Source organism: Pelophylax lessonae (genome assembly GCF_965119305.1).
Source record: "Pelophylax lessonae genome assembly, chromosome: 3".
In the NCBI taxonomy this organism is placed as follows: Eukaryota; Metazoa; Chordata; class Amphibia; order Anura; family Ranidae; genus Pelophylax; species Pelophylax lessonae.
The window spans coordinates 413,683,842-414,753,104 of NC_138770.1; the positions used below are offsets into that span (position 1 = coordinate 413,683,842).

The 1,069,263-nt window shown below is 42.1% G+C and overlaps 1 protein-coding gene across 2 annotated transcripts; it reads right to left on the bottom strand.

Annotated features, from left to right (window-relative positions):
- Positions 1-441,934: 441,934 nt before the first annotated feature.
- Positions 441,935-974,341, bottom strand: TBC1D32 (TBC1 domain family member 32). 2 transcript variants are annotated; one of them, XM_082249090.1, is made up of 34 exons: positions 974,281-974,341; positions 945,911-946,095; positions 940,567-940,728; positions 908,732-908,909; positions 904,034-904,105; positions 899,222-899,347; positions 876,466-876,544; positions 864,612-864,715; positions 864,447-864,508; positions 862,472-862,607; positions 858,645-858,704; positions 853,248-853,347; positions 838,550-838,687; positions 836,466-836,555; positions 826,481-826,623; positions 820,301-820,422; positions 813,921-814,122; positions 753,702-753,784; positions 722,363-722,501; positions 711,249-711,336; positions 702,060-702,178; positions 699,206-699,322; positions 684,476-684,564; positions 642,014-642,136; positions 633,355-633,463; positions 593,221-593,314; positions 567,472-567,594; positions 547,058-547,141; positions 527,331-527,394; positions 523,922-524,037; positions 519,425-519,579; positions 516,404-516,544; positions 490,510-490,698; positions 441,935-442,179 (listed from the first exon to the last, which is right to left on the bottom strand). In XM_082249090.1, exons 2-34 carry the CDS (start codon positions 946,063-946,065, stop codon positions 442,066-442,068), a joined length of 3,876 nt encoding a protein of 1,291 aa, XP_082105216.1. In that variant the 5' UTR covers positions 946,066-946,095; positions 974,281-974,341; the 3' UTR covers positions 441,935-442,065. The 2 variants fall into 2 exon arrangements, with proteins under 2 accessions (XP_082105216.1, XP_082105215.1); XM_082249089.1 differs by having other exon boundaries at positions 836,466-836,558.
- Between the last annotated feature and the right edge of the window lie 94,922 nt (positions 974,342-1,069,263).

Sequence of the window (1,069,263 nt, forward strand, 5' to 3'; positions counted from 1 at the left end):
TGACTGACATTTTTGACACTTTTGGGGTTACCAGTGACATTTCTACAGTAATCAGTGCTATACATATGCACTGTTACTGTAAAATTACACTGGCAGTGAAGGGGTTAACTTTATTTGAGAGGGAGGGGCTGTGTGTGTCCCTAGGGGCGTGATTCTAACTGTGATTGGCTGTGGCTTGAGGTGTAGGAACAATGATCAACGGTCCTACATAGTAGAACCGTATGATCATTGTTTCTACACAGGGGAGAATGACAGGCAGCTTATTTATAGTAGCCGCCTGCCTTTCTCCCTCTCTCCCGACGATCGCCGAGTGACTGGCGGACATCGGGTCCACTGGTCACACGCGCGGGGGGGGGTCCGTGACTGTGCGAGAGTGGGAGTGCGCCTCCGGCGGCGCGCGCTCGCTCCCCAGAGACCTACGTCGCTCTGCCTGTGAGGGGCTGACTGCCGCAGTAAATATACTGTGCGCAGTTGGCAAGTGGTTAAAGACTATATGTCAGACATACATTGCTTTTCTAACCTGCTCTTCAAAAAGCACCAATGTGAGGGGAAAATAATTATTTTACAGTATTTAGGGTAAAAAAATATTTTTCAGTTTTTAATTCATACATTACAGTGAGATACACCCATTGCATACTGTTGTATTGTGCCATGCAATAAAAAAACTAGGGGACAAAAAAATTTGATTGCGGCCCTGTCTGCATATGTTACAGTGAGATACACCCATTGCGTACTATTGAATTGCGCCTTGCAATAAAAAAAACTATTTAGGGGACAAAAAAAGTTAATTGCGGCCCTGTCTGCATATGTTACAGTGAGATACACCCATTGCATACTGTTGTATTGCGCCGTGCAATAAAAAACATTTAGGGCAAAAAAAGTTGATTGCGGCCCTGTCCGCGTATGTTACAGTGAGATACACCCATTGCATACTGTTGAATTGCGCCTTGCAATAAAAAAACTATTTAGGGGACAAAAGAGTTTATTGCTGCCCTGTCCGCGTATGTTACAGTGAGATACCCCCATCGCGTACTGTTGAATTGCGCCTTGCAATAAAAAAACTATTTAGGGGACAAAAAAAGTTGATTGCGGCCCTGTCTGCATATGTAACAGTGAGATACACCCATTGCATACTGTCGAATTGCGTCTTGCAATAAAAAAACTATTTAGGGGACAAAAAAAGTTAATTGCGGCCCTGTCTGCATATGTTACAGTGAGATACACCCATTGCATACTGTTGTATTGCGCCGTGCAATAAAAAACATTTAGGGCAAAAAAAGTTGATTGCGGCCCTGTCCGCGTATGTTACAGTGAGATACACCCATTGCATACTGTTGAATTGCGCCTTGCAATAAAAAAAACTATTTAGGGGACAAAAGAGTTTATTGCTGCCCTGTCCGCGTATGTTACAGTGAGATACCCCCATCGCGTACTGTTGAATTGCGCCTTGCAATAAAAAAACTATTTAGGGGACAAAAAAGTTGATTGCGGCCCTGTCTGCATATGTAACAGTGAGATACACCCATTGCGTACTGTTGTATTGCGCCTTGCAATAAAAAAACTATTTAGGGGACAAAAAAAGTTGATTGCGGCCCTGTCTGCATATGTAACAGTGAGATACACCCATTGCGTACTGTTGTATTGCGCCTTGCAATAAAAAAAAACTATTTAGGGGACAAAAAAATGTGATTGCGGCCCTGTCCACATATGTTACAGTGAGATACACCCATTGCGTACTGTCGAATTGCACCTTGCAATAGAAAAACTATTTAGGGGACAAAAAAAGTTGATTGTGGCCCTGTCTGTATATGTTACAGTGAGATACACCCATTGCATACTGTCGAATTGCGCCTTGCAATAAAAAAACTATTTAGGGGACAAAAAAAGTTGATTGCAGCCCTGTCCGCGTATGTTACAGTGAGATACACCCATTGCATACTGTTGAATTGCGCCTTGCAATAAAAAAACTATTTAGGGGACAAAAGAGTTTATTGCTGCCCTGTCCGCGTATGTTACAGTGAGATACCCCCGTCGCGTACTGTTGAATTGCGCCTTGCAATAAAAAAACTATTTAGGGGACAAAAAAGTTGATTGCGGCCCTGTCTGCATATGTTACAGTGAGATACACCCATTGCGTACTGTTGTATTGCGCCTTGCAATAAAAAAAACTATTTAGGGGACAAAAAAATGTGATTGCGGCCCTGTCCGCATATGTTACAGTGAGATACACCCATTGCGTACTGTCGAATTGCACCTTGCAATAGAAAAACTATTTAGGGGACAAAAAAAGTTGATTGCGGCCCTGTCCGCGTATGTTACAGTGAGATACACCCATTGCATACTGTTGAATTGCGCCTTGCACTAAAAAAAAAACATTTAGGGGACAAAAAAAAGTTGATTGCGGCCCTGTCTGCATATGTTACAGTGAGATACACCCATTGCGTACTGTTGAATTGCGCTTTGCAATAAAAAAAACTATTTAGGGGACAAAAGAGTTTATTGCTGCCCTGTCCGCGTATGTTACAGTGAGATACACCCATTGCATACTGTTGTATTGTGCCTTGCAATAAAAAAAAGATTTAGGGGACAGAAAGATATTAAATTGCAGCTTAGTCTGTATCTGTATGTGTGAGATACACTCGTTGGATACTGTTGTTCTAGTCCGCTATTCAATAAACACCCATTTAGGGAAAAAATATTACATTGTGGCCTAGTCTGTATCTGTACGTGTGAGATACACCCGTTGTATACTGTTGTATTGCACCTTGCAATAAAAACCCATTTCGGGGAAGATCCAAAATTCAATAAATATGAGGAGGAGGTCAAATAAGGGACGTAGCCTGGGTCATGGTGTTGCTGGTGGAGCTCCTGTTGCAAGGAGAGGACGTGGTCGATCTGTGCCAGCTACACGCACAGGTGAAACACCTTCCTCAGCTGCGAGTAGGCGACAGAACCTGCAGCAATATTTGGCAGGGCCTAATGTGCCTCTGCAAATGTTGAGGTCAGAACAAGTACAGGCTATAGTAGATTGGGTTGCTGATGGTGCCTCCAGTTCCTTTACATTGTCTCCCACCCAGTCTTCTGCTGAAAGGTCAGAGTTGGCACCTGCAGCCAATGTCCATCAATCTGTCACTGCACCCCCTTGCAAATCAGCCAAGCAGTCTGAGACCCAATTCATGTATCAATCTCTTCTTCTTTTTGATGACTCTGTTAGCATGGTTTCCCAGGGCCATCCACCTAGCCCTGCCCCAGAAGTGGAAGAGATTGAGTGCACCGATGCCCAACCACTTATGTTTCCAGATGAGTACATGGGAGGACCATCGCAGCATGTCTCGGATGATGACGAAACACAGGTGCCAACTGCTGCGGAATTCCGAATTGTGAAGACCGACAAGGAGGGCAGGGGTGAAGACTGGGTGGAAGATGATGTGGAGGACCATGAGGTCCTCGACCCCATATGGAATGAATGTCATGCAGGTGACCTGAGTAGTTTGGAGGAAGAGACGGTGGTCGCACAGAGCCACCAGCACAGCAGAAGAGGGGGCAGGGTGCAAAAGCGGAGCGGCCGTGCCCTAGACACTACGCCTGCTACTGCCCAACGCAGCAAAGGACCGAGCACACCAAAGCCAGCTCACAGGAGTTCCCTAGCGTGGCAGTTCTTCAGACAATGTGATGATGACAGGACACGAGTGGTTTGCACCCTGTGCAATCAGAGCCTGAAGCGAGGCATAAACCTTCTCAACCTGAGCACAACCTGCATGACCAGGCATCTAAGTGCAAAGCACGAGCTGCAGTGGAGTGCACACCTCAAAAACCAAGAAAGGTCTCTGGCTCCTCCTGCTTCCTCTTCTGCTGCAGTCTCAGCCTCTTCATCCACCTCTTTAGTGACAGTGGCACCTGCCACCCCGCAAACATAGGATCCACCAGCAACACCACCATCTGGGTCACCACCAACAACCATCTCCACAATGTCCCGTGGCAGCGTTCAGCTTTCTATCTCCCAAACACTAAAGCGGAAGAGAAAGTACCCCCCTACCCACCCTGTATGCCAGCATTTCAAAATTCCTGGCCTTTGAAATGCTGTCATTCCAGCTGGTGGAGATGCAGAGTTTTAAGAGCCTTGTGGCGGTGGCTGTCCCACAGTAAGTCGTGCCCAGCCGCCACTACTTTTCCAGGCAAGCCATCCCTTCCCTGCACAACCAAGTGGGTGACAAAATCAGGTGTGCACTGCGCAACACCATCTGTGGCAAGGTCCACCTAACTACAGATATGTGGACCAGTAAGCACACATCCCTTGCTTGGCGCATGTGCTGAATTTGGTGGTGCAGAGGTTCCTTAGAAATTACCCCGATATGTCAGAGCTGCTGCACAAAGTGCGGGCCATCTGTGTGCACTTTCGGTGTTCTCACCCTGCTGCTGCTCGCCTGTCAGCCCTGCAGCGTAACTTCGGCCTTCCCGCTCACCGCCTCATATGTGACATGCCCACAAGGTGGAACTCAACCTTGCACATGCTGGCCAGACTGTGCGAGCAGCAGCAGGCCATAGGGGAGTTTCAGCTCCAGCACGCATGCGTGAGTCGCTCTGCGGAACAGCACCACTAATAACTGCGCCACCATGCGAGACCTGTGCGCCTTGTTGCGCTGTTTCGAGTACTCCACCAACATGGCCAGTGCCGATGATGCTGTTCTCAGCTTAACTATCCCACTTCTACGCCTTCTTGAAAAAACACTTCAGGCGACGATGGAAGAGGATGTGGCACAGGATGAGGAGGAGGAGGATGAAGAGGTAACATTTCCAAGGCTTTCAGGGCAGTCATTCGCAAGTGGCTCCGAGGGTGGGTTCCTGCACACACAAACGCCAGGGACACAATTGTCCAGCAGGGGCACAATTCTGGAGGACGACGAGGATGAGGAGATGGAGGAGGAGATGGAACCATGTTCACAGCAGGGTGGCAACCAGGCCAGCTCATGGCCATCACTGATGCGTGGCTGGGGGGATACTGAGGACACAGAGGATACACCTCCCACAGAGGACAGCTTTTCGTTGCCTCTGGGCAGCCTGGCACACATGAGCGATTACATGCTGCAGTGTCTCCGCAACGACTGCCGAGTTTCCCACATAGTAACTTGTGCTGATTACTGGGTGGCCACGCTGCTGGATCCCTGTTACAAGGACAACGTACCGTCCTTAATTCCCTCACTGGAGCATAATCGCAAGATGCACGAGTACAAGCGAACGCTGGTAGATGTGCTGCTGGTGGCATTCCCACCTGACAGTGGATGCACAAGGCCAAGGTAGGGGAGGAGGAGGAGGAAGAGGTCGTCAACACTGCCAGGGCACCGCCAGCACCTCAGAAGGCAAGGTTAGCATGGCTGAAATGTGGAAAAGCTTTGTCAGCACGCCACAACAAGCAGCTTTAACAGCAGCTGATATGGAACGTCTTAGCAGGAGGCAGCATTTCACTAACATGGTGGAACAGTATGCGTGCACACGCCTAGACGTACTGAATGACGGGTCTCCTGCCTTCAACTTCTGGGTCTCCAAGTTGGGCACATGGCCTGAGCTTTCCCTTTTTACGCCTTGAAGGTGCTGGTCTGCCCTGCAGCCAGTGTATTATCTGAACAGGTATTTAGCACGGCTGGGGGTGTTATCACAGACAAGCGCAGCCGCCTGTCCAGAGCCAATGTGGACAAGCTCACATTCATTAAAATGAACCAGGCATGGATCCCACAGGACTTGTCCGTACCTTGTGCAGAATAGTCATGTATACCGGCCTTACCCAGCCATTGCTTGATTTGATCTTTCTTACTCTTTTGGGGTGTACCCGAATTTAATTTTTTTTTTATTAAAAACCAAAACAAGCTTTGGCTACCTTGTCCTCCTCCTCCTCCTCCACTGCCGCCGCCGCTTCCACCTACACTGCCATATCCACCGCCATATCCTCCGCCACCTCATCTTCCTAATCCATATGGGCTTCGTCCTCCTCCTACATCATTCAAGATGATTATTTTTTATTTTTCTGTTTTTTATGTTCTTTTTTCCCTATCCACATTTGTTTTCAGAGCACTTGCCATGCTCTTAAGATGATTTTGCTGCCATTTGCAACCCTCTTGCCCTTTCCATGTTTGTTTTAGAGGCATTTTCCTGCTCAAAAGTTCAGGTCTCCATTGACTTCAATGGGGTTCGGGATCAGGACAAAGTTCGGGTTAAGTCCGGGTCACGAGCCCTGACTTTTTTTCAAGTTCAGTAGAACCCGCAGAACCCTAACATCCAGGTGTTCACTCAACTCTAAATGTGAACCAAGTTTAAATCTTGCTTCATCTGCTTCAATTTACAAATTAGTGATAACCACCACCTTTGTGTTCACTAAACACTCACTCTTTAGTGCTGCATTCACAAATACATAATTTATTGTTTAGTGTACAGTAGCTAGCTCTTTTTTATTTCAATATTTTCATTGGAGATTTCCAAAAAAAAAAGGCACAGACCATACCAGGCACAATGGCATTGGTCAAATATGGAAACAGGTTATAGTCTTCAATGCAGGCGGAGTGTTCTACTGGTAAACAAATAAGAACAATAAAGATGATATGTCATTACAATTTTGCAAGAACAATAATGATGATATGTCATTACAATTTTGCATAAACCAACACATGGATGCAGAATAGTGTCTGTGTAATATGAAGAAAAGTGAAACATAAAGTATGCAAGCTCTTCAGTTAAGGGGAACAAGTCCCAAGCAGAAAAAAAAACAAGTGCCCAATAAGGTTCAGAAAGCATGAATAATCTTAACTAGGGTTGAGTGAACCCGGACTGTATTGTTCGGATTCGTACCGGACCTTTGGGTATTCGGTACCCGGACACGGACCCGAACATTTCACTGTATGTACGTTGTTCGGTAATGTTATTTGATGTTTTGGCGCGGTTTTAATGGTGCGGTTTCAACAGGTACAAGGCAGCCAATCAGCAAGCGTTTAACTAGTGTTCCCTAGAAGCCATGCCTACTAATGGCATGGCTGTGATTGGCCAGTGCAGCATGCGACCCAGAGTCTATATAAGCTGGAGTCACATAGCGCCGCGCGTCACTCTGCTTAAACTATACTAGGGAGAGGTTCCTGATACTTTTGCTGAGGGAGAGATAGGAGATTACTGTAGGGTCAGGCTGGAGATTGCTTTGAGGGAAAGCATAGGAAGAATCTTCTTTAATCAGACAGCGATCTACATTGATTTGATTGTGTGGGGGTGCAGTGCACAATCTTTTTGCCTGGAAGGAGAGATAGGAGATTATTGTAGGGTCAGGCTGGAGATTGCTTTTTAGGGAAATAATAGGAAGAATCTTCTTTAATTAGACAGCGATCTACATTGATTGTATTGTGTGGGGGTGCAGTGCACAATCTTTATCCCCTAACCTGAGCCCAGTGAGGAGGAGAAAAGAGAAAAAAAAACTTTTATCAGTCTGTTAGGTGTGCGGCGTGCGGTGCTGCACATTTAATGCAAGCTCAGTGCATATGTAGATCATATTTTACTTTGACATACAGCGTTTAGACAGACGCTGCTTTTCTAACCTGCTCTTCAAAAAGCATCAATGTAAGAGGAAAATAATTATTTTTCAGTATTTAGGGGAAAAAAATATTTTTCAGTTTTTCATTCAAATGGGTTTTTTTTTTATTCAATAGCGGAATAGAACAACTACAGTATCCAACCTGTTAGGCGTGCATTTAAAAAAGAAAAAAACTATTTTGCTTCATATTTCACTTGAACATACATTGTTTAGACAGACACTGCTTTTCTAACCTGCTCTTCAAAAAGCACCAATGTAAGGGGAAAATAATTATTTTTCAGTATTTAGGGAAAAAAATATATTTTTCAGTTTTTCATTCAAATGGGTTTTTTTTTTATTCAATAGCGGAATAGAACAACAACAGTATCCAACCTGTTAGGCGCGCAGTGTGTAGGGGCCATTTTATGAAAGCTCATTGCATATGTGTCTGCTTAATCTGCATTTAAAAAAGAAAAAAACTTTTTTCCTTCATATTTTACTGTGACTTACAGCGTTTAGACACTGCATTTCAAATCTGTTATTCAACAAGCAACAATTAAGGGGACAATTATTTTTCAGATTTCCATTCATACGTTACAGTGCGATACACACATTGCATGCTGTTGTATTTCGCTTTGCAATAAAAACCCATTTAGGGGATAGAAAGCTAATTGTGGCCCTGTCTGCATGTGATACAGTGGGATACACCCATTGCATACTGTTGTATTCCGCCTTGCAATAAATACCCATTTAGGGGATAAAAAGTTAATTGCTGCCCTGTCTGCATATGTTACAGTGAGATACACCCATTGCATACTGTTGTATTCCGCTTTGCAATAAAAACCCATTTAGGGGATAAAAAGTAAATTGCGACCCTGTCTGCATATGGTACAGTGAGATACAGGCAAATGGGGAAAGGGAAATGGGAGACACCGCTCCAAAGCTTGCTGCAGGCTAAAAATCCAGGGAGGCTGTGATAGTCCTAGAGCACTGGGTGCTCGCAAAGGTCCGCAGGCTGAAGATCCATGTAGTAGAAGCAAAGAAGCGGCACTTCCAGCATTCAAAGGAACGAAAGTTTATTGTAGATACACAAATCCAACACCCAACATACAGGACAATACTCGGTCAGCAGACGCGTTTCACACCATGTGCTTATTCATTGGTGATTGTGGTTCACTTGTGGGGGCTCTTTTATATGGACCAGGATGGATAATCAATACCGTAATGAGCCAATAGGTGAAAAAGAAAGAAAAACCTTTTTTCTCTGTCACACCCAGATCCATTCAAAAAGAAACACCCATACCTGATCTTTGCAACCAGAAATATACATGCTTAAAAAGATCGCAGTTACTTGTATAAAAACAAATAAATACATATATTAAATGTGGTCTACATTGACAACATATAACATATCCGTATAAAAAGCCACATATGTTGTTTTTTCTTTGCACTTGAATTTATATTGCAATTATATGTGGTCTATACAACATTAAAACCATATCTCATCAAGACAGAAACCACATAGAAGAAAAATGCACAGAAAAAACACACAGTATATATACACCAAATAGTATGAGACCCATAAATATGGAGGAGGAGTCCAGAGAAAGTAAAAGTAATGAGGGGATGATGTGTAAATATATAAACATCAATGGGAAACCCATACCTATGTCGATGGGTAGTCTATTGGATATTACTCAAAATAGTGTGAGACATCCCATTCGTAATTCATCCCTTGCGGGATGCGAGTATCCAAATGGAATATCCAATACGCTTCTCTTTTGCACAATCCTTTAAATAGATCACCTCCTCTAAATGGAAGTTTAACTCTTTCCACTACTTTACCTGTAATAGACTAGTATCACCGCTGTGCAAACTATTGAAATGTCTAGCTATGTTAGTGGATTTTTTAGTCCTAATCGCACTCAAATGCTCTCGGAATCTTTCTCGTAACTTACGGGTTGTGCGTCCCACATATTGCATACCACACATTCTGCAAGTAATGACATATATTACATTGCTAGTATTGCAATTAAAAAATTGCTTCAAATGTATAACCTTGTTGTTGGAAAAGAAGGTCACCATTTGACCCCCAAAAATGTGTGGGCAGCTGGAGCAATCCCTGGAACCGCATTTATAATTGCCCTTACAATGCAACCACGTGGTTTGAGGTTTTATAGTTGGATGAAACAAACTAGGTGAAAGAATGGCACCTAAAGAGCGAGCCCACTTGGGAATGAAATTGATGCCATTCTCTAAAATTTTCATTTGTGTTTCATCTTCAAATAAAACAGGCAAATATTTGTTAATCACATCCCTTATTTTATAAAAATCTTGACTGAAGGTGGTTACTAATGTGGGTTTGTCAATACGTTTATCCTGTTGTTTATGTTTTATTGAAAGGAGCTCTTTCCTGTCTTTATTTTTAGCAATATTTAAAGCATGCGTAAGCATCTAAACAGGATAGCCCCTTTCTCTGAACCTCAAAAATAGGGCTTCCGACTCTCTCTGGAAATCAACCTCCTCACTACATATACGGCGTAATCGAATAAACTGGCCGACCGGTATACCCTTGATGGTGTGTGTTGGATGATTTGATTGGGCCATGAGGAGGGTGTTACCAGCTAGGGGCTTTCTGTAGAGACAGTAGAGGCAGTAAGCAGCACATCCAAAAAACAGACCTGATGATCACTCATGACTCCCGTAAAAGATAAATTCTTTTCATTTGAATTCAGGTAGGCCATAAATGATTCAAGGCTGCCCACATCACGATCACAAATAAACAGCAGATCGTCAATATAATGAAAAAATAAATGTATATGCTGTCTGAATGGATTTCTATCTCCAAAGATGTGGGACCACTCCCACCAACCCATGAAAAGGTTGGCGAGTGAGGGCGAAAATTTAGCCCCCATCGCAGCCCAACATCTCTGGAGATAGAAAGAGCCATTAAAAGAAAAATAATTATGTGACAGAAGGTAGCCTAATACATCTAAAATGTAGCCAATTTTGATGGTGGATAGAGCAGAAAAATGTTCCAAATAAAAGGAGACAGAAGAAATAGCAAGATGATGTGGGATACTTGAATATAGGCTGGCCACATCGCAGGTTATCCACGTGTACTCCTCTTTCCACGTGAGTTCCTGCATGATGGTTAAAAGATGTTTTGGGTCTTTCAAAAAACTCGGTAAAGACATAACTAATGGTTGCAGTTAGCCATCTAGCCATTGTCCCAATTTTTCGTTCAAGGACCCTATGCCTGCCACAATGGGTCTGCCCATCAATAGGTCAAGACCCTTGTGTGTCTTCGGAAGGTGGTGAAAGATTGGTACAATAGGATGCATAGGTATAAGTCCCTCTGCCTCACCAATGCTAAAAATGCCCAAGTATACCCCTCTCTGAATCAACTCATACAGGATACCTCTAAAAGAAATAGTTGGATCCCCACCAAGTACAGTATAGGTGTTAACATCAGAGAGCTGTCTTAGGGCCTCATTCCAGTATTTGTCGGCGTCCATAACGAAAACCGCTTCACCTTTGTCAGAATTTTTTATAATTATGGAATCATCATCCTGTAGATCCAGAAGGGCAGACCTTTCTTCCTGTGTGAAATTGTCACCATGGTGTAACGCTCCGGCGTTTTATGTATAATGTGGATTTACAGCTGCAGAAATATTCCACTTCAGTAGTCATGTAGAGAAACGCTGAGACACAAGTAGATACACACACTCAATAAGATGTTCCTAGAGTGACTTATATGTATAGTAATATAGTGATGATAGGCTGAAGAGACAGGTTCGGTAGAGATGGTAGATGACAGACACTTGAAAGGAATGTTCTTGAAAGTAAGATAGTAGCAGATGGGATGCAGATAGGTTAAGCAATCATGTATGGTAGCAGATGATAGAGTAGCAGGTGAACATACAGGATAGACCAACCCAGTGCAAGAGCAGATGGTATTAGGCTCAAGAGCTAGCAATCTTAGTTAATGCAGATGTAGTAATAGTCCTTAGTATGCAGAGCTAGATAGTGTAAGCTTTAGTATGAAGGTTATAGAGGTTTCCCCTGTGGGGTACTTATCACTAGTAGCAATGTAGTAGAGGAGAGGTTCGGCAAGAGCGGATGATCCGGTAGCGGGATACAGGGATCAGCAGCGTGGTTCCGATAGCGAGGTATGCTTGCAAGCATGAGAGCTTCAAGGCAGATTATGCGGCGTTGAACGAACATGTGAGTGAGACCGCCGGAGGTTGAAATAGCTGCTCCAGCGGCGCTCAGTGATGACAGCATCGGTCTTAAAGGTGTATGCGCACCTTACCAAAAGAGAATGGTGGGGCGCATACACTTAGGAAAAGTGGAATTAGGGTACCAAAGGTACCAGAACATTACAGTACCCCCCCCCCTTAAGGCCGGCTCCTGAAGGCCTCTGGAGCTGGTTTGTCTGGGTACTTCGCATGACAGTTGGGGATTAATCTAGGGGCATGTATGTCAGAGGTGTTTAGCCAGGTGTCGTCTTGGGGCCCATAGTTCTTCCATCGAACTAAGTATTGAAGTTTTCTTCTGTGGATACGAGAATCCAGAATCTCTTTTATCTCATATTCTTCTCCACCTTCAACTTGTACAGGAGGAGGAAGTGGGATAGTAGGCCTTATTCCTTGGTCAGGAACATGGGGCTTCAGTAGCGACACATGGAAAATGGGATGTATTTTGAGGTCTATTGGCAATGTAAGCTGTACTGCAGCTTTTCCAATAAGTTTCTTGATTGGGAAAGGTCCCAAGAAGAGAGGTCCAAGCTTTTTGCTAGGGATTTTCAGTCTTAAATTTTTTGTTGAGAGCCAAACGAGGTCCCCAATAGCATACTGAGGAGAAGGTCTTCTGCGAAGATCATAGTACTTCTTTTGTTGACTATGAGCGTGTGCAATGGTAGTATTAAGCAAACCCAGAGAGTCCTTTATTTGGGTAAGATAGTCTGAGGCTACTGGGTTATTTGAAGGAAGGATGCGTGGTGGAAGAATAGAGGGATGAAACCCATAGTTCAAGTAGAACGGACTCTGCTTGGTCGTACTGTGGGTTGCGTTGTTGTAGGCAAATTCTGCCAGAGGGAGAAGATCCACCCAATCATCCTGTTGGTAAGAAGTGTAACAACGTAAATATTGCTCGATGCATTGGTTGACTCTTTCAGTCTGTCCGTTGGTCTGCGGATGGTAAGGAGAAGTGAGCTTCCGCTCAATTTGTAGTATGTGACATAGTTCTTGCCAGAACTTGGAAAAAAATTGTGATCCACGGTCAGACAGAAGAGTTTTTGGGATACCATGTAACTTAAAGACATGTTTCATCAGGAGTTCTGCCGTTTGTTTGGACGAAGGTAGTCTGCGAATAGCAATGAAATGTGCCATCTTTGTCAGATGGTCCACTGACACCAAGATGGTATTAAATCCTTTGGAAGGAGGTAGTTCTACTATAAAGTCCAAGGACACAACTTCCCATGGAGTTTGGGGTATTGGTAGACTGCATAGTAGACCGGATGGTCTCGTAGTGTCAATTTTGGACCTGGCACAGACATTGCATGAAGAGACTAATTTTTGTATAGATGTTTTCATGTCAGGCCACCAGAATTGTCTGGTAATCAGATTAAGAGTCTTTGTCATACCCATATGTCCTGCCATAGGCACATCATGCGATAATTCCAAGATCTTGGTGCGCATGGTAGGTGGTATGTAAAGTTTGTCGTTGTAGTAGAGGAAGCCTTCTGCATCGGTATTTAGTTGTGGTGGGGGTGAATCCAAACTTATACCATGCAAAACCTCTTCCTTCAAAGAACGGACAACTCCAATAATACGCTTGTGAGGTATTATAGGAACGGAAGGGATTTCGAAGTAGTTTTCTTCAGTTAGTCGTGATAGTGCAAAAAAAACGCAAGGAATTTGTATCCACGGTCACACAAAAAAGCTATTTGATAAAAAATTTAATAACATGTGCCACACAAGGTGTGGTTTACATGTTAGAGTGTGACTGTGGGTTACAATACATTGGACGCACCTCGCGGGCTCTACACGTACGTGTTGGGGAACATGTCAACAACATACGGAAGGGGCTTATTACCCACAGTGTATCTAGGCACTTTAAAAATTATCATCATAAAAATCCAAGCACCTTAAAATTCTGGGGGATTGAAAAAGTAAGCTACCATTGGAGGGGTGGTAATTTCATCAGACAATTAAGTCGTCGCGAATCCTTTTGGATTTATGAGGCTAAAGTCTTAACGCCACTAGGATTGAATGTCGACTTTGATCTGAATTGTTTTATTTCAGACAGATAATTTTTTATGGTCATTGTTTTTTCTTTTTATGATATTTAAATTTTAAATACTTATTTAGTAAATTTTATACTATTTTATTGGGGTTTATGTACGATTTTATATGTTTTTATGTGGTTATAATGTGTTTTATGTATATTATTGTATTTAACACTGTTCCCTATGTAAGTGAGCAAAAGTGCTGCCATCTGGTGTCTGGTTGCTAATATAGCTGTACGACCTATAAGATCAACACAGTACAAATCAATGATTGAGTATAAGTTCGTTTTTTAATAATATTAAAAAACTTTGAGCAGTTTCTAAATGGTTCTTCCTGTAAAGAAAGACATACAATATTAGTCTGCTGTTATAAGTGATCCTTCGGCCGATCTCCGAGATATATGTATGTCTCCTTAGTGACAAATGTAATTGTAAACACGGCCGAATGAATATCATTACTTTTAGCCCGCCCCTCTATCTCTCTGTCTCAGGAGACACTCTGTCTCCATGGCGATGGTGAAACGCCGGAAGTGACATAGTGGGCGGAGCTTAGGGATAATATAAAAAGCCGGACCTTCGACCTATCACCATCCCCGCTGAAGAAGTCTACGCCCACCTGACGTAACGCGTACGGGGGATTGGTCAATCGGTCCTACGGCTGTTAACCAGGAAGTAACCAGGCACCATCCAGCACGCTGCACACTCTGCAACTACTATGCCTATTATGGTCGGATACAATGTAAATGCAATATGTTTTGAGTGAATTAAAGCTTTCAGTATTACAACAGAGAGCACTAGATCTCCCCCTCTTTTATTTATATATCTTGGGAAACTTGGAATCGAGTGTGAGTTGTACCTGCTGCAGCGATATCCTTATTTGTGCTGACAAGTGCTGGAGTCTTGGTCTTGCCTGTATCGGAGCAACACGAGTTGGTTACCTGTGGAGATTGTTTATGCTTTCTGGCCCTGCAGGGTCATGGTTTGGAGGTGAGAGGCAGATATTGCTTGGTGGAGGGATTTGAGCACCAGAGTCACACCTGTTATTATTTCACCATATCACAAGTGGACTTTTTACCTCTACCGACTGTTATCGCCTCTTATATGGACTATCTCCTTTTTAGACATGTTTTAATATATTTAATATATTTATTATTGGTTTAAAGTGTTTTATCCAATGATTGAATCCCAAAAATCTATCATAGACTGCGCTACACTATTTATTATTTATTTCATTGAAGGAGTTGGATTGCCCTTGAGTGTTAGCTGCTGGTCTCATTGCAAGTTAATTTATTTAGCGCTGAATCTTCCACACACATATTATTGTGATAGTGCATCCGCCTTTTTGTTCTTATCTGCAGGTGTGTAGGTCACTAGGAAGTTAAACCTTAGAAAGAATAGTGACCATCGTACCTGTCGGTGAGAGAGAGTTTTGTTAGTCTGAAGATATTGAAGATTTTTATGGTCCGTGTATATAAGTATTGGTAATCGGGTGCCTTCGAGTAGATGTCGCCAATTCTCCAGAGCCAATTTTATAGCAAGCAGTTCCATTTCACCCACGGGGTAATTTACCTCTGGACTGCTTAAGGATTTAGAAAAGAAGGCGACTGGATGGAGTGGTGAAGTGTTAGTTGGTCGTTGGGAGAGTATTGCTCCTACTGCCATGTTTGACGCATCTACTTCCAGAATGTATTGGAGGGATGGGTCTGGATGGCGTAGTATGGGAGCAGAAGTAAACCTTGTCTTTAACAGGTGAAAAGCTTTATTTGCTTCATCTGACCATTTGAATGGTCTGTTAATGCTAGTGACCTGTGTGAGGGGTCTCACAATGGCAGAGAAGTTCCTGATGAATTTCCTGTAGAAATTAGAAAATCCAAGGAATCGCTGTAGCGCCTTGCGGGTGGTTGGTGTAGGCCAATCCTGAATGCAGGATATCTTACTCATGTCCATCTTGATTCCTGTTTTGGATATGATGTAGCCTAGAAACAGTACCTCTTCTTTATGAAACAAGCATTTTTTCAGTTTCACGTATAGGTTGTGTGCAAGCAATCTCGATAATACTAGTCTTACATGTCTTATGTGTTCAGACAAGGATCGTGAATATATAAGTATATCGTCCAGATATACCACAACACAGACATCTAGTAAGTCTCTGAAAATATCGTTTATAAATCGTTGAAAGGCTGCAGGGGAGTTGCATAGCCCGAATGGCATTACAAGATATTCGAACAATCCGTATCTGGTTCTGAATGCAGTCTTCCACTCGTGTCCATCACGGATTCGAATGAGATTGTATGCCCCTTTCAGTTCCAATTTTGAAAAATAGGTAGCTCCACGCACCTGCTCAATGAGTTCAGGGATAAGCGGTAGAGGATAGCGATCTTTTATTGTAATAGCATTCAATTGCCTATAGTCGATGATAGGCCTGAGACTTGAGTCCTTATTGCGGACAAAAAAGAGTGCTGCTGCTGTGGAAGAAGTGGAAGGTCTAATAAAACCTTTTTTCAAATTCTCATCCAAATATTCTTTGAGATGGGAAAGTTCATCCTGTGAAAGAGGATAAACATGACCGAACGGCAATTTCCTATTTGGGAGTAGATCAATACTACAATCATAGTCTCGATGGGGAGGTAGTGCTTGAGCATTTTTCTCAAGAAAAACCGCAGAGAGATCCTGATAACATAGTGGTGCAATCTCATCTGTCACCACAGACAGGATCTTCCCGGAAGACGGGAGGTTACACGTACCCTCGCAATAGCAAGAGAGGAAGGCCAGGGTCATCGGCCGAAATCCGAGAAGAACTGGATAATGGCATTCCCATTTTTTCAGCCTTTCTTTCTCGTAGTCTTCTATCTATGGTGATACTGAGTTGTATCAATGCATCCAGGGTTTTTGGCAGATCCGCTCGGGCGAGCTCATCTTTAACGGCCTCTGATAGGCCAAGCCTAAATTGAGTTTTCAGAGATGCATCATTCCATTCTGAATCAAGGGTCCATCTCTTGAATTCTGCGACAAAGTCTTCCTTAGGTCTCCTACCTTGTTTCAAGGACCTTAATTGAAGATCGGCAGTACTCTGCCTATTGGGATCATCATATAGGCTAGTAAGTTCTGCTAGAAATAAGGTATAGGATTTGAGAAGCTGATCGTTTTTCTCAAAAAGAGAGTCTGCCCAGGCCCGAGGATCGCCTGTTAGGTAAGAAATAATAGTACAAACCTTAATGTGATCAGTAAGGTAGGTACGGGGTTTTAGCAAGAAAAGTAACTCACGTGCGTTTTTAAATTCGCGAAATTTTTTGCGATCGCCTGTAAATACCAAAGGAGGATTTATTTTGGGTTCAGGGGACTGAGCAGTGGTAAGTTGTGTCAGTCTGGTTACCTGCTGCGTCAGAGCCTGATTTTCTTCTCTTAATTCAGCAAGTGCGTGTATTAACGCAGTTACTTGCTGTTTTAATTGTGTCACCTGAGTGGTTATTTCTGCTGAATCCATTTGAGGTTCGTTCAATCTGTAACGCTCCTGCGTTTTATGTATAATGTGGATTTACAGCTGCAGAAATATTCCACTTCAGTAGTCATGTAGAGAAACGCTGAGACACCAATCCCAACTCCCAAGACTCATCATGTGTGGATAGTCTCAATTCAGCAAGTAGATACACACACTCAATAAGATGTTCCTAGAGTGACTTATATGTATAGTAATATAGTGATGATAGGCTGAAGAGACAGGTTGGGTAGAGATGGTAGATGACAGACACTTGAAAGGAATGTTCTTGAAAGTAAGATAGTAGCAGATGGGATGCAGATAGGTTAAGCAATCATGTATGGTAGCAGATGATAGAGTAGCAGGTGAACATACAGGATAGACCAACCCAGTGCAAGAGCAGATGGTATTAGGCTCAAGAGCTAGCAATCTTAGTTAATGCAGATGTAGTAATAGTCCTTAGTATGCAGAGCTAGATAGTGTAAGCTTTAGTATGAAGGTTATAGAGGTTTCCCCTGTGGGGTACTTATCACTAGTAGCAATGTAGTAGAGGAGAGGTTCGGCAAGAGCGGATGATCCGGTAGCGGGATACAGGGATCAGCAGCGTGGTTCCGATAGCGAGGTATGCTTGCAAGCATGAGAGCTTCAAGGCAGATTATGCGGCGTTGAATGAACATGTGAGTGAGACCGCCGGAGGTTGAAATAGCCGCTCCAGCGGCGCTCAGTGATGACAGCATCGGTCTTAAAGGTGTATGCGCACCTTACCAAAAGAGAATGGTGGGGCGCATACACTTAGGAAAAGTGGAATTAGGGTACCAAAGGTACCAGAACATTACACATTGACACCATCAGCACCGGGACAAGTGCCCTTTTTCAGCTGTAATAAATCTCTCTCCACACATTTCTGGAACCTGTCCATACTAGGTGTACGTGCATGAACTGGATAAAAATCCGATTTATTTCTAATATCAACTTTAATTATATCTTCATTAATCACTTCACCGATGGAACTTGTGCTGTTATTCTCCATTCTCCATTCTCATGTCAGATCTGTTAAGTCCCTAAGGGAACATAATTCACGAAATGAAAAATGATCCAAAGACTCCTCCTGTGTAAACTCAATCATAGTGTCATCCCTGATTATCTCATCCTCCGTGGAAAAATGTCTTTTAATTGTGATGTTTCTAATAAACCGGTTGACATCCAGAAGTGTCCCAAACAGATCAAAACCCTGGGATGGGCAAAAACCCAAACCCCTAGATAAAAGAGACTTTTCCCCCGGAGTTAAAGTGCGTTGTGACACATTTATAACATTAATTAATTCCTGCGTGCCTGGGGTCTGAGAGAGTATGCTCCTCCTCCCCCCCTTCTTTTCTGGCCTCCTCTCCTTGTTTTTTTCCTCCATTCCTTTTGTTGTGTGCCCACTTGGTCTTTTGTTTCCCGTTTTGGAATCGCTGGCGTGCTTGTAGCAGAACCAGCCTGCCGATCCGATTGATCTATTGAGTTATCAGACATTGTAACCGCCATGGCATCATCAAAATATTTGTTATCGGTGTCTGAAAAACTCACTCTTTTTTTGGTGTTATTGTAATTATTTGTGCGTTGATGTCTACCTCAAGTTTTATAATTTTTCCAGGTGTAGACATTATCGGTATCGTAGTCGAATTTGTCACGCAGCATTTTTTCTTTCTTACCGGACACTATATTCCTTTCTAGACTAGTCATCTTATCATCCAATTTTTTATCCATATCTGTAAACTGTGTTAATGTTTTCAATGGTAACAAATCCTGTTGGAGGTCTTGTATTTCCTTTTGTAGTTTATCTATTTATTTTGTCTTAGACTCGATAATCAAATCCATCAATGTACGTGAGCATAAGGACAAAGCATCTGTCCATCTGGTCTTTAAGTCCTCATTAAAGAGATCAAAGGTGGGAAATTTTTTTAAGCGTAGTCCTCGCGGAATCCGCCCCAGATTCAAATACTCTGATAATGTCGTCTTGTCCCAATATGCTCTCATTTCCTTGTCCAGGTTACGCTCGAGTTTATGGAAAAGTGTCCTCAAAATGCCTATGTCATCTTCGTTGTTAGTGTGTAAAGTGTCCTATATGTTGGCTCTTAATGGGCTGTCGGAAGCCCTATTTTTGAGGTTCAGAGAAAGGGGCTATCCTGTTTGGATGCTTACGCATGCTTTAAATATTGCTAAAAATAAAGACACGAAAGAGCTCCTTTCAATAAAACATAAACAACAGGATAAACATATTGACAAACCCACATTAGTAACCACCTTCAGTCAAGATTTTTATAAAATAAGGGATGTGATTTACAAATATTTGCCTGTTTTATTTGAAGATGAAACACAAATGAACATTCTAGAGAATGGCATCAATTTCATTCCCAAGCGGGCTCGCTCTTTAGGTGCCATTCTTTCACCTAGTTTGTTTCATCCAACTATAAAACCTCAAACCACGTGGTTGCATTGTAAGGGCAATTATAAATGCGGTTCCATGGATTGCTCCAGCTGCCCACACATAGGGGGTCATGGTGACCTTCTTTTCCAACAACAAGGTTATACATTTGAAGCAATTTTTTAATTGCAATACTAGCAATGTAATATACAGTATGTCATCACTTGCAGAATGTGTGGTATGCAATATGTGGGACGCACAACCCGTAAGTTACGAGAAAAATTCCCGAGAGCATTTGAGTGCTATTAGGACTAAAAAATCCACTAACATAGCTAGACATTTCAATAGTTTGCACAGCGGTGATACTAGTCTATTACAGGTTCAAGTGGTGGAAAGAGTTAAACTTCCATTTTGAGGAGGTGATCTCTTTAAAGGATTGTGCAAAAGAGAAGTGTATTGGATATTCCATTTGGATACTCGCATCCCGCAAGGGATGAATTACGAATGGGATGTCTCACACTATTTTGAGTAATATCCAATAGACTACCCATCGACATAGGTATGGGTTTCCTATTGATGTTTATTTATTTACACATCATCCCCTCATTACTTTTACTTTCTCTGGACTCCTCCTCCATATTTATGGGTCTCATACTATTTGGGCTATATCTTGGATTTTTTCTTGTTTCCCCCCACCTTTTCTCCCCCTTTTCCCCCTTTCCCCCCCTTTTCCCCCCTTTTTCCTTTTATCCCCCTTTTCCCTGTCTTTTCTTCTTTTTATGTACATGTTCATGCTCATGCCATATAATACAACCTTGTCGTCCTTTTAAAGTTTACTTGTTTTGGCAAGGAAAAATACCCACTATTTTGAGGTTATCAAGAAAACGATTGTTATATATCTAGGATGGGTTGTCTTCTTTAGGTAGTATATTATGTCCATCATCAAAAGTTTTGGGGATGTCTTTTTTATTATACACCTACGCTCATGGGAACAATCAGCAACTGACTTCATTTTTTTCTTTATTTACATATATATGTTTTTGTTATTTCAAGCTTTATATGGTTGTTACATAGTATACTTTTTCAGCCATGAATGTTTATAGATCTCCTTTTTGAACAAAAAGTTTCTTACTTTCCTTTCTAGAAGTTTGGATTCTTTCTATTGAGATCCATATATATATATATATATATATATACGGTCGGTTGGTTCTAATCCTATGGGTGTATGGCTGGACTCCAATATGCACGATTGCTAACAATTTAATTTATTATTGCATCTTGCACTTTACATTGTTTATATTGTTGGCATTATGCACACATTTTCTGTGTGTTTTTTCTGTGCATTTTTCTTCTATGTGGTTTCTGTCTTGATGAGATATGGTTTTAATGTTGTTTTTTCTTTGCACTTGAATTTATATTGCAATTATATGTGGTCTATTCAACATGTGGCTTTTTATACGGATATTTTATATGCTGTCAATGTAGACCACATTTAATACATTTATTTATTTGTTTTTATACAAGTAACTGCAATCTTTTTAAGCATGTGGTGTGAAATTGCGGCCCTGTCTGCATATGTTACAGTGAGATACACCCATTGCATACTGTTGTATTCCGCTTTGCAATACAAACCCATTTAGGGGAAAAAAAATAAATTGTGGCCTAGTCTGCATATTTTACTGTGAGATACGCCCTTTCTATACTGTTGTTCTATTCCGCTATTCAATAAACACCCATTTAGGGAAAAAATATTAAATTGCGGCCTAGTCTGTATCTGTACGTGTGAGATACACCTGTTGTATAATGTTGTTCTATTCCGCTATTCAATAAACACCCATTTAGGGAAAAAATATTAAATTGCGCTCTAGTCTGCATATGTTACAGCGTAACAAGGCACACAGGTCTCGCATGGAGGCCCAGTTACTGGTGGTGAAGTGGTGCTGTTCCGCAGAGCGACTCATGCGTGTGAGCTGCAGCTGAAACTCCACTATGGCCTGCTGCTGCTCGCACAGTCTGGCCAGCATGTGCAAGGTGGAGTTCCACTGTGTGGGCACGTCCCATATGAGGCGGTGAGCGGGAAGGCCGAAGTTACGCTGCAGCGCGGACAGGCGAGCAGCAGCAGGGTGAGAATGCCAAAAGTGCGCACAGATGGCCCGCACTTTCTGCAGCAGCTCTGACATATTGGGGTAATTTCTAAGGAACCTCTGCACCACCAAATTCAGCACATGCTCCAGGCAAGGGATGTGTGTCAAACCGGCTAGGCCCAGAGCTGCTACGAGATTTCGCCCATTATCGCACACCACCAGGCCGGGCTTGAGGCTCACTGGCACCAACCACTCATCGGTCTGCTGTTGAATGCCCCTCCACAATTCCTGCGCGGTGTGTGTTTTTTTCCCCCAAACAGGCAAGTTTTAAAACTGCCTGCTGTCGTTGGCCATGCTTATTGGTCCACGCATCCGTAGTTAGATAGACCTTGCCACAGATGGCGTTGCGCAGTGCACACCTGATTTTGTCACCCACTTGGTTGTGCAGGGAAGGGATTGCTTGCCTGGAAAAGTAGTGGTGGCTGGGCATGATGTACTGTGGGACAGCCACCGTCATAAGGCTTTTAAAACTCTGCGTCTCCACCAGACGGAATGACAGCATTTCAAAGGCCAGGAATTTTGAAATGCTGGCATTCAGGGTGGGTAGGAGGGGTACTTCCTCTTCCGCTCCAGTGTTTGAGAGATAGAAAGCTGAAAGCTTCCATGGGACATTGTGGAGATGGTTGTTGGTGACCCAGGTGGTGGTGTTGCTGGCAGATCCTCTGTTTACAGGGTGGCAGGTGCCGGTCTCACTACAGAAATGGATGAAGAGGCCGAGACTGCAGCAGAAGAGGAAGCAGGAGGAGCCAGAGACCTTTCTTGGTTTTTGAGGTGTCTACTCCACTGCAGCTCATGCTTTGCACTTAGATGCCTGGTAATACAGGTTGTGCTCAGGTTGAGAAGGTATATGCATCGCTTCAGGCCCTGATTGCACAGCGTGCAGCCACTCGTGTCCTGTCATCATCACATTGTCTGAAGAACTGCCACGCTAGGGAACTCCTTTGAGCTGGCTTTGGTGTGCTCAGTCCCTTGCTGCATTGGGCAGTAGCAGGCGTAGTGTCTAGGGCAGGGCTGCTCCACTTTTGCACCCTGCTCCCTCTTCTGCTGTGCTGGTGGCTCTGTGTGACCACCGCCTCTTCCTACAAACTACGCAGGTCAACTGCATGACGTTCATTCCATGTGGGGTCGAGGACCTCATCGTCCTTCACATCCTCTTCCACCCAGTCTTCACCCCTGCCCTCCTTGTCGGAATTCGGAATTCCGCAGCAGTTGGCACCTGTGTTTCTTCATCATCCAAGACGTGCTGCGATGGTCCTCCCATGTACTCATCTTGAGACATAAGTGGTTGGGCATCGGTGCACTCAATCTCTTCCACTTCTGGGGCAGGGCTAGGTGGATGGCCCTGGGAAACCATGCTAACAGAGTCATCAAAAAGAAGAAGAGACTGCTGCATGATTTGGGGCTCAGACTGCTTGGCTGATTTGCAAGGGGGTGAGGTGAAAGATTGATGGACATCGGCTGCAGGTGCCAACTCTGACCTTTCAGCAGAAGACTGGGTGGGAGACAATGTGAAGGAACTGGAGGCACTGTCAGCAACCCAATCTACTATTGCCTGTACTTGTTCTGACCTCAACATTTGTTGAGGCGCATTAGGCCCTGCCAAATACTGCTGTAAGGTTCTGTCGCCTACTCGCAGCTGAGAAAGGTGTTTCACTTGTGCGTGTAGCTGGCACAGATTGACCATGTCCTCTCCTTGCAACAGGAGCTCCACCAGCAGCACCACGACCCAGCACTAACATGGTGGAGCAGTATGTGTGCACACGCCTAGACATACTGAATGACGGGTCTACCCCCTTCAACTTCTGGGTCTCCAAGTTGGGCACATGGCCTAAGCTTGCCCTTTACGCCTTGGAGGTGCTGGCCTGCCCTGCAGCCAGTGTATTATCTGAACGTGTATTTAGCATGGCTGAGGGCATTATCACAGACAAGCGTAGCCGCCTGGACAAGCTCACATTCATTAAAATTAACCAGCCATGTATCCCACAGGACTTGTCCGTACCTTGTGCAGAATAGACATGTATACCGGCCTTACCCAGCCATTGTTGTATTTGATCTTTCTAACTCTTTTGGGGTGTACCCTAATTTAAAAAGAAATAAAATTAAAAACAAAAAAGCAGTGTTGGCTACCTCGTCCTCCTCCACCGCTGCTTCCAACTACACCGCCACATCCACCGCCACCTCAACCTCCTCCTCCATATGGGCCTCATCCTCCTCCTCCACCGCCGCTGCAGCTTCCACCTACACCGCCATATCCTCCGCCACCTCAACCTCCTACTCCATATGGGCCTCGTCCTCCTCTTACATCATTCAAGATTATTATTTTTTATTTTTCTGTTTTTTATGTTATTTTAGGTTATTTCCCTATCCACATTTGTTTGCAGAGCACTTTCCATGCTCTTAAGATGATTTTTCTGCCATTTGCAGCCCTCTAGCCCTTTCCATGTTTGTTTTAGAGCCATTTTAGTGCTCAAAAGTTCGGGTCTCCATTGACTTCAATGGGGTTCGGGATCGGGGTAAAGTTCGGGTTAAGTCCGGTTCACGAACCAGGACTTTTTTTCAAGTTTGGCCGGATCCGCCAAACCCGGACATCCAGGTATTCGCTCAACTCTACTGATAACCACCAACTTAATGGATGGTTAACATCTTGTAGAAAGTTAAAAGAAACAGCAACAGAAAGAAAAGGAAAGAGAAAAAAGGAGAGTGAAGAATAAAGGGGGTAAGGGGGGAGGAAAGAGAGCATGAGAGCTATAGCCTGCCTGGCCATTCCTTCTCAGTCGTCACCACAGCAATCATCATGAAGGAGATTGAAGGTATTGTATCCATGGATTTCAAACTACTTTAAATTGTGGACATCTCATAGGATGCTAACCAACTTTTCATTAGTCATGATGCAGATAAGCTTACTCCTCCTCACCACTAAAGTCAACTGTGGGTTTTTTCCAAGTGGTTGCAATGGCTATCTTGGCCGCAAGGAACATAAAGTAAATCAATGTTTGGGTGTGTCTGGGCACCTCTGCCACAGGTTCATTGAGCAAGGCTACTTTTGGGATCTTTTAAAACATTTACCATGGTAACCGAGAACTAGCTCTTTTTTGGACATTGGAGGGTTAACAGTCAAGCACAGTAGTGTTTTATGTATTAACAGACCTTTTATTGACTACAACTCATTTTTTCTTATGAATAAAAACACCATGGTGAGCAATTATCCAGCTTTTATATGTTACAGTTTCAAAACCACTAGCATGAGATAAACCCTCAAAAGGGACACTGGGGTTGATTTACTAAAACTGGAGAGTGTAAAATCTGGTGCAGCTCTGCAAGGAAACCAATCGGCTTCCAGTTTTTTGGTCAAAGCTTAATTGAACAAGCTGAAGTTAGAAGATGATCGGCTTCCATGCACAGCTGCACCAGAATTTGCATTCTCTAGCTTTTGTAAATGAACCTCACTTGCCAAACAGGGTAAAGTGACGGCTTCTATGCAAAGGGCTCCCCTAACCACCTTCTACTCACCTTACCAGCAATCCCTCACTTCTCCTTATCCCATCTCAGCCAGCACTGAAATCTGCAGTGTCAATGACCAGGGGTTGTTAGCCCTAGTGATTGGCAGAGGAGCTTTGATCCTCTGAAATATAAACAGGATAAAAAAGGTAAAAACTGATTTATGTTTATATACAGTGCTTTAGCAAGCTAAATGTCATCCAGTGTTAATTCGTTTTGTATTTTATTTCCAGACATTATACACAGCTACCAAAACAGAAAAAAAATTAAGCACAAACTGATGTATCTTTTTAACACTTCATTGGAGGGATAAATACTACTGTATACGTGAGAACAATCAGCATGCAGGTCAAAGAAATTCCGAACCTGAACATCTGGGTTTCTTATGACTCTAACTATATTCATAGCTTTCAAATGTCATTTTCTGAGCCTTACTTAGAAAAATATGATCAGTGACAGCTTTAATACAAAGGAAAAAATTATTGATTGATGATCTCGTAACTCAAAATTGCTGACAGCTATTAGAACAAGACCGAGAAAAGTTCACAGCATGGGTCACTTTTCTTAATTCCAAATGAGTGATTCAGAGAGATTACAATAGAAATGAAGATTCAGCAGTAATACAATTTTAGAAATATGGAAATATGGTGCGTACAATGATTTTATTTTCTTTTAGGATTTTATCTTCTACTTTTACTGCCACCAATAATCCCATAAAGAAAGAAAGAGTACTCGATGTTATAAAAAATAGAACATTTATTATGACAACATGATAAAAAATGTTAAAACCATATCATAGGAAATAGTGTAATGAAAAATGCGCAGCATCTCCCCATAAAGGGGTAAGTATGGTTATGCAAAAGAACCTTTTACATGCCCATTATATGCAGAGAACTAGTTCATGGAAACACAGAATCTGCGATGATCTCAGATATCCAGGGCCAAACAGGAATCTTATGTGCCATGTGCCAATGGATCACTAAGCGTTTCACTTAATGCTTATGCAGGGGTTCTTATTGGTACTGGGAGATACAGCATAATTACTAAATGGTTCAAAATACATAAATCATATCCACATCATTGGTACATCATATTACATTTCTCAATACAGGTATCATGAATTCCAGAGCAAAAAACATAATATACAAGCATAAATATTCAAGTCCTCATAGGTACCTACCCAAACTCAGAGGGGGAGATCATGTGCAAAGCAGCTCTGAGAAGAGCGTACACCAGGCACAATACAGCCAGAACAGAGAAGTAAAAAATATCTGAATAAAAGTCCTCAAAGGTGCAAGGACTTCCCCCTTTAGGGGAAGTCAAGGAGCAGGGCAATTTGGAAGCATTTGCAACAAAAATAAACTAGGAACGGATGAAATGCAAATCATCAATCTTTCCTCATATTCGCTTTCCGCCGATGAAACCAGGGTGCTGCAATTAGGTCTAAGCTTCTGTCCTTATCAAAACATCAATAAGTTTGAAGCTATTAAAGATGGTAATCTCTTTGCAAGAAATCTTTTGTTACATGTAATGCATGATAAGAACTATGGTGCACCTTTGGCCACAAAGGTAGACAGCGAACTTTGGAAGGATTTCACTATAAAAGACTATCGAGCTTTGAGAGATCTCATGTCGCTTTACCGGGAGGGACAGGTAGATGATCAATCAGAAACTGACGATGACTCCGCAGAAGAGGAAGATACTCCCATTACTTAAAAAAACAGATCACAATTTTTTCCTTCATCACAGTCAAATACCAACATTTGGGCATTCCTACAAAATGTTAGTCATGACATTAATCACATCACTGCATCCCAATTCGGACCATAAAATTTACAACCACAGTTACAAATTTCTCTTAAGAAATTAGAAAGTAACCCTGAGTTAATTATCAAACCCTCGGATAAGGGGGGCAACGTGGTGTCAGTTGTGTACAAAATTATTCAACCCCCGCTGAAATTGATTGTTTTGGCCAGTTTGACATTGATTTTGATCATTCAGTCATCCTGCTTACAATTAAATCAAAGAGGCACGTGTAGGTCAGACAAATATAACATAACATTTATAATGAAATAACCACAAATGTCTTTTCTGTGCTCACATCATTATCAGTTTTATTCAACCCCCAAGTGACATTCAATCTTAGTACTTAGTACAACATCCTTTTACAGTTATAACAGCTTTTAAACGTGAAGCATAGCTTGACACAAGTGTCTTGCAGCGATCTACGGGTATCTTCGTCCATTCGTCATGGGCAAAAACCTCCAGTTCAGTCACATTCTTAGGCTTGTGCACTGCAACTGCTTTCTTTAAGTCCCACCAGAGGTTCTCAATCGGATTTAAGTCTGGTGACTGTGATGGCCACTCCAAAATGTTCCAGCCTTTAATCTGCAACCATGCTCTAGTGGACTTGGAGGTATGCTTGGGATCATTGTCCTGTTGAAAGGTCCAACGTCTCCCAAGCCTCAGGTTTGTGACGGACTGCATCACATTGTCATCCAATATCTCCTGGTACTGAAGAGAATTCATGGTACCTTGCACACGCTAAAGCTTCCCTGTACCTGCAGAAGCAAAACAGCCCCAAAGCATGATTGACCCCCCCCCATGCTTCACAGTAGGCAAGGTGTTCTTTTCTTCATAGGCCTTGTTCTTCCTCCTCCAAACATAGCGTTGATCCATGGGCCCAAACAGTTCTAATTTTGTTTCATCAGTCCACAGAACACTATCCCAAAACTTCTGTGGTTTGTCCACATGACTTTTGGCATACTGCAGTCGACTCTTCTTATTCTTTGGAGACAGCAAGGGGGTGCTCCTGGGAGTTCTGGCATGGAGGCCTTCATTAAGCAGTGTGCGCCGTATTGTCTGAGCAGAAACTTCAGTACCCATATCTGACAAATCTTTTCTCAGTTCCTCAGCAGTCACACGGGGACTTTTCTCCACTCTACGCTTCAGGTAGCGCACAGCAGTCGAAGTCAGCATCTTCTTTCTGCCACGACCAGGTAGCGTTTCAACAGTGCCCTTTGCCTTGAATTTGCGAATTATGCTTCCTATGGTGTCTCTTGGTATGTTTAACATCTTTGCAATCTTCTTATAGCCATTGCCCTTCCTGTTAAGAGTAATCACCTCTTCTCTTGTCTTCCTGGACCATTCTCTTGACTTCACCATGTTTGTAACCACACCAATAAATGTCTAGAAGGAGCTGAGTATTACAGTCATTTTAAAGCTGCCTAATTGGTGCTTATTAGGCTTTATTGCTGCTCCCTGACATCCACAGGTGTTTTCAATACCTGACTGAAAACACTTCAATGAACCTCTGTTCTTCAGAGTGGTAGTCTTTAAGGGGTTGAATAATTGTGTCAATGAAGAATTCACAAAAGAAACATTTACTACTGTATTACAAAACCAATGATGTCATTTTAGTTGCATATGGTTCTTTAAGAAGTCCTTGTAGGATTTCTTTCTGAATACAATTACAAATGTACACTAAATTCCCTAAAACCCTTTACAGCATTGGGGGTTTAATAATTTTGAACACAACTGTACATCACTATGTGCCAAAGAATATTAGCTAATCAAGAATAGCACAAATAAATCTCTGAAATCATTCTTCCTAAATATTATGAGAAGTACAGGATCATTATTGGTGAGGTCTATTCTTCAGCCCTCACGATAAGGATACCTGGAATTTCTTAAATGTTAAACACCCTGTCACTTCCACTTTCTATCCCCTACCCAAGGTCCATAAAAGCCTTGTGGATCTCCCAGGCAGACCAATAGTGTCTGGTCTGGGCTAACTGACCGAACATCTAAGCAAATTTATAGACGATTACCTGAGACCATTTGTTGCCTCACTTTTTTATCTTATATAGAGGATACTAGGGACCTGCTGTGCACCTTGGAGGACCTTGCTGTCCCCCGGGGTGCGTGGCTGATCATTATTGACATTGAAGGTCTATACAGCTCCATACCACACAGAAAGGGTCATTGGTGATTTCTTGAGGGGAAAAACAAAGATCACTATGGCCCTATAATTAATTTTGTCCTAAACTGTTTGTAATATATCCTCTTCCACAACGTTTTTCGGGGTTCCCACTTCCTCCAGGTGCAGGTGGTGGCGATGGGGACACAATGTGCTCCATCGTATGCCAACCTGTACCTGGGGGGGTGGGAACACGACTTGTTCTTTAATGAAGACGTGTCAATGGATCTGTGCCACGTTGTCTCGTGTCACAGGTACATTGACGATGTCTTCATGATTTGGGATGGCACAACATCAGAACTGAAAACCTTTATGAACTATATTGGCTGCAATGGCTTTAATTATAAATTTACCATGGAATGCAGCCAAGATAGGGTCATGTTCCTGGATGTGCAGATCGGGGTGGATGAATATGGCAACCTCTTCTGCGATCTTTACAGGAAACCATCATCGGCTAATACATTTTTACATGCCACAAGTGCCCATCCCAAGTCCTTGGTGCAAAGTATCCCATATAGAGAGTACCTTAGACTAAAGAGAAACTGCACCAGAGAAGATAATTTTTGAACACAGCTAAGGAATTACAGATGAGGCTTCTTAACTGGGGCTATATGAAGACCTGCCTCAAAAAGGCCTTTAATAGAGCCAGACAAAAAGCAGAAAGTTTCTGATACACTTTAAAAAACAGGACACTCAATCTCAACATACGAGATTGATTACAAAGTTTTCTAAACAACACTCACAGATCCATACTATATTGACACAACATTGGCATCTCCTCACCGAAGATGCCATTGTGGCCAAATATGTGGGTAAAAAACCAACAGTCACTTATAAAAAGGCAAAATCCTTTAGAGATCATCTTACAAGAAGGAGACATTTTCCAAAAAGCTCCACTTTGTCAAACAATAGGCCAAAAAGAAGGTGCACTATCCCGTGTGGAAAATGCGAGTTCTGTAAATGGGTGAAATCAGATAGATACATAACTTTACCTAGTAGCTCAACATGGACCCCCCAATACTGTATAGACTATCAGACAACAGGGGTGGTATACATCATAACATGTAAATGTAATGCATTCTATGTCGGACAAACCCAGAGACCTTTTTTGGAATTGAATATGGGATCATGTGTATCTGATCAGAAATGGGAAACTGGAGTCAGCCATTAGCAGACATGTGGGACTATATCCTAATTTTGATTTATCGGTAATGGAATTTTTTCCACTCGAACATGTCCCTGCATCTGATAGAGGGGGGAATATTGACCCCCAATTCCTTAGATTAGAAACTAAATAGATAGTCACCTTACAAGCCATGAGATCCCCGAGTTTGATTGAATGCATTAGCTATAAACCCTTCCTACAATAACTCTGCCTACATTAAAATGAGAGGACCTGTATCTGTAATCACTTTTATGGAATCCACTCATGCCAGGATCTGATGTCCTGACATCCTTGGATTCAGAAAGAGGAACAAGATATAGAAAAATAGCCACTGTCTTGCTGTATCTGTTTTTTTGTTTTCTATTTGATGCATGTAATTATTTGTGCAAGATATTTTGCAAATAAATGCAGGGTTAAAACCCTGTACAGGTTATATTATGGTTATTTGGTATGACCCTCTCGTTGGGGATGTGGGGTACCCAAGGATCCAGCAGGGGGTATTGGGATGAGGATTTCCGTGCAGCAGTCTACTGATGGAGATGACACTGGCATATTTTTTTTTTCAGCCAGAGGGAATGAGGATTGCATCCTCTTCCCATGTGTAGTTTGGCTGCAGGGTAGATCTTTGCTGCCCGAGCATATGTGGGGTTTTTGTTTTTGGTTTTTGTTCTTGTTTTTTTTTGTTTTGTTTCTGTATTTGTTATTGTTTTGTTTTTGTTTTTGTCTTTGGTTTTGTTTTGTGCTTGTTATTGTTTTTGTCTTAGTTTTTGTGTTTGAATTTATGTTTTAGCTTGTGATCCGTTCTTTGATGCTTGTTTTCTGTTTGTCTGGGAGGGGCCGCTGTGTGATGTGTGTTAGTGTGGATGGGAGTCGGTTTTCTCCTTGGCGGGACGGGACTGTTGTGCTCCAGGTCCCACTTCTGTGGCAGTCAGGGGGGAGCTTTGCATGATATGGTGCATGCCACTTCTGGAAGTGAAACAGGGAGAGAATTCATGTCCTGCCCCGCCTCTTCCGGTCATGCGTGGCATTTGCAGCGCATGCCAAGAGACATACCCGTCCACGATCATGCCACTAGTTACGTAGTGTGGCGGGTGTGGGGGAGGAGTATCACCCTTGGCATCCATCTTCTCCTCCCATATATATATGGGGGAGGCATGGAGACGATCCGAGTGGACATCTCACCAGCTTCCCACTTGGAGGGGCCCCTCACGGTCAGGATCGGCAAAGATATGAGCGGTGGCTCTTCCTATGAAAGGTCAATCTCTGCACCACATTTTGGACTATATTTACATTTGTTATGGCTATTTTATCTTTTAGTGACATACATTCTATATATGATTTGTTATGGCGAGAGGAAAATTGGCACACAAGGAACTTTCAGGAATGAAGGGACGGTCCTGATGACACTTTGGCTGTGAAATTTGGAGTATATGCACTTGCGGCTATTTTTTTCCAAGTGAGTCTTGAATTAACATATATTCATATGATCCATAGAGACTGACCTTTTATCACATGGTCATCATTTTGTGCAGAGTGAGTGGCTGTATTTCCCTGTGATTTATGGGAAAATGCCTCCATTTGGATTAATTTATCAATACACACTAACCCATACCTACATTATATTTTATTTGTCAATTTTTTGTGGCTTCAGGACAGGACTTCTCTGTTCTGGCTGTATGGTGTCTGGTGTACGCTCTTCTCAGAGCTGCTTTGCACGTGATCTCCCCCTGTGCTACGCTGCTTGCTTAGGGTTCTTCATATTTCTCCTCTGGGTTTGGGTAGGTACCTATGAGTACCTCGAATATTTATGCTCGTATATTATGGTTTTTGCTCTGGAATTCATAATATGTTTATTTAAAAATTGAATATGGTGTACCAATGATGTGGAAATTAATTTATGTATTTTGAACTATATAGTATTTATGCTTAATCTCCCAGCACCAAAAGGATTCCCTGAAGAAGCTTTAAGCGAAACCCATAATGATCCATTGGCACATGGCACATAAGATTCCAGTTTGGCCCAGATATCTGAGATCATCGCAGATTATGTGTTTTTATGAACTAGTTCTCTGCATATAATGGGCATGTAACAGGCTCAACCATAGTTACCCCTTTATGGAGAGATGCCGCACATTTTTCACTACACTATTTCCTATGATATGGTTTTAACATTTTTTATCATGTTGTCATAATACATTTTCTATTTTTTTAATACATTGAGTACTCTTTTCTCCTTTATGGGATAATTGGTGGCAACCTTTAAAGTCCTATATATTTTCTTTCCTTTTTTTTTTTTTTTTTTGTGTGAATAATTTTTTGGATGTGGTGACACATTGAGTCACATCTTTATATCCACTATGTATCTTCTAATTTTACTGATAACTAGAATATATATATATATATATATATATATATATATATATATATATATATATATATATATATTTCCTTTTTAAATTCATGTCAGTAGCTTTTTTCATTTTTCTCCATTGTTTTGGATTGTGTAGTACCAGGTGATCCCTTTAATAGCAAACATTTTTCTTAAACTGTTACAATTGTAACAACCTGCAGTCTACACCTGTGTCGCTATTGTTTGATTGAACATAAAGAGGACTCTTGCACTTAACCAGTCACTGCCACATTTGTAATTTTACTGTGTGTTAAGCAGCAAAGACAATTACTCACACACACTACCACATTGTCTGTGCTGATTTTGAAGTATTTAGAGCTGTTATCGTACAAAAGCTGCATCCCTGATTACTATCAGCTTGCATTCTTTTTAGTTGTAACTAAGGTGTATTTATAGTTACAAATGGCATGAGATGAGACAGCATGGCTCTTGCCACATGGTGCATAAGGCTGGATTATAATTATGTTTCCTTTAAAGCATAACTCCAATTTCCCTCTGGGTGATCTATGTACATTACAAGGATTTTAACAAACATTGTTGCAGATTCCTGCCTTTTGTTATTCTGAATAAATATCTGTGTGTTTGTCTGTGTCCATGTTGAAAGTGAATCTAATGGGAGTGGTTTCCTAATTATCAATCAGCTGCTGCACCTGCAGAGCTCTTATGAGGTAAATTGCAAGTTCTGCATTACTTTAGACATGATTTAATATTGTAAGTATCCCACTAAAAAAACTATTTTTTTGTTGCAGGGAATGCCTGATATCTGACTGGTATCTTAGTGTAAACTTCTGGGAAAGTCAGTGAGCCAGTCACACAGGCATGAAATTTTGTTTCTTGGGGAGGGGGGGGGGGGCGTCTGTACAGAACATCTCAGGTAGCCATATTGCATTGCATTTTACAGAAAATTACAGAGCTGCAGATTGAAAAGGAAAGGTAACTTTTTTATAACATTCAATTACAATTTGACTTGAGTTGCAATTGTATATGCTAAATTATTTATTTATTGCTATTTCTTCCCGACTAAAGTGGAGTTACCCATTAAATTATCTTATTCTTATCAGACTATATGACCACAGTCCGAGAAAAGAGTATATGAGACAGGACTCAATCAGTTGTGGCTCCACACCCCAAGTATGAGAGGAAAAAACAAGGAAAGACATATGGGACTTTAAAGGCAGCCATTCATAACCCCGTGGAGAAAAATAACTCAAATGTTAAGATAAAAAATATATTTTATTCAAACATCATTAAAAGCTACATAAACTCCATACATAAAGCTTGTATATCTCCCTATTGTAAGGCAGGCTCTCTCTTACATACAAGGAGAGGCCTGTAGAGACACCCTAATATAAACATATGGCATATATTGATTAGTAGAAATATCTAAATTTCCCGGGTATCTCGGTATATTGCTTGTAGCTTCTTCAGGGGATCCTGTCAATACTAGGGGATATAGTTAAACAGTACATTAGAATCACATCAGCATACTGCATATTTAAAATCAATTCAAGGAAATTTTTCCAAAAAAAACTTGAGTTCGAAGAAAAATCCTAATTTCAAAGTAAATACTCTTAGGGTATCTAACCTACTTCCGAAGGTAAGAGAATAAATACGGAGCACCTGGAGCCATAAGATGGAACAAAAAGGGGGGGGGGGACCTGGGCACACCCATCCCCGAAACCCCCTCCCAAAACCTTATATACCCAAAAACGTATTGGATATGGGAGACATATATGAAAATATTTTGGTGAGACCCAGGGCTTTCACCACCAAAGTGATTCTCCTAGAGATGAATACTCCCATTCCTGAAGCTGGGTCTAAACCAATATTGGCTTCTTAGCACTATAGAATTCCAGTTATCTGCTCTTTCTATAATGTTTTTTTTTTTGCTTCATAAACTGCTTTTGAGACATTCCTCTCTTTAACCTCACCTATAAGGTGGTATTATAAATACATAATTAAATTAAAAAAATGTCTGCTGAGTATCTGGCAGAAGAAAGATTAGCCTACTGACAAAGCAGAGGAATTGCAAATGTGCCTGCCCTCTGTGGTGTACATCCCAACCACATTATTAATACCAAAAAAAACACTGATTTTTTTTATTACATATGAAAATAACAATTAAAGAAAAAATAAACTAATTAAGTTATATAAAACAAAAAAATTGGATGTCCACAAGGGGAGGGGTTGCAGTGAAAAAGCTTAGACAAAGTAGGGATCAAGTTGCCAGATTTGGGATTGGTTAGGTTTTAGCTTTTTTTGACAGAAGCTAAAACCTAACCAAGCTAAACAGCTGACAGAAGCTAAAACCTAGCTCCAGGTGACAGAGGATTCCCTATGCTATCTGGAGCTGCATGGTCCAGCCTCTGTGCTTTTGCTACAGTCTCTTAAATAATACCTTAATTTCTGTTTCAAAATAAAACCAGACTCCTCTCTCCCTCTTATATTGCGGCTTAACCAAACTGCTAACATATTGTTCAGCCACTGAACAATATTTGTGGCTTTTGTTTCCTATACTCTAATGTGTAATGTCTAATTGTATTGCAAAATATAATCTGCCTTGTCTCTCTCTCTTAAAATGATGATTATTCAAGTGCTTGCTTACTGTCCTGATGCTAGCCAGTTTGCCATTTTGTACCAAACACACATACTTGAAGTCTATATTTGAAATATTTTAGTAATAATTGTACATAAAGGATGTGAGTGGGTTTAGAGAATGGAGGTTGTGGTTTTAAAGTGTTTTTGTAAACCTTTTTTTTTTTTTTTTTACATTGCATTAGACTTTTAAGACAAAATGTGTGGTACTGTGAAAAAAAGTAGCCCACAAGACATAATATTAAACTGTTTCAGCACTGTCCAATTTGTACATTGTTGAGGACTTTAGATTATTTTTTAAGAGTAAACTTTCCTAAAGCTTTTAGATCTATTGTGCCTGCTACTTCCACTGGTCAACTCCGCCAAAACTTCCTAAAAAAGCCTGAATGATTAAGTTCCCGTTCACACTTCAGCAATGTCAGACATTGCATGTGATTCGCAGCGCACTGCTCTGCAAATCACATGCGATGTCTGTGCGTTGCAAATTCAGCCATACAGATTGTATGGCTAAATTTGCATTACATTTGGACCAAAGTCACACAGTACCCTTTTTTTGGTCCGCACCGGAATAGGATCACATGGGTTTTCACACCTATGTGATCCGATTCATGTCTGAAAAGACAGTTAGCAATGCGATATGCAGACTGATCTGGGGGTGTCGTTAACTTTGTATTGACACCCCCAGCAGTTCACTTATGGCAGTGTGAACTGCCTGTGAGTCAATTGCGATGCGGGAACACGCAGTGGATTCGCAAGGTTCCCGCATCGCATATGTGTGAACCGGCAATTAGACTGGGGTGTCTATTTTGTATATAAACCAAGCTAAATGAAAACATAAAAAAATCAATAATTCATCCAAATTGTGTGAAACCTGAAAATGGTGTGACTGACATTGTTCATGAAAATCATACTATTCCATAACACTACAAACTACTTTCAGGCATCCCCCAAAATGTATTTTAAATGACTGATATTTTTCAGATGATTTTTTAAATGTCCAGCATTGCAGTACCCAACACCCCATGCCTTTTTTTTTTTTTTACAATAGCTTGCTCATTAGTATTGAAAATTTCTAGAATTTAGTATCAATATCCCCCCATTCTTTCTCTTTGGGGTTCAGTAATAAGTTCACATTCATAGATTTTAATTTAATGTTTCTTACTCTAGGGTGCTATTTGCAACAAATATTTCATATAAATATGTAACCTTGCAGCCGTATTTATGCTATGTTGTCCTTATTGAAGGTAACGTTATACTTCTTTTTTATGTATATATAAATATATATATATATATATAAGCATGAATAAAAAAATTAATATTTTAATAGAATATATTCACACTAACGTCATGTGTAGAAGTGTGTTAATAAATCAGCATATCCCACCTACTTAGTACTTCAGTCTTTCACACCAGTAAGGTACCAGTTTACCTTTTTCTCTATAGTGAGTAAACTGGTGATGCAGAAGAGTTACTTCAAAACAGGCGCTCTTTCTGCTATTTCTCCCACATGGAAAGCTTGGAGTAAAAATACCATTGGTAAGAAGTTTCCCACAAAATTATACGTCTAATCACTTGTGTAAAATAGACTGAGGAAATTCTTCCTCCTGTCTGCAGAAGATAGTTATGACATCATCCCAGCCTAAGCCAAATCACTTGAGTGGAGCTCCACTGCTATTTTTTTACGATAAAGGCACAATTAAAATAAATAATTAGTTGCTTTATATTTTCATGTGTCAAAAAGTGTATTCATTCACATTTCTAAGGCTACTGAAAATTCCACTATAAGCACAGCTTCATGACTGTCTAGATACTGTTAGCAGCTCCCTAATTGGTTTAACGTGTTTCCTTGTTATTGTTGTAAAGCCATTTAGATTTCAAACATTTGTGAAGTGGCAGAGTAAATATTGCAAGACAAATATTATTAGATTTATTGGATACGAATAAGACATCCCCCAAACATTTAAAGTTGTAAAGATTAAGCAAGGATTTCACAGGCCCTCAATATCTATACCTACATAAACCACATTATTTTCTTTTTGTAGTTTAAAAAATCTGATTATTAGCAGAAAAATAACAAGGTATATTTGTATTTTTAGTAACTAAACAATCAAAAGCATATGGCATGGCAGTAACAGAAGTACAATACATTTTAAAATATATAAATATTACAATAAGCTAAAGTCAGTTAGAAAGTTGATGTAGCTGCACATAGTATGCCCAGAATACCCAAAACCCTAATGTAATGAGCATTTCCTAATGAGCTGGGAGATATGATTTAATATCTATCATCCAGCTAGGATATACTTTATCTCATACCAAGATTTAATTGGATGTTTTGTAATTACAAGACATGATATTAATACATTAGCAAAATTTAATTTGGATTCACCACAATAAAATATGTAATTTATATAATTAAATCTCTCTATTATGTATATCTTTTATCTTTGTTCACTTGTTACAAAGAAAAGTGTGTATGTTTAAAATTGTCTTTGATAAGCTTAAAGTCACTTTGTGACTCAACATGTTGTTTTTTTTAGGATATTATTTTAGTTAGAATAAAAATGGTAAAAAGGCACTGGTGACCCTGGATGTTATTAGTATTGATAAAGTGCAATTCTGTTTCAACAATTTATAATAAATATATTAAATGTCTAAAACCTAGCTCTTTTATCTGGTGTGATAAATGTTGTAAAAAATAGGTAAAACAGAAGCCAATTTACATATACAAAATCACATAAAATAGTGAAGTGCTAGTGGCCTGATGACGCTAGCATAAGCGAAATGCATTGTGGTCTCTGCTAAACCTGGAAGTTGAAGGAAAGAGGAACCTCTGATCACATTGCAACGCATGCTGGGACGCACGCCGGACTGCTGCACGCTACAGGGGTAAACCAGCAAGGAGAGTATCAGGAAACTGCAGATCCTGTCCCCCGATCCTGCTACCCACAGCAGCCAATGCTGATTGCCCTGTGCCAGGTGGGCAGGACAAATAGTAAGCAGCCACTTTTTATGGTTGATACAATTACAAATAAAGTTACAGTATCACATTATGTTGGCTTCTTATCTGTCTTCCTGCATATGGGCTTAATACACACCTATGTGAGGTAAATTAAAGGAGGAGTGAGGAGAAGGAGCATAATATTTTGTAGAAAACCATACTAATATCCAAGGGAAAAGGAGGTGCGTTTATGGTCTGATCCACCTAGGAAAAGGGATCGCAGGATTTTGGGGTCTTTGCGACCTACCTGTATCTGGTAAGAAGTAACGATTGCCATCCTTTTTCCCTGGAGCACCTGATATCCAAGCAATATTATTATCCTGCATGAACTTTTTGGATCACAGCCCACAATTGGAGTACCTTTAAGCACTTATTTAAAGAAAAATATAATAGAAATTTTTTGTTAAAAAATATAAATTCATTATTTTGTGTTATAAACCTTGTTTTTAATAAGGCATTACTAAGCACTTTAGTGGCAATAATTGCACTTTCCAGCACCTTATTCTGTTTTGCACAGCACATGTGTGTCACTAGCACTTTATACATTTTAAGTGATTTTATATATAATTTATTGGGCATTCAAGTTGCCCCCATATCATTTTATCACATTATATATATATATATATATATATTTTTTGTACCACACAGCACATTTATGTGCCACTAGCACTTCACTCTTTTATGTGATTTTGTATATGTAAATTGGCTTCTGTTTTACCTATTTTATACAAAATTTATCACACCAGATAAAAGAGCTAGCTAGGTTTTATACATTTAATATATTTATTAAAAATTGTTGAAACAGAATTGCACTTTATCAATACTAATAACATCCAGGATCACCAGCGCCTTTTTACCATTTTTATTCTATCTAGTTATTGTACGTATTTTACAATTAAAGGGCAGCAGGTTTTAGCAATTTTTAAACCTATAAGAACCAGGCGCCTTCACATTACATTTACTGATTTTAAGGATATTATTTTAGTGTTTGAAGAAATTGTATTATCTTTAATGTTTTGTTTTTGTAAGTTTAAACTTTATTTTATTTTACCTTGTCTTGCTGCAGTGGTTGTAAGGGTAAGGACAATAATAAAGGTAAGAAATGAAATGTTAAATAGAAAATTATCCTGAAAATACTTGTGTTTGGGCAACAGTTGTATTGGCAAAAGAGTAGAATGACTTGATATCAAATGGTAGTGGTATAGTGTTGTTTAAATGTTTCATATTCCTTTTTTTCATAAAGGGTTGGACCCCGATGTTTGAGAACCACCCATTCCATATCTCTACTGTGAAGCTTTCAGCTTCTTGATTACTGATTCTAACAGAGAATCATCATATTAAGAACTACTGAGGAAAGCATAGCAATTCTCTAATGAAGTCAGTCCACTTTTCCTGAAAAACTGGTTGGGGTGAAGGTGGTGTGGATGTTTACCACTCAGAGTTATTTGCACTGCTATTCTCAAATTGAATTTTGAAGCTCAATAAGTATACCTTACAAACTTTAAAACAAACATAGACTTGACAGTGGATTGTGCTAATACACTACGTACACACATTTATTGTTTTCCAAATAGAACATTAATATGAGATAAAAAAAGAGAGGCATTAAACTCATTTATTTGAAATACAGCCATCATAATGAATCAAGCCTATATTCTGGGATACTTACAATTTTCTTTAATTAGTTCTTTGAATGCAGTAAAAGAGGCCAGAACAAAACATATCTGCATATTTTACACAGAAAACCAGTGTGCTAAATGTAATATTTTGGGGAAACGCAGACCCTTTTTTATCACGGTAACAACATACACATAACCTGTGTAACCCTTCGTCACCTTTTCATAACTTAGTAAAACACATAGAAATCCAGTGCAAAAAAATTATATAATCATAGTGCAGTAAGTATATATAACTATTTATTAATTTTAAAAAAATGTATAAATGCACTCATGATGAATGATAGAGCATATAGTACGATACACTGGCAGATGACGTGACCACAGGTCCGCTCCAAGGCTCAAAAGTGCTAGTGGAAGCCAAGCTGGGCTGAATGGAACACATGCTGCAGCTATGGGATAGCTCAGATGACTCAGCACTCAAGCCGCCGCTTTCATTGCCTACACATCTCCTGGATAAAGTCCTGGAAAATTGGATGTCTTGTAAATGCAAGACATAGATATATTAGCAAAATTTAATTTGGATTCAATCACCACAATAAAATATGTAATTTATATATATATATATATTTGGCAGGAATAAATGACAAGATGCAGTTCATTACAAACACGAAGATTGAAGTCTGTGTCTGCTCACAATAGTAAGAAGAGAAGCTATACTATGCTTACCATTCCCAAAATGAGGGGAGCCACTGTAACCTGAGTTAATTCTGCTGCTGGAGAATTTTTTTTTTATCTTGTAACTGATGGATCTCTGGGCAATATTCAAAGTGTTTAGTGAAAAGATACACAGCGCATAAATGGGTGTGACTGAAAAAGGTGCAAAAAATGGGCAGATTATGCAAAAATGTGTGTAAATAATACTGTGTGATGTAATATTGCACCATCAACCTCAGATAAATAAAACTCACTAAAGTGCATAACAGTGCTGATTCTACAAAATTCAATACCTTAGTGTAAAAATAAAGTGCAAAACATTGCTAATTATTCATACTCCGTAAATATATATACATATAAATCAATAAAAAAATAGATAAATAAATAGAAAGTCTTTTTCTTTAACCACTTTACCACTAGAGCATTTTGCTGTCTTACGTCTGGGCCACTTTTGCGATTCGGCGCTGTGCGACTTTAACTGACAATTGCGAGGCCATGCGACGCCGTACCCAAACAAAATTTATGTCCTTTTTTTCCTACAAACAGAGCTTTCTTTTGGTGGTATTTGATCACCTGTGCGATTTTTACTTTTTGCGCTATAAACAAAAAAAGAGCGTTTATTTTGAAAAAATAACAATATTTTTAACATTTTTTTATATGAAATTCCCCCCAAAAAAGATGTAAAAAACAATTTTTTTTAAATTTTTGGCCAATTTGTTTTCTGCTACCCATGTTTGGTAAAAAAAATCGCAACAAGCGTATTTTGATTGGTTTGAGCAAAAGTTATTGCGTTTACTAACAAAGGGAAAGATTTATGTCATTTTTGGTGTTTTTTTTTTAACGAGTAATGGCGGCGATCTGCGATTTTTTTTTGCGGGACTGCGACATTGCGGCGGACAGATCGGACCCTTGACTGACATTTTTGACACTTTTGGGGGTACCAGTGACTGCAGTAATCAGTGCTATAAATATGCACTGTTACTGTAAAAATGACACTGGCAGGGAGGGGGTTCATTTTATTGGAGAGGAAGGTGTTAATGTATGCCTGGTGCTTACTGACGTGTGGGGGGGGAGGTGACTGTGTGAGACAGGGACAGATCGGATGTCCAGCTATGCGGAACACTCCGATCTGTCACTCCCTGTCACTGAGGAGATCCGCCCGCTCTGTTTACACAGGCGGGCGGATCTCCAAACTGGATTCCCCGACGATCAGGGCAGAGCAGCGCCGCTCCTCCCCTGGCCCGACTCCCGCTGTGAATGAAAACAGCGGGAGCGCGCCTCCGGCGGTAGTACTGCGGTACTCAGCGGTAAAGTGGTTAAAGTCCCAAAATTCCAATATTAAGCAAGCACATTGCCAGTGAAAGTGCAATGTGCTTTGTGCTCCTTATTAAGCAAATTGGGGCCAATCCGTGCAAAAATAAAGTGCAATCTTGTGCAGTTCCACTCCCTTTGGATGCTTCCACTTACCAGACTGCCAGGACGCCGTAGGAATACTGCATGTGGATCAAAAAACACTCTAGTCCAGTGTGGAGTAGGATGCCTCTTTAATTCACATGTAGGGTGAACTCTTCCCCTGGGCCAAGCATGCTCTTAGTACTCGATCTCCCCCAGATGGACCGGTGGTTTAGTGGCCATGTGGAAGAAAGACTCCCGTAGTGTAATCTCATTTAAATAAGCCGTTTATTAACAAAGCAAAAATTGCACGCACATTAATCCAAAATGTGTAAAGCAGCAGAAATAGGGAACTTCCTGTTTGCAGGTGACTGCTCGGGCAGCGCTGGTCCCGGCTTGCATCCCACCGTGACCAGAAGTGACGTAATTGCAGCCGTAAACTGGAAATTGCGTTGACGCGGTTCACCCGCCTATTGGGCGTTATCACAGACGTCAACTTTTCACTGAATATTTTAAGGCATTTCAGCACAAGAAAACATAATATACTGGTCAAAATTATCAGGTCTGCAAGAGTCAAGTTTTTGGGTAGTTTGAGGTAAAGGTTATTTTTGGAGTTAAGCTGAAGAGCAGCTGAGACTTGCCATACAATGTATATTTTTGTGTGTGTGTATATACAGTATACTATGTATGTATATATATATATATATATATATATATATATATACTGTAAATATATATATATATATATATATATATATATACTGTAAATATATATATATATATATATATATATATATATATATATACTGCTCAAAAAAAAATAAAGGAACACTTTGAAAACACATTAGATCTCAATGGGGAAAAATCTCATGCTGGATATCTATACTGATATGGAATGGGTAATGTGTTAGGAATGAAAAGATGCCACATAATTTAATGGAAATTAAAATTATCAACCTACACCTTTGAGAGGGCTGAACTCAAAGACACACTAAAAATCAAAATGAAAAAATGAGGCAGCAGGCTAGTCCATTTTGTTGAAATTTTATTGCAGCAACTCAAAATGGTAGTTTTTATGGCCCCCACGTGCTTGTATGCAAGCCTGATAATGTTGGGGCATGCTCCTAATGAGACCATGGATGGTGTCCTGAGGTATTTCCTCCCAGATCTGGACCAGGGCATCACTGAGCTCCCGAACGGACTGAGGTGCAACCTGGTGGTGTCGGATGGACCGAAACATAATGTTTCAGAGGTGTTCTATTGGATTTAGGTCAAGTGAGTGTGGGGGGCCATTCAATTGTATTAATTCCTTTATCCTCCAGGAACTGGCTGCATATACTTGCCCCATGAGGCCTTGCATTATCGTGCACTAGGAGGAACTTAGGACCAACTGCATCAGCGAAGGGTCTGCCAATAGGTCCAAGGATTTCATCCAGATACCTAAAGGCAGTCAGGGTGCCATTGTCTAGCCTGTGCATCCCTCCATGGATATGCCTCCCCAGACCATCACTGACCCACCACCAAACTGATCATGCTGAATGATGTTACAGGCAGCATAACATTCTTCATGGCTTCTCCAGCCCCTTTTATGTCTATCACATGTGCTCAGGGTAACCCTGCTCCCATCTGTGTAAAGCAGAGGGCGCCAGTGGCAGACCTACCAATTCTGGTGTTCAATGGCAAATGTCAATCGAGCTCCACAGTGCCAGGTAGTGGGCAGAGCGCATACTTGAGGATGTTGGGCCCTGAGGCCACCCTCAAGAAGTCTGTTTCTGATTGTTTGGTCAGTGACATTTACACCAGTGGAGGTCATTTTGTAGGGCTTTGTCAGCGCTCATCCTGTTCCTCCTTGCACAAAGAAGCAGATACCGGTCCTGCTGATGGGTTAAGGACCTTCTACGGCCCTGTCCTGCTCTGCTAAAGTAACTTCTTGTCTCCTGGAATCTCATCCATGCTCTTGAGACTGTCCTGGGAGACACAACAAACCTCGGTCAGAAGCAGCGCATGCGGAGGCGGCAGAGCACGGGAGGTGCAGATTTCCCGGGATACATAATACTGCTGCACCGGGCGGCCAGGGCGGCTCCCGCACACAACTGACATCCGGCTCCGCCCTCCTCTGCACAGTGACGCAGCACTGATCAACTGGCAGATGCGGCTCTGTGCCCGGAGACGGAAATTCAGTGTCTGCCTTTGGTCTTTGTCCTCATATATTACCTCGGGGAGCATCAAACCAGCAGGACATGCGTAGTTTGCGGAGGGGACCACGGATAACCGACCCAGGAGAGGGGACATTCATTCAGGAGCATTTTCTCTGCGCTATGATACATACCATCTGGTAAAAGGGAAAATTTGTGTCATCACACAGAGTGGCATTGCAGTGGAAGTTTTCCTCCTCCCCATTGGGCTATTCAATCTGATTCTGCACCCACTTAATTTATTTTTGGTAAGGAGGAAATCCTGTCGGTGGTGGGAATCACTATTTATATCACTGATACATCACTGGAAGTTGATTTTTCAATATTTATTCCACACAATATGGTGAAGACTATATAATTTCGACTTTGTGGACTATCATTGGTTTTGGCACTTGTTTGATTTTACTCAATTTTTGCACTGGACCACGTTTACTTTTGGTTCACTGAATATATGCACCTTGATGTGATTGCACGATTATTCTATTGTGATTTTTATGTGTTATTTTGGTCATTCATTTTAACACCTTGTTTAGCGCACCTATATTTTTCAACATTCATTTCACTTGGTTTAAGTTCAGGTAGCAGCTTTACCCCTATCAGCGCACCCAAATTTTTTAATAAGTAAACCCATATGGGCTAATTTTTGGGGCCTATACTGGCCGACTCTTACTTCTTTATCCTGTGAATGCCTAATGTACCTCCATCCACCAAATACTACGTTCTTAGCTGTCAGGTAAACCCATGTGGGCTAATGTTTGGGGCCAATGGTGGCCGACACTTACTTCTGTATCCTGTGAATGCCTAATGTACCTTCAGCCACAGAATACAACATTCTTAGCTGTCAGGTAAACGCATGTGGGCTAATGTTTGGGGCCTGGAATGGCCGACACTTACTTCTTTATCCTGTGAATGCCTAATTTTTCAGACTGGAATTGAAAATCAATGGGTTTGTAAACATTCCGCCAAATTTTGGAATGGATGCGGACCCATTTTACAGATGTGTGAATGGACCCTATATGCACTTGACATGTATTTACCGGCTGCTGTCAGTTCTTGCTGATTTATGAAAAAAAAAACATTTTGCTCTAAAAAGAAAAATTTTTTTAGGGCAACTTTTCCAATTGCAATACTTCTGTTATGACATTGTCCATGTGCTGGGACTATTTGTGCATAGCTAGTAATTCTTTTGTGGCTGCAAATATGACCTAAAGGTTTTTTAAGTTTGCCTCCTATTAAAGTCAATGGGTGCCTGCCGCGAACTCGCGGTTCGCAGACTTTTGAGAAAATTTGCGGCTGACGTTCGCGGCCCGCCCCGGCCGATGTTCGTCCATCACTATTGTCCAATTTTGGTGAGCCTGTTCAAATTGTAGCCTCTGTTTCCTGTTCTTAGCTGACAGGAGGGGCACCTGGTGTGGTCTTCTGCTGCTGCAGGCTATCTACATCAAGGTTTGATGTGTTCTGCTTTCAGAGATGATATTCTGCATACCTTGGTTGTAACAAGTGGTTATTTGAGTTACTGTTGTCTTTCTATTATCAACCAGTCTGCCCATTCTCATCTGACCTCTGACATCCACAAGACATTTTTGTCCACACAACTACCACTCACTGGATATTTTCTCTTTTTCTGACCATGCTCTGTAAACGTAGAGATTGTTGTGCGTGAAAATCCCAGGAGATCAGCAGTTTTGGAAATACTCAGACCAGCCTGTCTGGCACCAACAACCATGGCACATTCATAGTTACTAAAATCCCCTTTCTTCCCCATTCTGATGCTAGGTTTGAACTGCAGCAAGTCATATTCACCATGTCTAAATGCCTAAATGCATTGAGTTACTGCCGTGTAATTGGCAGATTAGCAATTTGTGGAACCAAGCAATTAAACACATTTACATAATAAAGTGACAGGTGAGTGTGTATATATATATATATATATATATATATATATATACAGTGGGGATCGAAAATTTGGGCACCCCAGGTAAAAATTTGTATTAATGTGCATAAAGAAGCCAAGGAAAGATGGAAAAATCTCCAAAAGGCATCAAATTACAGGTTAGACATTCTTATAATATGTCAACAAAAGTTAGATCTTATTTCCATCATTTACACTTTCAAAATTACAGAAAACAAAAAAATGGCGTCTGCAAAAGTTTGGGTACCCTGCAGAATTGATAGCATGCGCTGCCCCCTTTGCAAGGCTGAGACCTGCCAGTGTCATAGATTGTTCTCAATTATCATCTGGGAAGACCAGGTGATGTCAATCTCAAAGGTTTTAAATGCCCAGACTCATCTGACCTTCCCCCAACAATCAGCACCATGGGATCTTCTAAGCAGTTGTCTAGAAAACGGAAACTGAAAATAGTTGACCCTCACAAAGCTGGAGAAGGCTATAAGAAGATAGCATTTTCAGATGTCAATATCCTCTGTTCGGAATGTAATTAAGAAATGGCAGTCACCAGGAACAGTGGAAGTTAAAGCAAGATCTGGAAGACCAAGAAAAATATCAGACAGAACAGCTCGCAGGATTGTGAGAAAAAAAATTCAAAACCCACGTTTGACTGCCCGATCCCTCCAGAAAGATTTGGCAGACACTGGAGTTGTGGTACACTATTCCACTATAAAGAGATACTTGTACAAATATGGTCTTCATGGAAGAGTCATCAGAAGAAAACCTCTTCTACGTCCTCACCACAAAAATCAGCGTTTGAACTTTGTAAATGAACATATAGACAAGCCTGATGCATTTTGGAAACATGTTCTGTGGACCGATGAGGTTAAAATGTAACTTTTTGGCCGGAATGCGCAAAGGTACATTTGGAGAAGAAGGAGCACAGAATTTAATGAAAAGAACCTCTGTCCAACTGTTAAGCATGGGGGTGGATCAATCATGCTTTGGGGTTGTATTGCAGCCAGTGGCACAGGGAACATCTCACGAGTAGAAGGAAAATGGATTCAATAAAATTTCAGCAAATTTTGGATGGTAACTTGATGCCATCTGTGAAAAAGCTGAAGTTAAAGAGAGGATGGCTTCTACAAATGGATAATGATCCTAAACACACCTCAAAATCCACGGGGGATTACATCAAGAGGCGTAAACTGAAGGTTTTGACATGGCCTTCCCAATCTCCTGACCTCAACATAATTGAAAATCTATGGATAGACCTTAAAAGAGCAGTGCGTGACACACAGTCCAGAAATCTCAAAGAACTGGCAGACTTTTGTAAGGAAAAATGGGCAAAGATACCTCAAACAAAAATTGAAAGACTCTTGGCTGGCTACAAAAAGCGTTTACAAGCCGTGATACTTGCCAAAGGGAGCAGTACAAGATATTAACTCTGCAGGGTGCCCAAACATTTGCAGAAGCCATTTTTTGTTTTCTGTTTTTTTTTTTGCAAGTGTAAATGATGGAAATAAAATCTAACTTTTGTTGACATATTATAAGAATGTCTAATCTGTAATGTGATGCCTTTTGAAGATTTTTCCATCTTTCCTTGGCTTCTTTATGCACAGTAATACAAATTTTTACCTGACCTGGGGTGCCCAAACTTTCGATCCCCACTGTATATATATATATATACAGTGTATATATATATATATATATATATAAAATTGTCATTTTTTCCTATATTATTGTACAAGTGTTGTTGCAATTCAGCATTACATGTATTATCACAAGTTTTTGGCTCTACATTTAGCATTAGATGCATTATGACAAGTTTATGTTTCTCTACACTACACTTTTTTTTCTCTGATTTATATTTGATTTTAAACATAATTGAAAAAATGTGATTTTAAGTGACCATAACTATCTTTTCTAATATATAAGTGATAATAACAGTGCTTGCCCTCACAATCTTATAAAAAATACAACAATAACAATTATATAAAAATTATAAAAAAATTATTCAATAAAGTGTTCATATGCAAAAAAATTCATTAACATCAAAAAAGTGCTTAAGTGTTCCAAAATGTCTCATAAAATTGTTGATCAAAGTACTAAAAGTGTTCAGAAGAATCCACAAAATGGGCTAAAGTGCTTAAAAAAAAAAGGTGCTGAGGTGCTTCAAGACAAATTATGCGGGGCAGGGTGCTTCACTCCCCTCCTGTATCCCCACTCACCAGAAATAATGGACCCTCAGCTATTTCAGTCTGGGGGTCAGTCAGGGGCGGATCCAGGGGGGGGCTATGGGTCAATTGCCTCCCCCCCCCGACATCCACAGGAGCTTCCCTGTTTGCCCTGATAGTGGCCCTGATAATAGCACCGCAGAGCTCACTGGGGACAGAGACACCGGAAGCAGCGCTGTATTACAGAGAGAGGGTGGGGCCGGGAGCTCCACTGATGCTCTGACTCTACCCCCTTTCAGCCTGTGCACTTGTTAATGAGATAGATGGAGTAAAAGGAGAGAAGATTTGAGTGGATGCCCCGCCCCTGGACCTCTAAAAGTGCATGATGGCCAGGTATTTCTTTCCCTCCATAGACAGCATGACCGCTATCCTGAAACCCTGAGCTGTTCAAGTGCAAATCTGTGCATTTCTGAAAGGTCTCTGACCATCTCCTGTACTGTGTCCCCCATCTCTGACCATCTCCTGTACTGTGTTCCCCATCTCTGACTGTCTCCTGTACTCTATGTCCCCCATCTCTGGCCGTCTCCTGAACTGTGTCCCCCATCTCTGACTGTCTCCTGTACTCTGTGTCCCCCATCTCTGACCGTCTCCTGTACTGTGTCCCCCATCTCTGACTGTCTCCTGTACAGTGTGTCCCCCACCTCTGACCATATCCTGTACTGTGTCCCCCATCTCTGACTGTCTCCTAAACTCTGTGTCCCCCATCTCTGACTGTCTCCTGTACTCTGTGTGCCCATCTCTGACTGTCTCCTGTACTCTGTGTCCCCCATCTCTGACTGTCTCCTGTACTCTGTGTCCCCATCTCTGACTGTCTCCTGTACTCTGTGTCCCCCATCTCTGACTGTCTTCAGTACTGCATCCCCCATCTCTGACTGTCTCCAGTACTGCGTCCCCCATCTATGACTGTCTCCAGTACTGCGTTCCCCATCTATGACTGTCTCCAGTACTGCGTCCCCCATCTCTGACCGTCTCCTGTACTGAGTCTGCAGTCTCTGACCAGCTCCTGTACTGTGTCTGCAGCCTCTGACCGCCTCCTGTAGTATGTCCGCTGCCTCTGACCATCTCCTGGAGTGTGTCCACAGCCTCTGACCGTCTTCTCTACTGTGTCTGCCATCTCTGACAGTCTCCTGTAGGGTGTCTGCAGCCTCTGACCATCTCCTGTACTATGTCTACAGTCTCTGACAGTCTCCTGTAGTATGTATATTAATGTGTCGCTTTACTTGCTCAATTATTTGGGATTGCTCCATTGCTCAGTGAGCAGTAATGATGTGCTGTAACCTCTAGCAACCAATCAGTGAGCAGTAATGATGTGCTGTAACAGCACTAATGATGTGCTGTAACCTCTAACAACCAATCAGCAAGCAGATATTATGTGTTGTAACCTCTAGCAACCAGTGAGTGAGCAGTAAAGGCAGACTGTGACCTTTGACAACCAATTGCAATCGCTGTGTGATCTGCTGCAGTGAACTGATTTTAAATCTACCTGATATTTATTTTGTATGCCTCAAAATAGGGGGGGCCTAAAAAATGTTTACCCAGGGTCCAATCACTATTAAGGATGGCCCTGCCTCTGCCACCTCACCACGGCAAAACCAATGAAGGAAGGCTGTAGAGGCATGAGTCCCGGATGGAGAGGTGTGCTGCAGCCGTTCTATAGCAACACAGTTCTACATTCAGTTCTGTAAGCAACACTTTATTTTCTAGCAGTGCCCCTCCCAAGACTAGACTCTGGATCCGCCCCTGGGGTCAGTAAGGCTTGTAGCTGGTGAGATGGAAGCCAATTCCCTTGCTGGATACAGCCACACCACCGCTGTACACTGGCTTGTTATAGGATTTTTGGGGGCTCAAATGAAACAAACAGGTACCATAGTGAAGCCTGTTTTTTAAAAGTTTATTATGCAAATAAAATTTTACTTACAAGAAGTAAATGTGATTACAGCTTGTAGCAGAACATTGAGGCTCTTCCAGGAACGCTGTCTGGCATTCCATGGAGGACAGGAAGGGACGTCAATTGTTCAGCGTAACCGGACAAACGTCAACGCGTTTCGCCCTACCCTCCAGGGCGTCATCAAAGGACATCTTTTCTAATAGTTTCCTGAGGCAGTTTTAGAAAAAAATATATTTTTAATATAATTGTTAAACTATCTGAAAGGTTCATGAGTAGGGTTGAGCGAACACGGACTGTATTATTTGTGTTCGTACCGATTAATTGGATTTTTGTTACCCGAACACGGACCCGAAAACTTTACTGTATGTTCGGGTATAAAAAACCGTGATCGGTCATTTTATTTCCGGGTTTTGTATGCATTGGCGCGCTTTTCATGGCGGGCTTTCAACAGCCAATCAACAAGCGTTTAACTGGTGTGCCTTAAGCCATCCCAGCCATGCCTACAAATGTATTAGTAGCTGTGATTGGCCATCTGAAGCATGTGACCAAGTCTTTATAAGTCCGAGACGGAGCGCCGCTGCGTCATTCTGCTGTGTTAGTTCAGGGACAGAGCACACATCATACGTGCTGGCTGCTGATTAGGGACAGACAGGCAAAAACCATTTGTGTCCGGATAGAATTGAGGGACAGGTCGGAGTGTGTTAGGCAGGGTGAGTTGTTGGGCATTTTAGGGAGAGGCTGCTGATTTTTAGGGTCAGTTTTCTACAATCGATTTTGCATTGACCAATCTTAACAATCCTTTTAGGGAGAGGCTGCTGATTTTTAGGGTCAGACAGTGTGTTCTACAATCGATATTGCTGGGTGGGGTTTGCAGTGACCGATCTTATCAATCCTTTTAGGGAGAGGCTGCTGATTTTTAGGGTCAGACAGTGTGTTCTACAATCGATATTGCTGTGTGGGGGGGGGGTTTGCAGTGACCGATCTTATCAATCCTTTTAGGGAGAGGCTGGAGATAGGCAGGTGTCAGTGGTCCACATCGATTTTGCTGTGTGTGGGGTGCAGTGAACACAATCTTTTTTGCCCACTGAGGAGGAGGGAGAAAAGTATTTTTCTATCAGTCACTGTGTGCAGCGTTTTTCCTTCAGCTGTGCTGTGCTGACTCTGATCATACACTGCTGTGTTGAGTGTTCACATGTGCTATTATTGAGTGGTTTCAAAAATCATACACTTTTTTCTATTCCACTATTCAATATACAGCCTTGGGTTAAAAAAATTAAATTGTGGCCTGCAGCAGAGCTGAATGATATTTGGGGTTTTTGGGGTTCATCTCATACTTCTGAAGATTTGAGGGTGCTGCCTGTTCCGTACTCCTCCTACTCCTCATCCTGCCTTTAGGGGTACAAAAACTAGTAATTGGGGCCTAGTCTGGTTGTGTACGTGTGAGATACATGCACTTTTTTGATCATATTTTCTATTCCGCTATTCAATAAAAACCTTTGGGTATAAACAATTAAATTGTGGGATAGTCTGTGTTGGAACGTGTGAGATACACCTTTCCAATTTTTGGGGTTCATCTCATACTTCTGAAGATTTGAGGGTGCTGCCTGTTCCAAACTCCTCCTACTCCTCATCCTGCCTTTTAGGGGTACAAAAAATAGTAATTGGGGCCTAGTCTGGTTGTGTACGTGTGAGATACATACACTTTTTTTGATCGTATTTTCTATTCCGCTATTCAATAAAAACCTTTGGGTATAAACAATTAAATTGCGGGATAGTCTGTGTTGGTACGTGTGAGATCCACCTTTCCAATTTTTGGGGTTCATCTCATACTTCTGAAGATTTGAGGGTGCTGCCTGTTCCGTACTCCTCCTACTCCTCATCCTGCCTTTAGGGGTACAAAAAATAGTAATTGGGGCCTAGTCTGGTTGTGTACGTGTGAGATACATACACCTTTTGATATCATATTTTCTATTCTGCTATTTAATCAAAGCCTTTGGGTATAAACAATTAAATTGCGGGATAGTCTGTGTCGGTACGTGTGAGATACACCTTTCCAATTTTTGGGGCGCATCTCATACTGCCGAGGATTTGAGGGTGCTTCAGTCTGCCTCCTGCCTGTTCCGAACTCCTCCTACTCCTCATCCTGCCTTTAGGGTACAAAAAATTGTAATCGGGGCCTAGATCGCGTTTGTACGTGTGAAATACACCGTTTTGTAGAATTTGTTCTATTCCGCTTTTCAATATACACCCTGTTTGAGTGTAAAAAATTAAATTGCGGGATAGTCTGTATCGGTACATGTGAGATACACCTTTTTAAATTAGTTTGGCGCATCTCCTTCTACCGCCGAGGATTGCAGGGCGCTTCAGTTTGCCTCCTGTTCCCAACTCCTCCTACTCCTCTTCCTCATCCTGCCTTTAGGGTACAAAAAATTGTAATCGGGGCCTAGTTTGTGTTTGTACGTGTGAGATACACCGTTTTGTAAAATTTGTCCTATTCCGCTATTCAATATACACCCTGTTTGAGTGTAAAAAATTAAATTGCGGGATAGTCTGTATCGGTACATGTGAGATACACCTTTTTAAATTTGTTTGGCGCATCTCCTTCTACCGCCGAGGATTGCAGGGCGCTTCAGTTTGCCTCCTGTTCCCAACTCCTCCTACTCCTCTTCCTCATCCTCCCTTTAGGGTACAAAAAATTTTAATCGGGCCTAGTCTGTGTTTGTACGTGTGAGCTACACCGTTTTTTATCCTTTTTCCTATTCCGCTACCCTTTTGGGGTAAAAAACATTAAATTGCGGCATAGTTTGCATATTTGACTGTGAGATACACCCGTGCGATACTGTTGTTGTTTTGTTCCGCTATTCAATAAACACCTTTCTAGGGCAAGATCATAAATTACAGAAATATGAGGAGACCGTCAAATAGGGGCCGTGGCCTGGGTCGTGGTGCTGCTGGTAGAGCTCCTGTTGCAAGGAGAGGATGTGGTTGATCTGTGCCAGCTACACGCACAAGTGAAACACCTTCCTCAAGTGTTAGTAGGCGACAGAACCTGCAGCAGTATTTAGTAGGGCATCATAGGCCTCTAGAAGTGATGATGCCAGAACACGTAGAGGCGATAGTAGATTGGTTTGCTGCTGACAGTGCCTCCAGTTCCTTCACATTGTCTCCCACCCAGTCTACTGCAGAAAGGTCAGAGTTGGCACCTGCAGCCGATGTCCAACCGTCTTTCACCTCACCCCCTTGCAAATCAGGCAAGCAGTCTGAGCCCCAAGCCATACAGCAGTCTCTTCTTCTTTTTGAGGACTCTGTCAGCAGGGTTTCCCAGGGCTATCCACCTAGCCCTGCTCCAGAAGTGGAAGAGATTGAGTGCAGCGATGCCCAACCACTTATTTCTCAAGATGAGTACATGCAAGGACCATCACAGCACGTCTCCGATGATGACGAAATGCAGGTGCCAACTGCTGCGGCGTTCAGAATTGTGGAGACCGACAAGGAGGGCAGGGGTGAAGACTGGGTGGAAGATGATGTGGAGGACGATGAGGTCCTCGACCCCACATGAAGGTCATGCAGGTGACCTGAGTAGTTTGGAGGAAGAGGCGGTGGTCGCACAGAGCAACCAGCACAGCAGAAGAGGGAGCAGGGTGCAGAAGCGGAGCGGCCGTGCCCTAGGCACTACGCCTGCTACTGCCCAACGCAGCAAGGGAACGAGCACACCAAAGCCAGCTCAAAGGAGTTCTCTAGCGTGGAAGTTCTTTAGAAAATGTGCTGATGACAGGACACAAGTGGTTTGCACCCTGTGCAATCAGAGCCTGAAGCGAGGCATAAACCTTCTCAACCTGAGCACAACCTGCATGATCAGGCATCTAAGTGCAAAGCACGAGCTGCAGTGGAGTAGACACCTTCAAAACCAAGAAACGTCTCAGTGATACCGGGACCTGCCACCCCGCAAACAGACGATCTGTCAGCACCACCACCAATGTCCCGTGGAAGCGATTAGCTTTCCATCTCCCAAACACTTGAGAGGAAGAGGAAGTACCCCCCTACCCACCCGTGATCCCTGGCCCTGAATGCCAGCATTTCAAAATTCTTGGCCTTTTAAATGCTGTCATTCCGTCTGGTGGAGACGCACAGTTTTAAAAACCTTATGTCGGTGGCTGTCCCACAGTACGTTGTGCCCAGCCGCCACTACTTTTCCAGGCAAGCCATCCCTTCCCTGCACAACCAAGTGGGGGAAAAAATCAGGTGTGCACTGCGCAACGCCATCTGTGGCAAGGTCCACCTAACTACCGATACGTGGACCAGTAAGCACGGTCAGGGGCGTTATATCTCCCTAACGGCACACTGGGTAAATGCAGTGGCGGATGGGCCTGAGGCGGATAGCAATTTGGCGCATGTCCTTCCACCACTGAGGATTGCAGGGCGCTTCAGTTTGCCTCCTGTTCCTAACTCCTCCTACTCCGCTTCCTCATCCTCTACCGCCTCCTCATCCGGACAGCGTAACACCTTCACCACCAACTTCAGCACGGCCAGGGGTAAACGACAGCAGGCAGTTTTAAAACTTGCCTGTTTGGGGGAAAAACCACACACCGCACAGGAGTTGTGGAGGAGCATGGAACAGCAGACAAATGAGTGGTTGCTGCCAGCGAGCCTCAAGCCCAGCCTGGTGGTGTGCGATAACGGGCGAAATCTCATAGCAGCTCTGGGCCTAGCCGGTTTGACGCACATCCCTTGCCTGGCGCATGTGCTGAATTTGGTGGTGCAGAGGTTCCTTAAAAACTACCCCGATATGTCAGAGCTGCTGCATAAAGTGCGGGCCGTCTGTGCGCACTTTTGGCGTTCTCACCCTGCTGCTGCTCGCCTGTCAGCGCTGCAGCGTAACTTCGGCCTTCCCGCTCACCGCCTCATATGTGACGTGCCCACAAGGTGGAACTCCACCTTGCACATGCTGGAAAGACTGTGCAAGCAGCAGCAGGCCATAGTGGAGTTTCAGCAGCAGCACGCACGCGTGAGTCGCTCTGCGGAACAGCACCACTTCACCACCAATAACTGGGCCTCCATGCGAGACCTGTGTGCCTTGTTGCGCTGTTTTGAGTACTCCACCAACATGGCCAGTGCCGATGACGCCGTTGTCAGCTTAACTATCCCACTTCTATGCCTCCTTGAAAAAACAATTCGGGCGATGATGGAAGAGGATGTGGCACAGGATGAGGAGGATGATGAAGAGGTAACATTTCCAAGGCTTTCAGGGCAGTCATTCGCAAGGGGCTCCGAGGGTGGGTTCCTGCACACACAAACGCCAGGGACACAATTGTCCAGCATGGGCACAGTTCTGGAGGATGAGGAGGAGGAGCTGGAGGAGGAGATGGAACCATGTTCACAGCAGGGTGGCACCCAGGCCAGCTCATGGCCATCACTGGTGCGTGGCTGGGGGGATACAGAGGACACAGACGATACACCTCCCACAGAGGACAGCCTTTCGTTGCCTCTGGGCAGCCTGGCACACATGAGCGATTACATGCTGCAGTGTCTCCACAACGACCGCCGAGTTGCCCACATTCTAACTTGTGCTGATTACTGGGTGGCCACGCTGCTGGATCCCTGTTACAAGGACAACGTACCGTCCTTAATTCACTCACTGGAGCACGATCGAAAGATGCGCGAGTACAAGCGCATGCTGGTAGACGCAATGCTGCTGGCATTCCCACCTGACAGCGGGGCCACAGTGGAAGCACAAGGCAGAGGAGGAGGAGGAAGAGGTCGCCAACGCAACCAGGGCACCACCAGCACCTCAGAAGGCATGGTTAGCATGGCCGAAATGTGGAAAAGCTTTGTCAGCACACCACAACAAACAGCAGCACCAGCAGCTCATATGGAACGTATTAGCAGGAGGCAGCATTTCACCAACATGGTGGAGCAGTATGTGTGCACACGCCTAGACGTACAGAATGACGGGTCTGCTCCCTTCAACTTCTGGGTCTCCAAGTTGGGCACATGGCCTGAGCTTGCCCTTTACGCCTTGGAGGTGCTGGCGTGCCCTGCAGCCAGTGTATTATCTGAATGGGTATTTAGCACGGCTGGGGGCATTATCACAGACAAGCGTAGCCGCCTGTCCAGAGACAATGTGGACAAGCTCACGTTCATTAAAATGAACCAGGCATGGATCCCACGGGACTTTTCCCTACCTTGTGCAGAATAGCAATGGATACCGACCTTACCCAGCCATTGTTCTATTTTTGCTCTTTCTCACTCTTTTGGGGTGTACCCTCATTTAAAATTTCTGAAAAGAAGCAGTGTTGGCTACCTCGTCCTCCTCAGGGCCAGATTAACGTAGGGGCTATTGGAGCTGCAGCTCCAGGCCCCTATCTTTATATAGGCCCCGGGTTGGCCATATTCACTATTACCGCTCTTCTGTCACTTGTAAACACAGAAGTCTGGCTTCTATGCTCGCTTCCCCAGGCAGCTCCCTCAGAACCTCCCCACACAGCACGAAGGCCGGACAAGGAGGGACAGTTGCCAATGCATGGATGTGTTTATGGGCTTCAGAGACAGCATCCCATGTGGAATTAGGCATGCATGGCTGCACCCTTCCTCCTCTGGGTGCATGCCAAGGCACGGCCCTTAGGGCCCTTCAAAATCCTCAGCACCAAGCCCATGATGCTCTTAATCCGGCCCTGGTCCTCCTCCACCGCCGTTTCCACCTACACCGCCCATAGGTGTGCGCAGCCTATTGCATTAGGGTGTGCACCCCAAAGTTTAAATACACATGCATGTGTTTGCCTACATGTACATGGCCCGATACATTACTCTCCCTGCTGGCAAAGAGAAATAGAGCAGAGCAGGTCCGAGGGAGATCTTTCCCATCTCCTCACTGGCAAACAGAGCGATAATGCTATGTGCCCTAGGTGATTAGGGTGTGCCCAGGTACACCCGGCACACCCTGTGCGCACGCCTATGACACCACCACATCCACCACCACCTCAACCTCCCTCCTACTCCATATGGGCCTCGTCCTTCAAAGATGAAGAACATTGTTTTATTTTTCTGTTTTTTTTGTTGTTTTAAGTTATTTCCCTATCCACATTTGTTTGCAGAGCACTCGCCATGCTCTTAACTACGTTTTGCTGCCATTTGCAGCACTCTAGCCCTTTCCATTGGTGTTTTAGAGCCATTTTAGTGCCTGAAAGTTTGGGTCCCCATTGACTTCAATGGGATTCGGTGTCCGGGAAAAGTTCGGCAAAAGTCCGGGACACGGACCCGGACTTTTTTTTTAAAGTTCGTCCGAACCCGCCGAACACGGACATCCAGGTGTCCGCTCAACTCTATTCATGAGCGCTAACTAAAATAGGCATTTTTTTTTTACATAGCGTAATTCTCCTGGCCCTTTCTAGAGCCAAGCTGATGCTTCTTTACATCATTATTTGCCCATATATGTTTGTCAAAAAGTTTTTAAAAACACAGAAGCTTCAGGATTAGGAAATACAATGGACATATGTACAGGTAATCACTAATGCAAAGAAGCATCAGACTGTCAAAATATTTATACTGCTCTGAATATAACAGTGTCTATTTATGTAAATAAGCAAAGATCTGTAAGGTAGGAGAATCTCAACTTATTTCCACAAATCAATATGTAACAAGTTCTTTTTAATTGATTAATTTCTTTTTAACAGCATATACCAATCTTAGTGAAAACAGTCTACAGTAGGGAATATATAAGAATATTTATTCACAAGACATATATTCACAATAAATGATTAGACTTGAGATGACGCAAAGAGATAACTTTACATAAAATACAAACTTAAAACGATAAATGCAATGTGATATTTAGCTTAATAATGAAATTAAAATGAAAGCAAGATTACCTTTTTCCCAGGTATAGTAGAAACCATATATACAGTAAGTGTTCTATATAATCAGACCACAATTGTCTGCGAATTGCGCAGCCAACAGTCACTCCACTGCAGATGGAGTGAGAATAGGCTATGCAAAACGGAAGACTAAATTGCAAATAATGCACTAAATCTGATATTAATAAAAATGTATAAAAACAAAAATCAGTTTCTAGAGAAAAATCTACTATGGTTCATAACGCTGGGATTGTAATCTTATTACCCTTAAATATGAAATTTAAAACATATAAGGAAGGAAATAAACTATTGTAAATAATAATCAAATAAACAGCAAGGTATATTTTCCACACTTAAGATGGCTGCTAACTTAAAATGTTCGTTACCAGAGTCCTTAAGATGGCTGCCTTCCCAAAATGGTGGCCAGTTAGGGATGAGTTTCGTTTGGCGTTCTTCAAAGTTTCAGATAAATGATGGAGCAAGATGGAGTATGTATAGATGAGTATATGTATGGATGTGAGTAGCGTGTTTGTTGTAAGTGTAATGAGTGTTGTCGTAATGTGTGTGTCCTGTTACATCTGGGGTTCCCTTTTTATATTGTATTGAACAAAAGGACAGTAAAATTACCATAAGTCAAACCCAGAAGGAGGAACTTTATCCCCATTGGTTGGGATTACTTATCCATTAACTGGTGAGGTCATTGGCAACGCCTCTACTAATCACCCAGTATTTTGGATATTAAAATTAGATGATAATTTCTCCAATTAAGAATAATCATAAAAACAACATAAAAACCTGTCCATACTCTCATAATATATACATGTTCATCTAATATCTCCATCATGTATCTTGGCAGGAATTGAATCTGGTAACACCATTTCATAAAAATATATTATTAATACAATACATATATTTATTGGAAATAACTGATGTACCCATGGACTACATTTAGTAGTAGTCTCCAAAGGGGGCAGTATTGTATTACTCTTAGATTCAGTATATAGTACACAATTGTATATAATAGCAGTATTATTATACTGATAAGCTTACGATCTGGCTGGGCAAAAATAATTAAATCATTTGAATTCTGTCAAAACCCTTAAGACTCTTTGGCTAGGATATAGTATTTATGGTGGCCATAAAAACTTAAGGAACCTTGAAATGTTTCTAAAAAGAAGTAATTAGCTTCAAGACACATAAGTCCTTACACATAATAGAAAAGTATTCTAGTATGTATATACATATATATATATATATATATATATATATATGTATATATATATATATATATATATATATATATATATATATATATATGTATCGAAAGTTGAGGGAAAGGGAGATGGGGCTACCATATGTTCACCGGGTATGTGGGAACAAAAACCCGTGTGATACTCCCAAAAGACAAGGGGGGGAAAATTATGGACTTTATAGGGCTAGTATATAAGTGGTAAGCAACAACGAGATATAAAATCTATATTATTTTATTGAAATAGAAAAGGTGCATATTTAAAAAAAAGAAAACATGTACAAAAATACAAAGACACATTGTATAGACATATCAAAATTGGACAAAAACTCATCCATGTAGCAACATGTAAGGATGTAGAATTTATTGGTTTGACGCGTTTCGCCTGATTGATACAGTCAGCTTCATCAGGAACCAATGGATACTAGGCAACAGAGGCCTCTAATGTGAGCATTGCCAAAAAGAAAGAGAACAACAATTATAAGCAAATATATCATAGATGGTACATTCTGTTAAAAACAAGGCTATGCCTTTGAAGTTATTATCAAGGCAAGTAGCAGGGGATTTATCACTATAGTAACTTGCTTACCTAGATCATATTGTGAATAAATTTAAAAAGGGTTCAGGATGCCAGAGTCGCCCATTGCGAGCCAGAGCAGATCGAGCTCCCCTCCAAAACATCCTACAAGAGGATCACAGAATCTCCAGCGAGATAGGGTGGACCGGACCTTCTCCAGATTATACCCCAATGACTGGTTATGTCATTCAATCCGTGCAGATAAATGTCCCCCATATGCTAGTATAGGGGTACTAACAAAAATGGCACGAAGGTGGATGATAGGGTCAAGATATATCAGCCCAGATGACTCTACAATATTAGCATGGAAACAGAGAAATGAAGGGGAAACAAGAAAAATATGTTTTAGCTTGATGGCCAGCAAATACAATGCAGATCAGGTTCATGAAGAAGACTATTTTCCTCTGTTTATATTGCTTACCTATATTGGGGATGTCTGGTATAGAGGTCCGAACGCCGATGCTTGAAATCTGGTGCCATCCTGGCTAGGCTTTTATCAGGTGAAATGTCAGAAAGTCCCATATTTACGATTTTAAGAAATAAAAAGAAAATCTTCAGTAGAACTTAAGACTCTATAAAGGCATGTTGCAAAAGAACATGAACTGTCAGTGACCTCATGCAAGATGGACGCTGTACTGTTCAAAATTACTATATAGAACTGAATATACATGGCTTTTAAATATAATTCCATTTTTCTTTTATTTAATCTCCCCAATAATCCTGACAAGACGTACAGCCATTCACTTGAATGGCAAAGCTGTGGAACATGCAGCTCCTCATGGTTGGGAGACCACCATGAGATTTACAAAAGACATAAAATATTTTAGTTCACGTTCATGAATCCTAAGCAAATATATTTAGGGTACAGACTTTGCAGCTTTCACCCTGTGAGCTATTGTACTTCCACAAACATGCAAAATGGGAGTTAAAACTTTTCATGCTTGTTCCATATGAGTGACTCCCTAGGTTTTGGAGCCAGGATCTGAAGTTCAGAGCCCACACATTTAAGAACAATTTAGCAATGGTGGTTTCCATATTTCTGTCCTTCCAGGGTTAATTTGTATCCTCTGCAAGTATTTTCCTACCCGATAGGGAGCAGTCCTGTTTTCATTTTCAAGTATTGATTTCTTCTTATAAATATATTATAAGTAAATCAGTTACTTGTGGCTTAACTAGAAATACCCCGTATAGAATTTACAAATTGTCTTTGAAGGAACTGTATGCAAGTGGTATAGTGCCAATAATTTCTAATGCCAGTACCTTTTAAATTTTAAATCAAAAGCAAGCAAGTAAAGACATGTTTCTACTCTACAAACCTGTCATCTGTGAGAGTGTTTGTGTTTTTTTATTTTCTGGAAATCTTTTCAGTCTGATATCTCACCCTCATTATCACCAACAATGCTCAAAAGCTACTGAACATTGTTGAAAAATATTTTTCCTTTCTTTTTTTTTTTTTTTTGTTATTTAAAAACTTCCATTGAAATTGAAAATGTTGACAAGATACATCATAAGTGGTAATTAGCAATAATAAACACAGTCGAAGTTGACCATAGTTTGAAGACCCTTTCTGACAGCCTTGGGACAAACTTTAAAGGGAATCCTGCAAGGGAAGAGGGTGTGGATTCTACCCGTAATTTCTGAGACACATGTCTGCATACACTACTCTCATTATATTCACTGTAGTATAGTACATGGCACAATCTGGGAATCCCATCCACCCCTTGGTTTTGGATCTTAGTAAGATAGCTCTGTTATTATGGGATGCTTTACTTTGCCATAAAAAATTCACAAATGCCACCCGTACAGGTCTGAAGAAGGCTTGAGGCATTCTGATAAGTAATGTTTGCAAGAGGTATATGAAGCAAAGCATTATGCTTATTTTGAGAACATTAAACTTGCCAAACCATGAGAGGGCCAGTGTAATCCATTTCTCCAGGTCAGCATTCAGAGAGGTTAGTATTGGCATAAAGTTCACTTAAAGGAGAAGTTTGAGATTTGAAGAAATTTTGGTTCCTAGATACTTAATGGACTGTCTGACCCAATAAAATGGGAAATGGGGATGTAGAAAAGCAAGGAAAGAATCAGAGAGGGAGACATTGAGGGCTTCTGACTCACGTAAGATCATTTTAAAATTGGACAGGGATCCACATCAATGAAGCTCTTTCAAAAGAGTCAGCAGGTAAGTGAGTGGGTCAGTGATGTAAAAAATAAGGTTTTCATGGTAAGCAGTAAACTTTTGATGGTAGCCACTAGTTTGTAAACCCAGAATGCTTTTATTGTGCTTTATGTGTTGCGGAAATGGCTCTAGGTTAAGCACAAAAATCAGTGAATGCCTAGTGGGTTGGAGTCAAAACCATTGATTCTAACAGTGACTGAAGGAGTATAATAAAGGGGACCTATCAAAGATCAAATAGGTGTGGGCATCCCTACACACTTGAGAGTTTCACTAAGAAGGTTCCAGTCCCCCCTGTCAAAGGTCTTTTCAGCATCAGTAGAAAGGATTAACATAGGACGTGTTGGATTCCTTCACCTTTGCAATAACATTTCAAGTTCTTGTAGTATTACCTCTTGTTTCTCTGGATTAGATAAATACTACTTCATCTGGAGAGAAGTACCAAACTTATTCTTTTCACAAGAATTTTAGCAAGCAGCTTGATGTCACAATTTAGCTGGTTTGTAGCTGCCACAAAGGAGAGGATCCTTTCCTGGTTTGGGAATAACTGAAATACTGGCTGTAAAAGATGTGGTGGGAGAGCATGACCTTCTGTAATGGTGCTAAAGGCTTCCATGAAAAAAGAAGAGAGTTGGGACTGGTAAGTCTTATAGTAGGCAATTATGAGCCCATCTGGACAGGGAGCTTTGCCTTTTGGGGATTCAGCTAGGGCTCTAGCTAGTTCTTCTGTTGTGTAGTGAAGAATGTACCGCAGCCTGTAAATAATCTGAAATAGCCAACAATTTGAGAATGTGAAGCAGGTGCTTGTAAGTTATATAAGTTAGCATACGAAGTACGAAAGGTGTCTACGGTATCACAAGAAGAATGAAGCTTTGTGCCCAACAGTGGAGACACCACAGGATTATATGATTGGTTAATTTTGGATAGCAGGGAATTCCCTAATGAGTGACCACACTTGTCCCTGTACTCATAAAATGAGCTTCAAGCTTTCATTATTATGTGCTTAGCTTTGTAAAGGGAATGGCCCCTAAACTGTTCTAGTAGCCGTGTGAGTTCCACTTTAAGCTATTTATCTGGAGTTTTTTTATGTCTCAGTTCAAATTTTTGTAATTTACTAAATACTGTAAGTCCACCAGCTGTTTTCTCATTTAGTTTTTTAGCACTGTGACCGTGCTAAATGAATACACCCATTATATAGCATTTGTAAACAGCCCAGAGGGAGAGAGGTCTTATAATGGAGTTCTTAATGGTTTTAAAGTAAGTGTTCAATTCATTGAAAACATTTGCTTTGACCTCGGCTCTTGTAATTTATATAAGTTATAACAATTGAGATGCCAAGTAGGTGATCTAGATGGCTTCTGAGTAGGCATGGTCTGACATTTGACCTATACCTGTCTTAGATGTGAAGAAATTGATTCTAGAATATGAACCAAGCGCTAGCGAGTAGAAGAGATATGTTCTCTCAAAGAAGTAGAATCCTCTAAATGTCTATCTGTTGGTGTGAATGTAGCAGCTTTTTAGCCATGATCAGGCGTAACAGCAAGGGGAAGATGATCCAGTGATTGTGTCTTTGTGGGGATCTATGGTCAAATTAAAGTCAACTCCAAGTATGAGGGTCCCTTCAACAAAGGTCTCAAGGAAAGATAAGGAAGATTTGAGAAAAGAAAGCTGGTTAGAGTTAGGCAAACAAACATTTGCCAGAGTGAAGATATGTGACTGTAGTCTCCCCTTGATCTAGAGGAATCTGCCCTCATGATCTGTTTTCAAATTAAGAATTGCCAAGGGTATATGCCTGTTCCATTGAGAAAGGGACACTAACAGCACAGTCAGCATCCTTGCTAAATGATCAGTGAAAAAAAAAAAAAAACACAATAGTTCACTAGAATGCATATAGTCAGATCTTTAAAGAAAGATTTCCATCCATAGAATTTTAAATACCTAATAAGACTTGTAGAGAGATAAAGTGAGCAAGAAAGAACAATCGCCGTCCTGTACTAAAGCATAAACTGAAGCAGTATTAGTACAGGCTGAAAAAAATATGATTATTAACTATAAGAAAATCTGTAACAGTATAAGCTACTATTTTTATTGTTTGTTTTATGAACAATAAAGAGTTGACAAAGGTTCTAACCCCAGTCTCTCCAAAAAAAAAAAAAGTTTTGACTAGACATAAAATTTGTGCACAGGCAGGAATAACACAATCATTCTAACTTTGTTTATAACATTCCCTTTTTCATCAATTTATCACGTTGCTTTTGATTCTCAAATGAGATCCTTTCTTAAACCCAATCATGTCATGCTCACGTATTGTAATGGCAATTGAGAAAGTACATTGGAATGTTTTTCTCAATCGTCCTACGCTGTCACAATTTGCAAAGAAATACATCAAAGGTGATGTGATCACATAGTCATAGAATAACCAATTGTTCCAACTAGATCAATCAAATTGCCATGCTTTTGAATCTCAAGTGCAATGTTCATGTGGGTAAATGTCTGCCCCTCACATTTTAGTTCTGTCTTCGTTCATTGACAAAAATGGGAATTGATTTTCTTCATAGTTTTCATCAATTGACGAAAATGTGTAGTCATTTTTGTTTAGTCTCTGTCACTGGAAACATGCTGCTGACGAAAATGATGATGAAAAAGTTTTCATTGACAAAATTAACACTGCTCAAGTGAAGCCATTTTTAAAATTAAAGGATGTCAAACTCAATGATTTTAATGGGCTTTGATGAAGTACACATTGATTGTTTAGTATGATCCTACACATATGTAAATCAATGGTGATAGAATATTTAACCATTACAGAATCATTTCAGCAACAGAGAGATAATCTTCAAAATCGCACATTATTAATTTGCTTAAATATGTGCATGCATAAACTGTATGTCTAATCTACTGGGAGTCCAGGCAGTCAATATTTGAGAATGGTATATTTCTCAATAGCTTGGCCAAATGTTCCTACACACTGAAAATTAGGGTTTTAACTAGATGAGTTTGGCGAACATATGCTAAATATTTCCTATATACCCATCTGTATTAGTCACCTAGCTCAGTTTTATTTTGGTAAATGCTACATTTATGTTCAGTGGAGACTTACACAAAGAGTAATATAATGCATTGTTGATTCCTAATTTCCCAAGTTGTTTGTCAGCAATAAGCAATGTTCATCAAATTTTAAAGCCTGGTTCTTCAGTACAATATAACAGCCTTCATTGGGTATAGGATTTATATGCCTTGTGTGTGCAATAATTTATGACTCCTAAATTGGTTCACAGCCCAAGTGGCAATGTACAGTATGTGTGTACTGTAGAAAGCTAATGCAATATTTTATTGTTGCCATCAATTCTCCTTTGGGCCCAATGGAAAATATAGGATTTGTCTTAATTATTATAACTAGGGACTCATCAACAAAAATTTTGGAGCAGCCTGCAAAACAACTGCCAACTACCTAAAAGTATGTGCAACAGGTTGCATTTTACTAAGTTATTATTTAAACATATGTATTGGTTAAAGCAGACCAATAATGTAAGGTAAAGCATTTCTAATTTGTATGGACCTCAGTAAAGCTCCTTTAGACAGTATTAAAACTAGAAAAAAAAAAACACATGAGCTTTTAAGAATACACAGGAATATTGGAGGCTCTGTGTTGCAATTCAGCCATAATGAAGCAGCATGGAAACATTCCTAACATATAGCCCCTGCACATATCAAACCAGGTATACTGAAAATAAAGTAGTATTTTTCCTTCATCTTTCCTAACATGCATTGATGCTAGTTACCTGTAAAAAAACTTTTAATGCACCTTTAAACCATCCCACGTACTTCAGTATGACAAAACTGCACTTACCAAACTGGAAGATTTTACCCATAGTTTGTTGTTTTTAATGTCCCTAGAAATCCAATCTAAAATTGGATGGCTTTAGGGTTGTACTTCCTTGTAGTGATTTTATACATGAAACTTTTTATAGGTATAAGCAGAATTTAATTAAGGCATCAAAAAAAGCAGAACACTAATTCAAGCAATATCATTAATGTATTTCCTCAATTACTGCTGTATTGAAAGTTGCAATTCTCTGTAGCATAATAAGAAAAACTATATACATAAATATATATATATATATATATATATATATATATATCTACAGTGTGAATATATATATATATATACAGCATATATATATATATATATATATATATATATATATATATATATATATATATATATATATATATATATATATATTATAATCTTGTGAGTTTTCAGAAGTTTTTAAGCTTCATTTTAGAATCACACTGATTCAGAGAAGGACAAAGAATTCTGTAGCCAAGAAAATGTCAAGTACATGACGCACAGAAACAAAAATATCTTTACCCTGTAAAAACAATCAAATTAATTTCTTACTCAGTCACTGCAGTAAACATATTAAATGTATTCATTTGAACAAAAATCAATAGATTTCATTCTATAGTGATGCTGTAGTTATAAAGCTCCTTACAGACTCTAAGTCTACTGATCTTCATCAGATTTGTAAACTAGGGTAAAATATTGTACCTTGTCAAATGTGTATTACCATAAGTAATCTCTGTGGTAAGCTACCACTCCATGGCAAGGATGGCAGTCCTAATTTTTTTTGGCAGGGAACATATTCAAAAATAAAAAATTAATAGGAGATTCAATTGTTTACAGATAGATCATCATACCAACTCGAAATGTCGCACAAGCATAATATGAATGACACATTTCTTAAGCGGTGCTCCACCCAAAAGGGGAAGTTCTGCTTTAAGGACTTGTTCCCCACTCTTCTTAAACAGGGAGGGTAGAGGGTACCTGACTTGGACAGGTACCCACTTCCCACTTCCGTTCTGAGCGCTGCAGCTCTCAGCAACTGAACATCCCCCCCCCCCCCCTGCAGTCTTTTGGGACACTGACAGGTCCCAGAAGACTGCATCCACCACTCACAATGCGCAGAGTGACTCGTGCATGCGCAGTGGGCACCTGGTTGTGAAACTGCAAGCTATCAAATCCAGGTGCTAATAGTGAAGATGCCGGAGTCGGGGACTGAAGACCGGAGGTGAGACCAACCGCTGGATCCTGGAACAGGTGAGTGGCTGTTCTTTAAAAGTCAGCAGCTACACTTTTTGTTTTTACCAATGGTGACTGGAACTCCTCTTTAACAATAAAATGAAACTGTCATGTGTGACAGTTCCTAGGTAGAGTGGTATCATACTGTTTTGTGTTACAGTTCCTAGGTATGGCAGTACCATATTGCTGTATGTTACAGTTCCTAGGTGGGGAAGTACCATACTGTTGTGTGTTACAGTTCCTAGGTGGGGCAGTACCATACTGTTCTGTGTTACAGTTCCTAGGTGGGGCTGTACCATACTGTTGTGTGTTCCAGTTCCTAGGTGGGGCAGTACCATACTGTTGTGTGTTACAGTTCCTAGGTGGGGCAGTACCATACTGTTGTGTGGTACAGTTCATAGGTGGGGCAGTACCATACTGTTGTGTGGTAAAGTTCCTAGGTTGGGCAGTACCATATTGCTGTGTTACAGTTCCTAGGTGGGGCAGTACCATGCTGTTATGTGTTACATTTCCTAGGTGGGGCAGTACCATACTGTTGTGTGTTACAGTTCCTAGGTGGGGCAGTACCATACTGTTGAGTTTGACAGATCCTAGGTAGGCGAATCTGCCTAGGTTCGATTCATAGCCAGTTTCGTTAAATGTCCCCAAAATTCAGAAAATGTAAACCTATTCCAGAAAAATTGATATTCAATTCATCCTCTTGTGGAGCTAATAAACAAATTGTTACAAAAAAGAGGGGGTAGACCTGCAAAGGGGGACATGTACCATATGCAAAATTTGGAAAATACATTGAAGATGCACAAATCTTTTAAACTACAGGTTTAAAGGGGATGTGTTAAAGCTGTACATAGTTTTAGAAAACAGCATGTTCACAGACAGCCTCAGACAGCCTCAGCCACAGACATCAGAGAGGATGAGAGGGAAGGGGATGCATTAGTAATGCTGGCATATAATTGGCAGTTCTGTGTTAGGGATGTAGGTGTAGAAGGTTTTCTTAGCCGGTCAACTACTGGGCATGCTTTAATTGCATTGGTCATTCACTTTGTGGAAAAAAAGGCACACGTGCCATACCTCCAGTTCGTGCGGCCCTTCCATTCCCTTTTATCACCATAAAATTATATTAACACAGGGTGTAACTAGAGTTGAGCGGACACCTGGATGTCCGTGTTCGGCGGGTTCGGCCGAACTTTAAAAAAAAGTCCAGGTCCGTGTCCCGGACTTTTGCCGAACTTTTCCCGGACACCGAACCCCATTGAAGTCAATGGGGACCCGAACTTTCAGGCACTAAAATGGCTGTAAAACACCAAAGGAAAGGGCTAGAGTGCTGCAAATGGCAGCAAAACGTATTTAAGAGCATGGCAAGTGCTCTGCAAACAAATGTGGATAGGGAAATAACTTAAAACAACAAAAAAAAAAACAGAAAAATAAAACAATGTTCTTCATCTCTGAAGGACGAGGCCCATATGGAGTAGGAGGGAGGTTGAGGTGGTGGTGGATGTGGCGGTGTCATAGGTGTGCGCACAGGGTGTGCCGGGTGTACCTGGGCACACCCTAATCACCTAGGGCACATTAGCATTATCGCTCTGTTTGCCAGTGAGGAGATGGGAAAGATCTCCCTCGGACCTGCTCTGCTCTATTTCACTTTGCCAGCAGGGAGAGTAATGTATCGGGGCTATGTACATGTAGGCAAACACATGCATGTGTATTTAAACTTTGGGGTGCACACCCTAATGCAATAGGCTGCGTACACCTATGGGCGGTGTAGGTGGAAGCGGCGGTGGAGGAGGACCAGGGCCGGATTAAGAGCATCATGGGCTTGGTGCTGAGGATTTTGAAGGGCCTTAAGGTCCGTGCCTTGGCATGCACCCAGAGGAGGAAGGGTGCAGCCATGCATGCCTAATTCAACATGGGATGCTGTCTCTGAAGCCCATAAACACATCCATGCATCGGCAACTGTCCCTCCTTGTCCGGCCTTTGAGCTGTGTGGGGAGGTTCAGAGGGAGCTGTCTGGGGAAGCGAGCATAGAAGCCAGACTTCTGTGTTTACAAGTGACAGAAGAGCGGTAACAGTGAATATGGCCAACCCGGGGCCTATATAAAAGGTAGGGGCCTGGAGCTGCAGCTCCAATAGCCCCTACGTTAATCTGGCCCTGAGGAGGACGAGGTAGCCAACACTGCTTCTTTTCACAAATTTTAAATGAGGGTACACCCCAAAAGAGTGAGAAAGAGTAAAAATGGAACAATGGGTGGGTAAGGTCGGTATCCATCGCTATTCTGCACAAGGTACAGAAAAGTCCCGTGGGATCCATGCCTGGTTCATTTTAATGAACGTGAGCTTGTCCACATTGTCTCTGGACAGGCGGCTGCGCTTGTCTGTTATAACGCCCCCAGCCGTGCTAAATACCCGTTCAGATAATACATTGGCTGCAGGGCACGCCAGCACCTCCAAGGCGTAAAGGGCAAGCTCAGGCCATGTGCCCAATTTGGAGACCCAGAAGTTGAAGGGGCAGACCCGTCATTCACTACATGTAGGCGTGTGCACACATACTGCTCCGCCATGTTGGTAAAATGCTGCCTCCTGCTAAGACGTTCCATCTGAGCTGCTGGTGCTGCTGTTTGTTGTGGCGTGCTGACAAAGCTTTTCCACATTTCGGCCATGCTAACCCTGCCTTCTGAGGTGCTGGCGGTGCCCTGGTTGCGTTGGCGACCTCTTCCTCCTCCTCCTCCTCCTCCTCCTCTGCCTTGTGCTTCCACTGTGGCCCCGCTGTCAGGTGGGAATGCCAACAGCATCGCGTCTACCAGCGTGCGCTTGTACTCGCGCATCTTGCGATCGCGCTCCAGTGAGTGAATTAAGGACGGTACGTTGTCCTTGTAATGGGGATCCAGCAGCGTGGCCACCCAGTAATCAGCACAAGTTAGAATGTGGGCAACTCGGCGGTCGTTGTGGAGACACTGCAGCATGTAATCGCTCATGTGTGCCAGGCTGCCCAGAGGCAATGAAAGGCTGTCCTCTGTGGGAGGTGTATCGTCCGTGTCCTCTGTATCCCCCCAGCCACGCACCAGTGATGGCCATGAGCTGGCCTGGGTGCCACCCTGCTGTGAACATGGTTCCATCTCCTCCTCCAGCTCCTCCTCCTCATCCTCCTCATCCTCCAGAACTGTGCCCCTGCTGGACAATTGTGTCCCTGGCGTTTGTGTGTGCAGGAACCCACCCTCAGAGCCCCTTGTGAATGACTGCCCTGAAAGCCTTGGAAATGTTACCTCTTCATCCTCCTCCTCCTCCTCATCCTGTGCCACATCCTCTTCCATCATCGCCCGAATTGGCATAGAAGTGGGATAGTTAAGCTGAGAACGGCGTCATCGCCACTGGCCATGTTGGTGGAGTACTCAAAACAGCACAACAAGGCACACAGGTCTCGCATGGAGGCCCAGTTATTGGTGGTGAAGTGGTGCTGTTCCGCAGAGCGACTCACGCGTGCGTGCTGCAGCTGAAACTCCACTATGGCCTGCTGCTGCTCGCACAGTCTTTGCAGCATGTGCAAGGTGGAGTTCCACCTTGTGGGCACGTCACATATGAGGCGGTGAGCGGGAAGGCCGAAGTTACGCTGCAGCGCTGACAGGCGAGCAGCAGCAGGGTGAGAATGCCGAAAGTGCGCACAGACGGCCCGCACTTTCTGCAGCAGCTCTGACATATCGGGGTAGTTTTTAAGGAACCTCTGCACCACCAAATTCAGCACATGTGCCAGGCAAGGGATGTGCGTCAAACCGGCTAGGCCCAGAGCTGCTATGAGATTTCGCCCGTTATCGCACACCACCAGGCCGGGCTTGAGGCTCGCTGGCAGCAATCACTCATTTGTCTGCTGTTCCATGCTCCTCCACAACTCCTGCGCGGTGTGTGGTTTGTCCCCCAAACAGGCAAGTTGTAAAACTGCCTGCTGTCGTTTACCCCTGGCCATGCTGAAGTTGGTGGTGAAGGTGTTACGCTGTCTGGATGAGGAGGCGGTAGAGGATGAGGAAGCGGAGTAGGAGGAGTTAGGAACAGGAGGCAAACTGAAGCGCCCTGCAATCCTCGGTGGTGGAAGGACATGCGCCAAATTGCTATCCGCCTCAGGCCCATCCGCCACTGCATTTACCCAGTGTGCCGTTAGGGAGATATAACGCCCCTGACCCTGCTTACTGGTCCACGTATCGGTAGTTAGGTGGACCTTGGCACAGATGGCGTTGCGCAGTGCACACCTGATTTTTTCCCCCGCTTGGTTTTGCAGGGAAGGGATGGCTTGCCTGGAAAAGTAGTGGCGGCTGGGCACGACGTACTATTGGACAGCCACCGACATAAGGTTTTTAAAACTGTGCGTCTCCACCAGACGGAATGACAGCATTTCAAAGGCCAAGAATTTTGAAATGCTGGCATTCAGGGCCAGGGATCGCGGGTGGGTAGGGGGGTACTTCCTCTTCCTCTCAAGTGTTTGGGAGATGGAAAGCTGCACGCTTCCACGGGACATTGTGGAGATGGCTGGTGACCCAGGTGGTGGTGTTGCTGACAGATCCTCTGTTTGCAGGGTGGCAGGTGCCGGTATCACTGCAGATGTGGCTGGAGCGGCCGAGACTGCAGCAGAAGAGGAAGCAGGATGAGACAGAGACGTTTCTTGGTTTTGAAGGTGTCTACTCCACTGCAGCTCGTGCTTTGCACTTAGATGCCTGATCATGCAGGTTGTGCTCAGGTTGAGAAGGTTTATGCCTCGCTTCAGGCTCTGATTGCACAGGGTGCAAACCACTCGTGTCCTGTCATCAGCACATTTTCTAAAGAACTTCCACGCTAGAGAACTCCTTTGAGCTGACTTTGGTGCGCTTGTTCCCTTGCTGCGTTGGGCAGTAGCAGGCGTAGTGTCTAGGGCACGGCCGCTCCGCTTCTGCACCCTGCTCCCTCTTCTGCTGTGCTGGTGGCTCTGTGCGACCACCGCCTCTTCCTCCAAACTACTCAGGTCACCTGCATGACATTCATTCCATGTGGGGTCGAGGACCTCATCGTCCTCCACATCATCTTCCACCCAGTCTTCACATCTGCCTTCCTTGTCGGTCTCCACAATGCTGAACGCCGCAGCAGGTGGCACCTGCGTTTCGTCATCATCGGAGATGTGCTGCGATGGTCCTTGCATGTACTCATCTTGAGAAATAAGTGGTTGGGCATCGCTGCACTCAATCTCTTCCACTTCTGGGGCAGGGCTAGGTGGATGGCCCTGGGAAACCCTGCTGACAGAGTCATCAAAAAGAAGAAGAGACTGCTGTATGGCTTGGGGCTCAGACTGCTTGCCTGATTTGCAAGGGGGTGAGGTGAAAGACGGTTGGACATCGGCTGCAGGTGCCAACTCTGACCTTTCTGCAGTAGACTGGGTGGGAGACAATGTGAAGGAACTGGAGGCACTGTCAGCAGCAAACCAATCTACTATCGCCTCTTTGTGTTCTGGCCTCATCACTTCTAGAGGCGTATGATGCCCTACCAAATACTGATGCAGGTTCTGTCGCCTACTCACACTTGAGGAAGGTGTTTCACTTGTGCGTGTAGCTGGCACATATCGACCACGTCCTCTCCTTGCAACAGGAGCTCTACCAGCAGCACCACGACCCAGGCCACGGCCCCTATTTGACGGTCTCCTCATATTTCTGTAATTTAAGATCTTGCCCTAGAAAGGTGTTTATTGAATAGCGGAACAAAACAACAACAGTATCGCACGGGTGTATCTCACAGTCAAATATGCAAACTATGCCACAATTTAATGTTTTTTACCCCAAAAGGGTGTATATTGAATAGCGGAATAGGATAAAAAACGGTGTATCTCACACGTACAAACACAGACTAGGCCCGATTAAATTTTTTTGTACCCTAAAGGGAGGATGAGGAAGAGGAGTAGGAGGAGTTGGGAACAGGATGCAAACTGAAGCGCCCTGCAATCCTTGGCGGGGGAAGGAGATGCGCCAAACTAATTTAAAAGGTGTATCTCACACGTACCGATACAGACTATGCCGTAATTTAATTTTTTACACTCCAAAAGGGTGTATATTGAATAGCGGAATAGGAAAACTTTTATAATACGGTGTATCTCACACGTACAAACACAGACTAGGCCCCGATTACAATTTTTTGTACCCTAAAGGCAGGATGAGGAAGAGGAGTAGGAGGAGTTGGGAACAGGAGGCAAACTGAAGCGCCCTGCAATCCTTGGCGGGGGAAGGAGATGCGCCAAACCAATTTAAAAGGTGTATCTCACACGTACCGATACAGACTATGCCGTAATTTAATTTTTTACACTCCAAAAGGGTGTATATTGAATAGCGGAATAGGAAAAATTTTATAATACGGTGTATCTCACACGTACAAACACAGACTAGGCCCCGCCGATTACAATTTTTTGTACCCTAAAGGCAGGATGAGGAAGAGGAGTAGGAGGAGTTGGGAACAGGAGGCAAACTGAAGCGCCCTGCAATCCTTGGCGGGGGAAGGAGATGCGCCAAACCAATTTAAAAGGTGTATCTCACACGTACCGATACAGACTATGCCGTAATTTAATTTTTTACACTCCAAAAGGGTGTATATTGAATAGCGGAATAGGAAAAATTTTATAATACGGTGTATCTCACACGTACAAACACAGACTAGGCCCCGCCGATTACAATTTTTTGTACCCTAAAGGCAGGATGAGGAAGAGGAGTAGGAGGAGTTGGGAACAGGAGGCAAACTGAAGCGCCCTGCAATCCTCGGCGGTAGAAGGAGATGCGCCAAACAAATTTAAAAAGGTGTATCTCACATGTACCGATACAGACTATCCCGCAATTTAATTTTTTACACTCAAAGAGGGTGTATATTGAATAGCGGAATAGGACAAATTTTACACAAACACAAACTAGGCCCCGATTACAATTTTTTCTACCCTAAAGGCAGGATGAGGAGTAGGAGGAGTTCGGAACAGGCAGGAGGCAGACTGAAGCACCCTCAAATCCTCGGCAGTATGAGATGCGCCCCAAAAATTGGAAAGGTGTATCTCACACGTACCACACAGACTATCACGCAATTTAATTGTTTATACCCAAAGGTTTTGATTAAATAGCGGAATAGAAAATATGATAAAAAAAAAAGTGTATGTATATCACACGTACACAACCACACTAGGCCCCAATTACTATTGTTTGTACCCCTAAAGGCAGGATGAGGAGTAGGAGGAGTTTGGAACAGGCAGCACCCTCAAATCTTAAGAAGTATGAGATGAACCCCAAAAACTTGCAAAGGTGGATCTCACACGTACCAACACAGACTATCCCGCAATTTAATTGATCCCCAAAGGTTTTTATTGAATAGCGGAATAGGAAATATGATCAAAAAAAGTGTATGTATCTCACACGTACAGAAGCACACTAGGCCCCAATTACTATTGTTTGTACCCCTAAAGGCAGGATGAGGAGTAGGAGGAGTATGGAACAGGCAGCACCCTCAAATCTTCAGAAGTATGAGATGAACCCCAAAAACTTGCAAAGGTGGATCTCACACGTACCAACACAGACTATCCCGCAATTTAATTGATCCCCAAAGGTTTTTATTGAATAGCGGAATAGGAAATATGATCAAAAAAAGTGTATGTATCTCACACGTACAGAAGCACACTAGGCCCCAATTACTATTGTTTGTACCCCTAAAGGCAGGATGAGGAGTAGGAGGAGTATGGAACAGGCAGCACCCTCAAATCTTCAGAAGTATGAGATGAACCCCAAAAACTTGCAAAGGTGGATCTCACACGTACCAACACAGACTATCCCGCAATTTAACTGATCCCCAAAGGTTTTGATTAAATAGCGGAATAGAAAATATGATCAAAAAAAGTGTATGTATATCACACGTACACAACCACACTAGGCCCCAATTACTATTGCTTGTACCCCTAAAAGGCTGGACGAGGAGTAGGGGGAGTATGGAACAGGCAGCACCCTCAAATCTTCAGAAGTATGAGATGAACCCCAAAAACTTGGAAAGGTGGATCTCACACGTACCAACACAGACTATCCCCCAATTTAACTGATCCCCAAAGGTTTTTGATTAAATAGCGGAATAGAAAATATGATCAAAAAAAAGTGTATGTATATCACACGTACACAACCACACTAGGCCCCAATTACTATTGTTTGTACCCCTAAAAGGCTGGATGAGGAGTAGGGGGAGTATGGAACAGGCAGCACCCTCAAATCTTCAGAAGTATGAGATGAACCCCAAAAACTTGGAAAGGTGGATCTCACACGTACCAACACAGACTATCCCCCAATTTAACTGATCCCCAAAGGTTTTTGATTAAATAGCGGAATAGAAAATATGATCAAAAAAAGTGTATCTATATCACACGTACACAACCACACTAGGCCCCAATTACTATTGTTTGTACCCCTAAAAGGCTGGATGAGGAGTAGGGGGAGTATGGAACAGGCAGCACCCTCAAATCTTCAGAAGTATGAGATGAACCCCAAAAACTTGGAAAGGTGGATCTCACATGTACCAACACAGACTATCCCCCAATTTAACTGATCCCCAAAGGTTTTTGATTAAATAGCGGAATAGAAAATATGATCAAAAAAAGTGTATGTATATAACACGTACACAACCACACTAGGCCCCAATTACTATTGTTTGTACCCCTAAAAGGCTGGATGAGGAGTGAGGAGTATGGAACAGGCAGCACCCTCAAATCTTCAGAAGTATGAGATGAACCCCAAAAACTTGGAAAGTGGATCTCACATGTACCAACACAGACTATCCCCCAATTTAACTGATCCCCAAAGGTTGTTGATTAAATAGCGGAATAGAAAATATGATCAAAAAAAGTTTATGTATATCATACGTACACAACCACACTAGGCCCCAATTACTATTGTTTGTACCCATAAAAGGCTGGATGAGGAGTAGGGGGAGTATGGAACAGGCAGCACCCGCAAATCTTCAGAAGTATGAGATGAACCCCAAAAACCCCAAATATCATTCAGCTCTGCTGCAGGCCACAACTTAATTTTTTTTAACCCAAGGCTGTATATTGAATAGTGGAATAGAAAAAAAGTGTATGATTTTTGAAACCACTCAATATTAGCACATGTGAACTGAACACAGCAGTGTATGATCAGTCACTCAGCACAGCACAGCTGAAGGAAAAAGGCTGCACACAGTGCCTGATAGAAAAATACTTTTCTCCCTCCTCCTCAGTGGGCAAAAAAGATTGTGTTCACTGCACCCCAAAAAGATTGTGTTCACTGTACCCCAAAAAGATTGTGTTCACTGCACCCCAAAAAGATTGTGTTCACTGCACCCCAAAAAGATTGTGTTCACTGTACCCCAAAAAGATTGCGTTCACTGCACCCCAAAAAGATTGTGTTCACTGCAGCCCACACACAGCAAAATGGATGTGGACCACTGACACCTGCCTATCTCCTATCCCACACCACACAGCAATATCGATTGTAGTTTGTAGAACACACTTTCCCTAAAAATCCGCAGACTCTATCCCTAACAGGATTGATAAGATCGTAGATCGGGTGACTGCAAACCCCACCGCACGCAGCAATATCGATTGTAGTTTGTAAAACACACTTTCCCTAAAAATCAGCAGACTCTCTCCCTAACAGGATTGATAAGATCGTAGATCGGGTGACTGCAAACCCCACCCCACACAGCAATATCGATTGTAGTTTGTAGAACACACTTTCCCTAAAAATCAGCAGACTCTCTCCCTAACAGGATTTATAAGATCGTAGATCGGGTGACTGCAAACCCCACCCCACACAGCAATGTCGATTGTAGTTTGCAGAACGCACTGTCCCTAAAATCAGCAGACTCTCTCCCTAAAATGCCTACAACTCGCCCTGCCTAACACACTCCGACCTGTCCCTCAATTCTATCCGGACACAAATGTTTTTTTTTTTCCTGTCTGTCCCTAATCAGCAGCCAGCATGTTGATGTGTGCTCTCTCCCTGATCTAAACAGCAGAATGACGCCGCAGCGGCGCTGCCTCGAACTTATAAAGACTTGGTCACATGCTTCAGACGGCCAATCACAGCTACTGATACATTTGCAGGCATGGCTGGGATGGCTTAGGCACACCAGTTAAACGCTTGTTGATTGGCTGTTGAAAGCCCGCAATGAAAAGCGCGCCAAAGCATGCAAAACCCGGAAATAAAACGACCGAACACGGATTTTTACCCGAATATACAGTAAAGTGTTCGTGTCCGTGTTCGGGTAAAAAAAAATCCAATTATTCGGTACGAACACGAATAATACAGTCCGTGTTCGCTCAACCCTAGGTGTAACCTCTAACATACTGTACAGCTTGCTGGAATGTTTTGAACAGCACCAGACAGAAAAAAATACAATTTATGTTTAAGTAACACTCCTAAAGAGATGCAGATAGGCTGACTGCAGTCTGCTACACCCAAAAATGCAAAAAGGGAATTTGGAAAAATACTACATCACTACATTCCCCTACATACCTTGTATTTACCAACTAGTATGCTGATTTCACACAGGCATAGAAATGCAGCAATGCCATTGGTCATGTTGTGAATAAGGAAGTAGCATGCTTCCATATAAAGGGGGTTATCCTAATATGGTGGCATAATATTTCCTAACCAGAATGTTGATTTATGCAGGCATGATAATGCAGAAATGCCATTGTCCAATAGGAAAGAAGTATATTTTCTCAAACGGTGTTATCCTACTATTGAAATATAGTCTAAGGTGTTTATTTTGCACAAGAGTAGCAATCTTAGCAAGGAAGTTTATGGGATGACAGTTTTACTGAATTATTTTTAGTTGTAAAACTTTTGATATATAACAGAGTACTGGACTTCTTTATGTTTATTTTTGGAGATACCCAGAGTCCATCTTTAAACAAAATGTTGTACAGCAACATCTGTAAGTATATAAATGTACAGTACTGTACATGGTAATTTGGGGAGATTGATTAAGATTGGAAAAAAAACAGAGGAGTTTATAAAGATGTTGGGTATGTGAGAAGGTTGGGGATATACCCTAACAGCAAAACCACCTGGACCTTATGGGTCCGGGATAGGGGAAAGCAAAGTAAAATACAAGAGAGAGAGATGCTGAGAAGTAAAGAATATAAAAGAAAATAGAGAGGAGGAGAATTGGTTTTAGAGGTGTGTTTTTTTTTTTTTTTGGGGGGGGTAGGGGCGGAAGAAGAGGAGGGGGGGGGTGTTTACTGGGATGTAAAGTTTTTAAGCACTGATTAAATATAATTGATGAATTTTTGCAAGCCCATTCTCAAAGTCAGCCAAGCTAGTATTGTCTTGACCTACAGGTCAAAGTAATGGAAGATAACAAGTGTGTTGACACCACGGAACAGCAGAAGATGTCTAACAGTTATTGTTGCTTCATCCAATTGTATTTGTCTGTGAAGCTTTGGCTTCTAAGAGCGTTCAGAGCTGGCTGCTACCTCAGACTTAAAAAAACATCTTGTAGTCTGCCAGCTTTGTTATAGCTAATTTATTATTAAGAGTGTTGTCTCTTACTGGCCGCATAACTCATTACTCAACTTTGATGTGCGGTTGCCAGCAGTTCTCCGCTCTCTACCATCACCAGTTCTGTAATATGAAATGGCTGCATGATAGGTATGCTATAAAAGATACTCTAAATTAAATATGCAGGAACAAAGCTGCTTGTCTGTCCTAAGAACCCTGCTAAATAATTGATAGGGACAAAGGCACCTAATGTTTTAAATGAGCTACATTATACCATAACTCCTGAGTTGTAATCTTTTGATGACACTAAGCTCTGCTTGTTGAAAGACCATATAAAGTATTTAAAAGACAGAAAAGTTTTGGTTCTCTGTATATTTGATTACTGAATTACTGTATGAACATAGAGTTCTCTTCTGTAGTTATTAAGGATTTAATTTGAATGCTATCGCAACATGATCTTAATGTTAATGCACTTTCATATTTAGTTTATTGTTCTCAAATGTGATTTCCACAGTCATTACAATGCCCTAGACTCTCTCACACACTTACCAGATAGTGGCTTTTCTGATGAATTGGTGGCTTTGTCATTTTTGGAAAAAAAAAATAATTAGGTTTATTAATATCATTGACTCATACCAACTGAAGTTATCATAAAGTTAACATTATACTATAGTTTTAGACATGCATACAAATAGCTTTTTACTTTGTCCCTTAGCTCCAGACATATATTGCTTTCTTAGGTTCTTTTATCTAAAGAGCTAAATTTGTAAATGTCTCCACAATATATGCTAATCACAAAGTAATGCATTTGTTTTCATCACCAAACATTACCAGTGAAGGCCTTCTACTAGTACAGACTAATTATGTCAGAACTAGTGTTTTTGAGAAAAATGGGCTGTTGTCAATGACTTTTGACTTGGCAGATACTTGGATCACATACAGTATTTACAAAGTAAGGGACAGAAATAGTTTATTTTTAACATGAAAGTTGATAATATTAAAAAAAACAAAAAAAAAAAACACATTTTACTCAGATACAGTATTCATTTAAAACAATATGGCTCCAGGAAAGTCACTGTTTTTAAACTCTGTGTCTTTCTGCCTATTAGAATTTGAGTTTAGGACTGTTTTACCGACTGAGTCTGTAAACATCATTTAGATATATGTCACTGGAAAGTCACTGTTTTTAAACTCTGTGTCTTTCTGCCTATTAGAATTTGAGTTTAGGACTGCTTTACCGACTGAGTCTGTAAACATCATTTAGATATATGTACAAACAAAAAAGGGATGCTCACTGCCTTTAAAGCCTTCTCACGTGTACGCTCATGCATGTTTATCCCAATTTCACCACAAGTTAAAAAAGCTGCAACATCGTATCAGAGAATACAAACTTTCATTAGTGTTCTCTGCCTATGTCACCTGTAACAACACAAATGTCATAATTATATTTACTTCTGGCTTTGTCGACTGTGGAATTCTTTAACTATCTAGCTTGGTCCATTCTTTAAAGTGATTGTAAAGTGTTGTTTTTTTTTTTTTTCAATAAAAATAACAAACATGTTATACTTAGCTAGTGGTTTTTCACAGAGCAGGCTGGATCTTCCTCTTCTTGGGTCCCTCATCTGCTCTCCTGGCTCCTCCCACCTGTTGAGTGCCCCCACAGCAAGTAGATTTCTATGGGGTCACCCGAGCCGAGTCACAGCTCCCTGTGTCTATTCAGACATGAAGCTGTGGCCTGGCACAGCCCCCTTTTTCTCCTGATTGGCTGACTGACTTTGATTGACAGCAGCTAGAGCCAATGGTGCCGCTGCTGTGTCTCAGCCAATCAGGAGGGAGAATCTCAGACGGCCGAGACACTCATGGACATTGCTGGAGAGAGATGGGGCTCAGGTAAGTATTAGGGGGGCTGAGGAGGCTGCTACACAAAGAAGTTTTTTTTTTATCTTATTGCATAGAATGTATTAAGATAAAAAATCTTCTGACTTTACAACTCCTTTAATTTCTTTGGTCCCCATGCCTTTTACTCACTAAATCGCCTTAAGTTCAGGAGCACTTTTTTCTTTTCGGCAATGTCTCAGTTCTGCACATTATCACTTTTAGGTCTTGTAGTCTGCGTTAAAGTATTATACATCTTTTTCAGGAACAGGTAGACCTTTAATTTGGTTGCAATTTTAGATAAATGTATTTTTATTTTTGGTGTTTATTAGAAATAAATAGTAAAACATTAGAACAAAATGTTTTTTTCTGTAACTTTTCCCAGTGCTCCATATACATAATTTGTAGCTTACCTTTTTGTGTAACAAAGAAGAATGGTAAAGCTCAAAGTGAACATATGCATTTAAGGGCTTTGATAAATAGCACTCAAGTGGTTAAAGGAGTTGTCCATTTTTTAGTCAAATAAATGCAAAATATTTCATTTTGTATAATAATTTCCAGGAAACAGTGGATCTGTCAGAACCTGGGTTTGAACCTGGGACCTCTTCTGTGTCAGGCATTGATTCTTCTCGCTGAGCTATCTCGGATGATTCAGCAATTCTGCCTGATCTATTGGACAACCCAGCCTTGTGTCTTGATTGCTATTGAACTTTGAACTCCTTGCTCCTCCCATGAACTTCCTATATAAGCCTTGCCTCTGCACTTCCTGTCGCCAGATTATTGTGGTCTGATCCCGCATACTACTTGAGCTACTTCTTTTGCTGTTTGGAAAACGACTTTGGCTTGTGACCCCGACTACAAAACTCTCTTCTTGCATCGACCTTGGCTTGTGTGCCCCAACTACAAAACTCTTTCCTGCACCGAACTTGGCTTGTGACCCCAACACAGATTATTGGTCTAGCAATTCAGACTTTCCTATCTCTCCCAGACCTGAGAACTGAGCTTGCCTGACATTGTCGGCCATTGGTCTCCACTAATTACAGGTATTCTCCTAACAAGATCCATCTAAGCAATATTTATTGCACTTTACTGAAGCTAAATTAACTTTTAGTATCATTGCATCTCTGTTTTTATATTTTCACAGGCCAAATATGCATGCAAAATCAATCAGAAACAAAAACAGAGCACACTGATAGCACAGGTGAAAATGTCCTTTATTAATAAAAATAAATAACAATTCTTGTTCTTTCCCTTTATTCGTTTGTAGGGATGGGCTCAGGCATGTTTGGGTCGTACTCACCAGGAAGCCATCACTCCACACCACCAATCATAGGCAAAGAGGCATTTCTTGTCCCGCAGCTGCACATACACTCGCTGCCTATGATTGATGATGTGCAGTGACGGCTTCCTGGCGGGTATGGTCCAAACACACCGGAATCCATCATTATTCGTTTGTGTGCAAGTTTTCTACCATTGGCCCCATTCTTATTTTTATTTTATAGCAAGTAGCATTTAAAGATAACCTCTTCATTGTAGGAGGTATGTAACAAGCAGCCTCATTTTGTGACAGTTTTGAAAGCTTTACATCAACTCTTGCCTAAAAAAGGATTGCATTGAACTATAGCATCAATTTTCTAGCTGCAGTTTTGATTTTTCCCATTTTTGAGTGACCGGATAATAGAAATTGGGCGTGTACAATGTTAAATTGGCATAGGTGTTCATTTTCAATTGCAATCGTTTAGTCATTAGAAAATGAAAAATTATTTGAAACAATAGGTGGCAGGTTGCTGTGAACCAAGTGTGGAGCCATCCTAAGACTAGTCTCTTTGCAAGACATTTGCAGAGCATTCAGGTGATTTGGAATTTTAAAAAACTTAAGAAACTTACTATAGAACTTTGGATCAATCTTCTCTATCTCTCTCTGTATTTCAAACTAATTGAGCTTTGCTTTAAATCCTACTGAACACTGTTCATATTTTAGCATTCAGAAATTAGGGTAAAGTAAATTTTCTATTTTCATTTATATTTTTTTATATTCTTTGTTTTCATTGTTTATTGGATATTTTAATACCTAGAGAAAACATGGGCTGTATTGGTCATACCGAAGTTTAAATTTCACAGTCTCTAATTATGATTTAAAATGATTTTACATTTAATTACCCTGAAATACATCTGCTATTTTAGTAAGCCACAAGCCAAATACACAACCATATTAAACTATTTTCTCTGTAAGATGGCTTTTAAAACCATCAAACAGGGCAGTGTTTATTTTAAAATGACATTTATCTCCAAACCGTCTTAAAAGCTTTTTCAGTTCATTGATTCCCCTTTCACAGATGGCTGGCTTGCTTACCAACTGTTTCTTGATATTTATTACATTTAATTTACTTATGAAACGAAGGTTTCACTCTAGAGCGCAGAGGTATTTTACACCTAGCTGACAAATCTGATGCTATTCTAATTGGACTGCCATAGTTGGACTGCCATGCCTGACCTTGGTCATAAATCAGGGTGGCCATGTTTCACACACTCTCCTCAGGACATGATGAATACTTGAATACCTGGACTTAGCATAGCAGAAATATTGATCAAAATGCAGGAATACTGTGTGACAGCTGAATCTTTAAGGAATTGAACAGGGCACAGCAATATGTTTTATTCATTGTGCAGGAGAAGCTATAAAGAACCATGCTGTGGCAAACAATTGTTTTTGTTACTCTAAATATTCAAAATATATAAGCTTGATGGTTTATCTCTGTGATTATAAGCACATTAAATATCATATTCATCAAGCTTAGGTTATTAGCATGGCAGTTATTAGTATAATCTATATTTATCATGTGTTGTCAAAGCTATAATGGTCATAAACAGAGTACTATATCTTTATAGGAATAAGCAAATATTATGGACAAAATTCAGTGCAATGCTCTGTACATTTATGTAATAAGCTATTTTAAGAGAAAACATACTTTTGCTAAAATTAATATTATATAATTCTATTTTTTTTATTCAAAGCTCAACTTCTGCCTTCCCTAAACCACTGACCCCCATTACCCCCCCCCCCCCTTTCCCGCAAACAAATTGCTGACAGTGCAGTGCAACAAATTTAAATGCCCCTTTCACTTACCAAAATCCTCAACCATGTAATGGCATGGACCCTGTAATGGCATGGACCCTTCTTTTTAGGTTTCCAGTGCCAGTTACATTGTAGGGCAGGGCACTTCATTAATATCTCCCACATTTGGAAATGGGGCTGCCAAGGGACATGGACAGGAGATTTATGTGACTATAAAATGCTCCACAAAAAAAGTGGAAATTGGTTATAGGTAGTGTTGAGCGAACACGGACTGTATTATTCGTGTTCGTACCGAATAATTGGATTTTTTGTACCCGAACACGGACACGGACACTTTACTGTATGTTCGGGTAAAAATCCGTGTTCGGTCGTTTTATTTCCGGGTTTTGCATGCTTTGGCGCTCTTTTCATGGCGGGCTTTCAACAGCCAATCAACAATCGTTTAACTGGTGTGCCTTAAGCCATCCCAGCCATGCCTGCAAATGTCTCAGTAGCTGTGATTGGCCGTCTGAAGCATGTGACCAAGTCTTTATAAGTTCGAGGCAGCCGCAGCGGCGTCATTATGCTGCTTAGATTCAGGGACAGAGCACACATCAACGTGCTGGCTGCTGATTAGGGAAAGATAGGCAGGAAAAAACCATTTGTGTCCGGATAGAATTGAGGGACAGGTCGGAGTGTTTAGGCAGGGCGAGTTGTAGGCATTTTAGGGATAGAGTCTGCTGAATTATATAGGGTCAGTGTCTTCTACAAACTACAATCGATATTGCTGTGTGGGGGGTGGGGTCTGCACTCAATCCTGATCTACGATCTCTTCTCAATCCTGTTAGGGACAGAGTCTGCTGAATTTTAGGGAAACTGTGTTCTACAAACTACAATCGATATTGCTGTGTGGTGTGGGATTGGAGATAGGCAGGTGTCAGTGATCCACATCCATTTTTCTGTGTGTGAGCTGCAGTGAACACAATCTTTTTGGGCTGCAGTGAACACAATCTTTTTGGGCTGCAGTGAACACAATCTTTTTGGGCTGCAGTGAACACAATCTTTTTGGGCTGCAGTGAACACAATCTTTTTGGGCTGCAGTGAACACAATCTTTTTGGGCTGCAGTGAACACAATCTTTTTGGGGTGCAGTGAACAAAATCTTTTTGGGGTGCAGTGAACACAATCCTTTTTGGTGTGCAGTGAACACAATCTTTGTGGGGTGCAGTGAACAAAATCCTTTGTGGGGTGCAGTGAACACAATCTTTTTGGGGTGCAGTGAACAACATCCTTTTTGGGGTGCAGTGAACAAAATCCTTTGTGGGGTGCAGTGAACAAAATCCTTTGTGGGGTGCAGTGAACACAATCTTTTTGGGGTGCAGTGAACACAATCTTTTTGGGGTGGAGTGAACAACATCCTTTTTGGGGTGCAGTGAACAAAATCCTTTTTGGGGTGCAGTGAACAAAATCATTTTTGGGGTGCAGTGAACACAATCTTTTTGGGGTGCAGTGAACACAATCTTTGTGGGGTGCAGTGAACACAATCTTTTTGGGGTGGAGTGAACAACATCCTTTTTGGGGTGCAGTGAACAACATCCTTTTTGGGGTGCAGTGAACACAATCTTTTTGGGGTGCAGTGAACACAATCTTTGTGGGGTACAGTGAACAGAATCTTTGTGGGGTGCAGTGAACACAATCTTTGGGGGGTACAGTGAACACAATCTTTGTGAGGTGCAGTGAACACAATCTTTGTGGGGTGCAGTGAACACAATCATTGTGGGGTGCAGTGAACTCAATCTTTGTGGGGTACAGTGAACACAATCTCATACTGAAGGTTTGAGGGTGTTGCCTGTTCCATACTCCCCCTACTCCTCATCTAGCCTTTTAGGGGTACAAACAATAGTAATTGGGGCCTAGTGTGGTTGTGTACGTGTGATATACATACACTTTTTTGGGATCATATTTTCTATTCCGCTATTTAATCAAAAACCTTTGGGGATCAGTTAAATTGGGGGATAGTCTGTGTTGGTACGTGTGAGAGAGATCCACCTTTCCAAGTTGTTGGGGTTCATCTCATACTTCTGAAGGTTTGAGGGTGCTGCCTGTTCCATACTCCCCCTACTCCTAGCCTTTTAGGGGTACAAACAATAGTAATTGGGGCCTAGTGTGGTTGTGTACGTGTGATATACATACACTTTTTTGGGATCATATTTTCTATTCCGCTATTTAATCAAAAACCTCTGGGGATCAGTTAAATTGGGGGATAGTCTGTGTTGGTACGTGTGAGAGAGATCCACCTTTCCAAGTTGTTGGGGTTCATCTCATACTTCTGAAGGTTTGAGGGTGCTGCCTGTTCCATACCCCCCCTACTCCTCATCTAGCCTTTTAGGGGTACAAACAATAGTAATTGGGGCCTAGTGTGGTTGTGTACGTGCGAGATACATACACTTTTTTTGATCATATTTCCTATTCCGCTATTCAATAAAAACCTTTGAGGATCAATTGAATTGCGGGATAGTCTGTGTCGGTACGTGTGAGAGAGATCCACCTTTCCAAGTTGTTGGGGTTCATCTCATACTTCTGAAGGTTTGAGGGTGCTGCCTGTTCCATACCCCCCCTACTCCTCATCTAGCCTTTTAGGGGTACAAACAATAGTAATTGGGGCCTAGTGTGGTTGTGTACGTGCGAGATACATACACTTTTTTTGATCATATTTCCTATTCCGCTATTCAATAAAAACCTTTGAGGATCAATTGAATTGCGGGATAGTCTGTGTCGGTACGTGTGAGAGAGATCCACCTTTCCAAGTTGTTGGGGTTCATCTCATACTTCTGAAGGTTTGAGGGTGCTGCCTGTTCCATACCCCCCCTACTCCTCATCTAGCCTTTTAGGGGTACAAACAATAGTAATTGGGGCCTAGTGTGGTTGTGTACGTGCGAGATACATACACTTTTTTTGATCATATTTCCTATTCCGCTATTCAATAAAAACCTTTGAGGATCAATTGAATTGCGGGATAGTCTGTGTCGGTACGTGTGAGAGAGATCCACCTTTCCAAGTTGTTGGGGTTCATCTCATACTTCTGAAGGTTTGAGGGTGCTGCCTGTTCCATACTCCCCCTACTCCTCATCTAGCCTTTTAGGGGTACAAACAATAGTAATTGGGGCCTAGTGTGGTTGTGTACGTGTGATATACATACACTTTTTTTGGATCATATTTTCTATTCCGCTATTTAATTTAACTGGGCCTCCATGCGAGACCTGTGTGCCTTGTTGCGCTGTTTTGAGTACTCCACCAACATGGCCAGTGGCAATGACGCCGTTCTCAGCTTAACTATCCCACTTCTATGCCTCCTTGAAAAAACAATTCGGGCGATGATGGAAGAGGATGTGGCACAGGATGAGGAGGAGGAGGAGGATGAAGAGGTAACATTTCCAAGGCTTTCAGGGCAGTCATTCGCAAGGGGCTCCGAGGGTGGGTTCCTGCACACGCAAACGCCAGGGACGCAATTGTCCAGCAGGGGCACAGTTCTGGAGGATGAGGAGAATGAGGAGGAGGAGGAGCTGGAGGAGGAGATGGAACCATGTTCACAGCAGGGTGGCACCCAGGCCAGCTCATGGCCATCACTGGTGCGTGGCTGGGGGGATACAGAGGACACGGACCATACACCTCCCACAGAGGACAGCCTTTCGTTGCCTCTGGGCAGCCTGGCACACATGAGCGATTACATGCTGCAGTGTCTCCACAACGACCGCCGAGTTGCCCACATTCTAACTTGTGCTGATTACTGGGTGGCCACGCTGCTGGATCCCCGTTACAAGGACAACGTACCGTCCTTAATTCACTCACTGGAGCGCGATCGCAAGATGCGCGAGTACAAGCGCACGCTGGTAGACGCCATGCTGCTGGCATTCCCATCTGACAGCGGGGCCACAGTGGAAGCACAAGGCAGAGGAGGAGGAGGAGGAGGTCGCCAACGCAACCAGGGCACCGCCAGCACCTCAGAAGGCAGGGTTAGCATGGCCGAAATGTGGAAAAGCTTTGTCAGCACGCCACAACAAACAGCAGCACCAGCAGCTCAGATGGAACGTCTTAGCAGGAGGCAGCATTTTACCAACATGGTGGAGCAGTATGTGTGCACACGCCTACATGTAGTGAATGACGGGTCTGCCCCCTTCAACTTCTGGGTCTCCAAATTGGGCACATGGCCTGAGCTTGCCCTTTACGCCTTGGAGGTGCTGGCGTGCCCTGCAGCCAGTGTATTATCTGAACGGGTATTTAGCACGGCTGGGGGCGTTATAACAGACAAGCGCAGCCGCCTGTCCAGAGACAATGTGGACAAGCTCACGTTCATTAAAATGAACCAGGCATGGATCCCACGGGACTTTTCCGTACCTTATGCAGAATAGCAATGGATACCGACCTTACCCACCCATTGTTCCATTTTTGCTCTTTCTCACTCTTTTGGGGTGTACCCTCATTTAAAATTTGTGAAAAGAAGCAGTGTTGGCTACCTCGTCCTCCTCCTCAGGGCCAGATTAATGTAGGGGCTATTGGAGCTGCAGCTCCAGGCCCCTACCTTTTATATAGGCCCCGGGTTGGCCATATTCACTGTTACCGCTCTTCTGTCACTTGTAAACACAGAAGTCTGGCTTCTATGCTCGCTTCCCCAGGCAGCACCCTCAGAACCTCCCCACACAGCGTGAAGGCCGGACAAGGAGGGACAGTTGGCGATGCATGGATGTGTTTATGGGCTTCAGAGACAGCATCCCATGTTGAATTAGGCATGCATGGCTGCACCCTTCCTCCTCTGGGTGCATGGCAAGGCACGGCCCTAAGGCCCTTCAAAATCCTCAGCACCAAGCCCATGATGCTGTTAATCCGGCCCTGGTCCTCCTCCACCGCCGCTTCCACCTACACCGCCCATAGGTGTGCGCAGCCTATTGCATTAAGGTGTGCACCCCAAAGTTGAAATACACATGCATGTGTTTGCCAGCAGGGAGAGTAATGTATCGGGGCCATGTACCTGTAGGCAAGGAGAAATAGAGCAGAGCAGGTCCCAGGGAGATCTTTCCCATCTCCTCACTGGCAATGCTATGTGCCCTAGGTGATTAGGGTGTGCCCAGGCACACCCAGCACACCCTGTGCGCACGCCTATGTCACCGCCACATCCACCACCACCTTAACCTCCCTCCTACTCCATATGGGCCTCGTCCTTCAGAGATGAAGAAGAACATTGTTTTATTTTTCTGTTTTTTTTTGTTGTTTTAAGTTATTTCCCTATCCACATTTGTTTGCAGAGCACTTGCCATGCTCTTAATTACGTTTTGCTGCCATTTGCAGCACTCTAGCCCTTTCCTTTGGTGTTTTAGAGCCATTTTAGTGCCTTAAAGTTCGGGTCCCCATTGACTTCAATGGGGTTCGGTGTCCGGGAAAAGTTCGGTAAAAGTCCGGGACACGGACCCGGACTTTTTTTTAAAGTTCGGCCGAACCCGTCGAACACGGACATCTAGGTGTCCGCTCAACCCTAGTTATAGGGGGTGGGAGGGAGAATTAAATTTTGCCTCAAGAAAGACTTTAATAATAATAAAAATTGCCTTCCTATTTTAATCCCCAGTTGCTTTGATTTTACAACTATGACTTGCTAGGGGAATTCTATATAGTGTTTGTGCTTAGAATGTCCCATTTGATTTCTGTTTTTGCTATTCCCTCTCTGGCACAGAGAGATTCAAGTAAAATAGGAGAGCAACAAGTGGTTAAAAAGATCTGTGGGGAGCCAGCCCAGATCCTCCAAAAGCAGCACAAATCAAACACTATAAACAATTCATGCAGCACTTACAGACAAATCCTGATCAAGAATGAACATAAAGGAAATAAATGACATATATAAAACAAGAAACTCACTCTATATTGCCAGCTGTGTTGCTTCAATGTTGCTAATGCAGTGCAAGCACGTGTCTGCCTAATGACAGGTACAATAACAAGGAAGAGCACTAATCAACTTAACAAAAACAGGCTGGACCCTGGCCACTGGCAACCAGCCTGTACATAATAATAAATAAATAAATGAAAAAAAAAAACCTCTGATGACAGTGCACACTCAATGCTCCTGTACTAATGATGTCACTTCCTGCCTATACCGACAAGTTTCAAATGGATACCACAAAGCTTTCTCAAGTTTCCTTAAGAAACATTGGTGGTATCCAATTAAAACTTGTCTGTTGCAGGAATTGTTCATAGTATTCATTGCAATAGGATTTTCATTTTTGGGGAGATACTTTAAAAAGTCTGAATATTAAATGTATGCAAAGCTACACTTTTTGCATTGTTATTGATGAATTAGGGAAAGGTTAGAGCCCCTGTCAGGTTTTTTGTTTTGCTATCTGTGTCCCCACTGGGGAGATTCAACCTCACTAGTGGTCCTGGGGACCCTTGTCTCTGGTACAAAAAGTAATGGGAATTACAAAATGTTGATATTTCATAGGAATAGAAAAAAAGGGTACATTTTCAAATTAATAATCCTGTTGTGATGACAACTGACAAAGTTACGATATACTTTCACTTTGAATTGGGCTTCTCGTACTTCCTGCTGTGTAAAAGGGAAATCTGACCGATGGAACGCAAAAAAAAAAAAAAACTTCTTAGGTGGTGATAATGAAAGCAGATTCTTCCACTAAGTATTTAATATACATAGTATTAAAAAAAAAAAAATGATAGTGCTAATCCAATAGAAATACGTGTAACGTGCATCTGGGAAAATAATGCAAAAAGGCTTACCTTTTTGATGTAGCACGGCAGTGAAGATCCTTTGGGAGTGGAATGCACATGGGGATTACTCTTTGGGACTATATTATATTCAATCTATGTAATTTTGCACTTAGAATTTTTAAAAGTCCTCATTTTTTGTTTTTTTATACACTATATTATGGTGACCTGTTTCTGTTCCTTTTTTGTTGGATTATTTGATTATTATTAATACTGTGTACAGATATATTGGAATATTGTGTTTGGTGCATGTTTTTTTTTTTTTTTTAAACAAACTTTATTTGAGTTTTGCACAGAAAACAACAGACATGCATTGCATGTGAAACGAAAATCCACTATACAAGAAGAAATAAACATGAACTCTCAATTAGGGGATCCGCCTCTAGATCACCGTAACAAGAAACAAAGTCCAATAATGTTAATGAGGTGGGGGTGTAAGGGTTGGGAAGGGAGAAGGGGGAGCTGGGGGGGGGAGGGGGGAATACCTTGGCGATGTAGAGTAAAAGGCAAAACCTGAAAGTCGGATACATGCAATTATTAACACAGGTGACGGGAAAATACATATCATATCAGGTAGGGCTGGGAATGGCCTGGGGGAGTGCTTTCAAGAATGAGTTCCATTTATCCAGGAAACATTGGGAGGGACTGGAGCAGAGGTTGGAATCCAGGAATTCTTTAGCATATACAGTAGCTTGGCAAGTTCTTCCACAACGTCTTGCAAGTGTGGGGGGAGAGGGACTGTCCACTTTCTGAGTATTGCCCGCCTGGCTATCATAAGGCATGTTGCAATCCAGGCCCTATGGCGGTGCAGAGATGACGCTTGGTGGTGGTACAAGCCTAAGGAGGGGCTATGTAGGTTGCCAAAGAGCAAAAGAAGCGGGTCATTTGTTGGGGGCATGCCCGTAGTATCAAGGATTAAAGATTGAACCTCGGCCCAAAACTGTGTGATAGCAGGGCATGACCAAAGTCTGTGGGCTAATGAAGGTCTAGGAGTGCGGCACCAAGAACAAGAGTGCGCATTGGGCACAGCAGCGGAGAAGGAGAATGGAGAGTAGGCCCTGTGCATGATCTTCAGCTGCTGCTCTCTCCAAAATTCATTCACAATGTATTTGCAAGTCGTGTTGTATCCTTGTAAGAAATGAACCACGAGATTCGGATGATTGAAGTCCTTGATCCAGGGAGATGAAGGGGTGACCAAGTGCCGAGGGCTGCGGAGATCCAGGAGAGGTTTGTAGATATCCGAGAGCTTAAGTTTCAGTTTAGACATGAGAGTGTCCAGCAAGGTGTCCTGGTTGTGTTTGAGTAGATTTGAGCAAAGAGCTGTAGCAAAAGAGACTGCCTGGTGTAGGTAGATAAAGTGATGTCCAGGTATATCATAGGTGATACATAGTTCCGAGTGGGGGCGAGAACGACCTGAGGCGGGGTCAAAGAGCTGGGTAAAGTGCGTGAGACCGTTTGGAAGCCATTGAGAGAAGGCTGGATATTGCCTGGGTTGAGGAAATAGAGGGTGGTGCAGAATGGGCAGGTATTTAGAGTAGTAAGGCGATAGTTTCAATTTCTTGCAGATTTCTCTCCAGGATATAATAGTGTCTCTCAAAAGGATATTATTCTTAATAGTGGCTGGCAAGGCATATAGATGGCAATGAAGTAAGGCACCCAGGTGAAAAGGCGCGACCATTTGAGACTCTAAAGAAAAGTTAGAAAATCTAGAAACCCCTGTTATCCAATCAATGCCCACCCTAAGGAGACAAGACAGGTTATACAACCTAATATCTGGGATGTTGGCCCCTCCCTCCCATCTGGGCATCTGGAGTTTTTTAAGCGACAAGCTCGGGCGCTTTTTATGCCAAAGAAAGGCCGTAAGAGCTCTATAGATAATCTCAATATCTTTATGCTTCAGGAGTAGAGGAATGGTCTGCATAGGATAGAGCAGTTTCGGATAGCTAACCATTTTGAAGAGATGGCATCTGCCCAGGAGGGAAAGAGGTAATTCTGACCAAGATTCCAGCTGCTTCTTAATTGCATCAACCACAGGAGGGAAGTTAAGTGTGTAAATAGATGAGGGAAGTCTACCTATTTTTATTCCCAAATATTTGATATGAGATTTTGCAATAGAGAAGATGGAGCGTACCGACCACGGGGGTGATTTGGAGTGGGAAAGGGGGAGGATCTCGCTTTTAGTGAAGTTTATTCTGAGACCTGATCAGTCTCTAAAATTGTTGAAAATGTCGTGTATGAGGGGGATATCTGAGCAGGGGTCTGAAGTGAAGAATAGAATGTCGTCAGCGAAGAGGGCTGTGCGAATTTCCTGGTCACCGACGGGTACCCCATGCAACCGAGGGTGAGCAGAGCGATATCGGGATAGGGGTTCGATTGCCAGATTGAACAGTAATGGGGAGAGCGGACATCCCTGCCTGGTACCCTTATAGAGGGGGAAGGACTCAGAGATCTGTCCACACGCGACAATGTTGGCACGAGGTGATGCGTACATTGCAGAAATTAAATGCAGAAAAGGGCCACAAAAACCAAATCTCTCAAGGACCAGACGGAGCCAAGAGAAGTCCACATTGTCAAAGGCCTTCTCTGCATCCAATGTGATGATAGCCTTGTCATTTTGAGGGTCGAGGTGGGCCGTGTTTAGAACTCTCAATACTTTGCGGATGTTGGAAGTGGCTGACCGTCCCTTGGTAAAACCTGATTGAGTGGGTAAGATAAGCGAGGGCATAATGTCTGCTAGTCTGTTAGCGATTAGTTTGGAAAGGATTTTGGTGTCAACGTTTAGGAGTGAAATTGGGCGATAGGAACTGGGTTCCGAAGGGTCTTTCCCGGGTTTCGGAATGAGTTTAATATGGGCCTGGAATCCTGTTGGTAGATAGGGGCCTCCGTTCATAATATGGGAGAATACAGTGGTCAGAGTGGGGGATATAGAGTCCATTGCCAATTTATAAAAGTCGGAGGTAAATCCGTCCGGACCCGGGGCTTTCCCGGCATTAAAGAGGCAATAGTTCTAAGAACTTCATCCGAGGTAATGGGGGCATTGAGCTTTGAAAGGGCAGAGGGGTCTAATGTGGGGATATGTACTTTATCTAGGAAGGCTTTGGCAGCGTCAGGTTTGATAGGGTCAGGACCATAGAGGGATGCAAAGAAGTCTTTAATCACAGAGGTAATTTCTTTGGGGGTCGCTGTAAATTCCCCGGTGGGTTTTTTTATAGAAGCGATTTGCGTTGCAGAGCGAGGTCCCCTGCATAGATGGGCTAAGAGTTTCCCAGATTTATTTCCAAACTTGTGGAGGCGAAGGTCCAATAATGAACGGTGGAAGCGTTCAGTGGCCTCCGCCCAGAGGTCAAACTTGGACTTTGCCTCCTTCCAAGCCTGGCGGTTAGGGGGTGAGTTGTCATGGGTTAAACGGGTTTGGGCTTCACGCAAAGTTTTAATAGCCTCCTGGTATTTAGCAGTGGCTGCTTTCTTGTGGGCTGAGGCAAAGGCGATGATCCGACTTCGGATGACCGCCTTTCCCGTCTCCCAGAGAAGGAGGGGGTTGTCCGTGTGGCTTGCATTGTCTTCTAGAAAGGAGGACCAAGTGGAGGCTAGGAGTGTTTTTAAATCCTCATTGTCCGCTAAGTAGGAAGGGAAGCGCCAAATGGGGGTAGAAGGGGTCATCGCGGGGTCCTGAAAGGAGATAGAAATAGGGGCATGGTCAGAAATCGCTATTTGGTCAATAGAGGTGTCAGAGATGGATTTAAAGAGCTGTTCAGTGCAGAAAAAGTTGTCTATGCGAGATAGACTGCCATGGGGTGGGGAGAAAAAGGTGTATTCCCTGCCCAGGGGGTGGGATAGCCTCCAAACATCCGTGAGATGTAGGGAGGATGCAAATTCCGAATGGGGTGTGGAGGCAGGGTGTGTTCGGGGTTCAGATTGAGTTGCTCTGGCTCTATCTTCCAAGGGGTGCATTATAGTGTTGAAATCTCCACTGAGCAAAAGCGGGAGATGGACATATGGGGCCAATTTGGAGGATAGGTCTGTGAAATACGTTTTGGGGGGCGAATTAGGGGCGTACACGTTTGCAATTACTAAGGTAGAGGAGTGGATTTTAAGTTTGAGAATGGACAGGCGACCCTGAGCGTCAGATTCCTCTGCAAGAACCTCTCAGAGCAGATTTTTGTTGATGAGGATAAGTACCCCTGCCTTGTGTTTGACCGAGGCCGAGCCAAAGATCTGGCCCACCCACATTTTGCGCATACGGGGGAAATCTGCTACCGCCAGGTGCGACTCCTGGAGTAGCGCAATGTCCGTTTTTAGCCATTTTAGATGTCTAAGGACGGCCATCCGTTTGTGTGGGGAAAGCAGCCCTTTCACGTTCCAGGAAATTAATTTCATATTACGGGGGGGCTGGAGGGTTGGAATAAGTGGGATGGGCATTACATGTGTTGGGAAGAATTACGCTAAGGATCAACCTGTGAGGCAGGTTAAGTAACGTCAGTAGTAAGAAGGGACCTACTGCAAAAGATAGATAGAGTGAGGGGGTATTTCCAGAAGGGGAGGACGGGGTAACAACATCCATAATAACATAGGTAATAAAAATTAAAAAAATATCACAAATAACACATACCATTGTAGGTAAGCACTTCACTTTTTCCCCGATGAGGGTCATCTCCTCCCAACGGCGTTACCGGAGCAGCAAGGGGTGCCATCCCCAAGACGGTATGGGTGGTGAGACGAAAAAAAAAAAAGAGGCCTTCCCTTACCCTTCCATGAAAGAGGCCACAGCAGAAAAGCGAGCGCAATGCCGACAGAAGCTGAGACAGGGTGTGGCTCGCGGTGCAACTCCGGTAAGGCTGTAAAGGTATGCAGACAAGAAATAACATAAACATTAGCATGGGAACAAACCAATTATGAAAGAGGGCACAGAGAGGAGGAATGCTTATATAACAAAGGTTAATAAAGGAACAGTAAACTTAGAAAGAGGCTGCCACACATGGCTTACAGTATAGAGCCCCACTAAAGGGGCAAGTATTGATGCCCTCCCACCGGAGAGCATTTTCCTTCAAGGGAACACGGGCCCACTACGAAGACCTAAATGGTCACTTGAAGGATCTATTGGCGTAGCGGGGACTCTTGGGAGAGTCTTTCCTGGGGCTACGAAGGTCTCTACCTCCCGGGGAGCGGGAGGAAGAAGGAGAGGCCTGGGTCTCCATTGGGATTTGCATAGAAGCCTGAAGGTAGGTAGCCGCATCATCCGGGTGTGAGAAAGGTTTAGCTTCGCCTGTAGGTGTTGTAAAACGAAGAATGGCTGGATAGGCCAGCGTGAACTTAATCCCTTTTTGAAAAAGTGCGGTACAAATCTGTTGGAACGCTTTCCATCGTCTTGCGACTTCCTGGGAATAGTCCGCAAATAGCAAGATCTTGTGACCATCATAATTCAGGAATCTGGCGATCACCGGGCGCGGGGAGCGCCTATCATTTGAGGGGGGACCCAGGCGGTGCGCCCTTTCAACTATGCACAGAGCGGGAAGCCCCAGGGCCTGAGGAATTTTGGAGGCGCAATAATCATCCAGGGCAGCATTGGTAACAGATTCTGGGACTCCAATGAAACGGAGATTGTTCTGGCGGTAACGATTTTCCAAGTCCTCAAGTTTTTCCATAATATGGTGCTGGGCTTGGGAGCAGTGCTGGTCATTGACTAGATTAGCCTGAATTTCTTCCTCCACATCCGAGATACGTGATTCAATGTCAGTGAGCCGCTTGGAGTGCTCACCCATCTCCTTGCGGAGCTTCTGTATGCCGGCCGTGACTGCCCGATCCACCGCAGATGTGATGGTGGGGGAGAGCAGGGCCGCCACTGCCTGGGCTATGCGGGAGTACTGATCGTCCTCCGGGGACATGCCTGAGGGAGGGAGAGGCATCATTCCTGTCTCCACTGGACCTACTGCAGTGGGAGGGACCGTGCCGGCCATGATAGCAGCCTGGGATGCCGGAGTGTGAGAGGCTGGGCTGGGATCTCCGGGCGGCGGAGCGCCGTGTGTGACATACCAGTCCATGGCGGGACGTTGCCGGAGTGTGCGAGGAGCACAGGGGAGGTGAGTAGCCGTCTGTAGGGACGTGCAGCACGGGTTTTGTAGGCCGATGAGTCCGGAGCCGCCGTACACACTACTGCCTCATCAGGCGCTGGGACCGGAAGTCTTGTTTGGTGCATGTTACACATATTTCTTTTGGATTTGGGCAGCAGTTTTTTTTTTTGGCAGAGCTATGGTTGTTGTCTCATAGTGTACAAACAGCTTTTTCTTTTAGATTTGGAGATCTTCTAGCATGGTTGCATTTATCATTGTTCTATTACTTGTATACAGTTGTTGTGTGTTTAAAATGTTGTAAGACCTACATCAGTATCTCCAGAAGAGAGAAAGATAAAAATCTGCAGTTAAAGGATAGGTCAACCTTTGGGAACATGTTACGTGTTCCACCTGTGTTCCCAATGCTGCTGGCACTTCAGATGCTCCTCATGAGGGAGAGAGTGATCCTGCCTGGCCCAGAGGACCCTGCAGAGTCATTCCTATAGGACACAGTGAATACCCCTGCCCTCCTTACTTGTATACAGTTGTAGTGTGTTTAAAATTTTGTAAGACCTACATAATCGTCTCCAGAAGAGAGAAGGATAAAAACTGGCAGCTAAAGGACAAGTTCACCTTTTTTAGGGTGGAACATGTAACATGTTCCCAATGCTGCTGTCGCTTCAGATCCTCCTCATGAGAAAGAGAGTGATCCTGCCTATCCTACAGGACACTGGAGAGCATTTCTATGAGACACAGTGAATACCTGTGCCCTCCTTACTTGTATACAGTTGTAGTGTGTTTATAATGTTCTAAGGATAAGTTCACCTTTAGGAACATGTTACATGTTCCACCTGTTTTTGGGTGGAACATTTAACATGTTCCCAACGCTGCAGCCACTGCCAGATCCCCATACTCCCTGTGACAGCTGTACAGGGAGAAGTTCCCCGTACTAACTGTTACTTTTTGAAAACAGCATGGCCATGCTGGGCTCTGCCCACATGGCTGCATCATTCATTCACACAGCTCTGTGTGCGAATGAACTACAAGCCTTGACATCCTTTGCGGCTGTTGGCTTGTAGTTCCCAATGAATCATTTATTATTTCTGTCAGATTGTATCTGTTTGCCTGTACATGATGTAAGGACACACAGATTCACTGGCAGATCATCTGGAAACCTGCATGGCACCAGCAATCTGCTGATACAGGCTTCAGAAAAAAAAAATAAAAAAAATAAATGCACATTGTATTTGCCTGCAAAAAAATGTGCATTTATTATTTTTTTTTCTAAAAAGTTAATTTATCCTTTAATTTTGTTTTTTCCCTAAAAAAAATGGAATTTTATTTAATATATACTGTATAGAGTTCTTATATCTACTTTTATATTGCAGAACATCTGAAGAAGAAACTTTCTTCAGAAGAAAAATGTTCTTCATATATTAAACTAAACTTTAATAGTAGATCAACATTTTGGTGAAACCAGCTCAACTTTGCCAAGTTGCAGAACTGGAAGAATATTGTTGTTTAATTAAACAATAAAAGCTATAATCAGAAAAACATTTTTTTTCTTGCATAAAGGCAGAGTTGATTCTAAAGTACCAGATATGTAGCTTCATTACGGCTAATTCTGTAATGTGATAACACTAGTTTTGCTGAAAAAGTGGCATTAAGCCACTTGACTTTCCAAGAAGCACTCTCATTTGAACTGTAAACATGCCCAAGGACAGTAGATGGCTTTTAACATCAAAGACAATATTTTTGTCTTTGTTCTATGGAGGATATTAGAAAAGAGCTTTGGGGAACATCAAACAGATTAAAGTACGATTGGCCGGAACTTATATATTTAGATGGTTCCCCAATATGTTTCACTGCAATAAGGCAGTAAGCACCTCATTAACATTCAAGGTGCATATATATACATAATAGTAAAATATTATGTTTTAATTGCTGAAGAAATTATTGTTTAGCAGTTAAATCATTGATGAACATATGGCCTGTTGGAGGAATAGTTGTATTTTTTTTGTACTTACCTGTAAAATTCCTTTTTTGGAGTACATTACAGGATGACACAGAATGGGTTATAAATCATAACTACCTGGGTTATGCACCACCTAGAAGTGAATGGACAATGACAAAAAAAAACAGGCAGGAAGACCTTCCATAAATAATCCCTCCCACACAGGAAGTACTTTTTGTAGCAAGCAATAAACCCCCAAAAAGAGGGGAGGGACCCCAGTGTCCTGTGATGTACTCCAAGAAATAGATTTTACAGGTAAGTACAAAAATCCAATTTTTGCTTTTTTTCGCGTCCAACGCTCCTGATGAAGCGTTGGACGCAAAACGGCCGTAGAGCTTTTATCTCAAAACCTTAAGTCCAGCCATCACTCTGGTTTGCAGTGATGGCTATTTATGTCCTTTTTATTGTTTGATTTTATGGTATATTTTTAATATATGTACACTGTATTGGTTGTCAGTGTTACATTATATAATTTTTAATAAATTCATATCACATCATACTACACCATGAGCCTCTTCCTTTTGCATTTTTAAACTCTCATATGATGTGCCGAGTGGATGAATAGATTGGAGGTTGTTCCCAGGACTGGAGGTCGCTGATTGTCCAGATGTCCTAAGATCATGAAGCCTGTTGCATAATACCCTATTGCTGTCCTATAATATAGACAGCATCTGGCTCTGGTGAGTTTGAACTTCACTCATATGGTGGTGGACACAGCATCTTTTTTTTCATCATTTGCACCAGGATGTATTCATGAACTTTGTTACATCTTTTGAATGAACATTTATTATAAGATACGTTTTATTCGCTCACTGGAATAATGTATACATTTGTTGCACTTTAATTGGTGTATTATTTATTCATTTTCAGCACTGCAATTTCCTTTTTTACTCAGGCTATAAATCATGGCTACCTAAGATGTCCCAAAGCAATGCACATTGGCGAGGGGGACACAGTCCCCACCATCAGGTCCAAAGAAACAACTCCATAGTCCTGCAAAACACAGGAGCTCTTCTGTCCACATGGTAAAAACCTCATAAAAGTGTGTACTGAAGTCCAGGTTGCAGCCTTGCAAACCTAAGTCACTGATGCCTAATGACAGATAGCCCCAGAGCTTCCAACACCTCTGTTAGAGGGAACCTTCACTTCAAAAGGTGAAACCTTCTCTTTGAAGCCATAGGCTTGGGTTGATAAATCTGCTGGGAAAAATCAACTTAGTAACTGCCTGGCCCTTCCTAGGATACTCAGGAAAGATGAAAAATAAATCCACCTGCCTGACAGCCTGAACTCCATTTAATGTGAGAAAGACTTTGTCTTCTGACAACTGAAACCTGGAAAAAAAGAAGGCAAACAATTCCCTGATTAAGATGAAACAAAAACATTTTTTTGCAAGAAAAAAAAAATGCCCATCCTGGCACTCCAAGAACACAGCCTTCCAAAAAAAAAGAGAACTTATGGAAGGTTCTGAATCAGGTCAAGTGGGGGCAAAAGGTGACCAGATTGGAGGCAGGTTACAAGCGAGAGAAGCTTTTTTTTATGGATTCACCAAAGACAGAGAAGGTAATCGACTTTGAAAATAACCAAGGTTGAAAACTGACATATCTAGTCCAGATTGAAGGAAGTCAAAATCCAGGCCCACAAATGTACTTGCAAGGGTTAGCTTCCTAGCTTCACATGATGCTGTATAAGATTTCCAGGTCCCATGCTAAATTTGCCTAGCCTTCCTGTACCTCAAGAGTGTGGGAATGACTGCCTCTGACACTCCCCTATCCTTCAGGAGAGCATATTTGCTCTCACCCTCTGATTTCCAGCATTACAGTAGGATTAACCCAATATAAAATAGGCCTCTATGCTGATGATGTCCTCTTATCACTAACCAACACACCCAGTCCGATCTCTTCCTCATTTATGTAACCTATTAGAACATTTCAGCACAATCTCTTTATACAAACGAAATCATTCTAAATCCCAAATGCTCCCCATCAGCTTAAATGAATCCCTTAAAAAAACAAGTCTCACACTTTGCTCCTTTCTCATGGGCTCCCTTTGAATCTATTCAATATCTAGGTGTACAGTTAACCTCTCCTAGCTCTAGGATCCTATTTCTCAACCACTCAACACCTATTACGAAGCCCACCCAAACCTGTACAAAACTTTGCCCCATTACTACTTCCTGGGCAGGAAGAATCTCCCTATCCAAAATGTTCCTACTTCGACATATCCTCTATATTTTTCAAATGTTACCTCTTCCATTTCTCCCTGCACAACTAAGGAAATTCAATCCATTCTACAAGCCTTTATATGACAAGCTAAGAAATCACACATCAAAACGTCTATACTCCATTGACCTTCAGCATTCCCAACATCACACAGTACTACAAATCTACTATCCTGGCACAACTCAGAACCTGGTAGAATCCAACTTAACATTGGCCCTGGCTACAAATTGAAAGCACCGCTTCCATGGTAGACCTAAAGCTCAGCCTCGGAGCAACCTGGCTTCAAAGACCAATACTGAGTCATTATCTAGACACTATAACTGCTGCGCACAAAGTCTGGCATTCCCTTTTTGCCACATCCAAGGGTCTCCCTCTGGGGGCATTACAATGCATACCCCTCCACTCTCTGGAACTTATAATCACAGGCATCTCACTGCATACCTGTGAATGTGCGGGTATACAAACCATTGCACATCTATACTCTCACTCCACCTTACACTCTTTCCAAGAGTTGTGTGCCTCCTACTCAATACCTTCATCTTCGTTTTACAAATACCTTCAAATAAGGCATGTCTTAGAACATTTTGCCTTCCAAGAGCCTACCCTTCTAGCAGACCTTTTGAAACTACTAGATTCTCCTCCCTCCCACCATATAGGAGTCTCACATCTCTACCATCTCCTCACTGTGCCACCCTCCAACTGCAAAACAGATTAAATAATCTCATGGGAATCCATCCTTCAATTTACATCTACATCACAACAACGGTTCTCTGCTACAAGATTGACACGCAAACACTCCCATTGTGTTTCCCAATGGGAATCTTCACAAAAAATCCTCCATAAATGGTACTCTCTATAATAATACATACTTTAAATTAACACACCACATATGAGTACATGCTTTCAAAAGCTCACCTTTTAGTAGATAAATTCATTCATAACTGGGACCCTTGAAAACGTTCTCCCTGGTGTTCTCTACCGCAATAATCTCTTATTGCATAACAATTTGCTCACTGTAGCTTGTTATGCCTGGGAAACCTCGTCTTACCCATCTTATTACCTTAATATTTTATTATCTAACATAGGCTAATCTCATCACTGCTAAAGCTCTACTATATGCTGACTGTAGGGATGAGCTTTGAGTCGAATGTAAGTCCGACTTGAACATTGGCTGTTCGCTCATTCGTCGAATGACAAACAAATGGGCTTCTTTTCAGGAACTTCAAGTTCCCGCATTATCATGGACTCTGATTCCAATAAATCACCTGCTGACCAGGGGATTCAAACTCAAATCCTTTATTAAAAAATTTAAAAAAAAGTGTCCCATGATGATCAGTCGCCCACTAGTGATGTCGCAAACCTAAAATTTGCCGTTCGCGAACGGCGAACGCGAACATCAGCGAATGTTCGCGAACCGGTGAACCGGGCGAACTGCCATAGAGTTCAATAGGCAGGCGAATTTTAAAACCCACAGGGACTCTTTCTGGCCACAATAGTGATGGAAAAGTTGTTTCAAGGGGTCTAACACCTGGACTGTGGCATGCCGGAGGGGGATCCATGGCAAAACTCCCATGGAAAATTACGTAGTTGACGCAGAGTCTGGTTTTAATCCATAAAGGGCATAAATCACCTAACATTCCTAAATTGTTTGGAATAACGTGCTTTAAAACATCCAGTGTGTGAATACGATCAGGTATGATGTTGTATCGATCAAGTAGTGTAAGGGTTACGCCCGCTTCAGTGACAGACCAAACTCTGACAGACCAAACTCCCCGTTTAACAGTCAGTCAGTCAGTCTGTCCATTTGCACAACCGCAAACTCCCCATTTGCACAAGGTTGGATACCAAGCTAGCCATGTCCCGTTCCTTGTCCTCACTGACATCATTGAAGGTCTCTTCCTCCACCCAGCCAGCCACGTACAACACCAAGGGTCCCCGAAAGGTGACAACAAGCCCTCTGGGACGCCTGCTGTGGTTGGTCTTCCACCTCCTCAAAGCCACCTTCCTCCTCTGACTTCTCTTCTTCAGACTCCTCTCTCTGCGTTGCCACAGGTCCAGCAATCGACAACGACAAGGCTGCTTCTGGTGGTGATGGGTACCACAACTCTTCCTCTTAATGCTCATCTACGGCCTGATCCAATACTTTTCGCAGGGCACACTCCAGAAAAAATGCATATGGGATGAGGTCGATGATGTTGCCTTGGGTTTGACTGACAAGGTTTGTCACCTCCGCAAAAGGACACATGAGCCTACAGCCATTGTGCATGACCATTCAGTAACGCGGCCAAAAAATACCCAGCTCCGCAGAGGCTGTCCTCTTTTTTTAAATTAAAGAAAACTAATGTTTTTTCTATGAAAAATTATCCCGCGGATCGCTTTTGGTCTGTTCACAATGAAGCAAAGACCTTATCATCTGGGGTGTGCCAACACACTCCTAGAGGTGATCACTTCATTGTGATACGCAAGCCCCTTCACCACAACAAGGTAACGATCACGAAGGGGAATTGACACATGTATGTGCCTTTTTTTTTGTTTTTTTTGCAGCCACAGTGTAGCACCAGAAGCCAGAATAATTAGGCATGTACACATGCATGAAAAAGCAGGCATTGTTGCAGCCGCTGTAGCAGCGGCCGGAAAAATTGAGGTTTTCAAGGCAGAAAGTGCACTAAAACATTGCGGCTTGAACCGTAGTTGGTGGTGGAGATGTCACGTAAGTCATCCGGCATGCAGAGATTAAATACAGCAGCGTGTGGACCATTTTTAGCCCAAGGCATCTCATCAGGGCTTTTTTAGTCAAATGCATCCCCCACTGTCAGTTCCTTCGGGATCCATGCCTCATTCATCTTAATAAAGGTGAGGTAATCGAGACTTTTTTGACCTAGGCGACTTCTCTTCTCAGTGACAATACCTCCTGCTGCGCTGAAGGTCCTTTCTGACAGGACACTTGAAGCGGGGCAGGCCAGAAGTTCAATGGCAAATTGGGATAGCTCAGGCCACAGGTCAAGCCTGCACACCCAGTAATCAAGGGGTTCATCGCTCCTCAGAGTGTCGATATCTGCAGTTAAGGCAAGGTAGTCTGCTACCTGTCGGTCGAGTCGTTCTCTGAGGGTGGACCCGAAGGGCTGTGGCGATGCGTAGGACTAAAAAAGCTCTGCATGTCCTCCATCAACAAGACGTCTGTAAAGCGTCCTGTCCTTGCCGGTGTGGTTGTGGTAGGAGGAGGATTACTTTCACCTCTTCCCCTGTTGGATTCCCGTTGTGCTGTGACATCACCCTTATATGCTGTGTAAAGCATATTTTTCAACTTATTTTGTAGCTGCTGCATCCTTTGCGACTGCCGGTAATTCGGTAACATATCAGAGACTTTCTGCTTATACCGGGGGTCTAGTAGCGTGGCCACCCAGTACAGGTCGTTCTCCTTCAGCCTTTTTATACGAGGGTCCCTCAACAGGCATGACAGCATGAAAGACCCCATTTGCACAAGGTTGGATGCCAAGCTACTCATGTCCAATTCCTCATCCTCACTGATGTCATTGAAGGTGTGTACTTCCCCCCAGCCACGTACAACACCACGGGTACCAGATAGGTGACAACGAGCACCCTGGGATGCCTGCTGTGGTTGGTGTTCCTCCTCCTCAAAGCCACATTCCTCCTCTGACTCCTCTTCCTCAGACTCCTCTTACAGTGTTGCCGCAGGTCCAGCAAGCGATGGTAAGGCTCTTTCTGGTGGTGGTGACGGTGACCACAACTCTTCCTCTTCCTCTTCACGCTCATCTACGGCCTGATCTAGCACTCTTCGCAGGGCACGCTCCAGGAAGAAAACATATGGGATGATGTCGCTGATGGTGCCTTCGGTGCGACTGACTAGGTTTGTCACCTCCTCAAAAGGACGCATGAGCCTACAGGCATTGCGCATGAGCATCCAGTAACGTGGTAAAAAAATACCCAGCTCCGCAGAGGCTGTCCTAGCAGCCCGGTCATACAAATACTCGTTGACCGCTTTTTCTTGTCGGAGTCGGCGGTCGAACATTAGCAGTGTTGAATTCCAACGTGTCGGGCTGTCGCAAATCAAGCGCCTCACTGGCATGTTGTTTCGCTGCTGAATATCTGAAAAGTGCGCCATGGCCGTGTAGAAACGCCTGAAATGTCCACACACCTTCCTGGCCTGCTTGAGGACGTCCTGTAAGCCTAGGTACTTCTGCACAAAGCGTTGTACAATCAGATTCAACACATGTGCCATGCACAGGACATGTGTCAACTTGCCCAAATTCAATACCGCCAACAAATTGCTTCCGTTGTCACACACCACTTTGCCGATCTCCAGTTGGTGCGGGGTCAGCCACTGATCCACCTGTGCGTTCAGGGCGGACAGTAGTGCTGGTCCGGTGTGACTCTCTGCTTTCAGGCAAGTCAACCCCAGGACAGCGTGACACTGTCATATCCTCCATGTGGAATAGCCCCTGGGGAGCTGGGGGGGTGCAGTTGGTGTGGAGCAAGACGCAACAGCAGAAGAGGACTCAGCCGAGGAGGTTAGCAAAGAGGATGGAGTAGGAGGAGTAGAGGAGGTGGCAGCAGGCCTGCCTGCAAGTCGTGGCGGTGTCACCAACTCCTCTGCAGCAGAGCCACGCATTCCATGCTTGGCAGCCACCAGCAGGTTTACCCAATGAGCAGTGTAAGTGATATACCTGCCCTGACCGTGCTTTGCAGACCAGCTATCAGTGGTCAGATGGACCCTTGCCCCAACACTGTGTGCCAGACATGACATGACTTCCTTTTCCACAATTGAGTACAGGTTGGGGATTGCCTTTTGTGAAAAATAATTTCGGCCGGGTACCTTCCACTGCGGTGTCCCAATAGCCACAAATTTTTTGAAGGCCTCAGACTCCACCAGCTTGTATGGTAAAAGCTGGCGGGCTAAGAGTTCCGAAAAGCCAGCTGTCAGACGCCGGGCAAGGGGGTGACTCTGTGAGATTGGCTTCTTACGCTCAAACATTTCCTTGACAGACACCTGACTGTGGGCAGGTGAGCAGGAACTGCTGAAGGTGAGAGGCGGAGGGGCGGGTTGTTGATAGGGGGCAAGGAGGACAGCAGTGGTTGACATGGCTGAAGATGCTGGACCAGGAGGAGGATGGTGGCTTTCAGTTTGTGTGCTGCTTTTACTCATGTGTTGATCCCATAGGCGTTTGTGATGTGAGATCATGTGCCTTTGCAAAGCAGTTGTACCTAGGTGGGTGTTGGACTTCCCACGACTCAGTTTCTGTTGGCACAGGTTACAAATGGCATCGCTGATATCAGAGGCAGACACACAAAAAAAAATGCCACACTGCTGAGCTTTGCAATGACGGCATTCTGGTGGTGGCAACAGCTTGTGTTGATTGGCGTGCTGTCTGGCAGACCCCGGGTGCCAAATCTACATGCTGTCTGACTGTGCCACTAGCTCCTTGTGATGACCTCCCCCTGCTTCCAACTCCAACTCCCCTCCTCATCTCTGTCTCCCCATCTGAGCTTTCCCCCTCTTCTTCTGCTCTTCGAGCAGGCACCCAGGTGACATCCACGGACACATCGTCATCATCAGCCGCTTCACTTGACAATCCAGCAAAGGCAGCAGCAGCAGGTACAACATCATCATCATCATCATCACAATGTATGTCCATGTGTATAATGCTGCCTGACTGACACATACCCCCGTTATCTACATCCTCTGGCACTAATGGTTGCACATCACCTATTTCTTCCAACTGATGTGTAAATAACTCCTCTGACAGATCAAGTGAAGCAGCTGTGGTGCTAGTGTTGGTGGTGGTACCGGCGGGCGGGTGAGTGGTAAATTGAGAGGTGCCCGAAGCTGAGCTGGAGGAGGATGGTGCATTAAGGTTCCGAACGGAAGCTGTAGATGATTGGGTGTCCTGTGTAAGCCAGTCAACTATGTCCTCAGAATTTTTTGAGTTTAGGGTCTGTGGCTTCTGAACACTGGGCATTATTCTAGGGCCAAAGGAAATCACAGCACCACGACCACAACGGCCCTTGCAGGGTGGCCTGCCTCTGCCTGTCATTTTTTTTAGATTTGTGGTACTTTGAGTGCAAGGTGCTGTGCCACCCTATAGGAGTGTTGGGCAGTGGGTACAGTACACTCTGTGGACCTGACAGTGACTGGCAGCCCAGGCAAGTCTGCAATTATAAAAAAATATACATATTTAATTTGCAAGCTGCTGTGCCACCGTATATATCAGTGGTGGGTGGGCAGTGGCACTGCAGTGCAGTGGGCACTGTACACTCTGTGGACCTGACAGTCACTGGCAGCCCAGGCAAGTCTGCAATTATAAAAAAAAATATATATATTTAATTTGCAAGCTGCTGTGCCACCGTATATATCAGTGGTGGGTGGGCAGTGGCACTGCAGTGGGCACAGTACACTCTGTGGACCTGACAGTCACTGGCAGCCCAGGCAAGTCTGCAATTATAAAAAAATATATATATATTTAATTTGCAAGCTGCTGTGCCACCGTATATATCAGTGGTGGGTGGGCAGTGGCACTGCAGTGGGCACAGTACACTCTGTGGACCTGACAGTCACTGGCACCCAGGCAACTGCAATTAAAAAAAATATACATATATTTTTAATTTGCAAGCTGCTGTGCCACCGTATATATCAGTGGTGGGTGGGCAGTGGCACTGCAATGGGCACAGTACACTCTGTGGTCCTGACAGTCACTGGCAGCCCAGGCAACTGCAATAATAAAAAATTTGCAACAAGATGCTGTGCCACCGTATATATATCAGTGGTTGGCACTGCAGTGGGTACAGTACAGTCTGTGGACCTGACACAGCACTCACTGCAATTATGACAGAGTACAGTCTGTGGTGGGTCTGTGCCTCTCACACACAGCGGGCAGGCAACTGCAGTGCACAATATATATATATATATATATATATATAATACTCAAATACCAGCCCTAAAAAGGGCTTTGGGGACAATAGATATAGATATATATATATATATATATATATATCCAAAAAAAAAACCTCAAATACCAGCCCTAAGAAGGGCTTTTTGGGGTGCTGTCCTTACAGCAGGAGTGTACCAAGAACACTGACTAACAAGACCGGGAACACTGACTAACAACTGTCCCTAGCTATTAACAGCAGCAGCACTTTCCCTGCTCTCACTAACACACTGCTTCAGAAATGATCTAAGATGGAGGCTGCCCTTGCTTATTTATAGGAGGTGGGAGGGTGTGGGAGGGAGGTATGCTGATTGGCCTGGAATGTGTCTGCTGACTGTGAGGTTCAGGGTCAAAGTTTGCCTCAATGATGATGTATAGGAGGCGGACCAAACATCACATATGTTCGCCCGCAGCGGCGGACGCGAACAAGCGATGTTCGCCGGGAACTGTCCACCGGCGAACAGTTCGGAACATCTCTATTGCCCACCCGAAAAATAGAAAAAAAAGAAGCTCCTGCTTCTATGGATGCTTCCCCCGCTCTGAGCTGTTTTGATTTTGACATCTCTTTTATAGGGACCTCAGTAATTTATTCACTGCATCTGAGCAGTGCATTGTGGGGCGGCTTGTGACATCAGATCCTTATAAAAGAGCTGTCAAAATCAAAACAGCTCAGAGCGCGGGAAGATTCCATAGAAGCAGGAGCTTCTTTTTTTCTTTTTCTATTTTTCGGGTGACTGATCATCGGGGGAAAACTTTTTTTAATAAAGGACTTGTCCAAAACTGGCTTTTGTCTTTATTTTTTTTTTTTGTACACTTTTTTGGTGAATGGGTAGGTGTACGATGTACCCAATATCCATTCACATGGGGGGGGGCGGGATACCGAGGGGTCTGGTATTGATTTTGAGGGGGGCCCACATCGTTTTTTTTTCTTTTTAATTTTTTTATCTGCATTGCCGGGAGCCGACAATGCATTACAACCACGAGCAAGTTTAAATTACATTTCTTCCTTTAGAAATGTCAGTATTGCTGCAGCAGGCTACAAACATTGCACAAACGTGCCACTTTACATGCACATTAAGGGGCCCCCCAGGCACGATATTTAAAGGAATGTTTCATTATTTTGTTTCACTTTAAGCATTATTAAAATCACTGCTCCTGTAAAAATGATCGTTTAAAAAAATTTTTTGCATTGATTCATGCCCCCCCAGGGCAGTTCCCAGGTCCCCATACACTTTTTTGGGCCAATAACTTGCATTTAAGCCATTAAAATGAGGACTTTTGATTTTTTCATGTTCACGTCCCGTAGACTTTAATACAGTTTGCATGTTCGCTAGAACATTTCCCCTGTTCGAGATGTTCTGGTGCGAACCGAACAGGGGGGTGTTTGGCTCATCACTAGCTGACTGATGCCTCTGTTCAAATATCCATGTAGACACCCCCTGTATTTACGGTATCACACTGGCCCCTTACCCAATTCCTTACTACCTTCTTTCACCCCTCCTTCCATCTCCCTCTCCTTCTTCTTTTACCACTTTAGGAAAAATTTGTAATAAGTTGTTAGAGTTGTTTTTTCTTTCTTACCATTACCCAATCAACTCGCTTGTACTGTTCCCTTTTTATCTCAATAAAAAACCTATTGAAACTAAAAGGCTTAAAACCTATAAAGAGAAGGGAGGCCGGAACATGTAGGTAGGTATCCTTAATGTCCACTGATGTCAGGAAAAATATCCTAGCTGGAGCAAAGCCACTCGACATTTCCCTATTTTGAGAAATTTGTTGAGACTCTTCAAATCTAAATCGGATGACACATAATTCGACACAGCTGGTCACATGGTAAGGAGCCGCTATGATTAGCTCTTTATCCTGATCTTTGATCAGCTGCATCCCAAGGACACTGCAATCACAGATCCATGCCCATGCTTATCGCAGGGGGCGTGCAGGAAGCACGACCACAGGAGGATGTCCATGGATGCACTCCAGGCAATGTAAGCCCATGCTGTAGCTGTCTTTTGGCTATAGCACAGGCGGGATGTGGTTAAGCACTCTTGAACCAAAGCAGATCAACATTCCTAGCATTCTTGGAAATTTCACTTTTCCAGGGGTTTTCTTTTTTTGGGGGGGTTTTCCATTGAAACCGAGTTGTCATGGTCTGGGGTCAGGCTCGGAGACCAGTGGCTGTAGCAGTACAAGTATATCCCCCTAGTGCATGATGCTGGCTGGCCTGAGACACAGGGTCTAAGTACTAACCAGTATTCACCAGAGCTCCTGATGGTGGAGATGGGTTTGCTGAGTGTTAGTACCAGATCACGGTCCTCAGGATTACCCTACCAGAACGTGAGCAAGCTAGTGACTATTAGCCAATATGGCAGGTAGAGATCATGCAAAAGTGTAGTCTGTAAATAAGCCAAAGGTCGGTAGAAAGTAGTAGCTGGATGGGATTAGATGAAAGTGTAGTTGATGAAAAAACCAAGGGTCGATAACGTGTAGTATCTGGATGAGATCAGATAAAAGAATAGTCAATGAACAAGCCAAGCATAGGTAATGAGTGGTAGCAAAGATAAGCAGCAGGTATGCAATGGAGCAAGACATTGGCTGGAGAGAGGACAATATTTTGGCAAAGAGGAAGTGCAGAGACATGGCTTAAATTAGAAAGTTCATGGCAGGAGCAAAGGGTTCAAGGTTCAAGAAAAACAAGACACAAGGCAAGGTGGTATACAGAATCAGACAAGTAACTGTCCAGCAAACCTGGCATGCACAGCGATAGGGGCCACAGCCAGACATCACAGAGGCTACAAGTTCATACCCAGGTCCTAACACTAATGGTGTTCTGGTCATGCAAGCAGGTGAAAAGGTAAATGTTTACGCCCTTCTTTTTCTGGTAAACCTGTTTATTTTTAATGACAGGGTTGCTTTAAAGCCAACAGGCACAATAGAGATAAAGCAGTTATACTTTCCTTTTCCTCAAAAAGTAAACAAGAAAATATGCCTAGTGTAGAAGAAATCTAGCATAAAGGGTTGATACGTTTGAGGGAAAGGGAGTATTATTGCTTGAACCATGGTAAGTTTATCTTGCCCAGAGTTGAGCATTAACATTCAACCCCTTCATAATATCTATAAGGCCATTTTAATGAATGCATTTTTCTTGGTCCTATCATACAGTTTTAATGCAAGTGATATCTGGTCACCTGAACATTAGCGTGTCTGTTAAACTATTGCTGCACTACACAGGAAAACCTATAACAAGAGGGGAGGAGGAAATTGTATATGTGTCACTGTTGTATCACGACCATGTGCATGCATGGTTAAGATACATTGTTTATGTATTGGTAATTTGGAAAGGTGACATTAATTCCCTCCATGCATTCATAGATTTATTGAATCTAAATGATCGGAACATCCGTCTCACATATATTTTTGACCAAACCAAGATCTCCTTTTTGGATTTCTGGATTAAAATGGAAAAAGATCACCTAACTACTTGCACTTTTCGAAAGGACACAGCGGCTAATACCCTTTTAAGAGAAGATAGCCATCATCCAAAATGGTTAAAGGACAGTATCCCAATAGGGCAATTTCTTTGCATCACGCAGAACTGCACAAACTCGGTTGATTACGTGCAGGAAAGTAACGACCTTTATAAACGCTTCCGTGAAAGAAGATATTCGCACTAACAGCTTAGACACGCCAAAAAAAAAATTGGAAAACGAGAAAGGCATGACCCTATTAAAAAGAAAACAAATTACCCTAAATGTATTGACTTTAATTTGATATGCATAATTACACAATTTAGTGCACAATGGGACACGGTTCTAAAAATTCTAAACAGACATTGGGGGATACGTACCAACACTTTCAGCTGTGCCAAAAATCTAGGGGATATTTTAGTCAAATCCAAATTCACAAAAGAAATAGAAGGATCTTGGTTAACACAATTCCCTAGAAGTAAAAGCATGTTCCGGTGTGTGAAATGCCAAGTCTGCCCCTATGTAGATAGAACTGATACCTTTCGAGATTCACAAAGTGAAAAAGAATACCAAATACATGACCTCATAAATTGTTTCACCACGAATGTTATTTACGTACATGTTGACATGTCCATGTAAAAAATTTTATGTTGGTAAAACAACTCAAAATCAGAATAAAATCCAGACAAACCCTTAAGCATTTCGCTCAATTTCATAAAGGCAACTTGGAAGGGATGCAAGTAAATCTACATCTACATGTTGAAACTGCCCTCCAGGATAGGGGACCTCAACCTGATATTATTACAAAAAGAGAAATGGTGGATCTATAGGTTGAAGTCCCTCCTACCCCTTGGTTTAAATACAGAAGTGAATCTCCAGGTTTACATTGAGCCATAATTAGATTCAATTTCTCTTTGAAGCTAATAAACAAAGTCTAAATTGCTCAGGTAGAAGTGGGCCTAAGATGAGTAAATTATTATTTTTATCCCTATCTTTATAACATGGTTAGTCCTCTCTCTTTGGCGTCCTCTTTCTTCTCTCTTCTCTCTCCTTATCTCTTTTCCATAAAATATAGTCCTTAACTAATAATTCAAGACAAGTAACGTACCATATGTCCAGTATGGACTAGTTCCATCTATAATCATTACCCTTCACCCCACTGCACTGGTCATACAGAATATTGTTCCACAAATCGACACATGAGCGTCCCAACTCCCTCTCCTTCTCCCCCTCTGTTCTTCCCTCACAGCTAGACAGGTCATGTGTATGTCCCTACCAGGACTTGGCTTAGTACAGAAGATATTATTTAATCTATCAACCCCTTAGATGGAGTATTCCTTTTCTTGTTGATCAGCCAAACCATCCTCCAATTGGAGTATAATCAGATGGATTTCCAGCTTCAACAATTTTGATCATTAGACTGCAATACTCTCCTGGACACAGACTTTGCCCCTATTGAACTACACTGCTTAGTGGCCCTCTAGAGCTAGATACATTATCATTTTCTCTTTCCTTTCCTTGAGCTCGAGCTCCCAGGGGCTTGCACAGAGAGGGACCCCTAGCATTGCCCATTGGTATACACGTAAGTCATGGGTATCCATCCCTGTGCAAGTGGCACCTGACACCGGCCGCTTTTTTTAGGTTTCTTTTTGTATGTGTACATGTTTTGTCCTCCGTTTGTGCACTGAATATCCATACCATACAGGTGCTGCCTTGAGCACTTTCTACTGGTTATTATATCTGTCATCCATCAATAAAGTATACATTCCTTAAGATACATCCCTTTGCTTTACAATTATTGCCAACTTTATAGCTTCTTTTACCCGTGTCTATGCGGGGTACTTTTTGTAGGATTCATATAACAAGCCTACTTCTTTCATTGATCATTTTCTCTGATATTGATTTCATACAGGATTTTAGAGTATCTTAGATACCAAAGGTCTGGACAAAGGACTGAAAGCTTGCATGCATACAGCAGTAAGGGGAGTTCTTTTGTTTGTGTGTCAGAAAATATTGCTCAAAAGTCCCCACTATACACAATCAAACCAATAAACATTCATTCAAAATTGACAAATAACATTAGCAAAACCACATGAAAGGATTGATTCTAATCTATAATATCAATGAGCTTTCTAAATGCATGAACCAAGTCATACCTCAGCAAATAATTACTTGTTGCTGCCTTTATCTTGCACAATGTAATATCTTCCTGAGTGAATGGTTTAATAAAAGTGTTGAATGTGTTGCAACAGAATGCTAAGAGAAATCATGAGCTTAGTGGTGTATTTCTCACTGCCTTTCCTAAATCTGAACAGCTGGAGCTGATAAAAGTCCCCCTATAAAACCCAGTTGCCTCATAAAAACCCTCCTTTTATAATAATGTAATGTAACAAAAGTAGAGTGCTTTGTTTTATACACTTCATTGCAGAGTCCAGCTTTTTCTCGATTATGGTGCAGTACACCAGCTCTTTTGGGTTTTATTGTAGCTCATTATTGCAATCAATTAAAATTCCTCCTTCTGTTTCAATTCATAGAAACATGTTTTCTTCTCATCAGTAGCTCTTTATTCCTCATTATCCGAAAATATCCTTCGCTGTGTGTTTTTGTTTCCAGATCATAATATGTTTTTATTCTAGTAAAGCCAAATTACACCCTTGGTCATTGATCTTTTGGCACAAACAATGAGGCAAAAGAAAAAAAGTAATCTCCATCAATGTAGAGTAAATTGACAAACTTGTCAAAAGCTGGAACCGTCCTGTTTGTTCTGTTATTCTAAAAGCTGTGTTTGACTGTGGGTGTGAAACAAGAGCATTTATAATCACTCTTCATTAAAATTAATAACAAAATAAAATTAAAAGTGTAACCTCACCTATGCAAACTTTCCTGGGTAAATTTACTGTATATGCCAATGCAGCAAAATAATCAACTGCTGTAAGTATTGTAATAAAGAAGTTAAAACTGGATTACGTTAAAACTTGTATGCAATCGTGCACATTCAGTTTAACCCTTGTGTTTAACTAAAATAACGGTTTACTTAAATTAGACTGTGGTTATAGCACAGTTGGTGTTGGTTTCAGGAGTTGATTTAACATCAGGTAACTTCACTAAGACAGCTCTACAGCTGCAGGAATGTCATGCACTGTTAGTCTCTAAATTGATATTAACTTACAGAAAAGTTCTAGCAATTTTTAGGAATTAAAGGGTCTGCCCCCCCCCCCCCCGATGCTAAAAGCTTTTGGCAGCTGCTGGTTACTGAAGCCCCATTCACACTTTAAAGATTCCTTGTGGCTCGTTAATGAATGTTACATTGCATATTAACATGCAATGCATTAGGGCAGCATATTTTGTCAATGGGCTTTTAACAGACTACAATGTATCTAAAAACAAACTTGACTTTTTACTAACAAAGCAGGTCATGGCAACATGTGATAAACCATATTGTGATCTTAGATTAGCATTTCCAAGCAAAGGTAACAAACATTTGTAACAGTAATGGAAATACAGCAGCAGGTGTGCAAAAGTACAGCCTAACTTTCAAACATTATGCAATAGCTCAATTCCCACTCTGTCAATGTATGATCAAATCTGTGTGATGTAGGAGCGCTGAACCTCATGCAGATGCATTTTTTTTTATAAACTCTTTATTTATTGAAGAAAGGCACACATTACAGTCAGGGAAATCCGCAATTAACAGAACAACATCACAAATCAACCTCAACAACCTACAACTACCCAACAACAGAACAACATCACATACCAACCTCAACAACCTACAACTACCCAACACATAACAACCTCCTAATAGACGTTGGACATGTAACAGCTTATAATAGCATAGCTGCTCGGTAAAACAGGTAGTGTATAAGGAAAGAAAACAGCTAAAATATATGTAGGTCATATAAGAACTGACGCTGGAACAGACGTTGCAATAAGAGCATAAAGATCTGAAGCATAGTGGCGGGCCCCATGGGCGATCTCCATCTCCACCGGCATCTGTCTCCTGGCTGGACGACCGGCCACAGCTTCCCTGTGTTGTCTTCTCGACTGCAAGCATGCCCAGGGGCAAAGGGGAGGGGGGATTTTTCTCACGATTCCAGGAGAATCTGGTATGAAGTAAAGCAGCAGCAGAATGGGACAAACCGGAGTGGGAGGGAGGCGATAGAGGGGGGCAGAGATGGCCTACCGTAAAGTCCAAATGAGGTTAGGCAATGAGATCTCTGTATTCCGCAGAGAACGTGAACTCATGCTAGTAGAACCAACGCTCAAGGAACTTATCTCTCGTACCTCGTTCTGCAGCTACAAGGTCCTCCATGTCATTGATATATGCATCTTTACGCAGCCACGTAGCCACTATAGGGGCTGGGTCTGTTTTCAGAGCAGGGGGATGCAGCTCCTGGCCGTCGTAAGCAAGAGCGGTAAGATTGATTTCTTGTAGGATGCTCTCGGTACTGGTGGTGGTGTAGAAGGAAAAGAGCCGGGTCCAGAGTAAGCTTATGATCAGTAAATTATTGGGTGATGTTCAGCACCGCCGACCAATATGTTTGTAGGTGGCGGCACGACCAGAAGATGTGGATGAGGGAATCGATCTCCTCCCCACACCTCCAACACAAGTCAGAGCAGGAAGGGAACATTTTGTGGAGCCTGGCAGGAGTATAGTACCACCTAGTCAGGAATTTATAGCCCGCCTCTTGGTATTTGTAGCAGAATGAAGTCTTATATGCAAAAAACAAGAGTCTTTCTACTTGACGGTCCATAAAGGTCAGACCTAAGTCACATTCCCAGTGTGCAATGTATGGGGGTTGGAATGGGGGCTCGGGCTCATCAGCAGGCGATAAAGTAGCGAGATTGTGTGACGCAGCGGGGATCTCTCCGCACAGAGGTCCTCCAAGAGCGCGAAGCGCCTGGTCAAGGAGGCTGCCGGCAGCAGAGAGCCCAAGAAGTGAGCGAGCTGTACCTTTTGCCAGAAAGACAAGGAATCGAAAGTGTGGTCAGAACAAAGCTGTTGTCTAGAGATCCAATGATCTTGGTGAATTAAATGTCTAACCTGGTAGAGCCCCCTGGTCCTCATGCGGATGCATGTTAATGGTATAGAGAGCGAGCCGCCATTACACACCCCCACACCGTGTATTCAGGAACTCTTCCACTACAACACTCCTGTATAATCTATATCCATTTGGATGTCCACTAATTGAGACATACAACTCAACACCTGCTATTGGACTGATCTTTGGGATCCTTGTGGGGGCCTTTTGGCTGGGCTCGGCCATCTCTGCTGTGTAATCTTTTTACACCAACTAGCAGCCTCCTCTGACCAATTTTGTCTTTCTGTTTCTCTGCCTGCTTCCCCATTGTGGAAAGAGCTATTTAGCCACCTATATACTCCCTATTCAGGCAGAGTTTTTGTGATTTTGTCAAGAACACAGCAGTTCTTTAGAATGCAGGTGTCTCCTGCTTGTTTTTAATACCTGTGGCCTTATTCGTCCTGGACTACTTTATGGGTCTGAGATCTGTTCCATTCTGACCGTTGATAAAGGCGATTGACCGAAACGCGTCTGGTCACCTGTGGAAATCTCAGCTACCTCCAGTCCCATAGATGAAACATATGGCCACTTGTGTTGTTTTTAAAGTGTTGTCTATTTATGTTTGCTTCTTTTGGAAAATATATTTTGTTTGTCTAACAATAAATTTATTGAAACTACTCACTACTCAAGGTCTGGTTATTGCCACTAAAGTCCCATGCCCTAGGGGAAATTTTCTTTCTTGTTCCAATATCAGGGATGTTGGCAATACCCAGTCTAATCACTGGTTCCGAACCCACTTTTTCCTAACGATATAGGTGGTTTGTGGTCCTAGAGGCTGCTCGCCAGCAGGTCTGCACTTTTATTTTGTTTTCACAATAGTTGGTCTCACTTGGTTGATTTCTTCGCTAGTAATTCATTTAGGCAATATGGAATACTGATTTAAAGGGTACATCGCAACACTTTATAATCTGGAGCTTGGCCACATTCTTGTTTTCGAACATTGGTGAGTGTGGTTGCCCTAACATGTATTTAATATTTTCACTATTTTATTTCATTAATTTTTTCTTCCTTGGATTCACTTGTTGGCACTAAGTGCAGTTTGTTTCATATGTATGGGTCAGAAAATACTTGTTGAATTTCCAGAAATTCAGTGTGTTTCTAACTTCCTGTTTGTGCTGACAACACTGTCTCAGCTGGATTGAAATACTAAGAAGGATTGTCAGCCCTGCCAGTTGAACAACAAAACTTCACCTTGCTCCCTCCCCCTTTCTGTCCCACCCCACCTTCATACATTGATTTCTTTCCCAGAAAATAAATACTGATGCCTTGACCCCCAAGAGCCTGCCAACACAGTGTGTGCAGGGAAGATGCATTTTTTTGGAGATGTGTCTATGTCAGTAAGAACTGAGCTCTCTATAGCTGCCCTTCCAAGATTTTTACAAGCCTAGTGATAATGTCACAGAGATTAACAAAAGCTATTTATCATTATAGGAGCAATGTAGAAGAAAAATATTTCTGTGATATGAGGGGCAGTAAATGTAGGTAATGCCTGGGCATACCTTTTTAATGTGGAAAGCTGTTACCAATTTCATGGATCTCCATTTGAAATGTATTCTTCCAGATGTTTACAATACGTTTATTTTTCCAGGCTGATGATTTAACTTCTCAAGCCTCCCTTTTTATAAGCTCTCTTCTCACAATGTGCAATGCTCTGCAGGTATTGCCTATATTTGCAAAGTGGCTGCGTGGGATACGTTTAATGGAGAGCGGCTCATGTGACCTTCTACATGCAGAAACTGAAACCTGGCAACAAGTTTTTAAAGAGAGATGAACATATGTTGGTGCAAACTCACAACATTTTGAAAATGAAATTAAAAAGGTCCTTGGGCTGCTCATCTTGGCACAACAGCAGCAAAGGTTCTTATGGAAAATTGTATTGTGTGCTTAATTCCTTTTTTTTTCAATCAATACATTTTTATTTGCATTTTAAAAAAAGTGAAAACATACATGAGAACAAGAAAACATTAAACATTAACAGGTAGGTAACATAAGAAACAACAGGGTAGCGGAGCATTTATGGTGAGCTTGTAGAGTGCATATGAAAATTAGCAAGTACGGTACAAGAATTGTATACATGTATCATAGTAATGTCTAAGCAATATATCACACAGGTACATTTCTGACTGGAAGAGGAGAGGGGTAGCAACCACTGCCTCCAGGCTGGAACCCCGAAGGGGGTAATGACACCAGATCAGAGGCAGCGGGTGCCTCCCTCCCCTCTTTGAGGAACGATTTGAAGCCTCAGCTGTTAACACTTTGTTAATTCTTAATTACAAGTGGTAAGTAGGGCCTTGCCAACCAAGCTTTTTGGAATTTTTGGTAGGATAGATTTTTGAAGGAGAGGGCTTTTTCCTGGTTATAGTTGTCATGTGTGCTTAATTCCTTATGGTAAAAGGAACAAAGTAGATAAGCCTACCCATATGCCAGCCCCATGACTTCTATAGTTGTTTGAAATTTTGAAGTAGGCATGGCCAACTTAAGAAGAATGAGTAATGACAACCTCAGAAAAAAACTGTTTCCACTCATAAAATTCCTGTGGGATTTATACACAATCCGCACATCCAAGCAGTATATGTTTTTTTTTTTTTTTTTAATAAATTTTGTTATTGCAGTGATATGATGCCAGTGATATGATGCCAGTGCAACGTAAGCACATTATATAGCACCAATCTAATTGGGTAACCCCCCTCCCCCAGTTTAGCTTTAATGTTGGCCACTCTGTTGTGAAAGTGTATGAGGTAAAGGTTATGTTGGGGAATTACCTCCAGCACTTGCTTCAAAATCCTGAAAATGTTTGTCTTTGCAGGGATACAAGAAGGGAGCTTCTGCCTCATCATTTATATGGCATATGCACACCAGACCTCAAAAAAGATATATTAGGGAAGTTACCCCTTTGAAGTACTCTGTCTGTATGTGTTTCTGATGTGGAGCCTTGCTGCCTCCACAAGGTGGAGGCTATCTATCTGTAATTACCCTTATAGTCTTAAAGAAGCAGAAAAGTCTTCCAAGAAATGTGTGTGGTATAACCACTAGAGTTGAGCGAACACCTGGATGTCCGGGTCTGGCCGAACTTGAAAAAAAAGTCCGGGTTCGTGACCCAGACTTAAGCCGAACTTGGCCCCCGAACCCGAACCCCATTGAAGTCAATGGTGACTCAAACTTTGAGCACTAAAATGGCTCTAAAAAAACATGGAAAGGGCTAGAGTGCTGAAAATGGCAGCAAAAGCTTGTTAAGAGCATGGCAAGTGCTCTGCAAACAAATGTTGATAGGGAAAAAAAAATTAAAACAACATAAAAAACATAAAAATAAAAAAGAATCATCTTGATCTAGGTGGACGAGGCCCATATGGAGTAGGAGGTTGAGGTGGCGGTGGATGTGGCGGTGTAGGTGGAAGCGGCGGTGGAGGAGGACGAGGTAGCCAACACTGGTTTTTGTTTTTAATTGTATTTCTTTTTAAATTAGGGTACACCCCAAAAGAGTGAGAAAGAGCAAAAATAGAACAATGGCTGGGTAAGGCCAGTATACATGTCTATTCTGGACAAGTCCTGTGGGATCCATGCCTGGTTAATTTTAATGAATGTGAGCTTGTCCACATTGGCTCTGGATATGCGGCTGCACTTGTCTGTGATAACGCCCCCAGCCATGCTAAATACACGTTCAGGTAATACACTGGCTGCAGGGCAGGCCAGCACCTCCAAGGCGTAAAGGGCAAGCTCAGGCCATGTGCCCAATTTGGAGACCCAGAAGTTGAAGGGGGCAGACGTGTCATTCTGTACGTGTATAGTACGTAAGGAACTGTATATGATATATGGTAAGGAACGGTGATGCCAGAGGGGGGCTTTTTTCCCCCTTCTGGGTTGAGTCTGGCCTTGGAAAAGGTATGTGTCCCTGGTTGTGGGCTTGGTTCGCCCTCTCTCATGGGGTCTCTCTTCGGGAGAGCCCCACCTAGTACTTGGGGTAGTCTGTTTCAGCAGACCTCCTAAAGAACAGGGCTGCCTGGTTTCGGCCAGGTTAGCCAGTGTAAGTACCCCGGTCCCTGTCAGGAGCCTTGCGCCCTGGGGGATCAGGGTCAGGGACCATGTGTACACCCTGTGCACTTTTTGTGTTTCACTTTTTTGGTGTGCACTTTTTTATGCACCCACCGGGTGATAGTCTGAGTGTGTTCACACAACACGGGCTTAAAAAAAAAAACAAAAAAACAGCTGGTGGTCCTGGTTTTTGTGGCGTGCCAAAAAAGCTTTTCCACATTTCATACATGCCTTCTGAGGTGCTGGCGGTGCCCTGGCTGCGTTGTCGACCTTCTCCTCCTCTGCCTTCACCTTGTGCTTCCACTGTATCCCCGCTGTCAGGTGGGAATGCCACCAGCATCGCTTCTCGACCTTTTGGCTAAGATCAAGTGTAGTATTTGTTGTTATCAGTTAAATCAGTAAAACTGCCTGCTGTCGTTTACCCCTGGCTGTAGAGGATGAGGATGAGGAAGGGGAGTAGGAGGAGTTAGCAACAGGAGGCAAACTGAAGCGCCCCCCTGCAATCCTCAGTGGTGTAAGGAGATGCGCCAAACAAATTTAATGGGTGTATCTCACAGTAACATAATCAGCGAATGCTGCAAAATTATTAATTTTCCCCTAAATGGGTGTTTAAAGAATAGCAGAATAGAACAACAGTATGTAAAGGGTGTATCTCACACGTACACATACAGACTAGGCCACAATTTTATATTTTTCCCTAAATGGGTGTTTATTGAATAGCAGAATAGAACAACAGTATCCAAAGGGTGTATCTCACACGTACAAATACAGACTAAGCCGCAATTTAATATTTTTTCCCTTAATGGGTGTTTATTGAATAGCAGAATAGAACAACAGTATCCAAAGGGTGTATCTCAAACGTACAGATACAGACTAAGCCGCAATTTCATATCCTTCTTTCCCCTAAATGGGTGTTTATTGAATAGCAGAATAGAACAACAGTATCCAAAGGGTGTATTTCACACGTACAGCTACAGACTAGGCCGCAATTTTTTTTTTTCCCTAAATGGGTCTTTATTGAATAGCGGAATAGAACAACAGTATCCAAAGGGTGTATCTCACACGTACAGCTACAGACTAGGCCACAATTTCATATTCTTTCCCTAAATGGGCGTTTATTGAATAGCTGCATAGAAAAACAGTACACAAAGGGTGTATCTCACAGTAACATATGCAGACTAGGCCGCAATTAAATTTTTTTTCCCTAAATGGGTGTTTATTGAATAGCGGAATAGAACAACAGTATCTAAAGGGTGTATCTCACACGTACAGCTACAGACTGGGCCGCAATTTAATATTTTTTCCCTAAATGGGTGTTTATTGAATAGCGGTATAGAACAACAGTATATAAAGGGTGTATCTCACAGTACCATATGCAGACTAGGCCGCAATTTAATTTTTTCCCCCTAAATGGGTGTTTATTGAATAGCGGAATAGAACAACAGTATCCAAAGGGTGTATCTCACACGTACAGCTACAGACTAGGCCGCAATTTAATATTTTTTCCCTAAATGGGTGTTTATTAAATAGCGGCATAGAACAACAGAATACAAAGGGTGTATCTCACAGTAAGATAGGCAGACTAGGCCGCAATTTAATTTTTTTAAATGGGTGTTTATTGAATAGCGGAATAGAACAACAGTATCCAAAGGGTGTATCTCACAGTAACATATGAATGAAAAATTTTTATTTTTCCCTTTAATTGGTGATTTTTGAATAGCAGATTAGAACACAGCAGTGTCTAATTGCTGTATGTCACAGTAACATATGAATGAAAAACTGAAAAATAACGATTTTTCCTTTACATTGGGGATTTTTGAATAGCAGATTAGAACACAGCAGTGTCTAAACACTGTATGTCACAGTAAAGTATGAATAAAAACTGAAAAATAATTATTTTTCCCTTAAATTGGTGATTTTTGGAAGGGAAAAAAATACCAAATTTTGATAGTCACTAGAACCCAAATCAGTGGGAAACTTTCAAAAAGGGATACCAGTTCTAGTGACAATCAGAGATTCCCTCACTTTGAGTTATTTCGTCTCACTTCCAGTTTTGGCCATGGGACAGGAAGCAAAGGGAATATCTTCAGTAGGATTAAGAAGGCTAAAAAAACGAACAGAGGTTATAACCTCATTTACTCTATGCAAAGGGAAAACATGCTTCACATTTAGTTCTCTATGTAGTGGTTTGCAACAGTATGATTTTCAAGGACAATGTCAGCCACACTGTATTCTGGACTCACAGATTTTGGATGTGTAACTTACTTTTTTTGTAGTTATGGTGGCAGCACCTTATTTTTAAAAGGGTATTCTGCCTCGGTTGACCAGTGGAAGTCGCAGCCATAACAGATCTAAAGGCTATTACAAAGTCTTTTTTCACACTACCACACATTGAGGTTGATTTACTAAAAGTGCAAAATCTGATGCAGCTGTGCATGTTAGCCAATCAGTTTCTAACTTCAGCTTGTTCAATTAAGCTTTGACAAAAAAAAACTTGAAGCTGATCTATGTAGAGCTGCACCAGATTTTGTACTCTCTAGTTTTAGTAAATCAGCCCCATTGGCTTGAAAGTTTACTAAAATGTCAAACTAGGGTCCTTCAGACTTCATAACACAACATCACATTCAAAGTGTCTCCTCCTGTTCCTGTATCCTAAATATTCCCAACATTTTCAAAACATGGACTTCAGATATGTGATTTGTAGAAATTGGTTAGTATCTTGACAGTGCTTGAGCACTTGAATAGGCAGCAATGTTGTTTCTAGAAATAAAAAATTGAGTGTATTATTGGAGAGACAATAGCCTCAACATGGTTAGGCTGCAATGTGAGAGGGAGACATGAGGCAGATTTTATCTTGAAACAGGAAATTGAGTGTATTCTATCAGAGACAATAGCCACAAACATGTTATTGTGGCATGATTGTGCAACTTCTTATGGCAGTGGGCATCAGCTGCCTTCTGAAGCTACTCTGTAACCACCCTTAAGTCTGGATGTCTCAGCTCCACTTTGTCCAAGCTCTTTTTACTGCTACCTCTCCCAATTAATCTAGTGGAGATTCCCTTACCTAGTTTGCCCCACAGTGGCAGGCCCCCTACTATAATTTTAATGTTGTGTCTACTATGTTACTTTTTTGTTTTTATTTTCATATGTAGTTATGTTTTATTTATATTTTTTCTGCTTTTTTGTGGTGGCCGGGCTGCACACAGAAGAGGCACATCTGATTTCCTCTGCTTTCTCTGCACAATCTATTTCCTCCCAGGCACTCAGCAACCAGTTGTGTGTGTGTGTGTTTGTGTGTATGTGTGTATGTGTGTATATATACTGTATATATGTGTTTATCTCTGGTCAGGGCACTGATGAAAATTCAGGGTGAAAATATATAGGCTGCCCCCCACCGCAAAAATGGAGGAATTACAGGCAGCAGCAAATAGGGGGAGGGGTGCAAATCCTATAGCAGTAGCAAAAGTTAAGGTTAAAGGTTATAGCCAGCCCACCTTTCCCCAAATCAGGACCATCCAAACAGAAAATGACAGGCAAGTCTAAAGACTTCAAATCAGTGTCTAAAAAATAATAATAATAAAAAAACAGGCATTATTTGGCACTGCAAACCCTCATACCACCAAAATGATTTTGAAAAGCCTAAAGACTTCTTCTTGAATTTCCTCCTCTAACTCCTCCTCCCCTTCCTCCATCACCTCCTCCTTCCTTCTTCTTCTACAGGACCATTGAAAGAATAGTGTGCTGAATAATACACTATGAAGAACTATTGAAAACAACCCCCTTTTTCCAGTTCCAGGCCTGGGCAGTCCCACGGTAATATATTTATAGACACACTTTTTTTGGCTCTTTTTTCCACAGTGACCTTTTACTTCAAATCTGTGTCCAGAGAAAAGGCAAGCAGCAACAAACATTTACTGCTAAAGGCTGGCCGCGCTGTGCAGGATCATGTATATATACCTGATTCTGCACTTCCAGGTTTTGGGTCTGAGTGCGCCGGGAACTGCCCATTGTTCAGTGCAGTGACAGAATGCCAGTCTGCTTGTGTAAACAAGGCAGATTGTCATTTTGTCAGTACAGAAGGCATGGATCATGTGTTTCTGTAAAGCAGAAACACAGGTCCATGTCTTCCATTAGGAAAAAGCACCTCCCCCCACACTAGTAAAGCACTGGTCAGGCACACATTTAACCCTTTGATCGACCCTGATGTTAACCCCTTCCCTGCCAGTCTCATTAGTACAGTGATAAGGCATATTGTTAGCACTGATCACTCTAATAATGTCACTGGTCCCCAAAAAAGTGTCAAAAGTATCAGGTGTTCGATTTGTCCACCACAATATCACAGTCCAGCTATAGGTCACTGATCACTCCCATTACTAGAAAAAAAAAAAAAAAAAATATCCCATAGTTTGTAGACATTATAACTTTTTTGCTCAAACCAATCCATATAGGCTTATTGGGATTTTTTTTTTTTTTACCAAAAATATGTATTGGTCTAAGATTATGAAGAAATTCGATTTTTTTATTTTTATTTTTTTACTGGATGTGTTTTAGAGGAGAAAGAAACAACATTTTTTTTTTTTTTAATTGTCAGTCGCTCTTGTTTTTAACGGGAAAAAAATGCAGGGGTGATAAAATGCCACAAAAAGAAAGCTCTATGTGTGAGAAAAAAGGACATACATTTAATTTAGGTAAAGTGTTGCATAATCACGCATATGTCAGTTAAAGGAATGCAGCACCATATTGCAAAAAATGGTCTGGTCAGAAAGGGGGGTAAATCTTCTGGAGATCAAGTGGTTAAACATACAATCCTATGGTCAGAGATGGCCCACCCTTAAACTCAAAGCAGTGATCATTAACACCCACCCCACTATCTCCAGTACCAATTTTCCCATGTCAGGTTTTTGCTGGAGCAGAAGAAAATGCCCCCAAACATTACACATGCCAAGTGCCTGTATGCCAGCTTGACACTTCAACTGCATACAAACCAGCTAATGAAAACAGCCCTCCTTTATTAAACATTATAATTAGATGTACTTTGTTAGACTTTTCATTTTATATTTCATTGTTTTTTTTTTTTTTTCACCTAGAAAAATCATCCCTGTCCTGGTCAAGTGAACAGACGTAGGGATGGCAAGGCTCTGATTTAAACTCTAATGCCCCATACACACGTGCAGATTATCTGCAGACTTTTGTCTTCAGACTTACCAAAACCATATAATATGAGGTCAAACCTAAACACTTTCAATTTGTATGCAATCCGGCAGGCCCTTGCACTACATAGAAAAGGTAAGTCTGCAGACAAAAGTCTTCAGATAATCTGCACGTGTGTATGGGGCATTACAAGCAATCATACCATGAAATACTGAGTATCAATGTTGTTCCACTTTCTGGAGGAGGCCCAAAATAAGCTTGAGGTGCTGGCCTGCCCTGTTGCAAATGTCATGTCAGAGAAGTTCTTCAGCTCAGCAAGAGGAATTTATGACTGAGAAGCTGAATCATAAAAAACCTGAATCAGACCTGGATCACAGAGGATTACTAAACATCTGCTGCAGATTTTACTAATAAAGTCAAAACATTGATCTTATATACATCTAAGAAAATAGGATACAATCACGTCTCTGTATTTATCATGCTCTCAAAATATCCTTTCAACCACCTGAGAAATGTTCAGATCTTATAGACTATGTGTGGAACAAACATTCTGGAACTGAAAATACCCTCTTAATGCCAGGTGGTCTCTATGGAAATGACTGTGCTGCTAGGGCTCTCCTTTGTACAGATTTCAGCTCTTTGACTTTCACTATCGAGGTTTATTCGCATAGGCACATAAGGCACAGTGTGCATGTTATTTCTACACTCTACCAACACAACATAACTTAATTTCCCAAGTAAGTAAGTAAGTAAGTAAGTAAGTAATAATAATTATAATAATATCTTCTTGCAATTATGGCCCGAGACATATAAAACAATTTGATTTGATTTTAAATGCATTAAAAAGCAATTGGAATCAGTACAGCATCATGACCAGTAGTGTATTTGGGCCAATGAGTTTCTTTGTATTGACATTTGTGAATATTGACTTGTCAGAAATGCAAGCTTGATCTTTACCTTTGTTTACAAAAGATTTTATTAGAAAGTCAGTACAAAAAAACAATAACGCTTACACAGGTCAACAATGTAACATCACATATAAAAAAAATTATCTATATATTGCATAGAAAAATACTCTGAAAACATAGCAAGTATACACCGAGCATTGGTCATAGTATAGCAGAATATCAAATAGTCAAATACACATGAGGGGTCAGAACTGTCAAGTTAGACATATCATATAAATCAAGAGGTACCAACAGGCCCAACACAAGTGTCCCAAGTGTCCCATTTAGCATGGAATGTCATCATGGAGCCATGAAGGGAGTGAAAGATCTTTTCTGTTAGTTTAATGCATTCCATCCTGGAGAGTACCTGAGGCCATAATAGAGTATCTGATTTCCAATTACATGCGATCATCCATTGAATGGAACACATCAAAGTATGAATCAGATTGGATGTAGACTTCGGGACACCAGGGACTTTTACAAAAAGCAAGCATATCTTAGGAGAGAGAGAAACCGATGTCCCTGCCAATCTAGTCACCAGTCTTTGTGCATGATCCCATATGGGTCGCAAAAGGTTGCAGCTCCAAAAAATATGGAGTAAATTACCCTCCTTTGAACAGCCCCTGAAACAGAGGGGAGAGACTGAACCGTAGAAGGAGTGGACCAAGGAGGGAGTCAAATACCATCTTGTAACTACTTTAAGGGGTGTCTCCCTGCATGCACTAGAATGTGAACATTTACGCATGTTTGATATCATGTGGTGCCATTCTGGGATGGAGAAACTACAGTCAAGGTCTTGTTCCCATCTAGTCATATACTTATGTTTATCTGGGAGGGTACTAGTAACAATATGTGAGTATAGGTTAGATATAAGCCCTCGATCTCTAGATGAGGAGGAGCAAATGTTTTCAAAAATAGTAAATGGAGGGTTTAGTGTAAGGAGGTCCTGTGATTGAAAAAATGCCCTCACAATGGTATAGTGGTCCCTTTCAGAACTGGGGAGACCATGTATATCTACCAGTTGTTCAAATGTACAGAAGATATTGCTTATTGAGAGCTTTTTAAGGTTCACCAGGCCTCTGGCTATCCATGGGGATAAGTCCTCTCTGCTCAGAGGGAGCAAACAGGAGTCAATGTGTCCCAAAAAGGATGTTAACGGAGAGACTCGAGACAACAGACCCAGGGGGGTTTTCAGTTTTAGCCACAGCCGGTATAAATGAACAACTACTTTGTTCGCAATTGAGTTATAATTAATCGGCTGTGCACCACTCCAGAGAGCCGCCGAGAGATAACTCGGGGAAACTGTGGCCTGTTCAAACGAAAGCCAGGGAATACTCTCGGGGTCTGCATTCCATTGAGCCATTTGAATGAGTTTGGCTGAGAGATAATAGGACCATAAATCTGGGATGCCCAGGCCACCCTGGGATTGGGGGGCATAAAGTATATGACTGTTATATCTGGATCTCTTACCGTTCCTCTGGTCATGCTAGTAAAACAATCTGCAGATGCAATTCAACATTTGTTTTATGTGTACATAGCTACAGATGACAGTAACAATTCTGGTTTATTCATTTGCTTATTTAAAGGAAATACTACCTTTTCAATACAACATTTAAAATAACAAAAAAATGAACAAAAAATGAACAAAAAAAACAAAAAAACATTGCACTGATTCAATATCTTGAACGTGCTTCAGTGACAACTTACTTCAGCAGACATTTTACTTTTCCATTTCCTAATGGCTTTACTACTAGTGAATAGTACTATCCTTAAAGGAAAATGTTATTTTATAATGTAATATTACATTCAAACCATGTAGAGCCCAACGTTTACTGTTCTTTATGATAATGGTTCAAGTTCATTATTTTATTCCTATGTATAAAGAAGTTCAATAATAAAAAATATTAAATGATACATTTTTACAGTATACAAATTAGGATTTCTTGTCTCTATTACTTGACAACCACCAACAGTGAATGTTTCCTAAGACTTACAGATGGAAAAGCAAAGTGCTATTAATGAGTTACAGCTTAAAGTGAATCCAAGCCTAAAATGTAAAAGAAAAAAAGATGCTGATCCTGCCAGTATAAGCTCACTTTAAAACTTTGAGCCCTATGTGAGCCCTAAAAATGTAAATTTTGGTCTATCCACTCCTTTTTTCTGTGCCTTCAATTCCTGATAGGGAAAAACTAGACCACAATGCAGTGCAGTGCAGGGTGCCTGATGGTTCCACTAGAAGGTCTGGCCATTTTATGTGAGGGCTAGGGGTGCCTATTCCTCAACTATTTGAAGATACTCCCTGTGTACATAATATATTTGTAGAATTTTTTTTTTATTATTATTGTTATTATTTTTATTTCTTTTTTTTTTTTTTTTGCTTTAAAGAAGCGAGAGCTTTGAAAACCCAAAATATGATCACTGATTTTCTGTATTTTCTGAATAAAATGTATTCTAGGCTTCACATATCTTGCTTTTGTTACTTTTCTCCATAAACTTTTATACTTACAACTGTGATAGTAGGAAAATAGTAACTTATATTATTATTATTATTCAGGATTTACATAGCGCCAACAGTTTGCACAGCACTTTACAGAATGAAGGCAGACTTTACACTACCATACAATTCAATACAATTCAATACAAGCAGATTCAGAGGGCCCTATCTCTATATTATTATTATTATATTTATTATTAATCAGGATTTCCATACAGTAGCATCAAAGGTTTGCACATCGCTTTAGATCGTGAGGGCAGGCAGCACAGGTAAAATAGTTCAATACAATAGAAATCAGAGTGCCTGCTTGTTAGAGCTTACAATATATAAGGAAGGGTCAATTGGTACAAAGGGTATTGACTGTGAAAGATGAGCTGATGGGTAAAATACATGTTCGGTAGAGGCAGTGTCAGCTACTCTAAAGAGATGGGCTTTCAGGGATTGCTTAAAAGTGGACAGAGTTGGAGAAAGCCAGGCAGATTGGGTAGGGAGTTACAGAGGATGGAAGAGACTCTGGAGAAGTCCTGGAGGCAGGCATTGGAGGGTGTGACAAGGGAGGTAGGGAGCAGAAGGTCTTGGGAGGAATGAAGAGAATAATTTAATTAATATTTTGAGACGCCGTTAATGATGTAACACGGGGAAGTGTTGTGGATGGCTTTGTAAGTTATTGTTAGTATTTTGAATTTTTATCATTGGGTGAGCGGAAGCCAATGGAAGGTCCAGCAAAGAGGGTTGACATTGGACTACAATACAAGAAAATACTTTGCCTTAAAAGAAAAATTGTCTGTGCTATCCCAGCCAGTGCTTGCCCATAAAGGTGGTCTAGATTTACACTAAGATGTGTTGGGGGGGGGGGGTAGTACTTGTCAATCTAAGTGATTGTAAATTCTTGTGTTTTTTTTTTTTAAATAACAAACATGTTACACTTACCTCCTCTGTGCAGTTGATTTTGCACAGGGCGACCTGAAACCTCCTCTTCTTGGGTCCCTCTTTGCTGCTCCTGGCCCCTTCCTCCTGTTGAGTGCCCCCTCAGCAAGCAGCTTGCTATAGGGGCACCCGAGCCGAGCTGCAGCTCTGTGTGTCCATTCAGACATGGAGCTGCCGTTCGGCCCTGCCCCCTCTCTCTGCTGATTGGTCAACTGACTATTATTGACAGCAGCAGTAGGCAATGACTCGGATGGCCGAGGGACTCATGGACATCGCTGGATAGAGATGGGGCTCAGGTAAGTATTAGGGGGTGCTGAGGCAGCTGCTACACACAGAAGGCTTTTTTTAGAATGCATTTAAAATAAAAACCCTCTGACTTTACAACTCTTTTAATGAATCAAGAGTTCATAAAAACACATTGACTTTGGTGTGAGAAGTTTGCTCCACTAGCAGTCTACAAGAGGAGCAGGAGGGCAGAGTTGTAAAGATGTAAGAATATGTTATCCCAACCTTTCATATTCCTGATATGTGTACCAGGTATCATGTTCTCTTTGATACCTGGTGTTCCTGCCATTCTCCTGCTTCCTTATTTCACAAACTGACCATGCTAGGCATGAAAGCACATTGTGTGTAATCAGTGTGGTCAGTTTTCTGGCTGTGTTGGGAGCACAGTCTGCCTGTCCTCCAGTGATCAGACTGGTGCTGACACCCCAAAAGACAATAAGGTGTGACCACCTTTCTCCTGCGCTTGGTATCCCAGCCCCTCTACCACACTCCTCACGGGACTCACACCTGGCTTCTCAGATGGCTACGGTCTTGCTGCCCATAACGGACTGGGGTAGTCCACCGATACTAAAATCAAAGAAAACAAAGAAATGGCGCACCGACCTAGTGCATTATCCTCAATAACAGGCTTTATTTGTGTAACATTAAAAATGGCTACTCACAGACATAGATGAAAGTAAAACATATCGAGCTAAATTACTCAAATGTCCGAGTCAGTCCATATAATCGTCCATGACCGATGAGATGACGGCTGACGCGTTTCGAGGCCCAGCCTCTTCCTCAGAGCCAAGAGCTGGGCCTCGAAACGCGTCAGCCGTCATCTCATCGGTCATGGACGATTATATGGACTGACTCGGACATTTGAGCAATTTAGCTCGATATGTTTTACTTTCATCTATGTCTGTGAGTAGCCATTTTTAATGTTACACAAATAAAGCCTGTTATTGAGGATAATGCGCTAGGTCGGTGCGCCCTTTCTTTGTTTTCTTTGCTTTTGGTGCTGACACCCCCCAACCCTCCCTCCCCCCCTGCACAGCTATTCACATGGAAGATCCGTGTACTTCTCTTTCTCCACCTCCACCTCTCCAGGCCCTATATATATATATGTACATACACAAACATTTTGACATTGTATTTCTTTTTTAAACTGCATAGGCTGTTTTACAAGGTAAGGGTTCACATATACTTTAATGTGGTTGTACACCCTTACAAACCCTCCTATATAAGTTGTACTGGCTTATCTGCAGCCTCTCTTCTCCACAGCCATTCAAAGTCAAGAATGTATACAGCTTGTCTGAGCTTTCAGAAAGCAGGGGTCGGGAGTTACAGTCTGCAGAGCTTAGTGAGAGTTGATTGGAGGGAAGGAACCCACCCTCCACACAGCACACAGGAACAGATCTCAGGCTATCAATCACAGGCTGTGTGCTGGAGCCCCCCCCCTTCCCATCACGTTTTTTTTTTTTTCTCTTGGTGTCAGGAAAACATGTCATAAGTGATTTATGCTAAAGACAGAATAACGAGGCAGCAGACAAAAATAACATTTACTGTTCTTAACCACTTCCCGACCACCCACCGCCTTTTTACCGTGGCAGGGTGGCTCTCCTGCGCAAACTGACATAGACCTACATCGGTCGCGCGGGAAGCTAGGGGGTGAGCGCTTCCGCCGGCAGCGAGCTTCCGCCCCCACTCGGCAGCGGGGTAGCCGACGCAAGGGTCAGGCAGCTCTGATTGCCATCTGACACCCGTGATCGCTCCCCTGGAGTGATCATAGAGCCCATGTGATCCTTCTATATAGGATCAAATGTCTCTATGATCATTTCAGAAGCCACACCCCCCACAGTTAGAATCACTCCCCTAGGCTCACATTTAACCCCTTAATCACCCACAGGGTTAACCCCTTCCCTGCCAATGGCATTATTACAGTAGCAGTGCATATTTTTAGCACTGATTACTGTAGTAATGTCACTGGTACCCCCAAAAGTGTCAAAAATGTCAGTTAGAGGTTCGATCTGTCAGCTGTAATGTCGCAGTCCCACAGAAAATCGCAGATCGGCGCCATTTCTAGTAATAAAAAATAAAATAAATAATAAAAATGACATAAATCTTTCCCATAGTTAGTAGTTGCAATAACTTTTGTGCAAACCAATCAAAATATGCTTATTGTGATTCTTTTTACCAAAAATATATAGCAGAAAACAAATTGGCCTAAAATGTTAAAAAAAATGTAGATTTTTACATTTTTTTTGAGAATGTCATATAGCAGAATGTGAAAAATATTGTTTTTTTTTTGTTTTTTTTTCAAAATTGTCGCTTTTTTTTTTGTTTATAGGGCAAAAGATAAAAATTGCTCATGTGATCAAATACCACCAAAAGAAAGCTCTATTTGTGGGAAAAAAAGGACATCAATTTTATTTGGGTACAGTGTCATACGACTGCGCAATTGTCCGTTAAAGTAACACAGTGCCGAATGGCAAAATAGGGCCTGGTCAGGAAGGGGGCAAATCCTTCCGGTCTTAAAGTGGTTAATTGAAACAAGAACATACTATATGCTTTGTTTATATTTTATGTCTGAGGTTTACAACCACAATCAGCTCATAAATTTAGGTGAGACAAGGACAGAACAAAAACAGAAATCACAATAATATGAACAGGGAATAATATTACCTGAAATGAGAGGGAAATCTATCAAAAGGGATGATCTCACAGGCAAAGGCTACTTTAGGGAAGTTTTAGAACATCTTTAAGGTTTTTATGACTATCTGCTCCCCTTTTTTATAGATATCACTGCCGCTGTACAGTCAGTTGGACAGCAATAAAAATCTGAGGTACTAACCCAACCAACTTCTATACAAAACTAAACTAACAGAAATACAGTATTTACAGAGTTTAACTTTATTAAGGTCACTCCACACAAATTTTCAGTGTAAAAATTAATTAGTAAACTACGTGTGAGGCTGCAAATTCTCTGTATGCTAACAACGCCTAATATGACTGTACTCATTAAATGTGTTCAGAAAAATTGCAAATTTACAATGAATAAAGATTGACATGTCGTTTTTAAAAACAGGTTAATTGGTTAGTGTCTAATGAGGGAGCTCTTGTAAAAACTCATATGAAATTATTTGGTGGCATTTTTTCTAAAACAACTTGAAAAGAAGGAGAAAGAATATTTGTCAGGAATGCCAAAAAATGTTGCGCAGTGTTGAGTCCCAATTCCTTTTGTTCCTGGATACAGTGTTGCCAACCGTGCACACATTTATGAACAGGAACTTTTCCTGTCCATAGACCGAAAAAAAAAAAAATAGATTTTTTAGGTCTATTCTTTCCAGCCACCTGCAATGGCTGAGCCAAAGTGAAGGACTGAAGGTGTGTAAGGGTGCACTCTGACTAATAAAAGGGGGGAACCAGGCTGATGTAAGAGGGAACATTGGCTGATGTAAGGGGGAACTCTGGCTGATGTAAGGGGGAACTCTGGCTGATGTACGGGGGCTCTCTGGCTGATGAAAGGGAGAACTCTGGCTGATGTAAGGGGGGCACTCTTGGGGCACTGACTGATGAAAAAGGGCACTCTGGTTGATAAAAGGGGTCACTATGGGGGGCGCTAACTCTGGGGCTCCAATGTAAGGAAGCACTCTAGGGGCACACTGACTAATCTAAGGGGGCACTGACTGATGTATGAGAGCACTGTGGGGGCACTGACTGGTGTAAGGGGGCACTCTGGGGACTTTTATGTAAGGGAGAACTCTAATCTGAATGTGGTGCTCATCCTGACTGTAGCATTCCATATGTTGTTTTGTTTTTTACCTACTCCTGACCCCTACATTCTTTACAGTATACAAAAAAAAAAAAAAAGCCAGCGCTATAAATACTTTAAAAAACAAGAAACAAGCTGCTTGCAAATAAAAGGCTATATACCACAACTTTAATAGAAACCAGTGAAAATTAAATAAAATGCAGCACTCTGAAAAAGTCCAAATATATCAAAGGAATATAATTGTTCAGAAAGAGGCCAAAGTGATGCAAATTTCATAGTGCATAAATTAGGATAATGATGTTAATGCGTTCTAATCAGAAGAAGACACACTAACGCTTGAAGCGCATTGGTCAGAGCTTAGAGCATGATGTCACATTGCCACATTGGGGATCCAAGTGGCGGAGATCGATGTAAGTGCCAGTGGCTTTTTACTGGTTTTTACCTGTTTTTTATGCATATGTGTGATTGCTTCTTCTGCTTGTCTTAATTTTAGTTTTTATTATACCACACTATATGGTTTTCTTTGGATGTTCTAGGAGTTCCAGCCACTTAACGTGACGTTTGGAGCATGCAACCTACTGGAGGAATTGAAAGTGGTCCCAGTGACTGTTATTGTATACAAACAGTTTTGCTGCACTTTTAGGGCAGCCTGGAATTCCGGCGAGTGGCTAATTCATCTGATTAGAACACATGAAGATCATTATCCTTATTTATGCACTTTGGATTTTGCATCACTATTGACTCTTTCTGAATAATTTATTCAGATATATTTGTACTCTTTCAGAGCACTGCATTTTATTTATTTTGTACTCTTTACATTATGTTGTACAGAGACCTGACCAATGTGTTCATTGTCTCAACAGTTGCTGGTTTTAATTAAGTTTTTCTTAGGGAAGGTTTATTTGTGACTGTCAGTTTTGATGCAGTAATTAGTATTTTGTGGGTATAAGGACCAGGACCACCAATAAGGGGATACCACCTGTCCCCCTGTACAGGGCCCGGGCCACAGTTGGGCCCAGGCAGCAGGGGGAATCCAATGTGGGCAGGACAGGGAGGATTATCGGTACTGTGGCAATTACAGAAATGATGCCTTTGTGGCTCTCTGCCGCGGCTGAAAGCCAGGTTCTCCCCCTCTCCCTCCCCCCAGCTTTTAACTGCTGGAGAAAGAGACACACAAGGCATCTTTTCTGTATTTGCCCCCCCCACCCACATAGTATTGACCCCCCTCCCCGTCATGCCCACATTTGATTCCATCTGCAGGCTACTGTGTGCCCCCCACAGCGCTGCCAGCTTAACTTTCCTGTCGTCTGCTGCAGGCATACAGGGGAATGTTAAGGCTGGAGAGTCGGGGAAGGGGCCGGTAAGTGTAAAAATAATTTTAAATCATGTAAAAAAATTATTTAAAAAACTGTAAAAAAAAAGAATTTTAAAGCATTGTAGAAATTAATTTAAAAAGAATTGAAAAAAATAATGTAAAAAAACTAAGATCTCATTCACACAGGTTCTCTAGCCCATACATTGTAAGTAAGCAATTTGTGCAGCTGGTGCCACCTGTCACTATGACAATGCAGCGGCTGTATGAACACAGCTGCAGGTCCCAACTTTGATAAGTGTGCAGGTGTGGGTGACTGGTCTGTGTTTGGGGCTGTATACCTGTACCCACATGCCCGTCAAATTAGGACCTGCAGCTGCATCCCCATAGTGTAAGATAGGTTGCCTGCACACAGCAATAGCTGCATTAAAAATAAAAACACTAATTCACACTGTACAGGCCAGTGCACCAATGTAAATGAGCCCCAAACCTCATTGGCATACAGTACATTATTAATTAACTCAATACAGATTTACCTTTTACCTTTAGCAAGACTTTTTGTAAGTTATGTTATGTATGTGCCCACTAATAATGATTTTTAATGTATTTTTAGTGACAATATTGTTTTGATATTATTTTGTTGGAGGGGTCGGTCTTTCAGGCAGGCTGTATGGGGCTCCATGATTTCTAACAGCAGCCCTGACAAGGACTGTGGTATCTGTGTGTAGTGTATACAGAAAGCACAAATTCTATTAAGTCCTCCTTTTAGAGCCTCCTACTGGCCATGCCCATTGTTTGCTGTAGGCTGCAGTACTTCTTTCTCTGTTTTTTCCCAGTGTGCCCCATGTCATAATCTCTAGTCTTTTGTCGTGCTATTTTAACTTTTTATTGCAAAACCAGACCTGTGTAAAAATGACCTGTTATGATTATTGTTAATATAGTTAATGTTTACAGATTGTTTGTTCTGTTTAAAGACTAAGTTTGTCTTTAGGAACATCTGCATTTAGGGTTCTCTCCCCCACAGCTGCTGTTACATTAAAAATTGGTGTGGCTGTGCGGGGTTTAGCCTGCATAGCCAAGTCATTAATTCACAGAGATCTGTGAATGAAAAAAATACAAGTCCTGTTTGCTACCTTTGCAGATAGCTTGTAATTCTTATTGGACTACGAATGTGCTCATCAGCTCATTGACATTTCCTCCAACTTTCTACCTAAAAGCCAAACAGAGGTATGGGTAGAAATCTGGAGGAAGTGTCTGCAGGTCAGAGCCTGACATTGCACCTGCGATCCAATGATCTAATGATTGCAGGTGCCATGCTTTACAGTCTCCTTTGGGGAAAAAATAATAAACGCACATTGTTTTCCTGCAAAAATATGTGCATTTATTGTTTTTTACTAAAGGTGAATTTAGCCCTTAAATATTGATTTTCTTAGCCTATAATAAAAGTTTATTTTACGTTTCAGGTTGCTAGTAAAAATGCGCTCAGTCAGTAAATTTTCCATGTTTTTGTCAGTAAGATTTGGAAACACTTCCTAGATAGTGCCTGAAATTTGACATGGGGTTTGATTTACTAAAGGCAAATAGACTGTTCCCTTTGCAAGAGTATTTGCACCAGAGCTTAGTGAATGAGTTGAAACTCTCCTGACTTTCATCATCCAATTATGTGCTAGAAAAAATGCTTTTGTTTCATTGTCTTTGTATGCGATTGAGTATTTGTGGCAAAGTGAAACTTGACTGCATTCAGTAAGCTCTGGGGCAAACTTCCTTTGCAAAGTGAACAACCTTTTTGCCTATGCCCCATAGTCTTGAAGAAGAATAAATCTTTAGTGTACAATAGAGGTTTCAGTGTCTTTCACCACAGCTGAATTCCTAGGAGAGGGATTAGGGTTAACAGTTGACCAGTCCACAATAAAACAGCATCATGTATTGGCTAGTCTGTTATATCAAAAATATAAAAAAAGAAACCCCTTTGGGAATTTAGAGGCAAAACCACACATAAAATTTTTCTAAAAGGCCAATGCAAATTTTGTAAAAAGAATGTAAACCCGAGGTCCTTATAAAATAGCATCACTTTTTTTTCAGACAAAATAGCATATATAGAAAACAATCTCATACAGTATTATGAATACCCTATTACATCAAGGTGCACCCAAGAAAGTGCCAACAATGTTATAGCTTGGTTAGCTTCTGAAGCTAATTGCTTCTGTTCATTCATGCTACAGGAAGCACTGAAAAACCCAAGGCTGCCAAAGCAGAAGGCCATGGTGATGCAGTCTTCTGACAGAAATTGCCTGCATATCTTCTTACTTCCAATGCAATAATATGAGACGAGGTATTGAATACAGAATGGAAAGAGAATTATTTAATACAACTACTGTGCCTACTCCCCCTTCAAAATTTTACCAAGCCGCTTTTTAAAAAAAAAAAATATACTGCTTTTAAACACAGCAAGCCAGCAATGAAGACATTTACACAATTCCATATGAATCAAGCATTATCATGCTCCTTTTTACATGGGGTAAATCATTTCCTACTGCTTAGCTTTTGATTTATTGATGTAATAATAACACCTGGTATTCCAGTAAGTTATTATTATGTTTGATTGCCTGTGCGGTTTAAGATCCATAAAAACATTCTTATTGCTCAGCACCTGGTGAGTCTTTAAACTGAGAATAAAACATTCTCGTTATTGCGCTCTGTCGATATGATGGTTTACAGAATAATCATCTCTGCATTGTTTTTGAAAAGCGTTTTAGACCGGATTCATTTATCATTTGATGGTGTTTTTTTTACTGAATATTCATCATTTTCATAAGAAACCCATTTAAAAATCTCTGATTGGCAATATATATGCAAAGTTTAAGTCAGTGTCAAATTAGATGTAAAGCATGTATTTGTATAGGCAATGGAGATGTGTTCTGCTGGAGCAGTAAGATCTATTTTTGCTGTTAGATCTGAGCAGAATTATGCAATTCTTGTGGGTTTTTATTAATACAAACAGCATTTTATGTAAGTAACGGATGGATAACTTTTCTTGTTTTCCAGCGTGATTGGAGCTTTGTGTCTACGCTTTGAGTTCTAGTTGATGGAGCAAGTCACCCAATTATACTCAAAGATTTTTGTTGAAAAAAATAACTGGATAATGGTATCCATGTATATCATGTTTAAACATGCAACTTAGTTCTCTGAATTAATAAAAAGACAGGCGGATTTGAATATTACATTTTTATGAAAGCAATAGAAACAATTAAAATAGCAATCATAAACATTAAAAGAGAAGTATGGGAATGTTTTATTTTTTCTAGAATTATACTTACCTAGGTGAATGCAGCATAGGTCCAATGCTGCATCTGTCCACCACTGGTTCTAAGGCTGAGAACTGAGCGATCAAACAGTGCTGATCACTCGGTTCACAGAGCTACCTAAGCAGAGAGCTGCTGTATGTCAGTCATTGCTGTCTCCTTTGCCTGGAGCTCTCACTAGAGCTCTGGGCTGTGGAGGGGGCAGGAGCGGCCGGCTCGGACTCTCAGTGGCTTGCTGAGAGGCTGAGCCGGTTGCTGGTCCAGGCATGTGTGCATCCTGACCATATGGTTGCAATCTTTACCAAGCCTGGACCAGTTCTATGACATCAGCCAATAGTGGGCTTAAGCCCGTTGTCTGCTGAAAACAGGTCACCGGAACAAACTGAACTCCTGTGATCCACTGGAGAAGTACAGAAAAACAAGCTTTGGCTGTACTTCTCCAATAAAACAAGTTGTGCAGTAAGATGCTTCCTGTTGTATGCTTTTTTTTCATATACAGTAAAACCTTGGATTGCGAGCATAATTAGTTCTGGAAACATGCTTGTAATCCAAAGCACTCTTATATCAAAGCAAATTTCCCCATAAGAAATAATGGAAACTCAGATGATTCGTTCCACAAGTCCTTCAGTGTATAATCTATATACAAAGATTATAGCAATGTGATAGGTTGTGTAACCATATATGTATATATATATATATATATATTGTCCCCAAAAGCCCCTTTGAGGGCTGGTATTTGAGTATTTTTTTAATATATATATATATATATATATATATATATATATATATATATATATATATATATATATATATATATGTAGCATGTCCAGAACCAGAAAAAAAAGATCATATAGGTGTAAAAGGGGTTCCCACCATCCCTGCTCTACTGAAAAATTATCTTTTTTTTCTGGTTCTGGACATGCTACAGAGTTGAAACATCACAGGTACACTTTTTAGACCCCCTAGACACTAAATCACACAAAATAAGTTCTTAAAAATTGTCATTTTTGATAGAGAGCCAATTATTGGAAAAAAAAAAAAACTTAACAAAAAAAAAATTTCTTTGGATTTATTGTTTGGGGGGTCTAAAAAGTGTACCTGTGAAGTTTCAGCTCTGCAGCATGTCCAGAACCAGGAAAAAAAGATCATATAGGTGTAAAAGGGGTTCCCACCATCCCTGCTCTACTGAAAAATTTTATTTTTTTTTCTGGTTCTGGACATGCTACAGAGCTGAAACTTCACAAGTACACTTTTTAGACCCCCTAGACACTAAATCACACATAAAAAGTTCTTAAAAATTGTCATTTTTGATAGAGAGCCAATTATTGGAAAACTTAAAAAAAAAAAAAATTAAAAAAAAAAAAAAAATTCTTTGGATTTATTGTCTGGTGGGTCTAAAAAGTGTACCTGTGAAGTTTCAGCTCTGTAGCATGTCCAGAACCAGAAAAAAAATAGAATCAGGGTTAGGGCTAGGGTTAGGGTTAGGGTTAGGGCTAGGGTTAGGGTCAGGGCTAAGGTTAGGGTTATTTTTAGTGCTTAGGGTTAGAGTTAGAGGGGTAGGGCTACTAACTCTAACCCTAAGTATCTCACCGTAACCCTAACCCTAGCCCCTAACACTAAACCTAACCCTAACCCTCTAACCATAACCCTAACCCTCTAACCTTAACCCTAACCCTCTAAGCCTAGCCATAAAAATAACCCTAACCCTAACCCTAACCCTAGCCCTAACCCTAACCCTAGCCCTAACCCTAACCCTAGCCCTAACCCTAATTCGTAATTTTTTCTGGTTCCGGACATGCTACAGAGCTGAAACTTCACAGGTACACTTTTTAGACCCCCAGATGCTAAATCCAAAGAAATTTTTTATTTTTATTTTTTTTTAATTTTTCCAATAATTGGCTCTCTATCAAAAAATTACAATTTTTAAGAACTTTTTTTTGTGTGATCCCTCTCCGGCATGCCACAGTCCAGGTGTTTGTCCCCTTGAAACAACTTTTCCATTACTATTGTGGCCATAAAGAGTCCCTGTGGGTTTTAAAATTCGCCTGCCTATTAAAGTCTATGGCGGTTCGCAATGTTCGCCGGTTCGCGAACATTCGCCGATGTTCGCGTTCGCCGTTCGCGAACAGCGAATTTTATGTTCGCGACATCACTACCCCAGATGCCGACATACTTAGATGTGGCTCTTTTAATCATCAACCACGTGAGTTGCTAAATATTGAACCTTCATTAAATGTAACCATATTGCTACACTTTAGAGGCTCCTCTCTTCTTTTTTATACATGACGCTACTTGTATATCAAGACATCTCTTGTGTGTCAAGTAAAAATTTATTTAAAAAATGTGCTTGTCTTGCAAAGCGCTCTCAAACCAAGTTACTCTCAAACCAAGGTTTTACTGTATAGCACTCCCTGTATGTATTTCTATGTATTACTAGCAGTAAAGTGTATATCTTCTCTAAACCATGATGTTGCTACTGAAGCATGTTAAAGGCATTTTATGTTTTTCAGCTGAATAGGACGTGTATTTATCCTGTAGTCCCATGGTGTACTTTGTTGCCCTGCACACAAAGCCTATAGTAGAGTAAATATTCATAATTTTGTGTGAGCAGTTTCTGTTTGTGTTCAAATATCAGGCATGTAGCATAGCACTGCATGGGTTAATGCATGACCACTGTCTGTAGTCTGAGAGCTGACACTTGCAGTGAAGAACCTACATATCCCACAATCCCTGGATTTCCCCGCTAGTGCTCTGCAGGTGAAAGCTAAATAGTAATCTCTACTTTATCTGTCCTTTCTACCTGTTAATCCTGTTTGCAAGGCACACATACTGTTTACTCACCTCCATTTCTCTGGTAGTTCTTGGCTCATCAAACTATTTTTCCATGTTTTGACACGGATGGTTTATCTTCTCTGCCTTTCAAGGATCTACAGAGGCTGGCTTCCTTTCTGTTTATTTTGCACCTCATTTAGCCACGTTTCTCTGGGGTACAGCATGATCCCTGTTGTGGTGCCCTAGAGAAACCGGCTCCTGATTTCACTTGGACCTCAGCCTTAATTGGTTTCTTCTATCTTTGTTGAAAGTCTACCAACCATCTATTGTGTCCTTTATACATCTTACAATTTTTGTTTTTGTTCATCAATATGTCAAGACTATACTTGCTACACTATGCTGAGTATTTACTCATGTATACTCCTGCTGTTTGGGTGCCTTTGTTCCTAATGTTCTTGTGTTATCATTGTATCGTTTTGTCAATTTCAATAAATTAAAAGTAAAAAAAAATGTCAGTTAGGGGTCCGATCTGTCTGCCGCAATGTCGCAGTCCCACTAAAAATTGCAGGTTGTCGCCATTATTAGTAAAAGAAAATAAATAAATAAAAGGGACAAAAATCTTTCCCCTAGTTTGTAGATGCAATAACTTTTGCGCAAACCAATCAAAGTACAGTTATTGCAATTTTTTTTTTTTACCACAAATACGTAGCAGAATTCAAATTGACCTAGAAGGGAGAAAAATTTAGATTTTTAATGTGTTTTTTTTTTTTTTTGTGAATGTTATATAGCAGAATGTGAAAAATATATATATTTTTTTTTCCCCCAGAAATGTTGCCCTTTTTTATTTATAGCGCAAAAAATAAAAATCGCATAGGTGATCAAATACCACCAAAAGAAAGCTCTATTTGTGGGGAAAAAATACATACATTTTATTTTAGTACAGCGTTGTATGACTGTGCAATTTTCCATTAAATTAACGCAGTGCTGAATTGTAAAAAATGGCCTGGTCATTAAAGGGGCAAATCCTTCCGGTCCAGAAGTGGTTAATATACATTTCGTGGTACTGTTTTTAAATGTTTTAATAGATTCCCTTGTTTGTCCTTTTCAGTAAATTTTCTGGAAGCAGTAGCACATCTACTGGCCAGATCTGTAGTTTCTGTGTTCCTGAGTTGCTAAAATCTTGTATTAGGACTGAACAGTTTTATGTACGGCTTCTCTGGGACACATGGAGGAGTTTAATGTTCCAGGTCATCATCAAGGGACTCATATGCTGAAAGGTTAATTTTCTTCTTAGAAGCTAACAAGGTGACTGAAGCTGTTGAGAAGTACGCTGTGTTGCTGAGTGTCATAAAACCTAGGACTATTGAAATTTTTCACTCCCCTGCGTCCCTTGCCAAGCCAAATGACTGGTCATTTGAGGAAATAATTGCAATATTGAAAAATCGCTTTGCAACTACCCTTCCTAAAACTGTAAGGTATTTCCATTTTAACAGAAGGAATAAATCAGAATATAATGCTAAAACGAGCACACTGTCAGTGGATTGTAGTCTTGCCAGAAGTTTGGAATTTTTTCCAAAAGCGCTGGCTTGTATGGGAGTGAAAGAAGAAATTCTGCAAATAATTCTATTAGCAAAACAGAATTTAACTTTTGCTATAGCTCAGGACCTGCATTTGATGCTGTATCTGTGCATTCAAATAAAATATATCAATCTGTAACCAAAACACACTGTTAGGATGATTTAATAAAGGGTTTAAGAATCTTCGCTCAGCAAATTGAATGAATATTCACTTCAGTTATTCAATCTTGTGAAAAGAAAACTCTGGTCACGGGCAGATTAAATAAATAAGCATGAATTGTCTTATCAAGTGAATGGAAAAATATTTACAAAATTCATTGAAAGAAAATTCTCAACTCTTTCAGTAGACCGACCTCCAAATGTTCATCAAAGTAAAAAGAATGAAAAGGTAATACATTCATGTAAAGATGTAGGCTATTTGTTTTGAAAGTGTTAATGTTCTGTATATCTATAGAATAACACACTTTTACTCACCAATGTAGAGTAAGTGAGTGACAAGATTGAAGTCAGAAGCTGCTCTCTGACTTAACTTGAATACCAACCCTTCATTACTTTACTATTTTTCAGTTTTCACTGTTATGATACCCTGATTGACAATTACTTAGTCATGCAACACTGTACTCAAATGGGTTTTACATAATTGCTTTGAGACAGAAAGAGATCTTTCTTGGTGGTATTTAAAGTGTTACTAAACCCACAACAGTTAAATCAGTCTCTATATGCAGTAAAGCATGCTTGTTATACTCACTGTGGAACCTAAGGGGTTAATCTAAATGGGTAACTGGGTGAGATTCAAACCTTATTGTGTACAATATGCTAAGACACTATCCCTCATTTGTGACAAAAAAGTGGGGAACATTCACCCTCTTACTCCATATGAGATAAGGGATGAGTGAGGAGGGATTTAAATAGTGTCCGGCATAGAAAGACATTACAACTCACATACAAATTAGTATTTATTAGTATCAAAAGAATATGTAAAAAGTACAACAAATAACTATAATATGGAGTACATCATATCATATAGTGTATCTCACAGAAACAGTTAAACATCAGATGTGGGTCAATCTGAGGCTGGATCTACGTGTTTCGCCCAGGGAGGAGGACTTCTTCAGGATCCAATAACAGATATAATAGACACCACTAGGAGCATAAAATACAATCAAATTAATTTCAATATTCATTGGTAAAAATATATTTAAGTAACATCATATAAATAGGATAATAGCATATACATCTCCATCAAAAACACATAGTAATGTATAAAAGAAATCAAGGATCAAGATTCAGGAAGATCAACATATATGAAAAAAGAAAAAAAAAGGGGGGGGAGGAAAGCATTAGAGGAGCGATAATCAAAAACCCAAAAGAGATAAGAAAGACTGGGGGAGCGAGATGGATAACCAAACAAAAAATCACCTGTATAAGAAATCCCTAGATATATATACCAATATGTATAAAAGAAAACACCCTACCTTCAGTGAGAGATAAGGAGAGTAAATTATTGCCCCGGTCAGCAATATTATCGTAAAGTGACCAGAACTAGTATATACTCCAAAAGGAACATAAATATGTATAAAAACAGTATAAAGCACAATCCGCTAACATAGACAGAACACACTTAAATCTAGAAAGAAAGACATATATGCCCGTGAAAAATAACCAAAGCAGCAGCATAAGAATATAGTGAATAGTGAAAAGTTACAACTAGTGACAAGAGACATATATGTACTTACTGATCAGAGATGAAAAGTGTGCTAGCTAGCATTCACTATGTCTATGCAGGCACTGTGAAGGTGTGCAACTGAATGAATAAGCCAATTCCTCAGGGGGTCACAGATAAAGCCACCTCTGCTTATTATATAGGACAGTGAGGAGAAATGATCCTAAAATGAATAAAGATATGTGTCTACTCAGCCAGACATATAGAGAAGCATATAAATGTTAGTGTTAAGAGTATCATAGCCAAAGAGTGATTACCTCTGATAAAAAAACAGCCATATATACATGGGAGCAGGACTGCTACAAGCCTCCCTCCTCGCCGAACACTGTCAGCAGACTGGGATCAGCTGAGAGTGTCCCCGGCATTTTTATGCTAGTCAGACTACTGATTACATCAGGTGATGGTGTTGGTCCGAGCCTCCCACTCCCCACGTCACGCCCAGATTAGCCAATAGGTGGCCAGAGGGCGTGACATTCCTCCCGGAATAGTAATGGACATAGTAAACAGGAAATAATCTCTGTAGTGTCCCCACACAGGAGAGACACACAACATCTGCCCTTTATCAAAAATGGGGAAGGATCTAACACAATAGCCATAAATAAATAAATAAATTAAAAAAGATAGAGAATATAAAATAAAAAAATAAATAAAAAGAATAAACAAAATTGATAAATAAATAAAAAAGAGAGAATATAAAATAAATTACATAAAAAAATTAAAATAAAAAGAATAGAAAATAAATAAACAAAAAATAAAATAGGTATAAGTTGAGGGTCCTTAACCTGACCAGGGGCCTAAAGAACATTGAGATAAGGAGAGCAAAATCTCCTACAATATTAAACAGAACAGAATATATATCTTGCCATATAAATATGATATAAAAAGAAAATGGGGAGGGACGGGGAGGGGAAGAAAAAAAGGGGGCAGGAAAGGGAAGGGGAAAGAGGAGAGGAATAGAAGGGTAGAGAGGGGAAGAGGGACAGAACATCAGGAAATTCACTGTTGGAATAGGTGTAACAAAATGTTACATAAGGGAATGAGGGGTCATTATACACATTACATGGCCACTCATATAGGGTCAGTCACCCAGAAATGGCCCCGCACAAAACTCACAAAAATCTGTCTCATAAGGACCAGGCAGCACTACTGTGTCTGTCCCAACGGAAAGACATAGTAGTGAAGCCGGCTGACAAAGGCGGTAACATTACCTTCATGAATAATCAATACATTGAGATGTGTAAAAAAATCTTGAGGAATGAAACTTTTTATTGAAAGGTTGACTGTTGCTATTTAGAGAAATACAAAAAGGAATTTTCTCATTTGATTAATCGACACCTTTATGAAGGAGACGATTGCTAAGGACATGCGAGACTTCATCTGGATTGATGAACCTACACCCACCTTCTACGCACTGCCTAAGGTGCATAAAAGCACAGTCAATCCACCTGTTCGACCCATTGTGTCAGGAATTAATAGTTACACTTCCAATGTGAGTGCAGTCATTAACTCACATCTCAGACCACATGTCAAATCCTTACCCTCTTACTTGAAAGACACGATGCATATCCTAACCACACTTGATGGTACTCAAACCTCTCCAGATTCAATTTTGATCTCTATAGATGTGGAATCCCTATATTCTAATATTACTCACGCCTCTGGCATAGAAATAGTTAGAACTTTTGATGAAAGAGGAATTAAGGAAAGAGCATATAATGATTTCATTTTGGAATCTCTTTTGTTTTTGTTAACACACAATATTTTTGTTTTTCATGGCTCCCACTACCTCCAGGTACAGGGTGTGGCGATGGGGACTACTTGTGCCCCATCGTACGCTAACCTGTACCTGGGGGGGTGGGAGCGTTGGCTCTTTTCTTGCGATTCTTTCAGCCAGTATCTTCGACATGTGGAGATTTAGCAAAGATACATTGACGACATCTTTGTCTTATGGTCCGGCCCCCTTGCAACTTTACAAGAATTCTTACTAAAATTGAATGAAAACATGTTTAACTTACATTTTACGGCTACCTTTGAAATGTGTCAGATTTCCTTTCTAGATTTATTTATCATTAAGGACAGTAGCTATTGTCTAGCTACTACACTCTTTCGTAAACTGACAACCACAAGCGCTCTGCTACATGCAGCAAGTGGACACCCAAGGCATGTTATTGAGGATATACCCTTGGGTCAATATTGTAGAATTTGACATAACTGCACAGATTTTCATGACTTTAAGCAGGAAGCGAACAAACTCAGGAAGAGGTTTGAGGAAAGAGGTTATTGCCAAAGAGTTGTCAAACGAGCATATAAAAAAGCCAAGGATAGCCCACGTGACCTTTTGTTATTTCAAGGGGAGGATGAGACAATTAATCATAAAACCAGATTAATAACTAAATGTAATGCCCAAGAAAAACAGATTAGAGGTATCCTTAATAAACACTGGCATATCCTAATGGAGGATGACATTCTGAAGGAATTTGTAGATCCCCCAACCTACTATTACATTCAAAAGGAATAAATCTATAAAAGATTAAAATATCTGGTCACCTCTAGCCACTATTTTAGGGATGGTAAAGAAGATATTTGTAAAAATCTCCCCCTAGGAACCTTTCCCTGTGGGGACTGCAATTACTGCCCATTTATCGCTCAAAAGTCACTTCAAACATTGTCCAGAAATCAAGTATTCAGCCCACAACATCATGTTTCTTGTCAGACCATTGGTGTCGTTTACATAATAAAATGTTCATGCAAAGTCTTTTATGTGGGCAAAACAAAGCGCCACTTTTGGGAACGCATACAAGATCATGTTAAAAGTGCAAAAGGGGTGATCTGGAAAACCCGGTAGTTCGACATCTAGCCCAAGCACATAACTATAGACTAGACAATCTTAAATTTTTTGCGTTAGGGCGCATTCACCCACATCCTAGGGGGGGGGGCAGTTTGATTGTGCAATCCTACAAAAAGAATGCAGGTGGATTTATAATTTGGATGCTTGTTCAAAACCTGGACTTAATGATAAAATGAGTTTTGCACTATTTCTGGGTGACTGACCCTGTATGAGTGGCCATGTAATGTGTATAACCGCCCCTCATTCCCTTATGTAACATTTTGTTACACGTATTCCAACAGTGAATTTCCTGATGTTCTGTCCCTCTTCACCTCTTCTACCCTTCTATTCCTCTCCTCTTTCCCCTTCCCTTTCCTGCCCCCTTTGTTTCCCCCCCCCTATTTCTTTTTATATCATATTTATATGGCAAGATATATATTCTGTTCTGTTTAATATTGTAGGAGATTTTGCTCTCCTTATCTCAATGTTCTTTAGGCCCCTGGTCAGGTTAAGGACCCTCAACATATACCTATTTTTTTTATTATTATTTTTATTTTAATTTTTTTATTTAATTTATTTTATATTCTCTCTTTTTTATTTTATTTATCTATTTTTTTATTCTTTTTATTTTATTTTTTTATTTTATATTCTCTCTTTTTTTATTTATTCTTATTTTTATTTTTTTATTTTATATTATTTTTTTTCCAATTCTCTTTTTTTTATTTTTTATTTATTTTTTATTTTTTCCCAATTCTATTTTTATTTCTTTTTCTTTTTCAGGGGGTGATATGATGAATCAACCAGAGATGCCTCTGACTGTCCTCCCGGCATTATATTAAATTGATACAGAACATTTTAGATTCGGTTGCTGCATGCTGCAGCAATTGCGGATATATTGTGTTTGTTTGATATATATGCGGCATGCTGCTTTTGTACATGCGCACATTATCATCTCTATGTTTAATCCAATGATAATTTTGTGTGTGGCTATTGTGTTAGATTTTTGATAAGGGGCGGATGTTGTGTCTCTCTCCTGTGTGGGGACACTGCAGAGATTATTTCCTGTTTACTAGGTCCATTACTATTCCGGGAGGAACGTCACGCCCTCTGGCCGCCTATTGGCTAATCTGGGCGTGACATGGGGAGTGGGAGGCTCGGACCAACACCAACATCTGATGTAATCAGTAGTCTGACTTGCATAAAAATGCCGACACACTCTCAGCTGATCCCATTCTGCTGACGGTGTGCAGCGAGAAGGGAGGCTTGTGAGCGGTCCTGCTAGCTAACACACTTTTCATTTCTGATCAGTAAGTACATATATATCTGTTGTCACTAGTTGTAACTTTTCACTATTCCCTGTATTCTTATGCTCCTGCTTTGGTTATTTTTTCACGGGCATATATGTCTTTCTTTCTAGATTTAAGTGCATTCTGTCTATGTTAGCGGATTGCGCTTTATACTGTTTCTATACATATTTATGTTCCTTTTGGAGTATATCCTAGTTCTGGTCACTTCACGATAATATTGCTGACTGGGGCAATAATTTACTCTCCTCATCTCTCACTAAAGGTAGGGTGTTTTCTTTTATACATATTGGTATATATCTAGGGATTTCTTATACAGGTGATTTTTTGTTTGGTTATCCATCTCGCTCCCCCAGTCTTTGTTATCTCCTTTGGGTTTTTGATTATTGCTCCTCTGATGCTTTTCTCCCCCCTCCCCCCCCCTTTTTTTTCATATATGTTGATCTTCCTGAATCTTGATCTTTTATTTCTTTTATACGTTACTATGTGTTTTTGATGGAGATGTATTTGCTATTATCCTGTTATTTATATGATGTTACTTAAATATATTTTTATCAATGAATATTGAAATTCATTTGATTGTATTTTATGCTCCTAGTGGTGTCTATTATATCTGTTATGGGATCCTGAAGAAGCCCTCCTCCCTGGGCAAAACGCGTAGATCCAGCCTCAGATTGACCCACATCTGATCTATATGATATGATGTACTCCATATTATAGTTATTTGTTGTACTTTTTACATATTTTTTTGATACTAATAAATACTAAATTTTATGTGAGTTGTAATGTCTTTCTATACCGGACACTATTAAAATCCCTCCTCCCTCATCCCTTATCTCCTATGGAGTAAGAGGGTGAATGTTCCCTGTAATGATATCCTGCACTGGATATCCTCAAGCTGACGCAAGCAATCATTTTGTTTAAAGCAGCCATGACAGGTAGACCAGAGACCACTCACTCACACAGTTTCCTCCCCCCCCTCAATTAACTTAGGAATTCCTGAAGTTTGGGCTTCAAACAAGCCGACTTCAAACAAGCCGTTATCGGAACAGATGTCTGGACGGATATCTGTTCTGATACTCAGGCCAGGTCGTAAAGCCATAACCAAGCAACACAGTTACACACAAATTCATAACTTTAAACACAAACAAGATATGTCTCTAGAAAGTATATATTTGGATGAGAAATAAAATACTGAACGGAACGTACATACATGACCATGTTAGCTCCTATGTAAGACAAGCGAGCTGTCAGATGCTTTACGGGTCAGAGGTTATTATGAGATAACCTGTGTTTGGTGTCTATGAATATAAAATTCAATACTGCACAATAATATATCAGTTTCAAGAAGGCAACTGGTAGATATTGGAAGATATGAATGATGTTATAAATCTGTCTATACGGGAGGTTCCTTGGTATTGTCTAAACCTTAGGGCCGCCCATGGACACTGTGTTTATTGGTCAGGGACCTCTGGTAACACCCCCTGCGGTCTCAGAGAAAAGGAGAGAGGCAGAGAGGAGTGACAGTTCTCATGTACCATCAAGAAGGAAACATCTATCAAGTTTGAGAGAACCGATCACACTGGCTTTGCTTCTGAAACTCTGATACTACTCAGGACATTGAATGCAAGTATTCTTATTTCCCAATCCTATCTTATTGCTCTAAATTGCTGAATTATGTCGCTATTTCTTTGAAACACCTTTTTTCTGTAAATATTTTATCTGCACCAATTTTAACCTTTTTATTATTAAACCTTATTTTGAAAAGTGTTAATCTTGTCCCTAAGCTCTTAATGCAAACTAACAACGAACCTGTCTCTTGAAGAGTGCTACTGTATAGAATAAATCCTCGGAACATCCCTGTCTGCGGTGACAGTGCATGTTACAGATGATTATTCTAAAATCATATTTGGTATTTTTAAAATTACGAGCATCCGCTGGGCTCCCAACGTAGCGGTGGTGGCAGTGAAAGGGTTAATTGCTTTAATTAGCCCGGGGACAATCGCTCTCAGCCTGCTGGCATCTAGATTGTAGTCCTGCAAGCTGGAAAATCTATGTGCCGGGTGCAGCTGAGAGTGGCATTGTTACGCAAGTGAGGGCAGGATGTGAGATTGGCTGGTCCTTGGTCATGAGTTAGTGAGAAGGGCAGGGATCTGATACCCGCCACCATCACATTCCCCACTTCTAAGGGGTTAATCCTCCACATTGTTTAAAAAGACTGTTTGATCCTGTCTTCTCTGATCCTCCCCTTCTTCCACTTTCCCCAATCCAACTCCTGATAAGACAGAACCTTTGGAGTCACTCTGCACATGCTCAGTTTGGTGTGTATTGCTAGAGAGTTTTTTTTTGGAAGAGTGAATGTAATCCGAACTGGGGCAAATCAGCACTGTCCAGACAGAGGGTCAGAGGTCCTGCAGCCTCATAGCACAATCAGAGGAGAATTAAAACTCCTACAAGTTTTAACCAGAAATTGATATAAGTCACAAGACCGCTATATACTGCTGATGAGAAAAGGTATTTAGCAGTTTATATTTACTAAATAATTGCATTTCCATGTTCTGTGTACTGTGGGAGACCAGATATAGTGAATGCAGGATCCTGGGTTTAGTAACACGTTAAAGTGATTGTAATGTCTCACTTTTTTGAAAAAAAACAAAAAAAAAAAAACAAACATGCTATACTTACCTGCCCTGTGTAGTAGATTTGCACAGGGTAGCCCAGATTCTCCTCTTCTCGGGTCCCTCTTCACTGCTTCTAGCCCACCCCACCTGATGAGTGCCCCCACAGCAAGCAGCTTGCTATTGGGGCACCTGAGCCAAGCTGCAGCTCTGTGTGTCCATTCATAAATGGCGCTGCCATTCAGCCCCACTCCCTCTCCTGATTGGATAACTGACTTTGATTGACAGCTGTAGGAGCCAATGGCACTGCTGCTGTATCTCAGCCAATCAGGAGGGAGAGTCCCAGATGGCCAAGGGGCTTGTGGACATCACTGGACAGAGATGGGGCTCAGGTAAGTAATAGGGGGTGCTGGGGAGGCTGATGCACACAGAAGTCTTTTTATCTTAGTGCATAGATAAGAGATAAGTTATAGAATTAAATGCCAAATTTGAGGTGGAGCCTTACTGTGAGTACCCATTCATTTTCAAACAGACTTTCAATATTATATGGCTTTTAAAGCATATATCAGTTTCCTCTTACAGCTAGGCAATGCTGAACTTAAGCAGTGAGGCAAATTTGTGGCAATTGTGGCAAAATTGTGGCAGATTTACTAAATTGAAGCAGCTTTATCTATACCTCCTTCAACTACTCTAAAATGCAGTATAGCACTGGAACAGAAAAAACCTGGCCTAAATGCTTCCTAACCACTTGAGTACCAACCAGGAATAACCCTTCAGGCCATTTTTAGTTTCCTTTGCTGTGATAGTTTGACTGATAATTACTCAGTCAGGAAATACTGTACCCAAATGAAATGTATGTTATTTTAAGACAAATAGAGCTTTGTTTTGCTACCACTGTTTTTTTTTTTTTTTTTTTAAAGCCAACAATATTGTCTTACTTTTTGCAAAAAATGTGCCAGGATAGTATGAAAACCCCAAATTACCCCTTTTTTGTAAGGTAGACACTGCAGGGTGATCCAGATTGTTAAAACAGTTTTTAGGAAATGAAGAAACATGTTGGTATTAAGCAGGATATATCATAGGACTTAGTAATGGTGCACTAGAAACATTATTGTACAGCTCATACCCAGAAGGACAAGGAGATGAAAGGTTTAATATACAGATCATATACATTAGAAGAATGGAGAGAAAGGGGTTAATTTGCAGATGTCCAGGATAAGGGAGGGGGGGTTAATAGACAGGTTACATAGAAAGGGCTCAGCATTGTGAAAGGGGTTAAAAATGATAACAACGAGTGAAAATGAATGCTGTTGCAGATTCATTAATTATTTTCCGATTTATTACTGAATATTTTCCTTCCTCTGTTGTAGGAGGAAGGGACATTGTCACCAAAGTAAACAGTAGCATCTGATTGTTGTGATCACCTATCACAGCAATCATAAGGTACTGAGCCTCTCAGATCAGCTTTGTACACTCTGTCTGTGTCCCAAACCTTCTAATGATGGCTAAGCACAAAATGATTACCAGGAACAAAGCCGCCCAAGGGTGTTTTCTTCGCCCGTGCTTATATCTGGTGCTAGGAAAATAACAAATCATCAATCTACTATTTGTAAGAATAATTTGGTAGAATACAGGTTAATTGTGCTTCGGTTTTGAGTGAAAATCTGCCCTATCTTGATGAAAATCTGTCTTATCTTTTAGTGAAAAACCTCAGACCTGTGCAAGTCTGTCAAAGTTTTCCAGGATTACAGGCTCAGGGGTCACTAATACACTGTCACATAGAATTTATTACCAGACAAGTGGCCTGATTTGCATTTGATGTTGTCACTTATCTGCTTGATAAATGTTCCTTAGATTTTCTTGATATGGATTAATTCTGCAAACTGTTGGAAGTAGCCCCTGTGAACTCAACCATAGTCATTCAAGCTACGGTTTGCCAATGACTAAATACAATTGTTTTTGATAACGATACAAGATGCTAGTGCTTACTTTAAAAGATGCATTAATAAGTAATAATGAAAAAACATGTTTCTTTTGCAATAGCATGCACATAGCATGCTCCAGTCTCATAGAATAACCCAAAGTAACCTGTTTGAATAAACCTTATTTTCTATCATTTAAACTCTCACAAGGAGATAATGATCTCAGTTTTATGAATTTCTGACTTCTTCAAAACTGAACCAGGATCCAATTGGTTTGCCAAACACAATGGTGCTGGACAAAGATGACAAAGGACAAAGATAGTAATTGTTGTTTAGGTCACTAGGACAGTTACATGGAAAATAAACACTGTAACACACCAGCTGTTGACCAGCTAAAATGTTAAACCAAAGATCATTCAAACTATGAAAATTAGCCTGCTAATAGCAAAAAAAAAAACCCACCACTGTAATACCTATATTATCTAGGGGAAGAGGGCAATTTGTAATGTCTACAAGTCCTGCTCAGTATGGAACATTTATGGAATTGAAGGTCTTCTGCATACACTTTGGTGTATTCAGCAACAATCTTGCTTTGTGATTACTTGTTTGTTTCTTGTTGATCATTATTGTTCATTAAAGTGTATATAAAGAACCAAAATGTAATATATTGCAACTTACCAGCTTGTGGTGGTTGCATTTGTTTTATTTTTTTAGGCTCATTTCCATTTTCTGCAAGTACAGAAAAATACATGTTGCTACTGCTTGAAATCCAGTGTCCCTGTAACTTCCTGTGTAATGAACTGATATTTAATTTTCAATATATATATATATATATATATATATATATATTCAATATAAATGTTCTTGGCTTTCCTGTAACTTCCTGTGTAATGAACTGATATTTAATATTGAATATATATATATATATATATATTCAATATAAATGTTCTTGCCTTTCCTAAGTATGGGACAGCAGGCCGCAACCCACCATGCCCATAACATACATATAAATTAAATAAAAACGAGAAAAGACCCAAAAGGTCCACCCTGCGCATATGTGAATATTAAATTATAAATTCTCTAACTACTGAAGCTGCTGCTCATCACCAGGTGAAAAATAATGAATACATAAATAAACACAGCACTGAATACAGTGTGCATCTCTAGTGATATAAACAAATTATGTAATCAACCCGTGATTAATAAGTGATTTGAATACAATTAATGAATAAAGTGTCCAAAAATGGAAATATACAGTGCCTTGCAAAAGTATTCGGCCCCCTTGAACTTTGCGACCTTTTGCCACATTTCAGGCTTCAAACATAAAGATATAAAACTGTAATTTTTTGTGAAGAATCAACAACAAGTGGGACACAATCATGAAGTGGAAAAAAATTTATTGGATATTTCAAACTTTGTTAACAAATAAAAAACGGAAAAATTGGGCGTGCAAAATTATTCAGCCCCCTTAAGTTAATACTTTGTAGCTCCACCTTTTGCTGCAATTACAGCTGTAAGTCACTTGGGGTATGTCTCTATCAGTTTTGCACATCGAGAGACTGAAATTTTTGCCCATTCCTTCTTGCAAAACAGCTCGAGCTCAGTGAGGTTGGATGGAGAGCATTTGTGAACAGCAGTTTTCAGTTCTTTCCACATATTCTCGAGTGGATTCAGGTCTGGACTTTGACTTGGCCATTCTAACACCTGGATATGTTTATTTGTGAACCATTCCATTGTAGATTTTGCTTTAGATTTTGGATCATTGTCTTGTTGGAAGACAAATCTCCGTCCCAGTCTCAGGTCTTTTGCAGACTCCATCTCCATCAGGTTTTCTTCAAGAATGGTCCTGTATTTGGCTCCATCCATCTTCCCATCAATTTTAACCATCTTCCCTGTCCCTGCTGAAGAAAAGCAGGCCCAAACCATGATGTTGCAACCACCATGTTTGACAGTGGGGATGGTGTGTTCAGGGTGATGAGCTGTGTTGCTTTTACGCCAGTGTTAATTTTGGCAGCAAATTTCAAGTTTAGTTTTAGTCTTAGTCTTAGGACTAAAATGGCATTTTAGTTTTAGTCCCATTTTAGTCTTCTGCAAGTGTTTTAGTTTTAGTCGTATTTAGTCGACTAAAACTCCAGTATATTTTAGTCGACTAAAACGCCCTACATTTTAGTCGACTAAAACTCATTTTAGTCATCTATAATCAAATGGGTGTAGTTCAATTGTAATTTGTAATGCATTATTTAAGCATTTCTCTACAATTTCCAAACTCATAATATACTACTGCTGGTCCTGGAGTGAAAAATCTAATATGTTATTATTTATGCTTTGAGCATGCACCAGTGTTAATTTTAGGCAGCAAATTTCGATTTAGTTTTAGTTATAGTCTTTTGACTAAAATGCCATTTTAGTTTTAGTCGTATTTTAGTCTTAAGACTAAAATGCCATTTTAGTTTTAGTCGTATTTTAGTCACCTGAATTGTGTTAGTCGACGAAAACGTTTTAGTCGGTTTTAGTCGACGAAATTAACACTGTTTTACGCCAAACATAAAATTTTGCATTTTTGCCAAAAAGTTCGATTTTGGTTTCATCTGACCAGAGCACCTTCTTCCACATGTTTGGTGTGTCTTCCAGGTGGCTTGTGGCAAACTTTAAACGACACTTTTTATAGATATCTTTAAGAAATGGCTTTCTTCTTGCCACTCTTCCATAAAGGCCAGATTTGTGCAGTATATGACTGATTGTTGTCCTATGGACAGAGTCTCCAACCTCAGCTGTAGATCTTTGCAGTTCATCCAGAGTGATCATGGGCCTCTTGGCTGCATCTCTGATCAGTCTTCTCCTTGTATGAGCTTAAAGTTTAGAGGGATGGCCAGGTCTTCGTAGATTTGCAGTGGTCTAATACTCCTTCCATTTCAATATTATCGCTTGCACAGTGCTCCTTGGGATGTATAAAGCTTGGGAAATCTTTTTGTATCCAAATCCGGCTTTAAACTTATCCACAACAGTATCTCGGACCTGCCTGGTGTGTTCCTTGTTCTTCATGATGCTCTCTGCACTTTAAACTGACCTCTGAGACTATCGCAGTGCAGGTGCATTTATACAGAGACTTGATTACACACAGGTGGATTCTATTTATCATCATTAGTCATTTACGTCAACATTGGATCATTCAGAGATCCTCACTGAACTTCTGGAGAGAGTTTGCTGCACTGAAAGTAAAGGGGCTGAATAATTTTGCACGCCCAATTTTTCAGTTTTTTATTTGTTAACAAAGTTCGAAATATCCAATAAATTTCGTTCCACTTCATAAATGTCAGCCACTTGTTGATTCTTCACAAAAAATTACAGTTTTATATCTTTATGTTTGAAGCCTGAAATGTGGCAAAAGGTCGCAAAGTTCAAGGGGGCCGAATACTTTCGCAAGGCACTGTATAAATATCAATGTCCAAATAAAATTCCCAAAAATTCCAACAAAAAGGGTCCACTGTGAAATTTCTTGTGTAAATGCTGAATAAGACAAAGGTGCTCCCAAGTGAACTTTAACGGATGAGTGAAATCCACACGTGCCCTCTTCCCCCACGTGAGTCCACTTACCAGATTATGTGGACCCCTTTAGACCTTATAGCCCTGGGGTCTGAAAAGCTTTAGGCAAGTGGATGAACTTGGGTGCCTTCAAGATGTCCTTCCCATGTGGATATGTAAACAAGCATAAAAGACCAATGGTGCAGCACGTTCCAATTAAAATAACTTTAATAAAAAACAGAGTATCTACAATAATTTGTTCAGGTCTGCTTGTAAGGTTACTACGTCCCGCATAGAAGATATCATCCAAAAATACCGAGCTTGTGCTGGATATCCCATCCTCTAGGTCATTTATGAATAAATTAAACAGGATTGGTCCAAGGGCAGATCCTTGGTGGGACCCCACTTTTCACACCTGACCAATCCGAGTACTCCCCATTTATTACCACCCTCTGGACCCGCCCCTGGAGCCAGTTTTCAATCCAGGTACTCACCCTATGGTCCATACCTATGTACCTTAGTTTGTACACAAAGCGTTTGTGGGGAACTGTGGCAAATGCCTTTGCAAAGTCCAGATACACCACACCCACAGGCCTTCCTTTATCTAGATGGCAACTCACATCTTCATAGAAGGTTAATAGATTGGTCTGGAAATAATAGTTTTTCATGAATCCATGCTGATTACTACTAATAGTACTGTTTTCATTACTAAAGTCTTGTATATAGTATCTTAACATCCCCTCCAAAATCTTGCAGACTACTGATGTTAGGCTAACCGGCCTATAGTTCCCCGGGATATTTCTCTGCCCTTTTTTAAATATCGTTACCACGTTAGCTTTTTTACAATCAGCTGGCACCATACCCATCAGTAAACTATCCATAATATATATATATATATATACAGTGCTTTGTGAAAGTATTCGCCCCCCTTGAACTTTTCAACCTTTTGCCACATTTCAGGCTTCAAACATAAAGATATAAAACTGTAATTTTTTGTGAAGAATCAACAACAAGTGGGACACAATCATGAAGTGGAACGAAATTTATTGGATATTTCAAACTTTTTTAACAAATAAAAAACTGAAAAATTGGGCGTGCAAAATTATTCAGCCCCCTTAAGTTAATACTTTATAGCGCCACCTTTTGCTGCGATTACAGCTGTAAGTCGCTTGGGGTATGTCTCTATCAGTTTTGCACATCGAGAGACTGAAATTTTTGCCCATTCCTCCTTGCAAAACAGCTCGAGCTCAGTGAGGTTGGATGGAGAGCGTTTGTGAACAGCAGTTTTCAGTTCTTTCCACAGATTCTCGATTGGATTCAGGTCTGGACTCTTTGACTTGGTCATTCTAACACCTGGATATGTTTATTTGTGAACCATTCCATTGTAGATGTTGCTTTATGCTTTGGATCGTTGTCTTGTTGGAAGACAAATCTCCATCCCAGTCTCAGGTCTTTTGCAGACTCCATCGGGTTTTCTTCCAGAATGGTCCTGTATTTGGCTCCATCCATCTTCCCATCAATTTTAACCATCTTCCCTGTCCCTGCTGAAGAAAAGCAGGCCCAAACCATGATGCTGCCACCACCATGTTTGACAGTGGGGATGGTGTGTTCAGGGTGATGAGCTGTGTTGCTTTTACGCCAAACATAACGTTTTGCATTGTTGCCAAAAAGTTAGATTTTGGTTTCATCTGACCAGAGCACCTTCTTCCACATGTTTGGTGTGTCTCTCAGGTGGCTTGTGGCAAACTTTAAACGACACTTTTTATGGATATCTTTAAGAAATGGCTTTCTTCTTGCCACTCTTCCATAAAGGCCAGATTTGTGGAGTATACGACTGATTGTTGTCCTATGGACAGAGTCTCCCACCTCAGCTGTAGATCTTTGCAGTTCTTCCAGAGTGATCATGGGCCTCTTGGCTGCATCTCTGATCAGTCTTCTCCTTGTATGAGCTGAAAGTTTAGAGGGACGGCCAGGTCTTCGTAGATTTGCAGTGGTCTGATACTCCTTCCATTTCAATATTATCGCTTGCACAGTGCTCCTTGGGAGGTTTAAAGCTTGGGAAATCTTTTTGTATCCAAATCCGGCTTTAAACTACTCCAAAACAGTATCTCGGACCTGCCTGATGTGTTCCTTGTTCTTCATGATGCTCTCTGCACTTTTACTGCTTGCCGACCGCCGCACGACTATTTACTGCGGCGGTCAGCCCCGTACAGGTAAAGCGATGTAGGACTACGTCGCTAGCCTGTGAGCCTCTAGGGGGCAAGCGGGCATCACCGGAGGTGCGCTCCCACCCCCGCTCGTTCCCTAACAAGTCCGCGCGTGTGACCGGCGGACCCGATGTCCGCCGTTCACTCGCAATCTCCCCGTGGAGAGGGAGAAAGGCAGGCGCCTAATGTTAGCAAAGCCGCCTGTCATTCTCCCTGATCTAACTGCAGAGATCATACGATCCTGCTATGTAGGATCATATGTCTCTGTGGTTACATCACTAGCCACACCCCTTTACAGTTAGAAGCACGCCCCTAGGGACACACTTAACCCCTGCATCACCAATAAAGTTAACCCCTTCCCTGCCAGTGTCATTTTTACAGTAACAGTGCATATGTATAGCACTAATTACAGAAGTAATGTTACTGGTACCCCCAAAAGTGTCAAAAATGTCAGTCAAGGGCCCGATCTGTCCGCCACCATGTCGCAGTCCCAGAAAAAAATCGCAGATCGCCGCCATTACTCGTTAAATATAAAAACACCAAAAATGACAGAAATCTTTCCCTTAGTTAGTAAACGCAATAACTTTTGCGCAAACTAATCAAAATACGCCTATTGCGATTTTTTTTTACCAAACATATGTAGCAGAAAACAAATTGGCCAAAAATGTTAAAAAATTTTGATTTTTACATTTTTTTTGGGGGGGGGGCGGGATTTCATTTTAAAAAATGTGAAAAATATTGTTATTTTTTCAAAATGTACGCTCTTTGTGCGATTCTTCACAAAAAATTACAGTTTTATATCTTTATGTTTGAAGCCTGAAATGTGGCAAAAGGTCACAAAGTTCAAGGGGGCTGAATACTTTTGCAAGGAGATAGATAGATAGATAGATAGATAGATAGATAGATAGATAGATAGATAGATAGATAGATAGATAGATAGATAGATAGATAGATAGATAGATAGATAGATAGATAGATAGATAGATAGATAGATAGATAGATAGATAGATAGAGTGGGAATCAAACGTTTGGGCACCCCAGGTAATAATTTGTATTAATGTGCATAAAGAAGCCAAGGAAAGATGGAAAAATCTCCAAAAGGCATCAAATTACAGATTTGACATTCTTATAATATGTCAACAAAAGTTAGATTTTATTTCCATCATTTACACTTTCAAAATAACAGAATACAAAAAATGGCGTCTGCAGAGTTAATATCTTGTACTGCCCCCTTTGGCAAGTATCACAGCTTCAAAACGCTTTTTGTAGCCAGCCAAGAGTCTTTCAATTCTTGTTTGGGGTATCTTTGCCCATTCTTCCTTACAAAAGTCTTCCAGTTCTTTGAGATTTCTGGGCTGTCTGTCACGCACTGCTCTTTTAAGGTCTATCCATAGATTTTCAATTATGTTGAGGTCAGGAGATTGTGAAAGCCATGGCAAAACCTTCAGTTTACGCCTCTTGATGTAATCCCCTGTGGATTTTGAGGTGTGTTTAGGATCATTATCCATTTGTAGAAGCCATCCTCTCTTAAACTTCATCTTTTTCAAAGATGGCATCAATTTACCATCCAAAATTTGCTGAAATTTTATTGAATCCATTTTTCCTTCTACTTGTGAGATGTTCCCTGTGCCACTGGCTGCAATACAACCCCAAAGCATGATTGATCCACCCCCATGCTGAACAGTTGGACAGAGGTTCTTTTAATTAAATTCTGGGCCCCTTCTTCTTCAAACGTACCTTTGCTCATTCCTGCCACAAAGTTCAATTTTAACCTCATCAGTCCACAGAACTTGTTTCCAAAATGCATTGTCTATATGTTGATTTGCAAAGTTAAAACGCTGATTTTTGTGGTGAGGACGTAGAAGAGGTTTTCTTCTGCTGACTCTTCCATGAAGACCATATTTGTACAAGTATCTCTTTATAGTGGAATAGTGTACCACAACTCCAGTGTCTGCCAGATCTTTCTGGAGGGATCGTGCAGTCAAACGTGGGTTTTGAATTGTTTTTCTCACAATCCTGCGAGCTGTTCTGTCTGATATTTTTCTTGGTCTTCCAGATCTTGCTTTAAAGCGGAGTTCTGACCTCGGGGGTCAATTTTAGCTAAAAATACCCCCCCGGACAGTCAGGGCTAGTACATTCCATAATTGGATAGTCTTTGAACTGTCCCGGGTCGCACTTACCTGTAAGAAGAAATACTTACCTTGAAAAGTTCTTCTCCAGCGCTGCCATCTCGGGTGTGGGCAGCTGAAGCCGCAGTGTCCCTCTTCATGTCCTCTTTCGTGACGTCGGAGTCCCACAATGCACTGAACCGGCCCCGCTCGTCACTTCCGGGCAGACGGGGCATCCCTGCACAGCTTCTGGGCATGCCCAGAAGCTGTTTAGCAGGGAATGCCGCGCTTGCACCAGAGGTGACGAGCGGGGCCGGTGCAGGCGCATTGATTGCTGGGAGTGATGACGTTCAGCTCCCAGGAGTCATTGCAAACAGGAAGTAACGGCACGGGCCGCGGCCAGAGAGGGAAGAAGTGGATTGAAGGTGAGTATATTTTCTTCTATAATAAGGTAAGTAAACAGAAAAAAAAAATCGGCAGTATCCATTTCTTTTCTGGTTGTAATCAGCAAGCGGATGGCTCAAAATCGAGTTTTTCGATTTTGAGGCCGGAACTCCGCTTTAACTTTCACTGTTCCTGATGACTGCCATTTCTTAATTACATTCCGAACACAGGATATTGACATGTGAAAATGCTTTGCTATCTTCTTATAGCCATGGTGCTATCTTCTTATAGATCCCATGGTGCTGATTGTTGGGGCAAGGTCAGATGAGTCTGGGCATTTAAAAACTTTGAGATTGACATCACCTGGTCTTCCCAGACGATGATTGAGAACAATCCATGACACTGGCAGGTCTCAGCCTTGCAAAGGGGGCAGTGCATGTTATAAATTCTGCAGGGTGCCCAAACTTTTGCAGATGCCATTTTTTTGTTTTCTGTAATTTTGAAAGTGTCAATGATGGAAATAAATTCTAACTTATGTTGACATATTATAAGAATGTCTAATCTGTAATCTGATGCCTTTTGGAGATTTTTCCATCTTTCTTTGGCTTCTTTATACACATTAATACAAATGTTTACCTGGGGTGCCCAAACTTTCGATTCCCCACTGTATGTAGTACCCTCCTAGGTAGGTGCTAGGCAAAGCATATATGTGGCTCTTGCTGCTTACCAGAAGAGTCTGATCTATTAGTTTAGCCTGTCACATGTTTCCAAGTGTGATTCACTGGTTCTAAGTGATTGTCTCCACTGCAGCCAATGAGAGAGCTCATTGGACAGTGGAGGAAACCTAGCACACTCTGTTTTATGTCAGTTCCAGTGGGAGGGCATTCCTGCAATACATCCTTGGATTGCACATAAATAGGAAGGGAGCATGTGACAGGGTGTCTTTTGGCAGGAGCATCAGTTCCAGGAGGAGGTGACGGCTGTCTCTCCTTCTGTAAAGCGTGAAGGTGGTCCGGGAAGTCAGCCTAGGGACCGGAGGTTGAGCTGAGCCAGAAGGGATCCAAAGTTGCTGACCAAGTGGCCAGGGGTCTGCCTAAGAGAGGGGACTACTCCAGAGGGGTCAAAGGAGATCCAGGAGCCAGCTAACCAGGAGTACACAGTTAAAGCAGGTGCCAAGTAGTTAAACCCTGAAGTTGGGAAGTAAAAGGGGGCACCAGGAAGGGCCCTGAAGTGTTCGGGAATACAGTTTACTCTAATGTCAGCTACCTCAGGAAGGAGTGTCTTGGGGAGCTTAAAGGGACTTTTCCTACAGTCAGAGGTGAAGTTCCAGTATCTGGCCTTGCAGAGGCCAGCGTCAGTCAGCATTAAGCAGCATCAGTTAGCATTAACCAGCATCAGTCAGTGTTAGTCAGCGTTAGAGGAGCGCTAACAAAACACCAAGTAGCATTTCTCTGTGTCCCTGCCTAATTTTGCATAGTTCAGTTGTTGGAGTATCCCACTTCTCCCTTCTCCCTTCTCCCATCCAAGTTATCAAATAAACCAAAAAAATTAAGAAACTGGACTGGTTCTTGTCTAAGGTGCTCACAAGTATATATATATATATATATATATATATATATATATATATATATATATACAGTGTATATATATATATATACAGTGTATATATATATATATATATATATATATATATATATATATATATATCAGAATACTGTATTGGGTGCGGGTGCAAGGTGTACATTGTTTTGGCTATATAAGATACAGTATAGTCGATACACGTTTTGCTCTACTTTCATTTTTGCTTGAGACCAACCCATAAAAAAACTTTTCTTACCACAATTGTTCACAAGATTGAACATTATATTTAACAATCTGCAAAACCCAGAGTCATAGCGGTTTGTTAATAAAGTGTATAAAATTATTAGTCAATCAGATTTCATTTTCTATTCAATAAATAAAATTGTTCAATATGAATTACAGCTCCACTTTTGTTCTCATTTTCAGGTTTTAGCTTTAATATATCTCATTTTTTATTGTTTCTGCAAAAAGTAATACAAATTCTATAGACAAGGTGCTATCAATGGAATAAATCTCAGTATTACACTGTAGTCCTGTAAGACTGCAATGCTAATGAAGTGTCTTTTACAGCACATTGGAGCTGCTTGGAAATATAAAAAATATAACACAATTTAAAATATGCATTGTACATATTATAGGTACATAAATTTCACTAAAAAACAGCACAACATTTTTTTTCGGACTACCTTTATTCATATACATAGTACCCTCAAAGCATATTTTTTTTACAGGTTTACAGTTCTTGACATTTGCCAGTGCTCCCAAAAGTTTAATGCGCAAAACCTGTTTTGAGTGTTAAAGTTTATCTACAGTACAAAAAAAAAATAAAACATTTTCCTACACACTCCAACCATCCATAGTTACACTATAACTTTTATTTTATTTTTTAAATATAGGTAAAATCCCTCCCTCATTACTTATATAAAGTTGAGAGCCCGGGTCCTAGTTTTTTTTCTTCTGGTCTGTAGTAGAGTCCTTCCTTCAGAGCTCCCGTTGTCTCATGTTGATATCAAAAATCACTGGCTTAGGTATTGTCAAACACAGGACCCTCAAGGTTCTGAAGTCTTCCAGTGGCACCTTCATAAAATCCCATTATAAAGGGTGACAACAAGACCGGTTGGCTGGCCTGCAGTGTGGCTTCTGATCACCCCTTAATTATTGTGGATCAGACTTTGATAAATAAGTATTAAGAGCCTGGGGGGTAGAAGGCTTTTCCTCCTCTGGAATTGGCCTTTAGCTTTGCTTTACATTGTGTTAAATTGAACATAGACAACAGTATTGGTCAGAAATGACACTGCAATCTTTGATCGCAAAAAAAGATTTTTATATCAACATGGATATGTCTAGCATTTGCAAGCTACAGCTTTAGTATGCAAATACAGCTCAGCCTTTTTCATACAACAAAAATCTTCATGTGCGCAGGTAAGAAAGGTATTTGCTTAAGCTATTATCACATTCTAATCAGGAAACTAATATATTCAAATACTAGATGAAATCGGACACTATTTCACAATGATAACAGTTTTATATTGAGTTGCTGAAATTACTGAGGTGCTAAAGATGAAGAGGAAAACCACTTAAGAGTAAGAACTGTTTATAACAAGCATTATCCTTATCTCAACACTGTTCTCGGCAGGATGGTTAATAAATCTGTCATTTAATACATCAGTGCTGTGAAAAATAGTTGTTAGACTTTCTATTTGGCAGTGTGTACCATAGCTGTGAAAATACAAAGATACTAAAAGGAAACCAATTCCTAGCCATTAAATACTGACTAGAAGCAACCCAAGTCCTTTGCATGACCTCTCTGGACTTGACACTGCATCAATCCTTAGAATAACAGACATTTTATAGGCTGCATAATGTTTTTCCTATAGGAAAAACTGGTACTACTCATGCTCATAAACTGTGGACAAGTCATTAAAGGAAGCTTCACATTTCAGAGTTGCTGACAAAACCGATGAGCATAACCATGACCTAGGAGACTTTTCATCTCTTATAAAGGCCGAAACCTAAGTGAAAAAATGTGAGCGAAAGCATTCATTCAGTGTTAACTGGTAGCCATGGGAAAAAAGTCTAGAATGAAAGGGTAAAGTCTACAACTTTCTGTTATTTATTGTGACTTCCTACTTTGAAAAGAAGTGGTTCAAAAATAGGATTTTTAACAGAGAAACCTTTTAAAATAAGAAAAAGCATTTTTATGGTCCTAAAGTTTAAGAAATATAAAGCTATAAAAAAATGTAAGAAAAAGATTAGCTTTGATTAGATACAGACAATAAAATTTGTAATGCAATATTAATCACTTTCTTAAGCAACTTCTTTTAGGTTTACTATTACATTAAATATATTTGCAATTAGACTCTTGTCAAATTAGGAGATACCAAAACCACTGCAAAGAAATTATATATATATATATATATATATATATATATATATATATATATATATATATAGTGTATATATATACATATATATATATATATATACACACACACACACTATATTATCAAAAGCATTGGGATGCCTGATTTTACATGCACATGAACTTTAATGGCATCCAAGTCGTAGTCCTTCAGGTTCAATATTGAGTTGGCCCACCCTTTACAGCTATAACAGCTTCAACTTTTCTGGGAAGGCTGTCCACAAGGTTTAGGAGTGTGTCTATGGGAATGCTTGACCATTCTTCCAGAAGCACATTTGTTAGGTCAGGCACTTATGTTGGAGAGAAGGCCTGGCTTGCAGTCTGCACTCTATACACTAATTCATCCCAGAGGTGTTCTGTCGGGTTGAGGTCAGGACTCTGTGCAGGCCAGTCAAGTTCCTCCACCCCAAACTTGCTCATCTATGTCTTTATAGACCTTGCTTTATTCACCATTTCAAATGATTTGGTGGAGGGGGGATTATGGTGTGTAAGAATATTTAATAATAAATATCTTGCGCTCGTACTTATGTCAGAATATTTATACTGCTCTGAATATAGCAGTGTATTTATGGTTAATAAGCAAAGATCTATGAAAAAGGAGAGTCTTCACCTATTGCCATAAATCAATGTCGAGAATTCTTTTTAATTGATTAATTTCTTTTTAAAAGCATATACCAATCTTAGTGAGTACAGTCTACAGTGTGGAATATATATAAAATATTTATTCGCCAGACATGTAAACACAATATATGATCAAACAAGAAATGACACAAAAAGATAACTTCTACATAAAAATACTAACTTCAAATAATCAATGCAATGTGATGTTTAACTCAATAATGAAAGTGAAACTGAAACAAAGTGAACAAAACAAAGTGAAAGTGAAACCAAAGTAAAAGCAGGATTACCATTTCTTCCCAGGTATAGTATAAGCCATAAATTAATGTTCTATATAAACAGACTACAATGGTCTGCGAATCACACGGCCCAAAGTCATTCCACTGCAGAAGGAATGAGAATAAGCCATGCAAAACGGAAGACTTAAAATTGCAAATAATGCACTTAATCTGATATTAATAATAATGTATAAAAACAAAAATCAGCTTTTTAGAGAAAAATCTACCATGGCTTATACGGCTGGGATTGTAATCTCATTACCCTTTAAATATGCAATATAAAACATATAAGGAAGGAATAAACAATTGTTGAATAAAATCAAATAACATAGCAAGGCATAATTACCACACTTAAGATAGCCGCTAGCTTCAAATCGTTACCAGAGTCCTAAGATGGATGCCTTTCTTAAGATGGTGGCTTCCCTTCAAGTTTCAGATGAATGATGGACCAGGGAGTATGTCTGGATGAGTCTATTGAAAAATGTAATAGCGTGTGTGGTGTAAGTGTGAGGTGTGTTGTCAGTAGTGTAATGTGTGTCTATCTCATATCTGGGTTGGTCTTTTATATGGTAAGAACAAAGAGCTATAAAAATTACCATAAGTAAAACCCAGAGGGATGAAACATTATCCCTATTGGATGGGATATTCTATACCTAAACTAGTGAGGTCATAGACACACCTCTTTTGATAATTAACCCCATACTTGGATAATAAAGTTAAATGATTTCTCTATATGTGAGATTAATCATATAACACAACATAAAACTTTGTCTAGACTCCCAGTACATACATAAATGTCCACCTGTATCTCCATAATTCACCTGGGCAAGTAATGCCATTCCAATAATTATATTATTTAACACAATATCATATTTTTATATGGAAATCTGAAATTATCTCAAGACTGCACCTGGTATTTTGTCTCCAGAGGGCAGTATCGTACCGTTCATTAGATTTTGTATTTAACATAATTTGAAACAATTACCCATCCTTCTTATCTCATGACCTCTTGACCTCTAGCTAGTGAATAGCCATTACTTATTTGGATTGTGACATAGGGCTGTCAGACATAGTCTAGGTTTGGGAATATTTACGACACCTTGAGCACTAAACTAGCCAAAAGCAATTCTTATATAAACACTCCTACCACATGCCTTAACATGAAGTAATTCATTTCACTTTAGTTTTAAGTCTAAGTAAGATGCTACTATGAGAATATAAACCTAAAACGTGATACAATGTTCCTAAATATATATGTATATGCCTTACATAATATAATGATATAATTATAGCTAATATCTTCTCACATATAATAATGTATCTATGAAAACTTATATGGTTCATCTTTAAATGTATGCTGAAAAACACTGAGCCATTGTCTATTGTTAAATACTTATAGACAGACTGACACTACCATCCCCTTAACATCTGTTATCTGATAGAGATGTCAATGTATAAGCTTATTTATGACAAAAGAAAATATAAATGTCTGCTGAAAGTATAGGACCCTATTGTAAGCCTGTAAGAGACATTTTGTTTAACAAGTACATAATGAACTCTATTTCACCTTAAAAACAAGATGGACGCCATGCAGCACCATTCAGAATCTCTTATGCATAATATGAATACATGGCTTTTAAAATCACTTTTCTTTTTACCTATTATTATTTTAATCAACCCCCAATAACCCCGACAGGTGTGGGGTTGTTTTTCAGGGGTTGGGCTTGGCCCCTTAGTTCCAGTGAAGGGAACTCTTGAGGCTTCAGCATGCCAAGACATTTTGGACAATTTCATGCTCCCAACTTTGTGGGAACAGTTTGGGGGTGGCCGCCTTCTGTTCTAACACAACTGCGCACCAGTGCACAAACAAGGTCCATAAAGACATGGATGAGTGAGTTCGGGTGGAGGCAGGCTCGCTGAGCACTGATTGGCATCCCTGGTGGCATGGGTGGGCATCCCTGGTGGAGTGATCCCCCAAGAGTCTGCACTGGTAATAAATGCTCTGATTACCAGCACAACCCCCCCCCCCCCTGTCAGGAGAGCTGCCTGTCAGCCACGAACTGAGGAAAGCCAATCAACAGCACTTCCTATTTACTATGTGACAGCTGGTCACATGGTAAAGAGCCTACGTCATTAGGCTCTTTACCGGGATCGGCAATGCGGTGTGTCAGAGTGAAACACTGCACCACCGATCACCGCTCTGCGTGCTCTGCGTGCCCCCCCGGGGTCATATGACGCTCAGCCAAAATAGAGCAACCACTTTGCGGCCGTCATTTTGCTATATGGCGGACGGGAAGTGGTTAAAGGAAAACTCCACTTTCCTGGGGAAAAAAAAAAAGCAAAAAGGAAAAAAACAATATAGCGTATAAAATTGCGACACAAATCATATTGTTAATTGAATGTTATTAAAAATGACCTTTCCTTTTCAATCACCAGTTGTTGTATTTTCTTAAATTGCAATGCAATATGGCTACCTGGAGATGTTCTGAACACAGAATGTGTACTGACCACACCCCTGAAACATAATTTCCTGCTTCTGTGATTGGCTCACCAATTTTCCCAGAAGTCTGCTTAACCTCCCTGGCGGTATGATTCTTTTGGATTTTAGGTGCTGAAAGCGGTACCATTATTTTGCATGTAATTCTTGTGAATGAGCAGCCCAAACCAACTGTATACATTATATATATATATATATATATATATATATATATATATATATATATGTATATATATATATATATATATATATATGTATATATATATATATATATATATATGTGTATACAGTTGGTTTGGGCTGCTCATTCACAAGAATTATATATATACGTGTGTATATATATATACTGTATATATATATATATATATATATATATATGTATATATATATATATACATATATTTACATAAAAAGTACAGTAAAACTGCAGGAAAGGGCACTGGGGGGCAATGTAATGTGATTTTTTTTTTATTTTGAACGGTATCAGTGTGTTTGGTGTGTTTTACATTCGAATTTGCCACCGGTTCCACCCCCCGGCGGACGTCACGTCGCCGGAGACGGAAGCCGGGGCTCGCAGACTATCGGGAGGAAGCTCCGCCGCCGCATACCGCTCGCAGTCTTCGCTGGATCCCGGAGAAAAGGTAAGTAAAACCTCTTCCAGCATCCAGCGAACTTCCTTACCGCTTTTTGCTCTAAAATCTTACCCCGAGTCACACTCGGGAATACCGCTAGGAAGGTTAAGATACAAGTCACGTTTCTGGCATCACCTGCAATAAAAATGTCATTTTTGGTGAGATACTCCCAATTGGAACACGTCTAAAGGGATGCGGGCCCAGCAGCTTTCCCCATCAGAGCTTTGCAGCTGCCACAGCTGATAGATAATTATGAAACCACTCCCATTTGACCCACTCAGCACAGAGGCACAGAGGAACAAACAATGATTTCTTCGGAATAACAAAAGGTAGGAATCTGCAACAAACTTTGTTAAAATCCCTGCAATGTACAGAGATCACCCAGAGGGGAATGTTTTCTTTTCTCAACAAAAGTGGAGTTACGCTTTAAATACAATAACAAAGAAGAGCTATATAGAGTCATATACAAAAAAAGGAAGACATTAAAAGAAAAACTAAGATGGAGACATGACAACTTGTAAGTAGTGCACTGTAATATCCAGTTACTTGAAATGGGTTTAATAACAGTTTAAATGGTAGCGAGGACAGCTGATGCTTTATCTCAATTTCATAATAAGTAACTTAAAGCGGAGTTCCGGGCACAGAGGTCATTTTTTACTAAACATACCCCCGGGACAGTCAGGGCTAGCACATTCCACAATGGCTAGCCTCTGATCTGTCCCGGTTCGCACTTACCTTTTAGAAGAAATACTTACTTATAAAATTTCTTCCACAGCGTTTCCATCTCTCTTGTGGGCAGCTGAAGACGGCGCGGTCCTCTTCTGTGTCTTCTTCCGCGTCTTCTTGTCCCAGAATGCGCCTGCACCGGCCCCTCTTGTCACTTCCGGTGCGGCGCTGCATTCCTCCACAGCTTCTGGGCATGCCCAGAAGCTGTTTAGCAGGGGAATGCGGCGTCGCCCGGAAATGACGAGCGGGGCCGGTGCCGTCGCATTGATTCCTGGGAGCTATGACGTTCAGCTCCCAGGAATCATAGCGAGACAGGAAGTGACGGGGTGAGCCGCGGCTCCGAGGGAGAAAGTACTCTGAGGTGAGTATCTTCGATCTTCATTTACCAGGTAAGTAAACAAAAAAAAAAAAAAACTATCCAATTCCTTTACAGGTGAGGTCTACCTAGTGGAGGGGCACAAAAAAAAATATCGTTTTTGTTCCCGGAACTCCGCTTTAAATGCAGCTTTTCAATTTTACTTGAATTCATATAATTTATTCCACTATAAATATCCTAATGTCAGTAAAGGAAACAAAAATCCATATGAATGCTTTAACAAATTGGTGCACCAGCATTTAAAATATATAAAAAAATATAATATATTCACCAACATCGTACATATTTCTTTAGATGTTGAGCATCAACTGGCCATATCAACAAGCCTTCACCATACCTCCATCCAGTATTACATCCCAATCTTTATACTTGCCCCCCATTGGAGAAGAGAGCATTCATTAGCCAAACAAGTTTTGCACATGATGAATGTCTAAGCCAGTTAAGCCGGATTTTATCATGCGATCACAAGCACAGAGCTATAATCCAGTTAGATATAATAGATGCAGCTAAAGGCAATTAGCATGAAAGTCTTATATCCATTTGAGGCTACTCAGGCCTAGGTAATAAATGTTCTTCCAGAAGCTGGTGTGATCATTAAAAATATTTTACCTCACTGAATGTACCAACAACAGATGAGTCCAATAAAATATTTGAAAGGGCAATATGAACAAGGAACTTAAATAGTCCTATAGAAATATATATATATATATATATATATATATATATATATATATATATATATATATATACATCTATATCTATATCTATATATATATATCTAGATCAGTATCTGCTGAGTAAATAATCGGGGTCAATTCAAAATTGTTATCTACATACCATGTTAAGTGGGGTACACACTAGTAGAAAATCTGCCGAAAATTCCTAACCGAATGTAAAATCGTATGATTTTCGGCTAGTGTGTACACAACTTTCAGCAGCCGATGCCGACATTTTCAACGAAAAAAAACAGAGGGACAAACCAAAATTTTTATCGTCCGTCCCCAGCACAACCAATTTTCATTTAATGTGTATGCAGTACGTCCGCAAAAAATCGGATATGAAAGACCACGCATGATCTGAAGTTGCTGACGACTCGGAAGTCTAGGAACAAATGTCCCAAAAAAAATTAAAAAATCGGACGAGAAATGTTGTGAACATTATGCACTGTCAACTAAAAACGGTTATGACCACTAAGCATGAGAGAGAAAAATCAGAGGATATTTTGTTTGATTTTCGTCAAGTGTGTACAAACCTTTAGCTGCATTTCTGTGTCTATGATCTCCAGCTGTACTGTCTATGCTTAAAACTACTGCCACGTGTGCTGCTCTTTCCACCTATCAAACATTTTATTGCCATGATGGCTTGTGAATATACTGTATTAATTCAACTGTTAATTTGACTTCCACAGTCATCACTATGTACATGGAGTCATGATTTTATGGGACTGCCCTGGTGTTGGTACATACAGTGAGGTTAAAAAAAAACAGTTAATGAACAGACCAGAATTTTGGAAGCACGTTAATTACCTAGGCAAGAATTGTCTCAAAAGGCTATATGTTTCATGCTAATTGCTTTTAGCTGCATCTATTATATCTAACTGGTCTCCATCTCTGTGCTTGTGGCTGCAAGATAAAACCCTGCTTACAGCTCTGTGCTTGCGCCTGCAAGAAAAAATCCTGCTTGATTAACTTATGCTATTATAAATTCATCATGTGCAGAACTTTGCCTAACTAATGAATGCTTTCTTCTATGATGGGAGAAAGTATAAAGTTTGTGCTGTAATACTGGATGGAAGTATAACGAAGGCTTGTTGCTATAATCAGCACAACATCTAAAGATTAGGGTTGAGCGAACACCTAGATGTCCGTGTTCGACGGGTTCGGCCGAACTTTAAAAAAAAGTCCGGGTCCGTGTCCCGGACTTTTACCGAACTTTTCCCGGACACCGAACCCCATTGAAGTCAATGGGGACCCGAACTTTAAGGCACTAAAATGGCTCTAAAACACCAAAGGAAAGGGCTAGAGTGCTGCAAATGGCAGCAAAACGTAATTAAGAGCATGGCAAGTGCTCTGCAAACAAATGTGGATAGGGAAATAACTTAAAACAACAAAAAAAAAACAGAAAAATAAAACAATGTTCTTCTTCATCTCTGAAGGACGAGGCCCATATGGAGTAGGAGGGAGGTTGAGGTGGTGGTGGATGTGGCGGTGACATAGGCGTGCGCACAGGGTGTGCTGGGTGTGCCTGGGCACACCCTAATCACCTAGGGCACATAGCATTGCCAGTGAGGAGATGGGAAAGATCTCCCTGGGACCTGCTCTGCTCTATTTCTCCTTGCCTACAGGTACATGGCCCCGATACATTACTCTCCCTGCTGGCAAACACATGCATGTGTATTTCAACTTTGGGGTGCACACCTTAATGCAATAGGCTGCGCACACCTATGGGCGGTGTAGGTGGAAGCGGCGGTGGAGGAGGGAGGAGGACGAGGTAGCCAACACTGCTTCTTTTCAAAAATTTTAAATGAGGGTACACCCCAAAAGAGTGAGAAAGAGCAAAAATGGAACAATGGGTGGGTAAGGTCGGTATCCATTGCTATTCTGCATAAGGTACGGAAAAGTCCCGTGGGATCCATGCCTGGTTCATTTTAATGAACGTGAGCTTGTCCACATTGTCTCTGGACAGGCGGCTGCGCTTGTCTGTTATAACGCCCCCAGCCGTGCTAAATACCCGTTCAGATAATACACTGGCTGCAGGGCACGCCAGCACCTCCAAGGCGTAAAGGGCAAGCTCAAGCCATGTGCCCAATTTGGAGACCCAGAAGTTGAAGGGGGCAGACCCGTCATTCACTACATGTAGGCGTGTGCACACATACTGCTCCACCATGTTGGTAAAATGCTGCCTCCTGCTAAGACGTTCCATCTGAGCTGCTGGTGCTGCTGTTTGTTGTGGCGTGCTGACAAAGCTTTTCCACATTTCGGCCATGCTAACCCTGCCTTCTGAGGTGCTGGCGGTGCCCTGGTTGCGTTGGCGACCTCCTCCTCCTCTGCCTTGTGCTTCCACTGTGGCCCCGCTGTCAGATGGGAATGCCAGCAGCATGGCGTCTACCAGCGTGCGCTTGTACTCGCGCATCTTGCGATCGCGCTCCAGTGAGTGAATTAAGGACGGTACGTTGTCCTTGTAACGGGGATCCAGCAGCGTGGCCACCCAGTAATCAGCACAAGTTAGAATGTGGGCAACTCGGCGGTCGTTGTGGAGACACTGCAGCATGTAATCGCTCATGTGTGCCAGGCTGCCCAGAGGCAACGAAAGGCTGTCCTCTGTGGGAGGTGTATCGTCCGTGTCCTCTGTATCCCCCCAGCCACGCACCAGTGATGGCCATGAGCTGGCCTGGGTGCCACCCTGCTGTGAACATGGTTCCATCTCCTCCTCCAGCTCCTCCTCCTCCTCATCCTCCTCATCCTCCAGAACTGTGCCCCTGCTGGACAATTGCGTCCCTGGCGTTTGCGTGTGCAGGAACCCACCCTCGGAGCCCCTTGCGAATGACTGCCCTGAAAGCCTTGGAAATGTTACCTCTTCATCCTCCTCCTCCTCCTCATCCTGTGCCACATCCTCTTCCATCATCGCCCGAATTGTTTTTTCAAGGAGGCATAGAAGTGGGATAGTTAAGCTGAGAACGGCGTCATTGCCACTGGCCATGTTGGTGGAGTACTCAAAACAGCGCAACAAGGCACACAGGTCTCGCATGGAGGCCCAGTTAAATTAAATAGCGGAATAGAAAATATGATCCAAAAAAAGTGTATGTATATCACACGTACACAACCACACTGGGCCCCAATTACTATTGTTTGTACCCCTAAAAGGCTAGATGAGGAGTAGGGGGAGTATGGAACAGGCAGCACCCTCAAACCTTCAGAAGTATGAGATGAACCCCAACAACTTGGAAAGGTGGATCTCTCTCACACGTACCGACACAGACTATCCCGCAATTCAATTGATCCTCAAAGGTTTTTATTGAATAGCGGAATAGGAAATATGATCAAAAAAAGTGTATGTATCTCGCACGTACACAACCACACTAGGCCCCAATTACTATTGTTTGTACCCCTAAAAGGCTAGATGAGGAGTAGGGGGGGTATGGAACAGGCAGCACCCTCAAACCTTCAGAAGTATGAGATGAACCCCAACAACTTGGAAAGGTGGATCTCTCTCACACGTACCGACACAGACTATCCCCCAATTTAACTGATCCCCAAAGGTTTTTGATTAAATAGCGGAATAGAAAATATGATCCCAAAAAAGTGTATGTATATCACACGTACACAACCACACTGGGCCCCAATTACTATTGTTTGTACCCCTAAAAGGCTAGATGAGGAGTAGGGGGAGTATGGAACAGGCAGCACCCTCAAACCTTCAGAAGTATGAGATGAACCCCAACAACTTGGAAAGGTGGATCTCTCTCACACGTACCGACACAGACTATCCCGCAATTCAATTGATCCTCAAAGGTTTTTATTGAATAGCGGAATAGGAAATATGATCAAAAAAAAGTGTATGTATATCACACGTACACAACCACACTAGGCCCCAATTACTATTGTTTGTACCCCTAAAAGGCTAGATGAGGAGTAGGGGGGGTATGGAACAGGCAGCACCCTCAAACCTTCAGAAGTATGAGATGAACCCCAACAACTTGGAAAGGTGGATCTCTCTCACACGTACCAACACAGACTATCCCCCAATTTAACTGATCCCCAAAGGTTTTTGATTAAATAGCGGAATAGAAAATATGATCCAAAAAAAGTGTATGTATATCACACGTACACAACCACACTAGGCCCCAATTACTATTGTTTGTACCCCTAAAAGGCTAGATGAGGAGTAGGGGGGGTATGGAACAGGCAGCACCCTCAAACCTTCAGAAGTATGAGATGAACCCCAACAACTTGGAAAGGTGGATCTCTCTCACACGTACCAACACAGACTATCCCCCAATTTAACTGATCCCCAAAGGTTTTTGATTAAATAGCGGAATAGAAAATATGATCCCAAAAAAGTGTATGTATATCACACGTACACAACCACACTAGGCCCCAATTACTATTGTTTGTACCCCTAAAAGGCTAGGAGTAGGGGGAGTATGGAACAGGCAGCACCCTCAAACCTTCAGAAGTATGAGATGAACCCCAACAACTTGGAAAGGTGGATCTCTCTCACACGTACCAACACAGACTATCCCCCAATTTAACTGATCCCCAAAGGTTTTTGATTAAATAGCGGAATAGAAAATATGATCCAAAAAAAGTGTATGTATATCACACGTACACAACCACACTAGGCCCCAATTACTATTGTTTGTACCCCTAAAAGGCTAGGAGTAGGGGGAGTATGGAACAGGCAGCACCCTCAAACCTTCAGAAGTATGAGATGAACCCCAACAACTTGGAAAGGTGGATCTCTCTCACACGTACCAACACAGACTATCCCCCAATTTAACTGATCCCCAAAGGTTTTTGATTAAATAGCGGAATAGAAAATATGATCCCAAAAAAGTGTATGTATATCACACGTACACAACCACACTAGGCCCCAATTACTATTGTTTGTACCCCTAAAAGGCTAGGAGTAGGGGGAGTATGGAACAGGCAGCACCCTCAAACCTTCAGAAGTATGAGATGAACCCCAACAACTTGGAAAGGTGGATCTCTCTCACACGTACCAACACAGACTATCCCCCAATTTAACTGATCCCCAAAGGTTTTTGATTAAATAGCGGAATAGAAAATATGATCCCAAAAAAGTGTATGTATATCACACGTACACAACCACACTAGGCCCCAATTACTATTGTTTGTACCCCTAAAAGGCTAGGAGTAGGGGGAATATGGAACAGGCAGCACCCTCAAACCTTCAGAAGTATGAGATGAACCCCAACAACTTGGAAAGGTGGATCTCTCTCACACGTACCAACACAGACTATCCCCCAATTTAACTGATCCCCAAAGGTTTTTGATTAAATAGCGGAATAGAAAATATGATCCCAAAAAAGTGTATGTATATCACACGTACACAACCACACTAGGCCCCAATTACTATTGTTTGTACCCCTAAAAGGCTAGGAGTAGGGGGAGTATGGAACAGGCAGCACCCTCAAACCTTCAGAAGTATGAGATGAACCCCAACAACTTGGAAAGGTGGATCTCTCTCACACGTACCAACACAGACTATCCCCCAATTTAACTGATCCCCAAAGGTTTTTGATTAAATAGCGGAATAGAAAATATGATCCCAAAAAAGTGTATGTATATCACACGTACACAACCACACTAGGCCCCAATTACTATTGTTTGTACCCCTAAAAGGCTAGGAGTAGGGGGAGTATGGAACAGGCAGCACCCTCAAACCTTCAGAAGTATGAGATGAACCCCAACAACTTGGAAAGGTGGATCTCTCTCACACGTACCAACACAGACTATCCCCCAATTTAACTGATCCCCAAAGGTTTTTGATTAAATAGCGGAATAGAAAATATGATCCCAAAAAAGTGTATGTATATCACACGTACACAACCACACTAGGCCCCAATTACTATTGTTTGTACCCCTAAAAGGCTAGGAGTAGGGGGAGTATGGAACAGGCAGCACCCTCAAACCTTCAGAAGTATGAGATGAACCCCAACAACTTGGAAAGGTGGATCTCTCTCACACGTACCAACACAGACTATCCCCCAATTTAACTGATCCCCAAAGGTTTTTGATTAAATAGCGGAATAGAAAATATGATCCCAAAAAAGTGTATGTATATCACACGTACACAACCACACTAGGCCCCAATTACTATTGTTTGTACCCCTAAAAGGCTAGGAGTAGGGGGGAGTATGGAACAGGCAGCACCCTCAAACCTTCAGAAGTATGAGATGAACCCCAACAACTTGGAAAGGTGGATCTCTCTCACACGTACCAACACAGACTATCCCCCAATTTAACTGATCCCCAAAGGTTTTTGATTAAATAGCGGAATAGAAAATATGATCCCAAAAAAGTGTATGTATATCACACGTACACAACCACACTAGGCCCCAATTACTATTGTTTGTACCCCTAAAAGGCTAGGAGTAGGGGGAGTATGGAACAGGCAGCACCCTCAAACCTTCAGAAGTATGAGATGAACCCCAACAACTTGGAAAGGTGGATCTCTCTCACACGTACCAACACAGACTATCCCCCAATTTAACTGATCCCCAAAGGTTTTTGATTAAATAGCGGAATAGAAAATATGATCCCAAAAAAGTGTATGTATATCACACGTACACAACCACACTAGGCCCCAATTACTATTGTTTGTACCCCTAAAAGGCTAGGAGTAGGGGGAGTATGGAACAGGCAGCACCCTCAAACCTTCAGAAGTATGAGATGAACCCCAACAACTTGGAAAGGTGGATCTCTCTCACACGTACCAACACAGACTATCCCCCAATTTAACTGATCCCCAAAGGTTTTTGATTAAATAGCGGAATAGAAAATATGATCCCAAAAAAGTGTATGTATATCACACGTACACAACCACACTAGGCCCCAATTACTATTGTTTGTACCCCTAAAAGGCTAGATGAGGAGTAGGGGGAGTATGGAACAGGCAGCACCCTCAAACCTTCAGAAGTATGAGATTGTGTTCACTGTACCCCACAAAGATTGAGTTCACTGCACCCCACAATGATTGTGTTCACTGCACCCCACAAAGATTGTGTTCACTGCACCTCACAAAGATTGTGTTCACTGTACCCCCCAAAGATTGTGTTCACTGCACCCACAAAGATTCTGTTCACTGTACCCCACAAAGATTGTGTTCACTGCACCCCAAAAAGATTGTGTTCACTGCACCCCAAAAAGGATGTTGTTCACTGCACCCCAAAAAGGATGTTGTTCACTCCACCCCAAAAAGATTGTGTTCACTGCACCCCACAAAGATTGTGTTCACTGCACCCCAAAAAGATTGTGTTCACTGCACCCCAAAAATGATTTTGTTCACTGCACCCCAAAAAGGATTTTGTTCACTGCACCCCAAAAAGGATGTTGTTCACTCCACCCCAAAAAGATTGTGTTCACTGCACCCCAAAAAGATTGTGTTCACTGCACCCCACAAAGGATTTTGTTCACTGCACCCCAAAAAGATTGTGTTCACTGCACCCCAAAAAGGATGTTGTTCACTGCACCCCAAAAAGGATTTTGTTCACTGCACCCCAAAAAGATTGTGTTCACTGCACCCCACAAAGGATTTTGTTCACTGCACCCCACAAAGATTGTGTTCACTGCACACCAAAAAGGATTGTGTTCACTGCACCCCAAAAAGATTTTGTTCACTGCACCCCAAAAAGATTGTGTTCACTGCAGCCCAAAAAGATTGTGTTCACTGCAGCCCAAAAAGATTGTGTTCACTGCACCCCAAAAAGGATGTTGTTCACTGCACCCCAAAAAGGATTTTGTTCACTGCACCCCAAAAAGATTGTGTTCACTGCACCCCACAAAGGATTTTGTTCACTGCACCCCACAAAGATTGTGTTCACTGCACACCAAAAAGGATTGTGTTCACTGCACCCCAAAAAGATTTTGTTCACTGCACCCCAAAAAGATTGTGTTCACTGCAGCCCAAAAAGATTGTGTTCACTGCAGCCCAAAAAGATTGTGTTCACTGCAGCCCAAAAAGATTGTGTTCACTGCAGCCCAAAAAGATTGTGTTCACTGCAGCTCACACACAGAAAAATGGATGTGGATCACTGACACCTGCCTATCTCCAATCCCACACCACACAGCAATATCGATTGTAGTTTGTAGAACACAGTTTCCCTAAAATTCAGCAGACTCTGTCCCTAACAGGATTGAGAAGAGATCGTAGATCAGGATTGAGTGCAGATTCACCCCACCCCCCACACAGCAATATCGATTGTAGTTTGTAGAAGACACTGACCCTATAATTCAGCAGACTCTATCCCTAAAATGCCTACAACTCGCCCTGCCTAAACACTCCGACCTGTCCCTCAATTCTATCCGGACACAAATGTTTTTTTCCTGCCTATCTTTCCCTAATCAGCAGCCAGCACGTTGATGTGTGCTCTGTCCCTGAATCTAAGCAGCATAATGACGCCGCTGCGGCTGCCTCGAACTTATAAAGACTTGGTCACATGCTTCAGACGGCCAATCACAGCTACTGAGACATTTGCAGGCATGGCTGGGATGGCTTAAGGCACACCAGTTAAACGATTGTTGATTGGCTGTTGAAAGCCCGCCATGAAAAGAGCGCCAAAGCATGCAAAACCCGGAAATAAAACGACCGAACACGGATTTTTACCCGAACATACAGTAAAGTGTCCGTGTCCGTGTTCGGGTACAAAAAATCCAATTATTCGGTACGAACACGAATAATACAGTCCGTGTTCGCTCAACACTACTAAAGATTTAATCCATATGGTGGAGATTACAAACACTGGTGCAATGTTTTTTTTCTTTCTTTTTTTTAAAGCATGTTTGTGGATTGTTGTCTCATTCACAGAAAGAAGGATATTTACAATGGTCTAATTATTCAAATTCAAGTAATATTGAAAAGTTATAATGGAATAATCTACAATGAGACTGAGACATAAAAACATTAGCAGTGCTGATTATTGGTCACTACTTTAAAAAAAATAGAAAGAAGAATGAAAAAATGAAGATGGGAACAATAGTGTAGTGTTAAGTGCACAATAAGGAAATCTGCATTTTCAGGGCTGCTTTTAATATTGATTTCACCCTGGGAAAAAATTTTCTTTGGCCCTCCCAAATACACTTATCAACTATTCGCAGGCAGTGTGGGCTCAAGGGATAGCTGCTTTGGGCCCCACAAAAATTACTGGGCCCAGGGCAGCTGCCCCTTTTGCCTTGTGTTAAAGGAGGCCCTATGTAATTTTCTATAACAAATTAAATTGCTAACACCTGCCTAGTCACAATAATGTTGTTTTCTTTAACACCAAATGCTTTGCTCAATGTTTTCTAATGCAGATTTTCAACTACTGCTGCTCTTCATTCTAACATCCAAACCCATCCCACCTCTAGCTTCTTCTAGCAGTATGTTTTATCGCTTATGTCCTGCATTGTTATACCCAGCATATCTGGCACTGGAGTAAATCATTATTTTAACATCCATCCACATACATCAAAATTATTTTCAGTAAAAAAAAAAAAAATAAGTATACTGTCTTACGTCTTCACAGGTCTCCATACAAATACACTGCAGCTTATCTCCTCACAACCCAGAACAATAGTTTCTCGTCCTAAAGGGTATACGGGCTCACGTCCTCACAGGTCTCTCCAGAAAGTATGTATTAAGGCAAAAGGACAAACATAGTGTACTACCGCAAAATCAATTTATTAGACACCACTTTAAAATTGCACTTACAAGAAGGCATATTAAAACATGCGTTGTAAATAACATACAGCCTACCCCCACACGGCACAATTCCGGTAAACATCACAAGCTCCACTACTCCCCTAGATGTGTTTCACTACATGACTGGGCTTCCTCGGTAGGTGGAGCATCGAGCTACTCATGACGTTATATATCCTCAGACCAATCTCTATAGTAACCAATAAACAATCTCACGGGGACTGGAAGTGAGATGCCGTTCTCTTACCATTAGTCTGCTGGAACTTAACAGCTGGGGATACGTCACTCCAACAAACAAAATAGGAAAGGACTATAAAGGTCCTTATTGCAGAGACTAATATAAAAGCGTATCATAACCAAGAACTAGATCATTTGTTGCTTATAAAACTATTAATCACTTGCCTTCTGTGCACTTAAACCCCCTTCCCATCCAGACCAATTTTTAGCTTTCAGCGCTCTCACACTTTGAATGACAATTGCGCGGTCATGCAACACTGAACCCATATGAATTTTTCGTCCTTTTTTTCACACAAATAGAGCTTTCTTTTGGTGGTATTTAATCATCTCTGGGTTTTTTATTTTTTACAAAAAAAAAAGAAAAAAGACAGAAAATTTTGAAAAAAAAAAGTTTTTCTTATTTTCTGCGAGTAAATTTTGAAAATAAATACATTTTTCTGCTTCACTGATGTGCGCTGATGAGGCGGCACTGATGGGCACTGATAGGCTGCACTGATGGGCACTGATGAGGTGACACTTATGGGCACTGATAAGGTGGCACTTATGGGCACTGATGAGGTGGCACTTATGGGCACTGATGAGGAGGTACTAATATGCCGCACTGATGAGCACTGATAGGCGGCACTGATAGGCGGCACTGATGAGCACTTATAGGCGGCACTGCTGGGCACTGAGAGGTGGCACTGCTGGGCACTGAGAGGGGGAACTGACGGACGGCACTGATGGGCACTGACGGGCGGCACTGATGGGCACTGGCGGCTGGCACTGATGGACACTGACGGGTGGCGCTAATGAGCACTGATGGGCGGCACTGATGAGCACTGATGGGTAGCACCATCAGTGCCCACACTCAGTGCCCATAGTGCTGCCAGTCAGTGCTCATCAGTGCCTAGATGAGCAGGCACTGATGGGCACTGACTGGCAGCACTATGGGCACTGATTGTGGGCACTGATGGGGGGCACTGATGGGGGGCACTGTGGGCACTGATGGTGGGCAGTTAGTGTGTTTAATGTACCTTGTGTAATCAGGGCACTGGTGATCAGTGCCCTGATTACATTCTTCTGTGTCCCCGACGGCTGATCGGCTCTCCTCCTTCCTCACACTGCAGTCTCTGTGTGAGGAAGGAGCGCTGGCGATGAGAGATGTTCTTATATGTTTACATATGAGATCATCTCTCATTGCACGGTCCGATCACGTGGTGAATGGCCGCTGTGATTGGCCATTCACCATGATCTGTGATTGGCTGTGTCCAAGGGACAAGGCCGACACAGATTTTCCCCCATGCGCGCTCGCGGGAGCGCGCGGGGAGCCTGTCTCTGGGAGGCCGTTTAAAGACGGCCTCCCAGAAATTCGAGTCCGCGCTTTAGCCGTACTTCGGCTATAGCGCGGATGGGAGAAAGTTGAGGTCAAAATCAGGTAAAAGGTAGTTCTCAGAACATCATTAAAAGGTATTGGAACATCTTGTTAAAGGATAAAGTTTTGAATACAGTATTACCATATGCACCTAGGTTTTTACATAGGAAAGCTCCCACTCTGAGAGATAGATTAGCCCCTGAGATCCCAGACCCACCCCAATAACAAAAAGGGGGGGTTCTTCCCTTCCTGACTGGTTTCTTCTTTCATACATTGTTTGTTGGAGTGAGTAGTCCCCAGCTCTTAAGTTCCGGCAGACTAATGATATGAGAACGGCATCTCACTTCCGGTCCCAGTGAGATCGTTTATTGGTTATTATAGAGATTGGTCTGAGGCTATATAATGTCATAGTTATATAGCTCAAGTAGCTCAAGTAGCTCAATGCTCCACCTACTGAGGAAGCCCAGTCACGTGCCGATAGGCAACTAGAGGAATAGTGGAGCTCGTGACTAGGGATGATCAAACTTTTCAAAAGTTTGATTCGGCCAGAACATCCGAACTTCCCGAAAGTTCGGCCCGGATTTCAGAACCCCATTGAAATCAATGGGACCTGAACTTTGGTAATAAAAAAACACAATTTTGAAGCCCTAAAACCCAATAAATGCCCCCAAAAAGTGCCTAGGGTTCTGGGTCATGCCCCAGGGACTATTAATCACACAAAAAAGTTCTTAAAAATTGTCATTTTTGATAGAGAGACAATTATTGAAAAAAAAAAAAGAGATTTTTGGATTTTGACTTTGGATTTAGTGTCTGGGGGGTCTAAAAAGTGTACCTGTGAAGTTTCGGCTCTGTAGCATGTCCAGGACCATAAAAAAAGATTGTTTGTATTATGTCACTTATAGAACAGGGATATGGCTCCGCTATTTTCAAACCTTGCCGGTTTAGTATCAAGCGTTTTTTTGGACATTTTTTGGGGGTTATTGGAGGCAGGCATAACATCAGAACTTCTGTGTAGGGGTATATATATACACACATACTTATATGTATATATACCCATACACATATATAGGTGTGAAAGTAGCAGAACACTATACTTGTGCTGATGAAATAATTAACACCAATATGGCTCCGCTCCTATCACACCTATATATGTGTAATTGTAAAATACATATAAGTGTGTGTGTATATATATACCCCTATACAGAAGTTCAGATGTTTTGCCTGCCTCCAAAGAACCCAAAAAAATGCCCAAAAAAATGCCTGCACCAAAAAAAACGCCCAGGTGTGTTGCAGCAGGCGTTTTTTTGGGCATTTTTTTGGGGTCTTTGAGGCAGGCATGACATCTGAACTTGTGTATAGGGGTATATATATATACACACACAGTTATATGTATTTTACACTTACACATATATAGGTGTGATAGGAGCGGAGACCTATTGCTGTTAATTATTTCATTAGCGCAAGTATAGTGTTCTGCTACTTTCACACCTATATATGTGTATGGGTATATATACATATAAGTGTGTGTGTGTATATATACCCCTATACAGAAGTTCAGATGTTTTGCCTGCCTCCAAATAAATGCACAAAAAAACGCCTGCGCCAAAAAAAAACGCCCAGGTGTGTTATTGCAGGGGGTTTTTTTGGGCATTTTTTTGGGTTCTTTGGAGGCAGGCATGACATCTGAACTTCTGTGTAGGGGTATATATACACACCTACACATATATAGGTGTGAAAGTAGCAGAACACTATACTTGCGCTAATGAAATGATTAACACCAATAAATAATATATGTGTAAGTGTAGAATACATATAAGTGTGTGTGTATATATACCCCTATACAGAAGTTCAGATGTTTTGCCTGCCTCCAAAGACCCCAAAAAAATGCCCAAAAAAACGCCTTCTGCAACACACCTGGGCGTTTTTTTTGGCGCAGGCATTTTTTTGGGTTCTTTGGAGGCAGGCAAAACATCTGAACTTCTGTATAGGGGTATATATATATATACACACACACTTATATGTATTTTACACTTACACACATATAGGTGTGATAGGAGCTGAGCCATATTGGTGTTAATTATTTAATTAGCGCAAGTATAGTGTTCTGTTACTTTCACACCTATATAAGTGTATGGGTATATATACATATAAGTGTGTGTGTATATATACCCCTATACAGAAGTTCAGATGTCATGCCTGCCTCCAAAGAACTCAAAAAAATGCCCAAAAAAACCCTGCAATAACACACCTGGGCGTTTTTTTTTGGCGCAGGCGTTTTTTGGGCATTTTTTTGGAGGCAGGCAAAACATCTGAACTTCTGTATAGGGGTATATATACACACACACACTTATATGTATATATACCCATACACATATATAGGTGTGAAAGTAGCAGAACACTATACTTACGCTAATGAAATAATTAACACCAATATGGCTCCGCTCCTATCACACCTATATGTGTGTAAGTGTAAAATACATATAAGTGTGTGTGTATGTATATACCCCTATTCAGAAGTTCAGATGTTTTGCCTGCCTCCAAAGACCCCCAAAAAATGCCCAAAAAAACGCCTGCTGCAAAAACACACCTGGGCGTTTTTTTTTGGCGCAGGCATTTTTTTGGCCATTTTTTGGGTTCTTTGGAGGCAGGCAAAACATCTGAACTTCTGTATAGGGGTATATATATATACACACACACTTATATGTATTTTACACTTACACACATATAGGTGTGATAGGAGCAGAGCCATATTGGTGTTAATTATTTAATTAGTGCAAGTATAGTGTTCTGCTCCTTTCACACCTATATATGTGCACGTGTATATATACAGACATGTGTGTGAATATATACCCCTATACACATGTTCAGATGTCATGCCTGACTCCAAACATGTCCTCAAAAAATCCCTATAAACGCCTGCAGCCAAAAAGCAGGCTGACCGGTGAGAAGCCATATTAGTGCTCTGAAAGTGACCTAAGAGAAATTATCTTTTCTCTATAGCGGTCACCCTGATATGGAAGGGTTTTGTCACCCTGCCATAGCAGTCAGAGTCAGTTAACCCTACACTACACTACGGTCCCCTTACATTTAACACTTTCCCTACTGAAACTGAATAATTAAAGTTAACTATAGTGGAAAATAGCACCCTAACTACACTAGATATCCCTTTCCTCACACTAATAATTGCTAAATGACACTTTGTAGCAGAAGTAATAGAACTGCTTCCACTCTCTTCCATGTCCCTGTATAACAATGCTAGGAATTTGGCGGGGGCTATCTTATATACTGGGGGGCGTATTCACTAATTATTGGACTATGGACCCCCTAGTCACTCCAATCACATTCCCAGCATTCTCCTGCCCCCTCAATTGGCTTTTACTGATGGTTCTGGTCCAATCACGGGCTTTTAAAGCCCATTTGCTGAACCATTGCATTTTGGTCGGTTCTGGTTGCCGAATTCCGAACTTTTTCAGCAAAAAGTTCCAAATTCGGCCGAACCTCGAACAGCCAATGTTCGGGTCGAACCGATGGTCGACCCGAACTGTTCGATCATCCCTACTCGTGACGTTTACTGAAATCGCACCGTGTGGGGGTCTAATTAATTGATTTTGCAGTAGTACACTATGTTTGTCCTTTTGCCTTAATACATACTTTCTGGGGAGACCTGTGAGGACATGAGCCTGTATACCCTTTAGGAAGAGAAGCTATTGATCTGGGTTGTGAGGAGATAAATTGCGGAGTATCTGTATGGAGACGTGTAAGGACATAAGACAATATACCCTTTAGGAGGAGAAAGGAGCCATTGATCCGGGTTGTGAGGAGATAAGCTGTGGTTTATCTGTATGGAGGTGAGCAGGCACTTTGCTTGGTGACGGATATATCACTGTGTGTGAAGATAAAGCATGGGGTGTTTGATAACATTTAACCATGTATTCACAAAGGCGTTATCAAGCTGTAGATGTGTATGTGATTACATCCTTATTGTACTTTATGAACTGTCCTTTTATATAGCTGCGCTACACTGTATTTATTTATATATTTGTATCAAAGGGTGTTGTGGAATCACTTGCACAGTGTTTGGCTGGTCGGCTATTTTGTATATTGTTTCATTGTATTTATTTATTTTATTTTATTTAATTTAGTTTATTTCACAGATTTTGTGTTTGCGCTGTTTGATATAATTTATTTTGTTACATACTTAATCTTTAATAATAATCCCCCCAGACTGGGTGTTCAGTGCATTTAGTACATATTCCCATGCTGCTGCATCTCATCCAGTTGGCCCAGACTATTTACTCATCCAGTCGGCCCAGACTATTTATCTACTGTCAGACAGAGATCACTCCACATGACTGTTCCAGCTTCTTTCCGTGCACTTGCTAGCACTTTTTTCTACACGTTCTAGCACTTTATAAATCAATGATGACTGCAGCAGGGCAGCTGGTAAGTGGTAGTACCAGGTGCAGGGAATCAACCCCCCCCAAGGTGTGCCACTGCAGTCCTGCATATTCCAGTGCAATGAACAAAAGGAGAAAATGTTGCATGTTTTCTATAAAGAATGCATCTGTAACATGGCAAAATTTATTTAAAAAATGCACAGGAATGCACATGTCCTAAACTGAGATGAAGGAAGAAAAATGAGAAAAACACACCGAAACACGTCAAAACCTCATACAAATGCTCCTACAGAAATGTATCTGAAATGCAGAAATTGTGTTGTGAACCATCCCTTAAAGGGTAAGTCCAAAAAATAGCAGATAAAGAAAAAAATAATATAATAATATTGCGTATACAATTGCAACATAAGTCATATTGTATTTGAATGTTATTAAAAATTACCTTTCCTTTTCAATCTGCAGTTCTGTAATTTTATGAAAATGCAATGCTTGTGTAATTGGCTTACCAATTTTCCCAGAAGTCTGCCCTAAAATACAAATCAGATTTATGGCATCCCCTGCAACAAAAATGTAATTTTGGTGAGATACTCCCAATAGGAACACGTCTAAAGGGATGCAGGCCCAGCAGCTTTTCTCATTAGAGCCCTGCAGGTGCACAGCTGATTGATACTTATTAAACCACCCCCATTAGATTCACTCTCCCACATAGATACAGACAAACACACAGGGAGTTCTTCAGAATAACAACAGGTAGGAATCTGCAACACAGTTTGTTAAAATCCCTGTAATGTACATAGATCACCCAACAAAAGTTGAGTTAAGCCCCATACACACGTCTGATCGACCGATTGTCGGCTTGTTAGTATGATGCTTCCGACAACCGACTGCGACTTTTCGGCCGAACAAAATCTGGTGTGCATGCTATAAAATTTTTGCTGGCCGTCACCAGAACGGCCGATTGTTCTTCAGTCAGTACAGATTTCGGCAGACAAAAATGTGATGAGCAAGACTGGGCATGCTCAGAGAAGAAAAAACACACGAAAAGTTAACCAGCACATGACATCACTTCTGCAGTTGGTTGTTGTTGGCCGACAAAATTCGTGTGCAGTCTAGAGCACATTTCAACCAACACAACAACACTGGACAAAATACGGCCGATCGGTCGGCCAACAATCGGTGCGTGTGTACGAGGCTTTAAACTTTAAGCTTGAGACACAAGTATTTTTAAATTGTTACTACTGTAAATGAAACAGATTTAATAAATCCAGGCAAATGTATTTGCAGTTTTAACAAATAATAGAAACTGGTCCCCAAATGATTTTTAAAGAAAATATTGTTTTTTTTTTTCTTTTTCTTACATTGATCATGGAGTTCATCTTTATTTTGAAAACAAGTAGAAGAGCTAATAAACTGGAGCAAAAGTAGAAAGTTAGCCTAAAAAATCTAATCAGGCTTCCACTTTAAATGAAACAGTGAAATTGATTTGAAGAAAAAACATTCAAATCGTATTTATTTTTTCTGCTAAAGTTTTCAAAGGAAGAACAGTAATTAATAATTTGACTTCTGGAAGGTTTTACTCCCTTCATGATCAGGGCAATTTTTGCTATTTAGCACTGTGCTACTTTAACTGGCTATTGCTGAGTCATGCAACACTGTTTTAAAATGATATTTATATAATTTTTTCACACAAAAAAACATTTTAAATACCACCCAAATAAAGTTCTATTTTTTATTTTTTGCTATATAAATGGAAAAAAAAAATATTTTCTTTGATTCTGTTATGACATTTTGCAAACAAATAATCTTTCTTCATAAATTTAGGCCAAAATGTATTCTGCTGTTAAAAATAACACAAAACAACGTGTATTATTCCGTCTGTGTGAAAGTTATAGAGGCTACAAATTATAGTATATAGTATATAACTATATATAGTTCTATACGATAGTATAGTATAGTATATATACAGTATTTGAAAGTGGATTAATCCTGATATTCTGACTACCTACCTCATTTCTTAAGGCCCTAAAATGCCAGGACAGTTTAAATGCCCTCCAAATTACCCCTTTTTGGTATTTAGTAAGAGACATGGCAAGCTGTAATTTTTTGTAAAATAAAGAAATTAAACATAAACATTAAATTAAACATTTTTTTACATACTGTCACTAGCTCAGTTCAGTGTCATTAAATGACTGGCATGGCAGTGATCAGGCATATTGACTGGTCACAGTATGTAAAAAAAAAAAAAAAAAAAATGAAACAAATTATTTATTACATTTCTTCCTTTTTTAAAGCACACAATTTATGACTATTGTTTACTAGGTGACATGTGATCGTACAGTAATCACATGAAATCTGGGTCGCCCACAGCCCCAGGGACACAGCGTTAGCAGATTGCATTGTTGTACACCCCAGGGAGTACACGCAGTGCGCATGTGCACTGTGATATATGGGTAGCCACCCACCAGCAGTAAATGTACAGTTGGAGGCTGGCAAGTGGTTAAACCTTATACCTTAACCTTGGCCTAACTGGATTCATTCTCAACTGCCTGCATGAAGTTTGCATATTTTCCAGAATTTTCATGGTATTTCCCCACAACTCTATATCATACTGGTAAGTTATTTATACTTAGTTACTTAGACTGGGCATGCATGATTTTTCATTAAACCAGCAGGTTGAATGAAAAAAAAATAACCGATTCCCCATCCACACATTCAATGTGGATGGGTTTATCACTCCAGCTGAGCTATTATATTCTGTCAGCAGGGATCCCTCTCTGCCGGCAGATTACATTGATCAGTGTTGCTGGCTCTACCCGATAGCATTGATCATTCAGGGAAAGACTGATAGGTTGGTTGTACACAAGTTGATCGATAGATAGACTTGTATGCAACCAGCTAGCCCATACATGAATCGAAATTTGACCTGCTAAAACAACTGGATTGCAGTCAATATATGACCAGCTTTACACCCAGAATGACCCTATTAGATACGATTTGTGGTAGGCTCCTTAGATTCTTTACTCTTCAGGATAGGGTATGGTGTAAGTGGTATCTGTACTACTGAGCTTCATTATTTATTTATTTATTTTTTAAAACAAATCAGTATAACTATCTTTCCTTTTGAACTCCCATAAGCCCCCTTGTCTGTTCTGTTTTGCCATAATGAACAGATCAGTTATGTTATACAATGCTTTTTTTTCCCAGTTCTCTGACATAACCAGCTTCTATAAGAGAGCAACTACTCTGTTGTCAAACCTTTTGTACCTTCTCTTCTGTCAACTTAGCCTTTGATATTTGCATAATGCAAAGTATGAAGTATGTGAAGACCAGGCAAAGTCCTAGGAAGTGAATAATAAAAGTGATACAGATGCAGCAGCTGGCAATTGCAAGTGCTACCATTAGAGGTTCAGAATACTCAGTGAACCTTTTAGGTAATGACCCTATATACCTTGCACACTGTGCCAAGAATTAGACCAGTGTTTCTCAACTCCGGTCCTCAGGGCACACTAACAGGCCAGGTTTGCAAGAAAACTGAAATACATCACAGGTGATATCATTTGCTGCTCAGTGATTGCAGTATTCTAGTCTGCATCTCCCCAAGGTAATACCTAAAATCTGGCCTGTTAGTGTGCCCTGAGGACCAGAGTTGAGAAACACTGAATTAGACATCTGCCAGGAAATCAGCACTAACTGCTAGGCACTTCTCATAGCTAAGAAGGAATGTGCTATATAAAACACTATGTACCTGGATAGGTTATAAACACTTACCTGCCATGGAATCTGCATTAAATACAAATGACTAACCTGGCACCGGGTCTATATATGTAGCACTAGAAACATTAATATGCACTATATAAATCTTCCACCAGGGGCAGCATGTGCTACTATTGTGGAATGTGTACTCTTTATTACAATCATTTTTTGTTTTATATTTAATGGTCATACTTAGTATCATTAGTTCAGATAGATCATACTATCATATATACTGTAATTAGGGACCATTTTAAATATGGTTTTACATTACATTTACATTTATGTTTTACCCTCGGGTTAAAATATTAGCCCTAATTAGGTGGATGTATCTAAACAATGCACCTAGAAAACAGACAAAAACAGAGTAAGAATAGGTTAAGTAAAGGAAAAAAAAAATGATGGCAGATGAAGATCAAAACCATTTTAAAATGCCATATGTAAAAACGGAGGCATGCCTGTATGGAAAGAGTTACATTTATTAACCAATGTTACCAAACAGATTATTACAATTATAAGCAAGCAAAATACATTTTCTGATGAGTCTGAAAGCAATTGTAGAGCAAAATTTTATTAGGCTTTAATGGTTGGTATTTTTTGAACTCACCGTTTCTCACATTTGTCTGTCCTTCATGATTATAAAGCAGCTAGTGAATTACTTTATTGATGTTCAATGCCATATTTCACTAGCCCCATTTAACTGCTAAAGTGATAGGCTTTACTGTACTCAAGTGCTCTGCAGATTTGACCATAATAAATGCATCTCTCTTACAGCCAATGCTGCGGTAATTATAGTCTCAAGCTGTATTCAATAAATCAGTGACTATTTCTGTGTTCTTTAATTGGTTAGGAAATATGGTGGAGTAAATAATACAATCTCACAGGCAACTAGTCATGATTATTTAGACAAGAAATTGTGGGTAGGGCTAATCATTTTGTTTTATTTGTATGTAATTTATGTGTCCAATGTTAAATTTCTTTATTGCAAAAATATATCACTTGGCATTTCCTCCTTGACTGGCATTTACAGATCAATGTACAATGGCTGTGAATGTCCAGCAAATAAGATGTGTTTTCTCAGTCGGATGGAGAGAGAACAAAGAGACAAACCAAATAAAACTGATATTTACCCCAGCAAGTATAGTCTTTTTACAAATGTTTTATTAATATTTGACCATGATAATGTAATATTTGACATAACACTACATTTTTAACATTTTTATTAGTGGTTGAATCATCTCCATGTATAAAATGCAGCTGGTTAATGTTTAATTTAAAATTTAATTCAGTATTCATTACCTAATCCAGCCTAAAGTTTAAATCATAGCACATCAACTGCAATGTTCTAATTGTAAAACTATTATAAGCTAAAAAGTGCATTTTTATTAATTCATGAATTAATCAGTTTGACCAAAATCATTCTAGTAATTCAAATCAAATGGTAATTTGTAAAAAACTGTTATTTACTTCAGCTTAACTGAAAATGTTCAAATTGCATAAAATAATTTAGAGCTGAATTTTTTGAGAAGAAACATATAATAAATATTTGTTTTGCTTCTAAAATTGGTTAAAAAAACTGCCCTGGCTTGACCTTGCCAAAATTGAAAACATGGTAAAAAGTACAGTATATTACCAATTTCCTCTCCTAGTTGGCTGTCACCATCCCCGTAGCTGTACAAAGAAACACTTTTGCTGGCAATTGTCTACATTCCCTGTAGTAGTTGTGCTGCCAAAAACCATAGCCTTAAAGTAGCCTATTCTTCACGTGATCAGAGCAAAATGTTCACTTCTCTGCTTCCTTCCTATTAGAATATATATTCCCTTTGCATTTTTGCTGTTATAGCCACAAAGAGGGAAAAAAATACAGATATAGGTAGCATATGTTTTATATCCCTTTCTTCCAGGTGACAGTACTGGGGCATGGTGATTAGCCCAGGGCTGTCACATTGGAGAGAAAAGAAAAAAACCCAATCCTAAACAGGCTCCAACTCGCAACTTGGTGTTTTCTGCAGGGATTTCCCTTTTCATTCATATTCTCCAACACTCTATTTAGCCCCTGGGAGTGAAATGAGTTAAAGTATAACTAAATGCAAAAGTTTTTTTTTTTTTTGTTTTGTTTTGGAAAGAGTGGCAAGGGATTAGAGCCCCTGTTAGTTTTTATTGCTGTTTGTTTCCTTCGTTAATGAGAGTCCCCCCTCTCTATTTGTCCTGTTTACCAATATCGTTGAAAGTGAAAGTAAAAGAAAATCCTAAATTTTGGGTTGTCCCCAAAAAATTATTAGGTGGGAAATTTTCCAATGGTGACACTAGTATTAGTGACCTGGGGGTCCCCAAGGAACTCCCCTACTTTGCAGAGATTTCCCTTCACTTCCTGTTTGGCTATGTCAGCAAAGCTTCACCTCATTAACTAAGCTCTGGTGCAAATTCTCCTGCAAGATGAACAGCCTACTTGCCTTTAGTAGATCAACCTCATGATGTCATGTTCTCAGTTAATTTAGGGAATGTTTGAGGATACAAGAACAGGTCAAGGTTAGTTGAAAGAAACTTCTACCATGCTCATTTGCCATTTAAAGGACATTGCACTAAATAAATAAAAAAAAAAAAAAAAACACATTAATGCCATATTCCCTAATCATTTCAAAGAATGCCAAATTTTCACTGAAATGTTCTAATTTTTGCTTACATTTTGGTATGGTGAAAATTCACAATTTCTTTAATTTATAGTGGGGGACAGAGGGAGGGTAGGTATGTGCCATTGGGGATGGGGCAACTTAATCAGAAATAGAGATTCAAATCTAAACTGAAGTAAAAATGTTCATATTTTCACAATTCAAACTCATTAATACCATTAGCGCCCTAATAGAACATTGCTACAATTTACATTCTAGCATGGCTATTCATGCTTTCCCAGTCTTCTGTAAAGGAGACCACTGATTTATGCAGACTTAATTTTTCTCGTTTGTAGACCTCACATTAGACTGGACAGTTTTCCAACCACAAGTTTGTGATCTTTCTTTACAACCCCCTTAATTCAGTTATTCCCATAGTTGGGCATATGCTCTTAATATTAAGGGGGAATACTGTACAGACACCAGACAAAAATCCAAATTCTCAACTGCTTAGAACAATTAGTTACATAACACTGGTGAAATGATTGGAAGATAAATCACTGTAGATCATCACTTAGTGCATTTTGCCAAGACTGCCTGTACACTGAACTCAGGAAATGGACAGTGTAACGAACATGGATATCCAACCCCTGCCCTTCTCACCAACTCTTGACAAAGGACTGGCTAATCTCACATCATGCAGTCACTTACGTACCAATGACACTCTCAGCTGGCCCCTCAGCTTGTGGGACCAAGATCTAGGTGCCAGAAGCCTGGCTGAGAGCAAATGTCACTGGGTTTAGTTATTTAGGCAATTAAACCTTTAACTGCCACCACCGACTTATACACAAGAGTCCAAACGTTCACAAGATTAGCAATACCAATTATGAACAATAAACGTCTGCACACACTGTCAGACAGGTGTGTCCAGTGGTTTATTATATACAGTAGTGCCCTTTAAGAGACAGGGATTCTTTTAGTTTGCATTAAAAGCTGTAGAGACAATTCCAACACTTTTCAAACTAGGGTTTCATAATGAAAAGGTCAAAATGGTGTAAATAAAATATATACAGAAAAAATGTGTTACAAAGAAATGGAGACAATAAAACAACAGAGAAAAAAAGAAAAAAAAAGTTGAAAAGGAAGAATATCTTCAAAACCCAGTTTCAGCAGGGTCCAGCGAATTAGAAAAAATAGTGCAGTGGCTCTCACAAGTCCTGTTAGGTTTTCCTTTGTTTGTTGTTAATGAGAGCTGTCATACTGTCCTGGCATTCCCTTTTTCTCTGGTATCAAAGGGGTGTTGACAGAAGCCATCTGACCAATTAAGTGCCTGGGGAGAGCCTGCTAACATGCACATTTTTGTCCAGCCTAAATTTAGCTTCAAAATAATACAAACATAACAGGGTTAAGATGCCCAGTTCACCTAGGAGATGAATTGGGTTGGTTCTGCTCCCAGTACTCCTAGGTTTAACGATGAGGGAGGTAAATAGGTCTATATTTTGACGATGCTATTATTATTTTAGAAGTTAAGAAATATACTGGGAAGATGGATTCTACCAAGACAGAGATGTGTGTATTGTATGGACCCAATCTCTGTTAACTCATTTGTCACTCAAGCAGGCAAGCTTGACAGTTTTTGGCACCTAAGATGTGTATTAACAGATCGATATAAGATGTCTGCCACGCTGCTAAGGGTTTTGGATTGTATGAACTGAAAGGAGGGGGAGAGAGGAAAAGGTCACTGTGGTTATGCCCTTCACATGACAACATGGCTGAGATGAGCTGAGACATGAACAAAATGGATGGCGTATACAGCTTTTCATGGGCTCAATGTGCACAACCATTAGAAGCAGAACATTTGTTTTCTAAAAATAGGTCTTGTGCAGCTTATGTCCACTCATCGTTCCCATAATGGCCAGTCTAGGAATTCCCTACTCTCCCTTTATCATACCTTGCTGAACTACAACCCTACAGGCTAGCAATATTGCCAACACCATTGACAAAGTCCACGCGACTTGGATAATAAATACATATTAGCAATGCTATTTTTTTTGTAACTATGGTAAAACATGATAATGCTTTTTCTGTTTTTGTATTTGACTCAATAAATACCTTCAGGAAGCATTTGTACAATATTATCTTTCCTGCATTTACCAATTACAGTGTTTGCATTTTGAGCCTAGTGACATAGTAAAGATTTTTCATGAGTGACTAAATGAACTCATTAAGAGACACAAAAGTTTCTTTGTGAAATTCATATCTCTTCTTGTGTACTGTAGCTGCTGACCAGCAGAGAGTGGAGCTTTACTAAAAGATAATTAAATATGCATACTCCTCCAGGGAACAGCGTTTAACATTGTTCAAAAATCAATTTCTGGATTACAAAAGCTGTTATGAATATTTAGTCACTTGATAATATCCAAGAACAATACATGATTTCACAGTCCTTTCCTATCAGAGAACATTTCTTTAGCATGAAAATTGAAAGATATAAGGAGTGACACATAACAGGCTCTCGCATAATGGTTTGTTACCTGCAAACCAAAAGCAATTTGGGTTAATTAAGTCTTGTGAAGATGTATGAAAGTATCAGGCCTTAGGGCCTGCACAGCAGTGAGTCCAATACAATGTACAGCCATGCTGTGCATTTTTTTTATATATGTCAGTGTTCTTGCAATGACAGTAAAAGTGAAGCTGCTCTTATCAGCAAACATGAAATGCTGACCACATAAATATGCCAATATTGTGGTCCCTGAAGCCTCACCCCTTTGACTAGGTTCCCTGCACCCTAAAGAGATCTCCGCGTTTCTGACCATGTTTTATATAGTATATCACAAATCCAAGGAAACCTGGGGGAGATTTTACCCGGCGGCCCCTGTCTTTATTTAAATAAAGTGCAGCGGGTACATGGCTTTACCCACACTGTTGCATTATCCATTTATAGAGCTCTGTGAATGAAAAAACTTCAAGTCATGCCTGGTAGCATGGCAGAGGAACTTGTCCTTTACAATGGAGCATGTGTGCATTGACATCATTGCATTTGTAGTCCTATGATGCTTTCTCCAGCTCCCATAACTGAAGGTACATACCTGAGGCTTGAGGTATAGTTGGCAAGAATCTGTGCACTGCACCCATAATACACTGAACGCAGTTTCATCTTTTTATTAACCAGAATGGGAGCATTATTATTTTTTTGCAAAAGGTGGACTATGCACAGCATTCCAGCATTCCAAAAGGACCAGATAATGCCCCAGAATAAAATACGTATTCTGCAAAAGTGAGGGCTAGTTTTGCCATTATGAGCCCTATTTCATATACACTCACCGGCCACTTTATTAGATACACCTGGCTAGTACCGGGTTGAAACCACTTTTGCCTTCAGAACTGTGTTAATTCTTCACAGTTCCAACAAGGTGTTGGAAACATTCCTCAAAGATTTTGGTCTATATTGACATGATAGCATCACGCAGTTGCTGAATATTTGTTGGCTGCACATCCATGATGCAAATCTCTCATTCCACCACATCGCATAGGTGCTGTATTTGATGGAAATCTGGTGACTGTGAAGGCCATTGGAGTACAGTGAACTAATTGTCATGTTCAAGAAACCAGTTACAGATAATTTGAGGTTTGTGACATGGTGAATTATCCTGCTGAAGCAGCCATCAGAAGATGGGTACACTGTAGTCATAAAGGGATGGACATGGTCAGCAACAATATTCAGGTAGGCCATGGCATTTAAATGATGCTCAGTTTGTACTAAGGGGCCCAAAGTGTGCCAAGAAAAGAACCCCCACACCATTAAACCCCCAGCCTGAACTGTTGATACAAGGCAGAATGGATCCATGCTTTCATGTTGTTTATGGCAAATTCTGACCCTACCATCTAAATGTCGCAGCTGAAATTGAGACGAATCAGACCAGGCAACATTTTTCCAATCTTCTATAGTCCAATTTGGTGAGCCTGTGCAAATTAAAGCCTCATTTTTCTGTACTTAGCTGACAGGAGTGGAACCTGGTGTGGTCCTCTGCTGCTGTAGCCCATCTTCTTCAAGGTTCGATGTGTTGTGTGTTCAGAGGTGGTATTCTGCATACTTTGGTTGTAACGAGTGGTTATTTGAGTTACTGTTGCCTTTCTATCATCTCAAATCAGTCTGCCCATTCTGCTCTCACTTCATACATCAACATTTTCATCCATACAACTGCTGCAGACTGGATATTTTCTCATTTTTCGACCATTCTCTGTAAACTCTAAAGATGTTTGTGCTTGAAAATCCCAGTAGATCAGCAGTTTTTGAAATACTCAGACCAGCCCATCTGGCACCAACAACCATGCAGCCTTTAAAGTCATTTAAATTCAGTTTCTTCCCCATTCTGATGCTCATTGTGAACTTCAGCAAGTCGTCTTCACCACATGTAGATGCTTAAATGCACTGAGTTGCTGCCATGCGGTTGGCTGATTAGCAATTTGTGTTACCAAGCAATTGAACACATGTACCCAATAAAGTGGCCGGTGAGTGTATCTCTCCATTAGAGATGTGCTCCTAGAGTAGAACCAGATCTAAATCCTTCCCAACAAAAAACAAACTTAGCTGCTGTACTGTCTTTAGTAACGTTTTGTAAAAAAGTATTAAAAAGCTGCTTGAAGCTGGTCACTAAACTATAACTAAAGTCAACATTTTTTTTAAAAACTCGAAATAGAATGGCAAGGACTTTGAATGCTTTGATCAAATTTAAACCTCTCTATATGTGCTGTTTACTGTTATCACCAAAGGTGATAGAAAATTTCAAATATTGGGTTGTCACCAGAGCAGGAATACAGGGGATTTTTTTCCAATGAAGACACTAGTTCTCTTGGCAGCCAGAAATTCCCAATTTTTAAGGGATTTCTCTTCACTTCCCATCGTGGCTATATAATTGGAAATGCAGGGACATCTCCCTTATGAGAGGCAGATGACAGGTCTTCAGGCCCAGATGTATCCTGGATGTCTTGGTACTGTAAAGGACATTTATGAGGTTAATATGCTGGTACAAACTTTTAAATGATAGGTTAATAGGTATGACGTGCTAAATGACAAGTAGCATGCTCTGATTTTTAGCACATTCTACATACTTTTTTATCTATTTCATACATTTTATAAACATTTTCCTATGTTGTTATCTTAATAGGTACAGAGAACATGAAACATATCACAATTGTATTTTTTTTTTTACTATGTCAGTGTACTTAGTCTTGTATATTCCATAAACTAAATCCGTGTCAATAAAGTAATTGGGCAGCATAGAACTCAGTCATTCAGCCCTAGCTGTTTGCACAGTATAACATGCCTGAGGAAACTTCAGGAACTGTATAATTTACAATGGCAATGTCTTGGAATAATAAATAATTTGCCAGTTCTCACATATCTCACCTATTTATCATAAAGCAGTACCTTGCAGTCTTTTATTCTCCACAGTGCATACCATATGAGCAATGTGCATTACATGTGCTATGCTCTTGGGTTTGAGCCATGCTTTCAGATATTAATATTAACAGACAATAAGTTCCATGAATTATAGAAGGCATTAAATATGGAAGAATACTAGCTGTATGGGGGTAGTTCCTGCATTATTACAACTCGCCAGCATCACTCACATTATACAATTTATTACAAAATATTGCTTGCATTTGTTTTTCAATCTTGTCCAGATTTAATTCTAAGGTCTACAGTTCAGTAACATATAAATTTGATTAGCTGTTCAGGAATTCCTATGGTATACTTGCTATTTGCACAGGCTAATCATTCCTGTGACCCGGATTAATTTAGAACTGCTACCACTCTACACTCAGGAGTTCAGCTCTAAGAAAAGTAAGTCCCAGTGGCCTCACATAGCATTCTCACTCAAGAAGAACTAATGGTAATTCAAGGACTGTATATGATATTGGAGAACAGGCAATTTATTCTTGAATTAAAATTCAAAGTAGTAATAGAGCAGGTGAGCCTCATGCAGATAGATGAAATGTATTAAAAAGTAATTATGTAGGAACCAGGCTGTACATGCTTCTACCGGATTATAGTCCTTACATTTTTCTTTATATCATTCTATATCGGTAAAAAAAAAAAGTGTATAATGCAACAGTTTATACAGTATCATTGTGCAAACATTGCTTGGCAACAGTTCAAATTATTAAACCTTTGACTGACCATCATGCAATACCACCATAATCTTTGCCCTTGTAGAGTTGCTTGGAATCCCGTTCTTCAGGATATATAAAGTAGCCTTTGAAGTCTAAATGTACCACCTAATTACTCTGTGACAGCTATTATTATTATTATTATTATTATACAGGATTTATATAGCGCCAACAGTTTGTGCAGCGCTTTACAATGTGAGGGAAGACAATACAGTTACAGTACAATTCAATACAGGAGGAATCAGATGGCCCTGCTCATTAAAGCTTACAATCTAGAAGGGAGGGTCAAGTGAAACAAAAGGCAATAACCATGGGCGATGGGCTGATGGAGAAAATGGAGGTAGAGTTGTTAGGTGTGGGTAGGATAGGTTTCTCTGAAGAGGAGGGTTTTCAGAGATCGCCTAAAAGCTAATAGAGTAGGAGATAATCGGACAGATAAGGGTAAGGATTTCCATAGGATTGGAGAGGCTCTGGTAAAGTCCTGGAGGCGAGCATGGGAGGAGGTGACGAGGGAGCTAGAGAGCAGGAGGTTTTGAGAGTAATGAAGAGAGCGCTTAGGTTGGTATTTTGAGACTAGGCTAGTGATGTAGCTGGGGGCTAAGCTGTGGATGGCTTTGTAAGATGTTGTTAGTATTTTGAATTTAATTCATTGGGTGAGCGGAAGCCAGTGGAGGGCTTGACAGAGATGGTAAGGTGGATGAGTCTGGCGGCAGCATTCATGATGGATTGTAGAGGGGATAGCCTGTGTAGAGGTAAGCCAATGAGAAGGGAATTGCAGTAGTGAAGGCGCAAGATGACCAGGGAGTGAACTAGGAGCTTTGTTGTGTCTTTGGTTAGAAAGGGACATATTTTGGAGATGTTGTGAAGGTTTAGGCGACAAGATTTGGACAGCGATTGGATGTGGGGCTTGAAGGAGAGTTCAGAGTCCAGGACAACACCTAGGACCTTGTCATGCAGGGATGGGCTGATAGTAATGCCATCAATATTAACAGAGAGCTTTATTTTGAGATGTATTTTCAAATGTCACTAAGTGAATCAATGTAAAATCTTTTCTGTCTCTGGGACTCTCGTGCAATTCCACATGCCATAATTCCCATCTTTAGAAAGAGGTCTAACTGACTTACGACACTTCTGTGTTCAGAACGTACACTGAACATGGCCATAGCTCAGCCTTTTTGAACCAGGGTGCCCTGAGGTTTCTTCAGGGGTGCCTTGGCAAAATGCCGAAAAATTGCTCAAAAATGTATACAAGTCAGCGAGTATATCAAGCCTGTCTTTTAGTTACACAAAGGCAACTGTTTTTTATATACACTGTTTCAACCTTTCAGCCACCAGTGTCCTAACAACCAGCGATGTCATCAGTGTTGATAAGGAAGGTATTGATCGCCTGCACATCATCCTTGTTTGACCCTGCCCTGTCCCTCTCCATCAACTCTTGGGTCACATTAGCTAAATGATGGAGAGAAACAGAGAGAGAAGAAACATTGGAATACTAGTCGATAATAGAGTGGAAACGTGTATTTGCTTTGTAAGAATAATTCACCTCTAATGTTGGGTGTCCTATCTGTTTCGATGCTGCTCCATTATGTAAAACTATTAGAATAGCTTTTTACATTTTAGAATGGGGTGCCTGGAGTCCATCATTTTAAAGGGTGCCTTGAATGAAAAAAGGTTCAGAAACACTGCCATAGCTGAAAGGTTCTTTGTAATATTCTCCCTATAGCATTCACAGCTTTAATAACAGGGCACATATTCTTACAGAGAATATATGCTCATTATAGTATCAGCTGCCAGGCAAAAGGGAAATGTCAAGTATTAAACCCAAATTATAATATTGATTGACCTATAAAAAAAAAATAGACACTCTATAAACCATTCAAGCTGAGAATCCCCAGTTGTGAATGATTCCTCACTGCATTCTCTAAATATAATTTAAAAAATATTTTTAAAATACCAAAATAATGTCTCGGCCAGTGTAACTTGCATGCTGGAGAATGCCTTGTATTGTAGCACCTATTTTGCCAGCAGATGGCAACTGTGCTAGACCTAATGCAGAAGGCACCAGAAAGATGATGACAGGAGCAGGAAGACACCAAATTGAAAACTAGTGGCTCTCTGTACTGCTGATGTGTCAATATAAGTTATTGTAAAATGGACCTGAACTCAAAAAGTGACTATCTACCTTGTTATAGAAAACATTCAGAAATACTTGTGTCTATGCAGTACCCTAAAAAAATGACCTTGTGTTTTGAATTTTTCCTGAAAAATGGCAGTGCACTTTTGGGTATATGAGGGTGCCTTGACACCCATGTGCCTACAGCCTCATAGCTTCATATCTGCAATATGATAACTAAGACAATACAGTCTTTGACTGCTAGTCTCATGATATTTGGAGTGAGATTTGGCAATGTCACAGCTGTGCTGCTCACTCCTTTCTGAAGACTCTGACATAAGTAAGAAAAACCCTGCTTCTACCAAAATGGCTGCCTCCACATAGAGATACAGTATGGAACGAAGCATGGTATGTCAAAAATTGTGGGGAAGATTAGCTACAGGGATAGCACAGGCAATACTGGTGACAAATCTTTTACCCTCTCCCTGCTTTTTTTGGGGTGCAGTTCAGTTTCTTTTTAGCTTTTAACTGCTAAAGTATATGCATTATGTATCCGCCTTCATGTGTCAGGAACAAAACATTTGTAATTCTTTATAGTTTTGTTTTCAAGTATGTGATTTTCAGATTCATAATTGTATCATGCCTGACAAATAAATCTAATGTTTCAAAGCCTGTGTTCTCGGTCAATTAGGAACCACATTTTTGGTCTACAGTGTTCTCTAAATCTTTTCGGTAGCAATAATGTTTCTTTGTTTGTTTGCTTGTTTGTGGGCAAAGCTAGCCCAGAGTCAGGCTCCATTCACACCTGAGCATATGGTTTTCAGGCATTTTTTCAGGCAGTGTTTCAGGCTTTTTGTCTGGCTTTTTTCAGGCGGTTTTTCAGGTGGTTTTTTACAGGTGTTTGGAGGCAGGCATTGACATTTAACAACGCTTGTAATCTGCCAAAAAAAGAAGCTCATGTCCTTTTTTGAGCTTCAGGCGTTTTGCTTCAGGCGACAAATCGCTCATATTTGAAAATGAATGGGATTGTTGGACGTTTTGAGACTTCAGAGATGAGCATTTTACAAGGTGAAATACGCTCAGGAGTGAACAGGGCCTCATGGTTCTGAGAAGACTGACTGATCACATTACAAATCAGTGGATCAATTACAGATTTCACAGAAAGGAATATTAGGATGGAATTAGGAAACATTAGTACATTTTATTTAAAGTGGTATTAAAGTGTAATTAAACCCACAACAGTAAAATCAGTCTGTATATGCAGCAAAGCATGCATGTTATACTTACTGTGGAACCTAGGGGGTTAATCCACTGCATTGTGTATAAAGGGTGCTTGATCATGTCTCTCTTAACCTCCTCTTCCACTGTCTCCAAAAAAAACCCCTGATATTTACAGAGCCAGGGGATGAGCTGCACATGCTCAGTTTGGTGTGTATTGCTAGAGGTTTTTTTTTTTTCTTTTGAGAGTGCATGTAAGCAGCACAGGACCAATCAGTACTGTCCAGACATGTCCAGAGAGAGGATCAGGGGAGAATGTAAACTCCTCCTACAAGCTTTACCAGGAACTGATACAAGTCACACAGCTGCTATATTCTACTGATGAGAGAAGGTATTTATCAGTTTATATTTACTAAAATAATTGCATTTCCATGTTCTGTTTACTGTAGGAGACCAGATATAGTGAATGCAGGGTCTGGGTTTAGTAACACTTCAAACCCAAAACCAAAAATGTAATATATTGTGGCTTACCAATTCTTAGATGTAGTGTCTGCAATAATCTTTTATAAGGCTTTTTTTTTCTTTCATATTCACCTGGTAATCCAGCTAGTAAGTCTGTTATTTTTTAATAGTATAGAGAAACAATGCACTACCACAATCTAAATAGAAAAGGAAAATCCCAAATGATAACAAGGTAGACCCAGCAAACAGCAACTAATCCCTGTAGTGTCACCACATACAATATCAGTAAAAAGAAAAATAATAGATCAGCGCTATCGCATAAAGATCTAAACCCATATAAGATACACTGATAATATGACAATCAAGTCTGCATCTCAAAAATCCACAAGATTCGGCCTGGCTAAGAGCTATGATCTTATTACTCCCTCTCCAATGGGGCTTATATTTCTCAATGCCCCTGTTCACTATTTTGATGCTTTTAAATCAAGAACTATTTTTTTGCACAAAGTTTGATTTACACCTATGGAATTTTGAATTGTATTTATTGGTTTAATTATTTTTATGCCTGCTTATCACAGATGTGTTTTTATTATTGCGATTTTTAGTATACACTGTGATTTTGCATATGATTTGCACTCTTTTTATACATTATTATATTTGTATTCAATTGACTGTTATTTTTTAGTAGAACTAAACCCGTCAAAACAGTAACTTTCAGTGCATGCCATGAATGATAACTGTCACAGGTGCTTTTGCTCTCAACCGAACTGTCAAGCCGCCAAATGGCTGGGGTGATAACTGATCACATGTGCAGCACTATGGCAACTGTAGACCAAGCAGAGGCAAAGATGGTAGTTTCCTTGGCATTAAAGAAAAAGAGGAATTAGTTCTGCTTTACCAACCAAGCTGTCACATAAAAGTGTCAGTGTTTTGTGACAAATCATTTAACACGAATAGGGGTGCTTACAATGATCAGCTTTTATTCCATTTATGTACATAAAACAATTATCCCAAAAGAAAACAAAAATGTTGCTTTTACTCAAGGATGGGCAATTGCGGCCCTCCGATTGTTGTGGAACTTACTGTCCCTCCCTTTGGGAGTCATGCTTGTTTCTGTCAGTCTTGCATTGCCTCATGGGACATGTAGTTCTACAAAAGCTGAAGGGCCGCACTTACCCACCCCTGCTCATACTGCTTAAGAAGTGTTAACTGGAGTTCAGATTTAAGTTGTTGGCCAAGTCCAGCTAAATGCAGCCACCGCTTTCAGAATTGGTAAATTGCAATAAATAATTTTTTGATTTTGGGTTTATTACACCTTTAGGCAAAAATATGCAAAGGGAGGTTCCTATGCTCACCAAAGTGAATGGCAAAAATGTAAATAAATAGTAGCAGAGGTTCATGCACAGTAAAAAAAAAAAAAAAACACTTCCACATGAGTGAATAAGAATGTAAACACTTGTAGAATGAAAAGAACACAGGGATGACTGCCTGCTGGTATAGTCTATGAAGACAAGTGCTCTAAGGATCTTCTATTGATAGAATCCTCTAGTGTAGCTGCAGGGATGTAGTTAAAAGCTGTCAGTACATTGTAATTAACATCATCCTATATTTTTGGCACTAGGAAGCAAAAAAAAGAAAAATATGGATAATTTCCATTTCATCAAGTAATACGTCTGCTACAATAGAAAGTACTATTATTATTATACAGAATTTAAATAGGGCAAATATTTTGCACAGCAACTTACAATATAAAGAGAGACAGTACAATGGCAATCTAAAGGGAGGGGTAGGTTGTACAAAAGGTAATAGCTGCAGAGAATGATATGATGGAGGTAACTCAAGTATATTTTTTAGGTGGAGGTGAGGTAGACTTCCCTGAATAAATGAGATTTCAAGGATCCCCTAAAGGTGGACAGGGAAGGAGCTGACTGGACAAACTAAGGTAGAGAATTCCAGAGGATGGGAGAGGTTCTGAATAGTCCTAGAGGCGAGCGTGGGGGGAGGTAACAAGAGACCTAGAAAGCAGGATATCTTGGAAGGAGCAGAGAAGATGAACTGGGCAAAATCTGCAGATGAGGTTAGCAATGTAGCTTGGGGCAATGTTGTAGATGGCTTTGTATGTTGTGGTTAGTATTTTGAATTTCACACATGTGTGAGGTATCGCCACGAACGCTAGAGCAAGAGCAATAATGCTAGCACAAGACCTTCTCTGTAACTCTAAACTGGTAATCTGTAAAAAATCTTAAAGTGTCGCCTATGGAGATTTTTAAGTACCGAAGTTTGGCACCGTTCCACGAATGTGCGCAATTTTAAAGTGCGACATATTAGGTATCTATTCACTCAGCATAACATAGTCTTTTAAACAATAAAAAAGGGGCTAACTTTAGTGGTTTAATTTTTTTTTTAATTCATTAAAACAGGTTTTTTTTTGTTTTTTGTTTTTTAATCGTGTTTGAAAAATTGCTGCGCAAATACCATGTGACAGAAAAAATTGCAACGACAGCCATTTTATTCCCTAGGGTCTTCGATTAAAAAAAAAAAAATATATATATATATGTATATATATATATACATATATGTATATATATATATATATATATATATATATATATATATATATATATATATATATATATATATATATATATATATATATATATATATAATATGTTTGGGGGTTCTACGTCATTTTCTGGCAAAAAATTAGGATTTTTACATGTAGGAGAGGAGTGCCAGAATAGGCCTGGGCTGGAAGTGGCTAATAATAATCGGTGCTTCCATATAAAAACATTGGCAATACTATCAAGATATTGTCCCTGAGGAATAAGGCTTGTGTGTGTCTGTTTGATGCCTGACTTAGATTAAGATATTAGGATGTAAGCTGCAATGGGGCAGAGACTAATGCTATTGTAAAATATATTATAATTACAAAAGGAAGTGAAAGAAAGATACATGCAAATCATCTATAAAAGCACCCTTTCTTTGTCCATTGTTTACAAAAACTGAATGTTTACAAAAACTACGCGCCACTTTGTCCCCATTTGCTCCTATATGGACACCACCATTTTGCACAGCATAAAGCAGAAGTCATGTTGCCAGTCAAAGACAACACAACTCCCTCTGGCCTTCCTGTTGCAGTCATGCATCACTGCTCTCTGCGTGTCAGCATCCAGGAATGGTGGTTGACAAGGGCTTAACTGTTGGCTTACTGTATAATAACAGTTGAAGTTTGCATTCACAGCGCTTCACTTTTTCCACATTTTGTTATGTTACAGCCTTATTCCAAAATGGATTAAATTCATTATTTTCCTCAAAATTCTGCAAGCAATACCATGGGCTGTGGTTGTCAGAGTCTGCGGGTGGGGGGCTTATCAGAATCTGGAAACCCCCTTTAAGAAGGGGTCCCCAGATCCCGTCCCTTCCCCCCATGTGAATGGGTATAGGGTACATCGTACCCCACCCATTCACCAAAAAAGTGTATTAAAAAAATAAACACATGCACAGTTTTTGACAAGTCCTTTATTAAAAAAAAAAAAATGTCCCCTGATGTAAATCCATCATCAATCACACCACCAGCCGCACCCACTGACCTGAAAAAACGAAAAGCTCTGTTCTCGGTGAACGCTCTCTGCGGACTGCCTATTTGTGGCTTGACAGTTCCTTTATAGAGAATAGGCAGGGCCATACCGGTGACATAATCGAGTGGCCCCGCCCCCGAGACATTACGGACCGCTGCATGCTGGGTCAGTGATGTCACGAGGGGCGGGGCTTCCGGGTGATATCACTGGTGTGGCCCCTCCCATTCCCTATATAAGAGCTGGGAAATCGTGAATAGGCAGTCCGGGGGGGAAGTGTCCATCGAGAGCAGAGCTTTTTTTTTTTTTCGTGTCGGCAAGTGCGGTGGGCAGCGATAGATTTACATCGGTAGACACTATTTTTTTATTTTTAAATAAAGGACTTGTCAAAAACTGTCTTGTGTATTTTTTTGCACACTTTTTTGATGATACCCAGTCACATAGGGGGTGCCAGGATCTGGGGGCCCTCTTTGGTAAGGGGGGCTTCCAGATTCTGATAAGCCCCCCACCCCAAAGCACCCTCCCCATGTTGAGGGCAAGCAGCCTGGTATAGTTCAGGAGGGAGGAGAACTCGCTGCAAGCTCAGATAAGGGTCTAGTATGGATTTTGGGGTGGACCCCATGCCGTGTTTTATTTATTTTGGTGTGGAGTTCCCCTTAAAATCTATACCAGACCCAAAGGGCCTGGTATAGATTTGGGGGGGGGGGCCCACGCTGTTTTTTTATTAATTCTGTCATGGGGTTCCCCTTAAAAGCCATACAAGACCACAAGCTGTTTTTATACTAATTGTTTTTTAATTTACATTTTCTTTTTACAACTCTTTTTTTTTTAAATTCAACTCTCAGCAGGGAAGCCTTAGCAACCTATTGACTGTGCACTCGGCAGGTGAACATCCCTAAGTGCCAAGAAATTTCAGGTGGTAGGCGAGTACCTGAATGGGTGATGTTTAGGCCAAATTTATGCTGAGCCCAAATCGTTCCACCATCCCTAGCGGTGCCTGAACACTGTAACCCCTCACAGTTACTCTTGCAGTGTGCAGGAACAGGCCCTGCTGTTAAAAAAAAAATGAAATTACATGCACCTGTCATACAAGTGCAGAAAAATCGGGCGGTGTCTGAACACTGCAACCCTTCACAGTTACTCTTGCTGGGTGCAGGAACAGGCCCTGCTGTTAAAAATTAGAAAAAAAAAATATTAAATGGACCTGTCAAACAAGTGCAGAAAAATTGGGCCTTGGGTGTTGGTGGTGCCCTAAATCAAAAACATTGTTAGAAGCTAGTATAATCAAGATTCAGGAATAGGATACGCAGCATAGGCAGTCTACAATCCCAGATCCTTAGCAAATTCAATCAGTTACATCAACATCAGTGGCTTGATAGCTGCTGTTGATCCAGGACTATTTCATTTTATAAATGTCAGCCGGTCAACGGAGTATGTGGACAGATGCACTCTTATCGGTCACAAAACCTCCAGCAGCACTGAATGTCCATTCGGAAAAGCAGGACGGGCCTGTAGCTAGATTGCATATTGAGCAAGTTCTGGCCAGTGGTTCATCCTCAAGACCCAGTAACCCAGAGTCTGCTCTTGATAGATAATCCTGCACCATATGATGCAGGGGCTGCCGATGGTTGCCTAAACCTAACAGCCTTGGGCGCTGAGGACTAAAGAATTGTTTAAAGGCATTGGTCAGCCGGCCGCCTTCACCACTACTCCTCCTACTACTACTCCTACACACTACTCCTGACCGAACTAAGCCTCAGAAACACATTCTCCAGGAAATTGTATCTTCTCAGTTTCTGGAAAGGTGTTACACAAATTTTTCTTCAAGGCGTCCTCAAGATGTTTTATCCTCTGCTCCCACTGCGAAGGCAGGATGAGCTCTGCACCCAGAAGGGTTGCCAACCAGTAATAATCCCTCTTGCAGAATCAGAGAGCCCATGCAGTGGAAGTTTGAGGAGGCATGAGATTCTGAGTCCTTTGGGTCACTAAGAAAGACATTGTAAGGAGCAACCTCTCCCCAGCCACGTACAACTTCTGGGGTTTCTGGGGAAAGAAAATCATCCCTTGAAGACTACTGTATGTTTTCCTTTACATCCATGCTGCCACAATCTTCCTCTTTCTCCTGTGTTTTTTCCAGCCCTGCAGGAATGATATCTCCATGAAGGTGGCCTTGTGAAGAGAGGAAGGCCTCCTTTTCCTCTCGCTGTTCTGCCTCAAGTGCCCTGTCCATGATTCCACAAAGCGTGTGCTCCAGCAGGAAGACTAGAGGGATAGTGTCACTAATGAATGCATCGTTGCAGCTCACCCTCCTTGTGGTCTCTTCAAATAGTGACAGGACAGTGCATACATTCTTTGATTGCAGCCACTGGTGTGGCAAAAAGAAACCAAGCTCCCCTGAGCCTGTCCTTGTGCTAAACTCACAAGGGTACTCATTGATGGCCCTCTGCTGCACATGCAGCCACTGCAGCACTGCCAATGTCGAGTTCCACCTGGTGTGCATGTCATAAATGAGGCAGTTGGTGGGCAGTTTGAACTCCTGTTAAATGTCAGCCAGCCGAGCACTGGCATTGTATGAACGGTAGAAATGGCCACAGACTTTTATGGCCTGCCTCAGAAGATCTTGTAAGCACAGGTACCTGTTCAAGAAATGCTGCACCACCAAATTCAGCACATGTGCCAAGCATGGAACATGTGTCAAGTGTCCCTGTCCGACAGGGACACTTGACACGAGGAGGGTGGAGAGAAGGTTGGTGCCATTGTCAGTAACAACCATTCCTGGCTCAAGCTGCCGTGGTGTCAACCATCTCTGAGCCTGCCCCTGCAGAGCTGACAGAATCTCTGTCCCGGTGTGGCTCCTGTCCCCTAGACAGTTCAACTGAAGCACTGCATGGCACCTTTTAGCCTGACTGATTGAGTAGACCCTTGAAAATTTAAGGAGCACTGCTGTTTGAAAGGACAATTCAGCAGAAGAGGCCTTAGAGGAAGAAGAAGAGGAGGGGATGGAGCAGACAGATTTGGCAGATCCAGCTTTTTGGAGGAGTGGTGGTGGAACAAGCTCCAGCACTAAACAGTAGAGTTACCCAATGCGCAGTGAAGGAAATGTAACGTCCCTGACCATGCCTGCTGGACCAAGATTCAGCAGTAATGTGAACCTGCTGACCCTTCTGTCCAATGAGGCCAAAACATTGCCTTCCACATGATGGTACAGAGCTGGAATGGCCTTACGTGAAAATAAATTTATTTTTGGAACCTGCCACTGTGGTACAGCACATTCTGCAAATTCACGAAACGGGGCAGAGTGTACCAGATGAAAAGGCAGCAGTTGTAGTGCTAGCAATTTGGCCAAGCTAGCATTTAGACGCTGAGCATGTGGATAGCTGTGGTAGTAAAATTTGCCTTGTGTTGAAATCAACAGGTGGTGTACTGCTGGCAGAATGGGCACAAGTACCTGTGGCACCCATTGCTATACCATCTCAGTGCAGGTTTTTGAGAAAACTTGAGGTATAGTAGGGGTAGAGATCCAAGATGAGGAGCAAGGAGAAGCTTCAGACAGAGATTGCAAACAGCAATGCTGCGGTCTGCTGCACATGTGTTGAAAAAAGCCCACACCAATGAACTTTTGCAAGTCAGCGGGGAGTTAGCAACGCCCTGCACCTGTGGAGCTCTGTAGTGTGATGCAAAGGGTGGCTGCCCTTAAGCCAGCCCCCGGAGGACATCTTACCTCGTTGGAGTTGTGCCTCCTACTCACTTTCCTGCTCTGTTCTCTCAAGCTTCCAAGTACAGTCAGTGACCTTATCATCCCCTCCCTCCTTGTCACTGGAGTAAACTTAGCAGTAGGCTGCAGCTGGGGGTACATGACTGCTAGTTTCTTGTCTGTGATTGGCACCCCATCTCTCTTGGCTCATATTACTCCCTTCCTCAACCTGGGAACCAACATTGGAGCATTCAAATATTTGTGCATCCTCCAGCAGCATGTAACTGACACTATGATCAAATAATTCAGGTGACTCCTCTGTGCATGATGGTGGAGCTATTGAATGTGTAGCTGTGGAATAAGCTGCTTTGGCAGCTGCAGTGGAAGGCAAACTAGTATGAGCCTGGGTGACAGAGAATGAGAAGGATGATTGAGGACGGCCTAGTTATCCACTACACCAACTCCTCTGCATGTTGTGGCTCAATAACCAGGCCAGCACTGGAAAAAAGGAGACCTGGGGCACTCAGAAAATGACCAGAAGAAGGTGCCCTGGTTAATAGGGTCTAACTTAAAGCGGTATTAAACCTAAGTAAACAAAAATTTATTAAACTACAGCTTACCAATTCTTAGATGTGGTGGCTGCATTTGTTTTCTTTTTTAAAGCTTTTTTCTATTATTTTTATCGGATGATCCAGACAGTAAGTCTGTTATTGTTCAACTTCCTTTAGAGCAGAACTAAACCTGTCAAAACAGTTACTTTTAAGGCATGCCATGAATAATAACTGTCACAGGTGCTTTTGCTCCTGTTAGAGGCTTGAGACAAACCATTTAACACTGAATGGGGTGGTTGCAATGGTCAGCATTTATTAAATGTATGTAAAACGTTTATCCTAAAAGGGAAAAAAAATGTTTGCTGTAACTGCTTAAAAAGTGTTAAGAAAAAAAAATATACATAAAAAAAAAAAAAAGAAAGTGAATGCGGCCACCACATCCAAGGATTGGCAAGCCACAATATAAAGCCACAATATATTTATGTTGGGCTTTGTTTTTGGGTTTTATACTGCTTTAAGCAAGACAGGCAGTCAGTCAATAGAGTAATAAAAAGATGTTTGGAGAAAGTGCAGCAGATGAGACAGCTCAGACTGTAAGCTAAGAGCAGTTGATATAATGCAGTAAGTAAGCTAGACTTGTTACATGTTAACAAGCATTTAAAGCTGAATTGCTATGATTGCAACTTTCTGAACCTTCCTCCATATGAGATTGATGGCCACAATGAAGGTTGCATTTTTATTTATACACCATTTTGAAAGAAAAATGCAGGCGGCAGCTTGTTTGCCCCATTCTTGGACTTTTAGGACTCCATGTCATTCATGGCAAATATAAAGATAATAATTTATATTTTGTAAAAAATTAACAGCATGAATATAAGTATGGTATATGAACAAGCCAAATATATTAAGCTGGAATCAAAATTAAAATACTACTATACTATAATTAAAAATGAAAATCCATTTTTTTTTTAAATCCCTACCTTAGTCAGAAAATGGAAAATAATTATTTTTCTTTTTCAAATAAAAAAAAAATATATAAAATTGGGAAAAAAAAAGGAAAGAAAATGGAAAGTAAGTTAAAAAAACAACATCTTGTAATTGAAGGGGTTTTCTTCCCTCACTCCCCCCTTAGCAGCACATGGAGTGTATTGAATTTTAAAGAACAGGTCTACTTTAATTCAAAAGACAGTTCAGTGACCTCTCTAAACATTATCCTCTAACTAACCTTTTTCTATAGCTGCATGATTTCAAGCATTGCCTTTGATTATCAGGCCAAATTTCATTTGCTGAAGGGTTGTGAGCACTGCAGGGGTTAGAGGCACTCATTATTGAACAGGGAAATTTTACAACCTAAAGGTCAGCCTTACTAAATAACACCATACAACTGGTTTTGCCATGTAAAAAGTGTTCATTCGTATGTAAATACACCAACATATATTACAAAAAAAATTAAATAAATCAGACATTTAGACTTTCACACAATGAATTTAACATAGTAATTATCCCGTACCTGTTTGACTGAAGGCTCACATCATTATTCTCTGCTCATGTTAACATTTATCTATTATGCTCCATTGTTAACACTTTGACCTAGTTAAACTTAAATGTGGTGATATGGGGATTGCTAGCTCTCGTGATAGATGCATTCGTACAGTGAGTCCATAGCAGACAGGAACTATAAATAAAGGCCTGGAAGCCCACTTTTAATAAAAGGAAACAGAAAAGAAAGTCTTTACAACATCAGGTTGCTCACACAGGCTGCAAGAGTCAAGCAAAGCCTGGACACTGGATTTAAGGTTCTGTCCAGCCCAACAATTTTCACGACCTTCAAGCTACTGGTACGATTCAGAACTACCAAATCTGGAGAAAGCATAGAACACCGCTTTCTCCTTTCACAATCAACCTGCCAAAGCTTCTCAAACTGCAGCTTTGAGAACCCGGAGTCACTTTTATGCCCCTTTACTGTACATAGTGGCAGGGTCTCCCACTGTCACAATATATTAAAGTTACATGCACATGTCAGGTAAAATGAAAATATCATATGACCAGAACTTTATTATGATGAAGATGACGATTAATATTACTACTACTACTACTACTACAAATAATAATAACAATAACATCTACATCACTTCTGTTACAAGCCTTTTACATTTTTGGAAGGACAGTTGCACTTTGCAAAAGGAATTCGCCCAAGAGCTTAGTGAATACGGTGAAGTTGCAAATAATACCCAATCATGTGCAAGAAAAAAAAAGTGCTTGTTCATGATTGGCTGATGGACATCAGAGGAGCTTTAACTCATTCGGTAAACCCTGGGGGCCAATTCTCTTGCAAATTGCAACTTCCTTTACAGTCTATTTGCCTTAGGTAAATCAACCCCATTTATGTTGTTTATATTACTGTATATGTGCAAAAATAATCTAGCTGAACACAGCAACTCATGAACAGTTGTTATATATCATAGGCCATTCTCACAGACAATGCATGTCTAGATATGATGCCCTGTACACACATGCAGATTATCTGAAGACTTTTGTCTGCAGACTTACCAAAACCATATAATATGAGGTCAAACCTAAACAGTTTCAATTTGTATGCAATCCGGCAGGTCCTTGCACTACATAGAAAAGGTAAATTTGAAGACAAAAGTCTTCAGATAATCTGCACGTGTGTACGGGGCATAACTGTCACTTGAATATGTGTAGGGCTACTATAGAATTGTTTTACTCATGATTAACTGTAGGATCACTTTACCCCATACATTTTTATGATATTGATAATGGTGATAATTAATATTATTATTGTTATTATTCTTTTACTTAATGAGTAAGGCTGACATTTTCCAATGCAGCAGCACTCCTTGTCTTTGCCTAGTGATGTCAGGTAATTTAAGTCACTGGAGGCAGCGACTGCTAACAGAGACATAGTTGCTCAGTGGGCAAAACTCAACAAAAACTGGGTAGTACAGAGCCGTAACTAGAACCTTCAGGGCCCCGGTGCAAGAAACCATGAAGGGCCCCCCTGACCCCTGGCCGGGGGTCTTCCCTTCAAGCTTGGGGCTCTTCCCACTGATCCTGGGGCCCTTTACTCTCATCACGGGGCCCTTTATTACAGTCCAGCAGCGGGACCCATTCACAAGTTCTGCAGTGGGCCCCCTTCCTGCCATCTTGGGGCCTCCCCATGGTGGTGGAATGCAAGGGCCCGGTTGCAAGTGTGACCTTTTTTGCGATACTGGAAGTTCACCCACTGGTGTCAGTAGATTTTATGTTTTGGTATTTTAATTGTATTATTTTTTATCATTTTATTTTATTTTTTTTACAGTGTCACTGACTATGACTCTGTCCATTCAGAAAAGGAAGGAACTGGTAAATTACATATTTACCGACCCCCTTCCTGGTTCTCTATTGTGATACATTCCCTGCAGCAGCTGGCAGGAGAGGGGAGGGAGCACAGTTGGGGGGGCAGCACAGTGGAGGGGGGGGGGGCAGGGGAGCACACAGGGGCCCAGAGACAGCAGAACACAAGTGAACTGGATAGGAGGAGCTACAGGAGGAAAAAGGAGGACAGTGATTTCTCTACATACTGCCCTGCCGCCCCTCCTATCCAGGTGTACAGGGGAGCCGCACAGGCCCCCTGGAGCATGGGGCCCGGTTGCAATTGCAACCTCTACAACCCCTGTAGTTACGCCCCTGGGGTAGTAGATGCTACTGGACTACAGAACATCTCACCCTCTTCTCATCCTGATAAGGGCTCATTCACATGAGTGTTGAGAGTATTATAAAGGGTGATCATGGATTAAAGTGACTATAGCATTAACCTTTATTTTAGATGCACTTTTTGAGCATTAAACACTTAACGCAAACCGTCGTAACTGTACGTCACCTGAATTTAAGTGGTTGTACTGGGGTGATGCCTGCAGCTAGAGGCATCACCCCAGTACCATTTTTTAAGGCTGGTGGTCGGCTTTCCGGTGGTAATGACCGAAGTGGCTTGGGGCCTGATCGGCCATTACCCCAGCGAGCGGGAGGGGGTGACCCCCCTCCCACCGCCCGGGTCTCCCGTCCCACCGGGAGACCCGAGCAACCAGCCGGCACATCCCCCGGCTGGATGGAGTCCCGATCAAAGTTGGATGAGGCTTCCATCAGGTCTCTGATGACGTAACCTGGAGGTGGCATCCATGACGTCACATCCGGGTTACTTGGCTGCTAAAGTCACCAAATTTAAAAAGTGAGTGTATTTAAAAATGCTGTTTTGAATACATGGAAGTGTAATGGAGGGGTCTAGGGTAGTCTCTAATCACAGACCACACAAGGCTCAGTTTCCACCCCCAAATGTAAAAAAATGTGGTGCATGGTCACAGTCACAGAAAACCAAAGGGGTTAATCTGGATTCTTAGCACATGGCCAGGATGGCCATAAAGAAAGGTCACTACACATTTGTTTAATTTGGGGGGTGGACACTGGGTCTTCCCTTAAACTCCTTTCTGTGTGGCCTCCTGTGAGGGTGTCTTCATCCTGGCCATGTGCTCAGGATCCAGATTAACCCCTTTGGTTTTCTGTGACCATGCACTACATTTTTTTTACATTTGGGGATGTACACTGAGCCTTCTGTGGTATGTGATTACTTGGTCAAAAAGCTGTGGCTTTAGTTTATAAAAAAATAAATAAAATGAGATTGCTCTTGCACGTTATGATAGAATTAATGTACACTTCCATTTTTACATTGCAGAATGTCAGGAACCTTGAGATTTTTTATGTTGATACTTCTGGTACCAATATGCAAATGCCATCATCTCCACCTCTAACCCCTCCTAATGTCTGTTGATGTATGCAGAGAGCAAAGGTGTCTGTCACATGCATACTAGCATTACCAAACAAAAAATGTACATTTTAAACAGCAGTACTGGGGAAAAAAATGAATTCATTGTCACTAGGCAAAAACTGAAGCTGCAGTGGCTGGCATACAATTTGGTTTGCCTCAAGTCCAATTTACCTGAAGGTGGCGCTATATAACATATGGTAGTTTTTGGAACCTGTGTCCCTATGGGCAACAATGACAACAAAAAAAGTTTTTTTTATTACATCCCTGTCTCTTGGATTCTTCTCTACAGTGGATACATCCGGTTTCCAGACCCAGCAGAGCGGAGTCAGCAGCAGCACAGCGCTCCTTGTTTCACAGGACGTTGGACTATTTGTGCCTATATTTGTCTACAAAAATGTGAGTTGCTCTTCTACAATTATGTGTTTAATAAATACTTATTTGTAAAATGTGACAATAATATAGTATTGTTTTTTTTTTTTTTTGTGTGTGTGTTTTTGTAGACACCCAAAAATGAGTACAGCAAAAAAGCAAAACTGAAAACAGATAGTGGAAGATCATTCCAAGAGGCCTGGACACAGTAATTTGGAGTGATTGAACGCAATGGTAAAGCATTATGTGTTTTGTGTAGTGAAAGTGTTGTGTCTCGCACATCAAGTGTCAGACGTCACTTTGACACCAACCACAAAAGTGTTGCCGAACTTGGTCAAGCTGAAAGGAAAGAATTTCTTAAAGGGAAATTGAGGAAATATCACTCCCAGTATCATAGTTTTTTCAACTACCTTTCTAAAACAAATCATCTGACAGCTGCTAGCTTTCAAATTTCACTGTGCATAGCAAAACATGGTTAGCCCCTCTCTGATGGGGATTTTATCAAAACAGCCATGTTGGCTGTGAGTAATTCCCTTTTTCATGATTTCCCTAACAAGGATAAAATTATGCAATGCATTTCTGAGATGCCAATTAGCAGAAATACTGTTAAAAATCGAGTCCTGCGTATGGCAAGTGATGTCAGTGAGCAGCTCACCACTGACATACAAAAGGCAGCCTGTTACTCCATGTGCTTGGATGAGAGCACAGATATAACTAATCATGCAAGGCTAGCAGTAATTTTGCATTATGCTTTTGGTGACATCATGAGAGAAGAGCTCCTGAAACTGGTGTCTTTGCCTGGAAGAACACAAGGTGTAGATATCTACAATGCTGTGATGGAGGCTTTTTTGTCACAAGACATAAGACCAGAAAAAGTGGTTTCAGTTACTAGTTATGGGGCACCTAGCATGGTGGGGTAACATCTGGTTTCATACAGTTCTTTGTTAAAGAAGCAAAACATCCGTCATTCAGTTTCATTGAATTATACATCAAGAAGCTCTTTGTGCCAGGGAAAGCAGCCAAAAATTAGACGATATCCTCAAAGATGTCACAAAAATGGTGAATTACATCATGGCTCGTGCTCTTAATTTTCAACAGTTTCAACCACTTCTTGAAGAGGTTCAGGCACAGTATAATACTTTACTTATGTACAATAATGTCCGGTGGCTGAGCAGAGGACGAGTCCTGGAGAGATTTGTAGCATGCTTGGATGAAATTAGGCTATTTATGAATGAAAAGGGACAGGAATATCCACAACTCACTAATATGACCTGGCTTACCAACCTCATGTTTTTTACAAATTTTACAGTACACTTCAATGTACTGAACAAAAAACTGCAAGGTTTAGGTAAAACAGCAGAAAGGATGCTTTGTGATATCAGAACATTTGAGAGAAAACTGAAGGTTTTTGAGAGAGACCTTGAAAGTGGGCAACTAAAATATTTTCCAAATCTAAAAATGCATTTGGAAAATGCTACAACATTTACGGACAATCCTACAAACCATCAGGAAATCTACAAGGAATTTTCTAGCATTGTAGCAGTTGCAAAGGAGAATTTTAGTGACAGTTCTGTAAGATGGAGGCAACCCTGTGTTTTCTTATTCCTCCAGATAAAGCCAAATTTGAAGAACTTGATCTTTCCTGCTTACACTGGTTAGATCTGGAAATGAAGCTATTGGAGTTTCAAGAAAGCTCTATCTGGAAAAATTAATTTTATGACCTGTGTGCAACACTAGAGAAGATGGAGTGTGAATAGCTTACAAAGGACAGTACGGTTGGTAGTTCAGAAAATGAAATCCTTAAAGTGTGGGATTCTCTGCCAAATAATTTTAGGTCAATGAGAGGACTTGGGATTGCTTTTCTTACTTTGTTTGGGTCATCCTATGCCTGTGAGCAGCTGTTTTCAGCTTTGAATTCTATCAAATCTGATGCCAGAAACAGACTTACAGATGACCTGAGTGCTGTATGTGTTGCTCTCAAACTAACAGAGTATGAGCCAAGGTTTGACAAATTATTATTATGCATACAACAGCAAAAATCACATTAATTGTGCAAAAATATGCCAGATGCAAACTTTTACGTAATGCAGTGTTTGCAGTCCAAGACACTAGTTTAGGTGTTGTTTCTGTGTTAAGCAAATTTAGTTCTACACCTGTGCATGCAGGGAAAGTATCCAGAGTAAGGCCCCTTTCACACAGGCGAACCATTCAGATCCGCCTGTCAGTTTTTCAAGTGGATCTGAACAGATGCCCCATGCATCTCTATGGGGCATCGGATGTCAGCAGAGACATGTCTGCTGACATCTGATGCAATCTGGTCCGTCAAATATGGATGGATGGAAACCCTATTTTCCACCCGTCCAGTGGATTAGATGGGATGGGATCGGATGAGAATGGACAGGCAGTCTGTTCCCATCGGATTCCCCCATAGAGAACAGAGGGGACTTAACAGCTCTCTCTCCGCACACAGCACGGAGACAGTGCAGCCATCCGCCTGCTCAGTGGGGGATCGGCGGATCGATCCCCCACTGAGAAAGACGGAGTGCGCCGATGGACTCCCCTGTGTGAAAGGGGCCTAAGGCTTGCTCCATACAATTTCAGTCTGGCATATAATCATTATTACAAGTTGAGTATCCCTTTGTTTAAAAAAACATGCACATGTAGAGTTGATGTTTTTCTTTCCAGTAAAAAACTGTAACATTAAAAACTCTGTTATTGTGTTTTACTTGTACTTTTAGGACCGCAGATGTTTGGACAACTGTAGGAGTTGTTTTTTTCTAACTAAAACCTCAATATTCAGGTTTAATTGTAGTGTTGGCACTTTGAAATAAAAAAGTTGGTTTTCCATTGCAGTTTGGGCACTCGGGCTCAAAAAGGTTTGCCATCACTGCCCTAGAAGTTCTTTGATTATGTCTGTGTGGGAGTGTCAATGTTTGATACCTTACTGGAGATTCTTAGACTGCCATTCATGAAACTAGAACTGTCAGGAGGGGTCCAGTGTTTCCTGGAAACTCTGTAGTAAGTCATATGAAAGTTTTTGCTAACGTTTTTTGTCGTTAGCGAAAAGACACATTTAACATTTTAGAGAGAAGCAGATGCTAGGTTTTATTTCAGTCTGTACTGTCTATTTCACTGTATGGGCAACATGGACGATGACACTAAAATTGCTTTGGCATATACAAGCTTACATATGTGCAAATAAAATAGTTCTGCCAATATCAGCAACCTGCAAACCTGTGAGAGAGTTGATAGAAGAAGAATTTAATTGATAAATGTCCCATTTGTTTTTCATTTTTTGACAATATTTGAATCATTCCCCTCCCTGCACTTATTGGGTAAAGCCAAGATTCGCTGCATCCTTTACAATACATGTAATGCTATGTGGAGCCATTTTAAAGATAGTCTGATACTGCTGCGGCCAACAGAGGAACACTGGCTGGAATCAGTAAAGAATTTGAAAAGAACAGTAACTTTTTTCACTGCATCAGAGCTCTAGAAAGCAAACACATTTGCATTTAAATGCCCCCATACAGTGGCTCAAAGTTCTATCATTACAGGAAATAGTTTCCATAGTACTGGCTGCTATTGCAGATATCATTTATAATTTTATTGCTGTAAATGTTGGTGCCTATTGAATCTCCCCTGATTTGCGTATTCTAAAGTTCTGCAATGGGAAAGAGAAGAATGGATAGAAAATGTACCATTCCAAGTACTAGGAATATAAATAAAAATGATGACTCTTGTCCTTATATGTTAGCGCCCAATGAGGCATTTGCTCTGCACACATCCCTTATGAAGCTGTTACAGTATAACCAAGGTTGGCATGAAGAAATTAAATTTATTTCAGGAATATGCAAAATTGTTACATTTATTTCCGCTCCCATTTGGCATTGTGCTGTAAGCACATACAAATGTAGCAATACAATCAGAACAAATATAAAATCAACTTATGGTTCACTCCTATCAATGTTTTCCACTTAACAGAAGGTTTGCCCCAATGTTTTACCCTAAATTAATTAGGTTGTCGATATCTAATTATCTAGATCTAAAAGGTGTAGTTAGGTATGACTTGCACCACATTCCCAAATTTAGCCAAAGTAAAGAAAAAGGAAAAGACAGCAGGACTTTATAGGTGCTGGTTTCTCGGGAATATAACTACAACCACAATATGCTCAATAAAAGGTCCATATTTTATTATACAAATAATGCTAAAAACATCCTTATCAAAATCCACCAATAACATGTTTTATAACACCCTGAATGAGAAATAGAAGCCACCCTGTATAGCAGACGAGAGCCCTAAATATCACAGTTTTTCAGCTTGAAGAGGACTTAAAAATGTGAAAATCTTCAATAATTTATAGTTCTGCGTCTGTAATATGTAAAGAGAGTCGCAACACATTTTGCAACAAATCACTTCCTCGGAAGATATCAGGGTGAAATCTTGAAAACCAGGGGTCTTAGTATGTTTTTCTGCCTCCTTGTAATGTTCTTCAGGAGCTGCCAAAACTCTTTTTTCTCCCTCTCATTTATGTATATTTGAAACATAGCCACCCTCTAACAGAAATTTGGATCACAGCAGCAAAAAAAAAAAAAAAAAAAGGGGGGAATTTGGACATTTAGAGGAGTCTGGGAAAAATAGAAAGTACTTTTTAAAATTAAGAATACGTATCTAAATAGATTTTTCTCTATTCTTAGAGAATCTATAGTAGTTCGAAAAGTTTGCAATCAAGCATTCCAATGCACGTACAATAGTGGCATTGTCTAGGTCTTATCAAGGTAGCTGATCCAGGCAAGGAGCTGGCCATTTGAGAGTACTTCGGGAATATGCAGGAAAACATTTGGGCAAGGATGGGACTGGCCAAAAATAGAAGGAGAGGTATGCCATTGAATTAATTTAAGTGCTGATAGTAGGTGGCGGCTTTTGAGAAAGGCACATTTAGTTGCAGAAACATAGAAACATGCAGACCTACATATGAGTTGTGACAAGAAAAAGCATTTTTTATGGCAAAATAAGCAAGTATATAGTAGCATTCAAACCGTCAAATGATCTTCAGCACTAAAATGATTTGAGCAATACTGATTCGAAATATGACATGCAATGGCAAAACAGAAATCAAAGGTTTTGGTCTGGCCTTGCATTGCCAAAGCTGAGATTTACAGTGTTAATAATGTGCAATTCATGCAGGGAAGCCCATAAATATCTTACAAGTACCAGAATTTGGTATGTAGCAGGAGCGTATCAAATGTTTGACATTTTTCAAAGGTGTCAATATAAAATATAATAAATGTACAATGCATAAAAGGCCTATACATAAGTCCACTACAAGTCCAAAAAATTCCTTAGGTGTTGTGCATGGATGTGCAGTTGGAACTATTGGCATGGCATCATTAGTAATGGACTCAGAGGCTGTAGGTATGTTGGGACCATACTGAAAATTTGAGAGTTTTATTTGTGGCCATGTTGAGTGCGTCTGTATGATGGATGCTGTTGGTATGTACGCATTGGGTATTCTGTAGTGTTGCAGTAGTATGTGGTGTGGGTTGTGCTAGCGTCGTATGCATGTACTTCTGCGCTAGCTGCATTTTGTTTGAATTTCAGGGCTGACGTTTTATGCTGCACAATCTGGCTCATATAGAACGCTAGGGACCTGGGATTCGACCTATGCTGTCATATCTTTCTGCATGCCAGCTGTGAGAGTCCGACAGCTGCTCCCTCAACTCATCCAGTTCACTGATTCTGTATTTCTTCTCTTTTTGGCATGCTTGGATGCTGGGACATGCTGTTTCTGTTCTTCTGCTGGTTGCTTTATCACTGCAAGTTGTGACAAATGTAGGTCAGACCACTACCCTTTTCACTGACCTCTTATGACTTCAACGGCTGCATAAAAAATGCTTACCACATGGAGCCCAGAAAGTACTATAGCGTGTAGTATTTTTTAAATCAATTTTTAAAGTTTTAAAAGTGGTAATAAAACCCTGCTGTATACACATGTACACATGTAAAAACAAACATTCAGTTGGCCAGACTTACAAAGATGGCCATCGTTCTAAAAACCAGAAGTGGTGGCATGACATCATGTCACCATTTCTGCACGTAGTGGACATTTTCCAACTACAATTGTTTCTAATACTGCATCAATATTTGGAATTTTTTTCTTTTTTGTTCACTCATGTTTATATGTTTTATTGTAAGTGCTGCACTTGTGTTTAATAAATTCATGTACAAGGCTCTGTATGGTCACCTTGTGTGCTAACAGCTGTATGGTCTCAGGCGCTTACTATTTATTTGTGTGTTTTTCTATATTATTTGCCTGCTGCAGAGCTTGCCAACTGATGTCTGTCCTACTATAACAGTATAGACAGCAGAGACAAAGATACATCCTCTCCTTGTGTAATTATCCGCCAAATAAATGTTACCGTAATTATAACTTCTGAAATCTCCTGTAAGATTATTTATGCATTGTGCTATCTTAGGATGAGGAAACAAGAAAATGTTCTTGATGCTAACATGGTGGGTTGGTTTGTACGCCAAAGGATGTGTGTCTACAGGCTTCAGTGCATCACAATACTTACTGAGTCTTTACATTTCTATGGAGATACTCTACGTGTCTGCTTTAACCACTGCATGTTCTGGTTCTGTTTTGTGATGTCCCTGATGCAAACCTAGAGTTGTGGTCAGAGTCTCTTGTTGGAGCTTGTTTCATTTTATGTATCTAAGCCCAATACCCAACTGAGTTTGTGAGTACATTGCTTTGCTTTTATATATTCAAATAAATGGTACCTTAGGTAATGCACAAAGCTGGTGTGCCCTTATTGTGTTCTTTTTTTTACTGCATTGTTACTAGAGCCTAGAAGAAATTATGTCTATCTAGCCTTTCAGACTGCACTGTTTCTAAGGTTCATTTAGTGACATGCTACTACAGCAGTAAGTTTGCTGTGGGATATGAATGCCAATATATAAAAAAAAATAGTAAGTACTATTTACATAGGTAGGCACTATATAGTATTTAAAATGTATAGATTATTATTAATCAAGAGGAGACGGCCCGCTTTACAAGCCTAATAGATTCCATGTTTTAGATATATATATGAAAAAGTGCAGGATTGCTGCGCACTATATTTATATTTTAATATATTAAGTATACAAATATAGACATTTGAAAGTCCCAAATACTTGTATCAATGAATCCTGGGTGAGAAAATCTCTCGATCCCACTGTCCCCGTATATATTCAGGAGGTATCCTTATCCGTGAAGGAAAAAGAGTCACTGGCAGCCATTGTTCTGAGAATCTCCCAGTATTAGTGGTGCACATTTGCAAGGGAATAAAATAGTTCACAGGTAAGGCAAACAGCACTCAGCTGTGCATATATATATATATATATATATATATATATATATATATATATATATATATATACTATACTATACTATACAGTCAGGTCCATAAATATTGGGACATTGACACAATTCTAATCTTTTTGGCTCTATACACCACCACAATGGATTTGAAATGAAACAAACAAGATGTGCTTTAACTCCAGACTTTCAGCTTTAATTTGGGGGTATTTATATCTAAATCAGGTGAATGGTGTAGGAATTACAACAGTTTGTATATGTGCCTCCCACTTTTTAAGGGACCAAAGGTAATGGACAGATTAACAATCATAAATCAAACTTTCACTTTTTAATACTTGGTTGCAAATCCTTTTCAGTCAATTACAGCCTGAAGTCCAGATGCTGGGTTTCATCTCCCTTCATTTCCCTTCAGTTTTGTCTTCAGCAAGTGAAATGCATGCTCAATTGAATTCAGGTCAGGTGATTGACTTGGCCATTGCATAACATTCCACTTCTTTCCCTTAAAAAACTCTTTGGTTGCTTTTGCAGTATGCTTCGGGTCATTGTCCATCTGCACTGTGAAGCGCCGTCCTATGAGTTCTGAAGCATTTGGCTGAATATGAGCAGATAATATTGTCCGAAACACTTCAGAATTCATCCTGCTGATTTTGTCAGCAGTCACATCAATAAATACAAGAGAACCAGTTCCAATGGCAGCCATACATGCCCACGCCATGACACTACCACCACCATGCTTCACTGATGAGGTGGTATGCTTTGGATCATGAGCATCACTCTGGTACAAGTTGATCATGGTCTCATCTGTCCATAGGATGTTGTTCCAGAACTGTGAAGGCTTTTTTAGATGTTGTTTGGCTAACTCTAATCTGGCCTTCCTGTTTTTGAGGCTCACAAATGGTTTACATCTTGTGGTGAACCCTCTTTTTTCACTCTGGTGAAGTCTTCTCTTGACTGTTGACTTTGGCACACATACACCTACCTCCTGGAGAGTGTTCTTGATCTGGCCAACTATTGTGAAGTGTGTTTTCTTCACCAGGGAAATAATTCTTCGGTCATCCACCACAGTTGTTTTCCGTGGTCTTCCGGGTCTTTTAATGTTGCTGAGCTCACCTGTGTGTTCTTTCTTTTAAGGGATGTTCCAAACTGTTGATTTGGCCACACCTAATGTTTTTGCTATCTCTCTGATGGGTTTGTTTTGTTTTTTCAGCTTAATGGTGGTTTACTTCACTGATAGTGACAGCTCTTTGGATCTCATATTGAGAGTTGACAGCAACAGATTCCAAATGCAAATAGCACACTTGAAATTAACTCGGGACCTTTTATCTGCTCCTTGTAAATGGGATAATGAGGGAATAACACACACCTGGCCATGGAACAACTGAGCAGCCAATTGTCCCATTGCTTTTGGTCCCTTAAAAAGTGGGAGGCACATACACAAACTGTTGTAATTCCTACACCTTTCAACTGATTTGGATGTAAATACCCTCAAATTAAAGCTGAAAGTCTGCCTTTAAAGCACATCTTGTTTGTTTCAAATCCATTGTGGTGTTATATAGAGCCAAAAAGATTAGAATTGTGTCAGTGTCCCAATTTATGGACCTGACTGTATACTGTATAACAGTGAGAGAATGATGAACAAGAGATATATGATCAATACTTACATTTCTTCTCACGCTCCCTGGCAAACAGATTTTCCCAATCTAATGACATAATACATTAGGTATAATCCTTTCTTTTTCCCAAATGCATTGCATTAGTTTGGAACGCTGGGATTGCACAATTTTGGGTGTTGTTCCACCAATTAAATTAGTGTAGCACTACTCCCATGGGAGCTGCTGTGTGTGGGTTCCCCTGGGTTACCATTAGCAACAGTAGAACATTCTGACATGTTTCAAAGTGTTTTTACCTCAGACAAGGACCAGTCCAGTTTCTTTAGTTTTTAGTTTTAATTAGGAACTTGGATAAGAGAAGGGATAAGATACTCCAACGGAAATAAACTATGCACAATAAGCAGGGACGATCTGATAAATGCTGATTAACGCTGGTTAAGTGCTGATTAACGCTGGTTAAATGCTGAGTAACACTGAGTTGAGATAGTCATGGCTAGGCCACTTAATTTACTTTGCCTTTTACTGTGAAAGAGTCTTTTAGCTTCCTAAGGCACTCCTTTCCTGAGGTAACTGTCATTAAAAATAGACTGCACTGCTGAGCAACTTCAGGGCCCTTCCTGGCGCCCCCTTTACCCCCTAATCTTCAGGGCTTTACAACTTGGCACCCCCTTTTACAGTTACACTTTGGGTTAGTTGGCTCTTAGATCCCCTTGACCTTTCTGGAGTGCTCCCCTCTCTTAGGCAGACCCCTGGGCAGATGCTTAAGTACTCACGATACTGTTTTCCAGAAGAATCTTGCCCCACAGATCCACTTGGACAGCACACACTGGATCATCTACAGCACAGCTCATCCCCTGGTCCCAAGGCAAACTGCATGGACCACCTTCCTCAGCAACAGGAGGAGAGACAGCCATTATCCTCCTCCTGGGACCTGGTTTCCCACCCAAAGACACCCTGTCACATGCTCCCTCTGGATTTATTCACAACCCCAGGGTGCATTGCAGCAATGCCCACCCACTGGGACAGTCATAAACCCTGGTGTGCTATTGGTTAGGTTTCCTCCACTGTCCAACAAGGTCCCTCTTTGGATACAGTGGGGAGACTCCCCAGACTCAACAGAACACACCTGGAAACATGTGACAGGCTAACTGAAAGATCAGACCCTTCTGATAAGCAGAACAAGGTCACCTATATGTTTTACCTAGCACCTACCTAGGAGGGTGCTACATCAGCAATGCCATATTTATACCAGACATGACTAATTTGTTTGGCACTGGTTCAGGCTGGCATTGGTAGTGCCTGGTACTGCTAATGGATGGTACTGGATCAGGCTGACACTGGCACAGACTGACACTTGTTGAGGATGGTAATAGTACAGGCAGGCATTAGTTAAGTTTGGCAATGGTACAGGTTGGACATGATTTAGGCTGGCACTGGTACAGGTTGGCACTGGTTCAGGCTGCCATTGATTTCAGGCTGGCAGTGGATCAAGCTGACAATGGAAATTTGGACAAATGGACAATGGAAATTTCCATAAATTAGCTCCCTTGCAGCCTAACAACTAGCCCCCTTGCTCCGCTTTCAAATTTACAAGGTAGACATTGATTAGAATTTGTTTAGCACTGACCTTTTAACCACTTGCCGACCGGTCACATTGACCGTACTGCGGTAAAGTGGCTCGATTCCGTCCAGCGACGTAGACCTACATCGCTGGACTCCTCCCCCCAGTAGGCGGCGCTCGCGTGCCACCGGAGGCAACCTCCCGCTGTTTTCAGTCACAGCGGGAGTCGGACCAGGGGAGGAGTGGCGGCGATCGCCGCTGCTCTTCCCCAATTGTCGGGGAATCCAGTTTGGAGATCCGCCCGCTCTGTTTACGCATCTCCTAAGTGACAAGGAGTGACAGATTGCAGTGTTCAGCATAGCTGAACATGCGATCTGTCCTTGTGTCACTCAGTCACCTCCCCCCACACACGTTAGTAAGCACCAGGCATACATTAACCCCTCCCTCTCCAATAAAATTAACCCCTTCCCTGCCAGTGTCATTTTTACAGTAACAGTGCATATTTATAGCACTGATTACTATAGAAATGTCACTGGTACCCCCAAAAGTGTCAAAAATGTCAGTCAAGGGTCTGATCTGTCCGCCGCAATGTCGCAGTCCCGCAAAAAAAGACGCAGATCGCCGCCATTACGCGTTACAAAAAAACCACCAAAAATGACAGAAATCTTTCCCTTAGTTAGTAAACGCAATAACTTTTGCGCAAACCAATCAAAATACGCCTTTTTGTGATTTTTTTTACCAAACATAGGTAGCAGAAAACAAATTGGCCAAAAATTTTAAAAAAATTTGATTTTTACATTTTTATTGGGGGGGGGGGGGGGATTTCATATAAAAAAATTTTAAAAATATTGTTATTTTTTCAAAATAAACGCTTTTTTTTGTTTATAGCGCAAAAAGTAAAAATCGTACAGGTGATCAAATACCACCAAAAGAAAGCTCTGTTTGTGGGAAAAAAAAGGATGTAAATTTCGATTGGGTACAGGGTCGCACGACCGCGCAATTGTCAGTTAAGGTCACACAGCGCCGAATCGCAAAAAGTGGCCCAGACGTAAGACAGCAAAATCCTCCGGTGGTAAAGTGGTTAAAGTGAGACTTTCTGAAAGGAATAAACTGTAGGGACCCCACAATGAGTATGCTTAGCAATAGTTCTTCTGCATCACAAGCTGGGCAGTGACAGAGACAAATGTTCTACAGCAATATCTGGATGAAAACCGAAGACCAATTGCACATAGCCTTTGTTACCTGTATACATCAGGTATCTTTCATAATGCACGCCTTTAATTTTTCATATTTCTCTTTTTTAAGAATCAGTTCCAGAAAATACTAAGATTATACAATATAAAGAAAAGAAAAACAGTTAGTTGTCAATATATAATATTACGTTAAAAAAATCAATTGGTCCCATTTTGATTTGTATTTTATATTTCACACTTTTTTAAAATAGTGAAACAAGTTATGCAGCAATGTGAAATTGCTTAGATTGAGAGCAAAGTGTGAACATGCACTGAATGTCTTCTATTGATTACTTGTTAGAAAAGATCAATGATATGTGGAGCCAGGGACAGAGAACCCTCAGGCTTTATTAATTTCATGACACACAGCTAGATTATAAAACATATTTATAGGACACAAGAGATTATGAAAATTCTTTCGGACATATATTCTCTATCTTCTAACAAAACCTTTATTACATGTAATATGGAATTAATGTTCAGCATGTGTAGGAATTTAATTTAAACTTCTACCATCGCTACCATATGTTGTTTATATTATGTTTAACAAATTAAGCTCCAGAGCTATTTTCCTACTTTAGAAATGGCTTTATTAATTCAGCAATACCTTTGTTCTTACTTGGTGAACGTATATAGTTTTTTTTTTTGCTTTCTTAGAAAAAAATTAAAAACAGAAACAGAAATAATATGTTTTGTTTCCAGTTAGGCCAGTGATAACTTTAACATTATTACTGTTACTACAGTAATATGGTCAATTTTTCCCCTTTATCTTTTGCATATATTCCCGCTTATACAAACAATTAAAGAAAATGAATAAAAACACAAAAAATTATTTTGCATGAATAGTATACTTTTTTTTTAAAAGATTTGTCCAAAAATCTAACAGATGCTTTCTAATGTATTGTTTAGAGAGCAGCAATTAGCTACATTATAACAGTTTTTTTTACACTTTAGAATTCATACAGGTTGCTGCTGAGCCCTGAAATAGCTATCAACAGAAAATTGACAGCTGTCCCCAAATTCATCACTGGGGAAGGAGGAAAGGACTTCAGAAAATATGGCAACCTTAAATGGTTAAAATGTACATCACACATGAGTGTGCAAACTTATATACGCCATACCACACTGCATTGTCTTAAACGTTTAACAAAATGTCAGAACAGAATGCACAAAAACATTTAAAAAACCCAACCCCACATTTGCTAGAACCCCCTCCCATCCCCTGACCCCAAAATTGCGAAATATTCAAAATCTAGATTTTTAGACAAGTCCAAAGTCAGTGCAAACCTCTACCAGGAAATTTTAGAGCACTTCCTGCTTTCCCCTGCTGACCATCTTTATGGAGATGCTGATTTCATTTTCCAGCAGGACTTGCTATCTGCCCACACTGCCAAAAGTACCAATAACTGGTTTAATGATCATGGTATCACTCTGCTTGATTGGCCAGCAAACTTGTCTGACCTAAACCTGATAGAGGATCTATGGGGTACTGTCAAGAGGAAGATGAAAGACGCCAGACCCAACAGTGCAGATGAGTTGAAGGCTGCCATCAAAGCAACCTGGGCTTCCATAAAACCTCAGCAGTGCCACAAGCTGATCACCTTAATGCCACGCCGCATTGGTGCAGTAATTCATGCAAAAGGAGCCCCGACCATGTATTGGTATAGTGCATTCTATACCATACATAGACTTAATTCAGTAAGTCAACATTTTTGTATTAAAAATCCTTTATTGGTCTTATGTAATATTTTAATTTTCTGGGTTACTGAATTTTGGGTTTTAACTAGCTGTAAGTAGAGATGGCCTTGCGGTTCGCTCGGCGATCGGTTCGCGGCAAATTTTGCTTGGTCACCATATATTGAAGTGGGTGTTATCTGAGTATACTTTTACAAGTGTATTTGTGTCCTGCAACAATATTGCCTCTTTAGCTGTGTTAACTCTGCTACACACAGTGCTAAACTCACTGGCCAGTTTTTTGAACAACTGGTGTGATTGACCAGTGGCCCCCCAATACCACATATTGAAGTGGGGTGTTATTTAACAGTATACTTTTCTAAGAGTGTATTTTAGTCCTGCAAAAATGTTGTCTTTTTTGCTGTGTTAACTTTGCTACACACAGTGACAACAGTTACTGGCCAATTATTTGTAGAACTGGAGTAATAAACATGTGCCCCCCTCCAATACCACATATTGAAGTGGGGTGTTATCTGAGTATACTTTCCTAAGTGTATTTGTGTCCTGCAACAATATTGCCTCTTTTGCTGCGTTAAGTCTGATACACACAGTGCCAAACTCCCTGGCCAATGTTTTGAATAACTGGTATGATAATCCAGTGGCCCCCCCAATATCACATATTGAAGTGGGGTGTTATCTGAGTATACTTTTACAAGTGTATTTGTGTCCTGCAACAATATTGCCTCTTTGGCTGCGTTAACTCTGATATACACAGTGCCAAACTCCCTGGCCAATTTTTGAACAACTGGTGTGATAAACCAGTGGCCCCCCAATACCTCATATTGAAGTGGGGTGTTATCTGAGTATACTTTTACAAGTGTATTTGTGTGCTGCAACAATATTGCCTCTTTTGCTGTGTTAACTCTGATACACACAGTGCCAAACTCCCTGGCCAATTTTTTGAACAACTGGTGTGATAAACCAGTGGCCCCCCAATACCACATATTGAAGTGGGGTGCTATATACCTTTTTCCAGATATACTGCGATTCTCTAGAGACTTTTGTCACAGGGTAATTTAAAAACATGACAGGCAGAGGAAGAGGCAGACACTTACGCAGGGGTGGTAGGGGTAGGGCAGGAGCAGTAGGCCGGAGCCAAAGTGTGAAGTTTCAGAAGGCGCGTTTGATTACGTCAAAGGACACACCAGACTTGGTTGAGTGGCTCACTCAGCCTTCCTCTTCTGCACCCTCCTCTCCATCTGCACCCTCTTCACTCTCTGCTGTGTGCACCCCCAAAGACACCACCACAAACACCACCACCACATACCCTCCGCTTGAGTCACTGGAATTATTTTCTGATCCATCACAAGACATTTGCGATACACAGCCATTGTTGGCATTGGATCAGGAAGAGGAGGTAGCAACAGCCGCCACTCAGCAGTCTGACGACAGTACCCAGATCAGCCCAAGGAGGTTGGTCCCCGCTGTTGCTGCCTACTCCGAGATCTCAATTGTTAGTGGTGGGGAAGGTGACGTGGATGATGACATGTCTATGGATGTCATGTGGGTGCCCACAAGAGAGGAAGAGGAGGGGAGTTCAGAGGGACAGACGGACCGGCAGATAGGGAGGAGAAGCAGGCAGAACTTGCATTGCACAAGAGTTACAAAGTAGACTGCAAATGTATCAGGAGCGAGCCATCAACCATGCACAGTCACATCTTGCTCTCCCAGGATGCCGTCACATGGCTCTGCAGTGTGGGCTTTTTTTAATGTGTCCGTTGCTGACAACAGTGTTGCCATCTGCAGCCTTTGCAGTCAACGTATAAGTCGCGGTAAGCCCAACGCTCACCTAGGGACAACCGCCTTAAGAAGGCACCTGAACTCCCATCACTGAGCCCAGTGGGAGCAACACCGTCAGAACCCACAAAGCCACACTCCAGGCTCTCACCGTCCAGCCTCTTCTCCTTCTCCTCTCTCCTCATATTTGTCCTCCACTCCACCTTCCATCATGCCGCCCTCGTGTTGTTCTGGAAAAAGGCAGGCTTCTGTGGCCCAAATGTTGGAGCGGAAAAAAATGATGACGCCGGATAACACTCTTGCCCAACGTTTGACTGCTTGCTTGTTGGAACTGATAGCCCGCCAACTACTGCCATATTAACTGGTGGACACAGAGGCCTTTCATAAATTTGTGGCCATCGGAACACCACAATGGAAGATCCCAGGCAGGAAATATTTCTCGCAGAAGGGCATTCCAGAGCTGTATGGCCATGTTCAGTGGCAAGTGAATATATCTCTGGCAAACAGTGTTGGTGCCAAGATACATCTGACCACAGACACATGGTCTAGCAAACACGGGCAGGGAAGGTATATCACTTTTACTGCCAACTGGGTGAACCTTCTGACGGCCGTCAAGCATGTAACCGGTGGCACCTATGTAGATTTGGTTGTGCCGCCACGGATTGCATGCAGGCCTGCCTCTTCTTCTCCTCCTCCTCCTCCACCTCCTCCATCCTCCCTCTCCTCCTCAGCTGACTCTTCCTTTTCCGCTGCTACCGTCTCTTCTGCTGTGCCGCCCAAGATCCCCAGAACCTATTCCACATGCCAGGTGAGACGTTGCCATGCTGTGCTGTGTCTGTTGTGCCTGTAAGCCAAGAGACACACTGGTCCTGCACTCCTTTCAGCTTTGCGTTGACAGGCAGATCAGTGGCTGACACCACTCAATTTGACAGTTGGTAAAGTGGTGTGCGACAATGGTGCTAATCTGCTGAGCGCGCCGAAACAGGGCAAAATAACACACGTGCCATGCATGTCACACATCCTGAACTTGGTGGTGCAACGATTCGTTGCCAAATACCCTGGGGTCCAGGACGTCTTGCGGCAGGCCAGGAAAATCTCGGGCCATTTCAGAAGATCTTACACAGCCATGGCTCGCCTTGCTGACATTCAGCGGCGACACAACCTGCCCGTCAGGCGTCTTATTTGTGACTGCCCGACGCGATTTAACTCAACGTTGCATATGCTTGATAGGCTGCTCCAGCAGAAACGTGCAGTTAATGACTACCTGCATGAACTCTGCAGCAGGACAGGTTTTGGGGAGCTTGGGTTTTTTCACCTCGCCAGTGGCTGCTCATGCGGGACGCATGTAGACTTCTGCGCCCATTCGATGAGATCACCAAACTGGTAAGTCACGCCAGGGTGCCATCAGTGACATCGTACCTTATGCCTTCTTTCTGGAGTGCACATTGCGTTGTGTCATTGATCAAGCCGTCGAGGAGCAGGAAGATGAGGAAGTCGCAATGTTGGATGAATTCCCAGTGGGTGCTACTCCATCTGAGACAAGTCAACAACAGGAGTCTGAAGAGGAGTAGGAAGAGGATGGTGCTGGGGGCGATGAGGAGGAGCAAGAAGAGCATGCTTTAAACCTTTCTGGGATCCCTGGTGTTATCCGTGGATGGGGGGAGGAGAATGAGGATGACATTATCCTGGATGATGAGCTGGAAGCAGGCCACTACACCGCTTCCAGTTTAGTGCAAATGGGGGCCTTCATGCTCCAGTGTTTTAAGGGGGACCCCCCATATAAAAAGCATAAAGGCCAAGGACCAGTACTGGGTGGCAACGTACTTAGACCCCCGTACAAACAAAAAATGGCGGAAATGTTGCCACAATCACAGAGGGTGGTCAAAATGCAGCACTTCCAGGCCTTGCTGCGGGAAATGCTGCATTCTGCTTTTGCGTGCGCTGGCAGAGGAATTTCCAGTCACAGAGAGACAGTTGCGGGTAGCAATCCAACAGTGCCTGCAAGAAGAGGGTGGTTTGAAGATGTCTTGGTCACTTCAGATATGAGCTCCTTCTTTCAGCCGAACCATCGACAGCTGTACTCCGGATCCAGCATCAGGGAACGCCTAAACCGACAGGTGTCCGAATACATTGGGTTAACAGCCGATGTGGACGCTCTGAGGAGTGATGAACCCCTGGACTACTGGGTGGGCAGGCTTAACCTATGGCCAGAGCTTGCACAATTTGCAATGGAAATGTTGGCTTGCCCCCCCGTCCAGTGTTCTGTCCGAAAGTACGTTCAGCGCAGTAGGGGGGATCGTGACCGATAAGCGCACTCGCCTAGCTCAGGACAGAGTAGACTACCTCACATTTATAAATGAATGAGGCATGGATCTCTGAGGAATTCAACACATGTGACCAGTTGACCATGTTTCATTGAAATTCCTCATGCCAGGCCACAAATATCCACCAGACCGCCATCCACCCACAACAATTCCTGGTCCTTGTCTTCGCTAAATACAGCAGCATAAAGGACATTTTATGTCCATTGAGTGGCAAATTTTTGGGGCCTTTCAGGGCCGACAATTATTTTTTCTGTGAATGCCTAATGTACCTCCAGCCACAGAATACAACTTTCTTTGCTGTCAGGTAAACCCATGTGGGCTAATTTTTGGGGCCTATACTGGCCGACACTTACTTCTGTATCCTGTGAATGCCTAATGAACCTTCAGCCACAGAATACTACGTTCTTAGCTGTCAGGTAAACCCATGTGGGCTAATTTTTGGGACCTATACTGGCCGACACTTACTTCTGTATCCTGTGAATATCTAATGTACCTTCAGCCACAGAATACTACGTTCTTAGCTGTCAGGTAAACCCATGTCGGCTAATTTTTGGGGCCTTTCATGGCCGACACTTACTTCTGTATCCTGTGAATGCCAAATGTACCTTCAGCCACAGAATACAACGTTCTTAGCTGTCAGGTAAACCCATGTGGGCTAATTTTTGGGGCCAATATTGGCCGACACTTACTTCTCTATCATGTGAATGCCTAATGTACCTCCAGCCACCCAATACTACATTCTTAGCTGTTAGGTAAACCCATGTGGGCTTATTTTTTGGGGCCTATACAGGCCGACACTTACTTCTGTATCCTGTGAATGCCTAATGTACCTTCAGCCACAGAATACTACGTTCTTAGCTGTCAGGTAAACCCATGTGGGCTAATTTTTGGGGCCTATACTGGCCGACACTTACTTCTGTATCCTGTGAATATCTAATGTACCTTCAGCCACAGAATACTACGTTCTTAGCTGTCAGGTAAACCCATGTTGGCTAATTTTTGGGGCCTTTCATGGCCGACACTTACTTCTGTATCCTGTGAATGCCAAATGTACCTTCAGCCACAGAATACAACGTTCTTAGCTGTCAGGTAAACCCATGTGGGCTAATTTTTGGGGCCAATATTGGCCGACACTTACTTCTCTATCATGTGAATGCCTAATGTACCTCCAGCCACCCAATACTACGTTCTTAGCTGTTAGGTAAACCCATGTGGGCTTATTTTTTGGGGCCTATACAGGCCGACACTTACTTCTGTATCCTGTGAATGCCTAATGTACCTTCAGCCACAGAATACAACATTCTTAGCTGTCAGGTAAACCCATGTGGGCTAATTTTTGGGGCCAGTACTGGCCGACAGTTACTTTTGTATCCTATGAATGCCTAATGTACCTTAAGCCACAGAATACAACGTTCTTAGCTGTCAGGTAAAGGCATGTGGGCTAATTTTTGGGGCCTGGAATGGCAGACACTTACTTATTTATCCGGTGAATGCCTAATGTACCTTCAGCCACAGAATACAACGTTCTTCGCTGTCAGGTAAACCCATGTGGGCAAATTTTTGGGGCCTATACTGGCCGACACTTACTTCTGTATCCTGTGAATGCCTAATGTACCTTCAGCCACAGAATACAACATTCTTAGCTGTCAGGTAAACCCATGTGGGCTAATTTTTGGGGCCAGTACTGGCCGACAGTTACTTTTGTATCCTGTGAATGCCTAATGTACCTTAAGCCACAGAATACAACGTTCTTAGCTGTCAGGTAAAGGCATGTGGGCTAATTTTTGGGGCCTGGAATGGCAGACACTTACTTATTTATCCGGTGAATGCCTAATGTACCTTCAGCCACAGAATACAACGTTCTTCGCTGTCAGGTAAACCCATGTGGGCAAATTTTTGGGGCCTATACTGGCCGACACTTACTTCTGTATCCTATGAATGCCTAATGTACCTTCAGTCACAGAATACAGCATTCTTAGCTGTCAGGTAAACCCATGTGGGCTTTATCCTGTGAATGCCTAATTTTTCAGACTGGAATTGAAAATCAATGGGTCTGTAAAGGTTCCGCCAAATTGTGGAATGGATGCGGACCCATTTTACAGATATGTGAATGGACCCTATATGTATTTGACATGTATTTACCGGCTGCTGTCAGTTATGGCTGATTTATGAAAAAAAATAATAATTTTTTGCTGTAAAAAAAAAATTTTAGGGCAACTTTTCCAATTGCAATACTTCTGTTATGACATTGTCCATGTGCTGGGACTATTTGTGCACCGCTAGTACGTCTTTTGTGGCTGCAAATATGACCTAAAGGTTTTTAAAGTTCGCCTCCCATTAAAGTCAATGGGGCCTGCCGCAAACTTGTGGTTCGCTGACTTTTGAGAAAAGTCCCCCGCATATTTAGTAATAATATTTAACCCTTTGATTGACAGTAACACACACACATTAAACACCTCCATTAGTAGTATAGTGTCTGAACGGGTCATTATCTTTGATCAGATCAGAACTATACTAGTGTCCCCAATAGTTTAGTGTAGTGTTCCCAAAATACAGCGTTAGTAGGATCAGCCCCGACACCTGCCAGCACCTGCGTTTAGCCCCTCCACCCAGCCCCCAAGAAGTGCAGTATCAGCAGATTACTGTCACTTCCAAAACATAGCACACTAAACCACAGCGCAGAGTCAGGCCTGATCTCTGCTAGCACTAGCAGTTAGATTCTTTGGTAGCGATTCAAACAGTCCTTGACAACCAGGTGCTTTTTTTACCTGTGAGTCACACTAGGTACCTATAAATTTGTTGGCAAAAATGTCCAAACAGAGGTACACTAGTGTCAGAATTAGGCTCAGTATTCAGACCTGTAGAGAGCAGTGGCACCCTGACAGATAGCTCTGACAATGGAGTAGTAGTCCCTGCTAAGGTCAGGTGTACCTGACCCCGTTCTTCTGTTGCTGAGGTGCAACAATCGCAGGGTTCTCGTATGCAGCAGAATGTTGGTACCAGTACCTTGCAACCTTCTGTTGAACTGGCACCAGTGGCCTAATACATCCTGGTCGTAATCAAACCAGCACTGCAGTAACATTTGGTGACATGGCGAGTCCCATAAGTGCAGTTCAAGCTGGTGCGGTGGCTAGCACAAGTAGTGTCCTGCAGCCACCAAGAATTAGAAGACAGGCCCATAGAGCCCATAGCTTCCTTCCTGATGGGCTTGTGAATCCTGATTGGGAGCCCACCACTTCTGCAGCATCTGTACTTCCCCCATTCACTGGCCAACCTGGAATTCAGGTGGAAACAGTCGATTTTACTACCCTTGATTTTGATGAGCTGTTTTTCACAGAAGATCTGTACAAATCTATTGTGGACCAATTTATATGCCGATCAATTTATCGCCGAAAATCAAAATTTGACACTTGCCAGAGAATTTGCATGGAAACGTATCATTGTTTCCAAATTTAAAACCTTTCTGGGCCTATCCCTCATCATGGGCATTGCTAAAAAGAGTGTGTTGCAGTCATATTGGTCCACTGACCCAATTCATCATATGCCTGTGTTCTCTGATACAAGCAAATCTTGCAGTTTATGCATTTCAATGACATTGAACTCTGTTGTCCTCGGAGTGACCCTGGATATGACAGGCTCAAAAAATTGGCCCCTCACAAATGACTTCAACCAAAAGTTTGCAGCCTTGTATACGCCCCAACAAGCTGTCTGCATTGATGAGTCCCTGATTGCATTTTCTGCCCACCTTTTTTTCAAACAGTTTCTCCCCAGCAAGCGTGCCAGATATAGAGTCAAGATGTATAAGCTCTGTGACAGGGCAACAGGCTATACATGTAGTTTCCAGATTTACAAGGGAAAAGATAGCAATGTGGAGCCCCCTAACTGCACAGACTACATAGGGAGCAGCGGCAAGATTATTTGGGACTTGGTGCCACCCTTATTTGGAAAGGGGTACCATTTATATGTGGACAATTATTACACAAGCGACCACTTTTTAGTCACCTTTTTAATTCTAGCATTGGCGCATGTGGCATTGTGCGACCTAATCGCCGGGGCTTCCTCGAATGGCTTGTAGATTCCTGAATTAGACAGGTGGAGAGAGCCTGCTTGAAGCGTAATAAATTGCTTGCAATGAAGTGGAGGGACACACGGAATGTTTTTATTCTGTCCTCTATTCACTCAGATATGACAGTCCAGATTGCAACGGCGACTGGTGTTGTTGGGAAGCCCTCCACGAATACAACCTTAACATGGGAGGGGTGGACTTCAACGACCAGATGATGGCGCTGTTCTTTATTGCCTATAAGACCAGAAGCTGGTACAAGAAAGTGTCTGTATACTTATTTCAATTGGCTCTGCTGAAAGCTTATGTGCTACAGTATACAAAGCGTCAGGAAGAAGTGGATCTTTCCTAAAATTTCAGAAAGAAATCATCACAGCCCTTCTGTATCCAGAAGGTGCTGTTGCCCAAATGTGGCCCAGGTAGACTGCCAAAAAGTTTCACACATGTGGTATCTCCGTACTCAGGAGAAGCAGCAGAATGTATTTTGGGGTGTCATTTCACATACACCCATGGCATGTTTGTGCAATATATCATTTAGGTGACAGCTTTGTGTAAAAACCTTGTGTGGCAAAAAAATAAAAATTTCCCATGGACTCAACATGCCTCTCAGCAAATAGCTTAGGGTGTCTAATTTCTGAAAAGGGGTCATTTGGGGAGGGTTTTGTGCTGTCTTGGCATTTCATGGCCTCCAAAACTGTGATTGGTAGTAAGGAGTGAAATCCACAATTTACGCCCTTAGAAAGCCTGAAGGCGGTGATTGGTTGTCGGGTTCCTGTACACGGCTAGACTAACAAAAAGTCTCACACATGTGGTATCTCTGTTCTCAGGAGAAGCAGCAGAATGTATTCACATATATCCATGGAATGTTTGAGTAATATGTTATTAAGGTGACAACTTTGTAATAAAAAAAAATTGTCATTTTCCCAAAACTTTTTGCAAAATGTAAAATATTCCGTGGACTCAACATGCCTCTCAGCAAATAGCTTAGGGGGGGGGGGGTCTACTTTCTGAAAAGGGATTGTTTGAGTGGGGGGGGGGTGTTGTGCTATCTTGGCATTTCTTGGCCTCCGAAACTGTGATACGTAGTGAGGAGTGAAATCAACAATTTATGCCCTTAAAAAGCCTCAAGGCAGTGATTGGCGTTCGAGGCCCTGTACGCGGCTAGACTGCCAAGAAGTCTCACACATGGGGTATCCCCATACTAAGGAGAAGCAGCAGAATGTATTTTGGGGTGTAATTCCATATATACCCATGGCATGCATGAGCAATATATTATTTCAATGACAACTTTGTTTAAAAAAAAAATATATATATATATATATATTGTACAGGACACCGGGAATGTGTCCTGGATGGCAGGTACATTTCCCCGATATTTGAGTTGTTGTCCCTTTATTGGGGTCAGCTGCAGAGCTTTTTTGGTACTCAGGGGTTAAGTCCCAGGTGAGGGAGGCTTGAAAGGCAGCAGAGGGAAATCAGCACCTGTGTCAAGGAAGTGAGTGGGAGAGAGACAGAGATTCACAAGCTGTGTAGTGAGTGGAACCTCTCAGACAAACTAAGACAAGGGCTGCTAACTTTCCCCCTGTGTGGCCTGCCTGGCACCCTGACTTTGGAGGAACCTGAACCCTGTATGGGACCAAAGACTAGTGGTGAGTCTGCTACTTTATTATCAATACCAGAATTTGGACTGTTTATTTACTTGGGCTGAAGTAAGCTGCCTTTTGTTTTGCTGCAATTCAAATAAATGAACTGTTTTGCTTTTTACCAAACTGGCTGGCGGTAATTCCAGAGCTATCCCAGGTTACAAAATATATATAATTATTTCGTCATTTTTCAAACACCTGTGACAGAAAAAATTAAATATTCAATGGGCTCTCAGGAAATTCCTTTGGGTGTCTACTTTCAAAAAGGGGGTAATTTGGGGGGGGGGGGGGGGTTTGTACTGCCCTGACTTTTTAGCACTTCACAAAATGAGATAGGCAATCAGAAAGTAAAAGCTGCGTAAATTCTAGTATATACATCATAGTTTGTAGACACTATAACTTTTTACGCAAACCAATAAATATACGCTTATTGAGATTTTGTTTATCAAAGACATGTAGCTAAATACACTTTGGCCTAAATGTATTAAGTGGTTAATGTCCTGACCCTCCCCCTATATTACAGTCCTCAGTCCCCTACTTTAATGTCATAGCCCCCCCAAATCACAGTCCTTAGCCCCCCACTTTAATGTCCTCAGCCCCCCACTTTAATGTCCTCAGCCCACCACATCACAGTCCTCAGGCTCCTCCAACTTAAATGTCATCAGCCCCCCAATATCACTGTCCTCAGCACACACATTATTCCTTTTCAGCCTCTCTCATTAGTGTGCTCATCCCCTGTAGCTTCGCCCCCTCCCTCACTTACACAGACCAAAGATCGGAGGGAGGCACAGCATGTCTGGATTGAGGGTGGGTGTGGAAAGATATTGATTGGTTTAGGACCGCCCTTCATCCTATCAGCCAATCACATGCTTCCTAACTTCATCCAGAACTGTTCTGCCTCCCACTGTTGGCTCTGTGAAGATTACAGAGCAATAACAGGGGGAAGAAAAGGCTATGAAATAGCAGTATCACAGTGGTCCAAATGGGAATGTGACGTAGTCCGCATTTGGCCTGTGGTCTGCCATTTAGTGATGCCCAGCTTAGGGGATAGGAGCCACATTCGGTCAGAGCTGCCTTCAACATTCCACTTCTAGGCCGAGAGGTGGTTGACTGCACACCAATTATTGGTCAAACAAACACTGGAAGGAACAGCAATGCAAACTGAGTAAAATTATTGACAGGTGGAAAAGGGGACCCAAATAGATTCTGTGAGGTCACCACATTTTGAGAAAAACTGGCAACAGAAAAAATTAGGCATGTAATCCTGCAATCCTAGGCTGTTATCCCTTTCCCAAAGAAAATCTTTGAAACACTTGCAAGCAGTACTTGCTAACACATTGTCTCTGAGAACAACCTTCCCATGGTAGGTTTTTACTGGAGTAGAAAAAGCCCCCAAACCCCCCATGCATCCAGCACCTGTATGCCAGTTTGGCACTTCAATGGTTTCCATACCAGCTATTGTAAAGATTTTTTGCTGATGCCTAGGCATATTCCCATGAAAATAGAAGGTTTGCTCTACTGGAAGTCAAAACGACTGCCAAGTCCGTTTAATTAAAAAAAAAAAAAAAAGACTATTAAAAAAAAAAAAGAAAATGACTTACCTCATACCCAGCTTTCAATGCTTTGGGGAGGCCCAGGTGACATTACTTTTCCTCACAACTGTCTCCTTGAAAATCCTGTAATAATATTCCCCTATATTGGACTGGAGCGCATTTTCATTGGATGTTAATCACCCAGCTATCCCATAGTTGCCAACATTTAAAAAAAATTTCCAGGGACACTTTGCAGCACAGCTATCAACTACCACACCCACTTCCCTGAAGCTCCGCCCACTCTGCATAATGAATCTCGCCTACTTATCAGGGAATTTCAAACTTAAGGCCACAGTAGCAGAGTTGGAATAAGTCTCCCATTCAGCTGCACTACTTCTGCCTAACATTTACGGGCAGCCCGATTAACAGGCGCTTCCAGGGTCAATATACATTACCTGGGACAGGCTCCTATTTGCAGGGACAGTTGGCAAGTATGAGCTATCCCAGTCCCAGGAAGCAGCATTTTGGTGAGGTGGTGTCACCTGCACATTCCAGAGCAGCCCCTGACACTGATTACGGGGACAGTGGTCCTAAAGGGTTAATGTGCAGGAGAGGCCTGAAAGGGAGCAGGAAACAGTTAGTAGGTGTCTCTGAAGTGTAGTATTGAACAGCAACAGTTGTAAAAGGACTGAAGGCTGTTGATCAGGTGGGACCCTGCTAGGCTCTTGCGATCTTTTCAGATCTCTGAAACAGGTGGGCACTTCAAACCCCTGTGTAAGGGATGAGTGCTACAGGTGGAAGCTGTAGTTTTGTTTATATACCAGAAGCTATGGACTGTTTATGTTGCTTATGCTGATGGAAACTGGTTTTGTCTTGCCTGTTGTTCAAACTAAAGACAGTTTTGTTTTACGTCAGCTGGCATATAAATATACATACACTGCTCAAAACAATTAAAGGAACACTTAATAATCAGAGTATAGCATCGTGCCAATTAAACTCCTGGGATATTAATATGATCAGTTAAGTAGCAGAGGGGGTTGTTAATCACCTGCAGCTCCTTTAGTGTTAATGAAATTAACAACAGGTGCACTAGATGGGCAACAATGAGACAACCTCAAAAAAACAGGAATGGTTTTACGGGTGTAGGCCACTGGCATTTGTTTTTTTTACTCATCTTTTATGACTGTTTTTCACTAGTTTTGCATTTGGCTAGGGTCTGTGTCACTACTGGTAGCATGAGGCGATATCTGGACCCTATAGAGGTTGCACAGGCAGTCCAACTCCTCCAGGATGGCAAATCAATATGTGCCATTGCCAGAAGGTTTGCTGTGTCTCCCAGCACAGTCTGAAGAGCATGGAAGAGATTCTAGGAGATAGGTGATTACTCCAGGAGAGCTGGACAGGGCCGAAGAAGATCCTAAACCCATTATCAGGGCTGGTATCTACTCCTTTGTGCACGGAGGAACAGGATGAGCACTGCTGGAGCCCAACAAAATGACCTCCAGCAAGCCACTGGTGTAAATGTCTTTGACCAAACATTCAGAATCAGACGTCATGAGGGTGGCCCGAGGGCCCTGTGCTCACTGCCCAGCACCGTGGAGCTTGATTGGCATTTTCCATTGAACACCAGAGCTGGCAGATCCACCACTGGCACCCTGTGCTTTTCACAGATGTGAGCAGGTTTACCCTGAGCACATGTGACAGACGTGAAGGGGGCTGGAGAAGTTGTGGAGAATGTTATGCTGCCTGTAACATCATTCAGCATGACCGCTTTGATGTTGGGTCACTCAGTTATAGTCTGGGGAGGCTTTTCCATGGAGGGACGCACAGACCTCTTTAGGCTAGACAATGGCACCCTGACTGCCATTAGGTATTGGGATGAAATCCTTGGACGCATTGTCAGACCCTATGCTAGTGCAGTGGGTCCTTGGCTCCTCCTGGTAAACGACAATGCCCGTCCTCATGAGGTTGTGGGTATGCAGCCAGTTCCTGAAGGATGAAAGAATTGATACCATTGAATGGCCCCCATGTTAATTTGACCTAAATCCAATAGAACACATATGGAACATTTAGGTCAATCTGACGCCACCAGGTTGCACCTCAGTCTTTTCGGGAGCTCAGTGATGCCCTGGTCCAGAACTGGGAGGAAATACCCCAGGACACTATCCGTTGTCTCATTGGGAGAATGCCCTGATGTTTTCAGGCATGCATACAAGCACATGGGGACCATACAAACTACTGAGTACCATTTTGAGTTGCTGTAATAAAATTTCAGCAAAATAGACTAGCCTGCTGCATCATTTTTTCACTTTGATTTTCAGGGTGTCTTTGAATTCAGCCCTCTGTAGGTTGATATTTTTAATTTCCATCAAACAATGTGGCATCCTTATGTTCCTAAAGCCCCGTAAACACGTACCGAATGTCGGCCGAACGATCGGCCGTCTTTTGTCCGGTGTTGTCCTGTCAGTTGAAACGACTGCACACTAATTTTGTCGGCCAACAACAGCCGACTGCAGAAGTGATATCATGTGATGGTTAACTTTCCGTGTGTTTTTTCTTCTCTGAGCATGCCCAGTCTTGCTCATCTGCTGTTTGTCGGCCGAATTCTGTACTGACTGAGGAACAATCGGCCGTTCTGGTGTTGGCCAACAAACATTTTAAAGCCTGCACACCAGATTCTGTTCGGCCGAAATGTCGCAGTCGGTTGTCGGAAGCATCATACTAACAAGCCGACAATCGGCCAATCGGTCAGTGGCCGAATATTTACGGCTGACAATCGCTACGTGTGTACGGGCCTTTGCACATTACCCAGTCCATATCAGTATAGGTATCCAGCATTATATTTTTCCCCATTGAGATCTGATGTGTTTTCAAAGTGTTCCTTTAATTTTTTTGAGCAGTGTATACAGTATAAGACACATGCATACATTTTACATCAGGTTCTAGTATGAATGCCATCCTGTTTTGGTATGCCAGGTAAACAGTTAAAGTTAATTTAAAAGTTGAAAATAAACAAGGACAGCTACTTTGAATAATGTCTCTTTAATTTTATAGATAAATTGCATGTACCAAACTTTGTTTTTTTGAGGTCAATGAACAAAACTATTTGAAGTTGCCAGTTAGAAAAGTCAGACCTAATTAAGTAGATTAAGATGAGCAGTGACATTTCCCTAATCCCACATGGCAAGGAAATATTCATGAAACATTTTATGTACAAGTAAATCCTAGTACATAAAATACAAGATGGTTAAAAGATAAATATTGTCCAGAAATTATGATACCATCCAACTTTCAAATAATGTAAAAGTCACTATGAATGTTTGAACTCTTCACTATGTGCCCAATTATGGAAATGGATAACGTACTTTACAATTCCATAATTGCAAATAATAAATAAGTAATTAAGGTTCAATATCTCATTCATATTAAGTAAGACATTAAATAAACTATTGATCAGTGATTCATAAAATTGTCCTCAAGTACCCTTTAACCACTTTCCCACCGGAGGATTTTGCAGCTTAAAGACCAGACCCCTTTTTTCAACTTGGCACTTCGTGACTTTAACTGATAATTGCTCGGTCATGCAATGCTGTACCTAAACGAAATTTACGTCCTTTTTTTCTCACAAACAGAGCTTTCTTTTGGTGGTATTTGATCGCCTCTGCGCTTTTTATTTTTTGCGATATTAATAAAAAAAGAGCGAAAATTTTGCAAAAAAATGACATTTTCAACTTTGTCTTTTAAAAAATATCCAATATACTCAATTTATGTCATTTTTTTTTGCCAAAATATATTTAGCTACATGTCTTTGACAAAAAAAAAATCAATGAGCGTATTTTTATTGGTTTGCGCAAAAGTTATAGCGTCTACAAACTATGGTGTAAATAGTGAAATTTACGCAGCTTTAATTTCTGACTGCCAATCTCATTTCATGAAGTGCTAAAATGGCGGGGCAGTACAAAACCCCCCCAAACTACCACTTTTTGGAAAGTAGACATCCTAAGGAATGTCCTGACAGGCATGTTGAGCTCATTGAATATTTCATTTTTTTGTCACAGGTGTTTGAAAAATGACTAAAAAAAATTTTTTTTTTTTTTTTACACAAAGTTGTCATTGAAATGATATATTGCTCACACATGCCATGGGTATATGTGTAATTACACCCCAAAATATATTCTGCTGCTTCTCCTGAGTACAGGGATACCACATATGTGGGACTTTTTGGGAGCCTAGCTGTGTAGGGGTCCCCAAAAACAAATCACCACCATCAGAATTTCAAAGGGCGTACATTTTTCATTGCATTTTCTCACTACCTCTAACGGTTTAGGAGGCCCTGAAATGTCAAGATACCACAAAACCCCCCCAAATGACCCCATTTTGGAAAGTAGACACCCCAAGCTGTTTGCTGAGAGGCATGGTGAGTCCATGGAATATTTTATATTTTGCCACAAGTTTTGTGAAAATTACAATTTTTTTTTTTAATTTTTTTTTTTTACACAACGTTGTCACTAAAAGATAAATTTCTCACACATGACATGTGTATATGTGGAATGACACCCCAAAATACATTCTGCTGCTTCTCCTGAGTATGAGGATACCCCATGTGTGAGACTTTTTGGGAGCCTAGCTGTGTACAGGACCGCAAAAGCCAATCAACACTCTCAGGTTTTCTAATGGCGTAAATTGTTCATGTCATCTCTGCACTACCTGTCACAGTTTCGCAGGCCCTAAAATTCCAAGATAGCACAAAACCCCCCCAAATGACCCCATTTTGGAAAGTAGACACCCCAAGCTATTTGCTGAGAGGCATGGTGAGTCCATGGAATATTTTATATTTTGCCACAAGTTCCGGGAAATATATATATATATATATATTTTTTTTTTTTTTTTACACAAAGTTGTCAGTAAATGATATATTGCTCACACATGCCATGGGTATATGTGAACTGACACCCCAAAATACATTCTGCTGCTTCTCCTGAGTACAGGGATACCCCATGTGTGAGACTTTTTTGCAGTCTAGCCGAGTACAGGACCCCGAAAACCAACCTCCACTTTCAGGCTTTCCAAGGGCGTAAATTGTTGATTTCACTCCTGACTACCTATCACAGTTTCGGAGGCCCTAAAATTCCAAGATAGCACAAAACCCCCCCAAATGACCCCATTTTGGAAAGTAGACACCCCAAGCTATTTGCTGAGAGGCATGGTGAGTCCATGGAATATTTTATATTTTGCCACAAGTTCCGGGAAATATATATATATATATATTTTTTTTTTTTTTTTACACAAAGTTGTCAGTAAATGATATATTGCTCACACATGCCATGGGTATATGTGAACTGACACCCCAAAATACATTCTGCTGCTTCTCCTGAGTACAGGGATACCCCATGTGTGAGACTTTTTTGCAGTCTAGCCGAGTACAGGACCCCGAAAACCAACCTCCACTTTCAGGCTTTCCAAGGGCGTAAATTGTTGATTTCACTCCTGACTACCTATCACAGTTTCGGAGGCCCTAAAATTCCAAGATAGCACAAAACCCCCCCAAATGACCCCATTTTGGAAAGTAGACACCCCAAGCTATTTGCTGAGAGGCATGGTGAGTCCATGGAATATTTTATATTTTGCAACAAGTTCCGGGAAATATATTATTATTATTTTTTTTTTGTTTTTTTTACACAAAGTTGTCAGTAAATGATATATTGCTCACACATGCCATGGGTATATGTGAAATGACACCCCAAAATACATTCTGCTGCTTCTCCTGAGTACAGGGATACCCCATGTGTGAGACTTTTTTGCCGTCTAGCCGAGTACAGGACCCCGAAAACCAACCTCCACTTTCAGGCTTTCCAAGGGCGTAAATTGTTGATTTCACTCCTGACTACCTATCACAGTTTCGGAGGCCCTAAAATTCCAAGATAGCACAAAACCCCCCCAAATGACCCCATTTTGGAAAGTAGACACCCCAAGCTATTTGCTGAGAGGCATGGTGAGTCCATGGAATATTTTATATTTTGCCACAAGTTCCGGGAAATATATTATTATTATTTTTTTTTTGTTTTTTTTACACAAAGTTGTCAGTAAATGATATATTGCTCACACATGCCATGGGTATATGTGAAATGACACCCCAAAATACATTCTGCTGCTTCTCCTGAGTACAGGGATACCCCATGTGTGAGACTTTTTTGCCGTCTAGCCGAGTACAGGACCCCGAAAACCAACCTCCACTTTCAGGCTTTCCAAGGGCGTAAATTGTTGATTTCACTCCTGACTACCTATCACAGTTTTGGAGGCCATGAAATGCCAAGACAGCACAACCCCCCCCCCAAATGACCCCTTTTCGGAAAGTAGACAACCTGAGCTATTTGCAGAGAGGCATGTTGAGTATTTTGCAGATCTCACTTTTTGTCACAAAGCTTTGGAAATTGAAAAAAGAGGAAAAAAAATGCATTTTTCTGTTTTTTCTTCATTTTCCAAAAAAAATTAGAGCTGCAAAATACTCACCATGCCTCTCAGCAAATAGATTGGAGTGTCTACTTTGCAAAATGGGGTAATTTGGGGGGGTTTTGTGCCATCTTGGCTTTTTATGGACTTCAAAAGTGTGATAGGTAGTAAGGAGTGAGATCAACAATTTACGCCCTTGGAAAGCCAAAAGGTGCGCATTGGTTTTCCGGGTCCTGTACGCGGCTAGACTGGCAAAAAGTCTCACACATGGGGTATCATTGTACTCAGGAGAAGCAGCAGAATGTATTTTGGGGTGTCATTTCACATAAACCCATGGCATGTGTGAGCAATATATCATTTACTGACAACTTTGTGTAAAAAAAAATAAAAAAATAAAAAAAAATTTTTTTCCCGAAACTTGTGGCAAAATATAAACTATTCCATGGACTCACCATGCTTCTCAGCCAGTAGCTTGGAGTGTCTACTTTGCAAAATGGGGTCATTTGGGGGGGTTTTGTGCTATCTTGAAATTTCAGGGCCTCTGAAACTCTGACAGGTAGTCAGGGGTAAAATCAGCAATTTACGCCATTAGAAAACCTGAAGATGTGGACTGGTTGACGGGGTCGCGTACACAGCTAGGCTCCCAAAAAGTCTCACACATGGGGTATCCCTGTACTCAGGAGAAGCAAAAGAATGTATTTTGGGGTGTCATTTCACATATTCCCATGGCATGCATGAGCAATATATCATTTAGTGACAACTTTCTGTAAAAAAACAACAACAAAAAAAATAATAATAATTTTCCCGAAACTTGTGGCAAAATATAAAATACTCCATGGACTCACCATGCCTCTCAGAAAAAAGCTTTGGGTGTCTACTTTTCAAAAAGGGGTCATTTGGGGGGTGTTTGAACTGTCCCGGCATTTTATGCTCAATCTTAGCCACACATCACCCACTCTTCTAACCACTTGAAAATCAAGCCTTTTCTGTGCCTTTTTGTTTACATGAAAAAATATTTTTTTTTTACTAGAAAATTACTTTGAACCCCCAAACATTATATATTTTTTTAAAGCAGAGGCCCTATAGAATAAAATGGTGGATGTTGCAAATTTTTTTGTCACACGGTATTTGCGCACAGATTTTCCAAACGCAATTTTTGTGAAAAAAATACATTTTTTTTTAATTTATTGCACAAATACACTATATAATTCCAATTTTTTTGGTAAAATTTAAAAGATGATCTTATGCCGAGTTCATAGACACCTAACATGACATGCTTTAAAAATTGCGCATGCCTGCGCAGCGGCAAAAACATACGTACATTTTTAAAAACCTTTAAAAGTCTCTACAGGTTACCACGTTAGACTTACAGAGGAGGTCTACTGCAAGAATTACTGCACTCGATCTGGCGATCGCGGCGATACCTCACATGCATGCTGCAATTGCGGTTTACATATGACACTAGACCACCGCTTGCGTGCGCCATTGCGCGCAAGCACCGGGGGAAAGGGGGGGGGCTCAATTTTTTTTTTTTTTTTTTCTTTTTTCTTTTGCTTTTTTATGTTATTTTGACACCTTTCCTTTCATTTTTTTTTTTTTTAAATCATTTTTATTGTTATCACAGTGAATTTAAATATCCCCCATGATAGCAATCTGTGGTGACAGGTACTCTTTTTTAAAAAAATTGGGGTCTTTTAGACTCTAGATCTCTCCTCTGACCTTAACGCATCTGACCACACCAAAATTGGTGTGATAAAATACTTTCCCAATTTCCCAATGGCCCTGCTTATTTCTGGCGAAACAGAAGTCATGAAATGCTCGTAGCCTCCGGCATCTTAGGCCATAGAGATGATTGGAGCCATTCTCATCTCCAATTAGCTCTATGGTTAGACAATTGAACCACCGGCTGCACTCTCGGGTTAACCGGTGGGACAGGAGAGCCCGAGAAAAACCACGGAAGGCTGCGGAAGGCGGCGGTGGGGGGGGGGGGAGGCCCCTCCCACTGCATGTAAAAGCAGTCTAGCGGCCAATTACCTGCTAGGATTGCTTTTACATGTAAGCCGACCGCTGGCTGTAAAAAACGATACCAAGATGATGCCTAAATCTGCAGGCATCATCCTGGTATAACCACTCAAAGTCCAGCAACGTACCAGTACATTGCTGGTCCTTGTTTGGCATATAGGTTTTTTTTTTTTCATGCAGCCTGTGGGCTGAACGGAAAAAAAGAGAACCTATCAGAAATCAGCACAGGAATAATGCGTAGTATTACTCATCATTAACCGCCCAAACAACCACCCACTGAATTTAATGATGGGTATACACGACACTATCCACGTATACCAAAATAGGATTTTAACTGCAGTGCTGAAATCAGAAAATCACCACAGCTGCTATCAGCAAAGGTATCCATATATGCTGAGCGCAAACACTGTTTGTGTCAGAATATATAAAATCAATGCGTGGTAGCCGACGAGTACCTGCTAGAGAAACAGGTCACAAAAGAATGAAAAAACAAAGGACATTAAAAAAAAGTACAGTAGGAAGAGTAGGACATATAAAATGACTGACACAACAAAAGTTTTTGGATTCTCATCATTAACCGCCCAAACAACCACCCACTGAATTTAATGATGGGTATACACGGCGCTATCCACGTATACCAAAATAGGATTTTAACTGCAGTGCTGAAATCAGAAAATCACCACAGCTGCTATCAGCAAAGGTATCCATATATGCTGAGCGCAAACACTGTTTGTGTCAGAATATATAAAATCAATGCGTGGTAGCCGACGAGTACCTGCTAGAGAAACAGGTCACAAAAGAATGAAAAAACAAAGGACATTAAAAAAAAGTACAGTAGGAAGAGTAGGACATATAAAATGACTGACACAACAAAAGTTTTTGGATTCTCATCATTAACCGCCCAAACAACCACCCACTGAATTTAATGATGGGTATACACGGCGCTATCCACGTATACCAAAATAGGATTTTAACTGCAGTGCTGAAATCAGAAAATCACCACAGCTGCTATCAGCAAAGGTATCCATATATGCTGAGCGCAAACGCTGTTTGTGTCAGAATATATAAAATCAATGCGTGGTAGCCGACGAGGGACCTGCAAGAGAAACAGGTCACAAAAGAATGAAAAAACAAACTAAGGACATTGAAAAAAGTACAGTAGGAAGGAGAAGGACATATAAAATTACTGACACAACAGTTTTTGGATCCTTTTATTTTTCTAACTGTTTCTTGATTTGGGACTGCGATCTTCTGCGATCTTCTCTTCCAGCTTGGGTCTCTCAAAATGTCGATGGACATCCAACATCTTTCGAGACCCTGTGTTTATGTGCCCTACACTGTGTCGTGCTGTACCCTACGCTAATACTCCACTAGTGTATGGTAGCGCTCGAAACATTCCCCGATGCAGAGACCAGGTTGGTCAGGACATTTGGGACAATAATAACGGGTGTCACGCCTAAATCCGCGCCTGCTACAGACACGACATCTTTTTTGGGGGTATCTTTGGGTAGGGGTACTCGGGAGGACATAAGGAAAATGCCTCTCATGCAGCCGGCTCACTGCATCTGGAAGGGGAAGTTGGGCAGGCATGCCTCCTGGGTACAGGTAGGCAAGGATGATCTCTTCCTGGAATTCCCGGAAAGATCCAGTTCGTCCTGACGCCCTGTATAGGACAAAGGCGTTCAGCATAGCCAATTGGTAAAGGTAAACAGACACTTTTTTGTACCAGCGTCTGGCTTTACGGGCAACTAAATACGGCGCCAAAAGCTGGTCGTTAAGGTCCACCCCTCCCATGTTAAGGTTATATTCGTGGACACAGAGGGGTTTCTCCACAACGCCAGTTGCCGTAGTGATTTGGATCGTCGTGTCTGCGTGAAGGGAGGACAGAACATAAACATCCCGTGTATCCTTCCACTTCACCGCAAGCAATTTGTCCGTTTTCAAGCAGGCTCTCGCCCCCCGACTAAGACGGGAATTTACAAGCCGTTGGGGGAAGCCCCGGCGATTAGGTCGCACGGTGCCACATGCGCCAATTTGTAAATCGAGAAGGTGACTAAATAGTGGCACGCTTGTATAAAAGTTGTCCACGTACAAATGGTACCCCTTTCCGGATAAGGGTGACACCAAGTCCCAAACGATCTTACCGCTGCTCCCTATGTAGTCTGGGCAGTTGGGGGGCTCCACACAGCTATCTTTTCCCTCATAGACCCGGAAACTAACTGTATAGCCTGTGGCCCTGTCACACAATTTATACAGTTTGACCCCGTACTTGGCACGCTTGCTGGGGAGGTACTGTTTCATAGCAAGGCGGCCAGTAAATTTAATCAGGGACTCGTCAACGCAGACAACTTGTTCGGGGGTAAACAAGGCTGCAAACCGCTGATTGAAGTGGTCTATGAGGGGCCGAATTTTGTGGAGCCGATCGTATTCAGGGTCTCCCCGAGGACGACAGATTTCATTGTCGCTGAAATGCATGAATCGCAGAATTTGCTCGTATCTCCCCCTGGACATGGAGGCAGAGTACATGCGCATATGGTGAACTGGGCTAGTGGACCAATATAGCCGCAATTCACTCTGTTTAGTTATGCCCATGTGGAGGGAAAGGCCCAGAAAGATCTTAAATTCGGAAACCGTTATAGGTTTCCAGCCGAATTGTCTGGCAAGGTGTGAATTTGGGTTGGCGGCGATGAACTGTTGTGCATACAAATTTGATTGATCCACAATCGATCTGTAAAGATCTTCCGTGAAGAACAGCTCATAAAAGTTTAGGGGCGTAAAACCAGCTGTCTCCACGTGGATTCCAGGTTGGGCGGTGAATGGGGGAAGTACTGGCGCTGTAGTATCGGTGGGTTGCCAATTAGGATATGCCAGCGCATCATGGAGGGCACTATGGGCTCTACGGGCCTGTCTACGAATACGCGGTGGCTGCGGGCCACTACTTGTGCTAGCCACCGCACCAGCTTCAACTGCACTTAGGGGACTCGCCACGTCACCAGGTCTTACTGCAGTGCTGGTTGTACTAGGTCCAGGTTGTACTAGGCCGCTGGCGCTTGCCAGGTCGCCAGAAAAATGAGCAGCACTAGTACCCACACTCTGCTCCATACGAGCACCCTGCGATTCCTGCATCTCAACAACTTCAGAATGGGGTCGGGTACGCCTGGGTCTAACAGGGACCCATCTGTCGTCGGAGCTATCTGTCAGGGAGCCGCTGCCGTCATCAGGTTCATATACTGACACTAATTCGGTCATTGTAGCTTCCCCTTCGCTATCAGATGACTCGGTCAGCATATAACTGAGAAGCTCTTCATCCCTGTACGAACGTTTGGTCATTTTGGTAACTAAATTTACTCGTACAGTGATGCGACTCACAGGTAATAAAAGCACCTGGTTGTCGAAGATTATTTCAAGCGCTACAAAAAAAAACTGCTAATGCTAGCAGGGATCAGGCCTGACTCTGCTAACACAGCGGTTTTGTGTCTTGTGTTTTTTTGCAAGTGACAGTAATCTATTGATTACTACACTTGCCTGGGTGAAAGGGTTAAACGCAGGTGCTGGCCGGAATCAGTACTGATCGTGCAAACACCGCGTTTTGGGAACCCTAAACTATGGGGGCGCTAGTATAGTTTTGATCAGATCAGATATTGATCTGTTCAAACACTATACTAGAAAGGGAAGTGTAGGTGCGTGCGTGCGTGCGTGTGTGGCAATCAAGGGGTTACTTCTAAACTATGCGCTGGGGATCTGGGGGGGGTGGCGGGGACCCTAAACCTCCTTTGGGAAAGAAACTAGCTAGCTAGCGCAACCTCAAGTCACAATGACACCAATACAAAATACAGTAAAAACAGTATATTATGTGTGTATTAGTGCTAATGTGACAGAGGGTGTAGGGGTTAACGGGATGTGATCAGGGGGGGATCAGGGGTTTAAATCTTTATTGGAAGGGGCTGGCGGGTATCCTAAGGATAAAAGGAACGGTGGCAAGCGCTAAACCTGGTCACAAGTCACACTTATACAGGTATATAGAAAATGCTATATACTGTATACAGTGTGTGTTATGGCAGGGGGTGTAGGGGTGATCAGGGGGGGATCAGGGGATTAAATCTTTATTGGGCGGGTGGCGGGGACCCTAAACCTCCTTGGGACACAAACTTAGTCGCCTGCGCTAATTCTGATCACAATCACACTAATACAAAAATACAAAAACACTGTATATTACGTTTGTATTAGTGCTGATGTGACAGAGGGTGTAGGGGTTAACTAGCGGTGATCAGGAGGGGATCAGGGGGGATAAGGGGCTTAAATCTTTATTAGGGGGGGGTGGTGGGTAATTCAAGTGGAAAAAGGGGGGTCGCAAGCGCTAGACCTGACCACAAATCACACTTATACGGGTATATAGCAAAATGCTATATACTGTATACGGTGTGTGTTATGGCAGGGGGTGTAGGGGTGATCAGGGGGGGTCAGGGGCTTAAATCTTTATTGGGCGGGTGGCGGGGACCCTAAACCTTCTTGGGACAGAAACTTAGTCGCCTGCGCTAATTCTGATCACAATCACACTAATACAAAAATACAATAACACCGTATATTGCGTTTGTATTAGTGCTGATGTGACAGAGGGTGTAGGGGTTAACTAGCGGTGATCAGGGGGGGGTCAGGGGAGATCAGGGGCTCAAATCTTTATTAGGGGGGGGTGGGGGGTAATTCAAGTGGAAAAGGGGGGGTCGCAAGTGTTACACCTGTTCACAAATCACACTTATACAGGTATATAGGTATATGCTATATGCTGTATATAGTGTGTGTTGTGTCAGGTGCTGTAGGGGTTAATCGGGGGGGGCGATCGGGGGTGAAATGTGCCTATCTAACTGTGTGTGGGTGTGCTTGGTGCAGTACACAGTAAGATGTGCTCTCCTCTCACGCTGGATCCAAAAAGACCGTTGTGGGGGGAGGGCACATCTCCTCTAAGCCTGTGTTTACATTTCACAGGCTTAGAGGGAGATCTGATTGGGCAGGACCGATCAACAGGTCCAGACCAAAAATGATTGGCCTGGACCTGATGACTGATCGGTTCTGAACCCAATCGAGCCATCGGTGTCGGCGGGCACGCGCGGGAGCGCGCACAGGACCGGCAGGAAGTAGCGACGTAGACCTACGTCACTCTGCTTGGCCGGGGCCGACTGCCGCAGTAAATATACTGTGCGCAGTCGGCAAGTGGTTAAAAGTTTGGCTTGTTTGAGGGATACTCATTGGGCAAACTAGGAAGCTTTATTCTATAAACATATGTGTACTGTATATATACACTGCTCAAAACATTAAAGGAACACATTTTAATTGGAGTATAGCATTAAGTCAATAAACTTCTGGGATATTGATCTGGTCAGTTTCAGCTGCTTTGGTGTTAATGAGATTAACAACAGGAACACTAGATGGGCAACAATGAGACGGCCTCCAAAACAGAATGTACAGATGGAGGCAACTGACATTTTTTTTCTCTACTCATCTTTTCTGACTGTTTTTCACGAGTTTTGCATTTGGCTAGGGTCAGTGTCACTACTGGTAGCAAAAGGCGATAACTGGACCCTATAGAGGTTGCACAGGCAATCTAACTCCTGCAAGATGGCACATCAATACGTGCCATTGCCAGAAGGTTTTCTGTGTCCCACAGTCTCAAGAACATGGAGGAGATTCCAAGAAACAAACAGTTACTCTAGGAAAGCTGGGCAAAGCCGTAGAAGGCCCTTAACCCATCAGCAGGACGGGTGTAAGGAGGAACACTGAGCACTGCCAGAACCCTACAAAAGGACCTCCAGCAGGCCACAGGTGTGAATGTCTTTGACAAAAACAGACTTCAGACTTCATGAGGGTGGCCTGAGGGCCTAACATCCTCTAGTGGACCCTTTGCTCACTGCCCGGCACTGTGGAGCGCAATTGGCATTTGCCATTGACCACCAGAATTTGCAGGTCTACCACTGGCACCCTGTGCTTTTCACAGATGAGAGCAGGTTCACCCTGAGCACATGTGACAGATGTGAAAGGGTCTGGAGAAGCCGTGGAGATTGTTATGCTGCCTGTAACATTGTTCAGCATGACCAGTTTGATGGTGGGTCAGTGATGGTCTGGGGAGGATATCCATGGAGGGATGCACAGACCTCTACAGGCTAGACAATGGTACCCTAAATAGTTATAGGGATGAAATCCTTGGACCTATTGTCAGACCCTACGCTGGTGCAGTGGGTCCTGGGTTCCTCCTGGTGCATGGGTGCACGACAATGCCGGCCTCATGTGGCGAGAGTATGCAGCCAGTTATTGGAGGATGAGGAATTGATACAATCAGATATCGTGATGAAATCCTTGGACGCGTTGTCAGACCCTATGCTATGCATTGTCAGACCCAATGCTAGTGCAGTGGGTCCTGCATTCTTCCTGGTGCAAGACAATGCCCTTCCTCATGAGGTTGAGGGTATGCAGCCAGTTCCTGGAGGATGAAGGAATTTATACCATTTAATGGCCCCACGCTCATCTGACCTAAATCTAATAGAACACCTATGGAACATTATGTTTCGGTCCATCCAATGCCACCAGGTTGCACCTCAATCTGTTCAGGAGCTCAGTGATGCCCTGGTCCAGATCTGGGAGGAAATACCCCAGGACACCATCCCTCGTCTTATTAGGAGCATGCACCGACATTGTCAGGCATGCATACAAGCATGTGGGGGGCATACAAAATACATAGTACCATTTTGAGTTGCTGCAATGAAATTTCAGCAAAATGGACTAGCCTGCTGCATCATTTTTTCACTTTGATTTTTGGGGAGTCTTTGAATTCAGCCCTCTGTAGGTTGATAATTGTCATTGTCATCCAACAATGTGGCATCCTTTCATTCCTAACACATTACCCAGTCCCTATCAGTATAGATATCCAGCATGATATTTTTCCCCATTGATATCTGATGTGTTTTTAAAGTGTTCCTTTAATTTTTTGAGCAGTATATATATATATATATATATACAGTGGGTACGGAAAGTATTCAGACCCCCTTAAATTTTTCACTCTTTGTTATATTGCAGCCATTTGCCAAAATCTTTTAAGTTCATTCTTCTTCCTCATAAATGTACACATAGCACCCCATACTGACAGAAAAACACAGAATTGTTGACATTGTTGCAGATTTATTAAAAAAGAAAAACTGAAATATCACATGGTCCTAAGTATTCAGACCCTTTGCTCAGTATTTAGTAGAAGCCCCCTTTTGATCTAATACAGCCAGGAGTCTTTTAGGGAAAGATGCAACAAGTCTTTCACACCTGGATTTGGGGATCCTCTGCCATTCCTCCTTGCAGATCCTCTCCAGTTCTGTCAGGTTGGATGGTAAACGTTGGTGGACAGCCATTTTTAGGTCTCTCCAGAGATGCTCAATTGGGTTTAAGTCAGGGCTCTGGCTGGGCCATTCAAGAACAGTCACGGAGTTGTTGTGAAGCCACTCCTTCGTTATTTTAGCTGTGTGCTTAGGGTCATTGTCTTGTTGGAAGGTAAACTTTCGGCCCAGTCTGAGGTCCAGAGCACTCTGGAGAAGGTTTTTGTCCAGGATATCCCTGTACTTGGCCGCATTCATCTTTCCCTCAATTGCAACCAGTTGTCCTGTCCCTGCAGCTGAAAAACACCCCCACAGCATGATGCTGCCACCACCATGCTTCACTGTTGGGACTGTATTGGACAGGTTATGAGCAGTGCCTGGTTTTCTCCACACATACCGCTTAGAATTAAGGCCAAAAAGTTCTATTTTGGTCTCATCAGACCAGAGAATCTTATTTCTCACCATCTTGGAGTCCTTCAGGTCTTTTTTAGCAAACTCCATGCGGGCTTTCATGTGTCTTACACTGAGGAGAGGCTTCCGTTGGGCCACTCTGCCATAAAGCCCCGACTGGTGGAGGGCTGCAGTGATGGTTGACTTTCTACAACTTTCTCCCATCTCCTTACTGCATCTCTGGAGCTCAGCTACAGTGATATTTGGGTTCTTCTTTACCTCTCTCACCAAGGCTCTTCTCCCCCGATAGCTCAGTTTGGCCGGACGGCCAGCTCTAGGAAGGGTTCTGGTCGCCCCAAACGTCTTCCATTTGAGGATTATGGAGGCCACTGTCCTCTTAGGAACCTTAAGTGCAGCAGAAATCTTTTTGTAACCTTGGCCAGATCTGTGCCTTGCCACAATTCTGTCTCTGAGCTCTTCAGGCAGTTCATTTGACCTCATGATTCTCATTTGCTCTGACATGCATTGTGATCTGGAAGGTCTTATATAGACAGGTGTGTGGCTTTCCTAATCAAGTCCAATCAGTATAATCAAACACAGCTGGACTCAAATGAAGGTGTAGAACCATCTCAAGGATGATCAGAAGAAATGGAAAGCACCTGAGTTAAATATATGAGTGTCACAGCAAAGGGTCTGAATACTTAGGACCATGTGATATTTCAGTTTTTCTTTTTTAATAAATCTGCAACAATGTCAACAATTCTGTGTTTTTCTGTCAGTATGGGGTGCTATGTGTACATTCATGAGGAAGAAGAATGAACTTAAATGATTTTAGCAAATGGCTGCAATATAACAAAGAGTGAAAAATTTAAGGGGGTCTGAATACTTTCCGTACCCACTGTATACACAATCATTATTGCAGCTATAACAGTTTCAACTCTTCTGGGAAGGCTGTCCACAAGGTTTAGGAGTGTGTCTATGGGAATGTTTGACCATTCTTCCAGAAGCGCATTTGTGAGGTCAGGCACTAATGTTGGATGAATAGACTGTCAAACCTCAGCGGGGAAACTCAAAAAGCACTAAAAACAGAAAGACAGAAGGGCGCAAACGTCTAGCACATTACCTAAGACACCTTGGAAATGTATTAAAATACATTTTAATGTATTCAAGAGCATGGAGGTGATTTCAGGGGACAAGCGGTTACTCTAGGAGAGCTGGAAATAGCTGTAGAATGTCCCTAACCTATCAGCAGGACCAGTATCTGCTCTTTTTTGCAAGGAGGAACAGGATGAGCAATACCAGAGCCCTACAAAGTGACCTCCAGCAGGCCACTGGTGTAAATGTCTCTGACCAAACATTTAGAAACAGACTTCATGAGGGTGGCCTGAGGGCCCGACGTCCTTTGGTGTTCACTGCCCGCCACTGTGGAGCTCATTTGGCATTTGCCATTGAACACCAGAATTGGCAGGTCTGCCACTGGTGCCCTGTGCTCTTCACAGATGAGAGCAGGTTCACCCAGAGCCCATGTGACAGACGTGAAAGGGTCTGGAAAAGCCATTGAGAACATTATGCTGCCTGTAACATCATTCAGCATGACCGGTTTGATGGAGGGTCAGTGAAGGTCTGGGGAGGCATATCCATGTTGGGACGCACAGACCTCTACAGGCTAAACAATGGCACCCTGACTGCTATTAGGTATTGAGATGTACTCCATAGACCCATTGTCCGATCCTACGCTGGTGCAGTGGGTCCTGGGTTCCTCTTGGTGTATGACAATGGCCGGTCTCATGTGGTGAGAGTAGGCAGCCAGTTCCTGGAGGATGAAGGAACTGATACCGTTGAATGGCCCCCATCCTCGCCTGACCTAAATCCAATAGAACACCTCTGGGACATTATGTTTAGGTCCATCCAACGCTGCCAGGTTGCACCTCAGTCTGTTCAGAAGCGCAGCGAGGCCCTGATCCAGAGACGGGAGAAAATACCCTAGGACACCATCCATTGTCTCATTAGGAGCATGCCACTGCATTGTCAGGCATGCATACAAGCACGTGGGGGCCAAACAAACTACTGAGTACCATTTTGAGTTGCTGCAATGAAATTTAAGCAAGATGGAATAGCCTGCTGCATTATTTTTTACTTTGATTTTCGAGGTGCCATTGAATTCAGCCCTATGTAGATTGATCATTTTCATTTCCATCAAGTGATGTGGCATCCTTTCATTCCTAACACATTACCCAGTCCATATCCAGCATGATATATTTCCCCATTGAGATTTGATGTGTTTTCAAAGTGTTCCTTTAATTTTTTTTTTTGAGCAGTGGGTATAGAAAATAACCACTCCTTTAAACTAATCACATTTTGTTGCTTTACATCCTGAAATAAAGACAGACACAGTTGTTGTTTTATACAGCTTTATTTATTAGTGCAACTTATAACATCTAAGTGAAAGAAATAACCCCAACATGTCAGAAAAAAAAATCAAAACAGAATCACTGAGTTGGATAAGGATCACCTCCTTATGCCAGTATTTTGTTGGACCACATTTTGCTTTAGTTACAGCCTTTAGTCTGTTGGGATATGTCTCTACTAGCTTTGCACTTCTGGACTCTGCAATATTTGTCCATTCTTCTTTGCAAAACTGCTCAAGTTCTGTACTGTTTGTCAACTGCAATCTTCAAGTCATTCCACAGATTTTCAATGAATTCTGGGCTCTTTGCAAGGACATTCACATTTTTTTTTTTCAACCACTGTGTGATGTCAGTGTCATGTTGAAAGGTAAACCTTCTTCTCATTGACAACTTTGTGGCAGAGGGCAGCAGATTTTCCTCAAGAATTTGATGGTATTTTGCCCCATTTATTTTTTTTCTATCCTGACAAGTGCTCCAGTCCCTGCTGCAGAGAAACACCCCCATAACAGGAAATTACCACCTCCATGCTTTACTGTAGGTGTTATTTGAATGGTAAGCTGTATTGGATTTCACCAAAATTGGTGTTCAGGTCGAATAATTCAGTTTTAGTCTCATCTAACCCCCATAAAACACGCCTTGATGATTCTGAGGGCACAAGGAATAAAGTATTATGATCAGATGAGACTAAAATGTTATTATTTGACCTCAAAATGGATCACAGAAGTGCAGAACAAACTGCACTCCTGTAATCCATAAGAGAAGTAAGGCCAAAAAAAACTTTGATCATACTTCCTATTTAGCAAGCATTTAAAGGGGAAAAAAAACTGTCATTTATAGTAGCAGTAGAAAAAAAACGGTACAGTATATGATGTACAGCTCCCACCGAACAGGCTAAAAGCCCAAAGTTTGGATGACACAACCTGTGTTCGAACTGAACCTTTAGCATGAACATGCTGGGAGGAGGAGAATGCAGAGTGATGGCAAGTTAAGTATGCTGCTTTTCCTTCATCGTCCACTCAGCAAATAAGAGGTGTGTCTGGGCCTTTTGGCCAATGTATGTATTTGAATTATTTAGCAATTTGCCTAGGGTTCTGCTTTAGTTTACTTTGCCATATAATAGTTGATGTAACTAGCTGGACTTAGAAATGCTACAGGAAAAATTGTCAGACAATAAAAATGATATAAAATGCAAAATACTTTATGTAAGGCAGCAGAGTAGAAGTTTGACTTTGAGTTGTAGATATAACTTTATAATAAGGTTAGCTAAATAATGGTGCTCATAAAGTGAATAAAGAAAAAAAAAATCTTGAAAAGGTGTTTGCTGTCAGATGTAATGATTTCTCATATACAGTCATTAAAATATTTACTGGGAAGATAATTTATAATTTAGTTAAAGGGCAACTTTCTATAGTTATTTCCTAATTGGCTGAAATCAAACAAGGCACATCTGACAAGAGACTGCCATTAAACAGGACTATTCTCATCTATGTTTCTATTTGATGCTCCAAAAAATATTTTCAGCAATTTCTAGTGTGTCTGTTACAAGGCACAATCTTACAGCATACTCAATAAGGCTATTGATAACACTGACATCAGACAGTACTGAAAGTATCTCCAAGGCTGCTTGCTGCAAGTCCTAATGAGGATGTGATGGTATATGTGTGTGATGAATACAGGTCAGATAGTGTTCCTGGAAAAAAATGGAAGCAGAAAATGTAGTAATTAGGTGAAGTACCACTATGGACAGCATTGCTTATTATTTAAAAACTTCAAGTTCAGTTAACATCTGTCTCTTTCTTAGGTTAAAGAGCCCATGCACAAAAAGGTGATTTTTTATTTTTTGGTAGATGCTCAAGAATTTTACAACCAGGTGGCTTCCAATATCTCCTTGGGACTCTGTTAGTGAGATCTCTGGATGCTAGTTCCTGGGTCTGCCACTTGCCGTGGCAACAATGAAGGGAAAGTCAATCTCTCCTCCCCAATGACTCATGACAACTCACTGCCTCTTGGAATGTTAACAGATTGAAACTCCACAGAAACATTCCCAAATTCTTCTGAACTTGAACAGACAGTTCAACCATTATTCCCACTCTCATAGAGTGATGTCAAAAATTGATATTGAAGCCCTAGCCGATGGCCCTTTATCAGACAGAAGCTGCAAAGCCTGAGCATTTTTGGCCACACCACATCACTGTCTCTATGCTGCTGGGTTGGACAGTGTGGCTTTAGAACAAGCAGGAATGAAGGAAACACCTGACTGGCTACCTCAGCAGCCTTAGACATTAGCCCTGCCCACTGGTACCAGGAGGAAGTGTCCTCAGTGACAGAGGAGTGGTGCCCATTTTGCTGGAGACCAGAAGAGAGTACGACAGGGATTGGCTGCCTTTCTAAAGTTGGGAAGAGACAGCCTACGCTGCAGGACAGAGAGAACAGGGATGCTCTGTGGTGCTGAGAAGTAGGGAGATAAAGTGAAGAGAGCCTGTAAAAAGCTGAAGAGTGACACAGGTGGCAGGGAGCAGAGATGAGGGAGGCTCTGGAGAGACTGTACTGAGTTCTGCAAGCAGGGGAGAGAGCCAGGGATGGCCTTGCGGTTCGCCCGGTGGTCGGTTCATGGCGAAATTTGCTTGTTCGCAGTCCGCCGATTTTGTGAACATATGGCGTTGTTCACGGCGGCCATATTAGTTTACATTGGGGAGAACTTTGACCCATGACACAGCCATCAGGTGGAACGGGACAGCCAATTGAAACATTTCAGCACATGGACATACCCCCTATCTTATAAATAGACCTGACCTGGTGGCCATTTCACATTCTGCTTTTTGTCAGTGTAGAGAGAGAGGTTGGTTGTGTGCACCACGGACAGATTGTCAGTGACACAAATCGCTCTGTTAAGGTCCACAAAGGTCCTTTTAAGGACTGGTATTTGGTAAAGGTGTACGATTCTTTGGTGTGCAGTGCACTATATAGGAGTGTAATACACTTATAATATACTTTCTAATATAGAAAGCATATTATAGTGGATTTGTATTGTGCACTGTGCAGCATTGTGACTGGTGTGTTGAGCATTTCTGCAGCAATACTACAAACATTGACAAAAGCACTTTTAAGAAAGTATTATAACTGGTGTGATAGACCAGTGGCCCCCCAATACCACATATTGAAGTGGGGTGTTATCTGAGTATACTTTATAAGTGCATTTGTGTCCTTCAACAATATTGCCTCTTTTGCTGCGTTAACTCTGCTACACACAGTGCCAAACTTACTGGCAAATTTTTTGTACAACTGGTGTGATAGACCAGTGGCCCCCCAATACCACATATTGAAGTGGGTGTTATTTAACAGTATACTTTTATAACAGTGTATTTTAGTCCTGTAAAAATGTGGCCTCTTTTGCTGCGTTAACTCTGCTACACACAGTGACAACAGTTACTGTCCATTTTTTTGTAAAACTGGTGTGATAGACCAGTGGCCCCAAAATACCACATATTGAAGTTGGGTGTTATCTGACTATACTTTTATAAGTGTATTTGTGTCCTGCAACAATATTGCCTCTTTTGCTGCGTTAACTCTGCTACACACAGTGCCAAACTTACTGGCCAATTTTTTGTACAACTGGTGTGATAGACCAGTGGCCCCCCAATATCACATATTGAAGCGGGGTGTTATATACCTTGTTCCACATATACTGCGCTTCTCTAGAGACTTCTCTAGCAACAGCCACCACTCGTCAGTCTGACAACAGTACCCAGATCAGCCTAAGGAGGTTGGTCCCCGCTGTTGCTGCCTACTCTGAGATCTTGATTGTTAGTGGTGGGGAAGGTGACATGGATGATGACGTGTCTATGGACGTCACATGGGTGGCCACAAGAGAGGAAGAGGAGGGGAGTTCAGAGGGAGAGACAGACCAGCAGATAGGGAGGAGAAGCAGGTGGAAGGTGGAACTTGCATTGTACAGGAGGGACAAAGCAGACTGCAAATGTATCAGGAGCGAGCCATCAACCATGTACAGTCACGTCTGGCACTCCCAGGACGCCTGCACATGGCTCCGGAGTGTGGGCTTTTTTTAATGTGTCCACTGCTGACAACAGTGTTGCCATCTGCAGCCTTTGCAGTCAACGCATAAGTCGCGGTAAGCCCAACACTCACCTAGGGACGACCGCCTTAAGAAGGCACCTGAACTCCCATCACCGAGCCCAGTGGGAGCAAAGCCGTCAGAACCCACAAAGCCACACTCCAGGCTCTCACCATCCAGCCTCTTCTCCTCACAATTGTCCTCCACTCCACCTTCCATCATGCCGTCCTGACGTTGTTCTGGAAAAAGGCAGGCTTCCATGGTCCAAATGTTGGAGCGTAAAAAAGTGATGACGCCGGATAACAATGTTGCCCAACGTTTGACTGCTGGCTTGTCGGAACTGATAGCCCACCAACTACTGCCACATCAACTGGTGGACTCGGAGGCCTTTCGGAAATTTGTGGCCATTGGAACACCACAATGGAAGGTCCCAGGCAGGAAATATTTCTCGAAGAAGGGCATTCCAGAGCTGTATGGCCATGTTCAGCGGCAAGTGAATGTATCTCTGGAACACAGTGTCGGTGCCAAGATGCATCTCATCACAGACACATGGTCTAGCAAACACGGGCAGGGAAGGTATATAACTTTTACTGCCCACTGGGTGAACCTTCTGACGGCCGTCAAGCATGTAACCGGTGGCACCTGTGTAGATTTGGTTTTACCACCATGGATTGCATGCAGGCCTGCCTCTTATTCTCCTCCTCCTACTCCATCCTCCCTCTCCTCCTCGGCTGACTCATCCTTGGATGGAGGGAGGAGAATGAGGACGACATTATCCTGGATGATGAGCTGGAGCCAGGCAACTACACCGCATCCAGTTTAGTGCGAATAGGGGCCTTCATGCTCCAGTGTTTTAAGGGGGACCCACGTATAAAAAGCATAAAGGGCTAGGACCAGTACTGGTTGGCAACGTACTTAGACCCCTGGTACAAACAAAAAATGGCTGAAATGTTACCATCATCACAGAGGGCAGTCAGAATGCAGCACTTCCAGGCCTTGCTGCGATAAATGCTGCATTCTGCTTTTGCGTGCGCTGGCAGAGGAATTTCCACCAACAGAGAAACAGTTGCGGGTAGCAATCCAACAGCGCCTGCAAGAAGAGGGCGGTTTGAAGATGTGTTGGTCACTTCAGATATGAGATCCTTCCTTCAGCCGACCCATCGACAGCTGTACTCCGGATCCAGCATCAGGGAATGCCTAGACCGACAGGTGTCCAACTACATTGGGTTAACGGCCGATGTGGACGCTCTGAGGAGTGATGAACCCCTGGACTACTGGGTGGGCAGGCTTGACCTCTGGCCAGAGCTTGCACAATTTGCAATGGAACTGTTGGCTTGCCCCCAGTCCTGTCCGAAAGGACGTACAGCGCAGCAGGGGGGTTCGTGACCGATAAGCGCACTCGCCTAGCTCATGACAGTGTTGACTACCTCACATTTATAAAAATGGATCTCTGAGGAATTCAACACATATGACCAGTAGACCATGTTTGATTATAATTCCTCATGACAGGCCACAAATATCCGCCAGACCGCCATCCACCCACAACAATTCATGGTCCTTGTCTTTGATAAATACAGCGGCATAAAAGGCATTTCATGTCCATCGAATGCCTAATTTTTGGGGCCTTCCATTGCTGACAATTATTGTTCCTGTCAATGCCTAATGTACCTCCAGCCACAGAATACAAGGTTCTTAGCTGTCAGGTAAACCCATGTGGTCTAATTTTTGGGGCCTGGAATGGCCAGGTGACACTTACTTCTGTATCCTGTGAATGCCTAATGTACCTTCAGCCACAGAATACAACGTTCTTAGCTGTCAGGAAAACCCATGTGGGCTAATTTTTGGGGTCTATACTGGCCGACACTTACTTCTGTATCCTGTGAATGCCATAATGTACCTTCAGCCACAGAATACAACGTTCTTAGCTGTCAGGTAAACGCATGTGGGCTAATTTTTGGGGCCTGTACTGGCCAACACTTGCTTCTTTATCCTGTGAATGCCTAATTTTTCAGACTGGAATTGAAAATTAATGGGTCTGTAAACGTTCCGCCAAATTGTACAGATGTGTGAATGGACCCTATATGTAATTGACATGTATTTACCGGCTGCTGTCAGGTCTGGCTGATTTAGAAAAAAAAAAAAAATTTTTTGCTGTAAAAAAAAAATAGGGCAACTTTTCCAATTGCAATACATCTGTTATGACATTGTCCATGTGGCGGGACTATTTTTGCACAGCTATTAAGTCTTTTGTGGCTGCAAATATGACCGAAATGTTTTTAAAGTTCGCCTCCCATTAAAGTCAATGGGGCCTGCGAAAATTTGCGGCTGACGTTCGCAAACCGCCCCGGCCGATGTTCGTCCATCACTAGAGAGAACCTCCATTAATCTTTCCTGGGACTTGTTCTGGGGGTTCCAGAAAGGGAGAAAGCATAGGTTTGAGAGAGTGAGAGACCTCTGGCCACTATTATACAGTTCTATCCTTGTTACCTTTGTGGGGATTTGGCCATCAGGGTTAATTTAGGAATCCTACTCTATTACTGTGAATTACAAATGCTGAAAGTGAGCGCTCCTGAAAGAGTTCTCCATGTTCCAGTGACACCATCTAAGACTAATACACTAGGTGTTATTGCAACATCAAGTGAGTGCATATAACAGTAAAAACCTGACAGAGATTCTAACACCTCCTCATCAGTTTGACAGGAAGGAGAGAAATCCTCTCACATGTTGAAACAAAAATTGTCAGAGGTTCTAATATTTCCCCATTCTATTCACAACCAAATCAAACTTTTTTAAGTTGTGTGATATGCAGGTGATTATGTTCATGTGGTAAATGTGTAAGTAAAGTTCATGCAATGCTAGACTTTGGTTTAAAGGCTTTCTGTGAAACTAAAAGAAAGTTTGCATAAAGAAACACATGCAACGATTTTCTCACAATTAACAAAAAAACAGAAATAACTTACAGTCAAGAGAAAAACAGCCAACTGAAAAATAGAGTCCAAGCTCCCTGGCTCTCTTGGCTCACTCAGCCGTATGGTACAGCACCTCGCTGCACAGGCCCACTGCTGGCATTTCAATAGGGGTTCTCACTCACTCTCTGGAGACTTGTGGACTTCTTACAGCCACCTGCACTCTCTAATCACCTCAGTTTTCTCAACAGACTCGCACAGCTGTCCCAACTTTCCCAGTCCAAGTAGTCCCCCCAAAATGCAGTCTATGGCAGGAACACACATCCCTCCTGGGTGGGCTTTGTCTCCAAAACTGGAGCCCCAAGCTATCCTCAGGTTTGGCTTATAATGACCCTGCACATCTGTGTACTCACACAGGCTGCAGGTCTCCAGCAAAACCTGGGCACAAGATTGAAAGTTCCATCCCACCCAAGACACTTTAGAACCTTCAAACTCCAGGCTCCAATCCAGGATAACAAAACCCAAAGAACACTGACTAGCTAGTATCTAGTCTTTTCCACTCATAAAGCATCCTCTGGAGCTTCGCACTATGCCCTAAGGTGAATCCTGTGTGTGGTTTTCCTATAATCCCACCATGGCAGGGCCTAGCACTGTCAAAGTAGAGCTTTATTATATATTCCCAAGGAAAATAGTTCCGTGAAAGTGTTTCAACTCTGCATTCATCAATTTGGCTACAAATTCCACAACATATTCATTACACAGTATAATGTCTCAAACACACAGAAATTATTTAGTCTTAGTTTGTAAATGTTAGTCTAAAGACTATTAGCTTCAGTGGGCATTTGCAAAGTAGCTATCTACTTTTCTTGAAACCTTCTATAACACCCCTGAAACCAGTGTAGCACTGCCCCCCTAAGGACTGCTTGATATTCACTCTGTGGCTTCACACGGCTATAAGCAAAGACAATTCCTTAATCCTCCTTGGCTCACACTCCAATAATCAGTCCAGAGGTATTTGGTTATTTTTGTTGTTTATTGTAGAATGGGAATAGGAGAAGGAAATAGTGGGATACTCCAACTTTAACTATTCACAGTGGTTGAGGACTCCTATCTTCTCTGCTTTACAATAGGTATGGAACAGCCAGGGTGTTGATTCCTCCTGCCACTCCGATGAATAGGAATTAAGTCTTATATCTTTAAGACGACTTGATGAGCAATTAGATATCTTCAAGACACTCTCCCTAGTATCCTCTTTCTTCCTCTGCTGACACCCGTCCACTGACTATCATTCGAGCAGGGGTGGCCCCCCTCAGGTCAGGCCTCTTGTCATGAGTCCCCATACTCACAATACTGCAGTCCCAGTGTCTCCAGTGTCTCTCCTCTCAGTCAGTTTCCCTGGAACTCTGGGTTCAGCTCCTCTCCATCGCTCCTCTGGCCCTCAGGACGACCTCCTGCGACTGCATGGCACCTTTAAAGAGGAGAAGGCAGCCGCCCCCTCTCTCCAGGACTCCGCTCTCCAGCCAAAGACCCCACAACACATGGGCTCCTGGCTTTTATACAGTATCCCAGAATGCACCGAGGTGACCTGCTCTCTGTCAATCATCAGGACCTTAACAAAAGCCTATGCACCCATTTGTCAGGTTTCCTCCCACTGTCTAACATGCCTCCCTATTGGGCCAGCATAAAAAACAATCTAAAGACTGAATGAATCACATACTGAGCACAATGAGCAGACCTCACTAACCGATCCTGCTCCCTGGTAGGCAGAGAGGAATAAAGATTTACCTGAAGCCCCTCTGGTAAGCAGACAGATCCCGAAACTATACTCTCACACTAGCACCTACCTAGGAGGGTGCTACACCAGCATGGGGGTGCTGGTTGTAACGTTTACCCCAATCTGTGTTAAAGTAAGATAATCTCTGCTAAAAATGTGATTAAAGCTCCAACCAGCACTCCCATTATAATCTTTACTCTGCACACCAATACTGAAGCTAGAGAGGGCCTTTAGGGCTTCTAGCAATCTAAAATGATATTCTTTACACTAGCATTTCCAACATAAGATTAACAAGTACCCATGGGTTTAGAGCCTTAGACTAGATTCATACTTTTGTGGTGCTTTGCCGCAGGCACATTAATATGTATTGAGGTGAGTTGGAATGCACAAGGGTCAGTAACAGGGTTGCTCAAAAGGCTTAGACAGATACTGGAAACACATGGGCTTGGCTACTAGCATCATGGTGACACATAGCTGTTTAAAAAGGCACCTGGGATTCGATTGGCTGTGGCACCAGTGGAACCTAGAAGCTGGCAGCCACACAATGAAGATAAGACCCAGCACTGGAGCAGAGATCAGGTGACTGTTACATATAGTTCTACGTTAATGTTCATATATTTTGCTTTACTGTAAAATGTTGGGTAGCTTGGTAAAACTGTATATTTATTATTTTAATTAGAAGACTTGAATGAAACATTGAGGGAAGGAAACAACTGAAAGAGGAACTTCAGTCCTGCTTTAAAAAATTTAGGATAGTCATACATTATTCATTTTTTTTATACAACCAGCAGGTTGAATGAAAAAAACAGACTCCCTCTTAGTTATTGTAGTCTGACAACAAAGGAGCCTTCCCCACCATCACAATCCACTGATCGATGCTGCCGGCATTGGCCAGCAGCACTGAACATTCAGGAAAAAACCTGGCAGGCTGGTTGTACAGAAGTCATTTGGCAGATCAACTACTGTACAACTAGCCTTCTCATACATGGATCAAAATGTGGCTTGACAAATTAAATTTAATGTATGTAATTTAATGTAATGTAATGTATTTAATGTATGGCTGCCCTAAAACATCTAACAAACAGGTAATTACCTGCCCAGGAGTCCAGCACTGTCTTCACTAAAGCCAATTTTTTGCCAGGCTTTGGACTCCCAATGCCAACATTGAATATGGGAGCCAGCTATGACTTCCTCATGTCTCACAGTGGAATCCACACAAATTTTGTTACAGCAGAGGGTAGGAGAAGGAAGAGCGTAATTTTCACTTTTAAAAGAAGGTCAACTTTAACAAGCACAGATGAAAGTACAAATTAAAATCAATAAATTATATACCCTTTTATAATACTCGTAGGAATTGAAAACAGGCATTTTTTTTAAAGTCCTTCCCAAGAATGAAACATATTTAAGTGTTGAATGATGCTGGCAGAGGTGCTGTCAATATATTAGTAATAACAGCCCCTAAATGTTTAATGCAGATGTATTGCTAAAACAGCCCTTGGGCTCCAGGAGAAGTGTGCTGGGCAAGAAACGACAAGAATAAATGTCCTTTATACATGGCACCAGGGATACCATGTTATACACTTTATCAGGTAAGGTTATACTTCTTTTCATTGCTTTATTTTTTACAGCACCTTCAAAATGTAGCAAGCTTCCTATCATCATACTTGTTTTCCCTTCTCAGTTTATGGCAGTGCAATTAATAGGTGTATGGAAGGAAAAGTCAAAAGCAGTCCATAGAGACCAGTGCAGGCTTGTATGTGCTTTTAAGATGTGCGGCTAGCAGATCTCCAGACAGCATGACTAGCAAGTAGGTGTTCAGGCTGACCTGCTGTTGATAACACATTCAAGATGAAATGTCGGTCAGCATCTATTACCCTTGTGTTAAACTGACAAACAAAAACTTCTCAAAAGGCTTGTCTGTATTGCATACCTGTTTGTTTTCTGACTCAGGAAAAGTAACTATAATCTGTGACTATAAATGGTTGTATCTTTATATTGCCTGTCAGGATGTTTAAATCATTAATTGGGTCAGCGATATTGATCGCTTAATTAAACACTGTATAGCCGTGCCTCCAATAAAAAAAATAAATCATTAAAAATAATTAAGCTGACCAATTAATATTTCCTGAGATTCGCTGCTCAATGCAGATATTCTTTTAAGCACAATAAAATGATGTAAAAGTATGGACTATGAAACTAGAAAAATAAATAAAGATTTATTTTACAAAAGGTCACTTAAACACCATTAACAGTCATATCGATAGGCTGTCACAGACACCTAAATTACATTAACAATGAATTACCTAAATGTACTCTGATAAAACATATGTATATACCAAATTAAATCAAATAACTATTTTCCTCTCATAGATACTAACTAATTATAAATAAACTTGGAAGATAGTAATCTGCATTTGAAGACTATATATGTTAAATAGATACTAAACATACACTGTTTAATTTACAGTACCCCTTCTCTTCTCTGTATGATGGCACTGTAACTATTTTAATAAAACAAAAAATCAAAATACCTTTTTTCCTAATTGATATACAGCTGTCACATGACCCAGTTCTTTCCCAGCCTGTCTGTAGGACAACAACAACAGCTTCTAGCCCTCTGCTACTGGTCACATGTTCAAAATAAAAATAAAACCAGCCTTTGGGATAAAAAGTAAAAATAAATAATATAAATACATTGATTTAAATTTTCATACAAATATCTAGCTATCTTTAAATTAAATCTTTAATATTTTTCTGCAATAACATAGTGTGGACGGATTTCAGCAAATCACAAGCTTTGCCCCGCTCCTCCAGCCTGTGTCCTAGAAAAAGAGGGAGGTGAAGTCTCCATCAATCAAGATGCAATATCCCATCCCTATTGTGTTTAGCTGTTTAGTGGGCATAGAGGAGGAGGGGGTAGTAGGCTGTAATTTACTAAAAACCCACAAAAACAGAGATCCTGAAAGCAGTCAATTATAGCGCCTGAACCCATAAATCAGGGGAGGTGCATTCAACAACCGTATGAAAAAAAACTACACAGGATGTAGCCCCTAATGTAGGCTACCAAAAATATTTATTTATTATTATGGACTTAAAAAACCATCAGTAAACAAGCCATAACCCCCCTTCCCAGGGGAATATATCCTCCCTCCCCCAAACAAACCCTACCACCCACTCCCCCACCCCAGGACCCACCCAAACCTAAACCAACCCACCAAGACCCCTGCTTCCCCTTCTCTCTCTCTGTCTAGATGGAAGAAAGAGTCCTCAGTCCACCACCACTTTAATCCTGAAATAAGGAGGTAAACACTGTATGCATCCAATTACAAAGTAATGATGTAAAATATAGCAATTCCCCTGTGCAATGGCTGTACTTCATGGCAAGGCTCTCCTTTATATGCCTTACATCTAAGCTAGGTCCAATGTACAAAAAGTAAATATTTATAGCCAGCCTAGTGTTGATGTGGTTGCTATTGGAAGAAATGGAGCAGGGCTCTCTGATTCCTCCTGTATTGAATTGTATTGTAACTGTACTGTTTGCCCTCATGTTGTAATGCACTGTGCAAACTGTTGGTGCTATATAAATCCTGTATTATAGAAATAATAATATTGGCTATTAGGTGGAGTGTGGGGCCCGATACTGGATGACAGTTACCATAACTCAGGTGGCTCTTCTTACATAGTTACATAGTTACATAGTTAGTCAGGTTGAAAAAAGTCCATCTGGCTCAACCAATAAAAAAAAAAAAAAAAAAAAAAAAAAACAGTATCGAAAACTCAACCATACAGTCCCATATACACAATCATATACCCATAGTTGATCCAGAGGAAGACGAAAAAACTCCAGCAAAGCCTGATCCAATTTGTTACAGCAGAGGAAAAAAATTCCTTCCTGATCCTGATCAGAGGCAATTGGATATTCCCTGGATCAACTTTACCTGTGACTATTAGTACCCACTTATATTAAGTACACCCAGGAACCACCTCTGGAGGGAGTCTATTCCACATTTTCACAGCTCTTACGTTGAAGAAACCGTTCCGTATTTGGAGGTGAAATCTGTTTTCCTCTAGACGTAAAGAGTGCCCCCTTGTCCTCTGTGTTGACCTTAAAGTGAACAACTCAACACCAAGTTCACTATATGGACCCCTTATGTATTTATACATGTTGACCATATCCCCCCTTAATCTCCTCTTCTCAAGAGAGAATAAATTCAGTTCCTCTAATCTTTTCTCATAGCTGAGCTCCTCCCTGCCTTTTATCAGTTTGGTTGCTCTTCTCTGCACTTTATCCAGTTCCCCGATATCCTTTTTAAGAACTGGTACCCAAAACTGAACTGCATATTTCAGATGAGGTCTTACTAATGATTTGTACAGGGGCAAACTGATATCTCTCTCTCTGGAGTCCATGCCTCTGTTAATACAAGAAAGGACTTTGCTTGCTTTGGAAACCGCAGCTTGGCATTGCATGCTATTATTAAGCTTATGATCTACCAGAACACCCAGATCATTCTCCGCTATGGATTCCCCCAGTTCTACTCCACCTAGTATGTATGATGCATGCATATTCTTAGCCCCCAAGTGCATAACTTTACATTTATCAACATTAAACCTCATTTGCCACATAGTTGCCCAATGAAACAGTGCATTGAGGTCAGCTTGTAAGCTGAAGACATCCTCTTCTGAGCAATTACTTTTCACAAGAGTCTCTCTTTACTCAATGCCTCTGAACCAAGCCATGTATGACCTGTAGATAGTTTTGCTAAAGCAGCCATGTGTGACTGACTGACCCTAGCTAGTGGAGTATCCTAGAAAAGCTGATCTGTGGCAGGTAGTCTGCACTGAATATACATGTGATACTTGTCTCAACACATCTACCAGTAGGTAAAGTCCTCTGTTCTTGTTGAAACCAGGCAATTGGTGTCGGAAGCAACTCAGCTGTATCCCTTAGCATGTCCAGCTGCAGCATGTACATTATATCATTGCGGGCCAGTCATACCAATGTACACACCAGCATGGATTTGAGGTTGCCTGAGGACTGTGTACTGGCGGGGATGGACGTGAAATCTTTATACATTTAAAGTTACAGTAAGTTTCTACAGAGCAGAAAGAACTGTTCAAATATCGCAGATTACCTCATAGAAAGACTGGGACTGAAAAAAAAAAAAATGTAGGGCAAGGGGATACCCTAGGTTGGTTCTAGATAAAGATAGAATCTAGGCTTTACAACGGAATAGGACACAAATATTGGTAAAAAAGAGAGAGGAAAAATGTGTAAAAAGAGATAGACAGAATCAGGTTGATTTCCAGGTATTGAACACACTGGCACCAATTGAAATCACTGTTGAATAAAGAAGAGTGTATGTATTAATGCTGGATAAAAGATTGGAAAACATTTTGGGGGAAAGACCCTGGATGATAGCATGAAAGGCACCTACGATAGGTAGTTAAAGAAAGTTTACAAGGATCAGTTTGTATCCAACCTCTTCTAAAAAGGATGTTTTCATGTGGACATTGTTCTGTATGCAAATACTGTATGTGGAGAAAATGTATGAATTCTAAGACTCAGATGGTAGGTGTATCAAATTAATTATTTTTGTTTTTGCTCATCATCATGGGTGGTACAGTACCGTGTTTCCCCGAAAGTAAGATCTACCCTGAAAGTAAAACCTAGTGTTATTTTCAGGGAGGGCTGCAATATAAGTCCTTCCCCAAAAATAAGCCCTAGTTTAGTGTATGTAAAATCTTAGCATCCACTTTATTAGTGTTTAATATAATGTCCAGTGTGTGTCCAGTGTGTGTTTTTGTAATTTAATAGTGGGAAATACCTTTGTTATATCGGCGCTCAGCTGATTCCCTGCTCTGCTGTCATTCTCCTCTCATAGCTGTCAGAGGGGAATCTCAGCCCCTCCCCTCTGCAGTGTACACAGAAGTGCCGGGTATTAGATTAGAATTGTGTGAAATACCTTCATTACATCTCTGCCCGGTTCTTACGTGACCCCTAACTGTCAGCGAGGGAGAAGGACAGCAGAGAGGGAGATTAGCTGAGCCCGGAGCAGCGATGTAACAAAGGTATTTCACACTATTTTAATCTAATATCCGGCGCTTCTGTGTAAACTGCAGAGGGGAGGGGCTGAGATCCCCCTCTGACAGCTATGAGAGGAGAAAACAGCAGAGTAGGAGATTAGCTGAGCCCGGAGAAGTGATGTAATGAAGGTATTTCCCACTATTCTATTACAAAAACACAGATTGGACAGTATATAAAACACGAATAAAGTGGATTCTAGGATTTTAATAACACTAAACTAGGTTAACATGGGATTCCTGACAGGCAGGGAGGGAAGAGAAGACAGCACATTACAGCTAAGACATACCCCGAAAAGAAGCCCTACTGTGTCTTTTGGTGCCAAAATTAATATAAGACCCGGGCTTATTTTTGGGGAAACACTGTATATAGGATTTTATGTCCCTGTCCAAAAGCCTGTATTGGCAAGACACGCAGGGAGTTTAGGAAAGAAATAGAAAGGGGAGACAAGGATAAAGTCATCTTGCAAAAAGATTGGAATTTTTGGCTGAATACCATGTTCCCTTCAGGATTAAACAATGAAATATCACTGCAACCGTTCCTATAAGTGGCGTGAGGAGGGTGATTAACAAGCAGAGTGTTTGGCTTCATTATCAGGAGGTAAATGTAGCTATATTGGAGAGGCATGTTCAGTGAACAGATATGCATTAGCATACATTAAATTGGGTACAAATACATTATACTCCCCCCCCCCGTGTTGCCAGTCAAACAACTTTGCTTGGAGATAGCACCTGCACTGTGCCCTAATGGAAACTACCCAGTAGGGGTGGCTTTAAGCAGTGGAGTATTAGTTTTGACATTTAGGTATATAGTTAGGAGCCACTAACCAATCCTCAGCTATGCTCTGAGGAAGCCCCGTTTAGTGGAAGGGTAAAAATGTGTCAGCAGGTGGGGGCACGCCCCCATCATAGCGTGTGGTCTTGGAGACCCTCTGTCACTCTGGAGTGCACGCCCAGTATGACCGACACACGGTGAGAGGGCTTAATACACAAGCTGCATGGAATTTATACCCATGTGTGTGTGTGTGGGGGGGGGGGGGGGTCATGGCTTGTTCACTGGTGTTTTATTTTATATTTGTATGTTCTTCATAGCAAATAAATATTTTTTGGTAGCCTACAGTAAGTGCTATATCCTGTGTGTTTTTTTTTTGTATAGTAGGCTGTCATTTACCACTGTGTATACGCCCACATATGTGAATCTGTAGTCATATGGGATGCTCAGATGTTGTGGGGGAGGAAATGCTGTGCATAAAAACACTGAAATCTGAGCATGAGCACTAGCTGCCATCACTGCTCTTCAAAATCTCTAGCTGCAGTGGGGACCTGCACAGGAAGGGGAGACAGAGAACAGTGGGATCAACCAGGTCTTTTGCAAAATACAGAAAACAAATCCCATAGTGACTGAGTGAGAATGAACTGCCTATAATACAGCATTTATTGATAGTTTTTAATAATGTGCGTTTATTGACACTTTAATACCTGCAATTGGATTAAGAGGCAGAGTCTGTTTATGTGTTTTGCCAATAGGGTTTAATATATTTAATCTATTCCCTAGGTGTCAGTGTATCATGAGCGGAATCTCAAATTAACCAGCAAAAACTATTGCAATTGGACTATTAATTAAATAGAAAATAATCAACAAACTATGCCACACTGTTAGTTACCCTCCTAGTAGATAAAATGGATCACTTGGGATGAAAGAATAGGGCCTTAAGATGGCTGCCAATCAAACCCTCAAAATGGCTACTGATGGGTGGAGCTTGATCAAGCAAGATGGAGTCTGTCTTTCCAGATGAAGCTGAGCTTAAATATATGGAGATCCTCAATGGTGATGAATAGTAGTGAATGGTCCTGATGAATGGTGAATATACTGTATCTATTCAAGATGGATCCTCTCTCCCCCCTTTGAGCTTGCTTATTTATCTACCAGAAAAAAAAATCTAACCTAGGATCCTCCCAGAGGGTGTAGTTATTATTTACTCCCTCCTAATTGGAGGGCCAAATTAACAATTAACTATTTGTTTGTATAAACAATAACTTACTTGATCACTAGATGGCATTCAGAGAATAGAAATTCCTATATTAGGTTTTTGGTAATAAAATGGATTCATTGGATTCAATATTTATAGGATAAACAAACATTAAACTATGTTATTTTGTTTAGACCAAGGGTAGGCAACCGTAAGAGAAGAATGGCTTTTAATGTCTTCCCCCGTTTATACTTACGTAGGTGGATGCAGCATCAGTCCTCCGGCGCCTTTGCACTGAGAACCGAGCGATCAAACACTGCCAATTGCTTGGTTCTGACAGCTTCCCAAGCAGAGCGCTGCTGACTGTCATTCGGCAGCTCCCTGCTCTGCCCCCTCCTTGCTCACTGGAGAGCTGGGCTGTGGGGGAGCAAGGAGCAGCCGATTCAGCCTTTTAGCGGCTCACTGAGAGGCTGAGCTGGGTGTCTGTCCAGGCACCTGCCGGATCCCGACTCTATTGTCATAAAGACGCGATGCCTGGACTGACATCTGTGACGTCAGCAGAGAGCAGACTTCAGACTGCTCGCTGCTGAAAATGGATCACAGGAGTGCAGAATGAACTGCACTCCTGTGAGCCATAGGAGATGTACAGCCAAACGAGCTTTGGCTGTACATCTCCTTTAAAGCGGAGTTCCAGCCACAAAAAAAAAATGAACATACCCCTGGGACAGTCAGGGCTAGTACATTCCACAATGGCTAGCCTCTGATCTGTCCGGGTTCGCACTTACCTGCAAGAAGAAATACTCACTTTTAAAATTTCTTCTCCAGCGTTGCCATCTCTGTTGTGGGCAGCTGAAGCCAGCGCGATCCTCTTCTGCGTCCTCTTCCGTGTCTTCTTCTCCCAGAATGCGCCTGCACCGGCCCCTCTCGTCACTTCCGGTGCGGCGCCGCATTCCTCCACAGCTTCTGGGCATGCCCAGAAGCTGTTTAGCAGGGAATGCGGCGTTGCACCGGAAGTGACGAGTGGGGCCGATGCCGTCGCATTGATTCCTGGGAGCGATGATGTTGAGGACCACTGCTCTATTTGATGCTCTGGGATGGCGGGTCAGCAAGCCCAGACCACAATCTACCAATCACCTGGCCACGATCTATTGGTAGATCAGAATCTACAGATTGCTGACCCCTGACCTACATGAATATTCACATGTAACAGTAGAGTTGCTACCTCATCCCTTTAAAACCGAACACATCCTAATTACACAGGTTTTTGGGCTAATTTTAATGCAGTTAAGGCACAATGCGAATTTATTTACCATATTAATCAGCCACAAAACCAGTGTAATTAATATGTGTTCGGTTTTAAACGGATGAGGTTGCAACCCTATGTACCAGGATGCAGCCATACATCTGATTAAGAAATCAGTGTCCACTCATGTTAAGTTGTCAAGATTTGGCTACATAACTTCACTGTGACATAACGAAATATTAGAGAATTTGGTCATACATTTGAAAATCTTGGCATGCAGCTACTAAACGAAAGCTTCTGTATTACACAATGGCCCAAAGAAGTGGTCGTATATGGCCTGCACAGTATATGTAGTCATCTTACCTACCATTCTAAAATTGAAATCACAAATCACTCCTAAGTTTTCTTTTTCCAAATCAGTTGACCTTTATAACCTACCCATATATTGACAACTGTACTTTGAATACTTAATGCGATTCCAAGTGTCAAGGCAGGTGACACCATGGAATCTATTATATGAAGTTCAATCACTTGCCTACATATAAGATTGAAGTTATTATTCTGTGAAGCACCCTACTTCTCTTTTCCTGAAAGCAGTATGTTTCCTGAACCATATCTATGCAAGGAAATTGCATTTAAACAAGTATCTAGCAGCCACTAGCCAGGTGGGAAACCATCTGTCTTTGGAGGTCAGGTGTAAATATTCATCATCTCCCTGTGTATTGTGCAAGGCATAGACATTATTAATGAGATTCATTATCATCCACTTACAGCTCACCTGTGTAACTGAGACAATGATCAACATGACATAATGTATTTTCATGCAGAGATGTTTTAACCCCCTGCAGAAAATGTATTCACAGGCATTCACGCAGTCTTTCAAAGGCAAAAGTTGTTTAGCAAATGGTATTGTGTTAAAGCGTTTCAGTACCATGTCAAACCTGAATAGCACCACCATAATATTTGAGATAAACAAAGAAACATGAATTTGCATTTTCGTTTGCCATTACTGTGATAAAAGGCAGATCTGTTGCAGCTGTAGCTCATTCTCATTTATATTGCTTGATTTTTCCATTCGAAGTAATCAGGAATAGAGCTTGTAACTGCTGTGTTTGCTTACATATTTAATCCTTATTTTCACATTATGCCACACTATAATAACACTTTTTTTTTTTTTGTTTAAATGCATCTGTGTTAAATAATACAGATCTTGAAATGATCTGAATAAATGGAAACTAAGCTTTAAAAGAAACCTGCACTGTGGAAATATTTAGTTTGTGATCTGTGGGGGGGGACAAGGTCATCCACTATCCAGGGGAAAGACATAAAACTGCACCCATCCTAGATGTATGCCGAATCATCGTCTTCCACTCCCAGCTGCTACCATGCTTGTCTAAGGCTGGCTATACATTATACAATTTTCTTGTACCACTTTCCTTTAGATTCACCAAAACCCTATAATATGAGGTCTGTTGACGGATGAAAAACGGACATCAATGTATCTCTATGTAAAAACGTATGATCATCCGTTAACATCTGTTTCCATCCGCTTCCGTCAATGTCCGTTTTTTTGAACGGATAAATGCCCTATTTTTCATCCGTCAAAAAAACAGATCGGACGAAAAACGGATGACAACGGATGAAAAACGGATGATAACGGATGACAATGGATGAAGAACGGATGACAACAGATGAAAAACGGATAACAACTGACGAAAAATGGATGAAAAACGGATAACAACTGACGAAAAACGGATGAAAACTGACGAAAAACGGATGAAAAACAGATGAAAAACGGATGAAAAATGGATGAAAAAAGGATGGAAAACTGATACATTTGACGTGACTGAACTGATGAACTGAACGGACCGTATGTGTGAAAGGGGCCTTAACGCGTTCAATTTGTATGTAATCTGCAAGGCCCTTGCACTACATAGTTCAAGGTAAATCTAAAGGAAATTGAATAAGACAATTGTATAATGTATGGCCAGCTGAACTATCAAGCTCTGTCGGCCCCAGGAGTGTGCAGTGACCTCATGGGACCTTCCTGCTGTGTTTTCTACCTGTGCCAGTCTCCTTGCATTTATTGTGAAAAAAGCACTGGACCAACAAAAGGCAAAAATAAAGGACAAGGCATGCATATGATGGGCATACCTGGAAAATCTTGGAAGTTGTTAGGCACAAGATTGGGAGGGGCTAATAGCAGTACACACAGCATGCTGTACAGGAATGGATGGTAGAAATTCTGTGTGCGCTGTGCTTCGCAGCAAATTGTAGGGTTCAATAATGGTGAACAAAGTGTATTGTTACAAAATATATGGCTAAAGGTGCTGTGGTATGATAGTAAGAGGCCTATCGAGAATTTCAATTTTAGTACTATTGTCTTCTATAGAAGCAGTGGTGAACTGACAATATGCAGAAATAAAAAAATGTCAAACTGAGTTGGGCAACAAACTGGCAATCCTTACAATACAAGAACAACAAATGGGCAGTCATGATAATATGAGAGCAACAAATGGGTAATCTTTACAATACAAGAGCAACAAATGAGCAGTCAAGATAATATAGGAGCAACAAATGCATAATCTTTACAATACAAGAACAACAAATGGGCAGACATGATAATATAAGGGCAACAATAGGGTAATTGCAACTCCCATGACTATGGTGAGCAAATTGCAACTACCATGACTATTGAAAAATGCGGGCATGGCAACAACCAACTGGACTTGGTTCAATGGTAAATATTATTCTTATCTGCAACTCCCCTGTAAGCTTTAAAAAAAGTAACTGTGTCATTTTGAAGAACTACATGTTCCAACAATGCATATCTTGTCTGTAGCATCTAAGGCTCCTTTCACACTTGTAGTGGTGACCAACACCCCCCCCCCCCCAAAAAAAAAAAGCAATTGACTGATGATTGCTTTTCAGAGGACAGTGAACAGAGGTTTGCAGGCTTTCAGGAGATGATTCTGCTTCCCCCTAATACCTATTTGTTTTCTTTAATAATCCTTTTTTTTTACATTTTTTAATTACCGAAGGGCAGGTTTGCTATGCGTGACAGTGCCGCCACTGTGAGCCAAGCATTTAGTTTGTGGTTACGGCACAGCCGTATCCACTTCATGGGACATGGGATGGTTTGACAGGTTGTGCCACCTACTTAACTCAGAACATAGCATTAAAGGGTAACTCCACTTTCGTGGGGAAAACAATAGCAAATAAAGAAAAAATAATATAGTGTATAGAATTGTGACTCAAGTGATATGACTTGTGTCACAATTCTATACACTGTTATTTTTAATATGCAGCCACTGTAATGTTCTGAAAATGCAATGCACAATGGCTACCTGGAGTTGTTCTGTACACAGAATGTGAACAGAACGCCCCCCCCCCCCCCCACAGAAAAATAATTTCCTGCTGGTGTGATTGGCTCACTGATTTTCCCAGAAGTCTGCCTAAGGCCCCTTTCACACTGGCGATCAATCCGTCAGTTTTTTTCTGGCGGACCTGATCAGATGCTCCATGCATCCCTATGGGGCAGCAGATGTCAGCGGACACATCCCTGCTGACACCCGCTGCTATCCGATTCCTATCCTGTCCGTGAAATCTGGACGGATGGAAACCCTATTTAACATCTGTCTGGACGATCAAATTGGATGGGATCAGATGAGAACGGACAGGCGGTCTGTTCTCATCCGATCTCCCTATAGAGGAGAGCGGGGATCTGACAGCTCTGTCTCTGCACACAGAGTGGAGACGGAGCTGACGTCCGCCGATCCCCGCTGAGCAGAACAGACTCCGTTGCCATGTGAAAGGGGCCTAAGATACAAGTCAGATTTCCGGTATGACCCAGGAACAAAATTTTTATTTTTGGTGAGATACTCCTAATAGGAACGCGTCTAAAGGTATACAGACCCTGCAAATTTCCTCATTAGTGCGATGCAGCTGCAGTAGCTGGTTGATAAATATAAAACCACTCCCATTAGACTCATTCACGACAGAGGCACAAAGGAACAAATAGTGCTTTCTTCAGAATAACAAAAGGTAGGAATCTGCAAAAAAAGTTTGTTAAAATCCTTGTAATGTACAGAGATCACCCAGAGGGGAATGTTTTTTTCTCAACAAAATTGGGATATGCTGTAAAATTGCCACACCCTAATTTGTACCCATCTGGGCGGCACCATGTCCGCTTATAAGTGGGTGGTTTGGGGATGGCAAAAATGCTAATCAACCACCTTTTTTTTTTAAGCTACCCTGGCAACCCATGTGAAAGGAGCTTAAAAATGCTGGGGCACAGCCAAGATTGCAGTGTGGGACATAAGGACTCAAATGAAACAGTGCTGCCCGGATTGCAGAAAATGAAGTTATAAACCCACATAGCGTTGGGGGAGGGCTGGCCTGGACATTGCACATCTTTCACAAGCAGCTTACTGTAGGAATATATGAAGAACTGTCATGTGCCTTCATTCATTCAGATTTCTTGCTTTCCCTGCTACCTTCACATTGTAGCCAGAGAGAGAGGGAGGTAGTATAACTGGCCCACTGTCCCTCACTGATTACTGTTTCCCCTAGACGTCTCAGCTGCCACTGATGTTGGCATTGCTGTGCCGACTGAGAGCAGTTACAGTATTGTCTGTGCTCCCAGTCAGCTTACAGAAAGCCAGTGACTCCAGTCACCCCCCCCCCTCCCCCACACCGAAAACTCTGCACCTATGGCAGCTGCCCCTCTGTTGTCCCCTACCCCCATGTCCTGGCTAAATTACTCACTTTAATTAAAAATGTATCCACTTGGCTGCCTTACTGATTCACTAGCTACACAATTTTGAGCTTTTGACCCACAATAGGCATGCATCAAATTTAAAAGGAGTCAGACTTTTTTGTTCACATACTTATTCTAGGTCAGTGACTCAAAAAAATCAATTGGATCACAATAAAAAACAGGCAACTTGTATTGCAAGTAAACCCCAAAAGAAAAAAAAAATCTCTGTGCTCAGTGTGTTAACATAAAAAGTAACAGCAGCACACAAAATATCCAAATACCAGATATAAAAATGTGTTTCCCAAAAATTGGTGCAACATCTCTTTAAAAAATCACCATTAACAGTATAAAGTCCACCATGAATTCGTAAATACAACAAAATCAGTGCATTGGTATACTGTGTATAGTAAAAATACACACAGCAATGGTATCAGAGCTGACACTTAATTTATAGTGCACAAGTAAAAAAAAAAATTTAAAGGGCTTCTATGCAAAATAGTCCCAGTGTTGACAGCCACACACTGAAGACAATCCAGAGAAAATAAATACGGTAGGTGCTTTTGGTTTTTAATTCCACCAGTGCTCACACATTCCTTACTGGATAGTTTGATCTCAATGATACAAAATCAACTCCGTTTAGCTGTAATACAGCCCTAAACCGCCAATGGTAACTATGGCTCTACAAAGATGTCACATAAGGCATGTAAAAAGAAGATGCTTGGTAAAAACTCATGGTGCAGTATGTTAAAAATATGTAAAATATATTTTGCTATTACACTCACATGAGATACAATTAAGCTTGCAATTTACAGGAACAAAGATGGTGCCGCCACAACTTCCGCCAGCGTGCCCAATGATGTCACAGGCCTAGACTACACCACTTGGCTCAGAAATTAGTATGTAATCCAGGAGTATCCCAGGGAAAAAAAACAGTGTCTGTGAGTACCGGGAAGCTTGCCAGGGGTCTGCCCATGAAGGGGACCACTCCAGTGGAGAATCAGTGGACAGGGGCTAGCAAGCATGGGAAGTGAGAAAGGGGGTGCCAATTTAGGACCCTGAAGAGAAATCCAGTCAGGAACCTATTTTCCACTTCACTTCATGTGGCAAGGTGAAGCAGCCACTCATTACAGTGTCCTCAGAATTTGTACAAAGTTCAAGTTGGAGTATCCCACTCATCTCTTCTCCCATCCAAGTTCCAAAATAAAACACAAAAACCAAATCCTCCGGACTGTTCCTTGTCTGAGCCAAGTCTTAAAGTGATACATTTTACGGACTGTTGCTATGGGTAACCCAGGGGAACCCACACTCAGCAGCTCCCTAGGGGGCAGTGCTACATATATATTTATATATATACATATATATATATATATATATATATATATATATATATATATATACTAGTGATCAACCAATATAGTTTTTTCGTTGCCGATACCGATACAGATATTTTGGCGATCACGGTATCGGCACATGTAAAAATTACCCAAAAAAACACAAAATACGAGAGAAATCTCTTAACAAACATGTTAATCTTTATTTATAAACATTTGTAACATTAAATGCTCGTTCTTCACACCTTAACTGCATAAAAACTGATAGGAAAACTTCAATTGCAAGGAGTTGGACATTAGCATTTCACATCATCTGATTGTGCATTAATGTTTAATAAAGTGCTGCAGTAGTGCAGTCAGTACAAAACTGCTAGGAAAAAACTAGGCAACAACAATAGCTACACAATAAAATACACATACACACTGCACAACTGCTATAAAAAGAGCAAGGCAACAGATACACATGTCACAGTGGATTGCACTGGACTGGACTCAGAGTCAGTGGAGGACTACCTCTGTATGCAGTATGGCACTCACTGCAACTACTGCAGTGCAGTCAGTGCAAATAGAAGAAAAGCAAGGCGACAGCTACACATGTCACAGTGGATTGGCCTGGAGTCAGTGGAGGACTATCTGCACTGCAGCATGGCACTCACTGCAACTACTGCAGTCAGTGCAATACTGCTAAAAGAAAAGCAAGGCAACAGCTACAGCTACAGTGGACTGGACTGGAGTCAGTGGAGGACTATCTGCACTGCAGTATGGCACTCACTGCAACTACTCCAGTGCAGTCAGTGCAATACTGCTAGAAGAAAAGTAAGGCAACAGCTACACATGTCACAGGGGATTGGACTGGAGTCAGTGGAGGACTATCTGCACTGCAGTATGGCACTCACTGCAACTACTCCAGTCAGTGCAATACTGCTAGAAGAAGAGCAAGGCAACAGCTACACCGTGAATTGGACTGTGTGTACTACCACTGCAGTAGGGCACTCACTCACTGGAATAATTTTAAATCACTACTGCAGTAGTGATTTAAAATTATTGCAGCAGTGAGTGGCGTTCTACTGCAGCAGTAGTCCACTGGCACTGACTCCAATCCACTGTCTATGTCTATTTTTTTTTCTATCACTTTTGCACTGACTGCAGCGCAGTCAGTGCAAAACTGTTAGAAACAAATAGATAGACACAAGCTAGGCAGTGGATTGGACAGACTCAGTGGACTGGTGGACAGACACTACTATAGACTAGCTACACTTTCAAATCAATACTCCCAGTTAAGTAGAACAATATTATAGTGCAGAAGGCATAACATTTCAGCATGTTCTCCAGTTTAACAGCTTATTTTCTTTTCATAAATTGCTGCAACTTCACTAAAAACACGCTCACTTGGTACTGAGGAAGGAGGAGCAGAAAGGTATCTTCTAGCATGAGAAGCAAGTCTTTTGTAGCGTGACTTATTTTCTTTCCACCACTGAAGAGGATCACTTCTTCTGTCAACTACTGGTTCCTTCAAATAGAGATGAAGTTCATCATCCAGGCTCATTATTGCCGATTCTGATGAATCCTCTGCATGAGGCCCCAATAAAACGCTGAACATTGCATCTTTTTGACCACAATTAATTTTCTCTTCTGTCCGTTGTCTTTTGGGACATTTTTCTCCTGCATCCTGCTCTTCCACATCAGAAACCTTCTCTTCTTGTCCTTGACTTTTCTTTTCGTCAGGAGGAACCTCTTTCACCTTCTGTTGAATATCTTCTGTCAGCCATTGCTTTGCCTTGGCCAATACATCATCAGAAGAGAAAGGATGGTTCTTGTATCGAGAATTCAAAAGACATGCAAGCACAACAGTTTTATTCTCCTCGTGCTTCTCAAACCTTTTGAGGAGGCTGTCCCTCATGGCCTGCCTACATGCTTTGATCCCACATGTGTTGGGTCCTTCATTCTGTTGAAGAAGCATCTTCATGACTCTCACACATGGGATCACAAAGGAAACAGATGAGTTGTAATGACTCACATCCAGTGTCACTTCCTCAATGGGTACGAACGTCTCTATAATGTTGCCTACTATGTCCCACTGATCTGCAGTAGGGCAAGAATTTCCTCCAAGTCCATATTCACCAGAATATATAGTGAGAGCTCGCTTCTGCTCCAGCATCCTCTGTAACATGTGTAGCGTTGAGTTCCATCGTTTTGGAACCGCCTGTATCAGGTTGTTTTTGGGTAGGCCAAGGTCTTCCTGAATGCACCCCAGTCGCTGCTTGGCAAGAACAGAATGGTGGAAATGGCCTGCGCACTTCTTCAGCATGGTAATAATGTCCAGCAAAGCTTTCTGGTGTGACAGACCATCATTTACCACCAGTTGTAGGGTGTGTGCCATGCAACTGAGGTCTGACACTTCAGCAAGTCTCATACCTTTACCATGTTCGCTCCACTGTCTCAAAGCACAAGCATCACTCGGTCTTTGCTGATTTCCCATTCTTCTAGCATGCCTAGAAACATTTCTTTAATGTACTCCCCAGTGTGGCATCCTTCCATCACTTTTGTATTCAACACTAAATGCCTTCTTGTCCATCCGCTGTCAATGTAGTGGGATGTAAGACTCATTAATGATTCTGTTTGTCCTGACCAGCAGTCCATCGTGAATGAGAGTGAGTTGTCAGCATTCCCTGGTTGCAGCATAGTCTTAACTTTATCAACAACCTTTTGGTGAATATTTTGCAGCATTTCAGTCCGATAAAACTTGTCACTCTTCAGTGTCAACCTTGGCTCAACTATGGACATCAACCGCTTAAATCCAGAGTCAAACACTATTGTAAATGGCTGGTTATCAGTGACCATCATCTCAGTGATTACTCTGTCCAGGAGTTGTGATCTTCCATCAGATTTTAGCCACCTGTTTTTTTTTCTGAAACATATCTGTTATTGTTGCCTGGGATAGGGATAATTTGCCTTGCAATTCATTTTGTTTTTTCTGTCCTGCATGATACAATTCAAGAAGATGAACTCTTAGATGGGCCCAAAGATTAGACGTATTTTTGTTTTTTGCAGTTATTGATCCCATGCTCACATTGTTTTTGCATGTGTTGCACAGTGCTACTGATTTTCCTGGCGATGGAGAAGAGAAATACTCACTTTTAATTTTTCTATCTCCATCCATCTCCATTGAAACAAGAAAGAGTCATTTAGGCTTACACAAAATGGCTGGCTGGCACCCTGTGGTGGCTGGCTGGCATCCTGTTGTGGGTGGCTGTCTGGCTGGCAGGCCCCATGTGGTGGGTGGCTGGCTGGCACCCTGTGGTGGCTGGCTGCCTGGCACCCTGTTGTGGGTGGCTGTCTGGCTGGCAGGCACTGTGTGGTGGGTGGGTGGCTGGCTGGCACCCTGTGGTGGGTGGCTGTCTGGCTGGCACCATGTGGTGGCTGGAACCCTGTTGTGGGTGGCTGTCTAGCTGGCTGGCACCCTGTGGTGGGTGGCTGTCTGGCTGGCACCCTGTGGTGGGTGGCTGTCTGGCTGGCACCCTGTAGTGGCTGTCTGGCTGGCACCCCATGGTGGGTGGCTGGCTAACACCCAGTGTGGTGGGTGGGAGGCTGGCTTGCATTCTGTGGTGGGTGGGTGGGTGGCTGTCTGGCTGGAACCCTGTAGTGGCTGTCTTGCTGGCACCCCATGTGGTGGCTGGCCTGGCACATACAGGCCCAGGGCCTGTGGCTGGAGAGCTGGTACAGTCAGGAGGAGGACTCAGGCAGTGCCTGTGGCTGGCTAGCTGGTTGGACTGTGTGGGACTGGGTTGCTGACTGGCACTGGGCAGCTGTGGGTGTTGGGTGGGCACGGCGGCTGTCTTACAAAACAGAACAGAAAGATACAGAACATGTGTCAGAGTGTTTTTTGGTCACTGTTATCATTTATCACAGAACAGATAGAATACAGAACGTGTGTCAGACTGTTGGTCACTGCACTCACTAGATGTAGCAGAATTCTTCTTGTCCCGACTCTCCCGACCGACCGTCTGTGCCGCATGCAGACTCCAGTGTGGCTGTGGCGGGTAAGACACTGTAAGGAGGAAGAGGGAGGCGGCCTAAGAGCTGTCCAGTGTGTGGAGGCGCGTGGCGTAGCATACGCGATGACATCACGAAAATATCGGCAATATCGATAAATCAAAAGGCCAATTCCAATATATCGGGGAAAGTGAATATTGGCCCCCGATATATCGGTGTTGCTGATAATCGGTCGATCTCTAATATATACAGTATCTCCACCACCATGCTTGACTAGAGCAACAATTCTTTTTTTCAGATCCTCAGAGAGTTCTTTGCCATGAGGTGTGATGTTGAACTTCCAGTGACCAGTAAGAGAAAATGACAAATTTACCACACCTGATCCCCATTCACACCTGAAACCATATAACATTAATGAGTCACATGACAGCGGGGAGGGGAAATGACTAATTGCACCCAATTTGGACATTGTCACTTAGGGGTGTACTCACTGTTGTTGCCAGCAGTTTAGACAGTAATGGCTGTGTGTTGAGTTATTTTGAGGGGACAGCAAATTTACACTGTTATACAAGCTGTGAACTCACTACTTTATATTGTAGCAAAGTGTCATTTCTTCAGTGTTGTCACATAAGAAGATGCAATAAAATATTTACAAAAATGTGAGGGGTGTACTCACTTTTGTGAGATACTGTGTGTGTGTATATATATATATATATATATATATATATATATATATATATATATATATATATATATATATTGCATTCTGTCCGAGCTTAAAAAACAAAATACAACAGGATCTTCATTATGTGTAATGGTGAACACATTTAGGATTATTCTTTACAAATCAAAGTTGCTCTTATATGACCTGATTTTTATATTTTATATGATTATGTTCTTTTACGTTATATCTTTCTTAAGTTTGTAGAAACAATTGGGTCAGATGATAGTCCCTGATGAAGCAACTGATCAATAGTATATTCTACTAACTGCATAGGACCGCCTAAATATGTTTCTCAACATATTCAGCAATTACGTTTGTATTGATGCTGATGAAACCTCTGTCTTTATATGTATATTCTCCCTATGAGGAAAAAATCTTTTTAATGTTGTATTATGAAAAAATGTGATTTTTTTTATCAAACTAAGTTATGGTGTTCACCATTTTGTTACAATTCCACATCCTTTAAAGTCCTATTGCTTGAAGTGAGTTACCGGAGGGTCAAATTTGGACTTTCCTTGTTCTCTCTCTGTTTTTATGGTTTTATGGTACAATTATGGACGTGGATGTGGTTAGTTGTCTCTAGAATTGATATATACCATTTTATGCATATATGTATATATATATATATATATATATATATATATATATATATATATATATATACACACACAGTATCTCACAAAAGTTAGTACACCCCTCACATTTTTTATTTTTTTATTTTCATGTGACAACACTGAAGAAATGACACTTTGCTACACTGTAAAGTAGTAAGTGTACAGCTTGTATAACAGTGTAAATTTGCTGTCCCCTCAAAATAACTCAACACACAGCCATTAATGTCTAAACCGCTGGCAACAAAAGTGAGTACACCCCTAATTGACAATGTCCAGTTGGGGCCCAATTAGCCATTTTTCCTCCCTGGTGTCATGTGACTCGTTACTCATGTTACAAGGTCTCAGGTGTGAACAGGGAACAGGTGTGTTAAATTTGATGTTATCGCTCTCACTCTCCCATACTGGTCACTGGAAGTTCAACATGGCACCTCATGGCAAAGAACTCTCTGAGGATCTGAAAAAAGAATTGATGCTCTACACAAAGATGTCCTAGGCTATAAGAAGATTGAGTCACCAATAGATAGAGAAAAGGGAGAACCGCTCAGGTGAGAAAACAGTCCCAACGATCGAAGAAGATTGACAAGACCCTGAACCTGAGCTGCAGCATGGTGGCCAAGACCATACGGCTGTTTAACAGGACAGGTTCCACTCAGAACAGACCTCACCATGCATCATATCCAGGGGTTGTCTTTGGGAAATAGATATACGAGTGCTGCCAGCATTGTTGCAGAGGTTGAAGGGTGGGGGGTCAGCCTGTCAGTGCTTAGACCATACGCCACACACTGCATCAAATTGATCTACACGGCTGTCACCCCAGAAGGCATCCTCTTCAAAAGATGATGCACAAGAAAGCCTACAAAGACAAGTGTTTCTTGCCTACTACAGTAAAGCATGGTGCTGGAAGTGTCATGGACTGGGGCTGCATGAGTGCTGCTGATACTGGGGAGCTACTGTTCATATATATATATATATATATATATATATATATATATACATATATATATATATATATATATATATAATTTTTTTTGCGAAAAGCACATAATTTAGATATTCTGTGCTTAAAAGAACATACAGTGGGTACGGAAAGTATTCAGACCCCCTTAAATTTTTCACTCTTTGTTATATTGCAGCCATTTGCTAAAATCATTTAAGTTCATTTTTCTTCCTCATGAATGTACACATAGCACCCCATACTGACAGAAAAACACAGAATTGTTGACATTGTTGCAGATTTACTAAAAAAGAAAAACTGAAATATCACATGGTCCTAAGTATTCAGACCCTTTGCTGTGACACTCATATATTTAACTCAGGTGCTTTCCATTTCTTCTGATCATCCTTGAGATGGTTCTACACCTTCATTTGAGTCCAGCTGTGTTTGATTATACTGATTGGACTTGATTAGGAAAGCCACACACCTGTCTATATAAGACCTTCCAGATCACAATGCATGTCAGAGCAAATGAGAATCATGAGGTCAAAGGAACTGCCTGAAGAGCTCAGAGACAGAATTGTGGCAAGGCACAGATCTGGCCAAGGTTACAAAAAGATTTCTGCTGCACTTAAGGTTCCTAAGAGCACAGTGGCCTCCATAATCCTCAAATGGAAGACGTTTGGGACGACCAGAACCCTTCCTAGAGCTGGCTGTCTGGCCAAACTGAGCTATCAGGGGGAGAAGAGCCTTGGTGAGAGAGGTAAAGAAGAACCCAAAGATCACTGTGGCTGAGCTCTAGAGATGCAGTCAGGAGATGGGAGAAAGTTGTAGAAAGTCAACCATCACTGCAGCCCTCCACCAGTCGGGGCTTTATGGCAGAGTGGCCCGACGGAAGCCTCTCTTCAGTGTAAGACACATGAAAGCCCGCATGGAGTACTCCAAGATGGTGAGAAATAAGATTCTCTGGTCTGATGAGACCAAAATAGAACTTTTTGGCCTTAATTCTAAGCGGTATGTGTGGAGAAAACCAGGCACTGCTCATCACCTGTCCAATACAGTCCCAACAGTGAAGCATGGTGGTGGCAGCATCATGCTGTGGGGGTGTTTTTCAGCTGCAGGGACAGGACGACTGGTTGCAATCGAGGGAAAGATGAATGTGGCCAAGTACAGGGATATCCTGGACAAAAACCTTCTCCAGAGTGCTCTGGACCTCAGACTGGGCCGAAGGTTTACCTTCCAACAAGACAATGACCCTAAGCACACAGCTAAAATAACGAAGGAGTGGCTTCACAACAACTCCGTGACTGTTCTTGAATGGCCCAGCCAGAGCCTGACTTAAACCCAATTGAGCATCTCTGGAGAGACCTAAAAATGGCTGTCCACCAATGTTTACCATCCAACCTGACAGAACTGGAGAGGATCTGCAAGGAGGAATGGCAGAGGATCCCCAAATCCAGGTGTGAAAGACTTGTTGCATCTTTCCCAAAAAGACTCCTGGCTGTATTAGATCAAAAGGGGGCTTCTACTAAATACTGAGCAAAGGGTCTGAATACTTAGGACCATGTGATATTTCAGTTTTTCTTTTTTAATAAATCTGCAACAATGTCAACAATTCTGTGTTTTTCTGTCAGTATGGGGTGCTATGTGTACATTCATGAGGAAGAAGAATGAACTTAAATGATTTTAGCAAATGGCTGCAATATAACAAAGAGTGAAAAATTTAAGGGGGTCTGAACACTTTCCGTACCCACTGTATAAGCCACTAATATACTCATTAGATTTATTTTCACTATGCCCTTATCTGTAGTATTATAAATAATACTATTGCAAAAAAAGCATTCCAAAAAAGTAATGAGACTTTAACTTCTTATAAGAGTCTCTAAAACATTTATAATGAAGTAGTACAGCCTGCCATTAAAGAGTCAGATGAGCAGATGATTGTGTGCCTATTCTACTTATCTTCTTAAATGAGAAAAATGAATTTGATTACAGTGGAAACAACTGATATAATCATAGTACACTGTATATTTATTAAATCCCAGAGTTAATTATCTTAGCTGAGCACCATCGGAGAAGGTTCATTCTTGCTTCACACCCCACATTCATAATTGTTTGGAAGAAAAAAATATTTTTTTTTAGTAGCCAAGTAAGTTAATAACTCAACTAAATGAACCACTACAATCATAATTTAATTTCAGTATTCCATAATATTTCATACAGGTATGCCTTTCATTAAGCATGAAACTTCAAAGGGAGGTCAGGCCAAAAATAACAAAACAGGAATTAATAAAATGAATAGCCCATTAAAAGGTTAACAAAAGCACAACTGAAAAATTGGGTTTGGATCTACTTTGGAGGTTAAATAGTCGTGTCTGCCACCATCCCAAAAATTATTTGTGGTATTTGTGGTGCCTCAAGTCAAAGTGGGATTTTAAGGGCAGGAGTAAAGGGGATAATCGGTAGTAGTGTAGTAGGTAAAATTTATTTACAAGGTATAAATGATATAAATTGTGTACAAACATTCAGGGTGAAAAAATGGGTAAAGACCCATTGTGCCAGTGAGAGAGGAAAGGTTCAGGTGTGATAACAAGTGACAATAAAGTGACTTGAATTGATTTAGGTGATCCTGCTCTGCTGATTCTCATGTCAAACGACCGGAATAGACGCAGAGGAGGTAACCAATCGGTTAATCCGACATGTTTCGGCCAACTGCGGCCTTTATCATGGTTAACTAACTCTGAGCCTGCCAGTCTCTCTCTGACCGAGGGAGAAGGCGGACCCGGAGCCGTCACGCTGTGACCCTGCTATTTTTCACATCAAAATGTAAGTTAGACTTGGAGGAGAGCTTTCTTAGATCTCTCCTACCAAGTCCCCTAGGACCACTCTGGAAACTTCTCTGGAAATGAGTCCAAATTATTATTATGGTTAAATGCACCCATACTCTAATAAATTTACATACCCTTGGCTACTTTATTATATTTTCACTAGATCTCAGAACCAATCATGTGGAAGTTTTTGACATATATCTAATCCTACTTTGGATCCCTGGATCAGAATTTTCTGCCCAGCAAGTAATCATTATTACTTTATTCATTAGTTAACCATTGGTTCCCCTTGCTTGTATACTCAGCCAACTACTTATCTCACCCTCACAGCATATTGTTCCCGTAGCTCCTGGAGAAATTCCGGGAAGGCTCAATCCTAGGAAGTGGACATATATCAAAAATGTATGTACTCACATATTGTGCGCTTTTGCTTTACAATTATGGTTCTCTTTAATTGCCATTACTTGATACCATATATCTCCTTGATTACTTTAGAATCGTTGACAGATCCTTGATAAAGGCCGCAGTTGGCCGAAACATGTCGGATTAACCGATTGGTTACCTCCTCTGCGTCTATTCCGGTCGTTTGACATGAGAATCAGCAGAGCAGGATCACCTAAATCAATTCAAGTCACTTTATTGTCACTTGTTATCACACCTGAACCTTTCCTCTCTCACTGGCACAATGGGCCTTTACCCATTTTTTCACCCTGAATGTTTGTACACAATTTATATCATTTATACCTTGTAAATAAATTTTACCTACTACACTACTACCGATTATCCCCTTTACTCCTGCCCTTAAAATCCCACTTTGACTTGAGGCACCACAAATACCACAAACAAAAGCACAACTAACTTTTGCTGCAATGTTGACTTTTTATCCAGAAATGTCTAGAAATGTCCTTGCTTCATTCCTCCCCAGCCAGAGAATGGGCAGTGAAAGGAAAAGCAGTCCAGTAATAAAATTATCTCTCTGTTGTTCTGTTTTCTCTTCCTAACAACATGCATCTATTCAGCAAATAATCTAGGGCTAAGATATAAAACTGGGAACTCTAGACCAGTAAGCCTAACATCAATAGAATGTAATTTCTTGGAGAGGATAAGGGACCACACCCAAAAATTTGCTAATGAAAATGGTATAAATAGTAGTAACCAGCATGGATTTATAAAAGATTATTCTTGCCAGACCAACCTGTTAACATTCTATGAGGAAGTAAGCTGTAATTTGGAAATAGGAAGGCCTGTGGACATGGTGTATCTGGATTTAGCCAAAGCATTTGATACAGTGCCCCATAAATGCTTAATTTACAAATTGAGATCTATTGGCATTGACAGTAGAGTAAGTACCTGGCTATAAAACTGATTACACACTTGGGATTTATGTCTGACACCTGCTCCACTGGTGTTGGATTTAGCCTCACAAAAACTCCCCCACCTTTACCTATTTCTCAGGGCATATTGGACACTTATACAATTATATAAATGGGGTATCAGAAGTTCACAAATATGTCTGAAATGTGAAAGAGATAATGGAGACCTGATACACATGATTTGGAGGTGCCCCAAGGTATTCCGCTATTGGTCAGAGGTTATTTCTACGATTTCACTAGCCTTTCAATTCTATCTTTCAAGTGATCCCATTGTCTGTTTTCTGGGTGCTCTAGAGGAGGAAACACTTACACCACAAGGCCATACGGCAGTATTGAGATTACTGTATGTAGCTCGTAAGCTGATAGCCTGATACTGGATGACATCTCAAGTCCCCACCAAAGAACAATGGATAGAATAAGTTAATAATATACTTGTGATGGTGGCGAGTATCAGACCCCTGGCCTTCTCATCCAACTCGTGACCAAAGACCAGGCAATCTCACACCCTGCCGTCACTTGCGTAACAATGCCACTCTCAGCTGCACCCGGCACACAGATTGTCCAGCTTGCGGGACCACAATCTAGATGCCAGCAGACTGAGAGCGATTGTCGCCGGGCTAATTAAACAATTAACCCTTTCTCTGCCACCACCTCTACATTATAATGAGCCCAGAGGACGCTTGTAATTTTAGAAATACCAATTATGACTTTAGAATAATCATCTGTAACACGCGCTGTCACCGCAGACAGGAGTGCCCAGAAGATTTATCCTATACAGTAGCGCTCTTCAGGAGGCAGATTCTTTGGGGTCAGTTTGCGTTTAAGAGCTTAGAGACAAAAGTAACACTTTTCAAAATAAGGTTTAATTATAAGAAAGGTTAAAATTGGTGCAAATAAAAATATCTACAGAAAAATGGGTTACAAAGAAATAGAGACACAATACAGCAATTTAGGAGAATAGATAAAGGATTAGAAATGAAATACTTGCATTCAAAAGTCCCAAGTGTATCTTAGTTTCAGAAGCTGAACAGGGGTGATCGGTTCGTTCCTTAAGCGATGTTACTGCTTGGATGGAAGAATGAGGACTGAGAGCTCCCTCAGCGTCTCTCTTTTTCTCTGACCCCCAGGGGGGTGTTACCAGAAGTACTTGACCAATAGACACTGGGGCCATGGGCGGCCCCGGAAGCTTAGCAAAATGCCAAGACACCTCCCACTTAGACAGATTACTAACCAAACTCATATCTCAAAATATTTAATGGTTACAATCTTGAAACTGATATTTTTTGGTACGGCATTAAATTTGTTATCCACAGACACCAAACACGGGTTATCTCGGAATAACCTCTGACCCGTAAGGCATCTGATCGCTAGCTTGTCTTCCCTAGGATCAAATGTGATCATGTATGATATTAATTCGATCTGTATTTTATTTGCCATTCAAATATATACTTTTTGTCAAGGTGTCGTGTTCGGGTAAAAAGTTATGGATTTGAGAGGTGTAGGTGTTACATTTTAATTAACAACTGGGCTTGTGGAATTTACAAGGCAGCCTCCCTGGCCATCTGCTCAGATTACGACATAGCATCTGGCCAGGAAGAGACATATCGGCTAGGAGGTCTGTCTGCTGTTAAGATAAGGGTGTTTGAAGCCTTGCATACTAATGCAAAAGGGACCCAGGGGGTAATTAACACTGCAAAAAGGAGCTGGGGTGAGGGGCTGGTATAGGAATGACCTTTTTGGTTTTGAAAACTGTCAGCTGAGCTCTGAAACACAAAATGGTTGCTTTCGTATCCCAGTGGAGGATATTCAGGGTACGATCCCATTACACCTCCCTCTGTTGTGGGTGCATAGGAGGGGATTGCAATTTCCCTCCTGACGCAACCGTCTACTGCGGCTCGGCTTGTCGTGACAAATCATCAGCGTTGCCATGAGTGCTGCCTTTCTAATGCTGGATGGTGAAATCGTATTGCTGGAGACTTAAGCTCCACCGTAGAAGTTTGCCATTCTCCCCAGCAACACGATTTAGCCAGCTTAGGGGATTGTGATCGGTGATCACAGTGAAGTGCCATCCATACAGGTACATCTGCAACTTCTGAAGGGCCCACACAATCGCAAGACACTCCTTTTCGATTGTGGCATATGCTACTTCCCTGGGGAGCAGCTTCCTGCTCAGATAGAGGATGGGATGTTCCTCTCCAGCATCATCCACCTGGCTCAGGACTGCACCCAATCCATATGTAGAGGCATCAGTCTGCACTAGGAAATGGCGGGTGAAGTCTGGAGCCTGTAGCACAGGAGCGCTAGCCAGTGCCTCTTTCAAGGCCTGAAATGCCCTCTCACACTCTGGTGTCCATGACACCACCTTGGGCAGTTTCTTTTTGGTTAGGTCAGTCAGGGGCTTTGCCAGGCTAATGTAGTTACAGACAAACTTCCTATAGTAGCCAGCAGCTCCCAGGAATGACATAACCTGCTTTTTGGTTTGAGGGGTAGGCCAGGCCAGGATGGCCTCAACCTTCCCAGTCTCGGGTCTCAAGGTTTTCCTACCTGGTGTCCCAAGTACTGGACATCAGTCATGCCTATGTGACACTTGCTGGGTTTGACAGTCAGATTGGCAGCTGTCAGTCGGTCCAGGACTTGTGACAAGTGCCCCAGGTGGTCTTCCCAGGTAGGGCTGAACACGGCGATGTCATCCAGGTAGGCAACGGCAAAGGTTTCCATCCCCCCCAGTAAGTCATTCATGACCCTTTGGAAGGTGGCTGGGGCATTCTTCATCCCAAACAGCATGACCGTAAATTCGAACAAGGCGAATGGGGTGATGAAGGCCGACTTTTCCCGTGCCTCAGGGGCTAGAGGAATTTGCCAATACCCTCTGCTCAGATCCATGATTGTGATATAGCGGGCAGCCGCCAGCCTATCCAACAACTCATCAATCCGTGGCATGGGGTAGGCGTCTGCAGTGGTGATAGCATTCAGCTTCCGGTAGTCCACACAGAACCTGGTCGTCTGATCCTTTTTGGGGACCAGGACTACTGGGGACGCCCAGGCACTGTGGGACTTCTGAATCACCCCCAGCTGCAGCATTTCCTCCACCTCCCTTTTCATGTCGGCCAGCACCTCTAGAGAGACACGATAGGCCGACTGTTTAATGGGAGGATGTGTCCCTGTATCCACCTGGTGGAAAGCAAGGGGTGTCCTCCCAGGTTTTCCTGTGAACCTGCTAGTATATACTGCCAGTACGCGCTGCAGTCCAGGTACCTGTGAGGGGGTAAGATTGGAGTTTATCGGGAGGGCCGAGTCCACCTCCTTGGTGTCAGCTAGCAGGTCTAAAAGTGGATCAGCCTCCTCAGGCTCTGGCCTGCTGCAGACCGGCAGGGCATAGGCCGTGCGCTCATGATGGGCTTTAATCATGTTCACATGGAAGGCCTTCTGCCGTCTACTCTCCTCTCCCAACCTGACTAAGTAAGTGACATTATTCAGATGCTGGGTGATGGTGTACGGGCCTTCCCAGGCTGCTTGGAGTTTGTTCTGCCGCAGGGGGAGCAGAACATACGCCTGCTGACCAACGTTAAATGTCCGCTCCCTAGCCTTACGGTCATACCAACATTTCTGCTTGGTCTGGGCCTGGGTCATGTTTTCCCGTACAATTCCCACTAGTGTCTCCATTTTGTCTCGGAATTTTAGGACGTAATCCACAACAGAGACTTCTGGGTCAGCAATTTTGCCCTCCCAGGTCTCACGGATTAGGTCCAGGGGCCCTCTTACTCTCCGTCCGTACAGAAGTTCAAACGGCAAAAAGCTGGTGGACTCCTGGGGCACCTCTCTGTAAGCAAACAGCAGATGAGGCAGATATCGTTCCCAGTCCTTTCCTTGCGACTCCACAAAGGTGCGCAACATTTGTTTTAGGGTCCCATTGAAACGCTCACACAAGCCGTTGGTTTGGGGATGATAAGGACTGGCCATGATATGCGTCATCTGTATTTTCTGACAGAGAGCTTGCATCAAGTCAGACACAAACTGGGGGCCTTAAATGCTAATGAGCTCGGCCAGAAATCCCACTCTTGTGAAGATCCCCAGCAGAGCATCAGTGACCTTATCTTCTCGGAGGGAGGAGAGAGCCACAACTCCTCAAAAAATAGATTTCTCTCCATCCCTCCAGGACGGCCAACATGTGAGAGATGGTAGCTCCTCCCCAACAGGAAACACACTCCCATTGCACTTCTGTTAAAAGGCCCCACCCTTCCCTTGGTTGTCAGTTTAGTGTGTGTCTCTCCCAAAGCAAAACTTTTTTTATTTTCTCTGACCCGAAACAATGCTGGTTTGGATGGGTCCCCCTGTAAGCCAGGTTTGGTCGGGCCGAGGTTAGGCAGCGGCTTGAGGAAATTTTAAAAAGCCTGCCGCAAGTGTGCTCCAAGCCTCGCTTAAGGACCGGAACTTCCGCCGGAAATGGATATGCGTAGTACAGCATGGAAGGAAGGGAGACATCTGGAGGAGACGCTCAAACCGCTTGGCGGTAACATGGCAGAGCCTTCAGCCCCTCAGAACGGCAAGGCTGCTAAAGAAAAGACCGGTGCTTCTCGCCTTATAGAGGAAGGAAAATCGCTCCGGGTGGCTACCTTGAAAAGCAGAACGGATACCGGTAAGAGCGTGGGTTTCCTTTTTCTGCAGGGGGAAGTTGTGTACCAGTGTGTGCAGCCCTGGTGAATCCCGCTTTCCCCAAAAGATTTCATGTAGCCTAAAGACTGTATAAACAGGCAAGAAGAGTGATCTTAGTAATCTTCTCTTCTCTTGCAGAAGTCCCAGCAGGGACACAGGAGGCCTCTATCCTATCTCCCCATGTTACATCTAACACTTGCTCCTCAAAGAGATGTGGTAATTTGCGGGGAAAAACTGCATAGAACATACACAAAGCCGTTTTGCTATACCTGCATCAATAAATTGGCAGGTGAAGAGGCCTCAGTCCTAATGAAGGATTTCCTCAAATCTATGCAGGAGGAAATGTTGGCTACCATCCAGAGTTTGCGTACCTCTGGACCTACCCAGCAGACAACAGTGGCAACCCCCTCTCATGAGAGTATCTTGTCTAGGGCTGGGCCTTCAATCTTTTTGCCTGCATCACAGGGTCCACCACCTGCCCAAGTGAGGGAGGAGGAGGAGGAAGACCCAGGGGAGATAGGGAGCCAGACTAGGTTCCAACCTAGCTCAGGGGAGGATTCGGATCCGGGTAGTGAGGAGGAGGATTCCAAAAGGAACAGAAGTCTGTTTCCCATAGAGGACTTAGAAGGACTCCTTCAAGTGGTTTATAGTACCGAAGGAATCCCAGACCCTCCAAAAGGAACTTCAGTACAAGACAAAATATAAAAAGGTTCAGGCAAAGATGCCTTAAAAACCTTTCCTATTCACAAATCCCTAAAGGATCTAATCCTCCAAGAATGGCAATTTCCGGAGAAAAGCCTCCTTAAGCCAAAATGTTGGAAAAGGAAATTTCCCTTCAAAGAAGAAATTAAAAAATTCCTAAAAATTCCTAAACTAGACGGATAACCCCAGAATTTTTTTTAGGGGTCTAGCCTCGAAGAGTACTAGGAGAGAACACTCCAAAAAGGAGAGTGCCCCTAAAACATGGAAACAAGATAATTTAGCTCTTTTTAGCCATAGGACTAAGTCCAGGGAGTGACATAAAAAGGCCTGCATACCAGGGTGGTTAACCCTCAGTGCCGCTGAGAGCCCCGGATCTCAGGAATACCTATCTTATCGCCCCAATAGGGGAATAGCAGGTGTTCCTGGAATTTGCAGTCATCACCAGACAAAAGAGAGACAAAATATCCCTCTCAAAAGCAGAATAGACTCCCAGAGTCCTGCATCAACAGAAGCTGGACAACCCCCAGTCCCCAGCTGGTATTATCCCAGAGGAGGTATTACTTGAGGAGCGTCACATCCTAAAAAGGAAAGGCTGCTCGGATAGTTATAGATACTCTCCTTATGAGCAGGAAGCCAGTGACGCAGACAATTTATTTAAAGGTCTGGAAAATGTTTTGTACCTGGCAGAAACAGAAAAATCTACTATCTGTCTCTATCCCCATAGTCCTGGAGTTTCTCCAAGATGGGGTAGATGAGGGTGTGGCGGTGAACACCCTTAGGGTACAGATTTCGGCTCTTTCCATTTTTCTAGACTCAAGTCTAGCAAAAGAGCCTTTGATAAAGAGATTTTTGTTAGCCAGGGATAGAGTCACCCCGGTCATTAAGAATAGGTTTCCACCATGAGACCTAACCAGGGTTCTAGAAGGGTTATCTAGGAGCCCTTTTGAACCATTAGAGGAGGTCCCTCTTAAGGTATTGACTCTAAAACTAGCCTTTCTCCTGGCTATCACTACAGCCAGGAGGGTAGGGGACTTATAAATCTTATCGATAAAGGAACCCTTTATGTTAATTTTTTTCAGATAGGATTATTTTGAAACCAGATCCCTTATATCTACCCAAGGTAGCGTCTTATTTCCATAGGAAGCAGGAGATTGTCCTACCATCCTTCTGTGACAATCCTAGGAATGAAAAAGAAATGGAGTTTCTTTATTTAGATGTGAGGAGGTGTCTCCTCAATTATTTAGAGAGGACCAAGGAGTTTAGAAAATCTAATAACCTCCTGGTCCTTTACTCTGGACCAAGAAAGGGTACGCAGGCTGCAAAACCCTCAATTTCTAGATGGATAAGACAAGCCATTACCATGTCTTATGAGGTTGCAGGTGTTCCAGTCCCAACAAAGCTGAAAGCTCACTCTACGAGGGCTCTGGCTACATCCTGGGCCAAAAAGGCAAGCGCCTCTTGGGAACAAATCCATGGTGCAGCCACCTGGTCCAGCCGTGATTCATTCGTGAAGCATTATCGTGTGGAAATACTGTCAGAGCAAGACCTGGCCTTTGACAGGAAAGTACTGCAGGCAGTGGTCCCGCCCTAAGGTAGGCCAGTTATATTACTTTATTATCCTCTCACATGTTGGTCGTCCTGGAGGGATGGAGAGAATACATACCGTTAGTTTACCGGTAACAGTGTTTCTTCCAGTTCCCTCCAGGACAGCCGGCCTACTTCCCGCCCTGTGGAAAGGGCGAGGACAACTGGTAAGTGCCTAAGGGCTTGTCAATCCCTGGTGAACTGGTTGTGGATTCTACTTTACTACAACTGACGACCAAGGGAAGGGTGGGCCTTTTAACAGAAGAGCAATGGGAGTGTGTTTCCTGTTGGGGAGGAGCTACCATCTCTCACATGTTGGCCGTCCTGGAGGGAACTAGAAGAAACACCGTTACCGGTAAACTAACGGTAGGTATTCTACAACAGAAACAGCTTGTCCTAAATAAATGTAGAACACTTTTAACACAATTTTGAAAAGCAAGATGTACAAATGCTAAGCTATTGTATGGACCTCTAGACATTTGAATATATGCTTATCTTTATCTAAAGACTGTTCATACCTGACCAGCCCAATGTTCAAAGTAAATCGAACATGAGAGTGATTTTTGGAGCTGCCAATGTTACCTTCTTGCCTGTATATAGTGCCGACCCATTGGCTTTAACCCCATGTGAGTCAATGACTCGAGAGAAGTATGCATAGACAGAGAAAAGTTGAAAGCCTTATCTGCATACTTGTTTTGGGTTGGTAATTTAAAGTAGACCTTGCACTTGTAGTCTTAGTTCTGCTGTTAAACTTTATAAAGAGAAAGAAGAACATAAGATGTCTATTTCAGATATTCTACCTTTTAATAAAGCCTTGGACAGAACAGAAATGATAAAGATGAGTTACTGCTCTGCCTCAGTCACTTCAGTTTTAACCACTTGCCGACCGCCGCAAGTACATATACTGCGGCGGTCAGCCCCGGCCAGGCAAAGTGATGTATGGGTAGCGAGCGCGCGCCGCCGGAGGCACGCGCACGCTCCCGCTCCTGCTCGGTCACGGACCCCCCCCCTGCGCGTGTGCCCGGCGGACCCGATGTCCGCCGGGCACTCGCGATCGTCCGTTAGAGCGGGAGAAAGGCAGGCGGCTGATGTAAACAAGCCGCCTGTCATTCTCCCCTGTGTAAGAACAGTGATGACACAGCCAATCACAGTTACAATCATGCCCCTAGGGACACACACAACCCCTCCCTCTCAAAAAAGTTAACCTCTTCACTGCCAGTGTCATTTTACATTAACAGTGCATATGTATAGCACTGATTACTGTAGTAATGTCACTGGTAACCCCAAAAGTGTCAAAAATGTCAGTTAAGGGTCCGATCTGGCTGCCGCAATGTCGCAGTCCCGCAAAAAAAATCGCAGATCGCCGCCATTACGCGTTAAAAAAAAAACCAACAAAAATGACAAAAATCTTTCCCTTAGTTAGTAAACGCAATAACTTTTGTGCAAACCAATCAAAATACGCTTTTTGTGATTTTTTTTACTAAAAATATGTAGCATAAAACAAATTGGCCTAAAATGTTAAAAAATTTTGATTTTTACATTTTTTTTTGGGGGGGGGGAATTTCATATAAAAAAATGTGAAAAATATTATTTTTGCAAAATTGATGCAATTTTTTTGTTTATAGCGCATGATCAAAAAATCGCACAGGTAATAAAATACCACCAAAAGAAAGCTCTGTTTGTGGGAAAAAAAGGACGTCAAATTCGTTTAGGTACAGAGTTGCACGACCGCGCAATTGTCCGTTAAAGTCACGCAGTGCCGAATCGCAAAATAGGCCCTGGTCAGGAAGGGGGTAAAATCTTCCTGGGCTTAAGTGGATAAAAAGGCTTTTTACAACAGAAAGTAGGGTAAAAAGCGAAGGTGGCTTGGCGCTGATCGGGTATGGCTGCTTAGACTCTCTGCTCCCGGCCAGATACAGAGGAAAACGGCTATAATCAGCTCAATCTTCCCTCCAAAGCACCCCAAGGAGGATGGGGAAGTCCAGCGCCCACTCTTCTCCCTCTAGATCCCGCTCTCCGCGGGATTCGCCGACCGGTGGCGTTTGCAGCATACCGGAGCTCTTCCGGCAGCCGCAACAAGTGCGCAAGGCCCTGGCTTCATCTAAGGCCTACGCGGAGGTAGCCCGGGGGGCCGCCGCTCCGCACTCTACAGGAGAACACCACCCTTTAGTGGACCAAGGAGACTCAATGCACAGCTATGGACACACTGGTACCCCCACCAGGAACCCCTCAACCGATTCCTGTGACCCTTCCAGACCTGAGGTCCATCGCTGACGAGCTGAAGGCCTCACTGGCTATGGCAGTGACTGAACTGAAAAGGGACTTTAATTCTATCAACCTGAGGGTAAGTGAAATAGAAGAAAAAGCCATTTCACACGACGAATCCATCCAATCTCTGACAAACACCGTGCAGTCTCGCGATGCTCAATTTAGAGATATACAGAGACACCTCGAAGACCCAAAGCGAGAGACACAGACCCTCCCAGGGACATTGTCTGCTGCGTAGTTAACTTTAGACTAAAGGAAGACATCTTGAGGAGGACAAGAGACCGCCGCACACTGCTCTACCAGGGCTCAGAAATAAAAATCTTCCAGGATCTATCCCCGATAACTCTCCAGCGAAGACACGACCTGCGGCCATTATTGGAATCCCTGAGATCCAGAAATATCCAATACCGCTGGAAATTTCCGTTTTGTCTTTCTGCATCAGCAAATGGACGCACCGCCAACCTGCGGGTCCCGGAAGATCTGACTACCTTCTGTAACACTCTTAACATCCCATATATAAAGTTTACCAGATTGGTATAGACCTCTCAACACCCAAAGCCTAAGGAGAGCGACGTCGATGGATGCAATCCCAGAGAGAGAGACGACTTCCACATCAGGCGACGCAGGTCAACATCACCTGGAACCGACTCCACCAACTGTCACAGGATGCAAAGCATTCCAAGTCCCACTGCTTCCCCTGTTCACCGACGTCCGAGACAGGACTGAATCATCTAGAGCCCAGCACTCAAATTCTCCAGTACCTACCTACATTCCCTCCCGCCTTTCTTTTACTTTTTCACTTTCTCACCCTATCTCCCCATTCTTCCATGTCTGTTTTGTTCTCATCTGCTGTGTCCTATAGACTTAAGACTCCAATGAACTATAGATCCAGATCTGCATTTGTCGATACTCCCCGCAGAATGAGTTCCAAGACACCTGCAACACGACGGCTAGACCTCCTACAATGCAAGCAATACATCAGCTGAAGAAGAGGCCGACAGAGCCTACTAGAACTTTTCTGCCTTAAAATCACACTTCACTGAACTCTTAACTCACAGGACTGGTAAAGTACGATGCACCACACAAACCCTCTCCTAGTCCTGCATTGTTATACCCCTCACACTCTTAGACTATCCCTCGGAGACTCCCTTATTGTCGATTAGGCTATTTGTGCTTTGTCTTCTCCTCCCTCTACCCCCTCAGGGAGACGGAGGAAAAGCAGTTTGGCAACACCACTGCCTTTTGTCTCTTTTTTTTTTTTTTTATTCCTTACACCTCTGTATGGATAATAGGACCATATATCTTTTATGTGATTCCTTTTTTTTTTAACAACGTATATATTGGTCCCCTCCCTTTGTCTATTATCTCGTTAGAGAAGGCACTCGTTCGTGTTGATGGATTACCCGAGACCCCCTTTAATACCACTTTAACCCAACCTAGTGAGTAGTCCCGCAATGATACTCTTGATCTGAATATCCCAAATTTCTAGCTTCTTCTCAGTCAAGGAAGTGAATCCTTTTTATTCCCAAATTTAGCCATCCAAGTATCCAAAACAGCCCCAATGCATAATAGATTGATTTAAGCAGGGGGGCCCGGGCTCTTAATCAGCACATTCGGTGTTATAAGTATGTTCATTACAGGAATCCCATCAACCCCCAGAGGTGTTCCCCCTTTAATAGCCTAAAGAATTTTCTATCGACATACCCCAATCATCAACATATTGTTTGAAACCAGCGAGGTATCTCCGCCCCTCTGACCTCACAAGGCACTGAGAACCTCATTTTATTACCTTAGCATCATTTAAGGGACACACTATTCTTTTCCATGTACGTGATCCTTGCTGAATCCTTTTTCTATGTCTCCTACTAAAATGTATAAACTATGTACTTCACCACTCTTCCTATCCCATCCTCTATACCTCTATGTTACACATATTGGAAGCTTTCTGCTCCCCATATCCCACTCCACCTACGCTGGCCGGTAACATTCCTCTTTACTTCACATCTCGATCAAGTTTCCACCATCTACCCCACAAGACAGGTTGAGATTTTGTATATATTTCTCCTCTCAACACTACCGATAATTGTGTATTCAGTTAGGGTGTGACTTCTGCTCCCACCCTATTTTTCGGATTCCCCTTTTCTTCTCCTCTTCCCCCTTCCCCACTCCTTCCTCCTCTCCCCAACTCTACCCCACCCACATACCCCCAGGCCCTCCCCTTGCCTCACCCCTCGGTCTCTGCCTCTCGAACCTATTCTAATCGATCTTAACGTCCGCTCTCTTAGCGTACCTCACCTTGAGAAACCTTCATCACGCACACAATTTCCCCTCCATCACCCCCCACGATACTTCCTTACTTAAAATTGTGTCGCTAAATGTCAAGGGTTGAAAACGTAGTCAAGTTCTCGAAATTATGCATAAACTGAAGGCTGATATCATCTACCTCCAAGAAACGCACTTTCACTCCCAAAATACTCCAAAACGTAAAAATTTTCACTATCCTACAACTTATCTAGCTACCAACCCATTAGGGAAAACTAAAGGCGTAGCAATCCTTATTTACAAAAATCTTGATTGGAAATGTACTGACTCCATTATTGACCCAGACGGAAGGTTTATTTTCCTGAAGGGCTCTCTGGCACAAAAAACAGTTACTCTGGCCAACATCTATAGTCCCAATTGCGCACAAGTTCCGTTTTCAGGAAAATATCAGCCACACTAGCCGAATTTCAACAAGGCATCACTGTCTTAGGGGGCAATTTCAATGTGGCATTATATCCAATTCTTGACTCCTCCTCAGGCACCTCATCCCTCCCCTACAGAGCCCTCAAACAAATTTGAAAATCCCTCCAAGATTTACTCGATACGACACATGGAGGACCATATATCCCTCATCCAAAGACTTCACCTTTTTCTCCCCTCCCCACCAAAGATATTCAAGGTTAGACTACCTTTTTATTTCTCAAAAGGATCTGCCTCTAATTAAGAAAGCGACAATCGAAACAATGCTGATCTCAGACCACCACCCTGTATCACTAACAATCGCAATTCCCAAAGACTCCCCACATAACAAATTCTGGAGGCTGGATGCATCCCTCTTAACTCGAGGGTCTGATATTCAATACCTAAGTAATACAATTTCTGAATACTTTTCTGATAATAATTCTTGCAACATCTCGCCTATTACGGTTTAGGAGGCGCACAAATGTGCAATGAGAGGTATACTTATCTCTCTTAAGTCCTCCAAAAAGAAAACCCATCAAGCACACACTCAAGCAATCATCCTCAAAATCCAGGAACTCGAAAAAACGCACAAAAGCACCAGAGCACACCACACATATCAAGAACTCGTACATAATAGACAACTCTTACTAGAGGAACTACATATCAAAGTCAAGCGCAAATTCATTCTCCAGCAGAAATTATTTTACGAGTTCGGGAATAAAAGTAGTAAATTACTGGCCAAAGCCCTCCAAGAAAAAAGAGCTAAAACGTCTATCCATTCAATTAAAGATGATCAGGGAAACACTTTTGTCAAAACACCCAATATTGCAGCCCAGTTCGAGAAATACTACTCCAAACTATATAATTTAGACCCCATGGTGTCAGAACAGACCCAGGATTTTCTCCAGAAATCTTGCCCCAAAATTCTCACCCATTCACAAATACGAAACCTAGACAACCCTCTTTCGGAAGACGAACTCAAATTGGCAATTTCTCAACTCAAAGCAGGTAAAAGCCCAGGTCTGGACGGATTCACAGCCCCCTACTACAAGACCTTTACAGACCTTATCTCCACTAGGGATGATCGAACTTTTGAAAAGTTCGGTTCGGCCAGAACATCCGAACTTCCCGAAAGTTCGGCCCGGATTTTAGAACCCCATTGAAATCAATGGGACCCGAACTTCGGCAATTTTTAAGCCCTAAAACCCAATAAATGCCCCTAAAAAGTCCCTAGGGTTCTGGGTCATGCCCCATTAACTATTAATCACAAAAAAAAAAAAGTTCTTAAAAATTGTCATTTTTGATAAAAAAGCCAATTATTGAAAAAAAAAGAGAGATTTTTTTATTTTGACTTTGGATTTAGTATCTGGGGGGTCTAAAAAGTGTACATGTGAAGTTTCAGCTCTGTAGCATGTCCAGAACCATGAAAAAAAAAAGATAATTTTTCAGTAGAACAGGGATGTGGGACCCTCTTTTTACACCTATATGATCTTTTTTTCTGGTTCTGGACATGCTACAGAGCTGAAACTTCACAGGTACACCTTTTTGACCCCCCATACACAAAATCACACAAAAAAAGTTCTTAAAAATTGTCATTTTTGATAAAAAAAAGCCAATTATTGAAAAATTAAAAAAAAAAAGAGATTTTTTGATTTTTACTTCGGATTTCGTATCTGGGGGGTCTAAAAGGTGTACCCGTGAAGTTTTAGCTCTGTAGCATGTCCAGAACCATTAAAAAAAAGGATTGTTTGTATTAGAACACTTTCAGCTTAGGGGGGTTAGCTTCTCTTCTCGGTTTTCACACCTTGCCGGTTTCAAAGCAGGCATTTTTTTGGGTTCTTTGCAGTCAGGAAAAACATCTGAACTTGTGTATAGTGGTACTGTGCACAAGTTCTGATGTTTTGCCTGCCTCCAAAAACTCCCAAAAAATGCCAGCAAAAACACACCTGGGCATTTTTTTTTTGACGCTAGCGTTTTTTTGGCATTTTTTGGGGTTCTTTTGAGGCAGGCAAAACATCTGAACTTGTGTATAGTGGTATATATACACACATAATTATGTTTCAATCTTGATTTTATTAGCATTCAAAAAAAAATTAAAGATTACAAACATACGAGTACAGTACTTGTGAAAGACACAATTATCTAAAACATTTAATCTCGAAACAGTCAACATATAATTCTTAACAATATATATTCATTTTTGTAAGAGTATTTTATATTTTGTCTGGTGCCTCTATTTCAAAGTGGACACAAAGCACAGTCAAACACCATGTCAAAAATCCCTTATATAAAAAAAAGAAGGGGAGAGGAAAGGGGGAGGGGGGGAGTGTGTAGAGAATCAAATCCCCCCCCTTGTCCCTCCCCTATCACCTTATACTCTTAGTGTCTAAGTGTAATATTAAATGTGACTCACATTCTACCATCTATGTCAGAGGATTAAAAATCCATATTTTACATTTCTCATGTATTCTCATATCTCGTGAGGGGAAAAGAAGGGAAGAAAAAAAAAAAAAGGGGGAAGAGGGGGAAAAAGAAGGGGGGGGAGAATCCCCCCCCCCTCCACACCTCTCTCCCTTTATTATTATGTTTCTCAAATTCTCTTTGTGCTCATATACCACACCTCTGCAATAATACAAATTGTGCATACCAATAACAACACACCATTGCAACCATCACACCCGAAAGAGGAAAAAGAAAAAAAAAAAAAACCCCACCCCCTCCCCCTCTCCCGAACCACTAATGTTGTTACTACTCAACCATTAATATCCTGTATCCCATTGAGTACTTTTTTCCCAGTATTTCTATACTATTCAAGAGGCACCGACAAGCACTTCTACGTTTGTGATGTTGACCAAATTTCAATATTCCATTGTGTCACATATTTACAGTTTTAAATCTTCACAGTCTTAATTTTCTTATAATGATTAAAAATAAAAATAAAGAGAAAAAAAAAAGGGGGAAAAAAAAAAGGGAAAAAAAGGGAGGAGGCAGAGATTTCGATGTTTATGTATCTTATCATACGTGAGGCACCGAGTCGGCTCCTGCGCCTATAAGTTGGAGAAACCCCTCTGAGCATTGGAAGACATACCATGGCCTCCATCTTACTTGAAATTTGTTTATTTTGTCTGAAGCAATGGCTATGGTCTCCATGTTTCCATACATGGTTTCCATGTTGTAAATATCTCTCACTGTAAACGCCCATTCTCTGATTGATGGGGCTAAGGTAGATTTCCAATATCTCGGTATCATTAATTTTGCCGCATTCAAAAGGTAGCAGACTACTGAGTTTTTATACCTTTGTTCTGCGGCCTCTGTAATATGTAACAGGCAACATTCAGGAGTTAAATAAAGAATAATAGTAGCGCTTGAAACAGTGTTAAAAAGACTCTAAAATAAGACTCTAAAATAAACCATAAAGAGTCCCCCAAGATGTCACTCTGGTAAGTGTTGAACTCCTCCCAGCATATGGAGAATAGTCCTATAAAGTCATTCACTGTTGGTGTATCAAAACATCCATCCCCTGAGAATCCGAAACTCCAACAATTCACAAGCCGCAAATCATTCGTGTAGTTCAACAGGGTCACCAGTATTCCACCACCAAGTGCAGGGGGGCAATAAGAAATGGCCACTCACCAGATCACGTTGCTCACTTACTCTCATAAGTGAGCACACCTCGCATATAATCAATGCCCACGAGTAGAGATCAGCAAGGGTTAAATCCAAGATTGGTTCAGTGGTTCTCTTCCTCTCATGCAAAGTATGTTAGCCACCATGCTTGGAAATTGCACAAAGCACCATCGGGTTAAACCTCACCCATTGCATATGCAATGCTGTCGAAGAAAGCGGCAACAGCCAGACTGAGTATCATTCACAGCCCGATGAGGCGCCTCCCACCATGCCATCTAGAGCACATCGGGCTGTGTGACAATTAACACAGTGAAGAGGATAACCGCAGCATTCTCACTAATTGGATGTATCTGTATGCTTGTACTGATCTGGCTGTTTAGAAAATACAACTCCCTGGCGCAGAAAATGATACTCAGTCTGGCTGTTGCCGCTTTCTTCGACAGCATTGCATATGCAATGGGTGAGGTTTTACCCGATGGTGCTTTGTGCAATTTCCAAGCATGGTGGCTAACATACTTTGCATGAGAGGAAGAGAACCACTGAACCAATCTTGGATTTAACCCTTGCTGATCTCTACTCGTGGGCATTGATTATATGCGAGGTGTGCTCACTTATGAGAGTAAGTGAGCAACGTGATCTGGTGAGTGGCCATTTCTTATTGCCCCCCTGCACTTGGTGGTGGAATACTGGTGACCCTGTTGAACTACACGAATGATTTGCGGCTTGTGAATTGTTGGAGTTTCGGATTCTCAGGGGATGGATGTTTTGATACACCAACAGTGAATGACTTTATAGGACTATTCTCCATATGCTGGGAGGAGTTCAACACTTACCAGAGTGACATCTTGGGGGACTCTTTATGGTTTATTTTAGAGTCTTATTTTAGAGTCTTTTTAACACTGTTTCAAGCGCTACTATTATTCTTTATTTATTTATCACCAAATATACTGCTTATTTGTTTAAGTAGCTGCTACATTGGTTTTAACTTTTACCAGTCGGTGTGCTGGTGCTTCCTCGAGCGCGGAGACTAATTCACAGTATAGGCGTAAGACTGAGGAATTTGTTTACATATTTGAACATTCAGGAGTTAATGGAATTGCTGTGCCCACTATTTTCTCAATCAGCTCCCTGATCTGAGTCCAATATTCAACTATTTTTGTACACTGCCACCAGATGTGATATAATGTTCCTACTGATTGGCCACATCTCCAGCACATTTCAGATGTATTTGGGAAGCATTTGTTAATTTTCTCCGGTGTCATATACCATTGGGTAAGAAGCTTATATGCATTTTCTTGAGATCTAGTGTTCCTTGAACATTTGTGCGTCATAGAGCACGCTGACGCCCATTTTTTATCTGAGATTGATACTTGTAACGCACTCTCCCAGTTTTCCTTAAATTTATCTGGTTTGATTTTTGCACTGGAGAGTAACAGCGTGTAGGTATATGACGTCGCTTTTTTAAAGGGCTTTTGATCCAGACATATCTGCTCAAATGCTGAAATCTGTCCCCCACAGGCCTTCTTCCTTGTAGGTTCAATTAGGAAATGGTGTAACTGTAGATATGACCAAAAAGGTATAGTCAAAGCATTTAATGTGTGTTTAAGTTGGTCTCTTCCCACAAGAACACCATTCCTAAAGAAGTGCGCTGCAATTTTAAATTCACTATTTTCTGATGCATTGAGCCAGACATCTGAGTGACCTGGTATAAACTCTGGATTGTTTGTAGTGGTGTAAGGGGCCCTGGTACACTTGAGATATCATGAAGTTTAATCACTCCATGAAACGTCGCTATTGTTTGTCCTATTAACGGATGGGCCTTCACTCTGGCCGGACATTTTTGCCAAGGTATCCAAGGTAAATATCGTAGCGGGCATCCTATAATGTCCGCTTCCAACTTTACCCACGCCTTCTTTGATTCATGACAATGCCAATCGATAATTCGTGTAAGATGAGTGGCCTTATAATATAATCGGAAATCCGGTACTCCCATTCCTCCCCTTTCTTTCCTTCTCGCAATCAAATTGTGCCGTATTCGAGGCTGTCTATGTGACCAAATGAATTGGGTTTGGATCCTTCCGAGTTTCGTAAAATAACTATTAGGAATCTTAATTGGCAAGGTATAGAACAGATAAAGCAGTTTTGGAAGAGTTACCATTTTAATAATGGCTGCTCTCCCAAACCATGAAAAAAACCTAGTATGCCACTGCTTCAAATCTGACTCAATCTGTTTAAGTAATGGTAGGAAATTTTTAGAATACAAAGTTTCCAAACTCGGAGTTATCCAGACGCCCAAATATTTTAAGGCTCCCGTGACCCATCTGAGGGGGCTTTTTTGTCTTATTTGTAACAATTTGTTCTCTGGTACGTTTAAATTGAGTACTTCGGATTTCGAATAATTTATACGGAAATTTGATATATAGCTATATTTTTCAAAAGCTTTCATCAGATTTGGCATTGTAATCAATGGCTGTGTTACATAAAATAACAGATCGTCTGCGTATGGCGCTACTTTATACGTATTCTCCTTAACTTTCATCCCTTGTATTGATTCATCTGCCCTTATATGTCTCAAAAAAGGTTCTATCGTCAAAATAAATAATAATGGTGACAACGGGCATAATTATATGTATATAGACACCTAGCCATATATAGGTGTGATAGTAGCAGAAATATATTACTGTAAATGATTTCATTAGCGCAATCATATATTTCTGCTACTATCACACCTATATATGTCTAGGGGTATATATACAGACATATATGTGTATATATACCCCCTATACACATGTTCAGATGTCATGTCTGACATCAAACATGTCCTCAAAAAAGCACTGGCAGTGGCAGCCCCTGCAGCATGAAAAATGCTTGGCTGGTGAGAAGCCATATGCCTGTCCCGAAGCAACACAGAGAAATGATCATTTCTCTATAGCGGTCACCCTGCTATGGAAGGGTTTTGTCACCCTTCCATAGCAGTCACTGTCAGTTAACCTTACACTACACTACGGTCCCTTTACACTTAACACTTTCCCTACAGAAACTAAATTTTTGAAGCTAACTTAAGTGTAAAGGAGCACTCTAACTACACTAGATATCCCTTTCCTCACACTAAAAATAGCTAAATGACACTTTGTAACACATTACAACAGAACAGCATTCCACTCTCTTCCATGTCCCGTACAAGAATGCTAGGAATTTGGCGGGGGCGATCTTAATACTGGGGGGCGTATTCACTAATGATTGGTCTAGGGACCCCCTAGTCACTCCAATCACATTCCTAGCATTCTCCTGCCCCCTCAATTGGCTTTTGCTAATGGTTCTGGTCCAATCATGGGCTTTTAAAGCCCATTTCCTGAAGCATTGCATTTTGGTCGGTTCTGGTTGCCGAATTCCGAACTTTTTGGGCAAAAAGTTCTAAATTCGGCCGAACCTCGAACACCCAATGTTCGGGCCGAACCGATGGTGGACCCGAACCGTTCGATCATCCCTAATCTCCACCCCACTACTCAAAGCCTTCAACTCTTTAGCATCTCCCCACTACCCCCACCACAGACTTCTAAACGCCCATATCTCAGTGATACCAAAGGAAAGTAAAGACCCAACTTCTGTAACAAATTATAGGCCCATTTCACTACTTAAAGTGGAGTTCCACCCTATTTTTATACTTACCTCCATCTTCTCGCTCCGGGTCACCTGAAAAAGAAATGGATAATCGCATATTTTTTTTTTTTTTACTTACCTCGTAGCGAAGAAAAAATACTTACCTTACTTCCTTCTTCCTCCTTCCTCGGCCGCGGCCCGTCGTCACTTCCTGGCTCTGCAATGATTCCTGGGAGCTGGACGTCATAGCTCCCAGGAATCATTGCGCCTGCACCGGCCCCGACGTCAGTTCCGGGTCGCGCGCGTCATCCCCTTCTAAACAGCTTCTGGGCATGCCCAGAAGCTGTGGAGGGGTGACGCGCGCGACCCGGAAGTGACGTCGGGGCCGGCGCAGAGCATCGTGGGACCAAAGAAGGCGGAAGAAGACGCCGAAGAGGATCTCGCTGGCTTCAAGCTGCCCACATCTGAGATGGCAGCGCTGGACAAGACGTTTGCAAGGTAAGTATTTCGTCTTGCAGGTAAGTGCAACCCGGGACAGATCAGAGGCTAGCCATTGTGGAATGCACTAGCCCTGACTGTCCCGGGGGTATTAAAAAAAAAAAAAAAATCCAGGGTGGAACTCCGCTTTAACGTAGACATTAAACTCTTTGCCAAAATCATTGCAAACATACTCCTCCCCCTTATTCCGCAACTGATCGATAACGATCAAGTTGGCTTTATGCCTGGCCGTGAAGCTTGTGATAAACACGATTAAGGCCATCAATATCCATCACTGGATGACTTCCAACAAACAGAAGGGATTCATGCTCTCCCTTGACGCTGAGAAGGCTTTCGACAGGCTCGACTGGACGTATATGGAGAGTGTCTTGCGACGTATTGGCATCCCTGATCGTTTGCTCACTCTCATCCGATCTCTGTACTCTACACCATCAGCGTGTGTAAGAGTCAACGGGAGCCTGTCAGGCGCCTTCTCTATCGGAAACGGGACGAGACAGGGATGCCCCCTGTCCTCCATCCTATTTGTCCTGGCCCTGGAACCATTCTTGCGTTCATTAACACAGAACTAGAACATTTCAGGGATAACCATATCTCATCATTCCTACAAAATAGCGGCATTTGCCGACGACATCCTGTTGTTCCTCAGTGATCCCCTACTATCTATTCCATCCTTCCTACAAGAATTTCAACTTTTCCAGAAAATCTCCAATTTCAAAATAAATTTCTCGAAATCTAATGCCCTTAATATCTCCCTCCCTTAAAAATTAGTAGACCAATGTAAAACCAATTTCCCGTTCCAATGGGCGCACACTTCCATAAAATATTTGGGTATACACCTTACGAACAACCTAGCTGACCTCTTCACCACCAACTTTCTCCCGGTGTTGCAAGCAATTAAAGACGACATAAAGAAATGGACCAAACCACATTTCTCATGGTTCGGACGAGCAGCTATCATTAAAATGAACATCCTTACTCCTACAAGCAATCCCCATCAAAATCCCAAACTCCTTCTTTAACTCCTTTAAAACCCTATGCAACAAATTTCTTTGGTTTCAGAAAAAACCCAGGCTCTCATTTGCTTTACTATCAAAATCTAAATTGAAAGGAGGCATCGGGCTCCCGGACCTCAAAAAATATTATTGGGCCTGCCACTTAACGAGAATCCTTGACTGGTTCCTACATGAACCAAGCAAGGATTGGATCCCTCTTGAAAAAACCTTTAGCACCCTTCCACTCAAAACAATACTCTGGTCATCCAACGAACATACCCCTCTATCTCTTAAAAAACACCCCCTCATAAGCGTACTTTATCCTCCTTTAGAGACACTTGCAAACAAGTTGCTATTTCCTCTACACCAGGCCCATTGACCCCAATTAAACTCAACCCAGACTTCCCTCCTGGGATGTCCCCCTCCTTCCTGCGTGAAATCTGAAGCCTACCGATTCTATGACAAAATTTCCCTCCTAGACCGCCTTCAACTTACACCATCCACCTCTCCCACCCTAATCCCCAACTGGACCTACTTTCAGATTAGACACTTCCTTAATTCTCTAAATCACAATGACAACCTCTCCAGACATCTTACTCCTTTTGAGAAATTATGTACGAGTACTTTACCCAAACGTCACCTTATCTCGATAACATACAATCTCTTAATAATAAACGCACAAGGGACTACCAATAAAGCAAAACCCATGTGGGAATCGGAGTTGGATATTTCCATTTCTGACAAAGATTGGGAAAATATGTGCCATATAGCACACAAAAGTTCACTCAATGTGTCCACACAAGAAAGTTGTTACAAATTACTGACCAGATGGTATAGGGCCCCATCACTTTTACACAAATACAATCCAGACATCCCCGACACCTGTTGGAGATGCCTTTCTGATACGGGAACGCTCCTCCACGTCTACTGGACCTGCCCAAGATTACAACCGTTCTGGCAATCAATACATGATACCATCACGAAAGATCTTCGTATTAATATTGACTTTTCTCATGCCCAATACCTACTGCATTACACTACCACCCCCCCCCCCCCTCCCCGCACAGATATTGTAAATCGCTTACCCCCCATCTACTCAAAGCAGCTAAAGCATGCATCCCAATTCACTGGAAATCTGACAAAATACCCTCAAAACAGGAATGGCTTAATAAAATGGATAAAATCGCCAAGCTGGAAGAATTGGTAGCTATTGCCCGCGACAGAACGAATATCCTTGTACGCATCTGGGCTCCCTGGAGATCCTTTGTAGAATCTCGACAACACACACCACCGACCACTGCATCTCCCCCTGAAAACAAATCTTCCTTGAATGCCCTTAATCCTCTCATTTACACCATGCTCCTCTACTCACTTACCACTTACCCCATTTTAGCAAACCCTGGACCTCCTCCCCTTTATCTAACCCCAGAGTCTAGTTACAGGCCCCTCCCACCCCTAAACAAGGGCTGTTAGTGGGAGTCGGCCTCAGAGCATCATCCCCCCAACTTATATACCAATTTCCCCAATAATGCACCCTCCTACTGGACGAAACCATATTTCTCAAGATAAACAGCCGAGAGGCAGAGACCGTCGGAACTCTTCCCCCACCCACCTCTCCCCCTTACCCTCCCACCTCTCCCCCTTACCCTCCCCTCCTCTATTCCCCAATACCCCCCACTAAAACATGTCAGAGGAGTGATCACTCCCCCCTGGGGATGATCTCCCCCCCCCCCCCCCCTCTGAATCATTATCTCTATATACAGTCTTAGTAATGTGCACGGTTTTCTAGCTTTTTACGGTGTGGCCCTTTTTTTTTTTCTCGTTTTCCCAAATTAAAGTCTGTAACACACCCCGCTCTAGCTAACTTAAAACCACATACCGCATGCCGTTCTGACTATTTTTTAGGAGAAATACATAGTGGCAAGAAGGTCGTAAAGAACCCTAGATGCTTATGATTCAATGGTTCATATCACCTATCGCACGTCCCTCTATACGTTTCATAAGTATGTAAGGATCATTTTGATATAACTATCTAAGCTGTAGTTATACAGGAAGCAGTTTTCAGTTACTTCTCTTCTCTTCATTGTATTACCACTTTCAACTTTGTTCTATTGCTCACTAAGCACTCCGATACATTTGTTGGCACGTGATATGTTATGCCTTTTATATAAGCTGTGTTGTTCAACTTTGGTTATATTGTAAAAACCTTCAAGAGATTGTATGTCTTTTATACACTTTTGCATTTATTCAATAAAAGTTTTTTGGGGGAAAAAAAAAAGCGAAAAGGAGCAAAAGAAAACAAAAAAAAAAAAAAAGAAAACTGCTGACTACATACATAATCAAAAATGCATTTGCAATATTTCTTACCTACTTGGCTAAAGAGAAAAAAGGATCATAATGTCCCAAATATAGTAAATAAAGAAAACTTTTACAAATCCCCAAGTGGATTGTAAATGATCTTAGTACTCGATCATTGGAATGAGGGGGCTTTAAAGATAAATTAAATTTATACTAAAACCCATGCAACTCACCCCCTAAAAGTGACTCCCTCTGCCTAGGACCAATTTCTATGTTAAAGCATACCATTAATAGAAGATGCACTATACTCATCTATGTTTTATTTGACTGGTTGGATGGGTCAAATAACTGTCTTCCCAGGCACATGCAGTGGTTCCTGTGGTGACATACAAGCTGGCAGGAGAAATCACAGCATGCGGTTAGAAAGCAGGTATTCCACAAAAAGTGTGAAATACTCCCAGAATCCTTATTAATAAACAGGTTACTGGAAAGGTAAATATATGACCTTTACTATGACAGGTATGCTTTAACAAACAGTCTCCTTGTGCAAACAGGATCACTTTGAATAGGTTTCCCTTAATGTCCCCTCAACTTTCAATGCAAGAACCAATAGATCAATTCAGTCCCTTTTTTAAAATGGATTTGAAGTCTACACTGTGTGCTATTTGCATGCAAATAGATACCATAATCCCAGCAGCTCTGGACTTTACAGCAGTGCATGTGGGTACTCCCGAGGCCTATGTGCAATCAACTGGAATCAATGTACTTAATTCTAAATCTTGAAGTAAATTTCATTAAGTAAGTTGCCTGTTAAAACTGATTTTTATTACAGCAATAATAACTTCACAAAACTTCCAACATTGCTTACAATATCAATAGATGTACTAAATAAGGTGCAAAAAATGTGCAATGTTGCAAAATTTGTATCAACTTAACTGTTGCATCTCCACCCTAGAGTAAAATCTCTCTTAAGTGCCACAATAGTGCAACTCAAAAACAGATTATAGTGCAAATTAGATGCAAAAATACATAATTATATGTGCATAAATCAATCAATATAAAAATATATATAAATATGCAAATATATAAAGAAGTCCCAGAAAAGTTCAATTCTCTAAGCAAGTAGCCAGTGAAAGTGCAATGTGCTTAGGTGCTCCTTATTATGCAGATCAGTGCCAAGCCGTGCCAAAATAAAGTGCGATATTGTGAGGATTCACTCTCTATGGATACTTCCACTTACCAGACTGCCAGGACCCCCTAGCAATACTGCATGTGAGTCAAACACGCTTAGTCCGTTGTGGAATGGGATCTTTTTCTTTTTCCTTGGGACTGGTTAGCTTCCAATATTCGATCTCCCCCAGAAGGACCAATATTATATGGTTTGGTGGTGAATTGGCGCAAGAGGAGGTCTCAAAAAAAAAAAAAGTCTGGTCCTGGGGACCCGGGGGAGGGGGAGAAGGGAAACACCAGGGGTGGGGGGACCCCCAAACAGTTCAGGGGGTAGCTGTCCACTGTAGCGGCTGCCGGCGGAAGAGACAGAAGAGATCTCTGGGGGGAGACAAGAGGGAAGACAGCGCAGCGCCTTCTAAGTGCAGCAAGACATTTATTGAAGTATGTGCAGCAGTATTACACTCACATTTAGTCGGTGAATAAGATGCAGTTTGTCAAGTAATGTTGATCATCAGGAGCATCACTGGAGCAGGTCCTGGTGGTGGAGGCAGTGGATCCCGGTGAGAGCGGCAGGGGGTTCCTCCGTGTGTACAGGGATGGCCTCGGTGGTGTCCGTGGGCTCCTCGTCAACTGGTGGAACGCTGGCACTCGTGGGTCCTGGGATCCTGGAGTCACTCCTGGCGGTGATGCGGGATGCTACGGCGACGCGTTATCGGAGCATGCGCTCCTTCCTCAGGCCGTGGATGCACCATGTTTGGACAGGGCATTTATATGAGACCATAGAGAAGGAAGACTCATATAGTGTAATCCCGTTTGAATAATTTATTTAATAAAACAAGAATAACACTCAAATGTTTTCATAGTAAAAAAAAGCCTTGCAGTGGACACAATCTCATGCGGCTGGAAAGACTTCCTGGTTGTCGGTGCTCGCTCGGGCTGCGCTGGTCCCGGCTTGCGTTCCACCGCGACCAGAAGTGACGTATACTCTAGCATAAACCGGACATTGCGTCGACGCGTTTCGCCCTCCTCCAGGGCGTTCTCACAGACGTATTTAGTACATCTATTTTGCTCTGTGTACCACTGCTTTTTTTCACTTTAAAATTACCAGAATTTTTGAACAGTGGCATTTTAGGTTTAGGTTTATGTATCCATAGCGCAGAGATATTATTTGGTTTTATTGCTTACAATATACCTGCTTAAAATAATTAAATAGTATTTTTTACATGCATTAAAGGAAGTAGTGTTTGCCTGGAATCCTTGGCTAAACTACACTGTGTTACAGTTACACAATAAATATGCATTGATTTGATGAAGCCATAGTCTGACCATGTATTGTATATTTGGGGCATTATTTTATTAGCACAGCAGGAAGCTATTTTCTTTATTTAATATACATACAAATCTTAAATGGGTTCAAATGGTTTATCCATTATAATTACCTGAAACAATGTTAATATTGATGTTGCAATTTAACACTTTGGATCGTCAGTGGTAACAGCTTTCTGGTAAATGAAATATCCTGCTATCCCTATCTCTTTCTAGCTAGCAGTGCTTAGCACACATTTATCTACCTGCACTGCAAGATGAATGTGTTTCATAATTGCTGCAGTTACAATGAGTTAATCTGAGTGTTTTCTTTTTGAACAAACCAAGTACATAAAACAGTAAGTTACTGAAAGTCATTACCTTAAATAGAATCTGAAATTGCATTATTGATTTGTCATGTTATCACTGTATTACTGCATTCGGGAAGCTAACAACAAGACAAGAGGAGAACAAATTCAGCCCTGCTGAGTACAGTAAGTTCTTCTCATGACAAGAACAGCATTAGGAGAGATCTGAGACACTCACTGAATGCAAATATTGTGCTTTCCATCTGAAAATTCTTGAATTTAGAATACTGAACACAGCAATATATCTTGTCTTAATTTCCTGTTACCATCAGGCCCATTTTGGCCCTGAAGCTAGACTACCAAGGTGTTTGCAGAACAGTACGCATTGGGAAAACTTTTTTGCCTTGTCTAGCCTTATCTGATCACTTATGGTAAGGGATGGCAAATTGCTGGGATTTAAACTGGCCTTGAATTGGTGGTTTTGGGACAAATTTGCAGTGGGTGAATTTTGGCATCCACCCTCAAGGCCTAGTGAGCATCCTTTAACCACTGCACCTAATGATGGAGGAAGTTAATAAACCAGCCACTCACTATAAAATGGTGGGTTGAATACAGTCATAGTGTCAGTGTGTGTCAACTGCTGTAGGGCGAGGATAGGGAGAGATTAGTGATGACATAAGGAGAAATAAGGAAGGATTTGATAGCTAACTGTGTGAGAATGGAGGTGATGGCGCTGCTTATATTATAAAGTATAATTAGGTAGATATACTTATGTAAACATATATCATCGGATGAATTGTATATAGAAAAGACTATAGAAAATGGCCACAAGGTGGCGAAGTGCAATGTGCAAAAATGTGCTGAGATAAATAAATGTGTGTATATATACAATATGCAATAGTGATGATAATAAATAATCAGCAAAATGAATATATAAACAGCAATAAATAGATCAATCAATGAATAATATAAAATGACTTAAAAATCGCGATGATAAAAATTATTAAAATAGTGCGGGAAAACATTGACCAAAACGGATAAATGTGCAAATATACAGGGGAGTATTATACAAAGTGCACCAAAAAGTGATAGTACTAATTAATATATAAAATAAGTTCGTGGACAGAAAATTGTGCAAAAGCAATGAATGTGCGGGAAATTTCTTTCCAAAGTGTGACAAATAGGTGATGATCAGTCAATTCATATACTAGAATAAATCCATAATAATAATAAACCTCCATTCTCATCTATTTATATAGTCTTTTGGCTATAGTTTAAGTGAGGCTGCAGCTTATTAGTACACATCTATATCCTTTGATTCCTTAGCGCGGATTCTATTATCTTTTTGATAGCTAACTGTGTCTCACTTCTGTGAATTGTAATGTGAGGGTATATCATTGTGTGATACAAAGGCAAGGCAGTCACATTTTCTTCAGCAGGGAAGCCAACAAATATCAGCTACAGTAGGCAGAGGAGATAACTAAATAGCAAACAAGGCCTGTATACTTTTTCTCTTCCTTGACACAGAGCAGCCAGTATTCAGCCAGCACAGCTGATTTTCCCTTGTCCTCTACCTCTGCTGATCCTACCATATCTACAAACTTATAGAAAGAGAAGCTCTAATTTCTATGGAAAAAGTGCATGTGCTTTCACCTCTGGGTAAGTTCTCACTGTTGCCACCACGCAATTTTTACACACCTGCATTTGAGGACTGAAGTTAAAAAATGTGATCACAAAACAATGCCTATTGCCTTATGTCTCCCAATTTAGACCTGTACTCACTGCTGAGAAGTAGCCTACCACTGGCTTATTTCTACCAAATGATACTTGACTGTAGCTCTAATATAATTTAAAAAAGTAGGAATATAAGCATGGAGGATCAGAAACTGGAAATGTCAGGTGGTGGTGTGAAGTGTTTTTGTGCACTCTTTGTGAACTTACCAGTGCAATGTTGTGAAAAAAAAAAAGGCTACAAACTGGCTATTTTTTACCCACCTGTCCCTAAGGTCTTTAGCTCTTAATTCTTTGTTTTTAGAAAGACACCTTCTTGTGGCTTCCCATTCTGCATTAAGGTTTGTTGCAGCTATTACTTCCAGTGATCAAAACAGGCCAAGGTTGCTTAGCTGAAAACATATGTCCATGCTAAAAATACCAGAAATACCGATGTAAAAAAAGACTGATGTTACTCCAAAAAAAAGTATATTGGTATGCTGCTGATCATTGTAACCAAAACCAAACGGAAAATTGTAATTTTATAGTCAAAAATATGATATCAATGTAAGATGTCACTGAGAACTGTGTTGGTTCCATAACAAGTCCCCTACCCTTTAATTTGTATTTGTGTATTTTCCACATCCACTGTAGGACACATATTGTGTACACCCTACAAGGCCAGACTCACAGTAGGGTTTCTATTCCTCACATCCACCATCCAGGCTCCTCCCCAACTGTACTTTTTTCTGCATTGGAACAGGTCTCTCATAGCAGTGCCTGGATTACCTGTTAGCATGTACTGTAGCATGTCCAGTGCTATGGCAGCTCTGTGTTTAAGCAGACAGCATGTTTACTGCAGTGGCACATTCTGGTTTGCTTTTCCGAACAATGATAATGGGAATTAGAAGATTGGAGTTTTATTTAACTAAAATACAAAAAAAAAAAAAAATATTGATATCCAGTGATCAAATACAGAACTGGACAATAGCTAGTCGCTACAGTTGTAAATACATAGTAAAAAAGGACCACATGATTTTGCTTAACAAAAGTGGCAGATATTTCTTCTATATTAGCACACATAGCATAAAAAATAATTACGTTATGGTACATATGGATTAATTATTTTAATTTAGATATGTTTCATAGGCGCTTTATGACCTGATCAAATCTGTTCTTCATGTAAATCCTTTTTGCTCCCCATCATGATTCCTTTCTGACCTTTTTACCTAGACTGACAATCTAGATATATATATTACCCAAGATTTACATCAAATCTTAACTCAACTTCAAATCTATATATACAAGGTTACACCATCATGCATTTTCTTTCTTTCTTTCTTTCTTTCTTTCTTTCTTTCTTTCTTTCTTTCTTTCTTTCTTTCTTTCTTTCTTTCTTTCTTTCTTTCTTTCTTTCTTTCTTTCTTTCTTTCTTTCTTTCTTTCTTTCTTTCTTTCTTTCTTTCTTTCCTCTTTATCTTTTCTGTATCCCAATTTAGTTTGATTTATTATTTTTGCGTTATCATTTTATGATAAAAAACTTCATAAAAATACATTCAACCTAAAAAATAATGCAATCTTTTAATATAATAATAACCAAAAAGGTATTGACTATCTCAAAACTAATTTTCAATATTTTTCAATTTGCAGATTTTGTAAAAATATTCCTGTTGATCCTGCTTTGAAGGTCCTTGTTCAGGCTCTCTCTATAGTGGGTGACAATATTTTGTCCTTTCTCACATTTGTGTTTCCTGCGTGTAACCCTGTCACAAAGGCTTCCAATATACTGTAGATTAATCATTATGCAAGTGTGGTTCACCATTGTCATCTTCAGGAAAAACAATGGGAGAAATGCCATGCAGCTATCCCTTCAGAGCATATGCATGTGTACAGGAACTGGTAGCAGGAGATCAGGAGCAACAATAGATGAATAGATAAAGACATTATTTTATTTTTAAAAGGGGCTTGTAATTTATTTAGGATTTAGAAGTAGGTATTTTAACCACTACTGGGCACTTTTACCCCTTCCTGCCCAGGACAATTTTCAGCCTTGAGGGCTGTCACACTTTGAATGACAATTGCATGCAACACTGTACCCATATGACAATTTTATCATTTTTTTCACACAAATAGAGCTTTCTTTTGGTGATTTTTATTCACCACTGGGTTTTTATTTTTTTTTGCTAAACAAACAAAAAAAGACCAATTATTTTGGGGAAAAAAAAACATGTTTCATAGTTTGTTATTAAATTTTGCAAACAGGTAATTTTTCTCCTTCACTGATGTGTGCTGATGAGGCTGCACTGATGGGCACTGGTAGGTGGCTCTGATGAGGCGGCACTGGTGGTCTATGATGAGGCTGCACTGATAGGCAGCACTGATGGGGGCACTGAAGGGCACCGAGAGGTGGCACTGATGGGAACTGATAGGTGGCACTGATAGGCACTGGTAGGCAGCACTGATGGGCACTAATAGGCAGCACTGATAGGTGACACTGATGAGGAAGCATTGATGGGCACTAATTGGAAGCACTGATGGGCTGTTAGAATGAGGAAATAAAAGTCGATAACCAGCTTGTGTTTACATCCTGTGATCAGCTGTCATTGGACACAGCTGATCATGTGGTAAAGGGCTGCTGTTATTGGCCCTTTACCCTCATCTGTGATCAGCTGAGTCCATTGGACTTGTCAATCACAGAGCGCGCTGCATGAACACTACAGGGGGTGCACGGGCAGAAAGTCCATAGAAAATAGTACAAAAAAATAGTACAGAAAAAGCACAAATAGAATATAAATGCTACAGAAGCCATCTTGCAATTCAGAATAGAACTATAGGCATTTTTTTCCATTTTGGATAGAGCAAAGTTAGGGTATAACCCCTCAGATTTTTTTCACCATCTGTGTGTCATTGCGGAGATTCTTCTTGTGCCATAGCTTAACAGGAAGTGAGAGGAAATCCCTGCAAATTAGGGGAATTTGTTTGGGTTCCCCAGGTTACCAGAACTAGTTTGCTCATTGGAAGATTTCCCCTTCTAGGGAAACACCCAAAATGTTGGATTTTCATTTAGTTTTACTAACAATGATAATTGTAAACAAGACAAATTGAGAGGGTGAATCCCCTTAACCGGGGCACAGACAGCAATAACAACTGACAGGTGTTGTAATTATTTTGCACTCTACCCAAAACTAAAAAAAAAAAAAAAATGTTTTGCATTTAGTTATACTTTAATATTACTAAAAATTACCTTTCCTTTTTATTCAGCAACCACTGCCATTTTCTGTATCTCAGGGAATGCCTGAACGATTCATTTAGTATGCTATGATGATCGGTTAATTGATCGATGAACAACAGTGCCTCCAATACAAAAATAATTTATAAAAATGAATTAGGCTGACTCAATTAATTATTCCCAAGTGTATTTTGCCCATGCAGAAAACCTTTGAATAACACGATAAGATCGGAGTATAGACTGAGACTATAGAAAATAAATTAATATTTTCTTACATTAAGTCACTTTACAAACACCATAAATAATAGACAAATTGGGATATGCATAGACACTAATATATTTGCATTGAAGTTACAAAGTTGTCTGTTACTGTAGAGTATATATATATATATATATATATATATATATATATATATATATATACTGTGTGTGTATATATATATATATATATATATATATATATATATATATATATATATATATATATATATTAGATTGAATTTAATAACAAATTTCCCCTCTTGTAGATAACCTAACTTGTTTTTTTAATATTTGGAGAATAATATTCTGCGTTTGACTAACTTGACCTGTTTACCCGCTACATTCAAATTCCCAGGAGAAGTCTGTCTAAAGTTATGTCAATAGGGCAAATCAAATGATCAAATTTTGGGGTGTTAGGATATCCAATGGGGTAGCAAATCAGCTAGCATAAAATAATTGCAAACAGAAATATCAATAAGAAAAATATAAACTATAATTACCCTTCTAAAAGTAGATGTAGGCTTTAAAATGGTCGTTGGCCAGACCGCCAATCAATGGGTGGATTTGTCTCTTAATGACGAAATATCCTGATGTATGTCTATATAGATGATGGATGGGCGTGTGTCCTATCTTACCAGACTTGTGATAATCATAAGCACAATCAGTGCTCAAAACTACAGTAAGAAATGGAAGTCCATAAAGTCATAAAGTTCACAGCAGCAGATGGAGAAGCAGTTGGAATAGATAAAAGAAGCACATATGAGCTCCTGACCAATGGATCTGGGGTATCCTTCATAGACATACAAAAGGAACAAAGCAGGGTGCCAGATTAGTGTGAAGCAAATTAACTGCCAGCTGATCGTATAACTTACATATACGACAGCAAGGTGGTTCTGCTGCACAGGATCACTTACCTAGTATGTGATCCTGCACTTCTGGATCTGGTGTGTGGACGTGCACCGCCGGTAACCCGCTCTCGCAGTGATTATGCATAGTGGGAGCTGATCTGTGGGTAACGAAGGCTCAACGTCTGCCGGCACCTGCCAATCATTAGGCAGAGAAACACAAAAGTGTCAGTTAAGCCCCGTACACACGTACCAATTGTCGGCCGTAAATATTCGGCCGACGACCGATCGGCCGATTGTAGGCTTGTTAGTATGATGCTTCCGACAGCCGACAGCGCACTTTCGGCCGAAAAGAATCTGTCGTGCAAGCATTAAAATTTTTGTTGGCCAACACCAGAACGGCCGATTGTTCGCCAGTCAGTATAGAATTCGGCCGACTATCAGCAGATTTGCAAGACTGGGCATGCTCAGAGAAGAAAAAACACAGGGAAAGTTAACCATCACATGACATCACTTCTGCAGTCGGCGGACAAAATTCATGTGCAGTCTTTTGCACTTTTCAGCGGACAGGACATCCCTGGACAAAAGACGGCCGATCGGTCGGTCGACGATCGGTACGTGTGTACGAGGCATTAGTGTCCGATTTGTCCTCCACAATATCCCAGTCCCGCTATAAGTCACTAATTGCCACCATTACTAAAAAAAGTTTTTTAAAAATCTCATATTTTTTTGTAAATGCTATAACTTTTGCACAAACCAATTAACCACTTTACAACCGGAGGATTTTGCTGTCTTCCGTCCAGACCACTTTTTGTGCTTCGGCACTGTGCGACTTTAACTGACAATTGTGCGGTCATGCAATGTGGTACCCAAACGAAATTTACGTCCTTTTTTTCCCACAAACAGAGCTTTCTTTTGGTGGTATTTGATCACCTCTGCGCTTTTTATTTTTTGCGATATTAATAAAAAAAGAGCGAAAATTTTGCAAAAAAATGAAATTTTCAACTTTGTCTTTTAAAAAATATCCAATATACTCAATTTATGTCATTTTTTTTGGCCAAAATATATTTAGCTACATGTCTTTGACAAAAAAAAATTCAATGAGCGTATTTTTATTGGTTTGCGCAAAAGTTATAGCGTCTACAAACTATGGTGTAAATACTGAAATTTTACGCAGCTTTAATTTCTGACTGCCTATCTCAATTCATGAAGTGCTAAAATGGCAGGGCAGTACAAGACCCCCCCAAATTACCACTTTTTGGAAAGTAGACATCCTAAGGAATGTTCTGAGATGCATGTTGAGCTCATTGAATATTTAATTTTTTTGTCACAGGTGTTTGAAAAATGAATAAAAAAAAAAAATTTTTTTTTTTTAACACAAAGTTGTCACTAAAAGATAAATTTCTCACACATGCCATGGGTATATGTGTAATTACACCCCAAAATATATTCTGCTGCTTCTCCTGAGTACAGGGATACCACATATGTGAGACTTTTTGGGAGCCTAGCTGTGTACGGGACCCCGAAAATCAATCTCCATCTTTAGGTTTTCTAATGGCGTAAATTGCTGATTTTACTCCTCACTACCCATCACAGTTTCGGAGGCCCTGAAATTTCAAGATAGCACAAAACCCCCCAAATGACCCCATTTTGCAAAGTAGACACCCCAAGCTATTTGCTGAGAGGCATGGTGAGTCCATGGAATATTTTATATTTTGCCACAAGCTTTGGGAAAATTACAATTTATTTATTTTTTTTTTTTTTAACACAAAGTTGTCACTAAAAGATAAATTTCTCACACATGACATGGGTATATGTGGAATGACACCCCAAAATACATTCTGCCGCTTCTCCTCAGTATGGGGATACCCCATGTGTGAGACTTTTTGGGAGCCTAGCTGTGTACGGGACCCCGAAAATGAATCTCCATCTTTAGGTTTTCTAATGGCGTAAATTGTTGATTTCACTCCTGACTACCCATCACAGTTTCGGAGGCCCTGAAATTTCAACATAGCACAAAACCCCCCCAAATGACCCCATTTTGCAAAGTAGACACCCCAAGCTATTTGCTGAGAGGCATGGTGAGTCCATGGAATATTTTATATTTTGCCACAAGTTCCGGGAAATATATTATTATTATTTTTTTTTTTGTTTTTTTACACAAAGTTGTCACTAAATGATATATTGCTCACACATGCCATGGGTATATGTGAAATGACACCCCAAAATACATTCTGCTGCTTCTCCTGAGTACAGGGATACCACATGTGTGAGACTTTTTTGCAGTCTAGCCGAGTACAGGTCCTCGAAAGCCAACCCCCACTTTCAGGCTTTCCAAGGGCGTAAATTGTTGATTTCACTCCTGACTACCTATCACAGTTTCGGAGGCCATGAAATGCCAAGACAGCACAACCCCCCCTCCAAATGACCCCTTTTCGGAAAGTAGACACCCTAAGCTATTTGCAGAGAGGCATGTTGGGTGTTTTGCAGATCTCACTTTTTGTCACAAAGTTTTGGAAATTGAAAAAAGAGGAAAAAAAATGCATTTTCCTGTTTTTTCTTCATTTTCCAAAAAAAATGAGAGATGCAAAATACTCACCATGCCTCTCAGCAAATAGATTAGAGTGTCTACTTTGCAAAATGGGGTCATTTTGGGGGGTTTTGTGCCATCTTGGCGATTCATGGCCTTCAAAAGTGTGATAGGTAGTAAGGAGTGAGATCAACAATTTACGCCCTTAGAAAGCCTGAAGGTGGGGAGTGGTTTTCCGGGTCCTGTACGCGGCTAGACTGCAAAAAAGTCTCACACATGGGGTATCCTTGTACTCATAAGAAGCAGCAGAATGTATTTTGGGGTGTCATTTCACATATACCCATGGCATGTGTGAGCATTATATCATTTACTGACAACTTTGTGTAAAAAAAAAAAAAAAAAATAATAATTTTCCTGAAACTTGTGGCAAAATATAAAATATTCCATGGACTCATCATGCCTCTCATCTAATAGCTTGGAGTGTCTACTTTGCAAAATGGGGTCATTTGGGGGGGTTTTGTGCCATTTTGGCATTTCATGGCCTTCAAAAGTGTGATAGGTAGTAAGGAGTGAGATCAACAATTTACGCCCTTAGAAAGCCTGAAGGTGGGGAGTGGTTTTCCGGGTCCTGTACGCGGCTAGACTGCAAAAAAGTCTCACACATGGGGTATCCTTGTACTCAGGAGAAGCAGCAGAATGTATTTTGGGGTGTCATTTCACATATACCCATGGCTTGTGTGAGCATTATATCATTTACTGACAACTTTGTGTAAAAAAAAAAAAAAAAAATAATAATTTTCCTGAAACTTGTGGCAAAATATAACATATTCCATGGACTCATCATGCCTCTCATCTAATAGCTTGGAGTGTCTACTTTGCAAAATGGGGTCATTTGGGGGGGTTTTGTGCCATTTTGGCATTTCATGGCCTTCAAAAGTGTGATAGGTAGTAAGGAGTGAGATCAACAATTTACGCCCTTAGAAAGCCAGAAGGTGCGGATTGGTTTTCCGGGTCCTGTATGCGGCTAGACTGACAAAAAGTCTCACACATGGGGTATCCCTGTACTCCGGAGAAGCAGCAGAATGTATTTTGGGGTGTCATTTCACATATACCCATGGCATGCGTGAGCAATATATTATTTAGTGACAACTTTGTGTAAAAAAAAAAAAAAAAAAAAAAAAATTGTCATTTTCCTGAAACTTAGGGCAAAATATAAAATACTCCATGGACTCAATATGCCTCTCAGCAAATAGCTTTGGGTGTCTACTTTCCAAAAAGGGGTAATTTGGGGGGTGTTTGAACAGTCCTGGCATTTTATGCTCAATTTTAGCAACACATCACCCACTCTTCTAACCACTTGAAAACCAAGCCTTTTCTGTGAGTTTTTGTTTACATGAAAAAATATTTTTTTTTCACAAGAAAATTACTTTGAACCCCCAAACATTATATATTTTTTTAAAGCAGAGGCCCTACAGAACAAAATGGTGGATGTTGCAATTTTTTTTGTTACACGGTATTTGCGCACACATTTTCCAAACGCAATTTTTGCGTAAAAAAAACACTTTTTTTATTTTTAATGCAGAAATACACTATATAATTCCAAATTGTTTGGTAAAATTTAAAAGATGATCTTATGCCGAGTTCATAGACACCTAACATGACATGCTTTAAAAATTGCGCACGCCCGTGCCGCGGCAACAAACTACGTAAGGTTTTAAAAGCCTTTAAAAGTCTTTACAGGTTACCACTTTGGACTTACAGAGGAGGTCTACCACAACAATTACTGCCCTCGACCTGGCATTCACGGCGATACCTCACATGCATGCTGAAATTGCGGTTTACATATGACACTAGACCAACGCTTGTGCGCGCATTTGCGCGCAAGCACGGGGGGACAGGGGGGCTTGATTTTTTTTTGTTTTTTTGTTTTTTTTAATTTGCTTTCTTATGTTATTTTGACACCTTTTCTTTCATTTTTTTTTCTTTAATCATTTTTATTGTTATCACGGTGAATTTAAATTTCCTCTATGATAGCAATCTGTAGTGACAGGTACTCTTTTTAAAAAAAATTGGGGTCTTTTATACTCTAGATCTTTCCTCTGACCTTAACGCATCTGACCATACCAAAATTGGTGTGATAAAATACTTTCCCAATTTCCCAATGGCGCTGTTTATTTCTGGCGAAACAGAAGTCATGAAATGCTCGTAGCCTCCGGCATCTTAGGCCATAGAGATGATTGGAGCCATTCTCATCTCCAATCAGCTCTATGGTTAGATAATTGAACCACCGGCTGCACTCTCGGGTTAACCGGTGGGACAGGAGAGCCCGAGAAAAACCGTGGAAGGCAGCGGAAGGCGGCAGGAGGGGGGGGAGTCCCCTCCCACTGCATGTAAAAGCAGTCTAGCGGCCAATTATCCGCTAGGATTGCTTTTACATGTAAGCCGACCGCTTGCTGTAAAAAACGATACCAAGATGATGCCTAAATCTGCAGGCATCATCCTGGTATAACCACTAAAAGTCCAGCAACGTACCAGTACATTGCTGGTCTTTGTTTGGCATATAGGTTTTTTTTTTTTCATGCAGCCTGTGGGCTGAACGAAAAAAAAGAGAACCTATCAGAAATCAGCACAGGAATAATGCGTAGTATTACTCATCATTAACCGCCCAAACAACCACCCACTGAATTTAATGATGGGTATACACGGCACTATCCACGTATACCAAAAATAGGATTTTAACTGCAGTGCTGAAATCAGAAAATCACCACAGCTGCTATCAGCAAAGGTATCCATGTATGCTGAGCGCAAACACTGTTTGTGTCAGAATATATGAAATCAATGCGTGGTAGCCGACGAGTACCTGCAAGAGAAACAGGTCACAAAAGAATGAAAAACAAACAAAGTACATTAAAAGTACATAGGAAGTGTAGAAGAACATAAAAAATGACTGAGACGACAACTATTTTTGGCTTTTATGTATTTTTTTTTTTTTCTTCAAACGTCGAGTTCCAGGTTCCAGGTTCGGGTCTCTCAAAATGACGATAGCCATCGAACATCTTTTGAGACCCTGTGTAAATGTGCCCTAAACTGTGCCGTGCTGTACCCTATGCTAATAATCCACTAGTGTGTGGTAGCGACGGAAACAGTCACCGTGGCAAAGACCAGGTCGGTCAGGACAGTCGGGACAATAATTCCGGGTGTCACGCCTAAATCCGCGCTTGCTGCAGACACGGCATCTTTTTTGGGGGTATCGTTTGGTATCGGTACTCGGGAGGTATTGCGGAAAATGCCTCTCATGCAGCCGCCTCACTGCATCTGGTTGGGGAAGTTGGGCAGGAGCACCAGCTGAATACAGAAGGGCTCTGATTATCTCTTCTTGGAATTGAAAGAAGGATAATGTTCCAGCAGACGCTTTGTATAAGACAAAAGCGTTGTAAACAGCCAATTGAAATAGGTATACAGACACTTTTTTGTACCAGCGTCTGGCCTTACGGGCAATTAAGTACGGTCCCATCATCTGGTCGTTGAAGTCCACCCCTCCCATTTTACGGTTATAGTCGTGGACACAGAGGGGTTTCTCAACAACAACACCGGTGACCGTAGTAATTTGGACTGCCGTGTCTGGGTGAATGGAGGACAGCACGTAAACGTTTCGTTTGTCCCTCCACTTCACTGCAAGCAATTCCTCGCACCTCAAGCAGGCTCTCTCCCCCGAGCTCAGTGGGGCATTCACTAGCCGTTGGGGGAAGCCCCGGCGATTAGATCGCACGGTGCCACAAGCGCCAATTTGCAATTGATAGAGGTGTCTAAAAAGTGGCACGCTTGAATAGAAATTGTCCACGTACAAGTGGTACCCCTTTCCGAATAAGGGTGACACCAAGTCCCAAACTATCTTGCCGCTGCTCCCTATGTAGCCTGGGCAGTCGGGGGGCTCCACAGTGCTATCTTTTCCCTCATAGACACGGAAATTAACTGTATAGCCTGTGGCCCTGTCACAAAGCTTATACAACTTGACCCCGTATCTGGCACGCTTGCTGGGGAGGTACTGTTTGATAGCAAGGCGACCAGTAAACTTAATCAGGGACTCGTCAACGCAGACATCTTGTTGGGGGGTAAACAAGGCTGCGAACCGCTGATTGAAGTGGTCTATGAGGGGACGAATTTTGTGGAGCCGATCATATTCAGGGTCTCCCCGAGGACGACAGAGTTCATTGTCGTTGAAATGCATGAACCGAAATATTTGTTGGTATCGAGCCCTGGACATAACAGCAGAGAACACGTACATTTGATGAATTGGGTCAGTGGACCAATATAACCGCAATTCATTCTTTCTTGTAATGCCCGTGTTGAAGGAAAGGCCCAGATAGGTTTTAAACTCCTGAATCGTAATAGGATTCCAGGCGAATGGTCTGGCAAGGGGTGAATTTGGGTTGGCGGCGATGAATTGTTGAGCGTACAAATTTGATTGGTCCACAATAGATCTGAAAAGATCTTCAGTGAAAAACAGCTCAAAAAAGTTTATGGGATTAAAACCAGCTGTTTCCACTTGGATTCCGGGTTGGGCGGTGAATGGGGGAAGTACTGGCGCTGTGGAATCTGTGGGCTGCCAATTAGGATATGCCAGCGCTTCAGGGAGGACACTATGGGCTCTACGGGCCTGTCTTCGGATACGCGGTGGCTGCGGGCCACTACTCGTGCTAGCCACCGCACCAGCTTCAACTGCACTCAGGTGACTCGCCACGTCACCAGGTGATACTGCAGTGCTGGTTGAAGGTCCAGGGTGTACTAGGCCGCTCGTGCTTGCCAGTTCACGAGAAGTGTGAGCGGCACTAGTACTGGCACTCTGCTGCATACCAGAAACCTCCAGTTCTTGCAAGTCAACAACTCCAGAATGGGGTCGGGTACGCCTGACCCTAGCAGGGACCCCTCTGTCGGAAGCTATCTGTCAGGGAGCCGCTGCCGTCATCTGGTTCGTATATTGACCCTGATTCTGCCGGTGAGGCTTCCCCATCGCTCTCACTTGACATGGTCATTATACTGTATATAGCATCATCACTGAACGAACGTTTTGTCATTTTGGTAGCTAAATTTACTCGTACAGTGATGCGACTACTAGGTAATAAAAGCACCTGGTTGTCGAGGACTATTTGGTCGCTACAAAGAAAAACTGCTAGTGCTAACAGAGATCAGGCCTGACTCTGCTAACGCAGCGGTTTTGTGTGATGTGTTTTTTGGAAGTGTCAGTAATCTATTGATTACTACACTTGCCTGGGTAAGGTGGGCTGGGCAGGGGGGCTAAACGCAGGTGCTAGCAGGAATCAGTGCTGATTGTGCAAACACTGCGTTTGGGGAACACTAAATTATGAGGACGCTAGTATAGTTCTGATCAGATCAGATATTGATCTGTTCAAACACTATACTAGTAACGGTGGTGTGTGTGTGTTAGTGTACTTGACTCTAACTGACGCTAAGTAACGGTGGTGTAGTGGGACCCTGACGCTAACTAGTTAGCCTAAGTTGTGTCACCCGTGACGCTAATACAGTGATCGGTAATCACTGTATATAGTGAACACTGTGACAGGGAAGTGAAGGGGTTAAACTGGGGGAGATCAAGGGGTTAAACCTTTATAGAGGATAGATGGCGGGTGGCCTAAACCTATTCGGGCCTAGCGCAAGCGCAAATTAGGGTCACCAGTGACACTAAATACAGTGATCAGTAGTTATCTGATATACTGTATATATTAGTGCACTGTTTTATATGGAGTGAAGGGGTTAACTGGGGAAGATCAAGCGGTTAAAAGTTTATTAGGGAATAGGTGGCGGGTGCCCTAACCCTATATGGGCTTAGCGCAAGCGCAAATTAGGGTCACTAGTGACACTAAATACAGTGATCAGTATTTACCTATATACTGTATTTAGTGCACAGAGTAATAGGTAGTGAAGGGGTTAACTGGGGCTGATCAAGGGGTAAAAACTTTATTAGGGGATAGGTGGCGGGTACCCTAACCCTATTTGGGCCTAACGCAGGCGCAAACTACGCTCACAAGTGACACTTATACAGTGATCAGTAAAATATCTGTATACCACTGTATATAGTGTTCACTGTGAGGGGTTTTGGGGGTGATCAGGGGGTGATCAGAGGTGATGAAGGGGTTAAATGTACCTATGTGAGGTGTGTCAGTGTAGTGTTGGTGGAACTCACGTTTTTACTGTGTCTCTGTCTCTCTCCTGGAACCGAAAGGACTCCAGGAAGGACAGTGACATCACTTCCCCTGTCTGTGTTTACATTACACAGACAGGGGACAGATTGCCATTGGTGGGGACCGATCTACAGACACTGACCAAAAATCATTGGTCAGTATCTGATGATTGATCGGTTCCCTACCGAATGACATCGGGATCGGGACCCGCGGCGCGCGGGAGCGCGCTCTGGAGCCGTGATCGCGCATCACGTTAATACTACGTGGCTGAGCGGTATCGTGCCGCTCTGCCGCAGTAGTATTACCGCGCGCGGTATTAAAGTGGTTAATATACGCTTATTGGATTTTTTTTTTTTTACTAAAAATATGTAGCAGAATACATATTGGTCTAAACTGATGAGGAAATTTGATTTTTTTACCTTTTTATATTGGATATGTAATTTAGCAAAAAGTAACAAATATGTTTTTTTTTTTTGTCAGTTTTCTTTACTTGGCGCAAACAACAAAAAAACACAGAGGTGATCAAGTACCACCAAAAGAAAGCTCTATTTGTGACAAAAGAAGGACATATGTTTTATTTGAGTACAGAGCCACACAACCACGCAATTGTCAGTTAATATAACACAGTGAGGTATTGCACAAATTGGCCTGGTCATAAAGGGGGGTAAATCATCCAGGGGTCAAGTGGTTACCAAAACTTTTTTTGTGGGTTGACAGATTGGCAGTGTCTCTCCCCTCGCTCATGTCACTGATAGGAAATGCTCAGGAAGACGTGATAGGTAGAGGGGGCAAGCCACAATGTGTTTCTGAGGCCCCGCCTCCTTTTTAAAGCTGGCCTACCTAGTGAAAGGATGAAATAAATAGGCTGTCAGATCGGCTGGCTTAAGCCAATCAGATAAGGGGGAAGGGGTGGAGCATGCTGCAGGGACCACTGCCGACAGCTAAGTATGAGAGGAAAGAGCCGGATGCAAGATTATCGAGGGAGTAGATAGCCATGCAGCTGAAAAATAAAGGTTAACCCTTACAAATAGGCATATATATGATCAGAGAAATTAATAAAAAAACAAACAAACACAGCTGCAAATTATTAAAAAAGGGGACTGGTTGGATGTAATATGGATAAATATCAATGTGGTGAATTAAAAAAAATAGTATATCGCATAAGTAAGATGATTTTTATGTTGTGAATGAATAAATAATTATTACATCCTACAATATAATGTAAACCAAGAACATTTAAGTGAAATTATAATAATTGTTGTTAGTTTGCTTCACACTAATCTGGCGCACTGTATGTTCTACTATTTTTTGTTTTGTGTTTGCTTACACATTAGCTCACTTGGCCACCGGTTGTTACTCTGAGACTAAAAATGTCTATTTTAGTTTTCAGGGATGGATTTTCTATAACACCTCATCCTATACTAACTACTACTAATTTTTTATATGATAAATTACTATTTTTTTTTTATAAAGGATTCAACTATGTTAGTTGACCTGAAAACATAAAAGTCTGGCAGCTTTAACTCTTTGTGTGTAGCTGCATTGAATGGGAAACTTTTTCTACACAGAGGTGTAATTTCATACATAATGATTAAAATATTAGAAATACACCTAGAGAAAAGAAAAAAATAATTTGCACACCTAAACTACTTAATTAGGTATTGCTTCATTATAACATACACATATCATTTTAACAATGCTGATCACTAATAAACAAACTGTATTATTATTAAGAACCCCTTTTTTCCAGTAATGGGATATTTTGTCAGGATTAGGTATTTTTGTATCTGCTCTACATATATACATTGCAACATTGTGTTACCATTTAAAGTCATATACTTATTAAAATGTCCACGATAAACACAGGTTACTTTGTCAGGTAAAAGAGTTAATCATATGTACATTAGTTTGTAAACAGTATTTTGTAGGGAATATAACCTCTTGCATAAATATAGAGTTCATGAAACTGACTATGGCTCACACTAGCTGCGGCACTTTTTTTTCTTTAAGGCCCCTTTCACATACGGAGTCCATTTAGATCCGCCAAAAAAACTGACAGGCCCATGCATCTCTATGAGGCATCGGATGTTAGCGGAGACATGTCCGCTGACATCCGATCCGTCAAATCTGGATGGATGGAAACCCTATTTTCCATCCGTCTGGCATATCGGATCAAATGAGAACGGACAGACGGTCCGTTCCCATCCGATTCCCCCATACAGAAGAATGGGGACCTGACAGCTGTGTCTCCGCACAGCTGTCATCCGCCTGCTCAGCGGGGGATCAGCGGATTGATCCCCCGCTGAGAAAAACGGAGTCCGCCTGGCGTACTTCGTGTGTGAAAGGGGCCTAAGGCACAATGCACTTTTTTTTTGCAGGACTGGGACACTTCTCAGCAGCCAGAGAAAGAGTTCATATACAACATAATATGGATACAAAAACTGGTTTGTTTCATGGCAGGTACTGTATGCTGGAATAATCTTAGTCTTTGACTGGCTGGGAGCACAGTCTTTGGGGTAGTGAGGGCAGGTGGCAATCAGTAGTATAATTCAAAGTCCAGGCCAGGGCAAGGAGTGCAGCAATTAGTAAGATACAGTAATTTGAAATCCAGGCTGCAGTCAAAGTGGAAATTTGTCACCAGGCAAGTAGGCTGAAACAGTCAAGAGACAAGACACTAGGTACAGGAGCCAGGAAGGTCAATGCTATCAAAGGCCCAGAGTCCTAGGCTTATGATGTGCAACTAGGTTATAGAACCATATTTATAGTAGAATTATTTTATCAAATGCTTTTGCTTCCTGAATAAGCCTTAGGCCCCACATGCAATGTAGCAATCAAATATTCTGTTGGCCTAGTCCACACTCTGAGCACTCTTATGTCAATGGTTCTTCTCTCCTTGTAATAATTCACATACTAGACAAAACTGTATTTATTTAACTGTTGTGATAATCAAACCCCTTCTCGCAACAATCTAGTTATCAACATTCGCTAGCATGACACTATGTGCAGCCCGGGTCCCAACTGGTTTCTGATCACGTTAAGACTATTTTTGCTTGAACACAGTGATTACATGTAGGCTGGAAGCTTCACTGCTAAAAATAAAAGCCTTCAGCATACAGATAAATATTTGTGTGTGCACTGCTATCTATTTAATAGTGTAATTGAGAAACAGTTGCATTATATAAAATGATAACATATATATTTAAAAAATAGGCAAATATACATGTTTACAGATTTGTCAACCTATACAATACAAAAAGAGTAAGGCATTTTTCTTTAAATAGTGCACCAAATAAAACCCTTATATGCGCTTACTCTGAGCAAGCTCAGAGTTGTTACCAAAATTACACTCTGTTGTATTCCCCTTGATTCCTCTACTAGCAACCTCATTAAAATTTTACTTGGGAGGGCAAGGGGTGGGGTAGCATAGGTAGACACTTGCAGAAGAGGAGAAAGCTATGATTTAAAAGGAGGGAAGGGCAGTGATTTGGGAATAGACTCTTCAGATAAGCTCAAATTTGCTAGCAAGTTCAGAAGCTCATTGCAAGTAAAGAAAAAAAAAATCATCTATGGAATGGAAGATAACTGCAAGTAGGCATTTAAAATCTATTTATATGTGCTTTTGTTGATGACAGGGTGTCAGAAACATGGTGACAGCTTTCAATATAAAACTTGTTGTCTAGCTAATGTACATGTGCATAGGCATAGGTGTTCACAGTTCTATAAGCATAGAAAGAGGGACTGCATGTATATCATTACCCACGCACATATGAGCACACGCATACCCCAACGTGCGTGCCTGCAGGCTATTTAAGCCTGAATTCTGCATTGGTTCCTTGCTGTATGGTCTTCATCCTTGCCCTTGTGATCCTGGTCCGGATATGCATCCTTGATTCTATTACTGACCTGGCTTCTTCTCCAAGCATGGACTATAGTATAGTGGACTATAGTATAGACACCATTAGTCTTATATTTAATGTTATTACATACAGTGCCTTTGCGAAAGTATTTGGCCCCCTTGAACTTTGCGACCCTTTGCGACTGTAATTTTTTGTGAAGAATCAACAAGTGGGACACAGTCATAAAGTGGAACGAAATTTATTGGATATTTCCAATTTTGTTAACAAATAAAAAACTGAAAAATTGGGCGTGCAAAATTATTCAGCCCCTTTACTTTCAGTGCAGCAAACTGTTTCCAGAAGTTCAGTGAGGATCTCTGAATGATCCAATGTTGACCTAAATGACTAATGATGATGAATAGAATCCACCTGTGTGTAATCAAGTCTCCGTATAAATGCACCTGCCCTGTGATAGTCTCAGAGGTCCGTTTAAAGCGCAGAGAGCATCATGAAGAACAAGGAACACACCAGGCAGGTCCGAGATACTGTTGTAGAGAAGTTTAAAGCTGGATTTGGATACAAAAAGATTTCCCAAGTTTTAAACATCCCAAGGAGCACTGTGCAAGCGATAATATTGAAATGGAAGGAGTATCAGACCACTGCAAATCTACGAAGACCTGGCCGTCCCTCTAACTTTCAGCTCATACAAGGAGAAGACTGATCAGAGATGCAGCCAAGAGGCCCATGATCACTCTGGATGAACTGCAGAGATCTACAGCTGAGGTGGGAGACTCTGTCCATAGGACAACAATCAGTCGTATACTGCACAAATCTGGCCTTTATGGAAGAGTGGCAAGAAGAAAGCCATTTCTTAAAGATATCCATAAAGAGTGTCATTTAAAGTTTGCCACAAGCCACCTGGGAGACACACCAAACATGTGGAAGAAGGTGCTCTGGTCAGATTTAACCAAAATCGAACTTTTTGGCAACAATGCAAAACTTTATGTTTGGCATAAAAGCAACACAGCTCATCACCCTGAACACACCCTCCCCACTATCAAACATGATGGGGGCAGCATCATGGTTTGGGCCTGCTTTTCTTCAGCAGGGACAGGGAAGATGGTTAAAATTGATGGGAAGATGGATGGAGCCAAATAGAGGACCATTCTGGAAGAAAACCTGATGGAGTCTGCAAAAGACCTGAGACTGGGACGGAGATTTGTCTTCCAACAAGACAATGATCCAAAACATAAAGCAAAATCTACAATGGAATGGCTCACAAATAAACATATCCAGGTGTTAGAATGGCCAAGTCAAAGTCCAGACCTGAATCCAATCGAGAATCTGTGGAAAGAACTGAAAACTGCTGTTCACAAACGCTCTCCATCCAACCTCACTGAGCTCGAGCTGTTTTGCAAGGAGGAATGGGATAAAATTTCAGTCTCTCAATGTGCAAAACTGATAGAGACATACCCCAAGCGACTTACAGCTGTAATCGCAGCAAAAGGTGGCGCTACAAAGTATTAACTTAAGGGGGCTGAATAATTTTGCACGCCAAAATTTTCAGTTTTTTATTTGTTAAAAAAGTTTGAAATATCCAATAAATTTTGTTCCACTTCATAAATGTGTCCCACTTGTTGTTGATTCTTCACAAAAAATTACAATTTTATATCTTTATGTTTGAAGCCTGAAATGTGGCAAAAGGTCGAAAAGTTCAAGGGGCTAAATACTTTCGCAAGGCACTGTATATCAGCTCAGGATATTTCAAAGAAATAATATATTATTCAGGAAAATTAAGCAAGTTTTTAAAACTACAAATTCTGCAGAAACTATTTCACTGTGCATTGTTAAGATTACCACTACACTAGAGGTTTGTGACATTTTCTAATATTGTAATGATCAGAATATTTGTTTAATGTAGAGACAACTAAAATAATGTGTATTGTGTTCATGGAAAAATCTCTAAAGCATCTCAGTAGTTAGGCCAAAAGCAGTGATGTGTCAGGAATGTGTAAATGCTCCTGTTCTTTGACTGCTGCTGATCTCATTCCAGCATCCTGGTTTTGGCTATGATGCATCCATGTCTGTCTGTCCACCTGCGAGGTGAAAAATGTGGCCAGTCTCTGGGTGGAGACCAAACCTGATTTAGGCCAGCCAAGCCTGCAGTCTCATGCTTGCGATATTGCGTTTGTTACAAGTGTTACAAGCTCCCTGTTTGTCTGCCCTGCTCTGCTAGATTGTATTCCCTTGTTGACAACCTTGGATTGGATATTGGACTATTCTCTCTATTTATTTATTGAAGCACTTGTGCACTTTTTCTTATATTCTAGGCAAGCACTGTTAATTTATATATTTACATTTGTGTCTGAGTCTTCTTGGTCAGCAGCAGCTGCCGATGAGCATTTTATTCATTAGCACTTGTTTGTTAGCTGCACACAAAAATATATATAATTTTTTGGGTTATATATATATATATATATGTGAGCGCTGTGTTCCACCAACATTTATTTCCTATTATGTGCCTTTTTAACCACTTTAAAACAGGAAGGACTTGCCCCCTTAATGACCAGGCCCTATTTTGCGATTTGGTACTGCGTTATTTTAACGGAAAATTGCGCAGTCGTGCTATGTTGTACCCAAATGAAATTTATGTATTTTTTTCCCCACAAATAGAGCTTTCTTTTGGTGGTATTTGAACACTTGTGCGATTTTTTATTTTTTGCGCTATAAACAAAAAAAGAGTGACAATTTTTAAAAAAAATATATTTATTTTTTACATTCTGCTATATGACATTCTCAAAAAAAATTAAAAATCAACATTTTTTAACATTTTAGGCCAATTTGTTTTCTGCTACATATTTTTTGGAACAAGTAATTGCAATAAGCATATTTTGATTGGTTTGCGCAAAATTTATCGCGTTTACTAACTACAGGAAAGATTTATGTCATTTTTTTTTTTTTTTTTTACTAGTAATGGCGGTGATCTGCGATTTTTTTTTGTGGGACTGCAACATTGCGGAGGACAGATCAGACCCCTAACTGACATTTATGACACTTTTGGGGGTACCAGTGATGTTACTACAGTAATCAGTGCTAAAAATATGCACTGTTACTGTAATAATGACACTGGCAGGGAGGGGGTTAACCCTATGGGTGATCAATGGCATAAATGTGAGCCTAGGGGAGTGATTTTAACTGTGGGGGGGAGTGGCTTGTGAAATGACCATAGAGACATGTGATCCTATATAGAAGGATCACATGAGCTCTATGATCATTTCAGGGACAAGAGCGGTCGGCTGTGTTTACAACAGCCAACCGCCCTTCTCTCTCAGCGGGGAGCGATCGCAGGTGCCAGGCAGCAATCTGAGCCACCTGACCCATGCCTCGGCTTCCCCGCTGCCAAATTGGGGGTGGGAGCGCGCCGCCGACGGCGCACGCTCGCCCCCTAGCTTCCCGCGTGCAACCGACGTAGACCTACGTCGGTTTGCGCAGGAGAGCTACCCTGCCGCAGTAAATAGGCGGCGGGTGGTCGGGAAGTGGTTAAAAGAAAAAATTGGCATAGTTGGGTGTATAGTTTCTATTCAGTGAGAGATGACTGGTAAACTGGTACAGAGAAAAAAAAAAAAGGTAAAGACAGGGTTGCCAACTGTCAGCAAATTCACAGACAGGTTAAAAAAAATCCATGATTTTTACATCTGTTGGTGAACGGCCATTATGAACATGCAGTCTGCCCGTCTGTAACAGACATTAATGGACAGATGTAAAAATCACAGAGTTTTACAAACTGTCTGTGAATTTACTGACAGTTGGCAACCCTGGTACAATATAACCAAAAGGCAAAACTAAAAGGCAGGAACAATGGTAAGCGTATATGATATGAGCAAATATGGCTTTACCTACAGGCATGCGTTATTATAAAGCATAGATAAAAACAATGCTTTTCATAAAATGAATGAAAATCCAATCGAATCACTTTTCCATGAATATCTTGTTTAACAAGACAGTAAAAAAAAAAAAACAAATGGCATAGTTAAGTACGGATGTTCACGGGATGTTCTTCAATGTTACCGTAAAGAACTCAAAATATGTACTAGTATTTTAGGGTGCATGCAGTTTCTTTGAAACATTATGTTCACATTTTTTCCTTAGCAAATCTATTGTAAATGTGTTTTCCTGTCGCATCATGGCAGCACACACTGGGTTGTGACTCCGCCCCCTCACAACTGATAGGACTGGATAGCTATAAAATCTAAAGAGGGACACCTCCCAGCATTCTCCTTTTTTTCCTCATTAACGAAGGACTGGACCGGTCCCCCTACCGCCCTTCACCCCAGCCAGGTTGGCCTCTCCTGGGTGGAAGTCCCTGCCTGTACAGTCTCTAACAAGAGCTTCATGGAGGGAGTCCCACTCTGATGGTCTCAGGGGCCTTTGATGCTTGGTGCCATTCAAGCCTTAAATAGGCTTAGAGATAGTGCAGCAACCTCCATTCATTCTCTTATTTCCTCACTCACTCTTATTTTCTTCCTATGTATTTATTCACTTGGTCTCCTTTACCTTTTTTTCCCCAGCAGTCTGGCTGGGCTTAATAGTTCCATGGCCCGGGTATCCAAAATGGCCACCGCTTCCATACTGAGCATGTGCAACCGGAAGTGATGAGGCAAACATCCTCGTTTTGCCAGTACCCAAGATGGCGCCGGCTGCTTCATCTCGCTTCTGGGCATGTGTGGAAGTGATGTCACTTCCTCCGTGGGCAGCTCTTTATTTAAACCAGGAAACAAGCTGCAAAAAAATGACAGGACTCCCCTGGACAGCATTACAACTACTCTGTACCCTGCAAGCCTGCCTATCTCCTCCAACCACACCATCCCACTGGTAGGAACCTCTTATCCTTATACTTGCCTTTCCTTGGTGTACTCTGCTGTATTTCTATTATGCTCTGCTATTACATGCTACAAGGGTTACTATTGTTTCAACCTTCCCAGGTATTACTTTATCTCCCTCATGGAGGCCGCTGCCCTAGCAGACCATCCTCAGTCTGAAAGGTAAGGTGCGCTATGTTAGGTAAGTAGTGAAGAAAATTAAAAGAGAGCTATGCCACTAAGATACCATATCATTCTATGCAGCCCCGTCAGATCTGTTAGATCGTCTAACTCCAGAAGGAGGGAACGCTCATCTTCAGGACACAGACGCTCCAGGAGAAGTCCGTCAAGATCTTCCTCCCATCATCACTCACATAGGAAGACATCTTCAGCCCACGGATCACATGCCTCTAGCCGCCATCCACCAGCCAATGCTTGCTGGGTGTGTGCAGCCACAGCACTTCCAGACAAACTAGTGTGTCGCACGTGCTTTGAGGAAGCGACCAGGGAGAAAAAAGCAGATGCTAGAGAAGTATCTAATATGATCAAGGAGTCCGTGAAAGAATCCATCTTGCAGGTATCAGCCACTGAAATGGATAGACCAATCCAGGGCACCTCAGCAATGGAATCACTAAACCCCCAGAACTCCGAAGAGTCTTCCGACGAGGGAGAATTTCAGACAGCCTCCGAGTTTGATTTTGCCTTGGTAGATCTATTTGCTAAATCAGTAAAGGAGGCGATCAGTTGGGAAGAGTCAAAGGAGACCCCCCACAAACTGTGCAAGTACTTCCCGCATTTAAGGAAAGAGCCAGAGACCTTTCCGTTCATCGATGAACTCGAGGAATTAATAAAAGACGAGTGGCAGAAAACAGAGAAAAAATCTAGCCTTAACAATAGACTAACGAAACTATATCCACTAAGAGAGCCCGATGTGAATCCTCTAATCTCGGCACCCGTAGTAGACGCATCCTTAATGCGTCTAGCTAGGCACGTGACTTTGCCAATTGAGGACGCAGTAGTCTTCAGAGATATGCTCGATCGTAAAATCAACGTGGAATTCAAAAAAGCCTACTCCTCGGCAGGTGGCTCCTGCAGACTAGCGATTGTTCTGGCAGCAGTAGGGAAAGCAATACCCATTTGGACAGCCAACGTTGAGAAACTACTTTCAGCAGGGACAGAGCAAGGAAAAATTGTTAGCGTTCTTCAGGAACTCACCCTAGCGGGTGAATTCGTAGCGGAAGCATCGGTGGACATGAAAAGATCTTTATCAAAAACCATGCTAGCCTCGGTCATAGCAAGAAGAGCCTTATGGCTGAAACCGTGGGTTGCAGATGCTGCCTCAAAAACAAATTGGTGCAAAATACCTTATGATGGCACAAATCTATTCGGAACAAAACTTTGTTTCAGCCATCTCAAAGGTTACAGGGGGCAAGTCGGGCCTCATTCCCTCCAACAGAAGACCAAAACAGCAAAGGTCACAACCCTTTAGACGTAATCTCCCAGAAAAATATAGGGAGGTGAGATCGTACAGACCGGGGAAAGGAGTTCAAGCGTAACTGGAGGAACCCTCAAACTTTCTTTTTAAGGTTACAAAAGCCAAGACCTTCCATTGCAGAGGATCAACAGAAGTCCTTTTGAAGGTGCGCCCGCCCCGCCTTAGATAGTTGGTGCCAGACTGAGGTTATTCATGTAGATTTGGGCGGATCACATAAAAGACCAGTGGACGTTATGCACGATCCAGATGGGTCACAGATGGACGTTCAAATATCAGACACCCAGAGATCACTTCCAAACCACCAGACCCCGGACCTCTCTGTCAAAAAGACACTCAATAATCAAGTACAACCAGGAAATTAGTTACTACAAGCAATAGTAGAAGTCCCTCACGACCAAAGAGGGAAAGGGTTTTATTCTCCACTCTTTTTAGTAAAAAAGAAGACGGGAGATTTAAGACCTGTTCTAGACCTAAAAAAAACTCAACCACAAGATAATTGTGGAATCCTTCAAGATGAAAAGTCTGCGGTCGATCTTGCTGATGATAAGCATTGGAGATTGGACGCTGTCAGTCGATTTACTCGACGCCTATTTGAACAGCCCCATCCACCCTGCATTTCAAAGATATCTTCGCTTCGCGATAAATCAACATAATTTCCTGAGGATACATGATTATCTGGATGACCTTCTGCTCCTCGCCCACAACTGCCAGACAGCGCTCCTCTTACATCGAGAGATTCTAATTCACATGCTCCTACAATTCGGTTGGTTGATAAATTGGGAAAAGAGCAACCTCGAACCAACTCAGAAAATGGTTTTCCTAGGATCAGAGTTGTATACTGTTTCCAACAGTGTGGAATTCCCTCGAGAACAAATAGCTCTCCTAACACGCAAGATGAAAAAGTTGTTAGCAACCACTTATCTACCAACGAGGGCGTGTCTCAGCCTGTTGGGTTCCATGTCAGCCACCTTCCCCATGGTCCAATGGGCTCAATGGCACACAAGAACATTTCAAAACTCTTTTTTGGCACAATGGAATGGCACAGAAATGCTACAATCAATTATTATCAACAAGGCGGCAAAACGATCAATTTGGTGGTGGACCCGGATTTGCAACCTCAAACATCATCAGCACATAGTTCCTCTCCCTCCAGAAATAGTTATGTCAGATGCCAGTTCGCTTGGATGGGGAGCCCATTACCAAGACCAGGCTGTCCAGGGCCGATGGCATTTCTGCCCAAAGGGTATAGTCTCCAATGTGTTGGAGCTCAGGGCGGCCTTTCAAGCCCTTTTAGTTTCAATAAATTTTTATTAGAAATTTTCAAAATATACAGTGTAGAAACAAAACATATTGGAAATGTGCATAACGAAAATGTAATGAACAAGGCACAAATAATAATAGAGATAGTAAACTCAACAATATAAGACATTGCACTAAAATGCACAACATCATACTTTACCAGACCAATGCCTGGTACACAAGACCCCTCCGATCTCTCACAAATGATACATAATGTGCCTATTGATTCATATAGTCGTCCAATTGGACGAAACAGTCCTTGAGGGGAGTACCGATTTGAAACTGTCGGGTTCCAACTTAGGGGTAGGGAGGAGGGGAAAGGGGAGGGTAATTTTGTCACAGTCTCGAAGTCACATATATAGGAGCTTACTAGGAGGATGCAGTATTAGGATACTTGGATGTCCTAGGTTCCCAGGCTGAACAATCAGCTTGGTAGGTGTGGGTAGATGAGGCAAACATATTCGTACATAGCATGGGTGTGAATAGCTTGAACAGTCTCACTGATATTAGGAACAGTGGGTTGTTTCCAATGCCTAAGGAGAATTAAATGTTCTGCTAGCAGTATGTGTACTAACATCGTCTGCAGGTGTCTGGGCAATTGGTCTATACCCAGGGAGCAAAGCGCCATAGGAGGTGTAAGGAAGAAGGGGGAACCTACTATGTTGGCAAATATGTCCGATAGGGTAGTCCAGTAACCCAACAGTTTGGGGCATGCCCATAGCATGTGGAAGAGAGTGCCAATCTCCCCACAGCCCCTCCAGCACTTAGGAGAGGAGCCCAGGGAGAACTTGGCGATGCGCTGGGGAGTGAGGTTCCACCTTAAATTCAATTTGTGGGTCAATTCCCAAAAACCTACAGATTTAGTGGCCGCATATGTAGTTGTCAGAGCCCTTTGCCACTCCGAAGCCCGGAATTGCTGATTTAAATCTTTTTCCCAAAAGACATAAGGGGAGGTCTTAACAAAGGTGAGTTTATCTTGCAGTAAGTTATAAAGTAACGAAATACCCTTAATGTTGGAAACAGGAGCCGTATGGAACCTCGCTACATGCCAAGGGAGGATTAGGGTAGTAGTGGGCGCACTCTGAAGGAAATGGCGAATCCTTAGATAGGTATATTGGTCCTGAGGGGGAATACCAACTTCTATCTGTAAGGAGCAAAATGTCTTGACTGCAGGACCAATCAGAAGATCCTCCACAGTAGACACTCCTCGAGACGTCCAAGCCGTCACACTAAGATCTGGAATGACTAGGGATAAGCTTCGGATGGGCAAAGGGACAGACGTGGTAGGGCCTGTAGTGTGAAGACATTGGGTAAATTTATGCCATGTGGCATTCGTGGCTACCGTCGTTGGAGAGAGTGATTGGGGTGGCCGAGAAAGATATCTACTCGCCAAGAGGTAATTGAGTAGGTCATGCCCGGGTATCTGAGAGGATTTGAGGCGAACCCACAGGTGTAGAGAGGCAGGTTGGAACCACGCTCTTGCTTGTGCTAGAATCACGGCAGAGTAATAATCCTGAATGGATACATGCCCAACCCCACCCGCTTTCCTATTGGGTAGCAATTTGCTGAAGGCGCAGCGTGCTCTTTTACCCTGCCATAGATATCTATTTAATAGGGATTGAGCCTTCCTAAAAAAAACAGTGGGGACTGGAATTGGCAACGAATGGAAAAGATAGAGCAGCTGGGGGAGCAGCAGCATTTTAAACTAGGCCAGTCTACCGGACCACGTCAACTCCACTGCTGCCATATTTTGCAGTTTCGTTTGGAGGGAGTCTAGAAATGGAGTATAATTGGCCTGTGCCAAAGTTCGCGAGCTTGAATAAGTTCGTGAGCGAAATACCCAGGTATTGGATCCCCTCAGGTGACCATTTGTAGGAAAAGGAGTTCCCCATTCTGCTTCTAACTGACGGAGAGATCCCCAGAGGCAATATATTAGATTTAGAATTGTTTACCTTATAGTAAGATATCTTATTGAATAATTGCAAAGCTTCATGAACATGGGCCAGAGATTTTTCTACATTTGTCAGAATCAAAATTATGTCGTCAGCAAATAGGCTAATGGTATGGGGCGTGTCTTGGATGGTCAGACCGTGTATATCGGGGTGAGAGTGTATATAAATTGCCAAAGGTTCCATGAGGAAATCAAAGATGAGTGGCGAGAGAGGGCACCCCTGCCTCGTCCCATTTGTTATAGGAAAGGGGTCAGACAACGTCCCTGCCATCAACACCTGCGTACAGGGCGTTGTATACAATGCCATAATAGCCGAATAAATGCTCCCCTGGAAGCCAAAGGCCGAAAGGGTATGCGATAGGTAGGACCAGTGGATGCGATCAAACGCCTTCTCTGCATCCAGCATAAGGAGAAGAGAAGGCGTTTGTGTGGATTCCGCTGAATGAATTATATTGATCATTCTGCGAGTTGTGTCAGATGTTTGGCGATATTTAACAAAACCGTATTGATCCGGGTGGATAAGGAGGGGTGCAATCTCTGCCAACCTCAACGCTATAAGCTTAGCATAGATTTTTAAATCGCAATTTTAAAGAGAAATAGGAGGAAAATTCTGTGGCACAGCAGGTTCTTTTCCTGGTTTAGGCAGGGTCACAACAGTCGCTTTATTTCAAGCCCTTTTAGCATTCAGCCCAGCACTACATGGGAAGAATGTTCTGTTGCGCTTGGACAACCAAGTGGCGGTAACCTACATACAAAGGTAGGGTGGCACCAAGAGTCGCACACTGATGGAGGAAGTACATCCCATCCTGGATTGGGCACAGGTATATCTAGCAGATCTGAGGGCAGTATATATTCCAGCGGCTCAGAACCTGCTAGCGGACAACCACAGCTGAAAATTTCTCAACAAACAACGAATGGTCATTGAGCAGTCAAGCCTTTACTCATCTGACACAGAAGTGGGGTACGCCCGATATCGACCCATCTGCGACTCCAATGAATACCAAATGTGCAAAGTTCCTCTCGAGGGCTGCATACCCAACGGCAGCAGGGATAGACTGTCTGCACGCACACTGGAGCTTCCGTCTAGGGTATATTTTCCCACCAATCCCACTAGTAGCCAGATTCCTAGCCAGACTCAAGAGATCAATGTCAACGGTAATAGCGGTAATACCTTATTGGCCTCGAAGACCATGGTTCACAACCATCCTTCAGCTGAGTATAGAAGAACCTCTCCCGACAGCGCCGGATCTGCTCTCGCAAGGACAATTTCTACACCCAGCACCGGAAAAGCTACACCTGAGTTGAAAGGGAAAGGTTCCTAAACCAAGGTTGTTCCCTTAAGGTAGTAACAACATTGCAGCAAGCAAGGAAGAGATTAACTAATAGCATCTACAATAGAGTTTGGGACAAATTTGTCAGATTCACACAGCAGCAGTCATGGGATGCGGCGACACCTACAGTGTCACAAATCCTGGAGTTTCTTCAGACAGGCCTAGACAAAGGCCTAGCATCTAGCACTATCAAGATCCAAGTTTCATCATTATCCGCTATGACGGGAACCAACTGGGCCTTGGACCCTTTAGTCATCTAGTTTTTTAAAAGCATGCCTAAAAATTAAACCACCAAGGAAGCCAACTTTTCCATTGGACCTCTCGATAGTTCTAGAGGCTCTGTCAAAATCTCCTTTTTTCCCTACAGAGTCAATTTCCTTGTGGGACTTAGCGTTAAAAGTAAAATTCCTAGTTGCCATAACTTCGGCAAAGAGAGTGTCCGAATTACAAGCGCTCATGGCAAAAAAAACGCATCTGATCATATATCCAGACAGAGTGGTACTAAGACCTTCGGAAAAAATGATTCCCAAAGTAGCATCTACATTCCATCTCAACTCTGAAATAATTCTACCTGAGCTCCTTACTAGCCAAGGGGAACCACACACTCTGGACATTAAAACAACCATCTCTTCGTACGTAGCAGCTACTGATCAGTTCCGAAAGACAGAAAGCCTATTTATTATCCCTCGTGGCATTAAGAAAGGCCAGGCGGCATTGTCACGCATGATAGCATCATGGATAATTAAGGCTATCAAGAAAGCGTACCTAACCCAACACCTGCCAATACCAGAAGGGCTGAAGGCTCACTCTACCAGGGCAATCTCTACCTCATGGGCAGCGTACTGTAGAGTATCTCCAGAGACCGTATGCAAGGCAGCAACCTGGTAATCCCGATCCACATTCATGACACATTACAGAGTAGACCCGGCACAATTAACTACGGCCGAGTTTGGAAAAGCTGTTATTCAAGCTAACTCAACCATTTCTTGTGAATAAAATAAATATATTGCAAGCACCCACCTGTAAGCGAGTTATTTCCCAGTGTGTGCTGCCATGATGTGGCAGGAAAACGGAAAATTGTATACTCACCTTTCCGTAATTTTCCTTTCCTGGCGCATCTTCATGGCAGCACAAAATAACCCTCCCTTTTTCTTCTTTGTAGAGGATAGTTACGGAGGATGCTGGGAGGTGTCCCTCTTTAGATTTTATAGCTATCCAGTCCTATCAGTTGTGAGGGGGCGGAGTCACAACCCAGTGTCTGCTGCCATTAAAGATGCGCCAGGAAAGGAAAATTACGGAAAGTTGAGTATACAATTTTCCGTTTTCTATTTCATCCGGAGCAAACCCCTTTAATTTGGAGAATTCTCAGTGTCAATTAATGTTTTCATTGAAGTTCCATGGTAGACAGAGGACAGAGGACCTGTTTGCATCTTTTTTTTTTTTTAATAATTCAGAAACAACTTCTGCTTTAAAAATGTATTTAAAAATTATACTACATAAAAGCTAAAGACAATTCAAACATCCATTTGAATTATTGTTTGCAATCACCACAGATTTTACTGCCTGCTTTGTCAATATTGTCAGACAGGTTATTGAAACATCATATTTCTCCAAGGTAATAGAAAGATAGATGGCACGAGATTCGTAAACATTTTACTAATTATTCTGCCTGTTCACTAAAACAGCCATTATTGGTAATCATACATAATTTGAACCTAGCTACTGAACATTTGAAATGTGCTTTTATGTTCTATTAAAATGAGCACAATATTTTAAATCATATCTAACCAATACAGTATAAACATTCTGAGGTAGAGAAATGACACAATTAATTTTAAGACATGAATGATTATCATTAATTCAAGAAACATATGAAACATGTTATAAACTAATTATTTTTCTGGCCCTGATCTGATTTCCCATTTGACAATAACAACCTTGCTTGGCATTAAGCAAACTATTAGTTGCCAAAACAATGACAAGAATATTTAAATACTGTTACAATTATTCAATGGTTAATTAAAAATAAACGCAGTTGTCAAAAAGCAACTACTGTATAATGGTTTAGGTGAATTTTGTATGAGTTGTTTTATCTTAAGTTTATAAGTCTTTACATAGTTACATAGTAGGTAAGGTTGCATAAAGACAACAGCCCATCCAGTTCAACCTGTGTAGGTGTAAGTGTTCTTTAAGATGCACATCCAAGAGTCTTTAAAAAAAATATATCAATACTCCCCGCTGACACCGCCACTTGTGGAAGAGAATTCCACACTTTTATCGCTCTGACACCGAAAAACCCTCTGCACAGCTCAAGGTTAAACTGCGTCTCCTCCAATCTCATAGTGTGGCCTGTGTCCTTTTACACCCCCTGAGAGTGAATATTTTTTTTTAATTTTTTCTATGCTGGGATCACCATTGAGGTGATCCCCTCTCCTCCCCATGTCCCCTCTCAAGCATATGTCCCCTCTCAAGCATATTTTCTTCAGCGAGAATAAAATTAAGTGCTTGTAGTCGCTCCTCGTATTTGAGATCCTCCAGTCCCCTTCATTATTTAGTTGACCTTCTTTGGACTCTCTCCAGCTCCAGCACATCCCTTCGGAGGACTGGTGACCAGAACTCGACTGAATACTCCATATGGCAGGCAACGGAGTACTACAACTATAAGGAATAGCAGTGGTGTACCACACTAATCCTAAGCTGTTTTGACCTCAGACTGAAACAGCCGTGGAGTCCAATATTTTTGGTCAGTGGGGACACAGGAGGGGAGTGAAGCATCCCGCACCAGTTGGTGATTGATCAAGCACTTTGCACTTTGCACATATTTAAAAGCACAGTTATGCACCTTATTGACTTTTTTTGAAGCACTAAGACCAGTTACACTTGTTAGCTTCCATTGGGCTTTAATATGTTCACAGTGACCTTCTAGATTGCCTTAGATGCTCTGCTTATCATTAGGCACACTTTCAATTAGAATCAGAGGCACATTCCTACTTCACACACCACAGTGTAAGCCATCAATGTCTGCAGAATATATTGAGAGGCCTAAAACTGCCAATTTAGAGGTATGGCAATGTCTATTATGCAAATATATAAATTAACGGCCTAGAATATAAGAAAAAGTGCACAAGTGCTTCCTTCAGTCCATTCATCTGCCACAAGTCACAAGAGCCTGCCCTTTAGAACAGATAGAACGCTATGGACTATATAAGGAGTCTTCTTCCTAATAATGTAAGGAGCCATTTTTTAAAGTTGCGTATTTTTTATACTGACTTGGAATAAGTTGCTTCTCTTAAACCATGCCTAATAAATTATGCCCTCTCATAACAAGCCAAATACAGAGACGGAGCTCCAGCTTGAAGTTGGGCCCTTAATTGGGGATAATTAGCCATTTTCCCACCCAGGTGTCATGTGACTCATTAGTGTTACAGGGTCTCAGGTGTGAATGGGGAGCAGGTGTGTTAAATTTGGTGTTATCGCTCTCACTTTATCATACTGGTCACGGGAAGTTCAACAAGACACCTCATGGCAAAGAACTCTCTAAAGATCTGAAAAAAAGAATTGTTGCTCTACATAAAGATGGCCTAGGCTATAAGAAGATTGCCAAGACCCTGAAAATGAGCTGCAGCATGCAGCAAGACCATACAGCAGTCTTTGGGAAATAGACATATAAGTGCTGCCAGCATTGCTGCAGAGGTTGGAGGGTTGGGGGGGGGGGGGTCAGCCTGTCAGTGCTCAGACCATACGCCGCACACTGCATCAAATTGGTCTGCATGGCTGTCATCCCAGAAGGAAGCCTCTTCTAAATATGATGCACAAGAAAGCCCGCAAACAGTTTGCTGAGGACAAGCAGACTAAGGACATGGATTACTGGAACCATGTCCTGTGGTCTGATGAGACCAAGATTAGCTTATTTGGTTGAGATGGTGTCAAGCGTGTGTGGTGGCAACCAGGTGAGGAGTACAAAGACAAGTGTGTCTTGCCTACAGTCGAGCATGGTGGTGGGAGTGTCATGGTATGGGGCTGCATGAGTACTGCCAGCACTGGGAGCTACAGTTTATTGAGGGAACCTTGAATGCCAACATGTACTGTGACATACTGAAGCAGAGCATGATCCCCTTGTTTCAGAGACTGGGCTGCAGGGCAGTATTCCAACATGATAATGACCCCAAACACACTTCCAAGGTGACCACTGCCCTGCTAAATAAGCTGAGGGTAAAGGTGATGGACTAGCCAAGCATGTCTCCAGGTCTAAACCATATTGAGCATCCGTGGGGCATCCTCAACCAGAAGGTGGATTTGAGCAAGGCCTATAACATCCACCAGCTCCATGATGTCGTCATGGAGGAGTAGAAGAGTGGCAACCTGTGAAGCTCTGGTAAACGCCATGCCCAAGAGGGTTAAGGCAGTGCTTGAAAATAATGGTGGCCAAACAAAATATTGACACTTTGGGCCCAATTTGGACATTTCCGCTTAGGGATGTACTCACTTTTGTTGCCAGCGGTTTAGACATTAATGGCTGTGTTGAGTTATTTTGAGGGGACAGCAAATTTACACTGTTATACAAGCTGTACATTCACTACTTTACAGTGTAGCAAAGTGTCATTTCTTCAGTGTTGCCAAATGAAAAGATATAATAAAATATTTCCAAAAATGTGAGGGGTGTACTCACTTTTGTGAGATACTGTAAGATCTAGTATTAGTTACCAATGGAGTCAGACATTTATCAAGGTATTTAGCCAATGGTGTTGTAACCGATTCCATACCTGACACTATCGGTCGCCCAGGTAGATTATGAAAATATTTGTGTATTTGTATTTTAGGTAACATACAGTATATAAAACTGGAGTAACTGGATATTCAGAGGTTAAAAATGTCTGCGTCTCATTATCAATTAAATCTTCCCGCACAGCAATTGTAACTTTTTTATTCTCAAATGTACACGAAATATAGGGCTAGTATCTAATAGTTTATATGTATTTTTATCTGCTAGTTGTCTCCATACCCCAGCTTCATATTTGTTTGTATCCATTACTATGATTTCTTGACCCTTGTCGGCCGGTCTGATGACAATATCGCGCCGACTCGACAAGGAGGACAATGCATCAAACTCCATTTTAAACAGATTTTTGGGAATATAATCTCTTTTAGTGTTGTCCCCTAGGAAGGAACCAATGTCTTGATAATGATGAACACCGCCACTACTGAGCATGATGTTGGAGGTGTCATTTTACTTTTAACATCAAGTGTTGTCACATGGAAAAATATAATAAAATATCTACAAAAATGTGAGAGGCGTACTCACTTTTGTGAGTTACTGTATATATATATTTATTATTTATATGTTTTTATGTTTATTTATATATATATAAACTTTTTTTTTTTTTTTTTTTAATAATGTGTTTGTCTTATTTTTTGTGTATTTTTGTGTATTTTGCATGATGAACAATAATTCAGCACTTATTGTTTTGCATACTGTCATGAAAATGGACACAGCTTAATAACATATGAATTTTTTTTATTTAGGCCTTACTATATCAAATACAAAAACATATACAAAACCCCTATACGCACTCTTTAAATAGGCATCAATCATCTTAGCACACATGAGAAAATACATAAATGTATAAAATGACAAAAGTATAGCTCAGAAAGCATTGGCTTTGAATCTCTGTTCAAGCTGTGCAGACATTTTGCTACCTTTCTGCATTTTTCATGTTGCACTCCATGTAACTGGCTCTTCTGTCAGTTTACTTTACTTGTGTTTTTGTCCTGGGAATGCTAGATCTATGTGGGATTGTTTCAGCTGCAGAGAACAAAAGGAAAAGGTTATGGAGAGCCATCTCTGGCTGTTCTGACACAATTTTTTTTTTTAGCTTTTGATTTATACATGTTCTTGTAGAAATTGAACTTGGTTTTAGGGAATGTGTCAGGTTAGATATATGATGAGCTGAAATTAGTTAACTTACTTGAGAAACTTTATGCTCCAGGGCCACCATTCTTATCATTGCCTCCTTTTCTTCAGTCTGGTTGGCTTGGTCTTGGACTTGGTTTGGGACTTGTTACCTTGTTTGAGACATACTTCTGAAACCTAATCAGATGTTCTTGTAGTTTAATGAGCAATGATGAGTAAATCTTTTTTGGATTCTAAAGCAGGTTGGACAAACATGTCGAAAGATCTGTAAACTGCAAACTTTAATGTAGACCGTATTGAAGTGAAAGGGAGTTAAAATCTGAAAATCAATGGGAATGGCAGGCAGGATGTTTTTCTTTTATTAATTCAAGTAACTATAAAATTATATTAACCATACTTAACCATAAATAAATAAATAGACCACACAATATTGGCTTGGACATAAAAGGCCGCGGCTGTTTTATTATTGGCTTTAAACACATACATAAATAAAAATACTTCAAAATGTATTTACACTTACAGATTAAACTCACATCAACAACCTAGCCACTACGGCTCAGGTTGACAAATATAACGTTAACTTTCACCATCATTATCCAACATATCATAAACATCACAACTGAAAAAATTGCGTCCACCAAAGCACCAATGCTAAGGCAACAGTATGAGCCAATAAATAATAACTGGCCGCGACGACCCAAAAGGAAAGGGGGGTGGGAGGGAGGGAGGGGAACGCAGCAGTTGAATTCCTGACGAGGTGAAGTGACCCGGAGCCCCGCGGTTGCTTCTTAAATAGCCCCTTGGGAACCAGTTGAGGCTGGAATAACTGTAAAAGAGCGGGACATTTGAGCGGGAGCGGAGCTCCACGCGCAAATCTGCCCAGAGATAGCTGCTAATCAGGCGGGAAAACAGCAGTTTCTTACAGAAACTGCCTTGATACCCACCGATTAGAGCGGGAAACTTGAACAGGAGTGACCTGGGTCAAAAGTTCAATAGGCAGAATGCCTGTGGAAATCCCTCATAGACTAACTAAAGTTTTTAAGCCCCTGCATATCAGCACCCCTTTCTTTTCATGGGAATGGCAGGCAGTATGTTTTTCTTTTATTAACTCAAGTAACTATAAAATTATATTAACCATACTTAACCATAAATAAAAAAATAGACCACACAATATTGGCTTGGACATAAAAGGCCGCGGCTCTTTTATTATTTGCTTTAAACACATACATAAATAAAAATACTTCAAAATGTATTTACACTTACAGATTAAACTCACATCAACAACCTAGCCACTACGGCTCAGGTTGACAAATATAACGTTAACTTTCACTACCATTATCCACCAGACAGGCGGAAACTTTTCGCCTGTCCCCACCAACCCAACACGCGGCCTGCTCTATGCAAGAGCCCAGATTGGTATTAAGAATGTCCAAGCCAATATCGGAAAGATGGATTCCATCTTTCCAGTAGAGACCTACCAGGCCTCCTTCCAACTCGACATGCCTAAAGGGAAGTATTCCTAACCCCAACAACAATTTGGAACGCCCCCTGTTTAAGCGTTTTCTCATTTTCTCGATAGGCTTCAAACCGTGGTATCTAAAAGATACCAAACGTGGCACGATTTCAGAAAAAAACTAAGCGCAAATTCGGAAATTGAGATTGAAGAAAAACCAGGTCGTCTCGCATTGTGAACATAAGATCTAAGGTTTTAACCCGACCGATATCATTACCGCCGAGGTGGATAACTAATATGTTGGGGGGGGGGGGGTGAATGATCTAGTGAGCCTTTATACTTCTGAAGTAAGTTTGGCCCAAACCATACCACATTTGCTAAACCAAAAAACCTTGAATTTGTTACTGTCCAATCCCAGATTCTCGGAGTAGACCCTCTTCTTTGCCCCCTGATGAGCCCAATGAATGTATGAATGGCCCAGGATCCACACTGTGAACTTGGTCCCTGTAATTAAATAAAAGTATTAGGGCGAATGTAGGACTTATAGCAATCAGATGCCCACCTGCCAATCTGCTTCACCGATTCAACCCCTAGGCCTAACCTGACTGCTTCTGTTGCTGCCCCAATGCGAAATGAATGGGAGGTCACTTTAACATCACTTAAATTTAAAAATTTCAAACACATTTGTAAGACAGCTGAGAACTGATATCGAGAAAGAGGTTTACCTGAAGCATGAATAAATAAAACATTGTTTGAACAAGGTCTCAAGGAAATAAACTAATTTAATAGAAAAACAGGGCAAATTGAAGAATTTCTAAATTCGTGTAGAATAATTTGTTTGCCGACACCCATTTGATCGGTTTTAGAATGTGACAAAAAAATGCTGACACTAGCAAAATAAAACTTAAAGTCCTGAATCTTTAAACCAAGAAAACCCAACTTCCTATCAGGAATTAATTCTGAGATTCTGAGGGCTGCAAAAAACATTACCGAGAAAGCAGCTCTAAACATCCTTATTTCATATTTGGAAAAACATACCTTATTTAAAGCTAGGCATAGATCGCCCAGCAATTCTATTGAAATTGGTTTTCTATCATCAACCTTAAAATGTTACTTCCTGTAACCTTTCATAGCCTGCCTTACCGAAAAATATGAAAAACAAGCAGGCCGGTTTTGTAATTTATTAAAAAAGAATATTCCAGCGAGAGTTTTGTTTATGTGTGACCAAGAAAATTGTTTTTTAAACAGTGAGTTCAAAAAGGATAATAGCAAAACCTCAGAAAAGGAATCAGATGGTAAATTAAAAAAACTGTAGATGCTGTAGCCATAGTTTCTCGATTTTGTCCTGCGGTAATCTAAATTCCATCCGATCAGCATCGATTGTAATACCTAAGAAAACTAGGCAAGTGGAGGGAAGAACAGTTTTTTCAAGGGCCAGAGGGACCCCAAAATGCTCGCATATTTGGACAAAAACGTCCAATAAAAATTTACAAATGTTAGAGGAAGGAGGACCTATGAAAAGGAAATCATCTAGGTAATGTACTAAAAGATGCGACCCAGTGACCTGTGTCACAACCCACTCCAAAAAAGTAGAAAAACTTTTGAAATAAAAACAAGATAAGGAACAGCCCATTGGGAGGCATTTATCAAAATAAAATTGGTCTTTAAAATGAAAACCCAATGAGTTGAAACAACTAGGATTAATGGGTAACAGGCAAAAGGCAGATTTGATATCTGCCTTAGCCAGAAGAGCCCCCCTTCCTGCAAACCTGAGTTTCTCCAAAGCATACTCCAAAGTGGCGTACTGTACCGAAGCCAAACTATCACTGGTGTCATCATTAAGCGAATCGTCTTTCGGGTAAGATAAATGGTGTATTAATCTGTATGAGTTTGGCTCTTTCTTTTGAACAATGCCCAATGGGGAGATCCTGAAATCCAAAAATGGGGGCTCAGAGAAAGGACCAGCAAATCTACCTTCTTGCAGTTCAATGGCAATCTTATCGGCCACAATGTCTTGCAGGCCGTCTACAGATTTTAAATTGTTATAGATGACACAACCCTTACCTTTAAAAGAAGGCAAAAGGAAACCAAATGCAAATCCATCAATTAGGAGCTGCACTTTCTCCTTGTCTGGTTATCTGAGGAGCCAAGGCAACATTTCTGGTAGCTTCACCGGGATGGTAGCTTTTCTGAATGCCCCCCGGTTGTTGTGCGTTTGCCATTTTCTTGAAACATTTAAATATGGGGTGTGACCGGGCACAGAACGCACATTCATGTTTAAATTTACATGTACCGGGCCATTTGCACTGCGATTCGTTGTAATTAAAGCAGACACATTTTCTAAAGGACTGCAAACCGGTTTGCTTGGGGTTGGCTGTCTGCTTGGGGAGAAAGGACCGCTGAGGTAGAAACAGGTCTAACCAAAATCCCACATCCTTAACCCCCCATTTTAGAGATGGCTGGACAGATAATTTTTGTCTAAAAGCCACATCGTAACTAAACCAGGCAGAACCGCCAAAATTTTTGTATGCCTCTAATACTATGTCCATGTGTTGGAACAAACCAACGCTTTTATTAGGGGACCTTTCACAAAGGACACTGGAGAAAATCAAAAATGCTTGTAACCAATTATTAAATGATTTTGTTATTGGCCTCCTTCTCTCTTCCTCATCTTTTTTGTCCGATTTAGAAACAAATTCCTTAGAAGAAGGTAACAAAGATAAGATATCTATAAAGGCACCTTGCCAAATTTTTTCTTTGATAGATTCAGAGAGATGGAAGCCAAGTGGTGAAATTTCACAAGTCAGAGGTTCCCTTAAGCATGTTTCAGGCAAGTTCTGACTCTGGGCAAGGTCAAAGGAGGTAGTAACATGGCTAATTGGAATCTCACCACTAGGTGGCGCCATCCATACATTGCTAGCATTAGAGGGAGCCTCTTGATTGTTTTTTAAATTGATCAGCAAAAGTTTTAAATTCGTCCAGCATTCTAGACATCAATAAAATCATTGACTCAGGGGCAGATGACTCACCCATGACAGGCAGAGCAGACGCTCCGGCCTGTGGTGATGCTGAGACTTCCCTGGCGGCTGTAGTGGGGACCCCCGTCGGTGCAGCGGGCTCCGTTCTGTCTTCAGACACCCTGCGCCCAGGGGATTGCTCCCTCCGCGCTGACTCTTCAATAGGGATGCGGTCCGGACGCTGTCCTCCTCTTCTGTGTGGAGATCTTTGTTGCGAAGATCCTGCATCTGTCCTTCCGGGCGACGGGGATAAACGCTTCCGGGGCATCCTCCGCCTTTTTGCCGGTCCCGCCTCTGTACCGGATGTGACCGAAGAGATGACACTGCGCATGCGCGAGGAACTGGTCGTTTCTCTCGTGACCTCCGCCGGATGTGATGTCTCTTCGCTGGCGCTCTCGTCTTCCAGGACTCCGCTCCCACCAGCAGTGGAATCTTGACCGGCGGCCGCTACAGACGTAGCCGAGACTGCTTGATCCAGTGACACAGGTAACTCTAAGCATCGGCAAACCCAATCTTCTCCGCCCTCCTCACCAGCCTTCTCGATTTCTTAGTAGACTCATGACCGCAGAACGCAGCAGTTGAATTCCTGACGAGGTGAAGTGACCCGGAGCCCCCGGTCGCTTCTTAAATAGCCCCTTGGGAACCAGTTGAGGCTGGAATAACTGTAAAAGAGCGGGACATTTGAGCGGGAGCGGAGCTCCACGCGCAAATCTGCCCAGAGATAGCTGCTAATCGGGTGGGAAAGCCGCAGTTTCTTACAGAAACTGCCTGGATACCCACCGATTAGAGCGGGAAACTTGAACAGGAGTGACCTGGGTCAAAAGTTCAACAGGCAGAATGCCTGTGGAAATCCCTAATAGACTAACTAAAGTTTCTAAGCCCCTGCCGCCATCCCATAAAGAAAGGGGGGGCTATATCAGCACCCCTTTCTTTTAATTCTCCCCATTTTCTAAGCTAATACTTAAGGAATTGTCAAACTACAGACATGGGGGGACTGGGTACTGCCAAGGGAAGGTCATGTATCAATGAAAAAAACAAAGTTTTTTATATAGTATAACAAGGAGCAGCTTATTTAATAATACTTAGAGGACATCATTAAAAATGCACAATTCCTTTCCATAACATTCTTGGGGGATGCCTTAAACCTACCTGTGAAGTGGTGCATCTATAGGATGTACAAAGGCAAAAGTGACATTTACAAAGAAAAAAAAGAAAAAAAACACCATTTAAATTGTCAGTTACTAAAAATGAAACCTCCCAGCCTCTTTTATCTGACAATTTGGATTCTTTTCCACAATCATACCAGACCTATATCCTAGATAAGGGTCTGTTATATAGGGAGGACCCCGAGAAAAACAAACAGCCCGGAGTTCCCTCTAAAAATCCACAGCAGGCCTGTATCCTCAATTGGGGACTGGTATGGATTTTAAGGGGGGCTGTGTGCAGAAAAAAACAGCATTGGGGGACCTCAAATTCAATACCAAAATCTCCTAGTTTGATATGGATATTAAGGGAGAACCCCACAAAAAAATTAAAAAAAATCACAGGGTACCCCCAAAGTCTATACTAGTTCTTTATCCAAGGATGAAGCCTGGTTAGCCGGGATAGGAGGAAAGCAAGCATGCACCCCCTGTGGGGATATTGTGGGGATACTAAGAGGCTCTAGAAGCCAGTAACAAGGGATGCACGTAGGGTGGGGGCTAAGTGGTTAGAAATTCTGCCTAGAAGCACTAGGGTCACTGGTTTGAATCCCAAGCATAACACTACCTGCCTAGTGTTTGCATGTTCTCCCTGTGCCTGCGTGAGTTTCCCCCGGGTACTTCCTCCTACACCCCAAAGACATGCTGGTAGGTAATGAAGGTCCCTAACAGACATTCATACATACACATGCTAGGTCCAATTTAGGCAGGAACCAGATTGCAGGCTCCTTGAAGGAAGTGACTGATAGATGTGAGTGTACTATGTACATATATATATATATATATATATATATATATATATATATATATATATATATATATACATACACACACTGGTCAAAAAAATGAAAGGAACACTTCTTAATCAGAGTATATTATCAACTCAATTAAACTCCTGGGATATTGATCTGGTCAGTTAAGTAGCAGAGGGAGTTGTTAATCAGTTTCAGCTGCTTTGGTGTTAATAAAATTAACAACGGTGCACTAGATGGGCAACAATAAGACAACCTCTAAAACAGGAATGGTTTTAAAGGTGGAGGCCATTGACCTTTTTTTCCCTACTCATCTTTTCTGATGAGTTTTGCATTTGGCTAGGGTCAGTGTCACTACTGGTAGCATAAGGCAATACCTGAACCCTATAGAGGTTGCACAGGCAGTCCAACTCCTCCAGGATGGCACATCAATACGTGCCATTGCCAGAAGGTTTGCTGTGTCTCTCAGCACAGTCTCAAGAGCATGGAGGAGATTCCAGGAGACAGGCAGTTAGTCTAGGAGAACTGGTCAGGGCCATAGAAGGTTCTTAACCAATCAGCAGGACCAGTATCTGCTCTTTTGTGCAAGAAGGAACAGGATGAGCACTGCCAGAGCCCTACAAAATGACCTCCAGCAGGCCACTGATGCAAATGTCTCTGGCCAAAAATTCAGAAACAGACTTCATGAGGGTGGCCTGAGGGCCCGACATCCTCTACTGGGCCCTGTGCTCACTGCCTGGTACAGTGGAGCTCAATTAGCATTTGCCAGAACACCAGAAATGGCAGGCCTGCCATTGGCACCCTGTGCTTTTCACAGATGAGAGAAGGTTCACCATGAGCACATGTGACAGACCTAAAAGGGTCTGGAGAGGCCGTGGAGAGTGTTATGCTGCCTGTAACATCGTTCAGCATGACAGGTTTGGTGGTGGGTCAGTGATGGTCTGGGGAGGCATATCCATGGAGGGTCACACAGACCTCTACAGGCTAGACAACGGCACCCTGACTGACATTAGGTATTGGGGTGAAATTCTTGGACCCATTGTCAGACCCTCCGCTGGTGCATTGGGTCCTAGGTTCCTCCTGGTGCACGACAATGCCCGGCTTAATGTGGCAAAAGTATTCATCCAGTTCCTGGAGGATGAAGAAATTGATACCATTGAATGGCCCCCACACTAGCCTGATCTAAATACAATAGAACACCTCTGTAACAGTATGTGTTGGTCCATACTATGCTGCCAGGTTGCACCTTAGTCTGCTCAGGAGCTCAGTGATGTCCTGGTCCAGATCTGGGAGGAAATAACTCAGGGCACCATCCCTCGTCTCATTAGGAGCATGTCCCAACGTTGTCCGGCATGCATACAAGCATGTGGGGGCCATACAAACTACTGAGCACTATTTTAAGTTACTGCAATGAAATTTCAGCAAAATGGGCCAGCCTGCTGCATCATTTTTTACACTTAGATTTTCAGGGTATCTTTGAATTCAGCCCTCTGTAGGTTGATAATTTTTATTTTCATCAAACGATGTGGCATCCTTTCATTACTAATACATTACCCAGTCCATCTCAGTATAAATATCCAGCGTGATATTTTTCCCCACTGAGATCTAATGTGTTTTCAAAGTGTTCCTTTCATTTTTTTGAGCAATGTGCATATATATATATATATATATATAAAGCTCTGCATAAATTCACAGTGCTATATAAGTACCTATAACAAATAAATAATACAAAATTTATATTATTCATTCAATTGGGGGATGTTAGCTATAGCCCCTTTATTTAAAAAAAAAAAAAAGGTTGACAGGTTCTGTTAAGGCTGTGAATAAAAGGAACCCTTGTCATCATCGTATGACTTGCAAGGTTACCTCCTCATGTCGAGGTCATGTATTACAACTATTATGTATTTCTGGGGGACCCCATGCCTTCTTTTGCATGGGGTCCCCCCTTAAAATTCATACCAGGCTTTTTTCTAGGATAAGGGTTGGTAGAATTTTTTGAAGGAACCCATTCCTTTTTTTTTTTTTTTCTTTTAAATCACCATTGATGGTTATGGTGAGCTAAATCATACAAAGATCATGTGGCTACTGGCGTCCCAGCCACTGATGATATAATTGGTTTTGGGCACACCTGCACAGCATTCTCGATTGCTAGGAGGCATCGCCCAGAACACACCATCCCCACTGTGAGCTGGTCAGAGTTGATAGGAAGATGGATGGAGTCCAAATATAGGGCAATCTTAGATGAAAACCTGTTAAAGTCTGCAAAAGGCTTGATACTTGGGCGGAGGTTCACATTCCAGCAGGACAACGACCCTAAACATACAGCCAGAGCTAAAATAGAATAGCTTAGGTGAAACCATAATTATGTGTTAAAATGGCTTATTCAAAGTCTAAATGCAATTGAGAATTTGTGGCAAGTCTTAAAAATTGCTGTTCACAGACGCTCTTCATCCAATCTGACAAAGTTTGAGCTATTTTGCAAGGAAGAATGGGAAAAAATGTCACTCTCTAGATGTGTAGAGACATACCCGAAAAGACTTGCAGCTGTAATTGCAGCGAAAGGTGGCTCTACAAAGTATTGACTCAGGGGGGGCTGAATACAAATGCATGCCACACTTCTCATATATTTATTAGTAAAAAAATGTTGAAAACCATTTATCATTTTCCTTCCACTTCACAATTATGTGCCACTTTGTGTTGGTCTATCACATAAAATCCCAGTAAAATACATTTACGTTTTTTGGTTGTAACATGACAAAATGTGGAAAATTTCAAGGAGTGTGAATACTTTTTTAAGGCACTGTAGTAGTGTGTCATATGTGATGTACTGCACAGTTTACAGTATGGAGAAGTTTAGCATTTGTCATGTACAGAAAGGACACACCAATATACTCAGCACACCCCACCATATATGTACCATGACACATATACAGTATGTGTTGCAGCAACACGGGTGATGATGTATCACCTCCTGCTCTCAAGTTCACAATCACAGATAATTTTAATTTCTTATATTAGGATTAATGCACAGGAAAAGTCCAGCAAACATTTTTGTAATCGGTATACTAAATGATCATACTTCTTGTAAAAAAAAAATAAAAATCTTGGCATATAGAAATATGTGCACCATTTAAAGGAGTTAGTAACATCACCACATTGCCCTCTTAAAATGAAATTAAAGACGGATGCATAAATAATTAACAAAATAGTTCAATAAAAATAGCACTGGAGTCAGATTAATAACACTTCCATGGCATAAACACTTAATTTTAAAGGCTCTTTATGTGTAGCAAAAATGTTCCCACCCTAAAATGAAGATATAAAAAGTAAAAATAAGAATGATTTCTTCACTGTATTGTAAAATACATGAGGCCACAAAACCATTTGTTTCACACATAGCTAAGTACTTGCTATTCTTTGCTGGTTTTCTGTTTAACATTTTGACATTGTTCTGTTTTTTTTATTTATAATGTATGAAGCTACGTATCACAAACCTTTGATGTTTCATTGTGGTGTGCTATGACTTGAAAAGGTTGGGAACCACTGATACAGAGGAAGAAACTTGGTTAAAATTTCATGCAAAGTACTGATTTACAACAACAAGGAGTGGAGACCTGCTTACTTTGCAATTTCTTGCAAAAATGTTATCATTTTGCATGCTCTAAACTAATTTGAAGTTTCATTCGGTTGAATAGACCAGAAATCCTTGCAAAATTTGCAGACCATTTTTATAATGTTTGGTCATAAACGATAAAGAAATGATAAAGAGAAGCTTATGTATTCAGCAAGAATCAGCATAAATTGTAGAGAGTTGGTCTATAGCTTGTATCAATGCAAAATACACATTTTACTATCTTTAGACTTCTTTATTGTACATTTCCTGCAAAAAGGCTAATTATTTAATCTGTTTTCAATCATTGGCTGCCTTCTGTATTTACTACTGAAGAGTGACTTTAAATACCTATATGAAAAATCTTTTGTTTTCTATGTCACTGCAGAAGTCATTTAAGTGTAAAAAAAATCAGTACCTCTATTGAATATGTAGCACCCTCCTAGGTAGGTGCTAGTGAGAAAGTATAGTTTAAGCTCTGTGGGCTTACCAGAAGAGCTGCAGGTAAATCTATATTGTTCTCTGCCTACCAGAGAACAGGATCTGTTAGTGAGGTCTGCTCATTGTGCTCAGAGTGCAACTCATTCTGTCTAGAGAGGGTTTTACACTGGTCCAACAGGGAGGCATGTCGGACAGTCGGAGGAAATCTGACGAATGGGTGCATGGGCTTTTGATACAGTCCTGACGATTGGCAGAGGGAAAGTCACCTCGGGGCATGTTGGGATACTGTATAAAAGCCAGGGGCACATGTGCTCGAGGTCTTTCGTTGGGGAGCGGAGTCCCAGAGGGAGGGGGCAACTGCCTGCTCCTCTGTAGAGGTGCCATGTGGCCTTAGGGGGTCATCCTGAGGGCCGGAAGAGTAGCAGTGAGGTGCTGAACCCAGAGGTCCAGGGAAGCTGACTAAGAAGGGAGACATGGAAGGATCTATCTCTACAGTACAGAAACTTGTGTCAAGGGGCTTGACCTGAGGGGGGCCACCCCTGCTCTTAGGATAGTTAGTGGACAGGTGTCAGCGGGAAGTGGATGCTAGTGATAGTGTCCTGAAGATAGATTATCGCCCATCAAGTTGTCTTGTTAGAGATCAAAGAGAACAAGAGACTTAACCCCATCCACCCCAGTGGCAGTGGGGATTAACAGCCTGGCTGTTCCATATTTTTTCAAGTGGAGTTTTGAAAATAGAAGTCCTCAAACAATAGGAATAGTTCAATTGGAGTATCCCCCTATTTCCTTCCCCTATCCCAAATCACTAATAAACAACAAAAGCAAACAACACCCCTAGACTGTTCATTTATGTGACAAGCCATTGGGAATAAGGAGAGATTCAGAGACTTGTTCAAGTAAAGATGTGTTGGTAACCAGGGGAGCCCACAAAGTCAATATCCAGCAGTCCCTGCGGGGCAGTGCTACAAATACCTGCACATGTTTTTATCTTTTATCCCGATGAAAACAATGCAAGTACAAAGAAATACCTGAAATCCAATGGGGTTGATTTACTAAAACTGGAGAGTGCAAAACCTGGTCCAGTTCTGCATGGTAACCAATCAGCTTCTAACTTCAGCTTTTTCAGTTAAGCTTTGGCAAAAAACAAAAACAAATGGAAGCTGAGGTTTCTATGCAGAACTGCACCAAATGTTGTACTCTTCAGTTTTAGTAAATCAATCCCAGTGTGTTCTTAATGTCATATTCAGTCTGATAACTTAGTGCCTTTGTTTCAATTAAATCCAACCAGCATTGTCAGCCTTGCCTGCTGGACTACAGAACTCCACCTTCATAGATTCATTTATTTTCCCTCAAAGCATTATGCTGTCTTGACTTCTAAGACCCTACCCACACTTTATAGAGGGAAAACACTTTTGAGATATTTAGTTATATGGGTGTGACTATATCATCAGGAACTGAACGCCCTGCACCTGCCCCTGCAGGACTTTTACAATCCTGGTGGAAATATAAGAGAGAAAAAAAGCTGTTAACCAATTAAGCCCCGGAAAATTTTACCCCCTTCCTGACCAGGGCCTATTTTGCGATTCGGCACTGCGTGAATTTAACGGACAATTGTGCGGTCGTGTGACGCTGTACCTAAACTAATTTGACGTCCTTTTTTTCCCACAAACAGAGCTTTCTTTTGGTGGTATTTGATCACCTGTACGATTTTTGGATCATGCGCTATAAACAAAAGAGCGTCAATTTTGCAAAAATAACAATATTTTTCACATTTTTTTATATGAAATTCCCCCCCCCCCCCCCACAAAAAAAAATGTAAAAATCAAAATTTTTTAACATTTTCGGCCAATTTGTTTTATGCTACATATGTTTGGTAAAAAAAAATCGCAAAAAGCGTATTTTGATTGGTTTGCGCAAAAGTTATCGCGTTTACTAACAAAGGGAAAGATTTTTGTCATTTTTGTTGTTTTTTTTTTTTTAACGCGTAATGGTGGCGATCTGCGATTTTTTTTTTTGCGGTACTGCGACATTGCGGCGGACAGATCGGACCCTTGACTGACATTTTTGACACTTTTGGGGTTACCAGTGACATTTCTACAGTAATCAGTGCTATACATATGCACTGTTACTGTAAAATTACACTGGCAGTGAAGGGGTTAACTTTTTTTTGAGAGGGAGGGGTTATGTGTGTCCCTAGGGGCATGATTCTAACTGTGATTGGCTGTGGCTTGAGGTGTAGGAACAGTGATCAACGGTCCTACATAGTAGAACCGTATGATCACTATTCCTACACAGGGGAGAATGACAGGCGGCTTGTTTACATCAGCCGCCTGCCTTTCTCCCTCTGCACCGACGATCGCTGAGTGACCGGCAGACATCGGGTCCGCCGGTCACGCGCGCGGGGGGGTTCGTGACCGCGTAGGAGCGGGAGCGCGCCTCCGGCGGCGCGCGCTCGCTCCCCAGAGCCTCACAGCCTAGTGACGTATATATACGTCACTTTGCCTGTGAGGGCCTGACCGCCGCAGTATATGAACTTGCAGCGGTCGGCAAGTGGTTAATTCCTACAGGAACAAAGTAAAAGGAAAAAAAATAATGACCACTGCTCTACTGACACCATCCACTGCCCTACTGCCACTGTCCACACACCATCCCCTGCCCTACTGACACTATCCAAGAAGCGTTCACTACACTACTGACACTGTCCATGCACCGTTCACTGCCCTACTGACACTATCCACATGCCATCCACTGCCTTACTGACACTGTTCATGCACAATTCACGGACCTACTGACACTGTCCACACACCATCCACTGCCCTACTGACACTATCCCCATACCATCCACTGCCCTACTGACACTATCCACATACCATTCACTGGCCTACTGACACTATCCACATACCATCCACGACCTACTGACACTATCCACATACCATCCACTGCCCTACTGACACCATCCACATACCATCCACTGCCCTACTGACACTATCTACATACCATCCACTGACCTACTGACACCATCCACATACCATCCACTGCCCTACTGACACTATCTACATACCATCCACTGACCTACTGACACTATCCACATACCATTCACTGGCCTACTGACACTATCCACATACCATCCACCGACCTACTGACACTATCCACATACCATCCACTGCCCTACTGACACCATCCACATACCATCCACTGCCCTACTGACACTATCTACATACCATCCACTGCCCTACTGACACCATCCACATACCATCCACTGCCCTACTGACACTATCTACATACCATCCACTGACCTACTGACACTATCCACATACCATTCACTGGCCTACTGACACTATCCACATACCATCCACCGACCTACTGACACTATCCACATACCATCCACTGACCTACTGACACTATCCACATACCATCCACTGTCCTACTGACACTATCCACATACCATCCACTGTCCTACTGACACTATCCACATACCATCCACTGCCCTACTGACACTATCAACATACCATCCACTGCCCTACTGACACTATCTACATACCATCCACTGCCCTACTGACACTCCCCATATACCATCCACTGACCTACTGACACTATCCACATACCATCCACTGACCTACTGACACTATCTACATACCATCCACTGCCCTACTGACACTATCTACATACCATCCACTGCCCTACTGACACTATCCACATACCATCCACTGCCCTACTGACACTATCTACATACCATCCACTGCCCTACTGACACTATCAACATACCATCCACTGCCCTACTGACACTATCCACATACCATCCACTGCCCTACTGACACTATCCACATACCATCCACTGCCCTACTGACATTATCTACATACCATCCACTGACCTACTGACACTATCCACATACCATCCACTGTCCTACTGACACTATCCACATACCATCCACTGCCCTACTGACACTATCAACATACCATCCACTGCCCTACTAACACTATCTACATACCATCCACTGCCCTACTGACACTACCCACATACCATCCACTGCCCTACTGACACTACCCACATACCATCCACTGACCTACTGACACTATCCACATACCATCCACTGACCTACTGACACTATCTACATACCATCCACTGCCCTACTGACACTATCTACATACCATCCACTGCCCTACTAACACTATCCACATACCATCCACTGCCCTACTGACACTATCTACATACCATCCACTGCCCTACTGACACTATCAACATACCATCCACTGCCCTACTGACACTATCAACATACCATCCACTGCCCTACTGACACTATCCACATACCATCCACTGCCCTACTGACATTATCCACATACCATCCACTGACCAACTGACACTATCCACATACCATCCACTGACGTACTGACACTATCCACATACCATCCACTGCCCTACTGACACTATCTACATACCATCAACTGACCTACTGACACTATCCACATACCATCCACTGTCCTACTGACACTATCCCCATACCATCCACTGCCCTACTGACACTATCAACATACCATCCACTGCCCTACTGACACTATCTGCATACAATCCACTGCCCTACTGACACTAGCCACATACCACCCACTGACCTACTGGCACTATCCACATACCACCCACTGCCCTACTGACACTATCAACATACAATCCACTGCCCTACCGACACTATCCACATACCATCCACTGCCCTACTGACACTATCCACATACCATCCACTGCCCTAATGACACTATCTACATACCATCCACTGACCTACTGACACTATCCACATACCATCCACTGCCCTACTGACACTATCTACATACCATCCACTGACCTACTGACACTATCCACATACCATACACTGACCTACTGACACTATCTACATACCATCCACTGCCCTACTGACACTATCAACATACTATCCACTGACCTACTGACACTCTCCACATACCATCCACTGACCTACTGACGCTATCTACATACCATCCACTGACCTACTGACACTATCCACATACCATCCACTGTCCTACTGACACTATCAACATTCCATCCACTGACCTACTGACGCTATCAACATACCATCCACTGCCCTACTGACACTATCAACATTCCATCCACTGACCTACTGACACTATCAACATACCATCCACTGACCTACTGACACTATCAACATACCATCCACTGCCCTACTGACACAATCAACATACCATCCACCGCCCTACTGACATTATCCACATACCATTCACTGACCTACTGACACTATCCACATACCATCCACTGCCCTACTGACACAATCAACATACCATCCACCGCCCTACTGACATTATCCACATACCATTCACTGACCTACTGACACTATCCACATACCATCCACTGACCTACTGATACTATCTACTTACCATCCACTGACCTACTGACGCTATCTACATACCATCCACTGCCCTACTGTCATTATCCACATACCATCCACTGCCCTACTGACACAATCCACATACCATCCACTGACCTACTGACACTATTCACATACCATCCACTGCCCTACTGACACTATCTACATACCATCCACTGACCTACTGACACTATCAACATACCATCCACTGCCCTACTGACACTATCTACATACCACCCACTGCCCTACTGACACTATCTACATACCATCCACTGCCCTACTGACACTATCAACATACCATCCACTGTCCTACTGACACTATCCACATACCATCCACTGCCCTACTGACACTATCTACATACCATCCACTGACCTACTGACGCTATCAACATACCATCCACTGCCCTACTGACACTATCTACATACCATCCACTGCCCTACTGACACTATCAACATACCATCCACTGCCCTACTGACACTATCAACATACCATCCACTGCCCTACTGACACTATCAACATACCATCCACCGCCCTACTGACATTATCCACATACCATCCACTGTCCTACTGACACTATCCACATACCATCCACTGTCCTACTGACACTATCCACATACCATCCACTGCCCTACTGTCATTATCCACATACCATCCACTGCCCTACTGACACTGTCCACATACCATCCACTGACCTACTGACACTATTCACATACCATCCACTGCCCTACTGACACTATCTACATACCATCCACTGACCTACTGACACTATCTACATACCATCCACTGCCCTACTGACACTATCCACATACCATCCACTGCCCTACTGACACTATTCACATACCATCCACTGCCCTACTGACACTATCTACATACCATCCACTGACCTACTGACACTATCAACATACCATCCACTGCCCTACTGACACTATCTACATACCATCCACTGACCTACTGACACTATCCACATACCATCCACTGACCTACTGACACTATCTACATACCATCCACTGACCTACTGACACTATCTACATACCATCCACTGCCCTACTGACACTATCTACATACCATCCACTGACCTACTGACGCTATCCACATACCATCCACTGTCCTACTGACGCTATCTACATACCATCCACTGCCCTACTGACACTATCAACATACCATCCACTGTCCTACTGACACTATCCACATGCCATCCACTGCAGAACCTGGCAGGCTCAGCCAGGTTTATTAGGTGATACAGGGGGCCAAATTACACAGCACAAGCACTGTGCTGTGTAACATGCTTTATGGGAACAGGATCAATTTTTTTTTAAGGGTATGTACAGGACACCAAGGTTGGGTCCTGGACAGTCGCTATATACCTCCTGTATTTGGGTTATTGTCCCTTTAAGGGAAGTTTGTAAATGTTTAGGGGGTCACCCAGGATGGGTGAGAAATTCCTGGGAATAGTAAAAAATCAGGAGGACTGACTCGCAGATCTCTCTGTATTGTAAAGAGAGATATTTGGGACCTGGAATTTGGGGGGCTCTGTAGTGATATTCGGGTGGGAAAGAGCCCCCACCCCTGACCAAAAGGGATTCCAGCGCACACAGGGTTAAGACCCAGAAGAAGCAGACCTTAAGAGACAGCAAGTAGCTGGAGAGCAGTAGTTGGTGGTTGCACCACCAACTAGGTGGAGAGCAGTAGTTGGTGGTTGCACCTGTCTGAAGGAGCTGCAAGTTTGCTGGAGGCTGCTGAGAGGTCTATTAACCACTTAAGCCCTGGAAGATTTTACCCCCTTCCTGACCAGGGCCTATTTTGCGATTCGAGTGATTTAACGGACAATTGCGTGGTCGTGCGACGCTGTACCTAAACAAATTTGACGTCCTTTTTTTCCCACAAACAGAGCTTTCTTTTGGTTGTATTTGATCACCTGTGCGATTTTTTGATCATGCGCTATAAACAAAAAAAGAGCATCAATTTTGCAAAAATAACAATATTTTTCACATTTTTTTATATGAAATTCCCCAAAAAAATGTAAAAATCAAAATTTTTTAACATTTTCAGCCAATTTGTTTTATGCTACATATGTTTGGTAAAAAAAATCGCAAAAAGCGTATTTTGATTGGTTTGCGCAAAAGTTATCTCGTTTACTAACAAAGGGAAAATTTTTTGTCATTTTTGTTGTTTTTTTTTTTAACGAGTAATGGCAGCGATCTGCGATTTTTTTGCGGGACTGCGACATTGCGGCAGACAGATCGGACCCTTGACTGACATTTTTGACACTTTTGGGGTTACCAGTGACATTACTGCAGTAATAAGTGCTATACATATGCACTGTTTCTGTACAAATGACACTGGCAGTGAAGGAGTTAACTGTATTGGAGAGGGAGGGGTTAAGTGTGTCCTAGGGGCGTGTTTCTAACTGTGATTGGCTGTGGCTACTAGTGTAAGAACAGATTACAAAGCTGGTATATTTCACATCTATAACTAAAAATCTTTTTAAAAGACTCATTCTCCTTTACCAAACATGATCCTTTTTGCTACAGAATACCTCCTATGCTTCTTTGAATGGTCTCTAATCTAAAATACTGTATATTGTGTGTATGTTCAAGCTTTAACCACTTTACCACCGGAGGATTTTGCTGTCTTCCGTCCAGGCCACTTTTTGCGATTCGGCGCTGTGCGACTTCAACTGACAATTGCGCAGTCGTGCGACGCCGTACCCAAACGAAATTTACGTCCTTTTTTTCCCACAAACAGAGCTTTCTTTTGGTGGTATTTGATCACCTGTGCGATTTTTACTTTTTGCGCTATAAACAAAAAAAGAGCGTTTATTTTGAAAAAATAACAATATTTTTAACATTTTTTTATATGAAATTCCCCCCAAAAAAGATGTAAAAACCAATTTTTTTAAAAATTTTTGGCCAATTTGTTTTATGCTACATATGTTTGGTAAAAAAAATCGCAATAAGCGTATTTTGATTGGTTTGCGCAAAAGTTATTGCGTTTACTAACAAAGGGAAAGATTTCTGTCATTTTTGGTGTTTTTTTTTTAACGCGTAATGGCGGCGATCTGCGATTTTTTTTGCGGGACTGCGACATTGCGGCGGACAGACCGGACCCCTGACTGACATTTTTGACACTTTTGGGGGTACCAGTGACATTACTGCAGTAATCAGTGCTATAAATATGCACTGTTACTGTAAAAATGACACTGGCAGGGAAGGGGTTAATTTTATTGGAGAGGGAGGGGTTAATGTATGCCTGGTGCTTACTGACGTGTAGGGGGGGAGGTGACTGTGTGAGTCATGGACAGATCGGATGTCCAGCTATGCTGAACAGTCTGATCTGTCACTCCCTGTCACTATGGAGATCCGCCCGCTGTGTTTACACACAGCGGGCGGATCTCCAGACTCGATCCCCGACGATCGGGTAAGAGCAGCGGCGATCGCCGCTGCTCCTCCCCTGGCCCGACTCCCGCTGTGAATGAAAACAGCGGGAGCGAGCCTCCGGCGGCGCGCAAGCGCCGCCCAGAAGGGGGAGTGTCCAATCACGTTAATACTACGTGGCTGGACGATAACGAACCACTCTGCCGCAGTAGTATTACTGTGAGCGGTTGTAGAGTGGTTAAATGTAGCTATTCACAAGTTTGTGTGGATGGCATTTTATACATAAGTCACTGTCTCAATATTGGCATATATATTTATAAACTACTAAATAACAAAAAAAAGAAAAAAAGAACAGAGATCAACGGTCCTACATAGTAGAACCGTCTGACCTCCATTCTTACACAGGGAAGAATGACAGGCGGCTTTGTTTACATGTGCCTTTTTCCTTACTTTGTTACATTGTGCTGAAGAAAAGCAGACTTTATTTTGTGTTTGATTTGTGCGCTGCTGGAAGCCTGTTTAAGTTTTGCTGAAATAAAGCCTTTTTTTTATGTTTTAAACGGTTGTGCACTCAATCCGGTGGAGCTAGAACCCCCAAACTTTACAGGTAACAAACGCTTTAAAAACATTTGTTTCTACATTACTCACCCATAATGAAGTGTTTTCCATGATGTGCAGCCTGCTGGATTATGTAGAAATCTTCACTGCGGGGCTGCCCTGTCCTCTTCCTGCTGCTGAACTTCCACCATTGTGGGGGTTAACAGCTTCGGGTCTCAGGGGTCAGCTGCACTAAAGATGATCAGATGGGAGCACAACCCCTCCTGCCATCTCCTTTATGGAGAAAAGTTCTTTCACTGATTACACTAAAAGTATCATGATCTGTGAATGGGGGAGTCTGATCAGTCACAGGATTCTCACCCCATTCACAGATCCTATTACAGACAGTGTAACATGGCTGGATCTAGGGGGGTGTGGAGGTGGGCTGCAACCCCCAGATTTAAATTGGTCCCCCCACACACACACACACAAGTGTGTGTACACTGTGTGCACGTGAATTTCATAAAAGTATATAGGATGTACACAGTGCAGGGAGAGAAAACATGAACAAAATAATACGGAAAATTGTATTTGTTTTTAACAAAAAAAAATGTGATCTTCATTTATTTACAGTGAGCTACAAAATCAGGTATTCAAAGAGTTCAGTTTTTCTGGAACTGGATGGTATCATACATAAATACAGTACTTACAAGAAAATAGCCTGGTGACCTTTATTAATGTATGTGGCTAGAACAGCAGCATGTACAGCTACAAAACTAAACATTCTAAGAGTTTAGTTCTACTCAAACTAGACTTCATCATAAATCAATACCTACAAGAAGATGGTCTGGTGTCCCATATTAATGTATGTAGACCGCACAAAAACATGTACTCACTGCCCCCAGGTTACATGGTATATAATTTGAAGGATAGTGCATCTTGGCTGTCAACTTGATGAACAGTATATGATAAGATGACAACAGTTTGTGCAGCGCTTTCCAAAATGAAGGCAGACATTGCAGTTACAATACAATTCATTAGAAGAGGAATCAGGGGGCCCTGCTCCTTAGAGCTTACACTCTAAAAGGGAGGGTAAAGTGATACAAAAGGTAATAACTGTTCATATGTTTCTTTAACCACTTTCCGCCCGCCCTAAAGGCAAATGAGAGCGGGAAGGTGGTTACATTAATCTGACCAGACGTCATATGAAGGCGGCAGGATAATGCGCGCAGAGCGGCGATTGGTGACAATTTGACTCACCGCATCTCCGATCTTGGTAAAGACCCTAGGGTCTTTAACATGTGACCAGCTGTGTCCAATCACAGCTGGTCACATAGTACACAGGAAGAGCCATTGATCATCTTTCCTTAGTTCGTGCCTGACAGTCACGAGTAGAGGAGAGCCGATCTGCGGCTCTCCTGACGGGGGGGGTCTGCACTGGTAATCAGAGCATTGATTACCAGTGCAGATCCTTGGGGGGGTGCCACCAGAACCCCCAGGGATGCCCACCCATGACCCCAGGGGTGCCCACCCATGACCCCAGGGATGCCCACCATGGCCACCAGGGATGGCAATCAGGGCTCAGGGAGCCCGTCAGTGCCCTCCCCATCAGAGCTGCCCACCAGTGCCCTCCCTATCAGTGCTGCCCACCAGTGCCCATCATTGCCATCAATCAGTGCTGCCCACCAGTGCCCATTATTGCCCATCAGTGCCACCTATCAGTGCCCATCAGTGCCGCCTATCAGTGCCCATCAGTGCCACCTGTTAGTGCCGCCTATCAGTGCCCATCAGTGTCGCCTATCAGTTCCCAGTAGTGCCACCTATCAGTGCCCATCAATGCTGCATATCATTGCTTCCTATCAGTGCCCATCAGTGCTGCATATCATTGCTGCCTATCAGTGCCGCATATTAGTGCCACCCCATCAGGGCCTGTCAGTGCGGCCTCATCAGTGCTCATCAGTGCAGGAATAAATGTATCTATTTACAAAATTTTATAACCTAAACAAAAAAACTTTTTTTTTTTCAAACTTTTCGGTCTTTTTATTTGTTTAGCAAACAAGAGAAAACATTGCGGTGATTAAATACCACCAAAAGAAAGCTCTATTTGTGGGAAAAAATTGACATAAATTTGGTTTAGGTACAGTGGCGCATGACTGTGCAATTGTCATTCAAAATGCAACAGCGCTAAAAGCTATAAATTGGCCTGGGCGGGAAGGGGGAAAAGTGCCCGGTATTGAAGTGGTTAAAGAGATGGGTTTTCAGGAATTGCCTGAAGATGGATAGATTAGGAGATAGTTGGACATATTGAGGTAAGGAGTTCCAGAGGAGGGGAGAGGCCCTGGAGAAGTGCTTGGAGTGAGCATGGGAGGAAGCTACGAGGGAGCTAGAGAGCAGGAGATTTTGAGAGGACAGAAGAGAGTGGTTTGGTTGATATTTTGAGACCAGGTTAGTGATGTAGCTGGGGGCTTTATAAGTTGTTAGAGTTTTGAATTTTATTTATTGGGCGAGCAGAAGCCAATGGAGAGACTTGCAGGGAGGGGTAGCAGACACTGCACATTTGGTAAGGAGAATGAGTCTGGCAGCACCATTCATGATAGACTGAAGGGGGGATAGTCTATGTAAAGGTAAGCCAATGAGAAGGGTGTAAAGCCTCATACACACGATCAGAATATCGAATGATCTGTTGTACGTTTTTTTTGCATGCTAGTCTCATGTCGAAAGTAAAGAGGTTACTTTCATATGAACTAATTAAAAGAAAACCGGACGTTGTGTTGACGTACTATAAAAATTTTATAGCCTGCACATCCAGTTTTTGTCATCCGAAAATTCGTCATCTGCTGTCGAAAGCACTATACTAACAATCCGAAAATCGGCAGATCATTAGTCGGATGAATTTTTCCTTCAGATTTTCGTATCGTGTGTATGGGCCTTTACAGTAGTCAAGGCAAAAGATAACCAGGGAGTGAATTAGAAGCTTTGTGGTGTCGTTGGTTAAAAAGTGGCATATTTTGGAGATGTTGTTGAGGCTGAGCCAGCATGATTTTTAACAGCAATTGGATGTGGGGCCAAAAGGAGAGTTCAGAGTCCAGGATTAACCCTTACCAGACTAATAGTTGTGCCATCAGTCTTGACAGAAAAGTCAGCGAAAGGGGAATGTGGGGGAGGAAATATTATGAGCTCGGTTTTGGATAGATTAAGTTTGAGGAAGTGGTGTGACATTCATATTGATATGTCTGTTAGTAAATCAGTGATATGTGAGGAAACTGATGGGGTGAGCAGAGGGGTTGAAAGATAGATTTGAATGTTATAAGCATAGAAATGGTGTTGAAAGCCATGAAAGCTAGCAGCGGACCCAGGGAGAAAGTGTAGATTGAGAATAAGAGAGGTCCAAGGACTGAACCTTGGGGGACACTGACTGTAGCGGCCCCTTTGGCATCGAGTAAATAATGAGAGGAGAGCTTCTGACGGGTACAGTACTTTTATTCTTTTGCATCAAAGGTGTGCAGGAGGGTTGAACACCACCAACATTAATCTCATTAACACCTTGAGCACCGTAAACCATGAGCACCGTGAAAACTGTAAAAATGACATACAATACATTTGTTTACAGTGAGCACCAAAAAGGGGGTTACAAGGTTAATTACAAATGTGAAGTTACAAGGTGAATTTCAGTTGTCTGCACACATATCTAAATTACATTAAACATCTAAGGAAACATGACTACATGTAAAATTATTTGGATTATCTATAGCATATTTTTAACTAACAGCATGGACACAATTTATGTCTAAGAACATATACACTTTTATATATAATGCACTTTTACTGCGTACCTCGCTCTGCTTGCCAAGGGGTGCAACTTTAAGCCTTATAAATCCTCTCTAGCATTTGCCTTTCCATGAGGTGCTGCTGACATGCTCTGAATGTGAAATCTGAGGCCTTCCCTAAGGAGTGGTCTAGTGATTCTGCTGATTAAACATTCCCCAGGGAAACAAGAGGAAGGCAGAAAGGTTCCACCTGGCAGTAAGTGCTGAACAAAGATTTAAAGTGATAAGCGGACAGTTACACTCCCACCAAATTATGTTATGATGAATATACCTTAAAGAGTGATACATAATTTACAGAACATAACCATGGCCACTATAAAACATGGTATATCGTACACAATTTAGCTTATAGGTACCTCTGTAACTGGCTACTGTCTTGTGTGGTGGTATGCTAGTGTATCACTAAACTGAACTTATTTGCTTTCTATGAGGACTACTAGCTTTTGAATAGGACGTTCAATAATTGAAGGTTTTGATACATAGTCCTTCTTATCTTGCAATCTTCTGTCACCTACTAACACCTTGACTCGACGAACTAGACCATCCTTTTCTATTGTAGTTTCAATTACACGTCCTAGTTGCCACTGGCATCTGGGAGACATATCTTCTTTGATTATGACAATGTCATTTACTTTGAGGTTACGGCGAGGTGTGTGCCATTTCTGTTTTGTGGAAACACTCATGAGGTATTCCCTTTTCCACCGACTCCAGAACTGTTCTGCTAAATACTGTACTCTACGCCACCGTTTAGCTGCATATACATCTTCCTTTACGAATTTCCCAGGTGGAGGTAATGCAACCTTGGATTTCATCAGGATGAGGTGGTTTGGAGTTAGAGGTTCTGGTGCCTTGGCGTCGTTGATTCCATTGACAGTTAAAGGAAGGCTGTTAACAATGGCCATGGCTTCATAAAATAGTGTTCTATAAGAAGCATCGTCTAGTCTACTTGAACATTGGACCGTTGTAGCATTTACCACATCACAAATGGTTCTAATTTGACGTTCCCAGACTCCACCTCCATGACTTGCGGAAGGAGCATTGAGGATAAACTCACACTGTTTATCAGCTAGGACAGTTTCTAGTGCCTTCAACATGACACTCAACCTTGCTTCAGTGACTGCAGAGAGAGTTCAAGCCTTGGGATGCTCACAATCTTCGTTGGCGCGACTCTTGCTTTAGCCATTACGAAGCTGCAATGGACTTGATCTCTGTCATTCTTGTACCTAAGGTACGAACAGGCACCATATCCTACGTGGCTGGCATCGGAAAAGTAGTGTAGTTCCACTTTCACTCTGTTACCGAAGTCTGGGGGATGATAACATCTGGGTATCTTGATTTCCCTTAAAGCTTGCAGACTACTCTTCCAGGCCTCCCACCGTGGACATAAGCTCTGAGGAAGTGCTTCATCCCAACTGATGCCCCTGCGGCAAAGCTCTTGGAGAATGCACTTGCCATTCAGTATGAAGGGGGCTATGAAGCCTAGAGGATCATAAAGAGAGGCTACGACTGACAGGATACCACGACGAGTTGAGGGTTGATCCTTTATGTCAACACTGAAACTGAAGGTGTCGTTTTCAATTGACCACTGAATGCCAAGTACTTGTCCTTCTGATTTTGAGTCTGGGTTAAGTTTGACAGGTACACTAGTTGTTGCTCTTTCTGATGGAGCTATACAGGACAGGACATCCTTTTTATTAGAGTTGAACTTATGCAGTTGTAGGCCAGCATTTTACATAATTCTTCTTCGAGGATTAGATTCAAAGCTTCACTGACTGTTGGAACGCTGGTTAGGCCGTCGTTGACATAAAAGTTCTTCTCGATGAAGGCTGATGCTGAGGGATATTCTGACTTGTATTGTCGTGCAAGATACTTAAGGCCAAAGTTGGCACATCCTGGAGAGGAACTGGCACCGAAAAGGTGAACTGCCATTCTGTATTCTTTCGGTTCTGTTTCCAACTGACCATTCTCCCACCAAAGGAATCTTAAGTAATTGCGCATTTCTGGGGGGATGTAGAACTGATGGAACATCTTTTCAATGTCACATATCACAGCAACTGCTTCCTTCCTGAAGCGACCGAGGACTCCCACTAGAGAATTTATCAGGTCGGCACCTGTCAGTAAGGTATCATTTAGGGAGATGACTTTGAACTTTTCTGAACAATCAAAGACAACTCCTAACTTGTCTGGCTTCTTGGGGTGATAAACCCCGTGATGTGGGATGTACCACACTGTCTCTTCCTCTGATAATAAAGGGGCTGGTTCTGCATCACCTTTTCTGATTGTTTCTTCCATGAATGCAGTGTAGTGTACATGGTACTGTTTATTTGCCTTTAATCTTTTCTTTAGATGATGAAGTCGAATAATGTTGTCTTTGAAGGGTAACGGCATCTCATAGTGTCCATCTTTCCTTTTTATTGTGGTTTCAGAGAGAAACTGCACAAAACGAACGTCATCTTGAGACATGTACTTATCTTCATGATTTCTTTCAATGAAGTCCATTTCTAAAGCCTTTAACACATCAGTGACAGGTGGCATTGGCATTTCTTTTACTGCGACTGTGTACAAAGCTCTGGCTACCCTGTCTATCAAGATGTGGATTTGCTGATCCTATAATGCTCCAGCCAAGCATAGTTTTTTGAGCGAAGGGTTCATTTTCGGAGCCGATAACAACCTCCAAGGGAGCCAGTGCTGATGGGCAGTCATAACCGATCAGCAGTCCTACTTCGCAGTCTTGAAGTTGCTGTAACTTGTTTGCCAAGTGTTTGAGGTGTGACCACTGGAGTGCAGTCTCCTTAGTGGGGATGTGAGACTTATCTACTGGAATGAAATCTCTTGTATAGGCTTGACAGAGTTGGACTTGAGCTTTAGAGTTGAAGCCACGCATTCGCAGACCATGAGCAATTTGGCTTGATATAACTGTGTCAACAGCTGTCATTGTGCTGAACTTTAGCTGTAACGGCTTGGTGCTCACACTTAGCTTCGATACCAGGTCTGCCAGAATAAAGGTTAAATCACTATGTGTGTCAGTAAGGCATAAGTGAGGATTTCCCTCTGAGGCTCCGCCGCAGCTGACAACAGAACTGGAACAATGCAGGGTGTGGCAGAAGTATGTCTTGTCAATGTATGGGACATAACTTTGGGAACGTTGTTGTTTACCTTATTTCCCATGGCTACTGGATCATCGTTTGATGTTTTGACAGGCTCAGTGTTTCTCTGTATATGCAAACAGGTTGGATGACGTTGACTGCATATGCTACACATGTGTCTTCCTTTGCAGTTCTTTGTAGTGTGGCCCTTTCTTAAGCAACCAAAGCAGAGGTGGTTTTCATGAATGAAGGCCTTCTTTTCATCAATGGTCTTTGCTGCAAAAGTCGGACATTTAGTGACACCATGTGTTTCGTTCTTGCAGACTAGGCAAGGTGGTTTTGGTCTTGACGCTGAGATCTCTGGAACGTTGAAGGTGGAGGGCTTCATTTGAGTGCTTGTGTTGAGTGCCTTGGCTCTCTTAGGAACTCTCTCATCTGTAGTCTTGGTACTGAGGAGGAAGGGGGAGGCAATGGGGTTGCATGCAATCTTGGCTTCCCTTTGCAGGAGCTCTGTGAAACGAGCAAAGGTTGGGTATTCTTGAGACTTGTCAAGCTCGTCCACAACGATGCAACTCCATCTGCGCATGATCCATTCAGGCAGTTTCTTGAGAAGCTTGTGGTTTTCTTCACAAACATTTAGAATAGATAGGCCTTTAACATGGGGAATGGCCTCCACACAACCTTGAAGGAAGTTCGCAAACTCTCTTAATGCTACAGGGTCTTTTGCTGATATCTTTGGCCATTTAGCCAACCTTTCTCTGAAAGCTCTTTGCACTATGAATGGACCTCCATACCTGTCCTGTAGGATTCCCCAAGCGCCTAGATAAGCGTCTTCTGAATTCTGATACAAGAAACCTTCCACTGCCTTATGAGCTTCACCACCGAGATACCTCTTCAACTACAGCATTTTGTCGCACACAGGGAGTGGTTTCTGATCAATCAGATAAAGGATATCTTCCAATCTATGAACTTCAAAGGATCACCTGTAAATACAGTTGGTTCAGGTAAAGGGAGGCGGTTGGAGATAGGCAGACTTGCATGTCCTGGGGTTAGACTAACTTCTTCTTTTGGTCTTGACACCCCAAGTGGTGTATTTAGAGGTTGAAATGGCACAGCTTTTGGATTCAATGAGGTTTGAGGTTCATTATTTTGGCAGAGGTATTGCACCTTGTGGTCTGTCTCCTGTTCATAAATGTCAAGACTATCATAGGCGTTGTATGCTTTCACTCTTGCTGCTGCTACCTTGACTTCATTTTCTGCTTGTAGCTGTTGTAGCCTTGTCTTTTCCTCATCCAACTTCAGTTTAATTTCTGCCTTTTCTGCCTCCAGTTTGTTCAGCTTAGCTTGCTCCTCGCGCTTCTGTTGCATCGCCTTTGCCTGTTCTATCTTGGCTGCAAGATCTGCTTCTGCGTCTGTGCGTTTGCTAGATCTGGAAGTGGCTCTCGAGCTTGAGTTGGAGTCTGGTAATGACTCTGAGAGGACAGTTTGTTTCTGTGTTTCCAAAGACTGATTTATGCTCTTCTTTATTAAGCACATCCTCACTCTTTCCTTCTCAAGTTGATCATTAAAGATTTAATCTACATTCTCTAGCCGCTTACTGGTGAAGTTGCAGATTTCAGCCATTAACGCGGTGCATGCATCCATTCTCTTAACAACAAATGGGGTAGTGGAATTATTGCGGCAAATGGACTCATACTGTTGGTGTACTAACGCTTCTTTGGCTTTAATCTCTTTCAATCTTGTATTAAGGTCTTTAGTTGAGCAGCAATTCTTTAGCTTCGCCCTAAATTCTTTTGCTAGCTCCTTCCAAGAGTTGTACACCTTGTTGAATGCCTTTTCATTTTTCTTAACTGTTTCTTCGTGCATTTCTTGGCTTTTTTCTGTTAGGCTTCGCTCTCTGGAGCTGGATCACACCTGTTGTGAGTTTGTCTGTTTCTTCAGCAGGTGACAACATTTTGTTCTAGTGTGCCTTGCCTTTCAAGTGTGTGTGCATGAAACCTAACTTGAATGAGTGTTGGCTCAAAATTGCTACTAAGGGCTACGACAGAAAACAGGCATTTACACTTGTAACTTATAAAGATTAGCAAACAATGCATACAATACGACAAAATGTTTTAAACGAATATACTGCTGATACTTTCTAACCAGACAATTCACCCTTTACGTAAACTAACTGCAGTTTAGTGGATTAGGAACTTGGAAGATAGCATTGCTTTAAATCTGACACTGGGCCTCTAAACACAAATATAATAACTTAATCACTGCTTTAGCAAAATATTAATTATTTGTCTCGCATACTATTTAAGGGCGGCTTCCGGACCACATATAAAGAGCCCGCTATATTTAAAAGTCCACGTGACACGTTTACTTTTTCAGCCTAGTCTCTGTTGCCAAGATGGCATCTGTACGTTTCCTGCGAGGCGTTGGGAAGCCTTTACTCACAGTTTGATGAAGACAGCGACGCAGCTGGTGATGTCGAGTCTCCACCGCAGCGACGAGTGTTTTCACTGCAGCGATGAGTTTTCACTGTAGCGGCCCCTAGAGTAAATAACGAGAGGAGAGCTTCTGACGGGTGCAGTACTTTTATTCTTTTGCATCAAAGGTGTGCAGGAGGGTTGAACACCACCAACGTTAATCTCATTAACACCTTGAGCACCGTAAACCATGAGCACCGTGAAAACTGTAAAACGACATACAATACATTTGTCAGGGTTAAGAAAGGTTCCACCTGGCAGTAAGTGCTGAACAAAGATTTAAAGTGATAAGCGGACAGTTACACTGACGGAAAAAGGAAATGGAGAAAAGGAAGAGTTGTGACTTTGAAGGTGCGGTGAGATAGGTACGATGAGAACCAAAGAAGAGTACACTCACGGAGACCAAGGGAATAGAGTTTTTTGAGGAGGAGGGGGTGGTCAACTGTTTTAAAGGAGGCAAAGAGGTTCAAGAATAACAGTACAGAATAGTGACCATTGGTTTTAGCTGTTACTAAGTCATTAGTGGGTTTTAGGAGGGCAGTTTCTGTGGAGTGTTGTGGGAGCGAAATCCAGACTGAAGGGGATCAAGAAGGTTATTCTCAATGAGGTGGCAACTCAGGCAGTTGTAGAGTCTATGTATAAGATTTTCAGCATGTGATATACTGTACATCAAGTTGAAAGCCAAGATGCACTATCCTCAGAAATAATGTATATACCATGTAACCTGGGGGCAGTGAGCACATGCATATGGGACACTAGACTATCTTCTGTAGGTAGGTAGGTAGGTATTTATCTATGATAGAGTATAATTCAAGCAGAACCTAATCCTTAGAATGCTTTGTTCATATTATATAATACAAGAGAGTGGACTACAAGCATTAAAAAGTATGATTTGCAGAACTAAGACATCACTGAGAAAATGTCCTTGGTCCTAAGGGGATTAAGGGAGAAAAAAAAAACCCTGGGACTCAAGTGGTTAAGAACCGCTATATATATATATATATATATATATATATATATATATATATATATATACACACACAGTATCTCACAAAAGTGAGTACACCCCTCACACTTTTGTAAATATTTTATTATATCTTTTCATGTGACAACACTGAAGAAATGACACTTTGCTACAATGTAAAGTAGTGGTGTACAGATTGTATAACAGTGTAAATTTGCTGTCCCCTCAAAATAACTCAACACACAGCCATTAATGTCTAAACCGCTGGCAACAAAAGTGAGTACACCCCTAAATAAAAATGTCCAAATTGGGCCAAATTAGTAATTTTCCCTCCCCAGTGTCATGTGACTCGTTAGTGTTACAAGGTCTCAGGTGTGAATGGGCAGGTGTGTTAAATCTGGTGTTATCGCTCTCAATCTCTCATACTGGTAACTGGAAGTTCAGCATGGCACCTCATGGCAAATAACTCTCTAAAGATCTGAAAAAAAGAATTGTTGTTCTTCATAAAGATTGCCTAGGCTATAGGATCATTGCTAAGACCCTGAAACTAAGCAGCAGATTGCGGTGGCCAAGACCATACAGCGGTTTAACAGGACAGGTTCGACTCAGAACAGGCCTCGCCCTGTTCGAACAAAGAAGTTGTGTGCACGTGCTCAGCGTCATATCCAGAGGTTGTCTTTGGAAAATAGATGTATGAGTGCTGCCAGCATTGCTACACGGGTTGAAGGGGTTGGGGGGTCAGCCTTTCAGCACTCAGACCACAAGCCGCACACTGCATAAAATTGGTCTGCATGGCTGTCGTTCCAGAAGGAAGCCTCTTCTAAAGATGATGCACAAGAAAGCCCAAAACCGTTTGCTGAAGACAAGCATTCTAAGGACATGGATTACTGGAATCATGTCCTGTGGTCTCATGAGAGGTTCCCAGGTTAAGAACCTCTGCTTTTAGAGGACATAACCATTCCTAACAAATCACAGGTGAAAAAATGATGTTCTTAACCACTTGAATCTCAGGATTTTTCCTCCCTTAATCCTCTTAGGACCAAGACATTTTTTTCTCAGAGATGTCTCAATTCTGCACATATACCTTTTAATGTTTGAAGTCTATTGTCTTGTGTTCTATTTTTGGGGGTGGACAGTTAGGGTTTTCATTTTGTTTTATTATTAATATACAGTATTTATATAGTGCCAACAGTTTACTCATGAGAGCTTACAATCTAAATGGTATCACATTTTTATACATACACATTTACAGTTTGTTTGTTTTTTGGAGAAATAGTGAACAATTAAAAAAAATGATATTTATCTCAAATTATAATTCTTAAAGCCTGGTGAATAAAACTTTTTCACCAGTGATCTTATGTAATATCATGAAATTGTAAAGCTTAACCACATATTTGCATACCAATTAGCTGACACAGGTGCCCTGCACGCTCCCGACACAGTTACTGTATAGCATAGTTTTTTGGCAGTGCCATATGTCCTTTCTATGTTCCATGTAATTTGACCACGCTTATCATGGCTTCTGATCCAAGACCGCGTGAATAGTTTACGTCCCCCCATCAACCTGCTCTCTCCTCACTGGCTCTGGGTCTCCCTCTCTCCCTGTCATTTCTGTAGTCTGTGTAAGAACCCAATCTCCTCCCAGCACCTCCTGCCTTGACTGTGTAATACAATTCAATTCAATTCAATACTATTACCTTGCAGCTGCTCCTCCCCTCCTCTTTAGTAAAGTGGTTGTAAAGTCAAATCTATTAACCACTTTACCACCAGAGGATTTTCCTGCTTTATGTCCAGGCCACTTTTTGCAACTTGGCACTGCGCAACTTTAACTGACAATTGCACTGTCATGCAACCCTGTACCCAACGAAATTTATGTCCTTTTTTTCCCACAAACAGAGCTTCCTTTTGGTGGTATTTGATCACCTATGCACTTTTCATTTTTTGTGATATTAATAAAAAAAGAGAGAACATTTTGCAAAAAAATTGACATTTTCTACTTTGACAGTTAAAAAATATCCAATATATTCAATTTTTGTCATATATTTAGGCCAAAATGTATTTAGCTACATGTCTTTGACAAAAAATCCTCAATGAGCCTATTTTTAACCGCTTTAAGACCGGAAGATTTTACCCCATTCCTGACCAGGCTATATTTTGCAATTCAGCACTGCGTTACTTTAACGGACAATTGTGCGGTAATGCGACGCTGTACCCAAATTAAATTTATGTCCTTTTTTCCCACACAAATAGAGCTTTCTTTTGGTGGTATTTGATCACCTGTGCGATTTTTAATTTTTGAAAAAAAGAGCAACAATTTTGAAAAAAAAAACAATATTTTTTACATTCTGATATATAACATTCCCCTCAAAAAACGTAAAAATCAAAATTTTTTTAACATTTTAGGCCAATTTGTTTTCTGCTACATATTTTTGGTAAAAAAAATCATAATAAGCGTATTTTGATTGGTTTGCGCAAAGGTTATCGCGTTTACTAACTACAGGAAATATTTGTAATTTTTATTGTTTATCTTTTTTTACTAGTAATGGTGGCGATCTGCGATTTTTTTTGCGGGACTGCGACATTGCGGCGGACAGATCGGACCCCTAACTGACATTTTTGACACTTTTGGGGGTACCAATGACATTACTACAGTAATCAGTGCTATACATATGCACTGTTACTGTAATAATGACACTGGCAGGGAAGGAGTTAACTTTATTGGTGATCAAGGGGTTAAATGTATGCCTCATGCTTACTGACGTGTGTGGGGGGAGGGGATTGTGTGACACAGACACAGATCGCAGGTTCAGCTATGCTAAATCCTGTAATCTGTGACTGTTGCACGACTGCGCACGGCTGCGCAATTTTCAGTTAAAGCAACGCAGTGCAGTATCGCAAAAAAAAAATGGCCTGGTCATTAAGGGGGTAAAACCTTCCGAAGCTGAAGTGGTTAAATGCAGTTTTATCAGGCTTGATTGAATTACCTATAATGCATTGTTCCATGCAGTAGCAAGGGGTGACATTTTGCAAACACTGCAAAGATTAAGAAAAGCTGACCATTTACAGTACATTTATGTTTTGTTAAACTGTGGTCTAGCTTAAAACTATCTATGATTTCAACTTGACATGCCACAGTGAATTGTGGTGTGAGCAGAAATATTTTTACAAGATCAGTTATATAAAAGGTTATGAAGCCTATAACTGGCTATTAATCCCGTATAATGTATGAAACAGCAGTCACTGAACTGTGCCTGAACTTCCAATGCTGTCACTATTGGGACCAGCACTAGAACCTTAAGACATGATGAGATACAGGTAGATGTAGGAAACTACTGCATAACGAAAAGAAAAAAGAAAAGTAACGTTTTTTTTTTCTACTTTTTCTTAAAATGTATTCGAAAGATGAAGAGGCAAATTATTTCTAGTCGTAGTGTGGCTCTTGAGTTGATGGAGTATCGTGTGATGTATGCAATGCAGCATGTCATAGTATAATGTGACCTAACATTATATATTGTTGGCCCACAGTGGGGGTAAAAACACATCTTTCACAGCGCAGGAGCACATATTTGGGATCTTCCTCATTTTCATTCGATTTTGGTTTTTCGCTATTCCCTGGATGCAGCGGTGAGGCACAGGGATGTTTTCAGGGCCTTTGGGAAGTGGCTGGCAGCCAGAATCTGAAATAAGTATTGTTTTCTTTGAATAGTTTATGGGATTTGGTTTGGCTTTTCATGACTGTTTTAATTACTTTAAAACTGTTATTTATTTATATATATTATTTCTTTTTCCCACTTTATATTTTCTTATTAAAGTATCAAAAGTATAACAAATTATTCATTGAATTCCCAATGGCTTCAAGAATGTTAAACATACATAGATCGCATATGGAAGCATAGGCTTTATATATTATTTTATATTTTCATGCTGAACTTATGCTGTTTAAATTCGATATTAACCACTTCAGCGTCGAAAGGTTTACCCCCCTTCATGACCAGCCCATTTTTTTGCGACGTGGCACTGTGTTACTTTAACTGACAATTGCGCAGTCGTGTGACAATGTACCCAAATAAAATCGATGTCCTTTTTTTCCCTTCAAATAGAGCCTTATCTTGGTGGTATTTGATCTCCTCTGTGGTTTTTTTTTTTTGCGCTATAAACAAAAAAATGAGCAACAATTTTGAAAAAAAATAATATATATATATATATATATATATATATATATATATTTTTTTTTTTTTTTTTACTTTCTGCTATAAAACTCATCCCATAAAATAAAAATAAAAAATCTAATTTCTTCATCAATTTATGCCAATATGTATTCTGCTACATGTTTTTGGTAAACAAAAAAAAAAAACCCCAATAAGCGTATATTGATTGGTTTGCGCAAAAGTTATAACGTCTACAAACTAGGGAAAAGATTTATGGAGTTTTTATTTTTAAATTTTTTTTTTTTACTAGTAATGGCGGCAATCAGCGATTTTTAGTGGGACTGCGACATTGTGGTGGACAAATCTGACACTTATGCCCCATACACACGTGCAGATTATCTGCAGACTTTTGTCTGCAGACTTACCAAAACCATATAATATGAGGTCAAACCTAAACACTTTCATTTGTATGCAATCCGGCAGGCCCTTGCACTACATAGAAAAGGTAAGTCTGCAGACAAAAGTCTGCAGATAATCTGCACGTGTGTATGGGGCATAAGAGGTTTATTTACTGGAGCTAGAGAGGGCAAAATCAGTCACACTTCTGCAGAGAAACCAATCAGCTTCCAGGTTTTATTGCCAAAGCCTAATTAAACAAGGTGAGGTTAGAAGCTGATTGGTTTCTCTTCAAAAGTGTGACTGATTTTGCCCTCCCTAGCTTTAGTAAATAAACCCCTGAGTGAAACTTTTTGAGGTCCAGTGACACCAATACAGTGATCAGTGCTAAAAAAAATGCACTGTCACTGTACTAATGGCAATGGCAGGGAAGGCGGTTAACATCAGTGGCGATCAAAGGGTAAAATGTGCTCCTAGGGAGTGCTTTCTAAATGTGGGGGGAGGTGTTTTGGCCGTGAGGATACAGAGATCCGTGTTCCTGCTTAGAAGAAACACAGGATCTCTCTCTCCCCTACTAGCAGAACAGCGATCTGCCTTGTTTACATAGGTAGACCGCCATTCTGCCTCTCTCATGAACGATCGGTGGGTCCTGGTGGACATCGGGTCCCCCAGAACCACTGATTGGCTCCCGCTGTGTCCAATCGCAGTGGGAGCTGGTCACTAGGGATGATCGAATGGTTCGGGTCGACCATTGGTTCGGCCCGAACATTGGGTGTTCGAAATTCGGCCGAATTCCGATCTTTTTGTGGTAAAAGTTTGGAATTCGGTAACCTGAAACGCCCAAAATGCAATGGGACAGAAAGTGGGCTTTAAAAGCCCGTGATTGGCCCAGAAACGTCAGTAAAAGCCAATGAGGGGGCAGGAGTCTGCTAGGAACGTGATTGGAGTGACTACGGCGACCAGAGGCCAATCAGGAGTGAATACGTCCCCCAGTATATAACATAGCCCCGCCTAGCCTCTAGCACTGTAATACAGAGGCTTTGGAAGAGACTGGAAGCATTTGTGTTTCTCCTGCTGTGTTAAACAACGTTGCTGCCTAGCCAATTGCTTGTAAAGCTCCAGATCAGCAGAAGAGCAGTCAGCTTACAGAAAGATTGTCAGTGTAGTTAGAAATACAGCGATTGTGCTGTTTGAGTTAGAAAAAAAAATAAAAAATTTAAAGGGACAGTGTCAGTTAGAAATGATCTTCTGCTGTATGGAGCTGTTCTTTTAGTGTGAGGAAAGGGATATGCAGTGTAGTTAGGGTACTATATACCACTATGGTTAGATTCAATAATCTAGTTTTTGTAGGGATACTTTTAAGTGTCAGGGTTCCGTAGAGTGAGCACGTTGCACTGCTGATATATCTACAGCAGGTATACGTGCTTGCTAGTCAGCTATTGTGCAAAATACATTGCAGCGATACACACATCTGCTGTATTTAGCGAAAACTTTAGGTCGCATAGTAGTGTGCGTTTTGCAGGTGAATTTCACCGCGCAGAGTTGCCAAAGCCTCAGTCACAACTTAACGGCTGTTCTTGTTGTAAGCGTTAAGTCCACTGCAAAAGGCTTTGTTACTCTGCGTTACACACATCTGCTTTATTTAGCGACAACTTTGGGTCGCATAGCAGTGAGCGTCTTGCAGGTGATTTTCACATTGCACAGTTGATAAAGCCTCAGTGACAACTATACATAAATTAAAATTCATCACAAAAAAACAGATTGTTTTTCTTAGAATTTCAGTAGCACAGGGATGGTGTTACCCTCCTTTCATAAAGTACAAATAAATAAAGTGCATAAATTGCATAAATAATCCAAAACATCCAACTAAGCAAGAACAGAGTCCTTCAAAAGTCTTTGTTTATGTAGTGCCAGAGCTGGTGGTGGTGACATTGTACGGTGGTCCCTATAACTGACACCAATGACCCTGCATTAAAGGCACTGTGTATTGCTCTGGCACTACATAAACAAAGACTTTTGAAGGACTCTGTTCTTGCTTAGTTGGATGTTTTGGATTATTTATGCACTTTATTTATTTGTACTTTATGAAAGGAGGGTAACACCATCCCTGCGCTACTGAAATTCTAAGAAAAATAATCTGTTTTTTTGTGATGAATTTTAATTTATGTATAGTTGTCACTGAGGCTTTATCAACTGTGCAATGTGAAAATCACCTGCAAGACGCACACTGCTATGCGACCCAAAGTTGTCGCTAAATAAAGCAGATGTGTGTGACGCAGAGAAGCAAAGTCTTTTGCAGCGGACTTAAAGCCTCAGTGACAAGTTAATGCCTGTTCTTGTTGTAAGCGTTAAGTCCACTGCAAAAGGCGTCACACACATCTGCTTTATTAGGAGCAAAAGAAAGGCGCGGTTAAGCAAAAAAGTAATTTTTGAAGTTTTGGCATGCTACAATTCTGCTTCTGGACATGCTAAAGAGCTGAAACTTCACAGGTACACTTTTTAGACCCCCCCAGACACTAAATCCAAAGAAATTCCTTTTTTTTTTTTTTCAATAATATTTTCAATAATTGGCTCTCGATCAAAAACGACAATTTTTAAGAACTTTTTTTTGCCTGATTTATAGTCCCTGTGGCATGACCTAGAACCCTAGGCACTTTTTAGGGGCATGTATTAGGTTTTAGGGCTTCAAAATGGTGTTTTTTGATTCCCGAAGTTCGGGTCCCATTGATTTCAATGGGGTTCGGGAATCCGAACCAAACTTTCGGGAAATTTGGGTGTTCTGGTCGAACTGAACTTTTCAAAAGTTCGATCATCCCTACTGGTCACCAGGGTAGTGTGTGCGCACAGACCCAGAAGAGTGAAATCATGTATCTGTACGTAGAAGAGCCACCGCCCCACAGTAATTATAGGTGGGGTGGTCAGCAAGTGTTTAAATACAGAGTTTGATGCAGTAGCATGTCTCTTGTGACTAAAAGCCAAGCACAGACACATTTCAACAGAATATTGCAAGGTGTCAAAGGCCTGTGAGCATAAGAAACTGCAAACATGAAGTAAAGCACACTGGTAAGAAAATTGAGTTTAATGGTACACAAATATCCCAGAATAAATGAATTTGGATAATGTAAACCTTTCAGAAGAATAGACAAAATGTAGGCCCCTTCCATACAGGGTGGGCTCCGTTAAAGTCCGCCTGCTCACCTAGGATTCTGTCCACGGATCCCCGCTGTGCAGGCAGATGGCCTGCTCTCCTCTATGGATGTTTACATCTGACTGCCATCCGATCTGCCAGATGGATGGGGAACGGATCTCCATCTGTCTGTTTTTAGCAGATAGAATTGTTTCGGATGTCGACGGATGTAAACGGACACATGTCTGTTTACACCCACCACTTCATAAAAGAGAGTGTTATCGGGCCTGCTTGAAAAACTGTTAGGTAGGCCTAATCGGTTTGCTAGTGTGAAAGGGGCCTTAAACAAATGTTTTGCTTAAAGAGGACCTTTTAATATGAGACCAAGAGGAGGGAAAGTGTTACTTGTGGGTACAATTTGGATAGGAAAGCAGGGATATTTGTATTTAGTGATCGACCGATATCGTTTTTTTATTTCCGATACCGATATTTTTGTCATCGGATATCAGTATCGGCCGATATCTGCCGATATTTTCGGACATTTAAAAAAAATGTATTTTATTATTATTATTTTTTTTTACAGGTACTGTTGTGGAGCGATCTGGTGGTCTAAAAGACCCCTAAACCCCTTCTCTGTACTTAAAAGCATTCAAAACGCCAAGTTTGGCTGTTTTGAATTCTGTCATTTTTTTTAATTTTGCGCCGAGTACTCGGAACTGATGTCATGACATCACTTCCAGGTTTTTACATGGAGACCCGATCAGAGCCAAATGCGGCTTTGATGGGGTCTTCGGTGGCCATGCAGGCTGGTTGTCTGTGTCTCCCGGTGGGACGGGAGACCAGGGCGAGCCGCAGAAGGCAACAGGAGGGGGGGAGAGGTCTGTTGTTTTTCAAAAGCCCCTGCTCTCCAACAGAATGCATCAGGCTACATGGATGAGACAAACCATTTAACACTGGGAGGTGTGCCTAAAATACATTTTAAACTAGCCCCCCACCCCCAGGAACTGACAATGCTGCTGCCTGCTGTGCATCCTGTGATAATGTATCCAGAGTGGTGTCTCACTAATACAGGATTATTACTATTACTGGCCAGAATTTTGTTAGATAAAAAATTCTGTGAAATGGTGTAAAAATGTAAGGCAAAGTTGGCGTCGCACCGATTGGGACTCTTCCATTGCCAGCAATAGGCTGCGATTTAACATGTGATTTGACCTTTCAAACCGCATGTCAAATCACACAGATGTGAACGAGGGCTAAATGTTCGTAAGGTCGAGGGGGAGAGAGAAACAGGTTTTTTTTTTTTTGTACTGCCTATGCCTTGGATCATACAACACTAGCTGATCTTGCACTAGTGTTTTTGGTTTATCTGTACCCAGCCATTCTTCGTTGCTCATTTTTTATTTACAAAGCCCTGCACTTTTTTTTGTAAAGACCTTCCTCTAACCCCAGGAAATTGTATACAACGTACAGCCCATCAGAGAAGCCCATCAGAGAAGCCAAACGTAGGCAAGCTATATGTTTTGCCTTGCAACACAGTGCTTTGACACATTTCTCTTGCTGGCATGCTGTAGTGTAGGGATCGACCGATATCAGTTTTTCGTTACCGATATTTTAGCCATCGCATATCGACAATGGCCGATATGGGCCGATAATTTGTACATCCTATGTCAGGGTCCGAGACTAGTCTTCTCCTCCTCCAACCATTAGGTGGTGATGCTCATGTAAGGGTAAAATTATGTCACATAGCATAATTCCGTTTACAAATGTTATATGAATATGCAACTCACATATGTACATCATCCGGGTGTCACTTACGGCAAGTGGGTGGGAGACGGATTGGGTGGGTGAGAGATGGAGCGGGTAAGAGAGACAGAGCAGTATTGAGTGGATGCCGAACGGAGCAGTATCACCCGGGTATAACTTACGTCAAGTGGGCGAGAGATACTGATCTTCCAGCAGATCTGCTAATGTGGAATTGCTTATATCTTTAATTTGTACATATGTGAGTGGCATATTCAATAGCATTTGTAAACGGAATTATGCTATGTGACATCATTGTACCCTTACATAAGCAATACTTGGAATATCTGCAATATCGGCCATTTCCGGGGCCGATACAGATATATCGGCAAAAGTCAATATTGGCTCTCGATATATCGGCCTTGCCGAAAATTGGTCGATCCCTACTGTAGTGTTTCAGTGCAAAGAAAAGCTTTGCACTACAATGATCTGCTGGTGTGAACTGCATTTATTAGAAATCATTGATTTCTGATATCTAGGAATTGAGAATGCACTGGCAGACTCATCCTTGCTCACACAGTATGTTGAGGTCCCTAAGAGGTATTTGATAAATGTGGTGACTTGCAAACAGTGCAAAACTGCCCTGCACAGACATATTAATCACGTAAGAGCAATCACTATGCTAAAATGTGTCACTAAGGGCTATTTTAAACAGGCGTTGAAAATAGGCGGTTAGGTCGCGTTTTTAACATTTTCTGAACGCCTATCAATGTCGTTCACATATTCACTATATTGTAATAGAGAGCAGCTGGAGGTGTTCCCGCTGCAATGCAAAAATACTCTTTATAGGCACCTGGTGACTTCTATGTCCTATACAGCTAATGGGACAGAGAAGCCATCAGGTGCCTATGATGAGTGCAAGACCTTCCCATTTAGAAATCGGAGTGAGAAGAAAAGTGAAACAAACCATAACTTCTTCATGGAGAAAGCTCTCCATGTGGAGAAGAACTTGTTGCCCTAATTTTAACTGGATGGTCCATTATTGGAAAACTGTATCAAAGTTGAATAATCCATTGATGCTTTTGGAGTGGCAGAAGTTTATCGAGCTGTCCTTTGACTTAACATCCATCTTAATATGCTGTTTTTGACTCACTAGGCGTGAGCTTAATTGAGTCCATTCTATCTGGTAAGCCCCCCTCTGACATTGGTGATGGTTCCGGTGCACAAGTTTTAAAATTCACATGAAATAATGATTGAAGATTTTGCTTTTCACATCACACTTTGGACTTTCTTTGATCAATTTTCAGTGACCAGTAATTATTATTAGGGATGATCGAACGGTTTGGGTCGACCATCGGTTCGACCCGAACATTGGCTGTTTGAGGTTCGGCCGAATTTCGAACATTTTGCTGAAAAAGTTCGTAATTCGGCAACCAGAACCGACCAAAATGCAATGGGACAGGAAATGGGCTTTAAAAGCCCCTGATTGGACCAGAACCATCAGTAAAAGCCAATTGAGGGGGCAGGAGAATGCTAGAAATGTGATTGGAGTGACTAGGGGGTCCAGAGGCCAATCATTAGTGAATACGCCCCCCAGTATATAAGATAGCCCCCGCCAAATTCATAGCATTGTAATACAGGGACGTGGAAGAGAGTGGAAGCAGTTCTGTTACTTCTGCTACAAAGTGTCATTTAGCAATTATTAGTGTGAGGAAAGGGATATCTAGTGTAGTTAGGGTTCTATTTTCCACTATAGTTAGATTTAATAAACTAGTTTCTGTAGGGAAAGTGTTAAGTGTAAGGGGACCGTAGTGTAGTGTAGGGTTAACTGACTCTGACTGCTATGGCAGGATGACAAAACCCTTCCATGTCAGGGTGACCGCTATAGAGAAAAGATTGTTTCTCTTAGGGCACTTATAGAACAGCGATATGGCTTCTCGCCTGTCACCCTGTTTTTTGCTGCAGGTGTTTATAGGGCTTTTTTGAGGACATGTTTGGAGTCAGGCATGACATCTAAACTTCTGTGTAGGGGTATATATACACATACACATATATAGGTGTGAAAGTAGCAGAAACCTATGCTTGCACTAATGAAATAATCAACACCCATATGGCTTCTCTGCTATCAAACCTATATGTGTGTATGTGTATAAATACATATAAGTGTGTGTGTATATATACCCCTATACAGAAGTTCAGATGTTTTGCCTGCCTCCAAAGACCCCAAAAAAATGCCCCAAAAAAATGCCTGCTGCAAAAACACACCTGGGCGTTTTTGTAGCTGGCGTTTTTTTGGGCATTTTTTGGGCATCTTTGGAGGCAGGCATAACATCTGTACTTCTGTGTAGGGGTATATATACACACACACATGTATGTATATATACACATACACATATATAGGTGTGAAAGTAGCAGAAACCTATGCTTGCGCTAATTAAATAATTAACACCCATATGGCTTCTCTGCTATAACACCTATATATGTGTATGTGTATAAATACATATAAGTGTGTGTGTGTGTATATATACCCCTATACAGAAGTTCAGATGTTTTGCCTGCCTCCAAAGACCCACAAAAAATGCCAAAAAAAAACGCCTGCAACAACACACCTGGGCATTTTTTTTTTTTTTGGCGCAGGCATTTTTTTGGTCATTTTTGTGGGTCTTTGGAGGCAGGCAAAACATCTGAAAATCTGTATAGGGGTATATATACACACACACTTATATGTATTTATACAGCACCTTTATCACCTGTTTTCTAATTCATCTAATCAAAATATGTAAGAATTAGCACATTCAGAAGTCGATTATCTCCCAAAATTTGTAGACTTCAGCTTTGATCTCGTCAGAATGTGCAAATTAGGTGTGATTTCCAAAGCTAATAAATTTACAAAAATACTAGAAAATGTAACATTAAGGCCCCTTTCACACTTGTGTAACTTGTCCTGCGATTTGGGACTGCAAGGTTGCATGACAAGTCATACTCCACAATTTCCAATGAGTACCAATCATATCTGTGCAACTTCAAGTTGCAATGATTTCAAAGTAGTCCCTGCACTACTTTGGTCCAACTTTAATGCATTTTGAGGTCCATAGACATAGGCATTGCTTCAAGTCCAGTCAATATTGCGGTAAAAACAATTGCGGTAAAATTACTTGACTTTTAGGTGTCACAAGTGTAAAAGGGGCCTAATATTTCCTTACAATACAAACAGTATAACCATCTAGTGGCCTAATATGGTATTTTTAATTTAAATCAATGAAAAGCATTTGATCAACAAAGAAAATAGTCTAATAACATTTTTTTTTGTTCTGCCATATTCACAATGAACGAAAGTACATGCACTTTCAATGGGCAAATTGCTATGCAATTTTTTGTAAATACACAACTGTTTGGCATATTCATGAATGCATGCACCCTGTGCTAAATTTCACAAACTGCCCTGCTGATACTGTCCTTATCTTGTTTTCTCTCACACCTCCTGCCTGCTGAAATCCATCATTTTCATTGTTAATGAGAATATGATTATTTTTTCAACAAAGTGAACAGGACATGTATGTGTTTATTGTGCAAGACTCCAATTGCTTTTCCCAAGAAAGAAAATGTTGAGAAACACTTCAAAGCACTTTATTCTAAAAGGAATACCAACTTTCCACTTAAGTCTGACTTAAGAAAACTGAATATACAGCAATTAAAACCCCAACTATCTGTGTGCAGCATGAAATGTTTACTAAGCCTGCTGAGAAAAGCACAGCCACAGTTTTTTTTTGCTTTTTATCACTGTGCTTCTCTGTTAATACGAAAAAAAAAAAAAAAAAAAAGCCATTTGAAGGTGAGATGATTAATGAAGACTCTCTAAAAGCTGGAGACTGACTTGTTAATACTTTCAAAAATAAGTATGAAAAATTCCTTCAACTTTCTGTGAGAAAAAAGTTACAAGAACAGCTGAAATCACGTTAGAGGACATAATTTCACAGAAAAAAAAAAAGACTTCCTTGCCCGCTGATATATTCCCCTTCAACTTGATGAGCTTGTTGATGTGGCAAACACTTCATAGCAAGTTTTTTTTTGTTAGAACTGTTTTCAGCAACTTTGGGAAAAAATAAAATAAAAAAAACAGTAAATATATTGCAAAACCATTTTTTTTTTAGAAGTGGATAGAGTTGAAAAGGAATAGAATCCCTCTAAAGGTTTTTTTATTGCTGACCATGTCCCCGCTAGGTAGATTCACCCTCTGTATTTTTCCTGGTTACACTGTGACAGAAAGTGATGAAAAATCCAAAATGTTACAGTTGTCACCAGAACAAGAGATGAAGGGAAACATTCCAACAGAAGAATCAGTTTCGGTGACAATAGTCTAAAAGGAAATACTGTAGGGTCTCTTCACTTTGTAGAGATTTTTTTCACTTTTTGACTTGTCTCCCTAACAGGAAGTGAAAAGATATTATCCTAGCTGGACACAGACAGAAAAAAACATTAAAAAATTGGTGCAAAGCACCTATCTCCACCTATCTACTCCTATCTCTAACCACATCCAGCCACACTCATGCGGCTACCAAAGACCTTCTGCTTGGCTTCTCTTGGATGCTTCGGCCTTGCAGCCCCTTTTTTAAGACCAGGGTAATCTGAGATCACTAAAATCGAAAAAAAAACCACAAGGGCAGTGGGCACACCGGCCTAGTGCATTATCTTTCACAAATATTTTTATACCTTTTATCTAATAAAACCTTTTTGGAGGATAATGCGCTAGGCCGGTGCGCCCTTGTGTTTGTTTTTTGATTTTAGAAAAAAAAATTTCCACCCATTCCTACTCTCTACTTAACCACTTCTGGACCGGAGGTTTTACCCCGTTAATGACCAGGCCATTTTTTGCAACACACTACTGCTTGACTTTAACTGACAATTGCTTGGTCGTGCAACACTGTACCCAAATAAAATGTATGTACTTTTTTTTTGGAGGAAAAATTTAACATCTACTGACATCTAACTGACACTTTGACACTTTTTGGGACCAGTAACACTAATACAGTGATCAGTGCTAAAAAATGCACTGTCACTGGAAGGGAAGGGGTTAACATCAGAGGTGATCAAAGGGTTAAATGTGTGCCTAAGGGGTGCTTACTAACTGGGGGGGGTGCACTGATTGCTTAGCAGGAACACAAGATCTCCATCTTGTCCCCTTAAAGAACGGTGATCTGCCTTGTTTACATAGGCAGATCACCGTTCTGCCTCTCCTGGGAGTGATCGCAGGTGACCCACTGATTGACATCCCTTCTAGCCAATCACAACACAATCACGATGCAACCTCGCCTCCAGTGGCACAATTGCCCCATCTAGTGGCTATTGAACGAAACAACGTACAGGTACCTTGTCTCACGCAATAGAGCCACACTGCCGCAGTAAATACACAGCGGCTGGTCGGCAAATGGTTAATGGAAGTTTTTTGTTAACATTTGTTGAGGATTGCATGCTGTCATTTAAGTCTACCAGGATACACTGATCCTTTTCCATTATTGACTTGCCCAGTTTTCCTTCCCGTATAATGTATAATGCATGTAAGTTGTTTTTTTTGCCCATTTATGTAACTTTACAGTTATCAATATTTATATTAATGTAATTTGCTGTGCAATAGCCATACCAACAAAAGACAATAGCAGATTTTAAATTAGATACATTTTGTAAGGTTGGTATTCCATTACATATCGTGGTGTCAATCTGAAAATGTAGAGGCAGTTTAAAGAGGTTGTAAACCGAGAAAAAAAAAAATTCTCTTCTTTACATCCTGAAAGAGAAACACATAATGAGCTAGTATGCATCGCATAGTAGCTCATTATGAAATACTTACCTTAGAACGAGCCCCCGCCGTGCCGTCCGCTTACCTGTATGACGGGCGACATGTATAGTCGCCCGTCTTCCGGGATCGCGGCATCCGGCCATCTGATTGGCCGGAGCCGCGGTGACGTCACTCCCGCGCACGCGCGCGGGAGCCGACGGTCACGGCACGGGGCTCTGAAGGAACGGCACGATCTGCCGTTCCTTCAGAGCGCATGCGCCAGTGACGTCACTGGCTGCATTAAAGGTAAATATCTCCTAAACGGTGCATGTTTAGGAGATATTTACAGTACCTATAGGTAAGCCTTAATATAGGCTTACCTATAGGTACAACTTCCTGAGGAGGGTTTACTTCCTCTTTAAGTTTACTATAAACTGTACATTATGATTAGCTGTATCTTATGGCCCTATAAGTGCGCTAGGTGCAATCAGATGATAGTCAGGCCATCTTTTATCTTACAAAATTTTCCCTACTGCTACAAGTGCAACAGGGACCTTCCTCTCCTTGCACCATGATCTCTTCCTCACCAACTCTAAGACAATTAAATGTATGCAGCACCCTTTGGTGTGTTAGGCGTTAAATAGTTGTTACAGTAAGTAAATTGTTTGGCTTGGCTGGCAGCCGAGCCTGTGTTAAAGCCTGTGTTGAAGGGTAAGTGACTCAGGGAGGCTGGGTGACTCATTATGCAGCACCCCTACTTGCTGTAACATTGGAGAAGTTTCTAGAAGAATGGGAGGGAGGTTAGGAGGAGCTGCCTTGATTATTGAGGAGGGCCCCAGCCAATCCCAAGCAAGTGGGTTGGCAGGGGGTAGGCCCTTTTATACTCAGTCACCCCAGCAGGGGCAGTGGTGTCGGGTGGAAGATTGGAGATGGAGTGCTGAAAAGGCTGTCAGAGGCCCTTGAGGGTGCCCCCTAGTCTGGGGGTGGGGGCCCGGGCCTGGGGCTCAGGTGCTGGAGGGATCCTCTACAACATACAGAGGAGTCCTGTCCTGGATGCACAAGAGAGTCAACACACATGGGAGATCTGCAGATGAAGTCAGCCAAGAGGGCTGGTGAGTGTGCAGTCTGGCAGGACTGTGGGAAGTAGCCAGGAGGGATAGTAAGAGAGGCAGCTGCAGCCAGACAGGCTGGCAGTGCCTAAAGAGGTGGTGCTGTGATCAGTAGCCACCGGGATGCAAGCTGGAAACTGATTTTTGCTACACAACCTAAGGGGCCCACGGTCCCTGCCTGTAAGGGCCTTTGCTTCATCTGACTGTTGCTTTTGTGTTAGATCAACTATCAGTGTGTATCGGCGGGAACTATGTTTTTGTGCTGCAAGCAAGTGATGTACTGGAGGGAGCTGAGGAATATGTAAATAGACTGTACATAGAAGAGTGTCCCTAAAGAGTTATTAGCAGTTAAGTGGGCATTCTATAATAATCCCATCCCTGTCCAAGTTCAATACCTCTAATAAACCGAAAAAAAAAAATCAAAGCTGCTGGACTGTTTCTTGACTCAAATGTGCCTGTGAAATTTGGTGTGCCTGGCTGTGCAGTATGGGGGATCCTATTTATTAGTGTCTCTTATGGGGCATGCACTACATTTAATTATCAAGCACCTATCTGAGATCTTCTAAAGTCAGTTTTGCAGGATCTGAGTAATAAATGCCCAGCCACTGGAGCTTCAGCTCTTTCCAGAAAGCCTATGATCTGTGTGCTTTGGTGGGTTCTAAAACATCCTTGCTCAGAAATTACATGATAGGAGAAGGACAGTTGTCCTGTTGTGTATTTTCTTACATTCAAGGAGAAGCTTGAATACAGTAAACAGAATGAATCTAATTAATTAATTAAAAGTAAAGAAAAGTAGCAACAATGGTTTCACAGTTTGATTTTGCTTTTAGTTATTTAGAGAGAGTAAGTCATGGCTTACAGTCTTATCTATGAAAAATAACATGTATCCGTTCAAAATTCTACATTTTACTGAGAAAACGTTTTCAATTTCTTTTGGCAGTAGGCAGAATTCATATGGCACAAATTATTTTCTTACTGTAACAGTTTGGGGACTTAAAAATTCCCTCTATCCAAAACTAAAAAAAAACAAACTTCACACTTTAAATACGTATATATACATTACCTTATTTTGTCTGAGCACATTAAATATACAGTATCTCACAATGTAAAGTAGTGAGTGTACAGCTTGTATAACAGTGTAAATTTGCTGTCCCCTCAAAATAACTCAACGCACAGCCATTAATGTCTAAACCACTGGCAACAAAAGTGAGTAAACCCCTAAATGAAAATGTCCAAATTGGGCCCAATTAGCCATTTTCCCTTCCCGGTGTCATGTGACTCATTAGTGTTACAAGGTCTCAGGTGTGAATGGGGAGCAGGTGTGTTAAATTTGGTGGTAGCACTCTCACTCTCTCATACTGGTCAATGAAAGTTCAACATGGCACCTCATGGTAAAGAACTCTCTGAGGATCTGATAAAAAGTATTGTTGCTCTACATTAAGATGACCTAGGCCAGTGGCTCTCAACTCCAGTCCTGGGGACCCACCAACAGGCAAGGTTTGCAAGATAACTAAATTACATCACTGGTGATCTTATTTGCTGCTCAGTGATTGCAGTATTCTAGTCTGCATCTCCCCAAAGTAATACTTTAAATCTGGCCTGTTAGTGGGTCCCGAGGACCGGAGTTGAGAACCACTGACCTAGGCTATAAGAAGATTGCCAAGACCCTGAAACTGAGCTGCAGCACGGTGGCCAAGACCATACAAAGGTTTAACAGGACAAGTTCCACTCAGAACAGGCATCACCATGGTCGACCAAAGAAGTTGAGTGCACGTGCTCAGCATCATATCCAGAGGTAGTCTTTAGGAAACAGACATATAAGTGCTGCCAGCATTGCTACAGAGGTTGAAGGGGTGGTGGGTCAGCCTGTCAGTGCTCAGACAATAAGCCACACACTGCACCAAATCGGTCTGCATGGCTGTCCTAACAGAAGGAAGCCTCTTCTAAAGATGATGCACAAGAAAGCCCGCAAACAGTTTGCTGAAGACAAGCAGACTAAGGACATGGATTACTGGAGCCATGTCCTGTGGTTTGATGAGACCAAGATAAACGTATTTTGTTCAGATGGTGGCAAGCGTTTGTGGCGGCAACCAGGTGAGGAGTACAAAGAAGTACAAGTGTGTCTTGCCTACAGTCAAGTATGGTGATGAGAGTGTCATGGTCTGGGGCTGCATGAGTGCTGCTGGCACTGGGGAGCTACAGTTCATTGAGGGAACCATGAATGCCAACATGTACTGTGACATACTAAAGCAGAGCATAATCTCCTCCTTTTGGAGACTGGGCCGAAGGGCAGTATTCCAACATGATAACGACCCCCAAAAAATTGAGAAAGCACTACCTAAAAATTGAGAAGCTTTATATTCACCTGTCCCAGGACCTACTCTTCAGATATTTTCAAGAGCTATGGCTCTGCTGCACACTGGGGTCCCATTCTCTGAGCCCTACATCACTGCTGTTGTGGGAGGAACCACAGCATGCAGCATTTAACACATGCAAATGTGTTGAATGTGAAGAGGTAATTGCTGTGCAAAAGAATAAGGACTGGTGAAATAGGAAGAGAGACAACAAGTGTGAAGCCATGTCTTTTCCAAGTGACATTTTGCTACAAATTTTTACCTCTGCAGCAGTCACTTAAATACTACTTATATGCATATTAAAGCCACAAAACAGCCCTAGTATTCATATAATGATACATATACAAATTCTATTCTTCCAAGTTTTTCACAATACATGATGGGTATATCCTTTAGCTCAACATGTTTTGTGACAATAATTAAATTTTCTCATGAGCAGATGCCCGTTGTAAAATAAATCAGCTATATGGTAACGTAAGACAAATCCTCCAAATGGAAACCACTGCCAGGTGTCTGGCTTTGGAGTTGTGTGGGGGAAAACATGGCACCCCAATGAGAAAATCAAGAAACAGTACCTGTGTGAGTGAGCAATCATCCCAGACATGACTCCAGGTCCCACAGGAAAAGGAAGAAAGATAAGAAAAGTATAAAAATGATAATATTTATCAGGGGGATAACATTTTCCAGTTTACACCAAAATATGTAAAATTATTTCCAGTAAATAAAAAATCTTAATGGTAAAGTGAAAAGTGCTGCAAGTAAGAATGTAAATAAATGGATTTTGCTGTGCTTTTATTTGCATTTTTTTTTTAAGTTGGTGACAGGGTCTATCTATTTAATCATAATACTCGCTATCATCTGAACTATCTTACACTACACTGTCATCCTCCTGGCAGTGCTTCGATCACATGGCTACCAATACATAGATAATACATATTCCTTTAGGGAGCTGGGATATATTGTAATATTATTGCAAAGATGATGAGTTTGAGTTATACTCTTGGTTTTATTGCTGTGTAAAAATAAGAGGCTAGTTAATGCGTGCTAAGATTTGTCTAAAAAGTCTACCTTTTGTTTTAGATTTAAAATAATAGGCATTTACATTTTACTAATAGTTTAACACGTCACAGTGAAAAATGTTTTTAGCAGGAATTTTCTTCTCTTTTCTCTTCTTCTGAACATTTGATATCCTAGTGATTCTAGAAAAGTTATTCCTCTCTATTTTTCAGATTTATTTCAGTTTCCTTTGCTTTTATTACCTTCACTATTCTCTGAGAAATTAATATTCACAACCTTATTTATTCAGCACCAACAATGGCATTTCTTGACAGCAGGGAAATGAAAAGGCAAGTAAGGCAAAATGACAAGATAATCTATTCTTTAACAAGTGTTTTATAAAACTGTCTATTTGAGTATATTATTCAATCCATTACAAATAATATCATGTATTATGATGATGAGGGAAGGAATGGCTTGCCTGAAAAACATTCTTAGATGTGAAAAACAGCAAAAGGTTCATTCATCCATATCACACGGCATGTACCATTTTAAAAATTCATGACTCATTACAACAGTTACCATTTAGTGATGTCTGAGTTATGCATATCACTTTCAAAGTGACCTACTTGGTGGCTTTGTCTGTTGTATTAAAATAGGGTTGCTAGACCTAATTACTCAAAGATTAAAACAGGTAAAATTTTGAAAGCATATCTGAACCCTTACAATAAACTTCTCTTATTTGGACCTCTTTGTTCTGTTTAATTATACTATTGAAAGCATTTTGTTATACTGTATATGTTTGATAAGTTAAAAAATTTGCTATTGATCCTGCCAGAAATTCTGTTAGCTGATAACTTCCTGAGCTGACTCTTATTAGCTAAAGCTTAGGGTAAGTCAAACACTAACTAAGCCGGGGGGGCTTGGAACGGTGACTATGCACCTAAATGGCCGCAACAGCCTTAAACTTCGCTCGGCCGCCCGGGTAATCCATCAACATCGGAGTTGCCACTGACCCCAGCAAACCTTGACAAGCATCCTCTGCCAGCAGGCACCTAGCAGCATGCCACGCTACCGAAAGGAACCACCGCAACCCCGCAAGCTGGCTGGATTTTTCCAGCATGTAGACCGCTTACCAGGGGCACAATAATGACCTGAATGGACCCCAGGGAAGTGGAGGGTCATCAGGGGCATCTACACCCACCATCTGAAGCCCAGTAAAATCCAAACAGCGCATGGATTCACCCCCTAGGATCCTACAGGACCCAAACATGGAGGTGAGTGCAGCACAGATCCAGAAAGCAGGGGCACCACAGACCTGTCCTGATCCCATATCTGCCATTCCAACCATGGGGCAGCCTGTAACAGACACTGCACCATCATCACACTCTGATATGATAGCATGTGTACAACAGTTTAAAGGGGTATTACAAGACCTAGGGGACAGGTTGAACCAGCTGGAGTCCTCACTGGGTGATTTTACCTCCTCATACAATACCATACCTGACACCTATAGCGCACACTCAGAGGAAATATCATGGTTGACGGACAAATTAGCCGAAATAGAAGATAGGGATCCCCCTAAGTTTGATGTTGTTCCTCCTAGACCTGAGTCTGTGTCCAACTCCCAGTTGCAGAAATTTTCCAAAGACCTCTTCCCCTTCTTAGTGCCATTCCTGACAGGCCCAGATCTTGCCATCGACAGAATACAAAGACTGTCTTATCCTTTCTTCCTATCTGAGGATGTGCCACGAGATGTCTTGCAGAGAGTGCATTTTTTCCAAGCAAAGGAAAAAATCCTGTCGGCATTCTGACAAATAACCTCCCGGAACACTTTTACTCGATCCATCTACTACCTAACCTCTTGCAGCACACTCTCCAATGTCACAGGAATCTCATGACAATAACAAAGGCACTGTGCCACCATAAAATGCTCCACAAATGAAAATATCCACCAACACCTTCCTTTACCCATAATCAAGTGACAGTGAAGGTAACAACCCTGGACAAAGGTCTCCAAGCTCTGCAGCAGTGGGGTATTCTTTCTGACCCCCCCACCCCACTCCGGGAAACCCCGTCACCACAACGCGCAGCTTTAACCTCTGACTGGCAAGTGGTCTCCTACAAGCGATCACCCAAGAAGAAGTCATCTGGAGGCCTCCCTCCCTCCCTCCCGTTTTGGCTTAAACAGGCTTGGTGGCGTAGGTGGTAGAATACCAGGCTAAGAGCTGTGAGTTCAAATCCCCCTGCCAGTCAGTGATTTATTTATTGGAATGCAGAAGTCAGAGAGTCCATGATAATGCAGGAACTCGAAGTTCCTGCGAAGAAGCCCATTTGTTCTTTATTCGACGAACAAACGAACAGCCAATGTTCGAGTCAAACTCGTAGCTCATCCCTATTCCTAACACATTACGCAGTCCATATCAGTACAGATATCCAGCATGATATTTTTCCCCATTGACATCTGATGTGTTTTCAAAGTGTTCATTTAATTGTTTTGAGCAGTGTACTTCAGTAAACCATAGTAACATCTGACAAAAAGATCTAAAAACACTGAAGCAGCAGACTTTGTGAAAATTAATATTTGTTTCATTCTCAAAACTTTTGGTCACAGCTGTATTCAACAAAGCTCCATTGCCAATAAACAATACAATCTTGCCCTCACTAAACTTCTCTCAGAAATACATAAATTGGAAGTTAGTAACAAATCAACACCCTCCCATTCTATCTCTGCTTCCCTTACTAAGCTACAAGGGGCGTTACGGTCCCATCTCACTGAACTGTATAATAGACATCTCAGGCACTGTAAACGTAATTCTTATGTTGGTTAAAATAGAGCAGGGAAATATCTAGGTAACAGGTTTAATGCTACTCAAGCTAGATCTGGCATCTCCCATCTCATCAATTCCACTCTCAAGCACAAGATAACAAACCCTCAGGAGATAGCAGATGAAATCGCTAATTATTATAGCGCCCTATACAACCTCTGTAAAGACCCTAAATCCCCCCAGCCTTCTTCATTTGACATACAGCACTTCTTATCCAACTTAAATCTTCCTATCCTGTCAGATGAGCAACTTCAGGTGTTTAAAGCCCTGATTTCCAATTCAGAGATTGTAAACACCATCTCCTCTCTACCTAATGGGAAATCCCCAGGACCTGATGGTCTGCCAAATGAGTACTGCAACATTTTTGGCTCTGTTTTTTCCCCACATTTAAATGCAGTATTCTCTAAAGTGGTTCAAACCTCTTATTTCTTCCAGAGATGCTGAAGGCACAAGTGGTAACTTTGCCCAAACCTGGGAAAGAACCCACCACTCCTGCTAACTTTCACCCAATATCCTTATTGAACAAGAATGTAAAGGTTTATGCAAAGCTTTTGGCTAAGCACCCGATGCTTGTTCTGCCTTCCTTGATCATGAAGGACCAAATGGGCATTGTCTCAGGTAGACAGACATCAGACGCAACCAGGAGACTCCTAAATATTATGCATCATGCTGAAAAAATATGAGCGCCTTCTCTGCTTCTATTGATTGATGCAGAGAAGGTGTTCGATAAGGTGCACTGGCTGTGCATGTCTATAGTTCTGCGTAAGTTTGGTTTCACAGGATTGTTACTGTCTGCAAGGTTAGCATTGTGTTTTAATCCTTCCACACAAGTTAACGCCTCTAGTTTATTGTCCAAACTCTTGGTTTATACCAAGAATATTACTGGACAGTTATATTGGATCAGCTTAAATACTGGTTCTTGTCAAAAGAGCACCTGCTTTGGGCAAAAATGGAAAGGGAATAATGTGGTGACTTCACATCTGGTTACCTAATGAACACGGTTTTATTTGTACTTTGAAACATAATGTATGCGATGCACAGTTCTGTTTCTGCGCTGTACTGGAATTCTTGTATCATCTGCTTGTTTTTTCTCTTTACTCATTGTTAAACCAATAAAGACTTATTGAAACAAAAAAATTTAGCTAAGCTTAAATTAACTACCACTCTTATTCTGAGTCTATTCGATCTACCCTGTAAAAAGAAGTCTACACGTATCTATTTTGAAGTCGTTATGGTCTGATCACATGATTGGGTCCCTACACCAGTGTCAGGGCCAAGGAGGGACAGCTGACAACAGATGCCCCACAGTAAGCCTATGGGTGATGTCATTACACAGGCTCTGCAGTCTTTGTCGGTGATCTCTTCTCTCCCCTTAAGCTGGTATTTTAGAATAGGTAAGTATTACAGATATATTTATTTTTCCAGATTTGATAGAATAGGCTTAGAATGGGGGTGGGAGTAGATTTACTGTAAGCTTAGGTTTTGACCCTCAACTTTAAGCTGGCCAAACATGGATCGAAATTCATCCAGGTCAGCAGGGACCGACTGGATTTTGAACATTGTATGGGCTAGCTGGTTGTAAATATAGTATTTATTGGCGTATAACACGCACCAGCGTATAACATGCATCAATTTTAGAGGGAAGTTTCACAAAAAATCTTAAATTTGAAATAAATAACTTTTAACTCAGAACTTCTTTTTAAATCAAATGCAGCCTAATTACCAGTGCCCATGAATGCAGCCTCAAACATGCCCATAAATGCAGCCTTACCAGTGCAGTGTCCATCAATGCAGCCTCGCCAGTGCAGTGTCCATCAATACAGCCTCACCAGTGCAGTGTCTATCAATGCAGCCTTGCCAGTGCCCTGTTCACCAATGCAGCCTTGCCACGTCCCGGCATTGGGCCAGTGTGCCGTCTATCATAGGAGGCGGGACTTCGTATGACAGAGACCGCTGCATAAGAGGGAGTTATCTGGCATCGCTCACCCTTCCTTCTTCTCAGTCCGGCCCCCTCTGCCTCTGGGTGTGGGGCACTCTGAGCACCTGCCCAGGATCGGCCCTGCCTGGTGCCCTCCCCAATTGGCTTTTTTTAATATCGGCGTATAACACTCCGATAAATATGGTAAGTTGATCTATTGATCGACTTGTATACAACCAGCCTGTTTCTTTCCCAAAAGATCAGTGCACTGGCTATAGCTGGCAACACTGATCATTGTATTCTACTGGCAGAATAAAACGGCACAGTGGGAGGACTCTCCCCTTCCACTCTGCCTTATTTTTTTTTTGGGGGATTTTTTTGCTCAACTCGCTGGTTGAATGAAAAAAAAATGAGTCATGTATGATCTGCCTTACATCTTTCTTTGTTAGCTCTACAGAACCATGTCCCTCTATGTTATGGACAAATACAAAGTAGAAGAAAGGTTGTGTTCTGCAGTTGTATCTTGTTTCGGTTGTTCTGATGTTGTTCTCACAGTGGAGATTTACTAAAACTGGAACACTCAGAATCTAGCAAAGCTGTGCATGGTAGCCAATCAGTTTCTAACTTCATTTTTTTCAATTAACCACTTGCCGACTGCGCACAGTATATTTACTGCGGCAGTCGGCCCCGGCCAGGCAGAGTGACGTAGGTCTACGTCGCTACTTCCTGCCGGTCCTGTGCGCGCTCCCGCGCGTGCCCGCCGACACCGATGGCTCGATTGGGTTCAGAACCGATCAGTCATCAGGTCCAGGCCAATCATTTTTGGTCTGGACCTGTTGATCGGTCCTGCCCAATCAGATCTCCCTCTAAGCCTGTGAAATGTAAACACAGGCTTAGAGGAGATGTGCCCTCCCCCCACAACGGTCTTTTTGGATCCAGCGTGAGAGGAGAGCACATCTTACTGTGAGTACTGCACCAAGCACACCCACACACAGTTAGATAGGCACATTTCACCCCCGATCGCCCCCCCAATTAACCCCTACAGCACCTGACACAACACACACTATATACAGCATATAGCATATACCTATATACCTGTATAAGTGTGATTTGTGAACAGGTGTAGCCCTTGCGACCCCCCCTTTTCCACTCAAATTTCCCCCCACCCCCCCCTAATAAAGATTTAACCCACTGATCCCCCCTGAACCCCCCCTGATCACCGCCGTTAACCCCTACACCCTCTGTCACATCAGCACTAATACAAACGCAATATACGGTGTTATTGTATTTTTGTATTAGTGTCATTGTGATCAGAATTAGCACAGGCGACTAAGTTTCTGTCCCAAGAAGGTTTAGGGTCCCCGCCACCCGCCCAATAAAGATTTAAGCCCCTGACCCCCCCCTGATCACCCCTACACCCCCTGCCATAACACACACCGTATACAGTATATAGCATTTTGCTATATACCCGTATAAGTGTGATTTGTGGTCAGGTCTAGCGCTTGCGACCCCCCTTTTTCCACTTGAATTACCCACCACCCCCCCCTAATAAAGATTTAAGCCCCTGATCCCCCCTGATCCCCTCCTGATCACCGCTAGTTAACCCCTACACCCTCTGTCACATCAGCACTAATACAAACGTAATATACTGTGTTTTTGTATTTTTGTATTAGTGTGATTGTGATCAGAATTAGCGCAGGCGACTAAGTTTGTGTCCCAAGGAGGTTTAGGGTCCCCGCCACCCGCCCAATAAAGATTTAATCCCCTGATCCCCCCCTGATCACCCCTACACCCCCTGCCATAACACACACTGTATACAGTATATAGCATTTTCTATATACCCGTATAAGTGTGACTTGTGACCAGGTTTAGCGCTTGCCACCGTTCCTTTTATCCTTAGGATACCCGCCAGCCCCTTCCAATAAAGATTTAAACCCCTGATCCCCCCCTGATCACATCCCGTTAACCCCTACACCCTCTGTCACATTAGCACTAATACACACATAATATACTGTTTTTACTGTATTTTGTATTGGTGTCATTGTGACTTGAGGTTGCGCTAGCTAGCTAGTTTCTTTCCCAAAGGAGGTTTAGGGTCCCCGCCACCCCCCCAGATCCCCAGCGCATAGTTTAGAAGTAACCCCTTGATTGCCACACACGCACGCACGCACGCACCTACACTTCCATTTCTAGTATAGTGTTTGAACAGATCAATATCTGATCTGATCAGAACTATACTAGCGCCCCCATAGTTTAGGGTTCCCAAAACGCGGTGTTTGCACGATCAGTACTGATTCCGGCCAGCACCTGCGTTTAACCCTTTCACCCAGGCAAGTGTAGTAATCAATAGATTACTGTCACTTGCAAAAAAACACAAGACACAAAACCGCTGTGTTAGCAGAGTCAGGCCTGATCCCTGCTAGCATTAGCAGTTTTTTTTTGTAGCGCTTGAAATAATCTTCGACAACCAGGTGCTTTTATTACCTGTGAGTCGCATCACTGTACGAGTAAATTTAGTTACCAAAATGACCAAACGTTCGTACAGGGATGAAGAGCTTCTCAGTTATATGCTGACCGAGTCATCTGATAGCGAAGGGGAAGCTACAATGACCGAATTAGTGTCAGTATATGAACCTGATGACAGCAGCGGCTCCCTGACAGATAGCTCCGACGACAGATGGGTCCCTGTTAGACCCAGGCGTACCCGACCCCATTCTGAAGTTGTTGAGATGCAGGAATCGCAGGGTGCTCGTATGGAGCAGAGTGTGGGTACTAGTGCCGCTCATTTTTCTGGCGACCTGGCAAGCGCCAGCGGCCTAGTACAACCTGGACCTAGTACAACCAGCACTGCAGTAAGACCTGGTGACGTGGCGAGTCCCCTAAGTGCAGTTGAAGCTGGTGCGGTGGCTAGCACAAGTAGTGGCCCGCAGCCACCGCGTATTCGTAGACAGGCCCGTAGAGCCCATAGTGCCCTCCCTGATGCGCTGGCATATCCTAATTGGCAACCCACCGATACTACAGCGCCAGTACTTCCCCCATTCACCGCCCAACCTGGAATCCACGTGGAGACAGCTGGTTTTACGCCCCTAAACTTTTATGAGCTGTTCTTCACGGAAGATCTTTACAGATCGATTGTGGATCAATCAAATTTATATGCACAACAGTTCATCGCCGCCAACCCAAATTCACACCTTGCCAGACAATTCGGCTGGAAACCTATAACGGTTTCCGAATTTAAGATCTTTCTGGGCCTTTCCCTCCACATGGGCATAACTAAACAGAGTGAATTGCGGCTATATTGGTCCACTAGCCCAGTTCACCATATGCGCATGTACTCTGCCTCCATGTCCAGGGGGAGATACGAGCAAATTCTGCGATTCATGCATTTCAGCGACAATGAAATCTGTCGTCCTCGGGGAGACCCTGAATACGATCGGCTCCACAAAATTCGGCCCCTCATAGACCACTTCAATCAGCGGTTTGCAGCCTTGTTTACCCCCGAACAAGTTGTCTGCGTTGACGAGTCCCTGATTAAATTTACTGGCCGCCTTGCTATGAAACAGTACCTCCCCAGCAAGCGTGCCAAGTACGGGGTCAAACTGTATAAATTGTGTGACAGGGCCACAGGCTATACAGTTAGTTTCCGGGTCTATGAGGGAAAAGATAGCTGTGTGGAGCCCCCCAACTGCCCAGACTACATAGGGAGCAGCGGTAAGATCGTTTGGGACTTGGTGTCACCCTTATCCGGAAAGGGGTACCATTTGTACGTGGACAACTTTTATACAAGCGTGCCACTATTTAGTCACCTTCTCGATTTACAAATTGGCGCATGTGGCACCGTGCGACCTAATCGCCGGGGCTTCCCCCAACGGCTTGTAAATTCCCGTCTTAGTCGGGGGGCGAGAGCCTGCTTGAAAACGGACAAATTGCTTGCGGTGAAGTGGAAGGATACACGGGATGTTTATGTTCTGTCCTCCCTTCACGCAGACACGACGATCCAAATCACTACGGCAACTGGCGTTGTGGAGAAACCCCTCTGTGTCCACGAATATAACCTTAACATGGGAGGGGTGGACCTTAACGACCAGCTTTTGGCGCCGTATTTAGTTGCCCGTAAAGCCAGACGCTGGTACAAAAAAGTGTCTGTTTACCTTTACCAATTGGCTATGCTGAACGCCTTTGTCCTATACAGGGCGTCAGGATGAACTGGATCTTTCCGGGAATTCCAGGAAGAGATCATCCTTGCCTACCTGTACCCAGGAGGCATGCCTGCCCAACTTCCCCTTCCAGATGCAGTGAGCCGGCTGCATGAGAGGCATTTTCCTTATGTCCTCCCGAGTACCCCTACCCAAAGATACCCCCAAAAAAGATGTCGTGTCTGTAGCAGGCGCGGATTTAGGCGTGACACCCGTTATTATTGTCCCAAATGTCCTGACCAACCTGGTCTCTGCATCGGGGAATGTTTCGAGCGCTACCATACACTAGTGGAGTATTAGTGTAGGGTACAGCACGACACAGTGTAGGGCACACAAACTCAGGGTCTCGAAAGATGTTGGATGTCCATCGACATTTTGAGAGACCCAAGCTGGAAGAGAAGATCGCAGAAGATCGCAGTCCCAAATCAAGAAACAGTTAGAAAAATAAAAGGATCCAAAAACTGTTGTTGTGTCAGTAATTTTATATGTCCTTCTACTCCTTCCTACTATACTTTTTTTCAATGTCCTTTGTTTGTTTTTTCATTCTTTTGTGACCTGTTTCTCTTGCAGGTCCCTCGTCGGCTACCACGCATTGATTTTATATATTCTGACACAAACAGCGTTTGCGCTCAGCATATATGGATACCTTTGCTGATAGCAGCTGTGGTGATTTTCTGATTTCAGCACTGCAGTTAAAATCCTATTTTGGTATACGTGGATAGCGCCGTGTATACCCATCATTAAATTCAGTGGGTGGTTGTTTGGGCGGTTAATGATGAGAATCCAAAAACTTTTGTTGTGTCAGTCATTTTATATGTCCTACTCTTCCTACTGTACTTTTTTTTAATGTCCTTTGTTTTTTCATTCTTTTGTGACCTGTTTCTCTAGCAGGTACTCGTCGGCTACCACGCATTGATTTTATATATTCTGACACAAACAGTGTTTGCGCTCAGCATATATGGATACCTTTGCTGATAGCAGCTGTGGTGATTTTCTGATTTCAGCACTGCAGTTAAAATCCTATTTTGGTATACGTGGATAGTGCCGTGTATACCCATCATTAAATTCAGTGGGTGGTTGTTTGGGCGGTTAATGATGAGAATCCAAAAACTTTTGTTGTGTCAGTCATTTTATATGTCCTACTCTTCCTACTGTACTTTTTTTTAATGTCCTTTGTTTTTTCATTCTTTTGTGACCTGTTTCTCTAGCAGGTACTCGTCGGCTACCACGCATTGATTTTATATATTCTGACACAAACAGTGTTTGCGCTCAGCATATATGGATACCTTTGCTGATAGCAGCTGTGGTGATTTTCTGATTTCAGCACTGCAGTTAAAATCTTATTTTGGTATACGTGGATAGTGCCGTGTATACCCATCATTAAATTCAGTGGGTGGTTGTTTGGGCGGTTAATGATGAGTAATACTACGCATTATTCCTGTGCTGATTTCTGATAGGTTCTCTTTTTTTCCGTTCAGCCCACAGGCTGCATGAAAAAAAAAAAAACCTATATGCCAAACAAGGACCAGCAATGTACTGGTACGTTGCTGGACTTTGAGTGGTTATACCAGGATGATGCCTGCAGATTTAGGCATCATCTTGGTATCGTTTTTTACAGCCAGCGGTCGGCTTACATGTAAAAGCAATCCTAGCAGGTAATTGGCCGCTAGACTGCTTTTACATGCAGTGGGAGGGGCCTCCCCCCCCCCCCACCGCCGCCTTCCGCAGCCTTCCGTGGTTTTTCTCGGGCTCTCCTGTCCCACCGGTTAACCCGAGAGTGCAGCCGGTGGTTCAATTGTCTAACCATAGAGCTAATTGGAGATGAGAATGGCTCCAATCATCTCTATGGCCTAAGATGCCGGAGGCTACGAGCATTTCATGACTTCTGTTTCGCCAGAAATAAGCAGGGCCATTGGGAAATTGGGAAAGTATTTTATCACACCAATTTTGGTGTGGTCAGATGCGTTAAGGTCAGAGGAGAGATCTAGAGTCTAAAAGACCCCAATTTTTTTAAAAAAGAGTACCTGTCACCACAGATTGCTATCATGGGGGATATTTAAATTCACTGTGATAACAATAAAAATGATTTAAAAAAAAAAAAAATGAAAGGAAAGGTGTCAAAATAACATAAAAAAGCAAAAGAAAAAAGAAAAAAAAAAAAAAATTGAGCCCCCCCCCCTTTCCTCCGGTGCTTGCGCGCAATGGCGCACGCAAGCGGTGGTCTAGTGTCATATGTAAACCGCAATTGCAGCATGCATGTGAGGTATCACCGCGATCGCCAGATCGAGTGCAGTAATTCTTGCAGTAGACCTCCTCTGTAAGTCTAACGTGGTAACCTGTAGAGACTTTTAAAGGTTTTTAAAAATGTACGTATGTTTTTGCCGCTGCGCAGGCATGCGCAATTTTTAAAGCATGTCATGTTAGGTGTCTATGAACTCGGCATAAGATCATCTTTTAAATTTTACCAAAAAAATTGGAATTATATAGTGTATTTGTGCAATAAATTAAAAAAAAATGTATTTTTTTCGCAAAAATTGCGTTTGGAAAATCTGTGCGCAAATACCGTGTGACAAAAAAATTTGCAACATCCACCATTTTATTCTATAGGGCCTCTGCTTTAAAAAAATATATAATGTTTGGGGGTTCAAAGTAATTTTCTAGTAAAAAAAAAATATTTTTTCATGTAAACAAAAAGGCACAGAAAAGGCTTGATTTTCAAGTGGTTAGAAGAGTGGGTGATGTGTGGCTAAGATTGAGCATAAAATGCCGGGACAGTTCAAACACCCCCCAAATGACCCCTTTTTGAAAAGTAGACACCCAAAGCTTTTTTCTGAGAGGCATGGTGAGTCCATGGAGTATTTTATATTTTGCCACAAGTTTCGGGAAAATTATTATTATTTTTTTTGTTGTTGTTTTTTTACAGAAAGTTGTCACTAAATGATATATTGCTCATGCATGCCATGGGAATATGTGAAATGACACCCCAAAATACATTCTTTTGCTTCTCCTGAGTACAGGGATACCCCATGTGTGAGACTTTTTGGGAGCCTAGCTGTGTACGCGACCCCGACAACCAGTCCACATCTTCAGGTTCTCTAATGGCGTAAATTGCTGATTTTACCCCTGACTACCTGTCAGAGTTTCAGAGGCCCTGAAATTTCAAGATAGCACAAAACCCCCCCAAATGACCCCATTTTGCAAAGTAGACACTCCAAGCTACTGGCTGAGAAGCATGGTGAGTCCATGGAATAGTTTATATTTTGCCACAAGTTTCGGGAAAAAAATTTTTTTTTATTTTTTTATTTTTTTTTACACAAAGTTGTCAGTAAATGATATATTGCTCACACATGCCATGGGTTTATGTGAAATGACACCCCAAAATACATTCTGCTGCTTCTCCTGAGTACAATGATACCCCATGTGTGAGACTTTTTGCCAGTCTAGCCGCGTACAGGACCCGGAAAACCAATGCGCACCTTTTGGCTTTCCAAGGGCGTAAATTGTTGATCTCACTCCTTACTACCTATCACACTTTTGAAGTCCATAAAAAGCCAAGATGGCACAAAACCCCCCCAAATTACCCCATTTTGCAAAGTAGACACTCCAATCTATTTGCTGAGAGGCATGGTGAGTATTTTGCAGCTCTAATTTTTTTTGGAAAATGAAGAAAAAACAGGAAAATGCATTTTTTTTCCTCTTTTTTCAATTTCCAAAGCTTTGTGACAAAAAGTGAGATCTGCAAAATACTCAACATGCCTCTCTGCAAATAGCTCAGGTTGTCTACTTTCCGAAAAGGGGTCATTTGGGGGGGGGGGTTGTGCTGTCTTGGCATTTCATGGCCTCCAAAACTGTGATAGGTAGTCAGGAGTGAAATCAACAATTTACGCCCTTGGAAAGCCTGAAAGTGGAGGTTGGTTTTCGGGGTCCTGTACTCGGCTAGACGGCAAAAAAGTCTCACACATGGGGTATCCCTGTACTCAGGAGAAGCAGCAGAATGTATTTTGGGGTGTCATTTCACATATACCCATGGCATGTGTGAGCAATATATCATTTACTGACAACTTTGTGTAAAAAAAACAAAAAAAAAATAATAATAATATATTTCCCGGAACTTGTGGCAAAATATAAAATATTCCATGGACTCACCATGCCTCTCAGCAAATAGCTTGGGGTGTCTACTTTCCAAAATGGGGTCATTTGGGGGGGTTTTGTGCTATCTTGGAATTTTAGGGCCTCCGAAACTGTGATAGGTAGTCAGGAGTGAAATCAACAATTTACGCCCTTGGAAAGCCTGAAAGTGGAGGTTGGTTTTCGGGGTCCTGTACTCGGCTAGACGGCAAAAAAGTCTCACACATGGGGTATCCCTGTACTCAGGAGAAGCAGCAGAATGTATTTTGGGGTGTCATTTCACATATACCCATGGCATGTGTGAGCAATATATCATTTACTGACAACTTTGTGTAAAAAAAACAAAAAAAAAATAATAATAATATATTTCCCGGAACTTGTTGCAAAATATAAAATATTCCATGGACTCACCATGCCTCTCAGCAAATAGCTTGGGGTGTCTACTTTCCAAAATGGGGTCATTTGGGGGGGTTTTGTGCTATCTTGGAATTTTAGGGCCTCCGAAACTGTGATAGGTAGTCAGGAGTGAAATCAACAATTTACGCCCTTGGAAAGCCTGAAAGTGGAGGTTGGTTTTCGGGGTCCTGTACTCGGCTAGACTGCAAAAAAGTCTCACACATGGGGTATCCCTGTACTCAGGAGAAGCAGAAGAATGTATTTTGGGGTGTCAGTTCACATATACCCATGGCATGTGTGAGCAATATATCATTTACTGACAACTTTGTGTAAAAAAAAAAAAAAAAATATATATATATATATATTTCCCGGAACTTGTGGCAAAATATAAAATATTCCATGGACTCACCATGCCTCTCAGCAAATAGCTTGGGGTGTCTACTTTCCAAAATGGGGTCATTTGGGGGGGTTTTGTGCTATCTTGGAATTTTAGGGCCTGCGAAACTGTGACAGGTAGTGCAGAGATGACATGAACAATTTACGCCATTAGAAAACCTGAGAGTGTTGATTGGCTTTTGCGGTCCTGTACACAGCTAGTCTCCCAAAAAGTCTCACACATGGGGTATCCCCATACTCAGGAGAAGCAGCAGAATGTATTTTGGGGTGTCATTCCACATATACCCATGTCATGTGTGAGAAATTTATCTTTTAGTGACAACGTTGTGTAAAAAAAAAAAATTTAAAAAAAAAATTGTAATTTTCACAAAACTTGTGGCAAAATATAAAATATTCCATGGACTCACCATGCCTCTCAGCAAACAGCTTGGGGTGTCTACTTTCCAAAATGGGGTCATTTGGGGGGGTTTTGTGGTATCTTGACATTTCAGGGCCTCCTAAACCGTTAGAGGTAGTGAGAAAATGCAATGAAAAATGTACGCCCTTTGAAATTCTGATGGTGGTGATTTGTTTTTGGGGACCCCTACACAGCTAGGCTCCCAAAAAGTCCCACATATGTGGTATCCCTGTACTCAGGAGAAGCAGCAGAATATATTTTGGGGTGTAATTACACATATACCCATGGCATGTGTGAGCAATATATCATTTCAATGACAACTTTGTGTAAAAAAAAAAAAAAAAAAATTTTTTAGTCATTTTTCAAACACCTGTGACAAAAAAATGAAATATTCAATGAGCTCAACATGCCTGTCAGGACATTCCTTAGGATGTCTACTTTCCAAAAAGTGGTAGTTTGGGGGGGTTTTGTACTGCCCCGCCATTTTAGCACTTCATGAAATGAGATTGGCAGTCAGAAATTAAAGCTGCGTAAATTTCACTATTTACACCATAGTTTGTAGACGCTATAACTTTTGCGCAAACCAATAAAAATACGCTCATTGATTTTTTTTTTGTCAAAGACATGTAGCTAAATATATTTTGGCAAAAAAAAATGACATAAATTGAGTATATTGGATATTTTTTAAAAGACAAAGTTGAAAATGTCATTTTTTTGCAAAATTTTCGCTGTTTTTTATTAATATCGCAAAAAATAAAAAGCGCAGAGGCGATCAAATACCACCAAAAGAAAGCTCTGTTTGTGAGAAAAAAAGGACGTAAATTTCGTTTAGGTACAGCATTGCATGACCGAGCAATTATCAGTTAAAGTCACGAAGTGCCAAGTTGAAAAAAGGGGTCTGGTCTTTAAGCTGCAAAATCCTCCGGTGGGAAAGTGGTTAAGCTTTGGCAATAAAACCTGGAGGCTGATTGGTTTCTATGCTGAACTGCACCAGATGCTGAACTGCACCAGATTTTGCAATATATTGACTGAGTGTAGTGATCCTAAGACTGGAAGTGTGTTTCTGGCAGAATCACTAACCTGAAATTAAATTAAGAAAAGTAAAATAATGCAGCAACCCCATCCTAGTCCTGGTAAGCTGCAATATATTTCATTTTTGTTTTGCGGAAGCACAGTACTCATTCTCAACTAAATCTAATATTTCATTTTAACAAATTAGCTAAACAAAATATAGGTAGTAGGTATATACTGATAGTACAAGTAAAAAAAAATGAAAAAAAAAAAATAAATAAATAACAGAGTAGACCAAGACTGAAAGACTGTTTATGGGATTTCTTCACTTCATCATATGCCACCACTGTCTTCAGGGCTCTAATGGCTCAAAGCTTTAAATAGAACTGTGAGCAAAACACATATCTGTGATTAATAAAGTTGTAGAGGGTTTGTCTGAATCTGTGCATTTCCTTTGCATCTGTGCTGTCCTGTCTGCATCTCCTATCAGCTATTCATATGTACTTAGCTGTTGTCTATGTTTATGTACACCTTTTTCATCTTCATCTCAGTGATCTGTAAGATTGAGAAATCTACCCCCTCAAATGTCTGTTGGTGCATTTTTGTGATTATACCATGCACTATCCAGCTCATTATGTGTTCCTGTTATTAAATGTACCACTTCAGATCTAGTTCACTCTCCAGTGTATTTATACCTGCTATCCATACTTGCAGGAGGAGTCTTCAAAAGTCACCCAAGCTGGACTCTGTTTTTTCTATGCATGTGCAGAAGAATACCCATTAATTGACATTCACATATGGGGCAAACATACTGTATAAATGAATGGATGCATGGAAAAACGAGGGACAGTTGGGAGGCTGTATGGCTTTCAGCAGGCTGCCCAGAGTAAAATTTTGTTGGACAGGTAAGTATAAGACTTACTAAACACAGTTATTCTTTAATCTTTACAGTATGTTCAGTAACGTACAACAGACAATCAGAATACATCCTATAGTGTTTAGACTTTAATAAAATGAATTTGGATACAGTGGGGAAAATAATTATATGATTCCCTGCAGATTTTGTAAGTTTGCCCACTAACAAGGAAATAAAGGGTCTATCATTTTTATTGTAGTATTTTAAATGATAGAGACAGAATATCAACCAAAAATCCAAAAAAAACTCATAATACAAATGTTATAAATTCAGTTGCAGTTCAGTGAGTAAAATAAGTATTTGATTCCCAAGTAAAACATGACTTAGTACTTGGTGGAGAAACTCTTGTTGGCAAGCACAGAGGTAAGACGAATCTTGTACATGATTACCAGGTTTGCACACATCTCAGGAGGGCTTTTGGTCCACTCTTTTTTACACATCTTCTCCAAATCCTTAAGGTTTCTTGGCTGTCGCTTGGCAGCTCAAAGTAAATTTTCTATAGGATTAAGGTCTGGAGACTGGCCACTCCTTGACCTTAATGTGTTTCTTCTTGAGCCACTCCTTTGTTGCCTTGGTGGTATGTTTTGGGTCATTGTCATGCTGGAAGACCCATCCACGACCCATCTTCAGTGTTTGGCTGAGGGAAGAAGGCTCTCATACAAGATTTTACAATACATGGCCCCGTCCATTGGCCCATCAATGCGGCAAAGTCCACCTTTAGCAGAGAAACAGCCCCAAAGAATAATGTTTCCACCTCTGTGCTTGACTGTAGGAATGCTGATCTTAGGGTAGTAGTCAAATTTTTCTTCCTCCATACACGGTGAGTCGAGGTAATGCCAAAGATCTCACTTTTGGTCTCACCTCACGCCAGCACTTTCTTCCAATCCTTCTCTGAATCATTTAGATGTTCATTGGCAATCTTCAAATGGGCCTGTACATGTGCCTTTTTGAGGAGAGGGACCTTGCGGAAGCTGCAGGATTCCAATCCATGGTGGCTTATTGTGTTACCTGACTGTAGTCCTAACTGCCTTGAGATCATTCACAAATTCCTCCCATGTAGTTCTGGGCTGATCTCTCACTTTTCTCATGATCATCCTTACCCCATGAGGCAAAATCTTGCATGGAGCTCCAGACCAAAGGCGAACGGTGGTTATTTTGTATTTCTTCTATTTGCGAATAATCACTCCAACAGTTGTCTTCTTCTCACCAAGCTTCTTGCTTATGGTTGTGTAGCCTGTTCCAGCCTTGTGCAGGTCTACAATCTTGTGTGTGACGTTATTTGACCGCTCATTGTTGTTTCCCATGATGGTGAGGTTTGAATGGAAGAAAGAGATTCTGTAGACAGGTGTCTTTTATACACAAACGAGTTGTTGTAAGGAGCACCTTCTTAAATTGACAGAACTAATCTATATACCGCATAAGCACATAGTGTAACCAGTCCGTGGGAGCCAAAATTAGTGTTGGTTGTTTTTTCTAGATTTTTGGTTGCTATTCTGTCTCTATCATTTAAAATACACCTATGATAACAATTATAGACCCTTCATTTCTTTGTAAGTGGGCAAACCTACAAAATCTGCAAGTGATCAAATAATTATTTTTGCCAATTTATGGGTTATTTCAGGGCTTGACAAAATTGCTTTGAATCCAGGAGCCAGCTAAAAAAGTTAGGAACCTGTTTTTTAAGTCAGCTGCCCAGCATCTGGAACTGCCCAGCATCTGGAACTGGCATCAGGTGTGAGCAATTGGAATTGCTCACACCTGGTGCCAAGCGAAAACATACTGCAAATTAAAAAAAGAGGATTTTTTTTTGTTATAAAATTTAGCAAATAAGTATTTTTTTGTTCTTCACTGATGTGCACTGATGAGGCTACACTGATGGGCTGCACTGATAGGCATTGATGAGGTGGTACTGATGGGCTGGACTAATGTGCACTGATAAGGCTGCACTGATGTGCACCACTAATGAGGTGGTGCTGATAGGTGGCACTGATGAGCACTGATGGGGTGGCACTCAGCGGGGGTATGAAAAGGTCAACAGATGAAGCCCACAACCACAACCCCAGCTGTCAAACTTGGAAAGAGATGTCCGAGGTGGACGGACAGTGAAAGCAAGCAAGGGAAGCCCTCAGCCGTGCTCATCACAGCCCCTGCCCACCAGAGGAGGATGTGGGTTTGCACTCCACTCCACTTGTGGAGTGGGATACACAGGGGGGGGTTCCACTCCCACTCCAGAAGGCTGCAAAGCCGCAGCCTCAATTTCCAGCCAGCATGACCTTAGTCTGTAAACCCACACGGGGGCGGGGGGGTTGCACATGCGGGAATCCAGGCGCCAGGGCACAATTTTCAGTTGCACCTGGCGCCTGGGTTTGTTGAGCCCTAGGTTATTCCATATAACAAACATGTTCTCTTTATTAAACAAGGCCACTAATCTTTTACTATTGATTAAGGCACTTAAGAAATGTGCACTGTTTACAGAATAGGGCCAATTATCTCTTACCAACTCTCATCAACTAGGACCTAGAAATAAAACATGATTGCATGACTTGACCCTTGGAAGGAATTACAGCTAGGAACAAATCAAGCAATTTCTGAAGTGGCAATAAAAAATGCGAATCACACCCAAAAAATTCAAGTAAATTCCTTGTAAAAATATGAAAAGTTGTATATTGAATTATAATCAGATTCAGCAATGACTGATTTAGACATGGTAAAATTAATGAGCTAGTTAGCATAAGAAAGGGGATATTTTTTATACTGTCATTCATTTGATGTTTTTAATTTATTCTTACATTGTTTTGTTTGGTTGCTGACAATAATCCTGTCACACTAATGCATTCAGACATTCTTGACATAATAAATGTACTAACAATACAGACTATAACTCTCTCTTATTAAAAATTCCATTGCTTCCTTCCCCGACTTTACTGTGCTACTGTACAGCAGACAGCTCCAGAGGTTTATGTGTTTATGTGCAGAGATACAAAATGTTTCCAGCCTGAGCACTTGCAAGCAATTATCACAAGGTTTTGCCTTTTGTGAGAAATAAAAGCTTAGTTAATGAAACACCATTATCAAATCTCAGAAAAAATAGATTTTACAAAATATTTTTGGCATTGATAGGATAATACTAGCAAACATAAGGATTTTTTGTTTTTAATGAACAGAAAGTACTCTTAAATAGTAGGTGGTGTTTACAACAATAGGTTTATGGTAATGGTTAAATTATTGTTGGCGACGTTCAGTAGAACGAAACGTACATCGGGTTAGTGGTAGCGCTGATGCCTTATCGTCTGTAAGGACGCCAGACGTTGTGTGTAGCTGATTTGCCAATATTATCCTTCTTTCCTGTAAGAAAATGTCTCTCCCAATAAATATTTTTTTTATGGATGTCAGTGCAATGAGTTGTTTCCTCCTTTTTCATGTGTGAAACAACGAGCTGGAGTGTGGATTACTAGCACAGCTTGATGTTAATGAGATGTGGTTTATCTATCTATACCAAGAGCCTGGATTTGCTAAGAAAGTGTCATCTCATTGATGAGGTGCTCTTTGCTTGCATTGAAAAAGCTAAAAAAAAGGTTGTGTTAGACCAGTAAAGGTCGATCCATCTGGTAAGAGGCAAATCCTCTTGTGTGAAGTGGAGCACGGTGTATTTAAATAGGTTCAAAATTGTATACAGGAAGAATCTCCTCTGAATGGTTGTTGGGAATCTACACCTGATCACACTATCTTGTGCATGGGACTTTTTTTTCCATCTACTGTATTTATTTAACCATGGACTCACTTTTGGTTTAATTATTTCACTTTGTTTGTGAAATAACACCCTTTTTTAATTGATGCTTATAATGATTTTTTTTTAGCACTGTTGTTTTGAATAAGCACATTTATTTTCTATACAGTGGTTTAATGCAAATAAACATGATTTAAGCATTTTATGCAATAACTAGTATACTACTTACATTATATAGCCTTTTTTGTACTACCTATACTATTGTTAGTAACACACTTAATATATACCATACATCCACATGCGCACACATTTTATTACTACTTAATCTACAACGTATTATCAATAATACACAAATATATATATATATATATATATATATATATATATATATATATATACACCCATATGCAAACATATTTATTAATAATACACAAAAATATATATACACCCATGAATATTTTATTACTACCTATACTATAATTAATAAAATGCATAACATTATAAACACTCACATGTACAGGTATTTTATTACTACTTACACTATTATCAATAAGAAAAACAAGCACACGCAGGTTAAACGCATATACCTTTTTGATTGATTTACATTTCAATTAAAGATGTATTAATCTGTCCACTGTAGTGTTCACTTATTACCCTATTCCAATGAATCAATTAAACTCACACACAGACCAGCAAAATGAAAGCAATGTAGGCCATTGTAAAGCTAGTTAATGGTTCTTCCTGTATCCTCATATCTCATGCCATATCAAGCCCCGCTTGCCAATTTTTCATACTCAGTTCTTCATTATGTACATCTTTTTTTTTTTTTATTACTTTATTTATTTATTATTATTTTTACATTTTTATTATTTTATTATTATTTTTTTTTATTTTGTAGGTTGTACATATAACCAGTGTCTTATTTTTTTTTTAACTAAAATTGTAAAGGCTCAATAGCCACTAAAAGTATAATACAAATCCAGCTCAAAAACAGAAAGATGGGTAGGTACACACTGTAGCAAGAAAACTCCAATTTAGTAAAACCTTGAATTGAGAGTAACTTGGTTTGACAGTGTTTTGCAAGACGAACAACATTTGTTTATAAATTTTGACTTGATAAACAAGAGATGTCTTGATATACAAGTAGCGTCATGTCACAACGGAGTAATAAAGAGAAGAGAGGCGCCTATAAGTGTAGCAATATGGTTACGTTTAATGAAGGTATACCATTTAGCAACTCACATGGTTGCTGATTACAACAGGCACATTTAAGTATGCAGGCATCTGGAATAAAGCTGTCCATATAGACCATCCTCCGCACCGCCATCAACATCATCCCTTCCACACTGCGCTCCACGAGCACTTCAAGCCTCGCTTTCAGATCGCTCTACTGCAGGGTAGTCTTTCTGGTCACGATTGCAGACTGACAGCGGTGAGAGCCGGTGGTGAGGAGGACAGTCTATGTGGACAGCCTTACCCCGGATGCCTGCATTCTTTGATGTGCCTCTTTTATTCATCAACCATGTGAGTTGCTAAATGTTGAACCTTCATTGAATATAACCATACTGCTACACTTAGAGGCATCTCTCTTCTTTTTTATACTCAGTTGTGACATGATGCTACTCTAGCTCCTGCTGGATTTTGCTTCTAATCCCCTTGTAGAGGCTGCCATGTGTGGATGGATATTTTATGGTTACACAACCTATCACATTGCTATAATCTTTTTTACAAACCCAATTCCAAAAAAGTTGGGACACTGTACAAATTGTGAGTAAAAAAGGAATGGACTAATTTACAAATCTCATAAACTTATATTTTATTCACAACATAATATAGATAACATATCAAAAGTTAAGAAGTGAGACATTTTGAAGTGTCATGCCAAATATTAACTCACTTTGGATTTCATGAGAGCTACACATTCCAAAAAAAGTTGGGACAGTTAGCAATAAGAGACCGGAAAAGTTAAATGTACATATAAGAAAGAGAACCAATTTGCAACTTATTAGGTCAATTGGCAACATGATTGGGTATAAAAAGAGCCTCTCAGAGTGGCAGTGTCTCTCAGAAGTCAAGATAGACAGAGGATCACCAATTCCCTTAATGCTGCGGCAAAAAATAGTGGAGCAATATCAGAAAGGAGTTTCTCACAGAAAAATGGCAGAGTTTGAAGTTATCATTATCTACAGGCCCTTAGACAGCACTGCATCACATACAGAAATGCTGCTGTAATGGAAATCACAACATGGGCTCAGGAATACTTCCAGAAAACATTGTCGGTGAACACAATCCTCCGTGCTTTTCGCCATTGCCGGCTAAAACTCTATAGGCCAAAAAAGAAACCATATCTAAACATGATCCAGAAGCGCAGGCGTTTTCTCTGGGCCAAGGCTTATTTAAAATGGACTGTGGCAAAGTGGAAAACTGTTCTGTGTTCAGACGAATCTTCTGAGTTCTTTTTGGAAAACTGGGACGCCATGTCATCTGTACTAAAGAGTACAAGGACAACCCAAATTGTTATCAGCGCTCAGTGCAGAAGCCTGCATCTCTGATGGTATGGGGTTGCATGAGTGCGTGTGGCATGGGCAACTTACACATCTAGAAAGGCACCATCAATGCTGAAAGGTATATTCAAGTTCTAGAACAACATATGCTCCCATCCAGACGTCGTCTCTTTCAGGGAAGACCTTGCATTTTCCATCATGACAATGCCAGACCACATAATGCATCAATTACAACATCATGGCTGCGTAGAAGAAGCATCCGGTTACTGAAATGGCCAGCCTGCAGTCAAGCGTGCCCCCAATCAATGCAGAGTGCCACAGCATGCCCCCAATCAATGCAGAGTGCCACAGCCTGCCCCCATCAATGCAGAGTGCCACAGCATGCCCCCATCAATGCAGAATGCCACAGCGTGCCCCCAATCAATGCAGAGTGCCACAGCATGCCCCCCAATCATTGCAGAGTGCCACAGCATGCCCCCAATCAATGCAGTGCACCACAGCGTGCCCTAATCATTGCAGAGTGCCACAGCATTGCCCCCAATCAATGCAGAGTGCCACAGTATGCCCCCCCAATCAATGCAGAGTGCCACAGCATGCCCCCAATCAATGCAGAGCGCCACAGCATTGCCCCCAATCATTGCAGAGTGCCAAAGCATTGCCCCCAATTAATGCAGAGCGCCACAGCATTGCCCCCAATCATTGCAGAGTGCCACAGCATTGCCCCCAATCAATGCAGAGCACCACAGCATTGCCCTCAATCATTGCAGAGTACCACAGCATTGTCCCCAATCATTGCAGAGTGCCACAGCATTGCCCCCAATCATTGCAGAGTGCCACAGCATTGCCCCCAATCAATGCAGAGTGCCACAGCATGCCCCCCCAATCAATGCAGAGCACCACAGCATGCCCCCAATCAATGCAGAGCGCCACAGCATTGCCCCCAATCATTGCAGAGTGCCACAGCATTGCCCCCAATCATTGCAGAGTGCCACAGCATGCCCCCAATCAATGCAGAGCACCACAGCATTGCCCCCAATAATTGCAGAGTGCCACAGCATTGCCCCCAATCTTTGCAGAGCGCCACAGCATTGTCCTTAATCATTGCAGAGCGCCACAGCATTGCCCCCAATCGTTGCAGAGTGCCACAGCATTGCCCCCAATCAATGCAGTGTGCCACAGCATGCCCCCAATCAATGCAGAGCGCCACAGCAATCCCCCCAATCATTGCAGAGTGCCACAGCATTGCCCCCAATCAATGCAGTGTGCCACAGCATGCCCCCAATCAATGCAGAGCGCCACAGCAATCCCCCCAATCATTGCAGAGTGCCACAGCATTGCCCCCAATCATTGCAGAGCGCCACAGCATTGTCCTTAATCATTGCAGAGCGCCACAGCGTGCCCCCATCAATGCAGAGACCAGCGTGCCCCCTTCAATGCAGTGTGGGCTTCCCCCCCCCCAGACCAATGCACTTACCTGGTGGCGGCTTCTCTTCAGTCCCGGCGGCGGTGGCGGCGGCTACTACTCACTCTGTCCCCCGGCGCGTCTCCTGAAGTCCTCCCGCCTCCTCCTCGGCCAATGGCATGAGGTTTGCCTTGCAGCCAATCAGGAAGCGCGTATCAGACGCGCTTCCTGATTGGCCAGGAGGAGGATCGGTGTGGCAATAGCAAATTTTCTTTCGCTATTGTCACACAATGGGTGGGCTCGGGACGCACTGCTCTGCTCCCCGAGCCCACCCTTTGCATCGCCCTATTAGAGCCTCTGGCTCTAATCAGGTGATGTAAAAAAAAAAATCCCCATTAAGCTCCATGCCCCGGCGCCCCTGCATGCAGATTAGGGGGCCGGACACGTGGATGGGGGGCGGCGCCCCTGCGCCCCCAACACACCGGCCGCCACTGCCACTGAGAGAGAAGAACAGTCAGCTGTTATAAACACAGCTGACCATTCTTCTCCCTGGAATGATCATAGAGCCCCTGTGATCCTTCTATATAGGATCACAGGTCTCTATGATCATTTTACAAGCCACGCCCGCCACAATTAGAAACACGCCCCTAGGTACACATTTAACCCCTTGATCACCCACACTGTTAACCCCTTCCCTGCCAGTGTCATTAGTACAGTAACAGTGCATATTTTAGCACTGATTACTGTAGTAATGTCACTGGTCCCCCCAAAAGTGTAAAAAATGTCAGTCAGGGGTCCGATTTGCCTGCCGCAATGTCGCAGTCCCGCAAAAAATCGCAGATCGCCGCCATTACTAGAAAATTTTAAAAAAATTACAGAAGTCTTTTCCGTAGTTAGTAGACACAATAACTTTTGCGCAAACCAATCAAAGTACGCTTATTGCAATTTTTTTTAACAAAAATATGTAGCAGAAAAAAAAATGGCCTAAAATGTTAAAAAATTTTGCTTTTTACATTTTATTTTTTTGGGGGAATGTTATATAGCAGAATGTGAATATTGTTTTTTTTTTTTTTTTTTTCAGAATTGTCGCTCTTTTTTTGTTTATAGTGCAAAAAATAAAAATTGCACAGGTGATCAAATACCACCAAAAGAAAGCTCTATTCTCTATTTGTGGGGAAAAAAAACCCATCAATTTTATTTAGGTATAGCATTGCACGACCACGCAATTGTCCGTCAAAGTAACGCAGTGCCGAATCGCAAAATATGGCCTGGTCATTAAGGGGGCAAATCCTTTTGATCCAGAAGTGGTTAAACTGCTGGTGAATCACTTTAAAAACATGCACCCTAAAGAGACACCCGCAGTGAATATCACATTCACTACTTTGTAAACCCCAGAGATTTACAGTTCATATTAGATAAACAACGTGACAGATTAAAAAAAAATGTCAGAACAATTTGTCAGAGGATATGGCCAGGGAACCTATGTACCATTGTTTAATTAACTAAATATAATGTATTGTTTTTATAGTAGCATATTTTATTCAGTAAAAATCCACTAAATCAGCTGTGAATTTTTCTTCCTACAGAAGACAGGAAAGACAGAAATCGCAGTTTTACTGACCATTTTACCCTTTTTCCAAAGTCTGACAAAAAAAATTGGCATGGAATAGCAAAAAAAAAAAACACACACACTCAATTTAGGTTTCAATGGTCAATAAAAATAACAAATACTAGACATAGCCTTACAGGTATATAAACTACTGAATCAGCAACCTCAGAAAATACAGTCACAATGTCCATCAGGATTAGACTGGATGACTAAACCCACCAAGTAAACACCATGACCTAATCTGTATAAAAAGACAGGGTGGGTTGTAGCCACGGTCTGCAGAAAGTGGGGATTTTTTTTTAGAGAAGCAGCACATGGTGTCTTGCAGCCTGCCAAAATGCACCAATCATTAGTCTGTTGCGGGGGGCAGCTTTCCTTGCAGAGACCACTAGCAGTCTGCAAAATAAAAAGTGGAAAGGAAAAGAGAACAATAGCACACTTTGCACTATCCCTTGAGGGTTCCCGCCAAGCGCTGGGGACCCAATTATTAAGACATATTTATCACAATGTCTTAGCTAGTGGCTTTGTACCTCCATCCCAACTAGGTAGCCAGAATGCCGATCCATGGGACCGACGGCCGCGTTTGCCGCCGGGCACCCGTGATTGATCCCTGCTGAGAGAGAAGGACAGTCAGCTGTTGTAAAGACAGCTGACTGTTCTCTCTGAAATAATCACAAAGCGCCTGTAATCCTTCTATATAGGATCACATGTCTCTATAATCATTTTACAAGCCCATCCCCCATACAGTTAGAAAACACTCCCCTAGGCTCACACTTAACCCTTTGATCACCACTGTGTTAACCCCTTCCCTGCCAATGCCAGTATAACAGTAACAGTGCATATTTTTAGCACTGACTACTGTAGTAATGTCACTGGTCCCCCCAAAAGTGTCAAAAATGTCAGTTAAATTCTTATCATAATAATGCAAAAAGCTATATATAAAGGCACCATAGGCGTGCGCACAGGGTGTGCCGGGAGTGCCTGGGCACTCCCTAATCACCTAGTGCACATTAGCATTATCGCTCTGTGTGCAGGTGGGGAGATGAGAAATATCTCACTCATACCAGCTCAGCCATAAGAGAAGTGCTTAAGCACTTCTCTTTCATTGTGCCAGCAGGGAGATAAATGCATCAGGCCATGTACATTTAGACACACACTTCCATGTGTGTTTGAGATTTGGGGTGCACACCCTAATGTAATAGGCTGCGCACACCGATGAAAGGCACTATGCATCCCCAATAAGAGAAGACATTGTGACAGACAAAAAAGAGCTTTGCTTTATGTCAACAAATAATGCATCACAGTTTTACTCTTCAAACTATAAACTATAGTATAAAACAAACTATAAAACAATTCTTCCCAAAACTACAAATAAAAAAATAAATAAAAAAAAGTTAAAGGTGTAAACTGTGCTGACTTATGCAACATTATTTATTCCTCAAGAAGTTCTAATATTTCCATGATCCAGTGCTTTTCCAATATTACATTAAAAAGACCTCCTTAGTTTAATACAGTTTTAGTTGAATACAACCCCTTAGTCAACGACAACAGCAAAAACAGCCCAGTCTGCATTTTGTGCATACTTGGCCACTGCAAGATTAGCAAGTAATAGCTAAAGCTGAAAAAAAAAAAAAAAAAAAACGGATTACTTCATGTATTGTATTCTTATCGTTAAGCTTCAGAACTGAAATATTAGTTATCATGTACAATGTGCAGTCCAGCACAAAAAGGCTGGAAGCAGGTGAAATAATCAGAGATGTTGATAGCCACTGGTTTGTAAGTGACAATTTAATTAAACCGAGTATGCTGTGCTGCCATACCAGAAAGTTATGCTCAAGTAAAGCTACTTAATCACAAGGAAAATTTTAATTACTGCTGGTTTCTAATATGCAAGAACAAAAGTTTTAATTTAGCTTTAGTAATGAGACCTTTAATCACTTTCAGGGCGGATTACATATTCTGTGCATGTTAAACAATGGTAGAGAATACTTTACTGCAAGGCTAGTCTAAAGTTCAGTTTCACCTCAATGAGAATTCCTTTTTCCTAAACATACCAGAGAGTGTTGCAATTACCCAACAATCAGCCTCATGTAAGAAAGCAATTTGTTTTTGGTCCAGAAAAAAAAAAACAATCTCAACCTCTAACATTTTTCCTCCTGCTATTAGGCTGGCCATACATGGGTTGAATTTCAAAAGAATTTTCTTTCGAAAATCTTATCTAAGAATTTTTGTTCGAATTTTGCACCATTAGTGGGCCGCAGCAATGGCCAATTTTCGTGCGGTCATCGTATTTGAGTGATTGGGCATGTTGGAAATTTTTTGAAAAACTAACAATTTTCTAATCAATGATGGGAGAATCGTGTGAGAAATACAATTAAAAAAAATGTGCATAATTGCAAGAAAAGAAAATTCCCGGAGAGAAATGAAGATTCCCAGGCCCAAAAAAATTATTTTCTGTAGCAATATAAGGTGAAATTGAAGGCTTGGTCGTTCAAATTTCATAATCAATGGTGGCACCATCGAATCACAAAACGCACAAAATTTCTGATGTTCGAAAGAATGTTCTTTCAAAATTCGACACATGTATGGCCTGCCTAACCCTCACCCTAACCACACTTCAAGACTTTTTGTAAAAATAATTAAGCATTTAGCCTGCTCTAGAGCCTACTGATTTGTGCCGGGCTGCTACAGAAACAAGAATATGAATGAAGTGCTGACTTTGTGCTAATCTGATTCCCCACTCACTCACAGTAATCTCTAACCTATTTTCAGCTTTCTATACATATGAATTTTCATCTTCTTAAGAGAAGTTGGGAAAAAATTAAAGAGGCATATCATTTAACTGCAAATAAAAAATAGAGAGAACAGAGAAGCGCCACCTGAGTGTAGTATTAAAACAATCCTTAACTGGCATAAAAGGTAATGTACTCACATGAGAGATAGGAAAGCAGGCTTTACAGCAAGTCATCCAATCCGCTGCAGGGGAGGCAGGAGAGGTGTAGACAGCCCTGGGTCCTGGCTGTGTCAGTGGCTTCTGGCACTTCCTGGTGTCCTGTCGGCGTCACAGCTTCTCCTTCATCACATCCAGCGGAAGTGGGGCAGTGCTAGCGTTCGGGGCATGCGTGCCCCTTCATCAGGCAAGCCTTTTTTATTTGTCTACCATGCACAGAGTCCCCTCCTAACTCTGATAGAGCTGGTGGCCACCCAGCCATCCATCTCTACATAGACTCTACTCCATGGACTTTGTATCTATATACACCTAAAACATTTATCATTATTGTGTTTTTTATCAATATTTTTTGATTCTCTATATCTGCTTTTACAGTGCTTTGCGAAAGTATTCGGCCCCCTTGAACTTTGCGAGCTTTTGCCACATTTCAGGCTTTAAACATAAAGATATAAAACTGTAATTTTTTGTGAAGAATCAACAAGTGGGACACAATCATGAAGTGGAACGAAATTTATTGGATATTTCAAATTTTTTTAACAAATAAAAAACTGAAAAATTGGGCGTGCAAAATTATTCAGCCCCCTTAAGTTAATACTTTGTAGCGCCACCTTTTGCTGCGATTACAGCTGTAAGTCGCTTGGGGTATGTTTCTCAGTTTTGCACATGGAGAGACTGAAATTTTTGCCCATTACTCCTTACAAAACAGCTCGAGCTCAGTGAGGTTGGATGGAGAGCGTTTGTGAACAGCAGTTTTCAGTTCTTTCCACAGATTCTCGATTGGATTCAGGTCTGGACTTTGACTTGGCCATTCTAACACCTGGATATGTTTATTTGTGAACCATTCCATTGTAGATTTTGCTTTATGTTTTGGATCATTGTCTTGTTGGAAGACAAATCTCCGTCCCAGTCTCAGGTTTTTTGCAGACTCCTTTAGGTTTTCTTCCAGAATGGTCCTGTATTTGGCTCCATCCATCTTCCCATCAATTTTAACCATCTTCCCTGTCCCTGCTGAAGAAAAGCAGGCCCAAACCATGATGCTGCCACCACCATGTTTGACAGTGGGGATGGTGTGTTCAGGGTGATGAGCTGTGTTGCTTTTACGCCAAACATAACGTTTTGCATTGTTGCCAAAAAGTTCGATTTTGGTTTCATCTGACCATAGCACCTTCTTCCACATGTTTGGTGTGTCTCCCAGGTGGCTTGTGGCAAACTTTAAACAACACTTTTTATGGATATATTTAAGAAATGGCTTTCTTCTTGCCACTCTTACATAAAGGCCAGATTTGTGCAGTATATGACTGATTGTTGTCCTATGGACAGAGTCTCCCACCTCAGCTGTAGATCTCTGCAGTTCATCCAGAGTGATCATGAACCTCTTGGCTGCATCTCTGATCAGTCTTCTCCTTGTATGAGCTGAAAGTTTAGAGGGACGGCCAGGTCTTCATAGATTTGCAGTGGTCTGATTCTCCTTCCATTTCAATATTATCGCTTGCACGGTGCTCCTTTGGATGTTTAAAGCATGGGAAATCTTTTTGTATCCAAATCCGGCTTTAAACTTCTCCACAACAGTATCTCGGACCTGCCTGGCGTGTTCCTTGTTCTTCATGATGCTCTCTGCGCTTTAAATGGACCTCTGAGACTATCACAGTGCAGGTGCATTTATATGGAGACTTGATTACACACAGGTGGATTCTATTTATCATCATTGTATGTCGGTATAACCTCGCGCTTATGGTATTGTGCAAAATAAATAAATAAATAATTGGATAAATATCTGTGCAATCACAAGCTGCTTGCTGCAAATTAAAGTGCTAGTGCTCTTTAAAATAATGTGAACCCAATGTTGCAGCGCTGCTTAAAATAAGTAAAAATAGTGAAATAAATATGTAAACTTGTGCAAATGTGCAAACATGTGCAAAGTATACCGTGCAAATCTCGCAAGATCATATAATAAATACTTCAAATTCATGCAAAAAATATGAATCTCATATTAAATCATATAGTCCATATAAAGTCCATCAAAGTGCAGACAAAGTGCTCCTGTGCTTCCTATGTGCATGGATGGGGATGATCCCCCTGTGGTTTTCTACTTACCACAATACGCTCGGTTTAGAGCATGTAATGATGTCTTGCAGTATAATCACAGTACTCTCTAACACCTTGGAATCCATAATCAAGTTGGTGAGATCCTTAATGGTGGTCCTTGAAGCTTCCCCGAGTTCCCTCATGGAAAAGAAAAGCCATCCATAGTGAAGAACTATGAATAACTTTGCACGCCCAATTTTTCAGTTTTTTATTTGTTAACAAAGTTTGAAATATCCAATAAATTTCGTTCCACTTCATGACTGTGTCCCACTTGTTGTCGATTCTTCACAAAAAATTACAGTTTTATAACTGAAGCCTGTAATGTGGCAAATTCAAGGGGGGTGTATACTTTCGCAAGGCACTGTATATCTATTGTTTACATTCGTTTTTATAATTCTCCCCTCACACTGTGGGTTAAATAGCGCTGGTCCAGCATATGTTTTATATACATATATATATATATATATATATATATATATATATATATATATATATATATATATATATATATATATATAATTTAACTGCCTCCAACATCTCAGATGCGACCTACAAAGATAAAGCATATTTCATTTTTATTAATTTAAACTAGAAAAGCGTATGCACAATTCCATAAACACATGATCAAAAATTCCTACTGTTCCTGCCTGCAGGGCCCTGTGGCATGGAAATATTTCATAAGTCTGCTACAATGATATTTCTAAACCATAACTAATTACTAATATATATAGGTATACCATACCGTCTGCATGTCTTTAAAGTGTTACTAAACCCACAACAGTAAAATCAGTCTGTATATGCAGTAAAGCATGCTTGTTCTACTTACGGTGGAACCTAAAGCCTCATACACACGCATCGAAATTCGGCCGGGAATTTTCGTCCGACGACCGATCCGCCGATTTTCGGCTTGTTAGTATGATGCTTCCAACAACCAACAGGCTATAAAATTTTTGTCGACCGTCAAAACACGTCCGATTTTCGTGCAGTCAGTACAGATTTCGACAGGGAAAAATCTTATGACCAAGACTGGGCATGCTCAGAGAAGAAAGAACACAAAGAAAGCAAACCAACACATGACATCACTTCTGAAGTAGAATTTTGTCGTGCGGGAAAATTCGTGAGCACTAGAGGCACATTCCAACCAACAAAACACAACTCTGGACAAAAGACGGACGACCGGTCGGCGGAAATTCCTTGCGTGTGTACTAGGCTTAAGGCTCCATTCCCACCTGAGGGTATCCTTTTCAGGCGTTTTTTTTTTTTGGCTAATTTCAGGAGGCTTTTCTGGCTTTTTTCAGGCATTGTTCAGGCATTTTTTGCAGGTGTTTGGAGGCAGGCATTGACATCTAACAAAAACGCTTGTAATCTGCCAAAAAAGAATGATCCCCTGATGACGTCAGCACGCCTGACGAAACGTGCGTCGGGATCGTGAGACCGTAGCGTTCCGGTGGGGTGGAGCGCAGATGCATAAGCGGCGTCCCATCCACCAGAAGTAGCCGAACGATCTGTATTTATTGTGGCATTCTACTTACCGCTATGTAGTAAGTGCATTACCTTTTAATTAAATTTGTATACCTGGCAATATTACACTATTGGAGTCTTCTTATTTCCTACAACATGTTGTCCGGAGTCCCGGAGCTACCTTTATACTACTGGCCTATTACACACTAGATGTGAAGACAGTATCAGGATAACCTGGAGCTCGTGTGGAGACACATGCTGGTCATGACCCCCTATAATTAAGGGGTCAACTTCTTCTGGTAAGAAGTATTTTATCCGAGCACTGGGTGCATGGTGATTGGTGAAGACACTTTATATCAAGTCCAATTTGCTGCTGAGACAAGTAGTTTGCACCGAGCACTTTAAGGACTTTATTTATTTATATATTTTGATATATTTATTCACCCATGAATTCACATCGGTTTATTTATTATTGTGATTTATGTAAGACATAACATTGTTTATGCATTAGCACTTTATTGTGATTTTACTGCTGAGCGCAATAATCCTTTTCTTTATCACATATTGCGTTTTCACGTTTTTATTGCCGCTCGCTAGAGGAAGAAATTCCCTATTTTCACATTTATTTATTTATTTATTGTCAAATATCACTCTGTTTGCGCGGTTCTTTTTTGGTTTATACCGAATTTTGTTTTTCAAAAAAGAAGCTTGTGTACTTTTTTGAGTGTCGGGCTTTTGCTTCAGGTGATAAAACGCTAAGATATGAACAGGGGCCATTGAAATGAATGGGATTTTGCTTGTTGGGCATTTTGAGATTTCTGAGATGAGTGTTTTATGAGCTAAAATAAGCGCAGGTGTGAACAGGGCCTTAGGGGTTAAAGGAGTTGTAAAGGCAGAAGGTTTTATTGTATTTTAATGCATTCTATGCATTAAGATAAAAAGCCTTATGTGTGTAGAAGCCTAGCCAGCACCCCCTAATACTTACCTGAGCCCATCTCTACCCAGCAATATCCACGAGTCCCTCGGCCATCCGGGACTCTCCCTCCTGATTGGCTGAGATACAGCAGTGGTGCCATTGGCTCCTGCTGCTGTCAATCAAAGTCATTTAGCCAATCAGGAGAGAGAGGGGATGGGGCCGAATGGCAGCTCCATGTCTGAATGGACATACACAGCTGCAGCTCGGCTCGGGTGCCCCCATAGCAAGCTGCTTGCTGTGGGGGCACTTGACAGGAGGGAGGAGCCAGGAGAAGCAAAGAGAGACCAAAGAAAAATAGGATCCGGGCCACTCTGTGCAAAACCAACTGCACAGTGGAGGGAAGTACAGTGGGGATCGAAAATTTGGGCACCCCAGGTAAAAATTTGTATTAATGTGCATAAAGAAGCCAAGGAAAGATGGAAAAATCTCCAAAAGGCATCAAATTACAGATTAGACATTCTTATAATATGTCAACAAAAGTTCGATTTTATTTCCATAATTTACACTTTCAAAATAACAGAAAACAAAACATGACGTAAACTCTATTTGTAGCCAGCCAAGAGTCTTTCAATTCTTGTTTGAGGTATCTTTGCCCATTCTTCCTTACAAAAGTCTTCCAGTTCTTTGAGATTTCTGGGCTGTCTGTCAAGCACTGCTCTTTTAAGGTCTATCCATAGATTTTCAATTATGTTGAGGTCATTAGATTGTGAAAGCAATGGCAAAACCTTCAGTTTACGCCTCTTGATGTAATCCCCTGTGGATTTTGAGGTGTGTTTAGGATCATTATCCATTTGTAGAAGCCACCCTCTCTTTAACTTCAGATTTTTGACAGATGGCATCAAGTTACCATCCAAAATTTGCTGAAATTTTATTGAATCCATTTTTCCTTCTACTCGTGAGATGTTCCCTGTGCCACTGGCTGCAATACAACCCCAAAGCATGATTGATCCACCCCCATGCTTAACAGTTGGACAGAGGTTCTTTTTTTATTAAATTCTGTGCCCCTTCTTCTCCAAACGTACCTTTGCTCATTCTGGACAAAAAAGTTAAATTTTAACCTCATCGGTCCACAGAACTTGTTTCCAAAATGCATCAGGCTTGTCTATATGTTCATTTGCAAAGGTCAAACGCTGATTTTTGTGGTGAGGACGTAGAAGAGGTTTTCTTCTGATGACTCTTCCATGAAGACCATATTTGTACAAGTATCTCTTTATAGTGGAATAGTGTACCACAACTCCAGTGTCTGCCAGATCTTTCTGGAGGGATTGTGCAGTCAAACGTGGGTTTTGAATTGTTTTTCTCACAATCCTGCGAGCTGTTCTGTCTGATATTTTTCTTGGTCTTCCAGATCTTGCTTTAACTTCCACTGTTCCTGATGACTGCCATTTCTTAATTATATTCCAAACAAAATATTGACATCTGAAAACGCTTTGCTATCTTCTTATAGCCTTCTCCAGCTTTGTGAGTGTCAACTATTTTCAGTTTCAGTTTTCTAGACAACTGCTTAGAAGATCTCATGGTGCTGATTTTTGGGGCAAGGTCAGATGAGTCTGGGCATTTAAAACCTTTGAGATTGACATCACCTGGTCTTCCCAGATGATGATTGAGAACAATCCATGACACTGGCAGGTCTCAGCCTTGCAAAGGGGGCAGTGCATGCTATAAATTCTGCAGGGTGCCCAAACTTTTGCAGACGCCATTTTTTTGGTTTTCTGTAATTTTGAAAGTGTCAATGATGGAAATAAAATCAAAGTTTTGTTGACATATTATAAGAATGTCTAATCTGTAATTTGATGCCTTTTGGAGATTTTTCCATCTTTCCTTGGCTTCTTTATGCACATTAATACAAATTTTTACCTGGGGTGCCCAAACTTTCGATCCCCACTGTATAACATGTTTGTTATTAAAAGAAATAAAAACAGGAGACTTTACAATCACTTTAATCCTCTTCATTGTGTAAAAAGGGTGTTTGATCCTTTCTTCTCCGATCCTCACTTTCTTTTACTGTCCCCAATCCATCTGCCATAGGACAAAACCTTGGAGGCACTCTGAACATGGAACAGTTTAGTGTGTTTTGCTAGAGAGTTTTTTTTTGGTGGGTGCATGTGATCAGCACAGGTCCAATCATCACTGTCCAGACAGAGGGCAGGGGTCATGCAGCCTCATAGGATAGTCAGAGGAGAATGAAAGCTCCTCCTACAAGCTTTAACCAGTGCTCAGCCAGACACTGATAGAAGTCATATGACCAGACAGAGGGGCAGGGGTTAATGCAGCCTCATAGGACAGTCAGAGGAGAATGAAAGCTCCTCCTACAAGCTTTAACCGGTGCTCAGCCAGACACTGATAGAAGCCATATGACTGCTATATACTGCTAAAGAGAAAATGTATTTATCAGTTTATATTTACTATAATAATTGCATTTTCATGTTCTGTGCACTCTGGGAGACCAGATATAGTGAATGCAGGGTCCTGGGTTTAGTAATACTTCAAATATAAATCATTGATGCCTGCAAAGACTGACTCAACCACACAAGGTTGCACACACCAAGAGGCCATGTTTTCGGTCACATGTGTAACAAGTGAGTTATATAACTTAGGTATCATTTAGTACTCACGGGGGTGCATATCAATTACACTATCTTTGACTTATGCATAAAAGCACAAAGAGAGCTCTTTGAACCTTTATTTGTCAAATCGGTGCAAGGCTTCTGTTTGTAGGTGGTTTCGGCATTAACAAATGACTGAAGAGATATCAAACATCATATAGAAGGGCACCAGTTATAGAGATTCCATATTTCACTTAGAGATAGAAACAGCATAGGATTGGATCACGTAATAACATGGAACTGCTCTTGAGTATGAAGGCTACATAGATGCATAATCATCCATAAGGATAAGCATACTGTTTAAGCTCAAAGTAGCACTTGTAATCTGAATATATATATATATATATATATATATATATATATATATATATATATATAATATATTTACTGTACCAAACCAATGGATGACTAGTAACTATACCTTTATGGGGATTAAGGTTACTTTATCCAATGCCAGTGAGCCCAACTTGCTATCAAACTATTCAAATCAAAGCAAGCTTTTAAAATATGCCCATGATCAGGCCATGCCATTATTAGGAGGCAAATGTTGGCTACTATCGTGATATGGTGTGGAGAGAAAAGCAGCCTCATATATGCAATCAACACACCAACATAGATACATAAATAATGTGTCATCAGAGCTGACATGCTTTTTTAATGCGATAACTTTCACATTATGTAGAAATAAGAAATACAATTGTATTCATTTATTTTTATTAAGTATTTATTAAACTATGATTAAATCAACACTGTACAAAAATACTTTCTAACATTCCTGCTGACAACATGAGAGCGGATTACTCAATTGATCACCTATGTGCCATTTAGGCTTAATGTGTTTGTTTTAGAAGTTGTTTTTGCAGATTTGAAGAACTTGTTTTTTTTCCTTCTAGATATTATTAATAAACATATCACATACTTAGCTTCAAACATCGGTTCTTTCCTGTGCATCAGAACCTGATGTTGGCTGCCATTATCCTGATCATTAGAAATTAAAGAACACAATCCCCCCCCCCCCCCCCGGTCCCATATCCAGGGGGAATTTTGTTCTTTACTTTCTCATACTTAGCTTCATTGCTTTTAACATAAATGTAAATATATGCAAGTTTTCGTTTTTTATTTTGAAAGAAGCTTCACACAATCACTGTCTTCCATACATGGTCTTCTTAGTCTTCATTTTAGTCTTAGTCTTCTTCTTAGTCTTTGTTTTAATCAAGTGCAAAGTTTCTCATTTCTTTAAGGACCACAGATCTGTACTTCTGTTCCAAGCTTTCCATATATTCCAAATAATCCCCAACTTGAAATCCATGAATGGCTTCTTCCTATTAAGAAAATATAATAATAATAATTCACCACTGAAACGATGTATCATAATAAATAGAAGTATATAATAAGGCACAGTAGCAGATAAGTGTTCATCTACACCTGTACTGAGAGATATGTGATTGATTGATGTGGTTACCATATATTAATCTTTATATTATTAAAAAAGGTTACAATACTAAATGTATATGCACATTAATTCAAGCAATATCCACACAAGGATACATACATTCAGCAATACTTGTCTTGTGTAATAAAGTGCGCAAAATTGGAGCTGCTGATAATTTTAACATTGTATAGTTGCTTTTGCCAGATATAATACAAGAATGCTGCTGTGAAACATTATATGTAAAACATTATAACACAACTCCCGGCACACAACTGCGCACAGCTTCTTCGAATGCATCCCAATGCATCTCGACTGTCTGCGGTAGCAGCGGGTCCCAGGAACGTTCTCAGGCAGGATCTGCACGCTGTACGGTCGTATGCATGAAGCCTTATGATGGTGTTCCTGGACATGGCTTAAAAATTGCGCTGCTAACACAGGTAATATTATAAAAATGCTACAGCTGGATGTAATATTATAACAATTAATGAGAAATGTAGTATTATAATAACTTTGCTGATGGATGTAGTATTATAATAATTCTGCTGAGGGATATATTATAGAGGGATGTAGTATTATAATAATTCTGCTGAGGGATATATTATAGAGGGATGCAGTAATACAATGGTGCAGTTGAGCGATGCAATATGTTATTTCTGCTAAGGGATGTAGTATTATAATAATTGTGTTGAAGTATAAATTATTATGGTTCTGCTGAGGAAAGTAATAATATAATGGTGTGGCAGCAGCACTGTTTATAATATTATCAATATTATTCTTGCAGTATTTAATATTATGTTTCTGCTGCATCATATATTATGTTTTTTCTAATGAAAGTAAAATTCTAAAGTTTCTACTGCAGTACTCCTGCATTATATATAATATTATAAAAAAAAAAAAAATATTATAATGGTTCTGCTGAGGGAACTAATATTATAATGTTTATGCTGCGGTATAAAAAATTATGATTGGTACTGATAGGGAAAGGAATACCATAATGATACAGCTGCAGTATGTAAAATATTGGTACTGAGTTTTCCGCAAAGTAGTTTAGAATCTAATATACCAACCACAGTCATAAAACCACTTACACTATAGCTAGTTTGGTTAAACACCTATTATGTTATCAGTATGTTATTGTAACCTTTTGGGACAGTTTTTTTAAAGATGTGTATTAGACCACCTGCTTAATAAATAACACAGGGGGCACTAAGGCTGCACTCACACCTGAGTGTAGCATCTTTAAGCGTTTTTTTTTTTTCTGCATTTTTCTGCACGGTTTTGGCACTTTTTTATGTGCTTTTTTGCACGTTTTATACAGCTTTTCTGAGCTTTTGCATTTTTTTATTAGCCAAGAGAGAAAAGCTATCATCTGCTGCATCATTCGTTGCTAGGTTTGTCAGCTTTTTTTAGCTTTTCTATCAGCTTTTATTTATTTTTTTAATATTATTCACTTATTTTTTTTTATTTTTTTTTTTGTTAGGGTAAGGGGTCAGAGTTAAGGTTAGGTTAGGGTTAGGATTGGGGTTTGGGTTAGGATTAGGGGTTAATATTGTATTTATTGTCTTAATATTATTTATTTTTGTTAGGGTTAGGTAGGAAATACTACTAAAACTACTACTACTACTGCTACTACTACTAATAATAATAATAATAATATTAATAACACATTAATAAATTAATGTAAAATAAATACACAATAAATACAAATAATCATAAATAAATAAATACAATACATGAATACTTTGTAATAATAAATAAATAAATAAATAAATAACCTCTAACCCTTAAAAAAGAAATAAATAATAATAAACACTCTAACACAAAATAATTTAACTAATTTTATTATTATTAATAATAACAAAAATAATCTAATAATCATTTTTTATTATTATTTTTTTCAGATGTGGGTGTTTATTATTATTATTATTATTATTATTACATTTTAAATTATTTATTTAATCATTTTTTTAAGGTTAGAGGTTAACTGTTATTTATTTATTATTACATATTATTTATTTTATTTATTTATGATGATTTTTAGTTGTGTATTTATCTTACTTTTATTTATTCATATATTATTACTATTTGTTTCATTTTTACATTTTTGCATTTGAGCAGAAAATCGCGCATACATGCGTGACAAAACGTGTGAAAGCACACAACCTTTAATTTCTATGGAAATAACAACGTGCCAAAACGTGCCAAAAACGTGCAAATCTGCCCAATTCGAGCTACCAAAATAGCGCCACAAATGTTTTGAGCTTCAGGCGTTTGGTATCAGGCAACTTGGAGTGGAGATATGAACCAACTCCTTAGAGAATTTTTTTCTCCTCCAGCGTTTTGGAGCTTCGAGCTTCAACCTAGGTGTGAATGGGGCTTAAAAGGTTGTATTTAAATGACCTGCAATTTATAATTAACTACTCCTTATTGTATTTAGTATTTTTTCTGAAAGTAAGGGGTACCTGGGTATTGTATGTGACAGAGTTTAGGTAACCTATAAAAAGCAAAATTTTTTTTGTACTGCGTTCTTTCCTCTCTGTGCCAGGAATCTAGAGCACTTAGGAAAACCATGCAAACTTGTCAAATACAAACTCTATGCAGATGGCATCTCCCATAAGATTTAAGTTTTCTTTCTCTGTTCTTTGAAAACATCTCTAACTGCCAGATCTGCATTCCCAAATTGAAATGCTAGCTCCTCTGTTTGACAACTGCTACTTTGCAGTTCAGAACTAAGGCAGAATAACTGAGAAAAAAAGAACAGCTCCAATGCCATAATTGGAGCTTTCTTGGCTTGGGTCCTGCATAAGCTCAACATGTAGTGCAAAGGTGAGCACGGTTTCTACTAGGACATTTATTTTTGATATTTTGCACATGTTAAAACTGTATTTTTTGCTAGAAAATATCTTTAACCGCTTCCCTACTGGCCACAATATATATACGTCACAAATGCGATCCATTTGCTGGGAGAAGGCTAGTCCAGGCAGCTCTCTGTTCCCTGAGGAATTTAAAGCTTGAAAAGGCTTATGCCAGTCCCATCCCGCTAAGCAACAATTGGACTCCAGCTGCCCTGAATTAGGAGGCACTGTGGCCACTAGTCTTCTTTTCCCACCTCCTGTATGATATACATAATAAGGAGAAAAAACTCTCATCACTGAACACACGGCATTGTCTGGGTCGTAGCTCCTCTATTCCCTGTTTTTAAACCTGTAAGCTCCCTTGTATTTGTGAAAACCAACCATATAGGATGCCAGTATTATCCTTGACGAAGGGGTCATAAAAACCTCGAAATGCGTCGGATATCTGGTCCTGTTTTCATCATACACACAGTGTGCTTGCATTGCTTGTTTTTAATGCATATACCAACTATTGTTGTATTGTTTTCTATGTGTACTCAATAAATATAAATCTTTTTATACATATTCTATTTTTTACTATTGTGCCTATAAAGTCCCACCCCTAGGGGAATTTTTTGTCAATATATGATATTAGGGATGTGGCACACCTTATAGAGACTCATAGCAGGAACACACCCAATACGTCACAGTAGGGAAGTGGTTGTACCGGGATCATGGTTGAGGCTACAACCATGATCCCGGTATCAAGCTGTTCTTCCCACTGAGTGATGTCAGAACCTGGAAGCGAAGACTATTTTGGCACTTCTGGTTCCAGCTATTTGTTACTGGCCGCATAGTGGCCAGTGACGCAGCCGATCAGACCAATCTGTATCTAATCAGCTGCATTGGAGCCCAAAGGAGAGATAGGGGGTCTAATAGACCCCCCATCTCTCCATAAAGAGTACTTGTCATTGCTAGTGCTGTCAAAAGTGATTTTTACATTACTTTTGACAGCAATAAAAGTGATTTAAAGAGTTAAAGAAATTGTAAAAATAATAAAAAAAAAATAAACTAATAAAACAAAAAAGTGTTTAAAGCGCCCCTGTCACCCCGTGCTTACATACAGTGGCGAACGCACACACCAGTTCCGCACGCATATGTAAACAGTGATCACATATGTGAGATATCACCGTGAACATCAGAGGGAAAGCAATAAAGAGAAAGCAATAATTCTAGCACCAGACCTCCTGTGTATATTCAAACTGGTAAGGCCTTTAAAGCATCACCTATGAATAATTTAAAGTGCTGTAGTTTGCCGCCATTCCATGAGCGTGCACAACTTTAAAGCGTGACATCTTTGGTATCTATTTACTTGGTGTAACATTATTTTTTAGATTTGACCAAGAAAGGGGTAATATATTGTGTTTGGGTTCGCTAAAATGTATTAATGTGCATTTTTTCCAAAAAACTGCGTTTGAAAAACTGCTGCCCAAATACCGTGTGACATAGGAAATTGCAACACCCTCCATTTTATTCTCTAGGGCCTTTGATTTAAAAATGTTTATAATGTTTGGTGGTTCTAAGTAATCTTCTAGTAAAAAAAAGTAGATTTATATATATATATATATATATATATATATACACACTGAAAAGAGAGGCCTTCTTCTTTGGCAGTTGCAAGTGGTGCAGTTTCAAATTTTTAGGTTGTACAACATTTGCACAACTGTTTATCAAACACATATCTTCAGAAAATAACTTCAGCGTAAACAAACACAATATGATACCAGATTAATAATACAATGTAACAATTAAAATATAGGGTAGCCTTGAGTAAATAGATACCAAACATGGCAAATCTTAAACTTGAGTGAGCCTGTGAGGTCATAAAAAACTATGGTACTCAAAATTGTCCATAGGTGAGCTGTTTCAGGTTATTTGTTTGGAATTATCCTTGAATTGTGGCCCCAGAATTACTGCTCTCACTCCGAACGTTCACAGTGATACCCTACTTGGGTCGCACAGTTTAGGTTTACATACCAGTGTGCCCTGTGGGCAAATTTGCATTAGGGTGTGTATGGGGGTGATACTTTTAATTTTTGTAATACTTTTATTTATGTTAGTAGCCAGGAATTGATAGCCCTGAACCCAGGAGTATCATCATCCTTATCAGTTCTGGGTTCTTTAGTTACAGAGGAGATCAACCAATGCATGTACCAAAAGCTACTTTACTGTTGGCATTGCCTGGAAAAGAGGGGGGGGGGGCGTAACATTCACAAACATTCATGTAACATTGAACAGGGGGCTTTAGAACTGCCAGGACAACTTTACTTGGAAGCAGATCACTGCCGAAAAAAAAAATCAACCAGGATGTTTATAAACGTACCTTGATAGACAAAGAGTTTCTGCACTACAAGTACAGAAAAATACTTTTTGAATTGCCAAAAATGTGCTCCTAACTTCATGTTTGGGCTAACACTACAATGACTTTGCTGGACTTGAATCCTGAGCAATGCTGTCAGCCCTACTACACCCTCTCGCTTTAACTCACAAAAGGAAAATATACTGTGCACTGCGAGTGCACTTGCTCCAGAGCTTGGTAAATTAAGTAAAGCTTCACTTTGTAAAGAATACTCAATTACATGCAAGAAAAAAAAATAAAAAACACGATTGGATGATAGAAATCAGCAGAGCTTTCCCTCATTTCAGAGCTTCCCCTCAGATCAAGAGCAACTGCATTTGCAGTGTGCAGTATATTTGCCTTTAGTAAATCAAACTCTTTGTGTAAGAGAAAGGGCTGCAGAGAAAAGTAGTTCTGGGGTGGAACTAAACTCACAGTAGCTGCCACACAAGAATTTTACAAGCCTGGTAAAGATGTTGCGGGAGTAAACAAAGTGGCTTCTTACTACAGAAACTAGGTAAAAGGAAAATGAAATTCTGGAACATGCACTGGAGAGGAAGGGGGAGGTTTGAGGTTAAATTTGAGAAATTACTGGATATACCCTTCAACAATTCTGAAATCTCAGCCCTACAGGAGGTGCATTGTTTTAGTGGATCGGCAGACAGATACACTTGCATTCTGAGAAGGAGGCCAGTAGAGGGAGTGTTGAGTTCCGAGCGCATAGCCTCTATGACTGTCAGCCCTGGTCCTGACTTCTGCCTAGTTCTGGTGACGTCACATCCGCAACTGCATTCCACCCTGGTTAGCGTGGAGTCCTCTGCCATCCCTGGACGGAGAAGTACCCCATCCGGCTCACATCTTTCCCAGCCTCTTAGACCGTGTGTGGAACCTGCAGGACTGACCAGTATAATGATGGGCATGAACTTCCCTTCTTCATGCTTCTTGTAAGTTTTCTTAACCTTCCTCTTATGTTAGCTTTCTGTTAATATCCATGATGTTAACGGGTCGGTTTTGACCCGTGTCTTAAATCAGCCATAAAATACCCTCTGAACAATTATTTATCATCCAATTTGTTTCTTACCTCTTGGTTACCTTGTTAGGCTTCTTTATCCTTGAAAAGATTGGTTTTAATATTTTTGGTGTGACCCCTTAGACCTTTATTTTGATAGCATACCTCTCATTTTCAAATTTAAAAAATGGTAAAATAAACCAGCAACTCTGAAATGTATTGGTCCTATGTTTCTTTATTTTTTTAAGAGAAGCAGACAAGCAGGCAAAGAGATAGGCCCCTCCCTAACTACAGTTCACAGGGTTGAGAGGTGATTGGCTGTCAGTGTTACTAAGCAGAGAGAGTGTTTATGATTTCAGTTTTGGCACTTATTAGTGTCCTAAAATCCTATATAATAACTGGGTCAGAATTGACCCTAACATCATAAACGTCTTAATTTTAACCACAGTATTTTATAATTTAGTGAAAAGGGTTCTTTTTCTATTACATTGTTTAAATAGAGGTTCCTGACAAAGTAAAAAATCTTGATGCAATAAACAAAAATTTATGTGATACTTATAGACATTCAAAACCTAAAAAAAAAAGGGTCGGTTCTGACCCTAACACAAGAGGAGGGTTAACCTTGTGCAATAAATGATGATTCAATTATACTACACTTAGTTGGCGTCTCCCCCTCTCTGCTTTCTAAGCACAAACACTGCATAGCAATGCAAAACAAGAGACAAGCCTACATATGTAATAAGCAAATTTTGCTTTCACCATATATACAAGAATCTATACATAGAAACATGGTTTTCACAACATTGGCAGACATTGATGAGATTTTTTACATACAGCCCATCCATTTTACATACTGTATATAAACACACTGAAAAATTGTACATTTCCTTTAAAGTATGTTCAGTCAACGTCATATTTTTATAATTGATAGTTCTGTGATTGAATAATCACCAGTATGTAAAGAAGAACTAGAAAATCTAGTTTGAAGGTGTAAAAAAGTATTAAAATGAGAGTATTAGGGAAGAAAAAGTTCATAGTAGTTGTGTTCTTTTTATGCCTCTAGAAAGAGATGTAAGAAGGTATTTGCCTGAAAACATCTCATGGATTGAAAAAGGATTGATTTTGCACAGAACACACAGCTTTTGGCTTTACATCAAAGACTTCTACCTCCCTACCTCGGAATCCATGGATTGGCTGTAAGTACAAGTTCAAAATCCAGCTTTAACAGATATTCAGGCAAATCTATGAAATTATGTATCTTAAACTGATGTCTCAAAAATAACAAGTTCAACTTTTCAGAAAAGAATGAACATAATCACCTTCACAGGGTTTACTGAGTTATAAAAATGTTTAGTTTTTTTTTGTTTTTACATAAAACTTTACTAAACTCCTCGCTAAATATATATGCAGAATTATATATTAAATGAATATAATACCTAAACTATTTTTCATGAAATGTAAACACTGAATATGATTTAAAGTGTTTCTAAACTAAAGCATTCAAAATGTATGAATTGCAAAAACCTTTTTTTGGATAGAGTAGGGAAGGGTGAAAAATCAGTTTTTCTGTCTGAGTCACCAACAGGATATTTCCTTTCACTTCCTGGTCTGGAAACTCATCAGAAAGTGAGAAGAAACCTCTACAAAATAATGCTAGCCATAAATGCAAAGATTTCACTTGTTCAGCTAAAGGAAAATTCCTGTCTTTGGCAGTTGTCGCAGGAACAGTTAATCCCAGTGGAAGATGTACCCCCAACATCAGTTATGTCAGCTTTTATAGATGAGACAGGCATTACAGATGCATGGAGTGTTCAATTAAAATCAAAAGAAGCATATGCATGTATGTGTATATATGCATGTGTCAGCTTTTAGAATCATGTGACCTAAACACAAGGTAGGGCACATGACGTTAACCACTTCAATACAGGGCACTTTCACCCCCTTCCTGCCCAGGCCAATTTTCAGCTTTTAGCACTGTTGCATTTTGAATGACAATTGCGCGGTCATGCAACACTGTACCTAAACCAAATTTATGTAATTTTTTCCCCACAAATAGAGCTTTCTTTTGGTGGTATTTGATCATCGCAAGGTTTTTTCTTTTTTGCTAAACAAATAAAAAAAAGACCGAAAAGTTTGAAAAAAAAAGTTTTCTTTGTTTATGTTATACAATTTTGTAAATAGATAAGTTTTTTCCTGCACTTATGAGGCTGCACTGATGAGCACTGATGAGGCTGCACTGATGGGGTGGTACTAATATGCGGCACTGATAGGCAGCACTGATGGGCACTGATATGCGGCACTGATAGGTAGCACTGATATGCAGCATTGGTGGGCACTGATAGGCGGCACTGCTTGGCACTGATAGGCGGCATTGATGGGCACTGATAGGTGGCACTGATAGGCGCCACTGATGGGCACTAAAAAGCGGCACTGATCGGCACTGACAAGGGGCACTGGTGGGCAATAATGGGCACTAGTGGGCAGCACTGATATATGGCAATGTTGGGCACTGGTGGGCAGCACTGATGGGGAGGGCACTGGCGGGCAGCACTGATGGGGAGGGCACTGGCGCGCTCCCTGAGCCCTAATTGCCATCCCTGGTGGTTCTAGTGGCACCCCCCAAGGGTCTGCACTGTTAATCAATGATCTGATTACCAGTGCAGACCCCCCCTGTCAGGAGAGCCGCAGATCGGCTCTCCTCTACTCGTGCCTGTCAGGCACGAAATAAGGAAAGCCGATCAACGGCTTTTCCTGTGTACTATGTGACCATAAGGGGGGGTTGTATGTCTGGGATATTATAAAATAAAAGACAATTGAGAAGTGAGAGTGTAATGTCTTTAGCAGCTAATTTATTAATCAGAGTGAATACCTCTTTCCATGTATGAGAAAGCTTGTCGCAGCTCCAGAATATATGTGAGAGAGTACCTGGGGATGCACAACCTCTAAAGCAGTCCGGAGAAGCATCAGGATAGAATGTATTTAGCCACTTAAGCCCCGGAAGATTTTACCCCCTTCCTGACCAGGGCCTATTTTGCAATTCGGCACTGCATGACTTTAACGGACAATTGCGCGGTCGTGCAACGCTGTACCCAAATTAATTCAATGTCCTTTTTTTCCCCACAAACAGAGCTTTCTTTTGGTGCTATTTGATCACCTGTGCGATTTTTTGATCATGCGCTATAAACAAAAAAACAGCAAAAATTTTGCAAAAATAACAATATTTTTCACATTGTTTTATATGAAATTCCCCCCCAAAAAAAGGTAGAAAATCAAAAATTTTTAACATTTTAGGCCAATTTGTTTTCTGTTACATATGTTTGGTAAAAAAAAAAATGGAAAAAGCGTATTTTGATTGGTTTGCGCAAAAGTTATTGCGTTTACTAACTAAGGGAAAGATTTTTGTCATTTTTATTGTTTTTTTTTAACGAGTAATGGCGGCGATCTGCGATTTTTTTTGCGGGACTGCGACATTGCGGCGGACAGATCAGACCCTTGACTGACATTTATGACACTTTTGGGGGTACCAGTGACATTACTACAGTAATCAGTGCTATACATATGCACTGTTACTGTAAAAATGACACTGGGAGGGAAGGGGTTAACTTTATTGGAGAGGGAGGGGTTAAGTGTGTCCCTAGGGGCGTGCTTCTAACTGTGATTGGATGTGGCTGTGTGTGTAACAGCAGAGATCAACAGTCCTACATAGCAGGACCGTATGATTTGTGCTTTTACACAGGGAAGAATGACAAGCGGCTGTGTTTACATTAGCTGCCTGCCTTTCTCCCTCTCCACCTGACGATCACGAGTGACCGGCGGACATCGGGTCCGCCGGTCACATGCGCGGGCTGCTTAGGGAATGAGCGGGGGCGGAAGAGCGCCTCCGGCGGTGCGCGCTTGCCCCCTATTGGCTCACAGGCTAGTGACGTACTGGTACTTCACTTTGCCTGTGAGGGGCTGACCGCCGTATATAGTCGGACCGCGGTCAGCAAGTGGTTAATTGAGCCGGTGAATTCACACCATATGTGTTGCCACACATTGGACTATAGCTTTCCATTGGAAGAAAAATTCTGTACCATTCTCACAGATCTTATCAACTACCTTAGTATTATTCTTTTTTTCTAACAAAATACTTTACATTATACAACTATGACACATATATAAAACAACTTGATATGTTTGCCATAATCCAAGGATATAAAAAGTATGACCGTACGAAAGACGGTACAAATAATATTTTGTTTACTATCTGCAATGTTTTGCTTATATTTGAAAACCGTATCAGTTTTCGTCATATAATACGATCTTTGTAATGCAGATTATTTTTTCAATAAAAGTTTGTAATAATTGTACTATGTGACCAGCTGTGATTGGACACAGCTGGTCACATGGTAAAATGCCTACGTCAGTAGGCTCTTTACTGAGATTGGAGATGCGGTGTGTCAGAGTTACACCAAAGCAGCAACTTCAAGTGCGACCAACACCCCTAGAATAGATATATATATAACAAGTTGCGCTATAGATTGAAAAAGTCCATGTGAATGTCCATAAATATGAAATGAAGATACTTGTGCAGGTACCGCTTACCAGAATCCAAACAATAAAAGGCCAAATGATAAGGTGACAGCGAATATCTTCAAATGTGAGACACGGTGAACCTCAAAAGACTCCGATGTGGATCTCCTCAGTGGGACATTAATAAAAAGGAGAAACAAACACCATAGTGTAAACCAGTAATGACATGAGGAATAGATCCACCAAATGATGTGTGACCTGTGCAGGTACCGCTTACCAGAAGTATCAGATTATATAGCCAAATACTGAAAGATGACTCCACCGGGCCTCAACGGTTATAAATAGTAGACCTTCGCAGATTGCGATGTAGATCTCCAGAAATGGGTGTTATATAAAAAAGAAGAAAAGGGCAAACGCCATAGCGTAAAACCAAAAAAACAGGATAATGACACCCAAAGTGTGTGAAACTTGGAGTTCAAGTGCTGAAAAATGTGGTAATTAAATGGTAGACAAAGTGACGACCACCACCAAACTAAGTAGGTACCCCTTACCAAAGGTAGCAAGAGGATGAATCAGATAGCCTCCCCAGTGTGATTGACCGCTTACCAGATGGACTTGTGGAAAAGCATAGAGAGACAGGGGGTCCCGATCATGCAACCAAAAGGGCGACAGTAAGGATGGGTACTCTTACCAACTCCAGATGATATATGAGCGGGGGTTCAAGTGGCGTTGAACTAAAAACTCCAAAATGGACTCCACCAAACGAGCTCAAGAAATGTTGCAGGTTACCCAAGGAATGAGGAGGAGAGAGCCATAGCATAAAACCCAACAATGATTTATTCAATACATAGAAAAACACATTCACAAACATCAGATGACAGGTGCGTGGATTGGAGAGAGGTAACAGCCGCCGGCCGGACGGCTGCGCTCGCCCGTCCTTCGTAGACAGATATGTAGGGGTGGCGTCAGCACACCGTGACCTGACTAGTTTCATCAAAAATGATATTCTCAAAGGTGCGGGCGGCGTGCTGACGCCACCTATAAATAGCCAAAAAATCAATTGAACCGATGACCGGAAGTTCCCTTTCCGCCATCTTGGTTGAGGTATCCCGGAACCGGAAGTATAGCTCCTAGTCCGGAACAGGATATGAAGTGTGATATGACAAATATAAACAAATCATTCTCAGTGGTACAGTCCCATAATTTAGGGGGCCGAGTTTTACACCAACCGGAACCGGAAATCCGGTGCGGGATCCGGAACAGGATGTGAAATGCACTGTAGCAACCATAAACAATAATATTGCCAATGGTACTAGCCCATAGGTTCAAGGGACCAAATAAATGTATCCATCAACTAGCGAGATGTAGAAACACCTCGATATAACAGAGGAATTGAATATTATAACAGAAATAAGTTGCAGAATGAAAACTAATTTAATAAAGAATTCATTCCTTGGGTAACCTGCAACATTTCTTGAGCTCGTTTGGTGGAGTCCATTTTGGAGTTTTTAGTTCAACGCCACTTGAACCCCAGCTCATATATCATCTGGAGTTGGTAAGAGTACCCATCCTTACTGTCGCCCTTTTGGTTGCATGATCGGGACCCCCTGTCTCTCTATGCTTTTCCACAAGTCTATCTGGTAAGCGGTCAATCACACTGGGGAGGCTATCTGATTCATCCTCTTGCTACCTTTGGTAAGGGGTACCTACTTAGTTTGGTGGTGGTCGTCACTTTGTCTACCATTTAATTACCACATGTTTCAGCACTTGAACTCCAAGTTTCACACACTTTGGGTGTCATTATCCTGTTTTTTTGGTTTTACGCTATGGCGTTTGCCCTTTTCTTCTTTTTTATATAACACCCATTTCTGGAGATCTACATCGCAATCTGCGAAGGTCTACTATTTATAACCGTTGAGGCCCGGTGGAGTCATCTTTCAGTATTTGGCTATATAATCTGCTACTTCTGGTAAGCGGTACCTGCACAGGTCACACATCATTTGGTGGATCTATTCTTCATGTCATTACTGGTTTACACTATGGTGTTTGTTTCTCCTTTTTATTAATGTCCCACTGAGGAGATCCACATCGGAGTCTTTTGAGGTTCACCGTGTCTCACATTTGAAGATATTCGCTGTCACCTTATCATTTGGCCTTTTATTGTTTGGATTCTGGTAAGCGGTACCTGCACAAGTATCTTCATTTCATATTTATGGACATTCACATGGACTTTTTCAATCTATGTTGCCCAATGGTGCCTGCCTCGGTTCAGCACCCATAAAAAATATAGGAGAGGAATACATTGAACATCAATGTTAAAAGGAAACTTTTTTACTAACTACGAATAAAAAGGGGTACTATACTTTCCGCAAAATATACAGGAGACCACCAATGAACATTTTCACTGGCCATCAATGTAACAGAAAATTACACCAATCATCAATGTATTAAGGGCATTTACACTGACCAATAATGTAATAGGGGTATTTTGTGTGGGGGTGCAAAGACTGGATAATCTCCTCAATCATATTGGTACTTTAAAAATTATCTATGGTGATATATATATATATATATATATATATATATATATATATATATATATTTTAAAGATTCTTGATTTTTAGGTTATGGGAGTACATATGAAAATACATATCCTGTAACAGGCATATAAAAAAAAGATACAAGTATATATAGTCTAGTCGTTGTAACAACCCAGGAGACCAGCATATGTATAATTCAAACATACATAAGCCGATAGAACACCTTTGGGATGAATTAGTCCTCACATATGCACTCCTGGAAGAATGGTCACACATTCCCATAGACACACTCCTAAACCTTGTGGACAGCCTTCCCAGAAGAGTTGAAGCGGTTATATCTGTAAAGAGTGGGCCAACTCAATACTGAACACTAAGATTGGGATGCCATTAACGTTCATGTGTTCACGTGTAAGGGCAGGTGTCCCACTACTTTATATATATATATATATATATATATATATATATATATAGTGTATATTGTAATGTCTGTACATACATGTAGAAGTAACCAGTGGGTATGTCTCAGTAAGGGTGTAAACCCATGAAAGACAGCATGTACTGCACCCAAAACCTTTTTCCTTATTTTCATTACATATTCAAAAAACTGTTGAAAAATATCATCTCCTTTGCAAAATAGCTAGAAAGGGAAAAAAATGAAAAAGAAAAAAAAAAGTGTGTGGGGGGGGGGGGGGGAGGCAGATAAATATGACAGAGGATCAAGGAGGGGCTGGGGAAGGGGTATACCCATGTATGTTCCATCCCCTTCTCTGAGAGGGACCTAATCAGGGAATTCTGATTTATACTTATGAGCAGTGATGGAAGTAACTGATTACTCGTCCCCTCATGGTAATGCCGTTGAAATTACTTTGGCCGCGTTATCGCAATTACATCTACAGCCACTAGATGGCAGTAGTGTAATTCCTCCTCTCCTCTATGACCGAGGCCGGCGCTGTCCGCAGCACTGGCCTCAGTCGATGAGAAAGAGAGGCAGCAGCACAGGCCTGGAGGAGGAGGACGGAGCCAGATGGACCCCAGTGTGCCTGGGCAGGCCACCACCACCACCACCACCAGCTGCAGCCAGCCACCAGCAGCCAGCCAGGCAGCAATGCAGCACAACAGGTACCAAAAAAAAAAACTCAGTCACAGACAGTCAAGACAGGAGGACTCAGGACTCAGACCCCCACACCACCACCAGCCACCACATACCCACCCTATACACCCACTGACCCCCAAATACACCTACCCACACACCCTATACACCGACAGTGTACCACGCAGGTACCACAGTGCCACTCTGAGCAAATACCACTCAGGTACCACTAAGCAAATACCATGCATACAAGGGACATATAAGTTATTTGACATATTTGATTATTTTTTTTCAGTAACGCAATAGTTACTTTCCCTGGTAATTAGTTACTTTTCTACTGATGTACAGTAATCCCCCGCTCCATCGCGGTTCAGTTTTTGCGGTCCCGGTAATTTGCGTTTTTTTTTTGTAATGTTATTTTACTATATAAATCATTAAAAATAAATATTTTTGTGTTTTCCATAGCTCTTGCTATGTCTCTTAGTATCTTTTATGTGTTTAAACGAGTTTCTATTGTTTTAAAAGTGTGTTTAAAGACCTTAAAATGCTTCTACACGTACAGTGACAGTAAAATAAACATGCCTACAATGCATTTTAATAGGGTTTTTCTATTTCGCGGAATTTCACTTTTCACGGCTGGGTCCGGAACGTAACCCCCGCAATGGAGGGGGGTTTACTGTAACTTACTAGTTACTTTTTGGGAGAAGTAACTAGTAACTATAACTAATTACTTTTTTTAGGTTAAAAAAATTAGGTCCTTCATTCTGTTTACTTCCTCGACCTTGGCCAGCCACATGGCTATAGTGGGGGTTGGGTCTGGTGTTAAACAGGTGAGGCAAGACCAAGTGTTTGCAAACCTTTGGCGGTATAGTATGATAGTGAAGAAGGAACCAGGCCAAGTACGGAAACTTTACGAGAGAATAATTGGATTCTGTCAAGCTGGTCCTGAGTAAAAGTTAGCTGCAGGTAACGAAGGATAGTTTAAAGTCCCTAAAAGGGGCAGTGACCAGATTATACATAAGAGAGACAGAGTGTCTTAGTGGGGTAGTGGCTACGCATTCCCTTTTAACAAGGGTAAGGTCTTGCGTGAACGCCAGTGCGGGGGGAGAGTGGTGAGAAAGTGAGAAAGTTGGGCCTTACACTGGAAGTCTAAGGATTGAAGCTGTGGGTGAGTATCCATCATATGGGCCATGGGCCAAAAGTTTCCCAGCGCAATCTTTTGGGCTTGGAATATGCTGGCTTTAATTCCCTGTCTGAAAGGATTTTAAAAAAATGGAAAAAGGGGGATATTTCCACTGTAGGATGAGCTTTAAGTGCCTTAAGCGGGATCTCAGATGCTGCCTAATCTATCGAAACCCACTGCTTGAGCTGTCCGTGTCGACACCAGTATAGACCTATGGTGGTATTTTACTGAACTCAGTTCTGGTAAGGTTCACATTCATAAGTGAGCTCAAAAGTTCAGTCATTTATGAGAAATATATGAGATACAGATATCTGACATCAAAACCTGTAACCCTATAGAAGAATGTAACCAAGATGTGCTTGCAAATCTTAACTAGCATAAAAACAGCCAATAATATAGAACAGCTGGGCATTAAATGCCTCTACAAAAACTGTTATGTTTTCATAGCTATTTGTGAATGATATAAGAGACAGGCCTGAACAAGCAGGTCAACTCTCAGGATATAATGCAGTTATTCAGTGCTGTGACCAATATGGGCAGAAACATGATTTAGCATAAAGTAAAAGTGAATGTATCCAGAGACACAAATAGACACAATAAAGGATGTCTAGAGATCAAATTAATCAATCTCCTATTGCATGCAAAAAAAGTATAAACACATATACACACACACATATATATATATATATATATATATATATATATATATATATATATAAACATACACAGTATCTCACAAAAGTGAGTACACCCCTCACATTTTTGTATATATTTTATTATATCTTTTCCTGTGACAACACTGAAGAAATGACACTTTGCTACAAGCTTGAATAACAGAGTAAATTTGCTGTCCCCTCAAAATAACTCAACACACAGCCGTTAGCGTCTAAACCTCTGGCAACGAAAGTGAGTACACCCCTAAGTTAAAAAGTCAAAATTGGGCCCAAAGTGACAAAATTCTGTGCCACCATTATTTTCAAGCACTGTCTTAACCCTCTTGGGCATAGAGTTCACCGGAACTTCACAGGTTGCCACTGGAGTCCTCTTCCACTCCTCCATGGTGACATCACGGAGTTGGTGGATGTTAGAGGCCTTGCGCTCCTCTGCCTTCTGTTTGAGGATGCCCCACAGATGCTCAATAGGGTTTAGGTCTAAAGACATGCTTGGCCAGTCCATCATCTTTACCCTCAGCTTCTTTAGCAAGGCAGTGGCAATCTTGGAGGTGTGTTTGGAGTCGTTATGTTGGAATATTGCCCTGCAGCCCAGTCTCCAAAGGGAGGGGATCATGCTCTGCTTCAGTATGTCACAGTTCATGTTGCCATTCATGGTTCCCTCAATAAACTGTAGCTCCCCAGTGCCGGCAGCACTCATGCAGCCCCATACCATGACACTCCCACCACCATGCTTGACTGTAGGCAAGACACACTTGTCTTTGTACTCCTCACCTGGTTGCCGCCACACAAGCTTGACACCATCTGAACCAAATAAGTTTATCTTGGTCTCATCAGACTACAAGACACGGTTCCTTCCAGTGATTTATGTCCTTAGTCTGCTTGTCTTCAGCAAACTGTTTGCAGGCTTTCTTGTGCATCATCTTCCTTCTGGGACGACAGCCATGCAGACCAATTTGATGGAGTGTGCAGCGTATGGTCTGAGCACTGATAGGCTGGCCCCCCCACCCCTTTAACCTCTACAGCAATGCTGGCAGCACTCATACGTCTATTTCCCAAAGACAATCTCTGGATTTGATACTGAGCATGTGCACTCAACTTCTTTGGTCGACCATGGTGAGGCCTGTTCTGAGTGGAACCTGTATGTATGGTGTAACCGCTGTATGGTCTTGGCCACTGTGCTGCAGCTCAGTTTCGGGGTCTTGGCAAACTTCTTATAGCCTAGGCCATCTTTTTATAGAATAACAATTCTTTTTTTTAGATCTTCAGACAACACCAAATTTAACACACCTGCTCCCTATTCACACCTGAGACCTTGTAACACTAATGAGTCACATGACATCGGGGAAGGAAAATGGCAAATTGGGCCCAATTTGGACATTTTTACTTAGGGGTGCACTCACTTTTGTTGCCAGTGGTTTAGATATTAATGGCTGCGTGTTGAGTTATTTTGAGGGGAAAGCAAATTTACACTGTTATACAAGCTGTACACTTACTACTTTACATTGTAGCAAAGTGTAATTTCTTCAGTGTTGTCACATGATAAGATATAATAAAATATTTACAAAAATGTGAGGGGTGTACTCATTTTTGATAGATAGATAGATAGATAGATAGATAGATAGATAGATAGATAGATAGATAGATAGATAGATAGATAGATAGATAGATAGATTCAGCAGCCTAAATAACATACTGCTTTTTAGAAAGGGTGTTTCAGCTTTCTCACATGCTTTCAAGCAAAATAAATGTGCTAAAACGAAACTGCTGGTAATCAAACTAAGGCATAAAGACATGCAAGGCAAATACACACCAATGACCCATCGCCTACAGTGGAAGGCTGTGAATCTTATTTTCTTTGAGTAGAATAAAATATTGTAAATAGAATAAAATATTGTAAAATGTATTGTATCGCTGAAGTGCAAGAGCTCCTCATGTATCATGAACGGTTAAATATTTCTAGTGCTAATTGATCCAGAATGAACATAAACAAGATGCTGTGTTGCTCAAAGTGTCACATATCATAAAAAACTATCAATCAATGTTATATGCTATTCATATAAACACAATATATAATTAGCGCAATATTAATTAAACCTAGTGTGGGAAATCTATGTACAAACTAGTACTTATTATATCAAAATCAGTATATGGTCAATACAATAAAAAAAAAAAAATGATGCACAAACAATATAAACATTTAACATATATTAGTTAACCAAATTGCAAAATGTGATTGCTGCCAACACTTATCAAAGTGTGTCCACCTGTGACTTTAAATCAACATTATAACAAATCCAGTGTAGCTTAACCAATATTATAAGTCCCAATTTGTATATAAAAAAATTCCACCGTCGTACAATTCTAAAAAATCAAATAATCCAGTGACTTCAGTGACCACCACCTCTAGCTGGCATGTCTGCTCACCTCCAAGCAATGACAATAGAGTCACAATGACTTGTTAATATGTCTCTCTGGGTACCATTGGGATGCTCCTGCACAAGATGTTCCTGGACCAGACTGGACTCTTCTAGGAATCTCAATCATTCATATATGACCAAAAAATAATGAGAAACCATAGTCCTCTCTGCTTAGAATGATTTAATAAAACTTTACACAGGGATAAAAATACTCACATAATAATGTGATATACAAGCATATGATCAGCTCTCCCAGCTGATACATACACAAAAAAACATCCTGAATGGCTCCTTACACCTGTACGCGTTATGCTCCTTAGTGAGCTTCTTCAGCAAGTGGGGAGCCGTCCATTTTTGAAGGATTATATAGCATTACTCATTAACAATTATCCCCAGAGAGTTCTAAGCAAAGAGCACTATAATTTCTCCTTATTATTTATTACAATCTAATGACAGCCTAGTACACAATCACTGTGTACTAGGCTGTCATTAGATCCAAGGGGCTTAGTACCATGTGATCGCTGCAATTGGTCACCAAAGCTGATCAAAGCAAAGGTGATCACATGGGTACTGTTTACAGTGCTGATTCCTCCCCTTTCCCTTACAAAGGGGGAAGGAGAGAGATTAAGTAGTTGCCAATAGGAACAGAATGAATGGATCAGCAGCTGCAGATTCATTCATTCTGTTTCAGTGACACAGGAATCTTTTTTATTATTCCTTTCATAGCCCTCTGCTTTCCTATTCATACAGTAATATCACCATCCTGTCTCCATGTGACCATTATATTAGCCTTTTTACCATCCTCCATCCTGCCATTGCATGTGACCAGTACAATAACCCCTTTACTTCTTCCTTGTGCTGTATGACCTGTACAATAATACATCTAGTGCACCATCCTCAAGTTCCATGTTTAACCCCCTCAATATCAGCATGTTTTCAAAAAATTGTGGTAAAAAAATGAGATCATGAGACCTTGGGGTGTCTACTTTCCAAAAAAAAAAACTGTCTTTATCGGGGTTTAGTACTATTCTGGCATTTTTAGTACAAAAGAAATTAAGGGGAACTTTTTTTTTTCAAAATTGTTGGTCTTTTTTTCCTTTTTATAGTAAAAAAAAAAAAAAAAAAAAAAAAACCTCAGTGGTTATTAGGTATCACCAAAAGACAGTTCCGTTTTTCTCAAAAAAAAATGCTATAAAACTAATTTTTATAATGGAGTTACTGTCAGACTATCACAACACTGAAAAATGGCTTGGTAATAAAGGGGTATTGCAAGCTGGTACTCAAGTGGTTAAATTATCTGAAAGTATATGCAAAGCTATAGAATGGTATACACAGATATCTCTAGCTTCTTGCTTTGTACTCTTACTGCTACTGAAGCTCAAAAAAATATCTCAACACAAAGACTGCAAAAGTCAGTGTTACTTCTGACTCTTTAAGTGTCAAATAAAAATGTACAGCAATTTCCTACAGCAGATACTTGGCTTCATTTGAAAGATAAAACCTGATTGGCTGCTGTAGGGAAGTAAATGTGGTTGTGTAACAGTATCTAATGAAAAAAAATATGACAACAACATACAGCCAGAAAACACATTAAAATGAGATATTCAGGAAGACATAGGCGGTAGATAAATTAAAGCCTTAAAGGCTTAGTGTTATCAGGCTAAATAAAAACAATAATCCATCATATTCCCTAGAGGTTGAAACCTAAATCTCGCTTTGCATTTTGCATTTACTGTACATTTGTTTTCAGGAGTGGTTGTATAAAAAAAAAGTTTTGGATTTTTCTAAAGACAACTTTGACCACTTGCGGCCATAATTATTTATGTAAAACATACAGACAGGCAGTGCAGTTGAAGAAAAGGCTGCAGTAATTTTGAAAACATCACCCAATTATAATAAGCCTTTATGGCTAATGTAACTGGCAAAGAATTCCCTAGATTAAAGCGGAGTAATTAAACAGAGATTATTATGCCACACATGAGAGCACACTGGTTGGGGAAAATGATAGAGCTGGTTAGGAAGGATTCTATGATCTTATTATATTATAGTCCAGATTTCAATTATATTTCTTAGTACGGTGGAGCTAAGTGTTGTTTAATTAAATTAGAGAGGAAAAAAATAATCTATAAATGTGATTTGTCGCATTACAAATTACAGTTAAGTAGTTTCATTAATCTACTAATATTCAATATACTTGGATATAACCTTGGTAACAAATAATATATACAATGTGTAAAATAAGTATTGAACACATCACCATTTTTCTAGGTAAATATATTACTAAAGGTGTTATTGACATGAAATTTTCACCACATCGGTAACAGTCCTTACAATCCATACATACAAAGAATCCAAAACAAAGAAGTTCAGAAATTAAGTTATGTGTAATAAAATGGAATGACACAGGGAAAACGTATTGAACACATGAAGAAAGGGAGGTGCAAACTGGCCACGAACGTGCTCCCGTCAAGATTTCTGACAAAGGAGTGAATAGAATTATCAGAAGAGTTGTCCAAGAGCCAAGGACTACTTGTGGAGAGCTTCAGAAAGACCTGAAATTAGTGGGTACAATTGTTTCAAGGAAAACAATAGGTAATGCACTCAACTGACGTAGTCTGTATTCACGCTCACCTTGCAAGACTCCATTGGTGCACAACATTTAGGCAAGTCTGTGAAATACTGGGAGAATATACTCTGGTCAGATAAGACCAAAATTGAACTCTGTGGATGCCATAATACATACGTTTGGAGGTCAAATGGCAATGCACATCACTCCAAAAACACCATACCAACAGTGAAGTTTGAAGATGGGAACATCATGGGGTGGGGCTGTTTTTCAGCATACAGTACTGGCAAACATCATGTCATTGAAGGAAAAATGCATGGAAAAATAATCTGCTGCCATCTACCAGGATGATGAAACCAGTGTGCACATTTCAGCAAGACAATGATCCAAAACACAAAGCCAAGGAAACTCTCGGTTTCAAAGAAAGAAAATAAACCTGCTAGAATGGCCCAGCCAATCAAGTGACTTGAATCCAATAGAAAATCTATGGAAAGAACAAAAGATCAGAGATCAAAGAAGAGGCCCATGGAACCTTCAAGATTTGAGGCTGGGTTTCCCCGCATCCGATTCGCAAAACAGGAGACTGTGACTGGCTCACAACGGAGCCAGTTCACACATCTCCGGGCTGGCCGCGGAGCGCATTGCACAAGGGGCCTGTGCATCTTTGGCTCCATTTCAGTTTCAAATTCAGGCAAAAATGAAAAGGAGAACAGGGACGCACCGGACCCCTGCTGTGAGTCGCGTCCGCACACAGTGTAAACCCAGCCTGAAGACTGTTTGTGTGGAAGAATGGGTCTAAATCACACCTGAGCAATGCATGCGACTAGTTTTTCCATATAAGAGGCGTCTTGAAGCTGTCATTATCAACAAAGGATTTTGTACGAAGTATCAAATAAATTTCACCATCAAGTTCAGATGGAATAAAGTTCGGTGGAGATTAAAGGGTAAATACTAGATCACCCCAAAGGTAACATCAATCTAGAAAGGGAACAGAAACTGCAAAATAATTTATTAAATGTATATGTGTAACTCATAGCATTGGAAATGTAAAGGGTTATTTAGGCAACAAAGAGTCTACTGTATACTCAGCCGCGTGATGTATTCCAAAGATCAAGCTCCTCCCTGCAGAAATCTCTAGCAGTTTATGCCGGTCAGTGTAATGACATCATTGAGCTCCACATTTACACGTTATGTCCCCATTGCAATCTTAGCTGACACAGGCAACAATATCCTTTCTGGACACAGGGAAAGGATGCAGCCTTTTTCCTCTCTAAGATCGTTTTTTTTTTCCCAAAAAAAAGGTGTTTATTGAGATGTCATTCAAAACAAACATAGTAAACAGTGCACAGACAGTTGTAAGTAATAATGTAATTACAACAGGAAGTTTCTAACAATTCGCCTAAAATTATTTCCAGATAAATGTACTGTATAATTGAAGGCAAGAAAAGGGGAGAAGGAGGGTAAAGGATATAGGGAGCAGGGTGGGAGAGGAGATACATGTTTTATGGAAAGGAAACCAGGAAAAGAGAAGCGTCAAGTACAAGCTAAAAAATACCTGGGAGGAAAACAAGAAAGCACCATACAATTAATAATATGGATATCACATGAGCGAGGATAGTAGGAAAGGACAAGGGCCGAACTCCCCACACCTCCGGTTTAGAAGGGGAGTCCGGTCTCCGTCCGAAATATCACTCGGGAGTAGGGTACCTCATGGGGTGTAATCAAACATAAGGAATCATTAGCATGATAAACATTATAGTTCGTGGGAGGTAACAAAGTGTTTAAGAACAGGGCAATATGTATAGGGCATTTAGGACGCTAAGGTTGTATATTCGGAGGATGATCGGAAGTGTAACCAGCAAGCCCAGGTTTTGTAAAAATTAGTGGGGTTGTCACTTGCACAGGATATAAGTTCTTCCATATCCGCAATATAGTTAATTTATCTCCTTCTGTATACAAGATTACCCAGTATAATACGAGAAGGTAAGTAAAACCTTGGACAGAGGGGTAGCTGAAGATCTTTTTTCAACCTGATTAACTAGGGAATATTTCTCTGATGTTATCCACACAAGCCCCCTCCTCTGTATCTACCTCATATAAGTAAACTGCGGTGGCCATTTTGGGGTGGTGAGAAGTCCTATGAGCTACAAGCTGTCACGAAGAGTGAGTTCAAGGGCAGAAACAGTTTGTGTGAAATAGTAAACAATTACTGGCACAAAGCTAGTGAAAACGGCCATTTTAGTGAAAAAGTTCTGGAATACAAGTACAACATAGGCAGCAATGACTATGAAGTGGCTACATGTTGGGCAAAGCAATAGGTTCATTTGTTGCCTGGGTCTCTCACTGTTTATACTCAACTTTCCTTCTCTCCTCTGCTGTCCTGCTCACCTACAGAACCAGATTGATTTGAAGCTAAGGATTCTGCCCCCAGGTGACATCACTCTGCACTCTAGCCAGGCAAAATAGTGCCTTGCTCACCTAGCACTGCAAAAGGAGGTAATGTGTCTCATGCTCCCTCATATTTGGAGGTACTAAGTACTTACCTTCAATCTGCAAGGCAAACATAGCAGAGGGAGATTAAATAGGGGATAAGCAGATGGAGGCAGGAAATAAAAATTAAGAGATCATTTGTTGCTCTGTCCTGCATTGGCAAAACACACGTTAACTTTAACCCTTAAATTAATAAAAAACATAAAACATGAATGTAAATGATTCAATATGTATTTAATTAACTTTTTACCTCTCCAAATGCCAGTATGAAACTGAATGTACACATTCCTTCACTGGACAGATTTATATAAAAGCACTTTGAAAAAATGTACAATTTCAAGCCAAATGTTGGTTCATATAAATGTCAGATCTGTCATAGACAACATCTCCAGAAAAATGTATCTGCACAGCTGATTTATTTTACCTTTTATTTATCTGATGAGCAACCTAATCTGTCCACTGATCTGTCTTAATATATAACAAGCTATGTATTACACGTATCCATGTCCTTTACCAGGATGCATGAAATCAATGATATCTGACACCGTCATGTGAATATTTTTTAAATGTACAACTTTTTTTGACAGAGGAAATCATTACTGACTATGGATTAATATTTCACCTGATAGATTACTCAGGTGTCTGGTGAACACCATCTTATATCTAAGATTAGCCTTACTTTAGAGCTTACCTAGGCTCATATATTGTATTATATTTATTACATATGTGCTAAATAATGTATAAGTGTAGCACAAACAAGTGTTTTTTTTTATAGTTTGCTCTAATAGGTTTGAGCTTGAACAGTAGTATTTCTTTTCTTGGCAGGATGTACACATGCTGCTCCCCTATGGCCTCATCTTGTGATATAACAAAAGGATGCAACTATACAAAAATCCCATTTAATGATCATCTAAAGTTTAATTCCACCTTAACTTTTTTATTATAAAGGTAGATTTTTTATTTGGTTGCTGTATATTTTGAAATATCAGAAAAACATATTTAAGTAGACTTGCAAAGTGTACATAGCAGGTATAATGTGAAAAGTACAGAGGGGAAAATTCATTATTTGATCCCCTGCAGATTTTGTAAGTTTGCCCACTTACCAAGAAATTAAGGGTCTATATTTTTTTTCATAGGTTTATTTTAAATGATGGAGACAGAATATCAAACAACAATCCAGAAAAAACACATAATACAAATGTTATAAATTGAGTTGCAGTTTAGTGAGTAAAATAAGTATTTGATCCCGAAGCCAAACATGACTTAGTACTTGGTGGAGAAAACCCTGTTGGCAAGAACAGAGGTAAGATGTTTCTTGTAGCTAGTGACCAAGTTTGCACACCTCTCAGAAGGGATTTTGGTCCACTCTTTTACATAGCCCCATCCATTGGCCCCTCAATGCTGCAAAGTCTGTCTGTACCTTTAGCAGAGAAATAGCTCCAAAGCATAATGTTTTCACCTCCATGCTTGACTGTAGGGATGATGTTCTTAGGGTCATAGTCCGCATTTTTCTTCCTCCTCCAAACATGATGAGTCTCCCTCCATAAGAACGCACACATACAGTCATGCCAATGAACATGTAAGGCTGGGTTTACAATGATGCTAATTGGATTTGGGTTTCCCCAAATCTAATGCGCATGACAGAAGAGTGTGACTGGCTCACGCAGCTCCGGGGCAGCTACGGTCCGAATTGCAGAAGGGTCCTGTGGGTCTGTTTCAGGTGGGAATTTAGGCAAAAATTTGGACCTGATTTGCACCTGAAACAGTGAACAGACACGCACTAGACTCCCCTGCTGTGATCCAGGGGCAGCCACGGTCCGAATTGCAGAAGGGTCCTGTGGGTCCGTTTCAGGTGGGAATTTAGGCAAAAATGTGGACCTGATTTGCACTTGAAACAGTGAACAGACATGCACTAGACTCCCCTGCTGTGATCCAGGGTTGCATCAAGTGTGAACACAGCCTCAATGATTTAGAGAAGAATTGGGAGAAAGTGCTGTAGTCAGATGAGACCAAAATTAAGCTCTTTGGCATTAACTCGACTCGCGATGTTTGCAGGAAGTAAAATGCTGACTATGACCCTAAGAACGCCATCCCTACAGTCAAGCACGGAGGTGAAAACTTGATGCTTTGGGCTGTTTCTCTGCTAAAGGTACAGGCTGACTTTGCTGCATTGAGGGGCGACTGGACAGGGCCATGTATTGTAAAATCTTGGATGAGAACTTTCTTCCCTCAGCGAGAACACTGAAGATGGGTCGTGGATGGGTTCTTCAGCATGAAAATGACCCAAAACATACCACTAAGGCAACAAAGGAGTGGCTCAAGAAGAAGCACATTAAGGTCATGGGGTGGCCTAGTCACTCTCCAGACCTTAATCCTATTAAAAATTCTGGAGGACCTAAAACTTCGAGTTGCCAAGAGACAGCCAAGAAACCTTTAGGATTTAGAGAAGATCTGTAAAGAAGAGTGGACCAAAATCCCTCCTGAGATGTGTGCAAACCTGGTATCCAAATAAAAGAAACATCTTACCCCTATACTTGCAAACAAGGGTTTCTCTACCAAGTACTAAGTCATGTTTTGCTTGGGGATCATACACTTATTTTACTCACTGAACTGCAACTTAGAATTTCAACATCCAGAAAAAAAAAACACATAAAACAAATGCTATAAATTGTCTTTATCATTTAAAATACACCTATGATAAAAAAATTATAGATTCTTTATTTCTTTGTTAGTGGGCAAACTTACAAAATCTGCAGGGGATCAATTAAGTATTTTTCTCACTGTAATCTATGACATTTGTCGGCCAAATAAAAACTGTTCAGCTCATGGATGTTAAAACTTTACCAGAGGATCTTCGAAAAATATTCTCCCATTTGGCACTACCATCATCCCTCTTACACAGCATCGAGGAGTTGAAAGCAAGGTGTCACCCTTAGCCTGCCCCAAAAACACAGCTGCCCTGTGATGTTCATTTGTTAGCACTCTCAGCATATGTAGGTCAGGGGAGTAAATAGAGATGGGTAAGTGCTTACAGAGAGGGAAAAAGTATTTGGTCACCTGCTGATTTTTGTACGTTTACCCACTCACAAAGAAATTATTAGTCTATCATTTTAATAGTAGGTTTATTTTAACAATGAGATAACAGGTAACAAGCGGAGATTAGGCGCACTCTCTTAAAGGGAGTGCTCCTAATCTCAGCTTGTTACCTGTATAAAGACACCTGTCCACAGAAGCAATCAATCAGATTCTAATCTCTCCACCATGACCAAGACCAAAGAGTTGTCCAAGGATGTCAGGGACAAGATTGTAGACCTACACAAGGCTGGAAAGAGCTACAAGACCATCGCCAAGTATCTTGGTGAGAGGGTGACAACAGCTAATGTGATTATTCACAAATGGAAGAAGCACAAAATAACTGTCAATCTCCCTCGGTCTGGGGCTCCATGCAATATCTCACCGAGTTTCAATGATCATGAGAACAGTGAGGAATCAGCCCAGAACTACACTGGAGAATCTTGTCAATAATCTCAAGACAGCTGGGATCATAGTCACCAAAAATACAATTGGTAACACACTACGCTGTCAAGGACTGAAATCTTGCAGCACCCACAAGGTCCCCCTGCTCAAGTAAGCACATGTACAGGCCTGTTTGAAATTTACTCTTGGGTGTAAACCTCCTTCCCTCTGCCAGGGCATTAAAAATTGGTTGTGGATGGGTATTCCAGCATGACAATAACCCAAAACACACAGCCAAGGCAAGAAAGGAGTGGCTAAAGAAGAAGCACATTATAGTCCTGAAGTGGCCTATCCAGTCTCCAGACCTTAATCCTATAGAAAATATGTGGAGGGAGCTGAAGGTTTGAGTTACCAAACGTCAGCTTCGAAACCTTAAATTGATTGTAAAGTCACACTTTTTTTTTTATACCAAACATGTTATACTTACCTCCTCTGTGCAGTTGGTTTTGCAGAGAGCAGCCCGGATCCTCCTCTTCTCAGGTCAGTCTTTGCTGCTCCTAGCCCCACCCTCCTATCGAGTGCTCCCACAGCAAGCAGCTTGCTATGGGGGCACCCAAGCCAAGCTGCAGCTCCGTGTGTCCATTCAAACACAGAGCTGTTGTTCGGCACCACGTCCCTCTCCTGATAGGCTCACTGACTTTGATTGATTATATCTCAGCCAGTCTGGAGGGAGAGTCTCAAGATGGCCGAGGGACTCGTGGACATCGCTGGACAGAGAGGGGGCTCAGGTAAATATTAGGGGGGGCTAGGAAGGCTGCTACACACAGAAGGCTTTTTATCTTAATGCATAGAATGCATTAAAATATAAAACCTTTCTGACTTTACAACTCCTTTAATGACTTGGAGAGGATCTGCAAAGAGGAGTGGGAAGAAATCTCTCCTGAGATGTGTGCAAACCTGGTGGCAAACTACAAGAAACCTCTGACCCCTGTGATTGCCAACAAGGGTTTTGCCATGAAGTACTAAATCATGTTTTGCGGAGGGGTCCAATACTTATTTCACTCAATAAAATGCAAATCAATGTATAACTTTTTTAAAATGCGTTTTTTTTTTGGTGTTATTCTGCCTCTCACTGTTAACCACTTGCCGACCGCCCCACGCAGATTTACTGCAGCAGGGCAGCTCGGCTGCGCATAATCACGTACTGTAAATCCATGTTTATTATGTGCATGCAGGTTCGGAGGCATGCGCGTGCCGCCGGATCTGTGCTCCAGCTGTAATTAGACACAGCGGGAGCCCAGACCATGGTAGGAGTGGGCTTGATCGCCACCAGCATCCCGCAATCTTCATGGAAACTGCCAAGAAAGCCGCCTGCCTATGTAAACAAAGCAGGCGGCTCTCCTGTCACACAGGCACAATGAGATTGTGTGTTTCAGCTAAGCTGAAACACCGATCTCTGTGTGCCTGTCACAAAGCCCTCCCCCCACATTTAGCAAGCACATTTAGGCTTACATTTAACCCCTTGATCACCCCCAGTATTAACTCCCTGCCAATGTCATTTATAGAGTAACAGTGCATATTATTTAGCACTGATTACTGTATTAATGCCACTGGTCCCCAAAAAGTGTCACTTTGTGTCAGATTTGTCCGCCACAAAATCGCTAATAGCCGCCATTACTAATAAAAACAAAAAAAAACCCCTAAAAAGTCCAAAAATCTATTTCATAGTTTGTAAACGCTATAACTTTTGCGCAAACCAATTAAAATACGCTTTTTGGGATTTTTTTTAACAAAAATATGTAGCAGAATACAAATTGGCCTAAACTGATAAAAAAAAATAGGTTTTTTAAAAAATGTTTATTGGGAATGTTTTATAGCAGAAAGTAAAAAATATTGTGTTTTTGTTTTTAAATTTGTTTTTAAATTGTCGCTCTTTTGTTTACAGTGCAAAATCTAAAAACCAATTGTATTTGGGTACAGCGTTGCACGACCACACAATTGTTAGTTAACCACTTGACGACCAACCACCGCAGATTTACTGCGGCAGGCAGCCGCTCCTGGGCAAACCGACGTAGTACTACGTCGCTTGCTCAGGAGACTCATGGTCGCAGCAGAAACAGGCAGCCCCTTTCTAGGGTCATCCGTGATCACGAAAAGTGAATCCGTTTTACGAAACGAGTTCGTAGTAGTCAAGTGTACCCTGATTGTCCGAACCACATCCAAGGAGTGTAATGCAAACTCCCAAGGATGGCTAGGCTTAGGACACAGGGAAGGTAACACAATATTCTCATTCAGATGAAACTCTGAAACCACTTTAGGAAGGAAGGATGGATTCGGACGAAGAACCACCTTATCCCTATGAACCACCAGATATGGGGAACAACAAGATAATGCGGCCAGTTCTGACACCCTGCGTGCAGAAGTAATGGCCACCAAGAAGGCCACCTTCTGGGATAATGTAAGCAAGAGAATCTCCCTGATATTTTCAAAGGGAGGTTTCTGAAAAACCGACAACACCAAATTAAGATCCCAGGGTGGTAAGGGCGCGCGCACTGGCAGAGCCAAGTGCCGCACCCCCTGGATGAAATTCCGCACCAAGGAATGAGTAGCCAGAGGCTTCTGGAAGAAGATTGCTAACGCTGAAACCTGTCCCTTGAAAGTGCTCAACCCCCCTTTGCAGAAAAGCCAAGATTCGGGTCACCGAATAGGTACGTGGGGGAAAACCCAACGATTCACACCACGCAATATAAGCCTTCCATGTGCGATAATAGACTTTGCTGGAAGTCGCTTTCCTTGCTTTAATTAGAGTAGGAATAAATGAAGCTGACAATCCTCTGTCCTTCAGTACCTGGGTCTCAATGGCCAGGCCATTAAAGCCAGCGACTGTAAAGCACGATGGAAGATCGGTCCTTGAGACCGCAGATCCTCCCTGAGAAGAAGTCTCCAAGGAGCGTCCGCGACTAGTCTGCCCAAGTCGGCGTACCCGGCTTGACAAGGCCAGCCCGGAATTACCAGGATAACTGGAGTTCCCTCCACCTCTATCCTGCGGAGAAATCTCAGCAGTAACTTGAGAGGGGGGAAGACATACAGTAGCTGATACTGCCCCTACGGGGCGCTCAGCGCATCTGCTGCATCCGCTAGAGGATCGCCGGCGCGAGCCCTGTTGAGCCGACATGCCAACAGATCCATATCCGGGGTGCCCCAATGAAGGGACAGCTGGTGAAATACCTCTGGATGAAGAGACTATTCCTCTTGATCCAGAATCTGACAGCTGAGATAATCTGCCTGTCCACCCCCGGGATGAATATCGCGGAGAGAGCTGGAACAACTGTTCCGCCCAATAAAGAATGTTGGCCACTTCTATGGTGCCCCTTGGTGATTGACATAAGTCATGACCGTGGCATAGTCCGATTGGATCTGAACCGGGCTGCCCTGGAGCTGCTCGGTCCAGTAAATCGGACAAAGTCTGATCGCTCTCAGTTCCAACACATTTATCGGTAACCTGGAATTTATCAGAAGAAATGACTTCCCCTGGCTGAGCATCGGAGACCGAAGCCACCAGACCAGAGCCTCCCTGGTCCGCTCGCTCAATCGGATCCGATTGTCCAGGGAATCGGGATTCCGATTCCATTTGAGAAGAATCTCCTCTTGGAGAATTTGGGTGTGAGACTGGGCAAACGGTACTGCCTCTAAGGAGGCGACCATCAGTCCCAGCCAGTTGACGGACAGCAACATCCAAATCATTGACTGAATCTTCTGGAGTTTCTCCGCATGGAGAAACACTCTTGCCAAGGATGTATCCAAAATTAGGCCCAGATAGTTCAGTGTCCTGGTGGGAACCAGCCTGTGAAGATGGGGATATGAAGATAGGCACCCTAAATGTCTATGGATGCCAGGAGATCCCCCTGATGCAGGGAGGCCACCACTGTTCGGATGGACTCCATCTCTCCCAAGACCAGAATTGGACGCACCTAGCCCTTTTTCCTGGGCATTGTGAACAGGTTCGACTAGAACCCCTGAAACTGTCCAAGGAATGGGAACTACCACTCCCTGTTGCATCAAGCTGTCCCCCGCAAAGCTTTTTAAGTGACCCGGGGATGTTGAATATTGGAAGGGAAGAATCGCACCGGTGGAAGTGATCGAAACTCGATCTTGTATCCTGACCGTATGACCTCGCGAACCCCTTTATCCGGGATTCTGGAAAGCTATGGATCCGGAAACCGGTGAAGACGTCCCCCCACCCTAGAGATGGGTGGGGGCCCATTCTGTCAATCCAACGGGATAACAGTGGCTTTATTTAGTCTGGAAATCGGTGAGTCCACTATTGGTGGTACCGACCATCTTATAATGAGGGATACCTCAAACTGATAGCGCCTAGCAATGCGTTTGGAAATAGCAGGGGTTCATTTTCGGACGACCCCATTTGGGCAAGGGAAACCCTTCGCCATTTTGGTAGGCTTGCTAGTACCAAAAAAGGAATATCAGTCTCAGCTACCTCTGCCGGTGTAATCTCAAGATTTAAGGTTTCCCAGACAGACACAACTAGTGCCTCCACCAACGCTTCTTGTGCTATGGCGGAGGCAGAAGCGTCCTCCTCACTGTCTGTGGAGACCGTACCTGAGACAACAACCCCAGAAAAGGGGCTGCAATGACCAGCTCAGAATTCGTATCTGAAGTATCAGATGAAATAGGGGTAGGCGGGGGTCGCTTTTCTTGACCCCCGTCCCTGACAGGCTACCTCCACCCCGGGATACCAAAGACTCCAAAACTGCTGATAATGCATCATCACAAGTGGGGTACTGGAGGGTCCTGCGGCCACCTCGAGGGGATCAGGTGGGGATACATGTGTGGCAGGGTTCATGATTAACAAGACACTTGCCAGCAAACACAAAAAATTAATTGCAAGAAAAAACATTTTTTTTTTTTTTTTTTACTTAGTCCCCCAGCGCAATAGTGCCCCTCAGTGTACCTGCTTGGACCCCTCAGAGAGAGAGAGAGAGAGAGAGAGACCCCAAGGCTCACCTGATGCACAGAAGTTTCTTATCAACCTGCTTCCAGCACTGTCTGTTACAGACAGGAAGTCTTTGGCTTGCTTTTCCGGGCCAAGGAGGCGGCTCCGCCCCTTTACACGCCTTCCGGCGCCTCCCAATTACTCCTTGAGGTGTTTGGTCACCTCAAACATGGCCGCCCCCATGCTGGAGACACGAGGCTACGCCAATATGGCGGCCTCGTGCGATCTGCAGGAAAATGGCGGCGGCCTGTGGAGGATAGCGGCGGCTTGAGCAAAGTAGCAGCGGCCTGCGGGAGTGTGCGCTCGGCCTGTGCGGCCTGCGGGAGTGTGCGCTCGGCCTGTGCGGCCTGCGGGAGTGTGCACTCGGCCTGTGCAGCCTGCGGGAGTGTGCGCTCGGCCTGTGCGGCCTGCGGGAGTGTGCGCTCGGCCTGTGCGGCCTGCGGGAGGTAGTCCTCGGCTTGTGCGGCCTGCGGGAGTGTGCGCTCGGCCTGTGCGGCCTGCGGGAGGTAGTCCTCGGCCTGTGCGGCCTGCGGGAGGCTGTGCGGCCTGCGGAGGTGACCGGCTTTATGGAAGGATGGCGACCTGCGGATGCGGTAATCCAGGCATAGGCATCGGCCTGTATACACATTATGTCAGGTAGGATACCTCTATACCTTAATAGTAATGCCTTTTAGCAGTCTGCCACTGACTTCAGTCATCTCCCTTATAGTGTCATATAGTGACTATAGATAGTCAGCTCCCAAACCAAGCTCTTAAGAGGGGGATCAATGACACCTGCTAGGATCACGTCCATCCATCCCAGAGAGGGGTCCGCGTCCACCAACAAACCCGACAGGGGGAGAGGGGGAACATTTTACTTACCATACCGGAACCAGGCGGGCGCCAACTCCTGACAGAACCCCTCTCCACCGGGGTGGGGGGGCTGTCGACCAATACGGACGCCGTGACTCAGTTTGCAACTGGTCATTGGCGTCCAGGCGAGATGTTTAACTCGCAGGGTCAGTCCCCGTCCAGTGGGACTATGTCGCGGCCGATCCAGCGCGGAGCTATGGCCTGCACGCGCTCATAGGCTGAACTGGGGTGACCACTGGATCTCAACATCCAGCCCGTCACCCAGTTTCAGCGTACTTGCTTAAAGATCTCACAGGAACACTGGAGAAGAAAAGCTGCCTAAAAAAGTATTTCTAAAAAATCTTGCCAAGACCAAAGATCCCAGCAAGGAACTTAGGTCCTTACTCCTAACTAGACAGAAAAAAACTGATATCCTGTAGCAGGAAGTGAGAGGATATACCCTCTGGGACTGCCCCTAAGGTGTGGCCAGAACGTTTTCTTTCCTGTCTAGTCCTACTCCTGTAGAGGGCAGTATAACCCGAGTTGATATTAATCAAGGAGGACTGCGTCTGTCAATGAGCGACAGAGAAAAAAAACTTACTATAAAAATTATAGACTGATCATTTCTTTGTCGGTGGGCAAACTTACAAAATCAGCAGAGGATCAAATACTTCCCCCTGACTGTATCTGTTGTCTTTTGACTAAAAGGCAACATTTGCATTTCAGTAACAAAGCTGTTTAGTCTAGTTAAGTTGCATGTTTGGGGGCATGCGTTTGAAGCCTCTAATGCAAAGGATTACAAAAATATCACTATGTTCTCATGCTTGGGAATGGAAAGGTTCTATTTAGCGATATAATAAGATGGACATACAGGAGTCTGACTTTAAAAAATAATTCTACTTCCGGTTCCGGCACCACATGAGGAAGGAGTGAAGGGCAGCGGCTCCGGCATAATCGGCATATAAAAACGTAACTATACCGCTCAAATCGCCTCGGCGACCGGCCCCAACCACCCCTAGAGGATCCGCTATCACTGCCCGTACGAATGGACCGCTTTGTGGTCCACACCGGGACCGGAGCCGCCACTCAGCCGCGCCAGGACATCTCACAGCAGAGAGCGCCCTCCTCCCCAGGCATCATGACCGCTGCTGAGCCCATGGATGGCGCGGTCTCCCCCTCCTTGCCGACTCCTCTTCCTGACACTCCGGAGGATGCACAATGCCACAAGATGGCTCAGGCGGTAGCAGCACTCCTGTCTCCCACTATAGCGGAGGCTGTGGAGAAGGCGGTGGCAGCGGGCATTACACAGCTCCGCATGGACATTGCTGATCAGGCCAAACGCCTCACAGAGGTGGAGCACAGGGTCTCTGACATTGAGGATGAGCTCCAATCGTCCTTCACCAAGGAACCCAAACTTGCTCAAACTCAACATTATATCCTTGACAAGCTGGATGACCTTGAGAACAGGTCAAGAAGGAATAACCTTAGAATAATCGGGCTGCCAGAATCCGTTAACACCGGCATGCTTATAGAGGTATGTGCCACTCAGATCCCGCGCGCTCTGGGCATTACCGCCAACTGCACGATAGAACGGGCACACCGTTTGGGTGCCCCCTCTAATGACCGTAAGACCCCCCGCCCAGTTATCGTAAGATACCTCAACTACTCGGACAGACTGGCTATCCTTAAATCTTTCAAGAATGCAAAGTCACTTATTCTGGATGGTCATAAACTACTGTTATTTGCCAAATACTCCCAAGAAGTCGCCCGTCGGCGCAAAACTTTCCAGCCTTCCTGCAACGCATTGTTTCACAAAGGCATAAAATTCACGCTGGCTTACCCGCAATTCTGCGGTTCACTGACCCGCATGGAGAAGCGTTATCGTTCTCCCATCCCGATGAGGCGGCTGATTACATCAAATCTCACCTGCATCTCAACTTGGACACCCCTGCTGCTCCCTCCCTATCCCCCTCCGCGAGAGACCTCCTGGGCCCCGGCAGAAACTCGCCTAAAAGACCCCGTGTGTCATACAATTCCCGCCAGGGCAGACCGCGCTGAAATGCGCCTACGGTTTGTATCACGTTCTAACTTACCAATTGGGTTTGCTATCAGGGGCCCTGCTCAGTTCTAACAGGTCTGGTATTTTTTTTTTTTATATTGTACTGTTTGTTCCTGCTTTTGATCTCAGTGATCGTTAGCAAGCCGCTGATGCCTGACATGTTCCTGTCACTTTGCTCACTGGTTTGCTCTCGACTTGTCGTGATGCTTTAATCTATGTTTTTTCTCTGTTTCCCCAGCCTTATCGGAGCACTGGTCCTCTCGCTATGGGTGAAGGGTTTCCGTTTATTAGTGTCCTCCAAGTGTGTTTTTTTTTTCTTTTTCCTGGGAGCGACTATACCATTTCTCCGATGGCGAGTGGAACCAGCCTCAACGCCGTTAACGCTGCGGGCTATGTGAGTCTCATGTGGAAAAAAGAGAAGTTAATGCTTATACTCTTGTGTGTTATGATGTATTACTATTCACTATGTTATTGCTGGTTTACCCCTGTTTCAGCTTCTTTAGGCCAGGTTAGGGCCGTATCCATACTCACCTCACCAGGGACCTGGTATGTCACCCTTAAGTGCTTTTGTACTGCCACATACAGCCAGTGGCTTACCCTCTCCCCTCCCCTCACCTTATCAATCCATATTGTAAGGCCTCTTCCTTATGATCCCCCTTAATCTCCGGATAGTCTCCTGGAATGTCAAGGGCCTTCGATCGCCTATTAAACGCATGGCTATCCTTAGGCAGTTAAAACGTCTCAAAGCCGACATCGCCATGTTGCAGGAAACCCACCTTTCCTCAGCCGATATTGAACGTATGCGCAAGCTTTGGGTGGGCCGAGTCTATGGCTCGGCTGCGCCCAAGGCAAAGCTGGTGTTCTCATACTGATACATAAGCGCCTTACACATGATTGCACCCCCCTATACACCGATGACCAGGGCAGGATACAGGTCCTTAAATTATCCCATGGCCCTAAGGACATCATCCTGTCCAACGTGTATGCCCCCACACCTCCGACGCACGCCTTCTTCCATGCCCTCACGGGCGTACTGGCCCCATACGCCCACCTCCCCCTGCTGGTTGGTGGCGACTTTAACGTGGTCATGAACCCTACAGAAGACAGGTCACTGAAGTCACCTGCAGGTGTCCCCCATGCCCATTCCACAGGCATTACGCTGTCGGCGTTTGCTGACAGTCTTCACTTGACTGATGTGTGGCACCTAGCGCACCCCACAGACAGAGAATATACCTTCTATTCCTCCCCCCATGGCACGTTCTCACGCATAGATTATTTCCTTTGCACCGCACCCCTCCTTCCTACGCTACACGACCCTTCAATCTCCGACCTGGTAATCTCTGACCACTCCCCCCTTTTGGTCGACCTGTCCTTGTCAGAATCGCCCTCTGCCCGTACAACCTGGAGATTTCCGTCTTACCTTGCTAATAACGCTGACCTCTTATCGATCCTGACCCGCACCTGGGAAGAATTCCTGCGTGATAATGAATCTCACTCATCTGACCCTATCTTGCTGTGAGAGACCGGAAAAGCTGTCCTTAGGGGCAGAATCATCGCTTTTGCATCGGCTTACAAGCGGAATTCGGAGACTAAATATCAGACCGCTAGCGCCAACTTGCGCTTTGCCCATTCCGAGCTCCTGCAGCAAAATACTCCTGCCCGCAGAGCCCACTGGAAGGAAGCTAAGCGATGCTTTGATGAGTGGGCAATGGCACACGAACAATTCCATCGCTCTGTCCAAGATCTTCAGTACCATAAGTACGGCAATAAGTCTGGCAAACTTCTGGCCCGTTTGTGCAGGGGCCCCTTCACTCCAACCCATATCACCTCCCTCAAAGACCAGTCGGGGGCATTAACTGACACCCCGAAAGGGATTAACTCTGTCATGCAGCAATTTTATGCTAAACTGTATGGCCCTGATCCGATAAATGTCGAGGAAGCCAATAAATTTCTGGAGGAGGTCCATCTTCCACGGGGAACGACAGATCAATTATCTGCCCTGAATGCGCCTCTCACCACTGAGGAGGTAATGTCTTCCATTACATCCCTATCCCCTGGCAAGGCCCCCGGACCGGATGGGTACACGTCCGAGTATTACAAGCTGACCAAATCCTTGCTTACCCCCACGCTGACTAACGTCTTTCAACATATCATGGATGGAGGGAGGTACATGCCCACGGGCTCACAGGCCTTCATAAAGCTCATCCCGAAACCTGGAAAGGATGCTACGGAGCCGGGCTCCTATCGTCCGATTTCACTCATCAACCTAGATGCTAAACTTTTATCGAAAATTATAGCCTCCAGATTGGCCGTGATCATGCCATCTCTCCTCCATCCATCGCAGGCGGGTTTTACCAAGGGGCGCTCCGCGACGTCTAACATTCGCAAGGTCCTGGCATTATTGGCGCAAGCACGAGCCGACCCTTCTAACAACTATGCCATTATTACGTTGGATGCCGAAAAGGCATTCGACAATGTTAGTTTTCAGTGGCTACGCCTGGCCCTCCAAAAATTCGGCTTCTCAGGCCCCTTCCTCCACCTCATATCGGCGATGTATGCATCCCCTACGGCTAATGTTGTAACTTCTAATGTTATATCAGAACCCATCCCCCTGCACAAGGGGACCAGGTAGGGCTGCCCCCTCTCCCCACTATTATTCAATTTAGCTTTAGAACCCCTCTCCAGACACTTATCCTTCACTTCCCCCCTGAAGGGCATTCGGATTGGTCGAGAGGAAATTAAGTCTACCCTATTCGCAGATGATATTCTATTGTTCACCTCCGACCCGGAACGAGACATGCACCATGTCAAGGATGTATTCGACAGATTTAAATTGTGCTCAGGTCTGCGCATCAACTATACGAAGAGTGAAATACTTCCTCTCGGCCAACCGCGCTCTCTAGAGTGGACCTCGCAATCCCCCTTTGCCATTGCCAAAACCAGTATTAATTACTTGGGTATTCATATAGGTAAATCTCCCGACTCCCTGTACCAATTAAACTATACCCCATTGATAGCAAAACTGGCTGTAGAACTGGACAATTGGGTCTCCCTTCCGCTGTCTCTCCTAGGCAGGTGTCACCTCTATAAAATGGTCATGTTCCCTAAATTGTTATACCTTATGCAGACACTTCCCCTGCTTATTAAACACACTGACATTAACACCTTAAACAAATCCCTTTCCAGGTTCTTGTGGAAAACCAAAAAGTCAAGGATCTCTCTCCCCAAACTATACCCCCCCAAGTCACTTGGGGGCGCAAACCTACCCGATATTAGACTGTACAATTTATCTTGCCTGTTGAGAGTGGGTATGGATTGGCTAAAGGGGTCTTCTAGGTTCTCAAATTTTTCTTTGGAATCACAAATCCCGGTCCCTTTTTCCCTAGCAGGGCTCCTGCATAGCAAACTAAAGGATCTCCCCCCAAATCTCAGGTCGAATATCTTGTTCCGAGATACTCTTGTGGCTTGGAGGGAGATTAGGAAAAAATTGGGTCTACCGCAGTACATATCCCAACATCTCCCTATAGCGGGAAACCCGTCCCTGTGTTCTATGGTACTGGAAAGCATCTACTCAACCTGGGCCCAGGAAGGACTAAGGACTTTTGCTCAATTATTTGACTCGACAACGGGTGCACCTCTCCCCTTCGAAGACCTGCAACACCTTTATAAACTCCCTGTTCACCATTTCCTGCATATACATCAGGTCACCTCCCATGCCATGGCTTTGTGCAGAGACAGATCAAAGCGATTCCTGCCTTCCATCTTGGATACCATCCTATCTGTGGAACATCCTAAACTCGCCCACGTCTACCGTCCTCTACAGGCCACAATACTGGACACACGACTGGACTTCACCAAATCTTCATGGGACAAGGCCCTGAATATTACTGGCTCCAAGCGGCTCCTGATATCGGGGTATATCACCACATGTGCCTTCAACACTAACGAATTTTGGAGGGAGCAGCAATTGAAAATACTCCACCATGCCTACTCTCCTTTTTCATCCTCTCCCCTGCATGTTCCATTCCAAGGATGTTCCTGGTGCTCAGCGCACCGCCCTACGTTACACCACCGGCTGTGGAGTTGCCCGATTGTGTCATCCTTCTGGAACAGCGTGGAACTTCTGATACATAGGGTCACTGGCCTTCAACCCACGAAAAATCCCCTTCCACTGTTGTTTGGACTTTTGGACAATAAACCTCCGCTTGCTTATGTCACACATGACAAAACCCAGGCGTCTATACTGCTTGCTCATAAAGCATGGATCTCTACGTGCCTAATGCTTGCCCGTAGGACCATTCTCAGACACTGGATATCCCCCTCCCCACCCACTGAGAAAGAGCTACAATCGGACTTGGATAGCCTGCTTACCAAGGATCGTCTGGACCTGTCTGTCTTCAAGTCCAACCCAATTAAGTTCTAGAGGAAATGGCAGGCGTATCTGGTGCTTTTCCACCCGAACTCTTCTCCACCCCCATTTACCACAGAGGCTGATACAGCTCACTAGAGTACTCCCTTGACTCCCACTTCTCTTCCCCCCTCTCCTCCTGGATTATGTAGATGGTTTGAATTGCCCTATACTATTACTACCTGCTGAAAGATCATCAGGCCTTGTCCTTGTTCCCCCCCCTTCTTTCCACCCCTTTGGCTGTAGTTGGTCATCAAACATATGTGATATACCTAGATAGTTCTTCGATACTGATATGTCTGCTAACCTGGTCACCCCTCCCTCCCTTCCTTACCCCCCATGTTCCTCCTCCTTCCTTTCCCCCCTCTTCCAGTTCTACTGCTCTACCCCGCTTGTTCCCTCTCCCCACAGGGCATTCACTCTGCTCTCACCTTTTCCCCCTCCCCCTCCTTCCCCCCTCCCTCCCTTCTCTCTTGGCTGACATTAGTTTTGGTCTCTTGCCACCTTGGTTCATTTGCTTTGATTTCAGTTGTATGGGCCCACTGTATACCAAACATGTTCTACTGTTGAACTTTTACACTCGTGTTTTGAGTGGACTGTTGTATAATTTGTAAATTGCTGAAAAATCAATAAAAATTTCTTTAAAAAAAAAAAAATAATAATTCTAACCAGATTTATATTTTTTAATTTTCAGTTCTAGCTAGAGTGCAGAAGGATTAGTGCATTTGTCAGCGTTTTCTGTATACTCATTGTGGAAATAACTCACTTCTTATGAGGTGAAGGATTTAAAAAGGAAAGGAATCTCCCCAACAGGAAAACAAACAGCAATATAGACAGTCCCCGAGTTACAAACATCTGACTTACAAATGACTCCTACTTACAAACGGAGGGAGATAACAGGAAGTGAGGAGAAATCTGTTGGAGATGCAACAACTTTAAGCTTAGCCTATAAACTGTAGTTCACAAATAGGACACTAGCTGTCACTAATGCTCAGTGATATGCTATGCATTTTCTATGATGTGTTGTAATTTCCTGTACACTGTACTTGCTGGTTACCTCTTCCGGTCTGTGTTTTACCTTACAATGAGAAGGTGACATCTTTGCTATCTGTGGCTATGTTCCAATAAAGAAGCCAATTCCTGTTACTCCACAATGTCTGATCTGAATAGACTCCGCTGCACCCAGTGATCACACTCTGCAACAGTTATGGGCCCAGGATCCGGATAAAAGTCTTATGACCAGATGCGGCCCAGGCAGAACAAAGCTTTGAATGGGAGACAGTGTGACTGATGCGGAGATCGACAAAAGGAAGGTTTCCAGTGACATCTCCTATAGACAAGTAAGACTGTTCATATATAAAGGAGGGAAAAATGGCCGGAAACTCAGAACTTAAACTCTCAGTGGCCAAGCTGAACAATGACAATTATCAGCTATGGAAGTTTAAAGTGGAAATGCTATTATCTAGAGACGACTTGTGGAAGGTTACCATCACAGAGAGGCCACAGGACAATAATTAGGACTGGGACAAGAAAAACAGACAGGCACGGGCCACCATAAGCTTACTAGTGGAGGATGATCAGCTCATACATATATGCCATGAGGACACAGCAAAAGGCATGTGGGACATACTGAAAAGACTGCATGAAAGATCCAGTTTAAACAGCAAGCTGTTTCTACTGCGGAAACTTTACAGAATGAGACTTAGCAGAGAACAGAACATGCAGGAGCATACAAACGCAATGCTGGAAGTGATTGCACAACTCAGATCAATCGGGGAGAATATAACAGACAGCCACGCTGCAGCAATGTTGTAATGCAGTTTGCCCGATACATATATTGCACCGATCAATGCACTGGAGACACGGCCTGAGACAGATCTAACGCTATCATTTGTAAAAACCAGGCTCATAGATGAGTATCAGAGAAGAAAGGAATTAGAGCATGACTCCACAGAAACGGACACCAGAACCGCTCTTAAAGCTACAGACGCAAGGTTACACAGGAAAGAGACCAGAGTGTGTTTCAGATGTCACAAACAGGGACACATAAAGAAAGACTGTACTATATGGAAAGCAGAGCAAATAAGACAGCGTCCCTCTTATGCTAAACAAAAGGTCAAAGCCACAATCAATGATCCATGGGAAGGAAACTGGAATGCCACATTTAAAGTGACAGGCAACAATAAATGTCAAGGCTGGTGCATCGATTCGGGGGCAACCAGTCACATGACAAGTGATAGAAGTTTTTTCACAGAACTTGATCTGAACAACAAAGAAAATATTTATCTTGCAGATGGAAGCAAAATACATGCAGAAGGATATGGGAATGGAACCCTTGTATGCCCTGATGATGCGGGACATAATCTAGTCATTCCAGTGAAAGATGTGCTTTATGGTCCTAATCTAGAAGGAGGACTCTATCTGTGAAGCGTCTAACAGCCAGAGGACTCACTGTAAAATTCCAAGGTGACAAGTGTTCAATCCTAAATGGCAACCAGACAGTAGCAAGTGCCAAGCTGGATGATCATCTATATCACCTCGACACAGTGAAGGAAAAGGTGAGACTATGTACACACAAGCACAATGACTGTATACATATATGGCACAGACATCTAGGTCACAGACACCCATAATGCATACAGGAACTACAGAGGAGGAATCTGACAAGGGATCTAACAATATCCCCTTGTCCAGTTACTGTTAAGTGTGAATGTTGCATTAAATCCAAAGCTACAAGAGCAACACTTCCCAAAGTCAGTCAGAAGAGAGCTTCAAGAACACTTGACTTAGTTTACAGTGACGTGTGGTCCCCTAAACCCACCTACACCTGGAGGCAAAAGGTACATAGTGACTTTCATAGACGACTATTCAAGATACACAGTCACTTACCTAATGCAACACAAGAGTGAAGTTTTTGACAAATTACAAGATTATATAATAAAGACCAGTAACAAGTTTCAGAGGAAGCCTCTCATACTTCGGAGTGACAATGGAGGTGAATTCACAGGATATAAGATACAAGAGTACTTAAAACAGAATGGAATAGAACATCAAAAGACAGTCCCATATACACCAGAACAAAATGGAGTAGCCGAAAGAAAGAACAGAACTCAGACTGAAATGATGAGATGTATGCTGACAGACTCTGGACTACCACAAAAATACTGGGGTGAATATTTGCAGAACAGACTTCTTTCCAGAACAATAGAGAAAACTCCATATGAACTATGGCACAATGAGAAGCCAAATGTAAAACACCTAAGAGTTTTTGGATGCAAAGCATTCATCTACATACCTGAAGAAAAACGCACCAAACTTCAAAACAGAGCATTTGAAGGTATCTTTGTTGGATACAGGGACAATGTCAAAGGTTACAGAATCCTAAATCCCAAAACAGACAAGGTTACCATTAGCAACAGCATAACTTTTGTTAAAGATTTAAGAGACAATGTATTGACAACAGTAGAAGCAAAAATAGAAGGGAAAACTGACATTTACCAGCCCATCTCTGTAACTTCTGAACAAACAGTTGAAGTGAGTGCAGACTCTACCAGTACTGAAGAGCAGACACAAGAAGGCTCAGACACAAAAACAAGATGTTCAACAAAAGAAAACAAAGGTAAACCACCTGTACGTCTCTCATACAAAGCAAGTACTGTCAGTATCAACAAACCTGCAACCTGGGAAGACATATCTCAGCTTTCAGAACAAGAAGCAAGTAAATGGATAAAGGCAGCTGATGAAGAGATAAAATCCATGCATGACACTAAAACATGGACACTTACAAAGCTATCACCCGGAAGGAAAGCCATAGGCTGCAAATGGACTTTTAAAGTGAAATACAATGCAGATGGCACAATTGAAAGATACAAAGCAAGGCTAGTAGCCAAGGGCTATTCTCAAAAATATGGAGAGGACTATGAAGAGACATCTGCACCAGTAGTCAAGCACACTACAATACGGACTTTACTGACAGTAGACGTCACAAGGAAAATGCAAGTGAAACATTTTGATGTGAAAACCGCATTTCTACATGGCGAGCTAACAGAAGAAATTTACATGGAACAGCCGCCAGGGTTCAAAGATGAACAAAGGCCAGACCTAGTGTGCAAACTTCGTAGGAGTATATATAGTCTAAAGCAAGCAGCCAGAGCGTGGAATATAAAAATAAATTAAGTGCTTACACATCAAAACTTTCTGAGGAGTAAAGCAGACCCCTGCTTATACACAAAGAAATTGGCAGACAGATGGGTCTATATGCTTATTTATTTGGATGATATCCTGATTTGAGCAAGAAGGGGATGAAGCAGAAATACTAGAAAAACTAAATCAGAACTTCGACACCAAAGATCTTGGCAACATAAAGAATTACCTCGGCATCCAGATCGAGAGAGAGGAAGATGGCAGCTTTCTTCTGAACCAAAGACACAAAATACAAGAAATAATTGAAACATTTGGAATGGAAGACGCCAAACCAGTAAAGTCTCCTATGGAAACCAACTACCTAAAGGAGATGAATTGCCAAGATAAAACATTACCTACTAATACTCAATACAGGAAAGCAATAGGGAAATCGCTGTATCTTATCACTGCTACAAGGCCGGACATTGCAGCAACTGTTGGAATCCTATGCAGAAATGTTTCGATGCCAAGTCAAAAGGACTGGAATGCTGTAAAGCGAATCATTCGCTATCTTAAAGGGACGTCGCACTACAAGTTAAAGTTACCAGCAAGTGATGAAAGAAACTTAACAGGATATGTGGATGCTGACTGGGCAGGAGACACCAGCGACAGGAAATCTACCAGTGGCTACTTATTTTTTCTGTCAGGAGGTGCCATCAGTTGGACTAGTAAAAAGCAACTCTCTGTTTCACTGTCATCTACTGAAGCAGAATACGTTGCTGCAGCGCAGGCAAGCCAAGAAGTTATATGGCTGAGACAGCTATTAACAGATTTGGGTCTACCACAGTTGAGACCAACAGAAATCTATGAGGACAATCAATGATACCTTGCACTTGTGCACATGGAAGGAGTTAATTCAAGAACCAAGCACATTGATGTGAAGTTCCACTTTCTTAGGGATCTTCAAGAGAAAGGTCTTCTTGAGTTACTTTATTTCCCAACCAAGGATATGACAGCAGATATCCTTACAAAGCCTCTGACCGCTGAAAGACACTCAAGGCTTACAAAGAAGATGGCTTTAATAGACTAAGCCTCAGCTGTTGAGAAGGGGTGTTGGAGATGCAACAACTTTAAGCTTAGCCTATAAACTGCAGTTCAAAAATAGGACACTAGATGTCGCTAATGCTCAGTGATATGCTATGCATTTTCTATGATGTGTTGTAATTTCCTGTTCACTGTACTTGCTGGTTACCTCTTCCTGTCTGTGTTTTTCCTTACAATAAGAAGGTGATATCTTTGCTATCTGTGGTTATGTTCCAATAAAGAAGCCAATTCCTGTTACTCCACAATGTCTGATCTGAATAGACTCTGCTGCACCCAGTGATCGCACTCTGCAAAAAAAATCTACCGTAGGAAGGGAAATTCACTCCTGTAAGAGTTCTCAGGGAAAAGGGTGTCTCTGCTGAAGCTTTATTACTAATCCTTGTTTCCACAATAACCCAAATTTTCAAAATCCAATTGTCATAGGGACAGAATGTGAGGGGAAATCTTCTGAACTGGGGCACAGACAGCAAAACAAATGGTACAGGGGTGCCAACGCTTCCTTATGCTATCCAAAAAGCTTAAAAAAATGTTTTGGCTGGAGTTGCATCTAAAAAATGTACCTGTTGCAACTTACATACAGATTCAACTTATGAACAAACCAACAGACCCTATCTTGTTTGTTACCAGGGTACTGACTGTATAGACCTGACACAAGTTTTTACCCTTTTTCACTGTGTTTAAAGGTGAAAAAAGACAATCAAAGAGGTCAACATAAATAAGATGTAATCCAATTATAAAACCAATATATATATATATATATATATATATATATATATATATATATATATATATATATACACACATATTTGCACACTGCTCAAAAAGTTAAAGGAACATTTTTTTTGTCAGAGTATAGCATCAAGTCAATTTAAACTCCTGGGATATTGGTTTGATTAGTTACATAGCGGAGGGGGTTGTTAATCAGTTTCAGCTGCTTTGGTATTAATGAAATAAACAACAGGTGCACTAGATGGGCAACAATGAAACAACCCCCAAAACAGGAATGGTTTTACTGGTGGTGGCCACTAAAATAGTTTTTCCCTACTCGTTTTTTCTGACTGTTTTTCACTAGTTTTGCATTTGGCTAGGGTCAGTGTCACTACTGATAGCATGAGGTGATACCTGGACCCTATAGAGGTTGCACAGGCAGTCTTCCAGGATGGCACATCAATACATGCCATTGCCAGAAGGTTTGCTGTGTCTCCCATCACAGTCGCAAGAGCATGGATGAGATTCCAGGAGACAGACAGTTACTCTACCCATCAGCAGGACTGGTATTTTTTTCTTTGTGCCGGAGGAACAGGATGAGCACTGCCAGAGCCCTACAAAATGACCCCAAGCAGGCTACTGGTGTGAATGTCTCTGACGAAACAATCTGAAATAGACTTCATGAGGGTAGCCTGAGGGCCCAATGTCCTCTAGTGGGCCCTGTGCTCACTGCTCGGCACCATGGAGCTCGATTGGCATTTGCCATTGAACACCAGAATTGGTAGGTCTACCACTGGTGCCCTGTGCTTTTCACAGATGAGAGCAGGTTCACCCTGAGCACATATGCCAGGTGTGAAAGGGTCTGGAGAAGCCATGAAGAACATTATGCTGCCTGTAACATCATTCAGCATGACTGGTTTGGAGGTGGGTCAGTGATGGTTTAGGGATGCACAGACCTCTACAAGCTAGACAATGGAATCCTGACTGCCATTAGGAATCAGGATGCAATCCTTGGACCCATTGTCAGACCCTACACTGGTGCAGTGGGTCCTGGGTTGCTCCTGGTGTACAACAATGCCTGACCTTAAATGGCGAGAGTATGCAGCCAGCTCCTGAAGAATGTAGGAATTTATACCACTGAATGGCTCCCACGCTCGTCTGACCTAATTTCAATAGAACACCTCTGGGACATTATGTTTCGGTCCATCTGACACCGCTAGGTTTCACCTCAGTCTGTTTAGGAGCTCAGTGATGCCCTGGTCCAGATCTGGGATCAAATACCCCAGGACACCATCCATCATCTCATTAGACATTGTCAGGCATGCATACAAGCACATGGGGGCGATACAAACTACTGAGTGCCATTTTGAATTGCTGCAATGAAATTTCAGCAAAATGGACTAGTCTGCTGCATAATTTTTTCACTTTGATTTTTAGGGGTGGTTTTGAGTTCAGCCTTCTGTAGGTTGATAATTTTCATTTCCATCAAATTATGTGGCATCCTTTCGTTCCTAACACATTACCCAGTCCATTTCAGTATAAATATCCAGTCTGATATTTTTTCCCCATTGAGATCTTATGTGTTTTCAAAGTGTTTCTTTAATATTTTTTGAGCAGTTTATATACTATATTTCACCACTATTTTCAAATAAATATATACAGTATATATTTGACATTCTGTGGACAAAAAAGGCAAAATAAAAAAAAAAGACTAGAACATCCTACACACAGTGGGGCTGATTTGTAAAAATCTACAGAAAGAATAAACAAGGTTGTTGTGCCACAAAGTAAGTAATCTGGTGTCAGCTTTTATTTCTGGCCCACCCTGGATAAGTGACAGTTGGAATCTGATTGGTTCCCAAGAGCATAAGCACCATTGTCCTTGCTTTATTGTTTTTATAAATGAGGCTAAGCAAGGAAGGCATATAAACTCTTCACAACAGCCTATAAGACATGGCTTTAACCTTCACAATGCTTTTACATGTTCTTAGGTATACATAGTTGCACATAATTTATTTATTTAGTAGTTTGCGGTAGTTTTAGCAAATTGGTTCTGCAATATTTACAGTACACATTGCAAAACTAATTTGGTAATACACAGAATGTGCAAATTCTTGGTTTGTTACCTCTAAGAACGGCAGTTTTGGTTAAAAAAGGGAGCAGTTATTTTAGGAAATATATGATTGGTTTCACATTTATGGTCAGCTATCACCAAGTTTATTATATAGAGAAAAGTCTAGTAAAGTCTGCTGGTTCCCCATATTTTTGTAGCCAAAAGGAACCATCTATTAATATTTATAAAATTATATCTCATTTGGGAAGTAGTAGGAGTGTTTTGGCAACCCTCATTAACTTTCTCAGATTTCAGCAGATCAAATCAAGAGGTTTCCTGAGTAAATCATATGAGTATATGAGCCCCTCAGGTGGGGCAGAGTCTAATCTAAAAAATTACATTTTTTAATATAAAACCAAAATCAATACGCCCCTGTGTTCTACCCCTTAAAGGTAAAAGATTGCATAGAAAAACAATCTCTCTATTTAAAAAAAAACATAAAATCTGCTACAAAAAAAATAGGCACAGTCTATAAAAATAGTTAAAGTGCAACTTGTAGCCAGAATTAAAGATGGGCGAACAGGCAAAAATTTTAATTCAGAAGAGGCATGCTTTGGCAATGCCAAATCTGACGGAACTCCCGTGCATGCGTGATATAACCCAGTAGTTATGATTTATGGAGCGCTGTGTCCCTCAATGTACAAAAGAGAAACATAGTTTTTATTTTATTTTTTTTATTGTTTTAGATTACTTACTTTAAGGAAGACCTGCAGGTCCTGGGTTTGTGTATGTTGTAGAATTTCTTGCTGTAGGTGCCTGAATATTGCTATGCACAGGTATACCTGATAATCCACCCCAAGAAGGATACACACAGCAAAGTAGTGGCATATCTCACTCCAGTCCAGGTAATTCCAGAAACATTGGCTTAGCCAGTGCTGACAGATCTGAAAATAAAACATAAGAAAACACATTTTTTTTTTAAATTCTAAACTGCTTTTTTTTAAGTCTAATACATGCCAAAGCCACCTTTTATAGACTGGAGTAGGGTCGTTATACATGCCAGTGTTCCTGTTTTGGGTCCACACAAGATGTGAGTTTAAAACAAGCCACAAAAAATAGAAAGTCTTGTTATTAGGAGAGATTTCTTCTAACTTTTTTTTTTTTTTCGAACAATACATTTTTATTGAGTTAAATGAAAACAAAAGAAACAAGGTCAGTACAAACTTGTGCAGTGCATTAGCCATTGGAAAAAAAGGGTGTAAGGCACTTTAACACATACTTTACATACAGAGGTAGTAACATTATCGCATGCTTCCATCAATGAAGACTTGAATCAATAGTACTATCAACACGTCAAAGCTCCTGAGTTCCCTCAACACCCCATTGGGATCATTAGTGTTGGGGAGGAAGAACCCTGACCATGGTCCAAGACGGGTCGGAAGTCTAGACCCCAGTACTGTGTGAAAATGCCAGTGGAAGTGCCTACTGCTATGAAGGGGGAGGAATAGTAACCAGGAACTAAAGGGAGATATACAAGAAAGGAGAGGGTAGAGGGGAGTACAGGAGACTTGGTTATAAGACGTAGGGCCACATTTCTCAAGATTTTTGGAAACGATTATAGGTCAGTGCGTTAATAGCCAAGGATTTTTCGTATTGGTAATTAGTGTTAACAATTTCATCTTCTCACTTTTTGTCCCAAAGATGAAACAGAAAGTGATGAGAGATTCCCACAATGGGGATAAAGACAACTTTAATAATCAAACATTTTCCAAGCCTTCTCCACTTTAATACCTAAATGTTTTTTACTGCTGTCTGTGTTCCTACAGGGAAACTCCCCCACTCTATTTGTTTGAATAACTATTGTCATCAGAATTTAAAGTGAAGGAAAATCACCAATTTTGAGGTGACACTGGAACAGGAACAGAAGGGAAACCTTCCAATGGGCCTTACCGTTCCAGTAAAAATTAAGAAACAAATTTGTAAAGATTTCTTCTCACCTTCTCTTGCATCTCCAAGACAGGAAGTGAATGGGAAACCTCCCCAATGGGACACACACAGCAAAAAATAAATTGAAAGGAATTTTAATCCTCCTTTTCTCTATATTTCGTTATAATTAAACCTTAAAGCCAAATTCTGGTCTACACCCTCACTTCAAGGTTTAGTTCCTTGTATAGGTCTATAATTAAACCTTAAAGCCAAATTCTGGTCTATTGGGGGTCGGTATGTGTTGGTTTGGGGCGCTACCACCTTGCACTACCCAGTGTGCAAAATAAATAGTGTATGCGGTCCCATAAAGTGCACTGTGCTCACTTAAATTAGCGAAAAAGTGCAAGAAATATATTACAAAGTATAAGGTGCTGCGTGCTGTATATACTTTGTAATATATTTCTTGTACTTTTTCGCTAATTTAAGTGAACACAGTGCACTTTATGGGACCGCATACATTATTTATTTTGCACACTGGGTAGTGCAAGGTGGTAGCGCCCCAAACCAACACATCCCGACCCCTAATATATCTTTACCCTAGTGGTAAGTTGGAGGCAGCATAACCATCTGGTCCCCCTTTCAATAAGTTCAGTATTTGTGTTTAAACACACAATCCGTAGCGCAGGTGCACCCCAACCCCCCTTTTTTACAAATTCTGGTCTACACCCTCACTTCAAGGTTTAGTTCCTTGTATAGGTCTACAGGACATAGGCAAGAAGATCTACTTACCCAATCCTTTACTTTTCAGTGCTGCTAGACCAGTCCCTGCAGCATCTTCTCCCCTATGCTCCACTGGTCTTAGGTCTTGATGTCATCAAGACCAAGGCAGGGTCCATAGCCTTGCATTGGATGTGATAACACCAAGGGACATTCCACTGCAGAAGCATGGATGAGCACCAGCTGCCAGGGGAGGGGAGAATCGGGTAAAACACGGTTTTGCTCTCCCCCAGACTAAACGTGCAATTTACTCGGGTGTAGCCCAGCTGCAAGAAAGTATTTTCAGATTTTACAGAGTTCGGCTTTAATTACATGACAGCATATGAAGGAATAGTGAAATATGAGCATGAAGACAACTTTGAAGATATAGATAAAGTTGATGTAAATGAATAATGACAAAAATTTAATTGGCTACTGACATTATTTCTAATTGTGACGTTTTTTTTTTTTTTTCCCCACAATAAAACGCATGTAAACCTCCCATGAGTAAGTATACAAGCGAGCAGGTGATAAAGTACAGATATACAGTTATTCATGTCCACGATGATCTAGTCAAAGTATCAGCCACGCTTTTAAGCAACTAATTGTAAACTTCAGATTCTAATTAAAAACAACAGCACCTGCATCAGATATCGTATTGTAAACTGAATACAAATCCTCTGTACGATGAAAAGATTTTTTTGTGTTTGATATTGTATATTAAAAAGCAACATTTCCACTAATCCCAACTCATCACATCTTGTTCCATCACTCCCAGAGGGGGGTTGCAGGGGCATCACAGACTGCTCCTGCCTGACTGCGGATTTTACAATCTCACTGACAGCCATAAAGAACGCTTTGTAGAACTTGATAACCACATCACAATCTGCTTAAATCTTAAAAAGGCCAACGCACAACACGATATGATGTTTTGTTTGATGTAGTAATCTGATTGTTCAAAGATTACAACATGTGTTGTGCTTTTAAATCAGATGCGTTTGGGATTTCTGATGAGAGCAAACGGAATATTATTAGTTGGATAGGATGGAAATTGGTCTTATATCACCTTATCGAACTAGATATGTATGGTGTGCAACACACTTGTTTTAAATGTGTGATCATATGTACACTATATTGCCGAAATTATTGGAACGCCTGGCTTTACACACACATGATCTTTAATGGCATCTCAGTCTTAGTTTGTGGGGTCCAATATTGAGTTGGCCCACCCTTTGTAGCTATAACAGCTTCAGCTCTCCTGGGAAGACTGTCACTAAGGTTTAAGAGTGTGTCTATGGGAATGTTTGACCATTCTTCCAGAAGTGCATTTGTGAGGTCAGGCACTGATGTTGGATAAGAAGGCCTGACTTGCAGTCTCCGCTCAAATTCATCCCAAAGGTGTTTTATTAGGTTGTGCAGGCCATTCGAATCCCTCCATCCCAAACTCGCTCATTCATGTCATGGACCTTGCTTTGTGCACTGGTCCAAATCATTTGGTGAGGAGGGGATTATGGTGTGGGATTGTTTTTCAGGGGTTGGGCTTGGCCCTTAGTTCCAGCGAAGGGAACTCTTAAGGTGTCAACATACCAAGACATTTTGGACAATTTCGGGGATGGCCCCGTTCTGTTCCAACATGACTGCGCACCAGTGCACAAACAAGGTCCATAAAGACATGGATGTACGAGTTTGGGGTAGAGGAATTTGACTTAACTGCACAGAGTCCTGACCTCAACCTGATAGAACACCTTTGGGATGAATTTGAGCGCAGACTGCGAGCCAGGCCCTCTTCTCCACATCAGTCCCTGACCTCACAAATGCGCTTCTGGAAGAATGGTCAAACATTCCCATAGACACACTCCTAAACACTGTAGACAGCCTTCCCAGAAAAGTTGAAGCTTTTTTAGCTGCAAAGGGTGGGCCAACTCAATATTGAACCCTATGGACTAAGACTGGGATGCCATTAAAGTTCATGAGCATGTAAAGGCAGGCATCCCTATACTTTTGGTAATATAGTGTAAATGCCTCAATTTCTTAATTTTTTATTTATTTTTTTTACTTTTATTTAAAAAGTATGTGGTTTATGAGATCAGTTACTTACCCGATCATTTTTTCTTCCACAAAGCAATCAAATTCAACTATACTAGTGACTGAGAATTATGTCTAAAGCCTTTCAAGGGACAGATACAGTATACGGACAGTGTCACAGTCGTTTTGTTTGTCCTTGCTTCAGTACTACATTTATTTAACTTTAGTAAAGTTCTCCACTTTATCCAAAACTAAAACTTGTGGAGGCCAAAGAAACAGGTTCACTTAAAATAGCTCTTGCCCAGCAGCACATAACATTTTATTTACAGAATCAAAGCATGCCTTGCCAATTTCAAAAATTATATTGCGGTTTATGTTAGGTATCCAATATAGATACAAATATTATTTAGAAGAAATCTTTAAACCATGTTTGATTCTTGTTTAAGCTCTGTTCCTATCCTGTCTGAAAGCTGTCATGGCAACACTAGGAGCTTAGGCACAATCCCAAAATATATTAAATCTATCCTAATTAAAGTAGCATCTTGTCTCCAAAAAAATAACAAGAACATTTGATATGGTGTATTGTTTTAGACTTAATAGCTTTGTTGGTCCTGAAGTTTTCATATTTCTGCATTAATAATATTATTCTTAGTCTAGCATTGAGAAACTGAAGTTAGGACAAGCATAAAAAAAAAATGCTTTTCTAAAGTGACATAATATGATAATAGATACGTGATCATGTAATGCAACTACAATTGTTATTTACTGTGTTCCTATAACAGCAAGCACTTGCAGTGAGACATTAAAACATGCTTTTAAAACATTTTCATTTATTACTCTGTAAATAAGTGGCTTTATACACTTGGATAAACTCCAACAGGGTAGTAGTAGCTGTAGTAAAAGTACAACTTAGTTAGACAATAAACTATACTGTAACAAAGAAAAAACATGCCATATGTGGTGGCACACAGGGTGGTTGGTTTTCCAAAGGAGTAAAGGCTATTGACTTTGCAAAGTGAACGTTAGTAAATAAGGTTAAAGCTAAACTCCACCCTTATCTTTAATCTTACATGAGTCTATAGGCCAGTGATGGTAAACCTTGGCACCCCAGATGTTTTGGAACTACATTTCCCATGATGCACAACTATATTGCAGAGTGCTTGAGCTTCATGGGAGATGTAGTCCCAAAACATCTGGGGTGCCAAGGTTCGCCATCACTGGTGTAAGCTTTTCCCCTGTACTGAAATTACTTACTTTGGCTCACTGCACACTGTGATCTTCTGTGTGCATTAGAAGCTGCAGCAAGTCAGCACCAATCTACTTTCTTGGCTGGAGGAAATCCAGCATTGTCTAGCCTGTTCCTCCCCACCCTAATGTCCCTGGACTGATAAGCTGCATAACATTACATTTTTGGTCTAGAAAAAAATACGTTTTTGTAAAATTTTTCTTGCATGTGTTTGGCTATTTAACCACTTGATGACCGCCGCCCGACTATATACGGCGGCGGTCAGCCCCTCCCAGGCAAAGTGACGTACCGGTACGTCACTAGTCTGGGAGCCGATAGGGGGCGAGCGCGCGCCACCGGAGGCGCGCTCCCGCCCCCGCTCGTTTCCTAGGAAGCCTGCGCGTGTGACCGGCGGACCCGATGTCCGCCGGTCACTCGCGATCGTCGGGTGGAGAGGGAGAAAAGCAGGCGGCTAATGTAAACAAAGCCGCCTGTCATTCTCCCCTGTGTAAAAGCACAGATCATACGGTCCTGCTATGTAGGACCGTTGATCTCTGCTGTTACACACACAGCCACATCCAATCACAGTTAGAAGCATGCCCCTAGGGACACACTTAACTCCTCCCTCTCCAATAAAGTTAACCCCTTCCCTCCCAGTGTCATTTTTACAGCAACAGTGCATATGTATAGCACTGCTTACTGTAGTAATGTCACTGGCACCCCCAAAAGTGTAAAAATTGTCAGTCAAGGGTCCGATCTGTCCACCGCAATGTCGCAGTCCTGCAAAAAAAATCGCAGATCGCCGCCATTACTCGTTAAAAAAAAAAACAATAAAAGTTACAGAAATCTTTCCCTTAGTTAGTAAACACAATAACTTTTGCGCAAACCAATCAAAATACACTTTTTGTGATTTTTTTTTACCAAACATATGTAGCAGAAAACAAATTAGCCTAAAATGTTAAAAAAATTAGATTTTTACATTTTTTTGGGGGGAATTTCATATAAGGAATGTGAAAAATATTGTTATTTTTGCAAAATTGACGCTTTTTTTGTTTATAGCGCATGATCAAAAAATCGCACAGGTGATCAAATACCACCAAAAGTAAGTTCTGTTTGTGGGAAAAAAAGGACGTCAATTTCATTTGGGTACAGCGTCGCACGACCGCGCAATTGTCCGTTAAATTCACGCAGTGCCGAATCGCAAAATAGGCCCTGGTCAGGAAGGGGGTAAAATCTTCCGGGGCTTAAGTGGTTAAAGTGAACAAACCGGGTTTGATTTACTAAAATGGAGAGTGCAAAACCCGGTGAAGCTCTGCCAAGAAACCAATCAGTTTCCAGGTTTTTTTTTTTGTCAAAGCTTATTTGCAAAAGTTGAAGTTAGAAACTGATTGGCTACCACACACAGCTGTACCAGATTTTGCACTCTCCAGTTTTAGTAAATCAATTCCACCTTTCCCTATTATTCCCTATATATTTTGCAAAGTGATCTTCACCTTAGGGGAACAGCCTCTACTCCTTTAGTAAATCAATCTAATGGTTTCACTGGGATGGGGGGTCAGGGAAAATCTCACAAACAAGAATAAAACATGGCATGTCCTTTCTTCACCCTATCCAAATAAAAAAAGTTTTTTTTTGCACAAGTTGGGTTTTTATATGTGGTCAAAATATTCCAGGATTAAGTGCAAGTAAAGCTAGGTTAAAGAGACCTGTCTCTTTTTATAATATAAATGATAAATTGGTTTGATAATCTAATACACAGTGTTCCTTTTCCAACCCCTATTTGCATACATTGGTTGTACATCAGTCTTTCTAGACAGATGTCCAACAGTGATCAGCAGGAGGTATTCCTAAAGTGGGCATCATACTGTAATCAAGATTATTAAGTGGGATTTAGGCTGTTTTCATGAAAATGTAATCATTAAAGAATAAATAAAACATTCAAGAGATGTTTCATGTATACACTTATTAACAAATAATAGATTTGTTAATAAATAATAGAGTAATTACTCCTCTGTAACATAATTACCGTGATTTGGACAAAATACATATTTACCAGGCAGGAAGCACCTACAGAAATGTAGTCTACCATTCCCTAATACTAAGGACCTGACCAAATGTTTGTGATGCTATGTGGAAGGCAAGGTAAGGCGCTAGAGGATAAATTATTCCTGGTAAAAATGTCAGAAACTAAACTGATAGTGTGCTCCTGTCTATTTAAAAGATTGTATGCATGATCATCGTCCAGGGGACTAACATGCCTTCCAGCATCCGATACCTGAACAAATTGAGTGTCCATGTGCACCCACACCAATACATCCTATTTACTTTCAGCACACTTTCCAGACAACAGCTTGTATTGGGTAATACTAAGACAGAACCCAAGCTCTATCCTAGGTAATAATACTAAGACAGAGTATCATAAAAAGAAAATCTATACACATTTATTTGCCCAGCTTGACACTGTAGCCCTAGACATGTATATAAATACTAACAGAGTACCTTGAAGCTCTGCCAATAAAGGCTCAATACTTTCCAGGTTCCATAAAAGAAGACTGATCTATAATGCTTATGTATTAATGGAGCCTAGCTGTATTGGTGGGAGTGGACTGGATATATTGGTGGGGGTGGACATGAACAACAATGGAACTGGTCCCTACACAAGCCGATGGCTAGCGATAGTAATGTCTTGATGTGGAGGTAGCAATTGTCGTAGAGGAGCAAGGCTTTGCTTCTTCGTGTCAAACCCAACCCCTCAAACTGATGACGGATGGAGAGAATGACCAAGAAGCACAAAAGCGGGTGGAAAAAGCACATATCCACAGACAAAATGAAGTAGGAGCAGGGAGACACAGACCACAAAACAAATAATAGGATTTTTGTACTTACCGTAAAGTCCATTTCTCTGAGTTCATCGACGGACAATTCGCTCCATAAATCCAAACTACTGGGTTAGGCAGAACAAAAAACACCTGGCTATGCCCATGGGCCATCCTCAGCTGGTACATAACCCCCCCTCTCTGCTCTAGGTAATCAGTTTTAGTAGCAAGCAGTATTAGAAGTATCAGAACTCCATAGAGAGGTGGGTGCTGTGTCCGTCGATGAACTCAGGAAAATTGATTTTACAGAAAATACAAAAATCCCATTTTCTCTTTCGTTCATCGACGGACACAGCGCTCCATAAATTATAACTACTGGGATGTCCAAAAGCAGTGCCAAAAGAAAAATGAGGGGTGGGGAAAAAAAAAAAACCCAAGACTAAACATAAGAGACCTTAACCAGCACACAGGAGCCTTAACCAGGTCACAGGAGGCCTCGTCTGAGAAATAATAGTTTAAAGAAAAACACCCCTCAAGAGGGAACAGAACAAAAGAAGCATACGCGTCTGCCAGAGGAACCTGTGATCTCGTCACGAACCTCGGGATCCTCCTGTGGAGCCAAACCTGCTAAAGGACCTGCAAACAGAATTGTCTTGAAGGTGGATACCACCAGACTCAGAACATGTATGCAAAATGGGAGAGAGAATTATCTGTGTGAATCACGGCCTGTGGTTCCTGAAGTCTGTCCAGAGGAAGAACCACTCTGGTCAGAATTAGAATCAGACCTAGATAAATCAATTCCCTGGACAGGGATAGGGGGGACCTTAGGTGGTTCAGACATCACCTGAACCTTTGCAGTAATTAAGTACGCACAAGGAGACTCAGGACCTAGAAAACCTGAAAAGGAGAAGCTTTGTCCCCCTTTCTGGGTAGCCCAAAAGAATAATTTTGTGGATCCCCTTGACGCTCATGAAGGAGGTCCAGGAGGCCAGAAACCAGTGAAGATGCCTCCCCACCCCAATAATGGGTGAGGGCAGACCTTCATGCTGAAGAAATCTTGTGGGTACGGAGAAGCTAGCTCCAGGCTTACCAGACTAAGGATGCTTGGAACCTCCTAGGGAAGATTTGAAAGATTTCCTATATTCTCCATCCAAGAAAGTGCAAAATAATTTTATATGTGAGAGAAGGGCCCCTGTCTGCGATGAGGCTCCTTCCCTTTCCTAGACTATGGCTGGAAGGTACTCTCCTCCCCCCCCATGATACCCTTAATGATGTCATCCAGTGTAGCCCCAAACAGGCGATCGCCTTGAAAGGGCAGATCAATAAGAGCTTTCTTAGAGGCTAGGTCTGTGGACAAATTCTTAAGCCACAGCACGTGCCTAATCACCACCGCTGAAACAGAAAGTGTGGACAGCACAGGAGCTGTATCCAAAGCTGCGTCACAAATAAACTGCAGCTCATGGACCAACTAGTCCGCTAAATCAACTTAAGCAGTGGGGACCTGCTTACCCCCCAGGCCCTGGCACAAAAGCTTGGCCAAATCAGTTAGGGTCTGAGACACCAGGACTGAGGCAAAGACTGTCTGCAATGTCGAATCCAGCCATACTAAACATTCTGCGTGCCTCAGCCTCCACTTTCCTGTCAGCCGGGTCCTTAAAGCGGTTGTATCCCGCTTTTTGACACTTTTACCTACAGGTAAGCCTATAATAAGGCTTACCTGTAGGTACAAATAATATCTCCTAAACCGGCACGGTTTAGGAGATATTTACAGTGCATGCAGCCGCTAGCATGCGCTCTGAAGGTCCGGGGGGACCTTCAATTAACTTGCCGGGAGCTTGCCGGAAAAATCACTCCCGCGCGCATGCGCGGGAGTGACGTCATCGCGGCTCCGGCCAGTCGGTGCGCTGGAGCCGTCTCTTTCGGCCAATCAGCGCGCCGGAGCCGCCGAACCCGGAAGAGACGACGAGGGATCATGGCAGCGCCCGCATCGATGTCCGGGGGTCCGTGTCGGGGCTTCGTTTTAAGGTAAGTTAAACATAATGGGCTAGTATGCGATGCATACTAGCTCATTATGCCTTTGTCTTGCAGGTTTTTTTTTTTTTTTTTTAATAGGGTTTACAACCGCTTTAATGGATGGGAATTCCTATACTGGGATCATGGCAGCTTTGTTTAACCTGGAAACAGGAGGGCCCACCACTGGTGGACTAGTCCACTTTTTTAAAAGTGACTCCTCAAAAGGGTAACATACAGCAAAATTTTTGGGGAACATAAAGGGTAATTTTGGTTACCCTGAGGCTCCAGGCTGCCAGCTGGAGACCAGGCAGTCTAAGGAAAAATGACCACCATCAGCTACAGATGCTAAAGCATGCATCCAGGATATTTCCTGCACCCTCTGCAATGCTGCACCCTCTGCAAGGGGACCCCCCCGAAGGTAGGACACACATTAGGGGAGGTGCTGCTGCGCACTCTGCATCAGTCTTTTTGCACTGAGACCCCCCTGCACTATACCCACACTGCAAACAGTAGGACATGCACCTAGGGGTCTCCTACACTGGGACCCCTCCAGACCACCAGGGCAGGACGTACACTATGCCAGGACCCTTACAGAGTGGAGATAGTGGGAGTGACCCCAGGGATCTCCGCTGTATCCTCTCCCCTGGGACCCCCACCAGACTCCAGGTCCAGACAGGGGGAAGGGGGTTTGGGGAAGCCCAGCTCACTGAGGGATTTAAGGATGGGAGGAGGGAACCTGCAGGCAGCTCTGACTGTCCCTTGAGGTTACCCGCATCCAACCCAAAAAAACGCCAAAAAGGGAGAGGGGGGACCGTACTTACCCTTCCATGGTGCGGGTAGTGCTCCAGACAGAATCCTCACCACCGAAGTAGGGGAGCTGCCGGCCAAGGGACCGCTGCGACTCAGACCCACGCCCAGTCGTATTCAACCCTGTGAGATGTTTAACTTGATGGCCAGCCTCTTTCTGTGAGGCTATGTCGCAGGCTGACCTAGCGCATAGCTGCGGTCTGCACGCACTCACTGGCTTGGCTGGGGGGAACACTGGATCTAGATTATCCAGCCTGTTGCCCAGCCTGGCAGTTGATTGCAGATCTCCCAAAAGAAAAAAACAAAAAAGATGTAAGGAAGGAGAAAAAATTGCTAGGGCCAGAGATCCCAGCCGGGAGCCTAGGTCCTTACTCCTGACTAGACAGAATAAAACTGATTGCCTAGAGCAGAGAGGGGGGTTATATACCAGCAGAGGATGGCCCATGGGAGTAGCCAGGTGTTTTTGTTCTGCCTAGTCCTACTCCTGGAGGAAGCAATATAACCCAGTAGTTATGATTTAGGGAGCCCTGTGTCCGTCGATGAATGAAACAGAAATGTAAATTTTCTTAAAGTGAACATTGCAAGAAATTGGAAAGTCCCCTTTACTGAGACCTTCCAATTTCAAACATGAAATTTATGCAAAAAAAAATGCACTGCAGCCCACTGCAGGACCACATTCATGCAGGATTTTGAATGGCCAGCTCTCTTTGGAGGTACAATCACTTCACTCTTGTCTCTGATATCTATCCTAAAGCAACTCTGTTCCTCTTATATTAAAACAAACAAAAAAAAACACTACAAAATAAGGCTGTTTTTTTATTTTATTCCTGCTACCTTTTCCTGATCTGCAACACAAAGCTGCCAGCAGAACTTTTGCATTAAGCAGGGTGTGTCAAAACGTGTGGTCCTCACCAAACCATGTAGTTCCACTCATCAGCCCCTGTGTCACTACAGGACTAAAACACAATCGATGTGAATGGGGAAATCCTCCCCACTGGGCTATTGTACTCTGACAGTGAGGAGTCTTTCCTGCCATCAGAATACACTGATTATCATTGCAAGCTATAACCTGCAATGCTGATTGAGCAGGGAAAATCTGATATGGCGGTTGTACAGAAGTCAATTAGAACATTGACTTCTGTACAACCATATGGATCACAATTTGGCTACTGAACCAACCACATTTTTTACATTTTGATGTATGGCTTGATTAGGTAGAGACCTAGGGACTGATGGCGCCACAGTGTGGTGGGGAAATTAAGTAACTGACACACACAAAAGGTGCAAAATCATTTGAAGAAAAATCATCTGAATGGTTTTACCTAAAACAGAGTTGCAATTACAGGCAACACTGTTCTAAGCAATGTTCGTAAAAATATATATAATTTGCATTACACATCCACATGTAAAATAAGTATTAGGTAATACTAAGACTAAGTATCATAAAAAGAAAATATACACATTTATATGCCCAGCTTGACACTGTAGCCCTAGGCATGTGTATAATTACTAACAGAGTGCCTTGAAGCTCTGCCAATAAAGGCTTGATCCTTTCCAGGTTCCATAAAAGAAGACTGCCTGTTTTTTAAAGCACTGATCTATAATGCTTATGTATTAATGGAACCTGCCATTAAAAAAAGCCTCAACCTATAATACACACCAGAAAATATCATTTGTAAATGGACATATATTCAGTCTGAAGATATTTAAGGTAGAATTTCAGAATTTCTCTATTGGATAGAGTAGAGAAAGTGTGTTTTTTTCCCCCAGGTTTTTATTGTTGTGTCTGCCCTCGTTAAGGAGAATTGTTCTTAATTTCTGCACTAGTTATGACTTATATGGTGGTAAAAGTCTGGCATAAATTTCTAATTTTGTATGCATGCAGCTCCTATACTATACTAAACCACAGCAACACCAAAACTGATGTAAAAATCTGCAACATTCTCACTTAAATCTCTAGCAACAGAAATGTTTCTTCTCTATTATGCAAGTCTTTGGTATTATGTGCCCCTCAATGCTTGCTGTTGTTACTAAATTAGCACCAGCAGGGATGGATTGAACCCACGCACCAAACTCCCCTGTAACCGAAAACTTGGCTTTTATTTAACAACTATGTAAAACACGTAACATGGGGAGTATAAGGGAGTCTCAGATACAGAGGCATTAAATAGCATAGCTCCTAACTGCCCCTGATTTCAAGGGAGTGTGCCTCATTCGGATCAATGTCCCTCTTTCCTCCTCATTTGCCCCTCATTTTTTTTTTTTTTTTTCACAAAAAAGTGCTTTATTGAATAAAAAGTAATTTTAACACACGTTACAGTCAACTGTACATTAGTACAATAATAGAATTAGCATATGTAACTGCTTATAAACAAACCAAATGGCTTTGAAAACAAGTAATACAATGTTTAGTCATGGTCAAACAGTGAAATCCTATGAAGTTTGTATCACAGTAAAAGGCTTTTAAACTGAAGGAAGTCTTGCATAATGAAAAAAGAGTTGTGAACAAGTCAAGTGATTTAGGAAATCCAGGTTTCGTTCACTATATTGGTTCGGGGAGTAACCATGTATTAAGAAAATATATGTGCAAATGATCAGGTATATCATATTGAGATGTCTCCAGTCCGGCCGAAGCAAGAAGAACGATTCGGACGGAGGCTGGAGAGAAGAAGAAGAAGAAAGGAGAAAGGTAAGAAAGAAGGTAACATACACATGGAAAGAAAAAAAAAAAGAAAAAAAAAAAAAAGGGGGGGGGGGTGGGGGGAGGGAGTGGAGAGGGAGAGGGCGTGAGGTAAAGGAGTAGCAGCATTCCAAAGAGACCCGCTCCCAAGGATGTTAGACTGGCATAACTCAAGATCAGTGATCTAGAAAAGTAAGTTTAGGATAACAACGTAGTGTACTCTGGGGAGACAGTAAATATTGTCCATGGTGACCACATTTTTCGGAATTTTTCAATTCTGTCAGATTTCATTGCTAGTGTCCTTTCCATGTCATATATTAGATTTATTTTAGATAACCAGTCACGGATTCGAGGTGTATTGGCTGAGTTCCAATTTAGTGGGATAAGACTTTTTGCCGCGTTCAGCATGTGTCTAACTATTGATCGCTTGTATGAGGAGTAGGGCAGAGGGTTAATGTGCAGAAGATAGGTTGGGATGTCAAAATCAAGATCCCGTCCGCAGATGTGCCTCACCAGGGAGGCGACCTCTCTCCAGAAACTCTCTATCTTGGGACATGTCCACCAAACATGAGTGAAAGTACCCTGAGAGGCCCCACATCTCCAACACTTATCGGAGTTATTGGGGAACCACTTTTTCAGTTTATCTGGGGTGTTGTACCATTGTGTCCTGACTTTAAAGGCATTTTCCTGTAATTTAGTACTCAGAGAACATTTATGCGTAAAGACACATGATTTCTTCCATTGAGCATCTGAGATTGATATGCCCAGACTGTCCTCCCACCTCTTTTTGAAAGGGTCTGACGAGTCTATTGGGGCATCATTGATCCATTTGTACGCTAAAGAGGTTACTTTCCTCATAGGGGTGCGGCGCGAACAGCAATTTTCAAATTCTGTCGGTGCTCTAAGAAACATTTTTTTAAGCTTATTATTTTGTAAGAAACCATGTATCTGAACGTAGTTCCAGAACGATAGGCGATGTTCCGGAGAGCATATTGTTTGCAAATTTTGAAAATCAAGGATTTTGCCTTTCGAAAAGCAGTGAGCTGCAGTCAAGGGTACCATTTTGTTTCCCTGTTTAATTAGCAAGGATTTGTTCTGAATACCTGGTGGAAAGTCAGGATTATTGTATAAGGGAACAATTGGGCTCGGAGAGGAAGAGAGTCTACATTTGGTCATTGATTTTTGGAAAATATGAAGTGTAGTGTGTATAAGGGGATGTTGCTTGATCTCATACGGAAGAGTACGAGTGTCCGACCATAGTAAGTGCTCTGTGTCACACAGGGACCAATGTTTCTCAATGTTGACCCATTCTTTGGAGTCCGCATGGCAAAACCAGTCCACGATTCTCGTCAAGTGTGTCGCCACGTAATAGTTATAAAAGTTTGGGATCCCCATTCCTCCACTTTCCCTGTTTCTTTGAAGATATGAGAATTTTATCCTTGGGTGTTTCCCAGCCCAAATGAAGTCCCTCATTTTGATCTGATCTATATAGTTGTATGTAAAATGCCTTTTTTTATATCTTTCAAAAAGTGTTTTCCAGTGGTAAACCCTTTCTAAATTGTTGCATTTGTAAATTAAAAAAGACAGTATAAAGGAATAGTAGTGGTAAAAAAGCATGTGTAGGTTTAACCAATCATTTTTATTTGTCAAAATTCTCCTTTAAGGGGGGCTTGGCAGGGTGTGTGTCCTATCCCTACATACTTCTGCTCATAGGTGTCCCTCGTTCCCATCTCAAAAAGTTGGGAGGTATGATATAGTAATCATACAGGAAACATGCCCATTTGCCATGTAGTTTCTTTAACACAACTACACATTGTTGAGGTGAAAACATGTTGGGTTAAGGGATTTTTTTGCTTTTTAACTTTTTATTAGATTTTTTACATTATTGAGCACATTTTCTACTGGGTCAATGTGGACTATGGGCCAAGAGGATTAAGGGAGATTTTTATGTACTTGATGTTACTAAATTAGCATCAGCGGGGAAGAAAGTAATTCATTAGGAGAGTAATTTATCTAGGCTGGAACAGGCACTCTGGCGTGTTTGGCTTTGGGAAGGCAGTCAAGCTTCTCTGTAGCCATTATGACCCTTAGCAGTAGTCCATGCCTCCATCCAGATAGTAAGAATTCTAAACAATGGCAAAAAACATGTCTGCTGTTTGTTATGTTTTATTTAGCTCCCTTAAGCCCTGGTTCACACCAGTGGGGCTTTGAAATCACATTACTTCAGTGCAATTTCAAAGCCACAGATCAGTGCAATTTGGACCTTAAAATTCACTGCGGCTTGCAACTTAAACAGAAGTCAATGCAAGTTGCAATGAAATTGCAAAAAAGTAGTGCAGGAACCTTTTGCAAAGTCGTGGCCACTTGAGTCGCAACGATTCGAACAGATCAATTGTCGGCAATGGGGTGCGACATGTCATGTAATTTTGAACTGTCTAATCACATGACAAATTGCACTGATGTGAACCAGGGATAATTCCCTATCTCTTTACCTATGTGTGTAATTGTACATAACCTCTATGATTACCATATCACACCTCTATACTTGTCCTACATTGCCATATACGTAGGTCACACACCTAGCAGTGACTTCCTTATACCCTCCATATTATTTGTTTTACATACTTGTCTAATAAAAGCCATGTTTTAGGCCATGGCGGGTTTGGTGTTTATTTATGAGTGTTTTCCACGTAAGGCCAATGATATGGTATAAGTATACATCAAGCTACCTTCCATTTGTTAATGTTGCTAAAGAAAAATTCCAGGTATGGAAGCTGAAATTCACTGTAGTAGACACCACTACCACAGTGATCTCCATTCGTTATTGGATCCCGTGTCCAGTGGCTGCCCTGCTGTATTGTAAACACAGGAGGTTGGCCTCTGGGCACAGACGCCATTCATAAAATGCTTTGTATTTATTCTCTGATTGGACAAGGTGGAGAACATGACATCACTGCCCTGCCTCTTTCACCTTGTCCAATCAGAGAACACTTTGCATTAATTGAGAAAATGCTAAGCAATCTGGCACCTGGGCCAATCGGCTGACCTCCTGTGTTCAGAATGCAGCAGGGCAGTTGCTCAGCACAGGACCCGGAAGCTAGTGGTGATCACTGTTGTAGTGGTACCTATTACAGTAATTTCCAGCTTCTAGAATGTTCCCATGGGTATGGTGTACAGCAGTGATCCCCAACCCCCGGGCCGCGGACCGGTACCGGTCCGTGGATCAAATGGTACCGGTCCGCCCAAAGAACATTACATTATTTCCATTTTAGAAAAAAAAAATTTTCAGAAAAGGGTGGACCCGGGGCGCAGAGCAGTGCGCCCTGATCCCACCCATTTGTGTGACAATAGCGAATGAATATTCGCTATTGTCACACGGATCCTCCTCCTGGCCAATCAGGAAGCGGGTCCGAGACCCGTTTCCTGATTGGCCGAAAGGCGAACCCATGCCATTGGCCGAGGAGGAGGAGGAGGGAGGAGGAGGGGAGACGCGAGGGAGACTGAGGAGAAGCCGCTGCTGCAAATCAGGTAAGTGCACTGGTCACTGTGCATTGATTGGGGGCACACTGGTCACTGTGCATTGATTGGGGGCACGCTGGTCACTGTGCATTGATTGGGGGCACTCTGTGGCACTCTACATTGATTGGGGGCACTCTGTGGCACTCTGCATTGACGCCCCCCTCAGCGGGCCACGAAAAAATTATCAAACGTTGACCGGTCCACGGCGAAGAAAAGGTTGGGGAGCACTGGTGTACAGTATGCATTGTTACATTGGTCCAAGCTGGATTAGCAGCAGCATTTTCAGCTCATCTAAGCCTGCCCTGTGCACTTTTTCATTTGGCCATTAGGCTACCTATCAAGTCTATCAAATAGACAGCACTACACCCACAGAAGAAGTGCGCAAGGCAGGCTGCAACCCTGCTGCTAATTGTAAGGCAGCAGGTTAGCTTTGTTGACCTGAAACAGGAAATGCTGTTACTAGTAGGATCTTCAGGTAGAAAATTGAGACAGGTTCACAAAAAACTGTACACAGTGATGCAAGATGCCAGACATATCACGATAGATTTAGGGTTTACATGCACATTAATCAAAAGTGGTGTCCAGAGCCAGACTGGAAAAAAGCATCAGAAGCAGCACCACACTGGGAGTTGCAGCATGTAATGAAATACTCCAGTATGCTAGCTTTTTATGGTATTGCTAAGGCTCTTTGGGCACCAGAGGCTGGGTTGGGCATAGTGCACTCACAAAACTCTGATGTCAGGGGAAACTGATATGCCAAGAATTATCAATTAGATTCTGCTGCAGTTTTCTGTATCTTGAGTTCATAAAAAAACGCCAATATTTTAGACCACAATATATATTTTTACATATGGCATCTACTATTGCATGCTTTATTTTCCAGTTCAGTAACATGTCTGTCCACCACTTGATATAGACACCAGGATCACCTCCAAGAACTTGGAATACCATAGTCAAGATTATTTCAGGGGCTCTCTCTATTTTCACTGTATTCACAATTCATTCACTCCTGAGTATTTGTATTTTAATCAATTCAGCACATGACTATGGATTGTTTCTTTCCATCCTCCTCTGTTCAATCTATTCACAAGTTTCCATTCCTTAACTTCTCCTGGTCACATTGGGGAATGGTGCTTTTTCCACAATTATACTCTGGAGTCTTTCCTTGTGGATTTACTAGACACACTACTTTAACACTATTATTATTTACATTGAATAAACGCCATACTCTGATATACACTATATATCATTTATTTTAGATCAGCGTGGTCTATTGTGTCTTTATCACCCCATACACTCCATGGAATTGCAGCTTGATGTCCTGGTCTACCCCTTGGCTGCTCCCCTTGGCCTGGGTGGCTCTTCCTGCCACAGCCCCAGGATAGACGCTTGGCCTGGCACCCTATTCCCCTCCCAGATACTGGGTCACTCCTTTTGAGCTGCTATTTAAGTAATTAGGGCATTTGAATTACTTAATCCCCTTCTTGCTGTGGGGAGTAATATAACATACCCCCTTACATATGGGATTGTCTTTTTCTAACACATACCTACATTTATAAATATCCTTCTGCATCAAACTTCTGATGAGTGGACATATTTGGATCCACAAAACACGTAGATTCCCAAACATGCATATATTTTTTATTTGATATATTATAGGTCAATCGTATACATTTATATGCCTTAATATCATTATAATATGAATTTGGTTTTATACCTATTGAATTTTTTCATATGTCAGCTCTTTTTTAACATATGTCTATATTATATTTGGAAATTGATTGAATATACCCATCTAAATCATGGAATGTGTATTTATTACTACTTTTAATAAATGTTTGCTTTATTACATGACCTGCCTCATTTAAAGTCCCATTAGACCCATAGTTGTAATGTGTTCGCAGTTCAGTAACATGGTTTTCTGTAAAGTATAGCATATTTAAAATAGTGCAGTCATAAAAAAATAAGAAAAAAAGAAAAAAGAAAAAATAAGAATACCTTGAGAAAAAAAATATACTGTATATATTATAAATGTTTAAAAATCAAGTCCATGATATAAGTCAGGGGTCTCCAAACTTTCTAAACAAAGGACCAGTTTACTGTCCTTCAGATTGTAAGGGACTGGACTGTGGCCAATGTGAGTACAAAAAGCCCCAGGGCCAGTGGAAGTAAACAATGTTCCAGGCTTGATTATCAGTGGGAGTAGAAAATTACACAGCACCTCTGTGGTCAGGAGGAGGAGAAATAGTGCCACATCATTGGTGTCAATAATAGTAACAGTACCCCATCCTGGGGTACAGTTGTCCACAGGGGATGGCTGGGATGTCTCACTGGAACATAGTCAATCAGACGTGCAGATGGGTCACTTCAGGCAGTAGTCAGAAATATGGTCAGCAAACAAGCAAAGGACTGGTACAGGCAGCAGGCAGAAATAGGTTTAATAAATAGGCCAGGGTTAGTACAGGCAACAGACAGGGCAAAACTGCACCGCGTGGCAGCGATGATGAATACAGTTGCTGGCTGCACTTGTCTGGTGATAGTGGGACTTGTTTAGCAGGGATCAGGAACAATGATGCTGGCTTACACTGGTCTTTGACACAGGGGACTAGTGTGGAAGCAGTGAGGAACACTGCTGCTGACTTACATTGGTCTGGTGACACTAGAACTGGTGTGACCCAAATTGGGGATGCCGTTGCTGGCCTACACTGGTGTGGAGACAATGAAGAACACTGTTGCTTGCAGACAGACTGTTCTGGTGACATTGGGTCTGGTGTGGCGATTATCAGGAAAACCATTGCTTGTTGCACTGGTCTGGTGCGGTGGCAATCAGAAACACTTATTCTAGCTACACTGGTCTAAGGACACTAATGCTAGTGAGAAGACAATTGCTGATTGTCATGCAAACCCAAGGTTGCAGGAAAGAAATTTACACCATATATGGCCGGCTTTAGCTAACAAATCTTTCAGGAAAAGACTGATAAGACAGATGAGAAACCCCTATCTAATCACAATGTCTGTCTCAAGGTAAGATGATGCCTGTGTCTGGCACAAACATGTATATATGACATCAGAATTAAAAAAACAATGTTTAGGGCCCTAAGATCCTCTACGAAAACATTCAAACACACATAAACCTATGACTAGCTGAATTAAGTTAGTAAAGATATAACATAAGAAAACCTAAAACTGTAACAATACAATTACCACAACAGATTGCTGAAAAGATAACTTGCAGTTGCTGTGATCCCTGAAATGACCCTGAACAAATTGACTTCTTCCTTATAACTAAAGTCAATCACAAAATTCTAAAAGCATGTGCTGGCAGGAGAGTCAGTACAATATATTAGAAACCCCTACTTCCTGCTATGCGTATATACCTCCCTCTGTCAGCTGCGTGGAAAATACAGCATGAACATTTCTTATTTATATATTTGATTATCCGAAAACGAGGGCTACTGTTATTTTCGAAGACTAGAGCTGCTGTTTGAATATATTTAGTTCACATTAAAGAAGGCTGGAATTGAAATGCAACTGAAATGGCTCTTTTAATTTCCTCAGCATGTATTTCACATATTTCAACTACATTCAAAGTTAATTGAAGTTGTATATTAATACATTTTCAATAGCGGTTCTCAGCACGTCCAAGATGGTGACAAATTTAGCAGTGGGAGATCACTGCTGAAAATGCCAGCTACCTACACAAGTGTATTTACTTACAAAAGAAATCAGAAAAAGGTCTAGATTAATCCAGGTTTTGTGAAGATTAGGAAAATATTAGTTAGGAATTGTACAGCCTCATACTGGTAGCATGACAAAGTCTGTTCTGAGTATTTTATTCTCTGGAGATTGCTAGAAACAAAAGGAATGGTGGGAACCAGTTTAATTATTTCTCCATTGTCAATAATTTTATTTTTGGCTGTTTTGCTTATTTTTTGTTGTTTCTGAAGTGCCATGATCCCTACATACTGTATTTAGATTTTTATATTTTCACTGAGAAGGAAACAGTAATTTTTTTGCACAAAGCAGCCTAGCGATAATTAATAATGTGTATTTGAGCTTGTCCTACAAAGGGAGAACCCCATTAATTCATTTAGACAGCAGGTATCCAAAAACACATTGGCACCTAGCGTACCTGTATATGGTGAGTAAGCTATCTTTGTACTACTACAATAATTTGTGCACCATTTACATAAAGAATATTTTAAAAAGCAGCAATTGCAGCCCAAATAATTGCACTGTGACATGTTTTATTTAAACTGGAACTTTAGTTAGAAAATGAAGTCCTGCTAGGTCACTTCAGGTTGGTCCCTTTTTTAGGTATAGCTATGTAAAACATTAAAAATAAGTCCCCAATACAGTCTAAAATCCAATAATACACTGTCTCACCCTGCTCTCCATAGGCTCAGTTGGTCTCCATTTTTAGGCACTGCTGAATTTTAAGAGGCTGATCTGCTGACAGATATGAGGGGGATACTGCGCTTCAAGGGTGTTTCTTACAATTCTATATACAGTAAACCCCCCTCCATTGCGGGGGTTACGTTCCGGACCCAGCCGCGAAAAGTGAAATTCCGCGAAATAAAAAAACCCTATTAAAATGCATTGTAGGCATGTTTATTTTACTGTCACTGTACGTGTAGAAGCATTTTAAGGTCTTTAAACACACTTTTAAAACAATAGAAACTCATTTAAACACATAAAAGATACTGAGAGACATAGCAAGAGCTATGGAAAACACAAAAATATTTCATTTTAATGATTTATATAGTAAAATAACATTACAAAAAAAAACGCGAATTACCGGGACCGCAAAAACTGAACCGCGATGGAGCGGGGGATTACTGAAGTTAGTTCATATATCTATTCTTATATATATTTCAATCACCTTTTATCAATTACAGAATTTGTGTTAATTATAAGTTTAGGATAACTCTTGTGCAAATAAATATCTCTATGTCAAATTTTCTTAATAAATAAATAAAGTGCTTATGTGTGTATAATGTGACTTATTTCTTCATGTGATAGATTTCCATCAATCTTCCAATAAATAAAGATATCAAATAAATATTACAAAACTATACAAAATTAATGTAAACTGTAAAGTGCTTAAATATCAAATAAATATTGCAGGGTTAGTAGATATAAACCATAAAAAGCTTGAATAGTCTATTAAAAGTGAATACGTGCACAACTTATCATTTAAAGTGCCAGTGCCTATATCCTGAAAAAATCTATAAACACATGTGTTCCAGTGCTGTTATTTAAACTTGATTGTGAAAATAGAAAAAAAAAAAAAACAATGAAAAATTATGTTGAAGTGTCCAATTTGGTAAATAATAAATCCCAGTGTCATATATATTCGTAATCTTCCTCCACCTTTGGTTTCCGTGACTAGGAGGTTTTCCAGTGATATCACATCTAGGTGTACTAAATGCTCACCTCTATGAGGTCAATAACACGCCTGTATTATTAGACCCGCAATCGATGTGGTTCCTTTTGTTTCTCTGCCAACGCAGTCCAACTCTCTCTGGGGGGGTCTACGTCTGTCTTAGCATGGGGAGCTTCTTTAGAGGGGCTGTGGGTCCTTCTGGGGTTATTCTGATATTTTATAGCTCATCAAAACAATGGGGCCATCATGGTGTAGTACGTTAAAAATATTTATTTGCAACAAATATAGCAGACTTACATTTAAAATGGTTTCAAACTGTATGCAGTAAAGCGCTGTGGGACCTTTGTCACGTCCGTCCCGTCACTTTCGGGTTTCCTACGCGTTGTATCACCATACCACGTGTCTTCCTCAGGGAATACCCAATAGAGGAGGTGACGTGCTATATATGCTAATGGAGCTGGAAATGCTTTAGACACCATCTTGAAAGTTCCTATTGGAAGTTCCTAATGGATGTATGCCAGCGGAAGTAATCTTATCACCATTTTGGAAAATATGTCTATTGCCTGTTTATTTCCAAATCTTATTACTTGTGCAAGTGAGAGGTTCAGGATCTGTAGGAGGAGTTCTGTCCTCCTCTCTGCTGTTGACTGCTGAGGTGGAGGGGGTTAAGAGATGAGCCTCTCCACAGCTGCACAGAGAAGCGCAGGATCTGGTTGGAGGAGTTGTGTCATCCTCTCTGCTGCTGCACCAGTAGAAAAGGTGCAAGGGCCACATGAAATGGACTGGCGGGCCAGATTCAGCGCATAGGCCTTGTGTTTCACACATATGATATAGATGGACAGTGTTAAAATAAAAGCCGAACTCCAGTTACATCAATTCCTAAATTGTTAGACTATCTTCTTTACTACTGATAGAACAGTCAGCCTTTTTTACCTACAATAATGGTATTCTAATAGCTCAAATGAGCGCTACCAAAATGTACAACAGGAGCAACACTTTTGACTCTCAACCACATAAGAACTGGATCTATTTCCAACCAACACCAATTTCAGAGTTATGTCTCTATCCCCTCGCTCTGCTTAGCTATTCAAAAAGAACAACCACAGTGTCATGAATGATAGTACTGTGTTTTAACCACTTGCCGACCGCGCTATAGCCGAAGACGGCTACAGCACGGCAGGCTAGTTCTGAGAGGCTGTTATGCAACGGCCTCCCATGCTCGCGCTTCTCGTGGGGGATCCAGCGCATCACTGATTGGGGTAAAGGGCCAATCACAGCAGCCCTTTACCACGTGAATGCTCCCTCCAATGATGAAGCGATCACTTTGTCAACAAACCGGGATCATGCCCAGTTCAACTCACGCTGCTGCGGCGTTTCTCTCTCCTGTCCTCTAATGCTGTATCGGTGTAAGGCGAGGAGAGAAAAACACAGTAGCAGCGTGAGTTGGCTTGATCCTGTGTGCCCTACAGTGCCGCTACAGTTTTTATCAGTACCACTACAGTGCCCATCAGTGTCCCTACAGAGCCCATCAGTGCCACTATTGTGCTCATTAGTGTTCTATAGTGCCACTACAGTGCTCACCTGTGCCACTACAGTGCCCATCAGTGCCCTATGGTGTCACTACAATGCTCATCAGTGCCCTACAGGGCCACTGCAGTGTTCATTAGTGCAACTACACTGCTTATCAGTGCCACTACACTGCTCATTAGTGCCACTACACTGCTCACTACAGTGCTCAACAGTGCCCTACGGTGCCACTACAGTGCACATCAGTGAGTGCATATCAGTGTTCATCAGTGACCTACAGTGCCATCAGTGCCCTACAAAACTATCAGTGAGTGCTCATCAGTGCCACTACAGTGCTCATCAGTGTCACTACAGTGGCCCTATTAGTGCCATCAGTGCCGTTAAAGTGTCCATCAGTGCCACTAAAGTGTCCATCAGTACCATGACAGTGCCACTAAAGTGCCCATCAGTGTCACTATAGTGCCATATGTGTCACTACAGTGATCATCAGTGCCACTATAAAAAAAAGTCTGAGGTAGTGCTACCTTTAGGGTCCAAGGGCCCTAGCTACTTACTCACCACTGATGTACTCAGTCACCAATTGAATACGATAAAAGTCAGTGTACAACATGTGTAACAGCTAGAAATTTAACAGCTTTCAATATCTGATTACTTTGAGGTGATTTAAAAGTGAAAAGAACAACATCTGACACAATGCTAAATTACAAAACTTTGCTCTTTATACAATGTTCATGCATGAGCCATTTTTTTTTTTTAACTAGGAAAGAGACATTACATTGTCCCACATGTCATGCGTTCATAAATATTCCCCCCCCCCCCACACACACACACACGCACTCTCTCCAAGTTCTTCCTCAGCTTGTGTCCCTAGTATATCCTTCTCAAGATTAAACCCAATTATATTCATATTTCCCCCACAACTGTATTTATAGCCCATATGATTGTATTCACCATCCTTGCAAATTACCAGTATCTTGCACTTATTCTTAAAACTAGACTTCAGGCAAATGACTAAATACACAGGAAAATATTTTTAGCCACCAAAGGATTTTAATCTCTTTTTATCCAATACTGAGATTTACACAGCACAGCTCTGTGTGGCAGGCCAAGAGCCCTGATTTTTCTCTGCTGTATTTTAAGTACAGGTCTTCTTCCTTCCCTACATTGAAAAGAAAGTGAGAGAAAGGCATCAAAATGATGAGCTCATTTCTCAGTCAATCTGCTCTCTCCTCCTATCAGCATGTTCCCTAATTGCTCATGAGCACTGAAGCCATAACTGATTGGTTCCTTGTGCTGCTTCTCCCTGTCCCATCCTGAGCTATACATGAAGCTTTGCCAGGTCAAAATAGGATACTTACACTAATTACATAGAATAAAGATACTATTACTGACTAAAGAGCTGCATTTATTTGTGTCTTTTATATCTGCCTGACATTCAACTTTATACGTACTTCTGCAGCATAATGTGGATAAATGAAAATAATCCAATGCACTAAGCAGCTTTGGAATGTCCTTGTCACTTTTCTGTATCTTTTTATTAAACAGGTTACAAATATATAAAAAGTGTGTTTAGTATTACATACTGGCACATTTTAAACTGTCTGTATTAAAGCAATAAACTTTACTGATCACTGTCTCTCTCCAAGGACATTATCATGCTATGGATATTCAACAATGCAAATAAGAATTGTACTGTGGAATACTAATTGAAATCATTACGGAGTGTATCACTGGTTTTAAGAGGGGAGAAATAGTGAGATACTTTTAATTAATATGTATGCAGTCAAAAGTCAGAAAGTAATTATTCAGAGCAATGACTTTAGCATTTTTGGATATTACTTAATGTAGTATCATCCAAATACTGTGCCAGTAGTTTTGTATTCACTGGCAGCCCTAATCAAGGCATTACAAGCCATGTTTAACACAATACAATAATAATCAGAAAGAAGTTGAACATGTTTAATATTACCTGGGAGGGAGTAAAACCAGACATGCGGAACGCTGAAAAGACAAGTGGCATTTCTGCCTTCATCAACATCTCAATGTAATAAGCAGTGCAAAAATATATCGGATGGATTCCAGCTTGCGCTATTTCAGCTGGCAGGTGTTTCTGAAACAAATACATGGATACATGATTAGAATGCTTGATTAAAAGTGAGACGTGTAGAATCAATATTTGCCTTAGTTAGAATTTTTTTTCTGAATGTGTTTGCATTTGTATGATTCGTTTAAAGTGAACCTGTCACTTTGCCCATGCAGAGTAAACTAAGAGGTTCTCTTTGTAGGCCACCTTCTCTGCCACTAACACATTTCCGGCACTTCTGCCACTCCATTTGCCTGCTGCAGACTTAATGAGAAAGTCCTTTGTGATGGTTGTGCCAGAGCTTGCACAAGGCTAAATACCTTCCATCTGCCCCAGAAGGCAGTTCTCTGGTCTGTTGAGGAGAGCTTGGAACTCCCTTCCACATTTAGTAGTATCAGTAAAGAATGTAGATAACTTAAAAAAACCTGCTAGATGTGCTTTTCTATGAATGCATTACATAAGGATATAAGGATTCGGAGGACATGCTCATAGGTTGAACTGGATGTATTTCTGGTCTGTTGAGAGCTTGGAAAATCCTTACACAGTTAGTAGTATCAGTAAAGAGTGTAGATCAGGGGTCTTCAAACTATGGCCCTCGAGTTGTTCAGGGACTACAATTTCCATCATGCCTAGTCTTGTCTGTGAATGTCAGAGTTTTCCAATGCCTCATGGGATATGTAGTTCAGCAACAGCTGGAGGGATGTCGTTTGAGGATCCCTGGTGTAGATAACTTAAAAAAAAAAAAAACTGCTAGATGTGCTTTTCTATGAATGCATTACACAAGGATATAGGGATTCGTAGGACATGCTCATAGGTTGAACTGGATGTACTTCTGGTCTGTTGAGAGCTTGGAAAATCCGTACACAGTTAGTAGTATAAGTAAAGAGTGTAGATAACTTAAAAAACCTGCTAGATGTGTTTTTCTATGAATGCATTACACAAGGATATAGGGATTTGTAGGACATGCTCATAGGTTGAACCGGATGTACTTCTGGTCTGATGAGAGCTTGGAACTCCCTTAGTTATGCCTCGTACACACAATCAAATAATCGGACAACTTAATATTCGCATTTTGTTGCATGATACTAATACCGAATTCAACAAAGCGTACCAAAAGGTATGATTTTTTTTGTATGATTCTTGAAAAGCTTCCTGGTTGTGTAGCTACATATTGGATGGTGAAAAACAAAAACAATGGCAGCCAGACTTTTTCTGGGGTTTTTTTGTGTTTCTGATTATGCGTTGCCTTTGTCTATCGCTTTTTAGCAGACGCATACTGTAATGATTAAACGATTGCCGCTCGCTAGGCTATCGTATGACACAAGTTTTCATGTTTGTCCCTTCGGATTTTGTTGGACGAAATGTTGTGATCAGCTTTTCGAAAGCTGTGTACTAACGATCAGATTATCGTGCGATCAATTCAAAAGCGTTTTTTTTTCCGTACGATTATCTGATCGCGTGTACAAGGCATTGGTAGTATCAGTAAAGAGTGTAGATAATTTAAAAAAACTTCTAGATGAGCTTTTCTATGAATGCAATACACACGGATATAGGAATTCATAGAACATGCGCAAAGCAATGCTCATACAGTAGGTTGAACTGGATGTACCTGTGCAGCCTAACTATTTAAATGTATGTGACTATATATATGTATAGACTCATTCTGGACCTTTTTTTGAATTTTTGAAAGAATAAGAGAAGATTATAACTCCTGTAATTTTTTCCCATTTTTTTCCCATCCGTGTTCCATTGGGGAGATTTCCCTGATTTTCTTTCACTTTCACTCTTGGGGATACTCTCGGTGATAATAGTAAACAGGAAAAATAGAGAGGGTGAATCTGCCTAATGGTGACAAAGACAGAAATAAAAATCTAAAAGATGTTATACCCTCTCCTCACTCTAACCTAAAACATTGCCTTTAGTTATACTTTAAGTGAAACAAGCTAAGTTCTCTTTGCCCACCCCTTTTGTCTTACTTTTCCTCCCCTTCCCCCTTCCAATTCTTCTCTCTCTCCCTCCCTCCCTCTTTAATTTCTCCCTATACACCCCCTCTCCATTGTTTCCTCCCTCCCCTTTTTTATTCACTGCTCCTTCTCCCCTTTCCTCTTTTCCCTTTTTATCCCTGAGCGGAAGTTCTCCTCCCCCCCTCCCTCCTTGCAATCTTCTGGGACATGTCAGAGGTCCCAGAAGATTGCCAGCCAATCAAGACGCGCAGCGCAACTCGCGCATGCGCAGTGCATACCTGGCTGTGAAGCCCCAAACTGTCACAGCCGGGTGTCCACACCAGTGATGCTAGCGCCGCAGAGACCAGAGGGAGAGGATCGAGGCTTCGGGCGGCCGCATCGCTGGACCGTGGGATAGGCGAGTGTGTGTTTATTAAAACTTTTTGTAGCTGCTGACTTTTAATAAACACAGAAAAGGCTGGAACTTCGCTTTAATGGTTTGACAGTTTGGTTGAGAGCACAAACACGTGACAGCTTGCATTGTCGCCATGTTGGGGATGTAACTGTTTTTTGCAACTGTTAAATCAATGGGTTTAGCTTCATTTTAAATAAGAATTATATACAAGTAGTGAAAAACATACAAAAAATATTTTTATATAAACATACAAAAATATATTTATAAACTTGTATACATTCAAAATACATTGCACGTTAATTAAAAAAAAAAAAAAGAAACTGTTTCCCTTTAAAGTTCTGACGCAGAGAGATTATTTCGAAATCACCCACAGCACACCTTTTTTTCACTTTTAGTTTTTTTCTCCTTTGCATATATAAATACAATAGCTATCACAATAAATATAGTCAAAGCAGTCAAGCAGAAGTGCTTTTATAAAACTGTATTTTCCTATAGAACGAGCACAATGAATTTTAGATTTTTCTTGCTAGTGTTTACAAGATTACTTACAGAAATGTGAAGCCGTGGCAGCCAGAGATATGCTGAGACTAGGAGACTGGAAAATTTCTGCAGAAATGTTAATGTTTTTTCACCGTCTCCTGACATTATCAGAAACATAGAAGATGCAAACCAGTCATGACCAGAATAGCCTCCTTGCAAACACCCTGGGCACAAGAGCAGTCAAGGAAGTTTTAAACAGAATTTGGACTTTAGCTCATAGCAAATATTTAGCATTTGTGTTTTTACAAACTGAGGCCACAGTAGGCTTGTTGAATTTGAAAGTGAAAATACTGCTATAAAAATATCAAAGTTTGCTATAAATTTTAAATTGATTGCATTACTTTTTATTTGTCTTACTTTTCCACATCGAGTATACTCTTTATTTTGGTGCTTCCCTTTCTCCAGTTTCTTTACAGCTGAAGCTTATCTAAAAAGAAATAAAAAAATCCCTACAGCTTTACTCACATCACTTACCTGTAATGAAAGATGTCCAAGGTTGCAGCTGAATTCAGGAGAAATCTTCACTGTAGGAATGCCTGTTTTCTTCTTGCCTTTTAGCACTGCAGTTTGTTCTGCACTCCTGTAACCTGTTTTCAGTAGACAGCGGGCTGAAGCCCACTGTTGGCTGATATCACTGAGCCAGTCCAGGCTTGGGAAGGATTGTGACCATGAGGTCAGGATCTGCCCGCGTGCCTGGACTGGCACACAGTTCAGATTGTCAGCGAGCCTGAGCCGGCCGCTCCAACCCCCTCCACAGGGGGCAGAGCATAGAGCTGGTGACTGTCAGTCAGGGAGCTGTGAGAACCAAGCGATCAGCAGGGTTCGATTGCTCAGTTCTTAGTGTTAGAGCCGGGGGAGGACCGATGCTGCATCCAGCTAGCTAAGTATGAATCTGAAAAAAACAAAAACAAACCCCATACTTCTTTTTTAACCACTTGCCGACTGCCGCACGACTATTTACGACGGCAGTCAGCCCCTCACAGGCAGAGTGACGTAGATCTACGTCGCTAGCCTGTGAGGGTCTAGGGAGCGAGCAAACGCCCCCGGAGGCACGCTCCCGCGTGGTCACGGACCCCCCCGGCGCGTGTGACCGGCGGACCCGATGTCCGCCGGTCACTCGGCGATCGTCGCTGCAGAGGGAGAAAGGCAGCCGGCTGATGTAAACAAGCCGCCTGTCATTCTCCCCTGTGTAGAAACAGTCATCATACAGTTCTACTATGTAGGACCGTTGATCACTGTTCCTACAGCTCAAGCCACAGCCAATCACAGTTAGAATCACGCCCCTAGGGACACACACCACGCCTCCCTCTCAAAAAAAGTTAACCCCTTCACTGCCAGTATAATTTTACAGTAACAGTGCATATGTATAGCACTGATTACTGTAGAAATGTCACTGGTAACCCCAAAAGTGTCAAAAATGTCAGTCAAGGGTCCAATCTGTCCGCCGCAATGTCGCAGTACCACAAAAAAAAAATCGCAGATCGCCGCCATTACGCGTTAAAAAAAAAACAACAAAAATGATAAAAATCTTTCCCTTTGTTAGTAAACGCGATAAATTTTGCGCAAACCAATCAAAATACGCTTTTTGCGATTTTTTTACCAAACATATGTAGCATTAAACAAATTGGCCGAAAATGTTACATTTTTTTTTGGGGAATTTCATATAAAAAAATTTGAAAAATATTGCTATTTTTGCAAAATTGACGCTCTTTTTTTGTTTATAGCGCATAATCAAAAAATCGCACAGGTGATCAAATACCACCAAAAGAAAGCTCTGTTTGTGGGAAAAAAAGGACGTCAAATTCGTTTAGGTACAGCGTCGCACGACCGCGCAATTGTCCGTTAAAGTCACGCAGTGCCGAATCGCAAAATAGACCCTGGTCAGGAAGGGGGTAAAATCTTCTGGGGCTTAAGTGGTTAACAGCTTCAGGTCTTAAGGCAGAATAGAAATACAGATGGTGCATCAGGAACATGCCTCTCATTTCTCTTCCTTCACTGAGAAAAAATGTTTTCATTGATTACATTGACTGTAGCATAATCTGCGAATGTCAAAAATTCTCCCCTCCATTCACATATTGTGCTAAAACAGTGTAATCAATGAAAGAACTTTTGAAGGAGAGGGAAGGAAGGGGCCCATTGAACCATCTGTACTGCTGTTCTGCCTAAAGACCCAAAGCCCTTTTTTTTTTTTTTTAAATTCATATTTTATTCATGAATAAAGATTTTCTTGCAAAAAAAAAAAAATTGCCTCCCAGGGCAACACAGCACCTAAAAAAAGAAAAATCTGTATATACAAGTCAGCACCAACAAATATCAAAATACTTTAAAATAGCATTTATTTCTAGCACATCAGTATGTTGCATCAATAGGGAACTAGAAGTTTATCGTGGAACATTTCAGTGAGAACTCTTTATACCCAACTTCAGTGATAAAACGTGGATTGCGAGGATAGTGACCCTTCATTTTTTCCAGATTTTTTTAAAAAATTTGAGAGGCATTACATTGGGCGTATGTATGCTTCTGAAACATAATGTATCTATTTATTCCCAATATCCATTCTTTAAAGGTAAGAGTATTAGGCGAAACCCAATGAGAAGCCACCAACTTACATGCCACAAAAAGTGGTCTCGCAATAGTCACTTCATGGTCATGATTCCTCCCATTGAAGTTCACATCTCCCACAAAACATAAAACAGGATCTGGTGTCCACGCTGGACCATATACAGAGTTCAAAGTATCTATCACCTGCCAATAACGAAGATGTTTCAGACATCTCCAGAACAAATACATAAAAGAGCTGGAAGCACATCTTGCACACTGAGAACTGTCCCTGCTGTCTACTCTATGTAAAAATTCCGGGGTATAGTAAACCTTGTATAGAATGAAAAGGTGAGTCACCCTATGCGTTGAAGATAGTGAAACTGTACACTCTGCAGTATTTGTTCCCATATATCTCCCATGGTTACATCCATATCCATTTCCCATCAACGCCTACAGGGAGTAGGAAATTTAGAGAGGAATTTAGTTAGCAGTTGAATATATACCTTCGAAATAAGGCCTTTGGTAATATCTGCTTGAACTTTAAAATCTAGAATAGGAGTAGAGAAGAAAGAAACAGTTGGAATCAGATCCTGGGTCTTTAACCACTTAAGCCCCGGAAGATTTTACCCCCTTCCTGACTAGGGGGTATTTTGTGATTCGGCACTGCGTGACTTTAATGGACAATTGCGCGGTCGTGCAACGCTGTACCTAAAAACGAATTTGACGTCCTTTTTTTTCCCACAAACAGAGCTTTCTTTTGGTGGTATTTGATCACCTGTGCGATTTTTTGATCATGCGCTATAAACAAAATAAGAGTGTCAATTTTGCAAAAATAGCAATATTTTTCACATTTTTTTTATATGAAATTCCCCAAAAAAAAAATGTAAAATTTTTTAACATTTTCAGCCAATTTGTTTTATGCTACATATGTTTGGTAAAAAAAAAAATCGCAAAAGCGTATTTTGATTGGTTTGCGCAAAAGTTATCGCGTTTAATAACAAAGGGAAAGATTTTTGTCATTTTTGTTGTTTTTTTTTAACGCGTAATGGCGGCGATCTGCGATTTTTTTTGTGGTACTGCGACATTGCGGCGGACAGATCGGACCCTTGACTGACATTTTTGACACTTTTGGGGTTACCAGTGACATTACTGCAGTAATCAGTGCTATACATATGCACTGTTACTGCAAAATGACACTGGTAGTGAAGGGGTTAACTTTATTTGAGAGGGAGGGGCTGTGTGTGTCCCTAGGGGCGGGATTCTTACTGTGCTTGGCTGTGGCTTGAGCTGTAGAAACAGTGATCAACGGTCCTACATAGTAGAACCGTGTGATCACTGTTTCTACACAGGGGAGAATGACAGGTGGCTTGTTTACACTAGCCGCCTGACTTTCTCCCTCTGCATCGACGATCGCAGAGTGACCGGCGGACATTGGGTCCACCGGTCACACGCGCGGGGGGGACCGTGACCATGCAGGAGCGGGAGTGCGCCTCCGGGGGCACGCGCTCGCTCCCTAGACCCTCACAGGCTAGCGACGTAGATCTACGTCACTTTGCCTGTGAGGGGCTGACTGCCGTCGTAAATAGTCGTGCGGCAGTCGGGAAGTGGTTAAGACATTCCTTAATTTCAAAGGTTGATAGTACGACCTCTGATCCAAGCCATAATCTGAGCAAAGTTGTTGATATGTTTTCAAAACCCCTCTAGAATACAGTAATGCTTTTCCACACCAGGCCCCCATTTGGGATTTCCCAGCTTTCATCACTAGGCTAAGTTAAAAAAAAGTGGCAATACACTTCAGTCATGCCTAGAGACACTAGGAAAATCATGCTCAATTGGACTGTTAGGGATCATGCACAATTTATATAGACCCATGTTAGCATAACCTAAGCAAAGTGATATATCCTGGATAGCATTAGAGGTTCACTAAATGGTGGTACTTGTCCAGTCATTTCTATAAAAGGATACTTAGAGGAGAGGTAACAACTACTTGCTGTTGTTGAAGGAAATTTTCACACTGCAGCAGTAGATGTGTAAGATCTTCTTCACTCCTGCTGCCCAAGAGATTTAAATGGCTACCGTACCTAGAAAAAAAAACAGAAATAGTCACTAGATTAGGGACAGTAGTATCAACAAATTGCAAAACCATTCGAACAACTGTTTAAAATGGATTTCAGGATGTCAAGAAACATGTAAGCAAAAATGTAATCAGTAACAGAGTAGCAGAAGTACCAACTTAGCAGGTCAGGGGATACTTTGAAGTACAGAAGCAAGAAGGACCTTGGGCAGGGGACCCTAGATCAGAAAGAATCACATGTGACATAGGGGAGGATTTACTAAATACTAATAGGCTATTCACTTTGGGAGGGATTTTTCACTTTGCAAGGCATTTTTTCTCTTGGCATGGCGAAGGAGGTTACTTAGTCTGGTTGAAAAAAAGACACAAGTCCATCTAGTTCAACCAATAAAAAGGGGAAAAAAATCTCTATTGACTTCCATCATCCAATCATGTGCAAGCAAGAATATTTATCCTTCTTTGTACAGGATTAGATATTATTTGAACACTGAATTTACAACCTATTTGCCTTTAGTTAATAAATCCAGAATGTAGACCTGTATAAGGGGCTGCAGTAGTTCAAACTAAAAAAAAAAAAAGAAAATCCCATTATCTTGCGCATGGATGTGCATTGCAGCACAACATGCAGCAACACAATAACTTGTGTTGTGGTGCACTGCCAGAAAAGGTCAGTTTGGCAGGAGCCAGCCACCTTTCGGCCCATGTGTACAGCTCCATGACAGAAGCCAGTCTCACGGCCGTCTTCTGTCGAATGGGCATGCTGAAAAACAAGTATCCAATCAGCTTTGTGAGCGCTGATTAGTGTGTCAGGGGGTGACGTCAGAAGAGGTGGTGCCACCGTGAGACGTAGCCGGGTGGCCCCGCCCCTTGCCTATAAAAGAGCTGTCAAGGCCAAAGAGCCACCATACGATGGGTAACCTCTTAGGAGGCGAATCGTTACATTTTTTCTATTTTTCTGGTCAACAGTTGTTGTGATTGATGATGGATTTACATCAAGGGACACTATTTTTTTTTCTTTTTAATAAAGGACTTGTTAAAAACGGTTACCTGTGGTTTTTACTTTTTTACACTTTTTTGGTGAATGGGTAGGTGTACAATGTATCCACCCGCAGACCCCCACAACCACAGCCCAGGGTTGTTGGGAAGAGGCCCTTGTCCCCATCAACATGGGGGCAAGGTGCTTTGGGGGTACCCCCAAAGCACCCTCCCCATGTTAAGGGAAGCGGCCTGGTTTGGTTCAGGAGGGGGGGGGCGCTCACTCATCCCTTCCCCTTTCCTGCATGCTCGGATAAGGGTCTGGCATGGATTTTGGGGGAGGGACCCAGTGCCATTTTTTTTTTTAAATGTTGGCATGGTGTTCCCCTTAAAATCTTTACCAGACCCAAAGGGCCTCAAATAGATTTTGGGGGGGGGACCCCACACCATTTTTTTGTCATAGGGTTCCCCTTAACAACTTAAATGCAGGGCACTTTCAGCCCCTTCATGCCCAGACCAATTTTCAGATTTCAGTGCTCATTGGCGTCTATAGGAAATCTTGGTCAGCTTGATATGACACTGCTCTCTGTCTTTAACATTGGTTTCTATGGGAAATATTGGTCAGCTTTGCATGGCACTGCTCCCGAACCATAAGTGACAGGGACACCTAACTTGGGGAGCACCGAGAGGGCACCCAGGACTACAACATATCCATACATTTTAAAAGTGAGGTATGCCTGTTCACTACACTGACTGCACTAAACTGACTGAACACACTATCCACTAACTACCTGCCTATTCTCCTATTCTCCATTGTGACACACTCTACACGGCTACAAAGTAGGCAGCCTTATATTGTGTGGGGTGTGGACTTAGCCCTTGAGCCATGATTGGCCAAAGGCACTCTGCCCTTGGCCAATCATGGCTCTGACAGTACATTGTGCTATGATTGGCCAAAGCATACAGGTCAGGTGCATGCTTTGGCCAATCACAAGCAATCAATGCACTGCAAGAGCGCAGTGCATTATGGGGTGCTCATCGGTGGGCAAACTTCTTTAACCAGATGCCGACTGCGCACAGTATATTTACTGCGGCAGTCAGCCCCGGCCAGGCAGAGTGACGTAGGTCTACGTCGCTAGCCTGTCACCGGGTTTTGAGCCAATAGCGGGCGAGCGCACGGCCGCTGAGGTGCGCGCCCGCCTCGGCTTGTTCACAGAGGAGTCCGGGCGCGTGACCGGCTGACCCGATGTCCGCCGGTCACACTGCGATCGTCGGTAGAGCGGGAGAAAGGCGGACGGCTTATGTAAACAAGCCGCCTGTCATTCTCCCCTGTGTAAAAATGGAGATCAGACGGTTCTACTATGTAGAACCGCTGATCTTTGTTTTTACAATAGGAGACCTGTCCCACTACAGTTAGAATCACGCCCCTAGGACACACTTAACCCCTCCCTCTCCAATACAGTTAACCCCTTCCCTGCCAGTGTCATTTTTACAGTAACAGTGCATATTTATAGCACTGATTACTGCAGTAATGTCACTGGTACCCCCAAAAGTGTAAAAAATGTCAGTCAAGGGTCCGATCTGTCCGCCGCAATGTCGCAGTACCGCAAAAAAATCGCAGATCGCCGCCATTACTCATTAAAAAAAAAAAACACCAAAAATGACAAAAATCTTTCCCTTTGTTAGTAAACGCAATAACTTTTGCGCAAACCAATCAAAATACGCTTTTTGCGATTTTTTTTACCAAACATATGTAGCATAAATCAAATTGGCCGAAAATGTTAAAAAATTTTGATTTTTACATTTTTTGGGGGGGGGGGAATTTCATATAAAAAAAAGTGAAAAATATTGTTACTTTTGCAAAATTTACGCTCTTTTTTTGTTTATAGCGCATGATCAAAAAATCGCACAGGTGATCAAATACCACCAAAAGAAAGCTCTGTTTGTGGGAAAAAAAGGACGTGAAATTCGTTTAGGTACAGCGTCGCACGACCGTGCAATTGTCCGTTAAAGTCACGCAGTAAAAAATCGCAAAAAAAACCCTCTTCAGGAAGGGGGTAAAATCTTCCGGGGCTTAAGTGGTTAACTAAAACACACAGCCCAACCCTATAATGAACATGCCTTTCCTGCACCACATTCTAGTGTGAACCCCCCCTTATGCTTCGAAGCTGAATTCCTCCTGTTTACGTTTAAGTTGTTAAATTTAGATGTTATTTTACCAACTGTGACTTCCGCAGCATTAAACTGTTGTATTTTTCTAGTGTTGTCTGGAATATAATGGGAAACCAGGAGTACATATAGAATTATCTGATAAAAAAAAATTACCTGATAACCAACTTTACACCAAGCTGCTGAGATGAAGAGAGACTTCCACTCTTGATGTTCGTATCTAAGCAAAATTAAAAATGGTTTAAATGTTTTAAATGTCATCACATAGAAGACAATGTGCTGATCTTGAAAAGTTATTTACTCACAAATACTGTGCACCTTCCTGCATATAAAAATGAAATTTAAATGAAATATTTTATGATGGTAATTAAAATGTAATTCCAGCCAAAACCTTTCTAGTTATGGATAGAATGGGGAAAGGTTAGAGCTTCTGTTTTGTTTTTGCTGCAATATTCTGCTATATTCCCCCCAATTTTCTGGGCTGTCATAAAAGATATCTTTAAAAGTGTCAGCAGACACAAACCGCAATAAAAACACTATTTTACTAGTGTGAGGAAAGGTTACAACCTTTATCAGGTTTATATTGTTGTCTGATTCCCTAAGGAAGTGACAGGACCTTTACTTAGCGGGGGTGCAGGCATCACAAAAGTTCCAATCTTTCAACATGCTATCTGAAATGTAATGGGGAAACAAGCTGTTGTACTGCTTTGATACTAATAAAGAGATAAAGGTAATCAAAGGGTTTTCAAAGATGCTCACTAACATTTTGTACTGGTTAGCATTAAATTTCTAATAGCAAAAATATTTTTATATTTCTACAATTAACCACTTCAGCTGTGGAAGCTTTTCCCCCCTTAATGAACAGGCCATTTTTTGCGATACGACACTACGTTGCTTTAATCGATAATTGCATGGTAGAGCGATGCTGTACCGAAATAAAATTGATGACTTTTTCCCACAAATAGAGCTTTCTTTTGGTAGTATTTGGTCACCTCTGCGATTTTTATTTTATGCGCTATAAACAAGAAAAGACAATAAAAGTCTCCCTAAGGAAGACACGTGACCCTGTGTCGATATGCGTAGGGGAGGGGCCAGGGCGGTGACCACACCTAGGAACCAACGTGGAGATAGGGCCTAGGTCTGTTTGTGAGGCTGCTGTTTACACTGGATTGTCCCAAAAACGATGTATCTTTGGATTGTGAATGCTTGTGTTGGTTTGGTGTGCTGCAAGCACCTGTAAAGAGTGATAACCGTGTGAAGGGGTACAGTATACGTACTATTGGCTTTTCTTATCTTTTAATCAACATATCGGGATACTATAATCCGTAATGAGAGGAGCCTAGAAGGAGGTTGGAGAAGTTGTATATAGCCAACAGTGGGCTAAAAAGCTGGTTTGGATCACGCTTAATCGCGGTGATCACATTACCGCAGGTGAGAATACTCCTGGTGGGGGAGGGGCACATTGAGGTGACACACTATTGGTTTATTGCACTGAGAAGGAATTGCACGGCGGATCAAGCACTGTGTGTTTTTCTTGATTTTTTTCTTTATATTTTCATTGCAAGTAATCATTTGCATGGACTCTTTCGTTGTTATATAGTGATTGCACATTTATGTTGGACAATATTTCACTATATTTATGCACTTTTTAATGATATTATATTCTGATCGTATAGTCATTTAGCATTCACATAGCGCAGAATTTATTGTGTAATGATTTAGTTAGCATATGAGTGGGATTGTTAACAATGCTAGCAGCTTAAATTCACTTAATTTCATACTGTAGATAGAAGCTCGGAGGATCAATATATTTAGCAAAAAAAAAGCCTTTGTCATATGAGAATTTTCGTACATTATTTGTATCCTCGGTTCTGACTTGCCGTGAAACATCGAGGAATACTGGCCAATCGTTCACCCAACTTTCTCATAGTGTGTATGGGTCACACCCAAGTGTTTTTAATGCCTTTTGCAGTTTCCTTTGGGACACGTTCACATCTGTGCTTTTTTTTCAGCTGCTGCATTTTTGGACAGGGTCAGGGACTTTTTTTAAAAGCAAAACGGTGCACTTTTGGTTCAATAGACTTAAGTGAAGAAGCTGCAGAAAAGTATGTAGTGCGTTTTTGGCATGATTTTGCCAGGATTTGTGTTTTTTTTTTAATCCACCCAACAACAAATTGGGGGAAAAAAAAGTCCTATTAGTATTCTATAAACATAATGAAAATATACATGTTTATTTCTTAATAAGTGGATACGTTATTTTGAACCACTTATTGATGTGTTATATGACTTTTGAAAATGTTGTATGCAGTGTACCTTGTATAAGGTAATAAAAATTGTGCCAAATATTGTATATCTATGTTTAAATCTTGGCATTGTTTTAAGTCTTATCATTTTGTTGCATTTGATCTTTGCCAATAAAAAAAACTTGGAAAAAATAAAATGCAGAATACATAAAAAAGCAAACGAAAAAGGAGTCAAAAAGGCGTATACAAAAATGCAAAATGCACCATAGAAAGCACTGAAAAAATAGATCAAAAGCAGACTGCATAGTTGTGAACCAATACTCAGACAGTTGTCATGAGAACAAGTATCTACATTGGAAGAATTCCCTTCTATTCCTATTCAGGTGGCAACTCAAAATTTTGATTTACCCTTACATTCTCACTGACTTTATTGATCAGGACAATTAAAAAGAATAAATCTCTCTACTGGGGAAAAATACAGCAATAAAATTCTGACAGCCGTTCTATCCAAATATAAAATAAGTTTTGTCTTGAGGTATACTTTAAAATTGCCTTTTTGTCCTGGCCTCTGTAGCAGGAAAGTTGGTAGCCTACTGTACCTTTAATATTTTGTTTCTTTCATTCGCTAGCTGTCCTGCCTGAAACCAGCGTACTGTTTTCCAGGTCATGTGCTGTGCAGCTCCATTAGAAAAATAAATTGTATGTTCTAGACTGGAGATGGGGTATGACCAAGGAGGATAATAGCTAGTCAGTATAGCCTGAAGCAAAGAAAAATAAATAAATAAATAAAGTAAAAAAGGGTAGGGCTAGCATGACTGGGTAGACAGGGTAATCAGGGAGAGATAGGATTAATTAATTTGTTTTTGTCTCTCATCCAATTGGTGGTTTTAGTAGGGAGGAGGGGCTGCAAGGGGGGTCAAGTTTTTAACATCTTCCTAGCATCTGGTAGAACACGTGGAGGATGATCGTTCCCATCTGCCCGCCCCTACATTGGATTTGTTCATCTGTAAGTGGTCTTCACTTTGACGGTTGGGGTCTTTGGAGGCGTTTATTAAAAAAAACCTGCTGTGCTTATCAGTTTAGGGACCCATCTAAGGTATGGAGTCACATGTGGAATGCCAGTTAATGGTGGGTTAACTGGTAGGTTAAAAATTGTGAGGTATCTGCAGAATGTTGAGGCCGTACACGAGCCGGTGTGGTGCGGCTGGGGACCTTGTAAGCAGTTACGTAGATACAAAGTGAATAATTGATACTTGAAGCCTCCAAAGCTTGGCAACCTTAGGTTTCTTGTTATTGCATTATTATTTTGGTTCCTGTTTTAAGGAATGTTGTTATATTTTGCAAATGGTTCAATAAATGGCCGTTTTATTTATTTTTTTTTAGCGGCCAATTCAACTCCAACAATTGTGTTTTTGTATTTTTTTTGCAGGTAGTTGGGGTAAAAGGGGGGGGTGGTTAGAGGTTATAGGAGGTTGAGGATTACATATGGGGTGCCTTAGTCATGGCCAGATCTGATCTGCAGCTTGGCACATGAATACACTGGAAGTCGACAACCCTGGAGCTAGAATACTTTGCACTCACCGCAGGCAAGCTAGGCAGTAAATAGGTGATTTCTGTAGATCTAAAGCTCAACTTGCTACCGTACTAACTTATTTTGCTCGAGAGGTCATTCAATAATGAATTTTCAAACAAAAATGCAATTACCATTTAAGTGAATTCATTTTATTACTCAGAGTAATGTGATATGTAAAGATTTTATCTCTGTTAAATAATTGTTTATTGCCAACACCACCTCTTTTACTCTTCATTCTAGATTGCTGACATTTCCTCAATGTTTCCTTAAATGTTTGCACAGAAATAATTTATTCTCTGTCCCTGCAAATTTCTGTCAAAAGCAAGACATTACTTTATGTGTCAGAAACAATTTTAGATATTCTATAAATAACAGACTCGTTAAAGAAAGGGTCAGTTGTGGTAAGGGTTCTTTATAGCTTTCAGTAAAGAGAAAAGAGTAAAACGAATTAGGAAACGGAGAACTGATGTTACAATAACATTAACAACCAAGTTTACAAAGTAATTTTAAAAAAATTAAAGAATCAGATGCATTATAATTTATTGACTTTACTTTACATACAAGTTTTTTTGAGGAGCATAAGAGTAATAGTAGCACTATAAAGGGATAGATTGTTTATTCCACCACTACGATGAAACCTGGAAGATGCACCATTCGTGGACACTGTGCATAGCTAGATATTAAATAGGAACTGTTCAATTATTTGCTTTATTTATTTAACAATTTTCTGAATACTTTTCCTTTTTGCATTATTTGCCTTTTCACAGCTTTATAAAAAGTTAAAGCGGTGTTAAATCCAAAACATTAATTTTATTACAGTTTACCAATTCTTTGATGTGATGGCTGAATTTGTTTTCTTTTTTTAGGCATTCTTTCCTTTATTTTCACCTGGTGATCCTGCCAGTGAGTCTGTTGTTTTTCAACAGAACAAGCTGTCCCGCAGATGGAGACAATCCATTTACCACTGACAGGGGTGCTTACAATTGTCAGCTTTTATCTATTTATGTAAAACCTTATCTTAAAATAACTGTTGTTGTAACCACTTAAGAAGTTAGAGCTGAGTTTGGCTTCAGGTTGTTAGTGCATGTAAATCTACTAGTATATCTAACACTCCCCTCCCGATTTATGTGATAGACCAACACAAAGTGGAATATAATTGTGAAGTGGAAGGAAAATGATAAATGGTTTTAATTTTTTTTACAAATAAATATCTGAAAAGTTTGGCATGCATTTGTATTCGGCCCCCTTTATTCTGATACCACTAACTAAAGCCTAGTACACACGCAACGATTATCGGCTGACCGATCGTCCGTCTTTTGTCCAGAGTGGTGTTTTGTTGGTTGGAATGTGCCTAGACTGCACACGAATTTTCTCGCCCGACTTCAGAAGTGATGTCATGTGTTGATTTGCTTTCTTTGTGTTCTTTCTTCTCTGAGCATGCCCAGTCTTGCTCATTAGATTTTTCCCTGTCTAAATCTGTACTGACTGCACGAAAATCGGCCGTGTTTTGACGGCAGACAAAAATTTTATAGCCTACACACCAGATTTTTTTCGGCCGAAAAGTCGGAGTCGGTTGTCGGAAGCATCATACTAACAAGCCGAAAATCGGCAGATCGGTCGTCGGACGAAAATTCCCTGCTGATTTTTGATGCGTGTGTACCAGGCTTAAACTCTAGTGGAACCAATTGCCTTCAGAAGTCACCTAATTAGTAAATAGAGTCCACCTGTGTGTAATTTAATCTCAGTATAAATACAGCTGTCCGTGGAGCCCTCAGAGATTTGTTAGAGAACCTTAGAGAACAAACAGCATCATGAAGGCACAAGGAACACACCAGACAGGTCAGGGATAAAGCTGTGGAGAAGTTTAAAGCAGGATTAGAATATAAAAAATATTCCAAGCTTTGAACATCTCACAGAGCACTGTTCAATCCATCATCCGAAAATGGAAAGAGTATGGCACAACTGAAAACCTACCAAGATATGGCCTTCCACCTAAACTGACAGGATGGGCAAAGAAAGCATTAAAGTATAACTAAAGGCAAAACCTTTTGTTTTAGTTTTGAATAGGGTGGAGAGGTTTTAGAACACCTGACAATTTTTATTGCTGTCTGTACTCCTGTTAAGGAGATTTGCCCTCTCTATGTGTCTTGTTTACTATTATCATTGACAGTGAATGTAAAAGAAAATCCCAAATTTTGGGTTGTCCCCAGAAAAGTAATAGAGGGAAAATCTTCCAATGGGGATATTAGCTCCAGTGACATGGGGGTCCCCTAGGAATTCACTTTATTTGCAGGGGTTTCCTCTCACTTGCCCTTCTGGCAAGAAGAAAGCCATTGTTGAAAGAAAACCTTATGGCTTTCTATAATAAACAATTTTATTTTTAGATTTAATAATAGTTGAAATTTTGAATTAAAATATGCTGTAAAAGTCCACCATAGGCCTGGCCATAGTTAATCCAAAGTTGCAGACCGAGCTGAAGTCCTGTTTGCAGTTTGTGAGAAGCCATGTGGGGAACACAGCAAACGTGTGGAAGACGGTGCTCTGGTCAGATGAGACCAAAATTTACCTTTTTGGCCTAAAAGCAAAAGCTATGTATGGCGGAAAACTAACACTGCACATTACCCTGAACACATCATTCCCACCATGAAACATGGAGGTGGCAGCATCATGTTGGGGGGATGATTTCCTTCAGCAGGGACAGGGGAAGCTGGTCAGAGTCGATGGGAAGAGGGATGGAACAAAATAAAGGGCAATCTTAAAAGAAAACCTGCAAAGTCTGCAAAAGCCTTGAGACTGGGGTGGAGGCTTAAACATACAGCCAGAGCTACAATGGAATGGTTTAGATCAAAGCATATTCATGTGTTAGAAAGGCCCAAAGTCCAGACCTAAATCCAATTAAGAATTTTTGGTAAGACTTGAAAATTGCTATTCACAGACGCTCTCCATCCAATCTGACAGGGCTTGAGCTATTTTGCAAACAAGAATAGGCAAACTTTTTACTCTCTAGATGTGCAGAGCTGGTAGAGACATACCCAAAAAGACTTGCAGCTGTAATTGTGGGGAAAGGTGGTTCTACAAAGTATTGACTCAGGGGGGCTGAATACAAATACATGCCACACTTTTCATATATTTTATGTGTAAAACATTTTGAAAACCATTTATCATTTTTCTTCAACTTCACAAGTATGTGCCACTTTCTGTTGGTCCATTACATAAAATCCCAATAAAATACATTTACGTTTTTGGTTATAACATGACAAAATGTGGAAAATTTCAAGGGGTATGAATAGTTTTTCAAGGCACTGTATTTGGTATGTACAATGGGCCTTTGAATGTTGGTCTGCCAGGCCTACGGTAGACTTTTACAGCATATTTTACTTCGAAATTCCAACTACTATATCTAAATAAAAATGTTCATTATAGAAATATATTGGCAGTGCTAATATGTACTGACATACATGTAGTGTGCATACCCTCAGAGGCTACATGTGATACTACTAAAACAGTACTGCAATTGATGGGAATATCAACTATAGAAATATGCAGTAGATTGCACTGTGCTAAGCAGTAATAAAAGTGGTTAAACTATATGCAGTCTTATTAGGTATGTACCTTTTATTTGTTGTGCCCTAAATTTTCTCAGAGTAGGAGCATGCCAACTAAATTTTCAATCTGAACTCCCAGCGTATAATACAAAAAAAAAGAGATTGGAAACACATTCTAGGGACTCGAAGGAACAAATAAGTCATTAAATAAGAAAAAAAAAAATTGTAAGGTCTTATATATCTTCACTTTTGTGCTCATGATGAGAGCAAAATAATATTTTATGGGCCATACATGGACAGCTACATTAGTGTAGCTACATGGAGAAAAAAGATTTGATTTATTTAATCAAACTAGTGGTCTTCAGGCACCAGCATTCAATTTAATGCTATTTTGTTTTTTGCACAAAACTTTCGAAATATATTGATAGCCTATGACATAGTTTGAAGCTTTGATATACAATGGTATTCAAGACAAAAGCTCTGACATATCAATCTCCTAAACAACCAAGTGCGTACTTTTCCTGGCAGGCAGGAGGAAGCCATTTCCAAGCTGTCATTTACCGGCAATGTGCTATACATAGAGTAGAAAAAAAAAAAACAGAAATAATATCAAAGCCAAACCGCATAGAGGCTAATAGGAAATATGACACAAATTAAATAATACCTTTGCTAATGCATGCCATTCTAGTGAATCTACTTCGTACAGCAAGACTGGAATATTTGGAACCGTATAACAGCATATAGCTTTCATAGCAATATGTAGAAATACAGCAAAGGTACTCTTGTCCAGCTGTCATACATTGGAATTAAGCTATGCCCTTTTATCTTCTTTCAATATGCCAACAAAATTGAATCAGAGATGGATTTCAATTATCTAACTTATCTCTCTCCCATAACCTTTACATGGGCTTTCTTGGAATGTATTTTTGAAATGAGATATGAAAATGAAAACTTTTTATTTTTGTTCACATTTGTATTCCTATGTAAGCATAAATTACTTAGACAGTACGGTAAAAAATAGATACCCAACCACACAGACATTGTGCTAACAACCTCCTCTCTAATACTCTTACCTTTACTTTCCTATGACAACAGTTGTGCAGTGTTTCTATATATAACTATACAATTCAATAATTGAAATTTGGCCGGTTCAGCACAGACTGGGTGAATTTTTGATCAGTGTGTGGCCGCCCCTTCTCCACAGTCGATCGTTTCATTGGCTTCTGATGAAGGGAACATTGGACATTTTTTCTCAATCAGCAGTTGCAGTCAGCCAGCTGCAGCTGCTCATCAGCATATTCTGACAGCGATGTCCCTGTGAGGAGGATTCCTCAATCCACACTGTTTGTGTGGATGGAGGAGTCTTTAAGCTGATTGAAAAAAATGAACCATGTATGGCTAGCTAGACCTACTGCACCCACTAACCATTACACAATAACAGAGCTAGCCTGGCGCCCCCCCTCTTCCTCTGAAATACAATTATGTGGAAAAGCACTTGTTCTGAGAGGTGTGGCTGTTACTCCACTATGCCAGCCTAGAGCAATGCAATTTAAAATAGCCCTAAACGCTGAAGGTTTTTTACCTTATTGCATTCTCTGCATTAAAGTGGTTCTAAAGGCTCAAGGCTTTTTAACTTAATGCATTCTATGCATGAAGGTAAAAAAATTTTGTGTGCAGCAGCCTCCCCTAATACTTACCTGAGCACCATCTCAATCCAGCGATGTGCACGAGATCCTCGGCACTTTGGGGACCCTCCCTCCTCATTGGCTGAGACAACAGCAGGAGCCACTGGCTCCCACGGCTGTCAATCAAAGCCAATGAGCCAATAAGGAAAGAGAGGGGGTGACGCCAAGCCGCGGCTCTGTGTGTGAATGTAAACGCAGGGCAGCGGCTTGGGAGCTCACCTGCTTTAGTGACCCTATAGCAAGCTGCTTGTTCTGCGGGCACTCGGCAGGAGGGAGGGGTCAGGAATGCCCGCAGGGACACGAGATGAGGAGAGTCGGGGCTGCTCTGTGCAAAGCCATAACACAGAGCAGGTAAGTATGACATGTTTGTTATTATTATTATTTTTTTTAATTATTGCCTTTTTATATCACTTAAATCACTTCTGGACTGGAAGATTTCCCCCTTAATGACCAGGCCATTTTTTGCGATATGGTACTGCGTTATTTTAACTGACAATTGCGTGGTTGTGCAACACTGTACCCAAATAAAATTTATGTTCTTTTTTTCCCACAAATAGAGCTTTCTTTTGATGGTATTTGATAAGGCCTATGACTTCCCTTTGAAAAAAAGAGTGAGGGCTCTTTCACACGGGCGGTCCGATCAGATCCACCTGTCAGTTTTTTAGGCGGATCTGATCGGATCCTCCATGCAGCTCTATGGGGCAGCGGGTGTCAGCGGAGGTCACCTCCGCTGACACCCGCTGCCATCCGCATCCGATCCTGTGCTGAAATCTGGACGGATGGAAACCCTATTTTTCCATCCGTTCAGTAATCGGAGCGGAGCGGATCTGATGAGAGCGGACAGGCGGTCCGCTCTCCTCCGATCCCCCATAGAGGGCAGCGGGTGCTGAGACACCTCCCTCTCCGCTCTGCAAGCGGAGACGGAGCTGTCATCCGCCCGGCTCAGCGGGGATCGCGGATCGATCCCCGCTGAGCAACACGGATCCGCCTGCGGAGGCGGACCGTGTGAAAGAAGCCTGACAATTCTGAAAAAAAATAATATTTTTTTACTTTCTGCTATAAAACTTTACCAATAAAAAAAAATTAAAAATGTAATTTTTTTTATCATTTTAGGCCAATATGCATTCTGCTACATATTTTTGGTAAAAAAAAATCCCAATAAGTGTATATTGATTGGTTTGCGCAAGGTTATCGCGTCTACAATTTTTGCTAAAGAAGGAGCAAAGAATGCTCTGAACCCGCGCTCCTCCTGCCTTCTCCATTGTTGGATGTAACTTTATCTGCGCCTCTACACAGACCCGGGCGCCGTGGAAACACCAAGGCTTGCTTGAAAACGCTGACAGCCATCAGAACATCGTTACAGTGGCTTCCATCAGCCGTCACCAGTCCAGAGAGATACAGCAGATAACCTGTTTATACTTACTATGGTGGCTTATCTTTTATCCTTGTGAGTGAATTACTTATTTAAACCCTCATTAAACTGTACATGCTACACTTAGTAGGTGCTGCTTTCTGTTTTCTCTTTTCTTATAGAGCCTCTCCTCGCTCCTGCTGGCAGCCACTAAGTACTGCCTTGCACATTTGGACCATTATTATTGTTTTTTGATAACTATTCTGAACTTCTCTATAATCAGTCTCACCCCTAACAGCTGTCTTTTTATAATACACTAGCAGTCCTACCTACACCAGTAGAGTGCCATAATATATTGTTTTTTTTTTTGAGCTAGGAAAGTCTTAGCAGGATTGGTCATGGTTAACCACTTGCCGACTGCTCACAGTATATTTACTGCGGCAGTCAGCCCCTCACAGGCAAAGCGACGTAGGTCTACGTCGCTAGCCTGTGAGGCTCTGGGGAGCGCGCGCGCGCCGCCGAATGCGCGCTCCTGCTCGGTCAAGGACCCTCCCCCGCGCGTGTGCCCAGCGGACCCGATGTCCGCTGGGCACTCACGATCGTCCGTGACAGCGGGAGAAAGGCAGGCGGCTGATGTAAACAAGCCGCCTGTCATTCTCCCCTGTGTAAGAATAGTGATCATACGGTTCTACTATGTAGGACCATTGATCACTGTCCCTACACCTCAAGCCACAGCCAATCACAGTTAGAAACACGTCCCTAGGACACACACAACCCCTCCCTCTCAAAAAAAGTTAACCCCTTCACTGCCAGTGTCATTTTACAGTAACAGTGCATATGTATAGCACTGATTACTGTAGTAATGTCACTGGTAACCCCAAAAGTGTCAAAAATGTCAGTCAAGGGTCCGATATGTCCGCCCCAATGTCGCAGACCCGCAAAAAAAATCGCAGATCACCGCCATTACGCGTTAAAAAAAACCCCAACAAAAATGACAAAAATCTTTCCCTTAGTTAGTAAACGCAATAACTTTTGCGCAAACCAATCAAAATACGTTTTTTGCGATTTTTTTTTACCAAAAATATGTAGCAGAAAACAAATTGGCCTAAAATGTTAAAAAAATAGATTTTTACATTTTTTGGGGGGGAATTTCATATAAAAAAATGTGAACATTTTTGTTACTTTTGCAAAATTTACGCTCTTTTTTTGTTTATAGCGCATGATCAAAAAATCGCACATGTGGTCAAATACCACCAAAAGAAAGCTCTGTTTGTGGGAAAAAAAGGACGTCAGATTCGTTTAGGTACAGCATCACACGACCGTGCAATTGTCCGTTAAAGTCACGCAGTGCCGAATAGCAAAAAAGCCCCTGGTCAGGAAGGGGGTAAAATCTTCCGGGGCTTAAGTGGTTAAAATAACTCATGCTGCTCTAAGGCCAGGCATTAGTGCACTGCCTCAATAAGGGTAGCAATGATACTCTTACATTTTGGTGAGATCTCAGAAGAAGGCATCTCATCCTGATTAAATTCCTTCAAATCAGGGGTGGTGTCTTCCTTGTTTACCTTCTCCTCAGACAATGCAGCAGTCTCAAGAGCAAATTCAGAGACCAACCCAGGAGGAGAGACTAAAGGGGCTTGCTTATAACCCCTGTGATCTACAGCCTCCAATAGGACCAAGATTCTGTCCATAAAATCAGATAAGGAGGCTGAAAACACCTCTCTAGAAGGAAAGTGCACCCAAAAGAGTAGTGGAGTTTCTGGAGGATAACAGAGAATCAGACTAGGGGCAGTGATCAGAACAGAGAGGACTGGGGCCCTTTAGACTGAGATGGTAAACCCCAGGTTTCTAATGAAAGTAATCTGGTAGCTGTAGAGATGATTATTTTATGAATATGGTTTCAGAAAATATATAATGTTCAGAGGTTTTACTATGCTCCAGATCTAAAATTATTATCTTTTAATGTGTGCAAAAAATGCAAAATGGATCATCAGAAAAAGGTTTATTAATGTTCTGTGGAACACAAGAGAAATATTTATAGTACTGTAGGCAAGGGGCTACCGATTGCCATGTTATATTTTAGGTTCTCAAGGTTACACCATCAGGTAGCAGCAGTATAGGGACCAATATAAGCCTGAAGCTGTGAACTTTCTCAGCAACAAACCTACAGTTCCAGTCCGGCTGCAATGCCATTGTTCTTCTCCTCCCTTCTGGCTGTTGCTCCCAAGATGCCTGCATCTTCTGCTTACCCATTAGCCCAGCCCTGGTGTCTAGTATTCTGGAAAGATTTAACATTAGGACAACTGTTTTATATCTGCTAATATCTTGGAACTAGAAAAGTGAAGATTTTCATACATATTTGTTTTAGAAAACCTTTTATTATGAAAATATTTGTGTGCATAAATAGGGTTTTTATGCATAAACATGTTCTCTTGAAAGTGGTCCATTAAATTATGCCAGGAATTTGGCAAACTATCAAACTGAGCAGCAGCTTTTCTATGAAAAAAAATCATAACCATTTTTCTTTCACTGAAAACATACGTTACCGCTGATTTAAACGTACACATACAATGCCTTGAAACAATATTCATACTCCTTGGAAATTTCCCACATTTTGCCATGTTACAACCAAAAACGTAAATTTATTTTATTGGGATTTTACGTGATAGACCAACACAAAATTGCACATGATTGTGAAGTGAAAGGAAAATTATACATTTTTTTTTTACAAATAAATATCTGAAAAGTGTGGCGTGCATTTGTATTCAGCCCCCTTTACTCTGATGCCCCTAACTATAATCTCGTGGAACCAATTGCCTTTAGAAGTCACCTAATTAGTAAGTAGAGTCCACCTGCCTGTAATTTAATCTCAGTATAATTCAAGCTGTCCTGCGAAGCCCTCAGATGTTTGTTAGAGAACCTTAGTGAACAAACAGCATCATGAAGGCCAAGGAACACACCAGATAGGTCAGGGATAAAGTTGTGAAGAAGTTTAAAGCAGGGTTAGGTTATAAAAAAAAATATCCCAAGCTTTGAACATCTCATGGAGCACTGTTCAATCCATCATCGGAAAATGGATAGAGTGTGGTCCAATTGTAAACCTACCAAGACATGGCGGTCCACCTAAACTGACAGGCCGGGTAAGGAGAGTATTAATCAGAAAAGCAGCCAAAAGGCCCATGGTAACTCTGGAGGAGCTGCAGAGATCCACAGCTCAAATGTCTTGACTCTGGGGACCTAAATACAAATGCACATCACACTTTTCAGATTTGTATTTGTAAAAAATGTTGAACACTATTCATCATTTTCCTTCCACTTCACAATTATGTGCCACTGTGTGTTGGTCGATCACATAAAAATCCCAATAAAATACATTTACGTTTTTGGTTGTAACATGACAAAATATGGAACACTTTAAGGGGTATGAATAATTTTTTAAGGTACTGTATAGTCTAGTTTTGCTTTAAAATTTTTCCAGTCTCCCGCATACTCAGTAACTGCCAATGATTCAATGAAATTGCGATTGGAGATTGCATTTTTTTTTTAAATGCACTGCTGGAGTTTTAGCTGATATATACCTGTGATCTTGATGTGCCAATCCCTACTTTTTTCCTTAATTCAAAATAAAAAAACATGTCATGGAGATGTGACATCACTACGCCTTGACCTGCTGGTGTGTCTCGCGGCCAGATTATCTTTCACCACTATACATGATCGTTTAACTGGAAAATGCAATAATCTTTTGATTTTTAAATAAATAGTCTAAACATATACCGCCACCTTCTTTTTTGTGCTTAAATCATATGCCAATGCCCGAGAGAAAGAGAGGGCCAATCTGTGGTTTTCAGTGAGTCCAGGTATGAATGTTTAAAGATTGAGACGTTGACCATCATGCAAGGATATGTTAAAACCAGCGTTTGTTGTGAGAATGAGATTGGCTACTTTAGGTAACATCTTAACCCTATTACTATTGTGATCTCTTATAATCTGGAGATAATAATTGTATGGTAAGAGGCTAATACTTCTTCCAGCCCTGGTGGAGCACCGGAGCACTTTATGGAATGTGATCACTCAGCACTGGGAGCAGTGCACTTTAAACCATTTTTCTGAATTTAATAAATACTGACTTTTTTTTTGTATTTAATTACTTGATATATATTTACACATATTTAGTTGCATCATTTGCATGATTAATTATTGTGTTTGCACATATTAATTTGATTGACATAATTAAAGTGGGAGTAAACTCCCATACATGAATTTTACTTATAGGTACTGTAAATATCTCCTAAACGATCACCATTTAGGGGATATTTACTGTTCATGCAGCCAGGAACATTACCGGCGCATGCGCTCTGGAGGAATGGCCACCCTGGCCATTTCTTCGGAGTCTGTGCTGTAAGAGGCGGCTCCCACACACATGCACGGAAGTGACGTAATCGCGGCTCCGGCAACTCAAACAGCCGGAGCCTGCGAACTCAGAAGGAAGAAGGGTGAAGATGGAAGCCATGTCAGGAGTGACAGCTCGCCGCTAGAAGGGCCTCATTCTAAGGTAAATTTCATATAATGTGCTAGTTTACTACCGCTTTAATAAAACACTTGTTTCATTGAAACAAAAAATGTCAAAATGTCCTGCCAAGTGCCCATGCCACTCAGCAACACTGCAGCAGTCAGTGCAATAAAACTGCCCACCGGATGACAAGCCAAAATATGCAGCTGAGCAGTAAATGCTATGTCATATGACCCGGCGCCTGTGGTTCTTCTTAAGTCCTGCCCATCACTCTATGTATTCCTTTGAATAGCTGTAGCTGGAAACCTAGATATTCCAATAATCTGCAGCCACTCAGAGTGGTCTGCTGCAAGGTATTCTCATCTGCACATCCAGTGGTCACCTGGGGATAGGGATTAATGTTTGTCCTTCGACACAATTTATCTGTATCCAGGGTCAGGCATTTGTCCCTAACAGTAAAATATTTGCAGTATACTTGCCGCACCATAGGCATTTTGGACATATGAATGCAACCCGTGACTAGATTATAACCAACTTTACTGAACAGGTGTAAAGGGCTCCATCTTATGAAAGGGAGTGTGTGTTCAAGGACACGTACCTGCACTCACATGGAAAAAAAAAATCTGTGGCCCTGTTGTAGAGCAATGGCTTCTTTATATCTTTGGAAAGAATGCCTTCACCTCAGTGTTTTCAGTGTTGAAGGCTCATAAAACAACTATGCGTCTGCTGACTCATGTATCCCAGATCAATTCTGGCCAAACTCTTGAACTATAAAGATAAGGAGCTTACTCTAAAATATACAAGAGGATATAAAGAGGCACTGCATAATGGTGCTAAAGAATCTTTCTTCCCTGATTTTCTCTGCAGAGGTGCAGAACAACAGAGCCCATTTCCCAAAAGTCAAGAGACGTCACCAATACCTTCAGGTGATGGGAACATTCTCATGGGTAGTTCATTTTCATGCTATTGTACACACTAAGCAGTGGTTCTGACTACCCAACTCCTACTTATCTATGAGCTTGGGGCTAGCCAAGGCAAAGTAGGAGCAAGAACCATATGCAGAGGAAAGGAGAAGAAAGCCAAGACATTTAAACATAACATTTTTCTCTCTTGTCTGGCCACTCTATGCTTGTGGGTAAATTCAATAGGAAAACTCAGAAAAAGCAATTTACTGGCATATGGAACAGTTTAGGGGAACTTTGAATGCAGAGCATGCAGTATGTTTCATCTATTAAATTTGTATAAAAAACTTTAATTATCAGGAATTAAAGAGGACTTCAAAATGAATTGAGGGAAAGTCTTTTTTTGTATGTGCCTAGTGTACCATAATCTCAAATCTGTCTCTTAAAATACTCTCAATCGATGATAAGGTATGGATTGAACAGCCAGACAGGAAAACCCCATTACTGACTTCATTTCTCAACATCCCTGAAGGTACATTCTAATTTATCATATTTGGCAAGGATGGACAAATAAAATAGAAAAAGTTTCACAAAAAAGAATTGTACTGCAGTGGAGAAAAACAAAACAGCACACTAATTAATGAAAAATATAGCGTTTCATATTTGTGGCATGTTTCATGCTTAAGGGGGAGAGAACACTACAGTAATCTAATTTTTCTCAAATTTGCAAGTGTTATGATGTATTCCCATTAGAGTAGGCAGCAGATGGATTACTTTGTTATTGTAATTCAAGATACCTAAGGGTTTGAAAATCTGCCACATTAACATAATCAATTGCTGTAAAGAATAGACAAAGGCTTTCTTTTTTAACATGTAAGAACTATTATCAAAGTTACAAAATACACTAATCAAATGTATTTAAAAATACAATTAGTCTCCACAGATAGCATCAGTGAAACACATAATTTCAGTGGACAACGAATTGATTGACTGTGACAGCCTTGAGAGTTTATGTAAGCATTAATTTGTGGTGAACAACAGACTTGGACCCTATTATCCCGTAAGCATGCAATCAGTAAAAAGTTCAGTGTCATTTACACAATCGTTTGGCAGAGTATTCAATATTTTCCAAGCCTTCTTTGCTCAGGGAAGCTATTTATAAATGTGTGTTCTCTGTGCAAATCGCTAACTGAACTCTCGATGTTGACATTCACACCGGAACATGGTAAAGATATGTGTTCATTGCAAGTAGTGCCATACGGTGCACTTAATCCTATACACTATATATAATGATTTGCATACAGTATACACATTTTTCTAATAATAACCTTTGTGTCCTGTTGTACTGCACATTGCAGTAGGCAGCATGAAATTAGCATTTAAAGTATTCCTAAACCCACAACAGTAATATCAGTCTGTATTTGCAGTAAAGCATGCTCGTTATACTCACTTTGAAACCTAAAGGGTTAATCATCTGCATTGTGTAAAAAGGCAGTTTAATCCTTTCTACTCTGTACCTCCTCTTCTTCTACTGTCCCCAAACCATTTCATGATAGAACAGAGGCTAGGAGACAAGCTGCACATGCTTAGTTTGGTGCTTATTGCTAGACTAGTTTTTTTTCTTCTTAGGAGGGTGCATGTGATCAGCACAAGGCCAATCAGCACTGTCCAGAAAGAGGGTCAGGGGTCCTGCTCATAGGACAGTCAGAGCAGAATGAAAACTCCTCCTACAAGCTTTAACCAGACACTGATAGAAGTCACAAGACTGCTATATACAGTTGTGATCATAAGTTTACATACTCTGGCAGAATTTATGATTTCTTGGCCATTTTTCAGAAAATATGAATGATAACACAAAAACGTTTCTTTCACTCATGGTTAGTGTTTGGCTGAAGCCATTTATTATCAGTCAACTGTGTTTACTCTTTTCAAATCATAATGACAACAGAATAACCCTGATCAAAAGTTTACATACCCTGGTGATTTTGGCCTGATAACATGCATACAAGTTTACACAAAGGGGTTTGAATGACTATTAAAGGTAAACATCCTCACCTGTGTTCTGTTTGCTTGTAATTAATGTGTTTGTTTAAAAGGTCAATGAGTTTCTGGACTCCTGACAGACCCTTGCATTTTTCATCCAGTCCTGTACTGATGTTTCTGGATTCTGAGTCATGGGGAAAGCAAAAGAATTGTCAAGGGATCTGCGAGAAAAGGTAGTTGAACTGTATAACACAGGAAAGGGATATCAAAAGATATCCAAGGAATTGAGAATGCCAATCAGCAGTGTTCAAACTCTAATCAAGAAGTGGACAATAAGGGGTTCTGTTGAAACCAAACCATGGCCAGGTAGACCAACTAAAATTTCAGCCACAACTACCAGGAAAATTGTTTGGGATGCAAATAAAACTTGAAAATAACGTCAGGTGAAATACAGGACTCTCTGAAAACATGTGGTGTGTCTGTTTCAAGATGGAACTTAAGGAGCCACTTGAAGAAAGATGGGCTGCATGGTTGAGTCGCCAGAAGAAAGCCAATATTACGCAAATGCCACAAAGTATGCCGCTTACAATATGCCAAACAGCACAGAGACAAGCCTCAAACCTTCTGGCACAAAGTCATTTGGAGTGATGAGACCAAAATTGAGTTTTTTGGCCACAACCATAAACACTACATTTGGAGAGTCAACAAGGCCTATGATGAAAGGTACACCATTCCTACTATGAAACACAGAGGTGGATTGCTGATGTTTTGGGGATGTGTGAGCTACAAAGGCACAGGAAAGTTGGTCAGAATTGATGGCAAGATGAATGCAGTATGTTATCAAAAAATACTGGAGGAAAATTTGCATTCATCAGCCCGGAAGCTGCGCATGGGACGCACTTGGACATTCCAACATGAAAATGATCCAAAACACAGGGCCAAGTCGACCTGTCATTGGCTACAGCAGAATAAAGTGAAGGTTCTGGAGTGGCCATCACATTCTCCTGACCTCAGGATCATTGAGCCACTCTGGGGGGGATCTCAAACGTGCAGTTCATGCAAGACAGCACAAGAATTTACAGGAACTGGAGGCTTTTTGCCAGAAAGAATGGGCAGCTTTACCATCTGAGAAGATAAAGAGCCTCATTCACAAATACCACAAAAGACTTCAAGCTGTCATTGATGTTAAAGAGGGAAATACACGGTATTAAAAACTGGGGTATGTAAACTGTTGATCAGGGTAATTTGGGTAGTTTCTGTTGTCATGATTTAAAAATAGTAAACACAGTTGATTGATAATAATTGGCTTCAGTCAAACACAAACTATAAGTAAAAGAAAAGTTTTTGTGTTATCATTCATATTCTCTAAAAAATGGCCAAGAAATCATAAATTCTGCCATTTATGTAAACTTATGAGCGCAACTGTACTGCCGATGAGAAAAGGTATTTAGCAGTTAATATGTACTAAAATAATTATATTTTCATGGTCTGTGTACTGTAGGAGACCAGATATAGTGAACGCAGGGTCCTTGGTTTGGTAACACCTTAATTTTGTTCAAAAAGATGCCTTTAAAAATCAAGTACAAGACTGAAGGTTTCTTCACACTGCCTGCATGATACATGTTCCAGCAGTCTGTTTTTCCCATCAATGAGCTGTGGTAAGGCTGTGGTGTGATGCACGTTTCAGCGCATCACACCGTTTACTTTATTTAAATTGCACAAGGTGACGCTTCATTTATATCTGTGCACAGCTGTGTGGTGCCTAGTGCTGCATTGCGTTCTGATGCTGCATTTTTTCACACTGCACCACACATCACATCAATATTGTGGTATGAGTGAGGCACATAGAAAACCATGTACCATTGCAATGATTGACATCTATCTAGTGCAAAAAGATGATAGTCTCCACATAAAGTGAAGGAACCCTAAAGGCTAAATTTGTATTTTTCTGGAAAATACTTTGGCTGTAGGTCTGTCCAAAGATTCTAGAGTTTAAAAATGTTTAGAAGATCTATACAGTATGTCACAATGCTGACATAGTCAAACTCATTATTTATTGGTTTATGCTATAATAAGAGACAAGCAATACAATACCTTTATGTTCAGAGCAATCAAAAATACAGCTGGCAGGTATTCTACATTGATGGGACACACATTTTTCCAACAGCTCACCATACACTGCAAGAAAGAAAGAAAGAAAAACAAATGAAGTATAACCTTCAAACAACAATAGGGTGTTCAACAAGAGGCTGCAATACAATTGAATATATATATTTATTTTCATTATCGTATTCAATGGTGTAGGCAGAATTTCATCTGGGATTAAAACTGTTGTAATGTGTTTTCTTTTTTTTTTTGTCTGATCACCTTTAGAACACTGGATGAAAATACTATTACTTGGTGCCTCCAGAGGCAGTAAAAGTGCCTTTTTTTCATTGATCATGGGAAAACCACTGATAAAACTGCTTATTATTTTAACCAATTCATCTGATATAGATATACGCACAGTATCTCACAAAGATGAGTACATCCCTCTTATTTTAAATATTTTATTATATCTTTTCATGTGACAACACTGAAGAAATGACACTTTGCTACAATGTAAAGTAGTGAGTGTACAGCTTGTATAACAGTGTAAATTTGCTGTCCCCTCAAAATAACTCAACACACAACGATTAATGTCTAAACCGCTGGCAACAAAAATGAGTACACCCCTAAGAGGAAATGCCCAAATTGGGCCCGATTAGCCATTTTCCGTCCCCAGTGACTTGTTAGTTTTACAAGGTCTCAGGTGTGAATGGGGAGCAGGTGTGTTAAATTTGGTTTTATCACTCTCACTCTCCCATACTGGTCACTGGAAGTTCAACGTGGCACCTCATGGCAAAGAACTCTCTGAGGATCTGAAAAAAATAATTGTTGCTCTACATAAAGATGGCCTAGGCTATAAGAAGATTGCCAAGACCCTGAAACTGAGCTGCAGCATGGTGGCCAAGACCATACAGTGGTTTTCCAGGACAGGTTTCACTCAGAACAGGGTTTGCTATGGTCGACCAAAGAAGTTGAGTGCACATGCTCAGTGTCATATCCAGAGGTTGACTTTGGGAAATAGATGTAGGAGTGCTGCCAGCATTACTGCAGAGGTTGAAGGGTGGGGGGTCAGCCTGTAAGTGCACATACCATACGCCGCACACCACATCAAATTGGTCTGCATGGCTGTCGTCCCAGAAGGAAGCCTCTTCTAAAGATATTGCAAAAGAAATCCCGTAAACAATTTGCTGAAGACAAGCAGACTAAGGACATGGATTACTGAAACCATGTCCTGTGGTCTGATGAGACCAAGATAAACGTATTTGGTTCAGATGGTGTCAGTCGTGTGCGGCGGCAACCAGGTGAGGAGTACAAAGACAAGTGTGTCTTGCCTACAGTCAAGCATGGTGGTGGAAGAGTCATGGTCTAGGGCTGCATGTGTGCTGCCAGCACTGGAGAGCTACAGTTCATTGAGGGAACCATGAATGACAACATGTACTGTGACATACTGAAGCAGAGCATGCTCCCCTCTCTTTGGAGACTGGGCCAGAGGGCAGTATTCTAACATGATAACGATCCCAAACACATCTCCAAGATGAACAATGCCTTGCTAAAGAAGGTCAGAGTAAAGGTGATGGACTGGACAAGCATGTCTCCAGACCTAAACCCTATTGAGCATCTGTGGGGCATCCTCAAACGGAAGGTGGAAGAGTGCAAGGTTTCTAACATCCCCCAGCTCCGTGATGTCATCATGGAGTAGTGTAAGAGGACTCCAGCGGCAACCTGTGAATCTCTGGTAAACTCCATGCCCAAGAGGGTTAGGGCAGTGCTGAAAAATATTGGTGGCCACACAAAATATTGACACTTTGGGCCCAATTTGGACATTTCCAATTAGGGGTGTACTCACTTTTGTTGCCAGAGGTTTAGACATTAATGGCTTTGTGTTTAGTTAATATGAGGGGACAGCAAATTGACACTGTTATCCAATCTGTACACTCACTACTTTACATTGTAGCAAAGTGTCATTTCTTCAGTGTTATCACATGAAAAGATATAATAACATATTTACAAATATGTGAGGGGTGTACTCACTTTTGTGAGATACTGTATATATACTGTATATATTTATTTTCATTATCTTGTTCAATGGTGTAGGCAGAATTTCATATGGGATTAAAACTGTTGTAATCTGCTTTTGTTGTCTGATCACCTTTTGAACACTGGATGACATTACTATCACTTGGTGTCTCAAGAGGCAGCAAAAGTGTCTTCTTTTCATTGATTATGGGAAAACCACTGATAAAACTGCTTATTTACCTGCTTTATTTTATAGAGTGAATGTGAAGGCAACATTCTAAAAAAGCATATTCAGCACAGCTCTCATATATTCATTTTAATTTTCCCATGTTATATCTCTTAAAAACACAGCAAGTCGTGAAAAATACCTGGTGGTTCCACCAGAAATTCAGGTAGCTCCTAACTTCCTTTAGTGGTTCTGACAACATTGCCACTGCAGCACTGCAATAAGCCTTGCCAGCCCAACTTGAATTTACTCCTGATGGACTACATTACTTCATGCTTCACTCCTCATCTCCATAACTCCTTGTTAAGATTCTTCTAATTCGTCTCTCCAGGCACTCGTTCCTCTCTTTTAGCAGCTGCCTGCTGTTTCTCTCCTGTTATTTCAGTTCACTGGTCACAGTGCTGTCATAATGCTACAGGAAGTCAGGCGTCAACTGCCTTTATGGCAGGATCGTTGGATATTTTTCAGAATTTACAGCATTTTAAAGTGACAGAACATGGTGAAATATAAATGTACTAGAAAATTGAGCTTACTATTTATTTTAACATGTTGCCAATGCATACATTTTAAAGTGTGCAAGTGCTGCATTTATGATGGACACAGGGATGTACATAGTGAGTATGAAATTGCACCTACTATAATCTATATTGACAACGTTTATAATAGGTATACCAAGGTCTACACCATATGTTATTCTAAGTAGGTATACCCATTTAGCTAAAAAAAAATAAAAAAATAAATAAAAATTATCCGTCAATAATTTCAGCAAGCAAATGCTAAACAGAATGCATTCATGCAAACTGTTCATGCTTATACCAGACCTAATGAACTGAATGCACAGTTAAACCATTTGACTATAACATTAACCATTCCAATTGGAAAAATGGAGTATTCAATGTGTTTTCAGTAGCACCGATAAAACAATAGCAGCTCAGAGCACAATGCAGATTTCAGAAGACATCTTGAGTAAATGACTTTTTGCAGTGTTCCTACTTTTTTATTCTTATGTTATGCTTTTTTGCATCTAAAAAAACGGATTCACTTTTTTTGATACACTTTCTATTATTTTAGAAAAATATGATTTAACCGGTATATACTGCGGAAGGCTGGCCCTCCTGCGCGAACCGACGTAGGGCTATGTCGGTCGTGCGCCGGCAGCTAGGGGGCGAGCGCGCGCCGGCAGCGGGGACTCCGTTGCATGGGGCAGGCGGCTCTGATTGCCGCCTGACACCCGCGATCGCTCTCCGCTGAGAGAGAAGAACGGTCAGCTGTTGTAAACAGCTGATTGTTCTTCTCTCTGGAATGATCACAGAGCTCCTGTGATCCTTCTATATAGGATCACAGGTCTCTATAGTCATTCCATAAGCCCTGCCCCCATACAGTTAGAATCACTCCTCTAGACTCCCATTTAACCCATTGATCACCCACAGCGTTAACCCCTTCCCTGCCAGTGTCATTATTACAGTAACAGTGCATATTTTTAGCACTGATTACTGTAGTAATGTCACTGGTCCCCCCAAAAGTGTCAAAAATGACAGTTAGGGGTCCAATCTGTCCACCACAATGTTGCAGCCCCGCAAAAAATTGCAAATCGCCGCCATTACTCATTAAAAAAAAAAAACAATAAAAAGGACATAAATCTTTCCCATAGTTAGTAGACGCGATAACTTTTGCGCAAACCAATCAATATCCGCTTATTGTGATTTTTTTTACCAAAAATATGTATCAGAAAACAATTTGGCCTAAAATGTTAAAAAATTTTGGTTTTTACATTTTTTTGGGAATGTTATATAGCAGAATGTGAAAAATTTTGTTTTTTTTTTTCAGAATTGTCACTCTTTTTGTGTTTATAGCAAAAACTAAAAATCACAGAGGTGATCAAATACCACCAAAAGAAAGCTCTAAGGACAATTTTATTTGGGCACAGTGTCACAAGACTGCGCAATTGTCCGTTAAAGTAACGCAGTGTCGAATCGCAAAATGTGGCTTGGTCATTAAGGGGGGAAATCTTCCGGTCCTAAAGTGGTTAGCATTAAAATGGTTGTAAAGACTTCTCTAAGTAGCAGCCCCCCCACAAATACTTACCTGAGCTGGATCTTCCTCTATCAATGTGCATGAGAGCCTGGTGATTTTCCCTCGTTATTGGCTAAAATAATCAAATCCAGTGAGCCAATGAGGAGAGAGAGGGGGCAGGGATGCAGATTCTGCCCCTCTGGTATTGGCCTTTAGTACTGCACAGGGGCATGATGGTTTAAAGGGGGAATATACAAGGGGCTGGCTTAATGTCTTTTGTTTGCCTGTGTCTCAACCCCCAAAAGACAGTACCTACACGTCTAACATATATCATATTTTACAGTAAATATAAAAATTATAATTTTCTGCATCATCTGCTGAGTAACATAGGAATTGTAGATAATCCTAGACAACTGGGACATCCAAAAAGCAGTCCAACTGAGGAATGAACAATAACTGCGAAAAGATCCAAAACAATGTGGATATCATTCTACACTGAGTATCAAGGAATCAAAGCCTGAAGGGAAAGCTATATCAAAAAAGGCCATTCAAAATGGCGAAGCCACAACTAAGTTGGTGGCACTGTGGTAGAATTTGGCACTAAAGATCAGAACAGAAGACAACTAAAAGGAGAAAACTTTACCTAAAAACTATAGCTATGGGCTTCAGTTAACAAATGAAGGAGCAGTGAGTGAAAAATCTACCAAAGTTTAGGGGAAACCAGTACAACACTTAAAAAGGAGAAACTAGATCAAGTAGAAAAATTTAATCAACAGGAGCAAAAGGAAAAAAAAAGGAAAACATGGAAGTATCCAATGTCCTGTAGCAAAACGCATTTGGACAACTGCAGGAATGGCTTAAGTCTAACATGTCTGATTCTTGAATTCAGGGAAGAAGCATAGATAAAACAAGATATGTCCAAATAAAGACCCATTTGGATGCTGCTAGAAGCTCAATAGGCTGTCCCTAATCCTTAACTTCTTAGAAAGGATGAACCACAACCAGATAATTACTTCTTTTAAAAGACGAAAACACGTTAATGGAACTATCTCTGAGCCCTTCATAGGAGGAGGGCAGGGTGATCATCAAGCTCTGGATAAAAGAGGGGTTTGAGCAGGAATTAAAAAGAACAGTGTGTGTCCAAACAACACTCCAAAGAGTTTTAGGGATGTGATGGATACACATTAAATCTGCCCTAGAGATAAAAAAATATGATTATAGAAATCCTTCAGACTGTAAATAAAAGGTCCTGCATGGGAATCCTAGTTAGCACTAGAAAATGTTATCACAAAGGAAAAAAATGAAAACAGGAAAGTATATTTTCTTTGGAACAATCTGTAGTAGGTTTACCTGGTTTAGGTATAACAGTAATATGAGCCTGTAAGAAAGTCTGGGATGAGTTAGTCGGGTCAGTCAGAGAGTTGAATGACTTAGTTAAAGAGGTCAAAAGCAGGTCTTGGTATATTTTATAGTAATGTGAGGTATAACCGTCTGGGTCCGAACTTTTGTTGGGTTTAAGGTCTTTAATGGCCAAGGCGACCTCAGATTCAGAAATGGGTTGGTCCAATTGCTGAACATCCGAAACAGGGAGTTCAGGTAGTTGGCTCTGGGTAAGGTTTGATGTAATGATGGAAGCTCGGTCATCTTGTGAGCCCGGAGGCCGATGTTGCGGGGGAATGTTGTATAAAGCTGAGTAATAGCTATGAAATTGCTTCGCGATTTTGTCTGCCGAGGCCTATAATTTACCCGATTTGGAAAATGCCTACAATATGGGAGGAGGATTGGAGGGATCTTAGTGCCCTGGCCAAGACCTACCGCTATTGTCCCCATGTTCATAATACACCCCTCTATGGAGGAACAAGACGTCTTTGGCCTTGGCCTCCAGGAGTTGTTGCAATTCCTTACATTTGTCTAGGAGTAAAGCAGCAGAATGTCAGGAGAAGGATTCTTTATGTGAATTTTCCAAATCAGCAATGGCTGACATAAGGTTTCGAATAACCAACTCCCTCTCTTTCTTACGTTGGGTCCCCATTTTTATAAATTTGCCACGAATTACACTTTTTTGGGCTTCCCACAATGTCAATGGTGTCATGTCAGGGGTGTTGTTGCGGAGAAAGTAAGCCTGTATGTGTGTCGCAATGTTCGCGCAAGACGTGGGATCAGCAAGTAAAGTGGCGTTCAGTCTCCAGTTGAAGGCTGACGCTGGGTGGCGGGCCTGTAGAGTAAGACATACTGGGGCATGGTCAGACAGCACTTGTGTTCCTATGGATGCAGAGGCAACATTGGTCAGGTCCCTTTGGGTAACAAATAAATAATCTATACGGGCATAGCTGTTATGGAGCACCGAGAGGTTGTATGCCTGTTAAGGTGGATGAATAAAGGTCCACAGTAGACAGGGAGAAATTATTAGTAAATTTCCGAATGGAAAAAGTTGCCTCTCATTGTTAGGAAAAGGCAATGTCTGTCTTGGCCAATCCCAGTCCTTGTAGGTAATGTTTAAAATAAAAGATCTTATAACTGGTAAAGCAGATTCATCCCCTAGATGCATAGTAAAGCACCTTGCATCAAACAGCCTGGAAACATGCAACTTCAAGTCTGAGTCATATGGAACCTGTTCAAATACAGGCAATACAGAAGTTGGCTGTAAAGGCTTTGACTCTGACTCTCAGGTATGGAAATAGGGGCCTTAGACACACTGATAGTGTAACCCAGTAAGGCCAGAATTGGATTTTGCAATGAATGACAGCCAAGCACATTTAGAGCGTCTACAGTATGAGAATTATTCTCCATTAAAAGTTTAAAATGGACACAAAATCCAAAGTAGACATAAGAGACCTAGAACCTGCGAAAGACGTAGCTACAGAAACTGGGGCCCCCGCATCTAGGTTATCGGTATCGACTCCTTCTAGGATACAAGAAAATCACCTCCAGAAACAGTAAAAAAATAAGGGAAAACTGTGGGTTTTTACAGGATGGTCAGATTGCTGCTCTGTCCTTTAAAATCTATACTTTTCTTTACACCAGATAGTACAGCTTCCAGGGTACTTCCTGCCCACTACAAATATGAGAGCTGCAAGTCTCGTAGACAGAAGCACTGGTATCAGTTATCTGCCCCCTCTCTTCTTGGCCATTTACAGAGAGCCATTTAGTCTATGAATAGTTTATACCGCTGGGGTGTCCAACCTTTTGATCTTCCTAGACCACACTGGAAGAAGTGGTATTGTCTTGGGCCCCACATTATATACACTAATATTAAGGATAGCTAATGAGCAGAAAAAGTCAGGCAGATCACAAGTTACCAATCACAGATTATAGATAATGTACCTATGTGAATAAAATATATATTTTTTGTAATAATTTTTATTATAAAAGTAAAAGAGGTCAACATAAAACTAGAGCAATATTTGAAACTGTTTTTGATAAACTAATGCATCAAGTTCTGGTTGGATGGATGTTGTAGCAATTCTCAATTAATTCTCAAGGTGCTCATCAGATATTTTGGTTGTAATTTTGCCCTTCATGTGCTTCATTTTCGAAGCACACAAATATACAGTAGGTGCTGCTGGAAACTGATGACATGAATAAGGCATGATTGTGACGATTGGGATATTTTTAAGATATAACTTCTAAAATAAAGAGACACTGTCAAATTTTTCGACGAACAAGTAAACGCATTAAAACAAAACATAAAAAAAAACATTTTTAGTTAAGTTTACGATTTTGTGTTGGGCCATATTCACAGCTGTCATAAATCATAGATCAGACATCCCTGGTTTACAGAATACACAGGGTTCTGAGAATGGGTTGATTAATCACACTAGTGCTTCCATCAAGGAGACCTGCAGCTCTCATATCTGGAGCAGGCATGAAGTACAGCGGGAGCTGTATTATTAGGGATACAAAATGTATGTTTTTTTTTTTAAATTTTGTCATATAACATATGAAAGTCAACAACATGAACAATACGAGTATACATATACTTTATGCAAAAGGGGTCCCTCAGCAAATGGGGGCTGTGGGCTGGGAAGGGGGAGGGCGGGATGAGGGGAATGGGGAGGACTTGTATCAGTGGCACGGGGGGCTGGATAAAGTACGTGACAGTAGGGAAGAGGTCTTGGGCGAGTCCTGAAAATTAAACCTGTAATGAGCCATGGTGGGGTCAGTCCGGGGAAAGGTATAGTTGATGTAGCTGTCCCATTTCTGGAAGAAAGAGTGCCGTGAAGAAGGGGCTGAAAAATCCGTATTGGTGCAGTCTATGCAGAAAAGCGTGGGGAGCTCTGATCTAACCCGGGTAAGTGATGGAGGAGATGAGGAAATCCAATTGGTCAGGATAGTTCTTCTGGCGACCAATAAACAGGACAGGATCCACATGCGATGCATCGGTGCAGGTGGGCTAGACCACTTTTGGAGGCGTTTATCCCAATAGCCGAACAAGAGCAAAAGAGGGTCCTTAGGTAGACTGATCTTGGTCACTTCCCTGACGAATGACAGGACCTGGTCCCAGAATGTGGAGATATAGGGACAGGACCAGAAATTGTGGCATAGAGAGGGCCTTTCCTCGGCACATAAGGGGCATTTGTGAGCATCCGGAATAGTTTTATCCGAAAGAAAAGGGACATGGGCGCGGTGGAAAATCTTTAGCTGGGTCTCTTTCCATATTGAGTTAGGTGTGAGACCAAGGGTGGTGTTGAGACCTTTAATCATGTTGGGCAGTGTGTCCTCGCCTGGGAAGTCCTTGAGCCAGTTTGAAGCAGTTGAGGTGGACAGTGCTGGCGGGCATTGCTTCAAGAGAGGTTTGTATATCGCTGAAATTGTAAAAGTGTTAGAGTCCAGTAGGGAATCAATGAGGAACGTCTTGAAACGGGCCTCTGGCTTCCCAGCTACTGCAGAAAGGTAATGTAGGTAGTGTGCCCAGCAGAAGGTATCCTTGTCCTGCAAAGCAAATTTATCCTTGATGGTTTGGAAGGGATAGGGGGTGCCAGAGCCCAAATCGCAAAGTTGTCCAAAGTTCGACAAACCCTTCCTTTCCCATTGATGATACACGGAATGGGCTAAGCCCGGAGTAAAGTTAGGATTGCCCCGGATCGGGAGGAACTTGGAGAAATGCAGAGGTAACTTCAGGAGTTTGCGTATCTCCCTCCATGCAATAGCAGTGTCTCTCAGAAGCAGATTATGACGGAGTTTAGGGCACAGTTGCGCCCACTTAGTATGTAAGAGAGCAGTTAGAGAGATTGGACTGGCCATCTGAGACTCCAGCTCGTAATTGGAATATTGCGAAGTCTGGGATATCCAGTCCAAAGCCACCCTAAGCAAACAAGATTGTACATTCTCAGATTGGGAAGATTAATACCCAGACTTGTATAAAGTACTCGAAATTTCTACTTGAGTAAAAGTACAAGTGCTCGATCAAAAAGTGACTTGAGTAGAAGTGGAAGTGCTCGCAGAAAAAGTTACTTAAGTAGAAGTACTAAAGTATTCAACATTTTTTTACTTAAGTATTGCAAGTAGTTTTTTCAAAAAATTTGCTACTTAAGTACTAAAAGTAAAAAGTACCAGTAGTTTTGAAAAAAAAAATCTACTCAAGTACTGAAAGTAAAAGTACAAGTACTGTGTTATGTAGTTATTAAAGAAAGAAGTCAAAAGTTTGAACATCATATTGGTTTTTATTATTTCAAATGATTTATTCAAATGATTAACCTGTGTTTGTTAGTATTTTCTTGATGCACTTTAAGCGCTGTAGCACCATTTATTTGTTTGTTTCATATTTTCTTTTTATTGGAAAGATTTGGTATAGCAGCTTTTATTATACACAGCCTTTATTTTCGTATGCGCTGATTTACAAATGACATTATACACATTTTTTTGAGCTTTATGCAACCTGCCATCTACTGTTCTGGCAGTGGTAATTTTTTTAAAAATAACGAGTAACTATGCAGCACAAAAAAAAAAATACTTGAGTAGAAGTATCGAAATCATCGAAAAAATGTAGTGAAGTAAAAGTAGAAGTAGGAAAAAAAAATTCTACTCTAGGAAAGTACAGATACCGCATTTCGGTACTTAAGTACAGTACTTAAGTAGTTCTACTTCGTTACTATACATCTCTGTTAATACCTGCGTCGCTCCTGGGGAGATGGAGTTTTTTATATGAAATTCGTGGCCTCTTTCCCCGCCATAGGTAACGAGAGAACGTCCTCTGTAGGACTTGTGCATCTTTATGTCTAATCAGCAGGGGAAGAGTCTGTAGGAGATAAAGGAGGCGGGCAAAGCTAACCATCTTAATGAGGTGACATCTCCCCAAAAGCGACAGCGGCAGTTCCATCCAATTGTCCAGTTCCCTCGTTATTTTGGAGAATAAGGGGGAGTAGTTCAGTGTATAAATGGAGGCCGGAGTGCGCCCTATTTTAATACCCAGATAAGTAATATGTTTAGATGCTATCATGAACGGGGAGTCCCCCTCCCATGGGCGGGTGAGACCTACCCCTAATGGGAGTATTTCGCTTTTGGAGTAGTTTATCTTGAGACCCGAGCATCGGTTGAAACTGTCAAATGTGGAAACTATCACTGGGATATCAGCCGGGGGGTCTGAGGTAAATAAAAGTACATCGTCCGCAAAGAGGGATAAGCGGAGCTCCTGAGAGCCCACACGGATCCCGTGAAGGGGGGCTTTAGTCAACAGGTAGCGGGAGAGGGGTTCGAGTGCGAGATTGAACAAAAGCGGCGAGAGGGGGCAGCCTTGCCTGGTGCCCTTGTACAGTCTGAAGTCGTCCGTGAGGGCACCCCCTAGACACAGTCTGGCCGAAGGTTCAAGATACATCGAGGTAATGAGGTTGACAAAGGGTCCACAGAAGCCCATGGTCGGCATCTAGAGTTACTATGGCCAAGTCTTGTTCCGGATGTAACCGGGCCTGGTCCAGTGCTACCAGCACTTTCCTGATATTTGCAGTAGCCGAGCGACCCTTGGTGAACCCCGATTGCGCTGGATGTATAAGATAGGGCATAATATTGGCTAGGTGAGAGGCTGTGATTTTCAAGAGGATTTTGACGTCGAGGTTCAACAAGGATATAGGGCGATACGAGCCTGGCTCCAAGGGGTCATTCCCTTTTTTCACCAGTAGCTTGATGATGGCTTGGTTACCCGTCGAAAGATAGTGACCGTCGTTCCAGATAGAGGAGTATACTTCGACAAGTGCTGGGATTATACTGGGGGCAGTGGCTTTGTAAAACTCCCCGGAGAGACCATCGGGACCCGGCGCCTTATTAGCCGCAAGTTGCTTGATCGTCGACGCAATCTCATCAGCCGTGATCGGGGCATTAAGCATGTCTAGGTGTTCTCTGGTAATTTTGGGAAGCTCAGTACCAAACAAAAAGAGATCAGCCACAGAGCCGTCCACTTCCTCGGGGGCATACAGCGAGGCGTAAAAGTCCCTCATAATCCCTTGTACCCCTTGCAGGGTAGAATCAATCACTCCCGATTTGTTTCGTAGTGAGCCAATATGGGTGGTGGACATCGGACCCTTGCACAACCTAGCCAACAATTTTCCGGCCTTGTTGCCGAAGCGGTGCAAGGTCGCCGAGAGGTGTGCCTTATGAATGAGTTCTACCCTGTCAGCCCATGTGTCGAATTCCTGCTTGGCCGCCAGCCATGTCGCGCGAGCTGTGGGGGTGTCCGCCTGTACAAATGCTCGCTGGGCATTCGTCAACCGTTCGCTGGCCATTTTGTACCCGCTGTTCGTGTGACGTTTAAAAGCCGTCGCGTAAGAAATAATACGGCCTCTCAAAAAGGCTTTCCCCGCCTCCCAGAAGAGGAGAGGGGAACCGCAATGCTGCAAATTAGCCGCTGAGTACTCCTCCCACGCACGTTGCAAGTATGAGGTGAAGTCAGAATTATTTTTAAGATAGGAGGGAAATCTCCAAATAAGAGGGGTTGGAGGGGATTCCGAGAGCGTTAGGGACACAGAAACTGGGGAATGATCTGAGATTGCTATGTCATGTATGGTGGCTAGGGATGATCGAACGGTTCGGGTCCACCATCGGTTCGGCCCGAACATTGGTTGTTTGAGGTTCGGCCGAATTTAGAACTTTTTGCCCAAAAAGTTCGGAATTCGGCAACCAGAACCGACCAAAATGCAATGCTTCAGGAAATGGGCTTTAAAAGCCCGTGATTGGACCAGAACCATTAGCAAAAGCCAATTGAGGGGGCAGGAGAATGCTAGGAATGTGATTGGAGTGACTAGGGGGTCCCTAGACCAATCATTAATGAATACGCCCCCCAGTATATAAGATAGCCCCCGCCATATTCCTAGCATTGTTATACTGGACATGGAAGAGAGTGGAAGCAGTTCTGTTAATTTTACTTTAAAAGTGTCATTTAGCATTTATTAGTGTGAGGAAAGGGATATCTTAGTGTAGTTAGAGTGCTCCTTTACACTTAAGTTAGCTTCAAAAATTTAGTTTCTGTAGGGAAAGTGTTAAGTGTAAGGGGACCGTAGTGTAGTGTAGGGTTAACTGACAGTGACTGCTATAAAAGGGTGACAAAACCCTTCCATAGCAGGGTGACCGCTATAGAGAAATGATCATTTCTCTGAGTTGCTTCGGGACAGGAATATGGCTTCTCACCAGCAAGCATTTTTCATGCTGCAGGGGTTGCCACTGCCAGTGCTTTTTTGAGGACATGTTTGATGTCAGACATGACATCTGAACATGTGTATAGGGGGTATATATACACATATATGTCTGTATATATACCCCTAGACATATATAGGTGTGATAGTAGCAGAAATATATGCTTGCGCTAATGAAATCATTTACAGTAATATATTTCTGCTACTATCACACCTATATATGTCTAGGTGTCTATATACATATAATTATGTGTGTATATATACCACTATACACAAGTTCTGATGTTTTGCCTGCCTCAAAAGAACCCAAAAAAATGCCAAAAAAACGCTAGCGTCAAAAAAAAAATGCCCAGGTGTGTTTTTGCTGGCATTTTTTGGGGGGTTTTGGAGGCAGGCAAAACATCTGAACTTGTGTATAGTGGTGTATATACACACATACATATATTTATATACACACCTAGACATATATAGGTGTGATAGTAGCAGAAATATATGCTTGCGCTAATGAAATCATTTACAGTAATATATTTCTGCTACTATCACACCTATATATGTCTAGGTGTCTATATAAATATAATTATGTGTGTATATATACCACTATACACAAGTTCAGATGTTTTGCCTGCCTCAAAAGAACCCCAAAAAATGCAAAAAAAAACGCTAGCGTCAAAAAAAAAATGCCCAGGTGTGTTTTTTGGGGGTTTTTGGAGGCAGGCAAAACATCTGAACTTGTGCACAGTACCACTATACACAAGTTCAGATGTTTTTCCTGACTGCAAAGAACCCAAAAAAATGCCTGCTATTAAACCGGCAAGGTGTGAAAACCGAGAAGAGAAGCCAACCCCCTGTGCTGAAAGTGTTCTAATACAAACAATCCTTTTTTTTATGGTTCTGGACATGCTACAGAGCTGAAACTTCACAGGTACACCTTTTAGACCCCCAGATACGAAATCACACAAAAAAAGTTCTTAAAAATTGTCATTTTTGATAAAAAAAGCCAATTATTGAAAAAAAAAAAAGAGATTTTTTGATTTTTACTTTGGATTTCAGATCTGGGGAGTCTAAAAGGTGTACATGTGAAGTTTCAGCTCTGTAGCATGTCCAGAACCATAAAAAAAAAGATTGTTTGTATTAGAACACTTTCAGCACAGGGGGTTGGCTTCTCGGTTTTCACACCTTGCCGGTTTAATAGCAGGCATTTTTTTGGGTTCTTTGCAATCAGGAAAAACATCTGAACTTGTGTATAGTGGTACTGTGCACAAGTTCTGATGTTTTGCCTGCCTCCAAAAACTCCCAAAAAATGCCAGCAAAAACACACCTGGGCATTTTTTTTTTGACGCTAGCGTTTTTTTGGCATTTTTTGGGGTTCTTTTGAGGCAGGCAAAACATCTGAACTTGTGTATAGTGGTATATATACACACATAATTATATGTATATAGACACCTAGCCATATATAGGTGTGATAGTAGCAGAAATATATTACTGTAAATGATTTCATTAGCGCAAGCATATATTTCTGCTACTATCACACCTATATATGTCTAGGTGTGTATATAAATATATGTATGTGTGTATATACACCACTATACACAAGTTCAGATGTTTTGCCTGCCTCAAAAGAATCAAAAAAAATGCCAAAAAAAACGCTAGCGTCAAAAAAAAAAAAATGCCCATGTGTGTTTTTGCTGGCATTTTTTGGGGGTTTTTGGAGGCAGGCAAAACATCAGAACTTGTGCACAGTACCACTATACACAAGTTCAGATGTTTTTCCTGACTGCAAAGAACCCAAAAAAATGCCTGCTATTAAACCGGCAAGGTGTGAAAACTCCTGTGCTGAAAGTGTTCTAATACAAACAATCTTTTTTTTTATGGTTCTGGACATGCTACAGAGCTGAAACTTCACATTTACACTTTTTAGACCCCCCAGATACGAAATCCAAAGTAAAAATCAAAAAATCTCTTTTTTTTTTAATTTTTCAATAATTGGCTTTTTTTTTTATCAAAAATGACAATTTTTAAGAACTTTCTTTTGTGTGATTTTGTGTCTGGGGGGTCTAAAAGGTGTACCTGTGAAGTTTCAGCTCTGTAGCATGCCCAGAACCAGAAAAAAAAGATTATATAGGTGTAAAAGGAGGGTCCCACATCCCTGTTCTACTGAAAAAGTATCTTTTTTTTTTTCATGGTTCTGGACATGCTACAGAGCTGAAACTTCACATGTACACTTTTTAGACCCCCCAGATACTAAATCCAAAGTCAAAATCAAAAAATCTCTCTCTTTTTTTCAATAATTGGCTTTTTTATCAAAAATGACAATTTTTAAGAACTTTTTTTTGTGTGATTAATAGTTAATGGGGCATGACCCAGAACCCTAGGGACTTTTTAGGGTCATTTATTGGGTTTTAGGGCTTAAAAATTGTGTTTTTTGATTACCGAAGTTCGGGTCCCATTGATTTCAATGGGGTTCTGAAATCCGGGCCGAACTTTCGGGAAGTTCGGATGTTCTGGCCGAACCGAACTTTTCAAAAGTTCGATCATCCCTAATGGTGGCATCACGCAGGAGGGGAAGGAGGGAGTCCGTGCAAAATAAGTAATCAATTCTCGTAAATAGTTTATGGGGATGGGAGTAAAAGGAATATTTCCGATCCATGGGGTGTGAGTATCGCCAGACATCCATCATAGAGAGCGATTCAATTACCGACGCCAGCGGAGTAGTGCAGTCTTGGGGGTGGGACGCGATAAATGGCGAGGTGATGACTTGTCCAGGACAGGGTCCATTACCGCATTGAAGTTACCGCCAACAAGGCGGGGAACATTCGGAAGGGTGAGAAGTCGGGCCGCGATCGCGGCGTGGAAGGAATGGTCAAAGACGTTAGGGGCATATATATTGGAAATAACTAGTTCAGTATTATAAAGACGTATATGAACTGAGACATACCGCCCTTCAGAATCTGCGCCCGTGGAAAGGATTTCCACCGGGAGGCGTTTGTGGAATAGAATCAGTACTCCAGCTTTGCGGCCAGAGGAGGCTGATCCTATGACCTTGCCTACCCAAAGTTTCTCCATGCGTTTCATATCCTCTGCGGGTAGATGCGATTCCTGGATGACAGCAATGTCCGTCTTAAGCTGTTTGAGATGACGTAAGACTTTCATCCTCTTAGCTGGGGATCGAAGACCCTTAACGTTCCATGTTACTATAGGCATGGGAGGGGAGCGAAGGATCTAGAACCAAAAGCTATCACAGATGGCCCAGGCATACCCGGGGGTAGCGAGAAGGGGTGATCTAGACTGCATGTGCTGACCCGCAGGAAATCCCGTACCCATGAGCTCACAGACTGGAGGGAGCAATTTACCATCAACAGGGGCTGGGGTGGGGATGGGAAAGATAGGAGAATAGGACGGAACCGTGAAGGAATGTAACATGTAACCTCTCTTTTTTCCGCATGTGTACAACACGGAGCGCAGCCCACCAAGCGTGCCCCCCTGGGTTAGGCAAGGATGTCTAGACCCACGGGACGGCCCTAGCGGTCAAAATAGCACGGGTCTCGGACTAAAACCTGGGATATTGGGCAGCTGAGGTGTACACAGCGGGAGTAGAGAAGGAGCACATAACAGTAAGACGTCTTAAAGAACAATAAACCAAGGCAGTATCGTAAACAATACTAACATTTCAAAAACAGCATATAAGGCAAACCTGTGAGGATGGCGGGGGAACGCCATGAGTCCTCTAGGCACACGGCCTAGTGGGAACAGTTCCAGGAAGAATCCTATAAAAGGGCATAGAAAACCGTGAGGAGGTCCATTCAGCGCGGAGCGCCCGGGCGACCAGAGCTGACCACGTCGGAATATCTTTGGCGTTTGGGGGATTCCTTCCTGGGGCTCCGTTGATCCAGTGGTCTGGAGAAGGGAAGGGCTTTGGCAGATGAAGGGGGGCCCTGGTCCCCGAGATGGAGTGTGCGGACAAAGGCCTCTGCTTCCTCTGGATCCTGAAAGGAAAGTTGGTTGCCGTTGGGTGCACAAAGGCGCAAAGTCGCCGGATAGGCCAAGATGAATTTCAGGTGTTCCTGATGCAGTTTGGAGCATACGGTCTGGAAGGCTTTACGTCTTTTTGCGACATCAACAGAGTAGTCCGCAAATATCAGAATTTTCATGCCTTCAATTTGGAAATTGGATGTTTGCCGAAACTTTTGTAAGATAGCAGACTTGTCCGCATAGTTCAGATATTTCGCAATGATAGGGCGCGGAGTCTTACGTTCTTCGGAGTACAACCCCATCCTGTGAGCCCGTTCTACCACACACGTGCCATGTAGCCCCAGAGCTTCGGGGATTTTTTTCGCACAGAGTTCAGGGATGGCAGAGGGGGCAACGTTTTCCGGGACCCCAATAAATCGCAGGTTGCTCCGACACAATCTATTTTCCAGATCCTCCAGTTTATCCATGATGATGCGATTAATTTTATCCTGCGACTGTTCAGATCCCTGAACTTGGTATAGCTCATCCTCAACATTGGAGAGGCGAGATTCCACCTCATTAAGCCTCTTTGAATGTGCTTCCAACTCCTTTTTTATGCTGGCCATGCCAGCAGCCACGGCCTTCTCCACAGAGGCCGAAATGGTGGGGGTTAATAAAGCCACCACTGCCTGGGCAATCTGGTCTGTGGATGTGCCTGGTATTGAGGGGATAGGAGCTGATGCAGAGGACTGCTGGAGGGTGGCTGACTGCGGCTGTGTGATGTCCATTTCTGCCGACTCCGCAGCCGCGCCGGAGCAGGCCGAGACCGGGGCCTCGATTTGAGGTGGGGCCGGCGGAGGTCGCGGGGCGGCTTTCTCCAGAAACTGCTCCATCTGGTGGGATATAAGTGGTAGCCGCCGGGTCCCTGAGTCTCGATGGGCCACAGGAGAGGAGTGGAGGCCGGTGAGGTGCGCTGGGCAGGAGTTTTTATGCCGGTTTTAGGGGACTAGCCGCGGGAGCTACAAGGCGCTCACCTACTCCATGCGGTGCCGGAACCGGAAGTCATGTATGGATTTTTAAGGACAAAGCAGCGGTCTAGCCAAGGCATACACCATGTGCCTGCAGTTCTACTTTAAGTGCATTATCCTTTATGAGATACTGTAAATAAACTAGAAAGGGACAGTGACCTAAATGAAGATATGGATGGACTGACAATCTAAAAGACTATGCTTTTCTATAAATCATTCACATATAACCTTTCAAGTTTTCTTCGGAATTATGTCAACTTGAGACCATTTAAAAGGCTGTAATTACAGTATTTTTACAAATGTATTCTTTTGTATGTTCACATTTATTAGTATCAATGACTGCTAAAATACAAAGAGGTTACCAAACTTGGCAGATAGATTAAAGGGTCAAGAAAAAGAAGAAAATCCAAAGTGGATATAAGGGACCTAGAAGCTGCCAAGGATGAACCTATAGAAACTGGGGTGTTGGATTCTTCCAGAATACCAGAAAATCCTCTCCAGAAATAGTAGAAAAAAAGGGACAATGTCACCCATTATAGCAGGACTGTCCACTAGGCATTGTAAGGTAATAACAACTAGGCCCAAAGTGAGGCTCGGCCTAATGCATTCACAAACCCAGCGGTACTGATGAGGGTCATAGGCAACGGGAGGTGACTGAGTCACTGTAGGCAGGCAGTGTAATGAAACTGAAGAACGTATAACTCATAATTCACAGCAATCAGGGGCAGCATTGGGATGGTGCTTCCTCTAAGCCACATGGTTGGAAAAGAGCATACAGAACGTGCGTGCAACATTCTCCCTAGCAGATGACATCAACATTCAGTTCCTTCAGTTTAAACATTTAAACTAAAATTAAGTTGCCAGGAAAGTTAAAAAATGGCACCCAACATTCCAAATTATGAGGTAGCTCGCACTGCTTTAACCTGATCGGTATTGTTTACTAAGTGAGTCATGAGAAACTGGGTCACATCAAAAATGCTGTGCCTGGATAGGACTTTGAAGCTAGCTAACATAGTACACAAGTTATGAGAAGCACCACAATGCAGAGCTTAGTGCCCAAAGGTCGCCACTTCCAGAGGCTAACTTACAGAGTGAATGTTCAGTGTCACATCAGAGGCTGTAACATGGCTCTTGAATGAGGAGAACCCAGTGACTAACCAACACAGTACACTGAGGTTTGGAAAGTGCCTGGAGGTCACATTGCAAGTTGTTAGTGTCAAAATCAATCCATCACCTGCCACTTTTTTTTCCAGTGTATATACAAAATTAATAAATACGTTTGATTACTTTACCACAAACTAAAAAAGTGCATATTAGAACCCACATATTATAGCACTAATTATAATTAAAATGTCTTCCACAAACATAAACAAGTAAGAGCTCATGCCTAATGATAATTTAAAAATAATTTGGTGCCAAACTATTAAAGAAAAGTCATTTAGCAACAGCATTCCTGCCAACGGACAAACACTTCTGTTAATTCCAAAAGCAAAAAAATATCTATCTGGCTATAAACTGGTAGAACACTGGGAATTATGGGTTCCAGAAATTATCTGTTAAATTAAGCATTTTAATTAAATAAGGTGAAAAGTAGTATACCGTGATTGCTAGTATAGGCCAATAATATTGAACAATTTAATTCTGTTGGAAAGAGTGATTTATAGCCATAGTGTTTTTATGATGCCCAAATAATATTAATAAAGTAGATTTGGTATTACCATATAACTTATCACAAGTATAAGTAGTTTGGTAAAGACAGTAATAAAAATCACTCAACTATAATCCCATAAAATGTGTTTTCGAGTCACATTTTTTATTCTGAAAGGTGTTTATTTTCAATTTGCGGTTTTGAGCACTTTCTATTCACATATTTAGTAAGTGAACTGATGAATTATTGAAACAACATTGCCAAGTATATTAAAATAGTGCAAAAAACACTTAGGCTTCTTACAGCAGCCTATCAGATACAGTTTCATAGTTACTGCACCACATTACTGCTTCCAAATATTATACAACAATAAAGAATACCTGTTGATCCTTGTGAAGAGATAACTTCCTGTGCTCTATGCTTCTGCTGTTTCCAGCTAACATTATTGGCATCCCTCTCTCTGTGGGCTACAGTATACAACTCTCTCTGATAATATGGAGAGGAGAACTGTTCTGTAGTATTGAAACATTTTCCTCTCCTAGGGCAATAACACTGCTTCCTCATAAATACAAACCAGGTAGGGAGTGTTGTCACTCTACGACAAGAAGCAGCCACCACTAATTTAGCCACAACATCAAAGGACTGGTAAGCTACAATATATTATACGTTTATTCTTGAGATTAGACTCTACTTACAAAGTTTTACATGAGCATAAGGATAAGCATATTTTCAGGCACTGAAGTTTTTATAAAATATCATTGGACTTTGGTGAAAATATCTGTTCCTTTTTTTGAAAATAAGGATCCCTATTTTGATGTTTTAGCTTTATAAATTGAGCCTTTGGTTTGCACCCTTCTCAGCTGTAATGTGTATTTGACGGCAAGTAATTTTAACATACTTGGTGCTTAACATGCACTTACCAGATCCCCACAAAACTCCTGGTTTAGTTTTGATAGTCTTGCAGAACAATCTCTTACAAGTGTCTAGCCAACTTGTTTTTGTTTCTGTGCCTTCAGAAGAGAGGAATTTAACCAGCTCGTATTCTGAAAAAATAAAATTTAAGCATTTGTACAAATACATCATAGCATATTTTAAGACTATTTTGTATAAGCAACAGTAAAATCTAAAGTACTTAAAGCTAAACTCCCAAACATAAAAAAAAGTTATGAAGCTGTATACTGTTTTATAGGGATTAAACACATCTAGAATATTTACCCAAATCTGTCTAGATATTAGTCTCTGCAGCAAAGGAGGCAAAGGCAGCATTGGGAGCTAAACCAACTTTGCCTCATATGCAAGCAGATGGGAAAATGATGATAAATTGAGCCTTTGGTGTGCATCCTTCTCAGCTGTAATGTGTAATTGATGGTAAGTAATTTTAAACAGAGTGAGAAGAGATGTTGATGCCCTTATTGGTGATTTGGATAGTGACACCACTGTATTCCTTTACTTCAGGAGTATGTGGTGCCAACCTCCTGATTGTTCTCTCTGGCAGTGAGGTGTGATTTACAAAAGTGGCTGGACAGAATTCTAAATCCTTAAGCAGACAGTCACGTATGTGCATTTTAAGGAAGGCCCGGAGCTAGGAGGAATGAATGAAGCATAGGGCTGGCATGACAGGGTGGAAGGGGAACCAGACAGCATAGAGTTAACAAACAGAAGAGAGAGGGGGGATTCTTACTTACGTGATTGGTTGAGTAGACGGGGATGGGGAGGAGCATAGAAGAAAAGACTGTAGGAAGGATTGGTACAGTAACAGTCGCAGTTGGGAGCCATTGGATGAACATCCGCCTGCACAACTCCTGCGTTTTTGTTTGTGGGTGAAAAATTGGAAATTTGGAGCAGCTTTTAAACCAGCTGAGGGATGCAGGTGCATGGCCCAAAATTTGTGCAGAACAGGATATAAGACATGCTACACGGGGAAAGGCAGATACAGTCACGGACAGAACCTGCCCCACGGGCACATGCTGCGAGGTCACGTCCTCCGGTGCGCTTAAGCCCAAAGACTACCCCTCGGGCTCAGTGTTGCCATGAGAGCCCCACTAGGGACCCCCCTCTAAGCAAGAACCTACTAAGAGGAGTGATCCTGGGAGGAATTTCTGTCATCGGCTGGGCCCACAGGGGAGAGACACTCACCAGCCACCTGCACATCTCTCTTCCATCATCGAGGGAACACAGAAGCAGTCAGCTGGCCCATGTGGAGAGGTTCCTGCCAGGTGGTCAGCTCAGCGTGGGAGAGGAGCAGCTTCAGGTGCCGGCCTGTCCCCAGGCATCAGGAGCAGGTGAGAGAGGGAGACAAGGAGGCACATCTACCCAGAGGAAGAGGCTGTTGGGTGCAGAACGGTCTGGCTTGCAGACAGTGCATGCTGCCAGTGGAAGAAGCAGCTTCTGTACTGCTCTGCCTGGACCTTCAGGACCTGTGGATGACATCACGAGGGGGCGAGGCGGAGGGGCGGCAACTGTTCACAGTGCCAGGGCTGTGACAGGTCGGCCTGTGAGAGCTACACAGCGTCCTGTGCAGGGAAGAGATGACAGAGGGACAGCACCAGAGGTGACACAGCATGGGGAAGAGGATGAAGACAGCTGGCATAATGACTCTGTTCTATGTTCTTCTGTCTCTGCCTCTGTGGGGTCTATTGTTGTAGGTCAGGGGGGTGGGGGGTAGTGGTGAGTTGGGGGGAAGAAGTTAGTGTCAGGGAGGTTTTATCTGGCCTGAGGGATCTGCTTCAATGATTGGATGCCGGGATGGCGCCAGACCCTCAGCCTGTGGCGGCATGGGATTCGCACCGCAGGGAGCCAGAGGAGGCCCGTGAGACTTCCGCCACCTCCAGAGGAGGCTCATGAAATTTCCGCCACCTGGGTGGGACAGACATTGGCAGCTGCAGGTACGCAGACTGAGGGTGGGGACACGCTTTGCGGGAATGGCTCAGCCAGCAGCACTCCGGCAGGGGACAAGGAGACAAAAAAGTGCGTCTGTGTAACGCTCTGGTTATATATTTTGAGTGATTGGATCTACAGCTGCAGAATTCCACTCAGTAGTATTGCAGAGATATGTTAAATCACTCGACTTAACTCTCTTAACTCATCATAGTGGGTGAAACTGTCCCTGGACATGTAAGACACACATGCAAGCAAAAGAACAGCAGACTGTAGCACTACGGTTAGTATATGAGTAGTGTATAAGTTGCCTAGTATTAACAAGTAGCAGGAATGCAGCGTAAGCAAAAGCAACGGACAGTAGATATTGTATTCCTTACAGTGAGAGACAGAGCATACATGTAACTGATACCAGGTCAGAATTCTTAGTAGGGAGTAACTCAGGAATGGTGGGATCCCCTATGGGGTACTTATCCATATAGCAGGAGGTGCAGAGTTAGAGGGGTGTCCTGGCGAGGCTCCAGAGGAATACTACTAGGGTTGTTGGGATCCGGTCAGTAAGTAGGCAAGCAGGCAGGCAGGCAGACAGGTGGATGGGTAGGTAGTAGGCAGGTAGGTAGCAGCGTTCAGCAGGCGTTTGTGGAGTATCAGGTAATATTACACTGGTAGCGAGCGGTTGCACGAACAGTTTGTTCTGTGCACACCGCTCTTCTAAATAGGTGCCTCGAGCGGCGCTTGAGAATGATGCTCCACGTCGCACGACGTGTGACGTCATCACGGCCCATATGCGTTCCTAGCTCAGCGGTGGAATGCAAACAGGAAGTAAGGACCAGAAGGAGATGGATGGGGATGGATTCTTACAGTCTGGTGGATTTTGTCAGAGGGGAGGTAAACATTTTCTTTGAGGGGCCTCTGGACGCTCACCTAAAGTCGGAGGTGCATGAGAAAATATTGAAAGAGGAGTATGTGGAAATCTTTTCCTTTCTCCCCTTAGAAAGTTTAATTTAGACAGGGCTAAGGCAGGAGAAAGTTTAATTTAGACAGGGCTAAGGCAGATGACAGGATGAGGAAAAACGCCGCTACTGATTAATACTTCGTACTTTCTCCAATTGGTTACAGGCATTCGCGATTTTAGCAAGCGTTATTGGTGAAAAGGAGCCGGAAAATAGTTTGGCCCTTTTCTGTTATTTAGACCCTATTGGAGGAGCACATAGGGTTTATGGTGGCATGGCCTGGTTACGCTATGATGAACAATTTAGTCAGCGTTAAGCGATCCGGCCATGGGATCATATGGACATTAGCCTCCGGATGCAGTTGATGACTTTGGTGAGGGCAGGCTTCCAGTTTTTTCGAGGGGGGGCGTTGATTCTTTAACATTATTGTTGGCAGTTCAATGAGGGATCCTGCAGATTCAGACCTTCCTGTACATTCAAGCATGAGTGTTCCAGATGTGGGGGTAGTCACTCCCTTTCGCGTTGCATCAGGATGGGTAAAGGACAAGTCTGTGACGCCGCTGCAAAAAGGGAGGATGCCCATGATGGTATGAAGGATGCTGCCATTCTTAAATAGATAGCCAGATTGGGCGACTGCTCGGATCCTAGAACTAGGTTTTTGTGAGGGTTTTCGTATACCATGCACACTGGAGGATGTCCTGTTTGTTCCCAATAACTTGAGCAGTGTTCTCTGGGCTTTAGGCCTGGAAGATGACATGCAGCATGCGGTTAGGGTCTGGAAGGGTGCACAAGGGTAAGGCTTTACACTTTTGGCGCAGTGGCTGTTGGGACCCCTTGGATGGGGTTAAAAACCTGTTGGTGGGATACAAGTGGGGAACCATCGTTAGTATGGTGTCCTCTGGTTGAGTGTGGTCCAATGAGAGGGACCAGGTAGTGTTAGATGTATGTAAGATCTGTGGGACAAGTGTTAATGTCCCCGAGTAGGTGTTCTGCGGCTGGGGACATCTAGTTTTGGTTTATGTTACTGTTATTTTATTATTTATGTTGTTTAATAAAAGGCCGGAAGGCCTTTTAACTCTCACCCTAAATAAGTTTTACTTGTATATATGCTGTTTTCAGCTTTCTAGATTGTTTAGAAATTGCACATCCTGTTAGAGTTTTCTCTTTCTGATTCACCCGTGGGTGTGGACTCTTACTATACACTGTGAGACAGCTGATTGGAGAAAAGGCACACACCCCCTCTCCACATAGGCAAAAAAAGGAAGAAACATGAAGAGCTGTGCTGTGAATAGACCCGCTGTCTGCTAATCTATTTCTATGCATCCACCCTGACACAAAATTATATCTCAGTTGAAGGATAACTTATCATGCTGATAACAGAATAATGGAGCAGGAGAAAGCCACCAGACTTTGAAGAGAGATAGGTAAACACTACAGATGGATATACGCAGGTCAAATTTCATAAATGGGGTTTACATCCACTTTAACTAAGAATTCTAGGCACTTTTTTGTTATTCCCATTTCAAGGGTGTAAACAAATGTTACCTCTGCTTAGGTATATGCAACGGTCAGATTGCTGCTCTGTCCTTTAAAATCTATACTTTATGCCAAACAGTACAGTTTCCAGTGAAATAGGAGAATACAAATATGAGAGTTGAAAGTCTTACAGACAGAAGAGCTGAAGACACTTATCTGCCCCCCTCTCTTCTTGGTTATTTATAGAGAACCATTTAGTCTATGAATTGTTTACAGCAGGAGTGCCCAACCTTTTTACCTTCCTGGGCCCCTTTGGAAGAAGAGGAACTGTCTTGGGCCACATTGGAAGAAGAGGAACTGTCTTGGGCCGCACATAAAATACACTAACAGGATAGCTGATAAGCAGAAAAAGTCGGGAAGATCACATGTTAACGATCACTGATAAAAATAATGTACCTATCTGAGTAAAAAAAATATATATATATATTTTGTACTATTATTTATTATAAAGTAAAAGAGGTCGACATAAAACTAGAGCAATATTTGACACTGTTTTTGATAAACTAACACAGCAATATCTGGCTGGATGGATGTAGTAGTAATTCTCAGTGAATTCTCAAGGTGCTCATCAGATACTTTGGGGGAGATTTACTAAAACTGGAGAGTGAGGAATCTGGTGCAGCTCTGCATAGAAACCAATCAGCTTCCAGCTTTTATTGTCAAAGCTTTATTGAACAATCTGAAGTTAGAAGCTGATTGGCTGCCATGCACATCTGTAGCAGATTCTGCATGCTCCAGTTTTAGTAAATCTTCCCCTTTGGTTCTAATTTTGCCCTTCGTGTGCTTCATCCTTTAAAATAGTTGCTCACAAATAAAGGTGCTGCTGAAAGCTGATGACACAAACAAGGCATGATTGTAAGAAGAGTGCGATATTTTTCTTTGGGAAGATAAAAACTTATAAAAGTTCAGTAAAGAGACACTGTCAACTATTTCAGACGCACGTGTTTGCTAAATGTAAATGCATTTTTACGATAAATAAAAAATAAAAAAATCAACATTTTTAAGTAAGTTAAGGATTTTGTGTTGGGTTGCATGTGTCTGTATGTGTGTGTGTGCATGTGTCTGTATGGGTGTGTGTACATGTGTCTGTATGTGAGTGTACATGTGTCTGTGTGTGTATACATGTGTCTGTATGTGTGTGCATGTGTCTGTGTTTATGTACGTCTATGTGTCTGTATGTGTGTTCATGTACATGTGTGTGTACGTGTGTCTGTAGGTGTGTGTACAGGTGTCTCCATGTGTGTACGTGTGTGTGTCTGTATTTGTTTGTATATGTGTATATATAAAATGCAGCGCTATAAAAGTTATATGTTAAATAAAGTCCATGAACGATGAAGCATCCTGTAATCACAGTTGGTCACTTTCTTGACACGTAAGTGTCAAGAGTAAAATGTCTTGAAGACGTAGGCTACTACGAAACATGTAGGAGGAGTCCGCCCACATTTGATGTCACAGGCCGGAAGAATGTTCGCTGCTGCTGCTGCATCTTATACACAGATGAAACGTTTTATCAGAGCTGTCCTTTTATCTGTTTGTGGTGAGTGCAATATATATTTTAATAAATTGATTGCTTGGAACGTACTGCACCATCTAGCCCTTTTTATTCACATGGTCCCATATACATCACCCAATGCAAGAACACAATACACCTTATAATTACTGCCCTTGATGTGGATTTAAAGCCTGGCGTTTTTTCTGTGAGGAAGACACTTGCTGCAACTAAGACTATTTGATCACTGTGAGAGCTCTGATCATTTTTCTCTGGTAAGAGGCTCATTAATCAATGTGGTGGAGGTGCATGTTCTATCTACTCACCAAGTGCTGTCTTACTACTACACACAAGGTGTCAAGAAAGTGACCAACTGTGATCACAGGATGTTTCATCGATCATGGACTTTATTTAACATATCAATTTTATAGCGCTGCATTTTATATATATTTTCTGTTGATCATGTGGTGATTATTTCTTGCTGTTTCTATTTTTGAATGCGCGTTTTTTCTCTATTTCATTTGTATGTGTGTGTTTATATGTATGTGTGTATGTATGTTACTTTTAATCCTGACCCCTATTCCTGTACAGGGGTGCCTCAAGACTAAAAATACCTCAAGGGCGCGCCGACTGGAAAAAGGTTGAGAAACACTGATCTAGCCAAGGCATACACCTCACAGCCAAACAAACATTGCAAAAACCCTGCACCTGGAGTTCAGCTTTAAGTATAATATCCTTTATGAAATACTCTAAACAAACTAGAAAGGGGCAGCGACCTAAATGGAGATATTGATGGACTGACAATCTAAAAGACTATGCTTTTCATTGGATGATTCACATATAACCTTTGAAGTTCACTTCAGGATTATGTCAACTTGAGACCATTTAAAAGGCTGTAATTACACTATTTTTACAAATGTATTCTTTGGTATGTTCACATTTATTAGTATGACTGACTGCTAAAATACAAAAAGATTACCAAACGTGGCAGACAGATTAAAGGATCAAGAAAAAGAAGAAAAAAAAATGATGTTCAGAAAAAAGTAAGATGTAGGTATTAGACAGAATAAAATTATAAATGAAAAGGGAAATGTCACCCTGGAAAGAATAATTTATTAATATAAACATGAGTAAAATCCTGTTAAATTCAAGTATTAACTAGTTTGGTAGAATTTTATAAAAAGCAGTAACTGAGTATAAGCACCAACCACAAAAGAGAAAAGCAGCTAGATTTTCAGGGCCAATAAAGGAGGGATGGTCACAAATGTATGTAAAAACTTTTTATTTAATCAAAGATAAAAAAAGGAAATACGTATGCATACATATGTTACGTATAAAAAACGTGTTCCCTAAGGAATCATTAATATAAAATACCAGGTTGGCAACAATAATGTCTCTATTGGGTATAGTCTGTAGGTCCTTAAAGAGCCGACGCGTTTCACCAAAGACCTCTTCAGGGCCAGAGAGACCTTCAAGACAATTGCTCCCATAAAATCATAAACAGGGCATAACATCTCCCGGGGCAGGCTTCGGGACCATCTAAAGCGGGATCGACCTCACACATATATTGCAGACCATATATAGATCAATATAGATCATTAACCTTATGTAACAGCCCGGATGGAGTAAAAGTATCCAGATATTAAAACAGGTCTCACAGTGAAATTACCAGGACCACTTATCCAACCAGTAGATCCGGCATCTACAGGGGGAGACTCCCTCCACACAGATACTGGGCATATGAAGATGACCTAGTAATTATATTGTAATGGGTCAGGCCCTAAGAAAGGACCTCATGAGCCTCACAACGTGAACGAGCGGTACCAGAGCACCTTAGCTCAATATGTACCCTTCATACTCCATGCCTCCATGAGTGGCCGCTCCTAGAGTATAAGCATATTGCATATGCTTTTTTTTAATCATGTAACAATTTTAAAGAGTAACTCCACTTTTGTTGGGGAAAAAAATATTCCCCTCTGGGTTATCTGTGTACATTGCAAGGATTTTAACAATTTTGTTGTTTAACTTTGTTGCAGATTCCTACCTTTTGTTATTCTGAAGGAATAACTGTTGTCTATCTGTGCCCATTTCCCAATCTGCATGGGAGTGATTGTATAATTATTTAGCAGCTGCTGCACCGGCAGGGCTCTATGAAAATCGATGCAGGGTCTGCATCCCTTTAGAAGTTTTTTTGCCTTTGGTCTCTCACCAAAAATGAAAATAAAAAAAAAAGTTGCAGGAGATGCTCAAAATCTGACTTGTATCTCAATGCAGACTTCTGGGAAATGCAGTAAGCCAATCACACAATCAAGAAATTACATATTTGAGGGGAGGGGGACAATCTGAAAACCATCTGTGTGCCTCTAGGTAGACATATTGCATTGCATTTTATAGAAAATTACAGAGCTGCAGGATGAAAAGGAAAGGCTATTTTTAATAACAGTCACTGACAATATGGCTTGTGTTGCAATTGTATATGCAAAACATTTTTTTGGTTACTTTTTGGTAAGCCAACATTTCTGTATTAAAAATCCTTTTTTTTATGGGTCTTATGTAATATTTCTGAGATACTGAATTTGGGGTTTTCACAAGCTGTAAGCCATAGTCATCCAAATTAACCACTTCTGGACCAGAAGGATTTGCCCCCTTAATGACGAGGCCATTTTTTGCAAATCGGCACTGCGTTACTTTAACGGACAATTGCGCGGTTGTGCAGGGCTGTACTCAAATAAAATTGTCCTTTTTTTTTTCCATAAAAAGAGCTTTCTTTTGGTGGTATTTGATCACCTGTGCAATTTTTATTTTTTGTGCTATAAACAAAAAAAGAGGGACAATAAAAAAAAAAAAAACAATATTTTTCACATTCTGCTGTATAAAACCCCCCCCCCCCCCAAAAAAATGAAAAATAAAATGTTTTCATTCTTTTAGGCCAATTTGTATTCTGCTATATAGTTTTGGTAAAATCACAATAAGAATATTTTGATTGGTTTGAGCAAAAGTTATATTGTCTACAAACTAGGGGGAAGATTTATGTAATTTTTATTTATTTATTTTTTACTAATAATGGTGGCAATCTGCAATTTTTAGCGTGACTGCGACATTGCGTTGGTCAAATCGGACCCCTAACTGATATTTTTGATCCTTTTGGTGGGACTAGTGACATTACTACAGTAATCAGTGCTAAAAATATGCACTGTTACTGTAATAAAGACACCGGCAGGTAAGGGGTTAACCTAGGGGTGATCAAAGAGTTAAGTGTGAGCCTAGGGGAGTGTTTTCTAACTGTATGGGGGAGGGACTTGTGAAATGACCACAGAGACCTGTGATCCTATATAGAAGGATCACAGGCGCTCTGTAATCATTTCAGAGAGAACAACGGTCAGCTGTGTTTACAAGAGCTGACCCTCCTTCTCTCTCAGCGGGGAGTGATCGTGGGTGCCCGACAGCAATCGGTGCCACCAGTCCCATGCATCGGCATCCCTGCTGCCTAGTGGGGGCAGGCGCATGTCGTTGGCGGCACACACTCGCCCCCAGAACCGCTCCCGCGAGCCGACGTCGGTTCATGCAGCCGAGCCAGCCTGCCGCAGTAAATCTGTGGCAGGCGGTTGGCAAGCGGTTAAAAGAAAAAAATGCTTGAAATATATCACTCTGTGTGTAACACATTTATATAAAATATAAGAGGTTCATTGAATTACTGAAATAAATTAACTTTTTGATCATATTCACATTTTATGAGATGCACCTGTATATATCCATACACAGTATATATATATATATATATATATATATACTATGTATATATATATATATATATATATATATATATATATATACACATACACACATATATATTATATATATATATATATTTACTGTGTATATATATATATATATATATATATATATATATATATATATATATATATATATAGATAGATAGATAGATAGATTTACTGTATAAATACACATTTTCACACTTCTAATGTTCATTCACACTAATTACCCAAAGAAAGGAGACAAAAAATCTGTAATGCACAGACATTTATAGGTTTCTCCCAGTACAGCAGCCACTTTCACTATTTAATGTATGTCAGGAACAATACTAATAAAGGAAAGATATGAAAAATGCATACAAAAAAGTAAACTAATAAATGTATACATTTGGGCCTTGTCAGGACAACCAAATGGTTTATTTGATGGTATTTTTTTCTGTTAGTACCAATTCATCAGCCTCTACACTTGTACTTTTTGCAAAATACATAATATAAATGGATACCTTGTTGGTATTAAAGCTACTGATGGTTTGCCAAATCATTAAAGTGCTTAAGAAAGAGATGTAGACTTTGACTGCTGCAAAAGATATGCTCCATAGCATTATGCCTCTGGCAAAATTGTGATTGAGTAGGGAATAATAGACAGAAATCACCTTTTAATTTAATAAAAAGGCAGATTGTGCAGTGTTACTTTCTAACTGCTCTAGTTGTTTTAGACTTAGCAATTAAGATGAATTCTGATGAAGCTGAAAATATGGCCTTGGGGCCTTGGGCATACCGGCACATAACCTTCCATTTCTGATATATTCAAGAGAAAAAAATGTAGCGTTGGAGAATACAAACTGATTTAGTGGGACAATTGAAGAAGAATAAATGAGTGATATTTCTATCCTTTTAGCGAGACACCCACATTGTAGAGTGCTCACCATATACAACTTATACAGTATATATATCAGTAAAAGCCATGAAATGCAGTATGTGTTTGTCTTAAGCATGTTTAATAAAAGGACATTCTTCATGGCTTATGTTGTCTTCTCAAACCATTCAACACCAAACCATTAATCCTAGCTGCACAAGACTAGAGGCAACAGAAAGCTCAGTTAAGGGATTACCTTACATTTAACTAGTAGATTGCCAATTATAATACTGAAAATAGCAAGTATGCCTGGTAAGTACTATCAGATATTGTTTTACAAAGCCAACAGCAGTTATTGTCTATTGAGTGACACCACACTGACTGTATTATTGAAAAATATTTTATTCCACAAAATATATGAAATGCACATTGCCAGAAGAGTTAAAAGACTTGTGGACTGCTCCATGGGGCAGAGGATGATGAAGATGCTGGTGATGTGTGCTAAAGATGCATGAGCTTCCTATGGTCTGAATAGGTAGAGAAGGAGGACAAGAAAATTCTCTCAAACTCAGTAAGTTGGAAGAATTTTACCATGAAATTGCACTAAACTCTGCCAGTATAGAGCACTGGAGAAAAGATCTAGAAGCAGCAATTTCACTGGCCACAAAAATATATTTTAAAGCATTATTTTAAGGCATTTCCAATTAAAAAAAAAAAAAACAAAAAAAAAACAGAAATCATAACATGCAGGAGTACAGCAATATAAAGGGATAAAAAGTGGGAGATTTTAACTGGGCTTTAAAGCTTTTTTGGCATATTAGGCTTTGTATATTTCCTAATATAATAATGGGACCACAACATTGCTAGACCATATCTTTAATATAATTTAGAAAGACTTTAAGCTAATCACAAATGCATCAATACAGTATGATTGCATGAAGTACTATACTACTATCAACTTAGATTAAACAGTACAAAAAGCTAAATGCATGTGGGTTCACATAAGATCAAATGGGGTTGATTTACTAAAGGAGTGGAGACTGTTCACTTAGCAAAGTGAATGATAGCAAATAAGGTGAGCCTACATTCAGTTTGAATACCCAATCACAGATAGAGGAAATTAAAAATAAAGAAAACAAGATAATGTTTTAACATGCTGAAAAATCTTTTTCTTGGAGTATATTAAAAGACACAGGGTGTTTCCAGGTGCATAGGATTGTGCAGCTGATAGGACAGCCTAGCATGACCCCTCCCACTCCCACCATGCCTGATATTTGTAGCAAGCAATAGTAGTAACGGGTCATAAGGATTGAGGGGAGGGATCGGTGTTCCTTAATGTACTCTAAGAAAAGATTTTACACTATGTAAAAAATCCTCTTTTTTAACCACTTCAGCTCCGGAAGGTTTTACCCCCTTCCTAAACAGGCCATTTTTTGCAATATGGCATTGCGTTGCTTTAACTGGCAATTGCACGGTCGTGTGACACTGTACCCAAATAAAAATTATGTTCCCCCCCCACCCCCATAAATAGAGCTTTTTTTGTGGTATTTAATCACCTCTGTGGTTTTTATTTTTTGCGCTATAAACAAAAAAGAATCACCATTTTGAAAAAAAAAAAAAAACAATATTTTTTACTTTCTGCTATAAAACATTCCCTATAAAAAATTTTTTAAATATCAAATTTTTTCATAAATTTAGGCCAATATGTATCCTGCATTCTTCTACAAATTTTTGGTAAAATAAAAAATCATAATAGGTGTATATTGGTTGGTTTGTCCAGCAGTTATAGTGTCTACAAACTATGTGATAGATTTATGGACTTTTATCATGGAGATTTCTGACACTTTTTGGGACCGGTGACACCAATACAGTGATCAGTGCACTGTCTATATTAATAAAAGACAAGTGTCTCTGCGTCCATTCCACAGCCTCCCTGTGTCCGTGGAAATGCGCTACTGCGTATGTGCCGCACGGACAGCCAATGGGACGCAGAGCCTGGCGCTGGGTGGGCGTGTATATGAGCGGATCCCCGCCCACCTTTTAACATTCCCTTCAGATGTGGAAAGAAATGTACCTGTGGTGGAGAAGACCGCGGCTCCGGTATGGAGAACACCGCGGCTTCTTTCTGATAATGCCCTTCTGAATTAGTAAGTGCTGGGTGGCGGGAGCGGAGTTCCGATCAGTTGCATTAGATTTAAAAATGGCGCCACCCGGCGCCAACATGTCACTGCGCATGCGCCGCTGCTTGGTAAAAGCCGTACACGTACGGCTATTCCAGGGAATAGCCGAACGTATTCGAGCTTTCCCGAGCGGCGCAATGACGTGTTGGCGCTGGGTGGTGCCATTTTAAAATCTAAGGCAACTGATTGGAACTCCGCCTCCCGCCTCCCCAGCACTTACGAATTCAGAACGGTCCTCACACCGCACCATTATCGGGGGTGACCCCCAACACCCGGGACCCAGCCTCCGACACAGTGGAGCTCCCCCATCCTACACAGGTCAGACTTACTCCCCAGCACATATCAGGAACAGGTAAGTGAGACTCCTCCACTGCCGCACTGCCTGCCATTATGCGGGGCTGCAGGCATACTACAAGAGATGCAGTGCTGCAGGCATGGTACTCCTGTACCATGCCCGCAGCACTGCATCTCCTGTAGTATTCCCGCAGCCCCGCATTCCCCTGTACCATGTCCGCAGCCCCGCATTCCCCTGTACCATGTCCGCAGCCCCGCATTCCCCTTTACCATGTCCGCAGCCCCGCATTCCCCTGTACCATGTCCGCAGACCCGCATTCCCCTGTACCATGTCCGCAGCCCCGCATTCCCCTGTACCATGTCCGCAGCCCCGCATTCCCCTGTACCATGTCCGCAGCCCCGCATTCCCCTGTACCATGTCCGCAGCCCCGCATTCCCCTGTACCATGTCTGCAGCCCCGCATTCCCCTGTACCATGTCCGCAGCCCCGCATTCCCCTGTACCATGTCAGCAGCCCCACATTCCCCTGTAACATGTCCGCAGCCCCGCATTCCCCTGTACCATGTCTGCAGCCCCGCATTCTCCTGTACCATGTCCGCAGCCCCGCATTCTCCTGTACCCTCCTACACAGGTCAGTGTGACTTACTTCTGGGGCCCCTGACATGGTGCCCGCCCCCAGTCCCAACGGCTGTCTGTGGGGCACATTCGCAGTAGCGCAATCCCACAGACACAGGGACGGACGCAGAGACACTTGCATATTATTAATATAAAATAGATATCCTACATACACCCCAGTCGAGCGGCCGGCCAAAACTTTTGAAGCGGCGGGTGTGCGCGGGCACGCGGCGGGTACGCGTTGAACGCAAGAGCCGCTCGGTCAGCTCTGTGCGTGTCTCTGTTGCTAGGGCAACAGGGACACTATGTGCAGAGCTGGCTATGTCATGCGGCTCTCGTGTTGTTAGAAAAAAAAAGAGATAAGCGAGAGCCGCTCAGTCAGCCATATGTTCTAGCGCCCGTTAATTTAACGGGCTTAATGTCTAGTTACTGCATAAATGACACTGGCAAGGAAGGGGTTTACACCAAGGGTGATCAAGGGGTTAAGTGTTCTCCTAGGGGGTGCTTTCTAACTGTAGGGGGAGTGGATGCACTAGAAATTATCATTGGATGTTTCAGAGCAGGAAATAAGGAAGTAAGGACAAAGTCCTGTTTAAGGTAGAAAAAAGACCGCCTTCAGAAGAAGGACTCTTCATGCCCCAAGACAACTTTCGTGCAGAAGTGATAGCAATGGAGACCAGATATAGTGAATGCAGGGTGCTGGGTTTAGTAACACTTTAGGCTTGGATGAAATCTCCACTTCAGGAGTTTAAAGGCCAAGTTCACTTTTTCAGGTAGAATTTCACTTTTCACAATAAAAAAAAGCATTTTCCCGTTTTTTCTTTTTCTGCCCTCGCCATTCCAATGTGCTTGTCTCTTACTTACCACATCCACAGTAGCTTTGAATGGGAACTCACATTCCCGCACACATTTTTTTTGGGGGGGGGGGGGGGCATTCACTTGAATGGACTGCCCTACATGCGATAAATGCCTTAAAGAGGCTCCGGAACGCTTTTTAGAGTGGAGCATGGCAGGTTTTTTACTGCACTTTTTGGTGTGCTTGCAGTGCGTTTGTCACATGACAGATGCACGCCTTTTACTGTCAGTGTACAGTATTATAACTAAACCAAAAAACCCACGCTAGCTGAACAAAACCTAAAACAATGTCACCATTGCTGCTGTTCATAAATAAAAACTAGTATATCATAAGTCACAGCGCAAAACAGTGCAAATGAACTACAATAACATATAGAATCTTCCATTGTGGAAAACTGGGGACTCTCTTAGGTTTGGGGTTTATTTTGGGAGATGCGATATTATCTTTATATGAGATAGTTTTAAGTCAATAAGCAACTACTATTGTTTGAATGTACATGGTATTATTGTGTTTTTGTTGTTTGTATTTTTTCATAGATCTATTCCTCCTGAGCTATACTCCTGACGAAGCGGATTACCATGAAACATGTAGAGTGAATTGGAGTTGGAACAGTGGTCTCTTGATTTAGGAAAGCACACTATCATTATACATATCTTATGCCAATTACTGTTTGTTCTTCATGTATTGGCTGAGTTGTTAGGTGTAGGTTATCCTACTCACGTTCAACTAGTATGTCCCCCCCCCCCCCCCAATGTTGGGTGGGTGGGTGTATGTATGTGCTTTTTAATCATTGTCTTAATATATTTTAATATATATATAATATTGATGTATGTAAGTCTATTACTGTACCATGAAAGTCCGTTATTTTGCCTCAATCGATTTCTATATCTATACAATAACATATAGGTCAAATTATGTGAAAAGTGAAACTTCATACAAATTGTTATTAAAAGCAAGTGTCGAGGGTGAGGTAAGAGGATGACGCCGTGAGGAGGCTCACAGCAGAGGTCCGACACCCGTAGGCAGGCATCCTCCCATAGCAGCGGCATCCTCCCCCTTCAGACGCCGGAAGAGAGCACACGAGGCTGAAACAGATCCCTCCGAGTGTGGTAGCACGGGAGACCGGCGCGGACTCCAGAGAGGGAGAAACAGGGTAACGCCGAGACTCCCCCATACAGGGACCCGGACCCGGGGAGGACAGAGTAACGCTGAGACTCCCGCATACTAGGACACGGATCCGGGGAGGACAGAGTGACGCCGAGACTCCCGAACATAGGGACCCGGTCCCCAGGGAGGACAGAGCCACGCCGAGACTCCCGAACATAGGGGCTTGGCCCGGTCCCAAGAAGTATATCCACCAAACAGGACGGAACTTCCTGCACCCATATCAGCGTGGAGACAACGGAAACAGCCAGCTGACACTGCGGGAATACAGGGATCGCATCTGAGCGTACAGCAACGGCCCTGGTGAGTGAAGAGACTGTCTGACCTGCTGTTACACTCGGGGGGGCTGAGTACTACGTTACCCAGGGGGGATAGAGAGTGCGGGACAGAAGTATGGACACACCTAACTAGATGCTGGTGGGCTAGAGGTGAAGAAATTACAACATCAATAAACTGCTAAGTCCCCATCCCTCCTACCCCCCATGCAGAAAAATTAACCCCAGAACATAAGGAGGGCGGACATCTCCGCGTATTTTCTTAGGGGTGCACAAAGTGGGAGAGTGGAGGAACAGTCTAGAATGGCACCAATAAGGCCAGGAGCATCTGGAAACACAGGAGTAAAAAAGGACAGTAAAAGTAGTAACAATAGCAAAGAGACACAAGTCCAGCAAATGGAGGATATACCGGAGCAGACTGTTACTCCAAGTGATGAGCAGTTAACCCCACAAGACTCCCCCCAGCAAAGTATGCTTGCACAGACTCTGGAATGGAAGGAGCTACTAGCCATTATGCCCACAAAACAAGATTTGACAGCTATTGCAGCCTCCATAGTAAGCTCACTTACTAATGAAATTAACTCCTTGAAGGGCCAAATGCAGAAAATGGACAGTAGAATAGAGGGGGTGGAAAAAGAGCAGACCCAGATCGCAGAGAAAGTTGAAAGTATAGGGGCGCACCAGAAATTACTATCCAAACAGTTAATCATGATCCAGCTGCAGCAAGATGACGGAGAGAATAGGAATCGGCGCAACAATATACGTCTTAGGGGGCTGCCTGAGATAATAAAAGGGCCGGAATTGTCAGTCAAGATAACTGGTATTTTCAATGGAATTCTGGATAGACCTCAATTGGAGCCAATTGAGATTGACAGGGTCCATAGAGTAAGGGCCCCGCGGAGTATGGGGGTAGGCTATCCAGGAGACGTCCTAGCTAGGATTCATTTCTTCGCACTCAAAGAAAAAATAATGAGGAAGGCATGGGATAAGGGCCCCTTTGAATACGAAGGTTCGATGATTCGTCTCTGACCAGATTTATCAAGGAATACTCTTAGAATGCGTGCAGCAGTTAAACCTTTACTGGAAGAAATTCAGAAAGCAGGAGCTACCTATCACTGGGGCCACCCTTTCCATCTTAAGGTCAGGAAAGGGGAACTGTTCTTTACGCTACGGTGGCCTGATCAACTGCCGGGACTGTTTTCCTTTTTGGGGACACAGCCAGTGCAAGTTCCTGACTGGCTGGACCCCCAAGTGTTTAAGAGAGGCCCAGGAATCATTTTACAGGAACACTGACTTGATTGCAGTTTGATGATGTCATGCAATTCCGTTTTTGTCTCCTGCGATTTTCCCTCTGCCTAGCTTTTTGGCTTTTTCTCTTAGGGGGCTGTTATCAGAATAGGGTGGGGGACGGCTCTGAACTCAGGAGTAAAGGAGGAATCCTTTTTTTTTTCCCTTTTTTTTTTCTCTGTTTCTCTGTTGTTTTTTTGCATTTTTTTGCATAAAGAAGCATAAGGGTCTCTAACGGAGGAGTTTATATTATTTCCTTTTGTTATCTGTATGGAGTGAGCTTTGCCCCGTTTGAGAGAGAAAAAGCTCAGAGAGTAATGAATTAACAGGAGAGTGATTAGACAGTCTTAGTAAGTCAAGCAGGGGGTTTAGAGTAGGAGGCGAGGGGAATATGTGTGGCAGTAAGCAAGAGGAGGGAGGTATAATGGTAGGAGGATGGCTAGATACTAAGTACCGGGAGGGCTTTGGGGGGCAAGACAAGGACAGCCTCTTAAATATGAGTAGTTTTAGGGACACTGATAGACGGAAACAGGTATGGAGGCAGATCGGCAGGGAATAATATATGGGGTCCCCCAAGGCCTCTCTGGGGAGAATAGAATAGGGGTGGATGCCCGGGGTGCACGGACCTGTTGAGATTGATGTGTTTACCTTTTTGTGTTTTCATTTTCTTTTATTTTTTCATTGTCAAATAGGAGCAAAGGGTGAGAGCTTTTAGCTCCTGGGTGTATTGTGTTGTTCTTTTTTCTTTTTTCTCATTGTTTGCTTTTTTTGCTTGTTTTTTGTTAACACATAAGGAGAAACAGCTACCTCTGTTATTTGATTTGTTCTTCCTCACGGTGCGAATCCTTGGATCGCACACCCAATTAGGTTGCGTCTTGCTACGCACGGTCAAAAGTTGACCACATAGGATCCCGACTTGCTGGCATACCCGCGGGGAGGGGGGGAAGGGAGGGTAAATTGGTGCTCGAAGGGGGGGGGGGGGTTTGGAGCGTGGAGTGTTTGCGGACTCACGGCACCTCTCCTATTGCGGGGGGGCGGTAGTACGTATAACCAAGGGAATAAAATTTGGGGGCAATATCTTGGGACAGACATGCAGGAAATCAAAATTACTTCGCTCAATGTTAGGGGATTGTCTACACCTGAAAAACGAGTACGTCTGCTGGCGGACATGAGACGAAATCGGACACAAATACTTTTCTGCCAGGAAACGTACTTTAAAAAGGAAGCAACCCCAAAATTACAGAATAAAGATTTCCCTTGGTCGTATCACGCCCCCACCCCCATCCCTAAGTCGAAGGGGGTAAGCATTATTGTAGCTAAAGCGATACCATGGACATTTTTGGAAACACGTATTGACCCACAGGGAAGATATTTGATGGTTAAGGGCAAGATTGGGGAAAAAATGATTACCTTGATAAATGTGTATTTCCCTAACCATAATCAAATCTCATTCCTAATGCTTATTGCATCAATTTTGTTAGACTTCCAAGAAGGGCTGGTAATCATGGGGGGGATTTTAATTACGCCCCAGAGCCATTACTAGAGACCTCCCTAGGAACATCACATCTCTCATATGCTAGATTAAAAAAGCTTAGCAGGGAAACCACACTTCTTAATCTAGTCGACCCATGGCGAATCATGCACCCTAGTGAAAAGAACTATACGTATTTCTCTATGGTGCATAATAGATATTCTAGAATAGACCGTATTCTAATATCTAGGGGAGACTTACATAAAGTGGTATCAACACAGATTGGATCTTTCTCCATGTCGGATCACTCTCCAATTCATATCACAATTGACTTTGACGTAGGTCCTGTAAAATTACGGTCATGGAGATTGAACGAATCGTTATTACAAGGATTAGAAACAAAAACAGAGATAGAGGCAGAACTGATGAGATATTTCCAGGAAAATCAAACACCACAAGTGACACCATCTAGCATATGGGAGGCACATAAATGTGTTATCAGGGGAGTGCTGATCAAAATGGGAGCGAAACGGAAACGAGAATAGGAAGAGAAGATCTCTGAGCTGTTAACACAGATAGAAGTTCTGAGTGCCAGCCATAAAAAATCTGTGGCGATGGAACACCTGATGCCTCTCACCGCGGCCAGGGGAAAACTGAATGAGTTACTCTTTGAGAAGGCTATCCGAACTATAGTGTCACAAAAAAGACATTATTACGAATACTCTGACAAACCAGGCACTATGTTGGCTAGAGCATTAAGGGGACCCCAGAAAAGGACGGTAATAGCACAAATACAAACAAGAGGGGGACAGATGAAACACGGATCACCAGAAATAGCGGAAGAATTTAGCAGATTTTACCAAGAGTTATATGACATCGCCTCATCGGAATCAGCTGGTGGGGGGGAGGCTGGCTTTGAGGAGGCGATTAAATATATCAGAACTACAGATATGCCCACACTGAAGGAAGATCAAATCTTAGCATTAGAGGGGAAAATAACAGAGGAAGAGCTAAAAACAGCAATGTCGCAAGCAAAACCACACAAAGCACCAGGCCCGGACGGTTTGACACTGATATATTATCAGAAGTTCTATGCAAGACTAAAGACCCCTTTATTAGAACATTTGAATCATATTGGGGAGGGAGGGAAAGTACCATTGGATTCCTTGTGAGCTTATATTACATTGATTCATAAAGAGGGGAAGGACCCAGCGGCGTGCGGAGTTACCGCTCAATATCTTTATTGAACTTAGACACGAAACTGTTTTCCAAAATACAGGCCAATCGAATTCTACCTTACATACCTCAATTAATTCATTACGACCAGGTAGGCTTTGTCCCCACAAGAGAAGCAAGAGATAACTCCACTCGAACAATCGATGTGATAGATGGTATGCGATCGCGGAGAATTCCGACGATGCTCCTTTCAGTAGATGCTGAGAAAGCGTTTGAGAGGGTGGCTTGGAATTTCATCCGAGCCACCCTGTCACACCTTGGCCTGGGAACATGGATGACGACATCTATTTTAGCATTGTATTCTAATCCCACGGCGGCAGTGAGAGTGAATGGCTGGTGCTCAAATTTTTTTCAAATAAAAAACGGCACTAGACAAGGTTGTCCGCTATCGCCACTGATTTTTATATTAGCTCTAGAACCCTTTTTATGTAAGATCCGCCAAAAGGCTGAAATAGAAGGAGCACAAATGGGTAGGGAACAGCATAAAGTGGCAGCTTATGCAGATGATCTTCTGTTCTACGTAACAAATCCTGACAGAACACTCCCACTGATACTAGAAGCGATTCGAGAGTATGGAGAGGTCTCGTATTTTAAAATGAATATGTCTAAGTCGGAGGCACTGAACGTGTCAATACCAGGGAACAAGTGGAATCAAATGAGAGCCTCTTTTCCATTCCAGTGGAAGAACAAATCAATAGTATACTTAGGGATTCATATCACAGCAGATCCTAGCGATCTATTTGAGACAAATTTTACTCCATTGATAAAATCCATTAAAGCAGATTTACAAAAATGGCAGACACTAGTTTTGTCTTGGTTTGGGAGGTGTAGCGTAGTAAAAATGAACGTATTACCAAGACTATTGTATATGATACAGGCCATTCCGATAGCAATCCCAATGACATTTTTTACACAGACTAGGGCAGTATTAAGGTCATTTGTATGGGCCAGGAAATCCCTGCGAATTGGCATGCAGACCTTAACCCTACCGAAGGTGAGAGGAGGTGTGGGTTTACCAGATCTAATGTGCTACTATAGGGCTGCACATTTAATGCGAGTGTTAGACTGGCACTGCAATGGGGAACATAAGCAGTGGGTGCAAGTAGAAAAGGATATCATGAACTCTGCAATTATCTTAGCTACATGGACTCCTATATCGAAAGATGATAAGATATATCTACATCCGACGATCGGGGCGACATTAAGCGAAATGACTAAAGTACAGAAGCATAGCTTAGTGGCACCAGCAATATCACCGATGACATCCCTGGCAGGTAATGACAACTTTCCCCCAGGGAGCTCTAACGCTAAAATTATAGGATTAATCAAGGGGGGCAGGGTCAGATTATGTGATATGTGGACCCAGAGGGAACCTCCGACAACGACAGAAATGTTATCTTGGCCAGAAGGAAACTTAGACATGTTCAGTGCTTACCAGATTAGACACTATTTAAAACAAATACAGAGGAAGGGATATACTCCACGACCCCTAACTCCATTTGAGACCCTATGCAGAGAAGGGGCTAGAATACCACATGCCTTATCCTATTTGTACGCACTCTTGGGGACATCGCAGGATGGGAGACCACCTAAATTTATACAAAATTGGGAAAGAGAGTTGGAGATACCCCTAAATCAGCAACAGGTAAATAAAATTCTAAGATTGACACATAAGGCATCGATATCAAGTAGATACCAAGAGATTAATTATAAAATTCTAGCAAGATGGTATCGTGTACCAGCAAAACTACATAGAATTGATAGAAAACACCAGGATAGATGCTGGAGATGTGGAGAGGAGGGCGGAACGATGCTACACATTGTTTGGACGTGTCCATCGATAAGGGGTTTCTGGGACGAGGTAGCTCGTTTTACCGAGAATTTAACGTTGACTAAGATACGGGAGGATCCCGTGCTATGTTTACTACACGGCACGAGGAGCTCGGTCAAGAAATACAGGAACTCCTTATTGATACACCTCCTGAATGCAGCAAAAGCCTGCGTACCGGCTTTATGGAGGCAAACACACCCACCTACAGTGCAATTATGGTTTGCCAAAATCAGGGAAATATACAGGATGGAAAAGTTAACAGCAGCTCGTCTATGCATGGAAGAGCGATTCAGGTTAAGATGGCAGGCATGGTCTCAATTCACGTGTTCGGAGGATTACTTAAGATTGATAAGTTAGAGGGGGTGCCGTGGGGACGGGACGCTCGAGGAGGTCGGATAGGAGAAAAAAATAAGGAGGGAGGATGGAGAGTAGGGGGGTGGGAGGGGGGGGGGTGGGTTCTCCTTGGGAGGGGGGGGTTTCCTTTTTTTTTTTTTATTACGTTCATCGGTGTCCTTCCCAGACACCCCTCTTTGCGGTGTGCCAGTGGAGGGATCTTTAGGAGGCCTGACGAGTAACGTCAGGAGGGATAGTATGTAATGTATATAAGATGTATATAATGTAAATAATGTGTTGGAATGTTTAGGAGGAAGTTAAGTATTGGTGCTGTGAAATGGAGTACGGTTCCTCTCCCCACTGTAAAAGGTAATAGGTTAAGGGGGGATGGGAGGGGGGTTTCACAGGATATTTTTTTTTTTTTCTTTCTTTCTATATTTCACTTTCCCCTCCCTGGAGAGGAGAGGGGTCATATATTATTCACTTATACTTCCTTAGGAGGAAGTCTCACAGGATGGAACACGATATGAGTGGAACCCCCCCCCCTTGTGCTTGGGGAGCTTAGGGGGGGAAGAGCACGAATATACTGATATCCTTCCCATATTTTTTTTTTTTTTGCACCTAGAGTGCGATCACGATGGTAGACAAGTTTGTTACGGCTTGGGGTGTGGATAATATATATACAATTTTTTCGTTTTTTTTTTCCTCTGTGTTTTGTTTGGAGGAATTCTTACACTGAGGTGGGGCGTGGTTTTGGGGAAGGATATGTGTGTGCAATTATATATTTTTTTTTTTCTCTTTTTCTTTCTGGACACAATAGGTGGGACAACGGGGGGGGGGGAGGGGCCGGGAGTGTGTTTTGGATCATGAATGTATGTATGTAATAATATGTAATGTATTGAAAATAATAAAATCTTGAATTAAAAAAAAAAAAAAGCAAGTGCCAAGTGAAAGTCCATAAAAAATCCAATATCGATCCAAGAAAGTGCTGAAGTGCCTCAAAAACGTCTAAGTACTCATGCAGTGAACTATGCTCTTTACCCTTTTGTGCTAACACTTACCAGATGATGTGGACACCATAGCAGTATTGCATGTGGGTCTATCAGGCTGTGTATGGTAAGTGGGAAGATGTCATGTGTCCTGTGATGGTTTAGCACTCATGAATGGAGAGAATCCCAATAGTGTAATATGTTTTTGTTTATTCTTAAAAATCATTAAAATCACACTTACAGTGTTCCAGAGTAAAAATCGCATTGCTTAAAACAACAATACAGGGCAGTTATGCCATCAGTCCAAGTCTGTACAGCGAGGTAGATGTGGATCACAAACCTCCGCGTGCGTTCCACAGTTTTGCGCTGTGGTTTGTGATGTACTATTATACAGTATTATTGCATATCACTGTTTTAGTGTCACTAGCGTTGTCAACGTCATTTAGTGACCCACCTAGATAGAGTCTGTTTGCACCAGATTGCTCACCACCCTATCACAGTCCCAATAGAAGTTTCTGCTTGCAGCCATTACCAGTATAGCATCATAGCTGCATAAATTCTTGTATATATACCATAGTTTGTAGAGCCTATAACTTTCGCACAAACCAATTAATATACACTTATTGGCATTTTTTTTTTACCAAAGACATGTAGCAAAATTCATTTTGGCCTAAATTTATGAAGACATTTGATTTTTTTTTTTGTTATTGGATATGTTTTATAAGAGAAAGTAGAAAATATTTTTTTTCTCTCCAAAGGTTTGGGCTTTTTTTTACGTTTATATAATAAAAAAAATAAAAAAAAACAGTGGTGATGAAATACCACCAAAGCTCTACTTGGTTAAAAACAATTATATAAATTGAATTTGCATACAGTATGGCATGACCACGCAATTGCCAGTTAAAGTAGTGCAGTGCTGAATAGCAAAAAAAATGCCCTGGTCATGAAGGGGGTAAAATCTTTTGGAGGTCAAAAGGTTAAAACCCATGTTCCCATAAAAATAATAATATTATACAAACTCTTCCTTATGTTTATTTGATTATATTTTATGGCTTCATGTGCAAAAAGACCATTTTTCCTGGGTCTCCGGGCCACTCATCAATCATTGAAAGATCTCCCCCAACATTTGCACATATGACATATCCAAATGTCCTGTACACAAGGCCAAACAGATTTATGGCTGAATTACAGAGATCATTTAGAATTTTGTTAAATCATTTATAGCTATGTATTTGCCTCCTGCAAGCGTAACAGACTATTTCATATCTACAGAAAATCCACTAAGGAGAAGTTACTGAGATCTCACAATTTTAGTCTAAGAGCTGCATTGAATGTACTGGTGACAAACCCTTCTTAGTAGGCAGCTGGAAGGCACTCTGTTACCAATGCCTATAGAGAGGTAGAAGTTTGGACACAGTAAGGGGTCTACTTATGTTTTCACGTGATATTTACACAGGTTTCACCTAGAATTCACACATTTTCCAACTTAATCAAATTAGGAAAAAAATTAAATCTTGGGTGAAAGTTTTGTGAGAACATTTATAATTTGTAATTGCACCATTTTATACTAACTTTGTGTAGCATTTATGATGAATAGCTCTGCGGAGCTAGGGTAAAAGGTCTGTTTTAATGTTTTAAAAGCAAACCACCATAAAGGCAGGGCAGAGAAAGGGTTGTTGCAAGTGAAGACCTAATTACTTATAATAACAGTGTTTAGGTTCAAAAGAAGGCATTGAGTAAATAGTGTTTTAAAAGAGAAGTGTGGGTTACAAAAAAAAAAAAAAGGACAATGCTTACCTAGATGGCTGCCACAGTGATCCGATGCTGCAGTGTCCCTCATGAGCTCAAAACCAAAAATGGAGCGATCTAAGACCACTGATTGCTCACTTCTTGGGTCCGCTCTGGGCAGAGAATGGTGACGGTCAGTCACCGCACTGTGCTCTGCCCCTCGAGTGCTCACTGAAGCGCCATGCTATAGAGGGGGCAGGAGAGGCTGCCTTAGGATCTCAGCAGCACGCTGATGGTCAGGCATCTGGGTAAATCCAGACATTTTTGTCAGGATCCCTGCAGAGCTTGAATCGCCTCTCTAAAGTCAGCCGACAAGCAGGGTTTAGCTTGCTGATGGCTGAATCTGGTTCTTAAGTAGTGCACTTAGTTCTGCACTCCTGTGACCCATAAAAGACGTATGGCCAAAAGAGCTTTGGCCATACTTCTCTTTTATGATGCAGTTTTAGGATTATGATACAAGAATCTGATTTCTGTATGAATGAGATCCCCCTTACCATGCAAATGTGCTGATAGAATTATTAAAATATGTTATGCCTTTGAAGGATTTTTTTGCAAGGTCAAAACGTATTGGTTAGAGAATTTTCAGCTACATCTACCCTAGATATGTAGACTTTGATACAATGCACCCACACATTTTAATTAAATTCTGACCAGAACAAGGACGCTTATTTTTACATCTTAAAGCTAATTATATCTTAAAGACAAACTAAATCTGAATAAATACATTTTAATCACCCACAGTGTCTAATATGCACATATTTTTGAATTTTGGTGGGCTATTGATTTTAAATGAAAGGCGTGTGAACTCATTATTGTGCAAGCCAGATAACATCAAATTGAGACCTATATGGACTTATTGATTCTCACCTTGTTTAGGGTCATCAGGCACAGAAACCTCTGGTATGTAGAAGTTTGGCACGGGATAAGATGAAAACATTGGCCAAGGATACGGATCATTTCCCTAGAAGAAAAAAAAAATCACATGCATGAAACATATTCAGCAGATTAATAGCTTTTCCACACTTCTACTGTACAAACCGAATATATTAATTCAAGCAGTATGTGTCTCCAGTAACTGTCAAAATGACTGCTATCAAATTAAAAATACATTAAGTTACAAAGTTAAATGCTGTACTTTGCCATGATTAAAAAAAACAATAAAGGCATTAAATTCTATGGGTGTGACAGATTTATCACTTATAACAAGTATCTTCTGAAAGTGGTGTTTATCAATGTCTTCCCCCCTCCTTCTTTTTTCCATTAAAATGAAGGTAACAGCTTTCTAAAGACACTATGGGCCTGATTCATAGTACGGCGAATTGGCGTTTCGGCGTGATTTTGCGAAGCGGCGATTATTTAAGTCTGAAATTGGCATTCAAAGAACGGCGGGCGGAAAATAGCGCCTAGTGTGAGATTCATTAAGATGCAATATGGTCAGAGCGCGACTTAAAACCACGCCAGCTAAAAGCTCGACTAAAGTTTAGCCAAATTTTCCCCTGTACCCCCAAAAATCCCAAATCACTGTGGAAGGTGTGGAAGTCAATTTGGAGATGACTTGCGTTTAAAAAATCTCAAAAACTGACTTAGAAAGAGAGATATCTGCGAAAGTGTGGAAAGGTTAAACAGCTCCTCCAGCCGCGAGCTGCGAACTCGCGAATGTGCGCATGCGCAACGTCAAATTGGCTCAAAAAATTTCGCCAGCGCGATTTTGGGTCAATTTTTTTTTGAATACCGCTTGCAAATCCGCTGTCTCGCCCATAGAAAATGGCAAAAACCGGCGGAATTGGAAAAACATGCACACTTCCAACAAGGGATCCTTTAGTAAACACCATCACATTCCATACACCTTTCCTGCTAACTCCGAAATCATAGCAGTCAAATCTACAGTGTTTATATAGAACCTCCACATTCTCTGAAAAAACCCACAAAATATTACATTGGGGAATTGGTCGTCAGATAGAAAAAAAATAGATGTAAAACATATTTCAAAGAAAGATTATTAGCATTTCACACATATCAAGGAAATGTCACAATTTTGACAATATTTTATGTGTTTCCAAAGAATGTTTTTAGAAATATATTGCAAATACTACCTTTTCTTCCATATGGGTATGGCCAAGTGTTACCATTTTACTACACATTTAACTGAAGGTATATATATATATATCCCTTATACTTGGCTAATTAGCAAAGTATGCCCAACAAACAAATAGAGCTTTAGCTCACAATATTGCTACATATTGACTTTATGGGGCATCTTTTGTATTTTGTTCATGTCTTTGGATTAAAAGTTTGCTGATACACATGCCTTTTTCAAACATGAACAAAATTAATGATGTCAACATTTGGAGGATTGGAGATATCCAAGTGTTGCCCATACAGAGGGCACCTTCCGGATTCGAACTTACAAACCTACAGCAGGAAGGCAGACTCCCTAATCATTGTGCTATTTCTCAGTGAGCGTTGGGTGTTTTCCTCATGCCGTCAAAATGCTCACATGGGAACAGGGGCCATTGAACTGAATAGGATTGGATTTTTTGCCTGTTTTGGGAGCTGATCCTTGAGCTGGACAAATCCCCCTCAAACGCCCCCAAACGGGCTACGTTCACATGTACGTGTTTGTGGTCTGTTTTTGGGGCTTTTGTAGGTGATTTCATATAACAATGCCTGCCCAAAAAATGCATGTCAAAACGCCTGGGAAAACGCCAGCCAAAATGCACATAAGAACGCCTGATATAATTGCCACGCCAAATTTAGGGATGTTCATGAGTGATGAGTCAGATTGTTGGCTTACATATCTGGTCAATCGTCACAATCTCACTTCTCAAATCCCAAAAGGTGTGTTTCAATTGTTTCCCTAAATATATATTTCTCTCTCTCTCACGTAATTGTATATATATGTATGTATTCCTGTATCTAAACATTCTAAATAATGACTAGCAAACTTCAAGAGAGAATTTTTTCAATTCACATATACTATACACACCTACATACATTTCTATTCCTCATTTCTATTTCCCTTGTTTTGGCAACTGAGCATGCTCCAAAACACACAGGATACACACAGTTAATTTTTGGACTGGGCGTTACCATTCTGGGTGTGTTTGCTTGGATTATATATAGCTCACTCAGACATCAGGAAAGATTTGACCTACGAAGAGGTCCAATATATTTGTGTGTCACATGTTTTATGGGTAACATTTTTGGCCCTTTGTTATTTATGGAGGTGAGATTTGGCTGTGTTGTGTGTTGACTCTCTGTAAGTATTTATTGCTGTTAACATAATTCTGTCAATCTGCACATGCATCTGTTGATTATGGGCTCTTTGTCGATGTATATGGTCTAAATGTTGTACAAAGGTTGTTTTGGTTTGAAAAATACAAATGTAATAAACAGCATGTTTCCAATTTTTTTTTGAAAATGTCTTCATGTGTCTAAATAAAGTTTTCTGGTGTCCACAAATGTATGTATTTGTATTTCTTTTTCTAAGTTAAATCTGCTTAATGGTTGTGTATGTTCACTATTCGCGAATTCGCGAATATACAAAACCGCGTTCTCACATTTATACATGAAACCGGAAACGAAACTTTTGCTGCGTGCACACGTTTCCGGAAATTGTCCAGGCCCTGTCGTAAGTGTGCATCATGGCTCCTGCACTGTTTACAGACGAAATCGTGGCATTTGTGTGTAAGGTAAGGAGGGGGTGTGAGTGTGCAGGGTGCGGGATGGGGGATGGTGGCAGGGTGGGTCGCTTATCTAGCGGGTGTGCAAGAAACTTTTGGTCTGCTGATCTGCGCATGCACTTTCTGCCTATTAGACGTGATCTAGAAGCTTCCTGTTATAGAAACTTCCTAGATGTGAACCTGTTCCCTATATATATATATATATATATATATGTATGTGTGTATATATATATATGTGTATATATATATATATATATATATATATTATATGTATATATATATATATATATATTATATGTATATATATATATATATATATTATATGTGTATATATATATATATATATATTATATGTGTATATATATATATATATATTATATGTGTATATATATATATATTATATGTGTATATATATATATATATATATATTATATGTATATATATATATATATTATATGTATATATATATATATATTATATGTATATATATATATATATATATATTATATGTGTATATATATATATATATATATATGTGTATATATATATATATATATATATTATGTGTATATATATATATATATATTATGTGTATATATATATATATATATATATTATATGTATATATATATATATATATATTATATGTATATATATGTATATATATTATATGTATATATATATATATATATTATATGTATATATATATATATATATATTATATGTATATATATGTATATATATTATATGTATATATATGTATATATATTATATGTATATATATGTATATATATTATATGTATATATATATATATGTATATATATTATATGTATATATATATATTATGTGTATATATATAGATGTATGTATGTGTATCTAAAAAATATATATATTAGACAATATATATACTATGTATATATTATATACAATATATATACATTAGATACATTATAGAATGTTATATACCATATATTAGTGTATATAATAGGGAACAGGTTCACATCTCTGAACTTTCTATATAGATATAGATAGGCATACCCTGCTTTAAGTACACTCACTTTATATACAATCGTGAGTAAGGACACAGCTTGTTCAGCTTGCCATGACACTGCTCACAAACCATAAGTGACAGGGATAACAAACTTAGGGAGCAACGACAGGGTACCCAGGTACCCAGGACTACACCATATCCATTTTGTGGCTGGCCAGCTTGCCTAGGTAATCTATCATGTCATAGTCCTGGATCCCCTTAACATGCTCCCACATGGTTTGGGAGTAAGGCTATGTCAATGTTGCCAAAATTTACAATGGAGCTGGTGTATTTTCATGCATCGAGAAAAGAAAAAAGGTATTGCTTCACTTTAAGTACATTTTCAGTTTCCATACATGCCCTGGTCCCATTGTGTACTTAAAGTGGGCTATGCCTGTATATAGATAGATTTGATTCGTTTCAACTTTTACACAAAATGAAACCCAATTATCTGTGACAGATTGCTCTGACGCTTTGGAATCTATCTAGATAAAGACAAATGTATTGACCCTTTTCATATATGCAAGATTAGAAACATTATATTCCCTAAATGCATAATGCAAAAAATTATTGCCTTACATACATCCATACACACTGCAAGCTCGGCCCCGTTTGTCTTGTCTGACACTCTTACCATCATAAGCTGGATCTGCACACAGCAGCTAATTGGTTCACCTGAGATGGAATCAGTGATCACAAAAATCTGGAATGGTCATGTCTTCAAAGGATTGCCTTGAACAAATCACCTCTAAAAGAAACACATGAGTGTATAATCACTTGTCTCAATGGATCACATTCCCAACAGACCCATCTCACACTGCCATATGATAATGAATGGGGGTGTCCATTGCAAGTTAAATACACCCCCAGATCCCATTGCTTTGTTAATTGACAGATCTAACTGGAATATGATGGCACTGCTGTGAACCACTATGCCATCAAATTCTGCTGGTGACCTTTAAAAAGGATTATGTGTGATTGTGTGGATAATTATGCCACCTTAAATTTGCATCTCCCACATACCATGTGCAACTCTTGCAGGAATTGTGAATCAAGGATAATTCAGCACAGCTTAATGAACAGACACATTGAGGAGTGTAGGAACACACCGTCAGATTACCCGATCACACTATGGGGTTTTAACTCCTCCATAATTTTGCCACTTTGGAAACCAAGTGCTTACTTTATGTATACTTTTTAGACGGAACTACAATTTCTAGTAGGGTGATATCATTGCATGAGATTTTCCCTCACTTCCTGTCTTAGTGTCACCAAGACAGGAAGTGAGGGGAATATCACTGTGGGGAAATAGCTTGCAATTGTTGCCTTATAATGTCCATAGTATATATAAAAGGAAAGAATTGCTGGCTGTATCCCCACGGGAGATTCCCTCACTTCCTGTCCTGGTGACACCAAGACAGGAAGTGAGGGGAATATCACTGTGGGGAAATAGCTTGCAATTGTTGCCTTATAATGTCCATAGTATATATAAAAGGAAAGAATTGCTGGCTGTATCCCCACGGGAGATTCCCTCACTTCCTGTCCTGGTGACACCAAGACAGGAAGTGAAGGGAAATCTCCTGCAATGATATAACACTGTTACATGTTCTAGTTATGTAGCAAACTTAAGAATATACAAAGCAAACATCTTTTTTTTTCCATTTTGGCAAAATCATGGATTCATTAAAAAAATATCTTTGTTTGTCCCGTGGCTTGCAGGAAAAACATTTTGCCTTGATTCCACCATCAACACAGACAGGGGAAACCCTCCTGCGGAGCCATTGTGTTCTCCTGGTGCTGCCCCTGCCAGGAAAACACAGTGATTATTGCTAGTGGCTACAAGAGATGCTAGCGATAAGTGTGTGTAAAATCTGACAGACTGGTTGTACGTTGTCCTCCAGGTGATCGACCAATCAACTTGGGTACCTTCAGCCTGGCCATACACAGTTTAAATCTGCATCTCAAATGAAGCAATCCCATTTACATATAACACTCCATAAAGGAGAATTGAGGGGCTTATCAGGTCTGCGTCAAAAATTAACAGCCACACCCAATCAGACAGCTCGTGTTAAAAGGGACCTGAAAAGCAATCTGCATGGCTTGCTTTTCCAAGCATTGGCTAGTTTAGTGAGCCTGGACTAATAACAGTCACTGTAATGCTACCCATACTGCTGTCCTTTTAACATGGTGACAAAAGTTGATACCTATGCTACATGTGTGTAAAGTTACTTGCACCCTGCTAAATGGACAGCAATAAGGTTGTAAATACAGTGACTGCCTGTCCCCCCTGATGGCGGCCCTGGGTGTGTCATGAAAGGCCAATTGAGAAAATGGCTATATCATGTAGAGGAAATCACCAGTGTGGGGCAACCTATGTCATGGAGGTAGATTTGGACATCGATGTATATGTATCACCAGAAATGGAATTCTTTGTTCTACAATATCTCAAAGACGACCTAGCATGTTATTTGAAGACTGTACTATTTTGGACATACTTGGACTCAAACATACACTGCTCTTTCCACAGCTCCTCCTCCTCTGGGGGTATGATAAAGTTTATACGCATCTTCACCAAAAGCACAAGATGATGTGTCGTCTCCGGATGAGGCTGCAGCGGAGATTTCAGTTCCAGGCTGATATAGTGGATCTGCAGCGGGCCTGGAGTGATGCCAAAAGGCGCTCACCCAGGCTCCTGCTAAAGGCTGTGGAGCAAATCTCCGGTAAGTAAAAATATACATTACATGTGACCAGATAGGTTACAATTTTTTGGGTAGGTGGACATGTGTTTAGCTATGCAACAACACTAATACCAACACCCCCCCCCCCCCCTCCCTCTCGCTCCTACCTTTCCTACCTCCATCAAGTGTCTCTTCACAACCTTTAATACTACTATGTACATTCGTATTTTTTATGTTTTTTTTTTTCTTCTGCTTCTAGCCAAAGCGGACGGACGGCACCCTCTTGTGATTTTGGTGAAGAAGGGGAGGAGGAGGACGGCCACACTCCAATATGCAGTCCGAGGCAGCGAGCCCTTTGAGCAGCTGAAAATTGTGGATCGTAAGTAGAAAATAAAAATGTTAGAAATTTCTAATCTCTAATCACATTTTACAGAGCCCCCTTTACATCGGAGTCTCCAGACTTACTACACTGTAAGAGGGAAGTGTGAAGACTCTGATATAAGGAGAGTTTGGGAACCATTATTTGAGGGGGGAAGCTGGGGACTCTGGTGTAAAAGGGAACTCTGTGTTCCCCAAAGCTCCCCCATACATCTGAGCTTACAGAGACCCTCTTACACTTCCCTTCCTCAGTCCACCACAGTCAAGGGCACAACAAGTCCCACTGCAGAAGGCTACCTGCTTGGACTTGTAATCCTCTCTGTAGGGGAATGAGGAAATACTGCCTGCTATGCTAAGACTTGTAGTGCCCTCTGTTAGGGACTAAGGATTCCTCAGTCCTCAACATTCTAGGGCACTATAAGTCTCAGCATAGTGGGCTGTCATACCTCAGTCCCTCACAGCTCGGGTCAAAAACAACACAGTTAAACATCTAAAGGACAACTCCAAACAAAACTACCAATAATGGACAGAGTCCATATGCTCTATAATGTCAAAGACCCGCTACCACTCACCTTCCACCTCTGGTGCTGTCATTGTGTAGGGCAAAGGGCTCCATCTACACCATGTTTGGCTTTCATGTCAGATAGGCAGGACTTGCTCAGCTCCACTCTCTTCCTTGGCAATTGACTCTGGCGTCATTGTGGATCTTTCCTCCTCTAGAAAACCCCCAGGGGCCCTCTCCTTGTCCCCCAGCCACCCAGGGCCTTCTTCTCCTCCTCCTCCACCAACCATTTTCAGACTCTTCCAACTTCCCTGGGGCTACTCAACCACTTTGCATAGTGGACACAACAAATCTATGACCAGCCTGCAAAATATCAAGTCTGGGCCTGGTTACCTGTATGTTCCGGGTCCAGGGCGGAGCTCTCCTCCCAGAGCAACAACTGATGATAGCAGAGTGAGTTGACCGGCCAGTCACTTCCTACTGGTGCAGGTACACACCTACCGATTCCTCCACATCTTAGGATAACATGATCAGACGGCCAATCCCCAGGCAGAGAAGGAGGAGTAAGTGTCAGCGGACAACAGACACCTGGCAGACGCAGTGAAGGGACTGCAGCACACTGCTGCAACTTTTTGATCCGAGGATTGAAAGCAATCTTTTACTTGGGAGATTTCCCTGACTGCGCCCTTCGAAATGTTGGTGCTCCGCCACTGGCCGCAAGGCCCCTGTAGGTGCGAGGCCTTAGGCGCCCGCTTAATTTGCATGGTGCCCTCCTGTTTTAAAACATGGTCAATGCATCTCATTGGTGTAAGTGCACTTCTATGTTCTGAATTGTAGGGGCATTGAGTATGGTGCTAGCATGATGAGAGGTTACTGCCTATTTGTGTCCATAAATAATATATAATGTTTTTCTTTTATTTTAGAAACCAGTGATCAGGATGTTGCGGCTCAGCCTTCTCAGGCCCCCTGTAAGTAATGTGGATGTGCTGGTGTGTTGTGTATTAGGTCGAACTTGGAGGAATGATTGTTTGTTTTGTTTTCTTTTGTGGTTGATGTAACTTCAGCAAGAGAGGAGCCTCAGGCAGGGCCGAGTCGCCTGGATCCGGGCCAGGAACAAACTGTTGGCCAAGAAGAGGCCAATTGGTCCGACTCGGATGAGGACCTGGGCTCTCCTCAAAGGGGAAGTAAGTATTCTACATGTGTTTGTGTGTTCAATGTGTCCTGGTAAATATAAGGGCTGTAATATATATATTTTGACATTGGGGTTTTGTAGCAGCTGACATTGAGGATGTTTGTTGTGGAGGACTGGGGAAGAGGGGCCACTGCTTACCCAGTCCACTGTAACTACTACCTTCAATGTTTCCAGACTACTTTCTGTGTGCCTTTATCAAATAGCTTTTGTTCAAGGATTGTATTTGTGTCTTTGTGTTTCTAGGAGATACAACGCCATCCCCCCATGAAGGGACACCATCCCCCCATGTAGGGTCTCCCCCATCCTCCCCCACTCCAGGCTCCCCTGAACTAGTCTGTAAGTACCTAAAATTAGATTCTCACATGAATTGTGTGTGCTAGGATGATGTGTATCTAGGATAATCTAAGTTGGAGTCAAAGCAAGTGTAGTTTTGCTATATGTGACAGGAAGGTTGGTCATGAAACACTCTTGCTTAACCTTCATGTTTGAAAGGTGGTTTTGGGGAGCTTTACAGGACATGTTATCTTTTGTAAGTTATCTCAAGCCACCCTATTCTAAATTGGTGTTAGTTTCTCTACATTGGAAATGGTGTGCTTTGTACTTGTAAATTTTTAGGGGACATTGTAATTTAATCATGTCCTGATTTAGTCAACACTGAAAATGTGTGTTTGTCAATCTTTCATAAATACTCTTCCTCGGTAATGTACCACATTCCAGTTCACAATTTGTGTTCTTTTTGTGCAGTTTCTCCAGAGCCAGCCACGCCATCCACTTCAGGGGCCCCAAAAAAACCTGATGATGGTAAGTTGTGTGCTTTTCCAGTAATGTGTCTACTTAGTAAGTGGAGAAATGCTAACTGTGTATGTCCCCGCTCAGGCTTCAAGTTGTTCTAAAGGCAGCGGGTTCTTTATGTGAATGCATTCTATGCATTAGTATTCCAAGTGATAGGTGTGCATATTCCCCCTAAGACTTACTGGGACCATTTTTTACGGTCCAAATGTTTGCACTAATACTTGTCTGGAACAGACTCCCCCTCCTCCTTAACTGAGGTGACAGCATGCCAATATTGCCTCCTGATGCTGTCACTCCTAATCATTGAGACCAATGGAAGGGAGGGGGGCAAGGCTGGCTCACAGCCTAGTGCCTGAACAGGCACAGGGTGCTTGGCTTCATCTCATGTGCCTCCATAGCAAGCTGCCTGCTGTGGGGTCAAACAACAGGAGGGAGGTGCCTAGAGGTGTGTACAGGGGCCATGTAAAAAGGAGGATTGTTATTTCTCTTGTCCCCAAAAACCTAGAGAGTGTAAGTCTAACCTGATTAGTTTTCCGCAGCCCTCCCAAAATGATATGTTTCCAACACTTAGAACAGGCAGGGCTGAGGCACCAAAAACATCAGAAAAACACAATCAGCACAAAAGCAGGGAGTACGTATCCTTAACGCTACAAGCTTCACCCAGAAGAATGACGCTTGCACTGTACAAATCTGCATCACCACCATATCAATGTCTAAATAAAACTTTCAGGGAAATGTGGAGGGGTAATGAGTGGGTGTTAGAGCGTTTTCATGACTGCGTAACCTACAGTTAGCGTGAGTCCATTTGTTGATAAACTTTTTCTTCTCTCTTAACACAGCTGGGATGGCGGAAAGGAGATCAGGGGAGCAGACACATCTGCTCCGTCCAGAACTGGCCCTCAAAATTCCTAAGGGTGAGTCTCTACTATGTGTCAGGTTCAATCTATAGACAGTAAGAGTGAGAGAGAACGCTCCACAGATTCCAATGGTGATAGAGATAAATGTGTGCACATGTATCGTGTTGACCAATTGAACCCAAAACACCTTACATTCTTCAAAATGATTGCTTGTGTTTACATGCAGAAAAGCATTTTACTTAGCTTTGGTGGAACTGCTACTAACATTCCAAGCCATCTTATGTAACCTTTTGAACAATTTGCTGTGAAAGTTTGAGTTTAAGGTTTACAACAGCAATTTAGCATATTTGCTTCAGAGTGTTGATAAAAGCCAACCAATAGACTCCTAAGCATATTTGTTGAGGCACATTAATTACAATCCTTGTTTGGATCATTTTGCCTAAAACTAATTGTCATGTTTTTTTCTACCCAGGGCACACCCACCTCACCTACGAGATCCTCCTGGATTATATGAGGTGGTGCGGAGACCGAATTCTATATTTGGAACACCTTTGTGGCGTGGATCCAGACCCTAAGGAGCCATTCGTTAGGAATGTCACACCTTTAAAAAGATCCTAGTATTTTTTTTTTGTGGTTTGTTTACTTATGTTGCACGTTGCAACACAAAGAAATGTCCCATTTGTAATTGTTGCCCATTATAAACAAAAATCTAACAAAAAAATCAAAAACAGTTTAAAAAAAAACCCTTTTTTTGGGACCCAAAAAAAAAAAAAAAAAAAAAAAGCCTTGTTTTTGGCAACCAAAAAAAATATAAAAATTTATAAAAAACCCTTTTTTTGGGGACCCAAAAAAAAAAAAAAAAAAAAAAAGCCTTGTTTTTGGCAACCAAAAAAAATATAAAAATTTATAAAAAACCCTTTTTTTGGGGACCCAAAAAAAAAAAAAAAAAACAAAAAGCCTTGTTTTTGGCAACCAAAAAAAATATAAAAATTTATAAAAAACCCTTTTTTTGGGGACCCAAAAAAAAAAAAAAAACAAAAAAAGCCTTGTTTTTGGCAACCAAAAAAAATATAAAAATTTATAAAAAACCCTTTTTTGGGGAACCAAAAAAACCAAAAAAAAACAAAAAAAGCCTTGTTTTTGGCAACCAAAAAAAATATAAAAATTTATAAAAAACCCTTTTTTTGGGAACCAAAAAAACCAAAAAAAAAAAAAAAATGCCTTGTTTTTGGCAACCAAAAAAAAAATGTTTACAAAAAAGCCTTGTTGTTTTTATGGCAACCGACAAAACCAAAAATGTTTACAAAAAAGCCTTGTTGTTTTTATGGCAACGGACAAAACAACAAATGTTTACAAAAAAGCCTTGTTGTTTTTATGGCAACCGACAAAACCAAAAATGTTTACAAAAAAGCCTTGTTGTTTTTATGGCAACCGACAAAACCACAAATGTTTACAAAAAAGCCTTGTTGTTTTTGGTAACAAACTAAACCAAAAATGTTTACAAAAAAGCCTTGTTGTTTTTGGTAACAAACTAAACCAAAAATGTTTACAAAAAAGCCTTGTTGTTTTTATGGCAACCGACAAAACCAAAAATGTTTACAAAAAAGCCTTGTTGTTTTTGGTAACAAACTAAACCAAAAATGTTTACAAAAAAGCCTTGTTGTTTTTATGGCAACCGACAAAACCAAAAATGTTTACAAAAAAGCCTTGTTGTTTTTATGGCAACCGACAAAACCACAAATGTTTACAAAAAAGCCTTGTTGTTTTTGGTAACAAACTAAACCAAAAATGTTTACAAAAAAGCCTTGTTGTTTTTATGGCAACCGACAAAACCACAAATGTTTACAAAAAAGCCTTGTTGTTTTTATGGCAACCGACAAAACCACAAATGTTTACAAAAAAGCCTTGTTGTTTTTGGTAACAAACTAAACCAAAAATGTTTACAAAAAAGCCTTGTTGTTTTTGGTAACAAACTAAACCAAAAATGTTTACAAAAAAGCCTTGTTGTTTTTATGGCAACCGACAAAACCAAAAATGTTTACAAAAAAGCCTTGTTGTTTTTGGTAACAAACTAAACCAAAAATGTTTACAAAAAAGCCTTGTTGTTTTTATGGCAACCGACAAAACCAAAAATGTTTACAAAAAAGCCTTGTTGTTTTTATGGCAACCGACAAAACCACAAATGTTTACAAAAAAGCCTTGTTGTTTTTATGGCAACCGACAAAACCACAAATGTTTACAAAAAAGCCTTGTTGTTTTTATGGCAACCGACAAAACCACAAATGTTTACAAAAAAGCCTTGTTGTTTTTGGTAACAAACTAAACCAAAAATGTTTACAAAAAAGCCTTGTTGTTTTTATGGCAACCGACAAAACCACAAATGTTTACAAAAAAGCCTTGTTGTTTTTGGTAACAAACTAAACCAAAAATGTTTACAAAAAAGCCTTGTTGTTTTTGGTAACAAACTAAACCAAAAATGTTTACAAAAAAGCCTTGTTGTTTTTATGGCAACCGACAAAACCAAAAATGTTTACAAAAAAGCCTTGTTGTTTTTGGTAACAAACTAAACCAAAAATGTTTACAAAAAAGCCTTGTTGTTTTTATGGCAACCGACAAAACCAAAAATGTTTACAAAAAAGCCTTGTTGTTTTTATGGCAACCGACAAAACCAAAAATGTTTACAAAAAAGCCTTGTTGTTTTTGGTAACAAACTAAACCAAAAATGTTTACAAAAAAGCCTTGTTGTTTTTATGGCAACCGACAAAACCAAAAATGTTTACAAAAAAGCCTTGTTGTTTTTATGGCAACCGACAAAACCACAAATGTTTACAAAAAAGAATTGTTTTTGTGAAAACCTTCCAAAAAATGATGTCAAAACATAAAAAATGTTTAAAATGTTTATCTAAATTAAATTTAAGTATGTTGCTCTTTGCAACACAAATGTTACATTGGCAATTTAGTTCATTCTATTATATATTGTAATATATTTTTTGTACGCTACAGTTGGTAGACACCCACATGTGTTATTAAAACATTTATTTTATTACCCAAGTTTTCTTTTTGGTGTACACATCGAATGTCTTTTGTGTTGTATTTGTTTACTTGAGTGGTGTGGTCTGTAATTGTTAGTATGTTGGCTTTGGTTTATGTTAGCCTTGAGACTTGTTTTGAAGCTACATTTGAAGGGAGACCTTTTCTTGGGTCGTTATGTGAACATTGAGTTATCTAAATTTACATGAAATCATATGTTTGGAGATCGAGAAGCACGTGTGTATAAATGCCTACATTAACCAGGGCCATTACTTGGCCACCAACACTCCTAAAAAACCAAAGAGCAAACACAAACTAATCATTTTGCATAAAATTTTATTTCATCCCCAAAAAAAGCACTATAAGAAATCATATTGTGCCACCCTCAAATTTAAAAAAAAAATGGCCCCACAAATTGGCCAATGTAACAATCATTAACAAAACCAAAAAAAAAAAAAAAAAAGAAATTAAGTTGGTGGTGGTGGTGGTGACTGAAGCAGTGTGGTGAGCAATGGAAAGGTTCCTGCCATCAAATGGTGGGCCAATAGTCCCATCTGCTCTGGGGTTAGCCTTAGAGTTCTGGTAAAGTGGCCCATTAGAATCAGATCCCGTGTCTGAGGCTGCTGCTGATGCAGGGTGTTGAACCCTGGAAATGTCCCAGACTGAAGATCTTGTGCCAATAGTCCCATCTGCTCTGTGCTCAGCCTAAGAATTTGGGTAACGTGTGCCATTACCATGAGATGGGATCGTTGCTGCTCCAAGGCTATTTGATGCTGCTGGTGGTGCAAGGGTTGTGAAGATGTGTGGGGAGTGGTGGTTGATTGGTTGTTGTGGTCCACGGTGCGGGGGCAAACGACATGTCGCATTGGTGACAAAAAAGAAGAACGGCCTGGGGAGGAGTGAAGTGATAAAGGTGTGGAGGGAATGTAGTCAGGTGGAAGGGGTACTGTGGAACCAGTGCGCATTGAGGTTGTGCAGGAGGATTGCTCATTGAGGGGTGTGGGAGTCCGAACGGAGTGTGAAGTGCTAGGAGTGGCTACAGGAGGAATTGTCCCATCCCCAGCTGCCTGACAAGTGGCCAACACTGGCATTACCCTCCCACTACCACAACCTGCAGTGGCAGGTGAGTGAGATGTTTGGGAGGGCTCTGCCAATGGGGCATCTTCAGATCCAAACAGGCATTGGCGTGTGGCCAGCACCTGAGTGTCAACACTTTGCCGATCCCGTTGATGCTGGTCTGCTAAACTTACCAAGCTGTTACGCATATCCTGTTGAACCTGTAACATATCCTGGTGAACCTGTACCATTGTTGCTACAGATTCCTGTATGAGCCCGAGCAGACGTACTGCCTCAGTAGATTGCTGAGTACGCCTCCTTAACTCATTTTGGACCTGATACTCATCAAGCAGCCTCTCGGCTACATCCAGCATAGATGGACGAAGTTGGGTAGGTGACAATCCCTCTGCATCTAAGGCTACCTGAAAGCAGAAGAAATAGACCAAATCATTATCAAACATCATGACTAAATATTTCAGATTAGTTTGACAACTTAACACCCCAAGCAGAACGTTGAAAAGTTTGATGTGCTTCTAATGAGTACTTGTTCATTGTAAGATTATCCAAGCTAGCAACACTTCTGATAATGGGTACATATTATATTGGTAGGACTAATATGACAAAGGCAAAAAAGATTCAACATGAAGGTGTTCCCAATTAACCCTGGTGTGGTAGGTTGTTTATGCTTTTGGTAAATCTGTTACTACACCAATGACTTTATACATCTACGTATGTTGTCTAAAATCTTGCCATCAATCGGCTAGAGGACAACCCAACCAAACGATACCCATGAATTTGGACCTGGAAAATCAAAGACGGGCCGGACTTTAAAGATCCTGGATGTTTTTGGAACATTAGTGGCACACCAAATTATAACATAATTCCCTGATGTTCAAGATAGAACTCTTGTTGTGCTGGTGCATCGTCAGAATGTCATAGCACTAATTTAACACACACAATGTAAGCCACATCTAGTCCAAAATCAATGCTACCATTGAAATGTTACATGTGCACCTTGTTCCCTTATATCACATACCACAGCACTGGATGCAGAATCGTCGCCAGCTCCTGATCCAACTCCAGCTGCAACGTCAAGAGGGGCCTGATGTTCTTTTAAAAAATAAAAAAAAAAACATGTTTAGTACATAACCTTAGTCAGTAATGATTATGGCCAGATTGCCCTCCTAGCTTCATGAATGAAGCATTGAGGCCAAACATTCAAAAGTGCTTTCCTGGGCTCATAGGACACTTGCTAAACCCTCCCAAAGGTTAAGAAGGCTTGGTCTGCCTACTAATGACGGCACCCATTAATGCTGTCAACTGTGTTTTGCAGGGTAAACATCTAAAAGGCAACACTCTTTCCTAAGAAAAAACATGTGTGTTAATGGGGTTAATAAGATTCAAAAAAACATTATTTGACTAGACATACCAACACCTTCCTCCAGGCCTAGCTGCACTGGGTGTGTTCCCTGCTGCGGATCTTCTGTAAAGGACATAGCAATATGAGCTATCTTGGCCAAAAAAAAACATCTACATTGTTTGGCACAGTATGATATTGGACCTACCAGGAGGAGGGTCAGCACTGATGTCAACACCTGTGAGTCCGTCTGGTTCGCCAAGCTGCATGGGCTGTGGAGGGGCTGAGATCCGTGCTACAGATGAACAAATTGCAGGTTGGGGAAAACAAAAAAAGGACAATTGGAAGGGCAAGTATCACATTCTCTTAATGTCACACATAGGATAGTAGTTAATCTTTTCCAAACAACTCACACAATTGACATCCAAGATAATATCCTACCTCGGTGCAAAGCATCCGAATCTAAGTCCTCTCTGGTAAAGATGGTATCGGGTCCTATGATGTTCAAGAAAGGTAATTGATAATCCCAGAGAGAACTTCGTGCACGTTCATCCAGCCGACCTTGACGGTCATAAAGACCCTCCGCAGCCCATGCAATTAGCTTCTTCCGAACGGACCCACAGATGTCGTTGACCTTCTTCCGCACACTGTCACGGTGGCGAGGTGCTTCACCCAGTGCATTTACAGCATCCCGGATTTCATCCCACAATCTGTTCTTCTCTGTTACTGAGTAAGACGCGGCCCTGGTCCCATGTATCGCCTGATATCTGGCCATATAGGCGTGGACCAGGGCACAGCACTGATTGTGGGTGAAACGGGGAAGCCGGGTTAATGTGGACAAGCTGACTCTGGTGGACGGACCCTCTCCAGGACTACTGTCAGAAGAGCCAGCTTGTCCACTTGGTGTGTTAACACCTCCCCCGGCTTCCTCCTCCGGGATGGGGATGGTGGACTCCCTCATGGATACAGCTGGAGCCTCCCTCACACCAGAGCCAGACGATCTGCCCACCCTGCCCCCCCTGCCCCCCCTGGCCCCCCTGGCCCCCCTGGCCCCCCTGGCCCTTCTCATCCTTCCAGTGGGTGGGGCCATGGGAGCACGAGGTGGGCAGAGAATCTGGCTGTCCAGCAGCAGCAAAGAGCCCCAAACTCCTAAATCTGAAATGACAAAAGAGAAAACAGAAAAAACAGGATTTGCAGATTGCTCTTCATATACAGTATAATTAGTGAACAGTTACAGAACACACTTACCTAATGGCACAAACAGACTTGGTCGTGGTGGTGGTGGTAGTAGTGGGCAAAGAGCAGAAGAGGCTGCAAAGAAAAGGAAAAAAAAAAAACACATAAGAAAACGCATATGGGTACAAATCACACGAGGCCCTCCAAACACTTACCTAATGGCACAAACACGGTGGTGGTGGTGGTGGTGGCAAAAAAAGCAGAAGAGGTTGCAAAGAAATGTACCAAAAAAACACATAAGAAAACGCATAGGGGTACAAATCACACGAGGCCCTCCAAACACTTACCTAATGGCACAAACACAGTGGTGGTGGTGGTGGTGGTGGTGGCAAAGAGCAGAAGAGGCTGCAAAGAAATGTAAAAAAAAAAACACATAAGAAAACTCATAGGGGTACAAATCACACGAGGCCCTCCAAACACTTACCTAATGGCACAAACACAGTGGTGGTGGTGGTGGTGGTGGTGGTGGTGGTGGTGGTGGTGGTGGCAAAGAGCAGAAGAGGCTGCAAAGAAATGTAAAAAAAAAACACATAAGAAAACTCATAGGGGTACAAATCACACGAGGCCCTCCAAACACTTACCTAATGTCACAAACACAGTGGTGGTGGTGGTGGTGGTGGTGGTGGTGGTGGTGGTGGTGTTAAAGAGCAGAAGAGGCTGCAAAGAAATGTAAAAAAAAAACACATAAGAAAACGCATAGGGGTACAAATCACACGAGGCCCTCCAAACACTTACCTAATGTCACAAACACAGTGGTGGTGGTGGTGGTGGTGGTGTAATCCTTTATAGGCAAAAGGAGGCTGCAAACATTAAACATACATGAGAAATCGCATGACCTACATACGTGCACATAATAAATTACAGTTATCAGGAAAGCAAAAATGGTGTCTTTGGAAGCTGGGAAGGTAAGGGGGCAGGTTTAGATGCCAAATCTAGACTGCACACCTTTAACAAACATGAGAAAACACATGTCCAAACCACATGCACATGGGGCCAACTGCCAATGATTAAAAGACACTTGAGGGGTTCCCAAGCTATTGTGGGTTGGAGGGGATTCACCATAGACAACTTAAGCACACCCAAGATAAGTACAAATTGTCTCCTTCCTTTTTTTTGGGAGAGAGAGATACAATTGTCTTACCTCCAGATAATGTAGGTTGTGGGTCACAGGGTCTTGCTAGCACATAAGAAACATCGATCTTTAACATCCAGCAGCCATATTGGCCATGTGCTCCTTTTATAGCTGGCTCACAGGTGTGATAATTAGCGGCCGTTTCTATATATATCTGCGCATTCGCGAATTTGCGCGTTCAAAATGGAGGACGATATCCCAGACGCATTAGATGGTGCAATGCTGGCATTTATTGGTGCCTTGTTTGAGGAGGCCCTGGCACAGGAGGCAGCAGAAGGTGGGGAAGCTGCAGCAGCAGCAGCAGCAGCACCTTCAGCAGCAGCACCTCCAGTCCGTGTGCCCTTACCTCGCCAGCCACGCATTTTTGCTCCAAGGATCTATTTGGACAAGCTGCGGGATTCTGATGTCAGGAGGAAGTTCCGGCTCGAGCGAGGAACTATTCTACACCTCTACCAGCTCATAGCAGAGAAAATTGACCCGGACACACAGCGCGGCCATGCGGTGCCCGGCATGGCCAGATTGCTGGCCACTTTGTATATTTTAGGGCGTGGCAGCTTCCAAGCCACTTCGGGAAGTATCATGGGCATTAGCCAGCCCACAGTTTCAAGGGTGTTCATGTTGGTCATTAATGCCATAGTGGATATAGTGCCCAATTTTATCCACTGGCCACAGAATGAAAATGAGTGGAATGAAGTCAAGTTGGGTTTCTACCGGCGGGCACACATGCCGCAAATCCTAGGGGCAATCGATGGCACCCACATAGCCATTAGGCCCCCAAGGAGCCACGAAAGTGAATACCGGAACCGCAAGCAGTACCACTCTGTGAACGTCCAATTAGTGTGTGACGCCAAACAGCGCATCATGAGTGTCAACACTGGTCACCCAGGGTCGTGCCATGATTCCAGTATGTTAAGAACAAGTACTCTGTACGAGGTGTTTGAAAGTGGACAAATGCCCGAAGGGTGGCTTATTGGTAAAGTATTTTGTCTTAACAACATAAACTGTAAGATTACATAGACATAGGAATAAGCTACATCGGTGTACACCCTGATTTAAGCAAAGCCTACCTAAAATGGATGTGTTATTAGTTGTCAGGCTGTTCACACACAACCAGATCAGCAGCTTAGCAGCTCACAAAAGAAAGATTTGCAAAGTTGTCTTTGAGTCCAATGAAGGTGGTTAACCAATGTGTAAATGGTGTCCTCTAGCCACCCAAAGAAAACCTACAAATGATTCCAATGGTATTGCCATATCCCCAAAGTACTTTGCATAAGTGAGTCAATATTGGTTTCCTCACTCTAGTTGCAGATATATTCCAGAAGTAAGACCTAGGCTAATGTAATAGGAACAGAATAGGGGCCAAGTTGTAACTTGCAAGAGAAACCCACCACTTTGTGTGTCCTTTTTCCCATTTGTATTAGTGATTTAGGCAGTTAGACAGAGTTGAGATGTTTCATATGATTTTTTGCAAACAGACGAGCAGGTTGTTTAGTAAAATGCCTAATTGTCTCCCATTTTGAGGAGTCATCTAAAGTCACATGATATGAATAACTAATTTATATTTTTCTTATTTTTCAGGGGATGCTGGTTACCCGCAGCTGACGTGGCTGATGGCTCCAATCAGGTACCCCCAGGGCCCAGCAGAGAGGAATTACAACAGGGCCTTGCGGAGAAGCCGGAGTATCATTGAGTTGACCATAGGTCTTCTCAAGTCCCGGTTTCTCTGCTTGGCCCGGCCTGGGGGTGAACTCCTGTACTCTCCTACCAAGGCTTCCAAGATCATCCTGGCGTGCTGCGTGTTGCACAACATGTGCGTTGCCCGGGATGATTCTTGGGAGCTGACGGAGGAGAGGGAGCCAGAGGTCCGTCAGCCGGCGGCCCCCAGGCGGCGGAGCACCGCTGCCGGTATGGCCACCCGGAATACCCTGGTTGCTAGCCACTTTACATGTAAGTACTGTAACCGGTCAAGATAGGGCATGTGTATTAATTAGCTAGTTAGCAGAGGTGCCACTCACAGGGAGACAGAGGGTGATTATCATCTGCCAATGACACTTGCCATTGTAGATAAAGTGTAGTCAACATTGGTAAAATTGTGTTACTTGAGCAAAAACATGCACCTCTAACCATAAACATGTTGGTATTGTGAATAGTGTAAAGGGCTGAGAAGAGCTGGCAGGTGTTTATTTGTGTCTATGCCACCTGTGTAGTTATTGATAACATGAACGGCTGCTTGGTATCTTATGGTGTTGTAATTTTCCAGAACATCAACATCTTGGAATCATGGCACGTACCATGGGAAGCCTGTGGTGATGGGCTGTCTGGCGTCACAGGTGTGTATTCAAATGTTTACATTAATGATTTCTGGATTGTGTAAGTTGGCATAAAATGTGTTATTTCACTCGTGATGTCGAAATTAAATGAAGTTCAGAATGAAGCAAACAGGCATTAAGATGTGATTTTCATAATGAAATGTCTTATCCTTTGTTTTATTTTTCCAGGAGTGGTACTGCTTGCGGGTGTAGGTGGTAGAAACCCACCTTGATGGACTCCACTCATTTTCTTTTGTGGTCAGTGGATATTTGGTAAGGCACATGGCCAATGACCAACATGAACACCCTGGAACTTCGAAAGTGGCTTGGAAGCTGCCCAGCAACCTTGCCATGCCTGTCCCCTATGAGCTGGTAGAGGTGCAGAATGGATTCTGAACTCTGCCGGAAGTTGTGGAAGACATCAGAATCCCGTAGCCATGGAGCAAAGATCGTGGTCTGGCGCTGTAAAGGCACACGGACTGGAGAGTGACAATATTCTTTTGCTGCATCCCTCCTTCTGCTGTCATTCTCAAATAAATAAATACATTAGAATTGAACATGTGTTTTTTTGTTTTGTGTGGGTGCCTACAGACAAAAGGGCCATCCACACTGTAAGATTTAGAGAAGACTTTATCCTTCCGATTGACATTTTCTATGTAGTGCAAGGGCCTGCCTGATTGCATCCAAATTGAAAGTGTTGAGGTTTGAGCTTCTATTATATGGTTTGGTTAAGTCTACAGGAAAAAGTCTAGACAAATTGTTAGTGTATGGCCCATTAAGCTGCCAAGGCCGGAGTTTTGCACTTTGCATGCTGCTTGTACTGGTGATGTGAGGGGTTGTAATGTAGAGTAGGGATGTATCAGTGTTGTGTTGAGGTGTGAGGCAAATGTAGTGTTGGACTATGAGGGCCTGTGTTGTTGAAATATGGAGAGAGTCCAATATCAGACACCTATGTTTATTGGTCAAGAAATTGTAAGAACCATGGTAAATATGTAAAGAATTGCATCTCGATAAAACTAGGACCACACTCATAAAATCAAAATTGTGTTGTTTCCATTGATGTGCTTGAAATTTGGGTAGGACACCCCCCTCCCCCCCCAAATTCAAGATAGTTTAAAAAAACTGTTTAAAAAAATGAGAGTGAAAAGAGATCCCAAGTGTAGTGATGTGATTTGAACCCATGACGTTGTGAACTGCAGTGAAGTTGCAAAGCACTTAGCTATTGTGCAGAATAAAGCTGTATGGTGGAAAAAATGGAGTGTGTTAAGGCTAAAAAGCACATATAGCTAAAGAACTAAACATTGTATGGAATGTGGGAAGAAGACCATGGTAAAATTGTGAGGTTTCATCTTGCCCTGAAGTAGGGTAGGGGTTTGGTCACTTGCCTTTGGTACTTTCCTTCATAAGATCGATTCGACACACAGACAAGATCAAAAAAACACTTAAAATGGTGTAAGCTTGCAAGCGCTTCTGAGTGTAACATTATTTAGCAATATATATGATGTAATCCGTTCCATTTTAGCAATATAAACAAAAAAAGAAAATAAAAAAAGTAGGTGGAGATGGTAAGCCTCGAACCTACAGCAGAGGGAGATGAATTACAGACATGTGATGTGAGCACTAATCCACTAGCCCACATCGCTATGTGAAACTGCTATAAGCAGGAAGACATAAGTTTGCGAATTGGCGAAGCCGCGATCGTAAGTGAATCCCGCTGACGGCGGAATTCATTATTGCTGTTTTACTCGCCAATTCGCCGCAGCGCCAGTTAATTGATTTGAACGCGGCGAAACTGAAACACGTCATAGATGTTTGAAGCTGCAGTTTCTTTAAATCCGGCCCCCCATTTCCAATTTTTCACATCAATCTTGCTTTCTCTTTTTTGAGTCGAGAGCAATTTCCATCTAATCAACTGGAGACTGACAGCATGCATAGGAGTGTGGCACTTAACAAAAGAATCTGTCTAATGAACAGTTCAGCTGGAGAATGTAGAATGAGCTCAGTGGACATTTAATGCTGTGGAAGAGATATGGAAAATGTATTAGCTTAAGTGCCATAACTGCCATAAATATGGCAGTTAGGTGTGTGTTTTTAATCTATATTTATATAATGTAAACATACACAGAAAAGCATTCTCTAGGAGAGGAAAATGTGTGCCAAAACCAACACATTGCAACATTTTGCTGGTTGGATTTTGCCACATTTTGTTGGTTGGAAGCTAAAGAGTTGGAAATTTGAGTGGAGAGTGAAAAACAGTTTTGCTTTTGACTGCTGGTGATTAGTGTTGAGTGAACACGGACTGTATTATTCGTGTTCGCACCGAATAATTGGATTTTTGTTACCCGAACACGGACCCGAAAACTTTACTGTATGTTCGGGTTTAAAATCCGTGTTCGGTCATTTTACTTCCTGTTTTGTATGTAATGGCGCTCTTTTAATGGCGGGCTTTCAACAGCCAATCAACAAGCGTTTAACTGGTGTGCCTTAAGCCATCCCAGCCATGCCTACTAATGTATTAGTAGCTGTGATTGGCCATCTGAAGCATGTGACCATGTCTTTATAAGTTCGAGACCCAGCGCGCTGCGTCATTCTGCTGTAGTATTAGGGAGAGAGCACACATCATACGTGCTGGCTGCTGATTAGGGACAGACAGTGAAAAATTGTATTGTGTCCGAAAAGAATGCAGGGACAGGTCGGAGTGCAGGCAGGGCGAGTTATTGGGGCATTTTAGGGCGAGGCTGGAGAATAGGCAGGGTCAGTGTTCTACTTCGATTTTGCTGTGTGGGGGTTGGTGCAGTGAACACAATCGTTTTGCCCTCAGTTAAGCCCGCTGAGGAGGAGGAGGAGGAGGGAGAAAAAAATCTATTTTTATCAGTTAGTTGTGTGCAGCGTTTTTGATTCAGTGCTGACTGTGATAAGACACTGCTGTGTTCACATGTGCTATTGAGTGATTTTAAATTTTATACACTTTTTTCTATTCCACTATTCAATATACACCCTTTTGGGTTAAAAAAATGTAATTGTGGCATAGTCTGTACTAATCTATTTAAAAATTACAAACTTAAAGGGGAATTTTCTTTTTTTTTTTCCCTTCATAGCCTGCAGCAGAGCTGACTGACATAAGACACTGCTGTGTTCACATGTGCTATTGAGTGATTTTCAATTTTATACACTTTTTTCTATTCCACTATTCAATATACACCCTTTTGGGTTAAAAAAAAATTAAATTGTGGCATAGTCTGTACTAATCTATTTAAAAATTACAAACATAAAAGGGGAATTTTCATTTTTTTTTCCCCTTCATAGCCTGCAGCAGAGCTGACTGACATAAGACACTGCTGTGTTCACATGTGCTATTGAAAAATCACCAATTTTAAATCATATTTTCTATTCCGCTATTCAATCTACACCCTTTGGGGTAAAAATAATTAAATTGCGGCATAGTCAGTATCGGTACGTGTGAGATACACCTTTCCAATTTTTGGGGCTCATCTTACACCGCCGAGGATTGCAGGGTGTTTCAGTTTGCCTCCTGCCTGTTCTGAACTCCTCCTACTCCTCATCCTGCCTTTGGGGTACAAAAAATAGTAATCGGGGCCTAGTCTGGGTCTGTACGTGTGAGATAGATACACCTTTTGATATCATATTTTCTATTCCGCTATTTAATCTACACCCTTGGGGTAAAAATAATTAAATTGCGGCATAGTCAGTATCGGTACGTGTGAGATACACCTTTCCAATTTTTGGGGCTCATCTTACACCGCCGAGGATTGCAGGGTGTTTCAGTTTGCCTCCTGCCTGTTCCGAACTCCTCCTACTCCTCATCCTGCCTTTGGGGTACAACAAATAGTAATCGGGGCCTAGTCTGGATCTGTACGTGTGAGATAGATACACCTTTTGATATCATATTTTCTATTCCTCTATTCAATCTACACCCTTGGGGTAAAAAGAATTAAATTGCGGCATAATCAGTATCGGTACGTGTGAGATACACCTTCCAATCTTTTGGGGCGCATCTTCCACCGCCGAGGATTGCAGGGTGCTTCAGTTTGCCTCCTGATCCGAACTCCTCCTACTCCTCATCCTCATCCTGCCTTTAGGGTACAAAAAATTGTAATCGGGGCCTAGTCTGTGTTTGTACGTGTGAGATACACCGTTTTATACATTTTTTTCTATTCCGCTATTCAATCTACACCCTTTGCGGTAAAAAGAATTCAATTGCGGCATAGTCTGTATCGGTACGTGTGAGATACACCTTCCAATCTTTTGGGGCGCATCTTCCACCGCCGAGGATTGCAGGGTGCTTCAGTTTGCCTCCAGTTCCGAACTCCTCCTACTCCTCATCCTCATCCTGCCTTTAGGGTACAAAGAATTGTAATCGGGGCCTAGTCTGTGTTTGTACGTGTGAGATACACCATTTTATAAAATGTTTTCTATTCCGCTATTCAATCTACACCCTTTGGGGTAAAAATAATTAAATTGCGGCATAGTCTGTATCGGTACGTGTGAGATACACCTTTCCAATTTTTGGGGCTCATCTTACACCACCGAGGATTGCAGGGTGTTTCAGTTTGCCTCCTGCCTGTTCCGAACTCCTCCTACTCCTCATCCTGCCTTTGGGGTACAAAAAATAGTAATCGGGGCCTAGTCTGGGTCTGTACGTGTGAGATAGATACACCTTTTGATATCATATTTTCTATTCCGCTATTCAATCTACACCCTTTGGGGTAAAAATAATGAAATTGCGGCATAGTCTGTATTGGTACGTGTGAGATACACCTTCCAATCTTTTGGGGCGCATCTTCCACCGCCGAGGATTGCAGGGCGCTTCAGTTTGCCTCCTGTTCCTAACTCCTCCTACTCCGCTTCCTCATCCTCTACCGCCTCCTCATCCGGTCAGCGTAACACCTTCACCACCAACTTCAGCACAGCCAGGGGTAAACGACAGCAGGCAGTTTTAAAACTTGCCTGTTTGGGGGAAAAAAACACACACCGCGCAGGAGTTGTGGAGGAGCATGGAACAGCAGATGGAGCCAGCGAGCCTCAAGCCCGGCCTGGTGGTGTGCGATAACGGGCGAAATCTCATAGCAGCTCTGGGCCTAGCCGGTTTGACGCAAATCCCTTGCCTGGCGCATGTGCTGAATTTGGTGGGGCAGAGGTTCCTTAAAAATTACCCCGATATGTCAGAGCTGCTGCAGAAAGTGCGGGACGTCTGTGCGCACTTTCGGCGTTCTCACCCTGCTGTTGCTCGCCTGTCAGCGCTGCAGCGCAACTTCAGCCTTCCCACTCACCGCCTCATATGTGACATGCCCACAAGGTGGAACTCCACCTTGCACATGCTGCAAAGACTGTGCGAGCAGCAGCAGGCCATAGTGGAGTTTCAGCTGCAGCACGCACGCGTGAGTCACTCTGCGGAACAGCACCACTTCACCACCAATAACTGGGCCTCCATGCGAGACCTGTGTGTCTTGTTGCGCTGTTTTGAGTACTCCACCAACATGGCCAGTGCCGATGACGCCGTTGTCAGCTTAACTATCCCACTTCTATGCCTCCTTCAAAAAATGATTTGGGCAATGATGGAAGAGGATGTGGCACAGGATGAGGAGGAGGAGGATGAAGAGGTAACATTTCCAAGGCTTTCAGGGCAGTCATTCGCAAGGGGCTCCGAGGGTGGGTTCCTGCACACACAAACACCAGGGACACAATTGTACAGCAGGGGCACAGTTCTGGAGGATGAGGAGGAGGAGATGGAACCATGTTCACAGCAGGGTGGCACCCAGGCCAGCTCATGGCCATCACTGGTGCGTGGCTGGGGGGATACAGAGGACACAGACGATACACCTCCCACAGAGGACAGCCTTTCATTGCCTCTGGGCAGCCTGGCACACATGAGTGATTACATGCTGCAGTGTCTCCACAACGACCGCCGAGTTGCCCACATTCTAACTTGTGCTGATTACTGGGTGGCCACGCTGCTGGATCCCCGTTACAAGGACAACGTACTGTCCTTAATTCACTCACTGGAGCGCGATCGCAAGATGCGCGAGTACAAGCGCACGCTGGTAGACGCAATGCTGCTGGCATTCCCACCTGACAGCGGGGCCACAGTGGAAGCACAAGGCCAAGGCAGAGGAGGAGGAGAAAGAGGTCGCCAACGCAACCAGGGCACCGCCAGCACCTCAGAAGGCAGGGTTAGCATGGCCGAAATGTGGAAAAGCTTTGTCAGCACGCCACAACGAACAGCAGCACCAGCAGCTCATATGGAACGTCTTAGCAGGAGGCAGCATTTCACCAACATGGTGGAGCAGTATGTGTGCACACGCCTACATGTAGTGAATGACGGGTCTGCCCCCTTCAACTTCTGGGTCTCCAAATTGGGCACATGGCCTGAGCTTGCCCTTTACGCCTTGGAGGTGCTGGCGTGCCCTGCACCCAGTGTATTATCTGAACGTGTATTTAGCACGGCGTGGGGCGTAATCACAGACAAGCGCAGCTGCCTGTCCAGAGACAATGTGGACAAGCTCACGTTCATTAAAATGAACCAGGCATGGATCCCACAGGACTTTTCCGTACCTTGTGCAGAATAGAGATGGATACCGACCTTACCCAGCCATTGTTCTGCTTTTGATCTTTCTCACTCTTTTGGGGTGTACCCTCATTTAAAATGACTGAAAAAAAGCAGTGTTGGCTACCTCGTCCTCCTCCACTGCCGCTTCCACCTACACCGCCACATCCACCACCACCTCAACCTCCCTCCTACTCCATATGGGCCTCGTCCTTCACAGATGAAGAAAGTTTTTTTATTTTTCTGTTTTTTTTTTGTTGTTTTAAGTTATTTCCCTATCCACATTTGTTTGCAGAGCACTTGCCATGCTCTTAACTACGTTTTGCTGCCATTTGCAGCACTCTAGCCCTTTCCATTGTTATTTTAGAGCCATTTTAGTGCCTTAAAGTTCGGGTCCCCATTGACTTCAATGGGGTTCGGTGTCCGGGTAAAGTTCGAAAAAGTACGGGACACGGACCCAGACTTTTTTTTCAAGTTCGGCCGAACCCGCCGAACACGGACATCCAGGTGTCCGCTCAACTCTACTGGTGATTGCTTGTGTTTGCATTTGCATTTGTTTTTCTCTTTGGGGTCTTTGCTAGTAGTTTTTTTAAAACACCTTTTTCTGTCACTTTTACATTGCCATTTTTTTTTTCTTTTCTTCCTAGAGCCCCCAGTCACACCGGTACGACTTCAGGCATGACATGTGATTTACAAATCCTACCTGAAGTAGCATCTATGGCAGTGTCTTAATAGGTACGATTTTAAGTAGTGTGTTTTGAGAATTAGTTCATTTATTACTTTTTCAGGACATCCTCACAATTTCACTGCTTAAGGCCCCTTTCACACTGACCGTCCACTGGACGGACTCCGTTTATCTCAGCGAGGGATCGATCCACCGATCCCCCGCTGAGCAGGAGGATGACAGCTGTGTCTCTGTGCTGTGTGCGGAGACACAGCTGTCAATTCCCCATGCATCTCTATGGGGGAATCGGATGGGAATGGACCGTCGTAAAATAGGGTTTCCATCCGTCCAGATTTGACAGATCGGATGTCAGTGGACATGTCTCCGCTGACATCTGATGCCCCATAGGGACAGGCAGACCTGAACGGTCCACCTGTGTGAAAGAGCCCTTAGACTATGATGTAAATCGCGCTGCAAATCGCACCTGTGTCTATTAGGGTTGCCACCTCATCCCTTTACACCAGGATACATATTAATTACACAGGCTCTGAGGCTAATATAATGCACATTAGGCACTAAGTGAGTTTAATTATCACCTTAATCAGCCACAGAACCTGTGTAATATATGTGTCTCCTGGTTTAACCACTTTAAGACCAGAAGGATTTGCCCCCTTGATGACCAGGCCCTATTTTGCGATTGGGCACTGCGTTACTTTAACGGACAACTGCGTGGTCATGCGACGCTGTACCCAAACAAAATTTACGTCCTTTTTTTCCCCACAAATAAAGCTTTCTTTTGGTGGTATTTGATCACCTTTGCAATTTTTATTTATTTACAAAAAAATAGCGACAATTTTGAAAAAAAAAAATACAATATTTTTCACTTTCTGTTATATAACATTCCAAAAAAAATAAAAAAATAATTTTTTTTTAACATTTCAGGCCAATTTCTGCTACATATTTTTGGTAAAAAAAAATCATAATAAGCATATTTTGATTGGTTTGCGCAAAAGTTATCGCGTCTACTAACTACCGGAATGATTTATGTCATTTTTATTGTTTTTTTTTTTTTTTACTAGTAATGGCGGCGATCTGCGATTTTTAACGGGGACTGCAACATTGCGGCGGACAGATCGGACCCCTAACTGACATTTTTGACACTTTTGGGGGTACCAGTGACATTACTACAGTAATCAGTGCTAAAAATATGCACTGTTACTGTAATAATGACACTGACAGGAAAAGGGTTAACAGTATAGATGATCAAGGGGTTAAATGTGACCCTAGGGGAGTGATTATAACTGTGGGGGGCATGGCTTCTGAGATGACCACAGAGACATGTGATCCTATAAAGAAGGATCACATGAGCTCTGTGATCATTTCAGGGAGAAGGACGGTCGGCTGTGTTTACTGCAGGGAGCGATCGCGGGTGTCAGGCAGCAATTGGAGCCACCAGACACACGCATTGGCTTCCCCGCTGACGATCGGGGGCGGGAGCGTGCTGCCAGGGGCACGCGCTCGACTCCTAGCTCCTCCCAGACGAGCACTACTTGAGCCTGAAAGAAGGTAAATATTAACCCTCTGCTAGTTCAACTTTTGTTGATAACATCAATGTTCCTTTCTTATTTATTTTACCTTTTATGTTTACACTGTCCCTTTAAAAAAAAAAAAATGTATCACTTTTTTCCTTTTACAAGGAATGTAAACATCCCTTGTAATAGAAATAAGCAAAATTACCTAAGATCTCACATCTACACTTAGGCCCATTTCACACTTTGAGTCCATAGGCGGACTCCATTTTTTGCTGAGCAGGCGGATGGCAGCTCTGTCTCCGTGCTGTGTGCGCCCGGGACATGGACAGACCGGATCATTTTCCCCACTACCGACGGCTCCAGGAAGCGGGAAAAACGATCGGGAAGTGGTGGGAGGGAGGGCACCTCTCCCGCTGCCCATAAAAGTGATCCTGCGGTGAATCTGCCTATGGGACCACTTTTATGTGAAAGAGGACCGCCCGCCGTGTATGAAATAAATGGGATTATGGCCGCTATCTGCTGACATATCCCCGGTATTTAATGTCAAATTACCAACGTAAAACTGCGACGGGCGGTCTGGAAGTGGTTTAAAAGCTAAAAATAAAACCAATGTGGCTCATGCCCAAAGTTAGAAAAGCTATAAATAACCAGAAAAGAGCTTTAAAAAAATGTAAATGTTACAAAAAATATAACAGAATATGTAAAATGGAGATCAAGGCTGCAAAAAGGACAAACCCCCAAAAAATCTTCAGCTATATTAATAGTAAAAAGGTTAGGTCTGAGCATGTAGGCCCTTTACAAAATAATCTAGAGTGGGTGACTGGGGACAAAGAGAAGGCAAGTTTTAAAAAAATAATCGGATTTTTGTAAGATCTTACCGTAAAATCCTTTTCTCTTAAGCTCATTGACAGACGTAGTCTTCTTGATTCTCAAGAGCTGGGTTATGTTGTCTCCGCAGGAGTAGGACTAGGCAGAAAGACAAAACGTTCTGGCTCCACCTTAGGGGCAGTCCCTGAGGGTATATCCTCCCTCTCTCTGCTACAGGGAATCAGTTCTGTTCTAAAGCAGTAACAGAGAATTTAACCCAACCCAACTCAATGATAGAGGGGCGGGTACTACGTCTGTCAATGAGCTTAAGAGAAAAGGATTTTACGGTAAGATCTTACAAAAATCCGATTTTCTCTATCGCTCATTGACAGACGTAGTTTTCTTGATTCTCAAGAGCTGGGACATCCAGAAGCAGTGCCACAAATGAGGGGTGGGATTGACAAAAATCAAAATCCAATCTAGAAGGCCCAACCGGAGCCAACCAGAAGTATCAAAGGACTCATCGAGTAAACAGATGAGACCTACCCCACAAATCCTCGAGGTAGACCAACAGTCTCCTCAAACAGTGGCCTGCAGGAACCTTGCGGCCAGAAGAGGCATCCGAAGATGCCATCACATAAACCTTATACAATCTTGTAAAGGTATGAACCGACGACTAAACAGTCGCCGTGAAAACCTGAACCACTGACGCCTGATGGCGGAAGGTCAAGGAAACTCTAAGCGCCCGAGTAGAATGCGCCTTAACAGGGAACGGGGGATCCCGACCCTTAGATAAAATAAGCCTATACCACCGTCTGTCTGATCCATCTAAAGATGGTCGCAGCAGAACAGGCAACCCCTTCTTAGGGCCATCCGTGATCACAAACAGTGAATCCGTCTTACAAATTGAATCCGTAGTATTCAAATATATCCTGATCGCCCGAACTACATCCAAGGAATGCCATGCAAATTCTCGAGGATGATTGGGCTAAGGACATAGGAAGGACAATACACTGTCCTCATTCAATGAAACTTTGAAACCACCTTAGGAAGGAAGGATGGATTCGGATGAAGAACAACCTTATCCCTATGAACCACCAGATCTGGGGAACAACAGGATAATGCAGCCAGTTCTGACACCCTGCGTGCAGAAGTGATAGCCACCAAGAAGGCCACCTTCTGGGATAAAGTAAGCAAGGGAATCTCCCTGATATTTTCAAAGGGAGGTGTCTGAAGAACCGACAGCACCAAATTAAGATCCCAGGATGGTAACGGCGCGTGCACTGGCGGAGCCAGGTGTCGCACCCCCTGGATGAAATTCCGCACCAAGGAATGAGTAGCCAAAAGCTTCTGAAAGAAGATAGCAAATGCTGAAACCAGACCCTTGATAACACTCAAGGCCAGCTTCTGCTCAACTCCCTGTTGCAGAAAAGCCAATATTCGGGCAACCGAATAAAGATGTAGATGGAACCCAAGGGATTCACACCACACAATATAAGACTTCTATGTACAATGATCATCTTTCTGGAAGTCGCTTTCCTTGTTTTAACTAAAGTAGGAATAACTGAAGCGGACAATCCCTTGTCCTTCAGCACCTGGGTCTCAATAACCAGGCCGTTTAAAACCAGCGATCGTAAAGCAGAATGGAAGATCGGTCCCTGAGACAGTAGATCCTCCTTGAGAGGAAGTCTCCACGGGACGTCCGCCACCAATCTGACCAAGTCGGCGTATCAAGCTCGACGAGGCCAGTCCGGAGCTACCAGGATTACTGGAATTCCTTCCTCCTCTATCCTGCGAAGAAGTCTTGGCAGTAACCCAAGAGGAGGGAAGGCATACATTAGCTGGTATTGCCCCCACGGGGTGACCAGTGCGTCTGCGGTCTCTGCTAGAGGATCGCGGGAGCGAGCCACGAATCTCTGTACTTTCCTGTTGAATCGTGATGCCAACAGATCCACATCCGGGGTGCCCCAACGTAGGCACAACTGGTGGAAAACTTCTGGATGGAGGGACCATTCCCCCTGATCCGGAGTCTGACGGCTGAGATAATCTGCCTGCCAATTTTCCACCCCCGGAATGAACACCGCAGAGATAGCTGGAACAAATCGTTCCGCCCAGCGAAGAATGCAAGCCACTTCCTTGGCCGCTCGGACACTCTTGGTGCCCCCCTGGTGATTGACATAAGCCACGGCCGTGGCGTTGTCCAACTGGATCCGAACCGGGCTGCCCTGGAGCTGCTCGGTCCAGTGAATCAGACAAAGTCTGATCGCTCTCAGTTCCAACACATTTATCGGTAACCTGGATTCTTCCGGGGACCAAAGTCCCTGAACGGATAACAGACCGGGAATTCCTCCCTATCCGGATAGGCTGGCATCCGTGGTCACTATCGTCCAATATATTGGCAGAAATGACTTTCCCTGGCTGAGTATCGGAGACTGAAGCCACCAGACCAGAGACTCTCTGGTCTGTTTGCTCAATTGGATCCGATAGTCCAGAGATTCCGGATTCCGATTCCATCTGAGAAGAATCTCTTGCTGAAGAATTCGGGTATGGGACTGGGCAAATGGGAATGCTTCGAAGGAAGCCACCATCAACCCCAGAACCCTCATGCAAGTCCGAAGGGAAGACCAGCTGTTGGATAGTAACAACTGGACTGCTGACTGAATCTTCCGGAGTTTCCCTACCGGAAGGAAAACTCTTGTCCTGACTGTGTCTAGAATTAGACCCAGATATTCGAGCCTCTGGGTGGGAACCAGAAATGACTTTTGCTGGTTCACCAGCCACCCGAATTCCTGTAAAGAAATTATAGTAATTTCTATGTTTTGTAGCAGGGTCTGAGGAGACTCTGCATGAAGCAGGAGATCGTCTAGGTAACCTAGAATCGATATGCCTCTTTGGCGCAGTAGTGCCAACATTGGGGCCAACACCTTCGTGAAGACCCGAGGAGCCGTGGCGAAACCGAAAGGTAACGCCACAAACTGATAGTGGTTCTCTTCTACGGAAAAGCGTAGAAACCGCTGATGTCCTGCGAAAATGGGAATGTGAAGATAGGCGTCCTTGATGTCTATGGACGCTAGGACATCCCCTGGATGCAGGAAGGCTGCTACTGTGCGAATGGATTCCATCTTGAATTTTCTTATGTTGAGAAAGGAATTGAGTGCCTTTAAGTCCAGAATTGGACGCACTTTGCCCTCTTTCCTGAGTATTGTAAATAGGTTTGAATAAAACCCTAGAAAAAAACGTTCTGTCCAAGGAACGTGGACTACCACTCCTTGTTGTAGTAAATCCGTGACTGCTCTCCGCAGATCTTCTAGACGATCCGGGGATCGTCGGATATTGGAAGGGAAGAATCGCACCGGTGGGAGAGATCGAAACTCGATCTTGTACCCTGACCTTAAGACTTCGCAAACCCACTTGTCTGGGATTCTGGAAAGCCATGGACCCGGGAACCGGCGAAGACGTCCCCCCACCCCAGTTATGGGTGGGGGCGCACCTTCAGGCTTTGGACGATTTATCTTCAGGTCTGGAGGGGGCGGGCTTTTGCTTGCCCGACCAACGTCCCCTGAAGCCTCCTGAAGGAGCTTTGGAGGACTTAATTTTTTCACCCGCGGGGCGAAAAAACTTTTTGTGAGCAGAGAAAGAAGGCCCTCGTCTTTGACGAGTTCCTTTACCCCTAGCATTTTGCGGTAAAAAGGTGCTCTTTCCACCCGTGAGATCCTTAATGATCTCATATAAGTTGGCTCCAAATAGACGCTCTCCTAAAAAGGGGATATTAGCTAATGCTTTTTTGGAACCTTGGTCGGCTAACCAACCTTTTAGCCACAGTGTACGCCTGAGAACTACTGCTGAAACTGATGCTCGCGCCAATAATGGAGTGGCGTCTAACGCCGCATCACACACCAACTGTAACCCTTGTATCATTTGTTCCAACAAATCTGATACCGCCTGAGGGACCTCTTCTAAGTCCCGGCGTAACCACTTGGTCCATTCAGTTACAGTCTGCGAAACCAGACCAATAGCAATTATTGGTCTGAAAGCTGATCCAATCAAGGAAAACATGGTGCGAGACATAGCTTCTATCTTGCGATCCACTGGATCTTTAAAGGACGGAGCTTCTTCTATCTAGCAATTGGTGAATCCACCACAGGTGGTTCTGTCCATTTCTTAATGAGGGTTTCCTCAAACGGATAACGCCTGTTAATGCGTTTAGAAATAGCAGAAGTGCGTTTTGGCAGACGCCATTCTTCTTCGATTGGATTGCCAAAACATTTGGGCAATGGAAAAACCTTCGCCACTTTGATGCGTTTTTTAGTCCCAAAAGGGATTTCAGTTTCAGCTATTTCCGACGGAATACCCTGTAATCTTAAGGTTTCTTGAACAGATACAATGAGTGCGTTTACCAACGCTTCCTCTCGGGCTATGGCTGATGCCAAAACATCCTCCTCACTGTCTAAAGAGACAGTACACGAGACACCAATCCCAGATGAAGTACCTGCAACTGCAGAAATAGGCTCAGAGTCAGAATCCGAGGTTTCAGATAATAAGGGGTTAGGCGGGGGTCGCTTTCTTGCGCCCTGTCCCTGACAAGCCACTTCCACCCGGGACACAAAAGTTTCCATAATAGCTGACAATGATTCAATCGTCAGTGGGGTGCTGGAGGATCCTGCAGACACCTCGAGGGGATCCGGAGGAGATACATGAGTGGCAAGGTCCATGTTAATTCAGGACACCTTTGCCAGAAAAAACAAAAAAAACTTTTTTCTTTTTTTTTAAATCAAAAAAACAAAAAAATACCTCTTTTTTTTTATGTGTCTCCCCCTAGCACAATAGCGCCCCTCAGAGTACCTGCTTCTCGATCCCCACAGAGAGAGAGAGGGACCCCCCAAGGCTCACCAACCAATGCAGTGAAGTTTCCAACCAACTGCAGTCAGCGTCTGTCTTTTACAGACTGGAAGGAGCTGTGTTGCTTTTTCCCGGGTAGAAGGACGTGGCTCCGCCCCCTGTGTACGCCTTCCGGCGTTCCCAGCTCTCCACGAGGTAGCTGGGCTCATGAAACATGGCCGCCCCCATACAAGAGACTATAGACTCCAAAAACATGGCGGCCGGCGTGACCTGAGGACATACATGCACCTGGTCTGCGGCAAAATGGCGGCGGACCGCCGAAATCGTTTTTCCCAGCACATCCACCTGCATCTCTGCTAAGTGGCGGTTTATTGATCTGCAGGAGATACACTACAATTAAGGTAGGATTATACCTCCTATGTCTGCTGTAATGCTACAGTCTGCTGGGTAGAGTGTTAGCTCTCAAACCAAGTCCACTTCCCACCAAACACATACTGTATTTACAAGGGGGACTTTTAGTGTCAGATATATACTGACCATGTATGGAGGGGCCCATAATTCATACTGCCTCATAACGAGGAAAAAAGGGAATGTTTACTCACCATACCGAACCGACAGGCACCCTCTCTTCACAATACCCTTTCCACCGGGGTGGGGGGTTGTGGACCACTCCGGACGCCTCGACTCTCTGGTTCCTGGCGTCCAAGCGAGACTTTTAACTCGCAAGGTTAGTCCCTCCAATGGGACTCCGTCGCGGCCGACCCAGCGCGGAGCTCTGGTCTGCACGCGCTCGTAGGCAGAAACCAGGGTGACCACTGGATCTCAACACCCAGCCCGTCGCCCGGCCCCGCATACTTACTTGAATGTGTCGCGGCCGACCAAGCGCAATGCAATGGTCTGCGCGCGCTCGTAGGCCGGCTGGGGTGACCACTAGTGTCGCCCAGTCCGGCGTATTTGCTTGAAGATCTCACAGGAAAAAAACACTGGAGAAAAACTGCCTAAAAAAATCTTTTTTTTTTTTTTTTTAAAGAAAAAATCTTGCCAGGACCCAAAAGATCCCAGCAAGGAACTTAGTTCCTTACTCCTGACTAGACAGAAAAAAACTGATTCCCTGTAGCAGAGAGAGGGAGGATATACCCTCAGGGACTGCCCCTAAGGTGGAGCCAGAACGTTTTGTCTTTCTGCCTAGTCCTACTCCTGCGGAAACAACATAACCCAGCTCTTGAGAATCAAGAAGACTACGTCTGTCAATGAGCGATAGAGAAAACTTCTTTAGCTCTGTGTATACAAAGGAGCATGGGGAGCTCATGGCCATAATGGGGATGGTATTGACACAGCCTCAAATGATCCACAATGGCTCAAAATTTATATGGTGCAGAAATATTTAGACATCATAAAGCTGAATAAAGCCCTGGGTCCAGATGACATCCACCCACGAATCCTTATATAATTCAGCTTTGTCATTTTGAAGCTATTTTTTAAAATTTTTAGGGATTTTTTAATGACTGGAATAGTACCACTGGATTGGCATAAAGCCAATGTGGTGCCCATATATAAAAAGGGATAAAAAAAGTATTTACCAAGTAACTATAGACCTGTTAGTTTAACTTCTATAGTTGGGAAGATACTGGAAAGTTTAATAAAAGACCACATATATGACTTCTTGCTGGAATAAAATATTTTAAGCAACAGACAGGTGGCTATGGATGTAGTATACCTAGATTTTGCAAAAGCGTCTGACACAGTTCCTCATACACGGCTTATGTGTAAGGTAAAGTCTACAGGCCTGAAATAATCAATTTGTAAATGGATAGCAAAAAAAAAACTGGATTTTTGTCTTACCGTAAAATCCTTTTCTCTCATGTTCATTGACAGACACAGCTCCATATCTTCTTTGAACCGTGGGTTAGGCTGCTCTTCCTAGGAGTAGGACATGCTCCTGGGAAGTGCAGCGTAACCCATTAGACTAATGAAGAAATGCCGCTTTGTCCGTCAATGAACGAAAGACAAATGCTGTTTTTTTTTTTTATTTATTTATTTATTTTTTATCATTATTATTCCTTGGACGTGATTGGGTATTCTTTTCAAAGTGAAGCGTTCCTCATTTACTAAGTTCTGAAGCACCTGCACTTGCAGAGTGTACAGTCTATTTCTCTTTAGTTTGCCCAAAGTTTCTAACTTCAGTTAAGCTTTTCCAAAAAAAAAAAAAACCTGGAAGCTGATTTCTATGCAAAGCTGCACCAGATTGTGCTCTTCAGTTTTATTAAATCAACCCCAGTGTATATCACACACTGCTAACTTCTGATTGACAGCCAGCAAATTATTCAGAAAGCAGATGTGTTTTTGGTGTGTGTGTGTGTGTGTGTGTGTGTGTGTGCCCAGCGCTGTCTAACCATAAAGTGCTTAATATATATTTCTATTCATTGTTTGTGCAAAAACATAGTATTAAACCACAATGCATATAAAAAAAAAATAAAATGAATATAAAAAGCAATCAGTGCAAAAAATGACCATGAACAATAAGTCCTTTAAAGTGCTTGTTATCTTATTCTTCCCCTCCTTATGTGCCCTTACTCGCTGACTAGTGATGGGTTAAGTGCCTGTGTTTCAAAAGTAATCCCTCAATGGTGAAAATGTTTTTTTCTTTCTTTTGTAACTTCGGCAAGGTAGGTCAAATAATCTCATATAAGTACATATAGGGAAATAGAACCAGGAGAAATCCAAAGTGTAATTTTGTTTTTTTCATTAAAAAAAAAAAACATATAAAAGCTAATTGTGCACTTACAAAACTCTCCTTTTGCATGTGAGCATGTAATGACACCGTTCTGAACTCAAAAGTCGCAGTTTGCATTCTAAAGAGCGGACGTGACGTAACCGTAAGTGTCCACCTGCATATTGCATTTTGCTCCACCCAGGAAGCGTCCTTAACCACTTAAGCCCCGGAAGATTTTACCCCCATTCCGACCAGGGGGTATTTTGCGATTTGGCACTGCGTGACTTTAACGGACAATTGCGCGGTCGTGCGACGCTGTACCTAAACGAATTTGGCGTCCTTTTTTTCCCACAAACAGAGCTTTCTTTTGGTGGTATTTGATCACCTGTGCGATTTTTTGATCACGCGCTATAAACAAAAAAAGAGCGTCAATTTTGCAAAAATAGCAATATTTTTCAAATTTTTTTATATGAAATTCCCCAAAAAAAAATTTAAAAATCAAAATTTTTTTACTTTTTCGGCCAATTTGTTTTATGCTACCTATGTTTGGTAAAAAAAATCGCAAAAAGCGTATTTTGATTGGTTTGCGCAAAAGTTATCGCGTTTACTAACAAAGGGAAAGATTTCTGTCATTTTTGTTGTTTTTTTTTTTTAACGTGTAATGGCGGCGATCTGCGATTTTTTTTGCGGTACTGCGACATTGGGGCGGACAGATCGGACCCTTGACTGACATTTTTGACACTTTTGGGGTTACCAGTGACATTTCTACAGTAATCCGTGCTATATATATGCACTGTTACTGTAAAAATACACTGGTAGTGCAGGGGTTAACTTTATTTGGGAGGGAGGGGCTGTGTGTGTCCCTAGGGGCGTGCTTTCTACTGTGATTGGCTGGGGCTTGAGCTGTATGGACACTGATCAACGGATCTACATACTAGATCCGAGTGATCAGTATCCTAACAGCAAGGAGAATGACAGGTGGCTTGTTTACACAAGCTGCCTGACATTCTCCCTCTCCCCCGCCGATCGCCGAGTGACCGGCGGACATCGGGTCCGCCGGTCACACGCGCGGGGGGGTCCGTGACCACGCGGGAGCGCGCCTCCGGGGGCGCGCGCTCGCTCCCTAGACCCTCACAAGCTAGTGACGTAGCCCTACGTCACTTTGCCTGTGAGGGGCTGACTGCCGACGTAGATCGGCGTTAGGCAGTCTGCAAGTGGTTAAAAGCTGGGGGATTCCGGTATCTGATTCTATATTTATGTGATTAGCACCTCCTACTACACCCATTATTAATCCTCCTTTACCTGTTACACCCATACTTACTCCTTCCTGTTTGCTCGATTATTTCCCTCCCATCTGCAGTCACTTATTCCCCGCACTACGTGACTACATATGAATTTTCTTTTGAGTCACTATTTGTTTTACCTCATATGTAAACTTTGCTGTTTCCCCTGCCAGTGGTAAATGATTTGTCTAATTTCTGTAAACTGCTACATTTGAAAGAAAGCTTGTTTTTTTTTTAAAAACAAACTTCCTGGCCGGATCACCAGGTGAAAATAGAAGAAAGAAAGCCTCTGATCTGCCAGTGTAAATACAGGCTTGCTGTAGGTGGGATCGCTTAGGCAGAGGAGGAGGTGTTGGTCGTCATTTACCACTGGCAGGGTAAACAGCAAAGTTCCAAGTGACAAATGAAAACTATAATTACGGACGGCCTGAGGCTAGTTGACCGGGAGTGTCCAGTGACTGATTGAATACCGTTGCTGTTTGTCTCCTATGGTTGACCACTAATGGAGAATATACCAAGGCATATGTGACCTTCCATAATAGAGGGTCCAAACTCTGTGGTAAGAGTACATCCTTACCTAAGGTGGTGGTGTTCACGTGGTGAAGAGATTCCACGTTTAAAACAGCGAACGCAAGATTCTTCTCTCTGTTTTTTTATCAAATGGTTGTCACATTAGTGGACTTTACATATTTTCCTGTTCACAATTTTTCTTATGTTTCAACATTGGAACTTTTTATGATTCACTTTTATTGCTTTATAAAGCGCAACACACATTGTATTATCGGAGTCATTATCTGCACGGTGCAAATAATTTTGGATGGGGACACTGAACATCTCAAAACTGCTCATTAGTTAGATCCTTAAACACCAGCCAAAGTAAGTACAAGGACAGGCAGAGCAACCCCTTGTTACAAAAGGGGTGCTACTTGAGAGTGGACACTTCTTTACCCTACTAAACATATAGTTTGGAAAAAAGATATGTACCTGTAGTTTGCAGAAAATATCAGATTTCTATTAGAATAAAAAATTGATTTGCTTGGTTTTTGCATTTTAACACACATTTACTTTGTAAAACAAATGACCTCGGGCATTAATACTGGCTGAAATAAAAGACTGGGGGCTGCCCATCAAAATCAGTCAGATGTTTGTTACCATTTTAACCTCCACTATAAAAACGATACACAGAATTGAACTGCAAACAACACTGTTACTTTTTTATTTCCTCAAGCTTTTATTTATTAAGACCTTCTTGGCAGAAAGGGGTGAAAGTGTCCAGTAGGCAAGTGGTTAAAGCCCAATTCCATTCATATGTTACTTATTTAGCTTTCACATTTAGCTTTGAAACATATCAAAGAAAAGCAATACCTGGAGCAAAGTTCTGGGAGGTAGTACACGCTCATGTGGACCTCCAATAACATTCATTCGAACCAGAATATGGTTTCTCTCCACAGATAAGCCATCGATAATTACATTTCTGCAAATACATCAAATTGTTAATTTATAAACATCAATAGATGTGACTAGCTTCAGAAGAAAAGTCGCATTACAATATTAAAAAATAAAACAGTCACAATTTCCAATGCTGGTGATATAATGTGAGAAGGAGTTTTGGCTGGAAGGTGTTTAAAACGATACTGCTTGCAGCCTTTTTAACCACATGGGTGGCAAGTGTGCCTCTTTCCTTGTAAAAGCTCAATTCATACACATGACTAAAACGACCTTGAGTTAAGGTCATAAAAGAGATGCAAAAGGATCAGGCATGACAGCCTTACTTGACATGAAAACAAGCACTGAGGTAGCACAGCCAATTACACACAAGATATACAGTGCTTTGCGAAAGTATTCTGCCCCTTGAACTTTTCGATCTTTTGCCACATTTCAGGCTTCAAACATAAAGATATAAAACTGTAATTTTTTGTGAAGAATCAACAAGTGGGACACAATCATGAAGTGGAACGAAATTTATTAGATATTTCAAACTTTTTCAACAAATAAAAAACTACAAAATTGGGCGTGCAAAATTATTCAGCCCCCTTAAGTTAATACTTTGTAGCGCCACCTTTTGCTGCGATTACAGCTGTAAGTCACTTGGGGTATGTCTCTATCAGTTTTGCACATAGAGAGACTGAAATTTCTGCCCATTCCTCCTTGCAAAACAGCTCAAGCTCAGTGAGGTTGGATGGAGAGCGTTTGTGAACAGCAGTTTTCAGTTCTTTCCACAGAGTCTCGATTGGATTCAGGTCTGGACTTTGACTTGGCCATTCTAACACCTGGATATGTTTATCTGTAAACCATTCCATTGTAGATTTTGCTTTATGTTTTGGATCATTGTCTCGTTGGAAGACAAATCTCCGTCCCAGTCTCAGGTCTTTTGCAGACTCCATCAGGTTTTCTTCCAGAATGGTCCTGTATTTGGCTCCATCCATCTTCGCATCAATTTTAACCATCACCCCTGTCCCTGCTGAAGAAAAGCAGGCCCAAACCATGATGCTGCCACCACCATGTTTGACAGTGGAGATGGTGTGTTCAGGGTGATGAGCTGTGTTGCTTTACGCCAAACATAACGTTTTGCATTGTTGCCAAAAAGTTTGATTTTGGTTTCATCTGACCAGAGCACCTTCTTCCACATGTTAGGTGTGTCTCCCAGGTGGCTTGTGGCAAACTTTAAACGACACTTTTTATGGATATCTTTAAGAAATGTCTTTCTTCTTGCCACTCTTCCATAAAGGCCAGATTTGTGCAGTATACGACTGATTGTTGTCCTATGGACAGAGTCTCCCACCTCAGCTGTAGATCTCTGCAGTTCATCCAGAGTGATCATGGGCCTCTTGGCTGCATCTCTGATCAGTCTTCTCCTTGTATGAGCTGAAAGTTTAGAGGGACGGCCAGGTCTTCGTAGATTTGCAGTGGTCTGCTACTTCCATTTCAATATTATCGCTTGCACAGTGCTCCTTGGGATGTTTAAAGCTTGGGAAATCTTTTTGTATCCAAACCCGGCTTTAAACTTCTCCCCAACAGTATCTCAGACCTGCCTGGTGTGTTCCTTGTTCTTCATGATGCTCTATGCACTTCAAACGGACCTCTGAGACTATCACAGTGCAGGTGCATTTATACGGAGACTTGATTACACACAGGTGGATTCTATTTATCATCATTAGTCATTTAGGTCAACATTGGATCATTCAGAGATCCTCACTGAACTTCTGGAGAGAGTTTGCTGCACTGAAAGTAAAGGGGCTGAATAATTTTGCACGCCCAATTTTTCAGTTTTTTATTTGTTAACAAAGTTTGAAATATCCAATAAATTTAGTTCCACTTCATGATTGTGTCCCACTTGTTGTTGATTCTTCACAAAAAATTACAGTTTTATATATTTATGTTTGAAGCCTGAAATGTGGCAAAAGGTCGCAAAGTTCAAGGGGGCTGAATACTTTCGCAAGGCACTGTAAAAAGGTAACAGTGCTTACTTCACTGAAACCATAGATTGGTACATTCAAGCCACAATATGTGATATAAGATATGGTCCATATAAAGCATCAGTATGATAGACAGTAGTACATGTACTAAATAAAGAACAAAATACGAAATACTAAATATCAAGGTGACCATGGAAAATGGTGAATGATCGGTTGTGCATGCACAATCCAGTTTTTAGTTTTCCATATAAGGAGCAGTGTTATCACACAACTACTCCAGTTTAAAGTGACTGTAAACTTTTTTTTTAACAAACACGTGATACTAATCTGCTCTATGCAGTGGATTTACACAGAGCAGCCCCGATCCTCCTTTTCTGGGGTCCCCTGCTGGCGCTCCTGGCTCCTCCTCTTCAGGGAGTGCCCCCATTGGAAGCTGCTTTCTAGGAAGGCACTCATGCAGGCTCCATCCCAAGCCATGCTGCCTGCATCTATAGACACAGACAGTGCAGCTCACCCTGCCCCCTGCTCCCTCGTTACAGAATTAGCAGAAGGAGCTGCTGCATTCTGGCACATAACTGAATTGAGATTGGGCTCAAGGGGGGGCTGTGGGGAGTCCCGCAGCACAGAAGGGTTTTTAGCTTAACACAGAAAATGCATGAAAGTGATTGTAAACCTTTATTTTTTTTAATAACATGTTATACTTACATGGTCTGTGCAATGGTTTGCACAGAGCAGCCCCAATCCTCTTCTTCATGGGACCCGTGGCGGCGCCCATGGCTCCTTCCCTCTGCTGAGTGCCTACCATAGCAAGCCAATTGCTATGGGGCCACTCATGTGGGCTTGCAGCTAAGCCAGCTATGTGTGTCCACAGTTCCAGCAGAAATCAATAGTGATCAAAGTTTTCTCCTTCCTTTAAGGAGCTGTACGTGAAGAATATGTATAGTTAGGGGGAGGGGGCAATATAAACTTCACCTTTGCTCTCGGTGGATTTACTGGTACCACATCCTCTAAAATTACTATGGCACGAAGACAATCCCTTAACAAAACTAAATAGTTAGACTTTAATGGTGCCACATCATAGATATCTTAAAAAAATATATAATATCTTTATTATTATAAAATTTAAATCCCAAAAGGGATACATTGCACATTTAACAAACAAGTTAGTCTGCACAGTCTGTAACTACAATTTTTCAAATTTTAAGTTATGTGACCCCAAACTCTAGCATCCACATTCATCAAGATGGTTTCTTTGATGCATTTCGCAGGACAAAGCCTGCTTCTTCAGGATGAACAAAGCTTTTTAAATGTCTAAAAATATAAAGACAAACATCAACCAACTTGTGAATTCAATTTAACAAACGTACAAGTGTATGTATATTATTTTGCCCATTTAATACATATTGCTACCTACTGTACCTGTTGACAGCAATAAAAGCCAATGTGGAACAGCAAAACCTATAGATGAATGGACGCAAACACTCCTGGCCTCCAAACAGGACATAAAATGTGTTCTTCAAGAAGAAGCAGGCATTGCCCTGTGAAACAGGTCAAAGAAACCATTGTGATGACTCCCTGTAAATTCTAGAATTTGGAGTCATGGTACTTTGTATTTATCATTGTGTTTACACACTGTGCAGACTAACTTATTGTTAAAGTCCTATTTCGTTTTTTTTTTAAAGTGGAGTTCCACCCTATTTTTATACTTACCTCCATCTTCTCGCTCCGGGTCACCTGAAAAAGAAATGGATAATCGCATATTTTTTTTTTTTTTACTTACCTCGTAGCGAAGAAAATATACTTACCTTACTTCCTTCTTCCTCCTTCTTCGGCCGCGGCCCGTCGTCACTTCCTGGCTCTGCAATGATTCCTGGGAGCTGGACGTCATAGCTCCCAGGAATCATTGCGCCTGCACCGGCCCCGACGTCAGTTCCGGGTCGCGCGCGTCATCCCCTTCTAAACAGCTTCTGGGCATGCCCAGAAGCTGTGGAGGGGTGACGCGCGCGACCCGGAAGTGACGTCGGGGCCGGCGCAGAGCATCGTGGGACCACAGAAGGCGGAAGAAGACGCCGAAGAGGACGCGCTGGCTTCAAGCTGCCCACATCTGAGATGGCAGCGCTGGACAAGACGTTTGCAAGGTAAGTATTTCGTCTTGCAGGTAAGTGCAACCCGGGACAGATCAGAGGCTAGCCATTGTGGAATGCACTAGCCCTGACTGTCCCGGGGGTATTAAAAAAAAAAAAAACAAATCCTGGGTGGAACTCCGCTTTAAGGGATTTTTTTGTGCTTTAAGGAACCATTGAAAACATCAGCTGCAACCATGTAGACATGCAGGAGTAATATAAAATAACAAAGCTGATAATATATTTCAATTGTATGTATATGGTACTATATCTATATTATGTATAAGTAAATAACTCAGGAAGTGAGCAGATAAAGAGTTGTTTAAAGTGGAATTTCAGCTAAACTTAATATGGTTTTGGGTAATGGGACTGTGCCCACGCCAGAACACAACAGTCAGCGCTTGCAGCCATTGGCTGCGAGTGCTGATCGGATACTGATTGGCTGCCAATCAGCAGCTGGTTTTTCAGCATGCCTGCTCAACAGAAAACAGACATTAGGTTTCTGTTGAACCAGCCGACATTCAGCCAATGTGTATCAGCCTTAAGTCCTGTCCTGGGAACCATTTTTGAAATAACTTAAAGAAAAATATAAAATGTTACAGTTGTCACTGAAAAAGGAGTAGTAGAGATTTCTCCTAATGCAAACACCAGCTTTGGTGACAAATATCAAAAATGCGAGATTTCTTCAAACTTCCTGTTGGGTGCCTGAGACAGGAAGTGAAGGAAAACCACCCTACCTGGATTGCAGTCCACAATAAAACCTGACAGAAGTTCTAAACCTCCACTTAGCAGAAATACAAGAAAAAAAACAAGTAGCTTGGTTACATATTTGTTTCACAAGCCATTGGTTTAAAGTGGTTGCAAACCCTCACTCATACCCAGTGATGTGACTGGCCTCAGGTGATACAAAGAGATGAAACAAATTCTCCTACATAAGTTGTACCTGTTTTTGTGCAGTCTTCTCTTCTCTACATATGTTTAAATTCCAGAATATATAAAGCTTGTCTGTGCTGCCAGGAACAAGGGGAAGGAGAGCTGAAGTTACACTCTGCAGAGCTCAGTGAGGAGAGCTGTCACAGCTGATTGGAGGGAAGGGACACGTTCTCTTCACAAAGCAGACAGGAACAGAGCTGAGGCTGTTAATCAGCTGGGGCTTCCTTCCCTATAACCTTTTTTTCTCTCAGTGTCAGGAAAACTCGTCAGAAGAGACTCGTGCTGATAGCAGAGGAACACAGCAGCAGATAGAAATGATACTTAGTGCTCTTAACTGAGACAAGTACACACTATAGAGGGATATACTTTGTTCAGATTTCATGTTTGAGGTTTACAACCACTTTAAGACTGCTGTACGACATTATAATGCAAACAAAGCATTATGCTCACCTCGCTATCTCTAGTAAATTTCTGTAAAATGCAAACAATAATAATATGTAATTCACTGGAAAGGTTTGTTTTTAAATCAAAACACTTTTTTGTAGTAAGAAAAGGAACAAAAATATAAATCAAGCACCAACATCTTCACATCGTTTACTAGATAATGCCCTGGTAACCAGCTGCAGATTGGTATTACCTGTGACTTACGGTACATGCTAAGAGTATTTGAGAACAAAATGAGTTATATCTCAGCTCATCTAGCACACCAAGGAGCTGAAAAAAATGAAACTAAGTAAACCAGGATTTGCGGATTAAGCTCTAGTCAGCTTTTTCATTTTTACACCTAGAGCAAATAATAAATAAGGTATAAATTGGAGAGAAAAAAAAGAACAAGTTTAAACCTGCCCGATAACAAATTGACGGACGCTTGCTGATAAACTGTTGGAAAACATATTTCTAGAAATATATTTTCTACAATGGATTTTCGATTACTTACTGTAGTCTATTTTTTTTTCTGCTGAGACTTCAGTTTAACATTATCGCTTAAACGAAGGAGTAGATACAACATAGGTTCGATAAAATGACTTAGGTGATTTGTGCATTACATTTACAGATTACAATTATTAACAGCAAGCCCACGGCCACCTCCATAGCAGGTTCAGGAAATATTACAAAAATATTAACTGGTCAACTGAATTAGACGCCGATCAATGGAAGATAGTGGAACAAGTGTAAATGCCTAATGCAGTTTCTCCACGTAGTACCGACTGCTTTTATAGAAACCTTTGCTTTGATGATTCCTGGAGGTATCCAGAAATATCTATTGGTCCGACACACTGCTGATGTACAGGCTGCCAGGTAAGAAAGCACACAGAACAGATCCAGACAGGCACTGGGCTTTTTCTTAGTTAAACCTATTATTGTACTATTTATCTTGGGCAATGAAGTCCAGCGTGTAATCATCATCAAAGGCCTTGTTCTCTCGGGTGTACATCTGTGCAAGGGGTTGTATTTGCCTGCATGGGATGCAAAGGTGTTCTGTGCATCTGCATGCGACAGTCCCGTTCATGTCCATTGGGAATCAGTGGCTGCATGGACACAGCTGCTGTTCCCAATTTGACATCTGTACAGGTGCATATGGGTGCATGTGCCCAAAGTCACACTGTCTGCCTTCAGGGACATGCACCTACATGGATGTCAAATTGGGACCAGTGGCTGTGTCCATGCAGCCACTGTATCCCAATAGACATGAATGGGACTGAATGCAGGCGGATGCACAGAATATCTTTGCATGGATGAATCCATGTTTAAGTACACCAACGTAAATGAGGCCCATCAACTCCTGCAAAGATGTCATCTAATGAATATAATCTTTATTGTTGACTGAGATACTACTGCTCATCAGTGACTTATGTACTACCTTACATATCAGTATAAAAATTCCACTGGTTCACTTTAATACATAGGTCCAAAGCAAAGATTATGAGATTCCCCAATACCTTTGTAAAAACACACTAACAAAATGTACCCTGTGAACATCATAAATTTTAAGATAAGATGCATATATTTTCTCAGAGTGTCCTGGTCCGGTCATGACATCAACTTCCAGTGGCTGGCCTCAGGGGAGAAGAGTGACAGACAACCAAAAATGGATGCCTCATAGAAAGCCTATGGGTGACGTTACCACCCAGGCAATCCATCTTTTGTTGCTGCTCTCCCCTTATCTCTGCAGTTGGCTGATGAGGAGTTAAAATGACAAGATTGGAGGTCCCCTAGGATAGGTAAGTATAAGTATCTTCCTTCTATAGAGTCTTTAGTATAGATGCTAGATAAGGGGTGGGGGGTAGGTTTAAGCTTAGTTAGACTGCTCCTGGGATTCCACTTTAAAGCTATTAGGGAGTACTAAAATGTTTTAAGATGATTAATAAAATTGGATGTAAAATCTTTATTTTTTTTGTTTTAATTTGAATGAACATATTTAGGATCACATTGATGTTGATTTGAAAAATAATACCTACATCTTTAAAGTATTCTAAGCCAAACCTTTTTTACATTTTTGATAGACTAGGGAATTATTGAATTTTTTTTTTCTGTAAAATATTACCAGAGCTTTGTGAATGATGTGAGACTCTGCTGACTTCCATTAGCCAATCCTATGCAAACAAATTATTTTTTTAAAATATTCCTTGCACATGATTGGGTATTGTTGGCACAGTATGTCCTCACCACATTCACTAAGCTCTGGGAAAAATGTCCTTGCAAAATTACCGACCTATTTGCCTTAATTTAACCCCAGCAAGAAAAGAGAGATCTCCCAAAATAATGTAGGCAGTTCCCACTGGAACAAGTGTGTCATTTGAAAGATATCCCCCTATTCCACTTCCAGTGAAGGTTAACAATTCTAGATTTTCAGTCCTGGTTACAACGGTTACTAGGAAAAATTAAGAGGGTAAACTTCCCCAGCGGAGGCACAGTAAAACCTGATAGAAGTTATAAATATTTCCTATTCTTTTCACAATGCAAACATATACTTTTATTTATTAACCACTGGCTGACTGCAATATATATATATATATATATATATATATATATATATATATATATATATATATATATATATATATATATATATATATATACACACACACACACACTCAGGTAATATTTTTTCCAGTTGGTGGCTGGCTTTCTCATGAAAGCGGTCCGAGCGGCTCATTTGCTTTCGCTAGCTTTAGCTTTCAGAAGCGGCGGGAGGGGGCGTCCTTCCCCTCCCGTCACTAGACGGTGTTTCTCTGGCTTATTGTTTTTAAAGGCTTGGTCTTGGCAATATAGGAGCTCCTTTCTGGCACAACAATCCAAGCTCCATTACTGTTCTGGTGGATCTGGGGGATAATTATTGTTTGTTCCTGTTAATAATTCAGCGAGGCTTCGCTCTGCAGAACATTCATTTTTATTGCTTGGACCTTGAAGAAGGAGGCAGGCGCCAAAAGCTTGTCCTGAAAACTTGGATGTTAGAGCAAAAAGTATCATGGACAGAACCCAATTGTTTTTGCTACATGCATTTAGAAATACCCTCCAGTTCAAGGAAAAAAAAAACGGTGTACTACTTACCCTGAAGCCTGTGAGGGATCTGGAATATTTTCTTTCTGGGCATTTAAAAGCATTTCACACACTTTGTACTGTGACTTAAGAAGTAGTAAAGTGTCTAGATTACAGCATAACACATTCAGTAATCTGAAAAACAAAAAGAAATACTTTAACATATGAATTTTTCAAAACAATTATCATCCACATTCTCTGTATCAATAGGTTACGTCAAATATAGCAGCCCCAATTGAATATATTTATTTTGATAAAGCATTCTGTATCAATTAAATGACATTGTATTAAACAGTTTTAAGCTTATTTCATCCTTTAGCGGCATCTCAGTGCTGCTGATCTCCTTCAGCCTATTTTAATCAATTCCTGTCTACATGTTCAGTACTCGCATCAGATGCACATCATTGCTCTGCACCGGCTTTCTGATAGCAACAACGATGGACCATGCTTGAACAATGTCATCTTAAAGCAGATCTTCACTTAAAACTAGAAATTCGTTCATCCTCTTCCTCTAGCAATTTTTTTTTTTTATCGGGGAAGCCGGTACATTTTTGTGACAGCTAACCACACCCATAATATTCGCTTAGGCATAAATTATGTCCCCCTGCAACCTCCTGAGACATGTCACATGTCCTAGGAGGCTGCAGGGCCATTCCTACACCACTGCCATGCCTTATGTCTGCCCAGTGGGGAGACTTCTGAAAGTCATAGTCAGCTCCCATATCCAAGATTCTGGTGCCAGAGGCCAAAGCCCGGTAAGAGTCGGCTCTGAAGAAGCCAACACTGATAAGCATCAACTGAATTTCTTAAAAGTCAGCAGCTATAGTATTTGCAGCTGCAGACTTACATTTTTTAAAACCAAAGTAAAGTTACTCTTTGACGAGGGGTGTATATGACAGGTTGACAACACAGGAGACAGTTGTCATCCTATCTGTGGCAAGAACACCAGATGTTTTTTAATTGATAGCTGTATATTTAAAATGATTGAAAACAACTTTTGAAATTAAATTTACAAGTTAAAGTTTGAATAAGAGTTTTGTCACTGGGTTTAGATGTACTTTAACAGCTTCCTTGGTCTCTTCTCCATGGATATAGGTAATAATGCTGATTCACAGTCCAATGAGCAGGCTACAGGAAGAGAGGTGACACTACATGGGGTCACCTGTAGCAGCGGTTTGTAAATCAAAACAGAATTAAAAATTATTTAAATGGTTTAAGGTAAACACTTCCCATATACAGTAACTATTTCAAGCTTGAAATGTAACTAAACAACTGTTTGGAAAAAAAAAAAAAAAAACATATTAAGGCAACAATAGACTTTACATGCAATCCAATGTAAAAGCTTTGGATTTACTCCCAAATAATTCTGCAGTACTGTTCTGCACTCAAGCAACACAAAATGACTATGACAGTTGTTTTATTACAGCAAGCAGTCATAGAGGAAATGATCCAGAAACAAAATTGCCCATATTTCAGTTCTGACTCTTGACTCCATGCTATTTATCTTAGACTGGAGTTCACTAACAACTGTATTGGTTGTGCAGAATTATGAACATGTCGAGCAGAAGCCCTTTATAAGTGACCTTGAACATTATATCTAGCCAAGAGGTTTCAAGTCATACATAAACCATTGCATAGGAAGGAAATCTTCAGTGCTACATTGAAATTCTATAAGGTGCGTGGGCAAATGCAAGCCATTTTTATTAAAGGTATAATTAAAGGTCAAGCTTCCATTGAATGACAGTTTTCTATGAACTACAAATATATATATATGTATTCGTTATTCTTTTTTTTTTTCTTAATCCTAGAGTTTACCACCGCTTTAAACCAGTTTTGCTACATGTGAAACTGCGGTCCCAAAAACATTGTTAACATTGCTTCCTTTGTTCTTGGGATAGTCACTTAAAAAACCCAAACCCTTCTTTCCCCCTTTCTTTAACAACTGTCTTTGTCAGATCTGATGTAGACTTATGGAAAAAAATGTTCTGTTTAACTGAAAGTATGTTTATATTGGTTTTAACTTAACCACTTCTGGACAGGAAGATTTGCCCCTTAATGACCAGGCCATTTTTTGCGATTCGGCATTGCGTTATTTAAACGGACAATGGCGCAGGCGCGTGACGCTGTACCTAAATAAAATTGATGTCCTTTTTTTTCCACAAATAGAGCTTTCTTTTGGTGGTATTTGATCACCTCTGCAATTTTTTTTTTTTTGTGCTATAAACAAATATAGAGCGACGATTCTGAAAAAAAAGATTTTTTCACATACTGCTATATAACATTCCCCAAAAAATGTATTTAAAAAGCAAAATGTTTTAACATTTTAGGCCAATTTGTTGTCTGCTACATATTTTTGGTAAAAAAAAAAATTGCAATAAGTGTATTTTGACTGGTTTGCGTAAAAGTTATCGTGTCTACTAACTACGGGAAAGATTTATGTCATTTTTATTGTTTTTTTTTTTTTTTTTTTTACTAGTAATGGTGGTGATCTGCGATTTTTAGCGGGACTGCGACATTGCGGCGGACAGATCGGACCCCGAACTGACATTTCTGACACTTTTGGGGGGGGGGGGGGACCAGTGACATTATTACAGTAATGAGTGCTAAAAATATGCACTGTTACTGTAATAATGATACTGGCAGGGAAGGGGTTAACACAGTGGGTGATCAAGGGGTTAAATGTGTACCTAGGGGAGTGTTTCTAACTGTATGGGGGCTGGGCTTTTGAAATGATCACAGAGACCTGTGATTCTACATAGAAGGATCACAGGCGATCTGTGATCATTCCAGAGTGAAGAATGGTCAGCTGTGTTTACAACAGCCGACCGTTCTTCTCTCTTAGCGGGGAGCGATCGCGGGTGGCAGGCGGCAATCGGAGCCGCCTGCCCCGTGAATCGGAGTCTCCACTGCCGATTGGGGGCGGGTATGCGCGCCGCTGGAGTGGCGCACTCGCCCCCTAGCCGCAGGTCCACGACCGACATAGAGCTACGTCAGTTCACGCGGGAGGGGCTGCCTGCCGCAGTAAAACTGCAGCGGGCAGTCAGGAAGTAGTTCACATCTAATTACTCAACTCTCTTTTAGAAAATGATAGTTGGTAGCTATGCAAGTTGCATTTTCAGAAGATCAGCCTCCACATTTTATTCAGTCAAGTTTAAAAAAAAAAAACAGCTGAAACATTTAAAACGTTAATAAATAATCATTAAAAAGCAACAATACAAATTGTATTAGATTTAGTGTAAAAGAATTATAGACAGTATTCATTATTCATAATGTCTTATTATGCCTCTGCAAGCTCATAAAACAATGCAGCCAAAACAGACCTCAACTCCAAACCTTAAATTACTAAACCCAGGACACTACATTCAGTATATCTGATCAGAATATAGTGATTGAGACTTCTAACAGTGTCCAACCGAGCACTAGTTAAAGCTTGTAGGAGGAGTTTTAATTGTCCTCTGACAGTCCTATAAAGCTGCATGACCCCGGACCTTCTGTCTGGACAATGCTGATTGGCCCTGAAGACAGGATCAAACAGCCTTTTTACACAATGCACAGGATTAACCCTTTAGGTTCCACAGTAAGTATTACAAGCACGTTTTGTGCATATACAGGCTGATTTTACTGTTGTGTGGTGAGCTGGCAATTTTGTACCTTTTTAAATTAAAATTTAGCCCTTTTCCTCCCCATACCTCCATTCTTGCCTAGGCAAGAATGATGTGTACTACTGCCGCAGCCTTTAAGGATATCTACGTTGGACATCCCAGGAGGCATTTGTATCCAAAAAACAGCAGGAGGAGGCAGACCTGGCAGCAGCACCATCAGGGGCCAACTGCAAGAACCTGGAAAAAACCGCTGGCTCCCTGATGAGATCACAGGAGAAGATTGTGACACAGGGCATGCATCAGCGAGTGACGGGTTACAGCAGCACAGTACTGTATTCACTGGGTGGGAGAGTTTAATACTTGAGGACAACCCAGTATGATAGGTAAGAGGGGATTAAAAAGAGAAATGAGCAGGGGGAGTGAACTTCCTCTTTAAGCACTGCAGTGAAACTTGCTTTATTTGCATTCAAAATATTTGGATTTGGGAACTGAAAGCAAGCAATCCACCAGATCTGAAGGACGGCCTAAATTCAGTTGCATTTCGGAGTAAGTTTATTTATGTCTAATATTAAACATGCAGTAACATGACACATATTTTTTATGAGATTAAATGAAATTACATTCAAATCAAAGTTAAATGAAATTATTTTTTACACAATTAGAAATTTACAAATGTATATATTGATTGAATGTACAGTACATGTTGACTGCTTTTGAGATCAATGCGTATAAGGGAAAGTTATTCACTTCCATTATTCTTTAAAAATGGAGTGGGCTGTATACTCCTACACACAGAAGCTTAATGACAGTGTTTTTAGGCATTCAGGAATTTTTTTATTTTTACCTATTTAAATGCAGTCCAATATTGCTTTTAAGGGCCCTGTACACAATCCTGGAAAATAGCACTGCATATTGTTTGAAAAAAACAAACAAACTGTGTTGCAAGTCAGTATTTTAGTGCCTAAAATTTAGTATGCCACACCCCCTTGAAAAAAAAAATGAGCACATTTCAGCTCATTTATGCATGTACAATACAGCCCATCTTCAAATTTTTACACAGAAAATGTCTGTCAAGAATATCTGACGTTTATACATCAGTACTGTGTGCAAGAACCCTCATAGATAAATACAATCACAGGATACGTGGTGTAATCTGCCCCTTTTTAAAATATTTTTATATATTGAGATAATATTTTGTTTTGTATATGTTGGTAATTTTTTGTTGAGGGTACTTGGTTTCTCTAGTTTTGGGCATTGTATGTGGTCAGTATTATGAGATAGTGAAGTGTGATTCCATTTCTGGGGGTACATTGCTAACATCTGGTGGAATGTTATCACGTGTGGGATTTACTCACACTCACGCGGTTATGTCCTCATGCTGTCTTTGCATGTTTGCGTGAGGCCACTTTAAAGGAATTTTGGCATATTTTATATTTCACATTAAATGTCACTGCTTTCCACAATTTGTTTTTTTTTTTTTTTTTGCATTTGTACATGTCCTCCCTGACAATGAACAACCCCCATGTAATTTGCTTGACAATACCTAGCCTATTGCCTTTGAAACTCAAAGTCACACTCAGTACCTTTTTTACAATACTGATTAAATTTGAACATTTGTACAGGTCATACCATGCATCTTCCATAACCTTAATAAAGGCCTATTAAAAGTGAAAATAGTCAGAACTGATTTTTAAGATTTGCTTCCTATTGCCTTTAGTGGGTCTTGATTAATAATCAGAACTTGTGAGCTGTTCTGCAAACGTCCTTGAAACCAAACCCAGGCACATTTTTTACACATCCCGAACCATAGATACCTAGGCAGGCACCTAGTGCAGAGACCAGGGCCAAAAGACACATTAAATGACAGTCCTGCTTCCTCCTAGCAGAGTTGGGGAATGGCTTTGTTGGCAGAGCGGAGGATCAACTATTCAGAAAGCTCGAAAATGGAACCTTCTGGTTTTGCAGCAGCTGAAGAAACATGCTATGTGAAAAATACATCTTCATAAAAAGAAGATCTTTCTTCTCTCTGTTCTCCTAGGACACTAGTGAAAAAAGGCATGCTGGGAATGAGAGGGGTTATACTGGGCTGTCCCTACAGCTTTGTCCGCTTATTGCCCGGGTAAGCAACCAAACCCCCCCCCTTCCTCAGATTATGCTTTGCCTACATAAATTGTATTGATATGATAATGTATTATTCTATAGTAGATGATCTGTGTATAGTCCTTCCTGAAGAAGTGATTCTCACTAAGAAATGCGTAGAGGATCAAGCATACATCTAAGAGTAACTACATTTGATGCTTTTAGTTCTATCTGTGGACATTGCTCTACCATTAACACCAGCTTGGATTATTAGGCTCCACCTGAGTGTATCATTTTCAGGCATTTTCTAACATCTAACAAAAACGCTTGTAATCTGCCAAAAAAGAAGCTCATACTTTTTTGAGCTTCAGGCATTTTGCTTCAGGCAACAAAATACTCATATGTGAACAGAGGCCCATGAAATGAATGGGATTTTGCTTGTTGGGCGTTTTGAGACTTCAGAGATGAGCATTTTACAAGTTGAAAAACGCTCAGAGGTGAACAGGGCCTTAGGGATTTTGCAAATGTCACTTTCATTGATGTATTTGACATTTATAGACATATGTCTCTATTTTTAATTATGGATAAATAAAACTTTATATTTTTTAAAATGTTATTGTAACCTTGGGTACTGAGATAGTCTAGTCATTCCTTTTTGAGGGCACACGAGGAGTGCCCCTAAATCTTCTCTTTGTTTTGCCTGTGTCTAATCTACTGAAGGTAGTAGAATGTCCAAATGTACCTGAATTTTTTAATTTTGTGTCTCATAATGTACAATTAAGAAATAATCATTTAGGGACTTGATATAGGTAATATTGCTATTTTTAGTTTCTACTGTGTGAAAATAGGCTACACTACCATTTACTAGGAGAAGACTAACTAGCTCCAACCATTCTTTTTAGAAGAATAGTGTACAATGTACATTTTGGAGACAAATACCCTTCATATTCCTCCTTCACAACTGTACCCCTTTTAGGTCTGATGTTGAAATCTATGTAAAAAGATGCACTATTTAAAACATTTCTAAACCCAAGAACATAAATTGATTATTGCAGCCTATCCGTAAGTTTTGACTGTATTAGTTTTCTTTTTTCACACTTTTCTTGCCTTTATGTTAATCTTAAAATCTGGCTATTAACACACTTCCTGATGTAGGGTGAAAACTGTATTGAGAAGTATTGTCATTCCAGGACAGGTAGTGTGTTTTGCCCCGTACACACGTGCAGATTATCTGAAGACTTTTGTCTTCAGATTTACCTTTTCTATGTAGTGCAAGGGCCTGCCGGATTGCATACAAATTGAAAGTGTTTAGGTTTGACCTCATATTATATGGTTTTGGTAAGTCTGCAGACAAAAGTCTTCAGATAATCTGCACGTGTGTATGGGGCATTAGGAATCCATAACACCTCCCTCTATTCTCAGTAATAGGGAGAAATGTTTCATAGTCCATGGAGATAGCAGGAAACAATGCTAATGGATAACAGACCAGAAACAGATAGCACAAGAAGTCATAAGCTCACAAGATTTCTGGCTGCATAATTAGCTTTCCTTTTTTTTTTTTTTTTTTTTTTTTAGTGTGTTTGGCCAACAAATATAAAAAAAAAATCAGTTTAATGGTATATTTAACATACCAAACAGGAGCAAAGAAGAGAAGTTCTTTATTAGGGTTGACACACACTTTAACTTTTAAAATGTTAATGATACTCCAGACTTTATGTTCAGTCCCTAAGCTTTCAATTTTTATGATGCACAGGTCAGTAAAAACAAACAGTCTAGCATATGCCGTGGTGAATCCAGTAATATGGCTAACTCTAAAAAAGCATTTTAAATTAAGGAAATACATCTTTTTTCTACTACATAAAAATAAATAAAGACATCTGACCTACATTGAACAGCTTAATGCAGCACCCTTTTAAGGTATTGGTTTCACACAAAGCATATTCTGTTCTTTACCTTAATATTTAAATAAAATGAAGCTTCAATAGGCTTAGTATAGTTTTGTCACCAGATGTCAGCTTGTATACATTATATGTCAGATTACTTCCAGTCTGGCACTAGAAGGCATCAATGGTGTACAGCAGTCTTCCTTAACCAGGGTTTTCTGGAACCCTATAGTTCTTCCAGAGGTTGATAGGGGTTTCTTGTGCAGTGAGCAGTGGTGGAGTGATTTTCTGCCTGATAGTGCTTGCATAGTTTTGGCACTAACACAGTTGGGGAGATTTACTAAAACTGGAGAGTGAAAAATCTGGTGCAGGTCTGCATATAAACCAATTAGCTTCCAGGTTTTAGCCCAGGTTCTCACTGAGGCCGTTTTGAAATCGTGCGAGCTCAGCTGAACTGGCACGATTTCAAGCCGGCATTTCCACCTGACTTCAAGGGGCGATTTCACAGACATTTATGGAAACCACCCCCCCGAAATCACCAAAAGTAGTACAGAAACTACTGGAATCGATGCGGCGTCACAAAGTCGGTTGGATGGTGCAATTTCCAGCAATTGGCTCAGATTTAACATGTCAAATTGCATGTCCAACTGGACCAATGTTAACGTGGGCTTATTGCCAAAGCCTAATACAAGCTGAAGTTTGAAGCCTATTGGTCACTATGCATAGCTGCACCAGATTCTGTGCACCAGTTTTAATAAACCTCCCCCAATAGTTGCTATTACATTCATATGTAGATCAAATGTCTTACATGTAATATGTGATATTAAACCCTCCATTTTTAAGGACTTTAAGCAGCTGATTTAATCTCTTACTGACATTTAATATTAGCTTACTAGCCTTTATTCCTTGCCCGTGTTCCCATTTAAGTTGGTGCCATGACCAGAAACACACAGCCCTGTAGCCTAGAATGGCAAAGAGCTCCCCTGCTCCTCCTTCATCCCCCCCCCCCCTCTGCGTTCCAGAGTCTCCTTAGACAGGTCTGGATAGATGTGTAATATGGCCCTATCAAAATCTATAGTAGCAGAGTCCCGCAACTTAAACATGATGGCGTTTTTGTCTTCAAAGTAATGCAGGTGGCATATCACATCCCTTGGAAAGTCAGAGGACAGATTGCGAGGCCTGAGAGCACGATGGGTTCTGTCAAACCGCAGGGGATCGGTAACTGACCTTCCCAGTATGGTGTTGAAAATGCCTTGTGCCGTGGCGGCAAGATCTTCATCTCTGGTTGCCTCAGGTAACCCCCGAATACGGAGGTTATTGCGGAGGTTCCTATTCTCAAGGTCCTCCAGTTTATAGAAAGTAGCCCTATGTGCTATGGCCAGTTTAGTAACTGTCTGCTGGATCTCTTTAAGGGCTTCCTCCTGGGAGTCATGGCATTTCTCTGAATTTTACACCCTAACCAGGAGGTGTGACATGTCAACTCTCACGGCCCCCAGATCTTTCTTAATGGACTTCTCCTGTTGGTGAAACATTCCCGCTATCTTCCTCTTTAGGTCTCTCATGAGCGACGGCATGTCGGAACCGGTAGGGGAGCCCGGGTCACCCATCAGGTCTGAGCAAAGGGAAAAGGCCGGTGAGCTCTCCCGCGGTGAGGAGGTGTGGGGAGACCTGCTAGGCCTGGGAACTTACCAGCCAGTTCAGATTCGGTGGCCAGGAACTTCTTGATGGAGCTGGAGGACACCAATTTCATCGCCAGTTTCTTCCTGGTCTTCTTGGCAGTGGAGGAGCGAGAGTTGGTAGCTCTAGAAAGCATTGCTCATGTAGTAAAGCCGCGGCCGGGACGGAGCTCTGCTTAGAAACAACCGTTCGGCGCCATGTGGAAACCACGCCCCCCCCCCCCACCAATATAAACTTAAATTTAAAAAAATATGGTGGGTGGGAAAAATTGAAAAAAAAAAAAAAAAAACAACTTTTTTTTTCATTTGCAGATAACTTTGCCATGTTTTGGGGCAGAAACATAACTTTATATGGAACAAATTTTGGAACAACATGTATAAAGTTTATACACAATAAATCTACTTTTTTTTTTAAACTAACTGGTCAAAAAAGAACAAAATAACAAGTTGTTAATTTTTTTACATCTTATTGTCCATAAACATTACATAGAAAGTAAAATAGTTTTTGCATGGCAACAGTGCCAACAGAATGCCTAGTTTGTCCTCTCAAAAACCATATATTACTTTGTTATCTTTAATAATGACAAAGTCATTGCCGAATAAACAGGCCCATAGAGGATATGTAAAAATTGGGGTAAAATTGCAACAGATACATTTACCAATATAGCAATCAACAAGAACCCATGCACATTCTAGTGTCCAACATGTACATGGGGGTATACTTCACCAGTCAATGGTGCTGATCCTGAGTCCACTTCCTACTTGTTGTATGTTTTAGATAAGTTTATCCTGGTCGCTGCAGCTCCTCTTGCACTCCACTGGGGGGCAGATATAGAGCAGGTTCCAAACTGTAAAGAAGGGAAGCGCACGCAGACCTCTGATAATATTGCTTTAATAAAGGACAATACACAACAGTTAAGTTGCACTCACATTTCTGTCCTTATAGTACAGATTGTCCGTAGCAACCAGCAGAAGGTAGCACATCCCCTTGGATCCCTCCACTCCGTAGCCCCACACTGCGCACAGCCTCGGCCGAGGCTAAGGCCAACCTTCCCAGCGGTGCATGACGGCGGACGGGTGCGCAGGCGTACTAGCATCGTCGTGTAGTGACCTGGCGGGGGGAGCTGAAAGCAGGAAGTAACAGAGAGCGGGCTCATAGCGGTGTCTGCTGCGACAGAGGAGACCGGAGGTTACCCCGGAGGGACGGAAGGAGGGGGAAGCTACTGTTGATGTGCTGAAATGCTTGTCCTATAAGGACAGAAATGTGAGTGCAACTTAACTGTTGTGCATTGTCCTTTATTAAAGCGATATTATCTGAGTTCTGCATGCGCTTCCCTTCTTTACAGTTTGGAATTTACCAATATAGCAAATGCTTTATGTTGTACTTGTAAGTAGTACATAAACGATATGGAAAAAATCCATACATGATGGCATTAAAGATTTATAGGTACAGTAAGGAGTGAAAACAGAGAACAAATATGATGTTTTTTTGTCATTAAAATGTCTTCCTTTTTCCCTTAGAGATGTGAATAAATAGCTCCTTCTGGCAACTCTGTAAAACAGTTTTTCTCTTTACTGTGCAACAAACTACATTATTGAATTAACACGTGGAAATGTGACTGATTGTGCCTTGAGGTTATACAACAAAGTTGTAGCAGACATACATTTGTTTTAACATCAATTGTGCAATACAAGTGCAGTAAACCTGTTATATAATTAAAATGTAAAATATATTTTCTTTAGTATACTGCATCCTCTACAGACAACTAATCATTAAAAAATCTCAATGATCAGTTATGATAATTACTATGAAAGTTTATAAGCCTAGTGCAGTCTAGTTGGGAGTTGCCTATTTCAAAAAACACATGTTATTCCCCTCCAAGTATAAAAGTTCTTGACTTTTTTTGTAGTCCACCTTGCTCTCTTAAAGTGATTGTAAAGTCTCTCTTTTTTTTTTAAACCAAACATGTTTGTTTTGCACAGGACAGCCTGTATCATCCTCTTCTCAGGTCCCTCTTTGCTGCTCCTGGCCTCTCCCTCTTGTCGAGTGCCCCCACAGCAAGCACATGTACACACAGAGCTACCCCGCCCCTCTCTCTCCTGATTAGCTATCCGACTTTGATTGACAGCTGCGGAAGCCAATGGTGCCACGGCTGTGTCTCAGCCAATCAGGAGAGAGAGTTCCAGACAGCCGAGGGACTCATGGACATCGCTGGATAGAGATGGGGCTCAGGTAAATATTAGGGGGTGCAATATTAATTACATAGGATGCATTAAGATAAAAAAAAACTTCCGACTTTACAACTCCTTTAATGTGTTTGTAGTTTCTTTGCTAAATGTTTTGGAAATAGATTAAATTGTCATTAAACATTTAATAGTATAAAGGCAAAGATATGAAATAAATTAAAGGGTAACTACTGTATATATATATATATATATATATATATATATAATGGTTTGATGGCAAGTATTATTTTTTCTAGGTATAGGTTTAGCCAAAACTGAAAGTGGAATTTAGGTCAGAAAATGAAATCCTGCTAGATTACCCCAGGCTGCCTGCGGGTATAGCAAAATATTGTAAAACATTAAAAATAAATGTCTATACTGTTTAAAATCCAGTAATACACTGCCTCACCCTGCTCTGCACATGCACAGTCACTCACGAACACTCGTGAGAGCAGACAATCGTGCCATCATGTAATGACCGAATTTTGATCAATAAATCGTTCAATTGACATAAATGAATCAGTTTTTCGTTCATTTTGTCACATATGCCTAGTGCAAACAGTTTGGGCGAGAAACACATTAACCTTTCAATTTATCGCTCATTCGGCAGAATTTTCCAAAATTTTTTTCGATTTTTCAGCTCTGAAAAGTTAAAATCGATTTCTAGTTGTGCCCATTAACTGGACAAAAAAGCAATGAACAGACCAAATGACAGATTTTTCACTAGTGTATGGCTAGTGTATGGCCAGCATTAGAGAGATTTCTCCTTATTTCCTGTCTTGGTGACAATGATTTTAACAGGCAGAAGGTGAAGATAATCAATAAAAAGGACAGGAATAAAAGCACCTTTTTAGTAGATTAGGGGAGGACTAGAACCCTTGTGAACTTTTTTTGACATGTGTATCGATCTTGCAAATTTCTGTTCATTTCCTGACTGGTGAATCCACTGTCACCAGGACAGAGTGAGGAAAAATATCTCAAATGAAATCCCAGACAGCAGTTAAATCTCATTAAACTTTGAGTTAATATAATTTATTCATTTTTTTTTACTTTTTTTCCCTGAGATTGATCTTTTCATTTTCTGTACTCTAGTACAGCTTTTTGCTGCACTCTTAACTTTCTATCTGGCTTTCTGTTCTTACTCTTAATTATCATGTCACTCCGGTATTTTATAATACTCAGACTCATATACATGTATACCTATTTTTTTAATAGAAATGATCTTGGGTGACATTTATGGATGGACACATTTCTTATTCACTCATGCTGTATCTCCCCTCCATTTGCCCCCCCCCGGGGGTTTTCCCTGGTCCCGCCCCTACAGCTCCCGGGCTGAATGTGCCTATCCACCCCCAGCTGGGAATGTTGCCATAGCATTCAAGCTCAGCCGATTTGTAAGTATGGGGTCCCTTACAGTGTCCTCTATTATTTGAAATATATTATCTATCATAACTATGTTAGATTGATGTCTTACTTTATAGACCTGTTTTTATGCATACACTCCTGAGGAAGTGAGCAGTGGCTTACGAAACGAGTTTTTATGATGCCCCTTTTCCAATCATGTATTGACATCTGAAACATTTTTAATATGCTTGGTATCATTGTATCTGTATTAATGTAATATGTTGACAATTTTATTTACTCTTCAATAAAACCATTAATTTTGTTTACTCTGCATTCAGTGGTCATGTGTGTTACACCTCACAAAAAGTCCCAGGGCAAAGTTTTGTTTTTATATGTTAAAGTATATTAACTTTAGTTTTTTTTAAATATTAAAGACTAATGGGGTGGAGTATATGCTGTTTACTTAGCTGTGTCCTACCACTGTAAGAAAAAAAAAAAACACATTTTTTTTTTTAGTTTCCATGCACATGATTGGGGATTCATAGACGTTTTACTTAGTTTTACTTCATTCACTAAGCTAAGTGAATATGCGGTACTTTAGCCCTCCTGTACAATGGACGCCTAAAAACACCATGTTTTTATACAGGCAAATGATTGAAATTTGCAAAAATTACAGATCATCAGTTTTGATTTTGAAGAGGCTCACCAGTTTGGTGGACTTCTACATTAGTTTCAGCAGCACGTGTACTATGTTCTCATAAAGTGCCTAAAGCACAAATTAATTCTATTGCTAATGTTAATGTCTGAAGTTAAGCCCTTACTTCAAAAAAGCAAAAAAGCCTGTGAATGTAAGACAACAAAATAAAGTAGATCAGTGTTTCTTAGCTACCATGTTAATATCCTTTACAAACAACTCAGCCCTTTAGCAATAGGTACATCATATACATGCAATCACTTTGCTTCCCATAGAAGCAGCAGTAAAAATAGATTACTTGGGCACATCTGTCAAAGCCAGATGCAAATGTAATTTTAAGGTACCTTTTCCCTCTAGATTGTTTATGTAAAATCTCATAATTGAATCAAAATTAAATGTTTCATGCAGTATGCATTCCATCCCCATATGTTTTTATTCCTGATTCTTCTAGTAATAGTTAACAATGGCCCACATCATCTGCTTTTATAGCAGCTTGGTTTAAACACTAGAAAACATTTCCTTCTAATAATACCATATGTTAATTTTTGTTTATCAGTGGGTTTCTTTCTAACTATATGTTGGTGTTTAATCAATGAGGTTAAAACCTCCAAAAAGTCCAAATGAAAACTTTCTGGATCCAAACAAGCTATAAAGTTGTAAAAAAGGCAACAAAGTAATATGTAAAAACATATATGTGTGACCAGTAGTGCAAAACAAATGGTGATATGATCACAACACCACAGAAGTGAATAATCCTTCTAATCAATGATTACATATGAGACCACATGAAAGACAATCTTCAGAAAAAGTCCAACATAACATCAGAATGTCCATCCATAAATAAGTGTATCCAAGCATGTGAACTTGATGGGGTGTAGATTAAGTAAGTGGATATAGCGGGTCACCTCCTAATACCACCACCGTGCGAGCAAGGGGGAGTAGATCACACTCACCGACATTACTGGCTCAGCCACTCTCGTGGATAAGCAAACACGCCAAATGCCAGCAATATCACCATGGATAAACCCAAGTGCTTGTCAAGATGAAGAAGGATCAATGTACTGCAGGCATGTCTTTACAACAGGCAGACTATCCTAGCGGTTGGGGATAAAGGGACCGTCAAGCCTGCCCGCCTTGGGCGCTCCTCACACTGCCAGGATCCTGGGGCAGGCACTGTGAGCACTTTCTTTAAAGCTATAAAGTTATTTGGCACTTTTATTTAATGTGTGTATTGAGAGTTAACTTTCGGGTGGAAATGACAAGAGTGGAAAATTACACTTAAGTCTAGTACACACAGGCCGAATGTCAGTCGGCATAGGCCGTTTCAATAGAACACAGCCAACATTCGGCCCCTGTGTATGGCAGCCGGTCCTCATGACCAAAAAAGGTCTGCTGACCGACTCCCAATCAATGCTCTCAGCCAATGGCTGAGAGCGCTGACCAGAGTGTTCTGGCGGGGGAGTCGTCCCCCTGTCAGAACACAATAGTTTAACAGGGAGATCGCTGTATTAACATTGAATTGTTAGTACAGCAGCTGTGACCTGAGCGGTCGTTTTTCCTTTTTCCGATCAACCCAAAAAGAAAAACTGTGTGTACTAGGCTTTACACTCCACGTTCAGGCACTCATTGAGGATAAGCGTTAAACAAGCTGGCCTTTTGCCAAACAGCTCTCTACTTTCCAACTGTCTATGTTCTAGAAAAATGCTTCAACTGGATTAAACCTAGCCATCCTCACTATGACAACTAATTTTCCATATGGATTGGATTGAAACCTCTATGAACAAAGATCCCACACTAGCAAATTCTTGACAGGTGGGAATGTCATATTTATAAAGATACACATGGGAGAAGTGAGGTGATGTCACACATTAGCTGCAAGGATTAACGGCAAGTCTTTAATCAGTTTGTGCGGAATCCTATATTGAAATGCTATTTTACAAGTGTTTTTAATGTGATAATGTGCAATACATAGTTTTAATAAAATCTTTTGGAGTTTTGCATAGTACACTATGGTAGCTTCTCTGTGATTATGTCTAGCTCTGTCTAGAGATTACCACCAGGATATCCATGAGATTACCTGGATAAGGAGAGAGGAGAGCGGCGACCATCCTTAACCACTTTATGACCGCCCGCCGCAGTTATACTGCAGCAGGCAGCCGATCCTACGCATAACGCCATAGGTATACTTCAGTCACGCACAGGGAGCTAGGGGGCCACCAGCGCCACGCTCCCACCCCCGCTCATCAGAGGGGAAGCCGATGCACAGGGCAGGCGGCTCCGATTGCCACCGCCTGACACCCGCGATCGTTCCCCACTGAGAGAGAAGAACGGGCAGCTGTTGTAAACACAGCTGACCATTCTTCTCCCTGGAATGATCATAGAGCCCCCGTGATCCTTCTATATAAGATCGCAGGTCTCTATGGTCATTTCAAAAGCCATGCCCATCCCACAGTTAGAATCGCTCCCCTAGTATCACATGTAACCCCTTGATCACCCACAATGTTAACCCCTTCTCTGCCAGTGTCATTATTAAAGTAACAGTGCATATTTTTAGCACTGATTACTGTAGTAATGTCACTGATCCCCCCAAAAGTGTCAAAAATGTCAGTCAGGGGTCCGATCTGTCCGCTGCAATGTTGCAGTCCTGCAAAAAATTGCAGATCGCCGCCATTATTAGTAAAAAAAACAATAACAATGACATAAATCTTTCCCGTAGTTAGTAGAAGCAATAACTTTTGCGCAAACCAATTAAAATACGCTTATTGCTAATTTTTTTACCAAAAATATGTAGCAGAAAACAAATTGGCCTAAAATGTTAAAAAATTTTAATTTTTAAATTTTTTTGGGGAACGTTATATAGCAGAATGTGAAACATATTGTTTTTTCAGAATTGTCACTCTTTTTTTGTTTATAGCGCAAAAAATAAAAATTGCACAGGTGCCTGAATACCAAAAGAAAGCTCTATTTGTGGGTAAAAAAAGGACATCAATTTTACTTAAGTACAGCGTTGCGCGACTGCACAATTATCCGTTAAAGTAACGCAGTGCTGAATTGCAAAATATGGCCTGGTCATTACCGGGGCAAATCCTTTCGGTCCAGAAGTGGTTAAAGGAGGCTACACATCGGATTACCCCTGGCATTTGGAAACAGGCATTTCTAGACCTATAACATAGGTCTAGACAACAGGTTTGAGGTCATTTGTATATTTTCAGCAGCTGGTAGAGCACTGGAGAAGATACAGCAAGCACTTGCAGCACTGGAATTTGGGTTTAAAATACCAACAGAATATTGTATGTAGAATATAATTTGTGAAGGCTATACCTAATGGTGGAATTCACATCCATAAAAGAGACACAGCGAGTGGAATATTTCACCGATTGAACATTTTTAATACACTATCACCTAAGAGTGTTGTTTGGACTTTTCATCACTTGTCATTTATTGTGTATTCAGGATTACCGGATATTATTGGATTTTTTGATGAGTATTAGTACTTTATTTACATAGCTCATTTCTGTTCACTTCTTGGATGTATATATAGTATTTTTCATTGCACACATTGATATATCATAGCAGCACAGCACTCTTTATTCATATAAAGGGAATGCATTATTAACACACTTATGGCCTGTGTTGATAACTTTTATTTGTAAAAGACAGAGGTTTTGCCTTTCTATACAATTCTAGGACTACTTCTCAGATCCCTTTCACCTGTGTTTAAACATACCTGTGTTTAAATGCATTTGCATGGGTTTACGTGAATTTAGAGGTTTTACATAATATGTCCCTGGATGCTATTTTATCCAAACCCAAGTAACCTAAATGCATCTAAATTATACCATTTAAAATGATTAGATGTGCTTATATGCATTTAGAAATGTTCTATAAATACATAAAAATGCATGTATGTCACTGCCAGTGTGAATGAGGTCTATGAGAATGCCGAATTCCCATGACAAGCTCAAATGCACCAGTCTAATAAAATCTTATAAGTGTCTCAAACTAATGCCATTGACACAAGCCCTAATATACTGTATATAGTAATAAAGAACAAAAATTAAAAACTGTTTTTAAAATGACCATCATTTAGTACTTAACCACTTCCAATCTACTCCGGCATTTCCTGAAAACTCGGGGGGAAATAGGAGGATTGGTGATCATGGGACCATTATGATTGGCTGTCACAAAGATCACATAATCAGGAGTCGGCCCCACTGGCTACTAATCATTAGTGGGGACCGAGATCTATCTTTGACAGCTCAGTCTCTGTGCTGGGAGCGCACAGTGAGAGTACTCCCAGCACAGAAACACTGGCTGCCCAGCGACGCATGTGTGCAGTATGTGGGAGTTAATGTCTACCTCTTTGCCCCTGCAGCAGGTTAAATAATCTCACGGATATTCCAACTTGTTGTTACTGTACTAATTGAAATATCTATTTATTGGATCACTTTCCACTCACCTATCCTTATATCTTCCATAAAGTGCATTATTATATCTGAATCTCCACATTTTCCTCTAAGCCCATTTCTTTCAAAGACATTAACACTTTCCGTATTTGCTTGTGAAATGGCTTAACATTCAGCTCTATATGTGACAAATGCTCTGACAAGAGTTTAGTACAGCAGGACACTTAGGGTGCCATCTCCCAAATAATAGGAGCCTCGAGTGGGAAGCTGTCACATTTACATGTGTCAGTAATACTGCTGCCAAATGTTTCATTTCACACTGCAGCTCACTCAGCCAAACCCCCCTTCATTCGGCGGTTTACAAAGGAATCGGTGCTGATGTCTCCCTCCTAATATTTTCCCTGCTGATCAAATGTTCTTATAGCCTGTCATGTTAGGTTCTTTTCTCTATTGGTGAATGTTCTTTAAATCTTATGGTCCAATGTCCTCATGGCTATTTTGTTACATTTGCACAGGGAAAGGCAACAAATAGAAATGACACACATATTACAAACATTGCACGTATTATTAGTTACTTTTGCACGAGTGATGAAATTCACAAAGATCATTTTTTTAAACATAGACCCCCTTACACCTGAAACGAAAATGGGTTTAACATGTTTTAGGAGTCAAATTAGCATTTTAATGCTTTCATTTATTTATTTTTTTCCAACGCCATTCTGTGGATTTATCTTTATGCCATGGAGAGAGAAAATGTTCACTTGCTAGAATATATAAAAATGTCCTTGACAACAGAGGCATTGCTTTTACATTTTTCATCACTCCTATAAAGTCTTTAAATTCTCCTGATTGCCCACAAAACCCAGCTCCATGCACACAAATCCTAATACTTGTATATTTAGAGATTTTGTATGAAGAAAAAAAAATTGAGAAGAGCAAGATGAGCATCATGAGACTACTTAAGCTGGCCATGTTCAATTTTCTTGTACAATTTTCCTTTATATTTACCATTTATATACCTTTATATTTATATTATCAGGATAATATGAAGTTAAAACTAAACAACTTTCAATTGTATCCAATTAGACAGGCCCTTGCACTACATAGTTTAAGGTAAATCTAAAGGCAAATTGTACAAGCTAATTGACCATGTATGACCAGTCTTACCAAGAGGAATTTCTCTGCAGTAGGGATAACATTTCACAATGGAAAATAGTACCATTTCTGAATGGGCAATTGTAATAATCTAAATCCCTTCCTCCACTCTCAATGTGCACCTGGGTTTTGCCCAAGAAAGAAATCAACTGGTTCACATTAATGTAGGCCTCCACAGATGCATACATTTACGTTCCTATTTTTACCATTGCTGCAATATTCTGACCTGTCAGAATTCCTGAACAGTGACTGCAGATTGTTTGCAGTCACAGTTCAGCTGACACATCTCCATGCAGCACTGATCTTCAGATCAGAGTTTGTTGAGCTTGGTGGTGCTGTTAGGGTCACCCAGATATCAAATATGAGCTGCTTTAGTAGGAAATAAACAAATGTTGATCCATGTATGGTCACGCTTAACAAGTAAAAAATACACAAAAACAAGACATAACTAAAAGTCAAGGTTGCACTAATATAACAAGTCAATAGTGGAGATTCAGATTATACAGGTCCCCATTGGTGACTGCTTATCTTCAATTCTTCTAAGAGCTGCCAATACTGATAAAACCAGATTAAAGTGGTTGTAAAAGCTAAAGTTGTTTTACCCTAATGCATTATACCCTCTCTGCATTAAGGTAAAAAACCTTCCATGACCAGCTCCTCAACCTACCCTAGACACTTATCTAAATCCCTTTTAGATCCAGCGCTGTGCACAAAAGCAGCAGCGCTGGTCTCTCTCTCTGTCTTCCGCAAGGTTCCTTATTCCCAGATTATCTTGCTAAATGGGAGGCTTATCTTCATTCCTACCTTCCCGACAAGCAAAATATCAAAATCTTGCAATTATCTGATACATCTTCTCTCTCATCTAAAATGTCTGAAACTAAATTATAAGCTCCTCACCAGATGGTATCATATACCAGCTAAACTACACACTATGTTCCCATCTCAATCTCCATTATGTTGGAGGAACTGTGGAAACAAAGCCATTCATGCCTATGTCTGGTGGGACTGCCCACATTTTTTTCCATTCTGGCTTGAAATACTCAAATATATCAAACTGACCACATGTCTCTCTCTTCCCCTAAACCAGGGGTGGGGAACCTTTTTTCTGCCAAGGGCCATTTGGATTTTTGTAACATCATTCGGGGGCCGTACAAAATAATCAACTTAAAAATTTGCCTGTTATATTTGACCACAGCGTGCCCCCTTTCAATGCAGAGTGACCACAGCGTGCCCCCTATCAATGCAGAGTGACCACAGCGTGCCCCCTTTCAATGCAGAGAGACCACAGCGTGCCCCCTTTCAATGCAGAGAGACCACAGCGTGCCCCTTTTCAATGCAGAGAGACCACAGCGTGCCCTCTTTCAATGCAGAGAGACCACAGCGTGCCCCCTTTCAATGCAGACTGACCACAGCGTGCCCCCTTTCAATGCAGAGAGACCACAGCGTGCCCCCTTACAACGCAGATTGACCACAGCGTGCCCCCTTATAATGCAGACTGACCACAGCGTGCCCCCTTACAATGCAGACTGACCACAGTGTGCCCCCTTACAATGCAGACTGACCACAGCATGCCCCCTTACAATGCAGACTTACCAAAGCGTGCCCCCTTACAATGCAGACTGACCACTGCGTGCCCCCTTACAATGCAGAATGACCACAGTGTGCCCCCTTACAATGCAGACTGACCACAGCGTGCCCCCTTACAATGCAGACTGACCAAAGCATGCCCCCTTCAATGCAGACTGACCACAATGCAGAGTGAACAGCGTGCCCCCTTAAAATGCAGAGTGAACAGTGTGCCCCCTTAAAATGCAGAGTGAACAGCGTGCCCCCTTAAAATGCAGAGGGAACAGCGTGCCCCCTTAAAATGCAGAGTGAGCAGCATGCCCCCTTACAATGCAGACTGACCACTGTGTGCCCCCTTACAATGCAGAATGACCACAGTGTGCCCCCTTACAATGTAGACTGACCACAGCGTGCCCCCTTACAATGCAGACTGACCAAAGCATGCCCCCTTCAATGCAGACTGACCACAATGCAGAGTGAACAGCGTGCCCCCTTAAAATGCAAAGTGAACAGTGTGCCCCCTTAAAATGCAGAGTGAACAGCGTGCCCCCTTAAAATGCAGAGGGAACAGCGTGCCCCCTTAAAATGCAGAGTGAGCAGCGTGCCCCCTTAAAATGCAGTGGACAGCGTGCCCCCTTAAAATGCAGAGTGAACAGCGTGCCCCCTTAAAATGCAGAGTGAACAGCGTGCCCCCTTAAAATGCAGAGTGAACAGTGTGCCCCCTTAAAATGCAGAGTGAACAGTGTGCCCCCTTAAAATGCAGTGGACAGCGTGCCCCCTTAAAATGCAGAGTGAACAGCGTGCCCCCTTAAAATGCAGAGTGAACAGCGTGCCCCCTTAAAATGCAGAGTGGACAGCGTGCCCCCTTAAAATGCAGAGTGGACAGTGTGCCCCCTTAAAATGCAGAGTGGACAGTGTGCCCCCTTAAAATGCAGAGTGGACAGCGTGCCCCCTTAAAATGCAGAGTGGACAGCGTGCCCCCTTAAAATGCAGAGTGAACAGTGTGCCCCCTTAAAATGCAGAGTGAACAGTGTGCCCCCTTAAAATGCAGTGGACAGCGTGCCCCCTTAAAATGCAGAGTGGACAGTGTGCCCCCTTAAAATGCAGAGTGAACAGTGTGCCAAGCCCCCCCGACCAGTGTACTTGACTTGCCTTTCTCTCTTCGAGTCCTCCCGCGTCCCGCCTCCTCCTCGGCAATGGCATTGGCCGAGGAGGGGGAGGATCCGTGAGACAATAGCAAATTTTCATTCGCTATTGTCACACAAATGGGCGGGCTCGAGACGCACTGCTCTGCGCCTCGGGTCCACCCTTTTTGGAGACTCAGTGTCAGGACGGAGCCATCGGCTCCTTCTGACACAGCAGCACGGGGAGGGGGGCGGACGTCACGATCGTGCGGGCCGGACGTCACGATCGTGCGGGCCGCATGCGGCCCGCGGGCCGCAGGTTCCCCACCCCTGCCCTAAACCATTGACCATATTGTTTCATTGTAACCTCGAATCAGACAGCCCATATAAAAGATCTCTCATCCCTCATCTTCTAAATGCTGCCAAGTCACTCAAACCCTCACTATGGGGCCAACCTTCAACTCCCTCCCTATCTCTGTGGTTACGCAAAGTGGATGATATCTGTTTATTAGAGGAACTTATATTTATCTCTGGTAAACATACGAAAATATGGGCCCTCTGGTTCGAATTTAAATCCTCATCTGTGTTTAAAGAAATTATGCTAGATTCTTCTAATATGCAATTTTGCAATTAGGCAATTGTGCACTTATGTATTGTAGTACATTGTCTCTATAGTTTCTGTTCCTTAATGCTCATATTTATAATTAAAGCGAAGTTCCACTGGCTTTTGTGTTTATAAAAAGTCAGCAGCTACAAAAAGTGTAGCTGCTGACTTTTAATAAATACATACTCACCTGTCCCACGGTCCAGCGCTGTTGCCGGTGGGGGGAGCCTCGGTTCTCTCCGTCTTCTTCCCGCAATGCCGGCATCACTACTGTGGGCACCTGGCTGTGACAGCTTGTAGGTAGCTGCTCCCCCCCCAAAAAAATGACATGCCAAACTTTGAGTGGAACCCTGCTTAAAGGTCTTTTTCGCTTGATATCAGGTCTTTCTTCTTTTTTCCTTTTCCCTATTCTTCTTCCTTAACCCGACTTCCCCCTCCTCTTCTTTTTCCTCCCTCAGCCTTCTTCCCCTTCACCTACTCTTCCCCCCCTTCCCTTCTCCCCTCTTATAATTTATTTCTACATCCTTTCTCGCATCTCCTCCTTTACTTTTTGGAGTATGATTTAGGTTTGTTGTTTTTCTAACCCACACTCCGGCACAAATTCTAGTCTATCAAATGTGTATTGAATTTCTGTGAACCAGTTAGTTCCTGGGGTCTCTCATGCTTTATAAATGCGGCACTCTGGTGTGTCATTTTTGCTATATTCTATTGTTTGTGAACTGTCCATATATTCACTTGTTCTATACTCTTTAATAAACAGTTATTAAACACCCTCTCTCTCTCTCTGCCTTTCCTCACTGGACTCCTCATGGCTCCAGCTGCTGCCAGTCAAATGCTGTGAAAAGGTAGCAGGGGGCGTGGCCAAGCTGTGCTGAGTGTGTCTATAGGCACACACAGGCTAGCTCAGAATCAAGCTTGCACAAGTGCCCCCATAGAAAGCCACCTGCTATGGGGGCACTTAGAAGAGCGGAGGAGCAGGAAGAACCGGTAGGGTACCCTGGTTCATGGCTGCTCAGTGCAAAACCACTGCACAGGGCAGGTGGGTATAACATCTTTATTTTTATATAAAATGCTGCACCCAAGCATGTATGCCACAATACTAAAAGCATAAATCAATAAATTAAATGCAAAAAACATAAGATATGCAAGTGATGAATAAATGATGTTGTAACATCCACAAAGTGAGGTTTATAGTCCACCATCTGAGTGAAAAAAATCACATTCTGCACATTCCTTTGATGGTGTAAAGCCAAGGAATACAACAACAATGCATGTTCAAAATTGAACTTTATTTCTTTATAATTTAAAGACTGCACAGAAGATTGATTTTTTTTCACTCAGGTGGTCGACTATAAACCTCATTTTGTGGATGCTACAATATAATTTATTATATATTGATATGTGCTTTTAGTATTGTGTCATACACGGTTGGGCACGGCATTTTATATATAGATTAGATTGGAGGTTTATGGGAGGATTTTTTTTTCTGATATGCAAATATAAAGAATAGAATAAACACTACTACATGCTACTAGCACTAGTAAGCTGCAGCAAGCATGAAAGTGAAAATTAGTTTGCAAGAAAAAGCAGAAAGTGAAAAAACGCTGCGCATATATATATATATATATATATATATATATATATATATATATATATATATATATATATGCATATATATGCATATATATGTATATATACATACATACACAGTGCTCGGTATTGAGTACACCCCTTTTGAAAATAAATATTTTAATCCATATCTCAACACAAGAACAATTTCCAAAATGTTTACAAAACTGAGTTTTATAGAACAATTGTTTAGCCCCATTACATGAGAGTAAGGTTAACCACTTCAGCTCCGGAAGGTTTTACCCCCCAAATGACCAGGCCATTTTTGGGATATGGCACTGCATTGCTTTAACTGACATTTGCGCGGTTGTGTGAGGCTGTACACAAATAAAATTGATGTCTTTTTTCCCCACGAATATAGCTGTTTTTTTTTTGGTGGTATTTGATCATTTCAGCAGTTTTTATTTTTTGCGCTATAAAAAAAAAAAAAAAATAGAATTTTTGTAAGAACTTACCGTAAAATTCTTTTCTTTGAGTCCTCTGACAGTCACCGCCGATAATATAAGCCTTCACTATTGGGTAAAGGAGCCCTCTGCAGGAGTAAGCTAGGCAGATAGAAATGTTAGTACAAAACTTTTCTATACTTAGACACACCACTAGGGGGCCGTCCCCAGCCATTATCCCTGATCCAGTCACAACTAGTCCTCAGTTTGTAGCAGTACCGGAAGGCAAAAACCCCCAGATCCAAAAAACCAGAGGGGCGGGGGTGGCGACTGTCAGAGGACTCAGAGGCAAGTTCTTACAAAAATTCTATTTTCTCTTACGTCCTCTGACAGTCGCCGCCAATCCATATAAGCCTTCACTATTGGGACGTCCCAAAGCAATGCAGGTGTGAGGGGTGGGAAGACGCAACCAACTGAAAAGGTAACGAAAAAACACCCCAAGGAAGAGACAGAAAAAAATATGTCTCTGCAAACAACCACCGCACCTCAAAACGAGGATGCCAAAACATCAATTCTGTAGAATTGTGTGAAAGAGTGCACAGACAACCAGGTCGGCGCTTTGCACACCTGAGCCAGAGCAGCCGGATGGCAAAAAACCCAAGAGACGCTAACAGCTCCAGTAGAAATGGCCCTTACAGGGAAAGAAGGAACCTGACCCTCGATGGAAGAGGCCTGAAACAAAAAAACGTCAGTTTGATCCACGGAGAAAAGGTAGCCGTGGACGCGGTCGAGCCCTTCCGAGGTCCCTCTGGAAGAACAATCAAGGAATCAGACTGCTGAACAGATGCCGCGGCAGCCAGGAAAACCCTGACCGCCCAGACCACATCCAAGGAATGCAAAGTCATCTCCTGGAGATGCTCGGGCTTCTCACAAGCGAAGGCAGCACGATATCCTCGTGGAGGTGGAACAAAGAAACCACCATGGGAATAAAAGACTGAGTGGGTCACAGAACCACTCCATCCCTATAAAACACCAGATAAGGAGAACGGCAAGACAAAGCCACTAATGCAGCCACTCTGTGAGCAGACGTGATAGCCACCAGAAAAGCAACTGCCTGGGACAACACAGGCAGAGGAAAAACTCTGATGTTCTCAAAGGGAGGTAGTTGTAACACAGACAACACCAAATTCAGGCCCTGGGGAAGCAAGGGAGCCTTCTTTGGAGGAGCCAGACGCTGCACCCTTATGAGGAAGGTGGGAAGCAAAGAATACAGTGCCAAGGGACGTAGAAAAACGGAATTTTTGTAAAATCTTACCTGTAAAATTCCTTTCTCTGAGTCCTCCGACAGTCGCCGCCTCTTCATATTCGTCACATATGGGGGTATTAGACTTTGCTCCGAAGGAGTAGCTAGGCAACAGAATATGTTAACAATAAAGCTTTAACATATCCCACCCTCAAGGGGTGGTCCCCTCAGTCAATACCCTCCTACTTCCTGCAACCATATCTCAGTTTTAGTGGAATAGCAGTAGAGTATACATTCAAACCCCAAAAGAGGGGCGGGGGCGGCGACTGTCGGAGGACTCAGAGAAAGGAATTTTACAGGTAAGATTTTACAAAAATTCCGTTTTCTCTTACGTCCTCCGACAGTCGCCGCCTCTTCATATTCGTCACATATGGGGACGTCCCAAAGCAGTGCAAACATGAGGGGTGGGAAACGCATCCGCGCCGAAAGGCAACGCAGTCTCCACATCAAAGAAAGGAACCTTACCAAAGGAAGGAAACCAGCTGGGCAACAGCAAAAATAAGTGCTCAACAGGAGCAACAACCCAGGAAAAGACAAAAAACCAGGGGATACAAAACTTATCCCAACAGCCAGGAGTCCCCAACAAGGGACCCTAGGGAACAGCCGCACTAAGAACCTTGCGGCCAAAGGAAGCATCCGCCGATGCCTGAACATCTACTTTGTAGAATTTTGTGAAAGTGTGTACGGTCGACCAAGTCGCCGCCTTACACACCTGGGCTACAGAAGCCCCATGACGACAGGCCCAAGACGTACTCAGAGATCTAGTAGAGTGCGCCTTCACAGGCACAGGGGGAACCTTCCCCTGCAAGGCATAGGCCTGTTCAATGGTCTGCCTGATCCATTTGGCAATGGTAGAGGCGGAAGCCGCCATGCCCTTCCGAGGACCCTCTGGAAGAACAAACAAGGAGTCCGTCTTTCGAAAAGACTCAGTCGATTTAAGGTAAACCCTAATCGCCCGAACAACATCCAGAGAATGTAGTCTCACCTCCTTTGGATGTTTAGGCTTCGTGCACAACGAAGGCAAAACAATATCCTCGTTAAGATGGAATTCCGAAACTCGTTTCGGCAGAAAAGAAGGATTAGGTCGCAAGACCACCTTATCCAAATGAACAACCAGGTACGGAGACTTGCAGGACAAAGCCGCCAGTTCCGACACTCTGCGAGCCGAAGTGATCGCCACCAAAAAGGCGACCTTTTTGGACAACATAGACAACGATATCTCCCTGATCTGTTCAAAAGGAGCACGTTGTAACACAGACAGGACTAGATTCAAGTCCCAAGGGGGCAAAGGATCCCTCCTAGGAGGAACCAGATGCCGCACACCCTGAATAAAAGTGCCAACCAAGGAGTTGGAAGCCACGGGACGTTGAAACAGAACGGCCAGCGCAGACACCTGACCCTTTATCGTAGCCAGCGCCAAACGCTGATCGACACCCGTCTGAAGGAAAGACAGCACACGGGAAACCGAGTACGTGCGGGGTGAAAACCCCCTGGACTCACACCAGGCAAAATAGGCCTTCCAAGTACGGTAATAAACCTTTCCCGAGGAAGACTTCCTCGCGTTGATCAAGGTATGAACAACCTCTGGAGAGAGACCCTTCTCCTTCAGGACCTCGGTCTCAACAGCCAGGCCGTCAAAGCCAGCGACTGTAAAGCAGGATGGTAAATCGGTCCTTGAGACAGTAGATCGTCCCGAAGAGGCAGACGCCAGGGGGCGTCGACCGCCAGATTCACGAGGTCTGCGTACCAGGACCGGCGAGGCCAGTCCGGTGCCACAAGAATCACCGTGCTGCGTTCCGAGTGTAACCTGCGAAGGAACCGGGACAGCAACTGAATCGGTGGAAACGCGTACATCAGCCTGTACTGATGCCACGGGGCCACTAACGCGTCCGACGCGTCTGCCCGAGGGTCGCGCGTCCTTGCCACGAACCTCTTCACCTTGTAGTTGAGGCGAGACGCGAACAGGTCCACATCTGGAAGACCCCACTTCGCGCACAACATCTGGAAGACAGCCGGGTGGAGAGACCATTCCCCCTGATCCAGGGTCTGGCGACTCAGATAGTCCGCCTGCCAGTTCTCCACTCCCGGAATGTGAACCGCCGTTATCGCCGGGACATGAGTCTCGGCCCAAGACAGAATGTCGGCCACTTCTCGAGCCGCTCGGGCACTCCTGGTGCCCCCTTGGTGGTTGATGTAGGCCACCGCCGTGGCATTGTCCGTCTGCACCCGAACCGGGCAGCCCTGCAGCCGGTCCGTCCAGCGATGAAGACAGAGCCTTATCGCACGCAATTCCAGAATGTTGATCGGGAGGGAAGACTCCCCCTCCGACCAGGTCCCCTGGGCGGACAGAACGCCCAGAACACCACCCCAGCCCGACAGGCTGGCATCCGTGGTGATTATCGTCCACGAGATCGGACGAAACGACTTGCCCCCGGACACCAACGGGGACTGGAGCCACCACAGAAGGTTTTCCCTGGTGCGATGACTCAACGAGATCTGAAGATCCAGAGATTGAGGTCGCCCGTCCCACTTGGACAAGATCTCCGCCTGGAGACCCCGCGTGTGAAACTGCGCGAAAGGAATCGCCTCGAAAGCCGAGACCATCAATCCCAGACATCTCATACACGTCCGCAGAGACGAGTTCGGAACGTCCCTGAGGGACCTGACTTCCTCCTGAAGAGTCCTGAGTTTGTCTTCCGGCAGGAAGACCTTCGCCTGCACCGAGTCCAGTATCATTCCCAGATAGGGAAGACGAACCGACGGACTCAGTGTCGACTTTGGAACATTTATCGTCCAACCGAACTCCTGCAGAGTTTGCATCGTGACAGACAGGTCCTTCTCCAGACCCTGACTGGTCGCAGACCGAATCAGAATGTCGTCCAGATACCCCAGGACAGAAATACCCTGGGCTCTCAATAATGCCAGAACCGGTGCAAGCACCTTGGTGAAGACCCGCGGAGCCGAGGCGAGCCCAAAGGGCAACGCCACGAACTGGTAGTGATCCTCCGCAATGGCAAATCGAAGGTATCTCTGATGACCCTCGAATATGGGGATGTGAAGATACGCATCCTTCAAATCGATGGAGGCCATGAATTCCCCCGGAACCAGGGCAGCCACCACCGAGCGCAGGGATTCCATGCGGAACTTGCGAACCCGCACAGAGCGGTTCAGAGCTTTCAAGTCCAGAATAGGACGAACCTTGCCCTCCTTTCTGGGCACGGTGAACAGATTGGAATAAAACCCCCGAAATCTGTCCCGATGAGGCACCGGAACCACCACTCCCTGAGCCCTCAGGTCCCGCACCGCCAGGTGCAGATCCCGCAGGCGCTCTGGAGACAGTTGTAGATTTGAGGGAAAAAATCTGCTCTCTGGCCGAGAGAGAAACTCGATCTTGTAACCAGATCGAACGATTTCCAGAACCCATCTGTCCCGCACACGGGCCAACCAGGGCTGAAGAAAACCGAGCAAGCGTCCCCCCACCCCAAAACTGGGTGAGGGCGCCCCTTCAGGCCGAACTGTTATGGGCCGCAGGTCCGGATTGGCCGGACTTCTGTTTCCCAGACCAGGGTTTCTTCTGAGAGCCCTGGCCCTTGAACGGTTTGCCCTTGTAGTGCGGCCGAAAGGCACGAAAGGACCCCTGAGGGGGCCGAAAATGAGCATGCTTCTTCCCAGAAGCCCCCTTAGCCTTGGGGAAATGGGGCAAGAGAGTGCTCTTACCCCCGGTAATCCCCTTAATCAACACATCCAGGGACTCCCCAAAAAGGCGAGACCCATCATAAGGCAGATTGGCTAAGGTTTTACGTGAAGATTGGTCCACCGACCAACATTTCAACCAAACCAGGCGGCGAGACAACACCGCCACGCTGTGCACACGCGCGGCCAACGGAATCAGGTCCAGGTCCGCATCACACAGATACATGACACCCTGGTGGATCTGATCCACCATATCCAGGGTCGCCGCCGAGGCCGAATCGGCCACTAGGACGCGCCTAAGCATCTGCGTCCAACTTGCGATCGCCTGGGCCGCCATGAGAGAAGCAAACAGAGCCTTAAGCATAGAACCCGTAACAGAATAAGTATGACGGGCAAGAGACTCCAGTCTCCTATCCGTGGCATCACGGAAAACAGGGGATCCCTCTGCAGGGATCGCAGTGGCTTTGTTCAAAACCGCAATAGCATGATCCACTGGCGAAGGCACACACCACCGTTCATCAGTGGCAGGCGAGAAAGGATAACGCAGCTTAAATTTACTTGGTACCGCAAAAGGCTTGCGCAAATCGCGCCATTGGTCCTTAACAGCGCGCTGAAAATCAGCATTGCAGGGAAAAACCTGCGGCGTCCTGCGTTTTCTCTGCGTCCCATAAGCCGCCAAGGCAGCTGGGGGACACACCTCGTCCTGCAAACGTAGCGTCTGCTTAATGGAAGCAATCAACTCATCCATGATTGCAAGCTCTTCAGGCGAGCCAGGGGGAGAATTATCAACCCCCTCAACTTCAGCCTCTACCTCAGACCCCACTAGATCAAGAGAGGAGCGGGACCCCGATAGGGGGGTCCCCGCCAGAACAGCCCCATCACCTTCACCCTCAGAATCAGAGGACAGAGCAACTCTGGGCCGTTTAGTAGATTGAGCAGCCACCAGCATTTGCACCTGTGCAGCAAGGCCAGCCACAATCGTGGCCAAATCCCCCCCTGGGGGGGAAACAGCGGTCCCCTGGCTTTCCACCAATACTGTGGGAAACTTGCCCTCCTGAGAATCCATTGCCCCTGTATGCCAGACAACCAAGGGTTAACTGCCCCCTTACAGCAAGCGCGGCAAGCGCAGCCCACCGCACCACACTCAGGCACAATGAGACCCCCACAGGGAATATACAGACTGAAAACAGGCAATGGAACACAGGAATAGAAGGATAAAACCTGAGGAGACTCCGCTGCTGCTGCTGCCTCGATCGGTGCTTCCAGGAGAGAGGAAGTGATGCTGCCAGGGCGCTCTATGTAAGCCTATGGAGGCTACAAGAAAATGGCCGCCGTGCATGTAAACCATGCGGCCGGAGCGGGCGCCGGTAAAATGGCGCCGTTTGGCGCCGAAATCGCCGCTCCACAGTGCATAAAATCACACACAATATTATCCCATTATATGGATACATGTTAGATCGCCGCAGCGATCGCTGTATATGCCCCAACATGCCATTAAAAACATGCCCCACAGCACACAGCTCCTCACACTGCCCAGCCTGACATACTCAGTGTCATACAGCTCCCCCCCCCCTTGCAGCCCACAGCATGCAGCCGAGATATAGGGAGACAAGCAGTGTGATTAAAGGCAGGTTACACAGTCCCAGACTGAGACCCCCCCCAGACAGACAGGTCCCCACATAGATACACTTACCTCACATGGCGTGGGGAACCCGCACAGGCGAACAAGCCGCTGCACATGAGGCAGGGAGAGTCGCAATTCAAGACGCACACAATGGCGGTTCAGAAACCGCACAGCGTCCGGTGAGGTAGCCACCTCACCAATCATCCCTGCACCGAACAGGGATGGGTCGTTCACCGTGCCAGGAGCGTTACCTGGCTGAACGCTCGATGGCAGACTGGGAAGCCACTGACCCACGACCTGCGACCAGGGGGATCAGCCCGAGACCCAGTCCGCATGATCCTCTTCGTCCGAAGAACTAACTAATGCTGACAAAAATAACAGCTAAGTAAAGGTAGAGAGAAAACTCAAACAAAATATCAAAAAGAAGAAAGAGTCTGGGACAAAAAGTCCCAGCACAGAGAGAGCCAGCCACTCCTGACAAGCTAGACATTAAAACTGAGATATGGTTGCAGGAAGTAGGAGGGTATTGACTGAGGGGACCACCCCTTGAGGGTGGGATATGTTAAAGCTTTATTGTTAACATATTCTGTTGCCTAGCTACTCCTTCGGAGCAAAGTCTAATACCCCCATATGTGACGAATATGAAGAGGCGGCGACTGTCGGAGGACGTAAGAGAAAAGACGGCCAAAGCCGACAACTGTCCCTTGATCGCGTTCAGCGCCAAACACTGATCCACTCCTTTCTGCAGGAAGGCCAAAAAACTTTCGCCACCGAGAAGGAGCGAGGATGGAACGCATGCGATCCGCTCCAGGCATATACACTCTCCAGGTGCGATGAGAAAACTTCCTAGAGGTAGCTTTACGAGCCTTCAAGAATGTAGGGATGACCGCCTGTGGAAGACCCGTACCCCTCAAGACCTGGCTTCCAACGCCGTGAAAGCCAGAGACTGCAAAGCAGGAAGGAAAATCAGTCCTTGAGACAGAAAATCATCCCGCAGCGGAAGCTGCCAGGGAGGTCCGACGACCATCTGAACGATGGCCGCATACCAGGACCGACGTGGTCAGTCTGGGGCCACCAGAAAGACCGACATCCGTTCCAACGCCAACCTGCAGAGGAACCTGGACAACAGTCGAACCGGAGGGAAGGCATACAACAATCGATACCGGTGCCAAAGGCACCCCTAACACATCCGTGGTGTCCGCCAGAGGATCGCAAGGTCCGGCCATGAACTTCCCAACCTCATTGTCGAGACGGGGCGTAAACAGATCCACGTCTGGAGTCCCCCACCGGGCACACAGGAGGCAAAACACCTCCGGATGCAGGGACCAGACTCCCTGGTCCAAGGTCAGGCGACTCAGACAGTCCGCCTGCCAATTTTCCACACCCGGAATGGGAACAGCCGAAAGCGCAGGAATGTACAATTCAGCCCAAGACAGGAGCACGGCCACTTCCTCGGCTGCCCAGGCACTCTTGGTGCCCCCTTGGTGATTGATATAAGCCACAGCATGGCGTCATCCATCCGTACTGGAACCGGACACCCCTGAAGTGTGAGTACTCTGACCCCCTTAATCAACTCAGCCCAAGGAACATCAGACACCGTCTGTCTGGAAGCATGGTCAGCCAACCATCTTTTGTGCCAAAAAAAGGCGGCGAATCACGACCCCGACTGCAGACAACCGAGCAACCAATGGAGCCTCGTCCAAGGCCGTGTCACACAGGTACATCCCCATTCGGGTAACCCAAATCACCAAGTCAAGGGCAGTCGGATAGGTTGACTCTGCCACCAGGGTGCACCGAAGCACCTTGGCCCATGCCGCGAGAGCCTGAGAGGCCAGCACCGTGGCAAACACAGGTGCAAACAGGAAAGCGCCTCAACGTGCCTATCAGCCAGATCTGTGAACTGGCATCGAGGTGGATTTAGTCAGCCCAGAGACATTAGGGGACACCGTCCAACGTCTGATCATGGCCTCCTAAAAAGGGATAGCGGTGGGAAAAGAGGCACCACCAGCATATGCGAAATACGATGTCACCGGTCATGCACAAGTTTGCGAAAATTCACAGGGCAGGGAAACCTGATCCGACGTCCTCGGACTTCGGAACCCGAAAGCAGCCCTTGTACTTGACTGAGAGGACTCATCGTCAAGATGGAGAGTTTCCGTAATAGCGCTAATGAGGATAGCTTATGGCAGCGCGTCCGATGAGGAAGAATCTTCCACCCCCTCCTCCTCATAAGCGGAGGACATGGACCCCACAGGAGGGACATCGTCCGTTGGCAACTATTCAGGCTCAGAGGCCGAGGACTGGGAGGCCACAGGCCGTTAATTGTTTACATTTTTTTTTTAAAGAGTACTCCGCAGATCCACCATGGATGCAAAAAAAGAGCAAGAGCAGCAGAAAACGGAGGCCAGGGAAGAGGCTTCAGGAATACCCGAAGCCCCCACCAGGCCTGCAGGGGTATTATTGGTCTGGGAGTCCAGAAAGTCAAGATAAAATAAATGGGAGGCTGGCCCTTTAAATCGGCGGTTCCTGCGGAAACCCACCGCAGCTGGCATTGTTTGAAAGAGCTCCTTCAGAAAATGCAAAATTCGCAAAAAATAACAGTTTTGCCAGAAAAATGCCTTTGGCATTAGTAAAAATCCCCCACAGTTTCATAAACTGTCACAGAATGCTCTGAGGTAAAATGGAAGGAAAGAGAAGAAGTGACCTCATGCCCTTAGAGGCCTAGCCCAGGAGACACAATAAAATGGTGCCTAATGAAACTCTATGTAAAAAGGCACCAGCAAGATGGCCTCCTTACTAGGCATGTGCCCTTACCTAAGATGGTGCCCAATCGGCAGCAAGGCAGTATACATGACATGTCTGCTGCCCACACACAGAGCCCAGTGACCTGCCCTCACCTAAAATGGCAGCCGTGCTAAAACAGTGCCAAACTAAGCGTACACACTAGGAGACCCCACACCGCTATGGAGCCCCTCCCAAAACCCGCCAGGTACCACAAGTACCTCACACAGCGCCCTCAGCAGGGCCAGGGAGGGAGGGAAATAACACCAAGCCAGCCAGACAGGGGATTCCACAGAGACCACCAGCCCTGCCATCCCCTAAGAGTGGGCCCACAAACCCCCCAAAAGTCCCCAGGGACAGGGGGTATCAGTACTCACCAGTCCAGGGAAGTGGGCACCGCTCTGATACAGGAGACCTCCCACCCTAAGTGGGGGTGCCGTTAGCCAAGGAGGGATGCTGGCAACACGCGGGCCTTCTGGGTTGAGACGCCCTCAGCGAAGACGCAGCTCCGCAGGCTCGTCCCCATTCCGAGGGGCACTGTCGTTGCGAGGTCTGGGTGCACCAGTTACCTGCGACACTCGTTGGCTGGCTGGGACTCCATAAGGATCTATATTACCCAGTGCGAGGCCCAGCTCTGCCGTCACTTGTAGTCCTCCAGGAAAAAGTCCCTGACTAACTAGTGATAGTGAGAGAAATAAAAACCTATTTTCAGAAGAAAAATACATATTGTCAGAAAAAAACAGAAAGAAAAACCGAGACACTAGGTCCCGGCCTAGAAAAGCTAGCCTACTCCTACGCTAGGCAGCATAAAACGGAGGACCAGTTGTGACTGGATCAGGGATAATGGCTGGGGAAGGCCCCCTAGTGGTGTGTCTAAGTATAGAAAAGTTTCGTATTAACATTTCTATCTGCCTAGCTTACTCCTGCAGAGGGCGCCATTACCCAATAGTGAAGGCTTATATGGATCGGCAGTGACTGTCAGAGGACGTAAGAGAAAACATAATTTTGAAAATATTTTTTACTTTCTGCTGCAAAACATTCACAATAAAAAAAACGTAACAAATCTAATTTTTTCTTCAATTTAGGCCAAAATGTATTCTGCTACATATTTTTGGTAAAATAAAATCCTAAAAAGTATATTTTGATTGGTTTGCGCAAAAGTTGTAGCATCTACAAATTTTGGGATAGATTGATGGCATTTTTTTTTAACTAGTAATAGTGGGACTGCGACATTGCGGCGGACAAATCCGATACTAAGTGGCACTTTTTGGGGACCAGTGACACCAATACAGTGATCAGTGCTATAAAAAATGCACTGTTACTGTATAAATGTCACTGGCAGGGAAGGGGTTAACACTAGGGGTGTTTAAGGGGTTAGGTTGCTCCTAGGGAATGCTTCCGAATTGTGTGGGGGAAGGCTGTTCTAGAGAAAAAAAAAAGATCTGTGTTTCAGCTTAGCTGAAACACAAGATTTCACTTTTCCTTGTTTACATAGGCAAGCAGCCATTCTGTCATTCTCCTGCAAGACCGCGGGTGGTCAGCGGCAAATCGAGGCTGCCGGACACACTGATTGGCTCTTGCTGTGTCTAATCATGGCGGAAGTGGCGCTCTAGCAGCACGTGCGAGAACCCCTGCACGAAATCACGTACCTATACATGATTTTGCGCAGCCGGGCCGCCCTGCCACTGTATATATGTGGTGGGAGGTCCGGAAGTGGTTATTAATATAACTCAGAATACAAAATCTTCAGTTTTACTCAGATTAGTTGATGCAAAAATGAATACACCCAGAACAAAAACTACTACATCTAGTATTTCGTATGACTTCCATGATTTGTAAGAACAGCACCAAGTCTTCTAGGCATGGAATGAACAAGTTGGCGAAATATAGCAACATCTATTCTTTTGATGACCTTTTGGAGCCTGGATGGAGAGTGATGCTCAACTTGTCTCTTCAAACTTCCCCATAGGTGTTTGATTGGGTTCAGATCAGGAGACATACTTGGCCACTTAAACACTTTCACCTTGTTCTTCAGAAATGCAACAATAGCCTCAGATATGTGTTTTGGATCATTGTAATTTTGGAAAAGTGCATGACGACCAAGGGCATGGAGTGATGGTAGCATCTTCTCTTTCAATATAGAGCAGTACATCTGTGAATTCATGATACCATCAATGAAATGCAGCTCCTCGACACCAGTAGCACTCATGCAGCCACATGGAAGGACACTGCCACCACCTTGTTTCACTGTAGGCACCATGCATTTTTCTTTGTACTCCTCACTATTGCGATGTTATACAGTTTTGAAACATCAGTTCCAAAAACATTTATCTTGGTCTCATCACTCTAGAGTACCCAGTAGTATTCTTCTTTTTCAGCATGGGACCTGGCAAATTCTAGGTGGGCTATTTTGTGCATGAGCTTTAAGAGAGGCTTCCTTCGTAGACAACACCTATTCATGCCATTCCTCTGCAGTGTACGCCGTATTGTGTCACGGGAAACAATCACCCCAGTTTGGCTTTCTAAATCTTTAGGTAACTGCAGTGAACTTACATGACAATTTTCTTCAACCCTTCTCCTCAGAAGATGCTCCGTTTGAAGTGTTAACCTCTGTGGACGGCCTGGACATCCCTGTGAAATGGTTGCAGTTAAATTTTTGTATCACTTTTGCTACAGTATTCTGACTGATAAGTAAAGCTTTTCTGATCTTCTTGTAGCCTTCACCTTTCTTGTGTAAATAAGTTATTTTCTTTCCCAGGCCTTGTGACATTTGTATTCCAGGTGGTGCCATTGCTGACAGCATGAAATGGGAAGGGTTTTTCTTTGTTAAGTAATCCCTTTTATAATCAACTGTCTGCTGGGCACCTATTTAAAGAATAATTAGACTCACCTGTAATCGAATCCTGATAATTAGGATTTTGTCATCTAAAATTTAGCTTTTCTCCTAAGACTTTCATAGGGGTGTATTCATTTTTGCAACATGGTCTTGAATGAATTTGTTAGCAAGAAATGCTTTTTTGTGTGTGCAAATTACCAAACAGTGCCCCAAAGAAAATGTTGATTCTGAAAGGATGAAAGGAAAGTGAAGATTTTCTGACAAATCTGTTGAGGTGTACTCATTTATGCTCATTTTATATATATATATATATATATATATATATATATATATATATATATATATATATATATATATATGCAAATTTAGAGAATATAATAAACACTACTATATGATATGTGCAAAAATGCTGCAAGCACTAGCAGCATTTTTGCAAAAAGTGTAAATCATATAGCAGTGTTTATTATGTTTTTCTCTTTATATTAATCTTTGCAATCACTTTAATGTGTAAGATCTTGTGGACACTTATATGAGCAAGCGGCAGCAAGCATGAAAGTGAAAACTTGTTTGCCAGAAAAAACACCTAAAACGATGGAAGTGAAAAAAATGCTGCGCTAAAGAAAAAAAAATATATAAAAGAAAAAATAAATGACACACACACATATATCCTTATCTATATATATATATATATATATATATATATATATATATATATATATATATATATATATATATATATATATATATATATATATATATATATATATATATATATTCTATTTACATTTGCATATATATATATATATATATATATATTCTATTTACATTTGCATATATATATATATATATATATATATATATATTCTATTTACATTTGCATATATATATATATATATATATATATATATATATATATATATATATATATATATGCAAATATAAATAGAATAGACACTACTTAATGACTTTATTATGTGCAAAAATGCTACAAGCAGTTGCAGCATTTTTGCAAAAATCGTATCTATAAATATATATAGCAGTGTTTATTAGATTTTTGTTTAGATTTTTTACATATATAGCTATATTTAGTACAGCACTTTTTCACATTCAATACTCATAAAACTCAATTACTGCACAAAACTCTACAGTGATTTTGTAAAAAATGTTTTATCACCTTCACTTTATTATGTGGACGTTTTTCAAAATTTCAGGGTGACATCTCATTAATTAGGATAGAAGAATGTCGATGACATTGCAAAACCATCTTGTTCTATATTGTTTCAAATTCATTATCGGACAGGTTAAGTTGAACTCTGTGGCTCCATTATCCCAATGCAATTGCCAATTAGTTACAAATTGTGAATATTTATGAAGCATCCTATGCATAACATAAAACCCTCTCCACAGATTCTTCAGTAATGACTAATAATGAAATACAGAATTAAAATTACAAGGGATGCTCATATTTTTCATATATAAGTGCAATTTAATTACTAGAGAATATATTTCCCAAATAAATATATGATACAGACGTGTGTTTCATTTAATCTTATTGCTGTTTTCTAACATATCTGCATGTGCCTGGAAAATCCTTCCTTCCCAATCTTCCATGTTCTCGATTTAGTAAATTCTAGGATTGGCACGACCACTAACTTTTTCATATGCTCAGACTGCTGCTGTCTGAAGGCATATCTCATTTATCATATCTGCATGTAAATGTAATAATTTATGCTTACAAAAAAATGAATAATAAACATTCTCCAAGTATAACAAACAATACTTTTATAGTGTGTATACCAGTGTGTATAAAAGTCAGAGATTCAATGTTTTAAACTGAACTGCATACTATGCATTTGTTACTTGTTTAGTAATTCCATGCAATAAAATCTTAGAATGTTTAGATCACTGTAGGGTACATTTTCTTGCTGTTGCTATTTTTTCTTTTAAACAGGACTTGTCACACAGCTAAATTTCCTTTGTCACAAAACAATAGTCGCTTTTGTGACAAATATCTGTTAAAGTAAATGTAGAAAAATATAAAAAAAGATAATCAGCTAGCAGTATAATGAACTTACCTTGCCTGGCTCCCTAATCATTAGCATGGGGTTGCTACCCACTTTATGTAGGGTAAAGAGAAGACCATTGTAAAGCAGCATGACCATGTTTGCTGCAAGCACAGAACTTCCCAAAAAATAATATAATTTTAAAAGACAATGGCAAAAGAGATTTAAACTACTGCCAGATCTATGAACTGAAATCAGTCAAATCCCAGTTTACGCTGTCCACTGAAATCAGTTTAACAATTGTACTGTATATCCATATGCAATCTTCATTTGCACCTATATTGCAGATGCTTCTAACAGTAAAGCAGGTCGCACCTTCTTAATATTAAAAATAATAATATTATAAATTATTATAATACCATGTGGACATTTGCCAATTTCAAGCCTTACAATTAACCCGTGAGGACCAAAAAGTGATACTCTTGCTAAATAGTTTTTTAATACGAACGTAATGCAGGCCATAGACAAAACAAGAAAACAATGCAATGTAATTTATTCAGGAGAAATAAAAGCAAGCACAGATGATGTACAGGCATAAAGCAGGAGAGCAAAGGTGACGCGTTTCACACGACTAGCATGCTTCGTCAAAACCAAACAGATACAACCACTGACACAAATATATATTGCATATCACATGATCACTTGAATGCCGTTAACTCAACATAGGAGTGTTGTTTAGGTGATTGGATCGACACATTCCATTGTTTGTTATCATTAGAGAACACACTCATCTTAAGGCATCTTGCACACTGCAGCTTGAAAAAGCTCAGTACAGCTTTTTTTTTTTTTACTGAGCTAAAATACAGCCCATTAATTGTAATGTGCCTATGCACACAGGCGCGTAAACAAGCGCCATGCATTCTTCAGTAAAAACAAAAAAGAAAAATCTGCATTTTTGGTCAATAATTTACACCTCATGCACGCAAATAAGCACAAATACGCGCAATTGCGCACAAATGGCCATTTACATAATGTGCAGAACAAGAAAGTGAGAATATGTTTCTGCGCATGTGCCCACACATATGCGCAAAAATACATACAAAAAAAAAAAACAGATGAAAAAATAGATGATCAAACAGGAGTATTGTGTGCAAGAGGCCTTACCAATATTTACCAATTAACAGCAAGTGTGTTTCTCAAATATAAAAAAAAATGTATCTGTGAAAACAAGAAAATAGAAAACAGATACAATACACCTGTGTTAAGTTATCGGCATTCAAGTGATCAGCAATATATATTTGTGTCAGTGGTTGTATCTGTATGGTTTTGACGAAGCATGTTAGTCGTGTGAAACTTTATGCCTGTACATCATCTGTGCTTCCTTTTAGGTCTCCTGAATAAATGACATTGCATCATATGGGAAGTGCGGCCATCATTTTTCTCGTTTTGTCTACGTTTTCCTGCAGCAGTGACAGTGCGTGCACCCCATTCTAGGAGCTTTTTAATTAAATTCCAGCCCAGTCGACTCACCTGGAGCAGCAGAATTTGTCTCTTGTCTAATGCAGTCCATACATGGGTCGAATTGCAAAATAATTCTATTTCGAAAATTAGAAAATTTGTGCATTTTGAGATCAGATGGTGCCACAATTGATTTCAAAATCCGACCAACTTGAATTTCACCTCATGCTGCTACAGAAAATAATTTTCATGGCTGGGAATCTTTTTTTTCTTTCCAAGATCACATCTCATGCGCATTTCTTTCAATTGTATTTCTCACACGATTCTCCCATCATTAATTAGAAATTCAATCGTTTTTCAAAAAACTTCCAACATGCCTGAATACTCAAATTCAATGGTGACACAAAAACCGGTCATTGCTTAGTTACCAAGACTTAATTACGAAGGTACTAATTCTTAGTTATGATTTTCAAAAGAAAATTCTTTCAGAATTCGACTCATGTATGGCCAGCTTTAGTCTGTAATCATGAACCAGATCCCATTATTTAGTGACATTAAACATGAAAGTTCAATTCAAATTTCAAGTCTGGTCCTGCATACCTTTCCTAGGCCAGAGAATCCTTAGGTATCTGGTGCACAAACTACATCCCAGAGTCTGCATAATTAGTTCACCAAGAAGTGAGAGTGGGATAGATCAGAAAATGTGCTGTAAGGACAGTTATCACATAACGAGTCCCCAGTCGCTGTCTCCAGAAGTATGTCTCCAAACTCTATCTCCTGTAGTATAATATGCCTACAGTCTCTGAGTGTTCTGTAACATTACATATACAGAATCTCATTTGCCAGCCTTTGGTGATGTCAGGGACCCCAGCTGAACTTGCATCTTTACAGGTCAGCAATGGTAGTTCCCACATTTCAAATTGTGTTCTCTTTAACCACTTGCCTACTGGGCACTTATACCCCCTTCCTGCCCAGGCCAATTTTCAGCTTTCAGCGCTGTCACGCTTTGAATGACAATTGCGCGGTCATGCTACACTGTACCCATATGAAATTTTTATCATTTTTTTCACACAAATAGAGCTTTCTTTTGGTGGTATTTAATCACCTCTGGCTTTTTTATTTCTTACAAAAAAAAAGAAAAAAGACAGAAAATTTTGAAAAAAAAAAAAGTTTTTCTTATTTTCTGCGAGTAAATTTTGAAAATAAATACATTTTTCTCCTTCACTGATGTGCGCTGATGAGGCGGCACTGATAGGCTGCACTGATGGGCACTGATGAGGTGGCACTTATGGGCACTGATGAGGTGGCACTTATGGGCACTGATGAGGTGGCACTGATGAGGAGGTACTAATATGCCGCACTGATGAGCACTGATAGGCGGCACTGATGAGCACTGATAGGCGGCACTGATGAGCACTGATAGGTGGCACTGCTGGGCACTGAGAGGTGGCACTGCTGGGCATGAGAGGTGGCACTGCGGGGAACTGAGAGGTGGCACTGATGGGTGGCACTGATGGGCACTGAGAGGCGGCACTGATGGGCACTGAGAGGCGGCACTGATGGGTGGCACTGATGGATACCGACGGGTGGCACTGATGAGCACTGATGGGCAGCACCATCAGTGCCCACACTCAGTGCCCATAGTGCTGCTAGTCAGTGCCCATCAGTGCCTAGATGAGCAGGCACTGATGGGCACTGACTGGCAGCACTATGGGCACTGACTGTGGGCACTGATGGGGGGCACTGATGGCGGCACTGTGGGCAATTGTGGCATTTTTTCCCCCTCTTCTGTAATCAGGGCACTGGTGATCAGTGCCCTGATTACATTCCTTTGTGTCTCCTTACCGGTGATCGGGCTCTCCTCTTCCTCACACTGCAGTCTCCGTGTGAAGAAGAGAGCTGGCGATGAGAGATGATCTCATATGTTTACATATGAGATCATTTCTCATTGCATGGTCCGATCACGTGGTAAATGGCCGCTGTGATTGGCCATTCACCACAATCTGTGATTGGCTGTGTCCAAGGGACACGGCCGACACAGATTTTCCCTGATGCGCGCTCACGGGAGCGCGCGGGGAGCCTGTTTCTGGGAGGCCGTATAAAGACGGCCTCCCGGAAATTAGAGCCCGCGCTGTAGCCGTACTTCGGCTATAGCGCGGGCCGGAAGAAGTTAAAGCTTGCATTTGTTTATTTATTGGAATCCCTATCTTCACTCTGATGACCCAGACCAGGGGTCAGCACTGCAGACAAGTACAGTCTGGTCACTAATTTGAAAAGATTCTACTGCATTCTTTGTAACGATAAAATGGAATATTACATTTTTCAGCTGATACTTATGCTCAAGAACAAAATAAGAATAATAGTGTTGCCACATCTTCTATCACATTATAAAACATGCTTCTTACCTCAATCCAAAAATGTGGGACTGCTCGTAGTTAAATAAGGAGTTAATTTTGGCAACTGAGTCCACAATAACAAGCCGATCAAATATATCCTAAAACAAATGAAAATAAAAGCAACGTTTTAGAAATGTATTTTAATCATGGCATCATAATGGGCAAATGTACACTGCTCAAAAAAATAAAGGAACACTTTTTAATCAGAGTATATCATCAAGTCAATTAAACTGGGATATCAATCTACTCAGTTAAAGTGTTACTAAACCCAGATCCTGCATTCATTATATCTGGTCTCCTACAGTACACAGAACATGGAAATGCAATTATTTTAGTAAATATAAACTGATAAATACCTTTTCTCATCAGCTCCAGAGATGTATAGTAACGAAGTAGAACTACTTAAGTACTGTACTTAAGTACCGAAATGCGGTATCTGTACTTTCCTAGAGTAGAATTTTTTTCTCCTACTTCTACTTTTACTTCACTACATTTTTTCGATGATTTCGATACTTCTACTCAAGTATTTTTTTTTTGTGCTGCATAGTTACTCGTTACTTTTAAAAAAATTACCACTGCCAGAACAGTAGATGGCAGGTTGCATAAAGCTCAAAAAAATGTGTATAATGTCATTTGTAAATCAGCGCATACGAAAATAAAGGCTGTGTATAATAAAAGCTGCTATACCAAATCTTTCCAATAAAAAGAAAATATGAAACAAACAAATAAATGGTGCTACAGCGCTTAAAGTGCATCAAGAAACTACTAACAAACACAGGTTAAACATTTGAATAAATCATTTGAAATAATAAAAACAATATGATGTTCAAACTTTTGACTCATTTCTTTAATAACTACATAACACAGTACTTGTACTTCTACTTTCAGTACTTGAGTAGAAATTTTTTTTCAAAACTACTGGTACTTTTTACTTTTAGTACTTAAGTAGCAAATTTTTTGAAAAAACTACTTGCAATACTTAAGTAAAAAAAATGTTGAATACTTTAGTACTTCTACTTAAGTAACTTTTTCTGCGAGCACTTCCACTTCTACTCAAGTAATTTTTTGATCGAGCACTTGTACTTTTACTCAAGTAGAAATTTCGAGTACTTTATACAAGTCTGATCAGCTCTATATAGTAATCAGAGCAAGCTTGTGACTTGCATCAGTGAATGCTGATAGTTTGTAGGAGGAGTTTTAATTTCTCCCACGATTGTCCTATCAGGCTTCAAAACCCTTAATTCTCTGTCTGAACATGTCTGGACAGTGCTGATTGGCCCTGTGCTGATCACATGTACCCTCCCAAGAAAAAAAAAATCATCCATCAATCAAGATGTTACATCCCACCCACTGTGTTCTTTTTTAGTTACTGGGCATGGAAGAGAAGGGAGGGACTGGGGTGTCATTTAGGATCTGCATACATGCCCAAATGTGTGATATTTACGCCATGTGACCTGAATAGCTCAGCTAAAACCAGGAAGTGTTCTCTGAGCAATAGAGACCAAACTGAGCATGTGCAGCTAAACTAAACTTACTGTGCTTATCTGACTGAACTTGTCCAGAGTGAACGTGCAGGAGGGATCACACAGCCTTTTTACACAATGCAGAGGATTATTCACTTAAGTTACACAGTGAGTATAACAAGCATGCTATTCTGCATCTATAGACAGATTTTACTGTTGTGGGTTTAGTAACACTTTAAGCAGCACAGGGGTTATTATTCAGTTTCAGCTGCTTTGGTGTTATCAAAATTAACAACAGGTGCACTAGATGGGCAACAATGAGACAACCTCCAAAAGAGGAATGGTTTTACAGGTGGAGGCCACTGACATTTTTTCCCCTACTCATCTTTTCTGGCAGTTTTTTTTACTAGTTTTGCATTTGGCTAGGATCAGTGTCACTACTGGTAGCATGCGGCAAAACCTGGACCCTATAGAGGTTACACAGGCAGTTCAACTCCTCCAGTATGGCACATTAATAAGTCTCATTGCCAGAAGGTTTGTCAGTCTCAAGAGCATGGAGGAGATTCCAGGGGACAGGTAGTTACTCTTGGAGAGCTGGACAGAGCCATAGAAGGTCATTAACCCATTAGCAAGACCGGCATCTGCCTCTATGTGCAAGAAGAAACAGGATGAGCACTGCCAGAGCCCTACAAAATGACCTCCAGCAGGCCACTGGTGTAAATGTCTCTGACCAAACAATCAGAAATAGATTTCATGAGGGTGGCCTGAGTCCCCAATGTCCTCTAGTGGGCCCTGTACTGGACCCGGAACTGTGGAGCTCGATTGCCATTTGCCATTGAACACCAGAGTTGGCAAGTCCACCCCTGGCGCCCTGTGTTTTTCACAGATGAGAGCAGGCTCATCCTGAGCACATGCAACAGCTGTGAAAAGGTCTGGAGAAGCCGTGGAGAACGTTATGCTGCCTCTAACATCGTTCAGCATGACTGGTTTGGTGGTGGGTCAGCTATGGTATGGGGAGGCATATCCATGGATAGACAATAGCACCCTGATTGCCATTAGGTACCGGGATGAAATCCTTGGACCCATTGTCAGACCTTACGCTGGTGCAGTTGGTCCTGTGTTCCTCCTGGTGCACAACAAAGCCCGGCCTCATGTGGCGAGAGAATTCAGCCCGTTTCTAGAGGATGAAGGAATTGATACCATTGAATGGCCCTCATGCTCACATACACTAAACCCAATAACCCACCTCTGGGACATTATTTTTTGGTCCATCAGATGCTGCCAGGTTGCACTTCAGTCTGTCCAGGAGCTCAGTGATGCCCTGGTCCAGATCTGAGAGTAAATACCCCAGGACACCATCCATCGTCTCATTAGCAACATGCCCCGACATTGTCAGGCATGCATACAAGCAGGTGGGGGCAATACAAACTACTGAGTACCATTTTAAGTTGCTGCAATGAAATTTTAGTAAAATCGACTAGCCTGCTGCACCATTTTCACTTTGATTTTCAGGGTGTCTTTGAATTCAGCCCTCTGTAGGTTGATAATTTTCATTTCCATCAAAGGATGTTTTCAAAGTGTTCCTTGAATTTTTTTGAACAGTGTATTTCAACTATTTTAATGCATTTTTACAGGTTGCAATTAATCATCCTTTTCTGACCATTTATATCTGTTTTGTTTGTAAGTAATGTCACCTGTGTTTGGCAGTGGAGCGTTACAGCACTGAGTAAGTTTTAACTTTGAGAAAGTCGTAACTTACATTTTCAGGAGCTGCAGTACTGGATCAGGCTGGCCGGAGGGGGGAAAGATAGGTATAGATTTACTGAGAGGTCAGCTATCAAAATAAAACAGTTACTTTGCCTAGCCCAGACACAAGTCAACAGGAATAACAATGTGAAACTAGTCTCAGAGATGCACTCAGAAGATAGTTTTCTGGCTAATAAAGTAATAGTATGCACATAGGATTGCCTTTTTAAAGTAAAGTGTATTTCCATTATAGCAGCCAAAATAGGATGACACCTGCTTTATGTTTGTTTTATGCTTCCATTATTATAGCATAACCAGCAATTTTTAAATATTTTTTAAGGCAGTCTGCATTTAGGGGCAATCACTCGCATGTGATCACTGCATGAGAGATTAAATGTGAGTGGCCATGATTAGTTGCGAAAGCTGGCAGCCTCTCATTGCTTTTAACTGGGCTGCCTTTCACAGCTAATCGCACAAACTTCCGCTGGGGTTCTTGCATCTAATGGGAGGCAGGGTGCATTCGCAGGTGTAAATGCACCCTAAGAGTTTAGAAATTGCTCTCCTGCATTGTGTGTTAATGAGTGTTAGTGTGGGGACAACAATACTGTGATACTGTCCAGAAATTCTTAATCAGCCATGCCACCTTCTCCTTAGAAACATCTAAAAAAGGTAAGAAATGTTGTTTTATTTTATTTTTTAGGTATGATGTATGAATTTGAATGGGAACACAAACATATAGTGGGGTAATCTCAAACTTGACTACAAAAGTAGAAACATGCTTTTTATTGGTTGATAGGTTCCCTTTAAGTTTAGAGATCTCACTACAAAAGTTATTGAGAAATAGAACATTACGTTAGGCAGTTTACCTCTCCAGAATCTACCAAAAACTGGATTTGTTTTGGGTAGACTAACCATTTAATTTATTCACATTAACACATTTGTTATATAATACACAATTCTTTACCTAATACAAAAATAAAAATCATAAAATAATTTTAGAGGCTTAAATTGCACATTTGCTATTGAACATTAAACATATCAAGCTTTGCATTGACAATACTGTATATCACAGCACTAATATTCATATATTCATTTATACAAAATGATACTTCAGAAAGAAATTCTATCTATATAGTACATTTAGATTTAATCCAGAGATGGTCTACCTGGACTAATTTATAGCTTCTCTCTGAAAGTGGTTTCTCCTCCGTAGAAAGAAAGAGAATTCACAATGTTATGATTTTCCTTTCAGATGAAGCCTATAACTCAGTGACGCCAGTCTGCTGTGACTGTGCAGCGAAGTTGTGCTTTGCATCTGAATTTTGTGTCCGCATCGCATAAAGCTAGGAGTACTAAACCGCTAGATAAAAGCTTCATGAATTACAAATGTCATGCCATGCTATATGTAAATAAGCACAAAAAATAATACTAGCAACATTTGAAGGATAAAAAATATGTGTTTTCAGAAGGCATCAGTTGCATCAAAGTATAACTTAAAAAAGGCTTGCACCAATAAACAAATCTAGTATGGACTGTAAAAAATTGTTAAAATACTTTTACATTTAAACAAGCATATATAATTATGTGGCACACAAGTAACATATCAGGAAACATCTAATTAAATGCATTTTTTTTTTTTGTAATTTAATTTTTTTAAGCTTTTGTTCATATGTAGTTTTTTTTTTTTTTTAGGTAGGTCCTTTATTCATTTGTCCTATGTGATACATTTAATATTTAGATTCTCTAGATATAAAGATACATATATCAATCTCCTTTGCCACCCTATTAGATCTACTTAGGTTATTAATAATAATTATTTTTATCTCATCTGGTTGCTGTTGGATGCCGCCCCTGTCTTTGCCTCTTGGGTGATATGCAAGTCTGCATAATTGATTATTTATTGTCGTTGATGATTTCAAATGAATATTTGTTATTAGATGTATATAAAATATGTTTTTTCTGAAGATAGGTCACTCTCTCATGAACATATGAAAAAGGCCCTGAGGAAGCATATGCAAAACGCATCAACTTTTTTCTTGAACTGTTATGTTCTGAAAATATGTATTAATCTATTTACACTATATATTACTACTATGAGAGATGTGACTTCATATTAGAGCTGCACGATTAATTGTAAAAAAAAATCACGATCTTGATTCATTCCCCTCACGATCTTAAAACGGCATTTCCTCGATTCATACAGAGCTGTTCTCTGCTCACTCACAGAAAAAAAAAAAAAGAGCCTATTGCAAATGTTTATTAACATTGTTAAGGCTGCCAGATAACTATAAACACAATGTTCTACAATATATCATTTTGTTCTTTTAGCTCAAAGAAATGAACTTCCGTCTGTAAATGAGGGCAGTTAAACATCTTAAAGACTGGGCCTTTTTCTGACACTTGTTGCTTACAAATTAAAATCAGTATTTTTTTTGCTAGAAAATTACTTAGAACCCCCAAACATTATTTATATTTTTTTAGCAGAGACGCAAAAGAATAAAATTGTGATCATTTCAATCTTTTATGTCACACTGTATTTGCGCAGAAGTCTTTCAAATGCAGTTTTTTTTAGGAAAAATACACTTTAATGAATTTAAAAAAAAACAGTAAAGTTAGCCTGATTTTTTTGTATAATGTAAAAGATGATGTTACGCCCAGAATCATGAAATAATCGTGATCTTTGTTCTAAGCAAAAAAATTGTGATTCCTATTTTATCCAGAATTGTGCAGCCCTGATTTTTACTAGGGACTGTTATCCCATGGTATTTTTAGCTTTGCAATTTTATATTTAATAAAGTTTTTGTGATTTTAAAATGTTGTAGTCTCCCTAGTACCAGCAGTCTGCATTTTTCTTTTCTCTTTTAGTCTGATTTAATTAAAATAAACATGAATACACTTCATGGAAAAGCATAAGTAAGTAAAATTAGCTAATTTATTGTGGGAGATGCATAGCAAAAATGGTACATGGCTAACAAGTGCCTGTTTTCAAATGAATCTGCGACTGCCACCTTGCCAGCTGATATACTATCTGGGAGAAAGGAAAACCTTATCTACTTAGCAAACACAGACTATTGGGCCTTTTTTATGGTTTTAATGGCAGCAACAACCACAGTCATTCTCTACTGTAAGAAGGTGATTGACTCAGGCTAGTCTTAAGAGATAATTATTAAAAGCGTTGTGTCCCAGCATAAACATCTCCCTACTATTTCTCACTCTGTTTTTGTCTCTCACTGGTCATGTCTCTAGTGGTATATCTTGTTTGCCTCATCTATATTCATATTAGCCCTTCTGTGTCTAGTTTTTCTCTACCGCCTGTCTACCACAAATTGGCTTTGTCTTTGAACCTAACATCCCTTCCCATGTATGTCTGTTTCTTTCTCTGCCCTGGTTTGCTCTAAATTTACCCTACATGTGTCTGTCGCCATTTGTCTATGTGGTCCTCCTCTGTATTGTCCTTAACCACTTTACCACCGGAGGATTTTGCTGTCTTCCGTCCAGGCCACTTTTTGCGATTCGGCGCTGTGCAACTTCAACTGACAATTGCGCGGTCGTGCGACGCCGTACCCAAACGAAATTTACGTCCTTTTTTTTCCCACAAACAGAGCTTTCTTTTGGTGGTATTTGATCACCTGTGCGATTTTTACTTTTTGCGCTATAAACAAAAAAAGAGCGTTTATTTTGAAAAAATAACAATATTTTTAACATTTTTTTATATGAAATTCCCCCCAAAAAAGATGTAAAAAACAATTTTTTTAAAAATTTTTGGCCAATTTGTTTTATGCTACATATGTTTGGTAAAAAAAATCGCAATAAGCGTATTTTGATTGGTTTGCGCAAAAGTTATTGCGTTTACTAACAAAGGGAAAGATTTCTGTCATTTTTGGTGTTTTTTTTTTAACGCGTAATGGCGGCGATCTGCGATTTTTTTTGCGGGACTGCGACATTGCGGCGGACAGACCGGACCCCTGACTGACATTTTTGACACTTTTGGGGGTACCAGTGACATTACTGCAGTAATCAGTGCTATAAATATGCACTGTTACTGTAAAAATGACACTGGCAGGGAAGGGGTTAATTTTATTGGAGAGGGAGGGGTTAATGTATGCCTGGTGCTTACTGACGTGTAGGGGGGGAGGTGACTATGTGATTCATGGACAGATCGGATGTCCAGCTATGCTGAACAGTCCGATCTGTCACTCCCTGTCACCAGTGTTGCTCATCTTAGTTTAAAAAAGTAATTAGTTACAGTTACAAATTATTTCTCCCAAAAAGTAATTGAGTTACTGACTCAGTTACCACATTGAAAAAGTAATTAGTTACTCAGCAAAGTAACTGTGACTTTTTTTTAATATTCTATAATGCAATTACGTTCTGCGGCTGCCTGGCTGGTGGTGGAGTGGCACACTGGTGGTGGCGTGGTTGCTTGGCACACTGGTGGTGACGTGGGTGTGGCACACTGGTGGTGGTTGGCTGCCTGGCTGGTGGTGGCGTGGGCGCTTGGCACACTGGTGGTGACGTGGCACACTGGTGGTGGCGTGGCACACTGGACTGTTGGTGACGTGGGCGTGGCACACTGGTGGTGACGTGGGTGTGGCACACTGGTGGTGGGTGGGTGGCTGCCTGGCTGGTGGTGGCGTGGCACACTGGTGGTGGCGTGGCACACTGGACTGGTGGTGACGTGGGCGTGGCACACTGGTGGTGACGTGGGTGTGGCACACTGGTGGTGGGTGGGTGGCTGCCTGGCTGGTGGTGACATGGCACACTGGTGGTGGCGTGGCACACTGGACTGGTGGTGACGTGGGCGTGGCACACTCTGGTGGTGACGTGGGTGTGGCACACTGGTGGTGGGTGGGTGGCTGCCTGGCTGGTGGTGGCGTGGCACACTGGTGGTGGCGTGGGCGCTTGGCACACTGGTGGTGACGTGGGCGGCACACTGGTGGTGGGCGGCTGCCTGGCTGGTGGTGGTGGACTGGTGGTGGAGTCTCCTCCTGGCCTGGACTATATTGTTTAGTAATTGTAACTGTAAGTAAAGTAACTGCCACTGGTTGACTTGTTATAATATTTATATTATATTTTGCCAGGCAAAAGTTAAGTAAGTCAGTAGTCACTAGTCAGTCACACAAGTTACATACTGCAGTGCCTAGTGTGGTGGGTGGCACTGGCAGAAGACTGGCACTGTGGGCGGCAATGGCTGGGCTCTCCCCTGTCCTCCTGGCGCGCTGTTCTGCTGCTAAAGTCAGTAGTCACACAACACAAGTTATATACTGACACTGTCTACTACTAGTGTGTGGTGGCAGGCACTGGCAGACTGGCACTCACTGTGGGCGGCAATGGCTGGGTCGGATCGCCGGACTCTATGCCCTCTCCCCTGTCCTCCTGGCGCGCTGTTCTGCTGCTGTTGTGTGAGCATGAGGCTGTGACTGTCCCACTCCGAGTCCCGTCCTGGCGCCGCGTGACGTGACTCACTCGATGAGTCTCCTCCTCTTCTCTCTCCAGTACCGCGGACAGTGGTCATAGAGGAGAGGGGGAATACCATTACATCTACTGCCATCTAGTGGCGGTAGATGTAATTGCGGTAACGCAGCCGGAAGTAGCGGCAACGGCGTTACAGGGAGTGAACGAGTAATCTAATAGATTACTCGTTACCCTGAAAAGTAACTGCGTTAAGTAACGCCGTTTACTTAAATGCAGTTACTTCCAACACTGCCTGTCACTATGGAGATCCGCCCGCTGTGTTTACACACAGCGGGCGGATCTCCAGACTCGATCCCCGACGATCGGGTAAGAGCAGCGGCGATCGCCGCTGCTCCTCCCCTGGCCCGACTCCCGCTGTGAATGAAAACAGCGGGAGCGAGCCTCCGGCGGCGCGCAAGCGCCGCCCAGAAGGGGGAGTGTCCAGTCACGTTAATACTACGTGGCTGGACGATAACGAACCACTCTGCCGCAGTAGTATTACTGTGAGCGGTTGCAGAGTGGTTAATGTCTATCTGTTCCTATCGCTGGTCTTTACTAATGTGTACTGTGGTTTGGCTAGTGTATCAATTTTGTTTTGTTCCTCGCAGAATCTACTCATCAGTAGCCACCTGCATAAAACGTTAGCATACCCTCTTAGTATCCACTGATGTCGTGAATTACGAAAAAAGGCATTGTTAGCTCAAAGAACTGAGCACTGAATCGTCTGCTAGTACCACCATTGCAGGACACTATGCTGAAGGAGATCAGGCGACTCATATTTCATGTGTGCCAACACACCCCATCTTTGGCCATTCAAACCTAAACTGCCATGCATTTAAAGTCTCTTTATTGAAGAAGTAGTTTGGGCAAGTTGGCAAGAACTGTAGAGCAGGGGTCCAGGGGATACAACAAGATTTCAGGACAAAGCAGCACTGGAAATTTCAGGATTACTCAGAAATCCAACTATTACTGGTCCTTTTGCAGTTATCCACTCATATCTGCTGGTAATTTTCATTATTCTCCCTCCAAAGAAGGTAAAAAATAAATATAGGCACATCAACAACTAACAAATCTGTTACTATGGCATCTGCTCCACTACAATGAATATTTAGCAGCAACATATTTTGCCAAATTAGTTTTTTTTTTCATGGTAAATATTATGTATAATCCTTATTATAAAACAGTTTTCATTTAAAAAAAAATGCAAACATTTTTTGATATAACAAATAAATAAAGCCTTTGAAAAGTGAGGTCAAATAGAACAAGTATGATTGCTGCATTTTCTTTTGTTGATCCGAATTGCTTTTCACAGCATAACAAGGATAACAAAGCCTACACCAATCTAATATTAACTCAGCACTTACCATATATAAGCTACTGTTAACAGTATGTTGTGTCATGGTTAATTTACCCATTTACTCGATAAATGACAAATGTGTACAACTTCTATTTACTCAGTAAATGACAACTGTGCACAACCTCTGTTCCCAACCTAAGCAATGCAGCCTTAAATCTCAGGGACAACTGTGTGCGCTGTTGTTTAGTTGTATTATCTCCCTGTTGAAATGTGAGTTTAGGGTCAGGCTCAGTGTTAATTTCGTCGACTAAAACCGACTAAAACGTTTTCGTCGACTAACACAATTCAGATGACTAAAATACGACTAAAACTAGAATGGCATTTTAGTCTTAAGACTAAAATACGACTAAAACTAAAATGGCATTTTAGTCTTAAGACTATAACTAAAACTAAATCGAAATTTGCTGCCAAAAATTAACACTGGTGCATGCTCAAAGCATAAATAATAACATATTAGATTTTTCACTCCAGGACCAGCAGTTGTATATAATGAGTTTGGAAATAGAGAGGAAGTAGAGAAATGCTTAAATAATGCATTACAAATTACAATTGAACTACACCCATTTGATTATAGATGACTAAAATTAGTTTTAGTCGACTAAAATGTAGGGCGTTTTAGTCGACTAAAATATACTGGAGTTTTAGTCGACTAAATACGACTAAAACTAAAACACTTGCAGAAGACTAAAATAGGACTAAAACTAAAATGCCATTTTAGTCCTAAGACTAAGACTAAAACTAAATTGAAATTTGCTGCCAAAATTAACACTGGTCAGGCTGCCTAAGCTTAGTGATGACAACTGACACTATCCAAGTCACTGAAGAAGGATAAACCTGTCAATTAGCAAAGCCTTTCATTTTTTGTCTTGTTAATTCTGCTGACACCTTTATTACATGATACTTTTTAAGTGTTTTTTATCAGCACTGATATTAGGCAGGAGACAGAATGGCCTTTCGCTGGCCATACACAAGTCATTTTCTTTCGTTCAACCAACAGGTTGCACAAGAGCAAATGACTTGATTCCCCGTGCAAATCAAGTGTGTGGATGGGGAAATCGAGTCATCTTTTTTCATTCAACCCACTGGTTGGCCAGCCTAAGGCCACTACTAAAGGCTATAGCCGATGGCCCTGATCAACAGAAAATTTCCAACAGGATTGATGTTACCTAGTCGAACAACTTGTGCACAACCAGCATGCCCATGAATCGAAATCTGGCAGGTCCCTGCTGAACTGGCTGAATTTCAATCCATGTCAAGTATGGCTGGCTTCACTGTAGGATACTTAGTCTGAAACCTGTGCTCTAAAGAATACTAGTAAATATTTAAAAAATAAATCAAGAAATCTCTGAGAGGTAAAGTTGTACTATTAAAACAATTCAAGAGTAGAGGTTTACATTATTACAGATGTCCTTTGGCAAATGGTTTTCTTTAAAGCTACATAATCAACCTGCAGTAACTGCTATACACTACATTGCAAAGAGCCAAGATATTCCGAAAGCCATGGCAACCTGTCAGATATACAGGGCCAGATTTAGCATTAGGCTATTTACCTATCGGCTTTGACCACTAGGGGCTACCTTTTGCTGGCCCTAAAACCCTATAACCTGACCTGTCTATAGGCAAATAAAGTCTAATAGCTAGAAAACCACTGTTTTTTCACCATCATCATGTATGGAAACCATGATTTCTATGAAGGGTTTGGAGCCCAACAAAGGCTTTAAGCAGGCTTCACTGTATTACACACTAATTCGGAGGGAGGGCTTTTAGATTTATTTAGTTCCTTCTCACTATAGCCTTTATGGTTATACAGTCTCGTTGGGTCCCAAGTCATAATCTATTGAAACCATGGTTTCTTTGCACTGCAACCCTTATGGTGAAATAAACCTATTGTATGCAGTTTGTTATAAATTGCTCTATAATATTAGGCTATATTTGTACTATACACCAGTGGTTTTGGATGTGCATCTGGCAAAAAAAAAGTATTGCTTTGCATGACTCCATTCACTTTCCTTAAATGAGGAATTAATATTTTTGAGAGGTGAGATGGAATGAGACATTACATTTCCTTCTTGTCCAAGAAGGCTTTACTGTGCTATACACTAATTAAGTTTGAGGACTTCTTGATACCTTTAGTCCAGGGGTAGGCAACCTTTATTTATTATAAATTAACTAGCAAGGCCTAACTAAATAGTAAAGAAAACATGGAAAAATATAATAAAAATATCTAAACTTAGAGTACCTTAACCACTTGAGCTCCGGAAGGTTTTATCCCTTCCTGACCAGGCCATTTTTTGCGTTATGGGACTGCATTACTTTACCTGACAATTGCGTGGTCATGGGACACTGTACCTAAATAATATTTTCCCCACAAATAGAGCTTTTTTTTGGCAGTATTTGATCACCTCTGCGTTTTTTATTTTTTGTGCTATAAACAAATAAAAGACCGGCAATTTTGAAAACAAAAACAATATTTTTTACTTTCTGCTATAAAACCCAATAAAGAAAAAAAAAAAATCGAATTTCTTCATCAACTTAGGCAAATATGTATTCTGCTACATATTTTTTATAACAAAAATCCCAATAAGTGTATATTGATTGGTTTGCACAAAAGTTAAAGCATCTTCAAACTATGGGATCTTTTTATTCATTTATTTTACTAGTAATGGTGGCAATCAGTGACTTACAGCGGGACTGCGATGTTGCGGCAGACAAATCGGACACCTAACTGACAATTTTTGGAGATCAGTGACACTAATACAGTGATCAGTGCTAAAAAAAACATGCATGGTCACTAATAGCACTGACAGGAAAAGGGTTAACATCAGGGGCGATCAAAGGGTTAACTGTTTGAATAGGTTGTGCTTACTCACTGTGGGGGAGATGCTTTGACTAGGGGAAGGCAAAGATCTGTGTTCCTGCTTAGCAGAAACACAGGATCTGTGCCTTCCCTTCTGACAGATTGACAGTCTGCCTTGTTTACAATTGCAGATTGTCATTCTGCCTGTGCCCTGTGTAATTGAAGGGTGATGGCGGACATCGAGTCCGCGGTACCCTCTGTTGGGCTCCTGCTGTGTACAATTATAGCATGAGTGGGTCGCCTGCGCTGTGCGCACACACCCCTGACCAGGAAGTGTCAGATCATGTACTAGCTACAGTGGGCGGTTCGCAAGTGGTTAAAAATGGACAGTGTCAGTCAGTAGTGCAGTGGACAATGTCTATAGGGCAGTGGACAGTGTGTGGACGGTGTTAGTAGGGCAGTGGATGGTGTTCATAGAGCAATAGACGGTGTCAGTAGATTTTTTTTTTTTTTTTTTAATTGCTTTTTACAATTTTTTTATGGTTTAATTTTTTTTATTTTTAGCTTTAATGAAAAATCAGGGGTCTAAACAGATCCCTGATGTCTCATGTCTGAGACAGAGAAAGGGGCCAAGGACAGAGATTCCCCACTTACTTTCTTCTACAGCCTCAGCTGAACTGGACAGTGAATAGTAAGTGCTCTGTGCTAAACAGCTTCTTGTTCATTCACAGACTGAAGCATAGTAAACACAGTTTGCTATGCTTTAGTTAGGAATGAATACAGTAAGTGATTGGTACCAGCAGGAAGGGGCCGAGAAATGACCTGCTCTTCATCCTGTAACAATCCCTTGCAGCAGCTGGCAGGAGAGGAAAACCCGGCAGCACTGCGAGGGGGGGGGAACAACAACATAAGAAAGAGGAACCTTCAGCTGCTGTAGGGAGGAAAATTCAGCCAATCGGTTTCACTCCATGCTGGCCCTGCTCTCCAGGATCAGGGTGGGCAACCAAGGAAAGTAAACTACCAGTCACCTGCGATGGGTAGATCACGATTGACAGGCTGACGCCCCCCCCCCCCCCCTTTAGTCCCTTCTCATTAGAGCATGTAGAGCATGAGTGCTCAATCTGTGGCCCTCCAGCTGTTTCGGAACTACAAGTCCCATGAGGCATTGAAAGGTTGACAGTTACAAGCATGACTCCCAAAGCTGAGGTATGATGGGACTTGTAGTTCCGCAACAGCTGGAGGGCCGCAGGTTGAGCACCCATGATGTATATTGATACTGTCTCATTGTAAAACTTGTTAAAGTATTTTTGGTTCTGCATGTTGTATGTGTTGAAGAGGGGTGACACAAGGTAGCTTGCCTATGGGAGAAAACAGTATAAATCCTTAAATGCATTGGTTTCAATCAAATAAATGGAAGACATGTTTACTATACTTCACACAATGTTCCTTGCCTACTGTAAAATGAGTTAAGACTATGAGCTAGTCTTGAACTGTAATAGACTTTATATGCACAAATCTGAATAGCATATTGAGTGAAACTGGGTAATTAGCCAATTTGCTCTATACAAGGCAAGGCCCAAAGCAACCAGCAGTCATATTTAATCAAAAGAAGCTTGGAATTTTAGATGTGAACCTCAGGCCTAAATATAAATTAAAATCATCTTCTATAACTTCTGATACACTATGTTTGCAACACAAGTCCAAAGCCTATAAACACAGCCCCTCAGAAAGCAGGATTTGTTTCTGAAAATGCGCTGTAATTAAATTAGGTATCCAGTTTAAATGCAAATATTGCTTATCAAAGTTCTCCTGTAACAATATTTAAGAAAAGAATATTTAAATTGCAAATATGTCAAGATAAATTTGTTTTTGCAGCTAAGAGCACTGAAAAGAGTTGCTTGCATAAAGCCATTTTAACTTACAACAAAGGAAGAGGGAACTTCGCGGAGGGAGTATTCATTCTTCGAAGGCAAGACTTGCTTTCCTAGCAGCTCATAAACAGAAGGGTATGAAGACAAGTTCACCATTGCTAGAAAGGACTTGATATTAAAAAGATAAAAAAAAAAAAAAAAAATGAATTAAACCTCAGATGTGTTTTATTTGGAAACAAAAGCGCAACTTCACTAAGAGGATTGGTTTAGTGATGAGAATGCACCTATTCTTGTATTACCATTCTGCATCTAGCTGCATAGGTAAAGGTATATAGGGAATTTCTAATGCTAAGCCAGAAGAGCACATAAGACTAGTGTATCACTTAAGTACATGAATAATTTGTATGAGTGAAACAGGATTTCCACATTCGACGTTACTAATTCCTTCTTAGAAAAGTTCTTTAAAATGCATATATTTTCTCACAATGACAATATCTTTAGTAACATTTAAAGCAGAATTAAACCCAAAAGTAAATATTTATTACATTACAGCTTACCAATTCTTTAATGTGATAGCTGTATTAGTTTCCTTTTTAAGGCTTTCTTTCTTGGATGAGACAAACCATTTGCCTCTGGCAGGAGTGATTAAAAGGATCAGCTTTTATTTTTTCATATAAAACATTTATCCCAAAAAGGAAAAAAAAAAAAAAAAAAGTTTGCTGTAACTGATTATAGAGTTTGGGATTCAAATTGTTAGTGTATTTAAATCTGATCAATTAAATCAAATACATTTACCATTACCCCCCAGCTGTCTGTTATGCCTCCTCTTCTAATTCATCCAGAGTGGTGTCACACTAATACTGGAGTTCTATTACTGGCCAGATCACCAGATTATTGGTGAACTGGAATATAATTCATTTTTGGTTTTGAGTTTAATACTGCTTTAAGCATTTTTACTAAAATAAAAATATAACAAAAAACACTAACATTGCACGCCCTTGATAATTACAGTATATGTATATCTATATATACACACTATATTATCAAAAGTATTGGAACACCTGCCTTTACATGCACATGACATTAATGGCATCCCAGTCTTAGTCTGTAGGGTTTAATATTGAGTTGGCCCACCCTTTGCAGTTATACCAGCTTCAACTCTTCTGGGAAGGCTGTCCAAAAGGTGTAGGAGTGTGTCTATGCGAAATTTTGACCATTCTTTCAAGAGCGCGTTTGTGGGGTCATTCACTGATGTTGGGTGAAAACACCTGGCTCGCAATCTCCGCTCATATTCATCTCAAAGGTGTTATATTCGGTTGATGTCAGGACTCGGTGTAGGCCAGTCAAGTTCCTCCACCCTAAACTCCCTCATGCACATCTTTATGGACCTTGCTTTGTGCACTGGTTCAAATCATTTGGTGGAGTGGGGATTATGGGGATTATGATGTTGGGTTGTTTTTCAGGGGTTAGGCTTGGCCCCTTACCTCCAGTAAAGGGAACTCCTAAGGCATTAGCATACCAAGATATTTTGGACAATTTTGTTCTCCCAACTTTGTGGGAACAGTTTGGGGATAGCCCCTTCCTGTTCCAACATGACTGCACACCAGTGCACAGAGTAAGGTCCATAAAGACATGGATGAGCAAGTTTGGGGTGGAAAAACTTGACTGGCCTGAACTCTTTGGGATGAATTAGAGCGGAGACTGCGAGCCAGGCCTTTTCGCCCAACATCAGTGCCTGACCTCACAAATGCGCTTCTGGAAGAATGGTCAAACATTCCCATAGACACACTCCTAAACATTGTGGATAGAGACAAAAGCAGCGCCAATCTTAATGTAGTAGGTAAGTAAAAACAGTTAGTTTAATAAAGGTTGCTCTTACAAGTCAGATGTAAGTAAACCGCATATAAAAAGGGACACCCTTCAGGTCCGTTTGGGGGTCTGCAGGGCGTCCTTCAGAAAACACGTTGCCGGCAGCGCCGGTGGCTTCCAGTTCTTCGGGTCGGTGATTGGAGAGAGGAGAGCAGGGAGTTGCCACGGAGACGGAGGTCTTTGCAGGACGGGCTGATGTTGGGGCACGCGTTCAGAGCATGCGTGCTCCTTCCTCAGGCCTCCCGAACAGTCATCCCCTTCCACGCTATAAGGCAGCGGCGGGAGGCGGGGCTGGCGGGCAGCAACTGACAGCTCGCTGGTCCCTCCCACCGTCCACACACCCCACAGCCAGGGGGAGCCGCAGGAGAGTTAACATAGAGAGTGCATGGGGGGGGGGGAGAGGAAAGATCTGATGATAGGACTACCCTGTTACTGCATGTAAAAACATAAGGAGTAAGGACAGCTGCTAAAAATATATCTATATAAATCTATCTATAAAAAGTAATATGAGCGGATATGTCTGAGAAGGTATCTTATTTAGGAGAGTTGTTATACCTGTATAAAATTTTTAAATAACTGCTACAACGCTATATAGGCATTAAAGAAGATATTGGACAGATGTGTAATATTACAGTATATACTCACTACTAGTGACTCTAGGATGGAAGAAGTAGACCTTAGGGGTCCTGTAAAAATATGAGAAGCAATTTAAAAAATGTAGTATTGGAAAGAACAGTAGGGGGTACAGATCTTAGACACACACTTAAACCTTGTGAACAGCCTTCCCAGAAGAGTTGAAGCTATAATAACTGCAAAGGGTGAGTCAACTTATTATTGAACCCTACGGACTAAGACTGGGATGCCAATAAAGGTCATGTGCGTGTAAAGGCAGGCGTCCCAATACTTTTGACTATATATATATATATATATATATATATATATATATATATATATATATATATATATATATATATATATCATTATACAAGTCTCCAGAATGTCTGCAATGCAAGATCATAATTAATTGCCATTTTACCTTTTGACAGCTCCTGTCTATGGGATCTACAGGGGTGGGTTTTGGGTGAGTGACCCTGACATCATCTCTTCCACATTCAAGAGCAGACCACAAGTCAGAGACAAAAGCCTGGATAAAGCCTATAGACATAAAAGAGAGAAGTGCTCAATGACCACAGAAATATATTTCTACATGCCTCTTGCTCTTTACTAAGTAACCAGGGATACAACTGACATTCAGCTATGTATTTAAATATGCCCAAAGATTGTCGTGCTAGTGCTACAATATGTCTGCGAGCCACTAGCAGCGATTTAACATTAATGTAGATGACAGATATACTTGAGCCTGCGTGGATAGACATTGGGCTTGTGTTGATGGCATCAGCTTGACATGCTTCTGAGGTCATTCAGAATGCATTGCCATGTGCAATTGACATGCAGCTGACCTCCTTCTGACCTGATTTAATGCCGACCTTTCCTGCTTTTTTCTTCTTTCACATTGGCATTCATACCAATGTATCACTTAGTATTAATAATAAAATAGAATAAGCTGCATATAAAAGGGTACAAAAACTATTTTTGCTGGAAGGGCACAAATAAGGAATATGTGATAGCTACACTTACTTACATTTCTTTCAATAAGAGATTGTCTGTTATACCTGTGCATTCCATTACTTGCCATTTTTCCCTCTGTTCAAAAGTTCTCAAAAGATTTACCCATTTGAGTAATACTTCCAACAATATCTGCATTAGTACAGTAAGCAAATTGCAGTACTTTAATAGAAACTGATCTCCCCTTTTTACTATTACCAGATACATAAATATACATTTTAATGTTTTTTTGTTTAGTCCACCTTCTAATTTTGTGGGAAAAACATTTAGCGCTTTGAGTCTGAATTTTTTGCAATCTGACATAGCAAATAGAGGTGATATCTTCTGTCACCGGGGTAACAATAATGGATCAAAAGCCCTGGTCAGAACATGCTTCTTGTGCTTTTATTTAACCACCTAAGGGCCATCCTTTTACTGCTACAGGGCGGCACCTCTGCACCAGATCATGTATATATGTGATCTGACTCTTCCAGGTAGGGGGCGTGCATGCGCGGCGGAGGCTTTCTGCTGCAGTGATCACACGCAGCGGGTATGGCAAGCTCGATGTCCGTCGGCACCCGCCGATGATCCAGCAGAGCAATAAGGAAGGTTTTGGGACTTTAAATGAGGTGAAAAATCACCTCAATCCCGGTTCAATGTTTAACCACTTTCCGACCGGCCCATTGTAAAAACACGGCCGCAAAGTGGTTGTCTAGTTCTGGGAGGGCGTACATGGACGTCCTCCCAGAATTGCGCTCCCGCGCGCCCCCTGGGGCGCGCACACGGGAGTGTCCGGGGACCCGACGCATCACGGATCGTGGTAAAGGACCAATGAGAGCGGTCCTTTACCACGTGATCGTTCCATTCAATGACAGAGCGACCACATCACAACAAACCGGCGCATGTCCGGTTCATTTCTCTCTTCTCCTCGGACGCTGTACACAGCAATCGGTACAGCGTGCGAGGAGAGGAGAGGAACTGCTGCTGCACGCCTCTTCTGCCTTAACTGTGCCCCATCTGTGCCTCATTTTGCCCCATCTGTGCCTCATTGTGCCCCATTGTGCCCCATCAGTGCCTCATTGTGCCCCATCAGTGCCTCATTATGCCCCATCTGTGCCTCATTGTGCCCTATCAGTGCCTCATTATACCCCATATGTGCCTCATTGTGCCCCATCAGTGCCTCATTATGCCCCATCTGTGCCTCATTGTGCCCCATCAGTGCCTCAGTGTGCCCCATCTGTGTCTCATTGTGCCCCATCTGTGCCTCATTGTGCCCCATCTGTGCCGCATTGTGCCCCATCTGTGCCTCATTGTGCCCCATCAGTGCCTTATTCGTGCCCCCCATCAGTGCCTCATCCATGCATCATCCGTACCTCATCCATGCATCATCCGTGCCCACCCATGCCACCTCAGTGCTCATCAATGCCACATCCATGCCCACCCATGCCACCTCAGTGCTCACCCATGCCACATCCATGCTCATCCGTGCCACATCCGTGCTCATCCATGCCTCACCCGTGCTCATCTGTGCCTCATCTGTGCGACATCTGTGCCTGCCCATGCTGTCTCAGTGCTCATACATGCCACATCTGTGCCCGCCCATGCCACCTCAGTGCTCATCCATGCCACGTTAGTGCTCATCCATGCCACATCCATGCCACCTCAGTGCTCATCCATGCTACATCCATGCCACTTCAGTGCTCATCCGTGCCACTTCAGTGCTCATCCGTGCCACATCCATGCCACGTCAGTGCTCATCCGTGCCACATCCATGCCACGTCAGTGCTCACCTGTGCCACATCAATGCCACATCCATGCCATGTCAATGCTCATCTGTGTCACACCCATGCCACGTCAGGGTGCTCATCTGTGCCTCATCCATGCCACATCAGTGCTCATCCGTGCCACATCAATGCCACGTCAGGGCTAATCCATGCAACATCAGTGCTAATCAGTGCCACATCCATCCCACATCAGTGCTCATCAGTGCCACATCCATGCCACGTCAGTGCTCATCAGTGCCACCTCCATGCCATGTCAGTGCTCATCCGGGCCACATCCATGCCACATCAGTGCCACTACAATGCTTATCAGTGCCCTACAGTGTCTCACAAAATTGTAATGGGAAGTCAGGAAATGACGGAGCTCCCTGCATGTTGGGCCTCCGTATGTGGCCAGGCTGTGGAAAAGTGTCACACATGTGGTATCGCCATACTCAGGAGGAGTGGCACAATGTATTTTGGGGTGTCATTTTTGCTATGTACATGCTATGTGTTAGAAATGTCTAATAAATGGACATCTTTGTGTAAAAAAAAAATGCGTTTTGGTTTTCTTTCCACATTTTCCAAAAACTTGTGGGAAAAAATGACATGTTCAAAAGACTCATTATGCCTCCTAGATCATGTGTTGGGGTGTTTTCTTTCCAAAATGGGGTCATTTTGTGGGTAATTCCATTGTCCAGGTGCTCCAGGACTTTCAAAAGTGTGATAGGTCTTCAGAAAATTATATGTGTAATTTTTGCTTCTAGAATGCCTGACGGTGCTCCTTGGATGTTGGGCCTCTGTATGTGGTCAGGCTGTGGAAAAGTGTCACACATGTGGTATCGCCATACTCAGGAGGAGTAGCAGAATGTATTTTGGGGTGTAGTTTCAAGTATGCCTGTACAGTGAGTAAGAAATAACTTGGTAATAGGACCATTTTGTGAAAAATATATATTTTTTTACAAAATTTTCAGTCTTTTTTCATTTATAGCGCAAAAAATAAAAAACCCAATTATGATTAAATACCACCAAAAGAAAGCTCTGTTTGTGTGAAAAAAAGGATGAAAATTTCATATGGGGACAGTGTTGCATGGCTGAGTAATTGTCATTCAAAATGTGAGAGCACTGAAAGCTGAAAATTGGTCTGGTTAGAAGGGGGTTTAAGTGCCCAGTGGGCAAGTGGTTAAAAGGGAGAGGGTTGAGACTTTAAATGAAACGTGTGACACAGCCACTATAGTAAAAAACATGAAGACAATTTAATTGTAAATAAAATTGTCTTCGTGTTTTTTACTATAGTGCCCGTTTCACACGTTTTATTTAAAGTCTCGACCCTCTCCCTTTTATACATGATCCAGCAGAGAGGCAGAACAGTGATCTGCCTATGTAAACAATGCAGATCACTGTTCTGTCAGTAAGGCAGGCATGGATCCTGTGTTCCTTCAAAGCAGGGACAAGGATCCATGTCTTCCACTAGTAAAAGCACCTCCCACACAGTACAGAAACACAGACTAGGCACAAAGTTACCCTTTGATCGCCCCTGAAGATAACCCCTTCCCAGCCAGTGCCATTAGTACGGTGACAGTGCATTTCTTTAGCATTGATCACTATATTAGTATTACTGGTCCCAAAAAAAGTATGAAATGTGTTAGTATGTCCACCGCAATATCGCAGTCCCGATATAAGTCACTGATCGCCGCCATTACTAGTAAAAAAAAAAAAATATCCTATAGTTTGTAGATACTATAACTTTTGTGCAAACCAATCATTATATACTTATTGGGATTTTGTTTACCAAAAATATGTAGCAGAATATAAATTTATGAAGAAATTCGATTATAGCATAAAGTAAAAATCTTTTTTTTTTTTTAACCACTTTACCACCGGAGGATTTTGCTGTCTTACGTCTGGGCCACTTTTTGCGATTTGGCACTGTGCGACTTTAACTGACAATTGACAATTGCGCGGTCGTGCGACGCTGTACCCAAACAAAATTTACATCCTTTTTTTCCCACAAACAGAGCTTTCTTTTGGTGGTATTTGATCACCTGTGCGATTTTTACTTTTTGCGCTATAAACAAAAAAAGAGCGTAAATTTTGAAAAAAATAACAATATTTTTCAAATTTTTTTATATGAAATTCCCCCCCCCAAAAAAAAATGTAAAAATCTATTTTTTTTAACTACTTGCCGCCCGCCCGCCGTCAATTGACGGTGGAGCGGTGCGACCATTATCCTGGGAAGACGTCATATGACGTGATCCCAGAATAGCAGGGCAGGCGCGCGATCGCGTGCGCCGCCCTGCACTGCCGGTGTCGGGTGTCCCCGGGACACCCCCCGTCACCGTCAGGGGGGAAACAGCCAATGGGCGTGGCTGTTTCCCACGTGATCGGCTGTGTTCCAATGACACAGCCGATCACAATGGAGGCGCCCGGGAGATGACCGCGCATGCGCGATCGGGAGCGCGCAGCGCGGTCATGTCAGTGGCACTGTGTTCCGTAGGAACACAGCTGTCGCCGGCAGTAGTAAACAGTCACTGACAGTGACTGTTTACTATGTGATTGGCTGTGAATCCATTCACAACCGATCACAAAATGTAAACAAAGAGCAGTAACTGACTGTTACTAGCTCTTCTCCTCTCATACAGTTTCCAGTGTGAGGGGAGAAGAGCTAGAAATAGTGAATTACTGCTCTGTACACCTGTAAAAGTAAAATCACAATAAAATCACACTAATAAAGGTCCCCACACAGTCCTCAGACCCCCCCCCCCCCAATGTCACCTGTCACCCAACAATCACCTCATCAGTGCCCAGAAATTGACACCCATAAGGCTACGTTCACATGTGAGCGTAGCGATCGCGGGCAGAATCACCGCGATTCTGCCCGCGATCCGGAAATCATTGCAAATTGCGGGACGCCTGTGCGTTGCCCGTTTTTTGCAATAGCACCCCAAACGCTGTGCGATGTTGCCGCCATTTCCGCCTGTCGAATCGCGGTAACATCGCGCAAACATCGCATGACGCCCAAAAAAGGTACAAGAGCTTCTTTGGGGCATCATGCGTTGTTTGCGTGATGTTACCTCGATTCGGCAGGCGGAAATCGCTGCAACATCGCACAGCGTTTGGGGTGCTATTGCAAATCACGGGCAACGCACAGGCGTCCCGCAATTTGCAATGATTTCTGGATCGCGGGCGGAATCGCAGTGATTCTGCCCATGATCGTTACGCTCACATGTGAACGTAGCCTAAAGTTCACCGGTCACCAGAGACTGCCATCAGTACCGCCGTGCACCATCGCCCGTCACCTGTCACCCATCAGTGACCATCGCCCGTCACCTCATCAATTATCGTCACCTGTCACCGCATCAGTCATCGTCACCTGTCACCCCATCAGTTATCGTCACCTGTCACCCCATCAGTCATTGTCACCTGTCACCCCATCAGTCATCGTCACCTGTTTGCCATATACATGCAATCACTTACTGACCGCCTAACGACTATATGCGTCGGGCCATTAAAAGCTAAATACTGGGGTTATGGCAGCAGATAGCCCCCATAACCCCGGTATTTTTTGAAACGGCGGGCGGTCGGCTTTCAGATAAGGGTGGTCCCAGTGGCGGATTCGCCACAGAATTACCCTTACGGTGCAGGGGAAGAGGTGCCCCCCCCTCCTGCCACGTCCCAGACGTTTTCCCAGCTTACCGGACCCGCCGGCAGCGGGGAAAACTATCCGGTCCCGGATCCTCAGAGACAGGAAGTTGAGTGAGGGAAAGATGGCCCTCACTCGACTCTATGGTCTTGGAGGACCGGAGCTACGTCAAAAGACGTTGCCTAGCAACCGGTTTAAAGGGCCGCTTTTTTTTTTTCTGTTTTCTTTTTTCCTCTTTCAACAATTTTTTTTTTTTTTTCTTTGTTAGTGTAGTTGTGAGGTCTTTTTGACCCCAGATCTCACAATAAAGAGGACCTGTCATGCCTATTTCTATTACAAGGGATGTTTACATTCCTTGTAATAGGAATAAAAATTATCAAAACATTTTTTTTTTTAAACTGTGTAAAAATAAAAAAATAATAAATAAAATAAATAGAAAAAAAAAAAAAAATTAAAGCGCCCTGTCCCCGTTAGCTCGCGCGCAGAAGCAAACACATACGCAAGTCCCGCCCACATATGTAAACGGTGTTCAAACGATACATGTGAGGTATTGCCACGATCGTTAGAGCGAGAGCAATAATTTGAGCCCTAGACCTCCTCTGTAACTCTAAGCTAGTAACCTGCAGAAATTTTTAAAATGTTGCCTATGGGGATTTTTAAGTACCAATGTTTGGCGCCATTCTGTGAGCATGCGCAATTTTGAAGCATGACATGTTGGGTATCTAATTACTCGGCGTAACATTATCTTTCACATTATGGAAAAAAATTGGGCTAAATTTACTGTTTTCTTATTTTTTTGTTAAAAAAAGTGAATTTTTTTCAAAAAAATCGCATTTGCTGCACAAATATGGTGTGATAAAAAATATTGCAACGATCTCCATTTTATTCTCTAGGGTCTCTGCTAAAAAAAATATATATAATGTTTGGGGGTTCCAACTAGTTTTCTAGCAAAAAAAAAGATTTTAGTCTTTTGTCAAAGACAAGTGTCAAAAATAGGCCCAGTCTTAAAGTGGATAAATGGACAACTTTGTGTAAAGCGCTACTTGGATGTTAGGCCTATGTATGTGGCCAGGCTGTGAAAAAGTGTTACACATGTGGTATCGCCATACTCAGGAGGAATAGCAGAATGTATTTTGGGGTGCAATTTTTGCTATGTACATGCTATGTGTTAGAAATATTGCATAAATGGACAGCTTTGTGTAAAAAAAATGTGTTTTCATTTTCTTTCCACATTTTCCAAAAACTTGTGGAAAAAAATGACATATTCAAAAGACTCATTATGCCTCAAAAATTATACGTTGGGCTGTTTGCTTTCCAAAATGGGGTCATTTTATGGGGGTTTCCATTGTCCTGGTGCTCCAGGGCCTTCAAAAGTGCGATAGGTTGTCAGGAAATTATATGTGTAATTTGTGCTCCTAGAATGCCGGACGCTGCTACTTGGATGTTAGGCCTCTGTATGTGGCCAGGCTGTGAAAAAGTCTCACACATGTGGTATCGCCATACTAAGGAGGAGTAGTAGAATGTGTTTTGGGGTGTAGTTGCAAGTATACATGTGCTGTGTGAGAGAAATAACCTGTTAATGCGGCAATTTGTAAAAAAAAAAAAAAATGTTAATTTTGCAAAGCATTGTGGGAAAAAATTACAACTTCAAAAAACTCACCATGCCCCTTATTAAATACCTTGGAATGTCTACTTTCCAAAAAGGGGTCATTTGGGGGGTATTTGTACTTTCCTGACTTTTTAGTGTCTCAAGAAATGAGATAGGCCTTCAGTACATCAGGTGTGATCAAGTGTGATCAATTTTCAATGATTCGCACCAATGCTTGTGGACTCTATAACTTTCACAAAGACCAAATAATATACACTTATTTGGGTTTTTTTTACCAAAGATAAGTAGTAGTATAAATTTTGGCCAAAATTTGTGAAGAAAAATGACTAATTTGCAAAATTTTATGACAGAAACAAAGAAAAATGCGTTTTTTTCACGATATTTTCAGTCTTTTTTTATTTATAGCACAAAAAATAAAAAACCCAGTATTGATCAAATACCATTAAAGAAAGCTCTATTTGTGTGAAAAAAAGGACACAATTTTTGTATGGGTACAGTGTTGCATGACTGAGTAATTCTCAGTCAAAGTGTGAGAGCGCTGAAAGCTGAAAATCGGTCTGGGCAGGAAGGGGGTGAAAGTGCACTGTAGGCAAGTGTTTACATTTTTGGCCAATTTGTTTTCTGCTACCTATGTTTGGTAAAAAAATCACAATAAGCGTATTTTGATTGGTTTGCGCAAAAGTTATTACGTTTACTAACTAAGGGAAAGATTTCTGTCATTTTTGGTGTTTTTTTTTTTTAACGAGTAATGGCGGCGATCTGCGATTTTTTTTGCGGGACTGCGACATTGCGGCGGACAGATCGGACCCTTGACTGACATTTTTGACACTTTTGGGGGTACCAGTGATATTACTGCAGTAATCAGTGCTATATATATGCACGGTTACTGTAAAAATGACACTGGCAGGGAAGGGGTTAATTTTATTGGAGAGGGAGGGGTTAATGTATGCCTGGTGCTTACTAACTTGTGTGGGGGGAGGTGACTGTGTGACACAAGGACAGATCGAGGGTTCAGCTATGCTGAACCCTGCAATCTGTCCCTGCCTTTCACTTAGGAGATCCGCCCGCTTGTGTTTACACAAGCGGGCGGATCTCCACACTCGATTCCCTGACGATCGGGGGGAGTGCAACGGCGACCGCCGCTGCTCCTCCCCTGGCCAGACTCCCGCTGTAAATGAATACAGCGGGAGCGAGCCTCCGGCGCCGCGCGCGCCGCCAAGAAGTGGAAATGTCTGCCGACGTAGTACTACGTCGTCAGACGTTATCGAGCCACTTTGCCGCAGTAGTGCTCCAGTGAGCAGTCGGCAAGTGGTTAAATTGTGTCTTTTTTGTTTATGTTGAAAAAAATAAAAAATGTAGAGGTGATCAAATACCACCAAAAGAAAGCCCTATTTGCGGGGAAAAAAAGACATACATTTTATTTGGTTAAAGCGTCGCATGACCGTGCAATAGTCAGTAACGCAGTGCCGTATCGCAAAAAAAAAACCTGGTCGTGAAGGAGGGTAAATCTTTCAGAGGTCATGTGGTTAAAAGCACAAAGTGTATATTGTATGTGTTGTTTTGACATAAACCCAAACAAAAATTGCTTTTAGCGTAACCAGCATTTACCTGACTTCTGCAGGGCTACTGCACCAGCGGCTGTCCCTGCTACCTGTGTCACCATAACTCCGTATCCAAATTTTTCACATCTGCTAACCTGAAAAGAAATCATTTTAGAATAAACATAAACCAAAATATAAAATGTCTAATTATACATGCTGTATCAATGTGAATATGAAAACATAAGTATATGTCTCATGCTTGACACATTTATATTTATTTATAAATGTGTTCACACAACTGTCTGCTAAGGATTCACACATTTTTTCAACGGAATCCAATTAGATAAATGGGAGAAAGCGGTGTGAACATTGTGTAAAAAACCTTTATAAATAGACCCTTAGCAAATTTCCAGAAAATGCTAATTTTGAGTATTTATGTGTGCTTGCCCTAAAGTGTATGTCTGGACAAAAACTGAATTTTTGTAAAATCTTACCTGTAAAATTCCTTTCTCTGAGTCCTCCGACAGTCGCCGCCCCTTCATATTCATCACCAATGGGTTATGTCCTCTCATCCGTAGGAGTAGCTAGGCAATAGAATATGTTAGTACAAAGACTTTTAACATATCCCACCCCCAGGGGGTGGTCCCCTCAGTACATAACCCTCCACTTCCTGTATCCAACTCAGTTTCAGTGGAATAGCAGTAGAGAGTATATCAAAACCCCAAAAGAGGGGCGGGGGCGGCGACTGTCGGAGGACTCAGAGAAAGGAATTTTACAGGTAAGATTTTACAAAAATTCAGTTTTCTCTTACGTCCTCCGACAGTCGCCGCCCCTTCATATTCATCACCAATGGGATGTCCCAAAGCAGTGTAAACATGAGGGGTGGGAAGAACGCAGCCGCGCCCAAGGCAACGCCGTCTCCCCATCAGAGAAAGGAACCTTACCAAAGGAAGGAAACCAGTTGGGCATAAGAACAAAACACTCGCTCAACAGGAGCAAGAAAACCCAGGGAAAAACAAATGTCCCAAACAGTCAAAGAACCCGTAACAAGGGTTCTAGGGAACTGCCGCACCAAGAACCTTGCGGCCAAAGGAAGCATCAGCCGATGCCTGAACATCTACTCTGTAGAATTTTGTGAAAGTGTGTACGGTCGACCAAGTCGCCGCCTTACACACCTGGGCCACAGAGGCCCCATGACGACAGGCCCAAGACGTACTCAGAGATCTGGTAGAGTGCGCCTTCACAGGTACAGGGGGAACTTTCCCCTTCAAAGCACAGGCCTGTTCAATGGTCTGTCTGATCCATTTGGCGATGGTAGAAGCCGACGCCGCCATGCCCTTCCGAGGACCTTCCGGAAGAACAAACAAGGCATCCGACTTGCGAAAAGACTCAGTCGAGTTTAAGTAGACTCTAATCGCCCGGACAACATCCAAGGAGTGAAGCAGCACCTCCGTCGGATGCTTAGGCTTCGTGCAGAGCGAAGGTAGGACAATGTCCTCATTGAGATGAAAGTCCGAAACCCTTTTTAGAAGAAAAAAAGGGTTAGGTCGCAGGACCACCTTGTCCAAATGCACAACCAGATACGGAGATTTGCAGGACAAGGCTGCCAGCTCCGACACTCAACAAACGAGGTGATAGCCACCAAAAAGGCGACCTTCTTGGATAACAAAGACAGCGAGATCTCCCTGATCCTTTCAAAAGGAGCACGCTGCAATACAGACAGGACTAGATTCAAGTCCCAAGGGGGAAGAGGGTCCCTCCTAGGAGGGATCAGATGACGTACCCCCTGCACAAAAGTGCTAACCAAAGCGTTAGATGCCACAGGACGTTGAAACAGAACGGCCAAAGCGGACACCTGACCCTTGATCGTAGCCAGCGCCAAACGCTGTTCAACACCCGACTGAAGGAAAGACAACACCCTAGACACTGAATAAGTGGTAGGAGAGAAACCCCTGGATTCGCACCAGGCAAAATACGCCTTCCAAGTACGGTAGTAAACCTTCCCCGAGGAAGACTTCCTCGCATTGATCAAGGTGTGAATGACCTCAGGGGAAAGACCCCTGTTCTTCAGGACCTCGGTTTCAACAGCCAGGCCGTCAAAGCCAGCGACTGTAAAGCAGGATGGAAGATCGGTCCTTGCGACAGAAGATCTTCTCGAAGAGGCAGACGCCACGGGACGTCGATTGCCAGATTTACGAGGTCTGCGTACCAGGACCGGCGAGGCCAGTCCGGTGCCACAAGAATCACCGCAGTTGGTTCCGAGTGCAACCTGCGAAGGAACCTGGACAGCAATTGAATCGGTGGAAACGCATACATCAGTCGGTACTGAAGCCACGGGGCAACCAACGCGTCCGACGCGTCTGCCCGAGGATCGCGCGTCCTTGCCACGAACCGTGGAACTTTGTTGTTCAGACGAGACGCGAACAGGTCTACCTCCGGGAGGCCCCACTTCGCGCACAACATCTGGAAGACATCCGGGTGAAGGGACCATTCCCCCTGGTCCAGGGTCTGGCGGCTCAGATAATCCGCCTGCCAATTCTCCATCCCCGGAATGTGAACTGCTGATATCGCCGGGACATGCGTCTCGGCCCAAGACAGAATCGCGGCCACTTCTCGAGCCGCCTGGGCACTCCTGGTGCCCCCTTGGTGATTGATGTAAGCCACCGCCGTGGCATTGTCCGTCTGCACCCTGACCGGACAGCCGTGAAGACTGTCCGTCCAACGGCGAAGACAGAGGAGTATCGCTCGCAGTTCCAGAATGTTGATCGGAAGGGAAGACTCCTCTGTCGACCAAACACCCTGGGCGGACAGAACGCCCAGAACACCACCCCAGCCCGACAGGCTGGCGTCCGTGGTGATCACCACCATCGTCCATGAAAAGGGACAAAAAGACTTGCCCCCCGACACTGAGGGGGACCGAAGCCACCACAGAAGATCCCTTCTGGTCTGAGAACTCAAGGACACCTGAAGATCCAGAGAGTGCGGTCGCCCGTCCCACTTGGACAATATCTCCGCTTGGAGACCCCGAGTGTGAAACTGGGCGAAGGGAATCGCCTCGAAAGCCGAGACCATCAATCCCAGACACCGCATGCACGTCCGAATGGACGAGAACTGATTGTCCCTGAGGGACCTGACTCCCTCCTGAAGAGTCCTGAGTTTGTCGTCCGGTAGGAAGACCTTCGCCTGGACAGAGTCCAGAATCATTCCCAGGTATGGGAGGCGGACCGACGGGCACAATGTTGATTTTGGGAAATTGATCGTCCAACCAAACTCTTGCAGAGTCTGCAACGTGACGGACAGATCCTTCACCAGACCTTGGTTGGTCGCAGACCGAACCAGAATATCATCCAGATATCCCAGGACCGATATGCCCTGGGCCCTCAACAAGGCCAGAACCGGTGCCAGCACTTTGGTGAACACCCTCGGAGCCGAGGCGAGACCGAAAGGCAAAGCTACAAATTGGTAATGATCCTCCGCTATGGCGAATTGAAGGTACCTCTGGAGACCCTCGAAGATGGGGATGTGAAGATACGCATCCTTCAAGTCGATGGAAGCCATGAATTCCCCCGGAACCAGGGCAGCCACCACCGACCGCAGGGATTCCATGCGGAACTTGCGCACCCGCACAAAGCGGTTCAGCGCCTTCAAGTCCATAATCGGACGTACCTTGCCCTCTTTCCTGGGCACGGTGAACAGATTGGAATAGAACCCCCGAAATCTGTCCCGATGAGGCACCGGGACCACCACACCCTGAGCCTTCAGGTCCTGCACCGCTAGGCGCAGGTCCCGCAAACGCTCCGGGGATAACAGAAGATGAGGGAAAGAATCTGCTCTTCGGCCGAGAGAGAAACTCGATCTTGTAGCCAGATCGAACGATTTCCTGAACCCACCTGTCCCGAACCCGGGACAGCCATGGCCGAGAGAAACCGAGCAAGCGTCCCCCCACCCCAGACTCGGGTGAGGGCGCCCCTTCAGGCCGCACTGTTGTGGGCCGCAGAACCGGATTGGCCGGACTTTTGCTTACCTGCCCACGGCTTCTTGTGGGAGCCTTGACCCTTTGACGGCTTGCCCCTATAGTGTGACCGAAAGGCACGAAAGGACCCCTGATGGGATCGAAAGGAAGCATGCTTCTTACCGGGAGCCGCCTTGGGCTTGTGGGATTGAGGCAAGAGCGTGCTCTTACCACCCGTGACTCCCTTAATCAGTGCATCTAAGGATTCGCCAAAAAGGCGAGAACCATCATAAGGCAGATTGGCCAAAGTCTTACGGGAAGATTGATCCACAGACCAACACTTCAACCAAACCAGGCGGCGATTTAACACCGCCACACTGTGTACACGTGCAGCCAACGGAACCATATCCAGGTCCGCATCACACAAGTACATGACACCCTGGTGGATTTGATCCACCATATCCAAAGTCGCCTGGGGGGCAGAATCAGCCACCAGGACCCGCCTAAGCACCTGCGTCCAGCTCGCGACCGCCTGGGCCGCCATAAGAGAAGCAAATAAGGCTTTTAACATAGAACCCATAATAGAATAGGTGTGACGGGCAAGAGATTCCAGTCTCTTGTCCGTGGCATCCCGGAACACCGGGGTGTCTTCAGCCGGAATCGCAGTGGATTTGTTCGAAACCGCTATCGCATGATCCACCGGCGGTGGAATACACCAGCGCTCATCAGTAGCAGGCGTAAAGGGATAGCGTAGCTTAAACCTACTAGGTACAGCAAATGGCTTGCGTATATTACGCCACTGTTCTTTCACAGCATTTTGGAAATCATCAGTGCAGGGGTACACCTGCGACGCTTTGCGCCTTTTCTGCGTTCCATAAGCCGCTAAGGCAGCTGAAGGACATGATTCCTCCTCTAACCGCAGTGTTTGCTTGATAGAAGCAACCAATTCATCCATGAGTGCAAGCTCTTCAGACGAGCCAGGGGGAGAATTATCAACCCCCTCCACCTCAGCCTCCAGTTCTGACCCGATAAGGTCCAGGGAGGAACGGGACCCCGATAAGGAGACCCCAGCCACAGCAGCCCCAGCACCATCACCCTCTGAATCAGAGGAAACTGACACCCTGGGCCTTTTTGTGGATTGAGCAGCCACCAGCATTTGCACCTGAGTCGCAAGGCTAGCCACAATCGCAGCCAAATCCCCCCCGGGGGGGAGAGTGCTGACCCCTGGCTTCCCACTAAGGCTGTAGGAAATTTGTTTTCCTGAGAATCCATGCCCCTGTAGCAGAAAAATAAATGGGTGACCGCCCCTTTAAGAGAGCGCTGCGATCGTAGCCCACTTCACACAAAACACCCCACACAAGGGACCCCCACAGGGACAATGAACCAAGGCAGGATACAGGGAATAGAGGGAAATGAACCTGGAGATCGCTGCTGCTGCTGCTGCCTGCGGTGCTTCTGAAGGAAAGGAAGTGCTGGTGTACAGGGCGCTCTATTAAAGCCTATGGAGGCTACAAGAAAATGGCCGCCATGCATGTAAAACATGCGGCCGGAGCGATCGCAGCCAAAATGGCGCCGTTTGGCGCCGAAACCGCCGCTCCCACACCCCATGAGGGTGAAGTAGAAAAACGTACCAATTGCCCAGCAAAAGGAAAAAACATGTTAAACCGCCGCAGCGGCGCTGTAATGTGCCCCAAGCATGAGAAACTCAAGCCCCACAGCACACAGCCGTTCACATGCAAACTGACACAGAGTGCAGCACAACCCCCCCTCCTGCAGCCCACAGCATGCAATACGAGGGATAGGGAGACATTAACATTGTGAACACAGGGTAAGGTAACACAGTCCCAGACTGACACCCCCCAGACAGACAGGTCCCCACATACATACACTTACCTCTTACATGGCGTGGGGAACCCGCACAGGCGAACAAACCGCTGAACATGAGGCAGGGAGAGTCGCATCTAGGACGCATCAGAAGGTGGGTTGAGAAACCGCACAGCGTCCGGTGAGGTAGCCACCTCACCTGGCATCCCTGCACGGAACAGGGATGGGTCGTTCAGATAACTCAGGAGCGATACCTGACTGAACGCTCGATGGCGGGCTGAGAAACCACTGACCCACAACCTGCGACCAGGGGGGTCAGCCCGAGACGCAGCCCGCATGATCCTCTTCTTCCGAAGAACTAACTAACGCTGATAAAATAACAGCTAACAAGAAAGAGAGAGAAAAAAACTCAAATAAAATCCAAAGAAAGGAAAGAGAGCTGAGACAAGGTGTCCCAGCACAGAAACATCCAGCCACTCCTGACAGCTAGACAAATGAAACTGAGTTGGATACAGGAAGTGGAGGGTTATGTACTGAGGGGACCACCCCCTGGGGGTGGGATATGTTAAAAGTCTTTGTACTAACATATTCTATTGCCTAGCTACTCCTACGGATGAAAGGACATAACCCATTGGTGATGAATATGAAGGGGCGGCGACTGTCGGAGGACGTAAGAGAAATAAAGTTATACAGTATATGCAGTACATTTATCCCCATGTTTTTAACACTTGTTGATCTGCCAGAAATCTAGTGCGCTCCTCTGCCTCTGTTGCACTGAATTCCCAAGCAGTGTTCTCAGCCCTGTCTAAATTCTCTTCTGCAAGACTACAAAGCTCTTCTCTCTCCCTATCGCCATAAGGGAGTATTTTGTAGCAGAGCAGGTGAGGACACAGGCCGGGCATAAAACACTGTGGGGTTGCAGTACAGCAGAGGTATTGTCAGTTCACTACAAAAAGTAAAAAAGTCACTGGGTTTCTGGACAGATCAAGAAGTATTTGTGGCATTTAGAGGGACAAAACATGGGGAAAGCTCCCTAACTGTTACCTGGGTCAAGATATCACCCAAATAGGGAATACATTGTTTTCAATGAGTTGGCTGACTGCATTTTGAGAAGAAAAAGTAAAGCACAGCCACTGTGTAGCACTCTAAAGCAAAAAGCATGGAAACAGAGAGGGTGTGCATCAATTCTCTCACACAGCAGGACAGTGCTAAACATGTACAATGAGAGAGATTATCAGAGGGATTTATTTCAATAGTATAGCTTAATTCAGAATTTCCTCTTAAAGCTGCTCTAAAGTAGCACTGTGGAAGAGCAAAACCTGCTTAAGACCTCTTCCTAACTGTGCGTCTGTTTGGGGTGAAAATCAGTCTCATCTTCAATGGTAATTTTGTCCTATTTTAAGAAAATAGGTCTCAACTGGATGCCTAGGTTTACAGATGCAAGGATTGCAAATACACAAATTCACAAATGTGTCATTTTGGCCAAAAAAAAAAAAGTAAGTGTCATCTACCAAGGTAATTTTGTTGCAGATCGAAGCAAATATGTCTCAGTTGAATGCTTAAGTCAGCCTTTCTCAACACGGAGGAAACCTTGAAATAAGTTTCAGGTCTCAGGGAACCCCTGCTAAAATGACTATATTTACAGCTCATGATACATTAGTGTGATAGTCAGTGGGATGAATGCTCCTTACACTTGTGGACATTGGGAAGAATGACCTTCTTCCAGATAGCTAAGATGAATGGTGTCAGGGGGAACTTATCTGAGAGGAATAAATTGCCCATTGCTCAAGGAACCCTTAGCAACCTCTTGAGGAACCTTAGAGTTCCACGGAACCCTGGTTGAGAAACACTGGCTTAGGTTAACAGGTGCAGGGATCAAAAATACACAAAACAATTGATTGGATAGGATTTTCTAAGGAGAGGCTGGTCTCCATCTAATTTTGTTGTTAGTTTGTTTGATAAATGCTCCCCAAGGGAGTGTAAAGATTAACACACAGTAATAAGATACTTTAAATTAAGTGGATCACTTCTAGGCTCCACTCACACCTTGGCGTGTGGGGGGACTTTGCCATGGTTGACATGCAATAACTCGCGCTGCTATAGTGGTGACATCGCAATGCATGAATATTGTCGTTTGAAAAAGGAGCACAAGCTATTTCTGGGTGACAGCGTGGCGCGTTATGATTTGCCGCGATTGCAGCACGATTTATTGCAGGACAACCACGGGAAACTTGCACCACAATTGAGGTCCCGTGAAGAAGTAATGGCATCGCAAATGCGTCCTTCGTTTTGCTGCGATTCTGGAATTGCAGGCAGAATCGCTCGATTCTGCCGGCGATTCCAGAAACACCCAGGTGTGAATAGAGCCTGACATACAAAAAAAGAAAAGAAAAGACTATATATTCCTTTTAAACATTTAAAAACATGCATACACTGTATTATTCTCAACCACCAGTGGGTTATTGCTCATCCAGATTCATCTAGTTGGGCACTGATCACAACATACTGAAGCTGGCAACATATACAGTAGGCAAAAGAATAAGGCCTCATGCACACTGGATGTTTTTACAGCGGCTGTTTTTGGCATCAGATGTTTTTTTCTGCAGCCAGTAAACTCCCCAGGATGTTATCCTATGTGTCCATGCACATATAGGCTGTTATCAGCCATTTCGGCAGGGGTGTTTCTGGCTGAATAAAAAAAAAACCCAGAACTTTTTGAGAGGAGTTTTTCAGCTGTAAAAATGCTTCTAACGCTGATAAAAAGCTTAAATGGCACAAAAAAAAAAAAAAAAAAACGCTTTTTGAGCCATAAGCTTTTGTAGGAGAATAGTTTTGCTAAAAAAAAAAGCTAAAAAATTGCTACTGCTGAAAAACACTGAAAAACGCTACTGCAAAAAAGCTGAAAAACTCCTTCTACAGCTTTCTACTGGTGTTTCTATAACGTCCAGTATGCATAAGGCCTAATGCATAGATCAGCTGTAGTGGAAGTACATAGTTTATATTCACAATTACAGAAAAGTATGCCATTTGTGTAAAAGTAAAAAAAAATATACGAAGATGTAAATTTATAGCACAATTTCCAGAGAATCCATGGCACAAAGGTTGAGACCCAAAGTAACACTACCTAAATAAAAGTGTGTGCATTAGCAAGGTTTTAATTGCGGTCTGAATCCCCTCTGGAGAGAATCATCCTGGTTGTCCATTGTGACCAAAAAAAAAAGTGAGGAAAAATCCAAAATGTTGGAGTTTTCACTAGATTAAGTGAGGGTAAATCATCCAATGAAAACACATGTTCCAGTGACAACTGTCTAAGAGGATAATTGCCTTCACTTTGGTGAAATGTCCTCTGATTCTCTGTGGCATCTTTGGGACAAAAGTGAAGGCTAAATCTCTCTATTAAGACACAAACTGCAAAAAATAGCTGATAGTGGTTTTAAACCTTTCCTTCTCTACCCAAAAACGTTTTGGCCATACATACATTTCAATTCATATTTTAATAGACAGGCCTTTTTTCACTATAACTTGAATATACAGTCAGGTCCATAAATATTGGGACACCGACACAATTCTAATCTTTTTGGCTCTATATACCACCACAATGGATTTGAAATGAAGCAAAGATGTGCGTTAACTGCAGACTTTCAGCTTTAATTTGAGGGTATATACATCCAAATCAGGTGAAAGGTGTAGGAATTACAACAGTTTGTATATGTGCCTCCCACTTTTTAAGGGGCCAAAAGTAATGGGACAATTGGCTGCTCAGCTGTTCCATGGCCAGGTGTGTGTTATTCCCTCATTATCCCATTTACAAGGAGCAGATAAAAGGTCCAGAGTTAATTTCAAGTGTGCTATTTGCATTTGGAATCTGTTGCTGTCAACTCTCAATATGAGATCCAAAGAGCTGTCATTATCAGTGAAGCAAGCCATCATTAGGCTGAAAAAAACAAAACAAACCCATCAGAGAGATAGCAAAAACATTAGGTGTGGCCAAATCAACTGTTTGTAACATCCTTAAAAAGAAAGAACGCACCGGTGAGCTCAGCAACACCAAAAGACCCGGAAGACCACGGAAAACAACTGTGGTGGATGACCGAAGAATTCTTTCCCTGGTGAAGAAAATACCCTTCACAACAGTTGGCCCGATCAAGAACACTCTCCAGGAGGTAGGTGTTTGTGTGTCAAAGTCAACAATCAAGAGAAGACTTCACCAGAGTGAATACAGAGGGTTCACCACAAGATGTAAATCATTGGTGAGCCTCAAAAACAGGAAAGCCAGATTAGAGTTTGCCAAACAACATCTAAAAAAGCCTTCACAGTTCTGGAACAACATCCTATGGACAGATGAGACCAAGATCAACTTGTACCAGAGTGATGGGAAGAGAAGAGTATGGAGAAGGAGAGGAACTGCTCCTAATCCAAAGCATACCACCTCATCAGTGAAGCATAGTGGTGGCAGTGTCATGGCGTGGGCATGTGTGGCTGCCAATGGAACTGGTTCTCTTGTATTTATTGATGATGTGACTGCTGAAAAAAGCAGCAGGATGAATTCTGAAGTGTTTCGGGCAATATTATCTGCTCATATTCAGCCAAATGCTTCAGAACTCATTGGACAGAGCTTCACAGTGCAGATGGACAATGACCCGAAGCATACTGAGAAATCAACCAAAGAGTTTATTAAGGGAAAGAAGTGGAATGTTATGCAATGGCCAAGTCAATCACCTGACCTGAATCCGATTGAGCATGCATTTCACTTGCTGAAGACAAAACTGAAGGGAAAATGCCCCAAGAACAAGCAGGAACTGAAGACAGTTGCAGTAGAGGCCTGCCAGAGCATCACCAGGGATGAAACCCAGCGCCTGGTGATGTCTATGCATTCCAGACTTCAGGCTGTAATTGACTGCAAAGGATTTGCAACCAAGTGTTAAAAAGTGAAAGTTTTATTTATGATTGTTAATCGGTCCCATTACTTTTGGTCCCTTAAAAAGTGGGAGGCACATATACAAACTGTTGTAATTCCTACACAGTTTACCTGGTAAATACCCTCAAATTAAAGCTGAAAGTCTGCAGTTAAAGCACATCTTGTTTGTTTCATTTCAAATCCATTGTGGTGGTGTATAGAGCCAAAAATATTCGAATTGTGTCAAAGTCCCAATATTTATGGACCTGACTGTATATATGGGCATTTTATTAGGAATAACATTTAAAGTGCAGCAGGAATTTTCAATCCAACATTAAAATCAATGTTTTATCCAAATACATTCTTAGAGAAGTCTTCCAAATCATATAGATAATCCTCATAAATTACTCTGAAATGCCCTATGAGGATGCCGCTGTAAGAACTGTTTTTCTCCTCCAGTCTTTTTCAAACGCTGTAGTCAAAAAGGCTTAATATATTCTAAACATACCTGAAGCTTTTTGGTAAATCGACCAAACATGTAAGTTACACATTCATTGATGGCTTCCGTTTGTTGAAGAAACAGAAGTCCCCTGGGTGTAGCAGCAAAGTTTAACAAGCTGTCCAGTAAAGATTCCTCCCACACCATCCTACAAAGTCAGATATGATTTAAGATTAATAGCACATTCTAACAGGTATAAATCAATAACTAAGAACATTACTTGGTACATTTCACACATAAACCCACAAAAGCAGAAACTGAGTCACTAACAACGTTAGCATTTCTTAGACAAATTAAAGAAACTCCAGGATCTTACCTGTAAAAAAAAAAAAAAAAAATCCACCCTGGCAGGTGCCCCCCGTACTGGAGGGCAAGGGCAATAGCTTCTTATGTCTAGGGGGTTACAGTGAAAAGGCTGAAGTATGACTGGAGTCATTTGCATCTTACAGAGCTAGCTGCAGAGGACTGGTCACAGGAGGGACCCTGCTGGAGCGAGGAGTTAAGCTGGCCATAGATGGATCGAAATTCGTCCAGTTTAGCAGGGAGCAGCTACATTTTGTTACATTTATGGCTATTCCCAATCGAGAGAAGTCAATCTATTGACTGACTTCTGTCAAATGGAAGTATTGAAAACTTTTATCAATCAGTGGTTGCAGCCAATTGGCTGCAGCTGCTGATTGGTGTATTATGACAGTAGATTAGTCTAGCTGTCAGGACACAATTGAATAGCATGGAAAGATTCCTCCATCCACCTTGCTAGTGTAGATGGGGGAATCTGTTTCTTTTTTTTTTTTTCGGTCTGCTGGCTATCACTCTCCTAATAGCGACCCCTAACTTTTTAGGCTAGGGCCCCTTGGGGTGGTCAAGTAACACCTGAACATCTACCCACCATCAAAGGACTATAACTAGCCATAATGTCTCTGACCTCTTCCCTAATGCAAGTGTGCTTATAGTTAGTGTATTGGGTGAAGCTGAGAATGCGGTTTTACCCGTTAACAGGGGAGAAATTCTGGTGAGTGTGGTGGAGAAGGGAGAGCATGTTTGAAAACCACCAAAGCACCACAAGATATATTTGAAAGTCAACAAAAAATGTTTAAGCACATGTCACTTTATGGAGTTTCTTTACATTGTATCATATCACTTGTCACTTTTCACGGATGTCAGGGAATATTTAAAGCACAGCACAGTCACGTTATTGTATATTATGTGTTATGTATAGCTTGATTAAGTTAGTTGTGTTACAAATTGGATCACTAATAAGGTCCTGCAAGTGTATAAGAAGTTTTTGATACGTTTGACTGCCAATTTGCATAGTGGAACACTTCATCCAATATAGGAACTATGGGCACACTTAAAGGGATATACACTATAAGCAGCGCCATACCCACTCCTCTTGTGGACTGTACCTTGGTGGTAGTCTCAGTAGGGGGCAGCAGCTTAGTAACTATTTTTTTCCACCATATATCCATAGCGCGGAACATTTTTTTCTTTTTGTTTTTCAAGTCTACCAGTACACCCTGAATAGTTAAATACAACTATGTGGCTGACATTTTATCTCTGCAGTTGATCATTGGGGAGCTTACATGATTGCACTAAAGTACAGACATTATAGGTAGAGTACTTTTTATTATCCTGTAAATGTAGCAGAATAATTCAAATAAGGAGCACTAATCACAAAATATAAAGAATTCCTAATAAGACATTTTTACTATCATAACTCAAAGCCGTACTCCAGCCAAAAATAATAAACCAGTTTTGGATAGAGCAGGGATATTCTAGCCTCTGACCAATTTTATTGCTGTCGGGGCCCCTACTGAAGAGATATCTTCTCAGTTCCTGATAGGAAAACCAAGGACAACCAACCAGGTCTTACAAAGCACAGAGCATACAATTAGATTTATTGTCTATTTATCGTTACCCAGTGCACATTTGAATTTGTTGCTATAGGCCCATACACACAATAAGAAAATCTGCAGGGAAAATTCGTCCGACGACCGATCTGCCGATTTTCGGATTGTTAGTATGGTGCTTTCGACAGCCAACTCTGACTTTTCGGCTGACAAAATCCTGATGTGCAGGCTATATAATTTTTGTCGTCCGTAATACAACGTCCGATTTTCGTCTCATTAGTACAGATTTCGACAGAAAAAAATCTTAAGAGCAAGACTAGGCATGTTCAGAGATGAAAGAACACATACAAAACAATCCAACACATGACATCACTTCTGAAGTAGAATTCTGTCATACGGGAAAATTCGTATGAAAATAACCTCTTCACTTTCCACATCAGACTAGCATGCCACAAAAAACGGACGACAGGTCGTTTGATAATCTGATCGTGTGTACGGGGCTTAAGAGTTAGATACAGATCTTTTCTCAGACAATTTTATGAACACCTCAGGAATTCTTTGCCCTACCAAATAAGCCCAGGGATAGTCCACACACAGCAACATTCCTAAAACCAGACTATATAAAGCTAAATGGCTAGAACAAGTAAAGGAAAAACATCTACCATTACACTAAAACTTTTACAATCAGGTCAAATGATATTAATTTAAATACATAAGTCTACAAATGCATAAGACATACAGAACATGGCTTGGCCCTGCTCCCCGCTCCCTCCTCACTGGCTGTGATTGACAGCAGGAGCCAATTGTCCCCACTGCTGTTACTGAGCCAATGAAGAGGGAAAGAGCCCAGAGAGCCTCTGCTCTCATGCACATCATTGGATCGAGATCTGGCTTAGGTAAGTATAAGGTAGCCTGGAGGCGGGGACTACATGCAGAAGATTTTTTAACTTAATACAGAGAGTGCATTAAGGTAAAAAAAACAACTTTACTGCCTTTACAACCCATTTAAAAGTTGTTGCTGCATTAGTAGGTTTTTTTATTTTACCTGGTGATCCTGCAGCAAGTCTGTTCTTTTCAACTTTTTTTTTAATAGGACCAAGCTGTACTGAAAATGTGGCAGTTGAAAATCCAGATACCGTGGTGGTATAGTGGGAGCCGCCTCGGTATATGGTTTTCATTGTGCATATATTGTATGGTGATCTGTAGGTGCATGGATGCACCATAATATGTGAGTGAAATAGCTTACTTTTTATCTGCAATAAAAGTTGTGAAGGATTTAAGCACTATTTGAGCCATTTTTTTGCATGGTACGCTCACTACCCATCTGGAGAATCTGCTGCATAATTGGAGGGTGATCCCATTGAGCAACTGGGTCTGATTGAATGTAACTTCAGCTGACCTCCTGGAAAAGCCATATTCTACATTTGGGTCTGATTGATCTTATCTTGAGGTGAGCGCCCAATCACAAGGGGGTGCACGGTTTGGCAAGGATCTGTGACACATTGGTCACACACTCTGGCTGGGAACTCTGCCACAACAAGGTGGCCTGAGCACATATAGAGGAGAGTTTACAATCACTTTGCACTATTTATTATCACGGATTCCTTCTTATATTATCAGTTTTAAAGGCTTTATGGACTGTTTTTAGCATTTTACAATTGTTTGCACCAATTAATCATTGATTGTCACATTGCACGGAAGTAATAATTAAGCACAGATTTTTAGTATATTAATTTATTGAAGATTGATATACCTTTTCTCATCAGCAGTATATAGCAATCTTGTGACTTCTATCAGTTCCTAGTTAAACTTGTAGGGGGAGTTTTCTTTCTCCCATGATCCTCTGTCTGGACATGTCTGGACAGTGCTGATTGGCCCAGTGCTGATCACATGTACCCTCCCAAGAAAAAAGAAAAACTCTCTAGCAATACACACCAAGCTGAGCATGTGCAGCCAGACTCCTAATTTTCTGTTCTATCAGGAAATGAGTTGGAGATGTTAAAGAAGAGGAGGATCAGAGACAGGATCACACAGCATTTACACACAATGCAGAGGACTAACCCCTTAGGTTCCACAGTGAGTATACCAAGCATGCTTTGTTGCATATACACACTGATTTTACTGTTGTGGGTTTAGTAACACTTTAAAAAAAAGTTGTTGTTGTAACTGCAAAGAAAGTGTTAGCTGGAGTTTGGCTTTAGTTTGTTAGTCAAGTCGATCTAAATTTGATAGTAAATCAAACACTACCCTATCCCCAGTTTGACAATGATACTGTCCAATAACAGACAAGAAGAGTGTTACTGGCCAGATCACCTGATGAAAAAAGGAAATAAGAAAATGAATGCAGCCACCAGATTTAGGGATTGGTAAATTGCAATACATCAACTTGGGTTTAGATGCACTTTAAGGTGATTGTATCCTCTTCCATTTGAACCTTTTCCGGTCTTGAAACAATAAGCAGTGCCATTTGGCAAACAAGATATCTGGAAAAAAAACTCTTCTTCTTCCAGCATCAATATGAAAATTATAACACTTGTGTTGATTAGGTTGCTCCAGCAACAGAAAAAAAAATCTGTATGCATGTACTGTATATAATCCATAAATGAAAGTCTTATTTATACTTGTTATGTTTGCCAAGTAAAGCAAGAATAATTTTCCCTACACTATGATTACTATTAGCATTTTCAACGCAATTTTAAATTAGTTATTTATAACATCAACATTTCTGCTATGGCAGAAAAGTAATTTCCTGTTTTATCTAGGCAAGCTGCAATTTCAATCTAAATATTTCTCTGCTTGTGATGGAGCTGCAATCTGTTAACTAATTAGTTTTTCGCTCTTTATTATATTTGTATGGCTTACATAATGCAGTGGGTGTATAAGATTTTTGATGGAAAGACAATACAACTTAAAAAAAAATATTATAAAGAGACAAAATATGCATACTCTAATTGAAATGTCTTCTCACCAATATCTTATCTCTCTTTAGCGTTATTTTAGAACTATTTGTTTAAAAAGAACCTAGAATATTCACTAAATTACAGATATGGACAGTAAAGCTGCCCAAGAATTCTTGATAATAAAATATTTTTATTTTTCGTAGAATACATTTTATTGAAAAATGTCTCACGCACAAATTACAACACTAAACATTACAGACAGCTTCTGCATAGATATCAGATGAAGTAGATGTCATTGAAACGCTTGGACATGGCAAGCAAAAGTATCAAACCACAATAGACAGGAGCGGCAAAGACAAATATTGGCGACAGGTTTTAATGGTCCACACCGGTGGCATCTCAGGCGAAGTCTAGAGGGGAGAAGGAGAAGAAATCAGGCCTGATGCCCAAATAGGATTAGAGATACTGGGACATGAGAGTTCATACCAGGCAGTGAATTTACCAATTGGGGGCGACACAAGCACCTGGACTCAATGATGCGGTGAGCTTTAAACCTTTCTTATAGGAATACCCTAAGACAGTGATGGCAAACCTTGGCACCCAAGATGTTTTGGAACTACATTTAACATGATGCTCATGCATTCTGCAGTGTAGAATGCATCATGGGAAAGGCAGTTCCAAAACATCTGGGGTGCCAAGGTTTGCCATCACTGCCCTAATATATTATTGGGTTCATCTAGAGATTACCAATAAAAAATAGGGCCAAACACTTATCTGATAGACTCACCTTGGTGAATGTATGTTTGGTCAACATGATGTCCTTCTATGTGTCAATAGTGTCTGTGGTGTTTTTTTTTTTTTTTTTAATATGTTTCTAGCATTTCTTTGTTTATATCAATGTTGCTGGAATATGCTGACAATTATAAGCAATATTTAAATTGATATCTGCTAATGTGAGCTGCTGCCTCATTTTAGGATGGCAAGGTTCATAGTAAAGAATGAGAACAACTAGTGGCCAAAGCAAAAGGTAATAATTTTTTTTTTTATTCTTTTGGTGTTTGGCATCTGGCGGTAACCCGTAAAACGCAACTGTATCGGAAGTTTCAGCAAGCCATTTGTCACCCGACCCTACTGATATAAAAGCTGATGTAGCTTTTATATTGTATAGTAGAAATACAACCATGTACATTGAATTTTTACATTATGTTATGTCTTTATTGTATGTGTCTACTATTTTAAATCTTGTATAATACATTTTTGACAATTTTTAACCCATTGATACCTTTAAAGTCCTTTGCAAGTGTATAGGGTCCTTTTGTGCAATTTCTTCGCTAGAACGTGGTACCGGACATAACTGTCTAAATGTTAGATGGTTTCCTTTGTGGCCCCTCTTCCCATCCCCTCCCTTTCCCAGGCAGGGAGAACCCTGCAAAAAGTCTTAAGTTAGGCATGGTTTACTGCCACTTTTCTACAGATAAAGACAGGGAGTAAAGAGATGGGGGCTCCATAGAGTATTTTTCCTAAAATTATATTGCAGATTTGTTATCTTTTAATTTACTAGTAATATATTTTAGCAAAAACTGGTCATTTCATAATTTCTGAGCATTTTTAAAATTTAAACAGATGCTGTCATCAAGTAAAACTTTTCAGGCTGCTCACATAGGTATCCGTTTATCAAGCAGTGGAAAATAACCACTGCTGAGTTCCCTGGCATTCTCAGAGGAGATGTATATAGTTATATATAAAATATATATTTGCAGCTATACCAGTTTCAACTCTTCTGAGAAGGCTGTCCACAAGGTTTAGCAGTGAGTCTATGGGATAGTTTAGCCATTCTTCCAGAAGCGCATTTGTGAGGTCAGGCACAGAAGTCTGCGCTCTAATGCATCCCAGAGGTGTTCTGTTGGGTTGAGGTCAGGACTCTGTGCAGGCCAGTCAAGTTCTTCCACCCCAAACTCCCTCAGGAACAGGAAGGGCCAACCACAAACTGTTCCCTACAAAGTTGGGAGAAAGAAATTGTCCAAAATGTCTTGGTATGCTGGCACCTTAAGAGTTCCCTTCACTGGAACTAGGAGGCCAAGCCAAACCCTGAGAAACAATCCCCACACCATAATCCCCCCTTAGACAAATGATTTGGACCAGTGCACAAATCAAGGGTTATAAAGACCTGGATGAGCGAGTTTTGGGTGGAGAAACTTGACTGGCCTGCACAGAGTACTGACCTCAACCCGATAAAAACCTTTGGGATGAATTAGAGCACAAACTTCGAGCCGGTCCTTCTCTCCAACATCAGTGCCTGATCTCACAAATTTGCATCTAGAAGATTGGTCAAACATTCCCATAGACACACTACTAAACCTTGTGGACAGCCTTCCCAGAAGAGTTGAAGCTGTTATAACTGCAAAGGGTGGGCCAACTCAACTCAATATTGAACCCTACAGATTGAGACTGGGATGCCGTTTAAAGTCATGCGCGTGGAGAGGCAGGTGTCCCAATAATTTTGACAATATAGTGTGTATATATATATATATATATATATATATATATATATATATATATATATACACACACACACACACACACACACACACACACACACACACACACACACACATTATATATATATATATATATATATATATATATATATATATATATATATATACACATAAACCTGGCAGGGGGACATGTTTACTGTCTTGGGGGTCTGGTTGAGGAAGAAGAAAGTCAATAATCTTCCTCTTGAGTTCTCCAAGGATTATCTCTCTGATTCTCCACCTTTGGAGGAGAGAATTCTGAGATCACACCTTCATAAACTAGCCACTTCTGTTTCTGTTAGTGACAGATTCTCTGTGTTCTGAGATGATCAGGGGAGAATATGTTCAGTTTCATAAACCACTAATGATGTGAGATGAGCTGCAATCATCAGGACCATAAATACATGTTTGAAAATAGCACTTGTAGATGCTGCTCGCGCTGTATCGATGCATAGTGGCTTTTTTCAGTGCCTGAAAGCTGTATGTGGGAGAGTGCGGCACACAATCAGTCCAAGCACCAAATCAGATGGAGAGCTGGATTCAGATTTTTTAAGGGTCACTGAAATTGTCACTGGCTCCAGTTCCGCAGCACTCCACAAAATAGGGACCACCCCAAGAAACAATTATAGGACTCAGAGTTGAGAATCCACATACATACAATTCAGTGAGAGTGTCAAACAAACTTCCAAGAGTCAAAGGTAATTTAGTGATACAATTTATTCATAGCAGAATAAAGCCAACTCATTGTGAGGGCTGAACACACTCTCCCTTAATTAGGGTTTAAGAATTTTGAATGTGCAGTTTTAGGAGGCATTTTCAGCATTCACTAACACTGGCATAACCTGCTCTCCTGGAACTGTTCCAAGCAGTAAAGCCTTGATGAAGGGGGTTGTGTTTGGCCTTTGAAACAGTTGGATTATTTCTGCTATGAATCAATTTTATCAAACTATTGGAAGTTTCTTTGGTGCTCTCGTTGCCTTGGATGTATGTGGATGCAAACAATCCGTGACATCAGTGAGTTCCAATATTCCAGCAGTGCTTCACATGCAGCAGCTAGACACTGTGGTTGGCCAAAAGGCCGGGGGGTGTAGTATGGAGGAAGCAGTGTGGTCTGTCCACAAGTGCCAGAGGTTGAAGAAAAACTACAGGGCTCATAGGCCCCATTCACATAACACTTGCGATTTCAAAAGCGCAATTCAAACACGTTTCTGTGTGTCATCGTAGGGCAGCCAATTTACTTGAATCTGCTGCCCTATGCACATTTGTCACTGAGGGACCAAATTTTGGCCCTGAGTCAAGAGCAATTTTACACATGTGCTTTGCCATGATTCCCACATGTTTTGTTGTGCAACAATTAAAAAAAATTGTAAAAATGGCAAAATCACATTGCATTTGGGGTTCCATTCAGGATGACTCTGCCCATGATTCTTCATCGTCCGAATGTGAATGAGGCTTCAATGAAAAAAGGCACAAAAATGAACTATATCAAGGGCAGTATCAGTAACTGCAAATTGAAAATATTTTATTTATGTGAGCAACCAGAAAAGTGTTTCTTAATGATACTGTGTCTCTAAGAAGCCATAAAAACCATAAACCACTACAAAACCAATCAAATCTTTTACTTCTGTACAAGCAAAAGAAGGGCTAGTGACAGAAGCATACCTGTAAACTTTGGGGTCCCACAACAATATTTTATGGGTCCCCTGTTTTTGTTAATAACTAAAAGAAGTTGGTTTTTAAAGTGGAAGTAAACGTCTATCACTAAAGTTTACCTATAGGTAAGCCTACAATAAGGCTTACCTATAGGTAGTGAAAATATCTCCTAAACGTGCACCTTTCAGCTGATCTTTACTGTACACGCAGCCAGTGACATCACTGAAGCATGCGCACTGAAGGAACAGCCATCCGCGCCATTCTTTCAGAGCTCTGTGCCATGAACAGTGGCTCCCACACGCATGCGAGGGAGTGACATCATCACGGCTCTGGACAGTCACAGAGCCAGAGTCCATGAATCCAAGAGCAAGACAGGTGAAGATGGGAGCACCTGCAGCTTTGACATCTCAGCGCTGGAAAACTTATTTTTAAAGTAAGTTTAACATAATGTGCTAGTATGCGATGCATACTAGCACATTATGACATTACCTTGTAGGCAAGGGGGAAAAAAAAGTCCAGCAGTTTACAACGGCTTTAACCAGTTCTGGACCATGCACCGCATATATACTACGGCAGGGTGGTCTGGCTGCCCAAAATCACGTACACGTACGTGATTTTGAGCACGAGATGCAGGGGGCATGCGGGCCGCCGGACTGGACACAGTGGGAGAAAATCAGCGGGTCCGGTACCCACGATGGCCGCCGGGACCCACAGATCATTCCAAGAAATGACTGAACGGCAGTCTGCCTATGTAAACAAGGCAGGCCGCTGTTCTGTCAGGGAGTAAAAGAGAGATCTTGTGTTTCAGCTGAGCTGAAACACAAGATCTCACTTTTTCTCTAGTGCATCCACTCCCCCCACAGTTAGAAAGCACTCCCTAGGAGCAATTTTAACCCCTTGATCACCCCTGGTGTTAACCCCTTCCCTGCCAGTGTCATTTATACAGGAACAGTGCATTTTTTTTTAGCACAGATCACTGTGTTGGTGTCACTGGCCTCCAAAAAGTGTCACTTAATGTCAGATTTGTCCGCCACAATATCGCAGTCCCGCTAAAAATCCCTGATCGCCACCATTACTAATAAAAACAATAAAAAAAAAAAAAGTCCATAAATGTATGCCATAGTTTGTAAATGCTATAACTTTTGTGCAAATTAATAAATATACACTTATTAGGATTTTTTTATTTTTATTTTATTGGGTATGTTTTATTGGGTAAGTAAAAAATATGTTTTTTTTTGTTTATAGAGCAAAAAAAAATAAAAACTGCAGAGGTGATCAAATACCACCAAAAAAAGCTCTATTTGTGGGGAAAAAAGACATCAATTTTATTTGGGTACAGACTTGCAGGACTGTGCAATTGTCAGTTAAAGCAACGCAGTGCCGTATCGAAAAAAAAATGGCCTAGTCAGGAAAGGGGTAAAACCTTCTGGGGCTGAAGTGGTTAAACAAAAGTGTTCTTTACAGCTGTCCAAACATGCCATTGCACAAACTGGTAGCATGCTATATGAAGTTACTGTCCTGGAAAAATAGAGACTGCCCCTGAGGAGTCTTCTACATGGAGAAAATTGCTGCTCTGAAGAATATTAGACTGTCTAGAAGAATGTGCAAGATTACTAAAACAAGGAAGCAAGACTAACTTTTGAAGGAGACTACCCTGCACAGCAAAGGCAAGTATCCAAAGACATGCTGGTAGGTTAATTGGCTCCTGTCTAAATTTGCCCAGTGTGTGCATGTATGAATGTGAGATAGGGACCTTAGATTGTACGCTCCTTGATGTCAGGGGCTGATGTGAATGTACAATATGCAAAGTGCAGCGGTGCTGTAGAATAATAATTAAAATAACAAATTGTATTAATAAAAAATACGTAGGTAATAAATGAAATAAGTGTCCTGTTCCTGTCACTGCAGAAATTCAATTATGTGAGCTGTGTGGGAATTTCAAGGGATGATCTCTGCACTTAGTCCAGCTGGGAGAGGAAGAAATGCTTTCATTGTGCAGCTTTGCAGGGAAGCGTCATCCCCAATATATAACAAATGATTCTCAGTGACAGACAGATCTCCCTCACGCCTGGCTATATTTATACATCTAATGATTAAATATAGCTGGAGAGACACTTGTAACTGGGATAATTTAGTCAAGAAGCTAAGAATCTGTGTACAGATCATAGCTTGGCACTAGTTGAGGTTATAGGTATAATGATTGTGGTTTAGTCTCATTATGGACCATATTGTCAACATCATCTTGGTACCAAATACCAAGTTCTTTATTTCTTCTGGGGCACACATTGCTATGTTAGATCACCACTCTCTCAGTGTTTTAACCACTTCTCCTTAGGTGGACGTCATATGAGGTCCTGGAGTTTAGGTGGTTAAATCTATATGATGCCGGCAGCTGCAGGCATCACTCAGATATCTTCTTTTGCCACTTGATTGTTTTTACAGGCGGCTGGACCCCCCCTCCTGCCGCCCTCCCATGCGATCTGCGAGCCGGAGAATTAATCGGCAGGTGGCAGCCGTTTACCATGCAGCTGACCGAGGACCAGATGGTCCCTGGTCATCTTTATGACCTTCAGAGGCCGGGCACAATGCTATGACGTAAATGCTGCCGTTTTTTTTTTTGGCTGGAAAGCCAAGATCGTTTTTTTTTTTTGATCAGTAAAATAAACAATAAAAAAAAAAAATAATAATTTAAAGTGTCCCTGTCCCTGCATGCTCGCACGCAGAAGCAAGCACATATGTATGTTGCGCCCACATATGTAAATGGCATTCAAACCACATGTGAGGTATTGCTGTGAATGTTAGAGCAAGAGCAACAATTCTAGCCAAGGACCTCCTCTGTAACTCTAAACAGGTAACCTGTGAAAATGTTTAAAGCGTTGCCTATATAGATTTTTAAGTACTGAAGTTTGGTGCCAATCCACAAGTGTGCGCAATTTTAAAGCGTGACATGTTAGGTATCTATTATCTTTAACTTTATACAAAAAAAAAAAAAAAACAGGCTAACTTTAATGTTTTTGTTCTTTTTAATTCATGAAAGTTTTTTTACAAAAAAAAAAAAGCGTGTTTGAAAAAAATTGCTGCCCAAATACCGTGTGGCATAAAAAGTTGCCCACTATTTTTTTCCCTAGGGGTTCTGCCAAACAAACCATATATAATATTTGGGGGTTCTGAGTAATTTTCTAGCACACAAAGAGTGTTTTTTACATGTAAGAGAGAAGTGCCAGAATAGGCCCGGTATGGAAGTGGTTAATATATTTATGCCAATTTATTGAGGGAGTATGGCTGCAAATTACAGACCATTACTGACTTTCACCTTAACCTAGGTACCCGCTCCCACTTCCGGGCATTCAACCTGGGATCCGGTCCGGTGACGGTGATCTACAAAATTTCCGGCCCCTCCTCCTTTTCCCTGCTGCCTTCTGGGGGACACACAAGTCCCAGCAGACAGCGGCACCATTCAGACTCAGTACAGTAGGAAACAGGCTGTGTGTAGCTACTGACTTTTAATTAATACATTTTAAAAAAAAAAAAACAGGAACTCCACTTTAAGATAAAACAACCTTCTGTGTGACCGAATCCCCCCCCCCCACCCCATACTCACCTGAACCCATTCCCAGCGCATGAGAGCAGCGTCTCTCTTCGTTTCTGTTCCTCCTCAGTAAACAAAGTGATATGCCAATGGCTCCTGCTGCTGTCAATCAAATCCTGTGACAAGTGAGCAGGGGTCGGGATTGAGCTGTTCTGGTTGTGTCAGACACAGGCAGGGTGGCTTGGGAGTAAGCCTGCCCGAGTGCCCCTATAGAAAGCAGCTTTCTATGGGGGCACTCGCTGAAGAGGAGGGGCCAGGAGCACCAGTGGGGGACACCAGAGCAGGAGGATCGAGGTAAGTAAAACAAGTTTGTTATTTTATTTTAAAGTAGAGCTCTGCCCAAAAAGGGAAGCTCCATTTGTTCACTCCCCCCCCCCCCACCCCCACATACATATTTGGCACTGTGTGGGGAGGAGGGGGAGCGGATACCTGTCAAAACCAGGTACCGGCTCCCACTTCTGGGCATAGGTGTGCACAGCCTATTGCATTAGGGTGGGCACCCCAAAGTTTCAATACACATGCATGTGTGTGCCTACATGTATATGTCCCCAGTACATTACTCTCCCTGCTGGCACAGTGAAATAGAAGTGTGTAGGCACTTCTCTTATGGCAGAGCAAGTCATAGGGAGATCCTTCCCATCTCCTCACTGGCAAACAGAGCGATAATGCTAATGTGCCCTAGGTGATTAGGGTGTGCCCAGGCACACCTGGCACACCCTGTGCGCACACCTATGCTTCTGGGTAAGATCGCCGCACGGCGATCTACAAAATTCCTGGCCCCTCCTTCTTCCCCCTGCTGCAATGTGGCCCCTCCTGCTTCCCCTGCTGCCTTCTGGGGGACACACAGGTCCCAGAAGATGGTAGGACCATTCAGAAAGCGCAGTGTGACTTCTGCATGTGCAGTAGGAAACTGGCTGTGAAAATTGAAGGCTTCACTGCTAGCTTCCCCTAGTGAAGATGGCAGGTACCCACTCCCACTTCTGGGTAACATCTTTGCGGTCCCTCCTCCTTCCCCTTGCTGCCTTCTGGGACACACACAGGTCCCAGAAGATGGTAGGACCATTCAGAAAGTGCAGCGCAACTTCTGCATGCGCAGTAGGAAACTGGCGGTGAAAACTGAAGGCATCACTGCCGGTTTCCCCTAGTGAAGATGGCAGGTACCCACTCCCACGTTTGGGTAAAGTCACCGTGGCCCCTCCTCCTTCCCCCTGCTGCCTTCTGGGACACACACAGGTCCCAGAAGATGGTAGGACCATTCAGAAAGCGCAGTGCGACTTCTTCATGAGCAGTAGAAAACTGACGGTGGAAACTGAAAGCTTCACTGCCAGTTTCCCCTAGTGAAGATGGCAGTGCCTGTACCTGAAGCTGATTAAAGAAGAGGCTCGGGATGCTGACATTGCAGGATCCTGGGACAGGTAAGTGTCCTTATATTAGGTACTTGTAGCTCCTGACTTTTATTTTATTTTTATTTTTACTTTTTTTTGCCCAGACTGGAGCTCCTCTTTAATAACACTTTAAGCTTTGGCGATAAAACCTAGAAGCCGATTGGTCACTATGCACAGCTACACCCGATTCTACGTGCTCCAGTTTTAGTAAATCCCCCCCCCCCCCCACTGTTTTATTGTCTTTTTTATGTTGTAAAAAAAATCTTATACAGATTAAAAAAAAAAACACTAAAAGCTACATAAAAAATAATTTGCAAATAAAAAGTATTTCTTATTTTGTTAAGGAAACAAACCAATACTAAAAAGCAGGGGATTTGTGGAATTCATTTCTTTTTAATTAAAGAAATGGTGTCGCTTCATGATATGGGTCATAAAACTTTCACTAGCTACAACTGCAGAAACATATATTGCAATATAGTTTATTTAATTGAGTTTGATTAAAACATAAATTGCTAGGAAAGCTAATGAAAGCATTATAATTAACTATTAAATTAGACAATTCTTGTGTACATATACAAAACTGTGTCAAGACTGTCAAAAAATCCAGCTTCCTGCGGGGGGAAAACAAAAGGTTAGAACATGGTTACCACAAAACAAAATGTCTAAATCATACCTACTAATGAGAAGAAACACGCACTTGCTGGGAAAATGATTTTCACTGCACATTAATGATAGCAGGGGGAGATAAAGTAATGTTAAACACAAGGTTTCCATTACAAACACCAAGTTAATTCAGGGATTCGATTATACAATTTAAAGCTGAACTCTACGTAAATATAAAAGACACAAACAGCGCAGTTCTGTATTTATTAATACATCATAAAGCCTAGGTCCACACTGATGCGATGCGGAAAACAAAGCAAATTCTCTGCGTTTCCCTCCCTGCATTGAAATGGCACTCCGTTGTTCATGCTATCTACTGCGGGCGTCAATGTTAAATTAATGACACCCCGAGACAGCTCACAAAACGCAGTGCGACTGCCAGAATCAGATCACATGGCTGTGAACACCCATGCAATCTGATTCAAGTGCGGCAAAAAAAAAAAAAGGGTCCTGAACCATTTTGGTGCATGTACAGTGCGATTTGAGCCATATAAAACGAATGGCTCAAATTGCACTGCGCAGACATTGCATGTGGTTTGCACAGAGATGAGGTGCTATTCTTGTGCAATTCACATGCCGATCACAGGAATGCAGTGCAATTCTTGTGCGATCCACATGCAGTGCACAGGAATGCGGTGCAATTCTTGTGCAATTCACATGCCGATCACAGGAATGCGGTGCAATTCTTGTGCGATTCACATGCCGATCACAGGAATGCGGTGCAATTCTTGTGCGATCCACATGCAGTGCACAGGAATGCGGTGCAATTCTTGTGCAATTCACATGCCGATGACAGGAATGCGGTGCAATTCTTGTGCGATCCACATGCAGTGCACAGGAATGCGGTGCAATTCTTGTGCAATTCACATGCCGATGACAGGAATGTGGTGCGATTCTTGTGCGATTCACATGCAGTGCACAGGAATGCGGTGCGATTCTTGTGCAATTCACATGCCGATGACAGGAATGTGGTGCGATTCTTGTGCGAATCACATGCGGAGCACAGGAATGCAGTGCAATTCTTGTGCGATTCAAATGCCTTGTCCCTCACAGCACAAGTGTGAACCTAGGCTGAATGTGTTTTTAAAAACGCAGGCAATATGATTTTTTGATTTTGACTTGGTGTCAGCCCCTTTTGCAAACCCCTGTCCAGCACAGCTCAGAGTGGGAAAGGAAGAAGCAGCACCACCAGCCAGTCAGTTATTGTGCAAAGCAAACATACTGATAGGCAGAAAAGGACAGACAGATGAGCTCCTGAGTCTCCTGTCTTCACCGCTCAGTCATTGGCTGGTGAAGGTACAAGTCCTTTAAGTATTGTATGCAGTTTTGCTTTAAAGTGGTATTAAACCTAAAAACAAAAGTATAAAGCCTAAAGTACACCTTTCATTGATCAGGAGTTCTATGGCAGGATCCTGCAGATTCTTCCTCCAGTTCTCTACTTGTGCTTCTGTATGGGCTTTCAGTTAGAGCAGGGATCCACAAACTACGGCCCTCCAGCTGTTACCGAAGTACACATCCCATGAGGCATTGTAAAACTCTAACATTCACAGACATGACAAGGCATAATGGGAGTTGTAGTTCCTGAACAACTGGAGGGCCATAGTTTGAAGACCCCTGAGTTAGAGGGTTGGAGGAAGTGTCAGTGGACCACTAGCGTGTCGAATACCACACTTGTATTCCGTTGAAAACTACAAGTCCATCTGCTGTGGTGTCAGACGGGCAGTTCCGGGACAAGGTCATCCATAGTCCAGGCCGAACATGCCAAACTGCACCCCCCTCAAGATGTAGGTCAGCAAAAATCACCCTTAAAAAAACTAAGCACTAATCTGCATGCTTACCCCCTAAGCATAAACTCCCCCAGTACAAATACACCCCCTGCTGAAATCCCCCCTCCCAGCACAAATCTTTGCCCCCCCATCCCCCAAATCCAACCCAATTTAAATGTCCCCTCCGCCCCCCAAAAAGTCACCCCTCCTCGCACAAGTCCCATACCACTCCAATTTACCCTCAGAGTAAACATCCCTGTCCCCCAATCCAAAGCCCCCTTCTAGCACAAATCCACCTCCCAAATCCACCCTCCTAGCACAAATTTACCCCCTAAATTTCCTCTCCGAGCACAAATACCCACCAAACAAAAACTTCCCCTTCAAGCACAATTCTCCTCCCCCCTTCACCATATCACTGCCTCTAGCACAAACCCCCCAAATTCCCCCTCAAGCACAAGTCCTCTTCCCCTAGGTCACCACTCCTAGCAATTCTTACCACCGACCCTCCCAACACAAATCTCCTCCCCCTCCCATGAAACCACAGTGCCCAAGGCAGCCGCCTCTTCTGCCCTCCACATGTGATGGTCTTACAGGTGGGACTTGTAGATTATTCATTCACACATCTCTGAAAAATGTAGGTGTATGGGCAGAGCCCTGCACATCTGTACTCATTTTAAAACTGACAGCTGCTGCAGCAGAGAAGAACCCTGCACATGGGGGGGATGTGCATTGAAATGCGTTCTATGAATGGGGGATGGAGATCCTGCCATTGAGCTGCTCCTCCTCCATTCACAAAATGTGTTGCATTGAGAGAGAGTAGTAATACAAGTGATATGAATAGTGGGGAGGGCAGAAGGGGACGTGCGCGGGGTGCAACTATTCACACTAGCAATGATTGCTGTTAATGGCTATGATGGTGGCACTAAGAGAAATATTGTTAATAGAAGCGGCAGGTAATGAGATACACATCATTACACATAACGAATGTTTTGAAGTTATATTCTATAAAAAAAAGCTAAGTTTCAGCTTTAATTGTGCTTAACCACTTCTGGACTGGAAGGTTTTACCCTCTTACAGACCAGGCCATTTTTTGCGATACAGCACTTTGCTAACTTAACTGACAATTGTGCAGTCATGTGACAATGTACCCAAATAAAATCCTTTTATATGTCCTTTTTTCCCCACAAAAAGAGCTGTCTTTTGGTGGTTTTTGATCACCTCTGCAGTTTTTACTTTTTGCGCTATAAACAAAAAAAGAGCGACAATTTTGAAAAAAAAAAACAATATTTTTTCCTTTTTGCTATAAAACATAGCGAATAAAAAAAATATGTATTCTGCTACATATTTCTGGTTAAAAAAAAAAAAATATCCCAATATGTGTATATTGATTGGTTTACACAAAAGTTATCGAGTCTACAAACGATGCAATATTTCTATGGAATTTATTTTACTAGTAATGGCGGCAATCAGAGATTTTTAGCGGGACTGCGACATTGCAGCAAACAAATTGGACCCCTAACTGACACTTCTGACACTTTTTGGGGACCAGTGACACTAATACAGTGATCAGTGCTAAAAAAAAAAAAATGCAGTTACTGTAATAATGACACTTACAGGGAAGGGGTTAACATCAGGGGCGATCAAAGGGTTAAGTGTGTCCCTAAGGGATTCTTACTAACTGTGGGGGGGGGGGGGTTGCGCTGATTGGGGGGAAGAAAGAAATCCTGGTTCCTGCATAGTAGGAACACAAGATCTGCATCTTGTCCCCTTGCAGAACGGCAATCTGCCTTGTTTACATAGGCAGATTGCCATTCTGCCTCTAACGGGGATGATTGCGGGTAGCCGGCAGACATTTGGTCCACCCGACCCGTTGATTGACATCCCCGCTGGCCAATCACGGCGCAAATGAGCCTCCAGTAGCGCGATCACACCATCTAGTGGCTATTGTACGAAACGACGTACAGGTTCGTTGTTTCAAGCAATAGCGCCACTTTGCCGCAGTATATACACGGCAGCTGGTACTTAAGTGATTAAGTAGTACCCTTAAATTGTTAGCTTTTGTCTGGAGTTCCTCCTAAAAATTAGCAGTGCACTTCTGTTGCCTACAGTCTCATAGCAGTCACTGTGAGATTTGGAGCGTGGTTTGGGTGTGTCACTACTATACCTTTTCCTTGCTGAAGAGGAAGCTGTATCTATCTATCTATCTATCTATCTATCTATCTATCTATCTATCTATCTATCTATCTATCTATCTATCTATCTATCTATCTCTCTATCTATCTATCTATCTATCTATCTATCTATCTATCTATCTATCTATCTATCTATCTATCTATCTATCTATCTATCTATCTATCTATCTATCTATCTATCTATCTATCTATCTATCTATCTATCTATCTATCTATCTATCTATCCTGGTATCAAACTATTCAGTTGGTGATGGGCTACAATGTACTGCAAAAGTGACCTGAGCAGCTGATACTTTTTACAGGCGGTGGAAGGGGGTTCCCTGTTGCATTAAATGCACAGTGAAGAGTGGTTAAAAAAGAAGTTCCTTCCCCTCTTCTGTGATGTCAGAAACCGGAAGCGGCAAGGATTTCATAACCCATACTATCACAAGGGATGTTGTTCATCCCTTGTGAAGATAATTAATTTCAATAAAAAAAAAAGAGTTTAAAAAATACATATAAAGGGTAACTCCACTTTTGTGAGGGAAAAAAAACAGCAAATAAAGAAAAAACAACATAGCGTATACAATTGCGACACAAGTCATATTGTAATTGACTGTTATTAAAAATGACCTTTCCTTTTCAATCTGCAGCTGTTGTAATTTTCTGAATTTGCAATGCAATATGGCTACCTGGAGCTGTTCTGTACACAGAATGTGTACTGACCACACCCCAGAAACATAATTTCCTGCTTGTGTGATTGGCTCACTGATTTTCCCATTAGTCTGCACTAAGATACAAGTCGGATTTCTGGCATCCTCTAACAAAAATGTCATTTTTGGTGAGATACTCCTAATAGAAACATGTCTAAAGGGATGCAGGCCCAGCAGATTTCCTCATTAGAGCCCTGCAGCTGCCACAGCTGACAGATAATTATGAAACCACTCCCATTAGACTCACTCAGCACAGAGGAACAAACAATGATTTCTTCAGAATAACAAAAGTGACAGTGCTGCAGAGTTAGAAGGAATATCATTTTTAGTAACAATCAATGACAATATGACTTGTGTCACAAAATATGGTATATTATTATTTATTTTATTTATTTTTTACAATATTTTTTCCCATGAAAGTGGAGTTACCTTTTAAATCAAATAAATAAAAAAAAAAAAAATAAAACATTTTAAAGCACCCCTGTCCTGCTCAAACACATATGCAAACTCACACATAGGTCCTGCACGCATATTTACATGGAAATTGCACCACACATTTGAGGTAGAGCTGCACGATTAATTGTTAAAAAATTGTGATCTCGATTCACCCCCCCCCCCCCTCGCAATCTTAAAACGGCATGTCTTTGATTCTTACAGAGCTGTTCTCTGCTCACTCACAGCTGTCAAAAAAAAAAAGAAGCCCCTGCAGATGTTTATCAATATTGTTAAGGCTGCTAGATAACTATAAACACAATTTAGATCAATGGAATGAACTTCCTCTGTAAGCCTCGGTTCACATTTATGCGATGCGGGAAGGCTGCGAATCTGCAGCCTGTTCCCGCATCGCACACGCACCCCCGGCAGTTCACACTGCCATATGCGATACGCTGGGGGTGTCAATGTAATGTTAACGACACCCCCAGTTTGATCGCATATCGCAGTGCGATCGTGCAGTTCGCACAGGATCGGATCGCACAAGTGTGAACCGCTGTGCGATCCGATCCTGATGCGGCTACCAAAAAGGGTCCCTGTGCGTGTTTGGTGCGGCTGCGGTGCGAATTTAGCCATACAAACTGTATGGCTAAACTCGCACCGCACAGCCGATCGCATGTAATGTCGGAGCAGCGCGCTCCGACATTACATGCGAACCCCGCACTCGCACAAGTGTGAACCGGGGCTAAGTGCCGGGTCATACTTGTGCGATGCGGGAAGGCTGCAAATTCACAGCCTGTTCCCGCATCGCAAACGCACCCTTGGCAGTTCACACTGCCATATGCGATATGCTGGGGGTGTCAATGAAATGTTAACGACACCCCCAGTTTGATCGCATATCGCAGTGCGATCTTTACAGTTCGCACAGGATGGATCGCACAAGTGTGAACCGCTGTGCGATCCGATCCTGATGCGGCTAAAAAAAAGGGTCATGTGCGACTTTGCTGCGGGTGCAGTGCGAATTTAGCCATACAAAGTGTATGGCTGAATTCGCACCGCACAGCCGATCACATGTAATGAAGGAGCAGTGCGCTCCGATATTACATGCGATCGCCGCAGCCGCAAGAGTGTGAACCGGCACTAAGTGCTGGTTCACATTTCTACGATGCGGGAACGCTGTGAATATGCAGCGTGTTCCCACATCGCATCCACACCCCTGGCAATTCACACTGCCATATGCGATACGCTGGGGGTGTCAAATAAAGTTAACGACACCCCCAGATCAGATTGCATATTGCAGTGCGATCTGAAAGTTTGCACAGAATCGGATCGCACTAGTGTGAACCACCATGCGATCCGATTCTGCTAATGACCAAAAAAAGGGTCCTGTGCGTCTTTTGGTGCAATTGTGGTGCGAATTCAGCCACACAAACTGTATGGCTGAATTTGCACCGCACAGAGATTGCATGTAATTTTAGGAGCAGTGCACTTCAAATTACATGCGATTTCTGTCATCGCAGAAATGTGAACCGGCACAAAGTGAGGGCAGTTTAACCTCTTAAAGACTAAGCCTTTTTCTGACACTTGTTGCTTACATCTGTATCTTTTGCTAGAAATTGACTTAGAATCCCACAAACATTTTTATATATATATATATATATATATATATATATATATATATATATATATATTATATTTATATATTTAGCAAAGACACTGGAGAATAAAATGGTGATCGTTGCAATATTTTATGTCACACTGTATTTGCGGTAAAATCTTTCAAATACAGTTTTTTGGGAAAAAATACACTTTAATAAATTTAAAAAAAATTAAATCATAAAGTTAGCCTATTTTTTTTTTTGTATAATGTAAAAGATGACGTTACACCGAGAACCATGAGCGAATCATGATCTTTATTCTAAGCAAAAAAATTGTGATTCTCATTTTATCCAGAATCGTGCAGCTCTATCATTGTGAACATCAGAATGAGAGCAATAATTCTACTGTCAGATCTTCACGTGTTACTCTTTTTTTTTTTTTCCAACATAGGGAAATGTTTATTGTTATCCCAGACAAGAAAATATGTACAAAACAGAACACATTCCCCCTTAAAAAGAGGGAAATAATAAATTAATAATATCAAATAATTATCAGTTCAAAAATCAATTGTATTCTGGCTACAATTTTTCAAAGGCAATTCTTAGGAGAAGAGATACAGTACACAGCCCCCTCTACTCTAAACTGGTAACCCATAAAGGCTTTAAAAGCATCCCTAGTGGAGAATTTTAGGTACTGCAGTTTGTAGCCATTCCACAGGCATATGCAATGTTAAAGCGTAACATGTTGGGTTGGGTATCTCTTTAATCAGCATAATATCTTTTATATACTACCAAAAAATTGGGTATTATATTCCATTTTTTGGTGCACTAAAATTCATTAAAGTGTATTATTTCCTGTAAATGCGTGATAAACCACTGCGCAAATATCGCGTGACATAGAAAATATCAAAATATCAACAACCATAATTTTATTACCTAGGGCTTTCAAATGGATCTGTATTTTTTTTTTTTTTTTTTTTGGGGGGGGGGGGGGGGGGTTATAAACATCTAGCAGAAAAAACATAGGTTTTTACATGTATGTGAGAAATGTCGGAATTGGCCGAGTTTTGAAGTAAACACACATGAACAAAACATAGTTCAGTGTACAAGATGCAGGAAAGATTTTGGTTTTAGGAGGAGAAAGTAGCACAGTGTTTCTAGCATGTGCCAGTTACCTTTCTTTATCAACTCCAACACACTCCTAAATTCACAGTACATAAACAGCTAACGTAACTATAGTTTGTAAAATTGGATTGTCCAAACTAGAAGAAATAAAAAATGTATAGTATCACTGCTCTTACTACCAGCTTCTTACCCTTCTCAATAAGTCAGATCAGGCTTCTATATTCAGTATCTTTTCCTAACTGATAGTGAATGAAGAATGATACATTCCACAGACAGTTTTATTTTAAATGCAGAAGCACATAGTAAGAAATGAAAATCTCACCGATCCATTCTACAGAAACTCACATTTCCAGGATATTTAATAAAACGTCTGAATAAATATCCCAAGCCATTACTTACAGGCTCCAACACTATCAAAGACTATGCCATCATATATATTCCAAGGAACGGTTCATCACTAGCTACAATGACATGGTTAAATATTTTGAATGAAAAAGTTATCTAAAGTCAAAACCTTTTGTTTTAGTTGTGGTGGTGATTTTTGGCATTAGGATATTTGTGCTCTGAAATGACCACACTAAGGCTGGGTTCACACTTATGCAAATTGGATGTTTCCCTGCATCCAATTCGCATAACAGGAGACTGTGACGGCTCTCAATAGAGCTCCGGGGCGGCCGCGGTCCGCACTGGAAAAGGGTCCTGTGTGTCTTTGGCTCCGTTTCAGGTCTGAATTTAGGCAGAAATTCTGACCGGATTCGCACCTGAAACGGAGAACTTGGACGCACCAAGCCACCTGCTGTGAGCCGTGGCCGCAGCTAGTGTGAACCAGGCCTGAAACCATCCAAGTCATTTCACAAGTCTAAAACTACCAAACACAAATCATTGGCTATTGTGTGTTGCTTTTAAGTTAAAGTATAAGTAAAGGCAAAACTTTTTCTTTTTAGATTTGGATAGAGAGAACAATTGTTTGGTTTTTATTGCTGTCAGTGTTTCCATTCTGGGAGATTTATCATGTTTACCATTACCACCATCATTGAAAGTGAAAGTAAAAGAAAATCCCAAATTGTGGGTTATCCCAAAAAAAGGAATAGAATTAAAATCTTCCAATGGGGACACTAGTTCTAGTGACCTGGGGGGGGGGTCAAGAAATCCCCTTGATTTGCAGGGATTTCCTTTCACTTCCTATCTTGGCTATGGGGCAGGGGGTGAAGGTAAATCTCCCCAATGGAACACAGATGGAGAAAAAGAGGTGACAGGGGTATAACCCTGCCTTACTCTATCTAAAATTTTAAAAAAAAAGTGTTGCTTTAGCTCTACTTTAAAGTAGCAATAAAACCAAAAGCAAACATTTAGGATATTGCAGCTTACCGATTCTTAGATGTGATGGCTGCATTTGTTTTCTTTTTTTAGATATTCTTTCTTTTATTTTCATCTGATGATCTGACCAGTAAGACCCAGTTCACACTAGCATGACTTGTCAGGCGACTTGGTCGCCTGACAAGTCGCGGTGGGTCGCCTGCCATAGATTAGCACAGGACCCGTTCTAATAGGAGCGACACAAGTCACTCCAACTTAGAAAAAGGGTCCTGTACTACTTTGGGGCGACCTGGAGGCAACCTGCATAGACTTCAATGATATGAAGTCCGTGCATGTCGCGCCGAGGTTGCGGTGCATGCTGTGCACCGCAACTTCACAGGTCGCCCCAGCGAGTAGGGTGGACCCTATGTGAACGGGATCTAAGTCTGTTGTTTATCAACAAAACAAGCTGCCATGCAAATTATTAGTGGGAGTGTTGAGACAAATCATTTACCACTGGAAGGGGTGCTTACAATGATCTGCTTTTATTTATTTGTGTAAAAGCTTTATCCCAAAAGAAAAAAAAAAATGTTGGTGTAATTGCTTCTGTAACTGCAGTGTGAGCTGGAATTTGGCTTTGATTTGTTGGTGTATCTAAATTTGCTAGTACATTTAAACACTCCCCTTCCCCCATATTAGCAATGCTGCTGTCTGCTGTGCTCTGTGCACTCTTATGCAGAAGGTGTGTTAATGGACAGATCACCATGGGAACACAGAGGGAAAAAAGCGTAAAAAAAAAAAAAAAAAAGCTAAAGTAGCCACCGCATCTAGTAATTGGTAAGTTGCAATATATTACATTTTTGGTTTTAGGTTTAATACAGTACCACTTTAAACTCGGCTAGCAGGACATTAAGCAAAAAAGATTGTTATAATGGATTTGTTCTTCTCCTAATTGCCGATTGCTAGTAAAATCTCATGTTCCAGCACAAAATCCTAGATTCGGTATAACAAAGTGCTAATTAGGATTGAAAATGCAATTACATATATTTTACCAATAATTACCATTCTAAGCAAATATACATTGCAAGTGGCAGCAGTTAAATAGAAGTATCTTTTAAGAATAAACAGATGAAAACATCCTCTCTATGCATGGGGAATTAATCCTTATTCCCACCTTGTCTGTATCCTTGCTGCTAGTTAGCTTGCCTAAATATTTGAAATGTAATTTCTCAGATGGTTGAAGGTGCAATTGCCAACATCCCTTATTTTACTTTTTATATATGTAAAAGTATCTCCTCTTTGGATGGGATTTTTAAAGCAATTAATACAACAATATGTATAAAAATATATATGTCTTTATTATTCACTTTAGAAAAAAATATTAAAAACAATTCATGCATCGTATTGTATATGCCAAGAATAATAACCTATAAGGACAAATCATGATCATAAAATATTAGAAATTGCCAAAGTATTCCCCAACTACTGCTTATTGCATTCCATGGTGATTATTACAACCAAGGATAGTTCCCAGTAGGTGGGGGTATCCAATGCGTTTCGACTTAAACTTCTTCATTAGGGATATTATATCCACTTCCTTATTTCCATGCTCTCTAGGCTTTCAAGGGAGTGCCCTGTTATCTGTCTGGAGCCACAATCACACCATGTGGGACCGCTGGATATTTGTCCAAAAAAGGAAGTTGACCCCTTCAATAGAAGTGTCCCCAAAAGCCAGTCTCCCAGTGTGAAATTGCCACTATTTGTTTTCCATAAATATGAGTCAAAAAAAGCTGAACCCTCCAAGTGTCTTTCCCCGACAGAGTGCGAGGAGAAAAAAAAAAAAACTTTGCCTTAAAAATCCCTTCCAAAGAGGAGATACCTTTACATATACAAAAAGCTTGCCTAAATATTAGATTAATCCTGCAATAACACTGAAGGTTATATTGGGGTTTTATGGTGCCTCAAACCAAAAAGGAGTGGGACTTTACGGGCAAGTAGAGCAAGCGGATGGCCCAAAGTGTTTTTTGAGGCTGGAACTCTGCTTTAAGAATAGCCATCCCCCTTTTTTCAAGGGACCAAAAGTAATCGGAGAATTGAATGAAAAGTGGTTTCATGGCTAGGTGTGGGCTACTTCTTCACTATTTCTTTATCAATTAGGCAAGCAAAAGGTCTGGAGTTGATTCTAAGTGTGGTATTTGCATTTGGAATCTACTGCTGTGAACCTATATCATGCGTTCAAGGGAGCCATCCATGCAAGTGAAACAGGCCATTGTAAGGCTTCAAAAACAAAACAAATCCATCAGAGAGGTAGCAGCAACATTAGAAGTGGCAAAATCAACAGTTTGGTACATTCTGAGGAAAGAAGAATGCACTGGAGAGGTCAAGAGTCTACAATCAAGAGAAGACTTCACAAGAGCAAATACAGAGGGTTCACCAGAAGGTGCAACACGTTCATAAGCCTGAAGAATAGAAAAGCCAGATTAGACTTTGCCAAAAAACATCTAAAGAAGCCAGAACCAAAATATTTAAAAGGACATTTTATTTATGATTATATTCTTTTGTCTAATTACATTTGAGCACCTGAAAATGGGACTGTGTATAAAGATGGTTGTAGTTCCTAAAATTTGTACTTGATATTTCTGGTCAACCCTTTGAATTAAAGCTGAAAGTCTGCACTTCAAATTAATTTGGATTGTTTCATTTTAATTTTATTCTGGTGGCATACAAAAGTATGAAAATTGTGCCTGTGTCCAAATATATATGTACCTAACTGTAAATGCATTCATATAATCAGGGCATGACAAATTTCCCTTGAATCTAAGAGCCAGCTAAAAAAGGCAGGAACCAGTTTTTTTTTTAACCACCTGCCTATTGGGCACTTTCAACCCCTTCCTGAAAAAAAATTAGAAGAAAAAAAAACTCTTGATTTTTGTTATAAAAAGTATTTTTCTTCTTCATTGATGTGTAGTATGAGGCTGCACTGATGGGCACTGATGGATTTTAATGCTTACAGGCACTGATGAGGTTCTACTGAGGGGCACTGATGAGACTACACCGATAAGGCGGCACTGATCGTCACTGGTACGCTGAACTGATAGACACTGATTGGCTATAACTGGCTGGCTATAACTAGCATTTGTTTATAGATTATAACTAGCATTTGTTTATACATTATGTGATCAGCTGTGATTGGACACACCTGATCATATGATAAAGGGTCGCTGTGATTGGGCTTTTACCTCAATCTGTGATCATCTGTGTCTGAAGGACATAAAGATCACCAAGTGCACCACCTGGGGGTGCCTGCGGGGGGGGGGGGGGGGGGGGAGAAAGGGTTCTGGGAGGATGTCAATAGATGCCCCCCCCTCCCACAACTGGATGACCTGAAGCCATCTTTCGGCTATAGTGCACTCCGCAAGTGGAAGGTGGATGCGGATAGCTGACTAAAGCCCAGGCGTCAGGATGCAATTTCTAGTAACCTAGGATTTGTCAAGCCCTGCATATAATCAATCTTTCAACAGATAATTATTCCCAGAGAGATTGGTAAAACTGGTGGTTTGATCATGCCTGCCTTTCATTTCTTCAGGTGAACCCAGTCAGCAGCAGATGTAAATGAAAATGTCTGCTTACATCTGCTTACCTCCCAGTCTGTCCAGGTCTGGAAAAGATAAAAATAAAAAAGGCCTTCATCCTTTTCAGTTTTCCTGGACCTAAACATAACGCATCAGATCAGGTAGTCTGATGTAAACTGACGCAAGTGTGATTACATTGGGCTACCGATAGATCTAATTGAGGTATAGAAAGCCCTATTTTTATTAAAGGAGCTAAACAATGAATGAGCATGAATCTCACAAATAAAATAATAAGTTCCGTGCTAGGATGTGTGCAACAAGGCTGCAGCCCACCTCACGCATTCCAACACGTGGGATATGCAATTGAATAAACATTGGAAAGAGGTATGGGTGGTGCTGCCTAAAACATTTGTGTGATCCTCATAAAAATATATAGTGAATAAATAAAAAAAATATATCAATAAATTAATAAAGGTGCTATCTCCTTGAAACAGTTCATACATGAGAACAAAAGTGATATATTACATACATAATCAGTATAATACGTATTGTATTATCTACCATGAATATTGAGACTTGGATGTTATTGGGGATCGTGATACTAAGATTGGCTGGCTTTGTTATCTGCCGGTCACGGCCGCCAATGTGTCTTTGTGGTTACATTTGTTTCTGGGCAACCGCACAGTATAAACACCATGAGGTGGACAAAGATGACGTTGCTCCTGTTGATGTCATTCTGACGAAACATGTAGAGCATTATCGCGTCACTTCTGGCTTTGTATTTCCGGTCTGTGGAATGCATTGTGTCCTGGATAGAGCATACGGACGGATAGCTTTTCACATATGGCTTTTTTTTATTGCTTTATTGTAAGTGCATTTACTTTCTTTAATACATTTATAATATACAAAGTTACACTATGAGATGCCTCTTTTTACCCATATACCCTGTGATGGGAACCCCCAGTGACCTGACATACTGAGGTGGAGAAGGAGATATACCATTTTCCAGTGATTGCCACCAAAGAAAAAAGGTCACACACTCTAATAGCAGGGTTCATACACATTTTAACCAATAAAATTCCATGACTTTTCCATGACTTTTCCATGACTTCACGTAAATATTCATGACCTAAAGTTTCATGAAACGTCTATGTATACATGTTAAATAAGAAGAAAATCCATGTCACACCCAGCATATTTTTACTAAAATAAATGACAATCTTTGTAGTGTACAATACCTCTGCAGTTAGGGTTTCGTTTCTGGATACAGCGCGACTAAAAATGGTCCCTTGTTTTACAGTGGATGAGATGGAAGCACCACTGCCGCAGCTGGGAGCGGGTGTCACTTCGAGCGCACGGGTGAAAAAGCTGAGAACTCTGATGTAGGGGGGGACTCTGGTGACCAAAGACCACTTTCCACAGAGTGAATGCACTAAGGAAGGGAGGGGGGGGTCCTGATACAAGGAGGAACCTTTATAACAGTGCCCCCTTAAATCAGTGACCCCCCCCCCCTCAGACTGGCCGGGCAGCACTGTCACTGACGTCCTCTTAGGTGCACCATGCTCTGGTTTTATCCTGTAGTCTCCTCTCCCCAGTCCACACATGTCTGACTTCTCCTGTGATCCCCATCCCGACAGCACTCCCACTTTTGACTCCTCTCCAGACCCCCTCAGAGACTGCAGACATGATAAAAGACAAGAGATGGTCAGAGATTACGGACATGATAGAAGAGATGGTTAGAGGCTGTGGACATGGTACAGGAGGTGGTCAAAGGCTGCAGACATGGTACAGGAGGTAGTTAGAGGCTGTGGACATGGTACAGGAGATGGTTAGAGGCTGCGGACATAATACATGAGGTGGCTAGAGGCTTGCAGGGGGGTTGGAAGGCGCAGGGGAGCGGAGAGCACTGGGGGGGGCAGGCAGGGAAAACCAGGGGGGATGTAGAGCACAGGGGGAGGGGGGAACTGGAGAGCACTGTCTGGGGGGGGGGGGGACAGGAAATCACTGAGGGGGAGCCGGGGGGGGGGTGAGATCACTGGGGGAGCCAGACTAAGAGCACGGAGGGGGCTAAAAGAGCACTTAGGGGGGCCAGCAAAGGAAGTTGTATAGGAGGGGGATGGGGCAGCTGGATATAGAGGAATTTAACTTTCCATATTCCTAGTGCAGCTTCTGAGAGGAGGAGAAACAACATTCAGTGACATGAGGAATATGAAAGCTCAATTCCTCTCTATGCAGCTGTCCCATCCCATCCCCCTCCTATCCAGCACACAAGACTCCTCACTGACATTCCACAATAGACTCCTCACTGACATTCCTCACTGACATTCCACAATAGACTCCTCACTGACATTCCTCACTGACATTCCACAATAGACTCCTCACTGACATTCCTCACTGGCATTCCACAATAGACTCCTCACTAACATTCCACAATAGACTACTCACTGACATTCCACAATAGACTCCTCACTGACATTCCACAATAGACTCCTCACTGACATTCCACAATAGACTCCTCACTGACATTCCTCACTGACATTCCACAATAGACTCCTCACTAACATTCCACAATAGACTACTCACTGACATTCCTCACTGACATTCCACAATAGACTCCTCACTGACATTCCTGACATTCCTCACTGACATTCCTCACTGACATTCCTCACTGACATTCCACAATAGACTCCTCACTGACATTCCTTCTGCCGCTGCCTTCTTCATGACCGTACGAACCCTGTAATAGTTTGTTGGCCTTGATTATGGCACACATTCGCTGTGACATTGTTTGGATAAGCTTCTGCAATGTCACAAGATTTATTTCTGTCAAGTGTTGCATTCATTTTTCACCAAGATCTTGTATTAATGATGGGAGATTTGGACCACTGCGCAAAGCCTTCCCCAGCACATCCCAAAGATTCTCAATGGGGTTAAGTTCTGTACTCTGTGGTGGCCAATCCATGTGTGACAATGAGGTCTCATGCAACTGAACCACTCTTTCCCAACTTGAGCCCGATGAATCCTGGCATTGTCATCTTGGAATATGTCCGTGCCATCAGGGAAGAAAAAATCCATTGATTGAATAACCTGGTCATTCAGTATATTCAGGTAGTCAGCTGACCTCATTCTTAGGGCACATGCATTAACTATTCAATAGGATAATTACTGCATGCTTAGTTTAGCTAGTTGCTTAGTTAATTCCAGGTGGCAACTTTTTTTTGGCCAGGCAGTGTCTATCACTTATGTTCTCATGTATAAATTGTTTCGAGGAGATAGCACTTTTATTAATTTATTGACATTTTTATTTTATTTATTCACTATTTATTTTAAGGAGGATCGCACACATGTTTTAGGCAGCGCCACCCATACCTCTTTCCTATATGAATCTCACAAAACTGACATCTGTCCCATTCTGTTCCGTGAATAGTTTCCCTGCTGAACGTAATGATGGGCATCCACGTGAAAGGAACCTAAGGGCCTTTGACAACGGGATTTGGGCTAGTGTTGAAAACATTGGTTTGAGATATTTCTGAGATCATTTAGAATTCACTGACAGGTGCACCTGACCTGCAGTGGATCCCTATCCGATGTGCATTGCCTTGATTGGGCAAGTTTGACAGATGATACTACCTGTCAACTCAACATTTCATGTTCAATTTGCCGCAATGCAAAGAATCATGGCATGTGTACAACCCCCTCCAGCCGTATGTTAGGTTTTAAGTGCGAGGTTCGTGGGCAGTAAAACTATGACTCAACCACCATTTTTTACCACCCCTTGGCCATCTGCTTGAATGAAGCCTAACAAAGCAAAAAACAAACATATAAGTAAAAAAAAAAGTATATAAGTGTTCTGTTATTTTAAAATGTATATATTTTCATACATAGTTTTTTTTTTTCAACTACTGCATGTTGTGCAACACCATATTTGTTGAGACGTGTCTATTCTTAGCCCGCATATGAAGCTAACTGAGATAACGTATCCTGTTCATATTGTAAAATCTTGGTATGCTACTGAGCACCCCAGCTCTAGAAAGGCAGATGACAGTTACAAGTTCCAGCATTGCATCTAGCAGTCTACAAGAGAGCAGCATAACTTACGTCCCCTGTGAATCCTGGCTCCCAGATGAAAGAGAAGCAGATCCAGCAACAGGCGTTGGGGTCCTTTCAGACATCAAAACCGTCTGTGAATGAAGGAAGACGACAAAGAATAAAACTTGTGCAAATGTCATTTCTGTATTACAATATTACAGCCTTGTATGAACATTTACATATTCTGTGCATATTCAAATAAATGTTTGTTTTCTAGCTCAGCAGACAATATTTTTCACAGCAGTGTGCACAGACGCTGAGAAAATGCTTAGAATAACAATGTCTGTGCTCTGATATTATAAACCTCTTCGAGACCAGTGACAAACATTGTTTACTGGTATAAGGAAGATTGTATGTATAGAAGGCACTTAAATGGACATTATAATTAAAGAAATGCTTTTCCTGCATGCTGTATCATATTGCATGGACTGATCAAATGCTCCCTATAGCTGTCATTAGGGAATTATTTTAGTTTTCACTCTTGAAGTGATTGCAAACGATCACCATGTAAACAACCCATTCAGTTTAAAATAGAAATGAAAGACAAAACATTTTTGTATAGATATAAAAAAACATTATAAATACTTTTTTTATAAGTGATCACATTCCCTCTGTTCCCAGCTGCATAAGAGCTGGGGGAAGGAGAAGCAACAGCATACTGAGTTTGGCAGTGAATGGCTGTGGCTGGCGGGGGCTTCCAAGCCAGAAAAAGTCTGATCATTGGAGGAGAGCAGGCTGAGTTCCCAGAACTGACCAAGAGGGCTCTCCTGCTTAGTCTGATCAGTTTTTTAATAGTAAAGCAAGGGGACTGGCAGGAACACCACGTATTTCACACAAAGGAAGCAATACAAAGAGAACAGGAAACATTCTCATACAAGTACCTGGTACAGCAGACACATATCAGGAATATATATATAGGGGTAACAAACGTTTAAACAACTTTGAGAGAAGCTCAACTAGACCTATTGGCTGGTCACATCGCAAAGAATACAATCTGATTTAGATTTACCAATCTAAAGGAGATGTTAAGTCGTCCATTCATGGATCTAAATTGGGCCAGTTCAACAGGGACCAATCCAAATTAAAATCCACTTTCAATCTACTGAACGACTATAACTACTCTGTTGGGTTTTCCCCGCTTGATCAGCACCCCAGGCTATAGCCAGCAGCGCTGATCAATGTATTCTGGTAGGGACAGTGTGGAAATCTCCCTGCTGTCAGAATACGAAGGTTTAGCGGGAAGGATTTCCCCATTCAAATCAGGTGTGTGGATGGAAGAATAAGGTCATTTTTATACACTCAACCTGCTGGTTGAAAAAAAAAAAAAAGAAGACTCATCTAGGGGTGCTAAGTTTCGCCATCACTGTCATAGAGGTTGATCAAATAATATACATTAATATCTCATTTCCATTTGTGGGCACACCTGCACAAACAAAAACCTATAAATGCCACTTAACCACTTTAGCCCCAAGCCCATTTTTGACATTTTTTTCACAAGTTAAAACCAGTATTTTTCGCTAGAAAACTACTTAGAACCCCCAAACATTATATATATATTTTTAGCAACGACTCTGAAGAATAAAATGGTGGTCATTGCAATATTTTTTGTAACGCGGTATTTGCGCAGCAGTCTTTCAAACGCCATTTTTTTGGAAAAATTACAAAAAATTACATTTCACTGCATTTAAAAAATACTATACAGTAAAGTTAGCCCATTTTTTTGTATATTGTGAAAGATTATGTAACACAGAGTAAATAGATACCCAACATGTTACGGTTTAAAATTGCGAACACCCGCGGAATGGCGACAAACTACGGTCAATAAAAATCTCCATAGGCGACGCTTTAAAAAATTTTAACGGTTACCAGTTTAGAGTTAGAGTGTAGCTCTTTTTTTTAAATTATTGCTCTCGCTCTGGCTGTGGTTTGAATAGGGATTTCATTTGTGACGCGACTTCAAGTATACGTTTTCTTACTTGCGCGAGCTCACGGCGACGGGGCGGCTATTTTTTTTTCTTTCCTATTTATGTTTTTAATTTTAGCACAGGTTTAAAAAAAAAAAAAAAAAAAAAAAACGTAACACTTTTATTGCTGTCACAAGCAATGTAAACATCCCTTGTGACAGCAATAGGCAGTGACAGGTACTCTTTATGGAGGGATCGGGGTCTAAAACACCCTAGACCCCTCCACTACACTTCCATGTATTCAAAACGCCGAAAACTGAATTTTTGAATACTGACACTTTTTAAATCCAGCTCCTTTAGGAGCCGAGTAACCCAGATGTGATGTTATGGACGCTGCCTCCGGGTTACGTCATCAGAGGCCCGATCGAAGCCGCATCCGGCTTTGATCTGGACTCCATGCAGTCAGTGGTGGGACCGGAGCCTCGGGCAGAGCCATCCCCTCCCACTCGCTGGGGTAACGATTAAGCGGCTCTAAAAAATGGTACCGGGGTGATGCCTCTAGCTAGAGGCATCACCCCAGTACAACCACTTAAAGTCAGCCGACGTAGGTCTACGTGGCTGGTCGTTAAGTGGTTAAAATATGGTAATAATTTGAGTAGACAGAGTTACTGTATTCGCAATGGTTGGAGGCGCACCATTTTACGGAGCATTTAGGCAAATAGACTGTGCACTTTGCAAGTGCAGCTTGCACTCTGCAAGGGACTTTGCTCCAGAGCTTAGTAAATAAGATGAAACTTCAAGTGGTTGTAAAGGCAGAATGTTATTTTTTACCTTTTTTCAATGTATGCAGTAAGGTTACATAGTTACATAGTTAGTCAGGTTGAAAAAAGACACAAGTCCATCTGGCTGAACCAATAAAAAACAAAAAACAGTAAAGATAACCCAACCATACAATCCCATATACACAATCCTATACCCGCAGTTGATAAAATCCTTCTGCATGCAGCTCCCCCCCCCCCCTAAATACATACCTGAACCTGATCTCCATCCAGCAATGTGCAAAAAAGCCTCAGCTCCCTCGGCTCTCTCCCTCCTCATTGGCTCAGATACAGCAGCAGGAGCCGCTGTTAATCAGAGCCAGGGATGAGAGAAGAGGGAGGGGAGGGGAGGGCAGAGCCCAGCTCTGTGTGTCCTATGGATGGGGAGGGCCGGGCAGATCCCAGCTCTATGTGTCCCATGGAGGGGGAGGGCAGGGCAGAGCCCAGCTCTGTGTGTCCTATGGACGGGGAGGGCAGGGCAGAGCCCAGCTCTGTGTGTCCTATGGACGGAAAGGGCAGGGCAGAGCCCAGCTCTGTGTGTCCTATGGACGGGGAGGGCAGGGCAGAGCCCAGCTCTGTGTGTCCTATGGACAGGGAGCAGAGCACAGAGCCCAGCTCTGTGTGTCCTATGGACGGGGAGGAGAGGGCAGAGCCCAGCTCTGCGTGTCCTATGGACGGGGAGGGCAGGGCAGAGACCAGCTCTGTGTGTCCTATGGACGGGGAGGTAAGGGCAGAGCCCAGCTCTGTGTGTCCTATGGACGGGGAGGTAAGGGCAGAGCCCAGCTTTGTGTGTCCTATGGATGGGGAGGGCAGGGCAGAGCCCAGCTCTGTGTGTCCTATGGACGGGGCGGGCAGGGCAGAGCCCAGCTCTGTGTGTCCTATGGACGGGGAGGAGAGCACAGAGCCCAGCTCTGTGTGTCCTATGGACGGGGAGGAGAGGGCAGAGCCCAGCTCTGCGTGTCCTATGGATGGGGAGGGCAGGGCAGAGCCCAGCTCTGTGTGTCCTATGGACGGGGAGGTAAGGGCAGAGCCCAGCTTTGAGTGTCCTATGGATGGGGAGGGCAGGGCAGAGCCCAGCTCTGTGTGTCCTATGGACACACAGAGCAGCGCTCGGGAGCGAGCACGCACATCGCGCTATGGGAGCACTCGGCGCAAGGAAAGAGCCGAGAGCTCCGGCGTGGGACCCGAGAAGAGGAGGTTCAGAGCTGCCCTGTGCAAGCCAATGCACAGAGCAGATAAGTATAACATGTTTTTATGTTAAAACAAAAATTAACCTTTAATATTGCTTTCACTTTTCAAAGAATATCTAATCACATGCAAAGAAAAAAAACAACATAAAAAAACAAAACCGCATTTTTGCTTGTACATGATGGATGATGAACATCAGCAGAGCTTCCCCTCATTTACTAAGATCTGGAGCAACTGCCTGTGCATTGTGCAACTGCACTTCATATGAAGAACCTATGATTGGTGATATGCTATATCTGTTACGTGCAGTAATAAAGATAAGCTCTCCACAATACATAACAGTTGACATACTTCAAACAATGTATTACCAGGCTTAATAACACTGTACCGATAATGTCACAACTACAAACACTATGGATGCTAACAGGTCAGTAGTTCATAGCAGTATCATCAGCTTATTCAGTAAACAGCAATGCAAGCCCAGGTAAAAAAAATCTGAAACATTACATAGATACTTCATGCTGGGCATGCACACAATAGATTTATAACTCAATAGCATAGAAACTCCGATGTCTGGTGGTTCTGCAGGTCAGAAGAGTACTATATAACGATAGTGATCTCTTTTCACATCAAAAAAAGAATTGCTCATCATAATGTCCCCCGTACACAGATATCAAATCTTATCTGCAGTTTACTGAAAGGGAAGCCATACAAATCTGAACAGTACCTAGGAAAATCAGGCTCCATAGAGGTTAACTGCTAAACAATGAGCATTCCAAATGCTCATTATAACACATGGCGATTATTTGGCATTCTGGAACATTTCTACGATTACATTCTACCTAGGTTATAGATTTCTTGCCACAGTAGGAGAAACAGTGCACCTCAAATGAATCCTGCTCTTTAGTTTAAAGCACAACTGAAGTCACAGAAAAAGATATGCAGTCAGATAGACATTGTTCTAATAAAGCCCCGTACACACGTACTGATCGTCGGCCGAACGATCGGCCGCCTTTTGTCCAGGGCTGTCGTGTCTGTTGAAAACTGCAAAAGACTGCACACAAATTTTGTCGGCCAACAACAGCCGACTGCAGAAGTAATGTCATGTGATGGTTAACTTTCCTTGTCTTTTTTCTTTTCTGAGCATGCCCAGTCTTGCTTATCTGCTGTCTGTCGGCCGAAATCTGTACTGACTGGCGAACAATCGGCCGTTCTGGTGACGGCCAACAAATATTTTAAAGTCTGCATGACAGATTCTGTTCGGCCTACAATCGGCCGATCGGTCGACGGCCGAATATTTACGGCCGAAAATCGGTACGTGTGTATGGCTTAATTTCCATATTCATACCCTCACCTCCATTTTACTGTTAGAGCAATCAAGCAGGGTGTCTAAATACATCAAGAAATAAAAAATAACAAAAGAGTGTTTAAAAGGCACCTGCACTTTGGAGGGGATCAGAGTATGATCAACAAGAACCGTGGTCTAAATGGCACTCCACCTTCTAACTGCAGTAGGTGCATGTAGTGCACATAACTAGTCCAACAAAGCCCAGGTGATCCGCAACAGTATGCTATCCCTACAAACACGCATAGGCAGAGACTGCACATGTTTCACAGCATGCAGCGGGGGGCTAGGAGACCACTGCACAAGAATATCAATGTCCTACAGTACATTAAATAGTTAAAATATTGATAACAACTGCAAAAGTCAATAGTCACAGAATATTTTGTAGGTTGCACGCTTAAACAGATGGATGGATAAATGAATGGATGGATGAACGTATATAGTAGGTAAGGGATCATGTGGATACAGGTTATGCTCACTCCAAGTCCAAAAAGATGTCACAAGCCAGTCATGTGTGGGGGGAGGGGGGGGGTAGGAACCGTTAATGAATGACCAAATAGAAAACCAACAGCCAGTAAAGGCAAAGCCCTAATGACAGGAGTTGTCAAAATAATGGTGGTATGCCACGATTAAGTACACTCTCGTTGGTGTTCATAGCCCAGACTGTGCTGTATGGCTGGTCTAATGTTGTGAGGGTACCACAGCCTGCACAGCTAATATAGCCAGCATGAGGAAAAGGTTGTTTCGCTGTCAGTAGTCAGTTTCATCTTGACTATGGAGATGAACACCAGCGCTATGGAGCAGAGGCTGCACCATTCTCTATACTATATATATTACTGTGGCATATCCAGCCCTAGATCCATTTTCACTTCAGAGATTTTGGAGGTGGTGTGGGTCCTTTTTGTACCCCTTGTGGGCCAGATTTTTACCAGTCGCTGGTGTCCCATCTGGGGGGCTGATTCTGGTGTTTCATGGTGTGGTGAGTGGCCAAGGATCACCGATATTGTTTTTAATAGTATGCGGTTCTCGGCTTGGTACACCCTCTATTGAATTAATGTAAAAGGTAGTCTGGTACCCCTGATGAAGAGATTAAACCCCAAAAAATTATCGAAACGCGTTGGGTTTGCTCCTGACTGTTCTAGTCACCGGGTGCCCGTGGTAACCAGTTATATAGAAACGGTTGTACCATCAAGCTTCATACCGCTTCTGTTTTTATGATTGTACATTGTGTTATCTATGAAATAAAATTTGTAAGTTTTTAAACAATTGTATTTTTTTGCCCTGAAATATCCCACCCCAAGGGGGACAAACCTGGCCAGTATGAGAACACTAGGGGTCAATAGTACTCACTTGAGCCATGTCCGAATATCCCGCATTCAAGACATTCTATATGTGCATGCAGGCTGCTTCTCCCGATGTATGCAGAGAAAGGCTGCCACTATGAAAAGGCTTCCTGCTACTAATAGCTCCGGTCCTCCCTCAGCTACAGTGGTTATGATAGTTGTCCTCTGTTTGATCCTGTGTGCCAATACTCTATGCGGTGCTTCAGGGGGAGATGGGTCTGTCCCCACGTCGGCATGTTCCGTTCCACACACTGGAACATTGTCAGGATGTCAACTATGTCTAATTTATAAATATGACTGTGCAGTCCAGTAGTCACCAAATTTTGATCCTCTGCTGTGTTTCACAGCATTTCCTAGCATAAATGTTGAAACAGTACTTTCGCTTTAATGTTCCACCTTTATGAAAACAAATCCCTGAAATTGCAGCATTTCGGTTGCACAATTGTCTTCTCTTGTCTATGGCAAACTGCTTAGAGCCCTGGTACCTAACCTGCAGCCCTGGTATTTGTGTATATTTTCCTTACTGGATTAGACTCAGACTAGATTATGATATTTACATTTTTTGGTTTATTTATTTTACATTATCTTACTTTTTTGTGCCATCCATCCCTTTCCTCTTCTTATGTTTTTATAAGTTATCTTGTTGAGAGAAATCTCAAATATGGCACAAGTGATTCTTTAGGGGGGCTATAAAAAGCATTAAAGAGGAAGTAAACCCTCCTCTGCAACTTTTACCTAAATGTACCGTTTAGGAGATATTTACCTTACATGCAGCCATTGACATCACTGGCGCATGCGCTCTGCCGTTCCTGCAGAGCCCCATGTCGTGACTTTCGGCTCCCATACGCGTGCGCGGGAGTAATGTCACAGCAGCTCCGGCCAATCAGATGGCCAGATGCCGCGATCCCGGAAGACGGGCGACTGTACATGTCGCCCGTCATACAGGTAAGCAGGCGGCACGGCGGGGGCTCATTCTAAGGTAAGTATTTTATAATGAGCTAGTATGCGATGCATACTAGCTCATTATGTGTTTCTCTTTCAGGTTGAAAAAATAAATAAAAATGTATGGGTTTACAACCTCTTTAAAGTGGAAGGATGTATTTGTAAAAAGAGCTGTGGTAGCAGTGATTTCCATTAGTCTCATATAATGTGTCTCCAGTCTACAATGGCTTCCTGAAGCATGTCCCTAGTCTCTTACAACTTTAATAGCATGTTAGGTCATGCATGATCTATCACCATGCCCTGTAGCATATCTGCAGTCTCTGACCATCTCCTGCAGCATGCCCACAGTCTTTGACAATCTGCTGTTGCATTATTACATTCTCTGACCTTCATTTGTAGCATGTTTGTAGTCTCTGACTATCCCGTGCAGCATGTTTGAAGTCTCTGACAGCTTTCCATATCATTCAATTTAATAAATATTATGTGCTGCTCTTTTGTGATGTCAGGGGCCACACTTGAGGTCCCCTTAAATGGGTAAGTTGACCACAATTGGCTTAGAGTGACATTTTGTCAAGGATAAACTACGTGCATGTCCTAGAGGTGTGATATTGATTAGCATAGCATATTTATTCAATACAGGGATTGACAAACCCCAGGCGCCAGGTCACCATTGTGACTAAAAAATTCACGCCTGGGCTGCTGTCAACCCCAGTAGCTAGCATGAGGGGAGCAGTTGGGCGCACAATTTCTGGGGAGCCGAATATACATATATAGATATAGGTCTGTGATAACTCCCTGGAGGAGGGCGAAACGCGTCCACGCAATTTTCGGTCCTACGTTTGCCGATACGTCACTTCCAGTTGCAGTGGAATGCAAGCCGGGACCAGCGCAACCCCAAGCGAGCACCGCTTCATATATACATAGCCGCATCTGATTGAATGTGCAATAAGGCTTGTCTTATCTACGAAAATGTGAGTGTTTTTATCTTTGCTTCATTTAATAAACAATCCATACGGGATTACACTATTGTGAGTCTTCCTTTCCTACGGTTTCTTATCCTACTGGTGTATCTGGGGAGATAGATTTCTTACCAGCCCAAAGGATACAGATCCCATTCCACACCGGACCTAGCGTGATTGACCCACATGCAGGACTCTGGGGGGTCCTGGAAGTCTGGTAAGTGGAATATCCAAAGGGAATGGATCTTCACAGGATTGCATTTTTTGGCATGGATTTGCACAGATCTGCATATTAAGAAGCACTTAAGCACTTTTTGGGCACTTTCACCGGCCACTTGCTTAAAGTTTTTGAACTTTTTTTGGACTTTAATACTTTACTTATTTTTGATTTATGCACATGCGATCATGCTTGTTTGCACATCTCTATGTACATGTGATTAATGCACATTTGCACCATTATATGTGATTTGCACATTTTAAAAGCACTTTGTATGCACTTTAGGGTGAAGATGTAATAGCTGGAGTTTCATTTAGCTTATTAGTTTTATATTTATATTTATTGCACATTTGTCAATTTATACCCATTTTGCGCTGTGTATTACCATCTTTGTTTGCTTTTCGATGCCAGAGGTGGGGAAGCGAAGCACTGTGAAGTAGGGTTAAAGGAGGGGAGGGCGGGACTGTGAGGGGTGGCTTAGATTAGATGAGGGGCTGTAAAGTAGTAGGAAGGGTGGGTTGGGGGAGGAGCGGAGCTGACAGTGGAGCCTCTGGCAGGAAGTGTGCCCTGTGCAGCTCTCTCCTCCCTCCAATTGGGTGCACGTTTAGATCGAGCTGTCCAGTAAGACTCCCTAGAGCAGGAACCGATGGCCCTGACCTGTACATCACCCCACATGGATCCCTCAGGCACTCCAGTTCCCCCCTGGATGAGCTCTGATTGCATCTCTGAGTTGGGTCTGGTCAGCCTGAGAGCCCCCTACCCCTAGACAGCTGGTGTGGCCACCTATTAGTGCCCGTCAATGCAGCCTTATCAATGCAGCCTCATCAGTGCCCATATTAGTGTGTGTCCATCAATGCTGCCCTATCAGTGCAGCCTCATCAGTGTCCATATTAGTGTCCATCAATGCTGCCTTATCAGTGCAGCCTCATCCGTATCCATTTCTAGTGCCCATCAATGCTGCCTTATAAGTGCAGCCTCATAAGTGCCCATATTAGTGTCCATCAATGCTGCCTTAGGAGTGCAGCTTCATCAGTGCCCTTATTAGTGACCATCAATGCTGCCTTATGAGTGCAGCCTCATCAATGCCCATATTAGTGCCCATCATTGGTGCCTTATCAGTGCAGCCTCATCAGTGTCCATATTAGTGCTTATCAATGCCGGCTTATCAGTGCAGCCTCATCAGTGTCCATATTAGTATCCATCAATGCTGCCTTATCAGTGCAGCCTCATCAGTGCCACCTCATCAGTCCCAATTAATGCTGCCTTATCAGTATCCCTATCAGTGCAGCCTAAGCAGTGCCCCTATCAGTGCATGCAGCCTCACCCATGCCTCTATCAGTGCAGCCTCATCAGTGTCTCTATCAGTGCAGCCTTATCAGTGCCCATAAATGCTGCCTCATCAGTGCAGCCACATCCCCGCAATTAGTGAAGACGAAAAATGACTTATTTGTAAAAATTTTTACCAGAAATGAAGAAATGTTTTGTTTTTTTTAATTTTCAGTCTTTTTTAATGCATTTAGCAAAAAAATAAAAAAAAAAACTAGTGGTGATCATAAACCACCAGAAGAAAGCTCTATCAGTCTCAAAAAAATTAGAAAAATCTAAGTATTACATGACAGCGCAATTGCCTTTCAAAGTACGGCAGGGCTGAAAATTGGCCTGGGTGGTAAGGGGGTGAAAGTAAAAAGTAGGCAAAAGGTTAAAACAAAAACTGGCTCCTAACTTTTTTAGCCGGCTCCTAGATTCAAAGCAAATTTGTCAAGCCCTAAATTAAAAACAGTGAGAGAGACTTATTATCATTTTCTCACAGAGATCTGCCCATGTATAGCCAGTTTTAATCACCTGTTACAGACAAGATAAATCAGTAGCCAAAGCCAGGGGAAATTAAAAAAAATGTGAACAATTTACAACATAATAATCATAAACCCTAATTATTCATACAGTTAAAAGTTATTATGAGATACAATTTAATTATATTCAATGTAATAACAGCCAATTTACACCTGGCATAAAAGATTTTAAGCATTTACAGCTTGCTTCATCCTCAGTTTGGCCTTATGTTGTCTTCCCATATATTCAGAGCTGCCTCTGTTGCCTTGCAGCAGGAAAAAAATTGGCAGCTTTCCCGAGACTTAGACAGCCCATATATATTGTATGCCGCTGGTTAAGGAATGAATAAAGCTCATAAGAAGCTTCATATGTTAAAGTTGCGGTAAACCTCAGACATGAAATATGAACAAAGCATATCACTCTATAGTGTGTACGTATCTCAATTAAGAGTACGAAGTGTAATTTTTGTCTGCTGCTTCCTTCCTCTGCTATCAGCATAAATCATTTCTGACAAGTTTTACTGACACCAAGAGAAAAAATGTGACAGGAGAGGGAGCTCTAGCGGATTGGCAGCCTCAGCTCTGTTCCTCTGTGCTGCGTGGAAGGTGGGGTGTTCTAGCCATCCAATCAGCTCTCAGAGCTTTCCTCACTGAGTTTTGCAGAGTGTAACTTAAGCTTTCTGCCCCCTTTTTTTCCTGACAGCTCAGATAAGTTTTATAAATTCTGCACTTTCAACATATGTAGAGAAGTGAATACTGTAGATAAACAGGTACAATTTTTGTAGGAAGATTGGTTTAATCTCTGTGTATCACCTAGACCAGTCACTTCACTGGACATATATAAGGGTTTACAACTACTTCAAGGTACATACATTTTCCTGGTAAAGGTTCTCCCCAGTGTCCCAAGACCATACCAAATCTTTAGAATTGCTGCTTGAATTAAATAGCAGGAACCTCAAGCCTGCATATGGCATCTATTTCTCTGATTAATGCTGCATTATCACTGAGTTGGTGAGGCAGGACACCTCCTGTGCCACCGTCTTTGACAAATACCCACATGTTCTGGCTTCCTGTATCTTATTAAGGGCCCATGGCAGTGCTGAGCAGCCAAAAGCAAGGTGCAGGGGGAGGAGGGTAGTCCTGGTCTAAGGAGGTTGCTTGCTTATCACAAACAGGGCCAGGACTAGGGATGGGCAGAAGGGACAGCTGTCTTGGACACAGCAGGGATGGGGGCAGCATCACTACTTCGGTCAGCCCAACGTTGGAAGCGGAAAGGAGGGTAGGAGAGAGCCAGGAGGAGGTGCGGGCTGTGCTCTCTCTCCTCCTCCTTCTTCTCCTAAGCTTGCACATAATGATGGGGGGGGGGGTTACAATTTGGCATTTTTACTCTGGCCACTGAATGATCTTGTTCCGGCACTGATCACAAAGTCCCAGTCCGCAGGGTTCTGGGACCCTTTTACTAAAAATTAAACCTGACATTACTTTCTGTTTTAAAGATGTAGTAGAGATAGTAATGTGCTTAAAAAAAAAAAAAAAAACATTTTTTTTCATAATTTGAACAACTAAAAAACACACACACACACACACACACACACACACACACACACACACACACACACACACACACACACACACACTAGTAACAGCAAGAGGTTTCCAAGTAGGAAATGCTGGGATGTTTTCACTTAGGTACCCAAGCCACTTGTATCCATCCATAGGTACAGCATGCATTGGATATTATAGCTATAATCCGGAAATAGGCCTTACTAGAAACAAAAAAAAAAAAACTTTATTATTGGACTAGTATTTAGGGTCCCTTGAGTACTCCTTACTAACAAATGGGTATGAGAATTATTATTCCTAATGGTAAATCTATTTACCAACCCCTTTAGAATCTAATTACCATATTTCATTTTAATGATTTTTCTTATGTTTAATGAATATTTAATCAGCTCTGAAATCTATTTATTAAAAATTAATATTGTGTTCTGGAAGAGTGCCGTGGGGACAAAGACATGCAAAAGAAACAAAACCACTGAGTGAAGACTATGAGCACACTGAATTGTGATTTCCAAACCAAACAAGAAAGCATAATGCGTAAATGCTTATAATATATAGGCAATTGATCTGTAAAGAGGGACATATGGCAGTAGAAATCGGGCAATTTTATTTGAAATATGAATAAATAAAGGCAGATGTTGTTAACTACAGCACCAATCAACAGTTCGTTTTCATATAAACTACGCAAGAAATTGAAAGCTAGACTTGCTTAAGAATGCCCTGCAAAATGTCCTTGTGCATATTCGAATTAAAGGGTAACTCCTCTTCCGTGGGGAAAAAAAAAATCAGCAAACAAGGAAAAGACAATATAGCATATACAATTGTGACACAAATCATTGTAATTAAATGTTATTAAAAATTACTTTTCCTTTTTAATCTGCAGCTGTTGTATTTTTCTGAAAAAAACTACCTGGAGCTGTTCTGAACACAGAAGGTATACTGACCACACCCCATAAACATATTTCCTGCTTGTGTGATTGGCTCACCAATTTTCTGCCTAAGATACAAGTCAGATTTCTGGCATATCCTGCAACAAAAAAATGGATTTTTGTAAAATCTTACCGTAAAATCCTTTTCTCTTAGCTCATTGACAGACGTAGTCCTCGGTGATACAGCACCTTCGGGTTATGTTGCCTCCACAGGAGTAGGACTAGACAGGAAATAAAATGCTCTGGCCACACCCTAGGGGCAGTCCCAGAGGGTATATCCTCTCTCTCTCTGCCTCAGCAAATCAGTTATGTCATAAAAGCAGTCTTTAGAGAATTTAACCCAACCCAACTCAAAAAAACAGAGGGGCGGGTAATACGTCTGTCAATGAGCTAAGAGAAAAGGATTTTACGGTAAGATTTTACAAAAATCCATTTTTCTCTATCGCTCATTGACAGACGTAGTCCTCGGTGATACAGCACCTTCGGGAAGTCCCAAAGCAGTATCACAAATGAGGGGTGGGAAAATGGAAATCAAATCCAAATCTAGAAGGCCCAACCGGTGCCAACTAGAAGTTTACAATGCTCATCCTTAATTATGAGACTCACCAAAAAAATTTTCAAACAGAAAAAAACCCCTCGAGGTAGACCACCGGTCTCCTCAAATTGCGGCCTGCAAAACCTTGCGGCCAAATGAGGCATCCGCCGATGCCATCACATCAATTTTATAAAATTTTGTAAAGGTATGTACCGACGACCAGGTGGCCGCTTTACATACCTGGACCACTGACGCCTGATGGCGAAAGGCCCAGGAAGTACTGAGCGCTCGAGTGAAGTGCGCCCTAACAGGGAACGGAGGATTCCGACCCTTAATAGAATAAGCCTGTACCACCGTCTGACTGATCCATGTAGATATGGTCGCGGCAGACACAGGCAACCCCCTTCAAGGGCTATCCGTGATCACAAAAAGTGAGTCCGTCTTACGAAAACCACTTTAGGAAGGAAGGATGGATTCGGAAGAAGAACCACCTTATCCCTATGAACCACCAGATCTGGGGAACGACAGGATAATGCGGCCAGTTCTGACACCCTGAGTAGAGAAGTAATGGCCACCAAGAAGGCCACCTTCTGGGAATGTAAGCAAGGGAATCTCCCTAATATCTTCAAAGAGAAGTTTCTGAAGAACCGACCACACTAAATTAAGATACCAGGCGGTAAGGGTGCGCGCACTGGCGGAGCCAGATGTCGCACCCCCTGGATGAAATTCCGCACCAAGGAATGATTAGCCAAAGGTTTCTTGAAAGAAGATTGCTAACGCCGAAAACCTGACCCTTGATCGTGCTCAAGGATAGTTTCTGCTCAACCCCTTGTTGCAGACAGACCAAAATCCGGGTCACCGAATAGGTCTGTGGGGGAAATCCAATAGATTCACACCATGCAATATAAGACTTCCATGTGCTGGAAGTCGCTTTCCTTGCTTTAACTGGAGGTAGGAATAACTGAAGCTGACACTCCCTTGTCCTTCAGTACCTGGGTCTCAATGGCCAGGCCATTAAGCCAGCGACTGTAAAGCAAGATGGAAGATCGGTCCCTGAGACCGCAAATCCTCCCTGAGAGGAAGTCTCCAAGGAGCGTCCGCGACTAGCCTCGCCAAGTCGGCGTACCAGGCTTGACGAGGTCAATCCAGAATTTCCAGAATAACTGGAATTCCCTCCACCTCTATCCTGCGAAGAAGTTCCCGCAGCAACTTGAGAGGATGGAAGGCATGCCGTAGCTGATACTGCCCCCACGGGGCGATCAGCGTTTCTGCTGCGTCCGCTAGAGGATCGTGGCGCGAGCTACAAACCTCCGCACCTTCCTGTTAGGCCAAGGTGCCAACAGATCCACATCCGGGATGTCCCAATGAAGGGACAGCTAGGGAAAAAACCTCTGGATGAAGAGGCCATATGCGATTGGATCCGAATCGGGCTGCTCTAGAGCTGCTCGATCCAGTAAATCAGACAAAATCTGATCGCTCTCAGTTCCGATACCCTTATTGGTAATCTGGATACTATCAGAAGAAATTACTTCCCCTGGTTGAGCATCGGAGACTTCCTGGTCCGCTCGCTCAACCGGATCCGATTGTCCAGGGAATCGGAATTCTGATTCCATTAAAAAAGAATCTCCTTCAGGAGAATTCGGGTATGAGACTGGGTATACGGTACTGCCTCTAAGAAGGCCACCATCAGTCCCAGCCAATTGACGGACAGCAACATCCGAATCGTTGACTGAACCCTCTGGAGTTTCCCAGCAAGGAGAAACTCTCTTGCCCAGGATGTATCCAACCTTAGGCCCAGATAGTTCAGTCTCCTGGTGGGAACCAGGGATGATCTTTGGGAAAGCGAAAAAACGCTGATGTCCTGCTATGATGGGGATATAAAGATAGGCATCCTATATGTCTATGGACGCCAGGAAATCTCTTTTATGCAGGGAGGCCACCACTGTACGGATGGACTCTATTTCTTCCCAAGTCCAGATTTGGATGCACCTTGCCCTCTTTCCTGGGCATTGTGAATAGGTTCGAATAGAACCCCTGAAACCGTTCAATGTTAGAAGGGCAGAATCGCACCGGTGGAAGTGATCGAAACTCGATCCTGTGTCCTCCTGAAACCGGTGAAGACATCCCCCCCACCCCAGAGATGGGTAGGGGCGCATCAGGCTATATTCTTCAGGCTTGGCTGAGCCGGACTCTTTGTTTACCCGACCAGCGCCCTTTGAAACCCCTCTAAAGGGGCTTTGGAGGGTTTCGCCTTATCGCCCGCCCTCGCGGAACGAACAAACTCTTAATGAGCAGAAAGGGAAGGTCCTCGTAAGTTACGAGGTCTTTTTATCCTAACAGTCTGTGGCAAGACAGCAGGTGGTACCGTCTATCCTATAAAGAGGAATTCCTCAAACGGATAGCACCTAGCCATGCGTTTGGAAATAACAGGGGTTCGTTTCAAAACGACCCCATTTGGGTAAAGGAAAATCCTTCGCCCTTTTGGTAGGCTAACAAGTACCAAAAAGGAATCTCAGTCTCAGCTACCTCTGCCGGTGTAACCTCAAGACTAAAGGTTTCCCGGACGGACACAACTAGTGCATCCACCACTCTTGTGCTATGGCGGAGGCAGAAACGTGCTCCTCACTGCTGAGGAGATATTACCTGAGACAACAGCCCCCTAAGAGGGACCTGTAACTGCATTGACCAGTTCCGAATCCGTATCTGAAGTATCTGATAAACAATAGGGGTAGGCGGGGGTCGCTACTTGACCCCCGTCCCTGACAGGCCACCTCCACCCGGGATACCAAAGACTCCAAAATTGCCGATAATGCATTAAAAACAAGTGGGGTACTGGAGGGTCCTGCGGCCACCTTGAGGGGATCAGGTGGGGATACCTATGCGGCAGGGTCAATGATTATACAAGACACTTGCCAGCGACAAAAAATGACAAAGTAAAAAAAAACTTTTTTTTTTTTTTTGTGTCCCCCAGTCGCAACAGCGCCCCTCAGTGTTACCTGCCTTTTTGGACCCCACAGAGAGAGACAGACCCCAAGGCTCATCCCTGATGCACAGAAGTTTTCATCAGCTTGCTCAGTGCTTGTCTTGTTACAGACAGGAAGTCTTTGGCCCTATTTCCTGGGTAAAAGAGGCGGCTCCGCCCCTTAACACGCCTGCCGGCTCCTCCCCCTGGCTCCATGAGGTGTTTGAGTCACCTCAAACATGGCCGCCCCCATGCTGGAGACACGAGGCTACACCAAAATGGCGGCCTCGTGCGATCTACCAGACAATGGCGGCGGCCTGCACAGAATAGCGGCATGTCTGCAGAAGGATCTCGGCCTCACAACCCTTCACCCTCATGGTGGTCAGCGTGGTCGGAGGTACCGGACCCTAGCGGGCCGTATGCGGTCCGCTGCTTAGCTGGAGGAATGATCTGGAATGCAGTATACATGTATAGACATCGCCCTGTGGCTACTGACAGGTAGGATACCTTATACTATCACAGTAAAGTTCTAGTACTGCCACTGACTACAATCATTTACACATTTTTACAATTAGATTGTCAGCTCCCAAACCAAGCCTCCTGGCTTCTTGTACACAAAAATCACACTCAATTAGGGGGATCTGTGACATGTTGTAGGATAGAGGGGAACCCATCCTTACCATTACAGAGAGGGGCCCGCGTTCACCACAAGACCCGTCAGGGGGAAAGGGGGGAACATACTACTCACCATACCAGAACCAGGCGGGCGCCAACTCCTGACAGTACCCCTCTCCACCGAGGTAGGAGGGCTGTCGACCAATACGGGCGCCGTGACTCATGGTCTTTGGCGTTTCAGCGAGACGTTTAACTCGCAGGGTCAGTCCCCGTCCAGTGGGACTATGTCGCGGCCGACCCAGCGCGGAGCTATGGCCTGCACGCGCTCGTAGGCTGAACTGGGGTGACCACTGGATCTCAACATCCCGCCCGTCGCCCAGTTCAGCTTTCTTGCTTCAAGATCTCACAGGAACACTGGAGAAAAAAAGCTGTCTTAAAAAATTCTTTTCTAAGAAAAAAATCCTGCCAGGACCGAAGATCCCAGCAAGGTATCTAGGTCCTTACTCCTGACTAGACAGAAAAAAACTGATTTGCTGAGGCAGAGAGAGAGAGGATATACCCTCTGGGACTGCCCCTAGGGTGTGGCCAGAGCATTTTATTTCCTGTCTAGTCCTACTCCTGTGGAGGCAACATAACCCGAAGGTGCTGTATCACCGAGGACTACGTCTGTCAATGAGCGATAGAGAAATGTCATTTTTGGTGAGATACTCCCAATAGGAACACATCTAAAACGATGCAGGCCCAGCAGATTTCCTCATTAGAGTCCTGCAGCTGCCACAGCTGATAGATAATTATGAAACCACTCCCATTTGACCCACTCAGCACAGAGGAACAAACAATGATTTCTTCAGAATAACAAAAGGTAGGAATCTGCAACAAAGGTTATAAAAATCCTTGCAAAATACAGAGATCACCCAGAGGGGAATGTTTTTTTTCTCAACAAAAGTGGAGTTACGCTTTAAAGCACATGGTTAATATTGATGTAAGATGGATAAAACATCTACTTCTGGTGTCACTACTTTAACAAATATTCCTCAGTTGTGTCACAACAAAGTTGAACATATCCCAATCATATAATTACATAACTGAAAGCTCAAATCTATAATACATGACCGTTTAGTGAGGACTTTACATACGCTCTCAGTGCCATCTTAATGCTATTGGTTTGACTTGCAAAAAAAATCTCTACAACTTTAGTCACATCACTTACCTCTAATGATGTATGTCTCACATTGTGTAGGTGTTCCATCACATTACCGCTACCCAGGGCTTTTTTTCTCAGAGAATAGGTGCAGGAAATCCCTCTTTTGGACTTACCCCTTGTCTCTGCCCCTACCTACCTCCGTGAACCGCTCCTTGGTTGCACCCACTACCCACCTCTCAGTACCATCCCTTTTAGAAAATACAGAACAAAGTAACATTTGTGGTACTAAGTAATTTGTAAGGAATTTGTTAATGATAACAAAAAAGCAGTAAAATAGATCCCGTGCAGCCAACAACAATAGATCCCCCAGCAACAATAGATCTAGCCAGAAACAATGGACCATCAGCAGCAACAACAGATCTCCCAGCAGCCATCATCAATAGACTGATGCCTAAACAGTAGATCCCTCCCAGCAACAACTGAACCCTCAGCAACATAAGACCCACCTCAGCAACAATAGACCCCCCCCCCCCTGCAAAACAAGATCTCTTCCAGAGACAATAGATCCCCCAGCAGCCACACCAGATCTCTCCAGCAGCAATAAATCCTCCTGCAGGAATAGATCCCCTCCAGCAACAATAAGTTCCGCAGCAGCCAGCATCAATAGACAATGTAGCACAACCCAGCACTCCTTGCCATTACATACATTCAATAATGGAGGAGCCGAAACTGCGTTCCCCCACATTCCCGCTGAAAAAAAGCCCTGCCGCTACCCATCAGATAATGTAACGAAAGTGAAATTCCATCAGCTGCGCATGCGTTCCACTGCTAATTTGACAGAACACCTGCAGTTAGAAGCAGACAGCAGCGGACATCTTATTACACCCAGCTACGTCTTGAATTTCAGAGCAATTTTAGTAATAAAGTGAGTGTATAGAAATACATATAGTATATTGACATCTGTGTTGCTGTTTGGATGTTTAATTTTGAAAGCCTAAATGTTTAGCACTGAGCAGTTTGGGCTGTATCAACATGGCCTCCGCCACCTTCCTACTGCTGCCGTCCAGCTTCTTTCAAAATGTAACATCAAAACAGAATCACAGATATCAAAATACTAGATTTGTTTATATACGCTCACTTTATTGCTAAAATTACACTGGAATTCAAGACATAGCTGGGTGTAGTAAGATGTCCACTGCCACCTTCTGACTGCAGGTGTTCTGTCAGATTAGCAAACCTGGTAGCGGTTGAATGCATGCGCAGCAAACCTGGCAGCGGTGGAACGCATGCGCAGCTGATGTAACGTCACTTCCATTACATTATCTGACGGGTAACGGTAATCTGATAGAACAAAAGGTACCTGGACATGTCCCCGTCAGACTATCTACACTGCGATTCTGCAGCACAGTTTATTGATGCGACTTAAGCTGCGGGGAACTTTTTTTCTGCCTAAACTTAAGCTTTAAAGTAGAGGAACCATTTGAAAAGCTAGCATGAGAAGCAGTTAAGGGTTAAAGAACAGGATGAGACAGAGCTAAAACAAGGAATAAGTGAAATAACTAGCTATCTGGTAGCACAGGGCACATAAGAGGGTAGAACAAATATAATCACTAAGGAAGACAAGTGTGTACACAAGAGGCACCACTGGACTACAGAAAACAGCAACAAAGTAGAGCGATAAAATCAGAGGCGAGGTGAGAGTATCAGGAATGGTAGACAAAAAAAAGAAGAAAGCTCTTTGTAAAATAATAACAGCCACAATTTCAGTGCTAACACATTGGAGAGAACATTTGCAGTAAATTAGAAAAAATAAATTCCCACCCACATAATGTCCATTTATGAAATGAGATTGCAAAGTATGTATTGATTTTCTGGTTTTCAAAATTAAAACATATATAAAACTTCTATGTTCAATAGTACGCCAACTAACAGATCCTCTAGATTAGCGTTTCTAAACTTTTTTCCAGTCAGGGCACCCTTGAAAAGTATTTTTGTTCTCGAGGCACCCCAGTTGAAGGCTTGGTTCACAGTACTGCATGCTGAGGTACACACGCAAAATCAACCATATTCCCGACACACAGATAAACATGCTGCTCTTTACCAGACACGAAGGTGTGACATGAATTCTTAATGATCTGTCCTTGTCAGTAAGAAAACACACAGCATCTCTGTGACTTTTACCATCGCCATGCAAGCCTGGATACCGCCATGCTGACAGCAACACCTGGGCACCAGTACCTCACCTGTCAGACCTGGAGATACCTATACTTAGATATCACAGCAATGGCAGCCTCTATGTAACAGAGCACAGAGCAGGCTGTCTTGTCACCTCTGGGCCGTGCAGTCTTGTCAGCCTCACCTGGTACAGACCACTGATGCCATCTGTTTTGGTGCTGGTGATGGTGCTGTCAGTGATTTTCTGTCCAACCTCGCTCTCTGCCTGTCACCCGCATCCACTCAAATTGTACAGCGTATACAGCATCCCCATGTGCCCGGACCTCCTGCTCATCCAGATGTTGGTGAAGGACCCAGCCCAATGGCAGAGCTGCTACTTCTGCCTGCCCTGATCGAGCACCCATTGTGCTGATGTACACTTGAGCAGAGCAGTGGGAGCCCACTTGAATCTGAATGCCATTCTAAAGCAGGTTTCCGCAGCACCTCTGATGTCCTCAGGCGGCACCCCAGTTGAGAAAGGCTGCTCTAGATTAGTGGTTCTCATTTACCAGAACATACATTTTTATCCTAACACAATAAAAGTATGGGAATAAAAAATATATATATTAAAATGCTAGAAGGCGTTGGATAGGGTGGGTGTCACTGTAGGGGGATAGGATTCTGAAGGTGGTTTTGGAACTCTGCAGCAGCCTTGGTTGCTCTCTAGGGGATTCTGGAGGAAGCTAGGGGCAACTGTGGGGGGGATGAGTTCTCTGGAGTTGGCTTTGGGTCTCTCCAAGAGGTTGGAGCTCTGTTGTAGACTGGAGTGCACTGCATGGACTAGGGGATACTGTGGGACACTGTTGGAGGCTTGGGACACTATGCGGTTGATTTATTAAAGGCAAATAAACTGTGCACTTTAACTTAGTTGCTCCAAAACTTAGTAAATGAGCAGAAGCTCTGCTGACTTCCATCATCCAATCATGTGCAAAAATGCAGTTTTTTTTTTTTTTTTTATCTTCATTGCATGTTATTGGGCATTCTTTGCAAAATAAAGCTTAACCTCATTTACTAAGTTGTGGAGCCACTACACTTTGAAAACTGCACAGTCTATTTGCCTTTTGTAAACCAACCCCTATGTGTGTGAGAGGAAGGGGGGGGGGGGGGGTCTGCAGCAAGCTGCCAGGTGCCCTCGGGCACTGTAGGAGTTTGAGGGGCACAATGGACCACTATGAGAGGTTGGGTGGCACTAAGGGAGCTAGGAGGCACTGTGGCAGGTAAAGGATCTGCAGGTGGCTGGAGGTCTGGGGGATGGAGTCTGCAGCCTGGCAATGGGTCAAGGACCACTGCTAGACGTCTGTTGTAAATCAAAAGCAAGCAATTAAATCAGTTTATGTTTAATAATGAACATGTTTATTCTGTTGATTAAACAGCATGCCCTTTACACTTTAACATTAAAACATATTTTCTCTATTTTAATAAGTAAATTGTGTGTATAAACAATTTATGACTATATATTCTAGAGGAAAGAGATTAAACCCATCCAGCTAGATAACTTGATTTCAGAGATTTTATATATAATACTTTGATAAGGTGAGGCTTCTTTGGATTGTGTGACTCTAGAATAATAAATATTTTATTGTAAATCAGTATCGGGTCTGAGTGACTGGCTTGAGTCTTTTATGATTTGTGCATACTGATGCAGTGTCACATGGAAATAACAGGAATAAAAGTACAAGCTCTGAGCTATCAAAAGTTGAAGAATCCACTTTACATGATAACAGATTTATGATCTGCTAGGCAGATCATAAATCTAGTATTTCGTTTTTTGCAGTCCGCTGAAGCGATCAACTTAACCCAATAATTCTATCTTAAATCCCACATAATGTTTTGTTTATATTGAACAAAGTGCACCAGCAAATGCGGTTTTATTTTTTTTTTTGTTTTGTTTTTTTCGTTCCTATTAAAAAAAAATTGCACCAGCAAATGCCACTTAGCAGAGCATGCACAGACAGTAAGTAACCCGAGAAATGGAGGACTGCTAGCAAGCTAGCCCTTTTTATTTTTCTCAACCATTAGACTATGCACCATAGAATAACTAATTATATAGATGGAATACAGTATATACAGCATCTCACAAAAGTGAGTACACCCCTCACATTTTTGTAAATATTTTATTCTAACTTTTCATGTGATAACACTGAAGAAATTACACTTTTCTACAATGTAAAGTAGTTAGTGTACAGCTTGTATAACAGAGTAAATTTTCTGTCCCCTCAAAATAACTCAACACACAGCCATTAATGTTTAAACCGCTGGCAACAAAAGTGAGTACACCCTTTAGTGAAAATGTCCAAATTTCCCCAAAGTGTCAATATTATGGGGGGCCACCATTATTTTCCAGCACTGCCTTAACCCCTTGGGCATGGAGTTCACCAGAGCTTCACAGGTTTCCACTGGAGTCCTCCACTCCTCCATGACGACATCACGGAGCTGGTGGATGTTAGAGACCTTGCGCTCCTACAACTTCTGTTTGAGAATGCCCCACAGATGTTCAATATGGGTTTAGGTCTGGAGACATGCTTGGCCAGTCCATAATCTTTACATCAACTATTCTATGCACGTCACATTGGGATTTATGTACTAAAGCTAGAGAGGGCAAAATGAGTCACAATTCTGCAGAGAAACCAATCAGCTTCCAGGTTTTATTGCTAAAGCTCAATTAACAAGCTGAGGTTAGAAGCTGATTGGTTTCTCTGTAGAATTGCGACTAATTTTGCCCTCTCTAGCTTTAGTAAATAAACTCCATTATCTCCTCATTAATCCTGCCTCCTAAGGTTATCTCAATACAGAGAAAGAATGAAAAATGTAAACAAGTCTACCAATACAATGATTTAAATTGAACGCACAGACAAATTACTTTCAAAGTGTATGTACAGACAAAAATGTTTTTTTTTTTTTTTTCCAGTTTTGATAGAGTCAGGAAGGGTTCATCACTTCCAAAGAAAAAGTCCAAAACCATCAAAGCATCGCAGATGTCTTCAGCTCCTATTACGGCTCCTTATTAAACATCAAACTAGATGATTCTAGTGCTCCCTAACCAAAATTACACCTTCCTCAGGCAAATTAAACTTCCAAGCTTATCAGAAGCACAACTCACCTCCCTCAATGCTCCATTCACTCAACAAGAATGATAATTCTAGCTCCCCTAACCAGCAAATCCCCTGGGACTGGTGGCCTAATGGGTGAATACTAAAAACAATTTCACTCTTTTCTAACCCCCCATTTGTGCTCGGTGTTAAACGCTGCCTCCTCATCATTGTCCTCAGAGAAGCTACAAGCCCTTATAAAAACCCAGCTGAAGCCAGGGAAGGTGCCTTCTTCCCTGCAAAATTTCAGGCCAATCTCTTTGCGAAATCTCAATTTAAAAATATACTCCAACCTAACTAACCTTTACTACATTAAACAACTTCTTACTGAACCTAATACCTTGGGATCAATCTGGTTTCTAGAAACATTGCCAAACATCTGATGCAACTAGACAATTCATCAATCTTGCAGAGATTTCATGCAGAGATCTCTCAAACGTCCTATCTGCTCCCCCCTCTGGATGCAAAAAGGCATTCAATAGAGTGCACTAGACCTATCTTCACAGGGCACTACTTAAATTTGGTTTCCAAGGTCAAATCCACAGCAGAATCCTTGCCCTCTACACTACACTGTCAGCTTTAAACCTCTAACATGCTCTTGCTTCCTTTCCAGATAACCAACTGCACCTAGACAAGGGTGTCCCCTTTCGCCATTGATTTTTAATCTGCTTATGGAACCCCTAGCAGAACACATTCGCTCCAACCCTAGTATTTCCAATTGGCGATTGCGCAAATAAAACCAGCTTGTTTGCTGCTGATGTCATTCTTTTAGTTACTAACCCAACCTCTTTGCTGGCTGAGGTATATAACTCTCTAAAATGGTTTAGTAATGTATCATAATATAAGTTTAACAAGGCTACATTTGTTTTTTTGGATCTAGGCCTAGATGGTATTTGTAGAAATATCTTACAACAACAATTTCTGTTTGCTTGGGTCAAATCGAGTATTTCTTACCTAGAGATTCAATGGACAAAATGGGTTAAAGGTTTATTCCTGGCCAACTATACTTCATTTCTTTCTAAAAAGCAACATGATCTACAATCACTTCAAAAACCTGATTTCTCCTGGGCGGGCAGACTTGCCACCTTTAAAAATGTTGATTCTTCTCCAGCTGCTTTTTTTTAGAACCCTTCCTATTCTCATTCCCCAAACATACTTTAAATCACTGCAAACCCCCCTAATATGGCAGAGAAAGAAACCTGATGCATGCATTTTAAACTCACAAAATGGAGAAGGATCTGGATATATAAATTTCAGCGATTATTACAATACCACTATACTCTCAAAATTGTGTGAGTGAGTTAACCCCTCATCCAACACACAGTGTGGACAGATAGCATACACCAATGTTTCTGGGGGGCAACCGGAGCATGTGGCTTCTGGGAATACCTCTATGTGCCCCATTACCGTCTGCTCCACCTCCCCTATCTTAGCAAAAGTCTCTGCAACCCTTTCCAGTTGTCCTTCCAACCTTTGTCTTCTTGTGTCCTGCTTTATACAAGTCTTTTGTCTTGGCACTGTTTAGCCATCCTTCTCTTTACCTATTGTCTTCAAATTATCCCCAGCACTTTACTTATGCCTGGTACACATGATGAGAGATTATCGGACAAATGATCATCTGTTTTTTTTTGCATGCTAATCTCATATCAAAAATGAAGAGTTTACTAAAGTGACTTAAATTCTTGTACAACAGAATTTAAATTTGGAAATGATGTAATGTGTTGTAGTGTATTTGTATTGTATTTTTAAACAAGAACTGTGTTGATTAAACGAATATCTTATGATCTCGTTCGAGAAAAATGGTTATGCTTGTCCCATCAGATAATATCAGATGAACTGTCATGATTGGCTCTCAAAAGCTGTGTACTAACGATCAGGTTATTGTACGATCGCTTCTAAAGTGGTATTTTTCGTACAATTTTCTGATCGTGTGTACGGGCCTTTACCTGGGTTGGAGCTGAACAGCTTTGAAAATTTGAAAAAATAGAAGATAAATTAAAAACAGCTTTGTACATGACTTTTAAAAACAAGATGAGATTAAACTGAACAGAAGACAAAAAAAAGCAATTGTTGTGTGAACCTCACTATCCATAAGAAAGACAAAGATCCTCAAAATGAAACGTCTTTGAACAAAACTTTCACGGTGTATGGTCAGCTTTACTGTCTTGCTTTACAGTTTCAAAGCAAGGGAGTAATGATATCCAAGTAATTAGCATTTTTGGAATGAGCGCTTAGAAATTAAGAAAAGTAAAACAAGAAAATACCCCATTAACTGGAAATATCCATACATTAGAAGGTGTCTTATTATGCCATTTTATTGTTCATTTTATATTCACATAAAGATGCTGACTTACAAATACTAAAGGTGTATGTTTATGCCTATAGAGCAGGGAGGGGTAGCATAACCAGACATCCCCTGGCTTATATCAGCTGAAAGTATATAACATGGCTATCACTATTTATGCCGCTCAGCAAGCAGTAATTCATGCTTGAGTGACTTGAGCCTAAAACAATTAATAGATTCCAATTCAATAAAGTAATTCTAGAAAAGTTTCATTTAAATAGCAATTTTATTAATACTATGAACTCCTGATAATGCCAGGAGCTCACTATTCATTGTCGGTTTTAAACACACTTTTGGAGCTTAGCCATTCTTAATTAAAACACTCGGCTGACCTATTTGTCTTGGCAGCTGTTAACCCACACAGTAAAGTGATGCCATCCCCTCATCAAAAGAACAAACTGAAAAACCCAAAATATAATATAAAGCCATTTATCTGTGTCTAAGTAATGTGATGTTAAAAAGGCCAGCATTTTATGGAGGCTTTGGCAAAGGAGTATATTTATTGGACCTGCATTATGTCATTCGCAATAAGTCAATGTCATATTGTTCCATTTTCAATCCAAAAGTGGTTGTTTCTCTAAGCAAAAAAAGATGTGTTTTTTTTTTTTCATGCAAATGATGACCGGTTATTAACTGGTAGCTATTCAATGTTCAGTAGTACAGCTTCTTTTTTTTTTTTTTTTTAAAAGACCAACTCCGCATTCAAAATGCTTCAATCCCCTTCCCACTGCATAGCTGCTCAATTTTCAGTTGTTTTAGTTTGGAGCTTTAACCTTGAAAATTGAGTATCAGTCATATGCTGCAGTGTCCTCCACATCCTTGTTCAGATCTGGCAATGGGAACTTAATGTGTGCCCCTGCTCTGGGACTGCATGTCCAAAGATGCAGAGCAGTTTTCCAACTGCTAAAGCAGGCAGAGATGGACTGTGTAGATGTAGCCCAGATCTGGATTATCAAGGCGGTTTAGCTACTTGTAATGGTGGACTACAGGGGGTATGTTCATTAAAGTTGTGCTAGAGAGGAAGGGGCTGAGTGATGCAGGTTGTCACAAATCCTGAAAGTAACAAGGCCAACCTAGATTCCCTATGAGGATTTTATTTGTATTTCTTACTATTTAGGTTAGGCTTTCTCAATTAGGGTTGCTTCATAGATTGTTGAGCAGTGACAAACTGCTCTCCTAAATGACTACCATTGTAAGGGGCAATTTCCCACTGACATCTGATGTACAGGGTCTCTTCTACATTGACTCCAATAGTAGAAGGGTCATTTCTACATTGACTCAACTAGGAGTGTTCCATAGATTGTTGAGCAGTGACAAACTGATCTCCCAAATACAATGACTACCATTGTAAGGGACAATTTCCTACTGACATTTGATGTAAAGGGTCACTTCTACATTGACCTCCAGTGCAAAGAGGATTTTTCCCAGTGATTCCCAATTTGAAGGAGCATTTCTTCACTGACTACCAAGGTAAAGAGGCATTTCTCCACTAACCAACAGTCTAAGGCAGTGATGGCGAACCTTGGTGCCTCAGATGTTTTGGAACTACACTTCCCATTAAGCTCAACTACACTGCAGAGTGCATGAGCATCATGGGAAATGTAGTTCCAAAACATCTGGGGTGCCAAGGTTCACCATCACTGGGCAAAGGCTAGATTTCTCCACTCAACACCAATATAAGTAGACATTTCTCCACTGACTACTAATGCATACCTCCCAACTTTCTGAGATGGGAATGAGGGACACTGATTAGAAAATGTATGTAAGCATAGGACACATACCTCTGCCATGCCCCCTTAAAGTAGAACTGTACAAAAAAATGATTGGTCAAACCCACAAGTGTTTTATACCACTACTATGTCTTTATATTGGCTTCTGGAATTTACAAATACAGCAATTAAGAAATTGGATGAAAGGTTTAGCCCTGTAAAATACTTTTTAATAAAAAAGTAGTGCATTTTTTATACAACTATATAGCTCAGACCAAAGTGAGCCAAAGTGAGGGACAAATGAGGAGGAAAGAGAGACAGAGGGACTTGTTCAAAATGAGGCACAGTCCTTCAAAATCAAGGACAGTTGGGAGCTATGCTAATGTAAGGGGACATTTCTCCACTAGCCACCAACCTAAAGAGGCATTTCTCGATTAACCACTAATGTAAGGAAGCAGTTTTCCACTAACCACCAATGTTAGGAGGCATTTCTTCACTGACCACCAATATAAGGAGGCATTTCTCCACTGACCACTAATGTAAGGGGACATTTCTCCACTGACCACCAACCTAAAGAGGCACTTCTCTATTAACCACCAATGTAAGGAAGCAGTTTCCCACTAACCACCAATGTTAGGAGGCATTTCTTCACTGACAACCAATATAGGGAGGTATTTCTCCACTGACCACTAAGGTAAAGGGACATTTCTCCACTGACCACCAACCTAAAGAGGCATTTATCCATTAACCACCAATGTAAGGAAGCAGTTTTCCACAAACCACCAATGTAAGGAGGTATTTCTCCACTAACCACTAATGTAGGGGGACAGTTTTTCATTAACAAGTGCACATTAAAAGGAACCTTTCTGCAGTTTGTTTCTTTTCTAGCTAGCTGTCAGACTCATCCACCTTACCAATTTTTAGTGTCTGCTACCCCTCTCTGCCAATCCTTTCACTGGTTTAAAAATACTAACAACAACCTACAAAACCTTCCACAACTCTGTCCCAGCTACATCACTAACCTAGTCTCAAAATACCAACCAAATCATTCTATTTGTTCATCCAAAGACCTCCTGCTCTCTAGCTCACTTTTCATCTCCTCCGATGCTCGCCTCCATCACTTCTCTTGAGCCACTCCCACCCTTTGGAACCCCCTACCTCAATCTGTCTATCTTCTACTCTGTCCACTTTCAGGCAATCCCTGAAAACCCTCCTCCAAATCCTCCTCTTCAGAGAAGCCTATCCTTCCTCCACCTAACAATTATAATTTTTTTTTCCTCCATCAGCTCATCCCCCACAGTTATTGCCTTTTGTATTGTTTGATCCTTACATTAAGATTGAAAGCTCTGAAGAAGCAGGGCCCTCTGATTCCTCCTGTACTGAATTGCATCGTAATGTCTGCCCTCGTTCCCCATGTTTTAAAGCACTGTTCAAACTGATAGCACTATATAAATCCTGTATTATAATGATAATAATAATAATAATTTTGAACTGACCCAGAGGGCAAATGTCCTCCTGCTCCTAGTCTTCCACTGGCTAATTTGGATATCTGTGAACATTATTAATGCTCCTTTTAAGCTCTATTGATAATTTAAAGCCACAGTACAAAGGCAATTTTCAGTCATGTTAGTAACTGCTAATTAACCTGAAATCTTCTCTGATTTAAAAAGGTCACACACACACACACATATACACACACACACACATACACTTTCACAAGTAATTCCAAAATAGCTGTAGCTAACCAGTATCCCAACTAACTGTATACAGAATCACAATGCTGGAATCTATGCAGTTAGCACAAGAAGCATGGTTGGCCTGGAGCAAAAGGAAAAGGAAATAATTTGCATGCTTCTACCCACTAATATAATATGAAGAATAATCCCCTTATTTTTAAGATTTTATACATAACTACAAATGAGACTTGGAAAACAGTGGTGAGCAGGAAACTAAAATTACATAGATTATGACTAGACCCCCGAGAGATATTTCAATGACTTACAAATTACTATTAAGAAATGTACAGTATGCAATCCTGACTTCCCCTTTTCCCACTTAGATCTTGAAAATCAAGGTGTTTACGTCTTAGGAGAGCAATCACGCTTGAAAGCCATAGAGCAATCACGTCTTTCCATACCATGGTTGTATCCATAATTATATCCGCACTCAAGAAATATCTTCAAATTTCACTTAGAGGATTTTTTTCCATTACAAAATTAATTTATCATTTTTGAACACAGAAAGAAAATGCGATTTAATTATGCAATGTGGTGTTTTATGCCAAATAATAATTCTTCTTTTACCGTAAATTAGATTTGTAAAATGCTGGCCCATTTGGTGATTTAAACTCTTTCCTCATTACTACAGCAAATTAGCCATCTCATAATTCATTGTACCAATTTATTTATAGCACATCAATATTTAGTGCCTAATACTGAGTTATTAGTGATGAATTCATTTACTAGAAAAGGTCTTTTAAACCCATACTATTTCAAGGAATGATTTACAAAACCCAGTGCAGTTATTAATGCAGAAGGAAAGGCAATGTCTTACCAAATCTCTAGAATCAGATATGCACAATGTTTTCAACCTGTAGCTGTATTTCCTAAGCCTATACCTAGATTGCTTATTATGTGTTTTATTGACTACAATTTTAGAGTTGATTAAAGCCTAGCTTTATCACTTTTCATAGTTTTGTTTGGGTCAAGCTGGCCCAAGCAAATGTTTTCCCTTACTAATACATGCCTCACTGTCAACCCTGTATAAAACAGTATGTAGCATCGGCTACATACAATATGCAGCGCTGTATTCCAGTAGTAATATCTCCCGTCTGCTGCCAGAACAAAATTGAGTTGGGCTGAGTGCTGCTCAGCCAATAAAAAACAACTGTGTACTTTATGAATGAATACAAGACTCCATCTGATTGGCTGAGGTGAAGATCATGACATCATCTGCTCACCTCTACATCTCAGCCATTCAAAGAAAGCCTTGTCATTTTTTATGCCAATAATAAAATACAAGGCTTCCAATTATTGGCTAAGCAGTGCTACTAAGCCTAACTCAATTTTGTTTTGGTATTGGGACAGAAAGTCTCCGTACCAATGCCAAAGTATAGCGCTGACCCACGGCAGCCATGTTGTTCAAAATTCCCAAGTCAGCTATGACATTGTGTAATACTAGGAGACACATAACAGCAGTGTTTCCCTTTACATAATCCCAGGAAGGCCTCTTGTACAATAACAAACTTTTAGCTGCAAACACCCCTACGTCTGATGCCCCATCCGTCACAATTGCTATATTGACATTCAACTCCAGTGTGAAATAAATGAAAGACAGGCTTTATTGCTTCATCAGGCTTATACACTGCTGACAGTGGGGGATTTTTTAGTAAAGGAAATTGTTTATTTGGAACACCTTGGTCCAAAAAAAAAACTATTTCATGTCATAGCAAAGCTGGAGTTCGGTTTTAAACACGTATTACAATGGCATGGATCTAAATAAAATACTCAGATTTTCAGCAATTGAGATAATTGGAGTCAACTTAGTTTCACAAGACCATGAGGGATTCAATTTTGAATAATTCTTTAACCGCTTGCCGATCGCCCGCCGCATATATACTGCAGCAGGCTGGCTCGGCTGTGCAAATCCTTCCAGTCAAGAAGTGGTTAAAGAGAAACATGTGGTTTGCTACATGCTATCTTTCTGATCAGGTAAACATGAAAAAATTGCATATGACTTTTTTAAAATCTTCTTTTCAGTAAGGAGAATTAGCCTTCTGTTTACATTTTCCAGTTAGTCCTTTGTTGAAAAAAGCTAATTGTTTACAGAGTTATATAGCTCAAGCCAGAATTTAGACACCCAAGTGACAAATGTAAAGCGGTTACTCTTTCAGAGACAGCACTTTGAGAGAAAGCAATATTATCTTTCAAGAAAACTCAGTGCTTTGCTGTAGGCAAAATGAAGAAAAAAAAAAGTATATATATATATATATATATATATATATATATATATAGTGAAATGCTTATTACCGGAGTCTGCTTTCTGTCGTGCCTCCCAGCAGCCAAATTCAGATAGTGGCTAATCACTAAGCTCTGCTGAATAGCCAATGAAACTACCCTATTCTAGTCCAGAGACCACAGTACCATTTGTAATTAGGCAGTTTTGTGATTCAGACATTTGTAAGCATAGCTTGCTTTCCTATTCCAGTCTTACAGCATCCTGCTTACTTAAATCACTAGTGTGAGACCACATTGTAATAAAGCAACATTGTTCCTTAAAGTGGTTCTAAAGCAAAAGCATTTTCTTACCTTTGCATTCCTTTGAGTCCATTAAGGATTAAGGTAAAAAATATTTAAGTAGCAGTATGCCCCCCCAAATCCCTTGATTCAGTGCTTTACCCATCTGTAGTGGTTCTCTCTGCTCCTACGGGCTTTGCAGGGGGTTAGGCCGAGTAGCGCTGTCTTGTCCATGTCTTAGGAGCAAACCTGCAGGTGGTACCCCATAGGAAGCAGCTTCCTTTAGGGTACCACCAAGAAGGGGCACCAAAGGGGGAGGATCCAGGAGCACTGATAGGGGAGAAGAGGATGATTAGGTCTGCTCTATGCAAAACCATTGCACAGAGCAGGCAAGTATGACATGTTTGTTATTTATTTATTTTCTTTTTTTTATTGACATTACAATCAGTTTAATATTCAGCCAGTCCAGACTCTGGAAGGATTGCCACCATATGGTTGGGATCTGCCCACATGCCTAGACAGGCATCCGGCACAGCCTCTCAGCGAGGTACTGAGAGCCTGAGTTGGCTGCTTCCACCCCCTCCACAGCCCAGCGCTCCAATGAGTGTGTGGGGGGGGGGGGGCAGAGCAGAGAGCTGTTGACTGACAGTCACCAGCTCTCTGCTCAGGGAGCCCTGAGAACCAAGCGATCAGCAGTGTTTGATCGCTCGGTTCTTAGTGTTAGAGCTGGCAGGGGACAGATGCAGCATCAGACCGATGCTGCATCCAGCTATTTAAGTATGAATCAGAAAAAAACCCAAACCCCATACTTCTCTTTTAAGCTTCAGCAATGTTAAGGAAAAAAAAAAAAAAACTTGTGTCATTATTTATTATGCTAGTGTTATGTATATACAGTTATGCTTACTACAGTATCTGCATCAATTTGTGTTAAAATATCTACTGCAATGTTGTTTGGGTTCCTGCCTTCGTTGGTGCTAATGATGCAAGTCCTTTAAAACACTAAATAAAATCTCAGAAAATGAAATGCCCATAAGACATTTTTTTCTACATTATCTGCAATATCTGCAGCCCTTTGCCTTGGCTGCCCTAGGCTTTGTTCTGCCAAAAGAAATGTTTAAAAATGCCTGTTAAAACTTTATAGGCATTGACAAGGTTTAGCATGCTTTTTTTTTTTTTTTTGACGATAACTATGAGCCCGAAGTGGAAGAAAGTAAACCTAGGCAACATTATCCTTGAAAACAGCTTGAGGCAAGTCAGTGGTGAATGATTACAGTAGTTACAGTAGGCGTTCTGCAGCTGTTCATTTGCCAGGCCCACTCTCATTCATTCCACAAGGCCGTGTTGCAGTGGAGCTCCCACAATAGTAATAAAGGTGCAAGCTATCATCAGGAAATTCCTGTTTCTACATCTGACTCCAGCGATGAAACCACCAGTATAAACCAGTAATCAGAGGCAGGACTGGGCAGGATATGCCTCTGATGATGACAAAGTCCTGATAGGCACCTGTGCGGCTAAAAGAACAGAGTGTATGGAAGTTCTAATCAGGAATTATATGTTTTTCTAATGAATGCCTTTTAGATAGGCAAACTGTAACTGCTAACTATGAGAGCACTTGAATCTCTGTGGCAATCTGAGTGTATTAAGCACCATTAGACTTATTCTGTCCAGACCCATATTTGTGAAAGTGGAAACTTGCTTTCAGATATATCAGACTGCTCATCAAGAAGATTAATCGCAATTAGTAAAACTGATGCTTGAATGAATACTAAAATATTCTGCACTTCTATTGCATCTGAAATGATGTCAGAAAGATAATTAGAATGTCAAACCATTTGCTTAATGCCTATTTGCAATGCGTTTTTCTAAAACAGTGATCTATTGAAATAAATGATTACAGGAGATGGTGTGGCAGAGCGTCAGACAACCAGGCCCCAGGAGCACTTCGGGATCATGTCACAAACTTCCTACTGTTACTCCAAATCACTTCCATAACAGCAACATTGCTTCTAATCATTCGGATGAAAAGTTCACAGATCTGTGAAAGACTTTAGTGAGTACAAGTGGTCCCCGGGTTACAAACATCCAACTTACAAACGACTCCTACTTACAAACGGAGGGAGACAACAGGAAGTGAGGAGAAATCTACCCCTAGGGAGGGAAATTCACTCCTGTAAAGGTTCTCATGGGAAAAAGGTGTCTCCACTGAAGGTTAATTACTAAAACTTCTTTCCACAATAACCCAAAATTTTCAAAATCCAATTGTCATAGGGACAGAAAGTGAGGTGAAATCTTCTGAACAGGGGCACAGACAGCAAAACAAATCATACAGGGGTGTTAACCCTTCCCTATGCTATCCAAAAAAACATAAAAATTATTAATTTTGCTGGAGCTACACTTAAAAAACCTGCTACCTGTTCCGACTTACAAACAAATTCAACTTAAAGCGGAGTTCGACCCAAAAGTGGAACTTCTGCTCATTTGCTCCCCCCCCCTCTGGGGGCCACATTTGGCACCTTTCAGGGGGGAGGGGGGAACGGGTACCTGTTTTTGACAGTTACCCATTCCCCACTTCCGGGAGGCGGCACCGCGGCGCTGTTCCTCTGAAGTTTGGGCCCCTCCTCCTTCCCCTGCCGCTGAGCCAATCCGAATGCGCAGCGCACTTTGCGCACGCGCATTAGGGACCCGTCCGTGAAGCCGCAAGGCTTCACTGCCAGGTTCCCTCACTGGCAATGGCGGTGGCAGCACCCGACAGCCGATGAAAACATTGGCTGCGGTGCCGACATCGCTGGACTCCAGGACAGGTAAGTGTCCTAATATTAAAAGTGAGCAGCTACAGTATGTGTAGCTGCTGACTTTAAATTTTTGGAGGGGGCGGGGTTGAGGCTTGAACACCACTTTAAGAACAAACCTACAGACCCCATCTTGTTCGTAACCCGGGGGACCACCTGTAGATGGTCTCATGCTAATTGGAATATTTTAATGACAAGACATTCGGTCTGTAATTTAGTAGTTACCGCAAACCAGCTGTAATGTAAACATTAAATAACAGTTCTCAGAAGAATAACCTTTTACTTCATCAATTATTTCAAGCGGTGACATAGCTATATTTTTTTTTCATTTTCACAAAAAGAAAAAAAAAAAAACTGTCACCAATCAATGCGAAGACTAGATGTTTAGGGAAGCAGCACTGAAACAGCAGGAATAGAAGCTGTAAATGGCAAGTGGTGGGGTAAAAAAATGTAACAAATAGTTTACTGGGGAATGTTTATCGTATTGTGTTCAATGTGTTAAGTTAACGTGGAGGGGTTAAGGGTCCTTCCACACGGGCTTTCCGCTCAGCAGACTCCACTTGCTCAACGGGGGATGGATCCACTGATCCCCGCTGAGCAGGCAGATGACAGCTCCGTCTCCGCTTACTTTGCAAAGACAGACCTGTCAGATCCCCAAACTCCTCTATGGGAGATCGGATGAAAACGGACCGCCTGTCCGTTTTCATCCGATCCGCCAGACCGATGGAAAATAGGGTTACCACCTGCCTGGATTTCATGGATCGGATCGGATAGCAGCGGGTGTCAGCAGACAGGTCACCGCTGAGATCCCCCGCTCCATAGAGATGAATGGAGCGTCCAATCAGGTCCGCCTGAAAAACTGACAGGCGGACCTGATCGGAAATCCTGTGTGAAAGGGGCCTAAAGCAAGCTTAACATAATGGAAACTCACTACTACATTTAAAGAATGTGTGAACTTTTATGATGCTCTTGTCAATGAGATCTTCCTATTAGCTTGACACCATCTTTTCACCCAGACTTTCACAGATGTATAAACTTCTCATGCAGAACATCTGAAAAAACGGTGTACTTATGGAAATGATTTGGGGTAGCAATAACTGTTTTCTGACATGATTCTCATTTCCAGATTCAGAATACTTTATTAATCACAAAGGGAAATTACTAAAATGCAATTACATTCAACATGACAACACAAAAACCACAATAACGAGGCACAACAATAATAAAATAACCAATAACAGCAACTAATACCACATACATCTAAATTAACACTGTGCTGCAATCAATAGTACCATCCTATTAACCACCAAAAGTGTAACTCCACTTTCGTGGGGAAAAAAAATCAGCAAATAAAGAAAAAACAATATAGCGTATACAATTGCGACACAAATCATATTGTAATTGAATGTTTTTAAAAAATGGATTTTTGTAAAATCTTACCGTAAAATCCTTTTCTCTTAGCTCATTGACAGACGTAGTCCTCGGTGATACACCACCTTCGGGTTATGTTGCTTCCACAGGAGCAGGACTAGACAGGAAATTAAAAAGCTCTGGCCACACCCTAGGGGCAGTCCCAGAGGGTATATCCTCTCTCTCTCTGCCTCAGCAAATCAGTTATGTGAAAAAGCAGTCTTTAGAGATTTTAACCCAACCCAACTCAAAAAAACAGAGGGGCGGGGACTACGTCTGTCAATGAGCTAAGAGAAAAGGATTTTACGGTAAGATTTTACAAAAATCCATTTTTCTCTAGCGCTCATTGACAGACGTAGTCCTCGGTGATACACCACCTTCGGGACGTCCCAGAGCAGTATCACAACTGAGGGGTGGGAAAATGAAATCAAATCCCAATCTAGAAGGCCCAACCGGTGCCAACTAGAAGTTTACAATGCTCATCCTTAATGATGAGACTCAACAAAAGAGAGAAAAAATTTTTCTTTTTTTTTTTTTTCAAACAGAAAAAAACCCTCGAGGTAGACCACCGGTCTCCTCAAATTGCGGCCTGCAAAACCTTGCGGCCAAATGAGGCATCCGCCGATGCCGTCACATCAATTTTATAGAATTTTGTAAAGGTATGTACCGACGACCAAGTGGCCGCCTTACATACCTGGACCACTGACGCCTGATGGCGAAAGGCCCAGGAAGTACTGAGCGCTCGAGTGGAGTGCGCCCTAACAGGGAACGGAGGACTCTGACCCTTAATAGAATAAGCCTGTACCACCGTTTGTCTAATCCATTTGGCAATGGTCGCGGCAGATGCAGGCAAACCCTTTCTGGGGCCATCCGTGATCACAAAAAGTGAATCCGTCTTACGGAATGATTCCGTAGCTTTCAGGTATACCCTGATTGCCCGAACCACATCTAAGGAATGCAACGCATGTTCCCGATGATGCTTGGGCTGAGGACACAAGGAAGGTAGTACAATATCTTCATTCAGATGAAAATCTGAAACCACCTTAGGAAGAAAAGATGGCTTAGGATGAAGTACTACCTTATCCCTATGAATCACTAGGTATGGGGACTGGCATGATAATGCAGCCAGTTCTGACACCCTGCGAGCAGAAGTAATAGCCACCAAGAAGACCACCTTCTGGGATAAAGTAAGCAAGGGAATCTCCCTGATGTTTTCAAAGGGAGGTTTCTGTAGAACCGACAAAACCAAATTAAGATCCCAGGGCGGTAAGGGCGCGCGGACTGGAGGAGCCAGGTGCCGCACCCCCTGGATGAAATTCCGCACCAAGGATTTGGTAGCTAAAGGTTTCTGAAAGAAGATTGCTAATGCTGAAACTTGACCCTTGATGGTGCTCAAGGCTAGCTTCTGCTCAACCCCTTGTTGCAAAAAGGCCAATATTCGAGACACCGAATAGGTACGTGGAGGAAATCCTAAAGATTCGCACCACGCAATATAAGTCTTCCATGTGTGATAATAGACTTTGCTGGAAGTCGCTTTCCTTGCTTTAATAAAGGTAGGAATGACTGAAGTAGACAAACCTCTGTCCTTCAGTACTTGGGTCTCAATGGCCAGGCCATTAAAACCAGCGACTGTAAAGCACGAAGGTAAATTGGTCCTTGAGACCACAGACACTCCCTGAGACGAAGTTCCCACGGAACGTCTGCGACTAACATGTCCAAGTCGGCCAGGCCGGCTTGAGGAGGCCAGCCTAGAATTTCTAGGACCACTGGCGCTGATTGGATCTGAACCAGGCGTCCCTAGAGCTATCTGGCCCCGACCATCCGAGAAAGTCTGGTCGTTTTCTGTTTCCACACATTTATCAGATACCTGATAGTTATCAGGAAAGGTGATCTTTTCTGGTTGAACCTCAGGGACCGAAGTCACCCGACTAGAGGCTACTTGGCCTATCTGGTCAATCAGATCCGATTCCTGTGAGGTATCGGGACTAATCTTAGGAAAAGGTAAAGGAAAAGATCTATTCAGGGAACGGTAACTACCGCTTCCTGTGGTACTTAAATGTTGGAAGGGAAGAATCGCACCGGTAGTAGTGGTTGATGCTCGATCTAATGTCCTGAATACCGGTGAAAACGTCCCCCCACCCTGAAACCGGGTGGGGGCGCACCTTCAGGCTGTGTACTCCTTTACTTCGGGTTTGGCTGGGTTGGTCCTCTGCTTGTCCGACCAGCCCTTCTTGAACCCTCCTGGAGGAGTCTTGCCTTTCCCGGGAGTACCAGCCGGGCGCCCTTTACGGGCGGTAAAGAAAGGTCCTCGCTTGTTGCGAGGTCCCTTAGCTTTTGCAGCCTGTGGCAAAAAAGTGCTCTTGCCCCCAGTGGCATCCTTAATGATTTCATCTAAGTTGGCCCCAAATAGACGATTCCCCTGAAAAGGGAGATTGGTCAAGGTCTTTTTGGAACCTAGGTCAGCTGACCAGCATTTTAACCACAGCACACGTCTGAGGATCACTGCTAACTTAGATGCATGCCCTAACAAGGGAGTAGTGTCCAAGGCTGCGTCACAGATAAACCGTAGCCCTTGTATGATCTGTTCCATCAAATCAGATGTCTCCTGGGGAATATCTTTTCCCCTAAGATCTTGGCGTACCATTTTCGCCCATTCCGTAAGTGTCTGGGAAACTAGACCAATAACAATTACTGGTCTAAATGCTGACCCTATCAGAGAAAAGATAGTGCGGGACTCTGCTTCTATCTTTCGATCCACCGGATCCTTAAAGGACGAAGTGTCCTCCACTGGAATAACCGTGGCTTTATTCAGCCTGGAAATAGGCGGATCCACGACTGGTGGTACCGTCCATTTCTTAATGATGGATTCCTCAAACGGATAGCGTCTAGCAATACGCTTGGAAATAGTAAAGGTACGTTTAGAATGCTCCCATTCTCCTTTAATCTGATTACCAAAACATTTAGGTACAGGAAAAGCCTTCGCCGTCTTGATGGGCTTATTAGTCCCAAAAGGCCTCTCTGTTTCAGTTGCCTCTGCCGGTAAAGCCTCAAGTTTTAAGGTTTCTTGCACTGCCACAACTAGTGCGTCCACCAATGCTTCTTCCTGAATTATAGCAAGAGAAGAAGCGTCCTCCTCACTGTCTGAGGGGGCTTTACCTGGGATAACAGCCCTTGCAGAGGAACCTGCAACTGCAGTGACCATCTCTGAATCTGAGTCAGAGGTGTCAGATAGTATAGGGGTAGGCGGGGGTCGCTTCCTTGACCCCCGTCCCTGACAGGCCGCCTCCACCCGAGCCACCATAGACTCCAAAATTGCTGTAAATGACTCTATACTCTGTGCACCGGCGGGTCCCGAGGCCCCCTCGAGGGAAACAGGTGGGGGAATATGTGTGGCAGGGTCCATAATAACTCCAGTTACTTCCTGGATAATATAATTCAAAAGTAAAGAAAAAAACTTTTTTTTTTTTTTTTTTTCTTTCTGACCCCCAGCGCCACAAAAAGCCCCTTAGTGTTACCTGCTAGGGATCCCTATCGATCGAGAGAGAGAGAGATAGACCCCCAGGCTCACCACTTGATGCTCAGAGTTAAACTGCAACAGCTTACAGCGCTGTCTTGACAAACAGGAAGTCTTTTGGCTGGCTGCCCAGGAAGAAAGGAGGCGGCTCCGCCCCTCTGCACGCCTTCCGGCGCCTCCCCCAAGCTCCACGAGGTGTAGGATCACCTCAAACATGGCCGCCCCCATGCTGGAGACACGAGGCTACGCCAAAATGGCGGCTCGTGCGATCCAGCAAAAAAAATGGCGGCGGCCTATACTGAATAGCGGTGTGCTGCAGGGCACACAACACTCTCTCTGCATGGGGATATGGCGTGGTTGGCGGTACCGGCCCTGGCGGACCGCATGGCCGTTCGGGAGGCCTGCTAATAGCTGGAGATCTGATTTGGAAGGCAGTCTACATGTCCGTGGCTTCTGACTGGTAGGTAGCTTATACTTAACCCATAAGATTCCCAGAATGCCACAGATTACATCTTTTAAACATGTATACAATAGATTGTTAGCTCCCAAACCAAGCCTCCTGGCTTTTGCACACATAAAATCACACTCAAAGTAGGAGGATTTGTGACATGTTATAGGATAGAAAGGACTCTTTCTTACCATACAGAGAGGGGCCCGCGTTCACCACAAAACCCGTCAGGGAAAAAGGGGGAACATACTACTCACCATACCGGAACCAGGCGGGCACCAACTCCTGACAGTACCCCTCTCCACCGGGGCGGGAGGGCTGTCGACCGATACGGACGCCGTGACTCATGGTCTTTGGCGTTTCAGCGAGACGTTTAACTCGCGGGTTCAGTCCTTTTAATGGGACTTTGTCGCGGCCGACCCAGCGCGGAGCTATGGCCTGCACGCGCTCGTAGGCTGAACTTGGGTGACCACCGGATCTCAACATCCAGCCCGTCGCCCAGTTCAGCTTTCTTGCTTGAAGATCTCACAGGAACACTGGAGAAAAAAAGCTGTCTAAAAATCCTTTAAGAAAAAAAAAATTCTTGCCAGGACCTAAGATCCCAGCAAGGTATCTAGGTCCTTACTCCTAACTAGACAGAAAATAACTGATTTGCTGAGGCAGAGAGAGAGAGGATATACCCTCTGGGACTGCCCCTAGGGTGTGGCCAGAGCTTTTTAATTTCCTGTCTAGTCCTGCTCCTGTGGAGGCAACATAACCCGAAGGTAGTGTATCACCGAGGACTACGTCTGTCAATGAGCGCTAGAGAAAATAACTTTCCTTTTCAATCTGCAGCTGTTGTAATGTTCTGAAAATGCAATGCAATATGGCTACCTGGAGCTGTTCTGTACACAGAATGTTTACTGACCACACACCAGAAACATAATTTCCTGCTTGTGTGATTGGCTCACTGATTTTCCCAGAAGTCTGCCTAAGATACAAATCTGATTTCTGGTATGCCCTGCAACAAAAATGTTATTTTTGGTGAGATAATTCCAATAGGAAAATGTCTAAAGGGATGCGGACCCAGCAGCTTTCCTCATTACAGCCCTGCAGCTGCCACAGCTGATGGATAATTGTGAAACCACTCCCATTAGACCCACTCAGCACAGAGGCACAAACAATGATTTCCTCAGAATAACAAAAGGTAGGAATCTGCAACAAAGTATGTTATAATCCTTGCAATGTACAGAGATCACTCAGAGGGGAATGTTTTTTTTCAACAAAAGTGAAGCTATGCTTTAAGGTCCGCCCTAAATCAGTTTTCACGCTACAGGGCGGCACCTCTGTGCCGGATAATGTACATATACATGATCTGACTTTTCCGGGTATGAGGCGCTCATGAGTGCTACCAGCGGTTCACACACAGTGGGAGCCGCTCAACGGGTGCCGCAGACTTGATGCCTGCCGGTACGAACCGATCATCAGGCAGAGAAACAGAACAGGGAGCTGCCTATGTAAACAAGGACGATTTCCATTCTGACAGGAGGGAAAGGATGGAATTTGTGTCCTTGCAAAGCAGGGAATACCTTCCATCTCTTCCCCTAGTAAAATCATCTCCTACAGTACACAAACACTGGTTAGGCACACAGTTAACCCTTTGACCGCTCCTGAGGATAACCCCTTTCCAGACAGTGTCATTAATACAGTGAGAGTGCATATTTTTTAGCACTGATCACTGTATTAGTGTCACTGATCCTCAAAAAGTGTCAGTTAGTGTCAGAATGTCTGCCGCAATATCACAGTCTCGCTATAAGTCGCTGATCGCCAGCATTACTGGTAAAAAAATATATATACAAAAATATAAATATGCCATAGTTTGTAGAAGCTAAAACTTTTGCGCAAACCTATCAATAAACTCTATTTAGGATTTTTTTTACCAAAAATATGTAGCAGAATACATATTGGCCTAAATTTATAAAGAAATTTGAGTTTTAAAAATGTTGTTAGATATATTTTATAGCAGAAAGCAAATCAGTAAAGCAATAAAATATTGTTGTTGTTTTGTCAAAATTGTTGGTCTTTTGTTGTTTATAGCGCAAAAAATTAAAAACATAGTGGTGATCAAATACCAAAAAAGAAAGCTCTATTTGTGGGACACCATTTTATTTGGTCACAGCGACAGAATCGTACGACCATGCAATTGTCAGTTAAAGTGACACAGTGCTGTTTTTCAGAAAATGACCTGGTTATGAAGGGGGTAAATCTTCTGGTCAAGAGGTTAAAATACTACTTTAAATAAATAACTCTGATTTAAAAAATAACAGAAAATCAAACTACCAAACATTTAAATACACCACTTTCTCTAACATTACCCAAAAATCAATACATATAGTTAACCTAATAGCAACATAATATAAAAATTACTTAAAAATCTGGATCACAAACTAGATTAATTCCTTACATTCAGCACTTACAGAGAAGAATTGTATAATTTAATGGCTACAGGCATAAATGATTTCTTGTGTCGCTCTGTGGTGCACTGTGGTTGTAACAATCTATCTCTAAACATACTCCTCATATCGGCCACATGTATTGTGGAGTGGGTGGGAAGAATTGTCCAAGATTGAAGGTACCTTTGACAACATTCTTCTTTCTGACATTGTTGGTAAGGACTCAAACTTCAATCCAACAGCTTCACTGGCCTTGAAAATCAGTTTATGGAGTCTGTTGGTGTCAGCTACCCTAAGCCTGCTTTCCCAGCATGCAACCGCATTAAAGGAGAGCACTAGCCACCACCAGTGTTGCCAACCATCAGTATTTTTACTGGCAGCCAGTAAAAACCGGGCACTTTTCTCCTGCCAGTAATTGCCAGTGACAGGAAAAGGTTGCCAGTAAAAAAAATATGGCTGTGGCGCACGGTTTAGAGCGGTGCATGCACAGTTCTGGTCTAGGGCCAGTTGAGGCCATCCCAGTGCCTGCTACAGTATATTTGGGTGGCACTGGCGGGGGATGGATCTAGCAGAGGCAGTGACTGAGCATGCCGCGTGATGTCATGTGTGCAGGTCTGCAGGACGGGAGCAAGACAAGCTGAGAGTGGGACTGTCAGCGTTGTTTGCACTGGAGTGGACTAAAGGGACCACCTGGCATGGAGACTGTAGAGTGGAGTGTGACTCAGGAGGGGATGTGCCGTGTCAGTGAGGTGTCATCATCATCTGCGCTGCTGCACACTGCTGTCAGTGTCACTGTGAGAGTCAGTTTCATGTGTGTGCCTGCTGATTCTAATTTCTTCCCCTCCTGAGTCCTGCCCCTGAGCTACTTACTTACTGTATTGAAAATAAAATAAGAAATATGTTTTTTACCTTAATATCTACCCTAAAACACATTGCTAATTGCATATTGTACTTGTTTGTAGCCTAAATACTGAAATTTGCACTTAAAGCTGTAATTTTGTAACTTTTGGAAATGCAGGTAAAAACTTGGCTGTGCCATTAAATTTTGGATGTCATGTCAGTAAATTTCAATCTGGTAGGTTGGCAACACTGGCCACCACAGACTCATAAAGCATGTTCTGCTTTGTCCGGCAGACGTTAAAATGCCTCAACCTCCTTAAAAAATAGAGACGGCTCTTGCCCTTCCTATAGAGCACTTCAGTGTTCTTGCTCCAATCCAGCATATTCTCCTGGGGCCTGATAGATCATCATTTTAGAAAAATACAATGCAAACAAACGAACAAGATTGCTGTTTAGAGGTAAAAACTGTAAGCACCTAGCTGTAGCTTCCAACACCTGCAGCATCTTTCGGTACTCCTGCCCTGCCTAATGGCCAGGCTGCTATGACCAGGCAAAGCTTTGGTACTTTCCTGTAATAAGAAGGGTAAAGCTGCACTAAATGATACATGTAATAAAACAAATATAATAAATCATATCTCAAAGAGATAGCATTGAGCTATCAAGCTAGTGACTAATCAAGTGATCGTGCAATCAAACAAATAAATAAATAAAGGTGACTCCAAATTAATTACAATTAAATTCAATAGAACACAAAGTCCATTAAAGAATGAGAAGTCCAAAGGTGTGTATAATAGTGCTCAAAGACAGAATCCTCCACCACTAAATAATATTCTTTCCACCGTGTTGAGGAGCAAATCACGCAAATGCGCTTACCAGATGAAGGCTGTAATCAGGAATATATGGCTCACACACAGCCGCCCCGACTTCCGGGTATCACGTGGTGACGTTGGCATGCCTTACTGACGCGTTTCGTCATAGATGACGTCTTCCTGCGAGTCCCCAGGAAGACATCATCTTTGACGAAACGCGTCGGAAAGGCGTGCTGACGTCACCACGTGATACCCGGAAGTTGGGCGGCTGTGTGTTTTTTGGATCCTGCCGATACAAGCGCTGTTCGTTTTTATACATGTGAGTGTTTTACCATTACAATAAATGTCCATTTTTGCATACTTCACTATGGTGGCTATTATTCTTTCATGATCATTGCTGGATTGTGGACTGCCCGGGTTCTCTATGTTGCGGTGTCTATCATCTTGCTGGTCTGAGTGGAGTTGCCAAGGTTCCTGGTTGAGCTGGTTGGATATACGTTCATGAGCCATATATGCCTGATTACAGCCTTCATCTGGTAAGCGCATTAGCGTGATTTGCTCCTCAACACGGTGGAAAGAATGTTATTTAGTGGTGGAGGATTCTGTCTTTGAGCACCATTATACACACCTTTGGACTTCTCATTCTTTAATGGACTTTGTGTTCTACTGAATTTAATTGTAATTAATTTGGAGTCACCTTTATTTATTTATTTGTTTGATTGCACGGTCACTTGATTAGTCACTAGCTTGATAGCTCAATGCTATCTCTTTGAGATATGATTTATTATATTTGTTTTATTACATGTATCATTTAGCGCAGCTTTACCCTTCTTATTTGTTACCTTGGTGTTTCCTACTGTAGCTGCAGCTTTGATTTAATTCAATTCCTCACCCTTATTGAATTTCTGTGTTTAGCGTGGTTATTTTATTACACTTTCCTGTAATGACAAAACTTACTTTCCACTTCCACCTCTTACACATTCATATTGGTCATCATAGTGACAGGCCAACAGGAGTACATTAGGGGCTCCAGAGAGCAGGCAAATTTCAAAGGCGCTCTACCAATAGGCACTTTTGGGCAGATGGAGTTTGCGGCAGGTAAACACAAGCATTTGTAGGAATACTTTATATCTATTTGAAGCTTATAATTTTTGTTAAAGTGACATTTTAAAGAGGAGCATAAGCCCCCCCCAACGAAGAATTAAAATCAGCAGCTACAAATACTGTAAAGGAATTCCTTATAAGGGAATCCAACAGTTCCCTACTGCGCATGTGTGAAGCGAGTTGCGCTTTGTGAATGGCCCGGCGGCGGGGAAAGGAGGAGGGTGCCAGAACTTTCGAGGGACCTCGCCATGGTAAGATCACCCAGAAGTGAGGACGGGTACCTGTCAAAAACAGGTACCTGCTCCAACTTCCCCCCACCCCTGGAAAAGTGCCAAATTTTGCAGCAGAGTGGGGGGGGGGGGGGAGCAAACAAGTGGAGCTTCCCCTTTTGGATGAACGTAAGAATGTAGAGGTGATATGTGTCTAAGATTAATATACAGTATCTCACAAAAGGGAGTATACCCCTCCCATTTTTGCAAATATTTTATTATATCTTTTCACGTGACAACACTGAAGTAATGACACTTGGCTACAATGTAAAGTAGTGAGTGTACAGCTTGTATAACAGTGTAAATTTGCTGTTCCCTCAAAATAACTCAACACACAGCCATTAATGTCTAAACCGCTGGAAACAAAAGTGAGTACACTCCTAAGTGGAAATGTCCAAATTGGGCCCAAAGTGTCAATATTTTGTGTGGCCATCATAATTTTCCAGCACTGCCTTAACCCTCTTGGGCATGGAGTTCACCAGAGCTTCCCAGGTTACCACTGGAGTCCTCTTCCACTCCTCCATGACGACATCACAGAGCTGATGAACGTTAAAAACCTTGCGATCCTACACCTGTGTTTGGCCAGTCCATCACCTTTACCCTCAGCTTCTTTAGAAAGGCAGTGGTCATCTTGGAGGTGTGTTTAGGTGTGGTTATCATGTTGGAATACTGCCCTGCGGCCCAGTCTCCGAAGGGAGGGGATCATGCTCTGCTTCAGTATGTCACAGTACATGATGGCATTCATGGTTCCCTCAATGAACTGTAGCTCCCCAGTGCTGGCAGCACTCATGCAGCCCCAGACCATGACACTCCCAAAACCATGCTTGACTGTAGGCAAGACACACTTGTCTTTGTACTCCTCACCTGGCTGCCGCCACACACACTTGACACCATCTGAACCAAATAAGTTTATCTTGGTCTCATCAGACCACAGGACATGGTTCCAGGAGTCCATATCCTTAGTCTGCTTGTCCTTAGCAAACTGTTTGCGGGCTTTCTTCTGCATTATCTTTAGAAGAGGCTTCCTTCAACAACAGCCATGCAGACCAATTTGATGCAGTGTGTGGCAAATGGTCGGGGCACCTGTTCTGAGACAGGCTGACCCCCCCACACCCCTTCAACCTCTGCAGCAATCATACGTCTATTTCCCAAAGACAACCTTTGAATATGATGCTGAGAACGTGCACTCAACTTCTTTGGTCGATCATGGCGAGGCCTGTTCTGAGTGGAACCTATCCTGTTAAATGGCAGTATGGTCTTGGCCACCGTGCTGCAGCTCAGTTTCAGGGTCTTGGCAATCTTCTTATAGCCTAGGCTATATCTTTATGTAGAGCAACAATTCTTTTCTTCAGATCCTCAGAGAGTTCTTTTCAATGTTGAACTTCCAGGGGGGGGCGTGGCGACCGGAGCTGCTGATGGGCGCTTAGATCGGGAGCTCCGACAGCCATAAGGGACCGAACAGCACACAGGACCTCCACAGCCGCTTCCTTCGGCTCATCGGGAAGCTAACACCCCGGGGAACTACAAGAGATGACCCGGCGCCGGAGGGAAAACACACAACTCCAGAAAATTGAGCTGATACCCAGACAGCATGACCCCTGCATTCTGCAAGATGGCAGCGGCGGCCGCCTCCTACAAGCACAGCCTCCAGTCTAGCACACAGCGGCAGGACCCATCCAACAAACGATCTGCAAGGTAGGAAACCCTGACAGTGGGGGATCCTCAGGATCATCCTCTCCAGGATCACCCACATCCAGAAGCCCTGTCAGGAATAAAGCAAGATTTGTATCACCAGCCAAACAGGGACAGACACAGACCTCTAACATAGCATACTCTGCACAGCCACAGTTCCCCAGCATGGATCATAAAATACATAATACTGATCCCTTTGCTTCTTATCCTACCACTGGCAATCCAATGTCAGATGTCATGCTCAAGGACATGCTTCATTCATTTATGCACACATTCAGAACCTCTCTGCACGCTGATGTGATGGGATATATGCATGAATTTAAAAATGAAATGCAAAATATGGGAAACAGACTCAACATGGTGGAGAACTCTGTCAGCAAACACGCTCTTTCCTACAATGCCATGGTTGACGCACATAACAGACATTCCGAAGAATTAGATTGGCTCAAAGATAAAGTGGCTGACTTAAAGGATAGATCCAGAAGGAACAATCTTAAACTAAGAGGGATCCCAGAATCAATCCTACCACAACAACTTGAACAGCATGCAACTAAACTATTCTCATCCCTAGCACCAACCCTATCGGCAATGGAGCTAGCAATCGATAGAATCCACAGGATACCGAAACCCGCGTTTTTATCTCCTGACATACCGAGAGATGTACTCCTGAGGGTCCATTTCTTCCAAACCAAGGAGAAAGTAATGACGGCATTCCACAAGAACCCTGAACTTCCCTCTGAATTTGCTAAACTACAAATCCTTCCTGATCTGTCCCGGCACACACTACAAAAAAGGAAAAACTTGTCTACCATCACAAAAGCATTGCGGAATCACAATATTCTGCACAAATGGAAGCACCCTGCGTTACTATCAATCACACACAATGGAACTACAACTACTATTTCCACCCTGAATGACGGCATAGCCTTGCTCCAGAAATGGGGCATATTACCCCCTCCTGACGTCTCACAACATCAACAACAACACCTGCCTATGGAAGAGGAATGGCAACTGGCAACCAGGAAAAAAAAGGAAAAACAGAAATACAAACATGGAGGTCCTGCATCAGCCTCAACCTCATCGTATCAACAACAAGGTCCCAGGCCTAAGGAATGATGATTCTCCTCATGGCCCTCTTCAAAAACCCTCTATCAACCTCTCGAGTTGATCTCGGACCAAAACCCTGGTCCCTTTTTTATTACGAATGTTCTAATGTTCTAACAAATTCCCCTGTTATGTGTTATCCAGTCTCAAGAGCACTAAATTTCACCTGCATGAACGATAAGGACAATGCCCTAAGCATTCTACCTCAACACCAGCAACTATCCAACATAATTACTTTAATGACTTACCATGCCCTTTAAATGCATTTCAATAAATGCCAACGGCCTAAATCACCCAGCAAAGAGATTTGCACTTTGGAATGAAGTCAAAACTTCTATGGCGGACATAGTAGCGGTCCAAGAAACCCACTTCCAAGATCAGAACCACCCTAAATGTACCCACAAGGACTTCCCTCATATCTTCCTTGCAAACTCATCCACTAAGAAGAAAGGAGTGCTACTAGCAATAAAACATACGGTGTCTACACAAATTAAGGACCTCATCACGGACCCAGACGGAAGATACATCATTCTAACCGGAACATTTAACAACCTTCCTTTAACCTTGGTGGCACTGTATGCACCCAATACACATCAACTGCGATTCCTGCGACGACTGATAAAGAAGATCAACGAGGTCAAGTATGGCAATCTACTACTATGCGGAGACTTCAACTCGACGACAGACCCAACTATAGACTCCTCAACCCAGACGAAAGGAAGGAAAATCTCCCTTCAAGGACTACTCCACAAGGAAGGTCTGTATGATACGTGGAGATGCCTTCACGCCACAGAGAGAGACTATACTTTTTATTCGGCTAGACACCAAACATATTCAAGAATAGACATGTTTATTACAGACTGGCACATACTGGGGAGGACCTCCTCGGCTGTTATCAAGGACATCACGTGGTCTGACCACGCGGTGGTTGAGATAACAGTTGACGAGGGACTCCCTAGAGGTACGGGACAGGTGTGGAGATGCAACATCAGAAATCTGCAATCCAAAGTAAGCAACACACACCTGTCATAACACTTACAAGAATATATGCAAATCAACTCCCCATCAGTGTCAGATCCCTGGACACTATGGGGAGCACACAAATCATACATGAGGGGTATATGCATACAACAAAACTCCATTGTAAGGAAAAAATACAACCAAAAATTAACAGAAATCCTTAAACAAATCCACAATCTAGAAGTAGAAAATAAGAAGCACTCACAACCAAAACTGACCAACGAACTAAACACTCTGAGATACCAACTCCGCCTATTACTATTAGAAAAACACGACATCCAACTAAGAAAGCTAAAATTAAACTACTATGCACATACCAACAAAGTAGGGAAATTACTAGCAACCCGACTAAAAACCAAACAAACGAAATCCAGGATAACCCACTTAAACAAACTTAGTTCCCCGCATAAACTTACACACCCTAATGACATAGCGAACGAATTCGCAGATTACTATAGTTCCCTTTATAATTTAGACACCGACCCTACCAACATTAAACCCTCTAAAGAATCTATTTTACAATTTCTAGATAAACTTAATCTCCCCCACCTCTCTAACTCTCAATTAACACAACTTAATGCACCTATCACCATAGACGAAGTTCGAAAAACAATCTTAACACTCCCACACGGGAAGTCACCCGGACCTGACGGATTCCCGAGCGAATACTACCAAGCCTTTCACCATCTCCTTACACCTAACCTAACTGATGTATTCAATAAAGCAATCTCCAAAGCTTCATTTCCAAAAGATATGCTCGAAGCATACATAGTGACAATACCTAAACCAGGAAAAGACGCATCACTATCTAGTAACTACCGACCGATCTCCCTACTAAACACGGACTTAAAATTTTTTGCCAAAATACTAGCTAAAAGGCTACAGAAAGTGATGCACACTCTGATCAAAAAAGATCAGATGGGCTTCATTCCCGGTAGGCAAACCTTGGATGCCACTAGACGCATAATAAATATAATACATATGGCCAAATCGAAGCAAACGCCTTCTCTGCTCCTAACCTTGGATGCAGAGAAGGCGTTTGATAGAATCAATTGGGACTACATGACTTCAACTTTACTCAAATTCGGACTAACTGGTAATATACTATCGGCTATCCTTGCCCTTTACTCCCAACCATCTGCTAAAGTATTCACATACGGGGCCCTCTCCAGACCATTCTCTATCACGAACGGCACAAGACAAGGTTGCCCCCTTTCACCTTCTATCTTTAATATCTCCATAGAACCCCTAGCGGAAGCAATACGATCGGAAGCAGAAATCACAGGATTTAAAACAGGAAACTTAGAACACAAGATCAACCTATTCGCTGATGACATAATTCTAATGATGACCAACCCCAAAACCTCACTACCAACAGCCCATAAAATCCTAACAGAATTTGGTAAAATATCGTACTACAAAATTAACCCTACCAAATCAAGTATACTTGAGATAGACATAGCACAGGACGACAAACAATACCTTCAACTAACATGCCCCTACCCCTGGACCTCAGAAAAGATAACATACCTAGGAATTACCAATCCCCATCCCCAAAACACAGATCGATGCCCTCTCGACCATCCTACGGAAGTACATTTGGGCCAGGGAAAAAAGCAAGAATAGCGTACAATACCCTCACGACACATAAATATATGGGAGGAGCAGGGTTACCGAACCTCTCAGCCTATTACTGGGCGACACGCATAGACCAACTGAAACATTGGGACATCAAACCCGACTCCCCATTGTGGGCCTCTATTGAAGAATATCTAGCCCCAACCAAAAATCTTAAATGGCTACTGTTAAGCGACCTATGGGTTCCCTGGAGCTGGAGCAAAACATCACCAACAATTAAAGCATCCCTTCAAGCCTGGAGATCTATCTCTAAATCTCAACCCACCCTAAATTTAGAACATAGTAACCCCCTTCCAATAGATATATTAACATCCAAAATACAAAAACTAAACATAAATCATTTTGATAAACTAGGCATCAGTCACCTAAAACAATTCTATAGTAATCATACTCTCAAAACTAAGGAAGCGATTACAAAAGAATTCAATATGACTCCAGATACGTCGATATCCCTATCCAAAATACTACTATTATTGTCCAAACACCCACTACAGGAAACCCACACCAACTTCCAAGCGTGGCACTTCATCACGGCAAAGGAACTAGAACGCAAGGGAATCTCCCTAGCATACTCTATTTTGACAGCAGACTCACTAACCCAAAAATCGAATCACATGATTAAATGGGAAAAATCCCTAAACCAAATATTCACGGTGACCCAATGTCACGGAACCATGAACCAGACGTACAACAACAGATAAGTGAAAATAAGACAGCTTTATTGAAAAACAAGCTATAAAGCAAAAGTCCAAACGGATGGCGAAACCGATGCAGAGTCTTTGCGAAGCCAGGGGTCAGGAACCGGCAGGGTAGTCAGACGAAGCCAGGATCAGGAACCAACAGGGTAGTCAGACGAAGCCAGGATCAGGAACCAACAGGGTAGTCAGACGAAGCCAGGAACAGGAACCAACAGGGTAGTCAGACGAAGCCAGGAACAGGAACCAGTAGTAGCAGCAGCAGCAGTCTTAGTAGCATGTGAACACAGGAGGACCAAGCAGGGAACTGAAGCCACAGACCTCCTATATATATGAGCTAGGCATCCAGCTCCTCCCAGTGGGAAGGAGGAGCCGCAGGGTGGGAGGCTACAAGAACCCCAGAAACCAAGATGGCCGCCAGCACATGTCAAACGAAGGAGAACAGCAAGAAGGTAAGACCATGACAGTACCTCCCCCTCAAGGGCCCCTCCTCCGCGGAGTAAAGAACGGTTTCTGAGGGAAGCGTGCGTGGAAGGCTCGGAGCAAGGCAGGAGCATGGACATCTGCGGAGGGAACCCAGGAACGCTCCTCTGGACCATAACCACGCCAATGAACCAAAAACTGCACCCGACCGCGGACCAGGCGTGAGTCCAGGATATTGCTCACCTCATACTCCTCACGATTGCCCACTCGGACCGGACGAGGCCGAGGAACCGAGGAAGTGAAACGATTACACACCAGAGGCTTCAACAGGGAGACATGAAACACGTTGGAGATCCGCATGCCAGGAGGAAGCGCAAGGGCATAGGCTACCGGGTTTACCCTGCGAAGCACTCGGAAGGGACCAACAAAGCGAGGCGCCAGCTTGGGAGTGGGCACTCGAAGGTTGAGGTTGCGGGTGGACAACCATACACGGTCTCCGGCCTGGTAGGAAGGAGCAGGCGCTCGTCTGCGATCAGCCTGGAGTCTCTGGCGCTGCGCAGAGACCTCAAGGGACTTCTGGATCTGTACCCAAGAAGCACGTAGGACGGAAAGGTGATCCTCCACAGCCGGAATATCCTGGGGAGCGAATACCTCCGGTAACACGGCAGGTTGGAACCCATAGTTGGCCATGAAGGGAGACGTCCCAGAGGAAGAGTTCACCGCCGTGTTCCTGGCAAACTCAGCCCAAGGCAGGAGGTCAACCCAATTGTCTTGGTGATCGGAGACATAGCAACGAAGGAATTGCTCCAAGGCCTGATTGGATCGTTCTGCGGCCCCATTGGACTGAGGGTGGTAGGCCGAGGAGAAGGAGAGATGAATCCCCAACTGGGAGCAAAAGGCGCGCCAGAACCTGGACACAAACTGACTCCCCCGATCCGACACAATCTCCTTGGGCAAACCGTGCAACCGGAAGACCTCCCTGGCAAAAATCGTGGCCAACTCCTGAGCAGAGGGTAACTTCTTGAGAGGAACACAGTGACACATTTTGGAAAACCGATCCACAATCATGAGAATGACCGTATGGCCTCGGGATGCAGGAAGGTCCACAATGAAATCCATCCCCAGGTGTGACCATGGGCGCTCCCCGGTGGCTAAGGGTTGCAGAAGGCCCAACGGAAGGTGCCGAGGGGACTTACTCTGGGCACAAACGGAGCATGCCGCTACATATGCGGCGATGTCGGAACGTAGGGAAGGCCACCAGAACAGACGTGAAACAGCCCAGGACAGCTGATTCTTTCCAGGATGCCCCGCGGTCTTGGAGTTATGGTAGGTTCACAACAACCGAGTGCGCAACTCCTCAGGCACAAAACATCTGCCGTTGGGTCTCCCAGAGGGAGCACCAGATTGAGCCGCCAAAATCTGCTCACCCAGGGGAGAGGTCAGGCTGGTGCGAATGGCAGCCAGGATCTGATTCGGAGGTATGACCGAAGTCGGAATCGACTCCTCCCTGGACAGGTCGGAGTACTGCCGTGATAAGGCATCAGCCCTGATGTTCTTGGAACCGGGTAGGTAGGAGACCACGTAATTAAAACGTGACAAGAACAGAGCCCATCTGGCCTGACGTGGTGTCAATCTCTTGGCCTCAGAGAGGTAGGTCAGATTCTTGTGGTCCGTCAGGATGAGGACCGGAACCACCGAACCCTCGAGCAAGTGCCTCCATTCTTTAAGAGCCTGCACGATGGCCAATAACTCCCTGTCACCAATCTGGTAGTTGCACTCCGCGGAAGACAGTTTCCGGGAGTAAAACCCACAAGGAAGCAGAGGACCCTCTGGTGTTCTACGCTGAGACAGAAGGGCGCCTACTCCCGTCTCAGACGCGTCCACCTCGAGGACAAAGGGCAACCCAGGGTTGGGATGCGACAGAATCGGAGCCGACACAAAGGCGGACTTTAGAGCCTCAAAAGCTCGGATGGCCTCGGGCGGCCAGACCTGGGAATTACTGCCCTTCCTGGTCAGATCCGTGAGAGGCTTGGCTAGCATGGAAAAGTCCCTGATGAACTTCCGATAATAATTGGCGAAGCCCAAAAAGCGCTGCAGGGAGCGAAGACCACTGGGCTGGGGCCACTGTAAGACAGCCGAAACCTTCTCAGGATCCATGGAGAACCCCTCAGCGGAAATGATGTAACCTAAGAAGGTTACCTGGGATCGGTGAAATTCGCATTTCTCAAGCTTACCGAACAGCTTGTTCTCTCGTAACCGTTGCAACACTCGTTTGACATCCAGAATGTGGGTCTCCATGGACTCAGAATATACCAAGATGTCATCCAGGTAGACCACCACACACTGCTGCAACAGGTCACGGAAAACATCGTTGATGAATTCCTGAAAGACTGCGGGCGCATTGCACAGCCCAAAGGGCATAACCAAGGATTCATAATGACCGGTCCTGGTGTTAAACGCGGTCTTCCACTCATCGCCCGCCTTGATCCTTACGAGGTTATATGCCGCCCTCAGGTCGAGTTTGGTAAAGACCGTGGCCCCTTTAAGGCGATCGAACAGCTCGGAAATCAAGGGTATCGGGTAAGCGTTCTTGATCGTGATGCGATTGAGACCCCTGTAATCGATGCAAGGCCTCAACTCACCGCCCTTCTTCTTCACAAAGAAAAATCCAGCCCCTGCCGGGGACGAGGATTTGCGAATGTGTCCACGTGAAAGCGCCTCCCTCACGTACTCCTCCATGGCCTCATTCTCCGCTACCGACAGTGGATAGACTTTGCCACGAGGAGGAACGGCACCAGATTGTAACTCGATGGCACAATCGTATGGGCGGTGCGGAGGTAGGGCAACCGCGCGCACCTTATCGAATACATCCCGGTACTCCTCGTATTCAGGGGGCAACAGAGAGTCCAAGGAAGTACACAGCAACTTGACAGGCCCATGGATGCAACTAGTCCCACACTGCGGTGACCACGAGAGGATCTCGGCCGATCTCCAATCGAAAATCGGATTATGCTTCTGGAGCCAGGGGTACCCCAAGACCACCGAGTAGTGTGGAGACGAAATAACCTGGAAGCAGACCGACTCTCTGTGGACGGCACCAATGGCTAACCCCACTGGAAGGGTCTCATGAGTCACGTGTGGCGGCAGAAGGGGTCTGCCGTCTATCGCCTCAAGAGCCAGAGGAGAACCTCGAGCCTGCAGAGGAATGGAATTGGCGGCAGCGAACACACTATCAATGAACAAACCACCAGCACCAGAGTCCACCAACGCCTGGGTCGTCACCGAGCCCCCGACCCAGGAAAGGACAACAGTGATCAGTGGTTTGTCAACACGGGAAACCGGGGACGAGGAGACTCCACCCAAGATCTGCCCCCGACAGGATCTCAGGTGCGAGCGTTTCCCTGGACGGTTCGGACATGCCAACCGAAAATGCCCACCGAGACCACAGTACATGCATCGGCCCTCGCGTCTCCGGAGTACCCTCTCCCCCTCGGACAGGCGAGCAAACCCCAGCTGCATGGGTTCACCCCCAGACAAGTCATCCCCAGGAGGCGTGGGAGGAGAGGGAGGCACGGGTGGGACAACAAAGGTAGGCGCCAATCTGTTAGGAGGCCTCCGCAGACTCTCCTTAAAGGAAGGTCTCTCCCTGAGTCTGGTGTCAATCAAAATCAGGAAAGAAATAAGAGACTCGAGCTCCACTGGTAGGTCCTTAGCTGCAACCTCATCCTTCAAGGCATCCGAGAGACCATGAGAGAAAGCAGCGACCAGAGCCTCATTATTCCAGCCCACCTCTGCTGCCAGGGTACGAAACTCAATGGCGTATTCAGCTACGGATCGTGAACCCTGTCTGATGGACATAAGGAGCTTCGCAGCAGAGGCAGCACGAGCCGGCACATCGAATACCTTCCGAAGAGAAGCAACAAAACCGGAAAACTCGGCAACCACCGGATTGTTGTTCTCCCATAAAGGGCTGGCCCAGGCCAAGGCCTTGTCCGAGAGCAGCGAGATCAAGAAGCCCACCTTTGATCTCTCAGTAGGAAAGGCATGTGGCAGCAACTCGAAATAAATGCCCACCTGGTTAAGGAAACCTCGGCACTGAGTTGGCTCTCCCCCAAAGCGCTGTGGAAGGGGGGCAGAACCGGACATACCCCGAAACACCGCGGGCGCAACAACAGGTGTCGGGGTAGACTCTGGCGCAACAACCGGAGCGGCAGTAGGAGCGGACCCAGGAGCGACAACCAACCCATCGGCAACGGGAGCGAAATGAACCGTGCGTTCAAGCAGGGTTTGCAACGCCACGGCGAACTGACCCAACAGGTGATCCTGCTGATCAAGTCTGGCAACCAGCGTGGGTAGCGAGGATGGCCCTGTACCGTCAGAATTCGTGGCCTGTGGTACCGTGCGTTCAAGCAGGGTTTGCAACGCCACGGCGAACCGACCCAACAGGTGATCCTGCTGATCAAGTCTGGCAACCAGCGTGGGTAGCGAGGATGGCCCTGTACCGTCAGAATTCATGGCTTGGTCCTAATGTCACGGAACCATGAACCAGACGTACAACAACAGATAAGTGAAAATAAGACAGCTTTATTGAAAAACAAGCTATAAAGCAAAAGTCCAAACGGATGGCGAAACCGATGCAGAGTCTTTGCGAAGCCAGGGGTCAGGAACCGGCAGGGTAGTCAGACGAAGCCAGGATCAGGAACCAACAGGGTAGTCAGACGAAGCCAGGATCAGGAACCAACAGGGTAGTCAGACGAAGCCAGGAACAGGAACCAACAGGGTAGTCAGACGAAGCCAGGAACAGGAACCAGTAGTAGCAGCAGCAGCAGTCTTAGTAGCATGTGAACACAGGAGGACCAAGCAGGGAACTGAAGCCACAGACCTCCTATATATATGAGCTAGGCATCCAGCTCCTCCCAGTGGGAAGGAGGAGCCGCAGGGTGGGAGGCTACAAGAACCCCAGAAACCAAGATGGCCGCCAGCACATGTCAAACGAAGGAGAACAGCAAGAAGGTAAGACCATGACACCCAATGGCAAAAAGCAATTAAGTCCACATATAGTTTCTCCCACTGCACTAACCACTGGGAAATGATGTCCAAAATCATAAACAGATGGTACTATACCCCGTACAGACTGTCCAAGATGATACCCAATTTCTCACCCCTTTGCTGGCGCGATTGTGGCTTGACCGGTACCTTATCACACATACTATGGGAATGTCCATCTTTAAAAAGCTATTGGAACTCCGTGTTCCAGTGCATCGCTACCTGCACTGGCATACTGAGAAATCCATGCACTGAACTAGCCCTCCTAAACCTCAACATTGACACATATCCCCTCATGTATAGACAAATAATAATCCACGTCCTATTAGCTGCCAGAAACCTAATACTTAGAAACTGGAAATCCAAAGTCATTCCAAACCTTTCCGAAGTTATACATTTAGTGAACGAGAAATATGTACTTGTCAGGATCTGTGTCATTACGTGGGTCACCTGCTGGTGGCACTGTTGTTCCTGGAACTGAGGGGCGCAGTTCCAGGGCCCACCAGCGGGTGTCTCCCAGCAGCTGGACTGTTCTTTTAATTAAGCTGCACCTGAGGAGGACTGCTGAGGGAATATAAGCCCGCCCTTCACTGAGGCTCAGTGCTTCAGTATTTTCTCTGCTAGCCGTGTCCCTGTCTGAACCTGTATCCTGAAACCTGTATCCTGAAACCTGTATCCTGATCCTGAGTCCTGTTCCCTGCATCCTGCTTCCTTTACCTGGCTCCCTGCTTTCCTTGTCTCCTGTTCCTGTCCTGTCCTGCAATTGTTTTCTCCATCCCTTTGTATATAGTTTGTTAGGTTCTATTGGGGTTTTGTACTGTTATCATTTATATTTTGTTTACTTGTTTATGGTCACTGGTGTTGGTATTGGAGTGTGTCATTTTGCTTAATAAACTTATTTACATCTTTATCCATCTGGGTCCTGATTCCTTGGTGCAGCCAACTGATCTGATCACTCTTGCTGGATGCCTGCATGTGGTATCCCTGACAGTACTTGAGAAAGCACTGTCAATTAATAACCTATCCTACAGTAAATTTCAACTTGCATGGGCATCATGGCCTTTTCTTACACCTGATACCAAAATGTCATAAATCTACTTAAAGGTGGAGTCCGGGAGCTAGTCCTCCCTAGCCTGGAGACATAGATCCCTACGGGTTCTGGGCTGGGGAGGACGGCCCCGTCCTCTATCCTCTACCTTCAATGTTATGATTTTGCATATGTACTAACTGTACCTTATTGCTTATGAGACTTGAACTGGATACACCTTTGTACCCTTGTTTTTTTTTTTTTTCTCCCCTCCCTCCCCTTGTTAATTGTAACACCCCTATGTTATCCTCCATGTTGGAGGTTTGTTCCTGTGTTACCTTATCCTTGAAAATCAATAAAAATGTATTGAAGTAAAAAAATGTTGAACTTCCAGTGACATGTATGAGAGAGAGAGCGAGAACACCAAATTTAACACACCTGCTCCCCATTCACACCTGAGACCTTGTAACTCTAACGAGTTACATGACACCGGGGAGGAAAAACGGCTAATTGGGTCCAATTTGGACATTTTCACTTAGGGGTGTACTCACTTTTATTGCCAGCGGTTTAGACATTAATGGCTGAGTGTTGAGTTATTTTGAGAGTACAGAAAATTCACACTGTTATACAAGCTGTACACAAAGTGTCATTAATTTTATTGTTGTCACATGAAAAGATATACTAAAATATTTACAAAAATGTGAGGGGTGTACTTACTTTTGTGAGATACTGTAAATATATCTCTACATAAAATATTTTATGTCTTATGGTAATAGATGTGAGTCAGAATAATTTGGGAGAAACCAGCCCTATAGCTACATATGAAAAATCGGAAAAGAAGAGGGGAAGAGGTTAATCTAACCCCACATATATTAGGCTTTTAAATGGTGACTCCCAAATGAAAGAACAACCATATAAATAATTTGCTAGAAAAGTACAAAAATGCAGGAAGGAAACCAGGAAGGAACAATTGTGATTTGGTGTGGTCTCTGGAGACCCGGGCATCATGCTGCTAATCCCACGGATACCTGTCTGTTTTTAAGTGGGCGGTTTGCCCATATCCGTTATGGAGGACACTTTTCTCTACCTCTTATGATGGGCAGTATGATAAACCCCATAACTTATAGTGGTGAGATCCTACGCACCCTTTGACGGACAATTATATCCAGGAATTTGCAGTGTTTGATGCGATTTTTCTCTGATCTCCCCCTTACTGGAACACATCTGACAACAATTTTTTCCTCCCTGGTTCTTTTTTCCTCCCCTTTTCCTTTTTGCTTATTTTTGATGTCTGTGAAATGTACACGAGTGGCAGAAGCCCTGAAGAAGGGGAATACCTAGGCCGCGAAACATGTTGGCACATCATGCAACTTTTATCCGTTATACATGATTGATGTCACTGTATGTATTATGTTTTTATGGGCCCCATGTCTGTTTATGACCCTACACACTATGAGGTTGTTTATATATGACTGTGGATAATAAATAAATGCATTTTTGTACTTTTCTACCAAGTTATTGATATGGTTGTTCTTTCATTTGGGAGTCACCATTTCAAAGCCCAATATACTTGTGGTTAGATTGACCTCTTCCCCTCTTCTTTTCTGATTTTACATCTCTACATACATCTCAACTTATAAATGTATCTGTGCCATGAAGACTACACATGTGAGTTTTTGACAAATGCCAGTAGAAGTTAATCTCAAGGTTAGCATATATAATACTAAAAGGTCAAGAGAAGTTTGTAATGTTCTGATAAATTAGAAAAAAATGATGGTATAAAGGAATGTCTATTGAAAGACATACAATTTTCTATGCTCGTTGTAATGAAAAGATTCCTCTTTTTTCATGCAGCACGTGTTACAGTGTGGTTGGAACAGAAATAGAATTGCTTCCAAGTGAATGATGCTCACCTCTGCCTTTCTATTATACTTCAGCCAAGCAGTAAACAAATAAGCAACTTTAGCCAATCATAAGAATTATTTCTGAAAAAGGAAATGTACAGTACTTTCACGTGCAAACAATGGAAAGCTGTCTCAGCATAGCTTTTGCATTCTTTTTTTATCCTTTTTATGTTCAAAACTTACCTTTTTCCAAGCAGCAGCAATGCATTCATGCAATTGATAAGGTGCCAGCACTTGAAGTCCTTCACATGTATGGTACATTTGGCGACACACGAATATGAAGGACCCTTTCACTACAGGCAGCATGTCTGACTCAGATAAGGCAGTGATTTCTTCACTGAGAAGTTTCATGGAAAACTGGGCAATCACATGGGCACACATGGTACTAAAAAAAGAGATAAAGAGAATTAAAACAGTCTATGGGCAAAGATTTCTAGGAACAAAAACAGTATTGAAAGGTAAAAGCAATTCATCTTTTTAAACCTTACTATCAATATATTACATCGGCTTTAGATTCCCCCAATAAATTATAATATGATTATAGCCAGGAGCTGTAAGAGAAGGGACTTTCAAGAAAAAATAACATAAAGAGTATACAGATCATTTTAAACGTTGCAACTAAAATGTAAAATAATCAAACGTATAGTTGTAAATTACCACTTTGATTTTCCCATGTGTCTTTATGTATTTTGATTGAAATGAGCGAACTAGGAAAATAATAAGATTAAAAATAAGATGAATTAGCAAAATGTTGGCTCTAACAACAGCCACCCATAGCAACATCCCTGAATCAACTAGAAGATAAGAAAAAACAGGTGTGGTGGTTGTCAGTCTAGTCCAATTGGATCAAAGGCCGATAACCCATCACCATGTATAATTGGGATGGAGTAGGACATGGCTCCCTTTACACGCCAGACTTGGGAACAAGGATTTTGCTGCAATGCGATTTTGTGATCAACTGCACCTAACAATTAGGCACAGCCACACACCCCTCCCCTGTTTCCATGGTCACGGCAACACTTTCTGCAGATTATAGAGTGTCCTCAACATGGGGGGGGGGTGTGCTTTGGAGCACTCTGCCCCCCCCAGGGGGCCCCCACCTGAAAGCACTCTGTCCCTATGTCAATGGGGACAAGGGCCTCATCCCCACAACCATGGTTGTAGGGGTCTGCGGGTGGGGGGCTTATCAGAATCTGAAAGCCCCCTTTAAAAAGGGGGTCCCCAAATCTCGTCCCCCCTATGTGAATGAGTATCGGGTACCCTACCCATTCACCAAAAAAAGTGTCAAAAAGTAATAAAAAGACACGTTTTTGAAAATTCCTATATTAAAAAATAAAAAAGGGCCCCCCCCCAGGTAAATCTATCATCAATCACGCCACTGGCCACATCGCCAACCCGAAAAATAAAAAAATACACATCCTGGTATAGCCTCCCACTGAATGCCTGCTCTACGCTTTGACATTTCTTATATTAGGTAAGGGGTGGGGCCACCTAGCTACATCACCCGGTGGCACTGCCCCCTTCTGACATCACAGGCCCAGCATGCATCAGTCTGTGATTTCAGAAGGGGGCGGTGCCAGGTGGCCCCGCCTCTTACCTAAATAGGAGATTTCAAAGCGAAGAAGGCATTCCGCAGGAGGCCTCCCAGGAGGTGGGAGCGTTTTTAATCTTTTTTATTTTTCGGGTTGGCGATGCGGCGGGCGGCTTGATTGACGATGGTTTTACATCGGGGGGCACTATTTTTTTATTTTTTAATAAAGGAATTGTCAAAAACTTGTCTCTTGTTTTTATTACTTTTTGACACTTTTTTGGTGAATGAGTAGGGGTACGATGTACCCAAAACTCATTCACATAAGTGGGGGCGGGACCTGGGGGCCGCTTCCAGATTCCGATAAGCCCCCTGCCAGCAGACCCCCACAACGACCGCCCAGCTGCCCCCATGCCCCAAAGCACTCACCCCCCTATGTTGAGGGCATATGGCCTGGTATGGTTTGGGAAGCGGGGGGGGGGGCGCTCGCTCGTTCCCCCTTTCCTGACCTGCCAGGGTCTGGTATGGATTTCAGGGAGGCACGCCATTTTCCTTTTTAATTTTGGTGTGACCTGAAGGGCCTGGTATTACCTGGGGGGGGGACCCCATGCTGTTACTTTCATTCTTTTTTCCACAAATCGGTGCCAGCAATTGCAACCGCGAGTCATTACATGTGGGATTTTACTCCTTTTTTTTCTTTAGAAATGTCATTTTTGCTGTAGCATGTTTTATGCATGCTAAAGATACGCCACTTTACAGTCAGACTAAGGGGACCCCCCAGACACTATATTTAAAAGAACTTTTTATTTTTATTGTTGCACTTTAGGCATAATTAAAATCACTCTTTCTGAAAAAACAATGCTTTAAAAAAAAAATATATATATTGATACATGTCCTCAAGGGCAGTACCCGGACCCCCATACCGCTTTTATGGCCAATTACTTGCGTATAGGCCTTCAAAATGGGCACTTTTTTCCTGTTCGGCTCCAATAGACTTCAATGGGGTTTGCCATTTGGGTTAGAACATTATCCCTGTTCGGGAGTTCTGCTGCAAACCGAATAGGGGGTGTTTGGCACATGTCTTTTTGTACATTCACATCAGTCCCTGCCCTCAAGGAGCTTAAAACCTAAGGTCCCAAACTCACATTCATACATACACATACTAGGGCCAATTTAGACAGGAGCCAATTAAACTACCAGCATGCCTTTGGAGTGTGGGAAGAAACCCACGTAGGCACAGATGAAAGATCAGGTCACCCTACTTGGTAATCCCATAAATGCTGATAATAGATAGCAACACGCAAAGTGAGCAACATGCAAATTCCAGGCAGGTAGTGTCATAGTTGGGATTCAAACCGATGACAGTACAATTGCCAGTCAGAAGTGCTAACCACTCTGATTTGATGCCAGGGGATTTCTGATGTGAAGGGGAGCTCTAATGTAAGGAGATGACTCTAAATTGAAGGAGGGCTCCAATGTGAGGTGGAGGACTCTCATGCGGTGATGGTGTAGGGGCTCTGATGTGAAAATCTGAAATGATGGGGACCTACTCTGATGTGAAGGGGGATGGGGCTCTGATATAATGGATGAACCCTGATGTGAAGAGGGCTTACTCTGATGTTATTGAGGAACGCTGTTGTGATGGGAAATTTGATGTCAATGGGAAACCCTGATGCAGTGAAGGAACTCTGCTGTGAAAGTGGTTGATTCTGATGTAATGGAGGGACTGTGATGTGAAGGGGGAACTGCAAAGGAGAAAATGACGTCCTCACTCAGTGTAGCGGTCAGTGTCTTTCATCCCAATAAATACAGTTTGTGTCATTGGTCCCTTTTGATTTTGCATACTTTTAAAGGGTGTCATGACTAAAAAGTTTGAGAAACGCTGGCATGCATTTTCATCGTAGCCACGTAGAGACATAAGAAACCAGCATTCCCTGTTTATTACTGCACTGCCTCTTGCGCTACCTGGAAATAATGTAATGGTACTTCCAAGTCACGGCTCGTGGTACAGAAAATATTGGTTCTCTGCATCTCTGTCGCACATACCCAGTGCCAGCGGGGAGAGCTGGAGAGAAAAAAAAAAAACAGGGAGAGGTAGCTGGAGAGGAAAAAACAAAGGCGTGTTGACAGTATGCCTTCCTTACTTTTTTTACTACACCACCAGATCAGACAGGGTAGATTCAGGTCTGATGAGGAAGAGTCTGTCAAGGTGTTATTGCTGGCCTGTGAGAGCCTGATATCTCCAGAGCTTTGTAGAAAAGAAAGGTGGCAGTGCTGGTTGAGTAATATGTGCTGTAGAATCTGAAGCACTAAAAGTAACAAGGCTAAGGCAGTACCCCCTTTTTTTCTTTTAGTCTCGTACCGGTATTTTTTAAGATTGTTTTGAGTCTTTCTTGGCATTCGGCCTCTGCTTAGTTACTTTTTTTCTCTCTTTGTTAGTCTCTAGTAACATGCCAGTAGTCCATGACATTTTCTAATAGCAGATTATTGGTCTGTGACAGTTTCTACAACATGTCAGCAGTTTCTAGTAATTGACACTGATAAAGATCTTTTTATTTAGCGGTTTGTTTCTATTACAAACTACAGTCTTCTACAGTATTTATATAGAACCTGAATATTCTGTAACACCAATATATACGCACACTGTAAAGTATGTTGGCAACATAAACTGCAGTGTCTAACAGAAACAGAGCAGTCTCGTAAACTGCCTACTAACCTAAGTCCTCCCTCCATCCAGCGCTGTGCCGTCTGTATCGGCTCTTCCCGTTCTCACAGGCTTTACTGAGGCAGCGGGAGCCATTGACTCCCACTGCTGTCAATCAAATCCTGTGACGATGAAGTGGGACTGGAAGAGGCTTCCTATCGGAGCCCATCAAGAAGAGGAGGAGCCAGGAGCAACGGTGGGGGACCCCAGAAGAGGAGGGTCAGGGTTGCTCTGTGCAATTCTATTGCATAGAGCAGGTAAGCATAGACATGTTTGTTATTTTAGACAAAAAAAAATTAAGGCTGTACAACCACTTTAACTTGCGGTCGTCTCACTTCCATGTTTATACTTCTGTCTTAGGCCCTGTTCACACCTGAGCCTTTTTCAGCTTGTAAAACGCTCATCCCTGAAGTCTCAAAACGCCCAACAAGCAAAATCCCATTCATTTCAATGGCCCCTGTTCACATAAGAGTGTTTTGTCACCTGAAGCAAAACGCCTGAAGCTCAAAAAAGTACATGAGCTTCTTTTTTGGCAGATTACAAGTGTTTTTGTTAGATGTCAATGCCTGCCTCCAAACACCTGCAAAAAACACCTGAAAAAACGCCTAAAAACGATACGCTCAGGTGTGAATGGAGCCTTAAGGACATATAATGTATATTACAATCTAATTGTGCATTGTCTGTTCAAACTTCCTTTCATTCACCAACTACAAAGAGCGATACCCAACCTAAACCCACTTAATTTGTATCCAAGAAGGTAGGCCCTAGCACTGCACAGCCGTTGATAAATCCAAATGGGTGTGAGCAATTAGCCTTCTCCTAAATAAACATAGGAATAGGAATTTTGGACAAGGAAGAAAGTGATTGTAAAGTCTTATTTAAAAAAAATAAAATAAAATAACAAATATGTTATACTTACCTACTCTGTGCAGTTGATTTTTCACAGAGCAGCCCCGATCCTCCTCTTCTCGGGTCCCTTTTCACTGCTCCTAGCACCCCCTCCTGTCGAGTGCCCCCACAGCAAGCAGCTTACTATGGGGCAGCCAGAGCCGAGCTGCAGCTCTGTGTGTCCATTCAGACACAGAGCTCTGGTTCGGCCCGCCCCATCTCTCCCCTGATTGGCTAACTGACTTTGATTGACAGCCCCGGGAGCCAATGACGCTGAGGCAGTGTTTCAGCCAATCAGGAGAGAGAGTCCCGGACAGCCGAGAGACTCGTGGACATCACTGGACTGGGATGAGGCTCAGGTAAGTATTAAGGGGGCTGAGGGATGCGATGCATACTAGCTCATTATGCCTTTGTCCTGCAGGGTTTTTTTTGTTTTGTTTTTTGAGGATACAACTGCTTTAACAGTGGACTTTGCTTTAATCATTTCATGTATCCAGCGCTTCATTATACTACATCTCCATTTGGAATACTGATGGCATAATGTTTCAGGAAATGGCAGCAACCTTATTCATCATTGCTATCCAAGTATAGCTAAAGATATCTAGTGCCTTTCAATTCTCCTGAGATTCTTCAGGAGGGACATTTGGTCATCTTTGGTCAATTCTATTCTTACTCCACCTCCAGCTCCAGCTCGAGCCCCCAGGGGTCCACACAGGGTGACTCCACATTTATTCAATTTTGTTAATGTATTCACACGGCAGTTGCCGGTTGGAGTTCCCCTGTGAGGAAACATTCCTGGTGTCGGGACGATATTATTATTATTATACAGGATTTATATAGCGGCAACAGTTTGTGCAGCGCTTTGCAATATGAGGGAAGACAATACAGTTACAGTACAATTCAATACAGGAGGAATTGGGGGGCGATATTGTTTTTTGTTCTTTGTTTTTGTCCTTGTAGTGTCTATATTTGATGTTTTCTTGGTAGGGCGAGCCTCACATCTCACACCATAGTGAGTTTGATACTCCATCCGGGTACACCTTGGATGTATTTATTTGTTACAGGCATATAAATCATTGTGAATTTTTGCTACATTGAAGATAATAAATAAATATATTTATATTTCACCTACCTGCCATTTTTTTTACCAACATTATAGCCTTCTTTCCTTCCTGTGCTCTCACAGGAATACGTTTTGCTACATGTTTTTTCAGGCTATGTTTACAGACGCCATACTGGTGTAGACAGGTTTAGGTAAATTGTATATGCGTTGCTGTATTTATGCTTATTATACCAAATTGTGGGGAAAAAAATGACATACATTTTATTTGGGTACAGTGTCGCACGACGGCACATTTGTACGTTAATGTAACAGTGCCGTATCCCAAAAAGCGGTCTAGGTCAAGTGGTTAATACACCTATATCACACCTATATCACAATACCTGTTTTTGGTGTACTCCCTTTCACCATAGAGCAGAAGCGAAAGGCCTGCTTCATTCGAAGCAATTCTTGCTAAAACATCAGCAATAAATGTAAGAGTGGTTTCATCACAGTTCCCATGAACCTGGAAAACAAACCAGTAAATCTTGTAAGATCTTAATTGAAAGCGTATTAGGAAACAATAGAAACAGACGCACTGTTTATAGAGTAGGACGTTTGTTAGGAACTGGGCTGACACAGAAAAAAAACAACAGCATATGTGAATACAACCTTGCCTAACATACTTGTGCTATTATATGAACTTAAAAAAGGCAAAACTGAGTAATTAACAAAGAAGTACAGGTTTTATAAAGAAGTCTGTTAGAAAACCAAATGCAAAGGCTTGATTCGTGCATGATCGTAATTATAGAAACAGCAGCAATGTACTCAAATAAAATTAAACCTTTTTTTTCAAATAAAATGAGTCCTTGCCTAAAATAAACATACAAACAAAAAACCAATTACATGGCTAAAACAGTTCTCAAAATAAATCTGTTTATCTATGAAAACCATTTTGCCGCTACTGCAGCTGTGCAATGTTCCCAAGCACGAACAACTTCTCACCGGGACCGTCTGTTATGAGACCTATGGGTACCGTGTGACACATTTAAACAATTAATAGCCTGGAGCAAAGCATTCACCACGCAGGAAGTCTACTCCAGAGGGAACACAAACCCAGGTTTCATGCCTAGTTTTTTCGAGCTTCAACCGTTATTATTGTTCTTTGATAAAGAGACGCACAGTAACCAGTCAAAAGCTGCAGCAGTGGTAGCTGTCCAAGATGCAAAAATGAAAGCTGGTAAAGAAAAACACCTGCACATGACAAAGTAAGACATATAGCATGAGGTTGATTTACTAAAGGCAATTAGGATGTACATTTTGCAATAGGAGTTGCACCTTGCACAGGTATTTTCCCCAGAGCTTGTAAAGGAGTTGTAAAGGCAAGAAGGTTTTTTGTCTTAATGAATTCTATGCATTATGATAAAAAGTCTTATGTGTGTAGCAGCCTCCCCAGCACCCCCTAATACTTACCTGTGCCCAGTGGCGGCCCTTCCATTGGGGGCGCAGGGGTGCCGCCCCCCCTATCCATGCATCCGGCCCCCTAATCTACATGCAGGGCACGGGATGCATGGATTCCAATGGGGTTTTTTTTTTTGAAGCACCTGTTTAGAGCCAGAGGCTCTAATAGGCTTAAAAAAAGGGTGGGCTCGGGGCGCAGAATGAATATTCACTATTGCCACACTGATTCTCCTCCCGGCCAATCAGAAAGCGGGTCCTGAGACCTGTTTCCCGATTGGCAAAAAGGAGAAGGGATGCTATTGGCAAAGAAGGGGGAGGAGACGGCCGCCGAGAAGGGACATGAAGGAGCCTGAGTGGTAAGCTGCCGAGAAGAAGAGGATCCAGGCTGTCCTGTGCAAAGCCAACTGCACAGAGGAGGTAAATATAACATGTTTATTATTTCGAAAAAAAAAAAGGAGACTTTACAATCACTTTAATGAATATGGTAAAATTTAACCTTGCAAAAGATAACCCAGTCATATTTTTGCATGCATATGATTGGATGATGGAAGTCAGCAGAGCGTGACCTTAAAGCGGAGTTCCGGCCCTCAAATACCTTTTTTAACTAAAAATACACCTATATTATAGGAGTATATTCAGTAGTATCTGATTACCTGACTGTGTATGATGGTCTGCTCAGTGTGTTGGGAGTGGAAGCTGGAACTGTGGAGATAGCTGCATCTGTCAGTGGGTTTTCTGTATAATGAGATGTGCATCTTGTCATCCCTGATGAATACTGTGTTGTCTTGGAAATTGACATGTGTGCTTAACCTCCTTAGCGGTATTCCCGAGCATGGCTCGGGGTTAAATTTCAGAGCCAAAAGCGGTAACCCCGAGCCACACTCGGGGTACCACCAGAAGCATCACTGGATCCTGAAAGCAGGGTTACTTACCTTGTCACCAGGATCCAGCGATGTACTCCGGCGGTGTGTAGCGGCGGATCTTCCTCCCGATCCTCTCCGTGCCCCGGCTTCCGTCTCCTGCGACGTGACATTCGCAGGGGGGTGGAACCGGCGGCAAATTCAAATGTAAAACACACTGATAAAATTCAAAATAAAATAAATTCACATTAGATTGCCCCCCAGTGCCCTTTCCTGCAGTTTTACTGTACTTTTTATGTATTTTTATGTATATATATATATATATATATATATATATATGCGCATATATATATATATATATATATATATATATATATATATATATATATATATATATATATATATATATATATATATATATATACATACATACATACTTTAACTTAATTTATAGTTTTTTATTATATTATAGTTTATGATTTTGTGTTTTAAACTTTATCCTACCCAAGATGTTATAAAGAAGAACGCACAGTAAAAAAAAAAATAATATGTAAATAGTTGGTTTGGGCTGCTCATTCTTAGGAATTACATGCAAAATAATGGTACCGCTTTCAGCACCTAAAATCCAAAAGAATCATACCGCCAAGGAGGTTAAAAGAGAAGGGAGAAGTACAGTCAAAGTTCTTTGGCCGTACATCTCCTATGGATCACAGGAGTGCAGTTTGTTTTGCACTCCTGTGACCCGTTTTCACCAGAGAGCGGTCTGAAGTTCACTCTCTGCTGACATCACAGTCATTCCAGGCTTGGGCGTCTTCACCACATTAGAGTCGGAATCTGCCCACATGCCTGGATCGGCACCTTAGTCAGCCTTTAAGGGAGCCGCTCCTGCCCCCTCCACAGCCCATCGCTCCACTGAGCAAGGAGAGGGCAGTCAGCAGCTCTCTGCTTGGGAAGCTGTGAGAACCAAGCGATTGGCAGTGTTTGATCGCTCGGTTCTCAGTGTTAGGGCCCTTTCACATGGGCTTCCCGATCAGGTCCGCCTGTCAGTTTTTCAGGCAGACCTGATCAGATGCTCCATGCACTCCTATGGAGCGGTGGATGTCAGCGGTGACATGTCCTCTGACACCCGCTGCTATCCGATCCGATCCTGTCCGCGAAATCCAGATGGATGGAAACCCTATTTTCCATCCGTCTGGAGGATCGGATTAAATAGGATCGGATGAAAACGGACAGGCGGATCAATCCCCACTGAGCAAAACAAAGTCTGGCAGGGGGAAAGCCAATGTGAAAGGACCCTTAGAGGTGCCAGTGAAAGATGCAGCATCGTACCAATGCTGCGTTCACCTAGGTAAGTATGAATTTAAAAAAAACCCAATACATCTCTTGAAAAGAGTCCAATTATTTGTTTGATCGATGGGTAAAACGTGTAGCTTAATGGGGAATTTTTTTCTCACTATCACACCATCATAAAATGATAGCTACACTATCATGTTGGTTTTAAGTATAAAACATAAAGACACGCTTCCTTACTCTACTTCAGAAATTGTTGTGTTTGCAATCTGTGTCCTCGTTTTGCTCACTTCCTATCCCAGTGACAACAAACTAAATGAAAGGAAAACTCCCTCCTGGGACTACAGAAAGTGTTAAAGACTTTTTTTTTTAACTATATGCAAAGCAAGAAAAAAAAGTTTTCAACGTTGTTGGGCTATAAAGGGAAATCTATAAAATGTTTGCAGGTTAAGAGAAAATGCAATATTCTGCAAACTAATTTTTCAATTGACTGTCATGCAGTTGTTGGATTGCAAAAATATAACTACAGTATAACAAACTGCCTAATGGACTCCTGAAATGTATTTTTTTTAAAAAGCTGTAAATAGAAGTGTGTGAACGGATCCGAACTGGACATTAAAGTGTGGATTTGAGAACTCATATTTAATTTCCTCTCTTTTTATGGCTGGTTATTCATCATATCACAACGTTAACAAAATCCTGCTTTGAGTGTTAGCATGCTACTCTGCCCTCTCCAAACACAGAGGGTGTTTTGTTAGCCATAAAGTAGAGCACAGGTACATAAACCCCTTCACAGTCAGCATCAGTGTAGCATATTAAATTTGATATCTAAAGGGATGTCATTCTGTCACAGTGGAACAAGTTTCTTTTCAACAGTGGGCTTTTGTCACACCAAGGCTTTGTAACAAGAAAAGAACAAATATAAGAGCTACAATACTTCAGAATCAAAGATGCCAATATTTCTCTTATACTGGCAGTACCAAAGTCAGAGAAGACAGAAAAGAGAGAGGTTTTATGACAGCTTCAAGTTCAGAAGACCCATTGGATGGGGCTTCCAGGCTGGAGCTGCATAATGTTGAGAAAGTAGCTGTAAAAAATTCTAGGTCAGATAACTTGCGTACGGTAGAAGAATGGGTAAGGAGGTACCAACCCCACTTGCTTAAAGCCCCTCGGAAAAAGGAATTTTTAGTAGAGAACACTGATAAAAGTTGAATCTTTAATTAGAAAGAGCAAAACATTTTATAGTTAAAGCGGAGTTCCGGCCACAAAATCGACATGATCGATTTTGTGGCCATCCGCTTGCTTTTTGTCACCTGAAAAGGAAATGGATAGTTACGATTTTTTTTTTTTTACTTACCTTGTTATTGTAGAAAAATATACTCACCTTTCTTCCACTTGCTCCCTCGGCGGCCTAGGCCCGCGCCGTCACTTCCAGTTTGCAATGATTCCTGGGAGCTGAACGTCATCGCTCCCAGGAATCAATGCGCCGGCACCGGCCCCACTCGTCATTTCCGGTGCGATGCCGCATTCCCTGCTAAACAGCTTCTGGGCATGCCCAGAAGCTGTGGAGGAATGCAGCGCCGCACCGGAAGTGACGAGCGGGGCCGGTGCCGGCGCATTCTGGGAGAAGAGGACGCAGAAGAGGATTGCGCTGGCTTCAGCTGCCCACATCCGAGATGGCAACGCTGGAGAAGAAATTTTAAAGGTATTTCTTCTTGCAGGTAAGTGCGACTCGGGACAGTTCTGCCCCCCCCCTCTAAAAATTAATTAACAATCAGTAGCTGCATATCCTGTAGTTGCTGACTTTTACTACTAGGGCACTTACCCATCCAGGCATCTAGTAGTATCCTCACCTGAGCAGATTCTTGAATCAGCTCTTGGGTGCTGATGCTGCCATCTCTGATAAGGGAAACGGGCAGTAAAGCATTGCGGCTTCACCGCCAGTTTCCTACTGCGCATGCTTAAATTGTGCTGTGCTCTGTGAATAGGCTGACTGCAGGGGGAAGGAGGGGGGTTGGGAATTTCCAGATCACTTCGCCACAGCAAACTGAGCCAGGAGTGGGAGTGGGTACCTGTCAAAACCAGGTACCCGCTCTCTCCCAAAAGGTGTCAAATGTGGCAATGGAGGGGGGAAGAGGCGGACAAGTGGAGCTTTCCCTTTTGGGTGGAGCTCCGCTTCAATCAGACTAGTCCTATGCTTAATTTTGCTTTGGAATGTAAAGAAAGTCTAGAGGTCTGACAATTGGCTCTGCCTAAAGCTGGCCATATGTGAGTATTTATTTGTTTATTTATTTCTGCATTCAGCCTGCGAACATCATGTTAGATTTTTTTCTGCCTGTTTCAGCACTGTGTGGAGTCTTGGCATACACTGTGTGAAAGCACACCCCCCCCCCCCACTCCACATAGAGGAAGGAAGAAACATGCAGAGCTGTGAATAGACCAGCTCTCTGCTAATCTATCTCTATGCACCCATCCCCACACAAATTCCCAGCTGCTTTTATCTCCTGTGTCGGAGAACTTGTCAGAAGTTATCATGCTGATAACAGAAGAACAGAGCAGCAGAAAGACACATAACTTAGGGCTTTGGAGAGAAATAAGTAAACACTACAGATATAATTGCCCAGGTCAGATTTCGGGAATGGGGTTTAAATCCACTTTAGGCCTAACTTTAATGGGTTGCTATACGGTTTAGATTCAATTCACAAAGATAAGGATCTTTATTTTATCCATATATATCTGTAATTTTCAAATCTCATTGAAATCAACTAAAAACAACTAACTGTCATTTTTTTTTTTTTAAAGATCCTTATCCTGATGTGTCAGCTTTGTTGATTGAGCTTTATGCCTATTTACATTGTATTACCAACTGCTCATAAGATAGTTCTGAGCATCAATGCTTTAGTCATTTGAAAACAAGTCCTTGGATAGGAAAAAAAAAAAAAAAAAAACCTTTAATAATTCCCTGTTACTAACCTTTTTTCCTTTCAGTAATTTCTGTATTGGTGAAAGGAGGCTGTCTATAACAGCCCCAGTGTACAAACATTCACTGGCACATTCTTTGCGGTCACAAAGCATTCGGAGGACTTCCATAGCCAAGCTTGCAGGAGCATAATTGCCTACGAAATAAAAACATCAATACATATGTTAATGGGCTTTGAGTCAGTGCAATTCATTTATGTATTGGGGACTGCTGATAACTGGCACCTTCCATTAGGAAAGATATTCATAATATAGAATTTCTATTGCCTGTAAAACCAAATGAGTTCCTGTAAAACCAAATATTTATTTACATCTGATATTTCATCTGAAGATTTTTTTTTTCTTTTGGGATACAGCACCATGCATATTAGTTATGTGTAATGGTGTATAGCTCATTACTTGCAGGCTGCTGCATTTTGCAAAAATCCTCCCTGCCGAACCTCTTTACAGCCACCAGATACTGCCCTGAGCATCTGTCTTCCAGTGAGATGAGAGTTAAGCCAGCCATAGATGGAATCTACGCAGCTGCTGCTCCTGAAAAAAGTTGTGCCACTGGCCCGCCCTTTCTGCCCTCCCCTCCATTCACAGACCTCATATTACTACACTCCCACATTCTGTGAATGGGCAAGGAAATTTCTGTCGTTCAACTGCTCTCCACTTAGCAGAAATTTATTTTTTAATACTGCTGAATGTTAAACTTTCAGTGCGAAATAGAAATACAATTTTTATTATTACAGGTCAAGAATTGTGAACTTTGAGGCCCCCATTGACCTTGCTACATATTGAGTCAAAACTCTTTCAGTTTGAAACACACATTGCGTCCATTGTTTGAGATGGTTTTGTTTGCCTGTACGTTGAGATGAGAAGCTGTGTCATCTACCCCCGAAAGGAAATTGTGTTGGTTAAACTTTGAATAAGAGAAACCAGAAAGATCATAAAACTTTGTTCGGCCATGAGACATTTATCACACAATGGGCGAAACTCAATTTCGGGATAACACCTGTGTTCAATCACCTACCAGCAAATAAGCCATTGTCTAAATCATGAGAGGACAAACAAAACTGTTTGGACAAAGACTAGAATCTGTCATTTATTTACCTAAACACAAACAGGGGGATAAAGTTGTTGAAATCTACACGGAGTCACATAAACATTGTCACTTAGATTGATGAGAACTGCAAATCTCAAAATTAATTTCAGAAAATCATAAATTGATATCTTTGCCCCATCATATACAAAAGGTGTTATGGAACTATGATGTTATGACAACCTCCTACTGAGAAGTACATTATATTCTATCATATAGTAGTGTCAAAGGGTCAGAAATTTCGCCCATATTTTATAATCCAGTCCCCATATCATGAATGTACTGTTGTTAACATAATAATGCCTAAATGGATAATATTCTGATCAGAAGTAACCATGTATAGGACAAGTTACATATACAAGCTGTTGTGTATCAATATATATATAACCGTATATTTTTCGATATAATTCTTACTGCTACTAATTGAAGTCTTGGGTTAAAGAGTAAAATCCAATATATATATATTACATAAGAGATATTAAATATGAGAATGGTGGTATCCAGATTAATCTTTATTCAGATACCTGGTGGATTAAATGGACGTCATAGATGAGAGCATGATTACATTTATGTTTTTTTTATAATAGTCTTAAATGGAGAAATTTTTAATTAATTTTAATATACTGGTTAACCAAGAGGTGTCACCCTATGACATCACCAGTTAATGAAAAAGATGTTCCAACCAATAGGAATAATGTTCCTCCCACTGGGTTTGGCTTATGATAATTTTTACTGCCCTTTTGTTCAACACAAAATAAAAAGAAACCAGAGAGATGTAATAGGAGAACACAACAGACAACACAACACACATCATATCTTGCCCAAGACACATCACACTTACAACATACACGCTACTAACAGCCATGCATAGACTCATCTACACAGACGACTCCATCTTGGTCCACCATGTATCTGAACCTTTGAGGGACGCCAAGCGAAACTCCTCCCTAATTGGCCACCATCTTGGAAATGCAGCCATCTTAAGGAACCTGGTAACTACTATTCTAAGCTAAGCGGCCATTTTAAATATAGTAATTATGCCTTGCTGTTACTTGATTATTATTCAATATTGTTTATGTACTTCCTTAAATGTTTTACATTTCCTATTTAAAGGGTAACGAAAGTACATATTAAATGGAGTTGCACTGCTGAGATATCATTAATTTCTTACATATGCTAATCATAATTTTGATCATGGTGACATAATTAATAACTTTGCAAAAAAAAAAAAAAAAGAGAGAATTTTTTTTTTTTTTTTTTTTAATAATTTTTTTTTAAATTATTTAATTATGAATATTGATAGTAATGCCCTAAAATGTCTACATAAGGTAAGGTTCACGCTGCCAACTCTGGCTAGATGTTAATCCCACAGCCCCAGTAGATTCGGCACAGATCTAGAATATGTAGAGACACCTCTCTGAGTCTAAAATGGTGGTATATGTATAGGCTAGTTGGAGTCATACCAAAATCCTCAGAAAAAGTCGGGCCAAAAATGGGCACCAGACGTGGGTAGGGGAAAACCTGATGTATGAACTCACCAAAAGCTTCTCTAACCCCAAAGACGTCAGGAAGTGTGATCACATACTTTTAGAATCATGGCCAATCTTACTGTATCTCTGTGAGGAACTGCACCATAAGGCTCAGCAAAAAGGAATTTAGTAAAGTTCTAATCTCCACTCCAAATAATAAGAAGTGAGATAAGGAACCTCCTTGAGCAGGTGAAAGTGACCTCTATTGGGACACATAGGTTAAGAGAATGTAGCGTGAAACTGCAGGAAAAAGTAGAACTGTGGCAGAAGTTGTATTCAGAAAGCTGTAATATAAGCAACCATTTGAAAGAGCAATGTAAACGATTAATGCAAGAAGTAGGAAGTTTTGAGCAAGGAAATGTGTTTTTTTTTATTAGTGGAAGTTGCCGAGTAACCAGCAGTTGAAAATTAAGTTGCCGAGTAACCAGCAGTGGAAAATTTATAAATAAATAAATAAAAATAAAAATGTAACAGTTCCAGTAAGGACAGGAATTCATAAATAAATAAATAGGAAAGTTCAAAAAGGTTATGGTGTCCATACAAAAGGGTACTGCTTATCAGTCCTGCATTATAAATCAAATGAAGTAATTAATTAGACCCAGATATGACTCCCAGTCTGATGGTTATGACCCAGACAAGGGGGGGAGAGTCAGGCAAAGAGTCCACGTCCTACCCCAGCCATATTCCTAAGATAGGAGGGCAGAAATTGGGCAGCCATACATAACTAGGTATGAGTCATATCAGGTCACCGCAAAAAGACTAGCACCCCTAAAAAGATACCATACACCTCCAGAATTTAAAAAGTTTGTTTTAAAAAGAGTACTGTCCCGAGTTTTATTAAGAAAGGGTCCTTAGATATTACTAATCATCTTGAGGCCTACGAAAACAGCCTATCTGTGTTGTGCCTCAAGGATGTAATTTAAAAGTCGGCCCACACATAAAAAAAAAAAAAAAAAAAAAAAAACCCTTACCGCTGCTAGAGCTGCTATATATAATTTAAAACAGCACCAAAGCCCACTAAATTTTTGCTGTACTGTACTCAAAAGTGCCTAACACCCTTCAATGGAGGAGCCTGAGTACAACTATCCAGAATTTAAAACCCTGTGCTTTGAGGCATCGGCCAGGTACATAAAAATAAGTTTGGCCAGGGACTACAAGTTGGGGTGTTCACTGGAATGGTTGGCAAAAGAGAGCGACAATTTGCACTCCATCCAACAGACCAGTGAACAAAGAAAGGCGTGAGCCTGTCACCAAAATTGTGGCAGAAACACACCTTTCTCCTCAACCTTAACACTAAAAAAAAAAAAAATAATAATAAATAAATAAATAAATAAAAAGGAGCAAGATTTTATACCGGATACCTCAAGGAGGACACCGGACACCCCACAAATAAGGAGGGGGGAACAGAGGCCATTTTAGGATTTCTTTCCAAGGGGACAGGACCCAAGGGTTCAAAGAATCTCCAGGGAGCATCCCCAAAGAGCCCAATTCACCCTTGAGGATGGAAATCCTCGCTATGCCAAATATCCTCAACAAAAGGGGGGACCCCACAAATAAATAGGGATTTGCCCCATCTTAGGGCTCCCCAAAATCCTCGGGAAGATGAACAGACATTAAGGCCCAGACCCCGCCAGAACCGAGCAAATTGTTCTGATGGGGATCTGTCCCATCTGTCTGTACCCGAGAGACATAGGCACCGCAGGAAGCGGAGCCAAATAAAAAAAAAAAAAAAACAATAATTCTATTTCTGAAAAGATTTTTCAGCAGAGTAGACGCCAAGGTGGATCGGATGATCACTTGGTTCACTCAGGGCACTGTAGCCCGAACTAAAATAATTCCTCTTTAGGAACAAATCTTGTGGCCAGCCAAAGGCCACAAAATCCTTAAATGCCCAGATAGCAAGGGATCAGAGGGACACACTGAATGGATGCATAGGAGACAGAGGTTCTAACACCATTTTATCCCCAGGTCACAGTATTGAGGATCCTGAAAATCCCTGCCAGGGGGATCTTGGTTGTTAGATAATAACTACTCTCCTATTTTTCAGTGGTCACTTCATCCCTCTGACTCAAACAGGTCGCTCAAAGCGGGCACATTTCGAAAAATCGCCAATGGCGGTGATACAAGGAGGATCAAACCCTAATGATGTAATGAAGTCAAGAGGTTAAAGGTGGTATTACGGTAACCAAGAAGAATCCTCAATGTCAGGTAGTTTTGTTGCCTACCATGAATTGCATTGATGCCCCAAAGGGGGGATATTATATTTTTTTCCTCCCAAGTAGAAGGTAAATTCTAACAAAATAGTATATCACTGTTCAATTGTTCAATGTGTGGTATCCATGGTGATGAATACGTCCCCATGTTAATGAGCCCCAGAAGTCAGTCTCCCCTGGGAAAGGTTGCATATATAGTCTCACCGTCCATGGTGGTCAGATAAAAGATTGATCACACGATGGAATAAAAGGAGGACTCTGAGGAAGCTCAGGATACCAACCTCACATTGAAATCCCAACTAAAAGTTATGGCTGAAAACTGTGTGTATCATTTTCTCATGGAATCCATTTTCCTTTATAGGACTAAGAGATCCAGGAAGTAAGCAGGAAACCGAGAGTCTGATGTGTCTGAGACACCCAAAGGGGGGTACAGTGTGAAGGACCCCGGGATACCCCTGATGGCCAGTCTACCAAGACGAACCCGTCAAGACAGCCAAAGGCAAAAGTGCCCGGAGAAATCCACATTCCACTGGCCAACAGATGATAACCCTTGGATCCACACCTCACTCGGAGTCACCATGCTTGTTTACTGAAGTCACTACACCTACTTGCAGGTGTCTACACCCCATTCAACTATTCCATACCTATCTACAAAGCTGTCAAAGTCCGATTTAAGCCCTATTTCTTCAAAAGTTCTACCTTGGAAAAATGTTTCAAATGGCTACGGCATTTTTTCACACTTTTTCCAAGGAGGGGGGATTTGTTAAACTTTCAGTGCGAAATAGAAATACAATTTTTATTATTACAGGTCAAGAATTGTGAACTTTGAGGCCCCCATTGACCTTGCTACATATTGAGTCAAAACTCTTTCAGTTTGAAACACACATTGCGTCCATTGTTTGAGATGGTTTTGTTTGCCTGTACGTTGAGATGAGAAGCTGTGTCATCTACCCCCGAAAGGAAATTGTGTTGGTTAAACTTTGAATAAGAGAAACCAGAAAGATCATAAAACTTTGTTCGGCCATGAGACATTTATCACACAATGGGCGAAACTCAATTTCGGGATAACACCTGTGTTCAATCACCTACCAGCAAATAAGCCATTGTCTAAATCATGAGAGGACAAACAAAACTGTTTGGACAAAGACTAGAATCTGTCATTTATTTACCTAAACACAAACAGGGGGATAAAGTTGTTGAAATCTACACGGAGTCACATAAACATTGTCACTTAGATTGATGAGAACTGCAAATCTCAAAATTAATTTCAGAAAATCATAAATTGATATCTTTGCCCCATCATATACAAAAGGTGTTATGGAACTATGATGTTATGACAACCTCCTACTGAGAAGTACATTATATTCTATCATATAGTAGTGTCAAAGGGTCAGAAATTTCGCCCATATTTTATAATCCAGTCCCCATATCATGAATGTACTGTTGTTAACATAATAATGCCTAAATGGATAATATTCTGATCAGAAGTAACCATGTATAGGACAAGTTACATATACAAGCTGTTGTGTATCAATATATATATAACCGTATATTTTTCGATATAATTCTTACTGCTACTAATTGAAGTCTTGGGTTAAAGAGTAAAATCCAATATATATATATTACATAAGAGATATTAAATATGAGAATGGTGGTATCCAGATTAATCTTTATTCAGATACCTGGTGGATTAAATGGACGTCATAGATGAGAGCATGATTACATTTATGTTTTTTTTATAATAGTCTTAAATGGAGAAATTTTTAATTAATTTTAATATACTGGTTAACCAAGAGGTGTCACCCTATGACATCACCAGTTAATGAAAAAGATGTTCCAACCAATAGGAATAATGTTCCTCCCACTGGGTTTGGCTTATGATAATTTTTACTGCCCTTTTGTTCAACACAAAATAAAAAGAAACCAGAGAGATGTAATAGGAGAACACAACAGACAACACAACACACATCATATCTTGCCCAAGACACATCACACTTACAACATACACGCTACTAACAGCCATGCATAGACTCATCTACACAGACGACTCCATCTTGGTCCACCATGTATCTGAACCTTTGAGGGACGCCAAGCGAAACTCCTCCCTAATTGGCCACCATCTTGGAAATGCAGCCATCTTAAGGAACCTGGTAACTACTATTCTAAGCTAAGCGGCCATTTTAAATATAGTAATTATGCCTTGCTGTTACTTGATTATTATTCAATATTGTTTATGTACTTCCTTAAATGTTTTACATTTCCTATTTAAAGGGTAATGAAAGTACAATCCCAGCCGTATAAACCATATGTAGATTTTTCTCTAAAGAGATGATTTTTGTTTTTATAACATTTTTAATATCAGATTAAGCGCATTATTTGTGATTTTACGTCTTCCGTTTTGCATGGCTTATTCTCATTTCATCTGCAGTGGAATGACTTTCGGCCATGTGATTCGCAGACTATTGTGGTCTGATTATATAGAATATTAATTTATGGTTCATACTACACCTGGGAAAAACATAATTTTGCTTTATTTCACTTTCATCGTTTAGCTAAATATCACATTGCATTTATCGTTTTAAGTTGGTATTTTATGTAAGGTTATCTCTTTGTGTCACTCAAGTATGATCATTTATGGTGAAAATATGTCTTGCGAATAAATATTCTTATATATATATTCCCTACTGTAGACTGTTTCACTAAGATTGGTATATGCTTTTAAAAAGAAATTAACTGATAAAAAAAGAACTCGGGAAAATTGCGTGGTATACTATGAGTGTCTGAACAAAATTGATTGGGTTTTGTTTTTAGTTATTAAACTATTTGCCGTAATCGGCTGGAGGCACTGCGTCATAATTTTATTGATAGTTCAGACACCGCCTTTTAGTAATAAATTAAAAATAGTCAAATTTTATACCAAAACGCACAACAGAAGGGACAAGTTGGAAAATGTTACAACAATCGACAGATGCAGCTACTGATCAGTGTATTCGGACAGCAGCAGATGCCACTGTCAGAACACAATGTACCAGTGGGACATCTCATCTGCGTGATTGGAGGAATATGTTAATGATGTTCAGTAGACTGAACAAAAAAAGACTGTGTGTGGCCAGCCTTAGACGCTTGCCTTTCTTCATCATGTGTGGAAAACCTTAAATGCTTGCCTTCTTCATTGTCTGTTAAAGCGGAGCTCCAGGCTCCTTCAGAAAAAAACAAAAGTCAGCAGCTACAAATACTGTAGCTGCTGACTTTTAATAGGGCACTTACTTGGCCCCAAATCCAGCGGTGTCTTCACCCAATCCAATTTTTCAATTGGCTCTCGGTTGCTTCCGCCACCACCTCAGGTAAGGAAAACCGTCAGTCAAGCCTTGTGGCTTCATAGCCAGTTCCCTACTGCGCATGCGCAAGCGTGATGCGTGAATGGCAGGGGAAGGAAGCCAAACTTCCGGATGAATTTGCCGTGGCAAAGTCACCCAAAGTAGGAGCGGGTACCTGTCAAAGCCAAGGCAAATTCCCTTTTGGGTGGGTTAACGAGTGGTAGCTGAGCCTTTCCTTGCCTTCTTCATTGTGTGTGGCCAGCCTTAGACTTTGCCTTTCTCCGTTGTGTGTGGCCAGCCCTAGATGCTTGCCTTCTTCATTTTGTGTGTGACCAGCCCTAGATGCTTGCCTTCTTCATTTTGTGTGTGGCCAGCCTTAGACGCTTTCCTTCTTCATTGTGTGTGGACAACCTTATATGCTTGCCTTCTTCATTGTGTATGGACAACCTTATATTCTTGCCTTCTTCATTGTGTGTGGCAAGTCTTAGGTTGGCCATACACGGTTCAAATCATTAATGGGCAGGCCTAATGTACCAAGTTGATCGATTTATCACCTTTGGTACAACCAGCCTGCTTAATTCCCTTACGATTATTGCTAGCAGCTGCTTTGATAATCACTGTCATCTTCTGAAGAAGAGGGCTCCCCCCCCCCCCCTGTTTTTAAGTCTCCTAGACCTAAAGAAGCAGTTACCCCTTGCAGTGTGGGGTACAGTCCTTCTGCAAGTAAAGAACTTTCAAGTCTCCTGGAGTTCAGCTTTAAAGTGTTACTAAAGCCACACCAGTAAAATCAGTCTGTTTATTCGGTAAAGCATGCTTGTTATACTCACTGTGGAGCCTAAGGGGTTAATCCTCTGCATTGTGTAAAAGGGCTGTTTGATCCTGTATGCACAGATCCTTCCCTTTTTACATTGCCCACAAAACATATCCAGATAAGATGGAGTAAATCATGGCTGCACATGCTCAGTTTGGTGTGTGATGCTAGAGAGATTTTTTTTTCTTGGGAGAGTGAATGTGATCAACACAGAGCCAATCAGCACTGTGCATACAGAGGGTCAGGGGTCCTGCATTCTGATAGGACAGCCACAGCAGTATGAAAACACCTCCTACAAGCTTTAACCAGGCATTGATATAAGTCACAGGACCGCTATATACTGCTGATGAGAAAAGGTATTTACCACGTTTATATTTACTAAAAAAATTGCATTTCCATGTTCTGTGTACTGTGGGAGACCAGATATAGTAAATGAAGGGTCCTGGGTTTAGTAACAGTTTAAGGAACATTCATTTATGTTATTTACAAATTGATCTTTCTGTTTGACTACAATATATTAAGCAGAGAGAAAAAAAAAAAAACATTTAAGTCCACATCCAAAATTTGGTGTTAAAGCTAAACTCCACAGTAAGCAAAATTTGCCTAAATACAAGACCTATGTCTACTCTTCCTTGAATCGTGCTGTGCTTTGTGTATTTATTTCAGATCTGTGCAGTAATCCAGTGTAATATTTTGCCTCTGTGTGCTCTATGGGCATACTTGATGGATGCATCTGCTGGGCCCTTTTACCAGCTCTGCTTTCTGCACAGACTACCCAAGAAATATTGTCTCTAGAGACCCTACATGATGTCAGGATCCATAAGGTCAATCCACATACAGAAAAATAAAAATAAGTTTGGAAGTCCAAATTCATGAAGCAAATGTATAGGTTTAAAGGAAAATTATACTATACTATATGATATGATATTATATTATATTAGTATAAAGCATAATATGCACAAATATTTTACAAACACTTTCCTAAAAAATAAAAATATAAAGGGAGATGTACAAATAATTACCCGTATAAGCTCCAGCAGCCTTCCTTTGACGGTTTGGGCAATATAACATAATATGGGTAAACAGCACTACCAAGTCAGACAGTGACACTGCTTCTGGAACAAATGTAAAAAACAAATTAAATGTGTTTTTTTTTTCCTCTTTAAAAGTATCCAGATAGAAGCTTCATTGCTGCCATTGGTAACAATACATTATGAAAATGCTAGTTGGCTGGCTGTCATGTTGATCCTCCAGCTATGGCCCCGTTCACACCGGTGCGTTTTATGTGTATTTTAAATGCGGTGTGTAAAAAAAAAAAAAAAAGTTCTCCATGTTGCATCTTTGACACCCTTTCATCAAAACATACATTCTATACAATTCAGTGGTAACTTGCCTAAAACACGTTAAAGTGGCGGTTTACTTTAATGCGGTGCGAGAAACCCCGCAAATCCACTGTGGGTTCCCGCACCGCACCCAAATCGCAGGCAGTTCACACTGCCATATGCAAACTGCTGGGAGTGTCAATACAAAGTTAATAACACCCCCAGATTAGTTTGCATATCGAAGTGCAAACTGTCAATTCGGACAGGGATCTGATCGCATAGGTGTGAGCACCCATGTGTCCCGATTCTGGTGTGGACCAAAAAAAGGGTCCTGCACGACTTTGGTCCTAATGTGATGCAAATTCAGCCACACAATCTGTATGGCTGAATTTGCATCGCAAAGACATTGCATGTGATTTGCACAGCAGTGCACTCCGAATCACATGCAATGTCTTCCATCACACCAGTGTGAACCGGCACAAGAAGGTATACACATATATGCACATATATGAACCAGCCCTTAGATACTATCTGGTTCCTTGACCCACAACAAGTACAAGATTTCTGACCTGCGAGAGAGAGAGGAAAAACAGAGAAAGATAAAGAGAAATAAAGAGAAAGAGAGAGAGAAAGAAAGAGAAAGAGAGAGAAAGAGAGAGAGAGAGAGAAAGAGAGAGAGAGAAAGAGATTGCTATAATTTTTTGGTGTTTATGACTATTTGCATCATATATGGTTTTATCAGATTTTTATTTTTCATGTTTTTTTTTTTAGCGCGGCGCTGTTTACGGTTTTAATAGGTTTTCTTTACCATGTTTTTATTAAAGATTTTCAAAAACAAATAAAAGCAAAAACGATCAGTAGGATATAGCGTCAACCATTTTCAGTAACAAAAACATTGGTGGACAATCCAACATAATGGGTACAGACAGTACAGAAAAATAGAACATTATGAAACAATAAGTAGGAGAAGCTCTGTAGTTTGCCTGTGTTGTCAGTCGTGCCTCCAGGGCATCCAGACACCCCTTAATGGGAGCTAACTGTGTCCGGAAGGGGGGCAGGACCACTCGAATACGTAAGCAGGAGGACCGCATAAAGTGTTATCTAAAGTAATGAGAGCTTCTCTCCTACAAAGTATAGTAGTAGACAAAAACAAAAAAAAGAAAAAAAAGGGGGGGGGGGTCCAAATAGAGAGATAAAAAGAAGAAGGGAGGGAGAGAGAAAGAGGAGAAGAGAGGGAGGCAATCTCTGCCCTAAGGGTGCGCCATGATAGTGAGGTACAGTTTGAGAAATCGTATGGTTGGTTGTGCTGACGGAAAGTAGTCAAGCCAGGGTCGCCAGGTGTGTAGAAATTTATCATGTGTGTCTGTTAATATTCAGTTTTAATAGTTTTTAACAATATAGTTGTATTGCAGTTCCAGCAGCTGGTTCACTTTTTGAGCAAGCTCAGTATTCCTTCCATATTTGTATTCCCTTAATCACCCTATGCATAGAAGATCCAAAGCGCTCTCAGCAGAATGCAGTATCCTAAGAGGAACTAAAAAAAATAAATACTCTTTATTGATAGAAGTTGTTTTTGGGAAAATATCCTTCACTTTAAAATTCTGAGAAAACATAAAACTTCACGCAGACCATTTTTTTTTAAATATGTGGAACAAGTTATACCAATAAGATAGAAATGTAAGGTGCCAGTATATGTATCCTAAGTACCATTAGAACTTGTATTTTTTGTTAGCCAGTAGAAAAGTTATTTATAGTCATTGTGGCAACATTTTACTCCTAAGTACCTTTTCGGTTCTTCAATTTTATAGGAAACAGGTTTCTGCCATGCTTATATATCAACAATCTTCCGAGCAGGCTAAGTGAATGAACAAAGTATAAATAATGTAATTCCTTTCTGGAGTAGAATGTCTTCTGTTTAGTGCCTGGAGAGAAACAGGAGACAGGCACATAATTAAGGTTCTGTAGATGCACATGGAAATGTGACATTTTCTTTGACTGACACCAACAGCATAGAAAATAATAGATTTTTCACTTTCTGTCAAAAAAGATCTTAGTCTTGGTCAAAATTACCAGTCTAACCGAACATGAAACTAATAAATAATTGCCATCAGCTAGCGTGTTTACTGCTGCAAGGGACAGATGTACGCACAAGTCAACAAAACATCACTAAGAATTTTGGGGAATATCCTATAGTGGACTTGATTTATCAAGTCACAGCAAGGCAGGATAATTTTACATGTATTTCTCTGCATATTTGCCACTAGTAACATTTTTTTTTTAATGTGTCTTACTTTATTGGTTGCCAGTCAGGTTCTAGGGCAATGCACTTGAACTACAGTATACGTTGAAATATTTCAGCGGGGCGTAAGATCAAAATCATGTCAAGCTGTCATTGGCTGGCTTACTATTACTGACAATTCCACTTAAACTACACAGTTTATAAGTGCATAAGGTATGCCTGTCATCTTGCTGGTTATGACCCACCACTGCTCTTCTCTAGCTCATGCCAGCTGTTCAGATCTTCCAATATTGCAAAATGAGGCAGCAATATATAAAAAAAAAAAAAATTATATCTAAAAGCAGAAACATTTTTTTTTATTCCGAAGAGTAGTAGTAATTGCATGGTAGTAAGAAAGGCACATGCTGGCTAGCCTGATTAATGTATAGCTATTAAAGTTATTAAACCTAAAACAAAAAAATAACTTATTGCAGCTTTCCAGGCTTTGGATGTGGTGGTTACATAGTTACATTGTTGCATAGTTAGTCAGGTTGAAAAAAGACACAAGTCCATCTGGCTCAACCAATAAAAAACAAAAAACAGTAAAGAAAACACAACCATACAATCCTATATACACAATCCTATACCCACAGTTGATCTGGAGGAAGGCATAAAAACCCCAGCAAAGCATGATCCAATTAGCTATAGCAGGGCTAAAACTTACATTTCTGATCCCCCGATAGGCAATTGGATATTACCTGGATCAACTTTACCTATAAATATTAGTACCCATTTATATTAAGTACACTCAGGAAAGAATCCAGGCCTTTTTTTAAAGCAATCTAGTGAGCTAGCCAGAACCACCTCTGGAGGGAGTCTATTCCACATTTTCACAGCTCTTATTGTGAAGAAACCTTTCCATCTTTGGAGATGAAATCTGTTTTCCTCTAGATGTAAAGAGTGCCCCCTTGTCCTCTGTGATGACCTTAAATTGAATAACTCAACACCAATTTCACTATATGGACCCCTTATGTATTTATACATGTTGATCATATCCCCCCTTAATCTCCTCTTCTCAAGAGAGAATAAACTCAGTTCCTCTAATCTTTTCTCATAGCTGAGGTCCTCCATGCCTCTTATCAGTTTGGTTGCCCTTCTCTGCACTTTCTCCAGTTCCCCGATATCCTTTTTGAGAACTGGTGCCCAAAACTGAACTGTATATTCCAGATGAGGTCTTACTAATGATTTGTACAGGGGCAAAATGATTTCTCTCTCTCTCTCTGGAGTCCATGCCTCTGTTAATACAAGAAAGGACTATCCTTGCGTTGGAAACTGCATCTTGGCATTGCATGCTATTGTTCAGCTTATGATCTACCAGAACACACAGATCCTTCTCCGCTATGGATTCCCCCTGTTCTACTCCCCCTAATATGTATGATGCATGCATAGTCTTAGCCCCCAGCCCCCAAGTGCATAACTTTACATTTATCAACATTAAACCGTATTTGCCACATAGTTGCACAATGAAAGTGCATTGAGGTCAGGTTGTAAGTTGGTTGCATTCGTTTTTTGGGGTTTTTTTTTTTGCTCTTTTCCCTCAGTTTTACCATGATTATATGACCAGTAACACACCGAATGTATTAGAAAGCCTACACTCTGGATGAAGGAGAACAGGAGGCACCTTATCACAGCAGCACTGTCAGTTTCAGGGGAGGGGGGGGGATATACTAGCAGATTTAAATACACTAAAAAATTGAAATTGAACTCCAGCTAACACTAACTAGCTAACATTTTTTTTCCTGTTGGGATAAATTTTATACCAAAAGAATAAATTAATAAAAGCAAACTATTGTAAGCACCTCTGTCAGTGGTAAATGGTTTGTCTCAACCCACTATCTGCTACATCTGCAGGATAGCTTATTCTGTTGAAAAACAGACTTACTAGCCAGATCATCATGTAAAAATAAAGGTAGAAAGCCCAAAAAAGAAAACAAAGGCATCCACCGCATCTAAGAATTGGTAAGCTGCAATATAATAAATGTTTGCTTTTGGGTTTAATACTGCTTTAAGTGCATTCCCCCAGACCACCACCTTAGCCTCCTCAATATAATCAACTTAGTCCTCACTTGCAGTTCCCTACTCACCGCCACCGAAAATTGATCACAACTGTGCCCTAAATTCCTATAGGCTTTACAGAGACATCCCCATATAGCAGGAGCAGGGTCCCATTCAAGTCTATAAAATGTTATGGTGCAGCAGCCCAGCTCTAGATTTTTACTGCCACAGCTGTCAGTACACAGCTGCAATGTTAAAATAAAGGAAGGTAAGAATAAAAAAAGAAAACAAAGTCATCCACCACATCTAAAAATTGGTAAGCTGCAATATAATAAATATTTGTTTTTGGGTTTAATACTGCTTTAACTGCATTCCCCCAGACCACCACCTTAGCCTCCTAAATATAATCAACTTGGTCCTCCCTACAGGTCTCTACTCACTGTCATCGACAGTTGATCGTGACTGTGCCCTACATTCCCATACAGTACGAACAGGGTCCCATTCAAGTCTATAGGATGTTATAGCGAAAGCAGCTCAGCACTCAATTTTTACTGTCACAGCTGTCAGTGCACAACTGCAATGGTGGATGCACGGGTAAGGTGTCAAGGCTCCAGGCAATGATTATTCCCATGCGTGCCTGGCATCACTATCACACTAGTGATCAATCACTGGCAACTAATCAATCCCCAGCAACAGAATCAATTCACTCTCCCTTGTGGTTTCACTTCCTCAGTATCTGAACCAGTGATGTGTTTTTCTGTTGCTGCTGGCATAATTACCAGTATGACATGGTCATAAATCCAGTTAAAAGCACTGGTCTGTCTAACTGTCGGATCACTTCAAAAGTAAATTGGAGGCAACAGAAATTTTAACACTTCTAACCAGAATAAAACGGGTAAATTATCAGTTAAAGTGTATGTTACCCTAAAAAAAAATGTTTTCCATGTGTGTGTTCATACATGTGTATTTTATAAATTATACACAACAGATATGGTGACAATCAAAAAGCCTCCTGTACACTATCCCACCAGCTTTTTCTCTGCTTCAGGTGCTGGTTCCTCAAGCATGTTCTGGTCCGTCCATCCACAGCAATAAAAAACCTGGGCCACACTCTGAATGTATCAACCGAGTCTCAAAGTGATAGTAAAAGTCCCTGCCCAATGGCCATACCCATCTGACCAACGTCATCCTGATTGGGTCATAGCTTTTAAATCATAGCCTCTATCGTTTTCATGGACTTCTTCCACCTGAAGTACCTGGTTGATCCTACCGGTCCCCTTTCTTCCTTGTTTTAAATTGCCCACACAAAGCACAGAAGCTGCTCTGTGTTAGAATGGTCAGTTTTTTCATTCTTTGGCTTGCCATTCAGAGGTACAAAACACTGTGCAGACACGCAGCATACATGTATAGGTAGTATATTCAGTCACCATGCTCCCTGACCAATCACAGTCTGCCTCTTGAACACACCCCCTCCCAATCACAGCCTACCTCTTAAAAACACCCTCTCCCAATCACAGCCTGCCTCTGGCACACACCCCCACCCAATTACAGCTGAGCTTTTGAACACACCCCCTGCTCAAGCACAGCTGCATCTTGCCTGATGCGGACTTTGGAATACAGGCACACTGTGTCTGCACAGTGGCCTGCAGCCCCACCCCCTACTACCAGGAAGAAGTGATGCATGGTCACATGACAGAATCTTGTAAAAAAAGATAAGAAAGATCATTTCTGAAAAAGCAATTATAGTACCTGCAAAGCCATAACTGTATTAGGAAGCGTCCATAATATTGTATGTTAACAACTACTTTCTGATTTTAGTAGAGATCTGAGTATTTCAGAACAATGTATCAACTTTTAAATTTGAGTAGAGATTTGAAGACTTCGGAACCAGGTTAAGTATTAGTCTGCTCACGATTCTGAGCACTACGGGCTGTGCTGAGGACAATACCTTTCCCCATTTTTCTTTATGTCCGTTTATCCTTACGTGTGTTTTATCCTCAAATATGTTCATCCTCAGAACAGTGCTCTCCTATGAATATTGACCCTTCTTGAGAATTTCTTTTTTTTTTTTTTACTGCACTGTATTTATTGTGCTAATAATATTCATGTGCATTTGAATTCACTCACTATGAGTGACTGTCTGTCACCTTCAAAAAATTTGTTTAAGGGAGATGTACAGCCAAAGCTCATTTGGCTGTACTTCTCCTATGGATCAAAGGAGTTCTGCATTCCTGTGACCCATTTTCAGCAGAGAGCAGGCTGAAGCCCATTCACTGCTGACGTCACAGAAGACGGTCCAGGCACCGCGTCATCGCAACAATGGAAGTCGGGATCTGTCAGGTTCCTGGACTGACACCTGGCTCAGCCTCTCAGCGAGCTGCTGAGAGCCTGCCGCTCCCACCCCTCCACAACCTATTGCTCCAATGAGCGAGGAGGGTACAGAGCAGACAGCTGTGACTGACAGTCAGCAGCTCTCTGCTCGGGGAGCTGTCAGAACCGAGTAATCGGCGGTATTTGATTGCTCGGTTCTCAGTGTTAGAGGCCCCGGGGGACAGATGCAGCATCGGACCAAAGCTGCATCCACCTGGGTAAGTATAAATTAAAAAAAGAAACCCAAACTTTTTTTTAATATTAATAAAATATATTCAACCTTAACTGTTAGTCTGCTCATTTGCCAGAAATCCAAGAACAGGTCTAACAAAAAAAACAACAAATTAGAGATTAAAAGATTTTTGAACTGGTATTAAAGACAAGATTATATCACACACGCTAAAACACATCCTAATCCCAAACTCCAACCACACCGACAGGATGTATTCCTTCCGTTCTCAGGTGTTGGAACGCTAGCAGAACCTACACCTATTGATTAACTCAAAAAGTTATAATGTATGCATTATCCTTGCTTACCTTGTACCTAACATTAATTGTTGACTTAACAATGCTGCATACGTTTGTTGTTGTACTCTGTATTACTATACGCTATGTTATGTTTCAAAATCTCAATAAAAATTTTGAAAATAAAGACAAGATATTAGCTTGTTAATATACAAGCCACAGATTAGATGTGGGGTGTGCTGGGAGTACTGTACTGTTTAGAAGGTTAGCCCCCAGGAGTATGCTCCCAATAGCAAGATCTCTTGACTGTACTGCTTATTAGAACAATTTCACACTATAATAGTTGATATAATATTTATTTTCTCCCCTTTATACACAAAAGTATTCTCATAATGGTAACTCTCGTAATGCTAGCCACCCTGCATTCTTCATCCGTTCTTCCAATTTCCCCTGGCATTCCATCCAGCCCTATACTCAATATGCTGTATACTTCTATCCATCCATATTCTTGTTCTTCACGACTTGCCTTATAATCCTTCCTTCCCCCTTGTTTCCTATGTTGCACTTAGTATGACAAGATTGGATAGCCTCATGTTAAGATAGAATGGATAGAATACAAATTATTCTGATACTAGTTAGATATGGGAAAACATGTCACAATAACACTGATTGAATGATATGACTTATCTAGGTTACCAGCATATCTAGGAAACTATTTGTCACTATTACACTCATGTATATGTACATATTGAATAACATTCCAGAATCCTTATTACTATGCGTCTTTTCTATTCTTTCTAAAAAACCCAATAAACTGAAATGAAAACAGCCACTCAGCTTCTCCCTGACTTGTTACCTGACTGGCTTTAGTCAGATACTATACAAAGAAAACATGCTCTGGTGACAACTAACATTTTGAACCTCCCATTACTTTCTATCCCAATGAGAATGGTCACTAAGACAAACAGAGTACTGAATTTCCCTCGACAGGGACTGTAATCCTTCAAAATCATTTCTTAAGTGTCTTATTTAAGAAGAAACCACAAAACCTGTTATGTACTTTTTTCCATAATTAAATATTAATAGAGTAACATCAACATTACTTTTTTTTTTCTTATCTCTCCAGTTTGGGAACAAAGAAAAATTGTGACACTAGAAGAAAAAATATCCACAAAAATTTGATTGGTTGGTGTTGATAATAATAGTATTGGTTTTAGGAAGTCATCCCATGAACCATGTATCAAACAGAACTGATTTCGTTTTACAAGAGCGTATCCTTGTCAAATCTAAGATTTATGTTGGAGAGGACTTGCAATCAGGCGGAGAATAGTAAGCTTAAAGGGTAACTCCACTTTCGTGAGTAAAAAAATAGCAAATAAAGAAAAAATAATATAGCGTATACAACTGCAAAGTCATATTGTAATTGAATGTTAATACAAATGACCCTTCTTTTTCAATCTTCAGCTGCTGTAATTTTCTGAAAATGCAATGCAATATAGCTATCTGGAGGTGTTCTGTACACAGAATGTGTACAGAACGTCCCGCAGAAACATAATTTGCTGCTTGTGTGATTGGCTTACCAATTTCCCAGAAGTCGGCATTAAGATACAAAGCAGATTTCAGATTTCTCAGAAAATCTTTGGTGAGATACTCCCAATAGGAACATGTCTAAAGGGATGCAGGCCCAGCAGCTTTCCTCATTAGACCTCTGCAGGTGCACAGATAATTATGAAACCACTCCTGTTAGACTCATTTTCCCACATGGGCACAGAGAAACACAGAGGGACTTCTTCAGAATAACAAAAGGTAGGAATCTGCAACAAAGGTTGTTATAATCCATGCAATGTACATGGATCATCCAGAGGGAAACCTTCTTTTTCTCAGCAAAAGTGGAGTTACACTTTAACCACTTTAGCCCCGCTTACATTGAGGCTACTGCAGGAAAGTGCTGCGATCCCGTCCAGCGACGTAGACCTACGTCGCTGGACTCCGCCCCTTGTGGGCGGCGCTCGCGCGCCGCCGGAGGCTCGCTCCCGCTGTGTTCATTCACAGCGGGAGTCGGGCCAGCGGAGGAGCAGCGGCGATTGCCGCTGCTCTGCCCCGATCGTCGGGGATCGAGTCTGGAGATCCGCCCGCTGTGTGTAAACACAGCGGGCGGATCTCCATAGTGACAGGGACTGACAGATCGGAGTGTTCAGCATAGCTGGACATCCGATCTGTCCTTGTGTCACACAGTCACCTCCCCCCCTACACGTCAGTAAGCACCAGGCATACATTAACCCCTCCCTCTCCAATAAAATTAACCCCTTCCCTGCCAGTGTCATTTTTACAGTAACAGTGCATATATATAGCACTGATTACTGTAGAAATGTCACTGGTACCCCCAAAAGTGTCAAAAATGTCAGTCAAGGGTCCGATCTGTCCGCCGCAATGTCGCAGTCCCGCAAAAAAAATCGCAGATCACCGCCATTACGCGTTAAAAAAAAAACACCAAAAATGACAGAAATCTTTCCCTTAGTTAGTAAACGCAATAACTTTTGCGCAAACCAATCAAAATACGCTTATTGCGATTTTTTTTACTAAACATAGGTAGCATAAAACAAATCGGCCAAAAATTTAAAAAAAATTTGATTTTTACATTTTTTTGGGGGGGAATTTCATATAAAAAAATGTGAAAAATATTGTTATTTTTTCAAAATAAACGCTATTTTTTTGTTTATAGCGCAAAAAGTAAAAATCACACAGGTGATCAAATACCACCAAAAGAAAGCTCTGTTTGTGGGAAAAAAAGGACGTAAATTTCGTTTGGGTACGGCGTCGCACGACCGCGCAATTGTCAGTTAAAGTCGCACAGCGCCGAATCGCAAAAAGTGGCCTGGACGGAAGACAGCAAAATCCTCCGGTGGTAAAGTGGTTAAGGCAGAAATAAAGCCTAAATACATATTTTCTAAATACAAGAGCCATGAATCAAGTCTTGTTTTACTTTGTGTATTTGGAAAAGTGGAAGGTCCACCGTACTTAGATCCACCCCCCTCCTTCCCAATCCAATACAAATATATAAAAATAAAAAAACAAAATAAAATTGCATTTAAAAAGTACCTACCCTGGCTCTGCTTCTGACTTTTCTGGCATGTGCAAGTAATGTCACACTTGCTTAACTTACCTTCTGTGTGAGCTTGTACAGATCTCCTATGTGGGAAGGTTATGATACATTTTGGAAGAGCTGAGAACCTGAGCGAGCAAGGTATTTATTTTTAATTATAACTTAATTTTTCAATGCCTTTTTAAAGCCATTTGTACACGAGGGTGGGGGCTGTGAACAAACTGGACCTTTCAGTTCAATTTTCTTTTTATAACCTCCCTCCACAACCCAAAGACTGCTACATATATTGTACAAATGTACAAATCTGTTTTTTTCTAGGATTTTCCCAGTGTATCAGAAAAGCCACATCTCTATTAGTGTATCAGACCGGCCGCATCTGTTCCCCCCAATGGATTACTTATATACACAAAGATAGGTTAGTTGGGACTCCAGAGAGTGTTGAAAGCATACAGATTCCCATACTATACAAAGTACAAATTTTTTATAGCTGCTAGTTCAGCTGGCAAGACATTTGACTTGGAGAATCGGTGACCCTCAATCAGTGACACACGTTGGGTATTATAAAGCTACTTGCTCCTCATTCCAATGAGCCATCATATAACTTCTGACCAAAATAAACATAGTTGCAAAAGAAACTGATGTTGGAAGAAGTGCATGTGAAAGGCCACTTGGTTTGTATTTGCATTCCAAACCAAGGGTTCCCCAACTTTCCCTGGCTTCATCTGTGCCCAAAAAAACCTACATGAAACCAAAAGAGAAAAAAAAGCATGGGGTTAATTTACTAAACCCAGAGAGTGTAAAATCTGATGCAGCTCTGCATAGAAACCAATCAGCTTCCAGTTTTTGTTTTGTCAAGCTGATTGGCTACCATGCAGAGCTGCTCCATTTTGCACTCTACAGTTTTAGAAAAATCAACCCTACGCTGTTTTTCTCTTTTGGGTAAGTATGGTTTCATGTAGGGTTTTTTGGGCACATATGCAGCCATGTCTGGATTGTAGAATCTACTGCCAATTCACTTGTTCTTACTCTATCAAGTGTTTCAAACTTCCTATTTTCTTCAGCTAGTATTCAGGAACCACATAGACCAGATCAGAATGTATATGCAGACAGGAATGTAAGGAAGCCATTAATATTTATTTTATTTTATTTATTACAGGTACTTATAAAGCGCCATCAATTTATGCAGCGCTTAACACATATTTATTATACATTCACATCAGTCCTGCCCTCAAAGAGCTTACAATCTAAGGTCCCTAACTCACATTCATACACATACTGGGGCCAATTTAGACAGAAACCAATTAATCTACTGCATGTCTTTGGAATGTGGGAGGAAACCATAGTATCCAGAGGAAACCCATGCAGACACAGGGAGAACATGCAAACTTCAGGCAGGTAGCGCCATGGTTTTGATTCGAACCAAAGACCCTATCGCTGCTAGGCTGAAGTGCTAATCACTTAGCCAATGTGCCACAGATTTTAGGAGCCCAAGGTCAAAGAGCAGGCCTCATAACTCCTCAAGTCCCAATTTCTATTGTGATTTCCATGGCCGAGCCAAAGTAGAAGAAGAGGAGGCTCCCCCCTCTGGCATCATGTTGCAAGGGGTTTAGCCGGCTTAGAGCTGCAATGTCTGGCCAATTCCTGCCCTGTTGTCCTGGCACCACCTTACCCCTGCTCCTCAGCTCTGCTCTGGCACCACCTAATCCACATTAGGGTTCTTCCAACCCTCTCTGCATTCCTATGTGCACTTCCTCCCAGCTTCCCTGCGGAGCAACACAGCTGCTGAACGTTGCCAGCTGGCCATTGTGCTACAGCTCCGATTCTGGGGCAGCTAAGGTTTGGAATCCTGGCAAATAGCTTATGCCAGATGAAGTCATGTAAGGGAGGAAAGAGTTCTTACTCTTTCAGTACCTTATGAGTACTAGACAACCTGGTAGCAAAGGAACACTAGTGTTGCGGCATGGCCTCATGTGTATAGGCAGTACGTTTTTGCTCCTAAAACTAAGGTGAATTGTAGGGGAAAAATAAAATTTCTGTTTGTTTTTCTGTAACACCAAATAAAAAGCTTGAAGGGTAGTACTTGGGTGTCAAAGAACCTTGTCCCAGCAAGTGCGACTGCTATTTCCAACCTGAAGCATAATAAACATAGCATATGACTCATTAAACCCTGAATGGTATGGAATAAATACTTCCAACTAGTTAAATGTGTTGTCCTATTGAAGAGTTCAATGTGATGCTATCTCTGAAGCCTATGTATCAAGCCTAAATAGAATATGCAAAATGCCAAACGTATTAGAGGTACATTGAATTCTTTATTGGTTGTTTTTGACAAATAACCAAAAGGACTCACATATGGCCAACTCAATGCATTCGGATTAAAGACAGCAACAATATAAAACATAACTTGGCATTTCCTTTGTGTGCTTCTGCAGTCAAAAACTTGCAATTTTCAAGCAAAATGTCAGAGTCACTGAGCAGCTGATAATGTCATGTAATTAAGTATTTTGCTTTTCTTCCTGTCATATGTCATATACAATAGGTTAGATATAGATGACAAATAAACATGCAGGCTGCTCTTATCAACCTGACATTTATTAGATGTGTTGGTGATCCCTAAATTGGGCCAAAATAAAAGTCTGCAGAAGAAACATCTATAATGCCAGGTTTATAGGATTTCATGAAGTAGAGACATTTACAAAAAAGTGACCTAATTCAAGAACTAAAAATACTGTTAGATACATTGCTATGGGATGGGTTTCCTGCAAACATATTCTGGAGACATTCGATAATGTTAAGTGCAGAAATATAATTTTAAAATTATAATTTTCTGCACTTAACATTATCGATTGTTGATCACTAATGCACTTTATATTTATTTAAGTATTTCCATAATTTGATCACAAGTCACATGGATACAATTATATAGATACTTTTTTGCACTTTATCTACACATTTTTTACCTGTTAGCGCTGCCTTATCTGAATTTTTATTTTTTTCTGGTATTTTACCTAGTGAGCAGCAGCTTCAGGTTGACTATTAATTTTTATTATTAATCATTTTATTAATCAATCATTTTATACTCCTCATATATTTATTCATCACAGCGCAGGTATTAATTTATTGGTTTTACACTCTTGATGATGTGATACAGGATGTACGTGCTAGAGAGGCAGCTGCTAGCTTAAAGAACGTAAGCTTATCCTAGTACATTAGATCTTCCAAACTATCCCTACATTACAGACGTAGGTAGATCAGATGGGTGCCACACTACGCTATGAAATACAAATTTATAAACAGAGGCAACCCATTTAAATTTGAAAAGGTATGGGGAGGTTGACTGAAAATCCCTGGTCTGGCCCCTGTAGATTTAGGGCTAGATAGGCTCTTGATATAAGGCTTTTTGTTGGTACTATGGGCCCTGCAAAAACATATAGATTGACAGTGAGGGTAGGGGAATGTGAGGCAAACTGTTCTCTAGGCAATTTGATGCTCTGTGTATTGTACTAAGTGTGCAGTGATGTTTTACACTCTGGACTATGTCAATGCAAACGTGACAACATTTTCATGTCATTACTTTGTGCTCTTAAGTAACATTTTGTATGGATTCTCTGGAAGTTTGTTTTGATTTGTATGGTTTGTTAAATTCTTGATAAACTTTTTTTCTGATTAAAAAAAATATATATATATAATCAATGAGATTTTTAACTTTTCTGAGTTGGTCAAAATATACTGAACAAAATTAAAAAAGCCACACTTGTTTTTGCCCCCATTTTTCATGAGCTGAACTGGGATTCATCCGTGAAGAAAACCGCTCTCCAAAGTGCCAGACGCCATTGAATGTGAGCATTTACCCACTCAAGTCGGCTACGACGACGAACTACAGTAAGGTCGAGACTAGGGATAGACCAATTATCAGCAAGGCCGATATATATATATCAAGGGCCGATATGCACTCTCCCCGATATATCGGTATCGGCCCCAGAACTGGCCAATATTGGCAATATTTTTGTGACGTCATTCTGCCTTCTTAGGCCGCCTCCCTTGCCTTGGACAGCCTTGTCTGGAGTCGGGAGTCTCGCGGGAGTGTTATCACAGCCATACACCCACCCACAGCAGCCCGGTGCCAGCCAGCCACCCACATCCACAGGCCCTGAACCAGCCAGCCAGCCATAGGCACTGTACCAGCAAGCGAGCCAGCCACCCACAGGCACTGTACCAGCCAGCCAGCCACCCACAGGACCTGTACCAGCCAGCCACAGGCACTGTACCAGCCAGTCAGCCACCCACAGCCACTGTGCCAGCCACCCACCCACCACAGGGTGCCAGCCACCCACAGACAGGGTGCCAGAAAGCCAGCCACCCACAGGCCCTGTACCAGCCAGCCACAGGCACTATACCAGCCAGCCGCCCACAGGCCCTGTACCAGCCAGCCACCCACAGCCCCTTTGCCAGCCAGCCACCCACCACAGGGTGCCAGCCAGACACCCACCCCAGAGTGCCAGCCACCCACCCACCACAGGGTGCCAGCAAGCCAGCCATTAAGCATTAAACACAAATTAACATGTTCAGTACCAGATTTGTGTCAAAAATTGTCTTTATTTTTCAAAACTTTAAATGTACAAAATAAAGGGCCCATATCAGCCGATACCGGTACGTTGTGACCAAAATATCGGTATCAGCCCTGAAAAAACCATATTGGTCTATCCCTAGTCGAGACCCCCAATGAGGACGACGAGCATGCAGATGAGCTTCCCTGAGACGGTTTCTGACAGTTTGTGCAGAAATTCTTTGGTTATGCAAACCGATTGTTGCAGCAGCTGTCCGGGTGGCTGGTCTCAGACGATCTTGGAGATGAAGATGCTGGATGTGGAGGTCCTGCGCTGGTGTGGTTACACGTGGTCTGCGGTTGTGAGGCCGGTTGGATGTACTGCCAAATTCTCTGAAACGCCTTTTGGAGACGGCTTATGGCAGAGAAATGAACATTCAATTCACGGGCAACAGCTCTGGTGGACATTCCTAGAGTTAGCATGTCAATTGCACGCTCCCTCAAAACTTGCGACATCTGTAGCATTGTGCTGTGTGAAAAAACTGCACATTTTAGAGTGGCCTTTTATTGTGGCCAGCCTAAGGCACACCTGTGCAATAATCATTCTGTCTAATCAGCATCTTGATATGCCACACCTGTGAGGTGGATGGGTTATCTGGGCAAAGGAGAAGTGCTCACTAACACAGATTTAGACAGATTTGTGAACAATATTCAAGAAAAATAGGCCTTTTGTGTACATAAAAAAGTCTTAGATCTTCGAGTTTAGCTAATAAAAAATGGGGACAGAAACAAAAGTGTTGCGTTTATAATTTTGTTCAGTGTAAGTCATACATAAGACATATAAGACATAAATAATGTTTATGGGCTCATTCACACCATATCTGTTGAGCTAAGGAGACCTGCACAGATCAATGCAGGCTCAATGCAAGGGCACAAAGAAAACAAGTATTTTCTATGTGCCCTATTCGCACAATACACTGCATTGAGCTGAGGCATGTCTACATTTTTATGCAGCACAGTGCATGGCATCACTTGTGACTGTACCGTAGCATGTTACAACGCACTGCATTGCCTAGACTTGAAGGTAAACAGTACAATGCCTTGAAACAAAGCATTGTTCTGTTCCACAATGCCTTGTAACAATGCATTGTTCTGTTCCACAATGCCTTGTAACAATGCATTGTTCTGTTCCTCAATGCCCCTACATAATGTATGTTGTGCTTTATCACGTAGGCTGGTGTGAAAGAGTCCTTAATAATATATTTAATTACATTTTTGAGATGTCTTTGAATTTTTAGCTTTTTTTAGGGGCAGGGATTACATGGATTCCAGCAGATACAGGGACTGCATTCTTCGGATGGTGTAGGTTGAAGCTTACAGTCAAATAGGTTTCGTAATGAATTTTCAAGTGATAAAAATCACACTCTGGGCAAGTATATTATCACATTCAAAGCAATGACAGGCCTGTTTCATGGCCACTGCTAGAATCTGGCAAAGCTATCTGTTCTTTTAAATTGATTTAAGGTGAGGAGCTTGGCATGGTGAAATAGAATTAACACATCTTATATCAGTGCAGTACAATACTTATTATGCTCTTTATACAATGGTAAAGCACAAACTGGATTGAAAAGGTGTGTTATAGTTATATAGAAAGACTTCTGAACGAACATGCAAAAGATATCTGTTCCCAGTGCAAAGCCACAAACAAATCCCCATTAGACTCACCAGGATACAGCTGCAAAGATGCTGTTGTTTTAGTGTTTTCATCGACTCCTGACTGTGATGATTCATAATAATAGAAACACTGCTCAATAGCTGCAATAATCTGGAAGACAGCACAACAATACCAATGACCAAAATGGTCCTCTTAAGACTCACAGAGAACATTTTATTGAACTAACAGATTTAGTTAATTAAATCCATCTCTTCTTTTTCAAGTCGTCCTCTCTTGACAGTGCTTTTTCCTCTAAGTTATCCTTTTTTAATGCGTAAAAACGACTTTGTGTAAAAAAATCTATACAAGTAATATTTCACATATCAAGAATATGAAGATGTAAATGCCTTGTAATTAATGCCTTTGTTTCAGCATCACTAAAATTGCTCCCCAGTCCAGCTGATAAAGAAGCCAGTGCTGTTTTTTTCTAGATTTTCTTTGATTTTTATTTATAACACAGAGTAATCTTTGATCCTATGGTCTTCCTCCCTATTAGTTCCTGAAACCAGTGCCCTGACAAGTCTAGTTGCTACACCTCTCATCCAGTACAATGCTGGTCTTGCACTGTACGCGATGATTTAAGAGTACCTGCCCGCATTCCAAGGCTGAACAGAAAAGGAAATGTCATTGTCGCTGGACTGCAGGTTATGGTATTACTCCTGGTTATCTTATCCCCTAGATTAAATGAGCAATAGATTCTTTATCAGCTGGGGAAGACGGGGGGAATAATATTGTAACTTCTTGTAGTTAGACTCTTATTCTATAACACATTGCGGAAATGTATACAAAACTTTTAAGAACTTAAGAGAGATAATGCATGCACAAATATTTATTTAGGTATAGGTGAAATCTGGCATGTAAAATACATTCTCTGCATTAGGGTAAAAAATGCCCCACTACCTGTACTACCCCTCTCAGTCACTGAACACTTACCTGGCTCCATGTTACCGCTCCAGTGCAGCCACAGGCTCCAGCACTGCTCCTCTCATTTCTTGCTTCCACATGAAAAACTAAGGGCAGTGGAGCCATAAGTTCCTGCTGCTGACGGTCAAACTCCTATGAGGGGAAAGCTTGGGGCATGGCTTACTTGCACTGTGTATGTCTATGTAAGCACAGAAATTTGACTTGAGTGCCAAATGTCCAGATTTGTTCATACATATGTATGGAGCACTGGGCTAAAAAATAAAACCTAAACACAGTCTCTAAATGTTGTGTAAATCTGTCCACCCGGACAGCTGTTTCAACAATCGGTTTGCATAACCAAAGAATTTCTGCACAAACTGTCAGAAACCATCTCAAGGAAGCTCATCTGCATGCTCGTCGTCCTCATCAGGGTCTCGACCTGAATGCAGTCCGTCGTCGTAACCGACTTGAGTGAGCAAATGCTCACATTTGATGGCGTATGGCACTTTGGAGAGGTGTTCTCTTCACAGATGAATCCCGGTTTTCACTGTACAGGACAGAATGCAGACAGCGTGTATGGTCGTTGTGTGGGTTTGCTAATGTCAACATTGTTGATCGAGTGGCTCATGGTGGCGGTGGGGTTATGGTATGGGCAGGCGTATGTTATGGATAACGAACACAGGTGCATTTTATTGATGGCATTTTGAATGCACAGAGATACAGTGACGAGATCCTGAGGCCCGTTGTTGTGCCATTTATCCACGATCATCACCTTATGTTGCAGCCTGATAATGCATGGCCCCATGTTGCAAGGATCTGTACACAATTACTGGAAGCTGAAAACATCCTAGTTCGTGCATGGTCAGCATACTCATCGGACATGTCACCCACTGAGCATGTTTGGGATGCTCTGGATCGGCGTATATGATAGCGTATTCCAGGTCCTGCCAATATCCAGCAACTTTGCACAGCCATTAAAGAGGCATGGACCAACATTCCACAGGCCACAATCAACAACCTGATCAGCTCTATGTGAAGGAGATGTGTTGCACTGCGTGAAGCAAATGGTGGTCACAACAGATACTGACTGGTTTTCAGACCCCCCCCCCCCCCCCATACAGTAAAACTGCATATTTTAGAGTGGCCTTTTATTGTGACCAGCCTAAGGCACACCTGTGCAATAATCATGCTGTCTAATCAGCATGTTAATATGCCCCTCCTGTGAGGTGGATGGATTATCTCTGCAAAGTAGAAGTGCTCACTAACACAGATTAAGCCAGATGTGTGAACAATATTGTAAAGAAATAGGGCTTTTGTGTACACAGAAAAAGTTTTAGATCTTTGAGTTCAGCTCATGAAAAAAGGGGGCAAAAACAAAAGTGTTGCATTTATAATTTTGTTCAGTATATATACAGTATCTCACAAAAGAGTGTACACCCCTCTCATTTTTGTAAATATATATCTTTTCATGTGACAACACTGAAGAAATTACACTTTGCTATAATGTAAAATAGTGAGTGTACAGATTGTATAACAGTGTAAATTTGCTGTCCCCTTGAAATAACTCAACAAACAGTCATTAATGTCTTAACTGCTGGCAACAAAAGTGAGTACACCCCTAAGTGAAAATGTCCAAATTGGGCCCAATTAGCCATCTTCCCTCCCCGGGGTCATGTGACCCGTTAGTGTCTCAGGTGTGAATGGGGAGCAGGTGTGTTAAATTTGGGGTTATTGCTCTCACTCTCTCATACTGGTCACTGGAAGCTCAACATGGCACCTCATGGCAAATAACTCTCTGAGGATCTGAAAAAAGAATTGTTGCCCTACATAAAGATGGCCTAGGCTATAAGAAGATTGTCCTGAAACTGAGCTGCAGCATGGTGGATAAGACCATACAGCTGTTTAACAGGACAGGTTCCACTCAGAACAGGTCTTGCCATGGTTGACCAAAGAAGTAGAGTGCACTTGCTCAGCGTCATATCCAGAGGTTGTCTTTGGGAAAAAGACGTATGAGTGCTGCCAGCATTGCTGCAGAGGTTGAAGGGGTGGGGGGTCAGCCTGTCAGTTTGCAGACCATAGGTTGCACACTGCATTAAATTGGTCTGCATGGCTGTCATCCCTGAAGGAAGCCTGATCTAAAGATGAATGCACAAGAAAGCCAGCAAACAGTTTGCTGAAGACAAGCAGACTAAGAACATGGGTTACTGGAACCATGTCCTGTGCTCTGATGGGAACAAGATAAACTTATGGTGCCAAGCATGTGTGGCAGCAACCAGGTGAGGAGTACAAAGACAAGTGTGTCTTGCCTACAGTCAAGCATGGGGGTGGGAGTGTCATGGTCTGGGGCTGCATGAGTGCTGCCGGCACTGGGGAGCTACAGTTCATTGAAGGATCCATTAATGCCAACATGTACTGTGACATACTGAAGCAGAGCATGATCCCCTCCCTTCAGAGACTGGGCCGCAGGGCAGTATTCCAACATGATACCGACCCCCGATACCGATACCGACCGACACACCTCCAAGACAACCACTGTCTTGCTAAAGAAGCTGAGGGTAAAGGTGTCTCCAAACCTAAACCCTATTGAGCATCTGTGGGGCATCCTCAAACAGAAGGTGGAGGAGTGTAAGGTCTCTAACATCCAGCAGCTCCATGATATTCGTCATGGAGGAGTGGGAGATAACTCCAGTGGCAACCTGTGAAGGTCTGGTGAACTCCATGCCCAAGAGGGTTAAGGCAGTGCTGGGAAATAATGGTGGCCACACAAAATATTAACACTTTGGGCCTAATTTGGACATTTTCACTTAGGGTGTGCTCACTTTTGTTGCCAGTGGTTTAGACATTAATGGCTGTGTGTTGAGTTATTTTGAAGGGAACACCAAATTTACACTGTTATACAAGCTGTACACTCACTAATTTACATTGTAGCAAAGTGTCATTTCTTCAGTGTTGTCACATGAAAAAATATAATAAAATATTTACAAAAATGTGAGAGGTGTACTCACTTTTGTGAGATACTATAATATATATATATATATATATATATATATATATATATATATATATATATATATATATAAACCATATTAGCAAAAGTATTGGGATGCCTGCCTTTAGACGCATCCCAGTCTTACTCCGTAGCGTCCAATATTGTGTTGGCCCACCCTTTCCAGCTATAACACTTTCAACTTTTCTGGGAAGGCGGTCCACAAGGTTTAGGAGTGCATCTATGGGAATATTTGACTATTCTTCCAGAAGCGCATTTGTGGGGTTAGACACTGATGTTGGACGAGAAGGCCTGGTTTGTAGTCTCCACTCTAATTCATCCCAAATGTGTTCAAAGGGTAGGCCAACGCAATATTTAACCCTACGGACTAAGGCTGGGATGCCATTAAAGTTCATGTGCGTGTAAAGGCAGCCATCCCAATACTTTTGGTAATATAGTATGAGATCAGGCACTGATGTTAGACGAGAAGGCATGGCTTGCCGTCTCTGCTCTAATTCATTAAGCACAAAATGGCAAGATTATACACCATATGTAACATATAAAAAAATAAAAGGGGCAGCGCCAATGCAAGTATAGAAAAAGATGGTTATAGTCCAATTAGAAGTCCATAATAAAGGAAGTAGAGAAATGAAACTTCTCCAAAAACCCATGGATAAGATGAAGAATACTAATGTCAAAACACCATGTGAGAGTAACATGGACTCTTACCGGATGGTGTTGACCCTCAAATGATAGAGAGGTCAATACCAGCAAAAATACTGTATGTAAATAGGTTCCGGAAATGGCTATGGTGAATAGCAAGGCCCATAAAAGACATGGATGAGCGAGTTTGGGGTGGAGGAATTTGACTGGCCTGCACAGAAATCTGACCTCAACCTGATAAAACACCTTTGGGATGACAGCAAGCCAGGCCTTCTCGTTGAAGGCCATTGCTTTCCATCAAATTAACTGTATTCACCATAGCCATTTACGGAACCTATTTACAAACAGGATTTTTGCTGGTATTGACCTCTCTATCATTTGAGGGTCAAAACCATCCGGTAAGAGTCCACATTACTCTCACGTAGTGTTTAGACATTAGTATTCTTCATCTTATCCATGGGTGTTTGGAGAAGATTCATCTCTCTACTTCTTTTACTATGGACTTTTAATTGGACTATGACCATCTTTTTCTATATTTGCATTGGCGCTGCCCCCTTTATTTTTATATGTTACATATCGTGTGTAATCTTACCATTTTGTGCTGGCTGCCTTTGTTTTTATGTTTTTTAGGTTTATATACTTTTTGTTCTGTGCGCAGATATACTGCTTTTTATTAATAAAAAATACTCTATCGGTCTAGTGCAATCAATCTATCAAAAACAAACAGTAACTAAATAAGTATCGGTCTTCTAAAATGTTGACATACTAATTAAAAAAGGTCACAGCAGAAAAATATACATTTGCTTTACACGTAAAAAATGCACTATTTTTTCTTGATTAAAAGCAAACTACTTACCAAGGATTTGTACTTTTTTTCCAGAAGTCTTAAAACAACAGTTCTGCTATAATGGGCATGCTGAAAAGCAAAAACAAGGAAAATGTAGTTGTACTGAAAGCGTCCATGCATAAAGAGAAAACAATAGCATGCATTAGTGGTGTATGGAGTGTTATGTGCTTTGTGGTATAAAAGGAGTAATGTACATATGGTGTACTGGGACTACTACAAAAACAGGAGAAACTCGAGCATAGCGTGATGGGACGTTTACTTCTACAGATATAAGAGAAATTTAAGTACGGTGTGCAGGGATTTTTATCTCTACAGATAATGTAAGATGTAAATTCAAGTATAGTGTTCTGGGACTTAAAATTGTATATAACAGAAGAAAAATACAAGTAAAGTGTTCTGGGACTTGCAACTATGCAGAGGAAAAATATATATTCCTATGGTGCCATCTTGGACGTTTAGTACTACAGAGACAGCACAGTAGGCAAAGGATCATCCAACCTGAGAATTGTGCGTTTTAGGGTGTGCCCCCCAATATCTTTTTTGCTCAAGACCTCATGTTTGGGAAGTCATTTGAATTATGCTGTAAACATCTGCATACTGTGCTGGGTGAACATGCGTATTCCATGATCACTATTTGTTGTGTTGCATATACATTGGTAAGTATATCTACAGACTGTATTTGTGACTTCCCAACCATACCTCCAGTTAGATTGTGAGCCTTGAGGGGACAATACCTATGTAGGAGGGCTTAGAAGTAGGGTTCACTGCACAATTTTCAAATACTAGGGAAAATTGCTCAGGCTACTTGTCATTGATTTACAAACAACCTCCTACAGCGCATCAATGCAACATGGCGAAGCCTAGCCTTTCGCTTTTATTTATGTCACATTTATAACAGTGGAAAACCCCAACTTCCCATATGGCACATAAAGTATTGAATTGAATTTAATTCCTTCAACACTGATTGTTCATTCAACAACTGACTTGGTCTAGTAGCAGGGGCAGTGTGACCCAAAAATCTAAGGTGGCTTCACAATGAGTATAAATCACATAACAGGTGAACTCATGAATCAAATTCTCCTTAAAATTAAATACTAAAATGAGAGAACTCACTGAAGCTTTCACTTGCAGCTTCAAATCTCATAAGAAAGCCACTGCCACTGCACTTGTTGACTGCATAACGTATCCTAATAGCATTGTATGGACAAGCAAACTAAAAAGGGGTTGGGTTCCTCCTCATACACATACCTAAAAATCAAGGAAAAAAGTAAATGCTACAGAAATGTGATTTAAACTGTATAAGAGGGTTACCTAAAATATTAAAATTAGTATATGGCATTGGAGAAAAGGCATTTTAGGAAACTATCCAGTATTTAAAAGTGGATGGACGCCATTGTACACAGAACAATTTGACTTACAGGGAAAATGATGGTCTGCAATTAGAGCTACAAAACCTAGCGCTGACTATACAGTGCTGGTTTTCTTTTTGTTCAGCCATGGAAATATGGAAAGTAAATCTAAAATACTAATAATAAGGGTTTTTTTTCAGCCGAAACACACCAATACTACATACGTCTGGCACTGGCCTGGGGTACTTGGTTGTGCTAAAGCACCCTTATAAATGTAATTGTTCTAGCTTCCCCATAGCACCTCCAAACAGTAGCTGCCTCTTTTGTGTCACCATTATCAGAGGGGAATGGGGCTACATAGTAGGGCTGCAGAGTAATTCTATGGCTGCATTTCCTGACACTTTTTATACAGTTCTGGCTGACCGGCTTCATCAGTTCCTGGAGGAAATATATGAGCAGCGTACCCTCTGCCTCTCCCCCTTTTAATTGCATGGGAAAAAGTGTGACTACTCCTGACTGACTGCGGGGTGGGCCATTTTTCCTGCCTATGTTCTGGCTGGCTGACTCTGGCTGTGCCAATATATTTACCCTGTACTACTCCCACACTGACAGATTGGTAATGTGTAATAGTTAAGGAGGGGTATTGCTGTCCTGGGGGAACTGATGTTGCTGTTGGGGGTCTTTCTTTGATGCTGGGAGTCTATTATTGCTGGCAAAAATGTGTGTTACATTAATATTGCTGCTATTGGCACATTATTAATGTATTCCCACTGCTGCAATAACGTTCCCAGTGCACTATAAGCTCTTTACTTGTCTGGCAAGGGGCAAAAATGTGCAACACCACATTATCTGGCTGACAAATTTTGTCTGGACTGGCTATACAGAGATTTTGAGGTTGCCTTGGCAGTCTTTAAAAATTGTTAGATGTCCAAGGTACAGTGTTTGTAGCCTATGTGAGGTCTGCAGGTTATGGACTGGCTTTGGGCAAGTCAGAAGTAAATAGATTGAGGCTTATCTGAGATCTGAAGTGCATGTATGCATTGAGATTGGACTGAGGTCTAAAGTGCATGCATGCATACGGGCTGGTCTGAGAACTGAAGTGTATGCATGCATGCATTGAGGCTAGTCGAAGGTCTGGAGTGCATGCCTGCATTGGGGCAGGTCTGACATCTGAAGTATATGCATGCAATGGAACAGATCTGAAGTCTGGAAGTATCTTACTTTGGTATGTGCTGTATATTTCTTATGTTTTGTACATTTTTTTTTTTTTTTATTAATACATTTTAAAAAAAAAAATACTTTTTTTTTTTACTTTTTTACAGTCTAACCCAATTATTTATACTGCCTAGATCTTATCACACCCCGGAAAAGTTATTTAAGTGGCGACGGCAGGAAACTTGAAGATGCCCAAAATGTAATCAGGGTCCAGCAAATTTGATACACATGTTATGGAGGTGCCCCAAACTCCATCGTTATTGGCATGGAGTTATCGCCAATATTAATTTGGTGTGTGGGGTGGCCCTGTTAGCGGAACCTGGATTATGTTTGCTGTCTATATTGGATAGAAATAGGATTGCGGAAAATACTTTGATCCCAATATTTCGGTCTCTTTTTCTTGCCTGTAAACTTATTGCACAAAAATGGCTGGCACCACAACCCCCAACAGTTGAGGGATGGATAACACAAGTTAAGTAGAATATATTTAAAGAGAAACCAACTTTTCTGCATAGAGGTTGTCCAGAGAAGTTTGTTAAAATATGGAAGAAATGGGTGGATAAATTGGAAATCTCTACGAATTGAGGAGGGGGGGAGGAGTGGGGTCGGAGAGGGTTTGTGGGGTTGTTGTTTTTTTTTTTTTTTTTTTAATGATATTATTTGGGGATGGGGGGGGGGGGGTATCCTCAATATTATGTACATGAGATTGTGTTGGTGTGTTGTTCTATAAAATTAAATGTGGTATTTGTATGAATTTAAAAAATGTTAATAAAAATGATGTGATTAAAATTATACTTGGTTCTGTATTCTCTAAATAAAGGGGGTGCTGAGAGGTGGGTAGGGCAGGAGATAAATGCAATCAAGGGGAGGGGGGAAAATCCCTGGACCAATTCTCTGAGAATATATTCTCTGATAATAATAATACAAACTAAAAAAAAAAAACAGAACAGAAAGGCTGTGCATAGCCAGGTTGTACAGTGATGGCCACAGGATTGCCAGATGCTCAATATGTGTCTAATCCACTAGACACAATTTATGTTTGTTTATGCAATATCACTTATTATATGTGGTCTTTTGTAAAATTCCAAAGATATCTTATACTTAAATAAAGATTGTCATTATTCTTCAGACTGTAGTGGTGCAGATTTATATAAGGCATTTGTGTTTGTTGCTTATTAAATAAAAGTGATATTACCATTTGTATAGTACTAAGACCCCCCCCCCCCCCAGTACCAAGCAATTTCATAAATTGAAACATTTTTTTCCAATTACCATCCATTTCTTGAACCACACAGCTTTCGTATCAATCACAGACATGTAAAAGACGGGTTCCAATAGCATTTGAGAACTTGAATCCTGAGTTACAGTTAATAGGGATAATGTGCTCTCTACAATCTCTTCCATGTACCTAATTGGAGGAAAAAAATGTTACTAATCAACTAAATGAGCAAATAATTGCACTAAAAGTAAATTAGCATATTTGCTTTTTTAGTTCTTTTAAATAAACATAATTAAAACAGATTTATTTGTCAGGCCCCTGCCTAGATGCTATAAATGCATCCTTAGATTTCCCATTCTAAAGGCAGCTGGGTGGCCAGATACTGTAAATCACTTTTATAAGCACACTTACGGGTTGATTTGCTAAAACTGGAGTGTGCAAAATCTTGTGCAGCTCTGCATAGAAACCAACCAGCTTCCAGGTTTAATTGTCAAAGCTTACCTTAACAAGCTGAAGCTAGAAGCTGACTGGCTAGCATGCACAGCTGCACCAGATTCTGTGTGCTCCAATTTTAGTAAATCTCCCGCTTGAGGTCTGTTCACACTAGCAGCATGCTAAAATGCTCTGCATTGCGCTGTTTACAGTTTTGTTTCTTTTTTTTTTCTTTTTCCTTATTGGTAAAGTACAAAGTTACACTCTGTTCAGGTCTCTGCACCTCCATGTAATATGTTGTGATGTAGTGTGGTGAGCTGCGGTGTCATCTAATGCGGTGTAACAAATTATACCATATCTGCATTTTTCCAGACCGCACATCACTCCAGCTTTGTAGTTTGAAGGGGGCTTAAAGAAAACCGTTGTGATTGCAGTGACTGGCATTGTTCAAATGCAGAAAAATGCCAGTTAATGCACACAGAGTAAAGAGTGCTTATAGCACCAGCACCAGCTGCAATTATAAAGGAGGCTGTCATGATTTTACTGGAAAAATGGGACCCCTCCAATCTGCCTGCCGTTTACTCATGTCTTTCCAGGACACATGCACTAGAAATCTAAAACCACTGGAGCGGAATGTAGCAGAGGGGATGCTGATGCAACTGTGTACATTCAAATGTAGAGGCTTTACTGGGTACTGCAAACAGGGATTATGGAATCCAGTAGGTAACCCATCTGTCACCTTTCAGAAGAATTGAAATAAAGAAAAACACCACTGGACAAAAAAAAAGCAACAATACCTCCTATCAACCTCCTATCAGCACAAGGAGCCAATTGAGTGCTGATAATAACACTGCTTCTCATTTCACTGTCCAGTCACAGGCTGGGGCAGGTCCAGGAGTACCTGAGCTTAGAGAAAGTGGGTTCAATGATGCCCGGGAAGAGAAGGATCGAGGCTGCTCTTTGCAAAACCATTGCACAGAGCAAGTAAGTATGACATGTTTGTTATTTTAACAAAAAAATAAGACATTACAATCACTAATACATAACTGAATAGATCAGTACTTTTTTATATCTGTCTTGAGTATAGCAATTAAGTGATATTTAAGACTTGTTTTTTTTTTTTTATTTAAAAATACCAAACATGTCATGCTTCCCTGCCCTGTGCAGTGGTTTTGCACAGAGCAGCCCAGATTCTCCTCTTCTTGGGTCCCTTGCAGGCACTCCTGGCCCCTCCCTTCTGCTGAGTGCCCCCATAGCAAGCAGCTTGCTATGGGGAACCCGAGCTGAGTGTCCATTCAGATAAGGAGCCGTGGTTCGGCTCCACCCTCTCTCTCTCCTCATTGTCTCACTGAGTTTGATTGACAGCAGCAGAGGGAGCCAATTGCGCCTGCTGTTGTCTCAGCCACATCCCGTGCAACATTGCTATATCGAAATGGGGTTCAGGTAAGTATTAGGGGAGCTGCTGCACACAGAAGGTTTTTTACCTTAATGCATAGAATGCATTAGGATAACAAAAATCTTCTGCCTTTAGAAGCACTTTAATTACAACATCTAAGTAGATTATTTATAAAAAGATAAGACACACAGATACAGTACTTTTCTGGATGTCGAATCCAAAAAGATGGAACCTCCTTCTGGTAGTCATTTAACAATCGAATCTAAAGAAACGAGAAAAGAAAATTAACATGTAAATAGTATAAATAATTGGCATTTTTTTCTTAAATCACAGAAAAAAAGTATGGCAATCGGTTCTTTGAATACCTTTTTTAAAGTACGCACTACTTCAGGGTTGTTAATATCTATTCCAGTTATTAATATTGGTTTGCGACTTTCCCTAGAAACGAATGACAATTCCAAATGTTTGGCTAAAAAACAAAAAAAAAAAAAAACCTAAATACAAGGTTCAGGGTCAATACAATAACAAACACAAAAGCACTTTTTTGAGTTAAAACACACAATATGCACAACTGCAGTTCTGCACATGTGAATTATTCAACATTCTGGTTTCCCTGCAGCCTCAAGGGTCAGATACTTCAGCTGTGTGCAGAATGACTTATTACGCACTGTAAAATTCAATTAAATCTGACTACCTAGCATGCAGTGTAAAGACAGAAACTGCTAGGTGAGCTATGAATTGTGAGATAAAGTTTTCCTATAATAAGTTACTGTGACTGTTGGCTAAGAATATGTTTCAAAAGTGTAGTTGGTAAACCACAGTGACAGCTGTGATCTTCTGGGTTCTGTGCGAACAGATCCCCTCTGCACATTAACAATAGTGGGTCGCTCGAAACTGCTACCTTTTACTGAATGCTTTGTATTTTTCTTTTCATTAAATGCTAGGCATCCTCTGATTGGATGAGGTGAAGAGGAAAGATGGTGATGTCATAATCTACCCTTGTCCAATCACACTATGACAAAGAAATATGAAAGCTGTCCTAGCTGGCATGTTATTAAATAGTACTGGAAACAGGGGTAACATACTGATAATGACTACACTGGCTAGTATGTCGCTGACCTTAAAGAGGATGCATTAAAGTGGTTTGTAGACCTCAGAAATGAAAAAATGAACAACGCAAATCCCTTAATAGTGTGGGCTAGCCTTAATCCAAAGCAATAGGTGTGGTTCCTATCCATTCTGTTTCCTCTGCTATCCATATGAGGCACTCCTGACCTCCCCAATCAAGCACACAGCAGGTGATTGACAGTCTTAGCAGTGCAAATTTCCCTATGATCTGTTGATCTGTTTGGGGGGGGGGGGCTTTCCCTCCACTCAGGCCTCAGATTACACTCAGCTCTCCAACTATGTGCTTTGCAATGTGTGACATCAGACTCCCGTCCCCTGCGTGAGCTCAAAGATGCTGTGTAAAATGTTTGCTTTAGGAGGCTGTAGAGAAAATATTGCTGCAGATAAATAGGTACAGCATATGTAGTAGGATCATTGTGTATTATCTGAGGCTGGTCATATATGTGAGGGTTTACAACCATATTACCAAAGCAGATTTGCAGATTTGCTTTTCTAAATTCACCCTGTAACTTTTTTTTTTAACCTGGTAATTCGAATGTTTTTTTTTTTTCCCCAGCTTCCTTTTAAAAAGAGAAGTGAAGGATATAAAAAAAAAATAAATAAATAAACATACAGTGGGTACGGAAAGTATTCAGACCCCCTTAAATTCTTCACTCTTTGTTATATTGCAGCCATTTTCTAAAATCATTTAAGTTCATTCTTCTTCCTCATGAATGTACACATAGCACCCCATACTGACAGAAAAACACAGAATTGTTGACATTGTTGCAGATTTATTAAAAAAGAAAAACTGAAATATCACATGGTCCTAAGTATTCAGACCCTTTGCTCAGTATTTAGTAGAAGCCCCCTTTTGATCTAATACAGCCAGGAGTCTTTTTGGGAAAGATGCAACAAGTCTTTCACACCTGGATTTGGGGATCCTCTGCCATTCCTCCTTGCAGATCCTCTCCAGTTCTGTCAGGTTGGATGGTAAACGTTGGTGGACAGCCATTTTTAGGTCTCTCCAGAGATGCTCAATTGGGTTTAAGTCAGGGCTCTGGCTGGGCCATTCAAGAACAGTCACGGAGTTGTTGTGAAGCCACTCCTTCGTTATTTTAGCTGTGTGCTTAGGGTCATTGTCTTGTTGGAAGGTAAACCTTCGGCCCAGTCTGAGGTCCAGAGCACTCTGGAGAAGGTTTTTGTCCAGGATATCCCTGTACTTGGCCGCATTCATCTTTCCCTCGATTGCAACCAGTCGTCCTGTCCCTGCAGCTGAAAAACACCCCCACAGCATGATTCTGCCACCACCATGCTTCACTGTTGGGACTGTATTGGACAGGTGATGAGCAGTGCCTGATTTTCTCCACACATACCGCTTAGAATTAAGGCCAAAAAGTTCTATTTTGGTCTCATCAGACCAGAGAATCTTATTTCTCACCATCTTGGAGTCCTTCAGGTGTTTTTTTAGCAAACTCCATGCGGGCTTTCATGTGTCTTACACTGAGGAGAGGCTTCCGTCGGGCCACTCTGCCGTAAAGCCCCGACTGGTGGAGGGCTGCAGTGATGGTTGACTTTCTACAACTTTCTCCCATCTCCTGACTGCATCTCTGGAGCTCAGCCACAGTGATCTTTGGGTTCTTCTTTACCTCTCTCACCAAGGCTCTTCTCCCCCGATAGCTCAGTTTGGCCGGACGGCCAGCTCTAGGAAGGGTTCTGGTCGTCCCAAACGTCTTCCATTTGAGGATTATGGAGCTCACTGTGCTCTTAGGAACCTTAAGTGCAGCAGAAATCTTTTTGTAACCTTGGCCAGATCTGTGCCTTGCCCCAATTCTGTCTCTGAGCTCTTCAGGCAGTTCCTTTGACCTCATGATTCTCATTTGCTCTGACATGCATTGTGATCTGGAAGGTCTTATATAGACAGGTGTGTGGCTTTCCTAATCAAGTCCAATCAGTATAATCAAACACAGCTGGACTCAAATGAAGGTGTAGAACCATCTCAAGGATGATCAGAAGAAATGGAAAGCACCTGAGTTAAATATATGAGTGTCACAGCAAAGGGTCTGAATACTTAGGACCATGTGATATTTCAGTTTTTCTTTTTTAATAAATCTGCAACAATGTCAACAATTCTGTGTTTTTCTGTCAGTATGGGGTGCTATGTGTACATTCATGAGGAAGAAGAATGAACTTAAATGATTTTAGCAAATGGCTGCAATATAACAAAGAGTGAAAAATTTAAATGGGTCTGAATACTTTCCGTACCCACTGTACATAATCACCTATGTGGTTGCAAGCATCGTTCAGCAACTGTCCCCTGCCGTTCTAAGATCGAGAACTTAGAGATAAAAGACCGCTGATCACTCAGTTCTCAGTTTTCACTGAGCAGAGAGCAGAGACTGTTAGTTACCATCTCTCTGCTCTGCCCCTCCAGTTTTTAGTAGAGCACTGGCTGTTGAGGAATCGGAGGGCAGTAGTGGCTGGCTCAGGCTCTCAGTAGTGCGCTGAAAGGCTGAGCCAGCTGCCAGTTAGGCATCTGGCTGGATCCCGACATTATTGTTGGGATCCTGCAGAGCCTAGACTGGCTCTGTGACATCAGCCATGGGGGGTCAGGATCGGTGCGGGGAGGGTTTAGTGTACAGAGTTGGTGAGAGGCTGTAGGGATCAGTTAGGTGGAGAAGGGGTGTATTTTATGGTAAAGCAGGGAGAAATGTCAGTGTAGCAGCAGCAGCGGTGGGGGGGGCACAATTTGGGGTTATAGCTCTGATCATCTTATTGTTATCCGCTGATCAGAGCTAAGGTTTTGTTCAGTAGAGTCTGCTGAACAATCCTGATATAAGTTTATGGTCACTAAAGTAACCATGAGCTTACACCACAAGGAGGAATGAGGTCTGTTTGGTGTACAGACCTGGCCAGCTGCAAGCAGTTCTGTAGGTCCGTACGCCATCTGGACCTGGCAGTAAAAAGGGGTAATACACATCCCTCAATTTATAAACAGGCATTCAGTTTGGATCTTTCACTAATATAAAAATATACTTGGATCAAAGGGTACTGGTAGGGTTCTACAAAAAAAAAAACGAATTTGTACGTAGTGGATGAGGCCCTTTTCTTTTCCTCCTTTCTTTTCCTTGTGCTCACTCTCAAGTCCTCTATTCCTTCATTCCCGGACTTTGTCCTCCACCCCCTTATTCTGTCCCACTTTTCCCCCCCTTCCTTCACTATCCTGGGTAATGCTATTAGTTAAAGTGCATGTAAACGCTAACAAACTTCTCTTATTTGTTCCCTTTTGGTCTGTTAAATTTACAGATGGAAGTTTTCACCTGTTCAATAAGAGCAAAAATACACGTTGATTCTGCCAGAAGTCTTGTGAGCTGAGAACTTCCTGTGTACATGGATGGGTTATAGAAATAAAGGGGTGATGATGGGGAGAAGTCTACGTCCTTTGCAATACATCAGATATGAAATAGCCAGAATTAAAGCGTTACTAAACCCACAACAGTAAAATCAGTCTGTATATGCAGTAAAGCATGCTTGTTATACTCACTGTGGACCCTAAGGGGGTAATCCTGCACATTGTCTAAAATGGCTGTTTGATGATCCTGTCTTCTCTGATCATCTCTTTCTTCCACAGTCCCCAAAGCATCTTCTGAGCCTTGGAGTCACACTGCACATGCTCAGTTTGGGGTGTATTGCTAGAGAGTTTTTTTTTTTTTCTTGGGAGATCGCATGTGATCAGTACATGGCCAATCAGCTCTGTCCAGACAGAGGGTCAGTGGTCCTGCAGCTTCATAGGATAGTCAGGGGAGAAAGAAAGCTTCTCTTACAAGCTGCAACCAGTGCTCTGCTGGACACGGATAGAAGTCACAAGACTGCTCTAACTGCTGATAAGAAAAGCAGTTTATATTTACTAAATCAATTGCATTTTCATGTTTGGTGTACTTTGGGAGACCAGATATAGTGAATGCAGGGTCCTGTGTTTAGTGACACTTTAGCATCATGTAAGACAAAACCAGACAACATTCTCCAACCAGCCTGCTTACCAACCCAATTAACCTGTCCAACAGAATGCGTAAAATCAGGGGCCTTGTAGCTTACACATGCCTTTGCAAATGTGTGCTAACTAAACCCCGACTGGTTGGTGAGCTGAGCTTGGAATTTTCTCTGGTTTTGTCTTTCATGCGTTTGCCCTTCCATATGCCCCTTGCCGTGAAGGCCAGTTATAGATAGGGCAGGGGCCATCTCTTTGTTACTTTAAAGCGGAGTTCTGGCCACAAAAAAAAAATTTCAATGAACATACCCCCAGGACAGTCAGGGCTAGTACTTTCCACAATGGATAGCCTCTGATCTGTCCCGGTTCGCACTTACCTGCAAGAAGAAATACTCACTTTTAAAATTTCTTCTCCAGCGTTGCCATCTCTGTTGTGGGCAGCTGAAGCCAGCACGATCCTCTTCTGCATCCTCTTCCGTGTCTTCTTCTCCCAGAATGCGCCTGCACCGGCCCCTCTCGTCACTTCCAGTGCGGCGCCGCATTCCTCCACAGCTTCTGGGCATGCCCAGAAGCTGTTTAGCAGGGAATGCGGCGTCGCATCGGAAGTGACGAGCGGGGCCGGTGCCGTCGCATTGATTCCTGGGAGCGATGACTTTCAGCTCCCAGGAATCATTGCAAACCGGAAGTGACGGCGCTGACCACCGAAATATGAAATATGAAAGCTGTCCTAGCTGGCATGTTATTAAATAGTACTGGAAACAGGGGTAACATACTGATAATGACTACACTGGCTAGTATGTCGCTGACCTTAAAGAGGATGCATTAAAGTGGTTTGTAGACCTCAGAAATGAAAAAATGAACAACGCAAATCCCTTAATAGTGTGGGCTAGCCTTAATCCAAAGCAATAGGTGTGGTTCCTATCCATTCTGTTTCCTCTGCTATCCATATGAGGCACTCCTGACCTCCCCAATCAAGCACACAGCAGGTGATTGACAGTCTTAGCAGTGCAAATTTCCCTATGATCTGTTGATCTGTTTGGGGGGGGGGGGGCTTTCCCTCCACTCAGGCCTCAGATTACACTCAGCTCTCCAACTATGTGCTTTGCAATGTGTGACATCAGACTCCCGTCCCCTGCGTGAGCTCAAAGATGCTGTGTAAAATGTTTGCTTTAGGAGGCTGTAGAGAAAATATTGCTGCAGATAAATAGGTACAGCATATGTAGTAGGATCATTGTGTATTATCTGAGGCTGGTCATATATGTGAGGGTTTACAACCATATTACCAAAGCAGATTTGCAGATTTGCTTTTCTAAATTCACCCTGTAACTTTTTTTTTTAACCTGGTAATTCGAATGTTTTTTTTTTTTCCCCAGCTTCCTTTTAAAAAGAGAAGTGAAGGATATAAAAAAAAAAAAAATAAATAAACATACAGTGGGTACGGAAAGTATTCAGACCCCCTTAAATTCTTCACTCTTTGTTATATTGCAGCCATTTTCTAAAATCATTTAAGTTCATTCTTCTTCCTCATGAATGTACACATAGCACCCCATACTGACAGAAAAACACAGAATTGTTGACATTGTTGCAGATTTATTAAAAAAGAAAAACTGAAATATCACATGGTCCTAAGTATTCAGACCCTTTGCTCAGTATTTAGTAGAAGCCCCCTTTTGATCTAATACAGCCAGGAGTCTTTTTGGGAAAGATGCAACAAGTCTTTCACACCTGGATTTGGGGATCCTCTGCCATTCCTCCTTGCAGATCCTCTCCAGTTCTGTCAGGTTGGATGGTAAACGTTGGTGGACAGCCATTTTTAGGTCTCTCCAGAGATGCTCAATTGGGTTTAAGTCAGGGCTCTGGCTGGGCCATTCAAGAACAGTCACGGAGTTGTTGTGAAGCCACTCCTTCGTTATTTTAGCTGTGTGCTTAGGGTCATTGTCTTGTTGGAAGGTAAACCTTCGGCCCAGTCTGAGGTCCAGAGCACTCTGGAGAAGGTTTTTGTCCAGGATATCCCTGTACTTGGCCGCATTCATCTTTCCCTCGATTGCAACCAGTCGTCCTGTCCCTGCAGCTGAAAAACACCCCCACAGCATGATTCTGCCACCACCATGCTTCACTGTTGGGACTGTATTGGACAGGTGATGAGCAGTGCCTGATTTTCTCCACACATACCGCTTAGAATTAAGGCCAAAAAGTTCTATTTTGGTCTCATCAGACCAGAGAATCTTATTTCTCACCATCTTGGAGTCCTTCAGGTGTTTTTTTAGCAAACTCCATGCGGGCTTTCATGTGTCTTACACTGAGGAGAGGCTTCCGTCGGGCCACTCTGCCGTAAAGCCCCGACTGGTGGAGGGCTGCAGTGATGGTTGACTTTCTACAACTTTCTCCCATCTCCTGACTGCATCTCTGGAGCTCAGCCACAGTGATCTTTGGGTTCTTCTTTACCTCTCTCACCAAGGCTCTTCTCCCCCGATAGCTCAGTTTGGCCGGACGGCCAGCTCTAGGAAGGGTTCTGGTCGTCCCAAACGTCTTCCATTTGAGGATTATGGAGCTCACTGTGCTCTTAGGAACCTTAAGTGCAGCAGAAATCTTTTTGTAACCTTGGCCAGATCTGTGCCTTGCCCCAATTCTGTCTCTGAGCTCTTCAGGCAGTTCCTTTGACCTCATGATTCTCATTTGCTCTGACATGCATTGTGATCTGGAAGGTCTTATATAGACAGGTGTGTGGCTTTCCTAATCAAGTCCAATCAGTATAATCAAACACAGCTGGACTCAAATGAAGGTGTAGAACCATCTCAAGGATGATCAGAAGAAATGGAAAGCACCTGAGTTAAATATATGAGTGTCACAGCAAAGGGTCTGAATACTTAGGACCATGTGATATTTCAGTTTTTCTTTTTTAATAAATCTGCAACAATGTCAACAATTCTGTGTTTTTCTGTCAGTATGGGGTGCTATGTGTACATTCATGAGGAAGAAGAATGAACTTAAATGATTTTAGCAAATGGCTGCAATATAACAAAGAGTGAAAAATTTAAATGGGTCTGAATACTTTCCGTACCCACTGTACATAATCACCTATGTGGTTGCAAGCATCGTTCAGCAACTGTCCCCTGCCGTTCTAAGATCGAGAACTTAGAGATAAAAGACCGCTGATCACTCAGTTCTCAGTTTTCACTGAGCAGAGAGCAGAGACTGTTAGTTACCATCTCTCTGCTCTGCCCCTCCAGTTTTTAGTAGAGCACTGGCTGTTGAGGAATCGGAGGGCAGTAGTGGCTGGCTCAGGCTCTCAGTAGTGCGCTGAAAGGCTGAGCCAGCTGCCAGTTAGGCATCTGGCTGGATCCCGACATTATTGTTGGGATCCTGCAGAGCCTAGACTGGCTCTGTGACATCAGCCATGGGGGGTCAGGATCGGTGCGGGGAGGGTTTAGTGTACAGAGTTGGTGAGAGGCTGTAGGGATCAGTTAGGTGGAGAAGGGGTGTATTTTATGGTAAAGCAGGGAGAAATGTCAGTGTAGCAGCAGCAGCGGTGGGGGGGGCACAATTTGGGGTTATAGCTCTGATCATCTTATTGTTATCCGCTGATCAGAGCTAAGGTTTTGTTCAGTAGAGTCTGCTGAACAATCCTGATATAAGTTTATGGTCACTAAAGTAACCATGAGCTTACACCACAAGGAGGAATGAGGTCTGTTTGGTGTACAGACCTGGCCAGCTGCAAGCAGTTCTGTAGGTCCGTACGCCATCTGGACCTGGCAGTAAAAAGGGGTAATACACATCCCTCAATTTATAAACAGGCATTCAGTTTGGATCTTTCACTAATATAAAAATATACTTGGATCAAAGGGTACTGGTAGGGTTCTACAAAAAAAAAACCGAATTTGTACGTAGTGGATGAGGCCCTTTTCTTTTCCTCCTTTCTTTTCCTTGTGCTCACTCTCAAGTCCTCTATTCCTTCATTCCCGGACTTTGTCCTCCACCCCCTTATTCTGTCCCACTTTTCCCCCCCTTCCTTCACTATCCTGGGTAATGCTATTAGTTAAAGTGCATGTAAACGCTAACAAACTTCTCTTATTTGTTCCCTTTTGGTCTGTTAAATTTACAGATGGAAGTTTTCACCTGTTCAATAAGAGCAAAAATACACGTTGATTCTGCCAGAAGTCTTGTGAGCTGAGAACTTCCTGTGTACATGGATGGGTTATAGAAATAAAGGGGTGATGATGGGGAGAAGTCTACGTCCTTTGCAATACATCAGATATGAAATAGCCAGAATTAAAGCGTTACTAAACCCACAACAGTAAAATCAGTCTGTATATGCAGTAAAGCATGCTTGTTATACTCACTGTGGACCCTAAGGGGGTAATCCTGCACATTGTCTAAAATGGCTGTTTGATGATCCTGTCTTCTCTGATCATCTCTTTCTTCCACAGTCCCCAAAGCATCTTCTGAGCCTTGGAGTCACACTGCACATGCTCAGTTTGGGGTGTATTGCTAGAGAGTTTTTTTTTTTTTCTTGGGAGATCGCATGTGATCAGTACATGGCCAATCAGCTCTGTCCAGACAGAGGGTCAGTGGTCCTGCAGCTTCATAGGATAGTCAGGGGAGAAAGAAAGCTTCTCTTACAAGCTGCAACCAGTGCTCTGCTGGACACGGATAGAAGTCACAAGACTGCTCTAACTGCTGATAAGAAAAGCAGTTTATATTTACTAAATCAATTGCATTTTCATGTTTGGTGTACTTTGGGAGACCAGATATAGTGAATGCAGGGTCCTGTGTTTAGTGACACTTTAGCATCATGTAAGACAAAACCAGACAACATTCTCCAACCAGCCTGCTTACCAACCCAATTAACCTGTCCAACAGAATGCGTAAAATCAGGGGCCTTGTAGCTTACACATGCCTTTGCAAATGTGTGCTAACTAAACCCCGACTGGTTGGTGAGCTGAGCTTGGAATTTTCTCTGGTTTTGTCTTTCATGCGTTTGCCCTTCCATATGCCCCTTGCCGTGAAGGCCAGTTATAGATAAGGCAGGGGCCATCTCTTTGTTACTTTAAAGCGGAGTTCTGGCCACAAAAAAAAAATTTCAATGAACATACCCCCAGGACAGTCAGGGCTAGTACTTTCCACAATGGATAGCCTCTGATCTGTCCCGGTTCGCACTTACCTGCAAGAAGAAATACTCACTTTTAAAATTTCTTCTCCAGCGTTGCCATCTCTGTTGTGGGCAGCTGAAGCCAGCACGATCCTCTTCTGCATCCTCTTCCGTGTCTTCTTCTCCCAGAATGCGCCTGCACCGGCCCCTCTCGTCACTTCCAGTGCGGCGCCGCATTCCTCCACAGCTTCTGGGCATGCCCAGAAGCTGTTTAGCAGGGAATGCGGCGTCGCATCGGAAGTGACGAGCGGGGCCGGTGCCGTCGCATTGATTCCTGGGAGCGATGACTTTCAGCTCCCAGGAATCATTGCAAACCGGAAGTGACGGCGCTGACCACCGAGGGAGGAAGTGGAAGAAAGGTGAGTATTTCTTTCTACAATAACAAGGTAAGTAAAAAAAAAAAAAAAAAAATCCTAACTATCCATTTCCTTTTCAGGTGAAGAAAAGCAAGCGGATGGCCACAAAATCGATTATGTCGATTTTGTGGCCGGAACTCCGCTTCATGTGCTTGGGATTTCTAATCTCAAAAAGGCACTGTAACGTCAGAAAGAAAGGAGCACAATCTATTTCTCTGGCACATCAACGGTTATCTTTACTTGCTGTGTTAAAAAGAAAATATGAGGAAATGTGCATGTGATGCAGAGATGTACTATTTGTATTATGATTATTATTTACAGAAGCCTATGGAACTTTTTTTCCTTTTAAGAATTACTCCTTGCAAGCTATTTTATATATAATATCAGGGAGGAAATTTTTCATTAGAGGTTTAATAGAATACATTATCTCTAAATGACGTTACAGTAGTACCTGAACTGTGATCATGTGCACTTTGCATTCAAGATAGGGCTGGATTTATGCTTCCTGCCAAGCACCCCTCCCCAGCCTGTGTTTTGTGCTGATCCCCTCCTACCCCAGTCAACTGGTTAGTCTTATTATCAGTGATGCCCTGCTCCCCCGGGCCATAATCTACATAGGCTAAACTAGACTTTATTCCACTGATGGTGAACCTTGGCACCCCAGATGTTTTTGGAACTACATTTACCATTATGCTCATGCACTCTGCAGTGTAGTTGGGCATCATGAGAAATGTAGTTCCAAAACATCTGGGGTGCCAAGGTTCGCCATCACAGTCCCTGCAGGCCATTGTTGTCCACCCAAAACATTGAGTGCTTGACAGCTCTTGTTTAGAATGAAAATATCTAACAATGTCACTGCATGCCTCACACAGTGCTAAATCATATTAGAGACCACAGGCAGCAAGTATATTTCCTATTAGACCCAGTATACTGTCACTATATCTCAGTGAATGAACTGTAAAGCCAATGTTCACACTGTAAGGTGCATTAAAAATACAGAACAATGTGTAATAAATAAATAAAAATGTGTTAACCATTTTAGCTGATGTCAGAATCACCTAAACTCTATAACTGGCGGTATATGGACATTTTTAATTTTCAGTGAACATATCTCTATGTATCTCTTGCACACTTTATTCTATTTATCCAATTTAAAAGATATGGAAAATGCTTTAGGCCTTGATGCTGTCTATCTGTATGTTACGCCTTCGTTTCAATCTAACCTTTGTTCTCTTATTTGACAAATGAATGAAAGAGAGATGCATACTCATATGAAGAACATTTATCTCAATGGTGAGATGTTGATTCAATGCAGAAAAGCAATTACATCACTGGATGATCTGACAGGAATAGCGAAAAATGAAAACATGCTCTGCATTGTCCCATTTCTAGTCCATCATCTGCCTTGTAAAGTGCCTTTGAGAAGTAAATCTTTTTATGCAAAAGATACAGGCTCTTTCCAAAGGTCAAGGATACTCTTATCTTATTATTTAATTACTAACGTGGTAAGCTATAATGGAGTGGTATACCATTGTCATTTCATACTGAATTCATACTACACATAATACATAGTAATAATATAAATCAGATAAGGAAAGACAAAAAGTAAAAGTACATACCTAAACTTGTATAAACTTCTCTTGCCATATTCAGGGGTGATGAAGAAAATGTTTTGGCATAAAAACGTAGAATCCTTTCCTAAAATTAAAAAAAAATATTAGCGGTTAACCCATTGACAAAGAAGCAGCATGTAACCCTATCTAGGTTGATCCTTAAGAAAGACATCAGTTATCTGCATTCTTTTAACTTACCAAATCTCAAGAGGAAAATTACCAGTCTATAATGAGGTGCTAAACATTACTATTGTCCTTAAAGCCCAACTTTAGACAATCATTCTTTTTTTTTTTTTATTCTTTATTTATAAGACAAAGGCATACAACACTTTGCTTCAACTTCTGAACAGCAGAGATGTCATATAACTACAATATTGTATAATATAAGACCACGGGGCAGGAGCAAGGCTGGGTACCCAGGTTTTATGTTATAACCAAGGTAAAGTTGGGGGAAAATACAAAAAAAAAAAAAGGGGGGGGGCATTTTTTTTCTCAGAGGTTTCTTGGAATATATCCTTTTTCAGATTTTTACTGCATTCTGTGACTCCAATGGACAGACTTAAGCTGGGCATACATGGGTCTGTAGGATGATCGAGAAAACAGAACGGATTCCCCCATCCATACATCCGAGGTGGCTAGAAGAATCCTTCCCTCTGTGTTATTTTATTCTGACAGCGGGGACTCCTCCACTGTTAGACTACAGTGATCAGCACTGCAGCCAAATGAGTGCAGCGATGATTGAAGGAAACATTTCCAACAAGCATTTTTGAGAAAGGTCTCTCATCAGATTAACCATAGGCGTGCACAGGGGGTGTGCCAGCCCCCCCTATCTCTACGTACAGTGCAGATTCCTCCTACTGCCCGGGCTTCTTCCGTGTTGCCCCCCATGCCCCGCAGTGCTTTTGGCTTCCCTCCTCTCCTCTCCCCCCAGCTGCTGCAGGAGATGTTTCAGGATGGAGAGCGAGGGAAGAGGCTAGTAAATGTCATTTACCGGCTCCTTTCTTTTCTCAATGAACCCAGTGAACACACCCACTCAGTGTGTTCATTAAAAAACTTAAAGTATAGTAAACAGTTTTTTCCTTCAAAAGCTTCCTTCAAAAAGTTGCTTTTGCAGTGTGTTTTGGATCACTGTCCATCTGTTCTGTGAAGCGCCACACTATCAACTTTGCTGCATTTGGCTGAAATGGGCTGACAATATTATCTCTAAACACTGCAGTATTCATCTGGCTGCTTCTGTCTTCTGTCACATCATCAATAAACACCAATGACCCAGTTCCACTGGAAGCCATGCATGCTCATTCCATCACACAGCTGCACCACGTTTTACAGATGACTTTGTGTGCTTTGGATCATGAGCTATCCTAAGCCTTCTCCACCCCTTTTTCTTCCTGTCATTCTGGTACAGATTAATCTTACTTTCATCCATCCAAAGAATGCTTTTCCAGAACTGGTCTGTTATTTTTAGATGTTTTTTGGCAATGTCTAATCTGGCTTTTCTATTCTTCAGGCTTATGAATGGTTAGCACCTTGTAGTTAACCCTCTGTATTTGCTCTCGTGAAGTCTTCTCTTAATTGTAGACTTTGACAATGATATACACACCTCCTGGAGAGTGTCCTTCACTTGTCTAGATGTTGTGAATGGGTTTTTTTTACTATAGAGAGGATCCTGCGATCATTCACTACTGTTGTGTCCCGTGGACATCCAGGCCATTTTATGTTGCTGAGCTCACCAGTGTATTCTTCATTCCTCAGAATGTACAAAACTGCTGATTTGGCCACTCCTAATGTTGCTGCTATCTTTCTGATGGATTTGTTTTGTTTTTGAAGCCTTACAATGGCCTGTTTCACTTGCATGGACAGCTTCTTTGAACACATGATGTAGGTTCGCAGCAATAGTTTCCAAATGCAAAAACCACATTTAGAATAAATTCCAGACCTTTTACCTGCCTAATTGATGAAGAAATAAGGAAGGAGTAGCCCACACCTAGCCATGAAACAGCTTTTGATTCAATTGTCCAATTACTTTTGGTCCCTTGAAAAAGGGAGGGTGGCTATTCTTAAGAGCTGTAATTCCTAAACCCTTCCTCCAATGTGGATGTACATACCCTCACATTGAACCTGAGAGTGTGCACTTTCAGCCCATATACATTATATAACTACAGCTTTAATATATTTTGGTAAATATCTGAAAAAAGTAAAATTGTGGCTGTGTCCAAATATAAAAAAAAAGTGACAAACTAAGCTACATAGGTATGGACTATAGAGTGAGTACCTGGATTAAAAGCTGGCTTCAGGGGCGAGTCCAGAGGGTGGTGATAAATGGGGAGTACTCAGAATGGTCTGGTGTGGAAAGTGGGGTCCCTTAAGGATCAGTCCTGGGAACAATCCTATTTATTTTTTATAAATGATCTAGAGGATGGGATAAACAGCTCAATCTCACCACATTTTATGAGATCTTATGGTTACCTGCTTAATGGTTATAATGTGTTTTCTATGTATTTTTTGATAAATGTTCATACTCTCTGTATACCATATGCTGATATTATATTGTACCACTTTTCACTTCTCTCCAATAAAATTGTTTGAAAATTGTTGAACAGCTCAATCTCCGTATTTGCGGATGATGCTAAATTAAGGGCAATAACTTCTGCGCAGTATTTGGGTGCCAGAAATGCAAATGTAAGATACTCACTAGGGGGAGAGCCTTTGGGGAAATCAAAGATGAAAAAGGACCTGGGGGTTCTAGCAGACGACAAGCTCAGCAATGGCATGCAATGTCAAGCTGCTGCAAGCAAAGCCAACAGAATATTGGCATGTATTAAAAAGGGGATTCACTCCAGAGATAAAACAATAATTCTCCCACTCTACAAGACTCTAGTCCGGCCACATCTGGAGTATGCCGTCCAGTTCTGGGCACCGGTCCTCAGGAAGGATGTACTAGAACTGGAGAGAGTCCAGAGAAGGGCAACAAAGCTAATAAAGGGACTGGAGAATCTCACCTATGAGGAAAGACTGCAAGCATTGAACTTATTCTCTCTGGAGAAGAGAAGCTTGAGAGGGGATATGATATCAATGTACAAATACCGTACTGGTGACCCTAGCATAGGGAACAAACTATTCAGTGAAAGGGAATACAAAAAGACTCGCAGCCATTCGCTAAAATTAGGAGAGAAACGGTTTAACCTTAAACTGCGTAAAGGATTCTATACCGTCAGAGCGGTAAGGATGTGGAACGCTCTTCCACAAGCAGTGGTATTAGCGAGGAGCATCGATAGTTTCAAAAAACTATTAGATGGGCACCTTAACAACCACAACATACAGGGGTATACAATGTACTATTGACATAAACACTTATCACACACACTCATCATAGGTTGAACTGGATGGACTGGTGTCTTTTTTCAGCCTCATTAACTATGTATAAGCACTGTATTTACTCAAGTCTATTTCCAGTTTGGGTTGGAGCCATGTAGGCAATTATACTTTTTAGTCATAACTTTAAAAAAAAAAAATCACATATGAGAGGTGTTCACAGGAAAAAAAAAGCTGCACAAATCAAGGGCAGAAAAAAAAAAATGTATAACATATGTACTGTATTTACTCAAGTCGACTACCAGTCTATCCAAACCCAAGAAAAGATTGGGCTAGAGCTATGTGCTTTATAGGGATAACTTTCAGAGAAAAGAATCACATATGGAAGGTGTTCCCAGGAAAAAAGCAGCACAAATCAAGAAAGAAAAGTTACGCAAGTACTGTATTTACTCAAGTCTATTATCAGTCTATCCAATTCTAAGAAAAGTTTTGGCTGGAGCCATGAGGCAATTCTACTTCACGGTGATTACTTAAAAAAAAAATCACATATGGAAGGTGTTCACAGGAAAAAAAGCAGCACAAATCAAGGACAACAAAACAAAAAAAAAATAAAAAAATAAAAAACTTGACATAAGTACTGTATTTACTCAAGTCTATTCTCAGTCTATCCAAACCTAAGAAAAGTTTTAACTGGAGCCCTATAGGCAATTTTACTTCATAGGGATAACTTAAAAAAAAAATATATATGGGAGGTGTTCACATGAAAAAATGCAGCACAAATCAAGGACAACAAAACAAGAAAAAAAATGCTTGACATAAGTACTGTATTTACTCAAATCAATTTCCAGTCTATCCAAACCTAAGAAAAGTTTAGGCTGGAGCAGTCTATTACTTTATGGTAATAACTTTAAAAAAATCACATATGAGAGAACTTCATAGGGAAATAAAAGCAGCACAAATCAAGTACCTTTCTTGTGCAAACGCAGGTGACATGTATTAATTGGCACAGTGACCAATGCAGGGGGAAATTCAGAAAAGAGACTGAAATATCACAGTGCATTTGGGTCTAAGCTTAGCAGACACTGAACTATGGTGCCATATCTCAGCATGTACCTGCATTAATGACTTTTTTCCACAGTTTTGTAAAGTTAGTGAAGATGCTGACTTCTAGTTGCTTGCACTTATTATAGAGTCCTAAAGCTGTCTAAATGGTGTCTGGATCTATACCACCACTAATCTGATCCTGCTGAGGAGGGTGCAGCAGAAGAACATTACTAGAAGCATCGTAATAACACTGAGCAATGCTTGTGATAACCTGTGCTGCATTTTCTAAGCAGAATTAGAACTGTAAAGAATGCCCCCTTATGGTTATATGGCTTATATCTTCTAGGCTGTGTACCATGGAAAAAAACGTTTTACCAAAGAGAAAGTTAAGCCTCTTTACTCAAAAAAAAAAAAAAGCCTGTGTTCCTGTGTGTACAGATGTGGGTTTCTTCCCTACACATAGAAAGAACATTCTTGTACTCTACAAGGCTATGCAGAAAGGTTTCCTGACACAAGAAGGTACAGAGTGCATAAGTAGTTTGCCACTGGTAATAAATGACAGGTAAGGAGGACATGTGCGTAAATATTGGGAAAAGGGGGTTTTAAGACACAGGTTCCTGGACCCTGAAAGCAGTTATGGGATGTTACAGAGTACATTATATGATCAGATAGCATACCTCCTAACCGTCCCTGAATCACCGGGACTGGCTATGGAAATGGGCCCCTGTCTAGGCGAATCGGGGCTGAGTCTAGGAATGCTCATGGCATGTGCGGGGTGTCTTGGTTCCCGCACGCCACGAGCAACACATTATATGGCAGCCGGCATCTCTTCCCCGCTGCCTCTGATACACAGTGCAGATCGTAGTGCACTGAACCCTCCCCTCCTCCTGTGTTTTACTGTACACAGTGGTGGAGAGCAGCACACCACTCTGCCACAACGCGGCTTATCCCAGGTCTGTGATTTCTTTGTACACAAGACTTGCAGAGGAGGGAGGCAATGGGGAGGGGGGGGTGGGGTGGATGGAGCTGGGATGGGATTAGGGGGATGAATGGAGCTAGGAAAGGATCAGGAGGATGGATGGATCTGGGATGGGATCAGGGGGGTGGATGCAGCCAAGGTGGGATCAGAGGGATGGATGGCGCCAGAATTGGTTTAGGGGATGGATGGAGCCGGAATGAGATCAGGGAATGGTTATAGTTGGGATGGGATCAGGGGATAGATGGAGTTGGGATGGGATCTGGGAGGTGGAGGGAGCCGGGATTAGATCAGGGTGGTGGATGGAGCTGGAATGGGATTGGGTAGGTGGATGCAGCCGGGATGGGATCAGGGGAATGGATGGAGCCGGGATGGGATCAAGGGAATGGATGGAGCTGCCCCCTGAATTCTGTACATAACATACTCCTATCTACTGCATTCTGTGTATTACAAACTCCTGTCCCCTGCATTCTGTACATTACATACCCCTGCATCTTGCATTCAGTAGATTGCATACTCCTGTTCCCTGCATTCTGTGCATTACATACTCCTGTCCCCTGAATTCTGTGCATTGCATACTCATGTCCCCTGCATTCTGTGCATTACATACTCCTGTCCCCTGAATTCTGTACATTACATACTCCTGTCCCCTGCATTCTGTGCATTACATGCTCCCATCTATTGCATTCTGTACATTACATACTCCTGCCCCCTGCATTCAGTACATTACATACTTCTTCACCCTGCATTCTGTACATGACATACTCCTGTCCCCTGCATTCTGTGCATTACATACTTCTGCCCCCTGCATTCTGTATATTACATACTTCTGCCCCCTGAATTCTGTGCATTACATACTCCTGACCCCTGCATTCTGTGCATTACATACTCCTGACCCCTGCATTCTGTGCATTACATACTCCTGACCCCTGCATTCTGTGCATTACATACTCCTGCCCCCTGCATTCTGTGCATTATATACTCCTGCCCCCTGCATTCTGTACATTACATACTCCTGTCCCCTGCATTGTGTGCATTACATACTCCTGTCCCCTGCATTCTATACATTACATACTTCTGCCCCCTGAATTCTGTGCAATACACACTCCTGACCCCTGCATTCTGTGCATTACATACTCCTGCCCCTTGTATTCTGTAGATTACATACTTCTGCCCCCTGCATTCTGTGCATCACACACTCCTGGCCCCTGCATTCTGTGCATTACATTTTTCTGTCCCCTGCATTCTGTACATTACATACTCCTGTCCTCTGCATTATGTGCACTACATTCTTCTGTTCCCTGCTTTCTGTGCATTATGTACTCCTGGACCATGCTCTCTGTGTGTATCATGTACTCATAAACTCAGCACTGACTACAGCCCTGAGTGTGTTACAACTCCTGATTCTTGAACACATTGCATTACACACCCTGGACCCCTGCAGCCTGCATTATGTATCCTAAATCCGTCACTGACTGCAGCATTCCCCACCCCTGTGCTCTGCTTTTATACATCTCACCAAAGTCTTCATTTTCTCAACAGTTGCTGGTTGCTATGCAATCCCTGACTATGTTATTGAAGTTCTTCTTTAAGGTAGGCTCAGACAAAGCAATCAAAACATATTTTATAGGTACAAGGAAGCCTGCGTTTTGTTTAACCACATCCCTTAAGCCCCTCCCACTGCCAAGTGATTGGCCACACCCATATTTTACTGCGGCGCACTCCTCCAGTGTCCCTCATTCTGAAGTTCAAATGTTGGGAGGTATGAGGTAGGATCTAAATACTGACCAAGTACACAGATAATATCAATCTGCAGAGATGCATACATTTAGCAGCAAATTGAGTTTTAAGATACAACCCGCAGTATTGTAGTGATATGAAAAGCAGCCATATGCAATGATGGAAAGCTGGCACATAAAGAAACACTGCCAGCCAAAAATAACGGGTCAATCCTGAATAATTTGTTGTGAGCCAAAGTGCCCTTAAAAATGGTAAGCCATTACTTCATTGAACATGATTAATGAATAATGATATGTGGAAACATTTACATTTTTCTTTCTAATTCAATTAACGGAGAACTAATTATCTGCATCAACATCAAACACAGTGATTCATAGTGGACTTGTCACCATGGATAACACATTTTGTGATTTAACATTTACAAAAAAAAAAAAGTTCTATTTGGTAGCCATCCTTTAGTTTTTTTTTCCTGATTTTTAACATTACTATAAATCAAAAGTAAAATAACTCAATAATAATGAAACAAAACAAAAAAACAAATGCATATAATTAGGGGCAGCACTTTGAAATGACTGTGAAACTTATCAAACCATGACTGCGTGTTTAGTAAGACAATTAAAACTTTAGTGGCATGGATATGAAAGCACAAATATATAATTAGCCTTCTGTATCAGCATGTTCTTTATAAGAATTAGTGTTATTTCTCTGCAGTAACCAATCAGATTTAAACTTGCAGCGCAGGTCTGATGCTGATTGGTGGTTTAGGAGCCGAAACATAATGCTTTGTATGTAAAACTCAGTTGCAAACATGCTATACTTAAAGTGGTATTAAAGCTTTTTTTTGTTTTTTTTCTAAATTACAAACATGTTATACTTACTTACTCTGATCCTCTTTTTTTCGGGTCCCCCGCTGGAGCTCCTGGCTCCTCCCTTTTTGAGCAGTGCCAGCAGAGAAAGCCACTTGCCCTTAGGGCACCGTTGTGTGTTTGCTCCAGAGCCACTGTTTTATATGTCCATAAGACACATAGAGTCCCGGCTGGGCCCCACCACCCAGCAGTCTCTCCTCATTGGTTCACTGGCTGTGATTGACAGCAGTGGGAGCCAATGGGCTCCCGCTGCTGTCTCAGCCAATTGGGAGGGAGAGTCCCGGTACAGCAGAGGAGGCAATTGTGAACATCGCTGGATTGGAGGGATCTCAGGTAAGGATTGAGGGGGCTGGGGGGGGGGGTGCTGCCCAGAGAATGTTTTACCTTCCTGCGTTTTAATGCAAGAAGGTAAAAAACCTTCAGTCTTTGGAAGCACTTTAAAGAAAAAAGTAAAAAGTAGAAGAGCCAAAGTTTTTGTTGGCCTTACTTCTGTGAATCACAGGAGTGTGCTTCGTTCTGCACTCCTGTAACCCATATTCAGCCAACAAAAGGGCTAAAGTCCGCTGTTGACTGATGTCTAGGTACAGGCTTTGGAGAGATCCCAAATGCCTGACTGCCAGCTGGCTCAGCCTCCCAGTGAGCCATGGAGCCGATAAGTTACATTGCTCCAGCTTAGATATACTGTACCTCTAGAACAGGGGTCTTCAAACTATGGCCCTCCAGTTGTTCAGGAACTACAATTCCCATCATGCCTAGCCATGTCTGTGAATGTCAGAGTTTTACAATGCCTCATGGGATGTGTAGTTCCGCAACAGCTGGAGGACCGTAGTTTGAGGATCCCTGCTCTAGAAGTTGGAAATCACTGTAGTAGACCACAACTCCAGTGATCTCCACTGGCTTTTGGGTCCAGTGCCCAGCGCTTGCTATGCTGCACTTTGATCCCCGGAGGCTGACCGCTCGACATGAGTGCCAGTCACAGAATCCTTCAATTAATGCAAATGCGATGAGTTGGAGAGGTGGAGTGTTATCGTCACACTCTCCACCTTGCCCAATCAGAGAAAGATTGCCATATCAGGAATTTTTATTTAAATGTGCTTTTCTTTGGCAGGGTTAAGCACTTGCTGACCACCCCATGCAGATTTACTGCGGCAAGGCGGCTCGGCTGGGCATGATCACCTAGATCTACGTGACTATGTCTCTGCAGCGGGTGCACGCGCCACCAGAGCCGCACTTCCGCTGTGATTAGACACAGCGGGATCAAAACCATGGAAGGTGTGGGCGCAATCGCCCCCGGCCTCCCGCGATCTTCAGGGAAACTGACAGGAAACAAGGCAAAACAAGGGAAAGGAAGGGGAAGGGAAACAAGGCAGCTCTCCTGTCAGACAGGCACAGTGAGATCGTGTGTCTCAGCTAAGCTGAAACACCGATCTCTGTGTACCTGTCACAGAGCCCCCGCCCCACAGTTAGTAAGCACAATTTAGGCTCATACTTAACCCCTTGATCACCCCCAGTATTAACCCCTTCCCTGCCAGTGTCAATTATACAGTAACAGTGCATATTATTTAGAACTGATCACTGTATTGGTGTCACTGGTCCCAGAAAAGTGTCACTTAGTGTCAGATTTGTCTACCGCAATGTCACAGTCCCACTAAAAATCGCTGATCGCCGCCATTACTAATAAAAACAAAAAAAAGTCCAAAAATCTATCCCATAGTTTGTAAATGCTATAACTTTTGTGCAAACCAATTAATATACGCTTTTTGGGAGTTTCTTTACCAAAAATATGTAGCAGAAGACAAATTGAAATAAACTGATAAAAAAAAAAATAAAAGTTTTGTATCTAGCTAAATTTAAAGCCCACTTACCATGCATCTATAGCAAGCCTATACAACTACAACCCAAGCCAAGTGAGATGCAATAACAAACTTTTTCATTCCTATTTCCACAGCAGTATTGGTTTTTAGAAAAGTCTGGAGAGTTCCAAGTTAAAATTATACACGGAAAATTGCTCAAAAGGTCTGTAGCTTGCCAAGACATTAATATGTAAGCTGCTATTTTGACTTGCTTTTCAAGATGCATGCAGCACAGAGGCCATCAGGTTTACTTTTCCTTCAATGCTTGGTAAGTCACTGACCAAGAACAAAATAAAAATCAAGTGCCAGGACATTTGCATGCAGTATTTTTGTCCAAGATCAGTGACACGCTACATAGTGAATGAAGGATCAACTTAACCACTTCTGGACCAGAAGGTTTTACCCCCTTAATGACCAGCCAATTTTTTGCGATACGGCACCGTGTTATTTTAACTGACAATTATGTGGTCATGTGATGCTGTACCTTAAAAAAAATGTATGTCCTTTATTTCCCCACAAATTGAGCTTTCTTTTGCTGCTATTTTATCACCTGTGTGATTTTTATTTTTTGCGCTAAAAACAAAGAAAGTGCGACAATTCTGAAAAAAAAAAAATAATAATAATATTTTTTACTTTCTGCTATATAACATTCCCCCCAAAAAATACATTTTTTTTTATCGTTTTAGGCAAATTTGAATTCAGCTATATATTTTTGGTAAAAAAAAAATCCCAATAAGTGTATATTGATTGGTTTGCACAAAAGTTATCACATCTACAAACTAGGGGAAAGATTTATATCATTATTATTTATTTATTTATTTTTGTACTAGTAATGGCGGCGATCAGATGTCTCCACTGACATCCGCTGCTCCATAGGGGTGCATGGAGCATCCGATCCGGTCCTCCTGAAAAACTGATAGGCGGACCGGATTTGAAAGCCTGTATGAAAGGGACCTAATACTTACCTGAGCCCATTTCAATCCAGCAATGTTGCACGAGAGATTCGGCTGTCTGGGACTCTCCCTCCTCATTGGCTGAGATGGCATTGGCTCTGGCTGCTGTCAATCAAAGTCAGTGAGCCAATGAAGAGAGAGAGGGGATGAATCGGGCACCAGCTACGTGTCTGAATGCACACTAGACATGTGCATAATGAAAAATTTGTTTTATTTTTTGGTTTCGTTTAGATTCATTAATCTACTTTTTTAGTTTAGTTCAATTCGGCTGATTCGTTCAATTCATATTTGGAATTTGTTTTATGTGTCTTTTTTGAATTTACTGATTTTTTTTTATTAGAATCGTTTGAAATCGATAAATTCAGAATCAGTCGAATTGAAAATGTTATATATTTTTTTCGATTCCAATGAGGCAAAGTGAACAAACAAAAGATAAATCTTCTTTAAATTATAACAATGACTCTTTAAATCATCTTTGGCTTAACAAAAACAGTATTATTTTGAAATGGTACTCTAATAACACACACGGTTTTTGATTTCAGAAATATATTTACAGTTAAATTTCAAATGGAATTTGACGCAAGATTTGAATCAAATTTCAGAAATTCGGACACATTTCATTTAGTTATTTGGAGCGTTTGGTAAACTTTGTTTCTACTGTAATTCGAATACTCGGACATATCCGAAAAATGAAAAAAATTAATCCGAATGTTTACTCAAAACGAAAACGAACCGCACATGTCTAATGGACACAGGGAGCTGCGGCTCAGCTTGGGTGCCCCCATAGACAGCTGCTTGCCGAGGGGGCACTCAACAGGAGGGAGGGGCCAGGAGCACCGGCAAGGGACCTTAGAGGAGGATTTGGGCTGCTCTGTGCAAAACTATTAGTCCCCTTTCACACTTGTGCGACTTGTCCTGCAATTTGGGACTGCAAAGTCGCATGAAAAGTCATACTCCATTATTTCCAATGGGTATCGTTCATATTTGTGCGACTTCAAGTTGCAACGACTTCAAAGTAGTCCCTGCACTACTTTGGTCAGACTTTGATGCATTTTGAGTTCCATAGACATAGGCATTGCTTCAAGTCCAGTCAAAAATGCAGTAAAAAAATTGTGGCAAAATCGCACAACCTTTAGGTCGCACAAGTGTGAAAGGGGCCTTACATAGAGCATAAGTATAACATGTTTATTATTTTTAACAAAAAAAAAAGAGAGACTTTAGTAACACTTTAATTACATGTTACAGTAGAATAATGCATGTTGCAGAGATGTGAGAAGGGCCTGCTAGAGACAGAATTGTTCCAGAAGATAAGAGATTTTTGCAGTTATCTATCAAAAATATTCAATTTAACTGGACCGGCACTTTGAGGCAGATTTACTAAAGGAACTGAGAATGCTCACACAATAAATTGTACAAGGATTCACTTCATTACCTAATCATGTGAAAATGAAAATCCTTGTTGACTTATTTCAGCTGAACACGACTGGGTAATTGAAATGAATATTCAAACAATTTATTGTGTGAACATTCTGAATTATTTTAGTAAATCAGCCTTTCTATGAGTATTTGTCAAATGAAAAAGAAAAATGAAAAAAAATTGTAATTTATATGTATGGGAAAATTAGACAGGTTTTTATTTCGGTGACTAACAGATGGGAAGTATTGAAGCAGAAACCATAAAATCAAGCATTCAAGTTAGACTCAATTCACTATCTGCAACAAACTCAACAGGCAAAAAAGAAGTCAATTCTCTACTTACTTGGCTTGTAAATTACTTTTCCAAGATGCACCAATCATACACAAGACTGAAATTGTCTTTCCACTTATCCATTTCCTACAGTTAACTACAGAGGAAAAAGCAATTCGCTCTGTGCCCATGTTCTAATTCCACTTAATGTCTCATGTAACTATGTCCTTTAATCATCACTCACAAGCATATTTAGGACTTGCTAGACATATAAATAAAATCAATTTGTCTAATGCCTGTGAATTTATTTCAGCTTATTTTTCAGGTACAAAATGTTTCCAGTTCTTATGGTTGTACTGTGATAAAAGAGCATGACAAATACTGCATTAACTGTTTTGCTGCTGCATTTTGCAACTTAAAGAGGAAGTAAATTCTTAAATTCCATGGATTGCAAGATGAAAAACAACATGGGTTTACTTCAGGGAGATCATGTCAAACAAATCTTATAGATTCTTTTGACTGGGTGACTAAAATAATAGACGGTGGAGGTGCAGTAGACATTGCATATCTAGATTTTAGTAAGGCTTTTGACACTGTCCCACATAGAAGACTTATCAATAAACTACAGTCATTGAGCATGGACTCCCATATTGTTGAGTGGATTAGGCAGTGGCTGAGTGACAGACAACAGAGGGTTGTAGTCAATGGAGAACATTCAGAACAAGGTCATGTTACCAGTGGGGTACCTCAGGGATCTGTACTGGGACCAATTTTGTTTAATATCTTCATAAGTGATATTGCAAAAGGCCTTGATGGTAAGGTTTGTCTTTTTGCTGATGACACAAAGATATGTAACAGGGTTGATGTTCCTGGAGGGAAATGCCAAATGGAAAAGGATTTAGGAAAACTAGAAGAATGGTCAGAACTCTGGCAACTGAAATTTAATGTGGATAAGTGCAAGATAATGCACCTGGGGCGTAAAAACCCAAGGGCAGAATATAGAATATTTGACACAGTCCTGACCTCAGTATCTGAGGAAAGGGATTTAGGGGTAATTATTTCAGAAGATTTAAAGGTGGGAGGACAATGTAATAGAGCAGCACGAAATGCCAAAAGAATGCTTGGATGTATAGGGAGAGGTATAAGCAGTAGACAGAGAGAAGTGCTTATGCCGCTGTACAGAACACTGGTGAGACCTCACTTGGAGTATTGTGCGCAGTACTGGAGGCCATATCTCCAGAAGGATATAGATACTCTAGAGAGAGTTCAGAGAAGAGCTACTAAACTAGTACATGGATTGCAGGAAAAAACTTACCAGGAAAGGTTAAAGGACCTTAACATGTATAGCTTGGAAGAAAGAAGAGACAGAGGGGATATGATAGAAACTTTTAAATACATAAAGGGAATCAACTCGGTAAAGGAGGAGAGCATATTTAAAAGAAGAAAAACTACCACAAGAGGACACAGTTTTAAACTAGAGGGGCAAAGGTTTAAAAGTAATATGAGGAAGTATTACTTTACTGAGAGAGTAGTGGATGCATGGAATAACCTTCCTGCAGAAGTGGTAGCTGCAAATACAGTGAAGGAGTTTAAGCATGCATGGGATAGGCATAAGGCTATCCTTCATATAAGATAGGGCCAGGGACTATTCAAATGGTTCTTATCTGCCGACACATTCTATGTTTCTATGTTTCTAAACTCTCTTTTTTTACTTGTACCTACAGGTAAGCCTATAATAAGGATTGCCTGTAGGTACTGTGTGAATATCTTCTAAACTTGCACAGTTTAGGAGATATTCCGAGTGCATGCAGCCGATGACGTCATTGGGGTATGCACTCTGAAGCAGACATGGGAGTAAGTCACACATGTGCAAGTCACAAGCAAGTCTCAAGTCTTAACCTTCAAGTCTCAAGCAAGTCCCAAGTTACTGTGGTGAAAAGCAAGCAAGTCAAGTCGAGTCCCTGCTAGAAGTCAAGCAAGTCAAGTCATTTATTTTGGCCAAGTCACAAATCAAGTCAAAGTACTGATCTACCCCAATTTTCAACTTTAAATCAGTTAAAAGTCAGTGGTCAGGAAAGGTTTTGTTTTATTTTCAACATTAACAAAACTGCTTAGTGCTTTTTTCTTGGCATATTAAAGAAACACTTTGAATGCCCAAACAGCTCAAAATCCTTCATCATGTTTCAACACCACAGTCACTAAAAACATGTTAAGCAGAGTTCTGGCCTCGGGGGGTGAAATTTAGATAAAAATACCCCCGAGACAGTAGGGGGTAGTACATTCCACAATGGATAGCCTCTGTAGAAGAAATACTTACCTTGAAAATTTCTTCTCCAGCGCTGCCATCTCGGATGTGGGCAGCTGAAGCCAGCGTATCCTCTTCTGCGTCCTCTTCCGTGTCTTCTTCTCCCAGAATGCGCCTGCACCGGAGCCCCGCTCGCCACTTCAGGTGCGGGCGTGTCATCCCTCCACAGCTTCTGGGCATGCCCAGAAGCTGTTTAGCAGGGAATGACGCGCCTGCACCGGAAGTGACGAGCGGGGCCGGTGCAGGCGCATTGATTCCTGAGAGTGATGACGTTCAGCTCCCAGGAATCAATGCAAGGAGGAAGTGATGGCGCGGGCCGCGGCCACAGAGGTAGGAAGTGGAAGAAAGGTGAGTATATTTTCTTCAATAACAAGGTAAGTAAACAAAAAAAAAAAAACGTAATTATCCATTTGTTTTTCAGGTGACCTAGAGCAAGCGGATGGCCCAAAATCGATTTTATCGATTTTATGGCCGGAACTACGCTTTAAGTATTTCCATTGTTAACAGCCAGTGTCCTAAAAATCAGAACACACTGAGGTGTTTTAAGTGACTGTGGTGTCAGAAACATAAGAGGCACATTCTTTTTGCTTTAACACATCTTGAGAAAATGCAAATATTTAATAACTTAAAAAAGTAGTCATTTCGAGTCATATGTCTCAAGTCAAAGTCAAGTCTCAAGTCATGAATACCAAGTCAAAGTCAAGTCGAGTCTTTTATTCATTTTAGACAAGCAAGTCTCAAGTCCTCAAACTGGTGACTTAAGTCTGACTTAAGTCAAGTCATGTGACTCAAGTCCCCCACCTCTGCTCTGAAGGTCCGGCTTATCGTGTCGGACCTTCAGAGCCCATGCCAGAAACAGCGGCATGGCATGGGCTCTGAAGGTCTGACACGGTAAGCCCATGACAGAAACAGTGGCTCCTGTGCGCATGCACAGGAGTGACGTAATCGCGGCCCTAGCCACTCACAGCGCCGGAGTCCGCGAACCTGGAAGAAGCACCGAGAAAGATGTCAGCCACCTCAGTGGAGTGCAGGCGCTGCTGGAGGGCTTAGTTCTAAGGTAAGTATATATAATGATATTCAGAGTGCATGCAGCCAATATTGTCATCAGCGTATGCGCTCAAAGCCTGTGCCATAAATGGTGGCTTCCAAGCGCATGTGAGGGAGTGACGTCATCGCCGCTCCAGCCACTCACAGCGCCAGCATCCGCCAACCCAGAAGAAACACAGTGGAAGATGTCAGCCGTCTCAGTGTTGTGCGGGCGCCGCTAAGACAGCTTATTTCTAAGGTAAGTATTTCATAATGAGCTAGTATGCGATGCATACTAGCTCATTTTGCCTTTGTCTTACAAGTTTCCCCCCCCCCCCCAGGGTTTACAGTCTTACACCTCTTTAACCACTTCTATACCAGAAGGATTTACCCCTTTAATGGCCATTTTTTGTGATACGGCACTGTTACTTTAACTGACAATTGCGCTTTTGTGCAATGATGTACCCAAATACAATTGATGTCCCTTTTTTTCCCCACAAATAGAGCTTTCTTTTGGTGGTATTTGATCACCTGTGCGATTTTTTTTTTTCGTGCTATAAACAAAAAAAGAGCAACAATTCTGAAAAATATATATATATATATTTTGTACTTTCTGCTATATAACATTCCCAATAAAAAAAAAAAAAAATACATTTTTTTCATAATTTTAGGCCAATTTGTATTCTGCTACAGATTTTTGGTAAACAAAATTCCGATAAGTGTATATTGATTTGTTTGGGCAAAGGTTTTCGCGTCTACAAACTAGGGGAAAGAATTATGTCATTTCTATTTTATTTTTTTTTCTTACTAGTAATGGCGGCAATCAGCGATTTTGAGTGGGACTGCGACATTGCAGCGGACAGAACAGACACCTAACTGACATTTTTGACACTTTTGGGGGGGGGGGGGGATCAGTGACATTACCACAGTAATCAGTGTGAAAAAATGCACTGTTACTGTACTAATGACACTGGCAGGGAAGGGGTTAACATCAGGGGCAATCAAAGGGTTAAATGTGTCCCCAGGGGGTGCTTTCTAACTGTGGGAGGAGGGTGGGCTTCCTGCGTGAACACAGAAAAAGAGTACAAAGACAAGTGTATCGTGCCTACAGTCAAGCATGGTGGTGGGAGTGTCATGGTCTGCGGCTGCACAAGTGCTGCCGGCACTGGGGAGCTACAGTGTATTGAGGGAACCATGAATGCCAACATGTACTGTGACATACTGAAGTAGAGCATAATCTCCTCCCTTTGGAGACTGGGCTGCAGGGCAATATTCCAACATGATAACGACCCCAAACACACCTTTAAGATGACCACTGCCTTGCTAAAGAAGCTGAGGGTAAAGGCGATGGGCTGGCCAAACATGCCTCCAGACCTAAATCCTATTGAGCATCTGTGGGGCATCCAGAAGGTAGAGGAGCGCAAGGTCTCTAACATCCACCATCTCCATGATGTTGTCATGGAGGAGTGAAAGAGGACTCCAGTGGCAACCTGGGAAGCTCTGGTGAACTCCATGCCCAAGAGGGTTAAGGCAGTGCTGGAATATAATGGTGGCCACACAAAATATTGACACTTTGAGCCTAATTTGGACATTTTAACTTAGGGGTGTACTCACTTTTGTTGCCAGCAGTTTAGACATTAATGGCTGTGTGTTGAGTTATTTTGAGGGGACAGCAAATTTACACTGTTATACAAGCTGTACACTCACTGCTATACATTGTAGCAAAGTGTCATTTCTTCAGTGTTGTCACATGAAAAGATATAATAAAATATTTACAAAAATGTGAGGGGTGTACTCACTTTTGTGAGATACTGTACATGCTCACTTGATCTCGTTTAACCACTTGCCTACTGTGCACTTAAACACCCTTCCCATCCAGGTCAATTTTCAGCTTTCAGCGCTCGCACACGTTGACTGACAATTGCGCGGTCATGCTACACTGTACCCATATGAAATTTTTATCATTTTTTTCACACAAATAGAGCTTTCTTTTGGTGGTATTTAATCACCTCTGGGTTTTTTTTTTTTTTTACAAAAAAAAAAAAGAATAAAGACAGAAAATTTTGAAAAAAAAAAAAAAGTTTTTCTTATTTTCTGCGAGTAAATTTTGAAAATAAATTTTTCTCCCTCACTGATGTGCGCTGATGAGGCGGCACTGATGGGCACTGATAGGCTGCACTGATGAGGTGGCACTTATGGGCACTGATGAGGTGGCACTTATGGGCACTGATGAGGTGGCACTTATGGGCACTGATGAGGAGGTACTAATATGCTGCACTGATGAGCACTGATAGGCGGCATTGATAGGCGGCACTGATAGGTGGCACTGATAGGCGGCACTGATGAGCACTGATAGGCGGCACTGCTGGGCACTGAGAGGTGGCACTGCTGGGCACTGAGAGGCGGCACTGATGGGCACTGATAGGCGGCACTGATGGGCACTGGCGGATGGCACTGATGGACACTGACGGGTGGCACTGATGAGCACTGATGGGCAGCACCATCAGTGCCCACACTCAGTGCCCATAGTGCTGCCAGTCAGTGCTCATCAGTGCCTAGATGAGCAGGCACTGATGGGCACTGACTGGAAGCACTATGGGCACTGATTGTGGGCATTGATGGGGGCACTGATGGCGGGCACTGTGGGCACTGATGGGGGGGCAATTTGTGTTTTTTTTAACCTTTAGTAATCAGGGCACTGGTGATCAGTGCCCTGATTACATTGCTGTGTGTCCCCGGCGGCTGACGGCTCCCCCTCCTTCCTCACACTGCAGTGTCTGTGTGAGGAAGGAGCGCCGGCGATGAGAGATGATCTCATATGTTTACATATGAGATCATCTCTCATTGGACGGCTTGATCACGTGGTGAATTGGCCATTCACCACGATCTGTGATCGGCCTTGTCCCTTGGACACGGCCGACACAGATTCTCCCCGATGCGCGCTCGCGGGAGCGCGCGGGGAGAGTCTTTCTGGGAGGCCGTTTAAAAACGGCCTCCCGAAAATTCAAGTCCGCGCTGCAGCCGTATATAGGCTGTAGCGCGGATGGGAGGGAGTTAAAGGGATCAATACCATCTGGTAAGAGGCCTTTGTAACTTGTGAAGGGCACAAGGTGTTTGGTCATCCCTTCAAGATGTATTCACCTCACGGTGAGATGGTGCAATATTCTATTTCATTTGGACATTTGTTGTTTCTCATAAAGTAACTGCACGCTGAAGAAATTTATATCACTGGACTGACTATATTCTTCAGTTTTATCATTGTTTTTGAAATCTATTTGATTTGTATTAATGCGCAAAGTATTTTTAAGGCCTTAAAGTAGTTGTAAAGGCTCAAGGATTTATTAGGTAAAAAACCTTCTGTGTTTAGCAGCGCCCCCAGCTCCCCCTAAAACGTACCTTAGCCCCATCCCAAACCAGAGATATGCATGAGAGCCTCAGCTCTATAGGGTCTCTCCCTCCTCATTGACAGCAGCCATTGGCTCTTGCTACTGTCAATTACAGCCAGTAAGCCAATGAGGTAAGAGCAGGAGCGGGGCCGAGCTACGCTCCGTGTGTGAATGGACACACACAGAGAAGCAGCCTGCTCGGGTGCCCCCATAGCAAGCTGCTTGCTGTGTGGGCAATCGGCAGGAGGAAGGGGCCAGGAGAGTCGGGGAAGGACCCGAGAAAAGGAGGATCAGGGCTGCTCTGTGCAAAACCATTACAGCAGGAAAGTATAACATGTTTGTAATTAAAAAAAAAAAAAAAAAAACACAACAAGCCTTTAATATCCTTAGAACTTACATATGCACAGCCAAGTAATCACATTTGCCCATAATCTACGCATGATGATATTTAGAGGCTACGTTCTCCTTTTCCAGAAAATAGCTTATACAGTCAAGAGGCCCCACTATTTTCTAGGATATGAAAAGCTTTGGATGTGGAAAACCAACAGTGTTCATGTCCCAGCAACAAGGCAGGCTGTGAGGGTTGCTAACTAGGAGTTTTTTTAGCCAGGCTTCTGAGGGGACCCAAATGTCCTTTAGGTAAACAATAAAATTATTGATTATTTTACAAAGCTAAGCAGGTTTTTAATATCTACTGGGACCCCTTGACTGCTATTTTCTGGACAAGGTGAACTAAGCCTTTAAGTACATGAATCCAGCAAAAACAATATTTCTGAAATATATTTTAATTCAATTTTTTTATGTAAATGTTATTTTTGAGTGAAGCATTCAAATAATCTAGAAGGTAGGCTACCCCAGATTTTGGAGGCTGGCCAAATGCCAACTAACAATCCTTCAACACTTAGTACCTGGGATGGGTTTAGGCATGATCTGATCCTAGTCCGAACCTGCATGAGCTTTCTCACCAGGAAACTGTCACTGTGTACCACCATTCATAAGCATTTGAGGTATTCCCCGCCCTGCAGCTGCATGTACATACACCCTTTGTATTTGTGCATCTGCAGGGCAGAGAATGCCTTGGGCACTTATGATTGGTAGTGCGCAATGATAGCTTCCTGGCAGGATAGCTCAGGCTAGTTTGGACTAGGATCCAAACACACCTGAGCGCATCACTATTCAGTAAAAATAAGGTCTAAGTGTTGCCACAATCTTGAAGGCTCTGCTCTTCCAAGCTCACATTTATTTAAATTGAGTGGGAAGAGGGGTACAAAAGCACTTATGACAGGATTCCCAACCTTCTTTGTTTCTAGGCATGGCTATCAACTTTAAAGACTGGGTTCTCCAGGACATTCAAGTTCTATCAAATAAAAAGGGTTTGTTGTATGGGCGCTTCCGTGGAATACAGCAGGCTTTAGGTGAGACACTGCACTTCGGCAGCACTGGAGAGGAGAAGCTGCTCTGAAAGTGATAAAGATAAAAAGACAAGGCGCCTCTAAGTGCAGTAGGCTCTGAGTATTTATTAGGTTAAAAGTATAAAAGCACTCACATTTGGTAAATGTAACATGGGCATAGCAAAGATCTGTCTGGAGTCTTCCTATCCGCTGTACTGAGTGGTTGCAATAGGGACATCCGGTGATCCGCTTCCTGTAGATGCGTCCTTTCGTCTGTGTCTCAGCCTGGTCGGCATGAGATTTCCTGAAGGCAGGGTGTGGACGCAGCGGCTGGTGTCCAATAGACACCGAAACATGTAACCGCCCACCACCCGCTCTATTGGACACCAGCCGCTGCGTCCACACCCTGCCTTCAGGAAATCTCATGCCGACCAGGCTGAGACACAAAGGAAAGGATGCATCTACAGGAAGTGGATCACCGGATGTCCTCATTGCAACCACTCAGTACAGCGGATAGGAAGACTCCAGACAGATCTTTGCTATACCCATGTTACATTTACCAAATGCGAGTGCTTTTATACTTTTAACCTAATAAATACTCAGAGCCTACTGCACTTAGAGGCGCCTTGTCTTTTTATCTTCATCAAGTTCTATCAAATGCTTGTTTATCCCCTATAAAGCTCTCTAGACATTCAGCAAATTATTTCCTGAGCATTTGCAGATTATTCACATATCTTTCAGACGCCCCTATCACACTGTGAATATGCAAATTAGTATCTACTACACTTTCTCCGTCTGATGGAAAATTGTGATTAGCAGAAAGCTGTTTATCTATGTAACTTGTATATTATCTTTCATGGCTTACAGGGAATACTGGGATAAATCTAGAAGTGCTTATCAGACAGCTGCCAAATGCTTGAAGGTGTTTAAATCCCACAGGAGCATATCATTATATGGCCATATAAACATTATTAAAACATCAACATTAACAAATCATCCCAATTAAACAGTAACTTAAAAAAAACAAATAAACGATTGAATATATCTAAATGTCAAAGTCACTACAGGCCGTTGACTTCACTGAACATTTTTGCCAAAGACAAACTATAATGAGGACACAAAATAATGTGTACAACAAAAGATTGAAAAGTCTTTGGAGTACCACTGCAAACACATGGCTATCTTACACTGGGTCCATCCATCATCCATCATGACATACTAGTCACTACATACTTGCGATAATAAACTCTAAAAACAAAAGATTGAAATACTGTATGTGGTTAAAAAAAAAAACATGACTAATGCAGGCCATTCATGGGTCGAATTCCGATCAAATTTTCTTTCAAAATTCAGAAAATGTGTTTAAAGATTCGATGGTGCCACCATTGATTCCAAAATTCGACCAACCAAGCCTTTATTTTCACCTCGTGTTGCTACAGAAAAGAATTTGCATGGCCGGGAATCTTCTTTTGTTTCTGGGAATTTTATTTACTTTCTTTCTTTTTCAAATATATTTCTCACACGATTCTCCCATCATTGATTAGAAAATCATTAGTTTTTCAATTTTTTTCCAACATGCCTGATCACTCAAATTCCATGGCCGCACGAAAATTAACCATTGCTGTGGCCCATTAATGATGAGAAATTCGAACGAAAATTCTTAGATACAGTATCTCACAAAAGTGAGTACACCCCTCACATTTTTGAAAATAATTTATTATAACTTTTCATGTGACAGCACTGAAGAAATTACATTTTGCTACAATGTAAAGTAGTGAGTGTACAACTTTTGTTGCCAGTGGTTTAGACATTAATGGCTGTGTGTTGAGTTATTTTGAGGGGACAGCCAATTTACACTGTTATACAAGCTGTACACTCACTACTTTACATTGAGGCAAAGTGTCATTTCTTCAGTGTTGTCACATGAAAATATATAATAAAATATTTACAAAATTGTGAGGGGTGTACTCACTTTTGTAAAATACTTTAAGATTTTCAAAAGAAAATTCTTTCAGAATTTGACCCATGTATGGCCAGCCTTAAAGATAAAAGCATATGACCTGCTATGTTCAACAAAAGCATAAAAAATGGATAATAGAAAAACATGGTGGCTGATTACAGTATGTTTTACTGAATTGTGTTTAAAATATAGATATTTTAGTTATACTGACAAATACGGGGAATAATTCTTTGGAAAGAAAAAATAATAATAGATGCTATTACAGTAAATGTGGAGTCAGGATCCGCCAGTGACAAAGTGAGGTTTTTATGCAGGACACTCCAGGATTCACAGTTCAGAACATCAGAAGGAGGAGCAGAGCATAAAGTTTGCATGGCTTCTTTCCGCACCTTTAAAGATAGAAAACATATTCTGATCAGTGAACATCCTTAAAGTGATATAAAATTCACCTCACCCTTTATTTTTTATGAGGTTTATACTTACCTGCTCTGTACAATAGTAATGCACAGAGCAGCACCATGCCTCTTCCAAATCCCCTGCCGGCGCTGTACAGTGCCCCCCATAGCAAGCTGTGTGCTGTGAGGGGTACTTGTACGGGCACGCTCCAGAACCGGGCACTGTGTGTCCACAGACACATACACAGCGCCACTTGACCATGCCTCCTGCTCCCTTCTCACAGGATTTGACTGACAGCAGCAAGAGTCAATGGCTCCCACTGCTCTCAGTGAAGCCTGTAAATGCAAGAAGAGAAGTACCGGGCTGCCAGTGGGGAGAGCTCTAGATTGTGAGTGGTGTCATGTAAGTGTTTAGGGGAGGGTGGGAGGAAGAGCTATAGGATTTTTTTTATTTTTTTTTTACTTTAATGCAGTTCCACTTTATGCCCTCTTTCCAGCCTCCTCTTCTACTTTTGCCACTTTTCTTTGGGGTGTAGAGAAGGTGCCTGGTTTGAAAGGTACCTGCTCCCACTTCCAATCAGATCGCCACAGAGATTCTACTAGAAGTTCTCCTCCCTCCCTCCCCACCCGCAACCTTCTGGAACACCTCACAGGTCCCAGAAGGCTGTGGAACCATTCACAAAGTGCAGAGTGGCTTAAGGAATCACATCCAGTTGCCCACAATAAGGATGTTGATGCTGGGGACCCAAAGACCAGGCAAGAATAAGTTTGGGTGGGAACAGAGCTGGACAACTGGACAGGTATGTGTGTGTCCTTTTATTTAAAGTAAGTAACTACATTATTTTTAGCTGCTGACTTTTATTTATTTTTTTCACACTGTAGAACCACTTTAATCAGGAAGGAATGTTGGATATGCTTACACGTTCATTTTGCAAAAAGTTTGCTTGGCTGTTAACAGGAGTTTGTCTATAAAGAGCAGCGATAACTGCAAGGCACAGTGTACGTCAGTGCTGGTTTGCACAGAGGTGGACTCAAAATGCAGTGGTCTACATTTTTTTATCTATTATATGGGTCATGGACTGGGTCATGCTCGATCCAGCAAGACCCCTTTACCTGTTTACTATAAAATGAATACCTGAGTGTGTTGGCATTGAAAATAATTATTTGGCAGTTTTTTACTTTCATATGCACATATGGAACCAAATCTGCTTACTGGATATTTATGCTGGTGAAAAATGAGGGGCATATGTATTAAAAACTAGAGCAGACAGAATTTGAAGCAGATGTACATAGTAAACAATCAGCTTCTAACTTCAACTTTTTAAGTTAAGCTTAAACAATGAATAATTGAAGCTGATTGGATGCCATACACAGTTGCTCCAGATTTTGGATGCTCCAGCTTTGATACATTTTCCACAATGTACCTGACTTCCACCTTACTTTTAAATTTAATGGGAAGCTTATTTTTCTGTGGAGCATTCAAAATCTCTATAAGCAGACCTTCCTACAGGGTACAGTGTACTTCAATGAGTTTTATTGCTATTTGATTACTAGTATGAAGACTTGTCCTGACATGCTGACTGCAGGTATCTTTGTTGAACAAAGATTAATTGAGGTCCATTGAGAACTAATAGCTGTAAAGTTGAAAAATAATAGTGGGTTGGGAATTTGAAGATCTAAACATCCATTTAAGGGACACCTATTTCCAAGTGCCATAGGTGCTATGGAGTCATTGAGTGATGACCCACCTCTGCATTTATACAGCAGCACATGTTTGACAGGCTTCTTTATTATCTATCAGGAAAATAATGGTTATTTACAGATAGAGCATGATAGTTTTTTACCTGTCATTTACAATTACACAGAGATATTGCTGTCAATCTTTGGACTTCCAGTGATTTCAAGAGCGACTACCTTAAGTGTGTGAGACTAAAATATCCATTTCTTATTGAGATGAATAAAACATATCACACATGCATTAATCCACGTGGAAATGATGGCTAGTGAGCTGAATCAATCTGCCGAGGATTCATCATCCATATGAATGTGTCCCATGGTGGTACCTTGTAAAGTCAACACTTTACCTCTTCTGGCTCCCAATAACCTCTTCTGGCTCCCAATAACCTCTTAACAGGACAGAACGCAACAGACTATTTATCAAGGGATCTTTGTTACCTCAAACATCTCATCAGGCTCCCCTTTTTTCAAAAGTACTATATAATAAAAGTAAAAGAAAAAATCACACTGGTTTCTAGAGCAATACAGGTAGATTAAGTCATCTCTCCCATTAGACCTTTCCTTTAATGAGCATGACCAGACTAATTCAGGATCTACACCCCTGGTGCTGAACATGCGTGCCACTGGCCCTCCGTATGCAGCCCATGAGTTGTGGGGTACTATGTACAAAGGAGAATGGCAGAAGGGTGCCCGGCGCTAAAACTCTCTTTGTGTTTCATCACCAGCACTGATTACCATATATAGTACAAGTAAAGTCCCAGCCTTTGGAGAGGGAGCAGCACAGGAGTGTGTTGACAGCAGATAAGTGATCAACAATGGAAGGAAATTAGGGAGGTTAACTTTCATTGCCATGCCCACCAACGCCTGTGAGGGAGGGGGGGGGGGTTCGTTTACACTGCCTTGACCAGCAATGCAGGTGGAGGGAAGGGGGGATTAACTCTCACTTCTACTGACTGTCAATGTAGGTGGGGGTTAAATTTAACTGCCACAACCACCAAGGAAAGGTGTTTGGGTTATTAACTTTCACTGTCACAGACTACTAATACAGAGGAGCAGTTAAATGCCACTGCCCATCAATTCAGCGGGGCTTACGATTTTTGCCAGTGATCACCAAAGGTAATAGTACTGATATTAGTGTTATTATCAGTATTATTGCATTCACTGACACCAATGTTTAGGGACACCAATGCTGGACGCTATTATTGCGTCCACGGACTCAAGTGATGGGGGCTATTATTGCAACCACTAACACCAGTGGTGGGGACAATTACTGCATCCGCTGACAGCAAAACCGGGGGCTATTGTTGCATTCACTGATATCAATGTTCAGAGTTACTATTGCATTCAATGACACTAATGCTGATGGGTAAGTGATCACCAATGTTATTAACATTCACTGCCACTGACCGCGTGTGTGTGTGTGTGTGTGTGTGTGTGTGTGTGTGTGTGTGTGTGTGTGTGTGTGTGTGTGTGTGTGTGTGGTGTTTAAATTTCACTGTCACTGCCCATGAATGCAGGGGGGCTTAAAGTTTACTGCCAGTGATCACCCAAAGTAATAGTATTGATACTAGTGTTGGGGTAATATTACTGCATTTACGGATGCCAATGTTCAGAGACACCATTGCTGCAAGCTATTATTGCATCCACTGACTCTAGTGCTGGGGGCTATTATTGTGACCACTGACACCAGTGTTGGGGCTATTACTACATCCACTGACACCAGTGCTGGGGGCTTTTATTGCATCTGATAACACCAATGCTGGCCACTATTATTGCATTTACTGACACCAGTGCTAAGGGTTAATGCTCTATTCACTGACATCAGTGCTAGGGGTTAATACTGCGTCCACTGACACCAGTGATGGGGGCTATTATTGGGTTCACTGACACCAATGCTGGGGGTTTTTACTGCATCCACTGACCCCAGTGCTGGGGGCTATTACTGGATTCACTGACTCCAGTGCTGGGGGGCTATTATTGTGTTCACTGACACCAATGCTGGCGATTATTACTGCATCCACTGATACCAATGCTGGGGGTTATTACTACATCCACTGACGTCTATGTTGGGGGGTTATTATAGCATCCACTCACACACATGTTGGAGGTTATTATTGGGTCCACTGACACCAATATTGGAGTTTATTATTGCGTCCACAGACACCAATGTTGGGGATAATTGCATTCCAACTTCTTCAGTGTGCATTGTGATATGCCGCAAAAAATGCAGCATGACCAACATTTTTGAGAGTTGAGGTATGAAAATGCATTGCTGCTATGCAGCCATCTAGAGGTAATTTTCCAGTTGACCACCACTGATCTACACCATCAACATCAATAAGTACTCAAACAAGAATTTTGTTGTGTGAGAATACTATACCATGTATCCTTAGTATAATATTTGCAGTTATGATGTGGTGCTCTTATGACAGATCAATAAATTTAGAAACACCAGGTAGATTACCTAATATGTAAAACAATTAAATAAGAAAACATGTAGGCTTGCCTAAATTTATCCAAAGTACCACAGTTGACAAATAGACAAAGAATAGCAATTTTTGCATACACATGTATATAAAATAACTGCAGTTAAGTGCAATCTATTTTGTGTTAGTCATTTAATTTTGGGAAGGTCTGAAAAAAGGTTTACTGCAGTTTTTCATTCAGCTTGGATCAAAGATACTCAGTTGTGTGCCGCAGAGTATTGCCCCTCTACAATTATAGCTTTTTTTTTAAAAAAATCCTACATGGTAAAAATGTCTACATAATTATAATATGTTATCAACAGACCATTTAAAAATCTCACATAAGAGGTTTGCTGGCTCTTTGAAGCTGGTTACACAGAACCAGCTAATCAATGTCTCTGCCTGAAAACACTTCCTGAATAATGGCAAGGGCCATGTGACACCATCTTTAAACAGCAAGTTGTTATATTTTACGTACCTCCTCAGGCTGACTTGGATCTAACTGTTCAGCAATAAGTTGCAGTTGTTCCTGGTTCATAAATGTATAACTCTGCAACAATAAAGAAATAAATACATAAATAAAACATAAAAACTCTAAATACCTTGAAATATTGCCATGTGTTATTTTTAAAGGTAATATACAAAGTAGTGCAGTATTTCTTCATTCCAGTCCTTGGGCCCTCCAACAATTCCACCCTTATTTAAAAAAAATGGAAGGGACCTCCAACTTAGGCTGTCAATACACAAGACTGCTGCAGCCACAGACACAGGAATGAAGAGTCCTATGATGCTTACTTCATTAACCAGTTCCGGACCGCCCACCGCAGCAGGGCGGCCCGGCTGCACAAAATCACATTCATGTACGTGATTTTGTGCATGTCATGTGGGGGGCGCACGCGCGCTACCAGTTCGCCACTCCCACTGTGAATGGACACAGCGGGAGCCAATCAGTGTAATCTCACAAGGATGTCATTTGGTATGAATTGCACCACATTCCCAAATAACAATAAAAACACACACAAAAAAAGAAAAGAGTGGGACTTTTAATGATGGTACAGAAGGAGTCTCCAAACTTTCTAAACAAAGAGTTGGTTTATTGTCCTTCAGACTATAAGAGGGCCAGACTGTAGCCAGCTGGAGCAGACATTTTTCTGGCATCAGTGGGAGTAAACATCGCCACATTTGGTGTTAGGGGGAGGAATAGTGCCCCATCGTTGGTACTATAGGGAGTAATAGTGCCCCATTATTGGTGTCAGTGGGAGAAATGGTGCCCCATTGTTGGTGTCAGATTGCAGAATAGTGTCTCATATCAGTGGGAGGAATAGTGCCCCTAGGGCCATATAATAGCAAACAAACAAAGGATCACATCTGGCACCCAGGCTCCACTTTGGAGACCACTATGCTACAGTCTCAGAAATAGAATCACAACATTGAAAATTAAATTTTATTGTGTACATAATATTAAAATCATCTTAAAAAGCCACCAAAGGTGTATCCAAAATGACTCTAGATAGAGCATGGATCTCACCCTTTCATATTTCACCTCAATCAGGCCAGAACTAGATGTCAATAAGTCCTACTAAAAAAATGTGCAAAAAAAATTGTGAAAAATACATCTATCCTCAGTATGCAAAGGTTCTGTATCTGTAGGATCTAGGGAAAGGTCCTGGTGCTTTTTGCAATAGATTGCTTTTTTAGGGGACCTCAGGGTGACATTATAAAAAAAGGTTATATTCACAAAGTGATGCTGTATATTATACAGGAGTGGAAAAGAGATGCCACAGAGACAATAGCCCAAAGTAAAGAAAAGGTAGTCCCTTGGTCTCTGTGACTGTATTCTTCATTGATTCTTATCCAACCTATTCCAACTCACCTTTAGTGCTACTTACAACTCTACTACCCTCTCTCCTCTTCCTTTCTCTGTCGGGGTCCCCCAAGGTTCTGTTCTTGGACCTCTCCTTTTCTCAGTCTACACCTCCTCCCTGGGTCAGTTGATTGCCTCCCATTGCTTTTAATATCATCTCTACGTTGACGACACCCAAATTATCTCTCCACCCCTCAGCTCACCAGCCTCCTCACGCATCACCAACTTACTAACAGACATATCAGCCTGGATGTCGCATCACTTCCTCTAACCCAACCTATCCAAAACCAAGCTCATAATATTTCCTCCCCACATTTCCCTTCCTCCGATTTATCTGTCAAAATCAATGGCTCAGCTATCAATCTGTCCCCCCATGCCAAGTCCTAGGTGTAATCCTGGACTCTGAATGTTGCTTTCGGCCCCACAGCCAGTTGTTGTCCAAAGCTTGCTGCCTCACCCTCTGCAACATCTCCAAGATACGTCCCTTCCTAACTAACGACAAAGCTTCTAATCCACTCCCTGGCCATCTCTTGCCTCGATTCCTGCAACTACCTCTTCATTGGCTTACCTTTAAATAGGCTACCCCCCCTTCAGCCCATCATGAATACTGCTGCCAGGTTCATCTACCTTACAAACAGCTCAGTGTCTGCTACCCCTTTTTGTCAATCCCTCCATTCACTGCCACTCAACCTTCGAATCAAATTCAAGATACTAACCATAACTTACAAAGCCATCCATAACTTGGCCCCCAGCTACATCACTAACCTGGTCTCAAAATACCAACCAAATCGTTCTTTGTTCCTCACAGGACCTCCTGCTCTCTAGTTTTCTTGTCACTTCTTCCCATGCTAACCTCCAGGACTTCTCCTGAGCCTCTCCCATCCTCTGAAATGCTGAAACCCAATCTGTACGACTATCTCCTACTTTGTCCACTTTCAGACGATTCCTGAAAACATCTCTTCAGAGAAGCCTATCTGGCCCCCACCTAACAACTGTACTTTTATTTTCTCCATCAGCACATCCCCCCACAATTATTACCTCTTGACCCTCCCTCTTAGATTGTAAGCTCCAACGAGCAGGGCCCTCTGATTCCTACTGTATTTAAGTGTATTGTAGTTGTACTGTCTAACCTCAAGTTGTAAAGTGCCCTCTGATTTCTACTGTATTAAAGTGTATTGTGGTTGTACTGTCTACCCTCAAGCTGCAAAGCCCTACGTAAACTGTTGGCGCTATGTAAGTCCTGTATAATAATAATAATTGAAAAAAAGGACCCAAACATAGAGGCAATCTATATGCCCAATGACTAGATATACCAACAAGCAGTGGGTTGCATAGTTAGAGTTTTTTCAAAATATTAATAGCCAGACTTTGCCTATTCACATAGATAAACATTATACACATCCATGCTCCAGGAACAGTGTTTATCAGTGTTTACCATTTTATCAGTGTTACTGTGTTTACTGTGTTTATCAGTGTTTACCGTGTTTATCAGTGTTTGCCATTTAGACACCCTTTAAAATGTTGCACAATATTGGAGGCACCCCATTCAAAAATGTAAAAAAATGAAATTAATAGTTTTATACTGCACAATGAAAACCTGTGGCTTTGTGCAAAAAAAAAAAGCTGGCTTTTACACAATATTAGGGGCAAATATTAACTAGAAACTAAAAGGCACCCCAGGGTGCTACGGGACCCGGGTTGAAAAAGGCTGCTCTGAAGGATGGAAAAATCTGCCTAATATATTTAGAGATGATGAAATGAGATGCATGACAAACAGAGAACCTGAGGTTCGGAAGGACACAGTGGCTGAGAGAAAAGCTCCCACTGCCCATACTACATCTAAACAATGTGGAAAGATCTTTTTTTGGGTGCTTTGGAACAGGACAAATAGAAGCAAGAAGATTTACTGATTAAGGTTAAAGGAGGAAACCACCTTAGGGAGAAAAGAGGCCTGGGGCTTCAAAATCGCCTTGTTTTTATGAAGAACAAGGAAGGGTTTTCTGTATACAACAAGGCCGCCAGTTCTGAGACTCATCTTGCTAATGTGATTTCCACAAGAAAAAACTACCTTACAAGTATTTTTGGCCAAGGATATGTCCCAAATAGGCTCAAAAGCAACCTTCTGTAAAGCCAACAGAACAGAACAAAATTAAAATCTCCAGGTGAGACTGGTAAATGAACAGCAGGAGTGATGTAAGCCATCCCCTGAACAAAGGTCTTTATCAGGGAATGATTGGCCAGCAGTTTTGAAAAGAGAATTTGTCCCTTCAGGTTGCTCAAGGCAAAATGTTGCTCCAGTCCAAAATGGGGATAGGACAGGATGCATTCCACAGAGTATCATCTTAGGGGTGTCATTTCTGTGCCTTGCACTATGTGAAGTAAGCCTTCTCAAGGGCAATAATAGACTTTGCAAGAGGTTGATTTCTTAGATTTAAGTAGCATAGGAATAGCCCGGTCTCTTAAAACTTGAGTTTTAACAACCAAGTAATCAAAGAAAGAATCTGTAGCAAAGGGAAGGTATATCTTAGCCGAAACAGATCCCAATGTGTCAATAGTGTGTTCACCCCAAGGGTCTTTGGATCCCTGATTTTGGCCACAAACTGGTCTACCAGATTTTTAAAGGGGATGCCAATACATTTATGTCTGGCATCCCCCAGCATTGACATTTGTCCCAGAACACCTTGGGGTAAAGAGATTATTTCCCACACATCGAGGCACTGATGACTGAGAAAGTCCAAATGCCAACTGTCTTCTCTTGAAAGTGAAATTTGGAAGGCTGATAGACCTCTTTGAGTTTAAGTCAGAATTATATCCAATTCTGGAGGGGCATCATAGCTTCTGATGCCATCCCGATGACTGATGTAAGCCACAACTGTGGTGTTGTTTGATTGAACCCTTGTCGAATGCCCTCGAAGCTAGTGGGTCCAGTCAGAATCAGTGGAAAGAGGTCATCCATCACCCAAGGACACCAGGAAAAAAACTGAGGATTGCTCAGAGCAAGAGGGGTTACATGGGCTGTCCTAACTACTTTGTTTGCCAGTGTTCTCATCTAAAGGTGTTGGCATACTGTAAAAACAATAATCAATACGTAAGGAGCCTGTGCCCTGTACTTAATGAATAAGATATGATATTCATATGCAATATACAGTATATATTTTACTGAACTAAAGAAACTATTTACAATATATATATATATATATACACATATACACACATCTGTTGACTTAAATTAAATTAATAAAAAAAGTAATGCTCCCTTAAATGGCTATTTGAAACTATTTTGTAATGCAAGTTGCACTGCAACACACATACCTGATTGAAAGATGAATCACTGTCAGAACAATTATCAGTATATCTACAGCTGGACTGTTCATGTAGTGCTCTTTTCTGCATTTCTCGATTTTTGGCCTGGTCCTCTTCAAATTTATTGAGTAACGTCTCTACAACTGCCATCATACCATTCTTAAGTGAAAGCATCATCTCTGTGTATCTGCAAAAAAAAAAAAATCAATATCTTACTGCATACTTGTGATTCAAAGTTAAATTGCAATAATACTATATTTTATTGGGAATCTGACATCAATACATTTCTTTATTTTTCCTACTCAGCTATACCCACTATTGAGTTCCATCATAAATGATAATCTGTATCACTGTACTTTGCTGCAGAGAAGATATTTTCAAAACACATACGCAAGAGACCTCATTTTTTTTTACCAGTCAGTTTTAATGAAGTCTATGGGGACATTGATACAAACCTAAGGTACTGTACATAGTACAGGTCAATACCCAGCTAGACAAATAGTAAACTAAGAATTGTATTACTTTTGACATATATCTTATTTTTTCACGTTTTTCCAGGACCATTTCCAATTTTTGATGGTCAAAAGAGCCATGTGATTTGTAACAGATAGTTTAAAGGGGAAGTAAAAGCAGAAGTTCCACTTTATGTCCCCCCCCCCCCCTACTCAATTTGGCATGTTATTTTTGACGGGGGGGAGGAGGCCCAGTTTTGACAGAGAATCTTTCCTCTCCCTCTTCCTCCCTGCAGTCTTCTGGGACATGTCACAGGTCCCAGAAGACTGCGGGACCATTCACAAAGCACAGCGTGGCTCATGCATGCGCAGCGGGCAGCTGGCTGTGAAGCCGCAAACTGTCACAGCTGGGTGCCCACACTTAAAGAGGAAGCAAATTCTTCTTTTTTAATTTTTAATTGTACCTTGTTATAGGCTTACCTGTAGATACTGTGAATATCTCCTAAACTTGCACAGTTTAGGAGCTATTCAGAGTGCATGCAGCCATGACGTCATCGGGGTATGCACTCTGAAGGTCCGACTTACTGTGCCGGACCTTTAGAGCCTTGTGCCAAAAACAATGACTCCCACCTGCATGTGCAGGAGTGAGAACATCGCAGCCCCAGCCACTCACAGCGCCGGAGTCTGCGAACCCGGAAGAAACACCAGGGAAGATGTTAGCCATCTCAGCGGTGTGCGGGCGCCGCTGGAGGGCTTAGTTCTAAGGTAAGTATTTCATAATTAGCTAGTATGTGATGTATACTAGCTCATTATGCCTTTGTCTTACAGGTTTTTTTTTCTATTGTTTGTTTTTCACTTTAAGATGTTGGTTCTGGGAACCAAAAGGCTAGTGAAGAACTAGACCAGGTGAGGACGGTGCTGGATCCATGGACAAGTAAGTGTCCTATTATTAAATATCAGCAGCTATAGAATTTGTAGCTGCTGACAGATACTTAATGGACATTGAGAATATGGTTTGGATTGCTTTAAATAGGTTCTGTGTTTACACTTATGATAACGTGTATTGAGCTTCCATGTCAGAGACATGCTCTCCCTATTGTCTGTGTATTGAGGTGTGATGTGTATTCTGTTAAACCTGTCTGTCCCATTGTTAATTGTTAATGAACTCACATATTGTTTCTGTCCAGATGGCTAGATAATTAGTTCAGGTTAATTATATTTCTGTATACAATGTCATCTGCATATGATAATGTAATCAGGCAACCTCTGTCTTGATGGGGTAATCTGATCAGGAGGGGGGATGTCCATGCTGTATATAAACTGTGTGAGAATGTTCAATAAAGGAGAAGGTTCCAGTAGAAGCTAAGTTGTCGTCTAGCTTTGTATGGGGGCGGCTGGAATATTTGATATCTATGTTCAAGACTGAAGGAAGCTGTATACTGATGGAAGACCACAAACACATTGTGGGTCGCGGTTCCGTTACAGTTACAGACTGGAGAACTGCTTTAAGTTGAATGTAAGATGAAGGCATACTGTAGGTTATGTGGTCAAAAAGATCTCTTAGGTTAAGGAAGGGAGTGATGTATTAGTTGGGCCAAATTGCTACCTGGTAAAAGCAAGAAAGAAAGATTATGAATAATAGAAACATAATGGAAATCACATGTTCTTGCCTTTTAAGAGAAGGTAAATGGGTTTAATTCAATAGCCAGTATGCCCTTCACCCCAATGTATAGGGGAAATAAGCAGAGCTAAATGATATGAGACTGTTGGATTTACAAAATGTCAAACAGGATATCAAAAGTTATTTACCCGAGAATGTGATTTGCCAATGAGGCAGATTTACTAAAACTGGAGAGTGCAAAGTCTGGTGCAGCTCTACATAGGAACCACCTTCCAAGTTTTTTTGCCTAAACTTAATTGAACAAGCTGAAGGTAGAAGCTGATTGGCTACCATGCACAGCTGCACAAGATTTTGCACGCTACAGTTTTAGTAAATCAACCCCTTAGCGTCTTAGTTTGGGATTTTTCCTAGATCATTCAGAATTCATCAACAGATCATTTGACCTGCAGTGAACCTCCTTCTTGAGCCTCAGCTTCAAGCAGATTTTGCATTTCCATGGACTTATGTGGGAAGGCAAAACCAGTTTAAAGCATACAAAAGCCTGTCAACACAGGCCCTAAGAGTAGTTTTTACAAATGGCACTATTGTATTTTGTGGGGTAAATTAAACCCTTACTAAGGAAGTATACAGTCTTTTTAGCTTACTAGTTGTTTATCTGTCATGCTAAATTTAAGGCTTCAGTACTGTCAGTCACTGACCAAGAAGCAAGTATGCAGATCAGGAGCACGGACTTCACTCTAATGATCCTGATCTGCTCACTTGTTCAGGAGAGTATGAACACCATCGCATAATCTGGATAGCCAGGCCGCTGGGGTTTCCAGGTAAGCAATGCCAGACTCCTTATCTCCATCAATAAAAGTTTATTTTAAGTGACCTCCTACACCTGTAGCAGCACATGAGAGAAATGCATGAAATAACATTTCAGGACTAAACAATATTGTTTCTTTACAGCAGGATTTGGCTTTCAAAGAACGGAACAGACATGAGCAAAGTGTTGTATAACACTTTATTAGTATTAGAACTGTTGCAAGTCTCTTCCACCAAAATATATAAAATATAGAATTTGTGTAATGAAAAAACTTTATAGCAAAGGCCTTTGGCGTAGCCGGTCAGATATTTAGAAAGGCATACCCGGTCTATTTTAACTTTAGTTGAATGTTTTTGGCATAGTTGCCTTTATACAGTTGTAAAAGCCCCGTACTGAAAAACATTGTACAAAAGGTTTCATAATTGTATAAAGTTGTAGAATGTGGGGTGTCTTTCAGGAATTTAGAACAGTATGCAAAAAAGGGTAAGTCCACTTTGTGACCAACCCCCCAATTTCCCATTGTGACAGCTAGGAGGAGAAGATCCCATGCTGGCTGTCAAAATGTAAAAAAAAGGGTTCTGTGAATGGGAAACTACAAGTACCAACAGGCTTTGCAGATGTCGGCTTGTAGTTCTCAATGAACTACCACAACGCAGTTAGGTGTTCTGGTAGTTCATTGATTCTTCTTGCCCGCCCAAATGATGTATGGGCTTGACAGCTCACACTAACAGTCTGCAAGAGACCTGCATGGCACCAGCAATCCCTTATTAAGCCACCCAGGTTCCAAAAAAAAAAAAAGAAAATTATAGTAAAGCTGATTTTTTTACCTTTAAAAAAAAAAAAAAAATGTGTATTTCATTTATTTATTTTTGTGAACTTATTCTTTAATGTCATCAAAATTATCTTTCCAATTCAATCTGCAGCAACTGTAATTTTCTGTAAAATTCAATGCAATAAGGTAACCCAGAGGTCTTCTGTACACAGTTAGTATACTAAATGCCTCCAAAAAATATTTTCCTGTGTGTGCGGGGAACTGCATACACAAGTTAGGCAACCTCTGTCGCGGCTCTTTACCCATGTGATCAGCTGTGTCCAATCACAGCTGATCACATGTAAACAAGGAAGTGCTGTTTATCGGCTCTACTTGCCTCACATTGACAGAGTGAGAGGAGAAAAGAGCCCATCAGAGGCATCTCCTGATCATTAGTGCCCTGATTACAGTGCATCCCCCACAGTGCCCATCAGTGATGGCACTCTGTGCCCATCTGTGATGCCAACCTGTACCCATAAGTGACACCAGTCAGTGCCCATCAGTGATGCCAATTTATGCCCATTAGTGAGACTAATCTGTGCCCAGATGCCAGTCAGTGCTGCCTTTCAATGCCCATCAGTGCCGCCTATCTTTGCCACCTATCATTGCCCATAAGTGCAGCCTATCAGTGCCACATATCAGTGCCTCCTCATCAATGCCACCCTATCAGTGCCCATCATCAGCACACATCAGTGAAGGAGAAAAATTACTTATTTACAAAAGAAAGCTCTATTTGTGGGAAGAAAATGTTAAAACATTTGGGTACAGCGTTGCATGGCTGCGCAATTGTCATTTAAAGTGTGACAGCGCTGAAAGCTGAAAATTGGCCTAGGCAGAAAGAGGGTGAAAGTGCCCAGTATTAGGTGGTTAAACTGTCATAAAAAAACTACACACATCTTCAATCCCCCGATTCATAACACACATTAACTCATCTTGGTATTATGCACACAGCAGAGACCCATGTAGGAAACCTCTTTCCAATAATCCAATACAGATTTTTTATTTCAGTAACCATTAATACAGGAAATCATTGAGGTGTCATTTCCAGACAGCACACATATATGTCACTAGATGAAGAAACTGGAGACAATGTTATAGCAGCCCCTGCTTCTCACGGCTTCTTGGTAGAAGTTTAATTAGTATTCGCCTGTCACCGTGTTGCACAGACAATTACACCAGTAGGACTTCAGCTCTGTTAGTTCCTCTGAGAATCCTGGCACAAATGGCTTTGCTACTGATTTTCTTCTACTTTGGCGAATACTACCCGGGCTAGAAAAACGTCACTGAAGAATTCGTAAAACACTTGAATTGTATATCTTTATGTGATTATCTTTCTGCAAAAACACTTTATTCACCATTGATTTCACTAACCTTACAGCCAACAAATAACTGCTTATTTTCTTGCATTTTTCAGTGCAGAGAATGCGGCCATAAAGTTTCAATGCCAGAGTCATTTAGATGTCCATGATGTTACAGCACTTCTCATCAAAGAGACTTTATGATGTCTGGCTGCTGTATTAATGTGGTCAAAGATCAGCACTTGTCAGAGAACTCTGGTTAACTCCCATATATTCTCTTTTGCTATACTCAATAATGCAGTTATGGGATTCAAATATATATTTTTTTTTGTCCACTGTTATTAGCTTTAATGGAAGATAAAAAAAATACTATTGCATTAATTGCCTGATTGTTTGCTCTTTGGACTCTTGTTCTCAAACAGGCTGGAAAAGAAAGTACAAAAGATCATCATATAGTAAAATGTTCATTTGCATTTTAAACCCAGGGTAATATTGTTTAGAACAAATGCAAACACCTTAGTTATTTTAAACATAAGAACCCAGAGATGCAAAAACAAGATTTACCATAATAAACTAAAACAGGATTACAGTTAGTGCTCGCTTTAATGTATTAAATTGCATTATATAGTTTTTATTTGTGATTGTTAATCACATTATGTTATGTATATAGTTTAATGACGTTATCATCAAGACATACAGTGGGGATAGAAAAGAATCACATGTTGCTTTGCAGCCTGAAATGAAGATGGGCACAGTTTTTATTTTATCCAGCTGTATTTAATAGTGCAACTTATTACATCCAAATGAAAGATATAACACCAACGTGTCAGAAACAAATTTCAAGTACAGAATCACTGAGTTGGAAAAAGGACCATCCCCTTATGTCAGTATTTTGTTGAACCACCTTTTGCTTTAATTACAGCCTTTAGTCTGTTGGGATGTGTCTCTACTGACTTTGTACGTAGACTTTCAATATTTGTCCACTCTTTGCAGAACTGCTCAAGGTCAGTTATATTTGATGGTGATCGTCTGTGGACTCTAGGCTTCAAGCAGTAACACAGATTTTCTAGGGGGTTTAAGTCTGGCCTCTGTCTAAGCCATGCAAGGACATTCACCTTTTTCTTCTTCAACCACTGTGTGGTGATTTTTGCTGTGTGCTTTGGGTTATTATGTTGGAAGGTAAACCTTCTTTCCATTGACAACTTTCTGGCAGAGGGCAGCAGATTTTCCTCAAGAATTTGATGGTATTTTGCCCCACCCATTTTTCCTTCTATCCTGACAAGTGCTCCAGTCCCTGCTACAGAAAAACATCCCCCATACCAGGATATTACCATCTCCATGTTTTACTGTAGGAATGGTGTTATTTTAATGGTGAGCTGTATTGGATTTCAGCCAGACATATTGTTTGGTGTTGCGGCCAAATAATTACATTTTAGTCTCATCTCAATACCTTTTTCCATGTGGTCTGCAGTCCACAAGCGGTCACCATCAAATTTAACTGAACTTGAGCAATTCTGCAAAGAAGAGCTGGCAAATATTGGAATGGCTAGATGTGCAAAGTTAGTAGAGACATTTCTCAACAGACTAAAGGCTATAATTAACCACTTGCCTACAGTGCACTTTCACCCCCTTCCTGCCCAGACCGATTTTCAGCTTTCAGCGCTCTCACACTTTGACTGAGAATTACTCAGTCATGCAACACTGTACCCATACAAAAATTGTGTCCTTTTTTTCACACAAATAGAGCTTTATTTTGATGGTATTTGATCAATACTGGGTTTTTTATTTTTTGTGCTATAAATAAAAAAAGACTGAAAATATCGTGAAAAAACGAATTTTTCTTTGTTTCTGTCATAAAATTTTGCAAATTAGTCATTTTTCTTCACAAATTTTGGCCAAAATTTATACTGCTACTTATCTTTGGTAAAAATAACCTAAGTAAGTGTACATTATTTGGTCTTTGTGAAAGTTATAGAGTCCACAAGCTATGGTGTGAATCATTGAAAATTGATCACACTTGCTCACACCTGATGTACTGAAGGCCTATCTCATTTCTTGAGACACTAAAAAGTCAGGAAAGTACAAATACCCCCGAAATGACCCCTTTTTGGAAAGTAGACATTCCAAGGTATTTAATAAGGGGCATGGAGAGTTTTTTGAAGTTGTCATTTTTTCCCACAACTCTTTGCAAAATGAAGATTTTTTTTTTTTTTTTTTTACAAATTGCCATATTAACAGGTTATTTCTCTCACACAGCACATGTATACTTGCAACTACACCCCAAAACACATTCTACTACTCCTCCTGAGTATGGCGATACCACATGTGTGAGACTTTTTCACAGCCTGGCCACATACAGAGGCCTAACATTCAAGTAGCACTGTCCGGCATTCTAGGAGCACAAATTACACATATAATTTCCTGACAACCTATCGCACTTTTGAAGGCCCTGGAGCACCAGGACAATGGAAACCCCCATAAAATGACCCCATTTTGGAAAGCAAACAGCCCAACGTATAATTTTTGAGGCATAATGAGTCTTTTGAATATGTCATTTTTTTCCACAAGTTTTTGGAAAATGTGGAAAGAAAATGAAAACACATTTTTTTTTACACAAAGCTGTCCATTTATGCAATATTTCTAACACATAGCATGTACATAGCAAAAATTGCACCCCAAAATACATTCTGCTATTCCTCCTGAGTATGGCGATACCACATGTGTAACACTTTTTCACAGCCTGGCCACATACATAGGCCTAACATCCAAGTAGCGCTTTACACAAAGTTGTCCATTTATCCACTTTAAGACTGGGCCTATTTTTGACACTTGGTGTTTACAAGCTAAAATCATTTTTTTTGCTAGAAAATTACTTGGAACCCCCAAACATTATATATTTTTTTTTAGCAGAGACCCTAGAGAATAAAATGGAGATCGTTGCAATATTTTTTATCACACCATATTTGCGCAGCAGTCTTCCAGATGCGATTTTTTTGAAAAAAATTCACTTTTTTGAACTAAAAAATAAGAAAACAGTAAATTTAGCCCAATTTTTTTCCATAATGTGAAAGATAATATTACGCCGAGTAATTAGATACCCAACATGTCATGCTTCAAAATTGCGCATGCTCACAGAATGGCGCCAAACATTGGTACTTAAAAATCCCCATAGGCAACATTTTAAAAATTTCTGCAGGTTACTAGCTTAGAGTTACAGAGGAGGTCTAGGGCTCAAATTATTGCACTCGCTCTAACGATCGCGGCGATACCTCACATGTATGGTTTGAACATCGTTTACATATGTGGGCGGGAATTACTTATGCGTTTGCTTCTGCGCGCGAGCTAACGGGGACAGGGCGCTTTAATTTTTTTTTTTTTTTTTTTTCCTATTTATTTTATTTATTATTTTTTTATTTTTACACAGTTTAAAAAAAAAAAATGTTTTGATCATTCTTATTCCTATTACAAGGAATGTAAACATCCCTTGTAATAGAAATAGGCATGACAGGTCCTCTTTATTGTGAGATCTGGGGTCAAAAAGACCTCACACCTCACAACTACACTAAAAAAGAAAAGAAAAAAAAAAAATTGTTGAAAGAGGAAAAAAAAAAAAAGAAAAAAAAAAAGCGGCCCTTTAAACCGGTTGCTAGGCAACGTCTTTTGACGTAGCTCCGGTCCTCCAAGACCATAGAGTTGAGTGAGGGCCATCTTGCCCTCACTCGACTTCCTGTCTCTGAGGATCCGGGACCGGATAGTTTTCCCCGCTGCCGGCTGGTCCGGTAAGCTGGGAAAACGTCTGGGACGCGGCAGGAGGGGGGGGGGGGCACCTGTTCCCCTGCACCGTAAGGGTAATTCCGCGGCGAATCCGCCACTGGGACCACCCTTATCTGAAAGCCGACCGCCCGCCGTTTCAAAAAATACCGGGGTTATGGGGGCTATCTGCTGCCATAACCCCAGTATTTAGCTCTTAATGGCCGACGCATATAGTCGTTAGGCGGTCAGTAAGTGATTGCATGCATATGGCAAACAGGTGACGATGACTGACGGGGTGACAGGTGACGATGACTGATGGGGTGACAGGTGACAATGACTGATGGGGTGACAGGTGACAATGACTGATGGGGTGACAGGTGACGATGACTGATGGGGTGACAGGTGAAGATGACTGATGAGGTGACAGGTGACGATGATTGATGAGGTGACAAGTGACGATGATTGATGGGGTGACAGATGACAATCACTGATGGGGTGACATGTGACGATGATTGATGGGGTGACAAGTGAGGATCACTGATGGGGTGTCAAGTGATGATGATTGATAGGGTGACAGATGACGGTGACTGATGGGGTGACAGGTGACGATGACTGATGGGGTGACAGGTGACGGTGATTGATGGGGTGACAGGTGACGGGCGATGGTCACTGATGGGTGACAGGTGACGGGCGATGGTGCATGGCGGTACTGATGGCAGTCTCTGGTGACCGGTGAACTTTAGGCTATGTTCACATGTGAGCGTAGCGATCGCAGGCAGAATCACTGCGATTCTGCCCGTGATCCAGAAATCATTGCAAATTGCGGGGCGCCTGTGCGTTGCCTGTGATTTGCAATAGCACCCCAAACGCTGTGCGATGTTGCTGCGATTTCCGCCTGCCGTATCGAGGTAACATCACGCAAACAACGCATGACGCCCCAAAGAAGCTCTTGTACCTTTTTTGGGCGTCATGCGTTGTTTGCGCGATGTTACCGCGATTCGGCAGGCAGAAATGGTGGCAACATCGCACAGCGTTTGGGGTGCTATTGCAAAAAACGGGCAACGCACAGGCGTCCCGCAATTTGCAATGATTTCCGGATTGCGGGCAGAATCGCGGTGATTCTGCCTGCGATCGCTGCGCTCACATGTGAACGTTATGGGTGTCAATTTCTGGGCACTGATGAGGTGACTGTTGGGTGACAGGTGACATTGGGGGGGGCTGAGGACTGTGTGTGGGGACCTTTATTAGTGTGATTTTACTTTTACATGTGTACAGAGCAGTAACTCACTATTTCTAGCTCTTCTCCCCTCATACTGGAAACTGTATGAGGGGAGAAGAGCTAGTAACAGTGAGTTACTGCTCTTTGTTTACATTTTCTGATCGGCTGTGAATGGATTCACAGCCGATCACATAGTAAACAGTCACTATCAGTGACTGTTTACTACTGCCGGTGACAGCTGTGTTCCTACGGAACACAGTGCCATCGACATGACCACGCTGCGCGCTCCCGATCGCGCATGCGCGGTCATCTCCCGGCCGCCTCCATTGTGATCGGCTGTGTCATTGGAACACAGCCGATCACGTGGGAAACAGCCACGCCCAGTGGCTGTTTCCCCCCTGCCGGTGACGGGGGTGTCCCGGGGACACCCCGACACCGGCAGTGCACGGCGGCGCGCCCGCGATCGCGCGCCTCCCGTGCATTTCCTGGGTCACGTCATATGACGTCCGCCCAGGATAATAGCCGCACCGTCCCGCCGTCATATGACGGCGGGCGGGCGGTAAGTGGTTAAAGCAAAAGGGGGTTCAACAAAATACCGACATAAGGGGAGTGATCCTTTTTCCAACTCACTGATTCGGTTTTTGAATTTTTTTTATTTTTTTCTGCCACGTTGGTGTTATAGCTTTCACTTGGATGTTATAAGTTGAACAAGTTGGATAAAACGAAAAACCTTACTTTAGGGCTGGAAAGCAACAAAATGTGATTATTTTAAGGGGGGGGGGGGGTGATTGTTTTCTATACCCACTGTAGATAAATATATTACAAACTATGACTGACCATTTATCTGGCTTTCTAACCTGCAACAATCTGCAATACTATCAGGGGAATTCATAAAGGGTGTCGTAGAGACCCTTTAGAATTCACTTGGGGTGAATTTCAGCACAAAGAAATTCTGCATTACCATCCTCCTCTTCTCCTTCATTGCGGAGATACTCAAAAACTTTAAAGAGCACCTGAGCACCTGTATCCCTTGTAGTATAAAGTGAACTTTTGAGCCTTACATGACACACATTTCTGAGCCATGTGCCCTAAACAGTGCACAGAGCCCTGTGCTCTGTGTGACACACTCTTGAGCCCTGTACAATGTACATTTCTGTGCCCTGTGTGATGCACACTCCTGAGCCCAATGCAAAGCACACTCCTCAGCCCTGCACCCTGTGCAGTGCACATTCACAAGCCCTGCACCCTGTGCAGTGCACATTCACGAGCCCTGCACCCTGTGCAGTGCACATTTACGAGCCATGCACCCTGTGCAGTGCACATTCACGAGCCCTGCACCTTGTGCAGTGCACATTCACGAGCCCTGCACCTTGTGCAGTGCACATTCACGAGCCCTGCACCTTGTGTAGTGCACATTCACGAGCTCTGCACCTTGTGCAGTGCACATTCACGAGCCCTGCACCTTGTGCGATGCTTACTCCCATGCCCTGCACCCTGTGCCATGCACATTCTTGAGTGCTGCACACTGAGATGCACAATCCTGAGTCTTTTGCCCTCTGTGATGCACATTCTTGAGCCCTGTGCAATGCACACTCCTGAGCCTTGCGCCCTGTGTGATGCCCATTCCTGAGTCCTGCCCACTCCTGATCAATGCACATTTCTGAGCCTTGTGCAATGCACACTCCCAAGCACCGCATTGTGCACACTCCTGAGCCCTGGGAGATGCACACTCCGGAGCCTTGTGCCATACACACTCTTGAACCCTGCGCAATGTGAGATGCACACTCACAAGCCCTGTGCGGTATATGCTCCTGAGCCCTGTAAGATGCACATCCCTGAGCCATGCACACTTCAGAACCTTGCACACTTCAGAAGTCATGCACACTCCTGAGCCTTGAGCTCTGTGTGTTGCACATTCCTGAGTCCTGCACACTCCTGAGCCCTGTGCCATGCAGACTCCTGATTGATGCACATTTCTGAGTCTTGTGTAATGTGCAATGCACACTCCCAAGCTCTGCACTGTGCACACTCCTGAGCCCTGTGAGATGCACACTCCAGTTTCTTGCGCCATACATATTCTTGAGCCCTGCACAATGAGATGCACACTCCCAAGCCCTGTGCGGTATACGCTCCTGAGCCCTGTGTGATGCACATCCCTAAACCATGCATACTTCAGAACCCTGTGCGATGCACACTCCAGAGCCTTGTGCCCTGTGCAGTGCATGCTTCTAAGCCCTGTGCTCTGTGAGACACAATCCTGAACCTTGTACTCTGCGCAATGCATACTCCTGAGCCCTGCACTCTGTGCAGTGCATACTCCTGAGCCCTGCACTCTGTGTGCGAAACTCCTTTGCCCTGCACACTCCTGAGTCTTGACCCCTGCACAATGCACACTCCTGAGCCTTGTGCTCTGAGTCAAGATGCACACTCCTGCATCCTGAGTGATGCACAATTATGAGCCCCTCACCCTGTGCAATGCCCACTTCTGATTACTGCACCCTTTGTGATGCACACTCTTGAACACTGCACTATATGCATACTCCCTGTTGTAAATAACATAATCCTGGGCTATATATAATATACTCCTGACCATTGCGATTTTTCATGCTAAATTTTGCTTGATATACTTTTGACCAAAGGGTTTGTCTCAATAGTTACTAGCGGTTATGGAGTCACTGCCTATTTTATGAAGTTTTTATCTACGGTAGGCTGAAAAACATGTGTAATGGAAGAGTTTCATCTTTTTTAAATTACTGTACTGAAGTTTGTACATGTCTGTTCTACTCCTACTTGTAATTAAAGAATATTCCTCATTACATTAAGCATATTATAGCAATAAAAGCATTTTGCGCGAAATGACTGTGGGACGAGTGTGTCATGTATACAGCGAGTAGACTTGGGTTGTATTTAAAGACTTTTAACACTGTACACCCTCCAAACCCTACCCCCCCCCCCCCCCCGGGCATTACTGTACATATTGCAGTGGGTGATGAGTTGTTAACAATTGAAATCACTGCTCTTTTCCCTTCTTTCATCTTTTTCTTCTGCAGCACTTCTTGGATGGATCAGAGTGATTCTGATTGTTCAGCACCAGCACAGAGAACTTCTAGTGGAATAGCTACAGTCATCCGACTGAGAGTGGAAGCGGGTACCTGTCAAAACCAGATACCCGCCCCCCGCAAAAAAGTGTCAAGAGTATATATATATATATATATATATATATATATATATTTAAATAAATAAAAGCTGATTATTGTAAGTGCCCCTATTTAAAGCTGTAGTAAAGGTCTTTTGTTTATTTATACCAATAGGTAACCCTTTATTAAAACCTACCTGTAGGTAGAGAAAATATCTCCGAAAAATGGGCACCCTTTAGGAGATATTTCCTTAGCAGCACTGGTGATGTAATCGGCACATGCGCACTGTGCTCTCAATGAACAGCATGCTGCCATTGAGAGAGCTGTATCGCGATTGTGACTCATGTGCTTGCGATTCACACTAGCACACACAGGGGTCCATTCATTAAGCTTTACTGCATGCCGTAAGTGTATCATGTTACTCATGTGCATAAATTATCGCATGTGGCAAATAAAGTCCAATTCATTAAAAAAAAAAAGATTTTGCAGTAAACAATGGAGAAAAAAATTGTCAATATATATTGCAAAAAATCGTGGGGTAATCTGTTAAGTCCAATTCACAAACGAAACAGGAACTAAAAAAAGGTGCAACATTAACACCAGACTTTTGGTGGCGGTAACCAGTACAGTACCAGAAAGAGGGGCCTATTCAAACCCTCAGTAAGGGGCATTCCACCCTCCGAGAGCATAATTCCACCCACAGAAGAGCCACAGAAAGGGGCCTAATTACACCCACAGGAAAGGGTACTAGTCCACCTACAGAAAGGGGTGCAATGCCACCCTCAGAGAGGGGTCTATTTTCCACCCACAGAGGACCCACAGAAAGTTGGCACTATCCACTAGCAGTGGACACACAAAAATGTGGCATTATACATCACGAGTACTTTTTATTTTTTTTTATTAAATCAAAAAGGCATGACATGCAGTGAAAAGGAAGGTGTCTTTTTATGAAACAAGGAAAAGCCATGAGTCTCAGGATCACGGCTGATCTCTGGTGTGTACCGGATAATGTAGCAGAGATGAGGAGCAGAGTACATGTTCTCCACGCCTCATCACAGTATATGGCCAATATCACCATTCTGCTACAAATGGCTAGTTTATGAAAGTGAGATCTGAAGATTTCACTCACTGTTGCTCTGAAATATCTCTGTCTCAGATTTTCCAGCTCAGAGGTGGAGAATCTGGGAGAGAAGCTGGTGCGATTAGAGGAAGGAGACTTATACTTAGACACAGTATCTCACAAAAGTGAGTACACCCCTTACATTTTTGTAAATATTTTATTATATCTTTTCATGTGACAACACTGAAGAAATTACACTTTGCTACAATGTAAAGTAGGGAGTGTACAGCTTGTATAACAGTGTAAATTTGCTGTCACCTCAAAATAACTCAATACACAGCCATTAATGTCTAAACTGCTGGCAACAAAATTGAGTACACCCCTAAGTGAAAATGTCCAAATTGGGCCCAATTAGCCATTTTCCCTACCCGGTGTCATGTGACTCGTTAGTGTTACAAGGTCTCAGGTGTATATGGGGAGCAGGTGTCTCAAATTTGGTGTGATTGCTTTCACCCTCATACTGGTCACTGGAAGTTCAAAATGGCAAAGAACTCTGTGAGGAAAAAGAATTGTTACTCTACATAAAGATGGCCTAGACCAGTGATGGTGAACCTTGGCACCCCAGATGTTTTGGAACTACATTTCCCATGATGCTCATGCACTCTGCAGTGTAGTTGAGAATCATGGGAAATTTAGTTCCAAAACATCTGGGGTGCCAAGGTTCGCCATCACTGGCCTAGGCTATAAGAAGATTGCCAAGACCCTGAAACTGAGCTGCAGCATGAGGGCCAAGACCATACAGTGGTTTAACAGGACAGGTTCCACTTAGAACAGGACTCGCTATGGGCGACCAAAGGGTTTGAGTGCACATGATCAGCGTCATATCCAGAGGTCGTCTTTGGGAAAAAGACGTATGAGTGCTGCCAGCATTGCTGCAGAGGTTGAAGGGGTGGGGGGGTCAGCCTGTCAGTGATCAGACCATATGCCGAACACTGCATCAAAATGGTCTGCATGGCTGTCATCCTAGAAGGAAGCCTCTTCTAAAGATGATGCACAAAAAAGCCCGCAAACACTTTGCTTAAGACAAGCAGACTAAGGACATAGATTACAGGAACCATGTCCTGTGGTCTGATGAGACCGAGATAAATTTATTTGGTTCAGATGGTGTCAAGCATGTGTGGCGGCAACCAGGTGAGGAGTACAAAGACAAGTGTGTCTTGCCTACAGTCAAGCATGGTGGTGGGAGTGTCATGGTCTGGGGCTGCATGAGTGCTGCCAGCATTGGGGAGCTACAGTTCATTGAGGGAACCATGAATGCCAACATCTACTGTGACATACTGAAGCAGAGCATGATCCCCTCCCTTCGGAGACTGGGCTGCAGGGCATTATTCCAACATGATAATGACCCCAAGCACACCTCCAAGACGACCACTACCTGGCTAAAGAAGCTGAGGGTAAAGGTCAAGCATGTCTCCAGACCTAAACCCCCCTATTGAGCATCTGTGGGGCATCCTCAAACGGAAGGTGGAGGAGCAAAAGGTCCCTAACATCCACCAGGTCCGTGATGTCATCATGGAGGAGTGGAAGAGGACTCCAGTGGCAACCTGTGAAGCTCTGGTGAACTCCATGCTCAAGAGAGTTAGGGCAGTGCTGGAAAATAATGGTGGCCACAAAAACATTGACACCTTGCGCCCAATTTGGACATTTCCACTTAGGGGTGTACTCACTTTTGTTGCCAGCGGTTTAGACATTAATGGCAGTGTGTTGAGTTATCTTGAGGGGACAGCAAATTTACACTGTTATACAAGCTGTACAGTCACTACTTTACATTGTAGCAAAGTGTCATTTCTTCAGTGGTGTCACATGAAAAGATATAATAAAATATTTACAAAAATGTGAGGGGTGTACTCACTTTTGTGAGATACTATATATATATATATATATATATATATGTGTGTATATCTACACATACACACACACATATACATACATATATACACACACATACATACATATATACATACACACACAACCACCGACACGTGTGATAAATTACTGCAGGAGAAAATGCGTGAGTTACCGAACAATCGAAAAAATACCGCATTAGTTATTTAATGCAAAATTCTTAGTGAACTGAACTTTCGCAACTGATTTACCACATGCCTTATTTTACCGCATTTTCATTTGCAGTTATTTAGCTCTTAGTGAATTGACCCCTATGCTCCTAACTTGCAGGAGGAGGATTTAATTTGTATCCCTCAATTCTGTATGTTCAGCATTAAGTATTTTGTTCTTTATTATCAGATTAACTTCATAGGTAAAGTAATATACATCTCATGTGCAAACAAAACTGTTAGGGCAGGTAGATTTCTTAAACAAATCAATGAGCGGAAAAAGAACAGCTCTTCTCATTTTAAAGTAAGGCCAATATTTTAGAATTGGTTGCACTAAAAAGTGATACCATTTGCAGAATATTAACAACACTGAGCCAGGAGAGTGAAATCCAAAGCAAGCTTCATTAGTTTCTCAGAACGACTCGTTAGCACTTCTAAAAATCTCAAGGTAATAAATTATTACTGGAACCAATTCAGCTAGATGCCTTCTGTTTATTAAAGATGAAAAGCCTCAAGGTCTCACACTAGTTAGGTTTCAATCTCTTGCGCTTTCTCCGTTTTTTAATCTAGAAATATTTGTAGCCAGGAAAAAAAAAAAAAAGTATTACAATGACAGCGAAATGCCTAAATATAACGATTTGCCTATTTGAAGTGCACTTCCTAAAGCACACAGCATATGTTTTGTGAAATCACTCAACCCGCTGTGTTCCTTTTCCAGTTTCCTCTGTCTCTTCTACTAATTGGATGTTTACATTCATTGCAGACAGGTGTTTAAAATTTAACTAAACCATTCTGCAAAACTATAAAAAATAGCAAACTGACTGTCTCGATGAAGGTAAGGTACTAATCCCCATATTCTGTTCTGTAAAAAGTACCTTCTGACGATCGGAGGGGCTCCCACTTTTAGGCTCCATGCACCCTATGTTTTTCAATGACAACCGTTCAAATACGTGCGACTTAAAGTTGCAGCGACAATAAGCACAATGCTTACCCCACCCATCTAAACGTTAAAAAATAAAATGATGCAGATGCTGTACTGTAACTAGACGATCTTAGGTAATGTGCTGCACACCACTCCAGGCAGTTTCCTGTACCATTACATTGGTGCAGCAAGCTTGGTTTATTCCCTGAAATATGTAGCTACAACAGAGTAAACATGGCAGTCAGGCAGCCAGTATTTGCAAAATAGGAAGTTGCAATGGCAGCCTCTATGTTTCTCTAAGAAAAAGTTGCCTTTTTTTAACCACTTTAAGATCGGAAGGATTTGCCCCCTTAAATGACCAGGCTCTATTTTGCAATTCGGCACTGCGTTACTTCAATGGACAATTGCGCAGTCATGTGATGCTGTACCCAAATAAAATTTATGTCCTTTTTTTCTCATAAATAGAGCTTTCTTTTGGTGGTATTTGATCACCTGTGCGATTTTTATTTTTTGCGCTATAAAACAAAAAAGGAGCGACAATTTTGAAAGAAAAAAAACAATATTTTTCACATTCTGCTATACAACATTCTCAAAAAACAAATGTAAAAAATCTAAATTTTTTTTAAATTTTAGGCTGATTTGTTTTGTTTTACATATTTTTGGTAAAAAAAAAAAAAATAAGCGTATTTTGATTGGTTTGCGCAAAAGTTATAGCGTCTACTAACTACGGGAAAGATTTATGTCATTTTTATGTTTTTTTTTACTAGTAATGGCGGCGATCTGTGTTTTTTTTTGCGGGACTGCGACATTGCAGCAGACAGATTGGACCCCTAACTGACATTTCTGACACTTTTGGGGGTACCAGTGACAAAACTACAGTAATCAGTGCTAAAAATATGCACTGTTACTGTAATAATGACACTGCCAGGGAAGGGGTTAACCCTATGGGTGATCAATGGGTTAAATGTGAGCCTAGGGGAGTGATTCTAACTGTGGGGGGGGGCGTGGCTTGTGAAATAACCATAGAGACCTGTGATCCTATATAGAAGGATCACATGAGCTCTGTGATCATTTCAGGGAGAAGAGCGGTTGGCTGTGTTTACAACAGCCGACCGTCCTTCTCTCTCAGCTGGGAGCGATCGCGGGTGTCAGGCGGCAATCGGAGCTGCCTGACCCGTGCATCAGCTTCCCTGCCCCCTAGCTTCCCGCGTGCGACCGGCGTAGACCTACGTCGGTTTGCGCAGCAGAGCCACCCTGCCGCAGTGAATAGGCGGCGGGTAGTCAGGAAGTGGTTAAAGATGGTTCAAATTAAAGTCGAACTTCACACTAATACTAAAATCTCTAAATCTACTGGCATTAACAATCTACGACTAACCTATCTAACCCTGTAAAGAAGAAATCACTTTACATACCTTTCCTGAAGCTGCCCCGGTCCAGTCTCCAGCAGAGGAAGCTCTATAGAGGAGACAGTCGACAATGGCTGGGAAAGGAATGGGAAGTGATGTCACCCATGTAGTTACTAAAGGCCTTCCATTGTCGGCTGCCTCCTTGGCTCGGCTGTCGGCTGCCAGCTCAGCTGACCGGACTGGATTGGCTTCAAAAATGTATGTATAGTGATTTCTTCTTTCCATGGCTAGAAAGGCTAGTCTTAGATCGTGGATGCCTGTTGATTTACAGATTTTAGTGTTAGGTTGAACTTCTACTTTAAGGCATCCCAAGCCTTTTTAACCTACCTTTCTCATAACATAAGCTTGTAAGCCAGATAGTCAAATTATTATCACTTGAGCTAACTGAATTTTAAAATATTTTGGACTTATTTCAATTTAAGGAAATGGGCATTTATTTGTATGAGGCATGATTTAAAATATATTAATATAAAAAGGAACTAAGTGTACCTTTTTGTATATTTCTAGCTGCATCATGCATTTATAAGACGATAAACACACTCTTTCATACTTATTCCTATTCCTGACTACATTCACATCATTTTCCCAGAAAGGTTTCAAGGTCTACATAAGTGTCTCTTATGTATATGATTTATCATTGCAAACCATGAAGGCTAAAGCAGGCCACGCAATTACGTATAGTTTATTCACTTGAAAATTCCAATCATGTTAGCAAACGTTCTCTGACTGTGGTGCCACACACGTCTGCATTTAATTTTGACTACAAGTAGAACGGCAACTAAAAATTTGTCGATTTTTTTATTAACATGTTCACTAGAGCAAGCTTTATATGTTGTATACAAACTGAATCCAAAAAGATCAATTACAATATACTGCACACTGCCTAATTATTTTGTTTTCTTCAAATTGTCTTCAAAATATATTAAATGCCTACATTTGCTTTGATTTTACAGATAGTCAAATGATCTCACTATATCATACATGGGCACCTTAATGCAATTTTATTAGCAAATTATTCAGATAGAGACAGATACTGGCAGCTTGAATACAGACGACATCATGTATGAAAATGTCATAATTAAGGGCTGTTTGCATTAAGCCACAACTATCAATCAGACCTGAACCTGAACCTGAGAATGACAGGCTGAACACAAGTAGCTGTTCTGGAGCATTTTAAACAGCTCAGACCAGCTTAACGTAATTCATGAATATCCAAAAGATTTAGTTACCAGCATGATAAGGCACAGAAATATTCTGTATCCAATGTACAACCTTAGATCTACATTAAACTCTGGTTAAAAAATACCTCCTATTCCCAGCCTCCTCCAAATCTGCAAAGATCCTGCGATCTGACTTCCTATTGAAGGGTGGGTATGCTTGTTCTCTATAGTCCCACTAAATTGCATGGCACTAAATTTCATTGTGCGCTTCTATGGCCCCTTTCTCACGGGCGATCCGATCCGCCTGTCAGTTTCTCAGACGGACCTGATCGGATGCTCCATGCATCCCTATGGGGCAGTGGGTACCAGCGGAGACATCTCCGCTGACACCCGCTGCTATACGATTTCTATCCTGTCCGTGAAATCCGGACGGATGGAAACCCTATTTTCCATCCGTCTGGAGAATCGGATCGGATGAGAACGGACAGGCGGTCCATTCTCATCTGATCTCCCCATAGAGGACAGCGGGAATCGGACAGCTCTCTTTCTGCACACAGAGCACAGACGGAGCTGTCATCCGCCTGCTCAGCGGAGATCGGCGGATCGATCCCCGCTGAGCAGAACTGACTATGTCGCCGTGTGAAAGGGGCCTATATGAAATGAGAATTGAATTTATTTTTTGCATCCTTAAAAACTGCATATGTATTAATGGTATTAATTGTATGAATTTTCCACTTTATCTATCACGTATGTAACCACTAGGTTGATATTAATAAGTTAGTCCAGTGTTTCTCAACTCCGGTCCTCAGGGCACACTAACAGGCACGATTTAAAGTATTACCTTGGGGAGATGTAGGCTAAAATGCTGCAATCACTGAGCAGCAAATGATATCACCAGTGATGTATTTCAGTTTTCTTGCAAACCTGGCCTGTTAGTGTGCCCTGAGGAACGGAGTTGAGAAACACAGAGCTAGTCTATAAGGCAGTGATGGAGAATCTTGGCACCCCAGATGTTATGGAATTACATTTCCCATGATGCTCATGCACTCTGCAGTATAGTTGAGCATCATGGGAAATGTAGTTCCAAAACATCTGGGGTGCCATGGTTCACCATCACTGCTATAAGGGCTTCATTACCAGAAACATCTTTTGAGATTGACTACATTTGTTCACTTTTGGCACTACGAGGAGGAGCATTGCATTATAACTCACTGAAGCAGAGCCACATCCGCTCTCCATTTCCTTTTTAGTTTTTAACTACCTATAGTAGCAGATTAAGTGGAGGCAGCAGCATTGGCCATTGGCCATAGCGCGGAACTACCCTTCTATTTTCAAAGTTTTCTATTGGCATTGATTTAAAAGCCTTTAAAGGTCATCACTTTAGCGGTGAGTGATGGCCCTCTCATCCTGAAGTTTGTGGGGATACCAAACATGTGTGGTGCAATCAATATTTTCATAAACAGGATGTATGTAACTGTACACTGGTAGACAAGTGGCTAAAGCTTAACTCCAGGCAGATAAAAAAAAAATACATAAATACAGGCTTTGCATTCATTAACAAGGATATATAATATATATATATATATATCTATATATATATATATATATACATACATACATATACATACATACATACATATACAGAGGGGCCCAAAAAATGTATGCACACTTCAACAGGTATTATCTATGGCCTTTTTTAAAACCCAAAATTGAATTATGGCAGCAATGTGTAGTTCCATGTTTCCCCTAAAGAGGTCAGTAGTTGCACCACTGTTGATGTTATCATGCTACCAGCCATTTGTGTGGTTTAGCGGATGACCAATTTCTCTTCTAGCAAGATGGTGCACCACCTCACTACCACCAAAACGTGAGAGCCTATCTCGATGACATTCTGCAAGAACATTGGATAGGATGTAGAGGTGCTGCTGAATTCCCTCCATGTTCCCTGGACTTAACACCCATTGATTTCTACCTGTGGGGAACACTAAAGGATGTGATGTACCATAGAAAATCGCCAACACTGACTGCACTACAGGAGGAAATTAAAACACCATGCAGGGCATTTCTTGTGGACACTCTAGCCAATGTTGTTCATTTAGTAGTTCACCAAAATCAAAAGAGTCGGAATGCTAATGGTGAATACTTTGAGCATCTAATGTGATTGCATAATTCAAACATGACTTACAGCTACCCTTTGATGTTTATATAAACCTAGTAATAACAACCCTTTCGCTGCCAGGCCCTGTTCTCCACTTTTAAAGTTAGCTGGCAAAGCCATTTTTTGCAATTTTTCCATTGCTTTTTTATTTTTCCCTTACAGCTTTCAGAGTTTGTTAAAGACCCCTGCAAACCATATATTTTCTAAAAGCACATGACCAGTAGAATAAAAAGAAGGTGCTACTGATATTTAGGGCACAGGGATATTTGCGCAAATGTTTTTCAAAACAATATTTTCGCTAAAATTACACTAAAATCATTACTAGCAGAAAAAAAAACAGCACATTTTACAAAATTGTTACTAAATATAAAAGCTAACCTGTATTGAGTTAATAAATAACCACTATTTGTAAATTTTAGATTTTCATTTTTCCCTTTCAGAGTTTGTTAAAGACCCCCAAACCATATATTTTCTGAAAGCACATGACCTGTAGAATAAAAAGGAAAGTGCTACTTATTTTAACACCCTGCGATATCTGCGTAAATGTTTATCAAAACCATATATTCGCTAAAAAGTCTCTAAAATAATTTTTAGCAGATGTAAACACAGCAAATTTTAGAAAATTCCTGCCCGATTCCTACTAAATGTAAAAGGTTAACCTGTATTGAGTTAATAAATAACAAATATTTGTAATTTTTAAATTATTCCTTTTTGCTAAATTGTGAAAACTGAACGTACGCAAATATGGAAATAACCAAATTTCTCTAAAAATCTGAAGGTTTTCATTGTTCCCTTACAGCTTTCACAGTTTATTAAAGACCCCCCCAAACCATATATTTTCTAAAGGCATAGGACAAGTGGAAAAAAAGGGGGGGGCTACTAATTTTTAAGGCCCCACAATATTTGAGCAAATGTTTACCAAAGCAATATTTTTGCTAAAAAAATTCATCATTATTAGCGGATACAAACACAGCAATTTTTACGAAATTCCTGCTAAATTCCCACTAAATATTAAATCTTAAAATGTATTGAGTCAATAAATAACAAATTTTTGTAAGTTTTAAATTGTGCCTTTAGTGATAGTTGGACATACGCAAACATTTCTCTAAAAATCTAGAGGTTGTCCTTTTGCACTTACAGCTTTAAGAGCTTGCAAAAGACCCCCAAAACATATATTTTCTGAAAGCACATGGCCAGTAGAATAAAAAGAAGGTGCTACTGATTTTTAAGGCACTGCAACATTTGCGCATCTGTTTATCAAAATAATTGTTTCGCTAAAAATACACTAAAATCATTAATAGTGGATTCATACTTGGCAACATGTACAAAATGTCTGCTAAATCCCTAGTAAATATAAAAGTTAAAACTGTATTCCATTAATAAATAACAAATATTTGTACATTTTAAATTGCACCTTTTTGTGAAATGGTGAAAAGTGAAGGTGCGCAAAACTGTAAATAAAAACAATTTACTCTAAAAATCCGGAGATTACTATTTTTCACTTACAGTTTTCAGAATTTTAAAAGACCCCTCAAACTAGACATTTTCTGAAAGCACATGACCTGTAGAATAAAAAAAAGTGTTGCTATTCTTTTTGGCTCCATAATAATTGTGCAAATGTTCATCATATAGCTATTTTTACTAAAAATACACTAAAATCGTTAATAGTGCACATAAACACAACATACCTTACAAAATTCCTGCTAAATTACTACTAAAGCATCATTCACATGTGATGTGGCATACTAAAGTGGACGCCCATGGAGGGCCATGTTTACCCGCACAGGGATGCACAGGTATTCTGTGCATCCCTGTACAGGCAGTCCCATTTATGTCAATTGGGATGCAATAGCTGCACAGGCATAGCTGCTGTTCCCAATCTGACATCCATGTGGGTGTGGGTGCATGACCCCCCAACGCAGACAGTGTGAGTTCAGGGACATGCACGTGGACCTATGTGGATGTCAAATTGGGAGCAACGGCTCTGTTCGTGCAGTTGCTACATCCCAAATGACATCAATGGGACTGCCTGCACAGGGGTGCATGGAACACTTGTGCAACCCTGTAAAGGTACGCTGTGTATGCCCGATGTGAACAAGGCCTTAGACCCTTTCACACAAGCAGACTGAGTAGGTCTCCCTGTCTGTTTTCCAGGCGGGCCAAATCGGACCACCCATTGCTCTCTATGGAGAGGCTTATGTAAATTGACATGTGTTGGTTTACACCCACCTGCATCCGATCTGATCCGGTCTGCTAAAAACAGATATATGAAGACCCTATTCCCTATCCATCTAGCAGATCAGATCTGATGGTATCGGATGGAAATGGACAGGTAGTCCATTGCCATCTGACTGCCCCATAGAAAATAGCGGGCTGTATCCGTGTCCGCTCTGCATCAGCGGAGCGGACGCGGACCTTTCATCCGCCTGCTCAGCGGGGATCAGTAGACAGATCCCCCACTGAGCAGGCGGATCAGCTAGACAGAGTCCGCTTCATGTGAAAAGGGTCTTACCAGGAGCGCCTGGTTCATTAGGGGTGACACCCCACTGCAGGGCACTGGACTCTAATTGGCTTAAAAAAGGCTGCGCCCGAACCCACCCACTTGTGACAATAGCGAATTAATATTCTCTATTGTCTTCCTGCTTCTCCTCAGGACAGGGAGGCGGATCTGGTTGGCCAGAAGGAGTAGCCGCAGAAGCCATGGTGGGGTGAGGTCAGGGGGAGACCATCACCATGGAGGGGTGAGTGCAGGGGGGACCGTCACTCTGGAGGGGTGAGTGCAGGATGGGAAGGTCACCGTGGAGAGGCAGAGTGCCGGTTCACAGTGGTGCGATACCAGACATCATATGTGATTCGCATTGCATTGCAGTGCAGATCACATGTGATGTCTGTGCGATGCAATTCACATCGCATTCGCACCAAAATGGTGCAGGACCCTTTTTTGGTTCTCACTAGAATCGGATCGCATGGATGTTCACACCTATGCAATTCGATTCCTGCACCATTTCACAGTTCACACTGTGATCTACGAACCAATCTGGGGGTGTCATTAACTTTGCATTGACACCCCCAGCGATTCGCAGATCTCCGTGTGAATCACTGTGCAATTCTGGCGTGATGCAGGAACTGGCACTAAATCACAGGGTTTCCCGCATCGCACCAGTGTGAACCAGGACTGAATGCTGGCAGACCTGGGGGGGGGGGGGTGTTTGGTGCCCCCCAAAAAAAGCACTACTGGGTTTTGCTTCTTTTTTTTTTTTTTTTTTTTTTTTTTTTTTTTTTTTTTTTTACAGTTATAATTTTCTATTTTATAGATTTATATTTCTAGCGGATTGTAATTCTGCTGAACAATTCTGATATAAATTCATGGTCATTGAAGTGACCAGGAGCTTAAAGGGGAGGGAGAAATGAGGTCCATACGGCATACAGACCTGGCCAGCTGCAAGCAGTGCTGTAGGTCCGTACGACCTACAGACCTGGCAGTGAAAGGGTAATGCATATATTTTTCATGTTGAAGTGTGTATTAATTTTTTGTGGGCCTCTCTGTGTGATAAATATATATATATATATATATATACATACATACATACATACACACATACACACATATATACACACTAGCATTCAAAAATTTGGGGTCACCCAGACAATTTCATGTTTTCCATGGAAACTCACACTTTTATTCATCAAAAAATTTGCAAAATTAATAGAAAATATAGTCAAGACATTGATGAGGTTAGAAGTAATGATTTTTATTTGGAATAATAATTTTGTCCTTCAAACTTTGCTTTCATCAAATAATTCTCCATTTGCAGCAATTACAGACCTTTGGCATTCTAGCTGTCAATTTGTTGAGGTAATCTGAAGAAATTTCACCCCCACGCTTCCTGAAGCACCTCCCACAAGTTGGATTGGCTTGATGGGCACTTCTTATGTACCATAAGGTTAGGCTGCTCCCACAACAGCTCAATAGGGTTGAGATCTGGTGACTGTGCTGGCCACTCCATTACAGACAGAATACCAGCTGACTGCTTCTTCCCTAAATAGTTCCTGGATAGTTTGGAGGTGTGCTTTGGGTCATTTTCCTGTTGTAGGAGGAAATTGGCTGCAATCAAGCGCTGTCCACAGAGTATGGCATGGCATTGCAAAATGGAGTGATAGCCTTCCTTATTCAAAATCCCTTTTACCTTGTACAAATCTCCCGCTTTATCAGCACCAAAGCAGCCCCAAACCATCACATTACCTCCACCATGCTTGACAGATGGCATCAGGCACTCCTCCAGCATCTGTTCACTTGTTCTGCATCTCTCAAAAATGTTCTTCTGTGTGATCCAAACACCTCAAACTTAGATTTGTCTGTACATAACACTTTTTTACAATCTTCCTCTGTCTAATGTCTGTGTTCTTTTGCCCATCTTAATCTTTTCCTTTTATTGACCAGTCTCAGATATGGCTTTTTCTTTGCCACTCTGCCTAGAAGGCCAGCCTCCCGGAGTTGCCTCTTCACTGTGGACATTGAGACTGGCATTTTGCGGGTACCATTTAATGAAGCTGCCAGTTGAGGACATGTGAGGCTTCTATTTCTCAAACTAGAGACTCTAATGTACTTGTCCTCTTGCTTAGTTGTGCATCGGGGCCTCCCACTTCTCTTTCTATTCTTAGAGTTAGAGCCTGTTTGTGCTGTTCTCTGAAGGGAGTAGTACACACCATTGTAGGAAATCTTCAGTGTCTTGGCAATTTCTCACATGGAATAGCCTTCATTTCTCAGAAGAATAGACTGTCGAGTTTCAGAAGAAAGTTCTTCTTTTCTCGTCATTTTGAGACTATAATCGAACCCACAAATGCTGATGCTCCAGATACTCAACTAGCTCAAAGGAAGGCCAGTTTTATAGCTTCTCTAATCAGCACAGCAGTTTTCAGCTGTGCTAACATAATTGCACAAGGGTTTTGTAATCATCAATTAGCCTTTTAACACGATTAGCTAACACAATGTACCATCAGAACACAGGAGTGATGCTTGCTGGAAATGAGCCTCTGTACATTGATGTAGATATTCCATTAAAAATCAGCTGTTTCCAGCTAAAATACTAATTTGCCAAACTAACAAGGTCTAGACTGTATTTCTGATTAATTTAAATGTTATCTTCATTGGAAAAAACAGTGCTTTTCTTTCAAAAATAAGGATATTCCTAAGTGACCCCAAACGTTTGAACGGTAGTGTATATATATATATATATATATATATATATAAATATATATATATATATATATATATATATATATTTTACACACACACACACTATATTATCAAACATATTGGGACACCTGCCTTTACACGCACATGAACATTAATGGCATCCCAGTCTTAGTCTGTAGGGTTCAATATTGAGTTGGCCCACCTTTTGCGGCCATAACCAGTTCAACTCTTCTGGGAAGGCTGTCCACAAGGTTTAGGAGTGTGTCTATGGGAATGTTTGACCATTCTTCCAGAAGTGCATTTGTGAGGTCAGGCACTAATGTTGGACAAGAAGCCCTGGCTCACAGTCTCCGCTCTAATTCATCCCAAAGGTATTCTATCTGGTTGAGGTGCAGGCCAGTCAAGTTCCTCCCCCCCAAACTCACTCATCCATGTCTTTATGGACTTTGCTTTGTGCACTGCTTCAAATCCTTTGGTGGAGGGGGGATTATGGTGTGGGGTTGTTTTTCAGGGGTTGGGCTCGGCTCCATAGTTCTAGTGAAGGGAACTCTTAAGGCATCAGCATACCAAGACATTTTGTACAATTTCATGCTCCCAACTTTGTGGGAACAGTTTGGGGATGACCCCTTCCCATTCGAACATGACACCTGTGCACAAAGCAAGAGGTAGAGAGACGAGTTATTTAAAGCCCAACTAAAAAGGTATTGCAGTGGGGCTGATTCTGCACTGCAAGGGCCAATAGCCTGCTTTGTGTAGAGGAGAGAAAAAACAGTTTTACTTATCAAATCCTCTACTCCCCTAGCAGATGGTGCTCCCCCACGCTCCGGCAGTGGAATGTCCCTCTGCATTAGCTCATCAAATACAAGGCTATGGATCCTGTTCTGATCTTGATGACATCAGGCTTCCAGGCTGCTAGAGCTTGGGGGAGAAGAAGTTGTGGGGAGAGATCTAGAAGTGGATTTTGTAAGTACATCTTTTTGTTTGTTCCCCTAAACTAAAAGAAGCAAATTAACCCCAATGCAAAGGAGATTTTTTTGTAGTTGGGTTTTAAAGTGTCAGTGAACTCTCATTCTAAAAATGATCTTAATCCAGCTTACAGTACTACATTCTAGCCGTTGAATGTAATTATCAATATATTTTCAAATACCATTTTTGTGTTGGCTGACCGAGGAGGGTGGTACCATTACCACATACATTGAGACAATGAAGAATAAAACTAATCACTTCCCCATTAAGGATGCAGAGTCAGAGAAAACTGTGAATGTAGTGTTCATGATGTGCTGTCTGATGCTCCCATTAGAACATACAGTAGAGTACTTCAAATGAAGGTATTGAACTAGATATATATTTTTTTTAATTGGATTTAGTGACACTTTAACTGCTGCAGGGAAAAAAAATAAGATTGCCTACCCTGCCAGAATGGGCTGTATAAATCTCAGTACTGGATGGATGGAGATACAAATCTTTTGGAAACTAAAACCCATTCTATATATTTTATGTTTTTGTCTGGAGCACAGCTGTAACTATTTGGACTCATTGCTGCTTGCAACTTCCTTTAAAAGTGGATTTCACTATACATCTGTCTGCTTTAACCACTTTAAGACCGGAAGGATTTGCCCCCTTCATAACCAGGCCCTATTTTGCAATTCGGCACTGCGTTACTTTAACGGACAATTGCGCGGTCGTGCGACGCTGTACCCAAATAAAATTGATGCCCTTTTTTTCCCACAAATAGAACTTTCTTTTGGTGGTATTTGATCACCTGTGTGATTTTTATTTTTTTGCGCTATAAAACAAAAACAGAGCGACAGTTTTGAAAAAAAAAAAAAAATAATAATTTTTTTTCACTTTCTGCTATATGACATTCTCAAAAAAAAAAAAAAAGTTTAAGTGTCGGGTCACACTTATGCCATGCGGGAAGGCTGCAAATTTGCAGCCTGTTCCCGCATCGCAAACGCACCCTTGGCAGTTCACACTGCCATATGCGATACGCTGGGGGTGTCAATGAAATGTTAATGACACCCTCAGTTTGATCGCATATCACAGTGCGATCTTTACAGTTCGCACAGGATCGGATCGCACAAGTGTGAACCACTGTGCGATCCGATCCTGATGCGGCTGAAAAAAAGGGTCCTGTGCGACTTTTTTGCAGTTGCAGTGCGAATTTAGCCATACAAAGTGTATGGCTGAATTCGTACCGCACAGCCGATCGCATGTAATGAAGGAGCAGTGCACTCCGATATTACATGCGATCGCCGCAGCCGCAAGAGTGTGAACCGGCACTTAAAATCATTTTTTTTTTTTAACATGTTAGGCCGATTTGTTTTTTGCTACATATTTTTGGTTAAAAAAAAAAAATAAATAAAAAATCGCAATAAGTGTATTTTGATTGGTTTTTGCAAAAGTTATCGCGTCTACTAACTACAGGAAAGATTTATGTCAGTTGTTTTTTTTTTTACTAGTAATGGCGACGATCTGCGTTTTTTTGCGGGACTGCAACACTGCAGTGGACAGACCCGACCCCTAACTGACATTTTTTACACTTTTGGGGGTATATAACACACATACATTAAGGTCATGAAGTGGCCTAGTCAGTCAGTCTCCAGACCTTAAGCCTATTATAGAAAATGTATGGGGGGGGGGGGGAGTTGAAACTTCGAATTGCCAAGAGACAGCCAATAAACCTTAAGGACTTAGAGAAGATCTGTAAAAAAGAGCGGACCAAAATCCCTCCTAAGATGTGTGCAAACCTGCTAACCAACTACAACTAACGTTTTACCTCTGTGCTTGGCAACAAGGGTTTCTCCACCAAGTACTAAGTCATGTTTTGCTTGGGGATCAAATACTTTTTTTACTTATTGAACAGCAACTGAATTTATAGAATTTGTATCATGGGTTTTTTTTTCTGGATTTTTGGTTGATATTCTGTCTCTATTATTTAAAATACACTTATGATAAAAATGATAGAACCTTCATTTCATTGTAAGAGGAAAAACTTACAAAATCTGCAGGAAATCCAAAAAAAAAAAATAGGATATATATATATATTTTTTTGCATTTATACATACACAGTGCCTTGAAAAAGTATTCATACCCCTTGACATTTTCCACATTTTGTCACGTTACAACCAAAAAGGTAAATGTATTTTATTGGCATTTTATGTGATAGATCAACACAAAGTGGCACCGAATTGTGAAGTGAAAGGAAAACGATAAATGGTTTTCAAAATATTTTTACAAATAAATATCTGAAAAGTGTGGCGTGCATTTGTATTCAGACCCCTTTACTCTGATACCCCTAAGTAAAATCTAATGAAACCAATTGCCTTCAGAAGTCACCTAATTAGTGAATAGAGTCCACCGGTGTGTAATTTAATCTCAGTATAAATACAGCTGTTCTGTGAAGCCCTCAGAGGTTTGTTAGATTACCTTTGTGAACAAACAGCATCATGAAGGTGAAGGAACACACCGGACAGATCAGGGATAAAGTTGTGGAGAAGTCTAAAGCAGGATTAGGTTATACATAAATATCCTAAGCTTTGAACATCTCACGGAGCATTGTTCAGTCCATCATCCGAAAATGAACAGTATGGGCAGGCTGAATGTACAAAGTTGATTGATCGATCAACTTGGGTACAACCAGCCTGCCAGATTTTCTAATTTGGCCCTAGTATGTATAGAAGTTAGGAACCTTAGATTGTAAGCTCCTTGAGGGCAGGACTGATGGGAATTTATAATATACTATAACTATATATATATATATATTAGAGCTGCACGATTCTGGCCAAAATGAGAATCACAATTTTTTTGCTTGGGCTAAAGATCACGATTTTCTGTGTAACATCTTTTACATTATAAAAAAAATTGGGATAACTTTACGGTTTTGTTTTATTTTTTTATTTTTTTATTAATTAAAGTGTATTAATTGCGTTTGAAAGACTAACGCGCAAATACAGTGTGACATAAAAATTTACAACAATCACCATTTTATTCTGCAGGAAAAAGGTTCAGTCTTTAAGAGGTTAAACTTCCTTCCTCCGGCAGAGGGAAAGAAAAGATACAATGTAATCATTTGTGTTTACAGTTCAGTGGGAGACTAATGCTGATAGGCTTTTGCGGGAGGCTCTTTTTTTTTTTTTTTTTGACAGCTGCTCCCTCACAGCTATGTAAAGAATCCAGCAAGTGTCATGTTAAGATCGTCAGGGGGAGTGAATCGCGATCTCGATTCTGTTACGATTAATCGTGCAGCTCTAATATATATATATATATATATATATATATATATACACACATTTTTTTTATTTATATATATATATATATATATACACACACTTTGTATATGTAAAGCACTGCGTTAATTGACAGTGCTATACAAGTGCATATAATAAATGTAATAATGATAATATAACAAAACACTTTTAATGGTTCTTTTTTCAGGCACAAGGGACCAAATAAGAGACATTTACTGTTACGGTTTACACGTACTTTTAAGGGTTATGTATTAAATTATCAAATCATTCTGAACATTTTCCTGGACTGGACTGAAAAAATAAAAAAACATTCGGATTACAACTATTTAAATATTTAGATAGCACCATTTAATACCTTCAGGCAATAAAATGTCTGTTTGTTGCCAACCCCTTGTGTAATCCTATTGTCAGCAGCAAAGCAATACATCATTCTCTGCAAAATGAGGCCTCAGGATTATTAAAATGTGCAAAAACTCACTCCTTGGATTCACGTGTCCGCTTGGTAACACGTTGTACGAGCGTGTCATAGCCGGATCCCTCTCCTTGACTCTGTGCAAAGGTGCACCTCTCTGTCTCATCTTCTATTACGGATCCTAGAGAGCTCTTGATGTAATGTCTTAGGTACTTCACCAGTTCATAGCTGAAACAAATGTAGGAAATTGTTAAATAAAGTAATCAGACAATTTTACTTTCCATTAATGATAATGGGAATCACATTGACAAGAATTAAATTCCATGGTTACAGGTGAAACAAGCAATGGGAACAATTCAGAACAAAATAAAATGATTATGATTTAGCTTGTGGTGCCATCTTCTGGTACATTTTGTAAGTGCAACTGCTAATATCTGTAGCAAATTAAAACAAGTTCCACTATTTGTATTAATATGAACATTTGGGATCCTGTAACATTTTAAAGTATTGAGATGTCTGATAACATAATCAGACCATTTTAAAGAAACAGCGCACCTCTGTTACAAATTTTTCGATATACTGTGTATATCCTAAAGTTGGGGGCTTGCCAGCCCTCTGCAGTCTTTGACATCTGAATATGTGTCTATTTTAGCCCCTTTGCAAATGACAAGCAGAGCTGATCTCTTAGAGATACCGGAGTCTTCTGTGAACTAATTGACCCTATAGGCATCCAGCTGTGTGTATACTTACTCTTTAAGTGCTGGTTCACACTGATGCGGTGAGGGAACCCACATGTGATTTGGACAGGAATCACTCCACATTCCTGTTCAAATTCTATGCAATTCTTTGCAGTGCGATTTGACCCATTCATTTTGTATGGCTCAAATTGCACCTCACCTACATGAAAAAGATGCAGGTACCTTTTTTTTTGCCGCACTCTAATCAGGTCACATAGGGGTTCACACTCACTTGATCCTATTCAGCTAATCACACTACGCGTTTTTGGGTTGTCATTAACTTAACATCGACACCTGCAGTGGTTCGCAAGAACGGAGTGCGATTGTGATGCGGTGCAGGAAACCCACAGGAGTCACTGCGAATCCCGCACTGCATCAGTGTGAACCAGGACTAAAGCTTGAATAAATAATGCTGGGCACTGTCATAAGTGTGTTAATCAATGGGGTTAATTTTCTAAAACTGGTGCACAGAGAATCTGGTGCAGTTGTGCATAGTAACTACACTGTACAGTACATTAGACTGAATACTAGAAGTTTCTTGGGTGGTACCTAGGTGCTATGACATTGTTCACCTGTGCACACTTTTACTAATTTTGCCTGCAGACATGTATAGCCCCATGGCTGCAATAGGAAAATTTTGTGCTCAGGAGGATCTTTACTCAATATGTGTAGTATGTGACTTCTGTTGACATTAGTGCTAAATTGCATGTAAACCCTAATAATGAACTTTTCTAACATACTCTCTCTTGGTCTCTTCAATAAACTAATTAAGAGCTGGTTCACACTACCACTACCAGAAAGTCGCCCCGTGACTTGAAGAGACTTGTTTAGAGACTTGGAAGAGACTTGGAAGAGACTTGTGCACTACTTTGAAGAGACAGGCGACTTTGTCTGTGGGGAATGCCTGGCTAATCTCTTTCTTCTTCCTGGAAAGTCTGATAACAAGTCGTGTCAATTAAGATAAGGAGGCAACTCCCATTGAAGTATATAGGACAGTTGGATCACAGGTCGCTTCAAAGTAGTACAGGACCCTTTTCTGAAGTCGGAGCGACTTCAGTAGTGCCAATTAAGACGGCACTGATTGATTAACATTGCTTTTGTTATGTCAAGCTACCTGGGGCAACACAAGTTGCCTCACAAGTCGCGCTAGTGTGAATGGGCTCTAAGTGTTTTATTAAATCTGTTTGATAGATTCAAAAGCAATTTGTTGATTTTGCAACATTCTTGCAGTTCACATTCCTTCGGTTACATTATTGTGAGGACTACAGAAAGCCATCAATCTATGATCTGGAGAAAGGAAGAGGAAGAGGAAAAGGGAGAAGGAGAAGAGAAGAAGAGGAAAAAGGGAGAAGGAGAAGAGAAGAAGAGGAAAAAAGGAGAAGGAAAAGAAGAAGGAGAGGAAAAAAGGAGAAGGAGAAGGAGAGGAAAAAAGGAGAAGGAGAAGAAGAGGAAAAAAGGAGAAGAGGAGGAAAAAAGGAGGAGAAGGAGAGGAAAAAAAGAGAAGGAGAAGAAGAGGAAAAAAGGAGAAGGAGAAGAGGAGGAAAAAGGAGAAGGGGAGGAGGGGGAAAAAGGGAGAAGGAGAAGAAGAGGAAAAAAGGAGAAGGAGAAGAAGAGGAAAAAAGGAGGAGAAGAGGAAAAAAGGAGAAGGAGAAAAAAGGAGAAGGAGAAAAAAGGAGAAGGAGAAGAAGAGGAAAAAAAAGGAGAAGAAGAGGACAAAAAGGAGAAGAAGAAGAAGAAAAAGGAAGAAGGAGAAGAAGAAAAAGGAAGAAGGAGAAGAAGAGGAAAAAAGGAGAAGGAGAAGAAGAGAAAAAAGGAGAAGGAGAAGAAGAGGAAAAAGGAGGAGAAGAGGAAAAAGGAGGAGAAGAGGAAAAAGGAGAAGAGTGTTTTAGTAGTCCTGTCCTGTTTCTGTTGTCCTGCTACAGTACAGTAAAATCAGCCTTGTCACCCTAGGACAGTAAGTATGCTACTAGCAGAATCATTAGACGGAAAAAAAAAAATCAAAAGAAAAAAAGCCTAAAAAAAGTAGACAAATCCAGTCATCACATCTAGGGATCTGTAAGCTACAATATATTATATTTTGTTTTTGAGTCTAGATCAGTGTTTACCAAGCTTTTGTCAGTCAAGGCACCCTTTAAAAGTATGGACAATCTCAAGGCACACCATTCTAAAATGTAAAAAATATTGTAATAGTTTTACATAATGCAGCAACACCCACACACGTAGGACACCCAACGTTAGAGGTGATTTATCCAAAGCAAATACACTTCTCATCTCCCTCAGTTTCTCTCCATCACTCAGCTAATGTGATCCCAGTGCCGATGGAGAGGGGCAGGGGAGGGGCAAATAAGGATGCTATGCAGACGATCAACACTCTTCTTATAAACCAATGACATTACTGGTTGTAAGGATGCCAGTGGCTGAAAGGTTGAAATGGTGCACAATAAAAACCTGTGGCTTTGTGCAATTAAAAGGCAGGCTTGATCCACCTACTAGCTTGTATACATTTTTAGGCCATTTTTAGTCATTTTGCCAAGGCACCCCCCCCCCCCCCCTGAAGAAACATCAAGGCACCCTGGTTGAAAAATACTGGTCTAGATATGGTTTAAACATAAACATATGTACAAATGCTATTGAGTTGAGTTTCAGTCTTTCCCATGTAGAAAGCACACAGAGCATAAAGCCATACAGGGTCAGTAAGTACCTGATGCTAATACAAACCTCTAATGTAATTTAGGCTCAAATGAACTCTCCCATAAAATACTGGGAATACATTCCAGGTCCAGTAAAATAAAATAGGGGCGGTGTGGGAAAGGAGCATTCCATGTGCATTTCCCTGCACTCTATTTACACTGCACTGCCTATGCAGTCTGCTGAAGGGGCCAATGTAATGTTAACATCCCCCCAAACGCAAATTGCAAATGTAGTGCAGTGCATTTGTGGGCACCAGATTGCATGGTACCGAAGTACCATGCGATTTGATGGGGTATGTTTTTGAAAAGTAGTGCATGCTTTACTCTTAATGTGCTCCAGTGTGATTTGCAGCCCATTCAAATGAATGGTGTGCAAAAACTTACTGAACAAGAACATGCAGGAATCACACAGGAATGCAAGACACGTCCCTGTGCAATTCAGGTGTGAATCGTCCCTAAGTGGTCACAGTCTTACTATTCACTTAGCTAGTAAAGAAGCTACAGCCATAGTAAAACAGCCTGTCCTCTATTGTTATGCTGCAGAAAATGTTCACTGCTTTGCCATGTGGAAGCATCATTCCAACAAGCCCCCTATAAATCAAAACTGGAGCTTTCCAATCAGCAGGAAGCATGAGCTTTGGTAATTGGGAGAGCTATCCACTAAAACAATGCAATGCAATTCCACACTATGCCTGCATTTTTGGTGCCATTCCTAAAATGTAGAATCCGGAGTGGAGCCTGCAGATAAAACTATTAAATTGAAAAAAAGGCCAATCAGATGACTTCGGTCATATGACCAGGCTCATTTCTGGCTTTTTTTTTTCTACTCATTCATTTGAATAGCACTTTAATCTGCCTTGGAGTCCCAAACAAAATGAACTGCAATGCACATTTGTAAAGCACAGCTCTTTTTCCTAAAGCAGCAGAATAGACATGGTAAAACCACACTGCCCAAAGTGTTTGGCTTGTAAGTGAGGTTACTGCCACGTGTAACCATGGGTGTCCGCAGAACTTTTTTCAGGGGGGGGTATCATTTTAAGGTCACCAATGCTCCTCCCCTTTTCAACAATGTCATGAAGGGGAGGGGCTTAGTCATTATACTTATTTTGAGTATTTATTTTTAAAGAGCAAACAGCAGCACTTATTTTTAAAGCGTTTGTTTACCTAAAAAAAAAAAATGGATCCTGTTCCCTCAAAGCATGTTATACAGCACAGTGCTTTGCTGTGCAATTGGGCCCCTTCTATGACCTAAAATACCTGGCTGATCCTGCCTGGCTATGTCCTTTCCTCTGTAAACTGACCACCATATACCATGGCTGCTGAGCCCTGACACTGTGGTCAGTTCACGTGCCTTCATCATCCACAGCCCTCCTGTCCTCCTCCCCCCTCTCTTCCTGCCTGTCTGCTCCTGTGTCAGTGCCTGCCCCCCTCTCCTCCTGCTGCTGTAGTTTAATTTAAAGTTTCATATCCAGTCTACATTCTGTTTAATAATCCTGTGTACCCCTGTGTCTGTGTTTCATAAAAATAAGCCATGCTTTACAAGTTTTCAGAGTGCCGCTCACGTGATCCGCCACCTCTCTCCTCCTCTCCCCCTCCTCGTCCCCTCCTGACTGACATCAGTGAGGAATCCTTGGCCCCGCCCATTGCAGGCAGCTGTCAGATGGGGAGAGGAGGGCTGACGGGTCACGTGAGTGGTGCTCGGCCCTCTGAAAACTGGTAAAGAACGGTTTATTTTTTTAAAACACAGACACAAAGGCACACAGGATTATTAAACAGACCAGACAGGAAGGTATAAAGTGGCTTAACAATCACTTGAAAAGGGAGGGGAAGTTGAGATTCCGGGGGGGGGCATTTGTCCCCCCTTGCCCATACCTGCGGACGCTCATGCGTGTAACATACCTCATACCTCAATCAACGCCTACACAGATGATACAATTCAAGAAGATCGTATTGTGACCATGTACATAGAAACAATGGAATTACTTGTGAAAATGCTCATCCGTCTCCTCCAGGTGCAGCAAGATCTCCTCAGCACATTCAGCAGACGGTGCAGTTGCCAGTTTCTCTTTCATGCTCTGCAGGAGCTGTCTAACCATCGTCTGTAGTGAGATTTCATCATCAACTGAAAAAGTGGCCATTGTCCACAGCTGCAAATTTCCCAAAAGCCCCTAAAACAACAAACATTGCATTATTTTATGAATGGGACATACTACACATTAATGAGGGAAAGTAAAATTATTTCATAGATAATAGCCTCAATTTGGATTGCATCAAATAGCATGACAGGATGTGAAAGTCTCTTTAAAGAAATAAATAATAAAAAATGAGCATAATTTATGTTATAAAACAACTAGAAATAGGTAAGCCATGAAAAAATAGACATTAGCTATTATGATTTATTGGCTGATCATTACTTTGCTGTTTGCTTCCTAACAGAATAGATCCTGGTGTTAAAGAGGAACTAAGCTCTGGAAGCTGTGCCCAAAAAAAGGCAAGCGGAGGGTAACTAAATACCAAAGTACCAGCACTACAGAAGGGTATGTTGAAAATATTGTGCTAGACTGCTGCTGCTCCAATTATCGATATATCAATAAAAATATATATCAGTAGAAGCAATTGCCAAAAAATAGAGTGAGTAGCGCTGGTCCAAACACCACCATAAAATCTATATGGTGCAAAAAAACAAATATATGTGATCAAACATTTATTATAATACACCTCCTATCCACAATGTTCACTAATCATATCACATACATAATGTGCAATTATTGAAAAAAGTGCAAATGCATAAATATGTGCAAAAAAATGCAATATAAAAAAATGACATAAATAAAGTGCTCATAAAGTGCTATTATGTGCAAAAAATGTAATTTAACTTGATAACATTCTTAAAGTGCCAAAATAATAGTCCATAAAGTTAAAAAAAAAAAAAACTATAGTGTCCACCAAATTGTAATCTCAAAAAAATGAAAAATAATTTAAAAAGTATGTAAAAATAAAAAATATCAAAATTCTTCTTCACAGTGAAAGAAATTCAAATGCTTGTCCAATAAGTGAATCCTCCCCCACTCTCACTAGATCGGACTCACCAGATTGATCGGCTAGTCAAATTATAGATCAGCATACACACTAAAGCCTAGTACACACGCAACGATTATCGGCCGACCGATCGTCCGTCTTTTGTCCAGAGTGGTGTTTTGTTGGTTGGAATGTGCCTAGACTGCACACAAATTTTCTCGCCCGACAAAATTCTACTTCAGAAGTGATGTCATGTGTTTGTTTGCTTTCTTTGTGTTCTTTCTCCTCTGAGCATGCCCAGACTTGCTCATTAGATTTTTCCCTGTCGAAATCTGTACTGACTGCACGAAATTCGGCCGTGTTTTGACGGCAGACAAAAAGTTTATAGCCTGCACACCAGATTTTTTTCGGCCGGAAAGTCGGAGTCGTTTGTCGGAAGCATCATACTAACAAGCCGAAAATCGGCAGATCGGTCGTCAGACGAAAATTCCCTGCCGATTTTCGAAGCGTGTGTACGAGGCTTAAGGCTCCTTTCACACGATCTGTCTCCGCCGGCGGACTCCGTGCTGCTCAGCAGGGGATCGATCCGCCGTTCCCAGCTGAGCAGGCGGATGACAGCTCCGTGTCCGCTCTGTGTGCGGAGAGGGAGGTGTCAGATCCCCGCTGTCCCCTATGGGGGAATCGGATGAGATCGGACCACCTGTCCGTTCTCATCCAATCCAATCCGCTGGACGGATGGAAAATAGGGTTTCTATCTGTCCAGATTTCATGGACAGGATCGGAATCGGATAGCAGCGGGTGTCAGCGGACATGTCTCCGCTGACATCCACTGCCCCATAGGGATGCATGGAGGATCCGATAAGGTCCACCTAAAAAACTGACAGGCGTATCTGATCGGATCGTTTGTGTGAAAGGACCCTTAGGGATCGGCGGATCAATCCCCCGCTGAACAGCACAGAGTCCGCTGGCTGAAGCGGACCATGTGAAAGGAGCCTAAATCTCTCCAGGTGGCCTCAGAGTGTGCTCCTCTCTTAGTAACGGTATCAATCAGAATCTTGTCTCACATGTCAGGACATCCAATGCGGGTATTTAGTCACCTGTATTGTCTGCATTCTGCTTGCAGCTGATTACTGACTTCCTATCCTTTGTTCTGCATTGTGTCTCTGTATGGAGGCAGCCACCTAGGAAGAGGCAGGGTTTTTCTACATCAGATCAGGGCTTCCAGCAGTGAGAACAGCAAGCAGCACAATACTAATCCCACCAAATCTCACTTTACATTTCCAAGGACTAGTTTTCCAGTATACTGTAGCAGTGCCCTAGATCTCACATTGCAGATATACAGCTATGTGGCTGTAGGTGCAGGAATACCTAGGCACCCTTACATACAACCCCAATTCCCAAAAAGTTGGGATGCTGTGAAAAATGTACATTAAATAAAAACAGAATGCAATGATTTGCAAATCTCATAAACCCATATTTTATTCACAATAGAAAACACATCAAATGTTTAAGAGCCGGTTCACATATGAGCGATCCGACTTGCAGGGGCGACCTCACAGGTCGTGGTGCGCAGCTCGCACCGTGACCTCGGAGCGGCCGGCACGGACTTCATATCATTGAAGTCAATGCAGGTCGCTCCGGGTCGCCCCAAAGAAGCTCAGGACCCTTTTTCTAAGTCGGAGCAACTTGTGTCACTCCTATTAGAACAGCTCCACAGCTTCTCTATGGCAGGCGACCTACGGCGACCTGTCAGGCGACCAGGTCGCCTGACAGGTCGCCCCAGTGTGAACCGGCTCTAAAACAGAGAAAATGTACCATTTTAAGAAAACAAAATCAGGTAATTCTTTTTTTTTTTTTTTGTCTATAAACTTTTATTGAAAATGTTTTTCAATACAAAAATACAATGTGTACATAATCATTTATAAATTGTGAATGAACAACTTTCAAAATTTGGTATATTACCATTGACACTTTCAATTTTAACTATTTATTCATTTGATATAACTATCGTACAAAGCAGTAACAAAAGTCAGAAATATAAATAATACAAAAATAGAATATTGGGCAGTATTTTATATTAAAGCAGCGTGTGAGGCTTTGTATATAAACCAAGGATCCCATTTAAGGTCGTATAGATGTTTAGTGTTGCTAATGGTATGTTGTAGATATTCCATATGCTTTATTTCTTCTATTCTGTTTAGAACTTGTGAGAATTGCACAAGGTTCTCTTTCCAGTGCAAGGCTATTGTCCAGTGTGCCGTGACACAAATTGTATGAATTAGCTGTAGAAATTGTGGGGATGTATCTTGTATATTTTGAAATAATATGCACTGGAAATTATATAATATTAGTTTAATTCTGAAATTGTTGGCAGCAACATGTCTCAAAAAAGTTAGGACAGGGCCATGTTTTCCACGGTGTAGCATCCCCTCTTGTTTTAACCACTTGCCGACCGCCGCACGACTATCTACGTCGGCGGTCAGCCCCTCACAGGCAAACTAACGTAGGGCTACGTTGCTTGCTTGTGAGGGTCTAGGGAGCGAGCGCGCGCCCCCGGAGGCGCGCTCCCGCGTGGTCATGGACCCCCCCGCGCGTGTGACCAGCGGACCGGATGTCCGCCGGCCACTCGGCGATCGGCGGGGGAGAGGGAGAATGTCAGGCAGCTTGTGTAAACAAGCTGCCTGTCATTCTCCTCGCTGTAAAGACACTGATCACATGGATCTACTATGTAGATCCGTTGATCAGTGTCCTTACAGCTCAAGCCACAGCCAATCACAGTAGAAAGCACGCCCCTAGGGACACACACAGCCCCTCCCTCCCAAATAAAGTTAACCCCTTCACTACCAGTGTATTTTTACAGTAACAGTGCATATATATAGCACTGATTACTGTAGAAATGTCACTGGTAACCCCAAAAGTGTCAAAAATGTCAGTCAAAGGTCCGATCTGTCTGCCGCAATGTCGCAGTACCGCAAAAAAAAAAAAAAAATCGCAGATCGCCGCCATTACGCGTTAAAAAAAAAACAACAAAAATGACAAAAATCTTTCCCTTTGTTAGTAAACGCGATAACTTTTGCGCAAACCAATCAAAATAGCATAAAACAAATTGGCCGAAAATGTTAAAAAATTTTAATTTTTACATTTTTTTGGGGGGGAATTTCATATAAAAAAATGTGAAAAATATTGCTATTTTTGCAAAATTGACGCTCTTTTTTTGTTTATAGCGCGTGATCAAAAAATCGCACAGGTGATCAAATACCACCAAAAGAAAGCTCTGTTTGTGGGAAAAAAAGGACGCCAAATTCGTTTAGGTACAGCGTCGCACGACCGCGCAATTGTCCGTTAAAGTCACGCAGTGCCGAATCGCAAAATACCCCCTGGTCGGAATGGGGGTAAAATCTTCCGGGGCTTAAGTGGTTAACAACACTAAAAAAGTCTGGGAACTGAGGGGACCAGTTGCTGGAGTTTTGGGTGGGGAATGTTGTCCCATTTTTGCCCAATATAGGATTCTATATATCATATACTCAGCAGGACCTAAATTATTTCTTAGATAACATTCCATTTCCTAACACTAGGCCAGGAAAACGTTCAGAACTATTGTGAAGAAATAGATTTTCATCATTTCAATGTTGGAAACATGTATTTTTAATATTGATGGAGCCCCCATAGATAAAGGGTAGACTTAAGAACACAGTCACGCCAGTTTTTAAATTGAAGACATTCTGTATTTGCAAGCGAAGTGTCTACAGGTTCCCTGAATGAGTGTGCACTTTATTTCCCACCTGGAGCTTAGAAAAGAAGCCATTTTATTATTCACAAATAAAACTTGTGCAATAAGCCTTGAAACCAGCAAACATCAGTTAATCTTCCAAGGCAGAATACGCCGTATCCAAACAGAGTATAAAGATGAAATCTTGGTTTAGGTCATGTCAGTCATGATCTTATTGTCTGCTGGTGTAATAAAAATTTCATTTTGTAAATAAAAGTATAAAAAGTCTACACCCCCCTGTTAAAATGTCAGGTTTCTGTGATTTAAAGAAATGAGACAAAAGATACTGTAAATAATTTCAGAACTTTTTTCACCTTTAATGTGACCTATAAACTGTGCAACTCAATTAAAAAACAAACTGAATTATTTTTTTTTGGGGGGGGGGGGGGTGTGGCTGTGTTCAGAATTAAGCAATCACATTCGAACTCATGTTCAATAGGAGTCAGTACACACCTGCCATCACTTAACATGCCTCTGATTAACCCCAAATAAAGTTCAGCTGTTCTAGAAGGTCTTTCCTGACATTTTCTTAGTCGCATCCTACAGAAAAGCCATGGTCCGCAGAGAGCTTCCAAAGCATCAGAGGGATCTCATTGTTATAAGGTATCATTCAGGAGAGGGTAAAAAAAAAATTTCCAAGGCATTAGATATACCATGGAACACAGTGAAAACAGTCATCATCAAGTGGAAAAAATATGGCACAACAAATCCAAAACACATCCAAAATTTATGAAAAGACCAGAAGAAAACTGGTCACGGAGGCTGCCAAGGGGCCTACAGCAACATTAAATGAGCTGCAGGAATATCTGGCAAGTACCGGCTGTGTGGTACATATGACAACAATCTCCCGTATTCTTCATATTTCTGGGATATGGGGTAGAGTGGCAAGATGGAAGCCTTTTCATACAAAGAAATACATCCAAGCCTGGCTAATTTTTGCAAAAACACATCTAAAGCCTCCCAAAAGCATGTGGGAAAATGTGCTATGGTCTGATAAAACCAAGGTTGAGCTTTTTGGCCATTTTTTCAAAAGAAATGTTTGGTGCAAAAACAACACTGCACATCACCAAAAGAACACCATACCCACAGTGAAGCATGGTGGTGGCAACATCATGCTTTGGGCTGTTTTTCTTCAGAGGGAACAGGGGCCTTAGTCAAGGTACAGGGAATTATGAACAGCTCCAAATACCAGTTAATATAGGTACAAAACCTTCAGGCTTCTGCTAGAAAGCTGAACATAAAGAGAAACTTCATCTTTCAGCATGACAAAGACCCAAAGAATACATCCAAATCAGCAAAGGAAAGGCTTCTTAAAGTTTCGGAATGGCCCAGTCAGAGCCCAGACCTGAATCCGATTGAAAATCTGTGGGGTGATCTAAAGAGGACAGCACAGGAGATGCCTTCGCAATCTGACAGATTTTGTAGTGTTTTTGCAAAGAAGAGTGGGCAAATATTGCCAAGTCAAGATATGCCATGCTGATAGACTCATACCCAAAAAGACTGACTCCTGTAATAAAATCAAAAGGTGCTTTAATAAAGTACAAGTCCAAGGGTGTGCACACTAATGCAACCATTTTACTTTATTTTTTTATTTTTACGTCCCTCCACCTAAAAGATTTCAGTTTATTGTTCAACTGAGTTGTACAGTTTATAGGTCACATTAAAAGGTGGAAAAAGTTCTGAAATAATTTAGCTTTGTCTCATTTTTTTACATCACAGAAACGTGACATTTTAATAGTGGTATGTAGACTTTTTATATCCTGTATGTGTGTGTGTGTGTAATGTTCTGGTACCACTGGTACCCTTGTTCCATATATTTCTCCTTTTCTAAATTGCGTCTCATCTTGTTACACAAGAGACGCATATACCTTTAAGCCGGATGACATCATTGCCGAGCGCCACTATGAGCGGCTATTTCAATCACCGGCTTTCTCTCACTCATCGCTCGTTCAAACCACATGTTCACCGCACCTTCTCCTGTGAAATCAGAGCTGCTGGCATTTGCCTTTGCTGAACTGAAGCCGGAACCTCGCTGCTGATCCGTACCTCGCTACGGGATCACCTCTCACCATTGGACTCTATCCTTACTAACCTATCTATGTGGTAAGTACCCCACAGGGGATTCCTTACTAACTGCACTCCTACTGTCATCTACTGCAACTACCAGGACTATCTATATCTATCTATCTCCTATCATCTGCATAAGACTGTTAGCTCTTGGGACTACCTACACTATCCTTGCACTAGGTTACTCTGTCTGAAGTATACTCCATCTGTGTCCTCTTACCATCTGCATTATACTTGACATCAGAACCTATCTGCCTATTATTACCACCTGCAACTCTCCTAAGTGCCCACTATACAATTGCCTGTCTCTCATCTATACTTCTCATATATTCTATCCCTCCATCTATACATCTGATTGAGTATATGTAAATTGTATACAGGCTGTGCACTATGATGAAGTCCTGAGAGTTGGGTATGTTGTTCAACAGATCTCTACAAGGATACTGAGTGTAATAATTCTGCAGCTGTAAATCCATCCATTAACAAAACGCATGAACGTTACAGATTGAACGAGCCTTAAAAAAAAAATTAATATGGATTCAGCAGAATTACCCACTCATGTATTACAATTAACAAAACGCATGAACGTTACAGTGTGTGTATATATATTATATATATATATATATATATATATATATATACACAGGGCTCGACAAACCCCGGGCGCCAGGTCGCATTTGCGACTAGAATTATCGACCTGGCACCTGGGGTGCCCTGCAGGAGGTGTCCTGTCCCTTTTGCGCCCCCACCTCCTCCCTGAGTGCACGGACTTCCGCGCCGTCCGAAAATTGAGGCCCCGGCTTTTCGGCCTTCTTCTGTGAGATGAGAGAGGCTGGGGAACTGGCGCCCTCTTGTGGTGGCCGGGAGTAATGACTGTTTCCACTGCCTGTTAATGCATTCCCATCTCCTTCCTAAGAGGAGATGAGAGGGAAGTTTTTGCAGGCTTCATCTCCCTGTCCAGTTACCTTTGCTTAAAAGGTAAGTGGATAGGGAGTGTGGTTATTATTATTCATTTATTTTTTAAATTAAAAAATAAATAAACAATAATAATAATTTTTTTCTTTTTTTTTTAATTATTAAAAATAAAAATAATTTATTTTTATTTTTCAATTATTATTATTAAAAAAAGTATGTATATATATATATATATATATATGTATATATATATATATATATATATATATATATATATATATATATATATATATATATATATATATATATATATATATATATATATATATATATATAATCTTTTTTTTTTTTTCCCTCATCGCCATGCCACAGCCGAAGGCCCCTTTCACACGGGCTGTCTGATCAGGTCCGCCTGTCAGTTTTTCAGGCAGACCTGATCAGACCCTTCATTCTCCTCTATGGAGCGGTAATCTGCCGCTATCTGATCCTGTCCGCCAAAAACAGACGGATGGTGGTTCTATTTTCTATCCACCATGTGGATCGGATCAGATGGCATCGGATGGAAAGAGACAGACAGTCTGTTTCCGTCCAATTGTGCTATAGAGGAGAGTGGGGTTCTAGTCGTATTTATGTGTAAATTTAGTATCCGTTTTATTAAATAAAGCTTGGTTGTTAGTTTAAAAAACAAAAAAACTGGCTCCTAACTTTTAGCTGGCTCCTAGATTTCAGGCAAATTTGTCAAGCCCTGTGTATATATATATCTACAGTCAGGTCCATAAACCAATGGACATTGACACAATTCTAATCTTTTTGGCACTATACACCACCACAATGGATTTGAAATGAAACAAACAAGATGTGATTTAAAGCGGAGTTCCACCCTTGGAAAGTATTTTTCACTAAAAATACCCCCGGGACAGTCAGGGCTAGTACATTCCTCAATGTATAGCCTCTGAACTGTCCCAAGTCATACTTACCTTTTAGAAGAAATACTTACCTTGAAAATGTCTTGTCTAGCGCTGCCATCTCAGGTGTGGGCAGCTGAAGCCAGCGCATCCTCTTCTGCGTCCTCTTCCGTGTCCTCTTCGGTCCCACAATGAACTGCACTGCCCCCCCCCCCCATCACTTCCGGGGCAGGAGCGTCATCCCTGCACAGCTTATGGGCATGCCCAGAAGCTGTTTAGCAGGGAATAACGCACCTGCAACGGAAGTGACGAGCAAGGCCGGTGCAGGCGATTGATTCCTGGGAGCGATGACGTTCAGCTCCCAGGAATCAATGCAAGCAGGAAGTGACAGCATGGGCCGCAGCCGCAGAGGGAGGAAGTGGAAGAAAGGGAAGAATATTTTCTTCGAAAACAATGTAAGTAAACAAAAAAAAAAATCGTGATTATCCATTTCTTTTTCAGGTGACACAGAGCAAGCGGATGGGGCAAAGTCACTTTTGAGGGTGGAACTCCGCTTTACCTGCAGACTTTCAACTTTAATTTGAGGGTATTTACATCCAAATCAGGTGAAATGTGTAGGAATTACAACAGTTTGTATATGTGCCTCCCACTTTTTAAAGGGACCAAAAGTAATGGGACAATTGGCTGCTCAGCTGTTTCATGGTCAGGTGTGTGTTTATTCCCTCTTTATCCCATTTGCAAGGAGCAGATGAAAGGTCCAGAGTTCATTTCAAGTTTGCTATCCAAAGAGCTGTCACTATCAGTGAAGCAAGCCATCATTAGGCTGAAAAAACAAAACAAACCCATCACAGAGATAGCAAAAACATTAGGTGTGGCCAAATCAACTGTTTGGAACATCCTTAAAAAGAAAGAACGCACCGGTGAGCTCAGCAACACCAAAAGACCCAGAAGACCACGGAAAACAACTGTGGTGGATGACCAAACAATTCTTTCCATGGTGAAGAAAACACCCTTCACAACAGTTGGCCAGATCAAGAACACTCTCCAGGAGGTAGGTGTATGTGTGTCAAAGTCAACAATCAAGAGAAGACTTCACCAGAGTGAATACAGAGGGTTCACCACAAGATGTAAATCATTGGTAAGCCTCAAAAACAGGAAGGCCAGATTAGAGTTTGTCAAACAACATCTAAAAAAGCCTTCACAGTTCTGGAACCATATCCTATGGACAGATGAGACCAAGATCAACTTGTATCAGAGTGATGGGAAGAGAAGAGTATGGAGAAGGAAAGAAACTGCTCATGGTGGTGGTAGTGTCATGGCGTGGGCATGTATGGCTGCCAATGGAACGGGTTCTCTTGTATTTATTGATGATGTGACTGCTGACAAAAGCAGCAGGATGAATTCTGAAGTGTTTCGGGCAATATTATCTGCTCATATTCTGCCAAATGCTTCAGAACTCATTGGACGGCGCTTCACAATGCAGATGGACAATGACCCGAAGCATACTGCGAAAGCAACCAAAGAGTTTTTTAAGGGAAAGAAGTGGAATGTTATGCAATGGCCAAGTCAATCATCTGACCTGAATCCGATTGAGCATGCATTTCACTTGCTGAAGACAAAACTGAAAGGAAAATGCCCCAAGAACAAGCAGGAACTGAATACAGTTGCAGTAGAGGCCTGGCAGAGCATCACCAGGGATGAAACCTAGTGTCTGGTGATGTCTATGCGTTCCAGACTTCAGGCTGTAATTGACTGTAAAGGATTTGCAACCAAGTATTAAAAAGTGAAAGTTTGATTTATGATTGGTAATCTGTCCCATTACTTTTGGTCCCTGAAAAAGTGGGAGGCACATATACAAACTCTTGTAATTCCTACACCTTTCACCTGATTTGGATGTAAATACCCTCAAATTAAAGCTGAAAGTCTGCAGTTAGGCTACATTCACACCTGAGCGTAGCGTTTTTCGCGCGTTTTTTACCGCGATTTTACCGCGATTTTTGCGGCGTTTTTTACCGCGATTTTACCGCGATTTTTACCGCGATTTTTGTACAGGCGTTTTTAGATTGAATAGAGATCAATGGAAAACGCCTGTAATCTGCCCAAAAAGAAGCTCATGTACTTTTTTGAGCGTTGGGCGTTTTGTAAACAGCGTCAAAACGCTCAGATGTGAACAGGGGCCATTGAAATGAATAGGATTTGTCTTGTTGGGCGTTTTGAGAGCTGATCCTAGAGCAGAAAAACGCCCCAAAAACGCCCCAAAACGCCTAGATGTGAACGGAGCCTTAAAGCACATCTTGTTTGTTTCATTTCAAATCCATTGTGGTGGTGTATAGAGCCAAAAAGATTAGAATTGTGTCAATATCCCAATATTTATGGACCTGACTGTATACACACACACATCCATATATACTGTATATATACACACACACACACACATACATACATACATACATACATATCCCATGAGAGAACTAAATCATGTGACACATTTTTTCAAATTATCTCGTGAAAATGTTAATTCATTGTCACCTCATGAGGTATTTAGATGAAAAAGCAAAAAAACTCGCAAAGCAAAAAATACCCTATAAAACAGCATTAAAGTCGTTTCACTAACGTAAATAAATAAATGCATGAGTTAAATAAGTAAGGAGTAGTCTCCTTTTTGGATCAGTTTCTAAGCAGTAATGCATAGAAATGTAAAATATGGAAAAACACAGAATCATTGGGGTTGATTTACTTAAAGTATAACTAAAGGCAAAACTTTTTTTTTTGCGCCCTCTCATTATTCTTACTTGATTGGTAAAAATTATTTAAATTAATGGTACTTTCTCAGGTCTAAAAATGAACCTGGAAAATCTATTGTCTTTCCTAGTGGACCAAGAGAACCCAAAATATCCCCACCTAGCACCCAGTTAGGGGGTCGGATGTATATAAATATACTGCTCAAAAAAAATTAAAGGACACTTTTTAATCAGAGTATAGCATCAGGTCAGTTACACTCCTGGGATATTGATCTGGTCAGTTAAGTAGCAGAGGGGGTTGCTAATCAGTTTCAGCTGCTTTGGTGTTAATGAAATGAACAGGTGCACTAGATGGGCAACAATGAGATGACCTCTAAAACAGAATGGTTTTACAGGTGGAGGCCATTGAAATTTTTTCTCTACTCATTTTTTTTGACTGTTTTTCAATAGTTTTCATTTGGCTAGGGTCAGTGTCACTGCTGATAGCATGAGGTGATACCTGGACCCTATAGAGGTTGCACAGGCAGTCTACCTCCTCCAGGATGGCACATCAATACATGCCATTGCCAGAAGGTTTGCTGTGTCTCCCAGCACAGTCTTAAGAGCATGGAGGAGATTCCAGGAGACAGGCAGTTACTCTAGGAGAGCTGGACAGCGCTAAAGAAAGTCCCTAATCCATCAGCAGGACCGGTATCTGCTCCTTTGTGCAAGGAGAAACAGGATGAGCACTGCCAGAAACCTACAAAATTAACTCCAGCAGGCCACTGGTGTGAATGGCTCTGACAAAACATTCAGAAACAGACTTTATGAGGGTGGCCTGAAGGTCCTCTAGTGGGCTCTGTGCTCACTGCCCAGCATCGTGGAGCTCGACTGGCATTTGCCATTGAAAACCAGAATTGGCAGGTCCGCCGCTGGCGTCCTGTGCTTTTCAAAGATGAGAGCAGGTTCACCCTGACCACATGTGACAGATAGCCCCCACGCTCGCCTGACCTAAATCAAATAGAACACCTCTGGAACATTATGTTTCGGTCCATCTGACGCCACCAGGTTGCACCTCAGTCTGTTTAGGAGTTCAGTGATGCCCTGGTCCGGATCTGGGAGGAAATACCTCAGGACACCATCTGTCGTCTCATTAGGAGCATGCACCGACATTGTCAGGCATGCATACAAGCATGTGGGGGGCATACAAACTACTGAGTACCATTTTGAGTTGCTGCAATTAAATTTCAGCAAAATGAACTAGCCTGCCACATCATTTTTTCACTTTGATTTTCGGGGTGTCTTTGAATTCAGCCCTCTGTAGGCTGATAATTTTCAATTCCATAAAACAATGTGGCACCCTTTTGTTCCTAACACATTACCCATTCCATATCAGATTAGATATCCAGCATGAGATTTTTCCCCATTCGCATCTCATGTGTTTTCAAAGTGTTCCTCCCTAATTCATCTCAATGGTGTTCTATTGGGTTGAGATTAGGACTCTGTGCAGGCCAGTCAAGTTGGACCTTGCTTTGTGCACTGGGCCAAATCATTTGGTGGAGGGTGAATTATGGTGTGGGGTTGTTTTTCAGGGGTTGGGCTTGGCCTCTTAGTTCCAGTGAAGGGAACTCTGAAGGCATCACCATACCAAGACATTTTGGACAATTTCATGCTCCCAACTTTGTGGGAACAGTTTGGGGATGGCCCCTTTCTGTTCCAACATGACTGCTCACCAGTGCACAAATCAAGGTCCATAAAGACATGGATGAGCAAGTTTGGGGTGGAGGAACTTGACTGGCCTGACCTCAGTGAAGACTAAGGCCCCTTTCACACTAGTGCGACTTGTCCCACGATTTTGAAATCACATGACAAGTCGTTTTCCATTATTTTCAATGAGCCCCATTCATATCAGTGCGTTTTGAAGTCGCACCGACTTCAAAGTAGTTCCTGCACTACTTTGGCACGATTTTAATGCATTTGAGGTATATAGCCCTGAACCATTGCTCAAAATCGTGTCAAAATTGCGGCATTGCGGCAAAGTCGCGTCGCAAAATCACGGTAAAATCGCATCGCATAAGTGTGAAAGGGGCCTTAGAGTGAAGACTGCGAGCCAGGCCTTTTCGTCCAACATTAGTACCTGACCTCACAAATGCGTTTCTGTAAGAATGATCAAACATACCCATAGACAGACTCCAAAAATTTGTGGACAGTCTTCCCAGAAGAGTTGAAGCTGTGTGTGAAAATCCCAGTAGATCAGAAGTTTTTGAAATACTCAGACCAGGCTGTCTGGCACCAACTACCATGCCAGGTTCAAAGTCACTTAAATCCCCTTTCTTCCCCATTCTGATGCTCAGTTTGAACTTTAGCAAGTCGTCTTCACCATATCTAGATGCCTAAATGCATTGCAGTTGCTGCCAGGTGATTGGCTGATTAGCAATTTGTGTTACCAAGCAATTGAACAGGTGTACTTAATAAAGTGGCTGGTGAGTGTATATATATATATATATATATATATATATATATATATATATATATATATAGTATATTTAACCACTTCTCGCAAACCGACGAACCTGTACATCGGTTTAAAGAAGTGGATGTACCGGGGTGATGCCTGCAGCTAGAGGCATCACCCCGCTGCCAATTTTTAGAGCTGGCAGTTGGCTTTCTTGTGATAACAACTGACGCTGCTCAGCAGCCACTCGGCCATTATCATAAGGAGCGGGAGGGGACTGCCTTTCGCCTCTCCGCCCGGGTCTCCCATCCGTCAGATGTTCAGAGTCCCAAACAAAGCCGAATTCAGCTTCAATCGGGTCTCCGATGTAGTAACCCGGAAGTGGCACTGATTTGAAAAAAAATGACAGTATTCAAAAACACAGATTTTGGCATTTTGAATAATTTTAAGTGCAAAGGTGGGATTCTGGGTCTTTTAAACCCCAGATCCCTCCATAAAGAGTACCCGTCATATTACTGCCTATTACTGTCACAAGGGAGGTTTACATTCCTTATGATAGCAAAAAAAGTGATCAGATTTTTTTTTTTTTAAAGGAACAGTGAACAAAATAAAAAATAAAATAAATAGGAAAAAAAAAAACATTTTAAAGCGCCCCCATCCCCGTGTGCTCACTCACCAAAGAAAAGGCATACGCAAGTCGCGCCTCCAAATGTAAACAGTGTTTAAATCACACATGTGAGGTATCACCACAATCGTCACCTCCTCTGTAACTCTAAACTGGTAACTGTTAAAAATTGTGAAATTGTCAGTTAAAGTAACGCAGTGCCGAATCTCAAAAAATGGCCTGGTCATTAAGGGGGAAAACCTTCCGGTCCAGAAGTGGTTAATCTCAGCACAGACCATTACCCTAAATACAGACAAACTTATATTAGCTGCTAATGCCCATATAGGTTCGAAAACATTTGGATGCCATGATTAACCACTTTCTGCAAAATCACGTACCTGCTTCAGGTGGCTGTACCGGGGTGATGCCCCTTGTACCTTTTTTTAGAGCCAACGGTCGGCTTTGGGTCCGTTCACACAGGCTTTCTGCCCGGCAGACTCCATTTTGCTCAGCGGGGATCGATCCGCCAATCCCTGCTGAGCAGGCGGATGACAGCTCAGTTTCCGCTCTGTGTGCAGAGATGGAGCTGTCAGATCCCCGCTCTTCTCTATGGGAGATTGGATGAAAATTGACCGATTGTCCGTTTTCATCCGAACCTATCCAATCCGATTCTCCAGAGGGATGGAAAATAGGATTTCCATCCGTCTGCATTTCATGGACAGGATTGGATCGGAGATCAGCAGGTATTAGCGGACATGTCACCGCTGACATCTGCTGCTCCAAAGGGCTGCATGGAGCATCCGATCATGTCTGCCTGAAAAACTGACAGGCGGACCCGATCGGAAAGCCCGTGTGAAAGGGGCCTCTCTTGTAACAGCAGCCAATGGGGCTAAGCAGCCGCTGGATTGTTATCACAAGCAGCGGAAGGGGACGTCCCCCCGCCGCCTTCTGCCGCTCTGCCAGGGCTCTCCCATCCCACTAGGAGACCTGAGCGAACAGCAGGCACGTCCACCGGCTGGTTTGAGACCCAAAGCCGGAATCGGGTCTCGGATCTAGTAACTCGGAAGCGACGCCATGACATCACTTCCGGTTTACTGAAACCTTATAGGCGCCAGATTAAAAAAAAAAAATGTCAACATTCAAAACAGCAAAACTTGGCGTTTTGAATGCTTTTAAGTGCAAAGGAGGGATTTGGGGTCAGACCCCAGATCCCTCCAAAAAAATAAAATACCTGACACGTGACTATTGCTGTCACCAGGATGTTTACATTCCTTGTGACAGCAATAAAAGTAATCAAAAAATAAAAAATAAAATGAAAAAATAAAACAAGTAATTAAATTTTTTTTTAAAGCGCCTCATCCCATGTGTGCTCGCATGCATAAGCGATTGCACACGTATTTCGTGCCCACAAATGTAAACAGTGTTCAAACCACACATGTGAGGTATCGCCACGATCGTTATAGAGGAGGTCTAGTGCTAGAACTATTGCTCTCCCTCCAACTCTAAATTGGTAACCATTAAAACATTTTAAATCGTGGCCTTTGGAGATTTTTAGGTACTGTATTTTATCGCCATTCCACACAAGTGTGCGCAATTTTAAAGCATTATATATTAGGTATCTATTTACCTGGCGTAACATCTTTCATATTATACAAAAAAATTGGGCTAACTTTACTGTTTTGTTGTTTTTTTTTTTTTTTTAATTAACCACTTTACGACCGCCCGCCACAGATTTACTCGCACGCAGGCAACTAGGGGGGCGGCGGCACGCTCCCGCCCCCGCTCGTCAGCAGGAAACCGGCGAGTGCGTCAGGCGGCTTCGATTGCCGCCTGACACTCTCAATCTCTCCCCGCTGACAGAGAAGGACGGTCGGCTGATGTAAACACAGCCGTCCGTCCTTCTCCCTGCAATGATCACAGAGGCCATGTGATCCTGCTATATAGGATCACATGTCTCTGTGATCATCTCACAAGCCACACCCACCACAGTTAGAATCACTCCCCTTGGCTTACATTTAACCCCTTGATCACCAACAGGTTTAAGCCCTTCCCTGCCAATGGCATTATTACAGTAACAGTGCATATTTTTAGCACGGATTACTGTAGTAATGTCACTGGTACCCCCAAAAGTGTAAAAAATGTCAGTTAGGGGTCCAATCTGTCCGCTGCAATGTCGCAGTCCCACAAAAAAAAAATAAAAAATTTGCAGATCGCCGCCTGTACTAGTAAAAAAAAAAAAAAAAAACCACAATAAAGTGACAAAAAACTTTCCCGTAGTTAGTAGACGCAAAAACTTTTGCGCAAACCAATCAAAATACACTTATTGCGATTTTTTTTACCAAAAATATGTAGCAGAAAACAAATTGGCCTAAAATGTTAAAACATTTTGATATTTCATTTTTTTTTTTTTTTTGAGAATGTAATATAGCAGAATGTGAAAAATATTGTTTTTTTTTTTTTTCAAAATTGACGCTTTTTTTTGTTTATAACGCAAAAAAATAAAAATCACACAGGTGATCAAATACCACCAAAAGAAAGCTCTATTTGTGGGAAAAAAAGGATGCAAATTTAGTTTGGATACAGCGTCGCACAACCGTGCAATTGTCCGTTAAACTAACGCAGTGCCGAATCGCAAAATAGGGACTGTTCATTAAGGGGCAAAATCTTCTGGTCTTAAAGTGGTTAATGAAAGTGTATTTTTTCCAAAAGAAAGTGCGTTTGATAGACCGCTGCGCAAATACAGTGTGACATAAAATATTGCAACGGCCGCCATTTTATTCTCTAGGGCAGTGATGGCGAACCTTGGCACCCCAGATGATTTTGAACTACGTTTCCTATGATGCTCATGCACTCTGCAGTGTAGTTGAACATCATGGGAAATGTAGTTCCAAAACATCTGGGGTGCCAAGGTTCGCCATCACTGCTCTAGGGTCTCTGCTAAAATATATATAATGTTTGGGGATTCTAAGTAATTTTATAGCAATAAATTTTGATTTTATCTTGTAAGCAACAAGTGTCAGAAAAAGGCTTAGTCCGAAAGTGGTTAACAACATTTCTGACCTGGTGTAGGTTTTATACCAACTTTACAAGAGCTTTGAGTGTACAATAAAAAAAACATTTCTAGCAGGCATGGGGAAGATATTTAATGAAGAAGAGGCAACCACTGTGTCTTCTACCATAAATACCTACCTGCTATAAAAAAAAAAAAAAAAAAAAAAGTTTAAAAACACTAAATGGAATACTACTTTAATGGTTCCTCTGTCTAGGATGCTGCTATAGAAGAAAGGGTCATCTGTGTGAATGCAGTTTTTTTTCACCTGAAAATTTAAAAATTCAACACATGCTCAGAGCTCTTAAGGCTACGTTCACATGTGGGCGTAGCGGATCGCAGGCAGAACACCGCGATTCTGTGCGCGATCCAGAAATCATTGCAAATCGCGAGACGCCTGTGCGATGCCCGCGATTTGCAATGGCACCCCAAACGCTGTGCGATGTTGCCGCGATTTCCGCCTGCCGAATCGCTGTAACATCGCGCAAACAGAATCGCGGGACGCATGACGCACAAAAGAAGCTTTTTTGGGCGTCATGCGTCCCGCGATTCTGTTTGCGCGATGTTACCGCGATTCGGCAGGCGGAAATCGCGGCAACATCGCACAGCGTTTGGGGTGCCATTGCAAATCACGGGCATCGCACAGGCGTCCCGCGATTTGCAATGATTTCCAGAATCGCGGTGATTCTTCCTGCGATCCGCTACGCCCACATGTGAACGTAGCCTAAAGGATAACTAAACCCAAGGCTAAAAATGCAATATGTTGCTGCTTACATACTTTAGATGTGGTGGCTGCATTCATTTTCTTTTCTTAGCCAAAAAACATTTTCAGCAAATACAGAAAATGATCCTGCCAGAAATGTAGTATCTTTGTCACTTCCTGTAAACTGCACTGAAGAAAACTTTAGCTTCCTTCCTAGCTTTTTTTTTTCTGTAAACTAAATTGCCCTGCCCCCAACGTAATGGATATGAAGAGATATAGGGGTTAATATACTAAACTTTACCACATGCGGTAAGGGTATCATGTTACTCATTTGCATAAATGATTGCATGCAGTAAATAGAGTCCAATTTATTTATTTATTTTAAAATAACGATTTTACAATAAACAACGAAAAATAAAATTGGTGGTAAATACCGCAAAAAATTGTGTGGTAATCTGTTAAGTCCCATTCACAAACGAAACAGGAACTAAAAAAAGGTGCAATATTTAACTCCACCCTTTTGGTGGCGGTAACCAATGCGGTACCAGAAAGAGGGGCCTATTCAAACCCTCAGAAAGGGGCATTCCACCCACCGAGAGCCTAATTCAACCCACAGTACACCCACAGAAAGGGGCCTAATTCCACCCACAGTTCACCCACAGAAAGGGGCCTAATTCAACCCACAGTACACCTACAGAAAGGGGCCTAATTCCACCCACAGTTCGCCCACAGAAAGGGGCCTAATTCCACCCACAGTACACCCACAGAAAGGGGCCTAATTCCACCCACAAAACACCCACAGGAAGGGGTACTATTCCACCCACCGAGAGCCTAATTCAACCCGCAGTATACCCACAGAAAGGGGCCTAATTCCACCCACAGTTCACCCACAGAAAGGGGCCTAATTCAACCCACAGTACACCTACAGAAAGGGGCCTAATTCCACCCACAGTTCGCCCACAGAAAGGGGCCTAATTCCACCCACAGTACACCCACAGAAAGGGGCCTAATTCCACCCACAAAACACCCACAGGAAGGGGTACTATTCCACCCACCGAGAGCCTAATTCAACCCGCAGTACACCCACAGAAAGGGGCCTAATTCCACCCACAGTTCACCCACAGAAAGGGGCCTAATTCCACCCACAGTACACCCACAGGAAGGGGCCTAGTTCCACCAACAGTACACCCACAGAAAGGGGCCTAATTCCACCCACAGTACACCCACAGGAAGGGGCCTAGTTCCACCAACAGTACACCCACAGAAAGGGGCCTAATTCCACCCACAGTACACCCACAGGAAGGGGCCTAGTTCCACCAACAGTACACCCACAGAAAGGGGCCTAATTCCACCCACAAAACACCCACAGGAAGGGGTACTATTCCACCCACAGAAAGGGGTGCAATACTACCCTCAGCGAGGGGGTCTAATTCCACACACAAAGTCAAAACTATTCCACCCACAGAAAAGGGTGCAATACTACCCTCAGAGAGGGGTCTAATTCCACACAAAAGGTTGAAACTATTCCACCCACAGAAAGGGGTGCAATACTACCCTCAGAGTGGGGTCCAATTCCACACACAAAGTTGAAACTATTCCACCCACAGAAAAGGGTGAAATACTACCCTCAGGCTGGGGTCCAATTCCACACACAAAGTTGAAACTATTCCACCCACAGAAAGGGGTGCAATACTACCCTCAGAGAGGGGTCTTATTCCACACACAAATTTGAAACTATTCCACCAGCAGTGGGCATACATAAAAGTGTCATACATTAAGAGTAAACATTTTTTTTTTTTTTAAATCAAAATGCATGACTTGCTGTGCAAATTAAATGCAAACATCAGCTGAAATTTAACATCAAGAACTTTTTTAAAAAAAACTATTTTTTTTAAGTAAACTTTGTTTATAAAAGTGCAACAATGGAGTATATTAAAATGAATGTAAACAATCACCTTTTAAAACAACCCATTCAATTTAAAATTAAAGGCAAAAATGTTTTTTATGGATGTATAAAAAAATAAATAAAACATATGATAAATAATTGTTTTCCCTTTTTAAAGGTGATCCCTCTGTTCTCAGCTGCATATGAGCTGGGGGAGGAGAAGCACCAGCACACTGAGCTTCCCAGTGAATTGATATGCAGCTGGAGTGTGTCAAGACAAGTCTGATCATTAGAGAAGGGCAGGCTGAGTTCCCACCATAGCTAGAGAACTGACCATGGGGTTTCTCCTACTTAGTGTGGTCAGCTTTTAATAGGAAAGCAGAGGGACTGGCAGGAACACCAGGGATTTTTCGAATAAAGGAAGCATTACAAAGAGAAGAGAAGACTTCTTCATACAAGTACATGGTACAGCAGGCTCATATCAGGAATATGAAATGTTGGGGTAACAAACTCTTTAATTTACTCCAGCTAGAAGTGACCTTTTGAAGTGGCCACTGTAATACATATTCAATATATACACCATAGCAACAAGTTAAACTTGGATAAATACATAAAAAATAAATAAAAATGTTTATAAAAAAAATATATAGTCAAGTTTTCTTTAGTTTCCACAATATAAACATAGGCAGCAGCACAAAATTAGGCCAAAAACATAGAACAATCTAGTAAAGAGTACTTTCAACAGCTTTAGTAGGCCTTAGTGCCGGTTCACATTAGGTCGCTCCGACTTAGGAGGCGACCTGTGAAGTCGCATGCAGTGCGACTTCGGCGCGACTTGCACGGACTTCATCAAATGAATGTCAATGCAAGTCGCCTCCAGGTCACCCCGAAGTAGTACAGGACCCTTTTTCTAAGTTGGAGCGACTTTTGTCGCTCATATTAGAACAGCTCCTGTACTACACAATGGGAGCGTGAGGACCGCGACTTGTCAGGCTGACCAAGTCGCGGCCCAAGTCGGATCAATGTGAATGCGGTCTAACATTTACAAAAAAAATAAAAAAATTTATGAATGTATGGCATGATGGATTTAGTAAAGTAGCGCAACACAGCTTAAAAGATTTTTGTCAGGCAACAGAGTTCCACATGGATTACCAAGCATCAGGAGACATATATTTGAGAAGCTAGTTCAAATTTCAATGCCTCCAAATACAGATTACTGTAAAAAAAATGTTGGATTAAAAAATAGTTTTTTTGCAAAAGAAAAAAAAAAAACATATTAAACCTTAAAATGTTCTAAAGAAAAGACCTTAAACAACCCTGACACGTGCGATAATTTACCGCATGAGAATGTGCTGTAGTTACCAAACAATCTAAAAAATACCGCATTCGTTATTTAATGCGCAATGCTTAGTGAATTGAACTTTCACAACTGATTTGCCGCATACGTTTTTTTACCGCATTTTATTTGCCGTTTTTACCTCCTAGTGAATTGAGCCATGGACATGTTTGTAATCCAAATCAGGAAAGCAGCCTAGGGTGACAACAATGGCTCCCTCTACAGATACAGGGGAGTCACCCCCCTGGATAGGAAGCGTTATTTGCAGGATTACCATATGAAATTTAAATCAAAAGTTTGATAAAAGAAAACAAATAGAGCCACCACATCAAGGAATAGTAACCTGCAATATCACATTTTTGATTTTGGGTTTAGATACACTTTAGCTGGGAATATCTGTGTAATTGCACAGGCTCTAGCAGCTGATGCTGTAATAAAAAGTCATTTGACACAATGTAAACTGTTCAGATGGGAAACAGAGAGATAAGAAACATTGTTACTTTTAGATCTACTCTGTTTATTATGCAAACTGAAGCTTAAAAAAAAAAAAAGTATTTAATATTTTTATTATTTCTAAATAAAATATGCCTCTATTTAGCCCCTTATTTACTCTTAATTTACCCTAGGCAGCCATAATTATTAATTTATTACTATAACAGCATGATTACATACATTTATTTCTTTAAACCATTAATTTTTTTTTTCTATTTTTTTTTTTTTTTTTTTTTAGTGTCACATTATAAAAGCACAAAATCGAAAACAAAAATAAATGTATTTTGTTTATAATAACTTTGCCGTGCTTTTTACCAGATTCATAATTGTAGTGTCATTTCGAACAGGACAAAAATATCAAATAAAATGTATACTTTTTATCAACAACATTATTTTCTTTTTCTTTTTTTTTTTAACTAACACTGGTCAAAAACATGACATTTTGTTTAGGGATGCACCGAATATGCACCGAATATTCGGCGGCCGAACATTATTCGGCCGAAAATAGAGAGAATAGCACTTTCGGCATTCGGCCGAATAAGTCAAAAGGCCGAATAATTTTGAGCCGAACAATGTCAGCTTCCGCCCTGACCGCTCACCTTCCTCATTGCGGCTCGCGGCTCCCTTCTCACACGCCGCCGGTGTCCTGTCCGGCCGCGAGTAGGGGGTGTGACGTCACGCGCGCGTCCCGCCCCCTGCTCCTGACTGCGGCTCCTTCACACTAGGTCCACGCCCCGCCCCCCTGTTCGCGGCTTTTGGCTCTGGCTGCAGTTCAGGTATGTGATGTGGAGCTGAGCACATTTGGGGGAGAATACGGTAGCTGACTGCCATATGTTGTTGCCACTTGCCATGCTCATTACATTAGAGTGCCCTATAAAGTGCCCCTTAAAAAAAAAAAAAAGAAAAAAAATGTGCCCAACAGAGTGCTCCCTTGACATAAAATGTGGCCATCAGCGTGCCCCTTATTTTATGCTAAGGGACATGCTGATGAGCATATTTTATGTTAAGGGGCACTCTGATGGGCATATTTTATTTTAAGGGGCACGCTAATGGGCATATTTTATGTTAAGAGCAACGCTGATTTAAATGTTTTGTTTTGCCCATCAGAGTGCCCCCTAACATAAAATGTGCCCATCAGCGTGCCCCCTAACATAAAATGTGCCCATCAGCGTGCCCCCTAAAAATTGGCAAAATAAATGGAAAAAATGCGAAACACCGCGTTCGGTATTCGGCCTTCGGCCAAGCATTTCATTATTATTCGGCTTCGGCCAAGAATTTCATTTCGGTGCATCCCTAATTTTGTTAGTTTTTTTACTCTTGTCAGAAAACTGCATAAACCGCATTTTTTTAAATTTTGGATAGAGTAGGGCTGGCCATACACTATACAATTTTCTTATTCAATTTCCTTTAGATTTACCTTAAACTATGTAGTGCAAGGGCCTGCCTGACTGCATACAAATTGAAAGTGTTTAGGTTTGACCCTATATTACATGGTTTTGGTAAATATAAAATAAAGTTGAACAAGAAAATTGTATAGTGTATGGCCAGCCTAAGGAAGCTAAACCACCCTCTTAGGCTCCTTACACACTGGCGGTGCACCCGGCGGACTCCGTTTTGAATCGGTGAATCAATCCCCGCTGAGCAGGCGGATGACAGCTCAGTCTCCACTCTGTGTGCAGAGATGAAGCTGTCAGATCCCCGCTCTCCTCTATGGGAGATCGGATGAGAATAGACCGCCTGTCCATTTTCATCCGATCCGATCCGATCCGATCCTCCAGACGGAATGGAAAAAAGGGTTTCTTTCCATCCATCCGGATTTCACGGACAGGATTGGATCGGATAGCAGCGGGTGTCAGCGGAGATGTCACCACTGAAATCCGCTGCTCCATAGGGCTGCATAGAGCATCCGATCAGGTCCGCATGAAAAACTGACAGGCGACCCTGATCGGAAAGCCCGTGTGAAAGGGACCTTAGTAAATTTCTCTCAATCTATTTTATTCCAAAACAAATACAGCTGTTTAGCGGTCTTTTTTTTTTTCTTGCTAAACCAGCTGGTATCCTTGGAAAATCCCTTTGAAATTTAAAATTAACAACAAAAAAAGAGACACCTAAAGCCTCGTACACACGATCAGATTATCAGACGAATTTCCTTTAGTTTTTTTGTTGCATGCTGGTCTCATATGGAAAGTGAAGAGGTTACTTTCATATGAAAATTCTCGTACGACAGAATTAAACTTCAGAAGTGATGTCATGTGTTGAATTGTTTTCTATGTATTCTTTAGTTTCCGAGCATGCGTGGTCTTGCTCTTACCATTTTTTTCGAAAGAGAACTGTACTAATTGAACAAAAATCGGAAGTTATGTTCACGTACGATAAAAATTTTATAGCCTGCACATTCAGCTTTTGTCGTATGAAAATTCGTAATCGGCTGTCGAAAGCACTATACTAACAATCCGAAAATCAGCAGATCGTTCGTCGGATGAAATTTTCCTTCCAATTTTCTTATCGTGTGTACGGGCCTTAAAGCGGAGTTCCACCCAAAAGTGGAACTTCCGCTTTAGGTAGTAATAACCCCCTGACATGCCACATTTGGCATGTCATATTTTTTGGGGGGGGGGGGGAGCGGGTACCTAGTTTTGACAGGTACCCGCTCTCACTTCCGCTCGGAGCGCCGCGTCGCCCTGAACGGAAGAACGGAAGTTCTCCTCTCCCCCCTCCCTCCCTCCAATCTTCTGGGACATGTCAGAGGTCCCAAAAGATTGCCGGCCAATCAAGACGTGCAGCGCAACTCGCACAGTGCGTACCCGGCTGTGAAGCCGCAAACTGTCACAGCCGGGTGCCCACACCAGTGATGCCGGCGCCGCCGAGACCAGAGGGAGAGGATCGAGGCTTCAGGCGGCCGCATCGCTGGACCGTGGGACAGGTGAGTGTGTGTTTATTAAAAGTCAGCAGCTACAATTTTTGTAACTGCTGACTTTTAATAAACACAGAAATGCCTGGAACTCTGCTTTAAGCAGCAGATTTTCTGGATAGAGCTGATAAATATACCTTTACCAAGCTGTTAAAATCAAATAAAATAAACAACAAAAACCACACACAGTAGTAGAACCTTCTAAAAATCACTGGAAATGCTATTTGTATTTTAAAAGAGTTAGTTCCCACACTTGGCTTAAAAAAAAAAAAAAAAAAACCACAGCTTTTAGCCCCCATTCACATCAATGCGATTTCACATGTTGACATCTAATGTCCCGTACACACGTGCAGATTATCTGCAGACTTTTGTCTGCAGACTTACCTTTTCTATGTAGTGCAAGGGCCTGCCGGATTGCATACAAATTGAAAGTGTTTAGGTTTGACCTCATATTATATGGTTTTGGTAAGTCTGCAGACAAAAGTCTTCAGATAATCTGCACGTGTGTATGGGGCATAAATGCAAAGAATGCATTAAGACAAAAAAACTTTCTGCCTTTACAACCACTTTAGGCCCATTTCACACTTTGTTGTGACTTTGACGGGACTTGAAGCAATGCCTGTGTAATCTTTAAAGTTGGGACCAAAGTAGTGCAGGGACTATGATGTCACACAGATATGAATGATACTCATTTGAAATCATGGGGTAAAACTTCTCATGCAACTTTGCAGTCCCAAGTCACATAACAAGTCACACAAGTGTGAAAGGGGCCTTAGGCACATTTTTTAACTACTTGTAGACTACTACTGTACTTGTATTTACTGCGACAGTGTGGCTCTACTGCTCAAAACCACATTTCTGTACCCGTCATTCAATAGCCACTAGATGGCATGATCCCATAGTGATTGGCTAGTGGGGATGTCAATCAGTGGGTCCGACGGACCCAATGTCTGCCAGCCACCAGCGATAATCCCCGGGAGAGGCAGAATGGCAGTCTGGCTATGTAAACAACAAAGATTGCCGTTCTGCAAAGGGACAAGATGGAGATTTTGTGTTCCTGCTAAGCAGGAACACCGATCTCTGTCTTCCCTGCAATCAGTGCAAACCCCCACTCACAGTTAATAAGCACGCCCTAGGGACACATTTAACCCTTTGATCACCCCTTCCCTGCCAGTGTCGTTAGTACAGTGACAGTGTTTTTTTTTTTTTTTTTATCACTGATCACTGTATTGGTGTTACCGGTCCCCAAAAAGTGTCAGTTAGGCATCCGATTTGCCCGCCGCAATGTTACAGTCCCGCTAAAAATTTCTGATCGCCGCCATTACTAATAAAAATTCAATAAAAATATTGCATCGTTTATAGACGCTATAACTTTTGTGCAAACCAATCAATATAGGCTTATTGGGATTTTTATTTACCAAATGTAGCAGAATACATATTGGCCTAAATTGATGAAAAAAAAAATCAGATTTTTTACATTTTTTATTGGATGTGTTTTATAGCAGAAAGTAAAAAATATTGTTTTTTTTGTTTGTTTTTTTCAAAGTCGTCAGTCTTTTTTTGTTGATAGCTCAAGAAAAAAAAAAAACGCAGAGGTGGTCAAATATCACCAAAAGAATGCTCTATTTGTGGGGGGAAAAGGACATCAATTTTATTTAGGTACAGCGTCGCACGACTGCGCAATTGTCACTTAAAGTAACGCAGTGCCGTATCGCAAAATATGGCCTGGTCATTAAGGGGGAAAATCTTCAGTTCCAGACAGGGCCGGGGACCCTTGGAGAGGGGCAGCAAATTGACTTCCAAGATTTTTTTTTCCCCAGCAATTTTGTGTGTCGTCAGTTTGGATGGCATTTCTTCATCTCATACTGCTGCTCCTAGTGCAAACTGATGAGTATGAGGAGGCGGAGTGTCCCCTCCGGGGAAAGTCCCTCACGTGATCATGGTGTGCGCTATGACGTTGTTTATATTAGTAATGGTGGTGATCAGCGATTTTTAGCGGGACTGCGACATTGCGGCGGACAGATCGGACCCCTGACTGACATTTTTGGCACTATTTGGTGGGACCAGTGACTTTACTTTAGTAATCAGTGCCAAATAATATGCACTGTTACTGTAATAATGACACTGGCAGGGAAGGAGTTAACACTGGGTGTGATCACAGGGGTTAATGTATGCCTGTTGGTGATTACTGACTGTGTGTGGGGGGTTCTTTGACAGGCACAGTGAGATTGTTGTTATAGCTTAGCTGGAACTCTGGAGCTTTGTTTACATAAACAAGCGGGTCTTCTGTCAGTTTCTCTCCTCCCGCAGCCCGCTTCCTGCTGTGTCTAAACACAGCGGAATCGTAGCTTTAGTGGTGCGTGTATGCCGCCGAGACCGTGTGCACAAAATCACGTAGATCTTTTTTTGCGCAGCCGTGATTTTGCGCCGCCCTGCCGCAGTGTATTTGCGTGGTGCGGCCGGCAAGCAGTTAAAATAGAAGTGGTTAAGCAGCCTTTCTCCTGCCAGGTGAAAAGGTGTTCAGAGGGGGGGAAAACAGACAGAAGATCTTATCGGAATCCCTATGGAGAGTGAGTCTAGGTGACAGATCAGTGTATTGCACAGGATACACTGATAAGATCTTGTAGGGATCCCTAAGGAGAGTCCGTCTAGGTGACAGATCAGTGTATTGCACAGGATACACTAATAGGATCTTTTAGGGATCCCTATGGAGAGTCAGTCTAGGTGACAGATCAATGTATTGCACAGGATACACTAATAAGATCTTATAGGGATCCCTATGGAGAGTCAGTCTAGGTGACAGATCAGTGTATTGCACAGGAAACACTGATAAGATCTTGTAGGGATCCCTATGGAGAGTCAGTCTAGGTGACAGATCAGTGTATTGCACAGGATACACTGATAAGATCTTGTAGGGATCCCTAAGGAGAGTCCGTCTAGGTGACAGATCAGTGTATTGCACAGGATACACTAATAGGATCTTTTAGGGATCCCTATGGAGAGTCAGTCTAGGTGACAGATCAGTGTATTGCACAGGATACACTGATAAGATCTTATAGGGATCCCTATGGAGAGTCAGTCTAGGTGACAGCTCAGTGTATTACACAGGATACACTGATAAGATCTTATAGGGATCCCTATGGAGAGTCAGTCTAGGTGACAGCTCAGTGTATTACACAGGATACACTGACAGTGGACCCGCCCACATACGTCACGTAAGGCCGAGTCAGGAACTGTTTACCATTGCTATAGTAACAACATAGCCTGATCTTAGTGTTTCCTCTAGCGATCTCCATACATCTATAGAACCCGAGCACGCTGCACTCATCACCGTGTACTACTAAGTGTAATCTACAAAGACATCGCTCATCAGTGAGCAGACCCAGCATTCCCTGCCGTCCCCGGACACTGCGATCCCTCATACAGTTACATCTATGAGCTCAGCAATCCATAGTCCACAATCACACATGCAGGGACCCTTCATGACATAACCCAGCCGCTCTACACCAATAGGAAACACTCACTGTGCCCACTGCTCCCGACTGTCTTTATGGATCCTGATAGAACCAGCGTGGAACGCACTCCTTCATGGCCTAGACAATAATAGGCGGGGCTTACACAGAGTGGGCGCTGCATTCCATGCTTACAGGCAAGTGTCCAATGAGAAGGCTCTCTGTGCCACTGGTTGTTGGAAACGTCACAATTCTAGATGTGGCTCCGCCTACTACGGTGTTGTGCCGAAAACAGGTTTCCCCAGGCTCTCGGCTGGGATCGGAACTCCGCCCCTCCAGCTTCTGCATTTCCAGCTCCACCTCTCCAGCTGATCGGAATCCCGTCCCTCCAGCATTCTGCACCCCAGCTCCGCCCCTCCAGGCTTCGGCTTCTCCCAGCCCTACCTCTTCAGCCGATCGGAACCCCGCCCCTTCAGCCTTCTGCGCTCCAGCTCCTCCCATTCTTCCTCTATGTTTATAAAACACTCCAGTAGTTTATTCACCCTTCCCCCGCCCCCCGATGCAGCTATTCAATGTTTAGACAAGAGTTCTGCATTACACACACATGTATGTGAGATGTTATAATGACACAAATGCATGTTACATGTATGTGAGGAGAAGGGGTTGCATTATGGCATTCAGAGAAGTCACAATGCAAATCCCATCACTGAAGGCAGCCAATTAGCATCACACGTACATGCTGGGTAGAAAATGTGTTGTAGGGCAAACTTATTGGTGCAAAAAAAGGAGATATGACTGAGCCCCATTAGTAACGATCGGGATAATAAATAGTAAAAAACAATGAAAGCGTAACTCCACTTTCGTTGAGAAAAAAACATTCCCCTCTGGGTGATCTATGTACATTGCAAGGATTTTAACAAACTTTGTTGCAGATTCCTACCTTTTGTTATTCTAAAGATATCATTGTTTGTTCCTCTGTGCTGAGTGAGTCTAATGGGAGTGGTTTCATAATTATCTATCAGCTGTGGCAGCTGCAGGACTCTAATGAGGTAATCTCCTGGGCCTGCATCCCTTTAGACATGTTCCTATTGGGAGTATCTCACCAAAAATGACATTTTTGTTGCAGGGGATGCCAAAAATCTGACTTGCATCTGACTCAGACTTCTGGGATAATTGGTGAGCCAATCACACAAACAGGAAATGATGTTTCTGGGGTGTGGTCAGTATACATTATGTGTACAGAACAGCTCCAGGTAGCCATATTGCATTGAATTTTCAGAAATTTAAAACAGCTGCAGATTGAAAAGGAAAGGTATTTTTTAATAACATTCAATGACGTCCACTTCCGGTTCCGGCGCCTATGTGACCAGCAGCACGGAACGGCGGCTCCGGCTAACCTGCATATCATAGCCTCCCAACAGTCCGCTCGAGCCATCTGACCCGGCGATCCTCCCTTGTGCTCCTCGGGGACCGGTAAATATGGACAAATTTGTCCACCACGGACCTCTGCAGCCCGCTACAACCCCCAAGGGCGCTTCGGCTCCACAACCCTCACACGAGGCAGACATGGCGGATGCGGCTCCTCCTCCCGCCGCCAATACACAGGGCCAGTTCTCCCCTGCATTCCCTGACACACAAGTCGCCTCTCTTGCACAGGCTGTGGCCGCCCTGCTGTCACCCACCATAACTGAAGCGGTAGACAAAGCCATCGCACAGGGCATAGTGCAGCTAAGAAAGGAGCTGGGGGAACACTCGCACAGACTGTCAGAGCTGGAGCATAGGATGTGTGACTTAGAGGATGAGGTGCAAAGCTCGTTCTCTATGGATCAACAGGCCAGACAAACCCAGAGGTATTTACTAGATAAGCTGGATGACCTAGAAAACCGCTCTAGGAGAAATAATCTTAGGATTATAGGACTTCTAAAAACCTATGGGGCTGACACTCTGACTGACTTTACGATGTCTCGCCTCGCCTCAGCCATCGGGATCACATCGCCATGCACGGTAGAACGTGTGCATCGCCTGGGGGCACCGTCCAAAGACAGACGCTCTCCTCGCCCTGTAATAGTCCGGTACCTGAACTACATGGACAGGGAGAACATTCTCAAATCCTTCCGTAACTCCTAATCCCTACAGGTTGACGGCCACAAACTGCTTGTTTTTGCCGATTACTCGCAGGAAGTGTCGAGACGTAGACAGGCGTTTCAGCCCATTTGTCAAGCCCTGTATCACAAGACCATAAAATGTACTTTAGCCTACCCGGCCACTCTTCGCCTTACAGACGCCTCAGGAGATCAAAAGTCCTTTTCACATCCGGATGATGCCTCTCTTTTTCTTCACACCCATTACAATATCTCTCTGGATCCCTTGCCCAATCCGTCACCTACACTTTACGATCTGCTGTGTGGACGACAGACTCCAACTAACGGTAACGCTGTTCCCTATGTATGACTGTGTTACATGAGGAAAAAAGTGAAGTCGAGGCTTCAATTGCTGTATACCCTTTTTCCCCCTTCCTGGTCCCCGGTTGGGCCTTGTTACCCTTGCTGCTCCCTCGGTCTCTCCCTAGGTGCCCCAACATTGTTGCTAGGTTTTCTACTGCTTGTTTTTTTCTTGCTATGTCTACAGACTACTAATAGAATACTACTATGGCTGATATATCTGCTTTTGCGTCCCCTCCAGATCCTACTACCCACATGAAAATTGTCACATGGAACGTGAGAGGCCTCCGGTCTCCTAACAAGCGCATGGCTGTCCTCAGACACTTGAAGCGGCTGAAGGCAGACATTGCCATCCTCCAGGAGATTCACCTGGCTGAACAGGATTTTTTCCGCATGCAAAAGTTGTGGGTGGGACAAGTTTTTGGCACTCCCGCTGTTAAAGGTAAGGCGGGTGTTATGGTTTTAATCCATAAACGGTTACCCAGTGACCTGCTGTCCTCGAGTCTCGATGAGGAGGGTCGCATAGCGGTTTTTCACTTTAAAACTCTAAATCGGGACTGGGTGATAGCAGGTGTCTATGCACCCAACTTGCCCTCGAAAATATTTTTTCAACAACTCACAACTCGAATGGCCGACTATATCCATCTCCCTCTTCTGGTGGCGGGCGATTTTAATCAGCTCATGCACCCGGAGGAAGACAGATTCTTGGGCAGAGTCCACTCGGATGTCCACACGGTTCACACCTCCCAACTGCTTCTTACCTTTACTGAAAGTACTTGCCTCACTGATGTGTGGCGTCAACTGCACCCTGATGCACGGGAATACTCCTTTTTCTCGCACCCCCACAATACCCTCACTAGGATAGATTACATTTTTTGTAATGATAAGATGCTCCCCTTCACAGCTCATCCCACAATACATGACATCGCTATCTCCGATCACGCTCCTGTTTCCATAGACCTCACCCACCTATCTGCCCCCTCCTCAAAGGGGACCTGGCGTTTCCCTTCCTTTCTTGCTAAGGACCATGGGGTTTGCTGACTTTCTCAACCATAACGCCTCTCCGGACTGCTCCCCTATGCTACTCTGGGAGGCGGGGAAGGCAGTCCTGAGGGGACGACTTATATCTTACGCCTCAGCCTACAAGAAAAAGGTAGCCAGCGCTTTCACCGCGGCCAGTGCATCCCTTCGGGCTGCACAGGCTGCCTGGAATCACACCAATACTCCTGCCAATCGGGAGCAATGGCGCCTGGCTAAAGCTAGTTTTGATGAGTGGGCGGAGACCAGAGAATCCTTGTACAGATCCCACCAAGTCTGGCAATTTCACACCTATGGCAATAAACCTGGTAAATTACTGGCTTCTCTAAGTAAAACCTCTCATCCTCCAACACATATTGCGGCCCTCAAAGACCCCCAAGGGAAACTAGTTGAAGACCCTCAGCTTATTGTTGCCCTATTTGAGCAATTCTACCAGTCCCTGTACAGTCCTGATCATATTGACACTGCGGCGGTCGCATCGTTCTTATCTTCAGTCCCGCTTCCTGCGATTTCCCAAGACCATCTATCCCTTCTCAATGGCCCCATCTCCCTGGATGAAGTAAAGACAAAAACAGAGGCGACTCTAAGTGTAGACTTTTGACACATTTATTGCTAAAAATATGCACTCACATCTGAAATAAAGTGCTCATGAGAGAAAACCCATTCCGATGGTTCCGAGATGAGGTATGTGATCATCCGGTCTGTGTAGCCGTCCTACTGAGATAGAGCCCTCCTCGCCGTGGCCGGCAGTGCGGCGGAGCTGGAGACAGGAAGAGAAGCTCGTAGTCCGTCAGTGGAAGCGAGGCTTGGTTCACCGTCGGATAGAGATGACATCATGAAAGTGCGACGCGTTTCATCTAATACCCCATATTTATGGGCTTCAATCTTTCCAAGAAATTCCATGAAAAAAAAAAGGTAGATAATAAATAAATAGAATTAAATTTAAATAAAAAGATTAAATTAAAAGGATTAAAAATAAAAATGGGTAATGAATGAAATATAAGGCAAATCTACTGGTCTGATCTAATGAAGATGGGATCTTTTTTGGAAGTTTTTTACCCTTATACAGTTCACAAGCTTCATTAACCAAAGGTTCTGGGTATGCTTTGTCAAGGAATTTCCTTTTCATGGCCACTCCTTGATCTATATAGTCGGACTCCAAAGTGCAATTCTGATTAAGTCTACAGAATTGTCCTTTGGGAATATTTGTAATCCATTTGGAAAGATGACAGCTTTCAAAATGGAGAAAGGAGTTACCCGCTGTAGGTTTTGTATAGTTTTTGGCACATATTTTATCTCCAAGATGATATAACTCTAAATCCAAAAAGGCTAAACAATTAGTGCCCAATACCAAGGTAAAAGAAAGTTCATAGGGATTGTGGTTGCAGTGGTGGACAAAATCATCAATGAGATGTATGGGTCCATCCCATATGATGATGATGTCATCTATATATCTACCAAAGAAAACAATATTAGCCGAAAAGGGATTACATTTCCATATACAATTATTTTCCCAATATCCCATTGCCAAATTTGCATACGAGGGCGCAAAATTTGCACCCATAGCTGTTCCTTGAAGTTGTAAATAAAACTGTTTGTCAAATTCAAAATAGTTGTGAGTCAGACAGAAGGCAGTGGCCTCAAAAATGAATGCCGACTGTCTGGTGTTGAATAATGGTTCTTGGGCGAGAAAAAACTCTAACGCCCTCAGCCCAAATTCGTGGGGGATGGAGGTGTATAATGAATTTACGTCCAGGGAGAGCCAGACGTATATCTCCCAGGTGTAGGGAGCCAGAAGTTCCAGCAGATGTTTACTATCCCTGATATAGGATGGTTGTTGGTGTACCAGAGGTTGTAAATACTGGTCTATATATTGGCTAAAACCAGACGTTATGCTGTCCATAGCCGCCACAATTGGTCTACCAGGATGGTTGTCAAGCCTCTTATGGACTTTAGGCAGGTGGTAGAAATATGGTGTCGAGTAAAATTCTCTGCAAATGGGTATATGTATTGTTTATATACATATCTCTTTCTTATGCACTTGTCCTCCACCTTGCTACATTGTGCGTGTGCACATGTATGTGTTCATGCGCGTTTTGCACGTATGGATGCATAGGTGTGTATGCATGTGCATATGGGTATATCTCCTTTTTATATATATATATATATATATATATATATATTTTTTTTTTTTTTTCCATCTTAGCAGGTTGTGTATATACGTATGTATATGTGGATCTAATGTGTTTATATATGTGTATATATCCTCCATGTATTAACTTTTTTTAACTTTTTTTTCTTATTTTCATCTTTATCTATATCCAACCAATTTTATTCCCTCCTTTTTATTATTTTTACTTTTTTTTTTATATATATATTTATTAGCCATTTTTTAATACAGCCACAGCTTATCATATCGCCATTTTATAATATATATTTGTCTATTTATTAAAGCGGAGTTCCGGGCACAAAAAATATTTTTTTTTTTTGTGCCCCTCCGCTAGGTATGCCGCACCTGAAAAGGAATTGGATAGTTATTTTTTTTTTTTGTTTACTCACCTTTTTATTGAAGATCGTAAATACTCACCTATGACAGCTTCCTCCTCCAGCGCCGAGGCTCACCCCGTCACTTCCTGCCTCGCGATGATTCCTGGGAGCTAAACGTCATAGCTCCCAGGAATCATTTTCGGCCGACGCCGCATTCCCCTGCTAAACAGCTTCTGGGCATGCCCAGAAGCTGTTTAGGAATGCGGCGCCGCACCGGAAGTGACGAGAGAGGCCGGTGCAGTGCATTCTGGGACACGAAGACGCGGAAGAAGACAGAGAAGAGGACCGCACCGGCTTCAGCTGCCCACAACCGAGATGGAAACGCTGTGGAAGAAAATTTCTAAGTAAGTATTTCTTCTAAAAGGTAAGTGCGAACCGGGACAGATCAGAGGCTAGCCATTGTGGAATGTGCTAGCCCTGACTGTCCCGGGGGTATGTGCAGGAAAAAAACGTTTCTCTGCCCGGAACTCCACTTTAATTTCATCATATTTTTTATGGTTGATGGTTTTACATGATTGATGTTTTATCTAATTTATTTGGACACATTTGAGCCTGATCATGTTTGTATATGATCCGGAGTAATTTTTTTAATATGCCGCCCGCTGGTCCATTTAGATACCCCCTCCCCTTTTTTCTGCGTTTTAAATGGACTTCTCCTGCCTCGTATGTCTCTTCCCTGCTTTGAAGAAGGAGCGCGGCTGCCTTCCCCCTAGAGTAGCACGCTCGGAAACGCGTCGCACTTTCATGACGTCATCTCTATCCGACGGTGAACCAAGCCTCGCATCCACTGACGGACTACGAGCTTCTCTTCCTGTCTCCAGCTCCGCCGCACTGCCGGCCACGGCGAGGAGGGCTCTATCTCAGTAGGACGGCAACACAGACCGGGTGATCACATCCACCACATACCTCATCTCGGAACCATCGGAATGGGTTTTCTCTCATGAGCACTTTATTTCAGATGTGAGTGCATATTTTTATCAATAAATGTGTCAAAAGTCTACACTTAGAGGCGCCTCTGTTTTTGCCTTTGTTTGTAGCCCTGTGGAACCCCTGGCTTTGGTTTCTTGAAGGCTGCCCTAAATTGGTGGACTCTCTTTCCCTTCCATCCCACTCAGTGAATATATCTGATCCATATGGACTCTGGCTTATGGTATGACTTATGCACCTGTATACATGTTTGATGTTCCTGGATGAAGTGTCCAGTGTTATCAAAAGGTTAGCGTCAGGGAAATCACCTGGACCGGATGGGTTCACCCCCGAATTTTATATATTGGCCTTGGAGTCGGTGACCCCTACACTGCTAGAGTTTTTTAATCATATTCTGTCGGGACACCCCTACTTGCCTACGGACTTCCAAGCCCATATCAAACTTATGCCGAAGAAGGGCAAAGACCCCATGATCCAGGTTAGTACCGGCCTATCTCGTTACTTAATGTAGATTCCAAGCTATTGTCTAAAATCATGGCGAATAGGTTGGCATCTATCCTGCCTTCACTCATACACACAGCCCAAGCAGGTTTTACCCAGGGCAGATCTGCCACCTCCAACATTAGAAAGGTTCTCGTCGCGATGGAAGTCTCCAAATCAGATCCATCCGCTGACGCTGCAATTGTCACGCTTGACGCCGAAAAGGCATTTGATAACGTCAGGTTTCAGTGGTTGGATCTGGTTCTCAACAAACTCGGGCTGACGGGCCCCTTCCTACATTTGATCCGCGCCATGTACACTTCCCCTTCTGCGCAGGTTGTCGCGGCGGGCAACATCTCTCGCCCTTTTCGGTTGTACAAGGGGACGAGAGATGTTGTTTTGTTTAATTTTGTTTAATTTGGTGATCGAGCCGCTTTCTTGGTTTTTGCTACACCATCCTGACCTCAGGGGCATTCGAGTGGGGTCGCAGGAACTACGTCTAGCCCTATTTGCCGACGACATTTTGATTTTCACCTCTGACCCCTGACATGACCTCCCGATTATCCAATCTATTTTTGACAAATTTCGACTGTGCGCGGGGCTCCGCATAAATGTTTCGAAAGTGAAATCTTGCCACTTAACTCTACACATAGGCCCTCCTGGGCCGACTCTTCTCCCTTAAAAGTCATGGGTACGCATATTACCTACCTGGGGATCAAAATAGGTCGCCACCCATCTTCATTGTACCGCCTCAACTTGGCCCCAGTGATAGATAAAATGATAGCGGAACTACACAATTGGGCTAATCTCCCCTTATCACTGTTTGGTAGGTGTCACCTGTACAAGATGTCTAGCTTCCCGAAACTACTCTACCCTTTGCAGACTTCTCTTCTCCCCAAGCTTTGGCTGTGCCCTCCTATATCTACCTTCTGGGACCGTCTCCTTCACCACATCTACCGTACAATGGGCCTTGTGCTCCCCAAAAACATCTTTGGCCTGCTCTTCGGACATTTGGACTGCTTAAAATCCTCGCTATTATGACAGCAGGGTCTTCTTATCTCCCAAAACCAATGGTGGCTTGCCACCTGCCTCATGGTCGCGAGTAGAGTGATACTCAGACATTGGGTGGATACATCTCCCCCCACAACAGCGGAACTGCTGTCTGATCTTCTTGCTTTGCGCAACACAGAATCCCTGGGCCTGGCATTGTCTCCGCACCCTAATCCCAAGTCCTTCCGTCTCAATTGGAGGACCTCTGCTGTTTTACTGGATAACACCCATGCGCCCCCAGAGTGAGCTTTTGCTTTGACCTTTAGCCTCTCCAGCCCCACGATAAGTATCCTACGGACATGAATAGTCATGTATACTTTGACTCAGCAAGATCACCTGTTTGTTGAATTTATATCGCTACCTCAGGATAATACCCTGCACCTGGTATTCTCCTCCCCCCCTTCCCCCCTCTTTTTACCCCTACCCCCCCCCCCTCGTCCCTCCCCTGCTCTTTCCACATCCTCACCTTCTCTTTTCCTCTGTGCTCCTTCTTCAGGCCTATCAGCGCCATATTAAGTGAGGGCTTATATAAGGCTGGGGCAGCTGCCACTGGGTCCTAAGCCCCCTAGATTCGGCGGCTGCTTCCAGTGGTTTGGGCTTGCTGTATAACACCAAGAATAATAGATACTTGGTGATAAGTACAATATGGAGATTTAAAAAAAATAACAACATGACGTGTGTAGCAGTATTTCCAGGCATTGGGCCTGGAATGGTTCTGCCATTGTTATCGGTAACACTTCCAACACATTTAAGTTGAAAACCCAAGTGTAAGAAATGAGACGATGGCCATTCCGGCATCTTTGGTTTGTTTTGTTTTTTTTGTAATAGGGATGGGAGAAGGGAATCAGTGGGATACTCCTCTGGCTCATCTAGGTTTAACTGGGACACTGTACAGAAAAATGCCTGTTAGAGCTGTCTTGAAGCCAGCTGAATGCCAATCAACACTCCCTGGTGCTTGAAAATACTGTTTTGCTGAACTGTGCTGGAACTTCGACTTTAATACTCAGGTTAACTCAGAAGATCCAGGACTGTAGGATATTTGACTCCTGACACTCTGTTTAGCTCAAAAGTCTGGTGAACAGCTCCCTCCAGCCCTTCACTGACTGAGGTAGCTCCTTGTAACTGCTTGTGCTGCTGCAACCCTTAACACTGTACACTTAAATCTTCAGGGCCCAACCACTGGCGCCCCCTCTGACACTTCTGGGTCCTCTCGCTAGCCACTCCCTCTGATACTTCAGGGTCCTCTCTCTAGGCACCCCCTCTAACACTTCAGGGTCCTCTCACTAGGCACCCCCCTTGACACTAGCTGGCACCTGGATCCCTGGGACCTTCACCGGAGTGGTCCCCTGTACACTTCAGGCAGACCCTCAGGGGCAATTCACAGTATTCACGAACTTGGCATGCTTTCCTGGAACTGAACCCCTCTATCTCCACTGGACCTCGGCACACCGGATCCTCTCTGCAGCTCAGCTCAGCTCTCTCTCTGGACTCTCAGGCAGCCACCCGAGACACCTGATCCTTCTGACAGGAGGAGAGACAGCCGTACCCTCTCTCCTGGGACTCTGCTTCCCACCAAAGACGCTGCGTTATGCATTCCCCTTAAACTTATACCCACTCCCAGAATCCTCTGCGGCAGAATCTGCCTTCTGGGGTAGATACAGGCCTGAATGAACCACTGATTGGGTTTCCTCCACTGCCTAATGAGAATCCTCTCATGGAGCCAGTGGGGAGACTTCCCTCTCAGCAGCCACACCTGGGAGACATGACAGCCCAGCTGAAAATCATGGCTGTTAGGCAGCCAAGGCCCACTATGCTTTTACCTAGCACCCACCTTGTAGGGTGCTACACGTGCATTAATAAAAAAAGTGCAGTTTGTAAATCTACAATTTAAGTAAAGTGCAATTCCTGAAACAGCATAACAATGACAATGCACATCACCTAATATGCAGCGGCACCATTACAATTTGCTAAGACACATGTACACATATGCAAAAACCTATAAAAATCTCTGTATGTAAATAATAATAATGGTGTGTGTATTATAGAACATAGCCAATTAAAATAAATAAGTAGAAGTAAAACATTTTTTTATTAAAAATAATAAATTAATTATTGTTATCCACCAATATCAGGGGAGGGGGGGGGGAACAAAAAAAACGGGGGAGGGGAGGAAAGAAAAAATAAAGGAGGGAGGGGGACACTGGAGAAGAAACAGAATATAAAGTCAAATTAATGTATTGACATAGATTTACTCATTAAGCCCACCTGACACGAGAGTGTCTAAGGAATAAATCCAATAGGCTTCCCTCTGGCAGAGACACTTAAAGCACTCTGCCGTTGGAAAAGTGCTGGATTCAATGACCCACACCTTGAGACATGAAGAGGATTTTCATTGATGTTGTAGAAAATGTTGACTCTATGTCTGTGTCTATGCTTATTGTCTCCACCCTCTACAAAGTGACAGTGTTCCTCTAACCTCTTTCTCAAGGTGAGGATCGTTCTCCCCACATAATAAAGGCCGCAGGGACAAGACAAACAGTATATGACAAATTCTGTAGAAAAATGTAAAAAATTCTTCATGGGATAAGTACGGCCTTTGGTAGTAAACTCTTTTTGACCATGAGTGACATGTTTGTACGTTAAACACAATACTTTGCGGCATTGGTACATGCCTGTCAGTGGGATAAGGCAAAGTCTTGATATATTTGGTTCTACTGTACGTTTGAGTTTGCTAGGAGCCACTAGACTTTTGATGTTCCTCGCTTTTCTGTAGGCTATCTTAGGTTTTCGGTGGCAGTATGGTGTTGAGGTGTGGGTCCTCCATGGGTATTGGCCAATGCTTGGTCTGTATTTGTTCCATCTTTTTAAATGTGGCATGGAACTGTGTTACAAACTGAGATACTTGCCCTATTATGTCCTGTATACCTTGCTTAGCCTGTTTCGGGCCCGTCAAATACAGTGGCGTAGCGTGGGTTGTCAGCACCCGGGGCAAGGCAAGTAATTTGCGCCCCCTACACAAACCTACTAGACCACTACACAGACCTACCCCCCCCATACACTGACACCTACACTGACCCCCCTTCACTTACCCCCACTACACTGACTCCCCCTTACATTTCTATACACTAACACCCCCTACACTGACACCTATACAGACCCCCCTACACTGACCCCCCCATACACTGACCCCTACACTAACACCTATACTGACACCCCCTACACTGACCCCCCCATACACTGACAGCTACACTGACACCTATACTGACCCCCTTACATTCCCACATACACTGACCCCTACACTGACTCCCCCCTACATTTCCACATACACTGACCCCCACTACACTGACCCCTACACTAATAGCTATACTGACCCACCTATACTGACCTCCCCCATACACTGACACCTATACTGACCCCCTTACACTGACACCTATACTGACCCCCCTACATTTCCACATACACTGACCCCCCCTACACTGATCCCCCTCCATACACTGACACCTATGCTGACCCCCCTACACTGACACACCCTCCTCTACACTGACCTCCCCATACACTGACACCTACACTGACCCCCCCCCCCGTACACTGACAGCTACACTGACACCTATACTGACCCCCTTACTTTCCCACATACACTGACCCCCCCAAAACACTGACCCCCCCTACATTTCCACATACACTGACCCCCACTACACTGACCCCTACACTAATAGCTATACTGACCCACCTATACTGACCTCCCCCATACACTGACACCTATACTGACCCCCCTACACTGACCGCCACATACACTGACACCTATACTGACCCCCCTACATTTCCACATACACTGACCCCCCCTACACTGATCCCCCCCCCATACACTGACACCTATGCTGACCCCCCTACACTGACCCCCCCCATACACTGACACCTACACTGACCCCTAAACTGACCCCCCCCCCATACCCTGACACCTATGCTGACCCCCCTACACTGACACACCCTCCTCTACACTGACCCGCCCCCCCATACACTGACACCTACACTGACCCCTACACTGACCCCCCCCATACACTGACACCTATGCTGACCCCCCTACACTGACACACCCTCCTCTACACTGACCCCCCCATACACTGACACCTACACTGACCCCCCGTACACTGACTGCTACACTGACACCTATACTGACCCCCTTACATTCCTACATACATTGACCCCCCCATACGCTGACCCCTACATTTCCACATACAGTGACCCCCACTACACTGACCCCTACACTAATAGCTATACTGACCCCCCCATACACTGACACCTATACTGACCCACCTACATTTCCACATACACTGCCCCCCCCTACACTGACACCTACACTGACACCTATGCTGACCCCCCTACACTGACACCCCTCCCCTCCCTTTCTTCCCTGGGCCCTGGGGGCAGGCAAGACATCACTTACCTTGTTCTGTGCCAATACACTGGCGACTCGAGGAGGGGAGAAACAGCATGCCGGTGGCCGGCCGGACAGCAGGGGGAGACTACGGAAGCGGTGCTGCACATGCACCGAGCCACAGACTGGCATCTTCATCCACGACCAGCCCCGCCCCCTGGCCGCATAACACCTTCAGCGGTCCGCCGCTCGTCTTGCACAAAGCGGCGGTCACTGAGCCATGAGGTGGAGTGCGGGCGGGTGGGAAACTTCAGAATAAAGGGACACTTTGATCCCGCCGATTGCGGGCGTGGGATGCGCCCCCTAAATGTTGCGCCCAGTGCCAGTGGCCCCCCCTGCACCCCCCACGCTACGCCACTGGTCAAATATGTAGTGTAAGCCTCATATACGAGAGGTTCAGGAAATTCTTTCTCAACAAATTTTTGTTTTTAGAAAGGCACTTTGTTCTCTATAATCCTTCTCACTACTGCAATTTCTGCGCAATTGGCAGTACTGACTTTTAGGAATATTATGGATCCACCTAGGATGGTGGCAGCTTCTAAAGCTCAGAAAAGATTTGTCAACTGTAGGTTTGGTGTAATTCCTGGCTTGTATTCTACTATTTTCATGGTAGAGCATGAGGTCCAGGAAGGAAGGTTGAACGGAATCATGTACTGAGGAAAAAGTAAGACCATAGGTGTTCTTATTACAATGGCTCACAGAATCTGTGAAAGCAGGCTCTGGGCTGTCCCAGATGATTATAATGTCATCAATATACCTCCCATAAAAAAACAATATGGAAGTTATATGGGTTATTATGCCCGATATAGTTGGCCCCCCAGAGCCCCATTGTGAAGTTAGCATAGCTTTGGGCAAAATTTGCCCCCCATCATTGTGCTGTTGATGTGTAAATAGAACTTGCCATCAAATTCTAAATAATTGTGATGTAAGCAAAAATTAGTCGCGTCTACTATAAATTGTGTTTTATGTGAATTGAGAGTTGAGTCTTTCATGAGAAATTTGGAGACAGCTCCAAGTCCTACATTATGGGGAATAGATGTATAAAGTGAAATAACATATAGGGAAGTCCACAATGATCGTGGTTCGCTTCTGTGCGCAAACACGGAGGAATGGGACACTTTAACTTTTTCTTTTTTTCTTAATTATTTCTTTTTTCATTTTTTTTTTTTAAACTGTCCCTTTAAAAAAATGTTTTTGGTCATTTTTATTGCTGTCACAAAGAATGTAAACATCCCTTGTGACAGTAATAGGCAGTGACAGGTGCTCTTTATGGAGGGATCTGGGGTCTAAAAGAAACCAAACCCCTCCTCTGCACTTAAAAGCATTCAAAACGCCCAATTTGGCTGTTTTGAACACTGTTATTTTTATTTTTTCAATTCTGGGGACTTTAGGGCTTCAGTAATCGGTTGACATCGCTTCCATGTTTCTACATGGGAGACCTGATCAAAGCGAGCTTTGTTTAGGTCTTTGGCCAGCCGGCTGGTAGCTCGGGTCTCCTGGTGGGACGGGAGACCCGGGTGAGCCGCAGAAGGCAGTGGGAGCGACCTCCCCTCCCACTCCTTGTAACAACAACTGAGCGGCTGCTCAGCCACATCGGTTATTACAAGTAATCCGACCATTGGCTCCAAACAGGCATCACCGCGGTAAAACCCCCTAAAGCAAAGGGGGCATATTTGCGTTCCCTCGGCGTGAAGGGGTTAAACCAATTCAGACCCCCCCCACACTTAACTGAGTGGCCATCACTTGTGTCATGCCAACCAAAGTATGCTCACCCTTTTTGTACTCCCTGGACTCATCCTGGCCACTGAAAACCAGAGAAAACTCACAGAAACATATCTGCTGTCAGATCTGGTTACCCCAGCTTGTCAAGGTTTAAAATGAATCAGACCCACATTCCCCCAGTGCCCAACACTCCTGCCACTCACAGCCAGCCCCAAATAGTCAGTGCTTGGGCTTGCATTCTGCCTTGTATTCATAAACAAACAAACATTTTGACAGTAACAATTTTGCTGTGCAGTTCAAGGGTTAAACTGCCTTCTGTTCTCACACTGTTCCTTCTCTCAGCTGACCCTGGCATTTCAAATGTTAAAATCACTTGTATATGTTTTCCTTGACTCTTCCTCCACTCTTCAGATAACCATCCTCACTATTCCTTCTCCCCATCGACCCTTTCTGTCCAGGAGAAACATATTCTGATAACAAGCTGCCTACTGCTATCAGACCAGCCCCCCCCCCCAATATAGCTTCCATTTCAAGGGTTAAAATCACTTGTATATGGTTTCCCTGACTGCTCCACACTCTCTATCGACCATCCTTTTCCTTCTTTCCTTTGTCCCTTTCTGTCTAGGGAAGATTCTTATAGCAAGCTGCCTATTGCTGTCAGATCTGCCCCCCCCTCTACAATATAGCTTCCATGGCACTTGATGGGTTAAAACCACTTCTATATGGTTTCCCTGACTGCTCTAATTTTTAGATAAATCATCCTTACTCTTCCTTCTTTCCCCAGATCCTTTCTGTATAGGGGAAAATTAATCTGATAGCAAGCTGCCTTTTTGTTATCAGATCTGGTTCCCCTCCCCCCACGGCACTTCATGAGTTAAAACCACTACTATATGATTTCCCTGACTTCTCCATACTCTGTATAGACCATCCTCACTCTTCCTTCTTTCCCCAGACTCTTTCTGCCCAGGGGAAACTGATTCTGATAGCAAACTGCCTATTGCTATCAGATCTGGTTTCCCCTCTAACATAGCTTCCATGGCATAAATCATCCATACTCTTCCGTCTTTACCCCAGACCCTTTCTGTCCAGCAGGAGCTGCCTTTTGCAATCAGATCTGGTTACCCCCCCCCCCCCCCCCCAATATAGCTTCTCTCCGCAACCTAGCCTGCACATACTACCCACCACTGTACACTCCACACCCCTCTTCTGCACATACTACCCTCCTCCATACACTCCACACCCCTCTTCTGCACATAATACCCGCCTCCATACACTCCACACCCCTCCCCTGCACATACTATCCTCCTCCATACACTCCACGCCCCTCTTCTGCCCATAATACCCACCTCCATACACTCCACACCCCTCTCCTGCACATACTACCCTCCTCTATGCACTCCAAACCCCTCTTCTGCACATAATACCCACCTCCATACACTCCACACCCCTCTCCTGTACCTACTACCCACCTCCATACACTCCGTAATCCTCACCTGCACATTCTACCCACCACCATACACTCCGCACTCTTCACCTGCACAGTCTACCCACCACTGTCCACTCCACACCCCTCTCCTGTACCTACTACCCACCTCCATACACTCCGTAATCCTCACCTGCACATTCTACCCACCACCATACACTCCGCACTCTTCACCTGCACATACTACCCACCACTGTCCACTCCACACCCCTCTCCTGTACATACTACCCACCTCTATACACTCCGCAATACTCACCTGCACATTCTACCCACCGCCATACACTCCACACCCTTCACCTGCACATACTACCCACCACTGTACACTCCACACACCTCTCCTGTACATACTACCCACTTCCATACAATCCGCACTCCTCAACTGCACATTCTACCCACCGCCATACACTCCGCACTCTTCACCTGCACATACTACTCACCACTGTACACTCCACACCCTTTCCTGTACATAGAACCCACCTCCATACACTCCGCACTCTTCACCTGCACATACTACCCACCACTGTACATACCACATCCCTCTGATCTGATAGCAATAGGCAGCTTGCTATCAGAATCAGTTTTCTCTGTACAGAAAGGATCCAGGGTAAGAAAGAAGGGTGAGGATGATTTATCCAAAGAGTAGCGCAGTCAGGGAAACCATATACAAGTGCTTTTAACCCGTGAAGTGCCGCGGAAGCTATATGGGGTGGAACCAGATCTGATAGCAAAAGGCAGAATTTGTTTCCCCTGGATAGAAAGGGACAAAGGAAAGGAGGAAGAGTGAGGACGGTCTATACGGAGTATGGAGCAGTCAGGGAAATCATATAGAAGTAATTTTAACCCTTGAAATGCCATGGAAGCTACAGTATCTCACAAAAGTGAGTACACCCCTCACATGTTTGTAAATATTTTATTCTATCTTTTCATGTGACAACACTGAAAAAATGACACTTTGCTACAATGTAAAGTAGTGAGTGTACAGCTGGTATAACAGTTTAAATTTGCTGTCCCCTTTAAAATAACTTAACACACAGCCATTAATGTCTAAACTACTGGCAACAAAAGTGAGTACACCCCTAAGTGTCAATGTCCAAATTGGGCCCAATTAGCCATTTTCCCTCCCCAGTGCCATGTGACTCGTTAGTGTTACAAGGTATCAGGTGTGAATGGGGAGCAAGTGTGTTAAATTTGGTGTTATCGCTCTCACTCTCTCATACTGGTCACTAGAAGTTCAACATGGCACCTCTTGGCAAAGAACTCTCTGAAGATCTGGAAAAAGAATTGTTGCTCTACATAAAGCCTAGGCTATAAGAAGATTGCCAAGACCCTGAAACTGAGCTGCAGCACGGGGGCCAAGACCATACAGCAGTTTAACAGGACAGGTTCCACTCAGAACAGGCCTTGCCTGTTGAGTTGCCTTGAGTGCACATGCTCAGCGTCATATCCAGAGGTTGACTTTGGGAAATAGACATATGAGTGCTGCCAGCATTGCTGCAGAGGTTGAAGGGGTGGGGGTTCAGCCTGTCATTGCTCAGACCATACGCCGCACACTGCATCAAATTGGTCTGCATGGCTGTCATCCCAGAAAGAAGCCTCTTCTAAAGATAATGCACAAGAAAGACCACAAACAGTTTGCTGAAGATAAGCAGACTAAGGACATGTATTACTGGAACCATGTCCTGTGGTCTGATGAGACCAAGATAAAATTATTTTGTTCAGATGGTGTCAAGTGTGTGTGGCGGCAACCAGGTGAGGAGTACAAAGAGAAGTGTACCCTATCTACAGCCAAGCATTGTGATGGGAGTGTCATGGTTGCTGTGGAGCTACAGTTCATTGAGGGGAACCATGAATGACAACATGTACTGTGACATACTAAAGCAGAGCATGATCCCCTCCTTTCGGAGACTGGGCCGCAGGGCAGTATTCCAACAGGATAGCAACCCCAAACATACCTCCTGATGACCGCTGCCTTGCTAAAGAAGCTGAGGGTAAAGGTGATGGACAGGCCAAGAATGTCTCCAGACCTAAATCATATTGAACATCTGTGAGGCATCCTCAAATGGAAGGTGGAGGAGCACAAGGTCTCTAACATCCACCAGCTCCGTGATGTCATCAAGGAGAGAACTCCAGTGGCAACCTGTGAGGCTCTGGTGAACTCCATGCCCAAGAGGGTTAAGGCAGTGCTGGAAAATAATGGTGGCCACATAAAATATTGACACTTTGAGTCCAATTTGGACTTTTTCACTTAGGGGTGTACTCACTTTTGTTGCCAGCGGTTTAGACATTAATGGCTGTGTGTTGAGTTATTTTGAGGGGACAGCAAATTTACACTGTTATACCAGCTGTACACTCACTACTTTACATTGTAGCAAAGTGTCATTTCTTCAGTGTTGTCACATGAAAAGATATATTCAAATATTTACAAAAATGTGAGGGGTGTACTCACTTTTGTGAAATACTATATATAAGTCTCTCCGCGGTTGCATGGAGAAGTGCAGGATCTGGTGAAGGAGTTCTGTCCTCTTTGCTGTCGACTGCTGAGACAATATGGGGGCCAAGACAATGGGTTTGCTGCAGCTGCAGGAGAGGTGCAAGGGCCACAGCGGGCCTTGAGTTTGTCGCATGTGTCTCAGGGTATCACCCGTTCTCAAGTCACAATCATGATGATCCACACATGTTATGCCTTATAGGTTACACCAGATATTGTCATTTCAAATTCAAGTTCCACTAATTGTTTTGTTTATTAAAGTCAACAGCTACAAAAAGTGTAGCTGGTTCTTTCCCTCTCCTCTCCTCTCCTCTCCTCAGCACCAGCATCACAAGTGTGGGCACCCGGATGGGACAGCTTCCGGCTTCACAACCAGGTTCACACTGCGCATGGGCGAGTCACGCTGCACCTCCTTACTGGCTGGGCAATCTTCTGGGACCTGTGACGTGTCCCAGAAACATTCAGGGAGGGGGAGAGAAGAACTTCCACTTGAATTGCCTAGGCGGTCCAAGCAGGAGTGGAAGCTAGGTACCTGTCAAAAGTAGGTACCTGCTCCCCCCCAAAATAAATGATATGCCAAAAGTGGCATGTAAGGGGGGGAACTTCCAGTTTTGGGTGGAACTCCGCTTTAAAATACCTATACAAAGATTAAAAGCGATTTTTGATGGTGCTTTGAGCAGCAACAACATAAACAGCCTGGTTTTGTTTATCTTGCAAGTCACTCTGGCTGAGCCGGCATGCGTTCCAGCAACCGGAAGTGCTATCCAAACCCAACAGGAAGTGACGTCACGGACGGCGGACACGCAGCCTCCAAATGGAGCTTCATGATGATGCTGGTATGCGAAATGCATTGAGGCTGCACATCCGCCATCCATGACGTCACTTCCTGTTAGATTTAGATAGCACTTCCGGTCGCTGGAATGCACACCGCCTGGCCAGAAATGCATTGAGGCTGCACAACCGCCATCCATGACGTCACTTCCTGTTAGATTTAGATAGCACTTCCGGTCGCTGGAATGCACACCCGCCTGGCCAGAGCGGCTTGAAGAGTAAACAAAACTAGGCTGTTTACATAGGTGCTGACCACAGCACCATTAAATGTAAGTACAAAACCTTTTAATCTTTGTTTCAGTATTTTAATAAACAATATTACACTATCCTATTTTTTCTGGGTTCTTGACTGCTGGGGAAAGAGAAAGAGTACTTGAATGGACAGTGGCTGGTGTATGCTTATAAGGCATCACATGTGTGGATCATCATGATTTGCGACTTGGGAACGGGTGATACCCTAAGACAGGGTTTCTCAACCAGGGTTCTGTGGAACCTTATGGTTCCTCCTGAGGTTGCTAGGGGTTTCTTGAGAAATTGGCAATTTCTAAAAATGGGCAGTATATTGTGTTTTTGTGCCCTAAAATTACCTGTAGTATATTTTCTTTCAGAGCAATACTTTCCAGCTAGCCTGTTTCACCGACAAGCTTCCATAAATGTGTATCAGATTTTCCATTCCACTTATGACAGTGTTTTATTTAAAAAAAAAAAAAAAGCACAAAAACTGATCAAGTGAATGTTTTCCACTTACGCAGATCTTTAAAACTAGCAGGATGATTTATAAAACGCATTCAAATAGTAACACTGCTCAGTCATGCTCCTAGGGATATAAATTCTCCCCACTTCATAGCTAGTGGTTTATTGATTAAAGTATAATTAAATTGGGCTGTCCTGATGTATGGTGATTGCTGCAGAAACCCTATTCTATATCTATAGCACATGAATATTTTATTCCACTTTGATTGTTTTCATTTTTCATTGTTAACACAAGGTGGCAGCATTTACCTTTAAGATTGAAAATATTTAAGTAACTGCAAACTCTTATTAGCATTTCTAGTAAAGTTTGCGTTATCTAATAAAGAACATTGTGTTGTCTTTTTCTGTCACTGATGTCATGTTGTGCGGTGATAGCTGCGGTGGTTATCCACAAACATTTTTTTTACTGGATTGACCTTTAGGTAACCACTAGATAGAGGTGGAAAAAGTAACATAAATATAATACTACATGAAGTGTATATATAATGTAGCCCACAAGTAATATCAAAATACACAGCATTATATAATTCCATGCATAAACTTTTTTTAACCTAGTTCCATTTTTTATTTTTTAGTCAAATAATTTTTATTGCATTTTATAACAGAGAAATAGAGCATTAGCAGTAATGACATTTGGGTATTGTATAAAGCGCCCAGTTTCATAACAACAACACATACAGCATGTGAAGGCAATCTCAAAACAGGAAAAAAAAGAAAAAGAAAAAGGGAGACCAGTTGTTCATAGCAGGATATATAGAGAGAGAAAAAAAAGGAGAAAATCTAAACTTTCTGGGTCCGCGATTTGTAAAACAACCAGGGATCCCAACGTTGATAAAGTTTGGATTGGCTCCCATCAGAGTCCTGACCTCAACCTGATAGAACGCCTTTGGGATGAATTTGAGTGCAGACTGCGAGCCTGGCCCTCTTCTCCACATCAGTCATTGACCTCACAAATGCACTTCTGGAAGAATGGTTAAACATTCCCAAAGACACACTCCTACACCTTGTGGACAGCCTTCCCAGAAGAGTTGAAGCTGTTATAACTGCAAAGGGAGGGCCAACTACTGAACCCTACTATACTATTGAACCCTACGGACTAAGACTGGGATGCCATTAAAGTTCATGTGCGTGTAAAGGCAGGTGTCCCAATACTTTTGACAATATAGTGTATATACCCTGCTGGGGTCTAAATAGAGGTTATATCCCGGGATTCTCAACCAGGCTGGTTGAGGGGCTCCAGGAGGTTTGGTTAATGCAGGGAAAAGTGACGTTCTTGACGCATCATGGCAGCATACAATGGGTTTTTGATCCTCCCCTAAAACCTAATAGGACTGACTAACTTTAAATAAAAAAAAAAGACCCGGCTTGCAGCAGTCTCCTTTTTTTCCTCACCTGATCAGGACTGGAGCCACGAGTTCAGCATTGTCCGCACTTAAAGGGCTTTAAGGATTCCTTAACCCTTTTGTGATGCAATTCTTAAAAGGCTTGCACGAAGGTATAGACCTGCCTGGAAACCTTTGTTCCCTATGTGGAACTTGCTTTTGGCCCTCAGCTTTATCAAGGCCTCATTTCTATCCTACAACTCTGCAATCAAACCCTGAAACTCATATTTCTAGTTGCTACAACCTATGTGAAAAGGGTGTCAGAGCTGTAGGCATTGCACTCAAGGAGCCTTACCTAATATTCTGCCCGGACTGAACAGTCCTAAAACTCAAGACTGTTTTTTATCCATGGGGTATCTTTCTCCTTCCACTCTAACTAGATAAATATATCATCTTTCTTGGTTAAGTGAGAGAACCACATCCCCTGATGTTGTTCTAACCAGAGGCGTAACTAGATTTCTCAGGGCCCCGGTGCAAGAAATTATGAAGCCCCCCCCCCCCCCCAATGTATATGTATAACAAAGTAAAACATTTCTGTTTCTGGTTTTAACTTACCATAACTGTAAAGAAAGGAAGCTTCAGGGTAGGACTTGACATGACAGGTCACAATGATAAGAGGGGACCTGCAAAATATAAAGAACAACCATAAATTAAAGAGATATGTACATATATTGGACAAAGTTATAGCCAAAGATCCACATTTCAATAAGATATTTAGAGACATAAAATATAACATTTGAGATTGAGGGGGGTGGGATCAATGGCGGTGGTGAAGGGGTGATGGCGGAGAGGGATCAGTGGGGGCGATGGTGGGAAAGGGAGGGTGGAGGAGGGGTGGGATGTGGTGTCATCCTCCCCAACCACCACCACCTCTGTCTTACTGACCCCATCCCCCCACCACTGCAGATCTCATCCCTACACCCCCCCCCCCCCAACACCTCTGTTGTAGATAGGGATGAGATCTGTTCTGCGCCAGGCATGGGATCATTAAGAGGCAGCAAGCCAGCAAGGGTGGAGTTTGGAATCAAAGTTGTTCAAGGCAAGTTCACTTACAATTAGCAGTCGAATCGGTCAGTCAGATGATTATTCCCCCTCACTCAGCAACTCCAGCCAGGCAGGCACGCTTCTTCTAGCAGGCAGCATGTGGTCTCTTCGCACTCGCAGAGGGGAGAACTCCTCCTCCCCCTGCCCTCTATTGGTGTCAGCTGGTCAGCTGACTTTCTTTCAGTTACTGTCCACCCCTGCCTCACTGCATCAGCCCTCTCTGATTGGAGGATCGGCAGGGCTGAGGGCGGTGCAGGCAGCAGCAGATTGCTTTACAGAAAACTGGCCGCTGTAGACACCCCCCCCCGCACAAAGATAGGGGAGGGTGGCAGCCGGCAGCGAGTTACAGACTCAGCCACTAGCGAACAGTCAGGCGGACGGATGGGCCCCCTCACGCCGCGGCCGCTGTAAGAGAACGGGGGCTGGCGGGCCCCCCCTCAGGTGGCGGAACTCCAGGGCCCGGTAGCAAGCGTGACTGCTGCGACCCTGATAGTTCCTCTACTGGTTCTAACTCTGATGACCTGCTTGGCAGTTACCTTTTCATTCAGGAAATGCTGAAGTATGTGCTTGGTTCCAGCATGGCTTAAGGCATGGGTCAGTCAGCATCAACACGTACAGTCAATTCCTAGATTGTTAAGACAATTAGAAGAGCCTACTCTTCCCTAGACCCTCCTGTTCTGGAGGACTTAAGGGAACATTCAACAAGGGCAGTGCCAGCTCTGTGGACAGAGCAGTGGCGAGTGTCTCCTTTTTTTTATTCGCAAGTCAGCAATATGGTACTCCTAAAAACCCTTCATTACACTTTATTAGGTGAAACCAGCTCACGACAGTAAAATTCGGAAAATGCATACTTATGCTATTGACCATTACAAAATTTTTCTTGAACCCTCCGATATGGCGAGTTAGTTCCCATTGTATGCTGCCATGATGTGCCAGGAAAACGGAAAATTGTATACTCACCTTTCTGTAATTTTCCTTTCCTGGTGCATCTTCATGGCAGCATAGAGATTCCCAATCAAATGGTGAGAGTTAAAGAAAATACTGGAAGCTGAGTCTGTCTTTGATTTATAGGTAACTATTCCTATCAGGTTGTGAGGGCAGAGCCACAACCGATTGTATGCTGCACCAGGAAAGGAAAATTACGGAAAGGTGAGTATACGATTTTCTGTTTTTTAGTTTCCTGAGCATTTTGTAAAGTCAGTTTTGGGACCTGGAGCCTGGAGTTTTTTTACAGATTCGGTTGGGATGAGGTCTCCAAACCTGGGTCCCAGTTTTCAGAACCATCAGCATGCTAATTGGTCAGTTGTGTGCTGGGCTTTTAGTAGTGACCTGACTATGCTTCTGGGTTCCACCCCAGCAGACGGGAGGTCTTCGCCCAGGAGCCAGGAGGTCTCCACCTAGGAGAGAGATAGAAGCCAGAGCAGCAAGGGTCTGCTAGCTGTATGAACAAAGTGTCAATGAGAGGACAGTCTGTAGGAGACAGACAAGGACCTGATGAGTAAGGTCAGAACCAAAGAGTTGAAAGTGTAAGCCAGAAGGCTCAGTGTCATCTTGTTTGGATGGAAGAACAACTCTAAATACTCCTGAGGGAAACTCATGTTTTGTTTTTTAACTTTCTTTTAATAAAAGTGGCTGAATCCTTGAGAGCTCTACTATACTGTAAGTGCTGGTTCTCTCTTTTGCACAAATACAGGAGCAAACAGCAAAGAAACCCACCTTGAGCCTAGGTATTGGCACACTCAATGTTTTAGCAGATTTAAATGATCAGGGAAATTGGGCAAAGCTCTATAACCATCGTTTTAACCCATTGCAGCCAATAGGAATTATTGTTTTTACAGACTTCACATCTGTAAACTGTAAATCTGATTACTTGCTGTCGATTCTTGTACTAAGCATGTCATCATGGCTGGTTGAATTGGCTTATGAAATGTGCAAACAGAAAATGTGGGCTTCAATATGGCTTATTTACATTTAAAATCAGGTAACCTTAAATTAATAGATATGAAAAAGGTAACCGTGCCACTAATAAATAATCACCACCGTGATTTACCATAAAACATATACAGTGAACATTAAAAATCAAATGATATAAGAATTAAAATTAAAGTCCATTAGTGAATAAAGATGTGATATCCATAAAGCAATCCCAGATGTGAGTTGGTGTCTTCTGTGAATATAGGAAAGGATCTCTCCATCCGCATGCAGCCACACAGTAAACTCACCAGATCAGGTTGACCCCTATTTGTCACGTACCTGGTCTGAGGCTAAGGTGCTGAGGGGGCTGTCCTTGTGGCTAAGTGTGGTACACCCCTGAAGGTGGTACAGGAAGTGTAGCGCCCAAAAAAGCACAGGTTGACAACAGGGTACTGAAGAGTTGAGCCGGTGATCACCTGGTGGATGCTGGAGAAGACAGGATACACAGCAAGACTTATGTCTCTTGGGAAACTCCAGATGTACTTGGCAAACTTGGGCACACAGGAAACAGTAGTAGAAGCCAGGCTGAGGATCAAGCACGGGTAATCAGTCGGGGGCAAAGGCAGGTAGCAGAAACAGGAACTTTGTCGAGGTCACAACAGGAAGGCAGGCAGGTAGTAATAGCAAAGTCTGTAAAGCAAGCCGAGGTCATACACAGGTGATCAAACAGGAGCAGGGTTGGTAGAGCAAGCCAGAGGGTGAACGCCAGGAGAAGAGATCAGACAGGTCAGGAACTAGCCGGGTCACAACAGGAAATCCAAGGAAAGTACACAGAGGCTCAGGAACACAGGAAGTTTGACAACAATCCAGCAATTTGATGGAATCAGCAGCGGTCTTATATAGGCCAGCAAATGGCCTCATCTGTCACGTTATGCATGCACCATGGCACACAGGCGTTTGCTGATTCGCAGCGCACCTGCGTGTGCCAATTCATAATTTTTCTGCTAGTTCTTCTAGGGCCATTTCCCTAACACTATTACAGAGAGTCAGATATCACATAGAAGAAATCCAGAAACACAGAAATGGAGATCCAAGCCATGTTGTCATCCATTGGGATGCCACTAATAAATAGTACTCCAGAGTTGCCAAGAAAAAGCAAAGGGGAGAGAGAGACGCTCTCATGGTGTAGTATTAAAATGTATGTATTTATTAGAAACAAGTAATATTGCACTTATATTACAGAAGATTAAAGTCAGCATGTAAATAAATAGGAACGCCGGTTTGCATCCTACCTGTGTTCCAGCCGACCAGAAGTGACGTATCTTGAACACACCCACTGTCCTTTCGTCAGACCACGTCTGACGTCATCAGAGGTCATCCCAACGTCACCCCTGATGACATCAGACGCGGTCTGATGAAAGGACATTGGGTGTGTTCAAGATACGTCACTTCTGGTCGGCTGGAACGCAGGTAGGATGCAAACTGGCGTTCCTATTTATTTACATGCTGAGTTTGATCTTCTGTAATATAAGTGCAATATTACTTGTTTCTAATAAATACATACATTTTAATACTACACCATGAGAGCGTCTCTCTCTCCCCTTTGCTTTTTCATGGCAACTCTGGAGTACTATTTATTAGTGGCATCCCAATGGATGACAACATGGTTTGGATCTCCATTTGTGTGTTTCTGGATTTCTTCTATGTACTATGTGACTCTCTGTATTAGGGGTCAACCGAATCTGGTGAATGTACTGCGTGGCTGCATGATGGTGGAGAGATCCTTTCCTATATTCACTGAAGACACCAACTAACATCTGGGATTGCTTTATGCATGTCACAACTTTATTTACTAATGGACTTTGATTTTGATATTTATATAATTTGATTTTTAATGTTCACTGTATATCTTTTATTGTAAATCACGTTGGTGATTATTTAATAGGAGCGCGGTTACCTTTTTCATATCTATCCCTAGGTGTTTTTACACTTAATTACGTGCAGCTCCCTTAGTGATTTAACCTTTATTATTTTCCTTTGCTCGGGTTGGGGGACACAAACATTTGTCTTCTTAATTGTTAACCTTAAATTAATGCTCAATAATTTATATGTATCAATTGACTGATCTTAGTATTTTATATATAAATTGATTCACTAGAAAACACAGATCATTAAAATAAATAGTACCAAGTGAGGCAATATGTCCTTTCATGTGCTTTTCAACCATTATTATTATTTTTTATATTGAAACTTACTTCACCTCTCAGTGTATAAAGCACTTTGTCCTCTTTCTTAAAGTGAACCTGACCTGGCCTAAGATATTTTGAGGGTATAAATAGTACTAAAATGTGGAATTCTTGTGGCGTCTGCAAGTACCTGTGTTCTTCTAGTTTAACCCTGTTACCCTTTTTGGGCATCCTCAGATTCATTGTCCAGACTGTACAAGGTGCCAAAACTTCTTTCCAAATTAAGATTAAGCCCCTCAATGTTAAACCCTGCCCTATCATTCAAGGATGTTTTCCCAAATGTTGAGCTTCAAATAAATAGTAATGGGAGCAAAATATTTGTGTTTCAAGAAGTTATCTTTTTTTATTTCTGTTTCGAATGCTATTGTCATTTCCACATTGTGTCTGAGCATGGAAACGGCATGCCAGAGGAAAAGTGCGTGATAATGGGACTGGATTATTGAAACAAACTTTGAAACCAGCTCTTAGTCAGCTGCTTTTGATGATGATGGTGTGTTGCTTGCAAAACTCCAAGCCACAAATCAATAGGCAAAATTATAGGCTACGAGAAGAAAGAAGTATGTGTCATTTCTGGATAACAATTTTATTCTTTCTGGGAAACCTGCGATGAACTGTGAATATGATTCAGGAGCTCAAATTGAATTTGTGGTCAAGTTTATAGCTTATATTTTTTTTACCTTTTCACTTCTCAAACATGAATGTAATCAGGAACGTCACTAGCGGTGGAGGTCCATCCTGGTGGCAACGTTATTACATACCTTAGTGGTTGCATTTACATGCTTTTCGCTCTGTGCTTTGCACAGTATGGTGAAATTGCCAGACATTATGGTTGGTCTCATTTCAAATTAACCCACCCAAACATTCCATTAAACATTTCAATCATTGTTCAGTTTTAAACATTAGCTTGTCAGCTTTGCGTTAGAAAATACACTTAAATGAAAGGAATAATTTAAAATTGCTGATGCCAGCTTTCAATACATGCAGATTATATTACCATATTCTGCAGCTTACCGACTGAATATTGTCTTTTGGCCTCAGTGATGCAAAATCTTGCCACAATCTGCAGACTAGAAAGTAATTTTCATACTTGACCCAGTACCAGAAAGTTAAGAAGATATAGCCAGAAGACTGGAATGAGAACAGTATAACATTTCTATTTTTTTCAATCTGCAGTCTGATATAAGTATAAAAAAAAAAAGCTGGATGTATAAGAAAGCAGTCTTTCCATATGAACTAAAGTAATTGTTGGCTTACTTTTATTAAAAATAATAAAAATAATGATAAACCATCCCATTTTGTATTTATCGTGGTATCAACTTAAAATTCTCAAGAGCTTTGTAAAAGCGAATAAAACAATTAAAAATAGCCAGGGGCGTAATTATTTTTGATAGCAAACCATTAATGTTTTTTCTGCCTCTCTATTCTCCATCTTGGCATCATATTTGCTTTAATAGATTTCTTCTTGAGGCTTCCAAACAGTTGACAGATTTAATTTATTCATGCACAATATATGATCTTTAATGACAAGTTGAAATTAATTCAGTTTGATAACTAAAATATGCTGATCCTGCCAGAGATCTTTTGAGATGGTAACTTCTTTTTTTCTCCACTACTGCTGACTATTATCAGTTAGCATTGATTCCAGCTTCCAGAAGTGTGTTACTGGCAGGATGAACAAGTGAAAATAATGGAAAAAAACTTGAACAAAATAGCACAGTGAACCACATTCAAGGACTGGTAAGCTGCAGTGTATTACATTTTTGTCCTCGGGTTTAGATACAAATATTCATGCCTCACTACTAAGTAAGTTGTATCTAGTTATATATATAAAATGTATTTATAGGTAGGTTTTATGCTGCCCCTACTGGGAGGATTAGTAATATTATGTTTCCTGCTTCTCTTTTGGTGGGCTTTCTTAGATCTGACCCACTTATGGACAGGGGTCCAACTCAAGGGTGCATAATGAGTGAGTAGGTGCACATGCTAGCTGTCATGTCGATGTTGACAGGGTCCACCCACACAGCTTTCTGCCATTTCCAGAGCACCTATAGGTCAAGAACCTCTACAGAGTACAGGAAACCTGAGAGCTACAAGACACTTGAAGACACCAATACTGGAATTTTGCCATAATGGACTTCATCCTGTGCAGGTTTGCTGGGGTAGCCACAAGCAGTTAGGGATTAGTTTAGGGAAAGACTTTTGTTTTTTTGTTCTACTGTTATGCATTTTTTTTAAAGGGTAACTCCACTTTCATGGGAAAAAAATTAGCAAACAAAAAAAATAATAATATAGCATATAAAATTGCGACATAAGTCATATTGCAATCGAATATTATTAAAAATTACCTTTCCTTTTCAATATGTGCTGTGCAGCTCTGTAATTTTCTGTAAAGTGCAATCCAATATGGCTATCTGAAGACATTCTGTACACACAGAATATGTACAGAACGCCCCCCCCCCCAGAAACATAATTTCCTGCTTTCCGATTTTCCCAGAAGGCTACACTAAGATACAAGTCAGATTTCCGGCATTCCCTGCAACAAAAATGTCATTTATGGTGAGCTAGTTCCAACAGGAAATCACATCTAAAGGGATGCAGACCCTGCAGTTTTCCTTTTAGAGTTCTGCAGCTGCAGCAGCTGGTTGATCATTATGAAACCACTCCTATTGGACTTACTCAGCACAGAGGAACAAACAGTGATTTCTTTAGAATAACATAAGGTAGGAAACTGTACCAATGTTAAAATCCTTGCAATGTACGTAGATCACCTAGAGGGGAATTTTTTTTTTCTCTCAAAAAAGTGGAGTTACACTTTAAGTAAAGTTTTTGAAACTTTGCCTTTACCTGGTCTGAAGTTACTAAAGGGGTGTAATGCAAATAATCTACATACTCCACAATTCAGATGAGTTAAGCACACTGGGATATGAAGACAGCAGTACAAGAGTTAATACAGTATGAAGACAAAAATGGTTACCAAGGGTAAAGAAGGTTTCTATAGCAGCCTGTCATAAGCATGTACATGGGGCAAGAGGGATAGCCTTTTGCAGGAGGACCCACGATAAATGCTTAAGGGTCCCCGCTCAGGCTGTCAAGGTCCGATGAGTTGGATGTTGCTGACTAGTGAGGGTGCAGGCTAAGGAAAGGTCCCAAAGCATACAGAAGAAATAGGAAGAGACAGCCCCAGTGGATAGCAGGTAAAAGCAGCCTTAGCTCCATTCATCCAGACCACAACTCCACTACTCTTGCAGAAGAAGTTGTTGTCTGTACTCTCTCCGTGGGCAGGTCCCTCTCCCATAACAACAGGAGCAGATCAGCACCACAGAAAGCCTCAGTCTGTGCACATGTACAGAATAGTTGAGTGAGTGCAGGCATGGAGTCCATGCTAGGTGCATGGCGGGACCGCATTCTGATACTGGTAGTGAGGTAGCAGAGATACGCTGGACTAGCGGAGATGGCATTGTCTCTGTGTGTCCCTCCTGAATATGAAAAGTGACAGTAGTGGTGTATATTAACATCAAGAGAGTCAACTAGAGTTCAGTCACCCTTTGCAAGGTGGCTAGTGTAGACCAGAAGAACTCCTATGTGACCGACACTCTGCACCCAATGAGGAGAGAAACATGGAGGAGGTGCCTTCCACCTGCCCCTCTACACTACATAATATTTTAGTTGTAAAAATATTTTTCCACCCATATTTTTACATACATCCAGTGGTCACTTTATTAGGTACACCGTGATGAAGACAACATGCTGAAGTTCAAACTAAGCATCAAAATAGTGAAGAAAGGGGATTTAAGACTTTGAACGTGGCATGGTTGTTGGTGCCAGAAGGGCTGGTCTGAGTATTTCAAAAACTGTTGATCTGCTGGAATTTTCATACACATCCATCTCTAGGGTTTACAGAGAATGGCCCAAAAAAGAGAAAATATCCAATGAGGGGCAGTTGTGTGGACAAAAATGCCTTGTTGATGTCAGAGGTGAGAGGAGAATGGGCAGACTTAACTTCTGAGGTATACATCCTGACTTAAAACTCTGTTTTCCAGAGGTGCTGTTGCCTCACAAATAAATTTCTCCACAAATAGCTAGTTCATAATTCTATAACTCTGAATGTGCAATGGCTGTGCTACTGAAAAGTTCCTTCTGTCTCAATTACCTAAAGTCAACCTGTGCCCAGATCATACACAAGTATTTTAATATTTTGAACTAGACATTAAGCCCGTTAAATTAACGGGCACTAGAACATATGGCTGACTGAGCGGGGGCTGCGCGCATGGTACAGGGGAATGCGGGGCTGCTCGCATGGTACAGGGGAATGCGGGGCTGCGCGCATGGTACAGGGGAATGCGGGGCTGTGCGCATGGTACAGGGGAATGCGGGGCTGCGCGCATGGTACAGGGGAATGCGGGGCTGCGCGCATGGTACAGGGGAATGCGGGGCTGCGCGCATGGTACTGGGGAATGCGGGGCTGCGCGCATGGTACTTGGGAATGCGGGGCTGCGCGCATGGTACTGGGGAATGCGGGGCTGCGCATGGTACTGGGGAATGCGGGGCTGCGCGCATGGTACTGGGGAATGCGGGGCTGCGAGCATGGTACTGGGGAATGCGGGGCTGCACGCATGGTACTTGTAAGATTCTGGTACCTTTGGTACCCTTATTGCCCATTTTTCGTTGCATATTGCGTCCCACCTTTTCAGTTAGGTGGAACGCATATACCTTTAAGCCGCATGACATCATCACTGAGCGCCGCTCTGAGCGGCTATTTCAATCGCCGGCTTTCTCTCACAGGTTGTTCGTTAAAGCCGCTTGTATACAACTATGCCTGACGCTACCTGGACTTGTATCTCGCTACCTGTTCTTGTGCTTCACTTTCTGATCTTGTATCTCGCTACCTGATCTGACCGCATGCTTAACAGCCTTGTCTTATGCTGCCGGAGCCTCCAGCTATTCTCTTTACCTGGAACAGACCGGAACCTCGCTACTGATCCCGTATCTCGCTACCGGATCACTCCCTTACTACCGGACCCTTCTACTTACTAACCTCACTAGTGATAAGTACCCCACAGGGGATTCCTTCATAACAAACTTACACTATCTACTTCTGCACATTAAGGACTGTTACTATCTATGCATTACTAATCCTATCATCTGCACTGTTACATAGATTGCTAGCTCTTGAGTCTACTACCATCTATCCTTGCACTGGGTTAGTCTCTCCTGTATATGTCATCTGCTGTCCTTACCACCTGTTACTATACATGATTACTAACCTATCTGCATTCTACCTATTACCATCTACCACTCTCCTGAACATTACTATCAAGTGCTTATCATTGTTATCACTGCTCACGCCTGTCCCTTCAGCACATCACCTCTATACTGTCATATACATCCTATCACTCCAGGAACATCTTATTGAGTGTATGTATATTTGTATGCTGAAGCAGGCGGGTCCACAGTGATGAGTCTGGAGAGTTGGATCTGGTAATTCAACACATCTCTACATGACTACTGAGTGGAGATTCTGCAGCTGCAAATCCAGCTCACTATAACAAAAACGCAGGAGCGTTACAGATCGAACGAACCTAAAAAATGGATTCAGCAGAATTACCCACTCAAGTGATACAATTAACACAAAAAGTAAATGCATTAATACTTGCTCTTACTGAAGTAAAAGATGAAAATCAGACTCTGAGACAGCAGATAGCCCGTCTTTCACAGCTTACTGCTGCTCAGCCCCCTGAACCTAAAATAAACCCTCCTCTAGTGTTTACAGGTGATCGGAAAAAATTTTGTGAATTCAAAAACGCATGTCAATTGCTTTTTTTGCTAAAACCTCGTACTTACCCTACTGATCAAATTAAAGTCTGTACCACTATTTCATATTTGACGGGTGATCCACGGGCCTGGGCAGACTCTCTCTTTGAGAAAGATGATCCTCTTCTCAACTCCTATCCTTTATTCCTAGCGGAACTCGCTAGCTTATATGAAGACCCCAATAGGCAGAGTACTGCTGATATCCAATTAAGGGCTTTAAAACAAGGAAGGAGACCTGTTGAAGACTTTGTAGCAGAGTTCAAAAGATGGACCCTTGATTCAGGGTGGAATGATACATCTCTGCAAACTCAGTTCAGACTTGGGTTGTCAGAAGCCGTTAAAGACGAGCTCGCCCGAGCGGATTTACCTGGCACTTTGGATGCCTTAATACAACTTAGTATCAACATTGACAGACGACTGCGAGAAAGAAAGGCTGAGAAGATGGGAATGCCATCGTCCAGTCCTTCTCGGATTTCGGCCGTTGACCCTACTCCTATGGAGGTAGGGACCATACGCCCACCTTTATCGACTACTGAATGAGCCAGGAGAAGATCCAGAAATCTCTGCATGTACTGCGCCTCCCCGGATCATTTGATAAGCGTCTGTCCCCTTGTCCGCAAAAAAGAGGGTGAGTGTTCACATGTCTTGCTAGGGGGATTAACGACTTCCTTTTCTAATCCCTATCTCTTTATTCATTTGACATTACAGTGGGACCAAACTAGGATCACCACCAAGGCTATGATCGACACAGGATCTTGTGGGAACTATATCGATACACGTTTTGTTACTTTAAATAAAATACCTATTATTTCAAAACCTAAACCTGTCTCTGTTAGTTTCATTAACGGTATTCCGTTATCTTCTGGTCCAATCACCAATCAGACACAAGCACTCCTTGTCACTGCTAATGAGTCCCATATGGAGACCACCACTTTTGATGTACTACCTTCACCACATTTTCCCATTATTTTGGGACTCCCCTGGTTACACATACATCAACCAACCATAGATTGGAAAACACGGACTCTAACCTTCCCTTCTCACTATTGCGAGATCACGTGTAACCTCCCATCTTATGGAAAGATCCTGTCTGTGGTGTCAGATGAGATTACACCACTATGCTACCAGGATCTGTCCGAAGTCTTCCTTGAGAAAAATGCTCAAGTGTTGCCTCCCCATAGGGACTATGATTGTTCTATCGATCTACTCCCTAATAGCAAATTGCCTTTCGGTCATGTTTATCCTCTTTCACAGGATGAACTTCCTCATCTCAAGGAATACTTGGATGAGAATTTGGCGAAGGGGTTCATCAGACCCTCTACTTCTTCCACAGCTGCAGGACTTTTCTTTGTCCGCAATAAGGATTCAAGTCTTAGGCCTATTATTGACTATAGGCAATTAAATACCATTACGATAAAGGATCGCTATCCTTTACCGCTCATCCCTGAACTCATTGAACAAGTGCGTGGGGCTAACTACTTTTCTAAATTGGACCTAAAAGGGGCATACAACCTAATCCGAATCCGTGACGGAGATGAGTGGAAGACAGCATTCAGAACCAGATACGGATTATTTGAATATCTTGTGATGCCTTTCGGGTTGTGTAATGCTCCCGCAGCTTTTCAACGATTCATAAATGACATCTTCAGAGACTTACTTGATGTCTGTGTCGTGGTATATCTGGACGATATACTTATCTATTCTCGATCTTTGTCTGAACATATAAAACATGTAAGACTTGTGTTATCCAGATTACTCACACACAATCTATACGTGAAATTAAAAAAATGCCTATTTCATAAAGAAGAAATATTATTCCTAGGATACATCATATCTAAAACCGGAATCAAGATGGATATGAGCAAGATATCGTGTATTCTGGATTGGCCTATACCAACAACTCGTAAGGCATTACAGCGATTCCTCGGATTTTCAAACTTCTATAGGAAGTTCATCAAGAACTTCTCTGCTATTGTGAGACCTCTCACACAACTTACAAGTATAAAGAAACCATTCAAATGGTCAGAAGAAGCAAATGGAGCTTTCCGCTTGTTAAAATCAAGCTTTACTTCTGCTCCCATACTACGCCATCCAGACCCATCCCTCCAATATATCCTGGAGGTAGATGCGTCAAACATGGCAGTAGGAGCAGTTCTCTCCCAACGACCAACAAATACTTCACCACTTCACCCAGTTGCTTTCTTCTCTAAATCACTAAGCAGCCCAGAGGTGAATTACCCAGTGGGTGAAAAAGAGTTGCTTGCCATAAAACTGGCACTAGAGAATTGGCGACATCTACTTGAAGGTACCCGATTACCAATACTCATATATACAGATCATAAAAATCTTCAATACCTTCAGACTAACAAAACTCTTTCCCACCGGCAGGTACGATGGTCATTACTCTTCCTAAGATTCAACTTCCTAGTGACCTACACGCCTGCAGACAAAAACAAAAAAGCGGATGCGCTATCACGATTAACCGAAGATAACTGCGCCGAAATCCCTTCTATTCCTATAATACCCTATGAACGTATTATTGGTGTTGTTCGTTCCCTGAAGGAAGAGATTTTGCACAGTATAGGACTGGATTCACCTCCACCACAACTAAGTACTGATGCAGAAGGCTTCCTCTACTACAACGACAAACTCTACATACCCCCTACTATGCGCACCAAGATCTTGGAATTGTCACATGATGTGCCTATGGCAGGACATATGGGTATGACTAAAACCCTTAATTTGCTTACCAGGCAGTTTTGGTGGCCTGATATGAAGACGTCTGTACAAAAATTTGTTTCTTCATGTGACATCTGTGCAAGGTCCAAAATTGACACTACAAAACCATCTGGTCTACTTTGCAGTCTACCAATACCCCAGGTTCCATGGGAAGTTGTGTCCTTAGACTTTATAGTAGAACTACCACCTTCCAAAGGATTTAATACCATTCTAGTGTCAGTGGACCATCTGACAAAGATGGCACATTTCATTTCTATTCGCAGACTACCTTCATCTAAGCAAACAGCGGAATTACTAATGAAACATGTGTTCAAGTTACACGGAATTCCAAAGACTCTTTTATCCGACCGTGGTTCACAGTTCATCTCCAAGTTTTGGCAAGCTCTATGTCATATACTACGGATTGAGCGAAAGCTCACTTCTCCTTACCACCCTCAAACCAACGGACAGACTGAAAGAGTCAACCAGTGCATTGAACAATATCTACGTTGCTACACCTCATACCTACAGGATGATTGGGTGGACCTCCTCCCTCTGGCGGAATTTGCTTATAACAACGCAACCCACAGCACTACCAAGCAAAGTCCGTTCTACTTAAACTATGGGTTTCATCCCACACTTCTTCCACCACGCATCCTACCATCAAGTAACCCAGTAGCCTCGGATTATCTTACCCAAATAAAAGACTCTCTGGGTTTACTTAATACCACCATCTCACACGCTCATAGTCAACAAAAAAGAGACTACGACCTTCGTAGGAAACCCTCTCCTCAATATGCTATTGGGGACCTCGTTTGGCTATCGACGAAAAATTTAAGGTTAAAGATCCCTAGCAAAAAGCTTGGACCTTTATTTCTAGGACCCTTCCCAATTAAGAAACTCATTGGAAAAGCTGCAGTGCAACTCACTTTACCGGCAGATCTCAGAATACATCCCATCTATCATGTGTCGCTACTGAAACCCCATGTTCCTAACCAAGGAATAAGGCCTACCATCTTGCCTCCACCTCCAGTACAAGTTGAAGGCGGAGAAGAATTTGAGATTAGGGAGATTTTGGATTCTCGTATCCACAGAGGAAAACTCCAATATCTCATAAGATGGAAGAACTATGGACCCCAAGACGACACCTGGTTGGATACTTCTGATGTTCACGCACCCAGGCTTATACGAAGGTTTCACTCTAAATACCCGGAGAAACCAGTGCTATAGGCCTTCTGGAGCCGGCCTTAAGGGGGGGGGGGTACTGTAAGATTCTGGTACCTTTGGTACCTTTATTGCCCATTTTTCGTTGCATATTGCGTCCCACCTTTTCAGTTAGGTGGAACGCATATACCTTTAAGCCGCATGACATCATCACTGAGCGCCGCTCTGAGCGGCTATTTCAATCGCTGGCTTTCTCTCACAGGTTGTTCGTTCAAGCCGCTTGTATACAACTATGCCTGACGCTACCTGGACTTGTATCTCGCTACCTGTTCTTGTGCTTCACTTTCTGATCTTGTATCTCGCTACCTGATCTGACCGCATGCTTAACAGCCTTGTCTTATGCTGCCGGAGCCTCCAGCTATTCTCTTTACCTGGAACAGACCGGAACCTCGCTACTGATCCCGTATCTCGCTACCGGATCACTCCCTTACTACCGGACCCTTCTACTTACTAACCTCACTAGTGATAAGTACCCCACAGGGGATTCCTTCATAACAAACTTACACTATCTACTTCTGCACATTAAGGACTGTTACTATCTATGCATTACTAATCCTATCATCTGCACTGTTACATAGATTGCTAGCTCTTGAGTCTACTACCATCTATCCTTGCACTGGGTTAGTCTCTCCTGTATATGTCATCTGCTGTCCTTACCACCTGTTACTATACATGATTACTAACCTATCTGCATTCTACCTATTACCATCTACCACTCTCCTGAACATTACTATCAAGTGCTTATCATTGTTATCACTGCTCACGCCTGTCCCTTCAGCACATCACCTCTATACTGTCATATACATCCTATCACTCCAGGAACATCTTATTGAGTGTATGTATATTTGTATGCTGAAGCAGGCGGGTCCACAGTGATGAGTCTGGAGAGTTGGATCTGGTAATTCAACACATCTCTACATGACTACTGAGTGGAGATTCTGCAGCTGCAAATCCAGCTTACTATAACAAAAACGCAGGAGCGTTACAGTACTGGGGAATGCGGGGCTGCGCGCATGGTACTGGGGAATGTGGTGCTGCGCGCATGATACTGGGGAATGCGGGGCTGCGCGCATGGTACTGGTGAATGCGGGGCTGCGCGCATGGTACAGGGGAATGCGGGGCTGCGCGCATGGTACAGGGGAATGCGGGGCTGCGCGCATGGTACAGGGGAATGCGGGGCTGCGGGCATGGTACAGGGGAATGCGGGGCTGCGGGCATGGTACTGGGGAATGCGGGGCTGCGGGCATGGTACAGGGGAATGCGGGGCTGCGGGCATGGTACTGGGGAATGCGGGGCTGCGGGCATGGTACAGGGGAATGCGGGGGCTGCGGGCATGGTACAGGGGAATGCGGGGCTGCGGGCATGGTACAGGGGAATGCGGGGGCTGCGGGCATGGTACAGGGGAATGCGGGGGCTGCGGGCATGGTACAGGGGAATGCGGGGGCTGCGGGCATGGTACAGGAGATGCAGTGCTGCAGGCATGGTACAGGAGTACCATGCCTGCAGCACTGCATCTCTTGTAGTATGCCTGCAGCCCCCGCATAATGGCAGGCAGTGCAGGAGTCTAACTTACCTGTTCCTGATATGTGCTGGGGAGGATGGGGGAGCTCCTCGGTGTTGGAGGCCGGGTATTGGGGGTCACCCCCGATGATGCTGCGGTGTGAGGGCCATTGTACTGCCGATCGTTTCAGTAGCCACCGTCTGATCCGTATGTGCTGGGGAGGCGGAGTTCCGATCCGTTGCCTTAGATTTAAAAATGGCGCCACACGTCATTGCGTATGCGCCGCTGCTCGGTAATTTCCGGGAATACCCAAACGTATCCGAGCTTTCCTGAGCGGCGGCATATACTCAATGACGTGTGGCGCCATTTTTAAATCTAAGGCAGCGGATCGGAACTCCGCCTCCCGCCTCCCCAGCACATATGGATCAGACGGTGGCTACTGAAACGATCGGCCCTCACACCGCAGCACCGTGAGCACCGGCAGTACAACGGCCCTCACACCGCAGCATCATCGGGGGTGACCCCCAATACCCGGCCTCCGACACCGAGGAGCTCCCTCAGCCTAAAAAGGTCAGTGCCCGCCCCCATTCCCAATCCCATTGGCTGTCCGTGGTGCACATGCGCAGTAGCGCAATATCACGGACACACGGAATCTAGAGTGTGGACGCAAGGACAGTTGCATTTTATTAATATAGAAGATAAGCACCTAAAGGAGATCTATGGTCACAGCACGCAATGCAAACAATAGTTAAAGCGTATGTACCCTAAAAAAAAAAAAAAAATTATTCTGTTCCCGTAACCACTTCTGGACCGGAAGGATTTGCCCCCTTGCGAGGTTGTGCAACGCTTTAACGAAATTAAATTGATGTCCTTTTTTTCCCACAAATAGAGCTTTCTTTTGGTGGTATGTGATCATCTGTGCGATTTTTATTTTTTGTGCTATAAACAAAAAAAGAGCGACAATTCTGAAAAAAAAAAAAAAAAAAACGATATTTTTCATTTTCCGATATATAATGTTCATGAAAAAAAAAAAAAATTATTAAAATTTTTCATCCTTTTAGGCCGATTTGTATTCTGCTACATATTTTTGGTAAAAAAAAAATCGCAATAAGCATATTTTGGTTGGTTTGCGCAAAAGTTATCGCGTCTACAAACTAGGGGAAAGATTTATGACATTTTTATTTACTTATTTATTTTTTACTAGTAATGGCGCCGATCTGTGATTTTTAGCAGGACTGTGACATTGCGGCGGACAGATCGGACCCCTAACTGACATTTTAGACACTTTTGGGGAGACCAGTACTACAAATATGCACTGTTACTGTAATAATGACATTGGCAGGGAAGGGGTTAACCTGGGGGTGATCAAAGGGTTAAGTGTGAGTCTAGAGTAGTGTTTTCTAACTGTATGGGGGAGGGACTTGTGAAATGACCATAGAGACTGGTGATCCTATATAGAAGGATCACAGGCGCTCTGTGATCATGTCAAAGAGAACAATGGTCAGCTGTGTTTACGACAGCTGACTGTCCTTCTCTGTCAGCGGGGAGTGATCACGGGTGCCCGGCGGCAATCGCGGACACAATCCCAGTGGATCGGCTTCCCCGCTGCCTAGTAGGGGCAGAAGCACGCCAGCGGCGGCGCGCGTTCGCCCCCCAGCAGCATACGCGCGACCGACTTAGGGTTACGTCGGTTCACGCGGGAGAGCCAGCCTGCCAAAGTAAATGTGCGGCAGGCGGTCTTAAAGCAGTTAAAGCATGTTATACAGCACAGTGCTTGTGTTGTGTAATTTGGCCCCCTGTATAACCTTAAAAACCTGGCTTATCCTGCCTGGTACTGCCCTCGCCACTGTAAACTGACCACGGTTAATCATGGCTGCTGAGCCCTGACATGGTAGTCAGTTTATGTGCCTCCTTCATCCGTAGCTCACCTATGTCCTCCTCTGCCCCCTCCCTCTCTGCCTGTCAGCTATGTGAGTGCTGATCTGCTTCCCTCCTGCTGCTATCAAACCGCAATAACATTCTTACAATCAGCTCTGCTATGGTAAATAGTGTCCCCAGTGTATGTGTTTAAAAAAAAAAATGCCGCTGTGTATACCTAATTTCATAGCGCCGATTGGGGCTCACGTGACCGGCGGCCTCTTTCCTCTTCTCTTCTCCTCCTCCTGGCTGTTTGCTGTCAGATCAAGAAAGAAGAGAGGTGGCTGGTCACGAAACCGCCATTCAGCGCTACGAAATAAAGTACAAAGCAGCATTTAAAAAAAAAACACCTACACTGGGGACAATAATTTCTATAGCAGAGCTGATTGTAAGAATCGATGTGTAAAGATCCGAGCGCTTATGGATTAAATAAATGTGAGTGTGATTTTAAACGTGAATGAGGCTGCTGCTAACAAAAAAAAGGGTGTGGTGCCTTTATCATGAGTAAGTGAAGTAGTCAGCGCTGTCTCTCTTTGCAATAAATAAATATATGTGCTGGATCATAAGAAAGTGCTAAGTGCTATTAAATAGTTGTGCAAAATAATCAATAATAAGTATCAACATATGATAAATCTCATCAAGTGCTAGTGCTGTTATGTGATCTGATCAATATCTAATCAATAAAAAATCAAAAAAACAATAATAAACAATCAATATATTCCTTAATGGATGCAGTTCACTGTGCATAAAAGTCCTTAAATAAAACAGTTCTTTGTGCAAAATAGTGCTTCAATGCTGTTGTGCATAAAGTGCTCTGATGCAGCTGTATCAAAGGTGCCTGTGCTCCCCTTAGGTGACCCCACTCACCAGATTAATGAATGTAGTCAGCCTGGAATAATCTCCTTGGGGTTGGTGATGAACCGGATATCAACAGGGATGCTGGATGTCTCACTCTCAGATAATTGAATGTGGTCAGCCTGGAATAGTCTCCTTGGGATTGGTAATAAACTGGATAGCAACAGGGATGCTGGATGCCTCACTCTTTTAAAATCCTCATAAAAAATAAGAATGCATTAGGCCCGCCATAGTGAAGTATGTCAAAAAAAGAAGAAAGAAAAAGATTAAATAAAATAAAAAAAAACTGTCTATTTTTCGCCCACTAGGGGCGCTGGACTTAGTGCTGGGTATGGGGGGGGGTGGGGTTTTTGACCCCACCCTCGGCTGGCAGAGGCGCCGATTGGCGCTCTTCTGGGGGTCATCGGGGCGCAGAGCAATGCGCTCCGACACTCCCCACTTTTCTGATGTCCGGGCTGTGATTGGTCCAGACTCCAGCCTGGACCAATCACAGGAGGACATGGACCTGGTGACATGACGCGTGGGGCCGGTGCACCTTGCGGCGTCACGATCACTTTCCGGCTTCCGTTTCCGGCGCAGAGAGGCAGAGAGAGGAGTCGCGTTGGACAGGAGTCCAGGAGTCACCTTCCACAACCTGGTAACCCAGAAACTCACCGCAGCAGCCTCATACTCCGAGTCCACAAGCAGGAAGACACCCGCAGCCGCAGCCATCCGGTCCGGACTCTGAAGCCGACAGCCCGACACACACTGTCACTCAAGATGGCGCCGACGAGCTCCCTCATCCCTTCACACGGCAGCTCAGCACAGGACTCAGCACAGGACTCCCCCACTAACACCACGGAGAGAGGTAAGAGGGCTGCAGCTTCCCCAGCCACTTCTCTGCATTGGGGACATGTAATACTGGTCACTGCATTGGGGACATGTAATACTGGTCACTACACTGGGGACATGTAATACTGGTCACTGCATTGGGGACATGTATATTGGTCACTGCATTGGGGACATGTAATACTGGTCACTGCATTGGGGACATGTAATACTGGTCACTGCATTGGGGGCATGTAATACTGGTCACTGCATTGGGGACATGTAATACTGGTCACTACATTGGGGACATGTAATACTGGTCACTGCATTGGGGGCATGTATGCTGGTCACTGCATTGGGGGCATGTATGCTGGTCACTGCATTGGGGGCATGTATACTGGTCACTACATTGAAGGGGGCATGTATACTGGTCACTACATTGAAAGGGGCATGTATACCGGTCACTACATTGAAAGGGGCATATATACTGGTCACTGCATTGAAGGGGGCATGTATACTGGTCACTGCATTGAAAGGGGGCATTTATACTGGTCACTACATTGAAAGGGGGTCTGTACTGTGGCATTAGTGCTAGGGGGTCTGTACTGTGGGATTAGTGCTAGGGGGTCTGCACTGTGGGGTTTGTACTAGGGGGTTTGTGCTTGAGGGGTTTGTGCTAGGGGGGCTGTACTGTGGGGTTTGTGCTAGGGGGCCTGTACTGTGGGATTAGTGCTAGGGGGCCTGTACTGTGGGATTAGTGCTAGGGGGTCTGTACTGTGGGGTTTGTGCTAGGGGGTCTGTAATGTGGGATTAGTGCTAGGGGGTTTGTGCTTGAGGGGTTTGTGCTAGGGGGCCTGTACTGTGGGATTAGTGCTAGGGGGCCTGTACTGTGGGATTAGTGCTAGGGGGCCTGTACTGTGGGGTTTGTGCTAGGGGGCCTGTACTGTGGGATTAGTGCTAGGGGATGTGTACTGTGGGGTTTGTGCTAGGGGGTCTGTACTGTGGGATTAGTGCTAGGGCGTTTGTGCTTGAGGGGTTTGTGCTAGGGGGCCTGTACTGTGGGATTAGTGCTAGGGGGCCTGTACTGTGGGATTAGTGCTAGGGGGCCTGTACTGTGGGGTTTGTGCTAGGGGGCCTGTACTGTGGGATTAGTGCTAGGGGGCCTGTACTATGGGGTTTGTGCTAGGGGGTCTGTACTGTGGGATTTGTGCTAGGGGGTCTGTACTGTGGGATTTGTGCTAGGGGGTCTGTACTGTGGGGTTTGTGCTAAGGGGAATGTACTGTGGGATTAGTGCTAGGGGGCCTGTACTGTGGGGTTTGTGCTAGGGGGTTTGTGCTTGAGGGGTTTGTGCTGGGGGGGTCTGTACTGTGGGGTTTGTGCCACTCTCAGTCAGTGTATGCCATAATAGGATGTCTCTCCCAGTATATCCCATAATAGGGCCCCTGTTCCCTATTATGGGATATACTAGTACTGATGGACCCCTTAATATGTGATATAGTGGGAGAATTTTTTCACGCAAGCAAAATATAGGGGACAAAATCGGTGGAGTCTAAAAGGGGTGGGGCTTCTGAGAAATGGGAGGGGTCAAAATGGAAGGGCGGGGTCTTGCCCCCCACCATCTTAAAACTTCACCAGCCGCCACTGGATCAGACTGGAGGGGTAACTACCAGGGTGCTGTTGATCACTCTGGGTAATTCACTGAGCTTCCTGTCAGAGTGTAACTGCCTGCCCATATCGGAGGTAGCTTCAGCTACACAGACAGTCTGCAAGATTGTGGTATTTCACCCATGATCTGCTGATTGAGAGTGCAATGCTTTACAGGTCCCTAACAAAAAAAAATAATAAATGCATATTTTTTTTACCTGCAAAAAAAGTGCTTTTGTTATTTTTTTTGTAAAAGTGAACCTATCCTTTAAAGTAGATTTAGAACACTTGCTATACTAATGTAAATGTGAAATACTGATAATTATTTTCTTAAAGGGCACTTATAGCGAGGTTTGACTAGAACAGGAAGAGAGAAGATGAATTTCCCAAGGTGAAACAGTCAGTAAAACCAGGTGGTTGAGCTGTGGTTTTACTGCCCCCACCTCCTGTCTGAACACTAACTTTAAAAAAAAAAAATCCAAGTTTTGGCTTTAGATAAGCTAACACTCTGTGATTAAACACACCTCTAAGCCTCATTGGAAATACATGTTTGGCTTCAGTGAATCTTCATGTACATCATTCCAAACGACACTGAACAAAATTATAAACCCAACACTTTTGTTTTTTGCCCCCATTTTTTATGAGCTGAACTCAAAGATCTAAGACTTTTTCTATGTACACAAAAGGCCTATTTCTCTCAAATATTGTTCAAAAATCTGTCTAAATCTGTGTTAGTGAGCACTTCTCCTTTGCTGAGATAATCCATCCACCTCACAGGTGTGGCATATCAAGATGCTGATTAGACAGCATGATTATTGCACAGGTGTGCCTTAGGCTGGCCACTCTAAAATGTGCAGTTTTACTGTATTGGGGGGGGAGGGGGGTCTGAAAACCAGTCAATATCTGGTGTGACCACCATTTGCCCCACGCCGTGCAACACATCTCTTTCACATAGATTTGATCATGTTGTTGGTTGTGGCCTGTTGAATGTTGGTCCACACCTCTTCAATGGCTGTGTGAAGTTGCTGGATATTGGCAGGACCTGGAACACGCTGTCATGTACGCCGATCCAGAGCATCCCAAACATGCTCAATGGGTGACATGTTCGGTGAGTATACTGGGATGTTTTCAGCTTCCAGGAATTGTGTACAGATCCTTGCAACATGGGGCCATCCATTATCATGCTGCAACATGAGGTGATGGTCGTGGATGAATGGCACAACAATGAGCCTCAGGATCTCGTCACAGTATCTCTGTGCATTCAAAATGCTTGCCCATTCCATAACCCCACCGCCACCATGGGCCACTCAATCCACAATGTTGATTTCAGCAAACCTCTCACCCACACAACGCCATACATGCCATCTGCCATCTGCCCTGTACAGTGAAAACCAGAATTCATCAGTGGACACCTCTCAAGTGCCAGATGCCATCAAATGTGAGCATTTGCCCACTCAAGTCAGTTATGACGACAAACTGCAGTCAGACCCCGATGAGGACGACGAACATGCAGATGAGCTTCCCTGAGATGGTTTCTGGCAGTTTGTGCAGAATTCTTTGGTTATGCAAACCGATTGTTGCAGCAGCTGTCCGTGTGGCCGGTCTCAGACGATCTTGGAAGTGAAGATGCTGGATGTGGAGGTCTTGGGCTGGTGTGGTTACACGTGGTCTGTGGTTGTGAGGCCAGTTGGATGTACTGCCAATTTCTCTGAAACGCCTTTAGAGACGGCTTATGGTAGAAAAATTAACATTCAAAATACCTAAACTTGTGACATCTGTGGCATTGTGTTGTGTGATAAAACTGCACATTTTAGAGTGGCCTTTTATTGTGGCCAGCCTAAGACAGACACATCTGTGCAATAATCATGCTGCATAATCAGCATCTTGATATGCCACACCTGTGAGGTGGATGGATTATCTTGGCAAAGGAGAAGTGCTCACTAACACTGATTTAGACAGATTTGTGAACAATATTTGAGAGAAATAGGCCTTTTGTGTACATAGAAAAAGTCTTAGATCTTTGAGTTCAGCTCATGAAAAATGGGGGCAAAAACAATAGTGTTGAGTTTATAATTTTGTTCAGTGTAGGTATACTCTGTGTATGCTTTCACAGATACACATGTAAAGGCATCGTGATTCATGTTAGTGAGTCAAAGTAAAGTCAAAGTTTCATCTCCAAAGTTCATATATAACTTTAGTAAATGGGACCCTAAATATAGTCTTACATTATGCAGTTGCTGAGCATAGTAGATATTCTGGCAGTTAGCAGGATTAAGTGTTAACATTATTTTGTACCACATTCTGTTTATATATACTTGCAATAAAATTCTGTCCCCCACACACACACATTTTATAGACAGCTTTCATACCTTGGCCAATTATTACTTATTTTATAAGCCAACTGAGCTAAAGCTGAACATATTTCCCTGAGCTATAAACATAACAAATATAAAAATGGTTTAGCAGATTTTAACAAGGTGTCCATACAGTAAGAGGCATTCATGTTATATTATGCTCGACTTGCTCTCAAAATGTGAGCATTGGCAAGGTCCATTCCCAAACAAAATAAGAACTATTTGGTCTAATAAAAAGGAGGAAGCATATTTCTGTTTAAAGAGCATATTTCAGGAAACAAAAATGGGAGCTGCCATGAGTGACTTGTTTTTGAAGGCGCGTGTTCAAGGGGTTTCATCCCATTTAGGCAGTAAAGGACCCAAAGCAAGAAGAAAGTGCACATAAAAAGTCACAACACCCATACCAACTTGTTAGTGACACTCAAAGGGGTCTATGTATAAAATGTTACAGTGTCGGTGTGACAAACATTTGCATAATCAAGGTGAAAATTGCTGTACCTCCTCCATTAAGTGTGATTAGTATAATGTCAACACCACCTAGTGGCCACAATATATTGTTTTTCTGGAAAAAATGCATTGTGGCCACTAGGTGGCCCTGATGACATAGGATTAGCACATAATATAGAAAAAATGCAAGTACCAAGTGCAATGAGGTTCCAAGGGGATATGTAGATAATCACAGTATTGACATCTCCAACTACTTATCTGACCAGCAATGAGACATGAGCACAAAACAACAAATAAAGGAGCGCTCCCAGCCCTATGGAGGTCAATAGAGCCACAAGCCCAGGATAGATTAAATCAGATTTCACTTTATTGTAAAGTTAAAAAGCATGACATGCAGTAGTGCCCAGACTGATACATCATTAGGCCAGTGGAAAGGCGAAACACATAATCCCAAATGCTGAGAGATAACACGTTACCAGATCCAACGGTAGGTTACACCTCCTAGAAGCCTCAGGACAGTGGGAGAAGTGTGTAGATTACAGCTGCAGGGGTCAAATGGCATGTCTGAGATGGCGTGTCTGCCTAAAATCACATGTCTTGGAACTGGATGTGATGTCATACACCTGGCGAAAGAGCACCCAAACGTCAGCTGGTGACCCTGCTGTTCTCCCTTGGTTTGTTGTGGTCTCCAAGACTTCCAGTTTGCCCTCACCAGCCAACGTTCCAGCTGTCTTTCGTCAGGTGTATGACATCACATTTGATTCCGGGACATGTGACTTCTGGCAGACGCACCCTCTCAGTGACCATGGCAGCCATAATCTACTCACTTCTCCCACTGTCCTGAGGCTCCTGGGTGGTGTGACCTACTGTGGGATCCGGTATCATGTGCCATCCTTCAGCGTTTGGGATTATGTGTTTCTCCTCTCCACTGGTTTGGTGATGTATCAGTCTGGGCACTCCTGCATGGCATGCTTTTTTATTTTACATATTATAGGAAGTATGGCAATTTTCCCCCTGATGTTTGTCACATACGCACAACTAATGTTTTATAAATAGATCCCAAAGTACAATGTATTAAAGGAAGAATAAGCGTGACAGGCCTAGAGCAATCACTTTTAAAAGTAAATCAGACATTGTAACTCTAATATTTGTAACATACATTCATATAATAAATATATTTAAATTCAACTAATGTAGGTACTGTATCTCAGTTTGATTTGACATCGGCCTCTTGCAATCCTCTTCAAAGCAAAAACTCAGGCTGGTAGAGGGAGGCGCAGTACTAGAATAGAACATAGAGAAAGGGGAGTAGAGAGATCACCTCATATTTGTCTTTGATTTTTGTTCACCTGGACCTCATTTAGTTCCTTTCGTGTATGCAAAATACTAACTTACTCGTTACCTTCATTCCTCCCAATACCTCCTCCTCTCTAGTTCCCTTGTCATCTCCTCCCATGCTCGCCTCCCGGACTTTTCCCTAGACTCTTCTATCCTATGAAACTCCTTACCCTAATCTGTCCGACTATCTCCTGCTCCTACCTAGATGATCCCTGAAAACCCTTCTCTTCATAGAAGCCTATGCTGCCCCTATCTAACAACTGTACTTTTATTTTCTCCATTAGATCATCCCCCACAGTTATTAATTTTTGTATCACTTAATCCTCCCTCCTAGATTGTAAGCTCTAACGAGCAGGGCCCTCTGATTCCTCCTGTATTGAATTGTATTGTAAATGTACTGTCTGCCCTCATGTAAAGCGCTGTGTGCTATATTTAATCCTGTATAATTAAAAAAATAATAACGTATACCATGTTTTTGGAATGACAATAAATTATCCCTATTATTATGCCCTCACCTATATGGGTGGAAAATTGGAGATCACTTTTAGTATTTCCTCGTCCCCATCTTCCATATTTGCCTTACCTGATCCCTTGTACCGAATTAGCTGGGAAAGAACCTGAGAGAAGAACTGTGTAGCAACCAATGGATTTGTCTCTTTCACGCAAAATTTGTCACATACTGTAAGGCTCAATTCACACCTATACATGTTGCTTTTGAGCATTTCTGTAGTGCTTTTTGCTGTGCTTTCCATATTTTTTTTTTACAGCGATTTTGTTGTGGTTTGCATTTTGCGTTTTGTATGCCTTTTTTTTTGGGGGGGGGGGGGGGCAAGGGAAATTTGTTGTTGACCAGGTTTAAAAACGCAAATTGGAGCAAAATCGCTGTAAAAACGAGGTAAAAATGCACTACATGCTTTTCTGCAGCTTCTCTATTAAAGTTTACTAAACCAAAAAAGCAAAAAAAAGGTCCTTTTTAAAATGGTCCATTTTACGTTTAACAAAGTCCCTGACCCTTTCCAGAAATGCAGAGGTACAAAAATGCATTGCTATGAATGTATTCCATAGGAACCCATATTATAAAAATGTCCTGCATTTCTGCAAAAAGCATGAAAAAACGCATTGATGTGAATGGAGTCTAAAGGCCCGTACACACAATAAGAAAATCTGTAGGGAGAATTAGTCTGACGACCGATCTGCTGATTTTCGGATTGTTAGTATGGTGCTTTCGACAGCCAACTCCGACTTTTCGGCTGACAAAAACCTGATGTGCAGGCTATATCATTTTTGTCGTCCGTAATACAACGTCCGATTTTCGTCTCATTAGTACACTTTTCGACAGAAAAAAATCTTAAGAGCAAGACTAGGCATGCTCAGAGACGAAAGAACACATACAAAGCAATCCAACACATGACATCACTTCTGAAGTAGAATTCTGTCGCACGGGAAAATTCGTATGAAAATAACCTCTTCACTTTCCACATCAGACTAGCATGCCACAAAAAACAGACGTCAGATCGTTCGATAATCTTATCATGTGTACGGGGCTTAAGTCTTTTCAAGCAATTTCATACACTATTTTCTGGTCCACCATTCATGGACTCATTCCTCTTGCCTGTAGTAGAATGCAGTCACTCATCTACACAGGGAGGGCCTATAGGTAGGAAAATACAAATGTATCCAGACTTTAGAGGCTTGAAACTCGTTTGAAAATGTTGAGCCTTTTCAGATGGTAAAAATATGGCAATGCTGTCGAAAAACATAAATTAGAATTTAAATGCCCTTATGTTTCACTAGATGGCACTGACAGTTAGCACATACATGTACGGGTTGGAATTGTATTTTTGCTTAATGCCCAGCCATGAAAAAATACCTTTTGACTTATTTTAGAGAAAGAAGTATGTGTATGTTTTACGTTTTAGAAGGTTGTTAAATATTCATACCTTATGTTCCTTTCTTTGATGTGTCTGTTTAACCCCTGTTCTCAGTTTAAAGGAAACCTGTCATGATTGCTGACCTCTCCCGATTAATATTCAAATGCTTAGCTGTCATGCTGACTGGTACTGATGAGTAACTTTAAGCCACAAAAGTATGACAAGAGTATGTAAACTAATACTGATTTTAGAAACAACGAACTGCATCAGAAATAGAGAAAAATAAGTTATACATTACTTTAAATTAAATGCATTACTCTTTCTGACTAGGAACTCTGTTTCCATTCAGATAAATGAGCAAAATTATACAAAAATTTTACAAACCTTCACCGAGGGTTGAATTTTCATTTTTGTGGTCAGTAAACATACAATTGTCACTGCACAAAGCAACACACTGGACTATGATCTCCTCTTTACTAAGAGCATTTCCTGGATTAAAACCCTGGATTAGAATATTGTGTAAATGAGTTTATATAATTTTTTTTTTTTTTTATTTCTACAGATAATTGAAAGAAAATTAGAGGCTGATTCTATATGAAAACCCAGCCTTGTTTTACATATCAGAGCAGCTGATTTCCTTCAGTGTCAGACCAGCCACGTCTGGTCTACATGCAGGTATTCCAGCATTGGCTGTACATTAATGGTCTGAATCAGCTTGCTGATGTAAAAACAGTGGACCATATCTGTGTAATGGGTATTGGCATGGTGGCTTGTAGTCTCCACCAATGTGACAATGCATAACAGCAGATCTCTACAATTGTTTAACAAAGTTCATAGACAAACATTGTTCCATCTTGCATGGCTAGATAAAACCAGAATTCTTTCCCACCATGGTTTTTTTTTGCAATAACTTCCAGCTATCCTGAAGGTGTCTACTTGGGAGAGAACAGATGACATTCCCCCTAAGGGGAAAACTGCATACCAAGAACCTGAAAAAGTTTACATAGCCTCTGCTAGGGGCCTAACTGTCCTACAAGGGCTTGGTCAGACCTCCTCTCCGCTTTCCAAACCACCTACAACTCTCACCACCTGTGGGCCTGACTCCACCCCAGCCATTCCTTCTTACCTAGATGAAGACCGTGTCTTCAATTAGGTTTTACATGTATGGTTCTATCTTAAATTTATGATTTTGGTATGCCTGCCATTTTCATTGTATTGTTTTATTAACACAACAAGTGTTATTGCTTAAAGTTCTATTTTTCTGCTTTTATGCATGGCTAACACAGCACAACACTCTTTTTAATATTTTACAGTTCTTACAATATGGGAGACAGAAGAAGAAGGAATCGATTTTATATTTGGTTTTTATAAAATACCCGTGGATGTGAGTTACACTGAAATTATCAACACAGCAAACAGTAAAGACAGCTTATCCTGGAAATGCAGATTTGTATTCTGGGAATATTAAAGTTGTATATTAATTTAAAGAAAAATCTGTTTACTATTGCTAGACCTGGTAAAACAAATGTTGTTTTTATGTACAACAATCTTGGGAAGTTAACTTATTTTGGACTGGCCAATTGAGGCAGCATGCATCATTCGCACATTTTAAAAATACCTGATTTCATTAAAGCGGAGTTCCAGCCACAAAATCGACATAATCGATTTTGTGGCCATCCGCTAGCTTTTCTTTACTTGAAAAGGAAATGGATAGTTAGGATTTTTTTTTTTTTTTACTTACCTTGTTATTGTGGAAAGAAATACTCACCTTTCTTCCACTTCCTCCCTCGGCGGCCGCGGCCCGTGCCGTCACTCCTGGTTTGCAATGATTCCTGGGATCTGAACGTCATCGCTCCCAGGAATCAATGCGACGGCACCGGCCCGGCTCATCACTTCCGGTGCGACGCCGCATTCCCTGCTAAACAGCTTCTGGGCATGCCCAGAAGCTGTGGAGGAATGCGGCGCCACACCGGAAGTGACAAGAGGGGCCGGTGCAGGCGCATTCTGGGAGAAGAGGACACGGAAGAGGACACAGAAGAGGATCATGCTGGCTTCAGCTGCCCACTTCAGAGATGGCAACGCTGGAGAAGAAATTTAAAAGTGAGTATTTCTTCTTGCGGGTAAGTGCAAACCGGGACAGATCAGAGGCTAGCCATTGTGGAATGTACTAGCCCTGACTGTCCCGGGGGTATTTTCATTGAAAAAAACTTTTTGTGGCTGGAACTCCACTTTAATGTCAATTTAAGGGGAAATATTATGTTATCCTTTTTTTAAGCATGGAACAGATCAGTGTAATGTATATACATTTATCAATGTGTTTTAGAGCAGAGTTAAAGTCAAGTCAGGGAAAATAGTAGGATCAGGCCAGGGGTCGGTAGGATCAGAGGGGAGTCACCCCTGGGTGTTGTTATATATAACAGTTCATAATGGTATACTATATGTACTATACAAGGGGCTAGCCATATTTCAGATGTAACACCTAGATAGGCTGCTAGGACAGTATGACATTTCTGTTCTTTTTGGCTCCACTGTAATCACTGGAGTGGCTATTGACTTCTTTGGGCTGTTTTGGGTCTCACAGGTTGCAGATTTGACTATCCACCCCCCCCCCCTCTCCTGATTTCTAGAGGCTTACAGAACATAGAGAAAGGAGAGTCAAATAGGTAGCTTAATAATTACTGAGTGCAAGCTACTCCCTGGGCAGGGGTGGTCCAGTAGATGGCTGGATACTCTGATAAGCAGTGTGAAACCCAGAGCAACAAGGTGTTCCTGTTGTAGGGATTTCACTAGTCTGGGGGGGCTCCATGTAGAGGCGGTCTACAGAATTAAATTGCTGTTCTTCAAGGTCCCAGCTGTGGCAGAGCTTAGGGCCTGCATCTAAAGTTATTTTCAACACCCTGAGACTTCACATGATGGGTTCACTTTGCAAAGCTTAATGACAAGGCATCTGGAAGAAGCTGAATGGGCACAGCTGCTCCCTGGCCTCGTGAGAACTGACTGTGCTGCAAAATCATGGTGACTGTGTACTATCAGGATATCTGAGCCAAATAGTTTTTCTTTATGGGGTCCATACCTCTGGCCTCCCCTTAGTTTTTAAAGGGGAACTTTATTTTGATGTTCAGCAGGAGATCTATCACTCAGAAGTGTAGTACAGAGGAGAGTGTCCTCCTATTAAAGGGTACAGCCAGGAGTATCCCAAACTTTACACCCTGTCCCATTGTTTAAGTTCTAGTAGTACATCATAAACTTCTAGCGATAGATTATAAAATACATTCCCCTAGACTGTTTTCTTGTGTCAGTGTGCTTAAGACTGAGCTTTTTTATCTTTACAGCCTCTGTACAAATAGAAGACAACTTAAGTCATCATCATCCTTTCATCATTCACTCAGCAGGTCCCACTACACCTTTTTAAATATAAAGTACTATTTTTTGCTGTTGCACATTGTTTTTTTTTATACTGATTCTCTTCTCTTTTTATAAGTCTACCATAGTTTTCCAATCACATAAATCAGGCAGAATGGCCCTTAAAGGATAAGTTCACCTTTAGGAAAATTATACATGTTACACCCGTACTGTATGTGTTGAAATTTGTAGAGAAACCCGGGACTCACGTGAGTTTAGGGAAAAAAGGCCGGGGGACTCAAGTAATTAATTATTATACTTTCTCTTTAAAATGAACATTTAGTGGGGGGCGTGGCTTGGCACCGGACTCGAATGGCCGCATGTTAGCTTGGCTCCACGCACTGGGGATCTACTAAACGCTTTTTCGGGTGCCTTCAACCTCCAAATCATGCTCAGATCGGGTCGCAGTGCCTCAGCCACCCGGGCGATGCCTGATCAGGAGACCCAACTCACGGGAAACATCCCAGCCATCTTCCGCACGCAGAAGAACAGCCAGCGTGCGGCCTCCCCGGCTCCCGCGCCCAGCTCTCCCATGGCGCAACCCTCTATCGCCTCCGGATCCCAGGCTCAGCCGACCACCGCAGTACCCCTTCCGAGCCTCACGGATCTTCAAAATGTGGCCGCGGACATTAAATCCACCTTGGGCTCTGCTATATCGGAACTCACTGCAGAACTACGCTCAGTGACCGCCAGACTGGACGTCACGGAGAAGGCCTCTGCCACTCATGCGGCCGCCATCAAGCAGCTCCAGAGGGGCACGGACCTATACACATCCCACCTCATCGAGATAAACCGCCACCTTGAGGATCTGGACAATCGGGGAAGGAGGCATAATATCCGCTTGCGGGGCCTCCCGGAGTCTGTGGAACCCCCCGACTTGACCACCTCGCTAACAACGATCTTCAACGACCTCCTCGAGAGACCGGCGGACACCCCGATCGATTTCGAGAGAGCACACCGGGCCCTGCGCCCCCGAGCGGGAGACTCCGATCCACCTCGCGATGTGATCTGCTGCCTGGTGAGTTACCCCCTTAAAGAAGCAATTCTCAGAAGAGCGAGGGGCCGGGATCGCGTACAGTTTGAGGGGACTGAGCTGAAACTCTTCCAGGACCTCTCGCCCATCACTCTGCAAAATCGCAGAGCCCTACGCCCCCTACTAGAAGCTCTCCGCACCAGAGGTATCACATACAGGTGGCGCTTTCCATTTTGCCTCTTTGCCACCTTTCGGGGCAGGTCTGCATCCTTAAAAATCCCTGATGACATACCTGCTTTCTGCGATGCCTTTGACATTCCTGTGATGGACCTGCCCGACTGGTATGGAGAGTTCTACACACCAGACCCCTGGATCTCAGTTACCGCCTCCAATACCCCTAAAGCACAGAGAAGCAGACAACGCAGAAGACGCCATTCGCACCACGATGCTACTCCCATGCGCTCCAGAGATGATCGTCGTTCCAGTCCTCTGCGATCGCCAACCCGCCAACGGGAGAAGCTGAAGCTCTGAACTCTCTAGCTGATCGCTGATGCCTGACTGAAACTTCCTTAAAGGTACTCTTGTCCCATTCCCCCCTTGGTCCTACCCCCCCATACACCTCATACCCCCCTGCTCTGGACTTTGTCATTGTGAATCTATCCAGCTACAACCCCCAGTCCTCGCTGCCCCTTCTGATCCATTTTCCTCTGTCAGTTGGCAGCCGACACCCTTACTGATTTAGACTGCTCCATAGACTCTGATGTCCACATTTCACCCCCCTCCCCCCCTTCTTGGTCATTCGATCGCTCCTATACATCGCCCACGGATGTGTCACTGATCCCCATTCCCCCCGATATCCCCCCTTGTTTTCCTCTCCCCTTGATTCTCCACAGGTTTTATCATCTCGATTCAACGCTTCTGAGGATTCAGAACTACTAACCTACCTGACATTGCTCCACGAACCTCGGTGTTCACTGCGAGCCCCATGGATGGCATTTTCCATACATCACCACTGGCTGCTACAGGTTTCCCATTACGATTATTCTAGTTATTTAATGTTTAACCTACATGCTGTCTTGTCATTAGCTTATGCCGCCTTTATTTTGTCAGTATTTGCTATTACATGGGGGGAAGGGGAGATGAGTTGCTTTGATTTGCCTCAAACTGCCTAAACTTTGCATGTATTCTTGCTACGACCACACCTTGATGACAAAAGAGATTGAGATGCTGTATTTCATAGGAATGTTATTTATGGTATGATGAGTAGCTCTGGACACTGAACTGTTGGTAGCGGTCCCTCCTAATCCCCCTCCCTCCTCCTCATTAATGACGACTATACCTCCTCCCCAGGACCCTCATTCCCCACTCCCCCTCTCATCCTACGGTTTCCTGTGACTACCTCCCCCTACCTATACAACTCATACCGCCCGACCAGACTGATGCTGCTCCCCACGATATAATCGCCTTCCTCACCTCCCGGAATACCTACAATCTCCCTTCCAAACCAACATCTCCCCCTTTTTAACTAAGCTTGTGGACACCAACAATTCCCCTCCAGACACCACTCCCGAGACTGACACAGACCGACCCTGACTTCCCATTAGGCCACATAAACGGGGACAGGTGACTGAATCGGCTCGAGAGTACCTACCGTTAATTCACTAACTGTTTACTTCATGCACAGGCAAGCTAAGATGTTGACCTTGTTGTCCTCTTCCCAGGATACAACCTATCTGTTACAGCTATTGTTACCAGCTTTCTCCCCTGTGTTTACGCTGTACTACACTTCAGGTTCTTTTTTTCTCTTTTTTTTTTTTCTTTTTTTTATGTCTAATACACTGTTTGAAACTTGTTTATTGTTGGGTATTCGGTATTACCCACCTCAGGCTACCACTTTAATATACCTAATGACCCTCTCTGTCTCACTGATTGCGGCACCCACCGCCATTTACTACACATGCTCTGCTGATCCCCAGTGCGGAGCTGTCCCATGCCTAACTTGGGATCGTATCCAGACTATTGTTCCCCACCTCAACAGCAGTTTATACTGTCTGTTGACCTGCGACACTTTGTGTCTTTCCCCCCTACCCCTCCTCTAGCGGCTGGTCATTCCGATTTGCTGATAGAGGGAAGCTAGGGGACCTTATTTGCTCTCCTTTTCCTTGTGTTTTTCTCCAGCCTCCTCCTTCCCGACCCTCCTCACATTATCCCCCCGTTCCCCCCTTTCCCTCTCTCCCCTTGTCTCCCTTCTGGTCCCCCCTACATATCTCCTCTCCCCCTCATCCCTTATCACCCCTTTTTATCTCTTCCCCCCTCTGCCTCGTTCCTCTCCCCCTCTGATACACCCTCTCATACTCCCTGATTTGTCTCCCTTTTTTGAGTGGACGTCATCATGCCTGCCCCTGCCATAACCAAAACGCAACGCACTATCAAGATTCTTTCGTCCAATGCCCAGGGATTGAACGTTCCTGAAAAGCGCTCACAATTTCTAGCCGAAGCCTCACGTTTGCGGGCCCAAATAGTATTAGTGCAGGAAACTCATTTCAAAACGGGTGATCCGCTTTCCTTCTCTAATAAGCACTTCCCTACAGCGTTTCATGCTACTTCTGAAGGTTCCAAATCGCGTGGAGTTTCTATCTTACTTGCTAAACAAGTCGACTTCAAGCCTCTGGACGTTAGATCGGATCCAGAGGGTAGATTCCTCTTTGTTAAAGGCCACTTTAACTCTCGACCAGTGACCCTAGCCAATATATACGCGCCAAATACCAAACAAGTACCTTTTTTCCGAACAGTATGCCAGGAACTTGCAGACTTCACTACCGGGCTCTTGATATTTGGGGGAGATTTTAACGCCCCTCTCAATCCCCTCCTAGATTCATCAACCGGTGCCTCAGTGCTGCCATTCCGGGCACTGCGCCAAATTCACCTTCAACTTCGATCCTTGCATCTTCATGATTCCTGGAGGACGCTATTCCCTAACGATAGGGACTACACATTCTTCTCCGCCCCCCACTCCAAATTTTCAAGAATCGACTACATTTTTCTTTCACAAACAGACCTACCATTCCTTTCGGGTGCCACTATTGAACCTAGGATCCTCTCAGATCATAGTCCTATAACCATGACGCTCCGATTCCCTGAACTTGTCACAAAGTCCAAAACGTGGAGATTGAACCCCTCGCTCCTCAAGGATGGGCCAGTTCTCTCCAGCCTGCAGTCTAAACTTAGGGAATACTTCGAGATTAACGACACTCAGGACACCACACCTCTTGTTCAATGGGAAGCACATAAGTGCGTAATTAGAGGCGAACTCCTAGCAATAGCAGCATCCCTGAAAAAAGAACGCCAACGCGAACTTCAAGACCTATATTCCCGACTTACCGTCCTCGAGACGGCTCACAAACGCTCCCATGCCCAAACAGCCGCATCGGAACTATTTGAGACCCGTTCGCGCTTGAAAGAACTATTAGGCCTCCAAGCACATCGTAGACTTGTCCTTAGCCGTAAAGTGTTTTACGAGCAGGGTAATAAAAGTGGTCGTCTTCTAGCCCGGGCCTCCCGCCCTAAAATTAATCTCGCCTCTATCTATACCATCAGAGATTCGGCGGGCAATCTCCACTCCTCTAATGAGGCTATCGCCCGTCAATTCGAGGAATTTTATAAGGGCCTATACAACCTCTCCCCAGCTCCTGGCAGTCTTACCCAGACTGCATCAAGAACATCTCAACTCGAGAATTTTTTCAAATCTCATGGCTTATCCCCCCCTATCCACCCAAGACGCAGAAGCTCTTGAATCTCCCATCACCACCGAAGAGTTCACTAGAGCTCTACGCGAGATGAAGCCGGGCAAAGCACCTGGACCTGATGGTCTTCCCCTCCTATACTTTCGGGCCTTTGAGGACATACTCAAACCTCACTTTGTTAGAGCCTTTAGGAGTCTTGCAGAATCCCAGCATCAATCCACGTCGCTTTTAGAAGCCTACATTACAGTGATCCCTAAGGAAGGTAAGGACGAGACGCTGGTTTCCAGCTATCGTCCTATCTCCCTTCTAAATGTAGATGCTAAATTTTATGCCAAGATTTTGGCCAACCGGCTTGTCCCGCTCCTTCCTTCCCTGGTCTCTTTGGACCAAGTTGGGTTCATCCCGGGGAGGGAGGCGCGGGACAACACCACTAGGGCACTTAACGTTCACCACTGGCTTACCTCCCATAACCTCCCCGGTTTCTTTCTCTCCCTGGACGCTGAAAAGGCGTTCGACAGAGTGGCCTGGGACTATCTCTCCTCTATGCTGACATCCATGGGATTGCGAGAGAGAATGCTACTGAGTATACGCGCTCTATACACCAATCAGGTAGCCCGAGTACGGGTTAATGGCCACCTGTCGGACGCCTTTCACCTTTCCAATGGTACACGACAGGGCTGCCCCCTGTCCCCGATCCTCTTTGTACTCTCTCTGGAACCCTTTTTAAATATGATCCGCTCGAACCCCAACATATGTGGAATCCCGATAGGTGACAACACTCACAAGGTAGCGGCATTCGCGGATGATATGCTACTTTTTCATTCCCACCCGCACGTCTCCCTGCCAAACTTGCTTCAAGACCTTGCACTCTTTCACTCCCTCTCAAATCTTAAAGTTAATTACTCCAAATCCATGGCCCTGAATGTCACTCTACCTAATGTGGACCTGCAGAGATGCAAAACTAATTTCCCTTTCATATGGGCACCAGCGTCCATCCCCTATCTGGGCATACACATACCCCGCCGCCTTGAATCCCTCTTTGACACCAATTATAAACCCTTACTGACATCTATTTGCAGCGACCTACGGGCGTGGAAGAATATACGCGTTTCGTGGTTTGGCAGGGCCGCCCTACTCAAGATGTCTATCCTTCCCAGACTGTTGTATCTATTCCAGGCGGCTCCCATTCAACTCCCGGCTTCATTCTTCACGACCCTTCGGACTACCTGTTCTAAATTTTTGTGGGATGGGAAACCTCCCAGGATCAAACTCACCCGCCTGACGGCCCCTAAACACAAAGGCGGCCTGGGCCTCCCGGACTTACAGACCTATCACAAGGCATGCATCCTGACCAGACTTCTGGACTGGAATCTTCACTCCTCCAGCAAACTGGTTGTGAATCTTGAAAATTCCTTTTCAGAAATCCCGCTTCACTTACTGGCTTGGATGCCCTTCTCTTCCGTTCCCCCATCTCTTAAATGTCACCCCCTAATTGGACCTCCGCTCCTGGTCCACGACAAGTGGCGCAAAAAGCTCCGGATCAACCCGCGGGTTGGCCCCTTGACCTCTTTGAGGATGAATCCCGCATTTCCACCCGGCAATTCACTTAATTTCCTTCGACACAATTGGCCTCATCAGGAAATACTTGCTCACTGTTTTTTCAAAGATGGAAATCTCCTCTCCTGGGAAGAGATTAATCGCTCCATAACACCATACACTCTTCCACTCTGGTCCTATTTCCAGATTCGACACTTTCTTACTACCTCAGCTACCTCTAGCGATTGGTCGAGACCCCCGACCCCTTTGGAAGCTATCAGCATCCGCGCCAAACCACAGCGACACTTGATTTCGGAACTCTATGGCCACCTACTCGACGCTCCTCCAGTCGCTCTGGCCCCCTTTGCGCAAGCCTGGTCCCGTGACCTCCAACTCTCCCTTTCTGAAAAGGACTGGGAAACTATGTGCCGCTCGGTTCACCGGGCCTCTATTAACGTCACCACCCAGGAAAATGGATATAAAATCCTAACGCGTTGGTACAGGACGCCAGATAGAATTCATAAATTTCAACCTGGGGTTCCCGACACCTGTTGGAGGTGCCGTCAGGAAACCGGATCCATGCTTCACATCTGGTGGTCCTGCCCCAATATCCAGCCTTTCTGGGAGATGGTTCACAGGTTGATGCGTGAGGTCACGTCTTATGACCTTCCCCTGACCCCTGGCCATTTTCTTCTCAACCACGTCCCAGCCACTCAAAACACACCCAGGCCGATCCTTGCCCGTCACATGCTAACTGCTGCTAAACTATGCCTGCCATGCCATTGGAAATCAACCTCCATTCCATCTTCTAGGGAATGGTTCCTTAGACTCAATAGAATTGAGGAAATGGAGGAATTAATCAGCATTTCAAATGATCAAATCCACAAGTTTTCAGCCCTATGGATAGATTGGATCAGATTCAAGGATACCGCCACTTACAAATCGATTATGGAAACCAAAGACAACACTTCATGATTTAATTGATACACTTTTGATCATATACTGTTCCTTTTCATCCCCGCTTGCCCTCTTTTCTTTACTTTAACCCCCACTCACCCCCCTCTACATCCCTTGCTTCCTCCCCCTCCTCCCCTCCCTCCCTTCACGTTCTTTCTCAATCTCCCCCTCCTCTCCCCCACCCCTCACCCCTTTTCCCCTTCCCCATCATTCCCACCCGTTCTGTTGTTTGTCTGTTTGTCTCCTCTTCTTGGTAAAAATTGATTACCTATCCGATAATTAGTGGGTACTAGCTTGCATCCCGGCCATATTCAACCCTTGCCCTATGTACAACATGGATAGCACCTCCCAGTTAATGGTGCCGCTGTGGCACATGTTTCCTTCCCCACGCATATCCTTAACTAATATGGCCCCCTGCCTCAGGTAACCCCGATATTCAGATTAGACAGACTCGTGGCCATGTTATCTGTATGACTACTCTCCATGAACCCACTGTGATAACGAAGATGTTTATTCCACTTAATTTTTGCCATGTTATTCCAAGTTTGTGTTATCTTACCATTCACTCTTCTTTATTTGTGTATAGAGATGTATAGAACTGTTCGCCGGCGAACAGTTCCCGGCGAACTTCGCATGTTCGCGTTCGCCGCTGCGGGCGAACATATGCGAGGTTCGGTCCGCCCCCCATAATACATCATTGAGGCAAACTTTGACCCTGAACCTCACAGTCAGCAGACACATTTCCAGCCAATCAGCATACCTCCCTCCCACACCCTCCCACCTCCTATAAATAAGCAAGGGCAGCATCCATCTTAGATCATTCTGAAGCAGTGTGTGTAGTGAGAGTAGGGAGAGAGCTGCTGCTGCTGCTGCTGTTAAGCTAGGGACAGTTAGTCAGTGTTCCTGGTCTTGCAGTGTTCTTGGTCCACTACTGCTGTAAGGACAGCACCCCAAAAAGCCCTTCTAAGGGCTGGTATTTGTGTAATTTTTTTTTTTATATATATATATATATATATATATATTTCTAGCGTCCCCAAAAGCCCTTTTAAGGGCTGGTAATTGAGTTGTTTCTTCTTATATATATATATATCTATCTATCTAGTGTCCCCAAAAGCCCTTTTAAGGGCTGGTAATTGAGTTTTTTTTTTTTTATTTATATATATACATATATATATATTTAGCGTCCCCAAAAGCCCTTTTAAGGGCTGGTAACTGGTAATAGAGTTTTTCCTATATATATATATATATATATATATATATATATATATATATATATATCTATCTATTGTACACTGCAGTTGCCTGCCCGCTGTGTGTGAGAGGCCAAAGACCTACCACAGACTGTACTGTGTGCACACCACACTCATTTCGGGTGGCACAGGCACAGTACCTGGCATTTTAAAAAATATTTTTTTTTTTCCTCTGTCATAAATTGCAGTGAGTGCTGTGTCAGGTCCACAGAGTGCACTGTACCCACTGCAGTGCACTGCCCACCACTGATATATATACGGTGGCACAGCATCTTGTTGCAATAAATTGAAAAAAAAAATATTTTTTATTATTGCAGTTGCCTGGGCTGCCAGTGACTGTCAGGTCCACAGAGTGTACTGTGACCACTGCAGTGCCACTGTGTGCCCACCCACCACTGATATATAAGGTGGCACAGCAGCTTGCAAAGTAAAAAAAATATATATATTTTTTAAATTGCAGTTGCCTGGGTGCCAGTGACTGCTGTCAGGTCCACAGAGAGTGTACTGTGCCACTGCCCACCCACCACTGATATATAAGGTGGCACAGCAGCTTGCAAAGTAAAAAAAAATATATATTTTTTTAAATTGCAGTTGCCTGGGTGCCAGTGACTGCTGTCAGGTCCACAGAGAGTGTACTGTGCCACTGCCCACCCACCACTGATATATAAGGTGGCACAGCAGCTTGCAAAGTAAAAAAAATATATATATTTTTTTAAATTGCAGTTGCCTGGGTGCCAGTGACTGCTGTCAGGTCCACAGAGAGTGTACTGTGCCACTGCCCACCCACCACTGATATATAAGGTGGCACAGCAGCTTGCAAAGTAAAAAAAAATATATATTTTTTTAAATTGCAGTTGCCTGGGTGCCAGTGACTGCTGTCAGGTCCACAGAGAGTGTACTGTGCCACTGCCCACCCACCACTGATATATAAGGTGGCACAGCAGCTTGCAAAGTAAAAAAAAAAATATATATTTTTTTAAATTGCAGTTGCCTGGGTGCCAGTGACTGCTGTCAGGTCCACAGAGAGTGTACTGTGCCACTGCCCACCCACCACTGATATATAAGGTGGCACAGCAGCTTGCAAAGTAAAAAAATATATATATTTTTTAAATTGCAGTTGCCTGGGTGCCAGTGACTGCTGTCAGGTCCACAGAGAGTGTACTGTGCCACTGCCCACCCACCACTGATATATAAGGTGGCACAGCAGCTTGCAAAGTAAAAAAAAATATATATATATTTTTTAAATTGCAGTTGCCTGGGTGCCAGTGACTGCTGTCAGGTCCACAGAGAGTGTACTGTGCCACTGCCCACCCACCACTGATATATAAGGTGGCACAGCAGCTTGCACTCATAGTACAACAGTAACAACACATTAAAAAAAATGACAGGCAGAGGCAGGCCACCCCGCAAGGGCCGTCGTGGTCGTGGTGCTGTGATTTCCTTAGGCCCTAGAATAATGCCCAGTGTTCAGAGGCCACCACAGACCCTGAACTCAAAAAATTCTGAGGCCATAGTTGACTGGCTTACACAGGACACCCAATCATCTACAGCTTCCGCTCGGAACCTTAATGTACCATCCTCCTCCAGCTCAGCTTCGGGCACCTCTCAATTTACCACTCGCCAGCCCGCCGGCACCACCACCAACACTAGCACCACAGCCGCTTCACTTGATCCATCAGAGGAGTTATTTTCACATCAGTTGGAAGAAATAAGTGATGCGCAACTATTAGTGCCAGAGGATGTAGATAACGGGGATATGTCTCAGTCAGGCAGCATTATACACATGGACGTACATTGTGCTGATGATGATGATGATGTTGTACCTGCTGCTGCTGCCTTTGCTGAGTTGTCAAGTGAAGCGGCTGATGATGACGATGTGTCTGTGGATGTCACCTGGGTGCCTGCTCGAAGAGCAGAAGAAGAGGGGGAAAGTTCAGATGGGGAGACAGAGAGGAGGAGGAGACGAGTTGGAAGCAGGGGGAGGAGGTCATCGCAAGGAGCTAGTGGCGCAGTCAGACAGCATGTAGATTCGGCACCCGGGGTCAGCCAGACAGCACGCCAATCAACGCAAGCTGTTGCCACCACCAGAATGCCGTCCTTGCAAAGCTCAGCAGTGTGGCATTTTTTTTGTGTGTCTGCCTCTGATATCAGCGATGCCATTTGTAACCTGTGCCAAAAGAAACTGAGTCATGGGAAGTCCAACACCCACCTAGGTACAACTGCTTTGCGAAGGCACATGATCTCACATCACAAACGCCTATGGGATCAACACATGAGTAAAAGCAGCACACAAACTGAAAGCCACCATCCTCCTCCTGGTCCAGCATCTTCAGCCACGTCAACCACTGCTGTCCTCCATGCCCCCTATCAACAACCCGCCCCTCCGCCTCTCACCTTCAGCAGTTCCTGCTCGTCACCTGCCCACAGTCAGGTGTCTGTGAAGGAAATGTTTGAGCGTAAGAAGCCAATCTCACAGAGTCACCCCCTTGCCCGGCGTCTGACAGCTGGCTTGTCGGAACTCTTAGCCCGCCAGCTTTTACCATACAAGCTGGTGGAGTCTGAGGCCTTCAAAAAATTTGTCGCTATTGGGACACCGCAGTGGAAGGTACCCGGCCGAAATTATTTTTCACAAAAGGCAATCCCCAACCTGTACTCTATTGTGGAAAAGGAAATCATGTCCCGTCTGGCACACAGTGTTGGGGCAAGGGTCCATCTGACCACTGATAGCTGGTCTGCAAAGCACGGTCAGGGCAGGTATATAACTTACACTGCGCATTGGGTAAACCTGCTGGTGGCTGCCAAGCATGGAATGTGTGGCTCTGCTGCAGACGAGTTGGTGACACCGGCACGACTTGCAGGCAGGCCTGCTGCCACCTCCTCTACTCCTCCTACTCCATCCTCTTTGCTAACCTCCTCGGCTGAGTCCTCTTCTGCTGTTGCGTCTTGCTCCACACCAACTGCACCCCCCCAGCTCCCCAGGGGCTATTCCACATGCCGGATAAGACAGTGTCACGCTGTCTTGGGGTTGACTTGCCTGAAAGCAGAGAGTCACACCGGACCAGCACTACTGTCCGCCCTGAACGCACAGGTGGATCAGTGGCTGACCCCGCACCAACTGGAGATCGGCAAAGTGGTGTGTGACAACGGCAGCAATTTGTTGGCGGCATTGAATTTGGGCAAGTTGACACATGTGCCGTGCATGGCACATGTGTTGAATCTGATTGTGCAATGTTTTGTGCAGAAGTACCCAGGCTTACAGGACGTCCTCAAGCAGGCCAGGAAGGTGTGTGGCCATTTCAGGCGTTCCTACACGGCCATGGCGCACTTTGCAGATATTCAGCGGCGAAACAACATGCCAGTGAGGCGCTTGATTTGCGACAGCCCGACACGTTGGAATTCAACACTGCTAATGTTCGACCGCCTGCTCCAACAAGAAAAAGCGGTCAACGAGTATTTGTATGACCGGGGTGCTAGGACAGCCTCTGCGGAGCTGGGTATTTTTTTGCCACGTTACTGGACGCTCATGCGCAATGCCTGTAGGCTCATGCGTCCTTTTGAGGAGGTGACAAACCTAGTGAGTCGCACCGAAGGCACCATCAGCGACATCATCCCATATGTTTTTTTCCTGGAGCGTGCCCTGCGAAGAGTGCTGGATCAGGCCGTAGATGAGCGTGAAGAGGAAGAGGAAGAGTTGTGGTCACCATCACCACCACCAGAAACAGCCTTACCATCGATTGCTGGACCTGCGGCAACACTGGAAGAGGAGTGTGAGGAAGAGGAGTCAGAGGAGGAATGTGGCTTTGAGGAGGAGGAATACCAACCACAGCAGGCATCCCAGGGTGCTCGTTGTCACCTATCTGGTACCCGTGGTGTTGTACGTGGCTGGGGGGAAGAACACACCTTCAATGACATCAGTGAGGACGAGGAATTGGACATGAGTAGCTCGGCATCCAACCTTGTGCAAATGGGGTCTTTCATGCTGTCATGCCTGTTGAGGGACCCTCGTATAAAAAGGCTGAAGGAGAACGACCTGTACTGGGTGGCCACACTACTAGACCCCCGGTATAAGCAGAAAGTCTGTGATATGTTACCCAATTACCGGCAGTCGCAAAGGATGCAGCAGCTACAAAATAAGTTAAAAAGTATGCTTTACACAGCATATAAGGGTGACGTCACAGCACAACGGGAATCCAACAGGGGAAGAGGTGAAAGTAATCCTCCTCCTACCACCACAACCACGCCGGCAAGGACAGGACGCTTTACAGACGTCTTGTTGATGGAGGACATGCGGAGCTTTTTTAGTCCTATGCATCGCCACAGCCCTTCGGGGTCCACCCTCAGAGAACGACTCGACCGACAGGTAGCAGACTACCTTGCCTTAACTGCAGATATCGACACTCTGAGGAGCGATGAACCCCTTGACTACTGGGTGTGCAGGCTTGACCTGTGGCCTGAGCTATCCCAATTTGCCATTGAACTTCTGGCCTGCCCCGCTTCAAGTGTGCTGTCAGAAAGTACCTTCAGCGCAGCAGGAGGTATTGTCACTGAGAAGAGAAGTCGCCTAGGTCAAAAAAGTCTTGATTACCTCACGTTTATTAAGATGAATGAGGCATGGATCCCGAAGGGACTGACAGTGGGGGATGCATTTGACTAAAAAAGGCCTGGTGATGACTGAGATGCCTTGGCCTAAAAATGGTCCACACGCTGCTGTATATAATCATTCTCTGCATGCCGGATGACTTACGTGACGTCTCCGCCACCAACTACGGTTCAAGCCGCAATTTTTTAGTGCACTTTCTGCCTTAAAACCTCAATTTTTCAGGCCGCTGCTACAGCAGCGGCTGCAACAATACCTGCTTTTTCATGCATGTGTACATGCCTAATTTTTCTGGCCTCTGGTGCTACACTGTGGCTGCAAAAAAACAAAAAACAAAAAAAAAGGCACATACATGTGTCAATTCCCCTTCGTGATCGTTACCTTGTCGTGGTGAAGGGGCTTGCGCATCACAATGAAGCGATCACCTCTAGGATTGTGTTGGCACACCCCAGATGATAAGGTCGTTGCTTCATTGTGAACAGACCAAAAGCGATCCGCAGGATAATTTTTCATAGAAAAAACATTCATTTTCTTTCATTCTTTCTGCGGAGCTGGGTATTTTTTGGCCGCGTTACTGAATGCTCATGAACAATGGCTGTAGGCTCATGCGTCCTTTTGCGGAGGTGACAACCCTGGTGGTCAGTCGAACCCAAGGCAACATCATCGACCTCATCCCATATGCGTTTTTTCTGGAGCGTGCCCTGCGAAGAGTACTGGATCAGGCTGTAGATGAGCATGAAGAGGAAGAGTTGTGGTCCTCATCACCACCAGAAGCAGCCTTGTCGTTGTCAATTGCTGGACCTGTGGCAACGCAGAGAGAGGAGTCTGAAGAAGAGAAGTCAGAGGAGGATGTTGGCTTTGAGGAGGTGGAATACCAGCCACAGCAGGCGTCCCAGGGGGCTTGTTGTCACCTTTCGGGGACCCTTGGTGTTGTACGTGGCTGGGTGGAGGAAGAGACCTTCAATGATGTCAGTGAGGACAAGGAACGGGACATGGCTAGCTGGTATCCAACCTTGTGCAAATGGGGAGTTTGCGGTTGTGCAAATGGACTGACTGACTGTTAAACGGGGAGTTTGGTCTGTCAGAGTTTGGTCTGTCACTGTGAAGCGGGCGACGGGCGTAACCCTTACACTACTTGACTGATAAAACATCATACCTGATCGTATTCACACACTGGATGTTTTAGTGCTGGTTTACACTGCCGCTACCACTAAAGTAGCGTCGCTTCCAGTGCGACTTTGGCGCGACTTAGCGCGACTTTGGCGCGACCTCATCGCGAGGCGACTTTTTATTTGGCCAATCACAATATCATGTTTTGTGACCGTCACCTAATTTCCTTTTCCTGTTTTTTGTTTTACATATTTCCCCATGTGTGCAGTGTTGTCTGTGTCATAGCTCAACTGATAGGCATGTTTTCCTTGGCATATCATATTTCAGCTTGCCAGAAAGAAAAAAAGACAGCTGGAAAGACACTGCATTAGTTTTCTACTAAAAATTATAAGAAAAATGCTGTTTTTTTGGGGTTCTGGACATACTACAGAGCTGAAACTTGACAGGTACACTTTTTAGACCCCCCAGACACTAAATACAAAAAATGACATGCCTGCCTAAAAAAATGCCCGATAAATGCCTGCAAGAAAAAAAGCCAGCCGCAGAGAAGCCATATTCCTGAAAATATAAGAAAAATGCTGTTTTTAGGGGTTCTGGACATGCTACAGAACTGAAACTTGACAGGTACACTTTTTAGACCCCCCAGACACTAAATATAAAAAATGACATGCCTGCCTAAAAAAATGCCCGCTAAATGCCTGCAAGAGAAAAAGCCAGCCGCAGAGAAGCCGTATTCCTGAAAATATAAGAAAAATGCTGTTTTTTAGGGGTTCTGGACATGCTACAGAGCTGAAACTTGACAGGTACACTTTTTAGACCCCCCAGACACTAAATACAAAAAATGACATGCCTGCCTAAAAAAATGCCCGCTAAATGCCTGCAAGAGAAAAAGCCAGCCGCAGAGAAGCCGTATTCCTGAAAATATAAGAAAAATGCTGTTTTTTAGGGGTTCTGGACATGCTACAGAGCTGAAACTTGACAGGTACACTTTTTAGACCCCCCCAGACACTAAATACAAAAAATGACATGCCTGCCTAAAAAAATGCCCGCTAAATGCTTGCAAGAGAAAAAGCCAGCCGCAGAGAAGCCGTATTCCTGAAAATATAAGAAAAATGCTGTTTTTTAGGGGTTCTGGACATGCTACAGAGCTGAAACTTGACAGGTACACTTTTTAGACCCCCCAGACACTAAATACAAAAAATGACATGCCTGCCTAAAAAAATGCCCGCTAAATGCCTGCAAGAGAAAAAGCCAGCCGCAGAGAAGCCGTATTCCTGAAAATATAAGAAAAATGCAGTTTTTTAGGGGTTCTGGACATGCTACAGAGCTGAAACTTGACAGGTACACTTTTTAGACCCCCCAGACACTGAATACAAAAAATGACATGCCTGCCTAAAAAAATGCCCGCTAAATGCCTGCAAGAAAAAAAGCCAGCCGCAGAGAAGCCATATTCCTGAAAATATAAGAAAAATGCTGTTTTTTAGGGGTTCTGGACATGCTACAGAGATGAAACTTGACAGGTACACTTTTTAGACCCTCCAGACACTAAATACAAAAAATGACATGCCTGCCTAAAAAAATGCCCGCTAAATGCCTGCAAGAGAAAAAGCCAGCCGCAGAGAAGCCGTATTCCTGAAAATATAAGAAAAATGCTGTTTTTTAGGGGTTCTGGACATGCTACAGAGCTGAAACTTGACAGGTACACTTTTTAGACCCCCCAGATGCTAAATCCAAAGAAATTTTTTATTTTTATTTTTTTTTAATTTTTCCAATAATTGGCTCTCTATCAAAAAATTATAATTTTTAAGAACTTTTTTTTGCGTGATCCCTCTCCGGCATGCCACAGTCCAGGTGTTAGTCCCCTTGAAAAAACTTTTCCATCACTATTGTGGCCAGAAAGAGTCCCTGTGTGTTTTAAAATTCGCCTGCCTATTGAAGTCTATGGCGGTTCGCCCGGTTCGCCGGTTCGCGAACATTTGCCGTTGTTCGCGTTCGCCGTTCGCGAACAGCGAATTTTAGGTTCGCGACATCACTATTTGTGTATACATTCCATGCTTTTGTACTTATGTATAATGTATATTATGTATGTTTTCTATTTAAAACTCAATAAAAATTTCTTATGGAAAAAAAAAAAATAAAATGAACATTTAGTTACCATATGCTACTCAACCATGGCCCATCACATCGGTAAAAATTGGGCCCTGTTTTGAGTAGGGGCACCTGCCTTTACATGCACATGAACTTTATTGGCATCCCAGTTTTAGTCCATAGGGTTCAATATTGTGTTGGCCCACCCTCTGCAGCTTTAACAGCTTCAACTCTTCTGGGAAGGCTGTCCACAAGGTTTAGAAGTATGTCAATGGGAGTGTTTGACCATTCTTACAGAAGAGCATTTGTGTGGTCAGGCACCGATGTTGTAAGAGAAGGCCTGAGTCGCAGTCTCCATACTAATTTATCCCAAAGATGTTCTATCAGGTTGAGGTCAGGACTCTGTGTAGGCTAGTCAAGTTCCTCAGACCCAAACTCACTCATTCCTGTCTTTATGAACCTTGCTTTGTTTACTGGTGCACAGTCATGTTGGAATAGGAGGGGGCCATCCCCAAACTGTTCCCACAAAATTGAGAGCAAGAAATTGTACAAAATGTCTTGGTATGCTAATGCTCTAAGAGTTCCCTTCACTAGAACTAAGAGGCCAAGCCCAACCCCTGAAAAGCAACCCGACACCCTAATCCCCCCTCCACCAAATAAGCTGGAGCAGTGCACAAAGCAAGGTCCATAAAGACATGGATGAGCAAGTTTTGGGGTGAAAGAACTTGACTAGCCTGCACAGAGTCCTGACATCAACCCAACAGAACACATTTGGGATGAATTTGAGTGGAGATTGCGAACCAGGTCTTCTCATTCACATCAGTGCCTGATCTCCCAAATGCACTTCTAGAAGAATGGTTAAACATTCCCATAGATACACTCCTAAACCTTGTGGACAGCCTTCCCAGAAGAATTAAAACTTTTATAGCTGCAAAGGGTGGGCCAACTCAATATTTAACCCTACAGACTAAGACTGGGATGCCATTAAAGTTCATGTGCGTGTAAAGGCAGGCGGCCCAATACTTTTGACAATATAGTGCATATAGCAATAGTTATGTACTCAGTGAGAGTAAAAGGAGACTGTACTACTGCTAAGAGATTGTACAGTACTGCAGAGTTTGAAGTGGTTGCATTTAAACTATAAGCAGGCAGAAATGTAAAGATTATTTGCAAATGTAAAAGTTATAGATTATAATTAAAAAACATGACTGACCTAACTTTGGGAAACACAGAATAGTGATGTAACCCAATTTTTATGGCAAAGAAACAAAAACATTGCTTACTTGTATCCTGACATGTCAGGATGAGGGGTGTTGATCTTAAAAATGGGACATTACTATATGTGCTAAATGTTCTATTCTACCTATAACTGCACTAAGTATATACAGCATCTTTATTCAGCATGAAATTAAATTACACACTTGATACATTTGTTCTTGGCAGCTGAACTAAAGAAAGACAAGAGCAGACAGAATTTTGTTGATTAATATTTCATAGACTTTACATGTGTTTCCTTATGTTCTTTGTGCCGCACTATGTGAATTCTAAATCACTAACATTGTGCTCTTCAGCTGTCTCAGGGCTTTTATACGGGAGTAAAAACACCATTTATACTTGATTTCACTCCTAAAGTGCCAATGCTAATCCTTCCAGTTTAACAAATCCCGCAAGTTTAAATTTATAGCCATAAAGAATTCACCAAAATAATAATCTAGGAGGCATTATGAGTCTTTTGAACGTGTAATTTTTTTCCACAATTTTTTGGAAAATGTGGAAAGAAAATGAAATCACATTTTTTTTTTCAAAATTTGTTGTCCATTTATAAGATATTTCTAATACATAGCATGTACATAGCAAAAAATACACTCCAAAATACATTCTGCTACTCTTCTGAGCATGGCGATACCACATATGTGAGATTTTTATACAGCCTGCCACATACAGAGGCCCAACGTTCAGGTAGCACTGTCAGGTGCTCTAGGAGCATACAATTACAAATCTAAATTCTTGACTACCCATTACACCTTTGTGAGGCACTGTAGGGCACTGATAAGCACTGCAATGGCACTGATGTGGCATGGATGAGCACTGATGTGACATGGATGAGCACTGAAGTTGCACAGATGGGCACTGATGTGGCACAGATGAGCACTGATGTGGCACGGATATGCACTGATGTGAAATGGATGTGGCACGGATAAACACTGATGTGGCACAGATGAGCACTGAACTTGGCATGGATGTGGCACAGATGAGCATGGATGAGGCACTGGTGAGCACTAGGGTGGCATGGATGTGGCACAGATGAGTACTGATGTGGCATGGGTGAGAACTGATGTGGCATGGATGTGGCACAGATGAGCACTAATGTGGCATGGATGTGGCACAGATGAGCACTGATGTGGCATGGATGAGCACTGATGTGGCATGGATAAGGCATGGATGAGCACTGATGTGGCATGGATGAGCACTGATGTAGCACGGATAAGCACTGATGTGGCACGGATGAGCACTGATGTGGCATGGATGTGGCACAGATGAGCACTGATGTGGCATGGATAAGCACTGATGTGAAATGGATGTGGCATGGATGAGCACTGATGTGGCACAGATGAGCACTGATGTGGCATGGATGTGGCACAGATGAGCATGGATGAGGCACGAGTGAGCACTAGGGTGGCATGGATGTGGCACAGATGAGTACTGATGTGGCATGGGTGAGAACTGATGTGGCATGGATGTGGCACAGATGAGCACTAATGTGGCATGGATGTGGCACAGATGAGCACTGATGTGGCATGGATGATCACTAATGTGGCATGGATGAGGCATGGATGAGCACTGATGTAGCACGGATAAGCACTGATGTGGCATGGATGAGGCATGAATGAGCACTGATGTGGCATGGATGAGGCATGGATGAGCACTGATGTGGCATTGATGGGCACAGATGAGGAATGGGTGGGCAGGGATGAGGCATGAATGTGGCATGGATGGTCATGAACGAGGCACGGATGGTCATGAATAAGGCACAAATGTGCTTAAATGAGGCACAGATCGGGATAATAAAAAATCCCACATTTTTTTTTTTATTCAATATGTTTATTTAGGTTTTAAATGCAAACAATACAAATACAAAAGAAATGTCACATAGAAAATAAAAAGGTGGGTATAATGTCCACGTTGTGTATACATAATGATACCAGTAAAACACAAAATATTTGGGCTGAACGTATACAAGTAATATCCCTTTTTTTCTAAATATAGCAAAAAGCCTTATGCTAAAATGACACAAACAACAGAGCACTCTTCCTGATAAAGAATGGCTAATGAGCATTGCCTTTAACTGTAATGGCAAAACTCTTCCATGAAAAATGAAAAACATATTCTAAATACTACAATTCTTGGGCATGTTTTTATCAAATAATCATTATTAATGTGTAAAGAGCAAGGTCCGCATATTATGTCTGGGTACCGTTTTCCCTGTGAAAATAGGATTTTGGACTTGAATATTTATTTGGATTTCTTATACATACAGTGACTAGGATTAATAGTAGAAAACAGCTTGAATTGGCTGTACTAAATAAACCTATTCCAGGAATCCCAAAGTTCTTTCAGTGACGTATCATCTTTTTATTATTGTTTTTATACAAGTTTAAGGCTTCCTTCAAATGTGAGTTACTATAGCCTATGCCCGTGCTTAGGCTGTGTTTGCCTGCACAGTGTGTTCTGTGAATTAAATTAAATTAGGAGCAGTAGCTGTGTCCCAATTTAAATAAATTGAACTAGACATGTGCAGAATGGAAAAATGTGTTCAGTTTTGTTTCAGATACATTCGTTATGTTACTCATTTTGTTTAGTTGATTCTTCACAGGATTTTTGTTCAGTTTCATTTCTTTTAATCACCTTCTAACAATTCCACATTTTCAAAACAATTACAATTCCAAACGATTGAAAGCTGATCGACCAATCCAAATTCTGTGTGAAGAATAGCTGGTCATTGGTCATTATAAGGAGCAAGCCGGAAAGCTGGCCGCCGCGTCCCTGACAACTGATGATTTATCAGCTGTCAGTGGGTTTCTCCGCTAACAGCTGGACGTAGAGAAAATAATTGCCTGCAATTCAAAATTCACAAACACAAACAGCTGTCCTCCCCCCCCTCCCCCATCCATACCAGGCTATTCGGGTCTAGTGTGGATTTTAACGGGAACCCCACAACAAAATTAAAAAAAAAAATTGCACGAATCCCCCCAAAAATGTATACCAGAGCCTTATCCGAGCATGGAACCCGGCAGGCCAAGAAAGGGAGGATGAGGAAGCCCCCCCCCCCAGAACCATACCAGGCCACATACCCTCAACATGGGGGGATGCTTTCTCCCCAAATCACCTTCTCCCCATGTTGATGGTCTCTTCCCCACAACCCTAGTGGTTGTGAAGGTCTGTGGGCGGGGGGGCTTCTCGGGGGACCCCAGATTTCAGCCTTCCCCTATGTGAATGAGTACAGGGTACATAGTATTACTAGTCATTCACACAAATGTAGCGCCCTACAAGGTAGGTGCTAGGCAAAGTATAGTGGGCTTTAGCTGCCTAACAGCAGGGCCATGATTTTCAGCTGGGCTGTTATGTCTCCCAGGTGTGGTCATTGAGAGGGGAGTCTCCCCACTGACTCCAAGATAGGGCTCTCATTGGGCCGTGGAGAAAACCCAATCAATGGCACATTCAGGTCTGTATCTACCCCAGAAAGGCAGATTCTGCCTCACAGGATTCTGGGAGTGGGTATAAGTTTGAGGGGAGCGCATGACGCAGCATCTTTGGCGGGAAGCAGAGTCCCAGGAGGGAGAGTACAGCTGTCTCTCCTCTTGTCAGCAGGATCGGGTGTCCCTGGCGGCTTGCCTGAGGGGATAGAGTGAGCTGAGCTGAGCTGCAGAGAGGATCCGGTGTGCTGAGGACCAGCGGAGCAGAGTGGGTCCAGTTTCAGGAAAGCATTCCCAGTTTGTGAGTACTGTAAATTGCCCCTGGGGGTCTGCCTAGCAGAGGGGACTACATCCTTTATTAGAAAGACCCCAAAAAAACCAACCCGAATGAGGGGAAAAAAAAAGCCACCTGTCAAACGCGACTGTTTATATCCAGGGACACAGCCACCTGACAGGAAAATATAGGGGCTGAGTGAGGTTACCCGGTGATGCCACCGGGTGACCCTGCCCCCATGTCTACCTCACTGGACGAGTGTCATAATGGGGCAAGGTCACCCAGTGACATCACTGCATAACCATGCCCCCATGTTTATCTGTCATTCGAGAATGACATTCGCCCAATGACAGCAGGACATGGGAGCAGGGTCACCCGCTGACATCACTGGGTAACCTCCGCCCTTATGTTTACCTGACAGAGGGCTGTGTCCCTGGAAACACCATGTTTGGCTGGTGGTGGGTTTTCAAAAACAGTTTGTCAAAAAATTGTTGCATTTTTATTATCTCTCTGAGCATTTTTTGGTAAATGAGTAGGGGTACTATGCATCCTATACTCATTTACATAGGGAGGGGACCCCCTTGTTAAAAAGGGGCTTCCATATGCCAAAAAGCCCCTGCCCACGGACTCCCACAACCACCAACAGGGGTTGTGGGGAATAGGCCCTTGTCCTCATCAACATGGGGACAAGGTTCTTTGCCCCAATGCACCCCCCACAATGTTGATGAGGACAAGGGCCTGCTCCAAAGCATGCCCCCCCATGTTGAGGGCATGTGGCTTGGTATGGTTTAGGGGGGCTCTCACTTGTCTCCCCTTTACTTGTCTGCCAGGATGCATGCTCGTATAAGGGTCTGGTATAGAGTTTTGGTTGGGATCGGGTGACCTTTGCCCATATGTTTAATTGTCAGATGGCTGTGTCCCTGGATGGGAACAGTTGTTTCTGCAGGCAGCGTTTTTTTTTTTTTTTTTTCGTTTGTGTTACCATTTTATGTTTTTTTTTTTTTTAAATAAAGGACTTTTTAAAATCTGTTGTTGTGTTTTTACTAGCTTTGACTTTTTTTGGTGAATGTGTAGAGGTACTTATTCACGTGGGGGGCAGGATCTGGGGCCCCCTTATTAACCGCTTGCTGACCGTATACTGTAAATATACGTTAGCAAGGTGGCTCTCCTGGGCAAAAAATACTTCTGTGTCTGGGGCGCACGTGCATGCCACTGGTGGCCTACTCCCACTGCGATTAGACACAGCAGGAACTGATTGGCAGGTATGGCGGACTTGATGTCCACCGGCACCCGCCGATGCTTCGGTACATAGGCAGAACGCCGGTCTATCTCTGTAAACATGGCAGATCGCCATTCTATCACTACAGAAGACATGGATCTCTGCTAAGCAGGGGCACCAATCCATGCCTTCCTATAGTACAAGCACCTCACCCACAGTAGTAAAGCACTGGTCAGGCACACATTTAGCCCTTTGATGTTAACCCCTTCTCTGCCAGTGTCAGTAGTACAGAGACAGTGCATATTTTTAGCACTAATCACTGTATTAGTGTAACTGGTCAGCAAAAAATGTCAAAAGTTTCAGTTAGTGTCCCCACTGTCTGCCACAATATTGCAGTCCTGCTATAAGTCGCTGATCACTGCCATTACTAGTAAAAAATAGGAAATAAAAAAATTAAATATCCCATAGTTTGTAGACGCTATACCTTTTGCGCAAACTAATCAATATATGCTGATTGGGATTTTTTTTTTTAACAAAAATATGTTGTAGAATACATATTTGCCTAAATTAATGAATACATTCGATTTTCTTTTGATTTTTTATTTGATATGTTTTATAACAGAAAGTAAAATATATATATATATATATATATATATATATATTTTTTTTTTTTTAAATTGTCTTTTTTTGTTTATAGAATAAAAAATAAAAACCGCAGAGATGATCAAATACCACCAAAAGAAAGCTCTATTTGTGGGAAAAAAGGATGTCATGAAGGGAGGTAAACCTTCCAGAGATCAAGTGGTTAAAGAGGGCTTCCAGATTCCTTATAAGCCCCTCACTTGCAGACCTCCACAACCACCCCCCAGGATTGTAGGGAAGAGGCACTTGTTTCCATCAACATGCACCCCCCCCCCCCCCATTTTGAGAGTATGTGGGCTGGTATGGTTCAGGAGGGGGGTGCTCTCTTTCCTGGCCAGGAAAGCCACTGCTTTTCTGGACTGCCGGGCTGCATGCTTGGAGAAGGGTCTGGTATGGATTTTGGGGAAGCTCATGCCTCTTTTTTTTATTTGGTTGTGGGGTTCCCCTTAAAATCCATACCAGACCCAAAGGGCCTGGTATAATTATTTTCTTTACAATCAGCTGTCAGCGGGAATCCCGCTGACATCATATGACTCATCAGTTGTTGAGGACACAATGGGTGGCTTGCTGGTCCGCTCCTTAACAACCAGCTATTCTTCACACAGAATTTGGATCGATCAATCAATTTTGGAGCGATTTGAAATCTAATCCTCCCGAAAATTTGGAATTCTTTAGAAAATTAATATACAAAATAAAGCTAAATTAATTTCAACAAAATTGTATTCAGAGGTTTGGATACATCCTGAATTTCCAAATAACCAAAATTGTGTCTGAATTTAGATTCAGACTAAATTGAATTGCACAAGTTTAAATGGGACACCCTGCACAAGGATGAATGGAGCACCTGTGCATCCCTGTGTGAGCAAACATGGCCTTTGCACATGATTACACTACGCCCTGTGAACGAGACCTAAAAATTCTAAATGTAAAAAATGTACAGTCAAAGAAAACCTCCCCTAGCATCAATTTCCTGGAGAAGGGAGGAATTAGGCCTTGGTTGGGGAAGACCAGTGGGGTGGAAGGTGGCAAATTCTTGTTTTTATTTTCTCTAGGGTTACTGTGAGGAGATGAAGCCATCAATGTTTCTGTAGGCCAAACTCGTACCCACCTTTACTGCATTTTCTCTTTTCCTGTTCCTTCTATTTACCCTGTTCTTATATATGGTTATGCCATCTTTAGACTGGACCATAGAGCAACAGATTCAATTCATATTCATAATAGCTGCAATAAGATCAAGCACAAACAACAAATGGTTGCATAATTTTTGTCTTTGCTACTATTGTTTAGAAGAAGCAATTTATTAACAAAGGCAAGCTGGTTTAAGACAACTTCTATAAATATATTCAGTGCTTCCTATTTATTACTACTAGATGCTACTAAGCATCTTTTTGGTTGCTTAGTAACTCGCATGCACTGGCAACCAGGTATGCATACAATCGTCTGCCAGTAGGTAGCAATCAAGAGGCTGAGACATCAGGAGGAGTTCTTGGAGCACCTTACTGTGTTTGCAATATTCACCTCAATGAGGGCCTCACACCTCCCAGCATCTACTATGGGGCAGCATGAAGCCTAAACCTTCCTGGAAGAGCAAGACCTCTCTGGAAATGACACCAACCTAAATTCACTGGCAGGGTTGCTCTATGAATTGGGCTCACCAAGGCAAGGTCTGTATTTGGGGATATGGACCAGCACCTACACAGCTTTCAAATTGGGACCAGTGTCCATACAGTCTCTGAGTCCTGATAGCCATGAATGGGACTGCCTGCACCTGTGCTTTCTGTGCAGGCAAAGACGGTTCTTCACACAGATGTATGCATTAGTCCTCACATGTGAATGAGGCCTTTCATTGTTTGGAAACTAATAAAAAAATACTGAAAAGAAAATGATCACATTCCCCTTTACTCATCTATTCTTTAAGACTAAATAAATTTGCTTCAGTTTTGGTTACACTTTGCTCCAAGGGAAGGTCCTTTGTGTCCTTTATTCATTTGGTTACTCTTCTCTGCATTCTCTCTACTTTTGGGACATCCTTTTTGTAAATGAACACACAAAACTGAATTGCATTTTGTAAAGACTTGCTCTTGCTTTCTAGACAACAAGATTATTTCTCTTTCTCTCTCTCTCAAAACCAATCGGTCTATGTTTTATTGTCACGGCTTAATTGTATAAGGAGAAGTTAAAAGCTGATTGTCTACCATGCACAGCTGCACCAGATTCTGATTGCTCCAGTTTTAGTAAATTCCCCACATTGGATATACTGTATATCAGACCCATCCTGCCAACAAAGAAAAAAGGGGCCCGTTTATTTTTAGCAACCATTGTACTTGATATACTGTATCTTGTCAATATTTCTATTTTGGTAAACATTTTATTTCTTGCCAGAAATAAGAGTAAACTTCAGGTATATTGGTAAGTATTTGTGGCAACAGCCTATGGGCTACCTTTGATTATTTAATGTATGAAATGGGTTGAATAAATCTGGACAGGAAAAGAAGATGCCACTGAGGAAAGGATGATGATAGATGGAAAAAGTATAACCAAAACAGTGCGTTGGAGACAAGCTATTGCATGAGCAAGAGACACAGAACCTTAAGTAAAGAACCAGACTGTGCAAGGTGGCTGAGATTTAGAGGAACGTGATGTATTGTTCGGGTCTCAGAACATCACAAGTTTAGTCATGACACACTAAATTAAAGTGAGGTTTTTACATTTATAGTCCAAAAATACACATGCGTTGAATAACAAACTGTATACCTGTGTGTGTTACTCCAGATATCTTTTTAAGAAGTACATGTTAATGCCATGTGTATTCATTAATATTTCCTACTCTTTTTCTTCTACATAAGGTTGTAAAGCAAGTAACATTCTAAAGTTGTATTCTTTAGTGAACTGCTTAGTTGTGAGATATAACTTATCTTTATTATTACATTAATGGGAACCTATCTACGTATATGCTCTCCTCTCAGCTCTTTCAGTGATCTTAGATATCATGTTTGCTTTTTCTGTAGATGTTCCATCACTTGCTGTATTTTTCCTCTGCACATCTTAACTCAGCTGGAGATTTAAGTGTTCCTGTTCTTCCAGCAAAACCAGCAATTCTAAATTGCTGAAGGAAAATATAACATCATCTTTGTAATTTTCAGAGGTTTTAGTTTAGCTAAAATACTTACTTTGTAAGAAGCTGACAGAAAATGTGCTAGACAAGAAATTTACTCCTTCACATCCATAAAATTTTTGGTGGGATGGATGAACCCTTGGTTGACCGGATCACTGCCAGTCAAGATGTATAAGTTGAGATAGGTATGTTGCAAAATATGTCAATATAAGTAAAAACCATCGGGTTGATTTACTACAGCAGATAGGCTGTTCACTTTTCAAGGGAAGATGTACTTTGCATGTGAATTTTCCCCAGAGCTTAGTGAATGTAGTAAAATTTAGTAGTAGGGCAGCACTCACTGCGGATAAGAGGGCACTCATCAGTCAAATCTGGGGGCGGATACCGGGCACTAAGGCCTACTGCCACAAGACAGGGCCCCGAAGGGTGCAGAGATTAGGGCTCAAGAGCACACTGTTGTAAGGAGTCATGGGTCATAATTGGATAGATGGTATAAACTCCCCAAAATAACCTATATAATGCAGGAATATCCACTAAGGCCAACATGGAATGTCATAGCCTTAATCTGTGGTAATAAGGGAGATGAGATGTCCAAAAAGAGAATCCAGATAGTATTCTGGTAAACTCCCGCACCCTGTTTTCCACTGTTCGCCGCCATTCTGGGTTATTTCCGGTAGCTATAATGGGGCATAGTATCCTGATTATTCTGGATCACGTGGAGGCAGCATATGCCTATATTTTGTTGATGTATTTTAACATTATTTTTTGAATAAAACATATATTTTATCTAGTCTACTTGTGTGGACTCCCATTTTGAGCCTATAAAGTCTGCTCCTTTAGGCGTGTTTAAAAAAATTCAGCCCCCAATATCTTTTTTCCAAATAAAAAAAAAAAAACAGCATTTTTGCGTGCACAATATTGGATGATAGAAGTCAGCAAAGCTTCACCGCATTGAAAAAGCTCTGGAGAAAACTCCAAATTTGCAAAGTGAAACTTTCCTTGCAAAGTGAGCAGTCTATTTGTCTTTAGCAAATCAACCCTAAGTTAAAAAGTAATTAACCTCTACTAAAATTGTGTGCCTAGAGTGATTCCTGGAGTTTCCATCATCCTCTGGCTCTTGACAGCAGTCCTGGACTCCATACTAAAGCAGTAAAGCATGTTCACTTTTCAAAAAGTATTTTCTCTTGACAATTGAAGCTCCCGAGGATCGATACCCAGAAGCCTCTGGGCTGAAGATGACATTGGCCGGCAGGAAGCTCCAGGACATTGCAGCACTGGAGAGAAGATGAGCACAGTTCTGCTTTAATAGTTTTTAACAAGATAACATTTATAAGAAATTTTAATAATTGGATGTATATCTTACTTTAACAACATACCAAAACATTCTGCTTTAGAATGTATATTTTATTTTTTTTGTAATTCTCTGTTTATTTAGTCAATAAATAAAGCAAAAATAACGAAGATGCAAAGTGTCCACATACAGAAAAGTTAACAATACATAGGACATCATAATCAAAGTGGCAGATCAATTTGGTAAGTCACTGGTAAGAGACAGAGTTTGCCTGCTGGGCATCTGTTGGCAATGCTAATGAAGCACAAGCGTAAATAACTGAAAGAGTCCCAGCATCAACAACAATGCCCACCGTAATATCGTGAACCAGTAAAATATATCAAAATAAAAAGGACCAGGGTCACGAGGGGCCCTGGTGGCTGGAATAACCAAAGAAGTGGAGGGAATAATTTCAAGATTGAAGGGTGTAATATACTTTAGGGAGAGAGAGAGGAGGAGAGGGGAGGTGAGACAGAATAGAGAGAGGGCAAATAAGAAAATCAAAAGGGAAGAAATAGCAAAAATATCAGCAAAACGAAAGATAAGGATGATATGTGAGTGGGGGAAAAGAGCAAAGGAGCTAGGGAGAGGGTCTCTCACCTAGAAACACAATGTGTGTCCTAAAGGGATCAGCCAGGGTGTGGAATCTCTCTGAGGTAATCGTTAGTAAGGACAAAGTGTTGCCATGGCCTCCAGGTCCCATGGAAAAACCCCTCCCAATTGTGTAGCCGAGCCGTAAGGCCCTCAATGTCCCTGAGTTTGTTGACCCTGGAAAACCAAAGGGACATCAAGGGTGGGTGTTCAGACCTCCAGCATAAGGGAACCCATACCCTAGCTGCGTTTAGAAGCTGAATAGTTAGGGAGAACCTGTATTTTTGAATAGGTTGTCATGTGAGGTGCAGCAAGCATGCCGCAGGGTCATCAGAAACATTTACATTAGTCAGGGGTTTAATAGTACTTGCCACTTTTTGCCAAAAACATTTAAGTTTGGGACACTCCCAAAATATATGTAGCATCATTCCCCAGCCAGACTCGCATCCCTAGCAGGTGTCAGGGATCTGTGGGAAAATTCGATGAAGGGCTGTGTGCACCCTGTACCATCTTGCCAAGATCTTGTAGCTAGTCTCTTGTACCTTGAAGGCTATGGAAGATTTCTGGGCAAGGTGGAGAATCTTCTCATTTGGGAGTCAAATAATTGCAGGGAAAGGTCGAAATCCTAAGGCGTGATAAAAGAGGGAACAGATCCCGATGCCGGACGAATCAGGGTAGCATAGATGGTTGAAAGACAGACTGTATATTTTATTTAATTGTTTATAATTATTTTTGCAGCTTATGCTGGAGTAAGTGCATGTAAGCTAGAAGTGGGAAGAAGCGAGAACTTCTGGTACCTTTTCATCTGTGCAATACTACGCTGGAGCATCTTGACAGTGGCAAGTCTTTCTGATGTCTTTATGTTTTATTTTATTTATTTGTTTATTTTTTTACTTTGACTCAAGTACATTTTATAAGAAGAAACAGCACAAAATAAAAACACATCATAACATGCTATGAAAAGAAAAGAGAACCACAAACAAATATGGAAACATATGTAAATGATGAAGGATTTAATAGATGTAATCAAACATTCTACTCATTTATAACATATGCTATTGGGTTACCACAAATTGTTTAGAAATATGACTCTGTAATTAATTTTCCCACACTGTTTTAACTATTTAAATACCACACTAATATATAAAGCCACTAAAAATATGTTCCTGAAGGCGCCTAAGTAAAATGTGACATAAAAGATATATGGGGGTCCACCTTTGCTGATATCTTAAAAGGTTAGCTAGTGGCTGCACTAAACCTCTGGCTTTAATGCTGACTGGGTTAACGACCCAGAACAAGTGTGCCAATCAGAATTTCAAGCATCACGTGCTCCATGCTTATTTTTTCAATACCGATCCTTGTGTTCCCAAATACTGTTCCAATGGCCTTTCCAATGGCCATGGCATGAGCAGTCCTGGATTCCATGCAGAGGGTTGCTTCTCAAGCCCAAAAAAACCCCCACTAATCTTTGTAGTCATTTGTGAGAGCATTTAATTATTGGATTTTTTTGGAATAAAGCAACTTTAATGCACTAGATTGGTGAGACCTTGTTGGCTTTATTTTAATTACAGTATTGTGAGTGGGTTCCAATTCATGAAACATAGATTTAAGATCAGTAGGATGTATTCATTTTATACCTAGTGAATTGGTGGGTAATCATAGACACCACATCCCTTAAAATACCAAAAATTACAACATTTGTTTTAGTGGGACTTTTATGGTGCCAGACTTTAATCACACATGATGTGCGTTCTTTTCCTCCACTTTCAACATGATCCTTTTTCTTCATTGTGGTTTTACTGCTGTTTTGTTGGAACTGACAAATACATTCCAGTCACTTACTTATTCTTGAGTGCTGAATGTCTTCTATAATAACATAATTAGTCCCAGTTCTGTACTAAGGGCCATGTCAGGTTAGTGATCCTGTCATTGGTGACAACTGGCTGGTGTCGGGATCACTATGCTGGACACAGCAGTGCAGTAAAATACTAACCTACTTGTAAGTGACATAAAAAAATAAGATGAAGTTTTTCACTGTACATTTTAGTGATCACTGGTGGGACATGTTCGTAATGGAAAATCCACTGGGAAAAGCTGTAGATCAATCACATGAGTTGGAAATTTGCAGGGTTGTCAATACCATTGTTAAAAAAAAAAAAAGCAACATTTTATTTTTTGCCAATTTTTAACAGTCACATGGCAACAGAGCTAATTTTTAAACATCAAATACAGAAGCAATGAAGCAATTAAATATGTTCTGTAAGTTCTATAAATGTTCCTTTAAAATGCCTTAATACTTTACTTTCCTGTTTGCCAAATCATGGGTCAGATATTTGCTGGTGGAATGAGTTTTAGGGTCTGATTTGTATAAATTGGCGGGATATCATCAGGAAATTATTTCTTCTTCTGTCTGAAGGATGATAGTTACGTAAAAAAATGCAAAGCGGTTTGATGGCTGGTCTTAATAACTGAAAAAAAAAACACATTATACATGTAAGAAAAACTCTATCTAGTTTCTGATGGTCAGTAAATACATTTTTTTAACTTTTTTTTATTTAAAGTCCTGTTTTTTTTTGTATTTAAAGTGTTACTATACCCAGGACCCTGCATTTACTTTATATGGTCTCCCACAGTACACACATCATAGAAATGCAATTATTTTAGTAAATATAATACCTTTTCTCATCAGCAGTTATAGCAGTCTTGTGACTTTTTTCAGTGTCCAGCTAAACACTGGTTAAAGCTTTTAGGAGGAGTTTTCTGACTGACCTATGAGACTGCAAGACTCATGACCCTCTGTCTGGACAGTGCTGATTAGCTCTGTGCTGATCACATACATCCTCCCAGGAAAAAAAAAACACCAATCTGAGCATGTGCAGCCTAACTCCAAAAAGGTCATTAATGTATATACACGGGAAGGCCCCTGATAAAAATACAAATACAGATGTCGAAAGTATTGGACACAGAATCCCTGACGCGTTTCAACCTGAAGTCTTCCTCTGGGGGTAGATGTCCATTTTACACAGTTATAGTGAATAGATCAACATATAAAAAGAAATCTGTATATACGGTCAGGAAACCAACTGTGTGTCAGAGACTCCAAGATGACCTCAACGGGATGATACCAGGGTTCCCAAAACCACACAAGGGATCAAGGAGCAAAAAGGCGACAGGGTCTCAAATTCTGTAATTAGACCACACAGCGGAAGGGAGTCTTCTCCTAGTAGGGACAGGATCTTTCATTGATGTATTTTACTGCATTTTGTTTCAATAAAAAATCTTTTTTAGAATATTAATTTCCAATATTTACATTTCTATTCTCTATTACATTTTTGTTTATTTGGTTTTGCATAGTCCCAATTCCCCCCTTGTCCCTCTCTGTACTTTTCACTATATTTTCAGGGATAGATACACCCCCCCACCCTTTTTTGTATTATTACTTTCAAGTTTTGGAACCTAGCTTTTTGGTTAGCCAAAGGGTTGTTTTTTCCCAGCCATATTTTTGAACCAATACAGCTGTTGCTTGATTTATAACAACAAACTATTAAAGGGTTTATAAACCCTCCATGGAAACATCAAAATAATAAATTAAGCAACATACATTGTACATACATTGTACCTTATATAACTATTGCTTCCTGACCCTATTATGTTCAGCTTTGCAGCATCATTTGGTTCTGAAAGTGTGGTGTGCTTACTTCAACTGTTCAACTGAAAACACCCTTACAAGCTTGCTCTTGGCCTAGCCACATCACTTGGTACCATGCTTGGTTAAATATGCAGTACAGGCAGCACACTCTGGTATTCACGAACACAGCACTAGAGCACTGCCCGTACTGTACACTTGCCTGAACAAAGCACGCCCTATCCTGTTATCTGGTCAGGCTGCATGCTTGGACTAAGGGTCTGGTATGGATTTTTAGAGGGACTCCACACATTTCTTTCTTTTTTTTATGTAGGGATTCCCCTTGAAATCCACACCAGCCATAAATGATCCATTATACAGTAAATTTGGTGCTCCATGAGCCAGGGGGGGCAGCAGACAGACTGCACCATACACCCCCTGGCCCCCACCAGGCCGCACACCAGGACCACACCAGGACACCAGGACCTCGGACCCTCCCAGGACCCCGGCCCACGGCTCACTCACCCTCGGCGGCAGCTTCAGCTTCGGCTTTTTCCCCCTCAGTAGAAGCGTCTCCTCCCCCATGCCCAATGACATGGCTTCTACTTCCGGCCAATCAGAAAAAAAGGTCTCAGGACCCGCTTCCTGATAGGCCAGGAGGCGGATCTATGTGACAATAGTGAATATTCATTCGCTATTGTCACACAAGTGGGTGGGCTCGGGGCGCAGTGCTCTGCGCTCCGATCCCACCCTTTTTTTTATTCTGTGAGAGCCTCTGGCTCTAGTCACATGGTTTATAAAAAAAAAAAGCCCCATTGAACTCCATGTGTCCAGCCCCTGCGCCCCCAATACACCAGCCACCACTGTTCCCTTTGTAAATGTCAGTACTGCTGTAGCACTTTCTGTACATCACACACAGAGATGCACCCCCTCACAAGCAGGATTTGGACGGGCACCCCCAGACATGTTAATTAAAGAAATTAGGCATTTTGTTCACTTTAACCATTTTAAAAAAAATCACTGCTTCCAGCTGAATGGAATTTTTAAAACTTTTTTTTACATTGGTACATGTTCCCCAGCACATTGCCCCCCCCCCCCCCCATGCTTTTTTTTTACAACTCCTTGCCTATTAGCCGAGGAACTGGTCATTTTTTGTTTTGAAGGATTTGGCTCCCATTGATTTCAATGAGGTTGGGGTTTAGCATCTGAACTGCTGAACCCCATTCATACCAAACCCAGAGCAGTTCAGCTCATCCCTATTATCCAGCTCATCCCTATTTTCCAGTAAACAGAGCAGAAGATACAATGTTGTGGATTATAATTATTTATTCTGTCTTGGCCCATTCACTCAGGGGTTCATTGCCAGGGGATAGGATAAATATTTGGGTAGACTTTCTAGAATAGTCTTTTAGTTTTTTACCTTTGTCTGTGTGTAAATAGATCAGAGGTTCTAGCCCCTTAGATGTGTTGCATAGAAAGAATATGAATTCAGAGGCTCCTGCCTACCAGTCCAGCTGACTAGGGATTATGTAGCTGCTGGAAGGTCCAGTTCTTGTGTCTCAGGCACCTCTTGTCTGAAGGAGGAAACTGAAGATGAAGACGTTTTCTGTTCAGAAAGGTGCCCATCTGGGCTTAAAGGTATACCTGGCCTTTTGGAGGGGTCTTAGGGGACCCAACCTTGTGTGTGAGAGAGACCGAAGATGCTTAAAGTTAGTTTTCCACCTGGCCTACGTTAACCACTTTACCACCGGAGGATTTTGCTGTCTTCCGTCCAGGCCACTTTTTGCGATTCGGCGCTGTGCGACTTCAACTGACAATTGCGCGGTCGTGCGACGCCGTACCCAAACGAAATTTACGTCCTTTTTTTCCCACAAACAGAGCTTTCTTTTGGTGGTATTTGATCACCTGTGCGATTTTTACTTTTTGCGCTATAAACAAAAAAAGAGCGTTTATTTTGAAAAAATAACAATATTTTTAACATTTTTTTATATGAAATTCCCCCCAAAAAAGATGTAAAAAACAATTTTTTAAAAAATTTTTGGCCAATTTGTTTTATGCTACATATGTTTGGTAAAAAAAATCGCAATAAGCGTATTTTGATTGGTTTGCGCAAAAGTTATTGCGTTTACTAACAAAGGGAAAGATTTCTGTCATTTTTGGTGTTTTTTTTTTAACGCGTAATGGCGGCGATCTGCGATTTTTTTTGCGGGACTGCGACATTGCGGCGGACAGATCGGACCCTTGACTGACATTTTTGACACTTTTGGGGGTACCAGTGACATTACTGCAGTAATCAGTGCTATAAATATGCACTGTTACTGTAAAAATGACACTGGCAGGGAAGGGGTTAATTTTATTGGAGAGGGAGGGGTTAATGTATGCCTGGTGCTTACTGACGTGTAGGGGGGGAGGGTACTGTGTGAGTCATGGACAGATCGGATGTCCAGCTATGCTGAACAGTCCGATCTGTCACTCCCTGTCACTATGGAGATCCGCCCGCTGTGTTTACACACAGCGGGCGGATCTCCAGACTCGATCCCCGACGATCGGGTAAGAGCAGCGGCGATCGCCGCTGCTCCTCCCCTGGCCCGACTCCCGCTGTGAATGAAAACAGCGGGAGCGAGCCTCCGGCGGCGCGCAAGCGCCGCCCAGAAGGGGGAGTGTCCAACGACGTTAATACTACGAACTTCGTCAGACGATAACGAACCACTCTGCCGCAGTAGTATTACTGTGAGCGGTTGTAGAGTGGTTAAAAATACTACAAGAACCAACCCCCCCAAGTGGAGGGGATTTTTGCTTCTGTTTTGGGATATCAGGTACCCCTAAACCTCTCTCCCCTGGACAACTGAATTAACAAAATTGCACAAAGAAGATTGATGCAGCGGAAGTCTGTCCATTGGTGGGTTGGTGAGGGTCTGGGTGCAGGGAAAATTACCAGTGGGGAAATCAGGAAGTCATTAAAAATCCAGCAGCCCCCACAGGGGCAGTGCTACAGCTGTTTATTTGTTTTTTTGACATAGATGAATAAAAATAGAATTCTCATAGTTTTTTCCACAGTTAGATTTATTGCCTTGCATTTCTTTTCATAGCAACATTTCAAAACAGTTTCAGCGGTCAGATAATAAGATGAATATTAATATGATTTTATAGCTGCATAAAAAGTTAGGATTATGAAACTTAGCTGGTGATCTGCTTTATTTTCTTTCAAAAATCTGGATAATATCACCTTAGTGGATGTAACCACTGATTTCCATGTATTATTTGTACAAATGGTAACAAAGGATACATTTCTCATTTAACTACGACATCTCAGCTTCTAGCTGCATTAATACTGTAATGCCCTGAAACATTTGTAAGTGGTAACTAAAAGCATTATTAAATAATGTGAATAATCACAGGGAAGCACAGTAACACCCACATCAACTAATCAGACAATTCAGCTGCATATATATATATATATATATATATATATATATATATATATATATATATATATATATTTATTGTGGGAGATTAGCTCACAGGGATCACCTTTTCCAGGAAAATAAGGCCAGCATGCAGGTCATTTCTTAAAAGTCTGGTGGTTTGCCAGCTTTATTCAGCAGAGGTTTGCACATATGAAAAAAATAACAAAACAGTAAAATAAATCCTTGCCGTCCGGCGCTAAACTATACAGGAATTTTGCTCACTATACAGTGTGGGGCTGGTCCCCATCACCCACAAAAATGGTAAAGCAAACCTGTTCTTTCAAAGTCCAAACAGAGCTCCTCTCTCAGATTCCCTTCTGAGTCTCAGGTCAGAGCATTCCTGTGCTCTCTTCCTGTTCATTTAAAGTCCACCTTAGCATGGACTCAGGTGACCCACAATCTTCGGACCGGAACCTAGCCTGTCACAGAGGCTGGAAAAACCCGGGCCGGATTCCGGTTCAGTCTCTCACTACAGAACGTATGTGAGGTGAAATACAGAGATTATCTACTACCTCACCTCGCATACCGTCACAATATATATTATACACTTTCTAGTTTGATTTGTTGTCAATATATATTATTCAGCTTAATTCTAAAGTCTCATGCACACAGGATGTCTGAAAAAACGAGCTTCAAAGCTATTTCTGACTCCAGGAAAATGCGCCTGTTTTGCATTGGCGTCAATGCGCGTTTAGGCGCATCAGCACTTAGCAGCGTTTTTTAAAAAAAGCACAACCCTCTTCTATTTTCCTCTCCCAAATTTCCCACAATGCCAAATAAAATATGTTAAATAGCATGTGTGGGTGCCATTTTGGTTGGAGAGAAAGGGAGGAGAGAGCATTTGTGAGTAGTTGTGAATTTTTTTTGGAGTTTCATGGAGTTTTTTACATTTTTGAATATGGATCCTGTTGTGCAAAAAATAGTTCAGGCAGTCCTTCTGATTGTCTTGCGGAGGATGCGGAGAAGGAGACAGTTGGAGGAGGAGAGAAGCAGCAGTCGGCGTTGGTTATGGATGCATCCGATTGTAACCCAGCATCTTTCGTTGAGGTACTTTAGCAACATGTATGCCCAACTTCACATGCATCCGGACAAATTCAAGAACTTTACTCACATGTCTGTGCCTGTCTTTGATGGCCCGCTGGAGAGGCTCAGGCCAAGGCTGTTAAGGATGGACACCTTGATGAGAAGCAATGTATCACCGGAGGAACGGCTGCTTGTGACACTCCTGTAAGTGACATTTTTTTGAAGGGTTACGACTCAGGGTTAGGGAGTTTTGGTTTAGGGTAAGGTTTAGGACCTAAGGGTTAGGGTCAGGACTTAAGGTTAGGGGTTAGTGCCGGTTCACACATATGCGATGCCAGACATCGCATGCAATTCGCACCGCACTGCTATGCAAATCTCATGCGGTGTCTGTGCATTGAGATTTCAGCCAAACAGATTGTATGGCTGAATTTGCATCACGTTTGGACCAAAGTCGCACAAGACCCTTTTTTTGGTCTGCACCAGAATCGGATCGCATGGGTGTTCACACCTATGCGATTCGACTCCTGTCCATATAGACAGTTGGCACTGTGATATGCAAACTGATCTGGGGGTGTCATTAACTTTGTATTGACACTCCAGCAGTTAGCATCTGGCAGTGTGAACTGCCTGTGAGTCTGGTGTGATGCGGGAACCCACAGTGGATTCGCAGGGTTCCCACATCGCACCAATGTGAACTGGCACTTAGGGTTAGGGGTTAGAGGGTGAGGTTGGTTTTTAGTTAGGTGTTTTTGAGGTCAAAAGGTTATGAGATTTGGCTTGAAAGGTCAAAGGTTAGGAAGCTTATTATATATATATGATTTATTTGTAAAATGTTTACAATTATTATGTTCTTTTAGGTTCCTTGCTACATGACAAAGTTTTGTGTCCTTACTTCACTGCTTCCTCCTTGGCATCTTCACAGTGGCTAAGATAGCAAGAGAAACCTGTGTGGCAATATGGGAGGAGTTGAAGCAGGTGGTAATGCAAGAGCCTACAGAAGACCTCTGGGAAGCAGTGGTGGATGAGTTTTGGGAGAAAACTCAGTTTTCCAGTTGTATTGGTGTCCTTGATGGCAAACATGTGCTTCCACTGTGGAGACTTTCATAGATTTCAGGAGTTAGGACTGCAGGTAACACAGGGTGCCGTGAAGTGGCCCTGTAGCTTTCACATGCATTTGCAAATGTGTGTTAACTAAATCCCTGTTTTTAACGCATACTGTTGGACAGGTTAATTTGATTGGTTAGCAAACTGGTTGGTGAATTGAGCTGGGAGTTCATTATTTTTGTTTCACATGCGTTGCCCTTCCATGTGCTCGTTGCTGTGAAGGCCAGTTATAGGTGGGGGCAGGGGCCATTTTGTATGTTGTTGATGGCAAACATACCAGGGTGAAGAAGCCTCCACAATCTGGATCGGCATATTTTAATTATAAGAAATACTTCTCGAGGGTCCTCCTGGCATTGGCTGATGCCAATCTTCGATTCATTGCTGTGGACGTTGGAGCGTACGGCAGCCAGGGTGATGCCCGCATATTTCAGGAGTCGGCCTTCGGACATTGGCTACACAAAGGACGGCTCAATAGTCCACCAAGCAGGCCTCTACCCTGTACAGAGGAATCCAGCTTGCCATTGGTCATGGTAGAAGACGAGGCCTCTGAACTAGCCGAGAATCTCATGAGGCCATACAGTGGCTATGGTCCCAGTGATCCAAAAACAATTTTTAATTAACGCCTCAGCCATGTTGTGGAATGTACGTTTGGAGTGTGCATGGCGAAATTGAGAGTTTTACTCACCTGTATGCAGCTCGATGTGGAGAATGCCATCACTGTGGTCCTGGCATGCTGCATTCTCCAAAACTTCCTGCAGGAGAAGAAGAGAAGCAGCGTTGAACCGGAATCCCGAAACCCAAGTCAGCCAGTCAACGTCACGGGTCATGACAATCCGTAATCAGTTTGCCGATATCTTCGTATCACCTGATGGAGAAGTGTTATGGCAAAATTAATATGTGTAAAAAAAATGTGGATCTTTCCAGCTCTGCCTTGTTAAGTTTTTTTTTTTTTTTTTTTTCTTGGAATAAAGCATTTTAAAATTCTGTCAGTTCTTTTCATGTTTCCCGTTCCTCTATTGTTTAAGTGTACTTTTTCTTCTGCATTAGGCAAGCGTATGCTACCTCTTGTTGGGCTGTGCATACGTTTGCCCCAGGCAGAGGAAAAAGGGTCCTTTTCTTCCGCATGAGGCAAGCGTATACTACCCCTTGTTGGTCTGTGTATACCTTTGCCCCAGGCAGAGGAAAAAGGGTCCTTTTATTCTACATGACGCAAGCACATGCTACCCCTTGTTGGTCTCTGCATAGATTTGCCCCAGGCAGAGGAAAAAGGGTCCTTTTCTTCTGCATGAGGAAAGCGTATGCTACCCGTATGCTAACACACATAGAATATTTCATTAGTGCTGACGTGTACCATACCCAAAAAAAACAGAACTACAAAATATAATTTTAATACTTTTATTTAGTAATTAAAATTAAAATTGGAAAGAATCACAGCTGCTGATAGGTGGAGGAAGATTTGCCACCATAGCTTGCACATGGGGATTGGGGACAGGGTAAAGTTGATTCAGGGTGTGAGTGGGTGGCTTGGGGCAGGCTTGGTGGTAGGGGGGTCCTTGAAATAAGGGAGGTGTGAGATCTGGGTAGAAATGGGAATGAGCAGGATGTTGAGAAGGAGGGTAACATTCAACAGAGGAGTGGGGGGGGGGGGTAAAAGGAGGTCTGAGACTGGGTGGGTGGTGTCTGGCGTCTAGGGGGCTGATTTTGAGAGGGGGGTGCTAGCGCTGCTGAGGTCCCAGGGGCTGTTAGTAGATTCTGTAGCATTGTATGGATCGCTTGGTGGTGGCCCACCGCTTAATTTAGCATTTCAGTATTGCATTGCAATACCATACATGCGATCCATACAATTCTTCTCCTGGTCTCCCCCAATGTCCTCCAGGATATGATATAAAGTGTGCAAGAAGCAGGGGCATGGGTTGCCAGAATCTAAGAAGTCATCCACACTGCTCCTCTCCTGATGCACTTCCTGCAGCAATACTAGCACCCTGTCCTCAGTTTCACTACTGAAACCGCCACCCCCCTGACGCTGATTCTGGCCACGACAATGCACACCGCAATGACTTTGGCTGCTTGAAGCCATATCCAGGTCCCTGGATTCCTGAAAAAAAAAAAAGGAAAATGTTCAGACTGCTTAAATACAGCAGTAATACTGTAGTCTCATTTTTTTCTATTTGAGAAAAAAGGGATTTTTTTTTAGGTGGTTTTGGCAGTAAAGCCCCTTTCACACGAGCTTTCCGATCAGGTCAGCCTGTCAGTTTTTCAGGCGGACCTGATGAGATGGTCCATGCACCCCTATGGAGCAGCCGATGTCAGCGGTGACATGTCCACTGACACTCACTGCTATTCGATCCGATCCTGTTTGTGAAATTCTGATGGATGGAAATCCTATTTTCCATCCGTCTGGAGGATCCGATCGGAAAGGATCGGATGAAAATGGACAGGCGGTCTGTTTTCATCTGATCTTCCATAGAGGAGAGCGGGGATCTGACAGGTTCGTCTCTGCAAAGTAAGCGGAGACGGACCTGTCATCCGCCTGCTCAGCGGGGATCAGCGAATCGATCCCTGCTGAACAAAACTGAGTCCCCTGGGCAGAAAGCCCATATTAAAGGACCCCTTAGAGTAATGCACAAAGGGGAATATATGTGAGGAAAAAAAAAACGTACTCCCTGTTGTTGTCGATCATGGCTTGGTGGAGGAAAGCTAAATGGTTGTGGAGCAAATGTGGCTTTTTTGAGGAGATGGTGCTCCACTTCTCTGAGTCTTCTCCTCCTCCGTCAAATCCCTCCTCACACGGTCACGTGACTTCCAGCATCGCTGTAAAATTTTGCCTACAGAAAAGTGGAAAAGAAAGGTGAATATGCATTCTTAATTAACACAACACAGCAAATATATCATGCAATTAATAAAAATAAACTCACTTCTTTCTATTTTTGCTGCATTGCTTATCCGGTCCCAGTCTGGTGTCAGTGCAGAGCTTATGTCCATCCATTTTTTTTCACCTTCCTTATCTGATCGTTGTAGAAGGGATGCGATAAATCCCACAGCTCTGGATGTGCCTCCACTGCAGATATGAGTTCTGCTTGGCGGACATCAGCAGCCATCTTCCCTGTCCTCTTCCTCTCCTCTCACAACCACATGGCTGAGCAAAGGACTCTTGGGTAATGTAAGAATGCATTTCCTGTTTTTTCTCTAATTACGGTGACCAATCATATTTTTCCTGCTTAAAAACGCCTGATGCTGCTAAAAACTGATATACAGCGCTTAGGCGCGTTTGGGTGCATCAGGCATTTTATAGCTGTAATGCTGGTCCTCAGAACCTGCTGGCCCTGGGGGTTTTTTTGCAGCTTAAAAACGCCTATGCCACTTGGAGATCCTAAAAGCCTGTGTGTGCATGAGGCCATTGAATAACATGGAGGGGTGTTTCAAGCTGCAAAAAAAAAATGTCTGACGCTCCTAAAAGCAGCTGCAAAAATGCCCTTTGTGCATGAGGCTTTACAGCGGGTGAACACATACATTTGTATAATGTAGGCATAGACTATGTTTGTATGCATAACATTTTGTATAACATGCATAAACTGTGAACCATGCTGTACTTTTATTTCTGCCTAACATTAGGCTTAAAGTAGAGCTTAAGTCCCACTTTCAAAAACTACTTGCAGACAGGCTCTTTTTTTGCAGAAGACACATGACTGGACTTGGAGAGACCTCTTCCAATATGTGTCTACATCGGAGAGGACCGAGATCAAGAGGACCTGATCTTGAGGACCTAATTATGAAGACATAATTATTATGTATGTAGGGACTAAGCCTTCTGGGACAACTAACCACCAAGTGTATTGGATCGGATCCATTACATACCTAAACTAGTGAGGGGAACTACCAAGCTTAAGGCTGGGTTCACACATGTCCGGCTGCAGTTTGCAGTCCGGTGCAGTTTTGTTCACCGTTTCAGGTGCACATTTTTACTTTAATTTGCATGTAAACCGGACCCAAAATAACACATGAGCCTTTTTAGAAATGGTATTGAAGTGGTATATTCCATACTGCCCAAAGTTAATGCCCATAGAGACCCCTCCTTACCTAGCAGCCCATCAGCCATCCATTGTACATTCTTAAAGGGACAGCACCACCTTACAGACGGGCCCCGATGATAGCTGGCTAATACAGACAATTAGGCGCCATTTATGTTGTATTTTGTATAGTCTTAATCAGCGCACTGATGAAGTCCACACCCAGGACGCAACACATATGAGGATAAGAGCCTGATATCTGACGTCATCCTGCAAGCATTTCCAGCTACACAGCGGTAAGCCGTTATATATGTTTGAGTTGATACCAGCTGGCACAGCTTTATTGCCCTTTATGTGAGTGTGACTTGTATATTTTAAAAGAAATGAACAGAGCACTAGATGTTGTATCTTCTGTTTCATATTACCACTATCCTGTGAATACGCCCATGAAGGGGAGAGAGGAGTAAAGAGAATGGAAGGATAATACGCTATGCAAATCTGGATACATCCCTAAGGCTCTGTTCACATTTTGGCATTGCAGATCACAGGCAAAATCGCAGGGTGCCCGTGCGATCCCTTCTAATAATACCCTGATTGCAATGTGTTTTTGCTGAGATTGTCGCCCGACTAATCGTGGTAACATTGCGCAAACAGAATCACAGGACTCCTGTTGCCCAAAATAAGTTCTTGTACTTCTTTTGGGGTGACAGGCGTCTCCTGATTCTGTTTGTGTGATTTTACCGCTATTCGTCGGGTGACAATCATGGCAAAATCCTGCCGCGATCAGGGTGCCATTGGAAGTGATGGAGATTGCATGGGTGTCCAACAATTTGCTGTAATTCGGGATTGCGGGCGAATCTGCCTGCGATCTGGCATGCCAGGATGTGAATGGAGCCTTAGGAGAACAGCTTGTTATAAGTTGCTGCTAAAACAGGAGTCATAATAACATGAGATGAGTGGCCAGTGAGCACAGATGGAGAATTGCATGGGCACTTTATGCACAGTTTTCACATCATATTGTGTTATATACACAGAGGTG

Coding starts and splice junctions, on each gene's coding strand:
- TBC1D32 (XM_082249089.1), bottom strand. CDS start 946,065: ATGGCCACTTTTTCAGTTGATGATGAAATCTCACTACAGACGATGGTT. Junction 527,395..547,057: donor TGATTGCTCTGAACATAAAG/GTATTGTATTGC, acceptor AATTTTGCTTAG/ATACGAACATCAAGAGTGGA. Junction 516,545..519,424: donor TGCCACGGCTTCACATTTCT/GTAAGTAATCTT, acceptor TATTTGTTTCAG/AAACACCTGCCAGCTGAAAT.